We start from the raw sequence: 1,153,433 nt of genomic DNA on the forward strand, positions 1-1,153,433 counted from the left end.
CTCAAAGATTATAGTTTTGGACATCTAGCTAGCAGTTTGAGCCTGGCAGCAGTGAACTTATTGGAAGCAGGAACAGGTCCTAGAATGTGGATGATTGTTATTGATTTGAGGCAAGACAGCCTGTTGTATTAGGTATGGAAGCTGAGAAAATTGGTTCTAGGCCCAGCACTGCCATATTTTCTTTGTGACATTGGTCACATCAATTTGGCCAGGGATTTTCTTTTTAAATGTATCTACTACAGTTGAATGATCAGTCTGAGCTACCTAAATCATGATTTTCAGAGGTGTTGAGCACCTGTGTCTTACACTAACTTTTACTTCAGTTGCAGGTGCTTAGCATCTCTCAAATTAGGCATCTCAAGTTGTGGATATTTAGATTTAATGGACCCTTTGGAAAATGTGGACCTTAACCTGACTCTTTTTCTCTATCTGTAACATAAGTAAAAAATGGCGAGCTACCTCACAAGGGTATTGTTGCAGTAAAGTTAGCAGAACACTTTGAACATGTACAGCACTATTATTAAAAGCCATTCCCTTCCCTCCAACACAGAAAGGGTCATGCTTTTCACATTGTTTCTATATCAATAAGGTCAGTGCTTTTTTGCACTCTCTTGAAACATATTTAATTGAGCCAGTAGAGCAATATTACAAACATCTCCTATATAAATATTTAAAGTACCTTTTTGATCACAAGTTGATATATACAGTTTAAGAATGCAACAGCACAAATTGTTTATATACAGTAATAAAAAACTACGAGAGATAAGTGATCTATTACCAATTCAGATAATGCTTTAAACTGATCCCCTGAAATAAACACTCTATTAAAGATACAAGTATAAGTCAAAAAGAAAAGGAGTACTTGTGGCACCTTAGAGACTAACAAATTTATTTGAGCATAAGCTTTCGTGAGCTACAGCTCACTTCATCGGATGCTACTCTGAAAAGTATAAGTCAGTTGTACTGCTTACCATTTAGGGTTTGCTTTGGGCATTTGGCTTTACATATCAAATCTTATTCTGGAAAATGATCTCAGTCCAAACTTTCCACTTCCCTCTTGTGCTTGTTTGTTTACCCCTTATTTATTCTGAGGAGTGAGGGCAGAGATGGAAGTGGCGGGGGGCAGTGTTTCAGTATCCCACTATAAATTAATTTGGTGTTTTTAGAGAATGAAGATTTTACACTTTTACTATTGGACCACAAGTAAAGAATGCCAACTTGAGGGAGTGTCAGAGCTAATAATAACCCAACTGATCTGCTTTGGTGTTAAGAGTTCTAGCAGAACTTGCTCTGCCTTTGCAAAATTAAGAATTTGCTTCTATCCACATGCCTGCTTTGGGATGCTCTGCTTTTGGCTTCACCTGCAAGGATCATTCAGAAGTACTGATTCCCAAAAAGAAAACAAAAAAAAAAGAGAAGGTGGGTGTTCCCCCCCCAATTTAATCTTTATAACAGAGCCCCACTGTACTTGAGTGTTACCATCTGATCTTCTAACACATTTGCATCTTATTACCATTTATTAATCTTTTTGTTCTGCATAACCTACTGAGCTAGAATCCCAGTATAGCCTTGGCATTTTGTACCTGATAGACTTGCACCACTAGTGGTCTGTTGCTATGGAGATGTAGGGACATCTATGATGATTCAGAACTATTGCTACTGCAAGATGTTACCAAATTACATTTCAACAGAGGCACTTGTAAACACTGCAGTGAAGCTACATATCATTCTCACCAAAGGTGCTGGAAATTGGTGTTATCACTGCTCTGTTTGTCAATGAGCCCAGGAACATGGTGCCACACCATTTCCATCACTTAGACACCTTTCCCCACAAACTGATGATATAACTCGTACCGCTTTTCAAAATTTCTTCACTTCTGAAGATTTGTGGTGTAAGAAGGGCATCCCCATGATCTATGAAACAGCCTCGCCATAAAAGGAGGGCAAGCCACCTACTGAAGAATAAAGAACAGGCTTTGTTTTTCCAAGAACATTTATTTTTAAATAATATTGTTCTTTCCCTATAAAGCAGCTATTCAGTCACATTCCTCTTACTGCTGTTGCAACTATTGTCTTTGGCATTCTCTTCCTAGAACTACACCTTGTAGAACATCTGGTACAAAAATGTAGATTTACAGAAAAATAAGAATATATACCACAGATTAATCCCCAGAAGTATTAAATAACATAGCAAAAACTTTATCAAATCTGTTTCATACACTAATGGACAAAAACATGTTGTGCATAATATTCTATATACACATTTGCAGCTTAGTTAAATTAGTGCTTCGAGGTTACCAGGGAAGTTGTACAAAAAATAATCATATCCACTACTTCAATAATACTAGAATGTCTCACCATTTGTAAAGTTTACAATGTATACAATACATTGCATTTAAAAAAATCTCTCCTTGAATCTACAAACTGACACACTAATTTTTGCCTATTTACAAATAAAGTTTGTGATAAAACAGATTTTGATCTAGTGAATTACACAAGTCACTTCCAAGATCTATTGTAATTAACAACTTAATAAAATGATAATTATTCCCTTTATAAAAAACACACATCTCAAAACACGGGCATTGTGCACAACAAAAATTCCAATAGAAATGTCCAAAAGCCAAGCATCACATCCACTTCTGTTGCACAGAACACATCATTCATTCCAAAGCAGCATTGTTATAGTGAGCAGACTGTAAAATAAGTCTTTTCTTATTTTTGTCAATGTCATGTGATACACAGAGCATGCTCAGCTATTCAACAGGACTCCCTGTGTTCAAGGCCCTACGTGAGGAAAGTCAACCTTGTTTTTCGGCCACATCAGGTTTAGGAAATTTTACAACTGTTTCTTGTATAATTTTTTGGTGGGCTCTGTGGGGGACGGATAATTTTAGCTTTCTTTAGGCTGTTTCTTTTGTTGTTGTTGCTGGCAGTGAGTGAGTAGGAGCGTCCATGCATCATCCTGGCATTAAGGCCATTGGCCATAGAGAAAGATTTTAGATGGCTTCGTAAGGCAACAGGGAGCGGAAGCTTGTCGACAAGATGCACAGGGGTGCAGGAAACTATGGCACGGCAGCAGAGATCTTGCAGACTCAGTACTTTAAAAAACAAACAAACATATGATAATACATAGTATGCTTTTGTCAGCCATATGGTGGCAGCACACACAGTATCATGCATGTCCATTGTACTTTTAAAACCAATCCTCTCATTTTTCCTCTCTTTACAGTTCATTATACCCTTCCTCTAGTACTAGATACTTGCCCATAACACTAACCTGCCTTACAGAATAAAGGCCCAATCTCGCAAGCCCTACACACATGGAACTTTCATTGGCTTCAATGAGAGATCTTGCAAAATTGTTCCGCTCTCTCCCAAGCTGAAAAGACCAAGAGTACCATTTTCAAAAACACCTCAGTAACTTAGAAGCTTAAATGCCATTTTCAGAAATTACTTTCTTTTCAGTCTCATTGAATGTCAAAGATTTTGAAAACTTTTACTCCAACTCTGCCTAACACTCATACTGAACTCTCATTGCATTGCTTTCCACTCAGCTGGAATCCCATCTGAATAACAAGACTATTCTTTGAAGCTTTGAATCTCTCACTCTGGTACCCTTATTTCATCTAGAACTGGAGGGAATCATTCAAGCTCATAAGTAAATGTTACTGGTTAAATTATACTACAAACTCCAGCAAAAGACAACTTCAATCTATGTTTTTCAAAAAATTAAATTATCTGCATATTAATTGCTCAGAGCCAGGAAATACATTTTATTTGGATAAATCACTTGTTGGCATTTGGCAAGGAAAGAATGAATGTTGGAAGTGATTAATATTTTTACTCCCCCACCCCCACCCCCCTCAAATGCCTCCTGAGACCAGAGGTGAAAGTAAGCTGGTACGGTCTGGTACGGCGTACCGGAAAGAGCTGGTAAGCCATACCTGACCGGCTTCCCCAGATGGTGATTTAAAGGGCTTGGGGCTCCCCGCAGCGTCTGGTGCTCCAGGCCCTTTAAATTGCTCCCAAAGCCGCACTACCGGAGCCTCCAGGTAGCGGAGGCAGCTGGGAGCCCCGGGACTCCATTGGTGATTTAAAGGGCTCGGGGCTCCACTGCAGTAGAAGCAGCTGGAGCCCTGGGCCCTTTAAATGGCTGCCGAAGCCCCGCTGCCGAAGCCCCGGGGTAGTGGTGGCAGTTGGGAGCCTCCAGGTCTCCTTCGGCAATTTAAAGGGCCTTGGGCTCCGCCGCAGTAGCAGCGGCCAGAGCCCCAGGCCCTTTAAATGGCCCCTGAACCCCAGGGCTCGCAGCCACCTCTGCAGCTGGTAGCTCCGGCGGTGAGGTAAAGGGCCTGGGGCTCTATAGGCTCCACCTCTTCTGGTTGAGGCTATGGCCCTTCTGGTCAAGGCCCCGCCCCCTGCTCAGGACTCCGGCGTACCGGTAAGTCCTTTAAATTAGTTTCACCCCTGCCTAAGACTTAAAGCTTAGGAAAGACAGCATCTAGTACAAACTCCTAAAAACTCCACTCCCTGCTCCACGATTTTCTACAGAATACAACAAAAATGTCATTATATGAGGCTGCAGCTAAAATCCATTCATACATCTCCAGGCTTTTCTTCAGAGATTGAGATAATTTGAGATTCAGGCTCTGGTGCTCTTGTATGATTTTTGGCATGTCCGATGCTTTTTTTTTAAGGCTGTGAGGTATATTCTTGTCTTACTGCTTAAGTGAATAAGGAGTGTAATACTGCACAAATCAAAATAAACCTACACCAGTTTGTTAATCTAGTTTTTGGTAGGGTACCTACTTAAGTTAGGGAAATATAAACCTTCTTCAAAGCCAGTAAGGCCTTTTAAAAAACACTTACATTTTGCTACGATTTGTACCAAAAAAACCCATCCAATTTTTATTCCAATAAAAAAACCCTATTTAGATATCCAACAATTAGGGCAACTGAGCCCATTTTCATTTAGAAAAACAGTTATTTGTACTCTATGATCCAGTTTTTCCATTAACCATTAACCGTTTCCATGCTTTTTATCTTGGAATCAGCTGAGGTGAGTCATCTAACAATGTACCTGTTCCAAAAATTACTTTGTTAAAGCATAAACAGTAGTAATCCTCAGACAGAGTCTGATCCTGCAAGATGGTGAGCATCCTCAATTCCCGTTGACTTCAAATAGAAATAGAGGGTGCTCAGCACCTTGCAGGATCAGACCTATACAGTCTGATTGCTATTAAAAATGAATCATATAAGCCAGTGACTCAATTAAATACTTAATAGATCCAAATTAATCAGTAGATGGCTGTCACTGCACAATTATTTTCAGATGCTTTTAAAAAAAGCTTGTAACAAGAAGTTCATCATAATGAAGTAATGGGAATACAGAATTACCATACTTGATGAAACTAATGGGTCCCTCAAGTCCAGGAACCTCTCAGCAACAAGAAAAGGAGTACTTGTGGCACCTTAGAGACTAATACATTTATTTGAGCAGAAGTTTTCGTGAGCTGCATCCGATGAAGTGAGCTGTAGCTCATGAAAGCTTATGCTCAAATAAATTTGTTAGTCTCTAAGTTGCCACAAATACTCCTTTTCTTTTTGCGACTAGGCTGCTACTCTGAAACCTCTCAGCAACAGCTGCCACTACCAAATGCTTCTGAGTAAAATGCAAGAAACCCTCCATTAAGTAACTACGGGATTAGCTGTCTCCAAGGAAAGTTTCCTCCTTACCTCCAATAAACAGAGGCTGTATTAAGCCCTGAAGCATGAGGGTTTATATCCCTTCCAAAACATTTTTTTAAAGTATTTACTGTAACAACTATGCATATTCCTATTGTTCATAAATAATTAATCTCTTTTTGAATCTTGCTCAGCCCTTGGTCTCAGTAATATCCTGTGGCAATGGGTTTCACAGGCTAATTATGCCTGGGGAAAGTATTTCCTTTTATCAGAACTGAATCTGTCACCTTTCAGTTTATTGAATGTTCCCTTGAATTATGAAAGGGTGAACAGAAGCTCTCAATTTAATCTTCCCTAAATGATTCATTATCATCTTACCTCTTATTTAGGGTAAAAACAAAAACACCAATTTTTTTCAGGTTCTGTTCACCTTGTTTCACTATCAGCATGTGTCATTTAAGGAAAGATCAGCTAATAACATTGTTAGCAAACCTGGTCTCTTTACATTTTTATTTAACAGAAATAAATTAATAAAGCATTTAAGGTACATGTCTCAAGGTTTTCAGCTTTTCACTATTACTTTTAAGACTTTCAGAGGTTCAGTCTGACAGTTCAAAGAGTAATGAAGAAGAATGAACAAATGTATATTCTGTTTTGCCTACCCTTGTTTGGCCTCCAGAGCCGGTCCATCCCATGTCTCATTAATACTATTCTTGCCAGCTCAGTAAAAGACTCTGTGATGTTAAAGTTACAAAGTGGGCTAACTTCAAAAAAAGTCATGCCTAGTCTCTCAGCATAGGCTTGTGCTTGTTCAGTGGAGACTTGACGCTTGAAGGCTAAATGAAGGCGATTTCCAACCAGGATTTTAGGTACACCAGGAGCATGCTGAGTGAAGAGAAGCAATAACAGATTAGTGTTATAACCCTTCACCTCATCCTCCAATAAAATACTGTAAGCTTTTCACAAAGATTCAGAAACAATGCTGTACTCATGAAGCATGTTAAGTAGCAAGAGGATGTATGACATAATGGAAAAGGAAGCATACTCATTGTGACGTTGCACTCCATATGCTTTTTGAATATATGCTTATGAATGTGAATATGATGTAACTGGAATATGCTTTATGCAAATGGTCTCTTGTAAGGTATCATTACAAAGCTTATAATCTATTGAGTGTGTTCATCCTATCAATTTGCATGTATTATTTCTATGTCTGGAGTTAGGAGAATAAGATATAAACTTGTATTACTGCTGTAAACATATTAAGTGGAAGCCATTAAGGGTGCTTCAAAATCAATGAACTGTAAATGGCTCTGTTTACTTGCAAACCTTCCTGTTTATGTGTGGGCCAGCCCCGGAAGAATGGAGGCTGGGGTCTCACAGTGACATGTGATTATGTCACATGATGCTGGAATCCATCTTAATCCTTGTACTTTTCCATTGATGAGGCGGGGGTGGGGACAAGCACACACAAGATTCCCACCTGTGCCAAAGCTATAAGAGGGGGTGGAGCAGGACAAAAGAGGCTGCCAGTCATGAGAAAACCCCTGCTTACCACCTGAGATGTCTGCTGGAACTAACAAGGACTGTACCAGGGGAAAGGACTGGGCCCAGATTAGGAAGGAGTCTTGTCTGTGAAAGAAGCTTATTAGAACATTTTTGAGGGTGAGATATTACCTGTAATCAGTTTCTAAATATATAAGGCTTAGACTTGTGTGTTTTATTTTATTTTGCTTTGTGACTTAGGGTATGTCTACACTTGCAGAGTTTTTGAGCTGTAAGTTTCACCGGTGATAGGGAACTGGTGAAAGAAAAGCACTAGTTTGTGTACTCACTTAATTCCTCAGGCATCAGCAGGGGTGAAAGTAATTCCAGACACTTACCGGTATGGGGCTGGGGCCGGCGCCTCAGGTGGAAGGGGCGGAGCCTGGGGTCAGCATCCCCCAGCCAGCCCTTCCAGGCTGCCTGGCCTACACCACCCAGGGCTCCAGTGGCGATTTAAAGGTCCCTACTGCAACAGCAGCATCCAGAGTCCTGGGCCCTTTTAAATCGTCGGCCCCAGGGCAGCTGCACCCTTTGCCCCCCCGACCCGTCGGCAGCCGAGGGGGGGCAAAAGGGGCAGGGACATTAAAGCACTGCAGTGTCCTTTGCTGCGGCAGCACTTTAATGTTGCCGCGTTCCACGCCCCCATCAGTGGCCCCCACCACGCCCCCATCAGTGGCCCTCCTGGTAGGACCGCCAATGAGGGGGGCCGCAGCAACGCTAAAGTGCTGCCACGGCAAAGGACCATCCTTAAAGCGCTGCCGCGGCAGCGCTTTAACATCCCTGCCCTTTTGCCTCCCGTCAGTGGCCCTGCCAGTACGGACCCTACCAGCAAGGCCTCCGATGGGGGACGCAAAAGGGGCAGGAACATTAAAGCGCTGCTGTGACAGGGCTTTAATGTGGGCTGCGTATGGGCTGGTGCGGGTTCTTACCAGTATGCCATACTGGCCCGTACCAGCTCACTTTCACCCCTGGGTTCTATGACCAGAGATTTTACACTAGCAGCACTTCCATCACCAATGAGAGCAGCGCTGTAGGGCAGCTATCCCACAGTGCAGCTCTCAATAGGTCCTGTGGGAAGGGGGGGCTGAGCGGAAGGCATTCGGGGTCCCTGCTCAGTGCTGCCCCACTTCATGTCCCAGTAGCCCCATTACTTCCTTGTTTATTTCATGGCATTTTTTTAAAAAACCCCTGCTGTCTGGCTGCTTTCCACACCACAAGCTACAAGCAAAAGGACAGGGACTTTCAAATATCCCAGGAGGGGATACAGCGGGAGGGGCAGATGTCCGTTTACCTGGCGTCACAGCAGCGGAGATGCTGTCTAGAGTGGTCACTTTTGGAACTGTGGGATATCCTTTGGAGGCCAAAAGGTGTTTACGCTGGTAAAATGTGTCTTCACTTTCACAACAGCACAAAAAGAACAGCAGTAAGAGCTGTATATCTCCTGTGAAGGTGGTTTTCTTTTTGCAGTGAAACTCAGAAGTTTCACCGCAAAAAGTCATTAACAAGTGTAGATGCTCCCATGGTTTTAGTGCAAAAAAGGGACATTTTGCACTTTAAACGGCAAGTGTAGACATAGCCTAACTTTGTTCTGGCTGTTATTACTTGAAACCACTTAAATCCTACTTTTTATACTTAATAAAATCATTTTTGTTTATTAATAGTCACTTACTCTGGGTTTAATACCTGGGGGAGCAAACAGCTGTGCATCTCTCTAGCGGTGATGTAGAGGGTGAACAATTTACAAATTTACCCTGTATAAGCTTAATCCATTTTACTCTGTATACATTTGGGGTTTGGATCCAATTGGGAGCTGGTGTCTGGGTGCTGAAAACAGGTAACCTGATGAGCTATTTTTAGTTAAAGTCTGCAGCTCTGGGGGCGTGGCCCAGACCTTGGGTCTATGTTGCAGCCAGCTAGCGTGTCTGGTTCAACAAGGCACGGTTCTGGAGTCGCAAGCTGGCATGGAAAATGGGCTCAGAGGTAATTTCCACAAATCAGGTGACAGTCCCAAGGGGATCTCTGAGACTGAACCCGTCACACTCATATCTACAAGAGACTGGGTTGGGAGGAGAAATGAAGGGACTGTGCTTAGTTCTTGGGAAATGGGGCGGTAGTTATTTTGTCCCATCCTTGAAACCCGTCTTTTCCCAAAACTTCCTCATTCAATTTATTACAGAGAACAAACATTATAAATTTTCATTGTTAAGCTGCATCATTAAAAACAAAGTACTGTATCTTCATGGCTAAATTCAGGACAGAATGATCTCTTTTGGGGGTATGTCGACATTGCAGAAAGGGTGTATGATTGCAGCACATATCGGCATACCCAAGCTAGTTTTAATCTAGCTAGTTCATGTTCCAATAGCCATGAAGCTTCTTCAAGCCCACCTGGGACTCTGGGTGGCCTTCACTGAAACCTGTGCTGCCACAGTTTCACTACTCTCAGTATTCAAGATAGCTATCTTAAAGATAGCTCAGATTAGTGGAATGCTGTGACATTTTTAGTCAGGCATGCAATTCTACACTTGCATGGAAAATGGCATTTCCTCTATTCAGCACTGGTGAGGCCACAACTGGAGTATTGCATCCAGTTTTGGGCCCCCAATACAGAAAGGATGTGGACAAACTGGAGAGAGTCCAGCAGAGGGCAACAAAAATGATTAGAGGGCTGGGGCACATGATTTATGAGGAGAGGCTGGGGGAACTGGGCTTATTTAGTCTGCAGAAAAGAAGTGTGAGGGGGGATTTGATAGCAGCCTTCAACTACCTGAAAGGGGGTGGGGGTTTCCAAAGAGGATGGAGCTAGGCAGTTCTCAGTGGTGGCAGGTGACAGAACAAGAAGCAATGGTCTCAAGTTGCAGTGGGGGAGGTCTAGGTTGGATATTAGGAAAAACTATTTCATTGTGAGAGTGGTGAAGCACTGGAATGGGTTACCTAGAGAAGTGGTGGAATCTCCATCCTTAGCGGTTTTCAAGGTCAGGCTTGACAAAGCCCTGACTGGGATGATTTAGTTGGGGTTGGTCTGCTTTGAGCAGGGGGTTGGACTAGATGACCTCCTGAGGTCTCTTCCAACCCTTATCTTCTGTGATTCTACGATCCTCCATGTGGCGTGACCTTACACAAAAGGTGCGCACAAGGTTATGATGTGCGGAGGATGCAATCTTGTTCAACATAGTGTCCTCCATGCACACTTGGGTGCCAGAGAGAATCATCCCTTGGGCACACCATGTCCTGGGACATGCAATGCATGCCTTGCATACACAGACAGCACGTCATGGCTCAGATATGTCAGATTAGATATTTTTCTAAAAGATATGCTCTAGTTCAAACAGGAATTAATTCAGAGCAGTTCTATGACCTGTGTTATGCAGGAGGTCAAATGAGATGATCAAAGTGATCCCTTCTGGATTTATAATATGTAACTCTATGAACTAGGAGTGTTGACAAATAGCATTATTATTACAGTATCAAAATCCCACATTACATGGGCAGGATCTTTTAGGTCCATTTTTCTCTTTTACAGAATATATATTTTCACATTATGCAAGTAAACTGCTTTTAATTTAAGACAGTTTGCATGTATCAGCAAAGTAGTCACTTGCATTCAAAAATCCAAGATAGTCTTTTGAGATCTTTGGATTAAATGCACTATAACAGTGCTTAAGGCTTTATAAATAGTGACTTAAACCTCATAATCCCCATATGAGATGGGAAAGCATTTTTTTTTCATAAGAGGAAACTGAGACAGAGAAAAAGTGATTTGCTTAGGTAACACAGCAAGTCTGTGGCAAAAGTGGTCACTGAACCTAGGAATCTAGATCTCCATCTCCATTTTCTTCATCTAGAATTGACACCTTTTTAAATAAGTGGGCAGTTCACTTGTTTGTTACAGTCTAAAAGTATAACAAAAATACAAGTCTGTCATCTTGGATTCCTGTAATGAATTCTGACTGCAGTTACATAGTATAAACCAGTAACTGGAAAACACCATGAGCAAAACACATGCTTAATCACTAATCTTGTTATACATAAGTGATGTTCTAGGATACACCTTACCTCATCTATCTCCTTTATCCATCGATCAATACCATCAAATGACCAGCGATTTGTAATGTCATATACCAGTATCACCCCCTATATGAAAGAGTATTAACATGAATATCACTTAACATATACAAAATGCATAATAGATAGTACTACCTCACTCTATCACCATTCTATTATCTGTATCAGGATTATGGGGTTTACAATCCTGCCAGATGCTGCGTGCTCCCTGAGCGGAGTGGAATCTCACAGCATCTTCCAGAATCAGCAACTTTGTCCCAATCTAGAACTAGGAATGGAAGGGAGCATGGAGGGTAGAAAGCATTCAGCAACTTGCAGGATCAAACCCAGATTTATCAGTTTATGGTCAATGTTAATTCAATTATAAAACCAAATTATGAACATGTTTGGGTGATGTATACATCACAAGTAACACAGACATATTGCTTCCAGTTACACTGTATAGTGTCCAAAAGCTAAGGGCCTCAAATTCTATGGAGATCCAAATACCTCACTAGCAGAAGTAATCAATGCACATTATCACTTTTTTTCAGCAACACTTTTAGGAGCCTACCCCATGTTTTCAACCTGCAGCTAATGAACTGATGTGTCAGAAAGCAAAAACACGAAATGTAATGTAGCTGCACAAACATCTGAGTCTGTGGTAATAAGTTTCAGAGTGGTAGCCATGTTAGTCTGTATCAGCGAAAACAACAAGGAGTCCTTGCTAATAAACTGGATTTATAATTTCCCCCAATTCTTGACTAAATTCCATTAACTATTTATCCTTCTAGTTACACACAATTTGAGAAAGTTTAGCATATAAAGTCCACTTGGACATTTGCTTCTTGACTAAAACTCCCATTACTTCTAGCTTTTACTGAAGCCTCTATTCAGAGGTGTAATGATAAGTAGGACTGGATATGTCTGTAGAGCACATACATTCTGCTCCCTCTTTTGGTTGAGATGTAGTGGTTGCTAGAGGGCAGTATTAGGCATGTAATAATTCCTTAAGGGCTCCTCCCTTTCTTACTGTAGCTTCAGATTGTGGCATCTTGTTAGGCCTGATACTCTCCTTCTCAATGAAGACAGCAAAATTATGAGAACTAGGACACCAACATGAGCATGAAACTTACAAAAGTACTTTATTTATATAGCACATTTATTCATATTTTTATAGCAGCCAAAGGTGGATCTGGCATTTTAGAAGAAACTCCCCTTCTTCTGAAATATACAGCTCCAACCTCCAAGAGCTTACAATCAAAGCCCTTAATCCTGCCCGGGGAACCATGCAGGCAGAACCCTGCATCTAGATGGAGTCCCACTGATGTCAGTGTGGGCTCATCTGCATGGGTCTTGCAGGATCAGGCCCAAGTTTAGATTTTATTATCCTGGCTTGTTGCATCAACACTATGGAGGGGGGAGGAAGGCCAGTGTTTACAGCAATATGATCAAGCAGTGACTCAGATCAGACATATAAAAATCATGATGGTTCAATAATTGTATTTTTTTAATTTATAATTATTATTTATTTGCCTTGTGGCTATTGTGGAAGGAGTGAGCCTGGGGGGATTTAAATGAAGATAAGGTAGTAGATTAGAAGACCAGAAATGGGAGGGCATTCTATGGATGGGGCAGCACAGAGAGTGTTGTGGGGGAAGCAGATGAATGGTGCATCAAAACTGGCATTGAATTTGGGGTAGGAGGGGCAATGTAGTGCAATAAAATATTTTGGATGGCCAGACAGACAACTCAGAGCTATAGAGGGCTTTCAAGGAGAAGACAACAAGTTCAAACTTGCTGTGGGAGTGAAGGTAGGACCCAGTGAAAGGAGTCAAAGATGGGGGTGACACTGCCAGATCAAAAGGCAACCAAGATCATTTTAGTGACTGCATTTTGAATTGTCTGAAGGAGGCCACATGGGTGTCCTAGGGGCTGAAGAGGACCAGGCTACAATAATCAAAATGGGAGATTATCAGGGAATGGATGATAGCTTTGACTCTAGGAACGGAGAGGAAGGACTGGAATTTAAATTAAGTTTAACTGATTCAAAGAAGCCCCGGGGGCAGTTCTGATCCTGAAGGGAGGCTAACACTAAACAGAGAAAAGGAGTACTTGTGGCACCTTAGAGACTAACAAATTTATTTGAGCATAAGCTTTCGTGAGCTACAGCTCACTTCATCGGATGAACTGAGTTGTAGCTCACAAAAGCTTATGCTCAAATAAATTTGTTAGTCTCTAAGGTGCCACAAGTACTCCATTTCTTTTTGCGAATACAGACTAACATGGCTGCTAGTCTGAAAACTAAACAGAGAGAGTCTGAGGAAATAAACAAAGATAAGTTAATGCAGACTAAGGACCTGATTCTCTCCTACAGCATAAAATCCTACGCAATATAATGACATTCTGCTACAGCAAGTCATACCTTCCCTTTTGGGATCAGTTTCCTCTCTTTTGGCATTAGCTAATCTTCTTGTTTTACATGCTATGCAAATTTACAATCTTCTTATAATTCTCCCTCTTTTAAGCACATGTTTCAATCCATTCCTATTCAACAAAGAACTTAAGCATGTGATTAACTTTAAGCACATGCTTTATTGAATAGGGATGGACTGCTGAAATACAGTCTAAAAGTACAAGTCCCTAGTGCAGTGATTCTCAAACCTTTGTACTGGTGACCCCTTTCACATAGTAAGCCTCTAAGTGCAACCCCCCCAAAATAATTATAAACACTTTTTAATATATTTAACACTATTACAAATGCTGGTGGAAAAGCCAGGTTTGGAGTGGAGGCTGACAGCTCGTGACCCTCCATGTAATAACCTCGCAACCCCCTGAAGGGTACTGATCCCCAGTTTGAGAACCCCTGCCCTAATGCTTGAGCTAAAGGGAAAGTTACTTTAGCTTTTGGCAATAACAGACTGTTGTTGTCACTGGGGCATCCTGGGAGGAGTAAGACATAAGATTATGCATCAAGTCAGTGTATTACACTGTCATTTCCTAAATTTAATCTTGTTCTTCATTTATTTAATAAGAAAGTAAAAGATACTGTTCCTTTCCTGAGGTTGCTCTCATTTCTTTCCACCCAAAAAACACTGTGTTGTATTCAGGAATATTACAGTATCTGTGCTAATTTACTTTATACAGTGAACTCTAAAAGCCAGTGTAATAAGGTTCACTACTCTTGTGATACATCTTTACCAGCTCTACATTTATTCATCCATCCATCCACCAGCAATTACACATTACAATGAAGACAGCTTTGAGCTTACCTGAGCACCTCTTGAATAGGAACGAAATATGGTGCAGAATCTCCCTTGTCCTGATGTATCCCTAAAAAAAATAAGTTTTTATTAAGAGAAGCAAGGCAACTTCTTATGTTAAGAGTTAAATATTAGCAACTCATACACACACCAGCTCATACTAACTGGACAGCATCAATCTCTTCCCATCTGTTAAGCGGTAGCAGTCACCAATACACATAAGAGCTTTTCAGCGCTCTGCAGTTATTACATACTAACTTTCTGTGTTAGTGTTCTACCCCTTGCTCTAAAACAGGGGTTCTCAATCTTCATGGCACCATGACCCGCTTCTGACATCAAAAATTACTACACAACCCTAGGACGGGGAGACTGAAGCCTGAGCCTGCCTGATCTCCACTGCCCTGGGTGGGAGGGCCAAAGCCCAGCTCCATTACATCCATTCTGTGTTAGGCCATGTCTACACTACAAAAGTACTCCAATTTACAGAAGTCGATTTTTGGGAACAGATTGTATAAAGTCAAGTGCATGCATCCACACTAAGCACATTAATTCAGCGGTGTGCATCCACAGTACTGTGGCAAGCGTTGACGTTCTGATTAGTGCACTGTGGGTAGCTATCCCACAGTTCCCGCAGTCCCCACTGCCACTGGAATTCTAGGCTGAGCTCCCAATGCCTGATGGGGCCAAAAATTTGTCGCGAGTGGTTATGGGTAAATGTCATCAATCAACCCTCCCTCCCTCCGTGAAAGCAACAGCAGATAACCATTTCGTGCCCTTTTCCCTGGATTGCCCGACCAGACGCCATAGCACAGCTAGCATGGAGCCCGTTCAGCTCACTGCAGCAGTTATAGCCATTGTAAACACCTGGCACATTATTGTGCAGTTTATGCAGAACCAGCACCTGAAAAAACCAGGTGAGGAGGCGACGGCAGAGCGGTGATGAGAACATGAACACAGATTTATCTAAAACCACAGTACCCAGAAACTGAGAGATCATGGTGTTACTGAGGCAGGCTCATGCCGTGGAACGCTGATTCTGGGCATAGGAAACAAGCACAGAGTGGTGGGACCGCATAGCGTTGCAGGTTTGGGATGATTCCCAGTGGCTCCGAAACTTTCGCATGTGTAAGGGCACTTTCATGGAACTTTATGACTTGCTTTCCCCTGCCCTGAAGTGCAAGAATACCAAGATGAGAGCAGCCCTCACAGTTCACAAGTGAGTGGCAATAGCTCTCTGGAAGCTTGCAAAGCCAGTCAGTCGGTAATCAATTTGAAGTGGGCAAATCTACTGAGGGGGTTGCTGTGATGCAAGTAGCCAACACAATCATTGAGCTGCTGCTATCAAAGATAGTGACTCTGGGAAATTTGCAGGTCATACTAGATGGCTTTGCTGCAATGGGATTCCCTAACTGTGGTGGGGCCATAGACGGAACCCATATCCCTATCTTGGGACCGGACCACCAGAGCAGCCAGTATATAAACCACAAGGGATAATTTTCAATGGTGCTGCAAGCACTGGTGGATCACAAGGGACATTTCACCAACATCAACGTGGGATGGCCGGGAAAGGTTCATGATGCTCTCGTCTTCAGGAACTCTGGTCTGTTTAAACGGCTGCAGGAAGGGATTTACTTCCCAGACCAGAAAATAACTGTTGGGGATGTTGAAATGCCTAAAGTTATCCTTGGGGACCCAGCCTACCCCTTAATGCCCTGGTTCATGAAGCTGTACACAGGCACCCTGGACAGTCGCAAGGAGCTGTTCAACTATAGGCTAAGCAAGTGCAGAATGGTGGTAGAGTGTGCATTTGGACGTTTAAAGGGTCGCTGGCGCAGTTTACTGACTCGCTCAGACCTCAGCGAAACCAATATTCTCATTGTTATTGTGGAGCACACAGCAAGCAGCAATCTCTGTGAGAGTAAGGGGGAGACATTTATGGCGGGGTGGGACGTTGATGCAAATCGCCTGGCCACTGAATATGCACAGCCAGACAGCAGGGCGTGCTGCGCATCAGAGAAGCTTTGAAACCAGTTTCATGACTGGCCAGGGTACTGTGTGACACTTCTGTTTGTTTCTCCTTGATGAAAACCCGCCCCCTTGGTTGCATCTAAATTCCATGTAAGCCAACCGTCCTCCCGCCTTCAAGCACAGCTTGCTTGCAAAGGGAATAAAGTCACTATCGTTTAAAAAACATGTATTCTTTATTAATTGATTATAAAAATAGGGAGATAACTCACACGGTAGCCCAGGTGGGGTGTGGGAGGAGAGTAGGAGGGAAGGAAAAGGCCATGTTAAAACTTCTTGAATGACAGCCTTCTGTTGCTTGGGCCATGCAATGGGGTGGAGTGGTTGGGTGCCCGGAGCCTCCCCACCCCGCGTTCTTGGGCGTCTGGGTGAGGAGGCTATGGAACTTGGGGAAGAGAGAGGGAGGTTAAACAGGGGCTGCAGCAACAGTCTGTGATCCTGCTGCCATTCATGAACCTCCACCAGACACTGGAGCATGTCCATTTGATCCTGCAGTAGCCCCAGTGTTGCCTCATGCCTCCTCTGATCTTCCTGCCACCATCTCTCCTCACGTTCATTGGCCACTTTCCTGTACTCTGCTATTGTGTCCCTCCACACATTCTGCTGAGCTCTGTCAGTGCTGAACGACTGCATGAGCTCAAAGAACATTTCATCGCACGTGCGGTTTTTTTGCCGCCTTATCTGAGATAGCCTTTGGGATGGAGGAGGGAGGCTTGAAACATTTGCAGCTGCTGGAGGAAAAAAAGGGAGTGAAGTATTTAAAAAGATACATTTTAGAGAACAATGGCTATACTCTTTCACGGTGAACAACACTATTCACATTACATAGCACATGTAATTTTGGTACAAGGTCGCATTTTGCATCTTCTATTGAGTGCCTGCAGCTTTGGTGTTAGAGATCACACACGCAGGGCCGGGCAACAGAATTCGACTTGCAGGCTGCCATGTCAAGCCATAGTCTTTCAGCAACTGAAACCTTCAAAACAGCAGCGCTCTCCTCTCCCATACCAAGCAAAGCACGTTGAGTTGGCCATTTAGTACTGTGGTTTTCCTGTAAACATGCAGCAGCAGAAACCAAACTAACCCCCTCCCCCCATCCAATTCTCTGGGATAATTTCTTTACCCCTCACCCCACCAAGTGGCTGGTATCAGGGAAGATCCCTGCTAGCCAAACGCGAACAGCTCAGTGCCAATGGCCCTCCCACCACCACGTGGCTAACTGCAGGGAGGATTTCTTTTCAGCCACAGGCAAACAGCCCAGTAGGAGCTGAATGTCCCCTTAATTAAATTCCCCTATTTCAACCAGGTTACCATGAATGATATCACTCTCCTGAGGATAACACAGAGAGAAAAAGAACGGATGTTGCTTGAATGCCAGCAAACACCGGGACCACACGCTGCCAGGCTTTGTCATGAAATACCACCAGATTACTTGCTACTAGCATGGTTTCAGAGTAGCAGCCGTGTTAGTCTGTATTCGCAAAAAGAAAAGGAGTACTTGTGGCACCTTAGAGACTAACAAATTTTGTTAGTCTCTAAGGTGCCACAAGTACTCCTTTTCTTTTTGCTACTAGCATGGTGTGGTAAAGTGTCCTACCATGGAGGACAGAATAAGGCTGCTCTCCCCAGAAACCTTCTGCAAAGGCTTTTGGAGTACCTCCAGGAGAGCTTCACGGAGATGTCCCTGGAGGATTTCCGCTCCATCCCCAGACATGTTAACAGACTTTTCCAGTAGCTGTAGTGACCACGAATGCATCCCAAGTCCTCAGGGCTACCTAATCATTCAAAAACGGTTCCTTTTATAACATGTATTATATTTTAAAAAATACACTCACCAGAGGTCCCTTCTCCGGCTTCGTTGGGTTGGGAGGGTATTTCAGTCAGGGTGGTAAAAAGATCCTGGCTGTTGGGGAGAATGGTGTGCTGTGTGCTCTCCTCAAGCTCGTCCTCCTCATCATCATCTTCCCCATCCGCAAAATCCTCAGGCATGGTGGAGAGTACCCCATCATCAGAGTCCACGAACAGGGGTGGGATAGTGGTGGCGGCCCCTCCTAGAACTGCATGCAGCTCAGCATAGTAACGGCATGTCTGGAGCTCTGTCCCGGAGCGTCCGTTTGATTCTTTGGTTTTCTGGTATGCTTGTCTGAGCTCCTTAAGTTTCATGTGGCACTGTGTTGTGTCCCTGCTGTAGCCTCTGTCCCTCATGGCCTTGGAGATTTTTTGAAATGTTTTGGCATTTTATCTTTTGGAATGTAGTTCTGATAGCACGGATTCCTCTCCCTATACAGCGATCAGATCCAGTACCTCCCGTTCGGTCCATGCTGGAGCTTTTTCGATTCTGGGACTGCATGGTCACCTGTGCTGATGAGCTCTGAATGGTCACCTCTGTTGATGAGCTTGCCCGGCCAAACAGGAAATGAAATTCAAAAGTTCCCAGGGCTTTTCCTGTACACCTAGTCTGGCCAGTGCATCCAAGTTCAGAGTGCTGTCCAGAGCAGTCACAATGGTGCACTGTGGGATAGCTCCCGGAGGCCAATACCTTCGAATTGCGTCCACACCAACCCTAATTTGAAATGGCGATGTCGATTTCAGCGCTAATCCCCTCGTTGCGGAGGAGTACAGAAATCGGTTTTAAGAGCCCTTTATGTCGAAAAAAATGGCTTCGTTGTGTGGATGAGTGCAGGGTTAATTCGATGTAACCTGCTAAATCTGACATAAACTCATAGTGTAGATCAGGGTACTTATATTACCTCCCTTTCCCCATTACTGTAGTGTCTGAGCACCTTACAATCTTTTGTTTATTTATCCTCCCAACACCTCATGAGGTAGGAAAGCATTATTATCCCCACTTCACAGATGGGGAAGTGCAGCAGAGAGCAACTAAGGGTACGTCTACAGTACGAAATTATTTCAAAATTATTCTATTTGAATTTTCGGAAGCTATTTTACATATTCGGTCTTCTGTGTCCCCACTAAAGTGCGTGAATTCGGTGGATTGCGTCCACGATACCAAGGCTAACATCAAATGTCGGAGAGGTGCACTGTAGGTAGCTATCCCACAGTTCCCACAGTGCCCGCTGCCCACTGGAATTTTGGGTTAAGCTCCCAGTGCATGATGAGGCAAAAACATTCTCATGGGTATTTCTGGGTGTGTGTCGTCAGAAAGCTATGGCAGACAATCGTTCCGTGCCTTTTTGGCATGCCTTTTTGGCGTGCATACTGATTTCAGCAGACGGTGCACCGCTGCTCTCTTGCTACTATGAATCCACCTCTCCAACTCAACTCTGCTCGGCCATCGTGAACCGAGCAGCACAGCTTCTGCTGCCAACTCTGCTCTCCCGCTATTGCCACGCTTTCGAGCTTCTCCATATTGTCTGTCTTGGGCTCCCATCTCCCTGAAAGCCACAGAAGACAACCATTTTCAGCCTTTGTTCGGCTACCGTGAACCAAACAGCACAGGTTCCGCTGCCACTCTCCTTTGTTTCGCGCCCTTTTTCCAGGATTACCCGTGCAGGAACCATAGCCATGGAGCCCGATCAGATCTCCACTGCAGTTTTGACCATCGTAAATACCTCATGCATTATCCCTATCTTGGCCCTGGAACACCGGGCAGCCAGTACATAAACTGAAAGGGGTACTTTTCCATGGTGCTGCAAGCACTGATGGATCACAAGGGATGTTTCACCAACATCAATGTGGGATGGCCAGGAAAGGTGCATGACGCTTGCATCTTCAGGATCTCTGGTCTGTTTGAACAGCTGCAGGAAGGAACTTACTTCCCAGACCAGAAAATTACTGTTGGGGATGTTGAAATGCCTATAGTTATCCTTAGGGACCCAGCCTCCCCCTTAATGTCATGGCTCATGAAGCCATACACAGGCACCCTGGACAGTAGTAAGGAGCAGTTCAACTATAGGCTGAGCAAGTGCAGAATGGTAGTAGAATGTGCATTTGGACGTTCGAAAGCACGCTGGCGCAGTTTACTGACTCGGTTAGATCTCAGCACAACCAATATTCCAATTGTAATTGCTGTTTGTTGTGTGCTCCACAATATCTGTGAGAGTAAGGGGGAGATGTTTATGGCGGGGTGGGAGGTTGAGGCAAATCGCCTGGCCGCTGAATATGCACAGCCAGACACCAGGGCACTTAGAAAAGCACAGCAGGAAGTGGTGCACATCAGAGAAGCTTTGAAAACCAGTTCCATGACTGGGCAGGGTACAGTGTGAGAGTTGTGTTTGTTTCTCTTAAAATTACCCGCCCCCTATATATATATATATATATATATATATATATGAAAGGAAATAAAGTCACAATTGTTTAAAAACCATTCTTTATTATTTGTTGCACAAAACATTGAGAGAAATCAGAAACTAGACCGGGGGGGGGGGTATTGGGTTAGGGGGGCTGGAGGAGGAGGGAAGGACAAGTCCAGAAACCAAATCAAAATTTAGGATATGGCAGCTTTCTGCTGCTTGTGCAATTCTCTTGGGTTGACTGTGTTGGTCCCCGTAGCTTCCCCCCCCCATGTTCTTGGGCATCTGGGTGAGGAGGCTATGGAACTTGGAGAGGAGGGAGGGCGGTTATTCAGGGGCTGCAGCAGCAGTCTGTGGTCCTGCTGCCTTTCCCACATTAGATCCACCATACAGCGGATCATGTCAGTTTGCTCCCCCATGAGCTTGACCATAGTATCCTGCCTGCTCTCATCGTGCACGTCCCTCCTCTCTTCGTATTCATGTAACGCTTTACGCGACTCTGCAATTGTTTGCCTCCACGTATTCAACTGGGCCCTATCAGTGCAAGAGGACTACATGAGCTCGGCAAACATGTCGTCCCGAGTTCGTTTTTTCCGCCTTCTAATCTGGACCAGCCTCTGGGACGGAGTAGATAGGGGCTGCATTGAAACATTTGCACCTGCTGCATGAGGAGAAAAAGGGAGGGTAGTATTTTAAAAGATACATTTTAGAGAACAAAAGGGACACTGTTTCTCAGCAAAACAGGCAATTCATAGTACACAGCACATGTTCTTTCGGTACAAGGTCTCATTTTGCCTCTTATACTGAAGTGTCTGCCACTTTGGTGAAGGTAAGCCATCACATGCAGCCAGGCAACAGAATTCAGCTTGCAGGCAGTGGCCAAGCAACAGAATTCAGCCTGTGGGCTCTCTGGGATGATCGCTTCACACAACACCCTCCTCCCCCTGCACCACGGGGCTCCGATGAGGCTCTGAGCAGGGGTGAGCCCTTTAAACTAAATGCAAACAGCCCAGGGCAGCTGGGTTTCCCCTCACCCCGCACCGCGTGGCTCCAATCAAGCTCTCACTCACCAGAAGTGTCTTCTCCAGGGTCATGTTCAGGAGCATGCTTTGGGAGTAGGGGGAGGCTATTGGCTCCAACGTTAAGAATAGTTCCTGGCTAGGGGGGGAAAACAGATTCCCCACTTGCCGCCTGTGTACTGTCCTCCTCCTCCTCCAAAAACTCATCCTTCTCGCTCTGTGCTACTCCCCCCTTGTAGGTGTCCACAGACAGTGGTGGGGTAGTGGTGTCGTCACCCCCCATAATTGCATGCAGCTCACGGTAGAAGCGGAATGTATGCGGCTGTGACCCAGAGTGCCCATTCCCTTCCCTGGCTTTTTGGTACACTTGCCTGAGCTCCTTGATTTTTGTTCGACACTATTCTGTGTCCTTGGAGTAGCCTCTTTCCGTCATGGCTCTGGAGACTTTAGCATACGTATTTGCGTTCCTTTTCTTGGAAAAGAGTTCTGCCATAACAGATTTGTCTCCCCAACATGCAATGAGATCTAGTATCTCCCGTTCGGACCATGCTGGACCTCGTCTGCGAATCCGGTACTGTGTGGTTGCCTGTGATGGTGGACTCTGCATGGTCGCCTGTGTTGCTGGACTGTGCTGACGGTGACCAAACAGGAAATTCAAAAGTTCCTGGTGCTTTTACTGCCTACCTGGCTAGTGCATCAGAGTTCAGAGTGGTCACAAGTGAGCATTCTGGGATAGCTCCCAGAGGCCAATATTGTCAAATTGTGTCCACAGTACCTGTAACCCGGAACTGTGATCTTGATTTTAGCACTACTCCACTTGCCGAGGTAGAGTACAGAAATTGGAGTAAAGACCCTTTAAATCGAAAAAACTGGTTTGGTCGTGTGGACGGCTAATTCCGAAATAACCGTATGCTGTAGACCAGGCCAGGTTACAAAGGAAACCTATGATGGAGCAGGGAATTGAATCCAGATTTCCCAAGTCCTAGGCTAGTATCCTAACCACTAGACCATTCTTCATCGCTTTGCTAGGTACTTTCAGAGTGCAAAAGACATTACCTGCCTTGAAGAGTTACAGTCCACTGACTAATATTGTTTAAAAGGCACTGAGGAAGAACAATGGAACAAACACTTACCACAGCTGTAGTTTTATTCGACGGCCATCCAGAAGTATTGTTGTCGTCTTGTAATCAATACCTGGAAAATAAATTTTGTTTAGAATTAGAATCTTAGACCTACTGAATTAAGTAGTGTCTGGATATTTATATCTTTAAAACAAGTTAACAGGAAGGAAAAAATACTTCCATTAGTCCAATGTGTATGGGTCAAACACATTCTGTGGATTTGAAGTTATGGAGACCTCTCAAAGCTTAGAAAAAAGTAGCCACAAGTGGCTATGAGGTTGTGGGTGGCACTACAAAAACCCACCATAATGCGAGCTAGCATCAGTGCTCTGAAACACTGGGGTTGGGTACTACATCTACAAAGCATACAGTTAAGGACCTTAAAAAAAAAAGTCCCTAAAATACATCAGATCTTTCAAATTCAATTTTTAAACATTCTTTACAAATATGTAACAGTCTGACCACTGAGCCAAACCATGCAGTAGCACTGGTAAATGCACTTCTCAAGTGTCCTCTAAACATTTGGCTTCGTCATAGGTCAGTCATTTCCTATTTAATTCAACATGCTTATTCAAGAATTCCCCTATATCAGTGACAAAGGTGGACACTAGCTCTGAGAACTTCATAAATATGAGTCAAGTCACATTCGGGTGACTAAAGATAATATATTTTATTACCTGAAGGCAAAGTACTAGGTAAGCAAAACAAAAGACTGAAAAGAAGGAAAAATGTGTTGCTGTGGAAAAAACAAACAAACATTCAGGGAATAGGATTTTATCTCAGCTGAAATCTTCAGTTCAACTGAGATGAAGTGCATTCTCTATGAAGTTATATTACATATTTCTGATTTATAAAAGCCTACCTAGATACTATTTTGACCTGCTTTAACAGGTCAGAACAAGTTGCACTTGCTATGCAAGACTATGTAGGAAAAATAAACTAAGGTATAAATTTAGCTTGTGTATACAAACAGCTAATAACAGAATCTGAACGTCTTTACAGTTAGCATTAGTCACCGTGATGTAACTTTTAGAATGAAAGGCAAAGGTTTTTGCCATGAATCAGAAACAGCATGAAACCATAACAATGACACCAACAGATGTCAATTGTGTGGTTGCAGAAGTCTAATGTTCTTCTGAATGAATAATGTTCTTCTACGGAATAGCTTTGTCTGGCTTCAGCTTTAAGAATATACAACCTGAAATCTATTTGTATGGAGTAGAAGGAAATGAATGAGGCTGTTAGAGCAAAAGGTACAGTTCGTGTCAAGAGCCTACTATTAGTGCAAGCAACAATAAGGTAATTTGTTTCTTCAGCTTCCTATTACACAATAAGGATTACAGAAGAGCTCTACATAATTTCTACTGAACCAATCTGCATTTATTAGAAGACAAGAAAATAAATCCTTTAACTCTGCTGGGAGCAATATCTAAGTTTTGGTTTTGCTTTTTTAAAGAACAACATTCTAATGTGTTGTGAATTCTAAACTGTTACGGCTCTGGCCCAATTTGTGAAAGAATGTACTTGAACTCCAAGTCACACTTTGGCGTAATTATGCCTTATTAATATTTACATCCGCAAAACAGAAAGAGAGTCTGGAACAGTAATTATAATATATCTACCATGGAAAATTCAAGCGAAGCACATCATTCACAAATGTGGGCATCAGACAGGCTCATTGACAGAGAGACAAATTAAGGACCAAATTTGGGAAGGTGTTTAATGTTAAGCATGTGCTTATATACCTTGCTGAACTGGGACATACAGATGAACAATTTCTTTGAGGTAATTATTTGTGGGAAACTTATCCCTTTCTTTTTGTAAATCATACTTTAACTGCTCCCAATTTCGATTAACGTTTATTTGTAACTATTCACCGGGTAGCTTGGAACAACATTTTTCAACCAATGGGTTGTTTGTGCTCAACTGTTCAACTTGAATACTGTATTTACTATTTGTGGTGTGTGAGTTCACCTAAGATACACTATACTGTTTCTGCTCCTTGGCTGGATGGCAAACTTTTAAATAAAAGGGAGAAGGAAAAAAAAAAATCAGATAACTAGTGAACACTCCTGTTTGCACACAAATGCCCTTGCTCACATGCAAACACGGGTATCCATATATAGAGTAGCCATTCCTCTCCAAACAAGAGTCACATGAATGATTTCAAAAGCAAACAAGGCAGAACAAACACAGTCAAAACAGCATTTCAGGACTGAAAATAAAATTTGACCTGCTCTAAAATCAATTATGTTTAATAAATATGGCACAAAAGAGATGCACTAGTCCCTTCACATAAAGCTTCATTAAAGGTGCAGTTGTCTGAGAGTATATTACTTTAGAAGAATACTTTTTATTTTTATAAAACCAAGGAAAAGCAAAGTTAAGGCTTCACTTAAACAAGTATATTAACTCCACCCCTGTAAGAAGAAAAGGAGTACTTGTGGCACCTTAGAGACTAACAAATTTATTTATTTAGTCTCTAAGGTGCCACAAGTACTCTTCTTTTTGCGAATACAGACTAACACGGCCGCTACTCAGACTCCTGTAAGAGATACCTTTAGAAAAATCAGGTCATATTATTGTCTTGAACCATAACCTCATTTTATCTGTGATCATGAAGAACAGAATGCTTTATGCTTGTGCCACTTTACAGCCTTAGGAACCTTCTGAAAGAAAAATTCTATCCCATCCTCCACTGACAATCACCCTAGTGATTGGGTTACATTTTCAAGTCTCCCTCTATGGAATAGGGTTAAACTTTTTCCCTCTACAAAAACTGAATGTCAATCTCCAGCAGTCATTGAATGTGCTAGACCAGAGGTCCCCAAACTTTTTTTTGCCGAGTCCCCCTTTGGAGATTCATGTCCCAGGCACAGCCCCCTTGGCACAGGGCAAAGGAGGGGACCTTGATGGTGTCCAGTTTGGACCAACACACACTGGTTACCCTGAAGAAACAAGAAAAAATTCATAACCAGTCAAGTCCTTCAGCTTGTTGTGCACCACCAGAGGGAGCACCCCACAGTTTGAAATGTTTGCTAGCTGACATTCCCTAGAGATGTTACAAATGCAAGAGTTAAACTTCTGAAGTTAGACCTTAAGCACCGAAATTTAGTTGACTATCTTCTAGATCACTGCTAGGGAAATCCAATACAGCAAGTTTTATTTCTTGCCTGATTTCTGCTCCAAATGGGCAAAAAAAATAGTGGGTTTTTTTTTAAATCCAGGGAACACCTGTAAATTTAGGAACTTTAATTCAGGGACCCGTGTCAATTTCACTTCAAATTTGGTAAAAAAAACTTTACCCTGGCCCCAGATCCAATAGACCAATGGTGAGGTCACTGAGATTTTTGTGCTTTTAAAGGAGTGTAAGTCCCTCCCCCACAAAAAACAGGCTTACAAATGGACAACCTCAGTTGCTATTTTAACTATAGTGTGACCAACATTGCTTCATAATCTAAACTAGCATTACTGCAGTCATTAACAGTGTCATAAGAAACATTTCCAAGTATAGAGCTATACAAATATTTGTGGCTATTTCTGATGACAGTCAATACTGGCCGCGTATACGTTTTCCAGTGCAGCTGCTAATATTCATGTGTAGGATGTTGCTACAAGCAAGCTTTTTTTTTTTTTTTTAAAATAAAAGATTATATAATACCTTTTGGGTCTCAGTAACAAAGTAGTTTCCTAAAAATAATAAAAGGCATATTTATAAAAAACAACCAAGTAAAGAGAAATTGGTCAATAAATGAAACATAAAAATATAGAATGCCACTGAGACACATACAGCAATGTCTGTTAAATGATATCCTTATGTAAATCTGCCAAAGTCTATTCTTCAGCAGAATTGCTTAGGTACCTTAGATTACTTGACTTTCTTCAATGAACATTTTCCACATGGAGTGGATTTTTAAAAATACTCACATTTCATTCACATAACACTACTAAGAAAGTTTAATTTATCATTTTCAAAAAATACTTTTAAGTCTTGTATTTCAAATAACAGCTCCACTCCATTACTGCTGGACAACCCTACATAAACATGTTCAGGAAATTGGTTATCATATTGATGTTCACAAACAATAGAGAAAGATTGTGTGACTGTTTTTTTTTTAAAGCTCATCTGTTTTGTTCTTATAGGCAAGACAGATTTATAATTTAAAATGTACAAGAAGCCTGCTAAGTATATACCCTCCTCATAGGAACAAAAGACAGAGTACAAGGCAAATAAATACCTATACCCTTATTGTACTGTACACATAACTAGTACCTTGTAGGATGCAAGTTTGCAAGATTTTTTTTTTTTTAAACTGACGAAAGGTTATGTAGGTGTATTAAAGTAAGTCACACAACAACCCCAGTGAAATAGTGTGAATGGAGAGGTTATTTGCATAAAAAAAGTTTGCTACTTCCTTGAGCTTAAATCTTTGCATTTCAGTTTTTATGGCACAGCCACTAACTGATCTCAGATCAGTTTCCGGGTTTTGAAGATGAACTTTGACACCTCCTGAATGAAGCTGATGTTGACAAGCCTGGATAGATACTTAATTATCCTCAGAGCTGTATTTTGATGAGAATGGCACAGAAAACGTCTCAATTATGTCAATACAGGAGACTTACAGCAATATCAAATGGATAAAAAGCTATGTATTGGGGTAAGTATTGTGTCACCCTTGCTTGGATTTAGGTAGGTTATTAGAGAAAAAAGTTATCTACAACAAGAATATACACACTTTCAATAAAAAAAGGTTTCAAAAGATAAAATCCTTTCACTTGCAGGATTACACACACACACACACACACACACCCCTCAATATTCTGTTCTTCCACTTCACTAGGACCACTTCTTCCACTAGGAATGGTCTAGATCAGTGGTTCCCAAACTTGTTCCGCCGCTGGTGCGGGGAAAGCCCCTGGCGGGCTGGGCCAGTTTGTTTACCTGCCACGTCCGCAGGTTCGGCCGATCGCGGCTCCCAGTGGCCGCGGTTCGCTGCTCCAGGACAATGGGAGCTGCTGGAAGCGGCGGCCAGTATGTCCCTCGGCCCACGCATTGGCCTGGAGCAGCGAACCGCGGCCACTGGGAGCCGCGACCACTGGGAGCCGCGATCGGCTGAACCTGCGGACACGTCAGGTAAACAAACCGGTCCGGCCCGCCAGGGGCTTTCCCTGCACAAGCGGCGGAACAAGTTCCCTGCACACAGGTCTAGATAATACTTGAGTGCCATGAGTGCAGGAGACTGGATTAGATGACTTCTTACGGTCCCTTCCAGTCCTATGATTCAGTAGTGAAAGATTTTATTCAATGATTCAGTAGTGAAAGATTTTATTCAATGCCATATTTGGGCTTGATAAATCCAAAGAAACCAATTTTTTGTACTTTTTGAGATAAAAATTAATCCTTTCAATCTTTGTACTTAACACAATAATATTTAAATTTTACTTTTAAAAAGAACTCCATTTTCATTAACTTACTTATTTACCTCTTCCTTTAACTGTATGCCTATTATGTCAGCTAAATTCACACACTGGTGTTTGTCAGACCCCAATCACCCATCAAAGTACTGATCAGCAACTTTCATACTTACTGCAGTTGATACAAGAGACCGTCACCTAGTCAGTGAATTCAACATCGAGACATTTAATAAGATGTTAAAAACCAAGTTCTATACTTATGAATATCATTCCACAGAAAGTTTATAGCAAAAAAAATAAATCTATCAAATTAAAATAAAATAAAATTGGGCTGCATCTCTTAACATTAATGTAAAACAAAGGGCAGGTTTACTGTCCGATCCATTTTTGCCTTCTGCTTACTTGCCATTCAGAATGATCATTCTTTAACTTCCAATCCCTCCTGTCAAACTTAATTACTGTACTAAAACTATCTGTTTAAAGTGTACAGACTGTACACATACTGAAAAAAATAGAGTCTTGGCTCCCAAATTATTGGATATGTAAAATGAAGCCAGGAATTATAATACACTCTCTCACACTTTAAGGGAAGCTGTTGTTTCAGTCATCCCCAGATATGCTAAAGATCCCAGGGTGCATGGTAAATAAAGGTGAAGCTCACTCATCAACTGTGACACCCAAATATTAGCTACTGCCCTTTCAAAAGGCTTGATAAAATCCTATCCCAAATTATTCATGTAAATCAGGTGAGGTTCATCCATCACAGACATAGATCTGACAGTTTGAGTCAAATGATTAGCATCACTGCAGTTTCGAGGGAGTCAAAGGATCTTCTTGCTGCCATGTTCCTGGATGCAGAGAAGGCCTTTGACTGTGTATCCTGTCCTTACCTTTTTTAAATACTTGCTACATTCGGATTTGGTACTCAGTTTATCTTCTGGATTAAACTTCTTTATATGAATCCATTTTCCAGTGTGGTTACTAATAGCATTATCTCAGAACCATTCCCAATTCAAAGGGGTACACGACAGGGTTGCAGTTTGACCTCTGTAGTTTGACCTACCCCTAGTACCGTTAGCTATTGTTGTCCGAAGAAAACAACATATACATGGAATCAAGGTAAGTGTAACGGAGCACAAGATCATGCTTTATGTTGACAATGCTCTTGGCCTACTATCCAAACCTGAAGATTCTATTAAAACTAATAAATGCATTTGGACACCTCTGGGGATATAAAATCAATAAGGAAAAAGCAAATTCTGGGCATAAGCAAAATGCTAATAGGGAATCTCTGACAACTGGAATTTTAGGTGGCATCCCAAACATATGAAATATTTTGATAAAGTGATGAAGTGAGCTGTAGCTCACGAAAGTTTATGCTCGAATAAATTTGTTAGTCTCTAACGTGCCACAAGTACTCCTTTTCTTTTTATGAAATATTTAGGGATGCTCATCCCCAATGAGATTGAGAATCTGGTCAAAAATTATCTAGAGCCCATTTTAGCCCAGGCAGCAAGAGATCTGGGCATATAGTAAACCCTAAGCCTTTGAGGCAAAATTAGTATTATTAAAATGAATGTGTTTCCCAGAATATTGCATATCCTGAGAGGATTCCCAGATACTATTCGTCGGCTTTATTTTAGGAAAATTAATGACATTTTAAAAACATTTCTCTTGAGAGTGGGAAGCCAAGAGTGGCTTTGTGTAAACTGCAGTTCCCAATAACATCCAGAAGCTTCCATTTTCCCAACTTGCACCATTATCATACAGCCTTTATCCTTAGTCAGGCAGGCAGTCCTGTGGCTCCAGAACACAGCAGGATGATCAATATGATAATAGGTATCTCTTTAAAACTCATTTCCCAAAATGGTGTTTTGGGATACAGCCCATCATCTTAGAAACTATCCAACTCATGGAAAGCTTGGTTCTCTAGAGCAGTGCTTGTAGTCAAACAATTCATATTCCTCAGCTGGAAAAGCAGGCTGCCTCCAGGCACAGAAGCTTGGCTCAGCAACTTGGCTGACATGAAAAGCAGGTAACATTCTTGAGAAGAGGGATCTTAGATAAATATGAAATTTTTTTAGAAATCTTTGATTAATCTCGAGCAGATGGAAACTGCAATGTCGCTCTCTTTTTCTCTCCCAGCTTCCCTTCCTTCCTTTACTTATTTTTCTTTTGTCTCCCTCTCCCCCCATTTTCCCCTTATTTTTGAAAAAAAAAATCAATAAAATATAAATTAAAAATAGGGCCAATTGAAATTACAAACTAATCTACAATATTTTAAATCCTAAATGTATTCTTTGATTCATTAACTCAGTCATAAAGCACAATTAAGAAAGTAATCATACACAATTTGCTGATTCCTGAATATGACAGTTTTCTCATTTTGAAACCCACCTGTCAACAGATGCTATTTGAAAAAGACAATGTTCTGGCTGGCGGGCACATGGATAGAACTCTTTCCACCCTTTCACTCTGACTGCCTATTTCTCTCTCAGTGGCAAGAATATTGAAATTTACAAGAATTCTACACTCAAAGGAAGTGTTCTTCAGTCATTAGATAAAAGCTCCTTCATAGCTAGAGCACTTTCTTACATAAATTTAAAGACTGTTGTTATAGCCATGTTGGTCCCAGAAAATGAGAGAGACAAGGTAGAAAATATCTTTTATTAAAGACCAACTTCTGGTGGTACAAGCTACAAGCTTTCGAGTTTCACAGAGCTCTTCTTCAGATCAAGTGAAGATCTGAAGAAGGGCTCAGTGAAGCTTGAAAGCTGGTACCTTCCACCAACAGACTTTTGTCCAGTAAAAGATATTACCTCACCTACACTGCCTCTCTCATAAACTTTAAGAGTCAGGTTACTTAGACTTAGACTTTTTACTTAAACTCTTTCAGAAGACTTCCCGTCAGATTTTACCTATATTATTGACTCCAATTCTAGATCAAACCAGTATTGTAAATAAAGTTTGTTGTGTATTTTCCATCAGTTGCCTTTTTTAATTAAAAAAACAAAACAGAAAGCAACAAGTACTAAACCAAAAAAGCCTCATTTGAAACCAAAACAGACCTTTGATTTAAAGAATATGGGGCTAAAACCTGTGTACTTAGAACTATTTTTGTTTTCCTCTCACTATTCGTGCCACTAGATGAAAAACTGAATTGTTGATAATCATGTTGTACACCAAATCCAGACATTTTTGATGGATTTGGTATACATGCTTTTTAAAATCCAGATTCAGTTTACAGTAATGTAATCTAAGATGGCTAAATACACTAAACATATAGGAAAAATATTTGTTCAGAAAAGAAGGAAACTCCATTTAGCATCAGCTAGTGAATTGTCTTTTAACAGAAGTAACAGCCAGTGAACCATGCCTATCACTATAAATAGAAAGGAAGTAGAGAGCATAACTGAAATCACATTTAATTCTATCCTGTCCTAATATTTACTCGTAAGTGATGAAATAGTCTGTTTTTATCTGCATATCACTACAGACTTATCTTGCCATGGGAATTAGAACTAAAAACTTTCCACTTCAAAAGGAAGCATCAATTACAAACTTCAGTTCAGCATTTCCTCTCCTCTGTTCATCTAAAGGAAAGGATATCAGAGGCAGGCAGTAGCTCCTTAACTGAATGTTTACTACAGATTTCAGTTAGCATCCTCAGATGAAAGGTGCTATATATAACATGTTATTGTGTAGAAGTATTATTAGCATTACTGGGGGGAAAAACATGTTTTCCTTATTTTGGTGCAGTTTAGTCACAGCTTTCAGAAAAGCTGGAAGGGAATATCACCCTGCAAGTTTCAGAAATCTCAGAAAACTCATCAAGATTTGTTTTTTAGAAAGATATAGGATACTATACAGAAATGGTATTTTTGTTCATTTTCAAAGAGGTGATCCTCCTTCAGTTTATTCTATATGAGGTTTGCACTCATTGTTTATGGTCATGACCACAGGATTTTATACTATCCCTCTTCCAAGCTAATCCCTCCAACATGACTTAAAAAAAAAAAAGCATTTCTCCCAAACCAAAAGAGAGCCTAACTCCCAATCGGCATTTTTATAAATCTTGATATGTGTAAGAAACAAGACCATCAGATAAAATATGTTATGTGTATTCCCACATATTGTATATACCATGACACCATCTCTTCCGCTTTCTCTCGCTCTCTGTAGTTTTGACAATCAACACCAATAGAGAATCTAACTTACTATTCACTAATTATCTCCACACAAATGTGTTTTGCTAATCCCAAAGCAGTTTACTTTCACCAAAATGACAGACATACTGGGGCAATGCTCAGAATTAAGTTTATTTCAGAACATGTTACAAATCAGAGAAAATAATGTGATTTTTTATAAATCTAAGAGTTTTTTAAAAATCCTAATATCTGTGTTGTTTCTTTTCAAAATCTTTTTCAAACAGCAACTCTTCCCCTATCCAAAACTGATACAAGATCTAATATAGGAAAGTGTCAGTGTTGCCTAGGAATGGTTTTCTAACAGACTGTCAAGTATTTGTAGGTCTCAATCCTTTTCTCATTTTCACATTGGCATATCAGTGGCTGGTTTTGCGCTCATTTTTGGTTTTTTACATTTACACTCCAGTATTTGTTGCTATAGGCTGGGGGAGGGGAGCTTAGGAGAGGGTGAAGAGAGAAGAGAAAATTGTTTTACACCATAAAAGATATGGAACTATATGGGCAAGTATAAAGAGAATTTGACACTGTGAACAAGCACATGTATGCTTTTATGGTGTTTTGTTTTTTAAATCCTCCAGTAAAGTGAATGTATGTGACAATTATTTGTAATGGTTTTGAATGCACAAAATGCTAAGGGGCTTAGTCTCAGAGAATCATTATTATACAAAAGCAAACAAACAAGAAGTGCACAATTTGTCAGCTCTAGACAGACTACTAAATTTATTACTGATCTGCAAGCAACTGCACATAATGATAAGAGTACAAATACTGTACTGAATTGGCAGTAGTTTGAAGGCCAATAGGTAGATTTTGTCATTTCATCAGGAGGGTCATAGGAATTTTAGTGATGGCATTTATATAATAATAAGTTTTCAAAACATCACAGTTCCTTATTTTGCTTTATGTTGGTAGAACTAGCACTATGGGGTCTGTGTGTAGTAGTGCAAAGTAACAACAACATTCTGAAGAGTAATAAAACAGAGGTGAAGTTATGGATCTTACCTACCTCCTGTATTGCACTTTTCACCTGAATGCTCCTCTGCTACCTGTTTATTTCCAAATAATGTTAGTCAAATGGTATTATGGTGCTTTCACCTCATTTATGGAGTTGGCTAGTTCACCTATGGCAGGGAATGCACTTCGCCAAAGCACAAGGACATATGCACACTTACACAGGATTTGGTGGGGGAGAGAGAAAGAAAATTCTTAAGCCAACATAGTAACTCAGCCTACTAATATAATTTATACCCAGAGGGTCCCAGTTAAAGTCATTGTTACTCTAAAATGTGGTTACTATCTTATAAGTAATACATCAAGTTAGTTCACATTGCCATTTATTAAAAAAAAATAAAAAATAATGCCAGCAGTTTGCTGGTATGCCCAAACCACTGCCTTTAATGCTGACCAATACTGTCTCATTGTTTCCCTGTACTCCCCTGTTGGCCTTTCTGTATCCATCTGTTGTCTCTTATCTTCTATTTCAATTGCAACCTATTTGGGACAGATGGTCTTTTTGTTCGGTGTTTGAACAGCATCTAGCACAACAAGGTCCTGGTCCATGACTAGGACTCTTAGGGTATGTCTACACTACGAAATTAGGTCAAATTTATAGAAGTCATTTTTTCAGAAATCGTTTTTATATAGTCGATTGTGTGTGTCCCCACACAAAATGCTCTAAGTGCATTAACTCGGCCGAGTGCTTCCACAGTACAGAGGCTAGTGTCGACTTCTGGAGTGTTGCACTGCGGGTAGCTATCCCACAGTTCCCTCAGTCTCTGCCGCCCACTGGAATTCTGGGTTGAGATCCCAGTGCCTAATGGGGCAAAAACATTGTCGCGGGTGGTTCTGGGTACATGTCATCAGGCCCTCCCTTCCTCCCTCCCTCCGTGAAAGCAACGGCAGACAGTCGTTTCGTGCCTTTTTTCCTGAGTTACCTGTGCAGACGCCATACCACGGCAAGCATGGTGCCCGCTCAGCTCACTGTCATTGTATGTCTCCTGGGTGCTGGCAGACACGGTACTGCATTGCTACACAGCAGCAGCCCATTGCCTTGTGGCAGCAGACGGTGCAACAGGCCTGATAACCATCATCATCATGTCTGAGGTGCTCCTGGCCACCTTGGTAAGGTCGATCAGGAGCACCTGGGCAGACATGGGCGCAGGGACTAAAATAGGAGTGAGTCGTTCTCTTTAGTCCTGCCGGCGGTCCTATTGCACCATCTTCTGCTGAGCAGCCAGGAGATGAGGATGGCTAGCAGTCCTACTGCACCGTCTGCTGCCAGTCAAAGATGTAAAACGATAGATGGAGTGGATCAAAACAAGAAATACACCATAATTCTTTTGTATTCATTTGCTCCCCGCCTCCCTCCCTCCCTCCGTGAAATCAACGGCCGACAATCATTTCGGTGAGTTCTGTCAGAGGCATCTTGAAAAGTTTAATGGAGATTCAGTCCTGCCTAAAATACTGGGGGGAGGGATAGCTCAGTGAGTTGAGCATTGGGTTGCACATTGGCCTGCTAAACCCAGGATTTTGAGTTCAATCCTTGAGGGGGCTATTCTGTGTGACAGTTGTTTTTGTTTCTCCTTGATGTAAAGCCACCCCCTTTGTTGATTTTAATTCCCTGTAAGCCAACCCTGTAAGCCATGTCATCCGTCGCCCCTCCCTCCATCAGAGCAACAGCAGACAATTGTTCTGCACCTTTTTTCTGTGCAGATGCCATACCACAGCAAGCATGGAGCCCGCTCAGATCACTTTGGCAATTAGGAGCACATTAAACACCACACGCATTATCCAGCAGTATATGCAGCACCAGAACCTGGCAAAGCGAAACCGGGTGAGTAGGCGACGTCAGCGCGATGACGAGAGTGATGAGGACATGTACAGAGACTTCTCGCAAAGCATGGGCCCTGCCAATGTGGGCATCATAGTGCTAATGGGGCAGGTTCATGCGCTGGAATGCCAATTCTGGGCCCGGGAAACAAGCACAGACTGGTGGGACCACACAGCATTGCAGGTCTGGGACAATTCCCAGTGGCTGCGAAACCTTCGCATGCGTAAGGGCACTTTCATGGAACTTTGTGACTTGCTTTCCCCTGCCCTGAGGCACAAGAATACCAAGATGAGAGCAGCCCTCGCAGTTGAGAAGCGAGTGGCAATAGCCCTGTGGAAGCTTGCAACGCCAGACTGCTACCGGTCAGTCGGGAATCAATTTGGAGTGGGCAAATCTGTTACTGTGGGGGCTGCTGTGATCCAAGTAGCCAACGCAATCAAAGATCTGCTGATATCAAGGATAGTGACCCTGGGAAATGTGCAGGTCATAGTGGATGGCTTTGCTGCAATGGGATTCTCTAACTGTGGTGGGGCCATAGATGGAACCCATATCCCTATCTTGGCACCGGAGCACCAAGCCGGTGAGTACATAAACCGCAAGGGATACTTTTCAATGGTGCTGCAAGCGTTTGTTGATGTTGGTGAAGCGTCCCTTGTGATCCACTTTGGCTAGCCGGGAAAGATACATGACGCTCGCATCTTCAGGAACTCTCATCTGTTTCAAAAGCTGCAGGAAGGGACTTTATTCCCAGACCAGAAAATAACCGTTGGGGATGTTGAAATGCCTATAGTTATCCTTGGGGACCCAGCCTCCCCCTTAATGCCATGGCTCATGAAGCCATACATAGGCAGCCTGGACAGTAGTCAGGAGCTGTTCAACTACAGGCTGAGCAAGTGCAGAATGGTGGTAGAATGTGCATTTGGATGTTTAAAAGCATGCTGGCGCAGTTTACTGACTCGGTTAGACCTCAGCGAAACCAATATTCCCACTGTTATTACTGCATGCTGTGCACTCCACAATATCTGAGAGTAAGGGGGAGACGTTTATGGTGGCGTGGGAGGTTGTGGCAAATTGCCTGGTTGCTGGTTACACGCAGCCAGACACCAGGGCGGTTAGAAGAGCACAGGAGGGTGCGGTGCGCATCAGAGAAGCTTTGAAAATTAGTTTCATGACTGGCCAGGCTACGGTATAAAAGTCCTGTTTGTTTCTCCTTGATGAAACCCTCCACCCCCTTGGTTCACTCTACTTCCCAGTAAGCTAAACACCCTCCCCTCCTCCCTTCGATCACCACTTGCAGAGGCAATAAAGTCACTGTTGCTTCACATTCATTCATTCTTTATTAATTCATCACACAAATAGTGGGATAACTGCCAAGGTAGCCCGGGAGGGGTGGTGGAGGAGGGAAGCACCGGGGGGGGGGGGGGCAGGGTGGAGGAGGGTAGGACAAGGCCACACAGCACTTTAAAAGTTTAAAACTTATTGAATGCCAACCTTTTGTTGCTTGGGCAATCCTCTGGGGTGGATGGGTGGCTGAGTGGCTGGAGGCTATGGGTGTCTGGGTGAGGAGGCTATGGAACTTGGGAGGAGGGCGGTTGGTTACACAGGGGCTGTAGCGGCGGTCTGTGCTCCAGTTGCCTTTCCTGCAGCTCAACCATATGCTGGAGCATATTAGTTTGATCCTCCAGCAGCCTCAGCATTGAATCATGCCTCCTCTCATCACGCTGCTGCCACCTTTCAGCTTCAGCCCTCTCTTCAGCCCACCACTTACTCTCTTCAGCCTACCACCTCTCCTCCCAGTCATTTTGTGCTTTCCTGCACTCTGACATTGTCTGACTCCATGAATTCGTCTGTGCTCTGTCAGTGTGGGAGGACAGCATGAGCTCAGAGAATATTTCATGGTGAGTGCATTTTTTTCACCTTCTAATCTTCGCTAGCCTCTGGGAAGGAAAAGATCCTGTGATCCTTGAAACACATGCAGCAGGTGGAGGAAAAAAAAAAGGGACAGTGGTATTGAAAAAGATACATTTTATAGAACTATGGGTACACTCTTTCATGGTAAACCTTGCTGTTAACATTACATACATAGCACATGTGCTTTCGTTACAAGGTCGCATTTTGCCTCCCCCCACTGCGTGGCTAACCCCTCCCCACTCCCTGTGGCTAACAGTGGGGAACATTTCTGTTTGGCCACAGGCAAACAGCCCAGCAGGAACTGGCACCTCTGAATGTCCCCTTAAGAAAAGCATCCTATTTCAACCAGGTGACCATGAATGATATCACTCTCCTGAGGATAACACAGAGATAAAGAACGGATGTTGTTTGAATGCCAGCAAACATGCAGAACAAAGCATTGCAGTGTAATGATTCCCGACTACATGCTACTGGCCTGGCGTGGTAAAGTGTCCTACCATGGTGGACAGAACAAGGCTGCCCTCCCCAGAAACCTTTTGCAAAGGCTTTGGGAGTACATCTAGGAGAGCTTTACGGAGATGTCCCTGGAGGATTTCCACTCCATCCCCAGACATGTTAACAGACTTTTCCAGTAGCTGTACTGGCCAAAATGCCAGGGCAAATTAATCATTAAACATGCTTGCTTTTAAACCATGTAAACTATTTTAAAAAGGTACACTCACCAGAGGTCCCTTCTCCACCTGGCGGGTCCGGGAGGCAGGCTGGGGTGGGCTCGGGGGGTACTAGCTCCAGGTCCAGGGTGAGAAACAGTTCCTGGCTGTTGGGAAAACCGGTTTCTCCGCTTGCTTGCTGTGAGCCATCTACAACCTCATCATCATCATCATCCTCCTCCTCCTTGTCCCCAAAACCTGCTTCCGTGTTGCCTCCATCTCCATTGAAGGAGTCAAAGGACACGGTTGGGGTAGTGGTGGCTGAACCCCCTAAAATGGCATGCAGCTCATCATAGAAGTGGCATGTTTGGGGCTCTGACCCGGAGCAGCCGTTTACCTCTCTGGTTTTCTGGTAGGCTTGCCTCGGCTCTTTAAGTTTCACGCGGCACTGCTTCGGGTCCTGGTTATGGCCTCTGTCTTTCATGCCCTGAGAGATTGACAAATGTTTTGGCATTTCGAAAGCTGTAACGGAGTTCAGATAGCACGGATTCCTCTCCCCATACAGCAATCAGATCCCGTACCTCCCATTTGGGCCATGCTGGAGCTTTTTTGCGATTCTGGGACTCTATCATGGTCACCTCTGCTGATGAGCTCTGCACTCACCTGCAGCTTGCCATGCTGGCCAAACAGGAAATGAAATTCAAAAGTTCACAGGCAGTGAATCTGAGTTGAGAGTGCCATCCAGAGCGGTCAGAATGGAGCACTCTGGGATAGCTCCTGGAGGCCAATACCGTCTAATTGTGTTCACAGTACCCCAAATTCGACCCGGCAAGGCCGATTTCAGCTTTAATCCCCTTGTCGGGGGTGGAGTAAGGAAATCGATTTTAAGAGCCCCTTAAGTCGAAAAAAAGGGCTTAGTCGTGTGGACGGGTGTAGGGTTAAATCAATTTAACGCTGCTAAATTTGACCTCAACTCCTAGTGCAGACTAGGGCTTAGGAGCTACAATAACATACACAAATAGTACATTTAATGGCAAAAGTAAATACAACTCCACTCTAGGATTGCCAACTGTCTAATCACAGAAACCCAAACACCCTTGCCCTGGCCAGCCCCGTCTCCAAGGCCCCACCCTGCTCACTCCATCCCCCCTCCCTCTGTCGCAGAGGGTTGGGGTGCAGGAGGGGGTGTGGGCTCTGGGCTGGGGCCAAGGGGTTCAGAGTGTGGGAGGGGGCACTGGGCTGAGGCCTGGGGCAGAGGGTTGGGGTGCAGGGTGCAAGCTCTGGGAGGAGTTTGGGTGCAGGAGGGGGCTCAGGGCTGGGGCAGGAGATTGGGGTGCAGAAGGAGGTGAGGAGTGTGGACTCTGGGAGGGAGCTTGGGTGCAGGAGGGGGCTCTGGGCTGGGGTAGCGGTGCAGGAAGGGGTGTGGGGTGCAGGCTCTGGGAGGGAGTTTGGGTATGGGAGGGGGCTCAGGACTGGAGCAGGGGGTTGGGGTGCAGGAGAGGGTAGGGCTCCGGCCAGGAGGCGCTTACCTCGGGCGGCTCCCAGTCGGTGGCGCAGGGGTCTAAGGTAGGCTTCCGGATTGTCCCAGTCCCGCGCCGCCCCCAGAAGCGGCCAGCACATCCCTGCGGCACCTGGGGCGGGACAGGGGGCTCTGCACACTGCCTGCGCCTGCAAGCGCCACCCCACAGCTCCCATTGGCTGCAGTTCCCGGCCAATGGAAGCTGCGGAGTTGGTGGTCGGAGAGGGGCAGCATGAAGAGATCCGCTCCCCCGGCCCCTGCCCAGAGGCCACAGGGTCGTGCCAGCCACTTCCAGGAGTGGCGTGGGGCCAGAGCAGGCAGGGAGCCTGCCTTAGCCCTGCTGTGCCACTGGATTTTTAGCGCCCAAAATTTCCCAGTTTGGCTTCAGTAGCCTCCGGGAGATAGTCTGATTCACTGTTGCCTCTTAAGCTGTAAGTGTGTGCAAATGCACACAGATCCTAAACCCTGTGCACACGGCGAAACACCGCGCGCACGAAAATTTGCACAGAAGAAATTTTTTGCGCACACGGACTGTCAAAAATTAGAAGGAACAATGGTCTGATTCCAGAAGATTCCTGGCGAAACCAGGAGGGTTGTGAACCCTACTCCACTCTGAAGGAAAACAATTTGGTTTAGAAATTAAAGCGTACTATCAGCTGAAAAGCCATTCCATCAGGATTACTCTGCTTTCTGCCTTCGCTACACCGTCTTCTGCCTATTGCTGCCTTATGATCAGCCCTTCATAGTGCATGGTGGGATTATGACACCAGCCGAGAGTCAGTCCTCCCCTTTAGTTCATCTGCATACTTCAAGTCTATTGGTAAAAGTTCCTTACAATTCTAAAACCTCAATTTAAAAATAATATTAACTCTCTGGGGCAGAGTCTGTCTTCTTTGTGCTTCTATAGTGCCTAGCATGTTGTGGGTCATATTGAAAACACACACAACTTCAACCTCCTTATCTTGTGCCTCCTTTTTGTGGTATACACAATCTCTATGAACACAATACAAGCAAACAACATAAGATCAGGCATTCTGCCCATCCAGGAAAGAACAGCAAATGGACGCTTGGCACACGTGAAGTACTCTGACACCACAAAAAGTACCATTATTTTATGAAAAGTTGTCTTATCTAAGCTTCCCTAAGTATTTGCTTTTGAATTAATGTGCACACCCAGTTGCTTAGGCATAATAACCGCTCATTTGGCTACTAACTGTAACCTAAGTTCCCTGTAAACTATGCAGCTGCATAGCCACATAGCAGCCTATTTAGTGCCACACAGGCGCTCAGGGAACCTGCCTGGCCTGGACTTGCCGTAGATGGGCCAAGGCGCCCCTCCTCCGGCCCCAACTCAGCCCCAGACCTGACGCGGCCGGGGAGGGGTGGACTGAACCCAGCCCCAGCTCAGACCTGTCGCGGTGTCCCTCTCCTGGCCTCAACTCAGCCCTGGACCTGCCATGGCTAGGGGAGGGGTGCCCCGCCCCCAGCCCCAACCCAGCCCTGCCGTGACCGGTGGAGGGGCACCTATCCTGTGGCCCCAGCCCTGGAGCTGCCATGGCGGGGAAAGGCACCTCTCCTCCCCAGCCCAGATGCTGCTGCAGGGAGAGGAAGAAAGAGCTGGGGGGAGGGGAGGAGTCCTCTCTCCCTGCTTTAGCCCCAGAGCACCCTCTTGTACCCCAAATCACTCATTCCCGGCCCCACCGCAGAGCCCACACCCTCAGCCAGAACCCTCACACATACACACACCCCAACCCTCTGCTCTGGCCCTGAGCCCCTTATCCCCAACCCCACCCCAGAACCCGCATCCCCAGCCGGAACCCTCACACCCCTGCAACCTAACCCTCTGCTCCGGCCCTGAGCCCCCTCCCACACTCTGAACCCCTTGGCCCCACCCCCGCCACATGAATTTTGTGATGTGCATCAATATGAAGGTGATGTGTCACATCACCTCCATATTGATGCACATCACAAAATTCATTCCACATGTGTGAGAAAAAGACTGCTTTCCAGTTCTTATGAAACTTTAGCTTACTTACTTCTGAAAACACAAAGTTTAAAACACAGCCAGAGTTTATAGTAGAGAATAGCTTTGAAACTCAAATAATATTGAAAACAGATGCAATACTTCACATTGTGCAACATATTCCAGAAGAAAAACACAATGGCCTCTCATATCTTGGCACTAAACGGTAAACAAGTTTAAGATATTTGGCTCAAGAGAATCATGTACTCTGAATTACTGAAATCAGCAAGAGTCTTTCCAATTATTTCTTCAGGCTTTGGATCAGGCCTCATATGAAGAAGCTGATTCTAAAGGAAGAGACAAACCCATTTCAGTTAAAAAGATCAAGCTATGTTTATGAAATGGGACAAGATGCAGCCAAGTTTCATAATTTGTATTTTGTAAATCTACACTGTGCTACCACAAGCACTCTCAGAGGTTGTGATGACCTTTGCTACAATGCAGCAAGCTTTGACAGAGCAAGGGGAGATCCAAAGTACATCTGTAGTGTCATAATGACAGCATTCTCCTGAACCTATATATTGCACTTTCAAATGACAAAAAGAAGAAAATATTTGAAAAATGTTTCTTCAACCTGAAAGAGCTGCACATGAAGTTTAGCCTTCTTTTACTATAGAGGATGAAGTTGGTATTCCCAGCCAGTGCATATATATACACACAATGGTCATTTAACTCTTTTAAAAAGTATTAGCAAACAAATTCTTATTGATAAAATTTATAATTCGCTCATGTCCCATTCAGTAAGCCTTGTCATTGATTGTCAGTCTCCATTGAGGAGGTTTCTTTATACCCTGAAGGTTTCATGACCCCTAGACCAGTGCTTCTCAAAGTAGTGGTCTGTGGACCAGTGCCGGTCCACGAGCCATTGGCTGCCGGTCTGCGGTGAGTTTCCAAGAAAGAAAGAATAGTATAATTTAAAAATCGCACTGGAATTCCACCAAGAATAATTATCAGTCGATAAAAGTCGACAATATTAAATAATATTATGTTTTCAGAAGCACATATATAATATTGATAATTATGCCATAGCGCTACAGCATGTTTTGCATGAGACGTGCGAGCGTGCAGTTACCCCACTCCTTCGCATATAAAGACCCCGCCCCACTGGCAGTTACCATCAAGAAGTTGAATAAAGAGCGTCATACGGATCTCTGCACGTTTGTCATTTGGAACCCCGTCCGAACCCACTGATCTGAGTATGTAAGTACTAATAATATTATAAATTTTAATAATTATTTTCTATCCTATTCTGCCGTATCCCTTACGAAGTAGATAGAGACAACTGAGCACCACACACCTATAGCCAAATACACAGTCCTTGTAGGAGCAGGATTTTATAATTGTACTAATTGTACTGTAAGAACTGATGTAAACTTTGATTTCATTCTGCCAGCCACCCTTTTTGAATAACAAAAAGGAATGACTATCTGAGACTGGGATCCTGTTTCCAATATGCATTACAATTAGGACCTGTTATAAAGTTTAGTTTTAGTAAGAGACAGGATTTTGTATTGTGTCTATGATAAATAGATTAGAGAAATGTTGAGGGCCTGAAACCCTAATGTGAATTGTTTTAGTTATAAGATTTAGCAAGGCTTGATTTACAATGTATTCTGCTGAATATAAAATACTGCTGTCTGTATACCTTTGAAGGTTTCTGTGAGAGACTGTTTGTGTGAATGAGGAATGAATGCATCAGGAAAAGATAAGGTGTGAAAGCCATTACATCTTGTCCAGATGGTCAAGAAAAAAGTGAAAAAAGAAAAGGAGTACCTGTGGCATCTTAGAGACTAACGAATTTATTTGAGCATACTAGACACCATTAAATTAGGCTTGAATAAAGACTGGGAGTGAATGTGTCATTACACAAAGTAAAACTATTTCCCCATGTTTATTTTTCCCCCCTACCGTTCCTCACACGTTCTTTTCAACTGCTGGAAATGGCCCACCTTGATTATCACTACTAAAGGGTTTTTTTTTTTTTTCCTCTCTTGCTGGTAATAGCTCACCTTACCTGATCACTCTGGTTACAGTGTGTATGGTGAAAAGAAAAGGAGTACTTGTGGCACCTTAGAGACTAATAAATTTATTAGAGCATAAGCTTTCGTGAGCTACAGCTCACTTCATTGGATGCCTGTATGTATGGTAACACTCTGTTCTCTGTGTATATAAATTCCCCCTATTGTATTTTCCACTGCATGCATCCAATGAAGTTAGCTGTAGCTCATGAAAGCTTATGCTCAAATAAATTTGTTAGTCTCTAAGGTGCCACAAGTACTCCTTTTCTTTTTGCGGATACAGACTAACACAGCTGGTACTCTGAAAGAAAAAGGTGAGGGACTTGGAAAGACCAGGAGACAATCAGAAAACATCCATTGTATTGGATGCTAAACATGTTAGCAGCATTGATGACCTCAGAGGTGAGACAGGCACCCCCGAAGGCGAGACAACAAATAGGAGATAACGATGGGAAGCCCGAAAATAACCATCAAATGATAACAGCAGAAAACCCCAAGATTAACACCACTTAAGGACTAACTATTACAGGATGACATTGCAAAATGCATGGACTCAAATGGGAATTTACAACTATAAAGCTGGGGTGTTTTGTCATGGAACTCTGGGTTCAGTCCTGCAAAGCCTTGGAGCATCAGATCACGACCAACAGAGCCCAGCTTCTCACTCGTGCTCAATCTAACTGGCCATTACATAGACTCGAGCTACAACAGACTGGTAACTATAAACAACAACTGGCGGGACTCGGGGTGTGTGTGTGTGTGTGTGTGTGTGTGTGTGTGTGTGTGTGTGTGTGTGTGTGTGTGTGTGTGAGACTGAAAAGCATATGCTAACTGTTGCATTTTCAATAAATGCGGCATATTTCCCTTTTCCTCCTGAAAAGATCCCATGTGTTTTGTATGAGCATAACATCCTCGCTTCCTCCATATCCATATATCATTTCATACACACTCTCATTGTTCTTACTTATAGCCTCCCCCTCTTCTAGAATCAAACCTACATGTTTCTGCCAGGAAGTTCTCGAAATTCCTTGCTTTCTCACTCCATATCTTTCAAATAGGTAAATCTTATTTTTGACGTTCATTATTCATTCTTTCCATATGTTCAAACCCTCTTAACTTTCCAATTATTATCCTGTTTGCAATTTAATTTTAAAATGTATATTATCTTCTTATCCTAACATTACTTACCCTATTAATCAATGTTCTTCCACACATATTTCTCAATTAAAAGCATTCCCACTGCATTTATTCGGCTTTTATCCTAGTATCATAAATTAAGTATATACCCGGGGTAATGGAATTTATATTAATTATTTTTATGCCTAATTTACACATGGCGAAGCGAGGCCCAATCAACATATTTATCAAGCAGAGACATCCGGTTGCTGAACACGCAAGTAATTCTGAATCAGATGACGGCAATGTAAATGAAACCGAAGTATTGTCAACAAAAAGAATTCGTACTAGCTTTACTTGAAAATATATGACTCCTCATACATTCAGTTCAGTTTTGTAGCCATGAATGATGGTGAAGTGTCAAAACCGCAGTGTGTTATTTGTGGCAATGTGTTGGGTAACGATGCAATCAAGCCATCAAAGCTCAAGAGGCATTTAAATACAAAACATAATGAAATTAGTTCAAAGCCAAAAGAGTTCTTCGAAAGAAAGCATGTTGATTTAAAAAGCCATCAGAAACAGATCTTTGAAGTGTCACACATAAATACTTGTGCTTTGCGAGCTTCTTATAAAGTAGCCTTTCGCTTTGCTAAGGCTAAAAAACCATACACAATCGGTGAAACACTAGTGATAGGTTGTATTAAAGATGTCTGCATGGAAATGCTGGATGAGCCGGTGGCAAAGAAAGTGGCTCAGGTGCCACTTTCAAATGACACTATAGCTCGATGAATTCACAATCTGGAAGATCAGCTCATAGGACAGATTAAATTAGCAAAGTACTTTTCTTTGCAGCTTGATGAATGTACAGACGTTGCTAATACAGCAATTCTGATGGTGCATGTGCACTTTGAACACGAGGGTGACTTGAAGGAAGAGTTTTTATTTTCTGCTTCACTATCAACAAAAACAACTAGTTCTGAAGTGTTCAAGACTGTGAGTGACTATATCGTTAACAAATGTGGGTTGGATTTCAAGTTTTGTGTAGGCGTATGTTCTGATGGCCGCAATGACAGGGTGGCATTCTGGAGTGGTTTCCCAGATTAAGGCGCTTGCACCCGAGTGCAAATTGACGCACTGCTTCCTTCACCAAGCAAGGTCTTGCAACAACAAAAAAATGTCAACAGAACTAAACAGTGTGCTCAGCGAGGTGGTAAAAATTGTGAACCATGTAAAGGCAAATGCTATAAATTTGAGACTATTCGCTGCATTACATGATGATATGGGAGCTGATCATAAACAGCTCCTACTGCATGCCGACGTACGTTGGTTATCGAGCGGAAAAGTCCTGTCAAGAGTATTTGAGCTCCGAAATGAGCTCTTCAGGACAAAAAACCAAATTGGTCACAACTGTTTCGAGATGTGGATTGGATAGACAAGCTGGATTATTTGGCTGGTATCTTTGCCATCTTTAATGATCTCAACACCTCTATGCAGGGAAGGATGGCTTCGTGTCTTACAATGGCAGACAAGATCAACGGACAGAAACGAAAGCTAAAAGCATGGAAGAGTCGAGTGTCAAGAGATTGTTATGACATGTTTCACAACTAAGCGACAATCATTGCCGATGCAGGTGAAGACCTTGATGTTACATCTCTAGAAAATGTCATCAGTGAACACTTGACAAATTTGGCAGAATGTTTTGAGTTTTACTTTCCAGCAGAAGAAGATCCACGGAAAGGGACTGGACGGATCCGACATCTGTTTATTCCATGGAAAGATGACTTAACTGTCACTATGGAGGATAAATTGTTGGAGCTGGCTGCTGACGAAAGATTGAAGATGAGTTTCGAAACTACAACATCACTTGCTTCCTTTTGGATAAAAGCAGAATATTCTGAGCTTACTGAAATTGCTCTGAAAACTCTTTTCCTATTTCCTTCAATATACCTCTGCAAGACTGGCTTCTCAACCATGAGTGTCATTAAGACAAAAGTACAGGAATGGTATGGATAGTCATTCTCCATTGCGTGTGGCACTGTCCTCAATTGAGCCACAAATGGATAAACTGACAAAGAAGAAGCAGGCTCACCTTTCATATTAGTAAAGGTTAAGATTATAAAAAGCCTATCATTGTGTAAATAATTTTTTTATAGTATCTTTGTTAGGAGACTTTTGCTGGTTTGATTTTTTAATATTTTTTATTGTATTGTAATATTGTATTATTTGTTTACAAAATAAACATGAAATAAAAAAAAGTTTGCCAATTTCTATTTTATTCATTATATTGTTTCCGATATAAATTAGTATTACTACGAATGTTCAAATAATATTTTCTTGGATCGTAAAAGAATAATAGTCATTTATACTATCTGCACAGATGCACAGCCTTTCAGTCAGTCTTCAATGTATTTAATCTCCTCATGTACGCCACACTCCCATTCCAATTAATACAATGAAGAATATTAGTTTTTCTGATCTGATGTGCTATGTGCCCATGTGAAAACAATAACGATATGGCACAAATATGATACTGGTCCGTGGCAAATATGGTACCGGTCCCTGGCATATTGGGGAAAAAAAATTGCCGGTCCACCATATCAGATCATTTGAGAAGCACTGCCCTAGACAATACCTTTGCATCCAACCTTGGCACCATGACTCCCCGGGCTAAAAGTTACTGTCCTGAAAAGTCAGAGACACCACCCATGCAGCACTGGTACTTACAGAGACAGAGATTTCACCAGAAACTGTATGTTTCCAAGCACAGTAGAAAAACTACTTTGGAACTTCTAAAATGTGAGATTCTAAGTCACTTTACAAATATTAATGAATTTAAACACTCCATGAGGAATGTTATGGGGATAAAATTTGGCTGCCCCACTTTACAGATGACAATCCTGCAAATCTCAGAGTTCAAAAGTCATGAGACCCCCTCAAAAACACACACACACACACACACACATACATACAATTAATCCCATGCATTTGGGTTCTGGCTTCTGATTTAACTTTCAGTAGAAAGCCTCTCTACACCTGTTTGTGCACTCACCTTTCAGGACAAAAATGCAACACAAAATGCATGCAAAAAATGAGGTTCTCCTTTTAACAAGGACTTCTCTATCATAACCTATGGTGTGACAGCCTCCCTTTCACAGTCCCCTGTTCACACTCCAGTCCTTGGGTCTCCCAGTTTCTCTTATCCCCTCTCCAGCAAGCTCCAGCTTGCCAGCGAAACTGTTCTTTTTCTGAGTAGCAGCCGTGTTAGTCTGTATTCGCAAAAAGAAAAGGAGTACTTGTGGCACCTTAGAGACTAACAAATTTATTAGAGCACAGATAACTAATAAATTTGTTAGTCTCTAAGGTGCCACAAGTACTCCTTTTCTTTTTGTTCTTTTTCTGTCAGAGTAAGCAAGGTAGGTATCTTTTCCAACACTTCCTGAGGTTCTACATGGATTACCTCCCAAACTTCCTTAGTATAATGGAGAAAGATCGAGTTCCCTCGTGCTCTCCCATCTTGCTGTTTCTGCAAGATTCCCCTTATTTGTAGCTACTCTGAGAAGAGGAATCAGTGAGCTGTCTGCTCAGGAAATGGAACCAAAGTCAGCAGCAGAAACTGCAGGCAAATGATCCAGAAAATCCAAGTTGTTCACAGCCCTTCAGGTGATCCTGGACTTTGTGGAAAAAATGCTGCTCCAAAATTATGTTACAAATAATAGTCATGCAATGCTGGCAAATCTGAAGATACTGACGCACACAGGTTAGTTTATTTGTTCACGATATTGAAGAATCCATGGCAGAACCAGGAACACAATATGTACATTTCTCATCCCCTTCCCAATACAACAAAATCATCCTTCCTATCAAGGACGGAACTCTCAGATCAACTGGGATCTACAGGGACATATTAACAAACAGGTGCATGAAATCAGGCCTAATGCACAGCAATTTTGGAGACTTTGGAGAGGATGCCAAGCGAGCAGAGAGAAGCAGCAGTAAAAAGCTGAGTCTTCAGGTTAGAGTTGCTAGCATTGCATAACTATTATTTGTACCCTAATTTTGAAACAGCTTTTTTGCAGTTGAATCGTGGTCATGCACAGTGAAGGAGCCACATGTCTTCTCTTGGAGTTAATGGGGGTCGTGAGGGCACGTATAATCGGGGAGAAGCCTCTCAGGGAAGATCTGTGGAGCTTGCAGAGGACATTTGGCTTTGTGGAAAGATCATCAGGATAATGACATGTCACTTCAGAAGCGTATCAAAACTAAAAGGTTTAAAGACAGCAATGGAAAGTGAAAGAAAGCAGACAACTGAGAACATTTAATGCACTCAATGGGTTAATCTGTCCTGACAGACTGAATGTATATCCTGTCATGACCCACCTAGTCAGACTAGGTTATAAACAGATTTATATATTTACCAAAGCAAATTTTATCACGTATCCACTACAAACCCTACAGTTATTTCCATTTAATGTGTAGTGCCACGACTGTCATTGCTATGTTTAACTTTGAAGGAACCATTGATGTCAGCACCCTAGCATTCACAAGTAATCCGCAACAAAAGCATTGCTGCACAGAAATAGTGCTGTGCTTCTCTTACACCAGCTGAGATTTATTAGGAAGCAAAGAGCCAAAAAGATTTAAGAGAATGTGCCTTTTCCAGGATGGGGAAAAAGGTGTGATACAAGAGACATCTCAAAAAAAAGAGTACAGCAAACAATTACATGTATTGGGAACTATATAGAGTGCGGTCTTTAAAGCAAGATAATAATTTCAGTATAATTAGTTATGCGTACAAGCCTTAATGCCAATTTATATTGAAAATTCTTTACAAGATAAGAAAAAAGTAACACTAAAATCATGTATGGCTATCATTGCTACATGAGCACATACACTTGTAGATCATCTTCATTAACTTGCTCCAGAACAATCTTAAAACAATACACAATCTTAAAATTAATCACAACACAAACTCTGAGTATCCATTCAAGCAATGAAATCTGATGAGAGACAGTTCCTGTATGAAAAAAACAGATACTACCTTTAGCTACAAGTACTTGTTTAAATATTATTATTTACTGGCAGAAAGTCTAAAGTTTCCCATTATACAGAGACATGTATAAACAATTTCTCATTACCAGTAAGAATCCTACTTCAGTGGGTTATGTAAAAGTAGACATTTTTCATATCCAAAATGGAGGTTTGTATTTTTATATTCAAAACATTTAAAAGAAAACCGTTATGTATGTGTCAAAATGGATGAAAACACAGAAAACTGAAAATGTCATAAAAGTAAACTTGCTCTTCTGCCATTCTCCCACCATCAAATAAAGCACTGCTTTTGAATAGAGCCAAGAGATCTCTGTAGTGGAGAAAACATTATGCAATATGCGCACATTTGTTTTTCCTATAGTGATCTGTGTTGTCCTCTAGATGGCTAAGCAAAACCTCTTATCATCAATCTGAAGGAGTAAAAGAGAAAGAGCCTATACTTCTAGTGTAAATGTTTATAAAAACATTTGTGTCATTCCCCAATGAGTCTGCACCAAAGGATTTTTAATCAAATTAAATACACTGGTTTCCAGTTGAATAGAAAGATGACAAAAACCTGTGTTCCGCTGGACTGCAGTACAAGTCAGCTTTTTAGTCAATCAAAGACCATATAATTATTTCCCATGTAATTTTCTACACTCAACTGTCTGGCTTGCAGATGTCAGAGAAAAATCCTATGAAGGCAGAAATGAGATAGTAGCTGTCAACTAAATTACACTTCTCTCAAATACTTTAAGCAAGAACACGCCCTGCTTGGAGTTAAAGACTAATATTTAAAAGAAAAATATTGCATTATAGAGTTTCACTAGCAATGCTTATGGTTAAGAGGTGTTTGCATTCTCAGCCTCTACTTAGAGTATATAGGCTTTAAGTAGTTTTTTTAAAGACATTCTTCAAGCTGAAATCTTTCATACTTTGTCTCAGTCCAGAGATGCACTTTTCCAGAAAGTGAAGAAAATCCATTTGAGTCTTAAAGCATGAAAAATTGATTTTTTATTTAAATAAAAGTTATCCACATGCATTTTTTGCACACCAGTAACTCAAAAGTGCTTTGAAGAGACAAGCCTGGCCTGTATGCAGTCCTCAGAAAGTATGTGTTAGTAAGTGTGAGGAAAGATTGGATAAGAATTAAGTCAAGAATGACTGAGATAATTATTGTGTACACAGAACATTTTTCCTTGCTGATGCACAGAGTGTGGCTATCCAGATCCCAACACACTGGGTCTTCCTCCACAGGACTCTCTCCAGCCAGAGTCAATCATTTCCTTCACTGCATAGCCCCTTGTATCTCCCTTCCCAGATCTACCCTTAAAAGGCTGCCAGACTTGTTGGGTCCCTTCCGGGGCTTTGTGGCTGCAGCTTCAAATTTCATGCACTATGCATGGGAAATTTTAGATTAGTTTGTGAACACATGTGGACACCTCTTCTTCCCCTTTTTCTTTAGAGACAAGCAAGTTGTGTTCATACAGTGTTGTCACAGATTTTAAAGGGATATGGTCAACTTTAATTTTACATTTACCAATTAAAAGATTCATTTTTCTGATAAATCTACCTTTGACAAGCAAGTACAGAATTTCTGTTGTGGATTAAGTTTTGTAACACTTTTCTATTCTCATGCAGTTATTAAAGTTTTTCTCCAGCAAGGATTTCTGGGCAGACCTAACCATGCTCATACTACCACTAAACATACTTTCTATATTTTCCTTCTGTGCACATATGTACCTGTCACCTTTTCAGTTCTACTGCTGCAGTTATTGGGAAACACCTATTTACAGAGCCTGGGGAATATCCTTCATGCAACCTCACTCCAGAAGAGTGGATGAGGGTGATGCAACTGACCATCAACAAAACAGTGAAACTGACTATACACTAAGTGTTGATGACTGCAAAGTAAAGCTGAAAAAATAGAGAAGTGTTTCTCTGTTAATCTCAGACGCTATTTGCAACAACAGATGGAAATGTGATTTTCAAGTTTATAGTGCCCTTTTAGAACTACAGAAAAGTAGTTTGGTTTTCCCCACAGCACCCATAACTGAGCCACATTGCATATATTTAATCACACCTAGCCAGAAACCAATGTTGCTTAAGAGAAGGTTGATACAATACAAAACAACGTTAGGAAAAATACTGGGAAACTTACTTAGAAGAAATAAGTTAAGACAGTATACGTAAAGATGTAAAAACCCTTTGTTCAGGCATTTGCCAACTAAGATCTAGACGTGCAAAAGTTAAATACAGGAACTCTGAAAACCAAAACTACTTTTCCAAGTATGCAAGGGGTTAGTTAATTTAACTACTAACTTCAAAACCATCTAATTACTTCCTTTTTTTACATTATACTCCATCCTAATGGTAATCACCCACATTTTTAGGTTTCAGAGTAGCAGCCATGTTAGTCTGTATCCGCAAAAAGAAAAGGAATACTTGTGGCATCTTAAAGACTAACGAATTTATTTGAGCATAAGCTTTCATGAGCTACAGCATCCGATGAAGTGAGCTGTAGCTCACGAAAGCTTATGCTCAAATAAATTTGTTAGTCTCTAAGGTGCCACAAGTACTCCTTTTCTTTTTCCACATTTTTAGCAGAGTCTTTTCCGTCTCCTACAATAAAAAAGGTAAAAGATTGGATTTTAATAGACGCTTGGTCTCATCCTTATGACAGACACACAAGATTGTCTCTCCACAAATTTAAAATTTTTATTAAAGCTAATGTTAAAATTATATAATACACAGGTGAGAAAAGAGTGTCTGTACATCTCGGTATAGTGCTTAGATTATCCACAGATACAAAGGTTTTTTAAAAACTCATAAGATACATATAGCACATAATCTGCAATAACCCAAATTTAGATAAATTTAATGATATAGTTTGAATATTAGAATCCAAATACTCGGGTACATCACTCATGAAAAGTTATACAGAGAGTTAGTTGTAGAAAACATATATAGGAATGAGTGTAGATTGTCCCTCAGTAATTGAGCATTTAGGATGGGTTGTCCTTTAGTAGATATATTCCATCAGAAAAGTATTTTAGTTACTTGCACTTCAAGAATGCATGGCATTTTCACAGAAGCTACTGTAGTTAACAGGCAGATTTAAGGCACTGAAGTTCACACTACATGAATAAGAATATGTTGCATATATGAAGAGAGACCCTAGTTACTGGTACTGTGGGAAACATAACTTTGAATCTTCTGACTCTGGGGTATTCAACATCTCAGTATTGAAGCTGCATTAATGTAGTTTGCATTTATGAATTAGGATCATAGTAATGGCTACACAAACTGACCGGTCATCCACTTAACTCTGGTCAATGTTGAATGCTCCAGAAGAAGTCATCAAATTCTGTTTAATACAAGAAAAAAGAAACCAAAGTGGCTTTTGTATTTCATTATAATTTTATACTGCTCTTCCCTAAGAGAAGAGACCTAGGTAAAACCTTCCAAAAGCACTTAAATTAATTAGGAGCCAAAGTCCACTTTCAAAAATGAACTAGCCACATAGGCACTCAAGTCCCATTGAAAGTCAATGAGGCTTAGGATCTCTAAGTCATTTTTTTACCTTGAGTCTTGTTACCCTTGTGTTGGATAGCAGCCCTCCCAACTCAGGCACTCCATCCAACCCTAGCTGCTTATTTCAAGAGCTTTTATATAAAATTTCTGCAACAAGAATCACTCTGAGCTTACTCATTTCATCTCATGGAGTAGGTTACCAGCAGCCTTGAAACCAGGATTTATTCATGCTCAGGCACGATTTTAATGTTCACTTATGATTTTGAAGCAATTCCATTGGTCCATCTAAACTGTGTATATTTTCTACACTTGGCTCACCAATTATTGCTTAGTTACCATCCCCTTTTGAAACTGATTACAAACTTCAGTCACATTTGTTAATTACTGTATATGTGGGATGAGAGAATTTGCATCTACCATGTATTTCAACATCAAAAGCTGTGAACAACACAAGTTGCAGCAAAGTGTTAAAGTCATACTATAACCAGAAAGCCAATTTCTCATGAGAAATAAATTGCTCTCCCATTTCCCGCCCCGCCCCACCAAAAAGACTCAACGCCTTTTATCACAGCTGTGTCTCTGCCTACACAGCAGTCACAAATTATTGAGCTTGCAGAAGGTGCTTTTATATGGAAATTAGGGTATTTACATTTCTAAATCTTACCCCTCCCTGTCACAGTTGCCAAAAAGAAAAGGAGTACTTGTGGCACCTTAGAGACTAACAAATTTATTAGAGCATAAGCTTTCGTGAGCTACAGCTCACTTCATCGGATGCATTTGGTGGAAAAAACAGAGTAGAGATTTATATACACACACACAGAGAACATGAAACAATGGGTTTATCATACACACTGTAAGGAGAGTGATCACTTAAGATAAGCCATCACCAACAGCAGGGGGGGGAAGGAGGAAAACCTTTCATGGTGACAAGCAGGTAGGCTAATTCCAGCAGTTAACAAGAATATCAGAGGAACAGTGGGGGGTGGGGTGGGAGGGAGAAATACCATGGGGAAATAGTTTTACTTTGTGTAATGACTCATCCATTCCCAGTCTCTATTCAAGCCTAAGTTAATTGTATCCAGTTTGCAAATTAATTCCAATTCAGCAGTCTCTCGTTGGAGTCTGTTTTTGAAGCTTTTTTGTTGAAGTATAGCCACTCTTAGGTCTGTGATCGAGTGACCAGAGAGATTGAAGTGTTCTCCAACTGGTTTTTGAATGTTATAATTCTTGACGTCTGATTTGTGTCCATTCATTCTTTACGTAGAGACTGTCCAGTTTGGCCAATGTACATGGCAGAGGGGCATTGCTGGCACATGATGGCATATATCACATTGGTAGATGCGCAGGTGAAGGAGCCTCTGATAGTGTGGCTGATGTGATTAGGCCCTATGATGGTATCCCCTGAATAGATATGTGGACAGAGTTGGCAACGGGCTTTGTTGCAAGGATAGGTTCCTGGGTTAGTGGTTCTGTTGTGTGGTGTGTGGTTGCTGGTGAGTATTTGCTTCAGATTGGGGGGCTGTCTGTAAGCAAGGACTGGTCTATCTCCCAAGATCTGAGAGAGCGATCAGACAGTTGCCAAAGACTCACCTTCTTCACCCTGCAGAGAATCCCCTACCGACCTCATTGTCCACATTACATGTACTTGAGAACTCACCAGTTCTCTAAGGATTTCCCTTTTTGGTTTCAGAGTAGCAGCCCTGTTAGTCTGTATTCGCAAAAAGAAAAGGAGTACTTGTGGCACCTTAGAGACTAACAAATTTATTTGAGCATAAGCTTTCGTGAGCTACAGCTCACGAATGCATCCGATGAAGTGAGCTGTAGCTCACGAAAGCTTATGCTCAAATAAATTTGTTAATCTCTAAGGTGCCACAAGTACTCCTTTCCTTTTTGGTTTAAAACCCTTGTTTTAATGAAAGCGGCACCAATACGTTACTACTGGCTGAAGATAGCTGGCAAATATAAGCCCATGACCCGTGTACAGACAGATTAACAGACTAATTAACATGTTAGACAGGAATGTAATTATACCAAGAGTGGGTAGTACACGTTATAGCCCAGGGCCTTTGTACTTCAGCACATTGGATCCAGCTTACATAGCCCCTCCAAATTCTGCTACCAACACAATTTTCTATCTCCTCCCTATCCCAGCCCAGATGAGACACCATCTTCTTGTCCACTGCCACAAGCTGTTGTGAAGATTTAAGTAATTAAGACAGTTTAACAATGCAAGAGATCTTAACTCTTCTCTTTCCTGAGATGTGGAAGAAAGGGAAAATTGTAGCAGTGGGTGGGTAGAACATTTTGTGAGTTAGCGTGTGTGGATTCTAGGTAAGAGTTTAAAGTAGCCCCTATTTAAAGCCACAAGCCTCCAAATTAAAGGTGAGGCATAGACTGTGTCAGTAAACTTTTGTTGGTCAGGGTGTAAAAAAACCACACCCCTGATGGACATAAGTTTCACTGACAGAAGCACCAGTGTGGACAGCGCTATGTTGGCAGGAGATGCTCTCCCACCAATATAGCTACTGCCACATGTTAGGGGTGGTTTAATTATGCAAGTTGGAGCGCTCTCTCCCATCAGCATAGAGTGGCTACATGGGAGACCTTGCATCTGCAGCAGTACAGCTGTGCCACTGTAAGGTGTCTAGTGTAAACATAGCCAGAGACTGTCTTTTTGTTTTCTGTCCATACACCACCTAGCACAATGCAGTCCTGGTCCATGACTCAGGCTCCTAGGTACTATTACAATAAATAATAAATAAAGGTTTAAAGGCTATCAATTCATATTCAAAACTATGCAAAGCCAATTTTGTAGATCTCATTTAAACAAGTCACACATTAAAATAGTATGTACTAGGCTATAATTTATGGCACTGAATATAAGACTGGGCATTAAATTTGATGGGTTGTATTATTACATTATACTACTTAAAAATTTTCTTTCAATACTAAGCTATAATTTAAGATGTAAGAATACGGGGCTAGTTAGTATTAAACTTTCAGTCTTAACTCTGGAATTGAGTGTTTTCTTCTCAACCATAATTCTGCATTAACACTAGTTGTCTAGACTATGATACTTATGTATTACAACACATGAAAACAGCAAAGAAGGAAAAAACTATTATTTACCTGTGTATAACCCACTTAATCATTAAACAGTTTTGGGTTCCCCATTGAAAAATTCAGCCACCTAAGTGGTTTTCACAATAGCCAACCAGAAAGAAACATGTTGGGACTATTACATAAGTAGATTCTCCACACCAGGTAAAAGTACAAATGTTCTTTAAAAAAAAACAAACAAACAAACAAACACCCAACCGTAAGGCAACACACCCAGCTCATATTGGGTAAATATTTAACCCAATATTATTTCTTCCTCACAATTCTCAACCTGAGTTCCAGAAAACAAACAATCCCAGAGAATCCGAGTAAGAGCCTGACACAAATAAAACATTCTAAGGCCTTGTCTACACTGCCACTTTACAGTGCTGCAACTTTCTCATTCAAGGGTGTGAAAAAACACACCCCGAACGCTGCAAGTTTCAGTGCTGGCAGTGTAGACAGTGCACCAGTGCTGGGAGCCACACTCCCAGCGCTGATAGCTACTCCCCTCGTGGAGCTCTCCCAGCGCTGGTGCTGCAACTACACAGCCACTTTAAAGCGCAGCCGCGTTGCTAGTGAAGACATAACATTAGTAAGTTGATTTCTACTTTTCAAGAAAATGATCTCAGATATTTTCCATTCAGAGTTCAAATCTGAAAACAAATAGGTTCCAGCAACACATTAAAAATTAGCCAATACACTGGCCCACATTCAGCCTGAGTCAGAGTTCAGTCCTAGTTGGTTCAATGGGACACAGTCAGATTGAAGTCGGATTAATTTTAAAAAAGGTCAAGATACTTTCAAATAGTGTACCTGTCCTGAAGCCCTTGCCGATTCTGTGTTTTTACAACTGCTGTCCCCCCCCCATGTTTTTCCTCTCTCTTGCAGCTGTGAAAAACCTATACAAGCAACAGGTTTCAGAGTAGCAGCCGTGTTAGTCTGTATTCACAAAAAGAAAAGGAGTACTTGTGGCACCTTAGAGACTAACAAATTTATTTGAGCATAAGCTTTCGTGAGCTACAGCTCTCTTCATCGGATGCATTCAGTGGAAAAAACCAAGCAACAGGAAGACTGATTGCACATGACAAAAGCTGAAATTGGCTACATGCAGAGAGATGTTGAATGCACAAAGTAAACTGGGGAAAAAAGAAAACTACTGTATTTTTCTTTAGTGTCTTTCAGTTATAGTAACCTTAGGTGCTACATGTAATAATAGCAAATTAAAGTCACTTGCTTGAATTTTGTAACAGAATCTGAAATAAGAAACATGATACCAGTGTCAGATTTTAGCACCTCATTATTCTTCTAAAACACTACATCATGTAGAATATATTTGATCAAAGACCCATTTCATTTTAAAAACGGTAAGTTAGGGGAAAAGTCAGTTAAACCATAAAAACGATATTCGTGAAAATCAGGCATTTTAAAGGTTAACCATGTAAATGATCCAGTTAAATAAACCATCTTGTTTTTGAGGGGGACACAGCCAATGTAAGCCTACTGATCACTTTGGTTGAGAAGCATCTGTCTAGAGATCCTGTCCTGTATTGAAATATGCTGCTGTGGCATACATCTAATGTATGGAGGAATAGATACTATCACACCAACGTACCTGAGCTACACCATGTCAGGACAGATGGATGATCAACAGAAGAGTCAAAATGGGAAGAATGTGGCGTGCAGTGAAGCAACAACAACAACAAAAAAAAACTAGCCCCTTCCCCCAAGCCCCCCCCGCTAGCACCTCTTTGCCCCTTCCCCTGAGGGTGACCCCCTGCCACTCACGCATACCCCCCCGAAACCTCCACGCACACACTTGCCAGGGACAGAGACGTGCGAGTGGCAGGTGGGGGAGGCCTGGGGGAAGAGGCAGGATAGGCGTGGGAAGAGGAGCAGCGCAGGCAGGGCCACAGGGCAGAGCGTGGGGAAGGCCACAGCCCAAGTGCCCTTTAAGCAATGATGCTCTAAAGCCAGCAGGCTGCCGCACCTCCCAAGAGAGGTGCACCACGTCCTGTTTGGGAATGCTTAGCCTCCCTTGGCCTATTATACCCACCGCCCATGACTGAATATGCTGTGATTTTTGGTGTGACTATTTATCACTAGTGCAGTTTGTCTAGGTGGCAAGATAGACTGGAGAGTCTAAGGGAACTGTCTGTGACTCCATGGTATAACTGTTATAATGACCCAGGAGCTGATATTTGTTACTGGGTTGGTGAAATCTAATTATAGAACACACCACTAGTTTGGGGTGTCTGCCCTGGTTTTGACAGTCTGTCCTGAGGTAGGCACTCACAGGCATAAGCCACTCCAGACAGCGTGACAGATATGTCTGCACATTTTGCATCTGTTGCTCTGGCAGGATCTGGTGCTGCTTTGAGTGGATGTGTCCTGGTCTGTGTGAAGCTTGCTTCTGATGATGAGTCTGGCAATGTGTTTGGGGTTGATAAATGAAAAAAAACCACTCCATTACCTGTGGGTAAACACTTTGCACAAAGTGATCACTCTACATCAATCCTCATCCTCAAAAGAAACCTGTGCAGCACTTTCAAAAGTTGATTGTGAAAGCTTAAATTCATAACTTTGCTAGACACTAAAAATCATGATCTTAATAAAGACACAAATTATAGCTTATTACAACAACCTGTAACCCACTAATACCACTTTTTTTGTCCTGTGACTACACAGGTCTTAATGGGCCAATTCACCTTGAATGATCCTTCAAAAACCAGTCGGAGAACACTTCAATCTCTCTGGTAACTCGATTACAGACCTATTCTTCAACAAAAAAAACTTCAAAAACCAGCCTCCAACGAGAGACTGCTGAATTGGAATTAATTTGCAAACTGGATACAATTAATTTAGGCTTGAATAGAGACTGGGAGTGGATGGGTCATTACACAAAGTAAAACTATTCCCCTCCCCCCCACACACTGTTCCTCAGATGTTCTTCAGAGTAGCAGCCGTGTTAGTCTGTATTCGCAAAAAGTACTCCTTTTCTGTCAGACGTTCTTGTCAACTGCTGGAAATGGCCCACCTTGATTATCACTGCTAAAGGTTTTCTTCCTCCCTCCCCCGCCCCGCTGGTAATAGCTCATCTTAAGTGATCATTCTCCTTACAGTGTGTATGATAACACCCATTGTTTCATGTTCTCTGTGTATATAAATCTCCCCACTGTAATTTCCACTGAATGCATCCGATGAAGTGAGCTGTAGCTCACAAAAGCTTATGCTCAAATAAATTTGTTAGTCTCTAAGGTGCCACAAGTACTCCTTTTCTTTATGTGAAGCTATCTGTTTGACCTGGTATTTAGCCATGACACTGGTACCTTTCCCAGACCTGAGGAAAAATTTGATGTAGCTGAAAAGCTTGTCTCTCTCACCAACAGAAGTTGGTCCAACAAAAGATATTACCTCACCCAGTTTGTCTCTCTAATATGTTAATTTCACTCTGCCACTAGTAGCAGCAGCAGAGGCACTTGAGTCATGCAAACTCAAAGACATCACTGCATTCATTTACATTTGGAAAGGGATCCATGCAACTGTAGTGGCTAAGAACTTCTTTTTAATAATGAAGATTTATGTTCTGTAGAAATTAAGGCTTAGGTCCACATTCATTGTTGAGTAGATACTTTGTGCCCTCCCTCATAAACCCTTATTTCAGATGCAAGAGCATTAGAGTCATACCTAAAATACCCATAATGCAACCTTTCATTTGTGAGTCGCTGAAAATGTCAGTCATGAAAACTGTCAAATTACAACATCAGCAACGTGTAATTTACACTAGTTCATGAGCAAGCCTCCCTCTGTGTAAGAGCACTGATGTTTAGGCAACAACAGAGGAGCTCTCCTTTACACAAAAAGGGTCATTAAAAAAAAACAACAACACGTGGACTAAGATTTCTTTACAATGGTTTTAGTAGTTTCTTGCTCAGAGACACACTCCTGGGAAAAACTTTTAAACTTAACCCAGCAGGTTGCACCCACAACTCCACCAAGCAAGGCTCATAGGAATTCAGGAGCATAAACTGAAAGCTAGTTACATAAGTGGAAAACACTGCAGTTTTATTTATCAAAGACAGTTCTAATACAGCACAGGCAGAATCAGTAATATATTGTCATTCAAACCATGTGCATTTACTCCCCCCAGTTTTAGCAGCAAGAAGATCAACTCTACTACAGCCCTGCTTTCTTTCAGAGTACTGAGAAAGGAACAGCTACCATGACTTTTAGAATTGTTTTTAAGTTTGAATTTCCCCACTAATGAAGACAGAAACATTTAAGATTGCACTGATGTAAACAAATGGAATGCTTCTTTAAACATAGTACTAAGGCAATTCAGAGTCTGACAATGCATCTGTCCTTCAGGACAAAGTGCGAAGACAGACCTCAGGGAAACTAAACTTACTATGACTACTTAACTACTAAACTGGACAGTCTCTACGTAAAAGAATGAATGGACACAAATCAGACGTCAAGAATTATAACATTCAAAAACCAGTTGGAGAACACTTCAATCTCTCTGGTCACTCGATTACAGACATAAGAGTGGCTATCCTTCAACAAAAAAGCTTCAGAAACAGACTCCAACGAGAGACTGCTGAATTGGAATTAATTTGCAAACTGGATACAATTAATTTAGGCTTGAATAGAGACTGGGAATGGATGACTCATTACACAAAATAAAACTATTTCCCCATGAAGAAAAGGAGTACCCGTGGCACCTTAGAGACTAACAAATTTATTAGAGCATAAGCTTTCGTGAGCTACAGCTCACTTCATCGGATGCAAAAAATTTTTCCACCAAATGCATCCAATGAAGTGAGCTGTAGCTCACGAAAGCTTATGCTCTAATAAATTTGTTAGTCTCTAAGGTGCCACAAGTATTCCTTTTCTTTTCTCCTTACAGTGTGTATGATAAACCCATTGTTTCATGTTCTCTGTGTGTGTATATCAATCTCCCCTCTGTATTTTCCACCACATGCATCCGATGAAGTGAGCTGTAGCTCACGAAAGCTTATGTTCTAATAAATTTGTTAGTCTCTAAGGTGCCACAAGTACTCCTTTTCTTTTTATGAATACAGACTAACACGGCTGCTACTCTGATACTTAACTACAGGTGCTCTAACTGATCTGTGGACCATGGGTGGTCTGCAGAGAGCTGGCTGCTCACATAATGCCCATATTCTCAATCCTTAAAGAATCCACCCTTCAGCCCACCTCTTTCACTAACTATTGCCCCTTCTCCCTTCACCTTTAAACCGATCAAATGTGCCATTACAACCAATACCTCAACTTCCTTTCCTCCTGCTCACTCATGAATCCCTTTCACTTTGACTTCTGTCCTCACTACTCCATTGAAACTGTTCTCAGAATTTCTGTCTGTCTACTTTGCACAATCTCAGGGCCTCTACTCCATCCTCATCCTTTCAGACCTCACATCTGCTTTTGACACTGCTAATCACATTTTTAAAACCTTGCTCTTCCCTTGTCCATCATGACTTGTCCTTACTTGGTTCTTCTTCTACCTCTTTAATCATACCTTCAGTGTCCCATTTGGAGTCCCCCTCCTCCTCTATCCATATGAGTCGCATAGGACTTGATATATGGCCCCTTCCTAGTCTCATTTTACAAGCTCTCTGGACAATCTCATCTGCCCATTTGGTTTTGACAATTGTATGTCTATGACTTACAGCTTTCCCCTGTATCTAGTGTTGGACTGCAGCCTGTCTCTCTGACATCTCCTCTTGAAGATTACACAGTCAACTTAAACCTAACATGGCCAAGACAGAATTCCCGATCTTGCTTCCCATACCCTTCCCTTGCTTTTTGTTCTGTTATTTACTGACATCAATGCCAGCCTCTTCTACCCAAGTCAGCTTCATGCAAACCTCTCCATGCCTACCTCTCCATGCCTTCAAGCACATCACCTTTACCCAAGGATCACCCTCTTTGAGCTGATCTATCAACTACCCTTTCTTCCCTCAAATCCAACCTCAGGACCCACCTCTATTACTTATTAGCCTATTATATTCTAGGTGCTTACAAATTGATTGTTTAATAATTTTTCCAATATCTTTCCAGGTATCAAAATTGCCTGACTGCTCTATAATTCCTTGGGTCCTCTTTGTTCTCCTTTTTAAAGACAGATACTATGTTTGCCCTTCTCCAGTTCTCTGGGACCTCACTCACCATCTATTAGTTCTCTAAGATAACCATTAAAATAGTTCCACGGTTGCTTCAGTGAGTTCCTTAAGTACCCTAAGATGAATTGGACCAGGCCCTGTTGACTTAAATACATCTAATTTATCTAAATATTCTTTAATATTTTCTTTCCCTATTCTGGTTTAGGTTCCTTCCCCCTTGTTCTTGCTAATAATCACCAACCACGCTCCTTCTTCAGGCCCACCTCTTCAAGCATTCTCTCCTTCTTATATCCAATAATTCCTTCACTCTCCTCCTTCTGATTTATTACCCTTGGGTGGGCAAAAACCACTGTGTTGGTTTAATTTTTATAATTTAGAGTATAATTTCTTTGTCAAGTGTCTTATCTGTTTGTGAAGTGATATGTAAACTTACTGCCTTGTGCACATTTGTATATGATTATTACATCAATGGGAGAGCTTCTCTCATTGATATAGCTACTGCCTATCGCACCGGTGGATTAACGATGCTGACTGGAGAAGCTCTGCCGTCAATGTAGTAAAGCCTTCACTAAAGAGCTACAGCAGCACACTGCACGGGTGCAGCTGCGCTGCAGCAGTGCTATATAAGAAGACAAGCCCTTAGTATGGGCCTGATACACTGAGCATTGAAGCCTGTATGGATCTTTCCATTGGCTTCCATGGATTTTGTATCAGGCCATATTATTTGGGATATTAAATACTTAGTTCTCCTGTTCACATAGCACTGTCTACACCAGGGGTTAGGCAGATGTGGATTTTTCACACCACGAGTGAGGTAGTTATACAGATGTAAGTTTGTAGTGCAGACCTGAGGTAAGATAATGATAGTCATTTAAGGCAGTCAGCAAATTTGCAAGGTGATCACTGCAGTTCTAACATACCTTTATAAAAGAGCTAAATTGTGAAGCTAAGTTGAGTTCTATCAAATCAAAACAAAAAAATCCACAAAGGACATCTCTTTTGCCTACACATAATCCATCAGAATTCAGTTTTGAGTCAGTTTATGTAGCTCATAATTCTCTGCTTTGCAAATATATCTGGTATTGATGGGGGCTCTTCAGTCTCATTCCTTAAAAGGTTAAATGAAGGAACAAACTACAAATAGAAACCCCATCTTAGAGGATCACTGCTCTGATGTCACAAATTTTTTATATTCCAAAAATATAAAATTTTCCAAAGAATTGACATATGGTAACATTTCATTGCAACGTATCAGTCTTATGCCCTTTTCTTCCCTCCTCCCTTAAATCACTCAAATTGGTAATACACCTTTTTGGCTTTTTGTAATCAGTGCATCATTTTGCTGACTAACAATTCATTTTAGGATAAGTATTTTTGTATAAGAATTTTTTAAAAAACACATTTTTGTGATGCACAAAAGTTATAATAAGCACATCCTTGAATCTTTGTTTAGCACATCACCCTAAAATATTGACTCTGTTTAACACACCATCCTAAAATAAAATGTGTGTTTATTTCAACAGTTGCTGGGTTTGCAGCTACAAGAAATAATGTATATCTTGTTTAGTTATACTTTGTTTAAAAAAATACCTAAGTGCAACCATGTTAAATATGTCGTGAATTTGTAAAAGGTAGGTTGGCTAGGAGTGTTATAGCCCATCCCTTAAAAATGATTTGCTTTAAACGCTTCCACAGAGGAACAAACACCCAAAAACATTCTGCTGCAAATGACTCTAATTTATAAATAAAGATGACTCTACCAATGCTCAACACCCCTCTTTACTTATTGGTCACAGGGAACATGGAACAGAATGTTATTAGGACAGCTTTGGGTAAGATGATCCCTACTTCTTTGATCAGTGATCTCTACTTGTCATTGATGAAGCATGTCTCTCAAGTCTTAGCTCCCAAAGTAGTTTTGAAATGGAGACTTGCTGGAATGGGATTTGAAACCAAAAGATAGTGATTCTACTCCCCTCTTCAAGAACATAGGCGCAGGAAAACATCACGCCTCCTCTACTTTCCATGCATTCTCCCCATTCCAACTATGCCTGGGAACACCACAGTCAGATCAGGGAGATCTGTGGAGGCAGCCGTTTCAAACGTGTCAAGCAACTGTCAGTCTAAGGATTTCGGTGTAGAAGATAGTACCTCTGCCTCCCATTCAATTGCGAGTTCTCTAATTTACAATGGAACTTGATTGCTGGAATCTGGAATAGCCTAATGGTGCCTTTGAGCACATATAGTTAAAGGGGAGGCAGGCAGCAGCAGACTGAAGCTCCAGACGAGAAGTTCATCATTGTCACAGGGAGGGGAAGCCTAGAAACACTGAACAACGGAGACTGGGAAGGGAACTAGTGGGAAACGAGTTACCATCTCAAAAAACACTTACAGGAGTGGTATGGCCTCTGTCCTACTTACCCATGTTGTACCCATAGGGCGACTCAGTGGCTCCATCCTGCAGGCTAGCCAGGATCTCTCCTTTGCCCACGTCGCTGTCCCCCACCAGCAGAAATTTCAGCAAGAAGTCATAGGCTTTCACTGGGCTGCCCACGTGGCTCATCCTCTTTTTCCCTTACCCCCCGAAAAAATCTCTCCGGCGAATCAGCTCCCAGAGCCCATCACGGGAACCGAGGAGGAAAAAAAGTCACCGTGGGAGCAGCAGCAGCAAACAGCAACAGGAGACAGAGGCATGTTCAACAGCACCGCCGCTCAGGGCAGGCTGCAAAGGGGCAGGGGGCGCCAGCCACGCACGGGGAAGGAGGTAGCAGGTGGTGCAGGGCTATCTACCGCGACATGAAAATGCATCTGGTGCCAGGGACATTCGCTACAGCCCAACTCCGCGCAGGCACTGGGGGCTGGTTGCTGTATCACAACACAGGCAGCAGCCAGGCAGATGCGGACGCGCACTCGATGGCGCTGGGGGTCCAGCCACCCCCACCAGCGGGCTGGGGGTAGTTACCGAGCAACGGGGACACCCGTCATGTCGTGACAGAGTAGAGACAGGCGCCTACCGCCTCAGGGGCGGGGGTGACGACCTGTCAGGGAGACGGGCCGCTATCACAGGGGGCAGTCGCGGGGGGTGGCCTTTGGAAGGGAGGGGTCACGGGACAAGCCCGGGCCAGAGCGGGATCCAGTCGCGGGGCTCCAAAGCGTAGGTGCGCGACGCCCCGTCCCGGCGCCACCGCCCTGGCTCCCCAGGGAATCGGGGGAGTCGATGCCCAGCCCGAGCCGGAGCTCGGTCCCTCCGGCCGCGAGCGAAGCGCGGGTCTGGGTCTCGCGCCGCTCCTGGCCGCGATCCTGGGTCCCCGCTGCCTCCCCTCAGCGCAGCGAGCTCGGCACTGCAGTGGCACAGACGCTTTACCCCCGCTTTGCCCCAGCACCGTGACAGCAACCCCAGCCCCACCCAACGCGGCTCCCATTGGTGCCTGGGGATGCTGGTCGCCGCCCTCCTCTTCTTCTATTGCAGCACTGTAGTAAGGACCACGCCCACCTCCTTTTCTATTGGGCAACGGGTCTCCCAGCCTCGCCCGCCTCTTCTTCTATTGGGCTATCGAAACCCTCAGCCCCGCCTTGCTCTTTTTCCATTGGGGGCAGGGTCTTCGGAATCCCGCCTCCTCTTGTTCCCATGGGGGCACAGCGGCTTAGTTGCTAGGCTAGTTCTCCCGCCCTATTGATGCTGCCGCCCGTCGATCACGCATTTCCACGCCCCCTGCAGGAGCGGGGCGGCCTGTTTCATTGATAGTAGAGTGTTGGGAGTATTTAAACTGGGGTAGGGGCTTCGGGTTCGAATCCAGGCCTCCCCCCTAGGATCCCAGCCTACTCCCACTCCCACGCCCGCGATTTGAGGCTGCAGGGGGGGCTGATCCCACTCACAACAAAGCTGGGCCCCATGCAACTGCGGGGTTTGTGCCTGCAGCCATTGGCTTCAATAGAGCCCTACCCCCAGAGCTGGGCAGTCCAGTGACCACACGGGCAGCAGCTGGCCCTGGCCATTGGGAGTCTCTAAACAGAAACTGTGGCATGAGGCCTGGGCAGCCATTGGTCCTGTCAGTCCTTATCCTGTGGGTATGACTTCCAAAGGGCTGAGTACTGGCTGCTTTTCTGAGCGCCTCCCACCACCAGTGTGACATATTACCCCTGGGCCCAGCTGCCCATTAGGTAGGGTGACCAGATGTCTCTATTTTATAGGGACAGTCCCAGTATTTTGGGCTTTTTCTTATATAGGCGCCTATTACACCCCACCCCCATCCCGATTTTTCACACTTGCTATCTGGTTACCCTATCCTCAGGTCATTTCAATGAACAAGCCCTAAGAATAACATAACAAGGAGCCCACTGGTTTTAGGAGGCAGGAGACCTTGGCTCTGTAACCCAGGCTGCTGGCCTGCTCATATCAGGACTGAATAGGACCCAATGGCTCTCCTTGCTCACATCTCAGAAAGCGCATGTGAGAATTAAGTGTGTTGGGATGTCAGCACAAGAGGCGTTTCTACCTTTCCAGGGACATTGGAAGGGTTAATGAGCAGCAATGTAGCCAAGTCAGGTAGGAAGTCAAAGGAGTGGTAGCTTCAGGCCCATCTAAAAATTCAAAGTAGACATTAAGAAAATCCAGTTTTTTCACTGACAGAGTTTGTCTAGAGATAGTTCTCTTAGAGGCTAGAATTGTTAGTTATTTATATAGTGCTATAGGTGATTCTGGCACAAATAAGCCAGGTCTCTCCCTACAACAAATGTCTATCTTTGGCTCTGATTGCTTGGCTGGATCTTATATCATCAAATATGTACACACCAGAAATGCATCACCAACTTAAATAGAATGGCTGGGATTCTATGTACATTATTTACAAGTAATATTAGTTCTTAGACATAATGCTGTTTGTCAGTACACTAAGGTAACCAATAGTTAGAAATTAATGGTTTCCTGGAAGAAACAAATCTAAAAGGGTGTTTAGCTCATTGCTATGGTCTGGCACTGAAGAGTCAGCACTAAACGTAGATAACAATGGGCACAAATGGAAACTGGAATGAGGATTTTAAAAACTGGAAGTTGTTTAAAGCTGCCTGTTTTCAACTGAAGTGTGATTTTATCAGATCTCACAGGCTTAGGCTGGGCTGGGCCAACAATGGCCAGGAGACTGCCAAACAAAATCTTCACGTGGCTGAAAAGAGTGGTTGTAGTACTCATTTTGGTTCAGTACTGAACCAGTATCTCACCAAGGTACTACAGGATAGTATGGTACCAGAAGTGTCATGTTGTGGAATGAGTGCTTACCCTCCTCCTGCCCCCATCAGTAATATAAACTCTGCACATCTACCATTAGAGGTTAGCATTAGTGCAGCTAGATTAGTGTCAGTAGACCAATGCAAACAAACAAACAAACAAATAAAAACAGAAGTAGATAAAGCCTTACTGTTAAAATTGTAGTTTTATATTGTTTGTTTGCAGCATTTCATAGCAAATACGTACAGTTTTGACATGTTCATAAATCCAGTAGCATTCAGTATAAACATGTTTCTCTAACATGCAGGACAAATATAGAACTGTGTAGATGGCATAAAATATATATTTTTAAAAGCAGTAAGACATACAGTAGCATTAGAGGTGACATTAAGATAATAACAGGTTTCAGAGTAGCAGCCATGTTAGTCTGTATTCGCAAAAAGAAAAGGAGTACTTGTGGCACCATAGAGACTAACAAATTTATTTGAGCATAAGCTTTCGTGAGCAACAGCTCAGTCACGAAAGCTTATGCTCAAATTTGTTAGTCTCTAAGATGCCACAAGCACTCCTTTTCTTATTAAGATAATAAGGGCTTTGGTAAACACAACAGCATAATACTGTGCAACTACAAAATATAACAGCATACAGGGCCCTTTGAACTGGAAAAACAAGGAAATCTTGTTTTGCTCTGTTTTGTGTTGTTTGAAACCTAAGCATCATTACCAAAAGCATATTGCTGTTGGGAGGAGCAGCAAATACAGCCAGTCAGGGTTTACTCTGGGTCATCTTCCTTATCATACTTTTTATTGATAACAAAATAACTTTCTTCACTGCTAAATCCTGTGCACATAGGTATAGCAGAAAGCCAGTCAATAGGAGCTGTATTTCAAAGCTTCACCCCAGTCTTGAACCAAACTATTTAATTGCTTGTTTAACCCCTTTGGATTAGATGCACCCAAACTTTGCAATGCATACACCTAAAACAGCAACTTGTCAAGAGCACAGGGTTTACATTTAGGTCTGTTCCTGGGTAGTGCTGAGTGCCTTCTCCTCCCGTTGATTAAGGTGGAAATTTAAACTATCCAGCATCTTACAGGACTGGGCCCTTCATTTGTAAATACATAATAGGATTATACCATTATACTGGTCATGTAAATAATTGGTTTAAATGGATTTTACTTCTAATTTACACCTTTGTAAATGAAAGAAATATCTAGGCTACTTTGACAGGAGATAGGTGTGTGACACACTAAAACTGTCAGATATAAGTAACAGCAGAGCTCTGTAAGGTATTGAAGACAAGGATGAGAAGTTTAAACTTGATATGGTGAAAAAGATGGAGCCAATGGAAGGATTCAAAGGAGTGACATAGACTAATAGAAAAGGAGTACTTGTGGCACCTTAGAGACTAACAAATTTTAGTTAATAATAGACTAATAGGTAAGTGATAAAGTTTTAGCAGCCCCATTTGGAATAGAGGAGAGCATTTAGGTGTTGGGGAAAGGGGTGATTTACATTTGTATAGAACGTATAGACTAGTGAATGGTAAGGGTTAGCAGGCTCAGAATTAAACATGCAACTTTTTTTGTAATATTTACAAAGTACATGAAATTCACTGTGTATATACACATATCTTGCTGTATGTATCCATGTCAATCTCTAGGTGCATACAAATGTGCAGATGGGTTGCATGATTTGCAGAAATAGGAATATTCAGAAATATTTTACCAGCTTTCCAGTTAGTAACATTCAGTTAGAATTATTTAAAAGAGACAGGTTACTATATAGGACTCTCTGCTCAAGTTTCGACTACCAGCCCCTATCAGAGGAACACAATTGGAAGCTGAGGTCTGAAAACTGGCCAACTTAAATTCACAGTAACTTTTGTTTTCAAACTTATTTTTTTTTAAATATACATATATCAGATTTACAACAAAACTTCTAAGACTGAATGACTCTAGACCATTCCATGACAATGTGAACATAGTACAACCGGAAACATTTGTGTTTGTAATATATGTGCTTTTATTTCTCTGACATAGCACAGAATATTGAACTCCTATCTTTCATTTTAAATCAGGAATTTTCATTTAGCATAATCACTCAGATGATAGTTATAGCTCTGTGTGCTCCATTCATTACTTTAGACTCAAAGTTCTTCTGAGACTATTGCAAATTTGTTTCCTGCAATAAATTTTAGTTTCAATGGTCTGATAATGTGATCTTTGGCTTAATGCATGAGCTGACCGTGGAACTTCCTCATATAGTAACATGTTCCTAGAACTACTGCTTCTATATGTATATGTGAGACGTTTACTGTTTTTTCCAGCTGTTCTATGTGTTAGATCATGTATTTCTAATATTTAAAATTGAGTTAACAGACATACTGCTGTCTTGGTAGTTTTCAATCTTTTTGCTATGTAGGCAAGATTCTGTGCTGGCTAGAGCACAGCACTGGAGAGCAGGAGACTAGTGTTCTAATCCCACTGCTAACTTGTTTTGTGATCTCAGGCAAGTTATTTCTGTTTTCTGTGCCTCAGCATTCCTATCTTTAACATAATGGAAAGAAATTACTTACCATACCTACTGTAAAGAGGTGTTATGAGGTTTAAACCCACAAATGGTTGTAGAGTGGTTTGAGATCCTCATAGGAAGAGGATCCTGACAGCAAGATTGTCTGGCTATGTAGACTCCCTCCTCAGGCCCTACGTTACCAGCACTTCCAGCTATCTTCGAGACACCACTGACTTCCTGAGGAAACTACAATCCATTGGTGATCTTCCTAAAAACACCATCCTAGCCACTATGGATGTAGAAGCCCTCTACACCAACATTCCACACAAAGATGGACTACAAGCCGTCAGGAACAGTATCCCCGATAATGTCACAGCTAACCTGGTGGCTGAACTTTGTGACTTTGTCCTCACCCATAACTATTTCACATTTGGGGACAATATATACCTTCAAATCAGCGGGACTGCGATGGGTACCCGCATGGCCCCACAGTATGCCAACATTTTTATGGCTGACTTAGAACAACACTTCCTCAGCTCTCGTCTCCTAATGCCCCTAGTCTACTTGCGCTACATTGATGACATCTTCATCATCTGGACCCATGGAAAAGAAGCCCTTGAGGAATTCTACCATGATTTCAACAATTTCCATCCCACCATCAACCTCAGCGTGGACCAGTCCACACAAGAGATTCACTTCCTGGACACTACGGTGCTAATATGCAATGGTCACATAAACACCACCCTATATCGGAAACCTACTGACCGCTATTCCCACCTACATGCCTCTAGCTTTTATCCAGATCATACCACACGATTCATTGTCTACAGCCAAGCTCTACGATATAACCGCATTTGCTCCAACCCCTCAGACAGAGACAAACACCTACAAGATCTCTATCATGCATTCTTACAACTACAGTACCCACCTGCTGAAGTGAAGAAACAGATTGACAGAGCCAGAAGAGTACCCAGAATTCACCTACTACAGGACAGGCCCAACAAAGAAAATAACAGAACGCCACTAGCCATCACCTTCAGCCCCCAACTAAAACCTCTCCAACGCATCATCAAGGATCTACAATCTATCCTGAAGGACGACCCATCACTCTCTCAGATTTTGGGAGACAGGCCAGTCCTTGCTTAAAGACAGCCCCTCAATCTGAAGCAAATACTCACCAGCAACCACATACCACACGACAGAACCACTAACCCAGGAACCTATCCTTGCAACAAAGCCCGTTGCCAACTCTGTCCACCTATCTATTCAGGGGACACCATCATAGGGCCTAATCACATCAGCCACACTATCAGAGGCTCGTTCACCTGCGCATCTACCAATGTCATATATGCCATCATGTGCCAGCAATGCCCCTCTGCCATGTACATTGGTCAAACTGGACAGTCTCTACGTAAAAGAATAAATGGACACAAATCAGACGTCAAGAATTATAACATTCAAAAACCAGTCGGAGAACACTTCAATCTCTCCGGTCACTCGATTACAGACCTGAGGGTGGCTATCCTTCAACAAAAAAAACTTCAAAAACAGACTCCAATGAGAGACTGCTGAATTGGAATTAATTTGCAAACTGGATACAATTAACGTAGGCTTGAATAGAGACTGGGAATGGATGAGTCATTACACAAAGTAAAACTATTTCCCCATGTTATTTCTCCCCCCCCCCCCCACTGTTCCTCAGATGTTATTGTTAACTGCTGGAAATAGCCTATCTTGCTTGTCACCATGAAAGGTTTTCCTCCTCCCCCCCCCCCCCCCCCCGCTGCTGCTGGTGATGGCTCATCTTAAGTGATCACTCTCCTTACAGTGTGTATGATAAAACCCACTGTTTCATGTTCTCTGTGTGTGTGTGTATATAAATCTCCCCTCTGTATTTTCCACCAAATGCATCTGATGAAGTGAGCTGTAGCTCACGAAAGCGTATGCTCTAATAAATTTGTTAGTCTCTAAGGTGCCACAAGTACTCCTTTTCTTTTTGCAAATACTGACTAACACGGCTGCTACTCTGAAACCTGTCATATGAAGAGTGTTCTACAAATGCTAAATATTAATTATGATAATTTATATACATTACATGTAACAATTGTGTGTGTAGTTTGTGTTTGTTGTTTTTTATATAGTGATAAAATCTTCATGCTGGTGGTAATCTGTTCATTCCTTACATTTCTTCAGGTTTTGTTATGGCAGACAGCTAAAGGAAGGACAGCCGCTAAATTCTTGAAGTGGTAGAACTGATGTGAAATTGTACTTCACTGGATTTTTACTGTGTGTTAGGGTTGTTTAGCTTATTATGAAACATTGTAAGAAATATGAAAATAAAATACTAAAAATAATCATTTTTATAACAGGCAATGGGAAACATAGTGGGTGGGTTCTGTTTATCTGTTCTAGTCCTTACATTTGCAGTGGTTGTTTTTCAATTGTTTCTAAGTAATAGCAATAAAACTTACACTTTTCAAATGTTTATTTTGATGTCCAACTATGAAGCACTGGAGTGTTTCCCTTTTCCTGAATATTTCCACTTACCTTTGACATTTACCTGTAATCATGTTTGGAACAAATGTTTGGGATGAACCCTGGTTTGTTTTGCACAGCAGTTCATAGTTACACTTTATACAGGAACTAGTGGACTACGAATACACCCATAGTTCCTTAACCCATTAGTAGTTCAAGTAGATGTGTTTTTTAAAAAAAAAAAATCTGCTAATCCACCTTAAAGTATCCTCATTGCCTGGTTAACAACAGTTGAAAATAATGGCTTTAAAAACAGGAGAGGAAATAAAAAAAAAATTCCTCAGATTACATATTGTTTTATAGGTAGAACAAGTCTGAGTTGCAAAAAAATGAATTGCTTACAATTCAAGATAAAGGAATAATTCACAAACATTGGTTTCTAAAAGTGGCAGCTTTGCAAGAAATCCTTTAGTTTATTTTTTCCTGTTTGTTATGAAAAACTCAAACAACTGTCCTGTTAATTACCATGTGCAGTTTCAGAACAGCAGCCTCCCAATTAGAAGTGAGTCAGAACATGAAGATTTTATCTAAACTTCTCACCAAAATGTGATTTGGAAAGAATGGAACCTAATGGGGCAGGGTTTGCCACACATGAAATGGACCATGGGACCAATGCCCAAACCAAACTACTCTAATTTGATTTTCTGCTTGTTTCATTTACTCTTGTTTGCTCATAGAGCTAGTCAGAAGCTATGGCTACACTAGAGAGTTTACAGCAGTGCAGCCGCGCTGCTAGTGCAGATGTTCTAAGCCAATGGGCTAAAGTCTCCTGTTGACTTAATTAATCCATCCCCAATGAGGGGCAGTATCTATGGGTATGTCTACACTATGAAATTAGGTTGAATTTATAGAAGTCGGGGTTTTTTTGTTTTTCTTTTTTAGAAAGCAATTTTATACAGTCGATTGTGTCCCCACACTGTGCACTAAGTGCATTAAGTCGGCGGAGTGCGTCCGCAGTACCAAGGCTAGTGTAGACTTTCGGAGTGTTGCACTGGAGGTAGCTATCCCACAGTTTCCGCAGTCTCCGCTGCCCATTGGAATACTGGGTTAAGCTCCCAATGCCTGCTGGGGCCAAAACATTGTTGCAGGTGGTTTTGGGTACATGTCTTTAGTTGCCCCTCCCTCCGTGAAAGCAACAGCAGACAATCGTTTCGTGCCTTTTTTCCATGCGGGCGCCATGCCATTTTCAGCAGATGGTGCAGTAGGACTGCAAATCATAGTCATCATCCATAGCTTCTGCTGCCACTCTGCTCTCCTGGTGGTCTCACAGGGCCACTTCCGCTGCAACTCTGCTTGGCTGCTCTTGTCTCATCATACCACGGCAAGCCCGCTCAGTTGTTGTGTCCTGGCAGCAGATGGTGCAGTAGGTCTGCAAAACTGGTCATCCAACCAACGCTTCCCCTGCAACTCTGATCTCCTGCAGATGCCATACCATGGCAAGCATGGAGCCCGCTCAGATCACCCTGGCAGTTATGAGCATTGTAAACACCTTGCACATTATCATGCAGTATATGCAGAACCAGAACCTGCAAAAGCAGGCTAGGAGGCGATGGCAGCATGGTGACAAGAGTGAGGACATAGACACAGACTTTTCTCAAAGCTTGGGCCCTGACAATTTGGCCATCCTGGTGACAATGGGGCAGGCTTATGCCATGCTTATTCTGGGCCCGTGAAACAAGCACAGACTGGTGGGACCTCATAGTGTTGCAGGTCTGGGATGATTCCCATCGGCTGTGAAACTTTCACATGCGTAGGGCTCTTTCATGAAACTTTGTGACTTGCTTTCCCCTGCCCTGAAGCGCAAGAATACCAAGATGAGAGCAGCCCTCACAGTTCACAAGCGAGTGGCGATAGCCCTCTGGAAGCTTGCAATGCCAGACAGCTACCAGTTAGTCAAGAATCAATTTGAAGTGGGTAAATCTACTGTGGGGGCTGCTGTGATCCAAGTAGCCAATGCAATCACTGAGCTGCTGCTATCAACAGTAGTGACTCTGGGAAATGTGCAGGTCATAGTGGATGGCTTTGCTGCAATGGGGTTCCCTAACTATGGTGGGGTGATAGATGGAACGCATATCCCCATCTTGGCACCAGACCACCTTGCCAACCAGTACATAAACTGCAAGGGGTACTTCTCAATGTTGCTGCAAGCACTGGTGGATCACAAGTAATGTTTCACCAAAATCAACGTAGAATGGCCAAGAAAGGTACGTGATGCTTGCATCTTCAGGAACTCTGGTCTGTATGAACAGCTGCAGCAAGGTACTTACTTTCCAGACCAGAAAATAACAACTGGGGATGTTGAAATGCCTATAGTTATCCTTAGGGACCCAGCCTACCCCCTAATGCCATGGCTCATGAAGCCATACAGAGGCAACCTAGACAGTAGTCAGGAGCTGTTCAACTACAGGCTGAGCAAGTGCAGAATGGTGGTAGAATGTGCATTTGGACATTTAAAAACACGCTGGCGCAGTTTACTGACTCGGTTAGACCTCAGCGAAACCAGTATTCCCATTGTTATTACTGCTTGCTGTGAGCTCCACAATGTCTGTGAGAGTAAGGGGGAGATGTTTATGCAGGGTGGGAAGTTGAGGCAAATCATCTGGCTGCTGATTACGCTCAGCCAGACACCAGGGCAGTTAGAAGAGCACAGGAGGGCATGCTGTGCATCAGAGAAGCTTTGAAAACCAGTTTAATGGCTGACCAGGCTACGGTGTGACAGTTCTGTTTGTTTCTCCTTGATGAAAACCTGCCCCCTTAGTTCACTCTACTTCCCTGTAAGCCAACCGCCCTCCTCTCCCCACTTTGATCACTGCTTGCAGAGACAATAAACTCGTTGTTTCAAATTCATGCATTCTTTATTAATTCATCACACAAATAGGGGGATAATTGCCAAGGTAGCGTGGGAGGGGTGGGGGAGGAGGGAAGGACAAGGCCACACTGCACTTCAAAACTTATTGAATGCCAGCCTTCTGTTGCTTGGGCAGTCCTCTGGGGGGGAGTGGTTGGGTACCCGGAGGGGGGCCTCCCCCCATGCTCTTGGGCATCTGGGTGAGGAGGCTATGGAACTTGGGGAGGAGGCCACTTGGTTACACAGGGGCTGCAGTGGTGGTCTGTGCCTTTCCTGCACCTCAACCATACGCTGGAGCATATCTGTTTGGTTCTCCAGTAGCCTCAGCATTCCATCCTGCCTCCTCTCATCATGCTGCCGCCACCTTTCCTCTTGATCCTGCCACCTGTCCTCTCGCACATCCCTCCTGTCCTCGCGTTCATTTTGTGCTTTCCTGGACTCTGCCATTGTCTGCCTCCACGCATTCTGCTGGGCTCTTTCAGTTTGGATGGACTGCATGAGCTCAGAGAACATTTCATCGCGAGTGTGTTTGGCTTTTTTTTTTTCACCTTCTTATCTGCGCTAGCCTCTAGGATGGAGATGCTAGTGGCAGCGTTGAAACATTTGCAGCTGTGGGAGGAAAAAAGGGGAGAGTAAAATTCAAAAAAACACATTGGCCATTTAAAAGGAGGGGCTAATGTTTTCAGGTTAACATGCAGCACAAACCCTTCCCGCCCCAGTTCTTTGGGATGATCGCTTCACCCCTCTCCCTACCGTGTGGCTAACAGCAGGGATGATTTCTTTTCAGCCACAGGCAAACTGCCCAGCAGGAACGGCTACCTCTGAATGTCCCCTTAATAAAATTCCCCTATTTCAACCAGGTGACCATGAATGATATCGCTCTCCTGAGGATAACACAGAGAGAGAAAGAACGGATGTTGCTTGAATGTCAGCAAACACCGGGACCACACGCTGCCATGCTTTCTTATGCAATGATTCCAGACTATGTGCTATTGGCCTGGTGTGGTAAAGTGTCCTACCATAGAGGATGCAATAAAGCTGCCCTCCCCAGAAACCTTTTGCAAAGGCTTTGAGAGTACCTCCAGGACAGCTTCATTGAGACGTCCCTGGAAGATTTCCGCTCCATCCCCAGACACGTTAACAGACTTTTCCAGCAGCTGTACTGGCCGCGAATGCATCCCAAGTCTTCAGGTCAAATTAATCATTAAACACGCTTGCTTTTAAACTGTGTATTATATTTACAAAGGTACACTCACCAGAGGTGCCTTCTCCACCTTCAAGGTCTGGGAGCCCAGGTTGGGAGGGTACTGTCTCCAGGGTGATCAACAGTTCCTGGCTATGGGGGAGAACAGTTTCTCCGCTTGCCTGGTGTGTGCTATCTTCAACCTCCCTCTCCTCCTCATCATCCTTGTTGTATGAGACTCTCTTGCAGGAATGTGGGGTAGTTGTAGGGGCACCCCCTAGAATTGCATGCAACTCTTCATAGAAGCAGCATGTCTGGGGCTCTGACCCCGAGTGAGCATTTGCCTCTTGGATTTTTTTGGTAGGCTTGCCTGAACTCCTTAAGTTTCACACTGCACTGCTGCAGGTCCCTGTGATAGCCTCTGTCCTTTATGCTCTTGGAGATTTTTTTTCCCCCCAAATATATTGGCATTTCGTCTTTTTGGAATGGAATTCTGATAGCACTGACTTGTCCCCCTATACAGCGATCAGATCCAGTACCTCCTGTTCGGTCCATGCTGGAGCACTTTTGCGATTCTGGGACTCCATCATGGTCACCTCTGCTGATGAGATCTGCATGGTCACCTGTGTTGATCAGCTTGCCATGCTGGCCAAACAGGAAATGAAATTCAAAAGTTCACGGGGCTTTTCCTGTCTACCTTGCCAGCGCATCTGAGTTGAGAGCGCTACCCAGAGCGGTCACAATGGAGCACTGTGGGATAGCTCCCGGAGGCCAATACTGTTGAATTACGTCCACACTAACCCAAATTTCACCTGGTGATGTCGATTTCAGTGCTAATCCCCTCGTCGGGGAAGAGTACAGAAATCGATTAAGAGCCCATTAAGTTGACAAAAATGGCTTCATTGTGTGGACAGGTGCAGGGTTAAATCGATCTAATGCTGCTAAATTTGACCTAAACTCGTAGTGTAGACCAGGGCTAAGTTGGCGGGAGAAGCTCTGCCACTGATTGATGCTGTCCACACCGGTGCTTAGGTCAGTGTAACTTACTTCACTCAAGGGGGTGAGTGACATAAGTGGTGGTGTAGCCGTAGCCTTTTTTTTAAACCAGGCTTTTCCTTTTTTTTGGTGTGAGCTACACTTAAAGAATGATGAAAACAAGCATTAACAGAAATCTATGACCGTGTTAAATCCATTCTTTCTGGAATGGAAATTCCTACATCCTTCCTGAACCACCATCCATGGATGTGGAGGAGTGGAGCCCAAAGCATCTTTGCCTTACGTTCACATAAATAGAGACTTGGAGTCTGAAAAAACATAAAAAAAATTGTATGTGTTTGTGTGTACACAACCCACCCAATAAAAAGCTCCAAATGTCAATTACCTTTTCTTTTTTTTTTGTACATACTGTCAAGCAGTAAACAGAAATTAGCAGCTGCTGCAGTGTTTTATTCAGGATGTATTAACTGATGACTCATCAAATAATTCACAGCCCAGGGTACCAGTTGTCTCCTCCCCTACAGAGGGAAACACTATTTTAAACAGGTTTCAGAGTAGCAGCTGTGTTAGTCTGTATTCGCAAAAAGAAAAGGAGTAGTTGTGGCACCTTAGAGACTAACAAATTTATTTGAGCATAAGCTTTCGTGAGCTACAGCTCACTTCATTGGATGCATCCGATGAAGTGAGCTGTAGCTCACGAAAGCTTATGCTCAAATAAATTTGTTAGTCTCTAAGGTGCCACAAGTACTTCTTTAATATTTTAAACAGAAAGTTAACCACCAAGGACATCACAGGAATGCCAACATGTATCAAACAAAGAGAGAAGCTTTGATGAAAAACTCCCTCAGGGCTTAGAGAAGGGCAGTGCTTAATTTGTAATGAAAGGTGCCGGAGCTGAATAAATTTTTTTTTTTACATTCATAACTGATCCAGCAAGCCCAGAGGTGCCAGGGCTATCAACTGCCAAGCCTAGAGGTGCTGGGGCTCAGCAAATTAAGCACTGGGGAAGGGTGTGGTCTCAAAAGTCTATGGCAAACTTTTTTTTTTTTTTAAATGTTCAAAATCAGGAGCAAGCAATCTACAGAAGAGGAAAAAAATGATTATACACAATGTCAACCCACTCTTTTCCCTTCATAGCATAGCCTTGTATATCATTAACGTCCTCTTTCTCAGCAAGAGGAATCTGCATTGTATTACTTTAACGTCAGTATTTGGTTAAGATTTATTTTTATACATCTTTACGCGAAGACTGGGGATACGGTCCGATGGTTTCTTTAGATTCTTTTCAACATGTAATTAATGAGACTACCACTACAGCTTTGGCCAATAGGCAAGCACTTATTATACCCACAGCAACCCAGTTCATCCCCCCAAATTTTGAGCTAACTGCACTCCAATCCCTTACGATAAAATATTAAACTATTCTCCAGTACAGCTTGCAATACAATTATTTACTGATGGCATTATGGAGGAGTGTATTGCAACTCCATAATTAAGACCGGCAGCAAAGTGACTCAACACCAGCTGGAGCACAGCCTCCTGGCTAGGAGCAGCATTGAAGGGTTTCGTTCTCTATAGTTCTGCTGCTCGGGTCCACTAGTGATCCTCTTTTGCATTGTGACTCAGCCTTCCAGCTGGGTCACCTTTGGTCTCATCCCGTTTTGGGTAAATCACGGTTTCCATCTAGTACTCCCAGGCCCTCACACAAGTTTATAGACCTCATCCAGGCCCAATAATCCTTTTAGCCCAGGGGTGGCTAACCTGTGGCTCCGGAGCCACATGTGGCTCTTCAGAAGTTAATATGCGGCTCCTTGTATAGGCACCCACTCCGGGGCTGGAGCTACAGGCACCAACTTTCCAGTGTGCTGGGGGGTACTCACTGCTTAACTCCTGGCTCTGCCCAAGGCCCTGCCTCCACTTCATCTCTTCCACCCCCTCCCCTGAGCCTGCCATGCCCTTGCTCCTCCTCCCCAGAGCCTCCCAGCTGATGGGGAGGGAGTGGGAGGCACCGATCATGGAGGCTGCCGGTGGGTGGGAGGCGCTGATGGAGGGGGGACTACTGACTAATTACTGTGGCTCTTTGGCAAGGTACAGTGGTAAATTCTGGCTCCTTCTCTGGCTCAGATTGCCCTCCCCTGTTGTAGCCTCTTGTGTCTGGGATGTTCTGGCTAGTTTTCCCTATGAGGAGGTAGGGGAACCCAGCTCTCCCTCTACCCAGGGTTCAAGCCCAAGAATCTTTGTGGCTAGTGATTAAGGTCTGTTTGGTCAGACCTCTTGCTTCTTCCTGGGGCTACTTCCTACAGTGCATCTACCCTCTCCTCAGAGAGCTCATTCTCAGCAGCAGCCCAGTTCCTAGTCTCAGTCCTCAAGGTAACAAATGAAAAGAAACCAAATTAACCCAAATAAAAAGCAGCTCCACCTTCTCTGTCCTACCTTGAGCCTCCAGCCATCTGTCCTAGTGTTGGTTTTTGCATTTAACCTAAGCTAGCTGGGTGCTTCCTGAGAGCTGAGGATGAACACTCTGTTCCCCTCCCTGCCCTAGAGCATTTAACCTAAGCTAACTGGGTCCTTCCTGAGAGCTGAGGATGAACACTCTGTTCCCCTCCCTGCCCTAGAGCTTTCTGAACTGAGCTTCTCGTTTTTGAAGGCTCCTCTTCCAAGATTCGCAAAAAGAAAAGGAGTACTTGTGGCACCTTAGAGACTAACAAATTTATTAGAGCATAAGCTTTCGTGAGCTACAGCTCACTTCATCGGATTCATTGGATGCTCTAATAAATTTGTTAGTCTCTAAGGTGCCACAAGTACTCCTTTTCTTTTTGCGAATACAGACTAACACGGCTGCTACTCTGAAATCTTCCAAGATTGGCATGCCTCGCAAGTGTGGGGTTGTCTGAGCCCAAAGCTGCTCTTTAACCTCTTCATGCTTGGTGCAGGGTTGGTACATCTGTCACAAAACCAAATGGAATTTGCATTCTAAGCTGCATTTTCTAGCTCCCTTTAAATTTTGGTTGGCATAACCAATTTGTTTTCAAATTGCTTGGCTTAAAAGTCAGGCATGAGAGGAATTTTCCATGAGAATTTAGCAAGTACTACTTAAATAAAAATTACTCAAGGTTTAAGTTTTTCCCTAGTCCTGTAATTTTGCAGCCCATGTGTTCTCCAAGCTCCCAGTGTCAAACACAGAGACAGCATCTCACACACATGACACTGGGCATTTCTCAGGTCAGTTTTCTTGAGCAGTCATATGTCCTTATGGCTTGGAGCCATAGAGAATAGGGAGAGATCAAACTGGACAAATTAGTTTAATTATCCTGGAAAGTGCCCTGCCTCTTTGGTATTATTCTTTATAATTCTGCAGAGGGGAAGCCAGGGAGGAGGGGAAGATGTGTGGATTGCAGAGGAGACACTCCCCTATGCCTCCTACTGCTCCCTGACCTCTGCAGAGAAATTCCAGGGGAGTGAAGACTGATTCCATTCTTCCTGCTGTTTCCCAGGCTCCATGCAGGGGGTCCAGACTCCCTCCGCATTATCTCCTCTCCACTCCATAAGCCACAGTAGGCTCTTCAATTGTGGAGGAGATAATGTAAGTTGTTGGGCTTGATAACGTCACTTACATAATAGGAAAGCATAATTCTCTCCACTGCAGGAATCACTGAGTGAAATTCTCTGGCCTGTGATACCCAGCAGGTCAGACTAGATGATCCAGGTGGTGCCACCAAATCTAGGAAAGCCATTCAGCATTCCACAATAGGCTCATCAAGGCTTATGATCCTAATTAGGCTCATGGGGTGGCCGACAAGTTGGGGGTAAGGTAAGAAGCAGATTCCTGGGGAGTGAAGTATCTCTACCCTTCAGGGGCAGCAGGTTTGTACAATTTTTGGTGGTGCCCAGAATGGGTCCAAGTCCCATCCTCCCACACCGGCCTTGTAAGCCGATATATATTTTTGTAAATAATGTAAAAATGGACTGGAAACAGTAAGTGTTTAACAGTTTCCCTATATTGCACAATGTCAGGGATGTGGAGGGATGAGGGCTCTGGCTGGGGATGAGGGGTGTGGGAGGGAGCTCAGGGCTAGGGCAGAGGGTTGGGGTGAGGGGAGATGAGGGCTCTGGCTGGGGGTGAAGGCAGTGATGGAGCTGGGGCCAGAGAGGAGGACTCCACAGTCCTCCCCAGCCCTCTCCCCCACGGCAGCACACTCACCCAGCACCGTCACTGCATGTGCTCCTAGGAGCCGGGCCCCTCTTAGGTCCAGGAAGCCCTCTTGCCTCCCCTGTGGTGGGTGCCGGGGGGTGGAGGGGAAGGCCGCTATCATGTGTGTGCGTCTCCTCTCCCTGTAGGTGGCGGTTGTGCTGCCACCTCAGCCTGCTGCCGAGCGCAGCACGGAACGGCAGGGCAGCCACCCGCTGCCCAGGGCGCAGGCAGGGATGCTCCAGGGAAGGCGTGTGGAGAGAGACCCGGCCCCAAACACTGGTGGAGCTGGGCCCCTGTGCCCTGAATTTGCTGGAGCACAGGCACCATGGGCCCATATAACTCGCCACCCCTGCTACCTTTCCAGGGGTGAAAGTAAGCCGGTATGGTGTACCGGTAAAAAGTGGCCACTGGTACTGGCCCATACTCCGCTGATGTTAAAGCGGTGCCGTGGCAAAGGACCCTGCTTCGAACCTGCTGCGGCAGCGCTTTAATGTTGTTGCCCCTTCCAGCCCCTCCCGGGCCATTGCCGGGGGCAGCAAAAGGAGGAGCTGCCCTAGGGCTGTGATTTAAAAGGCCCTGGGGCTCTAGCTGCTGGAGTCCCAGGCGGCACAGGCTAGGCAGTGCGGATGGGCTGGCTGGCTGATGCTGATCCCCAGCCCCTCCCCTTCTGCCCAAGGCTCTGCCCTTTCCAGGAGCCACAGCTGGCCACTGTACCGGTAAGTGTTTGAATGTTACTTTCACCTCTGTACCCTTCCCACTTGCCAAGTGCTCCTGCTGCCCCAGGTCCTTGTTGCAGAGGGCCCCCAAGCTGTGAAGAAACTAAGGCACATTCCCCCTGCATTGGGCCCCAAGAGCATAAACATTTCCAAATTAAAAATAACAGAAAAATTACCAGGATAAAAACATTGCTAAGGATAAGATTACATATCAGTAATTTTGAGTTTAAAAAACCATTAATTGCATTCTGGCTTTAATATAGGAAAGATGAAAAGAATTAAGAAAAGGAGTACTTGTGGCACCTTAGAGACTAACAAATTTATTAGAGCATAAGCTTTCGTGAGCTACAGCTCACTTCATCGGATGCATTTGGTGGAAAAAACAGAGGAGATTTATATACACACACACAGAGAACATGAAACAATGGGTTTATCATACACACTGTAAGGAGAGTGATCACTTAAGATAAGTCATCACCAACAGCAGGGGGGGGAAGGAGGAAAACCTTTCATGGTGACAAGCAGGTCTGAAGGACGAGCAATCGCTCTCTCAGATCTTGGGAGACAGACCAGTCCTTGCTTACAGACAGCCCCCCAATCTGAAGCAAATACTCACCAGCAACCACACACCACACAACAGAACCACTAACCCAGGAACCTATCCTTGCAACAAAGCCCGTTGCCAACTCTGTCCACATATCTATTCAGGGGATACCATCATAGGGCCTAATCACATCAGCCACACTATCAGAGGCTCGTTCACCTGCGCATCTACCAATGTGATATATGCCATCATGTGCCAGCAATGCCCCTCTGCCATGTACATTGGCCAAACTGGACAGTCTCTACGTAAAAGAATGAATGGACACAAATCAGACGTCAAGAATTATAACATTCAAAAACCAATTGGAGAACACTTCAATCTCTCTGGTCACTCGATCACAGACCTAAGAGTGGCTATACTTCAACAAAAAAGCTTCAAAAACAGACTCCAACGAGAGACTGCTGAATTGGAATTAATTTGCAAACTGGATACAATTAACTTAGGCTTGAATAGAGACTGGGAATGGATGAGTCATTACACAAAGTAAAACTATTTCCCCATGGTATTTCTCCCTCCCACCCCACCCCCCACTGTTCCTCTGATATTCTTGTTAACTGCTGGAATTAGCCTACCTGCTTGTCACCATGAAAGGTTTTCCTCCTTCCCCCCCTGCTGTTGGTGATGGCTTATCTTAAGTGATCACTCTCCTTACAGTGTGTATGATAAACCCATTGTTTCATGTTCTCTGTGTGTGTGTATATAAATCTCTCCTCTGTTTTTTCCACCAAATGCATCCGATGAAGTGAGCTGTAGCTCACGAAAGCTTATGCTCTAATAAATTTGTTAGTCTCTAAGGTGCCACAAGTACTCCTTTTCTTTTTGCGAATACAGACTAACACGGCTGCTACTCTGAAACCTGAAAAGAATTAAATATGTCTAGTTTAGCTAATCTAGTCCAAAGCAAGGAGATACATTTCTACAGATATCAGAAGAGTTTTCACACAAAGTAGGGAAGGATTTTTTTAGTGTGGTGAACCAGAAATAATGGGATTAAATTAAGAAAGGGAAAAATGGGCTGAATATCAAGATAAATGTCATCATGACTGTAAAATGTAGTCAAGTATGGTACACTCTCCCAAGGGAAGCAGTGGGAATACTATCACTTGAAATATTTAAGACTAAACAAAATACTAGAAAATAAATGGAAGGGTGCAATCCTGCACTGGCAGGGAGATTAATGGACGATCAAAAGCAGTGGTTTTCAACCTTTTTGGGCTCATTACCTATTTGTAAATGTTTATGGCCTGTCGTATCCCAGTAAACAGTCTGGGGTGGAGGCCCTGGGGTGGTTTCAGTCCGACCCTTCTCCCAAGGGGGGTTGGGTGCTGCCTGGCACTCACCCCACAGTGGTGACTTCTGCAGCTTCTGTGCTGTTGGGCTGGCTGGGCTTGTCTCTCCACTCCGGGCCATGCAGCCTCTGAGGTTGCAGCACTGCTCAGGTTTGTCCCTGTCCCCGACTGGACCAAATCTGTGTGATTGGAGTTGTGACTTGGCTCATGGGATTGCAGTGCCACTTACTCAAATTTGGCCTACCTGGATTCCTGTCTTGTTTCAGTGACAGTAGCAATATATATATTTCCCTACAAACTGTTTTTCCTGTACATGTGCTTCCTTTGTGCTTCTATTAGGAAAGAATCTAAACGCACCCTGGGGAAACAAATTGAAAGAGAACCCTTTTCACATTCTGTTTGTGAAATAAAACACTCCAAAAGGGGGCAACTGTTAGTAATATTAACTGGACTAGCTTGGGTACCTGCCCAGTGTGGACCAAACAACCAGGGAAAGCGCCAGAATTATTTGGCCTAGTCACTGCATTGAGAAGGGGGGGAGGGAAGGTGACTGGAAAAAGTTAGTCTGTATTTGCAAAAAAGAAAAGGAGGACTTGTGGCACCTTAGAGACTAACAAATTTATTTGCGCATAAGCTTTTGTGAGCTACAGCTCACTTCATCGGATGCTGGAAAAACAGTAGGTCCCCTTTGGTCCTTATTTCTTGCTGGGCCATGATTCCCTCTTCTCGGCTGTACCGCCTCCCCCCCCAAAAAAAGCACAGGCAAAGCAGTGACTACTCATTAGTTCACATTTTGTTCTGGGGTTCAGCTTTCTCCCCCATTCAGTCTGCAAAGCAGCAACACCGTCCCCCACAGCCCCTCTCTGCCCTCCACCTCACTGACTCCAGCATGTGTCACTATCTACCCGCCCCAATGCAAAGCAGTTTCCCCTCCCCCGCAGCTCTTCTCTGCCCCAATGCAATGCAATGCAATGCTCCCCTCCCGCTCGGTCCCTCTCCGCTGCCGTACAGCCTCCCCTAATACAAAGCCGTGCTCCCCCGGCCCTGGCCGCCCCCAGCACAGGCAGCCTCGCGCCCGCCCAGGTACTCAGATCCAGCCGGCGCCTGCCTAGGCTTCGCTCAGGCGGTTGTCACTGCGCATGCCTAGTGACAGCAAGGGCGGAGGCTCGAGGCTCCCTAGCCGCTAGGCTGCTGCCGCTGCTCTGCTCTGCTCGGCGCGCGCCCCGCCCGCCCTGGCTCGTGCGGGCCGCCGGGGGAGCAGCATGGAGGCCGCGCTGAAGCGGGAGCTGGGCACCGCGGTGCTGCGGCCCACGGGCCACTCGGGCGGCGGCTGCATCAGCCAGGGCCAGAGCTACGACACCGACGGGGGCCGGGTCTATGTGAAGAGCAACCCCAAGGCGGGGGTTAGCGGCGGGCCCGGGGGGAGGGGGCTGGGTTAGCGGCGGGCCCGGGGGGGGAGGGGGCTGGGTTAGCGGCGAGCAATTGGGCGAAGTGGCAGGGGGTTTCACTCGGGGGCTTGCCTCCTCACTGGGAGCTAGCATGCTGGTAGTTCTTTAAGGGTAATGGGACTAATTGGAGGGCTGTTCGTGCTAAAAATGAGCTGGCTTCACCTCTCAGGATTGGATGGGGAGAGCATTGCATAGGTTCGGGTGTAAGAGTGAGTAGTTGTAGAGCTGGCTGTACCATCTAGGGCTGAGTGTAGGGGGTTGCTTAGGGTCAGCAAAATGCCTAGTAACTCCTGTTTGTGGAAACATTTCATCTGGGAGCCAAGATACTGTAGATCTGAGACATTCCTCTTGATGGCAACGCTTTGCTTATACTGCATTTGGCTAGAGTTTGTCTGGGTACTTTTATAATAACTTGTATGTATGTGTCTTATAAGAAAGGCAAATAAACTCGCTTATAAATGTAAAAAAAAAAACCCTCCTGTTTGAAGGACCCTGCTGGGTGGATGTTTGCTAGCCTAACTAAGAGCTGGTGTGGGCATAGTTAGTCTTATGCCACATGCTTGGAGATACAGACTCCATCTTCTGGGTGGGATGGAATTAAGTATCTATCTTCATTGATCGCTAGGGTGGGTGGCAACGTCTGGTGGTCCTTGGGGTGAGCAACTATATCTGTATCAGGCATCTCGCAATATCGGCTAGCCATAGACTGTAGCACAGTGATGTATTTAATGTCCTACAGGATAACATGGCAATGCTCGCTACAGATATTATTGTGCCCCATCACCTTGCTACAAAGATCTGAAATAGACTGTTTTATCCTTTCTAATGTATTGGGGATGTAATCATAGAATTATAGAACGGGAAGGGACCTCGAGAGATCATCTAGTCCAGTCTAGTATTATCTAGACCATCCCTGAAAGGTGTTTGTCCAACCTGCTCTTAAAAATCCCCAATAATGGAGATTCCACAACCTCCCTAGGCAATTTATTCCACTGCTTTAACCAGGAAGGTTTTCCTAATGTCCAACCTAAACCGCCCTTGCTGCAATTTAAGCCCATTGCTTCTTGTCCTATCCTCAGAAGTTAAGAAGAACAATTTTTCTCCCTCCTCCTTGTAATAACCTTCTATGTACTTGAAAACTGTTATCATGTCCCCTCTCAGCTTCTCTTTTCCAGACTAAACAATCCCAATTTTTTCAGTCTTCCCTCATGGTCATGTTTTCTAGACCCTTAATCATTTTTGTTGCTCTTCTCTGGACTTCCTCCAGTTTGTCCACATCTTTCCTGAAATGTGGTGCCCAGAACTGGACACAATACTCCAGTTGAGGCCTAATCAGCACGGAGTAGAGTGGAAGAATTACTTCTCATGTCTTGCTTACAATAATCCTGGGTCCTGTACTAGTCAGTATTTTTGGATAATGGAACAATGCTTATAACATTTGCAGATGACACCGAGCTGGGAGGGGTTGCAGGCACTTTTGAGGACAGGATTAGAATTCAAAACAACCATGACAAATTAGAGAACTGTTCTGAAATCAACAAGATGAAATTCAGTAACTTCACTTAGGAAGTAAAAATCAAATGCACAATGACAAAATGGGGAATAATTGGCTAGTACTGATTAAAAGGATCTGGGGGTTATAGTGGATCACAAATTGAACAAGAGTTAATGATGCATTTGCAAAAAAAGTCTAATATCCTTCTGGGCTGTATTAACAGGAGTGTCCTATGTAAGACAGCTGCACTTGGCATTGGTGAGACCTAAGCTGGAGTATCGTGTCCAGTTCTGGGTGCCACACTTTAGGAAAGATGTGGACAATTTGGACAGAGTCCAGGGGAGAACAAAAAAAAATTATAAAAGCTTTAGAAAACCTGATGTATGAGGAAAGATTTAAAAAAAAAAGAAACAAAAAAACCCCACTTAGTCTTGAGAAAAGACCGAGGGGAACCTGATATCAATCTTCAAATATGTTAATGGCTGTTATTAAGCAGATAGATAGTGATTGATTGTTCTCTAAGTCTGTTGAAGGTTGAACAAGGAGTAATCAGCTTAGTCTGCATCAAGGGAGATTTAGGTTCAATATGAGGAAAAGCTTTCTAACTTAAAGGATAGTTTAGCTCTGGAATAGGCTTCCAAGGGAGGTTGTGGAATCCCAGTCTTTGGAAGCTTTTAAGAACAAGCTAAACACCTGTCATGGATGGTTTGGTCATGCCTCAGTGCAAGGGGCTGGACTCGATGACTTCTCTAGGTCCCTTCCAGTCCTACATTTCTATGTTTCTGTGATTCTTTAGGATGTAAGTCAGTCTGCAACTGCCTGGACTTGGGAAGAAACTTATGGAGCAGAGTTTTCCATAATTGTGTTTGATGGGGTTTCTTGCGTACTCCTTTTCAGTATCTGGTACAAGCCATTGTGTGAGACAGGATAGTGCATTAGATGGAACATTGGTCTTATACAGAATGTTAATTCTGTGTTTCTGTTGGAAGTGAGGAAAATTATGACAGGAAGATATTCTAAGGGTACACTTCATTTAGGCCCTAGGAGGAAGGAGAACAGTGGGCACGTGCAAGAAAGCACAAACTATCTACCTGTAGTACAACAGCTTGGGGGGGAAAATTTGAAAGAAAGTGTCCACTATGTCTGTTCCCAGTCTTCCTACCCTTTCCTGCTTGGTGGTATTAGCAGCAGGGTAACAATGTCACTCATGCTGAGGTCCGAGCTGGAAAGGTGATGAAAGGGCTTGTTGTCTAGTAGTAGACTTGGAGCACCTAGCAGTGATGGCAACCTAGTACTTCCATTTGGGCCTCAGTTAATAACAACACTCTGGCAATAATTTTTTCAGCACATTTGGGAGTGCTTGAAAGAACTAGGAGCAGGATGGTGCTGAGTAATAAAGGAGAGATGTTGCTTTAAACAAAAAAGTCAGAAGACCTGGATTAATTTGCTATTCAGTCGGCTGCTGTTTTCTATGCTTTTGCATGTTTATAAATGCAGAATGCTGATGAAGGCAAACTTCACCTGACTGTATTAAAATGCTGTGCTGTGTATGCAGCAATGCGCTATATCAGCAGTTCTATTATCAATGTTTGTTTTTAGTAATTTACGCTATCAAAATTTGCAAATGGCTTAAGCCTGGCATAGTATTTCAGGCAGAGATACAATTTTATTTAACCAATTTAGGCATTTGTAAGTCCTAAAGTATCAAACTTCTTAATAGATAATTCAAAAATTCTTGCTTGCCTCCAGTCTGGGGAATTTGTATTCTCTGCCCACTGTAGTTTGTCTTGTGACTTTGGTTCCTGTATCTAGCCCCAAACTGTCCTGTTGCTATTTTATTCACTAGGCAGTTGTATTTAATTAGTTTCATTAATGCTTATAGCATAGACTGCAGCTTCGCTGATGTCTACGTTACAAAATTAGGTCGATTTTATAGAAATCAATTTTTAGAAATCGATTTTATACAGTCGATTGCATATGTCCACACTAAGCACATTTAGTCAGCAGAGTGCATCCTCACTACTGTAGCTAGCATCGACTTACAGAGCGGTGCACTGTGGGTAGCTATCCCACAGTCTCTGCTGCCCATTGGAATTCTGGGTTAAGCTCCCAGTGCCTGATGGGGCCAAAACATTGTTGCGGATGATTTTGGGTACATGTCGTCAGTTGCCCCTCCCTCCGTGAAAGCAATGGCAGACAATCGTTTGGCGCCTTTTTTCTGTGCAGATGCCATCCCACAGCGAGCAGTAAGTCCTCTCAGCTCAGCTCACCGTCACTGCGGCTGTTGTGTCCTGGGTGCTGCTGTCAGCAGACGTTGCAGTAGGTCTGGTAACTGTCGTCATCCACCGCTTCCACTGCAACTCTACTCTCCTGCAGCTCGGGGGATGTGTTCTGGTCCTCCTGGGTGCTGCTAACCGTCGTCATCCTCCACTTCCGCTGCAACTCTGCTCTCCTGCAGATGCCATACCACAGCAAGCATGGAGCCCGCTCAGCTCATGGTCACCACTGCTGTTGTGAGCATTGTAAATACCTTGTGCATTATCCTGGAGTATATGCAGAACCAGGCTAAGAGACGCCAACACAAGGAGGATTTTGTTGAGGACATGGACACAAATGTTCCTGAAAGCACGGGCTGGGGCAATTTGGCACGTCATGGCGGTAGTGGGACTGGTTGATACAGTGGAATGCCGATTCTGGGCCAGGCAAACAAGCACAGACTGGTGGAACCGCATAGTACTGCAGGTCTGGGATGATTCACAGTGGCTGCGAAACTTTTGCATGCGTAAGGCCACTTTCCTGGAACTCTGTGAATTGCTTTCCCCCACTCTGAAGCACAGGAATACCAAGATGAGAGCTGCCCTGACAGTTGAGAAGTGAGTGGCGATAGCTCCGTGGAAGCTTGCAATGCCTGAATGCTACTGGTCAGTCGGGAATCAATTTGGAGTGGTTAAGTCTACTGTGGGGAATGCTGTGATCCAAGTAGTCAATGCAATCACGGACATTCTGCTATCAAGGGTAGTGACTCTGGGAAATGTGCAGGTCATAGTGGATGGCTTTGCTGCAATGGGGTTCCCTAACTGTGGTGGGATGATAGATGGAACGCATATCCCCATCTTGGCACCAGACCACCTTGCCAACCAGTACATAAACCACAAGGGGTACTTCTCAATGTTGCTGCAAGAACTGGTGGATCACAAGGGACGTTTCACCAAAATCAACGTGGGATGGCCGGGAAAGGTACATGACGCTCGCATATTTAGGAACTCCGGGTTGTTCGAGCAGCTGCAAGAAGGGACTTACTTCCCAGATGACAAAATTACCATTGGGGATGTTGAAATGCCAATGGTTATCCTTGGGGACCCAGCCTACTCCTTGCTTCCATGGCTCATGAAGCCTTACACAGGCAGCCTGGACAGTAGTAAGGAGCAGTTCAACTATAGGCTGAGCAAGTGCAGAATGGTGGAAGAATGTGCCGTTGGACATTTAAAAGCTTGCTGGTGCTGTTTGCTCTCTAGGTCAGACCTCAGCACTACCAACATTCCCATTGTTATTGCTGCTTGCTGTGTGCTCCATAATATCTGTGAGAGTAAGGGGGAGACGTTTATGGCGGGGTGGGAGGTTGAGGCAAATCGCCTGGCATCCTATTTTGAGCAGCCAGACACCAGGGTGATTAGAAGAGTAAAGCTAGGTGCGCTGCGCATCAGGAGAGGCTTTGAAAACCAGTTTCCTGACTGGCCAGGCAACGGTGTGACCATTGTATGTGTTTCTCCTTGATGCAAAACTGCCCCCCCCTTTGGTTGATTTTAATTCGCTGTAACCAAACCAGCCTCCCTCCCCCTTCGAAATAAAGTAACTATTGTTTTGAAACCATGCATTCTTTATTAATTTTTTTTAAAAGTGAGATAACTGACAAGGTAGCCTGGGTGGGGTTGGGGAGGAGGGAAGGACAAAGCCACATTGCTTTTTGTAGCCACACTACAAATCAAACTGTTTGAATGACAGCCTTCTGTTGCTTGGGCCATCCTCTGGAGTGCAGTGGCTGGGTGCCTGGAGCCTCCCCCCTAGCATTCTTTGGCATCTGGGTGAGGAGGATATGGAACTTGGGGAGGAGGTCAGGTATTATACAATGGATGCAGTGGGGATCTGTGCTCCTGTTGGCTTTCCTGCAGCTCCACCAGATGCTTCATCATGTCTGTTTTCTCCCCCATTAGCCTTCGCTCTTCACGCTCCTGCCTCCGCTCTTTGTGCTAACTTAATGCTTTCCTGGCCTCTAACTGAATGCCTCCATGCATTAAGCTGTGCCCTATCAGTGCGGGAGGACTGCATGAGCTCGGAAAACATGTCATTGCGAGTGCGTTTTTTTCGCCTTCTAATCTGTGATAACCTCAGGGGTGCATAGAAATATCTGCACCTGGGGGGAGATAAAAAGGGAAAGTAAAATTTAAGATGATACATGTCTGAGAACAAAAGGGATACTCTTTCACAGTGAATCAAGCAATTCACAGCAGACAGCACACGTGCTTTAGGTACAAGGTCGCATTTTGCCTTTTATATTGAGTGCCTGCTGGTATGGTGACACATCACATGCTGCTGGGCAACAGAATTCGGTTTCCAGGCAGCAATGGTAAGGCACAGGGTACATGGGGTTGGCTTCTTACACATAACATGTGAGAATGGTTTCAAACTGCAGCACCATCCTTTCCCATAGCAAGCAATGGGTTGGGTTTCACATTTGCCTGACCCTATAAAATGCTAGAAGCTATGCTGCTTCTATAGGGGCAGGTTTATGGATAGGAACTTCAGTAATTCTGAAATTGTCAGGTCTATAGGTCAGACTTAGCAGTGTAGGTATCACAAGTCTGGACCACTAGTATCTTGTACCTGCTCTAGCAAAAAGCACGCTACTGTCTGTTTAAAATGTTTACTTGAGGAAAGACCTTCATTTAGCCATAAGAGCATTGAAGGGGAGTGATGTTTTTCCTTTGTATTTGACAGGCCAGAAGAATGTTTGAGGGAGAAATGGAAAGTTTATCAGCCATCCTGGAAACACAGACAATAAAGGTGCCCAAACCCATCAAAGTTATAGACGTGCCAGGAGGCAGCACTCTATTTGTGATGGAGCATTTGGAAATGAGGAGTCTTAACAGGTAAATTCTAATTGTGTCATTGCTTCTTGCTGTGACCAGAAATTTAGATTTAAGGGAAACCATTTACATTACTTGTTTTGGGGATGAAAATTCATTTTGATATGTGGGGTTTTTTTGCTAGATCTGGAACAGGAGGGGAAGCTGCACTCTGTATACGGTGCCCTTTAGTATCTCACAATACTTTTAAACCATGAGTCAATCATAAACTGAAGAGAAGCTCCAGTTATTGGGAAGAGACAAGGGATAGTTATGAGAGATTCAATTATTAGAGACATAGATAGCTGGGTTTGCGGTGACCGGGAGAAACATATGGTGACTTGCCTGCCTTGTGCAAAGGTTGCGGATCTTTCAAGACATCTAGATAGACTTATGTGTAGTGCTGGGGAGAAGCCGGTGGTCGTGGTACATGTAGGTACCAATGATATAAGAAAAGATAGGAGAGAGGTCCTGGAGGCCAAATTTAGGCTGCGAGGTAAGAAATTGAAGTCCAGGACCTCCAAAGTAGCATTCTCTGAAATGCTTCCAGTTCCACATGCAGGGCCAGTTAGATAAGCAGAACCATAGGGTCTCAATGTGTGGATGAGACGATGGTGTAGGGAGGAGGGGTTTAGATTTATTAGGACCTGGGGAAATTTTTGGGAAAGGGGGAGCCTATACAGAAAGAATGGGCTCCACCTTAACCAAAATGGAACCAGATTACTGGCACTTAGTTTTAAAAGTGCTCTACGACCTTTTTAATTATAAGGGCTGGGGGAAAGCCGATAGGTGCGGAAGAGCACATGGTTCAGACAGACACATCCCTTGGGGAGGATCTATTGATGGAAATTCTCTACCTCCTGGTAAGGAGGAGAGGATGGAAGATGATAAAATTCGGGTAGGATCTGATGAGAAACAATTTAACGAAAAAGAGTCCCATTCAATTACATCATGTAATGGCAGACAGCTAAAACGTGGCAAGTTTTTAAAATGCATATATGCAAATGCTAAAAGTCTAAATAATAAGATGGGTGAACTAGAGTGCCTCATATTAAATGAGAATATTGATATAATAGGCATCACAGAAACTTGGTGGAATGAGGATAATCAATGGGATACAGTAATATCAGGTACAAAATATATCAGAAGGACAGAACAGGTTGTGCTGGTGGAGGAGTGGCACTATAAATCTCTATGGATAGTAATTCCATGTTCTAATAATAAGAATATAACAGTAGGGATATATTACCGACCACCTGACCAGGATGGTGATAGTGATTATGAAATGCTCAGGGAGATTAGAGAGGCTATAAAAATAATAATGGGGGATTTCAACTATCCCCGTATTAACTGGGTACATGTCACCTCAGGATGGGATGCAGAGATAAAGTTTCTTGACACCTTAATTGACTGCTTCTTGGAGCAGCTAGTCCTGGAACCCACAAGAGGAGAGGCAATTCTTGATATAGTCCTAAGTGCAGAAGAGGATCTGGTCTAAGAGGTTAAAATAGCTGGACTGCTTGGTAATAGTAACCATAATGTAATTAAATTTAATATCCCTATGGCAGGGAAAACACTATAATGGCTCAACACCGTAGCATTTAATTTCAGAAAGGTGACTATACAAGGAAGTTATGAAACAGAAATTAAAAGGTACTGTGCCAAAAGTGAAATCCCTGCAAGCTGCATGGAAACTTTTTAAAGACGCCATAATAGAGGCTCAACTTAAATGTATACCCCAAATTAAAAAACATAGTAAGAGAACCAAAAAAGTGCCACCCCATGACTAAACAACAAAGTAAAAGAAGCAGTGAGAGACAAAAAGGCAGCCTTTAAAAAGTGGAAGTTAAATTCCTAGTGAGGAAAAGAGAAAGGAGCATAAACTCTGGCAAATGAAGTGTAAAAATATAATTAGGAAGGCCAAAAAAGAATTTGAAGAACAACTAGCCAAAGACTCAAAGTAATAGCAAATTTTTTAAGTACGTCAGAAGCAGGAAGTCTGCTTAACGTCCAGTGAGGCCACTGGACGATTGAGTGGCTAAAGGAGCACTCAAGGAAGATAAGGCCGTTGTGGAGAAAGTAATTGAATTCTTTGCCTCACTCTTCATGGCTGAGGATGTGAGGGAGATTCCCAAACCTGAGCCATTCTTTTTAGGGGACAAATCTGAGGAACTGTCCCAGATTGAGGTGTCATTAGAGGAGGTTTTGGAACAAATTGATAAACTAAACAATAAGTCACCAGGACCAGATGGTATTCACCCAAGAGTTCTGAAGGAACTCAAATGTGAAATTGCAGAACTACTAACAGTAGTTTGTAACCTATCATTTAAATCAGCTTCTATACCAAATAACTGGAGGATAGGTAATGTGACTCCAATTTTTAAAAAGGGCTCCAGAGGTGATCCTGGCAATTACAGACCAGTAAGTCTGATTTCAGTTCTGGGCAAACTGGTTGAAACTATAGTAAAAAACCAAAATTGTCAGACATGTAGATGAACATAATTTGTTGGAGGAAAGTCAACATGGTTTTTGTAGAGGAAAATCATGGCTCAGCAATCTACTAGAATTTGAGGGGGTCAAGAAGCATGTGGACACGGGGGATCCAGTGGATATAGTGTACTTAGATTTTCAGAAAGCCTTTGACAAGGTCCCTCACCAAAGGCTCTTAAGCAAAGAAAGCTATTATGGGATAAGAGGAAAGGTCCTCTCATGGATTGGTAGCTGGTTAAAAGATAGGAAACAAAGGGTAGGAATAAATGCTCAGTTTTCAGAATGGAGAGAGGTAATAGTGGTGTCTCCCAGGGGTCTGTACTGGGACCAGGCCTATTCAACATATTCATAAATGATGTGGAAAAAGGGGTGAATAGTGAGGTGGCAAAATTTGAAGATGATACAAAACTACTCAAGATAGTTAGCAGACTGCAAAGAGCTACAAAAGGATGTCACAAAACTGGGTGACTGGGCAACAAAATGGCAGATGAATGCAAAGTAATGCACGTTGGAAAACATAATCCCAACTATACATATAAAATGATGGGGTCTAAAGTAGCTGTTAACACTTACGAAAGAGATCTTGAAGTCATTGTGAATACTTCTCTGAAAACATCCACTCAATGTGCAGCAGCAGTTTAAAAAAAAAAAAAACCCGAACAAAATGTTGGGAATCATTAGGAAAGGGATTGATAATAAGACAGAAAATATCATATTGCCTCTGTATAAATCCATGGTATGCCCACATCTTGAATATTGCATGCAGATGTGGTCGCCCCATCTCAAAAAATAAATATTGGAATTGGAAAAGGTTCAGAAAAGGGCAACAAAAATTATTAGGGGTATGGAACGGTTGCCATAGGAGGAGAGATTAATAAGACTGGGACTTTTCAACTTGGAAAAGAGACGAATAAGGGGGGATAAGATTGAGGTCTATAAAATCATGACTGGTTTGGAGAAAGTAAATAAGGAAGTGTTAGTTACTCCTTCTCATAACAGAAGAACTAGGGGTCACCCAATGAAATTAATAGGTGGCGGATTTAAAATGAACAACAGGAAGCATTTCTTCACACAATGCACAGTCAACCTGTGGAACTCTTTGCCAGAGGATGTTGTGAAGGCAAGGACTATAACAGGGTTAAAAAAAGCACTAGATAAGTTCATGGAGGATAGGTCCATCAGGGGCTATTAGCCACAATAGGCAGGGATGGTGTCCCTAGCCTCTGTTTGGCAGAAGCTGGGAATGGGCGATAGGGAGTGGATCACTTGATGATTATCTGTTCTGTTCATTCCCTCTGGGACACCTGGCATTGGCCACTGTCGGAAGACGGGATACTGGGCTAGATGGTCCTTTGGTCTGACCCAGTATGGCTGTTTTTATGAAGATTTCGCAGTAAGAATTGTGGGAGTCAGGGAAAAGAACTCCGAGATCATCTTGCCATGTGATTCTTACCTTTGTGGGAAATGAAGCTCTAGTTATTGTTTCTTATATAACACAGGAGGGGTGTACATTACACTTTCAAATAGATAAAGATGAAGTTTGTGTCCTGAATATTGATAGCTTAAAATCTGAGGGCCTGATTGTCCCCTTTCCTGGAAGAAAACCCACTATGGAGGTTGTTCCTCAGTTGTTCCATCAGGGAGCTGAGTTGCTCCCTCCTCACCTCTCTGGGCTTCTGCAGCTGGCTTGGAGAGCCCATCAAGTAGGAGGACTGCAGAAATGTAATCGTGTTTGATTGCGCTACAGGTCCTCCTTGATTTGTGCTGGGCTCAGGAGATAGACATGCATGTCTGCTCAGTTTGCTTCCTCCTATCTTGCAGATGCTCAGATTGATGAGGAGCTCGCCGTGAGGTCCAGGGAATAAAAGGGATCCTGCTGCAAAGGTGGCTGAACTCCCTTTCTGTGAAAGTTGGGCAGAGATGAGCATGAATATGACCATGATGTACTAATTTCAGAGGTGTGATCAGGCCCCATGTTAGAACAGGAACAAGAGGAAGAGATGACAATGCACTGAATTCAGGGAGATGTTGTGGCAGGTGAAGACTAAGAGTGATCATAAGGTAATGTGGGAGGCTAGTGTCTTGAGTATTACATGGTAGGCTTCTATCTTGTGGGAGGAGTTGCAAAATTTTTTAGAGAATATGAGCTTGTACTTGGAAAAAGTCTAAGCATGGAGGGTTAGAATGAGAGGGCAGAAGAGACGGATATGAGCTCAGAAGTCAAGAGGAGCAAATTAACATGGAATTTTAAGTGGAGAGAACTTTTAATTCTGATTGGAGATAGGTAGGAAGTCAGTGATGGTGCTACAGGAGATTTGGTCTTGTTTCCTGGAGGGTGAGAGCAGTCTAGCTTTTTCATTCTGGTCTCTGACGTTGAGAGAGTAGAGGTCTCAGAGAGCCATAAAATTGCAATAGATGAGGTATGAAATGATTAAAAGAATAGACACTTTAGCTGAGGTAGAGCCCAGGAAAGGGTGAATCCAACTTATCCCTTGCCTCTAGAATGTAGCTGGAGGTGCAAAAACTTAATAGGTTGTATGATGCATGATCTTCTCAGGCTGATTATTAAATGTACAGGCCTCATGTAGAGCTAATACATAGCAGAAATGTTGTATTTCAGTAATTACTTTGTATTAGGGTTTCTCTCACTTTCATTTCAATATCACATTGTGAGAAATAGCCATTGTGTCCTAATAAATGCAATTGTCAGAACCTTTTGGTCTTAAGCTTTTTTTTCCTCCTCAAAAGGATGTCTTTGTAGGGCAGGGGTCTCAAACACGCGGCCCGCAGGGTTATTTTCTGCGGCCCGCGAGCTCCCCACAGCACCCGCGCCCCTCCCAGCATTTACCTAGAGCGGCTCCAGCCTGGGGCGCACCGGGGGCAGGGCAGGCGCACCGGGGGCAGGGCAGGCTCCCTGCCTGCCTGCCCTGCCCCCGTGCCGCTCCGGGAAGCAGCCAGGACTTGCGGGGGGCCCAGAGGTCTGTGTGTTGCCCTGGCCGCTCCTCCAGGTACCTACCCTGAAGCTCCCATTGGCCACAGTTCCCCGTTCCCGACCAGTGAGAGCTTCAGGGGAGGTACCTTGAGGAGCAGTCAGGTCAACACACAGACCTCTGTTCCCCCCTCCCCAGGTCCCAGCCACTTCCCAGAGTGGCACTGGGCAGGGCAGGCAGGCTGGGAGCCCACCCTGCCTTCAGTGCGCGCCAGGCCAGACCCGCCCCCCGAATCCTTCCTGCACCCTGAGCCCCCTCCTGCACCCTGACCCCCTGCACCCTGACCTCCTGCCCCACCCTGTACCCTGATGCACCCTGCACCTGAGCCCCCTGACACACCCTGCACTCCTCCTACACCCCCTGGGGGCAAGGAGGGGGCGGAGTTGGTGTGGGGATTTCAGGGAAGGGGTTGGAATGGGGGAAGAGGTGGGGCAGGGGTGGGGCCTCACAGAAGGGGTGGAGTGGGGGTGGAAGCGGGGCGGCGGGGGTGGTCAGTGGTGCGGCCCTTGGACTAAGGTACTAGTCCTTATGTGGCCCTCGTGGTCATTTTGAGTTTGAGACCCTTGTTGTAAAGCATGTGGAAAAGTTCTCAGCAAAGTATATGAGTAATTCCCTGCATATCAGGGTGAGAATTCACTGCTTACTATATGATTCAGTGATGCTAAAAGAACTTATTTTGGTTTCTTAGGCATTCAGCAAAGCTTGGGACACAGTTGGCTGATCTCCACCTTCACAACCAGAAACTTGGAGAGAAGTTGAAGAAAGAGGGGAACACTGTTGGTACAGTACATAGTTGTCTGTAAATTTATTGACATTAAGATAGTTAACAGATAATCTGTAAAACAGGCAGTTGCTAAAATGATTTTGTTATTTCAGGAACATCAATTTGGCTCCAATAACACTGTCATGCAAATAAACTTGGAACAAATTTTTTTTTACTATTTGTAACAAGATTCAAAAATAGCAAAAAGCTCTTTATCTCTTTCTTGGGCAAAATATTTCTTAGACTTGCTGTCCCCACTATTTATTCCAGATCGTTACCTACAAAAGCTTTGTTTGAAAGGAGAGATCACCAGATGATGTGATTAAGATTAAAATTTAAACATTTTCAATCATGTCCTAAAGTTAACTGAAGGCAGTTTAATAAAGATACCGCAGTGTAAGCTGTCTGCTACCAGCAAACTACGTATCTCCATCTGATCTAAAGCCTACCTACACTGAACATATTTACAATCTTTGTAATCAATCTTTTTGTTTTTTTTGGTTTGCAAGGTAAAAGTGAGGGGCAAACAGACATCCAGTTTGTGGATCGATTTGGCTTTCATACAGTCACCTGTTGTGGCTATCTCCCACAAGTAGGTTCTGCTTAAGTCTTGGAACTTATTTAACCTATTGACACCTCTGTTGTTTTACATTCTTAGGAATCTAAATGTAACACTTTAAGACTTTGCTGCACATTTTTCAATTGTGGAAGAGCAAATGCTTCGATTATAGGAGATGAGTTTTTGCTTTGGTTTGGAAAACATAAAGGGCCAAGATTATTCTGGATGTAGCTCCATTGATTTCAGTGGAGTTACACTAGGAATTAATATGTTCTAGATAGGGTTTGGAGCTACATTGTGTAACTATGATATCTCTGCTATTGCTTTTATTCAATGAATGAGATTTTAAAGAAGACTTGAAACTTTCCTGAACGTTGGCTAGAATAGACAACTGAAATAGTAACACCTTGCACTAGACAGACATCAAGACACAAGTTGTTTTATTTCCTAAAAGGCTATATTTAAAAAATGCTGCCCTGTGTTATGCTATGTGTCCAATGCCTAACCTCTGATCTTGCTTTTGCAGGTGAATGACTGGCAGAATGACTGGGTGAGTTTCTATGCCAGGCAGCGAATCCAGCCCCAGATGGATATGGTTGAAAAGAATTCAGGAGACAGGGAGGCAAGAGAACTTTGGGCACAGCTTCAGGTAGAAGAGCTCCCTGTGACTCTTAATTTATTGATAGCTAGGTGTGGGTTAGTTGGTTTTACTTTTTAATAAAGAAATTAGCTCCAACCTTCTGTTGGAATGTTCTAGGATTTTGTGAGAAAGGAACATGTATACCCAAAGACTCTACAACATCCCTTATGTGGTGGTAGAATGGCTTCATGCAGTGCTCCCCAATGCTATACTCTAAAGCAAATCCTTATAGGCTAGCCCTTTGGGTAGTGCTTTGCATTGCCAGTCCAGAGATCTTAGTTCAAATTCACATCTCCTATTCTCTGGATTGGGAGTGGTACATGCTCACTACCTGAAGCACATGTAGGGGAATGCCATAGGTTACTCAACAGCATCACCGTTTCACGTATGGGTTGCATTCATCTTTTTGAGTGGATGCACTTTTAGTTATTTTCTCACTATTTTGTTGAACATGACATAAGAACAGCCATACTGGGTCAGTTCAAAGGTCCCTCTAATCCAGTATCCTGTCTTCCGACAGTAGGCAATGCCAGGTGCCCCAGAGGGAATGAACAGAACAGGGAATCATCAAGTGATCCATTCTCTGTCACCCATTCCCAGCTTCTGGCAAAAAGAGGGTAGGGACACCATCCTCTACTCATGGATAATAGGTTTCTTACCCCTTCTTCCAGTGGAACAGTATCTTTGAATTTGTTTGCAACTGGCTAAATTTTGAGTACTAAGTGAATGTTTAACTTTGGACTGAAAAGCGATTACGACACATACTGAAGTTAGGAAGAAGTGACAAAAATGCAAGATGGAATCTCTAACAGAGACATTCCCCTGTATTGCAGGCTTGGGGATGGGATATACGATTGGATGACTATGGTCTTCAACCACTAGTATCTATGATTCTGTAAAAGTAGAATCCATGTTGATCCTCCTCTGACGTTTTTTATTTTAAATGTCAAAAGGTGCCAGTCTGTTTTGACTGGCAGTTAACCAGCTAATTTTTAAGAATGTTGAATTCATATTTCATAACCTTTGTGTGTGCATGCTACTCTGATTTCAACATCTGCTGTCTGAAGTAACACTCATCCTAGCATTCTTTATCTTGAGGCATCTCACTGGTAACTTGCTTTCTTTTCCCTCCTCAGCTGAAGATACCCTGTTTGTTCTGTGACATGGAGATCGTTCCTGCTCTCCTTCATGGGGATCTGTGGGGAGGAAATGTAGCTGAGGATGACTCTGGCCCCATTATTTTTGACCCTGCTTCCTTCTATGGTCATTCAGAATATGAACTTGCGATAGCTGGGATGTTTGGTGGCTTCAGCAACTCTTTTTACTCTGCTTACCACAGTAAAATTCCCAAAGCTCCAGGGTTTGAGAAACGACTCAAACTGTACCAGCTTTTCCACTATATGAACCACTGGAACCATTTTGGATCAGGGTACAGAGGGTCTTCTCTAAACATCATGAGAAACCTGGTAAAATGACTTCACCCTCAAGCAGAGTATCTCCCCCCCAACTTAGGAAATCCCACACTTCTTGGTGAGGCAACTACAATAATATTAAAACAGATACTTGACCCTCTCCCTCTTTGCACACTAAAGATATAGAATCAGAGAGTCCTGCTGAATCCCAACTGTGGCATTTTCCATCCCTTTAAGATTTAATCACTTGCTGCAGGAATAATTTGTTAGTTTGCTATCCAAGGAGGTGGTAATTCCAGAGTTACATGAAAGAACTTGCAGGGTCAGGGTAGTGTTGTACAATTCTGTTCTGGCAGATTGAATCAGAGAAGAAAACTTGAGTGTAAATGACTTGGAAGAGGTCCTGTGATAGAGACCAACTGTGCCACATATTGCTAAGTGTTTGCACTTGCACATTGACTCAAAAATCAACACAAAAAGCTTGGTGAAATGAAAGGATGGCCTTTCCTTACATACCAATGCAAATGGCTGAAGGAGTTGCTCATTGGGACTTTTCCTTTTGATTGCTTGTTTGGCCAAATTCTTTTCAGCCGTGCATTCCTAGGTACAGGCACCAAAGCAATAGAATGGTAACATGAAATCCTGAAAGGAATAAAAAGTGATCAGGGCAATTTTAATATGGTTCAAATGGGTGGAGTCCTCTGCCCATCCTGTTACATCGCACTGTCCCCCGACTTCTCAGATGTTTCATGTCTTGTGTGACACCCTGTGCCTGGGCTTTGTTGGCACATTCCCAGGCAGTCCCGAGTCTGCTAGTCAATCAGCTTCTGGCTAGAGCCTATTCAGAGCCGAGACCATCCTGGTTTTTGAATGGATCTTTTGCCTGATAGGGTTTCCTCTCCTGCTGGATGTCCTCGGGCGGGGCTGGCTGCATGTACACTTCCTTGGGGGAGATTATGCTGACTGGCACGCAGAACTGACGATCATTTTTGTGGTTGCCACATAATTTGACCATCAGTTCAGTGCTATCAGATCAGTGGGTGGTTTCCACATAAGTTGTCCAGAATTCACACTGCAGGAGCCAGGATGTGTCTCTTTGTATTTCCGAGAGCCCCACAAGCTGCACTACTTAGCTGTTGGCACTAGGCGTTCAAGACCAAGGGAAGTCAAAATTGGATTGGGGATGCATGTAAGAGCATCTCTCACCACTTAATACCTGTGTCACTAAAATTTCTTCAAAGAATTAATGCTGGAAAACATTAGGTTGCAGGATAGTAGCTGTTCCATGTGTGCTTACAGGACAGTAAAATTAAAACAATAGCTCTGCTGTCTAGTTGTGGGCTTCTAGTGATGTTTCGACGAAAGGACACCAGGTAGGTGAGAGAGATGCATGATTCCGTACATGCATGTTAAGCATATGGGAATGATTTTTATTTAACTAAAATGTTTTTCACTGAATTTAAGTTGGTACTCTGATCTGCTGAATTTCTCTGACCGCTGGTTTTGCAGTGCGTACTGATAAGAATTTTGGTGACTACCATTAGAATATTTCGCCTCCCCCTAATCCTAGTAGTAGTTTAACTGGCTATTAAGTGTTGGCTGAAAAAAAAACCCAAACCTTGCTCGGCAGCAAAGGTTTTTCCTCATCTCCTGCTGTTTAAATAAAATATTAGTTTCCTAATTGATTATTATTGTCTGTCTCTTGTCTGTATGAATAGCTTGCGGCTTACTTTCACGACTGGAAAGCTGCTCTAAACTGCTGGAGAATAGGAAAGTCCTATATCCTTCCCAATAAAAACCCGGTGTGATGGTTCTTGGGGCATCCAGGACAGTGACTTATCGTGTTACCTCCTTCCACCAGCATTGAGGTAGTCTTGCATTTGCCAAGGTTGGTGTCATCTTCCTAACACCACCAGCTCTATCATTCAGGCCCTTTCCTGTTGGTCTTGCGTTGCAGGTTAGCAAGAAGCACATCCCAATCTCTGAGTTTCTTCGAAGTGTTCCCCTCTTCTATCCAGTCCCTGACACTGGTTACTCACAAAAATCACAGATCCTCTGCCCCCAAAGGTGCAGTGTACCCCAGCTTTACCTTATACACTGTTCATGTATAGCACACCACACTTGTAATGACACAAAAAGAGGTTTATTTAGGATAGAGATTCTACTAGAAACAAGAGGGAATGATGGAAACATATGGTTACAATACAAAACAAAAGAATAAAACATGAACCTGGGTCTATATTTACTAACTGTTAAACCTTTCCTATCTAATAAAGTAGATTCTGTCCCCCTACTCCCAGTTCAGTCTGTTACAGAACTGGCTAGCTTCATAGCAACCAGGATCCAATTTTTCACATGAACATCCCTGCTTCTCAAGATGTCACCTCAATAAAAGGATCAAGAGTGCCTCCCTCCATGTACTGAAAGAGGCTTTTGTCTTATTCATAGGCAGGGTGATTCTCTGTTGGTTATAATTTTTTTTTTTTTTTTACCCCAAGTAGTTTTGATTGTTTGCCGTTGTCTTTGAGGGTTTTCCATTTAAAATCTTGGGATGGAGCAAAGCTAGAAAGTTTGTTCTGGCTACCACGTAGGGTGACAACTTCTTCGTGCTTGAATGGGTCATCACAGAGACATTATTACATGGAGACTAACTTTTATTTCAAGTCCATAAAGCATACTTTCAGTATATTATTACTCCATTATTACCTGTACATAGGTTTCACAACGATTATGAATCTTGACTGTTATGAGCTTTATGTGGATATCTTACACCTTTCTCTTTGTGGATAAATATCCTGCAAGATGTGGTTGGTGTAGTGAGTTTGTCAGGTCTGAGGTGATATTTTCACAGAATGGGACCCTTTGCCAAGGATTCTGTGTCACACCCAAATCCTGCTTTCTTACTCAAGGACAAAACTCCCATTGACTTCAGTTGGAGCTGAAGTAAGCTCAGAGAGAGCATATTTGTGGAGTCTGTCACTGAATAAATTAACCTAGATACAGTGTAGCTGCGGGAGTGCCTGTCCGTGTTGCCAGATAGTGCAAGTGACATTGCCCTGTTTGTTTCTAAGGGGGTGATGTTGTCACTCTGTTACTCCAGCTTGCTTACAACATCCATGCAAACTTAATGGTTGCTTCCTGGGTAGTGGTGGGGGTGGTAATGATGATTGTTAAGCAGTGGCCAATGTGGCTGGAGCCCTCACTGTTCACTTCCAGACTCTCATGTTAAGGGTCATATTATTTCTGGGTGTTGTCTGGACTCCATTGCAATGCAATTCTAACCTGAGCACTCTTTAACTGTTCATTTTGTTTACAAATCTCTTCAGTAAATTAGGACCTTTTTTTTTAAGTATCACAAACTGATAGCCTGCAACCAGAAGGTCAACTCTGATCTGAAAAAAATGGCAGATTTTGGATCAGTCACTTTCCAGAGCAATAAATCTCTCCAGAGAAGTAGCCCTCCCACACGCAACAGAATTTTAGAAAAAATGATTATACTGTGTGCGGGCACTGAATAAAGATTGCAAATATAAATGGAGATTGAGCAAATAGAAATAACCATGTTGAAAGCAATAACAATTTCCTAGCATTTGGTTAATTTTTTAAATCTACATTCTGCTATAATTAAGGACCACAGTCTGTTATACAAGAATATACATGACATGCAAAGTGGCATCAGGCTCTGCTGTACTCCCAATCCTTGGGTGCAGTGCTTCCTTCACCCGATAAGTGACCGCAGAGTCTCAAAAGGTTGCTATGGTCTCTTCTGGAGAGAGGCAGCCAGTGGATTTTATTAGGAATTGCTAATCTTATAAGGTGAAAAAGTGTTAAGCGTTATCAGATATTTTCTTCCCCAATGTGTAATTCTACATTACTGTTTTATGACTTTCCTCTCTCTTGCCCTCTCTCACTACCCCACCCCCTGTGCTCCTAAGTTCTCTTATCTCCCTCCTACTTGCCTGATCAATATCCTGCTCCCTGTATGCTCCATCTATATTTCCTTCAGCCTTTCTGTAGTCTGACACTAGGGAGCCTGGATCATTTTGCCTGTACCCTTACTCTGGTAAAGGCAAAATGGTTCTAAACCCCCACTTCTGGGGCTCCTGTTTCTAATCAGTTCCCTTGCCTACTTTGCTCAGCAGCTGGAGGCAGAAAATCAGTTGAGATGTGTGAATGTTGCTCTTTATACTGGTACACTTTAAAATAACTCTTAACATTTTGCATCCACTCTCCATCTTATATGTGTTTGTGTATGTGTGTGTGTATATATATGTATAGGGGGGTGTGCGTGTGTGTGTGTGTGTGTGTGTGTGTGTACACGCACCCACACACACACACACCCCTATACATATATATACACATATGTACACACACACACACACACACACACACACTCTAGAAGTCGCTTCTTAGCAAGGTCACCACCCCCACAGAATCAGCATTTCTAGGACAAGTCATTTTGGAAATTCACTAAGAAAAGTTTTTATTTTTTTAAAAAGTGAACTCCAAGTAAATTTTCAAAAAAACAAAATTTAAAATGAACTTTTTGAATTAAACTTCCTAGAATAATTCCACCCTGGGGTGAGATGCAGTCTGCACAATTGCAGAAAGATTAGCTTCTCTAAGAGGAAGTTATGGTGGAGGAATGAAGACGGGGCTTATAAAGGGGAGCTGGTTTCAACCATTAATGTGAACCAGTTATTGAACCTTCAGTGTAAGACCAAGAGCCTGAATATCGAGTAAAACATTTCCTGTCTGGAAACAAATTTCAAAGGAGGGTGTGTTAGGCAGGAACAGACTGAAAAAATGAATAATGAGGGGTTTTATTATTTATAATGGGCTAACATGTAAGACCCCCAGTCAAGGACAGGACCCTAGTTTGCTAGGTGCTGTACAAAGACAAAACAAATGCCGCAAAGAGTTTATAATGTAAGTATATGATGAGACACCAGGTGGATACAGCTAAACTGATGGTGGAGTGCAAGAAATAAATGAGATGCTAATTTAAAAAGTTATGAATCTGTGGTTAATGCATTCTCTGACTGCTTTTAATGCTGTTTAATATCCAATTCCCATGTGCGTAATGATTAGTCTAGCAGAAAGTATACAGCTGCTGTAAATGAGCATGCACCCTATCTTCAGTTTAACATAGTTACTAAAAAAAGAGCAAACACTTCCAGGACCTGCCAAGTCTGCCTAACAAACAATCATCTGGGCCTCCAGGATTACATGCTCCTCAGATTACAGACTGCTATCCCTTCATGTTAATAACTGGAAGAAGGGTGAAATGTGTTCTGCGGACTACGGCTGTGATGGTGGAGTATATATATCTATATATAAGGTATCTTAAAAATAGGCCTATGGTTTTGAATGTCAGGCTGAGATGCCCCATTACTGACATGTTCACATTGTGGAGTCATGCAGGGACCCTGGCAAACAGATGTATGAAAAGCTTGTGGGCAGTGGGATGGCTTTTAACTATATATATATTAGTGATAGAATCATAGAAATATAAGGCTAGAAGAGACCTCAAGAGGTGATCAAGTCCAGCCTCTGCACTGAGGTAGGATCAAGTAAACCTAGACCATCCCTGACAGGTGTTTTTTTCCAACCTGCTCTTAAAAACTTCCAATGATGGGGATTTCACAGCCTCCTTGGGAAGCCTATTCCAGAATTTAACTACCGTTAGAGTTAGAATGTTTTTTATAGTTTCTGTTTTAGGGTGGGATTTTCAAGAACAGCATTGGCCTCACTCTATTCCAGTCAAAGTCAAAAGTAGAGAAAAATCAGTGTTGAGTGTGTTTGAAAGTCCTGCCTATAATATCATGACTCCCTACGCCGCGGACTACACCTCTGTTGGTCATTGACTTGTGGACTCATCTTTATCCCAGTTTGATCTTTTCACTCATACAGACCTCACCCACCATCACAGTTGCAAAATCTGCCTGGGGAGGTAGAATTTTGCAGTTCCATGCTACTTTTCTTCATGTCCTACATCTCTACTATTCTGGTTTCAGAATGGATCTCACTCAGTGATCTTGTTGGACACTGGTTGTTCTCACAAAAATAAGCAAGACTGGTTAAATCCAATCTTAATGAGCTGGTCTGCCAGATGCTTTTCATGAGAGGAGGTAAAAAAAACCTTTTCTTCCTGACACCAGGCTGCCTGTATCCTGCCACCAGAATAACTTTTCTTTATTCTTTTACAAAGCAAAAATATAGTCTCTTACACTCCAGAGAGTTACCATGTTCTTGGTTTAAATCTTCCATCTCTGAGCAGCAGGTCCCAAATTATATGCTGAGCTATAGCCTGCACATCATCAGTGAAGTCCGGGGGTTTACAGGATTAAAGGAGTGCTGATTTATTTGGCCCCTGAAAACTTAGATGAATAATTGTAAAGGCTTTCCAGAAGGAGCATGGATTTTATAATGAGAAATTGTTGTTCCATGGCTCACACTATTCTCAGTAGTGTGTTGATGACTAGTCTGCTTTCTTGTGGTTCTAGAGATCTTTGTTATTCCCAGGAAGAAAAATGCATCTCTCTCAAATAGAAAGTAGAGGGGCCTCTGCATTCTTTCGGAGTGGTCTCGAGACTTCTGTGAAGTTAAAATCTTTTTGCAAACATTTCTAGAGCTGTCATTGGAATTAGAACTGGCCAGTGGGCAACAGTTCTGTTTTGTGACTACTTTAAAGGCTTTGAAATTTGTTGTTGTTTTGCATTGCAATGTAAATAAAACCTTTCAACAGTTTTTGCAAAATAGAATTGTTGAAAGATCAAAAAGTTCAGGTTTTTTATTTGGGTCTCTCTGTAGAGTCAGAGTGCCCTGGACCTCAAAAACTGTCCCATCAAAATTTATATTTCTCCATGAAACATTTCAGCTTTGATGAAATGACATATTTTGATGAAAACCTGTTTAGTTGGAAATTTTCTGTCCAGCCCTAATTGTAACTAAGTAGAGGTTACTAGAGGTCAAAACCAGATTTCTAAATATGATCTCACACACCTGTTTTACTAAGATTACAGTACGTACCTAATCTTCTGCTCCTTGATAGGGCAAAAATGTCTTCAAATCAAACTGGCAGGTTTTTTATTTACTTCAACTAGGCAAATGTTGCAATGAAAATGGCTCTGCTGGATGCGGATGAAAATAATGAACATGAAAGACAGCTGGAAGAGTTTATTTTGGGCCTGTCATTTGAGCTTTGTTTTGGGAATAGAGCAAATTAGATAAACCCCGGATACCACAGTGAAAAAGGATCTGTGCAAACTCCAGCTGGTGGGGAGAGTATCAGTTCTTGAAACATATCAACTTTGTAGCAGTACTTTGTACATAGAAGTGGCTGAAAATAGAGAACAAAATATGCTTTCCTCCATGCCACACATTCTTGCATAAAATCTATTCTTCATTCCCGAAGACACCAAATCATCAGAGGAAAGTATCTGTTGCTCATCCTGCTGAAATACATTACTTGGTAGTGTGACATTTAATTTCTTGCAATTCAAACAGTAGCCATTCCTCTCCAATCAGTGATTAATTTTCTTTTATTGTCCTAGTTTATGCAGGTGACTGGAAGATAATGTAGACTTGAAGACTGGGTTGTTTTCCTGGCTTCTCTAACCTACAAAACCAAATGGAAATCAGAAACCCTTTCTTGGCACGGGCTCCTTTTTAAATATAAACACAGACTATACATCCAGAGCAGTAGAGGTTTCAAGTTTTGATGATCTAGAATTTTTTTTTTTTTAATGACAAGCATGGAGGATTTGGGGCAAACCTGTTTATACTACAATTACCCCTGATCAGATGCCTGGCTACAATACAAGTTCATAGTGATAGGGCATATCAGATCTAAAATGTGTTTTGTAAGTGGTTTAGTGACTTGGATGTGTCTTGAGTTTCCTCTTACTCTTGCATCTACAGACTTTAATGGAATTACACCTGACTTTCACTGGTGTGAGATCAGAATCAGGCCCTATATCACTACCCATCACAACCATTATAATATTTTTTATTTGTTTCTTACAGTGGATTGTGTTCTGCCACCCTTACACTGAGTAGTGCCTTACTCCCCAGTGGGATTGCCTGACAATTAAAGTATTACTCAACCTGAGTAAGGGCAGCAGAATTTGGCCCTGAATTTGCTGCTTATTAGTGATAAATTAGTGTAGTAATTTTCCTAACCAGAGAGGAGAAATAAAATAGTTAAAATCTACAGTATATATCTAAATGCAAAGCAACACTTATATGTTTCAAAAGAAGCCTTTAAGGAAAATATACTTTCTTTATAAACAAGTTATATTTTATGTTTTAAAGGGTTATTCAGCAAACTTCAAATCATTATTCATATTCAGTGCAGCCATTTGCTTGCTAACATTAAGTGATAGCCACTAGAGGGTGTTACTACAGTTGCTGTTTTCTGTCTAGAGATGGCCTATTCAGCGCTCATTTATTCCTGTGGAAATCCATTTGCAGCAACTTCAGCTGGGCCCAAAGTTTGCAGTTTGATCTTGAGAAGTGCTGTGCCTCTGTTTTATCTCATAATTGTAATTATATTTTAATTAATTAATCATATCTCTTAATAAAAGAAAAAAGTCACTCATGCATTTAGAAATATAAGTGAACAATATGGTATTCATCTATAATGTATAGTGCAGAAAATACTTCCCACGTCCACTCAGCAACTTTAAGAATATATTTCATGTATATCTTAGCTATACGTAAAATAAAATTGCCTTGTTCTGTGATCTTGTAAGCCATAACCAAAATCACCCTAACCCGCAAGGTTACTTTGTGTTTGTTTTTCCAGCAACGCTGAGGAGACACTATATATCCCAGTATATGAAATTATGACATATGAAAAATGTATTTTATTGACCTGGTTTAGCTCTTTGGAAAATGTATTTTCATATTTCTACTGAGCTCTTATTCCATTGCAACATCGCTGCTGTTACAGGCACTTACTCCATGTTGTCAGAATTAATCCATTGGCAGAAATGGTCACCAGCACAAACCAATATTTCTCGCAATATGATAAGAAATGTAGTTCAGTGTAATCATCCCCAAGAGTGCTGATTCAACTTCAGCTTGAATGGTTATAGCCAATACCATTGAAAATAAGCGTTCTTTTGGGCAGCAGCCCATGTCCCTGGATTTTGCAGTCACTGAAACTGCTCCCTTTTCTGAGGGGTCTTTGCCCCTGTGCCATAGCATGCCAATTTTGGCTTTATGCATCTAGCCATATGCCTTGTTCCTCTCACCCGATTACCATACACTTATGAGGCATAATACTTACTTGTAAGCTTCAAAATGTTTGTTTGAGGGTGGGGGGGAACTAAACTACTTAAGTTGAAGGCATTACATCTGAGCTGAGCCAAATACAAGAGATGAAGAGTTTTAAGTTCTATTCAAGTTCTTATATTTCCCTCACTACCACACTCAGCACATATATATAACACATACCTATATAGCAAATTAAAACCTACAGCACTGTGGCCTCTCCAGATCTCAAACAAACTAGTGTGTTTTAGTCTGTCATTGTATGTGTATACTATACAATATTAACCCCCCTTACCTGGCCTTTGTTTATAAATGCCAAACAAAATGAAAATGTAAATACATGTTGGGAGGGAGAGGTGGTTTGCTTGCTTGCTTGCTTGGGTTTTTTGAAGTAAAAGGGGTCTGTATCACTATAATGAATGTCATTCTTACAGGCAGAAAGGCTTTTTTTAAAGCGGAAGGTTCTGGAGTGTTTTCCTAAAGCTGGTCTGACTCTGGATTCACATACTCTCTTCAGGGAGTTTGTTCCATAGCCAGATCCTCTGAATAAAACTGCCTTTCCCAGCTCTCATGCACTTAGTCCTGGACTTTGTGAACTGCTGATGCTTTGCTATTTCAGTGTCTCTAACTTCCAGGTTTCAGAGTAGCAGCCGTGTTAGTCTGTATTCGCAAAAAGAAAAGGAGTACTTGTGGCACCTTAGAGACTAACAAATTTATTAGAGCATAAGCTTTCGTGAGCTACAGCTCAAGTGAGCTGTAGCTCACGAAAACTTATGCTCTAATAAATTTGTTAGTCTCTAAGGTGCCACAAGTACTCCTTTTCTTTTTTCTAACTTCCAGGTACATGGACAAGGTGCATCCTGGTGCAGCTATTGGAATGTCCCTTCTACATCCCTGTTGAACTCCCAATATGTAGAAGAATATTGCCAAGTTCCACTGTACTACAAACAACAATAAAGGGGTTAAAGGAAAGTGCTGTAATATACCTTGAGACTTTTCTCATTCTCCACATTGTCTGTCTCAGTTCTTTGTCCTGGAATAATGAACAGCTGGTATACATAGCTCCTGGCTGCTCTGACTGATGGATGCATGGCCCTTCTGGATCACTTCTCAGGGAATTGCTGGCAAGCCTTTTTCCTTGCTCAATACAAACAGGTTGCTTGGTGATTGATCATGAAAGTATTGATCATACTTTGCAGAGCAATCTTTAGATTTCTGTCTCTCAGGTAAGCTGAATGATATAATGTAACATCACATGTTTGTATCATAAACTGACCTTCAAGCTACTGAATAGAGCCAAGGCCCACCACCCTCCCTGCTGCTCAGTTTTCTGTTCAGTGCCAGTTAGAACATCACAGGCAACAGCAATAGGAGACAAACAGAACTACAGAACTTGCAGGGGGAAAAAACAGCTTGTACCTACCTGCAGCTAACTCCACTCCAAACTATGGTAGCATAATCCAGAGGATAGACTCTGAGCTTGCGAGTCTAGAAATGCTCCAATAAATAACCCCTTCTCCCAGCTCCTCACTGCTCTCCTTTAATTCCCCCCTCATATTTCATTGTTTAAATTTTAGCCTTTGTGATCTGACCCTGGTGCTGAACTGCTGATGGGACAGTGCTGGGTTTACTCCAAGGTGGTTATTTTCAAGCACTTTGTTATTAAAAACCCATCTGGGACATTTCTGAGTTGGTTTGTTTCCAGTTTATTAAATCAGGATGATTTAAACATGTTGATTTAAAAAACAACACAACTTGATAATAGGTTGTGAAGCCTTTCACCTCTAGGTCATCCATTCAATTCCAGCCCAGATCAATAGTAAATATCATCTCAGGGATGTTCTATAACCTATGTGAAATAATTGGATTATCTCAGTCAAGTTCTGAGTGGATAGAGGTCCACAGCACAAAAAGACACCACAATTGGTAGCAATTGGCAACCTTGTTAGAAATCTCACCAAAGAAGCCAAGGACTATGTGGACTGTGGAAATGGAAAGTGAAGTCCGGGGCAGGATTCAGGAACAGTCATTGCAGTATGGGTGAAATGTGCCCTGCTGCATCCTTTGCTTTGTCTATTCGGTGGATAGAGAGAGAGGATTTAAGTCTCCAGCCTTGACAATCTGGCACTTTTCACTGGCACCGTTCAACCAGTGTCCCCAACTGGTTCCCTTATTTTCCCCTATAACCACACTCCTATTCCTGCCATTTTTTTAGTGGTCCCAAAATACTCACTTGGTTTCCATATCACTGTGGTCCCTCTCCTCTTATAAGGGAAAGGCCATAGTTGTTCCAGTGGTGGAGCCTTCTTCAGGGTCTTCGCACACTCCTGGTAGTCAAATAGACTGTCCCTCCTCTAGTCACACAAAACAAACTGTTAAATTTTATTGGTCTGAAAGTACAAACATCTTTTAGAATAAAACTACTGATGTGATCTCAGTACTAGCATCCTGCACTGAACAATTTCATTCTAGTAAACAGGAATTGTTAACCCTGTTGGATGTTGGTCAGCATCATAAAACCACTCCATAATTTGGAACAAGTAATTTCTACTGTCTGTTTCTGCTCAGGTGAGGCCCAGTACTGAAATATCAGGGATTGCTGCCCCTCAAGATGGAAATGTGTTTTCAGAGCTCTGTGGGGACCCAGAATCTGGAATAGCTACAGAGGTTGCATCTTTTAACATTGAGATTTATTAGCAGAGCTGTGTTGAGGTCCAGCACTGGCATAGCAGAGAATAACATCTCTCATTCAGTATTGAAAGTTCAGTTCTCACCTTGATGCCAACCTCCATCACCCCCTTGTTAAATTTTCAAAAAAGAACCTTTGCGTTTTCTCCCATGGTGCCCCTCGTGATTGGGAGGAGTTCTCTGTAAACGTCCATAATGTTACCTCATTATCCTCCTTCAAATCCCTCCTTAACATTCTCCTTTGCTGTAATGCCTAAAAAAACCAACTAGCAATGGTTAGGCTCCTGGTATGTTGAGACCACTGCTTATCATACTATCCAATATTGTCTTATTGTTCACATGTACTCTCCTGTCAACCTGTCTGTATCCATCTGTTGTCTTTTGTCTTATACTAAGATTGTAAGCTCTTTGGGGTAGGGACTTTTTGTTCCTTTTTTGTACAACACATACCACAATGGGCCACGGGCCATGACTTGGGTCTCCTAGATACTATAATAATACTAATTAAATACATAAAATAATAATACCAATAAAAATAATAAATTATGCAGATCAGAATTTAGGTGATCTAGGGACACAGAGGGGAGCAACAGCCCTTGCCTAGTACCTCCCTGAACCATTCTGGCTTAACTTAGTATTTTCAGATCCTCACTTTAATGGGTACCAGCTTTATCTCATTTAAACAATGATAGAAAAAGAAAAGAACTTGTGGCAGGTGTGTGTATGAGAACGAGAGAGAGATACAGTAAGTGCCATTGTGCTTTTCTGTGCTCTTCGTAGATGAAGATTCTGTACATAGTCCATGACATGGAAAGCATTCCAGCTCATCTTCATGGCAGTTTACAGGGAGGAACCATTGAAAGGGACAAATCTTGCTCTATTCTGTTGACTAAGCTGCTTTCTATGGCTATGCAGAAAAGAGCTCACAAAAGGTGGAAAGCTTGGGGCTTATCACGGTTCTTTATTCTCAACCTACCACAGGAAACTGCTCAAGATCTCAGAGCTTGAGCAATAATAATAAATTAATAATTAATTGTTAATACCCAGCTCTTATATGGTGCTTTTCATTATTTGAACTATGTCCACTTTTCCATTCCTTGGAGAACTAGAACCATTTTGGGACAGAGGTCAAAGGGGTTAACTTTGACCATAAAAAGAAGTCTACATTGATGAAATCAGTGTTTCTCTAGTAGAGCTAATCATTCCTTAACCTTTAGTGATTCACACAAGCTGCTTATTATTATCCATGTAAACAAACAAAGTTGTAAAGAAAGATTAACTCATGGTAACGGAACCAGGTGCTGAGGATGAGGGGAATGGCATAAGAATCCAGAGAATCATTAGCAGGATGGATAGTAGCACACATCTACTCCACGTGGAGACAATAGTTAGGGCCTTTTGTATAGATTCTAACATTACAGAATCCAGTCCTAACTCATATGACTGGTCCTGTTGACCCCAGTGGGGCTTACCATTTGGATCAAGGCTGTGGGTTCAGGGCTATGATAATACTTCACACCTTCTATCTGAGGATGCCAATGAACTTTACAAGTGAAAATTAATTAAAACTCACAACACCCCTAATAAGTAAGTAATTTGTGACACCACCCTCCCATGTTATAAATGGAGAAGTGAGATACAGATAGGTAAAGTGACTTACTCAGAGTTATATGCTAAATCAGTGGAGGAACCAGAAATAGGATCCAGATCTCCTGAATTTATGTGCTCGTGACTTAACTGCAACACAATCCTTCTGTAATCAAGCCTGATACTGAGCATTTCCTGAAAAATGCTCAGTTCCATCAACCTCCATTGTCTATAAAAGGCTTTGGTGGCACTTGGCTCCAATTGAGGGCAATGGGAATCTTTAATGGGAGCAGGGCCAGGCCCTGAAGAAGGTATGTGGTCTAATGTGTCAATGGAGACACAATGGTTCCTAGTCTATACAAAGCAGGTACGAATGGGAAAGATCATTGCTTTTCCCATATCCCAATTTGCTGATTTGTGGTTATATTGAGGCCTTTGAGTCGCCTGATCTTAAACATTTACAATAGGATGACCAGACAGCAAGCGTGGAAAAATTGGGATGGGGGGGGATAGATGGCTGTATAAGACAAAGCCCCAAATATCAGGACCGTCCCTATAAAATTGGGACATCTGGTCACACTAATTTACCACACCATCGCCACAAAACTCTGCTTCTTGCACAGTCTTCCATAAAATACAACCAGTTTATGTTATTGTGTATAGTTTTCATTGCTGAGCTCCCTCTGGTGGTTGATGATTTAAACTTTATCTCTTTGGTACTCATGTGAGCAGTGCTGCAGAGGGGTGGGGGGAGGCGAAGAAGAGGACAGTCCATACTGATTACCCAATGAGAGGAACTACAAATACCAGAAGCTCTCAGGACAGCCATCGAAGGACCCCAGGATATTCCAACAAATTCAATATTTCCTAAATATCTATTTAAAAAAAAAAGTAAAGCTCTAATTTCCAGAAATAAACATTTCTGGGAATTGTTGACTGATTTGATTTTTCTCTCAGCTGTTATTTTTCTCTTTGGTGTGTGTCAATTTCTACCTCATAGCAAAGACACAGCAAAAAAGAAAGGACCCAGACCTTTAATCCTGTTTTGCAGTGGATTTAAGAAGAAACAATTGCAACAGTGGAGCCAATGGAAAAGCTCCTGAAAACCGAATTGAAGACCTCCATTCTGAAGGCATTTGGGAGCTCAGGAGGAGGGTATATTAGCCGAGGGCAGAGCTATGAAACTGACAGCGGGCAAGTGTTTGTGAAAATCAATCACAAGCCTCAGGTTAATGCTGATAATAATATTGCATGTTCACTGCAATGTGCTTAATTGTTTGGAGATGTTTGTTGATGATTGTAAATTGTGTGTTTTCAAGCTTAATGTATTTTTTCTCCTTTTAAGAAAGGAAATCTTTTTAAAGCACATTTTAGACAGTAGGCTCAGTTAACGTTTATTTGTAATGCTGTTGTAAAGCAACTTGACGTTCCTTTGCAATACTAGGCGCAAAATAATTTACATTGCCGCATAAAAAAGCGTAGAGCAGAGCAATTGCCCTCATGCTTAGAACTTGTTATTGGGCCAAATACCATCCCTGAAATGGCTATTCCCACACAGGTATGGGAAACAGCATGAGCTTCCAAAGCAGACTACATTCTTTTATTGGGGAAAGGGTTTTGGTCCACAAAACCCAGGATCTCTTGAGATCTGCAGAAGTGTTGAGCATCTGCAGTGCTTCCTGGCACCATGGCAACATAACTCCTACAGGAGATATGCTCCCATCAGCTTCCGCATTCATCCTTGCTCCTCAATCCTCCTTAAGAAAGTGGTTTCACTTGATGCAGTAGAAACTGAAATATGATAATGCTGACCGTATCAGGAATCCTTGAACGGTTGTGGGAGAAGGAGGGATTACTTCTGAAACCGCACTTCCACCTATCCTGATCGTACCCATAGAGTCTGTTTCCCATGGCATTGGGAGGAGGAAGGGAATGTATTGTGGTGGTGGTGAGCCACCATCCTGGATCTTCTCATTTTTCCTACCCTCTGTTCACAGAAGCATGTGGGCCACTGTTATGTTGTATTATTATTTAAATTGTGTGATACAAAAGGAGAGAAGGTTAGCACTCACCTTGATAAGGGTGGGAGAGTTGTAGTGGCCTTTTCAACACACATATGGTTAAGACATTGCCACTTACTCACGGCACCTAATTACTTGTGGGAAGAATGCCTAGAGCCCTGCATATGTACCCCTTCTTATATTTTGTACAATTCTAAAATAATAAATAATTGGTTAGTGTTAAGGCAAAACTAGAAAAAATACTTGAACTAAACCATCGGCTCCAAGCACCCTATAACTTTGGGAATATTGGCATTCAAATGTGATGTTTGTGGATTGGGTCATTCTGTAGTCAGAACAAGATTATCAGTCAATTTACAATCAGTTGATAAACAGGAGTTTAGTAGGAAACGTGTGGCCTGGTGGAATCCAGATGCATAGAGGAACTGAGGGAGATCCAGCCTAGGGACAACTGCTTGACCACTGTCTGCTGGCTGATTTTTAACAGAGTTGCCATAGACTCCCCTGGGACCTGCTTTCAGGTAAGTGGTATTGGTGCCACATTTGTGGAATCTGCTTTAGAAAAATAGAAAGACTGCCTCAGCCAGGAGAAGAGAAAGAAATCAGTTTTAAATGTGCATGTTGGGATTTTTGTTTCTATCACATTTAGGAGCTTTTTAAGTGGTTGGTAACATTTTGCTGAGTTAGAATGTTTTAGCCAGGAGTCTGAGAGGGCTAAGTCATCAGCTCCCAATTGTTTATGTTTACCGGATAGTTCTGTGTGTGCATGCAATAATTAAATTAGCTATCAGTTGATTGCTGTAAAAACCTTGATTAACACAGTACAACCAAGTAAGAGTTTAAAAATTATTTAAAAGATCATTGAAATATAATTGGAAAAAAGTCTCCAGGCTATCTATAAACTTGTTTTATTCTTCCTCTTCCTTTTTAGGTAAAGATTAATCTTTCTGCAACCCAAGGAACTTATGCAGAGATGGCATATGCAATATAATTTTGGATTTCTTGTTTTTCTTACTAATACTTGTACCTGCAGCTTGTTGCATGTAAATGGGTTCCTCCATCTGTGTGGAGTCTCACTGACCTCAATAAGGCATTCACAATAAGTAGTAGGATTGGGGGCTAAAGGCCTGATCCTGTCGATAATCCTTACTGAAGCAAAGTGTCCATTGTCCTTAATGGGAGTTTATCTGTGTGAGGAGTGTAAGGTTGGGCACATAGTCAGTCTCTTCCTTATTGTAAAAAGCCTTTCTATATTGTTATTAAAGATAGTCCAGTGCCTCGCGCATTAGTTTAGGGTTTATGGGACTTGGGTTCAAGTTTCTATTTTGCTACAGACTTCTTGTATAACCATAGGTAAATCACTTAATCTTTCAGTTCCTATCTATAAAATGAGGATAACAGCACATCCTTACCTCCCAGGAGTGTTGTGTGGATAAAGATTGGGAAATGTTTAGCTACTATGGTAATAAGAGACATGTGAGCACCTAAGATAGACAAACCCTTTCCTTATCCTCCTAAGAGAGAATAAAAAGTAACATAAAAGTACTCAGTGATTTCTTTTGCTGAACCCAGAAATCAGGTATGCAGCAAGCATCTAACAAAATGGTAACATTTCCTTACAGAAGAAAATGTGGGAGCTGCAGTCTTCACTCAGTGGGATGTTTGAAAGAAAAGGCTTTAACTTTCCAGGAAGTTTTCTTAGCTATTCTGTTACTAAATAAAGGCAGAACAAAAAATTCAGCCATAAATTTGTAGTTCATGGGAAACTGATAAGTCTGGGTTATTTCATTCTAAAACATACAATTAAAAATGGGCAGAAAGAGTAATACTGTCACTTAGAAGGTCAAATTGTTCAGCAGTCCACTGGCTTAATTAATGTGATCAATCTTCCTCTTGGGACCTGCTGCTTAGGCACAGTCTAAGGATTTACTCCTTTATTTCAAGTGGCAGGTGTTTGTGCTTTTGTTGTTGTTTTGGGTTCTAACCCCACTGGTAACCCTTCTGTACCTAGGTTTGAGGCCAGAGATTAACTACACATAGATGCTTTGAGTATTTACAGTGGTAAGTTGTGTAATATGTTGAACTGTGTTGAACTTGCAAGAAAAGCAATAACAATACAATCAAACCAATCTATCCTGGCTGAGATAGAAGCCTTGCTAATTTCCTGCTACATTTTATTATGAAGGATTAATAGATTCACAGATTTATATACAACAAATATTTTCCAATACACCTAGTGCAGAAATCACATCATTTAGCCCAAGGATATTTGCCCCAGTGAAATTCTTGTTTCTGAATAGGCTAGAAAAATGTTTGAAGGTGAAATGGCAAGTTTAGAGGCTATCAAGAAAACCAACACCCTGAGAGTGCCCCAGCCCATTAAAGTAATTGACCTTCCAGGAGAGGGTGCAATGTTTGTCATGGAGTACCTGAAGATGAAGAATCTCAACAAGTATGTCTGAACTTCATATTTTCTTTGTTACTATGATTTTGAGAGTTTCTGCTTATAATTCTGTTGTATTGGTGGGAATCTCTGAAAGAGTCTATTCACTATCTTCTGCAAATGATATCACTTGTGTCTCTGATAACTGTAAAAATAAAAAGTAAAAGTGAAATTCAAATCAACAATCAAGCTTCTAGGCCAAATTCTCTGCTGAATTTGGCACTTTATCTCTTTCAGGAATATGTGGTCTATACCAGACTGTTCACATTTGTCAGAGCAGCTTTACTAACAGGTAGCAGCCATGTGATGTATCTGTACATTTCTCAGACAATTAACATGTCTTTGAGAGGTTCTGTTTAGCTTCTGTTGAGTTAAACTATTCCATTGCTTTCTCTTTCTCCTGATTTTTAAATTGCCTCCTGCTTTACAGAGTTGCTCCCTGTTTTCTCTGGTCTTTAATTCTCTCGTTTAATAAATGGTGTTTAAAGGCATATTTTTAAATGAACAGATAAAGAATGTATGGTTTTGTTTCTCTTATCTTACAGACACTCTGCAAAGCTTGGAGAGCAGATAGCAGATCTTCACCTTCACAACCAGAAACTTGGAGAGAAATTAAAGAAGGAGGGAAACACTGTTGGTAGAGTATAGATTTAAAGTACTAGTGCAATACTGTGATAATCACTTCTGGATATGACACAGTATTTAATACATGTAGCATTATAATCCTTATGAATGGAGAAAACCAATTTAAAGAGCCCCTGTCTGCTAAAATACCAAATATATATACAAAGTATCTTTTGATCCATAGAACACTAAACTTAAATAATTTGTAACTTTTTACTTTGCCTTTACTTTGCTAAATAAAAAAAACTGCTAAAAATAAAAAGATTTCTATTGGCTTTAGTTTTTGTGATTTTTTTTAAAACAAAAAATTTGGGTCAGGTTTACCTTTCAGTATCCCTGTAAGCCTTTCATCATCATGCACTATCAAGATATAATGCCCTGAAGGTTTTTGAACCAACCAAGTAAAAAACAACAACTATTAAACATGTCTATAGGTCAGGTACAGTTAACTTCTTGTTATAACATGTAATACCATTTAATACAAAATATACAAAAATTCACATTTACTTACACTAAAGATATTTTACAACTCACACTTGCAGTAAAATACATAGCACTTTTTATTAAAATAATAAAGGAATGTATCCTTAGGTTAATAAAAAGACAAGTTAGTTCTACTGAGTATAACTGCTCATCTTGAAGGCAAAGTTAATTCAGTAGGGTTCTGATCCAGTTTCCACTTAAGTCAATGGGAATCTTTTCAGTGACTTTTTCTACAGCTTGATCCAACTCCCACTGAACAACACATGAAGCAAAGCAAGATCATTTGCTATGTCAGGGTTAGTAGTGTTCAAATCTAATGCCCAGATTTTGCACCTAGTTGTGTATGCATGGCTCTCACTGATTTCTGGGGAGGACAGAATGTGCCCTATAGTGGTATGCCTATTACCAAGTAATTACATTATTTGTGAGTGAGGTGGAAGATTGCTGATCTGTCTGAACTAATGTACAGTATGGGACATACAGTTAAAAGTTTTGGTTAGGAGGCAGCAGGGTAAAGTGCTTAGAAAAGGGTGAGTGCAAATCAGGAGACCTGGGTTCTGTTCCTGATTCTGCCACTGACTTGCTCTGTGCCCTTCAGCAAGTCAATTAACCTAACTGTACCTCAGTTTTCCTTGCTGAAAAACAGCCCAGGTTTTTTACTTCCATCTTTAATAGGTCTGTGATTGTCCAAAGGAAAAAAGCTACATATACATCCACAGAATTATTACTCTTAGTGTTTTAAAGTATTTAGTTGACCTATTGTTTAATTACCTATTTTCCCCAATTTTTTTTCTGCCTAGTCATATCTGAACTGGATTCATAAACCTATTGCTCTTGCAAAGTTGAGGATTGGAGAAAAAAAAAAAGCTGGTTTGCCCTTTGGACATGATCAGTCTTTTTGTTTGCTAGGTAAAGGTGCAGGACATTCTGAACCTCAGTATGTGGATAAATATGGATTCCATACAGTCACATGCTGTGGCTTTATACAGCAGGTAAGTCCCAGCTCTGTGAAAGTTATTATTACATGTTAAAATCAAACACTAATTCTATATTCAATGGCTTGTTTTAACAACCAGTTTTGTTCTCACTGTTTCATTTTCATCTTAAAAGTTTTTAAAGTATAAACAAAACATAAATTTTACCTCCAACTTGTTTGTTGGGGTTTGTTTTCCTGCACAGGACTGCTACTTTCTTGGACTGATAAGGTTTTGTTCCTAATTCAAAACTGTAAGAGTTCTGATAGACAAAAACCTTATTAACTACATAACCCTGTCTTATTCACTGAGCAGTGCCTATTTTGTGCAATGAAAAAATAGGTGCATCATTTTTTACATGATCCTAATGCACACGCATGAGGAAGAAGAATTAAAGTTTTGTTTGAGCTTCCTAATATTTTTCAGTGCTTAATTTTGCAACTGTAATAATACTCTTTTTAAATGTAGTTTATTTGTGTCTGTATTAAAAAAACTGGAATAATTTAACCACTACTGAGATACAGCCACTTCTGAGGTGGAACCTGGTAGCACACAGCAAGCCTACACAGCAGTTTTGGACAGGAGGTGAAGACTACTCAGTGATTCTCCAATGTTCAGACCTCTTGCTAAGAAAAGGATCCCTTCACAAATTACTTCAATCCTCTCCCAAAACCCACTTACATAGTTCTCAAAAGTTCTGAAATTTCATAGTTCTGAAATTCCCCCCCATCCGAAGGACCAGTGGCAAAGTCTATGCAACACTTAAATTCAACTTAAAACTCTCAGAGCAGGCTTCATATGGTGCATGGGCCTTCTGCTGGCTCTCTGCACAGGGGTGAATTTCAACCAAAATATTTAACTGTGCAGACCATTGAGAAGGACTTTGCAGACTACTAGTTGTTCCTGAACCACAATTTGAGAACCATTATCTAACTGAAATGTCAGGGGGAATTTTGGCTATCCAGAGCTAATATAACTTGGATAAAGGATTAAGCAACGTTTAATATCTGCAAGTGCCCAGAGCCTTAGGTTTATTTCTCATATGAAAGATAGCCCCTCCTTAACATGGACTCAAAAGGAAGAATAGCCTTAAATGAATGAACAACAAAACATTTAACAGCATCCTAAATTTTTCTTGGTGGTCACCCATCCCAGAACTGAGTATGCCTTGACCCTGTTTAGTTTACAAGCACCCTGGTAGCAAGGCAACAGGCCATAGTATCAGTATCAGTTTAATTTTACAGATATATCAGCAGAAAATATTTACAGTGCTGTTTCCTCTTCAACTGATCATGATTACTTGAATCTTGATATCTTGTTTTCAGGTGAATGAATGGCAATGTGATTGGCCTACTTTCTTTATATGTCACCGACTCCAAGCTCAAATGGATTTGATTGAGAAAGATTATGGAGACAGAGAAGCAAGAGAACTGTGGTCACAGCTTAAGGTAGGTAAATAAATACATGAATAAAGAAAAGGAGTACTTGTGGCACCTTAGAGACTAACAAATTTATTAGAGCATAAGCTTTCGTGAGCTACAGCTCACTTCATCGGATGCATTTGGGAAGTGAGCTGTAGCTCACGAAAGCTTATGCTCTAATAAATTTGTTAGTCTCTAAGGTGCCACAAGTACTCCTTTTCTTTTTGCGAATACAGACTAACACGGCTGCTACTCTGAAATACATTAATGTGTCTCATAGAGATAAAAGGTCCATTGTACTTATAAAAAATATCCAAGATGAATACTTCAGTGGAATTTTACACAATTTTTATGACAAACTTTATATGGCTTTTAGTAAACAGGTCTAATTTTACTTAAGGTCCAGATGCCAGAGTTAAGAAAAAAAGGATGCATGTTACTGTAGTAGCCTTTTAAAACGGGTACAGAAGTTAGCATTGCATCCTGGCATTGAAATGTACATCTTAGAGCCCCCACCTAGTATTGACCAGACTCTACATTATTGCTAAAAAGCCAGAGCATCTGTGAATGAATATAAGTTAATTTTAATAGATTGAGCATTTATAGATCAGCTACACTTTTATTCCCGGAACTTATTGTAGGATTAGATTGCTGTCTAATGGTTGTAAGAAAGACACAAGAAGTAGTTCTTCTGCTCTACTCTGTGCTGATTAGGCCACAACTGGAGCATTGTGTCTAGTTCTGGGTGCCACATTTCAGGAAAGATGTGGACAAATTGGAGAAAGTCCAGAGAAGAGCAACAAAAATGATTAAAGGCCTAGAAAACATGACCTATGAGGGAAGACTGAAAAAATTGGGATTGTTTAGTCTGGAAGAGAGAAGGCTGAGAGGGGACATGATAACAGTTTTCAAGTACATAAAAGGTTGTTACAAGGAGGAGGGAGAAAAATTGTTCTTAACTGCTGAGGCTAGGACAAGCAATTGACTTAAATTGTAGCAAGGGCGGTTTAGATTGGACATTAGGAAAACCTTCCTAGCTGTCAGGGTGGTTAAGCAGTGGAATAAATTGCCTAGGGAGGTTTGTGGAATCTCTATCATTGGGGATTTTTAAGAGCAGATTAGTCAAACATCTGTCTAGGGTTGCCAATTTTCTACTTGCACAAAACTGAACAACCTTGCCCTGCCCCGCCCCTCCTCTGAGACCCCGCCCCCACTAACTACATCCTCCTGCTATCTCATTCTGTTGCTTGCTCTCCCCACCCTCACTCGCTCACTCATTTTTAGCGGGCTGGCTCGGGGTTGGGGTGCGGGAGGGGATGAGAGCTCCGGTTGTGGGTGCAAAATCCAAGGTGGGGCCAGAAATGAGTTCAGAGCCACCTTCTGCACCTGGGCTGAGGCAGTGGGTTGGAATGCAGGAGTGGTTGAGGGCTCCGGCTGGGGGTGCAGGCTGTTGAGTGGGGTCAGAAATAAGGAGTTCAGGGTGCAGGAGGGGGCTCTGGGCTGAGGTAGGGGGTTGGGGTGTGGGAGGGAGTCTAGGCTCTGGTCCGGGGGTGCAGGCTCTGGGGTGGGGCCAGGGATGAGGGATTTGGGATGTAGGAGGGGCTCTGGGCTGAGGCTGAAGGGTTTGGAGTGTGGGATGGGATTCTGGGGTGGAGCATGGGGTTGGGGTTCGGGGGGGGGTTGGGCTCTGGCGATAGGTGCTGACTCCCTGGGTGGTCTGGGGCTGGAGCACCCACAGGGAAAAATTAGCGGGTGCTCCTCACCCACCAGCAGCCAAGCTCCCCCCCTCACCTTCTTCTCCCCCTGGCAGTGCGCTGCGTCCCCCTCCCTCCCAGCACTTCCCCCCCACCTAACAGCTCTTTGGCTGCGCTTAGGACTTTCCAGGAGGGAGGGGGAGGAGCAGGAACGCAGCGTGCTCAGAGGAGGAAGCGGAGAAGAGGTGGGACAGCAGTGGGGACTTGGGGGAAGGGGGTGAAATGGGGGCGGGGCTGGGGTGGGAAAACATGGGGTGGGGCGGGGACTTTGGGGAAGGGGTGAATGGGGATGGGGTGAGAGTGGTGCAGAGGTGGGGCCAGGGGTATCGAGCACCCACCGGGCAGAGAGGAAGTCGGTGCCTATGGCTCTGGCTGGGGGTGCGGGTTCCAGGGTGGGACCAGAAATGAGGGGTTCAGGGTGAGAGAGGGGGCTCCAGCCTGGGGCAGAGGATAGGGGTGTGGGGAGATGAGGGCTCTGGCTGGGGGTGCAGACTCTGGTGTGGGGCCATGGATGAGAGATTTGGGGGTCAGGAGGGGGCTCTGGGCTGGGGCTGAGGGGTTCAAAGTGTGGGAGGGGGATCAGGGCTGGGACAGGGGGTTGGGGCATGGGGGCTAAGGGCTCTGGCTGGTGGTGCAGGCTCTGGGGTGGGGCTGGGGATGAGGAGGGGTTTGGGGTGTAGGAGGGGGCTCTGGGCTGAAGTAGGGGGTTGGGAGGGGTACAGGCTCTGGGCTGGGGGTGCAGGTTCTGGAGTGGGACCAGAAATAAGGGGTTCAGGGTGCAGGAGGGGCTCCAGGTTGGGACTGAGAGGTTCTGAGGGGTGGAGGGGGATCAGGACTGGGTCAGGGATGCAGACTCTGCGTGGCACTTACATCAAGCAGCTCCCAGAAGCAGCGGCATGTTCCCCCTCCAGCTCCTATATTGGAGGCCCTCATCCCCAGCACCGTCCCAGAGCCTGCACCCCCAGCTCAGAGCCCATACTCCCTCCTTCACCCCAACCCTCTGCCCCAGCCCTGAGCCCCCTCCTGCATCCCAAACCCCTCATCCCTGGCCTCACCCCAGAGCCTGCATCCCCAGCCCAGAGCCCCTTCCCACATCCCGAACCACTCATGCCCAGCTCCACCCCAGAGCCCTCACCCCCTCCTGCACCCCAACCCCCTGCCTCAACCCACAGTCCCCTCCCACAATCCAAATCCCTCTGCCCCAGCCTGAAGCCCCCTCGTTCACCCCAAATCCCTCATCCCCAGAGTCCACACCCTCAGCTGGAGCCCACAACTCCTCCCATACCCCCAGCCCAGTGAAAGTGAGTGAGGGAGAGTGAGCCACTGATGGAGGTGGAATGTAGTGAGCAGGGGTGGGGCCTCAGGAAAGGGGTGGGACAGGGGATGGGGCCTAGGGGAAGGGGCAGGGTTAGAGTGTTCAGTTTTGTGCAATTAGAAAGTTGCCAACCCTAGCTTCCTCAAGCTGCGTGGAGCCACGGAAGGCAGGGAGCCTGCCTTAGCCCCACTGCGCCGCTGATCGGACACATGGCAACCCTACACCTGTCAGGGATGGTCTAGATAATACTTAGTCCTGCCACGAGTGCAGTATTCGATGACCTCTTGAGGTCCCTTCCAGTTCTATGATGGTTAGAATAGGGTCAAGAGAAGGTCAGGATTCCTGTGTTCTAGTCCCATCTTTGCCACTGTCACTCCATGACTTTTGCCAAGATACTTAACCCCCCCTCTTATTTTCCCCATCTATGCAATTGGTATTATGAAGTTTAATTAATGAGAATTTGTAAAGAGCTTTGGGATCTAGGGATGAAAGGTGTAACGGAAGAGCTTCTCATTATAATAAAAGAAGCATTCCATAATATGTCCTGTGGATCCTGTGCTTCTGTGGTTTTACAGTGCTATAGGTAGGGATATAATTCCCCAGGTTCAGAGGAGTTGAACATTTTGTGGCTTTAACACAATGGATCATTCCAAGTGTGAATTGTTAAATGAGTCTAAAATGCTCTGAAACTATCTGCAGACCCCTGCACTCAATGAAAACAACTCAACAGTATAAACAGGCTCAAAATAATATTGTACAGAGAATCAGTTGTATGGAGGACTTACTCTGATGGCGCACAGTAAGAGGAAATGTTGCCTCTTCCTGTGCTTTGCTCCTTGATAGGATTCAGTAGCTCCGGAAGGGAAAGTAAGAGAGAAAGTGAGTGTCATCAGGTGGCTGCTTGCTTGGTTTTCAGAATCACTGTTCTGTTCTGACACTAAAGAACCAAGTTTATAGCTCTTTGTTCCATAATGGCACTCCAGTGAGCACAGGAGACTCAGGATGTTGGTGCTAAAAGTTGTTTACTTAGATTCGTAGATTCATAGATACTAAGGTCAGAAGGGACCATTCTGATCATCTAGTCCAACCTCCCGCACAACGCAGGCCACAGAATCTCACCCACCCACTCCTATGAAAAACCTCACCTATGTCTGAGCTATTGAAGTCCTCAAATCATGGTTTAAAAACTTCAAGGAGCAGAGAATCCTCCCTCAAGTGACCCATGCCCCATGCTACAGAGAAAGGCAAAAAACCTCCAGGGCCTCTCCAATCTGCCCTGGAGGAAAATTCCTTCCTGACCCCAAATATGGCGATCAGCTAAATTTTGAGCACATGGGCAAGATTCACCAGCCAGATACTACAGAAAATTATTTCCTGGGTAACTCAGATCCCATCCATCTAACATCCCATCTCAGGGGATTAGGCCTATTTACCCTGAATATTTAAAGAACAATTAATTACCAAAATCACATTATCCCATCATACCATCTCCTCCATCAACTTATCGAGTAGAATCTTAAAGCCAGATAGATCTTTTGCCCCCACTGCTTCCCTTGGAAGGCTATTCCAAAACTTCACTCCTCTGATGGTTAGAAACCTTCGTCTAATTTCAAGTCTAAACTTCCTGGTGGCCAGTTTATACCCATTTGTTCTTGTGTCCACATTGGTGCTGAGCTGAAATAATTCCTCTCCCTCTCCTGTATTTATCCCTCTCATATATTTATAGAGAGCAATCATATCTCCCCTCAACCTTCTTTTAGTTAGGCTAAACAAGCCAAGCTCCTTAAGTCTCTTTTCATAAGACAAGTTTTCCATTCCTCGGATCATCCTAGTAGCCCTTCTCTGTACCTGCTCCAGTTTGAATTCATCCTTTTTAAACATGGGAGACCAGAACTACACACAGTATTCCAGGTGAGGTCTCACCAGTGCCTTGTATAATGGTACTAAAACCTCCTTATCCCTACTGGAAATGCCTCTCCTGATGTATCCCAAAACCGCATTAGCTTTTTTCACAGCCATATCACATTGGCAGCTCATAGTCATCCTATGATCAACCAATACTCCAAGGTCCTTCTCCTCTTCCGTTACTTCTAATTGATGCGTACCCAACTTATAACTAAAATTCTTGTTATTAATCCCTACGTGCATAACCTTACACTTCTCACTCTTAAATTTCATCCTATTACTATTACTCCAGTTTACAAGGTCATCCAGATCCTCCTGTATAATATCCCGATCCTTCTCCGAATTGGCAATACCTCCCAGCTTTGTATCATCTGCAAACTTTATTAGCACACTCCCACTTTTTGTGCCAAGGTCAGTAATAAAAAGATTAAATAAGATTGGTCCCAGAACCGATCCCTGAGGAACTCCACTGGTAACCTCCCTCCAACCTGACAGTTCGCCTTTCAGTAGGACCCGTTGCAGTCTCCCCTTTAACCAATTCCTTATCCACCTTTTGATGTTCATATTGATCCCCATCTTCTCTAATGTAACTAATAATTCCCCATGTGGCACGGTATCAAATGCCTTACTGAAATCTAGGTAAATTAGATCCACTGCATTTCCTTTATCTAAAAAATCTGTTACTTTTTCAAAGAAGGAGATCAGGTTGGTTTGGCTCCATCTACCTTTTGTAAAACCATGTTGTATTTTGTCCCATTTACCATTGACTTCAATGTCCTTAACTAATTCCTCCTTCAAAATTTTTTCCAGGACCTTGCATACTACAGATGTCAAACTAACTGGCCTGTAGTTACCTGGATCACTTTTTTTTCCTTTCTTAAAAATAGGAACTATATTAGCAATTCTCCAATCATTCGGTACTACTCCTGAGTTTACAGATTCATTAAAAATTCTTGCTAATGGGCTTGCAATTTCAGGTGCCAATTACTTCTTAGAACTGTTCCAATGAAAGGAAGTTGTTCTTTATTGTGATAACCTGTATTGTCCATGCCTGTAAGCAATATGACAATAGTGAATGTGAGTACTAGTGAATGATACATTAAACTCTGCCTGAAATGAATCAGAATTATTCTTGTTGATTAACATTTTTGACCTGCTTCTGCATCCATAGACTGTAGTTTGAATAAGGCTTTATAATGACTGAAAAGAGACAGTGACTTTTATTTATTCTGTTATTTGTATTTTATTGCCTTTTAGTTTTTTCCGTGGTCAAATTATAGTTTTTGCTTGATTGTTCATGCTTTTTCCAGCTGAAGATTCCTGACATGTTCTGCGACGTGGAGATTGTTCCTGCTCTTCTTCATGGGGATTTGTGGGCAGGAAATGTTGCAGAGGACAATTTTGGCCCAATTGTCTTTGATCCCGCTTCCTTCTATGGCCATTCTGAATTTGACTTAGCGATTGCTGGGATGTTTGGTGGCTTTAGCAGCTCTTTCTTCTCTGCCTACCATAGTAAAATCCCCAAAGCTCCAGGTTTTGAAAAACGAAACAAGTTGTACCAGCTCTTTAATTATATAAACCACTGGAACCATTTTGGGACAGAGTACAGAGGATCTACTCTAAATATAATGAGAGAGCTCTTAAAATAACCATTTAGAGGTTGTTCCTTAAGGAGAATCTATCTATCACAGCCTCTTACTAATTCACATTGTCTACTTGTGGATAGCAACACAAGCTAGAAAGAGTGCACATTGATGAGAAACCCACACGGCAGATGTAAAAGACGAGGGAGTCTTTGTACACATTTAAAGCCAATAAATGCTTGCGGTGGTTGTATAATTTCTGCATCATATTCTCATTTACTAGCACATATCCACACTGGTGAGTTAGGAGATTGTGTACAGTCTGTTATCAAGTTGGTGAAACTACATGTTTGAAAAGCAGTCTGATTGACAGCCTCATCTCATTCTCCATGGGATAACCCAGTTTTCCCCACTCTTTCATCACTCTTTGCCCTTCCTGCCCTATAAGGATCTTATTGTGGGATTGTGGTATTGGAAATAATCACTACATTTATCACTTCCTCCTCCTCCTACTCCTCCACTTTTTCATTTGACTTTTCTCCTCCGTTCCCCTCTACCTACCTCCTAAAGGATCAACTCCAACATCTGTTGAAGTCAGTGGGATACTTTTTTGGCTTTGAGGGTAGTTGAACTGTGTCCTAATTCAGTTGCATAGTGCAGTCTATGTAAGTATTTCTTACATTTATTTTAAATTAAAATTTTTGTTCTAAACATTTTTATGACTCTCCTTTCTAAAGGAAAAATTCAATTCAACGGATACCCCCTAAGCGTAGGTCTCTGCGCCTATTGGAGAATGAAATATATAGGCAGAAAATGGATTGTCTACATAAAATGTAGATAAAAATATATTTTATTTAAAGCAGCCTTTTAAAAACATACTAAAAAACTTCCTGCAACGTAACAGACTTAGCTGTTTGAGAAGAAGAAATCAGCAATTCCAGATACTATATTGATTGGTACTCACTCAATACATACAAGTTGTACAGAATTAATCTTAATAGAGAATTGGGGAAACTAGCCTATTCCATCATTGCTGATTTACTAAAGTAAAGGCACACTGTCAAAATGGTGAGGTCCAAAATTTAATTGTTTTATACCTGTTTGCAGAGTCCCCGTAATTGTTTATGACAGGGCTGCATTCTCCACCACAAACAGGCTGGATGCTTTTCAGATTTATAAGCACCAGAGTTTTATTTATTAAGTCCCCTCCAACAGTTCATCAGTATATGCTTGTGCAGTCAACATATACGTGAACATAAACTTCCCTCTTAGCCTGCTTTCTAGGGAGGAAGGGGGAAAGACCTCTTAATTCTGTATCCTGTCCCTACCTGTCTCCTCTTCTTCCACTATTCCCTGATGATAGGTTGATTGTTCTCTGTAGCTCAGCAGCCTCCTGCCTAATTAACAACTGTCTCCCAATTAAATCCACTCCAGGGGGAATAGCTAGCACCATAGTGACGGGTTAGCGCTAAGTTCCTAGCACTCTTTCAAGTTGTTGAGCAGCTTTTCTTTTGAAACATATTCTGTTTGCTCTCTTTATCTTTAAAAAAACAAAATAGATGTGTAGTATTAGCAGCACAGAATTGTGAGCAACCGTACAATAACAAACCTAATTATCCTTTAATGGAAGAAAAGAAGTGGTAAGTAAACTCCCACAAACAAATACATGAATAGGGATATGTATATGGGAGGGATAATGCCTGTAATTGTAGGCTTCCAAAGATTTCTAATGACCAATGAGTAAACCAGAGTTAAAATGATTAAATATGCTTTGCCACTTTTCTTTTAGTGTTAGCACTGCTATTATGAAACACAACTTGAAAAACACCATCCTTCCAATGAAGTAAATCACAGCAGCTATTGAAACAATATAGATATTTTTATCTATTTTTGTTTTGTTTTTCATTTTGTTTAATTTTATATAATCTCATTTTAAACTCTCAAACTTTGGACAGTAATCAAGTGGATTTTCTTTCATTGTTCAAATATATAATGGCAGAATCAGAGGGTTAGATTAAAAACCATACTGCTTCTGCATTCAGTTAAAATTAGTCCAAATTATCACAGGTAATTAAAGTGATTATGCTTCTGTGATTGAAATGGAAAGGTGTAATAATCTTGTTTTATAACTAAATTGATAGTGTAGTTATTAGGTGGAGAATCCAGGTCTGAGCTAACAAAGTCCCTGAGAGCTAATATGCATTATCTAAAATGTGAACTAAAATACATGTACTGCTTTGTAAAATGTGAAATTAAGATATGTGCACATCAAATAAAATCTAGATACTTGCACTGCAGTAACAAGATCCTGATGTTTCTATATCTTGTGATTACAGCTTTTCTGTGTTAGTGAAACTGAAACTAGTGATGGGACTGTTATTTGGGAGGGGGTGGAATTGTTGGGTAATGGGACTCTCAACACCAGGAAGCATGACAGGAAGGAGTAAATGGAAGATTAGATGCTGGGGTCTAGGAGAGAACACAGCAGTGGATGGGAATAAGGTCCTGGAATAGAGCTGAAGTGTGGCTGGAGGGTGAGCTATTGAGCTGGAATTAACTGAGGTGGAGAGTTTCTGGGGATAGGTAATTGCCAGTAGGAAGGAAATGTTCCTAAGTGATCACTGTCCTGTGGTAGCAGCAGTTTTTAGTATCAGCACAGTGACATTTCTTCCCCCCCCCCCCAAGAATGACTGTATGAAAACAGTTCATTTTATTTCCAGAACTGAATATGATTTGGCTCAGGATTGGGCATTGTCTTATTCTGTGCTAAAATATATAATGCATGTTTCTGTATGGACTAAACATCTATGCAGATAACACACAACTGCTCATGAAATAGGATCATAAATGGAGTGATCTGATTGTCTGCTAGCCATTCTGCTTACAACCTATGCAGATTTCAGAGTAGCAGCTGTGTTAGTCTGTATTCGCAAAAAGAAAAGGAGTACTTGTGGCACCTTAGAGACTAACAAATTTATTAGAGCATAAGCTTTCGTGAGCTACAGCTCACTTCATCGGATGCATTTGGTGGAAAAAATGCATCCGATGAAGTGAGCTGTAGCTCACGAAAGCTTATGCTCTAATAAATTTGTTAGTCTCTAAGGTGCCACAAGTACTCCTTTTCTTTTTGCGAACCTATGCAGAGTGACTTCTGAGACAAACTCAGTGCAGCTCTTACTGGCATGAGCAGAATTCTGCATTTGCTGAGCTGGACAAAGCTGCTATTTTGGGACCACAGACATCCTAGTGTGAATTTTGGATAGTCTAATAATGCATAGCAAACAGGTCACATGCATCCAGAGCAAATCCAAGGCTTGATAGGGAAGTTCTACAAGTAGGTTGTCTACCGCTGACTACTAGGCTGGCAGACACCACACTCTTTTTATTGGAGTGTAACAGTATTAGTTATAACTGATTAGCTCAATCACCTCATATAGCATGTGTACCCATTTCCAAAGGCTGTCAAAGAAGGGTTCTGACTGATGGTTCTGCTTTCTAACACCTGGCATAAGTGCTAAACTAGAGGCGGATGTCCCCCAGAGTTAGGGGCCAGGAACACCTGAATTCTAATGCCTGCTTTGACAATTTCAGAGTAGCAGCTGTGTTAGTCTGTATCTGCGGGGGAAAAAAAAAAAAAAAAAAAAGAGTACTTATGGCACCTTAGAGACTAACAAATTTATTTGAGCATAAACTTTCGTGAGCTACAGCTCACCTCATCAGATGCATTCAATGAAGTGAGCTGAGCTTATGCTCAAATAAATTTGTTAGTCTCTAAGGTGCCACAAGTACTCCTTTTCTTTTTGCTTTGACAAAGTGATATGGCAAGTGATATGGGCCAACATTTTCATAAGGGTCAATGAAGGTTGGTGCCTCAGTTGTGGAGCACCCAGCTTTGAAATAAGTAGGTCCTGATTTTCTGAGATGCTCAGCGCTGGTTGCTCCCACTGACTTCAAATTGAGTTGGGGATACAGGGCATTTCTGAGAACAGAGCCCAAGGCATCTCAAACTGGGCATCTAGAACTATCCTAGCTCAATTGGCCTGCTAAACCCAGGCTTGTGAGTTCAATTCTTCAGGGGGCCATTTAGGGATCTGGGGCAAAAATTGGGGATTGGCCCTGCTTTGAGCAGCGGGTTGGACTAGATGACCTCTGGGGTCCCTTCCAACCTGATATTCTATGATCTGTATCAAATGCTGGATGAAGGGGCCTGACCTTGCATGTGCGGAGGGGGGAGAACACCTGCCTGGCCCACAGAGCCCGTGTGAGGATTACATAGCTAATGGGGGGCAGTGGAGTGGCTGCTCGCTCCCCCCACAGTCACCAACGTTTCAGGCCCTGGGACTCTGATACAAAGGAAAGTTCACAGCGTGAGGAGACATTTAACGCCTCCCCACGCGGCTTTTGTCGGGCAAGCCCCTGTGGGTCCGAGGCTAACGGAGACGGGCTGTTCCCACAACCCCACCCCCTCCACGTTTGCGAGTGGAGCTCATGGAGCCGGGGCTCTGCCAGGCCCGCCTACTCCCCGCCGCCGCCGCAAGGAGAGGCGTGGCCGCGTTCAGCAACTGAGCTGTGGCTGCGTTCTTTTGTTCCGCGCGGCGCCCCGTAGCCGGGAGGCAGGCGGGGCGGGGCGGGGCTGAGCACGGGACGGGCGCGCTCCGTCCGCTGAGAGGCCTCCGGTAGCGGAGCAGCGGTTGCCAGGGTAACGCGGTAGCTCCTGGGCCCCGGCTCTGGACTGCCCCAGCCAACGGGGACGGGAAGCCCCGCCCGTGGCTCCGGGTGCAGCAGCTCCGCGTACGGAGGGCGTGAGGGGTCCCCGGGGAACGGGGTAGCGGGAGATGGAGCTTCCCCTCCGGTAGTGGTTCCGAGCCGTGGGAGTTCGAGACACGGCGGGATGGGGTAGGGCAGTGGAGCAGCCGCATCCCGCGTGCTGGGGGGGAGGAGCCCACGAGAGAGTGACTTGCAGCGTGGGAGTGGCTCCTGGTGTAAGATGGAGCGGGAGTCAGCTAGGGGAAGAACGGCCCCTGGGCAGGATGGCGGCTCTTTCAAACTTCCTTCCCCAGCTGTGGGATGCTGGTCTCGGGGTGCTGCCACACCCCTGGCTTGAAGTACGTTCCGTTATATCCAGTGTTTACAATTTGGTTCAGTGGTTCTCTGCACCAGATTGTTCCAGCACCCCTGAGTGGTGGCCCCTCTTTCAATCCCACCCACCCCTTGGCAGGGGATGTTGGGTCTCGGGGGATGGTGACCCCTCTTTCAGTCCTGCCCACTCCCCTTCTGTGGGGTGTTGGGTCTGGGGTGGTGGCAGCCCCTCTTTTATCTCACCCTGCCTGATGTGGGTTTAATTAAATTGTAAATGGTTGTTTGTTCTTATATTACCAGGGAAGAATTGGCTACTCTCTTTGGAAATGGCTTTGAGTGAGATGAATGGGGATGGCTCTGAACAAGAGGAAGGCGGGTGCCGGGAGCCAGATGTCATTGCCAGGGGAAATATATTGGAGAGTTTCGCAGAGAGTCAGGAAATCAGAGGGTTAATTAACAGCCTGAAAGGAATATATGGAGACCTGGGAACACGAGAGGTGACAATTGAAAAATTCATAGGTAAGTTTTCTTGGTTTGAAGATGTACAACCTATAGGGAGTATATTTTTATGTTGGTTGAAATAACCTGATAGGACAGGTGTAAACAAATGTTTTTACACCAATTCTTGCTCTTACAATTATTCAGAGGAAGATTAGTTTTATTATTTATTCACTTTACCTTCCAGATAGATGTACCAAGCTTAGTAGCCATGATAATGGGAGTCAGTGCTCTCTTGGCTGTCTGAACAGTCATGTAACACAAGATTCTCTCAGTGTATCAAGGAAACAGAATGAACAAGCAGTAGGTTTAGATATATATATTTTTAATAATTGACTTTAAGGGTGAATTATCTATCCTTGGATTCAGTCCTTGTCCCACTGAAGTCGATGCAAGCAGGAAGGGGACCTTTTTAGTCCTCTCTTTGTAATACTGCTGTTTGATTATTGGTTTCATGAAATGAAGCATTGCCATCTAACTGTTAAAGCACAGGTCTTGGAGTTGAAAGATGTGAGTTCTGATCCCAATTTAGCCACTTGTCTGACTGCGTTGTATCATAATTGGATTATTCTTGTTTCCAAGTACTGACAGCATGCTTGTGACTGTACAAGACAATTGACAACCTGTGCTATGAAAAGCTTAGTCTAGGAGGGGCATAGAAAGTAGATAGTGTGAGGCCCTGAGGAAGGAGTTGCTTAAGTAACTTTCCTCAAACTTTAAATTCTGTTCATTTGTTTTGGGGGCTGATTCCTAACAAAAGTAGGTCTCTGGAGGGATTTGAGGATAGGGTTGCCCTGGTATCGGGGGTATGGGAGGGAATTCAGTGCATAGAGTATATAAAGATGGATAAAATGATGAGCAAGGAATAGAACATCAGGGTGGAAAGAACATGGAAGTAAGAGTTCATCGCTGTGTTAAGCAGAAGGAAAAATATGCTTTAGAAAAGAGCCTTTGTATAAATCGTACTCCCACATCTTGAATATTGCGTGCAGATGTGATCATGCCATCTCAAAAATGTATTGGAATTGGAAAAGGTTCAGGAAAGGGGAACAAAAATGATTAGGGGTATGGAATGGCTTCCATATGAGGAGAGATTAATAAGACTAACAAATTTATTAGAGCATAAGCTTTCGTGAGCTACAGCTCACGAAAGCTTATGCTCTAATAAATTTGTTAGTCTCTAAGGTGCCACAAGTACTCCTTTTCTTTTTGCGAATACAGACTAACACGGCTGCTACTCTGAAACCTACCATTAATAAGACTGGAACTTTTCAGCTGGAAAAGAAACGACTAAGGGAGGATATGATTGAGGTCTATAAAATCATGACTGATGTGGAGAAAGTAAATAAGAATTGCTGATCATTTACTTCAATGGAAGTTGCAAACAGGAATTGTAGGTGCTCAGCAATTCTGAAAATAAGAACTGTGTCTCAAATTAGACACCCCAGAATTAGTGGATGCTTTCTGAAAACTTAGGCCTTAGGTCTTCTGTGTGTATTTCCTTGTGTTTAAGATATGACTAATATTTAAGTATGTCACAGGGTATTGTGAAAATTAAATCACTGTTATATGTGAGATGGTTTGAGATCCTTGTATAGAAGGTCTTGTAGGTGTATAGAGTATATTAGGCAGCTACTGTGATGAAATTAATAGAAGTATCACAGAGAAGTGACAAAAAGAAAAGGAGTACTTGTGGCACCTTAGAGACTAACAAATTTATTGGAGCATAAGCTTTCGTGAGCTACAGCTCACTTCATCGGATGCATTTTTTCCACCAAATGCATCCGATGAAGTGAGCTGTAGCTCACGAAAGCTTATGCTCTAATAAATTTGTTCGTCTCTAAGGTGCCACAAGTACTCCTTTTCTTTTTGCGAATACAGACTAACACGGCTGCTACTCTGAAACCAGAGAAGTGACAGTTAACAAAGGTGATACCTGCAGTAAAGATAAGTGAGGGAGAGATCAATTGGTTGGGCCAGATTGTCATGACACACATTCAGCTCTGTACAAATATGGAAATAGTGAAGAAGTGACTTATTTTCTCCAGCAATTATTTAGATAATGTCAAGAAAACATTTTTGGCTTTTTAAAATATTATTTCAGATGTTGTATGTTGTCAGGGCCGTCCTTAGGATTTATGGGGTCCTACGTAGTATTATTAAACTGGTGCCCCTATGCCCAATTGCAGCCCAGGTTTGCAGCCGGGGGATGGGGGTGGAGAGGGATGAGTCAGCAAAGGATAGCAAGATGCCCGGCCTGCCTCACGGTGGCAGTGAATCACAGTTCCCCACAGAGACCCCCGTACCCTCTCCATCACGCAGAATGGACATGCAGAAGATGCCTATTAAAAGCACTAAACTTGGGGAAAAAAAATCAGTCACAGGTTTTTTGATATGCCCTGTAATTTGTCAGAGTTTTATTTGCAAAAACTTTGTAGTAAGGGTGAGTCAGCTGTCTTGCTGAATACAACATTAAATATTATGGAATACAAGATGCAGCTCTTCTCTGTTTTACATTTTCTTAATCAGTATTTCTAAGCTGATTTTAAATGTACTCTTAAGCCTTCATAAAGTAATCATTCCAGATTTCTACATATTTAACTCACTGCAACAAAGACGTTATTTTAAATCAGTCACAGAAGTTTAGTGTGTTCATAACAATGTTCAATGCTTTTAGAAAAAGGGAACACTAAATTAGTTTGTGTGATCTCCATAACAATAGACATGTTTATGAAATTTCACCAACTTTAAAAAATGTTTCCAAAGATTTTAGGCATAACAAAGGATTTTATATCTTACTAAGGTACTGATTTTGCTGGAGGATTTTCTCAAAACTAGTTCATCAGCTAGTCAGAAGTAAAGAAAAGGAAACTCTTTGTCCAGCTATCTGGAAGGAAAGGGGTGTTGTCCCTTTAAGGGCTCTCTTCAGTGAGGGTGGAGGGAGAGGGGGTGAAGGGAGAAAGGAATGGACAGGAAGACTTTAGAAGCAAGTTTTTTTTTTGTTTTTTTTTTTGTTTTTTTTTTTACTATAGTAATTAAAATGTGTATTTTAGATAAGGGTGGTCTTGAAGGATTTATTTAAAAAACGATTCATCTGAAGATTCAAGCATTTAAGGCTGAAGATGATTGTGCATCTAAAAATCTATGCAAGAATTTTTTAAGAGATGTGATTTTATAATCTTCACCAACTCACTAATGAAATATATTTTTAAAGCAAATTTCAAACTAAGGTCCTGTAGACTAACATGTTCTGAGTAAATGTTACAGTAATGCGCAACTGTTTTTGTCAGTAAATTCAGAAACTGACAATGTATACCTGGGGTTTGGCAAGTGCCTGTTAAATGGCTTCATTACCCTTTGACAAGTTTCAATGTTGTGCTAATAGGTCGGGCAGGCTGGAAGACTTTTTCACTTTTAACTACTAGATCCCCTCGGGAGGAAGACTCACCAGGCTGCAGCAGCCAGCTGTGGGAGCCTGCAGGAAGGGTCAGAACAGGGATAGGAAAGCCAGGAGGGTGGACACTAAGACCCAGTGGTACTCCAAATTTTCAGGTACCCTATGCAGCTGCATATATTGCATATGTCTAAAGAGGGCTCTGTATGTTTTTTTGACAAAATTACTATTGAACGTACATTCCATGGAAGAGGACTTCTATTAGAATGTTAAGGTTGTGTGATTAAGCACTCAAGTCAAGAAATGCCCAAGTTAAGGTTTCAGAGTAGCAGCCATGTTAGTCTGTATTCGCAAAAAGAAAAGGAGTACCCGTGGCACCTTAGAGACTAACAAATTTATTAGAGCATAAGCTTTCGTGAGCTACAGCTCACTTCATCGGATGCGTAGCTCACGAAAGCTTATGCTCTAATAAATTTGTTAGTCTCTAAGGTGCCACGGGTACTCCTTTTCTTTTTCCAAGTTAAGGTTGTGTGTGCAATCTTAACTTTGCTTTCTATGGGTCATAGTAGTCTCTAATTATACAGTTGCATTCTGTTTTTCAGACACTGTACTACAGTGTTTCATACAAAAAATTTAGGTCTACAATCTTAGATGCACATGTATTGTAATGTGATATGTTCGATTTTTTTAAATCAGCGAACATCAGTTTAATTTTTATGGTGTTCCAGTCTCATCTTTTGCATTAATTTTATATAATGTCCTTTCTGATATTTGTTGTTTTATCATTACCCATGGCTTGTATATTTTCTTTTCACCTATAAGCACAGCCTTCCCAGAGTGTAATTTTTAAGGGATGAGGCAGTAAGATGCAAAACAAATTTAATTATGTGTTAGCAAATTTTCACTAGTACTTTTGAACTTTGTACGGTGTATTTGGGTGTAGGCACAATGTCCTATGGATTCTTCAGGGTATAAAGGACTGAGTAAGGGCTACTACGTGCTTTGTGTGGTGCAGAGAGGGAAACCTCACTCTGCTGCTCTATGGAGTCCTATGCACCTTACAGATACTAAGTATGCAGCTAAGTGATCCATGCGTGAAAGTGCAGCGAAATATTACTTAGCTGTGTATTTCAAGAGTTTACAAAAAGTCTACCATGCATGTTTAATTTGTGATATTCAAAGACTGATAACTGTAACAAACTAAAGCCAGTTTTTCATCCATTAAAAGGAATAAAGTAACACTAAACTTTAGAAAGGGAGACTTCAATAAAATGCAGACTAGTCAAAAAAGGCTCTGAAGTTAAAAGTAAAAGAAGTAAAATCTTTGAGATGACATGGATGCAACTTAAAAAACCAAACCAAACCAAGTAGAGCCTCAGAAGGTCTGCATATTGCTGAACAAAACGGGAACCAGGCAGGCAAGTAGTAAATCAGTGTGGCTAAATGGCAAGGTTTGAGAAGCTATTCAAGCCAAACAAATCCTTTAAAACTTGGAAATCTGATCCAGGTGAAGCCCACAAGTAGGAACATACAGTACAGCATGCGGTGTATGAGGGAAATTAAAGGACCAAAATGGATTTTGAAGAGCCAATAGCTAAAGCTGTAAAAAAAACAAAAACAAACAAACAAACACCAGAAACCCAGAAGATTCCCGAAGTATTTCAGAAGCAGGAAGCCTGCAAAAGAATCGGTGGGTCCACTTGATAAAATTCAGCACTGACAAATAAAAGGTAATGCACTTTGGAAGGAATTACTAGAAAAACTCATGGATGCTTCCTGGGTTCTAAATTAACTGTAGCTGCTCAGGGAAAAGACTTGGTCATCATTGTGTACAGCACACTGAAAATCTCTCTTTAGTGTCCTTTGGCAGTCAAAAAACATGCCACAAGAACAAGTGGTTGTCCTGTGAATCTGAAAGGTAACACATGTAAGACTGATAAAAGGAAATATCTCTTTTACACAATGCATAACCTGTGGAACTTACTGTCAAAAGGTATCACTGAATTCAAGAATTCAGCAGGTTTAAAAAACGGATTAAACACCTTGTGTGTAAAATGAGAATTTTCTACAGTTACATTAGGTAGGAAAAACATTATGCAGGGTCTAAACCTTCGTGCTTCAGGGCATAAGCCAACCAGTAACTGCCTAATGATAGGAAGAAACTTAATCTGTGGGCAGAATATTCCATAATTGTCCATTACAGGGCTTTTTGACACTGTTCTCTAGAGCAGTGGCTCTCATCCTTTCCAGTCTATTATACCCCTTTCAGGAATCTGATTTGTCGTGCGTACCCCCAAGTTTCACCTCACTTAAAAACTACTTGCTTACAAAATCAGGCATAAAAATACCAAAGTGTCATAGCATACTATTGCTGAAAAATTGCTTATTTTCTAATTTTTACCATGTAACTATGAAATAAATCAATTGAAATATTAATTTTGTACTTAAATTTCAGTGTATAATATATTGACCAGTATAAACAAGTCATTGTCTGTATAACGTTTTAGTTTGTACTGACTTCACTAGTGCTTTTTATGTAGCCTGCAGTCAGACTAGGCAAATATCTAGATTAATTGATGTACCTCCTGGAAGATCTTTGTACCCCCAGAAGTACGTGTGCCCCTGGTTGAGAACCACTGCTCTAAAGTGTCTGGTACTGGGCACTGTCAGAAGCAGGGTACTGGACTGCATGGGCTACTAGTCTAATCTGGTGTGGGAATTCCTATGAAGATCTATCCAGTGGTACTAGTTTAATTTGTTGAACACTAAAGAGTGAAATTATAGCATGGGGAAAAAAACTATTTTCCCTGTTCACTCTTTCTAACATTATGATTTTAGGGCTTATTTCAAATTGCTGGATAGCATCATGGGCATGCAATTTGTCAGGGTACTGAGACTATGTACACACTACCACTGTCTATAGTATAACTTATGTTGCTCAGGGGTGTGAATAAGTCGTCGTCCCGCTCCCCCCGCAAGCGATGCAAGTTACACTGATCTAAGTGCTGGTGTGGACTGTGCTATGTCGGCAGGAGAGCTTCTCCCATTGACATAGCTACTGCTGCTCATGGAGACTGGAGTAATTAAGTTGACAGGAGAACTCAAGCTATCATTGACTTCAATAGGATATTGGCCTTTGTAAGACCTGCAGAATTGTGATTGTTGCTAATAGATAAGCATTGTGTTACCATATCAGTGGAGTTATAGGTGTGAAAATAACAATATTAGTGGATTGGTATAAGTTGGTTTCACAGTGCCATCTAGTGGTATTTTTAGTACAATGTTGTTAAACTTGCATTGAATCTAGGTCCTAACAATTGGTATGGTGAAGAGAAGGAAAAAACACAAGGGGAGGAACAAATGAATAAAGAGCAGAATGGTTTGCAGAAAAAAGGAAGGGTTAGAAGGGTGTTATTTTGGTTTTACAGGACAAAAGAGTACATTTTTCCTAAGAGAGATAAGGGATACAGAGAAAGAAGAATAACCCGATGGGGTGAGAAGGAAACAGCCAAAAGAAGAAACAATATGTTAGAGTGTAGTGACGGGGGGAAAAACAACATTGTTTAGGCCAGTGCTACTCAAAGTGGTGGTCTGCGAACTGGTGCTGGTCTGTGAGCCATCGGCTGCCGGTCTGCGCTCACATTGGAAAAAAAAATTGCTGGTCCCGCACATCAGATAGCTTGAGAAGCACTGATTTAGGCTATAACTTGATTTCACTGGCAGTTATGTCCTATAGTAATATGTATATGTTACACATCTCCGTTTCAGCGTGGTTCATTATTGCTGAGATGATTCAGTTTTGCTTGGACTTGCTTTTCAGGGACTTGCTGTTTGTTTAATTGATTTTCTTGTCATTTTGGGCCAAGACCATTACTATTTCATCTTGATTTTTTTGGTCCTTTGTTGATAGGACATTTTCCTACTTGAGCAAATCTCTAAAATGATGCAAGTTATCGTTGATGCAATACTTTTTTGCTGCATGATCTTTTCTGAAATCTAATTCTTATTGCTCTAAATTCTTTAGATTGGCTTTGACTTTAAATTAAAGGTGCTTTATTTGTAGAGGTTGTGACGAGTTGCATTCCTGGCATTACAAATACTAAAATGCATAGTACAGGTTGTTTGGTTATCCCTAGATAGAATTTCCCTGGATAAAAAAATACATTGCTGTGACCATGATATAGAAGGTGACATGGAAATCTCTTGCAGGTGTACAGCATTTTACTGTAGAAAGGGGTTCTTTAGAGTTTTTTTTGCACTGGCTTCAGTTTGTAGCTGTTCAGGCAGGGCATGAGAAATCCACTTGCCAACAGTGAGTAGGAAGCTTCCCTGGCAAGTCAGGGTAGGGGCTTTACCTATCAGTTTCTGAAAAAAGTTATGCTTTTGTTTTTATTAAAAAAAAAAAATGGCTAGCTCTTATACTGGAGAAGAATACCTTCCAAATATGAAACAATGCAGTATTGTCTTCTGAAGTCTGCCGTCAGGCAGGCAGCTTGAAATAGTAGAGATGAGAACTGCACAAAGCCCACATCCTGGCTTAAACTCATAGCCAGAGTAGCTGAGCTGTATGCTGAAGAGTTTCTTCAGCCTGGAGAGAAGAAATGGTGGCGCTCCTTCATGGCTGCTTTCCTGTGTCCACTTCTCCAGCATTGGAGTAGCCTCTCATATGTGATCCATTGGTTGCTGTTGGATCTGCATGATAGTGGCTCCAGCAGCCTTTTTCCTACCCTGCTTGGACTCTAGAAGTCTGTGTATGAGGATTTTCATCTGGAATCAGTAGCTGTTGATGGTGAAGGACAGAGTAGAATGCAATAGCCTTGAAGATAAGTGGGAAAAGGAGTATGTCAAGAGGACGAACAATGGGAGGGGTGAAAGGGGAATAAGTCTGAGCTATTGGGGTGCAGGATAGGGCTGGTCTACTTGCAGCAGCTACAGTCCACACTCAGTATAATGGTGTCCTTCATTTGCAGTGCTCTGTTAGAAATATATGGCTGACTGCTTGATCTTGGGAATGGAGAACTATAGTGATATTATCAAGTTGAGGACAGCAACACATGGGGTGGGGAGGTATAATAGTGACCTCACTCACATCTCTTCATCTCTATACTTATAGGTTTTCCTTTAGCAATGTGGAAGAGGCCTAGAGGGAACTGTATGGGTCTGTGGGTGTCTTTACTATGAACCTCATACTATATTAATGGACAGGATGCATGATACTGGTAACCTCTCTGAGAATTTTGTACTCTTTGGTATTCTGATACACAGTGGAGGGCAGTGTCAGCATTTAGCCATTAAGGTGGAAACACTTTAGTATAAAGTTTTGTAGCAGGGAGTATATTTAAATAAAATTAACACTTTCTGCACGCTAAAGATATGTCTACACTATGAGCTAAGGATATGATTCCCAGCTCACAGACACATAGTAGCACAGGCAGGTTCTGAGTACGTGTCCCAGGGGTTTAGGCAGGTTTGTGCTCAGCACAACTAAGCTGTGCCTCGGCTATCCATGCTACTGCGGCTACACTGGTATTTATACAGGTGTTTACGTGAGGTGGACGTCACACCCCTACCTCATAGTGTAGATTTAGCCTAATTAAGGACATCACACTTGAATAATTTAAATCTCTTTTTTTCAGTTATAATGGACAAGTACCAGGAACAACCTCACTTGTTGGATTCACACCTAGGTAGGAACATCATCTCTGTTTTTTGTGAATATTTTTTGACACAAGCTGCTAAACTGATATGATTCATATTTGCCTTGTAAGCTTGCTGTGGCTGGTGTTAAACAGTATGCAATGTACTGTTATACAGCCACTGCCTAACTTAGATTAGAAACATGCAAGCTAATTCAAATGCTTCCTGTGTTTTATTTCTACCCCACCCTTCCTTCTTCTCTAGAGTGGATGATGCATTTATTGCTGGATGTGGTACGGGATAACGGGTCTCCTTCTCCACTAGTACATCTGGCTTTTAAATTTCTTTACATCATTACAAAGGTATAAATGAGTTTTTTTAATAATGTAAAAACTTTCATCAACTTATTTGTTGGTTAAGAATGACTTTCTTTTTAGAATATTTGGAGTGACCTTATATTTCAAAATATTGCAGTTGAGTTTTGAATGAAAAATAACACAATGTAGTTTTCTGACTTACACTGTTGTACTTTAGAACATGTTAAAATAGATTTTAAAAGATCGTATAAGGTATTCACCCGTATATTTTTTTTCATAGTGTCGATCACAGCTTAATAAAGAGCGATTATCTTACGGGTACCTCCCCTCCCATTTGTGGCCATGAGGATCACTTCCCCCATTTGCAGTCCCATAATGTATCTGTGGCTGCTGCACCAGCAGTTCTCTACATGCAAAGTATTTAGATACATTTAGCTGTCTTTTAAATGTGATAAGTGTTTAGTCTCTTTCTGAAGAAAGATACATATACTGTGTGCTTGTGTTCTTCATTTTTATCTCTTGTTCCCATCTGTTCTGTTTTCTCTTTTCTTCCACCACGCTTTTTGCTGCATTCCCCTCCTCTTCTTTCTCTGCATATGTTTCTCTGCTACTTGGGCCCTTCTCTCATAGACATTCTAGTCACATTGGTGGCTCTGGTCGTAGTGTGTGAATTTTGTTTCCTCTCTTCCTCCTCTTGCATAGCTGTGGCGCCTAGTGCACAGAACTAAGTAGGCTCTTCCTTCCCATTTCCTGCTGCTTTGCCTGTTTTTACAGGCCCTTCTTTGCATTGATGATGCTGGACAACTGTAAAAGCAGTTGGAAACAACAAGTTGGTACCAAGTGACCTATCACCTCTCAGTGTTGAACCATTGTAGTACAAGATCTTAAAGTCAGAGAAGACAAAATATAAAACCTTTGTTCAGCAATAGTGTTAGTTGCTCATGAGGCTCAAAGTGGTAATTCATATGATTTTTCCGCTAGTAGGGTTGCAGACTAAGTTAATGCTGAAGTAGTGGGGGCCAAATCCTGGTCATTTGGAGTTCACCTTTGACTTCGGTGGGGCTAGAATTTGGAAATTCTAGAATGGTGTCCATTTTGTATGGCAGTGGCATGTCTCCCCATTACTTGAATTTGAGCTACCTTGAGACACCCACTCAGTGGATGGTATCATGTAGGTAGTGTGCTGACTGCTCATCTCTTCGATTTGCCTGCTATCTTATTAGCAGAGAGGCAGTAATGGTATGGTCATAGTTCTAGGTGGGAGGGGTGGGGTGGAGAAGAAATTTTGCCATAAAAGTTGAGCAAAAGAAGGGATGATGGAAAAATGTCATGGATCTCACAATTACATGGTTTTGTTAAATTCTGCCACTGACTCTAAATTACTTGGTGATAAATCAAAAGACAAGATATCCCAACTTGTCACCCAGTAACAGCTTTAGTTAGTAGAGTTTGTGACATGTAGTATTTTAAAATATTACAAGTTTATTTGAAAGTTAATTCATATCACTACTGTACCTATTGAACATCATATGTAAGATGCTTCCAAAAGTCTTCTTTGTATTGTTTTCCTTGAACGTGTTTTATTAAGTTGTTTCTTTGGTAGGTACGAGGGTATAAAATTTTCCTCCGACTGTTTCCTCATGAAGTAGCTGATCTACAGCCTGTCTTGGATATGTTTGCAGATCAGAATCCTAAGAACTATGAGGTGCGATTCTCCCCTCCCCCCCCCCTTTTGTTTGTTTGAAAAGAAAAAAAGCCAAAGAAGGTATTGTGCAGTAATGAAAATGGAGCAACATAGCTTGATGCAATTATTCTATCTCAAACTAGATATAAAAGTATATATTATATGTCACTATGTATCTTGAAACACTTAGAAATGTCAAACTGGATAGTTAGATTTAACATTCTGAAGTATCCTTTTCAGAGGAAAAATGTGGTCTGACTAAAAGATACTCTGTTGGATTTTTCCATTTTTTATTTTTGGGAGTAGGGAGGTGTGTAGGGAGTTATGAGTGTTTAGTAAAATTGGTGTAAACACCAACAAAAGAAGATGCAAGGACTAAAAATAAACTATAATGGACAAGGGTTAAACTAAATTTAAAGGGAAAATAGGAAAGGGTTAAATACTGAAAAAAAATTAAGTAGGGGGAAGAGAGAAAATAGGCAAGGGATTAAGGAAAATTAAAAAAAAAAAAAAAGCTTTCTATCCCAGATCTCCCCAGATAAAGGGGGTTTATAGTTATAGTTTGTTGCATCGAAATGATGGAAAATTGTGAAAATAAAATTACAGAAGACAGGATAGTTCAGTCCTGTCAGATTGTAAGATGTTAATTCCTGTCCAGACAACTCAGCATCAACTGGGTATGTTTTAAGCCCTGTGCGGATACAGTGCAAGCGATTCTGCCGGACTTCCAGCTCCTGGAAGAAGGCCATGATGGTACTGGTTGTCAAGACGGGTGAGCGGGATGACCCCAGCAACTGGAGGCCCATCTCCCTCTGCTCCACAATGTACAAGCTCTATGCCAGCTGCCTGGCATCAAGGATCACGGAGTGGTCGGTGACCGGGGGAGCCATCAGCTCCACCCAGAAAGGCTTCATGTCCTGCGAGGGCTGCTATGAATACAACTTTGTCCTCCAAACCACCATCGAAACGGCCAAAATGGCGCAGAGGCAGTGCATGGTAGCATGGCTTGATCTGCCAAACGCCTTTGGGTCTATGCCCCACCACCATATCTATGCCATGCTCCAGGAGTTTGGGATGCCAGAGAACTTCCTCCGTGTGATCCGAGAGGTGTACGAGGGATGCAGCACCACCATTCGCTCAGTCGAAGGGGAGACCGCCGAGATCCCGATCCGGAGCGGAGTTAAGCAGGGCTGTCCCTTCAGCCCCATCATCTTTAACCTCGCCATGGAGCTGATGCTGCGAGTGATCTCCAATGGTGCAGATGGCTTCAACCTCCACGGTGAGAGGGTGAGCATCCTGGCTTATGCGGATGACCTGGTCCTGACCGCGGACGACCCAGAGAACCTCCAACGTATGCTAGATGCCACCAGTTGAGCTGTCGATTGGATGGGGCTCCGCTTCAATGCTTCTCTCCACGTTGACGGCAGCAAAAGGGACTCGGTGCAGACGACAGGGTTCTAGATCCAGGGTGAGCCCGTCATCCCCCTAGCAGAGGGGCAGGCGTACCAGCACCTCGGCACGCCGACGGGTTTCCGTGTCTGGCAGACACCCGAGGACACCATCCAGGAGATATTGCAGGATGCTGCCAAGATCGATGCCTCCCTGCTAGCACCGTGGCTGAAGATAAACGCCCTGAATACCTTCCTGATCCCCCGCATCTTGTTCATCCTAAGGGGATCCACCGTGGCAAAGATACCCCTCAACAAGGCAGACAAGATCGTCCGGCAACTGGTGAAGAAGTGGCTGTTGCTTCCCCCCAGAGAGCCAGCAACGAACTGGTCTATATCGCCCACAGGCATGGCAGAGCCAATGTCCCCTGCATGCGTGACCTGTGACATCGTGGTGATCACCCACACCTTGCGCTTGCTGATGTGTCCCGACGCCATGGTAAGGAACATCGCAGCAAACGCCCTCCATGACGCAACAAAGAAGCGGATTGGCAGAGCCCCCTCCAACCAAGACACTGCCAGATTCCCGAGCTGTTCCCTGGATGGTGAATTCGGATGGGACGGTGGTGACATCGCTTCACTGTGGTCCCAGGCTCGCAATGCCTTGTGTCACCTGGGGAAGCGCATCGGCTGCCTCTGGGAGTGGTGTGAGGAGCGCCAGGAGCTCGGAGTCCTGGTGCTGCAGATCAGGTCCGACGACAACACCATCGTCACCCCAAGCGCCAGGGGCATGCTGGAGAGGACCCTGAAGACAGCCATCCACTCGCTGTACATGGAAACCCTGAAGCATAAACTGGACTAGGGTAAAGCCTTCGAACTGACCAGCAAATGGGACGCCAGCAACCACTTCCTCGCCGGGGGCGGCTTCACTCGTTTCGCTGACTGGTGGTTCATCCACCGCGCCCGGCTCAACTGTGTCCCGCTCAACGGAGCTGTCCACCACGGGAACCAAGACGAGCGTTGCAGGAAGTGCGGCTACTCCAACGAGACCCTGCCCCATGTCCTGTGCAGCTACAAGGCCCACTCCAGAGCCTGGCAGCTGCGCCACAATGCCATTCAGAACCGCCTAGTGAAAGGCATCGCACTGTGCCTGGGGGAGGTTGCTGTGAACTGCGCCATCCCTGGTACTGACAGCCAGTCGCAACCTGACATGGTAGTCACCGATGAGGCCCAGAAAAAGATCATCCTCATCGACATCAGGGTGTCCTTTGAGAACAGGACTCTGGCCTTCTGCGACTCCCGAGCTCATAAGCAGGAAAAATACGTCCCCCTGGCCGACATCCTGAGAGCGAAGGGCTACGAGGAGCAGATGGATTCCCTGATCGTCGAAGCCCTGAGCGCTTGGGACCTCTGCAAAAACGTGTGCTGCGGACCTGTGGGATCGGTCGACGCTACGCATGGCTCATGCGGCGCCTCATGGTCTCGGACACCATCTGATGGTCCAGGGACGTCTACATCGAACACATCACCGGCCACCGACAGTATCAGGAGATGTGAGCCGATACGACATTGTGCATCAACTATGGGAAAGGGACTGAGAGACTTTTTCCATGGGAGCATATGAACTGGAACTATAAATTCACTGAACATTAAATATGCATCTGATGAAGTGAGCTGTAGCTCAAGAAAGCTTATGCTCAAAATAAATTTGTTAGTCTCTAAGGTGCCACAAGTCCTCCTTTTTCTTTTTACAGACATGAATAAAATTCTTAGGTCCAGTTTCATTCTGACGTCAAAGCTTAGGTGAGCTTTAGAGTTGCGAAGAGGTTTTTCAGAATTAGTTCCATAGGTTATAGTCCAGTATTGGGGTGATTCAGACTGGAACCAGAGACCTCAGTCTTGTGACTGAACCTTCCCTTGATAATGCTTAAGCAGATTTGAGATAACAGGATCAGGGCCCTAGAGTTTGTTTTATAGTTCTCTGGCAGCCTCTTGACAGCAGGTATTCCTTGGGTGAAGCATTGTGGCTTTGAAGTAAGACTTCCTATTTCCTCTTCACTGGTAATTAGCTGCGTTGATTAGCATATGGCAACTGCCCATATCCAGCCATTTACAGGTAGTTTACTACAGACTTCAAAGAGAAATAAAGACAATGATATTGTTACACCCAAACTTCATCAAAATGTTAATATTCCCTTTTGATCTTTGAATCAATAGAACATAGTGACAGACAGGAACTGTCTGGTTACATTGTCAACATCTAACAATATGTATGTAAATGCACACAAAATTACAATCATTATCTACTAATACGTCTCTAAAGGTTGAATTTCGGTCATTTTATCCTGTTAGTTGCTTAACCCCTTCTGGCTCAGTGTCACAGTAGCTCTTAGTATTTGGGTCCTACCACACTCCTATCTCCTTGGTATTCTAGGGCGTCTCACATCTGAATGGCTTTCCCTGTATACTTAGGTTGCACGCTCCTGAGAGCATGGGTTGTGTCTTTGCTCCAAGAGCGTACTTGGAGCAAAGAAAGTTTGTTTTATTATATTTTTTTCCTAGACGTGGGAGACTCGCTACATGCTCTTGTTGTGGCTCTCCATGACATGTCTGATACCTTTTGATTTGGCTCGTCTTGATGGAAATATCCTTTCTGAAGAAGGACGCACTCGAATGCCAATAATGGATCGCATACTCAAAGTAGCAAAAGTAAGTGCTGCTTGGTTTTGTACACAAGATGTCACTGTATTTTATTATATATGATACCTTTTGACCTTAATTTCAAGGCCTCATTTTGCTTATGTAATATGAAAGGGTTTAGCCCACAGTTGCAAATCCTGCATACAGTTCTTTCCATTTTTAATGTAAGAAAGAAATTTAAGTTTTTCGTTCTTCTAAACTGGTAGACTATTTAATTTTAAAGGTATGTAGTATAAATGCATATTTTGTTAGACTAGTTGATTTTAGAAGTAAATGGGTAGTGTTTTCATGCTATAAACCCAGGTTAGTCAATTTACAGTCCCAAGGGAAATAAGTTTGACTAGAGCGAACAATGATATATGAAATTGTCGTGAAAAAGTGCTCAACAGGCTACAGCCAGCTTGATTGAAAAGTAGCATCTGTGTAGATAAACTTTCACAGAAAGTTCAACCTCATGTAAATTGAAATGGTTAAGTTACAAATCCCTTCAGGATGGTTTTATAATAGCATCAACAAATGAATAGCTGATGGTATTGACATTAGTCTGTATTGCTTTAATGCAACGGTACAAAAAAGATGATCCCACTTTCAAAGACACTGACATGGAAACTTTGATTTCTGGCATGTGGCTTGCTAAATGGAAGGTTGTTTCTTTCATTGGCTCAGTCTAATGTTCATAAGAATAAACATTAAGAATGTATTTTCAAACCTGTTGTGTAGTTTTATTACTAACTCTGTCTCTGCAAACTCTTTGACAATTTAATTTTCTTTTTACCTTTAGTCTTATCTGGTTGTCAGTGATAAGGCTCGAGATGCAGCTGCTGTACTGGTTTCCAGGTAAGTCTTGTGCTGGTCTTGGCAAAATGGAAAATGTTTAATTTCTTAGCTTGAAAAGATTGCTATTGGCAGTACTGGGTGGACTTATAGTATTGGTAGTAGTACATGGAATACTTGTATGAATGTAGCCCCAATATATGGTGATGAAAAATCATTGCCATCAGGCAGCTGTTTGGCCTACCTGAAATAAGCATATTCCTTTCTGTTTGAGAGGAGAGGTGTCTATCACAGTTGATGCTTTTAGCAGTCTTCATCCGTACTGCCAACAAAATGAAATTTGAATTACATTCTCTTGCCTGTAAGGAATGCTCTTTAGTATAGGATTCAGAAAGGGTGGGAAATCATTCCCTACGGCTGCTGGTTACATAGTATATTATGTGGATTATGAGACGATTTCTGTTTTCTGTTCTTTTAATCTGGCATGTTCTTGGAACACTAAATTCATGGAGATGGACTAGTAACATTAAATTTTGTTCTGTGTAACAGTAATTTTCTCATCTTTCTTCTCCCCTCCCCCGAAAAGTAGTGCTGCTGTTTTCTTTGGCTTTTTTTTATTGTCAAAGGAGCCTTAAAGTAAATTAGACATAGGATGTTGGAACATCCTAACCACTTATCCTACATAACACATGTTCAAGCACCAAATAAGCCAGCCTGTAAGGAAGGTACAATAATTCTCTGTCACAGAGCTATAAGATCGAAAGTTTGTCTCATCAACAGAAGTTGGTCCAATAAAAGATACTACCTCACCTACCTTGTCTTTATAATAAGCCACTGGATATATATTTGGTACTGACAGTAGCCTGTCATGTTTTCTTGTTCTAGTCCAGGGGTTGGCAACCTTTCAATGAAGAAGAGCCTTTTTTTTGTTTTTGTCTTTGACCAAAATATTTCGAGAGCCGTATCACACGCAAAGCTACTTGTAGAGTTAGAATTTATCAACTAATTATAATTAAACAAATTAAAGTTATTACTACTCACCAATACTTGTAATGCGACTTCTGCCATTTGAATTTGAATATAAACAGGAGGGGGCTGGAGTGCAGGAGGGGGTGCGGGCTCTAGGAGGGAGTTTGGGTGCAGGAAGGGGTTCTGACTGGGACAGGGGGTTGGGGTGTGGATGAGGGTGCAGGCTCTGGCCGGGAGGCATTTGCCACAGGCGGCTCCCAGTTTGAGACACAGCAAGGCTCTGGACTCACGCCGCTCCTGGAAGCGGCTGGCTGCTGGCACATCTCTGCATGCTGTGTGGGGGAGGTGGCTCCACGTGTTGCCCTCAGCACCGTCCTCACAGCTCCCATTGGCCAGGAATTGGCCAATAGGAGCTGTGTGGGCCGTGCTTGCGGGTGCGGGCAGCGCATGGAGACCTGCTGCCCCCTTCCCCCCCGAAGGGGCACGCAGAGTTGTGCCAGCAGTCAGCTGCTTCCAGGAGTAGCATGGGGCCAGAGCCTTGCTGTGCCGCCGATTGGGAGCTGCCTATGGTAAGCACCTTCTGGCCAGAGCCTGCACCTTGCACCCCCTCAGAAAATGGCTCCCCACCAGGGGGCAGCCAAAGATCCGCATGTGGCTCTGGAGCCGCAGGTTGCCGACTCCTGTTCTAGTCGATTTTTAATGTGCACTCCCACCCTGCCACTTCCCAAAAAAACAAACCAAACTCTTCAAAAGAGCTAATCTGCATCTTTTTTTAATCCTCCCCCGCCCCCCCATTTTTTTTTTTAAATTCCATCCACCACTTTGGACTGTAAGTTCAGTTACTATAAGGCATTCTTAAAGATGAGTTATTCATGAAAAGAGAGAACTTTAATAGTTGGACTGAATCTAATGTCCAATATCACTTGCCAGTAATACAGTACATTAATATAAGTTTGTTACCTGCTAACAGGATGACACCACAAAGAAGCCCTGTGTTTCTGTGCAGGGTTCTATTCTGCCACCTTGCTGTCAGTCCCCCACCACCTTTTTAGTTAAAACCTAATTTGCATATGGATATGCATTCATAACAAATACCAGATAATTGAACTGGAGAACATTTCTGAATATATTTTGATACACAGTTGGATCTATTGATTCTTAATGTAAGGTTGTATCATTAGCAAAATTATCCTTTCGAGATAAATTCCAGTGACTCTTTGCCTTACATTTTACTTGGGAGGGAATTTGATCACATGGTTAGTGTACAGATCAGGGACCCCTGGAATCCATCTGACTGTGGATGCTTTGTGGCCTTAGGGAAGTTGTTGTGACTTTTCTGAGTCTGTCTTTTTCTCTGTAAAATGGGTATATTACTATATCTCTCAGGATGTAGTGAGGATTAAATCATAAAAGGTTTTTTAGATGCTCAAATAAACATGCTACAAATACAGATATATTCCTTGCAATATCTAAGACTAACATGACTAAACTGCTGGTGATTAACACCGAGCAATAGTGACACATCTTACAATTTTTGATCAAATTCGCAGAGGTTAATCGTTTTGTTTGAGTGCAATGGCTTCCCATAAAATTGAAACAGGAAAAATAATGGAAAGCATCTTTTTGGGGATTCCTGAAAAATCTAACAATTTGTAGTTCCCGACAGTTAAATTGATAAATTTCTTAATTCCAGTTACAGCACGGTGCATTGAAATGAAATATTCTAAGTTAGGACTTCATTTGGAAATGATAGGGTTAAACATCTGACATTTGGAATGTTCATACCAAAAATGTCTTGGAAAATGTCCATTTGACTGTTGCCTTTAGGAACTGAAGTCGGTTTGGGTAGCAAGGAAAAATAGTTACTAATTGGATTGCTCTGAATGGGTAACTTGCAATGTGTTTTTCTGTGACAGGTTTATTACCCGCCCTGATGTCAAACAAAAAAGAATGGCAGACTTCCTGGACTGGGCCCTTTCAACATTATCTAAGTCCTCCTTCCAGACCATAGAGGGGACTATCGTAATGGATGGCATGCTTCAGGCCCTGGTAAACACTGTTGATACCATAAAAGATCGTCCAAGTAAATTAATGCATTTATGGCGTTTTGTTCCACATTGTGCTATTGCTGGTACTAAAATACATTCCTTTTAAATTTTTAAGACTTACAGAATTTTGTCTGTATGATATGTCATTTGGGTTTCTGTTAAAACACTTCTAAATATGTGACTTCCTTAGTGCAGGTTCTCTCATTGGGGAATTACTTTTTTTTGCCATTGGCAGATAAAATAGAATATAAAAGTTAGTACCCATCCTAATTTTTAAAATATGCATTTGAATACAAAGTGGTCATTTCCTAATTTACCATTTATTTCCAGTTTGGTACAAAAAGCTAAAAAAGTGGCGTAATAGTGATATTAACTGACAATGTCCAAAACGGAAAGGCCAAGATTTTCAAAAGTCTGTATCCCCTGTAAGACCATTCAGATTGGATATCTAAAATTGCTAGTGATTTGTGACAGTCTTGGCCCAGTGTTCTGTTGAACTGGAATAATGATCTAACCATTTTTAACAGGCTATTTTATTTAGACTGTCTTTGTATAATCCAAAATATAAAACACTTGTTATGTAGTATTTTTGCATTAGTCTGTTTTTCAGATGTTGCTTCCTCCAGTGACATTGCTTACATTAAATAGTACTAACAGAGCCCATAAATCGAAGGGGTTTATTCCAAGATTGACATTAAAGACTAAAATATTTTTTTCTCCTATGAATAGTATATTAATTTCATGTTGTGTCTAACTATAACCACACTCTTTGTCCATGATCTTTTGGGTGATTGCACTCTCCTTTCATATGTACAAATGTCCAAGATGTCCTATGTAAATAAGATCATGTTTGTGGTTTATCCTTGTTACATATAGATAACTTTAAGGGTGACATACATGCTTGATGCAACATTTTACAATATACAATGTATTGTGTCTGGCGTTTTTGGTGCCCAAATATAATGGAGTGTATTTTTGTTTTAGTTTAGCTGTTTTTCATCAAAGCTGAAGTAACATAAGTGCCATTAAATAAAGTGTGGTGTTGCATAGTCTTACTGGATTCAGGATTTGCTAACATGCAGTGAGACTTGCATAAATTTGCCACTCCCAAATAACAGCGCTGTATGTTTGTTGTGGTGCATTACTAAATATTGAAGCAAGTTTGTGGGGCTGTAGTTGACTTTTTTTGGTCTTCACTTGCATTCCCAAATCAGAAAAAATGACCCTGAGCTACATTTAGAATAACTTGTGATAAGCCTTGTTGTTCAAGAAAGGGGAAATATTGCTCCGTATGCATTGCAGTGCTTTTTCAAAAGAGTTAGAGAACAGAGTTTCATCATCTCCTTGTCAGACCTGGAAAAGCAGACTGTAGACTGTTCTGAGGTGCATGATGAAACCTGCAGGGTGTATATTACATTAGTGTTTTGTCATTCCTTTGAGTTTGGGTTTGGCTTTGGCTTTATCCACCTGTTCATTAATGCGTGTTAAGCGAAACAGGTGAACACTTAACAAGTAGAATCGAAACCAGAGTATGATTTAATCCCTGGAAGCAACAGGTTTGATATGATTTATTTTCTTCCCCTTCTGGGAAGGGAGCAAGTGTTTGGCAAATTTATGTCATTTGTGTGTTCTACTGTTGGTAATTTACATTCAAATCATTATTGGCATTAATTGTTTAAAATGCCCTTAAACCCTTCAGGATTGAAGGCAAGAAAAGGTTTAATATCCATTATAGAAATGAGAAACAAACGGACTCAAAAGGAAGAGAGGTTTTGTAAAAAAATACATTATCTTAAAAGTAGAGTAGAATATGAGTAAATGAGTAATTCTTTCAGGAAATTCATTTTAGGAAGGTTTACTTTGTTTATACTGCACACCTGTTAAAGTAAAATCATGAATCAAAATATAGGTTTCCTTCTCCCTTGGAGAGGCTATATAGATTTCTTCGTACTATTCACCCTAGTTAGAATTTTGTATAACTGATATTCAATAAATCATTGCTGGGTGATGTGGAGCAAAATGCATCCTTGGCATGTGAGCACTGAGATTTGTTAATAATCTCCAGAAATCTTTATGCTATCCTTTTTGACCCTTATTTTGTGGTGATAGCCCCACCTGCACAATTTCCCTTGACTGTGAGTCTGTCCCATCCCAAATAAATGAGCAAAGACGACTCCCCAGTCATGCTGAATTAACATGATAGTAATTGATTCTGGTAAAGGATGGTCAGACATTTATTACCCTTCTGGAGCAAGGGGGTGAGAGGGACAATTCCTTCCCTGGGCTGCTTCTGTGGTAGGGCAGCTGTCTGGTGTCCGTAACATAGAGTGCGCGTGCGTGTATATATAAAAATATGAGAGAGAGAGACGCACACAAACTAGTCTTAAATATTTCTTCTACATAGAAGTCATAGGTTTTTGTATTCTCTGGAGAAGAGCAATCTAGCATTACATCTAGGCTCTTGTTTGTCAAGTGTGGCAAACTACCCTCCTGGTTTATGATATCACTGGGAAGATGATGAAAATGCTTTTGGAGATTGGTATTCAAAGAATGTACTTTGGAACTTGATTTTAGTGGGCTTGGATATGGCAAGACTGTTCTGAATTAGAATGAAACTCACAAATTGTTTCAGTGCATTGCAGTGTGCAAGTTTCAATTCTGGTTATAGTGAATCCTCCACCTACTGCAAAAACTTTCTCTTTGGGTGTGGGAAAACTTTGGCTATAAGAATATTCCACTGATCACACACAAATGCGGGAGATCTACATTGCTTCTGTTTAGTCTGCCTCTTCTTGGGTTTAAATTTCAATGACTGGTTATGTTACTGTTTAATCTAACTCAGCATTTTAAATGGAGCAGGTACTATTGTGTCATGATTCTTGTTGAAACATGCATTATGCATTACACATCTAAATTCCACTGAGGGGCTTGGTTTTTTTTTACACCTGCTGACAGTAATACATCATTTCACAACAGGTGTGCCCTAGCAGGAAGCACTGCTTGCTGTATGTCACATTCAGTTTTTAAAAGCTTTTTTTAATTTTCCTGTAGATAAAAATGCAACATTTTTAAAATGTACTGTGTATGTATATATGATTTTTTATTTATATAGAATAGGCAAAGTCACAAAAGCTGAATTATGAGGAAATGATTTTTAAAATCTTAATTTATGGAAACATCTAACGTATTTCAAGGATCTGCATTCTAAATTATCTTGGTCTGAAAGTTTGCTTTTAAACCTGCCATTATATCGAGTAGCCTTTTAGTTATTGCTGCAGGGTGTAGCACTCCCAGTTCTTGCGTGACAAAGATGACATAATGTTGAAGTAGCTTAGGGCATTGAAACTTATTAAACCTTATTTAATTTGATTTATAAGTGACTCAGTATGCAAACGTGAATAATAATTAAAAAACAAAACACCCTACACAGTGATTTGATGAAACTTGGGAACCTTAAGAACTACATTTATTTGTATCTAAGAACAGGGCATTTCCCTGAGCTGCCTCTAGTGTAAGGATTGCTCGGTAATAGTTTCACACTTGTATGAATTGTGCCTCAGGAAAGAGACAGCTCTGCTACACTGTCCTTTCTGACCCAGAGGCACAAAAATAAAAATTTGGTGTAAACATTGCCCAAGTCGTCTTATGTTTTTGTTTCAGAGTTCTGGTGTTAAGAGATAATTAGTGATTTTGGGACTGTCTGTTGCTTTTAGGGATTGTATCTTTTAAAATAAAATTGCTTAGTTCAGGGCTATAAAAAAAAAAAGCTGCACAAAAATAAGGAGAATGAAGTGGGGGGGAAAGAGAGAGGGGCATATCTTTCCAAACCCTGTAGATGGGGAGGCCACTGGCCTCTTCACTGCAGTAATATCCCTGTCCCCTTCTTGATGGGGTTAAGTGTTCCAATTTCCCATTAAGAAAAGGAGTACTTTTGGCACCTTGGAGACTAACAAATTTATTAGATTTATTTAGATTTATTTGACAATTTCCCATTGTGTCACCTTTGCAACTTTTCCCCTTTCTCTTTCTCAAATAAACAACTTGTTTAATTAATCTTTTTATGGCAGTTTTCATAGTGATTAGTTTGAACTTCAGCATTTTAAGTATCAGAAGCCTGCTTCATTTCTTGCCAGGCCTTTATGCTGCCTTGGGCTGCTGATACTAAAGTTGTAGTTGTTAAAATCTGTATGTGCGCATTTAGTCTTATCCCTTGACCTCTGTAGTTAACATGGACATGAGTTAGGTAGGTAGATTTCCCTCTGCCCCCAATGGTTTTAAAATGTTGTTGTTTATACCTTCAAACTTCTTGTAGGGGACAACACCTTATAACTTCTGCTTTTCCCCAGATCTGTTTTCTGTGTTCCTATTAATGTATGAAAAGCAGGTCATTGCACACTTTATGTTTACGCTTTGAATTAGTTGCTGTGCAGAGTTTCACACAAGAATAACTTGAATGCCATGTTGAGTGTGGTGTAGAGCCAGACTGTAGCAATTCCTGGTGGTAAAGTTTTGCTATTAAAATATTCTTATACTTCAAACCAAGAACTTTTAATATAATACATTGCATGAGGAAATGATTTTAAGAATTGTCTATTGCAAAAGGTTCAATTATTCTCTTGCTTTACTGTCTGATATAGTTATGCTATTGGGAGGTAATGAGACAGCTCTAGTTCTTCCTTATGTACTTACGGAATCTTTGTACAGGACCACTCAACTCAAAGATTTTAAAAATCACCAAGTCTGAAGTTTGAAGTAGATGAATACAAACTTAGCTTTCAGTTGATCAAAATTTAGAGAACTTGTAAAAATTGTACTGTTTCCATCACTCTGCATAAAATTGCTACATATTGAAGTTTGCATGAGAATGTACTAAACAGCAAGTTCAAATGTGCTACATATAGCTATATAGAGGTAAATGTGAATGCTCTACTGAAGGAACACATTTCTGAAATATGCTAGTTTCCCATCTGATGTAAACAGAAATTATATGAGGAATAAAATAAGGAAGGGTCATAATTGAGTTACTTTACCATAAATTACATTAAATAATCTTTTCGTTTTGGTGAAGACCATTGTTCTGACTGTTTTTCATCTTAATGTTTTGTCTATGTTACTGTACCTAGCCCAGAGGCTGACATAGCTGATAGTTTTCTGGATATTATTCGTTTGACCTCTAGGGGTTGCTCCAGAGTGATAGAATATGCTGTTTTCTCGCCTCCCTCTGAACGTTGGGGTTATCCCTCTTCATCTTGGTTTATTAGAGCCGGAGGATAGCTTCAAACTTGTGTCTCCTGTTTGACAGCAAGACGTGCTTGTTGCCAAGCAGTCAGGCCACCCTTAATAGTGATGATTTGTATAGCTTGGGGTATATGTCCCGGAGGTTGTACTGATTCATAATCTCATAAAGGCCAGGCCTAAATGGGATATGTAGACAATTGGAAGGTGAGGTGCGTTTGTGTATGATTTTTTTTTTTTTGTTTTTTTTTTTCCCTTCATGATTACTAAAACTGGTTTTTTGTTTGTACCATATACCATGTTGTTTCTAAAACAACAAAACCAGACTTGACAGTCAGATCATTAGTTATATGGCAATGCTTTTCTCTAATTTGTAGGTGGCGTAATTACTTAAAGGAGAGGGAGTTACATATCTTTCAACAGGTTGGTTAAGTTGGCATATATTTTATGTTCTTATTAAAGTGGAAGGAACATGGCGTAACTTTATGATTACCTGGTGCATCCAATAGGCAGCTTCCTTACGTTCAATATTATTTGTTGCTGACCTTAAAATTTTCTAAATAGAAGGAAAACGAAGCATATTAATTGTTTCCTTTGTATCATATTTTTCTAAGAATGAAGTGCCTTGATGTTTTTCTTGCTTAAAGGCAAGAAAACTGAATCTAAATCTTATTTGCTCTCTGTTTACTCTCTGACTTTTCTCCTTCTCTTTTCTTTTCCATTCTCCTTTCATTGGAGCGAAATTTAATTTTTCACTTTTAATCTTTTTTTAATGTTTAAAACCATCCGATGTGTGCTCTAGGATTTCAGACTTGTTCAGAGTCCATCACTATACCTTATACATATAAACAACTGATGCTATATGCCAGGAGAAAATATGCATACTACTTTTTTGAGACCACCATGCAATTAAAATGCCTTTTTATTTTCCCTGGAAAATAAATCTTGTACATTTTAAGTTATTTAATGGTGATACAAAAAGGATTTCTTTAAAAATTGAGCCTGTGCTTGGTTTTTGCTTTTTTTATGATGTATGAAGAAAGCCGGAAAGTTTTTCTTTTCTTGTTTTGTTTTTTATATCAGAAATTATCTGGAATATCAAGTCAGGTTTTCCCTAGCTCTGCTTGAAGATCTCTTGGGCATCTAAGAACACGTTTATTTGGAATTCTCACAACTTGGTGGTGGTTCTACCTGGCATCTTTAAAGCATAATTTGCTGGGAGAAAGTGATATGGGTGTTCGTTTATTTTGAGGAGAAAAATGTATCTAGAACATCTTTTACAGGAGCATAATAATTTAGTGGAAGGTTTTATCAGTCTCTGTATTGTATTTTTTGTTTGTGCAAAAGAAATCTTTTGATCTTTCTGACTTACTGCATCTCTACAACCATGACCATTTTATCTCCTGGTGAAAACATGCTAGCTGTTGGGGTTTCTTTAGGTGGACAGAGATTTTAAAAATGAATTGTCTGGTTGAACATTTGCATTTATATAACACTTGCTCTAGTGTTAACTAATTGTCTTGTAGTTATATTAAAAACAACAAATGTTTGTCAGCCTTGTGTCACTGCTGCCTACTTGTATTGGTGCAGTTAAGGGGTGGGAAGGAAGCCTTTCCTTGTGTCCAGAAGCTTGCTAAACTCAGAGCTGCTGTGGACCTCAAGGAAAGCTGATTCTCTAGTTACAGCACCCAATTTGAGTGACCTACCACTGGTCCTAAAGACTTCAGGAACTGATAGCAGTAGTGCTCTAGCCAGTATCAATAAATGAAACAAGATATGGGGAAATAATCTCATCTATAACTGGTCCCAGACCATTAGGTCTTCAAAGACCATAGCTAGTTCCTTTTAGACTGTTGCATGAAATGAGTGGGTCACCAATGCAAAGCATGGAGCTTGGTGTTATGTGCTCAAAGCTTCCAACCCTATTAAGCAGGTGAGTCACTGCATTATGTACCAGCAGGAACTTTTGGATGCTTTTCAAAAGGAGCTCTAAGTAGAGCACATAATTATGTGCAGTGTATATTGGAATATACACATATATTAGAATATAGAAAGATCCGTTCATAGGAGTAGACAAAAAATGTTCTTTATATAGCGCATCGTGCTGTAGACCCACTACAATGACTATTTCATTCTATTAATTGCTGGTAATTATAGTGAATTAACCTCCTATTACTGAATAATCCAATAACTCAATACTTAGAGTAGATGCAGGGTTATTCTTTTGAACATTCACAAGGTGCCACAAGTACTCCTTTTCTTTTAGCAATATTTGTGTAAGGGTATGTCTACACTGCAAATAAAAACCAGCGACTGGCCCGTGCCAGCTGACTCGGGCTTGGGCTAAGGGGTTGTTTAATCGTGGTGTAGCTTGAGCCTTGGGACCCTGCAAGGTGGGAAGGTTCCAGAGCTCAGGCTCCAGCGTGAGCCTGAATGCCTGCACCGCAGTTAAACAGCCCCTTAGCCCAAGCCCCATGAGCCAAAGTCAGCTGGCATGGGCCAGCTACAGGTGTCTAATTGCAGTGTAGACCTACCTTTAGTGTAATTTGCCTTTTGAAAAGAGACAGCAGCCATCAGGTTTTCTATTATAACCTACAGTAGAGCTGTCTCAGTGATTTTATTAACACTTGCGTATATACTATAAGTAGTAGCCTTCCTTCACTGCTGCAGCTAGTACTATAGTGATTCTCTACTGTAAAGTAGGGAATAAAGTAATTCAGCACTTATTTATTTAGCAAAATCTTTGTAGGAAAATTGGTGTATGTTTAATTCCATTGTTCACCTTTCAGAAAATGTGACATGAAGGAAAGCATTACAGAGAAACTGTCAACTTGAATTTTTTAAATTGGCTATAGGAAAATAAAAGGTTTCAGAGTAGCAGCCGTGTTAGTCTGTATTTGCAAAAAGAAAAGGAGTACTTGTGGCACCTTAGAGACTAACACATTTATTTGAGCATAAGCTTTCGTGAGCTACAGCTCACTTCATCGGATGCATTTGGTGGAAAATACAGTGGGGAGATTTATACACACAGAGAGAGAGAGAGAGAGAGAACATGAAACGATGGGTTTTATCATACACACTGTAAGGAGAGTGATCACTTAAGATGAGCCATCACCAGCAGCGGGGGGGGGTATCATGTTTGTGGGGGTGGAAGGGCAAAAAGTAAAACTATTTCCCCATTTAATTTCCCCCCCCCACTGTTCCTCAGATGTTCTTGTTAACTGCTGGAAATAGCCTACCTTGCTTGTCACCATGAAAGGTTTTCCTCCTCTCCCCCCCCCCCCCCGCTGCTGGTGATGGCTCATCTTAAGTGATCACTCTCCTTACAGTATGTATGATAAAACCCATCGTTTCATGTTCTCTGTGAGTGTATATAAATCTCCCCACTGTATTTTCCACCAAATGCATCCGATGAAGTGAGCTGTAGCTCACGAAAGCTTATGCTCTAATAAATTTGTTAGTCTCTAAGGTGCCACAAGTACTCCTTTTCTTTTAGGAAAATAAAAATAACTTTTAAAGGTTTCCTTCAATTGGTATGCGCTGAATAGTTTTTAAAAATCCTCTAAAATATTTTGAGTTTCCCTGCTCTCCTTTTTATGTCTAGAATGGTCTTTTTAATTTTTTTTTTTTTGGCCCTGAGAGCAATATCCCCCAATATTATATAACTTAAAATTGCTCACTGATTAATTACTTGCTGCTGCTTGTGTGTATATATAAGGGGAGGTACCTTCTAGTTTCGTTTCCTGAGGGGACAGGATAAAACTCTCAAGATGGCCATTGAGGATGTGAAACTTAAAGGCTGGTTCACTTTCTCTCATGGAGAAGCCTGTGGTATGAGGCCAGAATGGAGGGACTACAAAATCCAAATTTCATCTCAAGGACTCTTCAGAAAATTGTTCTAAATGGGAGGATTTAGGGGTGCTGTGGAGAAGATGAGGGTGAAAGTAGACCTCCAAAATCCAGACATCAAGGAGATCCATGGAAAAGGGCAACTGCAGAGTTTCATGAACAGCTACCCATCTGTACTCCTGCAGGAATTGTACTGCCCTTGGCTTGAGTCCCCTTTGCTCATTATAACTCTGCAGGAGTTTGTTGCTTGAAACAGCATTTGCTCTTGCCTGTATTTCTGCACAGAAACAATGTATTTCTTGGGTATGTCCAGAAGCTGTAATCAGAATATAATTACATTGTGCTAAGATCATACAAAGATAGAAGGGTTGAGTATTTTGGTGAGTAGAAGATGGTGCTGTGGCTAATGGTTGGTCTAGTAATCTGCCCTAAATTCTGCAAAATGGCTTCCTCATGGTCTTGGGGACTTGGTAGTAGATGGCAGATGATGTAGTAGAAGTGTCCACACAGCTGGGGTTGTGATAAAATGGCCTAAGTAGCTTGCTGCAATGATCTTTCTTTAGTAAACATAGAGACATTCTAGACTAGTTTGTCGTGATAGACATTTGAGCAGAACTGGGTATATTTGAAAATGATATTTTTTTTATACAGATTTAGTACCTTTATAAAATGATGTTTATGATGGTAACTATATTGCTACTGACTACCTTTTTGAGGGCCAGAGTTGACTCTGTAGCGTTTGCACTTCATAAGTTATTTAGGGCTCAGTCATGCTTGAAAATTTCCCTAGTACTAATGTAAGCTGTCTGGGACAGGATATTGGGCAAGGTGGACCACAGTCTGACCCAGTATGGCAGCTCTTATGTTCAAATATAAAATAAACTGATATGAATCTTCAAAGCCCACTGTGTAGCTTGTAATACAGTGATCAGAAATACTAATTTAGGATCCTGAAATGCAATTTAATAACAAACTAAAAACAGGTGCATAGCCTCAGGGTATTTTTGTTGCTTTTAAACTATACTTGAAATGACATAGGCATGTAAATAGTTGGTGCGTGTGTGTGTGTGGAAATATTTCTAGGGTAGGGCTGTGTTCCTATTACTTTAACTCCTGGCCATATTTACCTTGGAGATTTCTTTCCTTGTGAATGACAAAGGAAAAAATAAGCTTCTCGATACAGTAGCTTTGTTGCATATTTAGAGGAATGTTTACAGATCGTGCAGAGAAAGTCTTTGGGTACCTTTTGATCATTTTTGTTTGGCTTAAGTAGCTTTCTCTTGATTGTAATGCTAAGTGACGCCTAATCCTGCTGAGATTTTTAACAGTAGGTCTAAATATGCCTCAGCAAATTCTGTTTCCAGAATAGATTTCATTTTTATGTGGGTCAGTATTGTGTTCTGATTTTCAAAAAGGTTTATTTACATTATTGACTAGGTGGGCAAAAGGATAAGATAGGAAAGTAAATTATGTATATTTGTGAAGTGACACAAGTTTTTGGTTATTCCATTTTCTGTTTTCTAGAATTGACATCTATATAAGAGTTATAGATTATTAAAACCTTAACTAAATCCTTAATTTGTGGGAAATGCTATTTTCCTTCATTTTGGGTCCTTGATTATTATGTAGTGTTGCTGTAAGCTGCTAATAGCTGCTTCATATCACTGTAGATCAGAGGTGGGCAAACTACGGCCTGCAGGCCACATGTGGCCCGCAGGACCGTCTTGCCCAGCCCCTGAGCTCCTGGGTTGGGAGGCTAGCCCCCAACCCCTCCCCTGCTGTTTCCCCCTCCCCTGCAGCCATACTGCAGCGCAGGCAGCTGCCAGTCTTGCTACTCTGAGTGGCATGGTAAGGGAGCGGAGGGGTTGGATAATGGGCAGGGGGTTCTGGGGGGCAGTCAGGGGACATGGAGCGGGGGGGTTGGATGGGGCGGAGGTTCTGGGGGCAGTCGGGGATGGGGCAGAGGTTCTGGGGATGGGGAACAGGGGGATTGGATAGGCTTGGGAGTCCCGGGGGCCTGTTAGTGGGTGGGGGGCAGTGGATAGGGGTTGGGGACATGGAGCGGGGGGGTTGGATAGGGGATGGGGTCTCGGGGGGGTGGTTAGGGGCAGGGACAGGTAGCAGGGGGTGTTGGCTGGGATGGGGGTTCTGAGGGGTGCAGTCGGGGTGGGAAGTGGGAGGGGATGGATAGGGGGCAGGGGCCAGACTGTTTGGGGAGGCACAGCCTTCCCTACCCAGCCCTCCATACAATTTTGCAACCACGACGAGGCCCTCTGGCCAAAAAGTTTGCCCACCACTGCTCGCGATGTACAGTAGCTGCGTTTCAGTAGTGGGTAGAATGTTTCCTATAACTTGTTAAGTTATAGAGGCTCCCAAAATAAAGCAATGAAGCTGAATAAATACAAGGTTGTTGTATTCTTTTTTTTTTTTTTTCTTCTTCTGTGCTACTATCCTTAAGGCCCCAGGACACAGCCGCAGTTCTTGTAGCTGAAGCTGTGTGTGCGTGTAATATATATGTTCTTGTAGCTGCATATTGCACAACACCATGGGTGTAGCTACACATTTGAAATTTGTGTGTGTACTGACCAGCTTTTCAGTTGTAATTTTCTCAAGCAGGTCTGCTATTCATCCAAAATGATCTGTAACACAGTGGAGGTTGTTACATAGAGATGACTGTTACATGTGATAAATGGCTTAAACAGCCCCCTCCCCCCCCCAGCCACCCACAACTCTTGCCATTCAGTAGAAGATAATCTTCCCCATAGAAATTGAAACTGAAAAATAAAGCATGTGGCATTTATTGTGTGAGACTCGTGAATTTCAGTTGCTGAGCTTTAATATAGCAACAGTTTAAAACAGTAAGTGAAGGAAATTGTAGCTAATTGAAACTAGTGGGGTGCTTTTCTCCTGCATTAATTTTTTGTCAGAAATCAAAACTCTCAATTAAAAAAAAATAGGTTGGAGAGGTTCAGTATTCTGACAAAAAAAAATATTGTAGTTTGAATATACATGTGGCTTTTGTTGTCAGTATAAATTTGTAATGAATTTAGATACTAAGGCTGGACATACTGAAATCATATAGAATTGATTAATATTGGTTTTAGTGCAAGTGTAAACGGAACACATTGTAATAACTTACTTTTACTAGGAAAAAAAGATGAAGAGCAAGAATGTTTGTTTTTTAAAAAATTAATGAGTTATGTAGGATTTTATATGCCGGTATCTCTTTGTAAGCTATTCGATGTACAACGTTGAGAAATGTAATTAGGCAATGACCTTATGTCCTCCCAGACACGTAGATTTTGCTCATTATTTGACATAGCACCTTGTTTTGAGAGGACTTTATTCCACTTGCTTGACTATAAGTGAGCATCCCGTGCCAAATTCTGCCTTCTGATACCCATACTTTTAATGGGAGTCCCACATGAATATCAGATGGCATAATGTGGATTGCAGTATATTTTTATGGTGTCTTGGCTTATAACAGATTTTGTTTTCCTTTGTCCTCTGCCCCCAGCTCACATTTCACCATTTCAGCTCATAGTACATGTCCAGGGAAAGAAGGTTCTATGATTGTCAAATTAAGTCTCGAAAAAATGCATTTTGAGTGTGTGGGAATATATAGGCTGTGTTGCCTTTTATGCAGAAAGATAAAGTATTTTTATAAATTACTCCAATAATGTATAATGTGCTTTGCCATCTAGTTCTGGCAGCACATCATCTGTATATTCAGTCTACATGGAACTTTTAATCTCCTAGGCATTCATTATTACTGATATCTTTCTTTTTGTTTGACAGTAGGAAAGAGATCATGATTGAAATCCTTGCCCTGGCTCTGGCCCATTTATGCTGGGGAAAAGGGCCAGAGCGGTGTAAAGGGGCTCTAAAAACCTTGGTTATGGTTGGAGAAGAATTCCTCTGACGCAGGCAGTGTGAAAGCTAGTTTTAAGATTGCTTGTGAGAAAGTGCCTTCAAGCCCTGACATTGGGGCTGGTAAGGGAAGGCTTGGAGTGGGGCTGTAGTACACAGATAGACATAGATTCAGTACAGCACTGTGTCACATTGAGTGACCTGGGGTGACTGGTGTAATTTAGACAGACTCCTAGACAGCCCTGGGGGCATGTCTGCACTGCAATAAAATACCTGCAGTCGGCCTGCGTCAATTCAGTCAGACGTGCGGGGCTCTAAAATTGCAGTGTAGATGCAGCCCGTACCTGAATATTCAAATATATTCATTTGATTACAAGATTGTCTAGTTTAAATGTTCAGTTAGATATCCTGCATCTATGTTACTTAATACAGTAGGTTTTTTCTTTGTTGCACGCTGAATAACTTCTTGCAAGTGCTTGGAGTTAATGTGTTCCATATTTAACTTAGCAATTGTATAGCAGATTTCAGTGTAAATTAAAGTCCTATGACATGCCCTTTTTTGTTACATATAGTATAAGCATAAACATATTCGTATACAGTGAAGAACTTTTCTAACATTGCAAAGATGGAAATGTAGTGACCTCATCACCAAGGTTGATTTTAGTTCAGTGTACTATAAAAGTTGCACCCAATACTGCAATTGTATAGCCCCTCAGCCTGAGCCCCATGAGTCTGAGTCCACTCCCATAGGCCAACCGCAGGTATTTTACTGCAGTGTAGACATGGGCCTCTCCAGCTCCCATACTAGCCCAGTGTCAGAAGTCCACAGATGTGGCTTAAAGCTACATTGGGCCTCCCCCGTGTCTGCAAGATGCGTGCTTTGCCTCTTAAGGTACATCTACACTGCAATCTGGGTGTGTGATTACAGCACATATAGCAGTGAAGCCATGGCATCACTGCTTTCAGTATGGGCTGTACAACACCCATCTGGGACTATGGTTATGTACTTAGGAAGCTAGCCCATGCTGAAGTCTGTGCTGCTGCAGCTTCACTACTATTTGTATCCAAGATAGTTAAATTAAAGCTAAGTCAGGTATGTCTATCTGTCCTGCAGTCACACCTCCGATTGCAGTATAGAGATATCCTTTGAGGTGCATCACAGTATCTCATGTTGTATGTTTATATATTATGGTGAGAATTATGTATTACTGCAGGAACATTGAAGAATGCTTTAGATCTATGGGTTTGGTAAATTGTGCTTTATAAGTTGTCATTACCATGTTTCACAAACATTTTTCTTTTTTTTCCCCTTAGGCTCAGTTATTTAAACATGGCAAGAGAGATGACTGTTTACCATATGGTAAGAATCGTAGAATATCAGGGTTGGAAGGGACCTCAGGAGGTCATCTGGTCCAACCGCCTGCTCAAAGCAGGACCAATCCCCAACTAAATCATCCTAGCCAGGGCTTTGTCAAGCCTGACCTTAAAAACCTCTAAGGATGGAGATTCCACCACCTCCCTAGGTAACGCATTCCAGTGCTTCACCATCCTTCTAGTGAAAAAGTTTTTCCTAATATCCAACCTAAACCTCCCGCACTGCAACTTGAGACCATTACTCCTCATTCTGTCATCTGCTGCCACTGAGAACAGTCTAGATCCATCCTCTTTGGAACCCCCTTTCAGGTAGTTGAAAGCAGCTATCAAATCCCCCCTCATTCTTCTCTTTCGCAGACTAAACAATCCCAGTTCCCTCAGCCTCTCCTCATAAATCATGTGTTCCAGTCCCCTAATCATTTTTGTTGCCCTCTGCTAGACGCTGTCCAGTTTTTTCACATCCTTCTTGTAGTGTGGGGCCCAAAACTGGACACAGTACTCCAGATGAGGCCTCACCAATGTTGAGGCTCATATGCTCTGTGATATTTATTCTTAAGGGGAACTATTATCAGTTCATATAGTTAAGAAAAATTGTTTTAAAAAAAGAAATGTGTTATATAGTCCACTTTCAGTGCTTTTTAGTGTGACACCTTGAATCTGCTTTTGGGCTCCTGTATTATGTAGGCTTACAGCAGCCTGGCTAAGAGACGTTCCTCTTAATTCGATATTAAATACTCTTCTTTTTGATCACTAATCCTGGACCAGTGGTTGGGAAAATTTTCCTGGTCTTGAAAACATTTGTGTTGGGCTACTAAAGACTTGGCAGCTTCATCCTTAAAATTGTCATTATGAATTTCCCAACTTGAATTTTGACATGACTTCAGTATTCTGTCTCTAGAACTGCTAGAGATGAATAGTTAATGCAGTAGTAAAGCTGGAATGGTCCCAGGCTTTCAGAAGGCATAAAGCATTAATTTGTATAACTTGAAATAGTAACCACTAAAACCATGGTAGAATTAAAGAGTGATTGGAAAGATGTGTGGGTTTTTTTTTTAAAGACAAACTATTTTGAAATTTGCCAGGGCTAGAAAGAGATGCTTTATATCATTTGAAAGTTAGGAACTTGTAGATGGCTTGCAAATTGGATTTTGAAACTGATACTATTAGGTCAAGGGATTATTTTTTTTTAAAGATACTAATTAATCACTTTTGTACAGGACTAGCATAACAAGTTGCAGAACACTCAGGCCAGTGTAATGTTTAAATCTTTACACTTGTAGCACATTCTGTAAGAATTGGGGCTGTCAATTAATCACAGTTAATGCAAGTGATTAACTCAAAACTAATTAACGTGTTTTATTTTTTTAGCAAGCGTTAATTGCACACCAGGGCGTCATGCTCGGGGGGACATCTGTGTGCCTCTGGTGCAGGAGTGCCCCTCTTCCTGCTGCCTTGCTCCATTGCTGCGCCCTCCTCACCCCCCCGCCCGACATGGAGCTGCCCCGGCCAAGCTGTTCTGGACTGGGAGCCTGTCTGCTGCGCAGAGTGGGATGGGGGGCAGGATGTCAAGGTGTAGTCCTCCTCCCCCATCCATGGTCTCTGCTCTGCTGGGGTCGGGGAGCAGGGAAAGACTGCCTGTTGTTGCTGTTGGCTCAGGAGTGAGTGCTGTCCAGCTCAAAAATGTTCAGGCTCCTGAGTATTCTGATTAAAGAGACAGCTCACCCCCAACACCCAAAATATTTCAGTAAATGGCATTCTGTTATTAACTGTGTGATTAATCACGACTATTTTTTTAATCTCGTGATTTTTTTTAATCATTTGACTGCCCTACTAAGAATGATAGCTGCATGACAGAGAGTTACTTGTCTATATTAGTTGCTTCTTAGGGTCATACATCAAAGCATTCAGGAAACATTTCAGGTTGCAAATATTCTGTTTTCATTTGTAATCAAAAATGAAGTATCCATCTTGAGTACCTTTAACACTACAACTTTATACTGAGAGAGTTTTGAGTTACTCATTTATGGCAAGAGCCTCCCTTAGCTCTCATTTTCCACCAGATTTTGAAACTTGTGATGCATGAATGTATACCAGTGATTAAAGATAAACCTTGTAACAATACTTTAGGTCAGTTATATATATAATATAGCACTTTTCATGTTCAAAGTGCTTTACAAACATTAATCCTCACAAAACTCTCTTGGAGGAGAGGTAGGGAGGTATTATCTCCAATTTATATGTGGGGAAAACAGATGACTTGCTCAAGGACACAGAGGGAGGCTGTGTTGGAGTCAGGATTAGAATTCCTGCGTCTGTCCTGTTCTCAGAACACTCATAATAATATTTAGCGTTTTTCATGTTCAAGGCTCTTAACATGCATTTTTATAATGAATCCTTCATGACATCCCTGTGAGGTACGTAAGTAATGTTACCCCCATTTTATCAATGGGGAAACTGTTGCAGTGTGGTTAAATAGTAGTAATAAGTTATTTGCACTTAAATAATACTGTAAGATGAGGACCTCAAAGCACAAATATTAATGAATTTTGCTACCTAACTCTCCTGGGAGATGAGCGTTATCCTTTTCTTTTGCAAATGAGGAACCTGAGCCACAGAGAGGTTAAGTGACCTGCTTAAAGTCAAATAGGAAATCGGTGGTGCAGCCAGGTATATAACCTAGATTTTTGTAAGTGCAGTCCTGGCCCTTAACCAAATTTTTTTTTCCTCCTCTAAAGCCAAAGTGAATTAGTGATGGAACCAGGTTTTAGAACTTGGAGTTCCTGGTTCACAGTCTGTTGCTCAAACCATTAGACCACCTTCTCTTAATTAGAATTATGCTTATGTATTAAACGTTTGTTGTTTCATGATATTGATGGGCAGCAAGAAGCATTTTTGTTCAGCACATTTCCTTTCTCTTTTACAGCTTCTACTGTACTTGAATGCCTTGATAATTGCAAGCTGTCAGAAAGTAACCAGACACTTCTTCGTAAACTAGGGGTGAAACTTGTTCAGCGACTTGGATTGACATTTCTAAAACCAAAGGTGGCAAAGTGGAGGTTAGTTTAAAAGAAATGAAGCAAACTTACATGCATTAGTCCTTTAAACAACAGTATTGGATTTTGAAATTCAGATTTACTTATACAGTGGATGAGTAATAAAACTGAACATATTTATTTGATTACAAGATTGTCTAGTTTAGATTGTTCAGTTAGATATCCTTCATCTATGTTACTTGAATACAGTGGGTTCTTTTCTTTGTTGCACTGTGAATAACTTCTTGTCAGTGCCTGGAGTTAGTGTTCCATATTTAACTTTAGCAATTATATAGCAGATTTCAGTGTAAATTAAAGTCCTGTGACATACTTTCACCCCTGACTACATGTAACAAAAAAAGGGTAAGTCGAATGACTTACCGTACGCTGGCGCCAGCTCTGGCCCCAAAAGGGGCGGGGCCTAGGACAGAAGGGGTGGGGCTGAGGGGGTCAGACCCCCAGCCCACCCTGTAAGGTAAATGCCCCCCCTACTCCTCCTCCCCCTCCTCCCCTCCCCCACCGGGGTAGTAGCAGCAGCCTGGGGCTATGGGGGCTATTTAAAGGTCCCAGGGCTCCCCTGCTTCTACTGCCCCGGTCCTTTAATTAGCTGCCGGAGCCCTGGGGAAGTGGTGGGGCTCCAGCGGCTATTTAAAGGACCGGGACGGCAGAGGCAGCTGGAGTCCTGGCCCTTTAAATAGCCACTGGAGCTACCCCAGGGCTCCGGGGGCTATTTAAAGGGCCTGCAGCTCCCCTGCTTCTACTGCCCCAGTCCTCTAAATAGCCCCCGGAGCCCTGGAGTAGCAGCGGAGGGGCTCCGGCGGCTATTTAAAGGGCCGGGACAGTAGAAGCAGGGGAGCCCTGGGCCCTTTAAATAGCTTACAGAGCCCTGCAGCCGCTACCCCAGGGCTCCAGCAGCAGGGCTCTGGAGGCAATTTAAAGGGCCTGGGGCTCCAGCCACTGCTGGGAGCCCCAGGCCCTTTAAATTTCCCCCTGGGGAAGCCAGGCTGCCCCGGTACGGTGCACCGGCTCTTACCGGTACGCCATACCGGGGCGTACCGGCTTACTTTCACCTCTGCATATAGTACAAGCATAAACATATTCATATACAGTGGAAAACTTTTCTAACATGTTGCAAAGATGGAAATGTAGTGACCTCATTACCAAGGTATTTAGTTCAGTGTACTATAAAAGTTACACCCAATACTGTATTACAGAATTCTTACTCCCTGATCAAATGTAATGCCCATTTTGAAAAAAAAAAAAACCTATTCATAAACCTAGATTATTTAGTTTAGTCAAATTCTATTGTCACCTTTCCTCTGGTGCCTGGTTTTATTTATTGCCACAGGGCAGACCCTTTTTCAGATTTCTCGCACTGATATTTTAAAATTGCAGGCTCCCTTGTCAGCTATTTTTATCATTTTGGATTGTATCTTTCACCTTTGAGAAAGTCCCTAGGCTTAGGAAATTCTTTCTAGTTGTAGAATGTTCCCCTCCTGACTGCCAGAAACATCTACTTGTTTAGCAAGCTGAATACTTTCACTTCACTGCATATTGTGTTTTCTCTAAGTTGCACAAATGGTGATAATATTGGCTTTGAGTAAATTGTCTTTTATTAAGGTATTTTTAGAATTGAACCTTTTCAGTTTTGGGAGTAGTTGAAAACTGTTTATATTTTCAGCTTTATTTTAATCTCTAATCTATTTTTTAATCTTTCAGTTAATCAAATTCCCTTTCTTATGTCTTTCCCTTTTACTATCTTAAGAGTTACTTTTCAATGGTAAGGGTCAAAAATTGCCTGCTCACCACGCCCTTTGAGGTTGATGGGAGCAGGGAATTTTCATGTAAGTGCAGAATTTATCCCTAATTTTTTTCATTTTAAACATGGACATGTCAGATATTGTAGCATTATTTGCTTCATTTTGTGTACATAAATTACAAACTTAGCTCTCGTGAAGAATAATATCTGTAATTGTTGTGTTTATGTCTGAGTGTACAAAAAGTTAAATTATCAGTCATGTAGTGTATGTAATCATATTGACCTTTGATAACTTAATTATTTAATATTAGTTTCGCTCTTACCATGGCTAATTTCTATCTAATTAACCTCTAATGGTAATAAAACGTAGTGACTGAAATGGAAAAGTTCTAATATACATTTCCACAGTTCTTTACCTTTTTCTCACATTATGCATGATTTTCAAGCACCATGGAATGCAAAACAAGCCAAGTTTTGAAGCTTCAGTTATCTGAGATTTTGGAGTAAAAAATTTCTGATTTAAAAAAAAAAAATAAGAAAAGGGTGTGAATATGCTTGAATAAGTGAAGTTGCATTACAGGGAAGAGCAAGCATGGAAAATTACTGCTCAAAAGAAACTTGTTTCAGAACGTTGCGAGCAATTGACAGAAGATTAGAATTGAATTTGGAATTCAACTTTAACTATACTGAGTCTCTCTGGGTCTTTTATAATAATAATTTGCATTTGTTGAGCGGCTTTCTTACCAAAGAAACTTGGATCACTTAATAAATGTAAACTGATGGACAAAACTCATATAGGAATCACTTCACTTGCCGCTGAGTTAAAGCTATCTCTGAGGTAGAATCTGGCAGTTGTTTTACAGTGCACAGCAATTTAGTGTAGGAAGTGCTGATAAACACTATGTCCACGTGAATTGAGATGGGGAATTTGAGGCAGAAAGTAGTCCATTCAGCTTGTAATTTTTCCAGGATGCTGGAGTTGACTAACTGTCCTGCTCTTGCTATAGGTGACTTGGGATCTTAATCTTAATTATTGTTTGTTCTTTCTGTGACTCAATTATCCTACACTATGGGTGTACAAAGTAGTTTACAGGCAACAAAAAATATATGGTCCCTTTCTCCAAGAGACTCGTCGTCTAGTTGAGATAAATGTCTGAGTTGTTCAAAAGTAAATGGAGGGGAAAAGGAGACAAATTATAAGCTCTCAAATTCTCTAGTCTTTGCATGTTACATTTTTTTAAAAAATTGATCTAAGTTGACATGGAATTGGAAAGAGGGTGAAGGAGACTGTATGGCATATAGTTTCATTTCGGGGATTTGGAGAAGTATAGAGAAGTTGGCTGATGACAGTTGTGAAGGAAAGGAGGCCTGGAGGAGTACAGGGTCCAAATGGGCAATAGTATATGCTGAGAGAGAAGCAGGGACTTGAGGAGTAGTTAAAATTTGAAGATGGAAAATAATTACCTCTTGTATCTTATCCAAAAGATGATGCCTTCAGTTGCACAATGCTTCCTGGTACTGTGCTGGAATATTGACTTCTTACTGTCTTAGGTTATGTCTACGCTATGAGCTGGGGTGTGATTCCCAGGTAGCATACACGTACTTAAGCTATTGTTGGTATAAATAGTAGTATAGCTGTGGTAGCATGGGCAGCAGCAGCATGGCTTAGCTGTGCTGAATACAAACTCTTCCCAACCTGTGGATATGTACTTAGCAATCAGCATTGCTAAGCTTTTCTGCTACCGCCTATGGTACTGTGGTTATGCTGCTATTAATACTGGTGCTAACTCTCACTGAGCTACCGCAAGTACATGTAAGCAAATTGGGAATCATACTCCAAGCTCATAGTGTATACATAGCCATAGAAGGAAGGATGCCACCTACTGAATCTCCAGCATATTTTCTGAGGCAATTAGGTGTTTAAGGAGGTCTTTCAAAGTGCATCTGTTTTGCTTGTGAAATTTGATAGCTCACAGCATAAGGTGCTGTGAGAAAACAAGTGCTATTGTATGAACGTATATAGGGTGCTCTTTGAGTACTAGAACAGTGTTATTCTACAGTAGATTAAAAAAATACTACCGTGAAAATGTATTACACTGAGAGAAGGTTTTGAGGATGGCATATGCTGTGTTCCAGGATCAACTTGGTAGGCACAAACTTAAACAAAAAATTGCAAATAAACTTTGTTTTCTGTACAGGTATCAACGTGGTTGCAGATCTTTGGCTGCCAATCTGCAGTTTTCTGCCCAGGTTCCAGTTGCACAGAACATAGTAATTGCTGCTGTTGATGCTGTTGCTGATGAAGAGGAATATGACATTCCAGGAGAGGTTGAGAATGTTATAGGTGTGTTGGATCCAAATAGAAATATTTTGTTTAGCCAGCAGGCATTACAACTGGCAACAACCTGGGATAGGCTTAAGAAAGCATTATGGTTACACAAACTGCTGGTAAAGTAATGGAGAAAATTATAATATGATGTATCTGTATATAATTGGACAGGGTTTACCATATTTTGTAAAACTATGCCATGGTTTTCAGCATGTCACTCTTCCCACAAACAAAAGTGAATAATTCTGATGTGGGGGGAAAAAAACAAAACTATTTTACTTTGAAACACACTTGCCCAATCTTATCCAGTAACATGACTCAGTTCTTTCTGCTTTTGGAGTGGGACAGGATGAATTATGATCTTAAAAATGGTCTAGATTGTGTTCAAATAAAGTTTAAAGGCCTGTGGTAGGTCTGATGATTGAAATTTTAAGCTGTGGTAGAACCAATGGGACAGCTTATTGTACCTAGGAATCCTAATGTATAGTGTCTGGTCATAAACGTAGTGCTCAGCTAGTTCATTGATTGGTATGTTATAAATATATAGGCATTAACAGCAATAAAGGGCTCACAGCACTGGGTAATGTAACAAGCCACTCAAAATACCAAATTTTGTTTAAAAATGTATTTTGTTTAAAAATACCAGTACTGCTGCTTTGAGTATGTAGATCTCATTTTAGGTGCTTATAAGCCTCACACACACACAATTGGAGTCTTTTGAATAGCCATGTCTGAGCTTGTGCATGCTCTTTTATCACCTTGTGCTCCTGTACAAGGGCATAAAAGATGGGACAAAGCAGCTCAACCACTCCTGATGGACTCAAAGTCTTTAGGCTTCAAACCTTGCGCTTCCTCCGATGGGCTAATCCTGCAAACATGAGCATAGCACATGTCTGTTCTGCTTGGGTGAGACTCGTATACCAGAAAGATGCCTAGGATGCTGATCGTTTTTTTCCTAGGACTTGAAAGTCACAGAATGCTCAACTGAAGCTCCACTTACTGGAGCAGTCAGTGAAGGTTTCTTTGGGCTGAAGGAGTCAGGTACTGAGAAAACAATGTCTGCAAACCTTCCCCCCTCACCCATAGCAGATGAGTGACGCCCAAGGCCAGCACAGAGAAAATCCTGGAAATGAAAAAAGGCCTCGTGTCAGTACTGAAGTTCAACATGGAGAGAAATCTCTCTGAGCCTAAGGACAGAAACTCTAGGTGGAACTCAGTGCCTTCCAATAGAGAGAGATCCCATAAAGCCTCTGGGGGAAAACTCACTAAGCCCCTCAGTGAATCCAGGGTTATTGAGAAGGTGCCATCTACTATCATGGCATTTTGCCATGATCCCATCTCCTCTGATCCAGATGACTGTGCAATCATCTGTGTCGTCTTAATTGGCAGAGTTGCTAATGGTATCACTGTGCATGTCATTGCAGACTCTCACATGTGATTCTGAGACTGTCGGAAATTACCCTGGCACCAAGACAACTATTGGTACCACTGTGGACCTGATACCAGGAGTGCCATATGTGTCAGTGCTGCCCTTAGAGGAAATCTATTCTTCCTCCTTGTCACTAGGACATACTTTCTTGCCTTCCTTGAGTAGGGAACCCTCTCCCCTGAGGTCAGTAGGTGAGACCATGGACAGACAAGGCAGTTCTCCCTATAACGCCCTACTGCAATCCCTCTGGAACTGGCACTGGATTGACAACCATCACACAAGCCAGCTGGACCCTTCTGGAATACCACGATAGTCCTATTGGACTCAGTGGGATCCTTCTTCACATACTTCCAGGAGCGTCCCCATTCCATTTTTGGAAGAAGAGGTTGTACTGCTTGGTGACATCTCTGTCCAGACCACTGTTGCTGAGCCAGGAAAAATGCTAGGTAATACCTGACATGGGACCAGAAGAGCAACACAGTCCTACTTCACCTTCCAAAGATTTGTTGTCCTTGTTACCAAATGAGACAGTAGCCTCAGCACTGATACTGGTGCTGGACTATTTTAAGATGTTCCAAGTTCTGCTTAGAGAATAACAGACAATCTAGAAATAGAGATGTCAGTTAGCTAAAAAGATTCTTAGGTTGTTCAATTACACTGATGACATCCATGACGAGGGCACTGAGATGTGAAGGGCCTTGTGGCTTCACATTTCAGGCATTCCTAAGGAGTTGCAAGCCATGATAGAAGATCTGCTCTTCGAAGGGAAGGAGTTGTTTAGCAAACGCACAAAGCTCTGCATTTCTCTGTAGCAAGGGGCATGGGTCACTTGCTGAGGATTCTCTGCTCCTTGAAGTCTTTAAACCACGATTTGAGGACTTCAATAGCTCAGACATAGGTGAGAGGTTTTTCGCAGGAGTGGGTGGGTGAGATTCTCTGGCCTGTGTTGTGCAGGAGGTCACACTAGATGATCATAATGGTCCCTTCTGACCTTAGTATCTATGAACTCGAAAGCTACACTGTGCTCCTTGGAAAACTATACCCAGCCCCCTTACTGAAAATTGTGTCACTAGTAACCATGGATGTTAGAGAGGAACTAGGCACGTCATACATGCTTGATTATCTTTCCAAGAAAAAGCCCAGAAATAGCAGGGGATGCCAATCTCCTCTTCTGGCACATGGTGCTAGCATCACATCAACAAATTTAAAGGGGCCATCAGGAACTGCATCAGAAGCAGTTCCAAGCATGTAACCTTTGGAAGCCATCTCATCCTAATCTGCTGGGTATGGTCTGCTATAACTTCAGACATACTTCATTGTTCATGGCTGTTCTATCCAATTTAATTCCTTACTACCCTCCATTCTTCCCTTTCCTTCTTCATAGGCTCTTCTTATGAGAGCCTACCATAAGCAGAAGTGGCCTTGTTGCTTTGGCTAGGAGCCATAGAAAAGCTGTCGCCTGAATATAGGGGAAGAGGCTTCTGCTTCTGCTATTTTCTTACCCTTTCTTCTTCAGAATATTTTTGTCCTGGGGAGACTCAAGAAATACATAAGCCATCTAAGGTTCAGCCTGGTAAAGCTTGCCTCCATCACTCCATCTCTTCAAGTTCAGGACTGGTTTGTGGCTCTTGATGTGTGTGGCATGTACCTCCACATCCTACCCAACCCAGAGGAAGTATCTAAGATTCACAGTGAGGCCCAACTATTACCAGTACAAGGTACTGCCATTTAGACTCTCAACGGCACTAAGATTCTTCATGAAATGGTTAGAGATGGTAGCAGTATGCTTAAGGAAACAGGGCATTCATGTCTACCTCTATGTGGATGATTGGCTGGTCAGAGGCAGGTCTCTGCAGGAGACTGAGATAGCCCTAGAGTAAGTCATCCTCTTGTTTGTCCAGCAGTCCCTTATTGTGAACTACAAGAAATCATCTCTGTCCCCATCACACTCAAATGAGTTAATAGGGACTGTGCTAGACTCTCAATTGGCAAAAGCCTACTATGCATTATGTATATAAGCAGGAAGCAATCAAGCTGTGGATGTGGTGTCATCACCCTGGGATAACCCCATTGGCTCTGAACCTTCCATGAGTCAGCAACAGCCTGGCAGACTTTTTGAGCAGACATGCAGCAATCAACCATGAATGGTTACTTTGGAAGTCCTTCATAGAGCTGATATTGGCTAATTGGGGGACTCCCAGAATAGACCTTTTCACCACAAAAGACAATACCAAATGCCTGATCTTTTGCTCCAGAGAAGGCATGAGCCTGGGCTCATTGTCAAACTTCTTTCTGCTACAGTGGATAAAGATGTCATATATCCCTTTCCACAGATCCCCCTGAACTCCAGGGTGATATCCAAAGGACAGATGGGACAAGGCCATGCCTTATTGACCAAGGCAGTTTTGGCTGTCAGACTTATTGTAGGTTTCAGAATAGCAGCTGTGTTAGTCTGTATTCGCAAAAAGAAAAGGAGTACTTGTGGCACCTTAGAGACTAACACATTTATTTGAGCATAAGCTTTCGTGAGCTACAGCTCACTTCATCGGATGCATTCGGTGGAAAATACAGTGGGGAGATTTACACACACACACACACACACACACACACACACACACACACACACACACACACACACACACACAGAACATGAAACAACATCTTAAGTGATCACTCTCCTTACAGTGTGTATGATAAAACCCATTGTTTCATGTTCTCTGTGTGTGTATATAAATCTCCCCACTGTATTTTCCACTGAATGCATCCGATGAAGTGAGCTGTAGCTCACAAAAGCTTATGCTCAAATAAATTTGTTAGTCTCTAAGACTTATTGTAGATATCTGCTATGATCTGTTTCCCTTCCCTTCTTCCAATCTCCCAGCCTGTCTGAATATAATATCCCAAAATCACGGTCAGATACTGCACCTGGACCTACAGTGACTAAGTCTGAAGGCTTGGATGTTGGCTGGTTCAGCACTACTTATAGAGTCTGACAAGTTCAGGAAATTCTCGTACCAAGCAGAAAGCAATTTATAAGAAAGACCCATTAACCAAAATGGAAAAGGTTCTCTATATGGGCAGTCCAACGTGATCTAGATGCAACAGAGGCCTGAATACTGAAAATAATTGCTGCTATTGAAGCTTTTAGGAGTCCTCAGTAACTACGGTCTTTGAATTGCAAGGCAACTGAGAGGGTTGCAGCCACCCCGCTCTTTTTGCTTTGACTGGGAGCGCAGGAATATTGCGTGTGATCCAGAGGTCCCAGCTATTAAAATGTTTCTGAACCTGCGTGATTGAGGTGCATGTGTGCCTATAGTGGGATCCATGTTGACTACAACAACATCTCGGAGAACCACAGTTACTGTAGGATAAGTAATAGTTCAGTAAACATTGCCCCAACCTAGTCCCCAGCATCCCAGGGACAATTAATTGCGTAAGAAGACAGGTGGCAGTACCACTGATTTCCCCGCTTTGGAAGTTTGCACAGTGGGAGCTGCTTTAATAGTCCAGACAGTATAGGCAAGAGAGATGTGTGGATTCATTGTATTCCCTGACTCATTTGGCCATGTTCTTCTCTGGCTAGTGCTGGAGACTGTTTGTCTATCTGTCCCTCCCTCCGTCCTGTGCTGGCTGTTTCGTAGGTTCTCTAGCAGGACAGTGTAGCCTTCTATCTGAGTGCCTGTTACCCCTTTACTCTCTTTCACCTTTGCCTCAGGGCCTCAGCTAAAATATGCAAAAGCAGACATAGGGTTATGTGTGCACTGCAAGCAGAGGTCTGGCTGAAGCACCTGAATTTCCCAAGCTATCTTTGAACTATCTAGCTTGGGTAGCAATACCAGTGAAACTGTGGTAGCATGGGCTAGCTGTTTGGGCTATACCAGCCTGCCTGGGACCCCTTCCTGGGTATGTACTCAAGAGGCTAGCCTTTGCTGCCCTGGTTTTACTGGTATTGTTAGCTTTGATCTAGCTAGCTTGGATATCTCGGGATGGCTACGCATGCTGCAGTCACAACTCTGAGTGCAATGTAGATGTATCCTTAGTCTCCGTGCTAAATTACGGAGCTACCATCTATTCAGAAAGCACTTATACCCCTTGTTTGCTTTTGTGGCTTCAAATTTCATTTTTTGTCACAATCACAAGAAGTATGGATACAAATGTTTTTCTTTAAATTAAGAGCTGGTTGTGATAATAGGGAAGTGAGTTTTGAACATTGTGGAGAATTGCTCTAAAGAACTTGGAGTAATCTGCTTTGTTTAAAATAATATTCTCTACAGAACAATTGCTGATTGGATTGAAAGACAAAGACACCATTGTCAGATGGTCTGCTGCAAAAGGGTAGGTTTCTTCTATTAAATTTAAATCTAATAGATTAGCATAACAGCTGAATGTTTCCCAGGGCTAAATAACTGCATGTTGTTTTCTCGGTATTATCAGTTATTTATGATGGTTGCAACACAAGTGATGACATGGAGCCCATGTCTGCTAGTATTCTTGGATGGAGGTAGAAGTGGTGGGACAGCGAACTAGGAAACTTTAACTAGGGTTGAGATTGGAATGATGTGAGGATTTTACTTCGGGCTTTTTTGCAATAGTGTTTCTTCCCCAGTTGGCTGGTCCACGTTTTCGTCTTTGCCATTTGAAAATCTTATTTCTTTGTTAGGCATGTTATTTGTAGCTTTTTAGCTTGTAGTCTGACATTTGTGTCCTAGTGCGACACAGTTGAAATAATGCATTGTGTCTTCTGTAGTTTGAATCCTATTATCTTAGTGTAAACTTTTATCTTAAATTACTGTAATTATACAACAAATCATTTTTTCTTCTCTTTTTTGCAGGATTGGTAGAATAACTGGAAGGCTTCCAAAAGAGTTAGCTGATGATGTTGTTGGATCTCTGTTGGACTGCTTTAGGTAATACTATTTTGTATTTATGCAATAGCTTGCATCCTTGGATCTCAAAATACTCTTACGCTCTGTACATAATTTCACAGCTGCTGTGTGGCCATTTCTGGAGTGGGAGGGCAACATTCAGGCAGCCAACTGGCCCAGAGCACATATAAAACAATAAGGAGAATTAGAATTTTGGCCAATGGCATGGGGCAAATACCTACATGTGTGAAAAGTACTATTGGAACTTTAATGTCCATGCAAGTTTGGACCTCGTTGTTAGGGTCTCATTGAAAGAATAAAAGAGAATTTTGTGGTGATAGGAGGTGGTTTGGATTAGTGCACTAACTTTTTCATGACAGATCTGTGTTCAAATTCTGATATGCTGTATGTGAAATTGAACTTGATGGTCTTTCCTATTCTAGTATCCAGTGAATATTTCTTCACACAGAAAATTATGTAGACATAATTTGCTATGACTTGCAACGTGGCATGTTTCAGGTCAGGGGTGAGGTGGATTGGCAGAGCAGTGTGGGAAAGTTTGAACAGTGTTCTCCTACACGGTTTGTGACTCTGGCTAGTACTGACATATTATGTTCATGAACACCGCAAAATAGATTCAAAAGTATAAAAAGAGAAGGGGAATGTTTTTTTGTACATGTAAGAGCAGAATTGTTTCATATGTGAAAACTAAATTGCTATGAAACCCTTTTCTTCCCATCCAAAGTTGCCTATTGTCTTTAGAATCAGCAGAAAAGCTGAGGAGTACATGTTCGTTTGGTTTACAGGTTACTTGTCCTAGCGTTAAACATTCATAAGTAACGCTTGGCTTCCTGAGGTGGAAGTGTATGGTCATGGTTGTCTTGCTAAAAACTATATCAGCATATTGCATTCAGGATCCATACGTACCTTTTGTTACTCAGTGTAGGCAACTTTGCAAGCATCCAGTCTGTATTAAATGTTCCTCCTTAGATGTTTTTTTTTTTTTTCTTTTCTGTAGCCTCTAGCATGCCCAGGGACAATTTAAGGAGTGTAGTAACTGTGTCCGATATCAGGGGGTAGCCGTGTTAGTCTGTATCCACAAAAACAACAAGGAGTCCAGTGGCACCTTAAAGACTAACAGATTTATTTGAGCATAAGCTTTCGTGGGTAAAAACCCCACTTCTTCAGATGCATGGAGTCATGCTTATGCCCAAATAAATCTGGTAGTTTTTAAGGTGCCACCGGACTCCTTGTTGTTTTTGTGTGTCAGATGTTGGCTTGCAGATTACCATTTGCAAACTAAATAAAACATGGTAAGAATTTCCTATAATAGGAATATTCAAATAAAGAAATGTCTAAGAATGAAACAGCAGTAGGACAAAGGACACTATATGGAACTTTTAGCACATGATCGGAGGGTATACCCAGTCAGTTATTCTGCAACAGGCTAGAGCATTGTAGAGTTACACCCCAGTTTGCTGCATACTAACTCACCAAATAGACATGCCCTCTCTGTAGCAGGAAACCGAGTCTTACCTGGTTTGTTTTTTGAATATTGGAGTAGATTTGGAAATATTTTACATTCAGATAATCTCACTCTGGGGACACAGTACTAGATGTACCTTTTAAAATCTCTGAGGATACTCGGAAGCTGCTAGCAATAATGGTCTCCATAGAATGTCAATCAAAATATGTAGAAAATGTATTTTTGTCTGGGTCAAGAAGAGGGAAACCACATTATATATTACACTTCAGACCAGAGAGAAGTGAGTAAGACGAATAATAAAAAACAGGAGGAACTAATTAATACATAAGATGTTGCTTTTTGCTATGGGAGTCACAAATTCTGTGATTCTTCTCCCCCCCTCCCTACATCAAAAATGTTGTTTAAACCACCATGATAGCTGATATTCTGTGGGGCTTATTTATTTATTTATTTTTTGGCCCGTGGATTAATGATGTACTAAGCATGTGAACCAGTTTCACTTAGAATCTTGAGCTGCCCAATTAAAAAGTGGCTAAGCAACCTCACTGTGTCAACAAAAAGAACCAGACCAGTGAGATGTTTCATTGCTCCAGGGTTAGAAAGCTTCACTTTCCCTCAAGGTGTGTTTTTTTTTTTTTTTTTTTTTTAAGATACAAAACCCAACCTCAAAACATTTCAGAAATCAAATTCACAGAGAGATGGGCTTGGATAGTGTAGTTATATAGCTGCCCGCTATTAACATAATACAAGCATGGCTAGTTAATTGTACTTAAGTGTTCACAACACTTTTTTTTTAGTTACTGATTTGCACTTTACTTTGATTTTTTTCACAATTATTTTCCCATGGCTTCTCCCAAGATACTAGTATAAAAATGCCTTATTTAGGGTGGTTGACACAATGCTGGAATATTGACTTCAGTCAGCAATGGCAATAATTCTAGCATTCCTTGGCTTATCTCATCTGAGATTGGTGTAGAACGGACATATCGCAAACATTTCCTCTGTTATGTATTATCGCAAGGAAATTGCAATGGAGAAGCATCCAGTAGATACACATCCATTTTGTGCTTGAGGATATAACTAGACCTTATGCAGAGAGGCCAGGTCTTGTAAATCAGCACTAAGTGTGGCAAACTGTTTAGCAAGTAGATCCGATAGAAAATTCTTCAGTGTGTCCAACTTCAGGCTTAGTATGTATAAGTTCCTATTTCAGCACAGTCTGTTTGTATGTTTTAGATGTCTGGATGAATTCTAATTAACAACTAGATTTAATAAGTTTAGGTGTACATTGAAATTCATAGAACTATCCAAGGTAATAAGTAGCTTCATTGCTTCATTGGATTCTCCTTCACAGGATTGCCATCTTGGGTTTTGTGATGAGCTGGCAATGGTGAATAAATTTAAATTGGAGAAACATTTACTTGAATTGAAGAGTAAAGATGAGATACTCTAGTTTATGTACATAAGAGAAGTGAGAATGGAACTTATCTACTTGAACAAGAGTCACTTGAGTCAATATGAAGAATTTCCCTGACAAATGTGCAAATGTACAGATTCAAATGTGTATATTTGAGAGTCTTGCTATTTAACAGTTTTTAATAAACAACAAAATGCATGTCAAAAACTGATTTCGAGATGTATGCTTAGCTGGAAAACAGATCAGAGAGATTATACTAGTGGTGCTGTTATGGACTGCAGTCTGCCTTGGCATGGGCTAATGAGGAAACATCATATCCACTGCAGTTCTAGCCCTGGTATGGAGTACAGAGAAATTTTTGAATTGCCACTGGTGTGCTGTTCCATCTCGTGTTTCCAGTTGTCTTTGCTGGGATGCCACATAGTCCTGGACAAAGAGAAGCTTGCAGTACTCTAGTGGGAAAAGAAAAGGAGTACTTGTGGCACCTTAGAGACTAACAAATTTATTAGAGCATAAGCTTTCTTGAGTTACAGCTCACTTCTGTGCTGTAACTCACGAAAGCTTATGCTCTAATAAATTTGTTAGTCTCTAAGGTGCCACAAGTACTCCTTTTCTTTTTGCGAATACAGACTAACACGGCTGCTACTCTGAAACCTGTCTAGTGGGAATGAAGATGATAAACCTGGTGGCCAGGATTACTGTGAGATAGGACTATGTAGAAAGGGTGCTGTGTGGAGACTGCACAGGCAGAGGGGACAGGTTTTGTAAGAACTGATGTTGAAAAGGACTGAAGCAAGACGGCCTTTTTAAAGACTTCTGCTGAAATCCTGGCCACTTTGTTCTCTAGTCTTTCGTCAGCCTGAATGGAATTTCTATGGAATCACTGAGTAGAAGCAAAAGCTCATACCAAGAGGATGGGAGGGGAGAAGATTTAGCGACCAATTGCAGTGACCTATCTGTGGCACAGGGTGTTATTGGAGGCAGTACCAGGTGCTAATATGGTATTCCTCTCCCTCCCCAGGTTGGTTCTGCAGGGAATGTCAAGTTACATACACTGGTTTTATTCTTGGCACTTTATCACCCTTCTGCTATATCTTATTAGTAAGGTTATGATTTTAGTGCAGAAACTTTCACATCAGAAGGATGGGAAAAAAAATAAGTCACACATCACTAAATGTAGTTTTTGCTTCATCAACATACACAAAAGTATAGTGTGCCTGCTGAAAGGTGCAGCCTGGTCGAGGGGTTGGAGAGTGAGCTCACTGTGCAGTAGTGGTTCCTGTGCCGCGGGGCTGGGGCTGCTTTTGTCCAGGTGTTGCAAACTGGGTCATGTGGTCACAGCACCGCTCAGGTTTGGCCCGTCCACCTCTGTAGGAGATGAAGCCCCTCAAACACCAGGTCCCAATGCCACTCTATAAATTATACTCGGCGCTTCAAAGACCTGTAGGTAGTTGTTGTTTTTTCTTTTTTTAAGATCTGTTTTTCAAATCTGGGTGATTAATAATCTAATTAGTAAATAGGTGACTTCCTTTTTTTCAGACACTAATAGAATGTACTGTAGGCAAGGAAAATAGAAATCTGCTGTGAATTTTGCACAACATTTCTCTTAAAAAAAACAAAAACAAAAAAAAAAACAAAAAAAACCTGAATACCAATGGGTATTTTCATTTTTTATTTTGGTTGGCCCGACTCTTTTTTATAATTTAATGCCAGTTATTGCTGGATATAAGATGGGTCATTCTGCAATATGTTAATTTAATTATGTGAATAATAAGAAAAAATAAACAAAACTAGGTCAAAATAAATGGTTAGATAATCTGTAGATATTTTCTGAAACTGCACAGATATATGATAAAATATATTTCAACACATGACTTTTAAAAGGGGCCTACTTATAGTTTTTCAGACATGTTTCTGATGAGTGGTGGTGGGATTTTTGATAGGGATCCATAATCCACATTACCTATGACTAATTTAAATAATTAAGTAGTTACTGATTAAAGATACTTTTAATGACTACTTTTATATCTATTTGAAAGCACTTAGTAATGCAGATTATTGTTGTTGTTAGTTCATATTATCTAATATCAATTAACATTTAACTTGTTTAGATTGACATCTAATTTTAGTTCAGCAACTTTGGTAATGATTTTCAATAATAAATTGAATGTTTTGGCTTCACATGTGGAAGCTAGTAAACCATTATAAGATGGGGAGGATTGCTTCTTTAGGGCTATTGTTTCTATCTGTGTGGCTGCAGAGCAAAAAAAAAAAATGTTTGAGTATGAAGACTGCCTTCACAATAATGAGGGAGAAAAATCTCTCTTTAATGTGAGATCTGAAGTCCAGCAGAACTTGATGGAATTAACCTAAGTTAATGATTTCTTTTGCACTTAGATATCTGTTGTCCTTTTGTCTCAGAAAATTCAATTTATTCACCAAAGTATTTATTTGTCACCAATTTAAAGCTCTTAGAAAATATTTTTATAAGGAAATGCTAGAAGAAAATTATATCCTTCATGCTCACTGCATAATGTACCTAGCGGCATAGACAGAAAATTGTTCTCATTGAAAACTCTGATTGGACTTAGTATGTGGTATTTACTTTGAATGACATAGAAAGTGTGTGATACCTTAGCAATTGAAGCAGCACAAACATTTTTTTTTTTTTTAATATGCAAGCTTTTGGACTACAAAGGTTTGCGAACTTTTTTGCATATGTTGGTTGGTGTCCAAGATAAGAAAATATTCTGTTACTTTTTTCAATTACTAATTTGTCTACTATGGTTTTAATATGTGGGATTTTCTACGTCTATATGTGCTTATATCATCACATATATGGGCTCCTCCAAAGTATTTACAAATTAAAATTATAATTTGTCCTCTTCTTACCCAGCCTTTTAGAGAAACAGCGTGATTAGTTTATAGGAGTTGTTGTTTTATTTTGTTGTTTTGTTAGAATTTTATTTTATTTTTGGTGTGGGTTTTGCTATTGAAAGGTAAAAATCTAATGTGTTGTGTTTTGTATTTTAGAATGAACTAGATTTACCTGTACTGAGGTGCTGGGATTTGCAAAGGAGACCAAGGTGCCCAACTCCCTGGTTTCAGAGTAGCAGCCGTGTTGGTCTATATTCGCAAAAAGAAAAGGAGTACTTGTGGCACCTTAATGACTGACAAATTTATTTGAGCATAAGCTTTCGTGAGCTACAGCTCACTTCATTGGATGCATTTGGTGGAAAATACAGTGGGGAGACTTTTATATACACACACAGAGAACGTGAAACAATGGGTGTTATCATACATGCTGTAAGGAGAGTGATCACTTAAGATGAGCCATCACCAGCAGCGGCGGGGGGAAGGAGGAAAACCTTTCATGGTGACAAGCAAGATAGGCCATTTCCAGCAGTTAACAAGAATATCTGAGGAACAGTGGGGGGTGGGGTGGGGGGGAAGAAATAACATGGGGAAATAGTTTTACTTTGTGTAATGACTCATCCATTCCCAGTTTCTATTCAAGCCTAAGTTAATTGTATCGAGTTTGCAAATTAATTCCAATTCAGCAGTCTCTCGTTGGAGTCTGTTTTGAAGCTTTTTTGTTGAAGGATAGCCACCCTCAGGTCTGTAATCGAGTGACCGGAGAGATTGAAGTGTTCTCTGACTGGTTTTTGAATGTTATAATTCTTGACGTCTGATTTGTGTCCACTTATTCTTTTACGTAGAGACTGTCCAGTTTGACCAATGTACATGGCAGAGGGGCATTGCTGGCACATGATGGTATATATCACATTGGTAGATGCGCAGGTGAATGAGCCTCTGATAGCATGGCTGTTGTGATTAGGCCCTATGATGGTGTCCCCTGAATAGATATGTGGACAGAGTTGGCAACGGGCTTTGTTGCAAGGATAGGTTCCTGGGTTAGTGGTTTTGTTGTGTGGTTGCTGGTGAGTATTTGCTTCAGGTTGCGGGGCTATTTGTAAGCAAGGACTGGCCTGTCTCCCAAGATCTGTGAGAGTGATGGGTCGTCCTTCAGGATAGGTTATAGATCCTTGATGATGTGTTGGAGAGGTTTTAGTTGGGGGCTGAAGGTGATGGCTAGTGGCGTTCTGTTATTTTCTTTGTTGGGCCTGTCCTTTAGTAGGTGACTTCTGGGTACTCTTCTGGCTCTGTCAATCTGTTTCTTCACTTCAGCAGGTGGGTATTGTAGTTGTAGGAATGCATGATAGAGATCTTGTAGGTGTTTGTCTCTGTCTGAGGGGTTGGAGCAAATGCGGTTATATCGTAGCGCTTGGCTGTAGACAATGGATCGAGTGGTATGATCTGGATGAAAGCTAGAGGCATGTAGATAGGAATAGCGGTCAGTAGGTTTCCGATATAGGGTGGTGTTTATGTGACCATCCCTTATTAGCACCGTAGTGTCCAGGAAGTGGATCACTTGTGTGGACTGGTCCAGGCTGAGGTTGATGGTGGGATGGAAATTGTTGAAATCATGGTGGAATTCCTCAAGAGCTTCTTTTCCATGGGTCCAGATGATGAAGATGTCATCAATGTAGCACAAGTAGAGTAGGGGCATTAGGGGATGAGAGCTGAGGAAGCGTTGTTCTAAGTCAGCCATAAAAATGTTGGCATACTGTGTGGCCATGCGGGTACCCATCGCAGTGCCGCTGATTTGAAGGTATACATTGTCCCCAAATGTGAAATAGTTATGGGTGAGGACAAAGTCACAAAGTTCAGCCACCAGGTTAGCCGTGACATTATCGGGGATACTGTTCCTGACGGCTTGTAGTCCATCTTTGTGTGGAATGTTGGTGTAGAGGGCTTCTACATCCATAGTGGCTAGGATGGGGTTTTTAGGAAGATCACCAATGGACTGTAGTTTCCTCAGGAAATCGGTGGTGTCTCGAAGATAGCTGGGAGTGCTGGTAACGTAGGGCCTGAGGAGGGAGTCTACATAGCCAGACAATCCTGCTGTCAGGGTGCCAATGCCTGAGATGATGGGGCGTCCAGGATTTCCAGGTTTATGGATCTTGGGTAGCAGATAGAATACCCTAGGTCAGGGTTCTAGGGGTGTGTCTGTGTGGATTTGTTCTTGTGCGTTTTCAGGGAGTTTCTTGAGCAAATGCTGTAGTTTCTTTTGGTAACTCTGAGGGTAATGGCTTGTAGAAAGTGGCGTTGGAGAGCTGCCTAGTAGCCTCTTGTTCATATTCCGACCTATTAATGATGACGACAGCATCTCCTTTGTCAGTCAACTCCCTGGGTCACCTTTGACTATCCCAGCCAGAATGCATATTCTAATCGCGGTTGTAACTATGCATTTTTCTGTTTTTAAAAAATTAGATTTATGCTCTCATTAGTGAAGTTCAAAGAAACTACACTTTGTAAATATCGTGCTATTACTAAATATTAAAAGTGAATGTATAGAGGATCTTAAATTTGTAGGATTTCCAGTGAAAATTTTAGAATTCTTACTGGTATTGTATTGTTTTTAGGTTTTCTTTCTTATTATTAACTTAATTCAAAATAAAATGTTCATGTGAATATGATGTTGCATTCTACGAGCCCCCCCCCCCCGCCCCATTTGTTTCTGCCATCTCTGCAAAAGTGTCTAAATCTTGAATCACGTTTGGTATTCTTGCTCTAGATCTTAATGATCAGCCACTGCAGGTCACACCAGTTTGTTCGATGGTTTTTGTATTGTGGATAAAAATCCATTATGGCTTAGTGTGAAGTCTACTGTCTCATATTTTACTTCTGATGTAGACAAGCACGTGTTTGTTCCGGAGATAGAATGCCATTATATTAACACACTGTACCACCTAGCCATTTTATACTCCTGGTTTTTGTCATACACCAGGTTACTGAAAATAATTCTTTTTGATGATGAGATTTGATAATAATTGGCACACGAGTATCTGTAGTTGGACTTTTTATTTGTATTTGAGGGTGAGTATGTTTATATCAATAAATGGTTTAAGCACAATGTTATTTATTCAGTCAAACAGTTGCACCATTAACATGGTAGTTAAAGTAGGAAAGAACAAACATTTTAAAAAATATTTATGCAGTGGTTCTTGTATTTTAAAAAAAAAAAGTCTACTCTAATACTTTGAATACAAAGTGCAGTAGACAAATAGTGATTTGGGTTACACAAGATAAAACCCAGAAAGCTCAAGTTAAACTTAACAGTGTTTCTGTGTTCTAAAATTAGTTTCCAGGAAACAGACAATTCTTGGCACGGAGGATGTCTGGCTCTGGCTGAATTAGGCAGGAGAGGATTGTTACTGCCTTCCCGAATCACAGATGGTAAGTTTCTTGAACTCCAATAATATATACAGTCATATGATATGATAGCATGAGGGTTGTGTATTTGGCAATAGACTTGTATTCACTGATGTAAGTAGAGCTAGTAATGGCTGTAGCAACATATCCATGAAAGACATTTAAGACATCTTTGTCAATAGAATTCATTGTCTTGGGTGTTCCTTTAAAACCAAATAAAAAAATTTGTTCTACAAAATAATTACTAGAATTTATTAATGTGACTGTATACAATAGTTTTATTTACTATATATTTGTTAATATATTCTACTTTTAAATTTTGTGTATGTATAAGTTAACTTAATTGATCATTAACTTGCATATTTAGGTCGAGTGTTTGCATTAACCTGTACTACTTAATCAGAATTGAAAAACCTGGTGTAAATTAGAATTTTAGTAATTTATGTTGGTCATTATTTGTTTGTTGCAATCAGTAACATTGGCATTGGTTATTTTGTAGAAATATCTTTTCATGCATTTCATATACAATAATGATTACAAGAATTTTTTGGTTTCAGAGTAGCAGCCGTGTTAGTCTGTATTCGCAAAAAGAAAAGGAGTACTTGTGGCACCTTAGAGACTAACACATTTATTAGAGCATAAGCTTTCGTGAGCTACAGCTCACTTCATCGGATGCATTTGGTGGAAAAAACAGAGGAGAGATTTATATATACACACACACACACACACACACACAGAGAGAAAATGAAACAATGGGTTTATCATACACACTGTAAGGAGAGTGATCACTTAAGATAAGCCATCACCAGCAGCGGGGGAGGGGGGGGGCGAAAGGAGGAAAACCTTTCATGGTGACAAGCAAGGTAGGCTAATTCCAGCAGTTAACAACAATATCAGAGGAACAGTGGGGGGTGAGGTGGGGGGGAGAAATACCATGGGGAAATAGTTTTACTTTGTGTAATGACTCATCCATTCCCAGTCTCTATTCAAGCCTAAGTTAATTGTATCCAGTTTGCAAATTAATTCCAATTCAGCAGTCTCTCGTTGGAGTCTGTTTTTGAAGCTTTTTTGTTGAAGTATAGCCACTCTTAGGTCTGTGATCGAGTGACCAGAGAGATTGAAGTGTTCTCCAACTGGTTTTTGAATGTTATAATTCTTGACGTCTGATTTGTGCCCATTCATTCTTTTACGTAGAGACTGTCCAGTTTGGCCAATGTACATGGCAGAGGGGCATTGCTGGCACATGATGGCATATATCACATTGGTAGATGCGCAGGTGAACGAGCCTCTGATAGTGTGGCTGATACGATTAGGCCCTATGATGGTATCCCCTGAATAGATATGTGGACAGAGTTGGCAACGGGCTTTGTTGCAAGGATAGGTTCCTGGGTTAGTGGTTCTGTTGTGTGGTGTGTGGTTGCTGGTGAGTATTTGCTTCAGATTGGGGGGCTGTCTGTAAGCAAGGACTGGCCTGTTTCCCAAGATCTGTGAGAGTGATGGGTCGTCCTTCAGGATAGGTTGTAGATCCTTGATGATGCGTTGGAGAGGTTTTAGTTGGGGGCTGAAGATGATGGCTAGTGGCGTTCTGTTTTCTTTGTTAGGCCTGTCCTGTAGTAGGTGACTTCTGGGTACTCTTCTGGCTCTGTCAATCTGTTTCTTCACTTCAGCAGGTGGGTATTGTAGTTGTAGGAATGCATGATAGAGATCTTGTAGGTGTTTGTCTCTGTCTGAGGGGTTGGAGCAAATGCGGTTATATCGTAGCACTTGGCTGTAGACAATGGATCAAGTGGTATGATCTGGATGAAAGCTAGGGTCCATTGGTGATCTTCCTAAAAACACCATCCTAGCCGCTATGGATGTAGAAGCCCTCTACACCAACATTCCACACAAAGATGGACTACAAGCCGTCAGGAACAGTATCCCCGATACTGTCACGGCTAACCTGGTGGCTGAACTTTGTGACTTTGTCCTCACCCATAACTATTTCACATTTGGGAACAATGTATACCTTCAAATCAGCGGCACTGCGATGGGTACCCGCATGGCCCCACAGTATGCCAACATTTTTATGGCTGACTTAGAACAACGCTTCCTCAGCTCTCGTCCCCTAATGCCCCTACTCTACTTGTGCTACGTTGATGACATCTTCATCATCTGGACCCATGGAAAAGAAGCTCTTGAGGAATTCCACCATGATTTCAACAATTTCCATCCCACCATCAACCTCATCCTGGACCAGTCCACACAAGTGATCCACTTCCTGGACACTACGGTGCTAATAAGGGATGGTCACATAAACACCACCCTATATCGGAAACCTACTGACCGCTATTCCTACCTACATTCCTCTAGCTTTCATCCAGATCATACCACTCGATCCATTGTCTACAGTCAAGCGCTACGATATAACGGCATTTGCTCCAACCCCTCAGACAGAGACAAACACCTACAAGATCTCTATCATGCATTCCTACAACTACAATACCCACCTGCTGAAGTGAAGAAACAGATTGACAGAGCCAGAAGAGTACCCAGAAGTCACCTACTACAGGACAGGCCCAACAAAGAAAACAGAACGCCACTAGCCATCACCTTCAGCCCCCAACTAAAGCCTCTCCAACGCATCATCAAGGATCTACAACCTATCCTGAAGGACGACCCATCACTCTCACAGATCTTGGGAGACAGGCCAGTCCTTGCTTACAGACAGCCCCCCAATCTGAACCAAATACTCACCAGCAACCACACAACAGAACCACTAACCCAGGAACCTATCCTTGCAAAAAGCCCGTTGCCAACTCTGTCCACATATTTATTCAGGGGATACCATCATAGGGCCTAATCACATCAGCCACACTATCAGAGGCTCGTTCACCTGCGCATCTACCAATGTGATATATGCCATCATGTGCCAGCAATTCCCCTCTGCCATGTACATTGGCCAAATTGGACAGTCTCTACGTAAAAGAATGAATGGGCACAAATCAGACGTCAAGAATTATAACATTCAAAAACCAGTTGGAGAACACTTCAATCTCTCTGGTCACTCGATCACAGACGTAAGAGTGGCTATCCTTCAACAAAAAAGCTTCAAAAACGGACTCCAAGGAGTGACTGCTGAATTGGAATTAATTTGCAAACTGGATACAATTAACTTAGGCTTGAATAGAGACTGGGAATGGATGAGTCATTACACAAAGTAAAACTATTTCCCCATGGTATTTCTCCCCCCCCCCCCCCCACCGTTCCTCTGATATTGTTGTTAACTGCTGGAATTAGCCTACCTTGCTTGTCACCATGAAAGGTTTTCCTCCTTTTTCCCCCCCCTGCTGCTGGTGATGGCTTATCTTAAGTGATCACTCTCCTTACAGTGTGTATGATAAACCCATTGTTTCATGTTCTCTGTTTGTGTGTGTGTGTGTGTGTGTGTGTGTGTGTGTGTATATAAATCTCTCCTCTGTTTTTTCCACCAAATGCATCCGATGAAGTGAGCTGTAGCTCACGAAAGCTTATGCTCTAATAAATTTGTTAGTCTCTAAGGTGCCACAAGTACTCCTTTTCTTTTTAAGAATTTTTTGGGCACCATGGGACAGGGCAGAGTGCAAGAGTCCATGTGATTAAAATTTAATACCACAAGGATAATTGATTGTAAGCACCTAGAGATAAGGATCCATGTGATGGGATCCCCCCCGGGATGCAGCCTGGGACTGTGCCCCCTGAACTCTCCCCAGCCTGGGCTGTCTCTCACAATGACTTGCAGCAACCCCTCCAGGAGCTGTGATCATTCAGCACAACTGCATGTGGATTCCCACACCCAGCTAGATTGCTTGAATGCTCCCAGAACCACTCATGAATCACACAGAGAAAAGCACCAGCCAAATTCTCTCTCCCCCCCCCCCCCCCCCCCCCCCCCCCCCCCCCCGGTTCCCAGCACTTTTCCCCAGGAATATACCGTCTTGCACTGCTCAAGGTGGGCAATGCAAATTTATTAATTAGTTCACCACTTCAGCAATGGAAAGTGGACATAAACCAGCCTTTGTGAAGCTGAGCAGATTTGGCCCACACTTCGTACAAGCACACTGGTAAAGATAACCAATTAAACAAATTTATTGACTATAAATGGTAGATTTTTAAGTGCTATTAAGTGATAGGCAAAAAGTCAGAGTGGTTACCAAAAGAAAAGAAAATATAAGCACGCAGTCTAAACTCTCAATCCTATTAGACTTGGCAACATCTAGATTAAGCAGTTTTTCTCAACGCACTGGATATTGCAGTCCTTTAAATATACAGGTTTGTTCCTTAAACCTGGGCCAATCTCCTCTGTTGGAGTCTTGTCTTCTTCTCAGTGTCTTAGTTGCTTGCAGCGAAGGTGAGGGCAGGAGAAGAGCCTGGTATGTGTCCACTCTGTCTGTTTTATATCCTCAGTCCATGTGCTTGGGGAGCACAAGTCCAGGGATGTCTGGGGGGGCATTGCTGAGTCTCTCCAAGCAAGGTTGAGCAGTTCCCCTGGTGTGGCCTCATGCTGGTGAGTCATTGCATTGTAGCTCCCTTGCTGGACAATGGCTGTTGATGGGTTGTTTGACACCCCGCCCGGGCGTTGGTTACTTTCCTTGCTGTTGCCTCTGAGGAGCTAATATCTGGCTGATTCTCCAACTTAAAGCATGTTTTAGTGACCACCATACAACACAATTCTCGTAATTTTATATGTATTAATGATACACATATGGATAGAGAAGTGACTTTCAGCAGATCATAACCTTTCCCCTGATACCTTACAAGGCATGCTTTATATGTAAGATCATGATTATATGAAAATGAGGATATGGGGGTTACAGTATGCTCCCCCAAGGTATAGAATGTCTCACTCTCTTTTTGCTATGTGTATTTTAACTACTAAAAAGTGCCACATTCTTCTAATCTACCAAGTGTTGTTGTAAAGAACTTTGGCAGAGTTTATATATAGTAAAATGTAAAATACAAATTGAAACAAACTGACGCCCCCACCCAACAACTGAACAAACGAAAATGATCACGTAAGTCCCTTAATTTAAGATTATCAGATGTTGTTGAAGTGCTTGTACTGGAAGAAGTTGAGGCTGGATAGAAAAGCTTGCCTAATTTTCTACGTTAACCAATTTTTGTGCACCAGACTTTGGTTTTAGGTACCTAGATTAGGGGACTGGCTTGAAATAATTGTCTTGCCTCGCTACTCAAGTAATTTGCCATATTGTTGAAATGATTGAGACAGAGTGGACAAAGTGTTAATTTTCAAAGCCGTACGAAGCATATGTATAGAAAAGCTCCAGGATCACATTAGTGAAAGCTTTGTGGCCTCAAGCTTTTATCCTGTTTTGAAAATCTATTGATTTTTTATATTCTCTTTATTTCAGTACTGCTCTTCTTCATTCTCTGTCTCCATAAAATGACAAAGGTCAAAACTGTATAGGTCAGGACTACAGGATGTCTTTTATCATTGCTTAAAATGGTTCACTTATCATAAATTGGCAGAGCCTCCTTTTTTTATTTCTGTATAATTTTAGAGGTTTTCCTCCTACACAGAAAATCTTGGTACCATGCAAATATCTTTCTGCTTATACCACTATCTAATTACTTTGGCCCCAGTCCTGCAAATTTATATATAATGGTTAACATTAAGTTGAATAGTGCCATTGAACTCAAAAAGTTAAGCATGTGTGTAAGTCCTCACAGAATTGGAGACTTAGACCTTTATACCTGGAATCTGATAGCCTGATGATGCAACATTTTTCAGTAATAATGTGGAGAATGTCAACTGTAAATTAAGGGGTGTCAGGAAGTTTGGAATCAAATGTGGCTGGTTGGAATCCTGGCTCTGCTAGTAATTTGCTGTATGCCATTGAGCCACATCACTTTACTCTTAGCCTCAGCTTTCAACATGTATGAAGTGAGTTTGACAGTGATACCTCCCCCACGTAGATGTTAACAGTACAAACATCAGTATATCTTATCTGAATATGCATGGGCTATAAATGTATTAATCTGTGGGTTTTTGACCATCAAATAATTTCATGGACATTCTGTGGAGTAAAATAAGATGGAAATAAAAAAATTATGCTTTGCAGCAGCCTTTGATTGCACATCTACATTTTGTGATCTCAGGATGTAATGATTCTCCGGCAGGATTCCTGCTTATGATATAGTTGTCTTTATATCTTTGGTTACGATACTTTCATATAAACAATTGAACACCTATATCCTCAAAATGAACCTTGATAAAATAATATAGGGGTAGTCTTAATATAGGGGTAGTATACAGGGCCCTGTAACAGGTTCACAACAACACCAGCCCCCCTTTTTCCTCTCCTCCTTTTCATTTAGGGCTTCATTGTAGATCAAAACCCACATTTTCAAACTCTACCCTGAAGGCAGCCAGTACTGGATATGCAGCACAGAAGTCATGGTTTCTCACAAAAAATCCTGCTTTATAAGTGGGCTGCTCCGTCTTGCCACTTTGATGTAAGGTGTATCCCCGTATAAGAGTGCATTACAGAAATTCAGTCTTGAGGTGACAAAAGCATGGTTTATGGTAGCAAGGTCTACATCTGAAAGAAATGGTCACAATCTCTAGGTAGACACAGATTAGAGAAGAAAATATTCCTGCACTGCTGCTATTTGATCATCTAACAGCAACTAGGGCCCCAGTCTTATCCTCTGGGTTGCAAACATAAGTCACAAATGGAGGGTATGTATCCTCAATTAAAGGAGATGTTATCATTTCCATATCTTCCAGTTGCTTCTCCCAACTAATCAGTGTCACAATCTCAGTTTTATCTGGATTAAGCTTCAGGCAGCTAGCTCTCCTTGATACCCCACTTTCCCTCAAACATTGGGCCAGGAACTCAATAGCACTGGATGTTTATCAGCACACTGAAAATATCAGATTCCGTATCCCTTCAGTAACCCTTTAAGCAGCTCCCTGTGTGCACACTGCACGGGCGAGGGAGACAAAGTGAACTGCATACAGTTCTCTTAGGAGGAAGACGCATCTGTCCTTTCCCACCTTCTGTGAATACTCATTGAGTAAAGAATGGAATTGCCCAAGAGTATCATCCACTCCTACTGTGATCTGCTTGTGCAACCATACTTCTGAACCAATTCCTGGGTGACTCAGACTAAGTGCATGTGTACACGAGCACTTATTGCATGGGATATAAATCTACATTGCTTCAGTGTGCTATGCAGTAACTCTTCATATGGACTGTTCTGCTGCCTTATAAAAAGTTCTCTAGTGTGCATTGACCTGCTGCAGTTTCAAACAGCAGGGCGCAAAGCACATTTAAGAGCTGGTTGAAAAATTTGCCATGAAAAATCACCAAATGCGTTGCTTATATAAGGCCGAAGCACTTCATTTAGACTTTTTGTTTCGATATACTGTAAATGAAACACTTTGATCTTGTCAAAACAGCTTTGTGGGAAATTTCAAAATTTTGACTTTTTGTTCTGATTTAGGATGAAAGAAAACTTCAAAATGTCAGAATTTCCCCTGGACTGGAAATCTTGAATTTCAAACAGCTCTAGTCAAGAGTAACCTCTCCTCTTTTAGGGTCCAGAACAAACTGTTCCAAGAAGCAATAGCTGATAGTACGGAGACATAACTTCTCTAAACCATGTCCTGCTTCAGAAGTATGGTTGCACATATTCAACAAGTTTGTACCAGTAATTGAATTGCCTATTGTTGTTATTTAGTAGGTTGTTGTCTCTTTCTCAACATTCTGCAGTCACCATCACTTATCTGATACAGAGGTTAGTAGCATGTATAAAATATTTCTGTTTTATGCTACACCAGACTCCCTTTAAAGAGGACTCCTTACAGGGACTGAAGATGAAGCACTGCCTAGGGTGGGTGGATATTAAAGATATAGAATAACTTGAGAAAATAAATTACACCACTGTGAGCTGGAGGGCATTTCGTACAAGAGCTTTAATGTTCTACAGAGCGCAGTATCTGTTCTACTTACAAAAAACATGTACCTTATCATTAGAAAAGAACTAATCTTCTTTTGAAGGCAGGTCAACATTGTACCTATCTATTGTTAACAAAAGTGCTCAGGGTGATTTGGGAAATTGTAGGTTGCTAAATCTTGCTTTAAATAACAGGGAAAAAATTAAAAAATCTAGCTAGCTATTTATAAAGCATCAGTCTGAATATAGTGGACAAACTAGCATTTAACCTCTAAGTATGAACTATGCCTCTTTTAACTGTGTTAGAACACTATAGAAAATTGAAACAGGTAAAGGAGAACTGGTGGGTGTAGTTTAATATAGAGTTTAAAATGGCCTTTGTTGAAGTTCCTCACAGAAGGCCATTGAGCAAAATGAGTAATAGGTGGGTGGAAGATGAAGTCCTGCAAAGGATTTTTTTTTTTAAAAAGGCTTGGGATAAGGTATATAGAGTAAGAATAGACTGTTTTCAGTGTGGAAGGAGATCCTGAGAAGGGCAGAAGGAATTTTGGAGGCATGGTGGTAGGAGAACATGTGGTAAAGAGGCATGAGAACATGTTTTTATAAACTAAGATGATGACGTTTGCCTATGAAAATATGAGAGTCAGTAATGAATGGGATGGAGATCAGCCAGTTGCTCAAGTCTGTCCTTTCCAATAGGTGAACATGTGAAGAAAGCTGCAAGCAAGCTTGCACAAGCATGAAAATGGATACAAGGAATCTTAAAAAGTATCTCTGGGTATGTCCACACAGCAATGCAAGCTGAAGGTTAGTGGGACTTGAGTCAGCTGGCCTATGTCAGGGAACAATGGGCTTGATAGTCTACGTTGCATTTGAACCCTAGGTCTAGGGCTCTGGTGTCCACAGTGCAGTACACAGACCTGAGTCAAAGTAGTCCTATCCCAGAGTTCCTAGCAGCCACGCCCACACCCCAATGGTGTCGACATTCTAGTCCTACGAATGTGTTGCACTGTGGGAAAACGCTGCTGTTGATGGGACTCAGGTGCCCATAAGGAGCAAATGAGTCCATAAACTGCATAATTATCTCCTTTGGTGGCTGTTGCAGTAGAATGACTGCAGTTTGAGAACTCTATAAACTGAACTCCCGTGTAATCTGAGAATTGGCTCTTCACCTTTAGGTTGAGTAACGTTGACAGCGCTGCTCCTCTTCCGCTGGGAACTCTGGGATACATCTGGAGAACTTCCAGGACCTGAGTCTAGCTGGGGCCGCATGCACACAGGAAAGCAATAGGGCTCAGGACCTCCAGCCATGCATGGACCCAGGACTCTAGGTTCAAGCTCTAGATTAGTACAATTGGTGTGTGGATGCAAGGGTGGTTAGGCATTAGTCTGAGCTCAAACCTGGGCTTGCATTGCTGTGTAGACATATCCAATGTGTAGCTAATCTATGGAACTCACTGCCTTGGTATATTGATGCAGTTGGCTTAGTCCTGCTCAAAAAAAAAAAAAAAAATTGGACTCTAGTAACAACTATATGTTTAGTACTCAGGATAAAGTAACCCTTGTCATTTATCTTCAAACTTCAAGGCATTAAACTGAATACCAGCTAGAGTCAGGGAGAAATTCTTCCTACTCTCTCTGTCACTTGATTATACAGTTAGGTACATTAGATAAATTAGCAACCAAGTTATTAACGTTGGTTGTTAGAATGATCAAACATCTAATTTGTATAGTCTGCAGTTAATATTATATCTAGCAGAATCTTGCCTAGCCAAATCCATCTTATCCCAAGATACCATATTATTTGGAAATTAGATTATGCCCCCAAAGTGCATCAGTTGCATTGAAAAGCATCCGTTCTTTTAAAAATTCATTTTATGGCCATTGTTGTCTTTTGTATAAATGGGGCTCTCCTGTATCTGAGTAATTAGTTGATGTGAAAGGTGTATATATGGTTTAAATTGGTTTACGATCTTCCTTTGTTTTACTCAAACTGATTGGGCAATTTCAATTTTATAATACCAGTTACATTAGCAGCTGCTGTACAAGTCTAAACATGATTACTTATGAATCATAAGTAGTACAGTTTTTTGTTAAACCTTCGGCAAAGCTTGTCTGGATAACGTCTTTGTGGGATTTTTGGGAGTGCCTGTAGTTTCCCAAATGGCTGGGATGTACAGTATGCAGATTCATTCACCTGTAGCTTTCCAGTGAAGGAAACTCATCTTAATATAATAAGATAGGTGGCTGATATGCTAGGCCATGATTTACTTCAATTGCTAGCTCTAAAGGAAATATTTGTGTAATCTGCTATTGATTATTTTTTGTGCAAAACACACTTTACCAACAATAATAACATAGACAATTTATTTGGTCCTTAATCCATTAAAATATATGGAATTAATAATTAAAGTACAGTACATAGCTTTATTTGAAAAATGAGAAGTTCTTATACACAAATATAGAATTAGAAAATAGTTTGTCTGCAAAAGCACATTAAGTTCCAGAATTAGTGATACATATTTACTGAAATTGAAACCTTCACCAGCAGTGCTTTCCTCAAGTGAAATAAATTATTGGCATAACTATCCTTTTAGGCTGGGATTTCCAAAGGAGTCTAGGAGTTAGGTGCCCAAATCCTGTTGAACTTCAATGGAATTTGGACACCTAGCTCTTTGGAAAATCCCAGCCTTAGGGCTAGTCTACACACAGAATTGTACTGGTTTAATTCAAGCTATACATTTAAACTGATTGAGTTAAACTGGTGCAAACCCTGTGTGAGAGCATGAGCACTTTTATTTCAACTTGAGAAGCTTATTTTGATTTAAATTTAAACCTGTTCTTAGCTGACTAAGTTGGTTTCTGGGCCTTTGCTATGTCCGTGTTCTTCTGCAGGACTAATTTTATGAAGAACAGATTTAATTTAAACCAAAGTAAGCCTCTCAAGCTGGAATAAAAGTGCTTATGCAGGGATTTGCACTATTTTAACTGAATTGGTTTAATAAAATTGGTGCAAGCTTGTGTGTACCCAAGATCTTAAATTTAGCAGTGTTTCTTCAGTACAACCATTGCAGTGTATTCACATTCAAAACACAGTTTTTAAACTAAGGTCTAAATAACAAATTTAAATTTCAGCTGAATTTAAACTACTGCAGAATTAAAGAAAAATTATTTGCTAGGGAAAAAAATTAGATTCATTAAACAAAATTAAGTTAAATATGGTATGAGAGTGCATGATGGACAGTATATTGTTTCTAAAGTTTATAAGTCTTGTAATAAAAGCAGATGTAAAAGGTATTTTATCATATTGCAATTCCCAAAAACATTAAACATCCATCTCATGTACTTCGATTGGCTTAAGTTATGAATGCAAAAGGTTACTCATGAAAATCTGAGTTTACACATAGGAAATTTCCATTACTTAAAAATATTAGTACAAAATTATAAACACATTCTATTTACATGGTAATTTATACATAGCTTATGGCCCAAACAAAAATGTCAGCCAAAAAAATAAGTCAGTACAGAGAAACTGTGCAATCTAGCAGGTAAGTTTAACAGTTGCTCCATGAAGTAAAAGGATATACATTAACAAGTGAAATAATATTATGATACTCGTGTTCTCTTTCTTAGAGTAAACACTCTGCTGCAGTCATTGGGTCTTACTCTTTTAGACCCTTGCTGTGATTTTGCTGAATCTTTTTGATTTGTCCTTTTTTGTCCTTTTGCTTTGTGATTGCGGTGATTATCCTGAGTATCTGAAGAACTGAGGATGGGCTCTGTACATAGAGTACTACAGTCTTGAGAACTTTGCTCTTCGTTGTCCATTCTTACTTTACTAGGACTATATGCAGCTAGCTGACAAAGAGCAACCGCTGCTGTTTGTTTTTGTTCATCAGAATTATCAATTACTCTTAAATCTTGGACTTCAGTACTCTGTGCTGTGAAAGAAGGCTTGTCACAGGCACTGTTAGGATTCATTGTGTTGTATACATCTTCAGAATTTTCATTTTCATTGTTTGGAGTAGTGGCAGTCCCAGCATCATATGATGAACGCTGAAATGAAGTTTTCAGACTGATGATGTTATAGGAATCTTTCACTGAGAGATTGAGAGGCATGTCTTGCAATTCAGTTAAACTCTGAATTTCTATTTTGGAAGCATTTTTGTACAGGTGTTCACAAACAACTCCTGTGTGTGTGTCAGGCTTCTTTGAAAGATTAAGTGGAGTTATCCCTGTGTAGTCCTCTGTGTTGGATAGAGAGGCCTCATTCTTTGCTTGACTTTCAGTCTGAATATGTGTATCTTCCCCAGTGACGTGAACACTGAAAGAAATGGAAACAAAAAACATAATTCATTAAGTTTTTATTTTCTAATGGGGAGGGGGAAGGAGAATAGTTTGACCAGAACTCTAACTACATTGGGCACCCTTTAAACGTGAAAATCACTGTGGCTAATATCAGATTTTGTAGTGTTCGGGATATTTCTTTAGAGTAGGTAGAGGGAAATGTGGATACTAATGGAACAATTGAGGTAAGTTGTATATATTTATGGAAAGCTGGCAAGCTCTATTAAGTGACCACTGTACTTACAGGTTTTATGGGAACTGGTATTATACTTTGCATAGATATACATACCATTTTTAAAATTTTTTTTTAAACATCTCAACATTGTTGATAGTATTTCATATACTAGACATTTAAAATATGAATAGAGTTGTCTTTGTTTCCCCTAATAAATCTTGAAAAAGCAATTTGTAGAAGGTTTTTTTTTTTTTATTACCTGGTAGATGAATCTCTATATTGCTGGTTCTGCACGTTTTGAAGTAGAGTTGATTGATCTGTACTTTTCCTCGCAAGTCTGAAGGCTGAGAAATTTTCTTCCTGTTGGTCATACTTCCCAGTTACAGAGGAAGATGATTTGCTAGAGAGGTCAAACAGGCCTTCACAAACATGGCTTGTCTGACTGAAATTAGTTGGGCTGGGTCTACCAGGTGAGCCTGTTGCTGCACTCCCTGCACGGGGGCTCATTTTGGCATTCTCTCTTTCATTTGGGTCTTCTTTTGAATGGTTTTTGGCATGCAGCAGTGGAATTTCTTTTTCATAATCAGTCTGCTTTTTATGGGAGCTTAATGAATATTGTTGAGATGGACTTGAAGTTGGGTACAGTAAGGTAGTTTCCTCCATTAGATGAGAACTTGGATCTCTGCTAATACCAGCTACATGTGGAAATCTATAAAATGGAGGATCTGTTGGTCTGCAAAATCCATATGGCACTGGGGGACTGGAATGATATTGTGGAAGTAATCGGTAGTGCTCATATGATGATGGATTTATTGGCTTTGGGAGTGGCCCAGGGTGGGGAAGAAAATGTCTTTGATCTTGGGTCCCATAGACAGACAGCACAGAGTTTTCACACTCTGGTGAGTTACTTGGAAGCAAGTAAGGTGCATAGATTGCCAGTCCATGCTCGTAAAAAGGGGGTGAATACTCTGGAATCATTGGATGCATGTAAGGTGGAATGGGACCAAAACCTTTTGTGGGAGGAATTTTATGTGGAAACTCTGGTGGGATAAAAGTAGAACCTGTTTTCCATGGATGGTTTGGAGTATGAAATGCAGACTTTGCATGAAAAGGCAAGCTTTTGTTCGAATTAGACAGGGATATCATTTCAGCAGCCTCATTAGTTTCTGGGCCTTTACTATGTCTGTGCTCTCCTACAGGAACAAAAGCTGAGGGCCTTACAATGCCATCCAAACCAGGCTGCATGTTGATTACACTTTCTGCTGTAGTACTGGCAGGAGTTAATTCCTTCTGTATTACAGACTTTTGTCCTTGAGCTGATTTATTTGTTGTCTTATTTTGTAATTCTACATTTTCCTTGGCATCATCTTTTGCAAAAGCATAATGAGACTTAGAATGAAGATTTGATAGACCGTTTGTGATAGATTTAGAAGAAGTTGGTTTAGCTGTAGGTTCTATCTGATTGAGCTGTTTGGGCTCCAAGGAACTCGACTTCGGGCACTTGATAACTCGATCCTGCTCTGATACTAAAGTAATTGAGTTTTTGCAGAGACCATACTTCATATGGTTAAAAAGGTGGGATTTCTCATTGCAGGTAAAGGGGCACTGAAAACACTTATATTTAAATGGTTTTCCTGGAGGCCTTGGGATATAATGAGGTTTCTTTGGTTTACGCTCTTTGAGGAGACTCATTTTTCTGCTTTAAAGCTTATATTTAATGTTCCTTTATAAAATAATTTTTTTGCAGATCTCTTCAGTTTCAAACTGTTGATGTTTTCAGTTTTTCAGGTTTCAAGAATCTCTTCTCCACATTAGAAAGGAAAATTTGATTTGAAGCCAGCTCCTCTGTTGCAAGATGTTAGGGGAAAAAGCAACACTCCAGTAATTTATAGTACAGGAACTGTAACAGAAAAATTGAAATCAAATATGCTGGCACACAATAATTAAATAAAAAATGAATGCATTCTTTTGACCTCATCTATCTGAAGTTTTTTTTCCCTGTTGAAATGTGTCAAGCACATGTATTACTCATATGTAATATCAAGTGGGTGCATAGAAAGCTGAAGTCAACGTTTTCAGACTTGGATGCCCAAAGTTAGGCATCCATATGCATATTTAGGCACCTAAAGAGTGACCTTTTTTATTTTTTTAAGAGAGAGAGAGAGAGAGAGAGATGCTCTGAAAAAAGCTCTTCTGAAAGCTGAGGGAACACTTATTTAGAAGGTAAATGGGACCAAAAAAAAGCGTATAGGTAGGTGGAGCTGTAGGGAGGGATGAAAGAAGAGGGGGAAGAAGGCAAGGGGTAGGTTCTGGCAGCAGCAGGTAGTATGGGGCAAGCCTGCCAGGCCAGCTGGAATCCCTCCTCCTCTTTCCCCTGGCTGGGATGTTAGGGTGGAGAGTGGGATTGGCTCTACCCTTGAGAGCTGACCCAGTCTTTCCAGAGACCAATCAGCACTCCCTCCTGCCGGGCATAGCATCTCTTGGCAGGCTAAGAAATGTCTGAAAGCTGGTCAGTCTGAATGGGTATGTTAGGACTGGCTAGTGCAGGGGTGGGCAAACTTTTTGGCCCGAGGGCCACATATGGGTATGGAAATTGTATGGCGGGCCATGAATGCTCATGAAATTGGGGGTTGGGGTGCAGGATGGGGAGAGAGCTCCAGCTGGGGGTGCAGGCTCGGGTGGGGCTGGAAATGAGGGGTTGAGGGTGCAGGGGGGTGCTCCAGGCGGGAACCAAGGGGTTTGGAGGGCAGGAAGGGGAACAGGGCTGGGGCATGGGTTTGGGGCATGGAAGGGGGGCAGGCTCTGGGCGGTGCTTATCTCAAGCAGCTCCCGGAAGCAGCTGCATGTACCTCTGGCTCCTATGCGGAGGCATGGCCAGGCGGCTCTGTGCCATGTCCCATCTGCTGGCATTGTCGCTGCAGCTCCCATTGACCTTGGTTCCCAGCCAATGGGAGCTGCAGGGGCAGCATGCAGAGCCCCTTGGCTGCCCCTATGTGTAGGAGCCAGTGTGGGGGACATGCTGCTGCTTCCATGAGCCGCACAGAGCCATAGCACAACTGGAGCAGGGCAAGCCCCGGACCCCACTCCCCAGCGAGAGCTTGAGGGCTGGATTAAAATGTCTGAAAGGCCAGATGCAGCCCCTGGGGCGAAGTTTGCCCACCCCTGGGCTAGTGTCTCAGGGATAAAACCAACTCCCATTTTGGGTCTTATTTAATTCAATTAAAAGACATGGGCATTGGAAAAGGCATTAGAATCTAGATTCTTGCCTTCTTTCAGAAAACTAAAGAAGTGGATACTTTATATAGCCTGATGATTTTTGTGGTAGATAAGTCAGGAGGGCTTGTATCAGCTTGTTCCAGTATGTTCACTGATTCTGAAGGCGTGAGAACCTCTCGGAGTCAAGTTCTCATGATTTTATAGTATGTGTTATGGCAGAGATCTAAAAAATGATGATTTCATCATGAACTATAAGCATCATTATCAAAATGATGACTGTTGCAAAACCACGTACTGTATCTATTGTGTTACCCGAAACTTCAGGAATACTAATTGTGAGTGACTAGTGTAGTTTGATATTTTTCTAAAAGCTTTACTTACATAAAAGTTTGAATTAGAAGTATTAAAATATTAAATTTAGGAAAATAATTACTGGTAACTACATGCTGTTTAGATTTTCTATAACGTATCAAGCTGTCTTGCATTTCTCAAATCAGTCACTTTATTAATAGAAAAATATGAGCAAGACATTAATATTGAAACCTGAAGGCAAAGCTAGAAAATTGCTGCTTATTTGAACAGGTATAGTAATTTTGAGAAAAATGTTCTTGTATTCAATATATTTTGTGTTTCTGACATTTAAGTATTTACTGTTTTTAGTAGAATTGTAATCTTAAAGGCAGCTTAAATAAATTCAACAGCACTTTATGGGGGAAAAAAAGCTACATTTAGATTTGCCTATAAGAATGGTTTTTATTGTTACAAACATTTAGTTAAGTATGTGATTTAAATATACAGATTTACAACAATTTAAATAACTAGAAACAAATAACTGCATGTAATATTTAATGTATTTCTCTACATCAGGAAAAAAATTCAAAGCTTTTTTTTTTTTCAGATATAGATCCTAGTTATCTCAGCATGATGTTAGTAAAATACATGCCAGCATGTTAAAATTTTGTCAGTATCAGTCACTTGTTAGAATTATGATTCAGTACACAGAAAATAAATTGCCAGACTAATGAAATTTAGCTAGAATCTCTCTGAAATGTGTAAGCGTTGCTCTTGCTAAAATAAGAAATGGGAAAAAAAAGTTGGGTGATTTGCCATTTTTTGACTGAAATAAAGTGTGCTGCATTTTTGACAAATGTATAACTTAAGTGGAGAGCTTATAATAACTTGGTCAACTCAGTTTGGACATGTTAGTCTTTGTGCTTTCTTGAAAGTACCAGAAATAATTATGCTTGAAGATAGTGTTGTCAAAACAAACTACTCTGGGCATGCATACTTGAGCAGTTTACATCAACAGTTTGAGTTTGTATTTGAATTTCAGATGACAATATTTATTATAAAGAGAATGTTAATTAGTTTTTCTTGTTTAATAATTGGTTTCTCCTTGATTAATAATGTAAATTCTCATACTTTCCTCTTTGCGTATGGTTTTTTTTCCTGTTGTTGAACAGGAATAATTTGAATAGTATTTTAAATATCCTTTCTTAATCATGTAAATGGATTGCTGCACCTTTCAAAACTAAAAATTCATATTGTAGGAGTTGGCAATGTCTTTGCAATGTGTGTATAATAGGGCGAGAACTATAAAAGCTTTACGTGTGTGTGTGTGTGTGTGTGTGTGTGTGTGTGTGTGTGTGTGTGTGTGTGTGTATATATATATATATATATATATATATATATATTTATTTTTAAAGTTTATTTTACCCTAGTGTGATTCTTACCTACCCAGCATGATGCCAGTAGTGCTTATAGAGGAAGTTGCCCTGACACCTCAGACAATGAATAAGTACACTGAGGGTTATTTTGAGGTTTTTACCCTTCTTAATTTTAGGCCAGTGTCTGCCTGTTTGTATCTATCCTCTCCTCCTTATTTGCAGTGCTGCTTCTTCTGGTTGAAAATGCCAAGAATAAAATACTTCTGGTCCCAGCAAAGACTGAGAAATCCAGTTCTATTCTCTAAGTAAAACCCAACAATATTTGCAGGGGAATATATTTCATAATTTAAAATAATTATTTATTCACAAAATAAATACAGCTAGGAAAAATATTAGAGCGTCTAAAATACCTGTACATTTTTAAAGTTGCTGTATGCACAATACATGAAAAAAAATTAATGACCTCATAGCTGTACTATATGTAATTTGTGTGCTGGGGAAATTAAAAGTTAAACTGTTAATATTAGAATAGCATTGTCAATGTTTTCATGAGGAAAAAAATTAGTTTTTTAGAATCTGAATAACACAAATATATCTAATTTTATCATGATCTTCAGTAATAGTCATCATTTTAAAGTAACACTTTATTTCATTATTATTGTGGCTATCTGATTTTTAAAATTTACATTGGATAATTATGTAATTATTAGAACAAAGTTCCTATCCCTAGTTTCCAACCTCGCTGGTATTTTTAATGGAAAATACATTCGGTTACTGTTTGGTGAAACTATAACAGAAGGGTTCATTGGCCTTTTATGAATTGCTTGTCTATGGTAGGTCTTTTAATGTAGACTGGGGTAGTCAATTATTTTTTGTCATGGTCCAAATTTCTTGGTCAGGGTCCAGACTCCAGAGAAACATTTTTCATTCCGCAATAACTAAGTAAACAAAAAGGTTTCGAGGTCTGTTCAAAAGCGTCTGGCGGTTCGGATTTGGCCCAGCGTCTGTCTGTTGAATATCCCTGTACTAGACTGTCCTTTTTGCATAACAGCCCCTCACTCCAACTCCTCAGCCTAGATGTGTGTCATTTTGGTTGGCCACAAGTTTGTCTTGGTTTTTAAAGAGACAAAACAGTTTCCAGCCTCTTATTTTCATACTATGCTAGCAAATCCTACAAGAAAGAATATTGTGATTTTGTCACTATACATATAAATAGTTGGTATGGAGGTTCTAAGTGATAAAAGTTATTTAAAAAGTCTAATCTACCAAAGGGGTAGTTCCAGAATTGCTTTTATTGCAAACGGTGGTAATTATAATCTTACTCTGTAGGACGTTGCTATGACAGGTTGCGTTAGTTTGTCATACACATTAATATATGTGCTCAATTGTTGCAGTATTCTTTTTGCTGATGTTACTGACCAGGAGTACTCATTGGGGTGGAACATTTTGAAGGGCATACTATAATTAAAATATTGTGATGTGGCATTATTGCATAACTCAAGGACATGCCATTGTCACCTAACTTGTGTGTTGCAAGAACAAGATTTGTGAGTTTGATTCCAGTTGAGATTTTCCAGTGATTAACTGCCACTCCCTCCTAGACTTTCAGTTCTTTTTCAACTGGAAAATAAATGTTAGCACAACTATTAGTTGATGGGGAGGAAACATAGGGAAAAGGGGTCGTTTCGTGGGTAAATAGGATAGGTCATAGGAGGTTGGGGAGAGAAGGGTTTAAGGCTGCATGAATAGCTCAGCTAGGAAGCACAAGATAGTACCCCAAATCTGTGGTGTAAATACAAGGTTAATAGCTTCAAACCTCAGTTAATCAAAGACAAAGTAAATTGAGTGCAGGCATTTTTATAAATCAGTGATGTACATTTAAATTTAAAACTGATGTTGTTACATTGTATGTGTTTAATCATGATACATTTTAATTAATCAAAGACAGATGATTGTGACTAATAAAACAGCTGTATTTTCTCATACTGTGTAGACTATACCTCCTAGAAGCTTAAAAAAAGTTGAAACAAGTGCTCAAGATCTTATTTTGCACAAATTTATAGATTGGTCAAAATATTAATATTTTATAGTTAGAGACTAATCAAAAGAATATCTGGTAACTAAAATATTTTTGTTGTCATAATTATACCACAGTTTAAATTGTTGTTAACGTGCTTGGTAAACAGGTGCTTAAAATATTTTTTATTGGAAAACTGTAATAATTAATGTAAAAAGTCAATGGGAGCTAAAGTGAAAAAAAATCCTTTCTTTATCACAAAATAAAATAACTATTTCACTTAAGTCCTGTTACAGTTTTATCAGAAAGCTTCTATGCAATAAGTGCACCTGCTAGAAGAGGAATTATTTTGCTTACAGAGGCAGTGAAATATAAATGCTCAAAGAATACGAAGGGATCAAAATGTATTCCCTTATCATTGGGTATCAGTCTGATTACTATTACTCTTTAATTGAATTTGTTTAAAAAAGTACTCACCAGATACGTAGATGGCTGAAGTGTTCAAGGTGATCACTGTTGCTAAGCTGTAGCTGTCAGTGCGGAGAGAGAAGTACCTGTTCTGTGCTTGATGGCTAAGTGAAACTGAAGGAGGCTGTTTCAGTGGGAGGGATTTAAAAAGTGTAGGAGTTGAGCCCTCAGGGTGTAGAGATGCACCTGATATTACTCCAGCCTGAAGCTACGATTCATGTATTTATATCCACTGCTTTCGTTCAGCATTAGTTCAGCGTCTGAGCTATCAAACAAAACTCTTGTCACTTTTGTGCCCTCCAACAAGCACATTTCTCTGTTCCCACAGTCATGTTTGTGCCACTGCGTAATGATCTACTGTATAAGTGAGGTGAAACATGGTGTAGATGTGTGCTTAGCTTATGATCTTTTAAATCCATTTTGGTGGGACACAGATCATAATGATTAAGTGTTGGTAAACTGTAAAAAAAAAAATTGCATGTAAAACACAGCAAGCTGCAACAAACAATATTTGGTTTTAGTTCTACAGAAACCATAGTTTTGTATGAATGCCTTTGTATATTTGGCTTTTTAACACATTTGCTTATTATCTTTTTTTCTTTCCTTTTATTGAAAATGCTTTGTCCTTCCAGAGTCTCTTCTCTGGTGAAGGCGGGACTCAGCTAACCCCAAGCTTGCTTGCCACAGGAACCTGCCAAAGCTTGCTTATACTTGACAGCCAAATGCACAGATACTGTAAATGGAAAGGAGACTCCTCAGTAGGAAATTGATTATCACGCATTCACTCCTTTTGCAGTTTAACTTTATGGCTGTTGAGCAAACCAAATTATAACCCTTTGCTAGCATTGACACTTGCTTTTAGTTAGATTTATAAATGACAAATTTATTACTGCGTTCACCAGAACTAAATTAGATATCTAAAAGTTAATTTTGCAAAGCTGTTAAATGAGAGAACATAGCTCATGTATTCTGTCCCTTTAAAAATCCTTATGATGCTTCATACTTTCTCTGAAATAAATTCCTTAGTTAGAAAGTCAGAACTGGATGTAGGCAGAGTCAAAGTTTGTGTAAAAGAGGGCTATGAAACCGCTCTCCACATTTAGTTTAACAGATTCCTTCATTTATTTCCCCTGTGAATTCATAGTGAATTCAGGCAGTCAGCTTCAGACTGGACACGAATTATTTTGTCTGATGTGTGGTTTTTTTTTTTTTTTTTTTTTTTCCCAGCGTGAGAATCAGTTGTGGAATTTCGAAAGAGTTTCTGCTGATGTGAAAGGGAAGGGTGGGTTTTTCTCGCTGGGTGTGTTACTTCAAGAAAGGAAAAACCAGAGGGAATGTTTCTGAATGAACACGAGTTTGGTAATTTGCTACTGAGAGAGCTTTTTTGACAAGAGTGTTGTGTCAGACCTCTGCAACAGGAATATGGAGACCAATAGAGAATTAGTTATGTAAATGCTGTTTCCTAGTGTGTAGACCATGTTCACTGCTGGTATAAAGGGGCAAGATTCTGGGAGTTCTCTGTGTACATCAACAGTGATTTTTGCCTTCCATAGTTGTTTAAAATCTATGTGCCGAATCCTGTTATCCGTCTGCACTAATGTCTCCTGTGGTCTAAAATTGGAATTGTGCATGTGCAACTTAATTTCATATTAGACAGTAAGGTGTTTTGGTTCAGGTATGGTCTGTCTTTCTGTTTGCACAGCATTTCACATGATAGGGTGCTAAGTCTCACTGAGGCACTTAGGTGCTACCGCAAAATAGATAAATAATAAATTTTAAGGCCCAGCAGACAACATTACATTTGTATTACAAACATCATACAAAATACAAAACTATACTTGTCTAAAATGGTATGATTCCCTTGTGCAATTATTGCTAAGAAAAGAAACGTTTTGGCTTGACATGGGATGTAGGACCTTGTCCACAAGGTAAAGGTAATGAAAAAAAAATAAATCTAAAGCAGAAGCTTTCCAACTTTTTTTTTATAGTGGAACCCAAAGTTTAATAGATGGATTGACTTGTGGACGTCCCCGGTTCTATTCACAGTTGCACAGATCACGTCCCTTCCTTTTTTCAATTGCACAGCATCTCTGGCAGTTACAGTGGAGGAGTAACATTAGGAAATGTATTTTTAGGTTCTTTTAATGCAATTTAGCAGTTTGAAAAGGAGTACCAGCATTGTGTTACCATCAAGCTCTGCCTGCACCATTTGTCTGTAAGGACTGTTATATCCCTTCTCTTCCCCCTTAGTTAGGTAGGAGAGGACTTAGTCTATTTGTACTCTTAAGAAAAATTTTTCCCCAGGGGAGTTTGCCATGTTTGCTTATGTTTAGTACTTCTCTGAAAACAACTGTTCCTGAAAGGAGAGGTCCTTTGTTTCCTCAAATATCTGGGAGGTTTTCCTTTAGTATTTCTTTTCCCACTGTAGGAAGCCTTTCTCTTGTGCTTGTGAGACTGAAATGGAACATGAACGATATACTTAACTGTCTCCTTGTGTCTTCTCTTAAACTTGCAGCATGTATTTGTTTTTCCATCCCTTTTCCATGGAGTGAGAGGATACATTTTTTGTCTCTCTCATTCCCTTAAGAGTGAAGGGCCTGTTTGGCTCTTGGGCAACTGAGGTATGTTTTCCTGGATAGATTCTGAGAAAATATTTTTAAGTACCTGAGAAAACTTTTCAACTTCCGAAAGTTAAAGGAAACTTGGGAAGTTCATAGAGACTAACAAATTTATTAGAGCATAAGCTTTCGTGAGCTACAGCTCACTTCATCGGATGCATTGAAATGAGCTGTAGCTCACGAAAGCTTATGCTCTAATAAATTTGTTAGTCTCTAAGGTGCCACAAGTACTCCTTTTCTTTTTGCGAATACAGACTAACACGGCTGCTACTCTGAAACTTGGGAAGTTCAGGAAGTTTTGGGGTATTTTGTTAATACAGGGTGACATTTATTGAGCCAGGACAGAGAGGCAGTTAAGTTTTAGAAACTGTTGATTTGTTTTGTTTTTCTGGTCCTGCTCTGGCAAGTGTAAGGGAGGCAGTGAAGTGCTGTCCTGCTGCTGCCTTGATCCAGATACATCATGGAGCTATTAAACACTTAGCCACTCTCTAGAAATGGCTGTTGTTTGGCAGGCCAGCCCAACTCAGCTCTGGCTGAAGTACAGCTGCAGCAGGGAACAGCTAAAGAAATTGGAGGTACTATGTTAAAAGGGTATAAAAGACATGAAATCCAAAGCCTTAGGAAAATTCCAAGTGGAACCTAAGAGGTAGGATAGCTCCCGTATAACCTCTGCTAGGAATAATAAATTCTGGTAACACAAAGACCTAATAAAAGCTGATAACCAATATTTATTTTATTGTTTTTTGTTAATTCATTGCACTTGCAGCTTCTATCATTATTAGATAAACCTAACATTCACCTGATGGGTGACAGTGTTTAAATGAAAAGGAGCACTTGTGGCACCTTAGAGACTAACAAATTTATTTGAGCATAAGCTTTCGTGAGCTACAGCTCACTTCACCGATGAAATGAGCTGTAGCTCATGAAAGCTTATGCTCAAATAAATTTGTTAGTCTCTAAGGTGCCACAAGTACTCCTTTTCTTTTTGTGAATACAGACTAACACGGCTGCTACTCTGAAGCCAGTGTTTTAAATGAGGATGAGCACAACAGTTATATTAGATGGTATAAACTCCAGAACTGATGTAACACACTGGTGTTCATTACTGAGCTGTCCTTTTGTCATTGTTTTAAATGGCCTTTTATTTCTGCAGAGGTCTGTATCTATAGTTTAAGTCCTACCCCCTCTGTAGGCTAGGAAATGATTCTTATGAATCTTAAATGGAATTTAGACCAGACTTCCTGACAATCAAATAAGTGTTACCCAGTGGCCATAGTTGGTTTCTGCTGACAATTGTACTGTAGCAAATGGCCTTTCTTTAAGATGCCTAAATACTAAAGTGTTGGTGCTCTCTATATAGTAAGGAAGGTAGCTGAAGATCTATGTTGTTTAATTTATCCCTTTATTTCAGAGACTCAAAAGTGTATTTAACTTGGTCAGAGAAAAGCTGTAGGGAATTTTTTTTAACAGCTTATGATTTCTCCCCCCTCCCCCTCCTTAGGTGAGAAATCTTTGGTCTGTCTTTTCTGTAAAGAGCTATTTTTAATACAGTAAATTGTTCACCTACATTTAATTTCCCTCACAAATTTTCTTATTTTATAATGCCACCATCAAGTTATTTTATAACTCCACAAACCTTCAAGGTCTGTGTAACAATATCCACTACCCCACTGCTGGTTATTATTTTCCACAGTCATTCTACCTTTACCATTGTTGGGGCTCCTCTGAAAGCAGGAATCTGAGTTCCCACCTCAGATGAAGCAGAGTCAAAAAGGGTGTAAATAGCTTAGGCATCTTGTCCAGGGTAAAGGGAGTTATGAATCCCCTCGCCAAACAGAGCTGCAAAAGAGATGGCAATCTCCAGTATTACATTTCTGCATCCTACTAAAGATGTCTTAGAAGTATAAATATATTGAGCAGCTTCTACAGATAATGCAGAGAATCATAAAAGATAACCTTAAGGTAACTCATCTGGTTGAATACTACGATGCTTTCATTTAAGAATGGAAATATTACCTAAAAACATAATCACATGTCCAGTAAGTCCCCACTTTCTACTGCAGAACCTGTAGATGTAGTTAAATGTTGACAGATCCAGTAAGAATTAACATGTTTTGGATTACATTACCCTAGCCAATTCCAAAATAACACAATCTTCTTTGAATCTATTTGGTATGACTCCAGTGTTATGACTCCTGCTGTGCCCCAAAACATGCATGGATTTTACACAATATCTTCTTTAAGTATCCTCTTCCAGTTCTATATGGATAGTTATTAGTTTTAATGTTTCTCCAGTAACACCTTTTGAAACGTATCTTTATTCTTCCTAAAGACTTTGAGTTCCTGACTTTGGAGATATGTCTGGGCATGTTAGCTTGGCAATCTATTTTTAAGCCATTTGTCCAAGCTCACCAGTTCAACTAATTCGTACAGAAAAGACATAAAAATTCAGAAGTTTAATACCAAACTACAAATGATATTTTCAGGTGTTTGTTGTGGCCTGTATTGTAACTGCCTTTTTGGCATTGGAAACTAGGATGATTCTTGTGCTGGCTCCTAACATCTCCCTGGGGTAGTGAACCAACACAGGGGAAGCAGGTTACTTTGGAAGTAGATGCTCGGGGCAGTGTTATAGACTGTTTATAATAAGGGGTTTTAGTAGTCATTGTTGTCTTCGCGTACCACTCCAGCAGAGAACCAAAATATGCCTTGCTTCTATTTGTGGTTGGCACTTTGTGTTTTTTATTTTGCTCCAATCTCCATGTTTGCTTAGGATTTCTGGCACAAATCCATTCACTGATATACTATCTAGCGTTTCATTTAGAATTAATTTGTACATACCTTAATTGTTTCATGTTCAGTCTTACTATACCTAAAATTGTTTTAGACACTGTCAGAATGCTAAACTCGAGGGGCTAGTTTTATTAGTTATATGTGATATATTCCAAGTACGATTCGGGGTATAACTTTTTTGTTTTTTTTCCCTCCTAGAAATATGACTCCTGCTTCCTTTAAAGATGTCAATAGGTTAAAAATTTAGATAGAATTTTTAAAGACTTTAAAGACACCGGAGAGAGGAAATATCCCTTATGGTGTGTTTTCTTGTCTGCCTCAGAAATCTGTAATAATAAAGCGCATAAATCAGCAGCTTAAACACATTTAGTTGAATAAGATATTTGTCCTATTTCTGAAAAAGATTTTAAGAGTGAAATTCTATTTAAGAATACTGTTTCTTACTAACTGATTATATTATGTTATCTATTCTAAATATTTAGGTATAGGTAAATGTTGCATGTTAGCAATTAACCACATGACTTCCATTAACTTACTGTAGTTGTGACGTTAAATTCTTGTACACTGAAAATGTACTCCTTCAAGCAAAATTACTAGAAGTCATTTAGACAGATGAGGTGGTTGAGGCAGTATCTTTTATTGGACCAACTTCTGTTGGTGAAAGAGACAAGCTTTTGAGCTTGCACAGAGCGATTCAGGTCTGGGAAAGGTAATCAGAGTGGCACAGCTAAATAGGTGGATCAGATTAAGAAGTTAACTTGTTTTAAGAAACCATTTGAGGAGAAGTGGGCAGTTAAGACCTCTGCAGTCATAGGAAGAAGGAGGGTTAGTGGTTTACAGATTGTTGTAATGAGCCATAAATCCAGTGTCTTTACTGAGTCTATGGTTTTTAATATCTAGCAAAATTATGAATTTAAGCTCCCTGGCTTGTCTTTTGAAGGTGTTATGCAGGTTTTCTTTGAGGATGAGGTCTGATAGGTCATATATGGTGTGATCATTTTGTGAAAAGTGTTGACCCAGAGATACTATGGTGTTTTTTGTCTTTTATCATTATCCTCTGTGAGTTCACTTGAGAGAACAGTGATTGTCTGGTTTCACTCACATAGTTGTTGTTGGGGCAGGTACATGTAGAACCTGCCCCAACCTCACCCATGTTGTGATAGGTACATGTAGAACCCATGGATCTTGAAAGGTGTGTTGTGGGAGGTATTGATCATCATAATAGTTGGATGTATGTCTGCAGGTTTTGCGTCTGTTCTGACAGGATTTGGTGCTACTTTGAGTTGGTGTACCTGGTCTGTGGGGAGCTTGCTTCTGATGAGTGTAGTGAGATTGGGGGTTGTTTGAAGGCTAAAAGAGGGGGTTTAGGAATGGTTTCTTTCAGGATGTCATTTAAAATGTTAATACCAGGAAACACTATAGGAGAACTAGAGTGGACTACTACACTGAGGACTGTAGCTCTCTTAAATGAAAGGCTTCTTACCTTACAGCATTTGTAGGTGATGAAATCTTAATATGCGCACTCGGTTGCTGTATGATTTCACATCTTTGGTCTTGCTGCTGTATTTGTGGTTTTGTAGGCTTCAGCCTTTGTTTTGTTTTGTTAGTTGGGTGGGGATAAATACTAAACCAACAAGAGAATCCTTGTTTACTTGAATTTCCGGTTTGCTTGTGAAAGGACCTTATTAAAATTTCTCTTGATGACACTACAGTATAAACTTTCTAATTAATAAGATGTAATATATAGGAACTTTAAAATGCCAAAGGTTTCCTAATATGCCAGTGATGAGATTAAAAATGTGCTTATACTGAAGTCTCCACAGCTTCTTGACCACTGCAAATAGTCACAGCTATATTTAATTAGCAGCCGTAAAATTAGGGGGCTGATCTTGCTCCTGTTAAAGTCAATGTTAGTTTTGTCAGTGATTTCAGTGGGAGCCTCATCAAGCCCCGGATATTTCAGGTAACTTAATTTTTGCATAGTGTACTGTATGGTCCAGCACATTCCTACTCTTTTTTTTTTTTTTTTTATTTAAGCATACTAATTGTTAAAGTAAGATTGGAAGCAGTTGCTTCTTGGAGGTTAGAGGAAAGGAAGCAGAGGGGAGGCGAGAGGCGCAGCAGAATGATTTTGCCTGGTTGAACATGAAACTGGATTGGTGTTAATTTGGCAGGATTCCAGTAAGGAAAACACTTTGTTGTCAACTAGCCTACACATTCATACTCACTTATTCATTCGCAGAGGATGAATTTCATCTCTCTTCCTGTACTGTGTCTAACAATGAAAGCTACTTTTTATACAGCATTTCATATGGAAAGCAGATCACTTTTGATAAAGAGTTTACTATGAGGTTGGCTCAGAGGCTACTGACAGTACAGTGTAGGAGATCCAAGTTCTAAACTTGGTTTCTCACTTCCAAGCTAATGGGATCTGGGAACATTATGGATGCAGTAGAATCAGTTTCTGATATAGAAGGTGAAAGAAAATGCTTTGCATACCTCTTTAGCACTCAGTGCATGGTAGGAGGAGGGAAATAACTTACAAACTGAAGTAACTATCTTCTGCAAAGGGAGGGAGGGAGAGAAGAGGAGGTGGGGAGAAGTGATGGAGGCTAGAAGGAAGGAGGAGTTTCCACTAGGAGGTCTGAGAGGAGAGTCACTATGAGAGATGGGGCTGGGAAGCAATCAGAATAAACAGCACGTAAAAGATAAGTCCAGGGACTGAGAAGGACATCCAGCTGCTTCTGGGGAATGGCTTTACTTCTGATGGCTTGCTCTGCCCCGGGAGTGCCTGCTTTTACCTTTTTGTAATTCCGTGTAGCTAGGATCAGGGCTTGATGTCTTTCTTGATCTCATATAGGGGGACCTTGGTTGGCCTCATTTCTTGCCCTTGCTGTGGCTCAGGTTGCTGTTTGGAGGGATTCTCTATAGCTTCCAGGGCTTGCTCTGTCCCTGGGGCTCCTTGCTTTACTGCCTCCAAACAAGAGCGTGGAATCTAATGCTGTCAGGACAGAAAAGACAGTGTGCTGATTTAGTGGAATAAACTGACTGTGTATTGTTCCAGTGAATGACAATCATGGTGTATTGTTACTGTAAGAGGCATAGAAGTATATACTATCTAGAAGTACACTAATAAATATTTCTGTAAGATATTGAAAAGAATGGTCCAGGTCCTCCGCCAGTATCAATTGGCATAGCACCATTAACTACACCAATTTACACCAATTGAAGATCTAGGATAGAATTATCAAAAGCACCCAAGAGACTTAGCTGAGTCCCATTTTCAAAACATCTGGAAGCCTCAGTCTCACTGAAAGGCAATGGGACTTGTGCTTCTAAATTTCTTAGGTGCTCTTGAAAATTTTACCCTGGACCAATATTTCAGCAAAGATTTATGTAATTAAGCAGCCTTTCAGTCCTTGCAGCCACCTTTCAGTTGTCATTTCTATTCTATTCCCAAAATATATGCATCCATCACCAATTAAATAGATATATGAAATAAGAGCTTTTATATGCTGCCATCATTGCTGTCCTGAGGTTTCATTAATCTCAGTGGCAGACATTCTGGCTTTAAAGAAACACCCACCTATGTGTAACATGCTGTGTTTATATTATACAAAAGTTTCCAGCTACTGTGAAAGGTATTATTAATTTGATTAAAGTGGAAATGTCCTTTGTGATCTGTGATAAAAGCAGAATCTTTGTTAGCATTCTTTGAGGCACAGAGAGAGATACCAGCATACTTGCTGATGTTTGTAAGGTAACAAACCTCCATGTGTTTTGATCTGGTAGTATGCAGAATGGTGACGCTTGATGTTAGAAGCAAGCTTGATTCAGCAGTTGGTGTCAAGGTGTGCGTGTTTATTTATGCAAGGTCACTATCGGACTTTGTAGCCAAGGAGAACAGGAGCCAAGAGTTAAATAATCCAAGAGAATTATAGTTTTTGTTGATGATAATATACTTGTCTTTATAGGTAATTGAGTTGAATTGATTTTCATGTCAGCCATGTTCTTTCTAAAGTAGGTAACAGGAAAATCTAGCTTCCATATGGGTGCTCAAATCTTTGAGGGGATTTTAAGATTGGTGATACCTTTATATTTGAAAGTTGTTAGCCACTTCTTGCTTATGAGAAAGAAGAATGTAAACTCAAAAGAACTTACTTTAAATCTTCAATTTAACGTAGCTGCTTACTACAAGAGACTTCAGATTTCAAAACAGTCCGTTTTGGGAACTAACAATATAGTTTAGCTATCAGAATTGCACAAAATAAATCCAAGATGTAATCAATTGTAAAAGAGTGTATCTGAAGTGAAGCTAAAAAAGTAGAAATCTCTGTCAGAAGGAAGTTTCCTTTAAAGGTGACTTGCAAAGGATTTTATAGAACTTGGGTTTTTTCTTTTATACTTTTTTCTGATGTATAAAAAAGAGCCTGACAACCTCACTATGTGTGAACATTGAAAAGAAAGGCTCCTTTTCTTGCCTTCTCTTTATAGGTCACTTTAAAGAATTTTGAAGCGCTGGCTTGTGGTTGTTTTGTATGAAAGATGCAATCTGTTGAATGATGTCTGCCTTTGTGAGAGAGCTCCATTTTCTTACATTATAGCTTCCCAAACTTCTGTTGTCAGGAGTATTTTGGAAAGAGAATCAAGGACCTTCAGCAGTTTTCGTATTTAAAGTCAATACTTGAAAAAAATTTGTGGCTAATTTACAGTTGCTAGAAATGTGTGTAGGATGGAACATATATTGCCAACAGAGCTGGTAATGCCCACTATAGTCAAGGTTGCCTAACACAGATGCTATTTTCAGTTGTTTATAATTTTGCTAAATGTTGTTTGTTTAGGCTAAAGTTTTTCATGCTGGGTGGATGCCCCAGGCTGAACTTTTTGGCAAGTTTCAGTAAAATTGGTCGAGGTGTTTCAGAAAATGGGATTAGGGAAAAATACGTTGTTTTGCCCATGTTTTAAAAAAAAATTCTTAAAACTGTTTAATTGTGAAGATCTGGCGCCTCTATGCTTTGGAGCAAGGTCTTGAAAACTTGGCAGGAGGATTGCCTTTGTGTCAAGAATGTGCCTTTTGTTGGTCCTATGTAAAAACTGCCAGAATTTGGCCAAGTTAGAAGTCTTAGAAAAATCAGTTCGCACATTTTCAGTAGAGGCTTGTTAGAGTTTGGCAGCTAAATTCCTCAAAGATTCCATCTGTTCTGAGCATGTTCCATCCTGAGTCTGCAGGGCTTGAGGAAGACTTTGCCTACCCTTGTTCCTCTAGGCAGCCAGAGGCCAATGTGGTTCAGGATGCCAGAATTAAGAATAGTGTCTCTGGTGCTCTCCATACTGCCCCCTACTGGTGTCCACGCAGTGTGGAGGAAGAAACTAGCTGTGGGGAGTTCACTGGGACAAGGAACCTGGAGAGGTGGGCGGACTGGGACACAGTTAGTGGAAGTGGGTAGGTGCAGGAAGATAGATTCGACAAGGAGGTGGTATGGAAATTGAGACTGGCTGGGCAGAGAGACTGGAACAAGGAGGCTGGGGAAAGGGAGGAAGATGACAGGGACTCAGGTGAGGATTGTGGAGCGGGAGATTGCTAGTGTTTGGGCAAGAAAACTAGAACTGGGAATGAGAAGCCAGGAATGATGATGATATTACGGACTGGTATTCTGTTCTTATGGAAATTGATGATAGTTTCTATGTATGTCATTTTTACTCCATATATATCCTGATTCCTTTCTCTTTTCAGCCTCTAGAGCAGGTTGCTTATTAAAAAGGCCTTGGGTTTTTTGGAAAGAACCCATCAGAAGTCAGGCTACTGAAGTGTATTATTCTGCTTTGTGGTGTTAGTTCATTGTGAGGCTTTTGGCAGGTGTCCAGGTACTTTTAATCTTTTTCATCATTAGCAGGGTGGTGAAGCACTGGAATCGGTTACCTAGGGAGGTGGTGGAATCTCCATCCTTAGAGGTTTTTAAAGCCTGGCTTGACAAAGCCCTGGCTGGGATAATTTAGAATCATAGAATCATAGAATATCAGGGTTGGAAGGGACCCCAGAAGGTCATCTAGTCCAACCCCCTGCTCAAAGCAGGACCAAGTCCCAGTTAAATCATCCCAGCCAGGGCTTTGTCAAGCCTGACCTTAAAAACCTCTAAGGAAGGAGATTCTACCACCTCCCTAGGTAACGCATTCCAGTGTTTCACCACCCTCTTAGTGAAAAAGTTTTTCCTAATATCCAATCTAAACCTCCCCCATTGCAACTTGAGACCATTACTCCTCGTTCTGTCATCTGCTACCATTGAGAACAGTCTAGAGCCATCCTCTTTGAAACCCCCTTTCAGGTAGTTGAAAGCAGCTATCAAATCCCCCCTCATTCTTCTCTTCTGCAGACTAAACAATCCCAGCTCCCTCAGCCTCTCCTCATAAGTCATGTGCTCTAGACCCCTAATCATTTTTGTTGCCCTTCGTTGTACTCTTTCCAATTTATCCACATCCTTCCTGTAGTGTGGGGCCCAAAACTGGACACAGTACTCCAGATGAGGCCTCACCAGTGTCGAATAGAGGGGAACGATCACGTCCCTCGATCTGCTCGCTATGCCCCTACTTATACATCCCAAAATGCCATTGGCCTTCTTGGCAACAAGGGCACACTGCTGACTCATATCCAGCTTCTCGTCCACTGTCACCCCTAGGTCCTTTTCCGCAGAACTGCTGCCGAGCCATTCGGTCCCTAGTCTGTAGCGGTGCATTGGATTCTTCCATCCTAAATGCAGGACCCTGCACTTATCCTTATTGAACCTCATTAGATTTCTTTTGGCCCAATCCTCCAATTTGTCTAGGTCCTTCTGTATCCTATCCCTCCCCTCCAGCGTATCTACCACTCCTCCCAGTTTAGTATCATCCGCAAATTTGCTGAGAGTGCAATCCACACCATCCTCCAGATCATTTATGAAGATATTGAACAAAACGGGCCCCAGGACCGACCCCTGGGGCACTCCACTTGACACCGGCTGCCAACTAGACATGGAGCCATTGATCACTACCCGTTGAGCCCGACAATCTAGCCAGCTTTCTACCCACCTTATAGTGCATTCATCCAGCCCATACTTCCTTAACTTGCTGACAAGAATGCTGTGGGAGACCGTGTCAAAAGCTTTGCTAAAGTCAAGAAACAATACATCCACTGCTTTCCCTTCATCCACAGAACCAGTAATCTCATCATAAAAGGCGATTAGATTAGTCAGGCATGACCTTCCCTTGGTGAATCCATGCTGACTGTTCCTGATCACTTTCCTCTCCTCTAAGTGCTTCAGGATTGATTCTTTGAGGACCTGCTCCATGATTTTTCCAGGGACTGAGGTGAGGCTGACCGGCCTGTAGTTCCCAGGATCCTCCTTCTTCCCTTTTTTAAAGATGGGCACTACATTAGCCTTTTTCCAGTCATCCGGGACTTCCCCCGTTCGCCACGAGTTTTCAAAGATAATGGCCAAGGGCTCTGCAATCACAGCCGCCAATTCCTTCAGCACTCTCGGATGCAATTCGTCCGGCCCCATGGACTTGTGCACGTCCAGCTTTTAGTTGGGATTTAGTTGGGATTGGTCCTGCTTTGAGCAGTGGGTTGGATTAGATGATCTCCTGAGGTCTCCTCTTCCAACCCTAATCTTCTATGATAAAAGAAGAAATGGAAGATAATTATTTTAATTATTTCCTTTAACTCTTGGAAGTATTTTAAAAATAATATATTGAGGAAAAATTGTTGGGCATTGTGATGGGATGTACAAATCCTGCACTGGAGAGCAAGAGGTTAAGGAACAGCTCTGGGTTTAGGTGGTCCTGCCCAGCCACACCTGCAAAGCCTGCATATGCTGGAGGCACTGCTTTAAAAGGGAGCAGAGGAGCTTGTAGGCAGGCAGTGGAACAGAGCAGTTGGCTGCTCTGAGCTCTTAGAGGAAAGTACTACCCAGGAGCTCATTGTGTGAGACCTGACAACACAGACCTGTACAAACCTGCAAAGGAAAGGCAGGTGACTGAGGGCTTGTCTACACCTACCACATGGGGTTAATCTAAGGTACGCAATTTCAGCTATGTGAATAGCGTAGCTGAAGTTGACGTACTTAGATCTACTTACTACGGTGTCTTCACTGTGTTAAGTTGACAGCTGAGACTCTCCCGTCGATTCCACTTGCGTGTCTCATTCTGCTGGAGTACCGGAATCAATGGGAGAGCGCTCAGTGGTCATTTTACTGTGTCTATGATAAATGGACCCCCGCTGGATCGATCGCTGCCCACTGATCCGGGGGGTAGGGTAGACAAGCCCTGAGTGTACAGGTCAGAGACTTCATTCAGTTTCTGTGATTTACTCTCCGATGGTAAAGGAGACTGGGGTAGGAATTGGTCCGGGAGGGCTGCTGCTTTCATATCTGTAGTATTTTTAGCCCCACCCCCTACCCCCAAGCCCTGTTTCAGGGCAGCACTTAAGCACATACTTAAACGCTGTCCTGAGTAAGATGCTTTCCTAAATCTTGGCCTAAAACCCAAATATTCAAAAGTAACCACAGCATATAAATATTAAATGCATTCTTTTGCTGGAGACTAAAGTGAAAACTTCAAACCTCGGTCACTGAAATGAATATAAGTGGCCTGATTTTTACAGATGCTGACCATCCACAAATTCCATCAAAGTCATAGACAGCTGCATGCTCAGCACCTTTGAAAATCAGGCCTCTTACATTTAAATGTGTAAATACGTATTTAGGAGCCTAATTTTAGGTACCTAGGTTTCAAAATTTTGGTCTTAATCCTGAAACTGCTTGTGATTGCAAAATTAAAATAGTTTAATCTAAAATGAGAGACTTTCTTTGGTATTTGAGTAATGATGATGGATAGGCTATGTAAAATGTGGCATGTTGACTTGCTGCACAGAGTGTATGATCTTTTCACTCCTCATTATTGTCTTAGGCTCTTTAACAAGTTAAACCCACCTAAGGATAAATCCACAATATGTTTGTTTTAGGGAGTAGTATTTTTGTGCTTCAAATGTATGAATTTAATATGTTTCTTGAACAAAATTAATTCAACCTACCTATGTTTACAGCTTTGTTTTTATACTTTTGTGATTCATTAATAATCCTGACAGTGGTTGGGTGAGATTCTGTGGTCTGTGTTGTACAGGAGGTCGGACTAGATGATCATAATGGTCCCTTCTGACCTTGGTATCTATGAATCTATCTATGCTTAGTCTTTTAAAAAGTGCGTTTTACAAAATACTTTACTCGTGGTAGCCACCTACTTTTTGTTGGAAATAATTGTATATCTGTTTGGTATTTGTCTTATTTATGACCCTAAAATAGTAGGAACTTTGCTTATTATTCTTACACTAATTTAGGTTATCTGAATTACATAATCCCAAGTAAAGTAAGAGGAAAAGACCTGCCTAAGAAAGTTGCACCAGCTGAATTCAAATTTGTTTTTTAAAGAGTGGTTTACTTTAGATTAGCTGAAACCAGTTCCTAACTGATTTAAGATAAACTGAAAAAAAACCCATGGTTTAAACCAAAATAGTGTCTGTCAACACAGGAGTTTGCACGAGTTTATAATCAGTTAAACCTGTGCAAGTTTATCATGTAGACAAGCCCTAAGGCTAAGGGAGATTTTTTTTTTTTTAAAATTGCCCTATCCATGTGTCTTGTATAATAAACATTGGAATGAATGGAAAGCACAGCAATGTGTGATAGTGAGGTCTAAGTGCATTTGTGATTCTTGATGATATTTGCTATATTCCAAATGCATGCAGAACACTTTTGGAAAAATCAGTTGATTTAAAGACTGAAGCTAGAGAGATTTTTGTTCATTTACATTAAAATGTCTGACTTGACTAATATTGCTTGTTAGTTTCATTAATTGTAAAATGTTTTAAGATTTTCTGTGGAAGTTGTTATAAGGTCGGATTTGTCTAAAACCTGTGTTTAAAAAGCAAAATATTTTTTATATTCTTGTTTCTCTCCAGTATTTGAGAGAATCTTCTAATATCTGTAAAGATGGGAGGACAGAAGTTGTTACTTTGTTTTTTTTCACAGGACCTGAACAAAGTGCGGTGTTGCAACCTGCAGTTACGTTGTTAGGTTAGGTAGGGTGGAGTGTAACAGGTGCTTATTAATACCTCTAGGCTATAGCTAAAGGTGACTGTATTTTCTTGAATGTTCAGAGCTCAGCAGGTGGATACTATTTTAATAACTGGATCGAGAATGGATTCTGTTTCCTATCTGAATAAGATGATGTACATCCAATACATAGCAATTTTACAAATTCAAAAATTGTTCATTTCAACCACGTTTGTTCAGCTACTCAAAATAAATTTTCCTGTTCCCAGTTTTCTCAAAGTATGATGAAACATACTAGCTCCTGCATTTCTAGTCCCTTTTTGTTTGTTTTTTTTCTTTTGGAAGTTGATTTTAGCTACAGGTTAACGAAATTCTTTCCAATTTGTGAAAATTGGAAGTAATGTAGACATACATACACACAGCGATGTGAAAATAGAGAATATTTGACAGTTGGCTGCATAACGAATTAAAATGACATCACTGATCAAATACAAAAGCTGATTGTAAAGCACTAGAATCTTTTACTGCTCAACATGCCAAACAAAGCTGTAGGAGAGAATGAACCTAATCTGTTTACTCTTAGAAAAAGCTTTGGCAAGATTTAATTAATTTAAAAAAGTGTGTGCATGTGAGGAAGTGTGAATAATCTCTACATAATCACATGATAAGCTGCACAATATCAAGAATTTTGGGGAACAGTATTATGAACAAAGGGCCAGATGCTGCAAATATTCTGCCCACGCTACTCTCTGTTAACTTCATATGGAATCTCATGTATGTAGCATCTACGGCACCAGTCTTTGGTTTCTGTGTTGCTAGAACCCTGGGTTAAAAAGTACATCAGTATACTAGGAGTAGTTTTGGTGTATTTTTATATTTATGGTACTTGAATACCAAGATAAAACACGCTTAATGCAAGCTTTCAAACTTTAGAATAAATTTTATTGTGAACATGCAAATGCTTAAGGACCTGAATAATCCTGTTGAACTAAATCAGGTGGCATAGAACATTACACACACAAATGGAAGAATTTGTAGCATTGGGTCCTAAGCACTTAGACTATCTAATAATGTAATCTTGTGGATATTTTTATATGTTTCATTGTCAAAATTATACAATGTCAAAACTAGTACAACAAAAACATATTAAGCAGATGTAAAGGTATGGGGGTTTAAGAATATTTTAAAATGTTTACATTGCATTTCCTACATGGTGAAAATATGCTTTCTGTTCAAAAGCTGTTTGTTCTTTTTCCCATTATAGTAAAGAATTAGGCTAATATCTTTTGCTCTTAATGTAAAATATGTTGTCATTACCTTGAAAAATACTGGAACAAATTATTTAAACAATCAGTTTGCAAGAACCTATAGGATAATAGGGTGCTAAAAATAGCCAGCATAGGTTTGTCAAGAACAAATCATGCCAAACCAACCTAATTTCCTCCTTTAACAGGGTTACTGGCCTAGTGGATGGGGGGAAGCAGTAGATATGATGTATCTTGATTTTTCAGTGAGGCTTTTGACATCATCCTGAAAGACATTCTCATAAGCACACTAGGGAAACGTGGTGTAGATGAAATGTAATTCAATCAAGACAAATGCAAAGTACTTCACAGCTACAAAATGGGGAGTAACTGATAGTACTGATGCAAAGGATCTGGGGGTTATGGTGGATCATAAACTGAATACAAGTCAACAATGTGATATAGTTGCAAATAGATTAATATTCTGGGGTGTATTAATAGGGATGCTGTACATAAGACATGGGAGGTAATGTTTCTTTTCTATTTGGCACTGGGGATGCCTAAGCTGGAGTATTATGTTAGGGTTTGGGTGCCATGCTTTAGGAAAGATGTCACTAAATTAGAGAGGGTCCAGAGGGAGCAACAAAAATGCAGGGCTGGATTAACTCTTTGTGGGCCTGGCGCCAAACAAACATTTGTGGACCCCTGTGGGGAATGATTGTAAGAGATTGTAAAACGAAAGGTTTGGGTGGGCAGAAGGCTCAGGGCTGGCAGGGCTGTGGGTCAGAAGCGAGGGGCACTGGCTGAGTGTGTGGGGAAATCCAGGGCTTGGCCTGGCTGCAGGAGGCTGCCTGGGTCGGTCCCCAGAGCAAGACAGAGGCTGGGGGTAAGAGCACAGTGGGGCATGGTGGGGAGGATCGGTCCCCGGCCAGACCGAGGCAGGAGCTGTGGGCAAGCATAGGTGCTGGAACTAGGGGTGCTGGGGGTGCTGCAGCACCGCCTGGCTTGAAATGGTTGAGACTAAATGTGGTTACTCCTGTAACCAGACTTTTAGTTTCCAGTCATCACTGCTAACTGGACACTGCCAGGTCCCCTTTTCTACCGGAGCGGAGTTTCCAGTCAAAAACTGGATACCTGGCAACGGGCGCCGGAACAGCCTCTGAGGGGGGGCAGGGGGCCATCATTTTTAAAAGTGGGAAGGCTAAGCTTAAGGGGAAGCAGAAAGGGGGTGTAGCAAGCAGTGGGAGAGGGGAGGAGCTGAGTGCGGAGAGAAGCCCTGAGTAGGCTGCCCAGAAGGAGCAAGTCATGGGATGGAGCCACGGGGTGGAGAGGAGTTAGCGGGCAGGGCCATGTCTGTGCTGCCCAGGTAGGTTGGAGACTGTGGGGATCAGCTGACAGACGGTGTGTCCCAGCCCATGTGGCAGCACAGAGCAGGGATCCCCATTCCCAGCACATTGTTGCGCTTGGCGACCCCTAAAATCGGTACCCCTCACCACTTCACACCTGACCTACAAGTGTGAGTGGGTCGGGAAAGTTTGGGTGCAGAGAGTGGCCCAGGCTCCGCTGCCCCATTACTTCCCCCCACGGCCACTGCCTGCGGTGGAGTGGTGACACTGGTGGAGGAGAAGGTGTTTCAAGGAAGAGCCAGGGCGGGGGGGAGGTCACCACTGTTCTGCTGCAGAGCTGAGTGGCAGGCAGGGGCTCCGCTCTGGGCCACCAGTGACGATCCTTGGCTTCCGGGCTCCCTGGGGGAAGCTGAAGCGGCAGACCATCCGTCACTAGCAGCCCGGAGGAGTGTCAGCGGCTGTGAGCTCCCTCCCCACAGTCACTGGCAGGCAGCCTGTGGCTGCTGTCTGCCAGTGACAAAGAGTAGAGAGAGGAGCCCTCCGCTGGCTGGCTGAGAGGAGCGAGTGGGTAGAGGGCAGGGAGAAGCGCAGGGCTGGAGAAGAGAGGACTAGGAGAGGAGCCAGTGATGTGGCCGTTGGACTGCAGTGCAAGTGAAGTGGAGCGCTGGGCTGGGCTCGCAGGGCCCCTGCTGAGTGTGGGCCCGGTGCCATGGCATGGTACTGCAAAAATTATAAAAAGTTTAGAAAACTGCCCTATGAGAAAAGGTTTTTTTTTTTTTTTTTTTTTTTTTTAAGGGGTGGGTGGGGGGGGGGAACTGATAGTTTTCAAATATGTAAAAGATTGTTATAAAGAGGATAATGATTAGTTACTTTCCATGTCCACTGAAGGTAGGACAGGAAGTAATCAGCTTAATATGCAGCAAGGGAAATTTATGTTAGATATTGGGAAAAACTTTCTAACTATAAGGATAATTATGCACTGGAATAGGTTACCTAGGGAAGTTGTGGAATCCGTGTAATTGGGGATGTTTAAGAATGGGTTAGACAAACACCTGTCAGGGATGGACGAGGTTTACTTGGTCATGTCTAGGCGCAGGGAACTGAACTTGATGACCTCTCGAGGGCTTTTTTAGTCCTATTTTTTTATTATTCTATAATCCTAATACTAGGTACCACAGTGAATAGGTGTCTTAGAGACAGAATGTTGTGTATGGTGCATAAAAAGTCACATTGAATTTTGAAGTTATCAGAATTCGCAGATACCGACATCTTGAATGATTAAGTACAAACTGTTGTGAACTAAATACTGTTTACAGAAAAAAATAGATAAAATGTACTGTATTTTATACTTTCAACAAGTATAGGCCTTGGAATAATTAATTTTGTTAAAAATTATAGGGTTTTATCTGCTAATGGAATTATGTTATGACTTTATTCCAGAATAATTACTTTCAAAAAGCCATGGTATATCTAGACGCTTTGAACAGAGGACAGAACCACTGTAGGCCCTCATACACAAGAATGTAGTACTTGGTTCATCTGCTTTGGAAAGATAACTAGCTGAATTCACCCTGCCAGGAATAGAAATAGTAACTGGTTTGTTTGATTTTAGAATAGTGATAAATGTGTCCTTAGCTGGCTTTAGGGAGTTTACATGATAATATCAGAAGATGACTCTCATTTTCTTTTAATATACTTGAGATGTATCTTATGTCTTTGTCTGCCAGGTTAAAGAGCTCCCTACTATTAGAAATGTTTCCTTCATGTAGCTGCTTCTAGACTTGAACCAGTCACCATGTAACATTCCTTTTGACAAGTTTAAATAACATTCCCTTAGATAAGTCCACAATTCTTTTATTGTAAGGTGGGTTTTCCAGACCTCTGATCATTCATGTACCTCTTTTCTAAACACTTTCATGTTTTTCAGCATTCTTTTTGAATTGTGAACGCCAGAACTGAACATACTGTTCCAATGAAGGTTTCACCAGTGCATTATACAAAGATAATACCACCTCCTTATTCCTACTCAGTATTTTCCTGCTTACTCATCCTAGGAATGCATTAGCCCTTTTAATCACAGCATGGCACTGGGAACTCATGTTCAGATGGTTATCCACCATGACCCCTAAATCCTTTTTCGAATCACTGCTTTCTAGGATATAGTCCCCCTGTAATTGGGATGTGTTCTTGGTTCCTAGATATTTGACCTTGCCTTGGGCTGTATTAAAACGCAAGTTTGACTGTGATCCAGATAGCTTGTATAAATGAATTGTCATTATTTATGACTCCACCAACCTTGGTTTCATCTGCAGACTTACTCGGGATCTGGAAAAAGTTATAAAATCATTGCTGGTAAATTTGAATGGCATTGAGCCAAGAACGGATCTTTGTAGGACCTCACTAGAAACATCCCCATTTGATGATGATGTAGACTGATGTAAATCTCATCAAATAACTTACTGATATCTATCAGTTAGCAAGCTTGTAATATGTACAACATTGATTTTGTATGAGCTAATTTTTAACTGCAATGTCAAAGTATCAGCATAAGTCATCAGCCCCCTTCCTCATGTCCTGTCACTCAGCCTTTCTGTGGCTTTCAGTCCATTAGCACTGATAACTTTTATTCACTCCTCTACTCCCTGCCATCTCTTCCCTTTCTTCCACTGATATGGCTGTTGAGTCTCTTCATGCTTCTCTCTATTCCACACTTGATCTCTTTGCTCCTCTCTCTCATCACAAGGTTTGCTCTGCCGCAGCCGTGGTGCACCCTCAACTCCATTCCTGCACTCTCACTGTGGAGCATCTCTGGCAGAAATCTCTTGACCAGGGTGACTTCCTCCACTATAAATTCATTCTCTCCTCCTTCAATTCTTCCATCTTCTTTGCTAAACAACTCTGTTTCTTCAAAACAATTGAATCCCACATATGAAATACCGGTGTCCTTTTTGCTACCTTTAACTCACTCTCCACACCCTTCTTCCACCTGCCTCCACTTCTCTTTGCACAAGAACTCGCCAATTTTTTCCAAGAGAAAATTGACAAAATACTATGGGACCTTGGCTTACCTTCCCTTCCCTTCTCCACCTGCAACTCTTTTTCTTTTCCTTCTCCACTGTCACAAGTGCAAAATTTTTTGCCCCTTCATTTGCCACATGGATCCATGCAATCTTCTAATCTCCTTCATGCTCACTCTCATCCCCTTCCTTACTCATATCCTTAACCTCTTCTCCTCTGGCTCTTTCCCTTCACAATATAAGCATTTTTAGTCTCTCCCATTTTACTCATCCTTGACTCCAGTTGTCATTTCAACTACCACTCCATCTCTTTTCTCCCTTTAATCCATAAGATCACTGAACATGCTTTTACAATCACTGTTTGGAATTCTTCTCTTCCAAGTCTATCCTAGATCCTCGTTAGTCTATTTTCTGTCCCTCGCACTCCAGGGAAACCACTCTCACCAATGTCTCTAATGACCTCTTCCTAGCCAAATCTTAGAACCATACTCAATCCTCATCTTCCTTGATCTGTCACCTGCCTTCGACATTGCTGACCATGTTGGTGTTCTTGAAATCTTAGCTTCCCTTGACCTCTGTGGCTCCATCGTCTTCTGATTCTTCTCCTACCCCTCTAATTGCTTCTTCAACATATATCCTTTGGGGGGATCATCCCCCCTCCAACTTTCTTCATGGCTCTGTCCTTGACCCTCTTCTTTTCTCTCTACACCTCATCTCTGGGTAGTGTCATCCGTGAGCACAAGTTCAGCTACCATTTCTGTACTTATGACTTACAGACCTACCTCATTACATCAGGCCTGTCTCCTGTCCAAACTAAAATCTCAGCCTCTCTCTCTGTCTCCTTGTGGATGTCTAACCATCAGTTCAAGCTCAACATGGCTGAAACACAGCTCTTAATCTTTTCTCCCACAAAGCCCTCCATGATACCTTCATTCTTGATTAGTATGGACAGTAGCACCATCCTGTCTGTCACTCAGATGCTTAAGCTGGTCACCATCTTTTCATTCGGACCTTTCTCTAGGTCCTCATAACCATTTTGTCCAGGGATGATGTCAGGCTAACAGGCCTAGTTATCCTGGTTATTTTTTTTACTCTTTTAAAATATTGGCACAATGTTAGCTTTTTTCTAGTTCCATAGGACTTCCCCAGTATTCACAGAGCCATTAAAAATCAATATCAGTGGTTCAGAGAGCTTCTCTAAAACTCTGCATGGATACGCTCCACCCCACCACAGCTGCAATGGCTCTAACGCATGCAGTGCTTGGCTCACTGCAGAGGAGCACACAGTTGCACTTCCTTCTGGGAGTTGTAGTTTTGCGTCCTACATCTGAGCAAGATGGGGACTACAACACCCAGAATGCCAGGCGGGTTATTGCCACAAATTGTGGCCTGCTGCTGTGTGATTCAGAGAACTGAGCTGGAGTCTGAGTCCTGTGTGACAGCTGGTCCATTTGGGTTAGTGCAGTGGTCCACAAATTGTGGGATGCTCCCCTCTAGGAGGCCGTGGAGGAATGTTCAGGGGGAGGCTGCGGCGGGATCCAATGGCCAGCCTCCATTGGGGGTGAGGAGGGAGCACTGTCCCCCCCAGCTCTGCTCCTGGCTCCAGCTCCACCCCCAGCCTCAGCCCCCGGCTAGATCTCCGCTCCCGGCCCCATCCCTACCCCTAATCTTGGCCCGTGGCTGCGGCTTCGTTACTGGCCCCATCCCCACTTCTGGCGCGGCCAGGCAATATTCTTAGACTCCCAATTATCTTTCTCCTTTTTCTATTAAAATTATTTCTTCCAGTCAGAGTTACTCATGATTGTTTTCAGCTTTGGGAGATTGGCCCCAAGTATGTGTATTACTAGTTGCATTTGTATTGTTTTTGCACATAATTAATGTAAACAAGTCATAACTTGTACTTGCGCCAACACTGATTTTTAGTTCAATGTCAATTCATATTTATCCATCAGAATGAGATCTGATTATAGAATTTCCCCAAACTGGGGACACTTTTGTGTTAGGAAGCAGTTTTGTATGAGAAAATTCTCATCTCTAATCTGTAGAAGCACTAGAAATGCTACTGGCATCATAAGACCTCCAGTATGTGTTCCCCATTTTGAAATTGCCCAGTTTTTCTTTCTGCACATTCTAGATAATGATTAAGGAACCACTTGTTCTTTTCTCTAGTCTTGTTCAGTTAAAAGAGGACAGGACAGCCATAAATGTTCAAAGTAGGGGGCATAATCAGTCTTTGCTGAAGGAAATTTATAGTAATTTTGTAAAAGTGCCTTTGGGAGCTGTTTCAGTGTTCTTGTAGAACCAGCTAATTCCATTTTTCCAACAGTTAATGCAGCATTTTTCAAATCGAGTTGGACTGCATTTTTGAAGATGGTGGTATTGCTGTTTATTTCAGAAATGGAAAAGAAAATACCAAAATATCAACTTTGCTGTGCCATTTTCCTTTGAAGAGGGCTTGTATACCCTGTATTTCTTTTATGTAATATTTGTCATCCTATTGGACCTTGAATACTTTTCAGATTATTATTCTATTTTATTTATCAGGCTAAAATCCATTTTAAAAGTTGTTTTGAATACATCTCTTCCCATTTGTTCTGGCTTTAATGTTTTCCAACAGTTAGTGATTGAAGTAAAGGTCATAAACTGACCTTATGTATATTGACATTAAATTAATTACTATTCTATTTTTTTCTTCTTGTGATCCAAGGGTAATTCACTAAGCGCAAGTCTACAGTACAAAATTAAGTCTACCTAAGTTACATTGATGTACAGTCACCACAGTAATCGGGTTTTACATGTCCACACTATACTCTTTGTGTTGACAACAACAGTCAATGTAAGAAATGCAGTGTCTACACTGATGCTGCATTGACCTAACTACATCAACTTCAGTGCTACGCGTCTCGCGAAGGTGGCGTTAAGTGCAGTGTAGTCACATTCGTGGGAGTTACATTTTAGTATAGACACTTGGAGTTAGGTCCATAAGGACCTTTAGACCCATGTATTATGAGAAACAAAGTAATCTGCAAATCTGATATCAAAAAGAGAGGATTAAGAGTTAAATTACTTCTGTTTCCCCACAGGTGGTTGTTTCTGCAGGCGATATTAGTTTATTAAATTACATGCTATCTAGAGAGAAATGTATTTAAACTATATTACTGGATTCATTGACAAAAGGAAGCCCTCCAGGAAACTTAGATGTGACAAACTTTGACAATATGTTACAGGAACTATATGAAAAAAGCTTAATTCAAAGGTATTCTGAAGCTTCCTCATTCTTGAAGGAGTGAAATTAGGACCTGAGAGCTGTAAATTTGTTTTTAAAAAAGGTTTTTTCCCCATTCATAATATAGAGGCAGTAAGGTTTAGAAAAAGATGTATCATCTCTTTCAGTTTTGTTTGTGACGGGACCCCTACAGACATCGGAGCTGAGGTTTTTACTTGCCCATTGTCTCGACCATATTCTCACCACTTGACTGTTGGTGACTGTAGGATCATTTGACCAGTCTAGTTAGGTTCTGGGGTTTTCATTTGACTTTCCCTTTGGTGATTTCTGTTTTACTCTGACTCAGTTGTTACCACTTTTCCCATGTGATTAAAAAAGCAAAGCACTTTTCTGTGGCTGTTATGCATGAAGTCTATGATTTGTTTTATTCTGACTGGGAATCAAGAATAGAAGCCAAAACACTTCAGCTACTTTATAGTAAGCTGACACTTCTTCTCTGTTCATAGTTTTATTTATTTATTTTATATTTATAAAACAGACAAAAAAAGCACATATCAAACTCTGGGTGAATATAACGATTATCTAAAGTCACAAATAACCATGAAGATAAAACCAACAGCAGTTTTTACTAAATTGAGAAATAGCTGATACAACCTAACAACAATGTGCATCTTCCTCAAAATTATGCCTTACGCAACTTCCCCATTCACAAAGTACTGCAAGAAGATGAACTTTTTAGTGTACTCTGAAGGTCAACAAATTCAGGCTCTCTTGGACCAAATGCTGTGGCTCTTGGGTGTGGGGTAGGGTGGTGAGCTGCAAGGCTTAGTTGGAGGGGGCTTATGGAGAATACTCTGGTTGTAGTGTCACCATTTTTATAGTGAGTGCGCTCTAGCTTGAGTGCCTTTGCAATATGGCAGAGTGGGAAAGGTGGTATAATAAATAGTCAGGTCCTAGGCCTTTTAAGGCTTTGTAGGTCAAAACAAATACTTTCTGTTTAACTTGGAAACTCACAGACAACAATAAAGCCGGAAGCTTTGGTTTAAATTCACAGTGAGCTGCTCCAGTTAACAAGCCCCTACAGGTAACCCCATCCCAATCTGCCCCCAGAGGTAAGCAAATAATGTCCTGCAGAATACTTTTGGACCATAAATAGCTTTCTGAACCCAGGTTACCTCCCTCCACCTCCAGAACACAACTCATGCTGTCAGGAATCCTCTTATTTCACAGAAACCATTGCCTGAAACCAGCATGGCCTTATAAATGAGATGAACAAGCTGAGAGCAGGACCAGAAACACAACAGGATCCTTTCAAGAATTTTGCCCAAAAACCAGTTGCAGAAACATGGATGGCAATAGGAGCCACTTACCTGTAACCCCGCCCTTCCTGGAGAGTAAAAGAAAGAAGAAAACACTTGGTACGCCTCCTTTGATGTGGGGACTGTACCATTCATTCTCTAAAGCATGCAGTAGTATGACCATACTAAGAAAACAAAAATCCCATTGCTGAAACTCAGAGACTTTGCTAAATAATGCCTTGTGTCTAAATTCCATTTTCTAAGAAAGCCAAATGAGAAGTAGCAAAAGAATCTCCAAAGATGACAGTTAGCTGCTGGTGTCCTAAATTTCTCTGCCAGGCTTTATGCCTGAGGTCCTCCCTATGTGTTAGGATATAGAGGTAGTTGTGGATAACTACACTCCACCTCCACAAGAATTGATCTTCAATATTGAAGATTTCTGTGAAGCCATTCTTGGGAGCTCGGAGGACAGGGACCGAAGTACTAACAACGACAGGCAACACCTGGCTCCACATTTTTCTTATGTCAAACATAAATAGGATTGTCTTTCATCTTTCTTAGTATCTGGCTGAAATGAATATTTGGATGAAAAATAGATATTTAAAGCCTAACTGAGGCAAGATTGCTGTCAGGAAGAGAAAAATGCATTGAAAAATTTATCTCCTTTGTAACCTCTCTCTCTCTCTCTCTCTCTCAAGGGCCTCTGTCCTCACATTGTTACAGTGCAGCTTTGGGTGTTTTTTGTTAGGCTCCGTAGTGCTCTTGGAAGCCCAAATAGCTATGGCAGCAAAAAACCCCACCTGCTTCTATCTGCATTCTATCCTGTCAGGCATATTCTGGTCATGGTTTAGTCCAGGTGATCTGTGCTTTCATGACAATGTTGTTTGTTGCATCTTCTCATATCTTGGAATGAAGTCACACACAATGAAAAAGCTCCAAATTGTACAAAATGCAACTACTCACCAGGCTTCTGTTGTATGCAGAGGCTATCCACTTAATACAGTGAGGGAGGATGAGAAGAGAGGGAAGGAGAAAATGCTAACTATGCTTCTTACCTAAAGTGCTATGAGAGAACTTGTGTGGGTAGATAGAGAATTTTATTTCTGTTTGGCAAATTAAATCCCAGAATTAGTCATAAAATTGTGTTTTGAACAACATGTCTGTCTGTGTCTTTGCTGATATTGTGTATTTTGTTTGAATGTTCATGGTACTGGCAGCTGAAGAAGCAATTTAGATGGATCACAGTATGCGCCTGCTCAGTAGTGTCTGTCTGTCTGTCTGTCTCTCTCTCTCTCTCTCTCTCTCTCTCTCTCTCTCTCTCGTATATCTGGCAGCTGCATAAATGACTTGGATGAAGATCTGTCAATTTCACGTCTGCTGTTGCCACAGAAATATGTTATACAGGAATTACTTGCAGTGTTAATGTGTTTAGTTGTGGAATGTTTAATACAGAATTCCCATAACAGATGGGATCATGGTAATTATTGGTTAAAAAGATCTCATTAACCCACCCCGAAATTGTATGATGTAGTCCTCCAACAAAGGGTACATGAGATACACTTGACCTTGGCTAAAAGGCCAAAAAGCAGAGAGAAATTGATCCTTAGTTGCTGAATGGAACTCTCCATTACCCAGAGTTGTCATGCAAACTGTTCAGAATGTATTCTGTGGTTCTCCGTGGTATTGCTCAATTTGTGGAGTTTGTGGGCAAACTAATTTTTCAGTGAATCTCCTTCCTCATAGTTGTAAACTAGTCAGGGTTATTTAGAGAGATTTAGATCATCTTCAGTACTTCTAAAAGTTTAGGGAAATTAGGGACAATTTTATACGTATGGGTCTAACGTCATTTGGAAGGCAACTTGGAAATTGAGTGTTAATAGGCAGATGTATTTTTAAAATATCAACTATTAAGTGTCATCTCATAAAGATTACTTTGCACTTTACTAAACTCAGTGGTAAATTAGAGACAAAAGGTGGGTGAAGTAATAGCTTTTGAGCTTACCCTGAGTTCTTCAGTGTTAAAAGTCAAGTCAATATTCTATGTACAATGTAGAGCATGCTGTCAAATATGATATGGCCCAAAAATATACCTACAAAACTATGAAAATAGTTCCATTTTAGGCACCTGAAGGCAAAATTTCAGACATGCCATTTTCACTACAGGCAGTGCCAGCTGTAGTTCACTGGTGGTAGTGGAATAGGTGCAGTTGCATGATGTATAGTGCAAGTCTGTCAAAGTGGAGCATGCATATTATTTTGTATTCCATAAGTAAATCTTTTACCTTTCACCACACCTGTCTTTACACTATGGTGTGTGTAGGTTGGGGAAAAAATGTACACATTGTACTTTGAATCTTCAAAGGAAAGTCTAGGATCTAAAGGTTATTGCCAAAGCCATACAGTGTATCAATTTTAGGCCTGAGTGTCCATTTTAATTAATAAAACACATCTGTAAAAAGTTTTATCAACTTTGTCTTTCAGCAATGTAAAAAGACTAGAGAGTCGAGCATTTTATCATTTGAAGCAGCTTTCTGCTGTACTTCCTTATTTTGTTGTTATCCCCTTTCTAACAAGATACTTAGAACAGTGCAAGATATTCCTTATGTGGAGTCACTAACATTTAACCCATGTACCATCTCATAAATCTTTGCTAATCTAGGGTGTTGTCTTCTATGTGCTTTTCAGTATGAGAACAATGAAATACAGTTGAAGGGGATGAGAAAAGAAATGGAGGTTATTAGTCAAGAAACAAAATGCTATGTAAAGTCATAATCCTGCTTTTTTTAAATTTAGTCCTAAAACCACAGCCTCTATCCCCTGAGAACAGCATTCAGTTTGTTCTAATGAACACAGGCAAATATGTACCTTTCCTTATGTCTTTTCATTTAAAACTTATTTTATATTGAATGGCCTTGTGTTTTTGTTTTTTACTGTATGTTCATATTCCTAACTGTTGTGAATTTCTTCACTCCACAGTTGTTCCTGTTATTTTAAAAGCATTGACATATGACGAGAAGCGGGGAGCCTGCAGTGTGGGTTCCAACGTAAGAGATGCAGCATGCTATGTTTGCTGGGCCTTTGCTCGTGCCTATGATCCCTTAGAACTGAAGCCATTTGTTAATCAAATTTCAAGGTGGGTTGCTACAGTGAGAAACTGAGAGAATTCGTTTTTTTTTTCTTTAGGCTATTTACTGTACAGAGAATGGAAGACCGCTAATAGAGATTTCAGAGACTTAAAACATAGGTTAATGTTACAATTATTGTGCATCTAAAACTTTAAGACAATCGTTTAAATATGAAGTAAGGATAATTTGTTAATGTTGTTCAAGAGGAAAACATCTGGTCAGGGGAAGTATTCTCTCCATTAAAAAAAATGCTTTGTTGTAACAGGTGATGTCAATGAGATTAGATGAGCTGTGAAAATTCTCATGTTTTTATCTTTCTATTTGGTGGAACAGATTTGTGGCTGTCCAGAATTTTTTTTTAAAAAGGCATAAAAATTATCTGCTCTTGGTGGTAATAAAAATTATACTGGACATCTTAATCAAGATACAATAGCAGTGTAATGTTTGGTCCTTAGTTCTGGGAGGCCCTCCCTCCATTTTTCCTTTAGATTTTCAGAGTTTAAGGATCATCATTGAAATCTAAATTTTATTTGATTTTTTTCAAAGAACACTGTTAAATCAATTTTTAAGAGGCCGAAATATTTTCTTCTTGTGTGCGGTGACTCATTTTCTTGTATTTCCCTGTCACTACAAAACAAAGGTCAAACCTAAAGAAATCCACAAGCAAAAATTACTGAGGGACTGATGCTGCTTGGTGTGGAGGCTCCTTCCATCTCTCCTGCTTTTCTGCCCAGTCTTCAGCTCTAGGGCAGCGCCACTCCAAAGGACTATGAAACCAGTGTTGCTTCCTCTGCCTCAGATCAAAATGAAGGAGAGGTGGAACCGATATTCTATTCTAAAGTTGGGTTGCAGGTTTGCAGAGTGGTATGGGGTGGAAGCAGTAGCAAGGGGAAAGGCTAAGGCTCAGAGCTGCTTTTTCCCCTTAATTTCTCAGACACTCACTGAGTTCTAGTGATGCAAAGATTTTGCTGCTTAGATGGTAAGGGGCAATCCACTAAGCACTCCATCACAATCAACTTCTAGCTTGCAGCCTGCAGGTGGAGAAGCACTGGTCTAGAAGACTTGGACTCCCGCTCTTAATCTAGTGAGCCGTTTTTAGATCCTTTTGGCTTTTATATACCCATATTTCTTTTGATTCTCCTTTGACCGATCCAGTTAAAAAATTCCTGTGAAGAATAGCTGATGCAGGCTTCTTAAGTAGCCTTTGTGGGACAATTTTTTGCTTTAGATACTAGATGTGGCTTACTTTGGAAAAACTTGTACTGGAATATATTGTCAAAGTATCTGATTGAATTACATAATATGCTCTAGCAATATTTCACTCTTATTTAATTGAAACTGGAGAAATGACAGTCTAGACATAGTAAATCTTACTTAATAGCACTTCATTTATCCATCCACTTCTTAGATACTACATGTTTCAGCCTTAGTCTCTCCCCTTTTTTCAGAAATGTTTAAGAACTGAGCTGTACAGTGTTGTCTTGTGTTACAAAATATTTCTTTTGCAGAATATCCTGTAGAGTTTTCCTACTTGTAACAGGAAGCTTTATCATAAATAATTGTAACTAAATCAAAATTAACAAATAATCGATCAAAGTATGTTGTGCCTTCCAGTTCTTTTGTTTTCATGGAATAGTCCTCTGCCAGTCCAGAGTCACTACAGGAGTGAACTCTGCTCTCTGAGGTTTGGATGGAGAAATGTGCCACCTCCTGTTCCTTAGGGTATATCTGTGCTGCAGCTGAGAGTGAGGTGGATAGACATGCCAGTGGGGCTTGAGCGTGCTAAAAATAGCTTCATGGACATTGCAGCTCTGGCAGAGACTAGGAATAGTCAGCTGATCTCAAGCCCACCCAGTCCCCTACGCTTGAGCTCAGGACACTAACCTGAGTCTCTGCTGGAGCTGCAATAGCCACACACACATTTTTAGCATCCTGGCTCCGAACCTGCTCGTGTGAGTCTGTCTTTCTGGGCTGAGAGGCTCACTCCCAGATGTAGTATAGATGTATCTGTAAAGACCCAGCCCTTGGTGCATAAAATAGACTAGAAACTTCCAGCAGTAGACTAGACATTAGTGCAGCTTTCTTCTTCCACTGCTGGGATTGCTTTTCTGCTGCAACTGTTGCCCTTCCTTCTTTTGCTTTTGTCTTTTTTCTGCCTGACTTGTGAGATTCTCTCCTCCAAGATACAGGTTTTTTCTCCCTGCTGCCCCTGACTGGTGGTTTAGGAGTTCTTTAATGGCTACTCTGCATCATAAGCTTGTAGCAGTAGCTCCTCTTGGCTTGTTGGCAAGTTTCCAGCGCTCCTCATCTATAGCAACAGCTCAAGTAGCTTTTTTTCTTGTCTCCACTGAAGTAACTTTTGACCAGCTGGCATTGGTCTCCAAAAGTACTATTTGCTTCTTTAATTCTAGGCTTCCCTTCGTGGCCCTGGCCTGCTACTACTTGGTACCTTCTCCAGTCACATTAGTCCTTAGGGCTTTGAAGCAGTGGTGCCCAGTTGGGTTTCAGCTTGCCTTCCAGAATTCCAGTGGTTGCTATACTAATGTCCAATTGAAATGAACTTTAGTTGTCATTTCCTCAAATTTATTTCCTTTGCTGAAACACAAGGCAAAGAAAAAAAAATATGTGAAAATTCAGAGATCATAGGGGTCACTGCCTTCTGGATAAGGAAGTTTCACCTTGTTCTGATCTTCTGCTCCTTTAATTTGTAGGATGCTTTTGATGAGGGAAGAGTCTTTGATGAGAGGAGTGCCTATGGGGAAGCCTGATAGTCCAATTCTCATAGATGTTTTCAGGAGGTGGTGAATAAAGCAGTCATCTCCAGAAGGCACTCTTTCAAGCTAAGGAAATCTACAGAGGAGCTGGTCTTTCCCATACCAGGCTCCCAGAGGGAAAACCTTCAGTCCAAGGGGGTTGTATGCAGACCTATGAGGTCCAACTGGACCTGTCATAAATGGTATGTGGTCTAGAAAGACGAGTATGCCAAATTTGCCTCTTAATCTCAAGACCAGACCCAAATAAGCCATCTTTAGTGCCTACAATACTAACACCAAGTCACAATGCAATTATGCTAGCCCAGGCTAACCTCAGCTGAGTGGGAGGAAGCTGAGGAAATTCCTGAGGGTCTGGACTGGTTTGAGCAGTGATAGATTGCACACAAATAGCTATAGACAGAGTTTGCTAGCATAGCTGACAAGTATACTTTAGCTAGTCTAGTTTCGTAATAACATTATGATGAAAGGTTCTTGTAGTTAGATTTGTTAGTGTCTTTTCTGAATATAATAATTTAGTTTGAGCTCTCTCAGAAGTAAAGTTGCCATTCTGAGTAGAAACAGATAATAAAAAATATTCAAGTACAGCATGACACACAGTTTCACCATGACACACAGTCAGCACACTTTGGTTAGGGGCCAGTGCAATGATCACACACTTTTTTTTTCTTTTGTTGTTTTAAATCTAGCCTTAGGTGTGTCGCTGTTTCACTTTAAGAAGAGTCATACTTTTAGCCACAAGCAAATTGTTGGCTAACTTGAAAATGTGAAACTCAGCATCTCAGAACAAAGAACTTGATGTTCATTATGGGTTCAGTTACACAGCAAAAACACGTTCTTTCTCTGTCTCTAAAAATAAGTAGGTAAATTGTTAAAGAAAAAGAACACTGACTAACTTTTTTTTTTTTTTTTTAAAGCACACACTTTAAAATGCTGCACTTGAATCTTTTCAAACATATGAGCCCTGCATCACAAATACTATCGTTCTGGGTAACGAAGGTTGAAAGGTTTCAAATAGCAGCCGTGTTAGTCTGTATCCGCAAAAAGAAAAGGAGTACTTGTGGCACATTAGAGACTAACTATTTGAGCATAAGCTTTTGTGAGCTACAGCTTACTTCATTGGATGCATGCAGTGGAAAATACAGTGGGGAGATTTATATACACAGAGCACATGAAACAATGGGTGTTACCGTACACACTGTAACGAGAGTGATCAGGTAAGGTGAGCTATTACCAGCAGGAGAGAGAAAAAACCTTTTGTAGCGATAATCAAGGTGGGCCATTTCCAGCAGTTGACAAGAACGTGTGAGGAACAGTAGGGAGGAAAATAAACACTGGGCAATAGTTTTACTTTGTTTAATGACACATCCACTCCCAGTCTTTATTCAAGCCTAAGTTAATGGTGTCCAGTTTGCAAATTAATTCCAGTTCAGCAGTCTCTCACTGGAGTCTGTTTTTGAAGTTTTATTGTTGAAGAATTGCCACTTTTAGGTCTGTAATTGAGTGATCAGAGAGATTGAAGTGTTCTCCGACTAGTGTTTGAATGTTAGAATTCTTGACGTCTGATTTGTGTCCATTTATTCTTTTACATAGAGACTGTCTGGTTTGGCCAATGTACATGGCAGAGGGGCATTGCTGGCACATGATGGCATATATCACATTGATAGATGTGCAGGTGAATGAGCCTCTGATGGTATGGCTGATGTTATTAGGCCCTATAACGGTGTCCCCTGAATAGATATGTGGACACAGTTGGCAACGGGCTTTGTTGCAAGGATAGGATCCTGGGTTAGTGTTTTTGTTGTGTGGTGTGTGGTTGCTGGTGAGTATTTGCTTCAGGTTGGGGGGCTATCTGTAAGCAAGGACTGGCCTGTCTCCCAAAATCTGAGAGAGTGATGATCAGGATAGGTTGTAGATCCTTGATGATGCGCTGGAGAGGTTTTAGTTGGGGGCTGAAGGTGATGGCTAGTGGTGGTCTGTTGTTTTCTTTGTTGGGCCTGTCCTGTAGTAGGTAACTTCTGGGTACTCTTCTGGCTCTGTCAATCTGTTTCTTCACTTCAGCAGGTGGGTATTGTAGTTGTAAGAATGCTTGATAGAGATCTTGTAGGTGTTTGTCTCTGTCTGAGGGGTTGGAGCAAATGCGGTTGTATCGTAGAGATTGGCATGAGATGTGGTCTGGATGAAAGCTGGAGTCATGTAGATAAGTATAGCGGTCAGTAGGTTTGTGGTATAGGGTGGTGTTTGTGACCATCGCTTATTAGCACTGTAGGGTCCAGGAAGTAGATCTCTTGTGCGGACTGGTCCAGGCTGAGGTTGATGGTGGGATGGAAATTGTTGAAATCTTGGTGGAATTTCTCAAGGGCTTCTTTTCCACGGGTCCAGATGATGATGATGATGATGTCATCAATGTAGCACAAGTAGAGTAGGGGCGTTAGGGGACAAGAGCTGAGGAAGCGTTGTTCTAAGTCAGCCATAAAAATGTTGGCATACTGTGGGGCCATGCGGGTACCCATCGCAGTGCCGCTGATTTGAAGGTATACATTGTCCCCAAATGTGAAATAGTTATGGATGAGGACAAAGTCACAAAGTTCAGCTACCAGGTTTGCTGTGACATTATCGGGGATACTGTTCCTGACAGCTTGTAGTCCATCTTTGTGTGGAATGTTGGTGTAGAGGGCTTCTACATCCATAGTTGCTAGGATGGTGTTTTCAGGAAGATGACCAATGGATTGTAGTTTCCTCAGGAAGTCAGTGATGTCTCAAAGATAGCTGCAGTGGCACAGGAGCTAGCAAACAGAGCTCTAAACAGGGGAGTTGGAGTGGGAGTTTGAAAGGGGGGGTTTGGATTGTGGTGCTTGTTTGGGGTTTGCTTTTGCTGGGGGGTTGTGGTTTTTTGGTGTGGCTTGTGTTTCCCAGATTAACAGGATTTAGGTGGGAAGGAGATGACAGATACAGAAGCAGCTGTGGGAGTGACTCCTGCAGTGAAAGACACATTGAGGATGACTGGATGTGGAAGCTGTGGTATGTACATGATCCTGGAGGGGGGAACTGGTAAGAGTTTTTTCTGCATGAAATGCCGTCTGATAGAGCTGATGGAGGAAAAGATCCGAGGTTTGGAGATGCAGGTGGAAAGTCTGGTTGAGTTTAGGAAGGGGTTTGAGCAGATGATGGAGCAAAGATATGAGGTATCTGAAGGGAAAAGCTCAGACTCACAGATGGAAGCAGGGCTGGGGAATTTTGAGGAGAGACTGGGTGAGGAAAGTGGTCAGTGGAAACATGTGACTCAAAGAACCAGGCAGAGAAAAAGACGGGCTAGTGAAGGAGAAATAGAGCTTAGGAACAGGTTTGCAGAGTTGGAAAATGAAGAAGGGGCTCAGCAGGTACTTGTTGAAGGTGGAAGGGTAAGGGAGAAGAGAGGCTAGTCCTATAGGAAAAGGGAAAGAGTCAAGGGAGACTACACCAAATATGAGCCCCAGGAGGATACAGGATGGGTTGAAGAGGATTGTAAGGGAAAATAGGAATGGAAAGAACTTGCAGCCAGAGGGAACAGGGGAGAGACTGGAGAATAGCACTGTCACCAGGAAAAGGCAGGTCTATGTGATCGGGGACTCTTTATTGAGAAGAATAGACAGGCCTGTAACTAGAGCTGATCCTGAGATTAGAAGGGTGTGCTGTCTTCTGGGTGCTAAGATACGGGATGTAGACCTGAGGTTGAAAAGGATCCTAAAGGGAGCGGGAAAGAATCCCCTAATTATCCTTCATGTGGGAACAAATGATACAGCCAGATTCTCGCTGGAAAGTATCAAGAGAGACTATGCTAGGCTGGGGAAGACACTTAAGGAAATTGAGGCTCAGGTGATCTTTAGCGGGATCCTTCCTGTTCCTAGAGAAGGGCAACAAAGGTCTGACAAGATTATGACTGTCAACAGATGGCTTAGGCAGTGGTGCTATAAGGAGGGCTTTGGGATGTATGGCCACTGGGAGGCATTCACGGACAGAGGTCAGTTCTCTCGGGATGGACTTCATCTGAGTAGGGAAGGAAATAGACTTCTAGGATTGAGGCTGGCACAACTGATAAAGAGAGCTTTAAACTAGGAATTGGGGGGAGATGGATGGGAGATGTCCAGAAAATCTCCACGCCAGATTTTAGCATTGAGAGGGAAGAAGATGAAGTAAGAAAGGATACAGCCATGGGTAGGAGAATGTATATAAGGAGCGAGGGCGGTGTGGATACTAGTCTAATAGGTTATACTGGCTGCAGAATGACTGTGCCTAATAGGGTACAAAATGTGAGCGAGTCCAAACAGAAAAAATTAAGATGTTTGTACACCAATGCGAGGAGTCTAGGTAACAAAATGGAGGAACTAGAGCTACTGGTGCAGAAAGTGAAACCAGATATTATAGGGATAACAGAAACATGGTGGAATAGTAGTCATGACTGGACTACAGGTATTGAAGGGTATGTGCTGTTTAGGAAAGACAGAAACAAAGGTAAAGGGGGTGGAGTAGCATTGTATATCAATGATGAGTTAGAATGTAAAGAAATAAGAAGCGATGCAATGGATAAGACAGAGTCCGTCTGGGCAAAAATTACATTGGGGAAGAAAACTAGTAAAGCCTCTCCTACGATAGTGCTTGGGGTGTACTATAGACCTCCGGGATCTAATTTGGATATGGATAGAGCTCTTTTTAATGTCTTTAATCAAGTAAATACTAATGGAAACTGTGTGATCATGGGAGACTTTAACTTCCCAGATATAGACTGGAGGACCAGTGCTAGTAAGAATAATAGGGCTCAGATTTTCCTAGATGCGATAGCTGATAGATTCCTTCATCAAGTAGTTGCTGAACCGACTAGAGGGGATGCCATTTTAGATTTAATTTTGGTGAGTAGCGAGGACCTCATAGAAGAAATGGTTGTAGGGGACAATCTTGGCTCAAGTGATCATGAGCTAATTCAGTTCAAATTAAATGGAAGGATTAACAAAAATAAATCTGCAACTAGGGTTTTTGATTTCAAAAGGGCTGACTTTCAAAAATTAAGGAAATTAGTTAGGGAAGTGGATTGGACTGAAGAACTTATGGATCTAAAGGTAGAGGAGGCCCGGGATTACTTTAAATCAAAACTGCAGAAGCTATCGGAAGCCTGTATCCCAAGAAAGGGGAAAAAATTCATAGGAAGGAGTTGTAGACCAAGCTGGATGAGCAAGCATCTTAGAGAGGTGATTATGAAGAAGTAGAAAGCATACAGGGAGTGGAAGATGGGAGGGATCAGCAAGGAAAGCTACCTAATTGAGGTCAGAAGATGTAGGGATAAAGTGAGAGAGGCTAAAAGTCGAGTAGAGTTGGACCTTGCAAAGGGAATTAAAACCAATAATAAAAGGTTCTATAGCCATATAAATAAGAAGAAAACTATGAAGGAAGAAGTGGGGCCGCTTAACACTGAGGATGGAGCGGAGGTTAAAGATAATCTAGGCATGGCCCAATATCTAAACAAATACTTTGCCTCAGTCTTTAATAAGGCTAAAGAGGATCTTGGGGATAATGGTAGCATGACAAATGGGAAGGAGGATATAGAGGTAGATATTACCATATCAGAGGTAGAAGCGAAACTGAAACAGCTTAATGGGACTAAATCGGGGGGCCCAGATAATCTTCATCCAAGAATATTAAAGGAATTGGCACCTGAAATTGCAAGCCCATTAGCAAGAATTTTTAATGAATCTGTAAACTCAGGAATAGTACTGAATGATTGGAGAATTGCTAATATAGTTCCTATTTTTAAGAAAGGAAAAAAAAGTGATCCGGGTAACTACAGGCCAGTTAGTTTGACATCTGTAGTATGCAAGGTCCTGGAAAAAATTTTGAAGGAGAAATTAGTTAAGGACATTGAAGTCAATGGTAAATGGAACAAAATACAACATGGTTTTACAAAAGGTAGATCGTGCCAAACCAATCTAATCTCCTTTTTTGAAAAAGTAACAGATTTTTTAGATAAAGGAAATGCAGTGGATCTAATTTACCTAGATTTCAGTAAGGCATTTGATACCGTGCCACATGGGGAATTATTAGTTAAATTGGAGAAGATGGGGATCAATATGAACATCAGAAGGTGGATAAGGAATTGGTTAAAGGGGAGACTGCAACGGGTCCTACTGAAAGGCGAACTGGCAGGTTGGAGGGAGGTTACCAGTGGAGTTCCTCAGGGATCGGTTTTGGGACCAATCTTATTTAATCTTTTTGTTACTGACCTTGGCACAAAAAGTGGGAGTGTGCTAATAAAGTTTGCAGATGATACAAAGCTGGGAGGTATTGCCAATTCGGAGAAGGATTGGGATATTATACAGGAGGATCTGGATGACCTTGTAAACTGGAGTAATAGTAATAGGATGAAATTTAATAGTGAGAAGTGTAAGGTTATGCATTTAGGGATTAATAACAAGAATTTTAGTTATAAGTTGGGGACACATCAATTAGAAGTAACGGAAGAGGAGAAGGACCTTGGAGTATTGGTTGATCATAGGATGACTATGAGCTGCCAATGTGATATGGCTGTGAAAAAAGCTAATGCGGTTTTGGGATGCATCAGGAGAGGCATTTCCAGTAGGGATAAGGAGGTTTTAGTACCGTTATACAAGGCACTGGTGAGACCTCACCTAGAATACTGTGTGCAGTTCTGGTCTCCCATGTTTAAAAAGGATGAATTCAAACTGGAGCAGGTACAGAGAAGGGCTACTAAGATGATCCGAGGAATGGAAAACTTTTCTTATGAAAGGAGACTTAAGGAGCTTGGCTTGTTTAGCCTAACTAAAAGAAGGTTGAGGGGAGATATGATTGCTCTCTATAAATATATCAGAGGTATAAATATAGGAGAGGGAGAGGTATTATTTAAGCTCAGCACCAATGTGGACCCAAGAACAAATGGGTATAAACTGGCCACCAGGAAGTTTTAGACTTGAAATCAGACGAAGGTTTTTAACCATCAGAGGAGTGAAGTTTTGGAATAACCTTCCAAGGGAAGCAGTGGGGGCAAAAGATCTATCTGGTTTTAAGATTCTACTCAATAAGTTTATGGAGGAGATGGTATGATGGGATAATGGGATTTTGGTAAGTAATTGATCTTTAAATATTCAGGGTAAATAGGCCAAATCCCCTGAGATGGGATATTAGATGGATGGGATCTGATTTACTATAGAAAATTCTTTCCTGGGTATCTGGCTGGTGAATCTTGCCCATGTGCTCAGGGTTTGGCTGATTGCCATGTTTGGGGTCGGGAGGGAGTTTTCCTCCAGGGCAGATTGGAGAGGCCCTGGAGGTTTTTTTGGCCTTCCTCTGTAGCATGGGGCATGGTTGACTGGAGGGAGGCTTCTCTGCTCCTTGAAGTTTTGAACCATGATTTGAGGACTTCAATAGCTCAGACATGGGTGAGGTTTTTCATAGGAGTGGGTGGGTGACATTCTGTGGCCTGCGCTGTGCAGGAGGTCAGACTAGATGATCAGAGTGGTCCCTTCTGACCTTAGTATCTATGAATCTATGAGTGCTGGTAGCGTAGGGCCTGAGGAGGGAGTCTACTTAGCAGACAATCCTGCTCTCAAGGTGCCAGTGCCTGAGATATTGGGGCATCCAGGATTCCGAAGTTTATGGATCTTGGGTAGCAGATAGAATACCCCAGGTCGGGGTTCTAGGGGTGTGTCTGTGCGGATTTGTTCTTGTGCGTTTTCAGGGAGTTTCTTGAGCTGATGGTGTAGTTTCTTTTGGTAACTCTGTGGGATCAGAGGGTAATGGCTTGTAGAATGTGGTGTTGGAGAGCTGCCTAGTAGCCTCTTGTTCATATTCCTACCTATTCATGATGACGACAGCTCCTCCTTTGTCAGCCTTTTTGATTATGATGTCAGAGTTGTTTCTGAGGCTGTGGATGGCATTGTGTTCTGCATGGCTGAGGTTATGGGGCAAGTGATGCTGCTTTTCCACAATTTCAGCCCGTGCTTGTCGGTGGAAACACTCTATGTAGAAGTCCAATCTGTTGTTTTGACGTTCAGGAGGAGTCCACCCAGAATCCTTCTTTTTGTAGTGTTGGTAGGAAGGTCTGTGTGGGTTAGTATGCTGTTCAGAGGTGTGTTGGAAATACTCCTTGAGTCTGAGACGTCGAAAATAGGATTCTAGGTCACCACAGAGTTGTCCTTCATAGTCCTTTAAAACTACTTAATTGGATGGAGGTGCTCACATGCTATGTACTGGGAGGAGTGTAGCAACATAGGTAGGTATCAGCCTTGAAGGACAAGTTGGTGATCATAGATTAAGTGCATTGAAAGCTTGGTAATAACCAAAAGTTGGTACTGCTTGATGGTTGTTGATTGGCTATGTAAATTAATCATTTCATGTCTACTTCAATTTTGATGTAAATTGATGTTCTTGTTGGGAGTCTCAGGAGAGAAACAGCATGTGAACTGAACTACATTTTTGCCCCATTACCAGTTCACGTTGTGGTATTGAGATTATAGACCAAAAGTGTGGGGTTTTTGACCCTTCACTGAAACCTAAAGCGTTACTGGTGTGAACAAGCATTCCCTTTACTTCTAATGAAGAATATTGAGAGAACTGATAAAATCTTACCAATTGGCAAAAAGGGAAAACTTTTCAATTGAGCCACTCTACATTTGTAGGAGAATTTGTAGGACTTGCTCTGTCACTTCCTGTGCTGAACCTGGTCTGTAGTTAAATAGGGGACTTAGGTTTATCACCTTCCACAAGTGTTAATATTATTTTAAACAAAAATATATAATAATCTTCCTTTATAATGAAGTATTCTGCTATACAGGAAAAATTCTTTGATTTACAAAATGGTGACTCGCCTCTGCCTTTTTGTGGGCATAAATGCTGTGTTATTAACAAGGGCTGTTCAGCATACTGATGTGACAAACTTGTTAAGGTGCCAGTAGGACCTAGACTATTTACTCCTACTCTGAGCTCAGTACTACTCCTCTTAACTAATCAAACTGTAGATGAACAAAGTATTTGCCTCAGAATTATAGTACTTTTATCTGGATACTTATCTTGACTATTTTTATTTCTGTCCTTATTTTGGTATCTGAACCAACACAAATGCCCTTTGGAGTGTTTATTTTTTTTAAGTCCGGTTCAACTGGTTTCTAAAGGAACAGTAGTTCTAACCCTTCCCTGCACTATCAAAACTACAAGCCCACATGAAACACAAAAAGAAAATTGTTGTGAACATGGATAATTAAAAATTAAGTAACCTGCTGAATTAATTGCAGGACTGCCTTACCTTCTTCTGGAGTATTTGCATGTACCAAAAGTATCGTATTGGGGGTTTATTTTAGGGAATTTACCATTTGTTTATAATGCTTGATTTCCCCCCCCCGCCCCCACTGTTTTACTTAAAACGAGTGAATGTTTTTTCTGTACTAGGAGAGTGCAAATAATGTGTAGTTTAAGAACTGTGAGGCATTTGACAGTAACTCTATTCTCATTCCCCCCCCAGAAAAAATCCAAAGAAATGCATTCTATAGTAAGCAGCAGCTTTGCACTACGAAGTAGAGATGTTCTGCCAGTTTGTCTAAAGCCATTTGTATAGAATTTTTTGAGTAACTAACTTCTAAATTGTGCTTCAGTTGTAACCTTATAGATTTATTTAATTACATTGAGCAGTTGGAATGCATTTTCATGTCCCTAAACAAAATGACACAATTGATCAATAAATGAATTGTTCTTAACATTTGTACCTCTTTTATTAACGTATAATTACTGACTACTCTCTCCCCGTCCTCCTCTTTCTCCAGTTCAGCATAGCACTGTACTAAACAAATAGTGCATGCAGTATAGGAGTGTAAGAAGTTTAGTTTTCCCTGCGGTAGAGCATTGTTTGTGGTAAGAAGAAAAAGAGGGTGTGGCTATCGGATAAACTGAGGTAGATTGCTCCAGGGCAAGATTGTTCTGTAGAATCAGGAAGTTTGAAGCATTGCTCTGAGCTACATCTTGTGCCTGGATGAAACAATGAAAATAATTTCCATGTAGAAAAATGTATTTGTTAATTGAATACTGTCTTCAGAAGAGGGCTGTTGGATAGAATTTGCAACGTTGATGGTTTGTCTTGCTTTTCTGTAGTGTAGAGCTGTTTGCTAAAAGTTAATCTTGAATTTAAATGTTGTTGTCTTTTTTCTTTTTTTATTCATTTGGTTTGTTGTGTTTAAGCTCCATTGTTACAATCTCTACTAATAGTATTCTTTCAAAAGATTTATTTACTGAAATACACACAGTTTTCACACACTATAGCTGGCATTGCTATGGCCTCTTGAAATTTTTATTTAAGAAATGATGCATATCTCTTTACTTTTAATATTGAGGTATCTTTTAAAAGTTAGACACTACTAAATTCTGATTTCTGGTATACTGCCACAACTGCTTGGGACTAAAGTATCATTATTGATTCCAACACAGTTCTTTCTAATAGTCAAATTAAGTTAAGCTAAAGATAGTATTGTAACAAAAAGTTAAATATACTTGGAACTACAAAAGGTGTCTCCTGGAGACTCAAATGAGTGAGCCATTCTTTGCTCTACCTGTTAGAAATCAGGTGCGGTAAGTTCCAAACAAGTCAAGACTAGTTTCTTTACCTGCCTTAAAAAAAAATCCCATTTTATTTGACATGAACTGTTTCTTTACATTGTTTGTATCACATAAACTCCCACAATGAGAGCAAACAGGTGAAGACGCCTTAAACATGTTTAATCTTAGAAAGACTGTTCTCATTGCTAGTTGTATTGTATATCACAGCAGTGTGTGTGCATGCACTTATTTGAAATATGAAATGAACTTGAACAATTCATTAACGCAGTTGGATGGGTTTTAAATGTTCTTAGTAAAAGGATTAACACACAACTGTGATCATAGAGAAAAGGCTTAATTTGTGAATGCAACAGTTAAGAAGGGGCAGTAAGCTCTGTTGTACCGTTGCTCAGTGGTGTTCACTTCTATGCATGTAAAATAGTGTATAGTCTGCTTCATGGTTTCTCTTGTGTGATCAGTAGGTCAGTTTCCCCTTTTGTTTGTGTGGGTCTTTCCTACGCTAACAGAGGAGAGGAAAAACGTGTAAAAAATGTGATTGGTAAAACTAAAAAAAATTGGCTACAGGGCTTCTGTTAGGTTTAGTAACCTGAAATTATTTTAGTAACCTGAAATTTTGAATTCAATTTTTGGAATTGATTAGATTTCAAGTTTACATTTTCCCTTTTGATTACAAAGCAGAAAGAACAGGACTTGCACTTCAGCTGGTAGCTGAAAACTTGTAATGTTTGATTCTAATCTTTAAGATCAGCATGTTAATTATGAAGTTATTGGGAGAGAATAAAATGACATCATATTTTTAATAGAAGCCGCTTTTTGCACCTTAATCTCACTAAAGATACCATTGTTACAAGAGAAACTGAGGATAGTGTAGATAACTAAAAGCTAAAACTTTATACTCGGTTTGTAACTGTTTTAGCAAAACTATCTCACAGTTGAGTTAAGGACAGCATACGTAATGCTGAACTGCATGGCTTGGATGGTTCATGTCACAAAAAGATACTGTCAAAATGTTTCATAATTTACAATTAATGTTTTGACCTTATGATGGGTCACATTTAACCCTTTGGAAACTTGAAACAGAAATCTGGTTCTTTTTCTTTACCCAGCATAATTTTTTCCTAATATTGTGCATACCCACTTTTACGTTTTAAAGGGTTGCTGGCATCAAAAACACACATCCCTCAAATTCCCTTCCTTGTTCCCCAAATGGGGAAATGTTTATCTATTCTAGGAATTTTCACTCTGTTTTGTAGTGACTTGTAGATTTGTAGACTACATTTTAATAGAGAGTATATTGTAGTCAACTAGTCTCCCACTCATTATTATTATACATCATCACCCCTTCTAGTTTATAATCACATAAATCCTTGTGGGGATAGCAGTTGTGCATATAGAAAAGTAATATTAGGAAAGTATTTAATATATTTCTTTAGCTGTTTTCAGTGCAATAAGAGTTATATCCTCTTTGAAGAAAAGATTAACTATGTATATTTTTGCAGATAATGAGTACTCTAAATACAGGGTGATTTGATGGCATCATGTAATACCTTTATGCTGAAGCAAAGCCATTGTGAATTTACCTTTCAGCTAATATTTATTTCCTGTATTGTCTAGAGTCAATAAATAACGTAATGAAGAATTTCAGAATCAGAAAGGAATAATTTTCTGCTTAAATGATTCTGCTGAAATGGCTATTACTTGCCAAAGCAGTTAGTTGAATGCTGGAGGTAGGTTTATAGAGATATAGACCTGATCTTCTGGGATATACTTTACACCTCTCTTGTTATATGGCACGTTTAAACACCAGCTTCTGTTAACGTGAATGGGTACTGAACTGTGCAAAATCATGATGCGTTGTGCATAAAGATTCCTCTTTTGTTTTGTCAGCTAGTGCCATTGTAAATACTCTTCTTCGAGTGCTTGCTCATGTCCATTCCATATTAGGTGTGTGTGCTCACCACGTGCACCACAGCCGGAAGTTTTTCCCTCAGTGATATTTGTAGGGGACCAGCTCTGGCGCTCCCTGGAATGGCACGCACGTACTGCGGTACAAGGGGCTCCGCTGGTTCCCCTACCCTCAGTTCCTTCTTGCCACCAGTGATGGTGCTGGAATGTCTACTGCTTTGGTTAGCATTGTGTTTGGTTCAGTGTTTCTTCCAAATGTTTACTGTAAAATAATTGTAAAATAGTTGACAGCTCATAGTTCCCTTAGTGTTCTTTCTAGTATAGTCAGTCCTGGATGAGACTCGGCCTAGGGACGAGCATGCCCCGGTCCCCAGGCTTTATGCCTTGCGATTGTTGTAAGTGGCCTATGCCCATCAGCAACCTGCACACTAGTAGTTTTGAGGTGTCTAGGCAAAGGACACACAAGCGACAAAAAGAAAAGGAGTACTTGTGGCACCTTAGAGACTAACACATTTATTAGAGCATAAGCTTTCGTGAGCTACAGCTCACTTCATCGGATGCAAGCGACAAGTGTCACAACTGTAAATCCTTCAAACCCCAAATGAAAAAGGAGAGAGAGATCCATATCAGGGCACTCCTGATGGAGTTGGAACAGAGGTCCGACTTGGCCCCGAGCACCGCAGCGTTGGTGTAGAGCACCCCGCCGGCGCCATCTTCGAGCCGGCACCGATTCCACCTCCCTGGCTGTGCCCAAGAAGCCAAAGAGAACCATGAGGGGATGATCCCTCACTTTCCGTAAGGGAAAAGACAGGGCTGGAGGAGAGCCAAGACCCCTACTGGGCGGCTCAAAGCCTCCATCAGGGAGTCGGATCCCAGCTCAAGTTGAGCAGTTCAGCCCATCTTGTAGAATGCCTGCCACCCTGGACAGTGATGAGATCCTCCGTCATCTAGATGTCCTGTTGACACAGGAAGCCTTGCAGGCAGCGCAGGAGATCCTGACACTACTGGTGCCGCCCACACTGGCTCTGGCAGTACCCTGGTCTAAGGGTACTGTGAGGGCCCACTTGACCAGAACTCAGGCGTCCTCTGCAGCCTTCCTGGCTCATGTGCCTACCTGGGACATTTGCAGAGCCGTGACGTGGTCTTCAGTTCACACGTTCACGGCACACTACGCCATCACTCAACAGGCCAGAGATGACAGTGGGTTCGGCTCATGTCCATTGCTCATGTCCATTCCATAACCTGCCCTCCTTCCCCACTTTTGGAGTTTCTGGCAAGAAGGAACTGAGGGTGGTGGGAGCTGGTGGCACCCCATATAACAAGTCATGCAGGTGCCACTCCAGAGGGCGCCAGAGCTGGTCCCCTACCGGTACTGCTGAGGGAGACACCGGTGCATGTGGCAAGCACATACACCTACTATGGAATGGACATGAGTAATTCATCTTGAAGAACACCAGTTACGGAGAAGGTAACTGTCTTTTCAGATATTAAAAATTTGCTTTGCAGTTAATCCTTAGGAAGCATGGTTTACTCATGCTTTTTGTTGCAAAGTGTTTGTTTATATCGTATTGTGGTTCTTTAACCTCTTCTAAGCTTCAAGGTGTAGGGTATGTTGTTGGAATGTCTTGTATGGTTCTCATTACTTTGGTTTGTTTTAGATATGTCTTACATAATACATTTGACATGTGGTGTTGACGCATGGGGTAGTTTGTAACCTATTACTTTTTAATATTCATTTAAAAAGCTGCTATGTTGATTCCAACCCCAGAAAAATTTGGCAATTGTGTGCAAGCCTAATGTCCTGCTAAGTTAAAAAACCAAAAACTTGTCAGAGAATCAGGGCATAATATAAGTGTTTGCCATTGACAGCTTAATACATAGATTTACTTTTGTTTTAAATACAACACTTTATAAAAAGGTATATATTCATAGACTATTAATCAAATATTGTGATACAATGTGACTTTATTCATTTGCATTGAGTGGGAGATCTATTGCGTATTAGGGGAATAAGTGAACCTGCACCCAGATAATGTAACAAAAGTTGTATTTTTGTCAACTGTAATTCAGTTTTCAGTATTTGATACTACTAAATGGTATACTAGTAAGTGTATTGATGCATACAGTACTTCGTTTAAAAAAGTCAGCTTTAGTGACTTGAGACGTCAGAGAGTTGTCTTCTATGAAATCACTACTGAAAGATGGGGAATAATCACTAATTGCTGAGCTCTATAATCTAAAAGATAGCATAGTAGAGCAGAGAGTAATTATTTTATGTTCCAGACTTGTATTCTTGCCTACCACCATGTCTCAGTAGAGATACTATACTGAGAATGGTATCTGATTCTTTGTTCTAGAATTGAGACGCTATTGAACTGACACAAGTGACAAGTAGAGCTTTGATTTTAATTGAATTTAAAAGTTAGTCGTCTTAAAATGTCTTGAAATTCTAATTTAGTTTTATTTTCATGTATGTCAAACATTTTTTGGCATACATATATTTAAAGACATATGTTCATATAATGTGAAGGTTATACATTAAAATACTGAAAAGTTTGGTATTGAAAAAGCAATGGGATAATAACAATGTTACAGTGCTGCTTGGTTGCTAGTCCATCATCCTTAAGCTACCCAATGGATTCAAATAGACGATGTCTAGTGTCTAGACGATGAGCATAAATCAGAATTGCCGGTGCAGGCCAGTTGCTGGGTTTTTCAATTTGTGTTCCCCTTAACTTCCTGCTGTCCATTGGCGAAGGCAGGAAGAAAACTTGATTATTTTTGAACTGTGAAATATTATATCCTATTATATGCTGCAGAGAGTTAAACTATGCCTAATCATGTCTCTGGATTGTTTTCCCCCCTAATGAGCTGTCTTAAAAAAAAAATCACTTGTGCATTTATTCTTATTCAGTGTATCAAAAGGGGCAAGGAAGTTTGCTCTTTAAAATATAGTCATGTCCACGTGTAACTTCCATTCATCTGAGAATCTCAAGACACTGTTTGTTAATGAAGCCTCATGAAACTCCAGAGATTACACGCTGCCATCTGTCTAAAGTGTGTCTTTAATGCTCTAATCTTCTGGCTGTTGGTATGCAAATAGAAACAACTCTGTATTGTGAATTGACTAGCTGTGCTATTGCCTTTAAGGTTTTCTGTTTATCAGATATTCTTTTATGAATGTTTCCATTCTACAAATAATAAAAGTTTGCAAGAGCGGTTTAATAATGTGTCCATATTGTGGATTGTCACAGTACTCTCTTTTGCCAACTCGCTACAAAGTAATGTGAACCAGGCTTGCTGCTTGCGCATTTCCTTAATTTCCGAAAAGGTGGGAAAAAATTCTATGAATACAGGGAAATATTTGGTTAGAAAGCCGGATCTGATTAAACTATAACTCTGATTTGCATTAAGAAATTTGTAACTTCTTTCCAGGGAATACTGAGTATTCAAATGGAAGGGTAAACGTTGGCATGCTGTTTGTAAATTATTAATTTTTATATTTTATTACTAATACACTGTATTTTTCTTTTTCAGTGCATTGGTAATAGCTGCGGTGTTTGACCGTGATATTAACTGCAGAAGAGCTGCCTCAGTAAGTTATCAGTTTTGTTTATGCCTTTCTTTTTTTTAAAAATTCCTTTATAGTTTGCTTGCAATACAAGCTAATATGTAGAGCTAGAGTATTTGAACAAAATATTGTATGTCATGAACAGTAAGTACTTCGTTAAAACCTCTATAGTGCATATTAAAAATACAAAAAAAATGGTTTTACATTTCATATTATGGGTCCATAGTTAAAATCTGAGCTATTGTTACCACAGTTCCATAGTGCAATATGATAATTCTCAGAAAGAGCTATTTAGTAATATACTGTGACTATGTAATAATACATAATGGTCACTGCTAATATATAAAACTCTACTGAATCTTAACTATACTATGTGGCATCTAGTGTGAAGTTGTTCTGTTCTCATTGTGTGTCCATTGTCATTTTTCTAACTGCAGTAAATAAATTTAAAAAAAAATTCATTTATGTAGAAGGAAAGAGGTTGACTTGTAAAGATGAAGCTCTTTCTGTAGAGCTAGGACATTTAAGTTAGTCACCTATGTAAGTATGTAGGATAGGATAAGAAAGAAGGGCCAGGAACACTAAAGTGTGTCCTATAGAAACTCTATGCAGGACACTGTGATGGTGGGAAGAAAGCTTGACTGTCAAGGAGGAGGAAATGTATGGAGGGGAAGTTATGTTCAAGTGGGGTGGGGGAAGGGTAGGAGAGGAGAGGCTTGTTATATCTGGGGATGTAATTCTGTATGATGTAATGTATATGTAACTTGATTAGATTAGATTTTTTACTTCCTTATAAAGATCCTAGCCCTGAGGAAGGAGTCTCAACCTTACAATAACTAGAACAAACAATATCTCATGGAAAAGTTAAAAACCTATAACATACTTAATGAATAGTCCATATAAATAATACAAAAGACATAAAAATATCCATCAACAAACCCATGTGTCCCTATCAAATTAACCATCTTTTTAAATGCCCCAAAAGAATGGTGGGCTCTGTAGTGTACCCAGAAAGTTAAGAAATCTAGGGGCCTCTTAATGGGCCTAATGTATTCCAAAGCCAAGAAAGATTCCTCACAGAAAATGGCCTGGTAGCATCTCTGTCTCTTACACTCCACCTCTATTTAAAAGCTCAAACTGCTGACTGAAGCTGCCCATTACTACGGAGAGGGAGTCAGTTGTCTGTGTGACCAGATCCCAAACCAATTGTGGCTTTTTAGGTTAAAACCAAAACCTTGCACTTCACCTAGAAATTAATAGGAACAAGAGCAGAGCATAGAGTATAATATGATCCCTGTGTAATGTGTGTCTCAACAAATGGGTGGCAGCTACAATCGCTGCCCTAGTTTTAGCTTCTGTATAGTCAGAACATGTTGCCCCACATAGAGTGCATTGTACTAGACTAATTTCAAAATCACAAATTATTACAGTAAGGTCTGTGTATGAAACTAAATGTCTCTTTATTCCAGGCATAGATGAAGAAAAAGCACTGAGAATGAAATTGTCTAGCAACTAATTAGTTAATTTTCATTTTTCAAACTGAGAAATATAGGGGAAAAAAACAAGTAGTATAAATGGTGAAAAATCAATTAAATTTTAAAAATGTTGTTTTAATAATCCAAAGAATTAGTTATAACATATGTAATAAAAATGATTTTCAACCTGACTGCCTCTTTGAGTGCACTGCTAAAAAGAATTTTGTATGACTGTTCCATACTCATACTTGATTCATTGATGCCACTAATTAACTAATTTCAAGAACAAAGTGATTCTTAGCATTCTTTTCTGAAAGAACACTTTGGGCTGGTTGATTGTAGATTGATTCCCAGAGCCATTTCTACATCTGAACTGGTCCACGTAAGCCTTGGGTAAAGTGAAGCTGTTTAAATAATTTTTTTTCCAGAGTATGTACCCCGTCCTTGCAGATTATGTGCTTGGTACTCTAATGGGATTTTTTTTTGTCTCTAAGTTTTATGATTCTGTGTCTAAATAGTAAAATTGATACTTCGACTGTGAATTAAGGTGCCAAAATTAATACTGACTAGAACAATATTTACTAATTAGGCTCAGTGCGGATTACCTTTCTGTATTTCAAATGGACACAAATTAAAGTACAATGATTTGGTTGTTTCTGCTATTACTGTCCTTGTATACCTAGCAGACAGCTTGAAAACATGATTTTATTGTGGTTAATCACTAAACAGTTAGTGCATTATATAAGGCTTTGGCACATTTTTATTGTGTGCTGTTTATCTCCTTCCTTGGGTTAGGTGTGGCTTTTGTAGGTGAGTGTGAAAAGCAGTGCTACTGTCTACCCATGGTAAAGTGTACCTTCTGTGAGCTGTGCTTTGGCTAGTTTCTGGATCGAAGATTACACTATTTGAAGGAATCAAAGGTTTTGCTACCTTTTGCAAAGGTTTTAATCATACTGATCCTTCCCACTTCAGATTGTGCTGTAATCATAGCTGCAGGGTAACGTTGCATACGGTATGTCTGTTAAGTCCCACCCTAACTGCACTCCTCATTGCACCAAAGAATTGCTTCTCATAGAGAACTGAAACTATTTTAAGAGGAAGTCTGTAGAAAATAGTCACCCAGTGCGGTAAATGTCCTTATGAATATGCTCTAGTTGATATCAAGTAGATTCTTGAAGCTCTTGCATTTTTAAGCTTTTACAAAAAACAAACCAACAACAAAACAAATACATAAATAGATTTTCAAAAAAAAAAAAGAGTACTTGTGGCACCTTAGAGACTAACAAATTTATTTGAGCATAAGCTTTCGTGAGCTACAGCTCACTTAATCGGATGCATTTGGTGGAAAATACAGAGGGGAGGTTGATATACACACACAGAGAACATGAAACAATTGGTTTTATCATACACACTGTGAGGAGAGTGATCACTTTAAGATAAGCCATCACCAGCAGTGGGGGGGGGGGGGGGGAGAAGGAGGAAAACCTTTCATGGTGACAAGCAAGGTAGGCTATTTCCAGCAGTTAACAAGAATATCTGAGGAACAGTGGGGGGCGGGGTGGGGGAGAGAAATAACATGGGGAAATAGTTTTACTTTGTGTAATGTCTGTTGCGTGGTGTGTGGTTGCTGGTGAGTATTTGCTTCAGACTGTCTGTAAGCAAGGACTGGCCTGTCTCCCAAGATCTGTGAGAGTGATGGGTCGTCCTTCAGGATAGATTGTAGATCCCTGATGATGCGTTGGAGAGGTTTTAGTTGGGGGCTGAAGGTGATGGGTAGTGGCGTTCTGTTATTTTCTTTGTTGGGCCTGTCCTGTAGTAGGTGACTTCTGGGTACTCTTCTGGCTCTGTCAATCTGTCCGCTTCCTTGACACTACGGTGCTAATAAGCGATGGTCACATAAACACCACCCTATATCGGAAACCTACTGACCACTATTCCTACCTACATGCCTCTAGCTTTCATCCAGATCATACCACACGATCCATTGTCTACAGCCAAGCTCTACGATATAACCGCATTTGCTCCAACCCCTCAGACAGAGACAAACACCTAAAAGATCTCTATCATGCATTCCTACAACTACAATACCCACCTGCTGAAGTGAAGAAACAGATTGACAGAGCCAGAAGAGTACCCACACACCACACAACAGAACCACTAACCCAAGAACCTATCCTTGCAACAAAGCCCGTTGCCAACTGTGTCCACATATCTATTCAGGGGACACCATCATAGGGCCTAATCACATCAGCCGCACTATCGGAGGCTTGTTCACCTGCGCATCTACCAATGTGATATATGCCATCATGTGCCAGCAATGCCCCTCTGCTATGTACATTGGTCAAACTGGACAGTCTTTACGTAAAAGAATGAATGGACACATATCAGACGTTAAGAATAACATTCAAGAACCAGTTGGAGAACACTTCAGTCTCTCCGGTCACTCGATTACAGACTTGAGGGTGTCTATCCTTCAACAAAAAATCTTCAAAAACAGACGCCAAGGAGAGACTGCTGAATTGGAATTAATTTGCAAATTGGATACAATTAACTTAGGCTTGAATAGAGACTGGGAATGGATGAGTCATTACACAAATTAAAACTATTTCCCCATGTTATTTCTCCCCACCCCACCCCACCCCCCACTGTTCCTCAGATATTCTTGTTAACTGCTGGAAATAGCCTACCTTGCTTTTCACCATGAAAGGTTTTCCTCCTTTCCCCCCCCGCTGCTGGTGATGGCTTATCTTAAGTGATTACTCTCCTTACAGTGTGTATGATAAACCCATTGTTTCATGTTCTCTGTGTGTGTATATCAATCTCCCCTCTGTTTTTTCCACCAAATGCATCCGATGAAGTGAGCTGTAGTTCACGAAAGCTTATGCTCAAATAAATTTGTTAGTCTGTAAGGTGCCACAAGTACTCCTTTTCTTTTTGCGAATATAGACTAACACGGCTGCTACTCTGAAACCTGTCATAAATAGATTTTGAATTTCTTTAATAAACTGAGGGCAGAACCACAATTGCAATGGATTTGTTTAATATCTAAATTAGTGGGTTTAAGAAAGTATCTTATGTATGGGTTGTTTTGATTTGTATGTTACTAGTGTGAATTCAAATTGGAAACCCTATACAAAATGTGGAAATATGGTGAAGCGTATATCTCTCTTAAAACAAATTTAATTGTGTTCTGTAAATGCATTTCAATTTAAAAAATGGTATCTACTGAAGGTCATTAAGAATATTGTGTTACGTTTATCATATGTGCTGAATTAATTTTTTTAAAGTATGACCAATTCATAGCTTGTGTATTTCCACTTCTGTTGTTTTCTTGCCAATTTTAACTTGGTGTAATTAAAAGGCTATTTCTTTTGCTTAACTTGGTGGCTTGATAATACCACCTAGCATAATGTTTTTTAAATTAGTCTCCTCCTCCTCCACTTGTATCAGTGGTTGGTTTAAGGGAGGACTGGTACCACTGATTTCACTGTTTGTTTGGATTGCTCTATTGCTTGAATTGGAAATATATAGTTATTATAGCTTTTTAGTATACTGTAGTTAGATGTTTGTTAGCATTTTCTGCTTTAAATTTGGAATCAGGGCTGAGAAATATTTTCTTGAGACACAAGGTGGTTGAGGTAATACCTTTTTATTAGATTAACTTCTGTTTGTGAGAGAGGTGTTTGGTGTATGTTAAAAAGGTGAGGTCAACCGAGCTACATTACTCAGGAGTGTGAAAAATCCACATCTCTGAGTGATGTAGTTAAGCTGACCTAACCCACAGCGTAGACTCTGCTAGATAGAAGGAAGAATTTTTCAGTTAGTGTAGCTATTGCCCCTTACCCCCCCCCACCTCACCCCACCCACACCCCCATGCCCACCCCACACAATGATTGTGGTGTCTCTGGATCCCTTGCCATGAGCTGGGCTGTGGCAGGCCAAAAAAAAAAAAGGCTGTGGCTTGGGTGCCCCCCTGTCCCCAACTCAGTGGCCTATTCTTCCAATTTTTTTTCTAATACCTTCATGTCCATTCTTTAGAAGCACTTAAAATTTTAGATGTATGAAGATAATTCTGTTTTTTATTTGAAGGTTACCAAAGCCCTTAATTCATCCCCTTTTATCTCCCTTGACATCAACACATTAGATCAAACTGTGTTCAAGAAGATCATGTGTGAAATGGTTGGCTGAATGCGTTGCCCTCTGTTATTTCTTAGTGGAACCATTTCAAGGCCATGTTAAGGCTCATCATGCAGTTAGATTCATGCCAACAATCCTTGCCAGCCTAAGATCAGTACCTTATGGAGAGTGGTCACTTGGAGCATTTAACTGTTACTTAGAATCACTGTTGCATAAGGAATCCAATTTTTATCTTAAATTGCTCTTCCCTCCCCCTCACCTTAGGAGGAGGATGCAACAGGAGCTGTTTTGAACTTAGCGGAGGTGGCCATATGGAGTCTGCTGCCTTCTAGGTTGACCTAAAGATTTCCCCACTGGATATTAGACATTTAGAACATTAAAGCATCTGTGTGGTTGATGGCAACTTGATTTCTTTTTCCCATTGTAGGGGGATAAGAAAGCTGGAGGGGAAGAGATGGTAAAGATACCCAAGTTAGTTATTGGGAATGGCTCAGCCGGGAATTGAAGAGTAGGTGAAAAAGAAAATGATAGAGGATTTATATTTAAAAGGAAACAAACAATAATTAGGTATGGAGACTGGGATAATTTTAAAAAGATGAGGAACTGGATAACGTGTGTCCATTACCTTGATTACTTTACTTATATGTATCTCTATGTACCCATACTATGTATGTTTATCTCTTTTTAAGCCCTAGTCCTGCATGCTGATAAACATGTGTGGATCCTTGCTATAAGAATTCCATTGAGCAGTGGGAAGGTGTGATTGAGTTAGAACATAAAAAAGCATCTAAGAATCTGATTTTTTGAACCCCTTAATTTTAATATTGAGTAAAAACAAATGAAAAAATTCCCAAGGGAGATGATTATACCAAGTTTTAATTTTTAAGCCCAAATTTTGTAGAACTCCAGAAATAGGGCTAACTAATGGAAGTGCTGACACAATTTGACCCGAGTGATGTGAAAAATAAAGCTCATTTTATGAGGTACATGCATTATTGTGTGTAGTAGCCAGGTGGTTTCTGAATATAAAGTTGAAATAAACTTCTGGAGACTATCGTTGTTTAACATGCCTTTCTTTCTTTTGGCTTTTTGTGTGAATTCTGTTGACAGTATTCTGTTGACAGCATGGGGAGGAGGTGACCAGCCCTCTGTGGAGAAAGAAGTGGTTCAGGACTATTTAGAAAAACTGGATGAGCACAAGTCCATGGGGCCAGATGTGCTGCATCTGAGGGTGCTAAAGGAGTTGGCTGATGTGATTGCAAAGTTATTGGCCATTATCTTTGAAAACTCATGGCGATCGGGGGAGGTCCCGGATGACTGGAAAAAGGCTAACGTAGTGCCCATCTTTAAAAAAGGGAAGGAGCAGGATCTGGGGAACTACAGACCAGTCAGCCTCATCTCAGTCCCTGGTAAAATCATGATGCAGGTCCTCAAGGAATCAATTCTGAAGCATTTAGAGGAGAGGCAAGTGATCAGGAACCATCAGCATGGATTCACCAAGGGCAAGTCATGCCTGACTAACCTAATTGCCTTCTATGACGAGATAACTGGCTCTTTGGATGAGGGGAGAACAGTGGACCTGTTGTTCCTTGACTTTAGCAAAGCTTTTGATATGGTCACCCACAGTATTCTTGCCAGCAAGTTAAACAAGTATCGGCTGGATGAATGGACTGTAAGGTGGATAGAAAGCCGGCTAGATCGTTGGGCTCAACGGGTAGTAATCAATGGCTCCATATCTACTTGGCAGCCAGTATCAAGCGGAGTGCCCCAAGGGTCGGTGCAGGGGCTGGGTTTGTTCAGTATCTTCTTTAACGATCTGGAGGATGGCATGGGTTGCACCATCAGCAAGTTTGCAGATGACACATAACTGGGAGGTTTCAGAGTAGCAGCCGGAGTGGTAGATATGCTGGAAGGTAGGGATAGGATACAGAGGAACCGAGACAAATTAGAGGATAGGGCCAAAAGAAATCTGATAAGGTTCAACAAGGACAAGTGCAGAGTCCAGCACTTAGGACAAAAGAATCTCATGCACTGTTACAGACTAGGGACCGAGTGGCTAGGCAGCAGTTCTGCAGAAAAGGACCTAGGGGTTACAGTGGCCGAGAAGCTGGATGACTGTCGTTAGTGTGCCCTTGTTGCCAAGAAGGCTCACGGCATTTTGGGCTGTATAAGTAGGAGCATTGCCAGCAGGTTGAGGGACGTGATCATTCCCCTCTATTTGGCATTGGTGAGGCCTCATCTGGAGTACTGTGTCCCGTTTTGGGCCCACACTACAAGAAGGATGTGGAAAAATTGGCAAGAGTCCAGCGAAGGGCAACAAAAATTATTAGGGGGCTGGAGCACATGACTTATGAGGAGAGGCTGAGGGAACTCGGATTATTTAGTTTGCAGAAGAAAAGATTGAGGTGGGATTTGATAGCTGCTTTCAGCTACCTGAAAGGGGGTTCCAAAGAGGATGGGTCTAGACTGTTTGCAGCAGTACCAAATGACAGAACAAGGAGTAATGGTCTCAAGTTGCACTGCGGGAGGTTTAGGTTGGATATTAGGAAAAACTTTTTCACTGGGAGGGTGGTGAAGCACTGGAATGGGTTACCTAGGGAGGTGATGGAATCTCCTTTCTTAGAGGTTTTTAAGGTCAGGCTTGACAAAGCCCTGGCTGGAATAATTTAGTTGGGGATTGGTCCTGGTTTGAGCAGGGGGTTGGACTAGATGACCTCCTGATGTCCCTTCCAACCCTGATATTCTGTGATTCTATGAATTGCAGATATTTTATAAATAAAACAAAAAAAAATTCAGCCAGTCTGAAATCAATACTGTAGAGCTTAAAAATACAGATATCCAAACTCAGTTGTTCCTGAATTTGGTCCTGTATATTTATGGATAATCTTGCCACTTACTCGATTGAAACATTTCCTAAGGTAATCATAATGCAGTTGGTCAGTGATTGAATTGCTGAGTCACTTAGGGGTGTAGGCATTAAGAGTGAGAGCCAGATCTCTGTTGCAGCCCCTTTATGCCAGGGAAAAGAGCCTGAGCAGTGTATAAAAGCCCTGTATCTGACCAGGAAGAATATCCTGATTCAGGCATTGAGAAAGGCCTCTGTATGTTGTCTTCTGAGGACCTCCTTGCAGGTAATGGCAAAAGGATATGCTAGAGGATAGGGATGTAAAATGGTAAACGGTTTACAGGTTGACCGGTAAGAATTGATCTTGCCAGTTAACCGCCCTAACTGTTAACTCCAGCTGTGCCAGCTGGTGGCCAGCTGGTCAGAGCAATCCCAGCCCCAGGATGGTTGGAGCAGCCCCAGTCCCAGTGGTTAAATGGTTAAATGATAAATTTTAATAATTTAAACGGTTAACTTTTTAAAACAATATTTACATCCCTACTGGAGGAGAGGCTGAAGGTGGAAGAAGCTTGTCAGTATTAGGGCTACAACATACAGTTGTGCAAAGATTTCAGGCAGCACTAAGCCCATGTTCCTGCCCTGGAAAGTCACTGTAACCTAGACATGCTCTCAGGGCTTTATAAGAAGTTATACCGAGGGCCTTTCCAGTACACTTAGATTGCTACCACATCCCATTGATTCCTTGGAACCATAGGTTATTCCAGAGGAAATTCTGCAACACTGCACAATGCAGAATTTGCACAGAATTAATGTTGTGTGCAGAATTTCATTTTTTTCTAAAGAATTGGTGCTGAGGAGCTGCTGGTCGCCAGTAGGGGCTGCTGGACTGGACAGAGCTTGGCTTCCCAGTGCACAAATAAAGGACACTGGTGGGGGGGGGAGAGAGGGGTAGCCGGAGGGTTCCTGGCCTGTGTGGTTCCCTGCATGCCCTGAAGGAAGGAGCCGATGTGTGGGCCGTGGCCCCACAGTGAGTGGAGCGCCCTGCCCAGCGGGGATGGAGTCCCTGCCCAGCATCAGCCCTGCACAGTCCAACACTGAAATCACCACAGGAAACTGCATACAAGCGTGGTTTGACCAGCATCAGGATATTTCTGCCTCTGGATCTCTAGGGGGAGGGGTTGCAGGTATTTGGCCCTATGGCTGGGCTCTGCAGGGGTGTGCGGGGGTCTGGGCTGGGAGGGGCTTGCATTTGGGTTCTGAATCATAGAATAGAATCATAGAATATCAGGGTTGGAAGGGACCCCAGAAGGTCATCTAGTCCAACCCCCTGCTCAAAGCAGGACCAAGTCCCAGTTAAATCATCCTAGCCAGGGCTTTGTCAAGCCTGACCTTAAAAACCTCTAAGGAAGGAGATTCTACCACCTCCCTAGGTAACGCATTCCAGTGTTTCACCACCCTCTTAGTGAAAAAGTTTTTCCTAATATCCAATCTAAACCTCCCCCATTGCAACTTGAGACCATTACTCCTCGTTCTGTCATCTGCTACCATTGAGAACAGTCTAGAGCCATCCTCTTTGAAACCCCCTTTCAGGTAGTTGAAAGCAGCTATCAAATCCCCCCTCATTCTTCTCTTCTGCAGACTAAACAATCCCAGCTCCCTCAGCCTCTCCTCATAAGTCATGTGCTCTAGACCCCTAATCATTTTTGTTGCCCTTCGCTGTACTCTTTCCAATTTATCCACATCCTTCTTGTAGTGTGGGGCCCAAAACTGGACACAGTACTCCAGATGAGGCCTCACCAGTGTCGAATAGAGGGGAACGATCACGTCCCTCGATCTGCTCGCTATGCCCCTACTTATACATCCCAAAATGCCATTGGCCTTCTTGGCAACAAGGGCACACTGCTGACTCATATCCAGCTTCTCGTCCACTGTCACCCCTAGGTCCTTTTCCGCAGAACTGCTGCCGAGCCATTCGGTCCCTAGTCTGTAGCGGTGCATTGGATTCTTCCATCCTAAGTGCAGGACCCTGCACTTATCCTTATTGAACCTCATTAGATTTCTTTTGGCCCAATCCTCCAATTTGTCTAGGTCCTTCTGTATCCTATCCCTCCCCTCCAGCGTATCTACCACTCCTCCCAGTTTAGTATCATCCGCAAATTTGCTGAGAGTGCAATCCACACCATCCTCCAGATCATTTATGAAGATATTGAACAAAACGGGCCCCAGGACCGACCCCTGGGGCACTCCACTTGACACCGGCTGCCAACTAGACATGGAGCCATTGATCACTACCCGTTGAGCCCGACAATCTAGCCAGCTTTCTACCCACCTTATAGTGCATTCATCCGGCCCATACTTCCTTAACTTGCTGACAAGAATGCTGTGGGAGACCGTGTCAAAAGCTTTGCTAAAGTCAAGAAACAATACATCCACTGCTTTCCCTTCATCCACAGAACCAGTAATCTCATCATAAAAGGCGATTAGATTAGTCAGGCATGACCTTCCCTTGGTGAATCCATGCTGACTGTTCCTGATCACTTTCCTCTCCTCTAAGTGCTTCAGGATTGATTCTTTGAGGACCTGCTCCATGATTTTTCCAGGGACTGAGGTGAGGCTGACTGGCCTGTAGTTCCCAGGATCCTCCTTCTTCCCTTTTTTAAAGATGGGCACTACATTAGCCTTTTTCCAGTCATCCGGGACTTCCCCCGTTCGCCACGAGTTTTCAAAGATAATGGCCAAGGGCTCTGCAATCACAGCCGCCAATTCTTTCAGCACTCTCGGATGCAATTCGTCCGGCCCCATGGACTTGTGCACGTCCAGCTTTTCTAAATAGTCCCTAACCACCTCTATCTCTACAGAGGGCTGGCCATCTCTTCCCCATTTTGTGATGCCCAGCACAGCAGTCTGGGAGCTGACCTTGTTAGTGAAAACAGAGGCAAAAAAAGCATTGAGTACATTAGCTTTTTCCACATCCTCTGTCACTAGCTTGCCTCCCTCATTCAGTAAGGGGCCCACACTTTCCTTGGCTTTCTTCTTGTTGCCAACATACCTGAAGAAACCCTTCTTGTTACTCTTGACATCTCTTGCTAGCTGCAGCTCCAGGTGCGATTTGGCCCTCCTGATATCTTTCCTACATGCCCGAGCAATATTTTTATACTCTTCCCTGGTCATATGTCCAACCTTCCACTTCTTGTAAGCTTCTTTTTTATGTTTAAGATCCGCTAGGATTTCACCATTAAGCCAAGCTGGTCGCCTGCCATATTTACTATTCTGGGGAAGGTATGGGTGTCTGGGCTGAGGGGCTCTGTGCAGCCACCTCCAGCACCCCCTCCAACACTCCCAATACCTCCTGAATACCCTATGCCAATACACACAGACCCCTTCAGGAGCCCCCAACTGTACCCCCCCCCAGCTCCCGCTCCCCCCCCCCGGCAGTGTTCTGTATTTGGGAACCTCTTGGTAACCTTATGGGGGCAGGGTGAAAAAAATGAGAATCAATTAAAAAACCAGAGGGGCAGAATTTTCCCCCAAGATGTGCCCAGCTGGCGCATGTGACACGCAGATGGAGGCACCCAACAAAAGCATAACGGAGAAATAGAAATTGCATTGTCGTGTGGGGTTCCTTTAACTTTCTACTCCTGGGGTAATGTTTTTTGTTCCAAAAATGCTTGCTGCAAGATATTTTGAAATAAATTACCAAAATAATTAAAAGTGGCATGATTCTATCGCATTATTTTCACAAATTATATATGGAGATTTTTGCAGAATTTTAAAACATTGTGTGCATTTTTAAATTTTTTGACGCAGAATTCCCCCAGGAGTAACAGGTTCAAATCCAAGCAAGCGAACTCAAACTTTCATTTTTCCAGAGTTCAATATTTACTCTGTGTTTCTTTTGGAAGGAATCTTAGAAACAAGTGATCTCTGTCGATGTGGCAATCCAAAGATCCCATGGTTTTTGATAAGAATGGGATTTTTGCCCCAGCGTTCTTGGCAAAAATTTCCCACTGTGTTGGACATCAGTTGTCAGCTGGCTGCTGCTGTCTTTTCCCAGAAATTGTTTGTAAACATAGTGTCATTACATAAATGAGTGAATAGTTATTAGTATCCAGACAATAGTGATACTTTTTTTTTGTGAACAATTTAGAAAACCTCTGCCAGTATTTGTACTACTTGCTTTTAAAAAAATTTGCCCCTTTAAAAAAAGAAATTTTAAAATTTGTATGTAGAATATATCAGGGACAGTTCTACTCCAGACTAGCTGGTAGGGAGTGGGGGAAGATACTGGAAAAAGTAAATACTATGGGGGGACTACATTGATGCAGACTGATCAATGCATTGATGCAGATATATATGTAGTGCTTTAATTACATATATTCTCTTTTCTTTATGATTTGTTTATTGCCAGACATAAGAAGTGTATATCAAGTAAGATGCCTTCAAGTTTTGCAAGCTCAGAGACTGATATTTTAACATGCTTTCATACCTGAATATTTCAAATATCAGTGTTCAGTACTCAAGAATAAACAGCTAAAGCAGTACAATCCCAATCATGCTGCTCTCAACAGCCTCTAAGTATTGCGTTTAACTAGGCTTGGCAGAATTAAATTTTTATTTTTTTTTATAATTTTGATGGATAATATTGATGTTTCTTTTTAAGCATTTTTTTCTTTGTGTATATAGTTAAATTTTCACAGTTGTGAAAAATTATGGGGTGTGTCAAGCAATGAGGAGGTCAGACAATTATTTAATGACAGTTGATGTTGCAATTAAAAGAATTAAACCTTTATAACTGTTAAAACACAAACTGTCAAGATCACATGTCAAAATATGCAAAGTAAATATCCTTAAATCAAATTCTAAGTTTACAAGCATCATTTTTTTTTTAATTTGTTGATCTGTAAAATTCCATCATTATGGATGGAAATTTTTGTTGGTTTGTGTGTGTTTGTTGAAACTGATATTTGCCAACATATACTGATAAAAATGAATCCTTCCAAACCTATACATCACATAAAAAAGGCATTATAACCATGATATTATCTAAGGCTATGTCTACATGAGCACTTTGTTGGTAAAACTGTTGTCAGTCAAAAGTGTGGGAAAAACAAAAAAAACAAACAAACTCCACCTCCCTGACCAACATAAGTTTTACAGACAGAAACGTTGGTGCGGACAGCGCTATGTTGGCAGGAGATGCTCTACTGCCGACATAGCTACGGCTGCTCGTTGGGGGTGGACTAATTATGCCAATGAGAGAGCTCTCTACCATTGGCATAGAGATGTGCCGCTGCAAGGTCTGTAGTGTAGACATAGCCTGAGAGTCTTTATGGAAGATATCTGAAACTTTCCCAAAGCAGATAAACAAGACAGAGCTATCCTGATTCCTTTTGTCTAAGGGCACTGACTGTTGATTGTACTGTGAAGCCTTGTCTTAGGAATCAAAGGCTACTCTTATGGGTTTCAGAGTAGCAGCCGTGTTAGTCCATATTTGCAAAAAGAAAAGGAGTACTTGTGGCACCTTAGAGACTAACAAATTTATTTGAGCTTACGAAAGCTTATACTCAAATAAATTTTAGTCTCTAAGGTGCCACAAGTACTCCTTTTCTTTTTACTCTTATGGGTGTGATTATTTTAGTCAACTTGCATTCTTAAACTGTTGTCATGCAACAGACAGATTTGAAAGAGCATTAGAACATAAAGCATCAGTGATCTCCCCCCCCCCCCCCCCAAATAAACAAACCAAAAACAAAAAACAACCCTTGAGGGCCTATTCAACTAACAAAGCTGACCTTATTTTAAAAAGTAAAGCCATGGGTCATTTACATTGCTGCGTGTTGGTTTTGAATTAATTCTGTGGTGTTTATCAAAAAGAAAACTGACTCATTTTTGTATGTTTGTTCTCTCTGTTCTGTAGGCTGCCTTCCAGGAGAATGTTGGAAGACAGGTATAGTAACTTTTCTGATTCTTCATTAGACTTCTTAGAGATACATTGTAACATGCAATCCTAAAACCAAATGAGTAAAAGAACAACCAAATTTGGGGAACACTGTTTCAAAACAATCATGTAACATGTTTTCATCATTTGAACCACAGGTTCTTGTGTACTTTTTTCCCCTTTAAACTTAATTCAGACTTTAGTTCCCGAAGCCTTTTAGCAAGTTGCTTCTAAAAAGCAAAACCTTGTTGTAAAGTCACACAATATGCCTTAACTTGCATTAAGGTAAGTTAAGTGAACTACACAAGGCATCACAGCAATTTGATCGCATAGCTAGCACTAGAACTAGAACCTCACTTCTGGTCCTGTGCTTTGTCCAGTAGGTCATGCAGTTTCTCAAAACATAATCTGAATTTTCAAGAAATTTGTTAATTTTGAAGCATGAGTTGTTCAAGTAGAAAAGTCTGCTTTATTTCCATGTCTCTTGGCAGGCAGATATTTCATGGCATAAAAGACTTAAACAGTGGTTTTCAACCTTTTCTCATTTGTGGACCACTAAAAAAGTTTGAATGGACAGACCCCGTTGGAAATCTTAGACCTAGTCTGTGGACCCCCCAAGGCTAAGTTCCCTCTAAACTGCATGGCTGGGTGGCCGCCTAGCAGGCTATCAAGTGCCGTGCACTTCAGGTGTCCCTCCCCAAACTGCCATGCTGCTTCTGCCCTCTGCCTTGGAGCTGCTCCTGGGAGCCTCCGGCTTGCTGTGCAGATTGGGGATGCGGCAGGAGGCACTGATGTCAGGGTGTTCCCCTTTCCCCCTGTCCCTGTATCCCATCTCCACAGAGCGGGGTGGGGGACACAACAGGGCTCAGGACAGAGGGAGCTTGCTGGCAGTTGCTGCTGTGTCTGAACATGCTGATCTACTTAATAGGGCAGCATGCTTAAAGTGGGGGCAGCATACTTAAAGGGGCTATGCATGTCTGTCTTTTTCACACACTCTCACTCTGTCTTTCAGAATCACCTCCCAACATATACTTGTATTATTGTTGTTGTTACTTCTTGCAAAGTGTGGTTTTTTTAGTTGTTTGACAGATCTATGCATTTCATTATGCTTAAATTTAATTCTTTGAGTAGTGAGTTCTAAAATGCCCAACCTGTCCTGGCTGGAGTAATTATCCCTATGGTAACTTCTTAAAAGTATATATTATATCTAGGTTTTTGGTTTCTACTGGTGGCGTACATCCGCACATTATCTCGATATGGTGCACATAACAAAATTAATTCCCCACATGGATGGATGGAAAAAATTAGAGGGAACACTGCTCCAGGAGTCCATGGACGTCAGGTTGAAAACCACTAACTAAAAACATCTTCATCTATGTGCTGAATACACTAACTGCTAAGGTTTCTGCCTGAAGTCTAGAAGAAAGAGAAAAAATTAGCCATGCAGTTATTTCCCATTTATAATGTTAAAATAGTGTAAATACATTAACAAAACCTTTGAGATTGCAAATCATGTGTCTCACGTATAAAAAACAAACAAGGACATTTAAGGTGATCTGAGAAGCTTCTTATCTGTAGGAATCTGTTCAGGCCCTCATGATGTTTTTTTCTTCTCTAAGAGCTGACATCACTGACATATATAGCAGAGCAGGGAGCTGTGTTCCATACACTAATATAGGTGTTAGTGATATCATGTAGGTAAAGAAGCTCAGAAGCTTAAAAACCTGATTTTAAGCTATTTTGTAGTGCCAATATACTCCTGGCACTATGCATTCTCACCATATCACATTTCCAGTATCTTGTTAAAAGATATCTGGGGTGTTCATTGGTATGGTATTTCCTCATTGCATGGTGTTATCTTGATTCTCATTTTTACTAAGTTTCTTTTATGCCACTTCGACAGTGTAAAAAGCCTTATAGTGTGTGTAAATGTGATACTGTACTGGGTATGTGTTAGCTTCTGTATTAAGGTCAAAACAACATGGAGCTAATGATGGTCTCATCTTGCCTTCATTGGATTTAATCAGAAGCAGGGATGAGGGGCAGGGCAAAGGGCAGGAGGCCATGCGCCCAGGACTTTTAAAACTGGGAGGGGGCAAACTGTAATGTGATAAAGTTTGCAGGCGGTACAGAATTACTCAAAATAGTTAAGTCCAAAGCTGACTGCAAAGGGTTACAAAAGGATCTTACAATTCTGGGTGACTGGGCAACGAAATGGTAGATGCAATTCAGTGTTGATAAATACTAAGTAATGCACGTTGGAAAACATAATCCCAACTCTACATAAAAAATGATAGATTCTAAAATTACTGGTACCACTCAAGAAAGAGATCTTGGAGTCATTTTAGACAGTTCCCTAAAAAGACTGGTCATTGTGCAGCAGCAATAAAAAAAAAAAAAAAAGGTGAAGTTAGGAACCATTAGGAAAGGGATAGATAAGACAGAAAATGCCATAATGCCACTACATAAATCCATATTACACCTATTCTACTGTGTGCAGTTCTGGTCAACCTATTTCAAAAAAATTATTTTAGAATTGAAAAAAGTAGAGAGAGGAGCAACAAAATAATTAGGGGTATGGAGCAGCTTCCCTATGAGGAAAGATTAAAAAGACTGGGACTGTTCAGCTTAGAAAAGAGATAATTAAAGGGGGATATGATAGAAGTCTGTAAAATCATGAATGGTGTGGAGAAAGTGAATAAGGAAGTGTTATTTCTCCTTCACATAACACAAGAACCAAGAGTCACCCAATTAAATTAATAGGCAGCAGCAGGTTTAAAACAAACATAAGGAAGTATTTCTTCACACAACTCATAGTCAACCTGTGGAACTCGTTGACAAGGGATGTTTAGATATAGATATAGGTGTGTGTGTGTGTGTATAACTAGGTTCAACAAAGAAATAGATAATTTCATAAGTGATCTCTCTCCTGCCATCTATCTCCACCCTCTGACAAACAGAGGCTAGGGACACCATTCCTTAATCATCCTGGCTAATAGCCATTAATGGACTTAACCTCCATGCATTTATCTAGTTCTCTTTTAAACCCTGTTATAGTCCTAGCCTTCACAACCTCCTCAGGCAAGGAGATCCACAGGTTGACTGTGTGCTGTGTGAAGAAGAACTTTACATGGAGGATAGGTTTATCAGTGACTATTAGCCAAGATGGTCAGGGCTGCAAATCCATCTGACACGGGCTACTGTTGGAGGACAGGATACCGGGCTAGATCAATTACTGATCTAACCTAGTATGGCTATTCTTATGTTCTTATTCAAAAGGCCCCTATTCTAAGGTCAGTTTTCAGTGTTAGGCTTTCTGTACTCCAGCTGCCCCAAATTCTCTGTCACACCAGCTGGGTGTTCACTCCCCTAGTGATGGGAGGGTGGCAATAAGGAATGTGTCCAGAACTGATGTGTGTTTCAAGATGAAGTTAGGATAATAGTGGAGGAAAGCTTCAAGGGAGGGCATCTTCTGTGATGGTGGCCCAACTAGGGCTGAGGTAAAACAAGAGGACATCATGATTTCCTTGTTTCTCCAGAGTGTCTAGTCATTGCAGAGCAGTTCACCCTCCACGTCATGTGGTACTGGATAAAGCAATAAAACACCTCCCCATGATTTCAGCTTATACCAGGTGGGATGCAGCCCAATGATGCTGTAGTTTTTAAGACAGCCCTGCTGAAAAATACTGGATCTACATTAATAGGTCAGGTTTGTTTAAATGACTTCTCAAAAGTGTCCAGGCAATTCCAACGAACTTTGGATGACTATACTGCTTTTTAAAAAAAAAAAAAAAAAAAAAAAGTGTATGAACTGTCAACACCTGAAGCTAAGAAAATACTTACTTGTCTTGGTGAGATGATAGTTTTGATTATGCATACTTATTTGATAATGGAAGTGATTGTATAAATGGCTAACATTTATTTTTGTCTTATCCATAATATCAAGATTTCAGGATATTCTCTATCAGATCTAATGTTTTCAATACATTATAACAGACTTAGGCTGAACAGATAGAACGAGACATCCACGCAATTTGTTGTAGAGTGGCTTGCGGGTTAAGTATTCATTTATGCTCCTTTTTGAAAATGTCGACTTTATTCCACCCTTTTACTAGGGAGGTCAAGAGAACTACACACAAGCTTATGCTATCTGACACTTTCATGTCCCCCGTACTAAATTTACTAAACCAGTTTCAATTTTTCCTGTGAGAGTTTATGCATCTTACATGTATGCCACATCCAGAAAATAAGTTTCCATTGCAAATCTTAGCATTGTTTCTTTGGTTTTTAAAGATGTGGGCAAATTGAATGAATATTTGGCTACACCTTTTCATTCAATGAAAGATTTGTAGGGCTGTTTATAGATCAGTCAAAAAGGTTCAATCCCAAATTAATCTATTGCCAAAAAATTTCATTGCCAGGCATATGTTGATACATATGGTCTGCATTTGAACTCATTACAAATTTAGCTAATGCACAGATAGACAACAGATACTGGATATGTTCTGGCAATTTCTGGAGGGATTTACAATGAAATAGTAAATTAGCAGGGCACAGAACCTGACAGTGAAATGGAACGATATCTGTGACTCACCTTGTTCCTGTGGGAGGAGTAGTGAACCATTTCTTGCTGCCTAGGAGAATGGCTACTTCAAACCACAGATACACCTGTATCATCTGTTTATCTCTGTATAGTATGACGCAAGAGACATCCTTTTTCTGAGTAGGCGGGAAGTGAAGTACTTTTTCTCCATCCAAAGCACTAATACTTTTAGTAATTAGATGAGGAGAAAAAAAAGTGCAGTTTTGTTGCTTTCTTGTTCCTGACTTCATCAGCTCTGTAATGTGTCCTATCCTGGAGGTAAGAGAAGTGTATGTGTATGTGCCACAGCAAATATGTTGCTGTTCACTGTTAGGGTAGATTCCATGAAGGTGAAAGGTGTTTTCTTTAAAAAGTCCCAGAATATATTTAAGAATACAGCAAAGTAGAGGCACTTTTTTTAACAAAATTAATTTTAATATTGAAGTGCATTTTTTAAAAATCCTTTGACACAATGGACACTTGCTAGATTATTTTGCATTCCTGTAGCTCCAATGGAGAAGGGATGTAAAGCAAAGAAATTGTCCAGATTTCCCAGAACCTCTACTTCTGCACAGCATTCATTGTTTATATATCATGTGACCTATCCCTTTTGTAACTGGGTGTAGTGTGTTTGGTTATTGGCTAGTTTACGTTTGCCCTTAATTATAGATTGAGTAGGCCATGCTGTCTCCTCCATCAGGAAATATAACTTTGTATCATACCATTATACTAAATGAAATAGCTGTCAGCCAGTCAAAATTCTGAATATCTGAGCTATTAGACATGACTGGCAGTGAATTTACAGCTGATGACTGCATGCATAATCATATGTTATGTTATGAGTGTCTTCTGAAAAGAGCAATAATACATTTGCGTAGCACAATCAGAAGTGTGATTGCTGCTATGGAATTAAATTTGTTGAAAAATTGCTGGGTTTTATGAAAACTTTCTTTAGTTAATGGATAAACACATCATGACATTATATGTGTATATGTGTGTGTGTGTGTGTGTGTGTGTGTGTGTGTATATATATGTGTATATATATATGTGTGTATATATATATATAAAAATAAAAAAAAATATGGAGACTAGTAAATAATTCTTACTTTTTTATATGTGGTGATTTTCTTTCTACCTGTCCTTACTGGGTATTGTTCCTTTCATATGATCTGAAAACCTGCTTCTGCTTATATGTCTGTATATACAAGATTTATACAACGTTATTTTCTGTAATAGTAACAATATTGCTAGTGTGGAACAAGTAATTGAAGGAAAAGCTCTTGTTTATAATGAAATTTGTCTTAAATGTAAATATCTACTCCCTCTAATAATGCTCACTGCCTCTGTGACCACTTCATTACAATGGAAGGTATAGTTAATTAGCTTTGTGGAATTAGGCATGACTCTGATAAGCAGTTCCCTCAATTCCAATTGATGACACAGGAATTGAGGGTGTTTAGTTTGTTGTCGAGGCAATAAGTGCCTCTTAGCATTGAGCTCATTGTTCCTAATTTCTAATACCACCTTTGATTTTTTTTAAAAATAAATCCTTTTACATAGATGAAGGTGTTTAAGACTTCCTGTGTTGTTGGATATTCCAATCCTACTGTTTTTCTAAAAATAATTTCAGCACAAACACATTCTGATATGAATGTATTTACTGCGCACCCTGATTGATGTAGATGATATTTAGTAAAACTATGGCATTTTCGGTTTGATAGAAATCCTAAGAAGTTATGCATTGATCTGTGTGATATCACTGCTCTGTGTCACTGTATGATATTTTCTCCACTGTGTTATTTTAGCCATGAGACCTAGATCACATCTCAAGTTACTAAATTTCCTGTAATAGAATCATTTTGGGTGGTATCTTAAGAATAATGTGTTGTCTTGTAAAAAGTTTTTCACATTCTTGACACATGAAGTTTATACAGTATGAAGATAGAGGGACTTTATTTCTTATAGCAGTGTTAATAGGTAGGTCCACGAAAAGAAATGCTGTTAGCTTTTCCACTATAATTTACTATTTAAGACGTTTACTGTATCCTGAAAACAGAAACTGTCTCTGATGGACAGAAATAATCTGAAGAGGCTACCATGAGAGCAAATCATAATGAATGCAGGTGGCAAAGGGAGTGACTTTTGGGGCAAGGAAACTCCTCCAAGGCCAAATGGAAGTGGTGTCTGAAATACTTGGTTGGTCAGTGATGGATAAATTGGATGCCATTACAGGCCAAGATTAAGATGATAAACCTATTTCAGGGAAAGTAGATAAATATGAGATATACAGTGTTGTTTAGGGGAGAAATTTTAAATTATAAAGTGGTGGGCATCTTGTTACAGTGTCTGTATCGTTGTCAGTGTAGCTAGAGGTATAGGTCTAGATAGATACACATGGTGTGAAAAAGATGAGTAACAAAACAAAGAAAACAAACATTATGAATTCAAATACTCATGCCGCCCCTTCACCTTCAAAGTGAATCTACAAACAATTAGGGCTCTATTCTGACTTCGGATACACACATGGCTTCCATTGAAATTGGCCACTGTCCATAGTCGTATTATGGCACTTTTAAGGAACATGGCAATGAACTAGAAAAATACAATTATGAAGTATCCAAACTTGAGGACCCACACCACAATATATTTTAAAAACATTTTAAATTAATCATTTCAAATGATACTTTAATATTACTAAACTTACTGCCTGCTATTGTTTTACTCTGTCTCTTGGCCATCCTCTTTTAAGTGGAGTCAACTGTTCAGCACATCCGATATCTCTCTTGTGTAGATATACTTTCCACAAAATCAGGAGTTAGTGTGTATAGGTGGTGCCTGTTAGTATAGGTGATATTTTCAACTGTTGTTGACCATTAATACAAAATTTGATCAGTCATCCTTTTTTCTCTTCTCTTAATATTGATAGGGGACTTTTCCACATGGCATTGACATTTTGACTGCAGCTGATTATTTTGCTGTTGGTAACAGAGTTAATTGTTTCCTTAATATAAGGTAAGTTCCCATGCATTAGTTTTCCTACACTTAACAGAGCTTTATTACCTTATATTATGTTATATTACCTTATAACATTATCTTTCTTAATAAACAGGAAACTTGTTTTTCTTATTCCTATCTGTAAACACAGATTATGTTCAGAACATGGCAAAAGTTGGAGTGAGGTGGCCCAAGATTCTAAACTAGGTCTGATGTTCTTCAGTGTTAACTAATGATCAGTAAAAGGGGATAACAAGCAAAGTGGTAAAATTTGCAGGTGACCCAAAATTATTTAGGTTAGTCAAGACTGGAGAAGACTGTGAGGGACTTAGAGGGAATCTAACACAACTAGGTGCGAGGGTGGCATGATCGGAGAACAAAGTCATTGCTGACATATGCAAGGTAATGCCCATTGAAAGGAGTAATTTGAACTATTTGTATCATTACTGAGGTCTTGTCTACATGGAAAGTTACTGAGAGGAAGCCAGGCATGTTAATCTACAATGCACCAGCTTATTGTGTAGTAGTGTCGTATGTGGACACTGCTGTAGTGCAGTGAAAGTCCCGGACTGTGGCTTAACCTTGGTCTACACTATGTGTTGAGGTCGAATTTAGTTAAATCGATGTAATCCTGCACGACGAAGCCCTTTTTTTCGACTTAAAGGGCTCTTAAAATCGATTTCCTTACTCCACCCCCAACAAGGGGATTAGCAGTGAAATCGGTTTTGCTGGGTCGAATGTGGGGTACTGTGGACCCAATTAGATGGTATTGACCTCCAGGAACTATCCCAGAGTGCTCCATTGTGACCGCTCTGGACAGCACTCTCAACTCAGATGCACTGACCAGGTAGACAGGAAAAGGCCCGTGAACTTTTGAATTTCAATTTCCTGTTTGGCCAGTGTGACAAGCTGCAGGTGACCATGCAGAGCTCATCAGCAGAGGTGACCATGATGGAGTTCCAGAATCACAAAAGAGCTCCAGCATGGACCGAACAGGAGGTATGGGATCTGATCGCTGTATGGGGAGAGGAATCTGTGCTATCAGAACTACGTTCCAGTTTTCGAAATGCCAAAACATTTGTGAAAATCTCCCAGGGCATGAAGGACAGAGGCCATAACCAGGACCCAAAGCAGTGCCGCGTGAAACTTAAGGAGCTGAGGCAAGCCTACCAGAAAACCAGAGAGGCAAACGGCCGCTCCGGGTCAGAGCCCCAAACATGCCACTTCTATGATGAGCTGCATGCCATTTTAGGGGGTTCAGCCACCACTACCCCAGCCGTGTTGTTTGACTCCTTTCAATGGAGATGGAGGCAACACGGAAGCAGGTTTTGGGGACGAGGAAGACGATGATGATGAGGTTGTAGATAGCTCACAGCAAACGAGCGGAGAAACCGGTTTTCCCAACAGTCAGGAACTGTTTCTCACCCTGGTCCTGGAGCCAGTACCCCCCAACCCACCCAAGGCTGCCTCCCGGACCCGCCAGGCGGAGAAAGGACTTCTGGTGAGTGTACCTTTTAAAATACTATACAAGGTTTAAAAGCCTTTGCAAAAGGTTTCTGGGTAGGGCAGCCTTATTCCATCCACCATGGTAGGACACTTTACCACTCCAGGCCAGTAGCACGTACTCGGGAATCATTGTAGAGCAAAGCATTGCAGTGTATATTTGCTGGCATTCAAACAACATCTGTTCTTTATCTCTCTGTATTCTCCTCAGGAGAGTGATATCATTCATGGTCACCTGGTTGAAATAGGGTGCTTTTCTTAAGGGGACATTCAGAGGTGCCCGTTCTTGCTGGGCTGTTTGCCTATGGCTGAACAGAAATGTTCCCCACTGTTAGCCACGTGGTGGGGGGAGGCAAAATGTGACCTTGTAACGAAAGCACATGTGCTATGTATGTAATGTTAATAGCAAGGTTTACTGTGAAAGTGTGTACCCATTGTTCTATAAAATGTCTTTTCAAATACCACTGTCCCTTTTTTTTTCTCCACCAGCTGCATGTGTTTCAAGGATCACAGGATCTTCTCCTTCCCAGAGGCTAGCGAAGATTAGAAGGTGAAAAAAACGCACTCGCAATGAAATGTTCTCTGAGCTCATGCTGTCCTCCCACACTGACAGAGCACAGACGAATTCATGGAGGCAGACAATGTCAGAGTGCAGGAAAGCACAATATGACCGGGAGGAGAGGTGGCGGGCTGAAGAGAGGGCTGAAGCTGAAAGGTGGTGGCAGCGTGATGAGAGGAGGCAGGATTCAATGCTGAGGCTGCTGGAGGATCAAACTAATATGCTCCAGCATATGGTTGAGCTGCATGAAAGGCAGCAGGAGCACAGACCACCGCTACAGCCCCTGTGTAACCAACCGTCCTCCTCCCCAAGTTCCATAGTCTCCTCACCCAGACGCTCAAGAACGCGGTGGGGGGGCCTCTGGCCACCCAGCCACTCCACCTCAGAGGATTGCCCAAGTAACAGAAGGCTGGCATTGAGTAAGTTTTAAACTTTTACAGTGCTGTGTGGCCTTGTCCTTCCCCCCTCCACCACCCCTTGTGGGCTACCTTGGTAATTATCCCCCTGTTTGTGTGATGAATTAATAAAGAATGCAAGAATGTGAAGCAACAATGACTTTATTGCCTCTGCAAGCGGTGATCGAAGGGAGGTGGGGAGGGTGATTAGGTTACAGGGAAGTAGAGTGAACCAGGGGCGGGGGGGTTTCATCAAGGAGAAACAAACAGAACTTTTACACCGTAGCCTGGCCAATCATGAAACTGGTTTTCAAAGCTTCTCTGTTGCGCACCGCACCCTCCTGTGCTCTTCTAACCGCCCTGGTGTCTGGCTGTGCATAACGAGCCGCCAGGCAATTTGCCTCAACCTCCCACCCCGCCATAAATGTCTCCCCCTTACTCTCACAGATATTGAGGAGCGCACAGCAAGCAGTAATAACAGTGGGAATATTGGTTTAGCTGAGGTCTAACCGAATCAGTAAACTGCGCCAGTGTGCTTTTAAACGTCCAAATGCACATTCTACCACCATTCTGCACTTGTTCAGCCTGTATTTGAACAGCTCCTGACTACTGTCCAGGCTGCCTATGTATGGCTTCATGAGCCATGGCATTAAGGGATAGGCTGGGTCCCCAAGGATAACTATAGGCATTTCAACATCCCCACCATTATTTTCTGGTCTGGAAAGAAAGTCCCTTCCTGCAGCTTTTGAAACAGACCAGAGTTCCTGAAGATGCAAGCATCATGTACCTTTCCCGGCTGTCCCACGTTGATGTTGGTGAAACGTCCCTTGTAATCCAGCAGTGCTTGCAGCACTATTGAAAAGTACCCCTTGCGGTTTATGTACTCACTGGCTTGGTGCTCCGGTGCCAAGATAGGGATATGGGTTCCGTCTATGGCCCCACCAGAGTTAGGGAATCCCATTGCAGCAAAGCCATCCACTGTGACCTGCACATTTCCCAGGGTCACTACCCTTGATATCAGCAGATCTTTGAATGCGTTGGCTACTTGCATCACAGCAACCCCCACAGTAAATTAGCCCACTCCAAACTGATTCCCGACTGACCGGTAGCTGTCTAGCCTTGCAAGCTTCCACAGGGCTATTGCCACTCACTTCTCAACTGTGAGGGCTGCTCTCATCTTGGTATTCTTGCACCTCAGGACAGGGGAAATAAAGTCACAAAGTTCCATGAAAGTGCCCTTATGCATGCGAAAGTTTCGCAGCCACTGGGAATCATCCCAGACCTGCAACACTATGCGGTCCACCAGTCTGTGCTTGTTTCCCAAGCCCAGAATCGGCGTTCCACCGCATGAACCTGCCTCATTAGCACCATGATGCCCACGTTGGCATGGCCCGTGCTTTGAGAGAAGTCTGTGTCCATGCCCTCATCACTCTTGTTATCGCGCTGACATCGCCTACTCGCCCAGTTTCGCTTTGCCAGGTTCTGATGCTGCATGTACTGCTGGATAATGCGTGTGGTGTTTAATGTGCTCCTAATTGCCAAAGTGATCTGAGCGGGCTCCATGCTTGCCGTGGTATGACATCTGCACAGAAAAAAGGCGCGGAACGATTGTCTGCTGTTGCCCTGATGGAGGGAGGGGCAACTGATTGATGACATGGCTTACAGGGTTGGCTTACAGGGAATTAAAATCAGCAAAGGAGGTGGCTTTGCGAGAAACTGAATGGCCGCCTCAAGGATAGAACTCAAAACTGGGTTTAGCAGGCCGTTGATTTCACAGAGGGAGGGAGGAGAAAACGAATACAAAACAAATCTGGTCTATTTCTTGTTTTGAGCCACTTCATCTATCTTTATACATCATGCTGGCAGCAGACTGTGCAGTAGGACCGCTAGCCATAGTCACCTCCTGGGTGCTGGGCAGAAGACGGTGCAGTATGACTACTGGCCATCATCTTCTGCTAGCTGCAGATTAAAAGACAGCGCACTGCCGGTAGGACTCAATCGCCATGAGACGAAACAAGGGAAATGACCTGGCTGAGTCACTCCCATGTTTGCCCAGGCGCCCGGTTAAAAGAGCACCCTGGACTACGTCGACAACGGCTACCAGTCATACTGCACTGTCTGCTGCCAAAAGGCAATAAACTGCTGCTGTGTAGCAATGCAGTACCATGTCCGCCAGCACCCAGGAGACATACAGTGACGGTTAGCTGAGCGGGCTCTATGCTTGCCGTGGTATGGCATCTGCACAGGTAACTCAAGAAAAAAGGTGCAAAACGATTGCCCTTGCTTTTATGGAGGGAGGGAGGGAACGGGGGCCTGACGATATGTACCCAGAACCACCCGCGACAATGTTTTAGCCTCATCAGGCACTGGGATTTCTACCCAGAATTCAAATGGGCGGTGGAGACTGCGGGAACTGTGGGATAGCTACCCACAGTGCAAAGCTCTGGAAGTCGACAGTTGCCTCGGTACTGTGGACACAGTCCGCCGACTACATGCACTTAGAGCATTTGTGTGGGGACACACACACTCGACTGTATAAAAATGCTTTCTACAAAACCGACTTCTATAAATTCGACCTAATTTTGTAGTGTAGACATACCCTTAGTATGCTACTACTTCAAAGCATAGTACTCTAAGTTGCATTCCGAGACTTTCACTGTGCTGTAGAGGTGTCCACATAGGACGTTACTGTGCAGCAAGCTGGTACTCTAGATTCACATGCTGGTTTGCTGTGCAGTAGCTTGCCATATAGACAAGCCTTAATTTCTATATTAACTGTAAAGACTAATGATCAGTGTATCAGGGCATCACGGTGGACAGCTCATTGAAAATCTTAACTCAATGTGCAGCAGTAGTTGAAAAAGCAAACAAAATGTTGTAGAGTACGCTGTTTAAAGAATTGGACGGAGAATAATATTTAAATAATTAGGAGCCCGGTGGCACCTTAAAGACTAACACATTTATTTGGGCATAAACTTTTGTGGGTAAAAACCTTACTTCTTCAGATGCTTGGAGAGAGATTTTTTACACACGAAAGCCTATGTCCAAATAAATTTGTTCGCCTTTAAGGTGCCACCGGACTCCTCATTGTTTTTGTGGATACAGGCTAACTCGGCTACCCTGCTGATATTTAAATAATTAAAATGCTGTTGTAAATCAACGTTGTGACTTTAGCTGAAATACTATGTTCAATTCTTTTAACCCGTGTAAAAAACTGCTATCACGGAAATAGAGGTTTCAAAGTCAGGTGATAAAAATGACTGGTACAACAGAGACTTCCTTGTGAAGTGAGATTGAAAGACCAGGACTGTTTAGTTTAGAGAGGAGATGGATTAGAGAGGGTCTCCTATTAATCTTCTAATACAAGAGTAAGGGAACATTCAGTGAAACAGAAAACACATTTAAAACTGATACAAGGAAATATTAATTTCCCACTACAAAGTTAATTTGTGGAACTCACTGACAGAAGGTATCAAGACCAAGAGCGTAGCAAGATTCAGGGTATGTCTACACTGCAGTGTAAGCCCAGGGTTAGTGGACTTGAGTCAGCTGACCCATGTTAGGGAGCCGTGGGCTTGTGCGTCTACATTGTATTTTAACCCTACATTAAGACTTTTTTCTAACCTGTTCTTGAACCTAGGTCTCTGGCTTTCATGCTGCAATACACTGATCTGAGTTATAGTAACTATATGCCAGATTCGCTAGCGCCTCATCCCCTTTTCCCCCAGTCCCCAAATGTGGCAGCTCTAGTCCTAGGACCATGGTGCACTGTGGGAAAACTTTGCTTCCCATTCTGATGTTACAGGAAATTTGAAGCAACTTGCTTAGCAAAAGATTTGGTCAGTTCGCTCTCCATTTCAAACCCAGGAGGCTCTATGGTAGTGTGCTTGTGGATTGGTGATCAGAAGAGAATGGGTTAATGCTGACCGGAGCTGCTGCCATTCACAAAGTGAGCGTGTCTTTCATTTTCAATAGAGTGGATGGCAGATTGTTGGGATAGAGGGGACGAAGGAACTTGTCCCATGGAATTGTGGGATTTTTCTGGCTGACTTCCGGGACTCGAGTCAAGTGGGGCTGCATCTACACTGCAAAGCAATATGGCTTGAACCCTACATCCTGGCTTAACTTAAGTTTGGACCTTCCAACCCTGCAGGACCCTGGGTCCAAGCCCTGGGTAAGGGCATTTGCAGTGTAGATGCAAGGGGGGCTATGCTTGAGCCTGGGCTCAAGCACGGTCTTACATTGCAGTGTAGACAATTAACTTCTTTATATTGAGCTTTTTTTTTTTTTTTAGTTTGCTTCAGATGTGTTGCTCTGCTATGTGCACTGTATCTTGACTTGAACCTACTCACCTAGCAGTATAATGATTTAAGTATTCCCTTACCTCTGTGACTACACTTCTTTTAACTGTTGCACTTTGTGGAGTGCCATCTTAAAATCAGAAGCATTTTGCAGTTTTGGCCATCCTGTATTTCCCCCCCCCCCTCTGTTTCAGTCTCCTGTTCCATCTCAGTAAGGAGAGGTGAAAAAGAACGGCTGTTGCACACATCATACAAGGAATTATGCATTTAAAATATAACAGATATAACCAGGTGGGGTGTCGTGCCCACTCAGACAGTATAGAGGTACAGACCAAATGCCAGGACAACAAATGGGGAAATGACACACTCTGTACACATCTGCTTTTTAATTCCCACAAAGCAGAACAACAGCTTTAATGTTTTATAGTCATCTTATTATGATCCCATTTCCTTTGCTTGAGTTATATAGTGTTTTGTTTTGTTTTCATTCAACTGATCCTTCTTTGTATTTGTCCATAATTCCCACCTTATCCCTTCTCTTTCCTTTTCCTATTCCACATCCTTTTTTTACACATAGGCTAGTTGGGGGATATAAGCAATCTTCAACCAAACCAAACTAGGGAAATGCAATTGGTCATATTCTCTGAAGTCTGTGGAACTGCGCCAATTTGTACCCGCAGAGCATACGGCCTACTACTTTAAAAATGTACACAGCTTTAAAAGAAGTAGTAGATTTGGCTTGGGGTAGTGAGAAGTTTGTTTCTCTTCACTTTTTGTTTTATTTTGTTGATGCCTATTCTGTTGTCTTTTCTTCCATGCTCTCTGGTTCAGCTCTCTTTTTCATTGTAACTTTCAGTATGGTGTTAAGCATACATGATAAAAATGTTTCTTTTGCTTAAGGGCAAAAATATTCTAAATTAACACGTCCTGCTTTATTTTGCCTGGTTACAAAGATGATAAACTATTTCCCAGCTCACTCTAGATCCTGTGGCTGCTCTTTTCTTTCCTTAATTTCTGCTGCACTGATCACTTTAAAAGGAATTTCACCTCGTTACTAAGTGTGATTCCTTGAAACCATATTCACTATTCTTAATCAAGATTTTGTTCCTGAAGTGTGTGTCATCCCATCTGAGCTGTAATTAATTGGGTCACTACTTCATTACTTCCTTAATTCTTTGTGTGAATGGCATCAAAGCACAAGGGGATAGGTATATTGTCTATACAGAAAATATGCACCATTACATTATGGATGGAAGAATGGACCTCTCTGACGGGGCCTCTCTCCTTGATTGCTTAAGTATAATTTCTTAGGTAGTTTTAAAAAGCAGTAACATGGTGTACAGAGTCCATAATTCTGATTTAGAATCTGAGCCCTTCAGAGGTCTGTCACATGACACTTATGCCTGCATAAATTCCCATTAACTATAAAGGGACTGTGTATAGATGTAAAAGTCTGTACATTGCTTCCTTTGAGCAAGCATAGCATTAATAAAGTTCTGACTCTGGATGTTTATTGTTCTATGCCTTTGAACTGATAGAAATAATTTTCTGCATTTGACTATTTTCATTAATGAAGACATATTTCAGAGGTACAATATCATATATAAAAAGTTGTATGGCTATTGCCACATTATTATTAGATGGACTGGTAGCCCTGCATATTATTAAAGTTGCCCAACACTTCCAATAAAGACCCTATTTTCAATTTCTTATTACTTTGCTAAACTTAACTATTTTGGGCTAAAATTTTCTATGCTGAATTTCTACCTCAGGCTGACTTTTTTTTTTTTTTTTTTTAAATTTCAGTAGTAGTGGTTCAGCCATTTCTGAGAACAATGAAAAATGGTGTTTTGTCCATTTAAAAAAAATGTGGTGATCTTGTCTTTAAGAAGCTCTGATGTACCTATGTTTTAGAGCAGGCACTTAAAATTTGGCTGTGGGAGGGGTGGGGCAGGGTTTTGTATCAGAGATGTACCTTTTGCCATTCCAGTGAAAATCTGCCCAAATTTGGCCAAGTTAATAAGCCTTTACAAAATCACAGCTCATATGTACTTAGTAGATTTTAGCAGCTAATTCCCCAAACATTCCGTCAGCATTGGGTGTGTTCCAGCCCAGGAATGAGCAATTGCAGCTGTGAAATGCAGATCATGCTGGATCTGGGTATCTGAACTGGGAGTTGGGATAGATGGGCGTCTGAGACTGGCTAGGCAAGGAAACTGAGATTGCCTAAACAAAGAGATGGGGCCTGGCTGGTCAGGGAGAGTGGGACTGGGCAATAGGAGATTGGGAATGGCTGGGCCAGGAGACTGGTACCCAGGTAGGAGAATAGGGATTGGAGAATAGGAGTCCGTAGGTAGGGTGCGGGGACTGACATCAGTCAGATGAGGAGCTTGGGGAACTGGAATTGACTGGGCAAAGGACTGGAACTGAAACCAGTGGAACGGGAATGTGGAGGTGGACAGACCTGAAGAGGTGTGGAGGTATGTGGGTGTCAACATGATGCCACATGATGGAGTTCGTGTTTTCAGCTTGCTTTTTTAACACCTATGTGGGTCAGCAGTAGAGTTAGGACCTTTAGATCCACTGCACAGATCTGTCACTTGAGCTAATGGAGTAACTCATAGTAATAATACACTGTCCTCCATGTACACCAGCACTAGAGGGGGATAATGCACATACTATGCCAATATAGTATAATAATACTGTACTATATACTTGCAAAAAAAGCACTTTTCCCCAATCTAATCTTGAAAATAATTATAAATGTAGAATGTATTAATCATTGGATTTAAACAGTAAAATCTACAAGCAGTTTATTTTTACTAGTATTTATTGATCATATAATTCTTTATATGTGTATACAATGGTTTTCACTGATTTCAAAATAGTTTACAAAAATACTGTAAATATTAACAATGAATGTTACATAATCTGGAATATCATGTTTTTATGTACCCCTTTTAATAGACAAATGGGTAGTACATTTTTTGAAGGTTTTTTTGTTGTTGCATTAAAAGCAAATGGGGTCAAAATCTTCAAAGCAGTACAGTAGAACCTCAGAGTTACGAACACCAGAGTTACCAACTGACAAGTCAACCACACACCTCATTTGGAACTGGAAATATACCTTGAGGCACCAGTACCATACAGTACTGTGCTAAAAAAAATAAAAGGAATGTTTTTGGGATTTTTTAATTGACAAGGTGAGGAAACTGTTTCTGTGCTTGTTTAATTTAAATGAAGATGGTTAAAAGCAGCATTTAAGTCAATGTTCAAATTGTAAACTTTTGAAAGAACAACCATAGCATTTTGTTCAGTTATGAATATTTGAGTTACGAACAACCTCCATTCCCAAGGTGTTCATAACTCTGAGGTTCTACTGTATGTGCCAAAATTCAAACTGATATACATTCTGTACTCTTATATATATGGATATACTTATTTCTTTTTCAGTGTGTACATTGCTAGTTTTCCTGAGTATACACAATCAATGATTGACCACCTGGTTAACATGAAGATCAACCATTGGGATGGGTATGTTTCAAACGTGTAACTTATATTATCTGGAAGTCAAATTTTCTGTAAATTTTACTTTTGAGAACTCTTTGGTTATCTTTCTTTAAAGGGAGAGGGTGGTAGTTGTCTATTTGTTCTTATCTGTATGGTGGTAGGAACTAGAAGCCTCGATCAGGATCAGATTCCATTGTGCTGGGGCTTACAAATGCTAGTTATGTTTTCCTGAATCAGGGACTAAGGAACTGAATCGTATTCCTTAAAACTTCTAAAAACCATATTATGGTAATTATTTTTTTAATAAAACAGGCCCCTTTGAAAATTGTTTTTAAAAGTATTAGCAGATTTGTGCTCCTTTTTAATCTTGGACATTTGTAATAACTCTTTTCCATGAATGATAACATTTAAAAAAAGAAACGTTAACATTTTAGAATTGCTAATGTATTTGATTGGGCAGGCAATGGCTTACATCAGTGGTTCTCAATGTGGGGAGGGGCTTCAAAACTTTCTAGCGGGGCATGAAGAGCACTCGCACTTACTCATGGAGTCACAAGAGCACTGAAATTTGGCCCCTCTGTAATGACATCATGGATTGCGTGAACATAATGAAATTATTCCAACACTTCTGATTTTTTTCAATAGCAGGGAGGTGGATGTGGGTACCTCCCCACTGTTGGAAAGCTTCACTTAAAACATATTTTTAGTTTTCGTGACATTTTAAACCTAATTTTAGGAGGTGAATAAAACACATTATTTAATACATTACATAGTATATCTGAGTGTAAACATCATTGCCATATAATTATTGTTAATTAAGTAGACTTAATACGTGAAGATAAATGTAGTTATATTCATTGTTGCATGCAAATTGAAATGTGTATGTATAAAGCAAATGTGATGAAACACTATTATAAACTATTTTTATTGCTCATGATGATGTTCCTGACAGATATGGGATGAGGCCTGAGGTGCTACCATCCATATTTGTTTTGTTTTTCCTCTCCCTTTGTCTCTTTCAGCAGTAAGTTTTTATTCATGTAGCCAAGAGCTAACTGCAGGCTACCTGGTTTGGGCCACTAGTGTTTGGGAAATGCCGTATTCCATAACATTGAGTGGTATCTTTATTTGTGATGTGGAAATATAGTCATACGCTGTAGCTGTGCTTTTTTACATGACAACTCTCAACTGGATTGGATATTTGAATGAACTATCAGAAACATTTTTTTAATGGTAATTTACCTTCAGGAATTCTAAACAGAGTTCTGTTTAAAATCTCTCATTCTGGCATGGAGAAATGAAGGGGAAAAACAAAGCACCCATTCATCTCTTTGTGAGACTTATTGCTTTAGTCACGGTTTTGTTTAAGTTCACATTGTTTAAATGTTTGTTCATACATGTGTCTGTGTAGGACTCTCAGAATTCAAAAGTTTGTCCTTTCTATTGTAATTTCACTATGTTGTAAGTCTTGCAGAATCAAGAAATGTTAGAAGTAGACTAATAAAAAACTTCTGTTAGATAATTGTGAGGGTGTATTTTAAGGCTTGAACTTTCAGAAAAGCCTAAGGATTTTCAATTGGAGTTGGGTACGTTACTCTTCTAGGCTCCTTTTGAAATCCCAGTGTAAATCAATTCTGAGGAGTAAACTAGTTGATTAATTTCCAGGTAAAGTAGTATTTTTAAAAGTATATTGCACAAAATATGTTGACTGGAATGGAACCTTTGATCTTGGAACCAATGGACGATATTTTTTTAATTAAGATTTCTGATATTTGACCTATTATATTTAAAAAACAAACAAACGCAGGTGTTCATTCTTCTAGAATGATTGCACAAAATAGTCTGCTAAATGTTATTTTGCAAATAGAATGACACGCATAAGTGAAGCCATAATAGTTTGTACATGTCTGGTGTATGTTGGATTTCCTTTGACTTACAGAAACTTCCCCCTCAGCATTCATCAACTTGTAATAATTATTGGTATTGCTCGATGTGATGAAAATGTATATTTGATAATATACATGTTACACAGAGCTTTTGTGATTAATCTTATTGAGTTTGTGAGCTGTTAGATAAACTTATTTTAAAATGAGTCTAATCTTATTTACTAGGTTTTTCAATATTCTTTCTTTTTTAAAATAGAAATAAAAACCAACAACACTTGAAGTAAGAATGAGGTACCTGTAAACTTAAATTAAAAAAGCTGTAACTATGGTCTAGCTGCTCTGGGACCACAATTATCCTTTTATTTTGCTAGACCATGACAAAAAGCATCTGCAGCAACAAATTTTTTTTCTTTTTTCTTTCTGATTTCCTTACACTTAAGAAAAAAATAATTTAGCCTGTATTCTTTATAAAAGTTAGTTTGACTCTCCCTGAATTAAGAATAGTAATCAGCAAGAGAAAATAACAATGTTAAAAATGAAGGTAAAACATTTCTCATCTGTGGAAGGCAACTGTGGATTTCCATAACATGGTTTTTCAGAGCATGTTTGTTTCTTACATAATTGTGTAGCTTATAGTTTAGTCAACATTTCTATCCTTTTGTGCCCTCTGAGGGTCTTTTAGTGTGTGTGGGATAGCATGGGATACAGTATTTACTGAAGAGAGTCCTAATATATATAATTCAAACAATATATATGAAGCTGATTAATTTTTTATTCCTCCATTTAATAACAGAAATACATTTCTTCACTGGAAAAATGTTAAATTCTCTCACACACGAAAAGATAGTGGAAGCTTGAGGTACTGAAATAAGCCCTGAAACAAGGGTGTATTACTAGGCCTGTATGGAGCCTATTGAATTCAGCAGGATTCTGTGCTGTGCAGGGGTCGGTCTGTGCAGATCTGATTGCAGGACGGGGTTTATAATATGTAACTGCTTTTGTTATGAAGAGCAGCAGTTAATAACTGATACTACAGTGATTTATGGAAGCTGAACAAAAAACTTCCTTTAATCTCCACAGTGTTGTTCGAGAACTGTCAACCAAGGCTCTGCATAACCTCACTCCACAGGTCCCTGAGTATATGACAAATGTGGGTGAGTAGCAATATATATGTGTTTTAGGTAGCACCCCATATCGTGTCTCTGGGCACCTAGCAAAAACCTACCAACAAACAAGACTTAAACAAAATACAAGTTAATATGGCTTAATAAGAGATTAAGCAAGATTTTTCTCACAGTGGTGCTGTAATTCTGATGGCGTTAAAACTTTCTTTTTATGAATTGCAGTGAGATTTATGAATTTGGGGAGGGAAAAAGGCGGCAGAATTTTCAAGTTCAGCTTTAAGCAACTCCAAAATGTAAAGTGGCTAATGTTTTTACAACAACATTCTAAAGCAACTGAAGAACCACTTTATGCATAAACTAAAAAAATCAAGAAATGTCTGAGAGCATCTTGAAACCCAAAGATATCTCGACTAGCACATGTAACAGCTAGCAAGCTACAGATTTGTATAAATCTTTCTAACATGTGTGGTTAGGGTAGATAAAATGAAATACAATGCATTTAATATGTGGCTAATAGAGAACTAAAGGAAGTGTTTACTCATAGTGTGTCTTTGGGTGGCGAACCATTTTTGTTACACCAAACTGAAAAATCTAACTGTGGAAATGGAAATTCTTGGTATATTTTGATAACAGACAAATCTTATTCCCATTTTTAAAAATGATTTTCAGATTTAGGGATCTAAAAATGTTTTTGCTCTGTATCTCTCTAAGATGACTTTTCTAGAAATGATTTTTCCACATTAATTTCTAGACAGAAGTGTTTACATGTAGTAATATAATATGTAATTATTATGTTTTATTTCATTTCTTGCAGTTTTGCCAAGACTGCTACCATTAGCAGTGGGCACAGATTTACACACTCGGCATGGGGCCATTCTTGCCTGTGCTGAGATCACCCATGCGCTGTACAAACTAGCAGCAGAGAATAATAGGTATAAAGACAATATTATCTAAATTATCATGTTTCTTTCTCATGTATAATCTTTCAGAAACCTCTCCAGTATAATTATGAAAATCTCCATTTTAGAGAACTTCTCTTCTATTGTGATTTGTTTTTGTTTTCATCAGTGCTGCCAAGCCTTCATGCTTTACTTGGTGAGGTTATATACCTCCTATCTAAATCCACGAGTAATCATAAAAGTGAGACCACCTGTTATCACTCTCAAGCAAGAATAGAGAAGACATTGTCACAAGTATGGGTTAACCACAACAGTTTGCCAGACTACTACTGAATGAAGCATCTTTTCTTCTTTTCTGTGAGACAATCCCTCACATTGCTATTTGAGTTGGATTGATGTAATTTTTCACTTATTTAATTTTGGCCCAGAAATGCAGTTTATACATATTAAATTTAGCATATGTATCCACCATGATTGCCATAAATTAGTTGGTGGAGTTACTGACTCTCTTCAGACTTCATTGGAATGGGTGTTGTGTACACCTGTGCAAAATGATTGTAAAACACTACCAAATTGTAATTTGCCACTCACTCATATTAGTAGTAGCATTTTAAATTTACTCTGTACTGATAGGTATAAATAATTACACAGGATTCAAGGCAGTGGATAGTGCAGCCTTTGAATGTAAATCTGAATAAAAGTAAAGAAACAAAATTCTGTAAAATTCTTCAGATGTTTATTAATCAAATGCATTTACAGAATTTTGTTTTAGTTTTAGTCTCATTTCTTCCAAAGCTCTGACATCCAAGCTAACTCTTGAATCCCAGGGGAGCTGAACTTAGGCAGGGGAACAAGAGGTAAGTAGGTAGTAAATAGGTCTGCTTTTTTGACTCCTGAAGTTGTTCAGATGCACTGTTACGAAAAGTACTTGTGCATGTACTTATATAATGTATAAATGTACTTATATAATGTACAAGTACATGTCAGCAGTATAACATTACTTAATGTAATTATTTTATTAATGTAATGATTGTACATAGAAGCTAAGTATGTTTTGTAAAAAAATATATATATTGGAAAAGTGGAAAATTGGAAATTTTTTGAGTTTTGGAAATTTGGAATTTTGGAAAAGTGTTAGAATTATGTCATTACATATAGCCTTATCCTGTTAAAAATGTTATTGTATAATTCTGCAGAAATAATATTTGAGTGCTTGTTGGAAAATAGGCTGTTTGTATGTTTCCTAAGCCCGTTTAATGAACATTAATGAATGTTACACATTTGTTCCGAGAATCACTTAGTCATAAACTTTTAAGTTTTTTCTGTCACTTTAAAAGTGCAACATATGTCTGTTGAGGCAGGGGCTGGTGAGTGTAAATTCAGGAAATTGCCATGTTTGGACTTAAAATCTTTTTGTAACATTGCAGATCAGTTACAAATTATTTCAATGAAAAATCGTTGGAGGGACTTAAGCAGATCCATTGGGAGGTTTGTGCCAAGTATAAATAGCTGTTGGAATCTTAAATGTGTTGTTTCATTTTTATACAAAGGATGTTGAAAGGTGTTTTTTTCCTTTTAAAAAATTCCCCCAAATCCTGCAAATGTTTGACCTCCTCCCGACATCCTTTTCTTCCACCTTTGCTCTCTCACTGCTGAGTTTCATAGTAGCAGCCGTGTTAGTCTGTATTCGCAAAAAGAAAAGCAGTACTTGTGGCACCTTAGAGACTAACAAATTTATTAGAGCATAAGCTTTCGTGAGCTACAGCTCACTTCATCGGATGCATTTGGTGGAAAAAACAGAGGGGAGATTTATATACACACACAGAGAACATGAAACAATGGATTTATCATACACACTGTAAGGAGAGTGATCACTTAAGATAAGCCATCACCAGCGGGGGGGGGGGGGGGGAGAAGGAAGGAGAAAACCTTTCATGGTGACAAGTGAGCTGTAGCTCACGAAAGCTTATGCTCTAATAAATTTGTTAGTCTCTAAGGTGCCACAAGTACTCCTTTTCTTTAAGCAAGGTATGCTAATTCCAGCAGTTAACAAGAATATCTGAGGAACAGTGGGTGGTGGGGTGGGGTGGGGGGGAGAAATAACATGGGGAAATAGTTTTACTTTGTGTAATGACTCATCCATTCCCAGTCTCTATTCAAGCCTAAGTTAATTGTATCCAATTTGCAAATTAATTCCAATTCAGCAGTCTCTCCTTGGCGTCTGTTTTTGAAGCTTTTTTGTTGAAGGATAGCCACTCTTAGGTCTGTAATCGAGTGACCAGAGAGATTGAAGTGTTCTCCAACTGGTTTTTGAATGTTACAATTGGTGATCTTCCTAAAAACACCATCCTAGCCACTATGGATGTAGAAGCCCTCTACACCAACATTCCACACAAAGATGGACTACAAGCCGTCAGGAACAGTATCCCCGATAATGTCACGGCTAACCTGGTGGCTGAACTTTGTGACTTTGTCCTCACCCATAACTATTTCACATTTGGGGACAATGTATACCTTCAAATCAGCGGCACTGCGATGGATACCCGCATGGCCCCACAGTATGCCAACATTTTTATGGCTGACTTAGAACAACGCTTCCTCAGCTCTCGTCCCCTAATGCCCCTACTCTACTTGCGCTACATTGATGACATCTTCATCATCTGGACCCATGGAAAAGAAGCCCTTGAGGAATTCCACCATGATTTCAACAATTTCCATCCCACCATTAACCTCAGCCTGGACCAGTCCACACAAGAGATCCACTTCCTGGACACTACAGTGCTAATAAGCGATGGTCACATAAACACCACCCTATATCGGAAACCTACTGACCGCTATTCCTACCTACATGCCTCTAGCTTTCATCCAGCTCATACCACTCGATCCATTGTCTACAGCCAAGCTCTACGATATAACCGCATTTGCTCCAACCCCTCAGACAGAGACAAACACCTACAAGATCTCTATCATGCATTCCTACAACTACAATACCCACCTGCTGAAGTGAAGAAACAGATTGACAGAGCCAGAAGAGTACCCAGAAGTCACCTACTACAGGACAGGCCCAACAAAGAAAATAACAGAACGCACTACCCATCACCTTCAGCCCCCAACTAAAACCTCTCCAACGCATCATCAAGGATCTACAACCTATCCTGAAGGACGACCCATCACTCTCACAGATCTTGGGAGAAAGGCCAGTCCTTGCTTACAGACAGCCCTGCAACCTGAAGCAAATACTCACCAGCAACCACACACCACACAACAGAACCACTAACCCAGGAACCTATCCTTGCAACAAAGCCCATTGCCAACTCTGTCCACATATCTATTCAGGGGATACCATCATAGGGCCTAATCACATCAGCCACAATATCAGAGGCTCGTTCACCTGTGCATCTACCAATGTGATATATGCCATCATGTGCCAGCAATGCCCCTCTGCCATGTACATTGGCCAAACTGGACAGTCTCTACGTAAAAGAATGAATGAACACAAATCAGACGTCAAGAATTATAACATTCAAAAACCAGTTGGAGAACACTTCAATCTCTCTGGTCACTTGATTACAGACCTAAGAGTGGCTATCTTTCAACAAAAAAGCTTCAAAAACAGACTCCAATGAGAGACTGCTGAATTGGAATTAATTTGCAAACTGGATACAATTAACTTAGGCTTGAATAGAGACTGGGAATGGATGAGTCATTACTCAAAGTAAAACTATTTCCCCATGTTATTTCTCCCCCCCACCCCACCCCACCACCCACTGTTCCTCAGATATTCTTGTTAACTGCTGGAATTAGCATACCTTGCTTGTCACCATGAAAGGTTTTCCTCCTTCCTTCCCCCCCCCCCCCCGCCCCACTGCTGGTGATGGCTTATCGTAAGTGATCACTCTCCTTACAGTGTGTATGATAAACCCATTGTTTCATGTTCTCTGTGTGTGTATATAAATCTCCCCCTCTGTTTTTTCCACCAGATGCATCCGATGAAGTGAGCTGTAGCTCACGAAAGCTTATGCTCTAATAAATTTGTTGTTCTCTAAGGTGCCACAAGTACTCCTTTTCTTTTCACTGCTGAGTGTGTCTGGCGGGAATCCTGTGATCATGCTGACTGACTTCACTACACATTTGTGTTCTCCACTTTGACATCTGCCGTCTTCCTAATTAAGCAACTCTACTTCTTTATCCTAACTGAATCCTGTGAAATTTCAGCTGCCATTTCACCACCTTTGATTCCCTCCTTGCACCCTAGTGCCCTCCTGCCTCCACTTCTCTCTCTGCACAGATTCTCACTTCTTCAAGAAAAATATCTGCAAAATACCACATAAACTTCTCCCTTCTCTCTCACCTCTTGCCTTTCCTCTCCACTCTTCTTGTTTCTAATTTGCTCTCCTCCTCAACCTCCTCCATTTACTCCAGTGATCCTATCCAATCTCCTCACCTCCCTTGCAACCACTCTCATCCCCTTCCTTGCCCTTCTCTTTAATCTCTGACTCTAGTCATTCTTTCCCCTCACAACACAAGCATGCTTTAGTCTCTCCTATCTTAAGGAAAATCCACCTGTGACCCCATTTGATTTTGCAATTATTGCCCCATCTTCCTTCTTCCTTAAGTTCACTGAATGAGTTGTTTTCCTTCACTTCCTTCCTAGACCCTCTCCAAATCTGGTTTCTGTCCCTTGTATTTAATTAAAATGGCTATTACCAAAGTCTCTAATGACTTATTTTTCTTTAACTTGTCAGCTGCTTTGACATAATCAACCATGCTCTTCTTATTGAAATCTTGTCCTCCTTTGCTTCCGGGACTCACTTTTTTCCTGGTTCTAAAATCTTGGCCTGACTTTTTGACATCTCATGGATGTCCAGCTACTAGCTCAAGCTAAGCGTGGCTAAAACAGATCTCCTAATCTTCCCTGTAAGCCCTCCCCCTGCCCTCCTTTTTTGATCTTCAGCATAGGCCTCTCTCTAGATCCTCGCATCCAGGCTGTGTCTAAATCTTGTAGATTCTTTCTGCATAACATCTCTAGGATATGGCCTTTCCTGTCCATCCACACAGCATTAATGTAATCCAGGCTCTAATCATTTTACAACATTCTCTTCCCTGGCCTTGACAAATGTAATTTTGTCCTACTCGCATCCATTTGAAATGCTCCTGCAAAAATCACTTCCCTAGCTCATCGCTTTCACCCTCTCTTTTCATCACTCCTCTTGCTACCCTTTCTCCATTGCATCAAATGTAAGATGTTTGTTTTTACTTTAAGCACATTTCACAGCCTAATTACATGCTATTTATCATCTCTCATATGCTTTGAGGTGTCAATTCCTACCTCCGATCAGCTAATACGACCAGCCTTTATTGCCTGCATATTAAATTTTCAAACAAACACCTTTGTACTTCCTTGCATGCTGCCCCTCATGCATGGGAATTACTGCCCATAAAAGTCTATGAAGCCACCTCATTGTCCTCCTTCTGATCCCTCCTTAAAACTCTCCTTTGCTGTGATGCCTACAAAAAACTTGGCAGTGGTTATGAGTGTGATGAGACCACAGCCTGTCATGCTGTTTAGTATTGTTTTCTTGTGCGCTCCTGTCGGTTTCCACTTATTCCTTGTAAGCTATTTGGAGCAGAGTTTTTTTTTTCCCGTGTTCTTTCAAACTCTGCACTGTGGAGTCTTTATTTAAAAAGACCAAATTTTTGAAGGTAAATGTTTAAAAAAAGTGCACTTAGCTGCCAGTATAAATGCAGAAGTAAATGCAGATTGTGGAATGATGGTAATAGTGAACTATATTTGTTTGCTTTGAGTATGAATTCTGACGGGATTTCTAAAGTTTGTTTTTTTTGAAAATTAGTTCTGTGAAAGAGTAATATTGTTTTATTTTTTTTTAATTTATGCCTTTTGAATTCCCAAGTCCTAAAGAAACACTTTTGTTACATAATATGTATTACACAAGAATCACATTAGGCTGGGGGGGAAAAGGCTCAATTTATAAATCAAATGTTTTCATCTGTTTTATTACAGCTTTGCAGTCGTCAGTTGTACAGGTAAGAAATTTGAACCCAAAACCATTGTTTTCCATTGTGGCAATTAATATTGTTTAGACCCAATAAATATTTGAAATTCAGCTTTTTAAAGTTGAGTAACATAGGTATGTTACATCTAATATACCTTAGAACCTCAATTCACTGGAGGGAAAACTCAAATTCTTTTTGACTCTGCCCATACCTAGGACTTTGTTCTTACTAAAACAGTGTTGTTGAGCTGGAATTGGGATTGTTGATGCATGTTATGTGGTCAATCCTAATTAAAAGGTGGTGAGAACTGCATTTGATGCTATATTCTAAATAGGATTGGGACAGACAGAGCCAAAGACAGAGGGGAAAACACTCCAAATAAAGCAGCATATTTGCTAGTCCACAACTTCAGTAATTTGTAGTTTTCTTCCTCATTACTATGCCTGAGCTCTGCATTCCTGAACTTAGTCTAGAGAAGTGATTTGTAATCTCTCCTTATCCTACAAAGTGCTAAAGTGGCCAAAAGGTTGCCTTGTAGTCAAAGTATATTTTTACTTTCTGCATCCTTTTGTAATTGTCAGCAGTGCTACAAGCAGTTTAATTCTGTTTTTCAATTCTTAGGCCAGATGGAGGCTTTTTTGAATTTTCTTCCTTTTCATTCACTTCTTATTCAGTAAAGCCTCTAGTAACTAAAGGGTAATTTGCGTGAGAATTTGGGTAAAAAGTGAGTTAACGCTGAAATCGGACTTCAAGTTTTGGCCCTTTGATCTAAGGGAATCAAGATCCAAATAAACAACTTGTTACGTAAAACTGCAGTGTATGTTCTTGCTATTTATCTAATTATCTATTTATTTATATCTTTATTTATATATTTATAATTATCTAATTATTTATCTATATTGAGTTCTTTGGACATGGAGTATCTGACTTTGAGGTCTGGTCTACACTGTGGGGGGAGGAGGGGGCAGGAATCGATCTAAGTTACGCAACTTCAGCTACATGAATAACGTAGCTTAAGTCTATGTACTTAGACGGCTGACGCTATCCTGTCGACTCTGCCTGCGCCTCTTGCCCTGGTGGAGTACCAGAGTCCACAGTAGAGCGCTCGGCGGTCGCGATAAATCGACACCCGCTGGATCAATCGCTGCCTGTCGATCCAGCATGTAATGTAGACAAGCTCTGAGATGCTGTATTATTTCTGTTGGTGCATTTGTAGCATAGAATTGAATATCTATGACAGTAACATTACTTAAAATGTTTTTCCATTCCATGAAAATGCATTAGGATTTGTCAAAGTTTCAAGATACTAAAATTTGCTTTTTAAAGGTTGTATTTGTTGATGTGAGTTGGCTTCTACTAGTTCATGACTTAATGTGCCTTAGTTTATAACACTGATGCTACGTGTTAACAATGGCTTTGTGGGTGGCTGTTTTGGCTATTATAAATTATTTAATGCCAGGGTGGAGCTGGGGTATAATTTTGTTTTTGTCACAAAGTGCACATCTTGCATTTACTGGTGTTATAAGATGCCTACTAGTGTTTTCATCACAGATAGGCTTCTAAAATTGATTCTCTGTCAAATAGCATACTTGATTAACCATAATTTGCCCTAAGCAATAGTTGTATAAAAGACAAAAATGCCTAATTTAAAGCACATTTTAAAAATATTATTGTTATGGGTAACAAAATTCTTTAAAATTGCCTAAGAAAAATAAACCTTTTGGTTCAGGTTCCAGAAGCAAACCTGCAATTTGACTTGGGTATTACTAGGCAAACACTTGGTGGAACAAGTTGAACTTGTTTGATAATGAGTAATTACTGCACATAATGCTTTCCATTTGAGAAATGACTCCCTGGAATCTTCAGGGTATAACAAGACCCAGTAAGAATGTTGAAAATTAAATTGCTTCACCTGAGTGAATTTTATTTCCATCTTTCTGGTTCTTAAATTAAACTACCTCAAAAGATTTTTTTAATGTATTCATGAATGTCATAAATGTATATTTAATACTGGCCAAAAGTGAAACTATAATAGTGTTTAGTTTTTCTGATAATGATGAATTTTAACATGTCGAATAAGCTAGTTTCACAATAAAACTGCAAAGACCTGCCAGAAAATGAAGTTGAGATAAAATGTAAAGAGTTGCATGTTTAAAAAGTGGTAATTAACAAGTTTTAATAGCTGTAAAATATATTATAAGAGGCTATGAGCTTGCTAGTCAGCTATATCTCACGGTCTTTTCATACACCTAATATCTCCCATCTAGGATTAAGTAAAAGTCCCAATGCTGTAAATGGGGCATTGGTTTACCTAGTATTACATGTAAATTAGCCTTTTATTAATGATTACCATTAGTAAGACAGACCTAATTATGAACTGTGGACTTAGGTTATGCCTGAAAAAATTATAGGGCAGATCATGGTTTTTTTTTAATATGGAAGCAAGATTATGCATTGTCTCAGAAATTGAGATATTATGTAATACATTTGTTGTAATCAGATCTTTGTTTTTATATGCTGTTAAGACAGATCTCTCTGCCTTCTGTTTCGTTAATCGTTTTTTTATACGTTAGTTCCTCCCTTACCTCCTGCTTAAATGCTTTTGTAGATTTACTATTGTGTCATGAAAAAGTTAAAGTAAGTCTACACAAATTCAGTATTTGCCTACATTCTCCTTTCCTTTAGACATATTGATTAATTCTGTCCAAAAGCTTTCTTAAGAGTGCTGGTTGGCTGAAGAATTTTCATGTATGTTTTTAGTTAAGCATATGATACTGCAGGCTTGGTTTTGATTTCAATCTAAGGTAAATCAGGAGTAATTCCAAGGAAAGCAAATGAAGTTACATCAGTATGAGCTGATCATCAGGTCCAGTATACCTTTTTTGTGTGTGTGATATTTTGTAGTTTTGGAAAAATTGACAAACCCATACCTACTTTAAGCATTACCTAGTGCAAACAAAAGCTTCAAACTTGACACATGTGGAGAATTATGTCTTAAGATACCTCATGTGGGAAAAGAGGCCAATATCCCAGCCTAATTATATTTGAAGCATTTTAAATCCAATCTGTATGGTGTTCACCATGAAACAAGTATGGCTGATATCTTTTTTTGTTAGCTGGGACATTATCGTAATGCACTTAAGGCATTGTAGTAGCATTCATTATCAAAGAAGCTTTGGATGAAGTTACATTTTCAATAGTGATCCTTTTCTTTAAACAGCGGCGTCTTGCATATGATTGTTGAGACTCTTGAGGAAATATCAGGTTGAAGAGAGATTCTGAACATTAACTTGTATTTCATTTCTTGACTCCAGTTCTGAAGTTGAGATATATCTTGTCATAAAGACTGGGGTAACATGGTCATTTAGAGATGAGTAGAGCATTGATACAAGCTGAAGTGCTGTGCCTCTTCAGATACTTGACTCTGGTTTTTATACTACTAACCGTGGATTTATTATGACTTCAAGGTTTCAGTCAGTGCTGAATATGCCATGATGCATAATGTTAATCGTAGAATTATAGAAATGTAGGGCTGGAAGGGACCTTGAGAGGTTACCATGTCCAGCCCCCTGCACTTAGGCAGGACCAAGTAAACTTAGACCATCTCTGACAGGTGTTTGTCCAACCTGTTCTTAAAAACCTCCAATGGTGCGGATTCCACAAGCTCCCTTGGAAGGGAGAATTTAACTACCTTTAGAGTTAGAAAGATTTTCCTAATAGCTAACCTAAATCTCCTTTGCTGAAAATTAAGCCCATTACTATTTGTCCTACCTTCAGTGGACATATTTGAAGACTGTTACCAGGTTCTTCCTCAGTCTTCTTTTTTTCAAGACTAGACATGCCCAGTTTATTCATCTTTTCTCTTAGGTCAGGTTTTCTAAACCTTTCATAATTTTTGTTGTTCTCCTCTGGACTCTCTCCAGTTTGTCCACATCTTTCCTAAAGTGTGGCACCCATAATTGGATATGGTACTCCAATGGAGACTTCATCCGTGCCGAATAGAACAGAAAAATTACTTCCCAGGCCTTACATATGACATTCCTGTTAATGCAGTCCAGAATACTAGCTTTTTTGCAACTGCATCATATTGTTCATACACATTCAATATTTCATCCACTATAACTGCCAGATCCTTTTCAACAGTACTACCACCTAGCCAGTTATTCCCCATTTTGTATTTGTGCATTTGATTTTCCTTCCTAAATTAAGTATTTTGCACTTATCTTTATTTAATTTCATCTTGTTGATTTCAGACCAATTGTCTGATAGTCAAGGTCGTTTTGAATTCTAATCCTGTTATCCATTTCCATAGCTTTTGTGATGATGGCTAGATCTAATATGTATATTTTACCAGCATATTCACCACTACATTATTCAAGTAATTGGGACCCCACTAGATATGCTCTCCCAATTTGACAGCAAATGATTGATAATTACTCTTCAAGTACAGTCTTTTTCAACCACTTGTGAACCCACCTTATAGTAATTTCATCTAGCATACATTTCCTTAGTTTTCTTATGAGAATGTCACATGGATTGAGTCAAAAGTCTTACAGAAATCAAGATGTATCATGTCTACTGCTTCCCTGTTTCTGCTAGGCCAGTATCTCTGTCAAAGAAGGAAATTAGGTTTGTTTGGCATGATTTGTTCTTGAGAAATCCATGTTGGTTATTCCTTACAACCTTATTATCCTTTAGGTGCTTACAAATTCATTGCTGAATAATTTGTTCCAGTATTTTTCCAGGTATTGAAGTTAGGCTCACTGGTCTATAATTCTCTGGGTCGTCTTTGTTCCCTTTTTTAAAAGATAGGTACTATGTTTGACTTTTCTCCAGTCCTTTGGAGCCTTACCTGTTCTCCATAAGTTCTCAAAGATAATTGATAATGGTTCTGAGATTGCCTCAACTTGTTCCTTAAGTACCGTAGGATGAATTTCATCAGGCCTGTCTACTTGAATACATCTAACTTATCTATATATAAATTAACCTGTTCTTTCCCTATTTTGGCTTTCATTTCTTCCCCCTTGTTTATATTAATTGTGTTGAGTATCTGGCCACCATTAACCTTTTTAGTGAAGAGCAACTCCCACATCCATGAATCATTTGTTGCCACATACTGCATATTGATTTGTTTTGATCGCATTGCTTTGAATTCAGAGACTGTCTGTGTGTTGTAGATGGCTATATACATAAGAAGGTATTTCACATTTGTAATATGGTAAACGTGGAACTTTGAGTTTAGACTGTCGTGTTCTGTGATGGGATCGTTCCTTATGTGTTAACTAATGTGTTCAGCTGTTGTTGCAGCATCCTTATGCAACAAAATGTGATGACTTGCCTAACTTTTAAGAACTGGCTGATCAAGCACAGCTGTTTTGCAATGAGTTGAAATATAAGTATGTATCATGGCCCTGATTACTGGTGTGACAAAATTTCCTAATAAAGTATTCCAAATCCCACCCTTTTTTCCCCTAACAAACCTCCTAGACATGGCTCAAGTGTTGCAAAAGCTTTGTGCTTGCAATGAAAAGTCTAGGATATTTCAACCTTGTTGAGAGGGTAAGACAGCCTGCAGGTATCAGCAAGTACCAGGCTAAGGATAATAGGCTTGCCTCATTGTTAACAGCCTCAAAGGTCTTTGAAATCTCAGTAGTTTCAGGGCAAGCATGTCTCTTGGCATGCATCCCAGTGAAAGACTCTGAGGCATATAAACTTAGTGGGAGACAGATTCCAGTCTTGTGAAAAGATTGCTTTTTCAATTCCCACAAATCCAAATAATTTTCAAATAATTTTACACCCAGCAACACTGGTTCTTCCAGGAATTCATGTTAACAACAGTATCTTGGGGAGGACATTCATAATGCTGTGGCAACCTTTAGAAATTTGGTGTCCTACAATTGCTTTTTGTTTAAACTGATATTCAGATGGTGGTGATGTATTTTATATCAACAAGCAAAGTATTTTATATCGGCCTTCAAGTTTTGAAATAGGGTAATGTCTAATGAGACTTCAGTGGTTGCTAGAGGGAAGACTGATTGCAAATAGATTTAGTAGCTATGAAAGTTAGGTCCCTCTACTAGCATGCAGATCAGCTAGTGCTCAGCCTCTTTGTGTTCAGGGAAACCTATTTTTTTGTCAGATGTCTGAAAAGGAGGCAAAAAATGAGGACTCTGTTTACATCATTTTCAAAATTACCATTGACTTCAGTAGGGTCAGGATTTCACCCATAGTCTTGTGTCTACAGGGAAAAAATTTTTTTTTCTGTGAGCCAAATTTAGGTCTATGATTTTGTGACCTTTGGTTGGTTCCATGTTGGTTGAGCCTAATTTAGTTTCCACATCATTTGAAGATGAGCATTACAAATCCGATCAGATTCTCAGCTATTCCATTTCTGACCACTGAAAACTATTTCCCTCCACCTCAGTTTGGAATCTTTTCTACAGATGACATGATCACTGAAATATTATTGATCACACTGCTTTGTATTTCTGCAGCCCTGTAATGTATAAACTAAACCTTAAAATATTCCTGTAATTCTATTTTGAGTGGACAAAGTCGCTTAAGAAGCTGAATGGATATAATTTATTTTTGTGATGAACCTATGTTTTAAGAGATTCATATCAAAATAGTTACTGTCTGCATTTCTAATTGTCAGATTTGTTCTGCCTATTCTATAAATTGTACTTCACAGCTAAAATGTCCAAACTTGATTCCAGTCTTAATCTGGCTTGATAAGTCTCAACGTTTTTCAGTATAGTACATTTATGTTTATACTTGTATTTTTTAGGTAAGGGTGACCATCATATATATTGGTAGTATTTTTCTACCACTTGAGGAATTTGTGCACATGAGAAAGTTACTAATATTTTAATTCTTATTATTTAAGTATGTTTAATTATCCTCAGTTGGCACTCTAGGTCTGTTAGCAAATAGGTGAGCTGTAAACTTCTCTGAAGAAATTCTAATATATGTAACATATGGGAAGAAAAGATGGTAAATTCTTTTCCACATAGAGGTTCATTAACTAAGTAGCCTAAAGTTAAAACAGAATCAACAAATAATATGAATATCACTGAGGACTTGCTTTATATAATGAAAGTATGAAATGTTTTGGTATTGTGTATACGTGTACGTGAAGTTGGAAATCAGATAGCAGTTTTTTTTTAAATTTTGGGAAGGGGGAAGCATTCTCTTTAGGATTCTGGTGTTGTGAAAGCATGGCAGGACTTGTTTAATAGTTTCCATTAAACAAAGACCATGTACATCACCATTAATCCAAGACTAATGCTAATATGGAATACTGTGTGTCAGCAGAGGTTCTTAGCTTTCTGGATAACTTCCAGAATTAATGTATTCAGACACCTGAATAACACTTACTGCTTATGATGCCATAGAAGCTGTTCAGTTCTAAAATACTCTATGTAACATTATCCTTGTAATTTGAAAAGGAGATTCCTAACTTCTTCCAAAATTATGACTTTAAAAATAATTCTGTGAAAGTAATTTGAATTTGCATGTAAATTAAAAACAAAGTATTGTTGCTTGGTTCTAATCGGAGTCTAAATAAAGTGGAAGTAAACATTCATGTTCAAATAAAATATTAGATCTGCAATCTGGGAGCTTTACCATTCCATCTCTGCTGCAAGGAATTTCCTACTCCAGTGTTTGAATTTCACTGAATTACACTGAGCTCTTGTTAAAAAGTCACTTTCTGTAGAACTGCGTTAGCATTTTAAGGCTCCAGAATTGTATGGAAAGCAGTTGGTTAATGGAAACTGGTACTGCAGTAGTCAGTTTAAGGACTGAATTTGATCTATAAATCTTGAAGGAAGCACATTCAGGTAGGTCATAAAATTTGGAGATAGTGTGTAGGTTTTTTGGGAGGTTAAATAGGAAGTGCCAACACTACAATAACACTTAGAATAAAAGTGGGCTGATATCTTGTATCAGTTTAGTGAAATGCTGAATAATGAATTGATTGCCCTTCCTTAGGAGGTAGGGTTTCTGAAGAACAGCAGCCAAACACAACAGATTTCCCTATAGAAAGGTCTGCAAATCCATAACTTAGGAGGAAAAGTAGGGTTATGTAGGGTTGGCAGGTCTGCATTGCCTGGATCACCAGTGTAATTTTGCTGAGTGGTATATTGTAGGAGAGCTCTTCCAAAAATCCATGCTGTGTAGAAGGCATGCGTCTGTATTCTAAAGCTTTAAACTTTGTTTTTCTATTACCAAATAACACTAAGCAAAAAGGATTTGAAGCTTTATGCTCTGATATAAAAGAATAAACTAGAGAATAAAGTTCTAATATCTTTTTTGAAAAGATTTTCAAACAATTGCTTCTCAAGTGGAAAGAGACTAGGATGGTGACAGATTTTGTGACTGAAAAATCCTGTCCTAGATTCCACAGGGCCATAGCACTTCTAAACTGAGGCTATCAGAAAAAAGCATGAACCTGAGTGCCTTTTATTTTTCAAATAGGATTAGAGAAATTAGGTCTTAGTTCTTTGGAAAAGAAAAGATGGAGTGTACAATAAGGTTTTTTATGGAGCATTTTGAAGTGAATTAAGGCAGTAGATGGTACAGTGCTGTTTGAGAGTTGGTCAAACATAAGATTGGAGGGTTTACAAGATTAATCTTGGGAAGACTTGAGTATTACTTGTTGTATTTCTGTGGCTACTTTTCATCTGAAAACTTATTGTGCTTTAATAAGCAGCATACCTAATTGTATGCAGTAATTGATCATCTGAAAATAATGCCTTTTTGTTTCTATTTTCAAGGGGTTTAGGTGGAGAACTAATGAGACCAGCTGGTAGGTGTCCCTCTGCATGTTAGCTGACTGGTGCTGTTTTTGTTGAATTAAAATAGCAAATATATGTTAAGTTTCAGAGTAGCAGCTGTGTTAGTCTGTATTCGCAAAAAGAAAGAGTACTTGTGGCACCTTAGAGACTAACAAATTTATTTGACCATAAGCTTTCGTGAGCTAAGTGACTCGTAGCTCACGAAAGCTTATGCTCAAATAAATTTTAGTCTCTAAGGTGCCACAAGTACTCCTTTTCTTTTTGCAAATATATGTTAGTTAATTTACTCTATTTACGTCAACTTTTGCATCTCTTGGCATTCCACTGTTTTCTTGCAATATCAACGCTGTATATATAAGATCTCTCTCTCTTTCTTTCTCTCTCTCTCTCGCGTGCACATCCCACCTACACAACCTACATTAAAAGAACAGTAAAGTTACAAAGTCAAGTATTCAGAAGTTAAGAAATGCCAGTATTCAGGTTGTCGATGCAATCTTAAATTTGGCCCGTGGTATCATATGCATTATGACAGCGTCTAATTACATAATCACATACTATTTTTTTGCACAGGAACCCTTCCTCATTCAGTGCACAGGATAGAACCACTCTGGAGATGAATCAGGATAGTGTAGTGAAGGAGACATCATTGGTATTGGGGTGGCATCTGGCACCAGAGCTGGATCTGAGGCATTATCCTATGGCAGTGCTATTCAAAGAGCTCCCAAACCACCTGGAACTGTTCTTATGCACTATGGCCAGATGCTTCATCCAGATTTGCAGTCACTGCATCTGAAGATGTGGCTGTTGGGTGTTTAGTACCATGGACCAGGACTGCTCACTACAGGTCCAGGAAATCTTGATACAGAGCAGGAAAACTTATTCTTTTAAATGGAAGAGGTTCTTGATATGGGAAGTCCAACATGGTCTGTTCTTTGATTACTGATTGCACTTATAGCAGGCTGGCCTTTTGTTCAACATGGATTAAGATCCATGTCACAGCAATTTCAGCTTGGCATGCACCTGTGCAATTATGTTTGGTCTTCTTTCACCCACTGTTACCAAATTTTTAGCCCCAGTCTGAGAACCCACCCCTGTCTGGGACCTCAGTAGTCCTCTAGAATTTCATGGAGCCTCAATTTGAACCTCTATCAGAATGCCCCTTGTATCACCTCACTCTGAAAGATGATCTTCCTTTTGGCTATCACTTCAGCCAGAAGAGTGAGAGAGCTTCAGGCACTTATGGCTGAACCTTGGTATATGACATTACATAGGGACAAGGTGTTGCTGAGACCTCACCTGAAGCTTATTCCTAAGGCCTGGGCTACACTAGGGGGGATTCAAACTAAGATACGCAACTTCAGCTATGCTATTCGTGTAGCTGAAGTCGAAGTATCTTAGTTCGACTTACCTGGCCGTCCTCACGGCAGCGAGTCGACTGCGGTGGCTCCCCTGTCGAATCAGCTTACTCCTCCTGCCAAGGTGGAGTACCGGTGTCGATTCGGGGATCGATTTATCATGTCTAGATGAGACGTGATAAATCGATCCCCGATAGATCGGTCACTACCCGCTGATCTGACAGGTAGTGAAGACGTACCCTATGGTTATCTCAGAGGTTTACCTAAACTAGTTAATCAACCTACCTGTCTTCTTCTTGAAGCTATGTTTGGCAATGGGGAAAAAGAATTTACACATATTAGATTACACTGACAGGATGAAACCATTCAGATTGTTTTCCTATCTACTTTTAGCCCTAGTCAGGTGTTCTAGAGATCTAGCCATCTCATCACAAAAGCTATGGAAATGGATAACACAGTATGTCTTGCCATGATACTAGCTGGCTAGTGTACCTCTCCCACTGAACATCAAGGGCTTCCTCCACCAGAGCACAAGCAACATCTTCTCCCTGCTTCAGGCATGTGCTATCAGAAATCTACAAGGTGGCTATGTAGAGTATTTCTCCTAGAGTAATTTGTCAAACATTGCTCCTTGGTTTTAGTGGATAGGTTGGATGCCAGTTTTGGGAGAGCAGTACTACAATCACTGTTTGACTGATGAAACTGAAACTCCTCATTCATTCCCACTATCCTATAGGGATCCTACTTACCAGTCACCTACAATGAAGTCCACACTGGCACATACTCGAAGAAGAAAGAATGGTTACTTACCCTAACATAACTGTACATCTCTGAGATATTGTAGTCAGCATAGATCCCATTACCCATCCTCCAGTGCCCACATTTTGGAGTCTTCAACCAAGATGGGCTTTGAGTTGTGAGGGAACTATGGGAGGTTCCTGGCCACGCCACCCTTTATATTCTAGCATGGGAGCATGAGGAGGCACAGGATGCATTTAGGGCCCCAACAGACTCGGCTATTAAAAATAAAATCTGATTTCACGTGCCTTACAGTGGGACTACCACATCTGGAAAGACTCCAGTTACTGTAGTGTAAGTTCTTTTTCGATGTTGGAACCACAAGCATAATTCCATTTCAGTTTCCTTCTTGCATATTTATTTTTGAGCTATAATGTTAGAATATTTCTATTTGCAACATTTTCTGCTCTTCTATTTTAAGTATAGTCTTTATAACCGTATATATTACATCAGTACTGGTATGACTGCATTTTGTCAAAATTATTGCAAGTTACTATTTTCAGAAATGATATAATTGCCTTTTTCCCCCCCCCCAGTCTGCACTTTAATTGAAAAGTTGTCACTTTCAAAAATGCCATTTAGAGGGGATCCCATAATCGGTATGTAATACTTTCAATGGTCTTATATTATGGCATCATTCTAATTATATTCTCTAAGGTTACATAGTACTAGCCAGTGATGTTATTCAAGAAAACTAAGTTTTGATAACAAGATGTTAGAGAGTTAGGGTAGGTTAACAAATCTCAAAAAGGTACACATCTGTGGCTGAAGATATTGCATATTGCAGTGTATGAAAAATTTTTTTGTTTTTCTGACCCCCAAACAAGCCTCTTTCTCTTAAAGTTGTTAAAAAGTCTCTGAAAATCATAATATTTAGCAGTGGGAAGATAAGACTCTCCTTTTGAACATTTTTGCTTGATTAAAGGTTGGTTAGTAACATTTCTTTTTTCTTCAAATAGAGGGTTCCTGATGGAATGCCCTTTTTTGTACTCCCCACCTATGAAATCCTTCATCATGGTGACTATTTTTGACTGAGGGCTAGTTTACACTAGAAGTGCTACATTGGCACAGCTGCTTTGATGTAGCATGTCTGATGAAGACACTCTATGCAAATGGGAGAGCGCTGTCTTGTCAGCATAATCTACCTCTGTGAGAGGTGGTAGCTATTTTGGTGGGAGAAGCTCTCCTATCGACATAGCACTGTCCAGACCAGCGCTTAGGTGGTGTAACTTATGCTGCTCGGGGGTAGGAGGGGCACTTATTCACACCCCTGAACGACGTAAGTTATACAAAAGTAAATTGTAGTGTAGACTTGGTCTGGACCTTTTAGTAGCATCTGTCCTGAATAAGTTGTTACAAATTGTTTCTTCCTATCTGTTCAACACATTACAGGCTCAGGAGAAGAGCACTGAGCCCTATGGCTTGTGTATTCAGTGAATGGAAACAAGATAACTACATTCATTGTAATTCACACCTTCAGTTATTTTAGAAAGAGCAACAAAAAATAAGTAGTTTTAATTAATTGCTGATCACTATAAATAGATGTCAATATACCTAAGACTCTGTCACTAAAATTATACTGAATATCTTTTCTGCCACTCCAGATGGCTGGCAATGGTTGATAAATGACAGTTTAAGAAGTCTGCCTCTTGTTTCAAGCACTGCAAGACAGCAAATAAAGGTACAGTAATTCTATCCTCTTTGGCTTTATTAAACAAATACTATGAAGGCAAACATTCCTGATGATATATTTTCCTTGTTCTTCTGAGCAGCATTGTAGCCTTTGTTATACTAGAAGTTCTTGCTTCCTGATGTGGGATAGGAAAACGAATGGTTTTAAAAAAACAGAAATTAACAGTGGAGCTCAAAGGACTAGTAAGACAAATGGTTTTGTCCTTTTTGGAATTCTGTCTCCTGCTGTTGTGGAATGGTATAATCTGACTGTGTGGAGTTTATCAGAAATGCTTTCTCAACTTTAAAACCAAGCGGTATCATCTTTGCTTTTAAAAAATTTCCCCCTTCGTGATGATTTATTCTGTTGTTCTCTAGTCTCCTTTTCTCTTAATACTCTGTGTATTGTATTTGTTTGCATACACACTTAAACAGACAACTCTTTTGTAGGCTCTTGAGTGGTCTGTGTGTTTTGCCTTGTGAAAGTTTCCTTTTCTTTTCCTGAGGGATATGAGAGATTCCTGAATGTTCATCTCTTAAGTTGGCTAAAGGAGTTCCTTTCTTGTAACAATCCAGTCTCCAAAATTCCAAAAATCATCTTTTGAGTATTACTTTCCACCTTCAACAGTTGATATTGTAAAGGTATTCTTATTAGCATATTTGAAGAGCGTAATGCTCATGCACTAACAATGGCAGTTATTGACAGTAATGCTTGAAGCTGACATCTTCTACCTGTCTGCCATTTGATGATAACTTCAAAGGCAATCTTGCTTTGCTGATTTTATTTTGTTTAAGGGGCTTCACTTTGGCTTTCCTGTTGTTGTTTTATTTTGCAGGTCTCAATTTTCATTATGGTAGTGGCAGTATAATGCAATGTTGTTATGTGTACACATATAAATAGTATGTGTTGAACTTTCTGCCCTGCTTTCCCAATGATTGGAGAAAGGACGACATTTCACTAGACTTGTCTTTCCCTCTTAATACCAGGAGACTCTGGTCTGAGATTGCTTTATCTATGTTGTTTATAGAATAAAGTATGCTGATTGTGGAATTATGGGGATGGAAGGAGAGTACTCAGAGAATTCCTGTAAAAGCTGCCACAATTGTCCTCTCCTGATGACTTTTTCAAATCAGATTTAATGTGACTGTCCAATTTACCAGGACTACAGATTCAGAGGTGTAAAAATCCAGCTTTATTCCTTCTACCTCTAACATCATTCTGACAATATTACTGATGTGTAAAGCAGAATAGTATCCAGCTTGCTGGAATATAGTTTTGTTGACTCCATAGTGCTAACCTGAATTAAAAAAAAGATTTTGTTAGTAAAGCAAGCAAATATAACTCAAAACACACAAATTTCATTGAGTAGAAGGTAGCATTTTCACATGACTACTTTTCTCACAATAGACAAGCTTAAGAAAATTCCCTTCTATAGCCCCTTTTAATTACAAAAATGCCTGAGTACTGGTGGCCCAGTTTTTTAAATACATAGAAACTCAGGAGAGGAGGAGAAGGCAGGAAGGTATCCAAATCATTGGAGGAGAATCTAAAATAATAAATTTTGGAGTTCTTGATTTACCCATGAAAACTGTAGAGATGTAGCCAAGAAGTTTGACAGGTGATTTATTGTAGGAAATTGACACTGAGCTCATAGACAATTGATCATAGATTTAAGTAAAGAGAATTTGGACCAAAACTCTTGATTTTAAAGCTAACCTTACCTGCGCATCTACCAATGTGATATATGCCATCATGTGCCAGCAATGCCCCTCTGCCATGTACATTGGCCAAACTGGACAGTCTCTACGTAAAAGAATGAATGGACACAAATCAGACGTCAAGAATTATAACATTCAAAAACCAGTTGGAGAACACTTCAATCTCTCTGGTCACTCGATCACAGACCTAAGAGTGGCTATACTTCAACAAAAAAGCTTCAAAAACAGACTCCAAGGAGAGACTGCTGAATTGGAATTAATTTGCAAACTGGATACAATTAACTTAGGCTTGAATAGAGACTGGGAATGGATGAGTCATTACACAAAGTAAAACTATTTCCCCATGGTATTTCTCCCTCCCACCCCACCCCCCACTGTTCCTCTGATATTCTTAGGTTTCAGAGTAGCAGCCGTGTTGGTCTGTATTCGCAAAAAGAAAAGGAGTACTTGTGGCACCTTAGAGACTAACAAATTTATTAGAGCATAAGCTTTCGTGAGCTACAGCTCACTTCATCGGATGCATTCTGATATTCTTGTTAACTGCTGGAATTAGCCTACCTGCTTGTCACCATGAAAGGTTTTCCTCCTTCCCCCCCCTGCTGTTGGTGATGGCTTATCTTAAGTGATCACTCTCCTTACAGTGTGTATGATAAACCCATTGTTTCATGTTCTCTGTGTGTGTGTGTGTATACAAATCTCTCCTCTGTTTTTTCCACCAAATGCATCCGATGAAGTGAGCTGTAGCTCACGAAAGCTTATGCTCTAATAAATTTGTTAGTCTCTAAGGTGCCACAAGTACTCCTTTTCTTTTTGCGAATACAGACTAACACGGCTGCTACTCTGAAAGCTAACCTTAGTTGGATGTTGCCTATGGGGTGAAAATCCTTCCCCTGATTTAAAAAAAAAACAGATGTTTCAAGGACAGAAAGTTAATCTTTTTTCCTGGCATGGGAATATTTACTTTACTTACATAATGCAGTTTCATGCAAATAAACAGTGAATAGCAAAGGTTTTTACATCCAGGTATTTTACGTGAAGCTAAGATATGGCTCCACGTTGTGAGAAGATAATTTTTCATGTTTCCGGGTACCTGCCTAACACAGAGTTTTAGAGTAATCAGCAATATTAAAATAAATAAGATTCTTTCTTCAAAATCTCTGGCTCAGCATGGAGATAAAATCTGATGAATATTTTTGAGGTGTTTGTAGTGTTACAGCTGTTTTGAGTCTAGGATACTTGAGAAAGTGGAGGTGAGGTCATATCTTTTATTGGACGAACTTCTATTGGTAGAAGGTACATGCTTTCAGGATACACAGAGCTCTTCTTGACCTGAAGGTACAAGCTTTCAAGCTCGAAAGCTTGTACCTTCCACCAACAGAAGTTAGTCCAATTAAAAGATATTACCTGATCTGCTTCATCTCTCAAATACTTTTTGGGGTAGAATTGCGAGATGACAGAGAAAACTCGTTTTACCAGTCCTTATTATTCACAGTTGAGAACACCTACATTATTATGAAAGTATCATTATTAATAGGGAATGAAGAGTACATGTTTCTTCTCTTTTTATATGCTCTCAACTTTATTACTACATTGGTCATCACTGTTTTACTGGCTGAAAATGTACCTCTACTGTGAATTTTATGAGAAAAGTTGCCATGTATTTCTCAAGCAATGTCTGTGATAGAATTGACAGGTTTCAGAGTAGCAGCCGTGTTAGTCTGTATTCGCAAAAAGAAAAGCAGTACTTTTGGCACCTTAGAGACTAGCAAATTTATTAGAGCATAAGCTTTCGTGAGCTACAGCATCCGATGAAGTGAGCTGTAGCTCACGAAAGCTTATGCTCTAATAAATTTGTTAGTCTCTAAGGTGCCACAAGTACTGCTTTTCTTTTTGTGATAGAATTGTTTGCTGCACCTATCGCAGAGATCAGTCATCTAAAGATACGGAAGTCCATGTGTACAGTGCTGCTCCCCATCCCCATTCTAAGCTAAAATTATGTAACCATGTTGAGGGATTGTCACACAAAAGCTGTGCTATATTTTCTATGATTTTAAATCTTTTATGCCCCTCAGCATTTCTTAAATGTTGTTTCTGAATTCATTTTACATTTTTTGAGGAAATACAGTTGTTACATATGAATTTGGAAATAATGTAGATTATAGACTAGAGAAAGATTTCCGTACCGTACGCTTCTAAGTAGAGCAGGAAAACTCTAAAATGAACTGAGAATATGGTACACAGAAGTTGGTAATTTCTTAGATTTTAATCAGTATAATCTATTAGTATAGAATATATATAATCAGTATGATTCATAATGTCATCTTAAGAAAACATGACAATTGTAAGGATACACTGGTTTAAAGATACTCCAGAGGATAATGTACAAGAGGTTTAATCAAAATAAAAAAAGAAGTTGATTTCAATAATTTAGGGGAATAGTATAAAGAATAATTATAAGTAGGATTAATATAAAGAATTCAGTTCTATTTTCTTATTCATTATCCTATCTCTGGGCACAGTTATATTAGAGTAGACATTTTATTATTAAAGCTCACAATTTTATTTCAGGAAGCTGCAGTCTCTGCACTTGCTGCATTGTGTAATGAATATTACATCAATGAACAGAGAGAAGCCAATCCAGCTCTTCAGGGTAATGATGCATATGTATTGTCTATGTTTTCATTAACAAATGTCTTTTAATTATTCATGTTGGTTATACGGGTAGAAGAGATTCAAAGGAGGCAAAATAGGTTGCTTAAAAAGCATCACAGTGGATTAGCAAATTCTGAAGGCCTAGCCCAGTTCTGTACCATGTTAAAGTACATTTAATTGGGTGTACACATTTATATAATTAATATACACCATCCTTATGTTCCATATGGAAAAATGCCTTGGAGGGATGAAAGAAAAAGATTGCATGTGTATAGGACAATATTATTTATAATATCTTGGGTATTTACTTTTTGAATTGCTGCTCTCAGTATACAAGCTCATTATTTGTGTGCACTCCTGAAAATACCCTTTCTTCTATTTAATTCCATGTAATTTGAACATTTTACCTTTAATAACCAAACCAAGGTGCTTAGAAATACCAGTAATTTACAGTTCAGGGAGAGATACATAGGACTAGTTTACATCTTTTTTTTTTTTTTTGGTCATAATCTTTCTAAAAAGAAATGATGGAATGTGACTATTTTTGATTCAAGGGACTTTAAAAAGGGGCTCAGAGAAGAGCAATGAAAGTGATTAAGGGTTTTGAAAAACTCTCACAAGAAGAGAGATTGAAAAGAGTGGAAATCTTTATTTTAGAAAGGAGGTGAATATAGGGGAACATAAATGTACAAAATGATGACTGGAATAGAAAAGGCAAATAGCGTTTGTTCTCTCTGTTGCAGACCACAAGAATAAGGGAACATTCTGTGAAACTGATAGGTGGCAAATTCAAAACTAATAAAAAGAAATACTTTTTCACATAATATTTAATTAGTCTTTTTGGAACTCATATTTCCACAAGATGTTGAGGCCAAAAATGTAGCAAGATTCGAAGACGGAATGGCGATTTGCAAGTTTAACAAGGTTAACCAGAGTTGTTATAGTTAATACTTAATTTGTTTAATATAAAACCTCATGCTTTTAGGGTTTAAACCAATCACTTATTATTAAGGGTTTGGGTGAGACATTCATTGGGGGGCAAAGTATCCCATACTTGCCTAATGTGCGGTTTTTTGCACCATCCTCTGAAGCATCTGGTGTTGACCATCATCAAAGACAGGCTGTTGGACTAGATCAGAGGTGGGCAAACTACAGCCTGCGGGCCACATCCAGCCCGTGGGACACTCCTGCCCAGCCCCTGACCCCTCCCCTGCTGTTCCCCCTCCCCCACAGCCTCAGTTCACTGTGCTGTTGGCACAATGCTCTGGGCAGCGAGGCTGCGAGCTCTTGCTGGGCAGCACAGGTGCAGAGCCACAGCCTGACCTTGTGCTCTCTGCTCTGTTTGGTGGCGTGGCTGGCTCCAGCCGGGTGGCACGGCTGTCTGTCCTGGTGCTCTGTAGTGCCACCAGCCACCGGTGCTCCAGGCAGCATGGTAAGGGGGCAGAGAGCAGAGGGGTTTGGATAGAGGGCAGGGGAGTTCGGGGTGGTGGTCGGGGCGGTCAGAGGATGGGGAACGGGGGGGGTTGGATGGTGCAGGGGGGCAGTCAGGAATGAGAGGAGGGATTGGATGGGGCGGTGTGGGGGCAGTCAGGGGCAGGAGGTCCAGTGGCGGACAGGCAGGGGTGGATGGGGCAGGAGTCTCAGGGGCCGAGAAGCAGAGGGGGTTGGATAGGGGGCGGGGGCCAGGGGCCAGGCCATGCCTGGCTGTTTGGGGAGGCACAGCCTCCCCTAATGGTCCCTCCATACAAGGAGAGCTAATAGGTCAGACTGGACATAAATGTTGTTGTTGAAGTCTTGGTAGATAGGGTAGGAGACTGTGTGGAGAAGAAGATAGGAAGGTGTCAAAATCAGAAAGGAGAGTGGACATGGTAAAGTAAGAGGGCAGCAGATGACTTAAGCCTCGTCTACCCTGAAAAGTTATATTGACTTAGTTGCATTGGTCAGGGATGTGAAAAAAACACACCCTAACCAACATAGGCCGACATAGCTGCATCTACACTGGGGTTTAGTCAACAGAAGACTGCTTCCACAGATGTAGGTAACGTCATTCGGGGAAGAGGTGTTCCTACAGCGGCTATGTCTACGCTAACACTTTTATCAGTATAACTCTCCTGCTGACATAGCTACTGCTGCTCGTTATGGTCTAATTATGCTGACAGGAGAGCTCTCTCCCGTTGGCATAGAGTGGCTACCTGGGAGATCTTGCATCGGTGCAGCTGCATCGGAATACCTATAATCTACCAAGGTTTTCTGTACATCCATACACATGGTGATAAAAATTGCACCAAGAATGTAAACAATTTTTAAAAATAAATATCGGTATGCCTAGTTTTGTATATTTCTGTGGAAATTATCATTTTCTCTGTACTACCATAACATGTACATACTATATGTCTATAATCTATTTCTAGGAACTTCCCTAGAGTTCCTGAAAAAGTTATGTGGGCAGAGACTATATCATACTCCACTGAGCAACATAGGTACCATGATAATAGATATTCCTATTAGGGCAGGTCCAAGCAGCAGTGGAGGGGTTAAGCAAATGGGATTTTGGTAATATTGCACCAGTGTTACATGACTGCATGGTAGCTAAATAATACCATAAACTTTAGTGGATCAGAATCTGAATTTTTTAACAGCAAGAAAGTCCCAATTAGCCTGCAATGTTACTATCACTTTTTTTATTTCTCTTCATTTTCTACTTTCTTTCTTTTGCACTCTCACTTCTCATCTGCTGTATCTATTTTCTTTTGTCTGTGTTTTTATTTTCACTCTGTTTCTCTTGTATGCCTGCAGCTCACTTTTGAAATTTTTCCCTTCTGATCTCCTCTCAGTAGCTGCAGGTCATGTTTAATGAAAATTGTAGAAACTTCACGGGCTGTGCTATTTTACCAAGCACACTTCAGTAGGGGACATGTAATGTCACATTGCTGGAGGTAGAGTAATTACTACTGCTTAGCAGTTATCAGTAAATAGCTGCTGGTTTGCTTTCTGTCACTTCTGAATTTTCTGACTAAGACTGTCAGTTTGAAATTAACATCAATCATAGAAATGCTACTGCAACTCCATCATCTGAGATGTTGTCACTGAGTGCCTACGCAAGCATGGTATCTGCATATGGCCTCAGGGCTCTCTATTATGGGCCTGTGGTTAGGAAGGTTTTAAAATAATAAATGTCTATATGAAAATGTGTTAGCTCTTGAATAGGTAGCTAGTTTCCTGTTTCCTGATGAGATACAGTAGTTAAGACCTGCTGACTGTATGGGGATTTAAAAAAAAAAAAACCAGAATGGAGTCATGAGTTGTGATTAAATGCATTGTCTTATGGCAAACTATCTTTCTTCCCCTGGCAAATATTGCCTAATCGTTTAACCCTTAGATGACAGGTAGCAACTTCACTGTTTTGATCTTCATAGCTATTCTGATTTCTATGTCTCTTGCAAACTCTAAAAAGAAAGTACCTATCTAGTAAAGCTACTTATTTTTGAGAGAGAACTCTTTTTTTAAAGAGATTATGTAAATTGCAGCTCTCAGTCAGAAGTATTTTAGTTCTGCATAGTTACAAATTACACAGGTTTTACTCCATCATATATTTTGCTCTTTGTTTAAGAAGAAGTTTGGTACAGTAGCTGAAATTTGGTCAGTCAAGAACATCTCATTTGGTCCATGTCTACAGTAAGAAATATATTTCCTACACATACAGTTTATTGTGGCAACAGGCTGTGTGCAGTACATTGTATTCTTTATGCATGGACAACATGCAATAAAAATACAGAGATGGAAGGTTCCACGTACTTCTCTTCCCTATCTCTATTTTCTTTGTGCTTGCGCGCGCTCTCTCTCTCTTTCTCTCTCTCTCTTTTTTTTTTTTAAGTATATCCTCATTTTCAACTACATGTCACTTCCCCCTCTGGTTGGATCCTGTTTTTCTCCAAATCAGTTTTTTCTCTCCCTTTCCTAGAATCTAACCAGTTCCTTTGCTCAGTTTGCGGATGCATCTTCTCAGTCCTCTACTATCGTTAGGGCCATTTTCCCTGCCACTACAGACTGCAATATAGAGATCCTGAGTTCTGTATGATGAGGATTTCCATCTTGAATGTACTCTGTACCTCAAGAAAGCCCTATGGATTTTTAAAGATTTGTGGATAGACAGTTATCATGATCAGAGCAGCAGTGGCAGAATCATGGAGAGGATTCAAAGAAGAGCCATGAAAATGAATAAAGGGTTAGAAAACTTGCCTTATAATGATAGGCTCAAGGAGCTTGATCTGTTTAGCTTAACAAAGAAAAGATTAAGGGGAGACCTGATTACAATCTATAAATACCTACATGGGAAACAAATATTTGATAATGTGCTCTTCAGTCTACCAGAGAAAGGTATAATACAATCCAGCAGCTGGAAGTTGAAGCTGGATAAATTCAAACTGGAAATTAGGTGTACTTTTTTAAAAGTAAGAGTAATTAAGCATTGGAACAACTTACCAAGGGTTGTGGTGGATTCTCCATCACTAGCAATTTGTAAATCAAGATTAGATGTTTTTCTAAAAGATACGTTCTAGGAATTATTTTAGAGAAGTCCTTTGGTCTATATTGTACAGCAGGGGTCTCAAACTCAAATGACCTCGAGGGCCACATGAGGACTAGTACATTGGCCCGAAGGCCGTATCATTGACCCCTGCTTCCCCGGCCCTGCCCCCGCTCCACCCGTTCTATGAGGCCCTGCCTCTTCCCACCCCTTCCCGGCCCCCATTCCAACCTATTCCCTGAAATCCCCACCACAACTCCACCCCCTCCCTGCCCCCAGGGGATGCAGGAGGATTGCAGGGTGCGGCAGGGAGGCTCAGGGCAGGGGGTCGGGGTGCAGGAGGGGTGCGGGGTGCTGCAGGGGGTTCAGCTGCAGGAGGGTTGCGGGGGACGGGTCCGGCCCAGCGCGCCCTGGGGGCAGGGCAGGCTCCCTGCCTGCCTGCCCTGCCCCACGCCGCTCCGGGAAGTGGCTGGAACCTGCAGGGGAGGGGGCGGGCAGGGCACAGGGGTCTGTGTGTTGCCCTGACCATACCTCCAGGCACTGCTCCCCCGCAGCTCCCATTGGCTGGGAATGGGAAACTGTGGCCAATGGGAGCTTCGGGGGAGGTACCAGGAGGCACAGCCAGGGCAACACACAAACCCCTGTGCTGCCTCCCGCCCCAAGGTCCTGGCCGCTTCCCGGAGCGGTGCAGGGGCAGGGCAGGAAAGGCAGGCGGGGAGCCTGCCCTGCCCCCAGTGTGCGCCGGGCTGGAGCTGCTCTTGGCAAATGCTGGGGGGCCTGTGGGGAGCTGGCAGGCCGCAGAAAATAACCCCATGGGCCTCATGTTTGAGACCCCTGTTGTACAGGAAGTCAGATTGGATGATCACTGTGGTCCTTTCTGGTCTTGGAATCTGTGATACTGAAGTTGTGTGGGGTATAAGAGAGTGTGTCCCTATGTGCCTACATTGAGTGTCCTGCTTTATTATAAGTTCTCTTTAAGCCCTTGGTTTTGGTTAAAAAAGCAAAACATGCAGAAACGTTAAAATTACATGAACTTAACCTGTGTCACTCTTTGGAAAGAGCAGGGTTAAAAATCCGTCTAAACTGACTTTGTTACATGAATAGTATTCAGAGAACTATAACTGACAACTCTTAAAATTTTTGTTAAATCAATATTCTGTGTTCTCAGAAAAAGTATCTTCCATTTTAGGGTTATTGAATTGAAGAGAATCTTCATCTAGCCTCCCTGTTCTTCTACTGGTAGGCTAGTTAATGTAATGATGCAGTAGCTGGATTCCACTTTGCAATTGTATTTTTCTAGGTGAACTGTTGCAGCAATATATTTCAGAACTTCAGAACACAGAGGAAATGATTCGTTGTGGGTTTTCGCTAGCCCTGGGGGCCCTTCCAAGATTTCTGTTAAAAGGCAAGCTCCAGCAGGTGAGATAAAGTGTGGCCCTTACCACAAAAAGAAAAGAAAAGAAGTGGGGGGGGGGGTACAAGTTTTAACTGATTCAGGAAATAGTTTGAATGAAGTCTGAGTGCTTAATCAAATAAATGATATAAGATCATTGCCATGGGTGTTGATGTGGAGGGGTTAGTTTATAATACAGTAACCCAGTCAATCGTAATGACTTTGGCTTAACATATATTCAGATAATTAAAATCGAGACCTTTCTCCACATTCTTAGTGTAGAAGCCAAAGACTGACTGGACATGGAGAATGAGCTATGTCTTTGTAAAGCCCTTTGTTTTCATTTTTTTTTAACAATTGTCCATGCAAAATTCCTGGCTTAAAAAAAAAAAGCCATTGTTTTTCAAGTGCTTGCTCCTGTCCATTCCATATTAAGGGTGTGTGCTCACCACATGCACTGGAGCCGGAAGTTTTTCCCTCAGCAATATCTGTAGGGGACTGGCTCTGGCATGACACCCGCATGGTGTGGTATAAGGGGTGCTGCCAGCTCCACCCACCCTCAGTTCCTTCTTTCTTTTTACTGCCAGGGACGGTGCAGGAACATCTGCTGCTTCAGCTAGCATTGATCCCTTTCTGTTCTTGCGACCTTTGAAATCCTGTAAAACAGTTACATGTAGTTAGTATTTTTCTTAGTTACCCTTAGTACTAGTTCTCAAACTCTCCGTTAGTCCCGAACGGGACCCAGCTGGGGATCAGGGCATGCCCCAGTCCCCAGGCTTTAAGCCCTGTGATCGCTGCAAACAGCTTATGCCCGTCAGCAATCCCCATACCAACTGCCTAAGGTGCTTAGACGAAAGGCACCTAAGTGACAAATGCCGTATCTGCAAGTCCTTCAAACCTAGGACAAAGAAGGAGCGTGATATCCGTCTAAGAGCGCTCCTAATGGAGTCGGAACTCACTCTGGCACTGGAGCAGTGGTCCAACTCTGCTTCGAGCACTGTCGCCTCTGTGTGCAGTGCTCCCCCGGTGCTGGCCATGTGCTGGCACTGATCTCCCTCCATGGCTCTGGGGAAGAAGCCAAAAAAGACTGTGAGGGCCCGGTATTGATCCCAGGAGTGATCGGGCACCAGAAACCACCGATCGCTGGGCTGTCATTGTCCGTCTCCAAAAAGATCATCACCCTACTCAGGATGATCCTCCCGGCAATCGGCTCTTGGTAGCCCCTGGTCCCGTTCAACATCCCGGTACCGGTCGAGTAGCGCGAGGCACGGATCGCCGGGTATCTGACACAGATCTGCTGAATGCTGTCAGTCCCCGAGAGCCTGAGCAAGACAGTCTCGCTTGGACAGGTCAGGTTCGGGACGCAGCAGCTGGGACCAGTCAGACAAGAGCCACTGCTCAGCCTGATCCTGGTTGCCCTGGATCGACCGCACTCCTGGTAGCTCCAGCTCAGAGCGAGGTTCCCTGACTGCGGGACAAGCCCCAGTACTGATGGTGCCGATTACATCATCAGCACTGAAACCTGTCCCATGGCCCCAAGTGCAGTGGCTGGTGCCATGGTACCTGTGGAACACTTGGGGGTTCACGCAGCTTTCTTAGGTTGGCCGATTGGTGTTGGGAGACTCGGAGAGGCCAGCGGCCTCAGTATCCCGTCCCCCTCCGGTGCTGGAAACTTCGTGGGGTAAGACCCCGCAGGTCCTGGAGGACCTAGGGGAGCAAGCTGCTGGACCATCAATGGACGTGGAGGTTCCCGCAGCACCACTTTAGCCTGGTCTGGCAACGACAAGGACATCACAGGTCCCCCTCACCCAGTTCTTCAGGATGATGCCAAGGCACACCAGGAACTTTTGAAGAGGGTCGCTTCTAACCTGGGGCTTCAGGCAGAGGAATTGGAAGAGCCCTCGGACTCTGTTTGATGTCCTCTGCTACTTGGCTCCTGCCAGGGTGGCTCTATCCCTTCATGAAGGGGTTTCTAAGATCACTAATGCCCTGTGGCAGACTTCCTCTTCCCTGGCCCCTATCTCTAAAAGGGCCGAATGCAAGTACTTCATGCCAACCAAAGGGCACAAGTACTTATACTCCCACCCAGCCCCCAATTCCCTTGTGGTCAAGGCAGGTAACCACAAGGAGAGGCAGGGACAACCCGGGGCCAACCCCAAAAATAAAGACTCCAGGAGGCTGGATCTCTGCGGATGTAAGGCTTATTTGTCTTCCAGCTTTCAGCTGAGAGTGGTCAACCACCAAGCCCTCCTTAGCTGATAAGACATCAATATATGGAAAGCCATGGCCAAGTTCGAAAGGTCATTCCCCGAGGCTTCCAAGAAGGAGTTGTGAGCGACCCTTGATGAGGACACAACCACAGCCAAGGCGGCCCTCCAGGTGGCGTCAGACGCTGCTGCCTGCACCGTGGCTTCTGCTATCTCGATCTGGTGAGCCTCTTGGCTGCTCCCCTCTGGGTTGTCCACCGAGGCTCAGCAGTCAATGCAGGACCTGCCCTTCGACAGGCAGGCCCTATTTGTGGAACAAACACAGCAAATTGCATGGCCTCAAGGATTCCCACAGCACCCTAAAAACCCTGGGTGTCTACGTCCCAGTCCCTGTGTATAAGCAGTTCAAACCGCAGCAGCCGCAGGGCCAGGGGAGTCAGCCTTGGCAGGACCAGCCCCATAAACAAGCCAGGGGCTACAAGTGCCGCTAAGCCACTTGCCTCCATCCTCTGCCCCGTTGGGGTCAACCCATAATAAGCAGGGGGCCAAACAGTCATTTTGAGGGTGCGACGGAGGGAGACCTACCAGACTATTCCCTGGATCCATCCTTCCCTGTGTTGTCTAACCACCTTCTCCTCTTCCTCCCTGCCTGGATGGCTATAACCTCGGACCGCTGGGTCCTCAGCACAGTGGAATGGGTTTATACCCTCCAATTCTTTTCTACCCCCCTTTCCCACTTGCCTTCCCTATCCCTGTTTCAGGGACCCCTCTCATGAGAGTCTCCTCGTGCAGGAGACAAAGGGGTTACTACAGCTGGGTGTGGTGGAAGAAGTTCCTCTTGAGTACAGGAACAAGGGGTTCTATTCCCAATGCTTGTTAATCCAAAAGGTTAAGGGCAGTCTACAGCCCATTGTGGACCATAGACCTCAACAAGTACCTAAAGAAGTTAAATCTCTGCATGGTTTCCCTGGCTTCTATTATCCCTTCCCTGGATCCGGGAGATTGGTATGCCTCCCTCGACTTGAAGGATGCATACTTCCACATAGCGATCTTTCAAGGACACAGACACTTTACAGTGGGGCCCCACCACTACCAGTTTGCAATCCTTCTGTTTGGCCTGGCGACAGCACTGAGAGTGTTACCAAGTGCATGTTGGTGGTGGCGGCGGCGGCTTACCTCAGGTGCTGGGGTATTCAGATCTACCCATACCTCAACGACTGGCTTGTCAAGGGCAGCTCCAGGTCTCCAGTCCAAAGGGATGTCGCAGTGTTTCAGGCCATGTGCTGCTTTCTGGGCCTACCGGTAAACAACAAAAAGTTGACATTCGTGCCAGTGCAGAGGATAGAGTTCATCGGAGCGGTCATTGACTCGACCTGCGCCAGGGCATTCCTGCCGCTGGAAAGGTTCCACACATTGAACCTCATCGTGGAAGTCTCAGTGTATCTTCTGATTACAGCCAGGGTCTGTCTGTCTGCCTCCAGGGTCACATGGCAGCGTGCACTTGCGTGGTCCGCCATGCCAGGCTCTGAATGTGGCCCCTGCGATAATGGCTGGGGACAGTCTATTCCCAGTCCAGAGACCCCTTGGAAAAGATCGTTACCATTCCCCAGGCGATACTTATTTCGCGGCAGTGCTGACAGGACAATTGACCGCAGGACAATTCTGGGAGAGGTTTGGTTCGACAACCCTCCTCACTTAATCGAGTTGGTGTCGGCACCTCGAATCTCAGCTGGGTGTGCATATCAACGACCTCCCGACACAGGTGATGTGGTCCCTGGAGAAGGCAAAGTTGCACATAAACGTCAAAGAGCTCCGAGTAGTCCAGCAGTCCATCTGGCGTGCAGAGTCTTCCTGCCCCACCTGTCGGGCAAGGTGGTACGAGTCCTGATACAGCCTCGATGTTCTACATCAACAGGCAAGGGGGAGCGCGCTTGTTGACTCTCTGTCAAGAGATGCTCCATCTATAAGACTTTTGCATCAGCCATGAGATCTATCTGGAAGCTTGTCACCTTCTCGGTGTCGAGAGTACGCTGGTGAACCAGCTCAACGGGAATTTCTCCTCTCACCACGTGTAGTCACTCCATTCAGAGGTAGCCTGCATGATCTTCCAAAGTTGGGGAACTCCCCAAGTGGACCTGTTTGCTACCAGGCAGAACAGGAAATGCTGCTGGTTTTGCTCTCGGCAAGGTCTGAGCAGAGGCTCCCTCTCCGATGATTTCCTCCTGTTGTGGTCAGGGCGCCTGATGTACGTGTTCCCTCCGATTCCACTCATCAGGGTCCTGACAAAGATGGAGAGACAAAGCGCAGGTTGTCGTGATCGCCCTGGCATGGCCTGGTCAACATTGCTTCAGCATGCTCATGAGCTTGTCAGCGGCCCCTCCCTGGCACCTGCACAACTGCCTGAACCTGCTATCACAGGACGACAGCTGGCTTCCACACCTGAACATCGAGTCCTTCCACCTCTCGGCGTGGATGCCGTGTGGCTGAACCCAGAAGAATGGACCTGTTAGGGGGTAGTCCAACAGGTCCTCCTGAGGAGTGGGAAGCCCTCAACTAAACTGACTTACTGGCCAAGTGGATGAGGTTTTCCCGCTGGGCGTCTGAGCATGGTATCTCTCCCTCATGCTCTTCCATAGAGGCTGTCCTGGACTATCTGCTCCCTTTGAGGAGCCAGGGCCTGGCACAGACTTCCATTAGAGTGCATCCACAGACCATGAACACACAGCGTTTTCTCATGACATGACGGTCAGATTCTTGAGAGGGCTCGAGAGACTCTTTCCGTAGGTACAGACCTCTGTCCTGCAGTGGGATCTTAACTTGATTCTCTCTAGGCTCACTGACCCGCCCTTTGAGCTGCTGGGTTCCTACTTCCTTTCCCACCTGTCATGGGAGGTGACGTTGGCAAGACGGGTCTCTGAAATTAAAGCCTTGACCTCAGAACCTCTGTACAGAGTCTTCTACAAAGATAAGGTTCAGTTGCAGCCCCACCCGGCCTTCCTGCCAAAGGTGGTCTCCACCGTTCATATGAACCAGGACATCTTCCTTCTGGTGTTCTGTCCCAAATTGCACAAGACCAGTGAGGAGAGGCATCTGCATGCCCTGGACGTCTGGAGGGCCTTGGCTTTGTACTTAGAATGTACCAAGCCTTTCCAAAAATCGACTCAACTCTTCATCGCTACAGTGGATAAGATGAAAGGTCACCCGGTGTCCTCTCAAAGGATTTCTAATTGGATTACCTCGTGCATAAGGACCTGTTACCACCTGGCGGGGGTTCTGCCGCTGCTGATTGTCAGAGCCCTCTTGATGAGAGCACAAGCGTCTTTGGTGGCCTTTCTGGTGAACATTCCTATCCAGGACATCTGTAGAGCTGCAACATGGTCCTCTGTTTGCATGTTTATCGCACATTATGCCATCACTCAGCAGGCCAGAGATGATGCTGGGTTCGGCAGAGCTGTGTTGTAATCTACACGTCCATGAACTCCTATCCAACTCCAGGGGTACTGTTTTGGAGTCGCCTAATATTGCATGGATATGAGCAAGCACTCAAAGAAGAAAAGACAGTTAGTTACTTTTTCCGTAACTGGTGTTCTTCGAGATGTGTCGTTCATGTCCATTCCATAACCCGCCCTCCTTCCCCACTGTTGGAGTTTCCAGCAAGAAGGAATTGAGAGTCGGTGGGAGCCAGCGGCACTCCTTACACCGTGTCATGCAAGCGCCACTCCACAGGGCGCTAGAGCCGGTCCCCTATGGATACTGCTGAGGGAAAAACTTCCAGTATCAGTGCGCACACACCTGATATGGAATGGACATGAGCAACACATCTTTAAGAACACCAGTTATGGAAAAGGAACTGTCTTTTCGGTTTTATCAATTTCCTGTCTCCTCCCCCCCCCCCGAATGTTGGATGTGTTGGAACTCCCTGGACTCCATTCCTCCGGAAGGAGAGATGGTGGCTTGATCCCCCCTTGCAGAGTTCCCACTGAATGGCACAGTCCACCTGTGCAGAGTAGGGTAGCTACTGGTTGATGGCTGCTGTTCTGCAGTGGGGGGAGAGAGATGGACAGGGAGCTGGGTCCTGGCAGCCAAGACTATCTGACTGCTGCAGTGACAGGCCTTCAGGAAGTGGAAGGCTTCTTCAACTACTACTAGTGAATACTGGGCATCCCTTACCCCCGACCATAGGTCCTAGTGAATACTGAGTACACCCCATCCTCAGCCCGCTGTACCCTTCCCCTCCCTATCTGCTGCACTCCGTCAGTACTGGCCTCTGTGAATAGCCCTTGTGAGTAGCTTCTTCTTCAGCTCAATCCCGGGGACGTGTAATCACCCATAGAGGAGCCCCAGGGTACAGAGCCTTGTCAATTTCCCCTTCCGGAGAGTGCTCCCTCCTATCCTTGGCTCTTTTGCCCCAGGGCTGGGAACTGGGCACTAATCCCCCTGCAACCCTGGGGAATGGAGCTGAGGAGCAGCGATGACCCCCCGTTGCTGGTGGGTCTGTGTGTCAGCGTGACTGGGATCTGCGGGAGCAATGCTGGGTGTCAGTGGCAGGATTATTTCCTGTTCATTTGTCCCCCTCCCAGTCACGGTTCCCAACCTCCTGCTCTTCCTCTCCCCTCTGCCCCATTTTCCCTTGCTCTTTCCTGGCTCCCACTCCTGCATCCCAGCTCTGTGACAGGCTAGATGGTGACTTGGGGATAGGGGTTCTGTTCTTGTCACCAACAGTAAATGGTTTTAAAAAGACACACTTTATTTTGTAATGGGGATTAGAGATAACAGTTTCACAAACCCTTACTTTTCTCTACTTGTTGCTTTATTCCCCCCCATCCTACCATCCCACAATATTAACTCCAATATTTACCTGGAAAACTGAAGCTAATCTTTTGCACTGATTTTCATGCAAATTTTAATTTTTGTAATAAACACTGATAAATTCCTGGAAATATTTTTAAAAAAATGGAAATGAAGGGGTTTGGGCAAAAGATAAAGAAGTTGTCTGTCCATGTGGGAGGTAAAGTGCATTGAGGAGGCAACATGTAGAAGCTTGCACTGCCTACTGCTTGTGCAGCACGTGTCATATGGTTAACTTCATTCTCCAGCTTTTTTAAATCTAGTGTCCATCGTGAGCATATCGTAAGTATGTATTTGTCTTTTTTCAGGTTTTAGAAGGTTTGAAGAAAGTTATCTGCATTTCCCACAAAGATGTGAGCTTTGCAGAATCAAGAAGAGATGGCCTGAAAGCAACTGCAAAGTATGTGTTGTCAGCTTTATTTTTATCTGACTTTAAATCACTCCATGTAAGATTTTCAGTGTTCAGGTCGTTTTTTATTCTAACCTGGTTATGGGTTAAATTTACTCCCAGAGGGGTGGTTATACATTCTCGATGCTATCATATGGATCCCCACTATCTGTCTCGCTGAAATCCATCCTTGATGCCACATGTCATCCTATTCTTCAGACTGAGAAGCAGCGTGTGGAACTACTTTTGGAGGTTGTCAGCATAGTTTCTTAATCAGCCCAGTGCACGTCTGTTGCATGTTGGGAAGCTCTCTCTTCTCATGAACTGGAAGTTAGTGAGCTCAGTGGTACGAACCTGGGCTACTAGAAACTGGAATGAATTTGAGTTTCTTCATTTTACTTTCAATAACATACAAAGCCCCAAATAATACAAATATCCTGCATTTTCTTTCTTTCAAGGGATATTTTCAAGGTTGATGAGTCCAAAATGTTACCAGTTTTAAAAGTATCATTCACATACACAATTCAGATAACTCTATTACATCTTTCCTCAGTGTAAAATAGGAGTGCAATGCATATAAAAACCAAGTTAGCTATTAATATCTATTGCATGGCCAGGGATTTCTTTGTGATCATGTGTACAGACATCACATTGGTCCTCTGCTCTACCTGTTTGGTCCATTATAGTGAATAGGATGATAAGTAAAATAATCCTGCTTCTTTTTGCATTTATCCTACAAATAAAAACAATGTTTTAGTCGAGGTCTACACTACAAATTTACATCAGTATAACTGTCACTCAGGGGTGTTAAAAATCCATGCCCCTCAGAGCTGCAGTTATACCAACCTAACCCCCAGTGTAGACAACAGTATGTCGATGGGAGAAGCTCTCCCACTGACGTAGCTACAGCCTCTTACGGTGGTGGATTAAGTATACCAACTGAAGAATCTTTCCCATTGGTGTAGTAGCATCTTCACTAAAGCATTACATCAGCACAGTTGCACCACTGCAGCACTGTATGTGTGGACAAGCCCTTAGTTTTAGACCTACCATGTCACTTTAAGTCTTCCAAATATATTGTTTATGTAACTATTTCAGTGTTGAATCAGAGATTATAAAATCAGAATGCAACAACCACACACAGAGTATCATGCTTGATGCTGTCTTTGTCCTTCTGTGATAGGTATTTTAGACATTTTCTGAATGTATATGGCAAGGAAGTTTGTATGCCCAAAATACTAGAACATAAGAATGGCCCTACTGGGTCAGACCAAAGGTCCATCTAGCTCAGTATCCTGTCTTCCGACAGTGGCCAGTGCCAAGTGCCCCAGAGAGAATGCACAGAACAGGTAATCATCAAGTGATCCATCCCCTGTGGCTCATTCTCAGCTTCTGGCAAACAGAGGCTAGTGACACCATTCCTGCCCATCCTGGCCATTGATGGATCTGTCCTCCATGAATTTATCTAGTTCTTTTTTGAACCCTGTTATGGTCTTGGCCTTCACAACATCCTCTGGCAAGGAGTTCCATGGGTTGATAGCGCATTGTGTGAAAAAATACTTCCTTTTATTTGTTTTAAACCTGCAGCCTATTCATTTCATTTGGTGACCCCTAGTTTTTGTGTTATGAGAAGTAGTAAACAACACTTCCTTATCTACTTTCTCTACACTGGTCGTCATTTTATAGATCTCAATCATATATCCCCTTAGCTGTATCTTTTCCAAGCTGAAAAGTCCCAGTCTTATTAATCTCTCCTCATACGGAAGCCATTCCATACCCCTAATAATTTTTGTTGCCGTTTTCTGAAACTTTTCCAATTCCAATATATATTTTTTGAGATGGGGGGACCACATCTGCACACAGTATTCAAGAAGTGGGCATACCATGGATTTATACAAAGGCAACATATTTTCTGTCCTATTATCTGTCCCTTTCTTAATTATTCCCAGCATTCTGTTTGCTTTTTTGACTGCCGCTGCACATTGAGTGGATGTTTTCAGTGAACAATCCACAATGACTCAAAGATCTCTTTCTTGAGTGGTAACAGCTAATTTAGACCCCTATCATTTTATATGTATAGTTAGGATTATGCTTTCCAGTGTGCATTACTTTGCATTTATCAACATTAAATTTCATCTGCCATTTTGTTGCCCAGTCACCCAGTTTTGAGAGATCCTTTTGTAGCTCTTCACGGTCTGCCTGGGTCTTAACTATCTTTAGTAATTTTGTATCATCTACAAATTTTGCCACCAACTTTACCCCTATTTACCCCTTTTTCTAGATCATTTATGAATATGTTGAATAGGACTGGTCCCAGAACAGACCCCTGGGGGACATCACTATTTACCTCTTTCCATTCTGAAAACTGACCATTTACCCTTTGTTTCCTGTCTTTTAACCAGTTACCAATACATGAGAGCACCTTCCCTTTTATCCCATGGCAGCTTACTTTGCGTAAGAGCCTTTGGTAAGGGACTTTGTCAAAGGCTTTCTGAAAATCTAAATACACTATATCCACTGGATATCCTTGGTCCACATGCTTGTTAACCCCCTCAAAGAATTCTAGTAGATTGGTGAGGCATGATATCCCTTTACTAAAACCATGTTGACTCTTCCTCTACAAATTATGTTAATCTATGTCTGACAATATTGTTCTTTATTATAGTTTCAACCAGTTTGCCCGGTACTGAAGTCAGGCTTACAGGCCTGTAATTGCCGGGATCATCTCTGGAACCCTTTTGAAAAAGAGTGTGAACAAAACAAAGCCTGGCATGATTTTGTCCTTTCTTTAGAATTTCTTCTGTATTTCTCTGTTACAGAGTTTGTCTGACAGTTGGTGTGAAGAGAGAAGGACCACAGGATGAATTTGTCTGCAAAGATAATGTTGTTCAGATCTATATGATGTTACTTAATGGTATGAGTGACTATACCACAGACAGCCGAGGAGATGTTGGAGCATGGTAAGGCATCTCACATTTTGAGACATAGAAATGAAATTTCTTTCTATTGGTACTTGTTACCACTGATGTGGTCTACTGTAAGTCTGTAATTAGAAGTCATTCAGACTCAGTGGTTTTCCAAAAGCTACGAAGGGAAAAATTGGATGTAGCTAGACGCATGGAGATTCAAGTAAGGCTAGAAATAAATATTGTGTAGAAAATGAGGGCTGTAATTATTTCTCCTTTGCCTCAGAAAAAAACTAACCCACACTGGGTCCTTCTCTTTATACTGTCCTCTGTTTCCAGGTGATGAAATAAAGCATCAAGGTAAATGAGAATCACTTACGAGGGTGTTTTACTCGGATGCAAGAACAAATAAATTCATGACATCTATCCAGTGTTCATTTTATGCTTATAGTTACTTTAAAATATCATATATACTCTTAATCATGCCTCTGACTAAAAGAGTAGCCGAACAGGAACTCTTCCTATCACAGCTTCATATGTGGCCCACTGGCCAGGAGAGGGAGGTATTGTATAATTTGTTAGGTGCTCCTAGTTCCTTATTGAGTTTAAAACACCCATTTTAAAAAAAATTAAATAGTATATTTCTTAAAGGCATAGTAGTTTTTTTTGGCTATACTGACTTCAGGGTTTCAGTGGCTTCAGCTTTTGTGTCTAAAAATAATAACTTTAAATGTATACTAACCAATGTTTTGTGTTGATTGTGTGCTTTAGTCATCAAATCATATGTACAGAGTAACAACATGGTGAGAAATTGTTCAGTACATATATTTACATTAGTGAAAAGAGAAGATTTGATGCTGTTCCCTCAGTGAGAGGGGACAGAAAGTGTGTTTCTAAATTGACAAAAGCCAAAGATGTAAGAAGCTTTCTCCTTAATTGAACTTAAAGTACATAGAATTTGGGATATGAGATCAGTCACTGGTTGGAGATCCCTGCATTCCTTGAGTGCAATGGGCAATAAAAAGGTAGGGTAGGGACTGCTTGTTGTTCTCCTTCATATTGTGAAATCCAGAAGGAAGTATTGGGGGGGAAAAACATGTAAAATGTGAACCTTAAGGGATAGATACCCAATAAAGAAAGAGCAAGTCATCTTGCTAGGCCATGTATATGCAAATCTGCATGACCCAAAATAATTCTCATTTTTCAGGAATTAAACAGCTGTCCTCTGAATTGGGGAAAAAATAGTATCTGCCAGTGCAAATTTACATGACCGCTTCTGCTTGCAGCGGGGCCTGTCCCTTTAGTTTAGTTTCTTTGACTATGTGTCAGGATGGATCCCACTGTAAGTGTGCATGGTTCTCATGAGTAAGGCTGCGAGTCTGTCATGGAGGTTGCGGAAGTCACAGATTCTGTGACTTTCCGTGACCACCATGACATCCACAGCTGCAGCGGCTAGTGCAGCTGACCCCAGGGCCAGCCACACCATCTGCTGCTGGGGCAGTCCCCGGGGTCAGTTGCTTGGGTGGGCTCCAGGGCCAGCCACACCAGATGCTGCTGGGGCATCCTTGGGATCAATCGCTTGAGTGGGCCCCAGGGCCATCCTTGTCTGCTACTGCTGTGGTGGCCCTGGAGCCAGTCACTCGGATGCAGGGGCCAGCTGCACTGGCCGCTGCTGGGGCGGGCCCAAGGTGCGGCTGAAGGGGACCGTCGGAGCTGTGGCCAGAGGCACTTAGCTCCCGCCGCCAGAGCAGGGGCCAGCTGTTGGCCCCAGGGCCCCCTAGAGCAGGGTATCACGGGGGACCTGCAGCGGCACCCCAGGAGCAGCTAAGCTTAGTCAGGAGTATTTATAGTACAAGTCACGGACAGGTCAGGGGTTATGAAATTTTGTTTGTCTGTGACCTGTCCCTGTCTTTTACAAAAAATACCTGTGACTAAATCTTAGCCTTTCTTATGGGAAGGGGTAAATGACACTTCCCTATTCACTTTTTCCACATCATTCATGATTTTATTGACCTCTATCATATCCCCCCTTAGTCACCTCTTTTTCAAGATGAATAATCCCAGTCTTTTTAATCTCTCTATATGGCAGCTGTTCCATACCCCAGTCATTTTTGTTGCTCTTCTCTGTACCTTTTCCCACTCATATATCTTTTTTTTTATGGGGTGACCAGAATTGCATGCGGTATTCAAAGTGTGGGCATACCATGGATTTATATAGTGGCAATATATTTTCTGTCTTACTATCTATCCCTTTCCTAATCATTCCTAACATTAGGTTCAGCTATACTCCTCTCTTGGACCAGATTCTGTGCACTACATAGGACTAAATCAAGAATTGTCTCTCCTCTTGTGGGTTCCAGGACTAGGTGCTCCAAGAAGCAGGCATTTATGGTGTCTAGACATTTTGTCACTGCATCCCTTCCTGAGGTGACATGTTCCCAGTCACCCCCATTATTATTGTTTTTTCTGTTTTTGTAGCCTCTCTAATCTCCCTGAGCATTTCACAATCATGTCACCGTCTTGGTCAGGTGACTGATAGTATATTCCTGCTGCTACACTCTTATTATTCACGCATGGAATTTCTATGTATAGAGATTCTGTGGTAGAACTTGATTCATTTAAGATTTTTACTATGCTTTCTTTCACATACAGAGCCATTTCTCCAGCAACAATTTGAGCTAAAATAACACAAAATGCTTCAATTCAACCTATTCCTTTTTTTTTAATGTGAGCCAGCTATAAAACAGGACATTATAATTTTGAAATGCTTTTTCTTTTGCATTTTTGCATTTTATATACCTTCTGAAAAACAAAAAAGTACTTCAAAGGTTGTTTGAAGCCCTACTTCTGACTGAGTGGGTGAGTGGCTCCCCAAAGACTGATCCTTGGATTTCTGGAACAACACCGATGATTGAGTTCTTGAAGACTAAGATGTCTGTGATGTAGTTGGCTTCTGCTGACCTTTAGCCCAGCAATGCCAGCCAATTTCTGAACTCAGTATTCATGTTATTCAGTATTGTGTAAACCTTTGCTAGCTGCAATTTTAAAAGAGGGGAGAAGAAAACTTCTGTTGCTTTTCTGCCATAAAAGCTTATTTCCTTTCTGTTTAAGTAACTACGTTTTTATTAATAGGTTTCTTTGTGGTGGTAGTAATGTTTTATGCATGTCTGAAATAGTATGATACATTTATGGAAGAGTCTCCTGGCTTATTTTGAGTTGGAGGTATTTTTTAATACAGTTAATGCTGTATGCAGTGAGTTTTATTTTCACTGTGGTCTTCCTAATACATTTTGGCTTGTATGGATTCTTTATTATACACTCAAATTATGCATACCTAAATCAGGATTGTTAATGTTATTGTCTGCTGGAGTTCACTTATACATGTCACTTCTTAAGCCATCTCTCCAGCTATTGCATCAAGGCCCCACTATTGTCTACCTAAAGGTAACTAAAACAACCGAATTCTGTAGACAGGTAAGTGCTAAGCACTATTCTCAGAGGTCTGACAAGCTGTCTACAGAGTTCTGTTTCTTTGTTACTATTCAGATTTGAAATTTAGTGTCATTCTGGTCCTGAGCTTTTTTGGGGATCACCTTCCATTATCCCCATCTTTAAAAGGTCTTGGGTAAGGCTAACCTGCACTTCTAGCCGGGGAGCTGGGTGAGCTAGAGTAGGTTGTTATGAAATATTATAAGTTGCTCACTCCTATTAATGACTGTTCATGATGCCTCCTAGTATTCAGTTCCAGGTAGGGTATTTCTCTCTATGTTGGCAATTTTCAGTTTATTCAGTTATAGATACATTCCATATACACAGAGTTAACTCACCCTAAATCTCCCTGTTCATTTAGTGGGTGTGGGTGGCAAGACTCTATATAGTCTGTGTCGAGATGCACCCAAATAAAGCATCAAGATATTATTATAGGGCCTGAGTGGCTCTAGGGAGAATGTTGTGACCATTAAACCTGAACCCCACCCAGGTAACGGGAGTTCCCATCCAACCCTGTGCAGAAATCTGAAATAAAAAAAGAGGCATGTTGCTCCAATGTGCTGTTTCATTGAGTGGGTATATTTCTAGTGGTGTTCTGCAGGGATATGTTCCTGGCCCTATGCTATTTAACAATTTTATCAATGACCTGGAAGAGAACACAAAATAATCACTGACAGTTTACAGATGACACAAAGCTTTGGGAGTGGTAAGTAATTGAGGCCATGTCACTGATACTGACCTGAATCACGTGGTAAGCTAGATGCAAGCAAACAAATATATATTTTAATGCAGCTTTATGTAAATGTGTACATCTAGGAACACAGAATGTAGGCCATATTTACAAAATAGGGGACTCTGACCCTGGAAGCAGTGATTCTGAAAAAGATTTAGTGGTCATGGTGGATAATCAGCTAACATGAGTTCCCAGAGCAATGCCATGGCCAAAAGGGCTAATGTGATCCTGGGATGCATAAACAAGGGTATCTCAAGTAGGTGTAGAAATACTTTTGTATTTGGCACTGGTGTGATTGCTGTTGGAATAGTATGTCCAGGTATGGTGTCCACAGTTCAAGGAGGGCATTGATTATATTGGAGGGGGCTCAGAGAAGAGCTACAAGAAAGATTGATTCGTGCCTTATAGTGCTAGGCAATATTGATAATTAGATGTAAAAGTTAAGTGTTAATACTTCATTGAGATGATTGAGGCACTTCACATTTTCCTTTAAGTTACTGTTTTAGGCAGTTTACATTCTCATATAAATATCACTACATTAGTTATTATTAGTTCCCTTTGGAAAAGTTTTCTTATCGACCATAAGGGCTAGACGCTTACATTTTTCAAATAGAAGCCTAGATTCTGGAAAACATTGCTTCAGCCAAGGTAGATTCTACAGCAAATTCTACAGCTGCAAAAACATGGAGTATACAGAATGCTGGTGATGCATTGTTAAGAATGCATGTTCAGCATGCTTTTAAAAAATATGCCAAAATTATGTAAATGTATATTGGCAATGATTAGGAATGAGGTGAAAGTAGTTTGAACATTTCAAACTGTCTTTTTTTCTCATCCATACTTTGCAACCTACAGTACTACATTATCTAAATAAACATTAGACTGTCTCCCATACTTTGTCAAGCAGCCAAGAATCTGTTGTGATTTAATAAAAATCAAATTCATCCTTAAGAGCCTTAAACGTATTAGCTTGAACACAAAGGCAGATGGCTTAAGCTAAATATAAATAATATAAATAATTGCCATCATGAATGGTAGCCCAGCCTATAACCAACCACATAATCTAGATATGGAGAATTACAATCACATTTTATTTGTAAACTTGTATATTATTATGATAGTGCTTTTCATCCCAGCAGACACTATACAGTTTAAAACAAGAACAAACCCACTCTCTTTTCCTCCTTCCCCTGCCATATACAAGTAGTGTACAAGGATCATCTAATTTACCACTGAGATCTAGCTGTCTCTGGGATGAACCTACAGCAATTATTTAATAGTGTCCAATAATACTACACCTCTGTTTTGGACAAGAAGTGAAGAATAAGTCATCTAGCCTAAACTACAAGCGGAATTTTAGACAGAATATTTCCTTGAGAGCCATGATAATATGGAATCAGTATGCTTCATTGTTAATTGACAGATCTAATTCTACAAGATGCTCTGTCACAATGCTTAGTAATGCCTTGGAAAAGCATACAGGGAAAAAACAATCTGCAACAATCCTCCTTGTTGAAGTTCAGTTTTGTTTCCTTGTGTTTGTCAATACATGCTCTGAGGTGAGAGTGCCCAGCTCTCCTATATTCACTTTCAAAACTGTTGTAAAAGCTTACCATTGCAGGCACAGTATGTGCTCCTTATGATGATGGAAAGGAGAAGGAAAATAACTTGTGACCATAAAAAAAAAAAAAAGTTAAAGGGCAAGTAGACTGTTGTAAAGCTGTCCTATATATGGTAAGGATTGTAAATATTTTAGTTGTGATATTTCTGTGTCACAGTTAGAGATCTATGCTTGCCTACCGATAACCTGCATTTGATAGTTTTTCCTTGTGGCTGGTGGTCACTTTACTATAGTGATCATACCTAGAGCTTTTTAGTAATAACAGGTCTATACACTCCCATCCACCTTTCTGGCAAAGGTGGTGATGCATATTTAAACCTTTGGAGCAGAAAAGGAACTAACATACAGTAGAACCTCAGAATTATGAACACCTCGAGCATGGAGGTTGTTCGTAACTCTGAACAAAATGTTCTGGTTCTTTCAAAAGTTTACAACTGAACATTGAGTTAATACAGCTTTGAAACGTCACTATGCAGAAGAAAAATGCTGCTTTCCCATTATTTTTTTTAGTAGTTTATGTTTAGCACAGTATTCCACTGTATTTGCTTTTTTTTTTTTTGGTCTCTGCTGCTGCTTGATTGCATACTTCTGGTTCCAAATGAGGTGTGTGGTTGACTGGTCAGTTCGTAACTCTGGTTCTGCCGCATGCTGGTGGTTATTACACTTTCTCACAGAGGTGAAATGTAGCACCTCCTGAGGGTATGGCATGAATAGCTGCCTTTAGAACTCTCTCCGCTTCCTGCTACTTTATGTGATGGGAGCGTGATCCCAGAAATATGCATTTGCTAATGTTTCTTTTCTGAAGGTTTAAGAGTAAATAATTTTCTCATACACAATCCTCCCTTTGTCAGCATCTACCATTCAGCTGTTGATATGCTAGCCTTATGGCAAAAGTATTTATGACATGCCTCCTAATGTGCTGAAATTTTCAGAAGCCATTTTAAGTACATTCAATAGTAAATGCGGCTGCACAGACATTTTAATAGGAGTTTGACCAAACATTGCAATTTTAATTCAATGCCATAAGTTTAGGACATGGGTTCTCTCACCCAGAATAGAACACCTCTTCATAGCGATTGTCTTGTGAACCAGTTTATTTCTCATTCACAATCACATAACATCTGTGTGGCAACTACTTTAATTGCTTACGTGGAAAAATTAATATTAGGGAATTATTTGATGATGATTTGTGCTGCATTAAGTAGGATACAGCAACTGGAAACAAACAAGAATCCTCCTTCCTACACCTCCTGAAGACTCACCATTGCTGTGATGTTACAAATCCCTGACTGGTAATCATACTTAAGTTGGTGGTAATCAGGGCCTGTCCCTTTTCCCTCCTACTTCCTCACTGTTAGGGCTTGTCTACGTGGGGCAATTACTGGAATGGCTACTGCAGAATAAACTATTCCAGAATAGCTCCTTGTGTGTGCAGCCTCTTATTCCGGGATAAGAGTGTCTGTGTGGAGTAGCGTATTCTGCAGTAGCTATTCTGGTCAATTAACCCATGTAGACTCACCCTGATTAACTTTCTCATTCCTCCCTCTACTTTTGAAGATTTTATTTTTAATTAATTACAATAGAGCCTGGGATTTTCAAAGGATCCTAAAGGATGTAGCTGTCATTGAAATTCAAGTGAGATTTGGGTGCTAACCTCCCATAAAGCTCCTTTGACAATGCCAGCCAAAATCAACAATAACATGTAACTAAAGAAAGCAGTTCTCACTGGGGACTGTTAAAAGCTGTATACTTTTGAAAAACTAGGCCCTAAAGTGCGAATATTTCTTTCAAACAAATAGATTTAGGTGGAAGAACTATAGAAAAAAAAAATCTCAATTTCTGCGTGAAAGAGACCTTTTCTTTAGTGTGTTTTTTTTTCTTTGAAGGATTTGTGGGAAAGTTAATCAACTTTACTTTTCATATGAGAACTTAACATTCCTCATGACAGATTGTTTGCTGGGACTTGTCCAATCTGTCTACAGATGTTAAAAAAGAATATCTAATAGTAAGTTACTGTATGAACAAGAGAAAATACTCCGTGATGAAAGATTGCCAAGCTGTTATATTGAGTTTCATCATTTGTTTTCTAAGTAGTATAACTTCCTTACTAACACGTTATAAGTGGATCACCCATTTTTAGACTTCATACACAATCACCTTGTATTGCCCTTAGAAATTCTACAGAACCACAAGGGTATGTTTTTATCACAATATATAGGTGCAATTCTCATAAAGTTTGAGGAATTATGATGAGTTTGTATTGAAAAGGGAAGATGCTGCCAGGAGGGTTGATGTGGCAAATTTGATGGGGCAGGTGGTCCTCGAGTGCTTTTAAAATTTATACCAGTTGAGGATCTACCTCTGTATTTCCCATATGCTGGAAATAAATTAACTTTCAGTACCTGTGAGTTTATAAGATGATATGACTTTTAGAGATGGGGGCATTTTGTTATTAAAATGGTTACTTTATTCACCTTGTAGCCTTTATATTGAAATGATCATATTTAATCATTATGAAGGCAGAAAACTTTTGCAGCATATTCAATAAGATATAGAAAAGATAAATATTACAAGAACCTCATAGTGTTATGTACATAATAATCTGTTACAATTATTTTCTGGTATTTATAATTAAGCCACAAAACTACAGAATTCTGCTTATATGCAGTTAACATGTTTTGAATGATAGAATTTTTTTCTGGTTGAGAAGATTAAACTTAGAACTTTACACGAATATGACACTTTTAGAATCCTTTAAATACAAATGATAGTTCTATGTTTTGAAGTGAGAATGTGCATGTTAGTCTGTTTTCAGGAAGAAGGTGAATCGAAACATCCAAATTATTTAGGTTTAAAACAATTTTCTAGGCGCATATACTCACTAATCTCCATGAAGGTTACACTGAGTATTAGGGATGTATAATACACAGTAAATGATAGTGCAGACAATATACTTTATTTTAGTACTGATGCACATACTCCAGCAAAATCTTTACATTCTTGCATGATAAATAGAATCACAGAGGCTCACTTCCCTTTGCCTATTAGCCAGGACTTCAATAAAACATACACAGTTAAGACACAGAAAGATAACAAAAGGAAGTGATGTTTCAAAAATAACTTTACATTTCCTTGAACTTTTTTTTAAAAGAAAGATTCTAAACAATTAATAGTCAAGTTTAAAGCATTTTCCCCCCTTCCTTCTGAAGGTGGGAAAGGTTTTATCTATAAATATTCCACAATACCAAGGCACTGTGTGTATGTCAAATACTTACCAAATAGTTTAAGACAATTAAGTGCTACTCATGAAGTGACATAAACATATATGAAGCTTACTGATATCAAACTAAACATTATAAATGGCCACAGTTTTTGACATTGGGTGCCTAAAGCTAGGTATTTAAATCCATATTTTGGCAGAAGTCAATGGGAGAGCTCATCCTTTTGAATTGAGGGGTACTCAGCCATTTTGAATATCATACCATTTTTTTAGGTGCCTACTTTCAGCAACCAAGCTTGAACTTTTTGCCAACATATTTGTTTGATTAGATCGGGGTTGGCAACCTTTCAGAAGGGGTGTGCCGAGTCTTTATTTATTCACTCTAATTTAAGGTTTTGCATGCCAGTAATACATTTTAATGCTTTTTAGAAGGTCTCTTTCTCTATAAGTCTATATATTATATAACTAAACTATTGCCATATGTAAAGTAAACAAGGTTTTCAAAATGTTTAAGAAGCTTCATATTAAATTAAAATGCTGATCTTATGCTGCCGTCCCGCTCAGTCCGCTGCCAGCCTGGGGTTCCGTTCACCTAGGCCAGCAGCAGGCTGAGGGGGCCTGCGGCCGAGACCTCGGCTGGAAAGGGCTGGCAGCCACAACCCCAGACCAGCAGTGGGCTGAGCTGGGCTGGCGGCCGGGACCCTAGACCGGCAGTGGGCCGAGCGGCTCAGCCCGGGTCCCAGCCACCGGCCCCGCTCAGCCCGCTGCCGATCTGTGATCCCGGCCCTGACCACATAGAGTGGGTACCTACCTTCTCCCAGGTTCTAGCCCATTCTCTTCCTCTGTCTCTCTGCACTGAGCTGAGGGTGGGAGTGCACTGAGCACAGGGCTGGGGGGTGAAGGCGCAAGCTGGGGGATGGGGTGTAGGGTCTGGCCAGGAGCTAGAATGAGGGAGGGGGCTCAGGGTTGGGGCAGGAGGTTTGGGTGTGGAGTGCTTACCTGGGCAGCTCCCATTTGGTGTGAGGGGTGCAGGTGGGAATGTGGTGGTGGGGGTGCAGGAGCTCTCGTTTGGTGTTTAGGGTGTTGTGGGAATGTCGGGGGTGCAAGAGTCAGGGCATAGGGTGTGGGGGGGCTGGGAGTGTGTGCAGGAGTCAGGGCAGAGGGCTAGGGGCATGTGAGGGGAGTGCAGGAGTCAGGGCATGGGGTGTGGGGGGTGCTGGAGTCAGGGCTGGGGTTGGGGGGTGGGCTAGGGTTGTGGGGGTGCTCCCAGCCCCTTGTCCAGAACGGCTCACGGCAGGGGGCTGGAGGGGATATGCCCTAATTTCCCCCCCCCCCCCCCGTCTCCTTCCCCACCTCCTTCCCGGATCAGTGAGCGTGCTGCAGCTCCGCTTCTCCTCCTCTCAAGGGCCATCAGCTGATTGGCGGCAGGGAGGGAGAGGAGGAGGGGCAGGCACCCAGCATGCTGGGGGAAGAGGCTGGGGAGGGGGACCTTGCCTGCCCTGCAGCAGCTGCCAGGACCAAGCTTCTTCACCCTGCCCCCGTAGGGGCGGGAGGCAGAGAAGAGCAGGCCGGGGCAGGCAGGATTTTTAATGGCACGCTGCTGCCTGCCAGGGTCCTGGCGTGGGTTTGGTAGCAGGTTGAGTGGGGCTGGCAGCCGGGACCTGGCAGGCAGCAGTGTGCCATTAAAAATCAGCTTGTGTGCCATCTTTGGCACGTGTGCCATAGGTTGCCGACCCCTGGATTAGATGAATTGTATCTGTGCATTTATTTTAAAATTGTTGTACTTCATTTCCACAGGGTACGAGAAGCTGCTATGACAAGTTTAATGGAGGTGACGCTTTTGTTGGTACAGAATGAACCAGAGTTACTGCATGCTAACATGTAAGTAGTTAGTACTTTTTGTATACTTTTCTGTGATTTCATGTTTAGGAACTTCCAGTTCCTATAAGAGAGTATGTGACCATACATATAATATTGCCTGCATACTGTATGTAATACCTCTTACCAAGTATTACAAAGCTTTTTACAAAAATATATGTATGTAAGCTTCACAGCTAGGGTGACCAGATATCCAGTTTTTGACCGAACCACCCAGTCAAAAAGGGACCCTGGTGGCTCTGGTCAGCACTGCTGACCAGGCTGTTAAAAGTTGATTGGCGGTGCTGCGGAGCTACGGCAGGCTTGTCCCTTCCTGTCCTGGCTCTGTGCTGCACCCCTGAAGTGGCCAGCAGCTCCGGCTCCTAGGCGGGGGGGGCATGGAGTTCCATGCGCTGCCCCCACCCCAAGCACCAGCTCTGCACTCCTGTTGGCCAGGAACCGCAGCTAATGGGAGCTGCGGGGGCAGTGCATGCAGGCAAGAGCAGTGCATGGAGCCTCCTGGCCCCCCTGCTTAGGAGCCGGACCAACTGCTGGCCACTTCTGTGTCGCACTGCAGTCCGCGGTGCCAGGACAGACAGGAAATCTGCCTTAGCCCCCCCCACACTGTGACACTGACTGGGAGCCGCCGGAGGTAAGCCTGCACTCCGAGCCCCAACTCTCTGCCCCAGCCCTGAACTGCCCCCAAACCCGGAGCCCCATCCTGCACCCCAAACCTCTCATCGTCAGCCCACATTCCCAGATGGAATCCTCACCTCCCTTGCACCCCAACTCCCTGCCTCAACCTGCAGCCACTCCCACACCCTGAATCCCTCATCCCCAGCTGGAGCCCTCACCTCCTCTCGCACCCCAACCTCCTTCCCCAGCCCAGAGTCCCCTCCCACACCCGAATCCCTCATTTCTGGCCTCACCCAGAAGCCCTCACCCTCCTGCACCTAACTCCCTGCCCCAGCCCAGTGAAAGTGAGTGAGGGTGCTGGAGAGCAAGCCATCGAGGGAGGGGAAATGTAGTGAGCAGGGTGCATGGCCTTGGGAATACTGGTCCCCAAATATTTCTTTGCAGAACCTTTCTGTTCCTATCCCTAGCTCTCTTTTCCTCAGAGAGACTCTTACCCTTTTATATTTCTGGTTTGATGGCAATAAAACTCACCTGGTCTGACCCTGGGATGAGTCAGAAGAATAGATTTGCATATCTGTGTAGGGTCTTGGTACTAACTTGGTTGAAAGTTGTTAGAAGAGTATTGCATCTCTAATCAAGGTCCTAGAACTTGACAGAGAGCATAGCTGACTTCGTATTGGCCTAATTCTTCTTTTTTAATATAATGAAAAAGGAAACACAAACCGGAAACACAAACCAGAAACACAATTTCTCCGTATTTTGATTTATTTCATGTTGTATTCTTAATAACCCACAGAATCCAGACATTAGAGCTGATGTAGATTCACTGCAGCAGAACCTACGTAAGAATTTTAGAAATCTATATGGATCTACAGAATAGAGCGGATAAACCAGTCGGCTAACTATGTGCATGTCATAAATATAAAGGGAAGGGTAACCACCTTTCTGCACACAGTGCTATAAAATCCCTCCTGGCCAGAGGCAAAGTCCTTTTACCTGTAAAGAATCATAGAATATCAGGGTTGGAAGGGACCCCAGAAGGTCATCTAGTCCAACCCCCTGCTCAAAGCAGGACCAAGTCCCAGTTAAATCATCCTAGCCAGGGCTTTGTCAAGCCTGACCTTAAAAACCTCTAAGGAAGGAGATTCTACCACCTCCCTAGGTAACGCATTCCAGTGTTTCACCACCCTCTTAGTGAAAAAGTTTTTCCTAATATCCAATCTAAACCTCCCCCATTGCAACTTGAGACCATTACTCCTCGTTCTGTCATCTGCTACCATTGAGAACAGTCTAGAGCCATCCTCTTTGAAACCCCCTTTCAGGTAGTTGAAAGCAGCTATCAAATCCCCCCTCATTCTTCTCTTCTGCAGACTAAACAATCCCAGCTCCCTCAGCCTCTCCTCATAAGTCATGTGCTCTAGACCCCTAATCATTTTTGTTGCCCTTCGCTGTACTCTTTCCAATTTATCCACATCCTTCTTGTAGTGTGGGGCCCAAAACTGGACACAGTACTCCAGATGAGGCCTCACCAGTGTCGAATAGAGGGGAACGATCACGTCCCTCGATCTGCTCGCTATGCCCCTACTTATACATCCCAAAATGCCATTGGCCTTCTTGGCAACAAGGGCACACTGCTGACTCATATCCAGCTTCTCGTCCACTGTCACCCCTAGGTCCTTTTCCGCAGAACTGCTGCCGAGCCATTCGGTCCCTAGTCTGTAGCGGTGCATTGGATTCTTCCATCCTAAGTGCAGGACCCTGCACTTATCCTTATTGAACCTCATTAGATTTCTTTTGGCCCAATCTTCCAATTTGTCTAGGTCCTTCTGTATCCTATCCCTCCCCTCCAGCGTATCTACCACTCCTCCCAGTTTAGTATCATCCGCAAATTTGCTGAGAGTGCAATCCACACCATCCTCCAGATCATTTATGAAGATATTGAACAAAACGGGCCCCAGGACCGACCCCTGGGGCACTCCACTTGACACCGGCTGCCAACTAGACATGGAGCCATTGATCACTACCCGTTGAGCCCGACAATCTAGCCAGCTTTCTACCCACCTTATAGTGCATTCATCCAGCCCATACTTCCTTAACTTGCTGACAAGAATGCTGTGGGAGACTGTGTCAAAAGCTTTGCTAAAGTCAAGAAACAATACATCCACTGCTTTCCCTTCATCCACAGAACCAGTAATCTCATCATAAAAGGCGATTAGATTAGTCAGGCATGACCTTCCCTTGGTGAATCCATGCTGACTGTTCCTGATCACTTTCCTCTCCTCTAAGTGCTTCAGGATTGATTCTTTGAGGACCTGCTCCATGATTTTTCCAGGGACTGAGGTGAGGCTGACCGGCCTGTAGTTCCCAGGATCCTCCTTCTTCCCTTTTTTAAAGATGGGCACTACATTAGCCTTTTTCCAGTCATCCGGGACTTCCCCCGTTCGCCACGAGTTTTCAAAGATAATGGCCAAGGGCTCTGCAATCACAGCCGCCAATTCCCTCAGCACTCTCGGATGCAATTCGTCCGGCCCCATGGACTTGTGCACGTCCCCCTTTTCTAAATAGTCCCTAACCACCTCTATCTCTACAGAGGGCTGGCCATCTCTTCCCCATTTTGTGATGCCCAGCACAGCAGTCTGGGAGCTGACCTTGTTAGTGAAAACAGAGGCAAAAAAAGCATTGAGTACATTAGCTTTTTCCACATCCTCTGTCACTAGCTTGCCTCCCTCATTCAGTAAGGGGCCCACACTTTCCTTGGCTTTCTTCTTGTTGCTAACATACCTGAAGAAACCCTTCTTGTTACTCTTGACATCTCTTGCTAGCTGCAGCTCCAGGTGCGATTTGGCCCTCCTGATATCTTTCCTACATGCCCGAGCAATATTTTTATACTCTTCCCTGGTCATATGTCCAACCTTCCACTTCTTGTAAGCTTCTTTTTTATGTTTAAGATCCGCTAGGATTTCACCATTAAGCCAAGCTGGTCGCCTGCCATATTTACTATTCTTTCGACTCATCGGGATGGTTTGTCCCTGTAACCTCAACAGGGATTCCTTGAAATACAGCCAGCTCTCCTGGACTCCCTTCCCTTTCATGTTAGTCCCCCAGGGGATCCTGGCCATCTGTTCCCTGAGGGAGTCAAAGTCTGCTTTCCTGAAGTCCAGGGTCCGTATCCTGCTGCTTACCTTTCTTCCCTGCGTCAGGATCCTGAACTCAACCAACTCATGGTCACTGCCTCCCAGATTCCCATCCACTTTTGCTTCCCCCACTAATTCTACCCGGTTTGTGAGCAGCAGGTCAAGAAAAGCGCTCCCCCTAGTTGGCTCCCCTAGCACTTGCACCAGGAAATTGTCCCCTACGCTTTCCAAAAACTTCCTGGATTGTCTATGCACCGCTGTATTGCTCTCCCAGCAGATATCAGGAAAATTAAAGTCACCCATGAGAATCAGGGCATGCGATCTAGTAGCTTCCGTGAGTTGCCGGAAGAAAGCCTCATCCACCTCATCCCCCTGGTCCGGTGGTCTATAGCAGACTCCCACCATGACATCACTCTTGTTGCACACACTTCTAAACTTAATCCAGAGACACTCAGGTTTTTCCACAGTTTCGTACCGGAGCTCTGAGCAGTCATACTGCTCCCTTACATACAGTGCTACTCCCCCACCTTTTCTGCCCTGCCTGTCCTTCCTGAACAGTTTATAACCATCCATGACTGTACTCCAGTCATGTGAGTTATCCCACCAAGTCTCTGTTATTCCAATCACGTCATAATTCCTTGACATCACCAGGACCTCCAGTTCTCCCTGCTTGTTTCCAAGGCTTTGTGCATTTGTATATAAGCACTTGAGATAACCTGTTGATCGCCCCTCATTCCCAGTATGAGGCAGGAGCCCTCCCCTCACAGACATTCCTGCCTGTGCTTCCTCCCGGTATCCCGCTTTCCCACTTACCTCAGGGCTTTGGTCTCCTTCCCCCGGTGAACCTAGTTTAAAGCCCTCCTCACTAGGTTAGCCAGCCTGCTGGCAAAGATGTTCTTCCCTCTCTTCGTAAGATGGAGCCCGTCTCTGCCCAGCACTCCTCCTTCATGGAACACCATCCCATGGTCAAAGAATCCAAAGCCTTCTCTCCGACACCACCTGCGTAGCCATTCGTTGACCTCCACGATTCGACGGTCCCTACCCAGGCCTTTTCCTTCCACGGGGAGGATGGACGAGAACACCACTTGCGCCTCCAACTCCTTTATCCTTCTTCCCAGAGCCACGTAGTCCGCAGTGATCCGCTCAAGGTCATTCTTGGCAGTATCATTGGTGCCCACGTGGAGAAGCAGGAAGGGGTAGCGATCCGAGGGCTTGATGAGTCTCGGCAGTCTCTCCGTCACATCACGAATCTTAGCCCCTGGCAAGCAGCAGACTTCTCGGTTTTCCCGGTCAGGGCGGCAGATAGATGACTCAGTCCCCCGGAGGAGAGAGTCCCCGACCACCACCACCCGCCTTCTCCTCTTGGGAGTGGTGGTCGTGGAACCCCCAACCTCAGGACATCGCATCTCATGCCTCCCAACCAGCGGAGTCTCCTTCTGCTTTCTCCCCCCAGACCTATCATCTGGTCCACTCTCTGCAATGGTACCTGTGGAGAGAACATGAAAGCGGTTAGTTACCTGTGTCTGTGTTACTGGAACCCGGACATTCCGCTTACCTCTTCTGGAGGTCACATGTTGCCAAGCTTCTTCACTGGCCTCTTGGCTCCTCTGTGCAACCTGCTCTATATCTTTAGAGCTTTGTGCCCCTAGAAGCCTATCCTGAGTTTGGTCCAGAAAATCCTCAGTCTCTTGTATACAACGCAGGGTCGTTACCTGTTGCTCCAGACCTTCAATCTTCTCTTCCAATATGGAGACCAGCTTGCACTTTGTACAGACAAAGTCGCTTCTGTCCTGTGGAAGAAAGACAAACATGGCACATCCAGTGCAGGTCACAACAGCTGAACCCCCCCTTCCATATCACCTACCTACTATGAGCTTCCTCAGAGACGTTGGCAAGATGTAAGCCTCACTGGGCTCACTCCAGGCGAACTCCCAGGCAAACTCCTGCTGTGAGCTGCTCTGTTGTCCCCGCTGCTCAGCTGGTTCGCGAGGCTCTGGCTATTTTTAAACAGCCAGGCTTCCCTGACGCAAACACACAGACACCCTAATGCCCGCCCCCTGCAGGCTAGCAGCCAATCAGACACTCACTCAGGCTCTCTCCCTGCCCTCCCAGCAAACACACGCTCGGATACTTCCTCAGCAAGCAAACACACACACTCGGATACTTACCAGTCCCAGGCAAACTCCTGCTGTGAGCTGCTCTGCTGTCCCCGCTGCTCAGCTGGTTCGCTGCCACTCAGCTGGTTCGCGAGGCTCTGGCTATTTTTAAACAGCCAGGCTTCCCTGACGCAAACACACAGACACCCTAATGCCCGCCCCCTGCAGGCTAGCAGCCAATCAGACACTCACTCAGGCTCTCTCCCTGCCCTCCCAGCAAACACACGCTCGGATACTTCCTCAGCAAGCAAACACACACACTCGGATACTTACCAGTCCCAGGCAAACTCCTGCTGTGAGCTGCTCTGCTGTCCCCGCTGCTCAGCTGGTTCGCTGCCACTCAGCTGGTTCGCGAGGCTCTGGCTATTTTTAAACAGCCAGGCTTCCCTGACGCAAACACACAGACACCCTAATGCCCGCCCCCTGCAGGCTAGCAGCCAATCAGACACTCACTCAGGCTCTCTCCCTGCCCTCCCAGCAAACACACGCTCGGATACTTCCTCAGCAAGCAAACACACACACTCGGATACTTACCAGTCCCAGGCAAACTCCTGCTGTGAGCTGCTCTGCTGTCCCCGCTGCTCAGCTGGTTCGCTGCCGCTCAGCTGGTTCGCGAGGCTCTGGCTATTTTTAAACAGCCAGGCTTCCCTGACGCAAACACACAGACACCCTAATGCCCGCCCCCTGCAGGCTAGCAGCCAATCAGACACTCACTCAGGCTCTCTCCCTGCCCTCCCAGCAAACACACGCTCGGATACTTCCTCAGCAAGCAAACACGCACACTCGGATACTTACCAGTCCCAGGCAAACTCCTGCTGTGAGCTTCTCTGCTGTCCCCGCTGCTCCTTAAAGGGTTAAGAAGCTAAGATAACCTTGCTGGCACCTGACCAAAATGACCAATGAGGAGACAAGATACTTTAAAATCTGGAGTGGGGGGAAACAAAGGGTCTGTCTGTCTGTGTGATGCTTTTGCTGGGAACAGAAAAGGAATGGAGTTTTAGAATTTAGTAAGTAATCTAGCTAGATATGCGTTAGATTTCTGTTTTGTTTAAATGGGCTGGTAAATAAGTTGTGCTGAATGGGATGTATATTCCTGTTTTTGTATCTTTTTGTAACTTAAGGTTTTGCCTAGAGGGATTCTCTATGTTTTGAATCTAATTACCCTGTAAGGTATTCACCATCCTGATTACAGAGGTGATTTTTACCTTTTCTTTAATTAAAATTCTTCTGTTAAGAACCTGATTGCTTTTTCATTGTTCTTAAGATTCAAGGGTTTGGGTCTGTGTTCACCTATACAGATTGGTGAGGATTTTTTATCAAGCCTTCCCCAGGAAAGGAGGTGTAGGGCTTGGGGGGATATTTTGGGGGGAAAGACGTTTCCAAGTGGGCTCTTTCCCTGTTCTTTGTGTAACACTTTGGTGGTGGCAGCATAAGGTCCAAGGACAAAAGGTAAAAGTTTGTACCTTGGGGAAGTTTTAACCTAAGCTGGTAAAAATAAGCTTAGGGGGTCTTTCATGCAGGTCCCCATATCTGTACCCTAGAGTCAGAGTAGGGAAGGAACCTTGACAGTGCACCATTTCCTTTTATTATGATTATTTTTATTTATTGAGAGACCTGTAAAGAGAATTCTTGGTGCTTGGTAAGTGAACTCTTTGAAACGGTACTTATCCTATGCCTCAACTGATTCTATGCAATAGTTCATTGTCTCAGAAGTTAAATTTTAGATGAGACTTAAAACAGTAAGCCTGATGGCTTGACAGAAGATGACAAAATCTTGTCATATTTGCTAAAATAGGTGCGTTAGCCTGGGTGTCCTGATTAAACTATAATGCGAATAATTCTAGTTATATTTACTACTGCTATTTGCAGTGGTGTTGTACCCATATTGATCCTAGGATATGGGAAAGACAAGGTGGGTGAGGGTAATATCTTCAATTGGACCAACTTCTTTTGGTGGAAGAGACAAGCTTTGAAGCTTCACAGAGCTCTTCTTCGGGTCTGGAAAAGGTAACCAGAGTGTCCCAGCTATATACAGGGTGGGACAGATTGTTAAACATAAGGGGCTAACACATGTCGGAGAGAAGGCTTTGGATTCTTTGACCATGGGATGGTGTTCCATGAAGGAGGAGTGCTGGGCAGAGACGGGCTCCATCTTACGAAGAGAGGGAAGAACATCTTTGCCAGCAGGCTGGCTAACCTAGTGAGGAGGGCTTTAAACTAGGTTCACCGGGGGAAGGAGACCAAAGCCCTGAGGTAAGTGGGAAAGCGGGATACCGGGAGGAAGCACAGGCAGGAAGGTCTGTGAGGGGAGGGCTCCTGCCTCATACTGGGAATGAGGGGCGATCAACAGGTTATCTCAAGTGCTTATATACAAATGCACAAAGCCTTGGAAACAAGCAGGGAGAACTGGAGGTCCTGGTGATGTCAAGGAATTATGACGTGATTGGAATAACAGAGACTTGGTGGGATAACTCACATGACTGGAGTACAGTCATGGATGGTTATAAACTGTTCAGGAAGGACAGGCAGGGCAGAAAAGGTGGGGGAGTAGCACTGTATGTAAGGGAGCAGTATGACTGCTCAGAGCTCCGGTACGAAACTGTGGAAAAACCTGAGTGTCTCTGGATTAAGTTTAGAAGTGTGTGCAACAAGAGTGATGTCATGGTGGGAGTCTGCTATAGACCACCGGACCAGGGGGATGAGGTGGATGAGGCTTTCTTCCGGCAACTCACGGAAGCTACTAGATCGCATGCCCTGATTCTCATGGGTGACTTTAATTTTCCTGATATCTGCTGGGAGAGCAATACAGCGGTGCATAGACAATCCAGGAAGTTTTTGGAAAGCGTAGGGGACAATTTCCTGGTGCAAGTGCTAGGGGAGCCAACTAGGGGGAGCGCTTTTCTTGACCTGCTGCTCACAAACCGGGTAGAATTAGTGGGGGAAGCAAAAGTGGATGGGAATCTGGGAGGCAGTGACCATGAGTTGGTTGAGTTCAGGATCCTGACGCAGGGAAGAAAGGTAAGCAGCAGGATACGGACCCTGGACTTCAGGAAAGCAGACTTTGACTCCCTCAGGGAACAGATGGCCAGGATCCCCTGGGGGACTAACATGAAAGGGAAGGGAGTCCAGGAGAGCTGGCTGTATTTCAAGGAATCCCTGTTGAGGTTACAGGGACAAACCATCCCGATGAGTCGAAAGAATAGTAAATATGGCAGGCGACCAGCTTGGCTTAATGGTGAAATCCTAGCGGATCTTAAACATAAAAAAGAAGCTTACAAGAAGTGGAAGGTTGGACATATGACCAGGGAAGAGTATAAAAATATTGCTCGGGCATGTAGGAAAGATATCAGGAGGGCCAAATCGCACCTGGAGCTGCAGCTAGCAAGAGATGTCAAGAGTAACAAGAAGGGTTTCTTCAGGTATGTTGGCAACAAGAAGAAAGCCAAGGAAAGTGTGGGCCCCTTACTGAATGAGGGAGGCAAGCTAGTGACAGAGGATGTGGAAAAAGCTAATGTACTCAATGCTTTTTTTGCCTCTGTTTTCACTAACAAGGTCAGCTCCCAGACTGCTGTGCTGGGCAACACAAAATGGGGAAGAGATGGCCAGCCCTCTGTAGAGATAGAGGTGGTTAGGGACTATTTAGAAAAGCTGGACGTGCACAAGTCCATGGGGCCGGACGAATTGCATCCGAGAGTGCTGAAGGAATTGGCGGCTGTGATTGCAGAGCCCTTGGCCATTATCTTTGAAAACTCGTGGCGAACGGGGGAAGTCCCGGATGACTGGAAAAAGGCTAATGTAGTGCCCATCTTTAAAAAAGGGAAGAAGGAGGATCCTGGGAACTACAGGCCGGTCAGCCTCACCTCAGTCCCTGGAAAAATCATGGAGCAGGTCCTCAAAGAATCAATCCTGAAGCACTTAGAGGAGAGGAAAGTGATCAGGAACAGTCAGCATGGATTCACCAAGGGAAGGTCATGCCTGACTAATCTAATCGCCTTTTATGATGAGATTACTGGTTCTGTGGATGAAGGGAAAGCAGTGGATGTATTGTTTCTTGACTTTAGCAAAGCTTTTGACACGGTCTCCCACAGCATTCTTGTCAGCAAGTTAAGGAAGTATGGGCTGGATGAATGCACTATAAGGTGGGTAGAAAGCTGGCTAGATTGTCGGGCTCAACGGGTAGTGATCAATGGCTCCATGTCTAGTTGGCAGCCGGTGTCAAGTGGAGTGCCCCAGGGGTCGGTCCTGGGGCCCGTTTTGTTCAATATCTTCATAAATGATCTGGAGGATGGTGTGGATTGCACTCTCAGCAAATTTGCGGATGATACCAAACTGGGAGGAGTGGTAGATACGCTGGAGGGGAGGGATAGGATACAGAAGGACCTAGACAAATTGGAGGATTGGGCCAAAAGAAATCTAATGAGGTTCAATAAGGATAAATGCAGGGTCCTGCACTTAGGATGGAAGAATCCAATGCACCGCTACAGACTAGGGACCGAATGGCTCGGCAGCAGTTCTGCGGAAAAGGACCTAGGGGTGACAGTGGACGAGAAGCTGGATATGAGTCAGCAGTGTGCCCTTGTTGCCAAGAAGGCCAATGGCATTTTGGGTTGTATAAGTAGGGGCATAGCGAGCAGATCGAGGGACGTGATCGTTCCCCTCTATTCGACACTGGTGAGGCCTCATCTGGAGTACTGTGTCCAGTTTTGGGCCCCACACTACAGGAAGGATGTGGATAAATTGGAAAGAGTACAACGAAGGGCAACGAAAATGATTAGGGGTCTAGAGCACATGACTTATGAGGAGAGGCTGAGGGAGCTGGGATTGTTTAGTCTGCAGAAGAGAAGAATGAGGGGGGATTTGATAGCTGCTTTCAACTACCTGAAAGGGGGTTTCAAAGAGGATGGCTCTAGACTGTTCTCAATGGTAGCAGATGACAGAACGAGGAGTAATGGTCTCAAGTTGCAATGGGGGAGGTTTAGATTGGATATTAGGAAAAACTTTTTCACTAAGAGGGTGGTGAAACACTGGAATGCGTTACCTAGGGAGGTGGTAGAATCTCCTTCCTTAGAGGTTTTTAAGGTCAGGCTTGACAAAGCCCTAGCTGGGATGATTTAACTGGGACTTGGTCCTGCTTTGAGCAGGGGGTTGGACTAGATGACCTTCTGGGGTCCCTTCCAACCCTGATATTCTATGATTCTATGATTCTATGATTCTATGTGGCAGGAGACCACTTAAAATGAAGTGAGCAATTAATACCTCTGCAGTCAGTGTCTTTTTTGAGGTCATGATTTGCAATGTTTAACGGAGTGATTCATTTACGTTCCGAGGCTCGTCTTTTGCAGGGGTTGTCCGGATTTGCTTTGAGCATCAAAACTGAGAGGGCAGATATGTAGTGATTGCTTTATGAAAAGTATTCACTAATGGGTGATGGGGTGTTTTTGTCTTTTATCATTATTCTGTGTGAGTTCATTTGAGAGTGGAATAATTGTCTGATTTCACCCACATAGTAGTTGTTGGGGCATTTGATGCCCTGGATGAGTTGTGCCACATGTTGCGATAGGCATTAGTAGGACCCATGGATCTTGAAAGGTCTTGTGAGGGATATTGATTAGGGTAGCAGTGGAGAAATGTCAACACATTTTGCATCTATTGTTCTGGTAGTGTCTGGTGCTGCTTTGAGTGTGTGTCCTGGTCCCTGGGGAGCTTGCTTCTGATGATGAGTGTAGTGAGGTTGGGGGGTTGTTTGAAAGCTAACAGAGGTGGTTCATGAAAGATTTCTTTCAGGATGTGGTCCATATCAATTATGGGCTTTAATTTTTTGTTGTTACCCCATATGGGTTCCAGTGTGGGATGGTAGGGGACAACTAGGGTTATGCAGTTGGTTGGGTTTTTTCCCAAGTTGTATTGAAGCAGGTTCTCTCGGGGCATTTGGGTGGTCTATTCCATGATGAAATCTACTTCTCTGGTGGAGTGTCCTTTTATGGTGAAAGTGGTTTTAAGAGTATTAAGCTGTTTATTCCAGGCTTTTTCCTGGGAGCATATCCTGTGTCATCTGAGTGCCTGGCTGTAGATTACAGATTTCTTGGTGTGTCAGGGGTTGTTACTGGATCTGTGGAGGTAAGTGTAGAGATCCATGGGTTTCTTGTATGTAGTTGTCTGTAGGACACTGTTGAAGCTCATAGTGGCAGCCAGGAAGTCGGTGGTGTGTGTGTGTGTGTGTGTGTTCTAGAGAGAATTTGATGGATGGGTCGGTGGTGGTTGAAGTTGTGGTGGAAATCTATGAGGGAGTTTAGGTCACCTGTCCAGAAAATGTATCTCAGGCATATCATGGGTTTTGTGTGTATTTTTCCAGAAATTCTTCCTCGAGATAGCCCATGAAGAGGTTGGCATATTGGAGAGCCACCCTAGTGTACCGATGGCTGTTCCCATAGTTTGAACAAAGTTTGTTATTTTAAATGTAAAATTGTTGTAGGTGGGGATGAAATGGAAGTATATGGTGATGTGTTTGGGATGGATATATGAGTGTTGTCTATTGCCTTGTAGATATTTGAGGCAATGCTGTCATGGTGAGGGATGCTGGTATATAGGGAGGTGTCATCCATGATGGCAAGGATGGTGTTCTGCGGGAGATGGTTAATGTTGTGGAGTTTCTGGAGATAGTAAGTTGTGTCGTGGAGGAAACTGGCCCTTTGTGTGCGAGTGGTTTGAGGATGGTTTCTGAGCGTCCTAATATTACTTCAGAAAGAGTGCCATGAACAGACATGATGGGTTTGCCTGGGTTCTCTTGTTTGTGTATCTTGGGAAGCATGTAGAAGGTCCCTGGGTTGGGTTTTTGGGGGATGAGGTTGTAGAGCTTCTCTTGAAGTTTTGGGAAGGATTTTGATAATATCCTTAAATTCCTGGGTGAATTGTGGTATGAGGTGGTCTGAGTTCTTTATAGTACATGGTATCTGACAGTTGTCAGTTGACCTCATTGATGTCATCATAATTGAAGACTACAATGGGTTCCCCCTTTTGTGTGCTGTTTGATCATTATCTGATGTCTGGATTTCAGGGACGGTATTGCTGTCCCATCTGCAGTGGAGAGATTGTGGTGGATGTGATGTTCTGTTAAGGATTTCACAGTCGATTTTTCAGCCCTAAGCAATTGATGTAATGATCAGCTGTGTAGTTTTGTCCAGTAGGGGTGTCCAGTGAGATTATTCATTCTTTCTTCTGATTGTTGGTGGGCATCTGGTAGTTGTGGGTGGTGGTATCTTTTTGTTGTGGAAGAATTCTTCTAATTCTCCAAATTCATTACGGTATCAGGTTCTGTGGCTCATTACAGCAATTTGTAACCCACTAACCCTCCTTTGTCTTATGACTGCAGTGGTGTCAATTGCCCACTTTATTTGAAGTGGTCTCCTGCAATATGTTTTAACTCCTTGTGCTTAACAATCTGACCCATCTTGTATTTAGCTGTAACACTCTAGTTACTATTTCCAGATCTGAAGAAGAGCTCTGTAAAGCTTGAAAACTTGTCTCTTCCACCAAATGAAGCCGCCCCAATAAAGGATATTACCCTCACCTGTCTTGTTTCTCTCATTTACTATTATTGTAATTTGTGCCATGCCCAAAGGTATGGTGGAGCCTCATAAAAGGGAGAGTTCTCTTTCCTGAAGGACTTACAATCTAGATACATGAGTTAGGGGGAGAAAAACAGGTTGGGTTGGACAGACGCATTAAAAAGGTGAAGTAATGACTCAATGAAACACAGTTACATCAAGAAAAGGAGTACTTGTGGCACCTTAGAGACTAACAAATTTATTAGAGCATAAGCTTTCGTGAGCTACAGCTCACTTCATCGGATGCATTTGAAGTGAGCCGTAGCTCACGAAAGCTTATGCTCTAATAAATTTGTTAGTCTCTAAGGTGCCACAAGTACTCCTTTTCTTTTTGCGAATACAGACTAACACGGCTGCTACTCTGAAACAGTTACATCAGAGTTTTTGCTACATTCCAGCCTTAATGGTGGCTGAATTTCACTGGTGGCCCATTTCATTCAGTCCATAAAAAGCATCTTCGTATCTTTCTGGATGGAAGATGCTACGTGAGTGCAAGGTATTGTTAATATTACTATCATCTAGTTGTTTGGATCTGGAGATGTTTTGCAAATTAACTTGTGGCTGTTCTTAAAGATTCTTTACCACATTAGGTAATGTCATACATCGTCTAAATGTTCACTATAAAAAGTCAAATAGAATAAAACAGCAATCCCATTCCACAGTTCAATATTTTAGATGGATGCAATGGGTGCAAGAAATTATTTTAACCATTTCTTTAAGCAATTTCTGTTTAAAGTATGTACATTTATTTATTTATTGTGATATGATGGATTGAATTAGTTTTTTTGCCTCTTAATTTGTAGCTGTAAACAGTTTATGTGCTGTGTGGCCCAGCAATCGGCTGAAAAAATAGATAGATTTCGTGCTCATGCAGGATCTGTGTTCCTCACTCTTCTGTACTTTGACAACCCTCCGATTCCATACATACCCCACCGGGAAGAATTGGAGAGGATATTTCCAAGGTAATCTAGATCTTTATCACCTTCTAATTTATTAAGGAGGGCTTGTGGGTTGGATCCTGTCTGTGAAAATCCTTCCTGGTCTACATCAATGTAATGAATAAATCAGTGTGTAAAAATGCCCAAGGAAACTAGGATTTCTTTCTAGGGGCAATTCCATTGGAGGAGGTGCTCTATGCCAATGGAAATTTAAAATGTATATAGCAAAACTTACTTAATTTAAAAAGAAAAGCAGTACTTGTGGCACCTTAGAGACTAACAAATTTATTAGAGCATAAGCTTTCGTGAGCTAGAGCTCACTTCATCGGATGCATGCATCGTGAGCTGTAGCTCACGAAAGCTTATGCTCTAATAAATTTGTTAGTCTCTAAGGTGCCACAAGTACTGCTTTTCTTTTTGCGAATACAGACTAACACGGCTGCTACTCTGAAACCTTACTTAATTTAGCTACTGTATGCAAATGCACAATGAGATTTTATAGAGTATTTAAGGAGGAGTTGGAAATTGTGGCATGTGGCTGAATATATGGTAAGGATTGAAAGAATGTATAAAAATTATGAAATATAGACACAATAAAATAAAATGGGCATTTAACTCAAAAAGTGTTAGTTTTGTCATATGATTGAATTTGTTGCACCCTTAATGATATTGCAGTGATTGAAGTTCTTCTTTTAATGCTGGTCCCTATGGGCATTCACTGTGGATGTGAATGAAGCCAGAAGATGTTTTTCTGTAGTAATGTCCATTGGTCTGTATCTGCACCCTCTGCCTTCCTTATGCTGTGAAGTGAGGGCATCAGGGGAGACAAAGACACTCCAGTTCCTTTCTATTGCTCATGGTTTGACACCGATACCTCCAGTGTCTCTGGCTTCTGTTAGTTTTTCTACCTGAATTTCATGTATGTAATTTTTTTTTCTTGGTTAGCTGTTGGTGTTAGGTAGTTTTCTTTATTGGTTGGGGGAGGGGGATTCCACCTTTCTGTTACCCTCAGTACCAAATGAGACTTCACACCCAGGTGCAGGTGTGTCTAGAGCTCACGGAGAACATGTGCCAACACTGACCATACCAAGAGCGGTGAACACTCCAAAACCATCTATGCAAGGGGCAGGACCAATCCTTGCACCATCTAAGGACAGAAATAACTGTTCAGCTTCTGCAGCAGCAGTACTGCATTGCAAGAAGACTGCCGGACCCAAGCCTGCAACGGCAGATCTACCTACATTACAAGCCCCTCTCCCTCTCCGCCTGTTAAGTCTCGATATTCCCTGCTTGAGGACTTGGCAATCTACATGGATCCAGAATTGTTGAGCCTTTCAGATCCAGTTTTGTCCAGGGATACCTGTACACGGATGTCACGTCACTCACCAGCCCCAAGTTGTGGAGTAGAGGTGCTGACATTGATATGCCACTTGCCAGTTTCTTCCTCTAGTCCGAGTGTTATAAGATGAGTAGTACCACTGGCTCCATCAGTAGACTCAAGTGATTCTTATTCCTCCGATGATCACAATTGGCAATACAAGCAGCTCCCCTGACAGGGCTTTCAGAGCCTTCCAGGTCCCATCTCATCCCTGTGGAGCACATTAGCCTAGGGACCAATGGTACCCCATGGGTCTGTCCGCCATACCCATACAATCCTACCCACTGGCCATATGGAATCTCTGGGACCCTTACAGTAGGCCCCTTGATGATGAGGACCCTGGACAATAAAACGGATAGAGGTCCCCTACCAGGGATGAGCCTAAGCGAATCTCCTCCTGCAGAGTACCTCAAGGAATCATAGACTTTAAGGTCAGAAGGGACCATTATGATAGTCTAGTCTGACCTCCAGCACAACGCAGGCCACAGAATCTCACCCACCCACTCCTGTAACAAACCCCTGACCTATGTCTGAGCTACTGAAGTCCTCAAATTGTGGTTTAAAGACTTCAAGGTGCAGAGAATCCTCCAGCAAGTGACCCGTGCCCACGCTGCAGAGGAAGGTGAAAAACCCCCAGAGCCTCTGCCAATCTGCTCTGGAGGAAAATTCCTTCCCAACCCCAAATATGGCAATCAGCTAAACCCTGAGCATGTAGGCAAGACTCACCAGCCAGACACCCAGGAAAGAATTCTCTGTAGTAACTCAGATCCCACCCTGTCTAGCGTCCCATCACAGGCCATTGGGCATATTTACTGCTAATAGTCAAAGATCAATGAAATGCCAAAATTAGGCTATGCCATCATACCATCCCCTCCATAAACATATCAAGCTTAGTCTTGAAGCCAGATATGTCTTTTTGTCTCCACTGCTCCCCTTGGAAGACTATTCCAGAACTTCACTCCTCTGATGGTTAGAAACCTTCATCTAATTTCAAGTCTAAACTTTCTGGTGGCCAGTTTATATCCATTTGTTCTTGGGTCCACATTGGTACTGAGCTTAAATAATTGCTCTCCCTCCCTGGTATTTAGCCCTCTGATATATTTATAGAGAGCAATCATATCTCCCCTCAGTCTTCTTTTGGTTAGGCTAAACAAGCCAAGCTCTTTGAGTCATCTTTCATAAGACAGGTTTTCCATTCCTCGGATCATCCTAGTAGCCCTTCTCTGTACCTGTTTCAGTTTGAATTCATCCTTCTTAAATCTGGGAGACCAGAACAGCATACAATATTCCAGAGGAAATCTCACCAGTGCCTTGTATAACGGTACTAACACCTCCTTATCTCTACTGGAAATACCTCTCCTAATGCATCCCAAGACCACGTTAGCTTTTTTCATGGCCATATCACGTTGGCAGCTCATAGTCATCCTTTGATCAACCAATAATCTGAGGTCCTTCTCCTCCTCTGTTACTTCCAAGTGATACGTCCCCAGTTTATAACAAAAATTCTTGTTACTAATCCCTAAATGCATGACCTTGCACTTTTCACTTTTAAATTTCATCCTATTACTATTACTCCAATTTACAAGGTCATCCAGATCCTCCTGTATCATATCCCGGTGCTTCTCTGTATTGGCAATACCTCCCAGTTTCGTGTCATCCGCAAACTTTATTAGCACATTCCCACTTTTTGTGCCAGGGTCAGTAATAAAAAGATTAAATAAGATTGGTCCCAAAACTGATCCCTGAGGAACCTCCACTAGTAACCTCCTTCCAGCCTGACAGTTCACCTTGCAGTATGACCCGTTGTAGTCTCCCCTTTAACCAGTTCCTTATCCACCTTTCAATTTTCATATTGATCCCCATCTTTTCTAATTTAACTAATAATTCCCCATGTGGAACCATATCAAATGCCATTACTGAAATTGAGGTAAATTAGATCCACTGCATTTCCTTTATCTAAAAAATCTGTTACCTTCTCAAAGAAGGAGATCAGGTTGGCTTTGGTACGATCTACCTTTTGTAAAACCATGTTGTATTTTGGGTTAGGGTTAGGAAGTAGAACAGCCAATCCACCAGCAGCTCTTTCTCCCTCCTCTCTAGATGAGCAAATGACGCTGGCCTCATCCTCACCACCAGATGATTACAGGCACTATTGGGACCTCTTAAGGAGGAAACCTTCGAGATCCCACTGTAGGACATTCAAGATTCATAGATACTAAGGTCAGAAGGGACCGTTCTGATCATCTAGTCCGACCTCCTGCACAACGCAGGCCACAGAATCTCGCCCACCCACTCCTGTGAAAAAACCTCACCTATGTCTGAGCTATTGAAGTCCTCAAATCATGGTTTAAAGACTTAAAGGAGCAGAGAAGCCTCCCTCAAGTGACCCATTCCCCATGCTACAGAGGAAGGCGAAAAACCTCCAGGGCCTCTTCCAATCTGCCCTGGAGGAAAATTCCTTCCCGACCCCAAATATGGTGATCAGCTAAATCCTGAGCATATGGGCAAGATTCACCAGCAGGATACTACAGAAAATTCTTTCCTGGGTAACTCAGATCCCACCCATCTAATATCCCATCTCAGGGGATTAGGCCTATTTACCCTGAATATTTAAAGATCAGTTAATTACCAAAATCCCATTATCCCATCATACCATCTCCTCCATCAACTTATCGAGTAGAATCTTAAAGCCAGATAGATCTTTTGCCCCCACTGCTTCCCTTGGAAGGCTATTCCAAAACTTCCCTCCTCTGATGGTTAGAAACCTTCGTCTAATTTCAAGTCTAAACTTCCTGGTGGCCAGTTTATACCCATTTGTTCTTGTGTCCACATTGGTGCTGAGCTTAAATAATACCTCTCCCTCTCCTGTATTTATCCCTCTGATATATTTATAGAGAGCAATCATATTTCCCCTTAACCTTCTTTTAGTTAGGCTAAACAAGCCAAGCTCCTTGAGTCTCCTTTCATAAGACAAGTTTTCCATTCCTCGGATCATCCTAGTAGCCCTTCTCTGTACCTGTTCCAGTTTGAATTCATCCTTTTTAAACATGGGAGACCAGAACTGCACACAGTATTCCAGGTAAGGTCTCACCAGTGCCTTGTATAATGGTACTAAAACCTCCTTATCCCTACTGGAAATACCTCTCCTGATGGATCCCAAAACCGCATTAGCTTTTTTCACAGCCATATCACATTGGCAGCTCATAGTCATTCTATGATCAACCAATACTCCAAGATCCTTCTCCTCTTCCATTACTTCCTTTTTTAGACAAAGGAAATGCAGTGGATCTAATTTACCTAGATTTCAGTAAGGCATTTGATACCATGCCACGTGGGGAATCATTAGTTAAATTGGAAAAGATGGGGATCAATATGAACATCGAAAGGTGGATAAGGAATTGGTTAAAGGGGAGACTACGACGGGTCCTACTGAAAGGGATGCTACACATAAGCTTCTGGACATCCTTCAGACTACAGGCCCTCCCTATTAATGAGGCCATACTGGACCCTGCTAAGGTGGTTTGCACACCCTAGCTAGATTTGACCTCATCCTGAAAATGGCAGAAAGGAAGTATTTTGTTCCATCCAATGGTGGGGAATATTAATTTTCCCATTGTAATCTGAACTTTCTCGTGGCCCAGGTTGTCACAGAACGTAACAGACTGTGCCATTTAGCTCCACTTTTTTGGACAAGGATACCAAGAGGCTAGATCTCTTTGGCAGAAAGAACTTCCTGTCTGCTAGCCTCCTTTTCCGTGTAGTGAATTACTAGGCATTAATGTCCAAGTATGACTTTACTACTTACAATAAACTGTCATAATTCGCTAACAAACTGCCACAGGTGTTTAGATCCCAGGCCATCCTTGATGAAAGGAAACTAGTTACCAAAGCGTCACTCAGTGCAGTGGATACAGCTCATGCTCCATGATGATTTTAGTTATCATGAGCAGACTTCCTGGTTGCAATCCTCAGGGTCCCCCAGAGAGGTCTAGGCAACAGTGGAAAACTCCCCTTCAAGGGTAAAAATCTGTGAGAACTGGTGAATTACTCCATTGCCTTAAGGACTGTCCATGGCATGCTCAGCTCTTTGGGAATATATTCCTCTGCATCCCGGAGGAAATATTCTAGGCCATATTCTCATAGAAACCATCCTGCCTCTCAGCCCTTCTATCATCAAAGGGTCTTTGAACCACGTAAGACATTCCAAAGGATGCCACGCAGAGCCAGAATTACTCTACCACCATCCTCCTTTCACTCCCAGCCTCCCATCAAGAAGTCAACCTTTCTCCACTCAACCATTCACTGCACCTTTCGGTGGCCATCTGGGCTGTTTCCTTCTGATGTGGCAGCATAACACATTGGCAAACAGGATCTGGAGACCATCTGTAGAATTCCTTTCTGCCCCTTCTCCAAAACCCCTCTTCAGGCACCCTTTTCATGAGACATTTCTCAAACAAGAGGGGGACTTCCTCATTCACCTAAGGGTGATATAGTCTGTATCTCCTCAACACTGGGACGAGAGCTTTTACTCCAGATATTTCCTGGTTCCCAAAAAAAAAGGGCTGGAAACCTATCCTGGACCTCAGATGGCTGAATGTCTTCATATGTCATTTAAGATTCAGGATAACTATCTTGGCCTCAGTCATCTCCCTAAATGAAGGCAACTGCTTTTCAGCCCTTGATTTGAAGGATGCCTACTTCCATATAGACATTAATTTAGCACACTGGTGATTCCTGTGCTTTATGGTGGGCCTGGAACACTATCAATACAGGGGTCTTCCTTTTGGCCTCCTGACAGTGTTTACAAAGGTACTCTCTCCTGTAGCATCCAGTGTTCATCAACAAGGCAGTCTGATATTCCCTTACCTCAACTATTGGCTGCTCTGATTGAGAAATGATTGAAAAATTGGTTCAAGCTTCATCCTTGGATGTGTCCTTTGGTTTAGTGATCCTGTGATTGGTGGTGCAGCATATATCCTCGCACCCTCCTTAATGAGTATTGCTTGGGGATCACCCACAGTGAATATCTGTAGGAACCAGCACTTGAAGAAATGAAGGTTACTTACCTTACAGTAATGAGTTCTTGAGATGTGTAGTCCTTATGGGTATTCCACGACCCACACTCCTTCCTCTCTGCTCAGATCATGCTTGATTTGTGGTAGGGCAGGAACTGGAGAGTCCCTTGGGCTGCTGGTATAGGGCGAAGGCTTGGACCAGTGAACACCGCTCCTGAAAAATCGTCTGGTCTCAGGCACGTGGAGCAGATGTGCACCCACAGTGAATACCCATAGGGATCACACATCTCAAAGAACACGAATTACCATGAGGTAAGTACTCTTCATTTTTCATTGCACTTTTCCCATATCCTGAAATAACAATGATTAAGGTGATTTATACACTTCTGAGTGTATTTCTTCCATTACATATGCTTTCTCATAGTGGGGATGTATTCCAGGATTCTATACAGAGAGATATTAAGATATAAACACACGATAATTTTTTTTTCCTCTGGACAGGTCAGAGGCTGTAACTTTAAACTGGAATGCCCCCTCACAAGCCTTCCCTCGAATCACACAGCTTTTGGGTTTGCCAACATATCAGTATTATGTACTGCTGGGTCTCACGGTGTCTGTCGGTGGATTAACAGAGACAACGGTAAGATATCAGGGCACAGGCTGTTTATTTGCTACAGGTTGTTTATATCCCCTATAACTACATGCTGATTAAAATCCATACTTTGTTTCAGTGAACATTGTAGTACTTTTATTGGTGAATTCCAATCACAAGCTTTTAAAAGTTGTCTGGGAAGCATATTCACTTTATTAATAAATATGTTCTTGGTCCATTGAGCGTGCAGGAGATAAGGAGTGAGGACAGCTGTCACTCACTCCTTCGTTTTGCAGAAACTAGGAATGTCACCCAGGTAGGTAGTGCAGTCAGACCTAAAGGAGATTACATAGTATTGTCCATCTCTATCTGACCAACGGCATTGAAGAGCACTGGAGGAAGTCCTCTTCTGCTCTTTGTGGCTGGGATGATAGTCTCCATTGAAATCAATGCTAAAACTGCCATTGATTTCAAAGGGGCCGAGATACACTCTTAATGACACTGAGATGACAGTATGGTTGGTGTCTTTGATGGATGTCTCTCAAAAGCAGAAACAATCTCTGGGATTTCTTTAAAAAGCATATTCTAGATACAATGACCAGGAAAAAAAACATTGACTATCTAGTCTGAGCCTCTTTTTTTGCATTCCCTACATCATTCACATAGACAGTAAATTTATCTTTGCTTTTGGTAGTCTATTCCTCTGCCACTATCGTTCTGTTAACAATATTATTCTATCCTAAATTTACTCTTCAGGCTATTACTACTTGCCTTATCTTCCAAATTCTTAATGAAAAGGCATAGGTGTGGCTGAAACACGTATTTTTTTAGGGCATGTGTAATTATGGTTTTATTATTTTCCAATTTTATTTTAGCACAGCTTGTGCTTTCGAGGGGTTCTCCATGTCATGTTATGGGGTGCAACCCAGACCAGTGAGAAGATGTTGCTGCTTGTTCTGTAACCCTGAGTACTTTAAAATGCTCTGCTCCTGTAACTCTCTGTCTGGACACTCACAGGCATCATACAAGCATGCACTGAGACTGTATGTGTTAAGCAGCCCTGGTTCAGCTGGTCTGACTCCAGCAGCCTGCTTGTTACACCAGAGCCACATACTCTGGTCACCACCAGCCCTGGTTATTCCTGGCCATGGTGACTCCAACACTTTCCCCAGTATCCTGAAATGTCTGCCCTGAAATGTCCAGCCCTTTCCTGGAACATCCAGAGAAGTAAGAAAGCCTGTTGCTCCTTTAAAGAGATAAAAGCGCAGCTGCTTATTGCTTAGCTGGAGTTAACCATCACTCCAGTTCAAACACAGCACTGGGTTGGTTTAGATTAATAGTAAAACAAATGTATTGACAAACAGAGAGAGGTTTTAACTGAGTTCAAGTATAAGGGATAGAATCAGAAATGGTTACAAACAAATAAAAGTGAAAACACAAACAAAATTTATCTAGCAAGATTTTCAAGATGTTTTTTCTCTCACCCACCAGCTTTTTACTGGCTGGCCTGACTAGGACCTGTTCACAGAGGTCAAATCACTTGGTTTCTTTGTGTCCTTAAGGTGTAGGATAATTTAGGTGTTTGTTCCCCCTCTCTTTATAGTTCAATGAACCTTTGAGTTGTATTCTCTGGAGGGTACCTCTATATAAAGTGAATTATTTTCTGCTTAGTAAAAGAGCCATGAGGTCTGGAAGATAAGGATCCATGCTGGTTTGTCCTCTAATGGTGGTTGCTACTATGAAAATTATCTCTTCCTACTTCAACCTCCAATATGAATGAATAGCCAATTGAATTTGGGGGACATCTTGTTTGAGGTGTCGGCATCTTTCCATTGTCTGAAGAAAACCTATTTATCAAATCCCCCTGACATATTTGGTTGAAACACTTTTTTTTGTCAGACTTTAAAGCATAATACTAGTGATTTATCCATAATTTTACACACAGCATTGTTATGTATATTTTATGATGATGATATTGACCAGTGTGGTGGTTGTCAAATGATACCTCACAAGGCATATTTTATACAAAAATCATTGCAATAGTGTATAGGGTGTGACTGCAGGGGTGCCTAGGGTCATGCTCCATGCTTTTCACCTGCTCAGAGCCTAGTCTCCAGTTGATCTCTTTATCTGAAGCCTTTCCTATGGGATTATGTCCAAGAGCCCAGGCTTCAAACTGTGTCGTACCTGTCACAAGACCTTCCCTCTCAGCAATGCGCATTGTAGCTGCCCTGGAGAGACTCATGTCCTCTTCAAGTGCTAGGTTTGCCCCAGATTCAAAAGCACACCCAGAAAACTGAGAGGACACACTGAAACTACTGCTTTATGGAGTGCTTTCTGAGATCTCCCTCCTCCCACCCCATTATATCAGCCTCAGGCATGCAGTCTGCTCCAGTGACTGCACACAATTTGGCTCTGGTAAGCAAAGACCCTGGGACCCTACAGAATCTTCAAGACTAAAGAAAAGAGACTTCATTCTCCTGAAAGAGAGACCAAAAGAAGGGGAAAGTCACCTTCTTGACTTTGGAACAAGGACACCTTGCACCCTGATATGTGTACTACTGAGGCTTGGTACCTCTTGTACCACCTAAAACGACCTCTAGCATATCACATATGAGAAGCCTCACAGCAAGCAATCTTGAGCAGCATCAGTGGTGGTACTGGAATTGGTACCTTCTAAGCACAAGGATTTCTCGAAGATCAAAGTAATGATCCTCATACCGTCCCTCTCAGGCTATAGTAAAGAGAGCATGGACTGCCCTTGTGTCTTTCCTTGGTACCTCCCAACATGTAGACTCCTGAGGAACACTATCCAGATTCCCCAGTACTGTCCAGGTTCCTCTCTCAGGGATCTCCAAATCCTGAAAGAGCCCGAATCCCCTTCACTAAGTGGTACCGAGAGAAGTTTCCCACTGGTACTGACTTAACTTCAGAGCAAGCTTACCCTCTGGTTCTTCTACATTCTTGCACAAATGCTTGACCACCAATTATTGATACCTCACTAACCTCTGGGTATTGACACTTCTTGCTCCTCCTCTGGATGCAGATGAAGACGCTTCTTCTGACTCAGATGTGTTGATACAGGATTCCACCACCTTTCCCTTCCAGCCCCTCTCTCTTGAGGTGCATCCCAAAGAAAATCCCCCCCCCCCAACAGATGACTGGCCTGTCAGCCCGGCAAGAGCAGCTTTGGGGTCTTGTTCTCTCTCTTAGGTCTTACCACAGTGGGTGTTTTGGAACCTTTGGGTCCCTTATGGTGAACAGTTCTACAGGATGTCCTCACATAGGAGGTCCCACCAAGAACACCAGCACTGGCTCCCTTGCTGAAGAAGAATCCCCAAGGAGTAGGAGCAAGTTGCAGAAGAGGAGACACCACCTCACAAAACCGCCTTCTCTCCAGATGAGGCTCTTATGCCCCCCCCCCCCAGCTCTACATGAATGATTTCAAGGCCTTTCAAGACCTCATGAAAAGGATCAGAGAGGCCTTACAGGTCCCCCATGGAGGAGATACAGGAATCTCAACATTCTTTTGCTGGACATTCTACACGCTTTCCCCAGGGCAAAATTGTTTTGCCTATCAATGATGCTTTGTTGTTGCCAGGCCATACGGCGTGTGGCAAACACCACCTGTAAGTGGGATGATTAAGAACAACTATATCCTGGCCAGGGCTTTGGACTTTCTTTTCTCCCATCCTACTCCTAACTCGGTCATTCATACTGTCAGTGAAAGAAATAGACAGTATTGGTCTAGATCAACACCTTCTGTTGAGAAGCTTAAACACCTGGTCCTTCCCGGTCACAAAAGCTACTCCCTAGTTAGTCACTTTACAATTCTGAATGGCCAAGTATCAGGTATTGATGGCAAAATATGACTAAACAAATTATGCAGGTTTTCTCATTTTATTGAACATGTGCCACAAGATCAGAGGGAACAATTTCAGGTTCTCATTGGAAAATGCCATATGATTGCCAAGGCTTCCCATAAGGTCTCACTCAATATGACTGACATAGCTTCATCCTCTATTGCTATGTCAGTGTTCCGTTCAAAGGGATGTCATGGTCCCAACTCATTGGGAGACACCCTCCTTACCACTTACCCTCATGTCCTACTGTATGCTTACCTCTCAATGCTGCTGCTTCTCAAGATCATGGACAAATTGAAACAGGCGAGATTGGTGGCCATCCTCATGGCTCCATCTTGGCCAAGATAGATACAGTTCTCAGATGTGGTCTGCCTCTCTTTGTGATTGCCTCTTCACCTCCCACTGACAATAGACCACCTGCTCAAAGATCCACCTGAACCTCTTGTCGCAGCAGCTCAAGGCCAGGCTCCTCGATGGCATGCTGGCATAGAACAGGATTGCTCTGCAGAAGTACTTAAAATTCTGTTTCAGAGTAGCAGCCGTGTTAGTCTGTATTCGCAAAAAGAAAAGGAGTACTTGTGGCACCTTAGAGACTAACAAATTTATTAGAGCATAAGCTTTCGTGAGCTACAGCTCACTTCATCGGATGCATTTGGTGGAAAAAACAGAGGAAAGATTTATATACACACACAGAGAACATGAAACAATGGGTTTATCATCTACCAATGTGATATATGCCATCATGTGCCAGCAATGCCCCTCTGCCATGTACATTGGCCAAACCGGACAGTCTCTATGTAAAAGAATAAATCACCACAAATCAGACATCAAGAATTATAACATTCAAAAACCACTCAGAGAACACTTCAATCTCTTTGGTCACTCGATTACAGACCTAAAAGTTGCAATTCTTCAACAAAAAACTTCAAAAACAGACTCCAAGGAGAGACTGCTGAATTGAAATTAATTTGCAAACTGGATACAATTAACTTAGGCTTGAATAGAGACTGGGAATGGATGAGTCATTACTCAAAGTAAAACTATTTCCCCATGTTATTTCTCCCCCCCACCCCACCCCACCCCCCACTGTTCCTCTGATATTCTTGTTAACTGCTGGAATTAGCCTACCTTGCTTGTCACCATGAAAGGTTTTCCTCCTTCCCCCCCCTGCTGCTGGTGATGGCTTATCTTAAGTGATCACTCTCCTTACAGTGTGTATGATAAACCCATTGTTTCATGTTCTCTGTGTGTGTATATAAATCTCTCCTCTGTTTTTTCCACCAAATGCATCCGATGAAGTGAGCTGTAGCTCACGAAAGCTTATGCTCTAATAAATTTGTTAGTCTCTAAGGTGCCACAAGTACTCCTTTTCTTTTTTTAAAATTCTGTTGAGTCACAAGGACAATTTACCTGCAGAAGTGGAAGTGTTTCAAATCATAGCGTTCCCAACAATTCATATCTTCTCTTGAGTCTCCTCATGCACTTTCTTGATTACCTGCTACATTTAAAAAACATGGATTTATCTCTGAACTCAGTTAAGGTTCACCTGGCTGCCATTACAACCTTTCAAAGGTTTTCAGTCTTCACTCGCTCCATAACTGAGAGATTAATTAAGGATTTGTTTAATCTTTTTGCTCCCATCAAAGAACTATTCCACCATGGGACCTCCACTTAGTCCTCAATGCCCTGGAAAACACCTGAGTTGAACAATGGGAAATTGTTCCTTCTTCATTTGTCCTTTAAGACTTTGTTGCTCATAGTCATCGCTTTAGCCAAAAGAGTAGTAGAACTAGGAGCTCTTATGGTTGACCCACGGTATATGGTGTTCTGTTGCAATAAGATGACATTGTGTCCCCATCCTTGCTTTCTACCTGAAGTTTTATTAACATTTCATATTAATCAAGATGTTCACCTACTGGTGTTTTACTCCAAGCCTCACTCCTTGAGAAAGGCAGCTAATGTTAGAGATCTTGCCTTTTACTTTGACATGATTAAGTCCGGCAGAGCTTCTCCCAGAATCTTTATATCCATTGTGGAAAGAATGAAAGGTCAACTCGTTTCCACCAAGAGTGTCAAAATGGGTTTCAGGATGCATCTTAACCTGTTATGATGTCTTGGGATATGCATCCTCCACCTAGGGTGATTGCCCATTCCACCAGGTTTCAATCTACCTCTTTGCCTTATTGAGGAACGTTATTCATCTCGGACATTTGTAAGGCTGCCACCTGGTCTTAGGTGCACATGTTTTCCCAAGACTGCATTATTGTGTGTGCTTGTTGAACAGACATGGCCTTTGGTGAGACTGTTCTATGATCGATTCTGAATCTGCCTCCTCAGCATCCTCCTCCATATTGAGGTACTGCTCAGGAATCTCCTGACATGGAACAGTCACAGGGACAATAACTTGGAGGAGGAGGAGAGGTTATTTACCTGTACAATAACTGGAGTAAGATGTTTTGTCCCTAGGGGTGCTGCAATATCCGCCATCATTCTCTCAGGACTTGGTGACTAAGAAGGAACTGAGGCAGTGGTGGGTCTGTCCCTCCCTATGTACTCTCATACTGGATCACAAAGTGTTGGGTGTGCAGGTGCAGACTCATGGACACTGCTGGCAAAGTCTCCACTCGAGGGCATGGGCACACACATTGGATGTGGAACACCGACACGGACACAAAATCTAGAAAAACTCCAGTTACTGTACAAAGTAGGTAATCTTTCTTTCATCTGTATAGGTTTCTGGTATTACAGTAAAGGAGGATCATAGAACCATAGGGTTAGAAGGGACTGCAAGGGTCATCTGGTCTAATCCCCTGCTAAATGCAGGATTTTTTATGTCTAAACCATCCAAGACAGATGGCTGTCCAGCCTCTCTTGAAAACCTCCAGTGAAGGCGCTTCCACAACCTCCTAGGCTGTACTAAAGGAGGATTGCCTACCAAGCAGACAGAGATGATGAGTGTAATAGTAACGTAACTGAGCAAAGAATGAGTTCATGAACGATCATTAGAAAATATCGGGAATAGGTGATTGGTTACATGAATGAAGCTGCTGCAGTAAGGTTACTGACTATAACCCAAATCTATGCTTTTCATAAGGATGATTTGATGTTCAATGAAGTATGTACAAGGTTTCAGACAACCAGCAGCTACTTTTATATGAGTGAGCCAGTTATCTCAATGCTTAGTATACATTTCTGGGTGGCTTCCATTCTTGTGAAGGTGGACAGCACTGTTTTATGTATTTTTTGTGTGTGTTCACTCCATCTTTAAATGTAGTGGCAAGTACATGTGCTTGCATTAGCTTTAGAGATTGAGGGGAGAGGAGCTGAGCCTGAGTCTCCCTAGCGCTGTTGCTACAAAGACCAGACAGCCACATTAAGAGGTGTTGCTCAGCAGTGGATAGGTTTGACAGGGAGCAGGTAATAAGACAGAGAGGGCTTTCTAGGTAGAATGGCATATTACCAAGAAGGCTGAAGTTCTGGGATGACAAGGGGAAGAGGAAAAGAAATAACTTGGGTTTCTTCTTGAGTTTGGGTGTAAAGCAAACTAGGAAAAACTGAGAGGTAGGAGAAAGTTTTGTGAGACTGGAGGACCTTGATAGTAAATTTTGATCCTATGGGAAGTGTTTTTGGTTTTTTTTTTAAATTGAACCCTGTTATAATATGGAATCCACGGGCCTTTTTGGTTAGTCAGATGAAAATGCTTAGGGAAGGTAACACTTCAGAAAAACAGGTTTCAGAGTAGCAGCCATGTTAGTTTTGTATCCGCAAAAACAAGAGGAGGACTTGTGGCACCTTAGAGAGTAACAAATTTATTTGAGCATAAGCTTTCGTGAGCTACAGCTCACTTCATCGGATGCATTCAGTGGAAAATACAGTGGGGAGATTTATATACATAGAGAACATGAAATGATGGGTGTTACCAGATACAGTAACGAGAGTGATCAGGTAAGGTGAGCTATTACCAGCAGGAGAGCGGGGGGGGGGGACTTTTTTAGTGATAATCCAGGTGGGCCATTTCCAGCAGTTGACAAGAACATCTGAGGAACAGCAGGGTGGGTGTGTGGGGGGGAATAAACATGGGGAAATAGTTTTACTTTGTGTAATGAGACCTCCACTCCCAGTCTTTATTCAAGCCTAAGTTAATTGTATCCAGTTTGCAAATTAATTTCAATTCAGCAGTCTCTCCTTGGAGTCTGTTTTTGAAGTTTTTTGTTGAAGAATTGCAACTTTTAGGTCTGTAATCGAGTGACCAAAGAGATTGAAGTGTTCTCTGAGTGGTTTTTGAATGTTATAATTCTTGATGTCTGATTTGTGGTGATTTATTCTTTTACATAGAGACTGTCCGGTTTGGCCAATGTACATGGCAGAGGGGCATTGCTGGCACATGATGGCATATATCACATTGGTAGATGTGCAGGTGAAGGAGCCTCTGATAGTGTGGCTGATGTGATTAGGCCCTATGACGGTGTCCTCTGAATAGATATGTGGACACAGTTGGCAACGGGCTTTGTTGCAAGGATAAGTTCCTGGGTTAGTGGTTCTGTTGTGTGGTGTGTGGTTGCTGGTGAGTATTTGCTTCAGGTTGGGGGGCTGTCTGTAAGCAAGGACTGGCCTCTCTCCCAAGATCTGTGAGAATGATGGATCATCCTTCAGGATAGGTTGGAGGTCCTTGATTTGTTGGAGAGGTTTTAGTTGGGGGCTGAAGGTGATGGCTAGTGGCGTTCTGTTATTTTCTTTGTTGGGTCTGTCCTGTAGTAGGTAACTTCTGGGTACTCTTCTGGCTCTGTCAAACTTCAGAAAAAAACATGATTTACAACCATATGTAATTTGCCTTAAATGATTCTAAAAACGTCAAAGTAATTAGCCTGGTTTAAAGCAGAGTGATGCTGTGCATGTGTTAACACTGTGTAATGTTTACTTACATTGCAGTTGAACAGCAGCAATTGCAGCAGCAGCAAATACTTTAATTTGTCCTACTTATCAGGTCACTATCCAGGATTGAAATGGAACAGTTTTTTCAATTCAGGATGTATTTCAAAGAATAAGATATAAGCATGGTCTTGTTTGTAGATACAAAGACGATATACACGTAGTTCAAAATACTTTGCATCTTGAATACTTAAAGGTCCAGCCAATGTTTAAAAATAGGCAAAAATAATCTATTTAGCCTTCATGTATGCTTTATGGAACTGATAAAAAAAAACCTCTAGAGAAATGTACTCGGAAGGCTTTCCCCTTCCCTCCTATTACTAAATTTACAGAATTAATCTTCTCCACTGTGTCATAGTGTTTCTTTTAAATGCAAAAGAAAGTCAATATTTAGCTTTGGATCCTACATAAGATTATTACCCTTGACCCAATCTAAGATTATATAGGGTCAATACCTTATTATTTCAGTTATGTGAAACAGTTTTAAATATTTTTCAATTTCAGGAATCCTTTATTGCAATTATGGGGCTAACTTTTTTCTATGTGTAGAATGAATAACTGTGTGTTCAGTCTTGGTGTGTTTCTTTTGCAGTTGTGTGGTTCTCAAACTTCTTTGTGACTGCAAGTTGTGCCTAAATAACTTGTATGTGCTTGAAGTTTTAGTCCATGAGATGTTTTTGAGATGAGAGATCAGTCAGTGAAAATTTAGTTAATTCAGCATATACACTGTATAGAGGAGACTTCAGTCTTCCCATAAATTGTTGCTATAAATACAGTTCCTGGTAGAATCATGAAACTCCTGCTATAAAACGTTCAAACAAGTGCACAGCTCATCATCAGAGCTATTAAATATTCAGCCTGTGTAATGTTGCATGTTCCACTTTTCCCTATGTTTAAAGGGTCCAAGTGTAATAACTTTAGTATGCTGTGAATGAAAGTCACATTTCTAATGAGGGGGTTCTGGCTTCAGAATGCCATATTTGAAAGGATAAGAACATGCTTAATTTATCAAAAAGAAAAGGAGTACTTGTGGCACCTTAGAGACTAAGGTGCCACAAGTACTCCTTTTCTTTTTGCGAATACAGACTAACACGGCTGCTACTCTGAAACCTGTCCTTAATTTATCAGTAAGCTATATTTGACAATGAAAAATATCCACAGGTAGGCTCAGCTCATCCATGAGTTCTTTACACAAAGTTTAAGATTTCTTATTAAGGTAGTGATTTCCAACCTGTGGGGTAGGTCTCTGGGGTGAGACCACTCGAGGAGGGCATATTAGTTCCATGTAACTACTTATGCTACTCTGCCTGTAGCTCCAGAGGTGAAAAAACTAAGCAAAGGAGAGGTCCAAGAAGCTCCTACCTCCTGTGTCTAAATAACCTCTCTGTGATGTGGAGGAGATGGGGCAATGAGCAAAGCAGCAGGGAGATGAGAAGAGTAGTGGGGTGAGGTTGAGGAAACTACTGTAATCCTGTCTTCTCAGTAAAAGCGTGGTTGGTAACTACGGGAGTGTGCTACTTTCTAGCTTCCGCCCTAGTTAGGAGAGAAGAGAGAAGGCGGCAGCTCTTTAGAAGCCACCTGTTTGGCTCTTCTTGGTGCTTTTGTATTCTAGTACAGCAAAGTCATTGGCAGGGGTGCTTCTGAAGCAGCCATTCACCTGGACTGGTGCTTCTCTGTTCTCAAGAGTAAACAGGTAGACAACGAATTTCTCCCACTAACTCAAATGGCTCCTCCCGAGAGAGAGAGAGAGAGAGAGAGAGAGACACACACACACACACACACACACACACACACACACAGTGTGTGTGTGTGTGTGTGTGTGTGTGTGTGTGTGCGCGCGCGCGCGCGCATGCTGGGTTCATATGTAGGTAGGGGTAGCAAAACTTCACTTAACTTCCATCAATTATTTGTGAGCACAAGTTGAGGAGAATCCTGATGGGAAAGGAAATTGGTACTCTGTTTCTTATGTGTGCTTTATAGAGAGTGAAGATGGGGATGTTTTGAGACTTTTGGTATTTTTACTTGGTTTCCAAAAGGGAGTTTCTCTATCACATGTAAGTAAAATAAGACCGAAAAAAGTTTGTTCTCTCTCAGTAGCAGAAACGAGCACAACAAAATACGGCATTAGTATGTAACATTCGTCATATAGAGCAGACAGTTTCATTTTTTGAAAAGTAAAGAAGACGGCTTAGAGGAACTGTGTGGAATATGTCTCACTCAGAAGCATTTTGATAGCAGATGTTTTCTTTTGAAATAATTTTAGTCCAAGTATTTCAAGTAATCTGAAAAAGTAGTTGTCATTTGGGGTTTGAGTTTTGGCATTCTGCAGCATTCCTTTGGTTCAAAGGATATTTTTTATAAAAGAATCTTCTAATAGTATAACTGGCTTATGATAATGCATAGTTCTTATGGCTACGTAACAGAAAACTTCCTGATGTTCTCAAGATCCCATACGTCAGGAAGTTTTCTGTTACATAGCCATAAGAACTATGCATTATCATAAGCCAGTTATACTATTAGAAGATTCAAACTGTAATTTCAAGCATGTTGCACGATCAATGCTTCTGAGACAAATTGCATGATGATGTTACGTAATTACTATATTGTATTATATCAGTCTACACTAAATCACAGAATGTCCTCCTAGGATTTGTTCAGTACAAATAAAACAAATACAGTGTGAAATGTTATAGATGTTTAATAAGTAAAGACATGATATCTTCAAGAAGATACTATTTTGTAAGACAGTCTCATTGGAGCGCTGCAGGTTTTTGCCTGGTCACAAAACAATTCTACAGAGCTGTGCTGAAGTACAGCAATAAGATTTATGCCTGCCATTGCCGGATCTGTCTAGCAATTAAGTGAGTTAATGAGTCAAATGACAAAACATAAAAATTGTAACTACACCAGATTTATGTAAGTGTTCTGCACAGAATCTATCATGTTTGAGCATTAATCTTTCTCAAAAGTAAAGTTCTGAAATAGACTCGGAGCTTGCCAAACACTGTAGTGACTTCTTGTGCTGCTTTGGAAAAACTGCTGCTTCTTTGAACGGTTTTGTCTTAGTTGCCTTCCTAAATTAAAATGCAAGGACATATTTAGATGGTTTGAAATTTGAGAAAATAAATGTGGTTCTACAATATCCAGTTATGCTGCCTGACACTGCAACCCATAATCAGAAGAGAATCCTTTACACTGGCAAGTAGTCCACTGGTTTAGAAAAGTTTGCAGGAGTGGGTCCATGGGTTTATATTCTGAATTTGCAAGTTTTGTTATCAAGCAGAATACATTTGAGACTGATTTCAGACTCCTTTTAAAAGAAAGTATTGTGAATTGTTTATTACTTTACATTAAATGTCACTGACATAGAACTTCAGAAGGGTTATTTGCCTTTGAAGATTGGGAGTATTAAAAGAAGTATTGTGAGCAGAACCATTCAGACATGGGCTCACTTGTGCTAACTACTAGACTTATTATTTTTTAGTTCTAAGGAATACACCCTGCTGCCACTTAAGTATAGTAAATATGTCAGGATTTGAAATGAGCCAGGAACAGTGCTATTTATTGAGCATAACATACCCTAATGTACATTTCATCTTCTTCCTGCACATGTGCAGGAACGTTCTGACTCTGTGAATAGGTCTTTATCTGTACAATGAAATGTATGTATATCAGTGATATGAAAATTGTAACTTGGAGCAACTCTGATAAAACTGTAAAATGCTCATTTATTTTTAGATTCTTTTGGTATGTATGTGTATCCTGTTCCCTTTATCACTTTTGATGAAGACAGTCTTTTTAGTAGCCATTACATCAGCTTGAAGGATAGGGGAGACTCAGGCTCTCGTGGTGAGTCTCTCTTGTACAGTTTCATAAGGGACAGAGTCACTCTCAGGCCTCATCCCAAATTTCTGCCCAGCGTTGTCTCTGGTCTGAGTTCCATGTGAACCATCACTTCCCAGTTTTCTTTTCATTGTTTAAAGGGGACTCCTCCTACCCATCTCCAAGCAAACCCTTTACTGCTTGTTAGTTACCAAGAATGGAATCTATGAGAACAATTACTCAAAGAAGAAAGAACAGGAGGACTTGTGGCACCTTAGAGACTAACAAATTTATTACAGCATAAGCTTTTGTGAGTTACAGCCCACTTCATCAAGTGCACAGAATGGAACATATAGTAAGAAGATGTATATTTACTTACAGAGAAGGTGGAAGTTGTGGAAGTTCTCTGTATGTGTATTGTGACAAAGCTCTGTCCTTGCCTCCATGGGTCCCGCGTTTCCTGGCGGATTTCACTAGCCTCAGAGGCTCACTGTGACCCTCCATGTAACCCTTCTTTCTCTAGAGACAAGGGTCACAGTCTACTGAGCCATTTTCATCATTAAGCCAGCGAGGGAGGTGAGGAGAAGTTATCCTTCCTTGCACAGTCTCTGTTGTCTCCCAGTCTCAGTGATTAAACGGGGCAAAAGTGTGTGTGTGGGGGGGAAGCCTGGGCCCATTCTCTACTCTGGGCTCCGGTCCAGGAACCCTAATAGTTTCAGCTATGGTAGCTGACCTTTTAGAAACATGACATGTACAATTCCCTGGGCTACTTCCCCCACAGCAGCCCTCACTTCCTCAAACTCCACTTCACCCTTACCTCAGGGCCTCCTTCCTTGTGCCTGATATAGTGTGTACTACTCAGCCTCTCCAACCGCGCAACTTCCTCCCACAGCTCCTGACATGCACACCCACCTGACTGTTAACTAGTTTCAGCCAGCCCCTGATTGGCTTCAGGTGTCCCAATCAACCTAGCCTTCTCCCTGCCTTCTGGAAAGTTCTTAATTGGCCCCAGGTGTCTTAATTGACCTGGAGCAGCTTCCATTTCACTTAACCTGGTGCCAGGGATTTGTTTAGCCTGGAGCTAATATATCTATCTCTCACTACTTTTCTATAGCCATCTGGCCTTGCCCCATCACAGTGTGTGTATCTATATATCTGTATATCTATATATATCTTCTTACTATATGTTCCATTCTATGCATCCGATGAAGTGGGCTGTAGCCCATGAAAGCTTATGCTCAAATAAATTTGTTAGTCTCTAAGGTGCCACAAGTACTCCTGGTCTTTTTGCGGATACAGACTAACACGGCTGCTACTCTGAAACCTGTCGAAGAATGAATGGTACTTATCCTATAGCAGTGGTTCTCAAACTTCTGTATTGGTGACACCTTTCACATAGCAAGCCTCTGAGTGCAACCCCCCCCTTATACATTAAAAACACTTTTTAATATATTTAACACCATTTATAAATGCTGGAGGCAAAGTGGTGTTTGGGGTGGAGGTTGACAGCTCGCGACCCTCCCCCATGTAATAATCTTGTGATCCCCGAGGGGTCCCGACCCCCAGTTTGAGAACCCCTGTCCTATAGTAACTGTAAACCTTTGAAATGTGTTGTTCATGTGGATTTCATAATCTGCCCTCCCCCATTTCTGTGGAGTCCTATTCCATGCATTTCTCTGTTTTGTTAGCTTCTTCCACATGCTTATATTGATTCTGCTCACTGTTGTCTTTTAATGACATTTCTGTGGAACTGCATTGTTAATTTTTTGAGACTTTCAGGGAAAAACACCTGGGGACTTGGCTCTCTTCAAAATTATGGTGGTAATCTGAGACAGCTGGAAATTAGTCAGTATGAAATATAAATTAGGAATGTGGCAAAAAAATGTATGTTAGACACATGCTTTCTGAAATATTTCCATGAGACTTTACAGATTTCTTCACGTCAACCCTCTGCAATATTTGGATAGGGAAAATGCTTGATTTATTAAAATTTTATTTTACTCAAAGAAAGGGGAACTTTTTGCAGTTGTGTAACATTTCTTTCCTTTGCAAAAAACCAATGGAAATATTTTTTTTATAATATAGTATATAATAATTCATCAGGTATTGAATTTTTCAGTAAATGTCTTGTACTTTACATCTTTTTATATACTGTGAAGACCTTAAATGTAAATATGCAGCATAATTTCAGCATGTGAAGAAACTCCTTTAAATTACTTTTATGTATGAAAGTACAATATTTACTCAATTCAGCTTAAATTTTCTTTGAGGACAATTGGCTTTTACAAATATCTACACCTAGGCGCCATCAAAATTTGATTATGGGTTTTGAAATTCAGCATACCTCAGTAATTATGTACTTATTTGAATGACATCTATATGTAGGTAGTCCAACTACTGCTAGTTTGGGGGAACTGTAGTATGCTATTTATAATGTGTTGTATACTACTGTTAAAACTTATTAAAATACATTATAGAAAAGTGTTATTTTCATATTGGTTGAGGTATTTGAAAACTAATTCTGTCTGATAAATGTTTAAAACACTATAGTCCTGATGCTCCAATGCACACGCATATCTGCCATTGATTTCTGTGCAGGTTAGCAGTGCACAAGGGCTGTGCACAAGTTTGAAGTATAGAAGCACAATAATGGGTTTTCTAGGTTATTTTAGTCTACATGTGAATCCTTCACTGAATCTTTTTTTCCCTTTTAGTTCAAGCTACTACAGTGGCAAAACTTTAACTTGAAAAAACAATATTGTTTAAATGGAAAGTGAAATAGCTGTCTTCCTGTCAAATCCTGGCAGTGAATTTGTACACTCAATCACTCTTGGATATGATGTAAAGGAGTATTTAATCATGGTAAAAATGTGCAGCTCACATAGTCAGGGATGAACATATTCATGGCCAGTTCATGGATGTTTAAATCTTTTTAATTTATTTCAGCCAGGTGTGTTTTGCACACTGCTTCACTTGAAATATTTCTCTTTTATAGGTCAGGTACTCTGCACAAAGCTTGTTTGACTATATGAAGAAAATCCAAAACGATCTAGGCACCATGAATAACTTTTGTGAGACATTGCTACAGGTCTTTGAGGATAACCTGCTGAATGACAGGTAATCTCTCTCTCATAAAGGAGTTAGTTGAAACAATGTGCACTGAGCAGATCTTTCAAAGTATGAACAGTTGTCTAAAGTTGTACCATGTAAATGTTTTAAGATATTGGGGAAGAAAGAAAATACCTTCAACAAACCCCCCAGAAAAGATAGTTATGGTCTGGTGTAGTAAAGAAGGAAACATTTACCTTATTGCGATACTAAATGTATTGTGATAAGCTGTAATGCAGTATTTCGGGGAGCTGATATTCACCTTGATGGATCGGTCCGTAACCCCTTACAGAGACAGCGCTGATCACAACACATCAGGCGTGTTGTTTTAGCCAGCCTTTCAGCCACCTGCTGGCCGGGCTGTCAGTGTCACCGGACATCCGATCAGCATAGCACACCGCAGCCCAGAACCCCTGAGTGATCCACCAGCCTCAGCCTCCCAAGTAGCTGGGATTATAGGCGCGCGCCACCATGCCCGATGGAGCTGATATTGATGTGATAAAATATATGTGCAATTTGTAGTGCAATCCACCATATATTTATTTAGGAAGGGTTTGTTTAGGAATATGCAGGTTGTAACTGTAACATAAAACAGGCCAGTTGAAAGATCATATTTTTTACATAGCAAGATTTATTCTCCTAAACCCCACTTACCAAACAAGTTAGTTTATTTTCCTGGGGAATTTTTTCTGTTCATGAAATTTAGCAGAATTTTCAGTCTCACTTTTGGAGTTAACTCAGCAGTGATAGCTGAGAATACACGTGTAGCTGTTTTGGCTGCCATGACATGTGCTCTAATCCATTCAATAACTAGGCTAAATGAAAAGTTTTTGCAACTTTTAATAAACTCAGTGAAGTACATTGTTCAGATTCATAAAAATTATTGTACAGGTTTTAGTTGTGTTTCCAGGCCCCTACAGACTTACACCCACACTAGCTGTTGACCTGCCTCTTCCCTTTGACTGCAACAGAATGCAGCCGTCTCAGCCAACTAGAATGATTTAGCAAACTCACAGAAGTTACCTAGCAACCTTCCCCTAGGGTGGAGTGGAATTCTAATTTAAATAGATGTATGTAGATGGGAGGTATTTTTATAGGAAGCGGGGTGGGGGAGAGAGTATAAATGAAATCTGTGCCAAGAAATGTCTTTACAGTGTGTACTTTTTTTTTTTTTTTTTTTTTTTTTTTTTACATTAGGGTGTCTGTACCCTTGCTGAAGATGCTAGATCAAATGCTGGCCAATGGTTGCTTTGATATCTTCGCCACTGAAGAGAAGTAAGTGCTAATTATTCTGCTTTGAAATTGTTGTTTTATATCAGAGGACGCTGAAGGGGATAGCTGCTGCTGTGGCTAATTTACATGTTTGTGTTTGTGTTACTAGTGAGAGTGTTAACACCAGTTGAATGTCAATGTTCTTAAAACCAAAATCTGATCATCTGTACCTTGACAGTGGTCCTTTCTCAGAAGATCTTTTCTTCTGTTGAAAAATGCATCAAAAACCCTGATAATTATAATTGCTGGGGTACTTTTGGTTTCACAATATGCTATGTGCTTTTTTAAATCTTGCAACAAACTCATGTACATATAGTGGTAGTGCCAATGAACAGCTGCCTTAGACTGAGGTGCATGCTACACTGTATATTAGGCAACTTAATCATTTTGTTTAAATTTCCCTGAAGTTGCAATAATCCATTGAGCGACTATCAAGAAGGGTCAAATACTGGGCCTAAGAGCCTTGGCAATATCCCTTTAACCCATTTTAGCTCTCTTTATCACTGTTTTATGACCAGCAAATGAACTAGATTCAATCTGCATATTTTCATCTGGAGGAGGTGTGGCAGTGACAGATTCATACAATTGCTGAGAATTGCTGTACAGCCATAACTAGCTGTACATATTATTGGGAATAAATATATTGTTCACCATGCCATGTATATTTCACTGGCAGTATTTCCCAGTGTGACATGCTGAGGCAAAATGCCTCTGCTGGCCTATCATTTTTAAAAATTCATTGTTCTGTGAGTTGCAGGTGCAAGGCCCAAAGTTTCCAGTCAATTTAAATATTCTGGAAAGTAATATCTTGGGACTGAATAAATGTGAATAAGCATTCCATTTGAAGTCTGACAAGTAGTATGTCTGCACATCTGCAGATACCTGGCAGAGCTGTAGAGCATTCAAGGCATTATATGCAATTTTATACTGGATTTGGCATCTATTTTAAGAAGTTTCTCTTTATTTTAATGTTAAAATAACTCACAGTGGATGCACTTCAAAAGTTTCTCCTGGTCTGAAAGTTTTAACTAATTATACGAATATTTCCAATTATATGTATAGGGTATATTTCTTAAACTAGTAACATATTTCTAAATGGTAGAAATTGGAATGTTAAGAATTAATAAACCATCACCACCCTCAGGCAAAATAAAACCATAAATTAATATGATGAATTTCTCTCCCTTCCTTATTTAGAGGATTAAGACCCCAAGAAGTTCACTTAGGAATCTTGCAATACAGATCTAATTTATCTGGGAAGAGCTTAGAGGGTACTGTAGAAAACCCTAAGCTAGCTGGAAAGAGCTCCAGAGTGCTGCCCTATGTTTGCAGTACTTATAGTTTGTTCTGGGAAAATCTTTCTGGGATGGTTAAAAGATGGTTAAATACTGGTCCTGGCTCACCGATGCCTGCTGCACTGCAGTGTAGGAAGTCGCTGCTTTTTGATGAAAGAATATGGGAGTGTGTGACTGCTGGAGAGGATTCCTCGAGCAGAACCACTTGTATGCCCCCTCAGTCAAAGAAATGTGCCAAAAAGGATGCAAAAATACAATGCAGAATGAGTCGGACTGAATTGCAGACACACTGCCCTATAACATACAACATACAATTTTAGAGCTAGAATGTATATAAAAAGCGCTGGGGGTTAGGAGGTGAATGCTTTGTTTCATTTTTAATGTCAATATATGTGTTCCACAAAACATCGACTAAGAATTATAGTGCTGGTTGATTTTTTTTTTTTTTAAACCTGAAAAAGTCCTGTTATACAGTACATTACATTTGATCTATAGAGTATGCAACTCTTGCTCAAAAACCTGGAACATGGAACATCAGCCTATAAAATTATTTGTTGGGGTTTTTTCTTAATCTGGGCAACTACATCTTGGTAAGATCCTCTTAGATTTAGATGCTCCAACACCTATGATTATGATGCCAATGACTGCTTAGCCTTCAGCTGACTATTGTTAAATTCGTTATAAAACATGAGTATTTGCAAATGCAAATTTCTATTGTGTTACAGTAAAAAAGAGGTTTGTGTACACTATATCAGACCACCTTTTTTCCAACAGCAGTTGCAAAAAATATTAGCTGTCCAGAGCAGGCAAATAATATCCAAATTGTTGCTGAATTCTATATTTAAGTTATAGCTATTGGATTAATGGTTTGATATCCCTTGGGACATAAATACTTTGCATAAGCCTGAATTGCCACTGGATGTCATTCTTGCTTCACAGGAACACAGATTGGAGTGCTGGTTCTTGCCTATTCACAAGATGCCCCCCTAAAGCTGGGTTTGGAAAAGACAGCAGAAAGCATTCTCATAGCTCTGTCTAACTGACTTTTAGTGCTCATGAAATGTGCTGGGCTGACAGTGCTAGGTTTCTTTAGTATATACTGGACTAATACATCACTTGACAGTTTCCCCAGAACTGTCCTGCCAGTGTGCTTCAACCCTGACTAGACTGATAACCTATAAGGTTGAGAGCGGAGCTGAATCTTCATAATCCATTCAGTCCTTTGCACCTCTGCTGAGGCTGCCAACAAGGAGGCCAGTTACAGAATGGACACCTGCTTAATAGGAAATGGCATAAACTAACTCTTTTCCTAGGTGACCAAATGGCTGCCAGTAACAACTTTCATTCGCTGTTGCCCTTGGCCAGGTTTGAATCTGTGCTATTGAGGTGAAAAGTCTGTTTGCCATTTCTCATTCACCATCTAGTCTCCTTTTTTCCTCACTAATAGCTGCAGTACTTTTCCATTGAAGTGTAATGGTTCCTCTCTGCAGACACACACTGTTGCATAAAACTCTGAATTTTAACCTAATACAGTTGTGAATTTGTATGGAATTCATATTCACCCATATGGCCTCTTCACCATTCCTCTTCATTTTAAAGAATAATGTAATTCTGGCTGACCGTTAGTTGGTCAAGAATGGTGGCAGAGGCCTAGGCTAGCAGATTTGAACAGTGGTTTTAAAGTACATTATAATCTAGGCCCTGTGTGGCAGGGTTTCCAGAATGCTTGCTGGAGGCTGATCCTGCAAGATGCTTAGTGATTGATGATAGTGGGAGATGGGGGCATTTGGCATCTTGCAGGACTGGGCTCTAATACTACAGGCCCAGATTGTGAATCTCTTATCCTCAGGAGTAGTTCCATTGAAGAAATATCTAATTCCTGGAGCTATAAATACTTAGACATATTCTAGCATACAGTACCTACAAAGTTTGAACAGAATAGTCTCTAAATCATCATTCTATTGGTATAGTGTGCACTTGGCAACATCACATAAGTACTGTCTGTATATGTTCAGCTATTAGGGCCTCTCATTTCTAAAACTGCCAATATAACAATTTGCAGAAGGTTTTATAAAGTGCCATAAGATGGCATGTGTCATTACTGATGTGGCTTTTAGATTTTAATACTACCGGCGATTCCTTTAAGTAGTGGTAATTCCATTCCTTAATAGAGCTAAGCTGAAAAGGGCACAGCATGGCTCTCCTCTGATTTCAAGACCACCCCAAGTAATGTCATGACTGATCTAATTGAAATGCAGCTCACCTTAAAACAAAAATTCTTTTTGCAGGAACACGTGTGCCCAATTTACATAATGTAAAGACTTCAGACTGATCTCTTTTCCCCAGATACTGATTCTGTTTCTGCTGGAACCATGCCCACACAGAAGAAGGAATTTTCTCAATTTCCTTTAAAGAGGCCAAGCTATTTGAGTCATCTGAGATCACACATAGGTTAGGTTTAGTTATTACAAATGTGAAATTGGCAGATGACAGAAAGGAAAGTGGGTCTGTTTTAAACACCAAATGCTGCACATAAGGTTACATGAACTAAATTTTTTCCAGATGCTCTGTTCCAATTGGCCTCTTTGTTGCTGTGCTTTTCAGCAAGGTCTATATTGTTGAAACAGTTTAAAATCTCGCCTAATTCACCATATTGCTGTTATCCTGTGCTGAAAGGCAAGCACACACTGCAGATACTGTAGTTAAACTCCTTGCATAATGACAGGTTTCAGAGTAGCAGCCGTGTTAGTCTGTATTCGCAAAAAGAAAAGGAGTACTTGTGGCACCTTAGAGACTAACAAATTTATTAGAGCATAAGCTTTCGTGAGCTACAGCTCACTTCATCGGATGCAAATGCATCCGATGAAGTGAGCTGTAGCTCACGAAAGCTTATGCTCTAATAAATTTGTTAGTCTCTAAGGTACCACAAGTACTCCTTTTCTTTTTGTAGTTAAACTCCTGTAATCTTGTAGCCAGTCTGGAAAATAGCCTTGTGTAATTTGCCAGCCCAGGAAAAGACTCCCAGCCTTTATTATTCAACGACGCACACAGTTCACCCCATGCATACTGCCATACACATGTAGCTGGGGATTAATACACACACCTACCTACCTTCCTATCTGCCTGCCTAAACATACACCCTTGGACATGGATACACATGAACTCTCAAATTCATGCATGCATGTACACCATTCCCCTCAAATGTCTCACACATGCACACTTCTCACCACTCTCACTCTCTTTGCAGGGTTGGAGCAGAGCTGATGCAAAATGTGGCTGTGGTGGTAGCACAGAACTTGCCACTGCATGCCTCTGAGTTAGAGATCTTAGCCAATTCAACATAACTACACCAGTACTTTTGCTGAAATTACCTTTTAAAATAATGTAAAGCACACTGAAGCCTATTGTATAAAAATTATAACTTATCATTGCTATCACTTTTGTATTGTTGCAAAATAGATATGTTAAATTATATTGTACACCTTAATCTTATTTTTAGATCCACAGTTTAACTCAACATAACTGAGATAAATGTCTGGATTTTGCTTTATGCTTTTCATACATAGTACAGTGGAGGTTTCCTAAATGCACAATCTAGGAATAAAACAAAAGTATTTCTTTGCCAGTGTTGTTTTTTACTAAACAAATATGAAATGGTTTCATGCTACATTTATGACACAGCACATTATTCTGCTGTTTTTTATCAGATGTCTAACAGTATTGAGCAGAAGATTAAACAAGTTATGTGCAAATATAAGGCTATATTCTAAGAGCCTATGAAATATGAACAAACAGCATATTAAACTACACTGTTTGTGTAAGCATCTGGGAAAGAACTGTGAGAACCACGTTTCCCATATGGTGTGTGGAAAAAAACACACTTGCTAAATATATTTCAAGATGGTGTCAAACTGTACTGCATTTAGCAGTAAAGCTTTGGAGAACTGCAATCCCAGGAATCACTAAGAGATCATGACAGTACAATAGTTTAAAGTGCATTGATCCTCACTTGATACAAAAAAAAGTTTGAGCAATTTTAAAACAGCAGGGGATGATTAAGGGCAAGTTAACATAGCAATGCATATCGTAAATAGGTTTTTATGTGGATATAGAATGTTTTCTCTCTTCCTTTGCCATTTCTGATCCAACACAAGTTGGTAGTAATAACAAGACATGGCATCTAATTGTTTGGTGGCATATGTGGAATGAATTTGGTTATAGTTCACTCTCCCAGTGGACAAGTAATCGCAGCACAAAACAATTAGAATTTATTTCTCCTTTGTCAATAAAGAGGTCAGTGACTGAGTAAGCATTGAGGCTGAAGTAAATTCTCACCATTAGAAAGGAGGTCCTTCAAGAAAGGGGTGAATCAGATTGGCAGAGCATTGTTGGGGAAGCTTCCTATACTGCTGTTTGTTCTGTATTTGTTCTATGAATAATACTATTTATCTAAAAAAGAAAAGGAGTACTTGTGGCACCTTAGAGACTAACAAATTTATTAGAGCATAAGCTTTCGTGAGCTACAGCTCACTTCCGAAAGCTTATGCTCTAATAAATTTGTTAGTCTCTAAGGTGCCACAAGTACTCATTTTCTTTTTGCGAATACAGACTAACACGGCTGCTACTCTGAAAACTATTTATCTGTCACTCTCCATGACAACTATATTCATTTAGAAATAGATTTTAACAGAATGTCAACCTAAAAGAGTTCTGTTTGCCTTTTAAAATGAATAACTAAAATGAACTTTTAAAAATTTCAGCCATCCGTTTTCTCTGAAGTTACTTACTCTTTGCAAAGAAGAGATCAAGAAATCCAAAGACATTCAAAAACTTCGCTCCAGCATTGCAGTGTGAGTTGGTATAAAAATCTTCCTTTTTTAAATCTAAGGTATGGAGAAAGATTCAACTTCTGAACATAGAGCAGTGAGGTGGGGTGAGGTGACTGGAGAATTGTTCTCCTTTGTCTATTTGGCATGAAATTTATCTGAAAAAACACGTGAATTAATGTAACTGAAAGTTTCCATGATCTTTATCTTTGTACGTGTTTTTCTTAAAACACACTTAATCAGTAAAGATTTGATTCCAGGTATCCCCAATCCAAATGATTAAACTGCTGGTGCCCTAAGGGGTGTGTTAAATTATTAGCTTTTTACTTCTGGAGAGCTTGATTCAAATGCTGGCTAGATAACAAACATAATTAAATAAATCACCCTAAATTCTATTTGTGAGCTAGAACACAAAACCAATTTGGATGTTTTTGCTCCAGAGAAAACCACGTCTGGAGTAACAGGGAGAAGTTGCAAGTCAGGACTGAGGCGCATCAGCAGCGTTGTAGGTGGGTGGGTGAGATCATGGCCCTGGAAACAGTGATGTTAGTCTGAATTGATGTTCCTTGGTAGAAGCTGGTATGACACTGTTAGTTGTAACTCTGCTGAAAGCACAGGATACAGCTAGGATATGCTTGACTCAATGTGTCAATGCTCTTAGTCTACCACCAGTTCACTTTTTCTACTTCAGTATTTGAAAGTATTCTAGAAAGATTAAAACGAGCAATAAGCCACATATCTGAACTATCCTTTACTCCTAACCAAATCATGCATTAGCTTACACTGTCTTTGTTTCCCTGTGAGAGAGTTTTTCTCTTTGTGGTGATTTTCACACAAATTCTTTGGTGCTGCCTGTCAGTAGTTTTAAAACCATATTTGTATTTGGCATAGCTGTGTGGCACCCCAGACATTGTTTACTAACCCTTAATGATTTTTACTATACTTTCCTTTAGTTTGCTTTCCCATGGTGGTTGGAAAATAAAGTGAGACTTTTTGAGGGAAGCAAAACTTTTATTTTATTTATACATATTTATTATTAACCTAAACAATAAAATGTACCTTTGTGACTAACTAGTGAAAGGAAACCACTCAAGCTCTATACATTGTTATTTTTCTAGGTTTTGTGGCATGATTCAGTTTCAAGGTGACATGAGAAAGAAAGTTTTATTTCAGCTGTTTCTTCTTCTTTGCCATCCATTTCCTGTGGTAAGTATTGGAGGTGTTGCCATAAGGCTTTTGGAGAAAAGAATATAATCTTTTTTACCAAGAAATAATGTTGTTAAATACTACTTCAAGTGAAAAGGGATTGAAAGTACATTTGACGTACGGAGTTCACATTTTTTCACAGATATTTAAAAAAACATATATTTTTGGGTAGGTTTTTCTGTGGATGTTACTCATCTGAAATCTTAGTGCCTGCCAATTCTTTCCTTATTGATTTGCTTGTATGTTGTGTCCATATTCTTTCCCCTTTGTCTGAGTCTTTACCACAAAGCATTTACGATCCAGAAATTGCTGCTGTTCGTTTGTACAGCCCAATGAGGCTCCAGTCTTCATTTGGGTGCCACCGATAATAAATTCTTCCTTGAGTTACTGGCCCTACTGGTGCTCTGTGTGAGGGTGTGTGTGTGTCTGTCTGTCTGTCTACGCTTTTGATTAGAGATTTTTGTTAGCAGTGCCTTTTGATTTGTGCCAGCACCCTATGGCTTCTTGTGCTGTGGTATTAGGGAATATAGGGAAGGGCGGACCAACCACTGCTCCGGTTACTTCTCCACCACCTGTGGTTTAAGATGGAGGATAATAGTTTCCGCTTGCTAGTTGATACAGATTTTTTTATTCTTTTATTTTATTCTATTTTGTATTTCTTTATTTTTTTATTATATAGCACAGGCTTCAGGGGGAGAGGGGGTTACCCCTTTCCCTTTTATTTCATGGTCCTCCAGCCTTGCAGCCTCTCCTAGTGAGTTATACCAAAAAAACCACAGGGTTCAAGCCCTGCTGGACCTGCCGTCGGTTTTTTGCCCTCAGTGATGGGCATTCCAGCTGTGTCTGCTACCTTGGAGAGTCCCATGTCCTGTCCATGTGTAAGGTCTGCTCCAACTTCAAGGACAGATCGACAATACTGAGGAAAGATGGATTGAAACTGTTCCTTATGGCGCATCCTTGAGAGATCTGCGGGGTCCAACACCCTCCTCCTTCTTGATAAATATGCCTCAACAGCTCAGAGCACTCCAGTAATTTCCTTGGCACCAGCTTCATTAAGCACAGACCATGAGCAACTTCGGGCTCTTCAAAGCCTTCTAAATGGAAAAGACCCACCTCCCCCGAGAGAGAGCTCAAGAGGGAAAAGTCATCCTAAGACAAAGGAGTTAGGAGACTTCAGATCCTTGTGTGGGTTCTGTTGAGGCTTCTACCTCTCCCAGTACTGAGATACTAGGACTACCAAGAAAGTAAGCCACATAATTAAGTCTTCCGACAAGCAGCCCCCACGTGGCATCATTGTTGGTACCAGATCAAAGCCCTCCAAACACACGGACTTTCGAAGAAATCCGCTTCAGTTCCTTCTCCAATACCATCTCCCTAAGGCAACAGCCAACAAGCGCGCACAGCTCTGCCATCTCCAGGACCTCTAGATGTGCTTCACCCTGAGGAACTATGCCAGGCTTTAGGCTCATCAGTACTGTTCAGGTTCTTCTCCCATAAGGATCTCCAGACTATGGAGGAGTCCAAATCCTCTCTGTTGAGGGATACCAAGAGGACTTCCAGCCAGTATTGACATACTCTTCAGAGCCCCCTTCAATGTTGGTGTGTCTTCATACAAATACTTAGCCGTGTGTACTGACATGGTCGCTAGTCTGCGTTGGCCCCCTCTGCTGACACAAGCCCTACTATGGGCATCTATAGCTCATCCACTGGATGTGGGAGATGACTCAGAAGTCTCCATCCCAAGAGTCCACTGCCTTCCCATTCCATTCCAGCCTTTCTCCCTCCCTTCAGATATTTCCTGAAGACAAGATCCCCAGGAACCAATTGACAGATGTCCTGTCAGCCTTGACAGGAACATCCCTGAAATCCCACTCCTTTCCATTATGTCCAACTCCATTTGGCCTTTTGGAACCCTTGAGCTCCTTATGGTGACCAGTTTTACAGGTGCTCTAAGGACCTGCCAAAATCAACTGCCACCTTGGGATCCTTTTCCCCAGGAAGACCCTCTGAAGAAACAGGAGTAAAGGATAGAAAGATGGCATCACTCTCCTCCTCCTCTCCATAGGAGGCAGTTATGCCCCTCCGCCTTCATGGATTAGTTTGGAGCTTTTCAAAACCTAATGAAACACATAGTACAGAAGCTTTACAGGTCCCTTTGGAGGAAGTACATGAACCTCAGCATTCTTTGGTGGACATATTGCATAGCTCCTCTCAAGGTAAGATAGGTTTACATATCAATGAGGCCTTACTATCACCAGCCTACATGGTATGGCAGACACCAGCAACCATCCCTCCCATATGCAAAAAGGTTGATAAGTACTGTGTGCAGGCCAAGAGTTTGGAGTATGTATTCTCCCACCCTTCCCCTAACTCTTTGGTGGTTGTTGCTGTCAGTAAAATAAAAAGACTATTAATTCAGATCAACACACTCTGATAAAGAACTTAAGTCCCTGAATCTTCTTGGCTGCTCCTCAGGGTTGCCAACTATCAGGCCTTGATGGCGAAATATTACACTACAAATTGCAGCAACTTTTCACGTTTTATTAATCATTCACATCAAGGGAAGAAGGAGCAACTTCAAGCTCTCATTATGGAAGGACAGATGATCACAAAGGCTTCCCTACAGGCTTTTTTTAACATGGTGGACACAGCTTCATGTTCTGTGACAACTGCTGTAGTCATGCATCAAGTCTCCTGGCTGCAATCCTCTGAAGTTCCCAACGAGGTACACAGTACTGTGGAGAACCTCCCTTTTGAATGGCCTAAGCTCTTCAGTGATGCCATAGATCTCTCCACTTTCTCAAAGACCAATTTCTTGGCATTTATATGCCTTCGAAAAGGAGAACATACAGCAAGGCACAGAAAGTACAGCACTCTCGACTAATCCACCACCCAAACTTCCTAGGACAATCTGAACTCCCAGAATGTGATGCAGGTTCCACAAGAACGGGCAGTCATCTACAATGATCTCTCAATCGGCGACCTCTTCCAAATAACCATTTTGACTCATTGGTTGAGAGTCATGAACCACTCCTTATACTGGATCTTCTGCGGCAGCAACCCATCCTCCATCCACCCTGTGGAGATCACCTCCCATTTTCACCTGGAGTGAAAGGATGGTATCAGTGGGCTATTCCATCCAGTTCAGCTCTATCCCTCCTTCCCATTACTATTCAGGGACTCTTCTCACAAGTTTTTCTCAAAGCAGGAGATGAATCTCTCATGCTTTTGGGGGCGATTGAATCCCTTCCTCTGGTCTTCATCATGAAGGGTTTCTGCTTCAGGTATTTCCTAATTCCCAAGAAAAAAGGAAGATGGAGACAAATCCTGGATCTTAGGACTCTGAACACTTTTATCCTTAAACAGTGATTCTGGATGGTCAAGCAGTGAGAATTCTCTTTTTACATTCTAGGGACTGGTTCATCATACTCAACCTCCAGGATGCTAATTTTCATATAGCCATGCAGCCATTGCATGAGGACTTCCTAAGATTCATTGTTTGCAAGAACTACTACCAGTACCGTGCTCTACCATTTGGCTTATCAACAAATGCCTTCTCAGTATTTGTGGCCCATCTTTGTTGGATGGGAAATCTTCCATATCTGGCTGACTGGCTCCTCAAGGTACAGTCAGCTACCAAAAAGGCCCTGGGCCTCTTGCACTCTCTAGCCCTTTGTCTCAACATGGAAAAGTCTACTTTGATACCTATGCAGCCACTTTAAACTCCACAACAGCCAGAACATACCTACCCACAGACAGGTTTTTCACAATGTCCAGCCTCATTTCCACTCTACAACACAGCCCACAACACACTGCAAGTTCAATTTTTGGGAAACTTGGTGGACTGTACGTTTGTAACACCCCATGCAAGACTACACTCCTGACATCTTTGAGCCTGGCTCACATGTATCAAAAGGGAGGTTCTCCACAGTACTGCCAGAGAGAGTATGGCATCACCAACAAAAAAAAAAAAACTTTCCAAGTGGGTGTCTGCACCATAGAGAGTCCTCGATCCTTCAGCTGATGGAAGAATCCCCTGAAAGGTCTGTGTAGAAGTTCAATTCTTGCGTCCCCCCCCCCCCCCCCCCGCAAAGATCATCACCACAGATGCCTACCTGCTAAGTTAGGGTGCCCATCTCCAGGAATCTACAGATGAAGGCAAATGGACTTCCCAGGAGCTATCTCTCCATATTAACATTCTTACTCCGGGCAGTCATGGCACTTACCATCATTTCCTGCCCAATATCAGGGTCCACTCAGCCAGAGTAATGATGGAAAACCGAGCAGCCATGTACTATATAAATAGCCAAGGAGGAGCAAGATCCCAGTCCTTATGTACAGAGTCAGTAAACATATGGAATTGTTGCATATCTCATCAAATATACAGCTAAGTGGTTTACCTGCTGGACTCACTGAGCAGGCATTCCATCAGGACCACAAGTGAAAGCTGAATGACTCTGTTTTTCAGGAGATTTGACTCACCTTGTGTTCTCTGATCATAGATCTTTGTGATACTGTCCAGCATGAAGTGCCATTGCTTCAGCTTAGTGGGAGAGAACACTGACAGCTTGTTGGAAGACGTCTTCTTTCCCCTGGCTTCTCTTTCTGCTGTTTCCTTATCCTCAAATGCTGCCGCTACTCAAAGTTCTGGACAAGCTGATTCAAGAGAGAGCAGTGATCATTTTCATAGTGCTGTCATGGCCCATGTAGGTATGGTTCCCAGACCTAATTTGCCTACCTGTGTCCATGTCTTTTCCTTCCTCTGACAGCGGACCTTCTGGCTCAGGAATTGAGATCCATAATCCACCCCAACCTCTCATCACTGCATTTCCAGGTGTGATTCCTCTCAATGGCTCTTGGGTATAAAACAAGATTGTTCTCTTGATACCCAGAGAATACTGACAAGTAGTAGAAAGCCCACTACAAGGAACACTTGCCTACAGAAGTGTAAGAGTTTCCAAGCCTGGTGCGTCCAATAGTCCGTATCTCTTTCCAAGTGTCTTATCCTGAACATACTCAATTACCAGCTGAATCTGAGTACTCTGGGTTTGTCACTGAGTTCTGTTAAGGTTCACCCAGCCACTATGACAGCTTTTCACTTGCAAGTTGAAGGCTTCTCGTATTTTCACACATCCTACAACCACGAGATTCCTTAATGGTCTGTCTAACCTAATTCCTGCTGTAAAAGAGCCTACATCCACCATGTTAGAACCTTAATTCAATTCTTAATGCCTTGTCTTAGGAAAAACTCCACATAAGCCCATGGGGACCTGTTTGTTTCTTCATCTGTCCTTCAGAACCTCATTCCTCATAGCTGTCACCTTGGCCAGGAGGATAGGAGACCTTAGAAGTGCTTATGGCTGATCTAGCACATACGTGTACTACCACAATAAGGTGACATTTATATCCCCATTCTTTTTTCCTACTTAAAGTCTCGTGTTTCTATATCAATCAGGGTATTCAGTTACCAGTGATTTTATCCCAAGCCTCACTCTTTGAAAAAGGAAGCCAGTCTTCATACTCTGGATGTGATAAATGCTCTTGCCTTCTACCTAGATAGGACCAAACCCTTTAGAGTTTCTCCCAGACTCTTGGTTACTGTCACTGAGAGAATGAAGGGGACAGCCAGTCTCCTCCACCCAAAAATTGTCAAAATGGGTTTTAGGTTGCTCAATCCACTTCTATAGCCCTACTGAAAAACATACCCTGCATGGACATTTGTATAAGGCCTCAAGCTTGATGTTTGTACACACATTTCCACAACACTATTCTACAGTGTATGCTTCCAGAGAGGATGCATCCTTTAGCAAAGCTGTTCTTCAATCTGTACCATACCTGCTCCTCAGCTCCCTCCCGTGTAACTGAGGCAATGCTCAGGAATCTCCTTACTAGCACCCATAGGGACAATAACTCCAAGAAGGAGAGGTTATTCAGTTGGTACAATAACTGTGCTTCTTTGAGATTTTTTTTTTTGTCTCTGTGGTGCTCCACTACCCTCCCTCCTCCTCTGCTTCGGAATCCTGCTAGGCTTTGAGGTTGAGAAGGAACTGTAGTGGTGGTGTCTCTGCCTGTCACGTATATGCCCTCATACTGGAGCACAAGAGCCACAGGGCGCAGACACAGACCCATGGGCACTGTGAACAAAAAATTCTGATCAAAAGGGCATTGGCACGCACACATCCTCATGTGGAGGACCCATAGGGACAAAATATCTCTAAGAACTCCAGTTAATATACAGTGTGACAGGGTCAGGCCAGATGGCTACAAGAGAGTAATAGAAGGCAGATATATTAGCCCCAGGTTCCTTTTCCCTGGGTAAGGTCACAGGGCAGTTCCAGAACAATCAGGCACATGCTGGAACCAGTTAAGGCAGACAGGCTAATTAGGACACCTGGAGCCAATTAAGAAGCTGCTAGAATCAATTAAGGCAGGCTAATCAGGGCACCTGATTTAAAAAGGACTTAACTTCAGTCAGTGAGGGATGCGCAAGGAGCTGAGTGAGAGGGCGTGCTGCTGGAGGATGAGGAATACAAAAGCTATCTGGCATAAGGAGGAAGGTCCTGTGATGAGGATACGGAAGGTGTTGGGAGGAGGCCATGGGGAAGTAGCCCAGGGAGTTGTAGCTGTCACACAGGTGTTACACGAAACACTGTAGACAGCTGTGATCCACAGGGCCCTGGGCTGGAACCCAGAGTGGAGAGGCGGCCCGGGTTCCCCCCATCCCCCCAAACTCCCTATTGGATACAGGAGGAGTTGACCTGGACTGTGGGTCCCACCAGAGGGGAAGGTCCCTGGCATGTCCCCCGACCCACTAAGTGGACCAGCAGAGATTGTGGGGATTGTTCCCCTTCCTTTTCCCCATGCTGACCAGTGATGAGGTTAGCTGAGTGAACGGCAGGTTTGAGCCATTAGCAAAAGTGGCCAAACTGAGGGCTGCTGTGAAGTTAATAGGTGGCTCCTTGCATAGGTGCTGACTCTGGGGCTGGAACTACAGGTGCCAACTTTCCACTGCTCAACCCCAGGCCCTGCCACCACTCCACCGCTTACCCCAAGGCCCCCTCCCCTGAACCTGCTGCACCCTTGCTCCTCCCCGCTCTTTCCCAGAGCCTCTTGTATGCAGCGAAACAGCTGATCGCAAGGGGCAGTAGGCACTGGGAGGAGGGGGAGGTGTTGATCGGCAGGGCTGTCAGCGGGCAGAAGGTACTGGGGGAGGTGGCTGCTGATGTATTACTGTGGGTCTTTGGCAATGTACATTGGTAAATTTTGGCTCCTTCTCAGGCTCAGGTTGGCCAACCCTGCACTACAGAGTCAGTGAAGGAATACTAAGGGGCTAGAAAGTGAATATTCTAAAAATGCACTTTGGAATTCCAGAGCTACAAATTAATTATTATTCAGTCATTTTCCAGTGCTTTTTTCAATACATAGTAGAAACTCCTAACAGACATCCTTTTAAATTCTATATAATTATTTAATTCTGTAAAGATAATTTTCAAAATGTGTTGGAGAATCCAAGGTCTCCACCTCAATCTAGCATTTGGATCTGGACCCCACTCTCTGTCTGGGATATGTGTGTTGCACCTCCCTTCCCATATATCTTCTTGAAGGCTTCAGATCTTTGGCATGCTGTAGGCAGTCCCTCTCCAAATTCTTTGTCTTTGATCAGCTTCACAGAGTGGAGCCCAGCTTTTCTTCCTGTCTTTTTTGTTTCCCAGTTGCTAAAGCCAATTTGGTGCAAGAATGAGCAGTCTTCCTTCCTCCCCCGCCGTTCTCTGGAAGCAAAACTAGGATCTTTCCCAGACCAGAGCTGCCCCACCATGCTGCTTTCTTCTATGTGGTCCCTCCTCTCCCAGCAAGGAAGAGCATACAGAAGATGAGCAGTCCTCCCAGGAGCCTCAGAAAGAGAACTTGGCCATGATTGCTCCCAGCCTGTGGGACAGTTGCTCAGCTAGGGAAAAGGGACTCAGCGTCTGCTGGGTTGTTGGGGCCTTTGCATCCCCCACACCACCTGAGGCTCCCCTGGGGCCTCTCTGCAAGAGCAGATAGGGCTATCTTCCTGAGTGGATTTGATTTAAATCAAATAGATTTTAATCACTAGTCAGGAAGACTCAATTTAATCATGGTTTTCTGCATAAAAATGCATTCTTGTTGGTTGTTATAACCTTAATATATATTTTTCACAACTCAGAGATGTAGGTTTCATTTTTAGAAGGTAAACACTATACATTTTTAAAGTTATTTATTTTGAAAACTTTTCAGATTAGTTTTACAGCTATATCAAAAAATGAATGATTGTTTGGTTATTTCATTTACCAAAGAGGATTGAAGCAGATATTTGTGAAGTTATTGGGAGGTGAACGATCTCCAGTTCAACAGGTTAATCATTAATATTTGGAGGATTTTCTTCCCATGCTGTTTTAGGAGGAGAACATCACCAGACAGACATTTAAATTGTTTTATTTAACTAAAACAACAACATTATGTATTTTGGATTTTTTTCTTCAACAGCAAACATATAATATTTTAACAAAACAAGCATATGAATTTTGTTAAATATTCAAGTTTTTTAAAATCATTGGTTTTTGTTAAAATTGTTTTTAACTAAAATAGTTTAATGAAATATTAAAAAAAGAATTTAAATAGACTGTCAGCCAAGTCAACATGAGAAACTTAAAATATTGGCTTCTGCAGCTAACTCAGTCGACTTCACCTTGATTTTCCTGTTTGTTCATAATCTGGAAAAGAAAAACAAGCTTTCCTACTTTTTCAGGTCCCAAACGATTTCTCAATTTGGAATGAATTAGTCCAAAGGAAGAAAATATTCTTTCTACACCGTCAGCAGAAGCTACTGCTGTTAAAAGTGAGATTATCACTTCAACAGTCTCTGAATCCAAGTGTTTAAGTGACTTTGACCAGTTCACTGGTGTGACTTTCTTTAAAACATCATCAGCAAACATATATTTCTTGAATGGTTCTTATTCCCAAACTGGGTCTCTTTTTACGGCCTGTTACCATTATAGGTTTTCCCTTCTAGTGAGAGAATGGTATGGTAGATCTCAAATCAATGAAGACTACACTCGGAAGGACCTCAAGACTTCTGGAATATGCTGCTCAAACAGTTCCACTGTTGTTTCTACTGCCTGTCCCTCCCTTCTCACATTTATCTCCAGACTACTACTTCTTGTCCAGATCTATTCCGCCTGCAACAATTTTCTATTCGTTGAACTTTTTGAAACTTTGCACTTTTAGAGAGAGGAAAGGGATTGACTCTGTGTACACAAATTTGCAGAGGGACAATAGGGTTGAGGTCTATTATTTCTCACCTCCCTATATATTTATTTAATTAAAACATTTGTGCTGTTAACAAGCATGTTATCTTTGGAGACACAAATCCACAGTTTGAGAAATGCAAAACTAAGCATCTCTGATGGTATATGCTAGACTGAGCATTGAGTCCCATTGGGTAGATAGAAAGATTAAGCTAAATAATCTATACAGAAGCCCTAGAACCCCATAAGATTGGGTCCCTAATCCATGAACTATTGGATCTCATTTACAAAACTTTTCTTAAACATTACATGAATACATTGTCTCATATTATAGAATTAAAATTTATAATCCCTATTCCATGATGAGATATCCTTGAGCTATAATGTATCTTAATTAAAACTATCTTTAGATAGGTTTTTTTCTCAAAAAGCATTTTACCAAAAAAATCCAATTTAAATTTAAAATATTGGATTTTTTTTATTTTTTTTTAAACCATTGATCTTTATCCACCCTGCTATCAGACTTGGTGCGGGTAAGTCTGAATATTTCCTCTACCACTGTCTTGTCTCTTCACATCTGCTTAAGTGAGAAATAGACACTTGGCAAGGGGAGTCTGGTGCCCTCTCCAACCCCAACTCAGCCCACTCATGAAGGTCATAGAATATCAGGGTTGGAAGGGACCTCAGGAGGTCATCTAGTCCAAATCCTTCTTAAGGCAGGACCAATCCCCAAATAATCATCCTAGCCAGGGCTTTGTTAAGCCTGATCTTGAAAACCGCTAAGGAAGGAGATTCCACCACCTCCCTAGGTAACACATTCCAGTGCTTCACCATCCTCCTAGTGAAAAAGTTTTTCCTAACATCCAACCTAAACCTCCCCCAGTACAACTTGAGACCATTACTCCTTGTTCTGTTAATAGGTCCCCCTATATTTCCTCCAGATTGGACAATGATGTGCTCAGAAATCCCCTGTGTGTTAAGAGTCAAAGGGGAGCACTGTCCTCAGAAAAAGGGACCAACATCCTGATTAAACAAAAATTGAGAGGTGCAACCCTAATATCTCCAAGAGGGGAGAGGTAACTCCTAGAAAGGAAATGATCGGGTTGCATAATTTCTACTCGGGTTAATTGTCACATCTGTCATGACCTTTGTAATAAAAATAAATAGACATAATTTTAATTCACCTCCTGAAAGTAAATTCATATGGCAACATTTCAAAATTTTAATTGCAGATCTGCAACTATACAATAAAGACACTCATCCAAGGATCTTTGGTGTAACTTTAAAACCCAAACAGTCCATACTAAATCTAAGAATCCAAACCAACTCCAGTTAATTATGTATGTTAAATACAGCATAGGATGGGGATTTCAAAAGAACACATTTTTGGCCTAAGTCTTCTGCCACTGAAGTTGATGGTCAAATTCTCATTGACTTCAGTGGGAGCAGAATTAGACCAACACTGAGAACGTCTGAAACTTGCTCACACAGCTTGTATGTCAGTATGTTCATTATAATCCCATATTTTTAAATACCATATTAACGTAGGTTTCAGAGTAGCAGCCGTGTTAGTCTGTATTCGCAAAAAGAAAAGGAGTACCGGTGGCACCTTAGAGACTAACAAATTTATTAGAGCATAAGCTTTCGTGAGCTACAGCTCACTTCATCGGATGCATTTGGTGGAAAAAACAGAGGAGAGATTCTGTTTTTTCCACCAAATGCATCCGATGAAGTGAGCTGTAGCTCACGAAAGCTTATGCTCTAATAAATTTGTTAGTCTCTAAGGTGCCACCGGTACTCCTTTTCTTTTTGCATATTAACGTATTATCAGTATCTTCAGTAACTACCAAGGTTTCACCCATCTTACCTATTATCAGTTACCTGTTTATCTCTCTGCAGATTTAGGTCCCCATTCAGTATGGTACATGACAAATTTTAAGCATGTGAATAGTCCCATTGTCATCGAGTAGAACTACTCGTGCTTAAAGTTAAGTACCCGCTTAGGTAGTTTTCTGAATCCAGGTGCTATCTATGTATCTTCCTATAAACACAAACTCTTTTTGAAACATAATGTTTAAAAAACAACAACCCCAAAACAATACCTAGCAGTAAAAGTTGAATGTAGGCTGAAATTTGGCTTACAAAATCTTAAACCCAGGGTGATCTAAAAAAAAAAAACAAAAACCCCTGATGAGGTTAATAATATTTAAGTGTAATCTTGTCTCATAACTCCAAAGCGACTTAGATTTTGAAAAAGAAATTTTATTACTTTTGCTATTTTCAAAAATACAGTCATCCGAATCATTTAACATAAGTTTCATACTGTGTTTGCACAGGAAGTAGTTTTCATAAGTAATATTACTACATACGCTTACTGTACCTTCCAAAATCTATATTTACAGTACATGGTAAATGGTGATATAACAATTGTAAAGTAGCCATTATCATCTGTTGTGTAAATAATATATGATTTTAAAATGTTTTAAACAGGTATTTACATGGTAACCCAGACTACCATATTGCAATAACACTGTTGTACTCCCATGAGAGAGTATTTTGTGACCTCTAGTTAGTGAATATTTAAATAAGTGCAGAAATCCCTCTGCTTAAACACTGAGGTTGTTACACAAGTCAAAAGTGAAGCAATCCAAATTTCTTTCAAATTGCATCCTTCCGTTTTTGTTCTCTGCCCTGAGAGGTGCCAGAGTAGATGGATGAGGAACCATGTTGGCATAAAGGGCGTCACTTGGACCTTACGCATACCAGGAGATAGGGACTAGCTGTTACAGGGATCTCCAGGTGCCTTGATCAATGCTTGGATTTTTCTGATGAAGCAAGGCAGTGTGTGTTGAATAGATACTGGATGGAGCAGATTGGGAAGCGTCACCTATTGCAATAATTACTTCCAAACAAGCTGGGAGGCTCCCTGTCTTCTGTAGTAGAAAATAAGGGATTTATGGTTCTGAATAGTTAGATTATCTAAAAATGTATTGTCTTTCTAGACTGTTTGCTGTGTATTTGGCTAATTTGTCCACAATTAAGTATATACCAGCACAGAATAGAAGGCAAACCTTTCTTTGGGTGCCCTAAAAGAAGTACATCTGTCTGTACAGTAGTGCCCTACAACATTGCATGCTAGAAAAGAATATGATATATTCTACGATGAATAAGTGAGTATGCATCTATAGAATATAATGCTCAGAATTTTAAGTCACATTTTGGGGAACCACAGGGAACATTAAGGAGACATTTTCTTAAGAAAATCCAAAGTATATTGTTTGTTCTGCCAAAAAATGCCTGTATGACTCATCTCTCTCTACCTTGGCATTCCTGTTTGTAAAATCAGGGATGTACTTTTCTGCCTCATATATTTGTTGTGAGGGTACTACTTGTAAAGCACATTGCAATTCTTTAGCATCTTCCATCTGAGGAGCTCAAAGTATTAAAGTAGAACATAAATCATCAAATAACCATCTCTGAATAAGTGATTTCATCTTAGGAGCACCACACATTTAATAAACATTACACTCACAACACTCCTTTGAGATACAGAAGAAATGCTACAATATCCATTTTATAGATGTTCAAACTGCAGCATGGAGGTGAAGTCACTTTCCCCAGGTTCCACAGCATATCACTGGCAGACTCACGAATATCATTCCCAGTTCTGCATTCTGAACATTATACCACTTCTTCCACTGAAGTATTCTGGAAGTACTGTGCATAATAACTGTAAATAACATGTAGCTCTTATGTAGCAGTCTGGATAATTTCACTGTTTTCAGCAACTAAAAATTCTCTCTGCCTCCTCTCTAGATAAGGAAAACAACAGCCAGTCAAGTGTATGAAATGTTGATAACCTACAGTGATATTGTCGATCCTGATATTCTGGATGAGGTCATGACAGTACTTAGTGATACCAACTGGTAAGTGAATTCATTGTCCGAGAAATGTTTAAAAATAAGGCAAATTTTAATAATTCTCATATCTGACATTTTTGTTCATGAGGAAAAGTGGAAAAGGAACTATAAATGACGTGACATCTTTAGCAAGATCCACTTATCGCTTTATACAAGTTTTTAGGCCAAAAAGGGCATTGCTGAAAGGGATCTTCCTGCCTTGCAAGCTTATATATTGTATATCCTATATTGGTGATAAATAAAGGTGCTATGGTTTTATTTTTACTTGTCCAATGGTGTTTACTAAAATACCTATAATTTCTAATAAAGAAAAAGGGGAGGAAGTCCTGGAAGTTCTTTGTGATTCCACAATGCATTTCTTTTGTGTAACAGACAAACCTCAATTGCAGATGCATTTTCTTGGCATTCTTGAGCACTTCCAGTACTCTGAGAAAGGGTAATGTGTGAGCAAAGAGTTGAAAAGTGTCATAATGAGAAGAATTACTCCTATTATCCTATGAAATATAGGTTTCAGAAATGTTGAAACCTCCTTCAAACAAATATTTTGAAATAGAGTAGTCTGACATTCCCCTGTAGAACTTTCATATTGTAGTATCAATTAAATAATACAATTTAAACTACCTTCTGTTGTCTTTGTCATTAAATCTCTTCTTGAAAGAAGGCTCGGCATGCAATTGTGAATTAATATAGCTGAGTGTACCACAACTACTTTACAGAATTTTGAGTAATTTCTATTGCTCTTTTCAAAGAACTCTTTTATCAAATGCTCTGCTGTAATGGCAACATTGTCTTGTCCATGCCAGGTGCAGTGGGTTATCACTGACCCAAAGGTAGTAAAATGTCAGTCAGAGGTGGTGTGGGTTCAGTTTCTGGTTGTAGTCTTTCACTTGAAAGTCACCTACTGGTGAAAAAAAGGACTTTTAGCAGTCTTCTTACACACAATAACAGAATAGAAACATAACTATAGGAAAACTGAATGCTACAAGAACTGCTGATTATATTTATGCCTAAATGTTCATTTTTTCACAGCTTTATTTAGTGTTGCATTATAATGAGCCTGAAATATGAATCATTAAGAGAGAGAGACTGATTATATAGTTCTAGATCCACAGAGGGTGCAGCATAGGTGTTTTAAAGGTCTCACTGCTTAAAAGATAAATTTGTTCTTTTGTTTTGACTATCCTTATTGATGCTCTTTTCCTTACCAGTATTTTCTTAGTTCTATGAATGCAACAAGTTATGTTCTAATCATTGTATTAACAAAACATGCGTTCATGACTTAAACATTTCCAAACTTGCCCATTTTAGTGAATTTTGTTCTCTTCAAGGAACAAGTAGACATAGGACATGCTTTCACAGTTTCTCTGAAGCCATGTAAAAACACATTGGCATTAGTCACTGATTTTGGATAATTGTTCTGCATGAACTTAAGTAGAATTTCCATTTGCACAGCTTGTTTTTGGCAAGCTAAATAGCACTGGATCTGAAACTCTGGGGAATTATTTTATGCCACAGTTTAATCTCATTCTGCTCTGAAATTCCTGACTGGTGATAGATTTTAAAGTAAATGATGTGTTAGTGTTTGTTTAAAGGCTGTCAGTGTAATGATTGGCTGCTACTACTTTTCTTAATCTTTCAGTACAGAATTAGAACAGCTATATGAGCTTTTCTCAGATTTGCAGAATCTATTTCTTTTCAGTCTTATGTCTTACATTTTGGTTACATTACCACGTGAACTCTACAGTTAAAATAATTTGTTTCCACAAACTTTTGAAATTGCTCCTCTTGTGTTAATATCTTTCAATGCTCACTCAGAAAGTTAAAGGTTGTTTAGCTATTTTGGCATTAAATCCCTCTTTCATCTCCATAAATTGTGAAGAAGGGAGGGGGCAGTGGTGGTTGCTATGTCATATACAGAACAAGTTCAGAAATAATGCTAAGACAAGCAACTGGTTTGAGAACAGTGTTGTTTGTATTGTAGATTCCCCTTTATTAATTTGTCACTGAAGTAATCAAATTAAAAGAGGAATATTTAAATCAAAATCCCACGGAAAATATGGTGGTTACAGGCCTGGTCTTAAATTAGTCAGCCATCAGAACCTTGCCCTGTACTCACTAAAATTATGCAGCTGCCTGCCTGTTCTATTCTCTGTTGGTACAGTGCTTAGTATACACCCCAAATTCAAATACAAGTCTAATACTTTGAGATTTAAGATAGAGTTCTAGATTACTTGAAATGTGATTACAGGTTTCAGAGTAGCAGCCGTGTTAGTCTGTATTCGCAAAAAGAAAAGGAGTACTTGTGGCACCTTAGAGACTAACAAATTTATTAGAGCATAAGCTTTCGTGAGCTACAGCTCACTTCATCGGATGCATTTGGTGGAAAAAGCAGAGGAGAGATTTATATACACACACACAGAGAACATGAAACAATGGGTTTATCATACACACTGTAAGGAGAGTGATCACTTAAGATGAGCCATCACCAGCAGCAGGGGGGGGAAGGAGGAAAACCTTTCATGGTGACAAGCAGGTAGGCTAATTCCAGCAGTTAACAAGAATATCAGAGGAACAGTGGGGGGTGGGGTGGGAGGGAGAAATACCATGGGGAAATAGTTTTACTTTGTGTAATGACTCATCCATTCCCAGTCTCTATTCAAGCCTAAGTTAATTGTATCCAGTTTGCAAATTAATTCCAATTCAGCAGTCTCTCGTTGGAGTCTGTTTTTGAAGCTTTTTTGTTGAAGTATAGCCACTCTTAGGTCTGTGATCGAGTGACCAGAGAGATTGAAGTGTTCTCCAACTGGTTTTTGAATGTTATAATTCTTGACGTCTGATTTGTGTCCATTCATTCTTTTACGTAGAGACTGTCCAGTTTGGCCAATGTACATGGCAGAGGGGCATTGCTGGCACATGATGGCATATATCACATTGGTAGATGCACAGGTGAACGAGCCTCTGATGGTGTGGCTGATGTGATTAGGCCCTATGATGGTATCCCCTGAATAGATATGTGGACAGAGTTGGCAACGGGCTTTGTTGCAAGGATAGGTTCCTGGGTTAGTGGTTCTGTTGTGTGGTGTGTGGTTGCTGGTGAGTATTTGCTTCAGATTGGGGGGCTGTCTGTAAGCAAGGACTGGTCTGTCTCCCAAGATCTGAGAGAGCGATGGCTCGTCCTTCAGGATAGGTTGTAGATCCTTGATGATGCGTTGGAGGGGTTTTAGTTGGGGGCTGAAGGTGATGGCTAGTGGCGTTCTGTTGTTTTCTTTGTTGGGCCTGTCCTGTAGTAGGTGACTTCTGGGTACTCTTCTGGCTCTGTCAATCTGTTTCTTCACTTCAGCAGGTGGGTACTGTAGTTGTAGGAATGCATGATAGAGATCTACCTACAAGACTCCAACGAGAGACTGCTGAATTGGAATTAATTTGCAAACTGGATACAATTAACTTAGGCTTGAATAGAGACTGGGAATGGATGAGTCATTACACAAAGTAAAACTATTTCCCCATGGTATTTCTCCCTCCCACCCCACCCCCCCACTGTTCCTCTGATATTCTTGTTAACTGCTGGAATTAGCCTACCTGCTTGTCACCATGAAAGGTTTTCCTCCTTCCCCCCCCTGCTGTTGGTGATGGCTTATCTTAAGTGATCACTCTCCTTACAGTGTGTATGATAAACCCATTGTTTCATGTTCTCTGTGTGTGTGTATATAAATCTCTCCTCTGTTTTTTCCACCAAATGCATCCGATGAAGTGAGCTGTAGCTCATGAAAGCTTATGCTCTAATAAATTTGTTAGTCTCTAAGGTGCCACAAGTACTCCTTTTCTTTTTGAAATGTGATTGTTTCACTTGGGGAGACTTGGTAGATAAAGCAGTTGATGAATGTAATGTTTATTAAAGAAGACTTATGACACCTTGCATGGGATCATCAAGAGTATGTTAAAATTCTCAAAAAGAAAAGGAGTACTTGTGGCACCTTAGCATTCCTACAACTACAATACCCACCTGCTGAGGTGAAGAAACAGATTGACAGAGCCAGAAGAGTACCCAGAAGTCACCTACTACAGGACAGGCCCAACAAAGAAAATAACAGAACGCCACTACCCATCACCTTCAGCCCCCAACTAAAACCTCTCCAACGCATCATCAAGGATCTACAACCTATCCTGAAGGACGACCCATCACTCTCACAGATCTTGGGAAACAGGCCAGTTTTTGCTTACAGACAGCCCCCCAATCTGAAGCAAATACTCACCAGCAACCACACACCACACAACAGAACCACTAACCCAGGAACCTATCCTTGCAACAAAGCCCGTTGCCAACTCTGTCCACATATCTATTCAGGGGATACCATCATAGGGCCTAATCACATCAGCCACACTATCAGAGGCTCGTTCACCTGCGCATCTACCAATGTGATATATGCCATCATGTGCCAGCAATGCCCCTTTGCCATGTACATTGGCCAAACCGGACAGTCTCTATGTAAAAGAATAAATCACCACAAATCAGACATCAAGAATTATAACATTCAAAAACCAGTTGGAGAACACTTCAGTCTCTCCAGTCACTCGATTACAGACCTAAGAGTGGCTATCCTTCAACAAAAAAGCTTCAAAAACAGACTCCAACGAGAGACTGCTGAATTGGAATTAATTTGCAAACTGGATACAATTAACTTAGGCTTGAATAGAGACTGGGAATGGATGAGTCATTACACAAAGTAAAACTATTTCCCCATGTTATTTCTCCCCCCCACCCCATCCCCCACTGTTCCTCAGATATTCTTGTTAACTGCTGGAAATATCCTACCTTGCTTGTCACCATGAAAGGTTTTCCTCCTTCCCCCCCCCTGCTGCTGGTGATGGCTTATCTTAAGTGATCACTCTCCTTACAGTGTGTATGATAAACCCATTGTTTCATGTTCTCTGTGTGTGTATATCAATCTCCCCTCTGTTTTTTCCACCAAATGCATCCGATGAAGTGAGCTGTAGCTCACGAAAGCTTATGCTCTAATAAATTTGTTAGTCTCTTAAAAATAAACAAATAAATAAATAAATAAAATTTGTTAGTCTCTAAGGTGCCACAAGTACTCCTTTTCTTTTTGCGAATACAGACTAACACGGCTGCTACTCTGAAACCTGTCATTAAAATTCTCAGACGCTCTGGGCACTACAGGAAGGACTTTATACTTCTGAATTAAAATAAATCTGTGTTGACATCAGGAAGCTGAACCAGCCTCAAATATTTTGGTAAAGACCATAACCAGGATATGCATATTTGAAATATTCTCCCTGTTAGAACTACTGTGGTTTAGGGTACAATTGTTTAATTTACAGTATAACAAAATGTGCCTTTTGTTTTGGCTCAAAGCAAGTTTGCAACTTGCCAAAGTTGTCAAGTATCTTTCAAAAAGGCCAGAGGTATTCAACATTTAGATTGTATGTACCCTTTTCTGTAGTACTGGAATCAGTGTGGTCCTCCCCAAAGAATTAAGTCATTGGGTATGAGACTGTCTATACCTTGGCTACCTTTACAAAATCAAAATTATGTACATGGTTGTGTCAGAGGTACCAAATGTTTCCCTTTATTTTAGACTCGGAAATATCTGCAGTATTGAATAATCAGATGGGGACAATGACGCTTCTAACAGACATACTATAAAGAGTCCTCTGGTTTAATGTATTGCAGTAAAAATGTTATACTTTTTTTGTATCAATCAAATAAGAATTTATTAAGAGTAAATATGTTTCACTATACTTTGATAATACTATTTAATGTTTAACTGTATTCTTAATATAGTATCCTTTCAAACTGTTCATTAAGCTTTTCTTTTCATTGCATGTTACAAATCTAGTCACACAAATTATTTTCTTTCTGGATGGACTGAAAGCATGAACATTAAAAGGAATACTCTTATCTTGGTTGTAGGGATGCTGAATTACCACTAGTGAGAGAGAAGCGCAACTATCTCTGTGACCTAATGAAAGTGCCGAAACCGCAAGTAGTGTCCAAGGTAGAGCGTGGGGTTTTTGCTGTAGAATTTTCCTGAAGAAACAAAATTAAAAGCATCAGTTATTTTACTAAATATCCTGTACTTGTTAATGACATCTAGAAATCCAAGACCCATGGGATTGTGCTACAAGCCTAAGACATAAGTACAGAATGTATGGGGTTGTTTAAAACAGTTTTTATAAAACCCTCCAATCCTATTCCTTGAAAACATTCCAGACTTCTGGTGCAAAGCTCAACTTACTGAGACAATGCAAGCATGAAATAATGTAGCACAGATGCCTGTGTGTACAGTGTGTGTGTCTGTGTTTTGTGGAAAAGAATGGTAAGAATTTCCCCTTCAAATTTAATAGCAAAACTAAAATTCCATGACTTATGTGACTTCCTATACATTGATTCTGCATTTAGGATAAAAACGGTATTGAAAGATTCAGGAAAGTTACATTCTAAACCCTAATAATAAATAAAGTACTCCTGAGAAGTGACAACATGTAACCTTAGGAAAGAATTTCCTTACTCAGTTTAATATACACATGGTGGGCCAGATTTGCAGAAGTATGCAGCATGAAGCCAGCACAGTTTTGAGTACAGCTCATCCTCTACAGGAGGAGAACTCTGTTTTGATCACTGTGACTCTAAGCCAGAGAAGCATGAGAGAGGTTCTTTTCCTCCAGATATGCCAGAAGATGAAGAGGAAGATGTTGGCCACCAGGATAAGCAGGCTAAATAGTACCAAGGATAAATATTAAATACACTTGTCCTCCCCCTTCATTCTTTCTTTATGCAAATTGTTAGGAAGGCATGGAAAATGGTTCAGATGAAATTCTACATGGTCACCCAAAGCCAAACTCTTCACTGTCTAAACTTTGATGCAACAGGTAATTCCTGCAGAGGGAGTTTTCTTACTAAAGGACCCTGCAGGCACAAAGAGAGATACTATTCTTAGAACAGACTTCACAGCCTCTTCAGCAGCCCTACTGTCACTAGCAAGCACATGCTTGCTAATGCTACAGTGTCCTGCTGTGATGAACTAAAAACCTCTACCTTCAGAACAAAGAACTCAGACTAATACCTAAAGAAATAGCAGTAGCTGCTGCATTCATAAAAAGATGATGCATGGACTCTGTTGTTCTGTCCCTAACTCTGACTTAAGCCCTGACAAGTGTAAAATTTATCTGTATCTCAAAAGTCTTAGTTGGAATCCCATTCATGGAGAAGCTTGATAAGATGGTAACTGATTATATGAACAAAGTATTCACTTCCTACTCCTGTGGGATCCGACACAGACGGGGCAGAATCTCATTTCAGCCCTACTCACAGCAAAAGTACCAGAGTAGAGATTCTTCCTGTTCCAGAAGAAACACCTGGGCTCAGAGTTCCATAAAATCCAAACCTTTCTTCCACTTTGAACAGAATGACTGAGATAGGGCCTGCTTCCCTTCAAAAATAGGACCCAGGTTAGGATATCCTGTGTTGCAGGCATCAGATTCCAATCCGGTTCATAGAGGTGATAAAGGAGATAGTGTAAGATGAATATTAGCTGGAGCTCCAGGCTCTGCAGCTTCAAGAGATGAGAAACAAACCACACCTAAAACACTAGAGCTTGTCCCTTAAGGCACCTCCGGGGCTCTCTTCCATCATCATCATTGAAGAAAGATATTGACAAGAGTCTTGGACTGCAAGAGTATGAACAGCCTAATAAAGAAAACAAATTTCAGACTATTGTAGTCTTTCTGGAAGGTCTAGCAGAAATTTACCTGCATATTCCAGTGAGATTCTCAAATAGGGTGGAACACCCATTGGGACATATACTTGCAGAAGTATAGGTAATGGTTCTGAACAAAAGTAATCCAGCCAAAATGTAAAGGTGAGGTTCTTCATCAGAAGGGAGGGATAGCTCAGTGGTTTGAGCATTGGCCTGCTAAACCCAGGATTGTGAGTTCAATCCTTGAGGGGGCCATTTAGGGATCTGGGGCAAAAATTGGGGATTGGTCCTGCCTTGAGCAGGGGGTTGGACTAGATGACCTCCTAAGGTCCCTTCCAACCCTGATATTGTATGATTCTATGATCAGGGAAGCACACCAAAATTGCTGGGACTAGACTCTAGTTTACAGATGGTCAAATCTCTCCTCCCCCACCTTCAACTATTGAGAAGATCAGGGGACACCAAGAATGCTGGGATACCCAGACCTAGTTGAGCTTCCAGAGAGGACTCCACTTCATTTTCCCAATTGGTAGGATTTCCTACACCAGAGCTGTCTGCTGCATCTCATTGCAGACAGCTACGTTTTTAAGACTTGCAGGTTCTCCGTCTCTTTTGCCTGTGTGAGACTTGAGACAAAATTCTGTCACTTCAGTATTGCAAGGTCAGAGCAGTGGCTCTCAATCTTTTCAGACTACCATACCCCTTTCAGGAATCTGATTTGTCTTGCGTACTTAAACTACTTGTTTACAAAATCATCACAGTATACCATTACTGAAAAATTGCTTACTTTCTCATTTTTACCATACATCAATTGGAATACAAATATCATACTTACATTTCAGTGTATAGTATATAGAGCAGTGTAAACAAGTCATTGTCTCTATGAAATTTTAGTTTTCACTGCCTTCACTAGTGCTTTTTATGTAGCCTGTTATAAAACTAGACAAATATCTAGATGAGTTGATGTACCTATCCCCTATAGCAGTGCTTCTCAAGGTATCTGATGTGGGGGACCGGCAATTTTTTTTCCAGTGTGAGCGCAGACCGGCACCGGTCCGCGGACCACCACTTTGAGTAGCACTGCCCTAGATGACCTCTGCCTACCTCCAGGGATACATGCACCCCTGATTGAGAACCACTCTTAGAGGATGGCATAGACTTGGCCTGCAACCTCATTCTGTTGCATTTCTGCAATCACTTTGCATTCAACACACTAACTCATCTACATTTCTAGGTATATCACCAAATCAACCAGCAGTCAAACCTCTTCCCTAGCTAAAATCTGTCTACAATGCAGAAACTCTCACAATCAAACGTATGGCATTTTATTCCTTTTCCATAAAGATATGCTTCTTAATTGCAACCACGGGAGCTAGAAGAGTTTTTTTCAAAATTTTCACTCTGATACTACCTATAATGCATCTTCTGTGAGGTCACGGCTGGTCTTAATCTTGAGTAGAGATGGCTCTAGGGTAATTCTTTTGTTTTTCCCGAAGTCTCAACACCAAAAGAAAAAGCACTGCATTTGGCAGATGTGAGAAGAGCAGTTCAAGTATTCCTTAGTAGAATCAATTAGCTTAGTAAAACATCATTTTTGTTCTCCCTATAAGTTCCATGCATGTGCTTGAAAATATCTAAAATCATCCATTCTTAGGTAGATTCAACAGCGTTGCTGAAGCACATTCATCAGCAGAAGAGGCTGGTACCTCCTCAATGCTTCCATGATCAGCAGCCAGAACAAAAATCTGTAAAATGGCTACCTGGTCATCCATCATCACCTCACATACTTGACTCTTCATTCTTCTTCAGAAGAAAAATGTCAGCAGGAGGATGCCCTCATCTGTGGATTTAAAATAGATTAACACTACTTGGGAAAGGGTAACATTCTTCTGTCCCATTTGTCATTCCATCCCTACGTCCCAGACTGGGGGAAAGATTGTGATACAGAAATGTGCTAAAATGGGGCAAACTGTGGGAAGTAAGGATTTGCTGTTAATTTATACTTAAAATACAGCATATCCTCTCCTTCCCCCCTACCCCCCCAGTTTTGGAGGTATTCATACTGGTAGAAGAGTTGTGGCCAACCCCTGGAACATCAGATAAGATTTAACTGCCTCTGGTGTTTGTAAGTAGAGATACAACCCAAGTGTGTTAAGCTGCAAGAAGCCAGGTTCCAAAAGGAAATCATCATGTAACACATTAAGTCACAAAACCAGTTATTTGTTTGGCCCTTTTACTATCAATGTTTTCAGAACAAGAAAACCAGCTGCTGAAGTGATTCTTACTCCCCTGATATACATTTAGTTAATTTGTATAGCAACCAGAACAGATAAAGAAAAATTCTTAACGTTCTCATCTGGTAAATCACTCTTGTTTAAAGTGAAAGCTAAGCTTGTGAGTGCTGGTGTTTTAATGAATTAGGAGATTAAGAATCTTGTTTTACTATCAGTGTCGACTGCTCTTTGCTTCGTCAATGTTATGATTAAGCATTTCAAAATGTAGAGGGTATAAGATAATTAGTAAGAAAATTGTCTTGAGAGCCAGGTGAGTTTTAAACACTTGGAGACTCAGATGAAAGATTGGAAAGAAAAGTGAATCCTCCCCTTTGATAATATGATGTTCCTAATGTGTTTGGGGAAAAATTATTGCAAATACTGTAACGCAAATCTTTCCTTTAGTATCCCATCAAAGTCAGTAAGGTTACAGGGCAGAATTTGGTGCTTTACTACCTCCTCCTCATGTTTTCTAGCAATGCTAATTAAACATTTGGTAGAACAAATAGAAGTTTTCAAGTAAACTGCAAGGCTATTTTTATTTCTGCTAGTATTAAAGAATGACAATCCCACTTGCAAACCTACTGTGTATTACTAGTGGAGGAGTTTCTCAGCAGTTAAATCCAGTGACACAAACATTTTTCCATAGGGATGGGAGGGTGTATGAGAGAAAATACACAGCACACTCTACCTTTCTCTGAGAGCTCACCTCATAAAAGTAGAGGAAAAAATCAAACGTGATTAGATAAAACCAGGCATAACATTTGAATACAAGCCACTTGAACTTTATTTATCTTTTTGAAAAGCATGTCAGTTGAATCAACATTTAAAATATTATACATCTGTTTTTTTAAATCTAGCAGTTGTGATATTTACCATCTGTTAAAATGCAATTTACTTTTAAAACAAAGCCCTATTTTCCTTCAGTTTGCTTTGATTGATAACATGCATTCAGTTATTAGTTGGATTAAAAGTAGCTGAGTACCCTTCCTAAAGGACTTTCATAAGTTCTTCTTTTTTTTGTTTCCTGTATGTAGAATGCAGCATAGTGAAGCAGTCAGCGTTCTCTGTTGCTTTGAAAACTGAAGCGCTCTGGCACTTGCGTCATGAAGGAGGAAGTGATCTGTGCTGTGACATCTTCATAAAGTGGAGTCTCAGATTGAGCTACAAAATATGATTAACAAAATTAACGTGAAGAGTGAAAAAGCAGCCTGTTTATCTGTCAGTATCTCTGACCACAATATAAAGGCAACAAAGGTCCATTATGTTTTCAGTTCTTACATTTGTTATCTGTAGCCACAAGATGGCAGTTTGTCCTCATGATCTTGGTCATAATTGAAGTGCTTTTGAATGCCAGTGTCTTGCATTCCCCACATTAAACCTGAATTAGTGTCTCTCCTTGTGTATTATCCATTTACAGTTGTGGCTAATGCTTGTGCTCAAGACAAATATTTAAGATAATGTAACAATTCAGAGTGGCAATACTTAATGGTAATTAAATCTTTCATTGTTATCTTCAGGTAATACCTCTCTCAATAAACTTCTTTTATTGCCTTCAGCCCTGACTTGCAGTCTGCAAGCAAAAGCAGACAATCTTCATTCTGGGTAAGGTCAAAGCCTAAAATAAACAGAGACTGTCGAATAGTGTAAATGAGTGGTGACTTTGTGTTATAAGCTAGAGTTCAAGAGACATCAAGCAGAACCTCACTTTTCCAACTGAGGAGTACAGAGGTGATAGGTCAGTGCCCTTACTGTTAGCAATTTTTAAAAATCAATCATCCGTTATCAGCTAGTCACATTTCCCCTCAGCAGCCCCCTGGGCCTCTAAAATAGATCACAGGTTTCAGAGGAGCAGCCGTGTTAGTCTGTATTTGCAAAAAAGAAAAGGAGTCCTTGTGGCACTTTAGAGACTAACACATTTATTTGAGCATGAGCTACAGCTCACTTCATCGGATGCATCAAATAAATTTGTTAGTCTTTAAGGTGCCACACGTACTCCTTTTCTTTTTTGTAAAATAGATCAGTGATTGCAGGCTACATTGAGAGTTGACAGGATAAACCTTTTTATTTGTTGTTTCATGTAAACTCCACCCCCTGCATGTATGCATTACAACAATTTATAATAGATTATGCCAATTTATGAGCATGAAGAGCCAAATTCAGAGATGCCATGGTTATCAGGTAGAATAACCACATTTATTGTTCACTTTGTGAATATCAGAAATGGTTCTTTTTGAACATTTGTTCAGTTTTAAAAAAACTCTTGTTTGTTGTGACAAGCTTCAGTTCTCTAACTTCACCACCACATAAGTTCTCACACATCCAAGAACCTGGCCAGCTCTTGTGAATTATGAAAAACTAACTCCTGCTTGCTTTGAACTTAATGTTCAAAAATTAATTTCACAAAGCAAGCATTACAACATACTAAAATAAACTCTCAGTATTGGTGCAAACCAATTGTTTATCTGTGGTATACATGCAGCACAATCAGTGTTTTAAAAAATTAACTGTATAGTTGTATCTGCACAGATAATTAAAATAACAACCGAGGTCTCACCAAGCCATAGTTCTAGTGTTGGTAACAGTGATCTGAAAGTGGATGAGAAAGGACCACTGTTAAATGATGATACCACTAGCAATTTGCAACTGATGTGACAGTGCTTGAAAATAGACAGCCCATTGTTTTTCTGAGTGCAACCACAGGACACTGAAAGTGATGAACTACATAAGTCTCTGTACAGAGTGAATCAATTCATTCCGCATTTTCAAAATCAAAATTGCAATCAGTCATTCTCCATGAAGAGGCACCTAATAAGAAATGATATGACAGCTGATTTTTTTTCCCTATAGAAAGGCCAACTATAAAAATCCATAACTTAACTGCATTTGACATTGAGAAAACCTACCTCTACTGTACAGTGAAGTAAAAGTGAATGACAGGACAAGCACTTGTAGGATGCTCTGCTCCAACAAAGGGGGTAGGGAAACTGATTTTTAAGCTTATCTGACATACAACAGTAGAAGGACAAACAAAAGGATAGTACAGGCTCTTTTAGTATGGTATATAAACCCATTCAATTCTTTCTCTAGATTCACAAGGGAATTTCATTATATGAATGATTTTCAACAAGTGTATTAAATAGTTTTCTTCCTGAAGCAGAAGGGAAGGAGAAATATCCAAAACCTAAGGTGGCAAGATTTTCAATTTTGCACAAGTGAACAAGACCAGAAAATAGCTTTTGTTAATATTCATACCAAAATGACTTAGGGATAGATCTCAAGTACATACATGCTGCAAAGAAATGGCCCACTACCCTTGAGGATCTATCTTCACAGGTGTAGGAATGGCTCACACCTCATAGAAGGTGGCTGTGTAGAACAGAGGGTTTCAAACAGTGCGGTGAATCCCCAGAGGATCATTCCGGGGGTGAGCAGCCATGATACGCAGCTTGGGCTTCAGCCAGCATAGCAGGGGACTGAGCCTCCATCTCCTGACACCTCTTTTTGTCTGGATTGGGGGGGAGGGAGGCAACTCAAAAAGTTTGGAAACTGCTGTTATGGAGGCATGTTGTATAATCGCTGTTTGAAGTGTACCAGCTGAAGATGATGATTGACTGTAAGAATAATGTTGTGGCCCAGTTTGGCAGGTGGCTATATAAACCTGACATGATTCCTTTCCTTTCCAAGTTGACTCAGACAACCTGTTCTACTTCTGTTTCATTACCAATGCTCAGCCTGGTACTCCCATTCTTAGGATTTTTTTTTTTTTTTAAGATTTGCTATAGGGTATGTTCCGAAGTAGGAGTGTGAGCTGTGGCTCAAGGTCAAAATGGATAAAGCTCCAACTGAATCCCCACACTGACAGAAGCTTTAGTTTTATAAAGATTGTGGTATAAAAATATTCAATCAACATACAAAAATCAACTGAGAAATACCCTCTGTACTATGAACCTCAGCATTGTATCTTCAAGGTAATACTCCTGAAATGGGGTTAGCTTCACAGCCATGAAGCACAACCCCCTGTATTAATCCACAAAACAGGTATGACCTGGAAAATGATAGGACAAAGTACCCAATCCTGAACAGGACCCACCTATATGAGTGACAAATTTGGTCTCCATAGTTGTCACAATCGTTGGCTTTGCTGAGATTACCAAGTCTGGTCACAACTGAAATTCAATGAATAGACACCAATCTGCTGCAGCATAATAGTTAGGGATGCTGCTAATTGGAGTGAGATCAAAACACAGCCACTACTCAAGCAGGCTGGATTTAAAATGGCCACTTAGAGCCAGATTTTCAAAAGAGCTCAGTAGCCAATATGCTTTTAAATAATATGCAGGTCCAGAGATCTTTTGCGCAGTCACCTGTATATCAGTGGGATGAGTATAAAAATTGAGCCATTTCATCTCTCTATGAGAAACTGACAATGCAAAATTCTAGTGAAGGGATCTCTTTAAAATCTCTTTAAAATCTAGGCCCTAGGGGTTTAGTTACCAATCCCCTGGTCTGAGAGGCCAACACCACTGGTTTATGCACTATTTTAGAAAGAAAGCTGCAGCCACTTTTTTCATATAAATACTACATTCTGAGCAGCAAAGGATAAATACTGAATTTATAACAGCCTTTTCCTCAGCTTCTAGCTGGTAGGCAAAAGCTGCAATTTCAGACTTTTTTACATGTAACTGGGAAATCAGAAATATTTACCAGAAGCCCAGAACATGATCACTAACTGGGGAGGGCAATGAAATGGTGGTCTCAGTATTGATAATCTGTACATGGAATTATAAACACTGAAGCAGGAATGGGGTTCTGGGAATAAGAGTGAAGTGATGCACGTGATTAATCAATTCAAAAAAGCATGGCAGTAGCAGGGAAATGGAGACGCAGGCTCAAAGTTACAGGCCTCTTTTCTGAAAGGAACCATTATTAATCAGGAGTTTTTGAGGTGGGGAGGACTCTTCTCCACACAGATTTTATAATTAAATTCCGCACAGCTGATCAAGGAAGCAAAGGCAGCAGTACCCTTTAACTAAACAGAGTGACGGCACTTGCTGGAATTCTTTAGAATTTGAACTTAGCATATTTTTGTAATAAATTTGAGTATATTGATGGTATAACATACAGCTTGATAGGGAATGGCTCTGGATGCTGTGAGTCATTTCACCAGCTCAGACCAATTACCGTTCAAGTAGGCAACACTTGTTGTCCAACCTTGTATCATGCAGACTGAGGAAAAAAAAGTCAAAAGATAGCATATACTGTATGGCCCCTCAGTGCTATGCCATTCTCAGGCTGTCAAAATCACCCAACAAACAAGAAAGATGAACACAAAAGATAAAGATACTGATAAAGGAACAACAGTAAATCAGGCAACTCTTTATTCTGTGGTTAAATAAGTAGCGACCAAATTATCTGTTACTTAACCAGAGTAGAGATTTTCCAAAATAATTAGTGATTTTAGGTGGCGTACTCTATAAAGCTTAGAACTCTTTAAGGTTTTTTAAGTGCTATGCAATTAGAATCAGACCCGTCTACTGTGTCAAGCTGGGCCCCCAGAATCACTAGGTAAGGTAAATTAACTCTTCATTATGATAATTCACATCTAATAAACCACTAAGTGGCATCTTTCACTTGAGGGATAGTCTAAAGCAGAAGCTGATCTGAGGTTTAGTTCGTTCTTGAGCAAAGTTATAACTTGAGGTCCTCAGTGCAAGAAAAACATTACTTCTGTGTTAGCAAAAAGCTACCTATTTGTAAGCATACACAATAGGAGGCTGAGTGAAAGCTCTGAGCATCTATATACATTATCCTCTGGCTTCCATATCAGTTCCCATATATACTATATCCTAACACGCCTGAATCACAGGGATGCCATAATTTAGGGCCTCTTTAATCCCTCAGCACCAGCAGTTCACATAGATACAAAGCAGTAATGCAAAGATTTTACCTCAGGAAACAACAGCTGCTGTTGTCAGTAGCAGGAGATTAACCAACTCCAGGGAATGGCTTGGGGCCCCTGACCACTCTGGACAGAACCTGAGTCACCAAGGTCTCTAAACACTTTCATTGTTGTGAACATTTAAACTGATGTGTACATTGTTTGATATGGCTGTAATGTTTCCTTATGGTAGCAGCTTGCTCTGTAATCTAATGGATGGGCTACTTACACCAAGAGTATAAGCAGCAGTAACAAATTTTGTACACTTAAAATTAGCAACAAATATAGCACATTTCACTATTGTTTTTGTGATAATAAGCAGGAAGAATCACAATTATAAACTGACTACTAAGCCAGTAATGTGCCATATTAACAACTGGTAAATATAGATATCAAATGTATAATTTTATCCTGGCTTTAGAAAAGAATACATGATCAGAAGATATACATTGGGTGAAGTTCAAATTATTAACTATAAAACCTAACCCTCTCTGGACACAGTTTTGTTTTTAACATACACATCGCTCATGATATATAAAGCACCAATTTCACTGCTGTACCTCAGTGTTCAGTTGAAATGATGATAATCCAGTCCCTCTTTCAAATCTAGTGTGTTCAAGTTTTCTTCAAATGCTCCACCTGTCAGATCCTGTGGGATGAGAGACAGCATTAGTTCATTCAGGTGAAATGAAGAAAAGCCCAGTTGTTGATCTAAAAATTAATAAAAGAAGAGTTGAGAAATCTCTCTATCTGTGCATACATCCTCCCACTCTTCTAAAATTATTGCATTAGTTTAGAAACTCATGAGCCTAGACAGCTTATTTCCAGAGAATAGAGAAAGCTTTAAAAAAAAAAAGTTTTACTTGTATCTCTGAGTTCAGAGTCTGGTTTGTTCTTTCCTTCCCGAATTGATTCTGGATCAATCCCCAAGGCACCCTCCCCCCGCCAACCCTTGGAAACAAAAACCTTGTAGCTCCAGAGAGAAATACTGGCAGCTTTCAGACTCTTTTTTCATCCTCAGCTCATGGGGTGAAAGCCGGCATGTTCAAGAACTTTTCCAAGCTAGCCCTGGGGGGACGGTCACCAGTTCAGACTGGTGGCAAACAACTCATTCTAACTGCTAAGTACAAAATAGGTTTGCACTGAAATCAGCTCTGCAGAGGACTGTGTGTGAGTGCTTTTTTTAAGTACATGCATTTTAAGAGACTGGAACGAGGATGCTATTTAACAAAATAGTAATAATTGTGGATTTTGCATAATGATGTGCTTGTCTGATGAAATACACCTTTGATCAAGCAACTGGCATATTAACCATAGTTACAGGTGTTTCCTTCAAATCCTTTTTACTGTCTGGACAGAAACTTTGTATTTTTGTTCCACGCACAAAATTGCAAGGCAGTGATACAGACTCAAGTGAAATAGTGATGTCATTAGGTAAACATACCAACCTCAGCATTTCTGATGTGATACTTCGCCCTCCTAGAGTCTTTAATTTCACAAATCTTTAAGCTCGTCATAAATAATTTATTAATCATGACAATACCCTATGATGTAGGTAAGGGATAAACCAGGATTGCTGCAGCCTCCCTTTGAGTGAAACACAGCAGCTGTGTTAAGAGCTTTAACACCACCACTACGAAATCGTACAGGAAAGAAGTAAAGCATAATACGTACAATGAAACAGCCGGAAGAATTCCAGGAGGCAGAATGTTCAACTGTCCTGGTCAAAATCTGATGAAAAAAATTGCTGTGGGATCTTTAATGACCACAAACTATCAGAACCTCAGCTTTACTTCTCACCCAGCTGAGGGCATCTCCTGCTTCCCATATCACTGAGGGGCAGTCAAGGAAGAGTGACATTAACAGAATCTCTTACAAACATAACTTCTCATAGCATATAAGTGTTCCCAGGAGATCTCCCATTCAAGCAGCGAACTGCCCTAATCCTGCTTTAGCACGAGATGTGAGAATGCTAACAAAAGTATCCAAGTAATGCTAATGTCATATCTATAATCTGGATCATTGCTGCCTTTGGGGAAATAAATGTTGGATTCTGTGAGCATCAATAAAGTGGTGTTACTCCCTCCTTCCATGTTGCTCCACTTCTCAGAGGGTCAGGTTTGTGGTTCTGACTTTTTAAAGAACAACTCTTCATTCTTTCTCCTGCTTGAACTGACAGATGAAAGGAAACATCTGCAGGCACATTGCTTCAGACCTCAAACCCACTCCAGCGAACTGTGTCTCAAAATCATATGGCTCTAATCACCTTTTTTTCAGTTCTTCCACTTTAGCCTGCATGCAAAAGTATCGAGAAAGCTGCTGCTGCGCCATTTCAGCAACATGGTAATCACAAGCTCTAGTGCTAGCATTTATTGAACTCTGATGCTTTCTGTGCCTGAGAGTGATAGACTGGTAACTAAAACATAATTTACATAGCACCTTTCATCCCAAAAGAGTCTAAAGCAATTTACAAAGTGCTCAACAAAATACTTAAGTAGGGTATAGGCCACTCACCACCCAAACACTGCTAGCTCTGGGGCAGATTGTGGCAGCTGGACACAGCAACACTAAACCATTTAGGACAGGAAGTACAGACTATCACACCCAGCTGGAAATGTGAAATAAAATGAAATGTGGCTATTTACACATGGACACTAAACACAGAAGTGAGAAGCTTTTTTTCAAAGAAGTCCTTGCTTTACAAAAACAACGTCCAATTGCTCAAAACTGTTTGACAGGTTCATTACGTTTCTTTAGAGATTGCTGAGCTGGGGTGTTGGGAAAGGCTCTTTTTGTGTGCGCGCTATCCATCTCCCATTCCCTTGGAGAGACATCCCTCCTCCCAACTAGAGGGACTGCTGGTGTGCCTGTTCCTTGCACAAGGAACCAAGATGTGGGGGAAGCTGTGCCCTCTTCCCACTGGCACATCTAGGTAAGGGCCAGGCACAGGATACAGTTAGCTCCTGTGCCACCTCCCCCTGGTATCCAGTCATTGCCACAGCATCTCTCCTCCCACTCAGGAGACAAGGTAAACCCCATATCAACAGTGTGCGCTTTATAAACAGAGCAGACTCTTCCCCTTCTCCAGAAAATCCCACTCTTTTTTAAAAGACCAATAGCTTCAGGGTCCTGACTCTCTCATTTACTCAGCACCTGCTTCACCTATTGCAATCAGTGGTAGTTGAGGGCACTCAGCAGTTTGATGGACTGGGCTCTAGTTTTGCAATTCACTTGAGACCACATATGTCAGTGGTCTATGTGCAAGACTCCCTGCTCAAGTTAATGGGGAATTCTACATAAGAATGTATGGCTAAGTTATGACCCATGGTCTTCATCTCTCCCAAGCCAGGACAGAGGGAGCTGGATGAGCCTCCCACTGCATGGTCAGAGTTCTGGATGTAGGTTTATTTTCAAGTTCTGTTTTGTTTTTTAAAACTCAGATGTTAAATTAAGCAGGGTGGTTAAAAGGAATCCCATCATTCCCTGAGCAGCAGGTTGGGGAGCTGAACAAGGCATGGCTTTACACAGCTGAACTAAAGCAGGAAGCTGCCAGGAAAACCTACTGTATTTCGCACACTGTAGCTTTTGGCTTCTTAATTGAGATTTGAAAGTAGAAAAGCCCTTTTTACTTCAAGCACTTGGAATCCAACCTGAGCCACAATACTCTGTGGAATAGAACTGGAGCAAGAAAGGGCATGCTCCTCTCTCCTACTTTGGGCAAAGCAAGAAAAAAAGAATGCAAAGCTGTAGGTGAAGCAGGTTTTCAGGTTTTGGAATAGAATTTGGACCATCAAGAGCAAAGATTTTATTCTCACAATGAGCAAAACACACCAGTTCACACACACCCCTTTTCTACCTCCACAGAATTGCAGCTGTAGCTCTTTGGCCTAAATGTGCTGAAAGCTTTTTACAAATGGAGCAGGGACTGCATAGTGTAGCTTTTCCTTTCAAGGACTAATTTTAAATGTTAATGACAAATAATACCAGCATAAGCCAGAAAGGTGCTGCTTGCAAAATCCAGTGAGCAAGCAAGCACTATACTGAGTAAATGGCAGTCATGGAAATTCTACAAAAACAATCCATTTATTAAAATTATTTAATCTTCTCACTTGAGCAGGCACAAATTAGGCATGTTTTGCAACAGCCAAAATCTACACTGGAACCGAAAACAAGCTCTTCTTGTCCTGGGTCGCAAAAGAAAGGAAAACAAGCCTATGGAATGTATTCTTGTACAATATTTTAAACAACAGGACAAGTCTTCAGGAGAAATGCCATCTCATTCCAGAGCACAGGATACTGGAGCCCAGCATGCAGAGACCTTGCCATGATCAACTCTCTCTCCAGAAAAATCTATCAAACCTCTATGGTACTTGATGCACCTGGAGACAAAGGCACCTCAAAAATGTTATCTTCCATTTTTAAATCAATGAGGCCTTAACATGGCTGAAATTATGGAGAGAAGAAGGGGCCTGCATACTAAAATTATGTGAGACAGGGTATTCTTCTCCAGATGTCAGGACAGGCTCTAGGAAAAGGGTGAATGCCAGCTCTTGAGTAAAGGTGAACCTGGCCCTGTTCCAGGATACTGACTTATGCATTGTGGCAGCAACAGTTAAAGGACAGAAAGAAAGCTGAGAGAGAGAGATAGCCCAACATAGAAAGGATTGATCTTGCAAATAAAATAAACAGAGGAATATAGAGGCTCTCCATACAAAAAGTAGAAATCTGTGCAGATTAAAGGATATATAGTACTGAGGGCCTATGGCAGCAGGAGAAAGAGGCAAAGGAAAGCAGCATCAACGGAGAGATGCTTTGGAAGGGCTGCTACATGCTACTAAGGCCTCACTTCAGGATTTAAAGGGAAATCGGAGACAGGCCTCAGACTATATTGCATTGTACTGTACAGTCCTACCTTATTATGCACATTTCATTTATTTAGTTTCATAGTATGTATACATGAAATTTTCCTTTATATTATTATTGACTAGTCCATCTTATATTAGTAAACATAACTTACTCCATATTCCTGAAAAGATGCCAAGAACTTACTACTTCTCTGAAAAGTCACTCTATAAATGGTACTGTGGGCTTCCATTGCTTACTGGGTCTCTCTGGCTATAATTCATGAGCACTGTTTACAAGTACAGTAAAAGGAGACTCCTGACAGCTCTGCAAATTCAGACTGGAATGTGAGAGCCATGGTGGGGTTTTTCCTGCTCATGTATCAGGAGATTCTGAAACCTAATTATACAATTGCGCAATCACACTGTTTTCATTAGCCTTCACGGTCTGCATGTAACAGATACCACTTTTACACAGTCATTCATCAGAACAAAACTGCTCTTTAATTGGTGTGAGACCTCTCTTCTAGGAGCTACTGAAGGAATCATAAATAGGTAACATGCTTAACTTCACAATGCTAAACAAGTAAAATGAATGGGTGATTAGTCCTGCCAAGTTTTTGATGTAGGGATAATTGTTTCATATTTGGTTATGTAATTTATATTATGCCCACCCTGTACAGCAATATAGGGGGGAGAAACCTGTCTGTCAATGGGGATGTATGGGTACAACAGCCCAGGATGTTGAGAAGCCTGTTAATGACTTCTATTTAAGAAAAACTTGTCTAAGAGCTGAGAGGATGTGCTGCTAATTCTGCCTTCCAGAAATCTCTGACAATTGCAGGTAACAAGTTCAGCAGGGAATATCTGGCTAGGTCATACTTGTTGCAAGAGCACATATTCAGATTTGAGAACTGTTACTCTTAAGCGTTTCAGAATAGGGTATGTAAGGTTGTTTTATTTGTCTGCATGAACCTGAAACACACACCTGGGCAAAATGATTTGCCCAAATGGTTTGAGTATTTCTCTAAAACACGCATTTTGTTTCCATATGGCACACACAAGAAAGATGTTCTTTTAGAGGGGAATTTCATGTCTCAAGTATAGTAAAATTAAAGAATCTCCTGCTCACATTGTAGTGTGACTCATTAAATCAGCACTTTTTTTGCATTGTTTCAACTGATTCATTTGTGTCAAAAGCACTAAAGCGCCAAAGATATCCATGACTATGGAAAAGGCTTCTCATTTAATCAACCTTAATATTAGTTTGTGTTAATTCCCTTCCTATTCCATCACTGATTATATCACTGTTTTTCTGGCTATTGCACTTAGTTTACTCTTTGTTTCTGATGAGCTGCATAACTGTGTCTACAGGCTGCTCTGCTACCTCCAACTCCTTTGTGATCGTCAGCAGAGATGGGATTGTGAAAGCTCAGATCTGACAGCACATTCTGCGGGGAGGTGAATTAAATAAATAGCAGTGAGGTAGGTCTGTTGTTCAGCTCATTTTTCAGATGTGGGCTGCACAGAAAATAAAGCAAGTTCAAACAGTCTAAAAATATAATAAAGACTGAATCCTCAGCTTTATACTTAAGTCTGCACAATATCATCACAGATCAATGAAAGTTCAACATCTCTGCAGATTTCAATCAGTTTAGAAACCATTTCCTGTAGTGGTCAGGTCTAAAGTATGAGGACTTCTCCACACAGGAGACCTAAATCTTTTAAACCACAGTCTGTTACAGGCTTGTTTTGTTTTTGGTATAGGGCTGATTTCCGGAGCAGATTAAAAATGACTACCGAAAGGTGTGGTCATTTAAGTCCACCCACAATAGCACAGCCAGTAAGAATTAGATTTCAATTTAAATAAAGCTCATGCAGCCTCTGTGAGAAGGTGTCATACTAACATAAGGTACTCCTTTTCTTTTTGCGAATACAGACTAACACGGCTGCTACTCTGAAACCTGTCATAAGTTACACTATGTGTATTGTTGGCAGAAAGAGGGACTGATGGAAGAACACTACATAAAGGCAAAAGGGGAGAGAGAAAAAAAGAGAGGCAGAATGGTCCAGTGGACAAGGCCCTGGAGTGGGACTCAGGAAACCACTGAACTTGCTGGGTGACTTTGGGCAAGCCATTTCACCTCTCTGGCTCTGTTTCTCCCCTCCCACCCCATCTTTTGTCGTCTGAGAAGATTGCAAGCTCTTTGGGGACCAACCCTTGCTATACATTTGAACAGTGCCTAGCACCAAGGAGCCCTGATCTTAGTCAAGGCCTCTGGGCACTATTATACTACAAATAAATAAATAACAATAATAATAATTAATAATTAATAAACAGGGCTTGAGATCAGGTTTCAATTCCTGGATCTGCCACAGACCTCCTCTGTATCCTTGAACAGTCATTTAAGCTCTCAGTGCCCCATCGTTAATGTATACAAATCGATTTGAGATCCTTAGAAGAAAGAAATCTCAAAAGAAGCCCTTTCTCTTTTCAATTTAGTCCTTGTCCACTTGGACGCTACTGTATTCTCTTATGGTTTTAATATTGCTCAAGGCTGGTGCAGTGGCCTCTTTCTCTGCTACCTCACTAGCAGAATTTATGATCTCAGCTCCAGTAACATCAGTTTTCAGAATACCAGCCGTGTTAGTCTGTATTCGCAAAAAGAAAAGGAGGACTTGTGGCACCTTAGAGACTAACAAATTTATTAGAGCATAAGCTTTCGTGAGCTACAGCTCACTTCATCGGATGCATTCAGTGGAAAATACAGTGGGGAGATTTATATACACAGAGAACATGAAACAATGGGTGCTACCATACACACTGTAACCAGAGTGATCACTTAAGGTGAGCTATTACCAGCAGGAGAGCGGCAGGGGAAAAAACCTTTTTTAGTGATAATCCAGGTGGGCCATTTCCAGCAGTTGACAAGAACATCTGAGGAACAGTGGGGGGTGGGTGGGTGGGGAATAGAAAATGGGAAATAGTTTTACTTTGTGTAATGACTCATCCACTCCCAGTCTCTATTCAAGCCTAAGTTAATTGTATCCAGTTTGCAAATTAATTCCAATTCAGCAGTCTCTCCTTGGAGTCTGTTTTTGAAGTTTTTTTTGTTGAAGAATTGCAACTTTCAGGTCTGTAATCAAGTGACCAGAGAGACTGAAGTGTTCTCCAACTGGTTTTTGAATGTTATAATTCTTGATGTCTGATTTGTGTCCATTTATTCTTTTACATAGAGACTGTCCAGTTTGACCAATGTATATGGCAGAGGAGCATTGCTGGCACATGATGGCATATATGACATTGGTAGATGCGCAGATGAACGAGCCTCTGATAGCGTGGCTGATGTGATTAGGCCCTATGATGGTGTCCTCTGAATAGATATGTGGACAGACTTGGCAACGGGCTTTGTTGCAAGGATAGGTTCCTGGATCAGTGGTTCTTTTGTGTGGTGCGTGGTTGTTGGTGAGTATTTGCTTCAGGTTGGGGGGCTGTCTGTAAGCAAGGACTGGCCTGTCTCCCAAGATCTGTGAGAGTGATGGGTCGTCCTTCAGGATAGGTTGTAGATCCTTGATGATGCGTTGGAGAGGTTTTAGTTGGGGGCTGAAGGTGATGAAGGCTTTCTATTATTTTCTTTGTTGGGCCTGTCCTGTAGTAGGTGACTTCTGGGTACTCTTCTGGCTCTGTCAATCTGTTTCTTCAGTTCAGCAGGTGGGTACTGTAGTTGTAAGAATGCTTGATAGAGATCTTGTAGGTGTTTGTCTCCGTCTGAGGCATTGGGGCCAATGCGGTTGCATCATAGAGCTTGGCTGTAGACAATGGATAGTGTGGTGTGGTCTGGATGAGAGCTGGAGGCATGTAGGTAGCTAGATGCGATAGCTGATGGATCCCTTCATCAAGTAGTTGCTGAACCGACTAGAGGGGATACCATTTTACATTTAGTTTTGGTGAGTAGTGAGGACCTCATAGAAGAAATGGTTGTAGGGGATAATCTTGGCTCAAGTGATCATGAGCTAATTCAGTTCAAACTGAACGGAAGGATTAACAAAAATAAATCTGCAACTAGGGTTTTTGATTTCAAAAGGGCTGACTTTCAAAAATTAAGGAAATTAGTTAGGGAAGTGGATTGGATTGAAGAACTTATGGATCTAAAGGTAGAGGAGGCCTGGGATTACTTTAAATCAAAGCTGCAGAAGCTATCGGAAGCATGCATCCCAAGAAAGGAGAAAAAATTTATAGGCAGGAATTGTAGATCAAGCTGGATGATCAAGCATCTCAGAGAGGTGATTAAGAAAAAGCAGAAAGCATAGAGGGAGTAGAAGATGGGAGGGATCAGCAAGGAAAGCTACCTTATTGAGGTCAGAACATGTAGGGATAAAGTGAGACAGGCTAAAAGTCAAGTAGAGTTGGACCTTGCAAAGGGAATTAAAACCAATAGTAAAAGGTTCTATAGCCATATAAATAAGAAGAAAACTAAGAAAGAAGAAGTGGGGCCGCTAAACTCTGAGGATGGAGTGGAGGTTAAGGATAATCTAGGCATGGTTCAATATCTAAACAAATACTTTGCCTCAGTCTTTAATAAGGCTGAAGAGGATCTTAGGGATAATGGTAGCATGACAAATGGGAATGAGGATATGGAGGTAGATATTACCATATCTGAGGTAGAAGCGAAACTCAAACAGCTTAATGGGACTAAATCAGGGAGCCCAGATAATCTTCATCCAAGAATATTAAAGGAATTGGCACCCGAAATTGCAAGCCCATTAGCAAGAATTTTTAATGAGTCTGTAAGCTCAGGAGTTGTACTGTATGATTGGAGAATTGCTAACATAGTTCCTACTTTTAAGAAAGGGAAAAAAAGTGATCCAGGTAACTACAGGCCAGTTAGTTTGACATCTGTAGTATGCAAGGTCTTGGAAAAAATTTTGAAGGAGAAAGTAGTTAAGGACATTGAAGTCAATGGTAAATGGGACAAAAAACAACATGGTTTTACAAAAGGTAGATCATGCCATACCAACCTGATCTCCTTCTTTGAGAGAGTAACCGATTTTTTAAACAAAGGAAATGCAGTGGATCTAATTTACCTAGATTTCAGTAAGGCGTTTGATACCGTGCCACATGGGGAATTGTTAGTTAAATTGGAAAAGATGGGGATCAATATGAACACTGAAACGTGGATAAGGAATTGGTTAAAGGGGAGACTACAACGGGTCCTATTGAAAGGTGAACTGTCAGGCTGGAGGGAGGTTACCAGTGGAGTTCCTCAAGGATTAGTTTTGGGACCAATCTTATTTAATCTTTTTATTACTGACCTCGGCATAAAAAGTGGGAGTGTGCTAATAAAGTTTGCGGATGATACAAAGCTGGGAGGTATTGCCAATTTAGAGAAGGACCGGGATATCATACAGGTGGATCTGGATGACCTTGTAAACTGGACTAATAGTAATAGGATGAAAATTAATAGTGAGAAGTGTAAGGTTATGCATTTAGGGATTAATAACAAGAATTTTAGTTATAAGCTGGGGACGCATCAATTAGAAGTAACTGAAGAGGAGAAGGACCTTGGAGTATTGGTTGATCATAGGATGACTATGAGCCGCCAATGTGATATGGCTGTGAAAAAAGCTAATGCGGTCTTGGGATGTATCAGGAGAGGTATTTCCAGTAGGGATAAGGAGGTTTTAGTACCGTTATACAAGGCACTGGTGAGACCTCACCTGGAATACTGTGTGCAGTTCTGGTCTCCCATGTTTAAAAAGGATGAATTCAAACTGGAACAGGTACAGAGAAGGGCTACTAGAATGATCCGAGGAACGGAAAACTTGTCTTATGAAAGGAGACTCAAGGAGCTTGGCTTGATTAACCTAACTAAAAGAAGGTTGAGGGGCGATATGATTGCTCTCTATAAATATATCAGAGGGATAAATACTGGAGAGGGAGTGGAATTATTTAAGCTCAGTACCAATGTGGACACAAGAACAAATGGATATAAACTGGCCACCAGGAAGTTTAGACTTGAAATTAGACGAAGGTTTCTAACCATCAGAGGAGGGAAGTTTTGGAATAGCCTTCCAAGGGAAGCAGTGGGGGCAAAAGATCTATGTGGTTTTAAGATTAAACTCGATAAGTTTATGGAGGAGATGGTATGATGGGATAACATGATTTTGGTAATTAATTGATCTTTAAATATTCATAGTAAATAGGCCTAATGGCTTGTGAAGGGATATTAGATGGGTGGGATCTGAGTTACCCAGGAAAGAATTTTCTGTAGTATCTCGCTGGTGAATCTTGCCCGTATGCTCAGGGTTTAGCTGATCACCATATTTGGGGTCGGGAAGGAATTTTCCTCCAGGGCAGATTGGAAGAGGCCCTGGAGGTTTTTCGCCTTCCTCTATAGCATGGGGCACGGTCACTTGCTGGAGGATTCTCTGCTCCTTGAAGTCTTTAAACCACGATTTGAGGACTTCAATAGCTCAGACATAGGTGAGGTTTTTTGCAGGAGTGGGTGGGTGAGATTCTGTGGCCTTCATTGTGCAGGAGGTCAGACTAGATGATCATAATGGTCCCTTCTGACCTTAATATCTATGAATAGCAGTCAGTAGGTTTCCGGTATAGGGTGGTGTTTATGTGACCATCACTTTGGCACCATAGTGATTTTGATTAGCACCATAGTGTCCAGGAAGTGGATCTCTTGTGTGGACTGATCGAGGCTGAGGTTGGTGGTGGGATGGAAATTGTTGAAATCAAGGTGGAATTCCTCAAGGGCTTCTTTTCCATGGGTCCAGATGATGAAAATGTCATCAATGTAAGGCAAGTAGAGTAGGGGCATTAGGGGACGAGAGCTGAGGAAGCGTTGTTCTAAATCAGCCATAAAAATGTTGGCATACTGTGGGGCCATGCGGGTACCCATCGCAGTGCCGCTGATTTGAAGGTATGCATTGTCCCCAAATGTGAAATAATTATGGGTGAGGACAAAGTCACAAAGTTCACGAAGTCACCAGGTTTGCCGTGACATTATCGGGGATACTGTTCCTGACGGCTTGTAGTCCATCTTTGTGTGGAATGTTGGTGTAGAGGGCTTCTACATCCATAGTGGCCAGGATGGTGTTTTCAGGAAGATCACCAATGGATTGTAGTTTCTTCAGGAAGTAACATCAGTGTTACCATCAGCCAATAAGACAGCTCAGACAGTAGGGTGCAAAAGTGTAAATGAGGATGTTACCTGGCCACGGTCTCTGGGTATTTGACACCAAAATTGTGACTATTTTCATTCTTAATTTCACATCAACAGAAAGGTGATTAAAAGATATTGAAATTCCAGAGGCCATTTCACAAAGATTCCATCTAAGTAGACCAAATTGTGGCTCCAAAAACAGTGTCTTTAAAGGTGCTATGCAGTATAGTGTAGTCTGCACACTGACTACAGTCACTGACAGAGAAAAGTACTGTAAAATTACAATTGAAATCATGGACCAGAGTTTTCAGAGCAGACAAGATATTGTATAATAGCTTCCTTGTCAGGGTTTCAGAAATTAGATGCACTGTATAACAGGTTACACAGCTGTTTTGTACTCAGTCTTCCACCCATCATTATGTTTCATATGAAAAATTAAATTAGTTGCAATATTATTAGCCAGTCAGGCTTAGTACCAACCTGACTACAGGATAATGCCCTGGGGTACTTTCAGTCTGGTTTTACAACTGTGAAGTACTTTGATCTCTGTACTGACCCTAACCTTGGGGACGCTAAGGTCAAAATTGTAGGGGATGAGTTTCAGCTAAATAATCAAAAAAACTGAATAGGTTTTAAATGTCTTTGTTTATATGAAGGAAACCTGCCAATATAGTAAATATGTAGCGTTAGTTGCAAGCTTCAGTAACTTTTAGTATTCACAGTGAGAGTGTATTTGCTATCATGCCTTTCAGCATCTGATCTGATGCTTTTGTGTTGTTCCTTATTTGGGTTGTGCTATGTTGTTATTTTAATGTAATAGCAGAATATCTGCTGCTCATCTTTTAGTAATTCAGGAGTCAACTGAATGAGTGAAAGAGAAAGCAGTTGCAGTCTTTGACTCTCAGCAATACTCAGACGCAAAAGAGGCTTAAGGATGGGCATGTTGCACACGATGACTTAAGGGCCTGATTTATAAAACAAAGTCTTTGTTTCTGCACCCACAGTGTGTGCCTGAACACAGTTATGGTTGCAATATTTGTGGTATAAACAAGGGCAAGTGACCAACCATGTCTGCAACGTGCAACCACATTTGTGGCCACAAAACTGTACGTCAAAAAGGGAAAACAGATTAAGGACCCTTTAAAGATATCCTTGCTTTTATTACTCTTAATATTACTCCAACATTTCCATTCCCTCCCTGCAATAATCTCTAAAAACAATTTCACAAAATTGGCCTCTACATCTTCGGATGAGTTTTGACTAAAAACTAGGGCTGTCGATTAATCGCAATTAATTCACGTGATGAACTAAAAAAAAACTTAATCGTGATTAATCACACTGTTAAATAATAGAATACCAATTGAAATTTATTAAATATTATTGGATGCTTTTCTACATTTTCAAATATATTGATTTAAATTACAACATAGAATACAAAGTGTACAGTGCTCACTTTATGTTATTTTTATTACAAATATTTGCACTGTAAAAATGCACTATAAAAATATAAAAATGATAAACAAAGAAATACTGTTTTTCAATTCACCTCATAGAAGTACCATAATGCAATCTCTTTATCATGAAAGTGCAACTTACGAATGAGGATTTTTTTTAATTGCTTGACTGCCCAAATAAAAACACTTCTATAAACCAATGGAAAATGTGTTTTATAATAAAAACAAAAGCACATCCTTAATTAGGGTAATGCTTGCAGATACAGATGTGGTTCATTTGGCTTATGCCAAAAACTGTACTCACCAACTTTACACAGATAATGAAAGGTGGGGTCGCGTCTCTGAAATGTAGTATGGGAATTTTGGGTTTTGGTCTCTCCTGCAAACAGTGAAATTTGGTTAGAAGACATAAAGGGTTATTTTTAGCTCAATAATGGGGGTTACTTGGCATTAAAGAGTGAAATTGTATTCAAAGATCATGTATTAGAATGGCTCAAGTGGTTACATACTCATGCTCATTATTTTGCCTTTCACTTCAAATACAATATAGTTTCTGGGTCACCATAAACTACTACTTTCTGTAACACCCAATAACTAATTTCATCTGACCATTATGCTCTCATAAAATCAGCTTTCTTAACTCCAACCTACAGAATGTTGTTTCCGGTGCACTTTTTTATATGACCACTGATTTGAGATGTATACATGCCTTAGACAGATACACACATGATTTCAGGCCAGAGCTTATTACACAAATATTTCAACTGGATCGTCAAGAATGAAGGCCCTGAATATTACAAAGTTACTAAACACCTCAATTCCCATTGCCTTCAACACGAGCTGACGGCATACATCAGCTTCTCAGAGTACTGAGCTCCAAGGGTCTGACTGCCCAGTGAAATCAAGAGCACTCAATCTGGCCTTATGCTTACAGTAGATTCTCCTGAGTGGAGCTAAATTGTTTTATTACCATAAAAATCAATATTGCACCAGAACTGTGACACTTTCATTTTAGATGGTTCATTTACTGCCATTTAAATATCTTCTTCCTTTAGCTCAAGTGACACAAAAACCTGCTGCCTGCATTTGTCCAGGTGCGTCCCAGCTGGCCTACTGAGAGAGATGTCACAATCTATCCTTTGGACTCTTTTTCAAAGAGAAACACTGTGCTAAGTTGAATATGGGTCTATAAATAACCATAAACTTCTTTCTTTCTTTCTTTCTTTCTTTCTTTCTTTCTTTCTTTCTTTCTTTCTTTCACCATAGATTTTAGCTTTTATGCATCATGGACCAAATCCTGCTCCCACTACAGTCAGTAGCAAAACTCACTTCAACAGGAGTTTGGCCCCATACACAGAATACATTAAAAATATATTGGTTTTTCTTCCCCTCTAAACTGACCACATTTTCAGTGACTGCAGTATGCTCCTGGCTACCTCTCAACTACAGTACAAAGAACTTCCCTTACCTTAGACCTAGAAACTAACCTCTCTCCCACACAGACTTGCTGTGATCATGCTTTTTATTGGTATAATTTACTGACACAGGAGATGCTAAGTCATGAAACACCACATCATTCCATTTCCCCTCTCCTACTAAAGAGCAGTTGAATCTTCGTGGAAAACAGTCTTCAGGGAAATAATTCTGCTTCTATAAATCTTCCTCTCCATCCAAACCATGTAATTCCCTTTCTTATTCTGCATTTCTAGAGATATCTACATGAAAACAGGATCCTTGTTCCTGAAGAGTCTCTGTTCCTGCCTGCTTATTCCCCACCTGTAGCGATAGCTATTAGTGAGGAGACTGGAGGGTGCATGATTGCTAACATAAGAGAGGCCAGTGGTTTCATTCTAGCGTGGGTTGGAACTGACCAAAACTTGTTACCATCTGCTCTATACACTATGTGAAATGAGTTGCTGCTCTCATTCAGTTCTCATATTACAAAAAAATACCATCACAATTGGTGCTAAATGTCACTCTGGCTCCCTACTGTACAGGAAGAAAAATTCCACACATTCCATTACCCATCCCCAGCATCTAGACTCCTGATTAAATAAATATAGTATGGACTGCATACTATAATTCTTCACTATTTTTAAAATTAATGACAGGTTTCAGAGTAGCAGCCGTGTTAGTCTGTATTCGCAAAAAGAAAAGGAGTACTTGTGGCACCTTAGAGACTAACAAATTTATTAGAGCATAAGCTTTCGTGAGCTAAATGCATCCGATGAAGTGAGCTGTAGCTCACGAAAGCTTATGCTCTAATAAATTTGTTAGTCTCTAAGGTGCCACAAGTACTCCTTTTTTTTTTTTTTTTAAATTAATGACACTTTTTTTTTGTTTGTCCAATGAGCTTAGAATGTCACTTCTCACAAGACAACTCCAGATGACAGTAATGGAAATGACAGTAGTTGTTACTAACCTTGGATTCTTGGTAAGTGTAGAAACCTTTTGCTATTTTATTTTCATCAACATCACAAAATGCAGCTACCTGGTGAAAACAGAAAAAGTAGACAAAGGATTTAATAAAGCTCAGTACTACCAGCAAACGTCTCACTTGCTATCATTTCCCCCACTAAACTTGCCCCTCTATTCCCTTTCTCAACTTCAAAAAGCCCTCAAAAGGAATCTGATCTTCAGCTCCTCATGAGCCATTCTGAAAAGAGTGCAGGATGGTGGTTTTCAAACTGTCTGTGAATCACCACGGTCCACACAGTGACTGCTGGTACTTGGAGGAGTGTGGGCTGGTTACATGGGCCTTTATCCTACAAATGCTTATTCTTATGAGTAAAGTTGAGCACGTGTGAGTGAGTGCAAGATTGGGGCGATGGTTCTGGCTCTCCTCCTTGCTTGGAGCTGCTGAATCACATTACAGACAGCTTTCCCGATTCTATTCTTGAGGCAGACAATTACTGTAGTTTGCCATAGAGGTGTTATGCACCTGGGAATGGGAAAGCAGGTGCTCTGTGTGATTGCCAGTAGGAGGGAAGGTGTTCATGAGACATGCACTCTACTTACATTATAAGTAGGGCTGATCAAAATATTTTTGTCTGAAACTTTTCGCCAGTGAAAAGCAGGATTTTCTACTGAATGAAAAACCATCCCATTATGAAAAAGTTTGAGAACCCCTGATATAAGCATTGTCAAGTTCTAACAGGTTGTCCTTTCTAAAGTTCTAGAATAACCCCCTATGTAGGCACATGGTGAAAAAAACTTCCATGTCCCCCGAGAGATGTCAGTTAACAAGAAGCATGTTAAACCTCGCTGACAACAAATCCATCATTTTATCCCATTCCTTGAAAAATGTTTAAAGATTAATTAAAGACTATTAAAGATTACTTTAAGGTGATTTAGTAGCTCACTACACACACACATTTTCTGGGACAGATTTCAAACATTTTGCTCATACACACAAAAAAGCTACAGAAAATCTTTGACATACATTTGAATTAAAAAAAATCCAGCGTAGGAGACTTCCTGCTGCCAAACACACACATTCAGAGCCACAAGACAACTAAGAATATTAACTGCAGCATCAAGTGAGCACATCACAACCTTATGGCTCAGAATAGGAAAGCCTGTTGCTAAAATGTGGCTCAACAATAGACCAGAAATACAAAACACAGAACAGACCATAGTTCGGATTGGACAATTTCAATTCTAGGTAGCAAATGGCATACTTTATAGTCACTTGTAATGTACAAGGAACAAAAGCAAAACAAGAGGACCTTGAGCTCAAATTACACTATAATACCGCTAGACAAATGTACCTCTCATTTACTTTCTGGATAACCAATACCTGCACATTTGTCTGAGTCTAACAATTCTGAACTAAATATCCATTAACCTACATATGTTAAAACACTACAGAAACTACCTGTGGAGCTAATAGATTTCACCAGATACCTGTGTACAACATGGCTGCAATAATACTGAGAACATTTCTGTAACAGTACAATAAATTCTTAATCACAGTGCACCAAAATTTGGGGAGCCTGTATTCTGACCTGTATTTTATATTACACCTAAATTCTACATGTGTGTTTTGTACATACACACCTATGTACTTGTAATCTGCCTTAGAAAATGCAAACAGATTTTTAAAAAACGGCCAAGTTAAACAGATTTAAGGAGCATTGTAAATTACCACAGAAATACTTTGGTTTCTCTTATTGTACGCTGTAATGAAGCATTATTTCTGGATGCAAACTTGCCAAATATTTCAAATGTTTCCTTATTTGCATTCCTCACAAATATGCCTGTGATCCCAGTTATATGGTGGCTCCAAAATAAAGCATGGGTTGCCAATAACATTTTCCAGAGAATTTTACAAATGCAGCCTGTGTTCCTTTGGTTTCCATTGCCCCGTTCATATTACCCTCTCAGGCCTGTCAGAATGAAGTGGAGCATTTGTTTGTAGATATTTAGTTAAGGTCTCATAGAAATCAATTATTCTGTGGAGGGATGGGCGGCATTTTTCTACCCTTTTTATTTTTGCATTAAAAATTGATTAACAAGACTTAAAAACTAGAAAGCTTGAAAATTCAGACAGCTGGGTTTTTATTTCTTAAAGTCACATAATGTTGCAAAAGGCTGGATTCTTTTCATAGCAGCAGCCACCTCATTTTCTTCCTATGATTAAGATAATGATTTCCCTTAACCTAGTGATCCCCACTCCCTCTGAAGACAATGCAAGTCTTTTCATTAATTTCAGTGGGAGTTACATCAGTCCCATCGGCTATGGCTACACTAGAGAGCTTACAGAGGCGCAGCTGCACTGATACAGCTGCGCCACTGTAATCACTCTAGTGTAGCCACTCTAAGCTGAAAGGCGAGAACTCTCTTGTTGGCTTAATTACTCCAGCTCCTGCAAGTGTCGGCAGCTATGTCAGGGGGACAAACTCTCCCACCGACATAGCGCTGTCCACACCAGCGCTTAAATCAGCATAAGTTATGTCACTCAGCAGGGTGGCTAATTCACATCTGAGTGACATAATTTACATGGAGTAAATCAGTCAATCTCCCATGGTTACTCTATTCTTGGTCTGAAGGTTAAAAGCGATAGGGAATTGCCAGCCCTCTGCCCTTCCAAGCCAGGGCAAAATTCCTTGGCAATAGAATTAGACCCTCAGTGCCTTCAGGCAATTCTCAGACTGAACTTTTTTTCAGTTACAAAATAAAGACTGTCTCATGCAGAAAATCTTTGGGGTGGAGGCCAAGTACTATCAGTTAGGGCTCTTTTCAAGCCCTAGGTATAATCACTCTTGTATCAGCCCTTCTATTATAAGCCAATCCTTGAACAACAGAGAAAAAAGATAAATAATAAAGGAACACAGAGTGACTAGAAACATGAGCAGAACATAACAAAATGAGTCTCAATGGGGAAAAATACAGCTATTAAAATCTGGAGGAAACTAAGCAAACACTCCATGGGAGGCAGATGTTTCTGCTTGGAAAGCAGGACTGCTGGAAGAGCGTGAGGGTGACAATGGACTGCTAATTAGATGAGAATGGAAAAACAAACTAACGGAGTTTCTGTCTGCGAGTACAGAGGCATCGCATGACAGACCAAGAAGATGGGAGTTCCCCACCAATGTTGGTTGTAAGATCACACTGAGAATATTGCACCCAGTGCCAGGTACCTCAGAACAAGAGAAAGATCAACCAACTGGATGGAACTCAAGAGTAAAGCAGACGTGATTAAGGAGCTAGTGGGATTGATGTCTGCAAAAAGAATTTACACAGTGACTGATGTGGGTGGGTAGGACATTGGCATGTGATAACCATGATCAATTATTTGAAGCCAAAACACTTAAGGTCCAGATTCTAGCTCTTTGAGTTACTCTCAAATGCACAAATTAACATAATTTTCATTTCTGCGAGCTCTGCCCCAAACACTCCTCCATATTTCAACATGTAAAGAGCCTGTGGAGTGTCAATTACACATGTTATAGGAGAGCCAGGATTGGGCATGGTAGTGACACCCTAAACTTTCCCTCTGTGCTTCTTTTCTGTACGCACGAGCCATGGGATGGGAGCCATCTGATTGTGCAATAATCTTCTAAGGTTCCCCATTACATGAGTAATTTAAAATGGAAGTGTACAAACCAATGGAGAATACTTGTAGGGAACAAGTATGTGTTTCCCATCTCAGTTTGTGTGGCAACAGGCTAATGTTTCCTTGCCAAATTTAGGATGCACATTTTTTGTATTGGTACTTTGCATGCTGCATTTACCTGCTTTCAAACTCTTCACTTCCCTGCAAGAGTTAAGTTCCCCCCACCAACTTTTTTGCACTACCAATGGCAATAATGAATGGTATAACAGTAAAACAACATTTAACAAATATAAAAGACGTCCCATTACTAGCAGCGGATCATATTTGTTAAACTTTGCTTTACTATTATCTCATTATTGTTCCCACTCCGAGTGCAAAAAAGTTTTATTGGTTGAGGAACTTAATTCTTGCAGGGAATATAAAACAATACCCTGGATTTCTGTTCCAAGGACCTGAGCTATCTTTTTTGCAATATCAATGCTGTTATGGACAATTTATTTAATTATTTTTCCAACTTTGTGATCAAAGAATAAACTCTTCACCTTTCAGCTAAGATAAAAGGGAAAGCTTTATCCAGGATTCATTCCCAAGGAATGAAGTTGAAAATTCAACTCCAGGCCCTGAGTTGAAGAGCATTATTGTGCTGAGCATCAGCAGGATTTTGTTCTTAAATAACTACAAAAAAATCTTGATCTGTCCATGGACTGTATTTATAGCCACTCAGTGTTGTGTACCCAACGACCTTTCCTGTATGACTAGGGTCCTTGATCAGCATATTACCTCCCCCATGTACCACTATGGCCACTACCTGCTGCAAAGTATAAACACCATGTGTTGGCCACACTACACATCCAATCCTGAGGTCATCTGACATATGAAACTCCCAGTAAAGGCAATAAAAGAAAGCATGAAAGAATCAAGCTAATACACTATATGATTTTACATAGCAGGTAAGTATATGAGACAAATTTTCCTTGGAAGATGGGTTGATTCAACCAGAGTTAAAGTTTTCTTTCAGAAAGATGAATGCCTAATACATAGGTATCTTTACATGTAACTTCCAATGGTTTTAGGCAGTTTAAACCTGATAACAATAGTACTGTAAAACACATTAGCCTTGAATAGGTAATTCTTCCACTGGGTTATACACCATGTGGGTGGTCAAAGAGACAGTTGATTATTTTTCTGCCACTACTATTTATTTTTTAATTTAAAAAAATGTGTGTCCGGAAACTGGATACAGAACTTGCATCCAACTGTTTATGCAATAAGCAGAACTCAGAGCATCAGGCTTACATGACCTGATACTTTAGACTAATAGGCTTTACACTGTCTCTCTTATTTATTTTCCTCCACCAATTAATTCCAATCTTGTGTCTTTTATGAAGACCATCCGTGTCTGCAGTACTGTATCCTGGGGAGAAACCTATGAATTATAAAATAATGTAATGACTGAAAAATACTCTCAAGCTGGATCATATATAAATGAGTTAGTTACTTTAAGGCTAATTTACTGCTTTCAATTGGCTCAAAAGCCAAAATAACCACTATTAGCAAACAACAGAATGCAATATTGCAATGGCTTCTGAGTATCTGTGATTGATTTATCAGATCACTCTTTGGTTGTAAGAAAATGAGTAAGTGGCAAAATATTTTTTGTTTTGATAGTCTGTGTTCTACTCAAATCTTCACAATTCCAAAAAAAAAAAAAAAAAAAAAAAGATTGCTACTTTTTCAAGCTAAAATACAGCAAGGGAAAAGCACAATTCCAGCAGCTACACGTAAGTCATCAGTTATACAGTTATTATGAGAAACAGTGCTTTATTGTCATGGCTCACATCATATGTAAACAAATGTAGCATTAAAACCAAACCAAAACACAACACACTTTCACAACAAAAAATCTATCTGGACCAAATTCCTAACTCTGACAAATCTCCCACTGGAGGAGATATTGCACATTTGGGGAAGAAGGAAACATTTTTCTGGCAGGTTGTTTTTAACAAAAATGGCAGTTGTTTGAACGCGGTTAGAGACTAGAAATGTTAGATAGTGCTGCGCACCCACATTCTGAAAATCAGGCCTCTTTAAAGTCTCTCGAATTGGGGAACCCAAAATTGAGGAACCCCAAATCACTAGCCGCTTTTGAAAATACATCTAGGGTGGGAGTTTTCAGTGAAGACAATGCTTAACTCTGCTGCCAGTGAAGTCAGTGGAGTTTTACCATTGATTTCAATGGGATCAGAGTTAGGCCAACACTGAGCACTTCCTGGAACCCCCAATACTAATATACAGTACAGCAAATCAAGAGGATTTGCCTTGCAATATATTCATTATTATTATTTTTGCAAAACTAGTTTTTTGAAAGTGTCTAATAGTTGTAACAAGACGAACAGTAGCTCATTTCATACTTGATGTGCCTTCTGATTTCTTCTTCACTACAGGAAATGGCTTTTTACACTTTCTCCTCTGCTCATCATTGTATTTGAATTTCCAATGGTAAGGCCTATGCAGAGTTTAGCAACCTAAGAACACTACTTTTGTTAGCAGGGTCTTCTTCACAGTATTTTCTTTCCTCAAAATTATATTTCATCTTGATAATGAGCTTGATATCAGTTGCAATGTGCTTTACATGTAGGCTGATGATTTCCAGCATGCTGTGGAACCTGATTATAGCAAACTGGGACAGTGAACTCTACAATGAAGTACAATGACTTTGCTACTTGATTTTCTCTACCACCTCCCTAAACACTGTGATGCACAAAAAATACAATACTAGCTATAATGAACCTCTATTGCTTTACTGTAAGCTAGTCCCATGTGAATAAGCCTTAGAAAACTGTACAAAACAATTACCAAGTCCTCTCTAGCACATGTTCCCTAGACCATATATTGCAGAATTATGATAGAGGATTTTATTGCCTGGGCTCATGCATCTTTCATATATTTTAAATCTCTGATGAGCTTCACAATCTTTCTCTTTGTTCCAACTTCTTACACTGATAATTGCTTGAAGGCCTAGGGATTATTTTAATATACATTTCTGGAAAAGTAAAATCTATTCTTTCCACACACCTCAGAAAAACATAACTCAGAGTGTAAGCATCAGAGTGTAATAAAAGAAAGTGAAGTTAATCTCAAACAAAAAGAGATACCATGCCAAATGTACAGGCCTTCCAGTCTGTCTCAACTGGAACCACAAAGCTAATAAGCATGACCATTCTTACACAAGATCCAAAGATCATAATCAGCATCCAAGTGCCAATCTCATTCCACCTGTTCATCGTTACTGCTGAACTACAGGAAGGGGGTGTGCCTTTTAATTCCAACCATGTGCTTCATTTATCAGATCTGAGACACTGCTCAGTTAGAGACAGCATTACTTTCTCTCAATACACATAAATATAACAATATTCCTCATCAGAAGGCTGCAAAACCACTTGACTGCCAGAATCCAGTGCTTATGTTGCAGCCAACATACAATGTAAATACCTCTAAGCATAAACACAATCCCTTATTACATGCAACAAATAGCTCCATTCACAGAAAACAGATTTGGGACCCACTTGTAAGTTTCTCTTCTCCAGAAATGGAGGACGGCCTTTGGTCATTTCTTTAGCAGCCAATTCCTATTAAAAATATTGAGACTGCTTCTTGTTCCTCTGTCTGTCATCTCCTCTAGTTTGTTTTAATTGATTCAATAGCTTGAAAACCCACGCCTGATGGCCAAAATCATTAAAATGCTTTGAAACAGATGTAATACCTTCTCTAAAATTACACTCTTGTGGTCTGGTCTTAATCACTGGGCTACACAGGCATGTTACCCTATACAGGAAGGGTCTATCCAACATAAAAGTTGTACCAGTATAGTACAGTTAAAGTGGTAAAACTCCCCTAGTGTGAGCGCAGTTATACAGGCATAAAAAGTGCTTATTCCCATAAGGGACAGGAAATAAGCAACACGAGGTATCTTTCTACAATTATAGATAACAAGGGGCTTGTACAAGTATAACTAGTTCAGTAAAAGAATCAGACCCCAAAAGAAGAGTTATGACAGTAATATTTTCAATTGCAGACTAGGCATAAACTGCAGTCACTGTGCTGCAGAATCTGTACTGCAAGTGCTTCAGATACTGAGCATCATCATAGTTTTCAAAGAGATTTCCTTGCTATCTTTAATTCATAAGTCATATTTCTGTTAAGTTAATAACGTGGATGTTGGAGGCAGGGAGTCTCCATTTCCAGGCTCTCCAAACCTGGGTTTTACTGAAACTTATACTTCTTCCCCATTCTTATTTCCTAGTTGCCATCTCTCTTTAAGCTCTCCTGTAAAACAGGTTCATAACAGCGCGATTTGTTGCTTCACTAAAAGCAGGGGTGTAAGTTTGGTTTCCTCTACTTACATCTCTAGAGTCTCAGTTCTCCCATCTTCACTCTCTGAGGCCCTTCATGTATTTTAAATATTTTGCAACCACTGCAAAAGTTAGAAGTTTTCTGAACTTGTAGTACAGGTACAGGACTGAAGTCGCAACACAGACAGATGACCCTGTTACTGATAAACCATAGCACCTTGCAGATAAAAAAGGTCAGTATCAGACTCAAGCATTTGATTTAAAAGATTAAGTGGATAGCTACAAAGAAGGGGTTCACAAGATACTTTCCTGATATGCTATTGATAGAAAGGGTTGTCATACAGAGGCTTTATGGGGTTGGGTTAGCCATGGTATTATGGGCGCACTTCTAGAGATGCTCTTCCCTAGTAGCTTAATTAGCGTAACTAGAGCAAGAGCTTATTCATTGCTTCTCTCACTGTTTTTCAGTTAGCTGCTTATGTGCTGTTCTCTTTGGAGCACTATTTCCAGCTGTGTCTTTAGGGGAATAGTACAGAAACAGTGCAAAAGTATTCCTTTTAGCTGAGGTTTGACAAACAATAATAGAATAGACAAGACAGCACCAAAAAATCACTCTAGGCATACATAGCATCCCAGAAACATTTGGTTTCCATCTTCAGCTGCACATTACAGACAAAACGGATGTGTTTTAAACAAAAAAAGGTCTGTTCAGTTTCACTCATGCATAAATGCTAACACTACCCTACTGTCAACTGTTTGAATCAAGAAGGGTAAAGTCAGGAAGCAGCATTTCCTTAAGAATACTGAGATACTGGCAATCAATTCATTAAAAAAATACTAGTTAAACAAGTGTTGTTCCTGCTAGGTGACTATCAGGCTAGCATAAACACTGAGCTTTAAATTCATACCTGGACTCTTTGGAGACAAAACATTATTTCTTTTAATCACCATCACATTCTTAGGGAGGAGAGGAGGATATTAGCTAGGTGTCCTTTTTCTTTAGGACATTACCACAATGTCATTTCAGACTATTTTGGATAACATTTTGCAAGTATCTCTGAACAAAGGAAGACTGAAAATGCCAAGTTCTGTTTCTGAAGCAGTAGTGCTATTAAGTACACAATTAGCATACTTTTCAAATACTTCATATACATCTAAAAATATAGGATATCCCCCTCCTAAGTATACCAGACACATCCACTGCTTCAAAAGCTCAGGAGTGGCCACATTATGCTTTTCACTGGACAGTCCAAACCAATTAATCCCCATAATGAAAAGTCAGACATATTTAGATTTTTGCATTGCTCCAACCAGAATCTAATCTATAAATAAAATATTTGCAAGTGCCTACATGACTAAGAAGTCTAAGTCCCATTTTCAAAATTGAATTATGCACTACAGAGTCTAATTTTTAATGAGGCGCTAATACTTAATAGTAATAGGATACAGCAGTAATAAAGTTGAATACGGGTACAATTTTCAAAAGCATCTAAGTGACTTAGGCCCTAAGCATATATGTCTAAAAGTCAATAGCATACAGGTGATGTATGAGATTCTACACCTATTTATGCGAACACAACTTCATTGAAGAAAATGGTGTTGCACTAGTCTAGTACAACAGATTTTGTTGTTAATGTTCTATACTAAAGTAGGCTATTTTAAATAGGTGACACATTTTCATTTGGGTCCTTGGACCTTCAGTTAGTATTATGATTCAGTACCTGACTGGTAGATTCAAGAACATGGAATACCACTTTCATGTCTATAATCTAAACCATCCTAAATCTTTCAGATTACCCTGTAAAGATAATTTCCTTATATCACCCTGAAAAGATCATTTTATGATTTTAGGGTGTAAAAGGTGAAGCAAGAATTATTTACAACCTCTGAGCTTGTGGAATTTTGTTGTTTAAAGTCTTTGACAGATTTTTGAGGAAAAGTAAAGATCAGATACTTTGAGTATTTTTCTCTGTTGATTTAGACAGAATTTTTTCTGCTTTGAGTCAGATATAGCAAACTATAGTAACTTGTTTTTTTAAAGGCTGGCAGCATGAACTCATGAATATTGCTTAGTATTGGGAGTCAGGAGACTTTGGCTTTGTTCCAAAGCTTTGCCATTGACTTGCTGTGTGATCCTGAGCAAGTCACTTTGACCCAAAGGTTGAAAAGCATCCACTGATTTTGGGTACCCAGTCTGAGACACCTAAGCATGTTTAAAAATCAAGCCCAAGAATCTACAACGGCAACTGAAACCAACTGAGATAGCTACAGAAACTTTGTTTTAATTGCTAGTTGACACTCCCTCTTAAAAACTGCCATGACATGCCTATATTTTACCAGAATTTTTCTGCAGAACACCACTGAAATGAATCAGACAGTAGTGTGCATTTGGCATGTACACCTGCAACAGGCAAGCCTGTTTCCTAGATGTAGCAGGTATAGCATTTAGTAATGAATGGGTTAATGGTTAAAGCCAGTTTCAGTACCCAGAGACAGCATACCGAAATATGCTTAATTACAACCTTGACAGAAGCAAAATAATATCATGGTTTGAAGCACTGCCAAAGCAAACATGATACAAAGGTCAGATGGAAAGAACGTCAGGATCCCGGTTAATTAGAAGCACATCAACAGTGCTAGAGGATTGCTGAAGCAGGGCTGCTCCATACTGCACAAGGGATAAGTCTTAGCCTCTCAGCCGCAAAACAGCTCAAACAATACCATGACAATTTTCTTGCCCTTTTCATCTACTTTGTGATGGCATCCTCAAGTTATGACTGTTTCCTACAGCACAGGATATTAATTTCTATAGAAGTAGGTATCACTTGCATCACAGAATTAGAGAATCATTCTATCTTAAATCCAGCTGTATATGTATACATAACCAATTTAAAACCATTTTAAATTGGTTATGTATACATATTTAACAAAGCTAAGGAGGTGATGGGTTGCAACACAGACACCACAGACTGTTTTCTGGTTTTTATTTCAGAAGTTCTTGCTTGTGTAGTGTCACCAAACACCCTCCCATCTCTTACCTATGAAATTATTTCCTAATTCATACAGGGCCATCAGCTGGAAAGTGTGGTGAACTTGACAGAGTTAGGGGAATTCACACAGCACTTTGCAAAACACTGACAATATACAGAGTGCCTTTTTATAGAAACCTCACAGACTCATGCACACTGCATCGAGGAGCCAAGATGACTCAACACTTTGAAGCAAATTGTTCTGTCCTTTTTACTGAAGTAATTTTTCTTATGTGCCCAGCATTAAACTTCTCATTACTTGCAATTACTTTACCCACTGCCTCATTCACAGATAAAGAAGGATGGCACTGGAAGGACATTCAAGAGATCGGGGTTCAATACCTGCTACCACAGACTTCTTATGTGACTGTCTCCCATTTCCACCCAATGAATTCAACTGTGGGTGTACTCATTTGTTTTTCTTTCTTACTGGATGTGTGTGGTCTGAGGACCACTGGATTAATCAGGTTCTCATGCTTTCATTCTCCTGCCTTCCTCCCATATTTTTCATTAAAATTGATGTTTCAAAACCATTTATAGGAAACAGACATATGACATTAACCCTGGAGCCTTTATCTCACAAAGTTATAAGGCAAGAAGAAAATGATATGAGAGCAAGGTATTTTAATTCCCATACAAAACTCTCCTGAGCAAAATTCTTTCATTGCCAATTCTAAGTAACTACCATGTTCTGAAAGAAATGCATTATAAATTAAAACCTATATTCATATACAACATTTTCTCCTCTATGTTTAACAGTCATGATTTCTACTGGGGGATATAAAGTGTCTATTCCACATAACACAAACCAGATTATTTAGCACGTCATGAGGCCCTTGTCCAGTACTCACTTACGTCATGAGGACCTTGTCCAGTATTCACTTCCGGACAGAGATGAATGTTATGCACATATGAAACATTTCAAGTCAAGATATTTTAGTACTGTCCCATGCAGAAAGGCTTTTTTCCTTTAGTTCACCTGGAACTGCTAGGTGGTGTGAAGCTTATACAGCAGCAAGGCCATGAGCTGTGACATACGGTCTGATCATTTATTACATGCAGTCACCAACCGGCAAACACAATATAACAGTACATCAGTTGGTAGAGAGATGAATACCATGATTTAAAAAAAGATAGCAGCACAGCTGACACACAGACTGGGAAACTAAGTACATTTTTTAAAAATGCTAGGGACACACATTATGCTACAACAGTGGTTCCCAAACTTTAACAGCCCGTGAGCCCCTTTCACTAAATTGTGAAATCTCGTGAACCCCCTCCTAAAAATGAATATTTCCAGGGATTTAAGTTTAAATTTCCTCTGCACTCTGTGAGGCTCCTGCTGCTGGACCAGGTTGACCGCCCTGGTCAGTTGAGCTCAACTGAGCTCGGGCTGCAGGTCCCACTGACCGCTGGGGCTAGGGCTGCCAGCCCCAACTGCCTGGCACTGCTCTCCCTGGGGCTTGGGCTGCCAGCCCCGCGCAGAGCGCTGGGGTTCGGGTGGCCAGCTCCCCTGCTGACGAGGGCAGGACTCGGGCTGTCAGCCCCAACTTCTCTACCCTGCTCTCCCTGGGGCTCAGGCTGTCTGCCCTGCAATCGGGTCCCACCTGCTGCCTCCAGTGCCCAGGTTCCTCTGGCTGCCATTAGTGAAATTTGTCTGGAGAACCCCCTGTAATGTTCAGCGAACCCCCAGGGGTTTGCGAACCCGTTTGTGAACCACTGTGCTACAACTCCCTTAAGTAGCAAGGAGCTAGTAGGAAGGAGAGAAGAAACTGCGCTTTTTACAGCTTTTACCCACACTTGATTTTCTTGACATCTCACCTTTTTTTGATTAGCTGGTGATAAGCTTCTATAGAGCTTCCTGCCCTGTTTGCCAGCGTTCCAAATGGTGAAAGATGTCCAGTGCTTGAGGGCTCTGTCTTCCAGAAACCTGACTCGGTGATTCCAGATGGTTCCCCTGGGGAATTGGAAAAGATATGAGTCTGGCCCCTAAATGGATTAACAATGTAAGAAATAGCACTGTCAACACAGACTCACTCTTGATGCAAAAAAGCACACTGAAAGATCACACTAGCAACAATTCCAGTGGAAATTAATTCTGTGGCTGGAAAAAAACATCTCTTGTTTAAACATTAAACTTGTTGTCTCTGCTTCTGGGGGTCGGAGACTATGTTCTATTTACAGTATTCAGTTCATATGACATGCTCTTTCAATTCACACTGCAAGATTTTGAACACACTAGAGTCACAACTTACATTTCTTCTAAAGCCTAAAATATATTCATGAGATACACAGTAACTTCTCACTTAATGTTTTAGTTATGTTCTTGAAAAATGCGACTTGAAGAGAAACGATGTTAAGCGAATCCAATTTCCCCATAACAATTAATGTAAATGGGACGGAGGGGGAAATTTTTTTCATCAGACAGAAGACATTAAATGCACATATAGTATAAATTTTAAACAATTTAAAACGAACAATGTAATACAGGTATAAGTTTTAAACAATTTTAAACAAATAATTTAATACTGTATTCAGCAATGATGATTGTGAAGCTTGGCTGAGATGGTGGAGTCAGAGGTTGAAAGAGGGTGGATCATCCGGCTGCTCCTCTTGCTGTTCTTTCCAAAGTGCCAAGGGGTGCTCAACCCCAGCTCTGCTCCCACTCCACTCCTTCCCCCAAGGCCCCACCTCCACCCCCGCCCCACCTCTCCCCACCCCTACTCCACCCCCTCTCCCCGAGCACGCCGCATCCTCAAAAGATGGGTATTTATGTTACTAGAGAGAGTGTGCATGTGCACACACGTGTATATACACCCACCCACACATTTTTATCTGGATGGTACACACATATAAAGTTGTTATTGACAGGTTTTGACTACCATGATCTCAAACTTTTGCAATCATGACATTCTTACCCCCTTGTTCTTAGGCCTGTACAGCCTCCCTATTTGCTCCACATCCCAACCCTTTTTTGGCAATTTCCTTCAATAACTGAGGGTGTAACATGCAGTCTCTGCCCTGAAAGATATTGTTAATTGGTCTTCCAAAAATGGGTCCCACTTCTCCAAAGAAACTAACTCAGGGCCCAAACCTGTGAGGTTCTGAGCACCTTCAACTACACTTGAGAGAGCTCAGCACCTCATGGCAATGGACAGTAAAATGAGATAGGTCTACAATGGTCCAAAGCTTTTTGAAATGGGTCTCAAAATATCCAATAGTGGAGCCTACTGCCATTATATGCTCATTCTACACAGCATGAATGTTACTATTTTAGGATTCAGAGTAGCAGCTGTGTTAGTCTGTATCCGCAAAAAGAAAAGGAGGACTTGTGGCACCTTAGAAACTAACAAATTTATTTGAGCATAAGCTTTCGTGAGCTACAGATCACTTCATCAGATGCATGCAGTGGACTTTAGGATTTTAGGAGTAATAACAAGAGACTTTAACTTGAGGTAATTCTTTTATAAGATAGCTCACAAAGATGTTAGTATTTTTAAAAAACCATACTATTACAATTCGGAATACTTAAGTTTGAAAACCATACGGCTGAGCTGAATTCAGAGGTAAAAGTGGGCCGGTATGGCCTACTGGTAAGAAATGGGCCCGTACATAGCTGACGTTAAAACCCCTTTTGCCCCCCAAGGGCCACTGAGTGGGGGGGTGGGGTGGAGGCAAAAGGGGCAGCTGCCACGGGGCCTGGGGCTCCCTGCTGCTGCCGCCATGGCAGGAGCCCCAGGCCCTTTAAATTGCTGCCAGAGCCCCAGGCAGTGCAGGCCGGGCAGCGCTGAAGGGCTGGCTGGGGGAGGCTGACCCCTCCAACCCCACCCCTTATAGGGGCCCGCAGCCTGGCTCCTGTACCAGTAAGACTTTTAAGTTACTTTCACCCCTGGCTGAATCAAAATAATTGAAAAGACATCTGGATAGTGAAAAGCTATATTTAGAAAACTGAAATGTTGATAGTTCTCCTGAATATTACAGTATATAAAATTCCTTCTAAATAATAAACTCCTACATTTCCCTTGACTAGTTTCTAAAACCCTAAAGTGTTCTAATTGAAAACATGACTCGGATATCAAATGCTCTGGTTATATTTAGGTTTTCTACCTAACTATAATTTCTTTCCATGTTACTTAAATATAAAACCACTCCTTAGCCCTGACCATAACCTTGGTATTTTTTTTTAAATATAAGAACCTCAACTTTGCCTTTCAAGATGTTGTGACTCTTAGCAGTGCTAAAATATAGCAGAACTAGTTGCACCATATAAATACACCATCGTTCTGTGTACTAATTTCCCACAAGTTAACACTGTGGACATTTTCTAGGGCTTTTAATGGATTTATATTTTAGAGTTTTAGATATTTTAGTCATAAGAAGTCCAAAAATATCTCAAAGTGCAGAACTGAGGGATAAAGGAGCTTTCAGCGCTTGTACTCTGCTCTTTATTTGAAAAGGTGGATTTAGGCCTGCCATTCCCAACAGTTACAATGTTATTCTTTAAACGCAAGTCAGTGAGGCCACAGGAAGGGAGGGAGAGAGGTGGGGGTGGGGTGAGAGAGAGAGAGAGAGATTGAGATCAGGGCCAGAGTTATTTTTTTCTTGAGCAGGTTTTCTCTTTCTGAATGATACTCCCAACAGAACACGTTCGGTGTCATAAAATACAGCTCCATGTTACTAGACTGTTTCAATGAGTGAGTTACAGTGGTATAGTATTAAATATCTTGAGAGTCACAGTAACTTCTTGCATTAAAATGGTTTCTTTAAAATTATCTAAGATGAAGAGTTGAGCTATACCATAATCCTTCCTGAGTTTAGAGTGTGACTCACTTTCTGTTTTAAGTGCAATTTTCAACCACACTCAACTTTGCCAAAACCAAATTGACTGACCAAATTTCTCAGGCCTAAGGAGAGTGGGTTGTTGTTTGTTGAGGGAAGATGAATTTTAATGTTTATTGGACAAGGAATTTGTGACTTGTTCTTCTTGGCGGGGGAGACAATGAGGGACGGGACGAACATAGTTTAAAATGGCCTAGTCTAGAAACTGCAGATGTGATTTGTTCATTTATTCTCAATGAGAATTCGCGCCTTGGAGGGTGTTTTTGGTAGGCTGGGTGATTAATTCTCAAATTGGTCATTTTAGGATTTTGTGCACATCTGGGAACTCTGAATTCTCTACAGACTCTGCCAGGCATATGCTTAACTTGAAGTGCTCTGATAAACCTGCAGGATCAGCCTGACAATGATTTCTTAAAATCTAAAGCCAAACCTGCCAGATTGCAGGACATGAAGTTCAGCTTGAAGCAAGCTTTGAGGAAAAAATGGTTACTTACCTTCTCATAACTATTGTTTCTAGAGTTGTGTTGCATATGTCCATTACACTGTAGTTGTGTGCACCTCTTGTGCACTGGTACCAGAGAGTTTTCCCTTGCAATACTGGTAAGGGGGAGTCCTCCACATACCACCAAGCTCCTTGTGTCTCAAAGTGAGGGAAATAAAAGGTGGCTTGCCCTGCCCTTCCTTCAGTTTCTTCACACTGGGAACCAATGATAGCCTCTGCGGTGTTCGGGAAGGAGAATGGGTGTGTAATGGACATATGCAACACATTTTGAAGAACAGCAATAGCAAGAAGGTAAGTAACCATTTTTTTCTATGAGTGCTAGCATGCATCTATTACACTGTAGGTGACTCCTAAGCCATTACCCCAGGTGGGGGATCTCAGAATCACATCAGAAGAGGGACTGTAGGACTACCCTGCCAACATTGGCATCTTCCCTAGTTGCAGCAGACAATGTGTAATGTCTGGGGAATGCATGAATCGAAGGCCATGACACTGCTCTACAAATCTTCATAATTAGGATGTTTGCCACAAACGCTTCCAAGGTCGAATGTGCTCTGGCTGAGTGTGCCATAAACTTGCCAAAAGGCATTATTCCTTTGGCAGCATAACACACTGTAATGCAGCTGGTGATCCATTTTGAGAGTCCCCAAGTTGTGACTGGATGACCTCTCATGTTCTGCGTAAGAAACAAAGAGCTGGAAAGAAACCACAAAAGGCTTTGTCCTATCTAGGTATCAAGCCCATGCTCAGCGAACAAGTGGAGTCTTCACTTGTCCTTGTACATATGTGGCTTCAAGAAGAAACCTGGGAGGCAGATGGACTGATTCAGGTAGAAATCAGAGACCATCTTCAAGAGAAATTTAGGATATGGTCTAAGCTGAACCTTGTCCTTGAACAAAACTGTATCTAATGGATGCATAGTCAATCTAAACCTTTCAGGAACCTGGCCATGATTGGGTGAGTGAAAATATTTCTCCCCTCTATGCAAGGGTGCCGCCAGATACACTGTAACTGCCAAGATGGCCACCAGATGCACTGTAACGGAACTGAAGACTAGACCTGACTCTAAATTGCAAAACGATAGTCCAGAATTCTTCAATTAGACTGAGTCGGGAAGACACTGTGAGAGCCCATCCAGATGGAAAAATGTCTCCACTAGGGTAAGTAGCCTTTGTTGAAGGTTTTCTGCTATTAAGGAGAAAATTCTGGACTGCCACCAAGCAGTGTGCCTCTTTTGAATTCCGTCACTAATGAATCATGCCATGAGGTGCAGCACTTGTATTTGGGTGCAGCACCCAACCCTGGTTCTGTATTTGTAGGTCTCTGGTTATTGGTAACAGCATTCTTCAGCAGACAGTTTGTGGACGTCTGAATACCACATTTGTCTCAGTCAGGTGGGAGCTATAAGGATCATTCTGCCATGATCTTGCTTGAGCTTGATAATAACCCTGGGAATCGGGAACTGGAGGGTATGCACAGAGGGGGTCCTTGTTTCATGGAAACAGGGAAGTGTTTGATAAAGATCAGGGGCTGTGATGCTCTGGTACAGGACCGGGAATGCTTCCTGTTCTGCCAAGTGGCATACACATCTATTTATGGATAATCTCCTATGCAGAATATCCAAACTAAGATATCCCTTTTGAGGGACCAGTCATAGGCAGCACATGACTCTTACATTTGGGGAAGCTGGATGCGAGTGCCGGAAGCTCCCTAGAAGTGGGAAGAGCTGCTGGTGCCTGGACTGGGGCTTTGCCCCTGCTTGGCTTCCTCAAGGAGAGGCCCAGCCCATGCTCCACTCTGGGGCCCCACTCCACCTCTTCCTGCCTCCACTCCACCTCTTCCCCTGAGGCCTTCCTGCCTGCCGCTTACTCCTCTCCGCTCCCTCCCCCTCCACTGTGCTTAGTGCCCATTTGTGCAGGGTGATGGATTGCCCTGCATGTGGGAAATGGGATAACCTGTCCCAGAAAGGTGGGGAATGGGCAGTGAGATCCAAGTTGGGTAGCAAGCTGTTCTTTCCATAAGAAGAAATTTGCTGCTTTGAGGCCTGGGGATGCCTTGAGACCAAGGAGGCACTGGCCTTCTCTTCTGTGACCTTTGCCTCCTCTTCGAATGGTAAGTCTTATGGAAGAGTTAGTATTGTTCTCTAGGCTGGTACTGAGGATAATATTTTGTCCTCTTCATCACTGTGGTGTAGAGGCTCAAGGACTTCAGAACCTCCTTAAATATAGGGGAAGATTCATCCGTTCTGGCTGAAAGCAAGGCAAATCCTTCAAAAGGGAGGTCCTTGGCAACCTGTTATACCTTCACAGGAATCCCAGAGGCCTACAACCAGGAGGAACAGCTTTCACCATGGCCCTGGCCACAGAATGTGCTTGGTCCAGAGAAGCCTGCAGAGCTGAATGAGACACAATGTGTGCCTCAGCAACAAGGGACAGCTTGCTCGGAAACTGGGATACTGCTTCCTAATGAGCAAAGTCGTATCTTGATAGCAGGTCATGGTGATTGGCAATATGGAGTTGTATCTTGCCATTGAAATAAAGTTTCCTACCAAAAACGTCAAAAAATTTTTTAAATCTTTGTCCATGGCTTTTTTCTTTCACACAGACCACACCCAATGAGCTGAGGTGGGATGCTCAAACCCCTGGAATAGAACCTGGTATTTCCATTTCATTTGTTGGGCCACAGGTGGGATAGAGGCAGGGGTTTGCCAGATTGTTTTGGCTGGTTGTATAACTGCCTCAATTATAGGCAGGGCGATCTTTCCTGCCACTATGGGATGAAGATGTCTGTGAGCTTGTGGGTATTCTCCTCCGCTAGCTCTACTTGAATGCCCCCAGCCTGGCATTCTCCTGAGGTGCTCCTGATGCATTTTAAAGATGTCCAATAAGGGTGAGGATGTCTCTGGTATCAGGGTCTCATCAAGTGAGGAAGAGGAGGTATCGGAGTCTCATCAAGGGCTGAAGCAGAGGTAAAGCAGATAGTTCTCAAGGCTGGTCTTGCTGGACTGGGAGTGGTTGCTGCTCTAGAATGGGCTGAGGTAAGTCAAGTACCTAAAGGCTTATCAATATTGACTCTCACTGGACTGATAAGAGAGGGTTCCCTCTTAGGGGATCTGTTTGCATGAGGCATTGATGAAGTAACCTGGATGCTGGTGGTATCCTCCAAGGCATCCAATAGATAGGGCCACCAAGGGGTCTGCTACGGTACTGGCCCCCAAGCACGTCTGGCCCAAACTTCCCAATCTCTGGCCAAATCTTTTTTGAAGCAATGGAGAACAGTCCTGGGAGGGCACTGGAGTCAATGGCTCAGGTCTCTCACACTGAGCCGTTACTGATGAGTGGGAAGCCAACAGGCGCACTGTACTGTCAGTACTGCAACACCCCTCTGTAGAAGTGTCTTGGACCTGAGATTTTGAAGAACTGGATGCCAACTTCTGCTTATGCTTCAGAGACCAAGATTATTCTGATATCTTGGGCCTTGGAGAAGATGGTGCTGGTGCCGGGGATCTCCTAAGGCCTCTTTCTGCCGAAATGGCTGAGGAAGGATGCCAAGAGGGAGACTTCAAAGAGCTTCCCTTAGATGATCAGGGGGCTCTGATGACAGTTTAAGGACAGTCTCCATCAAAATACATAAGAGGCTCCTCCCTCAGCTTTTTCGTCCTGTTCATGAAGTCATGACAAATGGAGCACCTGTCACCTCTCCCAATCACTTGAGACAGAGGCAGTGAGGGTCACTAACAGGCACATGTTTTCTACAGCCCATGCAAAGTTTAAAATCTCGGGACTTTGGCATAGGCTCTCTGCTTACCAGGTGCAGTCTGGAGACCTGCTGGACTGGAAAGATCAAGTGGAGAGTAATGTTTTTCAAATCAAAACAAGAAAATAAAGAAATAAAACGGGAACAAAGAAATGACTAAGCATTTAAGTACCACCCTGGGAAGCATTAACCAGTTTTGTTCCCCGGAAACACCAACATTCAGACCACAGACAGTAAGAAGGAACTGAAGGAGGAGCAGCACAAGGAGCTCAGTGGTAGGGGGGACACCTCTAAAGGCACTGCTAGGGAAAACTCTCTGGCACTAGTGCACAAGATGTTCACGCACTTACAGTGTAATGGATATATGCATGCACTCGAAGACAAAACTCTGCTACAATTCCAGCATTCAGAAGAACAAGTTTAACTAATTAGCACAGTTAACCTATCTGATGTATATTACTGAGAATAAGTAGATTTAAATAGCAGGGATGCTGCTACTTTCTTTTGACACATGAATTAAAAACACTAATGATATTCCCAGAAAAAAGTTCATTAAGTCAAAATTAAGGTTATATTTAAAAATCATTTATTTAAGAAAAGTCTGATTAGAAAATTGCAGTTATAAAAACAAAGAAAAGATTCAAAATCATGAAATTCTGAATCAATGCCAGCACTCTACATAGCCATCAACAACTCATTCACACCCAATCACGTAATAACATAATACTGGACCACAGACTCACAGCTCAAATACTGTAAAAACATAATTGCAAACTGCCTCCCACCCATTACATATGGGCCACCAACTCTAAGACAAATTCTCCCTCCTTCCAACTTCATCAGCTCATACATCCAAATACTGGCATCCAAACATGCTTTTAACTCTTTATAGCCTTCCCTCAGCCCTTTCTTCCTCAACCTACACAATTATTTCCATGTCCATTTTCCCATTAAATTACAAAACCATATCCATTTACAACGCAACAAACCAGTGACACAAGAAAGGTCAGTTTTCATCTTGGTGCTCATGCGCTTGCCTACAACAACAAACCAAGTATGCAAACCTTAGAATCTACGAGCAGCCCTGCAACAAAAAATAGTCTTCCATGACAAACAGTCACAAGTAACCCTATAACCACAAATCGATATGTGTAACCCAACATTCATGATCAATAATACAATAACAAACCAGTGTGTGTATGTGCACTCACACCAGAAAAAAGGAAACTGATCCAGAAAGTGACAACTTTGAAACTTCCTATGGATTATTTAAGAGTAACACCAAGAATTTAACTGTTTTCTCTCTCTTTTTTGTTTTTTTTGTTGGTTTTTGGTTGGGGGTTTTTTGTGTGTGTGTTTGTTTTTTCTGAAGGAAACATTTATAATAAATAACATTTCTAAAAGAAAAAGAGCAGTGGAAGAAATCACTGGAAAAACAATTCTTTCAGATAAAGTTGTAAGGCTGACAAAATGACTAAAAATGTGCTCTAAAATGAAGTCAGCAAGCAGGCAGAAGTCTGTGCATCCGAGTGCATTTCTGCGTCTGCACATTTGAAATAAATTCCGCAATGTAATTTATACAAATCAGACAATGTAAACAAATATTAGACTGATACTAAATGTTGAGTCCACATGGCTGTGGGACCATAACAAGGAAACATCTGTAAATGTTGAGGATTGGGTGGGATTATCAATTTCAGCAAGTTCAAAGGGTATTCTCAACAAGAGAAGGCAATCCAAGGCAGGCGTTTTGTCTTGATCCCTTCATCCCGATTTGGCTGAATCACTTCTGCTTCGTGCTTGCAACAATTTCTTTTATTTTTTTCATTTGTGCTTATTTCCTACTGTCTTCAATCATTTTACTTAGGTTTTTCAAATAACTGTTCCCACTGTATAGTGTAATATTAAAGACTGTATCATTTACAGTGGTTTAAAGAAAATGTATTGTAGCTGAAAACATTGGATTAGGTTCAGGATTCTTTTAGTATTTAAACTAGGATTTCACTTCACATTTAAAAATAACTAGTCATAGATTCATAGATACTAAGGTCAGAAGGGACCACTCTGATCATCTAGTCCGACCTCCTGCACAGCGCAGGCCACAGAATGTCACCCACCCACTCCTATGAAAAACCTCACCCATGTCTGAGCTATTGAAGTCCTCAAATCATGGTTCAAAACTTCAAGGAGCAGAGAAGCCTCCCTCCAGTCAACCATGCCCCATGCTACAGAGGAAGCAAAAAAAAAACTTCCAGGGCCTCTCCAATCTGCCCTGGAGGAAAACTCCCTCCCGACCCCAAACATGGCAATCAGCCAAACCCTGAGCACATGGGCAAGATTCACCTAGTCTGCTAGGTACAATAAATTGATTTCTAGTGAATTTATGTCTCAAGTATAAAGGCAGTTGAAAACTAGCACATTAAAGCATGCACTACTTTAATGCTACTCACATTATAAAAAAAAAAAACACCCCATGGTTCCTGTCTAAGAGGCCTTATCTAAAGACCACTGAAGACAATGGAAAGACTCCCACTGATTTCAGTGTGCTTTGGATCAGGTCTTAGGCTAACATTTTCTGAAGCACCGTAAGCGTGCAATGTCTGTACATAGTGTTGTTTTCATACACAGCAGCCCTGCCAGGAATTTTACAAGCATTAGTGATTCAGATTGGTTGCAACACCTGAACATGGTCTTTAGCTGAGGACTGACTGACCTGATATGGGATACAATGACTTTCTCCCCAGTGTGGATGGGGAGTTACAAGCACTGTAGTCTCAGCAGTTCAGCTGGTTCTCTGAACTCCATTCTACAGTGCAGCACACAGCATTTGGGAACTTACAATAGTTCTCTGCTCCCAGTAGCAGTGCTTGGTACATGGGGATAGGTGCTTTAAGAGTCCCAGAATACAGTGTTACAAACATACTTGTAAGGTGCTCAGCATGTGGGTGTGCCAGAATAGTTCTGTCAGAAACACTGTTGCTGTGTGCAAGTAGTAAAGCACTGCATTTAACAAGCAAAACCACCATCCATTTTGTACAATTTGCAATGGCCCACTCACTCAATTGTGAGATACACTTAGGAGTAAATTGGGCAAATTCTGTTAGGGCTCAAACCTGCATTTCTAACACTTTAAAAAAATCCCATTTATCTGAGAGTTTTGCCTGAGTTAGGACTGTATTTCTGCCAGGGAGAGACTAAGAGTGCTGTCTAGAACCATGAATAGCATGGAACAAGGATGAGCGAGCTACCCACACACAGTACTGGCAAAGTGCTTTGATCAGGAGTAGTAGACACATCCTAGTGATCACATCCTAGCTAAACTTGGGCCTCTTGTGACCAGAGACTGTTGATTATGCCAAATTATTTGGTGTTTTAATTATGTGGGCAAATAGGAAATAAGGTGAGAACAACCAACTGCTTTTTCTTTTCTTTCCTTTTTCTCACCTAAATCAAGATTTGTCGTGAGGTCTCCAGAGATGAAAGACCAGTCACTAACTTCCTATGCACTGAGCTTTCTCATCTACACCTTATGAAAAAACATATTTGGAGCTGAAAATCCAAAATCATTGGCAATTAAGTGCTGTGTTGTACTTATTTTAATGTCACATCTGAAAGAAACCCCCACACCCTTTAGATTTCATATTAGCTTCAGCGGAACAGAAAGTCATACAGTTAATAACAACTTATCCTTAATCTCCCAAATTCTTAAAATGCTAAATTTATATAAAAGTGAGAGTAAATGATTTTACCAGCACACACTGCAGATTTAACACTGAAAAAAGCCAAAATAATTATTTTTTCACATCACAATCAGCCAGACTGAACACCAGCAGAAATGGACACCTCTATCAAGTTACACAGACCTGACAAATCAACATGTTACACGGGCAATGCTTCTATCTGCCAGAGTTTTGGATTAATGTTTATACTGATTCACACAAACAAGGTAAATTATATGTAGGGAATACGTGCTGGGGATTTCAGAGTAGCAGCCATGTTAGTCTGTATTCGCAAAAAGAAAAGGAGTACTTGTGGCACCTTAGAGACTAACAAATTTATTAGAGCATAAGCTTTCGTGAGCTACAGCTCACTTCATCGGATGCATTTGATGAAGTGAGCTGTAGCTCACGAAAGCTTATGCTCTAATAAATTTATTAGTCTCTAAGGTGCCACAAGTACTCCTTTTCTTTGTGCTGGGGATTGTATCCCAGAGATTGGAAGGGTTTTAAACAAATGTGTGGGAAAACATTCGTGCATAAATACACAGTTAACTTTAAAAAAATACCCTAAAAAGGAATATTACCACAATTTTTACTATATATTTACGAGAAATCCAGATTGTTCTAATTTACAGTATTTGTAATACACTCATCATCAAATTATACATGTATGAAATGTCAGATCTTTCTCTGGAAATGTAGTTAAGATTTAGTTATGGTACAACTAGTAATTTGCTCACCATATCCCCAAACTGCCTGTTGTTTTCCCTGCATTCCCAATGGAATCTTGGGAAGATCCTGCTTTTCCTCGCAAGAAATCATCCTTACCTCTCATCTTTGAAACCTCATATTTTCAACCATCTTTCTGACCCTGTTCACTTGGTGTGTAATTTATATGCCAAAGATCTGGAAGATGATATACATTTCTCATCCCACTTTAACTTAGATTTTTTTTTTTATTCCTTATTCTGCTTCTTGGTGTGTGTTATAGCAATTCAGACTTACTTATAAATCTGTAAATGGTGTCAGTAGGTCTACATGAATAAGTGTAGGGATATAACTTTAACCTCATTCCTGAATTCGGCATAATGCTGTGAGCTGTGGGTTGTTCCAAATTATTTTCATAAAGTGGGTAATGTTAAACTATGTGCAAAAAAAATCTCAAAAATTGAATGTACAGAACCTACATTGAACCTACTATTTCCCTTAATCTGGTCCTGGCATTTTTTTATGAACTTTTCTAAACTTTAATACTAGGGAAATCTGTATTTTTATTAGAGTCTTGTTCATGTACCAGCCCTGTGATCTGAGAAACTTAAAACAGGAAGTAATACATGTAGCACTGAGGCGTGAGGATTTCTGCTGGGGATTATTAGTTGGCTTCAGAGAGCTCAGTTAACATTAGCATCTATGAGTTTTTGAGCACAGCCGATCCCATATATGGCTACTTAGCACTTCATCACTGGTGGTGGTGTCATAACTTGGAAACATTTCATACCCATAAATAAATGAACCCACTAGGAATAGCCATTCCATATGAAATTTCAGCAATATCTTGAAGGCAAAGGGGTATACTCCCGACAGCCACACCAGCTAATGAAAAGAACCTTGGATTTGGCACAAAGTATCTTTTAATGCAATCATAAAGGCACATTCTTGACACAGGGCTTTAGCTACTGCTGTCATCCTTTGACATTTGCCTTTTTCGTATTCTTCATAGCATGCTATATTCCCAGAAGGAAAGTTAATGGAGAGAAATATGAAGGTTAAGTATTTTTCCAGAATTAGATGTTAGTGGAAATTCTAGACTTTTGCTAGTTTCTCAAAAAGAGAGGTTAAGTGAAAAGTTTTTTTTTTTAAAAAATGATTCTACGCTGAAAAGTGACTGTGTAAAAATGGCCCCTTCTTAACTCATCAGAGCTGTTTTCTGTAAGTATTCAGAATCAGATCTCACTTTATGAAGTGAGCTGTAGCTCACGAAAGCTTATGCTCTAATAAATTTGTTAGTCTCTAAGGTGCCACAAGTACTCCTTTTCTTTTTGCGAATACAGACTAACACAGCTGCTACTCTGAAACAGATCTCACTTTAGTGACACAGACACATTTTTACTCCTGTCAGAACTGAAGAATCAACACAGCTAAAGAGAACACAAGCCAGAGTCAATGCTGTTTTACACAGCGCCAACAGAATTGTTAATTATCTTCCAACTGCAGGGTCAAATTCTGCCCCCTTTTGCATCACTGCAACTCCAGTGACGATACAGCAGTTATACGGCTGCTGTGAGGGCAGAATATGCTGCAGAATCATTACCACAAGAGCCAGGTCCAGAAAGAATCCAGCACGACTCTCAGAACTGAGGTAGTATGCATGGATGGCAGTTTGGGAAAAAACCCTCAAAAACATCAATTTGATTCAACTGCCGGTTTCTGCTAAAAAGAGCCCTAAGCACTGCAATATCAGTAGGTGATACAGGTCAAGACTGAAAGGCAGTCACTTGCACTGTGGAGAAGTCACTTTAGTGATACCCAATACTCTAATTTGTTAGAATTTGCTCTGTAAAAGACACCCTGAAACATAAAAATGCTAAGAGCTAAAATGATAATAATGGTTTCTTTAGTAACAAGAATTAAAACTAACCATATCCTAGTATATTTTCTGTCCATGTACCACATTGCCAGGCTATTCTGAATGCACAAAAACCCCGTTACTGTGATTCAATGTTAACAACATGATTAGTAACATGTAATTTGTGGGATAAAACATCGCAGGACTGTCAAAGTAGAATACCAATTTTGTTTTTGTGTTTTAAATTCTTCATAGTAAAATAAAAAGAGTGATGTTATGCTCTGGCAAGCAGATACATGGCTTATTTCTCCACACTTAATGTAAAACAGAATTTATACACTATATAAAAAGCAAAAAGTCAGCAATGATCATAAAGGAACAGTGCATATATCTATATACAAATACTGTTTTCTGCAGTTTTGTAGCTGTGTTGGTCCCAGAATATTGGAGAGACAAGGTGAGGTACTATCTTTTACTGGACCAATTTCTCGAAATTTTGTCTCTTTCACCAACAGAAGTTAGTCACATAAAATATATTACCTTACTTTGTTTCTCTACCTACAAAAACAGTATATACATATTATACATACAAACAATACATTAAAAGAATGCTATTTAGGTGATGGCTGGCAGGGGGAATATAGGAGTTTTGGATGGGGACAGGATTTGTAGGGGCAACAGATAGCATGGAGAGGAATGGACGAGAGAAGAGCTGGGACTGGAAATATGGGATGACAAGGGGTTGTGGAATGAGGGAAACAGGAGAGGCAAGGAAGGCAGCAGGAAATTTTGGTGGTATGTGGGAAAGTAGTAGAATTAGGCAGGGAATATAGGGTTGGTGGGGAATATAAGGAGTCAGGATGGGAAAGAAGAGGAGCAGAGACAGGAGCACGAGGAAACAGATCAGTAGCTCAAGGAAGCACCACTTTCTATTGGGCATCCATATTTGGTGGGGATTTCCCTGCACAGAGAAACCACTCCCAACAGTATGCTCAGTCTGCACCGGTTGTCCCAATGCCCCATCAGCAAGGGAAAAGCAAATGACCCTGTTCCCAAAGACTCTGATGACTGTCATGGTATATTGCTTGGGCTCATTTAGTGACCATTCCCAAAAACAGAAGATTGGAGTGGGGTCTCAGTGGACAGCCTCAGAAGATTTGGGAGGGGACGGGGAACACCCGCAAGGTTGCATCTCTCAAAAGACAACTCCAGGGATGTCCCTTTTTTAAAATTTCATGCTTGCTATGAACTGCCCTATATCAGTGTTGTGTTCAGGATTGACAAGTGTAGAAAATTCAAAGTATGTGACCAGCACCATTACTAAATCAAGTGGATGCCAAAATGCATTAGATTCCCAACTAGTTGGATCATTGTCCTGGACACAAAAAATTGATAACCAGCTTCAGTGATATCTCAATAAGATGTTTTCTCTAATGCATATTTTAGGCTATATAAATAAGTATAAAAACTATAATCCCCTTTGTCTGCATCATAGTTTATGGGAGATCACTTTTATGGCATCTATATTGAAGATTCATTATCAAAGAACAACTATTATGGGCAGATCCACTGATCCTCAAAAGACAAGGCAAACAAGTAAATGTTTGCATGGCATCACCATATCCTACATGCCCATTTGTAGAAAATTTAAGATAAGCCAGAGAGTTTGCATTGTGTGGTGTAAACTTGAGATTCCTTTAACAGTTTCAGGCTGCATTATATGAATGAACACTAAGTGAATGTGGGATTGAAGGGGAGAAAAGTGCAACTGACTTCTAATCAATATGATAATTAAAGACTTAGTCTGTGTGAACCAGCAATGAACACCATAATGTAGCTCACCTATTTCAGCAAAACGTAGTTTAAGGAAGTGAGCTGTAGCTCACGAAAGCTTATGCTCTAATAAATTTGTTAGTCTCTAAGGTGCCACAAGTACTCCTTTTCTTTTTTCAAAAGAGATAATTTCAGTTATCACCCTTAGGTTTCCGGTTCACCTAGGTTGCCCCTTATGTTGGGATGTTCCCAGAATAAGTAGCTGGGATTCCTGCCTTGGGGGATAAGGGTATGCCATTTTCCCAGACTTCAACAGCCAGTGCAGGTGCAATAGAAGGGAACTGTAGCAACTTGCAAACAGCAATTAAAGGAAGTGCCTGAAAGGAGTGAGACTAAAAGCAATTATTTTAGCTATACAAACCACTTCCCAGAAAAGATTCTCACACAGTTATTTTCAGTCTTTGCATTACTACATATTCATAGCCATCAGCAACAACTACAAGGTATGATTATGCTCTGTTACTGCCAAATTGTGGGTTCCCGTGATGGAAAGGATTAAGCTGCACTAGCAAAATAGCTATTGCTTTCCAAGTGGCATTGAGTTGCATTTCCTACCTTTTGTTCAATTTGTGAAGGATGGGCCTGAACAGAAAGGCTGGATCCAAATATCCCTGAATGTGAAGAAGTTCAGGATTCTGGATTCTAATTTGCCATCTTGGGCCAAATTCTTGAACTAGATTTTATTTCTGTTTCTTTCATTTTCTGGTGACTTTCTTGTACTGAAAATCTGTTGATAGTGTATATTTTTCCATTTGGAAAATTATTCCTAAGTCTTTCATAATTTTCCCAAGATCTTTCTTGCTATGCCTCCCATGCAGCCATCAGTCATTAGGGATGGACAGAAGTACAGGAGCCAAAATTTTGCAGGAGCGAAGTGGGGGCATTCAAGTATAGTGGTAATGTAGCTATGTAATATGTTCCTCTACTTCTGAACAGCTATAACTATCCCATCCACACCAATAATGCAACAATGGAGCTCTGTGTTAAAATGCACAGTGACCGGCTGGGTGAATGCAGGAATCAGGAACATCTGCTCTATGCAGCATATTTCTAGTCTGAAATGGCAGATAGAGTGACAATAAAAGCCATATGATTTAAGTTTTCTATGAGCAGTATTAACTTCTCCTCCATGTTGTTTGACCCCACCCACCCCTTGGATAGGGTTACATAAGTGAATCAACAGAGCAATACCACCAGATGCACAGACATAAGTCCCACATTTGGCCTGAGATTCTACCCATGGATGCCTGGCTTTTTATGCAGAAGAGAATCATAGAGGCTTATAACAGAGATGAATCCAAAAGTGTAAAGAAGTCAATGAGTGCTGGAGACAGACCTTTTCAAATGTAAGGTTTTGAAAGAAAAAAATAACTCCTTTCAATCTAAACTACAGATGGACTCCATCTCAGACTCAGGATCCAAGCACCCCAGAATTTGCAGTAAGTTCAGAACCTGATCTGAACCTTGCAGATAAGGCCCATTTCTCAGCTGACTCCTATGTCTGTACTGGTGGATGAACTGATTTGTTTTTGTTTATTTGTTCTGTTGAACTTCACATGAACTTCATTTAATTGCTGGATTCTAATGTCCCACTGAGTTACTACATTTATACTGTTAAAACGTTCTATTACTGTCTGAGTTCATCATCAGGTCACGGGTCATTGATTGAGACAGAGTTTGTACTGCGGCCTCTTTTTCATGAAAGACTTATTAAGCAAAGACACAGACCATGAAATGTTAGTATCATCTACTTTTCAAGCCACTAATGAGGTCATTAGTTCCTATGGTATTTAAAATGCCAAATGCAGAAGTGGAAGCGAAAGTTAAAAACGTAACTGACTTCAACTTTGTTTCAGTTCTAGGAAAATATGTTACGCTATTCTTTTTGTATATTTATTTTAGGATGAATATAGCATTGTAGGAAATGAGGTAACTACTCCTATGATCATCACTTAAATGAGGTCACTTCCTCAGAAAACCACTAAAACTACCCAACCATGCCGGTTGGTATTGAATATTCTCTTTTCCTTTGCTTGGATAGCACTGCAAGTCTTTGGGATCTGAATCCACATGGCTTCTGTGAGCTGTTATTTGTTTATACCTATTTCTTTTCAAGGGTGCAGAATCAGGATTTATAAAACTAATTTCATTTTCAACATACAATATATCATGAAAATTCTTGGATATTACTGTAAACCATTTGCTTTGGTCTGTCTCATTGTTTCTGGATAAAAATCCAGATTTGTCATTTTTCGGTGCAAAAAAGGCATGCACTGGTAGTGAAATTTCTCTTGATCAAAATTTGCAGACTGGTAAAAAAACAACACCTTACATATAAATATCAGTCTTCATGTGTAATCCTGCAGAAAAGGAAAATTGTAAAGCTTTATTACTGCTCTCTTTTACTAATTAATTCCACAATTAATTCAATAGTTTAAGGTATAGCTCACTTTTCTCCCCTTTGGCATGCTAAAAATCTATGCTTTTTACAAACTGCCTTAACTGCCTTACTAGAATACATCCCATTAATAAACTACCTCTGATATTCCATCAGATTGGAGAATCCAGGCTCTGTAGCACAAAGCATACATAACCAAAGAATATATGTCAATAAGAGGTAAAACTTTTTGGATCCCAGAGATGCAGTTTGTGGGATTTTAATAAATTTTATGTATTAAACTTCACAGAAACATGTATTAAACTTTGCAGAAACAATTTTGTGAAACTTATGTGCTTGTTCCTACAAATAGCATGTGTTTGCCATATCTTTTATTTGATAGTATGATGGGAACATTTATAACCATGTTACTATTTTTGTATGAAATGGAATAATAGATTTTAAGTGCACTTCACTCAGACTCTATCCTCAAACAAAGAAACAGTTACTTACTGTAACTGTGGTTCTTTGAGATGTGATGCAGATGTGTATTCCACTTAGGTGTGTGCATGCCCAGCGCACCAGAGCTGAAGACATTTGCCTAACAGTACCCATAGAGCAGCATTCATATCTCATGGTCATAGCCCCTCCCCTGGCTATATGAGGCAGCACTGCCCTAACCCCTCTCAGTTCCTTCACATTGAATGCCTAGAAACTAGGCTCTGACGCAGAGGGGATGGAGGGTGGGTTGTGGTATACACATCTGCATCACATCTCAAAGAACCACAGTTACAATAAGTAACTGTGTATTCCACTTAGATTCCAAGTCCTGTCTCTTGGGGTGGGTAATGTATGTGAGTGACCTATCTAAACTAGGATTGCATGACCACCCTACCAAAACCTATATCTGCTCTGGAAGATGTGGTAACGGTATAATGTTTCATAAATATATGTACGGACAACCATGTAGTCGCCCTGCAAATGTCCAATATTGAGATGTCACCAAACACCGCAATTGATGTTGCTTGCATTCATAGGCGCTGACTTTGTGAGTGCTCCGGGGCTGGAGCACCCATCGGCAGTCCACCTATCAGCTCCCCCTTACGCCTTCCACCCGCCAGCGGGCTCTGTGGATCAGCACCTCCTTCTCCCTCACTGCTGTTTTGTGGTGCGTGGGAGGCTGGGAGGGCAGAGGAGGAGCGAGGATGCGGCATGCTCAGAGCAGCGGAACTGGGCAGGAAGAGGTGGGGTGGGGGTGGAGCAGGAAGAGGCAGGGCAGTGGTAGAATGGGGACAGGAAGAAGAGGGAGGGTTGGGGAGGGTGGGGAGGGGGTGGGGCCTGGATTAGAGCTGGGGGTTGAGCACCCCCTGGCAGTTTGGAAAGTCCGTGCCTCTGCTTGCATTCACATAGAATGAGCTCACACCAACTGAGGAGGCGAAGCCAAAGCTATTTCATATGCAGTCTCGATACAGGATGGTATCCATTTAGAGATAGTCTGTAAAAAGACCGCTTGACCCTCATACGATTGGCATATGACACAAACAGGTGAGGCAAAGCACAACATGGTTCAGTCCTGTCCAGGTAGAAGGCTAGACATCCTTTGACATCTAATGTATGCAGATGCTGCTCCTCCAGAGATGAATGCAGCTTAGGAAAGAACACAGGTAAATATACCACCTGGTTCAAATGAAACTGAGAAACCACTTTAGACAGATATTTTGGGTGTGACCGTAAAGTAACTTCGTCCTTGGAGAATTGTTTATAAGGAGGCTCTGCCATCAGCACCTCAAACTCACACACTCTTCTCGTGGATGTTATTGCCACCAGGAACACAGCCTTCTGAAAAGTGGAAAGGGACAAGAGGCCATGGGCTCAAACAGAGGTCCCATTAAAGCCACTAGAACTGTGTTAAGGTCCTACAGAGGAACTGGCTCTCAGACTGGAGGATGGAGATGAAGAAGCCCTCTTAAGAATCTTGCTACCATGGTAATGGAGAAGACTGAGCTTCCCTGAATGGGGGAATGATGCTGTTAACACTGCCATTTGCGCTTTCAAAGAGCTAAGCACAAGTTCCAATGACTGAAGGTGAAGCAAGTACTCCAAGATGTCTTGGATAGAAGCCAGAATTGGTTGAATTCCATGGGCCAACAACCACACCGAAACTTGCTTCCATTTAGCTGTATAGGCCGTTCTAGTAGAGGGCTTTCTACTGTTGAGTGTTGAACAGCTGCTGAACACCACTCTTCCCCTTCAGTTAGCCATGAAGCAGCCACATTATAAGATGCAGGGAGCTGAGTGTGGGATGCAAGATGAGGTCGTGATTCTGATTGAGTCAGTCAGGATGGAGAGGAAGCAGTATGGGAGGCTGAACTGGCAGTGCAAGAAGATTAGAGAACCAGCACTGCCTCTGCCATACAAGGGCAACGAGAATGAGCTTGGTCCGATCTGCCTTCAGCTTGAGGATGATCTCCGGGATGATCAGGATCTGGGGAAAGACATACAGGAGAGCCAAAGGCCAGCTGAGATGGAAAGCTTTGGACAAGGAGCTGGGACTGAGGCTCTCTCAAGAGCAGAACAGATAGGATTTCCTGTTGTCCCTCATAGCAAGAAGGTTGATCATCAGAATGCCCCAAACTGTGAAGATGACCCAGAGGACACTTGTCTTCAGACACTACTCATGACTAAGGGGGAAATTCCTACTGAGATGGTCAGTGAGATGATTCTGGATCCTGGGCAAGTGGGTCAGCTAATGGAGTGATGCTCTCCTTGCTACATAACTGCCACAACTTGATTGCCTCCTGGCAGAGCATCTTGGAGTGTGGTTCCCCCTGGTTTGTTCACATCGTGGTAGTATTGTCAGTAAGTATGTGAACCACTGAGCCCCGATATGGTCCAGAAAAGTGTGACATGCATTGCCTATGACCCAAATCTCCAACATGTTGATATGCAGTGTGGATTCCTGCTCTGACCACATACCTTGAACTTTCAGTGACCTCAGACGTGTTCCTTAACCCATCAGGGAGGCGTCGGTGACAACAGACCTGGTTGGTAAGGGCCAGAAGAAGGAAATGCCCTGGCAAACCTTCTCTGCATATGTCCACCACTGCAAAATGTCCAGGACCAGGTGAGGAAGATGGACTAGTCTGTCCAGGGGGTAAAGAGTTGACAGAAAACCATCCTGAGCCACATCTGGAGAGGGTGAAAGTGCAATCTTGCAAACTGGACCACATGTTTGCAAGCAGACATGTGACCCAAGAGCTTCAGGCACATCGGAACTGTCATTGCAGGCTGAGAATGCAGACTGAGGCAAAGGTAGTGAACTACCTGAAAATGGTTGGTCCGCAGAAATACTCTTAAACTCGTGGAGTCTATTAGGGCCCTGATGAACTCGATTTTTTGAGTGGGAATCAAAGCTGACTTCCTGGTATTTAGGATGAGACCCAGATGGTCAAGTGTAGCATAGTGCAGCATAGAGTCAACATGAGCAAGAACTTCATCTTGGACCTATCCCTCAGTCACCAGATCAGGTCATCCAGATACAGGAAGGTGTGGATTCCTTTCTTCTGAGATACGCGCTGATGATGACCATACATTTGATAAAAACCCGAGAGGGTGAATGGAAGCACCATACGCTGAAAATGGCGAAGAAATTTTCGGTGACCTGGCAAAACTGCCACATGACAGTAGGTGTCCTGAAGGTCCAGAGTAGCAAACAAGTCATTCTGAGACAATGCAGGGAGGATAGCTGATAGAGTGACCATTCAGAGCCTCATGTATCCGATATATTTGTTCAGGCTATGAAGGTCAAGAATGGATCTTAACGCTCCCTTGGATTTGGGCATCAGAAAGTACTGGGAATGGAAGCCATGCCCCCAGTGTTCTAGAAGAACCTCCTGTCATGCTGTCTGGAGTGGTTCACGATCCTGAGAGCCAACCTCAGGGCAGACTGTCAAAAAGCTGAGCTGACACCCCAAACTGGTATGTTAGATTTTACCAATCCAGTTTTACCAGATTTTACCAATCTACCAATTAGATTTTACCAATCCAGTAACAAATGTGAACTCCTACAGCATTATGCCAATCTTACCATGGAGTCACAGACAGTGCCCTTGGGCACTCCAGTCTATTTTGCCACCCAGAAAAGCTGGACTTAGTGATAAATGGTCACTTACAGCAAAGATCACAAAATATTCAGGTTGTTCCCAGTCCCAAGAGACCAGTCACTTACCCTAGATCAATTTGTACCTTAGATCTCACAACAAAGACAATGCTAGTAGCCAGTTCTGTAGAAAACTAACTAAGAATTTACTAACTAGGAGAAAGAAATGAGAGTTATTTACAGGTGTCATAAATATAAAGGGAAAGGTAACCATCTTTCTGTATACAATGCTATAAAATCCCTCCTGACCAGAGACAAAACCCTTTCACCTATAAAGGGTTAAGAAGCTAAGATAACCTTGCTGGCACCTGATCCAAAACGACCAATGAGGGGACAAGATACTTTCAGATCTGGAGTGGGGGGACAAAGGGTTCTGTCTGTCTGTGTGATACTTTTGCTGGGAACAGATGAGAAATGCAAGCCTTCCAACCTGTTAAGTTAGTAAGCAATCTTGCTAAAAAATGAATTAATTTTCTTTTGTTTAATGGCTAGTAAAATAAGCTGTGCTGGAGGGAATGTATATTCCTGTTTTTGTGTCTTTTTGTAACTTAAGGTTTTGCCTAGAGGGATTCTCTAGGTTTTGAATCTGATTACCCTGTAAGGTATTTACCATCCTGATTTTACAGAGGTGATTCTTTTACCTTTTCTTTAATTAAAATTCTTCTTCTAAGAACCTGGTTGATTTTTCATTATTCTTAAGATCCAAGGGTTTGGGTCTGTGTTCACCTGTACCAGTTGGTGAGGACTATTATCAAGCCTTCCCCAGGAAAGGGGGTATAGGGCTTGGGGGGATATTTTGGGGGAAGATGTCTCCAAGTGGTCTCTTTCCCTGTTCTTTGTTTAAAACGCTTGGTGGTGGCAGCATACGGTTCAAGGACAAGGCAAAGTTTGTACCTTGGGGAAGTTTTTAACCTAAGCTGGGCAGAATAAGCTTAGGGGGTCTTTCATGCAGGTCCCCACATCTGTACCCTAGAGTTCAGAGTGGGGAAGGAACCTTCACAACAGGTTAAAGCAGGCAACTTATATGCACAAATGAGGTGACAGATATAGTAATCTGTCAATTCAAAATGTCTTTCAGGACAGACCCAGAGGTAACCCTGGGGATCTCTGCTCCAGTTTAATGTCTCTAGCCCTGAGAAAGTACAAACAATGCTTCCCCCAGAGTTCAAATCAATGGGTCGAGTGCTCCTGCACGTAACTTCTTCATAGGCAGATGGGGCAATCAATAAAGTTTTTATCTTATAATGGCCCATTTAGTTTTAATAGTCCTTCTTGATGGGCAGGGGAACCACTCTTCCTGCCAAGGTTCATAAGTAGAGCAGGCACTTTTACAGTTATAAGGCAAACTTATATTTTACCTTGAAGCATAGGATATAGACATTACAAGTCAGATTAATGCATGCAACAACTTACAAGCATTTTAAAGTCTGAACACTAAACACATTCTTACAAGTCTAATACCTATCTTGAACAATACTAATATATAGATGAGCTGATCTGGCTTCCAGCTATGAATTTCTCAGTGCTCAGCTGATGCCAACAGCCTTGGTCAGAGCTGGCACCTGGTCTGCCGGTGTCACACCTCCTCCATTGCTCCCAAAGCCAGTAGAGAGTGAACCTGTTTCAGGAGCAGTTTCTCACGAGAGGGGTCCCTGAAGAGGGACAGTGGGAGGAGGGATGGAGAGAAACCAGATAGCATAGCCTGATTTGATGGTGTTTAGGACCCAGCTGTCATTAGTGATCGAGCCCCAAGCATTGTGAAAGCGGGCCAGCCTGTCCGCAAACGGAGGGGATAGAGAGAAAGGAGAACTGGAATACTGCTCAGGATGAAGGAATCAAATGGGCGCTTGTGAGGCACTGGGGAAGTTCGTATAGACTGGCTGAACCCTGGACTTGACTGCCTTTTCCTATGGGATCTTTGTCCTTTTCTGGGATAGTCCTGCTGTCTCAGGAGAGGGAAAGGCTACCCAAACATATGCTGTGGATAATACTGCTACTGCTGCTGTTGAACATGGTAGTGGCACCTTTGCACCGCCAACATGCACTGCAGATGTGTATACCCCCAAGGACCATAGGATAGCCACTGAGTCTTTGAAGCAGTTCAGAGTCTCATCCGTCTTGTCTGAAAACAGCGCTTGGCCATCAAAGGGCAAATCATCTATGGCCTGCTGCACATCAGGAGCAATGGCCCAAATTCTGCAGCCAGGAGCCCTTCTCATGGTCACCGCCAAAGCCATCACTCTGGCCAAAGCATCCATGACATCCAATGTGAACTGCAACGAAGTATTAGCTACCAAGCAGTCTTTGGTAACAAATGCCCAAAATTTCTGTGCTGAGACTTCAGGCAGCTGGTCTAACAAACTCAGACATAGCCATCCAGTTCACAAAGTTGTTTCTGGACAGCAATGCCTGCTGGTTGGCATCTGCATTTGCAAGGAAGAGGACATGTAAATCTTCCTGCTCATCAGCTCCATTAATTTAGAGTCCTTATCCTTGGGAATGGACTTAAACCTGCCCTGCCAGGCTCTATCATTCACTGCAGTTATGACAAGAGAATTTGGGGCTGGATGGGAGTAAAAACCCTCAGATCCCTGCACCAGAATGAAGTAGCACTTCTCCATGTGTTTCGCTGCAAGTGGTACTGAAGTCAGCGTGCTCCAGAGGATCTTAGCAGGCTCAATAAGTGCATCATTAATGGGGAGGGGTACTCTGCTGGGGCAGATGGCTGCAGGATATCCACTAACTCGTGGGTGTTGTTCTGCAGGAACTCTGCTTAAATACCTAGAGAAGCAGCCACATGCCACAAAAGGTCCTGGTATGCCTTATAACCATCCAATACCGAAAGGGAGAAAGAGCCAGGGACTGTGAAATCATCCAGGGATGAAAATGAAGCAGTCAACTGTGCTAGACCTGGATGTTGGTGCTGATAGAGCACTGGTGGTCAGTAGGCATCGGGCTAGGGGTCCCTGTCCTGACCATGAGATGATTGCCAATCCTGGTACCCATAGCGCTCCATGAATGATCCCCAATATGGGTCAGGTGATGGAGAATGAGAGGAGGAAGATGGGCGTCAGGGTATAAAAGTGGAGCCAGCTGGTCTGACTCGTCCACAACCCAGAATGACAAGGGAGCTGGCACCAACACTGCAAATAATACTGGTGGTGCTGAGTATGCCTCCCTCATTTCTTGATGCTGGAAGCTGTGTTAACCTCAAAGTTGGCCGCGGTACCGAGGTAACTGATGTTGCCGAAGTGGAGGGTAACATCAGTGGCACCGGTCACAGGGGTACTGAAGACACTCCTGATGCTAGGGAGGTCTCTTGCGCTGAGCCTGGAACCAGCCCCACTTCCACTGACTGCAAAAAGGAAACACTGGGGGTATGCTGACGACAGACTCACAGGTTCAGCAGCTCACCCAGCCAATGGGGCTACAAAAGATACAGCCCTGACAAAGTTCTGGACGGAGGGCAAAGATGGGACAAAAAGAACAAGGAGGTCTGTTGCTGCCTAATATGCTGCTGGTGCAGAAACACCTGGTGCCGACATCACCCTCAATGGACACCCCAGGGCCAGAATCAGAGTGTGATGGGTTGGACCCCCATTCTGGGATGCCACCTGATGTACTGGGATTTCATTGAGTCTGCTTGCTCCACTAGCCTGGGCTCCCTCTCGCTGTTTTGCTGAATTAGGCTCTCCGGCCTCTGGCAACATACTCACACAGGTAGGGATGCACCATCTGTAGAATAACACAGAGTCTGCAAACTGCCCTCTATAAGAAGACTCAGCCAGGAAATCTCCCAGCATGCAAGTGCAGCTCCCCTCTTGAAAGTACACCCAAAATAATATTGTCTTGCGCAGTAGAGAAATCTATACAAGGTAAGCTCATAAATTTGCCCCCTCCCTCAATGTGGAGGAAGATATGCACAGCTGTTCTCCCCACCCCCACAAAGTATTAATACATACTCTGGGTTAATTAATAAGTAAAATGTGATTTTTATTAAGTACAGAAAGTAGGATTTAAGTGGTTCCAAGTAGTAACAGACAGAACAAAGTGAATTACCAAGCAAAATAAAATAAAACACGCCAGTCTAAGTCTAGCACAGTAATAAAAACTGAATACAGATAAAATCTTACCCTTAGAGATGTTTCAATAATTTTCTTTCACAGACTGGAGCTGGACACCTTCCTAGTCTGGGCACAATCTCTTCCCCTGGTATAGCCCTTGTTCCAGCTCAGGTGGTAGCTAGGGGATTCCTCATGATGGCTGCCCTCCTTAATCATAGATCATAGAATATCAGGGTTGGAAGGGACCTCAGGAGGTCATCTAGTCCCTCCCCCACTCAAAGCAGGACCAATCCCCAGTTTTTGCCCCAGATCCCTAAATGGCCCCCTCAAGGATTGAACTCACAACCCTGGGTTTAGCAGGCTAATGCTCAAACCACTGAGCTATCTCTCCCCTCCTTGTTCTGTTCCACCCACTTATATATTTTTTGCATAAGGCGGGAATCCTTTGTCCCTCTGGATTCCCACCCCTCCTTCTCAGTGGAAAAGCACCAGGTTAAAGATGGATTCCAGTTCAGGTGACATGATCACATGTCCTGTGAGACCCCAAGCCTTCATTCCTCCCAGTCTGACTCACAGGGAGGCCTGCCTGCAAACAGAGCCATCCACAGTCAATTGTCCTGGTTGATGGGAGCCATCAAGATTCCAAACCACTATTAATGGCCCACATTTTGCATAACTACAATAGGCCCTCAGAGTTATATTTCATATTTCTAGTTTCAGATACAAGAGTGATACACTTATACAAATAGGATGACCACACTCAGTAGATTATAAGCTTCGTAATGATATCTTACAAGAGATCTTTTGCATGAAGCATATTTTAGTTACATTATATTCACAGGTTTCAGAGTAGCAGCCGTGTTAGTCTGTATTCGCAAAAAGAAAAGGAGTACTTGTGGCACCTTAGAGACTAAGAAATTTATTAGAGCATAAGCTTTCGTTGAGCTGTAGCTCACGAAAGCTTATGCTCCATTATATTCACACTCATACTTTTATAAAATCATATAGAGTGATCACAGGGCATCACCAGGGAAACACTTAAACTACAGCTAACTAACTCTATACAACTAAAAAAGTCACTAAAAGAGATGGATTGTGAGATGAAACCCACACAGACCTCCAACTCCAGCCACAGGTGGTAAAAAGAAACTGAGGGGGGTTGGAGCCAGGGGAGAGGCTGTGGCCACAAAGTGCAAGTGCTATCACCTATGGGTACTGCCAGGCAAAATTCTCCAGCTCCGATGCGCTGGGCACATGCACACCGAAGTGGAATTCATGGCTGCCTCTACTCAGAGAAGAACCAAAACATCTAATAATGTAGTCTGATGTCCCAATATAGAAGAGGTCAGAGTTTTTTTCCAACTTTGCAGCTATTTCCACCCTCTAGTTATCTGGACTATAAAGTATATTAATAATTGAAAGTGACAAAAGATCATTAATGCCTACAGTTAAACATAATCAAATGTTTGGCTGACTGCCATTGGCCAGTTGCTTTTTTTCTTTCTGTGTAACCAGTTGGGATTTGCCTAAGTCGGCAAATCTTATTTTTTTTTTCTCTGAAGGGTAAAAAGGGGCCTCACACACGCTGTGATCAGCCCCATGGAAGATTCAGAGTGATTGCTACCTTTGTTGAAAGATTGGATGACACACATTTACATAAACAAACCATATTCTTCATCTTACTGAAGATTTATTTCTTCTTCTTGAAGTCTGGGACTAAGTTACAAGTACAAACAAAAAAATCAACTCTTATAAACAACTTTTTGGTCTCAGACAAAAAAAATTCTTGTTTTGTGGCTTACTGTTTCAAAATTCATGCCAACCCAGATAATCCATAGACAATTTCTGCAAGCCAATTTTAAAATTTGAATCAATTGGTTACTTTGCTCATAATTTAATTGTACACATTTATTTCTTTGGAATCTGAAAACCACTAAAAGAACGGAGGGATGGATAGTATTATGGAGAACCTGGGAAATCTCTATTAATGTTATGTGTAATTCAGTTTCCACACTCACTTATGTCTTGCTATCCACTGTGTAGGAAGTGGTTAATTTCTTTCCAGAAACAGAGGAACAAGTGATGAATTGACTGCATGTCGGTCACATAGACACGTCAGGTTTGGTGTGAATGGAGATACCTTGGAGACACAATGGAGACCAATGACCAGAATGACAGGTTTCAGAGTAGCAGCCGTGTTAGTCTGTATTCGCAAAAAGAAAAGGAGTACTTGTGGCACCTTAGAGACTAACAAATTTATTTGAGCATAAGCTTTCGTGAACTACAGCTCACTTCATCCTCACTTCAGCTCACTAAATGCATCCGATGAAGTGAGCTGTAGCTCACGAAAGCTTATGCTCAAATAAATTTGTTAGTCTCTAAGGTGCCACAAGTACTCCTTTTCTTTTTGCGAATGACCAGAATATTAACTTTAAGTGACTCCAGCCAAGGGGACTTTTTGGATGTGGATGGGCAAATTACCTGTTTGACCACAAACCCTCCCTTACCTGAATGCATGGGGAGGGCAGTACATGTGAAAACAGCATGGCTGGAACTTGGGACAAAGGACTGCGGTGTTAGGAGAGGGGGATAAGAATCCTGCTCTCCCAGGGGATGACACAATTCAATCCAGGATGATTGGGCAAGGCCAGGGAAGTTGGATACAAAGCAAGTCCTGCCTACTTAAACAAGGAAAAGCTGGAGAGTTAGGCAAGACACATTTGTTCAGGCTTTGCTTTATTATTTTAACCCTAAATAGTGTGTGTGACAGATATTGCAACCCCATGATATTGCATGCAAGGGGTTGCAATATCTTTGGGGAACCATACAGTATTAAGTTTACAAATGGTTTCTATATCACAGTGGGCCTGGGATTGTATGCCACTCTGGGCGAGTGCGGGATGGTTGCCACACCTCCTCTAAGAACCAAAAACTGTGGGTGGGTGGGGTAATTAAGGTGAATCACTTCAGTTGTAAACACCTCCAGAGAGGTAGCTACATCCCAGAGAGGCTTAAATATGCTGGTTCAAACTAGGTTATTCAGAGACCAACAGACAAAGAAAGGGCTTTTGATATAAAAAGGGTAGGTTTAAACTTTAAACTGACTCAGGGTCTTATTTCTGATCCAGAGGACCTTCTGGCCAAAGGGGGCCTCAACCCTTGCGGAAGGGTTGGAATGGCTATGGCCTGCTAAGGCCCAAGTAGACTGATGGGTGTCTCCAGGTATGTTTAGTGTGTGTTTAAATCTGTTTATTGTTTTTATGATGTTTTGTCTGTAATGCTTTTACCTTAAGAATAAATGAGCTTGTCTAGAAGGAGCTGTGTAGTTACTTGTAACTGCCGGCATTACACTGTTCATAGCCCTAGAAGAGAAAGCAATGCACAAATACTGGCTGTTATCTCCAGCAAGCCAGTCTCCCAGTCACAGTGTAAGGCAGGGAGCTGTGCAGCCTTAAAACCCTGGGTCAGAAAGAAATGGGACAAGGGTCGCTGCCCAGAGACAGGTGACGGCTGGAGACCTGAGACCTGACTGGGGTGGACCGTGGGGGATACAGGTGCAGTCAACCTGAAACTGTGTCACTATGTTCCAGCTGAATAACAAATAAAGTCTTGTTTTGAAAAGGCTGTCCTCTGTCTCTGAAAACATCTGCTGGTTGCAGAGCTTCTAAGGGGGTAAATCTCAACAGGAGTCTAAGCTCATCTGGACCTGCTGAAGGAGCCACAGTGAGAAAGAGCCAAAGACCCAGTCTGGATGTAACATAACCAAGAGGATCCCTTTTAGCAAAGTGGAGGCCCAGGGCTGTCATTAAGAAGGGTACACTCCCAGAAAGACAGTATATAGGATGGAGGCATAGCACACCCTATGGATCTAGAAAACTACTCAGACAGAACATGGAGGGATGGGCTTCTAGAAGAGGTGGAGGATACTGTAAGGCAACTTATGAAGACTGACATTACTAATAAGGTTAGGCTCTTGCACAGGTGACAATGAACTTCTGTTTTTCACTATTTCTGCAACAACACACCTTGAGGTCATCCACATCAAGTGGTTCCCAAAGTTATTTACAACTTTGGCACAGCATAGTGTAGGCATCCAAGAAAAAAGATATTACACAACTTCATGTTAAAAAAAATCACATAAAAGAATACTAACAGCAACAACAATAATAATGGGGTGGGGAAGCCAATAGGAAAAATAGCAAGACAGAAAAATGAGACCGGGAAGGTGCCAATTTGGATGCCTAAAAACGTACATCTGAAACAGTTTATAAAAGTTCCACATTCTCAGTAAATGTTGTAATCCAGGATTCTTATGCCACACAACCTTGCACATTTGAATAAGCAATAGCTTGCAATAAACTCAGAACATGCTCATTTCCAAAAATAAGATGCTTTCCCACAGAAACAAGCAACAATCTTCCAAGAAGATTTAGCATCCTGTGGAGCATGGCTGAGAAGTCTGTAACTAGCTGCCAAATTGGACATACATATAAACAGAAAGAAAAACCCTTATATTTAAATAATAGTAAAAGGGAAGTCATTCACCTTGTATTTATTTGAAAAATTAACATTTTTTTCTATCTGATTTAAACAAATACTTCAGAGTTTATTATCTATATTAAAAAATAGCATATAGTTGCACCCTACTACTTACCATCAGCAACTCTTTAAGAACTAACCAATGTATGGAAACAAAACCAGGTTTTTATTTTTACTAATTAACCCTGTAGAGCCCATACAGCTAAGACTGAGGTTATGTTTAGACTGCCACAATCAAAGAAACAAAAAACCCTTGGGTTAGCTACCTGAATTAGCTAATTCAGGTTAAAATCATAGTGAAGACATGCAACTCAGCTTTTAACTTTGGTTAGTAGCTTGAGTTAAAGCTTATAGGAGAGCCTGGGGCTGAATTCAAGTTGCTATCCATAGTTAAAAGCTGAATTGCTATGTCTTCACTCCTATTTTAACCCAAGTTAGCTAAGATGGGTTAGCTAACCCAAGTTAGGAACATACTTTTTCCCCCAGTATAGACATATCCAAAGTGAGTGAAAATCCTATTCTATTTCATGCATCTACAACAAAATGATTTAGTGTACTGCTGCAACTGCAATGAAGGAACAGGTCTCTCTGAAGAAATAACTTGGCTCACAGAGCACTTTATTAGTAGGTATGCATATGATGTACAAGAAGGAAACAGCCCAGTTTGCTTCTCAGATCCCAGGCTGAGTTTACACGACTGCCAATTAGGAAGATCATCTTTTGATGGGTAAGATGATATAGGGAATCACCAATACCCATTTTACAGAATTTCTTTTCAGGATACAATAGCACTCTAAACGCAGTGACTTATGAGAAAGGTCTTGAAATAATTACTCTGCAACATGATGTGTTTTTCAAACTTCAGAAACTGAATCAGTTTTTTAAGTTGTTTAAGGGAGGGAAAGAAAATAGACCAGTAACAATGAAATTATCAAATGAGAAGTTCACTGCCAGCTCAATTTTTTACTCTTTTAAATCAACTATTTTGTTAAAATGTGACAAAACTCAATACTAAGTATATTAGTTCTTTTTTAAATTAAAATTTCAATTTCTTCTTATTCACTTCCTATTTCAGGACTCACGTACCAATTTTTTATCTGAAGCAAATTAAAGAAGATTAGTCACAAAAGCCTAATACTACCTTGCAATTACAGAGCACCTTTTGTTAGAGGAGCTCAAAACCATGTTACAATGATTAAGTAATTAAGTATAATTTCGTATGGTTAGGTATAAGTATCCCCTTTTTACAAATTGGTAAACTGAGGTACAGAGCGATTAAATGACTTGGCCAAAGTTATGCAGTGAATGAGTGACAGCATTAGAACCCAAGAAGTCCTAAGAGTTCGAACACCAAGATCCCACTACTTCTCTCAAACTGGGATTATAGTGACAAAAAAAAAGGTAAGCAGCCTGCCACTGTCAGAAGATGACATTACTGGTATACTACATTATGCTCTCCATATCATTGCAAGATTGATGCATAGTTGAAGCTAATTATCTTGTCACTAAGCCCCCGTATAAAAGTGCGAAAAGGAACAAGTATCTTGACCATCTACACTTGGGAAAGTGAATAACCATCTCATTTCCACTGCCAACAACCCAAGAAACAAGGAAGTTTAATCTATTACAAAAATACAACTTACTCTAGAACAGAATGAGTTGCTGCCTGTGGATGGTAGCGATACTGGAGGAGGCACTGGTCAACTCGAAAGACTCCACCACCCTTTCGGATATGTTCATAAAAGAACAGCAAGTCCTCTGGAACACCCTGTAGAGAAACAGCTCATTCAATATAAAAGCCACTGGCATTCCTCATTAAAATATTACAAGTGACAGAGTGCATATTTAATTGTTTTGCCAAATAAATATGTGACGGGTTGGATCACAGAAACCCCCTGGGAGTTGCCACCTGATGTGCCAAGACTACTTCTGCTCCTGCTTTCCTGCCTTGTCAGCTTAGGACTTCAGTGCCCTGCCTGGTTTGAGCCAGGCCCGCGAGCCTGCTGCAAACCCAGACCCAGGTCTGAACCACATCCCCTAACAGCTGTAGGCTCAATTGAAAGCAGCTTACAGAAGTGAGCCTGTCTTTAACACTCAGATGTCCAACTCCCAATGGGGTCCAAACTCCAAATAAATCCGTTTTACCCTGTATAAAGCTTATACAAGGCAAACTCATAAATTGTTCACCCTCTATAACACTGATAGAGAGATATGCACAGCTGTTCCCCCCTTCCCCCAAAGTATTAATACATACTCTGGGTTAATAAATCAGTAAAAAGTGATTTTATTAAGTACAGAAAGTAGGATTTAAGTGGTTCCAAGCAGTAACAGACAGAACAAAGTGAATTACCAAGCAAAATAAAATAAAACACGCCAGTCTAAGTCTAGCACAGTAATAAAAACTGAATACAGATAAAATCTCACTCTTAGAGATGTTTCAAAAAGTTTCTTTCATGGACTGGAGCTGGACACCTTCCTAGTCGGGGCACAATCCTTTCCCCTGGTATAGCCCTTGTTCCAGCTCAGGTGGTAGCTAGGGGATTTCTCATGATGGCTGCCATCCTTGTTCTGATCCACCCACTTATATATCTTTTGCATAAGGCCATCCACAGTCAATTGTCCTGGTTGATGGGAGCCGTCAAGATTCCAAACCGCCATTAATGGCCCACACTTTGCATAACTACAATAGGCCCTCGGAGTTATATTTCATATTTCTAGTTTCAGATACAAGAGTGAAAAGAAAAGGAATACTTGTGGCACCTTAGAGACTAACAAATTTATTAGAGCATAAGCTTTCGTGAGCTACAGCTCACTTCATCGGATGCATTTGGTGGAAAAAACAGAGGAGAGATTGCAAGAAAAGTTGTTCTCCCAGAATTCCTGAACCAACACCATCTAAGAAGTATTAGAAGACTTATGAATAAGGCTACGATTATGTCACGGAAGTCATGGAATCTTGACCTCCATGACATTTTCTGCCCCCAGGCTGGAGCTTCCAGCCAGCTCCCCTCCCCCCAGCTCCCAGCCCCCTCACTGGTGGAGGCACCTTGCAGCTGTCCAGCCAGGGGTGACGGGGACTCCCCGCAGCTGCCCAGATGCAGCAGGCAGTCCCCACAACTGCTCAGCCATGGTGGGCAGGGAGGGGACCCCCCGCAGCTGACCAACCGCGGTGGGCAGCTGGGGGACTCTGCAGCTCCCAGCCGTGGTCGCCCAGCTGCCCTTGGGACAAGGGTACCCTGCAGCAGCCCAGCTCCACAGGCAGGACGACCCCACAGCTTCCACTCCCTACCGTGGTGTGGGACCCAAGAGCTCCCACTGACCGCAGCGGTGCAGGACCCGGGAGCCCCAGCAGCAGTGGGTGCTGAATATCCACCTCCCCATTTTGTTAGGGATATTTTTAGTGAAAGTCAGGGACAGGTCACAGGCTGCTATGAATTTTTGTTTATTGCCCATGACCTGTCCATGAGTTTTACTAAAAATATCTGTGACAAAAACTTAGCTTTACTTATGAATAGCTGCAATATTTCTAACCTGCTTTGTAGAGCAATGAATTTGGGATAAGCAGTTCAACCATACTCCAGTGATAGAATTAGGACCTCAAACATGATCAATGAGACAACCTTGCATCAGACTTCAAAAATAAATAAAAAAAAAAGGTCATGCCTTAGACAAAGTGTAAAAGGGGCAGTGATATGGCCAGTGATACTCTATTACATGTCAGCCATACCTCAGATTATAAAAGCACCTTGAAAAGCATGGCCCTATTCTATACGTCATTATAAAGGATGGAAAAAGAGTATGTGTTTGTACTTAGCAATGGTGCAACCATTTGAAAAAATTAAAGTAAAACATGGTTTAAAACCTATAATTATCACACACATTTTCACACACTGCTTTTCTCTCCTCCCACTCATTGTTTCTGAGAGATCACATGATTACCATGCAAATAAACATACAATACAAGGAGTATTAATTCAGTATTTGAGTGTGGCGCCTACTAAAAGCTGAAGAGACAATATAACAATAACAAACACAAAGAAGAGAAAGAGAGAAAAATTTACATTCACTATCTCAGGACATCAGGTAGGCAGAAACAGCCTAAAGCGTATGTATTTATTGCAGGTATTTTATTTCTACAGAAAAAATAATAAATACACTAACTAATTAAAATGATTAAAATATTCTGGCTATTGCCATAGCTTGTGTGCTCCTCACAGCATTAAGAAAATACAATTAAAATAAATAATTTCTACAACCTTGGACCCTGCCCCTCATTCAAGTTCACATTATTGGTAGTATGTGGGGAAAGAGAGGTGTAAAGTTATGATTAGAGATGGAGCTGTAGTGTCTGTTTTAGCAGAGAAGAAACAATTTGTTGCAATGAGTTAAAAAGGGGTTCCTGGTGCAGGCTGGACTCACTCTGTGGTCCTCAGCCATGGGCAGAACACCTTACTGCAGTAGAGGCTTTCTAGCTCCCAAAGTGACTAACACAGTTTAATGTGTTGTTAATGTCATCACATTTAGAGTATACCTAAGAACTGGTCTGGACTAAACAGTCGTGGAGGAACAGTTTAGTACACTAAAGGATGACTCCAGGACACACAATGCAACCCCTCTGCATTCTGGGAGAGCTCAGAACTAGAACTAGTTCTAAATTTTGCAACTCAGGTCTCTCTCTATAATTGGTTGAACTGGAACACTGAATCTGATCCCACTCCCAAACTCTGGGGAAGTGTGGATTCAAATCCAAATTGCTGGGTGACAATGGCCCATCTCTAATTGGTATGTTTATATTATGAGACACTTGCCCAGTTTTCTCATCCTAGTGCTCAGATGCCGGAGCAAGCTTTCACAGAGCTTTGTGCAGTTTGCAATTTACATGGATATCTAATGCTTCAGAGGTCACTAAAGGAATCTGGGTGAGGGTGCAGGAAGAGAAAGCAGCTGTTCCCATCAGAAAGAAAATAAAATACCATTTAGATTGAAATTCTTTGTTCCCTAAATCACACACTGAGTTGAGTCAGGCTGAGTGCATGGTTTTATTAAATATCAGTCTACTGCACTTGTCAAATTCCGGTTTGGAAATATCATTACACCACTTGCAAGTATTGGTAAATCATTTTCATGTGGAGTCTCATTTTCATGCTTAAAACTGCTATTGCTGAAACATTTAGCAAAATATTTCAGCATAAACTGATTAAAAACAGTTATTGTCAAAATAAAATGATCTCTCTAAAACTGGGATTTGATTCTTGGACCCTATTTTCTATTTCTTCTGCTGAAAGGGGCATTTCAGAGCAATGTGCCCAGTTCCCAGGGATGAGCAGATGCCTTGCATTGCTCAGCAGTCACCTCTCAGCTAATGAAGGAGCAGCATTGCCAAAGGAAATGCATATATTTTGCAAGGGATAGAAAGATGTTGACTATGCCATGGGTCCTGCAGGGATAGGACTACTTAGGGCTCTGGGATACGTACGGTGCTTGCACTACTGCAGTTTCTTCCATTTTGAGATATTATCAGTTCCAGCTGTATTTCCCATTTTAATCACTAGAAATCCATCTCACACTGGTACCACCTTTCAAAGTAGAAGAATCTGCAACCACTCTAGGGATATTTTTTAATGCTTTTTGAAAACTGATGGCTTTAGATAAAAGTACAGAATAACAAGATATACAGTAATGCAGCTAAAATGTATCCTGCAAATAATTTTCACACTCCACGAAGACAGTTGAATAGCACAGTATCACAAGTCTGTGAAATATGTAACAGCAACCCAGAAAATAAGCAAAAAATAACTCCAGATGCTCTCTAGAACAGTTTGTTACTACTAACATTCCACATGGATTTATACACACCATGGCCCTTTCCACTTCTATTAGGGTTTTGTTTTGTTATAATTCTACTACTGCTACGCAAAATTGTTCAAGACTCTAGATTATTATAGAAAAGCCATAAATTCTATAAAAAACTAGTGCAGAATTCTCTCCTTTGCCTCAGAAACTGCAGCTGGAGGGCCCTGGTTAAGATAGATATAATGTATTATCCTAGGATTTTCGTTTCAATAGCATGCTTCACAAAGTTCACTCATAATGGATCATCAGCAAGGAAACTTCACATGCTTCATAAAAGGTCTTCAGTGTATATTTTTTAGTTACACAAAAGACAAAATAAAAACACCTTTTTCATGTATTAAATAAGCCAACAACTAGTTCAAAAAGGGTTTCCAAGTGACAGAATCATGTAGCAAAGACGACTTAGCAGCATATCACATCTCTTTTGAAAGGTTGGTTTACCTCTTTCCTGAAGAAGAGCTTTGTGCAGCTTGAAAGCTTGTCTCTTTCACCAACAGAAGTTGGGCTAGTAAAAGATGTTACCTCGCCCACTTTACTGCTATCCTGCTTTAACAGCAGGAAGAGCATTTGGGGGCAATTTTCCAACAGCAAATAGAAAATAAACCCTCTACAGATAACAATCTAGATCCTTGCAGAATTTTAACTACTCAAAATAAACCTAAACAAAAAACAAACAGAATTTTGGCTGCAGAACTCATGGCACCTATATCCTGTCTGAATAGCAGTTACTGTACTGAATGTTCCTTTGTTTTTCTGTGCAGTTGCTCAGAACAGATTATCCAAATGTACTATTATTCCATCCAAAACCAAAACTACATTAAAAACCCATTAAGGTTGCAAAGAGAGGCTCTCAAAAGTTAGGTAATGTCAGAATTATAATAGAAACTTTAATTCTGCCTCTATGTGTACGCATTATGATACAATCTTTACTTACATAATCACAAGAGAGTTTTTTCTCAAAGGACCTGAGACTCATTAAATGAGGCATCTGTTCAATATTTCTTATTATTCTCATCGTTTGCTGTATGACCCTATCTGTTAAGTTACTAGAACACAGGAACTGCCAGACTGAATCAGACCCATGATCCATCTAAGTCTAGTATCCTATCTCCAACAATGGCCAGCAGAAGAGGCTTCAGATAGGTTTCAGAGTAGCAGCCGTGTTAGTCTGTATCCGTAAAAAGAAAAGGAGTACTTGTGGCACCTTAGAGACTAACATATTTATTTATTTATGCTCTAATACATTTGTTAGTCTCTATGGTGCCACAAGTACTCCTTTTCTATTTTGGCTTCAGATAGTACATCAAATCCAAAAGTAGGTAAATGTATTGCCATAATGCACACCGTCTTAAACATGAACTGAATAAATAATATTTTTATTTCCTCAGAGGTTTCTCGATTGCATTCATCACAATGGTATCTCAAGTGTCTCAGAAACATTAATGAATTTATCTTTACCAACACCTGTGAGAAGTATTCATATCCGCATTTTACAGATGGGGAACTGAGGCAGAGAGAGTAAGAATATTTTCAATAGTGTCAACCAATTTTGAAAGTCCCAATTTCCAGATCCCCAACTTGAGATACCTGGGGCCTGATTTTTCACATATAAAGTACCTATTCCTAGACCTATGTCACAAGACATACCAATGGTTCAGGATGGAACACCTCATACCACTGAGCAATATACTTTGAGGGACAAGCTATTTATTTGAAGGGGAGCAGAAGGGACTATTCTTCTGGCAGGCTGTTTTTGTTTAAAATGGTTGGCGTTCAGATGCTTGAGTGTTCCAGGCTCTACTGTGGATGATGGATCAGTGGATATAGGGCTGGTGAGGCAGACAAAGTTGCATGAAGAAGGCAATAAATCACTTAATTCTGTAATTTATCACATATTTCTACATATATACCATAGACACACCACACATACGCTGGTTAATATTATCAAAGTCAACTTGGAGAGTTAGCCACACAACTCCCATTAAAATTAATGGAAGTTATGTAACTAAATTTCCTAGCTGGCTCTGAAAATCTCAACCATACTTCGCATTTTCTGCTCTTCCATTTTTATAAAATGGAGAAATAAAAATTGCGATCTTTCCCTAAGATTGATGGTGCTTGCCATTAAAAAGAAGCTTGCATTACCACAGTGTTCAGTATTCCCTTATTTGAGAGCAAATGAAACAAAAAGTAGAGGGTAATACTGAGTATAGGTCTGACACTCTCCTAAATGCTTTTAAGAGAACTACCTATCTTGCATTATGGGCTCAATTCTCCATTGTTCCAGAGCTAAACATAGGTATAATGAACGGCAGGGAGGGGTGCTACTGACAATTACTCCCTAATTCTTAGCTGTTTGGCTCCAGTATAAGCTAAAGCTGGCAAGAAGGCTGCTTTAAGTTAGATGCTGGTGGAAGATCTTCTGCCAGATGAGAATCAGGCCTACATGTTCCCTCCTCCCCTGATGCATCCACACCCCACTTTGACATATCCCGCTGCTTCCTCTATGTCCTCTTCCTTTCCTCTTTACACCTAGCAGTACAGTTCCAGTATAAGAGGTAGTTGTGGGAAAGCTGGTGTGGGAGGCAGTGGAGCTGCGTCTGTTAGCCTTGTGCGGATGGAAATTTGCCCTATATTGAGAAATCTCCAGCTGGCAAAACTGGGGAATCCAGTCCTAAAGATTTTATAATTAGGTTTTACATGCCTTGTTTAAAAAAACAGGACAAGAAAGGCAAACCTACCATTGCAACTAGGCTATTAATATATTAGGAAAATCTGAATTGTGGGGAAGGAGAGCTAGCCAAGTCTCTTGATCAGAACCCTCAAGAGAAATCAAGCTGTAATTGGGAACACTTTTTTTTCTTACCGATAAGCCTATGATGGAAAAGGCTGGAACCAGAGGGAGCCAAATTTATCTTAGTCCTCAGAGAAATCTCAAAGTGCTGAGAGAAAGAGTAAGTGGAAGAGGAAATAACTTTTGTCTCCGTACTTACCTGATTAATGAAGTATTTTAGCAGGATTCTGCTGCCAAAGTTTTAAAGCTTATTCATTCCATACCTTGTACCGTAGGCCATGCATTTTAAAAAAACAACTCCAAAACACTGCAATAGTAATATTACATTGGAGTTGCACTAAAAGCCATTCAAGTGATTAAATGGAAATAACATAGTACAAAACAGTTATAGAATGAACTTCCAAATTCTTATTGATCAAAATACTTATTCCCTAGAAAGACCCAAGAGCTAAATTTTAAAATTACAGCAGCAGCATGTGCTGTGGTGTTAGCAGCATGTTGCTGGATATACATCTGGCACAAGAGACATCCTGTCTCAAAGAAAGTTCACTCACTTCAGGCCAACACACTGTACTGAAGGAGACTTTTTAAGGCTCATCTCAGCAACAGCAACATGCTTGCTAAAACCGCTGCCTTCTAGAGCAGTGCCTCTCAACCTTTTCAGACTACTGTACCTCTGTCAGGAGTCTGATTTGTCTTGTGTACCCTCTACACCTCACTTAAAAACTACTTGCTTACAAAATCAGACATAAAAATACAAAAATGTTACAGCACAGTATTTCTGGAAAATTGCTTATTTTCTCATTTTACCATATAATTATAAGGTAAATCAATTGGAATATAAATATCATACTTACATTTCAGTGTATAGTATATAGAGCAGTATAAACAAGTTGTCTGTATGAAATTTTAGTTTGTACTGACTTCGCTAATGTTTTTATGTAGCCTGTTTTAAAACTATGCAAATATCTAGATGAGTTGCTGTACCCCCTGGAAGACCTCTGTGTACCCTCAGGAGTACGCATACCCCTGGTTGAGAACCACTGCCCTCGAGTTTACTGCTGATGAGAGCACATGTGCTTGTGAACCGCTATCCAATCGCTGGAAGTTGAAGCTAGATAAAAAATTGCACCTTGCCTAAATGTAGTTGTTAGGGTAATTAATATTTGGAACAATTTACCAAGGGATGTGATGGATTCCCCATCACTTGAAGTCTTCAAATCAAGATGGCCTGTCTTTCTAAAATATAAGATCTAGCTCAACCACTAAATACGGCCTTGAGGCAGAAATTATTCAGTGACAGTCTATGATCTGGGGTATACAGCAGGTCAGTCTAGATAATCACACGGATCCTTTCTGGCTTTAGAATCTATGGAATTATGTCCCATTTGTAGCTAACCAGGGATCTACAGGTTTCAGAGTAGCAGCCGTGTTAGTCTGTATTCGCAAAAAGAAAAGGAGTACTTGTGGCACCTTAGAGACTAACAAATTTATTAGAGCATAAGCTTTCGTGAGCTACAGCTCACTTCATCTGATGAAGTGTGCTGTAGTTCATGAAAGCTTATGCTCTAATAAATTTGTTAGTCTCTAAGGTGCCACAAGTACTCCTTTTCTTTTCATGGATCTACAGTGACACTGAATACCACAATATGACTGGTGGGCCTAGCAGCTGGCACCACATGCACTGTGGCAGACTGCCATCTGTTATTCCAGGCCATCTGGGGTAATTCCATTTTGCACACCTTGGTGTAGCTTCTTATGGTATGTCTACACTGCAAAGTGAAGGTGTGATTGTAGCATGAGTAGGCAGATCCATTTTAGCTTTAATCTAGCTAGCACAGGTAACACAATAGACACAATAGCATTGTAGATGTGGTATCATGGGATTCAGTATGGGCTACACCAGTCTGGTTGCTAGCCTGTGCTGAAGCCCATGCCACCATGTCTACACTAAAGCTAACACAGGTACGCCTACCCATGCTGCAATCGCATCTTAACTTTGCAGTGTAGACATAGCCTTAGATGTTTCAAGCAAGCTAGATTTGTGGGTATAAACTGATTTTTTTTCCCAATGCTGAGCACTGACTGACAGAACATAATCCAAAATCTCCAGGATCTTATAGGCTTGATACTCTATCTTTGCATATGTTACATGAAATTTTTCTGTTTTAAGAAAATCTTGTTAACTTTATTTCATGAAACTGTTTTTTAATGGCCATTACTTTGACTTCCATTAGGACAGTCACCAGAAATAGGCTGGAGGACCCATTAGAAGCCACCTCTTAAATTATTGCACTAATATTTGAATTGGCTTCTCTTCAGAATTATCCAGAACACTCTTAAGCCTCTTAATCTTTCTTTATATCTGTGACTCTGTCCCTTTGCTCATACCCTGATAAGGCCTTTAAATCATTTTGCCCTGATTATAAAACAGGAAATCTGTGACAATGTTATATTTGCTTCAGTGTTTGCGAAATAAAGTTAAAGGGTTACTAGAGACTCTGCACATTTTCTTTCTTCTAAAAGAGAAACATTTCTGCTCTACTGGCAAATAGCAATTAAATTAAACAAGGAAAAGGTGAAAGCCAAAGGGTCAGGGCGGGGTGAATTCTAAAGGGCGCTTAATAATACACTAGCAAGAAATGTCTTTAGAAGTGGGGGGAGGAGGTGGGTTTTCAAATACTATGTAAGTATAATTTATCATTGGCTCCAGCACTTTCTTTTCTTCCTGGATACTACTCAAATACTGATCTCTGTTCAGCTTTAACTGTACCATGCCAAGAATATCAGAGCCTGTGTTTTGTCCTCATTTTTCCCCATAGCACCTTGACAGGTCATTTGACAGTCTGACAATATTCTAATTCATGTTCCAAAACCCCACAAATTTCTCCTTAACCTTTCAGCTTCCAGGGCTTATTATAAATGCTTGGTTTCTTGAAGGAATTCTGACAGCTGTCTTCTGGGCCAGAGAAAGGAGAAAGGTACTAGCGAGCCCCTCAAAGGCTATAAAGCTCCTTTAGACATTTGGAGTATTCACTGCATTCTCCTGTGCACCAAGATGTATTTCAACCCCACCTCAGTTCCTCCTTTCCATGACCCTTTATCACAGGAACAGATCAGAGCTGAGAGCTAGTCACTGGATTCTGAACTGCAGTTTGTATTCAGAAATGCTAGCTGCTCACGCTACATGATTACACATGGGGCTCATTAAAAATAATTTCCCACTGTTTGCACTTTTAGATAAGTTTTCAAAAGTGGCAAGATTTACATAAAATTCTAGTCTGGATACACTTAAAAAGGAATGTTAAAGCTGGGGGTGGGGTTAGGAGGACAGGATAGACAGAGAATTTAGTTAGAGCAGAAAATATTTTACACTGATCTGCCCTGGGAATCAGGGATAAAATAATTGTGGTATTTCTCATTCTAATCTCATGGTGAAGTTTGTCCATATAAAAGCACAATTATGCAAACTGCCATTTTTGATTCTCCTTTATTCAGCAGAAGTTTGAAGAGGAGGAGTTTGCTGGTTAGGCAGGCCAGAAAAGATTTTGGGGTTACCTATGTCTTATGTGCTTTAAGTATCTCAAAAGTATTTACCAAGCAGTAAGTTAGGGTATCGTAGTGTAGTAATTGTGTAGCAATTACACACTTACAAATAGTTCACACAAGACATTAGAATTAAGAAAATGTTAGCCAGGATGCAGGTTATTTGTCTTTTCCAAAAGCACCATGGGATCTGTAACTTTTACTTGGATGTCCACAAGAGACAGGGCAAAGCTCTGTAGTCTAATGACTGAAGGAGGGAGGATATGTTTAGGCAGAGCTATGTGCAGACCCATAACTAGAATAGCAAAAGATGTTGTTGGCCAAAGGTTGAGGTGCTCTGATAAAGATATATAGTGGAAACTTCACATAGCACCAGCCTCCACTATATCTGTCCCTGGCCACGGTTATCAGTCCCCGACTCTCATGGGCAATTAAGTTTTGAAATGTACCAGTCATTTAATGATACAAGGAAACTGTACATAAGGCTGGAACCTTTCATTCTCTTTGTGACACATACGTGAAGCCAGTGATGGCTTTTTAATAACATTTCTATGTGTTGGAATACATGTACAAGCAAGGTGCCACCCACTTGATCAAATAAATTAGATGGTGTCACACACACAAATTTCCCAAAGAGAAAATTTTCACAAACTAAGCTCACAAATTGTAAATAAAATCTTGCTACTCGTTCCAATAACAGAAGTCACTAAATTTAATTTGTGTGGGATGGATGCACTCCAGGAAGTCTCTCTCTTCAGTTTTCTGATAAAGTTCCTCAAAAATACATTCATTATTCCACCATCCTCCTACCTCTGGATGTACTGTAGAGAGGACACTATCCTAAATAAAGTGGTTGTCATTAAAATCTTTATATTCTTGCCTAGATTTCAGTGGTATTCCATATTACTCAGCATACCATGAACACATATCAAAATCAGTTACTTGCAAGGCAATTATATAAAAGTTAGAAGAGATCACTTCAGCTTTACTGGATAACTTGCTTTCTCTACTTCAAAATATTTCAACCCTGGCTCTTATGATTAAATAACTAAATATTCTCCTCACTTACATATAATGGAACTGAACAAACATAATTAAATACATACAACAGTGATAGCCATTCCACTCTCCTTATTTACATTGTGTAATAGGATTTTTATCATTGTACTTGGATAGCACACAAAGTATATTTGTAAGTCTGCCCTTTGATGTACAGTCAAGACTTTTAGTCACAAGTAGACAAGCCCCATTTCAGAAGAAGTCATTTATAATTCTGTTTGGATATTGCAATAATGCTAATGCAGAGAAAATATGTCTTTGTAGTGAATGAACATCTTGAAGGAGAGGAAGTTTGTTAATAAAATGGAGTCTTTGTAAGCAAATGCTTTAAATCTCCCATGAAGTAATGGGAAAATTAAATACATTTTACCAATAAGAAGGATTTAGACATTGGTTAACATTTGATTATTCCACGTGCTTTGTTTACTTAGTTCTTCAAATCACAACCTCTCCAACATTTGACATATGAAGAACAGGTGTTCAGATTTAATTCCAAGTGAGAAATGCAGCTTTTTGGTATGGAAACAGTTTTGCAAATGGAAAGACTAGAATCTAGACATTTCTTGATCTATTTCTCTGTTTACTGGCAGCAACCTGACACCTGTAGATTGCATAATTAATACTAACTCAAGAAGATCGAGAGACGTGATTAACACATCAGATGATGAGTCAAGTCAGCATATACACAAACAAAGACAACCCAGTGTTGACCAGTAACACTGTTCCCATTGTTGTGTTTGGCAAATCTCCCATTTATTCCAAAGGGAAGAGCTAGGCCAATGCTGTGCACTTCTGAAAATCCCACCTCAATGGTTAAGGATGAGATGACTTGGGAAATTGCTGCTTTTCTCCCTTGTTACAATTCTGCAGTTGTGGGCAGTGGAAGCATTTGAACAAGAGACTCCTGGGTTTAGAGATGAGGGGGCTATTAGCAGGGCATTTTCTTTGAAGGTCCCTGGTCTCCAGAACTAAATCCCGTCTGTCTGCCAGAGCCTGGACTTGTTGACCTCCTGGACACTCCAATAAAGCTACTCTTGTCCCACCAGGTGTTCGGGGAGGGAGTAAACTGTGGGAAATGAGGCTAAATTTAAGGATTTTTTTTATTATTATTGATTGGCAGGTAAATATTAGATCTATGGGTGCATTACCTATATCATAAATCCAAAAACCCTTAGACTTGGCATTGAGGCCATTTAAGCTGATCATAGATTCATAGATACTAAGGTCAGAAGGGACTATTCTGATCATCTAGTCCGACCTCCTGCACAGTGCAGGCCACGGAATCTCACCCACCCACTCCTATGAAAAACCTCACCCATGTCTGAGCTATTGAAGTCCTTAAATCATGGTTTAAAGACTTCAAGGAGCAGAGAAGCCTCCCTCAAGTCAACCATGCCCCATGCTACAGAGGAAGGCGAAAAACCTCCAGGGCCTCTCCAATCTGCCCTGGAGGAAAATTCCTTCCCGACCCCAAATATGGCAATCAGCTAAACCCTGAGCATATGGGCAAGATTCACCAGCCAGATACTACAGAAAATTCTTTCTTGGGTAACTCAGATCCCATCCATCTAATATCCCATCTCAGGGGATTTGGCCTATTTACCCTGAATATTTAAAGATCAATTACTTACCAAAATCCCATTATCCCATCATACCATCTCCTCCATAAACTTATCGAGTAGAATCTTAAAACCAGATAGATCTTTTGTCCCCACTGCTTCCCTTGGAAGGCTATTCCAAAACTTCACTCCTCTGATGGTTAAAAACCTTCGTCTGATTTCAAGTCTAAACTTCCTGGTGGCCAGTTTATACCCATTTGTTCTTGTGTCCACATTGGTGCTGAGCTGAAATAATTGCACTCCCTCTCCTGTATTTATCCCTCTGATATATTTATAGAGAGTAATCATATCTCCCCTCAACCTTCTTTTAGTTAGGCTAAATAAGCCAAGCTCCTTAAGTCTCCTTTCATAAGACAAGTTTTCCATTCCTCGGATCATCCTAGTAGCCCTTCTCTGTACCTGCTCCAGTTTGAATTCATCCTTTTTAAACATGGGAGACCAGAACTGCACACAGTATTCTAGGTGAGGTCTCACCAGCGCCTTGTATAACGGTACTAAAACCTCCTTATCCCTACTGGAAATGCCTCTCCTGATGCATCCCAAAACCGCATTAGCTTTTTTCACAGCCATATCACATTGGCAGCTCATAGTCATCCTATGATCAACCAATACTCCAAGGTCCTTCTTCTCTTCCATTACTTCTAATTGATGCATCCCCAACTTATTACTAAAATTCTTATTATTAATCTCTAAATGCATAACCTTACACTTCTCACTATTAAATTTCATCCTATTACTATTACTCCAGTTTACAAGGTCATCCAGATCCTCCTGTATAATATCCCGATCCTTCTCCAAATTGGCAATACCTCCCAGCTTTGTATCATCTGCAAACTTTATTAGCATACTCCCACTTTTTGTGCCAAGGTCAGTAATAAAAAGATTAAATAAGACTGGTCCCAAAACCGATCCCTGAGGAACTCCACTGGTAACCTCCCTCCAACCTGACAGTTCGCCTTTCAGTAGGACCCGTTGCAGTCTCCCCTTTAACCAATTCCTTATCCACCTTTTGATGTTCATATTGATCCCCATCTTCTCCAATTTAACTAATAATTCCCCATGTGGCACGGTATCAAATGCCTTACTGAAATCTAGGTAAATTAGATCCACTGCGTTTCCTTTATCTAAAAAATCTGTTACTTTTTCAAAAAAGGAGATTAGGTTGGTTTGGCACGATCTACCTTTTGTAAAACCATGTTGTATTTTGTCCCATTTACCATTGACTTCAATGTCCTTAACTAATTTCTCCTTCAAAATTTTTTCCAGGACCTTGCATACTACAGATGTCAAACTAACTGGCCTGTAGTTACCCGGATCACTTTTTTTTCCTTTCTTAAAAATAGGAACTATATTAGCAATTCTCCAATCATTCGGTACTACTCCTGAGTTTACAGATTCATTAAAAATTCTTGCTAATGGGCTTGCAATTTCAGGTTTCAGGCCCCCCGATTTAGTCCCATTAAGCTGTTTCAGTTTTGCTTCTACCTCAGATATGGTAATATCTACCTCTATATCCTCATTCCCATTTGTCATGCTACCATTATCCACAAGATCCTCTTTAGCCTTATTAAAGACTGAGGCAAAGTATTTGTTTAGATATTGGGCCATGCCTAGATTATCTTTAACCTCCACTCCATCCTCAGTGTTAAGCGGCCCCACTTCTTCTTTCTTAGTTTTCTTCTTATTTATATGGCTATAGAACCTTTTACTATTGGTTTTAATTCCCCTTGCAAGGTCCAACTCTACTCGACTTTAGCCTGTCTCACTTTATCCCTACATGTTCTGACCTCAATTAGGTAGCTTTCCTTGCTGATCCCTCCTGTCTTTCACTCCCTGTATGCTTTCTGCTTCTTCTTAATCATCTCTCTGAGATGCTTGCTCATCCAGCTTGGTCTACAACTCCTTCCTATGAATTTTTTCCCCTTTCTTGGGATACAGGCTTCCGATAGCTTCTGCAGTTTTGATTTAAAGTAATCCCAGGCCTCCTCTACCTTTAGATCCATAAGTTCTTTTGTCCAATCCACTTCCCTAATTTCCTTAATTTTTGAAAGTCAGCCCTTTTGAAATCAAAAACCCTAGTTGCAGATTTATTTTTGTTAATCCTTCCATTTAGTTTGAACTGAATTAGCTCATGATCACTTGAGCCAAGATTGTCCCCTACAACCATTTCTTCTATGAGGTCCTCGCTACTCACCAAAATTAAATCTAAAATGGCATCCCCTCTAGTCGGTTCAGCAACTACTTGATGAAGGAATCCATCAGCTATCGCATCTAGGAAAATCTGAACCCTATTATTATTACTGGCACTGGTCCTCCAGTCTATATCTGGGAAGTTAAAGTCTCCCATGATCACGCAGTTTCCATTAGTATTTACTTTATTAAAGACATTAAAAAGGGCTCTATCCATATCCAAATTAGATCCCGGAGGTCTATAGCACACCCCAAGCACTATCGTAGGAGAGGCTTTACTAGTTTTCTTCCCCAATGTAATTTTTGCCCAGACGGACTCTGTCTTATCCATTGCATCGCTTCTTATTTCTTTACATTCTACCTCATCATTGATATACAATGCTACTCCACCCCCTTTACCTTTGTTTGTGTCTTTCCTAAAGAGCACATACCCGTCAATACCTGTAGTCCAGTCATGACTACTATTCCACCATGTTTCTGTTATCCCTATAATATCTGGTTTCACTTCCTGCACCAGTAGCTCTAGTTCCTCCATTTTGTTACTTAGGCTCCTCGCATTGGTGTATAAACATCTTAATTTTTGCTGTTTGGCCTCGCTCACATTTTGTACCCTATTAGGCACAGTCATTCTACAGCCAGTATAACCTATTAGACTAGTATCCACACCGCCCTCGCTCCTTATATACGTTCTCCTACCCACGGCTGTATCCTTTCTTACTTCGTCTTCTTCCCTCTCAATGCTAAAATCTGGCGTGGAGATTTCCTGGACATCTCCCATCCATCTCCCCCTAATTCCTAGTTTAAAGCTCTCTTTATCAGTTGTGCCAGCCTCGATCCTAGAAGTCTATTTCCTTCCCTACTCAGATGAAGTCCATCCCAAGAGAACTGTCCTCTGTCCGTGAATGCCTCCCAGTGGCCATACATCCCAAAGCCCTCCTTATAGCACCACTGCCTAAGCCATCTATTGACAGTCATAATCTTGTCACACCTTTGTTGCCCTTCTCTAGGAACAGGAAGGATCCCGCTAAAGATCACCTGAGCCTCAATTTCCTTAAGCGTCTTCCCCAGCCTAGCATAGTCTCCCTTAATACTTTCCAGCGAGAATCTAGCCGTATAATTTGTTCCCACATGAAGGATAATTAGGGGATTCTTTCCCGCTCCCTTTAGGATCCTTTTCAACCTCAGGTCTACATCCCGTATCTTAGCACCCGGAAGACAGCACACCCTTCTATTCTCAGGATCAGCTCTAGTTACAGGCCTGTCTATTCTTCTCAATAAAGAGAGAAGGAGGCACGTATGCTGTAAAATAAAATTAAAAAAGTAGGAAGGCAAAAAATCCAAACCATACCAGCATGGTTACAAGGCAAGGCTCAAGATTTAAGTCAAATGGATGTTCTTTAGATAATGGAAAGTCAACTCCAGGGTAAAGCAAGAGAGAGACAGAGAGAGAGAGAAAAGTCATATGGTCTGTCTACTGGATAGGGCATTGGATTGACTCAGGAGACCTGGGTCCTATTCCAAGCTCTGCCACTGACCTGTGTGATCTTAGGCAAAACATTTCACCACTTGGTCTTTGTTTCCCCTCCCACCCTTCTCCATCTTTTCTATTTGGACTGTAAACTCTTTGGGATAGCGATTCTCTCTCACCATATATTTTTACAGTGCCTAGCACAACGGGACCTCACTGTCAGCTGGGGTCAGTAGGTGGTACTGTAAATCTAATAACAGCAATGATAATAATCTAGTATCGTAATAAGTAGTACATAAATTAGAGTACGAATTACCTTCAGCAGTACTGCAATGCTACGTCTGGCAGTATTACATAGAAGAGTTCAGAAACAAAGTAGAATATAAGTGTGCTTCTTAATTATCAGAATGTCCTTCCATCACACAAGATATGTCTACATAGCAGCTAGGAGGTGAGACTCCCAGCTCAGTTATACGTACACTGCAAGCTCTGTTTGACCTAACACATAAAACTACCAGTGAGTTCGCAGTGGCACAGGCAGTAGCTCAGATTAACTGCCCAAGTTGTACCAAGGAGGTTGGGCAGGATTATACTCAGGTGGCTAGCCTGAGCTGCTCTCTGTGCCACTGTGGCCACACTGCTATTTTTAGGCCCTACTTCTAGCACAGTTAGTGCATGTATGTCTATCCGAGCTGGGAATCACACCGCATAGCTGATGCATAGACGTAACCAATGTTGTTTCAGCGCTGTGCGCCAAAGCCTTAACACTAGAAACGTACCAAAAAGCTGGAGGAGTGTTTGTTGATGAACTGAAGTCTTTTCTGAAATTTGCAAGCCAGAAGAGGAAATGCTTTTCCTCAGTTTTATCCCCTATAGTATTTGAGATTAGTTAGCCACACATGAACTAACATTCTGTGGCCCATTTAATAGCAACAGGAAAAGACCTCTTGAGAACATAACACTACCAATTGTCCTGCTAACACACACTTCTTAACAAAATGGAATCAAGAATGGAGTATCAATTTTGTTTCTATCAGTAGCACTTACCTTCCCACCCTCATTAAATTTGCCCACGTGACAAAACCATTCTCGGGAGCAGAACCAGGTAGGCATGATCACAGTGGGTCCATGGGAGGTAAACACCTAGGGAAAAAGTTGATAAGAAACAACCTTAGTGAAAAGGAAGAATAGTCCTAACAGATATACTCTTTGATAATGAAGTTTATTTTCATTTATTAACTTATGCCTTTGTCCTGCAAAGACTTTTAGGCTTATCTTGGACTTAAAAGACATCAGAAGCCCCATTAAATTCACTGAGACTACTCATGTACTTAAAATTCAGCACCTGCACAAGTCTTTGCAGAATCATGGCATAAGAAATTAAATCTAGTATTTCCTATTTCATATACTGTAGCACTGTGACTGTTCCTATTAGTAACAGCAAGTTTTACAACAAATCCAAAAATCTTTAAACTATAATTCAAGTTTTGAGAGATCCACCACAACTGAAGTTCTACTAGTTTTACTAAAAATACTAATCTTAATAATGAAAGTACATATATAATGGAAAGTCTGTGTCCAACTCTAGGGCTCCAGTGTGCTTTCAGAAAGCACAAAATTACAAACTTTGATCTATATTCTATGATTTTCTGTGGAAAATTGGGGAAAGTGAAGTACAGCTTGATTTTAAACCAGAACAATATGTATACAGTACTTAATGCTACCTGGCTAAACTAAAAGTCTTGGAAAGAAACATATGATTTGATAGACAACATGAATATAGTTATTAATTTTAAATTTTTGAATGCTCACAGCTTCAATGACTAGCACCAACACAGTCAGGAACTGTACATAATCAACCTTTGCTGCCTTAAACAAACATGCCATAAACCCAACTATGAAATAAACCAGAATATCCAGATTATGTCAGATAAACAAATTATCACTTTTATTACAAGGAAAAATATCTAGCAAACCAGGAGACTGAACTTGTCAAACAGAAATCTGAAGTTAAAAAGGCATATTGTGTCCAGCTCCAAAGAAAGTTATCTGTACAAGCAGGTTTATGGAAACAGAAAAATAAACAAATTTAATGCCAGTTTCAATCACTAATGAAAATATATTGGTTTCCGGAAGATCATTTCAAAGTATACTATAGATGCAATAATTAATACTACTCTATAGCTAAAATTCTCCAACTTGGTTGCATAAATTTAGCCTTCTGAATCCATAGTTAGATACCTGTTGCTCTCATTAATTACAATATGAGCTGGGGTTGCTCAGTTCCTCGGGCCACTTTTCTTTTTAGATGGATAAATAGGGATTTAGGATCTTAACTTTAGGCCCACAGATTCAAATCTTTTAAATTTAATTCCATATTGAGGCACCTAGGGATGGTATTTTCAAAAACATCTAAGTGACTTTGTAACTCAAGTCCCACTATAAGGGCTTGTCTTCACTACTGGGGTAAGTTGACCTAAGTTACGCTACTCCAGCCATGTGAATAACATAGCTGGAGTCGACCTAGCTTAGCTCGACTTACCCAGGTGTCTTCACTGCGCTGCGTCGACGGGGGACACTCTCCGGTCAATTTCCCTTTCTTCTCAGAGGTGAAATACTGGGGTCGACCACAGAGTGCTCTGCCATCGATTTAGTGGGGCTTCACTAGACCTGCTAAATCGACCCCTGCTGCATCAATTGCAGCAGCATCCATCTCCCTGTAGTGAAGACCAGTCCTAAGTCAATAGTCCTGTGCTGAGACTTGTGCTGCTAAGTCACTGAAGCATATTTGAATAACCCATCTCTAAACAGAAATGGCCTGCCATTTCAGAGGGGCTAAGCACCAGACACTCCCAGTGAAGACATCGGGAGCTGAAGGGCACTCAGCACCTCTGAAAAATCAGACCACTTTTATTTAGGTGCTTAAATATGGATTTAGGCACCTAAGTTGGAAAATCATGGCTTATATGCATAAGAGAGTAATATTGCTGCCAGTATTGTCCTATGAAACAACCTGTTAGCAGATGTTGATTCTGATGGGAGATGCTGAGCCTGGCAACAAATTAGCAGGTGTTGATCAGCTGACGCACTATTGCAAGTACTTATTAGCTCCACCATAGATACCAAGGAAGTGGGAGTGCCCAAGGTGGGACCGTAGGATGAAAAAAGCTTAGGAAGAAACATTGGACTGCAACTGAGTGGAAACTTCTTTATCAATAAAGCAAAATTCCAGAAGGGGGACAAGTCCTAAGCCTGTTTGGGGTATGCTAAATGTATTTGAAGGTGAAGAAGACTGGAAAAGCCACTTGCTCACTAAGGCCCTGATTAAACAGAGCACTTAAGCATGTACTTAACTTTAAGCAATGCAAGTAGTCTAATTAACTCCAATGAGACTAATCAGATACTTAAATGTTCTGTAAAGAGAACACTCTCCTAAGGGTCAATGCTGATATTTTGGACAACCTTTATTTCATCACAACAAATAGAACACCTAATGAGACTGGTTATAAGTAAGGCTATGTTTTAGTCATGGGTATTTTTAGTAAAGGTAATGGACAGGTCACGGGCAGTAAACAAAAATTCACAGCCCATGACTTATCCTATATACCCCTGATTAAACCTTGGGTGCTCTGGGGCAGGGGCGGCCCAGAGGCACCATGGGTGCTCTGGAGGGGGGTGGCCTGGGGTGCTCTGTGGGGGGACCCCTGCTTCTGTGGGGTGAGGGGGTAGTTACTGCTGACAGGTTTCCTACCTGGTTCCACGGGGCATCCCAAAAACAGCGATATTTCCCTCGGATCCTAGGTGGAGGTGCGGCCAGGGGGCACCGCGCACTCTCTACACCCTAAGCGCTGGCTCCGCAGCACCCATTGGCCAGAAACCATGGCCAATGGGAGCTATGGGAGCGGTGCCTGCAGGCGGAAGTACTGCGCAGAGCCGCCTGACCGCACCTTCATTTGGGGGCTGAGGCACATGTTGCTGCTTCCGGGGAGCCCCCCCGAAGCAAGTACCACCCAGAGCCCTCACCCCCTCCTGTGCCCCAAACCCCTGCCCCAGCTCTGAGCTCCCTTCCACGTCCAAACTCCTGCTGCTGCTGGGGGAGGGAGGCATGGAGGCTTGAGACTGCCCCAGCAGCAGCCAGTGTGGCTGGCCCCGGGCTGCGCCAGCTCCTCAGGTGGCTGCTGCAGAAGTCCCGAAAGGTCATGGAATTCGTGATTTCTGTGACCTCTGTGACAGACTCTCAGCCTTATTTATAAGCCAAAACAAATCATTTATGTGTATGGACAGAGCATGAAAATGTTCTTCGCATCTCTTATAAGGATTTGTTCTCACATATGTACAGTAATGCAGATATTTTTATGCAACTTATATACACTGACCTGTAAAAGTACAGTACGGTCAATTTACATGGGTATTCAAGCAACATTTTAAGGATAAACCAATATTCTGTATATTTCTTTGGAGATGCATATAATTTTTACATGATTAGGTTGAGAACAAGGCTAAAATTAATTAATGATAGATGTATTAACTTGAGCAACACCTGGTCATGCCAGTAAAGTTATTCATGGTGAAAACAATGGGGAGTGAGTTGGATGATGACTATGGAAAAGGAGACAAAGAACTTAATTATTTGTTATCCTGAAGGAAATTGTCCCGGACAATCACTGCATGGAAGCTGTACAGTTACTGATGCACAACTATTTTTTGTTCTTAGTTTTTTAATTCTGTGCATCGTTGCTCCATAAGAACGGCCATAGTGGGTCAGACCAAAGGTCCATCCCAGTATCCTGTCTTCCGACAGTAGCCAATGCCAGGTGCCCCAGAGGGAATGAGCAGAACAGGTGATCTATCCCTTTTCACCCATTCCCAGCTTCTGTCAAACAGAGGCTAGTGATACCATCCCTGCCCATCCTGGCTAATAGCCATTGATGGACCTATTCTCCATGAACTTATTTAGTTCTTTTTTGAACGGTGTTATAGTCTTGGCCTTCACAACATCCTCTGGCAAACAGTTCCACAGGTTGACTGTGTATTGTGTGAAGAAATATTTCCTTTTGTTTGTTTTAAACCTTCTGCCTATTAATTTCATTAGGTGACCCTTAGTTCGTCTTTTATGAGAAGGAGTAAGTAACACTTCCTTATTTACTTTCTCCACACCAGTCATTATTTTATAGACCTCTATCATATCCCTCTTTAGTCATTTATTTTCTAAGCTGAAAATTCCCACACTTATTAATCTCTCCTCATATGGCAACTATTCCATATTCCTAATTATTTTTGTTGCCCTTTTCTGTACCTTATCCAACTCCAGTGTATCTTTTTTGAGATGGAGCGATCACATCTGCATGCAGTATTCAAGATGTGGGAGTACCATGAATTTATACAGAGGCAATATTATATTTTCTGTCTTCTTATCTATCCCTTTCCTAATGATGCCCATTATTCTGTTAGCTTTCTGGACTGCTGCTACACATTGGGTGGATGTTTTCAGAGAACTATCGACAATGATGCCAAGATCTCTTTCTTGAGTGGTAACAGCTAATTTAGGCTCCATCATTTTATATGTATAGTTGGGATTATGTTTTTGCAATGGGCATTATTTTGCATTTATCAACATTTAATTTCATCTGCAATTTGATTGCCCATTCACCCAGTTTTGTGAAGTCTCTTTGTAACTCTTCGCATTTTGCTTTGCACTTAACTATTTTGAGTAGTTTTGTATCATCTGCAAATTTTGCCACCTCACTGTTTACCCCTTTTCCCAGATCATTCATGAATATGTTGAACTGTACTGGTCCAAGTACAGAACCCTGAGGGACACCACTATTTACCTCTCACCATTCTGAAGACTGACCATTTGTTCCTATCCTTTGTTTTCTCTCTTTTAACCAGTTACCGATCCACAAGAAAACCTTCCCTCTTATCTCAAGACATCTATTTTGCTTAAGAGCCTTTGGTGAGGAACCTTGTCAAAGGCTTTTTAAAAATCTAAGTACACTATATCTATTGGATCACCCTTGTGCACATGCTTGTTGACCTTCTCAAATAATTCTAGTGGATTGGTGAGGCATGGTTTCCCTTTACAAAACCCATGTTGTCTTTTCCCCAACAAATGATGTTCATCTATGTGTCTGATAATTCTGTTCTTTACTACAGTTTCAACCAATTTGCCCTGTATTGAAGTTAGGCTTACTGGCCTGTAGTTACCAGGATCACCTCTAGAGCCTTTTTTTTTTTAAAGTAGCATCACATTAGCTATCCTCCAGTCATCTTGTACAGAAGCTAATTAAATGATAGGTTACAGACCACAGTTAGTAGCTCCATGTTGTAGAATAGATTTTGACACATATATAATCAGCTTGATGAAAATAGAGTTAGTTTAACTGCTAAAAGTTATAGAGCACACAAAGTTTAAATTGAAATGATATAAACAAACAAAAACATTAGCACAATATGAAGCAATAAAAGTCTCCCACAACCCAAAACATTCTGTTCCAGTGCTTTTAAAAGCTAGAAGCTGAATACCTGTCATCAAACCAAATAGACTGAAATATTTTGTTTCTCAAACTCCTAAAACTTATAAAATTATAGTGTAGCAATTTCAAACAAAAGACATGATATGCAACAGAATGGATGTATTGTAATTTACAACATGTTATTACCAGGATCACATCACTTCTGATTGATGCTTTTAAAAAGAAATCCAAAACTAACGAACAAAATCAAATCACTCACTGAAATCAGATTAGGCCACTTTTGGTCCCATATGGTGCCATTTAGGAAAGTCTAGCTCTATGATGGAACAAATGTCTAGCAAGTTGAAGGGCACACATTTCAATGCAATGTTTTAAAAACATACTATTGCCATATATAAGAAAAATCCTAAAACTATTCAGATGCTTGCCTGTCCCCCACAGGAACTTTATCAGGATGATATATAACAAATGTAAAGAACAGTGACAAAAAATGACCTTGGTAGTTCTAGATCAAAATTTTACATAGGTAATGTAAACCCCTCCACTCATGGATGTGTACTTATTAATTAAAGAATAGTCAGTACCTTGCAAGATCAGAATCTATGATTCTCTGTGCGAGCCAGCTGCTTTAGCTAGAGGTAGTATGCCAACCCTCATAGGTAAGGGAAGCACCATTGTCTAGTGAATAGGGCACTGGAGTGAGACTCAAGATAGATAACTCACATGACTGGAGTACAGTCATGGATGGTTATAAACTGTTCAGGAAGGACAGGCAGGGCAGAAAAGGTGGGGGAGTAGCACTGTATGTAAGGGAGCAGTATGACTGCTCAGAGCTCCGGTACGAAACTGTGGAAAAACCTGAGTGTCTCTGGATTAAGTTTAGAAGTGTGTGCAACAAGAGTGATGTCATGGTGGGAGTCTGCTATAGACCACCGGACCAGGGGGATGAGGTGGATGAGGCTTTCTTCCGGCAACTCACGGAAGCTACTAGATCGCATGCCCTGATTCTCATGGGTGACTTTAATTTTCCTGATATCTGCTGGGAGAGCAATACAGCGGTGCATAGACAATCCAGGAAGTTTTTGGAAAGCGTAGGGGACAATTTCCTGGTGCAAGTGCTAGGGGAGCCAACTAGGGGGAGCGCTTTTCTTGACCTGCTGCTCACAAACCGGGTAGAATTAGTGGGGGAAGCAAAAGTGGATGGGAATCTGGGAGGCAGTGACCATGAGTTGGTTGAGTTCAGGATCCTGATGCAGGGAAGAAAGGTAAGCAGCAGGATACGGACCCTGGACTTCAGGAAAGCAGACTTTGACTCCCTCAGGGAACAGATGGCCAGGATCCCCTGGGGGACTAACATGAAAGGGAAGGGAGTCCAGGAGAGCTGGCTGTATTTCAAGGAATCCCTGTTGAGGTTACAGGGACAAACCATCCCGATGAGTCGAAAGAATAGTAAATATGGCAGGCGACCAGCTTGGCTTAATGGTGAAATCTTAGCGGATCTTAAACATAAAAAAGAAGCTTACAAGAAGTGGAAGGTTGGACATATGACCAGGGAAGAGTATAAAAATATTGCTCGGGCATGTAGGAAAGATATCAGGAGGGCCAAATCGCACCTGGAGCTGCAGCTAGCAAGAGATGTCAAGAGTAACAAGAAGGGTTTCTTCAGGTATGTTGGCAACAAGAAGAAAGCCAAGGAAAGTGTGGGCCCCTTACTGAATGAGGGAGGCAAGCTAGTGACAGAGGATGTGGAAAAAGCTAATGTACTCAATGCTTTTTTTGCCTCTGTTTTCACTAACAAGGTCAGCTCCCAGACTGCTGTGCTGGGCATCACAAAATGGGGAAGAGATGGCCAGCCCTCTGTAGAGATAGAGGTGGTTAGGGACTATTTAGAAAAGCTGGACGTGCACAAGTCCATGGGGCCGGACGAATTGCATCCGAGAGTGCTGAGGGAATTGGCGGCTGTGATTGCAGAGCCCTTGGCCATTATCTTTGAAAACTCGTGGCGAACGGGGGAAGTCCCGGATGACTGGAAAAAGGCTAATGTAGTGCCCATCTTTAAAAAAAGGAAGAAGGAGGATCCTGGGAACTACAGGCCGGTCAGCCTCACCTCAGTCCCTGGAAAAATCATGGAGCAGGTCCTCAAAGAATCAATCCTGAAGCACTTAGAGGAGAGGAAAGTGATCAGGAACAGTCAGCATGGATTCACCAAGGGAAGGTCATGCCTGACTAATCTAATCGCCTTTTATGATGAGATTACTGGTTCTGTGGATGAAGGGAAAGCAGTGGATGTATTGTTTCTTGACTTTAGCAAAGCTTTTGACACGGTCTCCCACAGCATTCTTGTCAGCAAGTTAAGGAAGTATGGGCTGGATGAATGCACTATAAGGTGGGTAGAAAGCTGGCTAGATTGTCGGGCTCAACGGGTAGTGATCAATGGCTCCATGTCTAGTTGGCAGCCGGTGTCAAGTGGAGTGCCCCAGGGGTCGGTCCTGGGGCCCGTTTTGTTCAATATCTTCATAAATGATCTGGAGGATGGTGTGGATTGCACTCTCAGCAAATTTGCGGATGATACTAAACTGGGAGGAGTGGTAGATACGCTGGAGGGGAGGGATAGGATACAGAAGGACCTAGACAAATTGGAAGATTGGGCCAAAAGAAATCTAATGAGGTTCAATAAGGATAAGTGCAGGGTCCTGCACTTAGGATGGAAGAATCCAATGCACCGCTACAGACTAGGGACCGAATGGCTCGGCAGCAGTTCTGCGGAAAAGGACCTAGGGGTGACAGTGGACGAGAAGCTGGATATGAGTCAGCAGTGTGCCCTTGTTTCCAAGAAGGCCAATGGCATTTTGGGATGTATAAGTAGGGGCATAGCGAGCAGATCGAGGGACGTGATCGTTCCCCTCTATTCGACACTGGTGAGGCCTCATCTGGAGTACTGTGTCCAGTTTTGGGCCCCACACTACAAGAAGGATGTGGATAAATTGGAAAGAGTACAGCGAAGGGCAACAAAAATGATTAGGGGTCTAGAGCACATGACTTATGAGGAGAGGCTGAGGGAGCTGGGATTGTTTAGTCTGCAGAAGAGAAGAATGAGGGGGGATTTGATAGCTGCTTTCAACTACCTGAAAGGGGGTTTCAAAGAGGATGGCTCTAGACTGTTCTCAATGGTAGCAGATGACAGAACGAGGAGTAATGGTCTCAAGTTGCAATGGGGGAGGTTTAGATTGGATATTAGGAAAAACTTTTTCACTAAGAGGGTGGTGAAACACTGGAATGCGTTACCTAGGGAGGTGGTAGAATCTCCTTCCTTAGAGGTTTTTAAGGTCAGGCTTGACAAAGCCCTGGCTAGGATGATTTAACTGGGACTTGGTCCTGCTTTGAGCAGGGGGTTGGACTAGATGACCTTCTGGGGTCCCTTCCAACCCTGATATTCTATGATTCTATGAGATAGTGAAAGATAAATAAGATAAATCTATTACAGGCAAAGTCAGCAAAATTAATACAAAAATTCAAGAGAAGACAGCAAAAAGATGGGTCCTGTCCTGAGAGACACAGAAGCAAGTGAAAGTTAAGCGCACTCCACACCTTCCAGAAACCAATTTGGGCCAGATCCTGGAAGACCGACCACTCACACTGACTTCTTCACCAATTGTGAACTGACTTAATCAGGAGTTGACGGTTCTCAGTACCCCAACAAAGGCATTTAGTATCTTGCCAGTAGTGCCCAACTTTAGCAATAGATTTATTGAGCACTGTGTTGTCAAGGTGATAACTTGAAAAGTTTTTTGTGTGGTTTCATACAAGATATAACTTGCTTTTAGTTTTGTTTATTAAAACAAGCTTTTGAAAATCACTTACCAACTATCAGTTTTACCTTCAGTAAAACCAGTGTTTTAATTTATCATTGTATAAAGCTTATTATCTTGAACCCTCCAGTATAGTTACCATGCCAAGACCTGTAGTATTTCTTACTCAACAGCAAATGCACAGATCCAGTTTTCACTCAGCATACAGGTGTGCCAGTCCTTTTCTCCAATATAAGCAAATAAGCTTATAAACTTATCATAGACTTTAATAGCTAGTTCTTGTTGAACATTTCCCGTTCACATGTTGTGTGTGAATACTCACAAGTTGCAGGTATTTCATTTAAATCAAAGCAAACTATCAATTCGTAAGCAACTCCTCCTATCCTCCTGCAACTCAGAGGCAGAGGCCAGGCATAATAGCAGTCCCCATCCTCTCCCTAGGGCAGGCACTGCTCCCTGATGCACTAGCCACTCCAGAGAGGCCAGAAGAGGAGAGTGGGATCATAGCTGCTCAAGTACAAGCCTGCCTGATCTCCTGAGTCCAAACATCCATGCCACAATGCTGCCATCCATGCCACAATGTCGACACTGCTATTTTTAGTGCACTAGCACGAGCGGAGTTAACATGTGCCTATCTACCCAGGCTGAGAGGCATGCTCCCAACTGCAGTATAGGCACACCCTTTGTGAATCAAGCCCCCTCTCCATGGAGAGCACTGAAACCAGTTTGAAGAGGGTGAGTCAGACTGAGAGACCCTCAGATATAAGAAGATCTGGGCTTTCTAGAAGAATTTAAGTTGGTTTCTTTTCTGTTCCTGAAACTTAAGAAGAAAGGGTGTCTAACTTAGCTTGTAGTGAAGTACAAGATAAGATAAGATAAGATTAAATGTGCAAGTAGGATGTTTGTTTTAAAATCTCCTTTCTTCTAATGCTTACTTCCAACTCCTAAATAAAAATCCTTTTGTTTTAAGGAGGGTGATGGCCAATATCACTGGTCACTGCTTCCCGAACCCCAGTCAGAATTGCAGTTTGATAAGCACTGAGTACAGAATAGCATACCTGGGTCCTGGTCTAAGAGTGGAAGAATTGAGATTCCAGTCTGAAACAGGTAAGAACAAGAGGCCAAACACCTGAGATGAGAAACCAGACAGGGGACAAAGATGCAGTTAGCCCCATAACCAAGATACTTATCAGTCCTAAGTAAGCTGCTTCCTTTTTCCTCCTGAAGTAGTATTTTTCTACTTTAAGTGAAGATGAATGACTTCACATGACAACAACCACCCAGCCAATAATATATTTCTATTTCTAGAGCCAAACCTTGGATCGGTGGGAACTCTCTTTGTTTGGTGATCATGGGCTGAGAAGAGTATCATATATACATATTAATGTCAAGATTTGCAATTTAATGGAAAAACTGGTAAAACCTCATCATGAAATGGTTCAAAAATTAAGCTGTAAGTGCAGATCTGGCTTCTCAAATGAGATAATGAATTTATTCTTCATTTTCTGGCTTGCCTTAGGGAAGCTTAAGTCATACTTTTAGCAATCTGTGGCTTTTGAGTCAGTCACATCAGCTTGATTTCCAAAAGCTGTGGGGAGAAAATGCCAACTGACAGGGTGTTTCAGAGCATTCTTAACTAAATGGATAAATTGCCTCGTGTCTCTAAAAGACTTGCGTGGGTGTCTTTATTCAGTGACACTGTGCAGTATGCATCAGTCTATTGAGTAAGTTCACATTGCTATGCAAAAATGTTTATGGAACAAAGCTCCTTCTGTCACTACTCACTGATGCCTCTTCAGTTCATTTGATTCAGTTGCTTTAAGTTACTGATGTTGAGAACGAGACAGCACCATGTTTTTTATGCTGAATTTCTCAGAAACTGAGCACTCCTCCTTTATGGGCAGCTTTCTTTGGTAGCATCTAGGATAGGGTTCCCAACTCTGACTGAAACTATTCCGGGAGATATTTTTTCCCCAATGTGACATAATGTCATTTTCTTAAAATATCCTATTAAAATCTCCAGGATTTCTTTCATTAGTCACCAGCCGATTGATGCCGATTCTGTGAGATTCCAGGCCAATCCTGGAAGGTTGGCAACCCTACTTCTGAATAGAAAACCAGTAAGGCTGTGAAGGCTTCTGCTATATTAGGAACAACACTGTGACACTGTAGCCTCAGGCTGATGCTGAGACTGCAGTCTTTCCCCTAGTTAGTGTAACACTATACTAATGTTTTCCCAGATGAGTCTCTACATAAGCTTTGGCATATGCAGAAAGGTGCAACCAAATTCTTTATCCTTACTAAGATCATATGTGAATCCCATGCTTCAGGTAATAGTTTGGATGCTGTTTAACCTGATTTGCACAAAATTTACCACTATCCAGGATATTTTTCATAAACCCATTCTGATTTTCTAGTGACACAAATTTCTTTTCTCCACCATGTCATGTCATGCAGTTTAAAGATGCAGCATTCTCATGTGCTCCTCCTGTTTTTGTCTTTATTACTTTTGCTACTAAATGGAAAAGTGAGTCAAGGCGACCTATACCTGTACCATCCTGTGACCCCAGTAATAGGGCTTATTGCCAGTGCTTGGCATAGATAGAGGGGTGTCCTCCTTCTGGCCATCATTGGTGTTTGTCCAGATTAAAATTAAAAGATCCCATAGCACTGTGTCAGTGATAAGTGATGTTCTAGACCGGAGTTCTCAAACTTCATTGCACCGCGACCCCTTTCTAACAACAAAAATTACTACATGACCCCAAGAGGTGGGAATGAAGCCTGAGCCTGCCCGAGCCCCGCTGCCCTGGCAGGGGGGCCAAAGCCAAAACCTAAGGGCTTCAGCCCCAGGTGGGGGGGCTGTTACCTGAGCCCCACCAGCCCTGGTGACCTCATTAAAATGGGGTCATAACTCACAGTTTGAGAACCGTTGTTCCAGACAATTTTCACCTTGTCAGTAAAATAGGTTTGAATGTCCAAAGCTGTATGTAAGCTACAGCTGAGAATTTTACAGCTGACGTTTTTGCCTACAAAGACACTGTATTGTTGGCATTTCTTTGTAAAGTACTTGGGGATAGGTATAAAAGGTATTCTATAAAACAAAACTTTAACTATTCACAGGTTCAGCCACATGATATCACTGCATTGGACAAAATATCATCCTCATCACTGATTATTTACAGAGTGCCATAGATGTCCATGAATAAACAAAAGACAGGGTCGCTGCCTCAAGTTGGTTACAATCCCAGTTAGATAATATTTACAACAGCACATAGGAATTTGCAAGCAGTGGTGAATTTATTACATTTCATGCATGGACTTCTTCTGCAATCATATATAGTAACTTTGGTTAATCTTAGCAGTAAATATAGTGACATAAAAAGCTGATCTTTGATTTTTATTTTATCTTGATGTGCAGTTTAAACTATAAATTAAAAAGAAAAATTATCACTAATTTTTTTAAGTACATTTTTTAACACTTAAGTATATCTAAACCAACTGCCTTGAGGGACATGTTGCATGAATCATTCACATAAATCCCTGCCTCTCTCCACCCCCACCGTCCCCACGATTCCCATTGTAAGTATGTGACTAGAGGAATTGGTAGGAGGGTAAAGGAGAGAGAGATTTGCTTGTATCAGTTGGTGTTACAAACTCTCTTGTCCCTCACTGTTTATTATCTACCAACCAAGGACACCAATTTTAATGACAGCAAACACTGCGGTCCTTTGTAAGATGATTCTTAAATATGAAATATTACATAAATATAAGTTTCCATCCAGTATAAAAGTTGGATATCAAACCCCAAAATTTGGGTTACGGTGTGTGAAATGGTATGACTAATTTAGAGAAATAAATTATTGTGGACTATCCAAATAATTAGTTGCATGTTCCTAGTATGACCTAACAGCAGATGCCTTTCCTTCCCCCTCCTCTTTCCCTAATAAAGCCAGCTTCTAATGATGATAACATATTAACCTACTGCTTAGTGCTGAAATTAAGAGAATCTCAGCTAGCAAAAGGAATTGTGTATATAGTTTCAGGAAGTTATCACAGGTCTGGCACCCTGTTATTTTCCTGAATAAACTGTTAAAAAGTCATCTTTTAGCATTCCTGCCTCAACAAGCTTCTCCAGTGCTTGGAAAGGTTCCAGTATTTAACAAGTCAAGTGTTTATAAAATAGGAATTATTCCATCCAGTAAAATGAAATACTCAGTACCTAAAGGTTATCTACACAACTTCTAGAAGTTTTGCGGTTTATGCTGGCCTAGTGCCTCAGAAGGGAAAGGAAAGAACCTGTTTAAAGTCATATTAACAGACAAACTGTAAAGGAGAACAAAATCTTTGTGTCAAGACATCACAAAGACCAATGTTCATGTAATAAATCTTTAAGAATGGGATTAATATTTGACTTGCTTTCATTTTATGCAACAGAGCCATACAGTTATTTACAACCTTAGCATGATGAAAAATAGATAGACAGAATCCTTTTCATAACTGAAATAGCAAGTAATCTCAAGCTATTGTAGATCACATAGAGTTAGATTTACACCTCTAGATTTACACTGATGCACCTCTGATGAAAGGCTGTGTAAAAATGGCAATTGGACAGGCAACTGACTTTCACATACTTAGTTTCTCAACAGGTGGTGCTAAGGAGTGCCACAGTGCAGGGTAACCACACCCGTATTTCCCCTCAAAGGTCCAGCAAGGCCACTCACTCTCAGGCTTCCAGCTCTCCTACCATTGCCTTTCTGGGCGAGATCCACATCTCTCTTCCTTCTGAATGGGATTTTTCCAAGCGGCACAGTTCCCTGCCTTCATTGTATCATTCCCAGCAGAGGCAGGCTGCCCAAGCACACCTGCTTGCTTTCTCTTCAGAGACTGATAACAGAGTGATTGTCACCAGTTATAAATTACTGCACAGCTCTTTTTATGGAAGCCTATTTTATTCTTAAGGTAAAAGCACTACAGAGAAAACATATTAAAATCAATACAAGAACCTAGAAGCATGCTAATAAGCTTACCAGAATTAACCCCAAATTAACATGGGCTCTGGCAGGAGCAGTCCTTCAAACCCCCCACCCAAGAGGGATTCTTTGTGGTTACAAGTTCATCACAGCTTCAGCTCAGAACAAGCACTTAATCTTATGGGACCTCAGTAAACATGGACTGGCTCCTGTCCATTTGCTGGAGTAGGAAAAAGGCAACGGGCGAATTTAAAACCAGGCTATTTATCCAAAAATCCTTTCTTTGTCTGCTGGTCCATGGAGAATCCCATTTGGACTAGTACAGCGGTTCTCAAACTGTGAGTCGGGACCCCAAAGTAGGGTGTTAGACTTGCTGGGTCTCCAGGCCAAAGCCGAAGCCTGAGCCACACCACGCAGGGCCGAACCCCAAGGGCTTCAGCTCTGGGGAGTGGGGCTCAGGCTTCGGCTTGAGCCCAGGGTGGCGGGGCTCAGGTTACAGGCCTCCTGCGACAGGGCTGTAGTCCTTAGGCTCGGCTTTGCCCCCTTGCACCCAGGGCGGTGGGGCTTGGGCTTTGTCCCCCTCCTCTGCTGTCCTGGATGTCAGGGTTCCTGTGGGCTCAGGCTTTGGTCCCCGCTCCTGGGGTCATATAGTAATTTTATTGTGAAAAGGCGGTTGCAGTGCAATGAAGTTTGAGAACCCTTGGACTAGCATATGTGCACATCTCCAGGGGATGGCTTCACAGGGTTGAGAACCAGAGAAATTAAAGTAGTATTTACCCCCTCCTCCTAGACTAGAGAAACCCCCTTAATCTTAAAAGTTCACATTGTTTCAAAAGGTCCTTGCAATCCCCAACAGTATATAACCATTTGCATTTTAAATCAATGAACAAAGATGTTAAACTTAATTCAATAAGGTTTAATTGAATTCACTGAAATTTGTCCAGGATATTGTCCATCTGTCACAAGGAGTACATAAACTCTTGTGGGCTTAAATAAGTCATGGGGAGAAGGATAGCATCCAGTAGTTAAAAGGGAAGTTTGTTTTGCACTGCAACAGAATAAGATGCCAACCTACATGTGCTAATGTACTTGATACATTTCTACATATAATTAGGATTTATTTAAAGGAACGGTGTAAGTCTTTGAATGCTGCTGCCTTGAAACCACATTATTGAACAATGTATTTTATTTTTAAGTAACTTTTAAAATGTTTTTTATTTATTTTGCATTAAATTTTTAGTGTTAAAATACTGGCTCCCCCATATCCCTACACAGGCCAACAGGGACAAACAAAAAGTAACACAAAGTATAAAAACAACTAGTAGAAGAAAATAAATACGCATAGGTCAAACCTAGCCATTATATTTAACGCATCATATTCCTGTCTGATCAAGTTATGCATATGTCCTGTCATTTATATTCTGATTTTTAGAGAAATAATCAAATTGCAACTAAACTTTGGAGTCCGAGAACATATGAATCCCGCTTATCTCTTGTTTGTGGTATATATTGAATGAGAGGAAAGAAGGAATTTCTAAACAAAGGGTTGTTTTGTTAAGCCCTTCAGAGCCAATGACATATTAACTGTTCTCTGTTTTACATATGATTTCTTCAAATGCCAGGCCTCTCAAGAATACAATTTTAGCAAGGAGCTCAACCTTTCATTATAGATAGCATAGCTGCAGTGACAATGTTAGATAACTTCCAAGAGCTGAGGCCATTCAAATGGCTTGGAAGAGACAATACATTTCTTTCACCTGCATCAGCCTATACAGAAAAAATATCATGTGATTTATTTGCAGTACATCAAAGAGGAAAGAAAGAACAGCCACACAAATTTTTAAAAATAAGCCATTTAAAAGTAAATTATAGCAAATTCTGAAGGAGTTCAGTCACAGCTTTGCCATCACTTTCACATACATTTGCTTGCACTCTTAAATCATTGTAATCCCTTCCTATAAAAGAAGCAAAACTATATACTGATGAATCAGAAATTTGAATATCCACCACTATTAAGTGAAATACACAAGGCTGAATTTTATGTAATGAAGGGATTTTCAAAGACCTTGCAGATCCAGTATGTGGCCAGGTTCATATTTTCATCTGAATTGAACAATACCTAGCTAGTTAACAGACTACTTCAGTGTCCCAAGACATTATACATAATGTTGATCATAGAATAACCCAGAGACCAAGGAACTTCAGGAAACAAAGGGATTCAACTTTCACTCTGAGATTCAAATAAAATAACTCATTTTACATTGGAAATTTAGTATTTTTAAAAACTGTTTCATGAAAAGGAAAATGCTTAAATTTCTCCAGCCCACCTCAAATCAACACACTTTTCATTGGAATAAGTGTCAATGTAGATTATTTGGTAGCACTTTCATCTCTGGGCCAAATTGTCTCAGGATCTTCTATTATAATAATTCATTGAAGTGTTGTCTTTCAAAGATATCTTAAACCAAGATTCCTCCTTTTCCATCTTTGGTGACTGTTTACATTAAAGTTAAAGATCCTTTGATATCTTGTCTAGAAAGAATAAGAGAGAACTCAGGATTCCTGGTACACAATCCTTCTGTCTGTAAAAGAGATTCTAATGTTCAAGGCTGTGCACAATGTTAAATATCTATATTAGTTATCCTGCAATAACATAAAAAAAGACAACTTTTACTATGGGTACCCACCTGGCCCCACACTATGCCAACATTTTTATGGCTGACTTAGAACAACGCTTCCTCAGCTCTCGTCCCCTAATGCCCCTACTCTACTTGCGCTACATTGATGACATCTTCATCATCTGGACCCATGGAAAAGAAGCTCTTGAGGAATTCCACCATGATTTCAACAATTTCCATCCCACCATCAACCTCAGCCTGGACCAGTCCACACAAGAGATCCACTTCCTGGACACTACGGTGCTAATACGCGATGGTCACATAAACACCACCCTATACCGGAAACCTATTGACCACTATTCCTACCTACAAGCCTCCAGCTTTCATCCAGACCACACGAGCCATTGTCTACAGCCAAGCTCTAAAATACAACCGCATTTGCTCCAACCCCTCAGACAGAGACTAACACCTACAAGATCTCTATCAAGCATTCTTACAACTACAATACTCACCTGCTGAAGTGAAGAAACAGATTGACAGAGCCAGAAGAATACCCAGAAGTCACCTACTAAAGGACAGGCCCAACAAAGAAAATAACAGAACACCATTACCCATCACCTTCAGCCCCCAACTAAATCCTCTGCAATGCATCATCAAGGATCTACAACCTATCCTGAAGGACGACCCATCACTCTCACAGATCTTGGGGGACAGGCCAGTCCTTGCATACAGACAGCCCCCCAATCTGAAGCAAATACTCATCAGCAACCACACACCACACAACAGAACCACTAACCCAGGAACCTATCCTTGCAACAAAGCCCGTTGCCAACTGTGTCCACATATCTATTCAGTGGACACAATCATAGGGCCTAATCACATCAGCCACACTATCAGAGGCTCGTTCATCTGCGCATCTACCAATGTGATATATACCATCATGAGCCAGCAATGCCCCTCTGCCATGTACATTGGTCAAACTGGACAGTCTCTATGTAAAAGAATAAATGGACACAAATCAGACATCAAGAATTATAACATTCAAAAACCAGTTGGAGAACACTTCAATCTCTCTGGTCACTTGATTACAGACCTGAAAGTGGCAATACTTCAACAAAAAAACTTCAAAAACAGACTCCAAGGAGAGACTGCTGAACTGGAATTAATTTGCAAACTGGATACAATTAACTTAGGCTTGAATAGAGACTGGGAGTGGATGGGTCATTTCACAAAGTAAAACTATTTCCCCATGTTTATCCCCACTCACCACTGTTCCTCAGACGTTCTTGTCAACTGCTGGAAATGGCCCACCTGGATTATCACTACAAAAGGCTCTTCCCCCTCCCCCCTCCTGCTAGTAATAGCTCACCTTAAGTGATCACTCTGGTTACTGGTGTATGGTAACACCCATTGTTTCATGGTCTCTATGTATATAAATCTCCCCACTGTATTTTCTACTGAATGCATCCGATGAAATGAGCTGTAGCTCACAAAAGCTTATGCTCAAATAAATTTGTTAGTCTCTAAGGTGCCACAAGTACTCCTTTTCTTTTTGCGAATACAGACTAACACGGCTGCTACTTTGAAAATTGAGATGTAATTCAAAATAAACTGCCATCACTGATGTCTCCAGGGCTAAGCATAACAACTGTCAATTTCAGATTGGCAAATGATGATTTTTTGGTGGCAATCATTGCTGCTAAGCATAACCTAATAAATTGGGTAACCTGCATTTATACTGATCAAAAGTATTTTTATTGGCTGGTTATGCCAGGAAAAGGTTTCATAACATTCAAGTATATAGAAAATAGATGGTGAAGAAAAATCACTGATTTTTAAGTCACCATTTCTCTCCATATTTTAATTTTCTGAGAATTCTGAGTAACCACCCAACATATAAGGGTACATTTGAAAGATCAGAATTAAGATAGTCATTGAACACTGCTAAACAAGTAGAAACTGAGAGGAGGTGATATCCTAGAAAAAAGCAATTATCGTACATGATCTGAGAGACTGTATCTGAGGAAAAAAACAGCATTTTATACTTTAGTCTTAATCAGTGTTTTCAGTTACTGATGTTAATCTGTAAAAGCACGAGGAACTCTTTATACATGAAACTCATAACGTATTTCTTGAGCATTTATTTGCAAGGCAAGCAACGCGATACTTGTCAACTTTGGTCATTCTGCTTTAATTTATATAATTTGTATTCAGAAGTTTTTTATAGTCTTAGTGTGACTGCAGTACTATTTGCATTTAATGTATCATGAATACTAAAAAAAATCACATACATTTTGCTGATTTTTTACACTTAAGAATTATGTAACCGTAATACCTTTAAAAAACAAAATGACAGTGACCAATCAAAACTGAGACTGGAGCTCACTGTAGGTAACTTTTTACTGACTCTCTAGTCCTGGTCAATCCAACATAAAGTTAGAGACAGTACTGCAAAAACAGACTCAGAAATAAAAAGTATGAAAAACAAATACAAAACCTCTATACTTCCACCAGGAGCAAGTCTCTGGCAGGTTCAATCTTGATAGCATGGTTGGCTGGGGACTAGAATTGGCTGTCTATCTTTCTCCTCTCTCCTTTTGCCAAATTACATCGGCCTTTCAGCTAGACTCTATACACCCTGAGGAGAGTTGCACCAAGGGGACTCAAAATGTCCTCAGATGGAATAACATTGCTGATAAGGATGGATAACAATAGATTTCAGATCAATTATTTTATAGCTTTATTTTTATTCTCTATGTTTATGGATAAATCTTATTCCAGTCTTTTCACAAAAAGTAACTGACCTCTTGTGAAAGGAAGCTATGACCCCTTGAATAGTTCAAATGCCAGCAAAATAAAAAATGAGCAAAACAGCCAACTGGTACAAAATAAATTTCCTGTCCACACATGATTAGAAAGCTCAGTCTGTTTTTCATTTACCCTAAAATAAATCCTATTCTTTGCAAGAACACCCACTTTTATGATATCATATACAACGCATTAAGTAGCTTTCAGACCACAAAGCTGTATAATGACATATAGTAACTTTCCCTTTATGGAGCCCACAACAAAACAAATCTCTGTTAGAATTTACTGAATCTGTAGATTTTATTAGCATTGTTCAAAGCTTATGATTCCCCTGCAGACAGAACCTTCAGAACCTTCATAACAATAGCAAGATCTTACTAGGTCTGAGTTTCATATATTGAGTCTGCAATATTTTTGAAATCTGCCACAATAGGTTCATAATAACTCATGAGCTACTTCCGTTGTCCTATCTGAACTGGTCAATTTGGCTAGCAGCATACAACAATAAAATAGCAAACAAGCTGTCACTGCTTCAATTCTTGCTCAAACAATGACCCCCCTGTTTACTGACCTCTATAAACTTAGGCTGGCTAAAGAGCAACTGTAACAACCTCTTCTTGTAGAAAAATGGTAGCTACAACAAAGGACGGCAGGGAGGTCTCTAAAGTTAGTAAAACTCAAGGGAGAGTGGAAAATGCTTTGGGGTGTGATAGGAATGCTGAGAAACCCAGAAGGTAGAAAAGGAAAGGTAAAGATGATCTTCTAAAAATGACATCCCAGGTGTATAGGTGTATACACATAAATGGCTGGCAACAATGTTTCTAATGTGAGACTTCTTGAGGACAAGTCATTCACAGTTTAAGATAATCCTTCTGACACTGATCAGGAGAAAGTAAGTGAAGCTGAAAGGAGAGCTTGTTGTTATATTGTATTTTACATTTATATAGTATCGTTCATTCTGAAGAGCTTTACAAAAAACCTAAAACCAACAAAGAACAAAACCCCAGCCCCTCAACAACACAGAAGCACTAGGAGAACAAAACTCAACTCCTACCAAAAGACTGAAGGGATCTTTAATGTTCATACAAGGCAGGTAAGGATTAATTTTTAAGGAGATGTCAATGATTAAGCTGTTTCATTTTGTGACTTAAAGCTTTTGAATTATTTTTCCCCCAGGTAGTATATCTCTGAAGAGAACACTTGTTTTGAAACATCCGCTATATTTGTTACTTGTTAGGTATTCACTTCATTTATTTAATATTTAATAGTTTTACATATTTTTAATTTAAATACTTTTGAGTATTTCCTCATTTCAGATTTGTGAGCCAGAGCCTGGCTTTTGGTAACTTATTCAATATAAAAAATTCTCATAAAACCCCATCATCCTGTATTCCATATGGAACTTAATTTATTTACTGTATAGGATTGAAAGGCTTGGATTTGAACCTATGGCCCAGTTTGTCACATTCTGTGTTTGTATAACACCCAGCACAATGAAGTTGAGGCATTACCTCAATACAAATAATGATAATAATATGAAGGTTTGAAAAATCCATAATATATGTTTCTCCTAACTGAAACGTAGCGGGGGTTCAAAAACTGTGCAAACAAAAAAGCTGTCTATTACCAATAGGTTTTTAACAGATCAACATGATGTGGACACAAGAACAAATGGGTATAAACTGGCCACCAGGAAGTTTAGACTTGAAATTAGACGAAGGTTTCTAACCATCAGAGGAGGGAAGTTTTGGAATAGCCTTCCAAGGGAAGCAGTGGGGGCAAAAGATCTATCTGGTTTTAAGATTCTACTCGATAAGTTTATGGAGGAGATGGTATGATGGGATAATGGGATTTTGGTAAGTAATTGATCTTTAAATATTCAGGGTGAATAGGCCTAATCCCCTGAGATGGGATATTAGATGGATGGGATCTGAGTTACCCAGGAAAGAATTTTCTGTAGTATCTGGCTGGTGAATCTTGCCCATATGCTCAGGGTTTAGCTGATTGCCATATTTGGGGTCAGAAAGGAATTTTCCTCCAGGGCAGATTGGAGAGGCCCTGGAGGTTTTTCGCCTTCCTCTGTAGCATGGGGCATGGTTGACTTGAGGGAGGCTTCTCTGCTCCTTGAAGTCTTTAAACCATGATTTAAGGACTTCAATAGCTCAGACATGGGTGAGGTTTTTCGTAGGAGTGGGTGGGTGAGATTCTGTGGCCTGCGCTGTGCAGGAGGTCGGACTAGATGATCAGAATAGTCCCTTCTGACCTTAGTATCTATGAATCTATGATTTGAATAGTAAAAAAGGAACAGCATATAAAGTAATCTTTCTCAAAACAGTCAGAATTTAATGAATATATGTTAAACTTAATCTCCATGCTCAGAACACTTCAGGCTTTCTCCCCAGTGACTAGAAAAGGAGTACTTGTGGCACCTTAGAGACTAACAAATTTATTAGAGCATAAGCTTTCGTGAGCTACAGCTCACTTCATCGGATGCATTTGGTGGAAAAAACAGAGGAGAGATTTATATACACACACACAGAGAACATGAAACAATGGGTTTATCATACACACTGTAAGGAGAGTGATCACTTAAGATAAGCCATCACCAACAGCAGGGGGGGGAAGGAGGAAAACCTTTCATGGTGACAAGCAGGTAGGCTAATTCCAGCAGTTAACAAGAATATCAGAGGAACAGTGGGGGGTGGGGTGGGAGGGAGAAATACCATGGGGAAATAGTTTTACTTTGTGTAATGACTCATCCATTCCCAGTCTCTATTCAAGCCTAAGTTAATTGTATCCAGTTTGCAAATTAATTCCAATTCAGCAGTCTCTCGTTGGAGTCTGTTTTTGAAGCTTTTTTGTTGAAGTATAGCCACTCTTAGGTCTGTGATCGAGTGACCAGAGAGATTGAAGTGTTCTCCAACTGGTTTTTGAATGTTATAATTCTTGACGTCTGATTTGTGTCCATTCATTCTTTTACGTAGAGACTGTCCAGTTTGGCCAATGTACATGGCAGAGGGGCATTGCTGGCACATGATGGCATATATCACATTGGTAGATGCACAGGTGAACGAGCCTCTGATGGTGTGGCTGATGTGATTAGGCCCTGTGATGGTATCCCCTGAATAGATATGTGGACAGAGTTGGCAACGGGCTTTGTTGCAAGGATAGGTTCCTGGGTTAGTGGTTCTGTTGTGTGGTGTGTGGTTGCTGGTGAGTATTTGCTTCAGATTGGGGGGCTGTCTGTAAGCAAGGACTGGTCTGTCTCCCAAGATCTGAGAGAGCGATGGCTCGTCCTTCAGGATAGGTTGTAGATCCTTGATGATGCGTTGGAGGGGTTTTAGTTGGGGGCTGAAGGTGATGGCTAGTGGCGTTCTGTTGTTTTCTTTGTTGGGCCTGTCCTGTAGTAGGTGACTTCTGGGTACTCTTCTGGCTCTGTCAATCTGTTTCTTCACTTCAGCAGGTGGGTACTGTAGTTGTAGGAATGCATGATAGAGATCTTGTAGGTGTTTGTCTCTGTCTGAGGGGTTGGAGCAAATGCGGTTATATCGTAGCGCTTGGCTGTAGACAATGGATCGAGTGGTATGATCTGGATGAAAGCTAGAGGCATGTAGGTAGGAATAGCGGTCAGTAGGTTTCCGATATAGGGTGGTGTTTATGTGACCATCACTTATTAGCACCGTAGTGTCCAGGAAGTGGATCTCTTGTGTGGACTGGTCCAGGCTGAGGTTGATGGTGGGATGGAAATTGTTGAAATCATGGTGGAATTCCTCAAGAGCTTCTTTTCCATGGGTCCAGACGATGAAGATGTCATCAATGTAGCGCAAGTAGAGTAGGGGCATTAGGGGACGAGAGCTGAGGAAGCGTTGTTCTAAGTCAGCCATAAAAATGTTGGCATACTGTGGGGCCATGCGGGTACCCATCGCAGTGCCGCTGATTTGAAGGTATACATTGTCACCAAATGTGAAATAGTTATGGGTCAGGACAAAGTCACAAAGTTCTGCCACCAGGTTAGCCGTGACAGTATCGGGGATACTGTTCCTGACGGCTTGTAGTCCATCTTTGTGTGGAATGTTGGTGTAGAGGGCTTCTACATCCATAGTGGCTAGGATGGTGTTTTTAGGAAGATCACCAATGGACTGTAGTTTCCTCAGGAAATCGGTGGTGTCTCGAAGATAGCTGGGAGTGCTGGTAACGAAGGGCCTGAGGAGGGAGTCTACATAGCCAGACAATCCTGCTGTCAGGGTGCCAATGCCTGAGATGATGGGGCGTCCAGGATTTCCAGGTTTATGGATCTTGGGTAGCAGATAGAATACCCCAGGTCCTGGCTCCAGGGGTGTGTCTGTGCGGATTTGTTCTTGTGCTTTTTCAGGGAGTTTCTTGAGCAAATGCTATAGTTTCTTTTGGTAACTCTCAGTGGGATCAGAGGGTAATGGCTTGTAGAAAGTGGTGTTGGAGAGCTGCCTAGTAGCCTCTTGTTCATACTCTGACCTATTCATGATGACGACAGCACCTCCTTTGTCAGCCTTTTTGATTATGATGTCAGAGTTGTTTCTGAGGCTGTGGATGGCACTGTGTTCTGCATGGCTGAGGTTATGGGGTAAGCGATGCTGCTTTTCCACAATTTCAGCTCGTGCATCGCTTACCCCATAACCTCAGCCATGCAGAACACAGTGCCATCCACAGCCTCAGAAACAACTCTGACATCATAATCAAAAAGGCTGACAAAGGAGGTGCTGTCGTCATCATGAATAGGTCAGAGTATGAACAAGAGGCTACTAGGCAGCTCTCCAACACCACTTTCTACAAGCCATTACCCTCTGATCCCACTGAGAGTTACCAAAAGAAACTACAGCATTTGCTCAAGAAACTCCCTGAAAAAGCACAAGAACAAATCCGCACAGACACACCCCTGGAGCCAGGACCTGGGGTATTCTATCTGCTACCCAAGATCCATAAACCTGGAAATCCTGGACGCCCCATCATCTCAGGCATTGGCACCCTGACAGCAGGATTGTCTGGCTATGTAGACTCCCTCCTCAGGCCCTTCGTTACCAGCACTCCCAGCTATCTTCGAGACACCACCGATTTCCTGAGGAAACTACAGTCCATTGGTGATCTTCCTAAAAACACCATCCTAGCCACTATGGATGTAGAAGCCCTCTACACCAACATTCCACACAAAGATGGACTACAAGCCGTCAGGAACAGTATCCCCGATACTGTCACGGCTAACCTGGTGGCAGAACTTTGTGACTTTGTCCTGACCCATAACTATTTCACATTTGGTGACAATGTATACCTTCAAATCAGCGGCACTGCGATGGGTACCCGCATGGCCCCACAGTATGCCAACATTTTTATGGCTGACTTAGAACAACGCTTCCTCAGCTCTCGTCCCCTAATGCCCCTACTCTACTTGCGCTACATTGATGACATCTTCATCATCTGGACCCATGGAAAAGAAGCTCTTGAGGAATTCCACCATGATTTCAACAATTTCCATCCCACCATCAACCTCAGCCTGGACCAGTCCACACAAGAGATCCACTTCCTGGACACTACGGTGCTAATAAGTGATGGTCACATAAACACCACCCTATATCGGAAACCTACTGACCGCTATTCCTACCTACATGCCTCTAGCTTTCATCCAGATCATACCACTCGATCCATTGTCTACAGCCAAGCGCTACGATATAACCGCATTTGCTCCAACCCCTCAGACAGAGACAAACACCTACAAGATCTCTATCATGCATTCCTACAACTACAGTACCCACCTGCTGAAGTGAAGAAACAGATTGACAGAGCCAGAAGAGTACCCAGAAGTCACCTACTACAGGACAGGCCCAACAAAGAAAACAACAGAACGCCACTAGCCATCACCTTCAGCCCCCAACTAAAACCCCTCCAACGCATCATCAAGGATCTACAACCTATCCTGAAGGACGAGCCATCGCTCTCTCAGATCTTGGGAGACAGACCAGTCCTTGCTTACAGACAGCCCCCCAATCTGAAGCAAATACTCACCAGCAACCACACACCACACAACAGAACCACTAACCCAGGAACCTATCCTTGCAACAAAGCCCGTTGCCAACTCTGTCCACATATCTATTCAGGGGATACCATCATAGGGCCTAATCACATCAGCCACACCATCAGAGGCTCGTTCACCTGTGCATCTACCAATGTGATATATGCCATCATGTGCCAGCAATGCCCCTCTGCCATGTACATTGGCCAAACTGGACAGTCTCTACGTAAAAGAATGAATGGACACAAATCAGACGTCAAGAATTATAACATTCAAAAACCAGTTGGAGAACACTTCAATCTCTCTGGTCACTCGATCACAGACCTAAGAGTGGCTATACTTCAACAAAAAAGCTTCAAAAACAGACTCCAACGAGAGACTGCTGAATTGGAATTAATTTGCAAACTGGATACAATTAACTTAGGCTTGAATAGAGACTGGGAATGGATGAGTCATTACACAAAGTAAAACTATTTCCCCATGGTATTTCTCCCTCCCACCCCACCCCCCACTGTTCCTCTGATATTCTTGTTAACTGCTGGAATTAGCCTACCTGCTTGTCACCATGAAAGGTTTTCCTCCTTCCCCCCCCTGCTGTTGGTGATGGCTTATCTTAAGTGATCACTCTCCTTACAGTGTGTATGATAAACCCATTGTTTCATGTTCTCTGTGTGTGTGTATATAAATCTCTCCTCTGTTTTTTCCACCAAATGCATCTGTCCCCAGTGACTGAGTCACAATACACATTTTCTCCACCATCTGGAACTACCAACAGCATTTACAAGAGGTATTTCACCCTTTGAGAGTCACTTAGTCTGATACTTATCTGTTATTCCTCCTTTGGAATGTATAACTAACAGTCATCTCTGAAGTCCTCCCATCAATACCATATGTACTACTAAGTCTGATTCATTGACTGAAGCCTACCAAATCTGACAGAAGTGTCTCATTTCCCTATACAGCAATCTGCCAACTACATGTGAAGTTATGGAGGGGCTAATAATGAGAAATTCTAATATGGAGGGGGGCTCTTTTCCTGACCGACTCACAGGTTCACTTCTGCCATTCATCTAGCTTTGGAGATGTGCTTCTACTAATGCTAGGACTAGTGTGAACTTTTATTTAAAAGCTAGGCTTAGGGAAGAAAAAAATAAACAGTTCAGCCAGAAGGAGGAAAACCATCTTCTGTAGTGTACTGTTAAAACTACAAGTTATCACTTTAAGGATATGTGGTTTACTGGCCCCCATTTGCAGGGAGGAGGATCTGTAGGAAGTGTGAAATCATCTGAGTCACTCTGGTGGGCTGAGTTGTGAATCGCTGCCTTGGGAAGCAGACTGCTTTGTCTCTCTCTGTATTTGGTTCTTGCCTATTAGGGTTCTGGATTCTAAGAAACAATGTAGTGAACCTTCCAAAAAGAGTATTTTATTTCTTTGGCTAAATTTTCTGTGTGGATGCTGTGAACATAACACTATTCATCTCTGGCAAGGTAAAAAGATATTTTATCAACACTGGTTTTATGAGCTGGGAGCATTTTAAAAATGAGAAGCCTCTCAGACACCCAAAAAATTAAAATGTGCAGTTACAGAAGGACAAAAACTTTTAATCAATCAGATGCTGTGGGCAACAGAAATCAGATGATTCATGCACTAGTTGACCACCCTGGGGATCGTTCTATGACTGCCACTTCAAGAAATTGCTTTGTTTCTAAACAGAGCTGTAAAACATTCAAAAATGAAATTTCAATACAAACATTCCCATTTCACCTATTTAACCTATTTACCATGGGCCTGAAATACCTGGAAGCATGTTCTCCAATTGTGAGATTTAGTCATCGCCTCTTGAAGTTACAAAAGAGAAGTCAAAATCAAAGGCAAATATTTACACATTTACAATTTAATTTCACTTAAATGCTGTGCCTATGCTAGAAGTATGTAGTTAACTTTGTTTAAATTTGTTTTGTGCTTCTTCATAGAGAACTCCACAGTCAAATGCAAGTTTCATGAGGAACTGTAAAGACAAATACATCCAAGTTCTGAAATCACACACTTGACTTGAAACAGCTCCAAGTTAAGCCAAGATGCACTAAGTTAAATCTGTGCTGGCCCATTCCATTTTTTTTTTGAGTGTTTCTACATGTTCTAGATTTTCAGCTGAAGATTCATTGTAGCAATCCATGAATTTATATTCTTCAGCACACTGTGATTCAGAAGGCCCATTCCTTCCACAAAGGCACCTATGCTGTTCCTTGACAATTCTGTATTTTATTGGCATCAACACATTCCTGATTGAAATTTAAATGTATCTGACTGGAAAACAAAATGTTTTCCATCTCTTATGGTGGACGTTTTCGGGGTTCTTCAGTAAATTATCCATCCTTACTTCTTGTATGCCAGACCTTTACCATGTGTCAAAGATATAGCTCAAACACAATCACAGGAATTTCACAATCATTTTTAAAAATCTTCAAATGAAGGTGAAGACAAGAAAAATCTCACACTGTCACCTAAAATATAACGTACTGATATAAAACATATAGTTTCACTAAGAGAAGTTAAGGTACTTCTCAGAACAAAATTCTCCTATATAATTTATGTGATGGAACACATTGTCTGATGGGACTATGGGGAAAAAAATACATCCTTTGGATTGCTGCACAAAATCAATAGTACATGGTAGCACTGAGTCTGGATATGAACCTTGGCAATGGCTTTATGTTTTATTATGTGTGGAACACAAGAAATCTGATGGGACTTAAAAATATCCATCCCTTGATGGAGAACTCAGCATGGTAAGTAGTGAACTCTGGATAGGTGCCATACCAGCTATGTTACTGCAACATATTATTGCAATATATTGCAGCCAGAAGAACTAGTATTTTCATATTCAGTTGAAATATATTGTACACCTTCAGGCTAACAAAATACGGTATTGTTTTTGTCCTTTTCCTGCAGTGATCTCCAAAGTGGGTTGTGTGTACCCCAGGGGGTGCGCCAGAGGAACACAGGGGGTGTGAGGCAGGAGGAGCGCCGCCGGACGGCACTCCGAGGTTTTTTTCTTCCGCGGCAGCTCTGCACGCCTACGGCAGGTCTTCCCCTCCAGTGGCACTACTGCGGCAGGTCTTCCCGTCTTCTTTCTTCGGTGGCCCGTCTGCGGTAAGTCTTCCTCTCTCCTTTCTTCGGCAGCACCGTGAGGCATGCGTGATCCAAAAACTTTGGAGACCACTGGATTAGAGCATTGGCATTAACTCTTCAGAAATGCTCCAAAATTCTTGATTCTCTGAGACCACAAAAGCATCCCCCCCCCCACACACCAACAATTCTTCCTTAATGCACTGCTTTTTAAAGATTTTTTTAAGCATTGTGCTTCTTTCCTTGAAAGAGGGAAATGCAGAGTAACATAACTCATTATATTGAAGGACATATTATTGTTTATTATTTATATTGCAGTAAGACCTAGAACCCCAAGCAGAAATCAGTGCCCCATTGTCCCAGTCACTGCATACACATATAATGAAAAGACATTCTGTGTCTCAAAGCGCTTATACTTTATCTTCCCTGCATCACATTATGAAGTAGTCTACAAGAAAGATGAGTGGGGGTAAGATAACATATTTTATTGGATCACTTCTGTTAGTGAGAGACAAGCTTTCGAGCCACACAGACAGAGCTCTTCTTCAGGTCTGGGAAACTTACTCAGAGTCTCACAGCTGTATTTAGCTATGACACTGTAAGTTTCCCAGACCTGAAGAAGAGCTCCGTGAAGGGTTGAAAGCTTCTCTCTCACCAACAGAATTTGATCCAATAAAAGATGTTACCTCACCCACCTTGTCTAACATCCTGGGACTGACAAGGCTACACCACCACTACATACTACAAGATATCAGATGAAAGTCCCATCTCAAGCCACGAACACCAATCTCAGTGTAGATGAAAGAAAGATATGATTCAAAGAATTGTCAGTGCCACAGGGATTTAAAAATAACATTATTAATCGTGTCTCTTTGCAGATAAGATTTTTCTATAGATTGTCTTTTCTCCACAATCCATGTCTTTCCACATACACAGCAGCTGACCTAGCTTGGCCTAGACGAGTGACATTTGTATCCATATTGGAACAAAATCTGCCTATAAGAACAAGGTAAACTAAATTTTCTTTGTTAATGAATAGATTTATATGTTGTTTTTTCAGTCACGTTTTATACGCTATTGGACCTAACTGCTGTAGGATGTAGCACTTCAGTTGACCTTTACAATTTACAGATGCCTTAACTTAGTCATTCTTATTTTGAGGTTACAGCCATATGTTTTTCTTTAAACTACTGTTATGCTTGAAGCTGTGCTAAATTATAAAAAAAACCCAACCCCACAGCTTCATACTTATCCTGTTACATACGGACTAGTACATGCATGCTATCCCCTTTCATAGCATACGTGCTCTGGTGTTCCTAGAATGAATCGTGCTGTCAGATGTTTATTATTTATGTAATAGTGTACTATTGTAAGGCCAGTCCTGTACAAAACACTGGGGGAAAAACACAGTCCCTCTGTCAAGGAGCATACAATCCGTATCAGACACACGGTATGTCTACACTGCAATCAGAGATACTGATTATCTTACATCTACCTCAAGTAACAATAGTACTGAAGCTGTAGCAGCACGAGCTGTCCAACACTGCCTAGGATCCTGGGTACGTACTTGACCAGCTATCCTGTGTTGCCACGGCTTCACTGCTATTGTTACTCAAGCTAGCTAAAACAAAGCAAACTTGGGTATCTCTACACATGCTGCAATCACACCACAGATGCCAGAGTCCAAATAAAACTCTGTTTAGACATTTTAAAAGGGACTATATCAATCTTAAAGTCAGTCATTTAAAGGTACCATACCTCTCCTTCAGTTCATCCTGTTAATTTCTGGGTTGTATAATCACAGTATCCAATTTCTTAAAAATCTCTCTCTCTCTCTCTCCCGCTGCTGTGTGAAAGACCCACACAATCAGCAGTGGAAACTGAATGACTGTGGGGGGAAAACAATGAAACTGAAAAGGTAAAGTGCTGTCACATTAACTGAGTAAAATGAAAGAACAGAGAAAAATACTTTTTCATTTATCTTTGGTGTCGACTGTAACTATAATAAGTAAAACATTTTCAAACAGAAGTGTAATTTTTTAAGTTGATAGCTTGCTCCCCTTTCAACAGTCTTACGTAAAGCACACATGATGCAGAAGATAAAATGTGGAATGCCATGATTCAGAACTAGGTGGGAAACCACTGAAAGGCCTCATGGAAGAAGGTGTTTTAAGGAAAGATTTGAATGTGGACAGGGAAACTGTCTGGTGAGCAAAAAAAGGGAGTACATTCCAAGTGGAGGGTGATGTTATAGAAGATGGCAAGAGGCAGTAGGAAACAAAAGGAATGGTGGTACAGTTTTGTATGACACAGTCCCTGCTCTAGAATAACTGATAGTTACTACTAACTGCACAAAGTGTCATCAGTGTACTTATACTAGTGTATGTGTTTGTATACTGCAAAGCCAATGGGTTCCTGATCTCAGCTGAGGCCTGTTGGCAGTAAGCACTGACATAATACCAATAAGAACAACAGCACATCTGTCAAGAGGGGAGCAGGAAGAATTAAGAGCAGATATATAGGCAGAAGCAGTTACATACTGCCTTGAAGTTGAGGACAAGAAGCTTGAATTTGATGTGATGGAGAGTGGAAGCAAGTGATGGGCTTTAAAGAGGGAAGGGGACACAGTCAGAGTGCCAGGATTGGAAAATAAGTTTAGCTGCAGTTTTTATCAAGACTGGAGAAGAGCAAATCAAAAAAGCAGGAAGACAAAGGAGGAAGTCACAGTACCAAAGCATGAGATGATCAGTGCAGAAATATATAGGTAAGAAAGGACTGATTTTCATGGTATTTTAGAGGGATAATTGACAGGATTAGGTGACACTCCGAGTGTCTGAGGGTAGTGAGGGCCAAAGTTGAAAACAATTGCCTTAAATGACTGCTTATTGGAACAGCTAGTTCTACAGTACACAAAAAAAGAGAATATACTCAACTTAGTCCTAGCTAACACACAAGAGCTGGTTCAAGAAGTAACTTCAGTTGCACCACTTGTAAGTGATCACAATATAATTAAACTCAACATCCTTGGGGAAGGAAAAGTACCAGAAACTAGCATGATAACATTAAGCTATAGAAAAGGAGATTTTTTGAGCGAGGTGGTGGTGGGGAAGTTGAGAGAGAGAGAGAGAGGAAGCTAGTCAAAAAGGCGCTAATATATAAACCAAAGAAATAAAAATCCTTAGATGTGGCATGGATACTGCTTAACAAAACAGTAACAGTCTCAGAAGTAATGCATACTTCTCAACACAAAGGGAAGCAGGTAGGCAAGAAGTAAACTAACTTGCAAGGTTCAAAAATTTACTCAAGCCACAAAAGAGACCCTTCCGAAAATGGAAATCCAACCCTAAAATAAGCACAAGCTACAGAAGGCAACATATATGAAGGAATTTAGGAGGGCTAAGATGGAATTTGGAGAATAGCTAAGGGTATAAAAATAAATAAGAAATTCTTTAACTATATGAAAAACAAAGACTGAGATAAATGGTGGGTTTGCTGAATCATCAGGGGGCACAGGGAGCAATTAAGGAAGAGAAAGACATGACTGAGAAGTTAAACAATTACTTTGCATCTGTCATCACCATAGAGGATGATGAAGAGATATCTATCTCAGGGCTTTTATTTTCTAGTGATATAAATGAGGAACTAAAAGTAACTGATGTGACAAAAGTGTCAAGGAAAGAGGGGCTGGAACTAATTAAAAATAATGGTGAATGGGCAACACAATGGCAGATGAAATTCATTGCTGACAAGTGCAAACTAATGCACATTGGAGAGAATAACCTAAATTACTCATACACTGGGTTCTAAACTAAGGCCATCTCTACACTACAAAATTATGTTGACTTAAGTTATGTTGGCATATAGCCACCACAGTTATTATATCACTTGTGCATGTGAACACTTGGTTCTTTGTTTTGGCGATACACATCCTCACTAGAAGCACTCGTATTGATGCAGAGTGTAGTGCATTGTGGATTAGTATCCCACTCTAAAACTCATCACCATCCAGTGCAGGGTGTTTTGGGAAGTTTTTGCAATGCCTAATGCGGTCAAAACAAGTTGCGCAGGAGCAACTGGGAGCATAGAGTCAACTTCCCATAATGCAGTGTTCCTCATCCATAATTTCATCTACATTCAATAATATTTTGCACCTTCTTTCACAATCCCCATAAATCTACACATCTCTCCTCACTGTCTGCCATCTTTGACAGAAGCATGGAGCTTGCACAGCTCTTCACTATTGTCATAAGTGTTGAAAGCACAAGGCACATGATCCTGAAGTATAATTAGAGCCACAAGAGGAGCCACAGGGAACATGATGATTCTTTGGAAGCTAGATTGCTGTGGTACAGAGAAAGAAACAATTTAAGGTGGTTGTTGGCATTCACGGAGCAGCTGGAGATGGTGGAATGCCAGTACTTGGCCCCAGAAACAAGCACTGGCTGGTAGGATTGCACTGTCATGAAGATTTGGGATGATGAGCAGTGGCTGCAGAGCTTTCAGATGAGGAATGTGTAATGGACCAGGGCATAGGTACTCTTGCCAGCGGTCACAGCTGGGCTGAGGTTTACCCACCAGGGATGGGAGCTGCTTCGCTGGAGTTAGAGAAACCGCAAGAGTCAGGCCAGGGTTGGAGACTGGAGATCAGAGGCAGTATGAGGTGAAAACTGAGAGGCAGAAATTGGGGACAAAGTCAGGCTGGAGTCAGAGACCAGAGATCAGGAGTTGAGGTGAAGTCTGGCATTGCAGCAGGCCAAGGTCTATGTAGTAGCCCAGATAACTTCCTGGGGCTACCCCTGGGGTTTACTAGGGGCACTTAGCCAATCAGAGGGCCACAAGATGCTGTCACTCAGGGTCTTGTGGGTCGTACTTCCTGCGGTGCCTACTCTACACAGTGCTCCCTGGGTGTGCCACTGTATAGCCTCCTGGTGGCAGTGTGGAAATATCAGCTGCTCCAGGCTCTGCAAACCTGGGTTCTAGTCCCTGGGCCTTTACACAAGGCCACGTTTCTGGATTCTGTGTGCCAAACTCACCCTACGCCTCCAATGCAAGGACACCAAAATGAGATCTGTACTGACAGTTAAGAAGCAAATGGCAATTACACTGTAGAAACTTGCAGTGCCAGATTGATTCCTGACTGACCAGTAGTGATTTGGAGTAAGGAAATCCTCAGCAGGGACTGCTGTTATGAAAGTCTGCAGGGCCATTAATCACATCCTGCATAGCAGGATGGAACTCTGGGCAATGTGCAGGACGTAGTGGATGATTCTGCAGCAATGGGGTTCTCAAACTTCAGTGGCATGATAGATGGCATGAATATCGCTATTTTAGCACCAGACCATGGTTGCCACAGAGTACATCAACAGAAGGGGCTACTTTTCTATGGTGACGCTTTACTGACATCAATGTGGGCTGATCAGGAAATATGCATGACACCTGACCGGTCAGAAAGCTGAAGCAGGGATTTTCTTTCACAATCTGCATACTACCATTGGGAATATTGAAATGCCAGGAGTAATGCTCGGAGACCCAGCCTATCCCCTACTCCCACAGATCATGAAGCCATACACCGGCCAGCTTGACAGCACAAATGAGCACTTCAGCTACAAGCTCAGCAGATGCAGAATGACAGCTGAATGTGCATTTGGTCATTTGAAGGGTTGCTGGCATAGTTTACTTACCAAATTGGATCTCACTGAGAAAAATATCCCAGTGGTTATAGCTGTCTGCTGTATCCTGCAGAATATCTGTGAAGCAAAGAGGGAAAAGTTTCTGTTGGGGTGAGGGTGGAGATGGAGGGGCTGTACAGTGAATTTAAACAGCCAGATACAAAGGCTATTAGAAGAGTTCAACATGGAGCTATACGGCTCAGGGAGGCTTTGAAAAAACATTTTAATGGTGAGCCAGAGTAGTGTGTGTTCCTATAGTGTGATCTACTAGGCCTTGCTCTTTTGCATGAATCTTTTGAATGAATCTTGTAGTGATTGCTGTGTATGTAGGAATATAACATTCTCAATGCACCTATTAATATTGTCTGTGAATGATATTATGGATTCTGTGATGAAGTGAAGTAACAGATCAGTAACAGGGCGTCAGACCTGCTCAGCATTAGATAGCATATGTTCTGAACTAATAAATTTTGTTCCAAAAAATAGAATTTTATTCTGTAACATGAACCAGGCAATTTAAAAAAACCATTTAAAACTTTTATAAATTAAGGAAACTGCTCTTATGGAGGAGAAAGAACATTCATTTCGATTTCAGATATACAGAAACTAACTGTGGCTTTCACAGGTCAGTCATGTGAAGCTGTGATTGTCTTTAATGTCTCCCCCCCCCGAACTGGAGCAGTAGGGATAGCGCACCGACCCCTGATGCCACTTAGAATGTTGAGGGGGTGGTATAAGGAGGTCCCGATATTGAGTTCTCTATGAGCTGCAGAGGTAGGTAACCATGGGATCGTTGAATCCGCAGGCTCTACCAGAGTCTGCAGCATGTCTGTTTGCTGTCTGAGAAGTGCAAGCATTTCCTGCTGCATGTTCCTCTCCTTGTCCTGAGTCTGCCTCCTCTTCCTTCAATCCTTCTCCATGTTCTCTATAACAGTGGTCTTCCAAGCCCTGTGCTCATTCTCTGATGCAGCACTGGCTTGCAGTATCTCCTGGAACATGTCCTCCTGAGTCCTTTTCTTTCTCCTCCTTATCTGGCTCAGGCATTCCACTTGTGTGGAGGGGGAGACCCGAAAGGCCACAGTGGCAGCAGCTTCAGATGCAACACACAGAAGTACCACTGTGTATTCATGATGGAAATTGAAACTTAAGATATTGAACTCACTCCCCTTACTCCCCAAAAGTTGTAAGCATTACGTTCTCACTTCTTCTTGGGATTGATAGAGCACGGTGCCAGTCACAGCACCAGCCGTGGTGAGTATGGCCCTCTCGTGGATTGGGGAAATGAGAGGGGGGAATAGCTCACCTGCATGATTATAGGCCTATATGGCAATGAAACTGAATATAGGCAGAGTTTTCCACAGGCAATGGTGACTGTAGCTGATATCTCACTCCGGAGGGTAACAAAGGCAGAGAGCACAACTGCTGCTGGTGTCCAGGTGCTGCCTGCCCATATGCTTCTAGGCTGTATACTGCAACGGTGCCAGCCAAAGTAACTGCTGGGTGGTGTGGGAAAATGTCCTACTTCAGTGTAAGAAATAAGGCAGCTCTCCTCAGAAATCTTCAGCAGAGCATTGCAGAGTACCTCCACGAAAGTGTCATCAACATCTCTACAGATGGGACATCCTGGTGCATATGAACAAGCAGCTCTGCTTGGCCCCCTTTGCCTATCTCTAGAGGGGAATGAAAAGCAGATAGCAACTCTACCTCTCTTGGTTGTTCCACTACCTCTGCTAGCACAGGTAAAAAAGAGTAACTAAAGTACATGCGTCCTGCTACTTGGGGGTTCCATCCCTGTAATTTCAAAGCAAACTACATACTTACCAGAGGTTCTTCCCCTGCATCAGGCTGCCTGTGCTTGACTATTGGGACTGGCTGGACTGCGGAGGAATCAGAAACATGTCCTGGCTCACTATGCAGCTGGACTCCCTGGTCACCCGTCCCCCTTACTACTCCTCCTTGCTGTTCACGGCCGGGGCCTGTGACTCAAGCTCCACAGAAGTATCTATGGTGCTCTTGGGGGTGGTGGTAAGGTCTCCACCAAAGATGGCTTGCAGCTCTTTATAAAAGTGGCAGGTTTGTGGCTCGGCAGCGGATCGATTGTTGGCCTCCCTGGCCTTTTGCCCGTTGCAGTTCCTTGTCTTTCATGCAGCACTTCTAGTGGTCCCTGTTGTGGCCCTTCTCCTACATCCCCCGAACAATCTGCTGGTAGATGTCTACATTTCTACAGCTTGATCGGAACTGTGCCTGCACAATCTCTTCTTCCCACAGGCAAAGGAGATCCAATACGTCCTGTGTACTCCAGGCAGGAGCACATCTGCAACGTGTAGCTGGCAGAGTCAGCTGGCCGTTATATTCAACAATGGAGAACTGCTAAGTGTGCTCGCCAAGCTGTGCAACTAGGAAAAGGAATTTCAAAAATTTGAGGGGTTTTAAAGGGGAGGGATGGCTTCCTGTCTACCTGACCCCTGGGCAGTGGAGTTCACAATATTGATCAGAGCAGTCAGTGTGGAGCAGACAGCTCTTGGAGGCCAGTAACAATCAATGTAAGTTATGCAGTGTCTACATTATTACTGGTTTCAGAGTAGCAGCCATGTTAGTCTGTATTCGCAAAAAGAAAAGGAGTACTTGTGGCGCCTTAGAGACTAAGGAATTTATTTGAGCAGAAGCTTTCATGAGCTACAGCACTGTGTCATCCTAAACACATTGACCATGACTCTACACCGCTTGGGGAGGTGGTGTTATTAATTTGGCATAGTGGGGCACTTACATCCATGGGAGCCTAATTTAAGTAAAGACACATCCACAGCTAGCTTGAAGTAAGCTGCCTTGCATCTGTATAACCATCTAGTGTAGACCAGGCCTAATTGTATCAACAGAAGAAAGTTCTGGGCATCCATGTAGACAGCTCAATGAAGACCTCTGCTAAGTGTGCATAAGTGGTTAAAAAGGAAAGGAAATGTAAAGATGTATAAGAAAGAATGGAGAATAATACGGAAAATGTTATATTACCCTTATTAGACAGTCTCTCTAATATCCTGGGACCAACGCGACTACAACAGCACTGCAAACAACATATTACCCTTATATACATCAAAAGGATAACATCAAAATATTGCATTCAGTTCTGGTAACTCCACTTCAAAAAGGATTTAGCAGAAACAAAGAGGATTCAGAGACAGAGACAGGCAACCAGAATGATTACAGGCATGAAAAAACTTTTGTATGAAGACAGTCTGAAAGACTGGGACTTCTTACCCTAGAGAGGAGATGAATAAAATTTACCAAATTAGAAATTAATCAAAGTTAGAAATAAGGCGCAAGTTTTTAACAGTGTGGGTGACTAACCATTGGAACAAAATATCAAGGGAAGTTGTGGATTCTTCATCTCTTGATGTCTTCAAATCAAGACCTGAAGTCCTTCTGGAAGATATGCTGTAATCAAACACAAGTTATCAGGCTCAGTACAGGGGTAACTGGATGAAATTTAATGCCCTCTGATATACATGAGTTCAGATTAGATGATCTAATGGTCCCTTCAGGCTTAAATGCTATGAATCTATAACAGGGGACATGATGAAAGTTTCAAAATAATGAATGATATAAAGATGGCAAGTAAGGTGAGTAGAAGTTCTCAGTCTCATAATACACGAACTGTGGGACATTCAATGACACCGGAAGGTGAAAAATTCAGCACTGATAAAAAGAAATACTTCTGCACACAATCCACAATTGGTCTGTGGAACTCACTGCTATGAGATATGATTGAGGCCAAGAGCTTAGTAAGATTCAGAAAAGGCTTAAATATCTACATCAATAATAAAAATATCCAGAGTTATTACAGTATTCTTTCTACAGTAAGTGTTTTGGAAAGGATATAACCCTTCCTGCATAAAGGCACATGCCAACCTTTAACTAGAGGGGTACAAGATTAAAAATGTCCTTGGGGACTGGTTCTCCCCTAACTGCTTATTGCAGGTTTTTCTTTTATTGTCCTCTAAAGCAGCCAGTACCACCCACTATTGCGACAAGATCCTGGATTAATTGGACCGTTGGCCTGATCCAGCAAAGTGATTCTTATGTTACTATGTGAGGTTTAGAGCTTCTGTGATGAGACGGAGTGGGGAATCTTCAATGAAGATGGATAAAGAAGGGAAAGGAGTATAATTTAGCAAACAAGAAACCTACTTGGTCATGCGGGACATCTTTGGGTAGTGCAGGGTCATTCCCAACTGTTTCAGAGTAGCAGCCATGTTAGTCTGTATCTGTAAAAAGAAAAGGAGTACTTGTAGTACCTTAGAGACTAACAAATGTATTTGAGCATAAGCTTTCATGAGCTACAGCTCACTTCATCAGATGCATAGCTGTAGCTCACGAAAATTTATGCTCAAATACATTTGTTAGTCTCTAAGGTGCCACAAGTACTCCTTTTCTATTCCCAACTGTGTATTTCCTATTATTGATAACTATTTGTATTATCACAACACATAAGAGCCCAAGTCATGGATCACATCCCCATTCTGCTAGGTGATGTATAACAGAGCATAAAAAGACTGTCCCTGCCCCCGAAGAAAACACTACGTAGATTGTAAGTTATCTTGCTGCTGAAAGGAGTAGATAGAAAAAGATTAAGATAATTAAAACAAGAGTAAACAAGGACAACTATTTGGTACTTTAGATTAATGTTAAGGGCTAATAAGCTTGACAATTAAGAAAGGAGCTCAGTGCTTTTAATGGTAAGTGAAAGCTTTCCTTTATAGGAGTTTGCTCACCTTCTTTCTTGGATTTCCCTTTATTATTCCTTTCATATTCTGTCACTCTTTTTTATAATGTGTGTATATATTTATATAAAGTCCTTCCCACAGTGCAGCTTCCATAATCAGGCCTAGATCAAACACTTATGAAAATCTTTCCTCATTTATTCTGGTCTCCTCTCAATTCCCTTCTGAAGCCTGTTTATGCCACATGAAAATTAAGCGCATGTTGCCAACTTTTGCATGTGTTCATTTTTGTGGTCAGGCTGTCCTGTTATTTTAAAGGTGTAGTCATGCAAAAAAAACAAAGAAAATCTCTTCCTTAGACTCCTATTCCTTTCTAGCATTTGTCATCTAGCCACAGGGAAAAAAAAAGAAAGTAATTTAAAGTATTTAATAATAAATATTACATTGTTTTCCCCCTCAATCATATTTAGCTTGCAGCCCAGAGTAAAGACTCTAGAGAACAATTTGCTGCCATTAGCTGAGGACTTTATTAATCAGAGTATTACATGCCATCAAGGGTGATTGTTTTCCCATCCTTCAGCTCACATAATTTCATCACTCTAGGAGGAATAAAGCAATGAACTGGGATCACTATGATGTTACAAGTGGATGCCACCATTTATGTATTTCATGGAGTACTCAACTGTACCATGTTCCAAAACCTGCCAGTTACAATGAAAACCCACCAGACAGAATACAAGATGCTTTCCATGTGAAATAAAATAAATAACACCCCAACATAAAAATAGACCTGGGGCATATTTTGGTCTTTATTACATTACTGTAGGTCTGAGATTTCTCTCTATTTAGACCAAAGTATGAGAGATCAGAATCTGGCCAAATTATTATTTTCCAGAATACACAGCTAATTTTGACCATTTTGAAATAACTATCATTTTATGAGACCATTAATTGTGCTGCTCAGTAAAGCCATTTAATCACACATAATAAAGACAGTAATAAGATGTTGACCAAACACAAATGGTTATTTTAAAGCTAACTAATACAGGTTTTGAATAAAATTTGTTAAAACTAGTATGGGAAGTTCATGAATTTTAATACTGATAAAATAGTTATAAAGGACAACAAAAATCTCATAATAATATTAACCCTAACTGTCCCTCATTTGGCAAATACATAACCTCTTGAATATATATATATCGGCAGTAAACTGGGGAAATTAACACAGAAGAATGCCCATACTGAGTCAGACCAATATCCTGTCTTCTGACAGTGGCCATTTCCAGGTTCTTCAGAGAGAATGACCAAAACAGGGCAATTAGCAAGTGATCCATCCCCTGTCATCCAGTTCCAGCATCTGGCAATCAAAGGTTTACGGACATCCAGAGAGTGGGGTTATGTCCCTGACCACCTTGGCTAATAGACATTGATGGACCTATCTTCCATGAACTTTTCTAATTCGTTTTTGAATCCAACTGTACTTTTGGCCCTCTCAACATCCCATGGCAATGAGTTCCAGGGGTTGATTGTGTGTTGCGTGAACATGAACATCTTTATGTTTGTTTTAAACATGCTGCCTATTAATTTCATTGGGTGACCCCTTGTTCTTGTGTTATGTGAAAGGGTAAATAACACTTCCTTACTCACTTTCTCCACACCATGCACGATTTTACAGACCACTATCATATCCCCCTATAGCTGTCTCTTTTCTGAGCTGAACAGTTCCAGTCTTTTTAATCTCTCCTCATATGGAAGTTGTTCCATATCTCTAATCCCTCCTCTGTACCTTTTCCATTTCCAGTATTTTTTTTTAAATGGGGCAATCACAACTGCAGGCAGTATTCAAAGTGTGAGTGTACCATGGCTATGTATAGTAGTACTATGATATTTACTGTTTTATTATGTATTCCATTTCTAATAGGCCCTAACGTTGTTAGCTTTTTTGATTGCTACTGCACATTAAGCAGATGTTTTCAGAGAACTCTCCACAATGATTCCAAGATCTTTTTCTTGATTGGGAACAACTAATTTAGACTTCATAATTTTGTATATATAGTTGGGATGTTTTCCAATGCGCATTACTTTGCTATTATAAACACTGAATTTCACTCTGTTGCCCAGTCACCCAATTTTGTAACATCCCTTTGTAACTCTTTGTAGTCTGTTTTAAACTTAACTATCTTGAATAATTTTATATTATCTGCAAACTTTGCCACCTCACTCTTTACCTCTTTTCTAGATCATTTATGAATACGTTGAACAGTACTGGTCACAGTAGAGATCTTGGGGGACCCTGCTATTTATCTCTCTCCAATATTAAAATTGAACATTTATTCCTATCCTTTGTTTCCTGTCTTTTAATCAGGTCCTGATCCATGAGAGGTCCTTCCTCTTATCCCATGACTGCAAATTTTGCTTAAGAGCCTTTGGTGATGGACCTTGTCAAAGGCTTTCTTACATTCCAAATACACTATATCAACTGAATCACCTTTGTCCAAATGCTTGTTGACCATCTCAGAGAATTCTAATAGATTGGTGAGGCATGATTTCCCTTTACAAAAGCCATGTTGACTCTTCCCCAACATATTGTGTCTAATAATTCTGTTCTCTACTATAGTTTCAACCAATTTGCCTGATACTGCTGTTTGGCTTACTGGCCTGAAATTGTCAGGATAGCCTCTGGAGCTTTTTTAAAAAATAGATGTTACATTTGCTACCTTCCAGTCATGATTTAAGCAATAGGTTATATACCACAGCTAGTAGTTCTGCCATTTCATATTTGAGTTCCTTCAGAACTCTTGGGTGAATAACATTTGCATCTTGGCTGGGATGATTTAGTTGGTGTTGGTCCTTCTTTGAACAGGGGATTGGACTAGATGACATTCTGAGGTCTCTTTCAACCCTAATATTATATGATTCTATGGTCCCCATGACTTATTACTGTTTAATTTATCGATTTATTCCAAAACCTCCTCTACCAACAACTGAATCTGGGACAGTCCCACATAGACTGTTCCTGACACAGATATTCATACGAATAGGATGAGATATTAAAAGCAACATAGGGGACTTAAGACGTATATATTCCCCTAAAATGAATGATCAACTGACGTGTACCTAAATCCCCTGCACTGCTTAGGAAAATATCAGACTTTGTTAACTTCTGTAGATTATAAAGTCAACAGACTGTATTTTAACTAGGCTGTGGAGTCAGGTTAACACTTTACATCATACGTAATGCGTTTAATTAGTTCTGAATTTTAAATTATTTTTGGTGTTGTTACATCAGTTGCAATATAGAAACGGGAGAGAGAGGAAGTACTAGAGTGATTCATGGAGGGTAATGGGAAATGTTAAAGGGAAGTGATTTAATTTTTTTTTTAAATTGGTGCTAATAGGAACAAACTATAATGCAAGATAACACAAACTGAACAACAGCTGCTAGCCACACTCAAGGTACATACAGGCTTTATATGTCCCAAAATTCCCGCTTCCTTGAATTTAGCTCTGAAGAATCCTTTTATTATTTCTAGCTCATTGTAAGGGAACTTTCAAAGTCTTCAGATAGAGCTATAAATACATATTACCTATCCTGAACAAGAACAAAGTTAACAGAATAGCGAATTGTTCTTTAGGGGATGAAGACAAGAAAAGTAAACAATACTAAACAATGTTTTCATTTTCTAGCATTAACCGAAAAGGTTTGGTTTTCTGCAAATAAATATTTGCACGTCTCAGGCCTAATTCAGTTTAAAGAAAAAGATCACAATGTGGCATCTGTAAATGCTTTGGGAGCTATGGAAAATTGGCTTTTTGCACCACTGAAGCCCATGCCAGGCTATAAGAGCCAAATTAAACCATATAATTTTTAAAAACTGACCTGGGCTTGAATGCTTATATTTCAGACAAATATAGAACTAGAACTCTGGACATATTCACTTGTGAAATTGAATTGGCCAACTAAACAGTACTTGCAAATTTCATGCAAAAGATCCACAGCAGAATCATTAAACATTCATGTAACCTGGCTGAATTTATTTTAATATATATGGCATTACATTTCATTTTCTCTCAAAGACCTTTAGGATTTACAGAAGATAAATAAATTAGGATCAGATCTGAGACTCTAGATTCTGAGTATTTGACTAGTAACCTCACCAGTAGAATGTTTTCTTTAGGAAATCAAAGCAACCTTTAACTCTCATCTTTCCCTGATGTCTTCCTATTACATCACACGTCTTTGGGGGATGCCAGAGTACTGTGTGCATTACAGTGTCCTGAGGGAGTTCAATTTACATTCTATGATCACTTCAAAATCATAACTGCAAGAACAAGAAAAGATTGAAAATAAAAACAAAAGTCACTTAAATTTTTTAAATGACATAGTTGGCTCACAATAATAAAAAGAAGCAGGTTTCATGTAAAAGACAAATACTCCCCCCCCCCCCAACAACAGACACTATAATTTTATGTAACTGGGAAAAGCTTGATACTTCTGCAGTTTATGTTTAAAATTGTTTTCCCTGAAATATACATAAAATGATGATTAAAAAGTTGGGAAAGGAGACATCAGCACCTTAAGAAAGGTAGGGATGTGTGTCTACATGTATAATATATAACATGTCAAGAATGCTCTGACGTCTTACAGTAATTTGTTCTGCAACCAAGTAGAAGTTGTTTTCCAAGTCTTCAACCAATGCTGTGAATGTACAGGAAATAAAAATAGTGTCCATTAAATTGTAAAGTTCTGCAAAAACGCAGGGCTGAGAGGAATAAAAGGTTTTTCTCTCCTATTAACACTTGCCTGCATTAGCTTCTCAAGTAACAGGTTGACAGGTTTACACATAAGATTAAACTTTGCAGCTTCATTCACTAATATTTGCCCAGCACCCTGGTTAAGAATCCTGCTATTTACATTTGTTTACTCCACCACAAAAATCCTCATAGCATCAGGACAGAAGTTGGAAGACACCACCTAGTCCAATAAAATCAGCTCATGAGTCTACATACTATGACCAGTCTTTGTTCCTGCTTTAATCCTGTTTGCACTTAGTGCTCCCTATCACTGCTTGAATAATTTATCATCCACCCATCAATTGAGCGTGTTATAAAACATTTCAGAAGTCTTAAGATCCTGAGATAGGAAGGAAGATATCCATACTTTGAGATCATCAAAAGGATGCTCATAACCATTAGTTTTAGGGTCCTCCTACTCCAATTTGATCAAACAGACCATTAAAATTCAATCATTAGAATTTAACAACATCAAGAAAGCGTTAAATGTCATTTGTCTAAACTTTATGGATATCTGTGGACTATAACGTCTGCAAGTGTGGATTTATCAAATGAGATTCTGTACAGTGTGCTTGCATTCTAGGGGCTGATAAAACTACTTGCCCAGTGATGAGTAGGGAGCTTTGCTTAGTGAGCCCATCAGTCCCTGCAGAATGTAAGATTTAATTTTTAAAAAAATGTGCCCCTCCAAATGTGAACTACTGTTGCAATGCATTCCTGAGTCTGCAAACAACCACTGCTGCTGCTTGTAGTTTTCGGGAGCAGCTGCAGACTCTAAATAAGTATCCTGTGCAAAGCAGTGAAACAAGAAGAAGATAGATGTGGTTGCTTGGGAAAGCCTTGAACAGCAGAGGCAGGTGGCATTGGAGTTTTTCTTGAGGAGGATACACAAGCATACAGTTTTGGCAGGTTCTTTGTATGAAGCGACGTGGCTAAGACTTGGGCTGTCATATTAAAGGCTTAGATTCTATTCCCAGTTTAAACATAAATAATCTTGTACAACATCCTCAATTACTCCTTCTGTAAAATAGAGAGATTGGATGCTTGCCTCCATTGTAGGATACTGATTATTGAGCTGTGCCTCATATCACTAAGTGAAGTACACAGAATTATTAACTCCAGTCAACAAAGAAGTGAGACTTGAATTGGTCCGCTGGTTCTCAGTCTACTGCATCTTCCCATAGGCCAAGCATATTTTAATGGGGAAAAGAAGCAAATGTTATTTTGTCTGTGTCCTGCCCAGAAGTTCTGGTCCATGTGGCTGCTTCAGTAGGCTCTATGGAGCATGACAGCAAGTGCAGTCAGATGGAACATCCAGAGAATTGGAGAACAAGTTTCTAAGACATCATACTGTGCATGTGCAAATCATATGTGTTTTCCTATCAGACCACTACCTCACTCTGTCATAGATGATATATATGGTCAACATGATGCAGTTAACTACCACTACACTGACACCATGCTAATATCATCAGTGATGATGTTGCACAAACATGGAAGTAAGCAAAAAGAGCTGTAATAATAATTCCAAATCCTTCAGAAACACAAAAGAAAAAGCTTCAATGAATGTCAAATGGAAGATAATTGAGTTAAAAGGAAAAATGTTATTTTTTCAATTTCCCTTAAAAAGCTGAAGGAGAATAGGGAAAATATACGGTAGACCTCTATTTAATTTTAATACTAGAAACAAAACAGCAGTTTGGGTTGCATTTAAACTCAACTACACTCAGAGCAACAGCTGGCACGGATCTGCTAAGCAGTCCTTCTGATTTACAGCTTCAGAACTTTCATGGGTCATTCAACACAAACACCTTTGTTTGTCACACACAACCTAATTAAAAAAAAATGATTACCATTTAAATGAGGCTTTAAATCTCTAAATGACATGTTCTGAAAGCTATGACATTGTTGGTACTGCTCCCTCTCTTAAAAGTAAAAACACAAACTTTTATGCAAACTTTATTATCAATATTTTTGGAAAGAAATAACAATTTAAGCTATTCCATTACAATCTGGGGCAATTATGACTTACCTTATTACATTTAGCTACAAACTAAGCTTTACATTCAACCCAATGAAACTCATTTGGTGAAAATCTAAGTAAGGAAAATAACGTGAATTTTGATAGGATCTTCCCATAGATTATCTGGAAAAATAAAACTAGAAACCCATATATAAGATAATTATGTATATATATAAAGTAATTATTATTTGTTTCTAGAAGCACCTGCAATATTCTTGGGGCTGTTCAAATACAAAAGGCATGTAAATGACTATTTAAACTATAATTTCTTTAAATAGTTATTATATTAAATGCGTATCTCCCACCGAGTTGACTCCACTGAGATACCAAGCTAGTTCATTATTTTTATTTAAGAACATAAGAATGGCCATATTGTGTCAGACCAATAGTCTTTCTAGCCCATCTTCTAACAGTGGCCAATGCCAGATGCTTCAGAGAGAATGAACAGAACAGGGCAATTAGCAAGTGATCCATCCCTCATCATCCAGTCCCAGCTTCTGGCAGTCAGAGGTTTAGGGACACCCAGAACATAAGGCTGTATCCCTGATCATCTTAGCTAATAGCCATTGAGGGATCTATCCTACATGAATTTATCGAATTCTTTCTTGAGTCCAGTTATAATTTTGGCCTTCACAACATCTCATGGCAATGAGTACCACAGGTTGATTGTCCATTACAAGAAGCAGTAGATCTTTATATTTCTTTTAAACCTGCTGCCGATTGACTTCATTTGGCGACCCTTGTTTCTTGTGTTATGTGAAGGGGTGAATAACACTTCCTTATTCACTTTGTCCACACCATGCATGATTTTAGAGACCTCTATCATATCCCCCTTTAGCCCTCTCTTTTCTGAGCTGAACAGTCCCCAGTCTTTTTAATCTCTCTTCATATGGAAGCTGTTCAATGCCCCTAGTCATTTTTGTTGCCCTTCTCTGTACTTTTTCCAATTCTACAATATCTTTTTTCAGATGGGGTGACCAGTGTCCAAGATGTTGGCATACCATGGATTTATACAATGTCATTATGATATTTTTTTACTTATTTTTTTATGGCTATATAATTTCTCAACGGTTTCTAACATTGTTAGCTTTTTTTATTGCACCTGCAAACTGAACAGTTGTTTTCAGAGAACTGTCCACGATGACGCCCAGATCTCTTTCTTGAGTGGTAACAGCTAATTTAGACCCCATCATTTTGTATATACAGTTGGGATTATGTTCTCCATTGTGCATTACTAGGCATTACATTGAATATCATCTGTCATTTTGTTGCCCAGTCACCCAGTTTTGTAACATCTCTTAGTAACTTTTCCAGTCAGCTTTCAAGTATCTTCAACTTTTTAACTGTCTTGAGTAATTTTATATTGTCTAAAGAAAAGGAGTACTTGTGGCACCTTATAGACTAACAAATTTATTTGAGCATTAAGCTTTCGTGAGCTACAGCTCACTTCATCAGATGCACAAGCTGTAGCTCACGAAAGCTTATGCTCAAATAAATTTGTTAGTCTATAAGGTGCCACAAGTACTCCTTTTCTTTCTTTCTTATGAATATAGACTAACATGACTGCTACTCTGAAACCTTTATATTGTCTGTAAACTTCACCACCTCACTGTTTACCTCTTTTCCAGATCATTTATGAATATGTTGAACAGCACTGGTCCCAATACAGATGCTTGGGGGACTCTGCTATTTACCTCTCTCCATTATGAAAGCTGACCATATACAGTAACTCCTTGCTTAAAGTTGTAGTTATGTTCCTGAAAAATGCGACTGTAAGTGAAACAATGTTAAGCAAATCCAATTTCCCCATAAGAATTAATGTAAATGGGGGGTTAGGATCCAGGGAAAAAATTTTCACCAGACAAAAGACTATATTTTATAGTGTATATAGTGTATATATATATATAGAGAGAGAGAGAGATACATATATACACATACAGTATAAATTTTAAATAAACAATTTAATACTGTACACAGTAATGATGATTGTGAAGCTTGGTTGAGGTGGTGAAGTCAGAGGGTGGAAGATGGTGGGATATTTACCAGGGAATGCCTTACTGCTAAACGATGAACTAGCACTCAACTGAGCCCTCAAGGGTTAACACATTGTTGTTAATGTAGCCTCACACACAGCAGCTGCTGCCAGCAAGCTCCCTAGGTCCAGAGCCCTGTTGTGTCTCCCCCTGCTCTGTGGAGATGGGGTAAAGGAGAGGGAGGCAGGAGCACGGGGGAGGGGAGACACCCTGACATTAGCACCCCTCTTTCCCCCCACTGCCCCCTGCACAGCAAGCAGGAGGCTCCTGGGAGGAGCTCCAAGGCAGAGGGCAGGAGCAGCATGAGGCAGTGGGGGAGGGACAGCTGAACTGCCCAGCAATTGATAGCCTCCTGGGCAGCAGCTGCACAGGGAACTTAGGGGAGGGGGGAGCTGATGGGGGGCTGCCAGTCCACCCCGGTTCCAAGCCCCCTCCCCCGCTCACTCCAACGGGCTGCTCTTCCTGCAAGCAGTGGACAAAGCAGGTGGTGGCCAAACAACATTATAAGAGAGCATTGCGCAACTTTAAACGAACATGTTCTCTAATTGATCAGCAACGTAACAATGAAACAACGCTAACCAGGATGACTTTAAGTGAGGAGTTACTGTATTCCTACCCTATGTTTCCTGTCTTTTAACCAGGTACTGATCCATGAGAGGTCCTTCTCTCTCATCCCATGACTGCTTATTTTGCTTAAGAGCCTTTGTTGAGGGACCTTATTAAAGTCTTTCTTACATTCCAAGTACACTATATCAACTGAATCACTCTAGTCCACATGCTTGTTGACCAGCTCAAAGAATTTTAATACATTGGTGAGAAATGATTTCCCTTTTAAAAAGTCATGTTGACTCTACCCTATACGCTGTGTTTATCTGTGCGTCTGATAATTTTGTTCTTTACTATAGTTTCAACCAATTTGCCTGGTAGTGAAGTTTGGCTTTATGCCCTGTAATTGCCAGGATCACCTCTGGAGTCTTTTTTGAAAAACAGGCGTTACATTTGCTACCCTGCAGTTATGTTGCATGGAGGCTGATTTAAGCGATAGATTATATACCACAATTAGTAGTTCTGCTTTTCATATTTGAGTCCCTTCAGAAGTCTTGGGTGAATACCACCTGATCCTTGTGATTTAGTACAGTTTAATTTATCAATTTGATCTAATACCTCCTCTACTGACACCTCAGTCTAGGTGTTGGAAAAACGGTAGTAGATTTTACTTTCATGGTATTTGTAGCATACTGTACAATGAATATTAATTTAAGATTTAACAATATACAATAAAATCCATGAGTCAGGTAAATGCTACTTTTCTTTTAACATGAGATTGACTTGAGTTTAGGCAGACAGCTACTGTGAATCTGAAGTAACAAGTGTTAGGAGATTTGTATGTTCTTGAAATCGTTAAGGTTAAGAATGCATTAAAAACACATCTAGGCATAAGTGAAGGCATACACTGCTGATAGAAGGCTTGTTTTATGGATCACAATTCTAACCGGACACTTTCTACTAGTTTGACATTATAAAAACAAATGAGAGTTTCCCCTTGCATCGCTCATCAGTAATGTCACTATAGTCTCAAATGCAAAGTCCTGGAAACTGTAATACTCACAGCGACTCAGGGCAACTGTAATAATGAATTCAGTGCTAGTGAAGGTCAAACTGCCAACAATACAGAGAATATTTTTCTCTATACATACTTTTAAGCTTCCTGTTTCCGGAAGTAAAAAAACAACAACTAGTACTGTTCTGTGTGCAATATGTTCTGTATAGAGACACACAATCTCCCACAGAGGCATAACATCCAATACATTGTTTTCTTTCTGTTATCTACATCTATATATTATAATACATATTTCCTCCAAAATTCCTATTTTATTACAAAAAAATTGGAAGATAATATTTTTCAAATGGGGAGACAATATTTACTTTAAACATCTTACTATATTTAAAACAGAATCTCATTAGAATTAAATATTGTCATCAAAAATGGCCTTCTTGTTGCTAGACAAATGCTGAAGCAAAGTCAACAAAGAGGAAGGATTGTCTTGTGGCTGGGATGCTAACCTGAGACTCAGGAGCCCCAGATCCAATTTTCTGCTCTGCCACAGACTACATGTGGAACCTTGGGGAAATCATTTAGTGTCTCTCTGTGCCTTACTTCTCCATCTGTAAAATAGGAATGATAGTACTTCTCTATCTTACAAGGGTATACTGAAGATAAATACACTAAAGACTGTGAAGTGCTCCAATACCACAGTAACAGGGGCCGTACCATAGATAACTGAGATACAATAGATTAATATAACAGAAGGCCAATGGATAATCTCTTTGGCACTGATTCAGGAAGCCATCCTTATATAGCAGAGCACTTAAGCACTTGAATAGGGATAGACTTAAGCATATGTTGAGTATTTAGGTGAATTGGAACATCTATGAACAGTTGTAACCTGCCACAGAAAGTCCTGTCCTGCACCAACAAAATCCTCCTGACATTTCAAATTCAAGAGGTTGGAAGGATACAGGACAGGATCAGAAAGGCAGTGGGATCAACAAAAGTAGCTTTTTAAAAATAAGGTGATTGATCTATAAAAGTTACATTTGTGTTATGATGTTTACTTGGATCTTCTCTGTTGACTACAGATCACCGTTGTTAATCTGAATGCGGAGGAACAGCAATTTGTAACCTTTCAAAAGCAGCTGAAAAATTTTAGTCATGCAGAGTTCCATGATAACAAACATGTTCTTCCCCCTCAAAAACTTCAAATACTGCCCAAAAGGCTGTAAAACTAATGAGGTATAATGCCTTTAGGACTTGTTATTCTGGCACACTTCACCCAACACCCTATGAAAAAATGATAGCCATGCTGGACCAGTGAAATATAACCTACTCAGGCTCAAAACTGTTGCTGAAATATCAGTCAAGGAAGAAAGGAATGTCATGCAGCAATTTTCTGGATTCAAAATTTCAAACTAAGCAATGTTTTTCTATTTGCAAATATACAAAATTACAGGGTGGCAAAGCTTTCCAGCCTGCCAGTGACAATGGTTAGAAGGAATTTGTTCTTTAAAGGTCACACTAGAAAAGGGAAATGATCCTATTTAATCTTTTGAACTAGGTTCCACTTTTTTCTACTTTATGTCAGAAATTTTAATTTTGGTGAGAGGAGAAGAATGTGGTAATGTACCTCCTTACTGCTATTTGTACTGTACATTTGCCTTTTAGGACAAAGTAAGAAAACACCCATTTGTCTGAGGAAAAGCTCCATTTAATGTAAGTACTGGAGGCATTCAGTGAAATGTACTTATTTTAAATCCACATATGCTCCAGCTGCTTCCCTGCCCCTGGTGTGTCAGCTTTATAATGTTGAAGCAAGTGTGGCCGTTCATGCACTTTAATTTCAATTTTGTTGCTTCTAGTACCCTTTATTTCCAAGGAGAACTTCTCACATATTTCATTCCAAGTGATTATTCCATGTTTATTCCATCTGCCCCTTAAAAGAGACATAAGCCAGGTTTATGAACAGTATCTGCAAAATGTAAAATTAAAAAATTGCATCAAGATGTTGTACGAGTACTCCTCTCTTTTTAAAGTTAAAAGGAGAATGTGTCTGTTTTTATTTAGACCAATGAAAATGCAGAGTAACTCCATAGACTTCAGTAGAGTTATTCTGGTACACATGAGAGCTGTTCAGTATTTGTATTTCCTGATCTAAGTGCATTTAGTTAAAAAAAATACTGTAGAAGGACTCATAAAATGATCTACCTTACTGACATTGGCATAAAAAAGGTCTTGCATGAAAGACTTCAAGCTTCTATATAATTTTGAATCTTTGTTGCAACAGGAAATTTAAATATTAACACACAGCACGTGAATTTTCATGCCATTCACTGTAACACACCAAGACAGATGAGTTACAGTATGACAAGAAACTGAACGCATCCCAGTTTTGTGTTTTGAGAAATAAAAAGTTAATTACAGGGCTTTCCTGCTACAACATAAGATTAGGTAAGAGACTTCCTGCCTTCCATGACACTCAGACAACATTCACACAAGGCAAAGATGACAAATTTTAGACCTAACAATGTTAATTTAATCACACACCAAAAAACGAAAGGTAATTTTCTTCCTAATTATCATTGTGATCTTTGTATGTCAGACTGAAGATCTGGCCTCAGTTCCCAATCATAGTAAAATTAAGTTATCAAGCCACTCAATTACTGTTACAGTCCAGGGCAACTTTACCAGTATTTACCCTCAGTGGGCCAGCAAGGGCACCCACTCTCAGGCTTCCAGCTCCCCTTGCCGTCACCTCTCCTGGGTGAAGACACATGCCTCTCTCCCTTCTGACTGGGGTATATCCATGCTGAACAATTCCCTGCCTTCACTATATTATTCCCAGCAAAGACAGGCCACCCAAGCAGACCTGCTTGCTTTCCCTTCAGACCGTTAATAGTGCAACTGCCCATGGGCACAGACACAATGCAGCTCTTTTTATGCAAGCCTATTTTATTCTTAAGGTAAAAGCACTCCAGAAAAAAGAACTTATTTAACACTAAGAGAACCTACATGCATTCTAATAAGCTTACCAGAGATCACTCCAACCCTAACCTGGGGTCTGACAGGAGCAGTCCTTCAGCACGCTACCTAAGGGGTTTCCTTGTGGTTTCAAAGTTCAATACATTTTCAGTTCAGAACAAGCAGTATTGGGACTCAGGTCCAGTCCTTCCAAACATTCCCTAAAGATTGGGGCCCTCTGTGGACTAGGGATCCTGTCCATTTGCTGGATCTGGAAGAAGGCCTTGAACCTGTTTAAATCCAGGCTACTTATCAAAAAATCCTTTCCTTCTCTGTTGGTCTTTGGAGAATCCAGTTTGAACTAATATAGGCAACCTTTTGAGGGGGTCGCTTCAAAGGGCTGATAACCAGAGGAATTACATGAGCATCCCCCTCCTCACACATACAATTCCACAATCATGCATACACAATTGCGTATTTAATTCAATGGACCCCAAAGGAATTAAACCTAATTCAATAAAGTTTAATTTAATTCCATAAATTTTATCTCAATTCCATAAGGTTTGTCCATGATATTGCCACTCTTGCCACAATTACTATTTACCTTTCAAAACAACAGACTTGTACTGATACCATGCTTTTCTGGATTTCCTTAGGAAAGTGTTTTTACACATGATTTTCTATCTACAATACCACTATACATTTGCATTCTCACTTCTATCTATCTACACTAGACTAAGCTGAAAGCAAAATCTGACTTTCTTCTAACTACCTTCAATTTTATATTGAAATGGTGTGATGGGTGCCTTTCATTTTCTTTCACCAACAGGAAGTCATTACATAGCTGGATAGGCCTACCCTTCAAGATGGAACGTTTAGTTAGAATCACAAAAATACAAAAGTAGAAAATGTTGTATCCCCCTCTTAAAAATGTGCTAGTAGTTATCCTAGACATTACAGATCAATAAGACTTGCATTAGTATCCCAAAGTGGTTGAAATGTTAATGTAAAGCAATTTAAAAACACATATTCATCAGAAATGCACACAATATCCTTCCTCTGCAGTGGTCAAAGATGCAAAGAATGCAAAGTTGGTCAGGTCCGGGTGCTCCCCAAGTCCATGAACAATTAATCTGACTCAGACCTGTTCCTTTTTTCCATGTGACCTTCTGACCACTGAAATTATGAAGGAGAAAGGTATATGCGGAGAGGTTGTAAGATTAAGCCTCTCTCAGTGTCCTGCTCCTATATATCCATTGGTTCTCTTCAGAGCAACACATACCCTCAGGTCCATTCACGCACGCTTGCTCTTACAATTACCCAGCACCAGGATTACTGCTTCAGTGCCAGCAGATAGTATTTTGCCTTTCATGCCTGCAACTCAGAATAAAAAAAAGGAAAAATATGGCTCTCGGCTTTGTTTTTGGGGACACAAAATAAACAAGTAAAAGAAAAGAATAAGAACTTACAGATAAAAGAAGAAAACATGAAACTTCTCAAACTGCCCAGCTGTCATCACAGCTCTAGTTCTGGTGCTTGCATTCTGTTTGAATATTTTTATTCACTTGTTTACATAACAGTCAAACAGTTCCAAACAACATAATGCATATGCTCTAAAACAACTATAGTCATTGCTCCACGGCAGTAACTAAACCTGACTGAACCTGTCATTCAAATAAAGTGAATTAAATAATAAATAATAATAATAATTTACAGTTAAAAGTATTACTGTCTTTCAGACCAGTTCCTTGACACATGATTCAGATCTCACCCCTCTTCTTGCCAAATTTCAGAAAGCTAATTGTTTCTTTTGATTGCAAAATGTTTGTTGTAGCTCAAGGAAAATATTGTACTTATGATCTAACATATTTGGCAGAAGGATGCTTGTACACATTGCAACAGTATGATGCCAGTACACATTACAATAAGTGTGTATGTTTTAAATAAAACAACACTATTATTCTGGGGGATTATTTGTATTTTTATATTTATTCAGCTAGAAACAAAACATCATCTAGATAGCTATCAGGGATTTAGACTGTAGTGCATTTATATGAAAGACCACAAGTTTCAAAATACCATCCCCTCCTCTCTTTCCACAAACCCACACCCATATTTTCTAAAAATGACACTTTAAATAAAAACTGGAATTTAGTTTATCATTACCATTAGTGGTTCACTAAAGAGAAGGTAAGCCAAAATTTGTCATGATGTACTGACAAACTCTATCATAAATCAAAAGCGTTATGAAACTAGAATGGACACCAAAAACATCACACAGCTGATATTTTCATGAGTTCCTAACATTCTGAATGTTGAGTTACACTTATTAGTGAATTAAATTCACACAAAGAAAATTTTAAGTAAATTCTTTATGTTCCTAATAAAATGGTTCGCTGTTCCTTGTTTTTAAATCAAACTGTACAGAGCATTAACAAGATCTTACAGTTTAACTAATTTTTCCAAGCATACCATCTGTTGTCACTAGACACATTTGTAAATGTTTCTAGACACAATTTGGGTTTTTTTAGCTTAGCAAGAATCATCCGTACTTGTTTTAAGATAAACAACTAGCCCCCTACACTTAAACATCATTTCTCCCCTGCCAGCTGTAGTGAGAAAACACTCTCAGTGCTGCAGCTGCTTACCAAAACTAACAAAGATTTTAGCTGGAAATATTTAAAGGGACAATTGAAGTTTACATCCAAAATTTGACCTACATTAAAATCATCATCTGCTGAGCAACATCCTCTGGGCTCTGTATATATATATTTGTTTAAAAGAAATTAATCTGTCAGCAAAAATGTAAAAAATAACCATTGCTTTTGTAAGACCTATGAAATTTTGTGTCTTGTATTTGCAAAACACAGAGGGAGAATAAATCAACTAACAAATGCTAACAGAAATTTACTGCTGGGCCCACCCAAGAAAGTAAACAGAAATGCCATGTTGATTTCAAGTTCCAGCAGAAACAAAGAAGATAAGTGTGTAAGATGAGAAAATAAAAAGTGTCATAGGCCTGATTTTCTGCTGCCTGGCACCCTCTCATCATTTATATCTTTGCAAAAATGGTGTAGAACTCTGTTAACAACAAAGGAAGTTTATGATTTGGTAATGTTTAATACTCGTTTTGCACTAATTCTGCACAATTATAAATGAAGATACAATATTTAAGACAGGGTAGAATCAGGACCTTAATTTTCAAACTTGCTTGAAGAGACAATGGATACATTAAAAAAATATTTTAATCGTGATAGTATCCCTTTAAACACTGCATAGAATGTATGGTATAATGTTAGATATTGTTACTATTAGGGCCCCATGTATCATATGCACAATTATTGATGTGGCTGCTTAAATTGATGCACTTGTTCTTCAGAATCCAAGTTTTCATTTAAAAAAAATTAAGCTGTAGGCTTTTGTTTGTGAAAACCATCAAAATAAAAGTGATGAGATGATATCTGAGTATGCCAAAGGCTCAGAGAAGAGTGAATTGACCTGTTCTCAATGTGATGTTAGCAATGAATTATAATAAAGATACTTTAAATGTTAAGTATTCCACTGCTTATGATTTTATATGTAATGTACTTATCCATCATTGTTGGACAAAGTGGCATTTATTAGAATTCAGTGCAGTGGGGCAGATAGCTGAGATTGAGATTATGCTGGAGTGGAGAAATAAGTAATTCAACCATCTCCAAAATTTAAAGTCATCTGCAGGCCTGCCCAAAAGAGAAAGGGAAAGGGAAGGTGCATTCCTTTCCCAGAGCCAAAAGTATCGATGTATTGTATTTTCAATACAAATCTTGCAGCACAACGAAAATTGAGAATTTGAAGGCACTGTCAAATAAACTGAATTTAATATCAAAATAAACAAGGGACAAAGTGCTGACTGTGAGACTGAATTTGAGGTATTAAGTGACATGGAGAAGGGCTAGGGAGGGTAATGATTCATAATTCTGGGGCTCCTGCTACATAGCTCAGGGGTCCCTAGACTCATAATATGCAGCAATATGTAACACTGGCAGAAAACCTTGGCAACTTGCAATTTTCTCTTTTGCATACAACATAGATTGGGTCCTTCACAATGCCTAAGTAACTAGAATTTGGGGAAAGTTTTACTTTCCCGTGCAAGGTCACACATGTAGAATATTTCCATTTTATTCTCCTACCTTTAATAAATACATGGCACCCTGATGCTATGGCCACCCGAGAAATATCCAATATACATAAATTTGTTTTATCTTTCAAATTTTCATCTTTACAGACATTTAAAGAAGTGAAATCTATTGTCACGTTGCTTAAACCAAATCCTGCAGTCCTTATTTCTGCAAAATTTCCATTGAAGTTTATGTACCTAAGGAATCAGAATTCGGTCTTTAATTTGTAAGAGTTAAGAGTTAAAGAATCAGAAATCTCTTCTAAGGTCAGTGGAAGTGTGGAAAAGATTTGATGTCAGTTGGAAACAGAGCTATGAATAGCAAACATTAACATTTTTCAGCGTATGTTTTTCACGGCCACTTGACTATCTTAGGATGGAAAACATCCCTGTAAAGGGGCATCCATATGTAAGTATGTTATACATACTGTCATTCTAATGCTGTTCATTTGGAACTGACATCATAACCCTGGAAAGACATGCATCTAGAGGTACACAGAGCTTTGGTGTGCCAGGCGTACACTACTCTATATTTCTATTCCTGTTATGCAACTATACTTAATTGGGATGTTCTGATGAAGTGAGCTGTAGCTCACAAAAGCTTATGCTCAAATAAATGTGTTAGTCTCTAAGATGCCACAAGTACTCCTTTTCTTTTTTACCAGGAAGAGAGAGGCATGATTTAAGTTAAGGGCCAATGATGGCACAAGAACAAATAGATATAAACTGGCCATCAAGGAGTTTAGGCTTGAAATTACATGAAAGAGGAGTGAAGTTCTGGAACAGTCTTTCTAGGGGAATAGTCAGGGCAAAACCAACTAACTTTTAGGACTGAGCCCGATAAGTTTATGGCAGAAATGGTATGATGAGATTGCCTATAATGGCATATGGCCCATTCTTGTTTGCTATTAGCAAATATCTCCAATGGTTGGAAATGAGAGGTGCCTGGCTGGTGGGTCTCACCTACATGCTAAGAGCCTGACTGCCATATTTGGAGTTGGAAAGGAATTTTCCCCCCGGTTAGATTGGCAGAGACTCTAGGGTTTTTTGCCTTCTTCTGCAGTGTGGAGCATGGATCACTTGTTGGTTTGGACTAGAGTAAATGGTGGATTCTCTGTAACTTTTAGACTTTAAATCAAGATTTGAGGACTTCAGTAACTCAGCCAAAGGTTATGGCACTATTGCAGGAGTGGGAGGGTGAGATTCTGTGATCTGCAATATGCAGGAAGTCAGACTAGATGACCATGATGGTCTCTTCTGGCCTTAAAATCTATGAAACAAAGGATAGGAATAAATGGTCAGCTTTCACAATGGAGAGAGGTAAGTAGTGTGGTCCCTCAAGAATCTGTACTGAGACCAGTGCTGTTCAACATATCCATAAATGATCTGGAAAAAGGGATAAACAATGAGGTGGCAAAATTTGCAGATGATACAAAATTATTCAAGATAGCTTTGTACTTAACTAACTATGAAGAATTATGAAGGGACCTCACTAAACTAGGTGACTCGGCAACAAAATGGCAGATGAAATTCAAGGTTGATAAATGCCAAGTCATGCACATTGAACAACATAATCTCAACTATACATATAAAATGATGGTGTCTAAATTAGCTGTTAGCACCCAAGGAAGAGATCTTGGAGTCATTGTGGATAGTTCTCTGAAAACATCTGCTCAATATGCAGCAGCAGTCCAACAAGCTAACAAAATTTCAGGAACCATTAGGTAAGGGGCAGATAATAAAACAGGAAATATCATAATGCCATTTTATAAATCTATGGTATGCCCATACCTTGAATACTGCATGCAGTTCTGGTCATCTTATCTTCAAAAAGATATATATTAGAATTTAGAAACAGTAAAGAGAAGGGCAACAAAAATAGTTAGGGGTCTGGAACAGCTTCCATATGAAGAGAGATTAAAGAGACTGAGGACTGTTCAGCTTACAAAAGAGACAATTAAGGGTGGGGGTTACAACAGAAGTCTATAAAATAATGATTGGTGTGGAGAACGTGAATAGGAAAGGGTTATTACTCCTTCACATAACATAAGAACTAGTGGTCACCTGATGAAATTATTAGGCAGGTTTAAAACAAACAAAAGAAAGTATTTATTCACGCAATACATTGTCAACCTGTGGAACTTGTTGCCATGTGATTCTCTGAAGGTCAAAGGTATAACAGTTTAAAAAAAGATTTAGATAAGTTCATGGAGGATTAATTTTGCTTCCTTCTTCTTCATCATCTTATGGAGTTTCCATTTCAGACCAATAAAAGATATTACCTCACCCACCTTATCTAATACTCTGGGACCGACAAAGCTACAACAACACTGTATAGGTGGAGGATAGGTCCATCAATGGCTATTCGTCAAGATGGTCAGGGATGCAACCCTAAACTCCGGGTGTCCCTAAGTCTCCAACTAGATGACAGGGGATAGGTCACTCAATAAATTGCCCTGTTCTATTCATTCCCTCTGAAGCATCTGGCTCTGGTTACTGTCATAGACATGATACTGGGCTAGAGGGACCATTGGTCTGACCCATATGGCTGTTTTTATGTTATGTTCTTATGAGAAGGATCCTTCATGCTTCTGCCAAGACTTAAAAAATTGATGATTAAGGCTAAGAGTTGGTCATGGATTCCATGATTTTTCGTAATCTCTGCAACTTCAGCTGCAGGTGGCAAGGCTTGGGCAGTCAGTTCAGAAATACAGAATTCCTTTCAGTTAAAATCATTGCTTTTTGACTGCATATATGAACAAAACCTAGGAACGAAGCCTCAAAGTACTTTTTCTGAATGCAGTGCATGCAACATGCAGAGCACATCTTCTCAACTTAGTGGGCGATAATTGGAGAAAAACATTTGAAAAAGTAAATGAACTTGTCATTGCCATAAAACATGCATTCACTGCCTGTCCAGCCCACAAAGCATGATTCTGCCAATTGGTGCAGGAAAATGGGAAAGTGCCTGCAATTCCATCTTCCCTGGTAATCATGTGGTTGAACAGCTGGCTTGAAGGTGTCTATTTTCAAACCAGCCTCTTGCAGGATTATGTGGATTTGTTTGACGAGGATTGGGAGTGAAGCTGGAGTTCATCTGTTGAAGATGTGGTCACGTTGCAGCAATTGAAGCATTTATACAAAGAATAATGGCAATTTTCACTGCTTACAAAATACCAGAAATCAGATCGCATAAGGTGGCGAATGATTTGGCCGATCATGCCAGATGGGCAAAGTCATTCAGTGGCATGACTGACAACCTGTTAGCTAACAAAGCCCTTCCCAAAAAGAGTGATAAAATCAAAGTCTACATGACAGGTTCTGAATGGTTTTGTCAACCAGTTTTTTTAAAAGCCTGCCAAGTGCATGATCCCAATCAGGCCAAACTTCATGACCTTGCATCATTAAATGTATTTGAGTCTATTCCCATGTTTGAAGACAATGAATTGGCAAAAGCCGAGTTTTGTATCTCCAGCAGGGCAGTTCCTAAAATTAAGTGCCTTGACATTGTGGAATTTTGATGCAACTTAAAAGATCACTTTCCATGTCTGGTGTGACAGCTCTGAGGTGTTTATTGGTGCTGGTTAACAGTGCAGACTGTGAGAGTTCATTTTTGTCTTACAAATATATCTTGCAAGATGACAAATGCTCTGTCAAAGATGACAACCTGGCAATGTACAACATGCTATTTCAGAATCATGGAAAGTTCTAACTGTTAGTAAATGACTATTTTATGCTCTAACAATTAAACTTGTTAGTAGTCAAAATTATATAAGGTTTAATAGGCAATTTAAAAGCTTCTGTACTGATGTAATGAAAACTGCATTACTGTGTCACATTTCAATGAGTTTATTGTTTATTGCCCATGTCCTGTCCGTGACTTTTAATAAAAAAAATACGCATGACAAAATCTGAGCCTTAATGATGACGTATATTTAAAGACATAATTTGTCCTTTCTGGCAAAGGACCACTGGGTCAGTTGCTTCGAGGCTAAAAGATGACAAGAATAATATGACTGGGTGCAGGGACACTGAATAGTTCTAGAGGAAGAACGGATTGACTTCAGCTTGTTGCACCACATCCTGTGTACAGGTATTCAGGGGTAGATTAACAAGGAGTGGCTGTTTGAGGAGACCGAATGATAAAACACCATGTTTTAGGAAAGTATGGCTCCACACCAGATGTTATAGGACTGGCTCTGAACTCCACACTGGAGAGTTTTTCTACTTACATTCTAGTAACGTTAACTTATTTTACTTTACACTAACTCTTGAGCAAAGACCTTGCTGATTACAATTGATTTTTTTTTCTTGTTGTGTTATTCCACTATCTCACACAACGCCATGCAGGTAGGTCATCAAAAACGGCCTAATGGCACCTGCAGAATTTTTGGAAGTGTTGCTTTCATTATTGATGATATTAAGTGTAATTGGAATCTAGTTATCTATTGTGAGTTTTCATTTATAGATTAAAAACTCATTATTTACCAAACATTACCAATGATATCTGAAATACTACTTCTTCAGTAGCCACTGCACAGTAACAGTTAGTGAATACTGACTTTTTAGCAGAGTCTGTATACTTTTGCCACATTAATCAAGAGATTATGTCTCATCCTGCCAGAACATTAAGCTGCAATTAAGGCAGTTATACTTCTACTATGTTCAGCTTGCATACTACTCTGCTATTTATTACTGCTGCTCAAGAAGGTAGGAAGAATGGATTCATGAAAAATCAGTACTGTTAAAAGTCTAGGCTAAAAGATCATGACTTGAGCCTTTGCAGACAAATTGGTGTGGCTAATAGCATGATCACATCAACTCTGAACTGAGTTCAATCCTCTCCATCGCATCTCCCAAAGTGCAGTATATTACTGTAGACACATACACACACAAAACTGGGCCAACTCTTAGTTACCATTTGATTAAAGACCTTTGGCTTGTCTTAAATCTGAGTCAAAAGAAAGATGGAAAGATGTCTCTAAACTTGTGAGACTACTCTTTAGAAGGACAGCATATCAAGTTACATATAAATCCTAAAGAAATCTGGAAAAACCCTGTTAATGGCAGTGAAAGAGAAATTTAATTCTGTAAAACACTAGTTAGAACTGAGAAAAATATGCAGTATTCACTGCTTAAAAACATGCCCAAAAATGAATAAAATAGCAAAGAGATTTATGAAACTTCACACAGAGTTTTAACTCCCAAATCTTAGAGGACTGATCATCCAAGCCCTTGAACTTGCTGTCAAGTGTCAGAAAAGATATCCATAATTAAAAATATTGGTCTTCCCTTGCTAATAGGATAAATATATTTTAATTAAGCATATTATATATACACCCTCTATGTATCTCTATACAATATATATATGCATTTGTGCAAACATGCACATATAAAAACCTCCGAAACAACTTTGTAAACTTGGAGTTTAGACTGTGCACCATTTTCCCCCCTCCTTTTAATATGAACACTAAAAATCTAGGAAATCACCAGTTAAGGCATCACAAGCAACCAGACAAACCTTAATTCTTGGGCCTTGCCACCCAAGTGCTCTAACCCACTCCTCTCTCCACAACAAATTCCCTTACTCCTCTATCAACCACTCAAAATGGAGCAGAGTGGGTATTATGTACAAGGGCAATGGTAGTGTTGAGCATGGCGGCACAGAGCTAGTAGGGGATGTGACGGGTTCACCTCAGGGTGCCACCTGGAACTGGGGTACCACTGAGCACCCTGACCTACCAGCCTGGGCTTCCTCTTACACTGTACTGCTGTGACAAGCTACAAAGCCCTCCAGCCTGCACTTTCACCAGCATACACACAGGTAGGGACACACCCAGCTGCAGTTACAAGCAGGTTCTCTGACCAGCCCCTGCATGGGAAGGCAACTCCCAGCTCCTCAGGCACGCACCTCCTCTGGAGTATAAACCCCAAATTATACCGTCTTGTGCTGCACAGGGAACTGCACAGTGTAAGCCTATAAAATTTCCCCCCTCTTTCAATGTGGAGAAGAATATGCAACAGCCTTTTGTCCCTGAGTTATGATTTCCACACACTTCAATCCAACTCACTGGTTTAGATAAAGCAAAAACAAGTTTATTAACCACAAAAGATAGATTTTAAGTGATTATAAGTGATAGCAAACAGATCAAAACAGATTACCTAGTAAATAAACAAAAATGCAAACTAAGCTTAATATACTAAATAGATTGGATATGAATAGCAGATTCTCACCCTAAGAAATGATACAAGCAGGCTGCAGATTCTTAAGGGGCAAGCTGCACTTGCTTTGCAGCTTGGAATCCCCAGGTGTTTCTTTCACAGGCTAAAATCCCTTTAGCCTGGGTCCAGCACTTCCCCAGTTCAGTCTTTGCTCCTCAGGTGTTTCCAGGAGTCTTCTTGTGTGGGAAGCGAAGAACACCAGATGATGTCACTCCCTGCCTTATATAGCTTTTGTATATGGCAGGAACCCTTTGTTCCCAAAGCTTGGTTCCCAGACTGGTCTGTGGAAAAATACTGACTTCCCAAGATGGAGTCTAGAGACATGTGGCCTCATCCCATGTCCTTGCAGAGTCATAGCAGCATTCACTCACAGGCTGTTTGGAGCGTTCACAGGAAGGCTCAGCAGGTGGGAGATAAGCTTCTCCTAAAGGCTATTGTTTTTTCCTAATGGCCCATTGCTCTGAATAGGCCCTTCCCCACCCACTATCTAGACTGAAAGCATCTCATCTACTGGGTGTTATTCAGGTGTAACTACATTTGAAATACAGTTACATAGTCAATATTCATAACTTCAGAAACAAAAATGATACATGCATAAAAATAGGATAATCATATGCAGCAAATCACAACTTTTCCAATGACATCTCACATGACCCATCTTACATAAAATACATTATAATTATGTCATAATCATATAATAATAATATCACTGTGAAGAATATGGGGTGCAGAGTCACTGGAGGCACAAGAGGTTGTTGGGGAGACAACAGGGCATATGAAAACAGGGATAAGGGAAGACAGCAATCATGGAAATTTGGCAGGGATATTGGAAGCCTCATCCCTCTGTGGGTAAGGTTTCTCTGTGCCGAGGGAACAGACTCCTTCTTGAAGGAGGTGAAAAAATAGGATCATCACATCAAAACAGAACAGTAACCAGTACTTCCATTTTGAGATCTGAGAAGCTATATGAAGAAAAACATCAATAGCATAATAAACAAAATGTACAGCAACTGTAGACAAAGCTGCCATTGGGGATTTCATGGCTCCTAGTAAGAATCCTTAAGATGGGCTCAAAGACAGAAAAGTTTTAGCAGGTATTTTCATAGAAAAGATTAAGCTTTAGGATCTCATCTCACTTTTGTGTAGTTAGATAGTTTATGACTTTTTAAATAATGATTACTACTACAACTGTCGATGCACCCTTTCCAGGCCACAAGTGCATGAGCAAACTACAGAATTGCAGAGTATTATTACTGTAAATTAAATCTGTTCCCAATGGATTTAAATCAGTCACATTCAGCGGTGGTGCAAGAGGGCACAACACTGTGACTCTAGGATTGAACTTGTGTCTTACAACAAAATTCCATGTACTTAATGTAATATCTGGCATTCTCTTCTACGCGTGTTCATATGACAGAAAGTAATGGGCTTAATCCACAGCAAGGGAGATTTTTGTTAGATATTAGGAAAAACTTTCTAACTATAAGAGTAGTTAAACTCTGGAATAAGCTTCCAGGGGAGGCTGTGGAATCCCTGTCATTGGAGGTTTTAAAGAACAATTTAGACAAACACCTGATAGGAATAGACTAGATTTAGTTGGTCCTGCCTCAGTGCAGTGGGCTGGACTTGATGATTTTTTACGGTCCCTTCCAGCCTTATACATCTATGATTCTATAACATTACTAATGTGCAAGCACTGTAAGGCAGGAAGCAAAAGACTCTGCCTCCATCTGGTTTAAAAGAGACATATACAATATACATCTCTTATATACAAAAGAGGCAGATCCAAATTTAACCCTCAGGGAGAAAACAGATCCCATTGAGTACACTTAGGAGCAGAATTTGTTGCTTAAATCTCTAATAAGTAACAAGCCGTCATCTACTGCTGATCGATTTCCCACAAGTGTCAACCCCCAAAAGAGAAAATCACAAACTAACATTTTCAGAGTAGCAGCTGTGTTAGTCTGTATTCGCAAAAAGAAAAGGAGTACTTGTGGCACCTTAGAGACTAAAATTTATTTGAGCATAAGCTTTCGTGAGCTACAGCTCACTTCATCGGATGCATTCGATGAAGTGAGCTGTAGCTCATGAAAGCTTATGCTCAAATAAATTTGTTAGTCTCTAAGGTGCCACAAGTACTCCTTTTCTTTTTGCAAACTAACATTGTTTGCAATAAAGAATTGCCTTTTACGTCATTGTATAGGTAATTTTCTTAATGAAAGAAGAGAACTGGTAGCACAATCACCTAATGAAAGGTACTAAGACTATATCTATACTACAAGCTCTATAGTGACACAGCTGCAGCACTGCAGCTACACCACTGTGTCGCCATACTGTAGACACTCACTACAGCAATAGAAGGAATTTTTCTCATCACTGTAGTAAAGAGGTGGTAGCTAGACTGGCAGAATTCTTCACACCCCGAGCGATATAGCTAGGTCAACCTAAATTTTAGGTGCAGACCGGGCCTAAATCATCTTCAAGCAGAATCCAAATTGTACTTCTTCCATTGAAAAGAAAGATAAAACACCAGTATCTTTTGAACTTATCAGACTAGTCTGAATTATAAATTAAAAGATTGGTGGATGAAAGAGGATTAAAATGTAATATAATTGATAGACACCCTCTGTCAGCTCCCCATGCACATACTATACATTATGCAGTACACACGCACAGATATAAATATGTTTATGCATGTGTAGAGCTAATACCCTTCAACATGTTCCAACATATCTCATTATTCTAACGTTGAGTCTAATTCACATGAAGTCATCTTAAAGAACAACAAAAGTAACAGGATATGCTGATGTCATTTATAGTTGTCTGTTTTTACAGACTAAAACATATGGATTTAATTTTAATCTACATATTTTTATTGTTGGGTTACTTTTTCCAACCAAAATCACCCTTCATCACATAGATAAACATAACCAGATTTTCCTAAGGTTTCTCACTCTTTTGCTTATCTGCAATAAATATTGAAGATGATCATAAAATCCCTTTTATAGATTTTGTATTATACATGCCACATGGAGGGGATCATTTTAACCTTATCTTTCTCCAAAAATTAATCCCTTGTCATTAGTAAAGCTTTTACTCTTTTTTCCCTGACAGTTTATGAGTTTGAAAAAATTTTCAAAAGCTAATGAGCAAGGTACAGTACCACGCAGAATAAAAGGAATGACTAGAGAAAGCTCCAAGACAGAAACTTTTCAAAAAAGAAGACTCATTGCTTGCTTTGCAGAAAAAATCTTTGTCTCCCAATTCAACACCCCTTTGTGATTTTAGTTGCATAAAATATTTACTCTTTTGAGATATTTGAAAATATAACCCCCAACCTTTCTGAAATCTACACTAAAGTCTACATTGTGAAAAACACAAATGCTAAGTAAACCACCCTCAAACTGTTACTTTTCCATGTTCGCTAACCACAAGAGAACTAAGAAAAACTAGATGATTTTAAAACTTTTCTTCCTCAAAATAAGGATAGGCATTATTTTAATCACACCATACTTATTATGCACAATGCATTGTTTCCATATTGTATTTGCTCTCCTACAGCACTGAAGACAAAGGACTGTTCTATAGTGCTTCTGTGGCAAGTATTCACAACAAAATGTCACAGGCATGTGACTCTATCACTCAGTTGTCCCAACACCGAAGTGCAAGTTTATCTCTCTTCTATGCAAATATAATTTAATCTCCCATTTTTATTATAAATTATTTAAATCATTAAAACAAGATTACTGAAAAAGACACTTTAAAAATATTCCAGCATAGTTCCTCGCATCTTCTGATACTATTATTGTTGAGTTCCTTGTTTCACACTGATCCCATAAGTTTGGGCCTTGACAGGCTGAAGGCCATACATATATGAAAATGTATGAGTTATGCCAGAAAGGCTTGCTTTAGGAACAGTTTACATCCTGGCCCTTTAAAATTCTTCCTCCTCCTTGGGCTTAATTACCCCTCCTTTTCCTTGCCCAGCTACTGTTTTCTATTCCTTTTTCCAGTTACGCTCCTCCACTTGAGACAAATCTTTTCTCTCAGTTTCTAATCCTTTTCATATAATCCACCCATCCCTCTCATAGTTGTCCTGTTGACCTACTTATTTCCTTTACAATCTCACTTTTTTCATTTATTCACTATTTCTACCTTTAGGCTCTCTAGTCCCCAAAACTTTCTCTTTTCCTCTAACCTAACTTTAGTCATCCATCAACCTCACTTCCTTTGTCCATCTCACTGACTTCAACAAGTTTACATCTACCCCTTTCCTGCTACCTGTGTCCTCTCCCTTATCTAATTCTCACCCCCATAACTATCTCATAATACTCCTATCATCATCCACCTTTCACTTTGTGCCTTTCACTCTATATACTTATTTCGCTCACATCCTTTCTCTTTATTTCCATGTTGCCCCTCAAAGTTTCTTCTTTCCTTCCATTAGAAAAATCATTTCAGCCTGTGATATGTGAGCCAAAATACACAGGCAGCAACACACAATGGACAGTCAGTCACATGGTATCACTGCACTGCAAGAACAGTGGCAGAGTTAATCTATTTCAGATAGTGTGAAAAAGGAATACAATCCAAAATCATGTCTATAGTGAATGGTGCATTCAAAGGATCAGAAATAAAATTTAAACTTTACAGACTATTTGTTCTTTCTCAGAGTCTCTTCTCTACAACTCCTATCTCCTCTTAAAGCTGCCAGGAGTTTCCCTGTTACTCACTTCTTAGGTAGCACATGATCATCATTGTGTAAGGACAGAACACATCACAATGACACAATATTACCAAAGAGATATCTCAGTAATTACATCAGCAGTGGATTCACTCCTACGTGTAGTATTAGTAAGACTATCTTCCACTTAACAGAGGAAGCAATAGTGAAGCTGTTTCATTAACTGGTTCTTCTACAAGTGCAACATAATAACAGCACCAAAGTACTATACATCACATGAAATCCTGATATGGCAGCAGTTCTCCCTTAAGGAAACCCTTAAGCATCTCCTACTTTTCTCCATCTTTATACCACCCATCCACCAACTTTGCAAGCTTAGGCTGAACATGACGCCCTTCAAAATCCATCAAATCTGCTTACTAACTGAGCAGAAGTGATGGTGTTGCTATTGAGACATGGAAGTATCACCTCCTGCCCATACTTGTGAGTATGCTGCCTCCATTCCACTCCTAATTCCTGATTAAGGGTTGCTGCTGGTCCTATTTATCCAGAAATATCCTGATTATGAGATGGAGATGCTTTATCCTGCAAGTCCAACTTTGCATTATGTTGGAACTTGATACTACTTAATCACACAAAACCATATTGCCAATAGTGCATGAGTTAGCCTCATTTAACACAATCATGCAAGTTATAACCTGGGCGTGCTGGCCTGAGAAACACAATTGAAAAATTGATGATATGGTTTCCTCCATAGCAATGGAAAACAAACTTCACTGTCCTGTTATTTTAGATATCTAAAGCACAGTACTACTAGTATTATGGAGAGGTTCTAGGATCATTAGAATTAGAGACGGGGAAAACCTGTTGAGTCTACCAACTTGATACAAACGGATGTATCAAATATTAAACATTTATTCCTCATATACAAGAGTAGATACATAGGGAGCAGGAAACTGAGTTAAAGGTTTAATTAAAAAATCATACAGAAGCTGGTTGTCTCTTCATGAATGCAACCAATGGATGGAATTATTCTGAAGCTCAAGACTCAGATCCTTTATGGCATACCCCTGCTAAGGAGGAGGGATACTACACAAACCAACAGGCCATTGGCCTGACTCAGAAGACTGCATTAGCAACCTACCAAGAGGGCTACACATATGCATATATTACCAAAATAAATGCAGACAACCATATTGTCTGCTCACAATTGTACCTTGCTTCATAGATTAATATAAATAGATGTTTGAGTTCACCAACTTTGTCCTAACTCTGCATCTGCAGTGACAAGATAATGTAACAATCAGACTTGAAAACTATCAACTATTTCACATAGCATGGATTGCACATGAGAACTCATGGTTTTCAGTTGAGAAAGAGTCCAGTAACTTCTGCTCTCAAACTCAGAGCTAAAGAAGAATCTCTTCTGGCCTGTACCCTCTGTCAGAAAGCCGCAAGCTGCTGACATGATTACACTTGCTCAAGTCAACATTCCATTCAAAGGGAAGAAGTGGTGCACATACGATTACAGACTACAGATGCCAAACGCTTCAGATCTTAACTCTGTAGGCCACAGCTGAATGTCAAGCATCCCTGTTTTAAATTAGCATTTCTTTACCAGAGAATTTTCATTCAACATATTTTACCATGAAAATGAACTTACAAAAACATCCCATTTGCATGTTGTCCTCCTAGTATGTGATTTTATTGTTGCCAACCAAATTATACTTCACCAGATACCAGGCAGACCTGTGTGGAGGAAACAGCCTGCCAAATCTAGAATTATGGTTTAAAAAACAGACAACACCAAAACGAACAGGACAGGATTCATAAATCTCAGGTACCATCAACCTAAAGAAGGTTTATTATTCCTTTTGATCTCAATCTTCAGAGCAGCCAGATCTTTCTATCTATTGGTACCTGACACACTGAGAGAAGACATACAGAAAAGTGGTCACTTTTGTAATTTATTTCCAGTACTTACACTTCTTTATTGGTCTTTCTAGGAACTGATATTTAGAAGCAACTGCAGAGGCATTTAGAGGAGTTGGAAAGTTAATCCACAAGGACCCCAAAGAAACTTTTTGTTCTTTGCCCTTAAATTAATGCAAGAAAATAATATTTACAAATGCAAACTGATTTACAATAGTGGGAGTAAAAAGCTGTATTTATTAAGAAATGTTTTAATCCAGTCTTCTAACCTGAGAAAATCAAGAAACAAGTCAATTTTGTCCTAGTGTTTTGGCAACAATCTTTGTGTAGGATAATGTTTAGCTCTGAAGCAAGTACCATAACATCATTTACACTGGTTTCCATTTCACCTTAAGAAATAAAATAATAAATAAAGCAAGAATAGTTGTAAAACGAGCGTTAAAAATAACTCAAGGAAAACTTTTACATCTAAACTTCTTCTGGGGACTTATTTACATGCTTGGTGGTCTTGCCCTCAGGTCAAAGTTTTTGGAAACAGTTTGAATAAATTTCCTATCTCAAAAATCCAGTGGAACTTCATCACAGGTTTTTCCTATTAAGATAGCAAGCTAGTTAGGATCGTAGCAGTCCAGTTTGATCAACAACTGGCAGGCATGATTGGGGTCAATAGTGTTGATATGTACCATTAGGGACATTTATACATGAATTACTGAAATTCTGTTTGAAGCAGATGCGGGTCTGATTCTCCAGGGGTGAATGTAAAATATTACCATTCTGATCTGGGAGTACTTTACACATACTTGGTGTAAACAGCAATACAAGGTGCTAGGCATTTTCATTCTTGCCCATTTCTCAGCTGAGAAAGTCACCAACAACCAACCCAAGAAATGAGTTTTAACAGATTTCTGTGAGTGTCAATACCCCACATGCTGAAAAGAACTGTGAAAGAAAATGAAAAAACAGCATGACAACATACCCTAATGTTTATGAGTAGGTCACTGGAATGAGGAACTGAGATTTTAACAATATTACAGTGCTCCCTTTGGTTAACATACTGAAAAATAGTTTATGAGGATGCATTTCAAAATGAATTTTTTTGGAAATTAAATTTTGGGTTTATTTATTTTGATTTAGTAAAAAATCCATCCATCCATTGCCTTAGGCATATATTCAGTATTTATTAACAAAAAAAAGAAAAGAAAAGAAACACCACATCTCTATCAGATAGGCCGAATGACCAAAAACTAGGTTTGACGCCTGAGATTGCATGCCTATAAGCTGTTTAAATATATTTTTACATTTTCTCTTTTTAATATCATGTAAAAGTAGTGATTGGGATGGAGGAACAATATTCACTATCACTACCTTTGCAAACATACAGTATTTGAAAATACTCAGATGGACCTTACTGTATAAAAATACAGCATCTATGGCAAAGACTCCTATTTCATGTAAATTTCATTTATTTCATGTTTCAGAGTAGCAGCCATGTTAGTCTGTACTCGCAAAAAGAAAAGAAGTACTTGTGGCACCTTAGAGACTAACAAATGTATTTGAGCATAAGCTTTCGTGAGCTACAGTTAGTCTCTAAGGTGCCACAAGTTTTCATTTATTTCATGGAGAGCCCTGGGAAATGTGCATTTTTATGATAAGGAATGAAATCCCATAGAATTCCCGCTTGAGAGAGAAAATAATATGACCAAACAGTTCTAAAATGTTTGGGTCATTTTACTGGTTTTGCAGAGTTAATTTCAACATAATAATTGAAATTTTGTCAATTAAATAAAAGATCCTACTCATGGATATACAGAAAACAAGAAACCTAAACATTATACAGTAATTTAAATCTGTATTAGAAACTAGAGACAGTGTTTTAAAAAGCAGTATAGTGTTTCTGTTGTTCTAAGTATTCTTTGTGTAAAGTAGAAAAATCACATCCAGACGTTCCATTTTGGCTATAATCTAGCTGCCATTACCTATTTGCTAATTTTTGAATTTTCGGAAACAATTAATATGAGCCAACTTACAAAACTGTTTATCCTTTGGGGTTTTATTTTGATTTTTGTTTCCAAAAAAATGGTGAGTCAATGTCATGCTTATGAAAATGAGAGGCATGGGGCCAGCTCCAGCTCCTACTGAGGTCAATGGGAGCTTTGCCATTGACTCCAACAGGAGTAAGAGCAGGCCCATAATGGCGACAGATTCTATGCAAATTTCATAGGCCGTAGCTTGAGCCATCAAAAATGCTGATTGTGGAGAGTGCAACAGCACCAGTTTGACAAGAGTGATTAACATGCCATTTGGTAATCTGCCCTCCCTTAACTTTCTCTCTCACTTTATCTGTCCCTATCTCCTGTTTCCCCTGGCTCCTTTATGTGTCTCCCTGACAATTACACTTCTAGTTTTTCTGTGGAGACATTGCCTAGATAAAGTTACTCAAAAATCACTGTATTTTTAAGAGCAATTAAATAATATAAATTTTTCATTTTAAAATGCATATTATTTCTCACTGTTTAAGATGTTTCTAGACTAGAAAGTCCCCTTGTGAGATTGCATTACAGCAACTGGACACATATCCTTCAGTTTAGTTAAATCCAGTACAAATCCAAATAGTCATCTATGCTGAATTGCCCTGGCAATTATTCTAACACGAAAAAGTAATGGTTCCAGAATCTAGCTCAAAATTAGTGATAATGCTTATAAATAAGGATAACTAGTTGTCTAGTGCAGGCTCCCCACATTTAAATCCTGTGGATATCAGTTCATAATTGAATTGTAATTGTTTTATGATGTCTCAGTGGATCAGTAGAGGAAAACAGGTAAGGTGATCAAATGTTCATGATAAAATGTAGCACTCGCATGGATATCTATTCCATACATGTGGGGTGCATATAAACACACCTGTACACTTTCCCCAGGATTATCAATCAACATTTCTCAAGTAAAAACAAGGCCAAGAGAGTCTTACTATCATTTTTATGAAAAGGAGACAGCATATTTTAAAACAGCTAAGTGTTCTTTGGCTTAAATACAGCTTGAAATACATGCTTTACCTTGAAAAGGCAATTTAACTTCAAAAAATTAGATACATGATTTATTGTTTACCACAAAGCACACAAGTTGAACAGTTCATATACAACTGTGCCCAGGTCAACTCAAAAGTATGGCTTCCCTTCATAACCAATCCAATGTTGTGATTACAGACTGTAGACTTTGGCAGCTTCTCTATGTCACACTGTTGCAAGCATGATTTGAAAGCACTGCATATAGCTCAGTACTGAGACAGGAAAAGAGATTAGAAATGAAAATCTTGTTCAAAGTTGTTACTTATGCCAGACCTACCAAGTTGCCTAGAGAAAGCATTATGCAGAGAGTTAAAGCCCCTTTGTTATGCAGCTTTGGCCATATTTTGTTGAGCTGTGGGAACTGTCCCTCACTCCATGAGTACTTTTATGAACCAGAAGCCAATTCCAAATGCCTGAAAGCTTACAAGAATGTTGAGTTGTCTGCAATACAATATTTAATTTATATGACTTCATTTTGTAAAGTAAATTTCCCCATGCTACAGCAATCTGGACCTCCTACACAATGAAAATGATTAGTTTTGGTGTAATTAATTGATCCCAGACAAAAAATTAACTCACTGAAAGCAAACATTGCCACAGTAAGTAATCTAACACTTATACAAAAGTGCTACAGAACCTAATGTATAATACACACACACACACCCAACTGATGATATAGAGCGTCATAATTTTGCCTTATAGGTCAGAATGAAGGTTATTATTTGAATGTGAAAGTTAAAATTTCATATCTGTGAATTTATAAACTGTAAGGATAACAGACTATTAATATAAATGATATTGACTGGTCACATTCTTATTTTTAATATTTAGTAAAAACAATGAAACCTATGTAAGTTTGATTATTTACTGCAGCAGCTAACTTTCAGTGAATTAAGTTTTAGTCTGGGATCTTCTTATTTTTATGAGAAATATTATACAGCATTGTTGCCCCTTCTTCTGACAGCAGTGTCCTGATTTGACACCAGAGAAACAAAAGATTCAAGGCCTTGTAGTTAATTTCTCAGCAGAGGAGCAATCAGTAACAGAATGTGGGTACATTCTAAGAGTAATTTGTTTTATTTATACATGTCCACCAGTCCTGGAACAGAGGTGGTCAAACAGCATGCAGGCAATCCATTCTTTCAGGAATATCTGCCCAAAACCAGTGACCAGTTCCCAAAGAATAACTCTGCCTCAGGAATGAACTACAGTCAGAAGAACGAAAATCCTCCTGCTGCTTGCCCAATTCCCCCTCCAAGGACCACTAATGTTCCTAGAACCTTGTATAATGAAAATTAACCCCACCATAGCATGTCTTCCTAAGACTATATATTATCACTACAAAAAATAACTGGAAGGACTACAAATAACAATGCTACCTGGTGACACTGCCATAATTGTAGATTGAGTATAATTATGCCACATTATAAATATTTTGGGATATAAGAGTTTATATATAAGTTGGAAACCAACTTCAGAGCATTGAGTGTTATGTGCACAGTTCTTTACATTCTGTAAAAAAAAGTTCATACAGAAGCATTATGTGCTGAATGCATAACCTTTTCAACAGTGTCACCTAGGAGTTTGTACAGAGCAGCATCCTTCATATACAGTTTAGGAAGCAAACAGGACAGCTCCCATCCTGTGGAGGCCCTAGAACCTACTATAATTAAATTGTCAATTTATGAAGGTGTTTTTCATTGTTTTAAAAATCATGGTCTTACCAACTATAACAATTTATAACATGTTCTTAAAATCCTGCAACTGCACAGGCAGACCTCTGCACCACCATGGAGACTGTAGTTCCATCAGCTAAGCCTCTGAGGCACCACATGCCCAAACAGAGGAAGAGATCGAGAAACAGTTCGACACCATTCATGGTGTCATACTTCGTATGTCACAACTTTCCGACCCCAGCAGAACTCCTACAGTTGCAAGACCGATCAACTTCAACCTCCACTTCCAGATATAGGAAGATGGACTTAATTGCATCAGAACTAGCATCACTGGTGCTGATTGTCACAGCACCAAAAAGAGGCATAAGGACAAAGCAGCCACTGTTAGCAATGCTGGTTCCTAGGCATCAGAACTGTCTGATCCTTTTGATTCAGACAAGGGTCCTATGGCCCCAAAACGAAGACTAGTTCTGCACTTAGCATCAGTAGTGAGGGAGATGGACTTGAGTGTGGCACCAGATATGACAATGTCTCAGTCCTTGGATCCACTGCCAGTTCCTGTTTTGGCTTCCATGTTGGTTCTGACTCCTTCCTCAGTTCCATAGAGTTCTATCACCATGGCAGTTCTATCACCTCTCAGTGCCACGGTGTTTATCAGAGCTGAGTGTGAAGTCATCCTCTCTGAATGATTCACAATGGTTTTGTTTCTGAGGCTGTTTTCATAGATACTAAGGTCAGAAGGGACCATACTGATCATCTAGTCCGACCTCCTGCACAACACAGGCCACAGAATCTCACCCACCCACTCCTGCGAAAAACCTCACCTATGTCTGAACTATTCAAGTCCTCAAATCGTGGTTTAAAGACTTCAAGGAGCAGAGAAGCCTCCAGCAAGTGACCCGTGCCCCATGCTATAGAGGAAGGCGAAAAGCCTCCAGGGCATCTTCCAATCTGCCCTGGAGGAAAATTCCTTCCCGACCCCAAATATGGCAATCAGCTAAACCCTGAGCATATGGGTAAGATTCACCAGCCAGATACTACAGAAAATTCTTTCCTGGGTAACTCAGATCCCATCTATCTAATATCCCATCTCAGGGGATTTGGCCTATTTACCCTGAATATTTAAAGATCAATTACTTACCGAAATCCCATTATCCCATCATACCATCTCCTCCATAAACTTATCGAGTAGAATCTTAAAACCAGATAGATCTTTTGCCCCCACTGCTTCCCTTGGAAGGCTATTCCAAAACTTCCCTCCTCTGATGGCTAGAAACCTTCGTCTAATTTCAAGTCTAAACTTCCTGGTGGCCAGTTTATACCCATTTGTTCTTGTGTTCACATTGGTGCCGAGCTTAAATAATACCTCTCCCTCTCCTGTATTTATCCCTCTGATATATTTATAGAGAGCAATCATATCTCCCCTCAACCTTCTTTTAGTTAGGCTAAACAAGCCAAGCTCCTTAAGTCTCCTTTCATAAGACAAGTTTTCCATTCCTCGGATCATCCTAGTAGCCCTTCTCTGTACCTGCTCCAGTTTGAATTCATCCTTTTTAAACATGGGAGACCAGAACTGCACACAGTATTCCAGGTGAGATCTCACCAGTACCTTGTATAACGGTACTAAAACCTCCTTATCCCTACTGAAAATACCTCTCCTGATGCATCCCAAAACCACATTAGCTTTTTTCACAGCCATATCACATTGGCAGCTCATAGTCATCCTATGATCAACCAATACTCCAAGGTCCTTCTCCTCTTCCGTTACTTCTAATTGATGCGTCCCCAGCTTATAACTAAAATTCTTGTTATTAATCCCTAAATGCATAACCTTATACTTCTCACTATTAAATTTCATCCTCTTACTATTAGTCCAGTTTACAAGGTCATCCAGATCCTCCTGTATAATATCCCGATCCTTCTCTGAATTGGCAATACCTCCCAGCTTTGTATCATCTGCAAACTTTATTAGCACACTCCCACTTTTGAGCCGAGGTCAGTAATAAAAAGATTAAATAAGATTGGTCCCAAAATTGATCCCTGAGGAACTCCACTGGTAACCTCCCTCCAGCCTGACAGTTCACCTTTCAGTAGGACCCGTTGTAGTCTCCTCTTTAACCAATTCCTTATCCACCTTTTGATGTTCATATTGATCCCCATCTTTTCCAATTTAACTAATAATTCCCCATGTGGCACGGTATCAAACGCCTTACTGAAATCTAAGTAAATTAGATCCACTGCATTTCCTTTGTCTAAAAAATCGGTTACTTTCTCAAAGAAAGAGATCATGTTGGTTTGGCACGATCTACCTTTTGTAAAACCATGTTGTATTTTGTCCCATTTACCATTGACTTCAATATCCTTAACTAATTTCTCCTTCAAAATTTTTTCCAGGACCTTGCATGCTACAGATGTCAAACTGACTGGCCTGTAATTACCCAGATCACTTTTTTTCCTTTCTTAAAAATAGGAACTATATTAGCAATTCTCTCAATCCAAACTTCTGAGTTTACAGATTCATTAAAAATTCTTGCTAATGGGCTTGCAATTTCAGGTGCCAATTCCTTTAATATTCTTGGATGAAGATTATCTGGGCTCCCCGATTTAGTCCCATTAAGCTGTTTGAGTTTCGTTTCTACCTCAGATATGGTAATATCTACCTTCATATCCTCATTCCCATTTGTCATGCTACCATTATCCCTAAGATCCTCTTTAGCCTTATTAAAGACTGAGGCAAAGTATTTGTTTAGATATTGGGCCATGCCTAGATTATCTTTAACCTCCACTCCATCCTCAATGTTTAGCGGCCCCACTTCTTCTTTCTTAGTTTTCTTCTTATTTATATGGCTATAGAACCTTTTACTATTGGTTTTAATTCCCTTTGCAAGGTCCAACTCTACTTGACTTTTAGCCTGTCTCACTTTATCCCTACATGTTCTGACCTCAATAGGGTAGCTTTCCTTGCTGATCCCTCCTGTCTTTCACTCCCTGTATGCTTTCTGCTTCTTCATAATCACCTCTCTAAGATGCTTGCTCATCCAGCTTGGTCTACAACTCCTGCCTATGAATTTTTTCCCCTTTCGTTTTCCACATTGTTTCTTAGCACTTAAGCTTTTACAAAAACTCAGTAACTCCAGTGTTTAAAATGAATTTATGTAAAAAGCCCCACATCAATATTGGTTCAAACCAATCTCCTCACACAAAAAATGTACTTGTTTGTCAGTTTTACCACATTATTTTTCCTCTGTTGGTAAATTGCTCTCAACTTTCAACCTCCCTTCTCTTTCTTCTATAAAGGCAGATGGGAATGCAGAACCCCCTAAATCAATCTTTATCCTTCCTTTCTTTCAGCTTCTTTAGCTAGAAGTTATGCATGTTCCAAGTTCACTTTTCACCACAAACCCAAGTTTAGCGTATTTTTAGGGTTTGCCTTAATACCTATTATGCAAAAAGAAGAGTTGATAAAAACCACAGGTATATAACATACTCTTTTCAGACTGCAGTCTCTCACACTGCTAATTTCTTGAAATTACTTAGATATAATTCCAAGTTTTCTTTTCCCCAGATACTTACACACAGCTCTCACTGAAAGATTTCATGGCAGAAACCCATGAGAGTACAACAATTAGAATGAAACACAACCACCAACAATAATAAGACAGTTACAATCTAAAAATGATCACATGGGAATTATGGCAGAGGATAGGTATTTTCAAACATTTAGAAATGCTGTCAGATTTCATTTATTGCAATAATGAATGTACAGCAAAAGCTGAAACTACAGTATAATTAAACTTTTTTCCAACACAAAATATTTCTTGGCAAAAGAGCTAAAATAATTCTCCAGTGTAATCATAGTGAAAGCATCTGGATTTTTGGGCCAGTCATTTGTGCTTTCAATCATCTTTATTGCAGATGTTTAACTGTAATGGTTTTATACATGTATTTATTTCTTTTTTATACAAACAATTAATTATATTTCATTTGTTATAGATTTGCCCTTCCTTTCCCTCCACAGCAAAACTATTTTTCAATCAGACATATTTTATTTTATTCAGGCAAGGTCAAGTATTAAACTAGACATAACAAACTTTTAACTCAGTACTATACAAGTTTATTGTATCTCATATTTAGTTCAAAATACAGAATATCCTAGTAAGAGCAATTAGAGTAATTTCTTACTTGTTTTATTCTGTGCATTAGATGCAGCAATCCCTATGAATGAAAGTAAACTTTGAAAAAAGAAAAGGAGTACTTGTGGCACCTTAGAGACTAACAAATTTAAACTTTGAGCAAAAGTAAATTATTACATATATATAATTTGTATTCTGGTGATAGAAACCTTAAAACCAGCTTGTGCCACAAATGGCTTCCAATCTAAAGAGACAAGACACACTGTGTGAGGAAGAACATCAGTTGTCATCCAAACTGAGTAATCAGAATGATGGATAGCAAGCACCATACGAGTTCTACTTCCACTAAAGAAGAAAGGGCAGAAAGTTTAGGTCTCCTAGCTGGAGCACAGACACAAGCTATATTCTGAAAGGGAAGAATCTTCTATCCTCTTTTGCTGATTCTTCCTCCACTGCTTCCTACTTCTACAAGAAGAACTTAAGAGCCAAAAAATGAGCCGCTTTGTACAGTCCCATTTATACAGTTCAGTAGAGCTAACATTGCCCTTGCCAGAGCAAAGGTCCTGTGCCACCTCCTTGTGTGAGCCATGGCCTCTCCGATCAGATGCAAAATCGTCAGGTGCTGCCAACACAGGTTTTAAAATTTTTTGTGTGGTCTGTGGCAGCGTGCTTCTCTCAAGCACACTGAGAAAAGACTCATCAAAACAGCAGCCACCGAGGATGCCTTCCTCCTTTGTTAGAAGCAGGACGCAAACTGGGGAAGAGAGAGGGTCTCCCTGCTTAGCATGAAAAACCTTTAAATTCAATCAATCATCATCCGTCTTGCAACAAAAGGAGGATTCTTTTGCACAGGTTGTTACAGAACAATCCACAGAAACAACATTTTCACATAAACAATTACCCCTCCTGTCCATTAAAATCGCTAACGCTGAATTCAAATCAGTGAGCAACACTAGGCGTAACATTTGGGTGGAAAACAACACAAGACTTGATCACAAACACCAGCACCGCCAGGGACCAAAAGTCACACTTGACACGATCCCAAGCATAATAAAATAAAGCTTGGTCCCCTTCAAACAGAACCAACGATTTCAGATTAATACAGCTAGGATAATAAAAGATGGAACTTGGCTATTTGCTGAGACAAGGATTCAGAAGATGGGCATTCCATTTTCTTTTGAATGATAATTTCTGACCTGTTACAGACTTTACAGCTTGTATTTCACAGATACAAACAATAGAGCTTCAGTACACTACCACAACTTGCAAATAGCTTGAAAAACAAAGGATTACTGATAGATTTCATTCAATGAGGATGACATTAACTGTCAACAAATTGAAGACTAAGAATGAATTGGGATTCCTTTACTAGATTAAAAGCCCCTAATTACACAATTACGGCTTGTTAGGACAAGTCCTCTGTACAGTCCTTCTGTCAACAAAAGATAATCTGCTTCACCCACCTGATGATTATGATGCCCTATCTGAAAAAAGGAGGGAGACCCACAAGTCTGCTCTTTTTCTTCAACCAACACAACACTGCTAAGATATGTGAAAAGTATGGTTAGTTTGGCTAGTGCTGAGTGGGAGCACTCCCTCACAGATTGCTCAATTATGGCTCCATAAGTCTGAGATGTTTTGGGTGGGCCCCCAGGGCACCGGCCCAGCAACGCTGGAGCTATAGGAACTCTAATAGCATAATTACTTCTGTAGAACAAGTGTAGCATGTACTTCCTCAGAGAAGCCTTAAAGGAAATAGCCACAGTGGGATGGGGCCACGGCCAGTGCTGAATTAAGCCTAACTGGAGTCCAGTTCCAATACAACAAAGGGATCCCAACAAATCAAAGTGTCCATGGTACTCTTGGACCCTTATTGTGCCAAGGCCATTTCCTTCTCCCCAGCCTTCAGGTAGTTTCCAACAATTTCTGGTGGCAGATCCTGCTGGCCCTGCGTTCTTGGATAGTCTGTACAGTCTTACTCATTGGATACAATGGTGGGTGCAGTTCAGATGGTGGAACCTTATCATAACAGCACTCGTTAGAGAAAAGACAGTTACTTTTTTCATAATTGGTGTTCTTCGTGATGTGTTGCTCATGTCCATTCCATATTAGGTGTGTGTGCTCGCTATGGATTATGGACCCAATCTTACGGGATTCCAGGGGCTTCTGTATAGACTATTTAGGTTAATCTTTCTATCTACCCGATGGGACTCAGTGCTCAGTCTAGAAGATAGCATCAGATGCTTAGTTTTGCAGTTCTCAAACTGTGGATTTGTGTCTCCAGAGATAACATGCTTGTTAACAGCAAAAATGTTTTAAATTAATAAATAATTTCTAATATATAGAGGTGAGAAATAACAGACCTCAACCCTATTGTCCCTCTGCAATCCCTTACCTCTCTCTAAAAGTGCAAAGTTTCAAAAAGTTCAATGAACAGAAGATTGGTAGGGGAAGAATAGATCTGGACAAGGCGAAGAAGTCTGAAGATAAATGTGAGAAGAGAGAGACAGGCAGTAGAAACAAAAGTGAAACTGTTTGAGCAGCATATTCCAGAATGCACTTTTATGTAGAAATCCATGATTAAATTGAGTCTTCCTGACTAGTGATTTAAATCAAATCCACCCTGTGCTCAACATCATACAGAACCAAAATATAAAGACTGTCCCTGCTCCAAATGACTATAAAAGACTCAGAAAACAAGATTTATAGTCAAATCCCAAAAATAGGATTACAGCAGTGGTTCTCAAAATATTTACCATTGTGGGCTGCACATGCAGCTCTCTGTGTGTTATGTGGGCCACAGTCACACAATATATATACTACCTGAATGACCCTCAGGATGTCACATGGGCCGCAGCTGTGTACTGATTGAGCCACAAGTGGTCCACCAGCTGAGAATTACTGAATTACAGTTATCATGGAATTGTTTTATGAAGGTCTCCAATCCAACCTGTTGTCAAGGTTATTTAAACAAATGTGACTCAAATGATCCTGCCATCTTTTATACAATAGCATTAACAACATTTAGTATTCATTGTGTATAGCACTTCATGTTTTCCAAATGCTTTACAAACATTGATTAATTCACACCACCTTGGAACTATTTTTGCACTTTTAACACATGGCCAAACAGACAGAATAAGTGAGTTGCCCAAGGTCACACAGTGAGTTTGTCGCAGCGTTAGGCATTAGAACTTTGGAGGTTGTCCCAGTTCCTTGATCAGTCCACTAGACCCTCCTCCAATATCCATAGTTTTATGTGAGGGATAGAAAAAAGAGCAAATAAATTTTAAAAAAATCCATGAAGAAATGAGTGGATTTTTTTCAGTTAACTAGCCACCTTGTCTCATACAATGTCAATGTCTACAGTGCTCATTGCAGGCCAATGGCATTTTGGGATGTATAAGTAGGGGCATTGCCAGCACATCGAGGGACGTGATCATTCCCCTCTATTCGACATTGGTGAGGCCTCATCTGGAGTACTGTGTCTGGTTTTCGGCCCCACACTACAAGAAGGATGTGAAAAAATTGGAAAGCGTCCAGCGGAGGGCAACAAAAATGATTAGGGGACTGGAACACATGACTTATGAGGAGAGGCTGAGGGAACTGGGATTGTTTAGTCTGCGGAAGAGAAGAATGAGGGGGGATTTGATAGCTGCTTTCAACTACCTGAAAGGGTGTTCCAAAGAGGATGGATCTAGACTGTTCTCAGTGGCAGCAGATGACAGAATGAGGAGTAATGACAGACACAAGTTGCAGTGCGGAAGGTTTAGGTTGGATATTAGGAAAAACTTTTTCACTAGAAGGATGGTGAAGCACTGGAATGTGTTACCTAGGGAGGTGGTGGAATCTCCTTCCTTTGAAGTTTTTAAGGTCAGGCTTGACAAGCCCTGGCTGGGATGATTTAGTTGGGGATTGGTCCTGCTTTGAGCAGGGTGTTGGACAAGATGACCTCCTGACGTCCCTTCCAACCCTAATATTCTATGATTATATGAAAAAGGCATTAATTGAAATTTGTTTGTCTTATCAAAATGTGCAGTTAGGTCTTTGCACAACTACATCACTGTCTGTGCTGCTAGCAACAACATTTTATCAAACTTTCTGTTGTGTTTTTTCTCTAAGCTATTCAATGTCTTATCCAAATAAGATTTTTATGAATATTAATTTTCCTAGGGCTATTTATAAAAGCTATATGCATTTTGGGACTCCAGAGCAAGAAATATGATGCAAGATTTCGGCCACACAACAAATATTCTGAAAAAAACCAAGTCTGCAGATGTAAAATTATACCTGCTGTGGATTATTTTTATTATTAAACATCAGCAATGCTGAGCTGAATAGACCACTAGTTTATGATTATTTATTATTTTTATTATGATAGTGGCTAGGAGCCCCAGTCATGGACCAAGACACCATGGTGCTAGGCCCTTTAAAAACACAGAGCAAAAAGACAGTCCCTCCCCAAAGAGCACACAATCTAATAATAAAACAAGAGATAATAGATGGATACAGACAGATGGGGGAGTACAAGGAAAACAGTAAGACAATATCAGTCAGCATGATACGCAGTGGTTTCAGCACAGCAGAAATCTAACCTATCATGCAGAGAGATAATCCATGCCTTGAGGAATTTAGGCTGTGATTTCAAAAATGCCTGAGAGTTAGGCACCCAAATCCCACAGAATTTCAATGGGATTTGAGTACCTAACTCCTTTAGGCACCTTACAGAGGTAATTTGTATTTGTTTTATTTTCTTGATTTCATTCTCCTCTTACCTAAAGTAACACTGGGGTGAAGAAAGGTCAGTGTTTGCAAGTGTCACAGGAAAAGTATGCCATTGAGTTTGGTGTAACTAGTGGAGTGTAAGGATAAAGGGGACATGATAAGAGATCGAGGATAACATTTTTAAAACTGCCTAAGTGAATTAGAAGTAGAGCTGCGTGAAATTTTTTTGGCCAAAACATGCAGATTTGGGTTGACTGAAACATTTTGGGAATTCAAGTCATTTCAGCAAATTCTTTTGGTTGAACTTTTTCTTTTTTTAAAATGATTGTTTTGCTGGTGTAAGATGTGGGGCTTGCTGGTATACTTCTACCAGAACATATATACTGACAAACTTTTAAGCATAGACAAGGCCAGAAGCTCTTAGGAGCCAAAGTCTCACTGAAAATAATGGGGCCCCATGCTGCAAAGACATTTTAAAAACATATTTACTTCCCTTACATTTTTATATATTCGCCATATAAATCTGCATAATACAAGCACTTGTAATAAAATAATTAAGAACACTTCATATGAATGCAAACGGTAGTGTTTCTGCTACTTTCTGCCCTCTCTCAAAGTGTAACTTTTCCTCCTTTATTTTCTAAATACAGCCTTTTCTACAGTAAGTTGTTTTCTTGCCCTTGACTTTAACAGAATTTTATGATATCTACTGCACAAAATAAATTAACTAAAAATAATTCATAGCAACATGGGGACCATGGGGTAAGCTTTTGCAATACTTTTACAGTTATTTAAATTAACTTTTGCTTTTTATCTAATGGCTTGGCTATTTGAAATGATAAAAGTATTTTATTCACAGATATGCATCACAGAGTACTGTAACATACTTGCTAATTCTATAAACTCTTTGTTTCAATCACTTTACATTTTGGCAAGCAACAAGAACAACAATGGTTTAGTTTAAATATTGAATCATGATTGTACAAAGTGAAGTCTTGAAGCTTGCTAAAACCGACAACATTTCATTTCTGATTGACACACTGTAATGTAGGCAAGCCAATCCAGTAGCTCATCCACAGGATTAAAAGTGGCAGTCAGCTATTTAATAAAGGCTGGTTATTGTCAGTAGCCTCTTGGAAGTGACCCAGTGTGCAGCATGAATAAGGGCCTGAGCCCTTCAAAATCCCACCTTCCGTATGTACTTCATAAATTCTTTACAAATCATACCTGATGTCTAGAGGCCCCTCAAATTCCTGGTGTTCCCTGGAGGCCTAGCAGAACTTTTAATGTTTAAGGCTGCATCTTAAGGTGGGAGTCCAGGGTTGGGGCTGCCGCGGGACCGGCCTTTATTCCCCTTTTTATAGATTAGATTTCTGACGAAGGAAACTGCCTGCTGTTTCTTTATACTGTGTTCAGGGACATCGGATTTTGTGACATTTTTGGTAAATAAACAATATTACACCGAGAACATACCTGACCCATATGATCAATTTCCCCTCCTAACATAAACAACCCTGCAAGGTCCCGAATACTGAATAACTGTTCAGGTCAGAGGAACAACATTATTTTCAACAGCCTGGACCTGTGAGGCAGAACTACAGACTGCTAGGAAATACTGGGGACTCAAGTAACTTCTGGACACCAGGCAGGCCTTATGATTTGCAAGGCCCACCAGTAGGTGGAAAGACATTCTAAGAGGCCTATCACTCACTGCCATTTCATAATACATTCCATCAGGATTTGATTCAGATACAAATCTCTGGGAGATGGCTGGAATCCCCAGGCTTCTTCCTTTTTCGTCCAAACATCAATCTAATCTCTAATGTGAAAGAAATCATATTCTGGAGGAGGGTTGGTTTTTTGTTTTTTTTGTGGGGAGAAGGGGATTACTTACTTGTAAGATACTGAATTTTACTAACAGAAAGAATTCTTCTCATGGCAAGCATAGCATATTTCATTACAGCTCAAGTTACAAAAATGACCTTTCCAGGTATTTTCAATGGAAATGAGCTATAGAGAAAAAAAAATAAATAAAAACCAAACAGGCCAAGAATAAGGATAAACTGTATTATAAAGTAATCATAGATTCATAGATACTAAGGTCAGAAGGGACTATTATGATCATCTAGTCCGACCTCCTGCACAACGCAGGCCACAGAATCTCACCCACGCACTCCTGCGAAAAACCTCTCACCAATGTCTGAGCTATTGAACTCCTCAAATCATGGTTTAAAGACTTCAAGGAGCAGAGAATCCTCCAGCAAGTGACCCGTGCCCCATGCCACAGAGGAAGGCGAAAAACCTCTAGGGCCTCTTCCAATCTGCCCTGGAGGAAAATTCCTTCCTGACCCCAAATATAGCGATCAGCTAAACCCTGAACATATGGGCAAGATTCACCAGCCAGATACCCAGGAAAGAATTTTCTGTAGTAACTCAGATCCCACCCCATCTAACATCTCATCACAGGCCATTAGGCCTATTTACTATGAATATTTAAAGATCAATTAATTACCAAAATCATGTTATCCCATCATACCATCTCCTCCATAAACTTATCAAGTTTAATCTTAAAGCCAGATAGATCCACTGCTTCCCTTCATAGGCTTTAAAATACTGCAGCAATAATTCCAACATTTAAAGAGCTAAATGAAGTAAGAATGACAGCAAATAAAACATTACACAATGCAAAGAAAGACGAATTAAGAAGATTCAACTCCCTTTTACATCTAAATAGTGCTTAAAATGAAGTTATAAGAATGAACCAAGCAGCATTTTGCTTTCTATTCTGCTGACACTCCAGGCTTGTGAGAGTATTCTGTAAACCGGGGCCAACATCACAAATAATGGCTCTTTTGACATGTCATGTGGAATTGGATTTAGCCTCTGAGAATACATTTTCCAAAGGATTGACTCACAGTTACTAAGGAATTTCCCTCTTAATTTTTCTAAATGTATATTTCAAATTAAATTATACAAGTTCCGTAAGAGAAGTTTCTTAAAAGAGTGGGCTTTTGTTATTATCAAGGGATACCATATTGAATGGAGGCCAAATCTAATGTATATTGTTCTATCTTCCAGAACTTTAGCTCCCATTCGTAATTTATTGCCTTTCTAGGAAAAAATCAATGCAATTGTCTATATTGTCCAGATTTTACTATTTTGTTCCCCAGTAACTGGCAATCAGAGTCCTTCTGTGTCAGATTAGTATGAGGGTTGTTTAAATGCTGCAAAACAATAAAAGACCCGCAGCAAGGCCGCATCTGGTCCACAGCAGCTGACTGGGGCTCATGGGGCTAAAAATTGCAAGGTAGACGTTCGGGCTTGAGCTGCAGCCCAGGCTCTGAGACCCGTGAGGGGGTGGGGAGTGAGGAGAGTAGTAATAGCTTGACAATTTTGATAAAAAATGCAGTAGAATAATATCTGAGTAAACTAGTCTGATGGCCTGGTTCACGGTGACCTTAAGATTCTTGCTCTTCGTGCTGGCAGGAACTTGGTGCAACGTGAAGGTGATATGTTTATGTTCTACAGAAGTGCTCATATCCTCCATATCAGTAACAACCTCTGCTGCCAATTAGTGGAGCAGAATGTCTCTGATTTCACAAGACAGCAGGACTTGCGTTTCCTAATCAAGGTTGAACAGAATCAGCAACTACATTTGGAAGAAACTGTCTGAGTTTCCTAAAGATAGGAACTGAGCTCAAAATAAAAATAATGTAAAAACAAACAAACAAAGGAAGCCATTTGGATTAGTTTGGATTTTTCCCTTGAATTCTTGCATTAGGTAGATGGAAATCTACATTGTAGACAAGGTCTATGAATTATCCAAGAGAAAAACAGTTCATCTTAAAAAGATCTCAGCACTGGCTGCTGCTCTTAATACAGATGTAAAGCCCAACTATCAGCAGGACAGCTAAATTTATATTTAGTCAGCATTAATCATACATGCATGTATTATTCCCATGTGTTTTCCTGGGATATAAAGACAGTTCCCAGTAGTTTTTTTTTTTCCTTTCAGGTTCCTTTAATTTATCATGTAAACTGTCATTAGTAGCACCATTCCCACTAGCAATATTACTTCTTTCAACGGAACTTCTTTTCGCATTGTCATGCTGTCTTTCTGAACAAGAAAACTCCTGTAACTTATATTGCAAGATCTCAAGTCTGCTCATTTCAACATGTACCTATACAGAATTTAGAGTACATCTGATTAGAACACCCGGACAATGTATAGAGCCTAGTATTTTACATGCTTTCTCTGAGTATCCAAAACAGACCCAAGTATCAGGCATTCTCCAAATTTTCAGATCATATAGAAAATTTATGTTTGGTTAAAATTAGTTTTTAATATAATATTCCAAGACAGGGATTCCCGAGAAACACCACAGTTAGTTGCTGCGATATTAATTTGAAATACTATGTATTTTGAAAATAGTTTGTATTTAACACTTTGTTGAACTTTAAAGCAGCCAATATTGCAGACCCCAAGGACTGAATTTTTCAGAGAGGTTCACAGTATTCTGAAAAGACCTCCTAAACCTTTGAGTAGGTCTGCAAGCAAAGGCAGAATGACTGAGTGATATTAAAATTTGAATGTAGCATGCATAGCTGTCTACAGAATCTGCTAAATGGAGCTCTCTCCAGTTTCCAATATTGGCTTTAGAAGAGGGCCTTTTAGCTTTCATAGCATGTATTCTATCAGTAATGAGCACCCCCGACAAAATTCTTGCCCAAACTTTTACATAATGTTGTTCTTTAAATCTTACTCTTACTAAGGCATGTAGTCCCATGGGACCTCTTGCACGAATAAAGTTGTACATCCAAGTTTTAACAGAGTTTTACTTTATCGATTACAGCAATCTAAGTAAAAATCCATTCCACTGAGAAAAGTGCAATCCCCTCATAGCCTGTTAAGTCTGGATTTCTGTTTCACCAGCTTCAATATTTTTGCATTGTTTTGGCTTACTGTGTGTGTTATCTGCAATAAGCAGAATGTCTCATCTTCATTAATATAACCTCTTTCACGCTGACCTCCCAGACTATATTGTACTCAAACTCTACAGCCTCACCTGCAAGATTCTACCATAAATCCTGCCCTCACTTATACATTCTTCTCTTATTTCCTCTATACTGCTAGTGATTATGCCCCTTGCCATGCTTCCTCATATTCTTGGCTTTGCATCTTTTCTCATGCTAACCTATACGCCTGCCCAGTATTCAAGCACTCTCTTCTATCTTCTTTGTCCTCATAAATAATCCTACATGCTCCCTCTCATGAACTCCTTGTGCTTTGTCCTACTTAGATTGCAAACTCTTTGGGGCAGAGAACATACGAAGCTTTGTAAAGCACTGGGTACATTTATGGGACCTTGTTGTTATGTTCAAAGATAATATAGTATTACTTACCATATCAAACAATGCTGAACAATTTTTCCCCATATTAAAAATATGTGGAACTTTTATGGAGAAGGGGTCTGGCAACTGTAAAAAGCATTTGCTGAAAAGCAATTAGACTATTTGTGCATTGATCCATAATTCCAGACTGACGCCCCTTCACCACAAATCATTTTCACCAGTGTGACCTCACTGATTTTTATCTGGAGACTCTGACACGTTGCCAACAAAGCTCCCTGTGGAGTTTCCTATCATCTCTTTCTACTTGACAGAAGTAAAGGCTTGGTATTTAAACAGTATAATTTAGTATCTTGAATACCTGCATTAATATAATTAATTTCTTATTTCTATCTTTAAAAAGCATTTGCCATGCTAATTTAATACATAAGAACTCTACGGAACCACAGTTCAATCAATTTTACCCATGCCCTCCCTCTCTCAACCCCTTCAATCATTGTTTACACCAGCTTGTTGTCTCTTTGTATTAAACTAGTTATAACCTCTTTGGTGCAGGAACTGTCTCCTATGTGTTTGTAAAGTGCTTAGTACAATAGGGGACAAATTCTGTAATAATAATAGTAACTGTTATAATAATTAGGTGTTTTCTACAAAATAAATCCTATAGTGATAAGGGCATTGTAAATTATCTAGCTAGCTACAGAGCTACTCGAAAATATGGTATAATAAAAACCAACTGATACAGAACAATATTTTCAACAAAATAGGTCTGTTTTGCACATGTGAAAAAAATTACAACTCTAAATAGGAATTCAATTATACATGTTTTACAATTTTCAGCAGATGGCACTTAATAGAAATAATTGGGCATATTAAAGAGAAAAGAAACAACAGAACAGGCCTGACAGTATAGTAACTGTCTAATGGTACAATTGCTTTTTCAAAGCAGTTGCCTAAATGTTGATGTGCAATTAGTCAATGCATTTGCAAACACTTTATATTTGCTTTGTTCTCCATTCCTTCCAAATCAATGAGAGGAGTATTTCATTTTGAAGTTTGTTTAAATCCTTTGGATTAATCTTTACTGAGGAGAAAGACAATCATTGAAAAATACTGTCAACAAGGTAAAAGAAAATAAAACACAAATTAAGGGGAAAATGACAAGTAGATTACTAAAGAACACTTTTCAGAGTAGCAGCCGTGTTAGTCTGTATTTGCAAAAAGAAAAGGAGTACTTGTGGCACCTTAGAGACTAACAAATTTATTTGAGCATAAGCTTTCGCGAGCTACAGCTCACTTCATTGGATGCATTATGAACCAATATAAACACATATTTTCAAATAGTGAGACACTAACCGCAAATATTTATTAATTTTTCCACTTACAGATGAATTACCATTCTTGTGATGCCTTTGGTGTATCTGTGAGGAATCGGATGTACAGACAAGTGCCATCAGTGTATCGTTGGCTTTGGAACCTGTAATGTCTCTCCACTGCTCCAAATGGTTTCATGCAAAAATTGAGTGGGACCTAATGGCATGACTGAAGCCATTGTAATGCTGTGCCATCGATTCCTGCTATGTCATTTAAGTGGGTCAGTATCACCTTCAGGATGACTGTTAAAAGCCACATAGTAGTGGTATGAGCACTGAGATGTATTGGAGCTGGTCAACATATTTTCAGCTAAACTTTTTCCTTCAAAAATGCTCTTATTCATTGAAACCATGAGGAAAGAGAGCACAGTTGATCTGGAGTTATCAAGAGACAACAGACATGGAGCACAACTGTGTCTTTTTTATAAAGTTAATTTTTGGAATGGAATTATACTTTAAAAGGACATGGGTAGGTCCAAAATTAGATAGCTCTTGAACAGTCTGCTCTTCACTCTCTGCCAGCTCCATTCAAGTGATTTGCTACATATTCCTACTTTGGAAGTTTTGTGCTAGAGCAAAGGATTCTTGTAGCTTTTGATGTGATGCCACCTTATATGAATGGAAGTAACAGACAGAAGCTTGGTGTAATGTGAACAGTATTTATAATTTGTATAATACCCACAAACCAAAACAAATCTGTTTTTCATATACACTTCTAACTGCCATTATCCTTTAATTACGTGTTTTTTAAAGTATATTCACAGGCTGGCCTTATCAAAATTGTTCAGGTAGTTTTATTTACAAAAAATGAACTGCACAAAGTTAGCCCATCAGTATCGTAGCTCAGCCATGTCCATGTTGCATGGCAAGATATATATGCTAAGGTTATCTCCTTTGAAACTGGTGGCAGAGCGGGATTTGGAGACTGTGGAAAAAATAAAAATAAGCCATGAGGATGTGGGTCAGTCTTTTCAGGTATTATAGAGCTCGGCATGATCTCCTATAATTGTTGTTGATGCTTTACTTGTTACATGTTAAAGTTTTATTTTAAAAGTTAAAAATCTTGAAATTGGCTAGGTTTGGACTTGCTGTAAATATAGCATTTTGTTCTGTAACTGAAAGTACCTCAGACATGCAGAGATTACTTTTCACCCTAGCTACCCGCCCACACATATCAATATACCAAAGATAAGGCAAGAAGAAAAGCAGAACTTTCCATACAATCATAAGACAATGAGTCAAAATCTATATTTAAATGTATTACTCATTTTTGGCACAAGGGTCATATAGACAATATCAAATACAAAACAGGAAAGTCAAAATGCAATCATAAGGCGAACCCCAATTTATCGATCCTATCTTGATGTCCATTTAGGAAAGACAGATTCTTTCTAAACTGGGGGGGAAGGAGAGGGAGAAGTTGGAGAAACCATCAAAAAGGAAAGCAACCTGTTGAGGCAGCTGGAATGGCACTCCGACAGTTCAGTGCGTCATCAAGGAAAAGAGGGTTTGCACAAACTTGGATAACTAAAATGGGCTGTGTCAGATTGTCTGGACACCTATGATCTGTCTTCAGTGCAGGCTTAAAAGCAACAATTAACTATTTAAAGCAACAGACTCTAGATTTCACTGAAGTCAGCTGGAAATGTATATTCGCTGCAAGACACTAACATGCTGAATGATGCTTCTTAAAAATAAAAACTTGTTCCTAGTTTGAGTAATAGAAGGCAAATACCAAAAAGACAACAGTCCCACCCACAATATTCACACTTACTCAACAGTGAAGACTGGAATATTTTCTGCGTGTGTTTCAATATTACCATTTACTGGAAATCTTCTGAGCATCCTCCCCCATTTCTTTCACTTTGTTGTTAAAACAGGTAAAGAAGCAGCACTCATCTATAGGGATCTAAAACACAAGCAAGGTATACTGGAGCAATAATGCTAATTATCTTCTGGGTAGCAGATGCACGGATGACAGCCATTAGCTTTTTTGAAGACATTAAATGTCATATAGTTTTTGTCAGTTGATACCATGACTTGTCAGTTGACAACAGCTAGAGATAGTTTCCATAGTTACAGGTTTCAGAGTGATAGAGTGATAGCGGTGTTAGTCTGTAACTTGTACTCCTCGTTGTTTTTCCATAGTTAGTGAAAGTTCCCAATAGTCCACTGCACCACAATGATACTACCTAATAACATGCAGAAATATCATATTTCGCTGCTGTATTTTGGCCAAGTTGTAAAAAACAAAGACTCAGTGATCATGATTTCAATTTCCAATATACAGATGTTACCTAAGAACAGTGGTGACTGCGCTCAAACTATGAGGCAGGGTGAGTCTGGCAAATAGATAACACACAAAATCATTTCTGACTTTCTACTCAAGGCTTGTCTTCTTGCAGCCAGTCCTTTGGTCAGTCTCCCTGAGCCCAGCCACTGGAAGGTTGGTCCTGGAGCAAGCTGTCTCTAACTCTTGGCTGAAACCAGGCTTCCTGGACTAAGCTGGGTCTTCTCCTCTTAACTTCCCTCTCCATACCAGATATCTGTTGCAGGTGCAACAGGGTGGTGCTAATTGGGTCCAGAGGCCCTCATTAGACCCCTCCTTGCCAGCCTGGGACTTGTATGCCCTATTTCAGGAATAGTTGTAAGAATATTATTTTAATCACAGGCAAAACAATGCATTTTTTTTCCTAGCCTTGTTCTCAGAAATGCCTGAACCATTTTTCCTGAAACTTACCTGGCATGGAAAATTTAACCTAAATGGTTAAAGTTTGGTAAAGTTATAAGCAACTGAAAACAGGGTATTATAATGGGACATGTCAGACAACCTTAAGTAGGCATTGCTACCTCCGCCACTTATAATACATTAAACTCTCTCTCTCTCTTTTATGTTGGATAACAATGTAAAGGGAACACTATAGTGCATCTGAGCAATCCTTCATTATTCAGCCTTTGGTGTACACTACAAAACAATGGCTAACTTGTATGATCTACATTTGGCTCTATAGTGATGTCACTGGCACTCATCCCATACTATGTAAGTACAGTAGTTGGTTACAGTAGCAAAGAAAATAAAAAAACAAATTTAATGATACTATGGACAAAATATAATGGATAGATGGTACTTTAAAGGACAAGTTTGCATTCATAGCCGAAGCCACTTCTCTTAAGGGAACCAGAATGAGCTGCATCAAATTCATTCTGAAGGCAAGGTTTTTGCTCTAGTGTTACACTTATTTGAACATATTTCAGAAACTGCAGGTACTTTTCATGCTTTTCTGATATTTACTTTATATGTCTCAAAAAAGCCCTCCATTCTGAAGTCAAATTTTGAGCCATTTCCTGAAGACAAAACTTTATCCTTAATTTTAAGCAAATATCAGCCAACAGACCACAAGTAACTGCACTGTGCCTTCAGCAATGCTCAATGTACACCAAGAACAGTTGCGTGCAAAGGGCAATGTTTATAGCTACAAAACAATTTCATTGTGAGAATTCACATTAATTCCAGTATTAATTGCATACCATCCCAGTACTTCTGCACACTTCCAAACAAAGTAGCCCGCTTTCTGTGGTGTATAATATCAATACAGTGATTGGTGCTATACAAATAGCAAAGATAAATACTGAGGCAGTTAGAGCACAGACAACCAATTTGCTGTTCAATAGAATAAATGATGGATACTTGTCTCTCCTGGAATTTCATGAGTAAAGAATTGCCTTTACTGTATCTTCTGTTTCTTTTCCACTGTAGAAGTGGTTCCAACAACACAATTTTGCCAGAGAATTACTTTTAAAGTGAAATAAACTTATTTTACCCTAGTTCTTTATTCCACTTTTCAACATCAAATGCCTCATTTTTACTTACTTTTTATTCTTTTTGGGAAATTTAAATTATAGTTTGAAGAGTGTAAGTATCTTGAACATTTAGGACAAAATGGGTAAAAGAAAAACCTTCATGGTTTAACACATTGGCCCCAATACTACAATCCTTACTCAAACAAAATTACTCTTGACTGTAAGTAATGGGATGAAATTCTGGCTTCCTTTAAGTCAATGCGAGTTTTACCACTGACTTCAATCCTATGCTATCAGAGAGCAGAGCAAAACAAAAAAAAAGTGAAAACTAATGCATTTCCAGGTTAGAAACAATCTCTTTTAAATGATCAGATCTACCAATGCTGATTGAAGAGTGCCTTCCAGCAGTGAGGCACCTAATAAGGAGCAGCAGCAATAACAGATGGGGAAGTAAGCTTAGAGGCTACTTCTGGCAACTGAAAGCCAGATTTGTGGAGAAGAAATAATTCAAGGCTTCAGATAGTGACCCAACAAATCACTTAATATGTTGCTGACTCTCTTTCAACTTGGGAGGTCAAAAAAGTCTATGTTGTAAGTGATCTTAAGAGGGCAAGATTATTACCAAACTAGACTGTGAAATCTTTCCTTAAGGGAGAAACAGACAGAAGTCACAGAGTTACAATTATTGAGTCTGTGTAAGTAGGTAAAATGCCTTATCCATTCTCACCTTCACACGTACATGTATTAGTGACTGAATCACAAGGCCTAATGGTTATATTTGTTCCTATTCAATATACCTGAATTCAGGTTAAAAACATTTTTTGATTTAGTGCAGTCTCACTCAGTGGATAGTTGCCTGTGTTTCACTCTTTAGACATCAATGAAATATGGCTCGTTATCACAATAGTCTCTTTTTTTAATAAGATTATTGAAAATCATTGCATCAAGTTTGAGAATATTATTCTATAAAGACGGTCAAGTCTTCTAAACAGTCTGCTCCAATTTCTTTTGAGATATATATATAAATTAAGTGGCCCATTAGTAAACAGAAATATGCATCTGCCTTGAAGTAACTTTTCACTACATTTTAGAGAACATTAAATATGTATAACATGATGGGATTAATAACTATATCTGAATATGGGAATTACTGCTTTGTAATAAGCTTCTGAGCATATTTTCCATATTTCTATGGGCAAAATTCAGTTCTATCTCAAGCAAGCTCTCCAATGAAGTCCATGTTGACGATGACAGTTTCTTTGTAGAAACGGAGTAAAAATTTAACAAAGATCTCTAGAATTATTGTTATATGAACCAACTGTACTTCTTGCATTTAACTGGCTTCCAAGGTTTGACTAACAAGATGAGCATTATCTCCTTCAAAGATATGGATTGAGAGTTGTTAAAATGAACAAAATAATGCAATGATTCTGTATACGATGTTGAAAGTGGATAACTAAAGAGAATGATCACCTAATGTCAGCACCTGTTGGGTTTATAATTAAACTTGATTCAGAAGAAGTTGATTTTGCTAGATAACAAAAGGTGAAATCTGTCTCCTTGGATATGTGGTGGGCTTTAGTAGAATAAGATAAAAAAAATGGTTACCCACCTTTTTGTAACTTGTTCTTCGAGATGTGCTGCTCATGTCCATTCCATTTAGGTATGTGCACGCCCATGTGTGCGATCGGAGAATTTTGCCTTAAAGGTATCCATAAGGCCAGCTGTGGCGACCTCTGGAGTGCCACACTCATGCCATGATATATCAGGCGCTGCTGGCCCTGTTCCCCCTCGCTTCCTTCTTTCCAACAACTCCGACAGCAGGGCAAGAGGGCGGGTAATGGAATGGACATGAGCAACACATCTCGAAGAACAGTTATAAAAAGGTGGGTAACCATTTTTTTTTCTTTGAGTGCTTGCTCATGTCGATTCCATTCTAGGTGACTCATAAGGAGTACCCTCAGAGGCGAGCTCAGAGTTCATGGTCTTGCAGCTTGCACTACTGCTCTGCCAAAGGCTAGGTGATCCCGCGTTTGCTGGGTAAGCGTGTAGTAATGAGATGCAAAAGTGTGGATTGAGGTCCAGGTAGCAGTCCGACAGATCTCTTGGATCAGCACCTGCTCCAGGAAGGCTGCCGATGACGCCTGTGCCCTCATCGAGTGGGCCATCACGATCGCTGGCGGGAGGAACCTTCGCCAGTTTGTAACAGTAACGGATGCAGGCCATGATCCAAAACGAAATTCTCTGGGCAGACACAAAGCAACCCTTCATCCTGTCTGCAACATCAACAAACAATTGTGTTGACTTACGGAATGGCCTCGTTCTATCTCTGTAGAAGGCCAATGCCAGTCTGACATCCAGGGTATACTGCCTGCGTTCTTCATCCGTCGCATGAGGTTTGACACAGAAGACCGGTAAGTATATGTCTTGACCCGTATGAAACTGGGAGATGACTTTGGCCAGAAACGCTGGGTGCGGACATAACTGGACCTTGTCCTTGTAGAAGACCATACAGGGCGACTCCGAGGTGAGCGCCCTGATCTCCAACACCATGCAGGCCAAACTTATACCGACCAAGAAAGCAACCTTCCAAGAGAAAAGCAGGAGGGAGAATGAAGCTAAGGGCTCAGAGGATGGACCCATGAGCCATACCAGCACAAGATTCAGGTCCCAAGGGGGAATCGGGTCCTGGACATGCGGGTAAAGGTGCTTCAGACCTTTTAAGAACCCCGCCGTCATAGGATGACGAAGATGGACCTGCCTTGAAATGGAGGGTGAAATGCCGAAAATGGCCACCAGGTGTAGTTTTTACTGAAGAGAGTGACAGGCCCTGGAGCTTGAGGTGCAGCAAATAGACCAGGACGTTTGGTTTGAAGCGTGTCAGAGACTCCCCTTGGGATAACAAGCCTGGTAAATATCAATTTCTTTGTTAAATTGACGAACTCATAAGCTTGCAGCGTCCAGCAGGCATAACTGGACACTGCAAGGTTGAGGTTCCTAGGGTTGTGTCTGGGACTGGAGATATTGGCTAGTGTCGTTCAGTTGCACAATCCAAGAAGCAGCTTATATGCTTACATAGATTCATAGATATTAAGGTCAGAAAAGACCATTATGATCATCTAGTCTGACCTCCTGCACAACACAGGCCACAGAATCTCACCCACCCACTCCTGTGAAAAACCTCTCACCTATATCTGAGCTACTGAAGTCCTCAAATCGTGGTTTAAAGACTTCAAGGAGCAGAGAATCCTCCAGTAAGTGACTCGTGCCCCATGCTACAGAGGAAGGTGAAAAACCTCCAGGGCCTCTTCCAATCTGCTCTGGAGGAAAATTCCTTCCTGACCCCAAATATGGCGATCAGCTAAACCCTGAGAATATGGGCAAGATTCACCAGCCAGATACCCAGGAAAGAATTTTCTGTAGTAACTCAGATCCCACCCCATCTAACATCCCATCACAGGCCAATGGGCCTATTTACCATGAATATTTAAAGATCAATTAACTACCAAAATCATGTTATCCCATCATACCATCTCCTCCATAAACTTATCAAGTTTAATCTTAAAGCCAGATAGATCTTTTGCCCCCACTGCTTCCCTTGAAAGGCTATTCCAAAACTTCACTCCTCTGATGGTTAGAAACCTTCGTCTAATTTCAAGTCTAAACTTCCCAATGTTTATATCCCTTGTGGACCAGTTTATATCCATTTGTTCTTGCATCCACATTGGTACTGATCTTAAATAATTCCTCTTCCTCTCCGGTATTTATCCCTCTGATATATTTATTTACATGCCAGAGGCTGTGCATGAACAGCCCAGGATTGGGGGTTCTCACAGCAGAGCAGGGTAAGGCTGGCTCCCAGAGTCAAGGATTGACGTGACCTAGCAGATCACCGATCCAGATAACACCAGAGGGGAACACCACATGGGATTTTGCCACCAATTCAGGGACGAAAGGACATGGCCCGGCACCCTGACCACCCGGTCCAGGGTGTGCCTGCTGGGGACCTAGACTGCAGCCAGCCACGCCCGAAGGGGTCACAGGTGGAGCCAAAGATGGCTGACCACATAGGTGCGTGTGGCCATGTGACCCACCAGGTGCAGGCAGGTGTGGGCTGTAGTGAGCAGGTGGTTCTGTAAATGTGTGATCAAGTCCAACATGGCCCGAAAACGCGCTTCTGGAAGGAAGGCTCTGGCTCGTGTGGAGTCTAGAACGGCTCTGAGTTAACTCTATGCATTGGACTAGCAATAATGTGTACTTTTCCATGTTTATTAACAGGCTCACGTCTTAGCATGTGGAATGCACTTGGTCGAGGCTGCTGAGCACCTGGTCGGGAGACCTGCTCTTGATGAGCCACTCGTCAAGGTATGGAAACAGGTGGACCCCATGATGCCTGAGGTAAGCCACCACTGGTGTCATGCACTTGGTGACCCTTGGGGCCGAAGAGAGGTCAAAAGGTGGCACTGGAAGTGGCACTGGAAGTGGCGCCCGGCCACTTTGAAATGCAGGAAACGCCTGTGACCCGGGAATATGGAGATATGAAAATAAGTGTCCTTCAAGTCGAGAGTGGTGTACCAGTCTCCCAGATCCAGGGAAGGGATAATGTAGGCCAGGGAGACCATGTGGAATTTCAACTTCTTGAGAGACTTGTTGAGGTAACGCAGATCCAGGATGGGCCTTAGGCCCCTCTTGGCCTTTGGGATTAGGAAGTAACGGGAGTAGAATCCTCTTCCTTGCATGTCCTGAGGAACCTCCTCCACCGCCCCCCGGTGCAGGAACTTTTCGATCTCCTGAACGAGGAGTTGCTCTTGAGAAGGGTCCCTAAAGAGGGACAGAAAAGAGAGGGGGTGGAAGGGAAGGGTGGCCGCAAATTGCAGCGTATAGCTCCGGGATAGTATATCCACGACCCGGCAGTCCGAGATTACCCTTAAACAAGCCAAAGGAGAGGGGACAGTCCAGGAACAGGCAGGAAGGATCCAGGGAACTAACTGGGACGTCGCTCCCGAGCACACCCTCAAAATGAGTGCTTCTGCACTTCTAAGTGATTGGCTGGCCCAGGTTGCGCAGGCAAGTGGGATGAAGATGGGCAGCATTGGCTGAAGCTAGTGTCTCTTCTTCTTGCAGAGCCCTGGCAAGGCTGCCAAGACCTTGGCCATAGGGGCAGCTGGAACGGCTTCCGAACAGACAGCGGCGTATGTATGCCAAAAGAGTGAAGAGTGGCCTTGGTATCCTTCACTCCATGCAGTCTGGCATCCGTCTACTCAGAGAGAAGACCCACCCCATCAAAAGGGAGGTCTTGGATTGAAGTTTGCATCTTCTTCGAGAGGCCCGCAGTCTGGAGCCATGACCACCAAAGATTCGACTACCCAAGCCACAGAGTCCGCCATATTCCAGGCCATTTGCAGGGAGCACCTGGCTGCCGAGGTGCCCTCCTCCACCAGGGTGCCAAATTCCTGAGCCAATCCCTGTGGGAGGGACTCCTGGAACTTGTTGGTGGTATCCCACAAGTTTAAATAGTACCTGCCCAGGAGGGTCTGGTGGTTTGCCAACTGGAATTGCAGTCTGGCGGTCGAATAAATCTTTCTCCCAGAGAGATCCAGTCTCTTAGCCTCTTTATTCTTGGGAGCAGAGGAGGAGTGAATTTGCTTGTCTTTTGTCTGCTTGACTGCAGAGATGACTAATGAGCCCGGAGGTGGGTGAAGTGACCAGAGCCGGATGAGCGGTGTCGGTACTGGGGCAAATGGTAGCAGAGTCTGGGAGACCAGAGCCTGGACGGGGAACGTTCCCATGTGCCATGTAATGGGGAACATCGATAAGAGGCAGACCAGCAGGAGGGTGAGCAGTGCCAGGAATACAGAGACCGATGTTGATGTTTAGGCGAATCGTGCCTGGGTGGCGGTGACCGTGTTTGCGGTGCCAGCGACTCGGGGTGAGCCCCAGAGGACCTGGCCTGCAGCCATGGGGATTTGTGGTGCTGGATTGGGGAGCACTGTCTCGTCTCAGAGGATTGTGGGCGCTCCGCTAATCCCTGAGAAGTGGTGGTGGCTGGCTTGCCATCTTGGGGATCCTTTCCTGCATCCGGCTGCCCCTGCTGCATCGACGGTGCTGATGAAGGCCTTTGCTCTCTCTGCACTGGGGAGGCCTGGGCGGGTGCCGGTTGGGGTTTGGGTCCCATACCGCTCCCCTGAGTCGGTGATAGACCTTGCAAAGGGCTCAGAGCCCTAACTGGAGAGGCACGCACTCGTGGCTCCAGAGTGGCTGGGTGGGCTGAACTAGGTCTCTTGCCAGAAGACCCTTGGGCCTTTTTGCCTGCTGCCAGGGAGCTGTGCTTCCACATCTTCTTCTTAGGCGCCAAAGATGTTGAGTGGTGCCGGGCAGAGCCTGGTGCTGGGAGTGCACTACATACCGATGCCAAAGTGCTCGCCGATTCTTGGCGGGAGGGTTCAGTCACTGGACGAAGGGTCAATTCCATTAGGAGAGCTCAGAGACGGATATCCCGCTCCTTCTGAGTTCGTGGCCGAAACTTCTTACAAATGCAGCACTTCTTCTTGACATGCGAGTCACCCAAGCACTTGAGATAGCTGCTGTGGGGACTGCTAACAGGCATAGGCCTGTTACAGTATGTGCAGGACTTTAACCTGGGGGACCAGGGCATGCCCTGCCTGGGGCAAAGTGCCACTGGGACTCTAACTAACTATCTACAACTATAATTAACTATTAAGAACAGTTAAAACTATTTACAAAGCCCTAAGGCTGAATGGCTCTTAATGAGGCAAGAAAAACCACTAACCACTTGGGAAGCAAGGGATAGAGGCGCTGAGACTAATCACCATGGGCGGTAAGAAGGAACTGAGAGGGCACAGGGCCGGCGGTGCCTGATATACCTCAGCACGAGCGTGGCACTCCAGAGGACGCCACAGCTGGCCCCACAGATACCACTAAGGCAAAAGTCCCTGACGACTGCACATGTGGGTGCGCACGCACCTAGAATCCACATGAGCAAGCACTCAAAGAACTATACATCCTCCATAACAACAGAGAAAATCCCTCTTTCCTGCTTTAAAGAAATGAGTTATGGTCTTGTAGCACAGAGCAGCAGAAGAATCCACCCTGGTCAAACCAGTGCCCTGATGACCTGGCCAAGGTGTGATGGACTCCATCCCTTGCTCCATCTCTCTAACCCTTGTATAGTAGTGGTGCTGAGAGTCACTGAACCAAACTGTAAACCCTGTCTATGATGGAAACCTCTTCAAGCTAGGGGGTGTGGCAGCACTCCCAGCGGCCCCAGTTCCAGTACCTATGCTCCCTTACCTGTCTTCCCAGGGTTTTCTAATGTTAGGTGTTGATTATTTAGTCATTGGGCATCACTTTGCCTTGCTGGATGCTCTCTTGATTTGGGTCAGTTCTACCAGTTGTTTAATGGCTCCATTCACTCCACCCAAACAACCAGGTGACACCTATACCCCATGCTCCAGCTCTGGTTTAGCAGGAGACAAACTTTTTTTTAAAAAAAGAAAAGGAGTATTTGTGGCACCTTAGAGACTAACAAATTACAAGTACTCCTTTTCTTTTTGCAGATACAGACGAAAATGGCTGCTACTCTGAAACCTTTTTTTTTTAAACAATTCAAAGTGTAGAGGGACACTGAGGCACACTTTGGATTCATAACAATATTACAGAAAATTCCTACTTCACCACAAGACACTACAATATCAAAGTGTAATATCAGGTGCCTCAAAATTTCTGATGTGTTTTGCATCATAATTCCCCTGTGAGGTTGGGAAGTACTTTTATCTCCATTTTACAGGGTAACTGAAGTACAGAGAAACTAAGAGACTTCTCCAAGGTCACACAGGAGGTCTGTGACAGAGCAGGCAACTGAACCCAGGCCTCCTGAGTGTCATGCTACCACTCTCTCCCTCCAGGCTAGCATACTTCCTCTCTTTAAAAAAAAAAATACCTAAAACACTGCCTTATTTTATCCCCTGATTGTACGTGAAGGTACAGACCGAATTGATCTTGATTCACTATTCACTGCTTGACCACATAAGTCGCTGAGCCAGTAAAATGTCCAGTAGATGGTCTTGATAATGCCCTGACAAGTAGCACCTGAATGACCTTAATATAAAAAATCATTAGTACATGACCCCTGAGTGAATACATTGCAGGAAATCACAATAAAAAAATTACAAAAAATTTAACAAAATATGTACCAAACAAGAGACCCCAACACTGAGCTAAAAGCTTCTTTTTTCTCTTCCTAATTATAGAAACAAATATTTTACCCACAAACCAATGCCCACTGTTGTCTGTTTCCTCTGGAGGCAACAGAAGTGTAACAGCAGCTCCCTAGGTGTGAAAAGCCAAAACATTTAGAAGTTCATTATATTTGTCATTCCACCTGAAATCTCCTTATAGTTATTGTATGTGCTATAAAAGTATGATCTCAATCATTTTTCAACTGCAGTCATTGGAAAAAAATATACCACAAATCACATTTGCTTTCTGTCAGATAAAGTAAAGGATGGAAGAACTCCAAATGAAATTCTTGCATACTTTTCAGTTTTCATTACATAGTGTACAGTAACTGGCTTGGTGCCAATGCCAGAAACAAAATCTTAATCAACCTACTTCATAATTAGCATTGTGCCTGAATGTGGCTAAAGCTTACTGTTGAACTCCATGTTAATACAAGCTACCCTGTTTTACCCCTTTTCTGAACTAACTACTGGTAGAAGAGGAATGAAGCAGGATACCCAACATTTATCAGAAAATCTGATCCCAAGATAGAACAAACCCACTGTAATCTTAAAATTCATTGTATCTTTAATTTGGCTTTGAATTCTATGCAGCTGGCAGAATTAAGAATAAACATGACTACTTGTAGAGCATTGACACCGAAATACTAAACATTGAGCAGCTGATCTTATGTGCATGCATAATAGTGCATTCCCTGATGCAGTTTTCAACTTGGAAAACCCGGAGAGTCTTTTATTTTAGATTCCCTTTAACAGTTAACTACTGAAGGCCTTATTCATGAGGGAAATTTATCTTGGGAAATGCCCTGAAAGCACAGACTGTACTCTTCCTATGTACAATAGTTACTATTTTCCGCAGATTTATCACACATTTCCCCAAACAGATTACCTCTTGATTGATACATGATAGGTATCTCCGGAACAGAGAATAAACTCAGGTAAGGGAGGGCACAAACAGAAGAATAAAACACAAAATGGACAATAAGTATAATCGTATATCCTTTTTTTCTACTTCAATATTATTTCCAAAATTTAAGGTAAGAATATTTTATCTACTGCTTTAGTTAAAGATGCTCACTTTTTCAATTAACCTTTTTCTTTGGACAAATTAACTAAATTAACCATTTCATTAAAGGGTTTATGGTAAATCATTTTATATTTCTCTTTGTTGTCTTGCTTTTTATTTATTGCCACAGCAGTAGCTGAAAAGAAACTTTTGGAAAGATCCCATAAGTACAAAATTCCTGTTGACTTTGGGACTATACGTGTCCAGCCAACCTCTCCATAATCACACAATGACTAGTGAACTATGGTGAGCCATTTTTAATTTATTACAAGATTTTTTTGTCTTGGCAACATTAGATCTCTACTCAGAGAATCATGTCCAAAGGCTAGATGGCATTGGATTCTGGTTAAAAGTTCATTCTTTACTTTCGCTAAGATGAAAACAAAAAATAAATAAAGTGGCCATACAATGGAGTACAGTTGTTGTCTACAAAGATTTCTCTGATACTGAGAAGGCAGGGATCTGGTGGAAGAAAGTCAAACCGGAAAAATGAAAGGATACATACTCAATATTTGTAAGAGAATTACATTTTATGTACTATTCTTCCCTTTTGGTGCTAAGGAGGCAAGCTACACCTAGACATCTCCTGAGAAGACCATCCTGTTCATGAATGGATCACAAAAGTAACAAATTACAATTGCGTCTGTGGCAAACCAGGCGACAGCTCATCCCAAGGCCTATAGGCCTTGCTGAAAACTGAAAAATGCATAGCTGGAAATCAGTCTAACTCACCTGTGTGTTAGTTTTGTAAAAATAGATATCAGAGTTATAAGAATGTGTTTAGACTTTATTAAATGCTTGTAAGTTACTATATGTGTTAATATCATTTATGGCTTGTCTACACTGGCACTTTGCAACACTGCAACTTTCTCGCTCGAGGGTCAAAAAACACCCCTGAGCGCTGCAAGTTTCAGGGCTGTAACGTGCCAATATAGGCAGTGCACCAGCCAGTGCTAGTAGCTACACCCCTCGCAGAGGTGGGTTTTTTAGAGCACTGGAAGAACTCTCTCCCAGCCACAGCAGCGCTTTAATGTAGCCAGTGAAGACTGCCCTTATAATATCTGTATCCTACCTTATAGGTAATATTTAAGTATTTGCTCTGTAACTAGAAAAGTGTTTGCTATGAAACTGGAAACCCCCAGTCAGAGAGAAGCATTACTGACAATTACTGACAATTAACAGCGCTGCAGCTTTCTTGCTCAGGGGGTGTGAAAAAACACTCTCCTCAGCACAGCAAGTTACAGCACTGTAAAGTGCCAGTGTAAACAGTGCCCCAGAGCTGGGAACTGCATTGAGGTGGTTTTGTAGAGCATGCCACGACTACACAAGGCAGTGTAGACTAGCCCTAAGTGTGAAATACTAGTTTACCACAAGAAGTGTCATCTCCTCACAACAAAAGAAGGTCTACAAACATCAGATAAGCCATTGTGTAACACCAGAGAACAAAAGACATTGTTGATTGCTCCCCCATGCTCATGAAGACGATAAGTGCACAAATGCTGGGCCCATCAGTTTGAACTGTGAGGGAAGGGAATAAAAATGTTTCACTGGAAAGAACTTTATCTTTATACTGTTTGGACTCTAGGTTTAGGAATCTTTGCCCCTTAACCAAAGAACCCAGTTGCTTAGCTTGGGTTAGCCCTAAAGGACATAAAAGCGTGCTTATATTATAGAAGCTTTTATTACCTTCTGAAATTAAGATTGTATCTTGTTGGAGTGTGTATGTTTACCTGCTTTAACCTTGTAAATGACTCATTTATTTTTCCTAGTTAATAAACCTTTAGTTAGTTTATTATAGGATTGGCTACAAGCATTGTCTTAGCTTTCAGAGTAGCAGCCGTGTTAGTCTGTATTCGCAAAAAGAAAAGGAGTACTTGTGGCACCTTAGAGACTAACAAATTTATTAGAGCATAAGCTTTCGTGAGCTACAGCTCACTTCATCGGATGCATGCATCGTGAGCTGTAGCTCACGAAAGCTTATGCTCTAATAAATTTGTTAGTCTCTAAGGTGCCACAAGTACTCTTTTTCTTTTTGTCTTAGCTTTGAGATCTGAGCTGCAATTAAACTGGGAACTTTGGGATTGGTACTTTGGGACTCTGAGCAACCTGAATATTGTTGTGATTTGTGGTGTAAGGGACCATCTGTCACAAAGGCAGGCTTGCCTGGGTGACAAGATAGACCTGAGTGCCCAAGGGGACTGTCTGTGGCTCCATGTTAAGGCTGTTATAGTGCTTGAGGAGTTCACACTTGTTACTTGGTTGGTGAAATCTAAGTATATAACACACAACCAATTTGGGGTTTGTAGCAATCTGCTCTGATATTGGCACCCATGTCTGTGAGCACTCCACACAGCTTGACAGTTGTATGGAACAATGAAGGTAAGAAAGTTGGGAAATTCTCAGCATTACTTACTGGTTTTAAGAAAAGGAGTACTTATGGCACCTTAGAGACTAAAAACTACCACAAGTACTCATTTTCTTTTTGCGGATACAGACTAACACAGCTGCTACTCTGAAACCTGTCATTATTACTGGTTTTAGTGCATGAGTTAAAATACTTGTAGGTAAGGACATTATTTGCTTTAGAATTTGACACATTTTCTAATAGATGTGTAAGGAAACATATTAAGTACACCAACCTTTACAAAGTACCTTTTGTTAGCTAGATCCTTCAGAATTAATTAAACCCACATGCAAATCACAGCACCATCAATCCTGTGTGGCTTCCTGCCCAGCAGTGACAACAGACAGTTTAAAACTGAGGGCTTGTCTACATTGGCAATTAACAGCGCTGCAAATTTCTCGCTCAGGGGTGTGAAAAAATACCCCCCTGAGTGAAGCAAGTTGCAGCACTGTAAAGTGCCAGTGTAAACAGTGCCCCAGCCCTGGGAGCCATGCTGCCACGGCAGCGCTTTAGTGTTGCCAGTGTAGACTAGCCCTAATTCTCTCTCACTCTCTGCCTCCCCACCCCCACTCTCCCATCCTGAGAAAAAAAACTTGCAAAGGAATTTAACAGGATGCCAGCAACCTTTACCAACAGCTAGCCAGAGAGGCATTCATTCACTATTGTATGAGATTAAATTAAAATGCAGCCTTTTCTTCTTAAAGTTCTGCAAGGTCCAACCGCACCACATAGCAGCAGCTCCCACATGAATTGCACTATGCTGGTAATGTCACATGTAAACCATGTAACCCACTGAACCAGTGCTGGCTTGCTGTTATTTTATGTTGTATTTGGCCAGATCAGAGAACTTGCTTTTCTGTTTCCATTTAATTTAGCCCTAAAATAATGACAGCTTTCCAAAGCCAAACACACCCAAAGTAACTTTTAGCAGATTTAAATATCCCAGACCTGACCTCGTTTTGTGATCACTTCAACCTACACTTCACACAAATGTCCAATATTGAGGCAAAGATTAATCTTTAAAATGTTCTTTCTACTTATGTGTTTATATTTTATTCTATCTTTATGCACTTTTAACAGGTGCCCTGATTAAACCTTATGCTGAGGCCCCTTTTACACCACTCCAGCCACTTAGAGGACCACAATGGGGGTGTAGATTGACCTACTATATGGGGTTTTCTATCTAGTGTAGTGGCTGTATGCCAATAACTCCAGAGTAGGGGACATACTGGGGACAGGCTGGAACGCACTGTACTGAAGCTATTTTGTGCTAGTGTAACAGCCCACAGTAAGCCATTGCAAACTGGTGCTACTTGGCGCAGCCTTGGAGCTGCTCCAAGTTGTGCAGGGTCCAGGTGGGTACCTGGCCTGGACCACAACGAAGAAGGTTGCAAGATGGCTTAAAGCAGTGGTGGGCAAACTTTTTGGCCCAAGGGCCACATCTCGGTATGGAAATTGTATGGCAGGCTATGAATGCTCACGAAATTGGGGGTTGGGTGCGGGAGGGAGTGACGCTCTGGCTTGGGGTGCGGGCTCCAGGGTGGGGCCAGAAATGAGGATTTCAGGATGTGAAAGGGGTTCTGGGCTGGGGCAGGGGGTTGTAATGTGGGAGGGAGGGCTCCAGCTGGGGGTATGGGCTCTGGGCTGGGGCTGGGGGTGCAGGAGGTTGCTCTGGGCTGGGATGGAGGGGTTTGGAGGGAGATCAGGGCTGGGAAAGGGGTTTGGGGTGAGGGAGGAGGTCAGGGGTGCAGGCTCCAGGCGACACTTACCTCAAGCAGCTCCCAGAAGCAGCGGCATGTCCCCCATCCGGCTCCTACACAGAGGCGCAGCCAGGAGACTCCGCACACTGCCCTGTCACAGGCACCGTCCCTGCAGCTCCCATTGGCCGCAGTTCCTGGGGCAGCACTTGGGACAGGGGCAGCGTGTGGAGCCCCATGACTGCCCCATGTGTAGGAGCTGGAGTGGGGACATGCTGCTGCTTCCAGGAGCTGTGCAGAGTGGGGCAAGCCCCCAATCCCACTCCCTGGCTCGAGTGCCAGCGTGGGGCAAGCCCTGGATCCCGCTGCTCGGTAGGAACTTGAGGACCGGATTAAAACGTATGGTGGGCCGGATGCAGCCCCCGGGCCGTAGTTTGCCCACCCCTGACTTAAAGTCACCTGTGCCTGCAAGAAAGGAGTAATGGAGAATCTAGCTCTTAGTGAGAATTTTAATTATTGATTTAAGATATTCTTATTCATATTTTTTGCTAACTGTAACACATTTCCAATCTTTGATATGCATGTGCATTGCAAAGTGCACATGTTCAGGCACTTGACTGTTTGATACCAAGAATGCTGGGATGGTGGAGCATATGATCAGAGAAGATCATGTGGCTAGGAGATCATGTGACTGTATAGAACTAAGGAATGTTCTAACTTTAGTCTCTAGGAGCACAAAGTCAAAGCAAGATCACGTATGGGTGCGCCTTAACGTATGTCTACACTGCAGTTAGACACCTGTGGCTGGCCCACGCCAGATGGCTCAGGTTAAGGGGCTGTTTAACTGCGGTGTAGACATTTGGATCAGGCTTCATCTGGAGCTCTAGGACCTTCCAACCTCCTAGGGTCCTAGAGCCCAGACTCTAACCTGAGCCCAAATGTTTACACTGCAATTAAATAGCCCGATAGTCCTGTTTAATAGGCATGGGCCAGCTGCAGATTTTTAGTTGCAGTAGAAATACTCTTAGTGACCAGGAAGGTGGTGAATGAAATGGACAGAAAATAGCCCAAGGAAAGAAGATAACTGCCAGGGTGTCAGGCAGATAGTCACTGCATATTAAGGGTCTTTAGGATGGAACCTACAATAGACAAAGGACCTGGGTCTGCCCTTCCGCCCTCCCACCCCCACAGTGTCACTCAAAGGTTCCTCAGTGATCCCTGAAAGAGGGATTAGAGTGATAGAATCCAGAGAAGGGTGGAAGAGTGTGCTAGAACCCAGAGAGGTGCCTAAAAGATTGGGGGGCTGGATCCAGAAGCAGGCTGAGAGAAAGACTGGTTCTGTTGAATTTTTATTACATCAGAAAGGGACAGATTCTGTTAAGACTAGCTGCTAAGGCCTACCTGATGGATATTTCTTTTATCTCATCCAGATCTGCTAACTTGGACACATTCATTTTGCAGAGATTTACAATAAAGTACCTGCAGCGGATTCCTCTGATCACCAGTACAACCAGCTGTTAACCACAGTGTAGCATTCTGCGGGTGAAGTCTTATTTTCTTTTTAAACAAACATTTGAAAGGAAAAGGTTTCCTTTGGAAATAATTTGATATAACCTTTGACACACAGTTTGTTTCAAGCATCGAGATTATTCTTTCTGGCCTTCATCAACTCCAAATGGGAAAACATGCCCTTTGCCAATTATAGATATTTCCAACTAAGCATTTTTTGGGGGGAGGGGGGGGGAGGAGTAGGAGAGGGAGGAGGATTAAAAGAAAACTGATTCATACTGAGAAAGTAGGGCAATCAGCTAGTTATTTTAGGTGCCTGTACATGAACGCAAGCCTGGGAAACAAGGAGAAAGAATTGGAAGTCCTGGCACAGTCATGGAACTATGATGCAATTGGAACAACAGAGACTTAGTGGAGAACTCACATGACCGGAGCACTGTCATGGATGGGCATAAACTGTTTAGGAAGGCGGGGGAGAAAAGTTGGAGGGGTTGCACTGTATGTAAGAGAGCAGTACGATTGCTCACAGCTCCAGTCTGAATCTGGAGAAAAGCCTGTTTAGAGTCTTTGGGTTAAGTTTAGAGGCGAGGGCAACAAGGGTGATGACATGGTGGGCATCTGCTGTAGACCACCAGACCAGGAGGATGAGGTAGACGAGGCTTTCTTTGGCATACGAACAGAAGTTTCCAGATCACAGATCCTGGTTCTCATGCAGAACTTCAATCACCTTGACATCTGCTGGGAGAGCAATACAGCAGTGCACAGACAATCCAGGAAGTTTTTGGAGAGTGTTGGGGACAACTTCCCGGTGCAAGTGCTGGAGGAACCAACTAAGGGCCATGCTCCTCTTGAACTGCTTCTCACAAACAGGGAAGAATTGGTAGGGGAAGTAGAAATGGGTGGCAACCTGGACAGCAGTAACCATGAGATGGTCGAGTTCAGGATCCTGACAAAAGAAAGAAAGGAGAGCAGTAGAATACGGACCCTGGACTTCGGAAAAGCAGACTTTGACTCTCTCAGGAAACCGATGGGCAGGATCCCCTGGGAGGCTAATATGAGGGGAAAAGGAGTCCAGGAGAGCTGGCTGTATTTTAAAGAAGCCTTTTTGAGGGTGCAGGAACAAACCATCCCGATGTGCAGAAAGAATAGCAAATATGGCAGGTGACCAGCTTGGCTTAACAGAGAAATCTTCAGTGAGCTTAAACACAAAAAGGAAGCTTACAAGAAGTGGAAATTTGGATAGATAACTATGGAGGAGTATAAAAATACTGCTCGAGCATGCAGGGGTATAATCAGGAAGGCCAAAGCACAACTGGAGTTGCAACTAGCAAGGGATGTGAAGGGTAACAAGTAGGGTTTCTACAGTTATATTAGCAACAAGAAGGTGGCGGGACTCTTATTGAATGGGGGAGGCAACCTAGTGACAGATGATATGAGAAAAGCTGAAGTACTCCATGTTTTTTTTGCCTCAGTCTTCACAGACAATGCCAGCTCCCAGACTGCTGCACTGGGAAGCACAGTATGGGGAGGAGGCGAGCAGCCCTCAATGGTGAAAGAACAGAATATGGACTACTTAGAAAAGCTGGACATGCACAAGTCCCTGGGCCTGGATCTAATACATCCGAGGGTGCTGAGGGAGTTGCTTGATGTGATTGCAGAGCCACTAGCCATTATCTTTGAAAACTTGTGGCAATCAGGGAAGGTCCCGGACGATTGGAAAAAGGCAAATACAGTGCCTATCTTTTAAAAAAAGGGAAGAAGGAGAATCCAAGGAACTACAGACCAGTCAGCCTCACCTCAGTCCCTGGAAAAATCATGGAGCAGGTCCTCAAGGAATCCATTTTGATGCACTTGGAGGAGAGGAAGGTGATCAGGAACAGTCAACATGGATTCACCAAGGGCAAGTCATGCCTGACCAACCTGATTGCCTTCTAGGATGAGATAACTGGCTCTGTGGATATGGTGAAAGCAGTGGATGAGATGTACCTTGACTTTAGCAAAGCGTTTGATATGATCTCCCACAGTATTCTTGCCAGCAAGTTAAAAAAGTATGGATTGGATGAATGGACTATAAGGTGGATAGAAAGCTGGCTAGATAGTTGGGCTCAACAGGTAGTGATCAACAGCTCGATGTCTAGTTGGCAGCTGGTATCAAGCGGAGTTCCCCAGGGGTTGGTCCTGGGGCCAATTTTGTTCAACATTTTCATTAATGATCTGGTTGAAGGGATGGATTGCACCCTCAGCAAGTTCGCATATAACACTAAGCTGGGAGGAAAGATAGATATGCTGGAGGGTAGGGATAGGGTCCAGAGTGACCTAGACAAATTGGAGGATTGGGCCAAAAGAAATCTGATGAGGTTCAAAAGGACAAGTGCAGAGTCCTGCACTTAGGATGGAAGAATCGCATGCACTGCTACAGGTTTGGGACCGACTGGCAAAGTGGCAGTTCTGCAGAAAAGGACCTGGGGAATACAGTGCATGAGAAGCTGGATATGAGTCAACAGTGTGCCCTTGTTGCCAAGAAGACTAATGGCATATTGGGCTGCATTAGTAGGACCATTGCCAGCAGATCGAGGGAAGTGATTATTCCCCTCTATTCGGCACTGATGAGGCCACAGGAGTAATCAGGAGTATTGCGTCCAGTTTTGGGTCCCCCATTACAGAAAGGATGTGGACAAATTGGAGAAAATCCAGCGGAGGGCAATGAAAATGATTAGGGGGCTGGGACACATGATTTACGAGGAGAGGCTGAGGGAACTGAGCTTATTTAGTCCACAGAAGAGAAGAGTGATGGGGGATTTGATAGCAGCCTTCAACTACCTGAAAGGGGGCTCCAAAGAGAATGGAACTAGGCTGTTCTCAATGGTGGTTGATGACAGAACAAGAAGCAATGGTCTCAAGTTGCAAGTCTAGGTTGGATATTACAAAAAACTATTCAGTAGGAGAGTGGTGAAGCACTGGAATGGGTTACCTCGGTAGGTGGTGGAATCTCCATCCTTAGAGGTTTTTAAGACCCGGCTTGACAAAGCTCTGGCTGGCATGATTTAGTTGGGGTTGGTCCTGCTTTGAGCAGGGAGTTGGACTGATGACCTCCGGAGGTTTCTTCTAATCCTAATCTTCTATGATTTTATGAAAACCAGTTGTAGGAATCTGTGGTTTCAGTTGTAATTCTATAACTTGTCTATGAAGTCACACTAGAGCATTCTAACACCATACAATGAAAATAGAAGCTTATGAAAGGCCGTATGGAACTAATTCATTAAATTTACTGAAATCTCACATTGCTCTTGTTTTCCTGTACTCATACTATCAGATCAAATTGCAAGCAACATAGTCTAATAATAAAAGTAAGCGCATCAGTAGCATTAGTGAAGCAGGAGTACTGGACATGTCTATAGCCCAGAAGAGGTATTTTTAAAAAGTGTGTCTAGGGCAAGGCTTTTTGAAAGAAAATATATAAGGTCTAGAGAGCAGAGTACTAAAAACAGCCCTATGAGTATTAACTCATTTCAGAAATGGGTAAATGGAGCCACAAAGTGTCTTGCTCAAGGTCACACAGTCAACAATAGCACACCCAGCAATCCTGACTACCATGATAATCCCATATTCCAGCCACTAGACCATATCACTATACTATTCTAGTCTAGCATGTAGACTAGAATATTGTATCATTTGCCTTATTCTTACCATTGCCTTACTCATACCATTAAGAACAAAAACCGTAAGAATGGCTATACTAGGTCAGATCAATGGCCCATCTCACCCAGTATCCTGTCTTCCGTCAGTGGCCGGTACCAGATGCTTCTGAGGGAGTGAACAGAACAGGGCAATTTATCCAGTGATCTATTCTCTGTCATCTAGTCCCAGCTGCTAGCAGCTAGAGATTTAGGGACACCAGAGCATGGACCACTGAGGTTTGGCTTTGCAGTATGGCTACTCACAGCAAAGCTAGCTAACCCAGGGTTCTGATCACCCAGATTAACTCTGCAGTGAAGACATGCCTTCAAAAGAGAAAGATACAGACTCCATACAACATTCTGTACCAGCAGCCCCAGACTAGGAGATTCAGTTACATGAGTTAATTTAGCCTGTCAAAATCATCTTTGTATAAATACAGAAACTCATTAAACTATAGAAGGTATCCATAAATTCAGTCTCTCTACACTGAAATGGGTAAGTGTAGATCTTGTTTTCTGTTCAAACAAATATAGTTGGATTGTTTAAAACCCCAAAGGTTTGGCCTCTTCTTTTTCCTGTTTAACAGTCCCTGGCTAATATCACTGACTGTTTAACAAAGATATATAACAAAGCAAAAATACTATATTTATATACACATACAGAGAGAGAGAGAGAGAGCACGTGCACACACATATCATACATGAAGGTAAACAAAAATACAGAAGGAACCTATTATCATGTTTTATATAAACGAAATAACATTTTTAGGTAAACTTTATTCAAATCAGGTTGATGTATGTTAATTCTAATGACAGGTTTCAGAGTAGCAGCCGTGTTAGTCTGTATTCGCAAAAAGAAAAGGAGTACTTGTGGCACCTTAGAGACTAACAAATTTATTTGAGCATAAGCTTTCGTGAGCTACAGCTCATCCTTAATGAGAAAGATACAGATAAGCATGAATTTAAAACAATACAACTTTTATCCTGTTCCGTTGTTTCTCCTTCCTGTCCCCAAATCCTTCATCAGCATATATTTAGTTCCCCTTTATAAAGGGATAGTGTCAAATAAAATAAGCCCAAAATTTGGCTCACTGCACCTTCAAAAGTCACCGTATTTTTTCCAAATACACAGATGCTGAAAATTCTTATTTAAATAAAATAAAATAAAATAAAATAAATAAACACCCCAGTAGTGAGAGAATGAGAGTTTCAAAGCCAACTATATAGTAAAAATAAATAGACTGGGAACTGTAGGGATTCAGCCCTACAATAACAAAACAATGTACAAAAACAACAAGGAGTCCGGTGGCACCTTAAAGACTAACAGATTTATTTGGGCATAAGCTTTCAATGTACAGTGAATGCAGACAGATACTATATACATGACATCAACTAGGGTATGTCCATGTCCTGCCATGATGATATTTGTGTGCAGTCTGTAATATGAAATATATCTAAGATCATGATTCCTCCGAGCATTTCAGAAAACAAAAGCATTCTAATTTTCTCTTTTGTGCCTATAGGTAAGAATGTGGCAGAGAAGCACAACAGAGAAAACAAGTGATCAAGCACACTATACATTTGGCAAACCAACATCAATAATGTTCCTCTAAAGTACAGTAGTTTTCCCTGGGAGAACAGAACAAACACAGTTCAAAGTCTCTGCCAGAATTACATTACCATATCTTCCACACACTGCCACACGCTGCCTCATTTGGATTCTTCTGTAAATATACATAAAGGGGTTTTTTTTTGTTTTTTTTATAAACATCACTTTCACATCCATTTTGAGGAGCTGTCTCATGGGATAAGATGTTTACTTAGCAGAAACTGTAGTTCTCTATGTTGCCTCTGTATGAAAGCTCTTGCCTCCCTTCCAACTGTCAGCTTCTCATTCCCTCCTAACCAACCTTTAAAGACTCAGAAGAAGGGAGCCAGAGGGAGGGTCAATGTAAAAGCAACAGAGAAGTCCAGCTAGTGACAGTGGAAGAATGGTCCTGTGGTTAAGCAGGATGGACAAAAATCATGATTTAAAAACTTTTAAATTGATTTTTATGTAAATTATTTTAAAAATTTATATTTTTTCGTTTACTTGTTGTTAGTACTTTATTTTCTTCCCTAAATTGATGATGTAGATATTTTGAACTTGTTTCTTTAATTGGTTTCTTAATTGTAACTAGCATTTCAGATTTTACCCAGAGATTCTTTTAGATTAACAAGATTCATATTTAAAATGCCCATCCTATCCTGAAAAAGACATATTCAGGGCCTCATTAACACCACAAACTCCTACAAAAAACAGACCACACTATCATTGCAACCAAAACTACCTTCCAATATACTGAACCTCCACAAGTCAAAAAAAAATTTAAATGCTTCAGCCAAGCTATACTTCATCATCAGGGTTTGTAGGATGGAGTCAATGGGACATGTGCTCCCCAGTCCCTTAGGTGCTTACAAAAATCCCGCTCTAAGGTGCCTAAACATGGGTTTGGGAGGCTAACTTTAGGCTCCTATTTTTGAAAATTGTATCTCATGCATATAAAAAGTTCACAGTACCTTTGTTAAGGCTTTTCACTGTTAACCTAGAAGCAATTTTGTTTTGAAGTGACAAAAATTTTATGTCACTAAGAGAAAAGTTTTTATTAAAAATATTTTAGCCCATGATGCTGCCCCATTTGCTGTGCCTTCCCTAGGAATAAAGGTGCATTCTTAATTTGAGTTAACTAACTTCTGTGAAAACTACAAACTGTCTTGGCTTACACTAGGATTTTACCTTGAGTTAGTTATTCAAGTTAAGAACACACCTTTTTTTCCTAGTGAAGACAAGGCCATTGAAGAGATGTTCAATTTAAGGCCATTCAATTCCTAGCTCTGTCACTTCCTATATGACATTGGTTCAGCAAGTCACTTAATCTATGCCGCAGTTGTCCATCTTCCATATGGATTAATAATACTTCCTTTCTCCAACTCTTTGTCTGTCTTGTCTATTCAGAATGTAAGCTCTTTGGGGCTGGAAGTGTTTCTTATTATATGTTTGTACAATGCTAGCAGAATGGGGCCCCGATCTTATTTGGGGCCTCTAGGCATGACTGTGATAAAAATTAACAACAACGTTACTTTCTCCTTCATTAAATTACTTTTCGACATCCCCAGTGTGGGAGACTAGGAAATGGCAGCAATCTCTGGTAGGTGGGTCAGGAGCCACGTGAAGAGAAACTGAAGCACTAGATCAAACATCCAATCTGGTGCTGGAGATCACAGAGTAATAGTGTGAATTAAGCTCCCAGTGGTAGCTGTACAAATTTCAAGGATCTAAATGTTTCGGGGACAAACAGCAGAGGCTGCTGCAACCCAGAAGAGTGAACTCCAAGCCTTTCTGGGAGTGCACATTTAGCTAGATCGTAACAGATTTGAACGTACATTTTAATCCATGCAGATGGTCTCTGAACTGAAATAACCTGGGTTTTGTGTTATTCTCCATAAACCACAAATTATCAGAAGAATGTAGGAATATCTTGGTTCTAACCAGGTAACAAGTAAGCATCCTTTTTAGAAACATAACCTGGCCTCTCCTGACAGGTCATGAAATCTATGATTAAAAAGACTGGGGATGACATCTGAGCCTCACTGAAGTCAATGGGAGTTTTGCCACTGACTTCAACAGAGACAGGATTTCACCCAAGGACTGTTAAAGATTGGTTCAAATGAAATTCTTAAAATTCATAAAAATCTGGAAAAAAATCTGAAAAACTTTCCATAGACACTGGAAAGGTGAGTGGACCATCCACCAAAGATTCCAAGAGGGTATAGCAGAACATTAGTCCTTCTCCACAAAACACGACCACCAGGCACAGGTGTGGAGAAGAATTCTGTGGAGTCAGTGGGCCACATGGCCAGGTTGGCATCCCCATATTATGTAATATATTTAACTCTCATGGTTCTCCAATCACATTTTGGCTATATTGAGCCCAGTTTACAGCATATTTTTATGTGCAGTGTAGCTTAACTGAGGCTGGTTTAAAGTGTGTTTTTACACAAAGTTTGACAATAATTCTGGGGTTTCCAATCTGAGGTTTTTTATTTTAGTCTTCTTGTCCTCACATTATACAAGTCACAAAATCAGTGAAGAGTGGGCTCCCAGTAAAAAGCAGGCAGTTTTAGCTGCTACCATATCACCAAGTTTTCTCCCAGTTGTAGAATTTCTTCTTCAAAATTACTTAATCTAGTGCAAATAAAACCTTTACACCACATGCTAATGGGACTACTCTACTTACAGTATGAGAATGGATTTAAAAGCATGCACTCTTATATTTTTTAATGGTTTGTTTTTAAAAACATTTCAGCATCTTCAAATAAAAATAAATAGCAAGCAAATAATTAAACTTTCCCTATAGTATGTCTTTAACATGCAACACACATACATTAATCTTACATTAATTTTACATAGCATAAAAAGATAAAATAGACTTAACTAAACTTGGCATGTGCAATATAATACCATGCTAGACTCCTGGGATGCATTATAATTATTACTAAACGTTATTTTTGAGATGACAATTTTTGAAATTTATTAGAATTTTTCTAGTATTAGAACATTCTTAGTACTCACATAACAAGGACAATGTATAAAATCAAAATTAAAAACTACTGGCTTCAACAAACTAAGCAACAAAATATAAATATTTCTCTTTAAATACCTCATAAGAAATTAAGTAAATGCAATGCCTAATAAAAAATTCATGTTTCTACAGTCAAAAGTAGATATTCGGTTTTTTCCCTGCTGATCTAAATTATAAAGGCTGGTCTATAAAGAGCAGTTTTGCTAAAGGAGTGGACACCAATTTGCAAATTATAGGATTAAAAAACTCAGAAGTAGATAAAACAGGCAACAGCTGTGCATATTTGTTTTTATAAGGGCTCAAATTCATGGAAAAAACCTAAAACTCAACCAGCTTTACTAAAAAAATTGTTCAGCTTAGATTTTTGGCCTGAACAAATGAAAAATCACAATATTGTATATGTAGAATTCTGAAATGAAGGCCACTGCTTATGGTCTCCATCCACAAACCAGTGTATTTCACCATAAATCAATGACTGCAATAAATTTCTCTTTCATGCACAAGTCCTCTCATCCAAATCCTCAAGAAATTCATGAGGGACAAAATCACAGAGACTGGAAATTTAAATGCATCCTCACCAAGTGAGTCCAAAGAGATAATCCAGTCTTCTGATAGAGTCTCCCACAGTATTCTTGCCAGCAAGTTAAAGAAGTATGGATTGGATTAATGGACTATAAGGTAGATAGAAAGCTGGCTAGATTGCCGGGCTCAATGGGTAGTGACCAATGGCTCGATGTCTAGTTGGCAACCAGGTTCAAGCGGAGTACCCCACGGGTCAATCCTGGGGCTGGTTTTGTTCAACATCTTCTTTAATGATATGGTTGATGGGATGGATTACACTCTCAGCAAGTCCGCATATAACACTAAGCTGGGGGGAGAGGTAGATACCCTGGAGAGTAGGGATAGGGTCCAGAGTGACCTAGACATATTGGAGGATTGGGCCAAAAGAAATCTGATGAGGTTCAATAAGGACAAGTGCAAAGTCCTGCACTTATAGGACAGAAGAATCCCATGCACTGCTACAGGTTGGGGACTGACTGACTAAGCAGCAGTTCTGCAGAAAAGGACTTGGGGATTACAGTGGATGAGAAGCTGGATATGAGTCAACAGGGTATCCTTGTTGCCAAGAAGGCTAATGGCATATTGGGCTGCATTAGTAGGAGCATTGCCAGCAGATCGAGGGAAGTGATTATTCCCCTCTATTCAGCACTGATGAGGCCACATCAGGAGCATTGCGTCCAGTTTTGGACCCCCCATTACAGAAAGGATGTGGACAAATTGGAGAGAGTCCAGCAGAGGGCAACAAAAATTATTAGGAGCCTGGGGCACATGATTTATGAGGAGAGGATGAGGGAACTGGGCTTATTTAGTCTGCAGAAGAGAAGAGTGAGGGGGATTTGATAGCAGCCTTCAACTACCTGAAGGGTGGTTCCAAAGAGAATGGAGCTAGGCTGTTCTCAGTGGTGCCAGATGACAGAACAAGGAGCAATGGTCTCAAGTTGCAGTGGGGGAGGTCTAGGTTGGATATTAGGAAAATCTATTTCACTGGGAGGGCGGTGAAACACTGGAATGGGTTACCTTGGGAGGTGGTAGAATCTCTATCCTTAGATGTTTTTAAATCCCGACTTGACAATGCCCTGGCTGGGATGATTTAGTTGGTGTTGGTACTGCCTTGAGCAGGGGGGTTGGACTAGATGACCTCCTGAGGTCTCTTCAATCCCTAATCTTCTATGATTCTATGAAACACAGTTCTATAATTTCTTTTCTTGATTGGAGGCAACCGACATTCTTTAGCTACAGTGCAATGCACTTTACCATTTATTACACATATTCTTTGAGTACTAACATGGCTGTAATGACATTTTAACAAGTCCTTGTAAGTAACAGTAGACAAATCTTAATAGGGCTGGAAAAGCTCTGATGATTTCAAAGATTAAACTAAACTATCCAGTACACTGGGAGATCTTTCCCCTTCATCCTGTTGCATTCATATTCCCTTTTTTAATCCTTCTTTCTTTCCTCCCTCCCAAAATGATTCTTACCTTCCAGAAGTCCCAACAGGACATGCAAACCTGTGCAAATTCCTCAACAGCCACCCCCAACCCTTTGCCTTTGTCTGAACCTCCAAATATACACACTTTTTTTATCCTAGTTTTGCACCGGGCAGTTTCTCTGCTGTCTGATGGACGTAGGAAACTGTTCCAATCAAATCTGACATGCTTTGAGGATTCCATTGTAAGTATCCGAGCATGTCTGTGTGCCTATGGTGGGTCTAATGCAGGGGATTTGAAACAGCATGCTGGGCCCAGCAGAGAGACTGCTAGACCTTGCAATTGCATCAACTAAGCTAGGGGGTGAGGGAAGGAAACCTGTTAATGCTTGCAGAGAAAGATGAAAATATTTAGCCTTAAAAATGTTATGTTTTAATTCCAACACTGAAAGACAGATTCGGCCACTCCATTGCCTAACTGTAACCCAAATTCTATAAAAAAGAATCTTCTGATCATAAAGTATTTTAAAGTTATCAGTTGTATGCCTTACTATATCTTGTTGAAATGCTTAACTTGTCACCGCTGTGTAAAAGACTGCTGAAACGCTGACATGTAAACTCTTCTACCGTTGCTTATGGAGGACAAGAATCAGCCAACAAAGAGGGAAATTGGATGCACAACAAGGAGAGAGAGAGAGAGATCAGTAGTAAGGACAGGAAAGGTGTCAGGCAGGAAGGACTGTGAATCATATGGAAAAGCAGCAACAGGAATAGCCTGGGTATTTGGATGAAAATAGGAGTCAGAACTGGGAAGCACTAGGCATCAAGAAAGAGAAGCATCAGGGCAGAGGGAACAAACTTATCTGCTATTACCACTAATTCAAGAGAAGAACAAAGGAAAGGAAAAAGAAGGTGCAAAGGCACTCCTGCAGGAGCCCAGCTTTTTGGGGGTTAAAGAGCTACTGATAGCAATGATACTACATATGCAAGGCTGGAGTATGTCACCTAAGCTGCTCTTTCTGGTAGGTGTAAAGATCAGCTGCTTGTGTGAACTCAGTGCCAGGTGACATCAGGAACATCCCTATTTTGTCTCTATTTAAGTCACAAGTTACACTTTGTTTTCAATGATTTGCAACTAAGCATCATCTGCAGGATTCTCTGAGGCACTATAAGGTTAAACAAGTAGTTATTAATCCAATGCTGACTAGCTAAACTGGAATTAGAAATGCAGGAAAAGACTATATAAGAAATCCATTTTTCTTTAAGGAAAAAACATCTTTTTTCACTTGAGACCTAGAGGTTCTCAGTCCTTCCACTACAGCTTCCAGATGATCCACAGCTGTTTGGCATCTGTTGCAATATTCACCAGTATACTTATTTTCTTATTGGCATTATACAGCTACTCCAACATGCTCATTGGAGTCCCATCATTGTCAATGTTATCCATAGTGTTCTTTTTATAGCCAGAGCATTGCAACTCACGGTTCTGTATGGGTACAACAGAGGAGAAAGCTGGAACCAGACATCTATAGGTGTGATAAATGAACTATTTTGCTTCCTAAAACAAAAGTGTGTGTTGGATTATAGAGCATAATATCTGTTTAACAGAGCCTTAGAACAGACATTTTCACATTTTCATTTTGTACCATATCTAGCACTGAGAGAATATAAATATATTATCTTTTCAAATAAACCAAACATGCCTGTAGTACTTGCCTTTTTTCCATAATCAATGAACCTGCATGCAATTAAAAAGGCAGCAGCGTAGCAGTGCTTTCAATTTATGACTAGATGAGTATCTTGTTTACACTGTGATTCAGAGAATACATTTGTGACTCAGCTCGTTATTTTGCAAGCATAGGATAAGCCAAACATTTGGTTGCTTTGTTTTTAAATGAAAAAGTCTTTCAGCATCTGAAACTGATTATATGTTCTCAATTAATTTTAATGGGCTAGAGAAATAAAAAACGTTTTAAAGATTACTTCTGGCATCAGTTTGTTACATAGGACTGTATGGGCAACAGATCTCACTTGAAACAGCTGTGTAAATTACTCAAGTTAGCTTGCTTTTTCTCTCTTGGTAAGTGTCTAGCCTGCATGGGAATTCCAATTTATTCCAAATCTCATTCTGGTAGAGTTTATTTGCCAACCCTTTCCCCTTCACAGGCAGAAACTTTCTCATTTTCAAGCAGCTGCTGACATGTGAACTTCTATAAATTCCACCCACACAGACATATAAACCACCTCAACATTCTGATATACTTCGAAAACTAGACCCGAAAACTTTTAATTCATGAAAATAGAAAGGGAAGTGGAGGGAGTAGTACAGGTTGCATTTAATTAAATGAATTGCAAAAAGACAGCAAAACAGCTTTATTTAATTTATTACATTTATTTACATTTATTTCAGTGATCATAGACCTCACTGAGGGAAAAGGAGCTGTGACAAAGTTTTTGAGATAGAACATCTATCAAGATTTCCTCTGATATCTGTACACTTAATGTGTGTCAGTTCTGTAATGGAGTCTAATAGCATCATAAAGATGTATTTATGTTAACCATGATGTCATAAAATAAACAATATGAACACTAACCTCATGGTGAAAAAAGGAACATAAAAATAGAATAGATATGATAATATAATTGTAAGAACAATATGTAAGATTGTGTGGGTGGATCCAGTACTATGTGCATCTGTAAATAAAATAACCTTGAGCTCCCATCACTTGTAAATCCGTGCCATAGACAATCTCTAAAGCAGGGAAAAGCAAATGCTTAATTCCATACCGTAGACCTATGCAATCTGTCCAGTGGGTAAGGATTAAGGGAATTCTGAGCTTTACACACTCTGCAACTGGAGCACATACGGCCCCTCCCTCAAATAGCAGTAGAGGTGCCTGCCTTTCATCTTGGGTGGGTGGTGTTGGCAGGGCACACCACGCTAGTAAGCTCCCCATTAAAATTAATGGGGTAGTTCACACCTTTCAGAGCTACAGTTTCACGCTTTCTGCAAACTCAGGCAGACATCACAGCAGTACTTACACTTGAGTAACATTTTCAAGTTTTTCTTCACAACCTTTTAAAATGGAAGCGTCGATTCTGATAGAATCATATGATTCTAGGACTGAAAGCCCTCAGCACTCACCTATAACTACTATGCCTTTTTCTATCAATATCCTTTTGTTATCAATATCCTGACCTTTCATAGGCACTGACAATTATGGTTTCTACTAGCAGACCCAATGGTACAACTCCCAGATAACTGTATTTACAAGTTAAGGCAGGCAAAAAGAAAACACATTTTAAGAGACAGTCCTGGAAAGCATGTTTCATTGGCAATGACTCAACATGCGTGATACTCAAACTTTTGTGGAAAGCCTGTCTGTGAGTAGTTCTCAAAAGGGCAAACAGCACAGCAAGTTGACATGGTACAATGTTCATGTCCCATTCCCTGTCAGTACCTAGCCCAAGCCAGGGAAGCTAATGATCCAACCAATGGACCAAATTTGGTGATGAATCCTGGTCACATGCCCCCTGAAGCATGTTGCGCCTATGCTAAGAAGATGATGGTACAGAAGGTAAATTACATAGTGTCACTAAAAATAAAATAGTATTATTCCATAGGTATTCTTTCATCATTTCTAGAGGTACCTTTATTTTAAATTCACATGCTATAGATTTATCAAAAAAAGCAGCTAAAATTACCAACTATTTTAAAGAAAACTGCCCTGTAGTTAATTATGCAATTTCATTATAAAGAAATGAAAAAGTGCCACAGGAGTCAGAAACATGATTTTTAATTAATTTAACAAATGTCAAAAATGTAATATATAGAGTTTGATCAATATAGCCCTGAAGGACAAATACATGATATCTGGCCTACTGTTCTCAGAGGCCAAAAATTTAAATGTGTAATTCACAGCAGGTTGACGCTGGAGCAGAATCTAAACTGAGATACACAGGTCTGCATTGCCATTGCTTACTGTATTGGTGCAGCTTTCAGCTGATCCCTACATGTCAGAAGGAAGAACAGAGAACTGGGAATCAAGTAACTTGAGCTCTGTTCCAGCTCTGCCACTGATTGGCTTTATGATTTTGGTAAGCCTCTGTTAGCTTTTACAGATTAGGGAAATAAGGTATCACACCATCCAGACTATTCAACTATCCAACCTTCCCACTATTATTGACTGTCCATACTGGACACAACATGTTTTTAAATTTAACTGTACTTAACATCTGGGGTTGAGGGGGTAACAGAAGGGATCTGGCTTTTATATTTGTTTGGGGCATACAATTGGGGAGTTGTGGATTGCTTTATCATTTATGATTACTGAGAAATTACCGTACTGCCTTATACAAATGAGAATGCTGGTACAAGGAACTGCTTAACTAAGAAAAGAGTGTACAGCTATGATCAGAAACCCTATCGTATACTGTTGACTGGTGGAGATAATTTCATTTCAGTCTAGTATACTAAATGGGATAATTTAGAAATTAAAGATAGGCTAAGCAGACAAAAAATATTTCACCCCCACTGTGTATAACACTGAAGTATCAGCTACCACTTTAAAATGCTCAACTAGAACGCAGGTAAAGAAACTAAATTTTCCAGAAAAATGTTTTGGCTAAGTGCTGTCTTCACTGTTACACTCATCAGAATATTTATCCACAAGTTTCTATCTTTTGTTTTAGTCAGATATAACATACAACAATACGGTCTAACATTTAGCTCTGCATATACCTACACATTTGGAATGATGACATTTTTCAGCAGGCTTATAGGTAAGCATTTCACTGTAAGCTGTTCCAACTTCGCACTCCAGCACATGCATCTGTGTATTTACATGGTAAATTACATTAATATTTCCTGTCCTTTGTTCCTGACAAATTAGTACAAACCTTGCAATAACAATGGCAATTTGCCATAATGGCTGTAGCCATTTAATCATTTCAACTTAATAGAAAGTTCATTTGTGCCCCTATCTAATGCCCTAAATCTAATACAAAATGAGTCTTTCTTCTGTACTGCATCTTTCACAGGTTAAACCATTTGAATGTAGAACCTGAAGCTCAGGAGTTGAGGGAAGTGAGACAAATATATCCAGGATGGATAAGGAATGGTGTCCCTAGCCTCTGTTTGTCAGAGGGTGGAGATGTATGGCAGGAGAGAGATCACTTGATCATTACCTGTTAGGTTCACTCCCTCTGGGGCTCCTGGTATTGGCCACTGTCGGTAGACAGGATATTGGGCTGGATGGGCCTTTGGTCTGACCCAGTATGGTCGTTCTTATACCTGTCACTGAATATGTAATTTTTTTGCCCCATGTTGTATTACATATCTCCCAAAATGATTCACACTTATTAACCAAAGCATAAAATTCCAAACACAGTAGGATTTAAGAGATATATATAGCACCTGGTAGATGCTACCAGAATACTGGGAGGCTGTCCATACTATTGCAACACCATCATACACGGGCACTGAATACCCTACCGGTTATTTAAAGTAACAAGAAATCTTTTTATATTTCACTAGATTTTATCAGTACTGTTTCCTGCCCTATATGATACCTTATTCTGCACAACTGTGAAGATGCAGAGCCTAATATAATTATTAGACAGAAGTTAATTATCTCAGATACCATGGTTATAGATTTGGTGCAAAAATCTACGTAGACTGTCAAACTGTTCCGTTTCAGAACAAAATATCAACATTTCCTGCAGAGCTCAAATTCCAAATTTTTTGTTTTGAACAAGTCATTTAGCTCTTTTCTAAAATGTTTCCAAGGCTCCCTGAGTTGCCCAGAGCCCCAGTAGCCCCACCAGTCTATGGGAGCCCTGCCTCTGGGGCAGACCACCTTGCAGGATGCCAAGGAGCCGAGAGGCTGGAACCACTGGGAGCCATGACTCTGATGTGGTCTCCCTTGCCTTCTGCCTTGGAGCAGGGGAGCCTGGAGTCAGGGCTGGTGAAGGGTATGTGGAGCCAGAGAACTGGAAATGATTTTTCCAATGGAAAAAAAATCAGAATTTTCCAGCAAAACTGAAATTTTGTAGGAAGTCAATTTTCAATCTGAATGGTTTTCCAGTGGGAAATTCCCAATCAGTTCTAGAGAACATACTTTCTGAACCTGAATATCTCCCAACCCAGGAACTATTTTCTTTTAGGGGTATTACCTTTTAAAATAAACAAAAAACTTTTGGGACAGAGGGGGGGAAACTGCCAAAGTTAACCAAGCATATCACTAAAAATCAGTACACTAGCTGGTGGTCACAGCAGAAAGAACAGGCCAAGAAGACTGAATTATCCTCTCCTTCCCCTCCACTGAACTAACCTTTTCCCACTCTACTCTTCTGCATGTGAAGGCCATGGAAGGGGTGTAATGTGTGAGGGAAGCTTCCTCTATCACTACTTGTACTTGTTGTTAAAGGACTTCAAACTCTAAAGCTCTGTCTACACTAGTAATTATCATAACATCTCCCACCATTATACCACCAGCCATGCAGCACTACCAAGGGCAGAAACCAAAGTAGGAACTCAAGTGTAGACAATGCACTGACATTTCTAAACACCATGCCATCTAACTCTGCTTTCAACACTACATGGCAGTTAAAGTGCCTGCAGCAATTGAGGGTAGTGATGGGGAGGTGCTCCCTATACTAGCACCCCACCTTTCCTGCTAGCGGTGGAGCTGTACTAGTTATGTGCAATAGTGGGAATTTTTAAGAAAACTGATAATATAGACAAGGCCAAAAGGCCATGTCAATCCATCACCTTCAATCAGCACCAAGTTCACAAAAAATAATCATTGTTTGAGCTATTGCTTAAAAACATGTTTTTTCCCCATTTTACATTGTGCTCTGAATATGGATTAAATCAAACCAATTAAAGAGGAGTATTGTGCTGCTAAAAGTCACGCAGTGTAGCCACTTTTTGTCGGCTCTCCTGCCGACAAAAAACTTTTACTCCCAATGAGCAACATTTGCATTGTCACCGACAACGCGCTGTTCACACTGGCAATTGTCGCAGCAAAACTTTTGTTTTTGGGGGGATGGAGGGGGGGTTAACACCTCTGAAAGACAAAAGTTTTACCGTTCAATTATCAGTGTAGACATAGCCTAAGAAAGAAGGGAATTTCCCTCACCATGAATCACCATAGTCTGAAAGAAAGGACAAAACCCCTCCAAACTCTATTAAAAGGAGAGGCTATCCAGAAGTGAAGGCTAACCAGAAACTGAAGGACAGTATCTAGGTGGGATGCTATCTGTGAAACACTGGATCCATGATCTATAAGATCCATGGATCTATGAGAGAGGGCACACTGGGAAACTGAGAAAAGGCAGTAAATACCTTATATATTAGATAAAAATCCCTTTTTAATATAAGTGTAAAATATGAGGTTGCATTTTTTTTATTTTCTGTATAGCGTGTGTGTGTTTGCTTCTTCTTAGCCATTTTATTTTGAATCTGTGGCTTTTCTGTTAAATAAACCTTTTGTTTATTTTTACTCCAAACAGGTCTCTGTTATACAAACTGTGTGGTGCATGTGTCCCAAAGTGAACTGATAACTGGGGAACACATTTCACTCCTTTGGGGGTGATGATCGATGTGGGAGGGTGGAGGGGAATGTCCGAGCATCTGGTAGTTCAGAACTTGGGCTAGACCAATTTGGGGAGACATGGGACCAGAAGGGCTATTGGTTTCACTCTGCAAAGAGTAACTATGCTGGTGAAAGCCAGGGGTGAGACTGTTTGTAGACTGGTTTATCTTTGTAGACTGGCTACTGGTGTCAAGACTCTGAGCCATAGCAGCATACCATTAAGACCCCCAAAGTTATAAGGCTAACCATGAGAGAACCCCTTACTGGTCTGGATAATCCCCAAAAGTAACTTATTCTTGAAAATGGAACTTAAGTTCAGAAGCAATTTAAGCATGTTTTAAAATTTTACCCTTTGTAATTAACATTCTTTGACAACAGCTCAATTCCCTAATTTTTGCTGTTGTGCTAAGTGTGGGACACTAGACCTGCACTGACTTCACTTTGCCTTCATATCACATTTAAATTTCTCACCCTTAACCTTAAGGGCCTAACATAAATGTGCTTTGGCATACTCCTTGAATCTTGTCTCTCATTTTTCCCACTCTAGTATCATTTGCTCAGACAATGACAGCAGTCTCAGTGCCTATTTCATTTCCTCCTTTCATAAAGCTCTCTTAAGCATGGAATGAATTTGTGATTTCAGTGCAATAGAATCCTCACACTTCCATCCACATCTCTGCTAATGACTCACTTCTTCTGGGAGGACCACAAATATAAATAATGAAATTGATTAGATTTGATGATTTAAATTTTATAATCTGAGAGTGTCTCAATCTGACTTGAAATCAGAGAAACAGTATAGCTCCCAAGTGATAACTCGGGCAATGAGTTTTCCAGTTTATTATTTCTTGTAACTTAAAGTAGAGTCACCATCCCCATGCTAGATGCCGGCCAGCTGCAGTTCTACATGCTCGCCCTTCAAGAGTAAGATGTTTATGAGTTCTGCATTGCTTCAGCTGAGCATGGATCAATTGCAGTAACCTGTGGAACTGCAGCCAGTGGCTTCTGCTACCGTGGAGCCCCACTACAGATGGGTTGCCCCCGACACTTACAGTGTTTGAAAATGGTGATTACAGCCACTGCCAACATTTATCCAGCCACCTGATTTTAAAAGCTAGCAGCCAACAAAGCAGCTTGTCCCACCATGAATTCCATTTTTATGGTGTTTTTAAAAGAATGTAAATCCTAACCTGTGAACAAAACGGGATCTCTTTTAAAGTCTGCCTCAGATTACACGTGTGTAAAAAAGCTTTGGAGTCAGTAGGAGAGAATTTTTTTTGTCATAAAATTATTCATAGATCTGCACAGCAGATGTTCACAATTGTAAAGGGAACAGAGGCCGGTCTGTGGTCAGCCAGCAAGCTCTGTTTCAAGTGGGTAGATCAAGGCTCAAGGCAGCAACTATTTCCTGTCAGCCCACTGGGTGACAGCAATAGCATCTTTCGTGGGTTATACCCCAGTTAACTTGTACAAAGTCACTTTTGTGAGAGTCTGTTTCTGTTTCATAGCTGACAGGATAATAATGCTTAAAGGTTCAGTATCTCCTTTTAAAAGGTATATGCCAACTGGTGCATAAAGTATTATTGCTTTCCTCTTACTGTGTACTTTTTGTGTTTCTTTGCAAGATGACTGCGGTATGTCTTCACAAAGAGGGAGCATACTATCCTTTCATTACTATGCTAATTTAAATTTAGAAATTTAAATTTAAAAGCCCGTTGTAGTGCAGTCCAGCCAGAGCATCCCCTTTTGGTTGGACATGGTGCGGCTGGTGAAGCCTGCCCCAAGTTCCCTCCACCAGAGTATAAACAAGTCAAGACCAGCTTCAGGTAATAAATACCACCCTCCCTAGGTCTGCTTTATTGAACAGGAAATGTTTAACAGAAAACATCACACAGGCATACATGTCAGCTTTCTATCTCGACTTCCTGGCCGAGGGACTCAGTCACTCAGTCTATCGGTCATCTGTATTGAGTTCAGTATTCGTCTCCATTGAGGCTCTCTGTCTGGTTGCTCTCACCTCAGGTCTCCTAATGCCATCTGGGTAGAGGCTTCCTCTAATGTTGGGGTCCATTGTGGTCTCTCAAGGGCTTCTCCAAATACCAGGCAAGCCCTGCGGGCTGTCTGTTGACAGTGACTCCCCTTCTCTGAAGCATTTCTTCCAGGTTCTGTGGTATGGTAGGCTCCCCAGAGAGCTCTCTCTTTCCAGGATCCTCCTTTAGGCTCTCTGCCCTAGGAGATTGTGTTCTGCTTAACCCAGGAGTCCTGCCCTAAGAGCTCAGCTTCTGTTGGACTCAGGCTCCCTGCCACAGGAGCACAGATTCTACCTAGCTCATTCTCCCTCCCTTGGGAGTACAGCTTCATCAAATTCAGGCTCTACATCCTAGGAGCATGGCTTTTGCCTGTTTCAGGCTCCCTGGGAGCTCCCGTCCTCTGGAGCTTCCTTTCTTTTAGCAGGTCTAACTAAGGTCCTTAGCCTCTTATCATGCCCAAGTGACTCCCTGCCTAACTTTTAGCTACTGCTATGATAGCTGCTGACTATCATCTAAACTGACTTCCTGTATAACACAGGCCATAGCACTTTCTTGAATAATTCCTGCTTCAATTGGAGCATATCTTTTAGAAAAAACATCCAATCTTGATTTTAAAATTTCCAGTGATGGAGAATCCACCACAACTCTTGGTGAGTGGTTCCAATGATTAAATTACCCTCACTGTTAAAATATCTGCAACGTTATTCCTAATGAAATTTGTCTAGCTTCAATTGCCAGCCATTGGATCTCATTATACCTTCAGTACAATCAAATTTCTGTTCCTCATTTAGGTAATTATAGACTGTGGTCAAGTCACCCTTTAACCCTCTCTTTATTAAGTTAAGGAATTCCTGGAGTTTCTTACTGTAAGGCATGTTTCCCAATCTTCCATCAACTTGTAAGTCTTCTCTGAACCCTCTCCATTTTTTCAGCATCCTTCTTGAATTGTATACACCAGACTTGGACACTGTATTCCAGCAGATGACATAGTGCCAATTACAGAGGTAAACGAGTTAGAGGAAGCTATCTAATACTATAATAAGAGAAAGAGAGAGACAAGCAGAAAGAGAGAGAGGGGAAAATATAGGACAGCTCAGCTGCACAGTGGCACTGACTGGCTACCTAGATGTGGGGTTTGTGTTAGCAGTTCTGCACAGTAAGAGCACTAGAAAACAGAGAGAAAATGAATCAAAGAACAGATCAAGACTGGGAGTGGTAATGTCAGAGAAAATTTTGTTTGGAATTTTTCCAAGACTGGAACATAAAGCGATGTGAAACTTGGCTGAGGGGATTTTCCTCACCCAGCCCTAACCACAGTACAGGTGGAATATTATCTTTTGTATTTGCTGCATAGTAGACAGTTATCAACCTCTGTTTAACCATAAAGCCTAGGAAATTAACTAGCCTCACTGTTATTTCTCTCTTCACCATATTTTCTGATTAAAAATTTAGTTGTTTAAATTTAAGAATTTCCCAGTATATTCCAGCAGCTAATTCTCTTGCAGTTAGCCGTTGCTCCTCCCTGGCTTCGGACCAGAATTCAGAGCACAGTTGCCAGGAAAATATTTGCCTAATAAGCCCATTATCAATGGAAGACTGAGATCGCACAGATATTAATCTTTTAGCCTGAGTGCATTCTATATAAAGGGAGTCAAAGCCCACCTTTAGTACACCAGAATGACTTCTGCTCCTAGCACTTTTTAGAAAGACATTTGTCCTCAGCAGGAAAGCTCTCTGCAATTTGGTTACCTGCCACCTGATGACCAATTTACCACTGGTGATTTTGGTGTCTCCCAAAATATTAAGGAGACACCCCAAGAATCCCAATCATCATGATATAGAGGTAGAGAGCTGCATAGATACAAAATAGTCAGGAGAAAAGAATTAAATCTGAAAGAATTAAATCCCAGCGCTGGTAGCTATGCCCCTTGTGGAGGTGGGTTTTTTAGAGTGCCGAGAGAGCTGTCTCCCAGCGCTCTGCTGCAATCACGCAAGCCATATTAAAGAGCTACCACAGCAGCGCTTTAGCGTTGCCAGTGCAGACTAGCCCTCAGAGAGGGCATCTATGCCATGGGGATGGACCAACCCATGTCACTGCAAGGATCTTTCTAGCAGCTGGACGAAGGTATAAAAAGAGTGAATGACATCATCACTTGGCTTCTTTCCCCCACCCACATCTCAACACCTAGAAGAATGTCTGGAAGACAAAGACTTTGAACTGGGGAAGATTGGTCCCAGGCTGGAAAGGGGTCCACTTTGTGTATTGAGGAACTGCAAGCTGACTGTACTATCCTGTTAGGGTGAGAAACTGTTTGATTCAAATCTTGCTTAGTCTAAATTAGAATTTAGACTACAAATTTATTTTTGTTTTTTAGGTAACCAACTTTGATCTCTATGCCTGCTACTTATAATCACTTAAAATCTCTGTCTGTGGTTAATAAATCTGTTTTATATTTTACCTAAAACAGTGTGATTTTGGTTGAACTGCTTGGGAAATCTCAGCTCAGATTACAAAGACTAGTGTATGTCCATTACACTCTGAAGGAATGGCAAACTAATTAATGAACTTGCACTGTCCAAGGAAGCCTTGAGCAGCGTAACATGGCACAGTTCTGAGGTGTAGGGCTGGAGCTGGGGGGAACTGGCTGGAGCCTCTCTATTGGATGGTTCATGAGTGGCTAGGAGATCATTCATGTAACTCAGTTGCATGTATCCTTGCCTGTGAATGGCTGAGTAAGTACAGTGCCTGTCAGAGGTTTGTAACTTGACAGTAGCATCACAGGGTGAAAGACAACTCAGGCTGATGGGTTTGGAAGGCTCAGCAGTCCCACAGTCCAAGCTGCATGCCGGGGACCCCATCACAGACACACAATCCTGTGAGGGAACAGAGGTGAAACCTAAAAGGAAAGGGGGGAGTGAAATCTGATAACTGTTTTACTAATCCTAACAAATGGCATAAAAGACCGCTGTGGAATACACTGACAATGATCCAACACCACAAAGGAGAACACACAGTACAAAACCTGAGGCCAAATTGTTGAAAAATAAATACATAAAATGCAAAAAATAATAATAATAATAATTATTATTATTATTTAAGCATAATAATAAGCATAATGATCATACAGAGGGTTAGGCAGAAGCGTCTCCCGCAGATGAAAGTTCAGTTTTGTGGTTTGGCATGTTTTACTTTTTAAAGTAAATTACAATTAAGCTGTGAACAAGTAGGTTTAACCAAGATGTTTCTCATTGTTCATCTGGTGAGTGAAGGTGTGAAAAAGTAGCAGTGGATATGATGCAAATTTTCCAGTCATTGGCTCAGAGTTGCACCTAACTGGTGTTTAAAAAAACAAAGCAATTCCTTTGGGAAATAACAAATATCCTATTCTGAGCCACAGTACAGGTTGGGAACTGAGATAGGGAACTAGGACCAAGATTTCAGTGCATCACCTTCCAATATTTCTAATTCTGACGTAAATCTGAATCCTCTAATCATTTCACCAAGCATCTATTTTGATGCAACACCTCTGCTCAGTAAACATTTATCACATCTTCTGAATCTCCCTTGCAACTGGATTGTTGTTGCTTAGTATCCAAGCTGATGAACAAAGCCAGGCCACATTTCTGCAAAGAAAATTAGGCCCTGCTTGAAGAGAATCATAGATTGAGTTCTGCAAAACACCAAGTTGAGTATATCTTCTGAACAGTGGTTGAGATTTTCCAAGGGACCTAGGGGAATTAAGTGCCCAACTCTCACTGGCTTTCAATGGCAGCTAGGCACTTAACTCCCTTAGGCACCTTTGAAAATTCCAGCCCCTCTGCCTTCCTCCACCTGAAGGTTCAGAAAGGTTTCTATTTTGTCATCCTTGAGTCTTTGAGATTCCGGGTGTTGGAAACTCTTTCATGGAAAAGGAATCAGCACTGAATCGGCAGATCTAGCAACCTCAGTAGCTAGATTCCCGAGTTAGATTTGTGGTGTATAGTTCTGGCTGACCAACAACTGATTTTCTAGTCCCATAGGCCACTCCTGATGCCCCTTCATTTTTGACCAAATACTACAGCTCAGCTGTCACTGTAGACAGACTATCCCATGAAAACAGTCCCTTAGTTAATTACTAAGTAAAAGATAAAAGGATTGATGTCACATTTCCTCATTGCATGGAGACACCTTGAAATGTTAAATGCCCACTAGTAGTGGTACTCATCAATGCCAATAACAGGTGGAGCAAAACAAAAGGCAGCTTGGACCCACCTCATTAATTGTAAGTGTCAACAATCTATTTGGTATTACACAGTACACAAAAAAAGACAAGAACCTGTCCCAAAGAGTTTATAATTAACAAATATCTCCAGGCTTTCAGAAATGGAGACAAAACATGACAAAAAGGAACGGGGTGGAAGTTCTATATGGAATGCCATTATATGGGTGCTCAAATCTCAGCATCATAGCCCTTCTTTGTAAAGTTGTAGTAAAATTGTGTTCCACAATATTAGCTTTCATTGTTTTAAAACTGATGGGCCATTGGCTATAGCCACAGTTTGAGCTGGGAGCGCAATTCCCAGCTCGAGACGACATATTAACACTTTTCAGAGTAGCAGCCATGTTAGTCTGTATTCGCAAAAAAGAAAAGGAGTACTTGTGGCACCTTAGAGACTAACAAATTTATTTGAGCATAAGCTTTCGTGAGCTACAGCTCACTTCATCGGATGCATTCAGTGGAAAATACAGTGGGGAGATTTATATACACACACAGAGAACATGAAACAATGGGTTTTATCATACACACTGTAAGGAGAGTGATCACTTAAGATGAGATATTACCAGCAGGAAGGAGGGGGGGGAAGGAGGAAAACTTTTTGTGGTGATGATCAAGGTGGGCCATTTCCAGCAATTAACAAGAACATCTGAGGAACAGTATGGGGTGGGGGGGGAGAAATAACATGGGGAAATAGTTTTACTTTATGTAATGACTAATCTACTCCCAGTCTCTATTCAAGCCTAAGTTAATTGTATCCAGTTTGCAAATTAATTCCAATTCAGCAGTCTCTCCTTGGAGTCTGTTTTTGAAGTTTTTTTGTTGAAGGATAGCTACTCTCAGGTCTGTAATCGTGTGACTGGAGAGACTGAAGTGTTCTTCGACTGGTTTTTGAATGTTATAATTCTTGACGTCTGATTTGTGTCCATTTATTCTTTTACGTAGAGACTGTCCAGTTTGACCAATGTATATGGCAGAGGGGCATTGCTTGCACATGATGGCATATATCACATTGGTAGATGTGCAGGTGAACGAGCCTCTGATAGTGTGGCTGATGTGATTAGGCCCTATGATGGTGTCCCCTGAATAGATATGTGGACAGAGTTGGCAATGGGCTTTGTTGCAAGGATAGGTTCCTGGGTTAGTGGTTCTGTTGTGTGGTGTGTGGTTGCTGGTGAGTATTTGCTTCAGGTTGGGGGGCTGTCTGTAAGCAAGGACTGGCCTGTCTCCCAAGATCTGTGAGAGTGATGGGTCGTCCTTCAGGATAAGTTGTAGATCCTTGATGATGCATTGGAGAGGTTTTAGTTGGGGCTGAAGGTGATGGCTAGTGGCGTTCTGTTATTTTCTTTGTTGGGCCTGTCCTGTAGTAGGTGACTTCTGGGTACTCTTCTGGCTCTGTCAATCTGTTTCTTCACTTCAGCAAGTGGGTATTGTAGTTGTAAGAATGCTTGATAGAGATCTTGTAGGTGTTTGTCTCTGTCTGAGGGGTTGGAGCAAATGCGGTTATATTGTAGAGCTTGGCTGTAGACAATGAATCGAGTGGTATGATCTGGATGAAAGCTAGAGGCATGTAGGTAGGAATAGCGGTCAGTAGGTTTCCGATATAGGGTGGTGTTTATATGACCATCGCTTATTATCACCGTAGTGTCCAGGAAGTGGATCTCTTGTGTGGACTGGTCCAGACTGAGGTTGATGGTGGGATAGAAATTGTTGAAATCATGGTGGAATTCCTCAAGGGCTTCTTTCCCATGGGTCCAGATGATGAAGATATCATCAATGTAGCGCAAGCAGAGTAGGGGCATTAGGGGATGAGAGCTGAGGAAGCGTTGTTCTAAGTCAGCCATAAAAATGTTGGCATACTGTGGGGCCATGTGGGTACCCATCGCAGTGCCGCTGATTTGACGGTATACATTGTCCCCAAATGTGAAATAATTATGGGTGAAGACGAAGTCACGAAGTTCAGCCACCAGGTTAGCCGTGACCTTATCGGGGATACTGTTCCTGATGGCTTGTAGTCCATCTTTGTGTGGAATGTTGGTGTAGAGGGCTTCTACATCCATAGTGGCTAGGAAGGTGTTTTTAGGAAGATCACCGATGGATTGTAGTTTCCTCAGGAAGTCAGTGGTGTCTCGAAGATAGCTGGGAGTGCTGGTAGCGTAGGGCCTGAGGAGGGAGTCTACATAGCCAGACAATCATTAACACTAGCTCTCATTGAGCTAGCACCCTATAAATAGAACATAGCCATGGCAGCGAGAGTGGCAGGAGAGACTAGCTGCCTCGAGTGCATGCCCATCCAAGACCAGAAGCTCGCACTGGGAACGGCTAGCTCCTCCCTCCGTAGTGCTGCCATGGCTACAATCTATTTTAGTATGCTAGCTCAATGAGAGTTAGAACAAGTATGTCTCATCAAGCTGTGAATCACAATCCCAGCTCGAAGTGTAGATGTACCCTGTGTCTCAGTAACACCACTCTGGCAATGTAAAGAGGCCAACTGGGTATAACTGGCTGAGTCATGCAAAGGGGCCTTGTTATAATTGAGGAACCCATTCCCATAGCTTCTTGTGTCCCAAAAGCGCCAGCTGTCCCCTACCCAGCTGCCATAACCTCCAACTTCCCCATCTCTCCAACATCTTCTACAATGCATTTATGCATTTTCAATGCCAAACTTTGTGACACACTGAAAATTGATTTTTTGGAACCAATAAAATATGAATGGAATTTAATATCAAAATAAACAACACAATGGAGACTGCACTGATTGCAGTTGCTATTTGTTTTCAAATTTCACTCCCTAAAAACACTTTTTCTACTCAGACATGTTATAAAAAAATCACACCCCTAACTCAAATACTTATACTAGGAAAGCTTTTAAGAGTAGATCAGGCCCAAGTCACAAAGAACAAACTTGAAGTAAAAATTTTAATATTAATCAGTACTCAAACACTAGGATTCCTTTTTTGTTTTGTTTTGTTTATTTGTTTTACTGGTCTAAGAAACCTAACAACCATTCCATCCTGAAAATGACCACTACTATAATTTTTAATGTTGTAACATCACATTTTAAGGTGGTTAATGAATAATGAAGAGTAAGAAAATCCTGTGGGCAAACAGGGCTGTACACACTACTAGAAGAAATAATACTTTGCACTCATACAAAACCTTCCATAGGCTCTTACAAATATTCATTCTTTATGTTAACAGGTGCACTTTATGGCCAGTCCAGTAAGCTGAACAGGTCCTAGAGCCATAAAGCATGGGAAATTATTTTAAACACTTAAAATCTGTCAATTAAAAAGCAAATCCTCAGCATTTTGCAGAGTTTCTATTTCACTAGATCTTTAACAAAATAAAACAAAAACAACTGCAGCTAGCAGCAGCGACTAACATGTGATACTTCATTTAGCATAGTCAAAAAATTAGCCATTTTGGTAACATATCATTTTTTTAAATAAGTTCATGAAACATGTAGGTTGTACACTTCTCTCCCCACTTCCTTTTTTTAAACTTTGTAGGCGGTAGGCATTGAAAGTGATGTAAAGGTTAAATCCACCCACATCATAGCCAGCGAAGTGGCAAAGGACCAAGAATTAGACTAGCAGCCAGATGCAAGACCATTTCCTTCCTCGTTATACACCCCATGCACTGCAACTGCTCAGATTTCCGTTTGGGCCATGGCTTGGCTATCCTCCTGCTAACCACATGCCTGCTCCACCTTCTCTGACATCCTTGTTCTCAAAATGTGATCTGCATATAAAGTGCAGCCTGTATATCTTTAAGATCATGCTATCTACATATTTTAACACACAAATATCTACTACCTTGGAAAAAGGACACATCATTCACAGCTGCATTTAACCAGTGCAAACCCCTTAGAAATTTAACTATTAATCTTGATCCAAGCCCTGCATGGTACTAATCACATTCACATTGAAAGAAATTAGGGTTGCTGAAAAAACACTCCACAGGACCAGGCTCTTGTGCCCCAAAATTTTAAGACTGGATCAGAACTTGTTTTCTTTACCACATGCAAAAAAAAATTACATTTTTAAAAAACTGCATTAATATTGTACATACTCTTAGTATTGAGAAAAGGAACAGGTTGATGTAACTGTGCCTTAAAAGAAAGCAACCCTGACTACCCAAGCAATTAAAACAGTGAGAACGACAAAGACAGGTATTAAACATGCTAAATTGAGGCTACTTTAAAGATTTGAGTATGATACTAAAATACTGTTTGCTACAAATCAACTCAACAACTTCAGGTGTCCCTGCTTTTTTGACCCACTGTCCAATTTGGCAAGTGATGCTCCCTACTCTCAGATATTATAGTGATGGGCACCACAGTTTAAGTTAGATAGCTATGAAGACACAAGCTGAGACACACGTCTCCATATACCAAATTTGTTTTCAACAGGAAAGTAGTTTGGTGATTCTAATTTAATTTAGAACAGTGAGCTTTGCTGAAAAGCACTGTGCAGCAACATAGCAGGAGCTGATAAAATCACCAGAACAGTTTTTCAACTGCACTCAGTGGCTCCAATAAAAAATACAGGAAGTACCAGGTACTGAGCTCTTTTGAAAATCTGGTCCACTGATTTTTACCCAACAGAAACTGAAATGTAGACTAAACAAACATGGAAAATGAGTTATCTTCCACTAAGGAGTAAACCATCACTGAACAATTCTTAAGTGTCTGGGCTCCTGAAATGCAGAAGTCTTGAAAAAAAATAAGCTTTGAAACTAGACCGATTTTTTGGCTGAAATTTTTCTTAAAAGCAAATTATTTTAAGTATTCATGCATATTATTCAATGTGAGAAAATGCACTATACTGTGCTTGGTTGCAACAGGTAGAATGAAGTATTTTTCCTCTTAGTCAAATTAAAATAGAGAGCTTCAATAAAATTAAAAATAGTGAATTCATGGCTGAAGCTAGCATTTTTCATTAAAATTAACTGCGAGGATGTTTCTGTTATCTGTGGAATCAGCATTTTGACTTTCAAACTCGTGAAGAAAGAAAATTACAGGAAGTTTAGGGTGTATCTATACTGGGCTCTCGTAAGAGAACTGACTGAAAACCAAACAGCATCTGATTATTTGGCAACTTTTGGATTTACAGTAGTTTATCTTTTGAAGATAAAAATGTTAAGATCACTTTATTATTCCAGCTACCATTTGAAGACAAACTTATTTTTAAGTCATTTCTTATCTGTTAGGCAAAATCAGTCTCCTCAAGCTACAGAGGCAATGGGATAAGAGCCCAAAAATAAGATTAAAGTCTGTTCATTTGTATGTAGGCCTGTCAGTTAATCATAGTTAACTCATGCGATTAACTCAAAAAAATTCATCCCGATTAATCTGAGTTTTAATCACATTGTTAAACCATAGAATACCAGTTGAAATTTATTAAATATTTTGGATGTTCTTCTACATTTTCATATATATTATAGTCTGTGTTGTAATTGAAATCAAGTGTATATTATTGTATTACAAATATTTGCACTAAAATGATAAACAAAAGAAAGAGTATTTTCAATTCACTTCATTCAAGTACTGTAATGCAATCTCGTCATGAAAGCACAATTTACAAAATGTATTTTTTTTTGTTATATAACTGCACTAAAAAACAAAACAATGTAAAACTTCAGAACCTACAAGTCCTCTGGAATGGTGGCTGAAGCATGAAGGAGCATACGAATGTTTAGTACATCTGGCATATAAATACCTTGTAATGCCAACTACAAAAGTGCCATGCAAATACCTGTTCTCACTTTCTGGTGACACTGTAAATAAGAAGAGGGCAGCATTATCTCTTGTAAATGTAAACAAACTTGTTTGTCTTCACAATTGGCTGAACAAGAAGTAGGCCTGAGTGGACTTGCAGGCTCTACAATTTTATATTGTTTTATTTTTAATGTGTTTTTTTTACATAATTCTACATTTGTAAGTTCATCTTTCAAGATAAAGAGATTGAACTACAGTACTTGTATTAGGTGAATTGTAAAATACTATTTATTTTGTTCTTTTACAGTGCAAATACTTGTAATCAAAAATAAATATAAAGTGAGCACTGTACACTTTGTATTCTCTGTTGTAACTGAAATCAATATATTTGAAAATGTAAAAAAATCCAAAAATATTTAAATAAATGTTATTCTATTATTGTTTAACAATGCGATTAATCGCGATTAATTTTTTTTAATCGCTTGACAGCCCTATTTGTAAGGTAACATAGCAACAAGTTAACTGTAAAAGATCAAACAACCATAAATGAACACTCAGTAACATTTAACGTTTCAAAAGCTGTAAGTTATTTAGTTCAGTTCACAAAATGTCCAAAGTGTAATGCATTCCTAGATCTAGGCCAATTAGAAGGTGGTGTTCAGAGTAGTTCAGCTTGTTGTGGTTTTTGAAACATTTATATTTACATTTTCAAAAGCACGTAAGTGAATTAGGAACTTAAATTCCATTTCCTAAAAGAACTTAGGCACTTAGGCTCCCAAAACCCACTGTCTTTCAATGAGACTGAGGCTAAGCACCCACATCATTTAGGCAAATGGGATGTAGATACTTTTGAAAAGTTTACAATTGGTCTGTTTCTCCTTACTTTAGCATCTACTGCCCAAGAACACAGCTCTCAAAGATTCACCAAGATATTTTGGGGAAAAAAAAAAAACCCTACAAAATGTAAACCTATTTCGTTCTATACTGTGTAAAATTAACATTTGAAGATACCAGGGCAGAGACTCAGCTGGTATAAACTGATCCATAGACTCCAAGCATTTCAGCGTCGATCAAGTTCATTTCATAATCCTTTGAAACTTCACATCATGCATTACGCCAATATGTCACAGCTACCAAGAACCTTTTGGAACAAGGAGCCAATCCAAAGGGAGTATTTTGAGTTGTTTTCATAGTATATTGCAATGTTTCTATTACAAACATTTAAGTATTAAATTATGAATCAAATTCAAAGCTGGTATAAGAACTGATAGCTAATTGAAGTTAATGGATCTGCAAATGCTTGTACCAGGTCTGAAAATGACTTGATTTCTTTTAAACAATAAACAAAGAAACCATACAAAGTCAAAAGATTTTGTAATACCCATATTTTCTCTGTAGAACATCTTTAGGTCCAAACAAAAATGTTGAAATAATAAGTGAGAATTTAAATAATTTTGAGCTATTGCAGATCTCTTTCTAAAAGTTCAAGAATATTTAACCCAGAAATGCCTTTATACAGTGTCTCATTAAGAAGCTCCAATTATGCTTTCAGTCCACAGATGTGGGTAAGTACTTCTCATTAGGTGTGCTGTACTCCCTAGGACTCCTAAGAGCCCCTTGGATGTATAGTTTCTGAAGTAAATATAAAACCACTGACAATCCTGTACGCTTTTTTTCACGCTGCTCTGCAGGCGAGAAGAAAAATGAAGCTGCTAAATTATTTTCTTTTATTGTATATGTTTAGTTAGGCCCAGACAGTTTAATGTAATGCATTCTAACCACACAGTTTGTAACTTCAGCTGCATTTGCCCAGGCCAAAACTCATAGGACTTCACTATAAACTTAGTTTTTGGACACATCAGAGAATGGAGAGGGCAGAGGGGAACAAAATAAAAACAAACAAAACCTTTGCTGACCAAACATAATAGTTGTCTTAAAGCAAATGTTGAACGTTTCAAAAAAAAAAAAAATCAGGCTTTTCTGCTTCATGTATACCTTCTCCTGGGAAAGTCCATAGTGGTCTAATTTTCAACAACGGTACCATTGTTAATCTACTATCAGAAAGTCTCTTTCTCAGCCCCACTTCAGTCTTTACTAGCAACGATGAGCAACACCTATTGTGAATGGCTATATCTTTTCTTTCAAGCTTTTAGCTCATTTGCTTCAATTCTTGCTCTAAAGACATACCTGAAATCATTCCTCAGCATTAATAAAGCCACTACCTGAACTCCAGAACATATTTAAGACAGACGCAATGGCTTAAATAAATAAAGACACTATGTTTTAATTCAACCCAATATCAAAGTTAATTACAAATATGTCACACTATGACTTTTATTCAAGAGTAATTCAGAACCCCCTAGGATCTGTAGCAGGATGCACAAAAAGCTTCTTGAGTCAGATTGGTAGCTTTAGTAACCTGTTGGGTGAATCCAGCAGTTGGCTCTAATAGAACAGAAAGTTGCCTGTTAAGGAATCCCAACGTGCTATATCCTTCCCCTCTGTCAGATGATCCAGAGAGATCAGAAAACTACTAAATTGTACCGACAGGTGTGGTATGAATATACAATTGAAGGTTACAATCCACCAGTCATCTATGAAAAGATTCTAAATCCAGTCAACTCAGAAAGAATTTTCTAAGATAAGCAGCCATATGCATTATGTTTCAGGGAGCAATATTGAGCTGTTAGGGTCCATGTAGAGCTAGAGCCATTATAGCTTGCTCTGTCAAAGATCTAACTGGGCAATTGTTGAACAAGCTTGGATCTGAGTTAAACTATATTGCTCAGAGTCAAAAACAAACTTTTAAAAACTACTTAGACTATTTGCATAATTTAAACTAACATTAAAAACTGAGATAAATGTTTTGATTTATAAGGTTCAGTAAAGTTTTCAGTTTATAAATCTCCAGATCAGACTGCAACAAAATTTCATAAATGGATCTGATTTAGAGGTCCTGTAGGATTCTTTTTAATCTGCAATTTTTTCCAGTTTCCAAAGCAGCATATTAAAACAACCAAGCCCTTTAATATTAATTTGTTTATGTGTTTCGTCCTGTGGCTGTTAGTGTGAGTCAATTATATATATAGCCATAAAAGTCTAAAAACTTGGCATTTATTGGGTCAGAAGGAAACATTAAAAAAACCCTCTATAAATGTTTATAATCCATGTAATAATGTGTCTGAAAATGCATATCTACAGTATACAGAGTATACTATTTAATCCCTTAAATACCATCTCCACCCTTAAATTACAATAAAAATAGTGTACAAGTATCTTTTAAACAGAAGTAAATGCTGATCTACAAAAAAAGAAATGAAAACTAAATTAATCCCAGATTTCTGTGATGATTATTCCCACTAAAGAGGCGGTGGGGGCAATTAGCAAAGAAATAAATATTAACTAACCTTTTCGATGGTGAAAAACACCTTTTATTGTGCTCTCTTGGTACTCTCCAGTTCCCTGAAAGTAGCCTAGAACATATATTCTGTGACATTATAAATACCATGAAGTATATTGGGATTCAATTACATTTATGGTATTTGGAATGTCACAAAATGATGCACTGTGGGATATATTTAGTGAACCAGGAGTACATCACAAAGGGGAAAATAAAAATTAAAATGAAAAAGCATTTTTGTACTGAATACCTCCATCAGACTGAGAAGAGAGGGCACTCAACCCATGAAAATGAAAACAGCTGACACTCATGCACAAGAAAGAAGTGAAGTTTGAATTGCAGCTTGCATCCTGAATTCTTTGGCTTTTGTCAGTTTAAAAATCAGACTTTTAATATAGACATAAGAATTTAGAATGCTATTCGATTCATTTCTTTAATGGGCAAAGCTTGCATGGCTCAAACGTATTTCAGAATTCCCATCACAAAACGAATCTATTAAAATTGCAACTCTCTCATCATGAGCATTGCTGGAGAAACCATTTATCTGAACCACCCAAGTCAGATTCTCTTAAAAAAAACATCTACAAACTATTTGCAACTGACAGGTTTCAGAGTAGCAGCCGTGTTAGTCTGTATTCGCAAAAAGAAAAGGAGTACTTGTGGCACCCTAGAGACTCACAAATTTATTTGAGCATAAGCTTTCGAGAGCTACAGCTCACTTCATCGGATGCATTCAGTGGAAAATACAGTGGGGAGATTTATATACATAGAAAACATGAAACAATGGGTGAGCTATTACCAGCAGGAGAGCTGGGGGGAGGGAAGGGGACCTTTTGTAGCGATAATCAAGGTGGGTCATTTCCAGCAGTTGACAAGAACATCTTAAGAACAGTGAGGGTGTGGGAGGGGTGGGATAAACGTGGGGAAATAGTTTTACTTTGTGTAATGACCCATCCACTCCCAGTCTCTATTCAAGCCTAAGTTAATTGTATCCAGTTTGCAAATTAATTCCAATTCAGCAGTCTCTCCTTGGAGTCTGTTTTTGAAGTTTTTTTTGTTGAAGGATAGCTACTCTCAGGTCTGTAATCGTGTGACTGGAGAGACTGAAGTGTTCTCCGACTGGTTTTTGAATGTTACAATTCTTGACGTCTGATTTGTGTCCATTCATTCTTTTACGTAGAGACTGTCCAGTTTGGCCAATGTACATGGCAGAGGGGCATTGCTAGCACATGATGGCATATATCACATTGGTAGATGTGCAGGTGAACGAGCCTCTGATAGTGTGGCTGATGTGATTAGGCCCTATGATGGTGTCCCCTGAATAGATATGTGGACACAGTTGGCAACGGGCTTTGTTGCAAGGATAGGTTCCTGGGTTAGTGGTTCTGGTGTGTGGTTGCTGGTGAGTATTTGCTTCTGACAGCCCCTCCAATGACCCCCACTGTTCCTCAGACTTTCTTGTCAACTGCTGGAAATGGCCCAGACACAGATGAAAAGAGCCCCTCAGTACAGGAAATGGATGGAAATGATATACTGTAAATTAAAGCCAATTTTCCTGAATTTCCTGAAGGATTGCTCATCTCAGAGATTCAACAAATCTCTTATTAAAGGCCCAGAAGTGAAACTATAATTTTCTTGAAGTTTATTTACTTTTTCAAAGAAAATAAAAACAAAAGACAGACAAGGCATTCATAACACACTAAATCCATAATTAATAACAGAATCATCCTGTGAATATTAGAAAAGAGCTGGCTTGGTTTTCCCATTTCTTTTTCCAACTTTCAACTCATGCAAAAACAATATGAAGAGAGAAAATGTTAAAGCCCTAATTCTACTCTAATTGAAATCAATGGCAAAAATTTCAGTCATGTCAATGGTGTGATATCATAGCCTGAGATAAAAGGAAATTTGATACAATTTTCAATCATCATTATTTAGTTATAGAATCTATCAGCATAATCAGATCTTGAAAAAAATGATGATACTGTATACAGCCCTTAGGGTTGCAGTGGGCTTAACTTTTTTACCAGTTCATTAAGTACTCAATCCAAAATTCATTTGAAGTCAATGGAAAGATTTCAATGGGTGTGGGATCAGTCCTTAAGCCATGGGCCTTTTTCCCCATCACTTCCAACTGTGTGCTGTGATCATGCATCCCACGGCTGAACTGTCAGAAGCATACAGTATTTCTCAACTCATAAGCCTCTTCTACTGCCAAACCTAACGTCAACACCAAATATTCCATTGGTAACTGTTTTTCTTTTACCATTTTTACTTGATTAACAATCTGAGACTAACATTTTATTATTGCAGAGCAGGACCACCAAACATGTATGAATGACCCCTATAACCACATCCTTTCCAAAACAGAGTTGAGCAATCCCCATGCAACTTTTTTTCAGACATACTGATGTACGACACCATTGGCACTTTACTTTGTAGTTCTTTATAATAAAATTATTGTCCTTTAGAACAAAATACTCTGTTTCATATTTCAGACCTATGATTATCTGTTATCGTGCATTTCAATGGTATCCACTGCAGATCTTAAAGGAACTCTATGGATTCCTCTCTGTGTTATGCTTACCACTCCAGAGGTTGTATATCTGTCTCTAGGGTTATGGCAGTGGGGAATGCAACTGAGTTTACAATATGAAATCTAACAAACAAGGGTGTATTCATCTCTTGAGCCACTTAAACCTAGCAAAATTAAAAACAAATGTCTTCCTGCTATAACACCACAAAAACTAAGCCCAAAATATGTGCTTTTTAATGCACGCTAGGACAATCTTTCACTAACCATCCATTAGACGTCTTATAATACTCAGCACACATTCTTCTACAAACTGGACTGATTTCTTCCACAGTTTAACTTGTTTTTGCCAAAGACTCTTTTAGTTCAGTGTTGGCCACCCGCCTAATGAAACAATCTCTTTTAAAGCCTAGGGTGCTGTCTTTAGTTGCACAAGATGTGTCGTACTTAAAAACAAAGATAATGCAACCTGTGTTTAAGCCTTCAAAAAATACTATTTTAAAAATATCGCCAGCAAAAGTTAACTAAATATATACATACATATATACACACACACACACACACACACACACACACACATTATTTATATTATCAGGGTGTAATGTTACAACTAAAATCTCCTTAGGATAGAGGATTTTTTTCTCTTATTTAAATATGTATGCTAAAAGGAAAAGTGAAATAGCTTCAATCTTCTCAAGAGTAAGGTCATCACTATGCAATAACTATACATTCCAAAGGCATTTTTTCCAATTACAGGCACTATTATTATACTTTTAATGGGTATATTAAAACAAAAGATTTAATAATATATTTCTATAATTTCTATTCAGTCAAATATCTGTTGGAATTTTTAAAAGTATTTTTGCCTTTAGTTTCTCAAAGGACAACTCTGATCAGCACCAAGTATCATTAGTGAATGGGAAAACACAACTAAACAAGCCTTTCTGTCTACTGCGTTAGCATCACAGATTGAATCACAATTGAAACAAGAATACCTGTGTAAGAAGTTGTCCAGGTGTCAGATTATTGATCCAACGAGTATATCGTTCAGTAGAATCCAATGGCTCTCTCCTGACTTGGCAACCTATAATCTAAAGCAAAATAAAAATTGCAAACTGTCAAACCTTAGACATTCAAGCATCAGTAAAAGCATCTGAAGTTAAATAATTACACACAAAAATCCCTCCATTACACATTATTCAGGTTACAAGGTCAGGCACTCAAAAGTTAGGAAATGCCAAAATTACAGTTACCTTGCAACCTAAATTCATCCCCCATGTGTGTATTCATTATGATACAGTCTTTAATTTACATTAACACATACTATTTTTCTCAGTCTCAGTTCCAGCTTCCACCCCCTCTCCTTCCCAGGCTACTTGTCCCAATCTATTCTTCACCCGCCCATGTTCGGCTCTTGTCCCCTCTGCATTCGACTCACGGAGCTTCTTCCTCCAGGCTGCCTGAGCTTGGCGGGCGACAGGAAGGGAGGACATCATGGAGAGCACAGGACAGGCAGTCTCCATGTTCCCAGTCCAGGTGCCCAGACCAAGCATGGCCTGCAGCAGCCCAAAACTGCAATTGCAAGGAAAGCCTTGCGTCATATGGACAGAATCTTTGGGGAATATAACTGTTAAAATCTAAGATGTCTTTACTGAGCATGTGCACACTGTGATTTTTCAGTGAGACCAGCATTTCCCAAATTGGAGATCCTGACCAAAAGGGAGCTGCCGGGGGGGGGGGGGGGGGGAAGGGGTGTCACAAGGTTATTTTGGGGGGAGGGGGGTTGCAGTATTGTCACCATTACTTTTTGCTTTCTTCAGACCTGGGCGGCTGGAGAGTGGCGGCTGTTAGCTGGGCATCCAGCTCTGAAGGCAGTGCTTCGCCAGTAGCAGTGCAGAAGTAAGGGTGGAAATACCATACCATGCCATCCTTGCTTCTGTGCTGCTGCTTGCGGCGGCTCTGACTTCAGAACTGGGCTCCTGGCCAGCAGCACCGCTCTCCAGCTGCCCAGCTCAGAAGGCAGCACCACCACCAGCAGCAGCGCAGATAAGGGTAGCAGTACTGCAACCAACCCTACAATAACCTTGCAAACCACCCCCAACTCCTTTATGGGTCAGGACCCCTAAAATTACAACACCGTGAAATTTCAGATTTAAATAGCTGAAATCATGAAATTTACTATTTTTAAAATCCTATGAACGTGAAATTGACCAAAGTGGACTGTCAATTTGGCAGGTCCCTACTTATACGTTGACCAAATAGAGGTGGATTTTCACAGGATGGCAAAAGACATAGCTCTTCCACAAAGGTCACCCCCTGCTACATTTCAGCTTCCTGCTCCAATGCATGGGGGTACTTGAGCTTTTCAAAGAAAAAGTCACCAGAATTTTTTTTAACATGGGCAAAACAATGTAGTTTTCCCTAGCCTCATTCTTGTAAGTGTCTGAATAATTTTGGCTGAAATTTTTCAAAGAACACTCTGCCAGATGCAAACATCTGGCATTTAAAATTTCAGCCCAAACAGTTACAGCCTTACAAAGTTATAAGCAACTGAAGAGAGTCTTATAATGGAGAGTATTGGGCAACCTTAATAAAAGGTTGTGCTATTAGCCCTGCCTATATACTGTAATATAGAATGGTTTATATCAAATGAAGGACTATTCTCTCTGAATTTAACAAGACAAATCAAAACATCAATATAGTAAAAAATCTAGATACTGTATTTTAATAAATTATAACTGTTCATTCAAGCAAGTATAATATTCCCATAGCATTAGAACAACATTCTCTTCTCTGATTCCCACTATGTAGTTCTACTGCATAGTGAGAGTTTGTTAAGTATGCAGAACTCTTTGATATCAAGAACATTTTTGCTTTGAATGCACAGGTAGAGGGCAGAATTTTACAGGTACTTTTTAGTTTTTATTATCTGCACATACATTAATGTGTATCCCATGGAATGTTATGTGATCATTTAATTGTTTGCTTTAGAAATCCTTGTTCAAATAAAGACAGTGGAAGAACCTGACAAAATCAAGTGGGTTGGAGAAGTAGACAGACAGACAGCCCTCTCAATTTACTAATCTGTGTAGGCCTCTGAGCACCAAAAATGTTCTCATTACTCCACTAATTAATTATGTATCCAACAATATTGCTGACATTCCACACCTGCTGCACCATTCCTTTTCCAGATTTTGACATACTTGTCACAGTGGATGTGATCATTATTTGCACCAGAAATTAATACCAACTTTGCAGTATTAGGAATTCTGAGCATTGAGTTGGGATGATAGGATTTTGTTTGTTTGAGGCTGGGAATACTTTTAAACCACTTCTCTTTTTATATGTCCAGAAGGCAATATAACTGCACATACTGAGGACTGCTGCCATATTAAATACTTTGAACTCTTCTATTCATGTAAATGTCTTTAAATTCACATATGCAAGTGGCTGGGTTGGAATTGCTTGTATGCACAGCCAGAACAGAAATAATACCATGTGATTTATCTGGCCAATCTTAATTAATCAACACTGTTTGATCACAGAAAACTTTCAGAGGGCTGTTAGCGATCAACCAACAGTTAATAAAATTCACAGAAGAATGTGATGAATAATTTTTAAAAAAAAACCAAAATCATGATTTTTGTACCCCACAGAAAAAGGAGCCAGAAGCTCAGATAAACTATTTGAATTATTTGTTCCACTCTACTTTTTACTTAGCACAATAAAATTTAAAACCTCCTGTCAGCTTTCCCCTGAATCAGAATCAAATAAAGAGTCCTAAGGACCAAAGTTACAATTTCTAGATATTTTAATAATGCTAATCCCAATTTTTTTTTAAATTAATATTGAATGGAAGTTTTCTAACTTCCAATTTTTTTGGAATTTAACAGTCCATATTTTTAAATGTTTCACAAAAGTTGATTAGAAGTACATGCACACTATCTTTCTATAGAGGGGGTTATTTTTAAGCAAACTATTTTAAAGCTAATGACTTACAGAGGCTTTTGCTAGTATATATTAAGGCAAGATAGACTATCTTTTTTCCATTGTAAGAACTGTGTGTGGAAGTTCAGAAGAAAGCTGACAAAATGCAAAGTGCTGTGCTAACACAATCCTACATTTCTGAAAGGTATTCCATAACAGAAAGATAAGGAAGCTTAGCTTATATACACAAATACCCTGACCCTAAGCTCTACAAATACAAGTTAATGAACAGCTGTCATGAGGTGAGAGATTAGTATGGGAGCCCAAACTGGTTTTCTAAAAGATTGGTTTCCAATTAGAGAAAAATTGGTCATCTCCCCCATCCAGCCTGAAACCTCAGAGAGGAGCAGGGCAGGTTTTTTGTTTTTATTATTTCCACTTTGGACTGCTTCCAGCTCACCCAGACCATTACCAGCAGCACTCAAATGTGTCGTCTGTTTAAGACTGCTTCTTAAATCTGGAGCACTGTCGGGTAGAGGCTCTCAGATAAAGGTGAGAGGTTAACATGTAAACCCCTAAGCTAAACAGAACTACTGGCTCAACTCTCAACAGGACTGTGTCTACCCTTTATTCTTCCAAGACAGATAAAATGAGTTTCATGAACTTTACTCTCTCTCTCTCTCTCTCTGTGTGTGTGTGTGTGTGTGTGTGTGTGTGTGTGTGTGTGTGTGTGTGTGTGTGTGTGTGTGTGTGTGTGTGTGTGTGTGTGTGTGTGTGTGTGTGTGTGTGTGTGAGAGAGAGAGAGAGAGAGAGAGAGAGAGAGAGAGAGAGAGAGAGAGAGATGGAGGGGTGGGGGAGGTATCATAGATTGAAATCTTTAAAAATGAGGTTCCACTTGCTCTTCTCTTGAACGTATGTCATTTTTCATAAAAGTAAAGTTTGGCTCTGTGTCCCTGGCCAAAATTTCCCCTTCTTTCCATGCTGCTATACAGGGTGCTGTACAATTGTTGGTTGCTGCTGTCCCTCCCACCCCAATGCTGGTTGCATTTCAGTGATACATACTGTATACACTTTGTAAAATATTTTGGATCCTTTTGGATGAAAAGGATCGTATTAGCATAGAATATTTTTTATCTGCAACAAACAGAACAAGATTTCAAAAATTGCTCACTATTTCTTATTGCAACAAAGCAAAGATAGTTGCCAAAGCAAATTACTTCATTCTTGAGCAAGAGAGGTGTACTTAACAGAACATTTTGAACTTTCATTTGAAAATAGTTTGGTTCAGGTGTGGTTCTAGGGATTGGCAAAGTCTGGCTGAGGAATCTAGGCCAAGGCAGGCTTCTGAACCCTGTTAACCTATCCCACCTACATACCAAGATGGGTGGTACCAGGACCCTCCACAGAATATGAAATTAATCCTCTACCACATGTTCTGCTAACTCCTTGCTTAACATTGTAGTTATATTCCTGAAAAAATGTGACTTTAAGCGAAATGATGTTAAGCAAATCCAATTTCCCCATAAGAATTAATGTAAAATGGGGGGGGGGGTTTAAGTTACAGGAAAAAAAATTTCACCAGACAATTTAATATTGTACGTAGCAATGATGATTGTGAAGCTTGGTTGAGGTGGTGAAGTCAGAGGGTGAAAGAGGGTAGGATATTTCCCAAGAAATGTCTTACTGCTAAATGATGAACTAGCACTCAGCTGAGCCCTCAAGGGTTAATACATTGTTGTTAATGTAGCCTCACACTCTACAAGGCAGCACGAATGGAGGGAGGGGAGACAGCATGGCAAAGAGAGACAGACACATACTGTGTATGTGTGTGTGAATGAGAGTGAGAGATGCATTGCCCCTTTAAGTACGCTGACCCCACTCTAAGTTCACTGCCTTTTTAAGTAGATCAGCAAGTTGAGACAGCAGCTGCTGCCAGCAAGCTCCCTAGGTCCAGAGCCCTGTTGTGTCTCCCCCTGCTCTGTGGAGATGGGGTAAAGGAGAGGGAGGCAGGAGCACGGGGGAGGGGAGACACCCTGACATTAGCACCCCTCTTTCCCCCCACTGCCCCCTGCACAGCAAGCAGGAGGCTCCCAGGAGCAGCTCCAAGTTAGAGGGCAGGAGCACCACACAGCAGTGGGGGCGGGACAGCTGAACTTCCCAGCAATTGATAGCCTGCTGGGCAGCTGCTGCACAGGGAACTTAGGAGAGCGGGGAGCTGATAGGGGGCTGCCAGCCCACCCTGGTTCCAAGCCCCCACCAGCTCACTCCAACTGGCTGCTCTTCCTGCAAGCAGTGGACAAAGCAGGCTGCTGCCAACCAATGTTATAAGGGAGCATTGCACAACTTTAAACAAGCATGTTCTCTAATTGATCAGCAACATAACAAAATCGTTAACCGGGATGACTTTAAGTGAGGAGTTACTGTAATTGCAAGAGATGGAGGAATGGGAATAGTTTAGAGTCTTACATACAAAAAACAAAGAGAAGAGAAAACTATTGCTGCAGGTAGTCATTAAACCTTATCCATGGCAAAGCACTACACCTAACAAAATGACTGTAAAAACAGGGCATGCATTATGCTGTCTCAATATGTTTATGTTAATCAAAAAGAAAATGTAAACTAACAAATATAAACCGGATAGTGTAGCGGGTCCTGTGTGTACGTTTAAGACTTAGATGTGGTGATAACTCAGTACTTCAACAACCAGTTCTCATTGTTAACCCAACCCCAATAAAAAAAATGCCAAATAACCCCCAAAAAAACAAGAAAATAGCCTCTCTCCAGCCTGACATAGACCCCTGAAACCTTAATAGTTTTCTTACTGATAGAGATTCAAGGTACTGGAACCTATATGTTTTTTCAGAAAGTTGGGAAGAAGGGTTAGAACAAAAAATCTATGCATATCCGAAGCAGAAGGAAGGTTTTGCCACCCCACTTCCATAAATACAGAGGAAAAGGTTAATGACACTTCAGCTCCCTGAACTTTCAAACCAAGTGCTTGAAAAACATTAATATTTTGTGTTCATTAATGGATGTAATTTGCTTATCTCTGCCCAATCTTTCACCTTCTGGCTCACCCCTTCCCATCCACCATGTACCAGGAATATATCTCATACTCAATGCAATACCTATATAAGAAATTAGCAACTTGGCATATATTTGATGAAATACTATCATTACAAGATTTTTCATCCAGAATTATGTAAAAACAGAAACTTAATACTGAACTTTACTGTCTTCAGAGTAAGGCATTTAGTTATTTCATCTTAATAATAATATTTTTAAATATTTATAAACTACCATATGCATAAAGAAAGCTAACATCACAAATGTTATAAAATCAAAAGAACGGTCAACACTTTCTTTGAAACATGGACATGGATTTTCAAAAATGACTAGTAGATTAGAGTGCTTCAACTTTTGGTGACAATCTTCTCAAAGGCCTTGATTTCAGAAAGCGCTGATCACTCATCCTCTAAAAAATCAAGCCTCTCTAAATTGTCAAGTTCGGCACTTAAAATGGAGGCATCCAAAATCACTGTCACTTGAAAGTTTTGGCCCATATTTTTAGCAGGAACCTGCCCATGCCACAGTTTGGAAACTAAATATTTGAACTTTGCAATGCTGAAATGGAACAAGAGACAGGAACCAGTTTTTGCAGCTTTAGCCAAGTAAAGGAGAGGTGACAGTTTGCCGCTGTCAGTCTTTTCCAGTATAAATCACTTAATTTCTCCATTTCACACATTTGTTTCAACTTGTGTTTCTTCTTTGCATCCACTGTGCCCATGAAGAAAAATTCTTATTGAGGTTACAGGGACAAACCATCAAATCTGAAGCAAGTTAAAGAAGTATGTGCTGGATGAATGGACTATAAGGTGGATAGAAAGTTTGCTATATTGTCGGGCTCAGCGGGTAGTGATCAATGACTCCATGTCTAGTTGGCAGCCGGTATCAAGTGGAGTGTCTCAAGGGTCAGTCCTGGGGCTGGTTTTGTTCAATATCTTCATAAATGATCTGGAGGATGGTGTGGATTGCACTCTCAGCAAGTTTGCAGATGACACTAAACTGGGAGGAGAGGTGGATACGCTGGCGGGTAGGGATAGGATACATAGGGCCCTAGACAAATTAGAGGATTGGGCCAAAAGAAATCTGATGAGGTTCAACAAGGACAAGTGCAGAGTCCTGCACTTAGGATGGAAGAATCCCATGCACCGCTACAGACTAGGGACCGAATGGCTCGGCAGCAATTCTGCAGAAAAGGACCTAGGGGTTACAGTGGACCAGAAGCTAGATAAGAGTCAACAGTGTGCCCTTGTTGCCAAGAAGGCCAATGGCATTTTGGGATGTATAAGTAGGGGCATTGCCAGCACATCGAGGGACGTGATCGTTCCCCTCTATTCGACATTGGTGAGGCCTCATCTGGAGTACTGAGTCCAGTTTTGGGCCCCACACTACAAGAAGGATGTGGAAAAATTGTCCAGCAGAGGGCAACAAAAATGATTAGGGGACTGGAACACATGACTTATGAGGAGAGGCTGAGGGAACTGGGATTGTTTAGTCTGCGGAAGAGAAGAATGAGGGAGGATTTGATAGCTGCTTTCAGCTACCTGAAAGGGGGTTCCAAAGAGGATGGATTTAGACTGTTCTCAGTGGTAGCAGATGACAGAACAAGGAGTAATGGTCTCAAGTTGCAGTGGGGAAGGTTTAGGTTGGATATTAGGAAAAACTTTTTCACTAGGAGGGTGGTGAAACACTGGAATGCGTTACCTAGGGAGATGGAGGAATCTCCTTCCTTAGACGTTTTTAAGGTCAGGCTTGACAAAGCCCTGGCTAGGATGATTTAGTTGGGGATTGATCCTGCTTTGAGCAGGGGGTTGGACTAGATGACCTCCTGAGGTCCCTTCCAACCCTGATATTCTATGATTCTATGAAACTATTAAACCACAAAGAGAATACATGGCCTCAGAGTTCAGATAAATTCATTTGTAAAAATGTTTGTTTCAAAATCAAATACACACACAAAATAGTATCAGAATTTTTAAAAGTCCAACATACTAAAAAGAGAATTTACTACTCTGATCATTTAGACAAAACAGACCCTCAGATACTGTATCTGTGATGGACTCACTTGTCTTACAGCCTTTTCACTGTCATATATGCCCACAATTTATACCTTCCAAGTCAGAAACCTTGTCTCCACAAACAAATAGACCACTGCAAATCTACTCTGTATTAGCCTGCCGTGGTCTAACTGTTCATATGGACCCTGCTGATGCCCGTTAACACTTCATTAAGTCACTTTGATCTAGTCCTCTTTGAAAGGGAACTAGCTCAAAGTGCTCTAACAAACTATTAACAGGTATCAGCTGGATGCACATGGACAGTTAGACCCAGGCAGGGGAAGACTCACACCCCCACTCGCCCTGGCAGACTCACCCAGAGTGTCTCTAGAATCTCCTAGGAGATGACTCCCTTGGTACATATCCTAAAATAAAATCAGTTACCTTCCACTTAGCAAGCTCAATCTGGCACCACGTAAGTGAACAACAGTGAAAAGTTCTGGTATCTCTTGGAGATGAGCTGATATTCAAAATAAACTCTATGTAGCAGTCCCTGTTAATCTTACAAAAATCGATATAAATTTAATTTCCAGCAATTAAGTTCATATAGGAAAAGCATAGAGAAACAAAAGAAAACTAGGTGACTGGGCAATAAAATGGCAGATGAAATTCAATGTTGATAAATGCAAAGTAATGCATATTGGAAAACATAATCCCAACTATACATATAAAGTGATGGGGTCTAAATTAGCTGTTACCACTCAAGAAAGACATCTTGGAGCCACTGTGGATACACTGAAAATATCCACTCAATGTTCAGTGGCAGTTAAAAAAGTGAACAGAATGTTGGGCATCATTAAGAAAGGGATAGATAATAAGACAGAAAATATCATATTGCCACTATATAAATCCATGGTACATCCATACATTGAATGCTGTGTGTAGTTCTAGTCAGACCATCTCAAAAACGTTGTATTAGAATTTGAAAAGGTACAGAAAAGGGCAACAAAAATGATTAGGGGTATGGAACAGCTTCCATGTGAGAAGAAATTAATAAGACTGGGACTTTTCAGCTTGGAAAAGAGACGACGAAGGGGGGAGATGATAGAGGTCTATAAAATCATGACAGGTGTGGAGAAAGTAAATAAGGAAGTGTTATTTACTCCTCATAACACAATAACTAGGGGTCACCAAATGAAATTAATTGGCAGCAGGTTTTAAACAAGCAAAGGGAAATATTTCTTCACACAACCCACAGTCAACTTGTGGAACTCTTTGCCCGAAGATGTTGTGAAGGCCAAGACTATAACAGGGTTCAAAAAAGAACTAGATAAGTTCATGGAGGATAGGTCCATTAATGACTACTAATGAGGATGGGTAGGGATGCAACACCATGCTCTGAGTGTCCCTAGCCTCCGCCTGCCAGAAGCTGGGAATGGGCAACAGGGGATGGATCACTTGATGATTCCTGTTCTGTTCATTCTCTCTGAAACACCTAGCATTGGCCACTGTTGGAAGATAGGCTACTGGGCTAGACGGACCATTGGTATGATCCAGTATGGCTGTTCTTATATTCTAAAACTAGAATTTAAACACAATGCATAAGCAAGTGAGCAAGAATCTTGTTTTCAGAGATGAATGAAATTATACTAGAAATCATCTCACATGGTATTTGCTGGGGAGAAAAATCTCTACTCCCTTCTCTAGCATGAGCTGGAGTGAGATCATCACTAAATACAGATTTATATTATTAATATGAGATGGATCAATGTTATGCCAACATTATTAATGATGGCAGAGAGCGGTCAGGGACTACTGAAATTCACCTCCAAGCAAATTCAGACTAGTTCACCCTTTTTGATGAATCAGTAGAGAAACCAAAAATTACATAGATGTGGGCCAGTAGGACTCTGCTACCAGAACTATGAAGGACCCAATATCAAAAGTGCTAGAACTAGGGGTGCTGCCATACCCCAGCTTGAAGAGGTTTCCATCTTATACAGGATTTATAGTTTGGTTCAATGGCCCTCGGCACCCTCACTGTACAAATTGTTCTAGCACCCCACCTGCAATTGTCTAGTCGAACATCCTTTGATGAAATATACTGAGGCTCGGCAGTTGCATGGAGACTGCACTAGCTGCAGAGATGGTCTCCCTAGATCATGAATAAAGCACACTGACAGAGCACCGTGGGGAAGTTTGTAGAGCCCCGAGCAGGGGTATTCTATCTGTTACCCAAGATCCATAAACCTGCGAATCCTGGACGTCCCATCATCGCAGGCATTGGCACCCTGACAGAAGGACTGTCTGGCTATGTGGACTCTCTCCTCAGGCTCTATGATACCAGCACTCCCAGCTATCCGAAAGATACCACAGACTTCCTGAGGAAACTACAATCCATTCGTGATCTTCCAGAAAACACCATCCTAGCCACTATGGATGTAGAAGATCTCTACACCAACATTCCACACAAAGATGGACTATAAGCTGTCAGGAACAGTATCCCCGATAACGTCATGTTAAACCTGGTGGCTGAACTTTGTGACTTTATCCTCACCCACAACTATTTCAGATTTGGGGACAATTTATACCTTCAAGTCAGTGGCACTGCTATGGGTACCCACATGGCCCCACAGTATGCCAACATTTTTATGGCTGACTTGGAACAACGTTTCCTAAGCTCTCGTCCCCTAGCGCCCCTACTCTACTTGCACTACATTGATGACATCTTCATCATATGGACCCACGGGAAGGAGGCTCTTGAAGAATTCCACTTGGATTTCAACAAATTCCACCCCACCATCAACCTCAGCCTGGACCAGTCCACACAAGAGATCCACTTCCTGGACACTAGAGTACAAATAAGCAATGGTGACATAAACATCACCCTATACTGGAAACCTACTGACCACTATACTTACCTACATGCCTCCAGCTTTCATCCAGGACACATCACGTGATCAATTGTCTACAGCCAAGCTCTAAGATACAATTGTATTTGCCCCAATCCTTCAGACAGAGACAAACACATACAGGAGCTCTATCAAGCATTCTTAAAACTAAAATACCCACTTGTTGAAGTGAAGAAACAGACTGACAGAGCCTGAAGGGTACCCAGAAGTCACCTAATACAGGACAGGCCCAACAAAGAAAGTAACAGAACGCCACTAGCCATCATCTACAGCCCCCAACTAAAACCTCTCCAATGCATCATCAAGGATCTATCCTGAAGGACGATCCCTCACTCTCACAGACCTTGGGAAACAGGCCAGTCCTCGCTTACAGACAGCCTCCCAACCTGAAGTAAATACGCACCAGCAACTACACAACACACAACAAAAACACTAACCCAGGAACCAATCCCTGCAACAAACCCTGTTGCCAACTCTGTCCACATATCTATTCAAGGGACACCATCATAGGACCTAACCACATCAGCCACACCATGAGAGGCTTGTTCATCTGCACATCTACCAATGTGATATATGCCATTATGTGCCAGCAATGCCCCTCTGCCATGTACATTGGCCTAACTGGACAGTCTCTATGCAAAAGAATAAATGGACACAAATCAAGACATCAGGAATTGTAACATTCAAAAACCAGTAGGAGAGCACTTCAATCTCCATCAACACTCAATAACAGACTTAAACGTGGCAATTCTTCAACCAAAAAAACTTCAAAACCAGACTTCAATGAGAAACGGCAGAACTGGAATTAATTTGCAAACTGGACACCATCAAATTAGGCCTGAATAAAGACTGGGAGTGGATGGGTCACTACAAAAAGTAATTTTCCCTCTGCTGATACTCATACCTTCTTGTCAACTGTTGGAAATGGGCGACGTCCATCTTGATTGTATTGGCCTCATTAGCACTACAGAAGTAATTTTCCCTCTTTTGATATTCACCCCTTCTTGTCAACTGTTGAGAATAGGCCACTTCTGCCTTAATTGAACTGGCCTCCTTAGCACTGACCCCCAACTTGGTAAGGCAACTCCCATCTTTTAATGTGCTGTGACATATATACTGCTTACTGTATTTTTTACTCCATGCATCTGATGAAATGGGTTTTAGCCCACGAAAGCTTATGCCCAAATACATTTGTTAGTCTATAAGGTATCACAAGGACTCCTCATTGTTTTTGCTGATACAGACTAACACGGCTACCATCCTGAAACCTGGCCATACTCTGTACATTCTGCAGATAAAGGACTTGTTTGCATGATTGCACATATCACAACTTTTCCAAAAGTTAAATTTACTTTAATGACTAAAAATAACTACTTTAATAACTAAAACAGTTAAAATGTTATTTGTGGATCTACTACAAAGACTTAGAACAAAATGCTTTCTTATCATCATTCCAATGCAAAGGAAATTATACGGGGGAATTCCTATTAACACTTCACTAAATCAGCAGAGTAGGTGTGTCCAGTTTTGTGTGTGCTTGTGCGCGTTTTGTTTTTAACAGGGGACAGGCAACCAAAAACACTAATTAAACAGCTTTTCAAAACTGGATTCTGCTGGTCATTGTTATCTAAAGTCTTAATAAGTGTTTGTATGTGTCTATGTTTTCTTCCTGCCCTCTTTGTGATTATGAGTGCTACTTAACCAATCCCTATTTCTAGTAATGTAATATGGGTCAACATAGCAGAATGTTTCTTTGGACACCAGAATGTAGGGATACAAAAGCTATGATAGAAATGAAGTTAAATTTAGTATCCTTTCCCAGATTTCCTAAAAACACCAACATACACACACACAGAAAAGACACATTGGAGATCATTCCAATGCACACGTTAATTTTGTGGCTGAAATGTGGTTCAAATTTGCCATGGCATTTTGACAAAAAAAGGGTTCAGAATAAAGATGAGACACTGGTCCAGACCCTGTAAAACAGAAAATTATGATGCTGCCTTAACAGTGGTATCACTAATGCAAGACCATAATAAACTAACATAATAAATACTTAACAATCCTTTATTTATATTGACTTATCTGATATTTCTTTAACATGTAAGTAGAATGCACTACCCTATGAAGCGGTGCCTTTTACTGTTACTTTAAATTCTTTAAATATTGAAAGTTAATTTAAAAAATTTAATTTAACCACATAGAGAATGAGAATTCCTGTGATACTTGGGGAGGGAACAACAGATGTGCCCAGGGTGTTTTTCCTTCCTGTTGGATACTCTAATTGCCTCTAAGACCCGCCCTCCCAAGGAATTTCTTTAATTGCAGCCTCTGTCCTTGTGGAAAAAGATGACATGACTTCTTTCTAAGCCCATGAGTGCCACTCCTTCACTGAACAAAGGAGTCTCAGCTATCATTTCACTACGTTTACAGTTACCTACCAGACCAGCAGAAGACTGTGTTTTAAATGTGAAGTGTTACAGGTTTAATGATGGTCTTCAACTTATAAATGAAACTATCATGATGAGTTTACGTATTTTACCAACAAATGTACACTCATGTTGTTGAGTATGGCCTCTTTGTTCACAGATGTCTTGCAATCACTGTTCCCTCTAAGCTGTGCGCACGCATAGAGATCCTAAACCCTGTGCACACGGTGAAACACCGTGCGCACAAATATTTGCACAGAAGCACAACAATTTGCACAGAAGAAATTTTTTTGCCACACAGCCTGTCAAAAATAAGAGGGAACATTGCTTGCAATACACAATAGAATGGAAATATTCAGAAGAATTATGATTACAACCAATTCATAACAATGTTAATATTTTGTAAGAAGTGAAATGTTCACACTTCCCTCTGCACTGACATGACAGAAATGCTTTGCACACATAACTTCCTGCTTTCTTCTCATTTTCAGAACCAGCACCACTCAAGATATATTTTAGCAACATCTTACAAAAAGCATTTCCCATACATGTGTTTTGGAGTGTTAATTTGATTGTTCAGCTCTAAAATGTATGTCTGGGCCTTGAGTCTGCTACCTGAATCCCCCTCATTTGTCATTTCCCTAGTATACCTGATGGGATCCTCGAAGGGCCTGGGGCTGTCATTTACACTAAGGCTTCTTTATATCACACTGGCTGTGTAAAGGGACCTTAACGTGGGTGTAATGTAATTTACACTGCCAGAATGAGAATCAGGTAGAAAAATCTCTCTTACGTAAAACACAAATTGCTCAACATCAAGTCAAAATACATGAAATAAATATCCTGAAAGCAACAAATCACACCTGCTTTTACTATTCCTTCACTAGTCCATTTGTAACAAGCCTAATTCACAAGTCTGAAACATTGGATTTTGACTCTAAATAAAGTTCTAAAGCAGCGTGTTTCTTACTTTACCTATCTGTAACTTTTGATCATTATAATTAATATGTGTTTTCATCAGTTTGTGTGTATATGGTTAAATGGACATTTACTGATAAAAAACCTAATACTTTCAAGCTTAATTATGTTCTGCACATCAGATTGTAAGAACTCTATTATCTGAAGATTAAGATGAACACCTCAAATTGCGAGAGTCATTCAGCATATTTATTTGTTTTTAAAGTTATCTTGTACTTTCAGGTTTCTTGAAGTTTAGTATCTCTGGTGCCAGCTGAAAATGACCCCCTGGAATATTGTGTCATTACCACCTACTACAATACCAGGCTCACGACCAAAACTAACCTATAGGGAGGAGGAATTGTTAGGTATTTGCCATTCATCCCTCACCCTTCTCAACTTTGTAATATGCACTGAATTTATCTCAACTCCATCCCAGTTCCATGTTCCACCAAGTTTCCTTCGTGGGGGTGAAGTCATCAGCAGAGTATGGTACAGCCCTTAGCACTTCAGAGCTTTCTACACTGACTTTGGTAAAGGTAAAATGAATCCACATGACCCCACTGCTTGTTCATGCTTTTTTTCATTAAAAGCCAGAGACAATTAATTTTGTCAGATGAATAACAATAACTTTTTGATCGAAGGTAATAAACGTGGATCAAAATGGAATTGTCTCATTTTTACAGTTAATACTCGCAGCTACATATCAAACTAAGCCACAGAATACGATGAAATGTGTGGGGGGAAAACAACAACCACCATAAATATAAAACAAATGGCTGTCAGACAAGGAGCCATGTCTAGTTTATTGTGGAGTTAGAAAATTTATACCAGCTTCCATTCAGTTTTCCCTCTGCTAGAGTGTAAATAAACCCTCACAAACAAAAACCTTTGCATAAAATTAACACAAACAACTCAGATTTGCTTCCCACAGGCTGCAACCATGGTACTGCAAGTCACAACGACTTTTTATTGGTGCTGCTCAGGGATCACAGCAGTTAGTTTTGCAGACATAAAATTGACGGCCTGATTTGAAAATGGGACTTAGGTAGTTTTGAAAATTTGATCCCTGAGCTGCAACACTGTCATAGTGAATTCGAAAAGCAAAGGAAAAAGAGGGGAAAAAAACTATTAAATTTGTTTTATCATCTCTTCCCTTTTGCTCTAAGAGAGAATTGATAAAAAATAACTTCTTTCAAAATATGACATGATATACTTCTGTGGAACATGAATGATGCTGCAAGTTTAGCAATGAATTTTCATGTTGCACTTTTTCTGCTTATGAACTTAAAGTCAACCAAAATGTGAGTCAAATTTTTAAATATGACATAGGGTCATTTAATTTCTAACTTAATGAAATATTGCTGCCAGCACAAATCTCCTACATAAATTTAATCTCTGCAAGCACTCAAAAATCAATATTTTGTTTCCTGTTTAAAAAATGAAACAAGCACTGTGAGGAAGTTTAAGAAAATACACAAAGTAGCCTCCTCAGAAGCAATTCAGCAAAAGCCTACACATAACAACAAATTTCAATATATTTTGCCTTTCCATAGCCAGAAAATTTGCAAACACAATATCTGAAGTTACTATGATAAATTTATCTCTGATTTTACAGATTGCTTTTTTTCCCTACTTAATGTTGTCTTGGTGTAACAAGAAAAACTTAACTGAAGTACTGCTGATTCTTAAGGAGATGGAAGTGGCAAGTGAACCATTAAAAGCTAGGCTATGAAACATCCTACCTGACCATTTGGGACAATGAGAATTCCAGTCCAGGCAGACTAGATGTACTTACTTAGCCCATAGACAGTCTGCTGTCCTCCATTTAAAAATCCTAACCAAGAAGTCCAGTCTGAGGTTAAAAATTAAATGAAAATTTGCTTCCCAACTCATTCTCTTTGTAAGTACTACAAAGTTGATTTGTTTTGTATCTGATACTTCACTGGTTAAGCAGAGGCAGTCGAAGAAATTAGGGGAGTCCCTTACTGTACACTGGGAAGAGTGCATATTCAGAATTGTTTACGGCTTAAAAGAATGGGACAATCATTTTTAGACAAACAGAACTTAAATTCTCGCAAAAATAACCTTTCATTAATTTTTCCAAGCTTACAGGTCACAGCTCAGTAATCCACAGGGCCACCAAAAAACCCATCATTATTTTGAGTTTGTCTGGATATTTAGTTAATAAAGGGATTTTCAAGTAAAGAATACTTCTCTAGATTTCTTTTAATAATTCATGATTTCCAGTTGGTAGATTTGTGGATTTTAAAGCCTTTTAAAGGGAAGTCACAGCTTAGTTTTATAACATTCTGGCCTAGCAATGTGTTTTCATCTGGACACATCAATACAACTACTGACCAGAAGACTAGATACAGAGACCTGGAAGCTGAGAGAGTTTAAAAAGAAAACTTCACTTGAGACTTGGTCACCTCAGTAGCACAAGGATTGCAGGTTTGTGACAGGACTTCTCTCCCAGAGTCAGCATGCCATATTATTTATGGAGTGCCACCAGTGTACACATGCTCTACAATAAATGGTTTATGCCAGACAAATAACTGGTTCCGCATAAGCCTTTCAGGGCAGGACACTTCTTATTATCTGGCATAGCCCTCCGTTTGTACAGCCAAAGTGAGCAGTGTATACTGCCTGTCAGTAACATGCACAGAGTATTATTATACAAAAGAATCCATTCAAGTAGAGAACCTTAGAATGTTTTCATGGTTAGTAATTTTTTCTCTCTGACAAAGCACCTATTATTTTACTTTTCATTTATAAAGATTCTATTTTCTATTGCCATTATTGACAGTAGGACATCGCAATGACAGTGTGCCACTGCACTATCTACCCCAGCCATTAGTTCTAGGCAGACAAAATATGATGCGACCTTCACCCCTCCTCCAATTCTATGCTCCTCTTCCTGTTTCTTGTTTGTTCTCCTCCTCTAATCCCTCCATTTGCCCAATCTCATTTCATTTCCTGATCTCTCTCTCTCTCTCTCTCACTCACACACACACACTCATCCCCTCCTTTAGTCTTCTTAATCTTTCACTCTCCTCTGGCTCCTTCCCCACACAATACAAACACGACTTAGCCTCTCCCATCTTTAAAAAAACAAAAACAAAAAACACTTGACCTCTATTTGCCTCTCCAATGACTGCCACATTTCCCTTTTCCTTTTAATCTCTAAGCTTATTGAATATGCTGTTTACAATGTCTGTCTGGAGCTCCTCTGCTCCAATCCCATCCTAAATCCTCTCCAATCTGTTTTCTGTCCCTTGCACTCCACTGAAACCATTCTTTCAAAGTCTTTTATGATCTCTTCCTAGCCAAAGCTCAGAACGAGTACTCCATCCTCCTCAACCTTGAACTATCAGCCGCCTTTGACACCATCAGCCAAGCTCTTCTTCCTGAAATCTTGTTCTCCGTTGGCTTCTATGACTCTATCCTCTTCTCATTCTCCTCTTACCTCTCCAATCACTCCTCTGGTGTATCTTTTGGAAGATCCTCCTCATCTGCCGTCCAATTTTCTGTGGGGTTCGACAGGGCTCTGCCCTTGATCCCCTTCTCTTTCTACATTCTCACATCCAGGCTATACCTAAATCATGCTGATTCTTTCTGCATAATATCTATAAGACCTTTCCTGTTCATCCACACAGCTAAAACTCTCATCAGCTCACATTTCAATTACTGCAACATCCTTTTCTTTGGCCTTGACAAATACAGTCTTGCCCTGCTCCTATTCATTCAGAAAGCTCCCCAAAGATCATTTTCCTATCCCATCGCTTTAAACATGTCACCCGTCTTTTTGCATCTCTCCACATGCTCCCCCTTCTCTATCACATCAAACGTAAGCTACTTGTCTTCACTTTCAAGGTCCTTCATTGCCCATCTCCACCCTGCCTATAATCTATCATTCAGTGTCAAAAAATTGACTCCTGTCTCCGATCAGCCTGTGAAGTCAGCCTCCATTGCCAACTGTTAAATATTCAAACATGCACTTTCTTCCATGCTGCTGCTCATGCTTCGGAGGAGCACTCCGTAAACATCTACAAAGCTTTATCATTATCTTCCTTCAAAGCCCTCCTTAAAACTCTCCTTTTCCATGCCAAGAAAAAATTTCACAATAATAAGGCCAGGGGTATGCTGAGACAGCCTAGCATACTGACCAAAACTGTTTCATTATGCTCCTTCGTTTGTCTGAATCCATCTGTTGTTTCTTGTTTTATAATTAGACTGTAAGCTCTTTGGGGGAGGGACCGTCTTTTTGTTCTGTATTTGTACAGCATCTAGCACAATGGGGTCCGTGTCCATAGTTTGGGCTTCTAGGTGTTATGACAAACACAAATAATAAATAAAATAATATAAACCGTGAGTTAAACAATACTGACAATGTAAAACCAACCCTGCCATTCTATCTTGCCTGCTAAAAAGTGTGGCCCATTTAATCATTTTCTCTCACTCAATCAAAATGAGCTAATTTAAAGCAAAATATAAGTTGTTCCTTTTACATCCTTATTCTATTGCACAGCATCAAATACAAGTAGTTTGTGGTTGATATTCTCCACCTCCACCCCCGGCATTCCCCAGCGTTCTTCTACTCTCACTTCCCTGAATATTTACTCAGAGTTTGTTAAATTCAAGTCAAATGCGGCCTCATTACAGCTTCTTTCACTACTTAGCGTTAAAAAGGCACCTTCCATTAAAACCTTACTATCCCCTTGTTTGCCTCCAGCTAGATTCCCAGCAAGTAAGAGACATAACTCATTATTACAGTCTCAGTACTTAAAGTCCCAATTCCACTAAGTATTGTCAGAGCACATACTATACTTCATTCCCTTCCTGCTTTGAAATGGTTTGATTCATATGAGAGTTTCAACAACCTAAACTTTTAAATACAAACTTTAATCCAACTGACTACGCATTTTATTTGTTTAGTTATTTACCATTTCAATGGTAACTTTATGTTCCAGTGGCTTGCCAGTGAAGTGGAGAATGAATTAGACATAACAGATGCAATGTACTTCAGATCCTGGGTGGAAACTTACTAGACTGCACAAATTATTTGACTTCCCAAAGAGGTAGTAATGTTGGCTGCAAAAGGAACAAATCATTTATCTGGCTGGCTGACATTAAAAGGCTATGAAAATTCATGGGGAAAAGGGGTTGAAGAGAGAAGATACTATGGGCAGGATAGAGAAACAAAGGAATATTTTCTGGTGCTGTACAGTCCAGTTCCATCATTTTATGGCAGAAACAGTAGCAACTATGTTTTACTTTAACTCCTAAACATCAAAGTGGCAGATTCCAGCTCAGAAAGACACCAAAGATCATTTATAATTTAGAGCAACAGGAGGAACTGATGGGTGAGAAATGTTAAATACACAAAATATTTATTCAGTTCTATCTAACACTTTGCAGATGACACTAAACTGGGAGGAGTGGTAGATACGCTGGAAGGTAGATATAGGATACAGAGGTACCTAGACAAATTAGAGGATTGGGCCAAAAAAAATCTGATGAGGTTCAACAAGGACAAGTGCAGGACGAAAGAATCCCATGCACTCCTACAGACTAGGGACCGAGCAGCTAGGCAGCAGTTCTGTAGAGAAGGACCTAGGAGTTACAGTGGACGAGAAGCTGGATATAAGTCAACAGTGAGCCCTTGTTGCCAAGAAGGCCAATGGCATTTTGGGATGTATAAGTAGGAGCATTGTCAGCAGATCGAGGGACATTCCCCTCTATTCAGCATTGGTGAGGCCTCATCTGGAATACTGTGTCCAGTTTTCAGCCCCATACCGCAAGGAGGATGTGGAAAAACTAGAAAGAACCCAGCAGAGGGCAACAAATGATTAGGGGGCTGGAGCACATGATTTATGAGGAGAGGCTGAGGGAACTGGGATTATTTAGTCTGCAGAAGAGAAGAATGAGGGGGGATTTGATAGCTGCTTTCAATTACCTGAAAGGGGGTTCCAAAGAGGATGAATCTAGACTGTTCTCAGTGAACCAGATGACAGAAGGAGGAGTAATGGTCTCAAGTTGCAGTGGGGAAGTTTAGGTTGTATATTAGGAAAATCTTTTTCACTAGGAGGATGGAGAAACATTGGAATGGGTTACCTAGGGAGGTGGTGGGATCTCCTTCCTTAGAGGTTTTTAAGGTCTGGCTTGACAAAGCCCTGGCTGGGATGATTTAGTTGGGGATTGGTCCTGCTTTAAGTTGAACTAGATATCCTCCTGAGGTCCCTTCCAACCCAGATATTCTATGATCTTAAATTCCAATTCATGCTACAAAAACACAACAGCTACATATTTTGTGGAAAAGACACTAGCATACTGATTACATGCTCTGTCATAATCCTGCATTTCAGGGTAACAGAGTGGAGTCTGGCCAAGTGTTTGAATTGAGAATATAAGAATTTAAGTCACAGATCTGATTATCCATTGCATTACTCCTAGTTTTATGGCACTGCAACTCCATTGACTTCAGTGGTGTTAAAACAGACATAATGGAGTAGAGAATCAGGTGTTTCATGTATTAATGTTCTAAAATGGTCAAAGTACATTGTTCTAAGGACACAGCAGTGAATTATGTACCTAACTATGGCTTAGTAAACACAATCCATGTATTATAAATTCATAACTTGCTGCTAATACACATCAGTTCAGGATAGCACCCACACTAACTCAAAACCAGTGGTTAAAGTGACCTGCCTCCACTAACTCAGTGACCTCCACTTTAAATAAAAATGAGTTAAAATGGGGAAGGAAGAGCTGTTGCCTATGTAAGGTTGCTTAAAAACAAAATGCACAGCACACAGTATAAGCTGAAAATGTATTCTACTGAAACACAGAGGTATATCTACATCACTTCTTCACATATTTGGTTTGCATAAAGGTGAATGTGCCATTTCAGCAGGACAGCTGAAGCCTTATGTGCCATAACTTTTTTCAATAGTTCACTAAGAATTTTTTTAAATATGATACATAGTAGGAGTAACTTCTGATTTTCATCATATCAGCTCTTATTTTCCCTTGCACATTCAAGTGGAAAAAAATGAGGGTGGAAGGAAGCAAAGATTAAATCATTTGATAACTTTTGAGCAATTAAAAATGACACAGAAATTATGCCGATGTGGCATTTCTTATTTCTCCACTTCTCTTTAGCACAAACATGTTTCTCTCTCTCTCTCTTTCATGAATCAACTTATGGGCCAAATCCTCCCTTCATACAAAAAAACCCCACAGACCAAAAAAATCAGTCTTAGATACTTAGTCATTACCGTAGCATCTGAGCACCTCACAATCTTTAATGTATTTATTCTCAAAACACAACCATGAGGCAGGGCAACTCTATCATCCAATTTTATAGAGGGGGAACTGAGGTTCAGAAATACTAAGTGACCTTCTGAAGGTAACATAGCAAGTCTGTGGTGGAGCAGGGACTTGAACCCAGGTCTACCAAGTCCTAGGTTGATTACTCCTGAGGGCATTCTGCACCAAAAAATTAAAAATTCTGTGCCAAAAATTAAAAATTCTGCAAGTTGTATTTGTCAATAAATAAATGCAGAGATTCCAGCACGGCAATGGGGAGCACAGGCCACTGGCTGCATGAAGGTAGGAGATCATCCTCCAGCCTCCCCACCTCCCTCCCCAAGGACACGGATTCAGTGGTGAGGCTGCACCTGACCCTGACACAGCACAAGGCCTGGGCTGCCCCAGAAACATCCTGGGGCCCTGCCATTCTGTGCCAGACACACCAGGTGTAGGGCAGGCAGGCTCAACCAGGCAGGATCCAAATGTAGAGAGGCTCAATGTGGGGGGATCCAGGTGTGGGGTGAGAGGAATCTGTGTGGGACAATCTGGCTGAAGACAGCTCAGTGGGGGGGGCTAATGTGGGGGATCTGGATGCACAGAGGTTCGTTTGGGGGGGGGGTTCCAGGTGCAGGAGCAATGGGACTCTGCAGGGGCTTCCAGGTGAAAGGAGTTCGGGCTCAGCAGGGGGGTCTGGGTACTAGGGGAGTGGGGCGGGGGTCTGGGTGAAGCTAATTGAGGGTCAGTGGCATAGCAGTCTGGATATGAGGGCTCAGCATGGTGCAGGGGGGTGGGATTCATCAGGGCTGGGGTTTGAGTGCAGGGAGCTCAGTGGGGGGTGGTCTGGGTGCGGAGGTGGGAGTCCAAAGGCAAGGCATCTGGGTGCATGGGGCTCCAGATGCAGGGGCTGAGGCTCAATGAGGTGGGATTCGGGTATGGAGAGCTAGGGGGGTTCTCGGTGTACGGGGTGAGGTTTGGTGGGGTGTCTGGGTATGGGAGTTCTGGATGCACGGGAGATTGGGTGGATGGGGAGCAGCTCCCTGTACAGTGACCCCTCCCCCTGCAGCTGAGGAGCTATGGGGGAAGAAAGCTGGGGAGGATGCTGAGCTTCCTGCAGCTGGGAGAGGTTTCTGGGGGTGGGTCTGACACAGCCCCAGCCACTCCTTGAAGGGGAAGAGGAAGTCCCATCCTCTCCTGCCTCCAGCCCATCCAAGACTAGTATTTGATCCTGTCTTAGGGCAGAAGCCACTGGCTGGGGTGTCCCCAGCCCTGCAGTGATTTACCTCTCCACCGGCTGCCTGAAATGATGTACCTGCGCAGCTAGGGGGTGGTGTGTGACTGTTCTTGCAGTTTTCCTTTGCTTCCCTGTCAGAAAGTCATTTTTCTCCAGGGAAGCAAATAAACCAGTGGGGGACATGAATTCTGCGCATGCGCAGTGGCACTGAATTTTCCCTGAAGTAGCTAATGCACAAACTACGAGACCATCCTTCCTCACTCAGGAAGGATGGCCTTCAAATCCCAGAACCCAAAATTCCTAGGAAATCAGTTTCTAAATCCTACTCCCCAGGATCCCTTCATGATGCACTCAAATCCCTCCACTGCCTCTGGAAGCCAGGCTTTCTTAGGAGCCATTCTGCCATTATACAACTCTCCTGAAGATTTGCACTAAGATAGCTATGCTTTATATTTCAAAAACATTTACATGCCCTTGTAGAAGTCTATCAGGTTGACATGGGAGCATGCTGTGTACTGCAAGGGTCCTTCAGGCTCTCCCCTTACCTCATCATACTTCATAACCCAAACCCTGTGATGCCCCAGATGAATGATGGTAACTGGAAGGAGCATTTGTGGATTCACAGCAAAGGTGAGGAGAATTGTGATTGGCTGTCATTTCCCCTTCATGATCTTTGGGCTTGCGCTTCAGTTCTGAAGCAGACAGAAGCACCTGGCTCTATTCAACAGGCACTTAGAAATAACTGTGGCCACACTACTCTGCCACAGACTTCCTGTGTGACCACTTGGCGTTTCTGGGCCTCAGTTCTCCATCTGTAAAATGGGGATAATAGTACTTCACAGGAGTGTTGTGAGAATAAATACTTTAAAGATTGTGAGGTGCTCAGATACTAGAGTGATAGGGGTCAGATAAGTACCATAGAGATAGACACACAGACTACATCAGCTCTGTCAAACTATTTGTACTTTATTGCTTATGGTCATGTCATATGTCAGCATTCTCTACCCAAACACCTGTCAGCTGCAGTGGGATTTCTATGTATGGAACAGCAGCAGCATCAGGGTCATGGGACCAGATTGTCAAGAGATAAGGTCAGACTTTCAAGTGTTCAGCACTCACAACTGGGATCAGATTGCAAAAAGGCTCAGTTCCCAACTTGCTGAACTTTTTTGAAAGTCTGGCCACTTATTTTGGTGCTTAAGTGGGAGCTGAGCCTTTTGAAAAATCTGAACCTGATTTAGGGCGCTGAGCTATTTTGTAAATCTGGCCCTTAGTGTCCAACTCATTCATAAAATAGCGACAGAAATAAATAAACTTGCGTCTTTCCATTTGTTCCAAGAGCTTGAAAAGGCTGTGAGAAATAGATATGAATTTTGGATAACATGCAGACTACTATACAAAAATTCCTATTTTGTTTATAGCATTTCTATATCCAATGTTACCACAGCACCTAGCTTTTAAGGTGACATGAAAAAAAGCAAAGAATCCAAAAAAATCTAAAGTTTGCATCTTTTACCATTTATGAAAAACTATGAAGGTTTTTTAAAAAGAAAAAAAAATTAAAAACCTACTATTTCCCTTACTAGAAAACTAGGTCTTTGTTTACCTGAATAGTGAGGTCACATGAGGCAACAGCCTGAGCTGCAGTTCTCCCTCCTTCCTACATAGGGAAGAAGGAATTCCATTTTGTGGACTGTAAAAAGAGGGAAGGAAAAGGAGCCGCTCATGTGACTAAGTATTTAGGTCTGCCAATAAGTCAAATTAAGCAAGACAGTAAGCATCAAAAGTGAAACAGTAAGGGGACAAACCAAAACTGAGTCATATCAGTTTACAGTTCAGCTTTAAATCAGAATTGTGTGCTTTGTAAGCATTACTAGTGGAAGTCTCTCTCCATTTGGCGCCATTGTGCCTTTAATAAGAACGGCCATACTGGGTCAGACCAAAGGTCCATCTAGCCCAGTATCCTGTCTTACAACAGTGGCCAATGCTAGGTGCCCCAGAGGGAATGAACAGAACAGGTAATGGGGGGGGAGGGAATAGCTCAGTGGTTTAAGCATTGGCCTGCTAAACCCAGAGTTGTAAATTCAATCCTTGAGGGGACCATTTAGGGATCTGGGGCAAAAATTGGGGATTGGTCCTGCTTTGAGCAGGGGGTTGGACTAGATGACCTGCTGAGGTCCCTTCCAACCCTGATATTCTATGATGATTCTAATCATCAAGAGATTTATCCCGTCACCCATTCCCAGCTTCTGGCAAACAGAGGCTAGGGACACCATCCCTGCCCATCTTGACTAATAGCAAATGATAGACCTATCCTCCATGAATTTAACTAGTTCTTTTTTGAACCCTGTTGTAGTCTTGGCCTTTATAACATTCTCTGGCAAGGAGGATTTGTAAGTAAAACATTGACTCCATACCCAAATAATAACTATTCCAACCCACCTTTGTGTGTTATATAGATGAACTCCAACAGGGTGAAAAATGCAGACAGCTCGGTAAAACCCTCCTCCAGTTTCAAGAGCCATGGCTCATGACCTTATAGGACACTGAAATTCCAGAAGCAAAGTGGGATACATGTTGCACATCCAAGTAGCAGAATACCTATTCTGTTCACAGCTATTTCACTGGGGCATTGGAATCACAGCTCTGGGAAGAAACCTGAAAAACTAGATGTAATATGCGCTGAGCTCTTCTGCAGTGTCTGATTCTCCCTCCCAAGCCACCATGGTCTCTTCATTCAAGACCCTTCTAAAAACCCACTTCTTCCACAAGGCCCACAAGAAATGAATATATAGCTTCACTTAATTTAAAAACCAAGATGCAGATGCACAGTTATCCCTCCACCTCTGCATTCCCTGCTGTCCTGTCTCTTGTGTTTCTACCCTTTAGACTGTTAGTGCTGTGAGATGGGCACTGTATTTTGGGGTAGTACACAGTGCCAAGCAGAGTGTTGGCATTACCCAAATAACATTTTAAAGTACTTATATTTAAAAATGTAAGTTGGAAATGCATATCTTTATCTAGAAGAGATTCTTTTACTTATGATACACTACAGTCAATAAAGAGAAATGGACATGATGTTCTTCTTGAACTTGAGGTCTGAAACCTAAAAGAACACCTAAATACATTTAAACTGCATATGTGGCTTTAAAAGACGTTCTCTAAGCACTCCTTTCACTAGAAGACAGCATGCAGTTGAGTTGCTAGCCACATTCAGTGCTTTGGCGAGTAAAAACTTTCTGAGCAGCTCCTCTGCCAGAGTTTACCTGTGATTAAGGGCTAGTCTACACTGGCAACGTTAAATCGCTGCCGCAGCAGCATTTTATCCTGGCTTGTGTAGTCCCGGCAGAGCGCTAGGAGAGAGCTCTCCCAGAGCTGTAAAAAACCACCTCCATGAGGGGTGTGGCTCCCAGTGCTGCTGCACTGTCTATAATGGCGCTTTACGGCGTTGAAACTTGCTGTGCTCAAGGGGTGTTTTTTCACACCCCCAGAGCGAGAAAGTTGCAGCACTATAAAGTGCCAATGTAGACAAGCCCTAAGAGAAGTAAAAGCATGTACATGGTTGAGCTGCCAACTTTAATTTGGACCAAAGGTTACCTATTGGAGCCCTACTCCTTTCCATTTGGACACACCCTTTTTCCACTTCTGCAGCATAGGAACTGTCAAATCACAAGGTTCCAGTGAGTTAAAATACAGCTGGGAGGAGTGGGGGGAGGGACGGGACTACTACAAGTAAATTATTAAATTATTGTCACATATAATAAAACTAGCTAAATTAAGAGATACTGAAAACCTACACCACTGCTAGGCTTTCAGGAAATAGATTTATTTATTCCATTCATTAAACTTGGCATTGTCCATTCGTGCTGAAAGAGAAACAAACAAAACAAAAAATAAATAAAACACCTATTACACAAAACAGCAACTTATACTTATATAGTCACTCCAAAGTCCACAGAAACTGGGAATGGATTCACAGACTAAGATACCTTTTGTGTTGTTCATACACATATGCGCACCTAATACTTGTATGCTACTGAGTGAAACACAATATGTTTTTCAGGCATGATCACACCAGTCTAGAACTTGTGTTCTTTGGCTGACTTTATTTTTTAAATAAGCAGATCATGAGAGATAAAAGAGTGAAATCAATTATTCTCTCAAATAGCTCTTGATGTCCCCCTTTTCTCTTTTTTATTTAATTGATACTAAGAGCGGGGGAAGGGTGGAGAAAATTTACTCCTAATTTAAAAAAAAAAAAACCAATTTACAACTCCTGTACAAAACAGAATGCTTACACTAATCTACACTGTTAAGTGATCTGCAAAATTAGAAACTAGGGCTTTTATATAAGAGCAAAGTTTCCCACAGTATACGTGCCAAGCTTGTAGCATAATTAACTGAAAAACGTGTACTGGTGTGTTGAGCCTGAAAATAGGCAAAAGAATGGAAATTTGTGCACCTTTACGACAAGGGTATATGATTAACTCTCTTAATGATACGCCAGGTAGGTGCATGTAGCATTTAACGAACACAATCATGAGGCCTGATCCCAGGTTATTGAGTGTCTTACAGTGAATAAGACTAGGCAAATGTAAACACATATTAAGTAGATAATGTAGAGGAATACATCCGTGTTACTCTGCAGATCATTTCTGATGCATGTTTGTTCACACAAGACATCTTCTCATTTCATGTTTTAATACAAACAGGCAGCAGGGAATTTTCAAGGTTAGAAAGGCCATAGGCCACGTCGGTTACCTTTTATGCTACATGTTCAAATTCAAGATTGACTAGTTCTGGCTAAAACTTGATGTATGAGAGAGAAAAATAAAACCTGGCAGTCTGATAGGTCATCTCTGTGCTGTCTTCAAACCCTATTTCTATTATTTTCGGTGTAGTCTAAGTGTTCTGAACTTCTTTTATTGATGTGCAGTTGCCAGTTATGGTACAGGAGTTTAGAATTTAGTGAAGCAAAAATAATATGAACAAAAATAAAAAATTATTTTCTCTCTCCCCACAATTTATACCCATAGCATATTTTAAGTACTACAGATGTTTTGTTCCAAGGATTTCCTATAGTTTTTTTCTTTTATAATGTTAGTGGGTGGGGAACCCCTGTCATATCTTTTTCTTTTTCCTTCCTTATTTTCTTATCTTACTCATTCTGAATTACTACTATTGAGTCTTTGTTTACTTACACAAATGATATCTGCATTTTCCCACCCCCACCTCATACAATGTTTTTAAATCAAAAGAATCAATACAAAAATAAATTGCTCACTAATAAATGTGTGGCAGATAGTGGTATTTTACTGTATATGATGCAATGGTTTTCAGCATTCATTTGGAAAAACATAAGATGGAAGTGAAAGAGCTGGAGAGGATACTTGAATAGTAGAATAACTCTTCCTGGGCATTTTTAATAGCAATCTCAATCTATACATGATAATCTTGTCCAGTAAGAAAGAGGTGAAGATCAGGTGCACACTGAACTAAAGCAGCTGGACAGGTGGAAAAGCATGAGGATAATGTTCAGGCTTCAAGTAAGCAATGAGAATCTGCATGATGGTGCAACAATTCCACTGAGCTGACTGGAAGCTCAGGACAGAGGACTACGATTCAGGACCAGCAGTGTCCCAATGTGTTTTATTGTGATTCTAAAGTGTATCTATGTCATTATAAAAGGAAATACAGACAGCCAAATGGAATTTTTGATGGATGATAAACTCTTTTCAGATAAGTTTATGATATAAAACTTGTACAATTACCTTACTATAATGTGACTCAGCATAAACTAATCAGATCACTCAGTTTTCATATGAAACATTATAATTACCTTTAAGTCTTCTGCAGGCCTTTACACGTACATTTATAATTTAACCAGACATTGGTTAAAACTTGATTATGTTAATTAGCATGATTACAGAACTATGATGCAGTCATTTATGATATATTTGTATTGGGCCATATTCCTTGATGCATCCGATGAAGTGAGCTGTAGCTCACGAAAGCTTATGCTCAAATAAATTTGTTAGTCTCTAAGGTGCCACAAGTACTCCTTTTCTTTTTGCGATTCCTTGATGACGTAAATCAGCACTTCTTCACTGGTCCATTTCTGTGTTTTATTAAAGCTGCACAATGATCAGAACCAACTTTACTACACATAAGATTTGGCTTCAGTTGATTAAGAAAAAAAATCACAAAAGGATAAGAGGGAGTTATTTGTTCAAATATGCTGCAGAATTAAAACAGCCTCATGCATTGAGTACAAGTCTGAGAGGAAGGAACTCTGAGTCGTGTTTCCAGCTCTGTTACTGATTCTGCATGTTTTTGGGCAAGTCTTGGCGGCTAAGTTCCCACTTTCATAAAACAGAGATATTACTTAATGGCCTTCTTCACAGATGTGCTATGGGATGTAAGGGAATTAATTGCTTGCAAAACACTAACTATTAAATAAATAAAATTGTGTCAATAATCATCTTTTGTTTATGCATAATCTAATTCTGTAACATTTAAGTAATTTACATTATGTATAATGTGAGACACCTAAAAGGAAACATTAATAACCATTTACATTATTTTTTTAAATTCAGAAACATTAACTCTAAAATGAAAAATTTGTGAAATACAGTTGTTGCCAGCAGGAAACAAAAACTACAGATACTCAGAACTCAACGAAGAGAGAGAGACTTACGTAAGGCAGATGATATGAAGCACTGGGACTTTTGCACTGACACACTATGAGCATTCACTAGGCACAAACTCAGATTCTAAGTTACAAACATATTTAAAATGTATTTATACAATCAATGGAGGTCACAGATCACCTTCATATTGGTGCACATAACAAAATTCATTCCACACATGTGTGGGGAAAATTAGAGGGAACACTGCTATTGAACATCACTTAATGCAATTTAAATAAAAAAAAGATGAATGGAAGGAATAAATTCAACAAAACAAGTTCACAATCTTCCCCAACAGATTGCTTTGGTGGTAAGGGAGGACTGCTTGCAGTTCCTCTTCTTTCCACTTCAATAGGAGAACAAGTAGTCACTGGAAAACACTACACAAACTCAAGCATTTCACACCTAACAAAAGCATGTAGTCTCTAGTTCAACCCTTCACTATTTAGCAATAATAAGTGAATCATATTTTACACATGCGCGCACGCGCAAAAGTACATATTTTCTGATAATATGTTTGCTGTGAATATTTGAAGATATTTTCAAATTCATAAGAAAATGTTGCAGCAGAGACCTCTAAGAAGTTTTTCAAGACCAATCAATGCCCAGCTCTGCAGATTTTTTTCAACTTGGAGGTAATCCTTGCTTTAATTAAAATAAGTCTCTGTTAAAAAATTCAGTTGACAGTAGAAATAAAATGAGCCATTAGACGATTCCGTATCTTCAGTAAATAAAAAGGAAACAAAAAATGAAAAACTAAGAAACACTGAATTGCATGCTCTAATTTGATGAAACCTTGTGAAAACATGTAAAACCATAAAATTGTAACTCAAAAGCGCACAGTGGGGCATTTGGCCATCAAGTGTGTCTAAAAAACAAAACGCTGCACTCCCAAAAAAAAAAAAAAAAAAAAAAAAAAAAAAAAAAAAAAAGAATCAGGAACACCACATACTTAGTAGAACCATGAGGCAATACAATGAGTCTCAATGGGAAAGTATGAAATTGCAAGCTGCATTAGATTATCATGGAAATCAAATTAAATGAGTTTCAGAAATACTGCTTGAAGATAAAACAAAAGAAAAACTAAAGGAAGCTCTAAAATTTCCACATACTAGCTGCCCTTCCGAGATCAGTTTGAATAATGCTTTGTGTTCATGATTGTAGAGCTGGGACTGAACCAAAACCACATATTATGAATATCCCAAACTTTGGGGTGGTTTGGATGTAGGTCCACACTTTATAGCTATCACTGAAAGCACCTCTATATTCACACCTACACACTACTGTAATAATCTTTGTGCAAAATATGCTTTGTGAGGTATCACTGAAAAGACTAGTGACACACTGATCAATATGCTTGTATATGTTCAAAGTGCATATTAAGAGTTATGAGCATAAGCCTAAATTTTGACTACAATGCGCTTATCAGACAAGTCTGGGGATGGAGTAAAGTGGTTTCTCAAGCACAAAGTACAAGCTAATGCCTCTAGCCAGGTGCCATCAAAGTTGATTGGCAATCACCTGACAAGTGGCCATTCTTTGGCAATGAAGGTGAGGCAGGAACTGATCAATCTGCATTTTAGCAAAAAACAAACAATCATGAGACTCCATGTCTCCTTCCTCACAGCTGGAATGAACTTTATCTAGGAGTAACGCTCAGGAAAATGCATTTCAAAAGGTGACTGGACTATAAAAGTGAGGAGCAAAAACACCACAGGGTCTCGTTCTCTCTCTCTCTCTCTCTCTCTCACCTAAGACGACAAGAAACCAGCCCTTTGACTCTGGAGGGAGAGCCTGACCTGAGAATTTGGTCAGTCCTGTTGCTGGGAATAGGTAGTAAGGATTCTACCTTGAACCAAGTCTAACTTGTTAAGTTTTAGCTACTAGAAAGTGTTTATCTATTTCTTTTGTTACCATTTCTGACTTTAATACCTTGTACTTGTACTCACTTAAAACCTCTTTCTTTGTAGTTGAACAAATTTGTTTTATTTTTAATCTAAACAAATCCAGTTTTAGGGTTTGAACTGAACTGTGTGGTAACTCCAATTAAAGTAATTAAAGTAGCAAACTTTTGAATATTGACCCTTTACAGGGGCAACGAACTTCTAATGTTTGAACTGTCCAGGAAAGGGCTGGACAGGGCAGAACACATATTTTGGGGAAAATTCAGGACTGGGAGTGTGCTGGAGTCACCCTGCAAGTTGTAACCAAAGCTGGTGGAAGCAAGAGCATGACTGGAATGTTGCTGATAGGCTGCTGGGGTCAAAGTAGCTGGACCAGGGCTATAGCTATACACAGACACTCAGGGTGAACTTGCACATTGTTTGGCTGTTTGTGAGTTGCCCAAGTTCAGACCTCGAACAGAAAAGCATTGTGAGGCATCCCAGGTTGTGGGGCACGTGGTGACATAACCTCTCGCTGGTCTGGATTGCCCAGAATGTGACAATAGCTCAATCCCTACTTGTGAATATGGTTATTTCAGCATCTCTGTTTGTTGCAGTTAGGAATTTGATCTAACAACTGCTTTAAATAAATGTGGATAAATCCTCTTCTCTTTGTATATGATTACTCAAACATATTTGTATAGCTCATGATATAGGGCTTACTTCACATCTTTCTGAGTAGTAAGAGCATAATTACTCCCAATGGTTTTCACTATACATCTGAACTGACTTAAATGTTATTGTACTCAGCCCTTTTTACATTAGAAGTTAAGTAGATATGAACTGGAGGAAGGCAGGGCATGAGAACCAGCCTTGGAAAGCCCATGGCTCCCCAGGAATTTACAGAGCTCCTAAGATGCTTTCAGTTAACCCTAAGAAATTTTTAACATACCCAGTTTTGCGCGCACACTTGCAATTATGCATCACCACAGGTGCTCTCAATATGATTCTTCCCCATAAAAGTACTAGAGAAGCATGCTAAAGTCTGAATTCTGTAGAAAAAAAAAGATGAACCAAGAATAAAAGTTAAGCTGCCAATTCTTCATAGCAGGCACTAACCTCATTCTCCCTTGCTTGTAAACACTGGCAGATCAACACAGAATTGAAGAGACAATGTATCCCAAATTTCCACTTAGGTTAGGGGTTAGGTTTCCACTTTTCAGTAAATGTGAACTTTCAATAACCTTTTTGATGGGGGGGGGGAATTAATGAGAAACTTTGAAGACAAAAAATGGTTCAATTTCAGATCGTGCTAAATAAAATCAAAGTTGAAATTTCTCAGGGGACTAGTTTTTCATTTTTCAGTCATTTCTAGTCTAAAATATTCTGCAGTCAGTAACAGATACATTTCTAAACAAGTTTTTCTTTGGGGTGGGGGGCTACTATTTATCACAGTTTCTGTGATAAATCCTTGGCTAAAAACAATAGGCATATGGATTTAACTATAGCAGTATAGAAAGGGGTATCAGCTAGACTGGCATTGCATCCACAATAGGCAGGTTGTACTGGTAGAACTACTTCAATAACAAAAATCATACTCCTAACCAAAAAAAGTATATCAGTACAAGATCTGTGTGTAGACCAGGCCTAATACATAGAGTAAGAGCTGCCACTATGGAATAGAAGCTTTAGCTGCCAATCTCTCTGTCCATTAGATTTCCTTACTCAGTAACATTTCAAAATTTTCAAAGTTCTTGCAGCTACATCCTCTGCTACTCAGCTATTCATTGTTTTCCAGCAGTGGAGGATTGAAAGAGGTTTATTTTGCAACCTTGCACATAGCCAAAGAAAATGCACTCAGGAGAGCCTTAAATCAGAAACCATAAGAATCTCACACACCGTAATAATCTAACCAAAATTTTTAAACAGATTTGATCCCTCATACATTAAGGGTAATTGAACAAACCACTGCTCAAGATGAAACTTGTCCCAAATACTTCCTTTACTTATCCCCTCTCCATTTCAATTTTAATGTAGGGCCTTTAGCCTTTAATCCTTTTGGGGAAAGCTGCCTGCCCCCAAAGTGCATGTATGATTGACTCAAATTCAATGTTAAATACACATGCAGAAATTAAGGCCTCCCTGTTGCCTCCTCATACAGAACTACCCTCACTATGAGGCTGGGGAGCTGCCATTCTCTCCATCCCTTCCTTACCATTAACCTGTGTAATTATCTTTCCCATCTCCCTCCCTACCCTACCCAACTCAGTCTCCCCCCACACAAACACTTTTATTCTCCCTTGATACTCTCCCACAGCCTCCTGTTCCCACCCCTCTGCTTACCTGCTCACACTTTTCTCCTCATTTACGGTTGTCTACAGCTCACAAATATCCTCTGCCACTTTCTGTTCCACTGAAACCACTCACTACCTTCCTGAACCTTTTCAATCTTCCACTTTCTCCCAACCACTGCACTCCCTGTCTCCGGATGTACCTCTTCAGCCTCAACGTTCCCTATCCAGTCCTTAACTATGGACAGGCAGCCTGGATTCTGCCCAATTAAAAAACAGTGGGCGATGGCAGCCATCTTTACTAGGGACAGCCTCAAGCTGCATTCAAATACTGTATGGAAATCGTGGCCATCTCAACTGAGGGCAGGTTTGCTTCAGCTCAGCTGAAGATTATTCCTGAATAAAGGAAAAATTTTGATTTTGAAGCCAGGAATCATGAGACCCTGTGAAACTTTAAAAATAAACAAAATATTAATATTGCAAGATTTGTAGTAAAATCTCAAAAGCTGGCATCATGTATGACATCTTACACATTTCAGCAAATGGATGAATCTTTCACACATAAAGGCTGCAGAGACTTTAGCTCCCAAAATGTGATTCTCTAACTTGATCAGAGAAACCTTCACTCAGAATAAGATAGACTGTGGCATGCTGGGACCAGCGGTATCTAAAGGCTATACTTACATGTTAAAAATAAGGACAAATGCAATCTCAATTTTATGCAAATTGTATGTGGTTTTGGAGTTCCTGGCAAAATACCAATATACCCCTCAGTTGCACAAGGTATGGGGCAAGATAATTAATTATTTAAAAATGTATTACTGTTTCTCCTCTCTTGCGTGCTTGTGTGTGTGTGTGTGTGTGTATACTAAACACACACATTGTTTCAGCAAAAGATATCACATTACCTACATCGTTCATGTCTAATTGTCTGGCATATGAGAAAGAGAAACTGATTTTCAAATATTTAACACAGACTGCTGTTATTATGCATAAAGTATAAAATATGATTAAAGTCTATATAACAATCATACCGTGGATCCATAAATATCACGTTAGATGTGGTTTTTGACATGTGGAGGCCATACTGAATATATATTTACTTACAAAGCTATATAAGTAGTGATGTTTTTCATTTGTGATGTTTGATTAAATGTAGAACAGACTTAAGCTAACACTACAGCTTCAAAAATCTACCCTTTTACACCCAGTATAACTATATCAGTTAGAGGTGTGAATTTTTAGGCAGTAATTATGCCAATGCAAATGCCGCAATTATACCAGTATTGCTTATTTCACTTACTGAACCAGAATAAGATATATTCTATAATGATATAACTACAGCCTGGTCTACACTTAAGTTTTTCTGGCATAGTTGTGTGGGTTAGGCGTGTACAGAAAAACCACACCCCTACCCAACATAGCTGTGCCAGCAAAAGCCCCAGTGTACATGCAGTTATAGTGGCAAAAAGTTATTTTGCTGGAATAGCTTATTTCATTTGGAGAATTGTATAAACTGGCAAAGAAACTTTTCCTGGTAAACTGGGTCTCCACTAGGAAGGTTTTCCTGGCTATCTATACAGTACTGGCAAACTCTTTCTAGTGTAGAGAAGGACTGTATCCAGACTAGATTTTAGAGGTGGTACTAACCTACTGGGGCCCTAAGCAGGAATATTTGGAGGGCCCTCCTTATCCCTGACCCACCCCAATAGGGGTCGGGGCAGTCAGGGAGCAGATGGGGTTGGATGGGGGTGGGGTTCCGGGGGGGGCAGTTAGGGGCAGGGGGCAGTCAGGGGACAAGGAGTAGGGGGGGTTGGATGGGTTGGAGGTTCTGAGGGGGGCAGTCAGGGGCAGGAAGTGGGAGGGGGTGGATAGGGTTAGGGTTTGCACAGCCTTCCCTACCTGGCCCTCCATACAGTTTGGAACCCCGATGTGGCCCTCAAGCCAAAAAGTTTGCCCACCCCTGCTTTAGCCAGTCTGCTTCTCCCTCTCTCTCCCCTGCCTCTTGAAGTGATAGCTGCATCACGGCTCCTCCCCTCCTGCAAAAGCACACTGACTCCTGCCATTCTGCTACTTTCTTCTCATCAGAGAAGAAGCCAGTGGCTCCTCAGGTCCACTTTCTCCATTCACTTGGACAAAGTTTCTGCTCTCCCTGGTTAAGCAGACAAGTGGGTTTTTTCAAGCCCTTTTATTATCTAGCTCATTTCTATTCAACATCTATTATATGAATAAGTCTTAATTTTTAGTATGTTACTTTACATCAGTGCCTGCCAGGACATGTCCAGATAACATGTTCAGGTCTGTCTCAAACATGCTGAGGAGGGGAAACAAAAGGGCACCTGACAGAGTAATTCAAATGGAAACAAAGATTACCTCATGGTTTAGCCCATGAAAATTTATAATTGTGTTTGTTTCTAAACACAGTTTGCAAAAAGAAAATCTGCTGATGTGTATGCACTGACTAGAGGATGACATAATATTAAGTGCCAGCGGAGACCTGGGACATTTGGACTTCAATTAAAAAAAACAATTACAAATGAGGGAGGTTTACTCAGAGCCAAACATTTTGTGGCACAGAAAAGAGAGACAAGTTTAGGAGGTAGGAGAGTAAGGACTTTTCTACCATGCTCAAAATGCAGATCATATTTCAGTACTCCATAACTATGTTTAATGGAACTCTAGCAATGCTTTCCATACTATTTGCATAGACTTAATTATTTCTATCTATCTTCCATTTTTAATTTCTGTGATGTTATTCATAAGATACTTCACTCTTTCATTGAGGCCAAACAACAGAGATATCCGGCTTATCTAGGGCACAGAAAAGTGAGTAACTGCTTGGGAATAAGGAAATCAGGCTTGAAGGAAACTGATGTCTCATTACTTATATAACGAGGAGTCTTTAAGGTGTCACCGGACTCCTTGTTATTTTTGTGGACAGAGACTAGCATGGCTACCCCTCTGATACATTACTTATGTAATGACAGATGAGGAATGGCAAAGGCCATTTGAGAGATGAAAAGACTCAGACGGTATACAGGATATTATGTTTTGTTGATTTGTTACAGGTGTATTGTCAGAAACAAAATATTGAAGTTCATCTATTATTTTCCAAAATAAAAGGCTGAAACAAACCTTTGATCCTGCAGTATTTGAAAATTTTTCTTTTACATGATTCTAAAAAGTCAACCACATTACAATATAGTCATGGTAGCTATCCGATAAACACATTATTGTAGAACCTCAAAGATACGAAAACCAGAGTTACGGACTGACCCGTCACCCTGACACCCTGTGAAAACAGAACCAACCAATCTGGCAGCAGCAGAGAGCCGCCCCCCTCCCCTCCCCAAACGAATACTGTACTGTGCATATTAAAGGCAGGCACATCTGGGCTGCCTGTCCCCACCCCCATGCATGAGGCAACCACTTACAGAAAGACATTGAGGCTGCCAGCCAAAGGCAGCCGGAGCGAGCCAGCACAGCAGGAGCAGTGCTGGGGTCTGCACCGCTTTCACCCCTCCTCCCCCTTCCCCCCGTGCTGAGAGGGGGACACGCTTTTTTACCCCCCACCCGCAGGACAGGGGACACACTGTTTTCACACACACCCCTGCCAGGAGGGGGACAAGCTTGCAAACTCATGCCAGGGCTGAGTAGGAAGTTCAGGGGCTGCTGAAGCCTGACATGGAGTGTCAGCTGCTAGATCTGGAGCCCAAACTGCTCTTTGTTCAGAGTTACGAACATTTCAGAGTTACGGACAACCTCCATTACCAAGATGTCCATAACTATGAGGTTCTACTGTAATTTGTCCAGAGTAAGCATCAACTATATCTTGTATATCAATTTGCATGCAGCCTGTGGTGTTTCTCCTTTTCAAGGAATGGCAATTATGTTTTGGCAACCAAAATTAGGTAACTACCCTGAAATTCAATGGAAGTTGCATATGCAGTTAGGTATTAGATAACTCTTGTTTTAGCACCTATGTGGCACATCTCATCCATAGATCTCAAAACAGTCTTCAAATGGGGATAATTATATTTATCCTCATTTTACAGATAAGCCAACTGAGTCACAAAATGATGAAATGACTCACCTAAGGTTATTTGCAGTGGTGTTGTAGCCTGACAAAGAGCACTGTGTAGCCTGAAAACGTCTCTCTTTCACCACCAAAATTGGTCCAATAAAAGATATTATCTCATCCACCTTGTCACCTAAGGTTACACAGAAGATCTGTCACAGAGCTGGGAATAGAACTTACATCTACTGATTTCTAGTCTAGGTTCCTACCCACTGGACCATGCTACCTCCAATAAATCAGAACTGGTCTAAGCTTTTAAGACATTTCATACAATATAGAGACACAAGTAGTGCTCCTATTTTAGGCCATACTGTAATCCAAGCACGTTGAACAGAAGTTCATCAAAATGTTTAGATTTCAAACTTCACATTTTTAATAAGTTTTACTTAAGTCTTGTAACTCCAATAAAACACTGGAACATCTAATAAACTGCCATTTTATATGCTTTCCAGTAAGAAGAAGTGTGACTTCAATTTTCAAGCGAGTCTCCAGCTGTGTGGAACTTCATATGGTCACATGTTCTAAAGCTGTTCTTTCTTCCAACTCAGTATTAAAAACAAACAGGAGAAAGATATTTTTAAAAACAGGACACATCTATGGTAGACAAATTCTCAATTTTGCCAGCTCTAACCACACTGCAACAAGGCTACCTTGTTCAGGAAACTGTTAGAGCATATCCATGTCTAAGAGTAATGTAATTACCAGACTACGTAATAACTGCCTCAGCTCCCAAGATAAAGTATATGGATGAGGTGTAATGTGTGGTTTGAAGGGCAGACAGAAAAGTCTTAAATGGCAATCTGTATTTACTGCCCTACTCTAGTGCTAGACTAGTAATAATATGATACAGCAAACAGAAGCCTTTCAGACATACACTGGGGTGACCAAACTGTTGGCATGTGGAATGCAATCATTAAAAATCAAAGTTCTTGGCTGCAAATGCCCCAAGATTATTACTATTTGCTGACAGCACATCAGGTGGCCTGACTTTCTGCTTGTCTACCCATTTTTCATCTCACACTCCATTTCACCATGAAGCTGTCTGCCTGGCCCAAGGCAGATAAAATAATCTCCTGACTCCATTCCAATTAATTTGCAATAACAACAGAAGCAAATGGAAGCAGGTTACACCACATTCATCTGATACAATGTGGCACAGCTGCTGAGCAGAAGGCTTCACTGAGAAAGTTTCTGTGGTACTTGCTCAGTATTCTACTGTATGATTGTAGCATTAGGATAATATCACGACAGTTTCCAAATGCTTGGAATTTTGTCCATCTCAGATTAAATGGATGTAGCAAAGACAAATGCAGCTCTCCTGCTGCTTATTTCATCTCTCTCTAGCAGTGCAAAAGAAGTGCTGTCTTCTTGCCCATTCAATCTTTAGTCCATGATATCAGTCTGTCAACAAGGCTGCTAATTTTTTTAATACAGATCTTCGTCTGAATGAAGAGTAACTGGCTGAAGATGAATCTGAATGAGAATGAACTGCTAGTGGGAAGAGGGAAATGGTTTGATGAACTCTTCTCCTCCACAACAATTACTTTTATCAAAGATTTTTTCTGTAATATTGGTCACAGCCTGGGTTTCCCCCTAGACTCAGCATGGTACTAGGATAGCCAAGTAGTTTCAGCAGCAAGACACTAACAATCCATCTGTGACTGGCCAGAAAATGGTGCCTAATGAATGCAGACCTCACCACAGCGATTCACACATTTGTAACATCTGGACTGAACTAATGCAATTCTTAATATCATGGATCTCAGCCTAGGAATTGCAACGTCCCTCCTTTTCTTTTATGTGGCTAATGGGAACAGGGTTTTGAAACTCTGTCAGGGAAGTACTGGAACTTTTTTCTATTGTACCATGCAGTCATACTAAAGAAAAGGTCTCATTCCCTTTCTTTACGTGCCTACTGGGAACAGGGTCTTGAAACTATGGCAGGGAGATATTGACATTTTTTTCTATTGTAACACACAGTCACAGTAAAGCAAAGGTTGAGAACTACTGCTCTATATCTGGAAAGCGAACTACATGCCCTGGGGCAGTTCCAGCTTGTTCAGAATGCAGCAGCTTGACTATTCAGCAGGAACACATGACCCCAACAAACCATTCTCTGGATTGGCTCCCCACTGTATACAGTTCAAAGTCACTGTTCTGATTTTCAAAACCTTGCATAGACCTGATCCTGGCTATCTGAGAGCACATCCCTCCATCCATGACTATGATCCCCTACAACAGCTGAGTTTCACTAGAATGATGATATTGACAACCAAACGGAATACGTTTGTGTTTGCAGAAGACAGAACCTGCACACGAGCTGCATCAAGAATATGGAACTCTCTGCCAGATGAAATAAGAATGACCCTTAATATTGCGGCATTCAGGGCAAAATGTAAACTCCACCTGTTTCGCACAATAGTATCCTCATTCTCATAAATTCATTCATTACAAAATAAAATATAAAAACCCTAATCCTGCTTCTAGAGGCATGGCAAGGAGGAAGAAAACTCCATCATATTTTAAGCAATTAGATAAGATCAGATTCTAGAGTGATGAGCGCCATATAAATACAGTGGAACCCCCATTATCTGATGTAATTGGGATCAGGGTCAGATCGGATAACCAAAAATCTGGATAAACCGAAAAATGGGCAGTTGGTTTCCCGTTGTCAGCCCCGGGCAGCAGGAGCCCCCGCTGCTGTCAGCCCCGGGAGGCTGGTGTTTCAGTTAATATGGAGAGCTGGATAATGGAGGCTCAATTAAACAAAGTTCTACCATACCCAGATTGAAAGTTGGGCTTTTAAATGCTATCTTATGTTAATATCTACTTGGCATATCACTAAGTTGGCTCTAATATTTAATTATCTCCAAAGAAGCAGCAGTCAGTTAGCTTCTTATACTCTTTCCTTCCTGCCTCCATTCACTCACCCTCAGCTCTCACTTGAAATCTCAGGTGTGAGGTCAAATTAATGATATGGATACTTGTGACAGGTGTGTACCCCACAAAGGCCCTGAATGGGTTAATGTGGGCCTGAGAGGCCAGTTATGTTACCGGCTGCACCTGGAGTCAGAGCCAGGCTTAACTGACTATGAAGCTCAGCTGGGCAGGAGCAGGCTGGTTCGTATAAAGAGACAAAGTTTGTAGCAGAAGAGGGGCTGCAGGGGAGTGTCTGCAGTCACTTGCTGGGAACAAAGAGGTAGTGAAGAGGAAACTCAAGGGGAAGAATAAGTCCTGGGACCCTACCCTGACTGGAGAAGGCTGGCAAACAGCCAGGGAAACATAAAGCAGCTACTGGGGTGCAGCAGGACTCATGGTGTGCCCTGAAAGAAGGGAAGGATTTGGGCTGCCAGAGACAGAGAGACCTGGAAGATGTTCTGTGGAGGAACAGAGTAAAGGGAACTTAAGAAGCTTGAAAGGGCAAGCCTGAGAAAGATTGGGTAAGAAGGAGCCAAGGGAAACGGCAGCAAGGAGAAGGACTGCACGGACCTTGGCTGCTGGTAATAGGTTCCCTGGGCTGAAATCTGGTGTAGTGTATGGGCCCAGGTTCCCTACCAAACACTGGGAAGGTAGCCTGAGTCATGGGACTAAAACATTGGAAAGCCCTAAGGCAAGGGTGTGAAGACCAGGGGCCTGGAGATGGGGAGGCTCAAGAAATCGAACTGTTTTATGTTGGGTTTCTGTTATCTTGAAAGGGGCAACTAAATCATGACCTGGTCAGAAGGCCAAGTTACAGGGAGAGACATCACTGCAGCAATGGAGCAAGCATCAGCATATGGTGCCATGCGGGGGACAGAGATGCTATGCCACAACTATCCAGATGGAGGTTCTTCTGCTGTGTGAACATCCTTTACAATGCTCAACTGATCAATATCAGCAGCAATGGAATCCAGTAATTCTACCCACAGGTAAGGAATGAAAAAAAATTGCTGCAGTAGGCGAGAGAGAAGCTTTAAGTCAGTCATGGATTATTCAAACTACATGCACACTTCTGACTAAGGATTAGGTGAGGACACGTCAATGGTCATGAAAAAAATCTTTCCTTTGTGTCAATCCCATCCTTACTGACATATATCACTATTACACAACAGGTCCAGACAAGCAAAGTTAGACAGAGCAAAACATGAACACATATTTATCTACTGCACAATATATTTTCTATTAGGAAGAAATGTATGCACTGAAATTTGCCCACACTGAATAAAAAACAGTAATTCACTTTTGAGCTCAGTTGTTCATTGGCCTCTTTTGAACAAAGATGCTTTGCAAATTGCACATGGTAATGTTGCAAGGTGGAGTCATACCTGAAGGAATTAAACTCAAGACAACTCTGTTCAGTTCATTTGATGTTTGAACAATATTTGTTTACAATTTTTCCAGAGGTAAATGAACAGTACTATGAACTAATGCATTACTCTAATTCATCCAATCCACTAGTTACTTGAAGGTTTCATCAATCATCAAAGATGCATATAACCAACCAAGCCGGAGTTCACTCACATTCATATAGTGAGATAATATTGTGTAAAAATGGCTTTAGGCATTACAACTTTTGATCTAAATCCAAACTACAGCATTAGGCAAATTTTTGCTTTTAGAGCTAGAAAATACTTTCCAAATCTTGCTGTGGAAGTAAAAATGATAACAATATATTCAGTTTTGCCACCTGATAAGTAATGTCAAGTACACATTTGAGAAAAGGCAAGTAACTGTGCTACAAAGACAGGCTATGACTGACACTGGCATATATTAACAGCCCTTGCACAGCCATGGAAACACTGGGGAGCAAAGCCCTTTTACTCCCCTGTCCAGATTGTACTCCAGCCTCGGAGGAGGGAAAGCAGAGTCTACTTGCTAGATACTAATCCCCGAGAGCAAGTGGGTAGGGAGTGGAAAGGACCAGAAATGAGAAAAGCCCTGTCTCTTCTGTCCCAACTCATTTTTGAGAACTGTTGCACCCCCCTACTATAGAGACTTTGATGCTTTCAGACACTGATTTTTCTTGATGTGAATAGTTTTCCTAGTTTGTGTTGTGATTATAAAAACAGTTAGGTTACAAACTACTATTCAATAGCAGTAATCATGCTAATAAAGATTAACATCTAAGCATGCATAAGTCTATTCAATAGAGCATCAGGACACTTTTCATAAATGTTTGCCCAGAACAAATTTACAGGTGCCACATATCTTTCAATTTCTGGTATCTTAATATCAAATTATATTGATTTCTACATATCAGAACACAAATCCCCCCACACAATCTTCCATTTATCTCTATTCAAGTATGCTTGTAATACAAACTACTATTCAATAGCAGTCCCACCAATCCCATAAATTATATAGAAAGGAATATCATATTTCACAAGAAAGCTAACAGCATGAAGCTTTGGAACACACAGGTGTGGAGAAGAGCAGGTGCACATCCCAGCACTGAACAACAGGTTGTTTAGCAGACATTCCTTAGCTGAAAGAACCACAATGCTCTCTATTCTGGACTAAGTGTGTTTGGGAGGGAAAGTTCAAAGGTGATTAACTCTCAGAGTGGTAATTTTAAGAATGTCTATTTTGTTCCCAGACCTCCTATAGTAAATACCTTTTTGACAGATAAAGTCAATTGACCTTTGCTTTACAGAAATCCCTTGAACACTGCCTTCAAAGCTTTAACATTTTCTCTTGGGAGGTTTATTGCACTGTGAAATCTATTTTTACCAAATATTTTTGACAGAGATACAACTGGTTTTTAAGAGGCAGAATTCTTCATGTCAACCACATATGGACAAATAAAATTGATACTACACATCAACATGTTCATCAAGTTTACCATCTCCGGGAAGGTAAGTGGAACATATAAGAACTTCAAATAGCCCTCTACTGTTGGTTCTAGCCATTGAAATACACTTAAAACTGTGCTTTTAACAACCACAGTGTTCATAAAACTTTAATTTCACTGAATAAACACATTTATATCACAGGAATAAAGAACAATTGTTCTACAGACGACTACTTTATTTTAGAGCCAGTATTGGGGAAAAAACAAATGTCAATTTAACTCTAAGTGTGTGCAACCATTTATATAATAAACCATACATTCCAATTGTTTGAGGACGTGTAAACATTAACCACAGTTCTTTAAATCATTGTTGTAAATTCTCCTTTGTAGTTTTTCATATTACATAGCATGCTACATTAAATAGTGTTCTAGTTTAAATGACATTCTATTCTAATACTGGTTTGGAGAAACCTTTCTAATATATCTGAAACTAGTATATTACTGTCAAAAGGTCTGGTTTGCCTAACAGCAAACAAGCATAAGAAAAAAATTCAAAGTAACTATTACATACAAGGCTCTAGCTAAACGAAAACTGTATGTTGAGAATGCTTACCCACCACCAGCCCAGTGAAATTTTCCCATCCTTTTAAAGAAATGTATCCGGCCACAAAGTTTTATGGTTTGGGGCGTTTTGTTTTTTTTAAATGAGAGTGAAAGTAGTACTCACACTATTTGGGTGCTGAATGGCAGCTTCATGCTGCAGTCTCACCCTCTGTGGCATCATCACATCATCCTGTAATAAATAGCACATTGTTACTGAACAGAAAAAGGGTCACAATACAGTACTCAACACATACTAGAATATGTTGTTAAGTTAATAATCATTTCACCAGCCTTCAGACAAAGCCTTTTTAAAAATACAAAGGCACCAAATATTAAAACCACTTTGACCATTGTTTGGTTTCCTTTAAAATGGACTATAACATAGAGATAAAAGGTATTTTAAAAGGAACCTAATTAAATTTTGCAGAATTAAAAATTAGATTTTAGGCATTATCCCTCTCTTGGAGGTCTCTAGGAACATGAGTGAAGATCCTCTATCTACCACCTCCTCCTGAGCATTTAGACCATTCAGCCCACTAACTAGCCCCTCCAAACAGTGCTGAGCTCTCAGACTCCAGCCACAGCTTAAACACACCATTACCCAGAACACTACCTGAAGGTGTCTGTCTGCTGGTTTACCTCTTCAAGGGGCATGTGGCAGGTATACTGCATTAAATGCACAGACACTTTGCATAGGATTCTAGCACACTATTGCTCTTTACTTAAGCATGAGAAATACAAAGAGTACAGATGGTATAGGGAAAAAAAACAAATATCCTAAATGCAATGCCACTCACTCAAGTCTAGCTCATCCATCCACTGGGAATCCTTGGGGGAAGTAATCTGTGTTCAGGTACGCAGATATTCTCCCCTGCCTCATCAGGCTCTGGCAGCAGCTTCCCTTAGAACAGGGGTTCTCAAACTGTGGGTCAGGAGCCCAAAGGGAGTTGCAACAGGTCATCAGAGCTGGCTTAAACTTGCTGGAGCCCAAAGTCAAAGCCCAAACCCCACCGCCTGGGGCCAAAGCCTGAGCCCCACTGCCCTGAGGGCTTCAGCCCTGGTTGGTGGGGCTCAGGTTACAGGCCCACTGCTTGGGTCTGAAGCCTTTTGGCTTTGGCCCCCCAACTCAGGGTGGTGTAGCTTAGGCTTTGCTCCCCTCTTCCCCCAGCTCAGGGCAGTGTAGCTCAGACTTTGCCCCCCTCTCCCCACCAGGGCAGCGGGGCTCGGGCAGGCACAGGCTTCAGTCCCTCCTCTTGGGGTCATGTACTAATTTCTGTTGTCAGAAGGGGATCACAGTGCAATGAAGTTTGAGAACCCCTGTCTTAGAGAGAGCCACTGAAAGTTGCTGAAGACCTAGTTCTTCGGAGGGTGGGGAGCTCACCCGGTCTAGGACATTTGTAGTTGAATAGAGGACCATCCCTAGTTAATGAGTCTCTTTGGAATTTTAGTCCAATATGGAGGCAAAGAGACCTCAGAGAGGCAGTTAGCTCCCTCATTAAAAATGGAGTTTGCATCTTGGTAAAGATACATACAGAGTTCACAGTCTCACACAGAATTCATAAGTTATACACACAAATCTCCCAAATTCCCACAAGACCTCTAAAGGTACAGAACAAGGAGTTATAATGTTCACTGTTTTGTGAAGTCAGAGAAATAACCTGAATAAAATTTGTCTATGGTACCTGCAGTCTAAATTTCCCTGGTCATTCGTTTGGAACAAGGAGTCTGATGGCACCTTAAAGACTAACAGATTTATTTGGGAATAAGCTTTCGTGGCTAGAACCCACTTCATTGGATGCATGGAGTGAAAATTACAGATGCAGGCATTATTACACTGACACATGAAGAGAAGGGAGTTACCTCACAAGTGGAGAACCAGTGTTGACAGGAGCAATTCGATCAGGGTGGATGTAGTCCACTCCGAAAATAGATGAGGAGGTGTCAATTCCAGGAGACGCAGAGATGCTTTTGTAATGAGCCAGCCACTCCCAGTCCCTATTCAGGCCCAAATTAATTGTGTTAAATTTGCAAATAATTTTAGTTCTGTTGTCTCTCTTTGAAGTCTGTTTCTGAAGTTTTTTTGTTCAAGTATAGCTACTTTTAAATCTGTTATAGAACATCCACGAAGACTGAAGTGTTCTCCTACTGGCTTTTGCATGTTACCATTCCTGATGTCCGATTTGTGTCCATTTATTCTTTTACGTAGAGACTGTCCGGTTTGGCCAATGTACATGAAAGAGGGGCATTGCTGGCACATGATGGCATATATTACATTAGTAGATGTGCAAGTGAATGAGCCTCTGATGGTATGGCTGATGTGGTTGGATCCTCTGATGGTGTCGCTAGAGTAGATATGGGGACAGAGTAGGCAACGAGGTTTGCTACAGGGATTGGTTCCTGGGTTGGTGTTTCTGTGGTGTGGTGTGTAGTTGCTGGTGAGTATTTGCTTCAGGTTGGGGGGCTGGCTGTAAGCGAGGACTGGCCTGCCTCCCAAGGTCTGTGAGAGTGAGGGATCGTTTTCTAGGATAGGTTGTAGGTCATTGATAATGTGCTCGAGAGGTTTTAGCTGGGGGCTGTACGTGATGGCCAGTGGTGTTCTGTTATTTTACTTTTTGGGCCTGTCCTGTAGAAGGTGATTTCTGGGTACCCGTCTCGCTCTGTCAATCTGTTTCCTCACTTCCCCAGGTGGGTATTGTAGTATTAAGAATGTTTGATAAAGATCTTGTAGGTGTTTGTCTGAGGGATTGGAGAAATTCAGTTGTATCTTAGGGCCTGGCTGTAGACAATGGATTGTGTGATGTGTCCTGGATGGAAGCTAGAGGCATGTAGGTAAGTACAGCGGTCAGTAGGTTTCCGGTATAGAGTGGTGTTTATGTGGCCATCACTTATTTGCACTGTAGTGTCCAAGAAGTGGATCTCTCGTGTGGACTGGTCCAGGCTGAGGTTGATGGTGGGGTGGAAGTTGTTGAAATCCAGGTGGAATTCTTCAAGGGCCTCCTTCTCGTGGGTCCATATGATGAAGATGTCATCAATGTAGCGCAAGTAGAGGAGGGGCGCTAGGGGATGAGAGCTGAGGAAGCGTTGTTCTAAGTCAGCCATAAAAATGTTGGCATACTGTGGGGCCATGTGGGTACCCACAGCAGTGCCGCTGACTTGAAGGTATAAGTTGTCTGCAAATCTGAAATGGTTGTAGGTGAGGACAAAGTCACAAAGTTCAGCCACCAGGTATGCCGTGGCCTCATCAGAGATACAGTTCCTGACAGCTTGAAGTCCATCCTCATGTGGAATATTGGTGTAAAGAGCTTCCACATCCATGGTGGCCAGGATGGTATTTTCAGGAAGATCACCAATGCATTGTAGTTTCCTCAGGAAGTCGTGTTGTCTTGAAGATAGCTAGGAGTGCTGGTAGCATAGGGTCTGAGAAGAAAGTCCAAATAGCCAGATAATCCTGCTGTAAGAGTGCCAATGCCTGAGATGATGGGGTATCCAGGGTTTCCAGGTTTATGGAACTTGGGTAGCAGATAGAATACCCCTGGTTGGGGCTCTGGGGGTGTGTCCACGTAGATTTGTTCCCTTGCTGTAGCAGGGAGTTTCTTGAGTAGCTGGTGTAGTTTCTTTTGGTACTCCTCAGTGGAATCAGAGGATAGTGGCCTGTAGAATGTGATGTTGGAGAGTTGCCTGGCAGCCTCCTGTTCATAATCCGACCTGTTCATTACAACTACAGCACCTCCTTCGTCAGCCCCTTTGATTAGAATGTCAGACTTGTTTCTGAGGCTGTGGATAGCATTGCATTCTGTATGGCTGAGGTTATGGGGCACATGATGCTGTTTGTTCACAATTTCAGCCTGTGCATGTCTGCGGAAGCACTCTATGTAGAAGTCCAGTCTGTCATTTCAACCATCAGGAGGAGTCCACGCAAAATTCTTCCTCCTGTAGTGTTGGTAGGAGGGTTCTTGTGGGTCAGTGCACTGTTCAGTGGTGTGTTGAAAATATTCCTTGAGTCGGAGGCGACGAAAGTGGGATTCATTCATTTGTACATTTACTCTGTTACTTTTAAGTAGATTTTTGAGGGGTGACAAGCCTTGTAATTGAAGATTGTACACTAGGTGCACAGTATGACAGGGATCATGACACATATGTATAAAATAAAGCCATGTATAGAAGCGTTCCTCAACTCCACAGGCTAACTACAAATAAAGTAGATATTGGGGCAGGAAGGGGTGGGGCTGGGGTGGAGAAAGGGCAGGGGCAGAGCAGGGGATGGGAAGAGGCCAGGCGGGAGCGAAGCAGGGGCAGGAAGAGGTGGGGTGTGGGCGGAGGCAGGGGGAAGAGGTGGAGCAGGGGCTGGAACAGCATATTTTGTGTATGAGTAGGGACATCCCTAAATAAATGTGTAGGACAAATTCTGGCTCTAAAGCTCTGACCAGGAGGGAATTCCAGAATGCAGCAGTGGTGTCCATCCTGGCTTCCACAAAACAAAAAGAACTGACACTCCACAGGCCTGTCCAGGAGTGCTCTGTGTGGTAGGGTGAAGGGATCAAAGTTCATGTTTTTTTGCATGAACCATCTGTTTCCTTATGCATCCTTCACTTCTTGAATTATTTGTGCTCCTGGCATGAGTATTTTGCACAGCCAAATGTGAAAGGGTGGCGTGGATTCTCTCAGGCTGGCCAAAATGCAGGTGCAAATCAGTACTGCTTTTGTAGAAGCAAAGAAGTCTAGAATTTGGCCTCTGATATTTTTGTGAATGCCTTTTGCCATGGCAACTATTTTGCAATTGGTGGTTTTATTTGTTTAATTTTTTGAAATCAGTATTATCAAACTTTTTAAACCTTCATAAAGTTTATTAGCAAACCCACTCAGCTTTCTTTTGAAACATCTTTTTGAAAACATTCCTTTCAACTCCCATAATCAGCTTAGTAAGCAGGTATACTAGGAATATTGTACAATGATGCTACTCTCCATATATCTGGGTGTCCTACTGTAGCCATCTAAACAGTCTAGAGCCCATGCAGAAAACAGCAATATCAAATGCCCTGGTTTACAAGAATCCATGAATAAAGTAAAATGCTGCCTTCCTGCTTAACCAGTGAGGTGACCTAGCTGCTGATGTCACTCCATGGCAGAGGCAATGAGGGGGAAAAGGCTAAATTATCACTATGTGTTACTAAAAAATAGCAATCACCAGACCTGGAGGGTCTAATGAGTACACAAGCTTCTTGACCTTTGGTTTCATGATTTGAAGACAACAGAACCCCTTGTTAAAAAGTGTAGTCTGATGACTCATAGGAGCTTGGGTTTTTTTTTTTTAGTTTTGTATATATGATGCATGCACCTGTCAGTCTTCGTATAAAAAAAAAAAATACAAAACCCATTACAAAAAATATCTAATTCTACAGTATTTTCGGCATGCAAGTCAATAACCCAGTGAGCTAAGAATTGTTACCAAATAAATACAAAAAACAGGGCTTTTGTTTTCTTAGTATTAGAAGTATGAGAGTCTATTCTCCCATCAACTTATGGGGGAGTATCACAGGAAACTTGGTGTATGAATAATAATTACAGGTACAATGCATCCATACACCAGTGATGGAAATACAAACTGCTTACAATGTAATCAAACAAAGGATATTCCACTGGAACACTAGAGGCAATCTAATTCTGAAGGAGAAATCCAAAAACCTGTGAAGAGGTTTCACGGAGTCCGTAAGCTCCAAGTACTCAGACACAAAACCCAACAAAAAACAAAAATTCAGGAATGTTGTAATGTGATATGAAGTTATTTACTTCTAGGTCAGTAGTTTGAATCCTACCAGGTCAGTAAGCGCTTTTATACAGTCGATTGCGTGTGTCCCCTACACAAATGCCTCTAAATGCATGTAGACGGCAGAGTGTGTCCACAGTACCGAGGCAACCGTTGACTTCCAGAGTGTTGCACAGTGAGTAGCTATCCCACAGTTCCCGCAGTCTCCGCCGCCCATTTGAATTCTGGGTAGAAACTCCAGTGCCTGATGGGGCTAAACATTGTCGCACATGGTTCTGGGTACATATCATCAGGCCCCCTTCCTTCCCTCCCTCCGTGAAAGCAAGGGCAGACAATCGTTTTGCACCTTTTTTCTTGAGTTACCTGTGCAGACGCCATACCACAGCAAGCATGAAGCCTGCTCAGCTAACCGTCACCGTATGTCTCCTGGTTGCTGGCAGACGCGGTACTGCATTGCTACACAGCAGCAGTTTATTGCCTTTTGGAAGCAGACAGTGCAGTAGACTGGTAGCCATCGTCGACGTAGTCCAGAGTGTTCTTTTAACCGACCTCGATGAGGTCAGGTGCGCCTGGGCAAACATGGGAGTGACTCAGCCAGGTCATTTCCCTTTAAGTTTCGTCTCATGGTGATTGAGTCCTACCGGCAGTGCACTATCTTTTAATCAGCAGCCAGCAGAAGATGATGGCCAGCAGTCATACCGCTCCATCTTCCGCCGAGCACCCAGGAGATGACGATGGCTAGCGGTTATACTGCACAGTCTGTGCCAGCAAGATGTATAAAGATAGATGAAGTGGATCAAAACAAGTAATGGACAGATTGTTTTGTATTCATTTTCTCCTCCTCCCCTCTGTGAAATAACGGCCTGCTAAACCCAGTTTTGAGTTCTATCCTTGAGAGGGCCATTCTGTTTCTCGCAAAGCCACCCCCTTTGTTGATTTTAATTCCCCTGTAAGCAACCATGTTGTCAGTCACCCCTCCCTCTGCTAGAGCAACAGCAAACAATCGTTTTGCGCCCTTTTCCCTGGATTGCCCGAGCAGGAGCAGACGCCGTAGCACAGCAAGCATGGAGCCATTCAGCTCACCACAGCATTTATGACCATTGTAAACATCTCGCGCATTATCGTGCCAGTGTATGCAGACCAGCACCTGAAAAACAGGCAAGGAGGTGACAGCGCGGTGATGAGGACATGAACACACTTTTCTCTAAAACCACGTTCCCCTGCAATTTGGAGATCATGGTGTTAATGGGGCAGGCTCATGCCATGGAACACCGATTCTGGGCCCGGGAAACAAGCACAGAATGGTGGAACCGCATAGTGTTGCAGGTCTGGGATGATTCCCAGTGGCTGTGAAACTTTCGTGGCACTTTCATGGAACTTTGTGACTTGCTTTCCCCTGCCCTGAAGCACAAGAATACCAAGATGAGAGCAGCCCTCACAGTTCACAAGTGAATGGCAATAGCCCTGTGGAAGCTTGCAACGCCAGACAACTACCGGTCAGTCGGTAATCAATTTGGAGCGGGCAATCTATTGTGGGGTTGCTGTGATGCAAGTAGCCAACGCAATCATTGAGCTGCTGCTATCAAAGGTAGTGACTCTGGGAAATGTGCAGGTCATAGTGGATGGCTTTGCTGCAATGGGATTCCCTAACTGTGGTGGGGCTATAGACGGAATGCACATCCCAATCTTGGACCGGACCACCAGGGCAGCCAGTACATAAACCGCAAGGGTACTTTCAGTGGTGCTGCAAGCCACTAGGTGATCACAAGGGACGTTTCACCAACATCAACATGGGATGGCTGGGAAGGTCATGGACGCTGCATCTTCAGGAACTCTGGTCTGTTTAAACAGCTGCAGGAAGGGATTTACTTCCCAGACCAAAAAATAACTGTTGGGGATGTTGAAATGCCTATAGTTATCTTGGGGACCCAGTCCTACCCCTTAATGCCTGGCTCACGAAGCCATACACAGGCACTCTGGACAGTAGTAAGGAGCTGTTCAACTGTAGGCTGAGCAAGTGAAGAATGGTGGTAGAGTGTGCATTTGGACATTAAAGGGTCGCTAGGCAGTTTACTGACTTGCTCAGACCTCAGCGAAACCAATATTCGCATTGTATTGCGGCTTGCCTGTGTGCTCCCACAATCTCTGTGAGAGTAAGGGGAAGATGTTTATGGCAGGAGGGAGGTTGATGCAAATCGCCTGGCCAACTGAATACGCGCAGCAGGACACCAGGGCAGTTAGAAGAGCACAGCAGGAAGCACTGGGCATCAGAGAAGCTTTGAAAACAGTTTTCAGAATGGCCAGGGGTACTGTGTGACACTTCTGTTTGTTTCTCCTTGATGAAAAACCTGCCCCCTTGGTTGCCCTCTAAATATCTCTGTAAGCCACCTGCCCTCCCCCCTTGATCACAGCTCTGCTTGCAAAGGAAACAAAGTCACTATCATTTAAAAAACATGTATTCTTTATTAATTGATTATAAAAATAGGGAGATAACTCACAAGGTAGCCCAGGTGGGGTGTGGGAGGAGGGTAGGAGGGAAGGAAAAGGCCACTTTAAAACTTCTGAATGACAGCCTTCGGTTGCTTGGGCTGTCACTGGGGTGGAGTGGTTGGGTGCCCGGAGCCTTCCACCCAGCATTCTTGGGCGTCTGGGTGAGGAGGCTATGGAAACTTGGGAGGAGGGAGGGCGGAGTTTTTAAACAGGAACGCAGCGACAGTCAATATCCTACTGCCGTTCATGAACCGCCACCAGCTGCCGGAGGCATGCCATTTGATCCCGCAGTAGCTCCAGCATTTCCTTTCATGCCTCCTCTGATCTTCCTGCCGCACCTCTCCTCACATTCCTTGGCCACCATCCTGTGCTCTGCGATTGTGTCCCTCCCACAGCTCTGTCAGTGCCGGACAAACTGCATGAGCTCAGAGAACATTTCATCGTGCATGCATTTTTTTCGCCGCCTTATCTGAGATAGTCCTTTGGGACGGAGGATGGAGGCTTGAAACATTTGCCAGCTTTGCTGGAGGAAAAAAAAGGGAGGAAGTATTTAAAAAGATACATTTTACAGAACAATGGCTATACTCTTTCACAGTGAACAACACTATTCACATTACATAGCACATGTGATTTTGGTACAAGGTCACATTTTGTATCTTATATTGAGTGCCTGCGGCTTTGGTGTTAGAGATCATACACGCAGGGCCAGGCAACAGAATTCACCTTGCAGGCAGCCATGGTAAGCCATAGTCTTTCGGCTTCTGCAACCTTCAGAACAGCAGCCCCACCCTCTCCTATACCAAGCAAAGCCCGTTGAGTTAGCCATTTAGTGCTGCAGTTTTCCTGTTAACATGCAGCAGCAGAAACCAAACTAACCCTCTCCCCTCATCCAATTCTCTGGGATGATCGCTTTTCCCCTCCCCCCACTGCCTGGCTGGTATCAGGGAAGAGCCCTGCTAGCCAAACGCGAACAGCTCAGCGCCAATGGCCCCCCCCTCACCGCGTGGCTAACTGCAGAGAAGATTTCTTTTCAGCCACAGGCAAACAGCCCAGTAGGAATGAGCACCTCTGAATCTCCCCTTAATCAAATTCCCCTATTTCAACCAGGTTATCATGAACGATATCACTCTCCTGAGGATAACACAGAGAGATAAAGAACAGATGTTGCTTGAATGCCAGCAAACACCGGGACCATACACTGCCAGGCTTGTCATGCAATGATACCAGATTACTTGCTACTAGCATGGCGTGGTAAAGCGTCCTACCATGGAGAACGGAATAAGCCTGCTCTCCCCAGAAACCTTCTGCAAAGGCTTTTAGAGTACATCCAGGAGAGCTTCATGGAGATGTCCCTGGAGGATTTCCGCTCCATCCCCAGACACATTAACAGACTTTTCCAGTAGCAGTACTGGCCACAAATGCATCCCAAGTCCTCAGGCCTACTTAATCATTAAAAAATGTTTGCTTTATAGCCCTTCTCTGGCTTTGTTGGGTTGGGAGGATATTTCAGTCAGGGTGATAAAAAGATCCTGGCTGTCAGGGAGAACGGTATGCTGTGTGCTCTCCCCAAGCTCGTCGTCCTCCTCCTCATCTTCCCCATCTGCAAAATCCTCAGCCATGGCAGAGAGTACCCCATCATTGGAGTCCACGGACAGGGGTGGGGTAGAGGTGGCGGCCCCCCCTAGAATTGCATGCAGCTCAGCGTAGAAGCGGCATGTCTGGGGCTCTGTCCTGGAGCGTCCATTTGATTCTTTGGTTTTCTGGTTCACATGTCTGAGCTCCTTAAGTTTCATGCGGCACTGTGTTGCGTCCCTGATGTAGCCTCTGTCCCTCATGGCCTCTGAGATTTTTTTTTTGAAATGTTTTGGCATTTCGTCTTTTGGAACGTAGTTCTGATAGCACGGATTCCTCTCCCCATTCAGGGATCAGATTCAGTACCTTCCGTTCGATCCATGCTGGAGCTCTTTTTCGGTTCTGGAACTGCATGGTTACCTGTGCTGATGAGCTCACCTGGCCAAACAGGAAATGAGATTCAAAAGTTCCCAGGGCTTTTCGTGTACACCTGGCCAGTGCATCTGAGTTCAGAGTGCTGTCCAGAGCGGTCACAATGATGCACTGTGGGATAGCTCCAGGAGGCCAATATCTTCGAATTGCATCCACACTAACCCTAATTTGAAACGGCGATGTCTATTTCAGCGCTAATCCCCTCGTTGGGGAGGAGTACAGAAATCAGTTTTAAGAGCCCTTTATGTCAAAAAAATGGCTTCGTTGTGTAGACGGGTGCAGGGTTAATTCGGATTTAGCACTGCTAAATCCGACAAACTCGTAATATAGACCAGGCCTGAGAATGAGCTAACCTCTCATCCTAAAAGGCTCTCACTCCAAGTCAGAATTAAGAAATGCTGACAGCACGAGAAAGTGTTCTTTGCCGCCTGTTTGTTCTTTACTTGTTTTGTTGGTAAGTAAAAGACTTCAGTCTTCAGGCTTGTCATGCAGTATCTTTCATGACCACAAAAAACTCATGTTTGCAAAAAGAAAGATTGAAGAAAACTAAAAAGAAACCCAGAGTCTGTAAAACATCAAACATTCCATATTCTCTAACATTATTTTACAAAAATATTACTCCTGGCAGGACTTTTAAAACAGAATGCATCAGCAATTAGACTGTCCTTAAAACATACTCCATAAATTTAGATTTGAATTCATTCTTCTTTCCACTCCAGCATAAAGAAACAGTTTTCTTAAACAAGATAGGCAGTCTTATAAAACTGGGGTAATTCCCTTCCTGCTCTGAATAGTGTACAAAACCTCTTACATAGTCCAAACTTACCCTCTGCCTGGGGTATGGTATTAATGTTTTTAAAATATTAATAAAATCAAACTTTAGCCCAAGCTTTCTCTCCAAGATAAGCTGTTTGATAGGTTTCCATTGTTCCAGCCCCTTATTCCCATCACTTCATAGAAACTTTCCAACTTTTCTCATATCTTGGTTGGAGCTAAGAGATCACTCACCTATCACCCTGATGAGCAGTATCTACTTCACTTGTCTATGTGAAGTTCTAGCAACTGAGCTAAGTGTGAATCAACAGAGGAGCCCTGAATCCCTATTCTGGGTCCTAGAAGTTGCCATTAGAGCTGGTTGGAAATTTTCTGATTCAGTTTTGTCGGAAATGCTGGTTTGTCAAACCAGAAGTGTCTCCTGAAAGCAAGCCTACTCAAATTGCAGGCAGGCTTCAGCAGTGAAACTGACAAAAATGTCAGTTTCAGTCAGCAGCTGCCTGTCTCAGGTGGCATATTTTGTTTCCCAAACACCATTTGTCAGTCAGTCTGTTTCCTAAGCTCAGTTTGGGCGGGGGGTTTCCAGTTTGTGAGAAATTATTAAAAGTTTGATTTGGAGCTGTTTCAGACCTACACAACTGAAATATTGAAATGTCATGCAAACAAACTTGTAATCTCAAGTTTTGGTCAGCTCTAATTGCCATTCTCTTGCATTTCTATAGAGCAATGTCATTTTTCACAGCTCTCTACTAAGAACAAGTAACAAATATTCAACCATTCTTCTTCTTTTCATTAAAAGTTTAAGTCAGACCAATGCCAGTAGGAGTGATCTAAGTAACACCCAAGGAGTTGAATAACCTTGATACAAGGGTGATGCCATACTTTATCAAAAATGAAAACAAGAATTGAAAAGTTCCTGGAAGCGGATCCAACTAATTAATGCACTTCAAGGTTAAAGATAAACTAATGAAATAATAACAGAAGCAGTTTTTATCACATGAACACAAGTTTCCAAAAAATATAAGATATATAGTCACAAGTATTTCTTGTATTTAGTCATTAGGCAACATTTTACAATAACATGTAGGAAACCTGATTGATACGCAAAGACATTGGGGGAAAAGGTCTTACTCAATCTTCTAAGTGCAGTCCAAGTGGTACAAAATATACTCCTGAGGACATTCTGCACCAAAAAAAATAAAAATTCTGCACACAATATTTAAAAATTCTGCCAAATTCTGCAAATTTTATTTGTCAAATGTGGAGGCTGCAGCGTGGCATTGGGGAGCACAGATCACTGGCTGCACGGAGGTGGGAGATCATTGTGCAGCTTTCCCCCCGGGACACAGACTCAGTGTGGGCTGCACCAACTCTGACACAGCATAAGGACCAGGCCTGCCTCAAAACACCCCAGGGCCTGGCCTTCTATGCCAGATGCACCAGGTGTGTGCGGCACACTCATCAAGGCAGGATCCAAGTGTGGAGGTGTCATAAATATAAAGAAAAGGGAAACCACCTTTCTGTATACAGTGCTATAAAATCCCTCCTGGCCAGAGGCAAAATCCTTTCCCCTGTAAAGGGTTAAAAAACTAAGGTAACCTCGCTGGCACCTGACTCAAATGACCAATGAGGGGACAAGATTCTTTCAAATCTGGAGGGGGTGGAGAGACAAAAGGTTGGGCTATCTGTGTGATGCTTTTGCCAGGAACAGATCAGGAATGCAAGCCTTACAACTTCTGTAAGTTAGTAAGTAATCTAGCTAAAAATGTGTTAGATTTTCCTTTGTTTAATGGCTTGTAAAATAAGCTGTGCTGGAGGAAATGTATATTCCGGTTTTTATGTCTTTTTGTAACTTAAGGTTTTGCCTAGAGGGATTCTCTAGGTTATGAATCTGATTACCTTGTAAGGTATTTACCATCCTGATTTTACAGAGGTGATTCTTTTACCTTTTCTTTAATTAAAATTCTTCTTTTAAAACCTGTTTGATTTTTCTTTGTTCTTAAGATCCAAGGGTTTGGGTCTGTGTTCACCTGTACCAATTGGTGAAGATATTATTATCAAGCCTTCCCCAGGAAAGGGGGTGTAGGGCTTGGGGGATATTTCGGGGGAAGATGTCTCCAAGTGGTCTCTTTCCCTGTTCTTTGTTTAAAACGTTTGGTGGTGGCAGCATACTGTTCAAGGACAAGGCAAAGTTTGTACCCTGGGGAAGTTTTTAACCTAAGCTGGTAAAAATAAAAGCTTAGGAGGTCTTTCATACAGGTCCCCACATCTGTACCCTAGAGTTCAGAGTGGGAAGAAACCTTGACAGGAGGGGCTTAGTGTGGGGGGAGCCAGGTGTGGGTTGAGAGGTTTCTGTGTTGGGCAATCTGGGTACAGAGTGGCTTGTTGAGGGGTTCTAGGTGCAACAGTAATGGGACTCTGCAGCGGGGGTCCAAGTGATGGTGGTTGGGGTTCAGCAGGGAGGGGTCTGTGGGTGGCGGGACAGAGCTCAGCAGGGGAGTCTGGGTGTGAGGAGTTCAGTGGAGGGTCCAGATGCTGGGGGTGTGGAGCTCAGTGGGTGGGGATCCAGGTACAGCTGGTTGGGGCTTGGTAGGGTAGGGAACCGGATGCGTATGGCTCATTGGGATGGTGCAGGGGGAGTGGGGCTCATCAGGGGTGGTTCTGGAAGCAGGAGCGGTGAGGCTCAGCAGGAGGGTCTGGGTGTGAGGGGGGCTGGATGCATGGGGGTTGGGTGGATGGGGGAGCAGCTTCCCATACAGTGATCCTTCCCCCTGCAGCTGAGGAGCAATGGGTGCAGGAAGCACAGGGAGGGAGGGGAAGGGCAGTTTGCAGAGCTTCCTACAGCCAGGGGAGAAATCTGAGGGTGGGTCTGACACGGCCCCGGATGCCGTCCAGGGGAAGAGGAAGTCCTGTCCTCCCCAGCCCAGCTGGGACTAGGAGCTGATCCCGGTGTAAGGTAGTAGCCACCAACCAGGTCTTCCCCAGTCCTGCCCCATGCACCACAGTGATTTACCTCTGTGCCCTTGACACCCAAAATTGCTGGGGAGGGTCGCATGACCACTCTGTGGCTCTCCTTTGCTTCCCCATCAAAGTCATTTTTCTGTGGGGAAGCAAAGAAATCTGTGGGGTACATAAATTCTGCACAAGCACATTGGCACACAATTCCTCCAGGAGTAAAAAAAAAAAAGGGAAGACTAGAAACTCCATAGATCATAAATACTTCAAAAGTATGACAGCTCTTTTTACCACCTAGTCCACAGTTATTAATATAGCATGGTCCCAGGGAATCCGGGTACACTACTGTGCAAGTGTTCCAGTAAAATTTTACTCTACTGTCCTGACGAAAAAGGTCTAAATTGGGGAGGAGAGGAAGGGAAACAGGGACATTAACAAATGTAGGCCCAAGCCTGAAACAAAGCTTGGTAAATCACAAGGCAAACTATCTGGATGACAGAACGGGATTCACTCTTCAGTTAGATTGTTCATTTCATCTGCTAAAGAACCATCACCTTAATTCTTTATGCCAAGAAGCGAGATGGGTCTTAATATAAAATGTTACTTTATAGAGGCTTCAGAAGACATTTTTAAAATATCAGTCTTTAAATCTACCACTTATTGGAATTATATAGGGCTTATTAACAGAGTACTTGTTAAACACAAAAGAAAACAAGAGTGGTAAGACAAACCCACTAAAAAGCAAGGAATGTTAGTGCTGTCTCTCTCTCTCACAGCCCTTCCATATATTCTTGTTCTAAACAATTTCAGTGCTTGTGACTCCTTATTATGGATCCTGCACAATTAATATTCTGGGAGCATAATTAACAGAAATTGATTTATGTTCAAATTACAAAGAAAAAATGAGCTTCCTGAATAAACTAAACACAATCAAACCAAAGAACAAAACCATTCAGATAAACATTGCATGTCCTTGTGCACATACATCAACTATGACTAGATTTAACTTTTTATAACCAGACTGATAACTTGACAGCTAAGGTCTACATAGTGAGATTTGGTTTCAATACCAAAAACATTTTGGATTCTAAATGCAGGTATGAAATTAGTTCAACTGCCAAGTGCCTTTACATGAATAATCTGATTATATTCAGCAGGGAGGACCAATAAATAATTCAGCTATTACTACATTTGAAACTAACACTATTACTGCTGGGACACATCAGTCTAAATTGCTAACTGCACTGAATTAATGTCAATTTCATGCCAGAAATGCAATACGTGGAAAGGTAACAAGCTACAACTTTATTAGCACTGTTGATATGACAATACTCAATCTCTCTCTCTCTCTCTCTCTCACACACACACACACACAGTTTATATAAAGAGCCAGCTTAGTTTCTGTTGGGCTAATGCCTCACTTGATTCCCGCATGTCCTCTATTTTCCGCTAAAGCGACAATCATCAATTATGCCATTAAACAGTCTCCAGTCAAGCCACACATGCCATTCCGTCAGTGAAATATTCTCACTGTGTTCCCACCATGCCCATTTCCAGGCTAGAATTGGACCACTCAACCCACATATAGAATTCCCCTGCAGACATTTCTAACTCTACAGTTGTATGAAGTGGGTGTACATCATGTCTGTATCCTAACTGTATTCTCCACTACTACTTGTGATAGCAATAATTATTCATTAACATTTCAACAATGCACAATTACAGATATAGAGCTGGATTTTCAAAACTCAACAGTGGCCTACCTCTGCTCCGCTTGAAGTCAATAGTAAAATTCCTATCGACTTCAAAAGGAACAGAGTTAGGCCAACACTGAGTGCTTTTGAAAACCCCATCCAAAGTACCCAAATGTTACATGCTATGAGCTAAATTTCAACCATATGAATGTAGTAACAGTCTGAGCATTTGTATCTGTACCACCGAGAGTATTACCCAAGAGACAAATAAAATGAAAATCCATACCTCTACCTGACTTGATATATTCCTTCCAGTTTCGATATTTGAAAAATAAATACACGGTTAGCAAAAGAAGAAGGGGTCCATCCCAACTAATCACTTCAAACACAACAGAAATATATGGTATTAGCATGGTTTAATAAGTGGCAGAACAGAAATTACTGGTTCCACACCCGATAGACTGTGTCATTCAGGTGCCTCTCCCGCCACAGAGGAACCAGTTGCAGATTTTGCCTTATGCCTCCACAGAGGTCAGCAACATTCTTAATTAAAGTGCCTATGTTAGCTTGTTTAAAAGGGGGCAGTACCCAGGGAGACAAATTCAAACTGTAACCAAATTTTAAAATTCTCCTCCCACTTTTTTTCAAACTTCCCTCCTGATGCTGAAAATGAGAGTTAAAATACAAACTTTTCTGCTAAGTGACCCTGGCAATAACAACTCCAAAGGAAGAGGGTTTTTTGTTTTGTTTTGTTTTGTTTTATTTTTTGCTATCACAGACATGGGATATGATGCACTTTAATTCAGTTCTCCGCCTCCTGCTCTGTTCTAATGAAAAGGAGATAGGTACAGAAAAGTATATACACCACAAAACAATAAGACCAAGAGGCTTTTATGTGTCATTACCTTGCCTGTTCAAAAGAATGGAGCAGGTAAAGCAAAAGAACAACATGACATACATCTATTTGTAACCACAAACCAAACCCAAAACCAGAACCTGTATATTCTGTATATTCACCTCTTCTGGCTGTATTTGGCCAAACAGAGAAGGAAACTAACCCAGTTGCTCATCTTCAACACTTAGGCATTTACTGTGTACAATCTTTTGTTTGTAAAACATGCAGTGAGAAGTACAAAATAAAACAGTGTAAGAACATCTTTGGATAATTTGGTAGCCTTGTGCTTTGGTTGGTCGGTGCCCCATCTTTTTAACAAGTTAGTGGTCCAAATAATACCTAAAGTACTAACATACTGAGATTTCTCTTACTATTCCACAGTTCATGTGCATTCAAGTTTTCTCCACTATCCAGTCAAACACAGAAATCATTCACCGTGTACCACACACTATAATAGTGAAACTAAACTAAGGTTCTGAGAATTTCAGGCTACTTTGGAAATTCTAGTTATCTAATACTAATGATTATCTTTATGCAAAAATAGTTATTGTACATTACAGAATTGTTATGGGACAATCCTATAAATATTGTAATTAAGATATTAATATAACAGATGTGCTGTTTAAGATTGGTTCTATAACTACAGACACGGGATTTTATTTTATTTTTGGTTTAAAATTTGGAACAAAAGGCAGTGAGTGGACAAACATATTTTAAAGAAAATATTCCACTTATGTTAGGTGCATTTTGTTTAAAAATCACCAATTTAAATCACGTTACAAAATAGGGAGGGCCTTAATTTTTTCCCTAACTTCGTATTTCAGAGGGCATTTTATAAATGACATTGAGCATCATAATTTCAAATGTAATTTAGAAATAATGTTTTATTTAAGAACTAAATCACATTATTCAATCCATATTACTAAACAGATTTCAATTAAAAACAAAAAGAGTGCATCCAGACTAATTTTTCAGAAAAAAGTAAACCATTTTTTCTAATTTAATCCATAGACAAAGTTCAATTGAAAATTTAATGTAGCTTAGTTTCACTAGACTACGATATCTATGTGATTCTCAGAAGTGAAACTAAAGTAGCCAAGAGCTTGGTGATCATGTCCGAATTTGCTTTCAACAGCTCAGAAAGCAGAGATGGGAAGACGCATCAGTGCATCTTGTAAATCCATCAACCACTACAAAATTGTTTTCTACAGTACATTTCAGTTTGTCCAGTTTAGATTTAAAATGACTTAAGTGATGGGGGCTTCAACCACTCTCTTAAGAGATTATCCACAGTCTGAGATCTCGTTTTCAGAAATATTTTCTTTACCAGCCAATTTAAGATTTCCTTTGGCTCAGTTTTATCCCATTACTCCTAGTTATATCCCTAGAAATCACTCCAAACAATTCCTCTTCCTCCTTACTGTTATCAAATTTCAATACTGGTTTTCATGTCCTTCCAATCACATTACTGTGTCCATAAGTTATCATTTTTTTGCTTTTCTAACTCAATCCTGTAGCCCAGGGATGAGCAAACTATGGCCCGCGGCTGGATCTGGCCCCCGGGATTGGCACCCCCGTGCACTGCGGGGTAAGGCTGGCTCCCTGCCGCTCCCAGAAGTGGCAGCACATCCCTGGTGCCCCTAGGGGGATGGGGGGGGAAAGAGGGCTCCACACACTAACCCTCAGGCCTGCAGGCACTGCCGCCCGCAGATTCCATAGGCCGGGAATGGGGAACCGCGGCCAATGGAAGCTTCAGGGGAGGTAACTGCATGCTAGGGCAGTGCATGGAGCCATCTGCACCCCTTCTCCCCCCAGGGCCACAGGGACATGATGCCAGACACTTCCGGGAGCAGAGCAATGCTGGGCCAGGGCAGGCAGGGAGCCTGCCTTAACCCTGAGGCACACCGCTGCCACCCCAGAGCCGCTCAAGGTAAGTGCGCTGGGCTGAAGCCCACACCCCGAACTCCTCCTGCACCCCAACCCCCTGCCGCACCCCACACTCCTCCTGCACCCCAACCTCCTGCCCTGAGCCCCTCCCACTCTGCACCCCTCCCTGCACTCCAACCCCTTGCTCTGAGCTCCTTCCTGCACATCACACCCCTCCCATACTGCAACCCCCCTGCCCCAGCCCTGCATGGAATTTCCCCACCCAGATGGGCCCCCAGACCAAAAAGTTTGCCCACCCATGCAATAGCCCCTTCAATTGCATATTTCTCTGATTCCCTCCAATTTGTTGACATTTTTCAGTTTTGAGGTACCCTGAATTATATGCAATATTCTAAGTGATTCAATTCTAATTGTTGACAGGGTAACTAGTTTCAAAGGCTACCCCTCTGGAGCTGCCATTGAATACGGTTTTTCAACAACAGTTTTAACCTAGGTTATATGATTATGCTAGAAGATTTTAAATTGACTTGTGCACATCACACTAATTCAACAATGGACAGAAGCACCTTCATCCTCTCCAGGACAATAGTTTGCTAAAGTTTCACTTCACTTTCCAAATGTGTGTTTACATTCCATATTCACGTCACTGCATTCCTCTCACCTGCTCTCCGCTGATACTGGCCCAGATTGTGGCCCTTCCCATGCAGGAGTGCAAGGGAGTTGAGAGGCTATAAAAGCACCCCTTTACTTCCTTGCACCAGCGCATTGTACCACCACCTCCTGAGTGCAACATGAGCAGACTATGCAGTTGCACATGCCTCCCTTGTGCAGATGGGCAGAAGGAGGCAAGGAATGCGTGGAGTGGGGGCCTTAACCCTACCGTCCCCACTGAGCCTGGCAGTGTAGTAAAGCCAGCAGGTCAAAGGAGTCGTGGGGAGTCTTGGAGAGAGATTTCAGAGTAGCAGCCGTGTTAGTCTGTATTCGCAAAAAGAAAAGGAGTACTTGTGGCACCTTAGAGACTAACAAATTTATTAGAGCATAAGCTTTCGTGAACTACAGCTCACTTCATCGGATGCATTTGGTGGAATCAAAAACCAGTTGGAGAACACTGCAATCTCTCTGGTTCTCCAACTGGTTTTTGATTCCACCAAATGCATCCGATGAAGTGAGCCGAGCTCACGAAAGCTTATGCTCTAATAAATTTGTTAGTCTCTAAGGTGCCACAAGTACTTCTTTTCTTTTTGGAGAGAGATTGTGACTCTCCATACAGCTCTAGGAGCACTGCAAAATTCTCCTCATTGCTATGGACTGGATCATAGACTGATACATAGATCACAGTAAACAATTAAATTAGTCTTTAGAACATGTTATGGATTCAAAACAGTAAGGGCTCACAAGAAGTAGATGAACTATGAGAAAAATCTCACAGCAAATATCACAGTCATATTTTACTTCAGCAAAGCGATATGTGATGCTCATGTGATCAAGTCAAATCCATCAATTTCACCAGTGGCTATTAAGCATCTCACCCATTTTTTCCAAAATGGAACTAGTGTCATAGTCAAAGTTAGTATTAAGATTCTAACCCATTTAAATTTTCCCTGCACTTTCAACCAGATTGGAATTCCTGACTTCCTGTCCTAAAAGCTCTTATGGGCTGTTAACTAACTGCCCCATTTTACTTGAATGTGTCTGCATTTCAGTTAAATGACTCCAATTTGCACGCACCATGGAATCTTTTGGGATGAAATGTATATTACTAATGTAAGCTATTAGTCATAACATTCTAATAGTGCTTTTCATACCCTTTAGAAAAAAGTTCACAAATTAATTTTCCCTGCTAAAAGGGAAGTATTTATACAATGCTTCTTAACAAATAAAATGGAAACAATAGAAAAAGGATAGTTTCCAGCCCTGAGGGACATTGCAGTTTCAATTATTATGTCAATACTCTACACCTCGATTTATTACATATTCACAAAATGGTTGCTACAAATTAATAAAAATCTCACATAAATATCTGAAATTATTATTAAAAATAATCACATATAATGAACTTACTGACAAATTAATGAAAAGATGTCAGATAATATGTGGTTTATTGTAAATGTAATATATATAGGTATATAAAATGTAAATGCTGTCAAATAACTATTTAAGTAGCAATAGCAAGGCACCAAACCAAAAATAGAATCCTTAATAGGTGCTCAAAATAACCCAGAATTTATACAAATGTTGATTACAAACATGCTTTCTATTCTCCATAGTCCCATTTTAAGCAGAGAAGCAATTTGGTGAAAGATGGGGGAATGAAAAGGTCTTTATTCCACACGAAGAGCCAACAGGGATTTTTAAACAAGCCCAGATGTGTTTCTGCTTTGGGGGGCCGTGAGCTCCATCACCTTTCAGACAGACAGGCACTCTTGCCTGCTCGTGCTCGTATCAGCTATATCCCTTCCACAGAAGGTTGGCTTGCTTCAGTCAAGTTCCACAACTTCTTACACTTGGAATACTTACAGATGCTGCTAAATATCCAAAGCCAGTTATAGCAGATACTGTTTCCTTACAGCAAGACACTGCACTTAAAAACAAAACAAACATTGCTAACTGAGTGCATTATTTGTTTTGATTTCACCGGCTGGTGGGGAAAAAAAACTTCAGAAGAAAAAATCTGAACTTCAGGACATTATTTAAAGTTGTCTCTGTTTAAGTATTTGTTTCTTAAATCAGTCTGGACAAATTCAAATGACAAGCATTTCTTAGCCACATCTATACATAATCTGCCTGGACTACACTAAACTACAGAGTGCTAACCTGCTGAGAATTTGCCTGAAAATTTTATTTTTCTCCACGTTTGACTGAACACAGCAATTTAACATGTCAAATATATCCTTCATTAAGATTGACCTTGTATTACAAAACAGAAGGAACAATTCCATTTTAAGTGCTAAATTAAGAATGAAACCAAAGATTAATGCTAAAATAGTCACCTACAAATTCCACTACTTTCACTTGTTTAATTAATGTATTTTACATTTCGCCTCCTAAATTTATTTTAGTATTTAGGATAAGATTTGAATTTGCCTAATTAGCATATAGGAAAATCAATTAAACCCTCCTCATAGTATGTACTTAAAAATAAACTGAACTTCATATAGGCACTGAAAAACATCTATAAACCTATGAGTTATTAGAAAGTATTTAAATATTTGAACTAAATGTTTGCTTTTTTATTGTTTTAAATTATATGCTAAACCTCTTACATACTAAATGAAAGTATTCAAATTTTAAAAACATTTGAAAAAGTTTTAGTAAAAAAGCTTATTCTTTTATAGATCATTGAACGCATAATATGCCCTCAACTGACCTTTCTTTCTTTTCTTTCTTCCTTTTTAATGCTTATGAGTAGTGGCAACAATGTACAGCTCACTCCATATCGCTGCACAGGTAATGGGGATTAAAAATTGCTTCCACTTTGTCTTCTGTCTATTTTGAAATGTAGCTTGCCTTAGCACATGTCAAAGATTTTTTTTTTGGTGGATAGAGAGTAATAGATTACAAAACCCCACAAAATAAATGAATCTACAATAGAAAGTCGATCATTGCTTCTTTACCTAAGCTTTAGAGTACTGATTTCACAGAGCAAAATACTTACTACTGGGGGAATTCTGCACCAAAAATGGAAAAATTCTGCACACAGTATTTTAAAAATTCTGCAAAATTCTGCATATTTTGTCAAAATAACACAATATAATCATACCGGTTTTAAAAAATTACCAAAATAATTGAAATTACAATACAGTGGATGGAGAATGGGAGTGGAGAGCTTTGGAGGAAATCCCCAAACACCCTCTCTGTCTAATAGTACTGTAGCTAGTATTGACCCTTTACTTCTAGTTAGTCAACAAACATATGCAACCATATGCTCAGTTTTACATCATAGGCAACTGAAGAGGAAAAGATCAGCAGCCACCAATTCAAATAAAGGAACATTATTCCTGAGTTTTCTCCTCATGTATGGTAAATAAACAACCTCCTTTCCTGATAATATCACTTTAAATTGTTAGTGAGCAGCAGCATTCTGCAGTAAATGCAATATTGTCTTTGAATTGGTCAGAAACAAGCATACATAAAACAAAAATTGTGTACCACAACGTAGCTGGCACAAAGCTTTCAATGGTGTTTAAAATAAGTCTGATAGTATAGTATATGTTACAGAGTATGACGGGTTGAGTAATCAGTAACTGTAGTTCATAACTAAACACACTCATTCCTTCTGGAGTCACGCCATCACGGCACTGCATAGAGGACCCACCTCTTCAGTTCCACCACCTCTTCAGTTCCTTCTTGCCAGCTGACTCTGACAGAGGGGTAGGTGGGTGGTCTTGGAACGGACATGAGCAACACATCTCAAAGAACAACAGTTACAAAAAGGTAGGTAACCATTTTTCTTTTTCAAGTGCTTGCTCATGTCAATTCCAAGTAGGTGACTCCCAAGCATTTCCTAGGAGGAGGGGTCGGAGTTCATTGATTCACAGATTATAATACCGCTCTGCCAAATGCAGCATCCCTAGCCTGTTGTATGATGGCACAGTGTGAGGTGAAGGTGTGGACTGACGACCACGTTGCAGCCTGCAGAACTCCTGTGTTGGGACCTGGGCCAGGAATGCCACTGAGGACGCTTGCGCCCTTGCGGAGTGCGCTGTCAGTGCAGGGGCTGACACCTTTGCTAGGTCATAGTATGTTTGAACGCAGGAAGCAATCCATCAGGAGATTCTTTGAGAAGACACTAGGAGGCCCTTCATCCTATCTGCTACTGGATCAAAAAACTGGATCAATTTTTGAAAAGGCTTCATCTGTTCGATACCAAAAGCCAATGATTGCCAAACGTCCAGAGCACGGAGCTTTTGTTCCCAGCTGTTAGCATGTGGCTTAGGGTAAAAAACTGGGAGAAAAAGGTTGTGATGGGCACAACCTCTATACACTATCTTCTCTATGGACAAGGTTCAGCTTTGACCTCACCCAGTCTTTCTTTCCAAAGGTTGTGAAGGATGAGACTGAGAGGCAACCTTTGGAAAGAAAGACTGGGTGAGGTCAAAGCTGAACCTTGTCCATAGAGAAGATAGTGTATAGAGGTTTGGACGTTAGGGCCTTAAGCTTGGACCCTGTCCTAGCTGAGGTTATCACCACCAAGAACACTACTTTCCACAAAAGGTAGAGTAGCGAATATGTTGCTTGGTTCTCGGAAGGGGGGGGCCCCCCATCAGTCTTGAAAACACCAAGTTAAGGTCCCATGCAGGGACTGGCTGTTGAATTTGAGGGTATACTCTGTCCAGTCCTTTAAAAAGCGGCCAATCATTGGGTTAGGGAAGGCTGATCAGCCTGCAACCCTTGGCTGAAAAGCAGAACTGGCAGCCAGTTGAATCTTTATTGATGACACTGACAGACCTTGTTGCATCAGTTTCATCAGATAGTCCAAGATAAAGGGTACTGATGAGTGCATGGGAGAAGTACTCCACTTAGCCAAGTAGGTGGTCCTAGTGCATTGGCAGGGAACAGTGAACTGCGTGGCAGGGGCTGGGGCTTAAAATGCCTTTGTTGCAGTACCAGGGTATGCATGCCAAGGGACTTGAGGGTGGCCCTTGAGTCCTTAAGGTGATGCAGCCATGAGTCTGTCTTTTCAGAAAAAAGAGGGAGGAGCCTTCGAATGGGAGATCCTAAGTGGACTGCTGGACCTCATTTGGGAGTCCTGAGGCCTGCAGACAAGAGCTCCTTCTCATGCCCACGGCCGAAGACATGGTCTAAACGGCTGAAAGGGCAACGTCCAGGGCTGCCTGCAGTGTGGCCCGTGCCACTAGCTTCCCCTCCTCCACCAAGGTGAGAATTCTGCCCTAGATTCTGATGGCAGTAGTTCAATTAACGTTGATATAGCTCCCCAGGAATTGAAGCTATATCTGCTGAGGATCACCTGGTGGTTTGAAATCCATTGTTTTATTTTGAATGCAGGGATTTTTGTACATAATTCTACATTAGTAAGTTCAATTTTCGTGATAAAGAGATTGCTCTACTGTACTTATATTAGGTGAATTGAAAAATACTATTATTTTGTTTTTACAGTGCTAATATTTGTAATAAAAATATAGTGATCACTGTACACTTCGTATTTTGTGTTGTAAATTAAATCAATATATTTGAAAATATAGAAAACATCAAAAAATATTTAAATAAATGGTATTCTATTATTGTTTAACAGTGCGATTAATCACGTGATTCGTGATTAATTTTTTTAATCGCTTGACATCTCTAATTCAAACTCTTTAGAGGGGACAAAATATTTCCTCTCAGTCCTCTTTGCCATCAGGGGCAGCAAGGCAGGCATCTGCCTGTGAGACTCTGTGGTGTTCTGAATCATTGAGTTAGTGGCAGAGCAATACAGGACAAGCCCAGTGGAGTCAGCATGTCCACCATGGAGTCTGAGGACTCGATGACTTCTTCGACCTGGAGTACCAGGTTCTTGCTCCTGACCCTCTGCACCAAGTGGGTCTCGCGGTGCTGGCTGCTCTGGTACGGTGGCCAGTTCGGTGCCATGCGGTTGGTTCTACACCAAGGGAAGCGGAGGAGGTGCACAGCTCTCAGAGATCACTGACTGAGACCTCCTGGAATGAGACCCTGGGGCTTGATGGAATGTCCATGGGGTCTAAAAAGGCCCCTACACCAATAACTGCCACTGCGCAGGCCAGGGCACATTACGGAATTGCTGACCCATGTCCATTCTTGCATGTCTCTACTCCGATCTGTGTCCGCTCCTTCTGGACACGTAAGTGCGGTGCCTGAGTGGCCCTGCACGGGTCACAATGCACTCAGGGCCTTTCGCCCCAACGTTGGCGTGGACATGTGCTCCCTCTCCAACTTCTTTTTCTTATGGGGTACTGGAGACTGGGAGCGGTGCCTGACTGAGCCGTGGATGGAGCCCCCCGTATCACAGAATCCTGTTGGTACCAAGAGTCTCTGGAGCTAGAGTCCCTTCTCAGTGCCGAGGTCTCCCTCGTAGATGCTGATGCACGCCACACTTATGTTGATACGCCGGGTGCACTAAGACTAAATAAGAAACTAACTATTTTAACTATTTACAGGTAACTATAAGAAAACCACTAGGGAAACCCTTGCAGAAGCAAGAGAGAAACGATGTTCTGGCTAACTGTCACAGGCAGTAAGAAGGAACTGAAGAGGCGGGGGGGGGCGGGTTGGCAAGACTATATATGTGGCGCCATGATGGCATGACTCCAGGGTGCTCCTGGACCAACCCGACAGATACCGCTAGGGGAAAAACCTTCCGGAAACTGCACGCAGTGCGCACATACCTACTTGGAATCAACATGAGCAAGCACTCGAAGAACAATGGTTATAGCAGAAAATAAAAACATATTAGCTTTTAGTCAAACCACCAGCACTTAACACCAGAATGGGCTGATCAAATTCTGAAAATTTTGAGCCTTGTATTCTCTTTTGTCAGCTTTCTTCCCAATTCGTTGTCATCACAAAGCTACTCGTGCTTTGAGATATAAGCAGCTTGACTCCAGTTGAGATAGCAAGTGAACAGTTCTCTCTGGAGTCAATACTTCCTCAAAGATACACAAGCAAGAAGTCCTAAAAAGCAACACATTTTCTCCTCACATACACCAAATGCATAATGAATTATGTAACCTGCTGTGTAGTAACCCAGAACTTCCAACTATGAATGCAAATCTGAAAATCAATTTCTTGGCAATAATGCAGCACATTCCACATGCCTGATATCAACATTCTTTTCTAAATAACTTGATACAGGGCTGGTGAACTGAACCTAAGAAGTGAGGGGGCATATGGAAGCAGACACAGACAGCTCAGTCACACAGATGGAAACATCTGTGTTTGGGTTATTAACACATAGTATCTAGTAGCTACTGTCAGACAGAATACTGATCAATTTCTAGTTTTGTAGCAGTTTCTGCAATTATTTTATACCCTCTATATTAATGTTTTTTAGCCAACAACAGCAGCCACAAAGAAAAATAGCAGAACATTATCTTTAATAACGCATTTGATGTATAACTTCTTGTATACAGGGATTTGAGTTTTGCTAGCTCAGAATGATTTCACCTTTGAAACATCTAGTTGTTAGTGTGACTATGTAGAAATTAAACAGAGAACCAATATTCTCTACCTATTTTAAATTATTTTTCAAGCTTGGACAATAAAAGTTTTGTTTGGAACCACTTCCAATGGTCCTAAATGTATACAACACACATTCAAAATTAATCTTCCACCAAATCCGAACCATCCAATAGAACATCTGGGGGAAAAAAATATTATTCAGCCTTAATATTTGTGAATGATTGCTACAGATTACTTTACCCTCTAGAGCTAACTAGTGAAGGGAAATTATGCAGTAGTGTAAAGGTAAATGACATATAAATGTAAATAAGAATTCAAACATTTAAAAGATTTACACACACACACACACACACACACACACACACACACAGTTTCTCTCCTCTTCAATGTCAAATAAAAAATATAAGTAATGCTCTGATTTATAATCGCCTATTTATAACTATATTTGTCTGTACTGGAAGAGACAGAATAACCCCCTCTGATATTTACTGCAATGAATCACATATATATGTATTTTGCAGAGATGTGACATTGCGCTACATGGTGCAACTGACTTTTTACTTCTGGAGACATGGGATTTTGCTGGCTAAGCTCACAAGAAAAATTGGTGCAGTGGTTTCATCCTAAATCCCCAGCATTTAACCACGCTACACAATGTGGAGCAATTGTCTAAGGCTGGAATACCTAGGGGTTTGCAAACAACTGACTTTGGGTCACATCTTGCTTGCTTTACTCATGCAAGTAGAGCCATTGAACCCCAAAAGGCAGTAGGACTCAACTTCACGGAACTACTCACAGGAGTTAAGATGGGTAAGATTTGGTTATGCCTGGGGCAGTTTGCATTGAACTTGCCCACATTCATACAAATGGAGCCTGATCATAGCCCACTAAAATCAATTGGAAAACTCCTATTGACTGCAATCGTGCAGGATGAAGGCCTTAGTCACTCACTTCATAGGTACAATTTTACATGAAACACCTATAACCTGCTTAAAACACAATGTTGTTTAGTAAGTGAACAAAATCTAGAACACTGAACTTATCTCCTCAGACTTACCTTTTTAACATTTGCTTCCGAGTGAAACTGTTAGGAAACTAACACTGAGACCTGGTAAACACACTTTTGCACTGTACTTGGGTATAAGCTACTGAAATGAATAACTTTGTGCTATGTGAATGAAGTGAGATCTCCAAACACCCAAGGAGTCATACAAGATCTATAACTCCGAATGCTCAAACTGTCATCTCTGGAATATATGTGTGGTATTTGACATGCACATTCTGAAAAGTCACTTTCCACAACCTTCCACAAGTACCAAACTCTCTTTTAATAAAAAAAAAAATCTATTTAGGTAGAAAATTAGAAAAACCTTAATGAAATTAAATAAAAAAGGCAACATGTAACTATGTCACTAAATACAGTACTAAATGGCATTAGTAATATTTCAACTAGTCAAGCAGGAAACTGCCAGCAAAACATATTCCACACTTAGTTCTTGAATGGGAAGGCAGAGAGAAGAAATCACTGGCAGACTTCTTGGACCATAAACAAATGTAAAACATATCAGCTGTTTAATAATGTTTAGCGTCAAGAGATCAATATAGGACATTTTTAAAAAATACTGCATCCAATTGACATTGCAAGAGGAATTTATAGAATCAGAATGTGATTATCTGAGTTAAAAATGTAGCCAGGACTCTAGCATTAACGTCTCCATTCTTAAAAGATCTCATGACACTTTTTATAAAGACCACAAGCAATCAGGACTTTGATTTTACACTGTATCCAAAAAACTGCACTTCCAGCAGTAGCATAGTGCCCCATCATTACACAAAGGCCTGGTTCAGTTCCAACTCAAATTCAATCTTATTGAATCATCAATACCATCTCTCCTGCAGCACATGGAACATGAGAACTCCTAAGAATGCCTAAATATTGAGCTGACCCAGCCTTGTTTACAGCAGCTTGCGAGATCTAATGGGATCAGAGCAGAAGGTAAAAAAGTCTGCAGCTATATACAAGGTTGAAAGATTAATACAAAGTTAGAATTAGTACTTAACGTGTGTGAAACACATTTAAACAACTTGGCTTAAGAAAAATCAACCAACATATTAAAAGCAATCTAAGTGTTTTGTTGACAAAACTAAATAAAATGTAAAGAGTTAACTTACAGAATCCAGAAAGCAGAGGTAGGTCCCTGAACTCTGTATTACTGCTTGGTTTTTAGCAAAGCCAACTAAAGAGAAAGTAAAGAAATAATGTTTCACATAACTTTAGAATTAGTTTTATCGCAACATTTTTTAAATTATACTGTAGTCAAGATTAAATGAGACACACAAGTGGAGATCTACGTTATCATGAAAAATGTTTTGTTTTACATGCCTTAAACAGGAACCTTTGAAGTACTGTGGCTACCTGGTCCAGTCCTGCTCTCTCAACAACACCAGTCTGTTGTGATGTGATCCAAACACTGCATCTCACATGCTGCTAAGATCTCTGGGTCTGGGAAGTGATTGATCACTGTTCCTGGCTCTGGGTCCTTCAGGTGCACTCCCCAGGCACAGGCCCCATGGCTAAAACCTTCTTGAGCAGTGGGATCCTGCAGTCTGGTCACCTAGACACTGGAAGCCTGGGCCCAGCTCTCAGCCCACCCAAGCCCCCAATTGCTTGAATGCATTCCCCTGAGACCACCTAGCTGTGAGTGCTCAGGTTTCTAGTTAATCCCTCTAAGGGCATAAAGGGAGGAGACAAAAAGCAAAGCAAAGGAATTTCTTAAACACACACAACTTTACTCTTTAAAAGCACAAAACATCTATGAAAAACGAACTCCTGAATGCATTCCCCATCATTTTGATCTCTCCACTTTTAATGAGCCCATGGTTTGGTCCAAGTCCTTCATGCCTGCACTCCTCCTTCTGGGCTTCTATTTCTGGAATGGCTTCCTTTGCTTAGAGAAGCATTCCATTTTAAAGTAGATTTCGTCCCTCTTTAGTCTGATGGAAAAGACTCCAGCTCTACTAGTGCTAACAATACAGCTCCATAATTACAAGCCACGGGCACTCAGGTAGTAAGAGTGGGGCAACCTTTTTTTCCCCCACCTGTAAATTACATATTTTATAGTGTTTAGATGTCCAAATGATAGACCGTCAACCAATGTGTGTAAAAATATGTTTCTCCAGGATAGAGCAACTAAAGGAAGAAAAATATTTGATACTCCACTCTTTACCTTTATGGGTATAAGTGACTTCCTCAGGATTTGGTGAGGATATTCTGTACAGTAATTTGCAGTTCTGAATAGCAAATGGACAACCAGGAATCTGACTCTTTGAGGGGTTTGAATTTTCCGGGGGGTGGGGGGGGTTGTTATTCAAGTTGAAGACGAAGAGGACTGTAGAGAAACGTTTGTTTTTAATGAAAAGCTTCGTATGCAAACTTGACTACATACTTTACATGGGTGCTTCCTTTTTGCCTATGTACACTCTGCTCTAGAGAAGGGGTTCTCAACCTTTTTCCTTCTGAGGTCCCCCCCGCCCTCAACATGCTATAAAAATTCCATGGCCCACTAGTGCCACAACAACTGTTTTTCAGTAGATTAACAGCCAGGGCCAGTGTTAGGGGTAGCAAGCAGAGCAATTGTCCAGGGCCTCGCATCACAGGAAGCCTCGTGAAGCTAAATTGCTCGGGTTTGGGCTTTCTGCCCTGGGCCCCAGTGAGTTTAATGCTGGCCCTGCTCTCTGGTTTATTTTGGTGGAACTCCTGAAACCTGCTCACAGTCCCCTCTCACCCCCAGGGGGTCCCAGATCCCTGGTTGAGAACCTCTGCTCTAGAGGTCTTTGCCCTAAAACAATAAAAATTGACACACTAGAAAAGATTATTAATCTGTCTAGGCCAATAATCTTCCTCCAACAGCCGCCAATGGCATTTGCTTAAGAAGGCATATACAGTAGCATACCCTGAGGAACGTTTCTTACTGACTTCAACTGATGATCATCTTATACTCTGAAGAAAAAGATAACACTTATTTTTTTTCCTAACTAGTGTAAATGTTGGTGCTCTTCTCTTTAGATTCTTCAGTAAAGGGTTAAAAAAATGCTCAAGGATTTTTTTTTTAACTTAAACTACAGTTGTATTCATTAGAAATTAACAGGTTTCAGAGTAGCAGCCGTGTTAGTCTGTATTCGCAAAAAGAAAAGGAGTACTTGTGGCACCTTAGAGACTAACAAATTTATTAGAGCATAAGCTTTCGTGAGCTACAGCTCACTTCGCATAAGCTTTCGTGAGCTACAGCTCACTTCATCCGATGAAGTGAGCTGTAGCTCACGAAAGCTTATGCTCTAATAAATTTGTTAGTCTCTAAGGTGCCACAAGTACTCCTTTTCTTTTTATTAGAAATTAAAAATTCAATAACCACAGTTTTCAAAATCTCTCGTCTTAAATCGGATTGAGCATGGATAGCGTACTCTCTACCTATGGGGACTGTAATGGACTTTCACCATACTAGTTTAAAACACTGGTCAATCTACAATACTGGTTCAAACCCAGAAGCAAATTAATAATGAGTACAAATAACCACCACTTTATGGCTCATATAACCACCATTTTATGCTGGCCTACATGAAATGGTTGGTAGGCTCAATCCAGTTCTTAGTGAACAGATGTACACATCACCCTTATTTAGCAATTTCACCAGTTGATCACAACTAGGCAAATGCTGAACTACGTCAAGTGGACATTGTATTCACATCTAGACTATGCTAAAACACTCTGATATTATTGTTACATTGTCCTCCCTCCCCCATTCCCACCTATTGTTTCATTTGTCTTTTGTCATTAACCAATACTGCAAGTTCTTAAGTTCAGGGACTGACTTTTACTGTGTTTGTACAAACCTTCACACAACAGGGCCTCAATCCTCATCTGGGCCCTCTAGATGCTATTCTAATGTAAATCATAGACAAAAAAACCAAAAAGGCAAGAATTTGCAGACCGGCCAATCTTTCTCTAAGTCCCTTTAGAGGGCTGCAGCAAGGCATAAGAGAAAAAAACCTGCAGAGTACTACTCCGTTCTGTAATAAATAGAAAAATTTCCAGTGCTGCAGAGACTATTTTAGACAGACTGACCCTCTCTCTCTCTCTCAACAGAAAATAATATAATATTGGTTATTCTCTTTATCTAGAGGTACATGGAGTGCTGAGGGGAGCAAATCAAAAGGCACATAGTTACAATGAGCATACATATGGAATGCTTACATTGAAACCTCTCCATGGGAACACAGACACACACAAAAGTGTAGTCAAATTATAATGCTGATATCATGGATCCATTGTGCCCACCTTAACAGTGCAGTTCTAAGGGAGGAGACCCAGGCTGTTTCTAAAAGCGTACAATGATTTTTACTAAGGCCTTGTCAACACAAAAACTTTCAGCAGCTTAGTTAATCCACTGAAAACCTGTGTGGATACTCCTATTTCTGTTTATGAGTGTCTTATTTCAGTTTAGCTTAAATCTATTCCTAATGGAATGAAATTAATGCAAAATAAGCCTGTTTAAATTAAAAGTGTCCACCCAACCTATTGCACCGGATTAACTAAATCTGTTTAAAAGTCACTTGTACATGAAGACAAGTCCTACTAATAAGCAAAACTATTTAAAAAAAGAGGTGAAGCCAAGAAGCAGCCATGCCAAACAGTTGGTGTAGTCATCCTTAACCCCGCTCCACCAATTCTATCATCTCCTAGAAAAGAAAAGGCAGAAGAAAAAAGGACAGCATGACTTTTCAGTGCATTCTCTCTTAAGTGGAAGACAAAGGATGAGGAACAGCACAGGAGTGCTCAACATGCATGCCCTGAAAGATACAATAGCAGCACTGGATCTTCCGTACACCATTAGAGTCCATATGGTTTCAAAGATGCATGCCCTTCTCTGAGCATTTACAAACCCTTTCCCCAAAGGGCTAAATGTGGTGACAACTCCAGGAGTTAACATCTAAGATGTTGTCTACATGAGAAAGCTGCACTGGTTAACTTAAAGTGTGATTTTAACCAATTCAATTAAACTGGTGAGACTTTCCAGCGTAGACAAGGCCTAAGTTAACAGCCTGGATACCTGTACGTTTCCTCCTTCTACAGACTGTTCTACAGCAGGCAAGCACAAGGGCACCTAAACTTACGAGTCCTATTTAATACTATACCTGTCATTTAGGCCCTGACTATGCCACAAGTGCAGCTAAGTCAGGAACCTTGTTACAAGATGGTTGTCACCTGACCTGGTTACTAGATTATTCCACTGTATAGTCTAGAAGATATGTGTAGTATATCTTTAAATCTACAGCAGGTAGACAGTAATGGCAAGGGTGGGGAAGCTTTAAAGTGAAGCACAGATACAGAGTATCTTTAAGGATAATACCTCATCTAATTCTAATAAAGATCCTTCATCTGTACTTTCTATGGGACCTTAAGCAAGTTCCCTAACCAGGCTAGACCTCTGAACTAGTAATACAGACAGATTCATATTGAAAGTCAATCAAGGAACAACTGTTGTACTCTGACTGTCCTGTACTATAACTGACTTCCATGAGTCAGTTATAGTACAATACAGATAGGTCCTTCATCATTATTCCTGAGAATTCAAAGCGAAAAGATCATTTCCTGTCTGCATTTTCCACTACCTCCTGGGAGCACTTTGGACCAACCACCAACAGTACAGTAGCACTCAAGGTTACACCTAAATGAGTTGATTTTAATACCTTTTATATGTCATAGTAACTTATACGAACAAACCAGTTGGTAAATTCAATAGCTCTCACAAGACTAGAGTTGAATTTCTGGCATCCACAGCTTCAGTAAGAAACAGCTAAAGCAAATAAGCAAGTCTGGACATGCCAAACAGGAGAATCCATAGTTTTGAACAGTTGTCTCCTAAGGGAAAGGGAAAAAGAGTGGGATGGAGTTGACCTTGCAATCATAATCCCTGCACTGGATCAATACCTATTCTACATGGATCAGCTGTAACTAAGCCTATATACATATTTCACTCACTATTAACATGATATTTCAATAGTCATCACTGTAAAGTGAGTGAAGTCCAAGGAAACAGTGATCAAGAAAAGAAAAAAAAAAAAGGCAAGGTGACTCAACCAAGATGAAAGTTAAAAGATTCATAGATAAGGAACTTTCCGAAATCTTTAAGATTCTGCTTTTAAATCGAATCTTTTAGGGGGGAAAATATGAAGTATAAAATGTTATGTCAAAAAAGGTATAAAATATTTTTTCTAGATTAAAACACGTCTGGAATTTTATTAAACAGTTACTTATAACAACAGTGTCTTAAGAATAAAAAAGGTATGTTAATTTTCTGATTTAAGAAGAGATTTAACTCCCTGGGGAAACTAGATATTGAAAATTGGTTTCTCACAATGAATCCTGTGTTTGGCATAAGCAAAGAATTTGCTTCAATATTACTGTACTGAAGAAAATCAAATGTTTGTGCCAGAACTCTCTTTTGTAAGGCCTACTTACTTGGTGAAAAGAGCCTGTTACTATGGTCACAACAGTAAAAACTTAAGCCTCAGTGAGATATTAACATTCCTTGCTCTTGGAAAGAAAAAGGATTTTTTTTTAAAGCCAGTGACCCTTTCTTTTTTTAGTTTCCCCCCCTCTTTCTTTTACATGATCGAAAAGAATCAGAAATGAATTTTAATCCCATATAAATAGTCCAAGACTTGAATACCAACTGCCAAATTGTTTCTGTGTTGGGGCTTCTTTCACAGGAAATATTCTTTCCAGTTGTAATTACTCATAAACATAGCAAAATAAATCATTGAAGACAAAAGCATAATAAAGATTTCAAACTACCCTGGCTCCCCAAATGTAACAACCTCTAAAACAAGAGAGGTCTTTATATGAAGACTGATCTAACATTGACTCCTACATAATATAATCTGTTTTTTTAAAACCAAGTGTATTTTGTTTTATTATTATTTAATGGGATGTACATGAACACACTTTTTGCTTATGTTTTGTTTGCTAAAACTAGAGGAGCTTTTGTCATTCACAGATTAATTCAGTGCACAAACAAAATTTTATTTATTTCCATATACTGACACCAAAATTTTTTGTGAAGAGGAAATTAAAAATTACCTGAAATAAAATCAGGCCTTTCTTGAATGGGACTGTATCACCTAGAATGAGTACAGGTTTCTTTTGGGCTGCAAACAGGTTGCTTCATCAAAGGAAGTAGAAACTGACGTAGAGTATTGTTTCAAGATGTTCCAAAATTATGCCTCTCAAATTACTGGTATATTGCAGGACATTTGTTTAAGGTCAATTTTCTGTCCCCAGCCCCCTATCCATCCACAGTGTCACAAAATCCTGCCTTACAGGGGTGTTGCCTCTATAGCTCCTCCAGAGACCATCAGCAAACCATCCTCTCCCTGCTCTTCTGACCAATCTTCCACTTTATTCTCTGCTCAGACTGAAGAAGAGATCAGAAAGAGAAGTGAACTGCCAGTGTAAGAACAGCACGAGCACAGTTATACATAGCTGGGTGCAGCAAAGTTATACATAGCTGGACGGAGCACAGAAGAGGGAATAGACAGAGAAAGGTGAGAGGGGAAGACAAGAAGAGTAACAATGATGCGAGCTGCATTGCAGGATCAATGTCTCATTCTACAATGATGGAAAGAGTGAGCAGTACATCTGCAGGTGATATGGTTAAGGTTTACATTTAAATACAGCATAATTAGATGGGATTACTTTGCTTCTTTCTTAAGCAGTGTCTGGATCTCTTCAAACAGAACACACAAATTGCATAGCTAATAGAGTATCCAGATGCAATAAAATAGGGATGTTTTAAAAACTTTACTTGGTGACAAAACAAACTATATCTTTGGAGAGTAGTGTGGCTAACTCATCACACATGAGAATGGAAAGGGAAGAAAACCCAATTAAGAATTATATTAATGGGGGAGGAAGGCATTACTGTTTACCATGCAAATAACCAATTGCAATTTTTACCAACTCAACAGAGTTGGATGTTGACTGCGGACCTAGAAGGCTGCCCACATACAAAAGGAATGAATGATAGATCTACTGAGTACTTCACTACTGGGGTAAATGCTCTATTAAAAAACACTGTAAAACATCAGTCTGTGGTAAATAAAGCTACAGTCTTTTAATTTCCAACTGTGATGTATCCTGGGAGCATATGGGTAACAAGGAATGGGGTGGATGCCGATGTTAGGATTTTAACACCACAAACTAAGCAGTGCAGAACCTCTTCAGCAAATGTGAAAATTAGAGATGTATCTTGAAAATATTATCAATGAACTGGAATCCTGAGAAGGATTTAATTCTTAATGTTATTTAATATTATTAGTCAGACATTTTAGCAACTGTATTTGATAAGCTAAGCAACCTTTGATTCTACTGTACCACAAGCCTCACACAGCAACATACTTTTTGTCCTAGTCTTATATTTTGAGCAAGACTGTCTGCAAAAAATGAACTGAAAAAACAGTATGAGTAAAAGAAAAACAAACTACTAGGAGACCGCTTCCCCACCTATTCAATATGTACATTTAATTCATGTTAAGAATGATGACAGATAAACAAGAAGATCAATCGAAGAACACACTGTACCCTTATAAACATTTACATTACAGGCTATAGACCAGAGGTGGGCAAACTATGGCCCACGGGACCGTCCTACAGCCCTTTAGCTCCCGGCCAGGGAGGCTAGCCCCCAGTCCCTCCCCCTCTGCAGCCTTGCAGGCAGCACAGCTTGCACCCGCCCACCTCCCAGGCTTTCCATTAAGCCTGTCCTGACGCTCTGAGTGGCATGGTAAGGGGACAGGGGGAGGGGGGGTTGGATAAGGGGCAAGAGGTCCCAGGGGGGTAGTCAGGGGGCGGTTGGATGGGGTGGAAGTTCAGGTGGCGTGGTCAGGAGACAAGAAGCAGGGGGGTCTGGATATGGGGTGGGATCCCGAGGGCTCCCGGGAAGAGGGGACAGGAACCAGCGGGGGGGTGTGGATGGGGAGATTCGGGGGGGCAGTTAGGGATGGGGGTCTCGGGGTTCCTGGTCAGGGGACAAGGAGTGGGGTGTTGGATGGGTCGGGGGGCCTGTCAGGGGGCGGGGGTGTGGATAGGGGTTGGGGCAGTCAGGGGACAGGGAGCAAGGGGGGTTGGATGGGGGTGAGGTCCGGGGGGGGGCGGTTGGGCGGGGGTTCCCAGGAGGGGACGGTCAGGGGACAAGGAACGGGGGGGTTGGGGTGGGTCAGGGGCTCTGAGGCGGGCAGTCAGGGGGCAGGAAGTGGGAGGGGGCATATATGGGGCAGGGGCCAGGCTGTTTGCAGAGGCACAGCCTTCCCTACCCCGCCCTCTATTCTGTTTCACAACCCCGATGGGGCCCTCGGGCCAAGAAGTTTGCCCATCCCTGCTATAGTCGTACAGTTAGTGAAATTAAAAGGAATTCCTAACTAACAAGTTCAAACTTTCTTAATAAACAAATCAACAGATAAATTTTAGAAGACATTTATTAAAAGGTATTTTGTTCTGTTCCTCCTCAGGCCTCTGCCCCTTCTCATGAAAGCAACTACTCTTTCTTTTTTTCCACGTCATAGAAAAAGAAAGCTAGGTTGAAAACTCAACTCAAAAGCTTTACAGTTCATACCCTACTAATCTTCATTCTATAGTAGTCGTCCTTGGTAACACAACTTGAATCTGTCATTTACCAGCCAATTTTGACTATTTCAGAGCAACTTTTTTATTTCTGACTTGGATTCAAATGTAACCATATTTAGAGTCATTCAAGTACTGGAACTAACACACAAAATAGGCCTAGCATCTTCATGCTCTGCAACAAAGGCTGTGGAAAAGGAAAAATCCCACCCATAACAAAGCCTTTAAATTAAATTACATTATACATGAAAATAGACTTTGTTCCCAAGAACACATACTGAAAAAATAAATTAGTTCAACTGATTAATTAAAAGAACTATATTACAGTCCAGCATTAAAAGATCCAATGCATCTGACTAAATGTATACAGTACTGCAAACCCCAAGTGTTTAAAAATTATGAGTCTGGCTGCAAAACAACATGAGATAGTTTTTAAAATATTATGATTTTTAAACCTAATAAATGTGCAGTTCTTTTTACCTTTGCCTTCTGGTTTCTTAACCTTTTGGGTACACTCAGTTCACATATTCAGGGTTTTCTCTGCAATTCTGCAGCCTAGAAACTTACTTACCAAATTATTTAGCCATTCTTTAAAATCAATATTAAACAACATACCTCCTTGGGGTTGAGGTGAATCATGACCATCAATGACAACCCGAATACCCACATCTTCTAACTTGAGCTTCCATTTTTCAATTATATTAATTGAATTGTCCTGAGAAAGTGATGACATAGAGGCATCAATTTTAACTTGTAGGGTAAGGTAAAGTAAATAAAAATTCTTATAAGAATTAGGTTAGATAATATTTTAAAACTAAATATAAAATATACATACCTTACTAGCATCATTAAACACAGATAGCTCCATGGTACCTTCAAAATCTTGCTCCACAATTGACTTCAAGCATTCATCCAACCAACATTCAGTATTGTGAACAGGCAGAACAACAGACTACAATGAACAAACAGAGAACACACAAACATTATAAAACATGAAAGCATCCATTCTCCTTGTTCATTTGCTGTTTATCCAAAGAATACTCATTTAAAAAAGGAAAGGGCCTGATCCTTTCATACCCTTTCACCAAATATGTACATTGGCCATAAAAAAGAAAACTGCTCTTTCCTTCACAAGTAAATGGTATTTCTTCTCCATCAAACTTTATTATTTTTTTACTCCGCAAAACCCACTGTGTGTTAGTTTCTGTGGTTTTATTTTTTTGAAAATTCTTTGAACAAAAAGCAAACAAAATGTATACACCACCAGTTATTTACTCACAGCACTACTAATTATTGTCTCCAGTCCCTTAACTTATCCTCAGCTTCACCATTTTACCTCCATCTTCTCTCAGTTCAGTGGGGACCTCTATTCTTTTCTATCCCAGCTACCCAGTTTGAATTTTTATCTGTAAAGTAGACTTACATATCTCATCATGGTTTTTTTCCACCAAATGCATCCAATGAAGTGAGCTGTAGCTCACGAAAGCTTATGCGCTAATAAATTTGTTAGTCTCTAAGGTGCCACAAGTACTCCATATCTCATCTCAGAAATCCTTTGTAATACTTGGCCAATGTACTGTTGAGAGAGGCTGCTTCTAAGTATATATCAAAGAGACTTCTTTGCTCCACCAATTAAAAAATTGCCTCTCTAATTGCACCAACTATTCTTTGTGTGGGCCATATATGTATAAAATGTAGAACTTATTTAATTTTTTTTAAATTATCTGTGAATTACAAATGATAAGACATTAAACAGCAAAATCCATTAATGTTTTCAATGATGTTTCACAAACAAAATATCTGTATTTCAAACTAAAGATCTCATTCAGTTCACAGTGACACAGCATTAATACAGCTTACTCCGTTGTTATCATGGTAACTCATTTATAACGGAATTACATTATTATAGGCATAACTGAAAGCATCACCTATTATTAATGTTGCCTAATACTTCTCATGAAAAAAAACCCTCTTTCCAGTTGCTTCTAACTTTCCATACTTTAACTAATTTTCTATATAGGATATCTGTCTCTCTGAAAAAACAAATCAGAGAACCAAGGCTAGTGAAAAACAATGTTGTTTTGTCAATGTTGAAAAATTATGGAGACCATTTCTCTGAAATGCTTTAGTTCCTCCACACTTTGAAGCAAGGACCTAAAATTTGCCAGGGGGGTGGCCTTTGTGTCAAAGGTGTGCCTTTTGCTGTCCATACAAAAATCTGCCCAACTTTGAACAAGTTATAAACCATCAAAAAAATCTGTTTGCACCTGATCAGTAGAGGCTTGCTAGAGCTTGGCAGCTAAAAACTGCAAAAGATTATGTTTGCACTAAGCATGCTCCAAGCCTGGGCTGAGCAGAAACTTCATTGCAATTTCAGCTCTCGCCTGTTGCAGGCTGTAGCCAAATACTGGAAATGAAAGCAGGGAGACTATCTTGCGAATGCTCTCAATGTCTCCTGAAGGGGCTCAGGCAGCGTGGAGAGGGAAGATGGTTTCTTCAAATGCTGAGGGAACAAGAGCTAATGAGAGTGAAGGAAACAGGAAACAGATTGAGACAAAGACCTGGAGTGGAGAACACAAAACTGGGACTAGAGACTTATAGTGGGGGAGAAGAGAGGGAAAGTGGGACTGTCATGGTAAGAAAATTGGGATTGGGAGAGTGGGATTGGGTGGGCAAGGAGACTGTGAGCTGGGTGAGATGGCAGATTCCTAGATCTTAATGCCAGGAGAGACCATTAGATTATCTAATCTGACTGGAAAGAAGACTGGGATTGGAAGCTATGAATAGGAGGAGGATGGAGGGGGACTGGAGTCAGTGCATGGGTTGAGGGAGAATGGGACTAGCTAATCAAGTATACTGATTCTGGAAACTAATGGGGGAGGCTGGTGTTGGGGGCATAAATTGGAGGAGACAGGGCAGAAGGGGTCAAACTTGTATGCATTCTGTACATAAGAAACTGTTTTCTGTAGGATCCTTCCCTCATTTGTTGCAGAAGTGGGAAGGTGTATAATGATGAGGCAGAGGATTGCAGGAAGAGAAAGGAGATAAAGGTAGTTGAATGCTGCCCTTGAGAACAGGATTCTATTCCTGCCTTTACCACAGAGTTCCTGTGTAATGCTAGGCAAGCCACTTAGACCAAACTTTTCACATGTGGTCCCTAATTCTGTGTTCCTCATTTTCTAGGTGCCTGACATGAGACCCTGGGATCTGGTGTGCAGAAGTGCTGAACACTCACAACTGCAACTGAAGTCAATGGGAGCTGTGCTTTTAATATATAAAGACCTTTATGTAGGACCCTACCAAATTCTTGGCCATGAAAAATGCATCTGTGAAATCTGGTCTCCCCGTGAAATATGGTCTTTTGTGTGCTTTTACCCAATACAACACAGATTTCATGGGAGGGACCAGCATTTCTCAAACTGGGGGTCCTGCCCAAAAGGGAGTTTCAGGGGGGTCAAAAGGTTATTTTAGGGAGGTTGCGGTATTGCCACCCTTACTTCTGCACTGCCTTCAGAGCTCAGCGACCGGAGAGTGGCGACTGTTGGCTGGGCACCCAGCTCTGAAGGCAGTGCCCAGCCAGGAGTAAGGATGGCAATACCATACCATGCCACTCTTACTCCTGCACTGCTGCCTTCAGAGTTCAGCGGCCGGAGAGCAGCAACTGTTGGTCAGGCGCCCAGCTCTGAAGGCAGCAGCATTGAAGTAATGGTGGCAATACCATACCATGTCATCCTTACTTCAATGCTGCTGCTGCTGCTGGTGGCACAACCCCCCTAAAATAATCTTGTGAACCCCCCACAACTCCTTTTTGGGTCAGGACCCCTACAATTACAACACCATGAAATAAATGTAAAGATGTAAATAGCTGAAATAATGAAATTTACTATTTTTAAAATCCTAAGACCGTGAAATTGACCACAATGAATCATGAATTTAGTAGGACCCTCGCTATATGCTAAGCACTCTGAAAAATCAGGTCCAAGGTGTCTCAAAGTGGGCACTCAGAATTACTGGGTACTTTTGATCTTATTTTCTCTGTGCCTCAGTTCCCCACCTGTAAAATGGGATAATACCACCCCCTTATCTCACAAGGGCATTGTGAATATTAAGGTTTCTGAAGCATTCAGGTACTATAGTGATAACATCATAGAAAATTCTGTGAGGAACTTAATAATTCTGTCTTCAAAGTATGGTTTGAATAGTGTGCAGTAAATAAGATCTGGGACCATACTTCCAACATTTGAACAAATTACTGAATAGCTACTCATTAAGTGACTACCATTCACTCAGTGCACTGAATGAGACAGGGGTCCTATGGAAAAAAATGGTATGTGATCATGTAATTAAAAACTGTATTGTAATGCAATACACACAAGAGGACTGAACAAACTCTGGCATTTCCTAACTTCTGAGTAGTTTTTTTGTGTAATGTAATATATGTCTACACAACAATCATGTGCATTATAACTTCACACTTCACTAGCACATTCCCTCCACAGACCTAACAAAAATTACTGAACTTTACCACAAGTGAATTAATCCTCTCATCACTCCTGGGAAATAAGTATTGTCACAATTTTATCATTCTATAGATGAAGAAACTGAGACAAAGAGGTTGAATGACTTGTCCTAGGTCCCACATGAAGTCTGTGGAAGAATCCAGGAACAGAATTCAGATCTCCAGATTCCTGTGATTTAACTGTAAGACTATGTTTCTTTCAAAGATTAATTCATGTCATCACTATATTAGAATTAAGAAGAAAGCAAAAACATTAGAAAAATGAAATTAAATGAATTAAAATGAAATTAGCCATGGTCTGGGTTACGTGTGTGTGTGTGGGGAGGGTGTTTATCTACACACATACCTCTATACGCACAAAATGCATCTACTTTAGGCTTGATAAGGCATATGGCCTGATACTATGATTGGCAAATATGAAGGTGTCCAGTATTTCATAGCAAAATACAAAGTAATATTCATTTCAGACTTTATATTCTAAACCTAATTCTAAATTCCCAGGTGCCAGGGAATCAAGCTCTATGAATGAACTCAACTCCTAGTTTTCAACAGGATGTTTTACTAGGGAATAGTGGTATTTCAAACAAGTGGGAGGGCCGTGTTTGCACAATAATGCCTTCTCTGCTTTTCTTAAATTTTTAGAATAAGTTTAGTCCTCTGCTTTGATAAAATTATTAATAATAATATCACATAGAAGAATTATATGGCATGCAAATTAAGAAATGAAGTTTTAAGATTAAAGAGCTTTGCTTCACATTAGTACTTTGAGACTGCCAAGCACATAAGCAGAAACCTGAGATCGTTTCAAAAGCAACTGCTAATGCTACACTACACAGTCTTCAGAGTAGCAGCCGTGTTAGTCTGTATTCGCAAAAAGAAAAGGAGTACTTGTGACACCTTTAGAGACTCTAAGAGTCTCTTAGACTCTTAGAGTCTCTAAAGGTGCCACAAGTACTCCTTTTCTTTTTGTGACTACACAGTCTGACTCAGTCAATATATTCAATTCACTAAGGATTTTAGTACTCCCAAGATGGCAATTAGAATAAGACTTCATATTTTGAACCACATTAACCCAATGTTATATTTTTAAAAAAGGAAAAGTACTCTCCCCAAGTCTTCTGATAAGCTTAGTGGTAGCATTAACTAGCCACAATACATCCATGCAAATCAGTGGTTCTCAAACCTTTTCTAAGCAACTAACCTCAATGCAAAATTTGTTTGGCTGACTACTCTATCACCACTAATTTGAGTATTTAAAAAAAATACACAAAAAATGCATTAGCTGAATCTGTCTATATTTTTCTTGGATTTTATCTTTAAACAAAAGTCGAAAGGCAAGTTGTTATATTATCCAAACACACTTACATCCAATATGAACAGGCAAAAATTGCATAAGCAGCACTTTCATGGTGCAGCCTGTATTACAAAATTTGTAAACAACCACCAGCACCATCAAGGTGCTTGGAGCTCTGCACGATAGTTTATAATGTTTTCAAAATATTATTTTAAAAAAACCACTGTGATCAAGTTTCCTCTCCTCAGAACCACCACAGCAAAAGTGAGATAGATGCCTGCCACACTAAGCGCAGTTGTGGAATCCCTGAGGATGCCTCTGAGCAAAAGGCTCAAGAAAGAAGTATTAAATGTATACAACAGTACATACATGATTATAAACCAGTTCACAGTGACTGATGACTTTGGGGTTTTGTACCATTGCTTCACGTCCTATCATCCCTACTCAGTTTGCTGGTTTTCTGTGGTTGCCAGGACCCACTCAAGTCCAGAGACAGAGGTTACAAATATCAAAATCCAAAGCTTTAATTTTTCCCGCAGTTCTTAACTTGGTTTACAAGTTACATTTGGCAATGACCCCATACTACAAATGCTAAAGCAGGTGTTCCAGTTAAAGTGCTTCAGTTAAAGTGAGAAAATAACCATGCAAAGCAGCAAATTTCATTCAGAGGCTCTAACATGCCTCACTATAGGAATACATTACATGCACTTTCAAAATAATTATGTGGTAACATCTCTCCAGGGGCATAGACAAGAGTCTTGCAAATAGCTTATACATTTATGGTCATCTCAGAAATTCAGTTCACAAGTGTTTAAGTTGTAATTAGCCATATCATCATTAGTTGGCATTAATTTGTAGCAGAATCCAACAAGAATATTTTAAGGACCCCGTAAGCTTGCAGAAATTTCACACCAAGTCCCAAAGATATGACACAAGACTGGGAGTCAAGAGACATGAGTTTCACACCCAACTCTGCCACTTACACAATGTGGAACTTATCCAGAGCCTTTTAAGACAATAGGAGTTTTTCCATTGACTTAATAAGCTTTGGAAAAGAACCTATGTGATTTTGGGTTCTAACTGTTATAAACCTCAGTTTCCCATCCTTGAAATGAGAATAATGAAACTTAACCCCCATTTTGATCTATGGATGAAAAACGCTAAACTACTACTAAATGATTATTATATGATAAGTCTCCACTACTTCTACAAATGTCACTAAACCAAACAAGTCATTTTTTCATGAATTAGAGTACTGAAAATAATACATCTCTTACAAAACCAAAGAAAAGCAAAAAAAATGTTTAAATGGTACTCTGTTCAAGTGATTTTGCACTAAAAAAGCCTTCTTTTCCTGTCCCTATCCTCGTTAAAAGTTGAGATTTAAAAACAGAGTAATAGTTCAAAAGTTTCTAGCTGACTTAGGAGCCTAAGTCCCATTGACTTTCAATGACACTTAGGCACCTTAGTCACTTTTAAAAATGGCACTTAGGCACTTTTGGAAATTTTACCCATCAGAAACAAATTTTTGAAAACCAGCATGGGTTTTCTTTAACATATCATTCTTTATTCCAAGCCATTTCAGTCCTTCACCCCGGCAAGATTGCATTAGTTGTGGCAACTGTCTTCCACAGGATGGCCATTTATTTCAAATTAAATTAATAAGGTTTTTAGGCCCCAACATTTGATCTGACTTTATATTGTTAGAAACAGTGGAGAGCAGAGTTTTTAGATGTCTAAAGATCTTTGTTTTTATTTTTTTACTAGTGCACTGTGTTTTGTTTCAGGAGAGCAAAACACAAACTACTGTTATTTTTGAACTGAAACTGCTATGTCAATAGAAGAAACTACTTTTCCCCCCTTCAAAACAAACAAAAGAAACACCTTTCAAAGAAAAGGAGTACTTGTGGCACCTTAGAGACTAACAAATTTATTTGCGCATAAGCTTTCGTGAGCTACAGCTCACTTCAACAGATGCATTTGGTGGAAAATACAGTGGGGAGATTTATATACACACACAGAGAACATGAAACAATGGGTTTTATCTTACACACTTAAAGAGAGTGATCACTTAAGATGAGCCATCACCAGCGTGGGGGGGGGAGGAGAAAAACCTTTCATGGTGACAAGCAAGGTAGGCCATTTCCAACAGTTAACAAGAACATCTGAGGAACGGTGGGGTGGGGTGGGGTGAGGTGGGGTGGGGGGGAGAAATAACATGGGGAAATAGTTTTACTTTGTGTAATGACTCATCCACTCCCAGTCTCTATTCAAACCTAAGTTAATTGTATCCAGTTTGCAAATTAATTTGATGAGTTTTTTTTATTAATTTTTTCCACCAAATGCATCCGATGAAGTGAGCTGTAGCTCACGAAAGCTTATGCTCTAATAAATTTGTTAGTCTCTAAGGTGCCACACGTACTCCTTTTCTTTTTACTCTCCTTACAGTGTGTATGATAAAACCCATTGTTTCATGTTCTCTGTGTGTGTATATAAATCTCCCCACTGTATTTTCCACTGAATGCATCCGATGAAGTGAGCTGTAGCTCACGAAAGCTTATGCACAAATAAATTTGTTAGTCTCTAAGGTGCCACAAGTACTCCTTTTCTTTTTGCGAATACAGACTAACACGGCTGCTACTCTGAAACCTTACAAAGAGTACAGAATACAAAATAAACAATTGCTATAAGAAACTTTGGGCAATGTCCTTTCATATTCAGTGATGAGACAGGGGTATGTCCAGCCATAACAGAGCAATTCCTTTTCTCTGTAAGTACAAATGTCATAAAAAGAGATGGCCAAAATCCTGCTTGCTTTCCCTAAGTGAGCAATCTCCCCTTCAATGGGACAACTGGTCTGATAACATGCAAAGAAGGATTTGGCCAGAAAGGGAATAATTTTTTTTACAAATTCTGAGACTGACCACCAAGTATAGAAGACTCAAGAGTGTAAGTGTAACAATGAGAAACATACCACTTGAATTCTACATCCTTTCCCAATTATGGAGTCCAATGATGCTCTGGACTGCAGCTGGGGATTGTCTGGTACAGGAGCTGATAGAGCTGCTGGACATTTACACTTGGCAGGTACAGAATCACAGGCACACAGTCCTTCCAGCAGAAAGGGGACTTGACCTCCAGCTGCTGAGGAGGGGCTCCTAGGAGCCCCAACTTCTTCTGACATTTCTATCTTTCTCACCCTTTGGACACACACAAGGCAAGCTCTGGGGAGAGGAGTGAAGTATACCACCAAGGGGGTACAGCAGGTTCACTATAAAAGAGGTCCTCATCCGGCGACAGAGCATGAGGACAACAGTTTCATTCCTGCTTCCATGGAGCGGCTCCTGAGAAGCGAGAGCAGAGGGAACACAAGTCCAGTTCTAGCTTACGTTCCAGAGGGGGTGGAAGGCCCCATTTCAGGCAGCTGCCAACGTGAGAAAACCACAGCGTTTACTGCTAAACGCCTCTGAACCAGTCAAAACGTCCAGGTGTCAGACTGAAAGTACCAGGGGTTGGGAGGGTCCAGGCCACGCATAGTGTTAATTCACCCAACACTCCCATAAAATGCAGAATCACTGCCGCTTAGGGGGGTTGCTCGCCCTCTTCCCCCTCAGGGTGCTGCTTTCCCCTCCCCGCCCTGGGGCGTCCTGCTTCCCTCCACACACACTCTCCCTCGAGGTGCTGCTCCCCTCCCCCCGCTTCGAAGTGCTGCTCTCCGGGTGCGTCAGCTGCCTGCTCTCTTCGCCCCCCCTCGGCTCGCCCCCCGTGATGCTTGGACCCCGCGCGCGGCCCGCCAGCCGTTGGCGGCTCGGCGCTAACTAGAGCCGGGCCCCCTGCCCCAGAGCCGACACGCCCCCAACGCTCTCCGCCGCGCGTGAGGAATCCCCGGCGGCCAGCCAGGGAGAGGAGTGGAGACGGCGGCTAGAGGGGCCGGAAGTGAAGCTGAAGAGGCGGGAAGGTGATAGTCTAGGGAGTGAGGGGAGCCATAGAGCAGGAGGCTGTGGGGGTTTTTTTGAGGGTGATGGGGAGGGAAGTGTGATTCTGCGGTGGTGGGAGGTTCGGGCGCCGTGGCAGACTGGAGGGCAAGGCTGGAATGATGGAGCTGTGGGGGCCTGGGGTGGTTCAGGATGGGGGCATAGGTGCTGGAACTGGGGGACCTGCTGCACCCTGGCTTGGTTTCCATCATATACAGGTTTCAGAGTAGCAGCCGTGTTAGTCTGGGTAGTTGCAAAAAGAACAGGAGGACTTGTGGCACCTTAGAGACTAACAAATATATTTGAGCATAAGCTTTCGTGAGCTACAGCATCCAATGAAAGAAAAGGAGGACTTGTGGCACCTTAGAGACTAACAAATTTATTAGAGCATAAGCTTTCGTGAGCTACAGCTCACTTCCTCGGATGCATCCGATGAAGTGAGCCGTAGCTCACGAAAGCTTATGCTCAAATAAATTTGTTAGTCTCCAAGGTGCCACAAGTCCTCCTTTTCTTTTTATCATATACAAGGTTTGCAGTTTGGTTCAATGGCTCTCAGCGCGCGCGCGCACACACACACACACACACACCCCTGCCCCTATACAAATTGTTCCAGTGCCCCTGGATGTTTGTAGACCTAGGGTGCGGGAGGGGGTGGAGGAACTGTGGTTCACTGGTTATTGGCAGCAGAGGTGGGTCTTGGATTTAGGGGCGAGGGGGGGATGGGTGGTGTTTGGGGTTCTGCCAGAGGGGGTGTAAAGGGTGATCATCTCAAGCCTGATTTTTAAGTTGCTTTTGGTATCTGGCAGGGGACTTGTTTGTTTGTGTAAGGAAAGCTGTTTCCACTGTAAACTGCTTTAATTTCATGGAAACTTTCTCTTGTTTTCATTAGCCTCAGGCTTTGTTAAACACTGTTTTTACAATATCTAAATTTGCGACCCTATTTCACCTGATGATGCGCCTTTAAATATACCAATCGTTATTTTCCATGATGTAATGAAGTTTAGATGGCTGTGCATGTAAGTGTTGTTTGTTTTAATAGTAACACTGGTTCCTGTAGTTACTTATCCTACAGCTTATCTAGTTGTGACACTTTTAAATTTCTGATTTTTTTTATTTTTCAATTAAAAAATACTCCCTGTGTTTTTTTAGTCTATTATTGTGTCTCATTAAGGACTATATTGCAAATGCAACCAGTATCACATTTTTAAATAACAATTAAACTGGCTTTAAAAACAACCCAACAACTGTATTTTCTTAATGATATCATCAGTAAAGATAACATTGATTAAAGCAATGATCTTGGAAACATTTATGCAGTAGGATTGCTCACAATTATAAGTGATTGTAAGGTTGGGACCTGGCAAGCTGTTTAGAATATAAAATATTTATACAAAGTAGGGATGTAAGTAACATGTAAAAACAATAATGTGTAACTGATTAAAATTCTATTGGTTACACAGTTAAACATTTAACTGGGGAACTAAGGGGATCCCCCCTTTAAGGCAGGATCCCCATTGCTGGCCCTGCGCCTGGGGATCCCCGCTGCCAGCCCTGCACCCTGCATCCCGATGCTCCCAGGGTCCCAGCTGCCAGCCCTGCACCCAGGAATCCCCGCTGCCGGCCCTGTGCCTGGCACGCCCAGGGTCCCCGCTGTCAGCCCCTGGGGTCCTGGCTGCTGGCCCCAAGCCTGGGACTCTGCTGCCCACACCAGGGTCCCAGCTGATGGCCCATGCCACAGATCCTGGTTGCTGGCCCGTCCCCAGGGCTCTGCGTGGGGAGGCAGCTGGGACCCTGGGCATCCCATGATACCGGACGCAGGCAGCAGCAGATCCCCAGGCATGGCAGCAGCCAGGACCCCAGGCGTGGGGCTGGCAGCCAGGTCTCCGAGCATGCAGGCCGGAAGCCGGGACCCTGGGCAGAGTTTAATCATTAATAGAAACCACTAAGCATCAAACTTATCGGTTAGCTGGTTAAACTTTTATATCCCTAATACAAAATCATCTTTGGCAACCTAAATCTTCCAATTGTCCCTGGATTATTGAAAGACTCTATTAAACAGTCAGTTCAACAAGCATACAGATCAAAGTTTTCTTAAAACGTTTGTTGGCATGCAAATATGGAGGGGTGAAGGATGTGGGGAAGACGGCCAAACAATAATAATTCATCATTGGAATTCATTTAAAATGATCTGTCCAACTTCCCCCCCGCCCCCCACTCTGTGAGCAATGTTGGGAAATGTAATATTTTTTCCCTCTGATAACATAGACTAACTTTGTACTTCCTTGTTGCCTTCATGACTTTTTTTTAATCCAAAATAGATGTAGAAGTTTATTTATTTATATGTATTGCAGTAGTACCTAAGAGTCCCAAACATGGACCAGGACACCATTGTGCTAGGTGCTGTACAAACATGGACCAGACTGTTTCTCCCCCAAAGAGCTTACAGTCTAATGGCTTATCTTCACTATAGAGGCACAGCTATGGCCCTGTAGTAGTGCCACTGTAGCACTGTGGTGTAGACATTTGCTACAACTACGGAAGGGTTTTTTTCCATCACTGTAATTAATCCACCCCTCCAAGAGGCAGTAGCTAGGCTGGTGGAAGAATTCTTCCATTGCCCTAGTGGTGTCTACACTGGGTCTTAGTTTGGATTCACTACCCATCTCAGGTGTCTGAATTTTTTCACACCACCGAGTGAGGTAGCTAGGTCAATGTAAATTTTAGGTATACACCAGGCCTAAGTAAATGAAGACCCAAACAAGGCAACTGGAGATGCATTTTGAGTTATATTCCTCAGGTAGCTACAGAGAGCAGCTAAACTAACTTCCTTTCTAAATATATAATAAAAGCTTTTATTTTATTTTATAATTACTATTGGAAGATTGGGCCAGATTTGTAAAAGTATTTAGGTACCTAAAGACGCAGGGAGAGGCTGAATCTTTAGACACTTAACTACCTTTACAAATCTAGCCCTTTGTTACATAGCTTTAAACTCTTTCCTTGATTTATTTTTTTATTTTAATGTATCACAGTGGAGAAAGGTATAATAATGAACTGTATCAAGTTCTTCTTTCAAGAACATAGTGTGCCCAGCTTTAACGCAATTGATAGTGAAGGACCTGCCTTACTTTAAACACTGTTTCAGAAAACCCTGGAAGCAGTAACATTGTACTGAAGTGGTGTTGCACATAACAACAATAACAGTTTCTTAGAGGAGTCATGTCATGTTGGTATAACACTTACTTTGTATTATATTAATAGTTATATCTTTTGAATATCTATATGATGTACTCTCATTTTGTAATTTGCTAATTCTAAATGTTTTAGCTGTCAAACAAACCCTCTTGACCTAAACAATCAGGAAATGCAGGTTATGCCATTTCTAATTAGAAAGACATTTTGCTGTAGGATTACACTAAAATCTTACAAATTCACAAATTACATCAATTACCATATGGACAGTTTTAGGCCTCAATCCTGTAATCTGATCTGTGAGGGCTTGTGAGGAACCCAATTGACTTGATAGGGAGATCCTTATGAAGCACCCCATGACATTCAGGTTCTGTATGGATGTAGTGTTTTAGCCACATCGGTGAGAGTACAGTATTGAACCCTTGCTGTGGGAGCTTCTGAAAAGGTTACTCCTACAAATGGAAATACTTGTTTATATTGTACAGTACATTAATATTCTGGTTTATTTCTATATTTGCTGGAAAGAGTTACAGTATTTCAGACAAGTGTTGTCTAATCCTCTATACATATTATGTGGACATAGAATAAGTGAGCATAAATATATCCTGGATAACATATTTAACTTTGAATTTCTACATTTTTGTATCACTGTTTTTAAATAAGTACTAACTGATCCAATTAACAATGCAGGAGAGGCATTCAGTATGTAACTAGTTTTAAATCAACTTTATACAATAAGTTTTCATTTTTAAATACATTTTCACGACCGCACCACGATTTTTAAAAAGCAAAATATTCAAGTAGCAAGAAGTGGTAGTTGTGGCATCCATGACTTTGGTGAATATAATAATGTTCTACTGCTTTTTATTCCAGCAAGTCAAGCAGTGCCAAAATGGCCAAGAGTGTGTGAACTGGGTTGTCTTCTTTGTGCATCAACAACAAAATTGTGTACTAATTTACAATTGGTTATGCCTGTGTACATCTGTTAAGGCAAGGGTGTGACTGATGACATACCTTGGCCTGTAGAGCCAAATTACTGTTGATGGTACTCAATATGGAAAAACCCAGTCAATTTCCCCATGTAGACAAGCCCCCAGATCCCAGGCTGAATTTGCAAGGCTGGCAGGTAAAAATAAACAATATTTTTACTTGTAATGAGAGCACATTTAATTTGGATGAAATCACTCAAAAACAGTGTCACCTTTTAGAGCAGAACCACACTTTTAATTGTTTATAATTTTATTTAATATGACAGGTTTCAGAGTAGCAGCTGTGTTAGTCTGTATTCGCAAAAAGAAAAGGAGTACTTGTGGCACCTTAGAGACTAACAAATTTATTAGAGCATAAGCTTTCGTGAGCTACAGCATCCGATGAAGTGAGCTGTAGCTCACGAAAGCTTATGCTCTAATAAATTTGTTAGTCTCTAAGGTGCCACAAGTACTCCTTTTCTTTTTATTTAATATGTTACACTGTCATAATAGAGTACATCACAGTTACATGTTTTTGTTTTTTTTAAATGACTCAATCCTGAAAAGATTGTGGTTGCTTTTATGAGCTGATAAAAGTTACGAATGTGCTGCTATCAGCAGTGCTGACCTTAGGCCCCTATGTGGGTGGAGAGGACCCCACTCATTCCAGTAACTGTATGCAAGCTCTTCTTGACACACAAACTAGCATCCCACTAATAGTACTCTTTCATTTCTTGTTGTTCTTCTCTGAATATATGTTGCACCACTATCATTTTAGGTGGTTCTCCTTTGTTGCACTTCAGCTGTTGTCTTATCTGGTTGTTGTTTAAGATGTTGAATATATTTCCTTGCTGTTGTCTTTTCCCTTTATAATGTTTTAGATGCATCGACGGAGGAGTTGGTTCAAAGCCTTACAAGCAGATGAAGGGAGTTATCTCCTCACCAAGGCCATGGCATCAGAGGCAAGCAAAGAACTGGGATTTAAAAATTTTATTAAGATATATTGAGGGAGTTACACTGGGGCACCACAGGTCTTTCTTTGTATAGGGTCCTCCATAGCTGAGGGAGTCTTATGCATAGTCAAATGATCAGACTGTACTAATACTTAATTGATCTCTTCCAGATGGAAGGTACATGCCTTCACAATAATTTAGTTAATTTTTTTAAAAGAAAAACAGTGACATTAAGGAGATGTTTTTATTGGAGAATTTTGTGCCATTTATTGGTAGCACTTTATGGGATATCCATCTAGGGTAGTACAGTATGGTTTTGTTCTTAAGTAATTAGTCCTGAGTCCACTAAAGTAAAAATAGTGTTTCCCAATTTACCAAAAATGCTTTAATGGTTGAATTATTTGGAAAGATGTTATGTACAAAAGGCTGCAATATTCAGCTGGTGGAGACAGCTGAAAGTTAGCCTTTAAATCCCATTTCCCAATTCTCAACAAGTATCCTGTGTGCCACAAGTGGTAACCCTTGAGAATCAAAGCTGCTCCTTGAGTAAGAATAAATCTTTAGAAAATTCAGTTTGCATTCTTTGTTTTTCAAAGTCATGCATCCTTTTGATCTTCTTAATGACCTTAGTGCAAAGCACTCATAAAATAGAGTTATGCTGGAGAGCTGAGGAGAGTGGGTGAAGTTGAATACCTTCCAAAAAGTCACTGGTAAATGTGTAGTGTATACAGTTAGAATTTTGCTGAACTTCAGTACCTTTGGGAAGTTAAACATTTTTGCGTATAAGTGCAGGAAACATCTGACATTTTAAGATGGGAGAGTGCTTAAAGAAATAAATCATACCCTTACAAAGGAATGCAGATGTAACAGGAACTGGAACATCTATAATATACAATGATCTACAAAACAATGTATTTGATGCCACATCTTTTTATGACATGTGAACAGGAAGGAAAATGAATAACATTTTGAGTTATAGGTTAGTCATAGGCCTCTACATAAGAGACTTCAAAAACTCTCTGACCCCAGAGACCAATACAACCTTCTCTTGATCCATCTTCCTTGGAAAGGAACACAGTAAGATGTTTAAATATTTCCCCTTCAGAATTTATGGCTTATCTATTATATTATTAAAGTGTGGTTCTGCCCTAAAAAGGGACTTTAAATACTGGCATAACTGGTGCTTGTGTCTGACTCCATATCAGATCTGCCCAGTCTTAAAGATTTTGTTCCTCAAACTCATCCTGGGATCTCACAGTCAAACTCTCTTCTTTCAGGTTCATGGATAATCAGTAATAAAGATTTTGCAACTAAACCTAAGTTTAACAATCCTATTGATAATGCATGAGCCAGAATAAAATGGAGCTCATTCTCTTGTAGCTGTATTGGCTCTGCATTGTTACCAGGAGTAAAGAGTAGTAAGTTATTTTTTGCCACAAAAGTAAGCAGATATGAGCACTACAGAGACAGGAAACTGTTCTGTTTCAGTAAAAAGATGCTATTACCATTTTTACATATTTTCCTTTCTAGCCATAACTGATCTTAAAGAAGCTCTTTGAGTACTCTGACAAATGCAGTGGCATCTAATGTATGGCCATCTAAAGTGCTGTTCTAATCCCTGAGTCTACAGATCCATAAGAAAATAAGCAAACAAGCTGAGTAAATGGGTATTTGGTCATAACTGGGTAAATGATATTTACTATTACTTCACACAACACACAGTCAACCTGTGGAACTCGTTGCTAGGGGATGTTGTGAAGGCCTAAACTATAAGCAGGTTCAAAAAAGAATTAGATAAGTTCATGGAGAGTAGTTTCATCAATGGTTTTAGCCAAGATGGTCAGGGATGCAACCCCATGCTCTGTCTGTGTCTTAGCTCTGACCGCCTGATGCTAGACCTGGATGATAGGGAGATGGATCACTTCATAATTGCCCTGTTCTATACATTACCTTTGAAGTTTCTTGCATTAGCCACTGTCGGAAGACAGGACACTGGACTAAATGGATCATTGGTGTGACCCAGTATGGCTGGTCTTATATTCTTAATATATCTTTACTATTTCGAAGATCAGTTGAACGTTGGTACACATCAGTTTGCAATAGCTGTATTATTTTTTTAATATATATTTCACAATATGAAATGAAGAAACAATGGCAAAATTGCTTTAATGCAAGCTTTATATGACACTCTTAAGAGCCCCTTTTAGGCTAGTACTAAGTGAACTATTTCAATGCAGGTCCATGGAGAATATAGTAAAACTATTTAATTATGTAGATACTCCATGGTTATATAGTCCTGAAATCTTTAGGATCTGAGACAATTATGGTAAAACAAGATATGCATGAGGCTTTTCTGCTCCCTCACAGCTCCTACTTAGATGAGCCCCTGCCTGAGACAAACTATATACTCATCTACTCCCACTGTGATCGTCTAATCCTTCCATAATCAATCCAGCTACTCTACTTCCACTAAGACACTTTTCTCTCAAGCAATCTCTCCAATAAGGTTTTTGTTATTTTCTGCTACAAGAGATATATTTAATTTCACCATCTAAGGGGCTAGAAGCCTCATTTTGACTTCAAGTGAAATAAACTATAAATAACATATAGCTTAGATCAGGGGTTCTCAACCACAGGTACGTGTACCCCTGGGTGTATGCAGAGGTCTTCCAGGGGGTACATCACCTCATCTAGATGTTTGCTTAGTTTTAAAACAGGCTATATGAAAACTACTAGAGAGATCAGTGCAAACAAATATTTCATACCACAATGATTTGTTTATACTGCTCTGTATACTATACACTGAAATCTAAGTACAATATTTATATTCCAATTAATTAATTTTATAATTATGTGCTAAAATGAGAAAGTAAGCAATTTTTTAGTAAGAGTGTGCTGTGATACTTTTGTATTTTTATGTCTGATTTTGTAAGGACATAGTTTTTAAGTGAGGTGAAACTTGAAGTACACAAGACAAATCAGACTCCTGACAGGTACAGTAGTCTGGAAAGATTGAGAACCACTGGTTTAGACTCCAAGTCCCTTGACTTCCTGTGTTTTGTCCAATAACCAGCTCTTTGAGACAGATTTTCAGCTGGTGTAAGGGGACTTGACTCCACTGACTTCAGTGAAGCTGTACCTCATTACAGCAGCAGAGAATTTGGCCCATAGGGGTCAATAATTATGATTAATGGAGATTTATTCTCTTTTAGCATTCACTTTATTGGATAATAGACACTCAACTAGGCTTTGATCCTGCAAACATTTGCACCCATGAGTAACTGTATATGCATGTGAATAATTCCATTGAGTTAAATATGACTCCATATGTGTAAAGTTACATTTGTAGGTTTTTCCAGCACTGGGGCCTAGCTGAGTTATAGGTATAATCAATAACCCATGTGCCAATTGTGGTTATTCTGCATATTAAATTGAACTTTGACAATTCAGACTGTTTGAGAGCATTGATGTGTGCATTCTTGTACCTTTCCACCTCCTCAGCCATGATTTATGTGTTGTTCTTATTGCTTAGTAATTGTGAGACGATTGAATTACATCTGGTTTGGCCAAAGAAAGGAATGGAGTGAGGAATTTAATGAAAACCCCAACTCACTAAACACTACCTGCCACTGTCTAGGCTTTGCTTAGGAAACCTGAACTCAGGTGAAATGCTCAAAGTAAACAAAATGTCTTTCCCCAGTTGACCAACTTGAAAAACTAAAAGCAGTACTGACTGACCTCTTCAGAGCATGAGTGTTAAATTGGTGGATGGCACGTGCAGGTTGCTTCACTAGAAAAAGCATTTCATTTACAGCCAGATAAATCAGTGTTGTAATAGGGATTATTATTACATTTGGACTTCATGTATATATATGTTATTTATTTAGGACTGTATCTTTCTAGATATGATGGAAGAGGAATACCAACAGAGGAAGCAGTCCTTGTGCTGCTTCAGTATTGTGACTTGCAGCCTGTCTGAAGGCATAACAAAGGCCTAATTGTGTGACTGCCCAGCTGAGCCAACAAGCAATGAATAAGCGAGAGATGGTCAACAGTGCAAGTACTGGATATCACAGAGGGCAATTCAAAGGGTGTACAACTGTGAAATGAGTGAGGAAGGTGTAAAGCAAAATAGAACTAGAGAAGCACTTGTAGCAAGATATAAAGGTAGTGTCTCTTTTATTGAAATGGCTAGTTTTTCATGGGGAACAGAAAGAAATTACAAAGAGATTGATAACTTGGTGGAGACGTAGGGATAACCCTGACATAGCACTTCTTCAAACATGTGGAGCTACAGGAAAACAGTCCTTCTCTGCAGTCTGAGAGGAGGGAGATGTAAAACTAGTGTCTGATCTAAGTGATGAGTGAGAGGTGCTCTCTGTGCTAATCAGGTCATCTAGTCCAGTGCCCTGCACTGAGGCAGGACTCTATGTTATCTAGACCAGTGGTTCTCAACAAGGGGTACTCATACCCCTGGGGGTATGCAGAGGTGTTCTGGGGTACATCAACTCATCTAGATATTTGCCTAGTTTTACAACAGGCTACATTAAAAAGCACTAGTGAAGTCAGCACAAACTAAAATTTCATACAGAGAACGACTTGTTTATTCTACTCTATGTGCTATACACTGAAATGTAAGCACAATATTTATATTCCAGTTGATTTATTTTATAATTTTATGGTAAAAATGAGAAAGTAAGAGATTTTTCAGTAATAGTGTGCTGTGACTCTTTTGCATTTCTATGTCTGATTTTGTAAAAAGAAAAGGAGTACTTGTGGCACCTTAGAGACTAACAAATTTATTAGAGCATAAGCTTTCGTGAGCTACAGCTCACTTCATCGGAAGTGAGCTGTAGCTCACGAAAGCTTATGCTCTAATAAATTTGTTAGTCTCTAAGGTGCCACAAGTACTCCTTTTCTTTTTGCGAATACAGACTAACATGGCTGCTACTCTGAAACCTGTGATTTTGTAAAGTAAGTAGTTTTGAAGTTAGGTGAAACTTGGGAGTAAGCAAGACAAATCAAACTCCTGAAAGGGGTACTGTAGTCTGGACAGACAAGTGTTTGTTTAACCTGTTCTTAAAAACCTTCTGCAACAGAGATTCCACAACCTCCTTAGCAAAAACAATAAGGAGTCCTTGTGGCACCTTAGAGACTAACAAATTTATTTGGGCATAAGCTTTCGTGGGCTATAACCCACTTCATCAGATGCATGGAGTGAAAAATACAGTAGGTAGGTATAAATTTACAGCACATGAAAAGATGGGAGTTGCCTTACCAAGTGGGGGGTCAGTGCTAACGAGGCCAATTCAATCAGGGTGGATGTGGCCCATTCCCAACAGTTGACAAGAAGGTGTGAGTAATATATCAACAGAAGGAAAATTACTTTTTGTAAAAAGAAAAGGAGAACTTGTGGCACCTTAGAGACTAACAAATTTATTAGAGCATAAGCTTTCGTGAGCTACAGCTCACTTCATCGGATGCATTTGGTGGAAAAAACAGAGGAGAGATTTATATACACACACACAGAGAACATGAAACAATGGGTTTATCATACACACTGTAAGGAGAGTGATCACTTAAGATAAGCCATCACCAACAGCAGGGGGGGGAAGGAGGAAAACCTTTCATGGTGACAAGCAGGTAGGCTAATTCCAGCAGTTAACAAGAATATCAGAGGAACAGTGGGGGGTGGGGTGGGAGGGAGAAATACCATGGGGAAATAGTTTTACTTTGTGTAATGACTCATCCATTCCCAGTCTCTATTCAAGCCTAAGTTAATTGTATCCAGTTTGCAAATTAATTCCAATTCAGCAGTCTCTCGTTGGAGTCTGTTTTTGAAGCTTTTTTGTTGAAGTATAGCCACTCTTAGGTCTGTGATCGAGTGACCAGAGAGATTGAAGTGTTCTCCAACTGGTTTTTGAATGTTATAATTCTTGACGTCTGATTTGTGTCCATTCATTCTTTTACGTAGAGACTGTCCAGTTTGGCCAATGTACATGGCAGAGGGGCATTGCTGGCACATGATGGCATATATCACATTGGTAGATGCGCAGGTGAACGAGCCTCTGATAGTGTGGCTGATGTGATTAGGCCCTATGATGGTATCCCCTGAATAGATATGTGGACAGAGTTGGCAACGGGCTTTGTTGCAAGGATAGGTTCCTGGGTTAGTGGTTCTGTTGTGTGGTGTGTGGTTGCTGGTGAGTATTTGCTTCAGATTGGGGGGCTGTCTGTAAGCAAGGACTGGTCTGTCTCCCAAGATCTGAGAGAGCGATGGCTCGTCCTTCAGGATAGGTTGTAGATCCTTGATGATGCGTTGGAGGGGTTTTAGTTGGGGGCTGAAGGTGATGGCTAGTGGCGTTCTGTTGTTTTCTTTGTTGGGCCTGTCCTGTAGTAGGTGACTTCTGGGTACTCTTCTGGCTCTGTCAATCTGTTTCTTCACTTCAGCAGGTGGGTACTGTAGTTGTAGGAATGCATGATAGAGATCTTGTAGGTGTTTGTCTCTGTCTGAGGGGTTGGAGCAAATGCGGTTATATCGTAGCGCTTGGCTGTAGACAATGGATCGAGTGGTATGATCTGGATGAAAGCTAGAGGCATGTAGGTAGGAATAGCGGTCAGTAGGTTTCCGATATAGGGTGGTGTTTATGTGACCATCGCTTATTAGCACCGTAGTGTCCAGGAAGTGGATCTCTTGTGTGGACTGGTCCAGGCTGAGGTTGATGGTGGGATGGAAATTGTTGAAATCATGGTGGAATTCCTCAAGAGCTTCTTTTCCATGGGTCCAGATGATGTTCTCTGTGTGTGTGTATATAAATCTCTCCTCTGTTTTTTCCACCAAATGCATCCGATGAAGTGAGCTGTAGCTCACGAAAGCTTATGCTCTAATAAATTTGTTAGTCTCTAAGGTGCCACAAGTTCTCCTTTTCTTTTTGCGAATACAGACTAACACGGCTGCTACTCTGAAACCTGTGATTACTTTTTGTAGTGACCCAGCCACTCCCAGTCTTTATTCAGGCCTAATTTGATGGTGTCAAGTTTGCAAATTAATTCCAGCTCTGCAATTTCTCATTGAAATCTGTTTCTGAAGTTTTTTTGTTGAAGAATGGTCACTTTTAAGTCTGTTATTGAGTGTCCAGGGAGACTGAAGTGCTCTCCTACTGGTTTTGAATGTTACAAGGGTCTTGATGTAATTTGTTCCAGTGCTTAAGTACTTTTACAGTTAGGAAGCTTTTCCTAATGTCTAGTCTAAATCACCTTTGCTGCAATTTAAGCCCATTACTTCTTGTCCTTGTCCTCAGTGATTAAGGAGAACACTTTATCACCCTCCTCTCTATAAAAACCTTTTACGTTCTTGAAGACTGTTATCATGTCCCTCCTTAGTCTTCTGTTCTTCAGTCTAAACATACCCATTTTTTTCAATATTTTCTCATAGGTCATGTTTTCTAGATCTTTAATAATTTGTGTTGCTCTCCTCTGGACTTTCTCCAATTTGTGCATGTCTTTCCCAAAGTGTGGTGCCCAGAACTGGACACAGTATTCCACCTGTGTCCTTATCAGTCCTGAGTAGAGTGGAAGAATTATTTCTTGTGTCTTGCTTACAACACTCCTGCTAATACATCCCAGAATGATGTTTCTTTTTTTTTTTTTTTTGCAACAGTATTACATGGTTGACTCGTATTTAGTTTGTGATCCATTATAAAGTCCAGAACCTTTTCTACAGTACTCCTTCTTAGGCAGTCATTTCCCATTTTGTATTTGTGCAGTTGATTATTCATTTCTAAGTGTAGTATTTTGCATATGTCCTTATTGAATTTCATCCTATTTATTTCAGACTACTTCTCTAGTTTGTCAAGATAATTTTGAATTCTAATCTTGTTCTCCAAAGCACTTGTAACCCCTCCTAGCTTGGTATCATCTGCAAACTTTATAAGTGTCCTCTCTATGCCATTATGCAAATCATTTATGAAGACATTGAATAGACTCAGAAGCAGGACAGATCCCTGTGGGATCCCACTTGATATGCTCTGCCAGCTTAACTGTGAACCACTGATAACTATTCTCTGAGTATGTTTTTTCAACCAGTTGTGCATCCATCTTATAGTAGTTTGTTTAGATTATACTTGTCATAAACTAACTAGGGAAACTCATGTGAGAGAGTGTCAAAAGTCTTACTAACACATACAACTTTTCATCCGTAAACAGAACTCTTAACAATGGTGGCAATCATCTCATTTTAAAGTTAGGAAGCAGAGATACTGTTGTAATTCAGTATAAAAGAAGGAACTTGAAGATATTTTTTCTTTTTTTTAAAAAAAAATCCCTCAATAATAAGCAATTATATATAATTTTTGTTGTTGTTGGATCATAGTATTAGTGCTCAGGGGTTGATTTATTGCGTCTAGACTAGCTGCAATAAATCGATCTCCACTGTATCGATCGCTGCCTGCCGATCAAGTGGGTAGTATAGATATACTCTTAGTTATAGTTCTCGGGGACCTCATTATCATTTCAACTAACACTCTTTTAGCCTCAACAGGGCCTGATATTATATATCCAGGCTTCCATGTTGCCTTGTCTTTACCACTGTTCTCACAATATACTGGCAAGTCACCATAATGTTGCACCACTCTTTTCTAGACAAGAATTTTGAAATTTCTTGTATCAGCCAGATTCAACATCATAATACGAACAATAAGTTACTTGCCCAAGTTCACATAATGAGTTGGCGGAAGAGTTGGGCATAGTGCCCCGGTCAGCTGATTCTCAGTCCCATGCTTAATCATTGGACCACTATCTGCAGTGGGAGTTGCAGCTATGTAACTAAGAGCTTAATTTCGCTTAATAAAGATATTGTAGGTCAGACAAGGTTTAAAACAAATAAAAATGATTGAAAGTCGCATTCATTTCCCAGAAGATGTACTGCTTATGGCCAGGCAGGAGGAAAATATGTATCCTCTAGTTTTGGCCCCCACCCTCTTTCTCACCAGACATTAGGTTCCAGACCAGGGTCCCTCTGCAAGGTCTGAGGGAAGGGGGTAGATTGCCACAAACACGACCCATATATTCTTACTTACATGGACAGGTTTGGAGGGGCCTTTTCATGCACAGATCTGAGGCACATTGTTACGTGATCTGGACCATTGCTTTTCTACAAGTTTTTCCATAAATATACAACAGCCTTAGGACACGTGTGGAAATTAGAAAATCCATAAAAGAATTGGCTGGTCATACAGTTCCTAAACCTGCCTTAACCATAATTAATTGCATTCATCCCAAAACTTCCCTTGAGATGAATGTTATCACATCCCCTAGAGATTGGATTGTAGATGTAAAATGTATTTATGAATCTTTAATCTCTCACTCCGTGTTAATGGTATGTTGTTTGTTAATAGGTCACCAGTAAAAGCACCACTACCCTCCACCCACAAGCCTACATTTAGTAAATGGATTTTAAATGAGTCTCTGAGATTAATAAGAAATGAAAATCCAAGTACAACTGATAACATTCTAGAAAGAGCTGGCCAAACCCTGCTGTCCTTACTCAAGCATAACTTCTACAGAACTCAATAGGAGTTTTGCCAAACAAAGATTGTGTAAAGATTTCGGGACCAGGTTCACTGTGTTTACACACTGCAGCAGAATCCTTGGAGGACAAAGACAGAGAAAAGAGGCCATTTGTATATTAGTTGTATGGAGGTGCTGGCCCTGACTCCATAATTAAGGTTGAGTTCTATTTTGCACTGAAGACAGGGAGCCAACGTTATATATAAAAGAGTACAGCATTTCCAGTACATCCTCCATATGTAGTGACACTGCACATGGGGGGAATGTGAAAAATAATCTGACTTTTAAAATCAATTTAATTTATTCTGGGACCACAGGCACTAATATGCCTTATTTCTGATCCTAAGATTTTTGTATGGTGTCACTACAGGACAACGTTAAGGTTATTTGGGTGCCTTAACAGTGCATTTCTGCACTTTAACATGTTTGGATTTCTTTTAAGTGTAACCTTAACTGAATGTCCCAGGTTTGCAATTCTTGGTTTTAGAACAATTACAATATTTTGTTAATGCATTTACCCATAAATTACTGAGGTACTCTCAACTTTAAGTCGATCTTAACATAAGAATCGCCAATCGACTTGATATTTTTGAACATGAAAAATAAGAATCTGATTAAGACTCCTTGGAACTGAATCTATAGTAAAGTACTGAGGTGAAATGGCACCTTGTTAAGAAAGAGGATGTTGAGAGTAAGATTTTATATTGAAGTCCCAGTGAGAGAATAAGGGCTGGTCTACACCTACAGTTGCACCAGTTTAAATAAGGCATAATAGTAAACCAGTTTAGTTAAGCAGGTGCAGCTTTTAAATTAGTTTGAGTGTCTGTGCTGGGGGGGAGGGAGCTCCAATTTAACTAAATCCGTTTATAAATTGTGTATAGACAAGCACTTATAAAAAAGGTCAGAGAAAAGTTGCACAGTAAAATGACAGCACTGAAATCCCCTTATACTAGTGCTCAATGGAATGAAAAGAAACAAGAGTTGACAATATTTGAAAAGCAGAAACCAAAAAAGTTTCCTGTTACTATAAACACATTTTAACACTTGGGTCGCTTTATACATAAACACACTTGTACTATAAAGGTCATGTTTTCCTCATCTTGATGATCATCATACTACACTATTTTAAAATATCTTAAAAATACGGATACTTCCTGAAAACTACATATCTGTGAGCTCTCCAGATGCCTATAAAGAATGAGATTCTCATCTGAGTAACACTGCTGTCCATCCGAGTTCTCCGTTGACTTCAGTTGAATTACTCTTGAAATACCCCAGTATTACTGAGATCAGAATCTCACCCTAGCTCTCAAAAAGACTTGCTGTTGAAAATTACATGTGAAATTTGCAAACTATTGAGCTGATTTATTTACCTTGTTAGCTCATCATGTCTGCAAAAAATACCTTCTTCCTTCCCAGTAACCTAGCAACAAATACACAGTACAAGATTATTTTTTCACAATTTATAGAAAAGATGCATTAAAATGCATTGCTTGGCCTTAATTCCATGACAAGCATGTAGCAAACAACACTGCAGATGTTTATTTATACTGGCCAAGGTTGCATTTGTTCAGTGTAGTGTGACATTTATTTTGTCTAAATATTGAAGCAGAAAAGAAAATAGATTCTTATTTTCAGAGAATTGTTATAAATATTGTGCTTAGCTTTGGTTTTATGTGAAGTGACTATGGATGGCTTTGGACCTGTCTTTTGCTGTCACATGCTCATGCTGTGTATTAGAAACCTTTGAATAATATTTAAAGTATTGCTGTTTCCACACGCTGAGTCCACCAGGTTGCAATATGCATGTAGGCTGGAGGAAAAGGAGAAAATGAAAAAGTAAGCCAGCCAAGAGGATATACATGCAGATAAATATCAGCTTTACCAGTGGCATACATCAAGTTTTCTAAAACAGGAAATTAATGTTTTAGATGGTAGAAATAAACAAGTGTTCCTCTTCAGAAGTTTCAGATTAAATAGAATTTTTCCTGAAAGCTGTGTTTCTGAGAACTTTTTGGCAAATGTATTAAAGACCTAGGTTATTGTGAAATGAAAGGAAACACTAAAAGTCATGGATGAAATGCATAGAACTACTCCCCAAATAAGAATATACTGAGATCTGTTCTCAAAAATCCCTTTTCTGCTTTAATGGTACAAAGTCCCAGACATCTGAGCATGGTTTCATTCGTGCAATCCCTGGAGGCTTAGGCACCAAGTCTTCTGCCTGGGTCCACAGTTCCCTGTGGCAGTGTCATTGTGTGGGAGGGGAGGTGCTCTAGGTTTTTCACCCATCCTTTGAACTTTGGGTCACTTTTTTGATCCATTCAGTAGAAGCTGCAATCAACTGTGAGTATATAGGTCCAATCACCACTATCTTTCCTGTTCCTTAATGCTGTGTGTGATTGGGGAATGCAAGTTTTGTGCTCGCCTGTACCTCTGATGCTGCAGAGCAGCTCAGCAGCCTAATGTGTGAGGGGAACAGGGGAGCAGAACAGTAGGGTTTCATGACCCCAAGCCTGGCTTCTCAGATTTGGCTGGATATAGAGTTTGTCCCATGTTGCCATTTTAATCACTTTTTTAATTATCACTTTCCCTTCACTCCCATACCATAGTGATGGAGGCCACTCTCTGAGGTCTGGAAGGATGGATGGTCCAGTGGTTAGGGCCCTAAAATGAGACTAGGGAGATCTGGTTTCAATTCCCTTCTCCTCCACAGACTTCTGTTATCACCTAGGCCAAGAAACGAAACCTCTCTGTGCCACAGCTCTCCATGTGTAAAATGGGGATAATATCATAAGAATGGCCATACAAACCAATAGTCCATCTAGCCCAGTATGTGTCTTCTGACAGTGGCTGGTGCCAGATGCTTCAGAGGAAAGTAACCGAACAGGGCAATTATAGAGTGATCCATCCTCTCATCCAGTCCCAGCTTTTGGCAGCCAGAAGTTTAGGGACAACCAGAGTACAGGGTTGCATCCCTGACCATCTTGGCTAATAGTCAATATCCTTCATGAATTTAGCCATTTTTTTTATCCAGTTATGTTTTTGGCCATTAAAACATCCCATGGCAACAGGTTCTACATTTTGTGTCTCTCTTCTAAGATGAACAGTCCCAGTCTATTTAATTTCTTCTCGTATGGAAGTTTTTCCATATCCCTAATCATTTTTCTTATCCTTCTCTGTACCTTTTCCAGTTCTAATATAATTTTTTTGAGCTGGTATGAATACAGCATTCAATGTATGGATGTACATGGATTTATATAGCATCATTATGATATTTTCTGTTTTATTTTCTATCCCTTTCCTAATGGTTCCTAACATTCTGTTTGCTTTCGTGACAGTTGCTGCACATTGAGCAGATGTGTTCAAAAAACTATTCACAATGATGCCAAGATCTTTTTCTTGAGTGGTAACAGCTAATTTAGACCCTATCATTTTGTATGTATAGTTGATATTATTTTTTCTAATGTGGATTATTTTGCACTTATAAACATTGAATTTCATCTGTCATTTTGTTGCCCAGTCACCCAGTTTTGTGAGATCCTTTTGTAACTCTTTGAAGTCAGCTTTGGACTTACCATGTTGAATAACTTTGTATTGTCTGCAAACATTGCCACCCACCCTTTACCCCCTTTTCCAGATCACTTATGAATATGTTAAACAGCAAAGGTGCCAATACAGATCCTTGGGGGAGCCTGCTATTTACCACTTTGCATTCCTCCCTTTTTGTTACCTTTCTTTTAACCAGTTACTGATCCATTGAGATGACTATGATTGTGAGCTGTTCAAATACTATGGAAATGGTGGTAATAGGTCGTATAAATGCCAGTATCTAGATAGGCAGATGATAAAGGATATTTCTCTCTATAAACAACAAATGGTTTGTCTTGTCTGGCATTATAAATTCAGAGTAAACTGATTTTATTTCACTCAGATGTAGTGCAACTCTTCACATTTGGCTTGTATGTTTGGTAGCTGATATATGTTTTAAGATGCATCTGGTTTTATTACATCCCAAGTCTGGGTGTCTCCATTGTTTTTGGTGTGTTACCTGTCATAACTTGCTTGGCCAAACATTGAAATTTCAGGGGGTTCCTGTTTGTTGGAGAATTGGATTTTAAAAATCAAGCCTCACTCTTGTGTCCCCAGCAAAATCCGTTGATTCTAGAGGTAGCTGATTATAATCCTAACTCAAACATCCAGAGACGGAAGTTCAATTGTGCTTGTAGCATGAGCTGCCAGTTCAGTGGGTAGTTGTTTGTTTATCTAAGAATGCTGCCTGTGTGTTCTGGGGACAAGGCAGCACAGCTCAAAGCAGTTTCTCCTTTGGCCTCAACAGTTAGTGAATACCATCTTAGTCTTGTTAAACAGCAGAGTCCGAACTGACTGCCTTGCACCAAAATCGTGATGCCTGTAACTGGAGTTCAGTATAAACTCAGACGCTCAGTCGAGATATCCTCCCCTGGGAAAGTTTGGGGTTTTTTTGTTTGGTTATTTTTTTTGTTTTGTTTTTTTTAAATACAAGGCCTGTCATCTGCTGCAGGCTGGTACTTCCAAAGGCAAAAAGTTTGCTCTAAAAAACACCTTTGAGCCAAGGTAAAAGTCAGCCATGAGCAGTGATGGCTTAGGAGTGACCAGATCTTTACTCAGTTCCGCGGTGATGGGATCTTCTAATAGACATGGACAGATAAAAGTAATCCAAGAGATGTGATTCTGGCTGAGTTCATTCCCATCACTCAGATTAACTCTTTCCTAGGCAAGAACATGCTCTGCCCCAAATCCCTCAGTTCAAACACTGAACTTCCCACCTACTCCATTATTCTCAGACTCTCTCCTGTCTTCGGACATGTCAAGTCTCATTCACTGGGTGTGAGAGTTACTCATTAGCATGCTATCTCACTCTCTCACATACATTCCTAAGCTTATCTCCCTAGTTTTGAGTAAATATATATAGATTTAAAATATTTTTACTCAGGCACTACAACAGACAACAATAGATCTGAGGCCTGAGGTACAGGGCTTAGAGCCTGGAAAGCTGCTTTCCACGCTTATGTGCTGTCTGGCTCTGTGGTAACCATGGAGCTACAGACCAGCATTCTATATGCTTGCAAGAGGACGCTGTGCAGGGGTTGAGGTGAATACTTGAAGGTCAAAAAAATAGGAGTTTGCTCAAAAAACAAGCAGGACTTGATTGAAAGTTTTCAGGTTCTGCAAATACAGTTCCAAATTTAAACCACATTGGACAAGTTCATGTTCTCAGGGATCTTCAATCATCCAGGTTTTTGTTCCAACCAGCAAATAATTGTTTTGATTAAAATCCACTGGTTTGCATTGCATATATAATTCTCACATGCCCTAGACTTTAGTATGAATTAGGACATTTAAGTGTTTCATTTCAAAACAAGCTGTTAAATTCTGGTTGGATTAAAACTCCGGACTACTGGATGTTGCCAAGGTCCAAAGATGAGAGTCCCTGTCTTAAGCTATGACCTAACACACCATCTGGAAAGTCTCACTCTTTGGCCTTGAATTTCACTCTTTGGGGCTATAAATCTCACTCTTAAGGACAGACAACCCTTGGCATCTCAGTGTCTGCCCATTGGTGCACTGTATGTATCCTCTCCAAGTCCTACTTGCTTAATATTTATTTCCTTTTGTTTCTATCCTCTGTCCTCCTTCTAGCTTTTATCTCATTTCTTCTTCTTATGTTATCTTCCTCTCTTGCTTTCTCTCCATGCCATTATGTGCTGGCCTTGACCCTCCGTAAAATGTTCTTTCCTCTTTCCTTGAAAAATATGCCCCCTTTATGTCATCCCTTCAGGTCTCCTCCTCTGTCACACCAATGTAGGTCTGAAGATCATCCACCAGGGGCGAGAGAGGATCTTGCAGGTTAGCACAAGGGTCCCCCTGCAAGGGGGAGGCCGAATTTACCTCCTCCAATGAGAATAGCATGCCTTGTCTGCTGATTCATTTTAATCTCAGAGCAAGATCTGGTTGTGGGGGTTGCGAAACACATGGTCACATGCCCCAAGGAGCCCATTGGTTATGTAATCAGTAGCATGGCTCTCAAGGATTTTCCTACATAGGTATTTCCTTCAGAATAACAATGTTGAATTAGGCTTTTCAATGCATTCACTCTGTCATGCTGTTTATACCAGTTTTGTATGTTCAATTGAGACGCACTTAAACCAAAATCCTGGATCTGAATGTGCCCTTATTATGGTTTCTATCTGCTAGTACACAGACATCCTTTGGAGAAAGTTGAAATCCAGATCTGAGTGTGAGCGCATCACCAATAATCAGTGGATTTTTTTAGTATTTTTTTTTAGTATTGAAACAAATTGCTTATCTTCCTCCCAGAGAATCCCCCTTTCTACAGCTTCATATTCTCTGAATCTTTTAAAAATATAATCCTTTTTTGGCATGGACACATAACTGTGAACATTGAAGCAAGTTCATGTAAATGAAAATGTAGTAGCATTTAGTCAGTAACTAGGCCTCAGTCCTTCTACTTGCTCTGCATACATGGACCTCCAGTGGAAGGCAATAGAGTTTATATCGGCTCAAGTGTCTGACTGCATGGAGTAATATGCCGTACTGGAGACTATGGTTCTGTATTACAGAAATGTCACTTATTAACTTCTGTTTTCAGGGTTTTATGAATCAGTCCCAAAAATAAAATGGCTCCTGCTGAAAACTTGGTATGCTGTGCATAGGAATTATTTTATATCTGTAGCTCATTATTATATTGTATCATGTATCTTATTTATACAAAAATATCCCCTGGGAATTTTTTTTTGCTGTTTCTGAATAATAAGTGCAAAAATTAGTGTTCAGAATGTTTTCTCTTGAAACGATATTTGCTTTTCACAGCTCAAACAAAAAAGCTCAGAGCATCCAAAAACTGCCTCACCCATTGAGTGTGTTCCCAGATCTCAGCCAACAGCACTATTATGGACTAGCTGTGAGTAGCCGGAAGAGCATTCTGGGTATTGATATGCAAATGAACACACCAAGCATCCCACTTTGTTACAGAATTTCTATATCTAGTACTGACAGTCACTTTTGAACTGAGAAAATCTTAACTTAGGCATGGCTTGCAATAGGGGATCCTTGGTTTGCCCATTTTTATGTCCATCAGCACTCAGTAGTGCTTTGGTCTGGTGGAGGTGAAGTTGGTAATAGGGGACAACACAAACACCATAGAGACATGGAGCTTAGAAGTGGCTTTCGGCCTCCATGTCTTTATTGTGTGATTGGGTCTGTAGAACTAATTGCCACTGGAATTTTTGAAGTAAGCAAAGACAGAAAGCCAGAGCTAATGGTCATTTTCAAAATAGCACTCATTACTCCAGGTTCTTATGTGACAGGCTACCTGATCTTATTTCTTTTTTCCTCAACTCACTGGGTTGAAATGAATGTATTACAAAGGCATTCATGCATTATAGAGATGCGACTATGTAAGGAGGTACACAGAGGGACAAATTTAAGACTAAAAGAATACAATGTTGTTTTTGTATGCTTTCCAGCAGTATTTGCAATCAAAATGTTCTCACAAACAAAAACTTCTTAGAAAGAAAGAACTGAGGTTCTGAACTTTAAAGTTTGTGTTACTGCACATGCTCCGATGAAGTGAGCTGGAGCTGGAGCTGTAGCTCACGAAAGCTTACGCTCAAATAAATTTGTTAGTCTCTAAGGTGCCACAAGTACTCCTTTTCTTTTTGCGAATACAGACTAACATGGCTGCTACTCTGAAACCTGCACATGCTCAGTAGAAGAAAGAATATTGCATTATGGCATGTTTTATTACATTGCTCGATGTTGTCCCTGCATGTAAATTACATTTGATGTACTTACAATAATTATACAATAATTATAATACTTTATAATCAAGAATAAATACCCCTAATTTACTAAACAAAAACTACATGGAATGGAAATGGAAGGGAATGCCCTGTTAAAGATTCTACCTTTCATACACAGGCAGAATGGAAGCACCACCTCAAAACTATAATATATTGGTTTGTGGATGATGTCCCCTTACACAGGGGCCCTATAAAGCAATAGCAATAATGGTATACTATGTTGCAAATAAAATTTGAATGTTTAATGCTTATCCCATTAACAAAATCTGTGTGACTGATAATATAAGGACACAGTACACCAAGAAGCTCAATGATCTGGAAATATTTTAATCCCTTTCCTATCTATAGAAGTACCTTATAATTCTGCCACTCCACTGCTATTTCATTCAAGAGAAATGCAGTGCCTCAAGAATGAAAGAGTGGTTTGTATGGCTGTGCACCCCACTGCTGCTAGACCCAGGTTTCTCCCCCCCAACCATTTGCATTCATTTCTCCTCTTGTCTTGGTCATTTTTTTCTCAGGCCTGGTTCTTCTCTTGTCACCCTGTTCAAAGTCTTGAATGTATTTCCCTGCTGCTGGCTTCTTTCTCAGTCACTTGCCAAATATCAACTGGGTATCTATTAGAAAGGGTTCTAAATACCACCAGTTTTTAAAGAGAGGAGGGAAGGGGCAGGGCAAGGGGGTGCAGACCCAACACCAATGCTTTTGTTTAAATCAAGCTGGTTAGCTGAGGGGTGCATGCTAAGTGCTGTTTTACCACAGCTGCTGCTCCCAGATTATGAATGAGACCCCCACTTTTTTCAGACCACTTCAAGCATTGAATACCAGTTGATATATGTGGCATAAGGATTTAAGTAGAGTAAAGGCTCCTATTAATGGGGTGGTGATGCCAGGTGTGGGGGAATGGGTAATATGAAAGCAAGGACAGAAATGGGAATGGACCAAACATAAAAAGGGGTAATGAGGCTTATGCTGGTGGGTGCCAGTGGAGATGAGAGAAGAGAACAGCAGGGGCAGAAGTAGGGAGTGCTCTGAAGGCGATGCTTTACATTTTTTGTATTACTTTACTGTACCTTTGAAGTGGCTGCTCTTTGTCCTGTGGTTTTTCAACAGGAGGGCGAGTGTGATACTGAAGGAGGGCATGTGTCCTGCTAGGGGAAGGGATTAAACCTGTAGCGCGGTAGGGGGCACACCACACAATGACGACTAGACCAGTTCATGTGCGGCAAGGCTTCGAGTTGTGCCAGGAGTGCGAAAGGGAAGCAATCCGGTGCCGGGTTTTGCTAGCTCTTGACTGCAGGCCCCCGTTCGGGAGGAGCCGAGTTTTGTGGGTGGCTCCGGGAGGCAAGGCAGCTCCCCGCCCCTCAGCTGGGAGTCTGGAGAGCTGGGGGAAGGAAACTTCAGAGTGGAGCCGAGCGGCTGAGCGAGGAGCAGCGCGCCGGGATGGGCACGGGGTAGCAACTCTGCCGGCATCTGCGCTTCCTTTCCCAGGGGCAGGCTGTCCGTGCAATCCCCCCCTCTGGCCCCACCATGTAGGGAAGCCTCCTTGCGCGCCGCGGATTCCTCCCCTCCACCCCTCCCATTGCATCGCGCCGTGTCTCGCTGGGGTTCGTACCAGAGCAGAGGGGCTGCTGCGAGGGACCATGCTGAGCGCTCCAGCGCCCGGGCTGCTGCCGCTGCTGCTGGCGCTGGCGCTGCTCTGCCGGGGGGCCGCCGGGCAGTACTCCAGCGACCTGTGCAACTGGAAGGGGAGGTAAAGACTGAGCCATCCCCCACCCTCCCCCCCGGCCCGCCAGCCGTTTGGGGGGAGGAGGAGGAGCCCCAGCGGGGCATGTCCTGAGCCCCAGCGGGGCATGTCCCGAGCTCCGGGGGAAGGAGGCAGCCAGCGCTGCCGTGTCTCCCTCGGACTTGGATTAAATATTTAAAGCGCTTTCGTTAAGTTTCTCCGTTTGTTCCGGGGCAGCTCAGTGTCCAGCTGAGCCACGCAATGTGCGGCTCTTCTTTAACATTCCGCAATCCAGGGGAGGGAGCGGGGGCTCTTTGCGGGATGTCTGCCCCGCTGTCTATATCTGGTTGAAATCGTCACAAGTTGGCAGACCCCGGACCATAGCAGATTTAAGCCCCCGGATGGGATCTGTTCCATCTGTGGCAGGATTTCACCCTTTCGCCCTTTCCGCCCCCTGTGGCTGAAGGAGAAAATGGGACAACTTGATTTTGAACAGTGTCTTTCCTTTTAAAGATATCCCCCTCGGCTCCCCCTCCAAATAATTTTTCAGTCCTACTGTGTCGATAGAATGCCTCTGCAGTTGTTTAAGAGCTACGGGGCCACGGGTTACGTTTTTGGGCTTGATTCTCCTCTCCTCAGTTTTGCCCCCGTGTCACTTTCTGATTTCAGTGGACCGATTCCTGATTTACACTATTTTTTTGGGAGTTCTCCTCTCGGACCCTCCCCCCCGCCGTCTCTCTGCCATTCAAAATCTGTCAGCAGTTTAATATTGAAACTAAAAGGCACGAAGGTCTTGATCAGATATGCTGGGGTGGATCAATAAAAGGGATTTATATGTCCCCGGTCACTTTCTCAGCGCCTCTCTACATAGTCTTGTGTGAAATTTTATCGAGTAGATGTCCCGATTCTTCTTCTATTGACGTCAATGAGAGTTTTGTCCCTGATAGAGGGCGAAGGAAGAAGTTGGCCCAGATATGTGTGTATGTGGAATTTGGATTTGGTTGTAGCAAAAATCTTTCCCTTTTGGTCTGATTTTTGAGGCGGGATAGAGAGAAGGGGGGAGTTGATTAACATTCCAGGAGTAACTATCAGCATTACCAAAGACATGTGCCATGGGGAGATGAGGGGGAGGTAGCCTTAGCAGGCATAGGAAGGGTATTTCTACTGATCCACAACACCTTCCACATCTGTGCAACCTAACACCGAAATAACCTGTTTTGTAACTCATGTCTGGTGACCTCCTACATTTGGCATTAACTTTGTTGTAATGCAATACACCTGCAAGTCCTTTTTGTGGTGAAAGTTGACTCTGTGTGTGTGTGTATGTGTATGTGTATATATATATATGCACCATACACACACACACACAGAGATAATTAAGGAATTGTCTGGCTCAGATATTTTATTTTAATTGTTGGTTACCTAGTTTATTTTTCATGTTTATTTCAAAGCACCTTGATAGTTTGTAACAGGGTAAAGATTTTAGGCCCAATTTTCCACTTACTTTGGTGGAAATCAGGAATAACTCTGCTAAAGTCAATGGAGTTACACTGGTGTAAGTAAGAGGAGAATCAGGCTCTTTGTGTGTTCCCATTAACAGTTGACCTAGCTTCATTCCGATTTAACCCTTATCGAACTCACTGCTTTACCACACTGATATATAAAGCTAACTGGGCCAGATTCTGCTCTTAATTACACTGGTGGAGTAACTTCAATGCAGTAGCTCTGGATTACACCAGAGTCATTTAGGGCAAATTCTAGGCCATAGTTCTTTGGCTGACATAACTATTCTAATCACCCTAGTTGTGAAACCGCTTTTGAATGCTCCTAAACTTTAATCTTTTGTAATAACTTTAATGTGTCTTCATGGTTTTGCAACCTCTTCTGTTTATAATCTAAACACTCTTATTTATATTCACAGTCAAAATTGTTGCTAAATTAAGTACTCATGTAGCATATATTTGGTTTTCTGTTTGGCTAAACCTGTTTTTAATGGGTTACCAATGTAATATAGTTAATGTAATAAATTCATGCATTTAATCTGAATTGATTAAAATAAGAGTTTAGTTTAACTTGGAATGGAAGGATGTTTTGGAATGGAGAGAGTTCAAAGCAATACAATCTGAAAGATGCATACAGTTCGCAACTGTTTATGAACTTCTAATGACTCTTGGCAATTGGTAAAATGTTGAACTATAAATCCAGTTGCGGGGTGTGTGTTTGCAATGTACAACTGATATGGGACAAAGCCTACAGTTCCTTGTCAATTTCAGTAGCAAATTCCTAACAATCTGGCTTTTCATACATAGCTCTGTGGTCCTATAGTTTGAGGACAGAGCCTGTCATCTCTACTCCACCACCCTGAGCATTTCAACTTTGCATAAACAAGGCCTAGAGCATGGATGGCACTGTCATGTACACACACAGAAAAATCCAATTTTTTTTTTTTTTTTTACGGCTTTTGCCCTCCTCCTCCTTTCTGAGCTGGTGACCCTCCCACTGACCAGGCAGGGCTGGCTGTCCTGAGCCACGCAGTTTTTTGACTGCCTGCTAAAGGGGCTAGTTGAGAGAAATGTGAGTCATTCTTTGCTATAGAGAGTTTGGAGCTGAATTGGTGACCCAGACTTGGAATTTCCCATTGTCACCGGTCAGCCCCATTTTTGCTTATTAAGGAAATGACACATCCTTGGTGATCCTTTCAGTTGCACAAGAGCAGAAGGGCTGACTTCTTAAAAATAGGTGGAACTGCCCATATTGAGCAGCATATGTGTCACTACTATATCCAGAATGCAAATGAATTTGGAGCTCAGGGTGAGACAAAGGCAATTGCATGTAGATTCAAGCTGACCTCTAGACCTTCTGAAAAGAGGTAGTGACCCTAGGACTGATACCCTTCAATTATCATCTAATTGTCACTTTATGGGTATCATCCACTCTATCCATAAATATTTTTTTGCTTCTTATGAATAAATAGATATTGTAACTAACTTTTTTTAGACAGGGCAATCAGATCTTATGCTTAAAGGCACAAGCTGTTTGCTCCCTGGGGTCAGGAAGGAATTCTTTGTTTAAAGTATAGCATTTTGCAATCAATTAGTTGTCTTTATAGCTGTCTGTCTACGTTAGCTATTTATAAGGTGCCTATCATCTTGGTGTCTAAGTGCCATTGGAGCTTCAGTCTTCTTCTTACAGATTAGTTCTAGGATATTGCCAGATGCAGGTAAGCAGACCTGACAGGTCAAGGCATTTTTGCAGTTGGTGAGATTATACACTTAATGTTTTGGACACCCATTTTCCATTAATGAAAATTGCCTGGTCCGTATAATTTAGGCATCTTTGAAAATATCAGGCATGATTTCTTTCAGCGTCTCAGATTTGCCAGGGAACGTTTTCCATAATGTACAATCTGTTTACTTACACTGCAGTTGTCTTTAGCAAGATCTTGCACTGTCTTAAAAGGCCTAATGGAGAACCCCAAGCCCCTGAGGAAATTAGAAACCACACCATGGTGTGGTCCAATCAGAATTCATAATTATTTTGTTTATTCTAAACATGTCCCATTTTCTTTGAGTGAAAAGTGCTGCTTTGATCCCACTGAAACCTAACCAGTGTAGCCTTTAACTCAGACCGTGGGCTTGTCTACATGAACATTTTGTTTGTGACAAGCTGGGTGTAAATCTACCCCACACTAACCTGCTATGCTCTAAGTGTCTGCATGAAGCCTGCAGCCGCACACTAACAGTTCCCTAGCGTGCTTTGATCTACTCCCATTTCAAAGCAGGGTATTTCAAAGCGCACTAGGGAACAATTAGTGTGCTGCAGCATGCTTTGCAGAGACAATATATGGCAGGCTTGTGTGAGGTTGATTTTTACACCTGGGCTTGCCACTAAATAAATGTTTGTTTAGACACACCCTAGGAGTAAAAAGAAAAGGAGGACTCGTGGCACCTTAGAGACTAACAAATTTATTTGAGCAAGTCACACGGCCTCTCTGGGCATCTGTTTACCCATCTGTAAAATGGGGATATTGCTTTCTCCCATTTTTAAAAGTGCTTTGAGAGCTACACGTGAAGATCGCTGCATAAGAGCTAAGTGTTCCTGTTATGGCCATCTTTCCCATTGCTATGGTGGACACATTCTCATCTTACAAACATCGCATGTTGCATTGTTATATATAATAATTGGTTTCACAAATGGCAGCAATGGATCTTCCAAGACATGCAGTTATATGGCCCTTTGAGACTTCAGGAAGGCTAAACATCAGGCAGACAAGTGCAGTGGCTCAACATGTGTATATATTTTTTGCCATGCAAAAATTCACCGTCTCAATATTGGGATCACCAGCAGCAGCATTTTTTTTGTGTTTGAGCTCCCTATTCTGCCCCTCACCTTTCCCCATATATTTTAACAGTATCCTTCTAGGGTGAAATTCACCCCAGTGTGGAGGACCAGCACAAGTCCTATGCATCACCTTAGTCTTAGTTTGAGGGTTTATTTGAGATCTCTGATGCATAAGTCTTCTGCCCAGGGGTGAATTTCACTCCTACCCCCGAGCATTACTTTGGGACACTTTATTCACTGACTGCAAAGAAATAAAAGACCAATTTCTTCATTTCTGGTTTTGGCTGAGTGTCATTGCACAAAACCAGTATTGAAAAATTGATTTTTGTGGACAAGATGTAAACAGGCAGTCAATATGAGATATCCCATTGAAACTTCTGTTTCTTAAATATGTCAAGTACTACCGTGTGTCTGAGGGCAAGAGAGTAAAGGTCAGGGACTGGTCGCTCTCCCCCATCCTTTGTGCTCTTGATGTGGCTTTCAAGATTGTTCAAAAGCACATGTTTGCAGACAGTATTATTAAAACTGAGTTTTTCTGAGCTTCCTCATGTAACCTCTATCAAGTGGGTTACACTGACACTAACAATAATGAGTCACATCAACAGTAAATGCAAACCATATGTTGGTTTGTTTTTTTCCTTTTTTACATGTGGCTTCTCGTAACTTGTCTAAATGCTGACTGAGTTTAAATCCAGCATCATTTGTTCTGTACCTAAATATGCTAAAGAAGTGGGGAAGAGACGTGTTGAGGGATCAGAATATCATGTTCATGATTTATGCCATGTTAAAATGGGATCTGTGTCTGACTCTGCTACAGACTTCCAGTGTAATCTTGGGCAAGTCTCTGTGCCTCAGTTTACACATCTATAAAATGAAGATGTTATGAGACTTAATTACTTAATATTTGTAAAGTACTCTTGAGATTCTCTCATGGAATGTGCTGCAGAAATTGACTGTTTTTAAGGCTTCCAAGGAGAGGAAACTACAGGGAAGCTGAAGCTCTTAAATTTTATTTTTCAGTACCAGATTTCCACTATAACGTTTTATGATCTTGCATCTTCAGAATCATTCACTGTATTTTTGTGCCTACACAGTACTGCTTTAGAATAAACATTATTAAACACAGGTGTGGGTTTTTGTTCTTAAACCTCATTGCCAAACTTTTAATTATTTCTATTAGGGGAGAGCCTCAGCTGAGATCAGGGGCCCACTGTGCTTTTAGGATACTTAGCACAGAGGAGAGGCAGTTTCTGAGCATGAGAGGGGAAACACCAGCATAGAGTAGAAGTGACTTGTCTATATCTGCATGGCAAGTTAGTGGCATGGCTAGGCCTAGAACCCACATTTTCTGATTACAAGTCCAGTGCTTTACCCACTAGACCACACTTCCTTCGTAACCATTTTGAATGCTGAAAAATTTGGAGATGTACTGCATATTGCGGGCCATATCTTGCAAACCCTTTAGTTAGTCACATGTGTACAGGTTTTCAGGATTGTTCACTATATTCAGTAATACAAAGTGACTATACATTAGTAACATAGGGTAGATATCTTTTAGGGCTATCCTTAGTTTAGGCCTCATTCAGGCAATGGAAGCTCCTCAGATCAGACAGTTTAGGCTTTGCCTAATCACAAGCAAGTGAGATACAAGTCTGTTCTTTACCTTTCACTGGAAATTAACTCTAAGTTCTCCTTTTAGTGTCACTTTTGTCTACCTTATTTCCGATATCACTAGATTCTGCTGCAATTCTTGTTGTGGGGTGTTTTGCATAGGCAATGGAAAAAGTTAAGGTTTAATTCTGAATTGATTTTGAATTGTGGTTTAACTTCTTATGGATTTGTCTGGAGCTGTTTTAAAGCCCATCCCAAAATATCAACACATTTCACGGTCTTGATCTTGCAAGATGATCTCTGTCAACCACCACAATGGATCTGGCCCCTAGTGCTTAGCAGTGCTATAAAGAGTTTTGCTGACTTGCCTGTTTTCTGAGATTATGAACAATGTTTAAATAGTTCTGTTACTCATCTAATTTCCCTATTCTCTCTATCCCTAGTGGCTTAACTCATGAGTCTCACAAGAAGGATGTTGAACAGGTCTACCTCCGTTGTTCTGAAGGATCAATAAAATGGATGTATCCCACAGGAGCACTCATAGTCAATCTGCGACCCAATACATTATCTGCCTCTTACAAACACTTGACTGTTTGCATAAAGCCTTTCAAGGACTCCGCAGGAGCAAATATTTATTTGGAAAAAACTGGAGAACTGAAACTGTTGGTCCAAGATGGAGATCACAGCCCCAATAAAGTGTATTGCTTTGGCTATGATCAGGGGGGCTTGTTTATTGAGGCCACCCCTCAGCAGGACATTAGCCGGAAAATTACAGGATTCCAATATGAATTGATAAACAAGGGGACGGCATCTGATTTGCACACAGTTTCTGGTGAGTTTTGAGCAGTTGGCTGCGTTTTCATATACTATATTGGATATCTAACAGATGGTAAAGTTAATAAATGGGAACACATCAAGGTTTGAATTTCATCCACTTTTAGGGCATGTTGATAAATTCTTCTTTATGTAGAAGAATAGTTTTGTGTGAAAACTAGTAATATGGATTGAATTCCAAAGAACTGACCCAGAACAGCACAGAGTCACTGATTCTCCCCTCACATACTGTCTACACTATGGGTGCTGCAGTGGGATAGCTGTGGTGCTGCCACTGTAGCTGTAGCGTAGATGCTTCATACAATGATGGAATGGGTTTTTCCATCCCTGTAGTTAGCCCATCTATCTGACTGGCAGTGGTAGCTGGGTTGATAGAAGAATTCTGACCTAGCCACCTCTAAACCAGGCAGGGGGGTTAGGTCAGTTTAACTATGGTGCTTGGGGTATATGAATTTTTCACACCCTGAGTGACATAACAAGGTTTCTCTAAATTTTAAATGTAGCCCAGGCCATAGTGGTAAACAAACTCAGTGAAGTTACACTCATTTAAAGCCAGTGTGAGTCAGAATCAGGCTCCAGAATTCCTGCTTAACACTGTTTCCCATTTTTGTTGTTTTAAAAGATCCCAGTGCTGTGTGTTTTCAATAGTAAACATTTTAACACGGAGCAATGCCTCCTCTTTTTGTTTTCTCTCTGCAGATACTCCTACTCTGCTGACCTAATTACTCTTTACAGAGACAGAAAGTGGATGAGGTAATATCTTTTATTGGACCGACTTCTGTTGGTGAAAGAGACAAATTTTCAAGCTTACACAGAGCACTTGAAGCTTGTCTCCTTCACCAACAGAAGTTGGTCTACTCAATAAAAGATATTACCTCACCCATCTTGTCTCTCTAATATCCTAGGATCAACTGGGCTACAACAACAGAACAAACAACTAAATACTCTTTGTTTTAACAAGGGGAGTGGTACTCCTTTCTCAGTTGGAGCTGTACCTATTGCCTTTGTATTTGCAGGGAGTCAATCACAGTGATGGTGGGGCACTTTAACACCTTTATAATGCTGTTACAGCATAGAACTAGGAATCAGTCCTGTATTTCTTGTCCACCAAGACCACCCATTGCAGCTCCCTGTCCTTCTAAAACCTATGAGATGAGATTTGCAGTGTACCCTGGAGGACAGCAGATATAGGTTATTTTGTACCAAATGAGGGAGTAAGTTCCAAAGTTAAGACCCCAGCGGGTAGTCCCCTCTCTTTTAAACTGATCTCTACTGTGGCAGTATCACAGAAACAAAGTGACAGGTTTCAGAGTAGCAGCCGTATTAGTCTGTATTCGCAAAAAGAAAAGGAGTACTTGTGGCACCTTAGAGACTAACAAATCTTATGCTCAAATAAATTTGTTAGTCTCTAAGGTGGAACAAAGTGGTGTCTCCTAAGTAGTCAGGTTTCAAGTCATTTAGGGCTTTACAAGTTAAAACTCGCATCTTAAACTTGCTCAACCCTGAGAGCAACAGGCAGTCTGTACAGATTCTGAGGCACTGGTGTCATGTGCTCCCAGTGAAGGACACCACTTAACAAGTGGTAGCATAGCTGATGATCTTCCATTTTTTTATTCTCCATATTTTTTAGATTGCATATATAATTTATTTCTGCAGTCATTTTATGCCAAATAAATTAAAAAAAAAAACAACCCTCCGAGAAAAGACTTCTACTTTCCTTTTGTGTGTAAATACTTTCTATACTGTCAAGTAATTCTAGTATTTGTATGTTGGTTCACATATTGCATCTCTGAATACAGCTGTTAGTTTGACTGTATTCATGATGTAGTGAATTGTTAGCTTAGTAAAAAGAAAAGGAGGACTTGTGGCACCTTAGAGACTAACAAATTTATTAGAGCATAAGCTTTTGTGAGCTACAGCTCACTTCATCGGATGCATCCAATGAAGTGAGCTGTAGCTCACGAAAGCTTATGCTCTAATAAATTTGCTAGTCTCTAAGGTGCCACAAGTACTGCTTTTCTTTTTGCGAATACAGACTAACACGGCTGCTGCTCTGAAACCTTAGTGATACAGTAAGCTTATAATGCATGCAATACTCATAATAACTGATAGGTGGCGTATTTGCCATTAAAACCGAAAAGTTAACGCAATTTTATTAATGATGCTTTTATTTCCTTATGCTACTTGTGCAATTTTATAGCTGTATGTCTAGGATTCATTTTGTCTACAGAGAATTATCTAGTGAGTCTTGATTGCTAAAAGTGATACAAATGGAGTCACTTAAATATACACAGAGGAGCTGTTTCCATTAAGATCACTTCTGCAAAGACTGATATACTGAAAACAGCATATGTTAACTGCATAGTAAAATCCCCCTGTGGAAAACATTAACTCTAAATACTCTTTAAATCTGGTGTTTGAAAACTACTGAATCTGAGAATTTTTCTGTCTTTATTGTGGGTGTGGGAAATATAATCAAAATTGTAACAAACCACTCCATACATTTTATGCTTTTAAGAGCTTTTTTTTTTAAAAAGCTAATTTGTCATGTAGGCAAAGTTAGAACATGAAAAATAATTGCCCTGATCCTGCCATTTACAGTTCACTAGCAGACTGCTGAATCTGTGTGAAGTTGGGCCTCCTGTGTGCATAACAGTTAACCCAAATATCGTAAACTGCAGAATTAGGACCAAATATACTAAATGCATAAACTTATACATTTTTGGAGAATTAGCTATGCTAGTGCTATTAGTTCCTAATAAAAATATATTGTTTGTTAAAATCTTGGAGATATTTTGGAATTCGTGGTTGATCTTATCTTGAGCTTTCCAGAAGCCAAACTGATGACTGGATGTGATCATATTTGTTTTCTTTTATAAGGATATTAACAGTCACTTTTTCTAAGACTACTGCATCTTTAATTGTTATAGCCACTGTACTGGAAAACAGCACTGGAATTCAACCAATCTGATATGTATGTGTTTTAGGACATGTCTACACTTACAGCTGTATGATTGCTCGTGTAGCTGTGTTATTCCCATGGAAGGAGGTCTTCCATCGACATAATAAAACCAGCTCAGCAAATGGCAGTAGCTATGTCGGCGGGAGAGCTTCTCCTGCCAACATAACGCTGTGCACATGAGCACTTATGGTGGTAAAAGTAATGTTGCTTGGGGAGGGGGGATGTTTTTCACACTCCTGAGTGACAAAAGTTTTACTGGCATAAGTGCTAGTGTAGACATGGCCTATGTGCGTATATGCATCAGATGGGCCATCAAGTGTCTGTGTGATTCGGAAGAACTTTTTTCCCTTGGTGCTAATCCCATGACAAAGTCTTCAGATTAAACTCAAGGGGTCTTCAAGGTGCATTTTAAACTATTGTTGTCTGGTTTTGGAACCCCCTAACCCCTGGAGGCATCCTATTCATATGTGTTCACTCTGTGTGGTTCCTGCCAACAGTCAAATGAACCTGATTTAAATTCTGTGAATACCTATATGTCTGGTGGAGCTGCCAAATAAGTAGCTGCCTACAACTCTAATAGATCAATATGTCTTGGGCATCTTGACAGATCCTGGACCAGCCATTCTTCTGTAGCTGATTTCTATAAAATCATTGATTTAATGCTTGCTCACTTGATTGCATATTAGGTTTCTGTTTGTCTGGAAGATAAATTTGCAATCAGTTGATTTCTCAACCACTATTTCTTCAATAGAGAAAAAAGGCCCAACCAGAGCAAACCTTTACCTTCCTTGAATTGAAAGCATGATCTGAGGGGCCTGTTTCTAGCTGAAGGAACAGTTTGTTACTTTGGCACATGCTTGGATTCCGATTGTGTGACTGTTGCAAATGGAAAAGTGAATCTGATCTTCTGCTAGTCACAGTCTGGTAGAGTTCAATGTAGTTGGAAAGCATCTACTTGAAGAGATGCCTGTGACTAGAGGTGCTGTTGCAGATCAAGGCTGAGATGGACTGACAAAACTGCACAGGGAAGCTTTCCCTCTTCCTGGATCCAGCCAGTGCACTTTCAGGTGCTCTAAACTAAGCAATGTATTTTGAAAGATTAAGAACAATAACAAAATAAAACAAAAAAAAGACTTAAGTGACAAATACCCAGGTGCAGTTATCCTGCACCGTCCATTCCTCAAGCTAGAATATTTAATGAAATCAGGTAGTCTAAAATTTCTGTGCACTGTTTCCCTACATAGTGTTATTTACTGGTGATGTTATTGTACTCTGCCCTTGAATTTATTCTGTCTTCCTAACCTGGCATCCCAGCACTGATTAAAGAGCATAAGTCATCTGTTTAATATTTTAGTGACCTATTGTGCCCCCAGAATCCTGACATTGCAGGGTACATCAATAAATCAGCAGTGATTGGCAGGGTGCCAGTGATTTAATTAGAAGATCCATAGTTTTATTAGTTTACTGTCATTCTTTCTCATTTAATTGGAATTTAGCAAACAATACAGTGAAAAATGTAGATTCTGAACAGGCTTCTTAATGTACTTAGAGCAGTCAAAAAACATTGTGCTTTAAGATTTGCTAAATCTCTGAGTTCAACCCTTTCCTTGGCTGTAAATCTGCGATAGCTTCATTCATCGTATTTTCTAAGGCTGCTCTGGAGAGCTGTAGAGAGTCCATGTTGTACAGAGACATGTTGTAATCCAGATTACAGTAATTCAATACTGGATGATTTATAGCATGGTGTTTATTGTTTTAGTGATTTTTATCATGTGACCTCTTGCAAAAATACCATAGTGCTTTTAACTAATGGGGAAAAAAGTAGCAGACAAGAGGCCAAATGCATCCATGGTGTAAATCCACAAGACTTGAGTGCATTTATGCCGGGGATGAATTTGGGCCCACATTTCTAGTGAGGAAAACAGGTTTTCCAAAATTGGCCACCCCAAGTTTCTAATTTAGCATTGAATAAAAGTGTGGCCCATATTATGAAACAGTGCATCCCACAATCATCTGTAATATGTGGAGTCAGTCTACATAAACTACAGGTCCCACAGTGCTATGTTCCAGTTTGCGTTGAGAGGCCATAGTTTAGATCAGGCCGCACAGATCATTACACACTGGGACCTGTAGGCTCTGCAGATTGTACCTAATATTAAAGAGGAGGCTAGCTACAACAAGTGGGTCCGTCTGATGCAAATTAGCTATGCTCAAGAAGTGTTACATTGGCCTTTATGACAGGTTTCAGAGCAGCAGCCGTGTTAGTCTGTATCTGCAAAAAGAAAAGGAGTACTTGTGGTACCTTAGAGACTAACAAATTTATTTGAGCATAAGCTTTCGTGAGCTACAGCTCCAATGAAAGAAAAGGAGTACTTGTGGCACCTTAGAGACTAACAAATCTATTAGAGCATAAGCTTTCGTGAGCTACAGCTCACTTGATGAAGTGAGCTGTAGCTCACGAAAACTTATGCTCTAATAAATTTGTTAGTCTCTAAGGTGCCACAAGTACTCCTTTTCTTTTTGCGAATACAGACTAACACGGCTGCTACTCTGAAACCTGTCAGCTCCAATGAAGTGAGCTGTAGCTCACGAAAGTTTGTGCTTAAATAAATTTGTTAGTCTCTAAGGTGCCACAAGTACTCCTTTTCTTTTTATTGGCCTTTATGTAATTTGTTAAAGTTTGGCAACCTTCATTTCATACATTCTCCTCTAGATACATAAAGTAGTAGCTGAGGGTATTGCTGATTCTCCTAGTCTAAAGGGGCAGATGTATTATGCATTTTTGCTTACTAGCAGTTGGCAATAAAGCAGCATTGCTGCCTTGAGCCCCTAGATGCGCAATTTGGACTCTGAATTTTCATCCATTTTAGACTGGGATCATTGAGTCTGATCCAAAGCTCAGTTAAGTCAATAGAAGTCCTTCCATTAACTTTAATGGACTTTGGATCAGGTCCTATGTTCTTAGAAGGTTGTTTGCTCAACTCCAGAATTGATGCACTGTGACATTCTGACCAATGGCCTTTGAGAAGCAGGAAAAATCTCATTTGCTTGGGTTGTTAAATGAGATTCTTTTAATATTTACACTTACCCCAATAGCCACAGGTGCTGACTTGCTCCACCCCGAGGCCCCGCTCCCACTCCTCCCCTTCCCCCAAAGCCACACCCCTGCTCTTTCCCCTTCCTGCAGCGAAGCTGATCAGTTGGGCTCACTGAGCAGCTAATTGGTGGGTGCTGAGCATCCACTTTCTTTCTTTTTTTTTCCCCCGTGGGTGCTCCAGCACCCACGGAGTTGGCACCTGTGTCAATAGCCCTACAATAGATACCTTGACTACATTAGAAAGGATTTTCCAGTATAGCTATACTGACAAAGCTTCTTAATAGAGACTCAGCCTATACCAGCAAAAGGATTTCTGTGAGTCTTATAACTACCTCTACATTAGGGCTTTTGCTGGCACAGTGGTGTCAGTTAGGCATAGGATGCCCCCCCCCCCAACTGACATTGCTATGCTTGCCAACGTTTTTAGACCCAAACTAAATTTTCTACCATAACAACATAATACATTCAGTTTGTAAAAGCATGGAGGTGTATTTAGGACATTTTACTCCTCAGGACTCTGATTTTTAGTAAATACGCCAAAGTAAGAAATTACAGTGATAAAATGTATAGAACTTTTTTATCCTGGATCTTTTGGGGGGGGGGAATTGAGGTAATTTCAGCTGGAAAAAAGTTGCTATTACAGCTGTCGAGTAAGGACCAGATTTGGATTCACTTATTCATGTTGAGAAGCACCTCACTTAAGTTATTGGTATCTAGCCCAATGTCAGCTGTATAGTCAAACTTGAATAAGGAAGTTTTTTACCACTTCACATAACAAAAGAACACAGGAGGGGTTACCCAATAAAATAAGTGGGCAGCAGGTTTAAAACAAACAAAAGGAAGTACTTCTTCACACAACATACAGTCAGCCTGTGAAATACATTGCCATAGGATGTTGTGATGGCCAGAAATATAACTGGGTTGAAAAAAGAATTAGTTAAGTTCATGGAGAATAGCTCCATCAATGGCTATTAGCCAAAATAGACAGGGACGCAACCCTATGCTCTGGGTTTCCTAAGTCTCTGGCTGCCAGATGCCGGGACTGGAAAATAGGGGATGGGTCACTTGATAATTGCCCTGTTCTGTTCATTCTTTCTGAAGCATCTGGCATTGGCCACTGTTGGAAGACAGGATACTTGGCTCGATGGATGATTGGTTTGATCCGGTATGATCACTGCTTGTTTGTATGTTATGTTCTTGTAACTTGATTGCTGGAGTTCACTAAAAATATTCATGTGACTGTGAGTTGTTCTGCGCTAGCAAAGTCAAACTTTAACAGAAATGTTCTTTATCTTGATGACATCTATCCATTATAATGCAGGTTCTGCTACCCATTTTATGAGTTTCCTTTATTAATGCCCAGTAACTAGCTGAGAATGTTTATAGCTAACTGGAGGTGCAACACTCAAATGTTTAAAAAAAAAATTGGATAAATCCAGTTTTCTAATTGAGAACAATATCCAGCTACTTCCTGTAAGCTGTTAATTCACTGGCTCGGGCTGGTAGAAAGTGTTGGTACAGTGCAAATATTTAGAAGCTTTCTTAACTCCCAGTCAGCTATTTCCTGTGCCTCCCTTGAGCACTATAAGGGGTACAACAAGACACTAGAAGTGGGTCACCCTTCCACCCCAGAATTATGAAAATGCTAATAGCATCCGATGAAGTGAGCTGTAGCTCACGAAAGCTTATGCTCTAATAAATTTGTTAGTCTCTAAGGTGCCACGGGTACTCCTTTTCTTTTTGTTAATAGCCTTTAGTTACTGCAGTGCCCTAGGGCACATCTTCACTGGTCAACTCCACGGGGGGCGTAGCTCCCAGCACTGGTGCACTGTCTATACTGGCAGGTTACAGCGCTGAAACTTGCAGAGCTCAAGGAGGTGATTTTTCACACCCCTGAACAAGAAAGTTTGTAGCGCTGTAAAGTGCTAGTGTAGACACGCCCCTACTCTGGTCTAAATTTGGGAGCAATCGCACCTTCTGCCTCTTGGACTAGTGGTGTTGCTGATTCTCATTGTCTAAAAGGGCAGGTGCATTTTGCATTGTTCATGGCCTAGCAGTTGGCGATGAAGCAACATTGCTGTGCTGGGCATTAACCCTGCAAACACTTAGGGATGTGAGTAACTTTAGGCTGGATTTCTCATGTGCATAAGAATTTGTGGGATCAGAGTATTGGTGTTGGATTACTTTCCCATCCACAGTGTGTGTGCTTATTGGCTATATTGGCAAAGAGGTGGTGGAAATGAGCACGGCTCCCAGAGCATTTTAACTAAAAGCTCAGTGATTTGTGCAATTTACAGGACCTGCCTTGTGAATCAGTGTCATTGATGAGAACCATTGGTGAGGAGGATTACGAGGACTGCTCTTTAATTTCCAGTAGGGCTGTTGATTAGTCACAGTTAACTCGCGATTAACTCAAAAAAATTAATCGTGATTAATTGCACTGTTAAACAATAGAATACCAATTGAAATGTATTAAATATTTTTGGATGTTTTTCTATATTTTCAAATATATTGATTTCTATTACAACACAGAATACAAAGTGTACAGTGCTCACTTTATATTATTATTTTTGATTACAAATATTTGCACTGTAAAAATGATGAAAAGAAATAGCATTTTTCAATTCACCTCATACAAGTACAATAGTGCAATCACTTTATTGTGAAAGTGTAACTTACAAATGTAGATTTGTTTTTGTTATATAACTGCACTCAAAAACAAAGCAACGTAAAATTTTAGCGCCTACAGGTCCACTCAGTCCTACTTCTTGTTCAGCCAATCGCTAAGACAAACAAGTTTGTTTACGTTTATGGGACATAACACTGTCTGCTTCTTATTTACATCGTCACCTGAAAGTGAGAACAGGCGTTCACATGGCACTTTTGTAGCTGGTGTTGCAAGGTATTTACCTGCCAGATATGCTAAACAGGCGTATGCCCCCTTCATGCTTCGGCCACCATTCCAGAAGACATGCTTCCATGTTGATGATGCTCGTTAAAAAAATAGTGTGTTAATTAAATTTGTGACTGAACTCCTTGGGGGAGAATTGTATATCTTCTGTTCTGTTTTACCCACATTCTGCCATATATTTCATGTTATAGCAGTCTCGGATGATGACCCAGCACATGTTGTTCATTTTAAGAACACTTTCACAGCAGATGTGACCAAAATGCAAAGAAGGTATCAATGTGAGATTTCTAAAAATAGCTACAGCACTCAACTCCAGGTTTAAGAATCTGAAGTGCCTTCCAAAATCTGATCGGGATGGGGTTTGGTGCATGTTTTCAGAAGTCTTAAAAGAGCAACACTCAGATGCGGAAACTATAGAACCCAAACCACCAAAAAGAAAGAAAGAAAGAAAGAAAGAAAGAAAGAAAAGAAAAAATCGACCTTCTGGAGGCATCTGACTCAGATAACAAAACTGAATGTACGTCAGTCCTCTCTGCTTTGGAAGGTTATTGGGCAAAACCCGTCATCAGCAAGGATGCATGTCATCTGGTATGGTGGTTAAAACATGAAAGGACATATGAATCTTTAGCGCATCTGGCACGTAAATATCTTGTGATGCCAGCTACAACAGTGCCTTGCAAATGTCTGTTCTTACTTTCAGGTGACATTGTAAACAAGAAGTGGGCAACATTATCTCCTGCAAATTATAACCTTGTTTGTCTGAGCAATTGGCTGAAGTAGGACTGAGTGGACTTGTAGGCTCTAAAGTTTTACATTGTTTTATTTTTGAATGCAGGGTTTTTTTGTACATAATTCTACATTTGTTAGTTCAACTTTCAAGATAAAGAGATTGCACTACTGTACTTGTATTAGGTGAATTGAAAAATACTATTTCTTTTGTTTTCTACAGTGCAAATATTTGTAATAAAAAATAATATAAAGTGAGCACTCTTCCCCTTGTATTCTGTGTTGTAATTGAAATCAATATATTTGAAAATGTAGAAAACATCCAAAAATATTTAAATAAATGGTATTCTATTATTGCTTAAGAGCGCGATTAATCGCAATTCATTTTTTTAATCACTTGACAGCCCTAATTTCCAGTGAACATCAGAAGCTTATGAAGCTACAATAATAGGTTCAATAGAAATATGTTCTGGAATTCAGTATGTTAGCAAATCCTTTGGTGATATTTCCCAGCTCTCTGCGCAGGATTAATTCCAGTGAGGAATCATTCAAATTTCAAAGCATTCACTACTGTAAATCAATCATTTCTTTTCTTTTTATTATTTCTTCTTTCCTAGAATCCTCTGTTTGTCAGATTTGTTAATTTTTACTAAATAACCCTCAGAAAAGCATTACAAAAAATTCTCTGACTCTTTGGGATTAAGGCCATGTCTACGCTAGCAAGTTTGTAGCAGCACAGCTGCACCAATGCAGTGGCGCCATAAGATTGCTCGTATAGCCACTCTATGCCGACGTAATGCTGTGCACGCTACCCCAGTGAAATTTATGTTGTTCAGGATGGTTCCCTCCCCCACTATCTCTGAGCAACATAAGTGGTAGTGTAGACATGGCCTCAGTTTTGCCAAGAAAAAAGAATCACTTGCTGTGGTCCATTTGTGTCCACACAAAGCAGTGGAATATGTTTCATAGCACCTCATCAGCCAGTATTCATTTGTTGATTGCATAATTGGCTTCAAACAAATAAAGCTGCATTTCAAGCCAAACCAAGGCTACACCCAGAAACAATTGCTTGTGGGTGAGCTGCCTCCAGCTGTGAGGCTTTTGAGGCAGATTTTCAGATAAGGGTAATAGGTTATTAGGAAAACAAAATTGTACTTTCTTCCCTTTGCTCATCCTCTTCGGGGACATGCTCTTAAAGCTATTTTTTGTTACCTGTGCCCAAAAGATGATGAGATCCACCAGCCAGATGCAAATGAACTATGCAAATGGCTAAAGAACGAAGCAAATGCCACATACTTTTTTAAAAAAAGTGAAACAAAAATTGAAAGGTGGAGGATTTACTGTGAGCTGCAGTGAAGCTATTGTTATTGGCAAGCATCTAGTTTAGCTTGATTGGTCATTTGTAAAGTACATGCTCATCTAAGCAGGGAAGCTACAATAGGATTATATTTGAGAAACCAGAAACTTGTTTGAACCATTTATGTGACTCTAGAGATTTGGGAAAAATTTGCAGTAGTTGGCAGAGATGGTGAAATTGAATGCACAAGAACCCCTTTCTGAGAACTGAGTTCCCCCAAAGTAGTGGTAACACATACAATCTTAAACTATTTAAACTGGGAGGTGGGGAGGAAGGCTTGCAGGGCCTGAATGAAAGGTAGAAAATGGAATGTTGCTTGCATCAACACCTTTAAAACTTTGGAGGAGAGACCCAGGGTTTCAAAAAGGACTTGTGTGTAACATTTTTTATTAATAAAGTCCCATAGAATGCTTCACCCCATTACCTGTTTTCATGTTTCCTGAGTAATATAGAGGGAATTTGGTACTGGATCCCCCTTTCTTCTTTACTCCCTGTACTCCAAGCGTAGTATACAGCTGTGGCTGCCCTTTGATGTTGCCAGCGCAATACAGTCTGCTTCTTCAGTGAGCGGAAGAGGTGACAATAGAGTTGTAATGATAAATACCCAGGGAGAAGGTAGAAGAAAGTAGCTTATTTTAGCTGGACTTCCCATGAATGCACTTAACTTATTTCTCAACTCAGTGGGCAGTCAAAACCAATAAGCAATCAGGTATGTTATCCAGGCAGCTGGGGTTCTGTTTGCTTTGACCCTTATGTATAGCAGAAGATAGCCCCACCAGCAGAATTGCTTGGCAGTCTCTAATAATGCTCCTTGCTTGCTCTGCAAAACTGTTTAGTTTGCTAATTCCTGAGGCTGTAGTAAAAGAAAGGACTGGTGATGGATGGTGGGGAGGGGATTGCATCCCCCCTCCCCTCCCCACTTTGGAAGGAACTCTGTTACTACTGAAATGTGCTCCAGGTTTTCACATGTGGGAACCTGGTTTTAATAAATTGCAGTGTAGAAAACCTCTTGATCTTTAATCTGCTACATTATTTACAGTAAACACAAAATATATAATGTAATACAGCACAAATACTTGGAGTTTGTTTAGGGCTTGACTTTCACTGCCTTAAACCTTTCAGAGTTTCTTGTGCAGTTAATGGTAGCAGTTTTATACCCATTTTGCCTAGGTGTAAATGCCTATAAGAGGTGCAGGGTAATGTGGAAAGTCTAGCCCATCTGGCACAGAAGCATGATCTTATAACACAGAAGAATCCTGTGTTGTGTTCCAGTATATGAATCTGTCAAGCCTTGCAATCAGAAATGAGCATGTAACTTTGAAGGGGAAAATAAATGTGCCCATCAAGAGCAGTGATGTTTCAGAAAATGTCTTAAAAATTAGTGGATTTTTATTTGTATTCCATACACAGACCCCAGAATTCTCCCTCCCATAGAGGAATTCCACTGCTAAAACAGGACTTAAAAAGGGCTCTTATGTCTTTAAAGGCTCACTTAACCTTTGATCTTTCATTACTTCACTTTCAGGTTTAACTTTAACCAGCTTCTTGTCAATTAATTTCATTCCACTCAGATCCATACTACATATGGGGGGCAGGAGGGTGGTTGAAAAATTCCTGGCAAGCATCCAAATTGTGTTAATCGGCACCAGCTCTCTATTTTTTATTATACTGATACCAGAGAGCAATGGGGAAATTCTGAAACTAGAGCAGAGCATCTGATTTACCATATAGTTTCATTAACACAGGAGCATGAAATGGGTGACCTATTGGAGAATGTCTACCCTACAGAGCCTATACTAGCTTAGCTATGATGGCATAGGTCCTAGTGTAGATACAGCCTATTCTGACAAATGGAGTTTTTCAGTTGATGTAGGAATACCCCCTCCTGGAACGGTGTTAGCTGTGTTGACAAAAGACCTCTTCCATAGACATACCTGCATTTACACTGCGGGTACTGTTGTCATAGGTGTTTCAGTCAGAGCTGTGTTTTTTTCACAGCCCTGACCAATGTAGCTACGCCAATATACCTTGGAAGTGTAGAACAACCCTTAGTAATATCTTGTCAACTTTAGATTGACATCCTCTATGAGGATTTCTTTCTTTCTAACTGAAACAGCTTTTTAAAAAAATATTTTATGCATAATTTCATGTTCCCCTCAGCCTGTAGCTAGCACATCATTCAGGGAAACTGAAACTTATTGCTACTACCAAGACCTTCCAACACCTACTCATCAGGGGAGGGAAGTGGCTGAGTCATCAATTTCTGCTGAATTTAATCTTGTTTTAAAATAAGTTTTCCAGTCCTCCTGATGATAAAGATAACTTTGTGAGCTGTCTTCCTGAGTCTTCAGACACACTGCTCCAATGCCACTGATATTGCTCATGGCTATTTTATGCAGCAAGGAAGACCAAAGTTAATACTCTGGTCAGTTTCACTATTACTGTTCAGAAATCTGTAGAACAGACAAGATTCGTGTCCATATCACACTGCTGCTGCTAAGAGAAGGCAAGAGTAGTAGTGGTGGAGCTTGTTATAGGAAAGCAGGAAGGAAAACTGGATACTATGCTATAGGCAGAATGTTCCTTTTCCCTTCCAGCAGCTAAAAGATGGAGAGCGTCAAATGTCTGAGAGTTTTACTAGCCAGAGGCTGATATAAAAGATGGAATTGCTCATTTGCGTCCGGGGTAACACTCTATAGAAGTCCCAGCACTCTTCTGTTTTCCAGCAGCTGGGAGATTACTGGGCTACTCAGCAGGGCACACTGCCCGTGGACCTCACTGGTAGTGGGAGCACCTTCTCTTAAATTTTTATAGACCTCAGGCAAATATTGCCTTTTGACTAGTAAAAGCTACAAGCTCTGTCCATTCAACTGGTAGATGCCTGAGCTGCTCTAGGTCACTTGTGTGGAGATGATGCTTTTGCAAGGGGGCAGCTGGTATGCACAGTGGAGCAGAGAGGCATGAACTGTGGGATAAATAAACACATGGGTTGTTTTTTTTTTTATGGCTTCATATCAGTGTTTTGTGTACATACAGACGCAACAATTCCCACCAGCTCGGTTCACTTTTTAATTGAGTTGTGGGGAAGAGAAGCAGAGAAATAGCTGTTAAAGATTCGCCTCTACAGCAAAATGAAACAAAATAGTATCAGTTCTGTGGAAAAAAACTTCTGCTAAGTCCTGCCCTCTCGGGTAGGAACAATGCAAGGGGTTTAGCTGAAAATTCAGTCTGCACAAGTGATTTTAAGCACAGAAAAATATTTATTATGTGCAGCCAACTCTGCTCCAAAGGGCTCATTGCAGGCAGGTTTAACAGGAGTTACAGGAATGGTGGTGGTGCAATGGCTGATCCGAATTCGTGCCCCTCTTGTAATCAGCCTGGCTGAGGCAGGAAAACCCTGCCCCTGCTTGGCTGAGTCAGGCCTGCCTGGGTCTGAGGCTAGCGCAGAGCCTCTTTGAAGGCTTCCCCTGGGAATAGGTGGGCAAAGAGGAACAGGGAATGAGTCAAGTTTCGTCTCTGCCCTTCTTCCCGTGTGTGTGTGTGTGTGTGTGTGTGTGTGTGTGTGTGTGCGTGCGCGCGCAACCCCTTGGTGTGGGTGTGTACAAGCCCTTGCTCAGGGCTGAGCCCGAAGGTGCAATTTATCCCTGTGTAAAGCTGCTTGAATAAAAGAGCTGTTCTGCATTTTCTAAATAAATGCATGTTTGTGCATCTAGCTGGCCTTTGATCTGTTTTAAGTTATTGGATCTGTTGGAGTGTGTGCTGTGGCTATGAACAGCAGAATGAGGTTAGCTTGCCAATTTTAAAATAAATAGTACTGAAGATCCATCGTTGCTTCTGCCAAGTGAAGTTTCATTTTGAAAATGATGTTTAAAAATCTGGCTCATCTAAAACTAAATCCCTTCATCAGGAACTGTTGATGTAAACCTGCTTCTTCAATACTTAGAACTTTAATGCTCTTTTGGAAGAAGTTTCTATTAAAAGTTAAATTTTGATTTAAGCGCTCGCATGGATTTTATATTTCTCAGAGTGCAGAGGTCATTGTGTCTCCAACAATAAGGTTTAGATTGTGCTCCCCCAACCCCTTCTCTCCAGGAAGGAAGTGGAATGAACTCAGGCCTCTGGGCACAATCCATGACACAGCATCTTAAAGTCTGAATTTCATTAAACTTATTTGCAGGTTAAATTACTTTTGGAAAATTAAATACCATAGTTCCAGTCCCTGCCTAAGGCTTGTAGATTTGTGTATGTTGAACTGAACACTGAAAGCAAGTTAAGCCAGATAATCAGAGCTGATTTTTTTTAACCTTGTCTTGCTGTACTTTTATTGTTATAGAAGATAAATGCCCTCACTTTCATTCTGTTAATTCAAGGCTAGATATTGTCTTCTTTTGCTTTTTTGGCAGTGATCCCTTTGTGTAGACACCGTTTTGGAACCGTAACACCCAAGTTTCAGCAAAAGGCTCATTTGTAGACTCTTTATGTATGCTTTAGTGCAGGGGTGGCAAACTACGGCCCAGGGGCCACATCCGGCCCTTCAGACGTTTTAATCTGGCCCTCAAGCTCCTGCTGGGAGTGGGGTCCGGGGCTTGCCCTGCTCCATGTGTGCTGTGGCTCTGCACATCTCCCAGAAGCAGCAGCATGTCCCCCTTCCAGCTGCTACGTATAGGGGCAGCGAGGAGGCTCTGCACGCTGCCCCCGTCCCAAGCGCCGCCCCCACAGCTCCCATTGTCTGGCAACCACAGCCGATGGGAGCTGTTGGGGTAGCATCTGCAGATTGGGCACTGCGCAGAGCTGCCTGGCCACACCTCCGCGTAGGAGCGAGAGAGGGGACATGCTGCTCCTTCCGGGAGCTGCTTGAGGTAAGCGCCTCCTGGAGCCTGTACCCCTGACCCCCTCCAGCACCCCAACCCCCTACCCCAGCCCTGATACCCCTCCTGCCCTTTGAACCCCTCGGTCCTACCTTCCTGCACCCCAGAGCCTGCACCCCCAGCAGGAGCCCTCACCCCCCCACACACCCCAACCGCCTGCCCTACCCTGGAGCCCCCTCCTGCACCCTCATTTCTGGCCCCACCCCAGAGCCTGCATCCCCCAGCCAGACCCCTCACCCCCTCATGCACCCCAACCCCCAATTTCGTGAGCGTTCATGGCTCGCCATACAATTTCCATATTCAGATGTGGCCCATGGGCCAAGAAGTTTGCCCACCCCTGCTTTAGTGTCATGACTGACAAGATTTAGGCCCCAACCATTGGTTCATTGACCTACTATGTGTGCCAACTATTAGATTATCATGGGCCAGCTGTAGAAGGAAGCCATAGTGTTTAGTATCATGACCTTTGTTCTGGGCTGCCATTTATATCTCACTCTGAGGTTACCTGCTCTGTTCAGTTTAGCCCTGCTTAATGACACTAATAACTCCCAACAAAGACTGTAAGCTCAATTTATCCCACATGTGACTCCATCAACTGCAGCAGAATTCTGTATACAGGAGTTTTTCCCAGTATGTCAAGTGAGTGACTCTCCTATTCTGCTGGTGAAAGAAGCAAAGTCATTCTCAAACCTGCATCCTGATATTATTTAGCTGAGCACATGTTCCACTACAGTATGTTTGTTATACAGTTTGGAACTTTCATAGTAAAACATTAGTATAGGAAAGTTGCAGTGTTTGCAGAGATTCATGTAATACTATCCAAGTAAGAGACAGGAAAATGCCATAAAGCAAGGGAGTGAGGAGATGGCTCCTTTGTGTCATGTGGTCAGGAGTCATTAACTTCTGCCACAGCTGTGGAGAAGCTCTCTACGTTAGACCTCCACATTTTCTCCATCAAGTGATTGAAATGTGATTTTTGTGGCTGGAGGTATTGTCCAAAGTGCAGGTGGCTTGGATTTAGTTCTGTTGACATGAGATCTGTTTGCGTCAGAATTAAGATGACTGCCCTTTCACAATTCAGATCCAGGTGCATTGACGCCATTTCAGACAGCATTTTGGGATGGGGTCAGGCGGGTCTTAGAATCCAGATCCAGAACGCTGATGGGAGGAGAAGAGTTGAAGGCTTATCTAGAGCAGCACTTCAGACTTCTGTGATAAGTGGTGCAGATTTCCCCTCCTTATGTGTTCCTTCTCCACCACCCTTCAAGTTACATGGTGGGTTAGAGCTCCCCAAATCGAATGAGAGATAGATGGTGTATTGGTTGATGCAGGCATAGTCATAGTCTGGTAAATGGAACACTTGTCCAGAAACCTCAGCTACCACTGGTGCAGAATAGTGGCTTTTTGGACTGAAGTTCATTTCCTGGGAAGATGTTGAACTCTTCCAAAAGGAGCCTAAGACGGCCTTGGGAAAATTAACTTAAGGACCTTCTCTGACTCGAGCCAACAGGAGTGGGATTGGGCCACGGAATAGGAATATTTTGTTTCTCAAATATTCCACCACCAGCAGAATCATTGGGACAAAACTCATTTTGCTGAGTCTTAAGTAGAAATGACTCCGTGAGAAATGCATATTAATCAGTGGCCACATCTGTGCATTTTAAAATTAAGTTTAGATCACAGGAATCACTGATGATTAGTATTTTGAAGCAGTTTGTTCCATGTGGATTTGGTGCTGACATTCCCTGGAGACTGAAGTCCTCTGGTGGGGCCCCAAAATAAGCACAATGCATATTGCTGCTGTGCAGAATTGCTTGCACTGCCCTAAACCGACCTGGAAGGAACACTTCTAGGAATATAAGGGACAGTTCAGTCTCCCAGGGCCCCCTTCAGTCCTTGCTCTGTCTGCTGAGACTGCCAACTAGGGGGACAGTTGTGACAGTGGTTTTCCTGGGCTGAGCTTGACTAGTAGGCATTTTTATTAGGAATCATATTTATGTGATAACACCTAAGGACCAACAAAGAATGGGACCCCATTGTGCTAGGCACTTCACAAACAAAGAGCAGAGAAGTCCCTACCCTGAAGAGTTTGTGATCTAAATAGACCAGACAGACAGAAGATGGGGAAAAAAGGCTGTTAACACACAAGCAGAGTGATGATCAATGTGATGGCAGCAAATGTTAGGTTAGTTCCATAGTTTTTGGGGGTCTGTGTTTAGTTAGGAGGGATAAGAGCTTCAGCCAGGCTTGGGTTCTCCCAATGTGTTTTAAAGTTAAAGCTAGTGTTCATCTGATTTATAAATAATCCTTTGAAGGGTTGTTATGTGAGAGAATGCCATCTTCTATGGGAATGGGAAGTACAAACAAACCACTGTTACCCTCCCACTGCACCACAGGCATGCACTCCTACTTCTTGAAATCAAAGGATATGCCTCCGAAGAGTGGTTTTCTGCAAACACTTTGCAGTAAGCCTTTCCATTTCTGCCTAAAGGGAAACCCTGTCTGCTTGCTACCTACCAGCAAGGTTCTTGTAAATTTCAACATGCAGGCTGCTGATGCAATAGGGCAGAGGGGTGGCATGAGGTGGGCTCAGTAACCAGACATCTTGGGCTTGTTGAGGGGATGTCTCATGAGAAGCTGGAATTTATCACTACTGGACACCTGGCCTAGGCAAGATGTTTAACGATGAACGGTTGGACAAAAATACAAGTGTGGCTGAAGATTCTGCTTATTCGTGGTGGTTTGGAAATTCCTGTCATTGGACTCATTGTCCTCTGCTTTGCCTCTTGTGCAGTTATTTGCCTCTATATTGAAGGGGTATGAAACAGACATTCTGATCTGGTAGCATTTGACACCTACTTTGCCCAGTGTAAACACTGAGTTATGGAACAAGGCATGGGAGAGTCGAGATGGCTGAGGATAGTTATTTATAAAACTTATGGTACATTATGGTAGGTAACATGTGTTGTATGTGTTCTGAAGGGCCAGTGTGAGGATTCCAGAGGGAAGCAGATTATTAGGGATTTCATCTCAAAATGTAATCTCTTCTGAACCATCACCTTCCTCAATTTCAGGTAGTAGCAGCAGCAGCTCACATATGGCCATATGCATTTTGGAACTGCTACACATCAGGGGAAGAGGGGCGGCCGCAGCTGTAGATTTGGCAGATCCCAAAACCTGGCTTTGGGACTCAACTGTTGTTCCCCAGCACCTGCCCTTGACTCTTTGGCTCCCTAAATGGTGGGAACACCATTTTTTTATCACAAGATGCTGTATTAAAATCACACTTGAATCTAGTCTCTGTGTCAAATGATATCTCTTCCAAACCCATTCATCTTTACTTCCTTTCCAGCACATGCTGTTGGGAAGCCCTTTGAGCTTAGAAACACCAAGCAGTGATCACCTGCATTTGCAGTTTATCAGCAGTCTCTCTCTCTCTCCCTCTCCCCTCACCCCTTCTATTCCCCCTTCCCCCCATTCTCCCCATGGGAAGGACAGAGAGACAGGTTCAACAAGTCTGCTGGCCAACAAGTGCAGTCTATTGTTAGTATCACCATGTCCTCCTCAGTAACATCAGGTTCAGAGGGCAAATCGCTCAAAGCAGCTGGGGACATGACTGTTAGCTTGTGAGGAATGATGTAATTACATCCCCCTCTGCAGTGAATTGAATAGAGAGGCCTTCAGAGGCACTGGCTTGGGGGGGCTACCTCAGGTTACTTCAGGTCAGGATACTGTCAAAATCCATCAGAGGAATTCCCAATAGATTTGGCAGCCGACATGCACAATGCAGGCATTATGCCACGAGCGCTATAGTTGAGTTACAGGCATCTGGGATTTGGAGGGAACTAATAAAATGTTGCTTTTTTCTTCTGCTGCTGCATGAATTAAGGCTTGTTGAATTAATGAATTTTAAAAAATCAAATTGGTTGAAGTTTGGGGTTTCTTTTGTCTCTAGTTCCGATAGCTCAGTGTTGAAAGTGAGAGAACCTAGTAAGCCACAAAACTTAGTCAGCAAGCAGGGGATGCAGTGTGGAGTGTGGGTAGAATATCGTCCTGCTGTGATTTTGATGCTCTTCTCTAAAAACTGTGCAGGTTTCTTCATAAAAGAACTTCAATCAGATCCTAATTCTCCTGGGACAAAATAAGTGTTTTGCATTTTTGATGTAAATAAATATGCTGTCCACATTGTAGGATGGGGCCAGGGTGTGTATGGCATTCTGGCCTTGGATGGAGAAAACATGGCCAGCCAACAGCCTGTATCAGATGTTAAGTATGGTAATATGTGTAAGTCAGCGCTAATTTAACACATCGTATGTGTTATACCAGGTGTGGGCAAAGTCAGCTCCCGGAAGCAGCGGTATGTCCATCCTCTGGCTCCTTCGTAGAGGTGCGGCCAGGTGGCTCTGCTGTGTGCTGCCCCGTCCGCAGATGTCACCCCTGCGGCTTCTATTGGCTGCAGTTCCAGGCCAATGGGAGCTGCGGGGGCAGCACTTGGGATGGGGGCAGTGTGCTGAGCTTCCTGGCTGCCCCTATGCATAGGAGCCGGAGGGGGGACATGCTACTACTTCTGGGGGCTGCACAGAGTGGCCCCCAATCCTGCTCCCCCGCTGGAGTGCCAAAGCAGGGCAAGCCCTAGATCCTGCTCCCCAGCAGGAGCTCGAGGGCCAGATTAAAATGGCTAGTGGATTTGGCCTGCCAGCCATAGTTTGCCCACCCCTGTGTTATACCCTAATAAAGCACAGGTTTTTAAAAATTCCACAGACATCCCTGGGATTTCTTGCTCTTCATGAGACTGTATGAAGTTGAATTTTCCATTTTAATGACTTTGAATGTATTCTGCCTTTTATGGTCAGTTGGCCTCAGCAAGAATCAGTGTCTTATCTCTCCCCCCGACCCCGACTCCCACCCCAGTCACACAGACTCATTGCATAGTATACCTGGTGGTCTGAATGCAAATGACAAAAAGGTGGTAGGGATGCTGTGAAGGGAGGTGTTCTAGAATATGCTTTGTGTTGCCACCATGGGCGGTGCTACAAGTAGTTCTGAATGTGCTCCAGCACCACTAAACTACTGTGAATCAGCTTGGAACTGGAAAGGAGTTATGAGTAATGGTTTAGTGGCAGGTGTACTAAGCACCCCATTTTGACCTAGAATCAGAGGCAGATTAGGGATTTGTGGGGCCCCTGGGCCAGAGCAAGTGCAGTCCCCCTCCCCCTCCCCCCATGTTCCTGCCAGGAAATGGGGTTGGGGCACGGGGGCTTGCTCGGTGCTCCTGCTAGGGAGTGGGGTCGGGATGCCCATTTTGCCAGGGGCCCCCCAGTTGGCCTAGTGGCTAATCTGCCGCTGCCTAGAATTTGAAAGGAAAAAGTTAATATTGTGCTCTCTCACTCTAATGTCCATTCTTCTGAGAACCCACTGTTATCGGGACCTGGTTCTATATTTCAAATATACTAACAAATGTCCTTATCTGTACTACTACCATTAGACGATTAAAATGTAAAGAACCTTTAATGTATCATTTTCTTTTCAGATCTAATGCTCTTATTTGTATTACACTCTGTTTTGAGAACTAAACTGGGCTGGTTGTTCTCATGTGCAGATATTTTGTTTGGGTTTGTAAGAGCTACAGAGAGATAACTGGATCTAAACACAACTGTTTTCACCGACATTTTACAAATCATCACAAACCTAATACAATAAAATGTTTTTTTGGTCTGGACTCCCTAACTTTGTCACATGCACTGAATTGGGGCCATAGCAGACTGTGTAATACTTAAGCAGGTGCTCCAGTTCCATTAAAATTAATAACAGGTTTCAGAGTAGCAGCTGTGTTACACTATATTTGCAAAAAAGAAAAGGAGTACTTGTGGCACCTTAGAGACTAACAAATTTATTTGAGCATAAGCTTTCGTGAGCTACAGCTCACTTCATCCGATGCAGAATGCATCCGATGAAGTGAGCTGTAGCATCCAATGAAGTGAGCTGTAGCTCACGAAAGCTTATGCTCAAATAAATTTGTTAGTCTCTAAGGTGCCACAAGTACTCCTTTTATTAAAATTAATGGAATTAAAGTACGTGCATAAGTGCTTTGCTAAAGAGGAAGACCAAGGACAGAGTAGGCCTGTTACTCAATGAGGGGGGGAGAAGACAATAACAGAAAATGTGGAAATGGCAGAGGTGCTTAATGACTTCTCTGTTTCGGTTTTCACCAAGAAGGTGGTGGCAAGTGGACATCTAACATAGTGAATGCCAGTGAAAATGAGGTAGGATCAGAGTCTAAAAGAGGAAAAGAACAAGTCAAAAATTACTTAGACAAGTTAGATATCTTCAAATCACCAGGGCCTGATTAACTACATCCTAGAATACTCAAGGAGCTGACTGAGGAGATATCTGAGCCATTAGCAATTAGCTTTGAAAAGTCATGGAAGATGGGAGACATTCCAGAAGATTGGAAAATGGCACTGTATTTGCCTATCTATAAAAAGGGAAATAAGGACAACCTGGGGAATTACAGACCTATCAGCTTAACTTCTGTACCCGGAAAGACAATCAATTTGCAAACACCTAGAAGATAATAAGGTGATAAATAACAGTCAGCACAGATTTGTCAAGAACAAGTCATGTCAAACCAACCTGATAGCTTTCTTTGTCAGGGTAACAAGCCTGCTAGATGGGGGGAAGCGGTAGATGTGGTATATCTTGATTTTAGTAAGGCTGTTGATACTGTCTCGCATGACCGGCTCATAAACAAAGTAGGGAAATATAACCTAAATGGAGCTACTATAAGTTGGGTGCATAACGGTCTGGAAATTTTTTCCCATAGAATAGTTATCTGTGGTTCACAGTGATGCTGGAAGGGCATAACTAGTGGGGTCCTGCAGGGATTGGTTCTGGGTCCAGTTCTGTTCAATATCTTCATCAATGATTTAGATAATGGCCTAGAGAGTACACTTATAAAGTTTGTGGACGATACCAAGCTGGGAGGGGTTGCAAGTGCAAGGATGTGTTTTTTCACCCCCCTGAGTGAGAAAGTTGCAGCGCTGTAAATTGCCAGTGTAGACAAACCCTTAATCCTGCCTTGAATGCAGAGGACTGGACTAGATGACCTCTCGAGGTCCTTTCCAGTTCTATGATTCTATAAATCAGCTTATGTTAGTTTTGCTAGCTATCAGAAGGTTTGGAGGTTTGGTCTGGATACCAATCAAAAGAAATTGTTCTAGAAATCTCCCATTCAAGCTTTCTTGTGAGACTTCAAGTATTTCTTGCCTTTGGCTGGTTTGGGTACAGTGCTTCCAAACTTGACCGAAAAGTGGAATGCTATAAAATAGCACAAAAATGCTGAGTATGGGAAAGCGTGTTTCGGTTTGGTTGTTTTAATTGTAATCCTCAGAAGTTCTGTTTAGTTCATGTCTTTGGATAAAGGTTCAGGTCAGGGCCATTTTATCAAAACCACTTTGCCTGTTTTCTTAGTCTGTAGCTCTCAAGAATTTCACAGCCTGTTTTGAGTTATTCTCTCAGATCTCTCCTGCCCAGAAATGTGCATTTTGTGTTCCAGTTAATCCTATTAAGCAGTGTATTACATGATGTATTAATCATCCGACTGGTAGTAGTAATTATTCTCTTTGGATCACTGCTTTGATGGGACCTTGGAAAACTATTCAGATTTGCTGTGTCTTATGTTGAAGAACGGTTCTGCTGTCTAAAATAAGAAGTATAAAAGTTAAGCACTGAGGAAATAGCTAATCCAGGGAGCCTTGTTCATATTTGTCTAAATGTACCTCTGAGTGCAATGGATGAATTTGCTATCAGAGTTGAAAGTTGGCAAATCTGCTTATTAAATGTTTCAGATGATGATTTTGGGTGACTTTAATTTGTCTTAATCTCGGATTGTCTGACAAAGTAAACTTTGCTTTTTAACACTTAGCCATGTCCCCATTGTGTGATCTCCATTTAGCTGTTTTACCATTTGTAATAATACAGAGAGAATAGTACAGTTGATATTTTTCATTTTTCTTACTGATATTCAAGTGCAATTTAAGATCACATCAAGCAACAAGAACGTGCTCTGATTCTCAAGCATTCAACAAACAGACTTAATTAGTATTGCTAGATAGTGTAGACCCTGATAGTAAGCAAATTCCTTCACTCAATAGGGTATTATAGAAACATCTGTACTGCGACTACAGTACCTTCTCTTCAGAAGTAGCTGGCTGAGTACAAAGAGGAGCCACATTCTTGCATTGATTAGATTAGTGTAGGTTTCAGAGTAGCAGCCCTGTTAGTCTGTATTCGCAAAAAGAAAAGGAGTACTTGTGGCACCTTAGAGACTAACAAATTTATTAGAGCATAAGCTTTCGTGAGCTACAGCTCACTTCAGCTCACGAAAGCTTATGCTCTAATAAATTTGTTAGTCTCTAAGGTGCCACAAGTACTCCTTTTAGATTAGTGTAGATACTCAGATATTTCTAGCAGTCCAGGAAATGGTCTTTGTACTACTTGAGTTTTAACAGATATGGGCTTGAGTTTCCAGTCTGTCTTGCTGTCTTCAAACACATGCTCCCCCCCGCCCCCGCAATGTACTGGATCTTTGATCTGTTGTTAGGCTAAATGACTTGAGAAGTAACTCAACTACACTTATATAAATTATAGAAAGGAAGTTTTGCCCTAATACTTTAAATCCAATGTGATCTTCAAAGCTTTTACAAGGGCTTTGAATTCTACAGTGGATCATACTATAAACATACCCATAATACATTGCATCTGCACATATATATGCATTGTATAAACCCTCTTAAAGTATCTATCTATCTATCTATCTATCTATAATATGTGTGTGTGTCTATACACTTTAAAAGGGTTTATACAGTACATATAATACATACACAGTATAATCACTATATAGTGAATCTCTTAAAAATTCTTCCTGGAATATACATTAATCTTAAAGGTCTGATCCTGCAAGGTGCTGAGCAGTGAGTACATTCAGTTTCCACCGACTTCAGTTGGGTTGTTGAGCATTCTCAGCCACTTGGGTGACTGGACCCTGCATGTTTAGTCATTGGAATGTAAGCCACTTGTTTACTAACTCAAACAATCCCGCAACTTGTCTTCCGGTCTCTCATTATCTCTGCCCCCTTTCTTTCTAGCTCCCTGCCGTCCCTGCAGTGATACAGAAGTCCTCTTGGCTGTCTGCACTAGTGATTTCGGTGAGTTGTTTTTTTCTTCTCTGCTGCTGCTCCCCCATCCACTCCCCCTTAGTATGGTGGTTGCTAGATTTGGCTACAGAAACCGCTACAAACAATGATTAAATTTAAACACCAAATTGCAACAAACAGGGAACTTTCACCGGTTTCTGTAAACAAACTGTGGGCAAAGGGACACACAAAGAACCAAGAGAGAACATTTTTATGGGAGGAGACATGAAGGGCCTCAATTAAAGCCATTGTACTTGGCTAGCTCTTTCTATAGAGGACAAAGAGAGACCCAGCAACAATAATAGAGGTAGAAGTTCAAAGGTTTCTTGGGGGCATGCAATAGGATTTTCCCCTTGATGTCCTAAAATGGGCCACTAACAAAAGACCAAAGTTGTTTTCTTGTCAGATTTCTGAAGGGGGAAGTTAATGTTCAGCTAATAGTTGTAAGGGCGGCAACAACAAGCAAAATGTATTGACCGAGAGAAACATGAATATCCTGAACATGCTTTTTACTGTGGTGTAACTTTTTTCTTATAATTATTGTGTTACTATTTTTAACGCAACTTTCTAATGCTTGAATTTAAAGTAATAGAATCAAGTGGGCCTGTGTAGTCCAGGAGATGGGCTGCAAAGATTATAAATATCCCTCTTAGTCATTTGAACTTACTGGGTCACATTCAGAGGTGATGTAAGTGGATGTATTACTCCTGCTTATATAGGCGCTGAACTTGGATCCAAGCCTCCCAAAGCAGTTTCATGTAACCCTCCCTTTATTTTGTTTGTGTCCTAGTTGTCAGGGGTTCCATCCAAGATGTAACGAATGAGGCAGAGCAGCAAGAATCTGTAATAGATATCAGAGCAAACAAACTCTACAGGCAGAAGAGCAAAGTCTTTCAGCCCACAGAGGAAAATGGGAGCTGGCGGGGACAAATAAAGACCCCACTGGAATGTGGGGTGAGACCAGGAGATGGAGACTTCCTCTTCACGGGACGCATGCAATTTGGGGAGGCCAGGTTAGGCTGTGCCCCTCGTTTTAAAGACTTCCAAAGGATGTACAAAGAGGCAAAGGACAAAGGGCTAAACCCATGTGAAATTGGCCCAGACTGATGCCCCCTATTTGGCTGAAGATTGCTCTTAGCGCTTGGCCGGAACTAATTCCTGGCCCTGGTGAATGCTCTGAACAAAACGGTAATTAACTGAAAGCATGGAGAAATCTGGTGTGCAGAGTGAGAGCCACGCGGAATGTGTCCATGGAAGCAACAGAGGTACGAGCTCAGAAGGCTGCCAAGCAACCAAGGCTGGATTTTTAACCCATCTGGTCCCTATGAACTAAGTTATTATATTTTTTTAGCAACTTCCTTAGGAAAACAAGCAAACAGAAAACTCCAATGTCTTTAAAAAACCCAATGAAAACCAACCTGCCTTTGTATCTTTTTAATACTAATGTTTAAAATGTCTTAAGCTGATGTAGCATTTGGTATGGCGTATTCTGTATAAATGGTCGAGAATGTGATAGAACATGGTAAAATCATCTTAATGTTGATGCTTTGTAAAAAGCTTGGTGTACAATTCGAAGATGTTTCTTATGACAGAAATTTATGGAGCCAAATTCCTCTTTTTTTTATTTGAAAGAATGTACAATCACCGCCTGCAATTTTTCGTTCAGGCTGGCGAATAGTTTCCATTCCAGAGAAATAAAGGTCCCTGGATTTGACCTACATTGTTTCGACTTTTATTCTCCTTCTCCATAATTGTAGCCTCCACAGGTCCAGATGTGCATGTGGATCAAGCGTCCATATGCTATAGATTACTGCTTGCATATTTTTGTGGCTGCTGAAGCCCAAGTGCCTATGTGGGGTTGGGAACTGCAGTGGTTTTCAAAGGGGGAGTAAGATCTATTTTTGGAGATTTCTTAAAGAAACATATCCCAGGCAAGAAACTTTGAATGACTCTTGCTTTCACCTGTGGTAGGTCACTTGGGAAACCAGTCCAAAATAAATATTTCCTCCACCTGGGGCACGTTCTAGCTATAGGCAAACTGGGCAGCTGCCTAGATCAGCGGATTCTGCCTAGAGTGGCGGAGGCAGTGAGGCCAAACCTGAGTGGTACTTGACCCACTCATGATAGAGGGGCAGCTGGGCCAAATCTGAGGGAGTGGCGTTACAACCTGGTGCTTCCCCCATCCCGCCACCCCTTCTACCATAACCACTGAACCATCAGAAGGCTCACCACGTTCCTCCCGAAACCCCTCCATTCTAGGGGATAGCAGGGGGGCAGTATGCTGAAGTTTTGACTAGGGCAGCAGATTGTCTTGAGTAGCCTATGCCCCCTCCCCACTCTTCCCATTCTCTAGGAGCCTCAACTGGTCTGTGGTAGCTCTCTCTGGGCACTTTCATGGGCACTTTCACCTGAAGATGTGTCACCAAGGTAGGTTCATCCCCTCTTATTCAATTTCACCTGGAAAATAAAACCCTTTTAAAACGAACAAGAGGTTGGTTCCTTTGCAGTGTGGTGGTGTCTGAATGACAATACGGTAGCTCTCTCTGAAGCAGCTATAACATTCCACGTAATTGCTACATATCTGCTTCAACTCTTTTCTAATGCTGCCACTTTGGGGGGTGCATAGCTTTTGTTTTTGTTCCAACCCCAATATTTCCCATCATCACCATCTCTCTTCCACTAACGCTTCCATGAGTAAACGTTCCTTTAAGGGATAATCCTTCCTCTCACCCTGTCTTGCTAATCTTCTTTACCTCCATTTTAACTAAGGAAACTATTCCCTAAGGTTTAGCTTTGCCCCTTTGCATGTAAATTGGGTTAGCTGCCAAGATTGGACATGTCTACTGTGGGCAACAGTGATTCCCCCCCGCTTGGGTTTCTAAAATGGGCCATTATCATTATGGAAAAGTCCTGTAGGGTTTAATATGAATGAAGTCATTGGGGTTCTGTTGACATTATTGGCCAGGGTATGGAGGGGGTTCTGGGAAGGAAATCCCCACTAGGATCCTCTTGCAGAGATCTCTCCATGTCACAGGCTTTGTCTCCCTTGTTGAAAAAGCCATGGGGCCCAACCCCCAATCCACACTTGGAAGACCCTGGCAAGAGATCCTCTGGAGGCTATGGCTAGTCAGAGAAAGGCCCTGTACCTCTTCACAGGCTCTGGCTCTAGACAGTCTTACCTGCTTGGCTGTATGAGACCTGCACTGATCCTTGCACGGGGAGGTCCCAGGCAGCAAAGAAGAAAAAAATAGCCCTGTGCTGTTACCTTTTTCTTACATATCCGTGAGCTTGGCGGGGTAGGGGATGATGTGCTGATCAGCCTAACCCGTCTCTTCCCCCTCCTCCAGTACAGATGCTGGACTACGTGGATGAGTTTCTACGCAGTGCCTGAAGGTGGAACAGTGTTGAAAAGGGCAGCTGAGGCTCACCCCGTTCCACATATGGGTGGGGGTTCCTCTCCAGGTACAGAATGATGGAGGTCTGATCTAATCCACAGAATATATGGAATTATATCCTTTCTATAGTTTTTAACCTATAACATTTGACTGTGGGATAATCATTCTCTACTAAATCCTGCAGGATGTTTCACAAACTGTGTAGAAAGGTGATCCCTTTCTATTAATTTCTGTGGGGTTTTTTCAGAAAGGTAACAAAAAGTCAATGGATCAAATGAATGCTTTTTATGGCAGCTTGTTAGAGAAAATTGGATTGAATGTTCAGCCAGCATTTGTAATAACAGCAACAATAAATAAACCCTATACCAAGGCAAGGCAACTTTATTATTCAAAACATGGCTTTGGCTGTGGTTTAATTTCAGTGACCAATCCCCTGCACTTCCCTCTTCCACTATCAATGCTTGGATTTAAGCCCAGGTTGTTCCCTTTCTCTACCCTTGCACTGCATTCCTCAAGGTGGGAGCATAGGGGGCAGAGTGCGTCACCTCTTTATATTTCGGTTCTGCAATCAGCTGAGTTAAAACATCTTAGTGCATTCTCCTGAAAGCTCCTTGCACCTTCTGCTACTGACAAGTGTCAGGGAGATCACAGCGCTCCCTGCCCCTGCTGCTGTGCTGTGCCTCACCTCTCCTGCAAACTGCTGACACACTGTGTTAGAAAAAACCTTTTGAGTTGCCACATGCCTATCACACCATTGGGAGTTGCTTAACTAAAATTACAAGGGAGTGAAGGGAGTGGTTGAATGAGCGATAACTCAGTACAAAGCCCAGCTCTTTGGGAGTAACACCTTTCTATGCAAAGTTTCTGTCTTCAACCCAGGTTAGATGGCCAGACGTGCTGCAGCATACCATGTGTAATTGCAGCCTGCTCCACCTGCAGGTTGGCCTGCTGCACTTACATAGGTATATAGGTGTGTGTAATATGCATGGATTCTCTTCAGTGAAAGCTGAGTAAAGGTTTTTTTGGGAGGATTTCACTCAAACTGAAATTACAGTTCTAATGTTCTTACCATTTAGGTTCTGAATCTGCTGTGAGTTAACCCCAAATAGGCCAAGTTGTAAGGTAGAGAGGTACATTTGTTGCCACCTAATGAGAACGATTTGGATGAAGACGATCCAGATTCCTAGATCAACATGGACAAATTAGATAGTTGCAAAGTATTTTTTTCCAACCAGTATATTTTGTTGGAGAAGACACAGGGCCCTATGTTACCTAGACTTAGTACAGTACAAATCAATTGTGCATGGTGATGCAGTAAAGTGGTCATTATGGGGTTAATTGGATTATCCAGCATGCTTGGGGATGGAGCCAGGCTCCACCTCTCCTCTATTTCCTGTTTTATCAGGGGGAGTTTTCCCACCGGCTCAGTTTGTTGTGGGGCAGTTGAATAGAACAGCGAGTTCCCCAGCCTGAGTCCTGTGAGTAAAGGGTTTTTTTGTTGCACTGAGTGGGCCTCTTACAAAAGTCCACTGCTGCTGTAAGAAGTGAAGCATGAGGGGAGGAAGGAGCAGGCGGGGTCACTGTGCCCCCAAGATTTGCTGCTTGGCTTGTACTGAGTATGCGCAGTGATACTGCTAAAGCTGGTTGCCCTCACTATGCCCCCTGCACTATTGGCAGGCCCAGGTCATCCCAGGCTGCTTTCCCAGTAATAAATGAATGGTGAATGCGAGTTTCTTTGCTAAGAGCCTTCTAGCTTGATGGCACCCAATATATAAGACTAGTGATGTGCGGGTTTGTGCATTTGCCTCTCAACTCTGGGACCTAAATGTAAATCATGGTTCACATTGCAAGTGAAAATTAAGTCAATGGCTTCCCTCACAATCCCTGATTTTTACCCTCAAAGGGGTGTGGTGAGGAGGTGTGATTCTCTCCTAGGCAATCAGGGTTGTGAGGCACTTCATCACCACCTGCTCCTAGTGGGGAGCAGCTTTTTCTATGCCCGCTGCAGATCAGCTCCCTGAAATCACAAGCACCAGCTTCCAGGCCTCGCTCTCTCTTTGCAAAACCCCTGAGTCCTCAGAGCATGCCCTGTTGTGTCCAGCCCGTTATCCACCGAACACTCACAGAACTACCAGGCCTGCTGTTCCCAAAGGAACAATACACACCAGCTTGTAAGATCCAGCTCAGGACCAGCCCTTTGCTTAACACCACAGCACTGAGATATATGTCTAGTGAAAACAAGAATACGTTTATTATCAAAGATTCAAGATGCAAGCAATAGTGAGTAAGAATATTGGAACCAAATGGTTACATATAAAACAAAATTGTAACATGCTCTCTAGAGACTAAACTAACAGGTTAACCTCCTGTCTAAAGAAGTTTTATTTTACCCAAAGTTCTCCTCAGTGTTTTCAACCAAGCCTGGCAGAGACCACTTTTTCATGAGGTAAAAGCCCTCTCCTTTTATTCCCTCAGTTGTGGGGGGGCTGGATGCCTTCTCTGCCCCTAGATATAGTCCAGCAAACCTTTGAAGTGTTCCCTACAGAGAGGGTTATTCCCTCCACTTGTTTCTTCCTGTTACATTTTTTTTCTCTGAAGTCCTCTGCAATCCTTCATCTTCATTTGGCTCAGATTGATGATAAGCAACCCATTGTGAATGAGACAATGCTCCATTTACATGTTAACAAATAGCTGAAGAAACATCTCATATGACAGAAAACCTGTTTTTCGCTTTGGCAAGGGACTAGTACCTACAGACTCTGAGAACATGTTTTCTGTATGTACAAATAGCTCTTTACATAGCATTTGTACATAAATTGTAAAATGATTATGGTGATCAGAGTGACACCGGCTTTTATTTAAGATGTCACATGACATTGGTGAACAAGAATGTACACACCAGACCCATAAGAGGCTGTAACTCCTCTGCACCCCTTTGCCAGGTGTCACTAAGGTTCTGGGGGGTCACAGGAGCCCATTACCCAATATATTAAAACTCTAGACAGGAGACATGAGGAGTTTATTGCAGTAGGTGGGCTGGCAGATTTGTGTGGGTGCCCTTAACTGGAGTATTATCTGCGTAGCAGAACATATGGGCTTGTGGGAAAGTTTGCACTGCACCAGCCTGCTATAGACCGGGCAATTGTTCTTTACTTTAAGTAGTAAACGCTTTGGAAGGCGAAGGAATGCTACTGTGCCTGCAAACAGTGTGACTGAAATGCCTGTTGAGCCTCGCTAAATACTGACAAGAAAACTCAACAGCTTTCATCTAAGTAACATTTACATTTTGTCTCTCAGTTCTTGGCTATGCTAGACTAGGGCCTGGTGTACACTGGAAAGTTGTACAGATACAACTGTTTCAGTGAGGGGATAGGTTTCAGAGTAGCAGCCGTGTTAGTCTGTATTCGCAAAAAGAAAAGGAGTACTTGTGGCACCTTAGAGACTAACAAATTTATTAGAGCACAAGCTTTCGTGAGCTACAGCTCACTTCATCGGATGCAGATTTTTTTTTCCACCAAATGCATCCAATGAAGTGAGCTCTAGCTCACGAAAGCTTATGCTCTAATAAATTTGTTAGTCTCTAAGATGCCACAAGTACTCCTTTTCTTTTTAGTGAGGGGATAGGGTTTCTTACCAATATACCAGTACAAGCACCACTATGGAGGCAACTATACTGATATAAAGGTGCCTTATTCCCTGTCCTATATGGAAATGAGTATAGTGCTATAAAGCACCTTTATACCAATATAACTACATTCACACTAGAAGAGTTGTACTGATATAACTATACCAGTATAGTCAATGTGATACAACTTGTGTAGACAAGGCCTTGTTTCCTAGAACGACACCCTGTTGCTACTTCCCATGCAGCTCCACTTGTAGCAGTGATAGCAGCAATCCTAGTGTAGACAGGCTGCTGGTGTATTCAGCATGTCCTCAGTTTCCCATTGGAAGCATAAACTTGCTCAAACCCACTCTCATGGGCAGAGGCCAAAGGATTAAAAAGTAAGACTCATTGATCAGAGCCAACATGTGATGTTTTCTTCCATGCAGCTCCTGTAACTGCTTATGGAAGTTACCCCCTGCAATGTGAAAGTTCCCCCAGGAATTGCTACATTCTGGTATGTGGCCTTCTCTTGCCGCTAGTAGCCTTTTAAATTTACCATTCAGTTGCTGAGAATTGTAAAAATCAAAACACTGACCAATCGTGTTGCTGTGACACCGTCTAAAATAATGTGGGAGTTCTTCTCCCTGCCCATGATGTACTTCATGAGAACAAACGTGTTCCTAGAGCTGGGAACTTTTCTTGGGGACTTTTGTCAGTGATGCAGGTTGTACAAAGTAGTAAACAAAAGGCAGCGGCTGGCTCCAGCTGCTGAGGTAGAGATCAACTAAAGCCACAATGTTTGTCAAATAGAGAATGACAAAATCAGCAGGAAAGGCACTTTTGAGCTTCTAAGAGGGGAGATGGTAACAACAGAGAGCCAAAAAAAACATAGAAAAATGCATCCGATGAAGTGAGCTATAGCTCATGAAAGCTTATGCTCAAATAAATTTGTTAGTCTCTAAAATGCCACAAGTACTCCTTTTCTTTTTGCGAATACAGACTAACACGGCTGCTACTCTGAAACCTGTCATAGAAAAAGCTGACAGCTGTGACTGGCAAGCTGGGGGTGGGGGTGGGTGAAGTAGTAAGAGGTGATGGAAATTTTCATCTCTAGCTCACTGGTCAGAAGCCAGCACAGGTTGGCAGCAACTGGAAGTTATCTCCATTGCCAGTCCACCAGCTGAGCATCTGGCCCACTGTGTTTTTCCAGGTAACATTCTTTTCAGTAACTCCTTATCTTATCAGATATCATGTGCTGAGTAGCGGCTGAGGTCTGTACTATGATAGATGGGGTGCTGGAGCAAAGGTGGCTCTGTAAACCCTCTTTTACCCTTCCTACAAGGAAAAAGTCTTTAAATCCCAGCTTCACTGGAAGATCTCAAGGTGGAGTGCCTGTGGGGGACAACAACCCGCCGATCCCAAGTGTTGGCTGGATATGGAATGGTGATGAAAATGAAACAGCCTTGTGAAAAACGTTTTTAAACTTTTTCGCATCCACCTATCTGCCAGGGACCCATCTGCCTTGATCAAACACCGAGCGACATTCAGGAACCTTTGCCAAAGGGGCTGCAGAATGGTGGAAAATTAAATGAGGCTGCTCATAAATAGCTCCTCAGGCTCCTACATGGCTTTTTTTCCCCTGTGCTGCCCAACATGGCAGTGTTTTGTGTGGGTGAGGCTGAGGCTGAAACGCCCAGCACCTCCTGATCTGTGTGTCAGGAAGCAAAACGTGGAGGTAGGTATAGGTTGGGTAGAGTGTTCTCCTGCATTTTACTGGTAGGGCTCTGGAATTTGTCCCCAGGCTTGCTTGTTTTGTAATGTTGACAATGCCTCAGTAATTCTATTGAGACCAATCAGTGATTTTTAAAGAGACGGCTCTTCTCAGCCACATCGGGTGTGGAACATGGCCCCCCACCCATGCTCGTGGGAAGCTGATCATGGGGTAATTTTAAGAACCACACCTATTCTTCAATTGGTTAAAAGAAATCTCTCCTGTTTTTGTTTTTTTTCCAGTGGGAGAGATACATGGCCTTTATCTATGTAATAATCTGGCAAACAGCTTTGGTATATGTGGGGATTTGAAAACCTCTAGAGGAGAGCACAACTATCATTATAGGTTTCAGAGTAGCAGCCGTGTTAGTCTGTATTCGCAAAAAGAAAAGGAGTACTTGTGGCACCTTAGAGACAAACAGATTTATTTGAGCATAAGCTTTCGTGAGCTACAGTTCACTTCATCGGATGCATTCAGTGGAAAATACAGTGGGGAGATTTATATACATAGAGAACATGAAACAATGGGTGTTACCATACACACTGTAACAACAGAGTGATTACTTAAGGTGAGCTATTACCAGCAAGAGAGCGGGGGAGGGGGGACCTTTGGTAGTGATAATCAACGTGGGCCATTTCCAGCAGTTGACAAGAATGTCTGAGGAACAGTGGGGGGGGAAAGGGGGAATAAACATGGGGAAATAGTTTTACTTTGTGTAATGACCCATCCACTCCCAGTCTCTATTCAAGCCTAAGTTAATTGTATCCAGTTTGCAAATTAATTCCAATTCAGCAGTCTCTCCTTGGAGTCTGTTTCTGAAGTTTTTTGTTGAAGAATTGCAACTTTTAGGTCTGTAATCGAATGACCAAAGAGATTGAAGTGTTCTCCAACTGGTTTTTGAATGTTATAATTCTTGATGTCTGATTTGTGGCCATTTATTCTTTTACATAGAGACTGTCCAGTTTGACCAATGTACATGGCAGAGGGGCATTGCTGGCACATGATGGCATATATCACATTGGTGAACGAGCCTCTGATAGTGTGGCTGATGTGATTAGGCCCTATGTTGGCATCCCCTGAATAGATATGTGGACACAGTTGGCAACGGGCTTTGTTGCAAGGATAGGTTCCTGGGTTAGTGGTTCTGTTGTGTGGTGTGTGGTTGCTGGTGAGTATTTGCTTCAGGTTGGGGGGCTGTCTGTAAGCAAGGACTGGCCTGTCTCCCAAGATCTGTGAGAGTGATGGGTCGTCCTTCAGGATAAGTTGTAGATCCTTGATGATGTGTTGGAGAGGTTTTAGTTGGGGGCTGAAGGTGATGGCTAGTGGCGTTCTGTTATTTTCTTTGTTGGGCCTGTCCTGTAATAAGTGACTTCTGGGTACTCTTCTGGCTCTGTCAATCTGTTTCTTCACTTCAGCAGGTGGGTATTGTAGTTGTAAGAATGCTTGATAGAGATCTTGTAGGTGTTTGTCTCTGTCTGAGGGGTTGGAGCAAATGTGGTTGTATCATAGAGCTTAGCTGTAGACGATGGATCGTGTGGTGTGGTCTGGATGAAAGCTGGAGGCATGTAGGTAGGAATAGTGGTCAGTAGGTTTCTGGTATAGGGTGGTGTTTATGTGACCATCGCTATCATGATGTTATAGAGAAACAGAGAGGCAGCTACTATGACAGGCAGGCCCCTGACCATTGATGTGCTTGAACTTGAAGATCAGAGATATGCACTCATTGTGGATGAGGTCCTGCATGGCAAACCAGTGTAGCATACTGAGTGATATGTTCTCTTTGAATAATATAACCAAACAGCAGAGTTGATGTGGGTTGAATTAGCGGGAGGCTCTTTGTGGTACTCCCTTCCTTCCCCCATTAAAATGTGTTGCAGCAGATATTAAAGGGGAAATATCTGCTGTGTATAAGTAAAGTCACACTCAGTTAAGAACATAAGAATGGCCATACTGGGTCAGACATTATCTAGCCCACTCCCAATATCCTGTCTTCCAATAGTGGCCAATGCCAGGTGCCCCAGAGAGAATGAACAGAACAGGTAATCATCAAGTGACCCATCCCCTGTTGCCCATTCCCAGTTTTTGGCAAACAGAGGCTAGGGACACCATCCCTGTCCATCCTGGCTAAGAGCCATTGATGGATCTATCCTCCATGAATGTATCTAGTTCTTTTTTGAACCCCTTATAGTCTTGGCCTTCACAACATCCTCTGGCAAGGAGTTCCACAAGCTGACTGTGTGAAGAAATCCTTTTGTTTGTTTTAAACTTGCTGCCTATTAATTTCATTTGGTGACCCCTAGTTCTTGTGTTATCAGGAGTAAATAACACTTCCTTAGTTATTTTCTCCACACCAGGCATGTGGAGTCAGGGAGGAGGCTGCCTGCAAGTGCTCAAAGGGGAGAAAACGAGGAAGAGGAACAGCAGCCTGCACTCCCGTGGCAGCTGACTAAAGTTTTTTCCTGCTGTTGCCAAGTGCTGACTCAGGCGTTCTGCTGGTTACTATCTCCTTCTAAAGAAACAAGAAAAACCTGCAATCAGCATCAGATTCAGAGGCCATGGAGCTGCAGTGGGGATGATCCAACGATCCTTCCCTGGCTGGCTGGCTGGCTGCTTCCTGTATGGCTCAAGGGAGTGGGTGAGAAATAAAATGAAGGTCTCAGGGCTGCTTCTTTATGCAGATGTTACAATCTGGTTGTGGAACACACGCCGTCCGCCCGGGTGTAATTACTGGGGCAGGCTAGGTGTTACAACAAGACAGCCTATGTAATAACCTCCCCAAGAAAATGGGTGAATCAGTGCGTTAGGTTCTCCCTCTGATTTACAATACATCTCTGACCCAACAAGAGAGTTTCCAGTATAACTAGTCATGCACGTTATAGCAAAACTACAGGGTCGGAGGAATACCTGAATCTGAGTCACTGAGCATGTTGTGAGATGACTGGCCTAGGAATAAACACACTCCTGGGCCTTGTCTCTTACTGGAGATGGATCCAAGCCACAACATTCAGATCCGGTTCTACATTATAAAGCTCAGGGGTGCTGATCATTGCAAAGATCTCGGATTTTGGTTCTTCCTGTTATAAAAATAGGGGCCATTTGAGATTAGGAGCTTGGTTTGGATTTAGAAACACTCCTTGCACAAAGTTTCGGGGTGTTCAGATCAAGGGGTCAGTCAGTTGGTCTACCTGGCCAATCTATCTGGCCACTCTCCCTGTGGTATCTGAGCATGGGGTTTTGGTTGAAGCTTTCTGCCAGGGTTTCTCTCAGACAACATCAAACTTCCCAGGTCTCCTCACAATGCAATACTAATGGACTGCCCTGGTTTTTTGTTGCAAATACCAATCTATCTTTTATCGCAATGAATTGCAGGCTTGGTGCAATTTGTAACATGAGTCTGCAAAGTGTTGGATGCCTGAGCGATGGAAGGGGCGGGGAGAGGAGGGTGAGCAGCCTCTCAGAAACCTCTCATAGCTGCTGTATCTCAAATAAGAGAAAGTGGCTCCCAGAATGATCTGCTTCGGGAAGGAAGGGATTTCTTAGCCTGGAGCCCAGGACAATGTCAGAACCAAGCGAAAGTCCTTAGATAAATCAGTGGGGCATCGCAGGCAATATTCCCAGTTGACTGGAGAATATCAGACAGATGATCTTCCCTTGGAGGAGGAGGTGGGAGAAGAGGAGTGGACACAGCTTGTGACAGTGAACACAAGAACGACCATGCTGGGTCAGACTAATGGTCCATCTAGCCCAGTATCCTGTCTTCTGACAGTTGCCAGTGACAGGTGCTTCAAAGGGAGTGAACAGAACAGGGCAATTTCAAGTGATCCATCCCCTGTTCTTCAGTCCCAGCTTCTGGCAGTTGAAGGTTTAGGGAACAGTAAGTGAAGATTTGGCAAAATGTTCTGAATACTGCACAAACAATAATCACAAACATCCAGCATGTAGAGTTTATTGCCACAAATGTAATTGGAATCAAGCTGGCCTAGCCTGTGCTTCTCTTTTTGATTCAATGGGAAACAGGCACAGGTTTCATATTTCCACGTGTAGCACAGTAAATTTTATTTTGCTGTAGCATCCTCAATATGCGGTGGTGCAAAATCGGTGGAGGCAGGGGATAGCTGACAGGCAAAATGAAAGCGTGTTCCTGAGTCATCTTACAGCACCACAGGCCTCTGTGTAATGATGAACAGGGCAGGAAGTGACCAGCCTGTCTCCTGTGAGCCTCCTTTGCACAAAAGGCCAAATCCCAGTCCCTCTGATGGCAATGGCAGCTTTGCAATGAAGGGAGAGGAAGAGGAGGCTTTCTCTTACCCTTTGCCCTGTCTATTTAGATTGTAAGCTCTTTGTGGGAGGGAATGTCTATGGCTTTCTGTACAGTGCCTGGCACAAAGGGTCCCTGATCTCAACTGGTCCCTAGGCACTACCACAATAAACATGATTCATAATAATAAGTTAAGAGAAAGGGAAGGTTTTAGTACTAGACCAAAAGAGGGAGCGGGACTGTGCAGCTTGGAGGAAAGGGGTGACTTGGCCACTTTGCCTCAGATGAAACCTTCCTTTTCTCTTTCACTTATTGAACAGCAGGCGGAAGATCTCCAGCCAGATGCGGCAATGACCCCACCCAAGGGGAGGGATAGGAGAGCAGGCCAGGATTGTGGAGGGGTTGGAACAAGTGTGTGAGGGTGGAGGCAGATATGAGGTCAGAGAGGAAGGGTGGCGAGAGTCCCTGCTGACATTGGGGATTGCTAAAGAGTTCAGAATAGGCACCATCCCTGTCACAATAGGACTCACGCCTCCATACTAAACACAGCCAAAAAGCAAGGCTAGGAAGAAGGGGAATGTTGTCGGGCATGTCATGTGCCCCTCAGTTTCCCTGTGTGGTCATGTCTGTTGAGAATGGTCTATAATCGATGTGTGTTTGTGTGTGGAGGGGAAGGAGAGGGGCCTGGTGAATGGTCACAGACTCACCAACCACTTTCTCTGGTTAATTAGGGAAGCATTGAATGAAATCAAAGTCCAGCTGCTTTGTACCCAGGCTCTATTTGCATGGAAAGGAAAAGAAAAAGTAAGATCAAGTTCCTTGCCCTGGAGTAGTGATTGAGAAGTGTTTTCCATTTGGGAATGGATTTAGAGCTCACTCGAGTCAGCTGTTTCCACCCCCCCGTCCCCTCCCCCCCAGGTGGACACTTCACTCTGTGACTCCCTTTCACCATGAAGGGCATCTTGAACCATTGTAGGTACTGTGCCATGTTTTGACTCTGCAAATAGGTGTGCCTTGTAGACTCTCCTCCTGTACATATTGCATGATAGATGACAGATATTGGAGTATTGGGTGGGAGAGCTGGAAAGGCAGGAAAGAATAACAGTAAGGAGAACAGTGAAGGAACCTGACACCAGTGAGCTATTCAAACATAGAGAGCGCCAAACTCAACCCCAATGGAAGTGGATGTGTATGCGGCTGCTGTGTTTGCCTGAAATACATACTCTGTGAGAAGGTGTTGATCCTACTGGGAAAAAGTTAAGTGGGTTCTGCTGATGCACCAAGGCAGATGTCTTTTTACCCCACCTGGATATAAGGGAGGTGGGCGTTTTTCTCCCGGGAGAGGATCTAGGGTGTGGGCTGAGCAGGCCTGACAGAGGAACCCTGAGAGTACCTAAACTTCTGGAGAAAGCTTGATCTTTATTTTATTTTGTTGTTTTGTTTGTTAAATCCAAAACCCAGCGAAAGAGAGAGTTTGGACACTACAGAGCAGATTAGAAAAGGTACCTATTTAGAGAGTGGACTTCTACAGAGGTCAGCTGAGCTTTCCCCCTCCTCTCATCGGGGCTGAAGTTGGCTCTAGCTACTGAATCTTAACATAAAGACATATTATGAGCAGGGAAGGGAAGCTGATGTTAAGCAATGCTTATGTAACTAGCCCATTTCGGGGAAGTTACTGCAGAATTAGTAGAAGTAAACTAAGGAGAAAAGCTGCTCTTTATATTGCACTTCAAAGAACAAAACAGTCATGAGACGAGTTTTCAAAATTAAGCCTTCACTTGCCTCACCTTCCACGCAGCTACGGTCTTTTGAGAGGTGAGGGCATTGCATTTAGCAAAGCAGGACAAGCTGAGGTATCTATCTCTTAAAATATTGCAAAATCTGCAGAATGTGTGATGATTATGAAGATTTGTGATTGAGGCTGACAGGGCCAACAAAGAATTCAAACTGACACAACATTATTCGCTGAGTAGAGAGATATATTCATGGAAGGCTGGGAACAAGGAGAGTAAAACTCTTGTCAGTTTGGGCCTCATGACCGCCCTATGTGGGGTTGATATATATGTACACAATATATATGTGTTGTACAATATACATGTCTAGCTTTGCACATAGAAACTGATAGCAACTGGTGGGCAATACTGCCCCAGACTAGCAGCACTCACGCACATGGCAGAAAGATCTCACCTACTCTCTACTCTCAGTGGTGCTTCTCTGTACATACTTCTTTTCCTTACATAAGAGACAGTTTCCCTTGAAATGTCATGGCTCAGCCATGCCTCCTGAAAACACTAGAGAAAGCTCCTGGAATCCAGAGGGAGTGTTAAAAAACAACCCCCCTGACTCATTCCCTTGTGTAACTAAAGATGTAAATGCAGCATCAAGATAAATAGACACCATTGGTGTCAGCTCACTGCATCCCTGCAGGTAGAACTCAGGTTGATCAGCTGTAAAGGGGGAGGCTGCCCCGAGGTGTGAGCTGAAGGAGCAGCAGCTCCAGCAGAAATAAATGATATGTATTGTACAAGCAGGACTACCATATATTACCCCATAGAGAGGTAGCAACCTTTAGATTTTCAGGCCAATCTGTAACAAAGTCATGTGCTTATTCACAAAACGGGATCTGTACAGCCCTCAGAAGTGGCCCAGCACTGTCCCTGAGCCAGAGAGATCTGTCCCTCCTGTACCCGTGGAAAATTTCTCTTGGAGTAAATTGTGCATATTGCAAACACTTGCTGTTATTTAGATGGATGTGAGATAGCTCACCCTGGACCTGAGTTCAGCTGCTTAACTCTGTAAACTCAATGTACACAAATGCTGCAGAAGAGTTGATGGAAAACAGAGAGGGGGAGGAAAATAAAGGCCCTTCAAGGTCTGAGCTGCACAGAGTAATATTTGGGTTTGGTGACACCCTGTATCATAGTGATGGGAATGCAGAAAAGCTTTTAGAGTCCAGAATATACATGGAAGCTGACAAGACCATGGGCTAATATCAACAAACCTGTTGGAAGAGCAGATCCTGTCCACTCCCACAAAGTCACAGTGTTATTTTTCTTTCAACAAACGTATTGAGACAATAATAATGCTGTGCAGCTTGGCCGTCCAGGACGACCTGATTTATTAGGATTCAGAAACAATTGCAGCTGCTGAAAAATATGAGCCTTGGACACGGAAGGTTTTTTTTTAATTTTTTTAAATCCTTCATCTTCCCGCATGAACTAAAAAAAAGAAAAGGCCCCTTTGCCTGGTCCCTGAGGAGGTTCTCCCTCGCCCAGCTCACGATTCATGGGGGCTACCAGGCACAGCTGGGCTTTCTGTTTGCTTTTTAAATACTTTAATAATTGTTGGAGGACGAAAAGAAGCAGGGAGGGAATGGGGAGAGGAGGCTACACAAACAGCTGGTTAACAATCGTAACTGGAGAGGCAGAGGGTGGGGGAGAATTCCTCTGCCACAGGTATTGAGTATGGCTCCTGTCAGTGGCCACTCTAGGCCTCCATGACAGCCAAGAACTGGAAGGTGCAAGGTGGCTCAGAACCTTTCCACGTGGTGTGTCTTCTGTACTATGCCTTCTGGGGGTTCCCAGGCTTGATAACAGGATGCGCTGTTTCACTAGGAAGTTTAACTGGGAAGCACACTGTTTATATCAAGACGTTATCGCTGTTCCACTCACTCTGAGAAAATTGAAAGTTTCTTCTACAGGTAAAGGGGCAGGAGGCCTCCTTGATGCCACCGGGTTTTGCTGTTATTAAATCAGAACTTTATGGGAATCTTTTATGTAGAGCTGTCGATTACTCGCAGTTAACTCACGCGATTAACTCAAAAAAAGTAATCATGATTAAAAAAATTAATCGTGATTAATCACAGTTTTAATCGTACTGTTAAACAATAGAATACCAATTGAAATTTGTTAAATATTTTTGGATTTTTTTTTACATTTCAAATATAATGATTTCTATTGCAACATAGAATACAAAGTGCACAGTACTCACTTTATATTATTATTTTTGATTACAAATATTTGCACTGTAAAAATGATAAACAAAAAAAATAGTATTTTTCAATTCACCACATACAAGTACTGTTGTGTGATCTCTTTATCATGAAAGTGCAACTTACAAACGTAGATTTTTTTGTTACATAATTGCACTCAAAAACAAAACAATGTAAAACTTTAGAGCCAACAACATGCTATAACATGAAAATGTATGGCAGAATGTGGGTAAAAAAGAGCAGGAGACATAATTCTCCCCCAAGGAGTTCAGTCACAAATTATTTTACGCATTTTTTTTTAACGCATGTCATTAGCATTACATCCTCTGTAATGTTGGCCAAAGTATGAAGGAGCATATGAATGTTTAGCATATCTGGCATGTAAATACCTTGCAATGCTGGGTACAAAAGTGCCATGTGAGTGCCTGTTCTGACTTTCAGGTGACATTGTAAATAAGAATGCCGTAAATGTCAATAAACTTGTTTTTCCGATTGGCTGAACAAGAAGTAGAACTGAGTGGACTTGTAGGCTGTAAAGTTTTACATTGTTTTATTTATGAATGCAGTTATTTTTTGTATATAATTCTACATTTGTAAGTTTAACTTTCATGATGAAGAGATTGCACTACAGTACTTGTATTAGGTGAATTGAAAAATACCATTTCTTTTGTTTTTTATAGTGTAAATATTTGTAATCAAAAATACATATAAAGTGAGTACTGTACACTTTGTATTCTGTGTTGTAATTGAAATCAATATATTTGAAAATGTAGAAAACATCCAAAAAATTTAAATAAATGGTATTATATTATTATTTAACAGCGTGATTAATTGAGCTTAATATTTTTACTTGCGTGATTAATTGCAATTAATCTTTTTAATCGCTTGACAGCCCTATTTTTATGATTCATTCTCCAGATGAAACATGAATGTGTTGTATTTGCCTGTAATGATGGAGCTGTTCTAATTCCTGCTCTTTTGGCTGGATTCTTCCTCAAATGGTGCTGGGTTTTTTCTCCGCCTGAAGAACATGATCATGTGGGGGTGATGTTTTTCCCCTTGCTTTCATTACATTTCTATTCTGTTAGAATAAAAATGCTGCAATGAATCAGGGCAAATTAGCTACATTCAATTACTGCAGCAGTGGCTATGCAAGGTCTATGGAACTGCTGTATTCAGTTCCTTTCCTCCTGGGTTTCACTGACGTTTCAGATAGTAAATGAACAGTTCCTTCTCTCCACAGATGTTTTCTGTTGGTCATAGTTGGGAAGAGTCCTTAGACTCAAAATCCATGTGCTTTATCTGTGGTTTCTTTGGCTTGTCAGAATCAGACTAATGTACAGAATAAGTTCAGTATTGGCTGCTTCTGCAAAATAGGCAGTTGAACAGTGGAACTCAAAAAAAGAAAGGGAACAGATCCTCTCCAGTCCCGGAACCTCTGGTGCTTAAGGCTATCTGGTGCACTGTCTTCATATTATCTTCCTGTCCTTGAAAAGGAACAATGAGAGAAAAAGTGACTAACAATGGCCACTCCTCTACGGGTTTTTAAAAATGTCTCCTGCCTGGAAGATACCGGGTTTTTTCCTTCCTGAGCCTTTGCCAAAGCTGCTAAAATACAGTTTTTAAAATCAGTTGGAACAACACAGTAGGTTCAAGCCACAGCGAGGTCACAGGAGGAATAAGTTGGATCCTGTTGTAACTGCTCCACTTGCTTTCATCATAAACTACTTTCTGTCAGCGTTGGAAAACTGCAGGCGTCGGCCCATGTAATTAAGATGAAAATGAAAACGTTCACAGGTGCAAATGGCCCTCCTCCAGCCTGTGGAGGAGCCAGAGGCACCTCTGGGCTTTATTTGGAGTTAAGAAATGGAACAGGCTGTTTTGCCAGAGCACTGTGGGTATTTTTACTTTGATTGCAAGTGTGGAATTTGCATGTCTTCCACTGGGGCTTTGTGCATCACGTTCCCTTCTAAAATGGTAGACTGGAATATTAGATTAGTGATTGTCCCAAGCCTTGAAAGGATTGGGAATCTGGATCTGATTATTCTAGCTCTGCCTCATCTCTATGTGTACACACACACACACACACACATACACATACATATACACATACAGACGCATGCGAGCACACTCACACAATCAACAATCAGCGTCAGTTTTAAGTAAGGTACTTTTCTTTTCCAGTTTGCATTCTTTCAGGGGTAGGCATGTGTGACTTACTGTGATGGTTCTGTGAGCTCCCAGAACTGTGAGTCACCTTGTTACCCTCTGCCTCCAGCATGAGGGAGTCTTGCTTGTGGTACCTGAGGGTTAGCTCCCAAACACCAGCAGTCTTTCAGCCACTCTCCTCCAGGCGGTGCCAGCCCTGTCTGCCTTGCAGGTTAACAATAGGTGCTCCACAGTACCTGATCCACTCGAATCAATCCCCTATGATATCCAGCCCCTGGTCCTGGTAATTGCAGAAATCCCAGATCCTCTGCCCTCACTGGTGCAGTGTATCCTGGTTTAACAGGTTTACCTTAAACCACTGCTCCTGTATAATATACCACACTTGTAATGACACAAAAGAAGGCTTATTTAAGAAAGAATAGAGGTTTCACTAAAAACAAGAGAGAGTGATGGAAACAGATTATTACAGTGCAAGACAAAATCATAAAACATGAACTAGGGCCTACATTTATTGATAGTCACCTTTCCTATCCACTAAAGTAGGTTCTCCTCCCCACCCCCCAAGTTCAATGTAAAAAGAAAAGGAGTACCCGTGGCACCTTAGAGACTAACAAATTTATTAGAGCATAAGCTTTCGTGAGCTACAGTGAGCTGTAGCTCACGAAAGCTTATGCTCTAATAAATTTGTTAGTCTCTAAGGTGCCACGGGTACTCCTTTTCTTTTTGCGAATACAGACTAACACGGCTGCTACTCTGAAACAAGTTCAATGTGTTGCAGATCTGGCTGGCTTCCCAGGAAACAAGATGGATCCAATCTTTCTTGCAAAACACCCTGCTCACAAGACGTCTTCTCAGTGAATGGATGCAGAGGATCTTTCTCTGCCCTCTCATACACTGAATCAGTCTTTTGTCTATTCACAGGCAGGGCAATCCCTGTTATAACAGGTCTGTTATACTGTTCCTTTTTACCTCCAAGGTGTTTTGGTTGTTCCCAGTTGTCTTTGATGGTTTTCTATGAATTGTTCTGTGATGGGGCAATGATAGACAATTGAGCCTGGTATTACCTTGGTACTGACTGGGGTGTTGGGTGGGGAAGCATGGCAAAGCCCTCCTGCATGAATAGACCGTCATCCGATGAAGTGAGCTGTAGCTCACGAAAGCTTATGCTCAAATAAATTTGTTAGTCTCTAAGGTGCCACAAGTACTCCTTTTCTTTTTGCGAATACAGATTAACACGGCTGCTACTCTGAACCCGTCATCAAGTAGTATTACTCCCTGGTGATCCCAGGGTCATAAACTTCAATATAGTCACATTATTCCTTAAGTATCACTCGTACACATGTCATGCCAGGATTATGAACAGCGACAGGTTGCAAGCTTTAGGTAGAGACTTTACATGTTGCTCTTTTGGACAAATGTCTTGTAAACAATGTATTTGATGTAGTGAGTTTGTCAGGTCTGAGATGAGAGATGTTTGCAAAGAACAGGGGACCTTTTGCCAAGGGGCCTTTGTGTCATACTTGCTCTTCTGAGCTCATTTTGTTGCACTTTATGTGATTCTAAGGTCTTTAAAGTTAAATTACAAGGTATCTTACGAGGGCCCCATATGCTGGATACCAGTCAGGGGAGAGAGTGCTTAGATTCTTTGGTGGATGGATCAGGAATCAGGTTTCTTAGGGTTCAATTCTAAATACCTCCAGAGCTGGTTGTAGACTGGAATTCCCATTCCACAGGAAATTGTGAAATTAAAAAACCATCATTCTGAAATAGAAAAAACCCTCCAACATTCCTGTGACCTGGGAATTCGCAATTTTCACATAGAAAAATTTCTGAGGCTCCCTGAGCTTCCCATAGCCTCAGTAGCCTGCCAGGTGGGGAGCCAGACAGCTCGTGGCACCTGAGACCTGGGCTGTCAAGGAGCCAGGGAGGCAAGCTGGCAGAAAGCCTGCCTTATTTCCACTAGAATTTTGTCAAAATTGACATAGTCCTGCGAAACATTCTGATTTTGATGAACTGGTAGTTTCTGACAGAAAAAAATTCTGCCTGAAAATTTCTGACCACTCTACCTATTACAGTTTAATAAAAAAGAATGTGATCTAAGTTGAAAGTCTGGTGTTAAAGAATCGTAGTCTAACCAGTGGGAGGTTTTGCTTTAGGGATGGGTGGGAGAAGGAAGTTATTAGACTGGGGATGATGAAAGTAAAAAGAAAACTGACGTATCTTCATGCCTGCAGAAGCCACGCAATTGCAGTATATTACAAGTGTAGTTTTCTGTCTTATAGTAGCAGACTCCCAGCTTCCCAGTATGACGCAACTTAACAGTGCTGTGATTGGCTGAACTATCTCTATCATTTGATACATGAAAAATCCTGGCCTGTGATTGGCTGATGTGTGTGTGCACATGATGTGCAATTTTTAGGCCTAGAACAAAGTTAACCAGAAGCAGAAGTGAACCAAGGCAGGCTCTCTGATTAAGAGCCATTTGGCTTTTTGTTTACAGGCGTGACATAGCACATGGGATTTTAACCCTTCCTCTGAGGTGTGGTTCAACCCTATGCCCTGGGGCTTCTACTTGCAATGGGTTCTGCCCTTTCTGCATGGGTTGGGGCCTGGGTTCTTTTGGGGGATGCCAGGTGCCTCCACCCAAGGTGACTCTTCACTGTGCCCAAGACATATGGGGGTGCTGTCCCTTGATAAAATGAACAATGCTACCACTGATGGCAAGGAGTATAGAGCCCCATACACAAGAAACAATAAAATACATCAGCACAAACCCCAGCCAAGAAATGACACACTCAGAAATGACAAGGGCGGTACTTATTGGGAGTAGAATAGGATCTGGGGAAGGAAAGGGTTAGCATTAACTAAGAGGTACTAGCACCATCGACAAATCAACCAATTCTCCGCTTCCCACCACTCACAACTCTTCCCAACCCACAGCTCCCTCCCTGGCACCTTCCCAGGCAGATGGTACCCCAAGGATGATAAGTACTGCAGAGCTGTGAATGCTGACTTTCTTGCACAAACAAACAAACAAAAAGGGTCATCTTACAGTGTCACTTCTCTGGGTGGGGAAGGGTCCTCTCCTGGCTCCCTGGCCTGGAGTCTTGTGCAGGTCTTGGTTGGCTCTCAGTAGCCAATGCTGGATTAGATCTCTGGTCTCTGCAGGGCTGGAACTGCCTGACCCAGGCACTAGATCCCACTGCAGTGCAAAGACTCCCTTTGTGGGGAGGGGGAGTTAATTAGAGTCTCGTTGAGCTGTGCTCAGATCCCAAGCCAAACTCTAAGCTCAAAACTGAAACTAAAATGAGTCTCTTTGCTTCTGAGTCAGGCTGTCCCCTCCCACTGAGGGGCTGAGCAGCCCCAGCTCATCATTGGCCTAGCAAACCTGCAGTCCACTTTACACCACGCAGAATCCGCTCTACTGGCTTCAGCAGGAGTTTCTAATCCATTCTGTCCCCACGCCTGACTCCAAACCTGCTGGAAAATGTTGTCAGGGGGCTCTGGTAGCCATTATTATTGTAGTCCTAGAGGCTCAGTTCAGAGGTTTCATGAGTTGGCAAACTCCAAGTGGGGGTTATAGGAGCATAATTCAGTTCTGTGCCATCTCAATTTCTGACAGTGGAAGCTTCTCTCCAAAAACTCAGGCTTGTTGTAAAGCATCACAAAATGTTTGTGCCTTCAGGCTTCCATGTTGATGCTTGAACTGCTGTGCTCCATCTTTACAAGACTGAGACTGGGGAATGCTCCATACAAATCAGCTCTGTAGAGATCTTTGGATCACAAGAAAAGCCCCAAGCACCCTAGGGCACTGCTAGGAATAAATAGTAAATAATTATATCAGGTGCAGAGGGGCTAGCACAGTCCTAAGCAATACTTACATCCTACTTATGTCCTCAAAATAGGGTTTAAGTGGAACTTAAGTTGGAATAGGCCTTGCCATTCATCTGATTTTAAACCAGACAGTCCTCTTCTTGGGTAATTTTGTCCCACATCTGGTACTGAGATAAAACCAGATGTAGGGACACTCTTTTGAAGAGTGCACCACTCCATCCTTGCTGGGGTGTGAAGTCACACTGGCAGGGGGCAGGGTTGCTCTTCAAAATGGCATCCTCTGTATGTTGTGATGTCACATGCATGATTCGCGCAAGGTCATGCTGGTGGGGGTCGGGTCACTCTGGTAGGGTGGGCCCATGCCCTTCCTGGAAGTACCAGAATGTCTGGTATTCTGGGAATGTGTCAGTGGCCACCCTATGCAGGGCCATCCTTACCCATACACAAAGTACGCAGCTGCATAGGGCACCAGTAAATGTTTTTTCCTGGTGCCCTACACAGCTGCGTGCTGCTCCAGCCCCTGCCCTGCCTCTTCCCGTAGGGCCCCAGAATAGCTAGGGATGGCCCTGACCCTAGGCCTTGCTTTGGCTCTCTACACTGTGGTGAATTTCACCCATTGTGAGCCTCATATGGAGGTGAGGACTGCAAAGGTGTCAAGGGAGCCACAGGTCAGAAGCCGCATGGTCTGAATGGCTTCAATGGACCCAAAGCAGTTTAACAGAGGAAAGAAGGACTAGGATAGCATAGAAATCCAGAGGATCTAGAAGTGTGTTAACAACAACAATAACAATAAAGTTCTTTGTATTGTACTACAGTAGCTCATGGACCAGGGCCCCGTTGTGCTAGGTGCTGTACAAACACAGAACAAAAAGATGGCCCCTACCCCCAAAGAATTTACAATCTAAGTAAAAATACATAAATAAGTGTGACATTATCTAGGGTACAATCTGGACTGCTGAACAGCTGTGCCCCTTTAGTTCTTCAGTCTGGGATGCCTTTTACACTGCTTTGCTTTGAGAGCAACCACTCCTGGTCCTGTTCACACAGTCTCTAGCATGCAAAATCACTCCCAGCTGAATTATAGGAATACTTCTAGCAAGCCACTCCTGAATTACACTGCAGAGCGACACCAGCCAACTCCCAGTCCCAGATTTATCCCCAGAAATGTGCGCTTTATACTGCCCAGCTCTCTCCTTCTGAACAATACGAGTTCATAGAAAGTCTGTCATTTCATCAAAGAAAAATGATATGCACAAACCCTGTCATCTCAAGTGGTGATTCCCAAACATTTCAATCCAAACACCTACTGGTTTAGATAAAATAATAAAACAAGTTTATTAACTACAAAATATAGATTTTAAGGGACTCAAATTAATGAGGCATAAAAGTCAGAATTGGTTACAAAGAAAATAGAAGGATAAAACACAAGATAATACCTAACTTAACAAGTTAAGTGAATTTAAAAGCAAAAAAGGGTTTTCTCACCATAAGCTTACAGCAGTCTGTCAGGATTGCTTCAGCCAGGACCTCCAGTTAAATGATGTTTCCTTTTTCTTTCAAGCGTTGTAGCTGCTGTGAGTAGAGATTAGAGAAGAGAGGTGATTTGGGAGCCTCTTTTTCTCACTCTTATACCCTTCTCCTCTCTTTGAGGATTATCTCCAGCTGGGGTTCAGGCAAGAGCCAGTCTGTTTATATGGAAATCCCCAGTTATTCAATTGTCCATATGTAAAATTCTTTCTCACACCCTTTCCCCAAAGAATGGCTGCTTAACTAGGTGATAGTCCCTAATAGTCCATTTGATTATGCTGGTACCTGGGGTGGGTGTCAGTATGTCTTTTGTCTCTGAAGAGATGGTTTGGACCTGCTTTTCTAACTCTGGAACATGTTACAGCAATGTTATACAGTAGAGCCTTATAATTTTACATACAATGTTGCCACACACATTTTACCAGGACAATAATGTTCAGCAGATTATGAGTTTTAAATGATATCTCACAAGGCATACAAAATTTATCATAGTCTTGTAAAAAGGATGAACATAATGGTGCAGACTGTCACAATAAGTAAATACATAAAACATGGAATTCATTAACCCAGTTTTATGGACCAAGTTCACCTTTGTTCAAGACCAGTACAAAATGAATGCAAAGTGGCAGTAAAATGCTACCGTTGTGATTGGGTGAATCAGCCCCCAAGTTTCTGAATGTTCTCAACCTGATCAGTAAGTTCAAACATATTATTATTAATATTTTTATTTGGATTCCAGTGGCACACAGAGGCCCCAACCAGGATCAGGGACCCAGTGTCCTGGGTCCTGCATGTCTTTAAGACCCCCCAGCTAGATCTCTGGGAGCTTAAACACAAAACCAGACCATGTAGAGATGACAAGACTTTCCAGCTACTTCAGTCCATCCAGAGGACAAGCAAGACATGGATTAGAGCTATGAACTTGTCATTCTCTACGAGAATGTTGCTTTTACAATTAAAACCCACACAACCCTCTGGCTCTGGCTGTAGCTTGTTTCAGAGTAGCAGCCGTGTTAGTCTGTATTCACAAAAAGAAAAGGAGTACTTGTGGTACCTTAGAGACTAACAAATTTATTTGAGCATAAGCTTTCGTGAGCTACAGCTCACTTCATGCATCCAATGAAGCTCACGAAAGCTTATGCTCAAATAAATTTGTTAGTTTCTAAGGTGCCACAAGTACTCCTTTTCTTCTTGCTGTAGCTTGTGTTACCCCAACAAGAAATCTGACATTTGACACAGAATGGGAAGTCAAAGAATGCAAAGAATTTGGTGACTCAACATAGGATTTATTATACCAGTCCTGCCGCTTAAGCCCATGTAATGTAAGATTGTTTTACTGCATGTGGTGCAGTTCTGTGGAGCTAATTTATAAGAAAACAATAATTATTCAAATGCGAATTTTTTCTGAGCCTACATAAACTTGTTATCTGCTTGGCAGTGGGAGATGCTGTGGAGAAATGCACATTTACATTTTTTTGCATTGATGAGATTTACTTTTTCAGGAGCAAGCCAAAGTGCATACGTACTATGATACTTGCCATTGAATTTGACTGGGCACCAAATGTTAAGAGAAAATGAGGCTTTTGTGAAATGATGCCAGTATATTAGGTCACACTATTGGTCTAACACTGGTTAAGAATTCACTCAAATAGATGGGTTCTTCTGCTGAAATGTAATGATGTTTATTAAAACCTGGGGTTGCAAATTGGCGCATGGGCTGAAAATTATTTGTCAAGAGACCATGGGGACAGGACTGTGCAAGGGAAGGATGTCAGGCAAAGTGGATTTTCTGTACAGCAATGGCTGCATTAGGATGGCCTGTGAGTTGTTTGCAAAACTCTCCAGCAAATATGACAGGACAGAGAGATCCTTGCACTGAGGCAAAGTCACATACACTGCAGAAACAATAACTAGCACTCGAGCGCATGTCTGTCTTGATCCTCACTCCAAGAAAACCAACCAACAGAACAGAGCAGATGGCAGCAACACCACTTTTGCCGGAAGGTGCAGCTCAGGATTCATCAACATTCCTATAGCTCAGTTTAAGCCATTATCCAGGGTTTATGTGTTTTTGAGAATGTCCATCTGCTCTCCACATGGACGGAGATGCCTGGTGTTGTCAACATGGTGGTCATGAACAGGTGTCAGAGGGTTGTGACCACATTATGCTCCCCATATTATTAAACGGAGGAATGTCCCAGCTAGATCCTGTCTAGGAGGGAAGGGGTCCCGAGGTGGTCCTTTTATGAAAAGGGTGTGGGGGGGTCATTGTTATGCTGGCAGACCAGGTGCCAGCTGTTACCAAGGCTTTAGGTCTCTGCCAGGCACTGACAAATTCACTGCTGGAAAAGAGTTTGTTTCACCTGTGTGTCAGAATGGTTAAGCTGGGTATTGCTGTTATAATAATGTGTTTGACTTTATGAAATGCTTGTAAATTGCTGCATGTATTAATCCCAATTATAATATCTTTGTCATATGCTATCACTAAGTCCAACTTGCCTGGATGGCAAGATAGACAGGAATGCACAAGGGGAGTGTCTGTGACTGCATGACGAGACTATTGTAATGCTTTAGGAGTTCACATTTGTTACTGGGTTGGTGAAATCTAATTATAGAACATACAGGCAGTTTGGGGTCTCTGCCGTGCTTCAGGACAGTGTGCCCTGAGGTTGGCACTCACAGTTGTGAGCCACTCCAGACAGCATGACAGTCATAATATGGAAATGGTTAAGAATCCCTGCTCTTGCTCTGCTTGTTCATAGATAACCTTCACTCTCTGGCTTCTTGAATTCTTTGTTGCCTGGCCTCTGCCTGGACACATTTTATATCTCATCAACTGAGTGAGAATTCTGAAACTGACATGCAGATCTTCAATTAAAAGATAATTTTCTTATGCTCTGCATTCTGAAGACCTTGGAGAACAAGACTCTTTTGTGGTCTTGAAATTCTTCCAGGTGCCTTACATATATTTATGTAGGAATTCCATATGACAAACATTTCTGCCAGACTGCTGAAGTCAGATTCACCTCTCCATTGACTTTGGGGGTATTACAGCAGGATGAATTTGGCTCATTTTATTGAGCAACCCCCAGAGAGAATGGCTTGGTAGCATTCTTAAATTTAGGCCAGAAGGCTGAGGGATTCAAATCCCGCACCAGAATTTACACTCAAGCCCAGTGCTGATAGATCAGTGAAGTTCCAGTGGTGATGGTGGTGAGGTAGTTCAGAATGGGATGTTAAACTGATGATGGCTATCCAATAGAAGTTATAGATCCCATGTGGTACTTTTCGAAAAATAAAGGCATAAACCCAGTGGCCTAGTCAACATTTCTTTTTTAACTATTTTTATTGAGAGCTTTTATGCAAAGCTGGGCATGTGCAATTACTGAGTGATCAAAGTCAGGCTGAGGGTCCTAGAGAATTTAATCTTGTATTTATCTACAGAACAGTTAGCATCATCTGCCCTGGTACTTTGATACTCAGGGCATCCCCAAGCACTGTATGAAAGCTAGATTTAAACCCACCTTCTATTATATTTGAAAAGGTAACAGATTTTTTAGATAAAGGAAATGCAGTGGATCTAATTTACCTAGATTTCAGTAAGGCATTTGATACCGTGCCTCATGGGGAATTATTAGTTAAATTGGAGAAGATGGGGATCAATATAAACATCAAAAGGTGGATAAGGAATTGGTTAAAGGGGAGACTGCAACGGGTCCTACTGAAAGGCGAACTGTCAGGTTGGAGGGAGGTTACCAGTGGAGTTCCTCAGGGATCGGTTTTGGGACCAATCTTATTTAATCTTTTTATTACTGACCTTGGCACAAAAAGTGGGAGTGTGCTAATAAAGTTTGCAGACGATACAAAGCTGGGAGGTATTGCCAATTCGGAGAAGCATCGGGATATTATACAGGAGGATCTGGATGACCTTGTAAACTGGAGTAATAGTAATAGGATGAAATTTAATAGTGAGAAGTGTAAGGTTATGCATTTAGGGATTAATAACAAGAATTTTAGTTATAAATTGGGGACGCATCAATTAGAAGTAATGGAAGAGGAGAAGGACCTTGGAGTATTGGTTGATCATAGGATGATTATGAGCTGCCAATGTGATATGGCTGTGAAAAAAGCTAATGCGGTTTTGGAATGCATCAGGAGAGGCATTTCCAGTAGGGATAAGGAGGTTTTAGTACCGTTATACAAGGCGCTGGTGAGACCTCACCTAGAATACTGTGTGCAGTTCTGGTCTCCCATGTTTAAAAAGGATGAATTCAAACTGGAGCAGGTACAGAGAAGGGCTACTAGGATGATCCGAGGAATGGAAAACTTGTCTTATGAAAGGAGACTTAAGGAGCTTGGCTTGTTTAGCCTAACTAAAAGAAGGTTGAGGGGAGATATGATTGCTCTCTATAAATATATCAGAGGGATAAATACAGGAGAGGGAGAGGAATTATTTCAGCTCAGCACCAATGTGGACACAAGAACAAATGGGTATAAACTGGCCACCAGAAAGTTTAGACTTGAAATTAGATGAAGGTTTCTAACCATCAGAGGAGTGAAGTTTTGGAATAGCCTTCCAAGGGAAGCAGTGGGGGCAAAAGATCTATCTGGTTTTAAGATTCTACTTGATAAGTTTATGGAGGAGATGGTATGATGGGATAATGGGATTTTGGTAAGTAATTGATCTTTAAATATTCAGGGTAAATAGGCCAAATCCCCTGAGATGAGATATTAGATGGATGGGATCTGAGTTACCCAGGAAAGAATTTTCTGTAGTATCTGGCTGGTGAATCTTGCCCATATGCTCAGGGTTTAGCTGATTGCCATATTTGGGGTCGGGAAGGAATTTTCCACCAGGGCAGATTGGAGAGGCCCTGGAGGTTTTTCGCCTTCCTCTGTAGCATGGGGCATGGTTGACTTGAGGGAGGCTTCTCTGCTCCTTGAAGTCTTTAAACCATGATTTAAGGACTTCAATAGCTCAGACATGGGTGAGGTTTTTCATAGGAGTGGGTGGGTGAGATTCTGTGGCCTGCGCTGTGCAGGAGGTCAGACTAGATGATCAAAATGGTCCCTTCTGATCTTAGTATCTATGAATCTATATTATTCCAGGGCTTTTTTTTACATCTAATGTCAAATTGACTCTTTTATATTTTAAAAAGCTTGTTTTCCTTTAAATGAATTGTAATCCATACTGAAGACCTTTGGATCTGATTGCAGGGGGGCAGTGTGACCTAATGGTTAGGGCACTTGACTGGCACTCAGGAAATACGTTTTTTAATCCCATTTCTATCACTGACTGGTTGTATGAAGTTGGGCAAATCATTTAAGCTTTCTTTTCCACAGTTTTCCCATCTGTAAAATGTGGGTAAAGAGACTTTGTGATCTGCTCGTGAACAGTGTTAAACATTGTTATTTGTGTTAGTTTACTCCTTTGAAATCCTGTGTCTATGGTTGGAAGAAGTATCTGAGTTAATCCCTTGCCTATTCTGATCCCCTCCTGCCAACTGTACCAAGAACTTCCTTGTAAATGTCATTGTAAAGACAAAAAAATAACCTTTTCTCTTCCTTTTCTCCAAAAACAGTGAGGCTGCCGGCCTTCCTGTCTTTTCAGACCATGTCTACAGTGGGGAGATTTCCCCCCCAAACATAACTGGTATAATAACTGGTTTGGTTAAACCAATTTTAAAAATGGTTGGAGACTTGGTGTAGACCAGGCTTGAGCAACCTGAACTATTTTTACTGCAACAGTTTCAGTTACAGCTCAGCAAAAATAGTTTGGGACACCCAAGCGTGGTCTGTTATGACTCCAATCAGTTTTCAGACCATTTTAGCTGAACCAGTTTTAAAAGCAGTTAGAACTTTGGGGGCGGGGGGAGGAATTCCTCATCTAAAGACAGGCTTCGTGCGTCTGAGTTTGGCCTCTTTTGACTGTCTCCACCGGTTCCACGACCACCTGGGAGGGAAGTTCAGTTCCCATGTCCATTCATTTGCTGGACTATCAAGCTGAGCCTTCCATCTCAGGTGGAACTTGCCCTTCCGAAGACTGTTTTAGGTTTATACCAAATGAAGCCTAGACAGAATACCTCCAGGCAGACAAACCAAAAGGACCCAAAGTGATCAGGATATTTCTGTAAAAACATAAGAGTTCCAACTGTTTTTTGATCAGTGACCCTGTACCAGATACAGGAAGTCACAGAAAACTTTACTGAGCTGCGGTCAAGCTTCTGGCCAGTTCAGTGGCCATTGAGACCACTGACCTGTCTCATTTAAGACCCATCCTACTAGCTTAACTGGGGAATATGTTAGATACTCCATGCTGCAGCCACTGGCTTTTTGATTTGGAGCTTGGATCAAGTGATGGAGAAGACAGTTCTGAGTCCCGCCCTGTATCTGAAGGATTTAATATATTTCACTGCCAAAAGAAACAACATAAATCATCCTTATGAGCCCAAAACTGTCTAGCTGCCTTGGAGGAAAAGTGCAGAGTCAGGGTGGGGCATGAGGACACAAGGTTGAATGCTGTTTTTAATTGGTGGTGTATAAAAATCCCTCTCAAGCTGTCTTAAATGCAGTACAAACTTGGGAGGTGGATGGCTCTCTCTGGTCATATCTGTCACAGATCTGCCAACCCATTTCTCAGAAATGCAGAAGTCCAGGGACCAGTGTGGGGGTGCGGGCTGTATGTCCTTTCAGGGAGACCTGTGTGTGTCTTTATAAAATCCATTGCACTCATGGCATGATGAGACACCAGGTCATAAATTTCAGGAGGAGAAAAGACACCACTGTGAGTCAGATGATGGCAGTAAATTCAGATAACAGCTCATTAGTGAATCTTCCCAAGGAGTTTTTGATTTTTAAATGGGAGAATAGCTGGTGAAATGCAGCTGTTTTTCATCTGTTTTCCATTTGCATGAGCCGACATATCTGATTAGATAGCACTGCCCCACCACTCCTAGACATGGCTGAGGATTCTCCCAAACCCTTGGCTCTTTCTCACTGTCTCGGGTGTCAATATATTCAGGGTTTGTCTGTGCTTTGTTTTGTGAGCTGACATTATTATCTTCAGATGCTCTGAATGGAGGGCACCCAGAACTCCTTCATTATTGTCTACGTAGCACAAAGGGTCCCATCTGGCTCCCTCCTCTGAGTTCATGTGGAGGGCCCCAGACAGTGCAAAACTGATGTGGCTTCACTCTGGGGTCTGGGGGTTGGCAGGATCTGGGTTGCTGTGCACACTCTTGTACTGCTGGAGGCCGCCTCTGCATGGTTGGGGGCAATGAAAGTGGGGGCAGAGATCCTTCAGGCCTATTCCCTGCAGAACAAGGGAGCAGGAGCCCCAGGAGTTGTCATGGCTTAGGACCATGGGGCTCTGCAGCCAGGGAGGAGGATTCCTTCTGCATTCGATTCCCGGCTCTACCTAATGTTCCCTGTGCAATCTTCTTGGGGAAGTCACTGACTTGTTTTTTGCCTCAGTTCCCCCCTGTAAAATGGGGCTAATAACACTTCCCTACCTCATACGGTGTCATGAGGATACACACATTACAGATTTTGAGGTGCTACAGTAATGGAGGGAGTCATATAAGTACCTAAGATATGTAGCCTGCCAGATGGTTAGCAAACATGTCATTGAGAAAACTCCCACTGACATCAATGGGCTTTGGATCAAGCCCTTACAGTGCAAACCTACAGTGTTCTGACTGGCTCCTTTACATAGTGATATTAATGGAGGGATTCTCATGTTCAGGGCATTCAGAAGGCAGATGTCTTCTTTCAGGAAACATGGACAAACACTGTGTTCAGGGCAAGCAGACCCCTCTGGTTCTGTCTCTCTCATTCCTTCCCATAGATATATGCGTGGGCCACAAGATTCATGTGTCTCATCCTTCTTTTTCCCTCCTGCTACCGCAGCCAATTGGTCACCAGATGCTTAGAGCAGACTTAACCCATTAGCAGTGTTGGCTGGCCAGTGAATGGACAAGGCTCATGCTGAAACTAGGCTCTCATGGTCAGCAGCTCTACCAAGTGAATTGTACAAGCCTGTCTGATCAAGCCAATAGGAACTGTACAGCTAAGCTTGTCTCAGCCGGAGAACATTTTTGGGCATATCCTCCACATCCAGGAAAAGGGGGGGAGAGGCAGGGGAGTTTCCATTACAAAACAGTTTCCTCAGGGTAGGCTCATTGTAGAGGACTAGATGACTCCAGGACTTGCTAACAGGTTACATCACCTTTCACCAGTAGCCTTCTGGCTTGAATCCAACCCTGACTGTTAGCCATCAGAAATCACCATCTGAGCAGCTATTCAGTGGCCTGTGTGAAATGATTTGTAGTGGATCGATATCCCTGTTGCAGTTGGCATCCTTTATTGCCATCTCAGTGAAGAAAATTAGTTCCCTTCTCACTCCTACAGTTGGTCCCTCCAAGTCAGGAGTGAGACATATGGATGTGGTTGGATGGGGGAGGTTTACACGGCTGTTGCCCATAGTGGGCTTTTTTGTGTTAACCCAAAAGACTTCACTTCTCCATCTGGTATATTTTGCAAGCATGAAATGAATGATCAACATTAAAAAACTAAAAACAAAAGCTTCCAACATTTTGGCTACTTTGGTGTCTGATTGCAGATGGTGAACAATAAATGTGTTCCCTCATTTGATTAATGTGTTCCGAGTAGGAGGTGTGGGGCTTTTTAGGCAGTGGATTGCTATGTATTTGCCTTGTCTACCCATGACTAGACTGTCCCCCACAATCATGCTGTACAAGGCTAGTTGCAGATTATGTGACTTTTAGTAGACTAGTGTGGATGTCATGTGACTTTCACTTATTTTCTCAGGTTAGTTTCTGGGCACCAGGGGGGATTGTTTGCTATGGGGCAAGGGGAGCAGTTGCCTCTGTCTTTTCATAGGTCTATATGCTCCATTATGTCTCCAACTTCCTCTTCAATTCTCCCATCCCACAACTCTGCAGGATGTAATATAATCACATATAATAATCTACATACTAACACCACTTTGCTCTCCCCAGAATTTTTCTGAAATGATGCCCAGATCCATTAAAGAACCTGTTGTCAGGAGACAAGGCCTGCAGCAGAGCCAGTCTCCAGGCAACCTAATGAGCGTGGCTGGCCTGTAGCAGGCTTCCAGATTGGCTACACATCTGATTGGTTGGAAGAGTCAGCAGATCAGCTCTTAAACCTAGCAGCAGTTCAGGAATCAGCCCAAAGCATTTACCTTCAACCGTGACAGCTTCTGCACCTACTTAGTCCCTGCCTTTCCCACTTTGTCCCAGCCCCGCTCCTGCCTTGCCTTACTCATAGAATCATAGAAGATTAGGGTTGGAAGAGACCTCAGGAGGTCATCTAGTCCAACCCCCTGCGCAAAGCAGGACCAATCCCTAACTAAATCATCCCAGCCAGGGCTTTGTCAAGTCGAGCCTTAAAAACCTCTAAGGATGGAGATTCCACCACCTCCCGAGGTATCCCATTCCAGTGCTTCACCACCCTCCTAGTGAAATAGTTTTTCCTAATATCCAACCTAAACCTCCCCCAGTGCAACTTGAGACCATTGCTCCTTGTTCTGTCATCTGCCACCACTGAGAACAGCTGAGCTCCATCCTCTTTGGAATCCCCCTGCAGGTAATTGAAGGCTGCTATCAAATCCCCCCTCACTCTTCTCTTCTGCAGACTAAATAAACCCAGTTCCCTCATCCTCTCCTCATAAGTCATGTGCCCCAGCCCCCCAATCATTTTCTTTGCCCTTCGCTGGACTCTCTCCAATTTGTCCACATCCTTTCTGTAGTGGGGGCCCCAAAATTGGATGCAATACTCCAGATGTGGCCTTACCAGTGCCGAATAGAGGGCAATAATCACTTCCCTCGATCTGCGGGCAATGCTCCTACTAATGCAGCCCAATATGCTGTTAGCTTTCTTAGCAGCAAGGGCACACTGTTGACTCATATCCAGCTTCTCGTGCACTGTAATCCCCAGGTCCTTTTCTGCAGAACTGCCGCTTCGCCAGTCGGTCCCCAGATTGTAGCAGTGCATGGGATTCTTTCGTCCAAAGTGCAGGACTCTGCACTTTTCCTTGTTGAACCTCAGATTTCTTTTGGCCCAATCCTCCAATTTGTCTAGGTCATGCTGGACCCTATCCCTACTCTCCAGTGTATCTACCTCTCTCTGCCAGCTTAGCTGGTTCTGACCCTGGACTCTGATTCCTGACTTCTGACTTCAGATCTGAGCCTTGGTTCTGGCATCTGGTGTCAGATTCCGATCTGTCTCGATGCTGCCTCCTGGCTTCTGACTCCAGCTCTGACCTTTTGTTCTGACCCTGGCCTCTGACTCCTGACTAGGGTTGCCAGGCGTCTGGTTTTCCGGTTAAAAAAGACCCTGGAGGCTCCGGTAGGCACAGTTGACTGGGCCGTTAAAAGTCCAGTCGGCGCCGCAGCAGGGCTAAGGCAGGTGCCTAGAAGTGGGACATGCCAGCCACTTCCAGGAGCCATCTAAGGTGAGCGTTGCCCAGAGCCCACACCCTGAACCCCCTTCTGCACCTCAACCCCCTGCCCAAGATTGGAAGCCCCTCTCATACCCTTGCTCCCTCCCAGAGCCCACACCTTTCACCCCCTCCTGCACCCACCCAGCTGCCCCAGCCCCGAGTCCCCTCCCGCACCCAAACACCCTCCCAGAGCCTGCACCCCATACCCCCTCCCATCCCCAACCTCCTGTCCCAGGCCTGAGCCCCCTCCCACACCCAAACTCTCTCCCAGAGCTTGCACCCCCCCCCCGCAGTCTAAAACCCTCAGCCCCAGCCCCACAGCAGAGCTCGCACCCCAAGCCAGAGCTCTCACCCCCCCACACACATTCCTGCCCCAGCCCAGAGTCCCCCGCACACCCTGAATTCCTCATTTCTGGCACCAGCCCAGAGCCCGCACCCCCAAACCGGAGCCCATATCCCCTCCCACTCTCTATCCCCCTGCCCTAGCCAAGAGCCCCCTCCCACACTCCGAATCCCTAATTTCTGGCCATACCCTGGAGCTCTCACCCCCTCCTGCACCCCAACCCCCTGCCCAGCCCGGTGAAAATGAGCGAGGGTGGGGGAGAACAAGCGATAGAGGGAGGGGGGATGGAGTGAGCGGGGGCGAAGCCTCAGAGAAGGGCTGTGGCAGGGGCAGGGCCTTGGGAAGGGGTGGGGCAGGAGGCGGGGCAGGGGTGTTCAGTTTTCTGCAATCGGAAAGTTGGCAACCCTACTTTTGACTCTGGCTGTGACCATTGGTTCTGGCACTTGGCCGCTGACTCTCCCTTTGACCATGGACCTAGCCTCTGACCCCAGCTCTGACTCCAGCTCTGGCTGTGACTCTTGGCTCTGACCCTGATTCCTTGCTCCAACCACTAGCCATTTATCACCCATGTCCTGGTCTTGTGACACTTGTCACCTACGTAAATCAGAGATCACAGTACAGGACACTACTCCTTGAAGAAGAGAGAGAGCGGGATGCAACCTTCCTATACCTCACAGGCAAACGTGGAAAATAACATGGGGAAAATATGTGCACTTTTCTCAAAAACAATCTTTCTTTGGATCAGTTCAAGTTTTTGTCAAAAGTTCAGCTTAGATTTTATCCCACCTGGTTTATCCATCCTGATTGAACGCTAAACAAAATGGGTGAAATTAACCCTTGTGTAGAAGGATTTAATAATTTTATTAAGATGATGTTAAAATAAAAGAAACGGTACAGAGTTTAAGCGTAGAAGTTTCTGGTTATCAGGGAATAAGGTACAGATTATCAAGGGGTGTGAAGTTTGGTTTAGGATCAGATGGCATAAGGAATACATAATCTGCAATATCCCCAATTGGGGGTAAAAGGTTAACGGGTCAAAGCACAGAAACTGAGATATGAGGATATGTTGTTCACATAATGGCTATGTTCAGGTGTGGAGTATAATGAATGGATATGATGATGAGGATTACCCTCATTTGGTGAGATTTAATGTTCAATGAGTTTATGGCCAGTTCATATGGTCCAATGGAAAAAGTCTCTCAGTCCCTTTCTCATAGTTGATGCACAATGTCGTTCCGGCTCACATCTCTTGGTACTGTCGGTGGCCGGTGATGTGTTCAATGTAGATGTCCCTGGACCATTGGATGGTGTCCGAGACCATGAGGCACTGTGCATGAGCCATGCGTAGTGTCGACCGATCCCACAGGTCCGCAGCACATTCTCGTTGCAGGGGTCCCAGACACCCAGGGCTCCGATGATCGGGGTGTCCATCTGCACCTTGTAGCCCTTCACTCTCAGGGTGTCGGGCAGGGGGGCTTATTTTCCAGCTTATGAACTCGGGCTTCGCGGAAGGCTGGGGTCCTGTTCTCAAAGGAGACCGTGACGTCGACGAGGATGATCTTTTTCTGGGCCTCGTCGGTGACTACCACGTCAGGCGCAAATTGCTCTCAGAACCCTTGTGCAGAAGGACAATACAATGTATATGTGCCACTTAAATCCAATTTAAGCTCTGTGGATTTCAGTGGGTCTTGTGTGATGCAGAGGCCATGAGCCGGACGTTTGTACCGGGGTGGATTTCAGCCTGCATCAATGGATAAGAATGAGGAGTGAATCACTGGTGCCTCGTGCAGCTTGTATAGACTGCAGTGTGCTGTGTCAATGCAAAATCCATTTGAATCTACAGCAACAAGTTTGGATTTGAGAACGAGGATAATTTGTCTTGTTTTACCAAAGCATTGTAAAAAGATAGACGTTACCAAATGGGATCTGCAGCTCTCAGGTTCATGTATCAGTTGCATAATTTCCTGTGTTATTCCACCACTGGAATCTTTTTTTTTTTCTAAGTCATCTTCTTTGCATACTAGGTAAGGCTTATATAAGCATATTTTGGGGATATACATAAAAAAAGTATGTATTTTCCTTGGCACCTGATTCCTGGCACATGAATCAGCACTCAGAGCCATCAACTGTAGCTGTGATACAGATGTGCAGTGCCTATATAATCTTTCATTCCCGTATCAAATAATTACATCAAGCCAATTTCTTTATCTCAAGCACCTTGTTGTGGGAACAGAGATTGGAATGCATGAACTGCTGAGTTCCCTTACAGCTTTTACAACAGACATTTAAAAAAAAAATCAACAGGGTTCCTAAATGAAAAACAAACATGCAGAATGCTTTAGGTAAATATGGAGAACCACTTGCACATAGTCAAAACTCGAAAGAGATAAATTGGAGGAAAGCCAATAGCATATAGTCATATTGGGGCTAAACAAAACCAGGTGAGCCTCCTGCTATTGTAGAATGTAAAATGTGATTTCCTTTGAGATGCACGTGGTATTTGCTTCATGATCATCCAGAGATTTTCATTCTTGCTTTATGTATTTTTGTTGGCTTGGCAAAAGGTGACAGAACAATGTTGTCTCTGAGTGACTAAAGGGGACATTGCAGCAACAATGACATTCACAATCTGAGAGCAAAAAGAAAAGGAGTACTTGTGGCACCTTAGAGACTAACAAATTTATTAGAGCATAAGCTTTCATGAGCTACAGCTCACTTCATCACGAAAGCTTATGCTCTAATAAATTTGTTAGTCTCTAAGGTGCTCCTTTTCTTTTTGCGAATACAGACTAACACGGCTGCTACTCTGAAATCTGAGAGCAATAACACTATCAGATCTGTGGGGATGATCTCTCTCTCCGAGGAGGACTTTGCCCTATGGAAAGTGAAGGTTACAATATTGTATCAAATTAAAAACAAACATAAAATGGGAGTGTTTCACTTGAGAAAATAATTTGATGGGGCCTAATGCTACAAATAATTATTTCTTACAAAAATAATCTGTATTATTCCCCAAATACCATTCAGGTATGGGGCCCTCTCCTCAACGTGCCCCTGAAGTACTAAGGATGGGACCCAGCTCTGGCTGCTTTATACTTCTGAAGCTGTGAAAAGTAGTGGTAAAGCTGCTTTAAAAGAGCAGGCAAGGATTCTCCCTATTACAAGGGAATCGTTGGGTGGCACAAAGCTGGTATAGATAGCTATAATGTCACCCACCCCTTCCTTGCACCAAGTGGCATGCCAGAGGCAGGAGGGAGCATTGCGGAGCATTGCAGAGCATATGTCTTGCAGACATTCAGCTGCTCCAGTTGCTGGTTTCAAATGGTATAATTTAGAGCAGCCCTGGAGCTGCTCTAAGCTGTGCCAGTGTCCATTTCATCTCCTGGCTGGCCCAAGACCAGAAACTTTGTGTATCTGAGGATGGAGCCTAGACTGTCTTTGCTCCCAGTAAATTATGCTCCCAGAGAAATCAATGAGAAGATTTCCACTGATTTCAACTGGTCTGTTTGTGGGGTAAGGGCTAAGTGAGTAAATAACTAGAGTACAGGGAATGTGGGACGAGGCCTGTTATGGAGGTTTTAAGTACACTGAGAGCCATTTTAAGCAACTACTCAAGGGACTACTCTTAGCAAGATTCAAAAAGAGGTTGGACATTTATATGGATAAAAAGAATATCTAGAGGGATGATAGTTAATGCTCAAAAATATTTGGAAAGGATATTAAATCTCCTACTTTAGGGCTTTGGCCAGTCTCTAACTATTAGAGAATAGGATGAGACCAAATGTAGAATGCAGACTGCTACTGCGGCATTCTTACATCTTCCTTTGGAATGTCTGCTATTGGCCAGTGTGGAAAACAAGATACTGGACTCGATGGATCTCAGGTCTGATCCAGTCTGGCATTTCCTGTGTTTCTATGGATGGATTCAAACTGGTTGAACAGAGATGCTCTACTAGTAAAGGTGGAACATAATTGTAACTCATATGTTGAGGATACTTCGGGGAGGTCTCTTAAGCCAGGAGGTTGGTAGTAAGCATGGCCTCTAGTCCCATGTCCATTGTAATTGAGAAGCTACTTTGGAACAGGCATATCTTGATAGCTCCCTTTCCTGATGCATGAAGCATTGCTTATGTTAGAAAGAGGTAAGTCACTAAAGTCTCTTTTCAACATCCATTGACTTAAAAAAGGGGGAGCTCCTGAGAAGAGTGTAAAATTCCACGGAATCCTCCCAAATTACCATCATTTGTTTTCTTGCCACGGAGCAAGCAACAGCCACTAATAAATAATCTGATAGGGGAGTGCACCTGTCGCCTATAACAGTAGTAAAATGAGTTGGTGGAAAGGAGGAATCTGCCTGGCCTATAAAGGCGCTAGCACATACAAGTATCTATTAGAGCCACATAGCTCTGTAGCCATCTCATTCCCCAGCCATGTTTGTAATCACACCAATAATAATGCATCCTAGGAGGCAAGGTGACTTGGGAACACTTGCCATTCTTGGGTGGATGAAGGCTTTAGTCCTTTGAGCTCGTGCCTTACTATACACTAAAGGCATGTGAGCTAAAACTGGCCACATTCCCCTCTGTTTATTACTTAAACATAAGCTTTTATGACTCAGTCGATTTGTGCCATAAGGCACAGCCCTACGGCATGCGAGGTGTGGAGGCACACAACTTTGTGCTGCCTCTGGCACCCTTTTATAGGGTACAGCAAGTGCTCCTGGTGCGTGGGGCCAATACTCACAGTGGTGCAGAAGGGGACAAGTCCATGGCTCTGCCCTCAACATGCCCCTGAAGCACTAAGGATGAGCAGGGATGAATGTTGTCATGCCATTCTCTCTACTGGATACACAGATTCTCTGTCTGTTATGACCAATATCAGTGCACGTAATGATAACCCTGACACTGCTGTATGCTGGACAGTTTCTTTTGCTTTGGGCTTACTATGAAAGAAATTGCCTTCTGTGGTAAGGACCAAATTCTTCCCTGGCTGCAGAACAATGGAGTCCTTGATCCAGAGGTGCCAGTGTGGGCCCACTGAAGAATGGCAGGATTGGTGAATCCTGCTAAGGGTTCCTCACCTCTTGGTGGGAGATGCAGCTCTTCTCTGCTGGGGCTCCCAGTGCCACAGCATGTTGCTTAGGGTGAGGGTAGGATAGGGGCATCAGCCAGTGAGGAGCAGGGCCAATGAAGCTGCATTATGTGTGTCAAACAAGCATCCCCCCATGGAGGGAAGATCACCAGCTATTGGGGCTAGTGCAGCACTGTAGCCTAGTCTTTAGCTACCTTGTCTCTATCCATTGGCATTTGGAGTCACAGCATCAGCCATTCTGGCTACCTACTGGTCCCAGTATTAAGAGATTTGTAAAGATCCAACATGTAGCTGTCAGGGCCTGACTTCCCCCCGTCCCTTTTGAAGTGATTTAATTGTTTCTGGAACATCGAGTCTGAACTCAGGCATCTGACAGATTCTGCTGGAGCATCTGTAACAGAGAGAAGTTATTTACTCCACAGAAATTCTCCCTGACTGATTGTCGAGGGCAGGTTCACCAGTAGGCAATTGTCGGTTGTGTTTGATAAGCAACTGCCTCTTTTTCCTCTCGTTTGGTAGACCACTTTATTCAGTTTCATGTATTTCATTTACATGACTCTTCTGGCAGCCTGCTTCTTGCTAGATAGAAAAGCCAAAAAACAGTCTGCTTCTTCTACTGGGTTCACCATTGCTTCATAGACGTGACCTCATTTATTGCTCAATCGCTTTGTACATTTGTTAAGCTTTTCCCCAGTTTCTCATATGGCTTTGTTGTTGTTAAGATGTGTTAAGACTGTTTGTATATTTTGTCCAAAAGGAACAGTTAGTGTTCTGTGCCTTCTAAAATGTGGTTCTGATTTTTTGTTTGGTTTTTAAGAAAAGGAATAAAGGCAGCTGCCCCATGTCTGAAATAGTTTGGTGGCTTCTCTGCCATTTTTATTCTTTAAATTTGGGAGGCAAAATTCATCTCAGATGAGAAGTAGAGCTACACTATTGGTGAAGTAAGCCTTTGTGCAAGAGTAGTGCAAAGATTCCCCCAGAACAAAACAACACCTAAACTAAACAAACCCAACGAAAGCTGAATCAAGAGACACTGCTGGCAAAAGACCATTGTGTCCAACCTTTATTACATCCCTCCCGAACCCCACCACCTCCGCTATTTGTGCCCTATTGGCAGAGAAGTGATTGATTACATGGACAGGAAGAATAGACGCCTTTCCCAGTCCTAAACATGGTCCTTCCAGGATACGGTCAAGGCTCAGTGGTGGGGCCATATAGGGTCTATTTGTCTTGCTACTGCTGATGTGTCTATTCCAGGGCTAAATAGAAGACTTCAGTCTCGAACTGGTAACTGGCTCCTTTATGAGCACTGATTCATACACATTTTAGTTTTGGAAAAAAGCCCTTTCAGCTGGTTATTCTATGGGAGACTGAGTTATGGGATGCTAGAATCCTGATTGGCTAAACTTGCACAGCTGTGAAACTTAACCAGGTGTAGCTTGGTATGAACATCTGGTTCACCTCAAGTTGTGGACACAAGAGCATCGGCGCACTTGGTCTTTGCCATTACAATCTCCTTTAATGCATCTTTCACAGGACATTTTGGATAAAAGGTAAAGGGTTTCATTAACTATGTGCAATTCAAAATTAGAATATTTGAAAACAAACTTCCTGGAGCTCTCTATTTCCCTGTGCAAGTGCCTTGTCAATGGCAATCAGGGTTACTCAAGTCATTTGGCAAAATGACGCCAAGCTGCTGAAGCCCAGTGTTTTCTCTGATCTTTCATACCAGGTGTAGACATATATTGGTGAGGGCAACTGAACAAAGGCAAATTTTGTTCCACATCCACATGCAGAACAAACAAGAAGGCACAAATGATTTTAGAAAAGTGAGCAATTTGCAAGGGTGAAAGGGAGGGGCAAAAGGCAGAAGGGGAGACTTTAATGATCTGATGGTAGAATGGGGAAGGGCCATATTTTTAAAGATATGTAACAATGCAGAGAGGCACCTACTGGGATTTTCAAAAGCATGTAGATGAGCAAGGCACCTAAATCTCACTGACTTCCAATGGGAGCTAGGCACCTTACTCGCTTAGATGCTTTTGAAAATTCCACCCCAGCTGACTAATTCACTTTTCAAAATGGGATTTTACATTAAGGTTCCATTGATAAACGGTTTACAAAGGGGTAATAAATTATCAACAGATGTGATAAGCATGCCATTGACATCAGTAGAATACGTTGTTGATGGTTATAGACACTTGGATAGAAGGTGTTAGAGATGGTTATAAGCCCTGGTTATACGCAAATCACTGACCTGCCGGACTCTGTAACAATCGATTACCATTTATTTAAACATATAATAATCATTTATTAATCCTTAACCATTTAGAAATGGGATCTTTACATAAAGTGTGACTGAGGAATCACTATGCAAAAATGACACCTTAATCAATATCCACAATCAAACTTGTGGATATTCAGCATCAATCCTGCTGACTTCACTGGCTAAAATAAGTTTTAGTAAGTAGCCCAGAGCCAATACATCCCTAAGAGAGGGGGCTAGATTCCACTCCAGCTTGAGCATCATCAGTAGAATATTTAAATAAGCAGCAACAAAATCTTTATTGCTGGTGATGTGTGAGCCTGAAGGAATACTGCTTGGTTTTCAGATTCCAGGAGGAGTTTGCAGGGCAGGAAATTAGAATCACTCTCTTTTCACTTTTAAGATGAACAGCTTTGCTCTGGAGTAAGGGAGGGACCATAAATATGGATCCTTAAGGTGCCATTTCTACAAAAAGAAAAGGAGTACTTGTGGCACCTTAGAGACTAACAAATTTATTTGAGCATAAGCTTTCGTGAGCTACAGCTCACTTCATTGGATGCATCAAGAAAAGCTTATGCTCAAATAAATTTGCTAGTCTCTAAGGTACCACAAGTACTCCTTTTCTTTTTGCGAATACAGACTAACACGGCTGCTACTCTGAAACCTGTCATTTCTACAAAGTCACTTTTCAAAGCAGAACAGTATGAAGTGTGAAATGCATCTCAGTGCTGAGGTCCAGCAGAAAGGCTTATCATGGGCAAACCACTTCACCCCCTCTGCCTCTGTTCCTCCCACTTTGTCTTGCCTATGTAGATAGTCCTTGCTGTGAACATCTTTCAGTCTCTCACTATGTGTTTGTACAGCACCCAGCACAATGAGGCCACATTCTCATTTAGGGCCTCTAGAAACTCCTGTAATACTAATAATAAATTGTGGATAATTACACTATTCCCTTTTAGAAGCCAATCAGACTACAGGTTAGTAGACTGAGTGCGATGAGAAAGATCCTGTTGTGGTAGAGGTGTGTGGTTTTCTTGTCCCACGAGAGTTTTGGAATTTGGTCCCAGCCTGAACTGAGTTGAAAAGTCAAAATCTTGAAAAAGTTTCACAAACCAATCATCATAATGAAAGAAAACAAACAAACAAACAAAAATAAATGGATTGGGTCAAACAAAACCTTTTGTCTCAATAATTTTGAAACGTTTTGTTTTGATTTTGACATCTGTTTTTTTAATGTTTTGTACGAATTAACTAACAATTTTAAACAAAAAGTCATTGGGAACCAACCCCCAAAACTTTTCTTTCTGAAAATGTCAAAACATCCCATTTCTGCAATTTCAAAACCTAAGGAAAATAATTTTTAGAATCAGGAGGTTTGTTGAAACCAAACCATCCCAGAAACAGTATCTGTTTAGATTAACCAGCATTTTCTGATTTAAAATAAACAAAGAACAGACAAACAAACAAAAAACTGTTGGAATAGTCCCACCTAACTCTGTTTTTCAGTTCTGCTGAGATTGGTCCTGCTGGTAGTTCATTTGTCATGAATGGCTAAATCTCAAAGAAATAATTTATTCTGCTATATCAGGAAAGCCACTGGATATGCAGTTCTCACATAAGGTGAATTGGAGCCTATTATATAACCCACAGTATACCGTCTAGGCATAGGATTTTCTGGTTGTGCACGTAGGCATTCTTTGTTAATAAAAGCAAATGTCTACGAAGGATGTGGCACTTTAAACATAACTTTTATAACCTGCAAAGAGTTGAGAGTGGAAATAATCTGTTGATGTTCAAGATGTTTTATACCCCCAAGTCTGGGGTAAATAGCCAACTCATCCACTGAGACTATTCCAAAAAAGTCCCTTCTGAGTCACAAGAAAAGATCAACTTTTAATTCACAAAGACCAAAGCAAGACACAGCACTCACAACACATGTTGTTCAAATTCCCAGATTCTTAAACGCTTCCTCAGTTCACCTTACAGTCTTACTGTCTCCGTACCTTGAATTTTCCAGCTCTCCAATTCCTCCACTTCTTGGATCATGCAGGCCTCAAGTCCCTGTATTTAGAGCTTCTCAGTCCAAACCTTGGATGCTTTACAGTCTCTAGGCGTGACTCCTTTTCATGCTATAACCTGGCACAAAGGGCACCATGGAACCGGTGGATCCAGCTGCAGTGGAAGTCCCCTGGTGAAGTGGGAGCCTTTGCTTGATATAGAACTTGTGTAACATCTCTGTAGAATGTCCCTTGAATTGCAGCGGGGCCTAGACAATGGGGCATGGAGCGCTGCTGTGCTGCGGCTCTCCCAGCTGCCACCACCTCCCCATGGGGGCCATAGGCAATTGTGCCTAAGTCATGAGGCACAACAGGAGAGCTGCAGAGGTGGCATGAAGTGACTTTTGCTCTCCCCTGCTCCCATCTTGTGCTGGCCATGTGTGAGACTTAGGCCCTCTGTATGAAACAGAAGGGGAAGGATACCCAGTCAGTGCTTCAGACAGTACACTGAACTGCTTTTTTTGTAATCCTCTTCTCTGTTCATGCCATGCTTCTTTTACCCTCCAAAGACACAGAAAATTCCAATTTAATATAGCCAGGTATAAAACTGTAAACCAAGTGTGACTGGGTGTCTACCCCACCCAGGTGGTGGAAGGGTTAATGTAGGCACAAGAGGCCAGTTATCCCACCTGATTGCACCTGGATGGTGAGCAAGGCCTAATTAGAGATGAAGCCCAGCTAGGGAGGAGCTGTGTGATGCTGTAAAGAGAGGAAGTTGGTAGCAGAAGCTGGCTGCGGGGGAGAGGTAAGAACTTTGCAGTTATTCTCTTGGTACTAAAGAATGGAGAGAATTGTGGGGAACAGAATGGCTCCTGCCAGGCAAGGAGGAAGCCAGGGCTGTGGGGGAAGAATACCTGGAACATACAAGAGTGGAGCAAGCTCTTGTGGCTGACCCTAACAGAAGGATAGGATCTGAATCTCTGGGGAGAAGCCCTGTGTGGTGTTGCTTGTTACAAAGTGCCAGGAAGGGACTGAGGAAAAGGCCCGAAGAAAGACTAATGGTAGGAAGGAGTCCAGATAAGCAGGGGCAAATGGATGGAGAAGATGGTGGCTGTTCATCATAGGGTACTGGACTGGAAGGGGCTTTTGTGGATCGCAGTGGAACCTATAAAAACTGGGCTTAGTACCTTTGTGGATCCATGCCTCAGATGCCATGAAGATGAGGACCATACAAGTGCCCTGATTGATAACTGGATAAATAGAATATACTTTCTCTCTGATTAGATGCCCAGTACCCCCTCTATCTTTATGATTGTCTCCTTGTGCTGTCCTGTATACTGTATATGAACTGAGATTACTGGGCCAGATTCTTAAACTGGTCTAGATCGCCATAGTTCTTTTGACTTCAATAGAGCATTTGCTGATTTATACAGTTGAGGATCTGGCTTGTTATTTATAGAGGAAAAACATGAATAAAATTGTAAGTGGAGAAAAGTGAGAAAACTAAGCATTTCTTAGGACTTTTGTCATTAAAAGAATTCATGTTATTCTGATGTGATTAGCAGAATAGAAAAGTGAAAAGATGATAGACATCACCAGGTTTGAACCAACAGAAAAACGGTTATGTTTTAGGGGAATCAAAGTAAGCTTATTTCTTGCAATAATAAGATAAATTACCATAAAACACTCAGTCTCTGAGCCTGTGTATCACAGGCTGGCCTGGTAAGCACTTATCAGCAGAGAAGCAGCCAACACACGCCAAATGGCTGGGCTGAATGTTATTTTGGTTTGGCTAAAGCAAATTGCAGTTTCCCTTCTCCATGCAATTTTTAAAACACAGGTTATCATCTTAAGGAAATAGTATATGAAGTTGATGAATGGTTGTTAAAATAACTTATTTGCCAGAAATATTTATGGACTCTGTAATTTAGTTGCAAATTACAGGAAACCAAATCTGGATCCTGGATTTGGGATCAAAACTAACTAACCTTCCTTTGCTATTCTTGATACTATAATGGGAGTTAGTGTCTGTCTGTCTGTCAATTTTGGATCCCAACTTGAGTCATGTCAAAGGGAGATTTTCAGAAAATGCTGAGCACTCATTCTCTGAAAATCAGAGGCCATATCCTCAACTTGTGTAAATTGTTGTACACCAGTAAGTCAATGAAGCTATGACAATTTACATCAGCTGAGGATTTGGCACCAGGCCCTCTTCAAGGTGTTTCAAGATGGGCAAGAATGGAGTCACTCAAAATCGCTAGTCACTTTTGCAAACCTTGGCTATAGTGCTGGATGATGCTGAAGTAGGCATAGCGACAGGAAAAGAATGTTCCTTGTAAAAAGATAATCATGCTTTTTTGAGAACATGGAACAGTGAAGTTTGTTAAAGCAATCAGTAAGTGTCATAATGTTTATTTAACCGAGAGCAAGGACGATGGAAAAGCATTGCCACTGGGGAGAAGCCCAAGAGTGCTAAGGAGTGGAAGGGAGTTTAGATTTAGTAGCTGTCTCCACTTGAAAAGAAAAACAAGCCATTCTAGAGTTGGGGAGGACACAAAGTAGCAGTTGACTGCTGGTTCTTATAAAGGAGCAAGGTTAGGGTTGTATTATCTGAAGTTCAGTTCCAGGTTAACAACTTGGAAGATGTGGTTGCAACCGTAAAGGGAACAAAATTTAACTCTTTTCTAAACATACACTAATTTCGTTGGAAGGAGATAATCTTTTTTGGCTGTGTTTTTACCAGTGGTGGGTGCCCTATTGCAGCAGACGAGCAAGGTCTGAATTCTTTCAACAAATGAAAGGAGAGAGTATGGGGCCAAATTCTGTTCTAGCTGGCATCTTGTGGGAGGCCAAGACAAGGAAGGAACAGAACATATTGTAATGATATGAAATCAGATTGGCTCCCAAGGGAAGTGATTATAATTGGTCAGAAAATGTTCTTTTTCTGCAGAAAATTTTGCTGAAAATGATTTTTATTTATTTTTGTTAAAAATTTTCTGTGGAAAATTTCAACTGTGCTGAAAGACAGAAAACCCCCCAAACTTCAAATATATGGCTAAACACAGGTCATTTTTGACCAGAACCAGAAAAACTTTTGCCTGAAAACAAATGTTTTTGGTTTCCGGATGAAAAAATGGAAATTTTTGAGGCAAGCAGACACTTTCTATGAAAATATTCATTTGATTGAAAATCCAATTTTCCATCAACAAAATTTCAGAATATTTCCAACTGGCCCTAGGTGGGATATTTAAAACTAGCCAGGCACTAGAAAAATGTGGAATAAAAAACAGGTCTGCATTGGTTGCAATCAGCTGTATGAGGTAATTGGTCTTTCCCTATTTCTGATTTCTGTATTTCTGCTTTATGAATTAATCTGAGCAAACCACTTAATGTTACAGAATCAGAAAAGCAGTTACTGCCTTTTCCATTCACTCCTTCTCTGAAAATGTACTGACCCTCTTAAATCTTATCTGCAAAGCTAGAGAAATCCTACTTCAATGGCCTAAAAGGAGGCAGTAGGTTTTCTATATGAGACCTGCCACCAGTTTCAGAGCTGCTCTACTGTCTGTTTTGCTGCCTTCTCCACTGGTATCTTTGCAACAGACTCCAGGCATCCCAGTCCCTCTGCAAATATTTCAAACCCTATAAAGCCTATTTCAGAGACCTAATTGCCCATAATTTACATGCCACTCCTCACTTTGAAACACAAGAAGATTGATGATAACATCTCGAGTGACAGATGTGGTATCTGTTGCTAATTACAAACTGACATTATGGTCAAGCAAAGCCATGGAGACCATAAAAAGCTTATTCAAGGTCTCCTACCATTTCAAACACAGGCTGGACACAATGCCATACATTTTCTGTCTTTCCAAGGCGTGCGCCTTCTGAATTATGCCAGCAGTTCATTCTTTAGGAGGAGATGATTAAAGAAACTGAAGAAGCTGCAACAGTGTGTTTTTGTTTGTGGGAAACTGTGAAAGTGTAGTAAAGAAGTTTCTGTATCTTTCACTGAATAATTTGCCCTTCTATAACAGCTTTCACCCAAGAATCTCTGAACACTTTCCAAACACTTATTGACTCAGAACACTCCTGTGAGACAGGTAAGAATGATTATAGCCATTGTACAGACTGGTAAACCGAGGCACAGAGAGGTTCAAGTGGCTTGCCCAAGGTTGCACAAGATCAGGGAATAGAACCCAGGAGTCAGTTTCCTTACTCTGACCACTAGGTAGGAATAGGGCCCAAAGCCTGGAGGCTCTAGTTTCTTGTTCTAGCCAGGAGACACAACTCCTACTACCATGCCCAGGTTGGAGGAAACAGCTCTTCCTCTTGTGATTTTCAGGTGTTCCTATCTCCTGCGCAATTGCTGCTCTCTATGCGGTACCTGGCCTGTTGTTACATACAGACTTTGTTTCCAATGCTGTCAATTTCTATGAGCACAGACCTTTTTGTAAAAATGCATTCCCCACAAGAAGTCATTGGGAGTTAGAAATAGAAACCTCCAGGAAACGACCCCAGAAGAACACCAAATAGGGTAACGTTCCTTCTACAAAACTCCAGTGAAAAAGGTCCCAAATGCACTGATCCTTCTTTAGGCTGAAATTCACCCCTTTGCAGAGGGACTGCATGAGGCCTATGTACTTCCTACGGCCTGATCTATGTACAGAACTGCACTAGTTTAACTAAAGAGATGACTTTAAACTGATTTAGTTTAACTGGTGCAACTTTGTGAGTGGATTGTAATGACAGTTTAAACCCATTTTATATTGGTTTAGGCCAGGGGTGGCCAACCTGTGGCTCTGGAGCCATATGCGGCTCTTCAGAAGTTAATATGCAGCTACTTGTATAGGCACAGACTCCAGGGCTGGAGCTACAGGCGCCAATTTTCCAATGAGCTGGGGGGTGCTCACTGCTCAACCTCTGGCTCTGCCACAGGCCCTGCCCCCACTCCACCCCTTCCCGCCCCCTCCCCTGAGCCTGCAGTGTCCTTGTTTCTCCCCCTCACAGCCTCCTGCACGCCACAAAACAGCTGATCAGCAGGTGCGGGGAGGGAGAGGGAGGCGCTGATTGGCGGTGCTGCTGGTGGGTGGGAGGTCCTGAGAGTGGGGGTAGGCGAGCGGATGGGGGCTGCTGATGTAGTACTGTGGCTCTTTGGCAATGTACATTTGTAAATTCTGGCTCTTTCTCCGGCTCAGGTTGGCCAACCCTGGTTTAGGCTACGTCTACACTTCAGCCTATGTCAGCAAAACGTGTGTCGCTCAGGGATGTGAATATTCCATTCCTCTGAGCGACATAAGTTACATCAACATAAGCGTTTGTGTGCACAGTGCTGTTGGCAGCTGAGTTCTCCTGCCAACATAGCTTATGCTGCTCCTGTCAGCATAGAGTATCTTTGCCTGATATGCTGCAGTGGCACAATTTCACCAGTGCTGCACCACGCCTGCTGAAACACCCAGAGAGTGATTTAGGGTGGGAGTAGACAAGAGGTGTGAGTAGTGAGGTCCTGTTGTCCGGCAACTCCCTGCTGCTGCAAGCCTGATACAAACTGTGTCAGTAAGGGCACAAGTTAGGACAACTCTCAGCATTACCCTAGCCTGTGCCAAGGGCTGATCCAGCCGCTGGGAGACTCTGAATAGAGCATGTTCCAGCAGCTTGCCTGCTGCCCTGTGTTGTTGCTAGTATCAACATAGGAGCAAGCTCTGCTGGTAGATGGGTAGTAAATGGGTCATCGGCCCCATGCTGGCCCTCTGCACCCGGCTGAACCCAGCCTTGGGGTTGCCAGGTCTGCCCACTTGTTTGTCTATGGCCTCCATCTATCCCTGTCAGTCCCTACTGCTGTGTTGCCTGAGATGGAAGGGGGCCACGGTCTGCTCTCAGTTACACAGATGCTACTGTGCTGAGGTCAAGTGTCAGACAAACAGACTGGCCAATGTGTGGATGATGAATTACGATTGGTGGGGTCACCTGCATACCATCAAGAGCAGAACTGGGCACATGGCCTTTTCTAAAGCCACAGTGATGCAACCTGAATGAGAGAAGGGCGTAGATCAGCTTTCTATTCCCTCCACAGTTCCCCATGCCCAAGGAATGGACAGTCGCCACCCAGGTGTCCCAGTTAGCACCCATCACTCACACTGGTGCGCCTCCCAATTCATCCCAATTTAAGACTCCCATTGACTACTGTGGGCTTTGGACCTGGCCAAAGGTGATCTTCTTTTGTCCTTTCAGGCAACAGAAATACTGTGGTCCCAAATTGCTCGGTGGATCTTACACCTCCAGTGTAAACTTCTATTTCATTCCACAATCTTTGGGCTCCTTGAAATTCTGCAACCTCGGCAGGAAATTTGATCCCAAGCACATTTACATGGATGAAGGTGGCATTATGTCGAGCTTCAAAGAGGCAGGCAGGTGGGCTTAGGAGATGTGATAGCTGACGAGGAAGCCATAGACTAAGTCTGGTTTATGTAACAAATAAAATGTTTTCAACCAAAACTCATGAATTTTACACATACAAAATGGTGGGAAACCTCTATCTTATGCAAAGAGCTTTAATTCCATTTCAGCACCTTGCTATGTGCAAGGTTAATCAGACAGTTATACAAGGCTGCTGGCCCAAATTGTAATGCATTCGTTGTGTTTCAGAGACTTGGAATGGCTAATTATGGATAACAAGCTCCTGGATTATAATAGTCATCCCAGCCCACTAGCATGCATTTGAGTTAGCATTGGGAAGAGGATAATTCTACAAAAATAGCTCATTATCTTTCAGTGGTTTGAGCAGTTTTGGCTGCAATTAAGACTATAGTAACCTATAAAGGGCATTCAGATCTTTTGCATCTCCTCTTCAGAGGCATGCAATACAAGTAATAGTCTTGGCAGAATTCAATGTTTTAAAATAACTTTGACAGCTAATATCAATGTTTATTTTTTAGCAGTTTTTTCAAATTTTATAGATTTTAAATTTTCACAGTTGCAAGAGATTATGGGGGGGAGGAGTCAGACAATTATTTAATTACAGTAGACATGAGATTCAAAAAGTCAGAGCTTTGCAAAGCATTAAAACACAAATTGCCAACATCACACGTCAAAATATCCAGCGCAAATATTCTTAAATCAATGCATCATACCAGTCTTTACTATTTGTTCGCTAGCCCATTTGTTACAAGCCTAATTTAAAAGTAAAAATCCCTGGATTTTTACTCTTAAATTCTCAAACAGCATTTTTCTCACTTTGCCTAACTATAAATTTTGATCATTGTCAATGGAAAGATTTTTTTGGTGGTTAATGTGTGTATGGTGAAATCAATGTTTACCGACATTTACCAATAATCTAATCATTCCAAGCCTAAATACAGGCTTGGGAGAAAGATATTGTGCTGGGAAAGTTGAAAGAAGCCGTTGCAAAGCCCAGCAAATGTCCTGCTAGGCCTTGCCACTAACTTTCAAATGTAAGGGTTTGGAAAATTTGGGGCACCTTGGTAATTGTGGAGAAGAGGCTTGCACAAGGATTAACAGGACTTGAACACAGGTCAGGAGAGCCATCAGGTAAGACACCACTAGCTGTAACCCAGCTGCTTCCTATGATCTGCACACCGCAGCAGATGTACACTATGGTAAGTCCCATCTGAGAGACCTGATTGGCTACTGCCCTGGAGATTCCCAGTTGACCACTTGACCCCATATAAGCCAACTGGACATAGCAAGAAGTGTTCAGGCAACAATGTGGATCCTCAGTGAACTGCCATGACTGATTCCACTCCTGAGCTCACAGCATTGACTTTGGCTTTGACTTGGATTCTTCTGACCTTTGCTCCATACCCAGAATCCTTACACAAATTCAGACCTTGAGCTGTTTGAGCCTTGCCCTAGCACACTGACTGCTTGTCAGGGAGCTGCGTGGGAAGGGGCTAATTCCACAGGTTCAAATCAGCATCCAAACCAGACAATGAAACTGTGGTTGCCTTTCATGATAGAGCCACTTGCATTATGTTCTTCCCAATCTCACAATAGCAGAACCACTCAGGAGGCCTTCTCCAGTTGCAACACAGGCAACCTTAGAAGCATTTAGGAGGAATGCTCTACAGCTCTGAACTTTGTTTGTTTTACATAATTAATTGCCAATAACTGTTTGAATTACCAGGAAAGGACTGACAGGTACCAAATAGGAATAAGTAGCCTGAGCCTGCTGTTTTGGATTTGGCTGCCATGATAATACTAGTTCAAAATGATCTTCTTGCACTCACATATGAGAAGGTGATGACGTGGGCCAGGGTCTACACTTAAAGACTTTTGACAGTATAGTAATGTTGGTTAGGGGTGTGACTTGTGGGGGTGGGGGCTGACATTTCTATATCAGCAAAAGTGCTAGTATAGATGCAATAAAAGTGCTTTTGCCAGGATAGCTTATTTTGCTCCATGAACCACGATAAGCTGCATCTAAACTTGGAGGTACACCTGGTTTAAGTCTATCAAAGTCATTTATATAATGATAGCATCACCAGAGCTGAACAAATAATTGATTGGCCTCCTTCCTGCCCCTTTCCCCCCCACAGGTTTGCTGGCTGAACTGAAAAAAAATTGCTGGTTTTTTTTTCTTTTCTTCCTGAAATGAAAACCAGAAAAAAACTCTTTCAGGTTGATTCAAATTGACATTTCAGATCAATGTTCTCTAAATGGGTCATTTCAATTTTTTTCCCCCCTCAAAACAAACTGTTTTGACATTTCCAAATTTTTTATGTTCTTTTTTTTCCTCCAGCCAAAACTAGTTGCCAAATCCACGAATAATTTTGGTGCCTCCCAAAATGCATTTTTTGGGACAAAATTACTATTTGTTGAAAAAATATCACCCATCTCCCAGTGTCACTACATAGGGTAATTTATCCCACAAATGGAGGGGATAGAGAGTCAGTGAATTCCAACTGGAGAGTGTGGAAGACGGGAAGAGTGTTGTCTCCATGGCACAGACCTTCTCTACCTTTGACACCCCTGGAGTCTTTTCTGTGAGGTTTGAAACCTGCTCAGATGAAGGGAGGAGGCTGAGATGGAGTCTTGGGGTGCGGGGTGGGATGGCTGCTGTCTGCAGCCTTGTATCCCCTGGAAACCTTTTGGACTCGAGTAGATAAATTAAACCTGAACCTGTCTGCAATAACTTCCCTGCTTTCTGTGTACTCTCCTCCTGAGGGGAAAGGGATATTTCAAGTGAGTATAGGAGAGCCCCTGGCAGCAGTGAGTGGAGGCACTGGGATAGAGGAAGGGGCCAGGAGGCAGAGTGGAAGCCCAAAGCCGTTGGGGATCCATTGGTTTTTGGGTGTGATGTCTAATACTTAGCCACTTCCAGGAGAGGAAGAAGGAGATCAAATCCTGAGAGGAGAATTTGTAGAGAATTCTGCAAGTGGAAACTCTCAACTTTTCCCCTCCCTTGTGGGACAACAGCCCTTGCAGAGACTGCTAGGACCTATGGGTATTAAATGTTCTTTGCAAACTAAAATGAGGAGACTGATGGTAGTGTGAAAGGACTCATCACAATTACTTAGCTTGAGAGCGTGCTGAGGCCTGGGGGGGTGTGTGTGTGTCTTGGGAGTCCTGCTTCCTTGGCGCGTATTTTATTTCCAAAGAGAGTGGTTAATATATGTTAGATCTGGCTGAAAAGATGCCAACTCAGGCCTTGCCTCGCTGTGCCACAAGCCAAGGAATTGGAGAAGAGCCAGAGGTGGAGTCGCAGTGTTGTTTGCCTTTGTGTCCAGAGTTATATCTTTATCCCAGTCTATTTTGGATAAAAGTGAAATCCAGATGGTCTAATTGGCAGTGATGGCTTCCCTCTGAATATTTGTTTATTGCTTTAATTTGTGGTGCATCAAATGCTGCAAAACCCTAGGAGGTTTAGGAGTAGAATGGTTTCATAAAGTGAGGCGGACACGAGCAGCCCGCATCAGTACAGCTCATATCAGTACCTCTGTGGTAATGGGATAACTCAAGGGCAGCAGGGTTAAAGGCCCTTGGTTTGTGCTCTGTTAGTGACTCACATGACACCAGCATTTGATTCCTATCAAGCAATTTGGCTTTTGTCAGAAAATGCCCTTGCTTTCCCTGTGCAACTCCTAGCCAATGAATGGGAGTCTGAGAGACACAAGGTACAGACAAGAGAGAGGCTGAGGGAGCAAATCCTTCTGTCAGGGCTGCTAAAAGCCCCAAGTGTGGGGGTATCTGTACTCCTGCGGGAACACAGAGGTCTTCTAGGGGGACTCAACTCATCTAGATCAGTGTTTCTCAACCTAGAGGTTGTGACTTCCAGGGAGGTCATGGAATGAGTTGGAGGGGGGAGTCACAAATGAAGGGCCAGCATTAAGGGATGGCAAGCAGGGCAATTGCCTGGGTCCTCATGCCATAGGGAGCCCCAGGAAGGTAAATTACATGCTTCAGCCCCATGCGATAGGACTCAGACTTCAACTCTACCATCCAGGGCTCTGACTTCAGACTTGTGAAAATCAGGCTCAAGTATCATACTGAAGAGTAAGCACAATATTAATATTCCAATCAATTTGTTTTCTGATTATATGGTCAAAATGAGAAAGTAAGCAACTTTTCCAGTAATAGTGTGCTGTGACACTTTTGTATTTTTGTGTCTGATTTTGTAAGCAAGTAGTTTTTAAGGGAGCTGAAACTTGGGGTATGCAAGACAAATCGGAATCCTGAAAGGGGTACAGTAGTCTGGAAAGGTTGAGAACCATTGCCCAAGTGCAGCAGAAATGGCCCACACAGGGCACGCTCCTGTGCAAGTAGCGTATAGGCAGGGGAGGTGCAAGCCAGCAGTTGAGTGTGGATCCAGTGCTCCGTAGATCTGCTGGCCATTACCCTCTAAGGGTATGTCTACACTGGCAGAGTTACAGCGCTGCTCAGTGAGCACTGAAAGGAAACCGCTGTTGTGTGTTCAGTTGCCTGCACAATAGCATGTTCACCCTTGTGGCACTTGCAGCGGTATTCAGAGCAGTGCACTCTAAGAAGCTATCTCACAGAACATTTTAATTTGTGGCAAAAGACCTATTTGGCTTTAAGATTGAACTCGATAAGTTTATGGAGGAGATGGTATAATGGGATAACATGATTTTGGCAATTAATTGATCTTTAAATATTCATGGTAAATAGGCCCAATGACCTGTGATGGGATGTTAGATGGGGTGGGATCTGAGTTACTACAGAGAATTCTTTCCTGGGTATCTGGCTGGTGAATCTTGCCCATATGCTCAGGGTTCAGCTGATCACCATATTTGGGGTCAGGAAGGAATTTTCCTCCAGGGCAGATTGGAAGAAGCCCTGGAGGTTTTTCACCTTCCTCTATAGCATTGGGCACTGGTCACTTGCTGGAGGATTCTCTGCTCCTTGAAGTCTTTAAACCATGATTTGAGAACTTCAATAGCTCAGACATAGGTGAGAGGTTTATTGCAGAAGTGGATGGGTGAGATTCTGTGGTCTGCATTGTGCCGGAGGTCAGACTAGATGATCATAATGGTCCCTTCCGACCTTAATATCTATGAATCTATGGAACATCTCTTCCTCTTCTGCCACTAAGAGTTGTCGGAAGGTGGAGGGGGTTGCTGGTCATTCTGGGTCCTGTCCCAATGCCCCGTGATGCAGTGCTTCACATCTCAGCAATCCCTGTGCTTCTGTCTGCATTTGGTGCCATCTTTCAACGGTTTGTGTTCTGTGCGGTCTGCCTCTTCGGGCTGCAGGAATGGATCCCGCACTGCTGACCAGTATGCTGCTCACTCTCACTAACATGTCACAAGTGGCAGTGGAGTTATTCCTTAAACTACAAAGGCAAGAGGAGTGCAACATTAATCTCACCACACATAGTAGCTATGACACGAGATTGCTTGTGGCATTCACGGAGGTGCTGATCACAGTGGAACACCGCTTTTGGGCTTGGAAAACAAGCACTGAGTGCTGGGATCAAATTGTCATGCATGTTTGGGATGACGAGCAGTGGCTGCAAAACTTTCAGATGAGGAAAGCCACATTCATGGGACTGTGTGATGAGCTCGCCCCAGCCCTGCAGCGCAAGGACACGAGAATGAGAACTGTCCTGTCATTGAAGAAGCGTGTGGCGATTGCACTGCGGAAGCTGGCTACTCCAGACTGCTACTGGTCAGTCGCTAACCAGTTCAGAGTGGAAAAATCAACCTTTGGACTCGTGTTGATGGAAGTGTGCAGGGCCATTAATCATCGCATCCTGCTCCGAAAGACTGTGACTCTGGACAACGTGCATGAGATTGTGGATCACTTTGCACAAATGGGCTTCCCTAACTGTGGAGGGGCAATAAATGGAACGCATATTCCAATTCTGGCACCAGACCACCTAGCCACCGAGTACATTAATTGGAAGGGGTATTTCTCAGTGGTTCTTCAGGTGCTTGTGGATCACCGTGGATGTTTCACAGACATTAACGCAGGCTGGTCCGGAAAGGTGCATGACGCCTGCATCTTTCGGAACACTGGCTTATTCAGGAAGCTGCAAGCAGGGACTTTCTTCCTGGACCAGAAGATCACCGTAGGGGAAATGCCCATTGTGATCCTGGGAGATCCTGCCTACCCCTTAATGCTGTGGCTTATGAAGCCATACATGGGGCACCTTGACAGCAGCGAGGACCAGTTCAATAACAGGCTGAGCAAGTGCACAGTGACTGTTGAGTGTGCTTTTGGCTGTTTAAAGGTCAGCTGGCGCTGCCTCTATGGGAAGCTGGACCTGGCTGAGACAATATTTCTATGCTTCTAGCTTCATGCTGTACGCTTCATAATATTTGTGAAGGGAAGGGTGAAAGCTTCACTCAGGGCTAGACTGCTGAGGCTCAGCACCTGGAGGCTGAATTTGAACAGCCAAAGACCAGGGCAATTAGAGAGGCACAGTGCGGGGCCATAAGGATCAGGGATGCCTTGAGGCAGCAATTTGAAGCTGAAAGCCATTGATATTTGTTGCTATGCTCGGGATTGCAGTGCTTGTAATGCTATGAGGTGATTGTGATTGGTGCAGACGATGCACTATGAAGGTGTAAGAAAATTGCCGGTTGCTTTGCAGGGCTCTGTTTGCTTTCAATTAATGGAATAAAGATTGTTTTCAAACCAAAACAATTATTTCACTAAAAAACAACCAGAGGAGAGAGACAAACAAAAAAACACATCAGCACTGAGCTGGATGGGGGAAGGAAGGGTCCCAGGAGGAGGTGGGGTTCCGGGATGGTTAAAGATTTGCTTATGTCCAGGTATCATGTCCAACCTTCTCCTTTGGAGTACAGTGCAGCAGGTAATGTACTTCTGCAGAGCTAAACTGCAGAGGGACGGGTGTTGAGTGCAGTGGGTACTGGGAGTCCGGAGGCTGGACTGATGGGGACAGAAGTGGAATACAGCGGGTACAGACTGGAGCCAGGAGGTTGATAAGAGTGTGTTGGCAGTGTCTGGGGGGTGCATGGGAAAGAGTTTTGCGACAGCGGCTGCAGGGGAGGGCGGGTGCAGAGCCTCTCAGTTTGTAGTGCTAGTATTGCCTGGAGCGTGTCCGCTTGGCGCTCCATAACATTTAAGAGCCGCACCGCATTCTCCTTTCGGTTCCTCTTCTCGCTGTCCCACCACTCCTTCAATTCTTGGTTTTCAGTCATGGAGTGCATCATGAATTTCTAATTCTACACAGCTGTTCAGCCAGCGATAACAAAGAGGGAGGCTGGGTTTCCAAGGTCAGAGCTGTGAAGCCAAAATGCAACATTTTACAGAAGCAGTATTGTTTGCAAATGTCAAGGTTCCGTCCCCACTCTGAACTCTAGGGTACAGGTGTGGGGACATGCATGAAAAACCCCCTAAGCTTATTTTTACCAGCGTGGGTTAAAACTTCCCCAAGATCAATATGAACATCAAAAGGTGGATAAGGAATTGGTTAAAGGGGAGACTGCAACGGGTCCTACTGAAAGGCGAACTGTCAGGTTGGAGGGAGGTTACCAGTGGAGTTCCTCTGGGATCGGTTTTGAGATTCTGTGGCCTGCACTGTGCAGGAGGTCGGACTAGATGATCAGAATGGTCCCTTCTGACCTTAGTATCTATGAAACTATTTTATCTTACCTGGACTTTATTGCTGCCACCACCAAGCGTCTAACAAATATAACCGGGAAAGAGCCCACTTGGAAACGTCTTTCGCTCCAAATCCCCCCAAGCCCTACACCCCCTTCTTAACCCTTTACAGGTGAAAGGGTTTTTCCTCTGGCCAGGAGGGATTTAAAGGTGGTTAGCCTTCCCTTTATATTTATGACCGCAACACACACACCACTGATTCAGTGATTTAAAACATTGCCACTCTTCACATACCTGTCACTAACTGGCTGACCCCAGGCAAGCACACATGAGCCACAAGACCCCCAAAATGGTGAGTAACCACAGGGGCAGTAGAAATCAGTGTTCCAGGACTGTACTGCACACCTGGCATGTGGCTCTTGGGGAGAGCTGGCACTGTAGGGGGAGTTGCATTATAATCATTACTGTCCTCACATTTTTCCCAGGTTGTGTTTATTATGGAAGATATCTCGCTGCTGAGGGTGAGCAGGGAATCAATGGAGGGTCTTCTCCAAGACTGCTGTTTCCGCCCTGGCACTTATGCGGCTTGCCTGTGTGAAGCAATGGTCCTACCCAGTGATGGCAGAGTGGCGCAGGAAAGTTACCTTTAATGGGGCAAGAAACAAAGCAGCTCTGCCAAAGAACCTGCAGCAGTGGATTGCCTAGTATCTCCCTGAGAATTTCCTGGAGATCCCTGAGGCAGATTCCCGTGAAGTGAGGGAGTCAATCAACACCCTGTTCCGCCGCTCAGACTAGACATGTGGAGGTATGTGCATCATATAGACACAAGCCTGCTTTCTGCAACCCTCCTTCCTCCAACAACTCGTTTCAGCAATTCCTAAAATCAAAGCCACTTACCAGGGGCCTCCTCTTCTGTTTGCGCTTTGCCAAGCTCTGACAGCTGTGACTGGGTAGCCTCCTCCGGGGTAGAGAAGCGCTCCTGGCTGAAAGCATCTCTGACCTCCGAGTTGTCCTCTGCCTCTGGGTCCCCCTCCCCCTCCATATCCTCATCCAAGATTTCCTCCTCCTGACTCGGTCCACTGTTGACTGGCATGCAAGCCACCGAAGTATCCACAATGGCCTTTGCAGTGGAGGTGGGGTCTCCACCGAGTATCGCGTCCAGCTCTTTATAGAACCGGCAGCTCATGGGCGCAGCACCGGAGCGGCGGTTTGCCTCCCACGCCTTGAGGTAGGCGTTCTGCAGCTCCTTCAATTTGACCCTGCACTGCAGTGTGTCCCAGTCATTGCCCCTTTCTGTCATGCATCCTGAAATCTGTCCGTAGGTATCATAATTCCTACGGCTGGAGCGCAGCTGGAACTGGACAGCCTCCTCTCCCCAAATGCTGATGAGGTCCAGCAGCTCGGCACTGCTCCAAACGGGGGATCGCCCGGTGCGTGGAGCAGGCATGGCCACCTGGAAAGATGCGCTGACACCACTGCACGAATCACTGAGCAAACAGGAAGGGGACTTTCAAAATTCCCAAGGAATTTACAGGATGGGATGATGGTTGGTCACCTGAGGGCAAGGCAGTAGAGTTCAAACCGATGACCAGAGAGGCGAGAACAGGCATTGTGGGACAGCTCCCGGAGGCCAATCGAAGCGCTGTAATCGACCAGGGTGTCTACACTGGCATCATGGTGCTGTACTCCCAGCGCAGAAAGCTCTACGCCTCTCTTCGGGGTGGTGTTTTTACAGTGCTGTAAATGCACAGTTTCTGCACACTAAGTGGCGGGGCAGGGTGTGCACCTTGGGAGTAACAGCACAGAAAGCTGCTTTACTGCGCAGAAACTTGCCAGTGTAGACAAGGCCTAAGACGGAGCGTGCAGGAGCCCCAGCAGTTCCCTAAGGCTGCAGTAGCAATTGCTCAGTAGCCTGGAGAAAGGGCAGTGAATTCCTTCCCTCCAGCCCCTGAGTTTCTCAGGCATGTCCCAGGGGACAAGGTATAGTTCTTACCCTCTAATTTATCTGGCTCCCTTGAATTAGCTGCATAGAAACATCCAGATGCATGTTCAGAGGCTGAGAAGCCTAGCAAGGCCTCAGGCTGCTACTCCCCATTCACAACCAGCACAGAAAAGCATCTGTTAATGGAGCTGCTCCCCCAGTATATCGAATGATACTATATATGCATGACTGAGCTCTTCACACTACGTCTCTGCAGGCTAGGGCTGTGAAGCCATGGTCTTTGGAATAATGGGACTACATTGTATGGATCAGGGAGAGACAGGCACCTTCCTGGATCAGATACCGTGAGTCAAACCAGTGCCAGGTACGGAGAACACCAACACTCAGCTGTGTGCTGATGTTCAGTTCCAATGACCCACGTTCAGCATGTTGCATAGAGTCAGCGCTACCACAGTGCAAGGAGATTTAACATCCTTTTCAAGAAGGCAACAAGAGAGGTGTTGAACTGTGAATGCTTTACTGAGGGCTTGCAGGAAGAGCTGGTTACCGGTTTGCATACATCTGCATTTGGTCCTCTGTTCCCCAAGGCAGCCTGGTAGGGAACTGGGAGTCAGAAGACTTATTACCAGCTCTGATACTGACTTACTGGGTGACCTTGAGTAGGACTCTTAACTTACCTAGACCTCAGTTTTCCCCATTAGTAAAACAGGGAAAATTACACCAACCCATTGGTTAAAGCACTTTGAGATCTTTGGATCAAAGGCGCCATGGGAGTGTGAAGGGTATTGTTCTAATTAAACTCTGGAGTGTATTATGTAGTTCATAGGGCTAGTGCAGAGGTGGGCAAACTGCGGCCCATGGGCCACATCCGGCCCGTGGTACTGTCCTGCCCAGCCCTTGAGCTCCAGGCTGGGGAGCTACCCTCGTCCCCTCCCCTGCTGTCCCCCGTCCCCTGCAGCCTCAGCTCACCGTGCCGACAGCCCTGGTGTGCTAGACAGCGAGGCGGTGTGGCTGGCTCCGGCCGGGTGGCATGACTGCCAGTCTCGCTGCTCTGAGCGGCATGGTAAGGGGGCGGGGAGTGGGGGCAGGAGGGTTGCATGAGGGGCAGAGGATCTTGGGGGGGCAGTCAGGAGACGGAGCAGGGGGGGTTTGGATGGGTTGGAGGTTCTGAGGGAGGCGGTCAGGGGGGTAGGAAGTGGGAGGGGGCAGATAGGGGGCAGGGGCCAGGCTGTTTGAGGAGGCACAGCCTTCCCTACTTGGCCCTCCATACAATTTTGGAACCCCGATGTGGCCCTCGGGCCAAAAAGTTTGCCCACCCCTAGGCTAGTGTTGCTCTTACAGGAGTTGGTCCAGGAGAGCTGCCTTCCAGCTCAGATGATACTACAATTAGGGTGGCTTTGGGTTTTTTTCGTGGGTGGTGATGGTGGTTTAAAACATTTCCTTAACGTTGCTTTCAGCTTTCTCTGCTTTAACCCCACACAGCTCATTAGGGTGGGGATTTAACTCCTGGTACGCTGTGACCCCGAGTACTGTGAAAGTGTATTAAGTGCGGAGATATCAGACTGACCCTTGGTGCCTCTTCTTTCTTCTCCAGGAAGGCTGCGGTGTGTCTCATGGTAAAGGCAACGAAATACAAATTTCTGCTGCAGTTAAAAAAAGACTATTGGACCTAATAACAAATGTATAGCAGCCTGTGCACACTTTCATGCGGTGTTCAGCTGTAAATATGACCCAAGTTATAACAACATTCTGCTCAAAAGCATGAAAGACCATCTACCTTCATTTTCTTTTTTTTTAGCTGCTTAAGAAATATATACACGCGTCTAATATGTTTACATTAGTAGGAAGCAGGCAAATAGTTGTAGAGATAATGTTTCAGCCCATTGTAAGTTACAAGCTCCGCAAAGATTTTCTTTTTACAATGCGGGAGGGCAGGAGAAGCTGAAAAAAAAATCTCTCCAACCCCCTAGGAATGATCCACAGGAATTTCCATTATCCTCCCCTCCCCCAAAGAAACTTGAGATTGTTTGTAAAGGGAAAAGGAGATGAAACACTCCTGATCCTTTCCATATATTATGGGGATTAATTCTTCTAATCTTCTTGCAGTCATCACTCAATTATGGTAGGCTGAACCTATGTAGCTTATTTCCACCACTTGTGGGGAGAACTGTGGGGTGATGAGAGGCTGAAAGTCCAAGGAAGGAAGGGCTCAGTTTAGAGGAGAAAACTTTTTAAGTTAATGACAAATACTATTCCTGGTTTAGGGCCAATGAAAAGCTGGGTCTGTACTGGCCTTTCCCCCCCTAAAATTTCCCATCATCCATGGAACCAGTGCAGTTCCTTCATTGTCATCAGTGGGAGCAGGGCTAGACTAGAGCAGTCACTGATGTTTTGATCACTGTGTCAGAGCAGGTCTAGATGACCTGGTATTTGAAATGTCAGCAGCCACCACTGCCTTGTCTACACTAGTCTCCTGCTCTTGCTACTCATTGGGGCTGCAAAGTGAGAGTAACTAAAAAGGCTAGTATACACAATTATTTCATAGGCCAACAAACAGGAACCCAATGGTAATGACTTCCAGTTGCTGTCAACCTGGTCTGGAATTGAACTGGTGAGCAAATGGGATGCCATATTCCTCTTATGTTAATTTAATACAAACCTTTATTTGTTATCATAATGCTTTTGTGTTGAGCTCTGCAGGCTCATTATTTATCTTATCCCTGTTCATCCGAGGCTGTGACCGATCACTCTAGAGAGTAAAATCTCCAGGGCTTTGGTGAGCTTCTTAGCAGGAATGAATATAGCTTTGCCAGTAAGGTAGGTATATTTAATCTATTGTGACGGGGCAAGGCCAGATGTCTATAGAAAAGTAGTGGGAGATAGATATATTGGCTCTAGGCTAAACAAATCCCTGGTACCAGGTTAAGTGAAATGGAAGCTGCTCCAGGTCAATTAAGACACCTGGGGCCAATTAAGAACTTTCCGGAAGGCAGGGAGAAGGTTAGGTTGATTGGGACACCTGAAGCCAATCAGGGGCTGGCTGAAACTAGTTAAAAGCCTCCCAGTCAGTCAGGTGGGTGTGCACGTCAGGAGCTGTGGAAAGAAGTTGCACGGTTGGAGAGGCTGAGTAGTACACACCATAGCAGGCACAAGGAAGGAGGCCCTGAGGTAAGGGTGAAGTGGAGCTTGAGGAAGTGAGGGCTGCTGTGGGAGAAGTAGCCCAGGGAATTGTACATGTCATGTTTCTAAAAGGTCAGCTACCATAGCTGATACTATTAGGGTCCCTGGGCTGGAGCCCAGAGTAGAGGGTGGGCCTGGGCTCCCCCCTCCCCCACCTTTGCCCCCTGTTTAATCACTGAGACTGGGAGACAATAGAGACTGTGCAAGGAAGGATAATTTCTCCTCACCTCCCTCGCTGGCTTATGATGAAAATGGCTCAGTAGACTGTGACCCTTGTCTCTAGAGAAAGAAGGGTTACGTGGAGAGTCACAGTGAGCCTCTGAGGCTAGCGAAATCCACCAAGAAACACGGGACCCACGGAGGCAAGAACAGAGCTTTGTCACACTCTGTATACATAATGCTTATGCACTGGGAGTGGCCTTCTCATGCTTTAGTGTGCACCCTTTCCACTATTTCAAGTACATAAAAAGTTACAAGGAGGAGGGAAAGAAATTGTTGTTCTTAATCTTTGAGGATAGGACAAGGAGCAATGGGCTTAAATTGCAGCAAGGAAGTTTTTCCTAATGTCCAACCTAAACCTCCCAACTGTTAGGGTGGTTAAGCACTGGAATAAATTACCCTGGGAGGTTGTGGAATCTCCATCCTTGGAAATTTTTAAGAGCAGATTGGACAAATACCTGTCAGGGATGGTCTAGATAACATTTAGTCCTGCCATGAGTGCAGGGGACTGGACTAGATGACATCTCGAGGTCCCTTCCAGTCTTATGATTCAAAACAACACAAAAGCCAGCAATTATCTTGGACCTCCAAAACCCACCTCTAACCAGCCATACACTAACAAATCACTCCCACCCCCTGATCCTGCCTTCATTCATTCCCACCTCAAATACTTGTATACAAAGGAAAGTCTTGCAACATGGCTGGAAGGTGAACAAATCTGAGCAACGAGGAACCCTGGGGAAGTATATTCCAGAGGATGCCCTGCCAGAAACTCCCTCCTCTCTATATTGAGACAATTCTTCAGATTGCTGCTGTGGTAGTATGGAGCGAGGAGAGAGGCCATCTTGCAGGTGACGGGGGTACAAACCATTTAGAACTTTATAGGTCAGAACCAACAGCTGGAATTCCACCCATAAGCCCATTGGCCACTATTACACCTCACAGAGCCCCATGAAAAGTTCAGCTTCTTAAACAGGCTGCTGCATTCTGGACACACTTCAGCTTCTGAATGGTTCCAAGGTGCAGCCCATTACATTACTCTAATGCATGGTAACTTCACAGACTACAGGAGCCAGGCTTGCACTTCCAGGAGACAGGGTTGTTAAATTCATGGTCTAGTTGGCAGGGCTGAAGGGAGCCCCTTTAGGCCAAATTCTTCCCTAGGCCACACCTGAGCAACTCTAGTGAATTCATTAAGTCTTCAGCAGGGTTGGTCAGGACAGAATTATTCAGCTCTTTGTCCATAGCCAAGTGCTGGCACAGCAAAGCACTGGGAAGAAAGAATCCTTCAGTCCCACTGGTTCTGCTAGCTCATCTGTGTCCGTTAGACTCTGAAAATACAGGGAATAAAGGCAAACTGTTTAACTTCTAAGATGATTAGATGGGATACAAATAGCCTGGCGGGTGTGTATTCTTCACACCAGCGCATGTCTTAACCAGTGCCATGGGAACTAGTAATGACCACTGTCTGTCTCTGTGGAAACTGCTTCTCATGATGTCATTCCCCCCGTTACTGCAAGCAAAGCTGTGGAGGGCTGTTGCAGTGGTCAGAGTCCACAGTGAGGGTAAAATGAGAAGCTTAAGACTCTTGGTGTCAGAAATAAATTAAACTGGATAAAGAATGAGAATATGATTGTGGTCTTCCCAGCCTGGGATCCTGACCTGAATCAGTGGGGACTCTCAAAGACTCAGGAACAGGTTTGAGGGGAATCTGAAATCTGACAGTCAGCTCCTTGATGGGCAAATAAAAGGCAAGGATGCATAAGGAAATACCAGATAAGCCCAGTCAAACTAGAACAGGGGATTGTTGGCCAAAAAGTGAAAAGAGCTCTGTCTAAGAAAAGGCATAGAAAAGCAAACAGAATGAACTCTGACCCTGCTGCAGCACGAATGAGAGAGAGATCCAGTTCTGCTGCCTTACTTGGGTCTGTTAGGCTGGGAAAGCCAAAGAGTATGGTGGCTTAAGAGCTAGGTTAATGCTGCAATATGAGACTAAGATAGAACTGAATGATTCCTCAACTTGCACTTTCCTAGCTCTGCTCTACTTTGAGACCCCAATTCAGCAAAGCAATAAAGCATCAGCTAAAATCCATCTCTATTCAGCAAAACTTTTAAGCATGTTCTCATGTCAATGGGACTTTAGCATGGCAATTGGATATGCTTAAGAGCCTTGCTGTATGGAGGGACTGCTGAACTGGGCCCTGAGAGCTTCTCTCTCTCTCTCTTTCTTATTATCCTTAACTTTCTGAATGTTTCCTGTGGGTAATAACAGGTCAGGATTCCAAATTACTAAAACTAAACTGGCTCTTTATTAAGAGAACTATTGACAGAGATGCTGCAGCTAGCATTCTAGCCATGTGCACACAGGCTGACTTCCTGATGCTTTCAACAAACTCTTCCCTCCTGTAATCTGTGCTCATCCTTCCAATTTCCATGCAGATCACTACAGTTAAGGCTTCTAAAACAGAGACATGCATCTGAGCCCTTTGGGACAGATCCTGTTTTTGCACACATATCTCCTGTAGTCTTTTCTGAAAGCAGCCGACTTCTGTCTGGGAGCAGGATTTTTGCTTTCTGATTGTGAATGGAATAAAGGTCACTTGAGAGCCTGATTTGCTATCGTGTTCCTCCAATTTTACATCAGTCTATGTAAACTCTTTGAGATTAATCAAATTACACTGGTGTAAAACTGGAGGTATGCAGTGTAAAACTGGAGGTAACTGTTCAGCTTCTTTCTCTGCTGTTCATTTTGTTTTTTGGTTCCACTTCTGATGATGCTACACTGCCTCTCTACCACTAATAATGTCTATGTATCCCAGAACTGACTTAGTCCCGGGGTGTCATTTCTCGAAGTTTCAATGGATGGTGCCTGTTTCCTCTCTGGGACCCCTGTGAGGCAGGGCAGTGCTTTATCTCCATTTTGCAGGTGGGACACAGAGAGGTTAAATGACTTACCCAAGATCACACAGGTAAGTCTATGGTGGAATAAGGAATTGAACGTGGGTTGCCTACAGCCTTGTCCAACGCTGTAACCTCCAGGCCAAACTTCCTCGCACTAATGGTCATAATAAAGACAAAAAGGGATTGTGCACCCTTAATGGTCTTAACATTTAAAACGAGAACATAACAAAGGCTTGTCCAGTTATGATAATAAGTCATTGCTGGGTCCTAGTGGAAAGGGGGCCACAGCACAAAAGCCATCATCAGAACTGCCTCCTTGTTGGCAGATGCAGCAGTGAGGCCAAGGAATGAGTGGGATCTGGAAGCTGTACTCCCCTCTCACCCATGGGATGGTTGCAAAGCTATTTGGATTAGTCTGTCAATTGAAGCCATTTGTGTCAGGGATGGTTCAGAGAAAACAAGAACCTTTCTCCATGCTCCTCATCCAACATTGACCCAAAACTCAAATGTAACCCAAATAGAATATGTGGTGGGGTTCGAGAAAGCTTGGTTAGCTATTTTTTCATTTGGTTTTTGGTTTAGCTGCTGAGCTCTCTCACTCTTGGGTTCCAGTGTGCCAAAAAGGCTTCTTTCCTGCTGTTTCTGACACTGCTAGACACCAGGCACGCTGCATGTGACTGTTCCCATGGGATTTCCAGCCTGTTTCTGCACATTTGGAGAGTCTAGCTACGCCTTGGTGGATTGACGTACAACCTTTGAGTGATGATAAGAACCAAGCTCAAACACTGAACGTTTCCTGGGTCGTCTCTCACCAGTTTGTCTTACTGAAGGTCAGGGCTGCAGGGCATAATGGAGACACAGCAGAGCACTCTATACTGATCTCAGATCTTAACATTCTTACATCCTGAGCTTTGTCACTTCCAGACATCAACCAGGTTTGGAAAACAGGGTTTTATCTGGACCAAATCTGTGCTGTTGTTTCAGGGGTAAAAACATGAGGCCTGATTCTGATCTCATTTGCTCTGATGTAAATCTAGAAGTCCTTGGAGTTACACCAGTGTAAAACTGATTTAAGTGACATCAGAGTGAGTCCCTTACTGTGTAAAAGTAATTGCAGGGTTTGTGCAGAAATTATGGGCTCAGTATCTCAATTTGCTACTGATGTGGGCGTGAACCATGAGCAACAAAGAAAGCGTCCTGATTCAAGTTTCCCTTTAAACACTGACCTTCCAGAGAGGGGTTTGGAGCCAAGTAACTGACACTGGGTACAACAACTGTGAAAGTGTTCTCATTAGGGCTGGTTGTTTCTTGCAGTGAACTGTGTGTCACATTGAAAACTGATATGGTGAAAGAAAATAGTCCCCTTCCTCCCTGTGCCCTCCTGCTCCGGAAATCCATGAGGTAGTGTGTATTTACTTCGAAAGATATATGATCAAACACATGAAATACCAAAGGAGCAATTAAAAAAACAAATGAATAATAAAATAAAAAATCCCATGATTCTCTTTTTCTGTTTTAGCTGAAAGCTCAGATGTAAACCAAATGGTTAAGGACAGCAACTCTCCCTGTGCCATATAATATGCAGTTCTAGGTTCCTGGAGGTACTCATAACTGAGTTATAAGGTGCCACGTAACATTCTGGCTGGCATGTATGAAACCACAATGTGAAGCCAAGCCATAGCTCTTAGTGGTTAGAAGGTGAACAAGTCACCTAATCATTCAGTTGTTAGTCATTGACAATGTTATAATCCCATTGAAATCTGCAATGAGTGAACCTAAATATGTGGAGGTGCAGTTTGGATAAGCACCCAAAATCTCTGGTCCTTATGGAATTGGAGTCTGCAAAATCTGAAGCCTTGCAAGAAACAGGGCCTCAAAAGATTTCTGGAACTTCCTGTTTCTGCTTAGATCACAGTTAGAAAAGTGCAGAGGTTACCAAAATGAAAACTGCTGGGGGGAGAAAATGTGACCCAAACATCCTCCAGTCTCAGAAATAATTTGGTTTGTGTTTTGGGCAAAGGATTTTATGTACCCAGATCAATTTCTTCATCTGTCATTAAAATATATTCCAATGGTACCAGGACAAGTCCTGTCCCTTATCAAAAAAGTAATTGCTACAATAATAGCTTATTGTAAACTGTAGTGTTTGTTGCTATTGAGCTAGGATTTTTCAATGGCGTCAAAGGGAATTAGTTGTCCAACTCCTAGTGAAATTCACCCAATGCAGTATTTGTGTATATATAAACAATAATAATTATTATTTGTACTCCCATTGATTGTATGGAGCTCTGATTATGGTTGGGTTTCCTTGTGGTAGGCACTGTACAAATATAGAGTAAGACGGTCTCTGCTCCAGAGAGCTTGTTCTTTAAACTGACAAAACAGAAGAAGGGTTGGGGAGAAGTGTGTGTGTATTCATAAAGGTTTCTAGTTCTACTTCACAGCCAAATTTTCCTTTCACGCCTGTGGAACCTTATTGAAATCAATGGAGTTGCACAGCTGTAAGTGAGAACACAATTTGGCCTTCAGTCATTATTCAGGCAAAACTGCTATTGGGTCAGCATTCAGTTACACTGAAGTCAGTTAAGTTACTCTGGTTGACACCAGCATGACTGAGCAGAATTTGGCCTAGGGACTGCAACGGGAGTTCAGAGTGAGTAATGATTTGCCCTGCACTGCTTTTGCTTTTAAGACTTGTTGTTTTTAATACAGACCCCACATTCTTGTTCAATTCTTCCCCTTCCCCTTCCCCAGCCTTTTCTCCTTTCTCTGATGGTTGAGTCTGTCAGTCTTTGCCTGAGGCGTCTCGTATTCTGTTTTAGAAGCGGTGGACTTAGCTGGTCTAGGGCTGTGATGAATTAGCTTGTGTTTGTTCAGCACAAAGCACTATATAATTGCTTAGCATTATTATTATTGGCTGAATGTTTCTTGCTGCTTTCTAATGCTAACCTAACCCAGTGGTTACAAGACTAATCCAATGGTCTCTTTGTGGAAAGTTCTGCACACAGGACAGAAATACTGGTTCAAGGCCTTGGCTCCCCTCTGGTTTTGCAAAGTGCCATTTTTCACTTTTAAAGGATAGATTCCTTACCATGGAGAGGACATTGATTACTTGCATTACAAGACATGGGTGCTCACAGAGCAAGAATAGCTTTGTGGTTAAGCACTGGAGTGGGCGTCAAAAGAGATCCCAGATTGTATTCCTGGCTCTGCCAATGCCTGACATCCTGTGTGACCTTGGGAAAGTCTCTTCCGTCTCTTGTGTCTACATTTTGACTCTGGAAAATGAGGATGAAAATTCCTACCTATTGCAGAGGGATATTGCGAGACTAAGAGAATTACATGTTTAGCAATTGTGCTGAGATCCTCTTATGGGGGTTGCCATATAAGAGCAACGCCTGGATTGTTAGTATGAAATCCCTGCTGAAATAGGAAAAGTGTGCTCCAGTTTGTTCCTGACCTCAGTTTCACAGAGATATCAGTGGTGAGGGGTAGGCATCTGCCTAGGTTGCTTTTCACCTGCACCGAGAAGGAGGAGAGAAGAGGGCAGATGGTTGAGTTTGTGTTCTCTTGATGCAGAGCAGTTGCCATCGATGGCCTAAGGGGACTTGGTGCCTGATCTTGCATTTCTTGAGCCCCCAAAACGTCCTGCAATTTCAAAGGGAGTCGGGACCCTTGTGGAGGAGGAGGAGGAATCAGTGATGTAGGATTATGCCAATAGACAGCAGAAGAAAAGCTCAAATACTTTATTGACCATGGGCCAAATCCTGGTACCTGGGCAGAGCCCAAGTGAATGGACTATGACGTGATCCAGGGTGAATGAGGGGTAGGAGTCTCACTCCGTGAACACAGAGCCTTACACTAATCATGGCTAAAATGGAGCCTCTCCCCTTTCCTCACTTTGTTTTGCACCAATCCTGTGCACTGGGGTTAAGCCCTCCAAGCAGAGGTTTGGGAACCCCCATGCACTGGGAACACAAGAGCCATTGCAATTGAATCTTCCTGCTGCAGCACTTTGGTCCGAGGATTCTGCCCTCACCATTGGTCTAGAGTGGAGATTAAAGTTCCCTTGTATGAATTCTTTCATAGGCGTCGTATAGTACGCATTGTGTTTTCTCCCTGCCTTAAAACCAGAGGAAAAAGATGACTTTTTGGCTTTACAGTAATCTTCAAAGCTCTTATATATTACATTTAAAAAGCACATTAAACTTGGCTTCTGCAGCTCTCAAAACACAAACTATAAATCCACGCCTCAACGTGGAATCAATAATCTAGTCATGTCAGCTGGGTTTTAAACATAGTTCTAAGCCTAATAAAGGAACAAGATTATAGTAAAAATGTGCTGCCCTCAGCAGGAAGCACCTGCCAGGCTGTGGGCTGCTTACGCCAGTATTTAGCAGCAGTAAATCTTTGCATATGGAGAGGCTCAAGCAATGAAAACTATTTGATTTCTTGCACTCACCATCTGAAATGGCACTTGATACAGTTTTCCTCCCGGCCTTTAACAGCTGCAGGAGTGAGTGCCTAAGTGTGAAGAACATCAGGAGTGAAAGATTTCTACTTGGGATAGGCCAAGGAAAATAAACCTCTAAGAATCAGAAAGGGAAGGCAAACAAGAAAGTGGTGATTGTACTCTCCTTGTCGCTGCCCAAGGGGAACTGCCAGTTCTGTGTTAAGAAGTGACTCAGGAGCCTGGTTGTTAAAACTGTGGCTTTTCCATGGAAACCCTGTTGCCGTAGAGGGTCCACGCACAGTTCATTTATTTAAATCATTTGACAGCATTTTGAGTAATAAAGGGAAAAAAAAAGCCTAAGTTTTCTTTAACAGTTGCACAGATGAGGTTGGATAAATGCTCCTTCAGGTGATGTAGTGTGACATAATGAATTTTGCCCAAATCAAAGAAATCAGCATTTAGATCTGTATGGGCCAGTTTTGCAAAATTGCTCTGCTCCATTTAGACACCAAAATAAGGATGGCCAGCTTTTCAAAGAAGCTCAAATGTTGGGTGCTAAACAATTTTGTAGATGAAAATCACATTTTGCTTCCACTGAGAAATGGGACAGGAGGTTTTAGGGTTTTTTTCATTTTGACCTTTTTACTGCAAAGAACTCTCGTATTCCATTTTTGAAACTCGACTGTCCCCTATAGCATTGTATGAAGCTCTTGTCTTTAACCAGTAATTGCTGATACCTTCTTAACTCATGGCATTTGCAAGTCTAAAACAAACAGCACCCCCTCTCTAGGGGGCTCCTTAAGGGGTGGGTTTACATATAGGATTTAATGTGTAAATTGCAATCTGGAGTCATGGTTTGTCAAAGTGAAAGAGAAATGATTCAGGAAATGCAAAAGTGTGATAGTGTCCAATACAAATGTGATTTATCTGGTGAGGAATAGCATCTAGATTTGAAGGGTCAAATTCTGCCCTATCGGGCTAAATTCATTGTGGGGGTAACTCTTGGTGACAATGGAGTTAACTCTGGATTTACACCAGAAAGATTAATTTGATCCTTTGATTTCATTTGGGGTGTAAATCAGACCAGACTTTAAAGCTAAACACATAGGACCAGATTCTTGCTGAGTGTGAATCAGCAGATTTCCGCCCACTCAGTGAAGCTATACCAGTTTGCACTAGCTCAGGATCCAGCCCATATAAGCTGGTTTTAAACACCATTTATCCAGCACTAAGCAGTTTTGGAAAAGAGTAAATAATTTTAAAAAACAATGTTTATGTAGAACCTACATAAACCAGAGATGTATGTTTCTTAGGGTTCTGCAGGAGTAATAATTGCCTGACCCTATTTCTACAGCTGTGTTGTTGTCATTGCTGACGCACATATAAGGACATAAACAAGAAGCCATGTTCATTTCAAACTCCATTAACAAACCAGAAAAAGACCAATGCTTGGCAAGTGGAACAGGGTGAAATCCGTACAGAAATATTTTGCGTTCTAGCTTCTAAGAGCATGTCCCAAGCAAAGGTGACCAAAATGAAAATATGAAAACTATTTTCTAATTCAAATCTGTATTAGTCGTGATTGGTTGTGGGGTTCACCCAGTCCTGTTGTTCATGATCAAATCCACAGATAAACAAGCCCTTCAACAAAACAAACAAACCCAGCCTCCCCCCCCCCACCCCCAAAGCCCAAACAAACAGGTGAATCACTGTGAATGCTGAATTTTTGGATTTACTCCATCTGTTCATGCACTTTCTGTGAGCAAAAAAAAAAACAAACAAAAAAACTAAATTGGGGTATACTGCTTACTGCAAATTATTCACTCATTTCTAATATGGGAGGTTTCATAGAGATTTTTTTTTAGTGGCCAGAAGGGATTATTAAATCATCTAGCCTGACTACCTGTATAGCACAGGCTGGAGAATTTCATTCAGAGGATGTCCTGTATTGAACCCAAAAACTTGTGTTTGGCAAAAGCACCCCTTCCAGAAAGGCATCCAGTCTTGATTTAAAGATTCCACCTCTTTACTTGTGAGTTTGTTCCAATGGTTGATTGTCCCTATTGTTCACATTTTGTGCCTAACTCTAATCTGAATTGGTCTGATTTTAACTTCCAGTCACTGGTTCTTGTTCTCACTTTCTCCACTAGATTAAAGAGCCTTTTTAGTAGCTGGTATTTTTTCCCCCCATTTAAGATACTTATCCACTGTGAGCAACTCACCTCTTGATCTCCTTTTTGATAAGATAAATAGGTGTGCTTTAGTGCAGGTTTCTGTATATTCTCACCACCATCTGGCAAGGAACATCACTTTGTGACTAAGGATGCTGATAAACTCACAACCCTCTGCAGTGAGAATGAAATATGCAAGGATGCTAGTGGGAGGGTGGCCAAGTTGATGGAGTGCAAGCTCCGTCTTTTACCAGCACATAATGGACGTGCTCCATGCATCGCTTCAGTCCACATAATCGTAGTGGCAATTTTAACTGCTGTGCCTGTTTATCATCATGACTGATTGATTAGTTGACAAACATAGCCAGCAGGAAGTGCAGAAGCAGGTCTATACACAACTCTGCTAGGCCATAGCTAACTCTCTTAAATTTGTTTGAAAATTCTAGTGGAATGTGGTTCTGAAGATGTGGTTCATCTTTCTCATGCAGGCTTGTCTACCTTGGAAGTTTAGGGGAAGAGCCTCATCTGGTGCAGATTATCATAGGTCCACTGGAACTGTCCAGCTGAGGATCTGCAAAAAATATCTTTACTGTCCCTTGGACAGCTCCACTGGTGGCAGCAGCAGCACTGGGACCGCTAGAAAAGACAAGGCTCTGGCAGTTGCTAGGGTTTTTAAATGCTGTCATTAAGACTTGGTCTATACTAGAAAGCCAAGGTCTCTCTTTCAAAGAGCTTGGTGTCTATAGCTCATGACATCATGCTACTAGTGCCATTACCAAAAGGTTTATCATTATAAATCCAGGGTTTGGGTGTTTATTTTTCAGGCATTTAAAAATTCTGGGGCCTGAAGGTTAAGAAGTAGTGTAGTCAGGCTAGGTGGAATGTCTGAAGAGTGAATTGAGAAAGGTGACACACTAATAGGCCTTAAGGCCATTGTTCACAGTAGATGCAGTTCAAGCATCTCCAGACTGCTGGGGACCAGAACACTTCAATCCTGGCTTGCAGGAACCATTGCTAAGGTCCACAGGGTGGTCCAAGCTCTGTGCTCTTAAGAAGTAGTTCAAATTCTCCGCCAGGCTGCCAGTTATGATGTATGACTCCTATATACTAGGATCTGTGCTAAAACCACTAATTCATTTCAGGAAGGTCCCCAAGCATCTGTCAGATGGTGATAACTTTCAGCCACTCCCAATCCAGGTTTTGATTTGAACCAGTGACAATAGGGTCATAGCTCCATATTGTATTGCAAGTTTTCTGAGCCAGACTAACTCTGGATGGATTTTTTTTCATGTTTAAATAGGGAAGTCAAATTTTCTATTTTTTTGGTGACACAATTTTTTCTTGATTCATGTGCATTGTTAAAAAAACATGTAAAGTAAATGGACTGGGATGCCAAACTGAATATAAAGCTGAATTCCCGTGAAGGCCTGGGTTCTAGGCAGTTAGGAGGCTGGTCCGCTGATCCCCTCTCTCTCATGGCACAATGTCAGTGATTATCTGTGACTTTTAGAGCCACAGATATGGGGAAGAGGGAAGCATAAGGCAACATATTTTTATACAGAAGGAGTTCTTTAGATTCTTCTTGCATATAAACAAAGTTACACACAGCATCACTTGTTTGGTTCTTTGTTGACACCGAAGCTGGCAACGCCTAGGAAGGAGAACAATACTGCAACAATAGGCCTGTGATTAATGATGCCATATTCTTTTTGTCCCAATTTTAAATACAAGGACAGTCTTGCCCAAAAACCTGTAAGAAGCCCATGAGTCAAAGCATGGTAATCTCAAATGATTCCACAGGAAACAGACAGAGGGTTTGTTCCTATGCAACAGAGGTGTGGAGCATTGTGCATAAAGGCAAAAGTGCCAACGAGGATAGGGAGTACAGAGGAACTTGATCCTGAGTCAAGAGGGATGCTGAACAGCTGGAAAGTTATTCCTGCCTGCTAGTAGGATTAAAATGGGAGTGCCTTGCTAAGCACCTAATTGGCATGCTAAACTCGTTTCTCCTGGGACATGCCCATTCTCCATGCCCACCCCTCAGCTCTTTAACTCTGCACTTCTGAGAATAAGCTAGCAATGTACTAGCATTCAGTGCAGAGTATACCTGGTACTTTATTGTGTGCTTTGCCATTGCTGACAAAAGAGCTACGATAGTGGATTTTTAAATGCAGGTCCTGAAAACTCATAGCTGTCAATTTTTATAACACTTTCTAACCTGACAAAGACTCACCCTAATGAACCTTGTCTCTGGCAGTTGAACCAAAATCCAGTTGTCTCAACCAGACACAGTGCAGGGATGCTGTACAGTTATTGACCTAGAACTGGGCATTCAGGGCCTGATTCACTGCTCATTGAAGTCAACGCAAAGATTCCCATTGACTTCAAAGTAGATTGGATGGGGTCTTCCATTCTCATTTATGCAATCTGCTATGCCCTGATTGACTGATGGGATAGATGATTGTTGCCCTTTGTCACTGTTCCTCTGTTAATGGCTTATCTTGTCATCCAACAGCTGAAGTATTTAATTATTCCTTTCATGATTGAGATATCAGTAAGTATCAGCCATACAGATTCAATCCATTTAGGTAGCCTATCCTGATCTTTGTGGTATTTGGATCTTCCGTATCATATGTTTGTACAATCCAATCATTTTGTCACCCTTCCAACATTTATCTATTTCTCTTATTCCCTCTCTGGTATCACTAACTATTAAATACCCAGTTCCCATGGTGTTCAGATACCATGGTGATGGGTGCCTAGTACAGAACTGAATACACTTGCTGAGTATTGCTACCTATTGACCTGGACCTTTAATAAGAGGTGAAACTAATAAGTGGGATTTTCTTCTCCTACAAAGTACAAGGATTTGAGGCTATTGAGCAGGAAAATGTCCAAGTCTGTGTCAGGTTAATACACTTCTGCTTTGTTGCTTAATTAGCCACATGCAACATTCCAGTGTGTTTGGTTTTTCTTTTCTACATCTCCCTGCGCTATCCTTACATCATGTTCTATTCTGGCAAACTTGTCTTTAGGAGATAGACAGGCATAGTCATACTTAGCCTCATGACCTCACCGAAACCAGACACCACCTGATTACTAATTGGTGTTATGGTGCTCAGAGTCAAAAGCCACAAACCAGTTCTACAGTCTTTGCCATGAAAAGTTAATATCCTTCCCTCTCAACAAGGGAACTGACATTCAACTTTCCATCTAGTTTAAACCTATTAGGCCCCATTCTGCTCTCAGTATAACTTCATTGGAGTTACTCCAGGTTTATGCTGGTATATAGTAGGAGAATTTGGGTCACTATTTCTGGAAAGATATTTGATTGGCCTATTGCCTTTGTCAGTACTAGTGATGAATAAAGCTTCAAGCTAATATTTTCAAAGGATCATAAAGGTGTGATGTCCCCAACTCCCACTGAATTTCATGGGCACCTAACTCCTTTAGGCTCCTTTGAAAGTCCCAGGATCCACCTTTTGCTTCCAGTTTACTGAGGCACTTGAAGGTTCGAAGGGTTATCCAGAGTTTATCCAAACTCATCAGAAGCTCTTACTATGAAAAGAGATCTGGAAATGTCACAAAATTAGATTCCTCTTGTGTCAGATTTCCCTACTCCTTCAGTTTGACCACAGCGGAAGTATGATGAGAACTGCTTCTCTTCTGGTTTTACTACTTCAGGTACTGGCCAAAACCAAAGAAATTCAGAGACATGCAAAAATGTTGAAATAAAACAAGGCCAGAAATGTTCACTTGACGTTTTCAAACCTCAGAAAAGTGTTGGGTTGAGCCTGGTTCAACTTTGGACAGGTTATTTCATCTGATCTAGCCAGAACCAGATGCTTTTGTCCATACCAGGAACCGAACATTGATCACAAAGCGTGAGTGGCATTAGCAATAGCATTGGTTTGCTGAGCTGCTGTCAGAATAGTCTGTTCCTCTCCACATGGGTGTAATGGGAAATTGCTTGAATTCTATCCAAATCATAAAACAAAGTCAAACATGGGGATTCGTTTCGTATTTGTGCTTCCAATCTTCTATCAAAACGATGGTGTTTGGAACCTGAGCTCTGAATTATTTCACAGAGCACAAAAAGTATTTGCGTTGGCTCATCAATGCGAGTCATATGCATGCACCACACTAGCTATTTCATATATTTTAATCCACTGGTTTGGATCTGCAAAAGTGGTGCGCCGGGGCACCAGGCATCATTCGCTGTGCCCAAATAGGATGGATATTTGAGTTACCTCAGAGTTTCCCTCTTCATTTCCAAATGCCTCAGCTGTTTCTGTAACCGTGCGAGGAATGTGCACGCTGATAATTTGATCTAATTAGCACCCTTTAGCCTATGGCTGTCACATCAAGAGCTCTGCTTACTTGCCCCATTCCCCACATGCTTGGAGTGACTGCAAGACAAGTTGCAGTGGAAAGGTGAACACAAGAGAACTTTCTCTGGGACAATTAAGCTCTGGAATCTATGGCAGGCTAAAGACTAATTTGGGTTCTTTATCCCAACCTAACAATGTCAGAGGAAGCTTTGTTAACTCATCAGCTGTTAGCTTACATTGATAACTCTAAAATAATCATCCCTTCCTCCTCCCCAAGATATGATAAATCATTTGGAGTTAACCCTTTACAACTGAGAGGACACCATTTGCTGGAGATGGGGACAGAAGAGTCATTCTCTTTGTTGACTTGATATTTTTAACAGTGCAATGCAATTTGATTCTCTTATCTATGGGAGGGCAGTGTTGGAGATTATGTAACTATAACTGATTTCATTCAGTTTCTTCTCTGGCCACTGTAAATCTATTTGATTCCAGTTTGGAATGGTCAGGGGTTTGACCCAGGGCAAATACTGCAGGGCTAGGTGATCCAGGGAAAGGAGTATCGGAATGGACCAGCCATCTGCTGGCATTGATGGGGACACAGAGGAAATGTAGCCATTAATACAGGATATCACATTTCCCTGCCTCCTACTACCCAAGACTCTCACAGGATTTTACCAAACATTAATCGGTCCTGTGAATTAGGTAAATATTGTTGTCAGTTTCAGAGATGGGGAAACTGAGGCAAAGATAGGTGAAGCACAAGGCTTGCTCAAGGCTATACAGTGAATGAATAGCAGGGCTGAGAATAGAACCCAGGAGTCCTCTGAGATGAAGTGCAAAAGACTATGGTACAGGAATCACCAGGAAGTGGGGGAAAAAAACCTGAGGAGTACTTGTGGCACCTTAGAGACTAACAAATTTATTTGAGCATAAGCATCTGATGAAGTGGGTTTTAGCCCATGAAAGCATGGAGTGAAAAATACAGTAGGAGGATATATATACACAGAGAACATGAAAAAATGAATGTTGCCTTACCAACTGTAACGAGACCAATCAATTAAGGTGGGCTATTATCTGCAGAAGGAAAAAAACAGGAAGTGGGAGAAAGCATCAGGGAATGAAAACCTAATTTTAAAAAGCATAACAGCATAATAATGGTTGTGCAATCTTTAGGAAGGCCAAGTACCTATTAAAGTCAATGGGAGTTTTGCTTGAGTAAAGGACTGCCAAATCTGTCCCAGTAAATGTTGATATTGTAGGTTTTGTGGTTTTTTAACCATGAGCCCTTTTAAAATAAAATCTCTTTTAAACCTCCCTCTAAAACCAAACCAAACCCAAACCAAAAAACACCCAAACCCACAATCCCCAGCCCCCTTTCGCTGCCTCATCTTTTCAGTTTCAGTGAATAGTTAGTTTCCAGGCTTCATTTCCCTTTCTTCCGAACTGCTGTATACCATGAATCCTCCATCAGCAGCACATTGTTCTCATTGACGTTTATTACTTTGTGGGCTAAATGACTGTGTACTTTGATCTCATGTTGAATTCTTTCTTCAGAAAGGGGAGAAATCAACTTCTTTCATTTGTTCCTCATTTTGGCAGAAAAGTCACAATATGAGGGGGGCGGAAATGGTAAGGAAAGGCTGAGAAAAGGAGGTGTGTGAGCACCCTGATGGAGAGAGAGAGGCCAGCCAGTCCAGGTCTGCAAAGGACAGTACAACCTCTCCCCTGACACCAAAGTAAGGTGAAGTCTCAGGGAAAGAGCCGACTTATTTTTTCCTGCCAAAAACTTAGATAAACTTAGATTTACTTCAAAATCTTCCAGTTTTTCAATCAAAACTCAACAGTTTGGGGTGAAATTTTTCATTTAGCAAATCGGTCAGTTTTTGTTTGAAAAAAAATTTTGGACTAAAAATTTTCAGCCAGCTCTACTCAGGGCTTGCTACAGATCAACAGTGCCCCCAGACAAATCTCACTGAGTTCTTGCCTGTGCTAAAAGGGGCTTGCAGAGCTTACAGCGCTACAGATGTCACAGTTCATCCTCTTGTTGCTTTTCAAGGAGGGGTTTCACTTTTAAAATTCCTCTCCCTGAAGGATTCCATTGAACTGAAGCACAGCAGTGGCTCTTCTGTTGTCGGCCTACAAATTGTCAGGTACTCTACCAATTGAGAGAATGGGAAGAGACCAAATCTTTTACTTCTTTCATCTGCTTTCTAAAGTCACACAATTTTCTCTCTCCCTCTCTCTTTTCAGTCTTTAGTGCAAGTCTAAAAACACCCAAACAAACCCAAAGACCATGCCAGCAGCCAAGCCTCTTGAATAACCCTACAATAACAAAACCACCGTGAACAGCACAGAAGCAACCCTACAATAACAAGCCAGTGTGAAAATCCCACCGTTCAGGATCAGGTTGCCAAGACTATTTTTTTTTTAAAGTGCTCTAAGTGTTGCAGATATAGGTTCTGTTTGCAGTTCTGATGATTTCTGGAAGAACTGAAGCTCGTTAAAAATCTAAAGCTTCTAGCCCGTCTGGCTGGGAAGAGAACTATAACTGTGCGTAGCACAAATTGATTGTTGTCCTATTTGCCCTACATCCAGGCAAATGAAACCAGTGACTTTATTCACAGTGGGCCTGGCTTCTCAGAGTAAAGCTTCAACAAATGAAGAGAGGGGGAATCCAGAAGCGGGACCTTGGATTTAATGTCAAGATTCCAACACTCAGTAAATTCAGCTACAGAGCTAACCATGGTTTGACTGTTTTTCCCCATTCATCTCAGTTGAAAAAAATATATCACCCTAGTGCTGGAGATGGAAGAGAGACTTTCACACTTACCAAACCCACAAGTCATGACTAGGTGCCTGTTCCCTGAATGCAAAATCTCTTACCCTTAACTTTGTGGCTTAACCTTGTAGTCTTGTAACTTTGTGGCACCTCAACTATTGACAGTACTTTGAATTGTTATATCATGGTGTACTTAGAAATCATTCTTTCTGCTTCTCTTAACTTACACCTTGCTGGATAATCCCTTACTTTCCTCCAAGAGCCTGAATAACTGTCCTTATGAAGGAAGAAATCCATAAGCTGTTTTGATTTCATTTGTCTTGCAATAGCATGAGGATCACAACCCCATAAGGCTAGGCACTGTACACATGTAAGAAGATACAGTCCCTGCCGTGAACACCTAGGGTCCTGATTCAGCAAAGCACTTAAACACATGCATTTGTAAATCCCATTGAAGTGGGATTTACAAATAAACCTAATTTTAAGTAAGTGCTCTGCTGAACAGGGAGGTAAGCAACTAACAGCTCTTGTAAAAAAAAAAAAAAAAAAAATAGAAATATATACCCACTTTCCTATGGTCTAAGTTGCTCTGTTACTCCAGTGAAATCCCATTGCAGTCAATGAGATTGCATTGATGAAAGTGAAAATATTTTAGTTCTCTCATATAAAGGGATCATGGACCCTATATAATCTCTGAGCAGTTTTCTGGTTGCTATTTCTTTCTGGTAAGGGAATCAAAGTATAATGTAATCCCAAATCCTGCATTTAAGTCCATGAAACCCTCTAGTGGAAACCTTTTTCTGCATTTCATGGGTATCTCCTCAATTTATTTTCCTGTTTTGACTTTGATCTTATTCTTTTCCTGGATGAACTCTGCTCAATGGACTTTCAGTGCTGTGTGGTTGGACCAGATGGCGAAGGAAGTAACACTGATGTTGTTCTTAACCTCTAATAATATAAAAATAGCCATGGTGAAATGCTGCCCATGTCAGTAACACTTGTCCCAGCTTAGTTCACCCTAATTGCTGGGATAAGAAATTTACTAACAATAACAAAAATAAATAAAAATGTTTTTCTAGACTTTGAGAACTATTGGCTTAAGAAAAGAATGTTCCATTTGTAACAGCAGGGTTGTATATTTTTAAAAGCCCAAAGATACACAAGTGTGGCAAGGAATCAGAGATGCTCTGCAATTCAATCCAAGTTCTTTTTTTGACCTCCATTCGATTTTTGGAGATATAATTTACAACATGACCCCGGCCTCAAATGTTGCTTATATTTTTACAGATTTCAGAAATGACCTCGTTAGAGAGTTTAAAGTGATGGATATATGGAAAAAGAAATCCATCAACCTCAGCTTATTTTTTTTTTGCAACACAGAATTTATGCACAGAACCATAGAGAATGTAGAATTGTTTGGCTCACGACCAGTTCAGAAAGCTACAAAAAGAATGAGGAATATGCTATGGGCCTTGGAATATAAGTATTGGACATTGGACCAATGTACAGCTAAGTTAGAACTATGCATAAAGGCCCCATTTCAGCAAAGCATTCAACACATGCATAGTGTAAGCACATGGTTATGTGCTTTCATAAATAAGACTGAAAATGACCATTATAATAATCTATCTCCTGCATAACACAGGCCCTAGAACCTCACTTAATAATTTCTGCATTTTCTGCTTGAGCTATAGCATATATTTTACAATCATATCTAAATCCAAGAAGTTTTTGGACTGTGTTGGGGACAACTTCCCGGTGCAAGTGCTGGAGGAACCAACTAAGGGCCATGCTCCTCTTGAACTGCTGCTCGCAAACTGGGAAGAATTGGTAGGGGAAGTAGGAATGGGTGGCAACAGTGGGCAGCAGTGATCATGAGATGGTCGAGTTCAGGACCCTGACAAAAGGAAGAAAGGAGAGCAGCAGAATATGGACCCTGGACTTCAGAAAAGCAGACTTTGACTCCCTCAGGGAGCTAATGGGCAGGATCCCCTGGAAGGCTAATATGAGGGAGAAAGGAGTCCAGGAGAGTTGGCTGTATTTTAAAGAAGCCTTTTTGAGGGCTCAGGAACAAACCATCCCAATGTGCAGAAAGAATCGCAAATATGGCAGGCCATCAGCTGGGTTTAAGAGAAATCTTCGGTGAGCTTAAACACAAAAAGGAAGCGTACAAGAAGTGAAAACTTGGACAGATGAGTAGGGAGGAATATAAAAATATTGCTCAAGCATGCAGGGATGTAATCAGGAAGGCCAAAGCACAATTGGAGTTGCAGCTAGCAAGGGATGTGAAGGGTAACAAGAAGGGTTTCTACAGGTATGTTCACAACAAGAAGGAGGTCAGGAAAAGTGTGGGTCCCTTACTGAATGGGGGATGCAACCTAGTGACAGATGTGGAAAAAGCTGAAGTACTCAATGCTTTTTTGTCTTGGTCTTCACAGACAAGGTCAGCTCCCAGACTGCTGCACAGCATGGGTAGGAGGTGAGCAGCCCTCAGTGGTGAAAGAACAGGGTAAGGACTATTTAGAAAAGCTGAGTGATGGGTTTGGGCCCTTTGGGGTGACCACTGATGTGCTGGGATGCCACTGAGTCAGCCTATTCTACCAGCCTGTGTCCCCTTTACCTGGCCTTGCTGGGTTAGGCTCACAAGCCTCTTCCAGCCAAGCACACAGGCACGGCCACACCCAGCTGCACAGAGACAGAGATCCACTCTGGAAAGATTCAGCCTTAGAGGCTTGCCCCAACGCTCTGGTGCCCACTCCCTTTAAGGGGTACAAACCCGAGTGTTTTATGAAATTTGCACCGTCCCTCAATGTGGAGGGAGATATACACAACTTCTTCCCTTCCCCCACCCCCAGTAAGAAATTATATAAACTTGGTTATATTATAATCAAGAAATAAGTTTATTAACTACAAAAGGTGAATTTTAAGTGAATATAAGAGATAACAGACACAACAAAGTAGATTACTGACCCCCCCCTCCCCAAAAAGCTGCAAGCTAAGCTCTATATACTTATGAAACCGGTTACAAAATCAAGCATCAGAGGGGTAGCCATGTTAGTCTGGATCTGTAAAAGCAGCAAAGAGTCCTGTGGCACCTTATAGACTAACAGACATATTGGAGCATAAGCTTTCATAGGTGAATACCCACTTTGTCAGATGCAAAATGTAATTTCTTACCCTAAATGTTGTTTTAGGCAGGTTGCAAAATTTCTGTGGTTCAGAGTTCCAGTAATATTTCTTTTCAGACTAGACCCCTGGCTCAGTCTGGACTCCCCCCTTGCCTTCCCTTCAGGTGGCTTTAGCAGTTTTTCTTCTTGGGCAGACAAGGCAATGGAGAGGAGGAGTCCCGTTTACCTTCCTCCCCACCCTTAAATAGGATTTACATAATCCCTTTGTTTCCCAAATTTGACCCTCCCACCCCTTCCCTTCCAGTGGAAAGTTACAAGAAGTTCCAGGTAATGTTTAGTATCAGGTAACAAGACCACCCGAATCTGTAGTATCACAGTGTCCATGAGTCAGTTGCAGTATGGAGAGTCTGCAGGAAGGCCAAGCCTTTTCACAGTGCATTGTCCTTGCTGATGGGCCATAAGCCCTCTTTGGCTTTTCCATTGTTGTACCTGAAGTGTTAGCAGTGGGCGTCACCCAAAGTAGCATAGTTGAAATACAGATACATAGTCAATATTCCTAACTTCTGATATAGAAATGATACAGGCATACAAATTGGATAATCACATTCAGTAAATTATAATCTTTCCAATGATATCTTACAAGACCCATCTTGCATAAAGTACATCTGTTATGTCAGATTCATATCACGAATATATTTTCATAAAGAATATGGACTGAAACATCACAAGCTGGACATGCACAAGTCCATGGGCTGGATGCAATGCATGCAAGGGTGCTGAGGGAGTTGGCTGATGTGATTGCCGAACCATTGGCCATTATCTTTGAAAACTTGTGGCAATCGGGGGAGGTGCTTGATGACTGTAAAAACACAAATATAGTGCCCTTCTTTAAAAAAGGGAAGAAGGAGAATCTGGGGAACTATAGATCAGTCAGCCTCACCCCAATCCCCGGAAAAATCATGGAGCAGGTCCTCAAGGAATCCATATTGAAGCACTTGGAGGAGAGGAAGGTGATCAGGAACAGTCAAGGGCAAGTCATGCCTGACCAACCTGATTGCCTTCTAGGATGAGATAACTGGCTCTGTGGATATGGGGAAAGTGTTGGATGTGATATACCTTGACTTTAGCAAAGCTTTTGATATGGTCTCCCATAGTATTCTTGCCAGCTAGTTAAAAAGGTATGGATTGGATGAATGGACTATAAGGTGGATAGAAAGCTGGCTAGATCAGGCTCAACGGGTAATGATCAACAGCTCGATGATCCAGTTGGCAGCTGATATCAAGCAGAGTACCCCAAGGGTCGGTCCTGGGGCCGGTTTTGTTCAACTTCTTCATTAATTATCTGGATGATGGGATCAATTGCACCCTCAGTAAGTTTGCGGATGACTCTAAACTGCGGGGAGAGGTAGATATGCTGGAGGGTAGGGATAGGTCCAGAGTGACCTAGACAAATTGGAAGATTGGGCCAAAATAAATCTGATGAGGTTCAACAAGGAGAAATGTGGAGTCCTGCACCTAGGACAAAAGAATTACATGCACTGCTACAGGCTGTGAACCGACTGGCTAAGCGGCAGTTCTGCAGAAAAGGACCTGGGGATTACAGTGGATGAGAAGCTGGATATGAGTCAACAGTGTGCCCTTGTTGCCAAGAAGGCTAATGGCATATTGGGCTGCATTAGTCGGAGCACTGAGGGATATGATTATTCCCCTCTATTCGGCACTGGTGAGGCCACATCAGGAGCATTGCGTCCAGTTTTGGGCCCCCCACTATAGAAAGGATGTGGACAAATTGGAGAGAGTCCAGTGGAGGGCAATGAAAATAATTAGCGGGCTGGGGCACATGACTTATGAGGAGAGGCTGAGGGAACTGGGTTTATTTAGTCTGCAGAAGAGAAGAGTGAGGGGGGATTTGATAGCAGCCTTCAACTACCTGAAGGGGGGTTCCAAAGAGGATGGAGCTCAGCTGTTCTCAGTGGTGGCAGATGACAGAACAAGGAGCAATGATCTCAAGTTGCAATGAGGGAGATCTAGGTTGGATATTAGGAAACACTATTTCACTAGGAAGGTGGTGAAACACTGGAATGGGTTACTTCGGGAGGTGGTGGAATCTCCATCCTTAGAGGTTTTTAAGTCCTAGCTTGACAGAGCCCTGGCTGCGATGGTTTAGTTGGGGTTGATCCTGCTTTGAGCAGGGGTTTGGGACTAGATGATCTCCTGAGGTCTCTTCCAACTCTAAGATTCTATGATATCCAGTTTTGCTGAATAAGGACCGGATTATTGACAGGAGTAGTGTTTTGCCACATCAGGACCATGTCCCCTTAAAAAAATGATTACTCTTTTGTGTGAGGGGGGGAAAAGATCCTGCCCAGCTTTTATTCCATAATTTGAATTATTCTGTGATGGAGGAAAAATGCTGATTATCTTCTGACTTCTCCTTTCAGCTGCTTTCTGCTCTTCTATTCACTGGTAGTCTGCTCTAGGTAGCCAGGTTGAGAACAAACTCTCAGGAGTGCTGGTGAAGAGCACTGCTTGATTTCTCTGGGGGCTGTGTTATTCTAGTTTTTCACTAACACAATGAGATGATATTGACCAGTCAGTATATTACACTACTGTATGTAGCAAAAACACCAGGAGGTGTCTTAGCAGAACTGTATCAAATATGTGGGGGGGAGGGGAAAAGGATTTGCATCAGACATTCATGGTAATAAAAACCGTGAATTCACTTGGATGGTATTACGGCAAACATTTGCAGGAGACAAGTTTTGTTCCTTCACATCTTCTCAGGAAATAAATGTTGGGTCTACAGGTGACAGTTGCGATCTATATTAATAAATAATATATCTCTGTGGACATTCCAGTCTGTAATTTTTCCTACCACCGCCTGCAAGAATATATACATTTTGAATCTTCCTGTTTGAAAGGGTGAATTTTTCCCACCTCCAGAAAGCCACTGCGAAGCATATGTACCACTTAAAACCCTATAATGCCTCAAATTAGGATTTGTCTTGGAATTAAATGGTTCACAGGCCTTGTACTGATGCTCTATACAGTCAGGAGTTTTATCCAAAATGAGTAGAAGAATAAAATTAAGTTAATCTGTATCATGTTTTTATGCTGGGATGGTACACATGCCTTTTAGAGTAAGACATCCAAAGCATCATAGGAAAGCATGCATTCCAAACAGGAGAACCTACATTTTATAAACTGGAGCCACAGTGCAAAACAATTGCCAAGTATGTTATCTCTACTGATTATCTCACTAATCTATGCCACTTGACTCACTGCCAGCATTTACTTCTGTCTCTTACTAAACAATCCCCTTTACCCACAAATTGGGAATAAAATGTGTTGATATAACTTGCAAACTGGGCCTTTAGGACAGCTCCTGAAACCTAGGCAGTAAATCGCCCTTGATCAATGCAGATGGCCTTTGACTACTGTGGAATTAGTTTAAAATTTTTAAAAAGGCCACTTCATAAAGCAAGAAATTAATGGTTTTATGTCTGCCATGCAGTGCAGAGACAAAAGGTAGCTGTTGCCTGTTACTTTCCCATACGCACTAGCTCTAATCTGTCTCAGAAACTAACATTAACCCATAATACAATATCAGTTTGTGTAATTTGACCACACATTGAGGGATAAGATGGCCTTGTGGTTAAAGCATTGGACTAGGATTCTGGAGATCTAGGTTTAATTTCCAGCTTTGCCACAGACTCCCTTGTGACCATAGGCAAGTCACTTTGTCTCTCTGTGCCTCGGTTCCCCATCTATAAAATGAAGCTAATAATCTGTGACAGACTGTCTCTCATTACCTGTATGTACATTAAGGTATGTATCTAGCACATTAGCGTCCCAGTCTTGGTTGGAACCTCTAGATGCCACTGTAATGCAAATAAGTCACATTTTGAAACATTTGGGAAATTTTGAAACATTTTTGTTTGTTTTTAAAAATGCTGTATAAAAAGTATGATTTTTTTGGTGACCCCCCTATGTCTCTCCTACATAGTTTGTGGAAGAGTTAATAAAGCCCAGCTGGGAAGGAGCTGGGTGGTGTTACAAAGAGAGGAAGTGGGGAGCAGAAAGGAGTTGCAAGTGAGAGAGAGGGAAGAACTCTACAGCTACTCTCTGGGTTATGGAGATACCTATGTGGAGTAGGAAGGCTCCTGCAGGGCAATGAAGAAGCCCAGAAGGTGGTTAGGGAAGAGACCTGGAAGACGCAGGCTTCGAACAAGCTCCTGTGACTGATCCTGACACAAAGGGAAGAACCAGATATTTGGGGAGGAGCTAGAGGAGGTGGTGATCCTCATGAAGAGCCCAGGAAGAGGCTTTGAAAACTTGAGCATGCAATTGTGAACCAAATGCTGCTCTAACCATCATACTAGGGGGAAGTGCCTGATGGCTGTGTGCTGCAGAACATGCACTGCTAAGCTCCTGTGTTTGGATCCCCTCCTCTTACAGCCGGTCTCTGAGTGATCTCATCCAGTCACGTGCCTTCACCTAACACTGACTGTCCACTAGCCCAATGACTGTCTCTCTGCTCCTAATGGTTTCTAGAGCTGGCTTAAGTTTTTGTTTAAAACTTTTTTCCCCCTTCAAAACTTTCAAAGTGACCTGGCTGGAGGGCTGAGTCACAAGACGAGGCATACCACTGCAGGACTGGAACGACTGTCAGCAGGCGGCACTAGAGACCAAAGCACTGTTAGGTCATACCTGACCACGAGGAAGCACCATGGTGGTGAGTCCAACCACTATGCCCACTCCCCAAAATGTTCAAAAATGGAATACTTGTGAAAGTTTTGAAGGGGGAAAAAAGTTTTAAACAAAAACTTAAGCCAGCTCTAGAAACCATTAGGAGCAGAGAGACAGTCATTGGGCTAGTGGACAGTCAGTGTTAGGTGAAGGCACGTGACTGGATGAGATCACTCAGAGACCGGCTGTAAGAGGAGGGGGTCCAAACACAGGAGCTTAGCAGTGCATGTTCTGCAGCACACAGCCATCAGGCACTTCCCCCTAGTATGATGGTTAGAGCAGCATTTGGTTCACAATTGCATGCTCAAGTTTTCCCATTGTGCTTTACAAACTATTTTATTCCAAATAAGTTTTCATACTAGCCTCATCACTGTAGTAACTGTGTGCCTTTTCAGTAGTGCATGAAGTGACTAAAGGTATTATTCTTTCTTTCCTCCACTCTCCCATGGAGGTGTGTGTGTGCGCAGTGGAGTGTTTTGCCTTGTGGGATTATTCTTATTTTGTTTTGGTTTTGAAAAGCACAAATTTATATCTATGAGTTAGAACCCGGCTTTGCAGTGACTGTGTAGGCAAACAGAATAGCCATAGTGCACTCAGAAATAGCTCCCACACAGCTTGGCTCCTGAGACTAGCTTTATTGACAGAAGGAATGTTGGCCAGGATGCCCCATTCTTAAAACCAAAATGTAATGTTATGGCTTTTTAACTTGCCACCTGGACAGCAAAGAGATGGGCAGATAGAATCTAAATTTAACAACTCTTATGACTGTAGAATACAGAGCTCCTCTCTAGCAGTGCATTGGCTATTAGTCCAAATGCTGGTGAAGCACACTAGCATTCATGACCTCTACCCCGAGAAGGGAGGTGCCTGAAACCAACAGAGTTCTACTAATGCATCAGGAATTCTGTGCAGCATCATGCCTTTAAGCTATTTCCCCATGTTATTTCTCCCCTTCACCCCACCCCACCCCGCACTGTTCCTCAGATATTCTTGTTAACTGCTGGAAATAGCCTACCTTGCTTGTCACCATGAAAGGTTTTCCTCCTCCTCCTCCCCCCCCCCCCCGCTGCTGGTGATGGCTTATCTTAAGTGATCACTCTCCTTACAGTGTGTATGATAAACCCATTGTTTCATGTTCTCTGTGTGTGTATATCAATCTCCCCTCTGTTTTCTCCACCAAATGCATCCAATGAAGTGAGCTGTAGCTCATGAAAGCTTATGCTCTAATAAATTTGTTAGTCTCTAAGGTGCCACAAGTATTCCTTTTCTTTTTGCGAATACAGACTAAAACGGCTGCTACTCTGAAACCTGTCATCATGCCTTTGTTAGTCTGTGTGTGCTAGTCAGGTCTCGGGGAGGGTAGATGGGGAATGTGTAGAAAGAGAGGCATGTTGCTAAAATGAATAAGGGCCATAATCATACTGAATAGAACTAAAGTCTATAGCTAAAAACCAAACCTATAACATGATTACATGTATAAAGCCAAAAGTTTGTCTGCCCCAGGCCCTTTTCTAGTTACAAGACTCATGGGTCTCCATACCCCAAGTCCAGTTATACAAAATCCTGCCTTTTCATACATTCTCCTAGCAGCATTTAGCACCCCTGCTGAATGCCATGGAGGAGTAAATGAACAACCCCAGAAAGGGAAAGCATGGCAATTGTCCTTCCCCCATAATGACCATCTGCATCACTCTGCTTCCCCCAGAGGTAGCAGCCTTTTGCAGAGAGCAGGTGCCTTCAAATTTAAAGGTGCACTACACACTGAGCAATCTCAGAACAGTTGCAGCAAAAAGACATGATCCATCTCCAGTCCAAGTTATGGGCTCAATGCAGGAATCACAGGGTGAATTCTCTGACCTGTGTTATGCAGGAAGTCAGACTAGATCATAATGTCCCTTCTGGCCAATTTCTCACTATGAACCACAGCCACATATGCTACAGGAAGCAGCTCTAAGTGCTAATGTTGCTGCATGAAAATTTTCATAAATCAAACCTGAGATCTGAGAGTTTTAATCACACATCCAAACCTCGTGCCAGGTCTCTGAATCTTTCAGCAAAACTGAGGTGCTGGCAGAGTGAGGCGGAGGCTGATGGATAGTGTCAGGAAGAAAACAGGCAGAACTTGCCGGTTTTGACTTCAAATCAAGGAAAATATGGTGGCTTGGCTAAAGTGGTCTTTGTGGTTTTTGTGAATCAGAAGCTGTGTGTGTGTGTGTGTGTGCACGCGCATATGTGTGAACCAATATGGAATCAAACAAACATTTTTCTGCCACATTTCTCATTGCTCTGACTGAAAGATTGTAAGGTAGAGAAGAGGTTGTTTATCTCAGTATTATGTCCCTTTGCTACTGAAGAGCTTGGAAAGAGACACACGCACGTAGAGGAACTGGCTCATTCTTTATGGTCATACTGGCTTTCCTTCCCCAAACTCCCACTCTACCAATGATCTTTGCTAAAAGAAAGTGACTCATTAGCTGTTGGTATCAAGGGTGGATAAGTCAGGATCTGTGTGACCCCTGCTAGCATTGGAGTGTGTGAATGATGTTGTAATGAAATGGAAAAGGAAGAGCAGGGAATATGGGCAGTGTTGTGTGCAGGCACCAGCTGTTGGCTCTCAGGCCTTGTGTGGAACCCTGGAGAAGGCTTGTGACCATGTTTTGAGAGAAGTCATTGGTGGCATATGCAAATGAAACAGATACCTGAAGATTATATCAGACTCATCTAGGCATAGGCACTGACTTTCTCATTTCCCAGGGGGTGCTTGACCCCTTGCTCTGCCCCAGGCCCCACCCCTGCCCCGCCTGTTTCCTCTGTGTTCTGCCTCCTCCTCTGAGCCTGCCCCGCTCTCACTCCACCTCTTCCTATCCCCACTCCTTTCCCTCCCCTCCCAGCACCTCCTTCCTGCCACTGAACAGCTGATCAACGGTGGGTGAGAGGTGCTGAGGGGGAGGGGGCAGAGCTGATCAGCGGGACCCTCTGGTAGGTGCTGAGCACTCACTATTTTTTTTTTCCCTGGGTGCTCCAGCCCTGGAGTTGTGTCTATGCATCCAGGACATGTTCAAGGTTCTGTTACCACAGTTAGAAGGCTATGTGGGAAAAATGAATGGTATCTAGAAATAGCTGGAGTATGTACAGGCTCTGGACTTAGCCCTTCTTGTTCATGCTGGTGCTCAAGGAACTCCTAGAAAAATATGCAGAAAGTAGCACTCCTCAGGTCAATTCCCTCTAATTTTTGACAGGCCTTGTGCACAAAAAATTTCTTCTGTGCAAATTGTTGTGCTTCTGTGCAAATTTTTATGCGCACAGTGTTTCGCCATGGGCATGGGGTTTAGGATCTACGTGTGCGCACACATGCGCACAGCTTAAAGGGAACAGTGCTCAGGTGCATGCTTTTTGCAGATCGAGAGCTTGTGGTAGAAAGCAAAGAGGAAGTGGAACAAGTTTTAGAGCAATAGAGGCGCGTACTTGAAAGAAATGGCATGAAAATCAGTAGATCTAAAACAGTATATTGTCTTTAGATTCGATGGTATCTTGAAGAAAGACAATGAGATTTGTAAGTCTGGGAGGCCAGCCACTATCAAGATATGGAAGTTCAAGTATCCAGGTTTGATAGTACAGTATAATGGTGAACTCAATGATGAACTTATAAGCAGAAGAGGAAAGGCATGAACTAAATGGAGATAAGTGAGTGGAGCACTCCCATCAAACTGAAAAGTAAGATCTACAAGATGGTAATTAGGCCTGCCCTTTTGAATGGCTCCAAATGCTGGGCACTGAGGAAGAGACGAGAGAAGATCTTCAATACAGTGGAAATTAAAATGTCAAGATGGATGCTTGAAGTTATAAAGATGGACCCTGTTCAGAATGAATGAATGAGGGTAAGTGTGAAGGTGGCACCAATTATAGAAAAGCGGAGGGGAATTCAGGCTTAGATGGTTTGGGCATGTGAAAAGGAGATCGGAAGAATATGTAGGAAATAGGGTATTAACCTCCACTTCAAAATTTAATAGAAGAGCTGGAAGAAGATGGATGGATGTTGTACAAAAGGAGTTGATTCACTGTGGAGCTTCCGAAGAACTGCTTCAAGTCAGGCTAGAAGAATACAATTATTATAAAAATAAAGACATGAGAAAATGTGCACAAAAATATCAGTCAACTGGATACAAGTTGGGGCTCAGGTCTGAGGAGGAACTGCTCTTTTGAGGACAGTGGCATGACTGAGTCATCCAAATTGCTGTTTTTTGTTTTGTTTTTTTTTAAATCCTATTGAATTGTTTCCTGATTAGATACAGAAGTGGGATAAGGAGGCATCCTGCTCTCTGAACTTGTATAGGGAGCCAGCTATGATCACACACTACAATTCAAATTCTGTCCTCAGTCACACCAGTACAAATCTGTTGTAACCCCACTGATTCCAATGGAATTACACCAGATTAGCACCAGGGTGATTAAAGGCAGAATTAGGCCTGCTGACGCCAAGAAGGCTGACATCCTGGCATGGTGGATCTTTCCAAGTCAAACATTCCTTGCGGACCAGCAAACAAGTCTTTGATCAGTGCTGAGGAAGAGATCAGGCAGAAGGGAGGAGATTTCAACACTTTGGGTTAGACTCTTTGGATATGTCTATACTGCAATTAAAAAAACGCGGCTGGCCCGTGCCACCTGACTCAAGTTTGCGGGCTCAGGCTAAGGGGCTGTTTAATTTACAGTGTAGTCATCTGGGCTTGGGCTGGAACCTGGATTTTAGGACCCTGTGCATAAGGGCTGTCAGAGAAAATGAGACAGATCTCAGATAATTATCCAGCACCTCAAGTGAAATTATTACAGACACATGCAAGGGCTAATGGATTTATATTTCCAGGAAGAGATGTGTGTCTGTGAGCCTTCCCCAGCATGAACATCCTTTTTCAATAATGAGCTGACACTGAACACAGAACAACCCCTACATGGCGACACCCATGTAGGCTCCTGGAAACTTGGCAAGGTTCCCCTTTGCATTCACATCTTTGGGATGTAGTCTCCATGGGCAAACCCTGTGACCCAGAGTGGTGCAAAGCAGCCAGAGCGGACCCAAGACTTGGAATATTAGCATCAAAAATAAGATCAAGCTCCAGAATTTGAATGCAGGCCCAAATTGTGAATGCCCCGAAAATGATGGGTGTTTGTTTTACGGGTGGAAAATATGTACACTAACAGATTGTGAGCAGCTGTTTTAATGAAGCATTCATGGGTTACGCAAACTTTAAATCGCACCAAATAGGATACATATGTTTTATAACTAACCAATATGAAGAATCAGAAAGTATGGTATTCTGGATCCAGAAAGCTAATCTTCTTGCATGATTCAATTTAATAATGAGTTTATGTGCTGGAAAGCAACAATGATGCAAACAACAGAGTGGGGCTTTCCAGAAAGTAATCACATTTTAAAACTGAAAAATTGGGAGAATTATCCTCCTGGATCTAAAATATCTTCCTTCCCAGTTCTGCTTATCAGAATATAGCCTCCTTGTGTGTGTGTGTGTGTGTGTGTGTGTGTGTGTGTGTGTGTGTGTGTGTGTGTGTGTGTGATTAAAATGTGGGATGCTTAGCCTATAAAGGTCGCTTTGGAGACAATTTTGCTGTGGATCACAATCTAGTCACAATAGTTTCAGAACCTGAGGGTTTTAACACTCATATTCATTTCATTACTTTCATCCTAGGTGATTATAAATTATGGGCCTGACTCCCCATAACGGAATGGCAAACCAGGCCTTATATGCCAAACCCACAATGCTTCTCCCAGGCAGAACTCCCCACTGAGCGATTTCAGTGACAGTTTGCCCGAGTGAAAGCTGAGTAAGGGCTTCTGGAACTGGCCTCCTGTCCCAGTGTAACTTGGTGCTTACATGTTGGCCCTACCTCCGGATTGAACTCCGTTTTTAAAACATTCTCCCCTTCTCCACACCTGAAGAACATTTTTTTCATTCATAAAAATAGTGACAGGAGTGGAGGTAAAATGTCTGGGAACATAGACAGAGCCATTTCTGCCAATTAAAGCCTGAGGCTCTGCCCAAAACTTGTTGAGAATTAAACTTTGCTTACTTATTCAAACAACATGTTGTGGGCCTGCTGATCTTGGACGGTTGTCATGGTGATTCTGCACTAGCTGATGTCATCCCTCTTTTGTAGAAGCAAGGGCTTTTCAGCTGACAAACTCTGGGAAGAGCTGCTTAAAATGCTAAGGCATCCCGGGAAACTCACTAGGGCCTCTGCATCAAAGAATACATAAAAGATGTGAATGAGATGGCACCACTAAAGTTGCACAGGAATTGATGGGAACCGAGCATGGACATGCCTGTATGGGGCAGACACCAAAGGTATTGTGGGTAAACAATGGTGGCACTGATAGGAGAAAAAGAGATTGGAATCAGTGAAGAAACTAATTGAGGCTGTTGAATAGATGGAAAGAGAGAGGCAGTCAAAAATGTACAAAAGCATGGAAAAATGAACCAACAAGTTGTTTGCATTGGGCCTTAGGAATTTAAAACCATGATAAGGGTGCTGAGTGATAAATGTCTTCAGGATGTTGGGTGTCAGATCTAAGGGTCTATGGCTGGCATCTTTATGGCCAGTGTTTAAGCCATGCATGAATAATGGCATTTTGCTAATAAGGTGCATTTCTATATTCAGGGCCAGATTCTGACACAGTTATTCACATTAGGTAAAACCTTATTCCTTGAATAGTCCCATTGAATCAACTGAATTGCTCAATGAGTGAGATAGTACTCACCATGAGTCAGGGTATCCAAATCTGGCACCTCCTAATTTTTTCTTGAAAAGTTAATGAGGTGTGCTGTTTGGGTTTTTTGGGGGGGGTTGGGGAGCTTACACAACTCATGGAACTCACCGCTACAGGGTATCACTGATGCCAACAGTTTATAGGAGGGTTCAAAAACTGATACAGACTTTTATATGGATAATAAGAAAAACAAAGCTCTATGAGAGGATAAAAAGTACAGGAGATACAACTCCTACGCTTCAGGTTGTTGCCCCATAATTGGTGAATGAATACCTCCATAATGTATGTTCTCTGAAGCAGCTGTTACTGGCTATGCTTTGGACAGGATAAAGGATAAAGGTCTAGGTGGACCTGGTCAGACAATTCCTATGTTTCTATGTAGATTGATTTATTTTACTTGCTGTCTGTGTGTGTGTGTGTGTTTGTGTGGCCACTCCCCCTCCGCCCCCCACTTTGTTTCCAATTTATACTTGGTTATCTTTTTCCCCAAAGAATAAGCAATTTTATTAAGGTTCCATTTATGAAGGGTTGATAAAAGATTAATATGTTATAGACATGAGCAGGGGGTGTTATAGATGGTTATAAACACTTCAATAGGAAGTGTTATAAGGTTATAAGCAACTTATTGAACTCCATAACAATAAGTAAGTTGATTAAACCACTTATTAAAAAAATCTATTAATTGTTTATTAACCCTTTAAAAATTATTTATAAATGGACCCTGAACATAAAGTGAGATTTATCCTGCTGTGGATGCAAAGGATTAGATTTATCTTCTCATTTACCCCACTGTAAATTTAGACCTCAAAGGAATTGCTCCAGATTTATACTAGCATAAATGAGAGGAGAATCTGCAATGTTTTTCCTTTCCATCATAAATGGAGACCTATGTGTAAACTTGCTCCTTCAGGCTGGGAGGTAGGAGATTTTCTCTGGCTGGTACAGAAACTAGCCCGACCCTTTGAGGAAACACAATCACTCAAACAGTCTGACCTGCTCATGTGCGCATGCATCCACACATGCACGCTCTCTGCTCTTAAGTTATAGAAACAATGTCTGCCAACAGGAGCCCAGTTCACTATTATTAAAACCTATGGCAGAGATGATTTTTCTCTTTTCCCTCCCTGGAGTCCCAAAATCCCAGAATTCAGACAATACCTTCAGGAATTGCTCCTTGGGTGTGTTCTTAAATGATATTAGGATTCTTATGATCATGATGGGGTTGCACAAATGTAACTGCAAGCAGAAAATGGCCACAAAGGTCTGATGTTCAGGCCCAGATCACATACTCTTTACAATGAAAGTCTAATCAGCAGCCTGTTACATTATCATATCTCTCTGTTGCCTCTTGAAAGGAAGGAGAAGCATCTTTTCAGCCGTTGGGTCAATCGTCATTGAGGAAAATTTATCACATTGGGTCAACCATTTAGGAAGGAACAATCAGTTGCACACATACAAAATGGGAAAGGACTGCCTAGGAAGGAGTACTGCAGAAAGGGATCTAGGGGTCATAGTGGATCACAAACTAAATATGAGTCAACAGTGTAACGCTGTTGCAAAAAAAAAGCAAACATCATTCTGGGATGTATTAGCAGGAGTACTGTAAGTAAGACACAAGAAGTAATTCTGCTGCTCTACTCCACGCTGATTAGGCCTCAACTGGAGTATTGTGTCCAGTTCTGGGCACCACATTTCAGCGGCACAGGAGCTAGCAAACAGAGCTGTAAACAGGGGAGTTTGAGTGGGAGTTTGAAAGGGGAGTTTGTATTGTGGTGCTTGTTTGGGGTTTGTTTTTGCTGTGGGGGGTGGTCTTTTTGGTGTGGCTTGTGTTTCCCAGATTAACAGGATTTAGGTGGGAAGGCGATGATGGATATGGAGGCAGCTGCGGGAGTGACTCCTGTAGTGGAAGACACAATGAGGATGACTGGATGTGGAAGCTGTGGTATGTACATGATCCTGGAGGGGGGACCTGGTAAGAGTTTTTTCTGCATGAAATGCCGTCTGATAGAGCTGATGGAGGAAAAGATCCGAGGTTTGGAGATGCAGGTGGAAAGTCTGGTTGAGTTTAGGAAGGGGTTTGAGCAGATGATGGAGCAAAGATATGAGGTATCTGAAGGGAAAAGCTCAGATTTACAGATGGAAGTAGGGCTGGGGAATTTTGAGGGGAGACTGGGTGAGGAAAGTGGTCAGTGGAAGCATGTGACTAAAAGAACCAGGCAGAAGAAAAGACGGGCTAGTGAAGGAGAAATAGAGCTTAGGAACAGGTTTGCAGAGTTGGAAAATGAAGGGGCTCAGCAGGTAGTTGCAGAAGGTGGAAGGGCAAGGAAGAAGAGAAGAGAGGCTAGTCCTATAAGAAAAGGGGAAGAGTCAAGGGAGACTACACCAAATATGAGCCCCAGGAGGATACAGGATGGGTTGAAGAGGATTATAAGGGAAAATAGGAATGGAAAAAACTTGCAGCCAGAGGGAACAGGGGAGAGACTGGAGAATAGCACCGTCACCAGGAAAAGGCAGGTCTATGTGATGGGGGACTCTTTATTGAGAAGAATAGACAGGCCTGTGACCAGAGTGGATCCAGAGAATAGAAGGGTGTGCTGTCTTCCGGGTGCTAAGATACGGGATGTAGACCTGAGGTTGAAAAGGATCCTAAAGGGAGCGGGAAAGAATCCCCTAATTATCCTTCATGTGGGAACAAATGATATGGCTAGATTCTCGCTGGAAAGTATTAAGGGAGACTATGCTAGGCTGGGGAAGACGCTTAAGGAAATTGAGGCTCAGGTTATCTTTAGTGGGATCCTGCCTGTTCCTAGAGAAGGGCAACAAAGGTGTGACAAGATTATGACTGTCAACAGATGGCTTAGGCAGTGGTGCTATAAGGAGGGCTTTGGGATGCATGGCCACTGGGAGGCATTCATGGACAGAGGACAGTTCTCTCGGGATGGACTTCATCTGAGTAGGGAAGGAAATAGACTTCTAGGATGGAGGCTGGCACAACTGATAAAGAGAGCTTTAAACTAGGAATTTGGGGGAGATGGTTGGGAGATGTCCAGGTAAACTCCATGCCAGATTTTAGCATTGAGAGGAAAGAAGATGAAGTAAGAAAGGATACAGCCGTGGGTAGGAGAACGTATATAAGGAGTGAGGGCAGTGTTGATACTAGTCTAATAGGTTATACTGGCTGTAGAATGACTGTGCCTAATAGGGTACAAAATGTGAGTGAGGCCAAACAGCAAAAATTAAGATGTTTGTACACCAATGCGAGGAGCCTAGGTAACAAAATGGAGGAACTAGAGCTACTGGTGCAGGAAATGAAACCAGATATTATAGGGATAACAGAAACATGGTGGAATAGTAGTCATGACTGACTACAGGTATTGAAGGGTATGTGCTGTTTAGGAAAGATAGAAATAAAGGTAAAGGTGGTGGAGTAGCATTGTATATCGATGATGAGGTAGAATGTAAAGAAATAAGAAGCGATGCAATGGATAAGACAGAGTCCGTCTGGGCAAAAATTACATTGGGGAAGATAACTAGTAGAGCCTCTCCTACGATAGTGCTTGGGGTGTGCTATAGACCTCTGGGATTTAATTTGGATATGGATAGAGCCCTTTTTAATGTTTTTAATAAAGTAAATACTAATGGAAACTGCGTGATCATGGGAAACTTTAACTTCCCAGATATAGACTGGAGGACCAGTGCTAATAATAATAATAGGGCTCAGATTTTTCTAGATGTGATAGCTGATGGATTCCTTCATCAAGTAGTTGCTGAACCAACTAGAGGGGATGCCATTTTAGATTTAATTTTGGTGAATAGCGAGGACCTCATAGAAGAAATGGTAGTAGGGGATAATCTTCGCTCAAGTGATCATGAGCTAATTCAATTCAAACTGAACGGAAGGATTAACAAACATAAATCTGCAACTAGAGTTTTTGATTTCAAAAGGGCTGACTTTCAAAAATTAAGGAAATTAGTTAGGGAAGTGGATTGGACTGAAGAATTTATGGATCTAAAGGTAGAGGAGGCCTGGGATTACTTTAAATCAAAGCTGCAGAAGCTATCGGAAGCCTGTATCCCAAGAAAGGGGAAAAAATTCATAGGCAGGAGTTGTAGACCAAGCTGGATGAGCAAGCATCTTAGAGAGGTGATTAAGAAGAAGCATAAAGCATACAGGTAGTGGAAGATGGGAGCGATCAGCAAGGAAAGCTACCTTATTGAGGTCACAAAATGTAGGGATAAAGTGAGACAGGCTAAAAGTCGAGTAGAGTTGGACCTTGCAAAGGGAATTAAAACCAATAGTAAAAGGTTCTATAGCCATATAAATAAGAAGAAAACTAAGAAAGAAGAAGTGGGGCTGCTAAACACTGAGGATGGAGTGGAGGTTAAAGATAATCTAGGCATGGCCCAATATCTAAACAAATACTTTGCCTCAGTCTTTAATAAGGCTAAAGAGGATCTTAGGGATAATGGTAGCATGACAAATGGGAATGAGGATATGGAGGTAGATATTACCATATCTGAGGTAGAAGCGAAACACAAACAGCTTAATGGGACTAAATCGGGGGGCCCAGATAATCTTCATCCAAGAATATTAAAGGAATTGGCACCTGAAATTGCAAGCCCATTAGCAAGAATTTTTAATGAATCTGTAAACTCAGGAGTTGTACTGAATGATTGGAGAATTGCTAATATAGTTCCTATTTTTAAGAAAGGAAAAAAAAGTGATCCGGGCAACTACAGGCCAGTTAGTTTGACATCTGTAGTATGCAAGGTCATGGAAAAAATTTTGAAGGAGAAAGTAGTTAAGGACATTGAAGTCAATGGTAAATGGGACAAAATACAACATGGTTTTATAAAAGATAGATCGTGCCAAACCAACCTGATCTCCTTTTTTGAAAAGGTAACAGATTTTTTAGATAAAGGAAACGCAGTGGATCTAATTTACCTAGATTTCAGTATGGCATTTGATACCGTGCCACATGGGGAATTATTAGTTAAATTGGAGAAGATGGGGATCAATATGAACATCAAAAGGTGGATAAGAAATTGGTTACAGGGGAGACTGCAACGGGTCCTACTGAAAGGTGAACTATCAGGCTGGAGGGAGGTTACCAGTGGAGTTCCTCAGGGATCGGTTTTGGGACCAATCTTATTTAATCTTTTTATTACTGATCTCGGCACAAAAAGTGGGAGTGTGCTAATAAAGTTTGCGGATGATACAAAGCTGGGAGGTATTGCCAATTCAGAGAAGGATCGGGATATTATACAGGAGGATCTGGATGACCTTGTAAACTGGAGCAATAGTAATAGGATGAAATTTAATAGTGAGAAGTGTAAGGTTATGCATTTAGGGATTAATAACAAGAATTTTAGTTATAAGTTGGGGACGCATCAATTAGAAGTAATGGAAGAGGAGAAGGACCTTGGAGTATTGGTTGATCATAGGATGACTATGAGCTGCCAATGTGATATGGTTGTGAAAAAAGCTAATGTGGTTTTGGGATGCATCAGGAGAGGCATTTCCAGTAGGGATAAGGAGGTTTTAGTACCGTTATACAAGGCACTGGTGAGACCTCACCTAGAATACTGTGTGCAGTTCTGGTCTCCCATGTTTAAAAAGGATGAATTCAAACTGGAGCAGGTACAGAGAAGGGCTACTAGGATGATCCGAGGAATGGAAAACTTGTCTTATGAAAGGAGACTTAAGGAGCTTGGCTTGTTTAGCCTAACTAAAAGAAGGTTGAGGGGAGATATGATTGCTCTCTATAAATATATCAGAGGGATAAATACAGGAGAGGGAGAGGTATTATTTAAGCTCAGCACCAATGTGGACACAAGAACAAATGGGTATAAACTGGCCACCAGGAAATTTAGACTTGAAATTAGATGAAGGTTTCTAACCATCAGAGGAGTGAAGTTTTGGAATAGCCTTCCAAGGGAAGCAGTGGGGGCAAAAGATCTATCTGGCTTTAAGATTCTACTCAATAAGTTGATGGAGGAGATGGTATGATGGGATAATGGGATTTTAGTAATTAATTGATCTTTAAATATTCAGGGTAAATAGGCCTAATCCCCTGAGATGGAATATTAGATGGATGGGATCTGAGTTACCCAGGAAAGAATTTTCTGTAGTATCTGGCTGGTGAATCTTGCCCATATGCTCAGGGTTTAGCTGATTGCCATATTTGGGGTCGGGAAGGAATTTTCCTCCAGGGCAGATTGGAGAGGCCCTGGAGGTTTTTCGCCTTCCTCTGTAGCATGGGGCACGGGTCATTTGAGGGAGGATTCTCTGCTCCTTGAAGTCTTTAAACCACAATTTGAGGACTTCAATAGCTCAGACATAGGTGAGGTTTTTCGTAGGAGTGGGTGGGTGAGATTCTGTGGCCTGCATTGTGCAGGAGGTCGGACTAGATGATCAGAATGGTCCCTTCTGACCTTAGTATCTATGAATCTATGAATTTCAGGAAATATGTGGATAAGTTGGAGAAAGTCCAGAGAAGAGCAACAAAAATGATTAAAGGTGTAGGAAACAGGACATATGAGGGAAGATTGAAAAAATTGGGTTTGTTTAGTCTGGAGAAGAGAAGACTGAGATGGGACATGATCACAGTTTTCAAGTACATAAAAAGTTGTTACAAGAAGGAGGGAGAAAAATTGTTCTTAACCCCTGATGATAGGACAAGAAGCAATGGGCTTTAATTGAAGCAAGACCGGTTTAGGTTGGACATTAGGAAAAACTTCCTACTGTTAGAGTGGTTAAACACTGGAATAAATTGCCTAGGGAGGTTGTGGAGTCTCCATCATTGGGGATTTTTAAGAGCAGGTTGGACGAACACCTGTCAGGGACGGTCTAGATCAGGGGTGGGCAAACTTTTTGGGCTGAGGGCCACATCTGGGTGGGGAAATTGTATGCAGGGATGGGGCAAGGGGTTGGGGTGTGGGAGGGGGTGCGGTGTGCAGGAACAGGCTCAGAGCAAGGGATTGGGGCAGAGGAAGGGTGCGGGGTGTATGAGGGGGCTCAGGGAAGGAGTTGGGGTGCAGGAGGGTTGTGGAGTACAGGACAGGGCTCAGGGCAGGGGTGCAGGAGGGGTGTGGACTGCGACAGAGGGCTCAGGGCAGGGAGTTGGGGTGCAGGAGGGGTGTGAGATGCCAGCAGGGGGCTTAGGGCAGGGAGTTGGGTGGCAGGATGCAGCAGGGGGCTTGGGGCAGGGAGCTGGGGGATGGGGGTGCAGGAGGGGTTCGGGCTCTGGCCTGGCACCGCTTACCTAAAGCGGCTCTGGGGTGGCAGCGGTGTGCATCAGGGCCAGGGCAGGCTCCCTGCCTGCCTGTCCTGGCCCCACGCTGCACTGCACCGCTCCACTCCGGGAAGCAGCCGGAACCACGTCCCTGCGCGGCCCCTGGGGGGGAGGGGCGCACAGGGCTCTGTGCACTGCTCTTGCCACGCCTCCAGGTACCTCCCCCATAGCTCCCATTGGCCGTGCCTCCAGGTACCTCCCCCAAAGCTCCCATTCCCGGCCAATGGGAGCTCTGGGGGGTGGTGTCTGGAGGCAAGGGCAAGGCACAGAGCCCTCTGCCCCCCCAGGGCTCCAGGGACATGGTGCCGGCCGCTTCTGAGAGCGGCGTGTGGCCTATAGCACCCCGGGGTGCAATCCCATAGGCCGGATCCAAAGCCCTGAGGGGCCGGATCCAGCCCACGGGCAGTAGTTTGACCATCCCTGGTCTAGATAATACTTAGTCCTGCCTTGAGTGCAGGGGACTGGACTAGATGACCTCTCGAGGTCCCTTCCAGTTCTATGATTCTATAAAGCCTGAGCAGAGCTGAGCCCCCACAACTCATTGATTTCAGCGGGGTTTAGGATTTCTCAGGGTCTCTCAAGGTTTTGCGTTTTCTCAGTAAAGTTCTGTTCCTCTCCCAAAGGGAGTCTTGCAATTCACTTCAATTCCACACCACACCTCAAAGTTCTTAGAATTCTTACAGAGGACACATGGACTTTATGCTTTAGATTGAAAATTTGCCCACTAACATATTAAAAGCAGCCTCCATGTGCTGGTATGCAGTTGGATCCATCCAGTGTTGCTAAAGCCACACAGCTTCATAAGCAATCATCTGGGCTGGGTAACTGTGTGTCTAATGACCTGATTTGCATGTGCTTGCCCAAAGAGGATTCTTGCATACACAAATAGGTGCATTAGTGGAGGCCAGTTGACCCTCACTATAATACGTATCACTTATCATCTATGGATCTGAAATTGCTTTACAAAAGAGGTCGGTGTCCATGACTGAGTCATGGCTGGTCTGGCCTAAGGGTTGGAGCAACAGTCCAGCCTATCAGTTAGAGATGAATCCAGTCAGGGCAGGTCCTGGAGTGAAGGCAAAGGTCAGAGCCAGGAGTCTGAAGCCAAAGGGTTAACCTGGGTCACAGTCAAGAGATGTAGCTGAGGATCTGAGCAGGGAGTCAGAATGGAGCTGAATTCTGGAGTAGGAGCAGATACAGGCTGGGCCTAGAGCAGGATTAGAGATAGCAGAGGCAGGGACAAGACCATGAACAGTTGCAGGCAAGAAGCATATTGAGCTGTTGCAGAACTGCTGCTTAAATATCAGCTTGCTGTTTCCTGCAGCCAGTTAGGTGGTGTAGTCAGACAGCTTCTATCATAGAATATTAGGGTTGGAAGAGACTTCAGGAGGTCATCTAGTCCAATCCCCTGCTCAAAGCAGGGTCAACCCCAACTAAATCATCCAGGGTCAGCTGCACTCATTAGGTTGCCAGGAGAATGGTTCTCCTACAAGCTGGCCCCTGATGGTCAATATTATTATTATTTCCATTTTCAGATGGGGAAACTGAGGTACAGAGAGAGGAAGTGACTTGCCCAAGATCACCCATCAGGACAGAGATGGGACTAGGTCTTATGAGTCCCAGTTCAGTGCTCTATCTACTAAGCAACTCAGTGGTTTTCCCCTTTGATTTTCCTCTTCTATGGCAAAATAAAAATGAAATCAGAACAAAGGGTCTACATATGAAGGGAGTGGAGTTCATTTTGCTAGCTATCTTTCAGCCATGTCTTCACTGAGATTCCCTCAAAGAGTACTGAAACTCCCAGCAAGAAACATCAACAAGGACTTGGTCCTGTAATTAATACTCAGGCAAAATTGCCAATGACTTTAACAGCTCAAGCTTTCTCTTGACCATAGGAAAGATTCGTAGGTGGTAGGGTGGAATGTAGCAGCCTTACCTGGCTCTCAGCTATATTAATCCCCATGTTAATTTTCCTCATGGTAAAAAGCAATAACACATGTTTTCCCATTTATTCTGCCAAAATGCCACTCTGGGGCAAGATGGGCCAAAAAAAAAAAAAGTTAAATGATTGAGACAATGCTGCCCAGTGTGGACACTAGCGTTAAAGGACTTCAGCTACCACTTGGGACGGTAAGGGATGAGAATAAACAGATTAGATCAGGGGTGGCCAACCTGTGGCTCCAGAGCCACATGTGGCTCTTCAGAAATTAACATGTGGCTCCTCGTATAGGCACCGACTCCAGGGCTGGAGCTACAGGTGCCAACTTTCCAATGTGCTGGGGGGTAGTCAATGCTCAACCCCTGGCTCTGCCACAAGCCCTCCCCACACTCCATCCCTTCCTGCCCCCTCCCCAGAGCCTGCAAAGCCCTCGTTCCTCGCTCCTCCCCCTTCACCGCCAGAGCCTGCTACGTGCCACAAAACAGCTGATCGGGAGGTGCTGGGAGGGAGGGGGAGGCGCTGGGAGTGGGGGGGGAGCTGGCGGGGGGCTGCTGACAAAGTACTGTGGCTCTTTGGCAATGTACGTTGGTAAATTCTGGCTCCTTCTCAGACTCAGGTTGGCCACCCCTGGATTAGAGAGACAATTTGGATTTAGAGGACCAAATCCTCAGCTGGTGTAAACCTGCACAGTTCCATTGAAATCATAGAGTCATAGAAGTGTACAGCTGGAGGGGACCTCAAAGACATCCAGTCCAGCCTCCGGCGCTGAGCCAGCACCAAGAGAACCTAAACCATCCCTGATAGGTGTTTGTGTAACCTGTTCTTTAAAATCTCCAATTATGGGGATTCCACAACGTCACTTGGGAGCTACACAATCAATATGGAGCTATCCTGGCTTTCAAAGCTGAGGGTCTGATGTGGGTTTTGTAAGTTAAGAACCCAACTCTGGAACTGAAATGTGTATGTGAGTTGAGTTACAGTTCCATCAAATCTGAACTAAGTCCCTGCAGATTATGCTGATAAGACTCTCGGTGACAGCAGAAGCAGAAGCACCCCATACTCTGGGAGTATAAAAACAATCAGGTGTGTTTGTGCTGATTTTCTACTTTACATTGGGTTGCGTCCAAGAGGCTGACAGAATTATCCCTGCCACTATGACTCTCTCGCTTGTACCTCAAAATAGACCATTTGTGGTTGGTTGTTTTTGTTTGCATACAGGATGCTCCTTGCACCTTTACTTTGTGTGCTGTTGATTTGTATTAATATCTTGCTCTTAATCCTAAATAACCTTAGTATTTGTATATCTTTGCAGAGCTAGAGGATCTTATTTGAGGAATGCAATTGTGAATCCTAAAATGTTATATATCATAACATTGAGCTGCAGTCCAGATGGCCTTTGCAAAAGTTCAGCATAACTATTGAGTGGCATAACATTGTTTTTCTTTTCAATTCCCATCTTACCAAGGTGCCTTAGAAAAATGCCCATGAGTCATTCCTGGGTCCTGCTTTGTGCTCATGGACCATGTGTGGTTGCAAAAGTAACACTCCTGGAGTTCTATTTGCTTTGGAAAACTCAACAGACAATACAGCAAGTCATTAGAGTCAAGTTATTCTTGATTCTGCTTTCATCCTTGTTCTCAAGTCACTTTCCCACTTATTTTCCTTCATGACACACCAAGAGGGACTCAACAAAAGGAATCCCCATAGCACATCAGTACACAATGGCTTTTGGGCTGTGGCTTAGCCAGGGGTATGCTTGAATAAATTTGGTGCTCTGTCTCCAGAACAGGTATAGGATGGAAGCTATGCCCATACCATCTGTGCAAACCTTCTGAGGAAATCTGGGCCCCAGTTTGGAGTGAACCTCTGGGACTCACTTTTGTGTAGAAATCAGGTTCAATGCTGAGCTGTTCATGGAATTTTCCAGTGGGTTTTGAGTTCCAGCCTAAACAAGCCAGAACTGAAGAAAAGATTAACCCAAGCCGTTGTGAGCTCAACACCTTGTTGTGAGCTCAATCCCAGCCACGTCTATCCTGTTGTGGCTTCCGTCAACAAAACTTCCCTTGCAATACTTGTTTGTATGGTGTAGGCACCTGTCCACTAGGAACTGGGCTGGGATCACCAAGTTTCAGTCCCTATTAACTTGGGCCTGGTGACCTAGAAGCACAAGGCTCTGTGTTATGTGCAGTCCACTGAACAGTCTAGTTCCCAAGGTCTGTGTTGGCTTTTGTAGTTCAAACCCCAGGCCTAATTTGTATTACATCTGGCCTTTGGTTTGAAAAGCTCCTGCTTTTGGCTGCCTTTCATTTGCTACCTCTTCAGACAAAATATGGGAATTTTTTTGTCTGATAACTTTACACTCTGAAACTCCCAATAGGATTTTTCTTTCATTTGCCTAAAATATTCCAATTAGATACAATCAGTTCCTTGGCACAACACCACTTTCTTGAAACTGTAATCCCTCCATTTAGGCTAAATCCTCTCATTGGGTTACCTAATTGGTGCAACACCTCCTCCCCCCCTTGCCCTGCAGCTTGTGTCAAAGTGCCTTTTCTATACATTGTTCTGTACTGTCCCTGGAACTTCGTTAAATTATTGAGCTATGTGGACTGTATTCAAGGCCCCTGGGTCTCCCTTGAAATTGCCAAAGCATCTCCTGTTTCTGGGAGATCAAATATGTTCTCCTGATCTACTGCCTTGTTAATTCGAGGCTCCTTCAACCTTGTGATAAATGTTTCTGATGTATGTTTCTATTTCTCAATTCTTGTTCTGCCCTCTGAATAAATTCAGTCTATGATTTAGGGCAATCTTCCCCATTCCTCCTTTGTGCACGCATGTACAGTACCACTGGGTATTTCTGTCATTCTCTGGATAAGCAAGTTGCCACTGAGTGTTCATGCTCTCTTAATGACTATAGAGTTTTTTTTCCCCTTTAAACTCCTCCTTGATGGCCTGGAATGCAATGGTGTACCTACTTTGAGTTAAATTGCTTTGGTTTTTATTATTTTTGTAACAGTAGTGTAAATTTAGTGCTTGTGAAAGCAAAGGACTAGTAGCACTGCAGATAAAGGAGCAAGGCCAGAGGATACAGCCACTATTTTCTATTTCTGGCTCTGCCACTGACCAGTTGTGTAACTTTCAACAAGTCATGTCAACCCTCTGTTTCCCCTCACGTTTCTTTATAGAGCTATTTAGATTGTAAGATCTTTGGGGCAGGGATTGTCTCTTACCATGCGTTTCTATAGTGTCTAGCACAATTGGGCCCTGATTTTGATTGTAGTCTGTATGCTTTCCACATATAGCTCTGGCAATGCTCCTCATTCTAGCCTTGCAGCACATCCCTGCTACTCAATGCTTGGGCTCCAGAGCTCTAGCAAATTACCGCAGTCTTGACCTATAGCAACCACTACTGTTTCAGTTCTGGCTCTTCTCTGGACAGAGACGTTCCCTGTCTGGAGACTTTGTTTTGCAACTTTATGAGGCATATGAGGAAACCACCAGGACCCTCCATTTTAATTGCGATTTGTCATTAATTTAGTTGCCATAAAAGGATATCCTCTCAGTTTGACTTACGTTATGATGTTCTCTAGGATTTTGAGCTGATGGGCTCCTTCCTTCTGAGTTCCACAGGACTACTCACACAAGCAAAATTACTCACTGGCATGTTTGTTTGCAGGATTTTGCCCAGATCAGTAATGACCCAAACTCGTCACCATCTTGGCTCTGTTTGATAGCTTTTATAAAACAAATCTGGTGAGATTCAGTGCAGTTGCCAGTACAGAAGTGTCCATATCCCCACAATTAGCATTAAGTGTCTTCTTGGTAGGCTATGCAGAAGACCCAAGGATTGAACTATCCATGGAAATTGGTGTTCAACCTCACTCCTAAAAGTTCTCTGGCTGGATCAAAGCAGTAGCACATGGGAAGATCAGGACAGCAGTCTCATCCATGGGTAAGCTGCCTCATTCCCCTGAGTCTCAGGCCAGCCCCTTATAAATTCAGTGTAAAAAAAAAAAAGGGGGGGGCAGATTTAAAGTGACATAGCTGGTGTAAAGTGACGTAGCTCTCTTGAGGTATAAAATAAGACTCCATTGACTTCAGTGGAGCTATGCTGTTTTACACCAGCTGAGAATCTGGCCCTATGTATTTTTAAAGTATATAGACTCTGATCCCGGAGGATATTTTCCAGCAGATGAGCATTTAAAATATAGGCAGTTGTCAGTCTCTGACTACGCTCCATGACCGTGTCATTTTCTGTAGACTTTACATCCCCTAATTTATTCATATATATTTCTGTTATGAAATTCCAATCTATTCCCTGGTAGTAGAAGCAGCATTTCCTAGCTGGATAAAATGTCAATATGCCTTGCTTGCATGCTGGGTATTGTACATAGCACTGTCCCCAGACATCCTTAAATGTCTAAGCAAAATTTCAGACATTGATGGCCGGGGCCTCTAGACACTACTCTAATACCAGTAAACACATATTTATTGTGAATATCACTATTGTTATCCCCATAGCACCTAGGAGCCCGCATTATGTGGTCCATAAATAATAACTGGTAAGCAAATTGCACTGTTGTAGAGCAATACTTGCCATTTATTTGCACCTATTATCAAGGGGAGCAAAAATAAGAGTTCATGATTTTAACTTGACTTACCCTAGGTACACAGTGGATCAGAATAAGGGCCCATCTAGTCCATCTATTTCTCACAGTGGCCACATGCCTCAGAGGAAGGTGGAAGAAACCCCATCTGGCAACTGTGGAATATTCTTCCATTTGGGGAAGGTTCTTCCTAATCTCAGATACTTAGAGGCTGGTTTATGCCTTGAAGCCAGGAGGGTTTACAACGCTCATAAATTTGGATCTTATCAAATTTTACCCTAGATGTTCTTATTATCCATATAAATTCCTTTCTGAATCCCGATAAGCATTAGTCTCAACAAAATCATGTAGCAGTGAGTACCATTATATGTGGTGTAAAAATGCTCTGCCTACTAACTAAATGGAGTGTGGGTTTCAGCAAGCAAGATTCTGCATAGATGTTAGTTGGCATTTAGAACTTTGTTGTTGGAGATTAGGATCACAAGATAGACTGCTATTACAGTAGCACATGGCACAGGAATTGTTTATACAAATATATCAGAGGCCCACTGACACAACATATGGATTTATAGATTGCAGGGCTTGTAGGCTACTTGGGAGGTCAGCTGTGACTCTGGTCACAATCCTCCATTGTAGCAGGTAGCCCAGTGATACTGCAACATTAGTGTTCCTGTGAGCTCTTTGGGGCAGGGACTGGCTTAATATATTTGTACAGCGCCTAGCACAGTGGAGGCCTGGTCTTGGTTGGGGATTAGAGTTAGTTAAGTGCCAACAGTCTTGGAGCAGAGGCCAGAGTGACAGGTTAAACTCAACTCACTGGTGACTAAGTAATTTGAAGATAAAAGACCTAAGTCACAAGCACAATTACTATTCATGTTTTTCCAGCTATGCCAAATTCTCAAAGCAGTCCATGCATCTCCTTCTGCATAGGATGTGGATTTAGCAGACCCCAATCCCTGCAGCACACTCTGCACCATACCCTGCCCTCGGTCTGGCTGCAGAGCGTCCACTGGTGCCAGTGGAAGTTGCAAGCATGGTTCAAGAGCAGCACATGGTACCACAGCCCTCAGGGGGCACAGCTCAAAAAAACCTCATTGAGAAATTGACTGAGGGAAAAACCTGGAAATCAAGAGCTCCTACTTCTAACACTGGCTCTGCCACTGCCTCCCTCTGTGACCAAGGGCTGGCAGCTTGTGTCTTTAAATCACCACTTTGCTGGAGGGAAGAAGGGGTTGGGCTGCTGTGGGAATCCCCCAAGGTATTTGGGCGGGAACTCCTCCTTGAGGCTCCAGAGGAGAACAAGCAGCAGTGTCCGCTCTGGCACCCTAGCAGAGAGCTGAGCTATGCTCCCCTCCTTCTGGCTTGGGAGGAGGAGTGTGTGGCCCTGGCCCTGCCTTTGGAGACTTTAGCACTCCTGGAGAGTGTTTACCAAGAGCAGTGTCATATTGTGCCTGGCCTCTGGGCAGGCGTGGCAGTGGGTAAGAAATCAATGCCTTTGACCCTCTCACCATACAACAGGGTAAAACATGTCTCATTTGCTGTTCGGGGTACTGATTCTCTTGGGATGTCTACACTGCAATTAAACACCCATGGCTGGCATGGGTCAGCGGACTCAGGCTCGTGGGACTTGGGCTGCAGGCCTATAAAATTGCAGTCCCAAGGGGGAGGGTCCCAGAGCCTGGGCTCCCGCCCGAATGTCTACACCACCGTTTTACAGCCCTGCTGTCTGTCCAAGCCCCATGAGCCTGAGTCAGCTGACCCAGGCCAGCCGTGGGTGTTTCATTGCAGAGTAGACATATCCTCACAGACGGTTGTGGAAAGACAAACAGGGAAGCACAGAGATTATCATTAGCTTCATCTCCAGCTGCATCTAACTCCACAATGTTTTCCCACTGTTGCTGGTGGCAAGAGGCTAACAGGACAAAGGCAGTATACTAGAGAATGGGGCATCAAAAGACAGGCACAATAATAGAGGGGGAGTGGGAGTGATGAATGGAGATTTCCTACACATGTTTACAAGGGCAGACACTGATACCCGCCCTCCTGGGTGACTCCAGGGTCACTGACACCGAGGTATTAGATAAAAGAGGGACAGTGATGCTAACCAAGCTCTGGGACAGAAGGAATTTCCACTAGGGGGACCTCAGAACAAGAGACTTGCAAATGCTTACAAAAGATATCAGTGCTTGCTAACTAGCAAAGTCCCATAGGCCCCAACAGCATCTCACCGCCCAAGGCAGTGGGGGAGCCTCTGGGAGCCTGATGGAGCTGGAGTGCCTGCCTTCTCACTGCTGTCTGTAAGACGGACAATGCTGTAAGCAATGAATGAAAGAAACTGGAGGTTGTTACAGTGGGACAATCCCTAAAAATGGCAGTGAGTGTAAAACAAGAAACAGGTGCAGTGATTCTGTATTTGCTTTTTGACTCCAAAATCAGCACCTATCCCATGACACCCTTGAGTACCCAGGAGATGAGACTTCAATGGGACTCCTCATGGGAGAGAGTGCTCTGCTGGGTATTAAGCATTTTCAGCCTCTGGCTGTAAGACAGTGGTTCTCAAACTTTTGTACTTTTATACTGGTGACCCCTTTCACATAGCAAGCTTCTGAGTGTGACCCTCCTTATAAATTAAAAACTTTTTAAAATATATCTACCACCACTATATATGCTGGAGGCAAAGTGGGGTTTGTGGTGGAGGCTGACAGCTCACAATCCCCCATGTGATAACCTTGTGACCCCCTGAGGGGTCCTGACGCCCAGTTTGAGAACGTAAGACAATGCCAAGCAGAGTGCTCAATAAAAACAAGGGACCAATTATGGCCCCTCATAGGCACTTATATGCTGTGCAGTGACATAGGTGGGCTGTAAATGAGCTGCAAACAAGGCAGGATTTATGGGCAGGTGAGTCAGGCAACCACCTGAGGTGCTGGGCACTGGCTGGGGGTGCTGTTTTCGTTGTTGGGGACAAAAAGGAAAATAGAATGTTTGAAGTAACATGTTTCAAGTATTTCATATGTAGATTCATTTTTCACTAACCTCCTAGAATGTTCTGGACCTTTGTAGAATCTAGTGAAACCTTCCAGGCTTTCTGAGATCTACATTTTCCTCAAACCTCCTAGAATATTGTCAGCCATGCCCTCGCGGGTATATAAGGGACGGGGCGTCACCTGTCATTCAGTGAGATATAAGCACAAAGTGAAGTAAGAGCCCAGCTGCGATATTGTGAACCTTGTTTTATTGTGTAAATTGTGAAAGTAAACTTGTGTTTTAAGAGTTGCAGAGTGTAAGGCAACTAATAAGGGACATATTTAAGGAGACACCAGAGATATCTATCGAACCCCTACCCATGCAACAATTTAAAAGAAATACTGTTACTTCTTTTGCCATGCTTAACACATAATGTTTGATGACTTTCTAAGAGTGTGGAACATAGCTTTTGTTCTCCCTAATACTGTCTGTTTTCCCCCATAGAAAATAAGATGCCCCTGAAGAAGCCTTCAGGAGCTCGGTATAGGAAGTGAAAAGCTCAATTGCAATCTAGTCTGCAGCAAGGGGCAATTTGATGGGAAACAAATGGACGGGGGGTGCCATTTAGTCTAGGGCCGGCCCTGGCTGCAAAATCCTGAGGGAGAATGGCCCTTGTTTAGGAGCAATAGAGGGCCAACATAAGTGGCTCCATGCTGCCCTCTTGCAAGCCTGGGTAGAGAGGACCAGGTGGAGGTGGAGCTACAGAAGGGGAGTAGCCATAGTGCTTGGTGCTACGGAGACTCTAGGCCACACCTCAGCCCCTAGGCAACCTAGGATAGACTGCTGTAAGTTGGAGCAGCCCTTCTGCCTTCCTTGCACTATGTCTTTTAGAAAATGCAATGCAGAATCTGGCCCATGGTCCCTTAAGCCTCGTGTCAATGTTGTGAATGATGCATACAACTAACATCATTTAGGGTTTGTCCTCTTCATAAACCTTGAATGATTTTTTTCACCACCACCCGGCCAGGTAGGTATTATTACTCCCATTCCACAAAGGAGAAACTGAGGCAGCAAATCCTGTCCACTGGGCTAAGCCTGTTTGTGCTGTGGCACTGCCATTGGTGTCCACATGCAGACCGAATGGAGCAAACAAGTGGAACTGCAAGCACTTGGCTTCAGCTCTATGAGAAACCCAGCAAGAAAATGGTCAGGCTCCCTGCTAAATGTAAAGGGCCAAAAAGAGAAGGCAGAAAACTTTCAAGCTTTTATAATTTGTATGACAGCAGCATCCAGTGTTGCGCTAAGCAATGTAGGCCTGCATCCTCCAATAGGATTTCAATAGGAATTAGGTGTCTAAATACCTTGGGGGACATGGTCCTGTACAAACACACAGTAAAAGGCAGTCCCTGTCCCAAAGAGCTCACAGTCTAAAGAGACAAGACAGACCAAGGAAGTGGCATTATCCCCATTTTATGGGGAGCTGAGGTCCAGAGAAATTAAGTGACTCATCCAAGGTCACACGGGGAGTCTGTGGCAGAGAGGGGAATTGAAACCAGGTCTCTAGAGGTAACATCTACACAGCAGTTAAATACCTGTGGCTGGCCTGTGCCAGCTGACTTGTATTTGCAGGCCTCTGGCTGCGGGGTTGTAACATTGCTGTGTAGACATTTGGGCTTGAGTTAGAGCCTGAGTTCTGGGACTCTGCAAGGAGGGAGGGTCCCAGAGCTCCGGCTCTAGCCTGAGCCCAAACATCTACACTGCAAGTTTTAAGCCCGACAAGCCCGATTCAGCTCACCCGGGCCAGCCATAGTTGTGCTGCAGGTCTTTTATTCCAGTATAGTTGTACCCCCGGTGTGCTGTTCATTCCCCAGAAGCAGAAGTGATTTAACATGAGCATTTGAAACAACCTTTCGCTGATTACCTTATCGCCGAGCCTGAGGGATTAATCTGTAGAAATAAGAGAGTAGATTTGGCTCCTCTGTTATGGCTGCACAAAACTTTAGTTTACAAAATCCAAAGCCCAGATAGCTTAGCTTGATTTCAGCTCATGGTATGAACTTTAAACTCAGCCAAGGTGCTATGAAAGCAACGCTGGGCTTTGTCAACCCTTTTGGAGAACCTGGGTCCAGTTTATGGCTGAACCTTCTCTCCTAATTGATGGCTTTGCGCAGAAACTAGAGGGGAGATCCTCACCTAGTATAAATTGTCATAGCTCCATTGAAATCAATGGAGTAGCAGCAGATCTGCCCCTAGTTTCTTGTGAGCAAAACTGGGCCCAAATCCAATCTGTGAAGGGCAAAATGGGGGTGAAAACAAATAGCTGTGCGAATTGGTTACATTTTTGGTAATATTTTAAAATATTTCCCTTCCCTTTCTGTTATAGTGTAACTCCTTAGATAGTGCTTAGCTTGATCAGGATCATGTTAGGTCTTTGGCTCCAGGATGGAGAAGGAAGACAATTTTTGGCTTAAAGCAATTAGTTACATGGCTGATTAACAGCCTTCTATAACTTGCAGTGCAAATATATTTGCTTTGGCTGCTGTGCAATCTAAACACTTCTCTGTGAGCCTCAGCTCTGCAGCTCATTGTGGCTTTATCTCCATTTGTTTCAAAGGTATTTCAGAGTAAGGGCCAGCAGCTCCTGGGGCATAGTCTCATCTCTGTCTGTACTAATGGGGAGTGATATTCATCTGAGAACAGAGGGCTGGTTAAGCCCATGGGTCCTGAGCCTGCGAAGACTTACACTTACACTTCACTAGCTATGTATAGGGACACTGGCTTCATTGGGAGTAGCAGCAAGTCCTAAGGCAAAATTTGGATCTGGTCTAAATAGGCGAGCTTCATTGAAGCCACCTGGCTAAATGCACTCCTGAGGAGTTCAGGGCTCCCAGCAGTGGTATAGCTGCTGGGGAGGGGTAGGGGCTAGAATTGAAGCTCCATGAGGGAGGGGAAAGGAACTATAACAGGTGGCCAGAACTCCTGAGTATGCTTCTACTTCCCTCTTCTCCTGCAACTCTCCTTAAGGGTGATGCTAGAAATGCCACTTGTCCTGCTCTTGGGACAAGCATATGGGGTCATATTACTTTTCCATATACCCGTATTATGTCTATCCCTGTAGGATCTGCAGCCTAGATTCTCAAAAGTATTTAGGCACCCAACTCTCATTGAATCTGTCCCGAAATATCTAAGTGTCTGATACAAAGTACACATCCCTGCAGTAGTGGCAGGTGACTCCAGGCCCATGGAGTCCCACCTGCTTACACCAGGTCTGAATTTGCCCCCAAGCATGTAAACATCCCCTAAAGAAATCCCAGTTGGCCCAAACAGTGCTGGAAGAGCTAAGCAGGCTTCTGTCTATTTTTATTCCTTGAATTTCATGTTTTTCTTCCTTTTACAAATCACATCTCTAGTGAATCTTTAATTTTTTATTTCTAGACATGGATAAATATGGAGTCTGTTCCAGCGGCATCAAACTTTCAAAGCCAAAGCCAGCCAGTCTGTGCCTTTTAGCCTGCCTTTGAGGGTAAGAAAGACCATATCTGTCACACAGTGGTTGCTTCTGGGCCCAAGATCAGTCAGTTTCTTTCCGATTGCTGTTTAGGGTAAGAAAGTCCATTTCTGTAGAGCAGAGATGGCTGCTGGGCGCATTAGCAGTGTTCCAAGACAAACACAGGCACACCTCCCTCGCTTGCCCTTCTCCCCCCCAGAATTCACAGCGCATGACTCAGAGCAAGGAAGCAGACAGTACAAAATGCCAAACTCCTTATTTCACTTTGTCAGCTTTGTAAAAACACTGTTATTTTGGGAGGAGGCCATGGTTTCTTAAAGAAAAGCTTTGAGAAAACAAACAGAAAAATCCCCCTCCCCAACACCCTGACCTTGCTCCACTTCAGGACTGTTGAGTCATCATATGCACAGGTGCAGTTAGAACCCTCCCACCTACAGCCCACAGAGTTTGCTGAAGTTAGGTTTTACTCCTTCATCTTCGACTGGGTTAGAATTAGGAGCACTCCCCGGTTCAATGCCTTCCTTTTCACCACAAATAGAACTTCAGGCCAGATCCTCTACTGATGTAAATTGATGCAGCTCCATTGACTTCACCAGAACTGACTCTTTTTGTTGTGTGTTCTTTCTCTATATCAAAGGAAGTGACATTTTAGAAGTTCCCTATTTGTTAGCTAGTCCACTAGATCTTGTCAGCATTTGCACATTTCCTGCCTTCCTTTATAAACATCAGGGAAAAGCAAAATACTTCAGTGCTGGATTGTTTCTAGGTTTTGTTCCCTATCTGTGTTGATATCCATTGTCTGCCTTGCTTCTCTCATACACAAAGCTAGCACAGTGTGGTCAACTCTCAAGATTATATCACGAACCTTGCAATAGTTGGTGGTTTTCTTAAAGCCTAGCTTCTAGAGGCATGTGATTAGTTGAGAATCTGAACTTAAAAAAAAGAAAAGTGTTTCTTGCCCTCACGGCTGTGGAGGAAAGCTTGAAAATGTGACCCAAGGGCACCCTAAATACTCAAATACCAGAAGACAAATAAAAAGGACTGTAAATGTATTATTTTTTTTAAATATCATAATGCTGGGACAAATAATGCTTCAAATGCAAACAACTCCCACTCAAGTCAATGAGACAGATTCTGATCTTATTTGCACCAAAATAAACCTGGAGTAACTCCGCTAGAGTTAACAGGGGTAAGTGAGATCACAATATGGCTTGAATTCTGCCTGTTACATGATTATAAATATGGCATAGTACCATTCACTGGAGCATATACCAGCAGGGCAGAGTTTGGCTTGATGAGTAATTTACAACACTGTTTAAGCACATCTGAAGTTGGCCAAGAGAATTCCATGGAAGCTTCACTAGGTCCACCAGGAGTTGTACCTATGTATCTGAGGATACATCTTGACAGGAGCTGGAGATGTAGTTGATTGAGTGAGTGTGCTAAAAATAGAAGTGTAGCCACTGACGTGGCATAGCCTAGCCACTAAGACTACTCACCTGGGGTTTCAGATGGGATTATGCTTATGGAGGCTGTTACACTGTTGTTTTTGCAAAAAGAAAAGGAGTACCCGTCGCACCTTAGAGACTAACAAATTTATTAGAGCATAAGCTTTCGTGAGCTACAGCTCACTTCATCGGCTGCATTTGGTGGAAAAAGCAGAGGAGAGATTTATATACACACACACACACAGAGAACATGAAACAATGGGTTTATCATACACACTGTAAAGGAGAATGATCACTTAAGATAAGCCATCACCAGCAGCGGGGGGGGCGGGGGGGGGAAAGGAGGAAAACCTTTCATGGTGACAAGCAAGGTAGGCTAATTCCAGCAGTTAACAAGAATATCAGAGGAACAGTGGGGGGTGGGGTGGGAGGGAGAAATACCATGGGGAAATAGAAAAGGAGTACCCGTGGCACCTTAGAGACTAACAAATTTATTAGAGCATAAGCTTTCGTGAGCTACAGCTCACTTCATCGGATGCATTTGGTGGAAAAAACAGAGGAGAGATTAATCGTTTTTTTCCACCAAATGCATCCGATGAAGTGAGCTGTAGCTCACGAAAGCTTATGCTCTAATAAATTTGTTAGTCTCTAAGGTGCCACGGGTACTCCTTTTCTTTTTGCGAATACAGACTAACACGGCTGCTACTCTGAAACCTGTCATGGGGAAATAGTTTTACTTTGTGTAATGACTCATCCATTCCCAGTCTCTATTCAAGCCTAAGTTAATGGTATCCAGTTTGCAAATTAATTCCAATTCAGCAGTCTCTCGTTGGAGTCTGTTTTTGAAGCTTTTTTGTTGAAGTATAGCCACTCTTAGGTCTGTGATCGAGTGACCAGAGAGATTGAAGTGTTCTCCAACTGGTTTTTGAATGTTATAATTCTTGACGTCTGATTTGTGTCCATTCATTCTTTTACGTAGAGACTGTCCAGTTTGGCCAATGTACATGGCAGAGGGGCATTGCTGGCACATGATGGCATATATTACATTGGTAGATGCGCAGGTGAACGAGCCTCTGATAGTGTGGCTGATGTGATTAGGCCCTATGATGGTATCCCCTGAATAGATATGTGGACAGAGTTGGCAACGGGCTTTGTTGCAAGGATAGGTTCCTGGGTTAGTGGTTCTGTTGTGTGGTGTGTGGTTGCTGGTGAGTATTTGCTTCAGATTGGGGGGCTGTCTGTAAGCAAGGACTGGTCTGTCTCCCAAGATCTGTGAGAGTGATGGGTCGTCCTTCAGGATAGGTTGTAGATCCTTGATGATGCGTTGGAGAGGTTTTAGTTGGGGGCTGAAGGTGATGGCTAGTGGCGTTCTGTTGTTTTCTTTCTTGGGCCTGTCCTGTAGTAGGTGACTTCTAGGTACTCTTCTGGCTCTGTCAATCTGTTTCTTCACTTCAGCAGGTGGGTATTGTAGTTGTAGGAATGCATGATAGAGATCTTGTAGGTGTTTGTCTCTGTCTGAGGGGTTGGAGCAAATGCGGTTATATCGTAGCGCTTGGCTGTAGACAATGGATCGAGTGGTATGATCTGGATGAAAGCTAGAGGAATGTAGGTAGGAATAGCGGTCAGTAGGTTTCCGATATAGGGTGGTGTTTATCTGACCATCGCTTATTAGCACCGTAGTGTCCAGGAAGTGGATCTCTTGTGTGGACTGGTCCAGGCTGAGGTTGATGGTGGGATGGAAATTGTTGAAATCATGGTGGAATTCCTCAAGAGCTTCTTTTCCATGGGTCCAGATGATGAAGATGTCATCAATGTAGCGCAAGTAGAGTAGGGGCATTAGGGGACGAGAGCTGAGGAAGCGTTGTTCTAAGTCAGCCATAAAAATGTTGGCATACTGTGGCTCCTTTACAGTGTGTATGATAAACCCATTGTTTCATGTTCTCTGTGTGTGTGTGTGTGTATATAAATCTCTCCTCTGCTTTTTCCACCAAATGCATCCGATGAAGTGAGCTGTAGCTCACGAAAGCTTATGCTCTAATAAATTTGTTAGTCTCTAAGGTGCGACGGGTACTCCTTTTCTTTTTGCGAATGCAGACTAGCACGGCTGCTACTCTGAAACTGTTGTTTTTAGTGCGCTAGCTGGATTGCAGCTAGTGCGGGAAATTATACCTCCCGCTCCAGTGTAGATAGTATATTTCAGTCTTAAATTAGCACTAAATCCATTTGTGTGAACTGCCACTAAGAGCAGAACTGTTCCAGTGAGAAGCGTAATTACCAAGGAATTTCAGGGATTGAAAGATTTACAATCCCATTCTGGAATTCAGGGTGGGCCTACCTTATTGAGGTAAGTGGTTCAATGGAGGGTTTACTCACATAGTAAGATGCTACTCTGTGTGAGTAAGGACAGCAGAACTGAGCCATGTAGTGACAGCTTCTGTCCAGGAGCTCAGTTAACTGGTTTCTGTTTGATGCTTGCCGTGACCCCTTAACAAAATGATCTCCCACAATGGGAGAGAACTATCCAAAACTCCAAGTGGTGATCAGCTGCTGGGTGGAGAAAGAACTAGGTCAATCAATTCACTGCCTTGTTCTGCAAGAAACAAGGATGGGGTACCAAGCTAGAGACTGGTTTCTGTATTCTGTGAAGTGCCAGGAAGCTGTGAAGCCAGCTTCTGACCTGACTTGCAGCATTGTAAATCAGAAGTAACACCACTGAGTCAATGGAGCTAAACTACAGTAAAACTGGTTTACATGAACAGAGAATAAGGGGTCTGGCTTTATTTTAAATATGTTCCGGAACCGCGCCCATCCTTATTAAATCATAGTGCTACAACCAGGTGTCTTATAAAAGAAAAATGAGTTGTGAGGGGGAGGGGAATAAGCAATTTCAGGCTGACTTTCTTGATATAAAATGGCAAATGAACTGCCAACAACATCACCAATAAAGCAGGTCATTAAATCAAGTTTAATGGGGATCTGGATACAGTTTTGGAGGAAGAAGAAATCTGGAGGTCCAGCTGTGAGCTAGATTTTTTTTCTTAGTTTAGAGATGAGGTAATATGGTCAAAAATGTAGTTATACAAATGATCTTCATTATTTATTCTCTTCAAGAGCTTTTGTCTAACATTTCCTCACTTTAAAGATTTTTTTTTATAGCAACAAAGCCAACCTGGCATAAGCCAAGCAGCCGTTTTCCTTCTGCTGAGTACCTCATCGTTACCAAGAGTAATGAAACTGATAGACCTGCAATACAACTGCAGGGCCCTTTGATCAATGACATTCCCACCGCCCCAGAGGAAGTTGTGATTGCAAATTGTCTCATACATTGCTATGCACCCTTTATCAGGCAGTTTAGCTGAGAATGCATGAAACGGCCTAAAATGCGGCTGGGTTGATTCTGCAGTGCTTGGTTTTATCAGTAAACTAAGCTGCCAAGGATGGGAAAACACACAGGGCTACATTGTGCTTATTAGCTGCAGTCTCACATAGGGGGATGGAAACAGGGGATTTTAGGGATGGACTGTACCTGAGAGATGCACAGACCCTACCTGCCCATCCTGGCAAGCAGTCTGCACTATCTTTTAGGTTTCTTCTTCCCCAGTGCAGCCAGCTTTCTCTGCATGCCAGTGGAGAGAAGGGTTCGGACACAGTTCCTATTTTCTCCTTACCCTCTTTTAAGTGGTGTGAGTCCCTGCAGTGCATGGAAGGAGCTGTCTGCGCCCTCTCCCAAGTGCAATGGCTGCAATAATTCCTGGCTAGCCATGGGATGTGGAGTGGGGGTGGAGAAAGGCTCTTTGCATCCCAGCCCCCCATGCAAGGAGGTAAAGGACTGACCCATAGGGGAGCAAATGTGTGTGGCAACACTTGGCTATTTTCAGTCACTTTTCTGACCTCACCTGTGTTGGAATATGGTGATATGAACAGCAGGTAGCTTTGTAGTTGTCTAGGCAAGTAACAGCCAGGTTTTGCTGGGTGGACAGTACTGATCCGGATGAATTCTTCACCCACCATCACAGGCTGTGTGATTATGTACCTTCTAAATGTTGAATTTTGGGAGACTGGAATGTTTTCCACATGGAAGTGTGTGAAAAATAATTTTGGACTGAAAGTAAGAGAGAGTTGGGAACCCAGGCTCACTTCAAGCTGTGGTCAAGTCCATTTGGGCCCACACCTTCAAAAGTGTCCACTAATTTTAAGCACCTATGTTTTTGGATGACATATAAGTCAAGTACACCTGTGCAAAGCAGGTTAAAATGTTACCACATCACAGTGGCTGCATTTTATACCTACCTTGCACTCACTTTGTAGAGGAGTAAATGATGACCCAAGGGGCATGACAATGGAGAATTACCCCACTTGGGTCTGATATTAAGTTTGCATGTTAGAAAATCAGGGACAGAAAACCAAAATGCATTCCTAGTCATTTTTTTTCTGCAGAAGAATTTGCTTTGTGATATCAGGGAACAAGCTAAAAAAATGCCAAATTAGCCCTTAAAATCTCTTATAGCAAATTTAAAAATTGAATAGCGTGAAAGGAGAAATCTGACAAGTACAGACTTAAAAAAGAGAGCGAGAGAAAGAGAAATACTTGCCTGGAATTCTATTTTGTGAAAGACTCAGGTGAAAGACTTGGATTTGGGTAATGTGAATTAGAAGAGAAGTCAGATAAACAGAAGAGGTCTTTGAAACATTTTAGTGCAAGGGCTATTTCTTAACACACACAAATCACGCTGATTTCCTGTGAAATTTACCCTACACCGAGCCTCAAGTCCAGAGTTAGAAAAAACAGCAGAGTGCTCAAGTTTCTTAGCAGTTGGCTTGTCTGGCCTGGAATCACTGCTGGTTCTGGAGTCACAGCAAAGTCATAAGAACGGCCATACTAGGTCAGATCAATGGTCCCTCTAGCCCAGTATCCTGTCTTCTCACAGTGGCCAGTGCCAGGTGCCCCAGAGGGAATGAACAGAACAGGAAATCATCAAGTGATCCATCCTCTGTCGACCATTCACAGCTTCTGACAAACAAGCTAGGGACACCATCCCTGCCCATTCTGGCTAATCGCCATTGATGAACCTATGAATTTATCTAGTTATTTTTTGAACTCTGTTATAGTCTTGGCCCTCACAACATCCTCTGGCAAGGAGTTCCACAGGTTGACTGTGCGTTGTGTGAAGAAATACTTCCTTATGTTTGTTTTAAATCTGCTGCCTATTAACTCGGCTCCCTCTTTCCAATACTTCTGATGTCCTTGCTGTCAGGAACAGCCTCCTCCCATCCCCTCCCTGCTTAAACTGACTGATATGTGCATTGGCTGACCTGATGGACCCCACAGTTGGGCCCATAAACCCAACCCCATCTCCCATCTTTGCTGGACCCTTGGTGGTGAAGTCTTCTCCATAAAAGGTCCCCAGCAGAGGATGCTGCACCCTGCCCAACAGCTTCCTGCTCCATTCACTGATCCTTTCCGCTGGTACATTCACCAGCCAGTCTCCCCTCCCACTGCCTGCCTGCTGGAACATGGAATCCCCCACCGTCTTCCTGGATTTTTAGGGTTGCACCAGTAGGTGATTTCCTTCACTATAATAAATGGCCTGCATGACATCTTGGAAAATTAAACAGAAATTATTTAGGAAACATTTGAATTTTTTTCTTTCTCTTTTAAACTGCCCTAACAAGAACCTAGATGGATACAAGTTGACAAGCAGACCAATGCAGTGACTAAGAAGGAAATTTTTTTTCAAAGAATTTACTGTAAAACCCACCACCTGTTCAGACAAGGCCTTGATTGTGGTGGACAGAGGGGGGTGGAATAAGTATCTGTGTTCTCCTCCATAAGCCACAATTCCCTAGCTCCTGGGATTATTTTTAGCAGTTTTGCACTCCCCTGTTTATTTTCTTTACACCAGTGCACATACTTCATTCCCTGGAACTTCCTTATTAACACAACGGCAGATGGAGAGCTGAGAGAAGGAAATTTCAGTGACTGTATGGCGCTTGCAGAAAGGAAAGTTTAGCCCTCAGTTCTAATAAAGTGCAATATATACAGCATATAAATTCCAGTTCCTATTGAGAATTGTCCTCTCTCCCAGATTCCACATCATGCTGCCTTTCACATGCCTTTTTGAATGTATTTGATGCTCAGGCAGGCTGTAGCTTCATCTGCTTTTCATTTCCTCGGATGCTCTCGGCATCAGATTCTTTTTTTTTTTTATGGTGAGCCTGTTGCAACACTCAGTCTCTGTGACTAGGGAGGTGTTTAGTCTGTTGCAGGTTTTTCCCCTCTGTGGTTAAAAGAGAAGGAGAGTGATAAAAATTGAGGTCATAGGAGTGTAAGTGGAAGGGACTTTACTGATGCAGAGAATCTGTCCAAACTGAAGGCATCTCATTAGATATGGGCAATCCTTCAAAGTAATCAAATCAACAGTGTAACACAAAATGTCCACGAACTTTCACATCCTTCTCATATCTTAGGTACTTATGTGGTCCCCATTACTGCAGTAGCTGACCGCCTCACAGTCTTTAATATATTTATCCTCACAACACCCCTGTGAGATAGAGAAGTGCTATTATCCCCATTTTTCAGATGGAAACCTTGGGCCCAGAGAGGCCAAAGGGGAGATTCACATAGCTCTTTAGGTGCTAACTCCCATTGATTTCAATGGGAGTTAAGTGCCTAAATGACTTGTCTAAGGTCACAAAGGAAGTCTGTGCCAAGGCACTGAACCCAGGTTTACTGAAGTCCTAGGGTAGTGCTTTAACCACTGGACAATCTTTCTTTCTTAGTTCCTACCTTCTGATGCTCTCTGTGGAGCTACTGTTGATTTGTTCATTGGTTCTTTTCTTCATCTCTGTGTTTTCGAACATCATTTGCTCAGGAAGACGGGCTGTTTGATAGTTTATAATTTTATTTCCCTCCATTGTGCATTCTCCTTCTATACTGGCATTAAGTCTTGAACTAATGCATTTTCAGTCTGAGCCCTGTATTCCTTACTCTTAGTGTCTGGTTCTCTGATCATTGCAGCAAGGTCACTTGGGAAGCCTTAGTGGCCTGAGCATCAGCTTTGAAATATTAGATTCCCTAGCACCACAGCAAACTGGACCAGCCCTTTCAGTCTTTAATGGAGCCTCATTCTGCTCTGATTTATCCTGGCACTTTATAAGGGCTTAATCCTGAACGCTGTAGCTCACAAAAGCTTATGCTCAAATAAATGTGTTAGTCTCTAAGGTGCCACAAGTCCTCCTTTTCTTTTTGCGAATACAGACTAACACGGCTGCTACTCTGAATACTGAAACTAATGTGAGTTTTGTCATTGGCATCAGTGGTTAGGATCGTGCTGTAAATCCATATTAACTCCACCGGATTCAGTGGGGTCACCCCAGATTTACACTATAAGAATCTGGTCCATTGGTCTTATTGGAGGAGATCTTAGAAACTGAGGCTCTGTCTTCTCTGAATGACATTAAAGACTGGTGCTTTTCATATGCTTTTGCCCCAGTGTCTTGGGCTGAAATGTCCTCTCTCCTTCACTGTTGTGCCATGGTATCAACCGGTATGTCTATCGGATGGGACCTACAACTTCAATGGTTATATGGTTCAAGTGTTTTGGGATGAAAGGTACTATATAAAGATCTATATGTTAAATAATAATCATGATGCTACAAATGTCTGTGGCTTGCAGACTTTGTCCTGCTTCCAGAAGGGAACTATGCCACCTAGAACTGCAGTGTCCTGGAAGCATAGTAGGAAGTTATATTAATAAATTCCACATACTGCTTTAATATTGTTGGGCCATGAAACAATTTTCAGTCTAACCTGTTTGCATTATGTTAAACAAATACGGAGGCTCCTAGTCCTAAGTGAGAGCAGCGTGTATTAATCACATTGTTTATAATGTGCTTATTTGCTGATTTGGAGGTGAAGCGTGTTTGACATTCCCAGTGCTCACTTAGCAGTGAACTTTGCTTTACACTGGACACATCTCTCTTTTTCTGCAAACCGCAGTTACGTTTTCCAGAGAAATGTTTACTGATTGGGGGTCGCTGACATAATTTTAAACATCTGCCTGAGCTCAGGAAAGGGGACGATTTTAATTGTTTTCCTCGTGGCCTTTTAAAGCTCTGGTTACTCTTTTTACATTCTGAGCCGTGTCACGCTTTTACTTACTTCAAGCATCTTGAAATGCACAAAAAAGCAGTTATTTCAGACACAGTGAACGTAAACAGTGCAGCCCTCACATGCTGTCACTTTGCTTTTACAACAGACATTGGAAATTGATTTGAGTGTTCATGAAAAGCTGACATCCCTCGAAATGGAAATCTTGTAGAAGTACAGTCAAGGCAGTGACAGGACAAACTTCGCACACAGCATCTCAACCACCCACCAAAATGCCTCATACCTGGGAGGTGAGTGGGGCTTTCTCTTTGGAGGAGATTTCCCACTGTTTCACCAGCAATGGAACTACTGGTCAGTGGCTGGAGACAGAGTACAGTCGAAGCACTGGCAAACACTTGTCATCTATGCATGCTCTGAGCATATGCACATGGAGTTCTAGGATCCAGGTTTCACGCTTGGCTCTGCAGGAGTGTGGTTCATTTGGTAGCTGTTGAAGGCTGATTTTGTTTTCTTTTGTGACTCCAGGAATTGCCAACTACAAGAGTGTTCTGAAAATTTTGATTAGCTTGAATAAAGGGCTTGTCTTTGAAATGCTTGCAAAGGGTCTAACTTGGCTTCATGTCCCTCTGTTTGCTAAAAGGAACTAGCTTACACCACAAAACCTGAAAATGAGATAGATTTTGATGTTGTCTCATGAAAGAGGCTGTGGGATGGGGTGGATGCACCCTACACTTGGCAGAAAGGGGTTAATGAGAGCCTATGGCTCAATTAGCCCTGCCCTGCTCCAAATTACAAGCTTGAAGGGAGGGGTTAAAAAGGGAAAATCCCAGCTCACTCGGGGGCTGGCTGGGAGGAGAGGAGGTCTTCTTATGCCATGTATATCCCAGGACTGCCTGAAGGAATGCCTCACTGGAGCTGGAGGATGACTAGATCCTGGAGCCTCCCTAGGGACAGGAAAGCCTGGCATGAGGCTCCTAAATATAGTTTGTTTCCGGGGACTACTTTCCTTTTGGAATCTGTAGAGGAGTGTGCCCAGGAAGGGGCTGGTAAAAGGCTTAGAGACAGGCTGTGGTAGGAAGCAGTGGGGCAGCACTTAGCTGCTTATTACAGGGTTGCTGGGCTGGAACCCAGAGCAGAGGGAGGACCTGGGTTTCTTACAGGCCCCCTGACAAAGGTGATGTTTAGGCCATGGAAATAAAGTCTAGAAAGGACTTAAGTCTGTAGTATAGCTGAAGACCCTGTGTGAAGCTGCTGGGTAATAGACATACAAGACATACTTATGGCTGCCCTGGAATGGGGCGGCCATAGATGCCTAGCCAGAGGGCTCAGTCATGAGGAGAAGTAGATCACCACTGAACTGGAGCGGCTGTTGGTGGGTGGTGCCAAAGGAGAAGCACCAGGCTATGCCACACCCAAACACGAGAGCGTGGTGAGTCTGCTCTTCAACAGGCTGATTTCAATGGCAGGGATAGTGATTTGTTTAAAAAAATTGCTGCTATTTTGAAAACTAGACCTGATTCTATATCCGTAACGCCATCAAGCAGATGAGGCAAGAGACGGGAATATTTTCATTGTCAACTTTTGAAACAACCTGGGCAGCTTTTCAAAAGTGAAAAGGAACTCCTGCTCTTGCATTCCTTACCGAACTGCCCCTTTAGCCCCCTTGGGGAATGTATGCAGGTTCTGAGCTCTAGGTCCACCTCTTTTAGAGAAGAGCCTGAATAAATCTCTCTGTGGGTAGGTCTACACTGCAATAAAAACCCACAGCAATGAGTCTCAGAGCCCAGGTCAGCTGACTCATGCCTGGGCTACAGGGCTAAAAATTGCAGTGTCAATGCTCAGGCTGGAGCCCAGCCTCTGAAACACCATCATGGGGTAGGTCTCCAAATCCAGGGCTCTAGCGTGAGCCTGAACCTGAACCTCTACACTGCAATTTTGTAGCCCTGAGATCCAAGTCTGCTGACCCAGGCTAGCCATGGATATTTTATTGCAGATTAGATGTACCCTGTTTCACAATCCTTATTTAATGAGACCCTCTACCAGGCCCAAAGGGAAGGAGCAAAATCGCTACGTTCATTTTTCAAATGGTCTGATTGAGTAACATAGGGTCAATTTTTCAAAAGAGCTCAGGAGGGCCAAGCTTTCAAGTACTGAGAGACCACAATTCAAGCCAGACTTTCAAAAGAGCCTAGCTCCCATTTAGACCCCTAAATAAGGGCCAGATTTGCAAAAGGGCTCAGAAGTGCATGTTGGATGCTGGCCCTAGTTGTGGGTGCTGCTAACCTCTGTTTAAATTCTGGCCATAAAATCTAGAAAGTTGCATAGGAAGGTCACATACCTGGCTTAAGATCACATAGGAAGCTGGCAGCAGAGCTGTGAATATACTCCCATCTTGTCCATAAGGCTTATAGTTTGTCATCATAAAAAAAAAAAGGAAAAGATGCATTTTAATCATAGCAAACATTCACGGGTTCAAAAATTTAATTTCTTTTAAAGAATGAGAAGCCATTGGACATAATGTATCATTACTGTAATCCTTTTTGTCCTAGGAAATCATGAGAAATCAAATGAATACTTTTTTACAGCAAAAATTGTTTACAACCATTTCAAGTCTATACTCTACTTTGCCGATTTTATAGAGAGCCCAGTTAACAAAAAAAACCCATGGAGGCATGTTGATTAGGGTGCTGGGTTGGGCGAGGAAGGCTGTGGCTTTGTATGACTACAAGATTCTAAAAAAGATTGCCTGTTTCTATGGAGATCAGGAGCTGTCATAATTAACTACAACAAATTCTGGAAGGGATATTAAACCTTGTGCTTCAGAGCTTTAGCTGATCTCTGATGATTAGAAGCCAGGTTGACACCTAAGTAGGGGCCAGATCCCTGCATAGGACTATTATGGTGTTCTGACACTTTTTTCTAAAGCGTCTAGTGCTGGCCACTGTCAGAGACAAGACACAGGGCTGGACAGACCTCGGGTCTGATGCAGTCTGGCAATTCCTGTGTTCCTATGAAAAAAGCAGTAGAAGCCATGATTTCTGTACCAGTGCTGACAACTCGGAGTTACAGTGGCTATGCTGTGATGACTTTTCAGAAGTGCTCAGTGTTGGGCCAATTCTGCTCCCAGTGAAATCAGCTGGAATTTTACCTGACTCCAATGGGAGCCAGAGATATGCCACGCACTGGGTCCTTTCGAAAGTCCTACCCCGTGAGAATCATCTGCTTCTGTTGATTATGTGGGTAGTGTAAGATTTTTTGGCATACTCAGCTATTTATTTCCTTGTTTTTTATGTGCTGGTGTTTTGTAAATGATGGGATTAGTAAATGCATTGTTGTCCTAAGTAACCTTAGCTGGTTCTTGAAATGGAGATTTTGGTTTTTGGAGTTACAATCAAAATACAGTTTTCTCCTGACATAATAGCAGACACATGAGCAACCTCTAATTTTTCTGTTTGTCATGTCCACATTTATAACTATTTGTACTTTTACTTTTGTGCTCTGAATGTCTCTAACATATTTTCACTATTTCTATTATTTCTGACTGTTAAACGCAATTTATGAAACCTGGAAAAAATATCCAGCTATGTTGGCTGATTGCAACTAATAATTCCCTTTCTTGGTTGGAGCTGGGGAGGTGATGGAAAGATTGACAGTTCACACCTGTTTTTGTCATAAAAGATGCCTTTAACTTCAGACAGGCTCAGTAATACTTCTGCTGAAATCTTCAGTTGTTACAAATTCCCTTTCGCTTTGCTACATGCAGTTGTTTATTTTATGGTGTAGACTACTTTGTATAGTCAGGACATCATCAAATCCAATATTTTACTTGGCAATGGCTCTCGGTCACAAGCTCAGCCGCTCAGAATTTCTCATCGCTAGCAATCAGCAAAACCCAGGCAGGCTCTTACCATCTGCTAATGAACTTATGTGGAGGAGAGGATTAACAAAGAGGTGATCTCAGCCACTTACGCTTTGCATGAAGCCTGCATGGTAATGTAACAATCATAATTTCAAGAGCTGCATGCTGATGATCAGAAATCCTAACCAGTGGTTACAGCTATAGATTGCTAGCTCACGGTTCTAAAGAAGCTTGATCCTGAAGGCCATTCGCGACTTGAAATGAAAACCTATTCCTTATCTAAATTATTTTCCATCCAATGGGTGTGAATGAACACACACACACACACACACACACACACACACACACACACACACACACACACACAAGCTTGTTATTTCAGGGGTTTAAGGGGAGGGAATGCTTGTGGGTGTTGGGCTGTGCACATCAGTTTGATACTATGAGGTTCCTCATTCCTTTATTAGGAAGTACTGAAGTGTTGGTCTAGACACTACGGCTTAGATTCTCCAGCCAGGCAGAGGAGTGCTCATCAAGTCTGGAGAGGTGGATCCAGGAGGCCCCTTGACCAATGGGGCAGTTGCCCTGTTTAAAATAGAGCAGCCTGAAAGCTACACTGATCTATGCTGGGTGCCAGTGATACCCAGGAACCATTCTGGCAGCTGAGCACTAGCTGGATGCAGGGATATCTTGCCCAGGCCTTCATTTCATTGGCCATGCCCTCTGGTCACATGGTGATGTAGGAGTTGCCATCATGAGTCAGTGCATCCTGGGAATTCCCCTATCCTGGGAGCATCCTGTGGTGGCTGGCCCCACTCACTTTAGGGAAGCTTTTCCCCCAGGAGCTGTGCAAAGCAGCCACAGAGCACTGGCAAATAGAGTGGGTCTTACAAAAGCTATACAGCAGTGTCTAGTCAATTACTGTAGCAAACCTTTTCTCAGGGATCTGAAGGCTGGGCTGCTGACATTGAAGGGCTTAATATAAAGAAGGCCCACAGAGAGTTGGATGGACTTTGAAAGAGTAGGGTGACCAGATGTCCCAATTTTATAGGGACAGTCCCGATTTGTGGGTCTTTTTCTTATATAGGCTCCTATTACCCCCCACCCTCTGTCCCGATTTTTCACATGTGCTGTCTGGTTGCCCTAGCAAAGAGCAATGTGGAAATCTGTCACATTTTTGCCTTCCCAAGTGTTTTGGTACCTGATGACCCACTGTTCCGTCCAAGAACTACTCCTCAAAGCCCTGCATTATGGTAACTCAGCTTCAGCTAGAAGTAGCCTAACTGTGGCACCCCTCCTCCCCAAGAATTTCTCCAAGTTGATGTCACTCTATCACATTCACACTTCGTCTCTATTTTTTTTTAAAGGGCAATAAGAATTGATGGAGAGTTTGAACATAGGGGGATGATGTATAGGGAATGGGATGACTCATGAATTTATTAATGGGCTATGGAACCTTTGGCTACTAAGTCATTGGTTCCAATAAAGCCAAGATCAGTGTTTACTGAACATCATCTTTTGATGGACAGTCAATGGCCTAGGTGGAATGGGTTTGTTGTTTTAATAAGACTCCTAGTCAGCAGGTATCTACAGAAAGGAGAACCTCACTAATTTGGCCCCATTGCTGGGAGTCTGGGCAAAAAAGCCAGTGACCGAAGATGGTTCCTTGAATCTAAATTCTCCTATTGCCTCAACTGGTTGTCCCATCAGAGGTCAAGCACAATGGGCTTGATTCTCTACTGCTTTGTACCTTGTGTTGTCATTTAGACCTGTCCAACATGCTACCAAATCAGAATGGAGGCCTTGCACTCATTTGGCACAGGTGTGAATGACAACACAAATACCAGGTAGTAGGGAATCCAGCTGATTGGTGAGGCAGCATGAGGAGGCTTGCATTGCCATGGTTCTTCTGTGAAGCTACACTGTGAACGTTGCAGGGGCATCAGTGTGGCACCTTTCAGAAGCACTTGGTTCCCTTAAACCCATGAAAACCCACATCCCTTCAGTAAAATGCTGCATTGTCATGTGCTCCCAACACCTCTCCTATTTATCAGAAACTCAGCCAATCAACCTGTCTCTGGACTCTCAACTTCTTCTCAATATCTCTGCCTTTTTCAGCCGTTTTTAAAGGGCACCATCCACTGCTTCTTTTGCTGCAAGGTGTTGATAATTGTGCTAACAGAACGAACACCAACATCAGGGTGATCATGCTGGAAGTAGCTGTGTCCAGCATTTTGCCATGGTACATTTAGTCCCCTGGCCAGTAGGGAGTCTTGCAAATTAAAAACATTGCACAGATGGGCTACCTCTGGGAAGTTGAGTGGGGTTAGCCTGCAGGCCTAAGTTTTAAGAGGCTTGTGGCGTAGAGACTAAACCAACCAGATCAGCCCTAATTACCTTGGAATGATTCATTGCTGGTCACCGTTTTTTCTAGGGAAAAGCAAAGACCTATAACGGAGCTGCTGTAGCAGGAAGACTGGATTGTGTCTCATCTCTAGAGAGTACTATGGGGTATTTTGGCGGAAGGCAATGGAAAAAACATGGACTATGGCTGTCTTTGCAGCTCTTGGCCATGTGGATAACTTAGCTTGTTTCCAGCCCTGCCAGACCCCTTTGCCTTAATTAGCACAAACAGCCCAGAGAAAAGAAAAGAAAAGTCTCCCTCTGGCTTCTCCCTGTTCCATAGTCCACACAGATCTGAGCATCCAGCAGATTCTGGCATTTGTGAACTAGAAGGAGATGGTGCAAATTACAACTCCTGTCATCTCTGGCTTGGCGTTTCAGAGCTCTGGAGTCAGCTTTGAATTATCCCTGCAGGATTGCTTTATATGTTTTATATTTTTGTTTTATATGTTAAGTGGCTTGGCTCACAACTGTCTGATTTTTCCAAATGGCATAAATCTATAGACGTTTGCCTTTGGCTCAGAAAGTTCCCCAATTGGAACTCAAGACAAATGAGTTTCCCAGAGCCAAGGTTAGCATCTGGAGTCAAATAATGAGATAAAGGCCCGCCCCCGCCCTCCCAGAACCCCCCCATCAAACAAAAAACCACTTTCATTATTTTTCACATGCATTGAAATTGTTGTTATCCATCCCATGCCCCCAACAACATTCCAGCCCAGTCCTGTGAACTCAGGCAACTGGAAGAGCTGGCACCGTTCTCCAGTAAGTCTGCCATTGCCACTAAAGATGAAAACCTCCTGTAGAGCTATACATGTAACACCCTGGAAGGAGTCCCCTACCTTCCCTTCCAGCTTCCTGAGCTAGGCTTTGGACCAACCTAAGCTGTTAGCCCTTGGATAAACCCGTGTCCTGAGAGCAGGCTGGGAGTCCTCCATCAGTGCTATCCAGACCTCCAGTCACGATGGATGTAGTTGTAAAGAACTAGCAAGCATTATCCTCTATTCCCAGCAACCAGGGGTGCAGCTAGTGATGGGGCATGCTGGGAGAGGGGTTAGGATGAAAGGGGGACTTGACCAGAACACTTTGGGCTCTGCCTATTATTCTGGGTCATGGCCAGCAACCTGGGCTGTTTCAAGGGATAAAATAAAAAGGGTAGGGAGGCAGGATGGGGTGAGCACAGCTTTTCCTCATCGGCTAGAGTCTGAGGTAGAACTGCCCCTCCCAGCTGGTGTGGTGAGAGCTCCTTCTCCTGTTCAATTTGTTTAACCATCAGGTTGGTCTCATTTACATTGGGTGCCATGTTGATCCCTCAGAGCAGCCCAGAACAGCAACCCTTCCTCTTGTGAGGTGAAGCATGGAGTTGAGCCCCCTGTACCTCATTCTGTGTGTGGAGGTTCCTTGGGTTGGGTGGGGAGAGGGAAAGTTCCCCTGTCTCTGGCTGGGTAGCTGGTTAGTTGCTGATTAGCATGGAAAACAAACAAACAAATCTGCCTCCCTCCTAGAATAGGATCCTCCTGGGGTCTGCCAGCTTATCACACCAATAGAACTCAAAACCCAGTAGGAAACACTTGACTGACATTCTGCTGCCAAAAATATTAAAGGTTAAAATAATTCCTGGCAGGACAGCTCTCCCCTGCTGCTCCCAGGTGGAGGATACAGTGACTCCAGCTCCGCCTTTGTTTCCTGTGCCTCTTTTAAATTAGTGAGTGAATTTAGCTCACAAAAAAGTGAGGGCCAAATAGCCCTGGCTAGAGCCAGACATGATGTGGCGGGTGGTGTGCAAACTTCCTTCTCAACACACCTCTGTCAGCACACTCTAGTCTGATTAGAATTCATTATAACAATTTATCTGTATTATATCACCTAGGAGCCTCAGTCACGGCCCAGGACCCCATTGTGTTAAGGCGCTGTACAAACACAGAACCATAAGATGGTCCCCGCCCTGAAGAGTTTCCAATCTAAATAATAGTTTTGACTTGAAACATTTCCTAGTAGTCCTAGTCTTGGGCCTTTCTTGAATTGAAATTGCCAGGTGTTTGGGGCTATAGTGGGATAGAGCTGAGCTCAAATTTGGGTGAAACAGATGGTTCGTCTGTGACATTCTAGGTGGAGGAGTAATTCACACAAAGGCCAGGGAGTTGCAGATTGAGGTAAACAGGGTGAGGTAAAATATCCGACAAATAATATACTGCAAACCACAGAAAAGTAGAGAGGGGAGCAGGGAGAATTGCCTTTCGATTGTAGTCACATTTTTGAGTTCTGGGCTGATGCACCTTTTCTTTTTCACTTTGTGTAAGTCAATATTGAAGCTGTCTTTTGTAATCTTTAACTTGATTAATGTATTTCTCCCGCCAACTGCCTGGGTGCTGAGTTACATTTCAGGGATAAACAATGGGCCCCATTCTGCTCTCATCTACTCTGTCTAAAAATCACTCAGCGAAGTTACCGCCATGTAAAATCAGAGTGTGTGTGAGTGAGAGAAAGTGATTAGGATGCTAGTTTGGGAGACTCCTGCTCTACCACAGACTCTGTGACTTTGGGCAAGTTACGTAGTTTCACTCAGCCTCAGTAAAATACGGATAATAGTTTCCACCTCACAGGGTTCCGGGGAGTGCTCAGATAATGGTAACGGGGGGCCATGTAAGGACCTTAGCAAGACAGAGTAACAGCCCCAAGTTTTTGGACACTGCCCTGTCTTCAGCTGGTGTACCTAGGTATAGTTCCATTGAGATCCATGGATTGATACTGCTCTTTTAGTAGCATATTAATATAGTGCTAGATATGTAGCTTAAACCTCTTGGGTCTTCTCACCAAGAAGTCTTGCGCATTATGTTTCAATTTAACACATAATAAAACTTTTCCTCTTCAAAGCACGGTGTAAGCACTGGCTGATAAATCCTCAAAGTAACTCCCTGAGAAGCAGGCAAGACTGATTATCCACATTCTACTTAACCTCTTTCATTGGGTTCCCAATAAGGCCAAACTTCTGAAGAGTGGTCTCTAATTCTGTGTGCCTCTGTTTTTGAGTCTCATTTTTCTAGTGGGCTGAGCACCTGCCACTTGAGTTGAAGTCAGTAAGATCCGGCACCTTTGAATATCAGGCACCAAATATGTTGAGCTGGGCACCCAAAACCCGAGGCCACCAGAATCACAGGCCACAGCTGAATATTTTGGCCTGACTATTCGTATCTGCGGAGGAGAGGCCCAAGAATGGGAGAACAAGGTCTGGATTAAGACAGATGGATTGGCAGAACAGTAAGGGGCAAGCTGGTAGATCAGTGGTCAGGTGGGTCAACCACGTCCAGCTTAGTTTCAGTCAGCAATGTCAATTACCCATGCCCAAGAGTACCCAGATCTCCTCAGGTCAATTTTAAGACACATTTACTGAGGAATGTTGACTAAAAATTGCACCAGACAACCTGAGCAGCCTCCTTTGGATCCCATGTCAAACTTCAAAACATCAGATTGTTTTCCTTAATGCCATAGTGCCCTACTGAAAACTAGCCTGAGAGGCAGGGAGCCTAGTATCCTTGGCACCTTGTACGGTCACTTATACCAATGCCACTGAGTGCAAGATGCTTCCCTTCTGATCAGGAGGCCTTTCACTCTCTCTTCGTGCTGGTATAAATGTTGACAGAAGGTACAGGGCAATGGAGGATCAGGCCCAGGAAGTTTACAGCATCTTGGATAGCTTGAATCATCAACTAGGGTTGCCAATTTTGGTTGGACGTATTCCTGGAGGTTTCATCACATTGATATCATCTTTAATTAAAGATTAATCTTTAATTCCTGGAGACTCCAGGACAATTCTGGAGGGTTGGCAACCCTGTCATCAACACATACTTTGAACCCATGCATAATGACAGGTTTCAGAGTAGGAGCCGTGTTAGTCTGAATTCGCAAAAAGAAAAGGAGTACTTGTGGCACCTTAGCGACTAACTAAATTTGTTAATCTCTAAGGTGCCACAAGTACTTCTTTTCTTTTTTTGATTTTTTTTGGATCATCCTCTACCTGCATATCCCTGGAGAATTTGGTTGTTTTGTTCAGCTAATGTAATAGAGTCATGCACTAATGACTCTGGTAAATACTTAGCCAAAGAGAAGCTCTATTGTTCTTTTTCTTAAAGGTTTATGACAAACAGATTTGCTTAAGAGGGTGGGATATATACATCTTTTCTAAATATTAAGTTAGGAGCTCACAAGGTTTGCTTACTTTAGTCTGCCTAAGGTGTGCTTATGTACAGACAATGTGACTCCACAAGGAGTAGGTTATTGGAGTCAATGGTTTCAGATCTCACACACAGAGAGTATTTTGCAAACTGTGATGAAGTGAGCTGTAGCTCACGAAAGCTTATGCTCAAATAAATTTGTTAGTCTCTAAGGTGCCACAAGTACTCCTTTTCTTTTTGTGGAGAGTACTGCCTTACTTTTACCCTCTCAAGAAATCCTACAAAACTCAGATTTAATCTCTTGGCAAAATTTGGCTACCTTTTTGATTTCTTTTAGAGTTTACACACATTTTGTACTATAAGTAGTAAAAAGGGAGAGAGCTATGAATTCACAATCGTCCATAGCTTCAATAAATCTGAAATTCACCCCATCCAGAGGTCTATCCAACACTTAGGTCCCACTTAAACTGTCCTTTGGAGACTTAAGTAATGCATAACGCTTATGTTGGCTTTCAGCACAGGGATACATTTTACTCGAGGTGCACTGAGTTGTGTATGAGACTCATAACTGGAATAGCATGCAGCACAGCATGTGAACCAACAAAGTAGTGTTGGAGCATGGGGCTATTGTAACAGAAGTCACTTCAGGTCAGGATTCATTGACAAAGTAGGAGCCTAGTTCTAGGCAGAGGGTATTATGGATTAGGAATGAGACACATTGGCAGAGGTCTGCTGGGCCCAAGAATAGACTCGCAGGTGACAAGTGATGTGAATTGGCAAAGCTATAGGTCAGGAGTGTAAAGTTGGAATAGCAGGGATGCTTTGGGTCATGGTTGAGGAGCATTGGCACCACCAGGATCGCAAGTTTGCACTCTGCCTTGTTCTAGTCGGTGCTATCTGCCCAATACATTCACAGAGGCACCATGTTCATGCAAGTCAAATTAGCATGAAAGAATAATTCTCTACAAATAGTCTAGCATGCACTCAGTATTGGATCTGAAATAACTGTTGCTTTTTTAACTGAGTTCAGGTATTCTCCATCCTGTAAAGGACTGTGACTGTATGCACTCATCTCTCGTGAGCACCTCCTGTCGGGTGTGTGTGAACCTGCACTCTCTATTTCTCTGCTTACACTGTCCACTGTTGGCAGTTACCCTCGTCAGGTGGTTCTTCAGTGGCTCAGCCCTCTGGCCAAGTCACACAGAGTCTCATCACATGAAGGAACCGCCTCTGGGGTAACAAAAGTCCAACAGGACCTATCACTGTGCACTTGTTGGCATCTTTAGCCCTGTCTTTGGGCTCATTTCTCAGTGCCTTCTGGGCTAGTTTGAAGTCTGTGTCTGCCCTGGTATAGAGGACCGCACCCAATGCTTTCTCCCTGGAGACTAAGTTCCGCCCTTAATTTAGGCTTCTAAACAAGCCTTAGTCCCTTCTCAGAGCTTAGGCCACCCTGCTACTCCTCTGGGTCCCAACTCAGGGACCCTACAAAAAGCAGTGAATACTGCTGCAGCTTCTCCTGCTATTCCCTGGGCCACTTCCCACATAGCCCCTTCCTCTTCACCCTGACTTCAGGGCTGAATTTCTTCCTCAGGGAATGCCAATGTCACCAGAACCCATCTTTTGGTTCTCCCTTGGGCTCCAGCAAGGAGCATCTTCCTTGTTCCTCTGGTTCCGGCCAGCAACTGACTAGCTCAGGCCCTGCAGCTCTTTTTATCTAAGCCTGCTGAACTCTGATTGACTGCTTCCCTGCAGCCTTTATAGGTAGGCCTGGAGGACCCACCTTAACTGCTTTTCTGGGGCAGAGTGTGGTAGAACTGTGAGACCTCTAGCAGGGGGTCTCAAAGGGCATGGTACACCCCATCACAAGGACATAGCAAAGTTGTAGGGTCTTCTGAATCATAATACATGCCTCTTATCTGTCCAGTAAAGGATGCATCCTAAGCTTAGATGCATAGTGCCCAGCACAGCTTATCTCAGAACACCTGAGGTCTATTAACAGGACTCTAGGACTGGGCCCCTGCTAACGTGCCATGTCAGATTCTTTCAGGGCACCTGTGGTTAGATCCTACCTCTAAAAGCCATTACACTCACTTCCTGTTCTTTTTGTCTGTAATGTCCTCTCTCAGTTTCCTGTCCAACATAAGATCCTGAATATTATCTAGTCTCTAGAGTCACAATGCAACCTGAGAACCATAATCAGAAATACTAGCAAGAAGGTAAAAAGAATTATACTTTTTTTCAGGAAATCTGTCTTCTCTGCTATGGTAAATACTCAAAGACACTTGTTTCATGCAAAAGAGGCCAAAGCAGCACATACGTGGTCCATAGGCTGAAAGGGTATGAGAAGCCAGTCCTTCCTAGAAACTGAGCTGGCAGAGGGGTTCACTTTTTGGATGAAATCCTGGCCCCACTGAAGTCACTGGCAAAATTTCCATTCACTTCAATAGGGCCAAGATTGACTCTAAATCAATAACTCTACCATGTATCATCACCCTCTACTTTCCACAGGGCACAAATACTCTTTTTCAGGCTTTAGGGACAGTCCAATGGTGGGGTTGTTTATGGTAGTCCAACTGAAGTCAATTGCAGAAGTCTCATTGACTTTAGAGGGTTCAAAATTTGGCCCTAACACATTCTATGTTTTTTGGGCAAGATCAAGCCTAGAATAAATCTAATGTCTGATTAATCATTTTCTTTGGGTAGTATTTTCTACCCTTGCAGGAGGATGTATTTGACAATCTTATAGGCTCTTCTGCCTCTGACTACTATGATACTATCCATTGTTGTATGTAGTGTTATTGTAGCCATTTTGGCCTCAGGATATTAGGAAGACAAGGAGGGTGAGGTAATATCTTTTATTGGACCAACTTGTGTTGGTGAGAGAAACAAGCTTTCAAGGTACACAGAGGTACATATCCCAGACCAGAGGAAGAGCTCTGTATAAACTTGAAATTTTGTCTCTGTCACCAACAGAAGAGATTACTTAACTCACCTTGTCTCTCTACTATGATATCCATCTAAGCCTGGCAGCAAAGCTCAGAAAGGTGCTCTAAACTGTCATGCCAGGAGTGGCACTGCCATGTAAAAATAGCTGTATGCAGAAATGTTATTTTATTGCAGCGGTTGCTATAGTTTCTCTTCTGGCAGGGATTCCCTTCCAATAAGCTCTGGTTTTCGAGGGGGTGTTAGAAGTCAGCTGTTTCAATTCACATCAGGCTGAAACTTGGCATGAAGACATGCATATGTAAAACTCATCCCCCTTAGTGTCCTCAGAACATTCTTGATGCACACGCTGCTGTTGCACAAGAGTTACGGGCTCAGATACAAAGTTCGTCTTAAATTGCAATTTGAGTTTCCAGTACAATGGGACACTATTACAATGCAGCGGCAGCCAAAGGAAAAGCCAAGCACAGTAACGATTCAGCCACCCAGGTACAATAAAATGAGCTCCAGTATGAATGCAAAGGTTGTATCTCATATTGTTTCTTTTTTTTTTTATATTATGCTTTATTCTTTCCAAGGACTGGACAGAAAATGAGAAACATCTTGTGGGTTCATCTACCACAGTGCAACTTACATTTGCTCTGAGCAGCAAGTGCTGAATGAACTGGAATGCAAAGTTAATAATTTAATAGGCTCTTACCCTGTGATGCTCCTCCTTGACGTACAGTTTGGATGGCTGGTGTTATAACATTGCATAGAGGTTGCAGAACAAATTGAAAAGGAGCTTGACGTGGGAAATTCACCCTTGCACAGCGAGCCCAGCCCCAAGTGTTATGCCTCACTTTCATCCCACTTAAGCCATCAGGGTTGCAATGGTGCATAGGCCTTGTGTCTGCACAGGGGTGAATATCCCCTGTGGGGCTTACACATCAGTAGAGCTGGCTGAGAAACTGAAAAAGAAAGTTCCCCAAATGTTGGCACTTCTTGAAGTTATTTTCATGCTCCAGATTTTGAAAATGAATATTTTGTTATTTATTTGAATGTTTTCACAAAAACTCCTATAGGCGTTTAATTTTTTTTGACTTTTTGGGGTTTTCCTTCCCCCTTTTGTTTTTTCCTTTTTCCATTCTACCACTGAAAAGGGGTGTGTGTGAAAATGAGAGGACAAACCCATTAGTTGTAGAGTTTTTCTTTTTTTTTTAAGGAAACCCCTGTGTTTGACAATCTTAGATTGGTATCAAAGATAATTGTCCTTTCTGGGGAAAAGAGAAGTAAGTTAAAATGGGTGGGAGCTATCATTGTTGTTAAAATCTATTCCTGTTTCATCCCAGGTGGTGGTTGGGATTCGGCTGGAGCCAGTGAAGGTGGCAATACCCTGTCTGATCAGGACATATCTCAGGATCATGGTGACAAAGGCTCTGGGCCCTAGGGGATGGGTGAAGTTTGCTACAGTAGCCAATTTTTCTCCCAAAGTTTCTTTCTTTAAGGACCCTAAAAGGGAGTGATGGACAGAATAGCCCATCCCATTATTAGTTTGTCCATCAATTTTGACACACCAATTTTGATGAATTGATTCTGGTTCTCTACTCCTTTTGTTTATTGGGCATGATTTTAACACAGTCCTTGAGTTACATCAATAGGCCTTTTTGTTTGGACTAATTTAGTCCTTTTGTCTCACTTGTGCACCTTTTCCTGTTAACATATAATAGGTTAATGTGACATCTTATGAACTTACATTTACTTTACAGTTGAGCTCACAATTAGGGTAAACTTGGAGGCCCAATTATTACAACTCCTTTCCTACATGCAGCCTGCAGTGTTCCTGAAGCTCCTTCTGTCCTCAGTATAAAAACAGCCTGTGCTGGCTTTCTGGCATCGCTGTGGAAAGTTGTCAGTGACGTCTGAGATGAAAAATCCCCTCTCAGGGGACATGGAATCTGTAGATAGTTCTTTGAAATCCCAGCTAAGACAGTCTCAGAGCAGCTCATCATGCTAAAGCCTCAGATAAGGGAAAGGACAGGGATCTATTTAAAAAATAAGTGTTTTTCCCTCCCTCAGTCCTCCCTTTCTTGTACCCTCTCTGTTCCTCCCCCATAGGAGCCTTTGTTGGGTGCAACCAGCCAGGAACTTTTCAGCTTTCCCTATACATGCATCCGTGCCAAGTACTGGCCCTTTTAAATAACACTGTTTTAGGCGGGACAAGAGGGGAGCTGAGACGTCTTCTTTCATGCTGTTTTATTATCTCAGCCTCACGCCCGTTTGCCTCTCATCCATCTGCTTCCTCCTGTCTGATACCTAGATTGTGAACTCTTGGAGTGGAGGCCCTCTTCGTTACTTGACTGTACCTAGCTCGGAGGGGTTCTGATCTTTGACTGGAGCTTCTAGGGGCAACTATTGCAGACATATCATAGAATACCAGGGTTGGAAGGGACCTCAGGAGGTCATCTAGTTCAACTCCCTGCTCAAAGCAGGACCAATCCCCAATTTTTGCCCCAGATCCCAAATGGCCCCCTCAAGGATTGAACTCACAACCCTGGGTTTACAAGGCCAATGCTCAAACCACTGAACTATCCCTCCCCCAAGGTGAGTGGCAGAGGCTTCAGGAACTGAGAGTTTGCCTCAGACCTCAGGGACACAGCGTGAGGCACCACCCCAGGCATCTCTATGCCAGGAGCAGAACAGAGTTTACTTGGGGTGGGGAGTGTATTGAGAGCATCTCAGGGGTCTGTAGAGATGTATTGCCCTGGTTAGCAAGTGTGGCCTTGTTGTGAGCAGGATTCGAACCTGTGCAGGGAAACCCTCTTGGATTTCTAGTCCAACATCTTAACCACTCGACCATCACAGCTGTGAGCCCCATCAAAATTTGTGCTATATTTTTCAAGTAATTTTGCTGTCTTAAACAAGGGCCGGAGTGAAATGGTGTTCTGTCCTTATATTAAAAAAAGAGTTACCAATCAGAATCCAAACAGCAGTCAAGCACCATGTTCCAAAATAGCAAAGCAGTTAGTTCTTTACGTTAATTTGTAAATACACTTCGGTTACAGCAGTCATTCCTGACGCAGGTAAAGCATGGCTTATTTTGTCATGTAGACAGAACCTTAACCATATTCCTGAACCACAATAGAGCCTTTGATTCTCCAAGGCTTTAGGATGGGTCAGGGACATAGTCAAGATCCCATGTACGCTACAAAGATGGTGCCACGTTTGGCCCGTATTTGGGGACAACCATGTTGTAGAGGGGTCACAAACATGCTTTTATTTGTAGTTTTAAGCAGGGCTTGAGTGTATTAATGCTTGGCTCCCTGCAACAACTACACACCAGTTGTCTCCTACCCAGCTGCATTTCTACCCAAACCATGTATTCCTAGAGCTTGTCAGCTGATACCAGTCACTGGCCAACTCATGCCATGATTCAGTTGTACAGAAGGAGACAACTCAAGAACCCTGAGGCTCTGTTCCTGCCCACTTGCTGTTCCCGTAGAAGGTTTGATGCCCCTAATGAAGCACCAAAGCCAAGCTGGGTCCACACTTGTACTGACTCCATTTCTGGACATCATCCAGGGGGGAGCCATCACAGCCTGAGCCTGAGAATAACCATGCTGCTTATGCCTCCAGTGTTTGAGTCGTTCGGAAAGGCTGAGTGGACAAGATAGTTATTGTGAGAAATCTGGAATTGCTTGGGGGGATAATAACTTGCTGCTTGCTCCTTCAGGATCCAAGGGGAAAATAGGTGGCTCTCTTCCTCCTAGGCCATTGTTTGTTTATGAAAAATGAATTACCAGCTCCGATTCCTGCCACTGACTCCACTCCTTCTGGATTTCTGTGCTTTGCGGTCGCATTTTGCAGACATCTGGATTCAATAACTCAGTTGATACAGTCCATAAAATCAGAAGAAACTGAACACTCCAGAAGGCAGAGGTCAGTGAGTGATTCATCCCCATGTAATGTGTTGGGGCTGCAGTGCTCTGTGATTAGCTAACAGACTGTGTGGGGTTCCGGAGGATGGTATGGTGCTGAGGAGGCGCTAGCCCGGCCCATGTCTCTGAGCTCAGTGAGGAGAAATGGGAAAGGAGGGGGAGGCCATCATCTCTTTAAGAGTTTCCCTGACCTCAGAGAGTAGCAATGGGGACCAGCATAGTTATAATTATAACTCTCAGCACTTTTATACTATTCTTTATCCAAAGATCTCTATATAAGCTTGCTGGAGGAATGAAGGTCCAGTGGTTAAGGTGCTAGCCTGGGACACAGGAAACCTGGGTTTGCTTCCTCTGCCATAGTCTACTTGTGTGACCTTGGGCAAATCACTTAGGGTGGGATCCACAAAGGGACTTAGCTGTTGCAACATTGAGTGTCCAGGTGCCTAGAAAATCACAGGGACAACCACACAATCCACAAAGCTGAGTTAGGCCCCTAAGTGCCCTATATAATGGGCAGGGGGGAGAGAGGCGCTTAAGAATGTGATCCACCCAAGCCAGCATGCTAGGTGGGGAGCCACCTCAGCTAGCCAATGGGATATGCTAATGACAGGTGCGTATGCTAACCCCGGCCCCTATCTCAGAGACAGGCATCAAAGTCCAGGCTGCAGAGAGGCAGCCATCTGTACTTAGCGATCCATGAATGGGAACCTGGAGCAAGGCAGCTTACGCACCTAAGCCACTTCTGGAGGGAATGAGGTTGGCACCAACCACATTCCACACATAAGAGCAGCAGGAGGAGGTGGTGGTGCTGCTGCCACTTACCTTGTAACTTTTAGACTAGTGGTTAGAGCCTTTGCCTGGGATGTGGGAGACTCAGGTTCTGTTCCCCCGCCCGTCTCTGCCAGAGTGGGAGAAAGGATTTGAACAGGGTTCTCTCACCTCTCAGGAGAGAGCTCTCACCACAGACTATGGGATAGTCTGATGTGGGGGTCCCTCAACCTCTCCTATTGAAGCTGTCCCACTATGGATAAATAATGGAAGAGTGATTGGAGCAGGGGGACTGGATCCTGGATTTCCCATGTTGGTGCCCTAACCGCTGGACTGCGGAGTCATTCTCACTTGCTCTCTGGCATGGCAAGTGAGTTTAGGTGCCTATAGGGTTTGCTTGCAGTTTTGTGGATCATAGTGCCTAAGACTCCTTGTGGATCTGGGCCTTAGTTTCTCTGTGCCTCAGTTGCTCACCTCCAAAATGGGGATAATAGCACTGCTCAGATAATGTTAATGGTGGCCTGCCACAGGGTAGCTGGTCTCTGTGGATTGACTGAACCAAGTGCCCCGGACTGGAGCAGGTGAGCCCAGTTCAGCTAATTCAAGAGGGCTGGGCAACATCTGGGCCTATAAAGGGCTGCTGGAAGGAGGAAAGATTGAGACAGGCTGAGCCCTGGGATAAAGCCACAGTGGAGTGGAGCTAACTCCTGTGGTGGGTCCCTGGAACAAGGGCTCTGTTGTTGCTGCTCCAGGAGGGGAACTGCTGGAGGCTGCCAGGGGCTGTAGGGTTGCCAACTTCTTAATCACACAAAATCAAATACCCTAGTCCCGCCTCTTCCCTGAGGCCCTGCCCCCCGTTCACTACATTCCCCCACCCTCGGTGGCTCACTCTCCCCCACCATCACTCACCATCACTGGGCTGGGGCAGGGGGTTGGGGTGCAGGAGGGGCTGAGGGCTCCAGCTGGGGGTGCAGGCTCTGGGGTGGGGATGAGGGGTTTGGGGTACAGGAGGTGGCTTTAGGCTGGGGGGTGGGGCTGAGGGATTCGGAGTGTAAGAGTGGTTCTGGGCTGGGGGTATGGGCTCTGGGTTGGGGCCAGGGATGGAGGGGTTCAAGGTGTGGGAGGGGGCTCGAGGCTGGGGCAAAGGGTTGGGGTGCAGGATGGGGTATGGGCTCTGAGCTGGGGGTGCAGGCTCTGGGCTGGGGCAGCGGATGAGGGGTTTGGAGGGCAGGAGGGGGCTCTGAATTTGGGTGGGGCTCGGGTTGGGGCGTGGGCTTACCATGGGCGGCTCCTGGTCTGTGAAACTTGGGGTGTGTGTGTGTGTGTGTGTGTGTGTGTGTGTGTGTGTGTGTGTGTGTAAAACTGAACAAGCAGAAATTAAAACAAATTCACCCAAGCCTTTGTTCTTGGAAGCTACCAAGTTTCGCATGGCTTTAACTGATGAAGTCAAACCCAGCCACAATACTGCTAATGCCAAGTGTTCAAAAAGCATCAGTCATCCTTCCCCTCCCCGCAATCCTGGATATTTGGCTTAAAAAATCATGAGATTTAAAACATGGTTCTTTTGAATTACCTTCTGTTTATTGAGCCTTTAGGGTACTCTCTTGGGTCCCATTTTCAAGCTTTTTCTCTGCAACCAAGAGGGCTGATGGGAGTTGTAGTCTCCCGTGTTTCAGATCTGTCACAATTTGCAACTGTCTGCAGTATCTTTGGGGGAACATATTGTATAAAGTTTATATATCACTGTGGGCTTGTATGTATTATTGTGTTTTACCGATGTGGGAGGGTAACACAGCTCTGTCAGGAGTTAAAACAGTGAGGAGTGATTATGTCAATCACTCGCATTGTAAACACCTCTGGAGAAGTACCATTCTTTGGGGAAGTTTGCATATTCTGGTTCAAACTGGATTTCCAGCGACCTCGGAGACCAAGAAAGGGCTTTTGGCATTAGAAGGCTGCATTTAAACTGACTTGGGACCTTTTTTCGGATCCAGCAAATGGACAGGAGCCGCTGTCCAAGGGCCCCAAACCTTGCAGAAGTGCTGAAAAGTCTTTCAACTGGTAGGGCCCCATCAAACTGATGGGTGACTTCTAGTAAGTTTTACCATGCGTATAGGAATGTCTATTGATTTTTTTTACATGTTTTCTCTGTAAAGCTTTCACCTTAGGAATAAATGTGGTTGTTTAAAAAAAGTTGGCTGATAGTTTGTAGCTGTTGGCCTATGCGGTTGGTAGCCCTCTGAGAGAAAGCAAAGAGCAGGCGCTGGGAATATCACAGTGTAAGGCAGTGTACAGCCTTTGTGAATGAGGGGAAAGCAGTGGATGTGTTGTTCCTTGACTTTAGCAAAGCGTTTGACACAGTCTCCCACAGTATTCTTGCCAGCAAGTTAAAGAAGTATGGGCTGGATGAATGGACTATAAGGTGGATAGAAAGCTGGCTAGATTGTCGGGCTCAATGGGTAGTGATCAATGGCTACATGTCTAGTTGGCAGCCGGTATCAAGTGGACTGCCCCAAGGGTCGGTCCTCGGGCCGGTTTTGTTCAATATCTTCATTAATGATTTGGAGGATGGTGTGGATTGCAACCTCAGCAAGTTTGCAGAAGACACTAAACTAGGAGGAGAGGTAGATACGCTGGAGGGTAGGGATAGGATACAGAGGGACCTAGACAAATTAGAGGATTGGGCCAAAAGAAATCTGATGAGGTTCAATAAGGACAAGTGCAGAGTCCTGCACTTAGGATGGAAGAATCCCATGCACCGCTACAGACTAGGGACCAAATGGCTAGGCAGCAGTTCTGTAGAAAAGGACCTAGGGGTTACAGTGGATGAGAAGCTGGATATGAGTGTGCCATTGTTGCCAAGAAGGCCAATGGCATTTTGGGATGTATAAGTAGGGGCATTGTCAGCAGATTGAGAGACGTGATCGTTCCCCTCTATTCGACATTGGTGAGGCCTCATCTGGAGTACTGTGTCCAGTTTTGGGCCCCACACTACAAGAAGGATGTGGAAAAATTAGAAAACGTTCAGCGGAGGGCAACAAAAATGATTAGGGGACTGCAACACACGACTTATGAGGAGAGGCTGAGGGAACTGGGATTGTTTAGTCTGCGGAAGAGAAGAATGAGGGAGGATTTGATAGCTGCTTTCAACTACCTGAAAGGGGGTTCCAAAGAAGATGGATCTAGACTGTTCTCAGTGGTAGCAGATGACAGAATGAGGAATAATGGTCTCAAGTTGCAGTGGGGGAGATTTAGGTTGGGTATTAGGAAAAACTTTTTCACTAAGAGGGTGGTGAAACACTGGAATGTGTTACCTAGGGAGGTGGTGGAATCTCCTTCCTTAGAAGTTTTGAAGATCAGGCTTGACAAAGCCCTGGCTGGGATGATTTAGTTGGGGATTGGTCCTGCTTTGAGCAGGGGGTTTGACTAGATGACCTCCTGAAGTCCCTTCCAATCCTGATATTCTATGATTCTATGAAATCCCCCAGTCAAGAGTGATAGATATGTGCATCTCCACCGAAGCCTTAAGTAGGTGTCCTCAAGGGCCTGTGGAGGGGGAGTATGGTGCAGTTACTCTGAAACTGTGACAATAAAAGGAGGCCAAACTAAATTGATGCACATGGCCCACTGTGAAGGACCAGGGCAGCACCCCCTGTTCCAGCATAGCCAAAGGTGAACTCGAACACAGCACTGTGATCATGGTAAATCCCAAAGGGACACAGCCTCCTTGCAGATCGAGTGCCACCCAGATAAATCTCTAGGTCTGGAAGGTGTTATAAATGCAAACAAATATAAAAGGAGAGCTGGCTGAGAGTTGTGAGCAATGGGAATATGATTGTTTGTACATGTATAACTCTTTGAGGCCCCAGTTGAGATCGGGTTTCACCCTGCGAGGTGTTATCCGTTCACATTGGAGAAGACTACTTCTGTCCCAAAGAGTGTATAGCCTAAATGGACAGTGGGGAGGAGGAAGGAAGTATTATTTCCATTTTGTAGATGGGACCTGACGCACGCAGAGAGACAGGGCATGTCCACACAGCACTCAGGAGGTGTGACTGCAGCGTGGGTAGACCTACTAACTAACTCGCTAACAATAGCTGCTTGCAGCAGCACAGGCTAGCCACTCGGTGACTGTCCTGCTGAGGGGCCTCAATGGCTTGTCTTGGCTATGCTGCTATTTTAAAGTGAGCGAACTTGAGCAGGCCTCCCTGTGCTGTACCGAGTGCAGTGTAGTCAGACCCTCAGTGGCTTGCCCCAGGTCACACGAAATTCAGTGTCTGAGCCAGGAATTGAGCCCAGCCCTCTTGAGTCCCAGTGTAGTCAGTGCCTTTACCCCAGAGCAAGGGCTACTCCACCCACTTGTATGTTGGGCATGCCAGGAGGGCAGTACCAGTTATGATGCCCTGGAATGCCTTAGTTTTCTGCACCGAATGCCTGCCCTGGTCACTGATACTAATTAAATCGGCTATGTACAGGACAGTCCAGCCCACCTACCCAGCTGTATGGGCTTTACCGCAACACAGTCACCTGACCAGAAATTCATTACAAAGCCCCTGGGAGCTGAGCTGATGCAGGAGCATAGACATCTAATGCAACAGACTAGAAATAATGACCCTTTGAACTGGGTCTTTCTGGCTGAATGAATTTGGCCTCTCGGTGGACGAGTCCTTGCCCCATCCTTTCATCTTTCATCTCATTATCAAATGGAAATAATTGACCTGGGCCAGAGATCGCTGGGGTGAATGAAAGGGGACTGACCAAGGTGCTTTAAGTCAGTGGCTCTCAACCTTTCCAGATTACCGTATCCCTTTCAGGAGTCTGATTTGTCTTGCGTATCCCCAAGTTTCACTTCACTTAAAAATTACTTGCTTACAAAATCAGACATAAAAATACAAAAAGTGTCCCAGCACACTATTTCTGACAAATTGCTTATGTTCTCATTTTTACCATATAATTATAAAATAAATCAACTAAAATATAAATTTTGTACTTACATTTCAGTGTATAGTATATTGAGCAGTATAAACAAGTCATTGTCTGTATGAAATTTTAGTTTGTACTGACTTCACTAGTGCTTTTTATGTAGCCTGTTGTAAAACTAGGCAACTATCTAGATGAGTTGATGTACCCCCTGAAAGACCGCTGTGTACCCCCAGGAATACGTGTACCCCCAGGAATACATGTACCCCTGGCTGAGAACCACTGCTCCAAGTTGCTTCCTGCTCATTATGTTCAACATGGCTCTCTACTCTGTGCCTGGCAAACCCCTCCCTCTTCTCAATGCCTCTAGCACAGTGAATTTACAGCCACTGATGCCGCCAGCTGACTAGTGCAGTGAAAAGGGGTGTTTAGTTTCTGTGTGGCTGGCCTGCAATGAAGGCACTCATGTTGCAAACACGCAGCTGCCTTGCCTTAGCTTTCAGTGCCCTGCCTGGCTTCCTGTTACATTTAGAATAGAAGGTATTGGGTAGGAAAGGGAGGCCATCAAAGCTGGATCTGATGAAATGTACGGCTGCTGGTAAAGCCATTAGCAAGGGAAAACAGGCTTAAAAGTATGATACTGCAGCTTAGGGATGGGTTTCCCCTTGCAGTTTGTCACTGAGTCATTCCTCTGGGTCATTGTCTTGAGAAGGTTACTGGAAAGGAGTGAAGTTTGGAACGTGTTCTGGTCCACTTGATTCCTGGAAGGAGTCGTGGATCCTTCTGTCAAGAATGTCAGCGCCCCACCCCCCACCTGTAAGTTTCTCCATGGTCACTGGCAGAACCATACAGCCCCTGATGAATGCAGCTTTTGGGGTGGGTGATGGGGAGAGAGAGAGCCTGGACTCTGAGCTAGCAAGGCCCCAGCCCTCTGAGGTGTCTGAAGGCAAACACCAGACAAGTGGGGTGCATATGTTTAAAAGCAAAGGGTTGGCTGGGCAGCCTCGAAGCTCTGTGCCCTGACCAAATAGGAGAGCCATGCTTGGAATCCCAGACCTTGCTTTGAGTTCTCTGAGCTGCTACGGGTTGGGAATTCTGCAGCGGTGGCAATTTCTGTTCGTCTTGCTCAGTGATGATGCCTCATACATGCTGGGAAAGGGGAATCAATGCAACCATTCCAGCGGAGGGACAGTCCTGGTGACAGTGATCGTTAGAGATGGGCAAAAAATATCTGGTGAATAGTAAGCTTGCCGGAAATGCAGTTCTCAGGACACCAAAACTGTTTGTGAATTCGGGTTGAAGTCAGTGAATAGTTTCAGCCAAAAAAATTTTTTGTTTTGGAAATGTCAAAATGTTTCATTTGACCCAAATTAAATGTTTTTACTTTTTCATTTTGATGAGAAAATATGAAAAGTAAAATACATTTTTTTGGTTCAGCCACCAAACTGAAAAATCAATAATTCGTTCAGCTCTCATGATGATATTTTTAATCTTTACTTCATAAAGCCTCTTCCATATTTATTTCCCCACCAAACATGCTACATGCAGTATCAAACAACTGAATTATTTGCTGATGCAGTAATGTTTTTCTATTGTCCCGTGTCTGAGATAAGGATTCCTACAGCCAGGCCAGGACTTCCTGGGTGAGTTGTTTTATGGATAATAGTATGTGGTTCCCTAGTGAACGCAGCTATTTATAGCTCTTATAACAAGGAGTGAGGGAACGCTGCTGTTAGAAACGGGCATCTAGTCGCGCTCACCAAGCCCTAATAAATCAGAAACCTTTCCTCCCCTCAAATCTCTAGCCTAGGTGAAGTAGTTAATCTCATGGCCTGTGACACACTCTTTCACACCCACCGGGCCAAATCCCTTGCTTTGCTACCAGGCAGTTTGTTGACAGCTTGCAGTGTTTACACTGGAACACCTGAGAGCTGTAAACAGCACTGGCTCCAGTTCTCCCACAGGAATCTAGCTCCTTGGCTGTGTCCACACCGAGCTTGTTGTGAAAATCTTCCCCCACCATTGCACCAGTGCAGCTAGACAGGGGCTGCGTGTGTCATCTAGATAGCAGGCTGGTGGGTGTACTATGCAAGCACTCCCTATGTTGCTGGGATTAGTGAGATGGCCCTTGTGCTACACCAATGGTGGGAGACTTTCACGAAACCCGAAGTATAGACAGGGCCCTAGAGAGTTGGAACCAATGGAAAGAGAGTCTTTTGCAGTGAGTGTTGCAAAGAGGACCCTTTCAATTGTAATTTGATGGAAGGTGTGGGGGGATGGTTCTATAATCTGAAAATCTGATCATGATTTTTAGCACTGGTGCATACTGTTGGGCTGAGCACTCTTGAACCAGTAATCTTCTACATGCAGAACACTGCTAGTGCAGACAGGTGCTGACTTGGCAAGGAACCCCTCAGTCTGGGCCTGGAGGTGCCCCATTGTGCTGGGAGCTGTACAAATAAGAGTGAGAGGCAGGCCTTGCCCCACCGTTTTTATGATTTAAATACACAAGATGGACAAAGAGTGAGAGCGGAAACAGAAGATCACAGAGTATGTGAGTGGGGATGGAATGGAACCCAGCTCTGAGTCCAGTTCTCTGCTAAATGCACTGACCTGTGCTGCCTCTGAGCAGCTTGGTTTCCTAATTCAGCCCTTGGCCGGCTAAGAAGGATTGTCTACTCCTGGTGATGGTTTTTGTGATGTGGGACCCTCCTCCCCTGGGAACAGCGCTTAGGCCAGGTTATCTAGCTGCCCGCAGATGGGAACAGCTTTTGGTTATTACTGACCAGGGCTGGATTGAAACTGGTGCCTACCATTTGTTTGTGAGGATGAAATGTTGGCTTTCCATAAAGCTGATAAAAACGATGTGCCTGGAATGTTTCCCGTACTGCATCACCACCCTGTAACACCATTCAAATCCTCAGGACATACCAGTGGGTCCTGTTCAGTGCATATATAGAGGGATGTTAGTCTCTCTGTAGCGTGCTTCTCTTTGTAAAATGGATTTTGATCCCCTCCAACGTTGCCAAAAGCAAACTGACAAGTGTGATCAAAGCCAAGACTAGATATTTTCTGGAAGGTTTGGTGTGAACTGGACTGGGCATTTAGGAGGCTTGTGATGCCCGGTTATTGAGCTGGATTTCATTTCTGCAATACCTTTTGTTTGGCCCATCAAGTCTCCAAAGTAACTTCACTTTGCAACTCCAAACTCTTAATATGTTAGATTTGGTAAGTTCTTGTGCTTGTAACTAGTTTAGAGAGGCTTGTTTTGTTATTAATACCATTTTACATATTCAAAGTTTGCATCGGCGCCATGAATGACTTGTGAAGCATGCACTTGGGCCATGAGTGCATGCATCTGCCATGCAAACTTAAATATGGCTGCATACAGAGGACTGTGCATTTTAGGAGCTCCACAGGGAGAAGAAATAGCCTGGGGAGCTCCTAAGGAGTACATGGTTCTGATATAGTGTTTGGGAGGTCTCTACTAAAATGCCTCCTACTCTTATTCTCCTCTCCTGGCCTACAGCAATGAGCACTAGAAGCCAGGAAGGTCTGGAGTTCTGTTTGCTCCTTTTTCACCGCCCTGCAAATGGTATTTAGTTAGGCCTCTTAATACCTCTTGAGGTGATCAGATATCCTGATCCTCATTTCACTGGTTAGAAAACTGATGCACAGGCATGTTAAGTGACGTGCCCAGGGCTCCATATTGAGTTAGGCCCAGATCCTTAAAGATATTTTGGTGCCTAACTCCCATTCATTTCAATGTAAGTTAGGAGCCTAAATACCTTTGAGGATCTGGGCCTAAATGTCTAAATCAGCACTGCTAGGTCTCCTGCCTGCTAGCCATGTGCTTCATGCACTAAACCAAAGTGCTCCCCAAGCAAGTCACTCAGACCCAAATCGTAAAATGCGGCTGCTGATTTTGGGTGCATACTCTGAGATAACTTGGGCCTGCCTTTTTGGAGCTGCTGCATACCTGCAGCTCCCACTGACTACTGCTGGCGTCAGGGGCGTTTAGCGCTGATGAAGAACCAGGCCCAAAGTGTCTCATGCTGGGCACCCCAAATCAATGGCTGACAATGAAAATGTTGGCCTTCTGTTCTTTTGACTCAGTTTCCCCATCTGTAGAGTCTGGCAAGTTGCAAATACTTTAGAGGATGAACAATAGCAGCAGGAGTAAAAGCAACCACGCTGAATGAGGCACAAAAAGGAGACACATCCACTAAAGTAGGGGGAGGGAAAATCAGATGGAAAACAAAACCCTTTCAGGTTCCATAATTAATAGTGTTAAAAGTAAAACACAACAACAGACAAACCCCCACAAAGCTCACCAAGGGGCAAGAGTTCAATTTGACCGTTCTCTCAGTTCCCCATGTGCTGGGTTTTATCTGCCCTGATCTCAATGGAGGGGCAAAGATCTGTGGTTTTTAATGCCCATTTGTCCTGTAGGGAACTTGGGCAGATAAGCTGACCCACCTTTCTGCAAAGGGACACAGTGCCGCTCTTGCGCAAGAGAAGATGACCACTCAAACAGACAGTTCTGTGGCAAACTTAGTAAATCAGAGGAGCCTTTTGTGTCTTGGGTCATGGAGGAAGTCAGTCCTAGGGGGGGAGGAGAAGTTAATTAGACTGAATAAATCAATAGCAGGGCTTGCTGGTAACTAGCTCAAACAGAGAGCAGCAGCTATGTGATGCTGTACTCTGCAGATCTCCAACAATATGCCTTCCTCTGGTTCCCAGTGGAAAGGTTAGAGGTGATGTTGCCCTGAAACGCTATTTGGAAGATAGTGCTGGTGCGCTCTGATTTAGCACTGAGGACCCTTTAAACAGAGTGCAGGGGTGGGATGGCCTTTGCATTCAGGGGGTTTGAATTATTTCTTTGCCCAGTCAGGACCAGGGGACTCCCAGCAGGTGCCAGTCTACCGAAGGGAGACTAACCAGGCTAGTACGGAATGGACCAAGGGAGGACTAAAGGGAAACTGAGGCTGCAAAGATTAGCAATATCTTAAAGGAACATGAGCAGTGTAGCTTTAAGGATGGCTCCCTGAGGGTTTAGCTACAACATCATGTGCCAGGCAAATGTCACTTAACCTTGCTCTCAGTCCTGAGCTTTCAGGAAGTGCTCAGTGTCTGGAAGGATCGGGCCCTTGGTTCTCAAATATTTTGTTTGCATCTGTATTCATCCCCATGCAACCCCCATTCACTACCAGTGTGATTAGTGCCATGGGGAAGGCTGGCCTCTGACACCTGAGTGGGAGCCATGTGTGGCCCTTTAATAGCTGCAAGGGGAGAGAGATGCATCAATGTGCTTTTGAGAGTCCTTCCCATTGTGTGCAAAGGCCAGTGCTTTCTGCACAGGCTGAGTCACTAGGGCATCATGCCTGTGGGCCAGCTCCCCTACAGAGACACATGGGAGATGTGGTTTTGTGCCCTGGGTCTGATCCAAGGGCTCTGGCCCAATTCTAGCTTCTGAGCTCCTAGGGTGTGGTGCAGAGAAAGAGGCTTTCAGCTTCTGAATCACACTTTGGCTTTGTGCAGCTGAACCACAATGCACCCCAGAGCTGTGTACCTGGCACTTGCAGCAGAATTAAAAATATATATATATTCACTATCTCCCCCCCCCCGCCCCTGAGCTCTGAAAGCAAAGGGGAGATCAAGAGTTTCACACAGGATCCTGTTTCAAGCAAATGTTTTCTGCAAAGCTAACTTAAAATACTGCCTGTTACTGTGTCCACTCAAATGAGTGTTCTAGAAGTCAGGGCTATTGTGACACACCAGAAAATCACTGAAACTGGAGCTCAGGAGGCATCCATCTGTCTATCAAGTAATCAGCGTCTATAGCATAGGTGATGGACCTCACAGTGTGGGGGGTGCTTCTGCACTCCCTGGCTTGAAGTGGTTTCCATCATATACAGGGTTTACAGTTTGGTTCAATGGCTCTCAGTATCCCCACTATAAACATTGTTCCAGCACCCTGGGTCTACAGAGAGAGTCCATGGAAGCCCAGTGGTTACAGCAAGAGCCTGGGGATCTTGTCAGGACTCTTGAAGAGCTTAGTGAACTTTTTTTCAACCAAAACTTTTTTTGGTGAAAAATGCAGATTCAGCAACACCAAAATGACTTTTCCTTTTGAAAATTCCTTCATATTTTTTTAAAATTTTGTTTAAAATGCTCAAAATCTAAATAAAACCTTTTGTTTGACCCAAAACAAATTCCTTCTGACTTTTCAGTTCACCAAAATTTTTGAAAAATGTTTGATTCAACCTAAAGCAATTTTTTTTTTAATTTAATTTTTTGGAACTGCTGGCAAACTGAAACATCTGTTGTTTGTACAGCTCTGCTCTTGGATTCTTTTCCCAACTCTTCTACAAACTCCCTGTGATGTTGTGCAAATTGCTTAAACCTGTCAGAATGTTGGTCTCTGGCCCAAAGAACTTACAATCTAAAAGTTGTTTTCAGCTTTTCAGAGGCCTGTGTGCTTAGAGGGGTCCCAGTGCAGCATCCACGAACAACCACTTGAACTGCTTGGGAATTTTTTTCCCTCTGGAGAAAAAATTCATTTTTTTTTTAAATTGTTTGTCAACATTTTTCTTTAAAATTTTTTTCAAACACAAAACCACCAAATCTCAAATGTTTGATTTGAAAACCAAAACTATTCTTGTTGAAATTTGGGTAGAGACCGACTTATTATGTTTGTAAGTGCCTGGCACAGTGGGGTCCAATCTGGTCGTGGCCTTTAGAAGTGACTGCAATACAAATATTAATAACAATTTTTTGCTAATGAAGGAGCTAGTCTGGACTTGAACTGATGGGATGGAGGAGGGAGATTCTACAGGCCCTCTGGCAAGCCTCCCAGCCAGCCAGCAGCCAGCCCTCCCATGCTGTTATAAGATTAGAACCTTTTGGCTGCTGCCTTCATTAGTTTTGTTGCTCTCAAGTTGCGAATATGTTGAGAATGTGGTGAGCAGCGAAAGTTCCAGGGAACATTCCTTCTCTGAACTGTTCCATTTGTATCTAGGACCATGGAGGTTTCATCCTGCATATTAGAGCCCAAAGCCGAGCGTATGAGAGGGTGATGCACCACAGCCGTTTTCAGAGCTCTGCATATTTCAGGCCTTGTTGAAGCTTTTTAAACATTCAGTGTCTGAATGGACACAAACCCGTAAATCACAGGGTATTGTTTCTGTTTCCTGTTTGGATGAGTGTTTGCTCTAGTTCGAGGCCATGTCTACATCAGAGTTTTCTGCACTGGTGTAACCACAGCGGTGTAGCTGAACCAGTGCAAGGCAAACTACGCTGTTGTGAAAAGTGGCGTGACACGGTGCACTTGCTGAGTTCAGCTTGATTTCAAACTGGGGTGAGTTGCATCCAGGGCAAGTCACTTTCTACCCACGTGCAGTGTGCCTAACACCAAGGTTTGAACTTTGCACAAGTGCAGCTATGTCACTGTAGCCCTGCTGGTGTAGACAAGGCCTAGGAGTCAGGCTTCTGGTGTGAATGCTCATGCTAGTGCTGTGTGTATTTGTTACTGTACTTTTGTTTTCATGAGAGCTTTACGGTCCAGTATAAGGAGGGTTCCTGACATTGCAAAGCTCGGGGACAGAGTAACACTCAGTGTCCTTTCTTCATACACATTTCTTTCCTTGCCTTGCACTAGTAAAAGCAAATCAGCTTCTGAGTGTGTTCTGAGTTCCCACAGAGGAGCCATTGTATACCGTCAGAAATCACCAATACTTTGGCAGAAATTAAAGTCCCGTGGTGAGTTGGAAAGTCTCATGGCCTAGCCATTTTTATCTTCTGATTCACAGTAATTATCCAAGTAAGAACATCAGGTGAGAATTTGTCACAGCAAATCATCCATGGCAGAGAACCCCTCAGTTCAGGAGAGATGTTTGATGCTGCAGAAGTTGTCACTGTAGCCTCAGATGTGCCAGGTCTGAATCTTTCCTTCTGGGCTAAATTATGTCCGCGCCATTTTGGGCCTTCTCCCAATAAGACTGGTGCGGATAAACGTGGTAGAGACCACCTTTGGGAAGTCTGCATTACTACAAAGCCCTGTTCCATTGGCAATCCATGCACCCCAGTGGTACAAGGGAGACTGGGGGGCAGGCAGGGGTGAGGTGGGGGATCTGTGACTAGCTGGATCCATTGGCCATTCTCCCCAGCAGGGGAGAACACTCTGGCCACAGGAGACGCAGCAGCAGCTCTGCAACTGGTCGGCAGCGAGAGGACTGCTCCCCCAGTGATCCCAACACACAGGCCACTCAAGCTGCAAACCAGTTCCAGGATTTAACCTTTTGAATCTTGTTACTCTTAACATAGATCATAGAATATCAGGGGTGGAAGGGACCTCAGGAGATCATCTAGTCCAACCCCCTGCTCAAAGCAGGACCAATCCCCAATATCTGCCCCAGATCCCTAAATGGCCCCTTCAAGGATTGAACTCACAACCCTGGGTTTACCAGGCCAATGCTCAAACCACTGAGCTATCCCTCATCTCATCAGTCCTGGATTGGCAGGAGGATTGAGAAATGGACCACAGGATAACCTGATAAAACTAGTTCAGAGTCTACCACCTATGATTCAGTGCCCTAAGGACGGAGACCTGAGGCCTAGGGGCACAATCCCTGTTGTCTCTAACCCATGCCCAGGCTCTTGGATTGTCAGATGATACTTAGGCAGCCAGAGAAACAGGATTATATCATATTAACTCCTGAAAGGTCTGATCCATTGTGTAAGAGACCAGAGGAGAGCCAGATTATACTGAAACAATCTCTGCTTGATCAAGTACTTGGGCTGTTCTTTCATCCCCACCTACTGGCTGGTCTGGAGAAATGTCCTACAGCTAGCTTTGCAAACAGGCATCTTGGGAACAGCTCAGTAACATGAGCTCAAATACAGTCCTTCCTGCATTTAGGAGATGGAATCCAGTCTGTGTCTTCCAGTGGTGGTGGAAAATGCTGATAGACTAGCTAGGGGGAGGTTTCTAGACTCTTAGAAATCCCCCTGCACAGGGGCGCTGGAACAATTTGTATAGCAGAGGTGCTGAGAGCTGAGAGAACCCTGCATATGATGGAAACCACTTCAAGCCAACACCCATAGTTCCAGCACCTATGCCCTTGTAGTCTGTATGTTAAAGGAAGGGGGAAAAATCACTGTGGTCAATGAGCATTGAGCTGATTTGGCAATCTCACTTTAACGTCAGGTCTTTATCAACGTGCTGAATCCAGTCCAGTACTGCTTACTGGTACATCACAGAAGGGAGAACAGGCAGCCTAATGCTGCTGCCGCTGTAGTTAGGACTGCTGGGTTTTCTTCCTGGCTCTCTCTGTGGGGCCTGGGGCAGATCACAAGCTATCTGTGCTCTCAATGTATTCCTGTGTAGAACAGGTGCTATGGAGCTGTGCCTGCCTCAGAGGTGTTGTGAGGCTTAATTGCTGGTAAAGCAGGTTGTACTGGATTCTCCTGCATGTGTCATCACTGGCACCTGTTCAGAGTGGGTGTAAAATGCTAGCCAATCAGAATGGTTGTATTTTACACCTAGCTTTTCCACTGATGTAAATGACATCACAAATTGCAGGGGCTGTGGAGAATCAGGCACTATGGGCTGGTCTAATGCACAGGTTTTGTATTACTGCAGCGAAACTGGCTTAGCAGCTGACTAAGGGCATGTCTTCACTAGCAATGTTAAAGCACGGGCAGCGCTTTAATGTGGCTGTGTAGTTGTGGCACCAGTGCTGGGAGAGAGCTCTCCCAGCTCTATAAAAAAAAAACATCTCCACGAGGGGAATAGCTCCCAGCGCTGGTGCACTGTCTACACTGGCACTTTACTCTGCTGAAATTTATCGCGCTCAGGGATGTATTTTTGCACCCCTGAGTGAGAAAGTTGCAGTGCTGTAAAGTGTCAGTGTAGATAAGCCCTCAATTAAAGCAATTCATCCCTCTTAATGTGGATGCAGTGCAGTTATTATTCGAATAAAGGTTCTTATAGCTTACTCCCAGAACTAGGAGGTAAGTAGAGATGATGGTACAAAAATTGCATGTAGACTAGACCATGGAGCTCTGTGGCTAAAGGTTCTCTCACATACATACAGGGTAAGGGTTGTTCCTGCCGGATGCCTGAACTGGCTCAGACTGTTCCAAGAAGCCGGTTGTACACAAGGGAAGGGTGTGTCTATCGTAGGGCTGCCAGCCATGCCAGAGCTTAATGAACAGGAGGCTGCTGAAGAATGTGACTTGTAAATTCTTAGGTGAGTCACAAACTTCAGGTATTTACATTCCTGACTGAAAGGGGACCTGATTGATTGAAAAACCTACATACCCTGTCCTCTGGAGGGTCTAAGGTCCCTAGCTGTGGCTCTGGGAGCACCAACCAGTCTCCATTTTTAAGGCATCCACTTTTGCAATTCGTTTTTTCATTCTTTTATTTTTTTTTCCTCTCCTTACCATTTGAAGGTAGAAAGCCAAAATCAACAAATGCCCTGCACCAGAGAGGAGAATTTTTGGAAGTAAAATAAGCCCTCCCCCCCCAATGAACCCAAAAGGAAGCTTGAATCTGTTTTGTAGGCAGCATTAGAGCCTCGTTGCCTGATTACTCTGCAGTGTTTGTTGTAGTATAACAAATTGTCCTGTGATTCAAATGGGTAATTGCCTCTGTCATAGCTGGGTGACGCCTACCCACTCATCTCAGGCTGAAGAGACAGGTGTTTTGTTTTCAGTGCTGCAGTTTCCAAGTTGTTCCTCTTAATACTCTCAAGCAGCTAGTTCCAGGGTCCCAATTTTCACCCTGTGTGCTGTGCTCTTTAAAAATCTGGCCCTCACTGTCACAGTCAGAGCTGCAGGACTGAAATCATCTGAAAATCTGGCCCATAATTAGATCCTAAATGGAGGCTGAACTCTGAAAATTTGGTCTTGATGGTTCAGCCATTTGGCCAGATTCTCTACCACCCCATTGCGCTGCTCATTTGATGTAAGGAGGCTTTAATGTGGCTGAAAATGCTCAATAGAATTCCCATGGCCCAGGGGAACTCACTTCTGGGGAATACTGTGCCACTGGTGGGTCTCTGTGTCTGCCCCCATCTTGACATCCTGGCATAGGGGGCATGTTGAGGACAGGAGGAGGCAATGTCTAGAGCCAGAGAGTGTCTGCTCTGCTAAAGCAGTCGTCCTCTGGTCTAGAGTCAAGGACCCTGCAACAGCAGCACAGTTTAGAGCAGCCAGGCAACAGCTTTTCAGCCACTGGGACCAGGACGATCTCTCAGAATTGGCCCTCTGATGCCTTGCCGCTCTTCTGCACTGAGCAGGAGAAAATTTTATGCATTATGCAGCTATATTAGCTTCCCTGTGAAAGAAAGTACTGGAGAAAAAACAACATAAGGGAAGAACCATGGGGGAATGAAAGTCAAGGTTTCTTGGCTTTCTTCCACACTCTGCTATTGATTAGCTGTGTGAAACTGGGCAAGTCTGATAGGCCTAAATTTTCAAGTGTCCACTGACTCCGAACATCCAATTTGAGACATTGTGGGTCTGATTTTCAGAACATCTGCAGCATCCATTGAGTTCAACTGGAGGTGGGGGAGCTCAGTCCATGCTCAAGTCCAGCCCAACTTTGGCTGGCCAAAAGTGTTCCACCAAAAATCTTTTTATCTGGAAGATTTGGTTTTCGACAAAACAAACTTTTTCATTAAAAGTGTTTGCTTTCTGCAGCAAGCTTGGACTTTTCGATGACAAGCTGAACATCTGAAAAATGAAAAGTGTCAATTTGGAAATGCCACCCCAATGCCCCTGGGGAGCTGAATAAGGCTTGAGGCATGCAAACATTCTGCTCTGTGGGCAAGGTTCCTCATCTGGACTGCATCTCCCATGGCACACTGTGGACGAGGGCTCGCATGATGCACCACAGCAGTTCAGCGAGAGAAGAAGAGAGTTACCCTGGTTTACTCCAGCTGAGGCTCTGGCCCAGAGACAAGCACTGAAGAATGAGGTCAGGTTCTCCTCTTGCTTCTACCAATGTAATTTACTGATTTCAATGGGATTCTGCCTGACTTACACCAGGGACATTGAGAGGAGAGTATGTCCCATGAAGGAAGAGATTTCAACCCCTCACAAACTGAACTATGTGATCATTGTCATTGTGATTTGTTTTAATACTAAGAAATTGTAAATTTATCTACCCAAAAATATGCTACTGTTTCTGGCACAAAACTCTTGCACATTAAAAATAATCCCAGCTGCTTCAGTCATTTCTACTTCAGACCAAATACTAATATTGCCCTTGGCTGTTGCCGAGGAAAATCACTAATGTGATTGGAACTAGGGCTAACACGCTCTTTGGTGAGTTAGTCGCTTGCTGCATTAGCATCAAATGGCTGAGCAGCTGGAGCCAGAAATGTCTCTTGGGTCCCCCTACTATATAGCCTTAATCTTATGGTTCCTTTAGTCCAGCCTGGCATTCACATCCTCTCACAGACACAGCTCTGAAAAGAGACAAGAGATCTCTGCGGTTTTATAGAATAGAGTTGCATGAAACTCAGAACCCTGTATAGTTCTTCCCCCCATGAATCTCCTGATATGCAAGGCCTAGTGCCACGGTGTCCAAGAGTTAGCATACATGTGTGTCCACTGCATATCCAGTCCACACTGCATATCCACACACACTCTAACTAGCTTAGTTATTGGAATCATCACAACAAGCTGAGAGCAACCATGATTAATTGCACAGTATTATTTCATCACCCTTCTACTATTTCCCCTCCCACTGTTTTTATCCCATCTGTTTGTCTGCCATTGCGCAAGGTGTCTTGTCTAAAGCCTGGCCTGTAAATTCTGTGTCTGTGTGGTGTCTGTGTGGTTTTGTGCTTGAGTAACTAGCAACAACAAAAACAATAACTTTATTAAACCCCTATACTAATTCTTAAGTTACGTTGTGCCTGATTTTTCAGCCACCTCTCGGCTCCTCCAGGCCTGGGCTGTCCAGGGGCCAAGCTGGTACCAAGGTTAACAAGAATAGCCAATGAGCTGATCCAGCAGCTGCAGGTGCTGGGGGTCCCTGGCCATGCCCGCTTGTGTCTAGTTATGCCCCCTCTGCTAATGATCAAGAGAGAATCATATAGAAGTTGCTATTATGGCCCAATGGCACTGGAGGATTCCTCTTCACAGGGGAAATCCCCCCAGAGGAGTTAAGCTGGGTTCACAGCAGCTTTATGCTTTTTTGATTGTGTAGTAACCTAAGTCTCAGGTTTGAAATGTTTGGACACTTGGGAACCATAGGTTCAAATTACAGTGGGGTTGACAGATAAACTGAGTTTCATGCAACTCTATGCAGGACATGTAGATGAATGCTTAGAAACCAAGATTTCCTCCGCTACACGTGTGTGGACAATCAATATCCTACAGCATTTTCTGTAAGAGCACATTTTTGCCCCATTGCACTTGGTGAAAATTTCCCCTTTCCTCTTTCCCATGGCCTTGCAGTGTGCTGTGTGCCAGGTGTCTGCCTGGCTGCCACTCTCCACCTGAGAAATGGCTGCATTTCTGTGGTGCTGAATATAGATATAAAAGACAGGGATCTTGCAGGATGGAAGGTGGTAGATGTCTGTCTGTCTGTTTTGCCACAGTGAAATAATCATCTGAACAGAGATGTTTCAGAGTAGCAGCCATGTTAGTCTGTATCCGCAAAAAGAACAGGAGTACTGGTGGCACCTTAGAGACTAACAAATTTATTTGAGCATAAGCTTTCATGAAGTGAGCTGACCTCAGTAAACCTTTTGATTGCACAGCTTTAAAATACTGCCCCCTCTAACCTCGAATCCCATTTTGGTTTCTAAGTTTTTGATCTTTAAGGAAAAAAGGAAAACCCTTCTAAAACCATAGCCAGACCAGAGATGATATAGTCCTTGGGCATTTTGGCCAGTGAGAGTATTGACTGGGAATCTTTGCGAATCACTAATTATCCTTTAAAGGATTACATGCAGTTGCAGATGGGTTACTAATTGGTTGCTTCAGTGCCAGGTATTTTTACTATCACCGGAAGTTAATCAGAAAGTAAGCTGTGTGGGTACCCATACTGCATTCTTCAAACCTCAGGTAGGCAGCTGAGCTTAGATTTTGTTCAAACGGATTGTTGTTGTTTGCTAAAGAATACTGTACTCTAAAAAGCAAACTCCAGCAAAATAGATGTACGGGAAGAAACACAGCAGGCACTGGGACTCCGACTGAGCAAAGCATGTAAGCACATACTCAAGACCATCTCTGTTCAGCAGAGCATTTTAAGAAAGTGTTTAAAGTTAAACGCTTTGCTAAATATGGATGGATTGCTGAATTGCCCCTGGATTCTGATCCCTTTACAGTTTGCATCACTATTAATCTCAAGGACACTTGCTATGGTGCTTGTGGTGGAATAGTGGAGTTATGGGGCAGATCATCGGCTGGGGTAAATTAGTGTAGCACCATTCACTTCCAGTGCTCAATTACACCATTTGAGAATCTGTCCTGGGAGAATAAAACTATTGCTGCCAATGACTCCTATGCAAGGTTGATCAGCTAATCTGGCCAAATGGCTTTAGTCTAAATGTTAAAAATGTCTGACTCTTCTTGTAGCATCACTGTGAGATGTTCTATCCTAGAACCCACCTCAGTTAATAAATATGTTACCTAACTAACCCCCACTACCATACCACACATCTCTAGACTGTTGACCCTTGGGTCAACTTTGTGGAATTCTGCAGCATTTTGAGCATGTAAGAGTAGATTCCACACGTAGGCAAAAAAGTCTTTGACTTCAACGAGTTCAAAGCAGTGTTTCCTCATTTTTCAAGGCAACTTCTGGAAGGCATTACCCACTAAGAAGTTTACCATGGTACCAAATACCAGTGAGCTCAGCTTAACTGAGCATTGCAGGATGAGCATGAAGATAATATATTGATTATTCTAGATAACCTGGAAACTTCAATAGGAGATCTTACCTTCACACCAGCTTCAAGAAAAGCGAGAAAGGGGAATGAAGGAAAACAAGGAGCAGCGCAGCACTTTGCTGTGAAGTGTGTCTGAGCAGAAAGCTAGCGGACAGTCCAGATCTTAGCTCTTTTTGACTGAGTAACAGCACTCATGAAGAAGGAGGCATCCATAATATACTCTACTAGGGTGGAAACATGATCATCCTTCAAAGACAAGATCTAAACTCTATATGTAATTGTAACAGGGGGTCAGGTTTGCATGAAGACTAGCTTCTTGTCCAGCACCCATCATGTCTTAGTGCCTCACAAAATGAGGTGTACTGTCCACATAATGACAGGTTTCAGAGTAGCAGCCGTGTTAGTCTGTATTCGCAAAAAGAAAAGGAGTACTTGTGGCACCTTAGAGACTAACAAATTTATTTGAGCATAAGCTTTCGCGAGCTACTGCTCCGATGAATGCATCCGATGAAGTGAGCTGTAGCTCATGAAAGCTTATGCTCAAATAAATTTGTTAGTCTCTAAGGTGCCACAAGTACTCCTTTTCTTTTTGTCCACATAATGGTAGAGTTCACTCTTTCTCTCCCCTCTACTCTCCAGGGACTGGAATTTTTGTTGTCATTATTGTGGAAAGGGCAAGTCAAGAAACTGGGTTTGCATTTTGCTCTGCTGGTGCTGAGGTCCATGCTCAGCTTAGGAACACCAGCAATGCCAGACTAGATCTGATAAAAAGAAAAGGAGTACTTGTGGCACCTTAGAGACTAACAAATTTATTAGAGCATAAGCTTTCGTGAGCTACAGCTCACTTCATCGGATGCATTTGGTGGAAAAAGCAGAGGAGAGATTTATATACACACACACACACACACACACAGAGAACATGAAACAATGGGTTTATCATACACACTGTAAGGAGAGTGATCACTTAAGATAAGCCATCACCAGCGGGGGGGGGGGGGGGGGGGAGGAAAACCTTTCATGGTGACAAGCAAGGTAGGCTAATTCCAGCAGTTAACAAGAATATCAGAGGAACAGTGGGGGGTGGGGTGGGAGGGAGAAATACCATGGGGAAATAGATTTCTACATAGACTGCTTCCGCCGATGTGCACGAGCTGAAATTGTGGAAAAGCAGCATCGCTTACCCCATAACCTCAGCCATGCAGAACACAGTGCCATCCACAGCCTCAGAAACAACTTTGACATCATAATCAAAAAGGCTGACAAAGGAGGTGCTGTCGTCATCATGAATAGGTCGGAGAATGAACAAGAGGCTACTAGGCAGCTCTCCAACACCACTTTCTACAAGCCATTACCCTCTGATCCCACTGAGAGTTACCAAAAGAAACTACAGCATTTGCTCAAGAAACTCCCTGAAAAAGCACAAGAACAAATCCGCACTGACACACCCCTGGAGCCCCGACCTGGGGTATTCTATCTGCTACCCAAGATCCATAAACCTGGAAATCCTGGATGCCCCATCATCTCAGGCATTGGCACCCTGACAGCAGGATTGTCTGGCTATGTAGACTCCCTCCTCAGGCCCTTCGTTACCAGCACTCCCAGCTATCTTCGAGACACCACCGATTTCCTGAGGAAACTACAGTCCATTGGTGATCTTCCTAAAAACACCATCCTAGCCACTATGGATGTAGAAGCCCTCTACACCAACATTCCACACAAAGATGGACTACAAGCCGTCAGGAACAGTATCCCCGATACTGTCACGGCTAACCTGGTGGCTGAACTTTGTGACTTTGTCCTGACCCATAACTATTTCACATTTGGTGACAATGTATACCTTCAAATCAGCGGCACTGCGATGGGTACCCGCATGGCCCCACAGTATGCCAACATTTTTATGGCTGACTTAGAACAACGCTTCCTCAGCTCTCGTCCCCTAATGCCCCTACTCTACTTGCGCTACATTGATGACATCTTCATCACGGACCCCATGGAAAAGAAGCTCTTGAGGAATTCCACCATGATTTCAACAATTTCCATCCCACCATCAACCTCAGCCTGGACCAGTCCACACAAGAGATCCACTTCCTGGACACTACGGTGCTAATAAGCGATGGTCACATAAACACCACCCTGTATCGGAAACCTACTGACCGCTATTCCTACCTACATTCCTCTAGCTTTCATCCAGATCATACCACTCGATCTATTGTCTACAGCCAAGCGCTACGATATAACCGCATTTGCTCCAACCCCTCAGACAGAGACAAACACCTACAAGATCTCTATCATGCATTCCTACAACTACAATACCCACCTGCTGAAGTGAAGAAACAGATTGACAGAGCCAGAAGAGTACCCAGAAGTCACCTACTACAGGACAGGCCCAACAAAGAAAACAACAGAACGCCACTAGCCATCACCTTCAGCCCCCAACTAAAACCTCTCCAACGCATCATCAAGGATCTACAACCTATCCTGAAGGACGAGCCATCACTCTCACAGATCTTGGGAAACAGACCAGTCCTTGCTTACAGACAGCCCCCCAATCTGAAGCAAATACTCACCAGCAACCACACACCACACAACAGAACCACTAACCCAGGAACCTATCCTTGCAACAAAGCCCGTTGCCAACTCTGTCCACATATCTATTCAGGGGAAACCATCATAGGGCCTAATCACATCAGCCACACTATCAGAGGCTCGTTCACCTGCGCATCTACCAATGTGATATATGCCATCATGTGCCAGCAATGCCCCTCTGCCATGTACATTGGCCAAACTGGACAGTCTCTATGTAAAAGAATGAATGGACACAAATCAGACGTCAAGAATTATAACATTCAAAAACCAGTTGGAGAACACTTCAATCTCTCTGGTCACTCGATCACAGACCTAAGAGTGGCTATACTTCAACAAAAAAGCTTCAAAAACAGACTCCAAGGAGAGACTGCTGAATTGGAATTAATTTGCAAACTGGATACAATTAACTTAGGCTTGAATAGAGACTGGGAATGGATGAGTCATTACACAAAGTAAAACTATTTCCCCATGGTATTTCTCCCTCCCACCCCACCCCCCACTGTTCCTCTGATATTCTTGTTAACTGCTGGAATTAGCCTACCTTGCTTGTCACCATGAAAGGTTTTCCTCCTTCCCCCCCCTGCTGCTGGTGATGGCTTATCTTAAGTGATCACTCTCCTTACAGTGTGTATGATAAACCCATTGTTTCATGTTCTCTGTGTGGTGTGTGTGTGTGTGTATATAAATCTCTCCTCTGTTTTTCCACCAAATGCATCCGATGAAGTGAGCTGTAGCTCACGAAAGCTTATGCTCTAATAAATTTGTTAGTCTCTAAGGTGCCACAAGTACTCTTTTTCTTTTTGCGAATACAGACTAACACGGCTTCTACTCTGAAACCTGTGATTAGATCTGATAAGTCCATCTAGTCCAGTATCTTCTCTCCCACAGTGGTCAGTATCTGCTGCTTCAGAGGAAGTTGCCAGAAATCCTTCAGTAAAGAGTAAAGTTTCTTCCCACTCCCATTGCTTAAAGGAATTTGATTTCTTCTGGCAGCAAGTTCTGTATTCATGAGCCAGTTGCTGAGAAAATTCTGTCCTCTGTGCATGAGTCCAGCTTTTCTGGCTGACCGTTCCAGTGAAATATAGCTGCTGTGGAAGGTCAGCTTCAAAGACTTCAGGGACTGGCTCAAACTGACCTCCTCACCTTGCATGAGCATGAAGACTGAAATCTTCAGTGTCCCGATACTATGCCAGGTCTCATGTTGCAGTTCTTGATCCTCCCTGTTTTTTGTCCTTGTCCCATATTATCAGACAGCACATCGCATTACCACTGCTTGCTTTTGGTTCTTGATGACCTTCCAGAGTTTAGCTCACCTCACTCAACTGAAGGATCTTTTTTACTGACAGATCTTAATATTCTGTTCCTCCAGAGATGGTTTGTTGTATTTTTGGCAGCGTGGGTCATCCCCCATTACTCAACTGCTGGATAATTCCCAGGGCTCTTATCCTTCCAGAGGGCCCTATTTCTTTGAGTCCAAGATTATGTAGTGTGTGGCAGCTACTAACTGGCATGGATTTCCCACTGTCCATCTGCAGAGCATCTGTGGTAGCCATCTACTGGAAACCTCTTCTAGGAAGGGCAAATGTTATTTCAGTAACAGAGTATGGAGATTTATGGGCTTTGTCAATTATATTTCAAGAAGCTGTGAAGAGGTTAATAAGAGGAGGCGTTAAAAAAGGTGGACTAATAGGGCCTTTTTTTATTTATAGGCTTTAAAAAGGATATTACTATCGTCCATGTGCCAACAGAAATAAATATGATCAGAGCCATCTGCAGATCTGCCGTGCTGGAATTATGCATGCAACGGAATCTAGTGACTGACTCACTAGCTAAGCAACCTTGTATAGGAGTCAATGGTTGTAATAGCCTTAAATTCTGCCATAGGTAGGATCAATTTAGTGTGTGAATTTGGGTCCTGTGTGTGTTCATATGGTTAACATGCCAGTACCCTGCATTCTGTAATACAGTTGACATACACCGTTGAGGTACCTACCTATCTTGCATGTGAAACAGCCATCAAAATGAAGCTGAGTTATACGAGATACATGGGTCCAGTGAGAAGACACATCACGACAGGCATTCTGAAGGGATCTATTGGTTATTGTTAATTTGGTTACTATTATTCATTTTTTGTACATCAAAAGGGATTTTCACATGCGCTCAGGATTGGCCTACTCTATCCCCACTCCACTATGACCATTCACTTCATTGGGGGCAGAGTTAGGCCAATGCTGAGCACTTTTGAAAGTCCCACTCATGCTTTTTATTTTTTAGAGTAAACACTCTGCTGGGAGGTACTGTCTTGGTGGATCGTTATGTCCAGCATCTCCTTTGCCAATCAGGGACCCCGTCAGGTGGAAAGCTGCAGGAGGAGAGCTCTGAAAGCAGGACAAGGGTGTGTCTGAATGCTGGTAGTGGTGGTGTTACCCCTCCGACCTGAGTGATCACCCCAAGTGAAATCCAGGGTGTTACGGGTTGTTCCAGTTAGGAGGAAAACTTGATGATAGTCAGGCATGTTCTGTAGTGCAATCTTGTGTGTTTACACAGAATGTACATGCAGTCCTGTTTCCCTGCATACAGGAGGAACCAAAGAACAGGAGAAAGTTTCTTGGCTTACATCCCCATGCCTCTTCAGCCAGCACCAGACGCAGAAGCCCCGTCTCTGGCTTCTCCCAGGGTCACACACAATGCTTGTCTAGGTTGTCTGTCTCAGGGTATGTCTACATAGCAATGAAAAACCCCACGGCACTGAGTCTCAGAACCAGAGTCAGCTGATTCAGGCTTGGGCTGCGGGGCTAAAAATAGCAATGTAAATGCTTCGGCTGGAGCCTGGGCTCTAGGATCCTCCCTGCTTGCAGGGTCCCAGAGATCAGGCTCCAGCCGAACCTGAATGTCTACACTACAATTTTATAGCCCCACAGCCTGAGCCCCACAAGTCTGAGTCAGCTGAGCATGGCCAGCCTTGGCCATGCCCTAGGTCTTTTATCACAGTGTAAACATGCCATCTGTGTTCTGGCTTCTGCTTCTCTTACACAGCCCCTCCTGCCAGTAATTCACTACCCAGCAAACTCTTCCCCTAGGCAGCTCAATTTCTGGGCAGCCTTGGGTTTGTCTTTTTATTTTGGACAGGGATGTGTGCCTGTGTTTTGGGTGTGGAGACTATTATTTCAGTTACTTCTTTACATTCATCCTGACTGAAAGGTGGAATTTACATCCAACTTCAAAGAACAAGGTTTAACCCAAGCCACAACTTAATTTTTATTTGCACTGGGACTGTACCACCAAAGCATGGGAGAATTCTGGATGTCAACTGCCCAGTGAGGAGATCATGGTTCATAATAAACTGTTTCTGTCTCTGCCTAGACCTCTTCCTAGCCCATACAGGGGATTATCTGCCAATTTTACAAAACGGCCTATTTGTTCAGTTATCCATGATCCCTGGCGATAGAAGAAGTTTAATCGGTGTTTCCTGACTTCTTTTCGCATTAATTATCATCAGGGATGTATTTTCTATGATTCTCTTAGAACTATAGTCATGGGAAAGGGAAACAATAGCTCGGCATTTCTCTGTGGCTTGTAGACAAAGAGAATGGCACATGTCGTAGGTGTGTGGCATCACTTTGCCCCAGGGCTATGTGACTTTAAGGACTGTGCAAAGGACTGTTGCATGGATACAAAGCAGATCGGTCATGCAGTTCTAACATGGTTCTGTTTTTAGCAAATAACATCAGTGGGGGCATTGCTCATTCACATGCTTATATTCTGCTCCTCAGGATGACTCCTCCTCTTTAGCATGGCCAGTGGAATCAGGAAAACCAGCTGTCCACACCTCATGATTACTTTCCATGCTTCTTTTATCCACAAGGTGATGGGGCTAATGTATTCCTTAGAGTTACACTGAAAATTAAAACTTGTACTTTGGACCAATTGCTTCCAAAAACAAATTCCATTCCAGACAGGATACTTGGGTTCAAACGTCAGTTGCAGCCTGTGATTACCGAGGACAAAGTGATTGGCTGGGAGTGCTGCAGAAATGGAGTGCCCAGCCCTCGGCACCCTGCTGCACACCTGGACAATGAAGGAGGAGTGCAGAGGTTACAGAGGGTTGCCTTTTCATCCAGTCCTCCAGTAGCAAGAGGCAGGATATCCAGCATGGAAGTGTAACCATGTGGGGGCCCTAGGTCTCAGTAGGAAGCATGAGCCAGCGGTCAGGGTGCTAGCCTCAGACCCAGGAAATGTAGGATCAGTTCCTTGCTCTGTCACAGACTTCCTATGGGACCTTGGGCAAAGTCGCTTAGCCACTCTGTGCCTCAGTTTCCCTGTTGCAAAATGGGAATAATAGCCCTGCCCTGCCTCAAAGGAGTGGTGTGAGGAGAAATACACTAAAGGCTGTGAGATGGTATGGTAATGGGGGCATATATGTGGGAAATGGGGTTGAGGCATGGGCAGAGTGGGAGAGGGGGAAGGCCTTAGGCCTGGTCTACACTAGAGTTAGGTCAATTGTAAGCTGCCTTGCGTCGACCTAACTATGGGAGTATCCATGCTTACATTTCTCTCCCGCCAATGTAACTGCCCTACTACTAAGATTTAGCTCCTCCATCCCATAATGGAATTAAAGTTGTGGCATCGAGGGCAAGAATCTTAATGATTCTCATTGTCCCTTAACCTCGTGTCAGAAGCGGTATGGACCTTCTGTGGTTCCTGTTAATGTGCTGTTTTGCTGGCAGCCTGACCACCTGGAGCTGCAGCAGGGGGGTTCCTGCATGTGCTTCTTTTAGATGGAATTTAAATCCATCATACAGGGGCAGATTAGCTCATCCCCTGCTCAGTCCCTGCAGACATGATGAAATCCAGCAGCAGATATCCCAGAGCAGGTGATACTCGGGTTAAAGATATTTCTGACCAGAAATAAAGGAGTCAGACCAGACCCTTCCTCTGAGGGTGAGGAGACTTCCCAGGATGTAGCACTGCCATGGTTCTGCATAATGGAAATGCTGCACCAGGGGGCATTTGTTTGGGGAGAGGGGTGCATGTATGTGGAGTGAAACTCTCTTGGGGGCAGAGCACAGCTTGGTGTGGAGGGAGAAGGCATGAGCTGTGTGTGTGTGTGTGTGTGGGGGGGAAATGGGGTTGAGGCATGGACAGAGTGGGAGAGGGGGAAGGCTCAGAGAATCAGCTGCTCCGTGTATCTTCCTGCTGTAGCCTGCAGGAGGGCTGGCTGCATAAGGCTCATGGAGGTTATCCCAGTCATTGGGCTGAAGTAGCCTCCCTAGCTCTCTGTGCTCAGGATGGATTCCTTATCTCCTGGGCATCTGCCCAGTCCTGCTGCTCAGGCTTGTGTCCTGCTCTGGATCTGAGACAAGGATCAGGAAGTTTAATAATCAGCCCGAGAGGTGATGGCGGTGGCTATCCCAAATGTGGATGACTGCTTCCCAGTTTTCTCCTCTGCAAATTAAATGTGGCATTCAGCAACATGCTACTGATACCAAATTTAAACTGGCAATGCAGCATGAGTGCTATTCAGCACCGGGTGCCTAGCACTAGCAGGGATTCTGCATATGCAAACACCGTGGGCAACATGGGAATGGGACACTGTGGAGAGCAACAAAGCAAGATGAGGAGGAATCTTCAGAGCAGCAGAACAATCCTCCAGGGGATCTTGTTCCCTCAGCTGCCTCCAGTTTGGAACCTGATGCTGCTACCTGCCCAAACATCAGCAGAGAGTCACTTCCATGATGAGAGTCAGCCTAATATTTACATGATACCCATGTTTGATCAGTGGACCTTTCTCAGAGGAGTATTTTTATTACCTCCGTGTGACATGCTGCTGTATCGCTTGATTTCACTCTCACAACCTCTACGTGCCCTGCAGCGAGAAGGACACACAATTCTGCACTTTTCTTCCATGGAAAATCAGGGAAATGTTGACATGGAAATTAACTCTTAACATGGAGATTAGTGTGGAAATATGCTTCTGTGATTGTTACAGCACTGGTCTGCCAGCCTGGGGAGAATAAACTGAGGCTCCCTAAAGACTTGGACAAGTGGAAGTTATGCTCTAATTATTCTTACTAGAGATGGGCAAGCTCCAAGAGACTTGGAATTTATCAGAATTAATCCAAATCATAAGAGGCAGCATGGTCCAGGGAAGAGGATAAGTCCTTAGACTGTAGACTCCTTGGAGAGGGCATTGCTTTGACTGCTACCGCTAATATACAAGGCTGGCTTCCCCACAACTCTTCCAGGAATACGTTTTTCAGTCCTCAGAATTGTGGAGTGATAGGAGATGTTTGCTGGTTTTGCAGAAGGAATCAATGATCTACAAGGGTCCCTACATGTTCCAGTACAATTGTGTTGCCATGGATTTAAATAGACCTTTGAAAGCATGGCTGGCGAAGGGTTTACTGGCTCTTCAGGTTTTGCTGTGCAAGCAGTATTTTGCCTTTTAAATGCTTTCCTTCCCTCAGGGGAGTCACTAGCCATTCCACGCCTGCCCTCTCCCTTCATTTCACCTGCTGGGAAGGATGTTTAAGGGGCATAAAACTGGCTGGAAAAGGGTTTTCTCTCCCTTGCTCTCCACCTGTGAAAAATTGACAAAAACAAAAAAATTGTGATCCTTTTAAAGATTTGGGATTTAAATGACAAACCAGCTGAACATTTTGACTTTTGGTTGCTAGCCCTCCCTTTCCCCTTTTTATTTTAGCTTTTTTTCCAATGTAAAGCAGAAAAAAATAAAACTGGAAACTTTTCTTGAATATTACCATTTGATCAAAAAACTTTTTCTGGCCAAAATAAAGAGAACTCCCTGCTACTGTTCTGGCCCAGATACCTGGCTTGCTTCACCTTGTGCCTCCCTCCCCGCCCGTCTGGTAATGTTCTTGTCCCTACCCTCCGGGGGTACATCCCAGAGCTTGAACACCAGTGCTCTAGCATGTGGGTTACACCATCTTGACTCTTAGCCCCCTTGAGACTCACAGTCCAACCATTTCTGCAGTTCAGTCAAGCAAGTTACCTACAATGTGCCATGCAAGAGCCAACGCGCTATGATATAAACCGGTATTTATTCTTGCTATTGAAATACAAGTACATCCACCAAGCAGAAACACTACCATGTTCTAATGAAAACCAAGGCAATGTCCTTAGAGCTGGTCAGTGACTGGAAAATCAACACACGAATAGTGGCCTGAGCCTTTCAAAGGAGTTCTGCTACTTTTTTCCCCCCCGCTCCCCTAAATACATAAAACGTGCTCCCAGAACTCTCCCTCTCACCAGGCTGGTAGCAGGTGAGCAGCGCTGAGGGGCTGGCGAATACAAACACCTTGGGAGCAACTGTGGGTTACAAATGTGTAGCACAGGGCATGTTTACAGTATTTGCCATTCTGGGCTCTTCAGTAGCTGTAATAAAGCGACTCTGTTAATCTTTAACCCCCGGCACAGTGGGGTAGTGAGAATAGATCACGCTAAAGGGTATTTTTACAAAGCCTTCCAACTGAACACCAGACCCATTTAGTAGGGTTTCAATAAATGGCCTTTAAAAACCCTTAAAAACCTCTCTCCGTCTCTGCGATAATAATCCACAGCTGCCCTCCTCATACAGCAGCTGGGAGTGACAGGTTACCCTGTAAACCAGCTGAGGTTTGGCTCAGATAAGAGCCCAGAGGCTCAGATTAGGCATGGGTCCGTGTGAACACCAGATTCAGTATCTCTCCCCACCCCCATGCTCCATCTGACATGTGGGGCTTTGAATCCAGCAAATCCAGGTCCCCTCCCTGTAAAACCAGGTCTCGAATGTGTATGTCCTGGGGCCGGCTAGCCCCTCCTGCTGCTCACCCTGCTGCAGCTATGCTCTATTTTTAGTGCGCTGGCTTGATCATTGCCAGTGTGGGAATGTTCGTTCGAGCTGGAATTGACACCTCCAGTGCAAAGTGCAGATAGCCTTAGTCTGTCAGGCTAATACCATGAAAACAGCCTTTCCTGACTCCTTTAGCAGATCTAGATTAAGTACTTAGGGGGCTCCCATTCCTGTAGTAGCTGAGCACCTCACACTTTAATGTATTTATCCTCACAACACCTTTTGTGAGGTAGGGCAGTGTTGTTATCCGCAGGTGTACAGGTGGGGAACTGAGGCACAGAGAGCAAGTGTCTTGCCTGGGGTCACACAGGAAGTCTGTGGCAGAACAAGGAAATCAGCCAGGGCCCTTCCAGGTCTCAAGGTAATACCTCCCACTAGCTACTGTGAAACGGATGAATGGATTTTGTCTAAAGACTTCAGCACTACGTTTGGTTTCAGTTCTTGTTTAGGGTGGAGACTGAGTTTAATCCCACTGAGATGACCAGTTTGGTACCTGAGCTGCTTGACTGCAGACCGTGATGAGAACCAGGAGATAGGTGTGTTTACTCTACTGTTAATGCCCCATCTTTTTTTTTTTTTAAATTTAATTTCATTTTATTGCATTCAAGATAAACAAAATGAGGACAAGTTCCCATGGGAATCAGAAACTAGCCATTGCTAATGTCACTTTATGACCGACAGAACAGCACAGCCAGCTAGTGAATCCCTTCTTGCTAGAAGGAGGCCGCATAGTGGTAAAGGCCATGGTGTTGTCTTGCTGTGCCCTGCAGAGGGAGGCTGAGTCTGCACCAGTGGAGCTGGCCTCATGTTGGGGTGTGTTGAGGAGGAAGCAGAGGGGGTCCCCACTTTTTTGAGCATGTGGGGTGACAGCTGTAGACAAGCTCTGCACCTTTGTAGGTTCACTCCTAAGTGGATGACATAATGAGGTGTGGGCATGACCAGAAAGCTGGACTCGAGCATAGGAGCACAAGGTGTGGGGAGAAAACCACAAGGGTGGTATGCCAGAGTGCCAAGGCCGAGCACTGAAGCACTTAAGGTGCATGCCAGTGCACCAAAGAAAAAGTGCACCCCTGCACTGAGGCAAGGGCCTCACACTCTGAGCACCCACAGAGCCATTTAACAGAGTGAGGACACAGAAAGGAGAAGTGGGGAAGAGCTGCTAGGGCTAAAGTCATGGGAGATCTGGACTTTTGCCCCCCGCAGCCAAGAAGGAGCCGACTAGAACATTGAGAGGGTGGAATTTGTACCTGGTAGACAGGTAGGGTGTGTCATGCACACGCCTCAGCAGTAAGGAGCCTAACATGCACCCTATTCCACACTACATCTGTCCTCAGGATAGCTCTCGGAGTTTTCCTGTTGTGGGCTTGGAAGCTAAGAACCAAGAGTGAGAATCCTGCCAGACGAGGTCATTAGAGAAAATCTCTTCTGTGGTTTAGTCTGTGGGGAGCCAAAAATTAGTACTTGGATTGAGGCTCTTCAAAGTCACTTCTTGAACCATTCTGCTCAGCAGCTGTGCTGGGTCACGTGCCCTGCAGAACGTCCATCTTTAATTAGCACGAGCTGGGTCCTTGTGGCTAAGACTGAAGATGTCTGGTGTAAATGACATGCTGCACAGCAGGGTGGGATCTCAGGCTGAGTGTATTAGGGAGGTCTTTAGATGTCAGGTCTTTAGATGTCAGGCTGAGCAGTAGAGTTAAGTGAGTTCAAGGAGACTGGTTGGGATTCAGCGGTTGTGGTGGTGGGGTAACTACTGTGTTTTCCTTTTCAAAAGGTGAGTGGGTGGGGCAGGTACTAGGAGACAGTTTATTACCTCTAGGTCTCAGCTCCACGGGTTAGCTGCGGCTGGCAGCAAGTGGGGGTTGTTATCGTGTTCTGTGACACAGTCAGAGGAGCTCCCGTGGCACCTTAGAGACTAACAAATTTATTAGAGCATAAGCTTTCGTGAGCTACAGCTCACTTCATGATTCACGAAAGCTTATGCTCTAATAAATTTGTTAGTCTCTAAGGTGCCACGGGTACTCCTTTTCTTTTTGCGAATACAGACTAACACGGCTGCTACTCTGAAACCAGTCAGAGGAGCTGGTGGTCTCAGTCCCCCTTTAATTAATAGGGCGATGTGAGGGCAGGAGGGACGCCTGCCCTTACTGTCCCTGTTCTTTGCATAATCACAGGTTTCAGAGTAGCAGCCGTGTTAGTCTGTATTCGCAAAAAGAAAAGGAGTACTTGTGGCACCTTAGAGACTAACAAATTTATTAGAGCATAAGCTTTCGTGCATCCGATGAAGTGAGCTGTAGCTCACGAAAGCTTATGCTCTAATAAATTTGTTAGTCTCTAAGGTGCCACAAGTACTCCTTTTCTTTTTGTCCCTGTTCTGAGGGATAAACAGGGGCTCCAGATCCATCACACTGGCACCTTTCACCAGCACAAAAATCATGGTGAAGGGCCTGGCTACACTTGCAGATGTAGAGTGCTTTGGATTAAACCAGCCTTCGTAGAGCACAGTAGGGAAAGCGCTGCAGTCTGTCCACACTGACAGCTTCAAGCGCACTGGCGTGGCCACATTTGTGGCACTTGCAGCGACACTGGGAGTGGTGCATTATGGGCAGCTATCCCAGCATGCTGCAACATGCTTTTCAAATGGGGTGGGATGGGGTGGAGTGTGACAGGGAGCGTGTGTGTGTATGTGGGGGAGAGAGAGTGGGTTTTTGGGGGGCTGAGAGCATGTCAGCATGCTGTCTTATAAATTCAGACAGCAGCAGACCCCCCTCGCTCACCCCGCCTCTCTCTCTCTCACACACAGCATTCCATACTAATGGTTGCTTTTTCTCGGAGCAGATAACCAGCCAGATGTCAGAAACGGAGCTTTCAAAGGGCATTTTCGCATTCCTACAGCCGATTCCAAACAATGAGAAGAGTGGCCACTTGACTTAAGGGGATTATGGGATGTTTCCAGAGGCTGATCAGAGCGCAGTAAAGCAACACCTCATTCACACTGGTGCCACGGCACTCCAGCGAGGGTGCAGCAAACGTTATTCCACTCGCCGAGGTGGAGTACCAGCAGCGCTGTAGCTGCGGAGTCAGAGCGCTCTACGTTTCTTGCCAGTTGGGATGGCTAGTGAGCTAGGGCGCCCTGGGCTCCTTTATTGCGCTGTAACTCGCAAGTGTAGCCAAGCCCTGAGTCATAAAGCTGGGAGCTGAGCTATTTGGGACGCCCTCAATGAGTCCCTAGGAATGGCTTGGTATGGTCAGTGCCACTCCCCTCACAGCTTCCCTCACACCCAGTTGCAGCAGTTCAACCATTTGTCACGTAGTTATTGCAAAATCGAAATGAGTGTAAACACAAGCTCACCTCCCCCTGTGTTCCTTCTACAGGTGTTTGGGGAGGACACTGCCCCACACATTCCAGCAAGTCAATGCCTCAGGGACATACACAGGGCAGCCCCAACCTGTTCAGTGTGAAATACAATCTCCTTTCATCTGGGGATAACTTGCTCTCCCACCTCTTGGCCTGAGGCCTGGGTGGGGCTGCAGGAGGTTAATAGACTGTTATTCCTGACAGTAATGAAGAGATGAGAGAGATGTCTGGAATCATCATTCTCCTGGGTGGTGACAGACCTGGTTTGGGGGCGGGCGGGGTGGGGGGTGGAGGAATAGAAACAGGTTTCCAAATCAAAGCACAGACACAATCTGTTGGGAGAAGAAACATGGGCCTGTTCTCGCTGTCCTACTTCAGTTTATCTCCATATGCCCTGTACTAGTGAATTACATCTTATCTGCTTTGCTGCCATTGAGGCTGTCTGATACAGCTCCTTCTGCTGCCATTGGTGGGGTAGTTTGGAACAGCACCTCCACAGTGCAACTGGTGGGTGCACCTCATTGTTCCTTCTAGGTAATATTATTAGTAAGGTTTCAGAGTAGCAGCCGTGTTAGTCTGTATTCACAAAAAGAAAAGGAGTACTTGTGGCACCTTAGAGACTAACAAATTTATTAGAGCATAAGCTTTCGTGAGCTACAGCTCACTTCATCGGATGTATTTGGTGGAAAAAACAGAGGAGAGATTTATATACACACACAGAGAACATAAAACAATGGGTTTATACACACTGTAAGGAGAGTGATCACTTAAGATAAGCCATCACCAGCAGGGGGGGCGGGGGGACGGGGGGGGGGAAAGGAGGAAAACCTTTTATGGTGACAAGCAAGGTATGCTAATTCCAGCAGTTAACAAGAATATCAGAGGAACAGTGGGGGGTGAGGTGGGAGGGAGAAATACCATGGGGAAATAGAAAAGGAGTACTGGTGGCACCTTAGAGACTAACAAATTTATTAGAGCATAAGCTTTCGTGAGCTACAGCTCACTTCATCGGATGCATCCGATGAAGTGAGCTGTAGCTCACGAAAGCTTATGCTCTAATAAATTTGTTAGTCTCTAAGGTGCCACCAGTACTCCTTTTCTTTTTGCGAATACAGACTAACACGGCTGCTACTCTGAAACATGGGGAAATAGTTTTACTTTGTGTAATGACTCATCCATTCCCAGTCTCTATTCAAGCCTAAATTAATTGTATCCAGTTTGCAAATTAATTCCAATTCAGCAGTCTCTCATTGGAGTCTGTTTTTGAAGCTTTTTTGTTGAAGTATAGCCACTCTTAGGTCTGTGATCGAGTGACCAGAGAGATTGAAGTGTTCTCCAACTGGTTTTGAATGTTATAATTCTTGACGTCTGATTTGTGTCCATTCATTCTTTTACGTAGAGACTGTCCAGTTTGGCCAATGTACATGGCAGAGGGGCATTGCTGGCACATGATGGCATATATCACATTATTGGAGACATATATGGAGCTTTCCAGTACTACAGAGACCCATGTCACCGGTCACCTGGCATCCCAGCTAGGTGCTGCAGTGCTCAGCCTTGGCATTCAGGACTCTCTGGCACACAGTCCTGGCATTTCCTCCAGCCCTTTCTCATTGCTCCTCTGCTTGCATCCAGCTTTCTGGGGTTTTGGCACCCAGGTTTGGCTCTTGGCTGCGGCTCAGAATCTAGTTCTTCAGCACACCTAGCCCCATCACCTGCTTGAACCAGAGGCTCTCTCCTCTACCCACAGGAGAGAGCTGGCAGCAGGGCATTCCTCCCCCCCCACATCTGCCATAGCATGCCTGTTTGAATGTGCTGGACCGCTTTTCCTGGGGCATGCTGGGTGGTGGCTGAGAGGAAAGCTGAGGTGACTGCTTGAGTGTGGGGTGCTCGGGGAGGCAGGCTACCAGATGGGAAAGATGGCGAAATTGGGTAGGGCTTTGAGGAGCGATACCAAGACAGGCATGCTGCCCAAAGCAGAAGAGGGCGCACAGAATAGGCCTGGGTTCAGCAGTGGGGGAGGGGCATAATAGGATCAATGTGGAGAAGGACTTGGGCAGAGCAGGAGGAGTACCAGTTAAGTTCCAATCTTCCATTGTTGCTCCCATAGGATTTCAGTAGCGCACAGCAGCCCAAACAGAAGGTTAGAGACCATCTAAGGGAGTGTCCTCTTGCAGGTCCTTTTCCCCCAGTGAGCTCCATTGCCCATCCTCCTCTCAAGGATCCCAGCATCCTAAGTAGATATTCTACACTCCTTCCTTAAACCTCACATTGGTCTAGCTGCAGATGGTCTGCTCTCAAGTCTGCTGGAAGGGGCCTCAGGCCCATCACCTACAAGATGAGGCCTCTACTGCCACAGCACTCTGAAGGAGCAACGAACTAGGGATCCTGAACCCAGAGTCGTCCCCCCACCACCCTCCGTCCACCCGCAACCCGAGTAGGGTTGCCAACTTTGGTTGGCTGAATGCCTGGAGATTTCATCACATGACATAATCTTTAATTAAAGATTAATCTTTAATTCCTGGAAGGTTGGCAACCATACCCCAGAGACCATCAGGTTAGATCCCCTCCTGACAGGCCATTTAAAATGGGGATGCTCTCATAGTTCTAGCGCTCACCCAGCACTTGGATTGGGAGTGTGCCAGTGTAGCAATGCAGGCCTCTGGCTTGTATATCTTGCCTTACAGAGAGAGCTTGGTCCAAGGAACAATGCTGGGGGCCTTTGTAGGTGAAGCTGAGCATGACAGGGCTGCTTGCTTTCCTAAGCATTGATGTACTGGCTGGTCTGAGTCATTATATCCTGGCCCTAAATCCCAGGAGGTATTTCTGTTTCACACCCTGAATCCCCTGCTGTTTGCTTGCTGTTTCCTTGGCCGTCAGCAATGCTGCTCATGATTCCCTGCGTCTCCTTGGCTCACAGCTGGTCTGTATAGCCAGCCTATGACATTCTGTGTTGTTCCCATTGAGCCTAAAGGGGAACATAAATATTTTTGCCTCAGTATGTCTCAATTAAAATATATAGAGATAGGGTGAGTGAAGTAATCTGTTTTATTGGACCAGCTTCTGGTGGTGAGAGAGACAAGCTTTTGAGCTACACAGAGCTCTTCTTCAGGTTTGAAAAGCTAGTCTCTTTCACCAACAGAAGTGGGTCCAGCAAAAGATATTACCTCACCCACCTTGTCTCTCTTATAGCATGGGACCAACACAGCTGCAACAATACTGAAATCAATTGAAACATGGAATTTGCCTTTAGATAGCTCCTTTCTCCCAAGGAGAGGGATGGTGCCCTCTAACCTAGCCTAGCAGTGATTTACCATTGGACGCAGGGATGTAAGCTGGTCAGTCTCCAGAATAACAGAATAGGGTTGTTTGCCATGGAGGCTACACCTGAACATCTCAGAGGCTTTCCTTCCTCTCTTCCCCTCCCAGGGCCCCTCAGCAGCTGCAGCAGCCAGCACACAGGGCCTGTAAATTGCTGGCGAGGTGAATACCTTCTTTGACACCAAGAACTAGACCGAAACTATGTCAACGGAGGGAGAGCTGGGACAGCTTTTCCTGCTTATCCTGTTTTGAGGCTTTGAACTGCATCCTGGAGGGTCAGTGTGTGGAGGAGACACCTTGAATTGGATAGAAAGGGAGCCTGAAATCCAAGAGCCTGGGAAAGAAGAAACCCCTTGCCTCGAAGAAGTATCGGTTATGATGCACTTCAGAAACTATCACTCTCAAGGGGATTAGTCAGGAGGGAAGAGGAGTTTCTGGCCACTAGTTCCAGAGTGGGGGTGATTTGGAGTGCGAGGGGAGAGGCTGGGGGGCAGAGATGGAGGAGATGTTCTGGTAACCCATCTCTGAAATGGTGGCTGGTACCTCGTAGTGTGCACAAGTGTTTGTTAGACCTCTGACTGAAAGGAACATCTGCCACAGTGACAGATCTTTACTCTCTCCAGCGCCAGAGATCTCAAAGCATTCATCAGACTGTGCAAACTGACACACAGGGCCCAGAGCAGCCACCTTTGGATTTTGAAACATAGCTGCTGTTTAACAGTGATACTATGCCCAATGGGCCAGATCCTCCACTGGTGTAACTTTATTGATTTCAATGGAGCTATGTCCGTTACACCAGCAGTGGATCTGGCCCTACAGAGATCTGATTGAAACTGCAGGGTAGGAGCAGCTTTTGGGAGGCAGAATTGGAATTTTCCCAGGACATCATGATGCCCACTCCTGCTCTGGTAGAAAGGGGCCTTCAGAGAGCAGGAGGGCCTTGGCTGTACATCTTAAAGGTGGAGATGCGGGCTGCGTAACACCTTGACACAGGAGCACACCCCTTTGAAGTCTTAGGCCTGCTCTGTGCTCAATGTCTGTATCACTATAAATATGTGGGTTAGGAGTGTAATTTTTTTACCAATATTAGTTATATTGGAACAGCCCCTAACGTGGGCACAATTATACCGGTATAAAAATGCTTTATGCTGGGAGAGTTTATGCCTTTTCCTGTACATGAATAAGCTATCCTGCTATCAGCACCTTTCTGTGGTATAGCTGTACCCCAGGAGGGGGGTTGTACTACTTTAGCTCTATTGGTATAGTTCAAACAGCACAACTTTTGTGTACACACCAGGCATCTGCAATGCTACAAAGAGAAACTTCGCTTTGTGTTTCCTCCATGTGGTTTCCTGCTGCCCTCTGCTGTCTAATGTGCTTGGTGCAACTGCAAATTGATCAGCATCAGAAACTGCCAGGTCAAACTTGCCCAAAAGTTTTTCCTTTCTGACCCTTTCTTTTCCTTTTAGTGGCACCTAGTGATCGCTGGCACCCAACACATCACTCCGAGCTGTTAAAGAAGACACTAAGGGTGTGTCTACTGTGCAGCTGGGGGCGAGCTTTCCTGGATAGACAGACTTGCACTAGCAGGGCTCAAGCTAGCACACTGGTAGCTGGGTGGATGCTGTGGCTCTGGCAGAGGTTCGGGCTAGTTGCTCGAACTCAGACCCAGGGGGTTGGGTGGGCTTGAGAGCCCAAGCTGCCACAGCCACACTGCTATTTTTATGAGTGCACTAGTTGGAGCCTTGCTAATGTGAGGCTATCTACCTGGCCTGGAGGATTGCTCCCAGCTGCTGTGCAGACATACCCCAGGGGATCCCCACACGGGGATCCTCAGGAAAGTTAATGCAAGTTATCTCTTAAAGTAGATTAGTAAAATAGCATTAATCCTCTGTGTGAATGCTCTTAGTCAGAATTAAAGTGGTCTTAATATGATTTTGCTTAATTCACTCTGGCTGGCCCTAGTAGGCTCTTATCCTTTCATGTGATGCAGTCACTAGAAGGGACAATGACTCACAGCCTCCTAATGTGGGTCTCAATGACAGGGGGTTAACTGTATTTTCACATGTGGAAAAGCAAGTTTTGAAGCATTTGTTTAGAAACCTGAAAATGCTATAGACATTGCATCTCCCCGCTCTGCTGGCTGCATCTGAGCCCTTTTCACTTCCAGCAGCACGGCAGCTGACACTAGATGCTTCAATTTTGTTAGCTCCCCATGTAGGTGACACTTGTAAGATCAAGTGGGCATGAGGATGGTAGCGCTGCCAAGGCAGTGGGAGAACAGGGCCAGATTTGGGGTCTTGTGAGACCTTCAGCGGAGACAGGACAAGCTCCACCCAAGGAGAAGTGCCTCTTCAAGCAATGAAACCAGTGTAGGTAGTACAGGGCATTGTAATGGGAGGGGCTCCATCATCAGTTCCCAGTCTGATGAAGATTAATGAAGATTAAAAGCTCACTCCACCCATTGCCTTGTTTCAAATACAGTACAGCCTCCTCAGACGCCTACGGGAGCTGAGAAAGGAACAGACTGGTTTATATTGGCAGTGGGATGTGATTTTTGGGAAGGGTGGGGTGGCCACTTTGAAGACAAACATGTCCTAAGAGCATGGTGGAGAAGTGTGTGTGTGTTAATGTGAGAGGTTAATGCCAGTGCTGTGGAAACATTGCAGGGCTTGGTTGGCAGTGGGTATTGTGAATTAATTGCAGTGCAGTTGGCTTCACATGGATCAGAAGTGACCTAATTTTTGCAAACTAGTTTCACAAACGTCTCTCCCCTCTCCACTGTAGCGAGCTCTGGCCTCCTTCCTGAAGGGATGTGAGATATAGGAGAGCACATGAGGCCTAGGAGAGGGGCCGGCTGGAGGGAGCGCTGTTTGAAGATGTGGCTGTGTGACCCGGTCTGGGCACATACTAAATCTCAAACCTCGGCTTAATCTGATGCAAATATTGTACCCAGCGCTGGCTGCAAACCCCTAGCTCCGCCAGTGGTCAGTTAAAACGTGAGCCCTTCAAAGGAATGCCTTGCAAAGGAGTTGACCTGGGAAAAGGTGGTGATCTTGGCTCCATGAGGATCTCAAAACTCAAGTTACAGAACATTCCGACACAGACTGGGCCAGAGCCTCAGCGGGTGCTAATGGGCATAGTGCCATTGCTTTCACTGGAGCTGTGCTGATTTACAGCAGCTGAGGATCTGGCTGATGAGAAGCAGTGGAGCCTACTGACTAAAGCAGAGAGGGGTTCCCTTCCTAACAGCTACCGATTGCTACGTGATCTTGGACAAGTCACTTTCACTGTTTCCCCATCCGTAAAACCATCTCCTCCTATGTAAAGCACATGGAGATCACTGGATAAACAGAGCCCTAGGAGTGGGTCTATCATCATCCAGCACGGAGCTGAGTGCTTGAGTTTAGTTCAGTTTCCCATACACCCTCCAAAGATCTCCACCTCCTCTGGGGCTGTGCCGTCACAGAGGTGACGCCTGGAGGCTATCAGGCATGGACGTACAACACATGCATGCATGACACTATGTTAATGTACAGTGGGAGGAGGGAAAACTACAATGGCATCCTCCCTGTGACTGTCACTTACCACAGGGGTAGGAGACAGGAAACTTCCACCTCCAAACTTTGTATTGCAGGCAATACAGTACTACATGCCAAATGTGTTGCTATGCTGACACCTAGTGGTGTGAAGGAAGAAGAGGAATAAATGTATCCTCACAAGGCTGCAAGAATGAAGGATTTTCATAATTATGTTGACCAACTACTCCTCCACCCGTTCTTTTGCTCTGGCACCTGAACCAAAAGATATTAAAAGTACATAGGGGAAAAAGTAAACCAATATGGTGTTTTAAAAAGAGAGTTGCATGAGAGTGCAGGGCTGTATTCTCTGGTTGAAGGGAAGAAGCATGATCTAATAGTTAGAGCTGGCGACTGGGATTCCCAGCTTCTATTCCTGGCTCTGCCACTGACTTGTTGTATACTCTCAAGCAAGTCACTTGCCTTCTGTACCTCAACTTACCCATCAGTAAAAAGGGGGTAGCTATACTCATCTACCTCCCAGGGGAGTTACAAGGGTTAATTAGAACAGAAGTACTTGTGGCACCTTAGAGACTAACAAATTTATTAAAGGATAAGCTTTTGTGGGCTACAGCCCACTTCATCGGATGCATAGAATGGAACATATAGTAAGAAGATATATATATACATACAGATAAGTTGGAAGTTGCCATACGAACTGTGAGAGGCTAATTAGTTAAGATGAGCTTTTATCAGCAGGAGAAAAAAACTTTTGTAGTGATAATCAAGATGGCCCATTTAGACAGGGTAAATTAATCCAGGTTTGTAAAGTACTCTCTGTGGGCTATTTGAGAGCCTGAGTTTCCAGTGCAAATAATAGGAAGTTGCGGACAGTTGCAAGACTCAGGGATGAGTGTGGAGCATGCTGCAATGCTCATTCCAGTTTTCACACCGCACCTGCTGTTAGGTAAGAACTGTAAATGAAATCCCAAGTGGCAGCTAAATCAGAATTAAAATCCCCTTGAAAGCTATCTATAAAGAGGGGTAGGACACTTAGGAGGGCCTGGGTGCTGGGCATATCCTCCCCCTTCCCAAATGGATGCGTGGACTGGGCAACATGGTGTGGAGGAGCTGACAAGGGATATGGCTTTCTTATTTGCAAACAAGGGGTAACATATTCTGAAATGAAGCACAAACAGGAGGTTTGTGTACAGATTTCCCACTTGTGTTCTACAGATCCCATCCCTCTCCCATCGCCTCCCCTCCTGGACACTGCACCTGTCTAACGGAGAGTCGTGAAACTGAATGGGCAGGTGCCCTGGAATCTTCTTTTGATTGTCTGGAGAAACTCAGGCTGCATATTCTAGAAGTACTCTTTAGCTCTTTGCCATACTCCCAATAAAGTTAATAGCAAAACTCCCATGGGGTCCCTACAGTTAAGGTCACTGACCTAGTTCAGATTGTTGGATAGACAAGAATCGGGGGTCTAGATGTTAAGAGAGTACATATCTAATGAGAATTTTAGAAAGAGTCATTTCACAGAGAGGAGAGTAGACAGAATGAACTCCCAGATGAGATGTTGGAGTCAAGTACAGGATGAGCCAAACCTGGATGACCTTCTGCTATGTACTAAATGAATGGGGTATTAGTCCATTTTGTGCTTGGGGAATATCAGACCATGTGTAAGGGAAGTTTTAATTGATCGTACCCTTTGCACCATTTGGTTTGCTTTGCATGGGAAAGTTTTCCTTTTCCCTAACACAAGATATTTTTGGAAAAGTTTACAGATGTAGAGCATGGAGTTGGCAGAGTTTCCATCCAAACATTTCAGGTATGAAGGTTGTGTAGCCTGCCTGTGGACCTTCAACACTATCCATCTTAGTGACAAATGCCATCTGCATATGGATAGTGTTCATGTATCTTTTTATGATGTTCTTATTACACCTCTGGCTGGGTCATCAAAAGACTGAACTCATGATCTCTGGAGCTAAAACATGAACCTCCCCTACCTGAGCCAAAGAACAGAGCTGGTCAGAAATTTTCCAGTGGAACAGTTTTCTTTTGGAAAATGCTGATTGGATGAAATTGAAACATTGAAACATACTAATTTCATCAATATTTTCAATGAAAAATTATTGAAACATTTCATTTTGATACAGTCAAAGTACTTTGGTTTGACATTGTATATTTATTTATTATATATAAGCATGTCATATAAAAGTCAAAGTGCTAAAATCAAAACAGTGCTTTGGCCTCACTGAAATGAAACATTTTGCTAAAGTCATTCAGCTATTTCTGAAATTTGCTTGGTTTGGAAATCGCATTCAGCAGGAAATGTTGATTTTTTTTTTGTTCCAGTTTGGGGCAAATAGAAATTTCAAAATGTCAAGATTTCCTGTGGAAGTGAAATTCTGTATGTCGCCCAGCTCTACTAAAGAATCAGATCCCTTAGCTTAAAGGCAGGAGCAGACATGTTAACTATCCACATGGCCCAGGCACTGGAGCTGGACAAGGACACATTTGCCCAGTGTGTTATACTGATATTATTGATTCTTTCTTTCATTCTACCTGTAGATATTGGCTAATAGCAATTGCCGGGCCTAGTGAGCCAGAGCAAATAATAATTGTGAGAGCAGCCAGCAGCCCTTTATGGGGCAGTAGGGATAATGCAAAGGAGAAGGAGCATGCTGGTCTACTTAGGAGGGATTCAGAACTCTCTCATTGTGCTTGATCCAGGAACAAATAATCACAGAAATGTTTCTTCTTGTCTTTATCAAATGGCTTGTGGGCATCTGAAGCACATGGGCCAGAGACTCTCCACTGATGAAGCCAATGCAGCTACAGCGATTTATAGAAAGGATCTGTCTCTATGTATCTACAACAGGTGAGGGGAGTAAGATCATACCTGAGCTTCCGCAAACATTCGCACTCTGTTTGTACTTAGCTTCTGCTCTATCCTGGGTAAAGGTCATGGAGTATAAAGGCAACCCCTCTGGCTGGAGCCTCTGGGGAACCACTCTAAGACAGAACTGCCTATGTTATTCAGGGCTTCTTTTTTTCCTAATTAAGCAACCATGTATCTGGCAGGCACTAAAGCTAACACAGCTGGCAAGAAATTGGAATTCCTTCCAGCACAAGCCTTAGCCAAATATCTCTATCTTCTGCCTTGATGGATGAGAGTGGGTGGGGATTGCACAATCCCCTGGGAATGGTTCAGATCTGAAGATAGAAATCCTGGCTGCCCCCTCTTCCACTCCCAGTGCTGAATTGAATGCATGAGCTGGAATAGCAGTCATTGGAGGTTTGGGGTAATGCTCTGGAGGTCTCTGGAGGTGAAAAAAGAGTCATTCACCTATTGGCAACTGACCTCAGCTTTTTCCAGCATTATATTCTCCCCTTGGTTGCTCATACTTGCTCTTCTGATTGTGGTTCTCATGGACTGTAATAATTATAATCATGGTTTTGAAACACTCAGACCCAGAGGATTCTGAGTGCCATACAATAACTAATCTGAAACGTAGGCAGTTAGGAAAAAACGATGCTTCTTTGTCTCCTTTGTACTACATCTTTCAAATTACTGAGTGCTTTTTGTGTGCAGAGTTCAGCAGCCATCTTGTTCTCAGTGCTCATGGCGCTTTGTTTCAGAGGAGACACATACCCCACATGCTTTCATGGAGACTTTGCTTTTGTGCTTTCACATTGTTTCCCTCAATCTAGAAGAGACTTCATGGCAGATGTGGGTACGTGCCTTCCTCTTTCTGTAGGGAGTGAGGACATAGACCATGCATTTTCTTGCTGTGGCACTGGTCCCTGAAACCAAATCCTAGCTCTTGTGTATTTTGCTTGTAGAATCTTTGAGGGCTCTTCCTTCCATTGCTCTGCAGCCAGCTGCAGAATTGCAAAGAATTGGTGAGGTAATTTACAGGACCTTTGGATACACAGAAAAGGGAGTGAGCTGCCTTCCTGTCTCTGATTCTAGCTTCAGGATGGTGGCTCTGAGACCTCTGAAAGGGGCCAGCACGGCCAAGGCGTCCAGTGCCACTGTTGCCACACAGGTCCATGGGCATGAATTGCTCATATAGCTATTCAGCTCAATGCAGCAGGAACCCAATAATGGTCCCATTTCTGCTCAATGACTTAGGGTGCGTCTACACAGCAGACAAAGACCTGTGGTAGCTAATTTCAGAGCCCGGGTCAACTGACGTGGGCTCGTGCTGCAGGGCTAAAAATAGCAGTGTAGTCATTTGGGTCTGGCTGGAGCCTGGGCTCTGAAACCGGGCGAGTGGAAGGGTCTTGGAGCCCAAGTGCCTACACTGATATTTCTAACCCTGCAGGGTGAGTCCTGTGAGCCGTCAGTTGACCCGGGCTCTGAGACTCGCTGCCTTGGGGTTTTTTTTTCTGTGTGGACATACCCAGAGCTTTTTCAAGAAAGCTGAGCCTATTCCTGGGCCCAAGCTACCTTTAGCAATGGCCTGTCTCTCGGTGGAGTCCCATAGCTTCTCCCAGCATTTCACCGGGTCCCTCCCCTGAGGCAGGGCTTTGGGTCTGAGCAACACTCAGCAGAAGAGAGTCCATGTTAGAGCTGGCAGCTCCTAGGGTGAAAAGGAAGCAGGGTCACTCTCCCCACAGCCTGGAGCTTCTGCTTGTGCAAAGGGGGTTTGTGTCTCACTCCCTCCTGGGCCAAATGGAAAAAGAAGGGGAGCTCTTGCGGAGCCCCCCGTAGTGCCTCTTTAGTGAACGTCTGTAAAGAAAAGAGTCACTGATGCCAAGAAAAGTCACAGCCTTGTCCCAGCATCACAGTGTATGATGAGCTGCACAACTTTATCCTGAACCCACAATGGCTTTCCTCACCTCCGCTCCCATCCATAACCCCCCCCCCCAGAATTAGGTGCAGCGGACAGAAGGGCCGGGGGGAAATCCATAGCTATGCCTGTATAGGGGTAGGTGGGAGGTCCCCATTAAGGGCACAACTATGCCTGGTTTTCATACTCTCCTAAGGCCCCTCTGTTTCTAATCTAACCTATCCCTTGAGGAGTTCAGCCATCAGTAGGTATTGCATATTTGAACACACTTTGGCAGGATCGGTCCCCAGCCCCATGGCACATTTCTCAGGAGTAGAAATGTTGTTAACCCCAGTATCTCAGCCAGATTCCAGCTCGGGTAGCTACATTTTTCCTTCCTGGAATGCCCAGGGAAGTTTCCATAGGATTCAATATTCTTCATCCCTTCCTGTCTTAGCCTGCAGCTGTTAAATAGCTGCTGTGCTTCACCCAAGAGCATAGGCGCTGACTCCGTGGGTGCTCACGGGGAAAATTTAGTGGGTGCTCTGCACCCACTGGCAGCCAAGCTCCCTGCCCCCCTGCCCCACCTCATCTCCATCTCCTCCCCTGAGCGCGCTGCGTCCCCACTCCTCCACCTACCTCCCAGCACTTGCCGCCACCAAACAGCTCTAGCAAGCTCTGGGAGGGAGGGGGGAAGGAGCAGGAACATGGCGTGCTCAGGGGAAGAGGCAGGGAAGAGGTGGGGCTGGGGCGGGGATATGGGGAAAGGGTTGGAATGGGGGTGGGAGGGGAGGGAGTTGGGGAAGGGGTTGGAATGTCGGCGCCTATGCCCAAGAGGTGGCTGCATGTTGATGATGGATGAATGATCCTGTGTATAAGTTTAGTATAAAATATTTACAAGCCACTACGAGAGGCATCATATTATATCTTAGCATTATTTACAAATAGGCAGTTGCCAGATGCACAATGGCCCTCCTGGCCCTGTGCTGCCAGCATGCCCCTTCCCATTGGGGGTGGGGCTATGCTGTGCCACACAGCCCCCTGCCCAACACTGGAACACCCCCCCCAATTCCCTATGGCCAAAGCCCCCCTGGACCTGCTATGCCCAGCACCCCCCCCCCGACCCTGCCACAAATGCACAGCGCTCTGCACACCACAACTGCCAGCACCCCACACAGAATCCCCACTACCTAGTGCCCCAACACACAGAGATCTTCCCCGCCCTCTCACAGCCCAGCACCCCGCCTTCCCCCCCAGACCCTCCAGAGACCCCCTCCCCCATGCCCTGCCTCCCAGACGCACTCACCAGCCCTGCTGGGAGGCGACTGTGTCTGCCAGGCTGAGCTGACAGTACAGCCAGGGCTGGTCCCAGGGCGGGGAATCGCTCCAGCAGCCCCTCGGGAGTGGCAATATCAGCCAGGCCAGGGCCTGCCCCTCTTGGGCTCTGTCAGGACTTACTTGCCTGGAGGGGCCCAGCCAAGCCCCCCCTCCCACTGTCCTCCTCCCAACTGGTCAAGACTGGCCAGGCTTCTGCATCAGTCCCAGGTGGCTCAGCTTCGGGGAGACGTGGGGGCCCACAGGGGGTGGGAAGCAGAGACTGCCTGGAGCCGGAGGTGTACTGGGGTCCGGCCAGGAGGCAGAGAGAAGCTGGCAGGTGGAGCAAGGGGGTGGAGAGGAGCCCTTGGTTGGCCAGCGGGCAGACCAAGAGGAGCAAATGGTGGGTGGATGTGGGGGAGCCAGCAGGCTGGCAGGGTCTCGGGGAACAGTGCAAGCAGAGCAGGCCAGGGCCCCTTCTGAGCATGGGCCCGGCTCCATGGCGCCACTGGCGCCATTGTAAACCCGGCACTGGTGAGGTGCTGTGGCCTGCAATGTGCAGGTCAAACTAGATGATCATGATGGTCTCTTCTGACCTTAAAGTCTACCAGTCTTTACAATAGCAAAGGATAACCTCCCCAACCCCCTAAATAATTTTGCCTCAGATATAGAGGCATGATGCAAACCATCCTGGAGTCTCCAAAGATGCCTATCACCATCTTCTTCCTCAATGCCAAAAAAGGGATGGCACCTGAGGGGAAGTTCTCTTATTTCACAACTCCATCATCTACTGGAAGAACCAGTTTCACTTTTTTCAGCCTTGCCTTTCTGAACAGAGGAAGGGGAGCACAGGAGAAAAGCTGCATTTAGTGCAGCAAATTCCTTCAGTGCTCATATGATAAAACTGGGAACTTAAACTGTATCGGCTGTGTTTCCCATGAGCAAAGGAGGGCTAAAAGCCAAAATGAAGGACATGAGCTAATATTTTGTGCAGAAAGATTCCAAAGGGCATGTGGATTTAAATAATCTCTGCCCGATAATTCAGCCTCTCAGAGAGAATTAGCTCAGTGGTTGTTGCAAGATGAAAAACGTGCCTACCTACAAGTCTTAAATATGATTAATGGGCTAAGTCCTGGCAGTCTTACTCAGATTGTAGTCAGTCCTGGCTCAGTCACAATTCCATTTGAATAAAAAACTCATCAGGGCATCAAGATTTAAACGTTCAACAGTTGTGCCATGGAAGAAGATGAGGGTTTGGCTCACTATTAATAGTACATTTCGTCAGGCTACAGGGAAGGCTGGTTGAAAATTTTTCATCAAAACTTTTTTTCATTGGGAATCTGGATATGTGACAAAATGAAAAATTCTGCAGAAAGGGTCTCTTTTCCTTGACAATTTTTGATTTTTTGTTGGAAACCCCGAAACCAATTTTTTGTTTATTTTCAATAGTTTTCAGCTGAATTTTTCTTGATTCCTGATGAAAATTTGAAATTTTCCATTTGGGTGGAAAAAAACAACTTTCCAGCCAACTGTAGCTGGAAGTACAGAGGACAGCAAGTCCGGGTGGAAGGTTGTAGATTTGAGACAGAGGGACAGTGACAAGATTGACAGCTTTTAAGGAGCAGCGTTTATCTACAGCTCACACAACCTGTCATTCACAGAACAAACTCACTCGCTGTTTGCTTCTTGGCTCTGGTTGCACTCCTACTTCCTGAAAGGGGCTGGAAAAAGTTAACAGCTGCAGGCAGTTGGGTGAGTTCAGGTGTGTCACTTTCATTCCCCCTTTGCTGTGAAGTTACAGTGTGTTTACCTTGGAAGGCAGAGGAACTCAGAAATGGCTGATTGTGGCCCTGCTGCTCCAGACGGGCTGCCCCACGAATTGGTACTAGGTGACCCTGTCCCTAAGGCAAAAGGGCACCAGGTCTGTGAGGGCAATGACTTCCCAGGTGAGAAAACTGAAGGTGAAGAGTTGAATGGCCATGAAAGCCCAGAAGCCACTAGCCCAGGACCTGACCTGCAGGGCAGTTTGATTGTACATGGCTCTGAGATGGCAACGGGCCAGCCTGGCCTTCTGGAGCAGGGGTACGGTCTGGAGGATGGACAAGAGATCCTGTGTGACTTCTGCATGGCCCAGAAGGTCCTGGCAGTGAAGTCCTGCTTGACCTGTATGGTGAATTACTGCGAGGACCACCTCCGGCCTCACCTGGAGAACAGCAAGCTGCAGAGCCACAAGCTGATGGATCCCGCAAAGGACATTGACCGGCAGACCTGTGAGACTCACAAAGACCACTTGGGGTGGTTCTGCCAGACCGACCTGGTGTGTGTCTGTGAGGAGTGCCTGGCCGAAGAGCACAAGGGGCACAACTTGCTCACCTGTGAGGCAGCCAGGAAGGACAATGAGGTGTGTCACTGCCTGGTATTTATTGGTGTTCATTGGGGTAAGGTTTCAGAGTAGCAGCCGTGTTAGTCTGTATTCGCAAAAAGAAAAGGAGTACTTGTGGCACCTTAGAGACTAACAAATTTATTAGAGCATAAGCTTTCGTGAGCTCACTTGCATCCGATGAAGTGAGCTGTAGCTCACGAAAGCTTATGCTCTAATAAATTTGTTAGTCTCTAAGGTGCCATTGGGGTAAGAGTGATCCAGGATGCAGAGGGGCATTGAGGCAGAGTGGGGCCCAGGGCCTTCTCACTCACAACCGTTATACACTCGTCTTACTCTGTTGGCATCAGTGGGTTTGCTCCCGATTGAAGCTGTGATAAAGGAGAGGAGCCCTGAGTCTTGTCGGATTTGTAGCTCATGTAAGGCTCTTGGTTTCATTAATGAGTTACTTGTACTTTATATCAAAGAGGGATTTGTTGTCCCTGGCTGTAGGCCAAATCCTCAAGTCTTTACTCAGGTTCTACCCTGTCAAAACCAGCACTCACATTGGTGTAAAGCAGGAGTAACCTCATTAATACCAATGGGCCTGATTGCCCATGGCCTGAGCCCGTGTATCACCACTTCCTCCTGTGCCAAGAGGGTATGAATCACTACCGTTCTGATTCTGAGCTCAGAATTGGGCTCAACAGAATCACAAAGGAGTAAAACCTGGTGAGGGGTGAGTCGAGCACACTGTCTTTGTAAGGACTTGAGTAAAGGCTCCAGGATTTGACCCTAGAGTGCACCACTGTGTAGTGTGTAGCAGTGAAAGACTGGTTTGGGGAGTACGTAGGTGCGTTTCTTCTTCCTATACTGAGTGAGATACAAATCTGTGCCCTTTGCAGCTTGTGTTTACCTTCCCTTCCACTCCCAGCTGGGGGTGGAAATGGGCTCCATTCCAGGAGCAGGTAATTGTTGCCAGTACCTGCTCGAGAAGATTTGTTTAAAAATGCTGTTGATTTATCTGTGAATGGACTAAAGATTTCCTGGTTTAAAATGAGCCAACAGTGTCTCTCAATGCTGTATGCTTTATAATGGGAATTCTAGTTGTGCCTATAACCTGTCCCCTTCCCGCCCCCCAACAACCCAGCTTTGGCATGATATGTGAGAATCAAATGGGCCATTTCATGTTAATACTCTGGTCTTTTTGTCATGGGTAAAATTTTCTAAAGCACCTATGGGATTCAGGAGCCCAAGTCCCGTTTGCAAAAGTGACTTAGGGCCCAATTTTAAAAGGTATCTAGTGGCCTAAAGATGCAGATAGCTGTTTGGGGGGATTTCAGTGGGAGTTTGGTGCCTGGGTGCTTTTGAAAATTCCACTAAACCTACCTGCCCCTTAAGGTTTCTGAATATCTTTCAAAACCTGACCATGAGTCACTTTTGAAACTGGGACCTCGGGCTCCAAGTCACATAGGCGCTTTAGTAAATTTACCCTATGACACATTTAGGTAGATAAGGCGGGGAAGGCATTGGGGGAAGGGGCATGATCCTGCAGTCTCTACTTGTAGGCGTCATCCTTACTAATACAAGATCAGTGGGACTGCTTGCATTAGGAAGGCTTGGATTTGTGGGTAAGGGAGCCCATTTTCCCGTTTGCTTCTCCCTGTGAGGAACCTCTCTCCTCTCCCACTTTGAATCCACCCTTGGTGACTGGGCTGTTGCTGTGAGTAAAGTATATGTCCTGGCAGCTGCAGTGAATCATAGTTTGGATATTGGGTGGAGACATGGTTCCCAGTTGTCATCACTGCAACTATGAAATAACCTTTCCTCTTGTTCTGACGTGCCATCCTGGGATCTGACAGCCAGTATCTATTCTTGAAGTTAGAGGTTTCCGGTTAGCATCCCCAAGTCCCAACCCCCTTCTCCTGCTCCCCTTTTCCACCATTGACTTCAAAGAGTTCAGAGCCAGTCTGAATTTAACCCCTTTTCTGTTATCCTGCAGTCAGCAGGTTCTTTCCCCTCTTTTCCTTCATCTAAAACCTCCCAAATCTCCATACCATTCACACACTCGATACCATTCCTCCTGGGGACTGGTTGCTTGGACTGGTTGCAACAAAGACAAAATTTGTGGCCTGGAATGTGCTGTGGAATATATTTCTCTTTTGATGCATAGGGCCTGGCAGACACTGAAAGGACCAAAGGCTAGGATGCACGGATGAATAATCCCTATTGCTTATTTTATGGGGGTACCAAATTCTGAGTCGCCCAAGGTACTCTTTGAGGAACAGTCAGCTCTGTTGCAGGAATATAGGATCAGATTTCCAATGGAGCTCAAATGCCATCTAAGCACCTAAGTGAAGAGGTCACATTTTCAAAAGTGCCTAACACCTCCCATTGGAACCAGTGGGAACTGCTGGGTGCTGAGTAATTTCCCACAACTGCACATGGTCTTATTTATAGATGTCTAATATTATTTTGAATTTAACTAAGCTTTGGTCTTTGGTACCTTGTGGCAGAGAGTTCCACAGGTAATTATACATTTCATTAAAATAATCAGATTTTCTTGTTTTTGTTAGTCCTGGCTGAACCACAGAAGATTTGGAGTTTAGAATTGGTCTGGATAAACCAGATTTTGGCTCCTTCTCTGAATCTATGGGGTCTTCAAAATTGCTCTGGAAAAGTCATGAGAACAGCCTTTCTTGTGAGATTTTTAGCATTCTGACTCAAATCCATGTGAGGAACCAAGGATCTTTATTCTTCTCTCTCCTACATGGATGTAAAGCTGTAGTAACTCCACTGAAGTCAATGGAGTTAAACAAATGTGAAAACCAGTATAAATGAGAGCAGACTCAGACCCTAGAAGTGAGAGGGAAACTTCTTTCAGAACCTTGAAAATTTTTGCTTCAAATTTGGGTCTAGAAATGTTCCAAGATTTGGGTGGGCTGGAGGGATTGATTTTACTTTTGTTAACCATTTCATTTGTTCCTAGTCTTTGTATGAAAGATCAAGGCAAAACCCAGACCCTGTCCTCTTGTATTTTTCCCACTCATTGATCTGGATTCTGACATTTCCCTTCCACTGCTCTGGATGACTGACCTTCTTAGGGCTTATTTACTGCAGCCATGTGTGACCAAGGATTTTTATTTGCTGTTTCTGTTGCTGTCGTAGGCTTTCCCAGACACTGAAAGTAGCAGGAGCTGCAGAGACAGAATTTTCTAATTTAGTGTGTTGCTGGAAAAAATGACACACTCCCCAGATCAGACAGAAGCTAATAAAAATGTCCAGAGTGTTGTGAATCCATGGACTGCTCTTGTCTGTGGGAAGTGGAGCGGGTTCCAGCTGGCTGCTGTGGGTAATCAAAAATCAGTTATAGAGTTTCACAAAACTCTCTGCTATCCTGTTTGGTCACTGAGAGAATGGATTGTTAACACCTGCTTCATCCATTCACAGAGAGAACTTCTGCAGACCCAAGCAGAGTACGACTGGAAACTGAAGTCTGCTGAAAACGCAATTGTCAAGCTGCAGAATAATACACAGTCTATAGTGGTAAGGACAGAACTTGGGTTATTTCTCCTCCTCAGATTAAACTGAACCCATAATAATGGCATGAAAATGGTTGTGTGATATTTAACGGGAGCCTGGATAATGGTCTTACACTCCTTTATGTGTGAAGTGTATGCAGCCTCCATATCTCTGTCATCTGCAGACATCTCCATGCCTGTTCCATGCCGCTGGCATGCTCTCCCCACTCTGGTCACAAGCTGCTACTCACATTCCATTATAAACCCTGAGAAGCAAGACAATAACATGCCAATGGGGCAGGTTGGATGGAAGAGTGGGTAGGACACTAACCCGAGACTCAATTCCCTGCTCTGCCACAGTCTTCCTGTGTGACCTTGGGCAAATCACTTAGTCTCCCTCTGGCTCCGTTTCCCACCTGTACAATAGGGAGAATAGCACTGCTCTGCCTCTTGGGTGTTGTGAGGAGCAATATGTTAAAAATTGTGAGGTGCTCAGACATGATAGTAATGGGGGCCAGATAAATACCTCAGATAGAGAGATTTACACCACTGAGAATCGAGCCCACTAACTATAACATAAAAAACAGCTTGACACCAAAGACTGAACTGGGAGCTCAGAGAGCTGCAACAGCTCAACTAAAACTCCCTACATGGGGCTGTAACTAATTCATTTCCTCTGCGGATTGCGCACAGAAGGGGACCTGTAGTAAACATTCATCTGGGGGTTACACTGAGATACTGAATCCCAAATTCTTTGGACAATCTCAGATAACATCTCAACTTCACAGCTCAAACTCACCTCCAGCCTTGAAGTGCAGTACTACCCTGAAAAGTGACTATAAAAAGACAGTGGGGTCCTAGCCTGGGTAGAATCACGATATCCAGAGGCCATGTGACAATTAAAATGCATGACTGTCAAAAGCTGAAAAACTCCACCAAATTTCAGGCTTGTTTTGAATTGCGGGGGAGATTTTTGGGCTACTTTGCCTTTGATCCAAGCGGGTTTGTTCATCTCGTGAGGGAACACTTGCAAATGCCAAAAGATTTAGTATTCCAGGGCAGGGTAAGTTTTGTGCCGGCTTCTATTGTGGAGAATCCACCCAGAACTGTTGTTTGATATCATCCAGCTGCCTGTGTGAAGCATCTTTGGTGAGTCACATCTCCACAGGGCTTCCAAAGAGCAGTGTCACGTTTAAACAGTTAGAAAAGCGGACTAATCATATTAATTGTTACCCTCTTGAAATTGTCCTGTGTTGGGGCCATAATACTCATGTAAACCCGCAGACTTCACTCCATGGTACAGCCTCTGCAGCTGCTTCCTCGGATAGCACTGTTTTGATGTTACTTTTCTGCATGGCAATTCATGGTAATTCCAGAACCAACCCTCAGGACATGGCTAATGAGAGATGAAGCCCTTCATTTCTAGGTGGCTGCTTCAAATCTAGGAGAAAGTCGTTACCTCCTGATAGCCTCTGTGAGATAATTTGATGGTCTGAGTCCAGTTTCTATTTCTGGATAAATTCTCAGATGAACTGCCACTGGCTCTGACTCACCTCTTTGTAGGCAGTTTGAACAGAAATGGAAGTTAGGGGCTTAAGTACCTTTGAAGATCCGGTCCTCAACTCTGATAATCTGGGAGAATGAGGGATTTTGTTTGATTTACAAGGAGGTGTGGAGAGGATCCAAGTCAGCCTGGTTGTAGCCACCTTGCTAGAGAGATCCTGTAACCTCTCCATGAGGCCACATGGTACTTTCCCACCCAGGGATTGTTGAGTAGAAATCAGGGTGGAATTTTACCCTGTGATTCATTGAAGTTATGCCTTATTTCCATTTCCAGCAGCAGGGCTCCAGCCCCAGTGCAGGTGGGGCTGCATCGTCTGTGCAATACAATACCTGTCCTACTTCAATAATGAGAAGGGATCCTGTTTGTTTTCTCATGGTGTTCATAGGCCCCAACTTCTACTTGACCCCCCTCTGCCCCCAGCCCCACACCCATTCCAACCCCTTCCCCAAAGTCCCCACCCCAACTCTGCCCCCTCCCTGCCCCATTCCGACCCCTTCCCCAAATCCTGGCCCCGCCTCCACCCCTGAGCACGCCATGTTCCCGCTCCTCCCCCGTCCCTCCCACCACCAAAGAGCACCCATGGAGCACCCACAGAGTCGGTGCCTATGACTTTGTTACCTTCTCAATTATCCATTGGAAGTGCCTCCATGTCTGTTTCTGTGTGTGCTGTGCTTTGTTGCATGGGAAGCTCATTGTGGGAACAGAGGTATTCCTCCTGTGGATTTTCTCCCCTCTCTGTTGGTACTTTGAGAGCCCCCCCCAACTGCCCAATTCTCCACAGCAAGTCTCAGTGCTTTGCAACTTGGCCACCAGCCTTATAAATAGGCTTGGCAGAATTTTACTTTCATTTTATAATTTCAGCTGACTGTGTTCATATTTATTTTTAAGCATTTTTATTTTTTATTCATTTAATTCACTAATTAATTAATTAATTTAATTCATAAAAATTCACAGTTGTGGGAAGTTACGGGGGTGTCTGTCCACGGGGAGAGTCAAACAATAATTGTTTCATGATAGTGGATGTTGAGATTCAAAAAATGAAAGCTTGATAACCATTACAACACAAATTGTCAGCATCACATCTCAAAATAGCCAAAGTCAATATCCTCAAATCAAACTCTGCCACATGCTCCGGCAGAATGTTTCTTCCTGTGCCTGTCTGTGAATTTTGTTTATTGTTAATGGAAATATTTTTTTGCCAGTTTGCGTGTGTACAGTGAAATCGATCTTTACTGACACCTACCAATAAAAATCGAATCCTTCCATGCCGACTTATAAATAAATGATGGGGATTAACTGGGGTATCTGTACTGTGCATTCAGAAGGCTTGCTGTTGGGTTGTTGGTGTCAAATCCCTCCATAGCCAGGAGCTGAGATAGCTGGTCTTCTTATCTATGGGCAATGCATAACTGGTTCAGGCCTATGGTTCACTGTGATCTAACCCCGTAACACAATAAAAGGGAAGACACAGTACTACATGGGCATGCTTTCCTTCATCCTTCCAATTCTCTGTTCTGAAAAGAAATGCTATCCCCTTCCTGGGTCAACTTGCCACCTCCTGCAACTTTGATTGGGATTACAGGTTGCCCTTTTAACAGCATCCAGCAGTTCCACAGGTCCAGTTAACTTAACCTTTCTGTCACAGAAAGGTATTTCCCCAGCTATGATCCTTAGTCAGTCAAAACCCAAGAGCCCTAAACTGCTCTCAGGTTGTGTGTATGTGCGTGTGTTGGGGCATAGGGGAAGAGACCAGAATCTGCTGGAAACAGCGCCGTGGGTTCCAGTTGCTTGGTTTGGATTTACTGATTAGCTGTTGCTGTCACTGCCTTTGTGCTATGGAGGCATTTCCACAGTGATTAGAAAATGCTGTTTGCATATCCTGATGCATTTGTCAGGAAAGTGCAATGGCCACACAGCGAGGCTGGTTGGAAAAGGCAACAGCAGTGGCTTTTGTCCCTGTAGAGTTCTATTTCCGAAGTGAAGAGCCTGGTGTCTGGGCAGTTTGGGGAGCTCTTGGAAGCTGTCAAGATGGCCCACTCAGATGTACTGGCATTTCTAGAGGAGAAGGAGCGTGTGGCGGTGAATCAAGCCAACGGGATAAAGATCCATCTGGAGCACAAGCATGCTGCCATGGAAGAGAATAAACTCAGGCTGGAGAAGATGGCCCTCCACACCAGTGACATCCTGTTCCTTAAGGTAGCATGATGGACAAGACCTTTCCACAGGGGTGAAAGTAGCTTAAAGGACTTACTGGTACTCTGGAGTCCTGAGCGGGGGGCGTGGCCTCAACTGGAAGAGGCGGGGCCTTTAAATACCCAGGCCCTTTAAATCAAGATTTAAAGGCCTGGGGGCTCCCAGCTGCAGTTGGAGTCCTGGGGCCTTTAAATCACCCCAGGAGCTACCAGCTGCAGAGGCAGCTGGGAGCCCCGGCGCTCAGGGGCAATTTAAAGGGCCCCAGGCTCCAGCCACCGCTACTGCAATAGAGCTCCTGGCCCTTTAAATCACCGCCGGAGCCCTGCTGCTGCTACCCCGGGGCTCCAGCAGCAGGGCTCGGGCGGCACTTTAAAGGGCCTGGGTCTCCTGCCACTGCGGGGAGTCCAGGGCCCTTTAAAGCACCAGCCTGGGAAGTTGGTCCAGTCTGGCACGGCATACTGGCTCTTGCCGGTACGCTGTACTGGACCGTACTGGCTTACTTTCACCTCTGCCTTTCCATTATAAAGACCTGGGGAATGGTGTGTCTGTAGATAAGTGTCTGGTTTGTGGCATTCAGGTCAAGTGTGCAGTACGATCAGACTGCATTGCACTATTTTATAATTGAAAAATGGTGCCAGGCCTTCTAAGAACATTAGAACCGGCCTGCATCTCCTGTAACTTGAAATGAAAATTCTGACTCCAAATTCAGAACTGATTGACCCTCCCTGAGTTGTGGAGTGTAAGACTGGGATTGTCAAAAGTGCCTCTCAGCCCTAAAGTGCTCTGAAATCTAGGAGGAGAGAGAGGGTGAGATTTTTTCTCCTTTGTTTTTAAAGAAGGAAAATGTTTCAGATCTCTAAAGGCCACATTGTTTGAGCCTAAACTGTGCAAAGCTCTGGGTGAAGATGATAGAACTTTGCCCTACACCTTTATCTCTAGAAGTTGCTAAGACTTCTCTTCATTCTCCATGGAACTGGCTGAGATGCATTATTAGCCTACAGCCAACAACACTGTCATTTCATTATAAATGGTGGGTGTGTTGTTTCCTTCATTATTTTATGACCATGGTCTTCTTTTTCTAATGCCCTCAGAGTACAGGGAAGCTTGTAGTGAGGTCTAGAGATTGCTGTTCCTCAACTTTAGCCTTACAATCATAAAGTTTATCTGGTGAACTTCATATTCAGCCTGATCTTAAAGATCTCCCATAATATAGGTTCCTATATCAGCTGAGTTTAAGTTCTTCAGGGCTTCAGTGGAATGGAAAGGGTCAGAGTCTGCTCCCACTAAAGTCAATTTGGATTTTGCTAGTAACTTCATGGTGAGATGGATCTGATACAAAATCAGCCAAATATATGAGGAAATGAGCAAAAATAGAACTGTTTTTTTTGGCAGGAATATTGTGAGCTCAAGAAGAACACAGGGGATGACACGCTTCCCAGTGTTTATATTGGACTCAAAGATAAACTGTCAGGGATCAGAAGGGTCATCTCAGAGTCAACAGAACACTTGCTACAGCTTGTACAAGCCACCTATAAGGAAAAGCTCGAGGAGTTTGGAAAGGAAGGTGAGTCTTATCCTCTGCCTTGCAGTTGTTTAAATGTACATTTGCAGAGCTCTCTCTCTCTCTCTCTCTCTGTGAACACTTTAGTGCTGTCACCAGATGGCAAAAGTGAGGTCCTGATAAAATGCCCACTGCCCAAAACCCACTACCTGAAGCACATACGGGGAGGTGTCTAGTGATGCTTCTCTGTGCCATGCATGGACTGTTCTCCTAAGCCGGTCCTGGGCTCTGAAGGGCCAAATGTCTTTGGACCATCTTTGGCAGACTCTTCTATTTTGTATACACCATACAGTGCATTTGAGTAGCTCTCGGTGTTGTACTTCAGTCCCATTTTTTACTAATCCCTCATCCCCTGTTACTGTCTGATGCTCTGTACATATTCTCTGCAATATTTAATCTCTACCTTCAAACTGTTCCATTAGACTCTCTGCAAAATAAGGAAGCTCTGTTCTAATTCTTGCCTGTGGGTGTATGTTCCTGTCCTGGCATCCTGGTTGTGTTTTCTTGAACTCTTGCTTTGTCTCCAAGCAACAATGTTTAGCTGCTCCTGCTCCAGGGGGTTTTGGATTCTCCCTCTGGTTAAGGTGTACAGCACACCCATCAGCATTTTGTACACAGACTCACCAAGGCAGTCTCTGTTCTGTCTGCACTCAGAGCCTTGTCCTATTTCACCAGTGCTTTGCAAGGAACTGTGCTCAGTAACTGTCAGAAATGCCCTCTGCTGCGCTTCCACCTTGGACCTGCCCTGTGGCAGTGTCTTCTTATCGTCTTTCAATAAAGTAAAGCCTTGTAAAATAAAAAAAAATGCAGGCTTCCTGGGCCCTCAGGAATTGACAATCCCAAGGTCATAGTGGCAGAGTCAGGAATAGAAACCCACCAGACGATCCTTCCTGTGTGCAATGAGATCATCATGCTGGATTTGCAACATCACACACTGATTCCTACGGTAACAGATTGTGATGTAGAAATTGCGATTTTACTGGATGTCCAAGCAGGCGGGAAAAGTGGGATGATTAAGGGGTGTGTGTGTTGGGGATGATGTTTCTATTTAAGCACAATACTGTGATTAGAAAAGAGAGTAAGCAGAATGTATAAACATTCCAGGTATTCCCCCTCCCCTCACTATTTAACTTTGTCCAACTCTTTCTTTCAAATGATCAACCCACCTCAATCAGCAGTTAATGATACACATGGAGGGATAGCTCAGTGGTTTGAGCATTGGCCTGCTAAACCCAGGGTTGTGAGTTCAATCCTTGAGGGGGCCCATTTAGGGATCTGGGGCAAAAATTGGGAACTGGTCCTGCTTTGAGCAGGGGGTTGGACTAGATGACCTCCTGAGGTCCCTTCCAATCCTGATATTCTATGATTTACTATGTGAAAAGGCCTGGATATTACCTAGGTTGCTACCCAAATGCCTTTTAAGTCCACAATAGAAATCTGATAAGCAATATGAGTCTGACACAATCCAGATGAATTCCTCACCCTCCCATGCATTAACATTATCACTTGACTCAATTCCACTTGTTTATATGTAGTCACTCCTGTTTTCCCCAATAGAGCAAAGACTATTTGCTGTTAGGTGCTAGTGCTATCTCTGCCTGCTTATGCCTGCTTAGAGCATGTATGGAGGCCACAGCATCAATCCTGCCTTGCTGGCAGTCTTGACACAAAGTCAGGTATGAGCTGGAGGTGACAAAAAGGAAACCAGGCTCTTTCCTGATCTGAATCAACTCAGCCACCTCAGGACTGAAGTTATTTCCTTGAGAAACATATGGACAGAGGAGGGAGCTGTGGAATCCATGGTGATTTAGCTGGTTTTAACTCCATACAAGTTGTAGCTTTACAGCAAATCTGGTTTTTTTCTGGAATAAATGAGTACTGCAATTTAATAAAAATACTTTGTCCTTCTCTACTGCTCTCCATCCAAGGATCTCCAAATGCTCTATAAACATTTCCAACAATTATCCTCCATGATCTGTCTATCTCTGGCAGTGCAAAGCAGACAGAAAGCCAGCTTAACCAGTCACATGGGGATTCCCTTTATACCAGTAGCATAGAGCTGGTGACACACCCATCCTAGCCCCTGCATAGAAATTTACCTCTGTCATCTCAGGTTATTGCTTCTCCCATTCCCCCGTGATTTCAGTCCTGCCCTTTAGTGGGTACAATGTGATAGCTGTTGCTGATTTCTTATAGTCTTGTCTCTCCTGTTTTCTATCTTGCTGTTTATTAACTCTCCCTGAATGAAAGACTTTACTTTTATTGGGACTGACCTGCAGCCCTGACGGCTCTCACCTTAACCGGTTGCCTTGCAGTTTGATTCTGTTCTTCTCTGGGTTTGTTCTCCCTCCCATTTCTGCACGTTTGAGTAAGATTGGGTTTATTCCAGAGAAACACCTGGCAAAGATGGACGGGAAACAGCTGCCTAGGGTACAGAGTGGGTCTTGAGTTTTGAGTTTAGCTGATCAGAGAAGCATCACGAAGCCCTAAAAATGTCCTGAACTGTGCCACGCCAGCCAAGAGTGCCCTTCCTAGGGTGGTGTGCAGCAGGAACTGTGAGGCTGTTGTACTCTGCTGTGCATGCGCCTGCACAAATACAATCAAGCACCAGGCATTGTCCATTGCACTGAATAAGTCTCAGCTTCACCTCACCCCTACTCCCTGACACTTGAGTGCAAGAGGCAAGGCAGGCACCAAGACTAGGCATGTCTGAGGAGATATGGGGTTAAGCGCAGCCCTTTTCGTGCATTTGAGGCACTAAAATACCCAATCCACTCTTCAGCCCTTCTACTGCTTTTAGGCTGGAGTAACTTACCAGGCATATTCCCTAGCCATAGTTGAGACAAATGTAGCTCTGCAAGCCACCTAGAAGGGCTCCACGGGTGACATTTTGTGCTTGACTTGTCTACACCATGTTTCCCCTCACTGCTTACACAAAGTCTCAGGAGGCCAGGATTCAGTGGGCCTCATCCTGATTCTCACCCAGGCCGGCTTCACATTGACATTATTATTGATTGTCATTTGTGTTACAGCAGTGCAGTGGGTTTCAAACCCATGGACCCCTGAGAAGGTTGCAGAGTGTGTCTAAGGAATCCGTGAAAGTTTGTTGTTACCATTGAACAACAGTTTTCAACCCGTGGTCCGTGGGAATACTAACTGTCTTTTTGTTATTGAAGAGGACTGTGGGATCAAAACGATGGTGTCTGCACTTGTACCATCCAGGCACCGCATATCAGCTCCAGATCCAGAGACTAGGAGTGACTTTCTCAAGTGTAAGTATTGGAATCAATGACTCTAAAGCAGATGAGGCTCGGGGAGGGGGTGGGGGGTGTCATAAATATAAAGGGAAGGGTAAACACCTTTAAAATCCCTCCTGGCCAGAGGGAAAATCCTTTCATCTGTAAAGGGTTAAGAAGCTAGGATAACCTTGCTGGCACCTGACCACAATGACCAATGAGGAGACAAGATACTTTCAAAGCTGCAGGGCGGAAGAAACAAAGGGTCTGTCTGTCTGTGTGATGCTTTTGCCGGGGACAGAACAGGAATGGAACTTAGTAAGTAATCTAGCTAGATATGCGTTAGATTATGATTTCTTTAAATGGCTGAGAAATTAGACTGTGCTGAATAGAATGAATATTCTTGTCTTTGTGTCTTTTTGTAACTTAAGGTTTTGCCTAGAGGGATTCTCTATGTTTTGAATCTAATTACCCTGTAAGGTATTTACCATCCTGGTTTTACAGAGGTGATTCTTTTTACCTTTTCTTATATTAAAATTCTTCTTGTAAGAAATTGAATGCTTTTTTCATTGTTCTTAAGATCCAAGAGTTTGGGTCTGTGGTCACCTATGCAAATCGGTGAGGATTTTTATCAAGCCTTCCCCAGGCAGGGGGGTACAAGGTTTTGGTGAGGATTTTGTGGGGAAAGACGTTTCCAAACAATGCTTTCTCAAAAATAAACCCATACGTTTGGTGGTAGCAGTGGAAGTCCAAGGGCAAAAGGTATAATAGTTTGTACCTTGGGGAAGTTTTAACCTAAGCTGGTAAAAGTAAGCTTAGGAGGTTTACCTAAGCTGGTAAAAGTAAGCTTACATTCAGTTCCCCACATCTGTACCCTAGAGTTCAGAGTGGGGAAGGAACCTTGACAGGGGGAGAGGGGAATGGGAGTTTGGAAGAGGTTTCTAGAGAGCGACCTGGTTATGTAGTTTATCTTGCATTATCTGTATCTCAGTAGTCTTAACTGTTATCGGCTGAAACATGAGCATGGCCATAGTTTCTTTCAATCCCGGTGACAATTGCCTGGGCTATACAAAAGTATTCAGTTGCCCAGTGATGCTCAGCTAATGGAGTATGTATAGTAGTGGAGTCGGATCCATAGCTCATATCTTGGGCTAAACAACATGGAGAGTGTCCACTGAAGAGGCCACATTAGCCATTTCAGTAAAAATTTTCTTTTCTATTTAGACACATGCCTGTTAACGTTTGACCCAGTCACGGCCCACAGATATCTCAGGCTCTTGGAGGACAACCACAAAGTGACTAACACCACGCCCTGGGAACACTCCTACCCAGATCACCCTGAAAGATTTGAGCACTGGCGCCAGGTGCTGTCAGACAACAGCTTGTACATGGGTCGCTACTACTTTGAGGCTGAAATAAGCGGAGCCGGCATTTACATTGGTATGACATACAAAAGCATTGACCGGAAGGGGTCAGAAAGCAACAGCTGCATCTCGGGGAATAACTTCTCCTGGAGCATCCAATGGCATGGCAAGGGGTTCTCTGCGTGGCACAGTGATGTGGAGACGCCACTGAAAACAGACACGTTCAACAGGATAGGGGTCTATCTGGACTATCCCAAGGGCACTTTGTCCTTCTATGGTGTCACCTTGGACACCATGACTCTGATGCACAAGTTTGAGTGTGAATTTGCTGAGCCACTCTATCCTGCTTTCTGGCTTTCGAAGAAAGAAAACTCCATCAGAATAATCAAAGCAGGGGATGCTGATGAGAAGACTCCTGTCTCTTCTGCTTCCTCAGAGGAAGCTGCTCCTTCCAACACACATTCAGTGTCTGAGGTGGAAGCATTGGCCAGTACTTAGGTTGTGGATCAATATTAGTATTGGGGCAGCAGACGCAGCAAGGAGATACATGCTACTGGGGTTTTAATAAGAGGGTCCATAAACGAAGCTGGTTCTCAGCTTCCTATGGCTTGAAGATGGAAAAGTCCTTTTTTGGTCATGTAGTCCAACTCCCAGGGGTCAGTGCAGATTGTTCCCTACTATATATTCTTGAATGCTTTGTTCAGTAGGATTTTACCTTATTTCAACATGATGGGTATTCTACCAGTTCCCTGGGAAACTTTTCCAGCTTCAAGGGACCTGATTCTGTGCTCATATACAGCGGCATAAATCAGGTGTAACCCTATGGAAGTTAACCATGGGCTAAATCTGCAGTTAATGTAGCTCTGCCTAGCTCTGTTGAACTCAATGGAGCTATGGTGATTTATACCAGCTGGAGATCTGGAGTGGAGTTACACTGGTGTACAACCGGTGTGAGAGGAAGATCAGGCACTAATAGGTCAAGATCTCACTATGTGGAAAATATTCCTAATGTTCAGTCTACATTTCTTCTGCTCAGTTTCATTCTGTTACCTCTGGTCTCATTGGAGGCAGAATAGGTCAGTGGACAGGCAGGCTGGTCCGGCGGCTAGGGTGCTATCATTGGTGTGGGGAGACCAGTGTTCACTTGCCTATACGAGCACAGTCTCCTTGTGTGATGCTGGGCAAGTTGCTCAGTCTCTCTGTGTCTCAGCTCCCTGCCTATACAATGTAGATGATAGCCTTGCCCTACCTCTCAAGGGTCTTGTGAGGATAAATGCTGGATCATATTAAAGAAGTTCTGTATTAAAATCACAAATGAGTTTGATTCTCCATAATTTAAATTCCAGGGTATTACTAATTAAGAGGTCTCTTGGTTTTTGGTACTGTTTCTCTCCCTCTATGTGTGAAACTTGCAAGCTGCTAATTGTGTTAGTACATTCTAAGACAGAGTCTGTTCACAAAGCAATTCTTTGTAACAACAACTACTCACACAGAGAGAGACTCAAACAACATGGAGAGCAAAGCAATACTCTGTAACAACAGAAACAGCACCCACAGACTTTTGTTGTATTCATCTCGCTTTGTTAACAATTGTGATTAAAATAGAGATAGAGGATGTGTGTGGATAATAAATGAATGATCAGGGAAGTGCCAGCCTAAGAATCCAGTGTCCATCCGCTGAAGAAGGCGTTAAGTGGAAATGGGAGAACCAAAGAACAAGATAACATCTGGCAGCACAGAGCCGTCAGGAATGTGTCATCTGCTGATTGATTCAGCAACAGCATGATGAAACAATTCCCATAGACTGGCATAGGAATAAATTCCTATAAAAATGGACTCTAGAAAGTGATAACTTTTGATGTCTGATTCTGCAAACCAACTTCCAGGAGCATCAGATGAGCATCTGACAAGGCCCTGCTCCCTCCTCAGGTCCAGGCCATCTGGCCAGTGGCTTGGCATGAGCAACTTTAAGACTGGTAACTATGATAACAACCTTGCAGAACCTCTGTGTGTGTGTGTGTGTATGAATGAATATGTGAATAAATATGAAATTGAATGGAATGTTATATCTATAACTAGCTGCTTACTATGATTCTTTCTGTATTCACAATAAATGTGGCATTTTGCCTTTTCCCCTTTAATAAGATCCTGCTGGTTTTTATTTATTGGTATAACATAAACACACAAAAGATGGTTAGATGCTCAGAGACTACAGCAATGAGTGCTTAGGTAGAACACTGGACTGGCAGGGAGGAGTTCTGTTCCTGAGTTGACGGGTGACCTTGGGCACCTTCATCTTTGTGCCTCAGTTAATTGATCTGTAAAATGGGGATAAAGATGCTTGCCCACCATTGTAAAAGGGGGGCAGTGCTACATTGCTATATAACTAAATATTATTATTCTTTTCCTCTCTGTCCCTCAAGTCTTCCCTACTTAATCTAGCCTCTACTGAAACCACCATTCTCTTTTTACGCTTCAGCCCATCACCTCAGGCCCGCCCCAGAACACGTGTGCTGCCTTCCTATTTCATACTGCATCTAATCCAAGCTCTGTCTTTGCCTTCATGCCTTTAAATAATCCTATTCCTGTCTAAAACTCTGAATTTCAACTCCCCTTCCACCTCCTCTACTCCCTATCCTGTCTTCTCCTTGCTCCTTTTCTCTCTGTCTCACTGGCAGTTTTGTACCTTCAGTCATGCTCTCTCTACATTGGAACAAATCTCCACTTCCTGCCCCCAAATACTTCCTTCCCAACATACTTAAAACCCTCCTTAAACCCTCTTCTTCCTAAACATGCTATCTTGTTGTCCTCATTAAAAATCTCTCCACCTAAACTGTTGTCTTGTGTCTTTGTTCTATTGGTGAGGGGAAGCACCCTGGGGAAGGCATTGTATCTTACCGTACATTTGCAGCGTGCCATGCAAATGTATGGTGCTTTATACACAATAATTCCAGAACTCCCTTAGAATGCCACTACTTCAATAAGGCTGTACCAGTATGCAGGCCAGCACCATGATGTGTTTTGCTCCATGAACCTGGTACTTTATGAAGCACTGTGTGAGGGGAGGTGTACCCCACACAGGTAACAAAAGGATTAACAGGAGCCTGAGCCCAATTAGGCCTAGTTGGTGAGCAAGCCCAGCTGACAGGGAGCTGGGTCTTCATAAAGGAAAGAGCTCAGGATAGTGGGAAAGAAACTAGGGAGGAGACTCAGCAGAGAGGTAGCTGGCTGTTTAGCCCAAGAGAGGAAAGGCAGAAAGAGGCTTGGGACTAGAATTAGAGAGCTCTGAGTCAGGAGGAAGCCTGGGTATCTGGAGGCAGGTTGTTCTGAGCCAGAAGGAAACTGGAGTCAGTGAAGGCTAAGGGGTGTCTGGGACTGGAGTGCAAAGGGCTTGCAGGGGATGAGGGAAGAATTCTCCAGCCACTCTCTAGGCCCTAGAAAGGGGAGAGTGCTGTGGGGAACAGGGAGGCTTGCAGGGCAAGGAGGAAGCTCAAGGAGGGAAGATACCTTGAAGACAGAGGAGTGGGGCAAGCTCCTGCAGTTGACCCTGACACAAGGGCAAGAACCAGGCCTCTAGGAGGAAGCCCTGGGAGGTTGTTGCTTGTTACAGAGAGCCCAGGAAGGGACTAGTGAAAGAGGCCTAAAGAAAAGCTAATGGTAGGAAGGAGTTCTGAGAGACAGCAGCAAGTGTCTGATGGAACAGACCTTGGCCGCTTGTCATAGGTTCCCTGGACTGGAACCCAGCATGGGGCTGATTCCCCTACCAGCTAGTGGGAGGGTGGGGTGATTCCCCTCTGATGTAGGGGGATAAGGACAGGTCAGACTCTGGAGAGAGGTGTGTCCAAACCACTGGGCCCAGAGTCAGGAGCCGGAGACATGACAAGGAATTTTTTGTTGGATTCTGTTAGCCCAGAAGAGGTGAGACTAACCATGACCATGCTGCAGTGCTGAGTTATGAGAAGAGGCGGACCATTGATGGGGCATTACAGAGCTGCTCTCCCATGCCTGGCTTCAAGGGGCAGCCCCAGCAGTGAGTCCACTGTTGCACACACGCTGATATAGACAAAGCCATTTTACAAGACACACCCTCCCTCCACATGATGAGTGTCTGGGTCTCTGTACTATCCCTATGGGCAAGTGTCCATTTCACAAAGCCAACACTGCATCCTGGTTGACAGGCCAGGACTGAATGAAACTGGAATCCTGAACTACCTGCTCTCACAGCTCAAGCAGTGGTCCTTGCAGCTGTAGCTGTGGGCAGAGAGAGAGGTAGTGCAGATGAGACCTGTACTAAATGTTCTCTGCTGCACCTGTTCTTTAGATAGAGGTCTCGGGACCCCCAGACCTAGGAGATTCGAGTGAACCCAAGGCACAGTGCCCCCCATACATCGTGTTACCATCTGAGTTGGCCTTCCGGCAGCAAGCTGTAAGACTGCCTTTGATCTTCCTTCCTGTCCTGCCCCTATTCCAGACAGAAGGGTAGGGGCAGAGGTCAGGTTGATACAGGGACATTGGGGTGTAACTGTAAATTAGGGAAAACTTGGGGTTTCCTCATTCTGCCAACTACAAACTTTCAAAAATCATGAGTCTGGCTTAAAAATCATGTTTTTAAAATAATAAATGTTGTGTTCTTTTCTTTTACCTCCTGGTTTCTGAATGCTTAGGGCATACTTGCTTCTCATTTTCAAGCTTTGCTCTGCTAACCTCAGGGATAGATGCTTCTTTATTTGTATATGCAAGCTGAGGCTTTCATGCAAATCATGCGTCTAGTGACTGGGGCTTTAAGAGAAACACTAAAAATCACAAGAGTCACAATGAAATCACGAGAGTTGGCAACACTGGCTTCTGCATGTGGAGCCTGTGACATGCCCCAGCCAGGACCATGGCAAAGAGGAAGCCACCTTGATTTCTCTAGGGGACCTTGCGCTCAGCACAAAGTAACTCGCCCCACGTAGCATAGGGACATGAGTGGTAAATCCCACTACCTGTCTCTGGTGGGGTGAGCACCCATAACCCCACAGTCCCTTGCCAGTGAAGCACTGACTGCACAGTCTGAGGAACAAACGGCCTGCATATAAAAACCAAGGAACGAGCTCTGGAAATACAGAGACAGACAGAGGTTGGTTCCTGGGATAAACACCACTGAACAGAGAAAGAGTTTCAAAGATGTCTCACATCCTGGGTGTGAGATTTATTTCTTAATCCCCTCCTGTTGAGGGCCTGGAATCCATAACCTTCCTCTCCTAGGCTGCCAGCCTGAATCTAGTGACTGCTTGGTGGTCTATGGGGGGAGATGAGTGTCTGGGTCTCTGTACTATCCCTATGGGCAAGTGTCCATTTCACAAAGCCAACACTACATCCTGGTTGACAGGCCAGGACTGAATGAAACTGGAGTCGTGAACTACCTGCTCTCACAGCTCAAGCAAAAAGAAAAGGAGTACCCGTGGCACCTTAGAGACTAACAAATTTATTAGAGCATAAGCTTTCCACCAAATGCATCCGATGAAGTGAGCTGTAGCTCACGAAAGCTTATGCTCTAATAAATTTGTTAGTCTCTAAGGTGCCACGGGTACTCCTTTTCTTTTTGCGAATACAGACTAACACGGCTGCTACTCTGAAACAGCTCAAGCAGTGGTCCTTGCAGCTGTAGCTGCGGGCAGAGAGAGAGGCCGTGCAGATGAGACCTGTACTAAATGTTCTCTGCTGCACCTGTTCTTTAGATAGAGGTCTCAGGACCCCCAGACCTAGGGGATCAATCCAGTGCTTGGATTCTTGGAGCAGAAAAGCTGCCCCACCTTTCAAACTCCTGTACCAACTGCAGCTCAGCAGAGCAAGGCTTGGGGCTGATGGGGTGATGATGGTGCAAAGGTGGGGAGAATCCAGAAGCAGCACAAAGAAGTGAATTTGATGTGCAGCGGGAATTGGAGAGGTTAAAAAACAGAGGGGAGAGGGTTTTCGGTGAGCAGAGTGGGTGAGGGGAAACTGGGAGCAGAGGAAATAAAAGAGAAAATGAGATTGGAACAGAGTAAAAATGTGGGGAAGGAAATACAAGAGAATTTCAAAGGGAAAGGATCCAAGTGATAAAATCACAACCCGGTGTATATATAGATCATTGAATACAGTATAAATAAACGATAAAAGCAAGGTGATAGAAAAGCCTGGCGAGGGAAAAGGAAATCCTACCCCATGCCCCAGGGAAATGACGAGCAGGAGCAGGGAGTACAAAGGAGATCCTGACTAATAGGGAAAGAGGGGAGAGTGGAAAAGAGGAATTAGAAGGAAGGTGGTGCCACAAGAGGGCTCTCTTCTCCCACAACACAGCGACCATTGCTGCTGTGGGAGCAAGTAAGTTACTGTGTGGATTAAAACTAGATAAATAAATCCACCAGAAAGCCTGTCACTGTGGAAGGAACTTGTGTGGAGGTGCTCCCTGGTACTGGGGTCAGTGTTTGCCTGTGGGGACAAGGTTCCTATCTGGGTCACATTCCCACATGAAAAGCAGGCCTCCTGTGAGTTATGGGGTATCACAGCACATCAGGGAAAAAAAGGCAGTAAACTTGATACCATTGGGGATTCCTGCTCATTAGAGGAACAGGGCCTAGAGAGGAAGTGAAGTGCTGTAGAAGCATCCGCAGAGCTGTGTGGAAGCTCAGGGCTAGTGTATCAGGAGGCGGGGCATTTCCTGAGTGAGGCGCTTCAGGAGAGCTGTGCGGGGCCCCAGAATGGGACTAGCGGGGGTGCTGAAGGTCAGGACTGAGGAGCACCTGGCAGAGCGAAGCCCAGAAAGGAATAGTTTTATCTGTACGCTGTTCCCATTGAAATCAAAATACGTTAATGTCCCACCAGGAGGTTGCTGCACAATCAGACCAGTGATGGTAATACTGTACATTTGCAATACTGAAGGGCTTGATGCTGCAGTCCTTGGAGTCCCTGCAAGCCCCCCCTGGGGCCAAATGCATCCCTTGAGTCAGTGGAGTCGTGCCAAGGCTGAATGTGGCTGATATTGACCGCTGTGAGGGCTACCTCAGCAGGAAGCTTAGGTGCTGTCTCCAGTAATGGAATAAGACAACCAGCTCAAAGTGCCACATGAAAACCAAACTGTTTATCATTTGCTTTGTGCTTCCCTCTCTCTTCAAAGCGTCCAGTTCTTTGCGGGGCGTTTTCTCTGTTTCTGTCAGATTTTTCATTAGCAAAAGAGCTTCATTTTAGCAAAAATAGATTGGGGGTGCGGAGAAATCACGGCACTTCTAATGAGGCCCCCCACCTCATCACACAGCTCCACAGCAAAGCAACAGCTGGGTTGTTCTGCTATGACTTTACTACACTCCCTGCCCAGGGAATGCAGAGGCATTTGAGAACTAGGGGTGTGAAAGGTGGAGCGGAAAGGAGGAGGAAGGACGAACAAAGAGAATAAAAGGAGGAGGCAGGGGCAAGAAAAGCAGAGAGAAATGAAGGCTAGATTCTTCTCTTTTGTGTTGGTTGCACAGGAATTGTCACTGCTGTCAAAGAGAACTGAGGGCATATTCATTAAATGAAACTGTCTCCGGGGCATACACAGCACCACCCCAGTGACCAGGCAATGTTGCTGCTATGCAGAGGGTCAGAGGCTGGATACCAACTTTCTGGGGTAGCAGGTATGTGGCGTTAACATGCTTCCTCCTTCAGCAATCGAGCATTGTTTGTCACATCCCAGCAGTCCTCTCTGGCTGAACTAGCAGAGTTAGTGGGCACAGAAGGGACCAGCTCTACAGGATCTGGGAGAGAGGAGAGGGAATTGCATAGAAACCTTCCTCCCACAGCAACAGAAAAAGGTCTTGAAATGCTCCTGGGAAGGGAAAACCCTTCACAGAAATATGGAGAGAAAACAGTCTACTAATGTGATTTGATAAAGGCAGCAAGGATGGGAGCTAGAAGGGAGTGCTTCAAAGTCAGTGATGGAGATAAGCAGGTCTCAGATTTCTGGGGATAATCCAGTTGCCTCTCTCGATATAGGGGAACATAGTCTATGCATTGACCAATTTGTCGGGGGATATCGAGAAGGCCACTCCTGGAGACCTGATACCAGACTAGATAGACCAATATAAATCTTCATGCTTCAGGTCATAAGCAAACCATTAACTCCCTGGGGTCAGGAAGAAAATTCCCCTGGGCTCGGGTTATTTCATCACTGCCTTAGGCAGGGTTCTTACACCTTCCTCTGAAGAAGCAGGTAGCAGGTACTGTTGGAGACAGAATACTGAACTAGATGGGCCATTGATCCAGTTGGACAATTCTTGTGCAGCTGTCTGACCCAGTGAGGAGAAATCCTACAGTATCTTCGCACATATTCCACAGCAGGGCTTCCCACGGGACAACAGAGTCCCTCACTGCATATCTGACAATGGCTGAACACAAAGGCCAGCTGAGCATGAAGGCCATCAGCTGGGGGAGAACAGGCACACTGAGACACTGGGAATGTCCCCTGGCTACCTTCTAATGCCCCCAGAGGCCTTCTGAGCTGCTGCCAGTTCTCTGAGCCCCAAGCCATCAGTACCATGATACAATCCCTTTAAAGTGTGCGACGACAGGATGTCCCTTTCCCAGCAGGTTTCTTCCTATCTTCTCTCTGCCCTCATATTCAGCCTCTTTAGAACCAAGGGGGGTGCTACCAGAAACCTCCCAGGGGAAAAAGACATCAGCTCCTAATTGTACAGCAAGCCTGGCATCTCCCCTCCCTCTGTGGCTAATTGAACCTGTTCTCCTGACAGGCTGCCTGACTGATGCACGCTGGCCCTCCCACCTAGCAGGAGGCCCTATGCTAATTAGCAGCCTGGCTGACAGCTTTCTCCAGTTCAGTGATATCTTTCAACCTGCCACCTGTCACCCAGCCTTCCCCCCCCCCACCTTCCCTTTGCCTTAAGGAATCATTACTGAGCGCAGCTTTCAGAGCATAGATATAAGAAGCCATATGGGGCAGGTGTGTGTGGGGAGGACCCCTGTAAAGACGGCCTTTTCCAGGAGCAGCTGTGTGCTAATTTGGCCTTGTCTTTTGTAAAGGGAGCTTGGCAAAGGCCCTCATTCCTGTGGCCAACGCCATTTGCTAATGATTGGGAGGGGCAGCGAGAGTCCCTCCTCCGCCTGCTTTTCAGAATGGATGGACCCGATCCATAGCTGGAGTAAATCTTTGGAGCCCCATTGACATCAGTGCTAACAGATTTACCACACCTGAGGGTGTGGCCTGAGAAGCAGAGCAGGAATACCTAGCTGTTATCTAATGCTTTTCATCCCTTGATCTCAAAGGATGTCAGTTCATCTCCATTTTACAGATGAGGAAATCGAGGCATGGAAAGGGGAAGTGACTTGCCCAATGGCATCCAGCAGGCGAGGGGCAGAGCCAAAAATAGAACTCAGGGCTCCTGAGTCCCAGTCCAGTGCCTTATCCTCTAGGTCACACTACCTAAAAGAAGGAAGAGTTCTGCTCCTCTTTGGACTGAAAACATCCCAGCCTGGGAGCTGACCTGCTAAGTCACCTCACTGAGTAAGATGAGTGTCAAAATCTAAGGTGTAAAAGCAAGGAAAAGAATGGAAAGCTAGCTAGCTGGCTGGGGGAAGGAGGTAGTTGAACACAAACTCCAAGGAATTGCCATGGAGAAAAGACCCTGACTTCAGATCCTTTTTACAACAGGGCAGGTAAAAAAACCAGAATTTAATTTTTGTGCAAATTTTTGAACCCTCCCCACCAAAAGCCTTATTTTTTCGTTTGTCAGAATGTTTCATGCTTTAAAAGAGAGACACAGAGAGAGAGAGAGAGAGAGAAATGGAAGGAAACACAAAATGTTTTGTTTCATTTTTAATTTTCTTTTCTTTTCTTTTCTTTTTTTAGAAAAAGGCATAATGAGATCCAGAGGTTGGAAGCTAGATAAATTCAGAGTAGAAATAAGATGCATGTTTTTAACACTGAGGTTAATTAACAATTGGAATAACTTATAAGTGACGTGGTAGATTCTCCATCTCTTGAAATCTGTCTTTGTAAAAAAAAAAAAAAAAAGATGCTCTAGCTCAGGTGAGGTTGCTCGGCTTGTGTGATGCAGGAAGTTGGACTAGATGATTGTTGTCAAGCTGTCCTGCGTGGCTCAAAAGCATGAGTAGCAACCTTGGGGCAGACTGTTAAGAAGTAGGGCACAGATCTGAATTGGCCGTGTGTTCTATACTTAGATTTCACCCACCAAGTAACAAGGGTGAATTCATCAAGCATTGTAACAGCTTTACCATGGAGTCACAGACAGTCCCCTTGGTTACTCCCATCTATCTTGTCACCCAGGCAAGCCTGCCTTTGTGATAGATGGTCCCTTACACGAAAAATCACAATATTTGGCTTATTCCTAGTCCCAAAGGACCAGTCACTTACCCCAGTCAATTGCACCTTAGATCTCACACCAAAGACAATGCTTGTAGCCAATCCTATAATAAACTAACTAAATATGTTTCAACTTGGAAAAAGATATAAGAGAGTTAGTTACAACGTTAAAGCAGATAAACATACCCATACCAATGAGTTACAGTCTTAAGTTTCAAAAGGTAATAGAAACTTCTGTAGTAAGCAAGCTCTATATGTCCTTTAGGGCTAACCCAGGCTAAGCACTGGGAATCGCTGGTTTAGTACTTCTTGCCCCTCGGAGTCCAAGCGGCATAAAAGATACAGATTCTCCTTCTGCTTCAAGTTCAGCTCTGTATTTGTCAGTGTTCAGTTGACACCTAGGGGTTTTGTCGAGAGCTGGCACGGTTTGTCAGCATCACAATCATAATTGTCCCTTCTGACCTTAAAAATCTATGAATCCTCAGGATTTGATTGACTGACTGGTATTTCTGTGGTGTTCATCACCATAGTATCTCAGAACTATTCACTCCTAGAATAGCTATTGCAAAGGGCCTGCAAATTCCATCCAGGGATTGACCCCAGCACAGGATTCCCAGGTCAGGGGGCAGTCCAGCATAGGAGAGGGCATGGTCAAAGCATTTCAATACCCCAGCTGTTCCTCGAGTGCCATAAAACCTACAAAAAGAAAAGGAGTACTTGTGGCACCTTAGAGACTAACAAATTTATTAGAGCATAAGCTTTCGTGAGCTACAGCTCACTTGTAGCTCATGAAAGCTTATGCTCTAATAAATTTGTTAGTCTCTAAGGTGCCACAAGTACTCCTTTTCTTTTTGCGAATACAGACTAACACGGCTGCTACTGTGAAATAAAACCTACAGGAGCCACAGAAGGGCAGAACCAGCACTGGGGATTGAACTGGTCTCCCATAACTTTAGAATTAGGAAGTTGCACACTGCCTCCTCTCTGGCCCTGGATGAACATCATTACTTTTAACCCTGTTTGGGCTCAGCCTCTCCATCAGAGAAACGGAATTTCATTTAGTTGATGATGGAATGAAGGTTCCACTCAGACACTGAGAAGAAGGTGTGATAACTGAGGTGGAGCAAACCCTTCCCTATTACTTCAATGGAAAGTGCTATTGCAGCGAGAGGCCCAAGTGCAGTTAGGCCAGAACTTGGGTTCAAACCTAGACCTGAACCTAGGGTTTATGGCCTCGGTTGTGTCCCCACTTTATCCCAGGGTGCATCCCACTGAGCTCAATGGAGCTGTGTTTCTATAATGGAATCTTGACTCTGAACATCTCTGACTTTGTGGAGTCAAATCACACCCTATACTGGATCTGAATGTCTTGGCTGGGGGCTCATCTCTAATTTCTGCTCAGCTGCCTGTGCATAGAAATCTCTTTATTCCCAGGTTTCAGAGTAGCAGCCGTGTTAGTCTGTATTCGCAAAAAGAAAAGGAGTACGTGTGGCACCTTAGAGACTAACAAATTTATTAGAGCATAAGCTTTCGTGAGCTACAGCTCACTTCATCGGATGCATTTGGTGGAAAAAGCAGAGGAGAGATTTATATACACACACACACAGAGAACATGAAACAATGGGTTTATCATACACACTGTAAGGAGAGTGATCACTTAAGATGAGCCATCACCAGCAGCAGGGGGGGGGAAGGAGGAAAACCTTTCATGGTGACAAGCAGGTAGGCTAATTCCAGCAGTTAACAAGAATATCAGAGGAACAGTGGGGGGTGGGGTGGGAGGGAGAAATACCATGGGGAAATAGTTTTACTTTGTGTAATGACTCATCCATTCCCAGTCTCTATTCAAGCCTAAGTTAATTGTATCCAGTTTGCAAATTAATTCCAATTCAGCAGTCTCTCGTTGGAGTCTGTTTTTGAAGCTTTTTTGTTGAAGTATAGCCACTCTTAGGTCTGTGATCGAGTGACCAGAGAGATTGAAGTGTTCTCCAACTGGTTTTTGAATGTTATAATTCTTGACGTCTGATTTGTGTCCATTCATTCTTTTACGTAGAGACTGTCCAGTTTGGCCAATGTACATGGCAGAGGGGCATTGCTGGCACATGATGGCATATATCACATTGGTAGATGCGCAGGTGAACGAGCCTCTGATGGTGTGGCTGATGTGATTAGGCCCTATGATGGTATCCCCTGAATAGATATGTGGACAGAGTTGGCAACGGGCTTTGTTGCAAGGATAGGTTCCTGGGTCTACCAATGTGATATATGCCATCATGTGCCAGCAATGCCCCTCTGCCATGTACATTGGCCAAACTGGACAGTCTCTACGTAAAAGAATGAATGGACACAAATCAGACGTCAAGAATTATAACATTCAAAAACCAGTTGGAGAACACTTCAATCTCTCTGGTCACTCGATCACAGACCTAAGAGTGGCTATACTTCAACAAAAAAGCTTCAAAAACAGACTCCAACGAGAGACTGCTGAATTGGAATTAATTTGCAAACTGGATACAATTAACTTAGGCTTGAATAGAGACTGGGAATGGATGAGTCATTACACAAAGTAAAACTATTTCCCCATGGTATTTCTCCCTCCCACCCCACCCCCCACTGTTCCTCTGATATTCTTGTTAACTGCTGGAATTAGCCTACCTGCTTGTCACCATGAAAGGTTTTCCTCCTTCCCCCCCCTGCTGCTGGTGATGGCTCATCTTAAGTGATCACTCTCCTTACAGTGTGTATGATAAACCCATTGTTTCATGTTCTCTGTGTGTGTGTGTATATAAATCTCTCCTCTGCTTTTTCCACCAAATGCATCCGATGAAGTGAGCTGTAGCTCACGAAAGCTTATGCTCTAATAAATTTGTTAGTCTCTAAGGTGCCACACGTACTCCTTTTCTCTTTATTCCCAGAATGCAAGAGCAGTGTATCCGTGCTATGTGTTCACAAAAAGCATTCTGGGTATCGCCATGCAACTGAGCCTATCACTGTGGCAGATTGTAATTGTTTAAAATTAAATTATAAAACAAACCACCTCAGTTTCACGGCACATCCCCTGCAAATACCACACTATTGGACTGAGAGGGGAAGCATTTTCAGCTAAACTCCTAAGGTCTGGAGAGAATACCAGGGAATTCAGCTTGTGCAGTGATTTCAGCCACCTAAACAAGTTTTGTAGGTAATATAAAACTATTTGGACCTTGCATTTTTAATTAAGTCGTTTAATTATCCAGTGTATTTTATGAGCTTTTATGAAGACAGCTGCTTTGTAATGCTGTATAAGCCAAATCTCTTCTCTGAAGCACAACTTGGCCAAATCAGGATTTTGGTCCCCAACAGCCTTCATCAGTGGTTCACTCGGTTATTTAATTTAAACTGTAATTTACCATCCTAGCTTGATTGAAACACCGTTGGCTGGAGTGTTTGTGCTATTATATGATGGATTGGGGCAATGTTCCAGTTTCAGGATGACGAGTTTGTTGCTGAAAGTAGGGACAAACACCAGGCAATCCTTGACAGGCCAGCAACAGCCCCCCTCCCTGCTCCTCTTTTTCCCCCTTTTTTCTTTTATTGTTTTGCATTTGTTCACTCGTGTTGGGTCTAACCCACACTCCTGGGTGTAAAGTCCCTTGAACCTTGGGTGAATCTGAACCCACATACAAATCCAAATGTCACAGCTGCCACATCTCTCTGTAGTGGGAATTATAGCCCTCTCCAATGCCGGAATTACTGGGTGGAATGCTATGCGCTCTATTAGGCAGGAGGTCCAAGCAGATTCTGTGCTGTACAGATTCTTGTACCATCCTCGTTACAGTAATATCTGAACAATGTGGTGATAACGGTCCCAGTCAGCTTTAAAATCTGGGTCTTGTGTTTCTATGCTCCCTTAACCACAGTACCTGATCACTTCACACGCTTTAGTGTGTTTATCCACAGCACACCCCAGAGATATAGGGCATGGGAAACCCAGACTCCAAGACCCAGATCCACAAAGGTATTTAGGAAATCAATGGAAGTTAGAAACCTAAGTGCCTTTGTGGATCTGGGCCAGAGACTTTGGGCATGTCTACTCTGCAATTAAAAGCCTGTGGCTGGCCCTTGCCAGTTGACTTAGGCTTGCAGGGCTCAGGCTAAGGGGCTGTTCAATTGCCCCAGCTGCAGACTGAGCTCTGGGACCCTCCCACCTCACAGGGTCCTATTCACTACTAAACGCAAGGTGGAACAGATTGTTTAGCATCAGTAGGTTCTGAAGGTCTTGTGCAAATTTCTTTTGAGGATGAGAACTGAGAGGTCAGATGTGGAATAATTGCTTTGTGAAAAGTGTTCGCCCACAGGTGACTGGGTGTTTTGGCCTTTTATCATATTTCTGTCCAAGTTCATTTGAGAGTTTAATGATTGTCTGGTTTCACCCCCACAGTTGTTGTTGGGGCATTTAGTGACTGGATAAGGTACACCCCATGTAGTGATAGGTGTGTGTAGGACCTGTGGATCTTGAAAGGTGTGGTGTGGGGGGTGTTGATCATTGTAGTATTGGAGATATGTCTGAAGGTTTTGCATTTGTTGTTCTGGCAGGATCTGGTGCCACTTTGAGTTGGTGTGTCCTGGTTCGGGGGACTCTTGCTTCTGATGATGAGGTTGGGGGGTTGTTTGAAGGCCGGAAGGGGGAGGTCAGGAAAGATTTCTTTCAGGATGTGAGAATGGGTTGTAATTATTTGATACCCCATGTGGGTTACAGTGTAGGGTGACAGGTGACAAGAGCTGTGTGGTTAGAGGGGTCCCCCCCTTATAGAAGCAGGCTCTTTGTGGTTTTGAGGTCACACAGGCAGGCTGTGGTGGAGTGTTGAGTTAAAATGAGGTCTCCTAAGTCTCAGACTAGTTCACTAACTACCAGCCTGTCCTTTCATACAGGCTAAACTGAACCCCTGGATCTGCACACTACCGAATGCCTTTGAGGGGGTCATAATTCCACTCTAGGGCTAGAATCAAACTTGGCTGCTTTAGGCCTGTGATGGGTTGTGCTCCACATCAGCCCTGAGAGGTTTAACAAGGACCTGGGAAGCCAGTTATGTCACCTGGCATCACCTGAGAGAAAGTGGGCCAAGGTTAATTGAGAATGAAGTCCAGCTGGGGTTGGGTTGGGACAGCTCTATAAAACCAGGAAGCTGCAAGCAGAAAGGAGCTGCAGGGGAAGGAGTCTGCTGTTATTTCCTGGGAAGATTATCAAAGGCATGGAATACAAGCCATATGAGTAAAGACTGAAGGAACCAGGTATGTTTAGTTAGGAAAAGAGGAGATTAAGGGAGGACATGATAGCAGTCTTCAAATACTTAAAAGGCTGCTATTATTAAAAAAAAAAAAAAAAGGGGGGGGGGAGTTGCCCTCTCTTGCCACAGAGGGCAGGACAAGAAGAAATGGGCTCAAATTAGAGCGAAACTGATGTAGATTAAATCTCAGGGGAAAAACTTCCTAAGTGTAAGAACAGTAGGACAATGGAATAGACTGCCTCAGGAGGTTGTAGAAGCTCCTTCTGTGACATTTTCCTCTGTTTGGACTAGTGATCTGCTAGGCCACTCCAATCCTTGACTCTGGGAGCCAATCTTACCCCACTCCTGGGCTGTTCACATCCAGCCTCTAGCATGTAAGCTGCTCTTTGGCTTGTGCAACTGAATGACACTAGCCAATACCTCTGGTCCCAGACACAACCCTAGGAACCTCCATCTTGCAGCGTTCAGTTATGCCTGCTGGACACCGCAAGATTATGCGTTTGCCAATTTAACAACGAAATTGATATGCACCAGGCTTGTTATCCCAAGGGGAGTCTCTGACATACTTCAAACTAGACACATTGCATCAGGTAGAATAAACGCACAGATTTATTAACAAAAATAGATAAGCAAAAAGTCAGTGCTTATCAAAATAAAATATAAGCATGCAGTCTAAACTCTCAACCCTATTAGACTGGGCAACATCTAGATTAAGCAGTTTTTTCTCACGCCACTGGATAGTGCAGTCCTTAATATACAGGTTTGGCCCAGGTTTAAGGAACAATCTCCTCTGTTGGAGTCTTGTCATCTTCTCACTCTCTTGGTTGCTTGCAGCGAAGGTGAGGGCAGGAGAAGGGCCTGGTATGTGTCCACTCTGTCGGTTTTATACCCTAAGTCCATGTGCTTGGGGAGCACAAGTCCAGGCATGTCTGGGGGGCATTTCTTTCTCCAAGCAAGGTTGAGCAATTCCTCTGGTGTGACCTCATGCAGGTGAGTCATTGCATTGTAGCTCCCTTGCTGGACAATGGCTGTTGATGGGTTGTTTGACATCCCGCCTAGGTGTTGGTTACTTTCCTTGCTATTGCCTCTGGGGAGCTAATATCTGGCTGATGCTCCAATTTACAGCATGTTTTAGTGATCACCATACAACAGAATTCTCATAACTTCATATGCAGTATGCTCCCCCAAGATGTAGAATGTCACACCTTAACTGGAGGCTTACAAAAGGAGGCTGCATAGCCATCTATCTTGGATAGTTTAGACCCAACAAATCCTGCATCTTGGCAGGGGGTTAGACTAGATGATCCTTGTGGTCTCTTCTAACCCTACAATTCTATGAAAACTAAACACCACCCCTGGTGCCTCCAAGAGGCATTACTTCCCCATTCACAAGCACTGAGCCTGTGTATAACAACGTCAAACTCTTATTAAAAGGGAAAGGAAACTTGGCATTAATTTGGGAAAACACGGCAGCAATAATGCAAAAGTATGCAAACCACAAGTAAGCACCTGCCCCACAGCATCTTGGGCAGTAGTCCTTTGCCTCAGTGTCCCTCCTTGAGGTATGAAAATCTGATGGACAAATGTCCCTTTAACACATCACTCCCTTTTCCCTGTGCTGCATCCCACTCCCTGTTGGCTGTCCGAGGCCAGTCAAGTCCCATAATTCAGGGATGTGTTCATATGGGCTCACCTCCCACCCCTGTTAAGCAAAGCTTCTGAAGCTGCTGCTGCTCACTGCAATCACAGTTGTCTCTGCCTATGCTAGCCACTCGCGGACACCTCTGCCTCTAGCTGCAATGCTGCGTTCTGAGGCTCCACAACTTAGCCCAGTTCTTAGTGGTTATAGCTCTAGTGGTTTCACTGGGTAGCTTGGAACCTCACTGCTACTGCATCCTCTGGGTTTTCTTTCACTCAACGCTGTCCTCACACCAGGTCTAAGATTCAGCCCCCTGGACCTGTTCATCACTGACTTCAGCTCTAGTGATCACTGAGTGGAAACAAGGACTCTCAACTGAGTCCGATCAGTTCTTTGAACACTGGAGGGGGAGGCTGAAATGGTACACAGGATGCTTTAAACAGATGTTCATAGGTGTGGATGCTATCTCCACCCACTCTGACTTTCACTTGGATTTGGCATTACTACTCCTGCTTAGTGAGTGAAGTTGTATTTAGGCCTCCCCCCAATTAGGGCAAATCAAGTACAGTCCTGCTGCCCATTAGTCATTAACCTTGTGTTTCAGAGTGAATTTAAAGTGAATTTAGCCTCAAACAATCAAAATAGGGTTACTGGCCAAGTGGATAGAGAAGCAGTAGATGTGACATCTTGATTTTTAGCAAGGCTTTTGGCAGTCCTGCATGACACTCTCGTAAGCAAACTAGGGAAATGTGGTCTAGATGAAATTGCTATAAGATGGGTTGGAAGACTGTACTCAGAGTTCTCAATGGTTTGTTATCAAACTGGGATGATGAATGTAGTGGGATTCCATAGGGGTCAGTCCTGGCTCCAGTACTGATCCATATTTTCATTAATGATTTGGATAAGGGAGACAATATGCTTATGAAATTTGTGGAAAACACTAAGCTGTGCGGGGTTGCAAGCACATCGGAGGATGGGATTAGAATTCAAAACAACCTTGATTGGAGAATTGGTCTGAAATCGGCAAGATGAAATTCAATAAAGATAAGTCCTAAGTACTTTACTTAGAAAGGGAAAAATCAAACACACAGCTACAAAATGGGGAATAGCTGGCTAGGCAGTAATACTGCTGAAAAAGATATGGGGGTTATAGTGGATCGCAATTGGAATGTGTCAATAATGTGATGCAGTTGTGAAAAAGGCTATTAATCTTGCATGTAGTAACAGGAGCATTGCATGTAAAACATGGGAGATAATTGTCCTGGTCTACTCAGCACTGGTGAGGCCTCAGCTGGAGTACTGCATCCCATTCTGGGCACCATGCTGCAGGAAAGATGTGGACAAACTGGAGAGAGTCCAGAGGAGAGTAACACAAATGTTAAAAGGTTTAGAAAATCTGCCTTATGGGGAAGATAAAAACACCTGGGCTTGGTTAGTTTTGAGAAAATAAGATTGAGCTGGGACCAGATAGCATGCATTTAGGGATTAATAACAAGAATTTTACTTATAAGTTGGGGACGCATCAATTAGAAGTAACGGAAGAGGAGAAGGACCTTGGAGTATTGGTTGATCATTGGCAGCTCATAGTCATCCTATGTGATATGGCTGTGAAAAAAGCTAATGCGGTTTTGGGATGCATCAGGAGAGGCATTTCCAGTAGGGATAAGGAGGTTTTAGTACCGTTATACAAGGCACTGGTGAGACCTCACCTAGAATACTGTGTGCAGTTCTGGACTCCCATGTTTAAAAAGGACGAATTCAAACTGGAGCAGGTACAGAGAAGTGCTACTAGGATGATCCAAGGAATGGAAAACTTTTCTTATGAAAGGAGACTTAAGGAGCTTGGCTTGTTTAGCCTAACTAAAAGAAGGTTGAGGGGAGATATGATTGCTCTCTATAAATATATCAGAGGGATAAATACAGGAGAGGGAGAGGAGTTTATTTCAGCTCATCACCAATGTGGACACAAGAACAAATGGGTATAAACTGGCCACCAGCAAGTTTAGACTTGAAATCAGACGAAGGTTTTTAACCATCAGAGGAGTGAAGTTTTGGAATAGCCTTCCAAGGGAAGCAGTGGGGGCAAAAGATCTATCTGGTTTTAAGATTCTACTTGATAAGTTTATGGAGGAGATGGTATGATGGGATAATGGGATTTTGGTAAGTAATTGATCTTTAAATATTCAGGGTAAATAGGCCAAATCCCCTGAGATGGGATATTAGATGGATGGGATCTGAGTTACCCAGGAAAGAATTTTCTGTAGTATCTGGCTGGTGAATCTTGCCCATATGCTCAGGGTTTAGCTGATTGCCATATTTGGGGTCGGGAAGGAATTTTCCTCCAGGGCAGATTGGAGAGGCCCTGGAGGTTTTTCGCCTTCCTCTGTAGCATGGTTGACTTGAGGGAGGCTTCTCTGCTCCTTGAAGTCTTTAAACCATGATTTAAGGACTTCAATAGCTCAGACATGGGTGAGGTTTTTCATAGGAGTGGGTGGGTGAGATTCTGTGGCCTGCGCTGTGCAGGAGGTCGGACTAGATGATCAGAATGGTCCCTTCTGACCTTAATATCTATGAACAGCCCTTAACATATTTGAAGATTGTTACAGAGGACCGTGATCAATCATTCTCCATGTCTAACGAAGGTAAGACAAAAAGTAATGGGCTTAATCTGCAGCAAGGAAGACTTTTATAAGATGTTGGGGGGGAAAAAACTTACTAACTCTAAGGGTAGTTAAGCTCTCAAATAGGTTTCCATGGTTTCTATGATTCTACAAAGATTGATCCCTTTGGCAAAGCAGATCTATCTGCGGATTACTTAGGCAAAGTAGGGGTGTCTATACAAATACAGGTTTCAGAGTAGCAGCCGTGTTAGTCTGTATTTGCAAAAAGAAAAGGAGTACTTGTGGCACCTTAGAGACTAACAAATTTATTGGAGCATAAGCTTTCGTGAGCTACAGCTCACTTCATCGGATGCATTTGGTGGAAAAAACAGGAGAGATTTATATACACACACACACACAGAGAACATGAAACAATGGGTTTATCATACACACTGTAAGGAGAGTGATCACTTAAGATAAGCCATCACCCACAGCAGGGGGGGAAAGGAGGAAAACCTTCCATGGTGACAAGCAAGGTAGGCTAATTCTAGCAGTTAACAAGAATATCAGAGGAACAGTGGGGGGTGGGGTGGGGGGGGAGAGAAATACCATGGGGAAATAGTTTTACTTTGTGTAATGACTCATCCATTCCCAGTCTCTATTCAAGCCTAAGTTAATTGTATCCAGTTTGCAAATTAATTCCAATTCAGCAGTCTCTCGTTGGAGTCTGTTTTTGAAGCTTTTTTGTTGAAGTATAGCCACTCTTAGGTCTGTGATCGAGTGACCAGAGAGATTGAAGTGTTCTCCAACTGGTTTTTGAATGTTATAATTCTTGACGTCTGATTTGTGTCCATTCATTCTTTTACGTAGAGACTGTCCAGTTTGGCCAATGTACATGGCAGAGGGGCATTGCTGGCACATGATGGCATATATCACATTGGTAGATGCGCAGGTGAACGAGCCTCTGATAGTGTGGCTGATGTGATTAGGCTCTATGATGGTATCCCCTGAATAGATATGTGGACAGAGTTGGCAACGGGCTTTGTTGCAAGGATAGGTTCCTGGGTTAGTGGTTCTGTTGTGTGGTGTGTGGTTGCTGGTGAGTATTTGCTTCAGATTGGGGGGCTGTCTGTAAGCATTAATAACATTCAAAAACCAGTTGGAGAACACTTCAATCTCTCTGGTCACTCGATCACAGACCTAAGAGTGGCTATACTTCAACAAAAAAGCTTCAAAAACAGACTCCAAGGAGAGACTGCTGAATTGGAATTAATTTGCAAACTGGATACAATTAACTTAGGCTTGAATAGAGACTGGGAATGGATGAGTCATTACACAAAGTAAAACTATTTCCTCATGGTATTTCTCCCTCCCACCCCACCCCCCACTGTTCCTCTGATATTCTTGTTAACTGCTGGAATTAGCCTACCTGCTTGTCACCATGGAAGGTTTTCCTCCTTCCCCCCCCTGCTGTGGGTGATGGCTTATCTTAAGTGATCACTCTCCTTACAGTGTGTATGATAAACCCATTGTTTCATGTTCTCTGTGTGTGTGTGTATATAAATCTCTCCTGTTTTTTCCACCAAATGCATCCGATGAAGTGAGCTGTAGCTCACGAAAGCTTATGCTCTAATAAATTTGTTAGTCTCTAAGGTGCCACAAGTACTCCTTTTCTTTATACAAATACAGTCTGCTCCTGAGGTCTTTTTCTTCCAATTCATCAGTGGATGGCAAGGGAGAGCTTATTCAGACCCTGATTTTCAGAGAAATGAATTGAATGCCTTCAGTGGGATTAAAGAGACAAGGTGGGTGAGGTACTATCTTTTATTGGATCAACTTGTGTTGGTGGGAGAGACAAGGGGCATTATTCCAGGTTTATGCTGTGGTGGATGGCAGCACCATTTTTCTCCTGGTGACATGCTGATTTCACAAACAGAAGAATTCAAGTGCTCTGCTGCTCACCCAGATTGCACTGAAAACCAGTGAGCATGAAGCCAGTTTCTTGTACTTCCTAGCAGGACAAGTTTTGCCTAGCTCTGAAATAGCCATCTGCACACACAAGTGCTGGGAAATGGAGTCTTCCTATGCAGGGGCCCACCACAAGCAGGTTACAAGATATTTCATCCTACAACAAATGGCAAGGTATGTGGGGAGCACTGGACCATTCCTTGTCATGTGAAGACAGAGCAGAGGGGACTCCTTTGGCCAGTGACTATCGCGTTAAGCTCTTTTGCTTTTATGCATCCATCCTAGGGTCCATTTTTCTCTCCCTTAACACAGACACAGTCCGATGGTCTCATTTCAGCCCCTAAGGCTGTCGGCCTCATCAGGAAAGCACAATATATGATTTGGCTTGATTTTCATTCCACCTGCCTAGGCCAGGCCTCATGCTAACCCAGGGACTCAATCATCCCTCGTCCCAGGGAATGCTGATCCTTCTGGGTCAGGGCTGAGGGGCACTGGTGTACTGAGTGCTCTGCCAGCCCTGCTCTTGACCTGGCAGGTGATAAATGGGGGGCCATGGGTTCTTGTCGCTGCTGGTCTGTCCACTTGACACCATGTGATTGTGAGAGGGAGGAAGTGATTGAAGGGAAAAATGAGAAAATGAATGAACCTGAAAACACATCTGAGGAGAAGATTGAAGCAGGGCTGGAAGGGAGCAGGACAGTCGTCATTTCATAAACAGCAGACAGCACGAGCCTCTTGCATCACAGGTTGAGATTTTAGAGTAGAACAAGCAATGGAGACATGCGCCTACCAAAAACCCCCTGAAGGGCCAAGGCAGCCAGACGAGTCAGAGTGACTTTCACAAGCGGGTTTTCAGAAGATTACAAAACCTAAAGGGCAGATTCTTACCTGGCACCACGACACCCACTGACTTCAGTGGAGCTGGGCAGGGTTACGTTCACTGAGGAGCTGGCTTAAAATCCATCTCCTCCCTTCCCCCCATTTTTAAAGTAAAAGTCCCTTCAGAATTACCTGGTGGTGGTTGTACTATTCTCAAGCTGCTTCACCTGAAGAAGATAGATTTTCTTCTCTTTACTGTCAAGATGGCATTGAGGGATCCAGAGATACTGGCTAACCATCCCCTTTTAAAATCACAAGCCAAGTGTTCTTCTTACACTAGTGAAAATCTATGTAACAGTGCTGGCTTTGTTGGAGTTGCTCCTGGCTTAGGCCAGGGAGAACTAGAGGAGAATCAGGCCACATGGTATAATGGGGCTTAAACATTGCTTAAAAAGCTGTCTATGGCCCTGATCCCCTCCTGCATGGAGATCTGCTCAGCACAGGAAAGGGGAGGGCATTGGGACATGGTTACAGCTCTTTCATTCTTTGCTCAGCCCCACTGCTATTTAGAGCAGCCCAGGGCTGCTTTAACTAGGATGACCAGATATCCCGATTTTTATAGGGACATCCCGATATTTGGGGCTTTGTCTTATATAGGTGTCAATTACCCACCCACCCCCATCCCAACTTTTCACACTTGCTATCTGGTCACCCTACCTTTAACCTGTGCCAGCTGGAAATTACCCTGCCTCTGGGTCCTCCTCCTTGCACCCAGTGTGCCCCCTACAATGCAGGGAAGGGACTGTAGGAGCCAGCTATGCCAGCGTTCAGTTTCCTTTGACTAGGCGCTAACACCAGTTTTTTTTTTATGCCCCAGTGGGACACCAAATCATGTCTGTGCACTGTTTGACTAGAATGCCTTCCTACTTGCTCTCTGTAGATTAAGATGCCCCCTGTGAGCACTCTAGCCTGCTGAAGCACTATGGGAAAACTGTCCAAATTTTCCCAGAATGCACTGCTGCAATCATGGTTAGGCAATGCATAGGTGCAGACACACAGATGCAGTTGACAAAGGATTGTGTGGTGCAGAAAAAAAGAACGCTGTGTTTGCTGCAGTTGGCCAGGTTAGCATTTGCTGCAGTTTCACAAGGGAAATGAAAATGACAGGATCTAGCCTAATGATTCAAGGCATAAGATGATCACCAGTAGCAGTCAGGAAGGAATCTCCTCCAGGCTAATATAGAATAATGTGCCTTGGCAGGGGGTTATATCTTCCTTTGCATCTTATGGAGATGGCCGAAGTTGCAATTCCAGACCAGATGGAACACTGGTCCATTTTAAGGAGGGATTTGTCAGTGTTGAGGAGAAGAATGGTCTTGTAGCCACAGCCCTTAGGAGAGGGGGGATCGATTCCTGGCTCTGTCACCAGTTTCTCATGTAACCCTTCTGCCCATCAGAGTTGGCAGCAACAAGGGCTGGGTTCAGTATCTAGGGGTTCCATTCCAATAACACAATGCAAAACTGGCTCAAGCCCCACCCAGTGACCTGGGAGAAATACATATTGCGCCCCCCTGGGTGCCTCGAAGAGGCAATACTTCCCCTCTCACAAGCCCAGAGTCTGAGTGTAGCGAAGCCTTTTAATAACTGAGAGAAACAATGTGGCATTATGTTGGGGGAAACACCACCAACAGGATTCATAATACAACCCATGAGCAAAAAACCCATCCCAAGCAAATTGGAGCATGTTTCCCTTGGGTTGCTGGACTCAAGAACCAAAAGTCCAACAACCCAAAAGTCTGTCCCTGGTCAGGGCAGCCCCAGAGTTCAGAAGTTTATCTGCAGAGTTTTACCTCCCAACCTGGGTGGAGATGGAGATGGGGCAGGGAGTTAAGGGGCACCTTGCATGGTCCAAATCTGATTGCCCCACCTCTCCATGGGGCTCTGCTCTGACAGCTGCCCCCATGAGCTGCTCCAGGCATCTAACAAACTGCTCTGCTCCACCAGTTGCTCTGCTCTGCCAGTTGGCCCACAAACTGCTCCAAAATATATCTTCAGGCTCCCCCACTACTTAACACAACACTCAGTGATTTCAGCTTGTGGTAGGGGAGCCTCAGTGCTGGTACGCCATTAGCTGAAAGTGAATTCAGCTCAGCAGCCTGTAACTAGACTCCTAATGGAATCAAAATTAGCTCTTATATTCCACAGTGGAGAGAGAAAGAAATACAACTAGCATCTAAGGCCCTCACTAGGAGGCCCATACCACTAGGTATTAATACCTATCCCTAGCCTTTCTCCATTCATTGGGTTTTGGAACCCATGACCCTTGCCTAGCGAGTGCTGCTTCGTTGATGGTGAGTCCCTCCATCATAACAAAAGGCCAAGTACAGTTCTACTGTCCTTGATTCACATAATCAGAATAATAAGTTTATTCCTGCCCCAATAACAGAGAAACTGGAGCTCCTACAGCAGCCAAAGTGACCATCTAGGCAGGGTGGGTGTGTCTAGGCAAATGACATCAGCCCCTGAAGTTCTTTTCCACAACTCACCATGACTTGCCACCAGATGTCAGGGTAGAGCTCATCCTGATTCTGCTTACACTCATCTAATCTTGGGCAAATCACTTCAACCCTCTCTGGCTCAGTTCCCCATCTGTAAAATGGGGATGACCCTTCCTTTCTTTGTTCAGACTGTAAACTCTTTGGGACAACCACTGCCTCCTACAATGTGTATGCCCACACTGAACACGATGGGGCTTTGATCTCCCTTGGGGCCTGTAGATACAGCTAATAATAATGTTACAGAGAGTCAGAGGTATGGAGCAGTGTGTGGCAGTGATTTTTTTTTTTTTTTTTTGGTCCATATGGATTAGACAATGGGGTACAACTTTCTGTTTTACAGATCTAGGGAGGTATCACAGAAGCCATGTTGATTCTTCTAAGGAAATGATTGTGCTGTATTCTGCAAACACTGCTGTTAGTGTCTAATAGAAACGGAAGGGTAAAAACACATGCCACCCCATATGTGGGCATCTTAAAAGCAGCCAGTGTTGTGGTTGGGAGGAAAGCATGCTTTGAATAGCACACTGCAGCAGATAAATAGTAACAAGGATTTACCCTGCCATCCAGGTTTCTAGTGAACAATGCAAGACAGGCAGACTGAGCACTTACTATATGCCAGGTTGAAAAATGGAGATGAAAAGGAACAACATTAGATACACAGCTTGGGTGGAGTGGAGGAGGTGGAAACTGGTGACTTAATTCCTGCACAGCATCAGCGGTTTAGGACAGACAGCTCTGCCTCCGCATCTCAGAGTCCCTGATGCCCACATGCCTGTTGGGTTTAAGGCCCCAGGGAACCATGATGATCTTGACCAAAGTTGTGACAATCCTCGAAGAAACAGAACTGTGTTAAGCATTGTACAGAATGAACAGAAGCATACGGTTAGTTCAGTCAGGTTGGTGCTGGGGCTTAGTGGGCCTCAGGAGCTGGTTCCTAGTGCAGTGGGCTGGGACTCAAATTCTATTCCCAGCTCTGCCACTAGCCTACTGAGTGACCTTGGGCAAGTCACGTCCCTACTCTGTGCCTCAGTTTCCCCATCTGTAAAACAGGAGTTTTAATTATCCTGATCTCCTTTGTAAAGTGTTGAGATGTATTGACAAAAATGGTATACATGAATGAGGTATTAATACTTACAGTAAAAAAATGCCCAAATTCTTTCCCCAGCTCCCCTTGAAATCTTCAGGTTCTCACTGTAGTCAGCAGAGGTGCACCTGCTTTATCCTGGTGTAATGAGGATGGAATTTGGGCCCATCAATAATAGGTGTACTGAGGGGGACCAGCGAGCCCAAGAGGTACGTACATCTATTCATCGGAGGTCGAGCCATGAAGGTGAGCTGTGAAGTGAACTCTTAATGGGGTAATCGCATAAACCTTGCGGCAAGTTCCCCACTAAACCAGGAAGTTACATTTAGTAATGAGGGGAGAGAGAGAGGCTGAAAACCACCCCATAAGTCAGATCCCTGGTCTCTGGGGTTCTCCCATTGACTGCACTACAGGCTGTCAGACAGAAGAAGCCCATGACTTTCCTGGGGCCCTATGGGTGTTATAGGCTACAGCAGAATTTCCTAGTGGCTGTGATGTCCCAGAACAATAGCCCAACAAACCCAGCACAGGGCAACAATCATTTGGGGGGGGGGGAAGGTGGGGAAAAGGGGAGTCTGGACCTCTTCATGTGCTCCACAGCCTGAGAGGAAGAAGTCGATGCAGAGCACCATGGCTCACTGCATTTTCAGGCTTGCTATCATGAATTGTTCCCCACAGGCTCATGTGCAGAGACCCCTTGTACACTGATCTCCCTCTGCCTGGGTGTAAGTGGGGAACAGCTGCTGCCCAAAAAACATGCCTCATCCTCCCAATGACCCTACAGAGAATACTCATGAAAATTCAGACTGGGCAGCTGCAGAGGTCCCTCTGTGCAGGGAAACACCCCTTAAGGGGTGGTTCCTTCCCAGGCATGGGGGCAAGTTCCAGGCAGCACACCTGCTATGGTGCTGCACTGGGCTGGGAGCACTGCTGGTGCAGAGCATGAGCCCTTTAAGCAATCCTCCCCTGGGAGGGGAGTAAATGGAGGTATAGAGAGGTTACTGCCATAGACGGTCGGCATCCACACTAGGGTTAGAACTCATCAGCTGCTGGTGCTGCAGCTTGTGTGTGGCCCACTAGACCACACTGATCTGCCAAGCTTGATGATTCGGGGAGTAATGTATGGCACAAATTGCTGTCAGGGGATGTGGTATTGGGAGGTAGGGGAAGTCTGTGCCTTTAAAGGATGAGCTTCCCAGGTCTGAGTCTAGGTAGGGCTTGCTATTATGCAGTCAGTTGGAATCAGACACAGAATAAAGCAGCTCTCTTACAAGCATTGACTGATCCCTAAACACCACAGGAGACATAACCAGGCTTCAGTTAGAGTTTCAGGGAACTAGAGGTCAGGTAGGTGGGTACTGTACTGCATGTATTAAGGCTGGCCACAGAAACAAATAGCAACTTAAGATTTTTTTCAGAGTCAAGTTCAGCTAAGCACACAACAGTACAAATATCAGACACAAACTATAGTTAGCTTTAGAGCTAAATTAAAACCAAAAACGTGTATTTGACAAAAAAGTCAACATTTTGAATGTTTTCACATGGCACTGATCCATTTCACAATTTCTCACCAACTTTATTTTGGATTTTTTTTCAGTGGAAAAAGTTATTGAAGTAGCAAATCAATATTTTTGGAGAAGTATGTCAATAACACTTTCCACAATATCTTCAATAAAAATGTAAACAACAAATTTTGTCAAAACGCTCCATTTTTCATGAAAAATTTGGTGCTTTTAAAAAGTCCACAATATTTTTGGGGAAAAATTTTTCTTTTTTTGACACACACACAAAACAAACTCCCAAAAAACCTTTATATTCAAACAATTTTGACCTGTTCTCATTTGGACACTAAAGTTTGCTGAAGAAAAAGCACCAGAAGGATATGAACTCTTAAACTGTAGTAATCCTGTGTCCAGGCAGAAGAAGTCTTTGGCCAGGAAGAAAGTCACAGAACAAAATCCCTTCTGAAGAGAACAAATGTGTCTCCGAGATTTCTGCAGTGCATCAGCAGCTCTTTAAAGTGATGTTCTTATTGGGTTACATAGGGAAAAGGCAGAGCCTTTAATTTGTAGGAAACTCACTTTAACCATGCCAAGGTTTTGGTTTAAAACTTGAGCATCAATTTGCCACTTAGCTGTGTTGTGCCATTCACAGCAATTTGCTGTCAGCACAGCTGCAGCCAAACTGGTGTCACCAGACCAGAGTTCACTTAGTGATGATTAATTACTAGTTAAAGGACACATGTTGCAAGTGCTACAGGTGCTACAGATCCCTCCTCCCCAATGCCCCTAGTCTCCAAAGGTTAAAGAAACTGTAACTTGAAATTGGACTGGGCATTTAGTCATGTCAGCTATTGCCACTTGACCCCTACTGGTGCTCAGTCTCATTCCCCAGTTTGAAGTCACATGGAATGGCCAGTTTGTGGGGGAAAATGAGGCCAGCGGGCTCTACTCTGTCTCATCGTGACAGTGAGCAGCCTCTAGAGGAAGTCACAGGACTTCAGCCCATGGCTGTTCTGGTTAGCAAACACATGGGACTTTGATTGCTGCTCATGGAAGGGAAAGTCGTGTCCCTTTGGCTCCTACTCACTTTTGTTTTGATTTGCCTTGCAATCTATAGTGGGAGATTCCCAGAACAGGTGCTGTAGTCCATGTCCGTATCTGGGGCTCCTGGCTGGAACTGATGGCTTAACACTGAGGACTTAGTGCAAATCAAATGGAATTTTCCTCTTAGCAGAAAAGTGTTTACATTATTTGCCTCTTAAATAGAAGGGAAAACCTGTAATTTCTCCCCCTCCTCTCCACTGCTACATAAAATGTGATTGCAGAAGACTTTTATTCAGACTTATCAGCCTTTGGGATGGAAAATTCACCATTTACATATTAAAAATATATTGCTTTTAATTACACACAGCCAGCTTCAGTTTTACTCATCAGCTGGCTCCGCTGCCCTGCCGAGTCATACAGTCGTGAGCTGGCTGGAATATTTTTTTGTGGAATGACGCACTGGATAAGGAGAAAAAAATCTGCACCTATCTTAAGAGGCTTTTGTTTTACTATGTTGGAGGTAAGGAGAGTGGATGAGGAAGAAGAGCTAAAGAAGGAGAGAGAGAGAGAGAAGGGGGGGAGTGGTGGTGGTAACAGAACTAGGATGGATTCATAACAACATTACAGATCACATGTCATCAAACTGCAAACCAGGATCTTGGGGGGAGTCAGGAACTGCTGCATAAGCCAAGATGACCCAGAATATAAATAGGCCTCAATCAACAAGTGCTGCTGTTCTTAGTTGCCCTGACCAGGCAAACAAACTTTACTATTCATGGAAGGTGGATTGTTTTAATACAAGGCTACATAACACTAGAGCTGGTTGGGAATTTTTTGAAAAACTTTTTTTTCATTGGAAAATGCAGATTCATCTAAACCAACACTTTTTGGGATTTGAAAAAAGTTGGAAATAAAAGTGTCAAACCATTTCATCTTGATTGACATTTTCAAAACAAAATTCTGGTTTTCTGCTTTGAAATGACTTCTTTTGAAGCGTAAGCTAACTGTAGTAGGTTTTTTTTAAATTAAAATGATTGTAATCAAAATGAAATATTTCAAAATTATTGAAACATTTCAATTGGTCTAAACTGGGTTTTTTCCCCTGTATTTTGGCTCATAAAAAAATCTTTGAGATTTTGACTCTTTTAGCCCTATTTGGGACAGGAACATTTTTGAGAATTTTCATGGTATGAGAAAACTGTTTCCGGCTCAGCTCTACATAACACAAACCTGTAGGTCAAGGGCTTCTGCAGCCTTGTATGGTGCTATCATACGCAATGAGATGGTACTTAGCGATAGTTGCTGATGTCACAAACTTGAAGAGATCCCATGCTGTTAGTAATAGAAATTTTGGGACAAAACAAGAATATGTGACCGTGATGGAGTTACGACATCAGTGAAGGTACACTGGGGCTGAAGTGGGCCCTGGGCAGGGGCTCTGGAACAACTTGTATAATGGGGTGCTGAAAGCTATTGAACCAAACTGTAAACCATGTATATAATGGAATCCCTTTCAGCTACAGGGTGCAGCCACACCTCTGCCTCCAGCACCTATGGTTCTGGGTTGTTGCAGAAGATGATGCTGAGCCTAGAACTCTATGGGCTTGATACAGGAAGTCTTGATTTATGAATGAGATGCATTTTTTAGCTAAAGTGAGCCTGGCCAGCGACAGCTGAACTTCCAGAGAGGTGTGGAGCTTTAGCTCCAATCAGCAGTTTTTACGGCCTGTCATTTTAGGAGCCAGCTCCTGCTGTCATTGAAGTTAATGACAAAATCCCTCTTGAACACAACGGAAGCTGGGCTGGGTCCATCAGAGAGAGGGGTCCTGGAGTTTTGAAGTGGGGGGGGGAGAGGGGTTGCATCATTACCCGCCCCCCCCAGTGTTCTTCTGACCTGGCAAGTAGCTCTTGCACATGGGGGAAAAAGAAAAAAGTACTAACCAAGAGCATTAAAACTTGGATCTAGACCAACGGCTGGATTCAAAACACCTCGAATTCTGAGTTGTTGGGCTCTGGACCACTCTCTAGCTAATGCATGCACGCTTAGCACACTCTCCATTAACAGTGCAATGGTCAAACAGCACCTGATCAGTTGTCACTGCACCCCTGTTGGTCAGGGAAGGGTTATTATCCATCTTTTAAGATGGGAGTGGTTTAGTGACCTACACAAACTCATCTATAGCCTCAGTAGCAGAGGCAGGATTAGAACTCAGGAGTGCCTTGCTCTGTGCTCAGCCCACTAGGTGACACTGCTGCTGTTCAGTACAGCAGGATATTAGAGGGCTACCTGGTGTGCACATGATTAGTGACTGATTAAAAACTATATGAGGAGGGCCCTATCAAATTCACAGTCCATTTTGGTCAATTTCATGGTCATAGGATTTTAAAAATCATAAATTTCACAATTTCAGATATTTAAATCTGAATGTTCTTGGCATAACCATGGGGGATCCTGACCCAAAAGGGGGCTGTAGAGGGCATTGCAAGACTATTGTAGGGGAGTCACAGTATTACCACCCTTAGTTCTGAACTGCTGCTGACGGTGCTTTCAGAGCAGGGCTCCCAACCAGCAGCTGCGGAGCTATCTGCAGCTGGGGGAAGTTCCCGGAGATGGGTCTGACTCTGGACCTAGGAACAGCCCCTGTAGGGGAAGAGGAAGTCCTGCCCCTCCCCTCCCCTAGCCAGATTTCACAGGGGAGATTGGATTTCATGGTCTGTGACATGATTTTGATTGCCATGAATTTGGTAGGCCCTATATATGAGATTTTTAAAAAAGGTTCAGCTAGCAGCCCTGCTGTAAGCTTTAAAGGGGCAAGTGATCTATATGAGAGAGAACATGGAATCCTGCCCAAGGCCTGTTTTAGGTCATTTAATCTGACCCCCTTCCTCGGACATTTCCCTACATCCTCCCCACTAATGCTCATCTCCTCTTCAAATACCTGCACCGATAAGGCCTTCCCTGCTCCAGTGCCTAATCTCCCTTATTGCTAAAATACTTGTTCTTAATGTCTTGCCTGTAATTTTCTGTTCATAGCTTCAGGCCACAGTGCTCCTTATTTTACCACTTACAGATCATTTGAATCATCCCAATTCCTTCTTTGATGGGATTTCCTTTTAAGGTATTTATAGAGTTATCAAGCAGCCCACTTAATCTTCTCTTTTTCCAGGCAGTATAAATTAAGCCCTTCTGTGCCTGCTATGTCCTATGAGCTTGGTGTATTTCGAGTGGCTTGCTTTTTTGTGATTTTTGTTTTGCTGATTTTTGTGATATTTATAGGAGGGAAAATGAAATGCCGTGCTCTGCTCCCAAGGCAATTAGATCAGGCCTATGCAAAGCAGAAGTGTTATGAGAACTGCTTGAAGATAAGACCCACATGTGCATGGAGGTTTGGAGATTCATTTCATGCCCCCAGAGTCAGGACAGGTTCACTGCAAGATCCATAGGCTGTTCAGTGATCTTGGGCTGGGTTTAGTGTTGCACGAGATCACACATCCATCTGACTCCCCCAGTGTGGACTTGAACTAGGAGGGAATTTAACTTTGAGCTTTTGGGTTTGTCTAAACCAGTGTTTCTCAACCTGCGGCCTGTGAGCCACTTGCAGCTCAATCAGCACACAGCTGCAGCCCATGTGACCTCCTCAGGACCATACAGATAGTATATATATTGTGTGGATGCGGCGCACATAACACAGAGAGAGCTGCATATGTGTCCCACAATGGTAAATAGGTTGAAAACCTCTGAGCTAAACCCAAAAGCTAGCTGGTGTGAACCTACCTGAGCTGAAACCTATTAAATTTTTGCAAACGAAAACCTCAAAGTCTGGCACAGAACTAATGATGATAGCACCTAGAAGCCCCAAATGAGGTCAGAGTTCCATTGCTTTAGAGACTGTAAATTAAGAGAGTCCCTGTTCCAAAATTCTTGCACCCTAGACATTGTCACCCTTTTATTTATACCCATTTACAGGTAACACCTAGCTCTTCAACAGAAGATCTCAACGCACTTTACAACAGAGCTAAGTAATTAGTATAATATCCATTTAATGGGTGGGGAAACTGAAGCACAAGTATAGTGACTTGCTCAAGGTCACCCAGGAGGCTAAGGACAGAGGAGGGAATAGAACTGAGGTTTTCTGAAGTCCCAGTGGAGAGCCCTGTCCACCAGGCCACATTGCTTCTTGGCCTCAGGTGGGGAACTCTAACATAGTGAGAGGAAGTTGCGACAGGTTGGGTCACAGAAACCCCCTTGGGATTGCCACCTGATGTGCAGAGAATACCTCTGAGCCTGTTTTCCCTGCCAGCTTGGGATTTCAGTACTCTGTCTTGTTGAGCCAGACATGCTAGCCTGCTGCAAACACAGACCCACATCAAAACCACGTCCCCCAAAAGCTGCAGACTTAACTGAAAACAGCTTAAGAAGTGCTCCTGTCTCTAGCACCCAAACACTCAGCTCCCAGTGGGATCCAAACCCCAAATAAATCAGTTTTACTCTATATAAAGCTTATACAGGGTAAACCCATAAATTGTCCGCCCTCTATAACACTGTTAGAGAGATATGCACAGCTGTTTGCTCCCCCAGATATTAGTCACTAACTCTGGGTTCAATAAGAAGCAAAAGTGTTTTTATTAAGTATAAAAAATAGGATTTAAGTGCTTCTAAGTAATAACAGACAGAACAAAGTAAGTAATCAAGCAAAATGAAACAAAAACATGCAAGTCTAAGCTAATACATTAAGAAACTGATTACAGATAAATCTTACCTTCAGAGATGTTCCAATAAGCTTCTTTCACAGACTAAACTCCTTTCTAGGCTGGGCCCAATCCTTTCCCCTGGAACAGTCCTTGTTCCAGCTCAGGTGGTAGCTAGGAGATTTCTCATGACTGCAGCCACTTTGTTTTGTTCCACCCCCTTATATGACTTTGGCACAAGGCAGGAATCTTTTGACTCTCTGGGTCCACATCCCTCCTTCTAAATGGAAAAGAACCAGGTTTAAGATGGGTTTCAGAGTAGCAGCCGTGTTAGTCTGTATTTGCAAAAAGAAAAGGAGTACTTGTGGCACCTTAGAGACTAACAAATTTATTTGAGCATAAGCTTTTGTGAGCTACAGCTCACTTCATCGGATGGATTCCAATACCAGGTGACATGGTCACATGTCCTGTGAGACCTCAAACCTTCATTCTTCCTGGCCTGACTCACAGGAAGGCTTGCAAGGTAATAGAGCCATTTACAACCAATTGTCCTAGTTGATGGGAGCCATCAAGATTCTAAGCCACCATTATAGGCCTACACTTTGCATAATTACAATAGGACCTCAGAGTTATATTTCATATTTCTAGTTTCAGATACAAGAATGATACATTTATACAAATTGGATGACTACACTCAGTAGATTATAAGCTTTGTAATGATACCCTACAAGAGACCTTTTGCATGAAGCATATTCCAGTTACTTTATATTCACACTTATTAGCATATTTTCATAGCATATTATATTCATATATATACACATAGCATATTCTATTCTATTATAATATAATATATTATTATATATTCTATTATTCTATATATTATATTCATATAGCATATTATATATATTCATAGCATATTATATTAATACTTATTAGCATATTTTCACAGAGACAATTCCCAGCATGCACTGCTCCAGTTTTAGGAGGGAGCATGGCCCCTTGTAGCACATGACACTACATTTCTTGGTAATATTGCATTTGCTTGTGTCATCAACAGAAAACGACTTTAACAAATCCCCTGACCTCCTACTCATTACCAATAGACTGTACCTCTTGACCTCTTTTGAAACTATAAGGTATAAGGAAAATGGAGGTAGAAATCAGACCCTCCTGGCCCTAAAAACACAGGCCCTTACTCTTGATCAAAAGGTAAATCATCATTAGCTAGTAGTCCTTCACATAGAGCTGAGCAGTTTCTAGTCAATCCAGCAAAGAGCAGTGATTGCATATACACTCATCTACCCCAATATATTACAATAGTATCCATATTTGTACCCAAGGTGTGCATGTGGTTAGATGTTTACCAAGGGAGACTCCTGTGATGTGTAATTTACCAGGCTATTGTAATACTTAACACACTGAAAGCTTATGCTCCAATACATCTGTTAGTCTATAAGGTGCACAGGACTCTTTACCGCTTTTGCATCTTCAGATTGTTTACAAATAATAATGAATATTTAGGGTCTGACTTTTAGGTTGACCTTATTTGAACCTCCCTTTATACATCTGCAAAGTTCTGGATGCAGTTTTTTACCTGCAATTATTTTCACCCACAGTTCAGGCCATTTAGATGCCCAAGTACCTAACTTGAGGATTCAATTGAGGGATTCTATATGGGAATATACGGATATAATTATACTGGTATCCCATATGGACACTCTTATTCCAGAATAAAAATGTCAACACTGGGGAGTTATACTGGTATAACTTCAGAGGTATAACTACACCCACTTTTTAACCTAGCAGAGAAAGGCATAACAAGAACCAGTGGTGGGAGGTGGAAATCAAACACATTCAAATTAGAAATAAAACACACATTTTTAACTGGGAGGATGATTAACCATTGGAACAAACTACCGAGGGAAGTGGTGGAGTCTTCATCTTTTGAAATCAGAAATCAAAGACTGGATGCCTTTGTGGAAGGTATTCTTTAGTCAGATACAAGTTATTGGGCCCAGTGCAGGGTAAGTGGGTAGAATTCTGCAGCCTGTGTAGACAGGTGGTCACACCAGATGATCTAATCAGCCCTTCATGTCTATCACCTACACTTAATCTTTCCCTGGCCTACAAAAAGCAAGCCTCCCAGTCTGGGTCCATAGATTTGTGTTAGCAGGGCTTGCGTTAGCATGCTAAAAATAGCTGTGTGGGTGTTGCTTTGATGTTGTGGCTCAGGCTGGAGACAAGGCTTTCAAGCAGACAATCTTCAACCCTCATACCTGACTTTTCTCTGTTTATTTCTTGTTCATTTAGGCCTCGGTACTGCACCATTTAATCCAATGGTAGGTTTGGCCATTGACTTCAATGACAGCAGGATCAGGTCATTAAAGAGCTACCGAGGAGTCTCCAAAGGTGTTCATAAGAATGTTGGAAATAGGGCTAGTGGAAAATTTTCTGTCAAAACTCTTTTCCAATGGAAAATTGGGCTTCCAGTTCAATGAAAGGGTTAACAGGAAATGTCTGCTTCCCTCAGAAATTTTCTGTTTTTCTTCAGAAAACCAAATCCCCCTCAGATTTTGGGGTTTTTGATAAAAAGTCAAAAATTTCCAGTGGAAATGAAAAATGGTGTGTTTTTGTAGGAAGTTACCATAAAGAACCAAACCCATTCTCACTTTCTGACCAGCTTTAGTTACAAACTCCCCATTCAAGCTGGGACACTGAAGACTGCCCCTATAGTCAGCTTCTGCACTGGATGACTGAGGCTTTACCTCCTGCAATGCCAACTGCAAACATGTCATATTCTTTTGGTCTGCTTGTGACTGCCATAATATCTAAAGAGGTTGTCTGAAGCAAATGGGAAATAGCAGAGGGTAGGACTTCAAGCATACCTAATCGCTTAGCAGTTTTGTGAAGTTATTATTTTTTAAGATCTAGGCAGAGAGCAGGGCAGGGTTATTGGAGCGTTCTGTGGATGAGGGCTGCATCTAGATAGGATTGTAATCCACATGACGCACAACATTATTGGGGGAGGGGAAGCCCCTCTATAACATTTGTGTTTAATCAGTAACTTTGAAAACATGGCATCATCATGCTGCCTGATGGGAGGAAAACTGGACTGGGGGTCGCAGCTAAGAGAATGCAGTCTGCACATGGTCACATCTTCAAGAAAGTGATGAATCTGCAGGCTCAGTACCTGTGAATGAGTGACTTCTAGCCCAGAGAAGCTTAGCATGCCCCTTACTTGGCCTAGTTAGAATGACCACTTCAATACTGGGAGGCGTCTTATTTGATTTTGGTTGTGGCTATTTGAGCAAGTCATAATCTGATGTCCATCTATGGGATCTATCAGTCTACCATACTTAGGGATGGTGGATTCACCTCACAGGGGCCTGATCCAAAGCCCACTGAAGTTAAGTGGAACCAGCTGCCTACCGTACTTGCAGAGGCTGTTTAAGTGCATATATCCAGTAGTCCTCTGCTGCCCTCCAGACTGGACTAAAGGAGCAATTCAATGCTATCTCTGGAGATGCAGTGTAAGAGTCACAATGAGTGTGGCAAACTTGCTATGTATGTGACCGCCCCACCTAATGCAGCCATTGATAGAGTTAAACAACCCGACTCCAAACTCCACCGTGGAGCCTCTTGTTTCTAAAGGGGCTTATGATTCTGATTCTCTACAGGACTCTTAGTTCAAATAACCTGAGCCTATGGGGTGGGGTGGGGGCTATAATTTCCATAAGGGGCTTTTGTTTCCCCTTTCCTAGTTTTATAGGGTGTTTCTGTTTCTGCATTTCCAAATCTCTGGCTGCTTCCGATTCTAGTTTCCTGGTTCCACAGTGAGGCTTGGAGCTTTGGTTTTCATTCTCCTGCGTCTATGGGGTGCATCTTGTTTCTTTTGATGCAAATCTGTGCCAAATTCATTTCTGATGTAAGTGGATGGAAGGTCAGGGAGGCCAACAGGATTGTACCAGGTGACGTCAGGGTTGAATATGGCGTTTGGTCACCAGAACGGTTACGCGTCCCCATAATGTAGAATGAATATTAGTTAGACTAAACTTCATCTCCTCCTCCTAGGCAGCGTCCCTGTTCACAAAAATTGGGCTGTTTACAGCTCTGCATCCAAGTTGTAAGCTTTTTTTGGATCCTGTTTAAGAGAGAAACAAAGGCACACGAATAAACCACTGAAGGAGGAGGAGGTTTTCTCAGAATAATCCATGCTTGAAAATTATAGGGAAGGTAAGTGTGTGAGTTTGAATATCAGGAGCCCTTCAGAGATCAGATCATAGCCCACTTGTGGCTCCCAAAGCTGAGCCTCAGAGAGAAGTTGCCTGGTTTTGCCAGTAGATGTCTCTCTTACTCTCACCTAGATTTTCATCAGTAGGCAAAGCTGATGTCTGCCCCATCATTAATGATAATAGCAGAGAGTGGGCAGCCCAGCCCTGTGACGGAGGTGTATGTGTGCAGAGCGGGAGCTCAGAAAGCACGGCCACTTCTTTCTGGTTCATAGCATCCAACACCTCATGTCACCCAGCAATCTGTAATTAATGAGCTGGGTTCATAGTAGCATTATTGTTTGGCATGTGTGGGATATTTAAAGAGCTGCCCTCCCTTCTGCAGTTACCTCATTGACAAGAAAGCAAGTGACACTCAGAGCGAAATGAGGCTTCAGTCAAAACTTGGGGCATTTGACTGAGCAGTAAATAATGATCTAGTGACCTAGACCTGCAAATATTTACATTCCCTTGGCTTTGCTGATAGCAGGAGCTTGTTTTACCACCTCTCACCTAATCAGCAGAAGGCTGCAAGTAATCCAGCGAAAGACTCTTTGGCTCTTTTTTCACTTCATTTGTAATGCGTGCCTCTCTGCTGACATGTCTTTGTGGCAATGGTACAGGGCAGCAATAACACATGGCAAGGTGTGTGATTATACCAGGGGGACCAGTAGGATTCAAAAGCATCAGGAGCTAGGAGGCCAAAGTCCAGGTCCCTACAATCACCCAAGAAGAGGGTTATTTTATTCCTCTCCTATGTCCATTGTTGAACATACCAGAGTGCTGCTGGAAATGTCAAATTCAGAGTGGATTGTGCACATTTCAAAGTTATTGTTTACATGACTAGTGCTTAAAGGTCCCAATCGAAATCAGAGCCCTATTGTGCTAGAGACTGTGCAAACACATAGTAAAAGACAATGCTGTGGCCAAAGAGTTTCCAACTTAAATAGGCAGGATAGGATGAAGGTGGTACAGGCTCAGAGAGGTGAAGGGACATGCCCAAGGTCACAGAGGATGTTAGTGGCAGAGTCAGGACTAAAGCCCAGGTCTCTTGACTTAAGAGATGATCAAATATTTTGAATAAATCATATTTTAAAACAGAAAAATGCCTTTTCCACCAAAATTAAATTTTCACAAAAAATTGTTTTGGTCAATTTTTTTTCATGAAAATTTTCAATTTGATTTTAAAGTTTCCTTTTGGTGGAGGAAAAATCCACTTTCTCTAACTTTTTTAAAAAAAATTTGTCCACTTTGATCCTGTAACAAAAGACTGTATCATAATGTACACACACAGTGGGGCAGAACTGAGGTTGCAGAAGCGATCCTAATTCTGGCATTTCCTAACTTCTGAGTGCTTAACTTTGCAACCTTAACATTCTTATAACATAGTTTTTTGTGTGTAACTCTCTCTCTCTCTCTCTCTCTCTCTCAGGTCAATTGTTCTATACCATATCCCAACAGCAGAGTGAGTAGTAAAAGATGTTATGAAGTCCAGAGGATGTTGTGAAGACCAAGACTATAACACGGTTTAAAAAAAAAACTAGATAAATTCATGGAGGATAGGTCCAACAATGGCTATTAGCCAGGATGGGCAGGGATGGTGTCCCCAGCCTCTGTTTGCCAGAAGCTGAAAATGGGAAACAGGGGATGGATCATTCAATGATTGCCTATTCTGTTCATTCCCTCTGGGGCACCTGGCATTGGCCATTGTTGGAAGACAGGATACTGGGCTAGATGGACCTTTGATCTGACCTGTTCTTATGGCCGTTCTTATGGTAAGCCCATTTGTATGGTTCATCAGAGACTGATCAGCTGTATTGTGGGATCTGTTGAAACTCCACATGTAGGATGTTGTCTGTCTGTGGCCCCTTGTTGATAGACTAGAACTCTAGCTACTTCTCCTCCCATGTGCCTTTCAAAGAAAAGAGATGTCTGCACGACTGGTGCTGGCTGTACATATCCCACAAACAGACTGATCTTTGTTCATCTCTAAAGCTCGCCAACCCTTGGATTTCATGCTTCAGAGGGTGTTGAACACTGGGGCTGCTTGCTCTCTGCAGTGGAATTCAGTTGTCTAGCTGCCATTTTTTGAACTGCTCAAGTTGTTAAAATCCCTTGGTCTCTGCTAGCAAAGCACAGTTTCTGTTCCCTGCCTGCCAGCATCTTAGCCAAATACATCCTGCTTGGAGGGCTGTAGGACATTTGGCCTTGTTGCAGGACAATTACCTGCTGCAAAATGCAAAGGGGTTCCCTGGAGCCCATCAGACTATGATTTTAGGTGCTCTAAGAAGTAGCATGAGCAATTTTCTGGATGTTTAAATATAACTTTAATAAATTACTGTTTGGGGCAGTTTTTCCTGAGGATCACATGGCTGGGGCTCAGAAAGCATCACTGTCCTGGTGATGGGGAGCAGGTGACAACTCTGCTTTTTGTTACCCTTTCACATACTCCTTCCATCCTTGAACAGCTTGTGCCATCTAATGGACAGTTTGCCCATGTGCCGTCCTGTACCAGCCTTGTTACTAACACTGTGTGATGGCAGGGAGAGGACAACTAAGAGTGTGTCTTCACTGCAATTAGACACCTGCTGACTTGGCTTTGTGGGGCTCAGGCTCAGGGGCTTTTTAACTGCGGTGTAGAAATTTGGGCTTAGGCTGAAGCCTGATCTCTGGGACCTGCCCACCTTGCAGGGTCCTACAGCTCGAGTTGTCGTGTCCTAGAACCTGGGCTCCAGCTGGACCCTGAATGTCTGTATCGCAATTAAACAGCCCCTGAACCCAAGCACAAGTCAGCTGGCACAGGCTCGCCAGGGGGTTTTAATTGCAATACTCAGTGCCATAAGATAATGGTCACCCATTTGCTTTCCCAGTATCTTTCCAATGTCCTTCCTCCCCTCCTCTCCTGCACCCACATTCTTCCAATCCCCATTAAACTGATGTTTCCCTCCTATGTGGGCATGGGTAGCTCCTTAATTGTATCTTTGGAGCGAATGCTTCCAACATGCAGCTCCTCCTTTCCTGCACAGAGCCTTTGCCAAGCAGCTGGACTCCATACAGGAGAGTGTGGATGGAGGGCCACTGGGGAGGTCTGGGACCCTGGGAATGCTTAGATATTTTATTAATGTCTTCCTTAAATTTAAAAGCCATCTATGAAGGGCTCTAAGCACTTTACAAACCCTAAGATGCTCATTTAAATTGAAAAGGCATGAAGGGCTCTAAGCACTTTATAAACCCTAAGATACTCATTTAAATTTAAAAGCCACCTATGAAGGGCTCTAAGCACTTTACAAACCCTCAGATGCTCATTGTCATAACACTCAGTATGAAGACAGCCCCAAATAACATCTCACAGCCCCAGCCTTTTAAATAAACACTAAGGGTTTGTCTACACTGGCACTTGGTCAGTAAAACTTTTGTTTTGTGCTCTCCTGCTGACAAACAGCAGCTATACTGTGCGCCTCTAAGTGGCACGGCTGTAGCGGTCCAGGTGTGTCACTAAAAACCTCGTAGTGTAGCCATAGCCTAATTGTGCCCATTCCTCCTCCAACAACCATGAAGCTCCTGTCATCTTAATCCATCTGTGTGTCACTTCTCCTCCACCAACAGTGCCTGAGGAAAAACAGGGGGCACAGGCAGTGTCTATGCACAAATGCTCACACATACGCACACATATATTAACATGCACGCACCCACCCACATGTGTACACTCACACACTACTTTTTTCCCCCTTTTCTTAATTCCTGGACTCTATGTATTTTATTTTAGCCTCTTCTCTATATCCCCTCTCCCAAAGTCTCTCACATGAAACTCATGTTTTTCACAGCTAATTGGATCTGAGCTCAGGGACATAATACACAAGGAGGGAACTTGGAGACACACAGATGGGCAATTTTCACCTATTTGCAGCAAATCGTCTGTGGTGCTTTTCTTCTGATTTGTCTCCTGACATCTGTGTGACCTTCTGCTCCCTCCCATGGCACCCCCTATTGGGATATGAAGTGCCCCTGAGGATCATGTGGACAACACTCAGTGTGAGACTATAGGGATGCAATGAGCTGTATGTCAAATCTGATCTCCAGCTGCCCCTTCATTGATGATGTTCTTGTTACAACCCCAGTTGTCCTTATGCTCATGGAAAGACAAAGAACCATTTTCTTTCCAATGGGTAAACTAATAAAAATAAAATTAATTTTAACTGTGACACGAACAGCACAATGACCTGGCTGAAACAAGGATCATGTCCACCTGGCACTGGACATGGCTGATGTTATGGCAGGTGCTGAAGATTTCCACCCAATCTTTAACTAGACTCTGAGCCCTGACCTTTCAGGGACCCTGTGATGGGGCATATACCCCCCACTGGCACTAAAAGGGTTAACTGAAGCTCAGTTAAGGGACCTGGATGCACCTGGAGGGTAGGCCAGGCCCCAATTGAAGATGAATCCCAGCTGGGGGAGGAGCTGGGTGGTGAGTATAAAGGGAGGAAGCCCAGAGGGGAAGGGGCTGTAGGGAGAAGAAGTTTGCAGTCCCTCTCTGGTTGTTGGAGAGTGGAGGGCACGCACGCACGCACGCACGCATGCACGCACGCACGCACGCACGCACATAGTAAGCCTAGGTTGGGGCTGGGGGAAGGGCCTGAAGGAAGGCCAACATAGGGAGAAGTGCACCAAGACAATGAGGCACCTAAGGAGAAGATCTGAGATGCTTACTATAGGGTTGCTAGACTGGAGCTCAGAGGAGTGGGAGGGCTCTGGGTTCCTCCACTGGAAAATGTGGAGAGGAAACCCCCTGAAACAAGGGGGAGAAGGACTATTGAGTTAAGAGCCAGGTCTCCAGGGAGAAAGCCCTGAGAGCTGTTGCCCTGTATGAGAGCAGGAGGATAACCCTGCAGAGCACAGGTAGGGGTGATGAGTTATGTTTGATTGAGTTTAGTTTTTTGGACTCTCTGTTAGTCTGGGAAGGGTGGGACTAAACATGACCTGGCTGCATGACTGAGCTATGAGACAAGGCAGACTGCTGCAGGGCCAGGTCAGCTGTTAGGGGGCCCTAGACAAGGAGTGCCTGCTATGCCATGCGCAGCCACAAAGCACGCACCAGCTGGTGTCTTCTTTTACAAGTCTGCTAACATGATTGGGAAGGTTCCTATTGCTTTGGATCCAACTGCTGGGGAGCAGCTGTCCTGGACTGGGGAGGCAGTGCACTCTGAAGTGTCACCTGTGAAAGTTTGGTTTGCTTTTTTAAACAGGGGAGTTTGGTCCTGGCAAAAGTGCTGATGGAAAGCTCCAGAGACTGACCTCTGCTGAGACATAGGAAGCAACATTTGTGAACACATCATGCTATGATTCACCTGGCCTAGAAGTACCACCTCCTGCAGCGAGAGGGTGAGTCTCCTTGCCCTCTGTGCTGATGATGATGCCAGCTGGCAGCTATAGGAGAAGGTGTGAGAGTGATGATGTCCCCTGGTAACTGGGCTGAAACCAACAACTCATCTACAGAGCCATCAGATGGTAACAATGGGCATGATCCTGCAAGGTGCTTAGCACCTTCATCTCCCCTTGCCTTTAGATGGTCCCTTCAAGGCAGGGTCAAGAATGCTGTAATGCCCCTCCCACCCCAGTGTAAAGCCATGACCCTGCAATGAACCTGCAATAGATGCCCCACATGGACTGTCATTGACTTCAATGAGGTTGTTGGAGTCCTCCCATTGTGGAACTGGGGTCCAAGGCCCAAGTAATTGACTTCAGTGGATGTTGGACAGGGGGCCTAGGTTTGCACAGTGTGTGCTCATATTTATCCCTTCACTGGCTAAACAAGCTTTTCTTCTGTGGGGGTGGGGGAAATGGGGGAATTGATCTGGCACTTTTATGAGCACAAATTAATATTTAAACTAAAACAAAAGTCAGGAATGCAAGGCTGGCTCTGCAATATGCCCATGGCATTCAGCACAACTCTGCTGGAAAAGGGTATCCTTACTGTATTTCCTGTAACTCCCAGCATGCAATACAGCAACTCCCCCTTTGAGTTACATTATTACACTGGTGGTGATAAGAATGTCATGTCCAATTTGCCAGCATTCTGCTAAACTGTCATGTACATGATTTATCTGTAGGAAGGAATAAAGAAGGGAGCACAATTACAAGCCTGACCCTCCATAAATTAAAAAAGAAAAGTTGTTTGTGTTGGTGGAGATTGAGTTACCAGAACAATGTGCTGTATTTAGAAGTGTTGACCAATGGGAAAGTGAGTAGCATGGATTTAAAGGGGCAGGTCAGATCTTAAAGATGCAGTCACAGGAGCTGAAATAATGGATCGTGGAGAGAGAAATGCAGGGTAATGTATTGCACAGTTATAAACCAGCAGCACCTCTACCTAACTAGAGCTGGTAGCAAATGTCCATTTGCATAACAAAAAATCAAATCTTTCTTACTAAATTGCTAAGCAAAATTTGATTGGGGGGAGGAAATGGGGAGGGGGGGTGGTTTGTGGCAAAAACAGTCATGTCCTGGCCAGCTCTCTAAACATGCAGGCCCAGTTGAATTAGCAATACCCTGATTTCTTTAGCTTGGGGAGGGAAAGGGCTTACTATAATGTCGAGAGAAGGAGAAATAATAACTCAGAGGGCCAGAATATGTGACTGACCTGGCTCATGCATGTGATGTGGTAGAGAATTGGGTCACCCCAGGGGGAGTTCTGGAGGGGATTATTATGGGATGAACAGGAAGTGCTAGCCACTCTCCCTGTGTACTGGGAGGTGCATGTTGCATTGTCCCTTAGGAAGCCAGACCACTGGAGTGAGAGCTAGAAACCCCTGAGTTCTAATCCTGGCTCTGACTCTCTCTCTGTAGCCAGTCACATGGAGCAAAGTTTGATGGCCTTCCACAGGAATTGGAGATGCTCTGCATTTCTGGAAAGAAACAGTCCACGTATAGGTGCTGTTATATATATGCAGGTGCCTCACACTAGGCATCCCAGTTTGGAAATGTTGGCCTTCCTCTTTCTGGGATAACGCTACTCGCCTCCTTCATCCTCGCTGGCTCAGAGACCAGTAGACTGGTATAGTTGAACTTAAGGCTCTGCAACGCATTTATTTTCTGCATCTGGTTGATGTTGGGAGTGGCAGGAAGTGCCGCACTCCACTCCGCTCAGTGCTCCCCAGCAGGGATCGCCCCAAGCAGTTGCCGCTACAACAGCTGCCGCCCAAAAGCCGCTGTGCCGGGAAGAACGGCAGAGCTGCCGCCGTGGGACACAGACTGCCGCCCCCTTCTGAATGTTGCCCCAAGCACCTGCTTGGAAAGCTGGAGCCTGCCCTGCTCCCCAGCAATCTCTCTAACACCAAAATGACATGACTTGAAAGTCGTCATGCTTAACATGGGCTGCAGCAGTACCAGGGCAATTCCAGGGGCTTCTCGTTGTTCAAAGTCCTCTCCTCGCTCAAATCTAGGCTTCAGCGACAAGTCAGTTTCAGACTGCGTGCCTGCTGTACTTGAACCATTTGCCTCCCGATCCAGATTTTAGTCAAGGCTTCTGCTTCTCCAATAAAAAACTAAGTTTAATTTCCCAGTATTTTCATATGCAGAGCCCTAATGTGCACTGTATCCAATTAGCAATGAAAGTAGCTGTAATCATCCCAGTAAATCGCTTTATTAGGGTTTGTGCTCTTTAGGCCAACAAGGTTCCCTGCTTGGAATTTTTGCTCATGCAGCAGCTACAAGTGATAGTGTGTAAAACCAGAGGAGAGAAATGAAGTTATTAACCAGGCACACTTATGCTCATCTTTATTTATGGACTTTCCCCCACTTCCTGTGAGAGTGTGTAGTCACTCTTTCCCTACCATATTTGCCACTGGGGTGAAAGATGTGCTGCTTTACTAATAGCTCCAACTGTACACAACAGAGACAGTAGGAGTGCCCTGCTAGATGCCTGCTTAGCCCATGGGGCTAACAGGGAGATGGAGGTCCTTGTGTTGCTCAGAAGAAACCCTTGCATCTGAGTAATTACATTGGCAAATCCCCAAGATGGCTTGGTCAGTCCTCACATGTCACTGCCTACGTGCCTTGCTTCCTCATCTCTTTTAATAATAAAAAAAAAGGGCAGGGTAGCTGTATTGCTGGGCCTTGGTTAGGAGCGGTGTGTGTAGTGGGAGAAATAGGGCATTCTTGTAGTGGTCTAATAAGGCCATGCAGGACCTCCTTGGGGGGAGGGGGGAAGGAATATTTCTGGAATAAATGGAATGCTGGTGTGATGGGTTCCCCCTCGGGGTACTACCTGGAACTGGGGTACCACTGAGCCCCCCTGACTCACCAGCCTGGGCTCCCTCTCACACTGTACTGCTGTGATAAGCTGCAAAGCCCTCTCTAGTCTGTACTTTCACCAGCATTCACACAGGTAGGGACACACGCAACTGCAGTTATATGCAGGCAGGCTCTCTGACCAGCCCCTGCATGGGAAGGACTCCTTCCAGCTCCTCAGACAAGCACCTCCTCTGGAGTGTAAACCAAAATTATACCATCTTGCGCCGCACAGGGAACTGTACAGCATAAGCTCATAAAATTCACCCTCTTCCTCAATGTGGAGAGGAATATGCAACAGCTTTCTGCCCCAGAGCTAAGATTCTCACACTGGTTTAGATAAAGCAAAAATAAATGTATTAACTACAAAAGATGGATTTTAAGTGACTATAAAGGATAGCAAACAAATGAAAGATTATCTAGCAAATAAACAAAAACACAAACTAAGCTTACTAAATAGATTGGATATGAATAGCATATTCTCTCCCTAAGTGATGATACAAACAGGCTGCAGATTCTTAAGGGGCAAGGTGCACTTGCTTACAGCTTGGAATACCCAGGTGTTCCATTCATAAGCTAAAATCCCTTTCGCCTGGGTCCAGCACTTTCCCCAGTTCAGTCTTTGTTCGTCAGGTGTTTCCAGGAATCTTATTGTGTGGGGTGTCAGTAAAGAACCCAGATGATGTCATTCCCCTGCCTTGTATAGCTTTTGCATATGGCGAGAATCCTTTGTTTCAAAGCTTGGTTCCCATACCAGTCTGTTGAAAAATACTGACATCCTTAAGCACCAGGTGACCTGGTCACATGTCCCTGTAGAGTCACAGCAGCCATCCCCCCCACGGGCTGTTTGGAGCATTCATAGGAAGGCTCACCAGGTTGGAGCTATGCTTCTCATAAGGCCTATTGTTTCTTCCTAATGGCTCGTTAACCTGAATGGGTCCTTCCCAGTCAGCCATCTAGACTGAGAGCATTTTGCCTAGTGGGTGTTGCCCAGGAATAGCTACATATGAAATAGATACACAGTCAATATTCATAACTTTGGAAACAAAAATTATACATGCATACAAATAGGATAATCATATTCAGCAAACCATAACCTTTCCAATGACATCTCACATGCCTTATTTTGCATGAGATACATCATAACTATGATATAATTATATTATACTAATCTCACTATGAAGAATATGGGGTGCAGTGTCGCAGCTGGTTTTTGCCCATGTAGTGTCCTGTGATCCTCTATATGAAGGCTTTGGCTAGATTTCTCTGCATTTAACACAGAAATTGAGTGCTAAATTAATCATTGGTGTAAATGGAGGCAGTTCACCTGAAATCTGCCTAGTAACAGCTGCTTATTCTGGCAATGAATTGGGCCTTGGTGCACTTGTTGGCACCGGACATAGCAATGTATACATTTACTTGACTGCAGATGTCCTTAGTCTCAAGAACTGGGAAGATCCCAGCCTGAGGTAGCTAACTCGGCAACAGGGCTGGCATGAAATAAGCCAGTGGTTCACCCTTCCCTTGCAACTGCCTATCTTTTAATTCCCTTACGCTCATTGCTGCATTGCCTGTTAGTACTGGTTGGTTTTGTGGGTCCCAGTAAGGGCTCCATGGCACACAGGTGGTGAATGGACCATGACTGAGAAACACTGTGTTGAACATTTTGTAAATTGCAGTCAAAACTCACATTGTCCAGTCTTTGAAGAAAGCTGCAATTAATTTACCCTATTGACCTACATGCTTCTTTCAACCCATTGATGCTTGGGCAGCTTAATTTAGAAGCTGACTGCTGACAAGGAAGTGCATGACTTAGAAACTCAGGAAGGCTGTATGGGCAAGGGAGAACCCTGGAGGAGCTACAAGCCTAACTGTGGACAATCAAAGGACCCTCTGGATGAACGCTAGCTGTCTCAGGAGACTAGTGGCAGGAAAGAAACACACAAGGATGCACAGAAAAATAGCAGGTACTGGGAGGATACATGGAGCAGGGAGACTCAAAGCTGGAGATGATTTAGCTTTGCCTGCATCGAGCTTGGGAATATGACAAGACGCTGCTCTTTCCTTCATGAATCGGCCTGTTGGCGGCTTGTCCCTCCAGTGTGATTGGTTTCTCCTCCACAAAACATAGTGTCTGATTTTCTGCTGATGAGGCAGGTAGATTTTATGCTCTTGGAGATGTTTGGTGACACTAACCCATGCAGCTCCAGTAATGCTCCTCAAACATGACCTGGAGGGCTCTTAGCTGTTGCAGGCTTGGACCTCACAAAGATGCACAAATGTTCCTCAATCCTAACCTGCAGTACTTCTCGCTTTTCCATGCTTGGGTCCTCACGCCTTTCTGACAATGCACCTCAGTTCTCGTGGTTGGCTGTGAAGCAACCGTACAGGAGGGTCCTGTCCCCTAATATGGTATGTTCAGAGCATGCAGCAAATGTGTAGCCAGGGAGATGCAGACAGGCAATTCTCGCAAGACAGCAGCAATAGGTGACTGACAGCAATCAGGTAAATAAAAGTTCATAATGACTCTAATGATCCCCCCTTTACCATGTTGACTTGGGCACATGTTCTGATTGCGGGTGGCTGAGGTCATAGAGACCTTATGTTCAGATGCCTAGTGCTCCTCTGTCTTAACAACCCAAAATCAGAGTTGGAGGAACCTGAATTCTCCTGCGTCTAATCCAGATCTGTTTGGCTCCAACAGCTTTAGTCCAACCAAAAAGCAAGGCAGCATCAAGCCCATTAGAATCCTCATTGAAAATAAAACTCATCTTTTTTCCTCAATTTGCAAGTCTGGTTTTATGTCTTTTAATAGTGAGTAAATTAGGCTGGGGGGTAGGACTTGTTGGATCAGTGATAGATGATGTGCCCAGAGACCCTTTACAGGCCATTGTGGGGTACTTTATTTGATGCCATTTTGAAGCAGCCAAGTGATTTCTTATTTATGTTCAGTATTTATTTTTTATTGATTCCCTCCCTCATTCCCCCAACAACATGAATTTACAAAAGAACAAACAAAGCCAGTGCTAGGTGAATGGGAGATGGGATAGCTCAAGGGAGCGTGATTTAGGACTAGCATTTCACCCCCAGGTCACTGGTTCACATCTAGTAGTGGCTGAAAGTCATTACTGGCAGGTGGCTGTTTGGTGACCTGTGTGAAATGAGTTGGTGTTCCAGGTCCAGTCCCTACCAGACAAGTATCCACATTGCATAAACCATCACCCGGTGGGAGCCTAAGCAGAGAGGCCAAGAATTGGATGAATATCTCTGGAGAATGAGGAGTTCAAACACGGTCACAAATGAAAATAAATGTGGCAGTTTCAAAGCTGGTCCCCATTAGTCCATGTCACCAAAGGGCCTGTAATTGCAGGAGCAAAAGGTGCTGGGAATCAGTAGAGCGGTATGGGTGAACTTGACTGACAAGTCTCTGCAGTATACGTGGTTTAAGATAATGCTCACAGCCTTCTGTTTTCATGGGCAATGGGACGTGTTGCACATTTAAAGAAACGTTGAAATAGGTCTAAAACCCCTCTGATTTCTCAAAAGAAAAAGGTTCCCAAATTGGTCAGACCTGACCACCAGGGGTAGGAAATTGTTCTAATCCTAAAATTGGCTTCTAATTCTGCCCCCGTGAAAATCAATCACACTTGTGCTCCCGAATCCTGCAGGTGCTTTGAAAATCTCCCTAAAACAAAAAACACCCAATGACAGGGCTCCTTCCTACTGCCCCTAGCTCTCAAACTGCAGGGAATGCATTTGTCAAAGAGACACAGGGCTCTGAATCCGCAGGCAGGTTCCAGGGGAGATTTGCCGTTGCCTGAAGCGGTGCTGGCGGCTGAGTGCTACTCACAGCTGTATTTCTTTGTGGCCTTCTATGAAGGGCAGATCGGTTTGGGTCAAATGAGCACTGATCCAAACCCCACTCCCGCCAGTACCACCTGGGACAGATCCTCCCACCCATCCCTTTGGATGGATACTTGGCTATTTGTTGCTCCTGCTCATCCTTGGCCTGTCTCCCCCATCCAACAAATCCAAGCCCATCCTATGAGGCTGCCTGCAGCAATCAGCTGTGTGGCATGCTGCAGCCTGTGTGCCCCTGTAACAGCTGCCACCTTTGGCTGGCACACCAGGATCTAAACCAGGGACCTCCAGAACGTAAATAAATAAATAAATTTAAAAAAGCACAAACTGCTACAGCTGGAGCTACCAAGCCTGGCTCTCTCACTGAGGCTGTAACAGACTCATACCCTCAGTACATCAGGCACAGGGCCACTGGTTGGTGTATGAGACCTCTGCATCATTCCAGTTGCAGGGCCCAAGAGAAAGGTCTGGGGACTAGTGTTTCTGCTCCAGTGTGATACTCTTTGGATTGGCTGCCATAGCCGATCTGCTTGTGACTTGTAAGCTCCTAAATCCCAATAATGGTTTTGTCTCCTGAGATTGTGTTTTTCAATGGAACAGCAAGCTTGAAATGAAAGCATGGCAGACACAAGAGGCAGTTTGCAGGGATTGTGTGGAAGTGAGTGTGTATCCGTGTGACACGCGCCAATGGGGCTCTTGCTGCTGATGCCTCGCCAGATGCCACCCCCAGTGCCACCTTTTTAGATAATTAATGGGAGGGCACACAAAGAATCGTGGCAATTAACCTCCATTTCATTGACTAATCAGCTGGCAGGGGCTCCAAACACAGCTCCTTTTGAGTCAGGCGAATGAAGTGGGAGAAGAAAGCGGGCACTTGAGAATGCTATAAGTGCCCTCTCTCTGCCCTCCCCCTACTAGGGATATACTTGTATTAGAGGGCTTGGGCTTTTTAATTTTTCTAAACCACTTTGAAGTTGAAAACCAAATTGTGTTTCTTCTCTTCTACCCTCTCCCCCCCCCGGAGCTCACCTAGTTTTAATTGGTTCCATCTGATGTTCAGAGGTTTCTGAGGAACAAATGTATTTTTTTAAACAAGTTATTTTTTTTTTTTTTAAAAAGCAGTCACGAAGCACAAGGAGCTCTTTCATCAGCGTGCTGGGCTGATGATAAGGAGTGTAGAGGGAATGAAGTGGTCTGCTTCCAGACATCCGTGCCCAGTCTAAATGAGGATTTCCCCTACCTGCTTTGCTGCCGAAAACATCCTCAGGACAAGATTATTCCAGCTGGAAACTCCTGTACGTTGAATTTTAGAGTCACCCCCTTTTTCCGCCCTTTGTGTCATGTGACAATGGTCAAGAACCGCAAAAAGATTGCTTTCTTCTAATGCTGAGCAAGGAGATTTTTTACTATGTGGAGAACAGCCAGTGTTCGCCCTACAAACTATTCTGTCTCTCCCTGCTTCACTGTGCAGCTTCTTCCCAGCTCCCTTCAGTCTAGCTTTTTGTTAGATTTAAAGAAACATTACACATATCCTCACAATAATCACACACATTTCGCCCCCTGCATAAACAATGCATAGGAAGAGCTAATGCTTAACAACATCACCAACAAAAACTTGCAAAACGTGGGTTGCCTACATTCAGATAAGGATCTAATCCAAAGGAAATCACGGTCTACCCACAGACGTTGGACAGGAAAGAGGTTACATTCTGCTAGCAAACGATTCACTGCAGCTTATCTTCCCACCTTCAATTATAAAACTCCTGGCATCCATGGCTTGGCAAACTTAAATTTTATGCCCTGCATCCTCAGATTTCCCTGCTGCCCTCCCCACCCCAATTAAATTGCAACTGGGCCATTCAGAGAAGTTAATTCTCCAAAACTGGTGTCTGTTTTCATAGATTGCACGAGTAAAGACAGGGAATAGATGGCTTCAGGGTTTGGTCTAAAGCCCACTGGAGTTGATGGGACTTTTTCCATCTTTGGAGCAGGTTTCAATAACATAAAATAAACATTAGTGCTTTTGAAGAGGGAGCAAGGCTGTCCCAGTGGTTAGGGCACTAGGATCCAAGAGACCTGGATTCAGTTTCCTGCTCTGACACAGGCTTCTTGTCTGTTCTTGGGCAAATCACTTCATCTCTCTGTGCCTTAGCTCCCTATGGGGATAACAGCATTATTCTACTACGTAGGGGTATTGTGAGGATAAATGAATTAAAGATTGTGAGATGCTCAGTTATGAGGGTAACAGGGGCCAGATAAATACCTTAGATGAATATCCCATCAATGCCATGGGAAGCTGAGTTTCTTCATGAAAGGCAGGGTGTGTGTGGTATGTTGTCTCTTAATCTGGCACAGAGATCTCATGTGACCTTCCTTCTTTTGCCTGTTAAAGCTTCATTTCTCCTTTGAATGCAGCCTTCAGAACTGGGAGCCACAGAAAAGTTGAATTCCTACAAAGGGTTACACTTCAGCTCTGCTTTCATTGTCTTTCCAGGCAAGCATTGCCAGTAATCTCAATGGCATTTGCTCTCTCAAATCAAGGAATGGTGAATTACCGCAGAGCCTTTCATCGAAGCCATGTTCTCTTGTCTTCACCATGCATTTGCTCTCTTCTACTGTAGCTGTCATTCTGTTGCATCCTGGCTTGGCTACAGCCATCACAATACAGATTAGGCGTATGTTCTAATTTCTACCTCACCTTCTTATCCCTTTTATTTTTGAACAAATTGCTGTGCTGTGCTCTTGGAGAGAAAAGTAGAGGCTATTTTCATGGAGGCCACCACTTCAAATCATCATAACACAATATTTAGGCAGATTCTTTTCTCTGATGTCCTTGGAACAGTTTAAAACAAGCATATAAGTATAGATTTTGTGCATATGTGTATGCAGGTATATACATAATCCTGGACCCTAACCTAAGCCATAGAACCATATTTTGCAGGTGTCCCCATTTTGATATGATAGTCTATATTCATAGATTCTTAGGCTTGAAGGAACCATTATGGTCATCCAGTCTGATCTCCTGTATAACACAAACCAGAGAATGTCCCCAAAATAATTCCTAGAGCAGATCTTTTAGAAAAACATCCAGTCTTGATTTAAAATTGTCAGTGATGGAGAGTCCACCACAACCCTTGGTAAAATTGTTCCAATGGTTCCTTACTCTCCCTGTTAAAAATGTACACCTTATTTCCAGTTTGAATTTGTTTAGCTTCAACTTCCAGCCATTGGATTGTATTAGACCTTTCTCTGCTAGATTGAAGAGCCCATTATTAAATGTATGTTCCCCATGTACGTATTTATATAACAACTTTACACAATGGTTGACACTGAGAAGGACATCTCCAAGTACTCCCCAAATCTGGGTAAATTCAGATATAGATCTAAACTTTGCAGCTGAGGTCATCTCTGTCAGGGAAGACAGCCCCTCGAAGAGAGGGATACCAAAACTGGGGTCTGAGATCCAAATGCAGAGTCCCTAAAATGCAGCCCACTGGTGCATGCTCTCCCTGTAAGTGCAGAATGAGGATATAATTGTCAAAATCACATTTTATTTATTGTTCGTAAACTCCAACAACAAGCAATTTCTATCCAAGGAACAAGGCAAATACAAGTAAAGAGGATGGTTACATGCCTTTTCTTGTTAGGGAATTATTTATGTAAATTATATGCAAGTTGTACATTTCCCTCAGGCTCCTGGAAGTTGCCATTGCAGCCCTGATGCAGCAAAGTCTGGGCCTAGGCCTGCTCTGAGATCAGTGTTTCTATTTTAGCGGCTCTTGCACATGAGCTGGTCTCATTCTAACACATAAACAATGGACAAAATGGAGTCCCATGGAGCTTCACCCATTTACATAAGCTGCACATTTGTTCTTTTAATGTCTGGGCTTCCAGGACTCTCCAGTCTTTTAAAGGGTCTTCCCATCATGTTCATTCATTTATCTGGGTGAAAGAGTTTGCTTTCAGTTCTCAGCAGTAGCTCATCAAATAAAAGCACACCAAGAGGAAGAAGCTCAGTGAATGCTAGAAATCGGGAAGCGCAGAGCCCCACTCAATTAGGACACATCTCCCAAAATGATTTCCTTCTCCAAAGAATACTTCTAATATCAACTATGATTATGCAGAGTCACATTAGCGAAGCTTTGCAGCTGTGTCTCCAGCTGTTCATCCCTGGCCGGTGTCCTTGTTGTGCATGATACAAATTCAAGGGATTATAAAGCACCAAGCAGATTTGATTATTTGGTCCAGGCTGCATCTGTAGACCACAGACCTGAGGTGAGACCTTTAAGGGAGCAGGTGTTTGTGGGTATGTTTCAGAGGTGTGGAAGGAAGATATATGAATGGATTAACTGGGCTGCTGGGCTTAGCATACAGCTTGCCTGAGTTCCTGTCTCTACTTATTTTCAGTGTAATAGTCCATGGAACGGTAACTTTCCTTACTGACATCTGACTGAGGTGTCCGTGGAAAAGCCTTTACAGTTCCCACAGGGAACAGGGATGGTACTGCCACTTCTGTTTTAAAAACCTACAAATAAAGATGTTTTACTGAAACTGGATCAGAGACACACCACAAACTTCTTTCAAACTGCCCTTTGTGACAGACTGGCAACATCCTGTAATATACTGAACAAATGTTAGGGAAGTAAGGTAAACTTTACTGACTTAAGTTAAACCCTGTTGAATTAGGGTTAATATCTTTGGGTATTAAAATGTGTATTGTGGATTTGTATGTTATCTTTTCTAGTGGGCAGGGGATGTTAATGAACTTCCTCCATTATTAGCCTTTGAAGCTCCCTGGACTGATACACAAACACTAGTTCAAACTGGAGTCTCCAGATACCAGCAGACAAAGAAAATACTTTTGCATAAAAGTCTGGGATTGAACCTACCCTTAGGGCCTTCTTCCTGGTGCAGTGAATGGATAGGTCTCCTGTCCCATGGAAGGTCCCAGAACTTGGCCTACTGGGGCCTCACCAGACTTGGGGCTTGTTCTGAGCTGAAGTTTTGATGAACTTGTAATCATAAGGATGTCCCAAGGGTGGGGTATTAAAAGACTGCTCCTGCCAGAGCCCATGGGAGAGTTGGATGAACTCTGGTAAGGTTATTAGCATGTGTGTAGGTTCTTTTATTGTTTTTAATGTTTTCTCTGTGATGCTTAGGAATAAAGTTGGCTTGCTTAGAAAGAGTTGTATGGTAAATTCTGTCTGTAGCAATTACACTGTAATCTGACTCTGAAGAGGCAGCAAGCAGGTGTCCTAGGGCAACCTGGATATGCTGGGAATGACACAATGAAGGAAAGACTGCTGTCCAGCCTGGGAATACCGTAGTCAGAAGGAAGAGAAACGTGTTTGAAAGGCAACATCTGGGCAGCTGGAAACTGAGTGTGGGTCCCCTGGCTGAGTGTGTGGGTCCTCCCTGGAGTGAGGGGAAATACAGGTGCAGTTGCCCTGAACTATGACATCCTTACCCAGTGATGCATTAACTCATGGATAAAACAGGCCAAGGCCATGAAAAGAGTAAACCAGAGACCGCATCTGTCATTTACAAAGGAAGAGAAACGTCCCTTTCAGTCGGGGGAAATTGATGCCCAATGGTGAAGTGATTTGTCTGGAGCCACACAATATATTGGGGACAGAGCTAGGAATAGACCCAAGGACTCCTGATGCTCTATCAAGTGCCTTCTCTCTTGGAAAACACTACTGCTGAGAGCCATGCTTTATGAACTCCAGACTATTTAGCTCATGAAAGCTTATGCTCAAATAAATTTGTTAGTCTCTAACATGCCACAAGTACTCCTTCACTCTACATGGAGCTACACTTGAAGACCCACACAGAAGCTCCAGCTGGGGCAGGATTCAGCTGCCCTGCCTGTTAGGTGGGTTAGACACTGGAGTTATGCTTGGATAGTGACTAGAAAAGTTGGTCAGGAATGTAATGTAAATAATATGATAAGTATGATGCATTAATCTCAGGGAACAAATTACACCAGTTCTTTAGTGAATGCACACGTTTCCTTTTCACTTCCCGGTGTGACTCAAGATGTTGACTTTGATCTATGAAGTCCTGGATGGTTTGGGACCTGGCTGTCCGGAGAACTTGGAATCATGGTCAGCTGGGGTATAGAATCATAGAATATCAGGGTTGGAAGGGACCTCAGGAGGTCATCTAGTCCAACCCCCTGCTCAAAGCAGGACCAATCCCCAATCCCAGCCAGGGCTTTGTGTGAGATTTTTTCTTACAAGTTTTCCATTGGCTGGTATGGGTTGTCATGGGGACATTTCAATTGGCCCAGGGCAATCAATGGTTAATCTATCTCTGCCTATGTCAGGGGTCAATAATACGATCTCCTAGCATGCAGAGAAGTAGCTGCTTCTCTCCTTTGTAGTTGTTTTTTTTAATCACCCCTGCACTTTGATGTCATGAAGAAGTTATTGTTTCTTGCCATTCTCACTCTGAGCTCTTTCTCTTGGATTCAGGAGTGGGCAGCACTGCCATGGTGAAACGAGGCACAACACATGCTTGGATCTCTTGTTTCATCAGAATGCTGCTTCCCCCCTCTTTGCTTCTTTCCTTTTTTTAAATTACCAGCTCAGTTGAGCAAGCAAGGTCAAACTAATCCCTGGTGCAACTCCGATGGAATCACAGTGCCACAGGTAGGGCCCAACTGACTGGCTAAGAACCTAAGTCCTATTGTCAAAAGAGACGTAGGCATTCAGGAGCCTGGATTCCCTTGGAAGTCCATGGGACTTAAGCTCCTAAGCCAAGCAGGTGCTTTTAAAATGTACCCTCTGCCTTCGGAGGAGTTAGACCAGGGGACTGGAACCCAGTGCATTTTCCTTCTGCTTTCCCATTCCCAAATTATTATTATTACCAATATGTATTGCAGTTAGCATCTAGAGGCCTCACTGAGGGTAGGGTCCTATTGTGTTAGGTGCTCTACAGACACATCATAAAAGACTATTCCTGCCCCTAAGAGTCTATAGTCTAAACAGAGAAGGGGATGTAGAGGTGAAATTACCTACCCAGTGTCACACAACTGATCAGTGGCAGAGGGAAGAATAGAACCCAGGTCTTAAATGTCTGCATAGCGCTGCTATTAAGTGCAGTACCAACCTGTCCATATGTTAATCCCCTATAGCTGCCCATTTCCCCCCCTTGAGACATCTGGTTGGTTTCCAAGTCTCATCTTGTTCCATTTGCTTGTTTTCATTGCTGCATACCATCTTTCTGCAACCAGAAGCTGCAGCTCCTTCTGCTTAGAATGGAGCAGGCTCTGTGATTTTCATTAGACATTCCCTTCATATATCAGAGCTTTGGTCACCTGTGCAGACTCTTGTCTTCATCTGAGAAGTATTTCCTTGTAAACAAGGCCATTCAGTGCTTTGTAAAATTGTAGGTCTCACTCAACCAAAGAGGGAGTGTGGAGACGTGGCTAGAGCGAAGCAAGCGGTACCAGCTCTCCTTGGTTCTGTTCCCAGTTCTGCTAGTGACTTGCTGTCTCAGGTACGTCACTTATCTTTTTATGCTTCCATTCCCCCATCTCTAGAATGAGGGTAATACTGCACTATCTAACAGTCCCATATGCACTCCCCATATGAAAAGCACAAACGGCCATTACTCCGCTGCTTAATGGGGAACAAGGGACAGCAAGACCTTCCTGCTTAGATTGTATCTCTGGTTGTGTTGGCCAGAGCAGGACTACTTCCTGCTATAAGCAATTTTTTTTAGGGAGTGCATGAAGTGGGAGGAGCCCTGCTTTAGTAGGGAGCACAGCAGTGCTTGTGATACAGGCACACTCACTCTGCACCCTGGGCAGCGCAGCCCATGCTGTCCTTGCTCAGGGCAGATTGCAAAGATACAAACTAATTGTACAAGGGCCAAGTATTTTTATTTATGCAGCTTGTGCCTGGAGAAAGGCCATCTTTGATTCTTTGTCTCAGTGGCATGAATCTTATTATGTCCCATGATGGGATAGAAGCTGATTGATTTATATCCCTGGGTCTGACCATAATGCGGAAGCTGAGTCTAGTGGGGATACTATTGCGTCAGAAATACTTTGTTCCATTTGTGGCCACTGAGGAAGTCTCAAGTTCCAGGTCAGTGCATGAGGAAAACAAAGCTACCGCCCCAAGCAATGTAAAGGCAAAGATGAAGAAAAGCCTAATTTTCTGCTGCTGTGGACGACAGACTTCAACGGAATTATGCCAGCAGAGGAGTTGAGCCTCAGGTCTGGCGGGATCATCATTTTGCAGAGTGTCCCCAGTGAGGAGAATCTCCTGGACGCAGAGAGCGGCTAACATCACCACGGGGAAGTGCAGCATTTCCGAAGAGTACAGTGAAACATATTGTTGATGGTTTTGAAATGACTTAGCTCAACGGAGGTCTTGTGTAGATTGGACAGGGCCTGCTGCTTTGGATGTTAACAAAGTTTACCAGCAGCGTGATTTTCTCTCTCAAATTTTCTTAGTCTTTCTGGCTGGCTGAACTATCCACATGTTTCCAGCTCCTGCAACAATTTTAGCAGATTAGTCTTGAAGTACCGGTGATGGCAAATGCTAATCAGCTGAAAGGTGCATGCTCCAAATGCAGCCGAAAAAGGTCCAAGTTTGCTTAACTGCTTCACTCCTGCCAGTGCATGCAACACTGGAGACCTGCCCACTGTGACCTGGCATCCCACTGATGCTCTGTGAAATACTAACACAGATGTATAATGTGGGGGAAGGTGGACAAAAGGCCCAGGAGCAAAGGGGTAAATACTGTGGCCGGGTGGGCAGAGAGGGTAGGATAATTCTGTGCACTTCTGTAGTGCATCTGTCCACAGATTCCAAGGGCTTGCCTTCCACTAGTGAATTACCATGTCTTATAGCCGTTAACTTGAACCCGTCCCCACACAAAACCCCTTACTCATGGGTGGTGGTAGTAAGGCGAGTTGGCCAGCATGAAGGGGGATAGCAGCTCACCTTGTCAGCTGCTAACAGGACCATGCTGTGGCATGGATGCAGGCTAGTGCCGAGACACAACAATTGAGGGCTGGTAGTCTGCATTGCAAGGAAAGTGACTTGAGTGTGGATTGCTTGAGTTGATTCTGCAGTGAAGATGTACCTGAACAGCTTCACAAACATTAATAACCTAGAGTCACAACCCCCTTAGGAGTTATATATTAATTTTACCATACTGCAAAACTGAGGCAGAGAAAGAGAGAATGAGAGCTCAACCAAGGAGTCAAGGGCTGCTACTCATGCTCTAACCATTTGACCACGCTACTGATTGGGTGCACACTGGATTAGATTTCTGTGATGGGGTGTATACACTATCCTGGCTGTGAAAGAGCTAACTGGAGTGTGAGAGGTCAATTAACTCACCTGGTTGCACCTGGAGGATGAGCCATGCCCAGTTAAGGAGTAGACCCAGCTGGGTGGTTGCTATAAAGAGAGTATTTGGGAGCAAAAGGGGGCTGCTGAGAGAGAGGGAAGAACTTCACAGTCCCTCCTCTTAGCAAAGGGAACTGAGAGGCTTGAAACATCAAGGAAGAAGTCCAGAGGGAGAGTTGGCCCTGGGGTCCTCTCCTGAGGAGAGGAATCTGGCCGAAGACCAGGAGAGATGAGGAGCAGCTAGTGGGTGGAGTAGCACAGATGCTAATCCCTGATAGAAGGGCAGCATCTAAACTTCCAGGGGAAGAGCCCTGAGAGGCATTCAGTGGAAGAACAAAGCTGGATGAAAGTCAGGACTGAGGAGGGCAGAAGTTGGATTCAATTTGTACTGTGAATCAGGAATTTTGACGGGATCCCAGGGACAACCCTGCGAGTCCTGGCCCTGAGAGAAGGGTGAACTTTGAGAGGCTGTGGGAGGAAACCTCCTGACCAGTTATGGTCGGAAGTAGTTCAGGGAGGCAGCAGCAGCAAGGAGTCTTGGTGGAGCAGCCCTTGGCTGGTGGTTATAGGATCTGTTGGAGCACATTGTAGTGGGTGGGCTGGGTTCCCCTACGAGCCACTGGGGAGGGTGATGTGAGGCCCCTGAGAAGGGGATAAAGGGGACTGAAAATCCTGAGAGAAGGGTATGAAGACCATGGGACCCAGAGTAACAAAAGGACACTGGGACTTTGTTGTGTGGGACCTTTGTTACTCTGCAGCTGCCCACCTCTGCAGGTGGTGTGGGGACCCCGCAGCTGAGCTCCCCATTTTGTTAGGGATATTTTTAGTAAAAGTCAGGGACAGGTCCTGGCTTCCGTGAATTTTTCATTATTGCCCGTGACCTGTATGTGACTTTTACTAAAAATATCAGTCGATAAATTGTTAGCCTTAACTATGAGCTTTCTGGCCACCATGCTTTGCTGTTGGGGTAATTCTTTAAGGGATATTTGCTAAAATTTCTTATACCAGTGCCAATCAGGAGTCTCTTCACTGATGTCAATAGAGTTACACCAGCTTAAGTGTTAGGAGAACCAAGCTCGTTGCATCTTTGAAACCATATTCCCTGTTGCAGACAATTGGTTTGGTCAGGAAAATCAGGCTCATGTTTCCCAATGTCTTGGGAACCATCTAGGCAGCTTCTGTTCCACGTGGATGGCCCTGTGTACCATTGGCTTTGGGGGTCAACTTCACACGCCGACTCAATTGGTGTGTTTGCTGTGTCATTCTACCTACACTACACATTTTCCTCTCTTTACAATGGACTCCAGTTAGCTCTCTCTTTCTCCCAGTCGCTGGTTGTGTCCTGGCATGTCGGGCCCATAACTATAGACCTATTGCTACATTGCGTTTGAGACAGTTTAGCTGTTTGGACTGTATTCATGCTGGGCCTAATCCTGCCAGGTGCTGAGTGCACCTATGAAGTGCCAAGGAGCCTCAGTTCTCATTAACTTCAGTGGTGCTCTGCACCTCATAGGATCATGTCCATTGTGATTTCTGTAACTATTAAAAGACTAAATGTGTGTGATACTATGCAACCCATAGAGCTTCTACTCTTGCTCTGCCTGTGATCTGTCCCAGCCTGAGACTCTGATTAAGTGAGCTGGATCTAGGCATGTGGCCTCAATGGGCTTTTCTTTGACCTTTTGTTCCTGCTGGTATTTGTCTTGGTCCCTTTTTCTTCTAAGCTCCCCAGCCTGTCCCTTTTTCCATCACCCCTTGCCCAGCAATCTTCCTCTCTCACCTCTCTGCTCAGTAAACACACTTGCTAAGATGTGTGATCGCAAACTGCTCAGTGGGATTTTGGGGGGTGTTTTCATTAGAGCTGATTGAAATTTTTCCAGTGGGACAGTGTTCTTGAAAATGTTGATTCTGCCAAATCAAAACGTTTCAGGGGAACATATCGATTGTGTTTAAATTTTCTATGGGAAATCATTGTAGTGTTTTAGTTTTGACTTTGTTGTTCTGAATATACTGAAAATAATATGACATAACAAAAATTGAAATGATAAAGTCAAATTGAGACATTTCAATAAGGTCAAAATGAAATATTTTGGGATATTTGCAAAAAATTCTGAGATTTTGACTTTCCAAATTGGAATGAAACCAACATTTAAAATCTTGGATTTTCCATTTTTGGCCAGGCTTAGTTTTGATAGAGTTCAGGCCAAACAGCTCACTTTGCTGATGGTAGCAGGAATCTGGTGCCTTTGCACACAATTCATAGAATTGTAGAAGATTAGAGTTGGAAGAGAACTCAGGAGGTCATCTAGTCCAACCCCCTGCTCAAAGCAGGACCAACCCCAACTAAATCATCCCAGCCAGGGCTTTGTCAAGCCGGGCCTTAAAAACCTCTAAGGATGGAGATTCCACCACATCCTGAGGTAATCCATTCCAGTGCTTTACCACCCTCCTAGTGAAATAGTGCTTCCTAATATCCAACCTAGACCTCCCCCACTGCAACTTGAGACCATGGCTCCTTGTTCTGTCATCTGCCACCACTGAGAACAGCCTAGTTCCATCCTCTTTGGAACCCTCCTTCAGGTAGTTGAAGGCTGCTATCAAATCCTCCCTCTTCTCTTCTGAAGACTAAATAAGCCCTGTTCCCTCAGCCTCTTCTCATAAGTCATGTGGCCCAGCCCCCTAACCATTTTTGTTGCCCTCAGCTGGACTCTCTCCAATTTGTCCACATCCTTTCTGTAGTGGGGGGTCCAAAACTGGACGCAGTACTCCAGATGTGGCCTCACGAGTGCCGAATAGAGGGGAATTGTCACATCTACCTGAAGTTTGCAAAAACAGATTCAGAATCCTTTTTTAAATAATTAAGTTAATTTAAAGACACATCATCATCTTGAAATCTAGTCAATTAAATGACAAAATGAGTTTAAAGTTATTTCAGGTCATATGTCTGCCCCTGAGTCCGCACTGCCAATTCTGATGCTTTTACAATCACATTTTCCTGTTTTTCTCTCCCATGTTTTTCTCTCCCTGTTTGTCCTGTGGAACATGCATACAAACTGACTAGCTAGTCAGGGAAACCACGACTTGATTATTCCTAAAGCACTCTCAAATGCCCAAAAAAACACTAAAAATAAAGAAAAAAAATCTTTTTCAATCTAATTTCTTTAAGTGATAATACTCTTAAGTGTTGCCTTTAACAATAGTGGGCAACCATTTTTAGACACAAATGAGATTTCTGAGGTGGATGATGCCCCTTTAATGCTGAAGAAGACTTTTCAGACTCTGATGCTTTGGCTTTCATGGCATGGAAGGTTTTTACCAAATTTTTGCATCTATGATTTAAAAGCCAACCCATCCTTGTGAAATCTGTTATGTATCCTGGAACACACTGATCATTATATCTATGATACAGCAACATATGTGAGACTCTAAACCACAGCAACAGTGCAATGCTATGAAAAGAGCAGCCTGCACAGCATTCCCTCTTTGTGGCCCAATCCAGCAAAGCCCTTAAGAATGTGCTTAACTTTAAGCCTATGAGCCTGCTCATTGATTTCAATGGGAGTATTTATTTGCTTAAAGTTAAGCAAGTGCTTACGTGCTTTGCTAAGTCGGGGCTTGTAATATTTCCCGAGATCTAAAGTTACTGCATTCCATGCTCCAGCTCCACAGAAGTCCAGACTACAGCCTGTAGTAGTATATGTACTTTGCTATATCATGCATATCGCTGGGCTCCCATCAACAGCCTTATGGAGAGCCTTGCAACTATACAGTTGAGCAGAGAGATGCTGAATAAGCGGCATGGTAAGGTTCAACTTAATCTTACATTATGCTTTTCCAGGTCACATGTCTATATGAAACCTCCACACTGCCTGGAAATTAAGGCACTAAGGAAGGGGATGTGAGGGACTGAAATGGTCTTCTCCAAGGGCGATGTCTTGTGCTGCCTCAACACAACTCCATGTTTTCCTGTTTCTAGAAATGATTATAAAAACTTTTCTCACGTATTTTTGTAAGTTGGGTTGGGAGATCTGAAAGCCTTTTTTTCTTTTTTCTTTTCATGAAGAAAAATTGACCAGAGGGAGCAGGAGGTAACCAGTTAGCTTTGCAGCTCAGCTGGTAGACCATCTGGAAGTTAATCAAGGGGCCTGGGTTCAATCCTCTGATAAGTCATCAATTTCTTTCTCACCAAAAACATCTGGTTTTGGATGCTGAGTTATGAGCTAATATTAAATACAAAAGTTTATAGCATCACATATATAATATTGTTGATTAGAAGCATCAAGTAAAGTAATTGACCAGAGGGGACTTGGTGTGAGCAGCTGGTAGAACATCTGGAGGGGAGCCAAGGGGCCTGGGTTTAATTCCCAGGTCATCTATTTTTCTCACCAAAAACATCTGGATTTGGATGCTGCAAAGCTATGAACTATTGTCTTTTGCAAACATTTCTGGGATCACACATTTTCATATTGATCTACATGGAAATATGTGATCCCAGGAATGTTTCTGTCCAGTGTTTATACACAGAGAATCCCTGAAGAACAACCATAAAGAGAAACCCAGACAGAGAGGATGAAATCCTGGCCCCATGAAAGTCAGTGAAGAAACTCTCATTGACTTCTGTGGAGCCAGGATTTCATGCAGAGTATAGAGTAAAAGCTCTGCCCGAACATTTTGAGCATCTTGAAATGTGCATCTAACATCTTATGATGACCCAGGAATGTTCCTACATTTGGGACACAAACCCATGACAGCAAAGACACTCCTTGCTAATGAATCCACACCTATCTCATTTGGAGACTCTACTAGGCACGGGAGAAGGGCCTAGCATACTTGAAATCAAACTCAATTATCCTATGCATTGTGACCACGAGGTGTCAGCAGAGATTCACATTTACATCAGAAAAAGCTATGTGGCCTGTGGCAGCTGCTCTGCTCCTCCACAGAGAGGGCAGCCATCATCCAAATGGATTGCAGATGACTACGCTCCTCTGTTTAATATGGGCACGGTGGGAGAGGGGTAGTTATCAGTGTGGGGCTTTATTCTCAATGGCTTTCACAGGAGATGCCTTTCCCAGCCTTCCGGAAAATACCTTTGTAGATGCTATAATGCTTGATAAATGGGAAGGGAGCAAACTTTTAGTGCACAGCTCTGTGTACTGTGCGGATTGAGTTTCACCGATTCCCTCACTTCCGTGGGCCTTCCCCCTTCTGTTAAAGGCAGGGTGACCACCTGCATCTCAAAGAAAGAAAGGGCAAATCCATGAAAAAGGAGGGAGTGAGCTGATTTCTAACAACACTTGACCCGTGCTACCAAAACCCGCCTTTGTCCGCAGCATGCGATCCTGTGCAGTGTTACTGTAAAACCCAGGGCCAGATCCTCAGCAGGTGTAAACTGATTTTGCTCTGTGGACTTGAATAGAATGACACCAATTTACATGAGTATAGGATCTGGTCCTCCACTTTTTCCGATCCAGTGCACGTTAATAGTTCCTTACTGGGTATGAACCACAAGTTACCAAACACTGCACAAAGGACAACCCTTAAAAGACAGGATAAATGGTACCACACTCGAACCCAGAAGACCCCCTGTTTGGACACTCGACTTTCCGTCTTTGCAGTTGCTATCTTATGGACCTAGGAGATCTGTACATGGTTCCCTTTGGAATCTGTTAGTGCCTCTGATCATTGATCCAGTGGAAGGGTCACTACTGACCAGCCCATTCCTTCCAGTGATTGAGGGTCTTTGTCCAGCTCATTCCCTTACTGTGGGCCAGATCATCAGCGGGTGTAAATCAGTGTAGCTATATGCCCTGTACATTTAGGGATGCTAAACTAAGGATACACCAAAGGCTCCCATTGAAGTCAGTTAAAGTTTTGCCTTTGATTACAATGGGAAGAGGATCAATTAACCCAGGTTGCCTTTATTTATTTATTTTTTTCCAATTTGTTCACAAAAAGCTAAGTTCTGGCTACAAAAATACAATAAATAAGCAAAGTGAAAAATAAAATATTAGCCTCAACTCAGGTTGCTCTCTGAGATGATTATCTCATTAGGAGGCTACATTTTTTTCCCTCCAGAAAAAAATACCATTTTTTTCATGAAGCAAAATAGCAAATTTCAGAGTAATGTTACATTTCATAGGCATGTATTTTAATAGCCAGTATCAACCAAGCAGTGCATTGCACAGTGCTAGAAACCAATCAGTACAACCTTGCAGAAAGAAACAGAATTCCCACTCACTTGATAACTTCTTGGAATGCTAATCTGAAAAATTCCAAGACCCAAAGGATAATTTATTGGACTATAGGAATTCTCAGTCTGGATCAGACCAGATGTCCATATAGGCTCACATCCTGTCTGTGACAATGACCTGAACCAGCTGGATTATTCTTTTCCCTTGACTTACCATTCTTAGTAATTATCTCACTTTGCCCACCCAGAGGCTGTGTATGATCTCTGTGTTATTATGTTTAGCAATTCCCCACCATGATCAGGGACACTGCTGCCCTGCATATGCCATGGCCAGCCATGAACTCTATGGGAGGACTTGAGTAAAGTTATGCATACGATTTTAAATACTTGCAGGACCTAAAGTTAAGATATTCAGAAGCAATTAGTGATCTTGGGCACCTCTGTTTTGGGATGCCTCCTTTTACATATCAGAAAGTGCTCAGCACAACCCCCTGAAAATCAGGTCCCGTTAAGATGTCAGGTTGGGCATCCAAATATTGAGGAACACCAAATTACTAGCCACTTGGAAAATCTTGGCATTGTATTTTGGGGAAGGGGCTTGTTATATTAGGTCTATAAATTCCTTAGTACATGCTGTGCGTTATGTAAATTGTGATATACATACCCCCCCTTCCCCAAAAATCCACTCAGACTGGGTTATTAGCAAGACAGTCCTCCAGAGGCCTAGAAGGGTCAGGAGAAAACACTGACCAATCAGGACCCCACAGGCCCGTTAAGAAGGCTTGCCTGCTCCTACTTAGGGCAGTGTGGGATGAGAGTGGGATGGAGGAGGAGTGCCTCAGTGATAGCCCAGAACCCCAGGGCCATGATTTGAGGACTTCAGTAACTCAGCCAGAGGTTAGGGGTCTGTTTCAGGAGTGGGTGAGGTTCTGTGGCCTGCAATGTGCAGGAGGTCAGACTAGATAATCGCAATGGTCCTTCTGATCTTAAAGTCTATGAGTCTGAGGCCCTCAAGCACTGCAGGTAGGCATCTGCCTTGGAGGTTTTGTTTATGTATTTAAAGGCACTGGCTGCCAAAGTTTGAGTTTGTTATAGTCACTGAGCTGAGTATAGACTGACATCAAGCTTACGTACAACTGAGGCAGGGAGCACCTACAGTACCACGCTTGGCCCCACAGCGGGTGCTATGGAGTGGCCCCACCTGCCAGAGTCCATAATATGCATTATGAAGCAGGCTTGAATTACATGATCACATACATTTCCACAGGAACCTGCCTCATTTAGTGCATAGGATGGTGTCTTTGCCTTTTATTTATAGCAGTATTTATTCCATTTTTTGCATCCTTGGACTGTAAAACTATATTTATATATGTTACATATTTATGTATTTTTAAAAGCCCTTGGATGCAAAAAATTGAATGAGTTAGAACAAATTCAATACCTGTCAAACTTATGATGCAAAAGCACCACCTAATTCATCCTTGCAAAATTCTACTTACTCATTCGTCTGGAGTGTGTATATTGTTTTTGACAGGTAAGTGAAAATATATTTCCTTTCACTGTCATCAAGGTAAAGGGCAGATGAATTAATGTGTATCCAGGCAGGTAAATTTTCATGATAATGTTGCAAGGCTCAGCTGAGTTTGTGGTTATGGACTGGGAGTGAGAATGTGAATCTAAGATAGGGGCATTCTTGCCCTGACAGTATGGATTTAGCACTCAAGTCTGCCATCTTTAAACAGGCAAGTCTTCCATGTCCTCAAAATTGGGAGTCCCAATGAGAACTGCATGAAGTTGGATGAAGGCATTCTTTGTTTCAGTGGTCAATATAAAAATTAGAGATGGGACTGAACTGCAAAACTTGGTTCTAGAGCTCCGAGAACCCAAAGTTTGAGTGGGCTTAGTGCAATGAGCACCATCATGGCTGTAAAGGGGAACTGAACCGGGAAGATGTAGAGTTGAAAGCATAAGCCACTACAGAGCTTGAGCTAAGGGAGGAAAGTCTTGTGGCAGGCACTTGTAAGAGACTCGTATCCTCTGTGGATTGGGGGGGGGGGGAGACACCAGTAATATGCAATGACCTGTGGGTTCCATTTGGATCCAAAGCTAGCTTGGGCTGATAATGCAACACCTGTTACGTGCCACCAATGGTGAAACTTGGCTTGACTCCCGCCTGCCCTTCTCCTTAAGGCAGCTTTAATTAAAAAGTAAATACTCTGAGCTATCTAACGTCTCTGGAAAATAGAAGGGCCTTTGGTTCAGAGTTGGCTTTCCCATTAATGCCCAACAGGCGTGTTATAAGTATGTATAAGTGCTGTTATTTTGCACTTTCACACGTAGTTGACAGATTTATGTAGGAAATTAAACTGACATAGTCTGTTGGAGAGATTTTGAAGGTGGCTGCAAGCGAATGCCGAAAAAATAAAACAACAACAAGTGAGGAGTATATGTTAGCTGCTGGAGAAGGGTACAGAGAGGACTGGAAGATGTGCTGGCTTGTAGATTGAATAGGCTGCCTATTAAGAGCATGGATCTTCTTTACAGAGGAACAGAGCTTTGTAATGTTGGCGGTTATTGGAGATTGCAGGAATCACCAGAAACATGGAGTTGGAAGGAGGGAGGTAGAAAGGCACAATGGGGATATTAAAGGAGGATCGGGAGGAACGGGCTAGAGCAAAGGAGGTGGTAAGGATTGGAAAGGAGTGGGAGGAGTAGAAAGGAGGGAGGGGTGCATGGGTGTTTATGTGTAAAGGATGGGCATAAAAGTAAAGGGGCTACTGCATGAATATACGTGGAGAAAGCAACGTTTCATGGTGAGGCTGTTCTCTCTCCCTCTTGAGCAATTTAGCAAAGTACTTCAGCACATGCTTAAAACTAAGCATATGCTTAAATGCTTTGTTAAATAAAGGTCCTGGGTAGTGCTTGCTGTGTCAGATTTCTGTGGATTAGCTGGGGTGGCTCTGCAGCTATAGAAATATGTGGAACCTCACCAATGTCATGTGAAGGTGCCCCAACCAGAAACTCGAACCCAAATCCTCCTGGGTTGAGCTGGTTGAAATTTTTCAAATTTAAAAGGGTTTTTTACCTTGGAAAAGGCCTTTAAAAAGGTCACCAATTTTACGTTTTTACATGTTTCTAACCATCAGAGGAGTGAAGTTTTGGAATAGCCTTCCAAGGGAAGCAGTGGGGGCAAAAGATCTATCTGGTTTTAAGATTCTACTTGATAAGTTATGGAGGAGATGGTATGATGGGATAATGGGATTTTGGTAAGTAATTGATCTTTAACTATTCAGGGTAAATAGGCCAAATCCCCTGAGATGGGATATTAGATGGATGGGATCTGAGTTACTATAGAAAATTCTTTCCTGGGTAACTGGCTGGTGAATCTTGCCCATATGCTCAGGGTTTAGCTGATTGCCATATTTGGGGTCGGGAAGGAATTTTCCTCCAGGGCAGATTGGAGAGGCCCTGGAGGTTTTTCGCCTTCCTCTGTAGCATGGGGCCATGGTTGACTTGAGGGAGGCTTCTCTGCTCCTTGAAGTCTTTGAACCATGATTTAAGGACTTCAATAGCTCAGACATGGGTGAGGTTTTTTCATAGGAGTGGGTGGGTGAGATTCTGTGGCCTGCGCTGTGCAGGAGGTCGGACTAGATGATCAGAATGGTCCCTTCTGACCTTAGTATCTATGAATCTATGAATCTATGTAAAATTTACCTTTTAAAATTATGCTTCACAATTTAAAAAATAAAATAAAATAAACAGTATCAAATGGTTATTGAAATTTCACAGTTTTGGGAAACAGGGTTCAGTCCTTTCAAAATTTGCAATAATTTTCTCTTTGATAAAACTCTAAAATATTTAAAATAAAACAGATTTTTTTTTAAAATGGTCCATTTCAAAAACTTTAATGAAACAATTTTGAACTCCCCCAGACCTTCCTCCCCTGCAAAAATGAGTTTCATTTTTTGATCAACTCTACTCCCTGATTAAAAAAGTTCTGAATTTGGTCTAGGGCTCTGCAGGTTGTGCCCGTTTCTATCACTATTGCTATGTTGTCAGGCCTGCGTCCTGTCCCCCATTGTAACTGCCTTTAAAATTCCATTGGCTTCAATAGTTACTCCTGATTTATCCTGATGTAAGTGGTAGGAGAACCAGGCTCATAGGCTTGGAAGGATTAGATTTTTATTGGTAAAAGTTGGCAAACATTGATTTCACCATATATGCACAAACCCACGAAATATTTCCATCGATAATAATTGAAATTTATAAATAGACAACATAAGAAAATGATGCTTGAGAACTTACTAGAATTGATTTAAGGATATTTACTTTGTGTAATTTGACAAGTGATGTTAATGATTTGTGGTGTTATGTTTATAAAGCTGTAATTTTTGAATCTCAATATCTACGGTCATTAAATAATTATTCTCTGACCCCACATTGATTGATTCCCCTCTCCCCCCCCCATAATTTCCTGCACTGGGAAATTTAAATTGATATTTAAAAAAAGTTAAAAAGAAACGTAGATATTATCTGGTGAAATTATATTAAAAAAAATAAGAATTTTGCCAAGCCTACCTATAGAATACATGGTATTTCCTGAAACACAGAACTGATCCATAGGATATACTGTACATTTTATTTTTAATAAGGATCATATAAAAATGTGTTTTCTTCCTTGCTGGGAATACCCTACTTGACCATCTGTTTTATGTTTGCTTTACTCCTGCTGACGAGGAGAGGAACATTTTGAAAGGAGGGGGGAAAAAAAACAATTTTAGCTGGCAGTGTCTTGAGTCCAGACTCTCTTGTAAATTGAGCCCAATCAGTAACAAGCCAGGGGACTGGAAGCACTTCCTGTTAACCCTGCTTGGCCTCTATTAGCAGAAGCAACATGGCATCCAAAGTGCGGAGGACTGCAGCAGCAACAGAGCTGCCGCGACAGAACATCTGTTGATAGCATGGTCTGTGTATAACGACTAGCACTTTAATAACATAATGAAAGCCACATCCTATAATTGTATAATATATGGGCTCAGCATTGTAACATCACTTGTCTAAATGTGATACAAATTGGTTGCAGAAGCTAGCTGCTTTGGCAACAGCTATTCAAGGATTATTATTTTTATATATATGTTTCAGTTGACTTCAGCCTCATTTGATGCCAGCAAGTATTATATTTACCGTGTCATGTACTCAGAATTAACCCTTTAAAGCGCTATTAGTCCGCACAGTAAGTGGCACTCTGGCATTGGTGTATAATTAATAAGGCTGAATGGTAATATGAACCACAACTTAACATGATCCACATCTGGATGGATAATAAGGATATCCACAGTTAAATAAGATCGGATAAAGCTCTGTCACCTTCTTCTGAAGTGTTGAGTGTTAGCCAAGAAAGAACAAAAGCTAAGTCTCACTGAGAAAGCACAGTGTGTGTGTCTTCTCTCTTAACAGACTGCAGCAACTCTGTGGCAGATTCCTAGCTGCTGTCGGTGGATCTGCTCCTGCATGTGCACTAGGAATTTAAAGGCGCAGTACATTGAAAACCCAAAGGCAGCAACCTCATCTTTCCACAGAGCCCAGACAACATCAGCAATGATAGAAAAGCCCCTTTAAAGTTAACATGCGACAGGAAGGACTATTACTTCTGTCCCCTCCATACAATTCAATTCAAATACAATCAGGTGAATATCCCAAGTCCTTATATGGCCCATGTCCATGGTGTTTGTGTGGTTCACTATGCCCCTGTGAATTAGCAAAGTGCTAGCCTCCCCATTTTACAGATGAGCCCCAGAGAAGCATGGCAGACCAGGGAATCGACCCCATGCTGCTCACGTCTCTGACCACTGAACTATCCTTCCCTCTCAAAAAAACCCAATCAACCAACTAGCCTTTGCAAGAAAACAAACAAAAATATGCCCGTTTCCTTTTCAAAGTGATTTATAAATGAGCTAATTCATCATAGAACAAAAACGGAACAGAAAATGGTACAGTACAATGGCAATACTTGGGGTTTGGAGCTGTGAGGTGAATCAGTTTGAAGCTGGTTCTTCCACTAGTAAATTTTTCCATTGGGTGCAGATTTGGCTTTTAACCTGATTTTGTCTCCTCTGATGCCCTATAAGAAGCTTTTCTTGTTGTAGGGGCCAACATAACTGGAGCTGGGCACATCCATTGGCACTGGGAGTGCTCCCAGTATAACATGAGTCAGTTTGCTGTGGCAAGCTTGTAAAGAAGGGGAACATTCTGTTCAAACAAGAATCAATTTCCTTTGCTTCTAATCCTGTGTATTGCTTCCAGATCCGTGCTTATGGGTTAATTGGGGATTTTCCCACCTGAAGCTAGAGCAGGTTGAAAACCAGGGAACTTTTTTTTTTGTCTCACGTAGCTTAGTTCAGTCTTTTCACAGCATTGTTGCGAATGGTTGCTCACTTCCCTCCGAATCTCACTTTGCTCTGAGATGTGATGAAATGGCTGTTTTTTACACTGGACTTCGAAGCCACCTCTTGGGTTGGGCCCGTATTGGAACTGTGCTGAATTTGGGGTGGAACTGTTCCATTTTCCACTTTGCAATAAAATGAGAAAAAGTTTGATGCTGCAGATTGTGCTGCCAATATTTTGCCCGTCACTGCTGCTAATGATACTTAGGGAATGTTTTTCCTCCATAGATCTCAAAACACTTTACAAGGACTGGCGAGCCTCACTGTCTCCATCTTACAGACAGGGAACTGAGGCACAGAGCGTGTAAGCTATTTGTCTAAGATCACAAGGTCAAACAGTAAGTCACTAGGTGTCCTATTTCCCAGCTAGAGCCCTATCCATTAGGCCACATGGCTCAGATCTTAGCTGTTCCTCCTGCTTGAAAGCCTATTGGTGAAGTGAGAGGGCATGATTCTGCTCTCACTTATGCCAGTGTAACTCAGAGGTAAATCCACTGAAGTCACTCGCGCTCTGCTGGTGTGAAGCAGGCCTAAGTGAGAGACGAATCAGGTCCTCAGAGGCCAAACTCAATCATCACAGTCTGTTGCCCTGAGCATGCTTGGTGTATTGCAAAGTCAGCCCTGAAGGCCTAATCCTGTGCAGTGTTAGGCCTGGTCTACACTGGCGGGAGGGAGGGGGAGAGAGCTAAGTCAGTCTAAGTTATGCAACTTCAGCTATGAAAATAGTGTAGCTAAAGTCCACGTAATTAGAGCTACTAACTGCAGTGTCTTCACTGCGGGTAGGTCGACTGCTGATGCTCCCCCGTCGACTCCGCCTACGCTTCTCATTCTGGTGGAGTACCGGAGTCGACGTGGAGAGTGCTCAGCGGTCAATTATCGTGTCTTCACTAGACGCGATAAATTGACCCCCACTGGATTGATCCTCCGGAGGTAAGTGTAGACATGCCCTTAGAGGCCTACTGTAAGATGAGGAATGCTGGTTTCATTCAGATGACATGTAAACATCCCTAAATGATCTGGTCTAAGTATCTGACTCTTCAGGGAGGGTGAGATAGTGTGGTCTAGTGGATAGCGTGCTGGGCCTTGGGAGACCTGTGATCTACTTGTGGTTCAGCCACTGGCCTTGTGGGTGACCTTGGGCAAGTCATTTCCCCTCTCGGTGCCTCAATTTCCTCCTCTGTGCAATGGGGATAATGATACTGACTGCCTTTGTAAAACTGCCGTTGAAAAAGTGCTATGTAATAGCTAGGTATTACTTAGTCTTCATGTTGATTTCGGGGTCTTCTGCTTCTGGCCTAGCCATCATTGCTTGTCCTGACTGGTAAAATAAGATGGTCATCCTGCCATTTCAGAGCCTTAAAACAAAGTCTGGTTCCGACTGCCTTCTAGCAATAGGTGAGGGAGCAGCTTTGCCTTCCTTACTGTAGATAAAGGAGAAGCGGGGCGGGGGGGGGGAATCCCTTGTTTCAACCCAAATATGAATGATGATCAGGATAAGTGTCAAATAAACTTAAACCAAAATAAAAGGGTGCCCAAAGTACATGATTTTTGTTTGTTAAACTTCAGAGTTTTCCCTTGCAGATACACCTCCCTTTTGAAGGTTTTGTGCACTTAAGTGCTTAAGTGTGTCGTTTCCAGGGAAGACTGGGATGTCTGAATGGGAGTAGCAAAGAGCGATGCATAAAGGTGCTGCTCAGAACCAGCTTACAGCAGCGGGTAGAAAGCACCTTGTATCTGACTCACATAGGGGAGCTACACAATGACTCTGCTGTGTGCGCACATTTGTGTGTGTGTGTGTGTGTGCAAGCATACATGTGCCTGTACACACATGCACATGCACTCGATTATGGGTTTGCTCAGTAGGTATGTTTTGCATGGGTGTGTGGGACATGTCTGTGCCTGTGAATGTATGTGTATGTATATCTGTCTGCATGTGTTCATAGATACAGGTATGCATGCCTTTATGTATACAGACGTGTGTGCATGTGGTGGCGGTGGGGAGGATGTGTGTATTGTTGCTTCCCAAATTAGATGCAAGAGTTGAGATGCAATTCCCGCCTTCACAGTGAAAGCCTTGGGTGACAGGAACCCAGGAATATTCCAACTGCAGAGCTTTTGGAGTCAGCTGCCTGGCTGGCTCGCAAACTTTTGTTCCGCTGCCTGTCTCATGTGGGATACTCACTGAAGTCTGGAGAGAAGACATTGCAAGCCAGACTCCTTTCATACTGGAATCCCTCCAACACACCAAGTGGGTGGCATTTGTCGGGCGCCCGAGATGATGGCAGTATTTGCCAGAGGCCAGCGGCCTGTTTGTTGAGGGGGCTAAGTGACACTAGACACCCTTGAAATGCAGGCAAATTGGCTGTATCTGCCAGCTAGGCAACAGATGCTTCTGTTGTACTGCAGGCATCCCCAATTAGCCAGCCTCCCATCCACTGAGCTTACCCCACACATCAGTGCAGCTGAGACCCAGCTAGGAGCCCACAGCCTGTGGGAGGCAGTTGTACCGGCCGAGCCAGGAGGAGCTGTGCTGAGTCACTGTCTGCTGGAAGTCCCACTTGGCATGATTTGCAGCTAATGGACACTTAGCTGCAACGGCCCCGTCCATTTCAAATAATAAATAGATTCTCCTCTTTGTAATCGTGTCACTTAACAGGGTAGCCCCGCCAGTGCTGCACAGTGTCATCAGCAGAGTGCCCGTCTGATCTCCCTGAGGTCCCAGCGTGGGATTTGCTGACATTCAAAGACACACAAGATACCTGCTGGGGCCTGTGCAGATTCACACCTGCTCCCCATCAAGGGCACAGCAGACCAAGGATAATATCCTTTTATCCTGAATGAATGTAAAGGAGCTTAGGCTGGATAGGGACTGCTTTTAGAGATTCCTCTGGGTGCATTACCTGCCGACAGCTGGGTCCATGTCTGCTGCAGGATCAGTGCCAGGTGGAAGGGTGTGCGTTAGATGAGACGGATAGTCCCCTTTCCTTCTGAACTGATAGCATGTTGCCAGGTCTGTCAGGGGGCGGGTGGCATAGGTGGCAGATCCTACCTCCCCCATTGTTTCTCTCTCTGAGGTTTTGGTACAGATGGCAATTACAGGTCAATCAAGCAACAGGCCCACCAACCAGTTGAACAGTGGCTCAGCTGGTCCACAGCAAAGGACTGCAAAAGTAATGCATCCGAGAAGTGAGCTGTAGCTCACGAAAGCTTATGCTCTAATAAATTTGTTAGTCTCTAAGGTGCCACAAGTACTCCTTTTCTTTTAGCAAAAGGACTGTCATTGGCACAATCTCATTATTACAGCTCAGCAGCCCCTGTGCAATGAGGTTGTGTGGTCTGTTCTTAGACTATGTTAATCACCCTAGTATCTGAGCACCTTTCAGTCGCACATTAAGCGACATGACTAACAGCTGTCATGTGGTGTTTGTTCTCTCATCTTCTCCCCTGGGGGAAAACTAGGCCCAGTGGTGTCTTTAGTTATGGTAGGGTTTACTTTATTTATAAAATATACACGTTGCTACGTGTGTATGTTAAAGGAGGCAAGGGAAAAGAAAGTCCCCTGGCACTTGGAGTGGAAGGTGCTGTAATTGGGATGGTCCCTTAGCTGCTGGGGGAATTCACTCCACCAGGTCACCAATCAGGCCTGCAGCAGAGCCACTCTCGGGCAACCTAACAAGTGCAGCTGGTTCACAGAGGGCTGCCTGATTGGCTACAGAGCCTGATGGTTGGAGAGTCAGCAGACGGCTTTTAAGATGAGCAGCTGCAGCAGTTTGCAGATGATTGTATTGTTCCACCCATGGTTGCTATAGCTTTTTGCCTTGCCCCAGCCTTATCACTGCCTTGTCCCATGTCAAGTAATCTGGTCCTGAACCTCAGCTCCGATTCCTGACTTGGCTCTAACCCTTGGCTCTGGCACCTGACTTCTGCCCCCGGGTTCTGATTCCTGGCTACCGAATCCTGTTCCAGCTACTACACCTGGCTTCTGCTCCAGCCACTAGGTACGACTCCCCCCACCCCATCCCGGTCACTGGTACACACACTCAGACAAATCCCTGAGAAAGTTCTGCTTGCTGCACAGAGGAGCTCTGCCCTTACTGGCAGATGCCCACATCACCAGAAGTGCCCACACAATTGATACTAATTGGCAACTCAGCTGACTGGACTCTTCTCTGGCCTTTATGGGTGTCCCTCTAGGTTTCCTTCTGAAGTGTGTGGTGGTGTTCCTGTGCTGCCATTTCCTATGCTGTCCTGTGGCTATGCAGAGGATTTGGGTCTCCAAATTCACAAATTTCGTTCACATTAACCCATTCTGCCCTCAAAATGCACCAGTGTGGATCTGCTCTAGCACCATCTAGCTAACACCCAGGATACTCATGTCACTACACTTTCTAGCATCAGTCAGAGAGACAGAAGAATTCGTCTCTCACTGGATCTGCCAAGTGCTGAGAACCCGCTGTGATGTGCAGAACATCTCGGCTCCCACGGGCTTCAGGAGGAGTCGAGGGCTCTCAGCACAGTCCAAAGGGTGCTGAGCAGTTTGTAGGATCAGGCCCATTATTTGTTCTGACCATTAGAAGAGAGACAGGGTGGCATCCTTCCCTAACCATGCCAGTTCAAAACAAAGGTCATCTGCCTTGCCAAGGTAATATACGTAGATTTTCTGCTGGATTTCCCAGCATTCTCTGGGTATTTTTCAACTGTCCTTCTTGAAACATAGGGGCATCATGCATGAATTTGTCAGAGCATGGGGTATCCTACATAACTGGGGAGGCCAATCATCCTTTGGTATAAGACTGTATATAGTAAGGGTGATGCAGTATAGGTCCTCTTACCTGCACCACCTACAATGTGGGCCTTTTATAAGAAGTGCCCCGCATGGCGCATGCTGTTTTATAAGTGCTCAATGTCCACAGCATGGGGATGGCTGCTTGCATATGATCCTGTTACAGTGAATTGCTTTCCTCTATATACACTAGTCTACTGTATGTGGCTGGGGAAAGGGTTGGGGGGACACCAAGGTGGAGATTTTGAAGCTCCCTAGCTCGTGTGTAAGAGGTATTGTGGTCTAGAGGATAAGGCACAGGACTCTGGCGGCATAGGCTCTATTCCCAGCTCTTCCGCTGACCTACTGTGTGTTCACTTCCTCTTGTTGAGCCTCTCCTTCTCACCTGCTGTTTGTCTATTTAGAATGGAAGCCTTTTGGGGCAGGGAGGGCCTCTTTCTTTGTTTATGCAACATTGTGCACAATCATTTTCGTGTTACTGGAATGCAAATCATCATTACTATTTGGCTGCCCAGTGTTCATCCAAATTTATGGGAGCTAGGTGCCCAAAAGTTTTGAGCTGCTTTGAAAAAATTAGCCCCAAAATTTGGCAAGTTTTCCCCGCCCCCCAGGCTGGTGAAAGTGTTCGTATTCCAGTCCATGGACAAAGGGAAGGGCGGGTTTCACAAATGTTTGAGAAGAAAGAGACAACATGGGTTTAAATTCAAATGTGGGGATTTGACTGCAGAGTGCCAGAGTGAATACAATCCAATTAATTTCATTAAGGTTACACATCGTTCTGTTAATTAACTTCTTGTTCTTGTCCTTGGCGAAGTAGTAATTATTTTTTAATCAGCCCAACACTGTGTATTGAGGAGCAAGCCAACCTTAGCCTCATCTCGCAGAGAGGTGTCATAAGAATTAACTGAATTAGCTTGTCACTGTCTGTGTAAAATATGGCTCTATTTGGCAAAAAGACCCTTCTTTGCTGTTCCAAGGTTAATTAAAAAACACAGTGCAGGAGAGGGTCAAGCTCTCCTGGAGTGAGGTAGATCCTGGGATCTGGCCAGTGCTGTGATTAACATTGTGTGTGGACTCGGAGGCAGAGAACATGTGTACTAAAGGCATAATGCAACAGTTCTGAGGGGCTCCGTGTCTCAGGACTTGGGGCCTGACAAAATACTGCAGTTGGACTGCATTGATTCTGCGTGTGAGCCACTTCGTGTAGGTCAGCCATGCTGGCTGTTGGTGTGCAGAGTTCTTGTCACATAATGTGGATGGATTAAATAGCTAACACAAAGTTAGCATCAGCCTGAATAGGGAAGCAAAGGCCTCCCCTTCTTATAGCCATGCTGGAGGTGCTCACAGTGGAGAGCCAGGGCATAAAGTTAAAGGGGCAGTGCAAGATCGGTAGGGCTGATGTTTAACCAGCTTACTGCTGTTTTTGCCAATACTGTGGAACAGATAGAGAGTGCGCCAGGAGCATAATAGGTGTGGACAAGGTGTGAGGCCCCTGGGACTGGAGTTAAAAGGAGCCTGATTTAACTTGGGGGCCAATAATAATATTTGCAGGTATGCCAAAGGGTAATCGAATCTATGCTTTGGAGAGTGAGCTTTTTGGCAAGGGTTCTGGGAAGAATTTTCCTCCAAGCATAGCATCATACAACAGGCAAGAAGTGTCTAGCAGCCCCATCTTCAAAAAGATATATTGGAATTGGAAAAGGTACCGAGACGGGTAATGAAAATGATTAGGGGGATGGAACAGCTTCCATACGAGGACAGAATAAAACTGGGAGTGTTCAACTTAGACAAGAGATGACGAAAGGGGGTCTATAAAGTTGTGAATGGTGTGGAGAAAGTGAATAGGGAAGTGTTGTTTGCCCCTTCACATAACACACGAGTGTATTACCGTGTCCTGTAGACAAACCCTCTGTCTTCACTCCGAATTAGGCTGGGAGAGTAGAGTCAGAAGTGGTGTCTGTCCCTCTTCATTCTGTTCAGTGTCAGGGACTGGTGTGTCCATCTGAGAGTCACAGTTGGTGGGTTTCCCCTGCAGCCATGCCAGCTCTTTTGCTGATTTTTCACCACAATGGAGGAGAGTTTTCCCCTAGGTGCCTGGCTTTGAACTCAATGTGGGAATAACAAGCAGCAGATCCCACTGGGGAACCATGCACATGATGTGGCAAAAATCCTATGGGATGGGTGAGATAAGTGCTGAGTAGAAGCATGTGCCAGCTGATCCTATAACTCACAAGGCTGGGTCTATCGGGGCATGTCTTAGTCCTCTGCCTGCTTCCAAGGTTATGTCTACACTGCAGTAAAACACCTGCGACTGGCCTGTGTCAGCTGGCTAGGGCTGGGGCTGTGCGGCTACATTGCAATTGTATAAACCTGCAGCCGGAGCCAGCTGACATGGTCCAGTCGTGGGTAATTTATTGCAGTGTAGACATGGAAACAGGAGAGGACTAAGAAAGGGCCCAATCCTGATCCCATTTAGATCAAAGTGGCAAAGCTTCCACTGACAGCAACAGGAGCAGGATGGGTCCCTGTCTTAGCAAATCCCCAGCTTGATTTGATTTGGGGAAAGGGCCCACTTGGAAACATCTGTCCCCCCACAATCCCCCCAAGCCCTACACCCCCTTTCCTGGGGAAGGCTTGATAAAAATCCTCACCAATTTGCATAGGTGAACACAGACCCAAACCCTTGGATCTTAAGAACAAGGAAAAAGCAATCAGGTTCTTAAAAGAAGAATTTTAATTGAAGTAAAAGATCACCTCTGTAAAATCAGGATGATAAATACCTTACAGGATAATCAGATTCAAAACATAGAGAATCCCTCTAGGCAAAACCTTAAGTTACAAAAAGACACGAAAACAGGAATATACATTCCATTCAGCACAGCTTTATTTTATCATCCATTTAAACAAAACAGAATCTAACGCATATCTAACTAGATTGCTTATTAACCCTTTACAGGAGTTCTGACCTGCATTCCCGCTCTGGTCCCAGCAAAAGCCACACAAAGACAGAGAGAACCCTTTGTTTCCCCCCCTCCCCCTCCAGCTTTGAAAGCATCTTGTCTCCTCATTGGTCATTTTGGTCAGGTGCCAGCAAGGTTATCTTTAGTTTCTTAACCCTTTACAGGTGAAAGGGTTTTTCCTCTGGCTAGGAGGGATTTAAAGGTAGTTAGCCTTCCCTTTATATTTATGACAGGGCAGCTGGCCCCTTCTGGAGAGAATCTGGCCCACTGATGATTAGGGTTGCCAGTTTTGATTGGACATGTTCCTGGAGGATTCATTATCTGATATAATCTTTAATTAGAGATTGATCTTTAATTTCCTTGAGACTCCAGGACAATCCCAAAGGGTTGGCAACTCTATGATGATCACAGCCCCTGGTGGAGCAGTCCCTCCCTATTATACACACAGGGAAACTGATTGTAAGACAGGCCTGAACCAGCCACTCGTTGTTGGGATTGTGGTGTAAGTCAACTCAGCCAGTTGGCATAGAGACTACTTAGCTGTCTGGGTAACTTTTTACCAACAGGGTAAAATAAATAAATAAAATAAAGAACATCTGCTCTAAGTAGCTCTGAGCTATTCTTGTACTCATCTAAGTAAATGTTGGAGGTTGAAGGAGGGACTAGTGGTTAAAGCATAGGCCTTGGCACCATAACGTGTGGGTTCTATTCCAAGATCTGCAGTTGCCTCACTGGGCAAGTCACTTCACCTCGCTGTTCCCTCAGTTTCCCCATTTCACTGGCTGGCAGTGGGACTTTTGCTACCTCACAAAAAATATGGTGTTTCTGTGGTAGGATATCTCACAGTGCGCTGCTGGCAGCTTCTAAAATGAATGGGCCATTTGCCGGTCTCACTGACATCAGTGGAGTTAGTTGTGGTTCACTCCAGTGTAAATGAGACCAGAATTTGACCCAATTTAGCATCCTGATTTAATCGCTAGGCTCTTATGTATGATCAGAGGGGAGAGAAGCCAAAAGATCCCTCTAGGAATTCTGTGAGTGAGCACTGAAAGCTTCCGTGGGACTTTGAAAATAATGGTTCATTTCACTGATTTTTTTTTCAAACACCAAAAAAATCCTCATCTTTTATAATAGTGGAGACTGGAGTAAAATAACAATTCAATATCCTAAACGAGAGAGGTGAATCCAGTAGGATGCAAGGTAAATTTTGGGAAACGTATGGTCTGTTTGTGCAGGATTGTGAGAAAAAAAGAAATAGAGTGACCAGGGAGAGAGCTGAAAACACTACAAGAGAAGTGGTGGGTTAGCTGTTAATGTGTGTCTGTAATGGCCCCCGAATGTTCACAAACTTGCCCTCATTATTCTGAAGTTCCTCTGAACTGGTTTTCATAGCAGGCAAGCAGTGTCAGAGACACAATCCATTCCTTTTCTGTTGGCAGAGCCCCTGCTTTGCAGTGTCTGCCAATCTCAGCTTTCTAGCACTCTGCTAACGGCCATACACAAACCCTTTTCCTTCTGTGCCTTCAAGAGCGCAGCGAAGCTCCAGCCAAACAGGTGCAAAGCTCCACATCCAGCCTGTTTCCTCTAATGCTTTCTCCTGACCCGGTGCAGACTTTGTACAAGAGCAGAGAGACTCTCTATTTGTCCTGCAGCAGCTCAGACATTTCTTTGCCCTCAGCCAGGGCAAATCACCAACGCTCTGGTCTGGCTTGGAAACGGCCCGTGCATTTGTATTTTTGGGGGTGGGGGAAGGAATCTAATGCGGAGAAGACTGCAGAAGGTTGTAGATGGAAGATGGGGCTTGGAGGGAGGAGGTCTGCACAGGTGGAAGTGTGTCCCTAGTGGCATGTATTTGTAGCACAGCCACAGTTCTGGCCTCTGGTCCACCGGATCTATCCCTGGACCTGATCTATGCATTTTGCCATGCTCAGAACTGCATGTTCAGCAGCAGCTGCCCCATTGCAGCTGGGAGAATTTTCAGGCCCTGTGGAAGAAGGAGGACTATCAGAATTAGCATTGCAGATCAGACCAGTGGACCATCTAATCTGGTATCTGGTTTCCAACAGTCAGTTCTAGACGCTTCAGGGGAAGGTAGAAGAAACCCCACAATGGACATGTATGGAATAATATGCCCATGTCAAAAGGCTGGCATCCAGGAGGGTTTAATTTCAGTATGAGATGGGCACCTAGGCTGAGATCTTCAAAGATCTTCCACTGTGGAAGTTAGGAGCCTAAATATTTTTGAGGCTCTGGGCTCTAACTCCCGTAGATGCCTTGGAAAATCCCAACCCAGATCCATTCGTTTAATTTGTTTGGCTCATTGGTTGGTTCTTGTTTACTGTGGCTCTGCTTAAAATGCAGCAATGGCTAGAAAAGTGGCTTTAAAAATGGCATTATTTTATCCATCTCCATGTCCTGTGTGTCTTCAAAACCTGCCCGTTATCTTGCTGACAAAGCTATCTTTCAACCCTGCCATCCCCGCAGAACCAATGCAGCTATGGGAGGTGTAGCTGGGTTCTCTTGTGTCTCATGCCTCATCTGCCAAATTGCCAACTAACTCCATGACACATTAGTGGTGAGACCTAAGAGACAGCAGGAGTGAAGCTGGATTGGTACGTCCCTGCTGGATTTTGCTGCGCTGGCTGTTAATGATGTAGGGTGACATTCACAGTGTGCAGAGGGGTCAGCACAATGCCTGTCCATCAAACTTTAGCTCTGTTTGGACCAATTTAAAACTGATAACAGAAAATACTTTTTACACAATTAATAATTTGCTTGTGGAACTCATTGACACAAAATATCACGGAGTCCAAGAGCTTAACAGGATCCAAAATATTAGACCATTGTGTGGCTAGGAGCATCCACAGTTACCTTTGAAAGGATATTAAATATTTAAGTCCTCATTCTTCAGTCCAGGTGTGGTTTGGAAGAAACTTCCCCAATTGTCCATTTTGGGGAATCTTGCATGGTTCTCTGCAATAGATCTGGGTGGAAAATGGAGGCTTTTTCTGTGGAAAATTTTGATGCATATTAAAAAAATTAGTTTTCATTGACATTTTCTGTGAAAAGTTTTGACTTTTCACGCAAAAAAAGAAAACAAATTTGTATTTGTATTAAAACTGAATGTTTTTGACTGAAAATTTTTCAGTATGGGGACTTTTGTTTTTTCCAATGAAAAGTCAAAATTTCCTGTGGAAAGCAGACACTTTTTGCAAAAATTTTCTTTTAATCAAAAACCCAATTTTCTGTCACAAAAACAGTTTTGACAGAACATTTATGACAGGTCCTATTAGAAAGCACCTGGCTGCTGTCTGAGACAGGATACCGAATTAGATGGACTATGGCTCTGATATGGGATGGCAATTCTCATATTCCTATGTTAACTATTTGTGGCTCAACAACGTGTCAGAGATGGCCAGCTGTTTGTGATTGCTGAGTCACTAATTGTGCAGATATGGTTCTTCAGAAGAAAGACAAGGGGAAAAAGGAAAACCAACAACCACAGCAGCCTCCTTCAGCAAATAAAGATATTAACTTGGGCTTTAATAAAGCCGTAACTAATCTACTGTGAAGAGCCTCAACTGAAAACCACAGCAATTTAAGTGGGAAAAATTGGAGTGGGACTGAGAATTCGAAAGAACCTACAGTCATTATCTGAAGATTAAATATGAATTAAATTACATGTGATTGAGTTGATCTATCCATTACAAGGATTGAGCCTTTTAAACATTCCTGGGGGGAAAAGATTGCAGGCTGGTTTGATATTTTAGTGTGGTGAAGATAAGAATTAGGGATGTATGCAGATCACTCAACCAATGTAACAATCTACAGGTATCCCCAAAATACTCACCAGGTACATTTCAGCCAACGCTGCTGTTTTCTCTGGTATAGAATCATAGAAGATTAGGGTGGGAAGAGACCTCAGGAGGTCATCTAGTCCAACCCCCTGCTCAAAGCAGGACCAACCCCCAACTAAACCATCCCAGTCAAGGCTTTAGCAAGCTGGGCCTTAAAAACCTCTAAGGATGGAGATTTCACCACCGCCCGAGGTAACCCATTGCAGTGCTTCACCACTCTCCTACTGAATTAGTTTTTTGTGATATCCAACCTAGACCTCCCCCACTGCAATGTGAGACCATTGCTTCTTGTTCTGTCATCTGCCACCATTGAGAACAGCCTAGCTCCATCCCCTTTGGAATCCCCCTTCAGGTAGTTGAAGGCTGATATCAAATCCCCCCTCACTATTCTCTTCTGCAGACTAAACAAACTCAGTTCCTTTAGCCTCTCCTCATAACTCATGTGCCCCAGCCCCCTAATAATTTTCGTTGCCCTCTGTTGGACTCTCTCCAATTTGTCCATATTCTTTCTTTAGTGGGGGGCTCAAAACTGGATGCAATATTCCAGATGTTGCCTCACCAGTGCTGAATAGAGGGGAATAATCACTTCCCGCGATCTGCTGGCAATGCTCCTACTAATGCAGCCCAATATGCCGTTAGCCTTATTGGCAACAAGGGAACACTGTTGACTCATATCCAGCTTCTTGTGCACTGTCATCCCCAGGTCCTTTTCTGCAGAACTGCCGCTTAGCCAGTTGGTCCCCAGCCTGTAGCAGTGCAGGGGATTCTTCTGTCCTAAGTGCAGGACTCTGCACTTGTCCTGTTGAACCCTGTATCGCCCTTAGAAACACTGCCTGGAGGAATGACATCACTGTACCAGGCTACCAGTATATTCACCGCATCAGTGTGTCTCCTGGATGCGCTGCCATTGGGAGTGTGGGGAGTGTTTCCAGTGAAATGTAACAAAACTGGTCCCGAGTGCTATGCCAAGAATCTATTTCAGTAAAACAGCAGGAGTGAGACAATGATCAGTTAATGCTGGGATCATGCCTAGTTAAGAAGACTTTGGAGAATTTAATGTCTGATCCTTGCATGTTTGCATCTGGCATGCATGCGATCTTGCTGTTTTCTGGTATGGGATAGTTTGAGAAACACACACATCCTTGTGATCTGTGAGTAGGCGGATCGCTCCATTTTTCTTGAGACTCCTCTCAAGTAACAACCACCACAACAGCTCCCTGAACAGCTGCATTTATTTGGCATCTTATAAAAGTAAATGCATGTCTTTGTTGTAATTGGATATAATTAATCAGTTCATAAGGGTTCTGCTGCAAGACAGCTAAATGCTGTAGCAAAATCACAAGACTTCATTGGGGAGATAAGACCCTGGATTCAAATTCTTTTGGATGTTGATGACATGTGCATCTGGACTTTGGTGTGTTTGTGTGTGGGGAAGGAGGGACTGTACCAGTATCTCTATAATGGGCCCAATGAAATTCCTAAATTGGAAATTTTTCCCTCCTCTGAACTCTGGGGAAGTTTAGATCCAGATCCAGTCCTGCTTTCTCCTATGCACCCAGATCTAAGCCCAGCTAGCCCATTCAGGGTTTAAATATAGTCATTCTTTCCCCATGTGGATGTGCAGTTGCAGACACAATCTAGCCCTAAACAAAGAATGCAAAAAAAGTCAGTTACCAGTAAACATTCAAGGGACCATCTCAAATTATGCAAACAATAAGTGAAATGTAAAATCCTAATTGCATGGTATGTGGCTCATCCCTAAAGACCTGCACTTTCAAAGAAGTGGGGGGAGGGGGGGAAGAGTGTGCATAATAACTATTCAAACAAAGTGGAGAACATGTTGAGGCAATGCCTGCCTGTTATCAAACCTCATTGCAAGAATCACATAATCCCCTTTAATCTCATTCCTCACATTCTAAGTAGCTGTAAAGCAGGGGTGTCAGCAACACTGATTTTCTAGTTGATGAGTCGAATTGTAAAGGAGCTCAGAAGATATTCACGAGGCATAACAAGGGCACAACATGATCACTGCAGTGCCTGCTGCTGGAGTCACTGATATGCAAAGAACTGTGCTGGGGTTGGGGAACAGAGCTGATTTTGCTTGAGCAGGATGCTGATGGCTATTTTCAGGCTGTTTAAAGAATTGAATTTCAAGCTGTAAAGGGAACAGAAGTCTCACATCTCTCTGGGATTAGACAAAGGCTGTACAGATAGCCTTATGGCATGCCACAATGTGAGACAGTCCTGAGTGTGTTGCATTACTGTAAGAGAGGTGACCCTATCTCATCAGCTAAACAGAACTTACTAAACAGAATTTACCAGTCTGCAAGCACTCTTATCTTACCAAGAAAGTTGTCTCCTGCAGCCTTCAGAGTACTGGGCAGTGTGACTGTCCGGTGAGGAGGCTAGATCTGTTATATAGACTGTTGTTATTATTAAGTTGTGGTGGAGTGTATACAACCCACACCACACAGGTTAACAGGAACCTGAGCTCAGTTAGGTCATTGGGGGCATTTAGAGGGATGTTAGCCATAATTAGTGACCAAACCGAGCTGGGGAGGAGCTGAGTCTAAGAAGCTCAGGGCAGTGGAAAGGGACAAGACCCAGGTGAGAGGTAGCTGGGTGTGTCCTCTTTTGGATTAAAGCTGAGAAAGGCTTGCAAAGCCTGAAGTTGGAGCAGTCCTGAGTCAGGAGGAAGCTTGGGTGCAATGATCCCGAGGGCTAAAGGCAGGTTGTCCTGAGGCAGGAGAAAGCTGAGGCAGTGAAGCCCAAGAAGCAATGAGGGTAAAGCCTAAGGGATGTTTGGTACTGGAGTCTGAGGGGTGTAGTCAGAGAGGGAAGAGCTCTGCACCTGCTTTCTGGGCAGTAGAAAGTGGGGACGCTGGGAGACCCAGGACTGGAGCATGGTCCTGTGGCTGACCTTGACACACAAGCAGGAGCCCTGTTTCATTCACAAAGAGCGAAGATGAATATGCAGGTTAAGTGAAACTTTATTAAGCCCTGTGCACTGCTCCGTCTGTCTGGATGAGTTGCTTCAAGCCTAACTCGCCCCGTTTCCTGTTCCACTCATCTCGGGGCAGTAACAGTCCCTCTAGGGAACATGGGCCCTCTGACTCCATTTCCACTGAGCAGATGCAAACTGTGAGTCTGGGGAGAACTCTGGGAAGTGCTGATCATCACAAAGAGCCCAGGAAGGGGCTGGAGGAAAAGGCCTGTGGTGGGAAGGAGTCCAGGGAGGCAGTGGCAAGGAGTCTGATGGAGCAGACCTTGGTTGCTCATCTTAGGGTCGCTGAACTGGAAACCAGTGTAGAGGGTGGGCCTGGGTTCCCCTCCCAGTCACTGGGAGGGTGGCATGAAGCCTCCCAATGGCTGTGCCAGTCTGACTTCAAACACAAGGATTTCACAGTCTTCTTCAGCTTTCACATCCTCCTCTTCTATTGCTCAGCAAATAATTTCTGATGCTATCCATGGGATTACATTGTAATACCACTTATTATGGTAATACAGGGGCAACTAGAGGCTCTGCTGTGCTAGGTGCTGTACATACACATAAGGAGAGATGGCTCCTACCTCCAGGTATTTAGAATTTAATTAATAATCCCTAACTATTGTATACCATGTTTCATCTCTAGATCTCAAAGCGCTTTACTAAGAAGGTCAGTATCTTTATCCCTACTTTACAGATAGGAAAACTGAGGCACAGAGAGGCTCAAGGTCACCCAGCAGTCTGCTGGCTAAATGAGAAATAGAACCCACATCTCCTAGGTCACAGTCCAGTGCTCTAACCATTATGGAACACTGCCTCCAATGAAGTACGGGATGGAAACAGTGGTGACATGACTTATCCAGGTTCAGAGAAGAGGTCAGAGACAAAACGGGTTTCTTGAACCCCACATGGGTGCGCTATCCATTAGACTACACTACCTCTTCAAGTTATACTATCCTTGACAACTGTCAATAACTGGCACACCCCAACTCCTGAATGACAATCTGGAGAAGACGTGTGCCACTCTTTATTTCTCCATTCATAAAATCTTCAGTGGGTGTACGGATAAGAGTCAGCCCTTTGTGCACCAGTCCTTCTGGGACAATGGGATCCCTGTACATGCCTTCAAGGGCAGAGTTAGGCTACATGAGTTCAGTTCAGACATTAAAGATAATGGAACATAATGTCCTGTGTGATCCACCGAATAACAACTATGCACTAAAGCTGTTTGAAAAATGGAATCCTCCTTTCATGGCAAATCTCAAAATTATCTTCCATTCTGAAGCAGAACAAAACGTCGACATGCAGACAATTTTTGCAAAATGGAAAATTCCAAAATGTTTTGAATTGAAAATGTCAAAATGGAAAATTGCAATGTTTTCAATAAAAAAACAGCCAACCAAACTAGTTGAACTTGTCAAAGTGACATTTCATTTCAATTTACCTGATCAGAATATTGAAAATTTTTGTTGAAACCACATTTTCCAAAGGGAAAAAATTGTCCTGTGACAAATTCCCACCCTCTCAACTCTGCACATTGTGATGGGGCAAGGCCAGATGTCTATAGAAAAGTAGTGGGAGATAGATATATTAGCTCCAGGCTAAACAAATCCAGGTACCAGGATAAGTGAAATAGCAGCTGCTCCAGGTCAATTAAGACACCTGGGGCCAATTAAGAACTTTCCAGAAGGCAGGGAGAAGGCTAGGTTGATTGGGACACCTGAAGCCAATCAGGGGCTGGCTGAAACTAGTTAACAGTCAGGTGGGTGTGCATGTCAGGAGCTGTGGGAGGAAGTTGTGCTGTTGGAGAGGCTGAGTAGTACACACCATATCAGGCACAAGGAAGGAGGCCCTGAGGTAAGGGTGAAGTGGAGCTTGAGGAAGTGAGGGCTGCTGTGGGGGAAGTAGCCCAGGGAATTGTACATGTCCTGTTTCTAAAAGGTCAGCTACCATAGCTGATACTATTAGGGTCCCTGGGCTGGAGCCCAGAGTAGAGGGTGGGCCTGGGCTCTCTCCCCCCACACCTTTGCCCCCTGATTAATCACTGAGACTGGGAGACAACAGAGACTGTGCAAGGAAGGATAACTTCTCCTCACCTCCCTCGCTGGCTTATGATGAAAATGGCTCAGTAGACTGTGACCTTTGTCTCTAGAGAGAGAAGGGTTACGTGGAGGGTCACAGTGAGCCTCTGAGGCTAGCAAAATCCACCAGGAAATGCGGGACCCATGGAGGCAAGGACAGAGCTTTGTCACAGCATATACTAGTTGCATATAGCAGCATGGGTCCCACATCTCTAAGGTTACCTACTCTGGAGCCATATGACTAGTGAGGTGGCCGCTTATTCATCAAGTTATGCTGAATTTACTTTAGTAGGATTTACTCATGAGTAATTGCAGCTGCTTACATAAGTAAAGTGATCTGGATTTGATCCTATACTTCTCCTCCACCCTTTTTAGGGGAAAATACTATTTGTTGTAGCATATGGTATAAAATAAGAGAGATCTAGGTGGGTACAGAGGAGAAATGTTTCAAATACTGAGATTTACTGCTGTTAAACAAGGTCCTGGTGCAGTTTATCAGATAAGAATGATACCCACAATGCAAAGCGAATCTGTAGTCACAGTGATCAAAAACAGCCACTAGAAGGCACTTTATTTAAAACATTTTAACGTTGCAATAAAGTGACACACATTCTGATGCCTCTGTTGTCATGCTCTAGCCTTGCAAAATGTGTGAGGGAACCGCGAAGGGTGATGCTTTGTCTCTCTGCATTCTTCTAAGAGCTGATCGGAAGCAAGCAGGATTTTTATTACAGTTTTGATAGTTATCAGTTTGCTAGTCCGTGGGATTTGAAACTGCCTGTCTGGGTTGCTCCCAGTGAGGCAGTATTGTGGCTGTAGTCTCTTCTCAGTTAAACCAGTATATGCCCAGAGTAACTGCATTCGCTTCAGTGGAGCCACTTCAAATTTACACCAGTGTAACTGCTATCTGAATCAGGCCCTAGCTTTTCAAGAAACCTTTTGAAGCCAAAGCAGTATCAAGCTCCATACAGGCAATAATTCACCCACACAGCATTGGGCCTCCTGCATACAGGCCCTTAGTTCAGCAAAGCATTTCAGAACATGCTTAACTTTAAGAACATACTGTAGAACAGTGGTTCTCAAAGCCGGTCTGCCGCTTGTTCAGGGAAAGCCCCTGGCGCTCTGGACCGGTTTGTTTACCTGCCGTGTCCGCAAGTTTGGCCGATCGCAGCTCCCACTGGCCGCGGTTCGCCGCTCCAGGCCAATGGGGGCTGTGGGAAGGGCGGCCAGCATGCTGTAGAATGCCCTGTTGAATAGGGATGATTTTCTGAACTCGGGTCACATTTAATAAAGCACTTGGAGGTTCACCCCAAAGAAACACCTGGTATGAGTTAACTGAATGGGTTTTCTTGTGTGTTTTCTATCTGGTTAGCAGTATCAGAGATGGAGTAAAGTACCCCCCGAAAGGGGGACCCACTGGGCTTGGGAGAACTGGCTTTATAATGCAACAGAGCTCCATTCTTTCTATGTTGGAAAGTGCTGTCTCCTTTCTCTGCTCTCAAGACGTGCAGTTTCCCCACTCAGCCTTTGTGTCTGTTGCAGGCTCCAAGTCCCTTTAAAAGACAGGGCCCTCTGTTTCCAGCTGTAGCGGAAAGATTTTTCCTTCCAACACCTGTGCAGCAAACTGGAAACAGAATCTCAGGACAGTCACACTGAGCCAGGCAGTGACTGCAGTGCAGTGGGGTGAACATCACCTCCAGGACAACAGACTCCTGCCTTACACAAATGAGAACAGATCCACAGCTGGCATAAACCGGCATAACTCCCTTGATTTCAACTGAGAATCTGGTCAATTGAGTTTTATTCCTTTTAGAGAGAGTCTGACCTGGGAGACATAAATCACAAACACATAATATTTTATTAGTGAATCTCCTGCTCTATTTTCATAGGAGGATGGGGGAAGGGTTTTCTTTTTGTTTATAAAATATTCCAGCAGATGTCATTGACAAGCCTAGATGGAGAGAACAAAATGAAGATAATGACACTTCTCTCTCCTCCCCTCCCTCCCTTTCTTTCTTCTCTTCCCCCTTTGTCTCATGTTTCTGAGTTAAGAGGATTTTTAAAGAACAGTAACGAGCTCTTGCTTTCAACTCAGAATATGTATGCTGCAAAAAAGCCCCTGGACCATCCTTGCTTAATATACCCAAATATGATTAGTGTCAGACTGTGAAATATCACTTCCTTATCTCTGGGAGCCAGCAGACAGGAACATTTCTAGGGATCAGGGTCTTTTTATTTTGTTGGCAAAAAGCAGACTTTGAGAACAAGATGGTTTGTGTATGGTTCTTTTGCTAATGTTTCTTTCTTAAGCCTTCGGAGAATCTCTCTCTCTCTCTCTCTTTCTCGCTCATTCTTCACTTCATCATCTGGCCTGACATTAATTCAAGTTCAAGAGACATCATTTTCAAAAATGGCAGATGACTTAAAGTCAGGTTTCGTTCTCAGCCATGTCACTGTCTTTCCTCCATCTCATAACCAACCATCCTCTCTTTTCCTGAGCTAAACTTGAGCTAAACAAAGGATATCCCAGCTGAGGAACCTAATTATTTGGGTTATTGCATAAACGACATTGTTGCTGTTTATCTGCCAAGAAATGCTGTTTTGGCATAAAAAAAATACTCACCCTGATTTATTTACTTATTAAGGGTCTTGCATGTCAACAACTGCAAACTGCGGATAAAGGATTTGCATCTCCTGTGATTTCATGGATCTGTGCAATGGTTCTGTCAAAGCAGAAAGGAGGTGGGGGAGGGAAAACTATTATTAAAATGTGTTTCCATACCACTTCCTTAACTTGGTGTGCAAAAAAATGGAGAAATGGAGAAACTCGTTGCTAATTTATTATTTCAGCTCCTTGGAATGCTTTGTGTACAGTGTAGTTTGATCTGTAGATGGCCATAGATGTAAAATTCAGACCGAGATCTAGATCTCCAATCCAGATCGGGGTAGTCATATGTGGAGCTCTGCCTTAGCCCATTATAGCTAAAGGTGATAATTGTGAAATTGAAATCTGGGTTTTGAGCCCATTAAAGTTCAGGGGTGGCTGAATCTCAGGGTTTGGTTGAGAACCATTTGCACTTAGAAGCCTTGGAATGTTTAGAACATTTAAAATATAGTGAATTGGATGTCTAGTATGTATGTGCTCCAGTGCCTTCTACTGGAGGAGAACAGAACTGCTCACCGTAGATCCCATACTGCTAACAGTCTTCAGTTAGCTGAAACTGTAGAGGTCAGTGCTTTTGGAGGATGTTTATTTGATCTCCACAGTCGCCACAATGTTCTGAGTAGGCACCATGTGTGACATAGCGACAACTAAGGTGCCTTGTGAGGCTGTGGATATGTTACAATTATTACATGAACTAGAGATGGGTGTAATAGTTAAGTTGTAATAAGAACTGATCCGACATTTCACACGACATTCTTAATGGACCCATATCCTGGTGCTTTGAAAAAGTTCCATCAACTTTGCATCTCTTTGTTCCTTGGCTTTGACCATGACTGGAAGAGGAAAGATTGAGGTACAGGGAGAATGGCTGTATATAAAGTTCAGCCAAAAAATCAAGCTGTGCTGCAGCTCTCGTGAGCGCCTGATATCAAGAGTCCGTGGACTGCCTTCAGAAAAGTATCTAAATGTTCAGATGCCTATCCGAACAAGGATCAACATTCAGGGCTCCCAGTGGCTAATCAGTAGTGGTTTTTTTTCTAATAGTGTCACACACCAACTGGCTAGAATAGCTCAGTGCTTTCAGAACAAACCAGCGCAGTCTCAAAGGAGCAATTTTGCACATTGTTTGCCATTGCACTGCAACTTTTCCTGTTTTTCTTTAGGAATTATTTACCCTACTTCCTAGTTTTTGGCTGATCTCTTGTTTGCTGTATGCATTGATAATGAAAATGCTACTATCCTTGATTTTAAAATGCCTCGTTTGAGGCTGGGATCTTCAGACATAGTCATCACTGGCCCTTCTCTTTTCCCGTTGAAGTCAATGTCAGGACTCCCATGCAGCATGTTTGAAAATCCCACTCAGACTGTCTGTGGCACTGAGAATAGCAGAATCCGGTCTGTTAACCTGGCGACTAAGGGTGCTCCAAAATTTGTCATAAAAGCTAATGTATTAAACTGAGGCCTTACCAAGAAACCTGAGTGGAAAAGTTAGCTGCACTTCTGTTACCTTTCTCTGAGTGCACCCTTCAAATTTCAGGCCTTGAGTTTCTACCTAACCTAGAATGTATTAGTTCTCTCATGCTCAGGCTGGGCATTGGCCTACAGTACGCAGTGTATTAATCATTTGTACTCCATAGGTCTGTCTGAGTCTGGGTACCTGCTCTTATTCCCTTTGGGTGTCTGTGACCAGAGGTATTTGGTAACCAAGTCATTTTTTAAAAACCAAGGCGCTGTTTATTTTAGCATTAGGAACAAAGCTTTTAGAGGAAAAGGATTAAAAACCAAAAGTCTTCTGTTATCTGTTCTACCAGTGATGGTGACATATGCAGGCCTAGGCATTTCCAATGGGTCCCTGTGTCTCTGTCTGGTTCACTGCTTCTTTAAACCCTGCTATAGTTCTTTTTTCTTCAGCATTCTTGGACCTTTTCCTTTTCTGATCCAAATCCTCTCTTGTAGGTTGGCTGGTGACATAGGTAAAACCAGCAAAGCTAATAGATCTGGCATTGTACCTTTACAACTCATAAGTGTTTGCCAAGAGATGTCTATTTTGAGCCATTCATTTCCCTCCTTGCTTCTTTTTCCAGACACCCTCCTATTGAGCTAAACTAACATTCAAACATTAAACATCCCCAAACCAGGCCAAAATATAGTTTTCATAAATTATCACAGGGCCGCTCCTATTCCATCACAGCATACACCCGAATCAGAAAGGGAATCATGATTACATACCATGGCAGCTTATACTAGTTGAAGATGTACTTATACTAAGGCCATGTCTACACTTTCCGGGGATTGATGCTGCGGCGATCGATGCAATGGGGGTTGATTTAATGGGTCTAGTGAAGACCTGCTAAATCGACGGCAGATCGCTCTCCCGGTCAATCTCTGGTACTCCACCTGAACGTGAGAAGCATAAGGTAAGTTGATGGGAGAGCAATGTGAATGGAGGGATTTACAGCAGTTAGACTAAATCCAAATAAAGGGTGACTTACACATACAAAATTTGCACCTGGATTTTTGCACTTGCAGTATGACAGGTTTCAGAGTAGCAGCCGTGTTAGTCTGTATTCGCAAAAAGAAAAGGAGGACTTGTGGCACCCAAGAAACTAACAAATTTATTTGAGCATAAGGTTTCGTGAGCTACAGCTCATTTCATCAGATGCATTCAGTGGAAAATACAGTGGGGAGATTTATATACACACACAGAGAACATGAAACAATGGGTTTTATCATACACACTGTAAGGAGAGTGATCACTTAAGATAAGCTATTACCAGCAGGAGGTGGGGCGGGAGGAAGAAAACCTTTTGTGGTGATAATCAAGGTGGGCCATTTCCAGCAGTTGACAAGAACGTCTGAGGAATAGTGGGGGGTAGGGGGCAGGGAATAACATGGGGAAATAGTTTTACTTTGTGTAATGACCCATCCACTCCCGGTCTCTCCATTCAAGCCTAAGTTAATTGTATCCAGTTTGCAAATTGATTCCAATTCAGCAGTCTCTCGTTGGAGTCTGTTTTTGAAGTTTTTTTGTTGAAGAATAGCCACTCTTAGGTCTGTAATCGAGTGACCAGAGAGATTGAAGTGTTCTCTGACTGGTTTTTGAATGTTATAATTCTTGACGTCTGATTTGTGTCCATTTATTCTTTTACGTAGAGACTGTCCAGTTTGACCAATGTACATGACAGAGGGGCATTGCTGGCACATATCAAATTGGTAGATGTGCAGGTGAACGAGCCTCTGATAGTGTGGCTGATGTGATTAGGCCCTATGATGGTGTCCCCTGAATAGATATGTGGACACAGTTGGCAACAGGCTTTGTTGCAAGGATAGGTTCCTGGGTTAGTGGTTCTGTTGTGTGGTGTGTGGTTGCTGGTGAGTATTTGCTTCAGGTTGGGGGGCTGTCTGTAAGCAAGGACTGGCCTCTCTCCCAAGATCTGTGAGAGTGATGGGTTGTCCTTCAGGATAGGTTGTAGATCCTTGATGATGCATTGGAGAGGTTGTAGTTGGGGGCTGAAGGTGATGGCTAGTGGCGTTCTGTTATTTTCTTTGTTGGGCCTGTCATGTAGTAGGTGACTTCTGGGTACTCTTCTGGCTCTGTCAATCTGTTTCTTCACTTCAGCAGGTGGGTATTGTAGTTGTAAAAATGCTTGATAGAGATCTTGTAGGTATTTGTCTCTGTCTGAGGGGTTGGAGCAAATACGGTTGTATCGTAGAGCTTGGCTGTAGACAACGGATCGTGTGGTGTGATCTGGGTGAAAGCTGGAGGCATGTAGGTAGGAATAGCAGTCAGTAGGTTTCCAATATAGGGTGCTGTTTATGTGACCATCACTTATGAGCACCGTAGTGTCCAGGAAGTGGATCTCTTGTGTGGTCCAGGCTGAGGTTGATGGTGGGATGGAAATTGTTGAAATCACGGTGGAATTCCTCAAGGGCTTCTTTTCCATGGGTCCAGATGATGAAGATGTCATCAACGTAGCACAAGTAGAGTAGGGGCATTAGGGGACGAAAGCTGAGGAAGCGTTGTTCTAAGTCAGCCATAAAAATGTTGGCATACTGATGGGTGGGTACCCATCGCAGAGCCGCTGATTTGAAAGTATACATTGTCCCCAAATGTGAAATAGTTATGGGTGAGGACAAAGTCACAAAATTCAGCCACCAGGTTAGCCGTGACATTATCGGGGATACTGTTCCTGATGGCTTGTAGTCCATCTTTGTGTGGAATGTTGGTGTAGAGGGCTTCTACATCCATAGTGGCCAGGATGGTGTTTTTAGGAAGATCACCGATGGACTGTAGTTTCCTCAGGAAGTCAGTGGTGTCTCGAAGATAGCTGGGAGTGCTGGTAACGAAGGGCCTGAGGAGGGAGTCTACATAGCCAGACAATCCTGCTGTCAGGGTGCCAATGCCTGAGATGATGGGGCGTCCAGGATTTCCAGGTTTATGGATCTTGGTTAGCAGATAGAATATTCCAGGTCGGGGTTCCAGGGGTGTGTCTGTGTGGATTTATTCTTGTGCTTTTTCAGGGAGTTTCTTGAGCAAATGGTGTAGTTTCTTTTGGTAACCCTCAGTGGGATCAGAGGGTAATGGCTTGTAGAAAGTGGTGTTGGAGAGCTGCCTAGTAGCTTCTTGTTCATATTCCGACCTATTCATGATGACGACAGCACCTTCTTTGTCAGCCTTTTTGATTATGACGTCAGAGTTGTTTCTGAGGCTGTGGATGGTATTGTGTTCTGCACGGCTGAGGTTATGGGACAAGTGATGTTGCTTTTCCACAATTTCAGCCTGTGCATGTCGGCGGAAGCACTTTATGTAGAAGTCCAGTCTGTTGTTTTGACCTTTGGAGGAGTCCACCCAGAATCCTTCTTTTTGTAGTTTTGGTAGGAAGGCCTCTGTGGGTTAGTATGTTGTTCAGAGGTGTGTTGGAAATATTCCTTGAGTTGGAGACGTCGAAAATAGGATTCTAGGTCACCACAGAACTGTATCATGTTCGTGGGGGTGGAGGGGCAAAAGGAGAGGCCCCGAGATAAAACAGATTCTTCTGCTGGGCTAAGAGTATAGTTGGATAGATTAACAATATTGCTGGGTGGGTTAAGGGAACCACTGTTGTGGCCCCTTGTGGCATGTAATAGTTTAGATAGTTTAGTGTCCTTTTTCTTTTGTAGAGAAGCAAAGTGTATGTTGTAAATGGCTTGTCTAGTTTTTGTAAAGTCCAGCCACGAGGAAGGTTGTTTTTTTATGAGAGTATCCAGTTTTGAGAGCTCATTCTTAATCTTTCCCTGTTTGCTGTAGAGGATGTTGATCAGGTGGTTCCGCAGTTTCTTTGAGAGTGTGTGGCACAAGTTGTCAGCAAAGTCTGTGTGTTATGTAGATTGTAATGGATTTTTTACCTTCACTCCTTTTGGTATGATGTCCATCTGTTTGCATTTGGAAAGGAAGATGATGTCTGTCTGTATCTGTACGAGTTTTTTCATGAAGTTGATAGATTTCCACTCCATACGGCTAAATTCAGTGCTTTGCATAATGACAGGTTTCAGAGTAGCAGCCCTGTTAGTGTGTATTCGCAAAAAGAAAAGGAGTACTTGTGGCACCTTAGAGACTAACACATTTATTTGAGCATAAGCTTGATTATCACCACAAAAGGTTTTCTTCCTCCCCCGGCCCCCGCTGGTAATAGCTCATCTTAAGCGATCACTCTCCTTACAGTGTGTATGATAAAACCCATTGTTTCATGTTCTCTGTGTGAGTATATAAATCTCCACACTGTATTTTCCACTCAATGCATCCAATGAAGTGAGCTGTAGCTCACAAAAGCTTATGCTCGAATAAATTTGTTAGTCTCTAAGGTGCCACAAGTACTCCTTTTCTTTTTCACCTGCAGCAGAATTTCCAGTGGACCTCGAAAATCCTGGCATCTCTGACTCTGATTTATATCCACAAAGAGCTAGCTAGAAGCTCAAGTACTCAGATTTGTGGTTGCAATTCATTTTCTTGTGCAAAAATGTCGGTTCAAATTTTGAGTGTAAGTCACACCCATAATATATGTCCTGACTCAAAATATAGCCCTAAACACCAGGACATGCCAGACTGTATGCAGTTTCTGTAATTCCCCACTTCCATTTCAATTCAACAATGATGCCTAGATATTTCAACCTTGCCAGTGCCAGTATACTCTAGCAAAATAATACTAGGTAATAGCTGTCTAATACCAGTTCTTGAAGTTCTATCCTGTTGAGCAGATTCTGAATTCATTGGTTCTTAGCCACCTCCTATGGTGGAGTATATAAACCATGTCCCAGTCTGGAGAAGGTTAACTTGCTGCCACAGGCTCAATTAGCACCTACCTGGCTCCACCTGCATTGGCTGTTAGGCCAGGGTGTAAGATTTAAAAAGGAGGATGCCCAGTAGTTGAAAGGAGGAAGGGGAGCAGGGCAGACATGATTATCCAGGGCTGAGCTGGGGAAACCTGACTGTAGACAGGGGAGCTGAGGAGTTGTAGCCAGCCTAAACCCCTGAGGAAGGGGAGGCGTGTACCAGCTCCTGAGCGGGGGATTGATTGAGGCATGAGAGCCTCTGGCAAGACAGGAGGACAGTCTAGGATGCCTGCAACGAGGTGGCAGCCAGCAAAACCCAACCAGGCTGAAGGTTTGGTTGTCTAAATGTTATTGTTGGATTTTGGTAAGAGTGCAGCCCCTTCCGGGACGTCAGAGTCTGTAAAGTGGTTGGAGCAGGCCGAAGGACAGCAGGGGAAACTGAGGCAGAGGGGCAGCATCACTACATCCAACCACAAGCTAGCATGCTGGAGCAGCAACTTTACTACAGGTCCCAAAATGAATTTTGCATGGTTTCATTAAAGTTTTGCCCAGTTCTAGGTAAGAACTCTGGATGGTATTCTGGGCTCCAGCACAGACTTCCTGTGCAACTTTAGGCAAGTCACTTAACCCCTTTGGGTCTGCTTGTAAAATGGGGACAATAACACTTTACCTTCCTTACCTGGCTTGTGAGGCTTAATTGGTTGGAATGAGATTTTCAGCAGCAAACCCCATTCTTCTCAATGGGAGCTGCTGGATACTAAGTATTTTTGAAAATATGTCCCTTATTTAGGTGCCTGAATTGGGGAGGAGCAGGGCTGAGCTCTTCTTAAAATCTGGCTGTTCTTGTTTGTCTTGATTAATTTAGATTTATACAAAAAAATACAGAGGTGCCTATCCAAGGCCATAAGTGCCCTTGCTGTGAATTACAAAAATAATTGTGCAGCATTTTGCAAATATAAAGTGCCATGTAAGTGCTAAGTGAATGTGCTTATGTGCTGATTAAAATTGCTTTAGAAGTGCAACGTATTCCAGTGTAAACAAGAGAGCTGGTGACTGAGGAGTTTAGCAACCATTTTATTTAATGCAACTTTATGTGAGGAATGAATTCTTAATAGGAACAAAAGGAAAAAAAATGCCAAAGTTAAACAGTCCCATGCTGGCAGGTGGGAGGGGACATGAATTTATGGCCATTGATTTTTGAAATCCAATATGGACATTGGAAACATTGCTGTTTGCCAGTGGACAGTCCAGTGGACGGTCCAACCACATAGCCGACCGTTAGGATTTTATGCGCGGGAAATGTTATGAGCTACTGGGCTTGGGTTGCTTTCTGACGACAAAAACAATTTAAAACTGCCACATACATTCCATCTCCAGCTGTCCCTTTGCACTAACTACTCCCTCCTCATCCTTGTAAATGTGTCCCTTTGGCTTCGAGTGAATTTGCAAAATGTATCCAGAGGAACAAAAGGGGAAGAGAAATGGAGAGAAGCATTGATAGAAGCACAGGCCAAAATTATTTACACACAAGGCAAATGCCAGGAAAAAGGAGGCTTCTTCCAAGGGAGCTTTTAGCTCCTTGAAAACAAGGAAGAAAAAAATTGGGCCCAGAAGTTCACAAGCACAGAGTTCCTGTATATGTGAGAGTGGTTAAGAAACTGCTGTGCCTTATGGAAGGCACACACAGGACCAAATTTATTCTTGGTGCAGTTGCAGAGGAGTTATGCCCTGGTTGAATTTGGCCTGTATTGTACCAAGCAAATCCCGTTTTCTGTCTAGCTCTGTGGTGACGCAAGGTATGTACGCAGTTATTGGGCAGTGTCCTCGTGGTGGTTAGATGAGTTATTGCCTAGTTTTACCCATTATTTCCAATAGAATTACCATGTTGTTAACACATGGTTTGTGTGAAATTCCATGTGGTATTCTGCAGTAGCCATGTAAATAACTCCTGTTGCTGGCATAAGAACACTTCTCCTGGGAAGTAACTATAAATATGTTGTTATGACACAGTGGTAGGGCTTAGTGCTGGAATCACAGTCCTTCTGAACACCCTCCTTCACTGTGCTGTGTGTGCTGACAAGCCGCTTCTTTGAATATGGCTGCCTGGTTTCATGGGAGCAAGGAATTTGATCCCCACAAGCTTTAAGTGTCTGTTTGGTTGGCTTTGGCATTTTTCTAAATGTCCTGGGTTTTTACAGAAAAATGATTAAAAACATAAAGAGGCTTTAAAAGAGTTCAGTGATAGACACAGGCTCATTCTTCTGTTGCCCCTCAGCCAGGCTCTGTTATATAGGCTCAACAGCATGGTGCAGCCATGATCTTCAAGTGGTGCAAATCAGTGCACTTCTATTGGCTTCAATGGAGAAATGCCAATTTACATTGACTGAAGACTTGGCATCCATGTTTATCCTGGGCAAGTTGTCCAGGGTCTGACACAAGTAGCCAGCTGTTTCTCTCTCCATGGCCTAGCCATTAAAGTTGAATCTCTTGGAGACCTGCCAGCACCACTTACAGATTCGTCATCAGATTTGCCAGCTCGCTACAGCAGTGTTTAGATTCTGGGTCACGGTATGTTGGAAGCATGGTCAGTGTATGTTGGCATGGTCTCGTTGGCAGGGTAATAGGTTAATCCTTCATACAGATAGCGGCACCCAACTCACCATGTGGCTACAAGTGGACAACTTCAGGACCAGTTGCAAATGGTGTTATTGCTGAAGGTATGCAACAGAGCTTGTTTGAAGGGTCACAGAAGATTTATCACTTGCTGTTTCTAATGTGTTCAGTTTTTCAGCCTGTTAGACTGACATTTTTGAATTAAGTCCCCTTTATAGCCTTAGGGCAGGTGGCTAGCTAAATCCAAATAGTTACTTTTAATGAATAGGACTCTTTCGCTTCTTTGGACAGGTGGTTAACATTGGAGCCTACAGCCTTACTTTGAGGCCAAGAATGCACTCTAGCCATATGTCAAATCAACAACCGCTTTATACCAAAGGAATCTGAATTCACCATTCAGGCATTCTGGTAGGTGTCCTCTCTCCTGGGGAAGATAAACAGAACAGTGAAAGGCTTGGTCGTGAAAAGTGGCTGGCTTTTAATGAGGTGTGTTTGGGGTCTAGAATTTGTGTCTCAAACACTTGCATTTATTTGTATTTGTGGGTTCAGGTTTTTCCAAGGGTCTCATGGACTTTTAAAATTCCTCAGGGTGTAAATCAGTCATGTTGTATATTTAAAAAAAAATCACTAAAAGCCATTCAGGTCCCCAGGTGGCATCTTTGCTTTCAGAGGAACCTATAAACTCAGAGATTCTAGGTTCCAGAATGCTTTGATTGTGGGGTGTTATCTGCATTCCCACACAATACTGATGCTTAAGAAATGACTTAGTTAATCACTGCTATTTTGCTAGGCCTCTGTGTCTCAAAGATAAATTATTATCAGAACTGAGGACTTCATATTACAGCACTGGCCAGCGTGGGTTGTTCAGATTACAAATAATGAGGTCCCATTATATCTATATTCCATTATATCTGTGTTAAGAATGAAGCCAGAGCATCTGCCATGGCAGGCATGCCACTGGGCAGCTGGAGGGACACGTTAAAGGGGCCTGCTGAAAGAATCATTCTGTCAAACTGTACTTAGACTTAACAACATTGAGGACATGTGAAGAATGGCCCAGGATAGACAGGGTGGTGGAGTCTTGTTTGTGCCCTAAGTGATGTTTGATAGCATGGGAAGAATTCAGATTCAGATTATATATATTTTTTTGAAGTTCTTCTATCTTGTGTCTATGCTTTTGTCTTTCAGTCCCCAAATAATGACCCAAAATGAGGCAACAAGGAAGATAATAGGAAGGACATGGACATGAAACTCAGTGGAGGAAGTTTGAAGTATTGACGGATTTATTTCTCCAGTATGGATAGTCTAAAGCTTGACTCCAGTTCATGATTTTGCATGTCTCATATAAACTATGGCAAAATAAGAAGAGAGAGAATGCCAGCTTCACTGGGGACAGAGGGAAATTTGGGTCTAAAATGAACCTAGCACATTTGTGAGGCACCATATGATATTTTCTTCACTTCCCTATGTGATAACTGAACTACTGGGATCCAACTCATTACTGTGAAGGTCTTTGAGGTACATCTGGTGATATATTACTGTTTGAAATGGTGGAGCTGATCCAAAGAAAGAGCTTGATCTTTCTCTTATTGAAATCCACAGCCACGCTTGTGCTAGGCCCAGAGTAAGAACTGACATGAAAATTCACTAAGCTCTTGAACTGAACCTGAACTCCACCTTGCATGAGGCTTGAAAAAGTTCAGTTAACTTTTCTCCTTCATTGCCTTTAGACTTCCTAGTTTTGGCCAAACTGCAAGCTGCACTGCCAAATTACTATAATAAAAAATCTTGTGATATTTTCAGACCAGGAAGTCCCAGAATCTCATGAGAACAGGCTCTCTTTGCAGATTGCTCACCCCATTTTGCAGAAGCAAGGAGCTTGGAGGAGGTTCAGAGAAGCAGCCAACCTCTTGGGCACATATTCAGACTGAACCTTTGGAGGGTCCCCCACTCCTCATGACTGGTTTTGGGCACATATTCATGACTGTACCTCATCAGATGCTCAGCGTGTTTTCCTCACAGTGAGTATGACTCAGCCTTTCTCCTCCATCCATTGCTGCCTTTTCCCATTTTCCCTTTTAAAAATTGCCTCTGTAGAAAAGTTACTTGCTGCCACAGAATTTTCTCTCGGAATGATGTTACAGCTTCTAAATCAAGGCTGGGTCAGCAGTATCACATGGATAAGACACTCTTTCCCTCTCATGTGATACCATTTTAGTAGAAGATTAAGCTTTTAACCTTGAAATAAAAGCAGCTTTCTCTCTCTCCTCCCTCCACTATCTTTTAGATACAACATTAATTCCTTTCTGCTTGTCTGGGGAGCAATCCATCCTGAGACTTGATCCTGTGACTTAATCATCTTCAAATAAGTGTGAAATTGAAGGGACATTCAGAACCAGAAATGAAGGGGAGGTTGGGAGGCAGATACTTTATAAGTTGCTAAGAAGTGCAGGTGGATATATTCTCCAAGATGCCAAGGAGTTATTGACTGTTGTTGCTAGATGTGCTGAGGATGGGCAATAGATAGATAGGAAGGACCATATGAGGCTAGATATTTTGGTGGGAGTATCCTGGGTTCATTAAGTGGTTCCCAAATACTTAGCCTTTTGTCAGAGAGAACATTGCTTGCTTCCCACTAGGCTTTAACTTCTTGCTTCCTTCCACAACCCTTGAGGAGGCAGGAATTAACCCCAGAAACAAATGGTGCAATCAGCTATAAACCAACCCTTTTATCTGGGGAGAGACAAACCCTTGATTAGTGCAGGGGACTGATCCCTGTGGGGAGTCACCCATATCTCCCACCCTGGCAATAGTACAGCTCATTGAGTGCCCAGAGTCTGTGTATGCAGAGAATGCCTTCTTGCCCAATTAAGAGTATTATCTCCAATGGCTAGGGATGGGACACTAGATGGGGAGGGCTCTGAGTTACTACAGAGAATTCACTCCCAGGTGTCTGGCTGGTGGGTCTCACCCACATGTTCAGGTTCTAACTCGTTGCCGTATTTGGGGATCAGGAAGGAACTTTCTCCCAAGTCTGACTGGCAGAGACGCTGGAGTTTTTTGCCTTCCTCTGCAGCATGGGACACAGGTTTAAACTAGTGTAAATGGTAGATTCTCTGTAACTTGAAGTCTTTAAACCATGATTTGAGGACTTCACTAACTCAGCTAGAGATTAGGGGTCTATTACAGGAGTGGGTGGGTGAAGTTCTGTGGCCTGCGATGTGCAGGAGGTCAGACTAGATGATCATGGTGGTCCCTTCTGGCCTTGAAGTCTGAGTCAAAACTCCCAGACCCAATCTCTTAGTCCCAGACGGGAACATCCTGCCCCTGTGGTGTGAACTCAGCGTCGAAGTGGTGCGGCTTGGTCTCTGCTGACTTGCCTGGTGCCCAGTCCAGTGGTCGCCGTGCTGGTCAAGGCTCCTCTGCTGCATGTGGGCTGCTCTCCCAGCCTATTCCTTAGGCCAGTTCCCTAGGCCCAGGTCCAGGATGTGTTTGGGCCCATTCCTCCCAGCGGCAACACCTGTAACATATGCTCTCACCTAGGAGCCAGATGGCTTCTCTCCAGCCCTGCTCCTGTGCAGGCCAATCGGCCCAGGCCCAACCAGGTGGCCTCCATCTAATCCCCTGCCCCCACTTGGTCAGGGCAGAGCTCTGGAGAGGCATTCCTCTTCTCCAGGGAGAGGCAGGCTAGGAGCAGAGAGTCAAGACTGGAATTTGCTGCCAGTCCTCTAGGCAGCGAGGGCTCTGTGGCCAGCTCTCTGCCAGCCCCACTAATCAATTGGAGCATATAAGGATAGCACTGGCCATTTCACACAATGGCCGTGGAACAGGGAAGGGGGGCTCAACAGATAAGAATAGATCTCCCAACTGACCAATATGAGCAGATGGCAGCTCCCAACCTGCCCCCACTTTCAGAGGGGAACCAAAGAACACAGGTTGCTGGGATGGAGCTCTGCTCACACTCAAAGATGCAGAAGAGGAGTTCACTCTATGGCAGCGCAGAATCCTGCTGTCCATAGACCTGGCCCAGCTTTCATCTTTATAACATTCCATCTCCAGCCTTGGCCCATTGGCACCTTTGCTTATGCTCCTTTGTTGCTGAATGGGCACAGTCATGGGTTTTGCCCTGTAGTCTGGAAGGAAGGCCAGGGGCCGCTCAGAAATGAGATGAGCAATTTGGCCCTCCACTGCAGTAGTAAAAGAACTACTGCTGAATTAAATCCCTCCCCCTACCATAATTGATTTTGGATGGTAAGATTGGTCCACCCCCCTGATCTATTATCTTAGCAACAGACAGGGTAAGACAAAATACGTTGCAATTACTTATATGCCCCTACCCTGTCACCTATTAAATTTGCAACTCTAATGCCATGTCTCTTGAGAGTCCACAAACTCATGATTTGGTTGCTGCTGGTGGCAAATTGCTGTTTTAAGCTCCCTGGATCATTAGATCTTCCTTCCCAGATAACAACACCTAGCTCTTATCTGGTACTTTTCCTTGGTAGCTCTCAAAGCACTTTACAGAGGAGGTCGGTATCATCATCTCCACTGGGGAAACTGCGGCACAGACCGGTTAAAGTGACTAGCCTAAGGGCACCCAGCAGGCCAGTAGCAGAGCCAGAAATGGAATCCAGCTCTCCTGAGTCCCAGTTCACAGCTCTATCCAAAAAGACACACTTCCTCTCAAATAAAAACAGTTCCAACCCAGGAGGCTGCAAGTGCACCTAAGTAGAGAGCATCTACTCTCTAGTCATACTTTCTCTAGAGCTATCCCACCTCCTGGAGTCTTCAGTATCCATTCCCACTTGTTCACTTTGTCCCACACTAAAGACCCTGTGATCCCACACCATTAACACACACAGAGTATTTATTCCTTCCCTCTGTTCCTCCTTCATCATTACCACTAAAGAGCTTATTTCTACCATGTAAAGCTTCTTTTCTACTTGCCGGGATGGCAATTCCCCTCCTGCTTTCAGAACTGATGGCTCATTTGGCAAGGGGCGGGATAAGCACCAGGAGGGCGTCAAACGTTTCCGCCCGGCAGGGGTGCCACTCAGACACGCTTAGCTGAGAGCCTGCAAGTTAATCATGTCAAGGCAGGCTCTCTCCTCCCTCCCTGTGACCTCTAGGGCACACAGGCAGAGCATTAGTGCTTCCAGCTCATTGGAATCAAGGAGGCCTCCCAAAAGGTTACCTCCCTTCATCAAACTTATCCCGCACCACCCCTGAGAGTGGAGCCGCCATTATTGGCAGTTGCTCCAAAGGGGCCTGTGTAATATGCTGTAATCAAACACCCCTTAAGATAATACTGTGTTCAAAGGCAGCCATTTCCCGTAGAGAGAGCATCCATCCCTGGTGACCTTTCTTTTCACTTGCTTTCCTTTCCCCACTAGCCCATTCTGGAAGCCACAGTGCAGGCTTGCAGACCTGGAAGGTGTCAAACTGCTGCATGGATCCCCAGGTGGCCAGCAAAGCAAAGGCTGGGGCTGACCAGCCTTTAGATTATGCGTGGTATTGGTGGTGGGATCTGGGTTTTGCCGAGGGCTGTTTGGAAGGTGCATTTTGCCTGAGAGAGCGGCACTGGGAAAGGTTCTCCTCCCAGCAGGGCATCTTCCTATTCTCCCGCCACCCCGTGTCCCATTCCCCCACTCCCGCTGAACTACAGGCAGTCAAATGAAAAAGAGAAAGTGAAAATAAACAAATGAATAACTGAGCCTGCCTGGTGGAGCCAGCAGGGTCATGGAGCCAGGAGTTTAATCTTGAATGGAGGCCAAGGTTAATATTTGACTGAGATGCTCAGTCGAGTGTGGAAGGCAAAGTGATAATAGCAGTGAATCAGCAGGTCCCCACTGATCTTAGCGAAACGCAATCAGCCTCCATCTGTTTCCCCAAGTGCAGGCTTTGGAGGAGCCGAAAGCTCAGTAAAACCTGTCAAAGTTTTTGAGGATGGAGAGTTACAGCCTGGCTAAGGCCTAGACAAAGCTCTGTGTTGGCCTTTAGAAAGCCATGGGCTCTCCAATGCTCTGGATTGAGTCTGGGCCATTCTCAAAAGTTGCCTCGCTTTCTGGAACCCTTTAATTGCTTGTTAAGGAGAAAATCTCAGGGCACAGGCTGTCAGGTTGATGCAGATCAATTTCATGATAGTTTGGGGCACAATAGCAAGGCCATGGTGTATATGGAGTGTCTGGACTTCAGTAAACTACAGAATGCTGAACTGTGAAATCATATTTATTTCTGTTGACTTGGGCAAAAGTACTTTCACATGAATTGAAAACTGGCTGAAGAGCAATAAAAAATAGTGCAATCAAAGGAGCCATGGTGAGTTACACCAGCTGAGGATCTGGCCCAGGGTATCGATAGGTGTCAATGTGCTGAGTTGGGGGAAGGAGTCTGGTGGGGTGACACAGAGATCTGTATTAAGACTCAATTTTATGCCCTATTTATGTATAGTAGAAGCTTGCAAAGCCTCATCTGCACTCCTTATAATCGGTATAAAAATGTGGTGATCTTTCCACACTTTTCGGAAAAGATTTAGTAGCAGATGTTGTAGCTAGGTCTCACATTAGGAAGATTTCATTAGTTTTCCATTATATTCTCCCATGTATTTCTTAGTATACTATAAAGCATGTTTAGAAATAGTTAAAACGAAACTACAGTTGCAAGGGTGGCGCCAGCCTCTTCCCGGTGTAGGGGAGAGGGGCCGAAGTGGGCTAGATAGAAAATTGGGGGGGAGGGGCTGTGCAATACATATAACCCCCACCCCCACATAGCCAGCCCAAGGGCCCTTTAACCCCCAAGTGCTGGGCCCCAACCCTCTCCTTATCCAGGGCACCATGTTCCCTAAGACCAGCCCTGGACATCATCAACATTCAGAGCTGGGCGGCCGGAGAGTGGCAACTGTTGGCCTGGCACCCAGCTCTGAAGGCAGCGCCGCCAGCAGCAGCAGTGCAGAATTGCAGAAGTAAGGGTGGTATGGTATGGCAATGCTATCCTTACTTCTGCGCTGCTGCTGGCGATGGCATTGCCTTCAGAGCTGGGTGCCCAGCTAGCAGCCACCGTTGTCTCCACTCTGCCTTCAGAGCTGGGTGGCTGGACAGCAGCAGCTGCTGGCCATGCATCCAATTGTGAAGGCAGCTCAGCCACCAGCTCAGAAGTAAGGGCGGTGATGCCATACCAAACCACCCTTACTTCTGCTCAATGTTTGACCTCTGCACTGGGAGGGGTGGCTATGGGGGCTAAGGCAAATTTTGGGGTGGCTGTAGCCCCTTCAAGCTTCCCCTAGCACCGACCCTGTACACTTGCAAATAAAATAAACTCCACAGTGATAATGCATCACAACATGGATTTTACTCACTGTGATTGTTTACTCACTTGCTAATCTGCAATATTCAACGTTGTTTCCTGATCCTTAGTGTGAATTAGTGAGTTTCTGCTTTATGTATTTACTTAGGGCTAAATTCCAGTACTCTTACTCACAGTGAGTAGTGCCTTACTCCAGGAGTGGTCCCTCCCATTGGCTTCCATGGCACCACGTTTAGAGTAAGACACCCTTACACAGAATAGTATCATAAACCAGCCTTTATTGTTTTATATAGTGACTATGACAAAAGTATGTAGACTTTTCTATTCTATTCTATAGATATTCTATTCTGAATTTTCCCTTATGTTTTGTAAGAGGGGTTAAACAACATGTTAATTTCATTTGTAGATGATACTAAACTGGGAGATCTTGCAAATAATAGGATGGAGAGAGAAATGTATATACTATACATTTGATAATTATCCACTGTGGAGTTTCTTGCATCTTCCTCTGAAGCATCTATCACCTGCCACTGCTAGAGACAGGATACTGATGGACCACTGGTCTGATCCAGTCTGGAATTTCCTTTGCTCCTATGTAAAATGTACTAGTGGATCTAAAAGGGGGTTGGAAACATACACTGGAAATGACAAAATAAGGTGGAAACTGGAAAAATGGAGCTAACACATCTGGGGAAAAATAATCCACAACACCGATGTGGGAGAAAGATGTAGGAGGTGATATTCGGAAGAAATTTGCAGTGTAATATACAGCTTTGTTTTGTTTTTAAGACAATGCTTTTTTGGACTGCCTATGCAGACAGAATATCACAGACTGAGCAGGTGACAGCTTCTTTCTATGCAGCAAGCATGAGGCTGCACTTAGAATACTGCATTCTTGTCTTCTGAGTACCTTGACAGCAGAAACGTGAACAAATTGGAGGGAAACTGGAAAAGAGCAACCACAATAAAATGATTAAGGGCCTGAAGGGGCTGAGTCATGCAGATAGAGAAAAATAACTACTATTAACTTGTTCTAATAACTAAGCCCTTGATCCTGTAATCTGATCCCCCAGGCACACCCTGCGCCTGTGTGGAGTACCACTGAGTATTGCGAGTTAACTTGCTTGCCACCCCATTCCCTCTACATGGACAGGGTTAGAGGGAATGGGGTAGCATTCACCCATCTAGATGTAGCTGAAGTGTAATCTCGAAAAAGGGAGGAGGAGTCTTTTTGGGGTGGTCAAGTGGGGTTAAAATTTGGGAGTAACAGAATGAAATTAAGAAGAGGAAAGTTTAGGATGAATACTAGGCCAAGTTCCCTACCAGTGGGTTCAGTCAGAGGAGCAATGTGCATGATGGAAGTGGAGCAATAATATATCATCTGAGGCATTTATACCTGGGCTAGGCGAAGGTGCAGGACATACTATCCTGTCCTGGCCCTGGGGGTGGACTAGGTGATGTTCCAGCTCCTATTGAAGTCAATAGAGGTTTTGCCTTTAAATTGAGTAGAGGCAGCACTGGGCTCCCAACATCTCTTTTCCATCTCTGATTTCTTCACCTCAGAACTTAAAATAAAACCCTCAAACTTTTCAAAGATTGGATAAAGTTCATTCAACCACTGGGCTTCGTAGAAAGCTTCTGAACTTCTTCCAGTCACATAAGCAGAGGCATAGGAATTCTACCACAATGGAAATGGTTGTTCTGACAGCATTCACCACTATGCCAAAATCAGGACATACTGGGGTTCTTGAGGGGAAAGTCGACTTTTCGGCGATTTCCAGACCCAGGAGTTTCATATACTTTCAAATACACATCTAGATTATTGGGGGTTATTCGAGCTGAAGCTTAGGATCGTTTCAGCTGAACATACTCCTAGCCTCTGGCCTGGTTTCCCCACCACCTGCCATCTTGTGTAGTCATTGGCCCCAGTCAGAATGCTTTGTGCTCGTTTTGCAGCGATGTCAATGACTGATTGCACAAGCTGCTGGGCAGTGTTGAATCAGGCCTTAAGGGTCTAATCCTCCTCTCACTTATGCTGGGGTGAATCACAAATAACTGTGTTGACGTAAATGGCCTAAGTTTTTACGCTGATGAAAATTCAGAGCAAGTCCATTGAAGTCAGCAGGATTAAGCTGGTGTAAAACTGGGCATGAAAAGAGAATCAGACCCTGTGGTGTTAGAATCTTTCCCCTCTCCCCGATACAATAGCAATAGGTCCTCGGCACTTCATCATTGTTTCTTTTTCAATTCAGTGGGTTTTGATCAAACATATTTAACATGCACAAATATTTGCCAAGCTAAGAAAAAAGACCAGTCCTACCAAGGTGTGATAATGACAACACCAGCCAAGGCTGCAAAGGGTTCCCTGTTCAAATAGCCAAGTTAAACAAGACACAATTAGGGCTAGCGTGCCCCCTGCAGCTCCCAAATGTGGGATAATGGATCCTGAGATGGTCAGTGTTGGACCTAGCCGAGTCTTGTTTAACTTGGCCACATACACAGCTAACCTTTTTCCCTCTCACTTGGTGTTCTCTGCACATCACACACCTGCAGGAGGCTCTAGGACTGAAGTTTTGTGTTTTTTTTTCTCTCTCCATCTACGTTACTTAGTTTTGATAAACAGCAGTATATTCCTGATTTCATTATGCTGACATTTCAATGAAAGGAGGAATTGGAGAGACTGATGAAGGCTCCGAGTTTCTGGTGTAACCTCACAGGTTGCAATGCCGCCAATTATTAAGTAACAAGAACTTTCTGAAAGCAGTCTTTTTCGTGGGGTGTTCCATACTGGGTTTAGCTGGTTTCTGCTTTTAACTCAGTCTCTTAGCTCCAGCTTTAGAAACCTATAGAGACAAACAGATACATTCTTGCATAAGTGGCTTCTATGGGGGCTTTTCTAGCTTTCTTTGAAGCATCTCATCGTGGCTACTACTGGAAACGGGACACTGGGCTACTGTCAAAGGACCATTGAGTTCATTTGGAATGGAAATGCATGTGTAACCCACTGGTGAGAGTGTGTTACATGTCCCACTCCTTGCCCAATCGAGGAGGATATGAGTCTATTACAGCCCAAACAAGGGAGGCTCTTTAGTTCAAGCTGTCGCAGCTCAAGTTTTTAAGCTCTGGAGGTCCTAAATTCAATCCCTGGTGTGTCAGCCAAGATGGCAGCCATCATACATGTTATTATAGAAGCTGCTCTTTCATAAAGCTCAACTGGGTATATCTCCTTTGTAAAACCTAGTCAGGTCTCCCCATCAATGAGGCCAATATATGCTTTTAACTGACCCTTTCCTCCTTTGTTAAAAAGTTTTAGCTTTTTTTTTCTTATTTATTTGAATTAGAGTAGGACCTAGGGACCCCAACTGAGATTGGGCCTCCATTATCCTAGGTGCTGTATGAACACAGAGTAAAAGACAGGCCCTACCCTGCAGATCTTACCATCTAAACAGACAGAAGGTGGGAGGAGAAACCCAGCCACAGAGTGAGTTACCCAGGTCACACAAGACTAGAACCCAAGTCTTTTGATTCCCCATCCAATACACTGCTCTTGTGAATTGTTTGCTACTAAGAAGAATCTACATGGAGGAATCAGAGTTATTTTTAAGATGGAGATAGCATCAGAAGGCCAGGTACTTGCATTTGATCTTTTGCAATTCCATCACTGCAAAGGAACAGAAACTTAAATTTATTTTGGGAACTATAATCCAGCTCTTATCACCAGAGTGTCATCATCTGTTCATATGGCTGAGGCCAGATGACACTTCATCATGGAAGACACACTCTCAGTATCTTAGGGTTAAAAACCATTCATCTAGGTGGGGTAGGAGTCCAATCGGTTAGCATCATCATTCAGCAACCTAAGATGTGACAAAATTTATTCTTGTCAACCCAAGAGAAAACAAACAATATAGAGAAGTTCCAAAGGAAACACCCCTTCCCTCTGCAATCAACATTACTGTTCTAGCCTCTTACATGCTGCCCTTGTCAGAAGATGGTTTGAGGGATTAGATCTTATATCTACTACAGTTCTACAGAACTACAGTTCCCATGAGTCCGTGCTTCTTTAAAGGCACAGTGTTGAATTTCCATTTTGAGCCCTTTTCTTCTGTGTGAACTATAGTGTTTCAAGAGGCTTTTCCAACCATCATATAGAAAAAGGAAAAAGAAGAAGAAAGAAGAGATGCTCAGACCAATAGGAAGACAAAGATACTTGCCAATGCACAGCCAATGACCAGGCACTCCTGTCTTGATGTTATTTACTACAAATCCCATCACAGTCACCCTTCTCAAGGGAAGGATCTGGAGAGGCAGAAGGAACTCCCATAAACCCTGATCTCAGAGTGCCCATTCAGACACAATTCACAAACACCTGTGGCTGTTCTCAGGCTGCGGAGTCCTGTCTAAATCCTGAATGGTCACACTTCTCCTTCATCCTCCTGCTTTATTAGTAGTAGAGGTGTTACCCTTTTCTCCATTGGATGCCAAAAAGCATACACAGGTTTCAGAGTAGCAGCCGTGTTAGTAATTTGTTAGTCTCTAAGGTGCCACAAGTACTCCTTTTCTTTTTGCAAAAAGCATACAAGCAACTTCCAAGTCAGGAAGCTGTCATCTCAGAGGTATACTCTCCTTTTGGGGAGTTTGGGCACATAGCTTTTATTAGAATAAATGCTTTGAGAGGAGCATGTACTATCTGTGGAGAAGAGTTGGGATTAGTGCTGTCCTTGCAGCTTTACTGTATCCTCTGGCTATGCTGAGAAGCACTGGCACCAGCCAAACTGGGAGGCAGTATAGCCTAATGGATAGAGCACTAGCCTGGGACTTCAGACACTTGGTTTTTATTCCTGGCTTTCCCACTGATTTACTGGCTGTCTGGGCAAATCACTTCCCTGCAGGTACTTCAGTTTCCCCATCTGTAAAATGGAGATAATGATACTGACCTCCTTTGTAAAGAGCTTTGAGATCTAAAGATGAAAGTAGCTATATCAGAGCTAGATATTATTATTTATTACCAATTGGAGAGGAATCCAGTTGCCAACAGTAAGAAAAGGGGGAGGTTTGGTAGCAAGACAGATGCTCCACCAGAGAGATACATGAGATTGAAGAACTTGAGACCAGAATAGCAACAGGTGTTCTATGAAAGGATTAAAGTGCATTGGCAGAGCCCAAGGCATTGCTTTAGGGCCCAGAACTGGATTAACAATGAATGCTGCAGGCTGGGATTGAGGTGCATTGGTAGGGTTGTGGTGGATATGGCGGGGGATCAGGAATAGAAGGGATGCACTCAAAGGGTGATCCAGCAGTTAGTGTGCTAATTTAGGGCTGCTGAGTCCTAGATTCCGTTCTCTGCTCTGCTACTGATTCTTGTGTGACCTTAGTCTTACTCTCTATGTTCTTCAGTTCCCCATCATTACAATGGGAGTAACGGAATTTTTCTACCTCACATGGGGTGTTGTGAGGTGCTCAGATACTATGGTAATAGGGCCAGATAAGCACCTAAGAGACAATAGAGGTGCATCTGTAGGATTAGATGAGGGCTTAGAACTAAATTAGCTGAGATTCTACAAGTTAGCGTTGACATGCGGGGAGGAGATCCTTGCATGTAGTGGCTGTCAACGTTCTGTGTAAGCTATGTTGTCCGTCCCTGAGACGATCATTAAACTCACCCACAAATTTAAAAAGAACCAGAAAAAGAAACATTTAATGGCCCATCATTTATAGCTACCAGAGGCAAAAGGACCTTTTTGTTTTTTTTATAGTTTTCATGTGATCTGCTGTCCCCCAGGAATGCACTGGGTGCCTTGTTTATTTCAAAGAAACATACAGGGAACTTTTAAAGAGACGTTGTTGCATATTAAAACCTCAGTGGGGACATTAGTGTTTTTCGCAGACATTCCCAAGTTTTCCTGGAGACTCAAATGTAAGGACAATGTCTGAAAATTACAAAAATGTTCCCCATTGTACATTGGCTCTGCCACCAAGGTCAGAGTGAGCAGCCCTCCTGCCCCCTGGCCCCATGCTTGCCAACGGAAGGCTCCAAGGCGTGAACAGAAAGTTGTTATTAGCCCTTGGAGATTAGCCGACGGAGAGCACAGGTTGGGTTGGCTCCTGTGAATGAATGAATTCATTGTGTCGATAAAAGTTGTGAATCTTAATTAAAAGCTTGATCGTTTGCATTTATGGAGACATTGTTGGGGCTGTTTCTTTAGCTGTTAACAGGTTGTAAAACATTTTAAGAGTCTTTTTTTTGGGTTGCATTCATATTTGGCTCATTTAAAAAGAGGCAGTTTTTACAAAAAATTTGAGAGCCGCTTAGGTGATCATGAAAGCAAAGGAATAGTACTAACCTAAAATGGACCCAGACTTCTTTTCTGGGGCTTTGCATTTTCTTTTGTCCACACAATTTTTGTCATGTTTTGATTAAAGTGAACTTGGCAAAATTGTATCTTTTTTGATGAAATTTTGTTTTGGAAAATTTTTGGGGAAAAAAGCATTTCAAAATTGTCAGAATGTCCTGTTTCTATATTTTAGGAATGGAGGGTTTTGATTTTTGTTGTTGTTTCAAAATTACTTTGCATTTTGAAATATATTTTATTTTATATTTAAAATGGTCAAAATTGAAATAAAGCATTTCAGATTACCCAAAGCATTGCTTTTTAAAATTTTGTTTTGTAAAAATGAAAGTGGAATTTTGGCTTCTCATCCTGATTTGCAGTGGGGAAAATATCAAAAATTGTAATGGAGTGGAAAATCTATTTTCCCATCAGTTTGTATAACAAACCTCTGATTCTGGCCAGTGGCAGCCTTGTTATTCAAGAGAAGAAATGTTCACATAGCTCTACCACTACAACGCTTTCTAGATCAACTGCATTCCCTGCTAATATCCCAACTCTGCCACATGCAGTCTATTCCTGCCCTGTATTCAAGTCCCCACGCAGCTCTGCCAAGGCACCTCATGTCTGAACTATGTCTAAATTCATGGAGGATAGGTCCATCAATGACTGTTAGCATGCTCTGAGTGTCCCTAAATCTCTGACTGCCAGAAACTGGGACTGGACAACGGGATGGATCACTTGACAAATTGCCTTGTCCTGTTCATTCCCTCTTAAGCATCTGGCACCGGCTACTGTTGGAAGACAGGATACTGGGCTAAATGGACCATTGGTCTGACCCAGTACAGGCATTCTTATGCTCTTAACTGCTGTACCATCTGCTATTCCAGGCTTGGGCATATCTTGAGAAGAGGATGCCATTCATGCCCAGTTGTTCCAGACTGTGTGGTATTCAGCGGGGCTAGGATGGGACACCATTCTCTCTCTCAAGTTCTCCATGAGACACACCTGAAAAACAGATGACTCCAATCCCCAAGGCAGTGAAAATAGAAAACACAGCGAAACTCGCTTAAAACCAAAGCACTGTTTTGGTTTCAGCCTGGTTCTTATTTCCACTGACACTGGTTCTCCCATGTCTGATTGCTTCCTTCACTGTCTGGGAAAGGTGGGTTTGATTTTCATTCATTGTGCTTCAGGGTCTCATTTCTGGGCAGTCTGGGGGGAAGTCCACACAGAGCAAGTTCCATAGCTGGGATCAAATGCTACTTGGTTATGTGCGTGCAGCTCTCCTGAGCATCATTCAAAATTCAGCCTCGTAAGCGATAGCAAACTGTGGTTCTTCGGACTCCTTAATCACTGGAGGGAGGCCGGGAGTTCTGAATCATGGTGTAGCATTTTGGACAGAGCTATTTTTGCAGGACACACAGAAATCAGTAGAGCTGGTTGGGAAATTATTTTTCCCTGCTTAAACAAATCAGCAACAATGAAAATGTTGCTTTCCTTTTTCTCAAAGTGTTTATGTGAAATTGGAACTTTTTTTTTTGGCCAAGCTTCCCCCCACCCAATGTTTCAGTTTTCAAATTTTTAGTTACTAATCATTTTTTTTGGCTTGTTTTCCAATAAAAAGCTAAAAAATATGGACATTTTTTCACAAAAATTCCCCTTTGGTGAAAAGCCCTTTTCTGCTTGAAAAAAACATGTTGATGGAACATTTGGGACCAGTTCTAGTAATTAGCCATTATTAACAAAATCAAAGGGCTGTGTGCAGTTTTCTGAGTGGAGTGACCTTTGCTCAAAGCTGCAGCCCCAATGTGTTACACTGAAGCAGCATAACAGTATGATCTTATAACAACTGAATGTTCACTCAGGGTGAAATTTCATGACAGGTGATATTTCCTCCATAACAATACCATCTGCAATTATTTCCCTACATCTCATGTCAGGGAAAGGTCCGTCCCAGGGAAAGTCTCAGTGGTCTGTTTTCACTTTCGACACTCAGCCTTTCACTTGGAGGTGAAAGTTCACTGGAACCACGTCTTGGTGAACTGTCATAATATCCAATTCCATGGCAGCTTCAGAGAGTGTTTCATAACATTTTTGAACCAGACGTCAGCCTGATCTAAGAGAGAAAACGGGGCATCTTTAGTGTGTCACTGTACTTTATCTTAGAACAAATAAATCTTCTAATTCTGAAAGAGGAGGCAAAGGAACCCAAACCCCTTGTTTGAATGTTCCACTGACATCAGTCTTCCAAGGAAATCAAAATATCTGCAGCCAAATCCCGAAGCCCTTACTCAGGCAAAACTCCCACTGACCCTACCAAAGGTTTTTCTGGAATAAGTACTAACAATCGACTACGTACGTGAGGATTTGGCCTCGGTATTTTATCAGCAAGCCCTTCTCAGAAGGATAGAGGGGTAACTAAAATAACACTTTTTTGCTTGTAAGATGCATGTGCAACAGCTTGGGAGGGGGTTGCAGGTACTGTGTCGAAGCAATGCTCCCATTGGGGTCAGTGGTCTGTTCTTGGAGAATTAATGTGGTTGTAGTGTATGCACCTATGAAACAATAATGCCTTATTTCCCCCCCCCCCCCCCCCGATTTACTGCCACTTTAAGTCTCTAAGGACACTGCTGTTTACAGAGTTGGACACCCATTTTTTGTTCAGCTGAGTGCAGACTGTTACCGTGAAGCTACACTCTCTGCTCTCAGTTTACTTTTGTTCTTTCTTGTTTTGTTCTTTTGTTCTAAAGAAAAGGTCATTCAAATTGAAATGATCTGTGTGCCCTAACTTGTGGCACAACATAAAGAGAGGGCATGTTAATTTTGCAAATCACTTATAGATCTCTGCATTATGCCCTGGTTTATGCATGGTCTGATCCCATGCCAGACTGGGTCACGTGTGGCTTCTCTTTACTTGATTCTCTATCAGTCCAACACCAAATGGTGATCTGGGGCATGTAACCTCTGCCTGGTGCTATGCAAAAGCATTCTATGACCGCACTCTGTTACATTGTGAGGGCCAAAGCTGTGTAGAAGTGAATATAGTCTGCACCCTGGCAAATTGCATGCAGGCAGACCTATCACCACTGTTCCTTCTAAGCTGTGTGCATGTGCGCGCGCACAGATCCTAAACCCCGTGCACATGGCAAAACACTGCGTGCACAAACATTTGCACAGAAGCACAACAGTTTGCACAGAAGAAATTTTTTGCACACATGGCCTGTCAAAAATTAGAGGAAACATTGCCTATCATGGTCTTACCAACAAGCATATATACTCCTTTCTTCTCCCTTGAAGCTTACTATACATACAGAGTACAAACAAACATTGCCTAACCTGGTACTGATGTTGTGGTGTGTTTGTTGCTACTCTAAGGAAAAGTTAGCAAGCGTGGCCTGCCGGGGTGAAAGTAACTGCGGCCACTTAACGGTATGGGGCGGGGCAGCTCTGGTCCCCGGAAGGGGCGGGGCCTCGGTCGAAGTGGCGGGGCTGGTGGGTCAGCGTCCCCCGGCCAGCCCTTCCAGTCCAGCTGGCCTGTGCCACCCAGGGTTCCCGTGTTGATTTAAAGGACGGTCCTTTGCTGCGGCAGCACTTTAACGTTGTCCCCCCTTCTCCCACTGCCCCACCCCCGTTGGTGGCCCGGCGGGTACGGACCCTACCAGCAGGGCCACCGATGGGGGAGGCAAAAGGGGCAGGGACATTAAAGTGCTGCCACGGCAACGTTTTAATGTGGGCTGGGTATGGGCCGGTGCAGGTTCTTACCTCCCGTGGCCAGCTTCCCTGCTATGCCCTGGTTCCAAAAGTGTACATAAATGGAGACCAGGCCAAGCTAGAATAGTTCATATAAGAGTCTTTTCTCAGCAAGTTAGTGTCTCCCACACTGAGCTTTTCCAGATTGCCTGCATTCTCTATTTTTTCCATCCTGACCCATCAGGGCAAAGACAAGATGCTGTCTGAATGTATAGAAGCCAAAAGCACTGGTCTGGATCCAACTATTGCTGATAGCATGACGCACATACTAGTGCAGCATGAGAGTGTTGAGCTAGATTCTCTCACTCACACCCGCTCCTCCAGTGGCACAAAGGAGCTGGGATCTGGCCATAGATGGCCACCTGAGAATTCTTCCAGTGGAGAAGGGCGTGCTCGGCTGGTGGGCCTGGCTCCTGTGCCAATCGCCCTCCTCCGACCCAAAATATGGGAAGGGAAGGGGCATAGTGGGTGCAAAGAACAGCTGGGCTCCACAGATTTTCAGTCGGTGTTTGGACTTTCAAGGACCATGGCCAGTTGACATTAGCGACAGCAGCTCCCAGGGGTGCTCTAACTCACAGTAAAGCTGGGGCATGGGCCGGTGCAAACTAGCCCATGGAATTAGGGAGCCATAACTAGCTGACAGTCCCCTCCCATGTGACTCTCCGATGAGGCGCTGATCTGTGCACAGGAGACTCTCTGGCCCACTGTGCACACTAACAAAGCTGTGCTCCACACCTCACTCAGGGATTAGGGCTGGGGGAAAATCAACATTTTAGTCCAGGTTTCATTTCCGAGGCTTCAAGGAGCGTTGGTCGTCTCTCCACATGCTTCTGCAGACAGATGGGGACAGACCCAAATGGAACAAGCCATCTAGGAGGCAGCACACAGTCCAGTGATCCAAAGCCCTGACTTCTCTTCCCAGCTCTTTCTCGAAGTACTTGCTGAGTCTCTTAGGCCAGAAGTTTCACAAGCAGATTCTGGTTCTGGGGGCATCAGTTTGGGGCATGTCCAATTTCAGACACTTGGGGTCTAGTTTTCAGTGGGGCAAAAAGCAGCCACAATTTCAACCAAAGCCAGTGGGGTTGCGGGTGGCCAGCTCCTTGGTGTCTGAAGCTGGGTGCCCAAAATTAGTCAATAGTTATGAAAATATTGGTCTTAACTGCCCTTTGTCTCAGTTTTCCCATCTGCAAAATGGGGACAATAGTGTTTCCTTGTTTTTTGATACTAGGCAAATGTTCAGTATGATCGATCTCCTAAGCTCTTTCACTGTAGGCACTGGATATATAAATAAGGAGCACAAATCTTACCCCACAGCACCAGACTCTCTATCTTAAGTCAGGAGCAGTGGAAGCTCCCTAAAAAGGGGGGTCCACTGGTGCTCAAACTGTGACCTCATCCCTTGCACTGCCTCTTCTCTCCAAGACCTTGCCCCTCGCTTGCTCCTCTCTGCCCCTTCCCCCCCCAATTACTCGCCTATACGGCCAGTAAAAAGTGATGGGGCCCTGGGCCCCTGGTCTCCCCTGTTCTGGCACCCCTGTCTTAGGGACTTAAGTGCCACATTACAGTAACTGAGCATGTCACAGTCTTTAATACCTTTATCTTCACAACACTCTCTGAGGTGGGCAATGCTAGGTTCCCCATTTTACAGATTGGCAACTGAGGCACAGAGAGCCTGATTTTAAAGGTATTTAGGCACTTGAAACAGATTTGAAAATCCCACTAGGTGCCTAAATACCTTTAAAGTCTAGAGAGACTAAATGATTTGCGCCAGGTCACACAGGAATGACTTGAACCCAGGTCAACCAAGTTCTAGGCTAATGCCCTGCCTACAGGAGCAGCTCATAGCTAGCATTGCTGGCTTTTTAGCTAGCCCCCAGCACAGTTGCTCTAGGGCTGGTGGATGAGCCAGCGTCTCCACCGCCATTCACCCTCTCCTGTGCTGAGATTCTCTTGGGCCCATCTCATCCATGCTGTGGGCATCATCCCTGGACAAGTTTCCTCTGCCCTTTTTGAAAGAGAGGGTTCTTTCCTCTCCCTATACTGGGATTTGCAGGGGCAATTAAACCCGATGCAGAAATCTGCAGTCACCTCATCCGTGATTAAGAGAATAAAAGGGCTGGCTGGAATAACTCAAATTCTTAACAACTTGGGCCTGAGGCAGGGCTAGCTAGGAAGCCTGGCCTCACATCTGTAGAGAGATGACGGGAGCCTTTGCTTCTAAATGTCAGTTTAGAGCAATTTATCCTAATCCGATTACCGGCTAATTCAGTGCCAGTCTGTATTACGGAGGCGGGCTTAATGGAGGCTAAAGAGGCCATGTTTACCCTTCAAGTGTGGGGGATTATCCTCTCAAGGGGGCCACTTTGAGGAATCCGTCTGCTTTTGGCAGGGTGGAATAATGCCAGTTCAAAGAACTCGAGCAGTGAGGCTGGAGGCTCCAGGGCTGAGCTGCCACCAAGCCCTTTGTTCCTCTGGGGCTTTGTCTGAGCTGTCAGCTCTGCCTTTGCTGCAGAGAGAACTCTTAGAAGGGCTTCCTTCTTCCCGGGAACTGGGGGTGGGGGTGGGAAACAGTCAGTGCTGAGCGAGCTGCTTGTTCCATTTTGATGTTCCCCTTTGGAGTCATTATACGTGAAACAAGTTTGCTGCCCTCCGTTTAACCCCCTGGTTAAGACCTAACCTCCTCTTTAAAGCACCCTTTGGGATTTAGCATGTAGGGAAAGGGCAGGGGCGAAGCTAGGTGGTACAGAGGTTTAATTCACTTAGCCTTTGTCTCCAGAGACTCATGTTTCAGTTCTGGCTTTGGCTACAAGTTAGTGTGACTCCTGGTGGTTTCAGTCCCCGTTTGTTCACACCATTAACCCTGCCACCCCCCCATGGCTATTGGTAGTCGCTGCTTGGCGGAGGCCCAGGATTGTATTGCAGGGGTACTATTGGTCAGGGCTGATGGATGTGTAGCGGCAGAGCAGTGAGTCTGTGGGAAGCTCGTGTAGTCTCTGGTTTAGGCAAATGCTCTTTGATGCCTCCTTTTCATGGCACCTAGCAGGCTGTAGGCACTAAAGAAAAAATGAATAAGTGTAGCACGGTGATTCCGTGGTTGGGACGCTGACTGAGGAGAGCTGAGTTCTCCTTACAGTTCTGTCAGTGACCTAAGGCAAGTATCTGCACCTCTGTTTCCCCACCTGTGTCTTGTCTATTTAGCTCTCTGTCTCAGTTGGAAAAGGGGGGGTTTTCAAATGGGATAGCCAGGGCTGGTTCTAGGTTTTTTGCCGCCCCAAGCAAAAAATTTGCCGCCCCTAGCTCTGAGAGCGAAACTGCCCAAGCAAAAAAAAAGGAATGCCGGAATGCCGCCCCTGGAATTGTGCCGTCCCAAGCACATGCTTGCTTTGCAGGTGCCTAGAGCTGGTCCTGGGGATAGCTAACTCATTTCCAACCCTCCTGTGGATGGGGAAAGCTGTAGTTTTAACACCTGCTAGCCGGTCAGAATGAACTCCTAGATGTCACAGTATGGTTCACCTCAGCCAGCTAACAGCTGTTAAAACTACAGCTTGCCCTGACTACACCAGCGTATTCAGATGTGTAAAAATACCACTTTTTTCCTACTGAGTGTTAGCTGTCGCTTTAAAAAACCAAAACCAAAACCACACCTTTGTTCCTAATCTAAACAGGCTAAGTGTTGCAGCAGACAGCACAATGGCTTCTAGCATGAAGTTTATATGTTCTGATCTCGGGCCTGATTCTGCATCCCTTTCTGGCAAGTCATCCCACTGACATTACTTGTTGGTGAGCAAAGAGTATTTGCATAAAAGGTACAGGGTTGGGCTCCTAACTGATAAGCAGCTGGGACATGTCGCTGGAGAGTTATGATTTATGGACCTGATTCACTCCTCACTTACACTGATGTAAATTAGGAATAACTCCACTGATGCCAGTGGAGTTCCACTGATATAAGATCAATATAAATGAAATCAGGCCCCATAGCTTGACACACATTATGCAGTATTCTAAGGGGCCCTCAACTATCGGTACTTATAGGTTTTTATGACTACACCTCTGCAGCTTTTTCAGTAAATCCGGTGATTAAAACAAAACGAACAAAAAGCTCGTAAAAATTTTGTCATGTCCGTTTTTCTTAATAATTCAGTAAATATTACATTGATTTTTAAAGATGTGATCAGCTAGAGGAGGAGGAAAGAATCATGTTGAGCAGCTTAACTCAGTTAAAATGATGACCTTTAGATGTCAGTATAATCAAAGAATAACACGAAACTCGGTGCTGACTCACAGATTCTTCAGAGTGATGGCATGGGGTGAGTCTATTTACTGGGTGTAGCTAATTCATCTGGACTTGGCTGTTTCCTTTCCGCTCTCATCTCTGTACTTTCTCCTCCTCAATGGGTGCTCCCAACACACAGCTCGGCATTTGCATATCAAAGTGACATGGGAATTTCCGGAGTGCTCCTTGATGGCAGGTTGACATTGAGCTCCTCAGCTGTGCTCCCGCCTCTAACAGATCAATACCTAGGATCAGTCATTCAAGGAGGGGTGGGGGAAACTTGAATGTTCCCTGTCTTTTACTCCCTGCCAAGTACTTGGGAAAGAAAATGGATCCATCCAAGTAAGATTTTCAGAAAGGATCATATTAAATGTTTACAGGGAAACTGAAGACGGTTCTCCCTATCTGTGAAAGCCTTCCTCCACAACACTGTTTTGGTATGATTCCTTGGAAGCCTGAAAATTAAACTAAATTCCTTAGCCAATTTTTCCCCTCCTAGCCAACTGGTTTGTTGTTACAGGTTTGGTGGCGTGCTGCAGATATTAAAAAGTTGTTTATGAATGTTGAATTGTACACACACACACATTTGCTATTGGAGAGTTGTTCAGCTGGGTTACACACTGTGGCTTGTTATTGTTGGAGTGCTCATGAGTCTGAATTGCCCAAGCTAGTTTGTTATTGTAGGGTTGTTCTTGAGTACCAGATAGCACAAAATATTTTGTTATTTAAGGGTTGTTCATGGGACAGGGTGTCTGGGAATTTAGTTATTTTGGTTTTGCTTTATTTTACTTAGACAAAAGGATACGAAAAAAAAATTATGTGGATTTTGCAAAGAGAAAAACATTGCACTTAGATAATTTCTGGTGGACTTCATCCTTGACAGTGCCCATCTACAACAGTTCCAAATTACTTCTTATTTCATATTTGAGAGACATTATTTCAAGGGGTTGACAGGACCCCGTCAAGTGAACTTTGGTCTCCAAATTATATTTTGTGTGTTTTTTTTTAAAATACAACCAAAAACACCCTTACCCCCAAATACTTCTACAAAACAGAAGACTAATAGAAAATTCCCTTATAAAAAATTCCAGTGAAAACAGCTTTTAAAAAATTAAATATATGCTCCCTGCTCTGTTTCCCTTCAGATTTTGCAGGTTGCACTGTGCATAAGGACCCGAAAGCGAAATGGACTTGAAACAGACTTGAAATTAACATTAACAATAGGAAAGTCAACAAAGGAAAAGGAGGTTGAGCCAGAAAATTTAGATCTGGAGGTGGGTCTAGATTTTGAAAAAAACTTGCTCCACGTTTAGGATTGGGATTAGATCAAGGATTCTAGTTTGAGCCTGAACTGAAACATAAATCATGATGAATTAATGAGATTTCAAAGATTCACTATTAATAATCTAAGATGAAACTAGTGACAGAGCTAAGGAATATTTACTGCGGCTCCATCCTGACAGTGTCCCCTGAAATTCATAATCCCCTTCCTTCCTCCTTGGCCACATTTACAAAATTTTGGGTGAACTCTGATGCGCAGTGACTACTTCAAGATTTCTCCTCTGTCTCTTTTCAAATGTCCTGTTTTTAAGAAGAGAAGCCACTGACCCTTTGACTCCAACAGTGATATCACAGTCTAAAGTCAGGAAATGGCCTTATCCAAATGGATTTTAATTCATGTCAAGGTTTGTGGTTAAATGAAGAGTCTTCTGTCGGATGTCATACTTTCTGCTCCAGTATGGTGTCTGGAAGCAAAGAGATTGATATGAAAGGCTGGTTGTTATATCAATTGGGAGATAAGAAGGTCTTTGCTGAGGGAATAGGAGTGGGGAACACCTCCCTTTAGTTATAAGATTTAACTGCTTCACTGCTGATGGGCAGGACGGGTGTGCTCCCTCTGTGCTATTGCACCTCACATCTATGCTTTAGGCTGCCATGTGCTTCCCGTGCCACTGAACATTCCCTGCATGCCAGGTGGGCAAAACACGGGCAATTCTGACAGCCCCGTCTCTCTGCAGCCACCTGCTGACCTTGGGAATGAGCAGCCGCTGAAGAGCACAGACCCAGAAGCGACCTACGTGCAAGTGAGTGGTGACTGCTGCCATGGTGCCTTCACAGGGTGCGCAGGCACAGTGGCTCCCAGCACCTGCTGTATCCATCTGGTGCCTTCTCTTCCCTGTGCCCTCCCGGGAACCTGGCAGGCAGTATCTCAACGTCCTTGGCTGCCCCATGAGGGGATGGCAACAGCCAACTTCGGTAAGATCCAGATAGGGAGCTACGTGGAGGTCAAGCACAGCAATGGTGAGGGATAGGCGGAGTAGCTACAGCTTCTGGCTCCGGCTCTGCCTCCTCCTCTGTATGGGGCGGGAGACTGCGCATAGGGCCAGGATAGGGGCCAGGCCTGCAATGTTGCCAGCCTCAGGGATTTTGGAGTTACTTTACACATGTGATTGGCGAAAACTGGAGCCTTGAGGTTGGCAACACCACTGCTGCTTAAAGCCTGGCTCTTTGTGTCAATGTCCTCACGCTCTGGGGTGTTGGAAGTGAGGGAATCCCTCTGACGAAAGAAGGAATAAGGGAAAGAAGAGAGATCCCTAAAGTGATGAACTAGTGGAGAAAATGGTGAATCAGAGAGGAGACCTGTGAATGCTGCAGCAGGAAGGAGGTGCAGCAATGGAGACCATAGTACAAGTTGCTCTGCTAGAGAAGTTTGATTTCGGCAATTCAGGCAGCTGGCCTTGCTGGATCTTCTTTCAACACTGAACACACAGCAGGGAAAGCACGCATAGCAGACACTCTGTCTAGAGCCAGCATCTGCCAGCCAACTTCAGCAAATTAGAGATGTACAACTAAAGGATGAGACTTGCCAGAAACTTACTGAACTCTGCCAAAGAGGGTGTGGTCGAAGGAGTCAACTTCCAACAGAACTACTACCACACTGGCAGGACCCAAATCAGCGTCACATGGCTGACAAATGGTGCATTCTTATCCCTGTGGTACTTCTGAAAGAGATGCTCTCCAAAATCCATGCTGGACACCAATGCAGGGTACGAGCACAACAATCCCTGTGGGGTGGCCCAGTCTGAGTAGGCAAATTCAGATTTTAGTCGAGGGCTGCAGTTATGTAACAATGGAAAAAACAAAACATAAAACATTCACCAGAACTGTTCCTCTCTACAGAAATGGCTGACAGACCTTGGCAGCAGGTAGCCACAGCTTTGTTTTTCTGGAAAGGACACACATAAATTATGGTAGTCAATTACTTCTTCAGGTATATCAACTTGAGTATACTTCCACAGACATCATCAGCACAGGTCATTCAGAAACTGAAGTCAATATTTGCAAGATATGGAGTTCCTGATGTCCTTGTATCAGACAATGGGCCTCAATTTACCTCTAAAATATTCTATTTGCCAAGGACTTTGATTTTGAACATTGTAGTTCATGTTTCCCCCCAAAGCAATGGGGAGGTGGAGAGAGCAGTGCAGACTTTAAAAAGACTTCTACAAAATCAGCGGGCCTGTATAAAGCACTCCTGGCATATCAGACAACACTGCTTGCATTTGGACTATCTCCAGCAGAACTTTTGATGAGAAGATGACTAAGGATGTCTTTATCTATGGCACCAATACAGTTTCAACCTAAGTGGCCCAACTTAGAAAACAGGAAGCTGAAATAAAAATTTGGAAGCAACATAACTTCAGTGTTGGGCACAGAACGAAAGCACTACCCAAACTGAGACGAGGGAACAAAGTTTGGCTCTAAAGATCCCAGATGTTTGGAACTGTTCGGAACCAGGCAGAAACTCCCAGGCCCTAACTAGTGGAGTCTCCAAGAGGACTTCTCCAGATTCCAGAAGAATCGGGTTCATCTTCAGTATTTCCCAACACAACAAGAGAGGATCTGAGCCCTGCAGCTACTCTGTCAGGAAGTGAGACTCCTCCACAGGGAACTTCACATGCAAACTCCAAAGAAGTGAGAACACGCTCTGGAGCACGGATCAGACCCCCTCAAAGCCTTGATTTTACAAATACTGCTCAGGACTGTTTAAATGGAATTAACAAGGAGACACAGAAGCGTAAACAGTTTTAAGGAATTTGAAAGAATTGTTGATAGATACGTTGGTTTATAATTTGTTTTACTCTTTTATTATAAAGAAAGAGAGATGCAGAGTGGTTATAGAGTTCCTGTTATCTGAGAGGGAGCTTGACAACTGTGAAAACTTTCTGGTGAAGGAGTTCTCTAGGAGCTGCTTTTAAAGCCTGGCTATTTGTGCGTATGTCCTCACACTACGAAAAGGGTTAGCTTCATATCTGATCTCAGGATATTGGGAGCATTTGGGCCTTGGTTACACTACACTTTTTCTCAAAGTCTCTCCCCTCTCCAGCCAGCTGTACTGCTCCACCAGTACAGCTCCACCAGTGTAGCTCCACCAGCATTAGAAACTGTGGGAGCTTCAGTATAAACAGGCTGCTGGTGTTATAGAGGGAGGTTCTCAAAGGAATGAATGGGAGAATGGGGCCCAACTGTCAATGAGAGTTGGGTGCCCAAGTCCCATTTAACCTTTGAACATCTCTCCCTGACCTCCAAGTAACAGCAGAATCCAGCTCTAAATAGGAGGGTAATGCCCAATTGTGTGATTACAGTTTTTCCAGACTTAAAAGGTGACCCCATTAGTTTAATTCGTTATTTACTTCCAAACATAGAATTTTTCTCTCTCCTAATCTTAAGCTTTATTTAAATGCCTAGTTCTGCCCTTCATTCTTCTAGCATAGATTTGTTCTTCCTTCTGCGATTTTTCTCTGCTTTCCCTGCAGTTTCAGCTTCTCACCAGTAGCCCCAACAGAGGCCAAAGGTAGGTGAGGCATTTGGACAAAGTTGAATGATACCTTGCAGATCCATGTGCTACATTTGATTTTATCACATGATTCTACAATGTATCACATGACTGTCACTACCATGTAGATGGTATCTCTGTCCCTTCTGTCATGTGTATGTGGCAAAGGACCTGTAACTAACTGAAGCATTTAGCAGAGCTGCCCCGTAACTCTAAGTAGAGACATGTTTGAAGTGAGCTGACAAATATGAAGCCTGTATGACCTTGGTTAATTGAAAATTACCATCCTATCTCTTACAGTGCTCTTCTGCTTTAGGGCTGCCTTGTGCCACCTTTGCTCCCTCCGAGTCAGTGGTAACTTCACTGCATGTAGTAGGAAGGATGAGCTTGTAGTTAAGGCACTGGATTTGACTCCTGGAAATCTGGGTTAAATTGCTGCCACAGACTTACTCTGTGGCTCCTGGGACTTTAACTCTGGCCTCAGTTCCCCATATGTAAAATAGGGATAATAATTCTCCCTGTTTTTCTCTTGTTGATTTAGATTTTCTCTTACTATGTACAGAGCCAGGCACAATGGGGTCCTGAGCCTGGTTAGGTCAGTACACTAATGCAAAGAAATGATCATAGCAGTAAGGGTTGCAAAATTCTTCCCTTAAAGATGGAGGTTTCAGAGTAGCAGCCGTGTTAGTCTGTATTCGCAAAAAAGAAAAGGAGTACTTGTGGTACCTTAGAGACTAACAAATTTATTTGAGCATAAGCTTTCGTGAGCTACAGCTCACTTCCAGGAGCTCTAAGGTGCCACAAGTACTTCTTTTCTTTTTTTCTTAAAGATGGAGGTGCTTTGGCCACAGAAGTTTTTATTGCCTCTGCTCTGTGCTTTACTAGTTCTGTGGTCAGAAGATTTCAGTTTCCAGGGCTATTAGCCTTGAATCTTACACACCCATGGAATTCAGTATAGTTTGTCTCTACTATGTGATATCAAGTATTTAATTGACTTGGAATCATTAAATTCTTCCATATGCTTATATATCTACTTGGATCTTAAGCTCTTTGGGGGCAGGGCTATCTTTTGGTTAGATGTATGTACAGCACCAAGCACAGTGAGGACCTAATCCCTGATTGGGACATCTACTGCAATGCAAATAAGAAACAATGGTAACAAAATTAATGATGATACTGGGTGAAGTGTTATGGAGTGTCTTTTGTCAGATGGGCATGGGTAATGTGACAGAGTACCCAGGACAGTAACACCAGCCACGCCAGCTAAAAAATGAAGAGGTACCAGGCAACCTCTGCCCCAAACATCAATACAATGATTCTTCTTACAGCTCAGTAACAGAAAGGATTTCCCAAGGGCTAGAGAACTGGGTTCAAGTCCATGCTATGCCACAAACTTCCTGGGTGACCTCATGCTAATCATATAGCCTGTGTATGCCTCAGCTCCCCCTCTGTACAATAGGGATAACGGCACTGCCCTACCTCACACTGGGTATTGTAAGGATAAACAGATAATATAGATACAATATAGATCTATAATAGAGATAATAGATATATAATATATATTAGTATTATTATTAATTACGATAACTAATATAATAACATTGTAACAATGGGTTTATCATACACACTGTAAGGAGAGTGATCACTTAAAATGAGTGTAGTTATAATAATAATATAATTAGTATTAATATATCTATAATATCTAGATAATAGATGTATAATAGATAATATAAATAGATCAGTGGTCCCTTGAGTTTTCCTTTCCTCGAGGAGTACTGAAACCCCTTGCGATTTACCATCCTGTGATGAGCAGATAGAGCATATTGCCTTGAGGCAGCAAGGATGTTCTAACTTGTAATAACTACATCCCTTACCTGTATCCCTGAGAATATATCTCTGAGATGTATATGTTGTCTGATGGATGCAAAATTTCCAATAGAATAAGAACATCTTTCTCTCCATGCAGAGTCTTCCACAAACCTTTGGAAGGCCCCCTCCCTCAAAAAGAGTTTAGAAAATTCCCCCCAGTTATTTTTCTTCTGGAATTCTGGGTTCCAGTCAGGACCAGAAGCACAATAACAATCAAAATCTGCAAACAGCATCAGAAAAGCTGCTCTTGTATTATTTCTGATTTGCCCAGAAGCAGGAAATTCCAGAAATCTCCTATGAAAGCCTTTTCCCATGAGATTTTCAGCCTGTTTTGGCAGCCGCGTGGGATTTGGATCAACTTTTTATTTAAAAATAATTACACTTCTAGCCTTTGCTCTAGCAATAATGTAACTCAGTGCACAGCTGTCCTGTTAATCCAGCCTCGGAGGAAACTCTCTACAGCTAGTGTTGGGAAGTCTATAATGAGAGGAGACCGCATGGTGTAGTGTACAGGGTAATGGCCTGAAGTCTAAAGAGCTGTTGTGTGATCTTGGCCAAGTCACTTGAACTCTCTGTGCTTGTTTCCCCTTCTTGCCCATTTAGATTGAAAGCTACTGGTGGCAGGGACTATCTCTTCTTATGTGTTTGTACTGTGTGATGGAGCCCTGATCTCAGAGGGGAACTCTAGGTCCTACTCTGATATAAATAATAATAATAATGACAAACCAGTGTACTTATGGTGGCTCCAGAAAAACAAACCATGTGTGTTGACCAGTGATAATAAATGCCTTGAGAACAAACCAATGTGTATAGCCTAGGGCTTATGAGTAATCCTACAGTAACAGTCCAGTGCGTGCACACAACATTAAGAAAAAGGGCAGAATGAGAAAACATTAACAAAAATTACAAACTCTACTTTATCGGATGCATCCGATGAAGTGAGCTGTAGCTCATGAAAGCTTATGCTCAAATAAATTTGTTAGTCTCTAAGGTGCCACAAGTCCTCCTTTTCTTTTTACGGATACAAACTAACACGGCTGCTACTCTGAAACTCTAGTTTGATTCTGTCCTTTTAATTAACGTGGCTTTTAGTCCTCTTCAAATCTCCTTTCAAGTGTTAACAGTTATTGTGAGTAAAAATGATTGTAGTCTCAACATTTGTCCACAATTTTTGTGCCCACCTGCCTTGACAGCATCCCTTTAAAATTTAAAACCCACTCCCTGTACTAGCTTTCATCTCTGTGGGGCCTCGCTGGCAGAGGTGGTTCACATGCTTAGCATTTAGCAACAAAAGCCTCAAACTGAAAGCACGACTCAAGCAGTAATTTCCAGCAATTCCAATAGCGACTGTACTGTATTTTTCCAATTTACAGTAACCTCCTTTCTCTAATCAAAGGGTTGTTTCCACTCAGAACATTACTCGCTGATGTGATCCCTGCCCTCTGAAAATCATTTCTTTATTTAAGAAAAGGGAATTGAATCAAACCACGTGTATTAGATCCAAACCCAAGAGTTTTAAGCATACCAAATACAAGCTATTGCAGGCAGAGTCGCTTCTAGATGAAACCAACTCAGCATGGCTTTTGGATCAACTAGAGTTCTACTTATCCATCCATCTCTCAATTCATCCCCACACAGTCTCCTCTGTTCACCTATCTATTCATCCCTATACACAGCTATTGATCTATTTTAGGTTTTCTATAACTCTCATAACCATAGTGGCAAGGGCTGGGATTTTCAAAGGAGCCTGCCAATTCAATGGGGGTTGGGCTCCTAAATGTTTAAACACTTTAGTTTCCCTTTTGGCTTGTATAGAAAGGCTGCAGTAAATTTGGCTACAAGATCGATTAAGTCTGTGCGAATGTCTAGCCATCAACTGCTAGACACATCCCAATCTTTGTCAGTCAGGCCAACCATCTTTACTGCCTAGGGACAGAATACTGGCTGTTTCTTCATAAAAATCTATATTGAAGCAGGGACGAATTTGGGCTTGTAAATACATGGGTGTGTCTATGTGAGAGTGCTGTGGGTGTGGGCATTACATAATGGATGTGTGCAAGTGGGGGAATGTGGTGTATACATTGTGTGGTTTAAGGTAAAGAAGGGGGAGGATATTTTTGTTGTTTTAACATTTTTATTTTTCCCCTGGAAGAATCCTGGGGAATGTTGGCACCTGTACTAATAATCATACTGGTTTCAATTCATTCGAAACTTGTTGAAGTAAGATGAGGATTTGGCCCATGCCAGTGTAAAGCCAGTGTATGTGAGAGGAGAATCAGGCCCTGAATCTCTACTAAATCCATTACAGATGAGCTCGATCCTAAACTGATGTCAATAGGCATAGCTCCACTGGAGTCATCTAAATACTTTGTCCACTAATAAAGAACTCATATTACAGTGACATTAGCGAAGATCTGTCGACAAGGCCATACATGTTTTCCTAAACATAGATGGAAATTGTTTTAAGTAAAGCTGTAGCAAACAGGTCTATTCAACTGGCTGGCATAGGGGATTCTGTACAGCTGGGAGTACCTCGGCTTTGGGGTTGTTACTAACTAGTTTTAGACCTGCCACAAGGCTAACTGAAGGAAATTGTGTGTTTAAGGTATATTCTCCTGGGATTTATTAGTCAGTGGGGGAAAATATGTTCCCAGATGATTTAGGGCTGTTGATTCTTTTGCTGAAATCTCTGAATTATCAGCACAATGACAAGTAGCCACATATGAAATGGATGAGACATGATTGGAGTCCTCTATGTATTACAGGGATTTGGTATAACGCTGCTTATCTTAAGGGCATTATACAAATCTGGTGCTTATTCAAATCTTGACACGCTCATCTGGAGCAGGTGCATTAGAAACTCAGTTTCCACTGAGGTTAATCTGTCAAATGATGACTGCGGGTTTCATCTCCAGTGACGCATCACTTGCATGAGTTACAGTTCAGCTTCTGGCCGTTTTCCCGCCAGCTCTTGGGACATTTTTGAGTCATGCTTCCAATTGTTAAGTGCGCACAGAGAGATGTGGATGCAGCTTTTCCCAGCCTGAAAGCAGCTAAAGGGGAACCTTTCCCAGGGATGTAACAGTGGGAGACTTCAGGAGGGCACAAGCATAGCCTAAGTGCTGTTAGCTCAGCCAGAGGAAAGCTGACCTTTTGTAGAGCATCTGTCTAACATACCAGAAGGGCACAGTTTGGAGTTGCAGCTGCGGGGTGTGCAAGGCTCATATCGTGCATGACTGGTTAACAGGCCTCAGACAACAGTTAATTCTGCTCTAGAGTATAACCCCCAATTGTCAGGAGGGAAACATTTTTGTGATGATCTGGTTGGCCATTCACCTGGCCGTTCTGTATCCCGCACTCCCTGTGCACTCGTTACCCAGAAAAAACTTCCATTGCCTTCTATTGGACCTGCTAGTGTGTTAACAAGACAACATTGGTAAATGTTAGTCTCCCCTTTCCCACTGGAACCTGCCTTCAATTCCAAACACCCATTTAATCTGATCATGTCTCTGCCTTCTTATTATTTGTGAGCATTTATGTAAATAGCTTCTCCTGTGTAGGCATGTTTCAGGATGTTCTTGTACCAATACCCATATTCACGCACAAACAAGGCTACTTATGCATGACCCAAGAGCATCAACGTTCTGCTATTATCCCATTAAAAATGCTCCTGTTATCCAATGAGGGAGTAAAAATGATACCATGTGACTTTGGTACCAGCCACACACCGTGGATGACGAGTAACAAACAGCTGAAATGAACAATCTATACCATGAAAACTGCCCACTCCAGCTCTTGCATGAGTAGCTCTGAATAATGAAATCCAGGATCAGTTCACAAAGACTAAAGAAGAAAACTAAATTCACTATGAACATTATCTGCAGTTAATCATTTGACTAAGTCTATGTAGTATATTGAGTAATGACAACAGGGTTTATTTTGCCCAGTTTCCTCGGTGTTCATGAGAAGGAGAGAAACTGATTTAATTCAACTGTTCTCCAAACAGCCCACTTAAAAAATGTACCTTCAGATATTTTTAACAGCTAGGTTGGGCTCGTTGCAAATTTCCCATTCCAATTGTTTTTCAGCAGAAAATTGGGTTTTTGAGTAAATGAAGGCTTTCCCCTTACTAACTATATCCATTTTGCTTCAGAGGCTGGTGAGACTTATCCATCAGAATATTAATACTATTTACTCTGCTGCTCGCTCTCCACACCTGCAACTGTGCTCAGATGTTCAGATTCCCTTTATCTTAGACCCATAGAATCACAGAAGTGTAGGACTGGAAGGATCTCGAGAGGTCACCTAGTCCAGTCCCCTGTACTCACATCAGGACTAAGTAATAACTAAACAATTCCCAACTGGTATTTGTCTAATCTGTTCTTAGCAGCCTCCAGTGACAGAGATTCCCTAGGCAATTTGTTCCAGTCCTTAACTGCCTTGACAATTAGGAAGTTTTTCCTAATGTCCAATCTAAACTGCCTTGCTGCAATTTAAGCCCATTGCTTGTCCTGTCCTCAGAGGTTAACAAAAACAGTTTTCTCCCTCCGCCTTGTAACAACCTTCCAACATTCCACATCAATTGCAATAGAACTTTGTGATGTTCCCTGGCACATGGGGCTTCAGTGGGTCTGCATTCTTTTACATGATGTACCTGGAATGGTTAGGTATTTAGCAATGCAGTTAAACTAATCCACAACTAGATTCCATTTGTATTAGAAATGCCCTGGAGATCACCGGTATTGCTTCCTTAGCCTAGGATTGATATCTTCCTCTAGGTGTTCTTGTTAGAATGGGGTAGGAAATCATTTTCCTCTTTCATTTAAAAAAAAAAGGTTTTCCAAAAATATCCCATTCCACACTGGGATGAAACAGAGATCTTTTGAAATTTTCCATGAAACACAAAGAGAGAGAGTGAGAGCAAGAGTTCTTCTCACCCCTATCTCCGCAGATAGAATGGTTTGGGCATTCCCTTGCTACGTGGGAAACCCATGTTCAAGCCCCCTGAATCAGGCAGTGCAGGAACTTGAATACAAGTCTTCCAGATGAGAGCCGTAACCATTGGGGGTGCAGGTTGGTGTGTGTCTTCCTTTCTGGTTTTGACCAGAATCTTGGATCTTCCTGCTGCAAGTTTGTCAAAACAGAGACATTTCAGTTTTAACAAATAGGTATTTTTCAATGAAAACATTATTTGTGGAAAATTCCTGACCAGATCTACCCCCTAATACTTCACAGCCAGTTGAGCAGAGAACTTCTGTGACATGAAGGAGTGACCCACACCATACTGTAGAGACATTTCCCAAAGCAGCATCTTCTCAGGAAAAATTAGATCCTGGGACGCTAACAAAAGTCATTCTGGAAGTGACATGGGCTAGCTTAAACTGTATATGAGGGTACAAAGCATAGTATATGTGACCACCATGTCCTGCGGGAAGCAGTACGTTTATCTAGCTTGCTTATTTCATTTTCATGCTTTTAGTCAGCAAACCACTTAAGCATGTGCTTAATTTTAGCCTTTGAGTAGTCTTCTAGTGACTTTGAATGGAATCACTCATGTTTAAAATTAAGCACACATTTAAGTGTTTTGCTGAATCAGCATCTGCCATGGGCGTTCACTCCACACCTCACCTGAAAGGGTTAAGGTAGCTTGGAAGGGGCTAATTAACCTAGTACCTGGGGGAGAATAAGGCTGGATAGACAAACCCTAATGGAAGATAGAGCTCAGCTGAGCAAATGTAGGCTGGGCTGGTACAAAGCTAGGAAACTATGAACAGAAAGGGTTGTAGGGGAAGTAGACTGTAGTCACTCCCTGGGAGTTGGGACTGTGAGTGGGCTAGAATACTGAGAAAGAGAAGGGAAGTAGAAAGGAACACAGGGAAATAACAACAGGGTCTGGGAGTAAGCAAACCATGGCTGCTGGATAGAGGGTTCCTGTGCTGGAATCCAGAGTAGCGGGTTTCAGCACAGAATAAGTGGCATAGTTTTGATTTAAAGGACGGTCTGGAAAGGCAACCAGATAGTCAATTCAAGGAGACTTTGATACCCCCAGAAGGGGAAAAACATCAGGTGACCTGGCTGGAGGGCCAATCACAAAGCAGGAGTGCGCTGAGTCCCAGACTGTGAGAGGGGCCGTGGCGAGAGCAAATGACAGAAGGGATCATCCCCTGAGCAGCCAGGAGGAGGCACCGTGGTGGTGAGTGAACCCTGTTACACTTGTAACCCTGTTAACTTATCTTTTCTCTAAGGGCTTGTTTACATGCATGAACTTTGATTTGTGTGCATTAAAATGACTTATGTACACTGAATGCAATTCTTAAAAAATACTAACTTGCCAATTAATTCATCATGTATAATCCACTCTTGAAAATGTATTAAGTTCATTGTGTATTGTTAGTGTGGACTAATGTTTGTGTGCACACACAGCTCATTTGCACTAGTCTGGCAATCCTCTGACTGCTATCCCATGCTGCTTTGCATGATGCCAGGACTGACCTCTCTATTTACCCATGTGCCTTCCACTGCTCTGGGGTCATTTCACAACAGCCTTTCAACTGACTATATTCTAAAACTAACCCAATTCAACAGTCCTTATAGAACCACCAATATGACAATACACAGCCTCTCAATAAATAATGAAATAATAAAACAGCAACTACAGCTGCTCCAAATCAAGTGAGTTTTATCCCAGTCTATCTCCCCAAGAATGCCCAGGGATAAAAGATGAGTATTGCAGCATGCTGAGAAGGTTAACAAATCTAAGCTCCGGAGGATCAAGTTGGATGGAAATTCTAAAGCCGAGGATTCTCTCCAGAGAACACCTTGCAGGGAGCCCCCTTTGGCAGGTTACACCATAGACGGTGTTAAAAAAATATAAGATAATTCAGAAAAGACAACAGTGTTACAGTTAGATGTAGGAACCTTAATTATTCTGGCCAACCTGGTAACTGGTAGTAGGTTATCTGCTAGCTAATAGTAAATCATAATGACCTTGTACTAATAGATTCCCCTCTGACATACTAGCTAATAGTAAAGCATACCATTATAATGCTCATAGATTTCCCCCCCCCCCCCAGTATATTGTAGTTCTGGCCAATCTACTAGCTACTGTCAACTCCCCTTTGTTTTTGCTTTATGGAAATGAGATGGACTTGATTAGAGAGAGGACATGGTTCTATGAAATACTCTTAACCACTAAACATTGCAGCATTGTGTTGTTGATACCTCCAAAATGAGCGGCTGAAAGTGTATTTCCTTTTCTAAATCTAAACTAGACCTTAGCGCACAAAGCTCTTCAGACCCACTGCATTCCCAGCTGTTATCAGCCACTAAACCACCATGGTGCAGGTCCTAGTCCTGCCAGATCCATCACCTCTAACAGTGAGTGCAGCTGAGTCAACAAACTAAGATGGAAGGGAAAATTGACTAAGAGGGACTTTGAAAAAATCTAAACAAAGCAGCCGGCAAGATGGGCTGCTGTCTGGTATTTGTGTTATTTTTCCAAACGGGCAAGCCAAAGTGTGAAATCCCCCTACGTTCTCTGAGCACGAGCCTATTAGAGGAAGCGCTTTAGAGAAACACGGTTAAGACGGTGCGGTTCACCATTGTTCCACCTCAAAGAATAATTCTTATTAGGGGAAGTGAGCTCTGGTGAGCCGAGAGAATATCAAACAGTGCAATGGGGGGAAGGGAGGTGAATAGTTTTTAAGCAGACCATATGGCGTGCTGGTGCATTTTGTTACATCATATGGGAAGATTGATGGGCCCGGAATATTCTGGGTAGGTTCCAAGCAAACCAGAGACCTGCTCGCCTCCTGTCTCCTAATAAAGGCTTTGCTGTGTGAGAATGGCTATTCCTCCCTCTCTTCCTCTCCTAATGAATCACTCCTTGTAGTCTTATGTGGCTCTTGTACTTAATGTGAACCAAGAGGCTAGTGCAGGAAGAAGGAGGAATGCACTCTCTTTCCATCTGACATGGATATACAGAGCCTGATCCAAAGTCCAGAGAAGCCAAAAGGGGCCTTCCCATTAATTTCAATGGCTTTTGGATTAGGCCTAGAGCTGGCCAGAGGAAGGCAACATGTCCTGTTTTCCACTGCACCAAAAACCTAGCACCTTCCCCCACAGTTCTCTACTTGGTTCTGGGCTGGGGTAAACTGGCACTGCTGTCAATGAAGCTATGCTGATGTACACCCGTCAAGGCTCTGACCTTTGGTCTTTGGAACAGACAGACATCTTTGGTTATAATTGGCTGTGTCTGGATTTCTTTTTCACCAGAGGATGTTATAAAATCTCTGAAGTTGAAAAGAGGTTCAAGAACCCTGCAATAGCAGATGTGGGGTAAAATGTCCCCTGCATAGGTCACATCCTGATCTCTAATAGTTAGAGATTGGCTTATACCCAGAAGTGCAAGGTTTAATAACCCTTCCAAATTTTTTGTTGTCATATGACACCTATTACTATGAAAAATTCACTAGGAATTTACAGTGTGACCAGATAGTCTTAGTAGCCATATAAATGTCTAATCCCTTTCTGAGTCTTGCTAAATTCTTAGCTTCAGCCAATTCCTGTGGCATTGAGTTCCATGGTCTAATCCCTGGTAGTATGAAAAAAACATTTCCTTGTATTCTTTTGAATTTCCCACCTTTTAATTTTATTGAATGTCACCTATGAGAATTGATTGGAAGGGGAAGGTAACCGTTCCATTTGATAGAGTGCATACATCCTTAAATAAATACATCATTTTATGACTGTTCACTTTGTCCTTTCTCTCCTGGAAGTTTTGTAAATTTGTCCCAGAAGCATCTTGTTGGGAGGCCTTGGCATGATACATAATGGGAGAGGCAGTCCAGCCAGTGAGCCTGAGTCACTGAACTACAGCTCCCATGAGGCACCAGGGCAGTATTTACAAATTGAAATATTTTAGCCAAAAACCTAAATATTTCAGTTTCTGGATTTATTTATTTTAACCAAAAAAATCAATTTTTTCCCACCAAAAGCAGACACTTTTTGTAAAAAATGGAGTTTAGTCAAAAAATCCCCCCAACAATTATTTTTCATGGAAAAAAACATTTTTGATGGAAAATTTTCAACCAGCTCTAATAGCAATGTTGGTGCAGAAGAGCATTGGCAGCAAAACTCCATGGGAAAACTGGCACAGTGCCTCTCCCTCCTATTCCTGGCTTGTGTGACCGAGTCGCTCACTTGCATGGACATTAAAATCAGTTTGAGAGTGAGAAATGAGGTAGCTTCATATTCAATATCATTCAGTATCTAATAAGCAGTATAGCTAGCAGCAAGGCATAGAATATTATGTCAGGCTTATGTGAGTGACATTTCTTGCCTCTGGCATTCTATGGTTAAGATCATACAGTTACTGAACTTGTATCTAATGCTGATTTTTTGAAGTGGCATTCACCACAAGCCTTTGCATCCTTGAGGTTTTAAAGAACTCCACAAAACCGGGACTTCCTGGTTGACTTTTCAGCCTAAGGAACCCCCCTCTCCAAGCTTTTCCTATGAGTTAAAAGGTCAATTTCGTATCCAGAATTTATTTACCCAAGAGAGCTGGGTGATTTCATAGATCATAAAAACAAAACTTCAAAAGTCATATTTTATTTCACAGCGGAGGTTTTTGCAGTGAGGTAAGGTCAGGTCAGGAATTCCAGGCCTGGGGGAGAGACATCAGTCCTTAAAGAACTGATTTGAGGTCTGCATGGGAACATTGCAGTGTTTCTGAATTCTCCCCATGTGGCAGCAGAAACAGTAAAATCAGAGCCTGAAAAAGTAGCAGTGTGAAACCCTGGACAGGGAGCCTTCCGTGCATAAGGTGCAGCCACCGGGAAAAGCCAAAGCTGAGGCTGGAAGCAAGATGTAGATTTCATTCTGGGAACGCCCTGAGTTGTACCTTTGGGGAGGGAGGGATTCTCCCCTCTGCTGCAGCCCTCTGGCAGCAGCTAAGTACCCCGGGAGGTCTCCTATGCTATATCAGCCTAGATCATACAGATGCTACAGGAAGCAGAGGAGAAGTGATGGGACTGTAGCACATACCTGCCAAGCTTGGAGAGTTATAGGGACGCTGCATGGAAAAAGAATGGACTAGAATTGCCCTCTGGAGGGATTCAGTGGGCAAATGGTAACTCTTTTTTGCTAAAAATATACAGGGCCTGTCAGTGGGGAGAGTGGACAGGTTTAACATGGGGGGTGAGCCCCAAAGGACTGTGCTAAGCTGTGCTATGATAGTTCAGTACCCCAAAAGGCATATTGGCCAAATCCTGCTTTCTGAGCTGATGTCAATGTGGTGTCCAGGTGTCAATGAGAGCAGAGTTTGCATTAGGATGAATTCAGTGTGGCTCAAGAAATGGGAGGTACAACTCTGGTGAAGTCATCACTTGTTCCTATTGTGAGAGCACTGGTGGTATTGCTCACTCAGTGCAATAGCAGGCTTTGGTAAACCACAAGCATCTGGGTCCTGGAGCAAATGTTTGCGGAGTGTCTGGATTGACGTTTATATTCATGTTGGCTCCAGTTAGCTGGCAGTCAGTGATAATGAATGATACCAGGAGCACTTTACAAGTTTCTTCATGTAAGCAGGGGAATAGTACTGCTATTGTGGGGAACTTTCCTGGCTTCTGCACTACCCCGGTGAGGTGGGCTAGCGAAAGGATTTGAGTCCTCACTCCTACTTGCTTTACCCAGTGGCCTCCCTGCCCTTGAGGGCTCCCCTTCCACTCTCCTGTCTGGCAGAGTCCTTGTAACCCCAACAAGGCTGGGCCCAGAATTCCTGGGGGGCTCGATGCCCAACCCTGCCGTGGTCACCTAGGACAGGGGCTAGGGTGTCCCCACTCTGGGGTACTCTCTCTGAAATGGGCACTTCTCAGACCCACTGACCATTACATAAAAGTTAAAGCAAATGCAAGTTATTTAATCAACAATTAATTTTAAAAAGAATAAGGAATAATGGGAAAGGTTAAAGGAAACACATCAGCCCGCTCTGTGGCAGGGAACATCACAAACAGTGTCTCTGGAATGTCCGGGCAGTTCACAGTCTGTTCCTTGTAGGTCCCAGGCCTTCTTCTCAGGCCGTGGCTGTGCTGCAGGGATGCTGTGGGTTGGACACTCGCTCTGGTGGTGGCCACACGCTCTCAGGGGTAGGACCCTTCTTCCCAATGTCGCCCCCGCCCTGTCGGGGTTACGATCCAAGCCTGGCCTGCAGAGCCTCTTGGCTGAGGCATCTCCCTGTGCTGGGCCCGCTGCCCAGGATGCCCCTCGCTCTCCCCAGCTGCTCACCGCACCCAGCTCCGGACTGCTCCAGCCCCAGCTGCACCCCTCTGTCTCAGCGCTGCTGCTGCTGCTGCTGCTGCTCTGCCTCCAGCTCCCTGGGCTGCTTCTCTGACCCCTCTGGCTCTGGTTGCTGCAGCTCTGCTCCGAGGACAGGGTCTGCTCTCTCTAGGCTTCTTTTCTGGTCCCTCTGGATCTGGCACAGCTCTGCTCCCCAGCTTAGGCTGGGCCCCTGCTTTCTCCTTAGCTCAGCCCCACTCTGTCTGACCCAGGCAAATCCAGCTCACAAGGAGGATGTGACCTCCCTGGCCTCCTGACTCTCATTAGCCTGCTCGCCCTGTCATTCAGGCTGACCTGGAGCATTGGCCTCTCCCTGTTGTTCCTGGGGGCTATCAGCCTCAGGGTCCTGGTTTCCCATGGACCCTTCCCCTTTTAGTCCTGGGAGCTAGCCAACCAAAACACCCCCACTGAATGTTAGTAAGGGGGCAAAAGTCCCCTTACATTCAGGTATAGATCTGTTTTTTTTTCTCTCCTACAGCCACCCCTGCTATTCCCGTCCTGGGGCCTAACACAGCTCTTCTACTATACATCAGTCCTGACCTATTGTAGCTCACACTGGTGCAGTCCTGAACTTAGCACAGCTCTACCAAGGAACCTCAGTTCTAACCTGCAAAAACCTCTCCTATTGCATTCTAATGCATCTCTCTCATTACCAATAAAGCAGATTGAACCAGGTAAAGGAGCTCTCTCAGGGGGCTGTGGGGCTGCACTGCTTACCCAAGCCAGGAAGAGGAGAGAGAACTCCATCTTTGCTCTCTAGCAGGGGAGGGGAGCTGTACTGCATGGTTCCCCTCCCCTCCATTAACCCCTGCTCATTACCTGCAGGACCCTTCCTATTCTAGGGCTAGATTGCTGTTGAGCTGTGCCGTACATTTGTGACACTTGTATATGGGGCTAGGATGAGCTCGCCAAACTCAGTGTTGATTGTCACCTAAGCTTCCTCACCTCTTGTCTTTTACGACCAGAATAAGTGTTTCTAGACTTGTGATTTACTCTTCTACTCCTGCTTATGTAGCCAGGTCACCGTCCAGAGAAGAAACCCTTCCCCAAGTATTGCAGCTGAGATCCGTTGCATTGCTCCTCTGCATTTTCCCTTTGGTATATATCTGTGCTCTTGAAAACTAAGGCACTGTCTGCCTTAAACTAAAATCTTATTTATACCTGGGCCATATGCAGCAGCAACTCAGAGTGTCCTTAGGGTTGAAGTCTCCACACTAACTAGGAAAAACCAATCCATGGGCTTTGCAGAGTCCTTTCAGCTCCTTATGGGGTCCCCTGGGCAGACTGGTGAAGGCTAGATGAAGATGAACCTAAAAAAGGAATGATTGTTCCAACTGGGTTCTTTAAACAGGGGAAGTGGGAGGTAATGGTTAATTAACTTAGCAGCCAGCACTGCTGCTGCCACATGAAAATAATTATAATGAACCCCTGCAGCATTGGCTTTGGCCTGGTATTGAGAAGAAACTCATTGTAAATGAGAAGGCAAACGAGAAGAAAATCACACTGAGAAAAAGCTGCAAAAAGAACAGGTAGTGGTGGCTGGTGTATATCACTGGAAGTCCAAAGTCCTCATTATCCGTTGCCCTGCACCTTGTGCTGTGATTTATACCAGTCAAAACAAGAGCTAAGTGAGTGTAAACTGCTTCCATTCTGTCTGGGACTGTTCCTACAGTTATTTTGCACAGGTGTAATTGATAGAGCTGGTTGGGAAAAAGTGGGGGAGAGGGGGAAATTGTAATGGAATCTCTTGCATTCTTAAAACTTTTGAAAAATTTGCCCCTCTGTATAATAGGTCAGAAAACAGGTGTGCGGTTGGGGACGGGGGGGGGGAGAATTGTGAAAATGTTATGAACACTTTTCTTTTCTTTATTCAATTTATGAAATTTCATTAGAAAGTTGGCATTTGAAAAATGTCCCAGCAGCTCTCATAACCGAGTACACAATTGGGCAAGGAGGAGAGACTCAGGCCCCAGGTGCAGGGCAGGTGAGTCAGGTTCCGGTTCTCTACTTCTGCATTCACATCTATCGAGTGGGTGTAGAACAGGACATGTTCAGGATGGTAGCATTTCACACCCACCTTGCACAGGTGTGAGTGGCTGAGCAAGGTCCACAAACAGTGGAGAATCAGAGCGCCGAGTTTGTGCTCGGACTAATACATAAATTACAAATGCTAGTTCACAATAGTAAATGGAGCTGGTCAGGAATTTTTCAATGAAGCATTTTTTTTTGGTCAGAAAATGCTGATTCCACAAAACTGTGGGAAAGGGTAGGTTTCCAAATAGTTCCCATTTCCAATTTCAAGAACTTTTTTGGGGGGGGGGAGGAGTTTAGAAATTGTCCCACTTCCATTTTCAAAATGAAGAAATTCCATTTTTTGTTTCACATTTTCAGTGTTAATTAAATAAAAGGGTAAAAAGGCAGTGCAGACAAGTACTTCAGGTCTCTGCCTTGCATTCATCGCAAGAGTGAAGAGTAGTGCTGTTTTTAGAGTTGCAGTGGAAACAGCATCACACATCTTATCTTAAATATCCCAAGTCCACACTCCCTTTAAAGCATCTGATCCTAAAAAGCGGTTGGTATATTTTGTTCTTCACGTTTGCCAAAAAATGTTCTCCAAAGCCAAGCCAAGGTTTATGTGCCAAGTTTCGGCATGAAGGGAACTTTTATTGCCATTATAAACCCTGAAAATATGGTTTTTATAAAGCAAGTGCCAACATAACTTTAAATATGGCCTGGCAAATATAAGGTTTCAGTAACGATCCTACCTGATTTCCAATGCACACCTAATGAGAAGTTCCCAAACAGGGAAAGGAAAACAACTAAGAATTGACAGTGTAAAGCCAGCCTGGTAATTGTATTAACAGTCTCTTATAAGCAGAATCAGGCTCCCAGCTGTAGCTGAAACCCATAAAAAGCACGCCATTAATTTTATTAAGAGAAGTAGCCATTTTAGTCCTCTGAAAGCTCTGGAGTCTGTAAAGATAAGGTGATGGACTTTTTTCACAGCTGAAATAGCTACATCTGGAAAACAGGTCTACCATTATACATTGAATCTTCAGGAAGCCCAGCAGAAATGTATTCCAGCTAAATATATTAACCACAACTGCAGCCCTTGGCCATAAACCTACCTGCATTAGCATATGCACTTGGCATGGGAAGGACTGCATATTTTCTCATCGGTATCAAAATTTTCTCCAGGTTCATCAGAAAGATCAAAACGATGGTCACTTTGTGGGTTGGGTCAGTGCAGGTAAATCTCTACACTGCGTTCACATTGCCAATGAAGAGTTTAAAAAACAAACAAACAAACAAACCCAACAACCTCCAATACCTCCCAATGTAACTTAGTTATTATCCAGCCTTGAGTTTTGGCTTTCCTGGTTGGCTAAGTGGTCATATATTTCATAAGCCCTGCTAATTTGCTGTTAAATTTGCTATTTATATGATCCTAGACGATTTGTTAGGCTTTATTGAATAGAATATATAATATAAATTTTTTTACTAGGAGCAAGTTCTTTAAAGGAGATGGTTTTTCACACCATCAAGGCCATTTTCTCAACTTATTGACAGCTTTATGAGCACTGCTGGAACAGGACCAGCTCACTTTCTTCCACAGCACTCCGGCTTTCCCTAGAACGAAAAAGCAGTTTTTAAATTAGGGCCTGGGAGCCTTCATTTCACTCCAGCATTCCCCAGGTACAAAGCAACACACTGGCCTTTCTATATGTAATCACTTTTCCAGACTTCAGCCCACTAAAATTAGGTGGGCTCTTAGGTCAAATGTTTATTGGCCCACGGCCATCTCAGGAGTTTTATTTACGTCTACACATCTATATTTGGCATGCATCTGCATTCTGGTTTTGCTCTCGAATTAACCAAGGTTGTTTAGAGTATTGAAAAAAACAAACAAGCTTATCCTTTTTATAAAAAAAATCCTTTTTTCAACCTACTTCCTGTATTTAAAAAATAAAGTGGAAAGCTTCCATTTATTCTTCTTCCCCCAGTTTATAGACGTATCTTTATTATTACTTTGTACTGGGGTAGCTCATATTCTCAGCAGCCCCCAGCTCACTTTCAAATCTGTTTATGGGAGTTTTAAAGTTTTGAATTTTTGTGGTTACATTTAAACTCCTCCTTGTCGTTATGGCATAGGAAGCCAATTTCTTCTTCTTTAAAGGGACGGTTGATGCTTTATTCCTTTTAACATAAAAAGCAAAGGTATTCCAATGGTGCCATGGGTTTGGCGGCTGTTCTGCATGGTGGAGTTGCCTTGTCTTTTTCTTTTACTCTTTTAATTGTACTTTGCTAGTGAACTAAAACTGGGATTTTTAGAGCCTAGGGGAGTTAGGTGCTCATATTCCACTAAAATCCTGCAGGAGTTGGGTGAAAAGTGCTGCATACAAGTTGCCTGCCCACAGGCCAGATGCACAATCCACGCTCCCACATGCCATGATGGTGTGCTGACCTGGAGGGGCAGCCTCTGAGAGTGAGAGGGAAGATCAGTCTCTGTAGACCATTCTGATCTTGGCCTTTCTGCTGATGCTGCCAATGAAGGGGCCGATTACAGTGGGTGGGGCTCGTCATGCAGATGATTTTCATGGGGACATAGGAATTGCCAGACTGGAGCAGACCTGGAGCCCGTCTACTCCTGTTTCTAACAATGGCCGGAGTCAGCTGCTTCAGAGCAGGGAACAAGAAAGAAGATACAAGGAGGATGTGGGATAATCTACCCCCAAAGGAATCTTTTCCTAATCCCTCATGGATAGATATTGGGGGTAAGCCTTGGAGCATCAGGTTTTAGCTACCTTCCGAAACCCTTCTTTTAGAGCACTTATATTATAATTCTGGAATTGGACTGAGACCTGCCAGAGTGATGGACAGTCTGAGAACTTGCACAGAACTCATTTCACAGGGAGGTCACTGCACAGTGATCAGATAGTAAGGCGCTCTGATTACTGCTGTGGACCTGGGCAGGCCACCCTTAACTCAGTCACCTTGCTTGCGGTAAAGCCTAGATATGAATGCCAGTTTAGTGCTTTAACCACAAGCTCATCCATGGTCCAGGAGCATCTTCGTCTTTGCTTCTTTCCTCTGCCAGTCTCCACAAATGGGCTGACAGTCCCTTCTGGTGTGCTGCAGGCATGATGGAAAATGGTTTTGTGAAAGGAGGAGAGGTGAACCGGGGTACAAAAGAAAAGGTGCCCGTAGAGGGAATTAGAAGGAAGGAAGGTATATGGGCATATTAATTGCATTGATTTTTTTTTTTTACCAAAATGATTCAAGTGTTCACCCTTGCAATCTTTTCAAATCTCTGGCTGTGCAATTCATTTGCTTAAAAGTTGCGGATGACATTCTCCACCCACCCAGATAATGAGCAGAGCCCATTTATAGTGTGTCTGGGCCATGAAGTGATCACTTCTTCTTCTCATCTTTTTGATTCATACAACTTGAGTGCGATGGACACAGTTCGGTAATTGAAGCAATCTGTCAGTGACCCTAAATTATTTGTTTTAGGGATTAGAGCAAAAGTTCCACTATCTTCCAGTAGGTGGCAAATATATTTTTTCTTTCCTTGTTGCTTTATACCGGGTATGCTAGAGTCAAATGAGCAAGCCATCAGCTGCACTCCAGCTTCCCCAGGGAAATGAACTCTGTTGCTTTATTTTTGTTTGAAATCAATAGCATAGTCAAATGGAGTTTTGATAGCCACGCTTTGAGTCCCTTTGTTGCTGACAATGTCTGTCTGTCTGTCTCTCTTTTCCTGCCCCTACAGGACCAGACCTGTTGCTCTTTATTGAGCCTCTGGCTACCTGTTTTTTTGCTGGTGAACAGACCCCCATCATTACCTCCCTTTAGCATTTCTAGGATGCCTTGGAATGGACTATGCTGAAAATCTCCATAGCTCCTTCTTGTCACAGGGCAACTGCGCCTTTAAGAGGGAACTGGGTCCAATGGACCTGTGGCTGGCCAGCTCCCTCTCAATGGGGCTTAAGAGAAGGCACCTGGGCTATAAAGGAGAGCTGCCTGGGAACAGATTGAAGGGGCCAGGAAGAGAGTTGCCCGAACAGACAAGGAGTTGGGAAGGGGCAGGCAGAGAGTGCAGATGTGAGGGTCTTCCTGGGAGAGAACACTGGTTAGAGTGGAAGACTGGTGCCTAGCAGATCTCCCAGAAGAAAGTGAAGAGTTTAAGTTTGTGTTGCTTCATGCTTCTTTTGGACTTTGAGTACCTGGCAGGGGTAGGACTATAAGTGACCTCACCAGAGGGCTAAGTTGGGCAGAGCAATGGAAGAACAGCTGGGAAATTGAGGCACTGAGTGGTTGCTGCATGGCACAATGCTGCCAGGAAGCACTTTGGTAAGGACAGGCTATAACAATTCCCTACAAGAATGGACTTATTCTGGGGGCAGCTCTGAACATTGCTGTTAGCTGGAGGGGAAGTACACTTGCCACCAATGAGTGAGGCAGCTTCTTTGCTGAAAAGCCCAGCCTGGTTTCTGGATAAAGGCAATTCTTGTCTCGTAGGTCCACTTGAAATATATTGACCTTGAGGAAACGCTTTTGCCCCTTGCTTCCCTCTTTCAAAACAGTGAGCTCCCAGCCTGCCCAGAGGTGTGGGGCAAATTCTTCCTTACTATGGCAGCTCACAGCAGACAGAGGTCACCGTTTTATGGGTGCTAGGAGACGCTGTCCGATAAAGCATGTATTACTCTGGTCTGAAATGTGCAGGTGGGGAAACCAGAAGGAAATATTTCTCTGAGAGTTGTCTAGACATGAAGGGCAGTATTAGTCAAGCAACGTGACCTGGTCAGCCCATAGGTTTAGGGGCCAATGTGGAGGGTGAGTGGGCCAGCCCATGGGTGGGGGCAAAGGTATGCCTGAGTTTTGTCCCGATCTGGGACATTTTTTTTCCCAAAATCTTAAAATGGTTGTGAGATGGAAAAATCTATTTTTTGACCGGTCTTGTAGCAAGACCCTACTTACACACCCCAGTTCATCCATGGTGTAATGGCTAGCACTCTGAATCCAGTGATCCGACTTCAAAGCTCGGTGCAACCTAAAAGTATAACTGGGTTCAAAAAAGAATTCAATAAATTCATGGAGGATAGGTCCATCAATGGCTATTGGCCAAGACAGTCAGGGATCACGCTCTATGTGTTCCTAAGCCTCTGACTGCCAGAAGCTGGAACTGGATAAAAGGAGATGGATTGCAGACTAATTGCCCTGTTCTGTTCATTTCCCCTGAAGCATCTGGCCCCAGCAACTGTCAGAAGACAGGATGCTGGGCTAGATGGACCATTGGCCTGACCCAGGATGGCCGTTCTTGTCCACATTCATGCTGTTTGCATTGTGGTGTGGATGCAGCTGGGAGAGTGGGAAATGCTCCTGATAGGTCCCCCCTCCTCCCACCAATCTGGCGTGCTGGGATGGTGCAGAGATAGGTGAAGAAGGGGGTAAGGGAGGTAAGGTGGAGCTGAGCTGGTGTGAGAAGAGAAGTAAGATGAACCCTCTTTGGGCTGTAGTAAGTTACTTCCCCCTGCAGCTGGGACTTCCTGAGTCACAATTCCTTCCCAGTGTCCCTTCTGGGGCAGCGCGGCTATGCCTTGGTCCATGCACAGGGCTAGGAGTTATCTCCATTATGACCCGAACGGCTTGTAACTCAGAAACCATTCAACAATTGTTTGTCAGACTTTGCAGAAGCATCCTCCTTTGCCAGCAGAGCAAATTTGGAAATCTACAGGGCAAAACAATTCTCCAAGCCACGAAAGATGCAACCTTAATATGGAGAGACTACTGTCTTTTCAAAATAATAGGCTAACAACCCGAACTCCTGGATCCAAACACACTGGATTCTGGAGAGGTTCAAATCCTGATCTAATGTAGATCTAACTTCTACCTCACAGAAATGCAAAAGCAGACATTTGTGACCAATCCTGGTAAAGCTTCCTATTCCGAATGGGAGTTAATTAGATTCAATTTCAAAATGCTGGGCTGTAATTGTTGCGTGCAGAAAAGAGAGGCATCTCATTTTACTCCCAGCATAATATTAATGCAAAAGGGGTTTTCTGTTGTTTTTTGTTTCACTGCCACCACTAATGAATGTGTAAACACCTCCTGGCATAGATTTTCCAGTTTACTGGGGTCAGAGTTGACATCAATAACACGTGTCCCTGAATGAAGCGCTCCTTTCGTTAACCTTGTGCATCCACTAATTAGCAGGTCACTTGCTGGTCAGAGGTGTGCTTATGCTCTGCTTCTTGGATGTCTGTTGTGTTATTACAACAACTGTAAATGCCACATGCAGCAGACTTGTCGAGTGTGTTTGGAAGGCTGTCCGTATAATTAGGGTACGTTATCCCAAGGCGGAGCATGCCAGCTGACATTCAAGAGGCAATAATAACTTAATTTTTTTCCCCCACCCTGAAACAAATTGATCGTCAAGGAGAAAGTGTAGGATTGCCCTGCATTTTGCAACTGTCTGGGTAGACGTCTGTTCCAGGGCAGGCAGCCCAGCAGTACAAATAAATAACCCTCCCCACCATGCAAGCTGGCCGCAATTGCTCAGCGCATGGGGTCGAACATTCCTCAGTTATGGTATTGCCGACTGCATGCGTTCAACAGGCATGAGTCAGACCCTCCCTACCCCCTCAATCATTAGATTAGTGTAGCAATCATGAGGATTTTTTTTTAAGATGCATGTTTGGTTCTCTGGTCTTTGAGCATTTAGGGTTCCTGTTTTCAAGTTTTTCTCAACAACCATGAGGAAGAGTTTTTTGGCTATTTTTTTTTTTTTTAAAGAAAGCTGAGATTCTTACATTCTCACATGACTCCAGGAGCTGGGATTTTAAGAAAATCACTAACCATTGTAAGTGGTGTGTGTTTGCTCCCTACATAATGTTATACAGCTTGCAAGCCCCCTGCGGGCAGGGACTGTCTTTTTGTTCTGTGTTTATACAATGCCTAGTGCAACAGGGTCCTGGTCTGTGACAAGGAATTGTAGCTGCTCTGGTAGTACAAAGAATAAATTAAGAATATGAGGAAGCCACATGGATACAGCTGAGTTCTCATTAACTGTATTTACTAACTATATACAAACATACAAAGCATAGCTACATATGTGTGCACAGCTGCTCTGGCAGGGTTCTGGTGGCTTCTGCAATAGAAGACAACTTCAAACAATCTATTTAAAGAGATATTAATCAATTCTTATCCACTATAGCGAAATGAAGGATAAATTTACAAGATTTGATAACACTGCAGTTGAGTGATTTTCCTGGGCCTGGTTTTCCTTGTAGCCATATTTACCCCACTGCAAACCATTAACATTTTGATGTGGCAAAAGCATTTTACAGTCCCACAAATGGCTGGACAATGGAGAATTGAGCCCTTTTGCGTTTCATCTGCAGCAGCTACTGTACTTGTAAATGGGGTGGGGGAAAGCCAGGAACAGAAGAGAGTGGGAATTCAAATTTTGTGGAGGAAAAATGCGTAAAATGCAGACAGACAGGAGGCTGAAATGTGAATATTTGAGGCTCCCTAAGGTAGCAAAGCTGTGGATCCTGTTTGGCTTTTGAAATGAATGAGAAAAGGAAAGAGGTTTATATTCTGTGCTCTCCCACAGGATCCCACTATTAATAAAATGCATTTAAAAACAAAACCGAACCCCCCCCCCCCGGAGGAACCAAAACTCCCCACTCAAGCCTGGCCAGAGGCCTCAACCCAGAGCCATCCAAACCGCATGGGGCATGTTACTGGAGAGCTGGCCTGTGCAGAGGAAAGGGACAGCCCATTGTGAATCCCAAAGGGGAGAACTTGTCTCCTGTGCATCCAGGAGCTGTGGAGTACCTCGAACCAGCTGGGAAGTGAGAGGGAAGTGAACAGCTCAGAGAGCGAGGAGATTTGCTCCATTATTTTCATTTCCGTTTTGCGTAGCCAGCCAGGCCCTTGAGCCAACGTGGTGAAATGACGTGTTTTCCCGGCAAGCAGGAAGTGTCGGAAATCCTGTGAGAAAGCTTGCTTGTTAATGATTTCCAGCCCGGATTGTACGAAAGCCTTGTCCGTAGTGCAGATGAGCATCCAAACTTGGATGCTTTTGCATGCTGGTTGCGGATCTCTCTCTCAAGCTGAGCTGTGGTTCGCTATGGAAAGCAGTAGAGAGTTCACACACTTTCTTACACCCAAGAAAGGTTTATTAAATAGAGGACACAGATCTGTTCTCCCCCAGGGAAGCCCAAACCTCTGTAGAACTTTCTAATGAATAGGGAGTTCTGTACTTCTAGCTGGAGAAGCAGCATGATCCAGTGATTAGGGAGCAGGCTGAGGAGGCAGAGATATGGATTCACCCTTCCCTAGTCTGCCGCAGACATCCTGCATGACAAAGCAAGTCACTTAGTCTCTCTGTGTCCAGTTTCCTCACCTATAGAATGGAGACAGCAGCAGATGTATTGTGAGGATAAATTAATTCCAGACTGAAATGCTGGGATACTAAGCATATGGAGGCTACACAAGAAACCTTAGCTAACTGCACTTGATTGCACACATCTGATGAAGTGAGCTGTAGCTCACGAAAGCTTATGCTTAAGCTTAAATAAATTTGTTAGTCTCTAAGGTGCCACAAGTACTCCTGTTCTTTTTTGCAGATACAGACTAACACGGCTGCTACTCTGAAACCTGCACTTGATTGTTAGCTCGTGCAGCCAGTTAATTGTTAAAGGTGCAGTACTAACATATTTCAGGTGTTACCTAGAACATTACACTCCCCATACTGGGGAACACATGGACAGGTAGGTTACCCAGTATATTTACCTGTGTCTTCATGCAAGCATTCATTATTAGACATGTACCTGTCAGCTTGCTAACCAGGTACAGGTTTGTTTGGCTTCCATTTGGATTTCACTAGCATTCACATCTCCCATTTCCCTAGGGGTATTTCTGACTTTTAGCACATTTCATCCAGCTGATGTGTCAGCTTTTTTCTTAGCTGTGAATTCAGAACTGCGTAAGCCAAAGTATTTAACAGGGAAGTGGTTGTACCACAAATAAGTGTTTGGTAAATGGTCCTGTAGTACCAGTGAGTCAGATGATATAACACCCTCCACAGAGCGGCAAGGTGTTCATTTTTTTTCAAAGTGGAGTGTGACTCCACTGATGTGGTCACCAAATCGGTGAAACTGTTTGAGGTTTATGGTTTTGAGTTGCACGAGGTATTGGAGCTGAACTTTTCTGAAGTCTGGAGAAAGATCTGGGTCCATAGTTTTTGTTCTGCTAGGGAACAGCTGCCAAATCCAGATCAGGATTCAGATCCTTTCTTACCCAAACAGAATCCGGAAGGTTTGATCTGTTGGAGGGCCGAGAGGTGGGGTGGAGAGATGAGGTTCGGGGGCTTGTTTCTGCCTATCATTTTTCTAGATCGATTGTGTTGAATATCTCACCCATGCCTCTGAGCAATGTTGATCTTCAAAATAGGGCAGAGTTTCCCATTCAAAGCAATTCACTGAGAAAAATAAATGACAACATCTGGAAGGAAGGAAGTGGACAGCACATTCCCGAGGAGTAGTCAGGCAGTACACGTCATCCCAAGCTGTTACTGTATCTGTGTTTTATGTGCGGGTTTCTAGCCCAATTCCATAAGAATATAAGGTATATGATATATATGACTGCCTCTTGTATGCCCTCTGGTATAGCCTGTTTCATGAGTTCAGCACCTGTCTGAGCACCATAGAGACACATCAGCCCACATTAGCTTTTCTACATGGTAAAATTTGTCAGCCAAAACCAAATATTCAAATGTGGGTCCCAAAGAGATAAAAGGAAGCATCTCCAGCTGTCTTAGTAGTGATCACAGCAAATGCCTAGATGGAAATCTAGGGCTAGAAGCATCCTTCATTTTTCTAGAAGTGAACTGCAGATGCCAGCCCATGGCTTACGCTTTTTAGCAACCAGATAAGGGTGAGACCCTGGCAGGCGTTTGTTCTTCAAGTCACTGCAGTTCACTTCCTCTCCCAAAAGACATGTTAGCTTCATTTTAGATCTAAGGCACATATCTTTCTGGTATCTAGACTCTGATTGGGGTCCAGGAGAACCCTCTATTTTAACAGCCGCACATTGTGCAAACCATTAGATCCTGGAGCCTTCTCACCCAAACCTAGTGGATCTGAATCTAAGGCCCCAATTCAGCAAAGTAGTTAAGCACGTCAGCTGCTATAAATCCTCCCATGGCTTGGATCTTCTGAGAGGCAGAGGGGACAAGTTGGGACCACCCTAAACTGTGGCAATCTTTGCTGCCGTAATGATACTTTAGGGGTTCCTGAGGCTGCCTTAACTTTTGCTACAGGCTAGTTTGGGCCCAGGCTACCCCCAGCATTGGGGATGATGGAAAGTTGATTCAGAGCCCACTGGGCCCATTTTATCTAACCTTTCAAGATGTGACAGAAAATAGAAATGTAACAATGTAGTGGAAAGTTAATGTCCTTTTAAATAAATCCCCCCCCAAGAACATAACTCAAGCCATCCTGGCTAGGGTCAGTTCAAACAATCCCAAACTTCAGATCTTTGGTCCTTTCTGTGGCTCAGATGCCATGTCTCCAGACAGTCGAACAGCCTCATCAGCATCTCAGAAGGGTGTCTTCACAGCTGGAGAAGGTAAGATGTCCTAATGTTAATTGACCGTAAAATCAAAGTAAAAACTGCCTTTGACTCTTGCAAGGCATGCAAATTTGAATGGCAACTGGCCAGAGAATGCAGCAGGAGAAGAACCCTCTCCCCCCCGGGAAGCATCTTGCTCATGAGGGCTCAAGAAACAACTGAAACAAACCTCTATGCACAGAAGTTTTTATGCTTGAAACTCCATATTTGAATGCCTTAGCCCTCTCTCTGCAGCTCCCCCATCTACTGCTCTCTGCAGTGTGCGCCATCTAGTGGAGTTTGACATGCATTTCAGGCTTGGGCAGGAAACTTTTGAGGACAGATCCTTAGCTGGTGTAAATTAGCTTAGTTGCACTGAAGCCAATGGAGCCAAGCCAATTTATGCCAACTGAGGAGCTAGCCATCAGCCTCTGAGTTAATATTTGTCTAATTACACAGGTGCGTGCGCACACACAAACTGCACCCTAGTAAAGTGCACGAGCACTCATGTCAGTACACATGACCGGGAAGGTTGATCTTGCAACTTTAACCCAGCCCCTTGTGCATACATTATTATATTCTGTGTAATGATAGAATCGCATTCTAGGTTTCAAATCATGCAGTACAGTATGTGAAAGTCAAGGACGCAGGCCTGCAGAGTGTTGAGTATAGGTGCTGAATTTTAGTTTTCCCTGGGGGTGCTCCACCCACATTGCGTCCGATGCCCCATCCACACTCTGCCCCTTTCACGAGGCCCCACCCTTGTTCTGCCTCTTCCTGCCTGTGTTCCACCCCCTCCCCCAAGGCCCCACCTTCTCTCTGCCCTCCCGCAAGTGCCTCCCCAAGCCACCAAACAGGTGACTGGCAGCACCTCTGAACAGCTTTGTCTGGTGGGTGCTGAGCAACTACTATTTTTTTGCCTTGGATGCTTGAGCCTTGGAGCACCCACAGAGTCGGCGCCTATGGTGTTGAGTGCCTTCAGCTCTCATTGAATTCCTACAAGCATCACACATGTGCACAATGCACCTGCCTTTTGGCATGTTAAAGGACTATTTGAAATTCTTTGTACTAGGAACAGCTCAAATTATATAATGTGTGTGTGCTTTGTAAATCATCACACCTTCAGCCTGGCTCTGAACAAGGGCTAAATTTTCATAGACTTATAAAAATGTAGAAGTCAAGTCCAGCCCTCTGCACTATGGCAGGACCAAGTAAACATCATTGGCTGGTGTTTTTGTCTAGCCTATTTTTAAAAGCCTGCAATGGCTGGGATTCAACAACCTCTTTTGGAAGCCTATTCCAGAGCTTTACTACCCTTAGAGTTAGAAAGATTTTCTTAATATCTAACCTAAATCTCCCTTGCAGCAGATTAAACCCATTACTTCTTGTCTTACCTTCGGTGGACATGGAGAAGAAGTGACCACCATCCTCTTTGTAGCAGGCCTTAACTTATTTGACTGTTATCAGTTTCCTCCCTCAGTCTTCTTTTCTGAAGGCTAGACAGACCCAGTTTTTTTTTAACTTTTTCTCCTATCATTTTTATTACTCTCCCCAGTTTGTCCACATCCTTCCTAAGTGCACAGAATTAGACACCGTACTCCAGCCTCACCAGTGAAGTAGAGTGGGACAATTATTTCCCTTGTCTTGCATATGATATTCCTGTTAATACACCCCCCAAATGGCATTTAGCCTTTTTTCTATCTGCATAACATTGTAGACTCTTTCAATTTGTGATCTGCTATAATCCCCAGATCCATTTCAGCAGTACTACCACCTAGCCAATTATTCCCCATTTTGTAATTGTGCATCTGATTTTTTTTTTCCTTCCTCAGTGAAATACTTGTCTTTATTGTATTTCATCTTGTTGATTTCAGACCAATTCTCCAATTTGTCAAGGTAGTTTTGAAATCTAATCCTGTCCTCCAAAATGCTTGCAACACCGCCCAGCTTGGTGTCATCTGCAAATTTTATAAACACTCTCCTCTCCATTATCTAAGTCATTAATCAAAATATTGAGTAGTACCAGACCCAGGACTGTCCCCTGTGGAACCCCACTAGATATATCTTCCCAGTTTGACAGTGAACCATTGAGAACTACTCTTTAAATATGGTCTTTCAAACAGTTGTGCACCCACCTTATAGTAATTTCATTGAGACCACATTTCCCTAGTTTGGTTATGAGAATGTCCATGTTTGATTGTGTCAAAAGCTTTATTAAAATCAAGAGACAGTATATCTACTGCTTTCTTATCAATTAGGCCAGTAACCCTGTCAAAGAAGGAAATTAGATTGGTTTGGTATGATTTGTTCTTGACAAATCCGTGCTGACTTTTCCTTATCGTTTTATCCACCAGATGCTTACAAATTGATTGTTTAACAATCTGTTCCAGTATCTTTCCAGGTATCCAAGTTCGGCTGGCTGGTTTATAATTCCATGGGTCCTCTTCTTCCCCTGCCCCCTTACCGTTTAAAGATCGGCACTGTTTGCTCTTCTCCAGTCTTCTGGGTCCTCACCTGTCCTCTAGGAGTTCTTGAAGATAATTGCTAATCCTTCCAAGATTACTTCAGATAGTTCCTTAAGTACCCTAGGATGAATTTCATCAGGCCCTGCTGATTTGAATACGTTTAAATATTCTTTAACCGCTTTCCCTATTTTGGCTTGTGTTCCTTCCCCCTTGTTATTAACACTGATCGTGTTGAGTATCTGGTAACTGTTAACCTTTTTATTATAGTCTGAAGGAAAATAGGCATTAAACACTTCAGCTTGCTTGATGTCATTAGCTGTTAGCTCTCCTTCCCTGCTAAGTAGAGGACCTACACTTTCCTTCATTCCTTTCTTTGCTTCCTCTGCTGCCCACTCATTGGCCCTTTACATGTTGTGGAAGCAAATGGGAAGGTGCAGAGCCATGTGATAAATTGCTCTTTCACCACTTCACTGGCCATCTGCTCACTAAGCCCTTTCTACCAGGATAACTTGTAACGCCAAACCACACAGCAGCTTCAAACAGCCACCATTTTGAAAACCAAACTTGACTGGGAAGCCTGCTTCCATTATGGCCCCAATGTGAAATTTCTTCCCAGTGTTACAGTGATCTGAGCCACAGGCAAAATCTAGCCCTTATTCAGTGCTAGACTAACAGTCCGATACTTTAAAAAGTATAGATATCTAGATATGGGAGCTGCTTATAGCACCAAACATTTCAAATAGCCCTTTAACTTAATAATAGTTTCCTAGGCAGTTATATTGGCAGCAGGTTTCCCAGCCCTATGGAATTATGGAAACAGAGCTCCCAAACAGTTTCTGCCCCCTCCCCCCCATGGCTGGTTTTCCACTACAGACAGTTAAATTGCAAAACATCCTGGATCCTTGTTGCATGAAAGGATGAAATCTGGTCTTCCCCCGCCCCCACTCCCCAAATATGACAGAAGTCATTTGTAGCAGAAATGGAAACTGCTTAAAGATAATGTGAAATGTGCTAAATATCTCTTTGCCAGATCACTGGCTACAGGATGACTAACTGTACTGCAGCAATTCCAAATGAAAAGAGAGCAACCGCTCAAGCATATGTTGGAAATCTCTCATTTGTAGGTTCCTGGCTTCTTTTATAAGAGCCAGGACATTAGATGCAATTGGCAGATTCACAGCTTTTAAGTGTGAAATATCATTTCTGTGTGGAGATGTCATTACAGCCATGGGACCACCTGGCTGACCTTTCACTAGACAATGTCACTCTGACACCCACTGATTGAGATGGGACTGAAATGGCAGCCCAGCCAATGAGCTGCATTGTTCAGAAGTTAACAGATGTGGTTGGGGGCAATACATGCTGTAATAACACTGGGCAGCAAACTCCTGGGATGGAGAAGGGGATGATGGGAGAAAGTGTCAGCTTTAATATGGTGGTTTATAAATAGGGGTGGCTACTGATGC

General features: G+C 42.2%; 8 protein-coding genes, 2 long non-coding RNA genes and 2 other non-coding genes across 30 annotated transcripts; 8 read left to right on the plus strand and 4 right to left on the minus strand.

Moving 5' to 3' along the window:
* Positions 1–1,975: 1,975 nt before the first annotated feature.
* On the minus strand, positions 1,976–65,895 carry RAB40B (RAB40B, member RAS oncogene family). Of its 2 annotated transcripts, XM_043497429.1 has the most exons (7): positions 64,874–64,995; positions 53,001–53,040; positions 22,968–23,028; positions 14,547–14,607; positions 11,287–11,364; positions 6,348–6,570; positions 1,976–3,101 (listed from the first exon to the last, which is right to left on the minus strand). In XM_043497429.1, the coding sequence occupies exons 1-7, from the start codon at positions 64,907–64,909 to the stop codon at positions 2,830–2,832; spliced, it is 771 nt and encodes a 256-aa protein (XP_043353364.1). In that variant the 5' UTR covers positions 64,910–64,995; the 3' UTR covers positions 1,976–2,829. The 2 variants fall into 2 exon arrangements, with proteins under 2 accessions (XP_043353364.1, XP_038228247.1); XM_038372319.2 differs by lacking the exon at positions 53,001–53,040 and having other exon boundaries at positions 64,874–65,895.
* Positions 65,896–85,497: 19,602 nt separating this feature from the next.
* LOC119843136 (fructosamine 3 kinase related protein) lies at positions 85,498–103,158 on the plus strand. 2 transcript variants are annotated; one of them, XM_043496466.1, is made up of 7 exons: positions 85,629–85,746; positions 85,787–85,956; positions 92,492–92,643; positions 98,788–98,879; positions 99,372–99,454; positions 99,948–100,070; positions 101,198–103,158. In XM_043496466.1, exons 2-7 carry the CDS (start codon positions 85,816–85,818, stop codon positions 101,534–101,536), a joined length of 930 nt encoding a protein of 309 aa, XP_043352401.1. In that variant the 5' UTR covers positions 85,629–85,746; positions 85,787–85,815; the 3' UTR covers positions 101,537–103,158. The 2 variants fall into 2 exon arrangements, with proteins under 2 accessions (XP_038227993.1, XP_043352401.1); XM_038372065.2 differs by lacking the exon at positions 85,787–85,956 and having other exon boundaries at positions 85,498–85,636.
* An 11,930-nt stretch (positions 103,159–115,088) lies between these two features.
* LOC119843231 (fructosamine-3-kinase-like) lies at positions 115,089–131,200 on the plus strand. Of its 5 annotated transcripts, none has more exons than XM_038372296.2 (7): positions 115,089–115,338; positions 116,028–116,255; positions 119,349–119,500; positions 120,037–120,128; positions 121,508–121,590; positions 122,898–123,020; positions 129,278–131,200. In XM_038372296.2, exons 2-7 carry the CDS (start codon positions 116,115–116,117, stop codon positions 129,614–129,616), a joined length of 930 nt encoding a protein of 309 aa, XP_038228224.1. In that variant the 5' UTR covers positions 115,089–115,338; positions 116,028–116,114; the 3' UTR covers positions 129,617–131,200. The 5 variants fall into 5 exon arrangements, with proteins under 5 accessions (XP_038228224.1, XP_038228226.1, XP_038228225.1 ...); XM_038372298.2 differs by having other exon boundaries at positions 116,079–116,255; XM_038372297.2 differs by having other exon boundaries at positions 115,104–115,394.
* Positions 117,066–117,187, plus strand: LOC119843424. The gene has a single exon (XR_005288950.1). It is a non-coding gene; the product is annotated as a U6atac minor spliceosomal RNA (small nuclear RNA).
* Positions 122,898–415,318, plus strand: TBCD (tubulin folding cofactor D). Of its 6 annotated transcripts, none has more exons than XM_038372287.2 (40): positions 122,898–123,020; positions 134,930–135,148; positions 144,158–144,208; positions 144,423–144,520; positions 146,079–146,180; positions 150,110–150,256; positions 151,029–151,084; positions 153,907–154,039; positions 168,307–168,352; positions 171,290–171,422; positions 175,356–175,501; positions 181,190–181,250; positions 181,748–181,822; positions 190,889–190,983; positions 239,391–239,547; positions 258,340–258,397; positions 272,748–272,777; positions 280,277–280,362; positions 290,556–290,636; positions 293,579–293,652; positions 294,437–294,554; positions 295,949–296,009; positions 300,544–300,566; positions 309,314–309,345; positions 312,024–312,086; positions 313,092–313,168; positions 317,446–317,527; positions 323,355–323,473; positions 330,811–330,902; positions 333,710–333,850; positions 344,657–344,740; positions 359,050–359,208; positions 366,079–366,217; positions 381,779–381,900; positions 383,089–383,166; positions 389,219–389,308; positions 390,403–390,490; positions 403,573–403,682; positions 409,609–409,693; positions 414,705–415,318. In XM_038372287.2, the coding sequence occupies exons 2-40, from the start codon at positions 134,956–134,958 to the stop codon at positions 414,714–414,716; spliced, it is 3,597 nt and encodes a 1,198-aa protein (XP_038228215.1). In that variant the 5' UTR covers positions 122,898–123,020; positions 134,930–134,955; the 3' UTR covers positions 414,717–415,318. The 6 variants fall into 6 exon arrangements, 5 of the variants coding, with proteins under 5 accessions (XP_038228215.1, XP_043353451.1, XP_038228212.1 ...); XM_043497516.1 differs by lacking the exon at positions 122,898–123,020 and adding an exon at positions 131,059–131,190; XM_038372284.2 differs by lacking the exon at positions 122,898–123,020 and adding an exon at positions 134,088–134,249.
* Positions 201,248–211,004, minus strand: ZNF750 (zinc finger protein 750). Its single transcript, XM_038372288.2, has 3 exons — positions 210,800–211,004; positions 203,682–205,322; positions 201,248–203,224 (listed from the first exon to the last, which is right to left on the minus strand). Exons 2-3 carry the CDS (start codon positions 205,112–205,114, stop codon positions 202,507–202,509), a joined length of 2,151 nt encoding a protein of 716 aa, XP_038228216.1. The 5' UTR covers positions 205,115–205,322; positions 210,800–211,004; the 3' UTR covers positions 201,248–202,506.
* B3GNTL1 (UDP-GlcNAc:betaGal beta-1,3-N-acetylglucosaminyltransferase like 1) lies at positions 414,437–735,077 on the minus strand. Of its 6 annotated transcripts, XM_038372289.2 has the most exons (13): positions 734,114–735,077; positions 726,162–726,278; positions 725,942–726,041; positions 716,821–716,885; positions 688,156–688,221; positions 643,880–643,975; positions 498,448–498,543; positions 480,515–480,639; positions 448,339–448,474; positions 435,501–435,569; positions 433,383–433,457; positions 420,169–420,257; positions 414,437–414,831 (listed from the first exon to the last, which is right to left on the minus strand). In XM_038372289.2, the coding sequence occupies exons 1-12, from the start codon at positions 734,321–734,323 to the stop codon at positions 420,177–420,179; spliced, it is 1,236 nt and encodes a 411-aa protein (XP_038228217.1). In that variant the 5' UTR covers positions 734,324–735,077; the 3' UTR covers positions 414,437–414,831; positions 420,169–420,176. The 6 variants fall into 6 exon arrangements, with proteins under 6 accessions (XP_038228217.1, XP_038228221.1, XP_038228222.1 ...); XM_038372293.2 differs by lacking the exon at positions 688,156–688,221 and having other exon boundaries at positions 734,114–735,009; XM_038372294.2 differs by lacking the exon at positions 498,448–498,543 and having other exon boundaries at positions 734,114–735,009.
* Positions 735,078–759,002: 23,925 nt separating this feature from the next.
* METRNL (meteorin like, glial cell differentiation regulator) lies at positions 759,003–792,999 on the plus strand. The gene is made up of 4 exons (XM_038371654.2): positions 759,003–759,411; positions 765,780–766,168; positions 791,238–791,297; positions 792,076–792,999. Exons 1-4 carry the CDS (start codon positions 759,302–759,304, stop codon positions 792,390–792,392), a joined length of 876 nt encoding a protein of 291 aa, XP_038227582.1. The 5' UTR covers positions 759,003–759,301; the 3' UTR covers positions 792,393–792,999.
* A 43,769-nt stretch (positions 793,000–836,768) lies between these two features.
* LOC122456699 lies at positions 836,769–842,959 on the plus strand. The gene is made up of 4 exons (XR_006275703.1): positions 836,769–836,825; positions 840,366–840,557; positions 842,094–842,160; positions 842,252–842,959. It is a non-coding gene; the product is annotated as an uncharacterized LOC122456699 (long non-coding RNA).
* Positions 842,960–886,141: 43,182 nt separating this feature from the next.
* TRIM16 (tripartite motif containing 16) lies at positions 886,142–998,328 on the plus strand. 3 transcript variants are annotated; one of them, XM_043497329.1, is made up of 6 exons: positions 886,142–886,284; positions 987,008–987,103; positions 990,605–990,838; positions 992,228–992,399; positions 995,573–995,668; positions 996,857–998,328. In XM_043497329.1, exons 1-6 carry the CDS (start codon positions 886,240–886,242, stop codon positions 997,492–997,494), a joined length of 1,281 nt encoding a protein of 426 aa, XP_043353264.1. In that variant the 5' UTR covers positions 886,142–886,239; the 3' UTR covers positions 997,495–998,328. The 3 variants fall into 3 exon arrangements, with proteins under 3 accessions (XP_043353264.1, XP_043353265.1, XP_038227695.1); XM_038371767.2 differs by lacking the exon at positions 886,142–886,284 and adding an exon at positions 983,023–983,599; XM_043497330.1 differs by lacking the exon at positions 987,008–987,103.
* Positions 932,715–932,796, minus strand: TRNAS-AGA. The gene has a single exon. It is a non-coding gene; the product is annotated as a tRNA-Ser (tRNA).
* Positions 998,329–1,039,275: 40,947 nt separating the features above from the next.
* On the plus strand, positions 1,039,276–1,042,639 carry LOC119843084. Its single transcript, XR_005288855.2, has 3 exons — positions 1,039,276–1,039,376; positions 1,040,017–1,040,152; positions 1,041,617–1,042,639. It is a non-coding gene; the product is annotated as an uncharacterized LOC119843084 (long non-coding RNA).
* Positions 1,042,640–1,153,433: the final 110,794 nt, after the last annotated feature.

The sequence above is a fragment of the Dermochelys coriacea genome, chromosome 14, assembly GCF_009764565.3.
Source record: "Dermochelys coriacea isolate rDerCor1 chromosome 14, rDerCor1.pri.v4, whole genome shotgun sequence".
NCBI classification, from domain to species: Eukaryota; Metazoa; Chordata; order Testudines; family Dermochelyidae; genus Dermochelys; species Dermochelys coriacea.

What these genes read in the sequence shown, in the direction of transcription:
- RAB40B (XM_038372319.2), bottom strand. Translation starts at nt 65,015, where the DNA reads ATGAGCCACGTGGGCAGCCCAGTGAAAGCCTATGACTTCTTGCTGAAA. An exon ending in CGAATAAAACTACAGCTGTG is followed by an intron (nt 14,608 to 22,967) that starts GTAAGTGTTTGT and finishes TATTTTTTTTAG; the next exon opens with GGATACATCAGGACAAGGGA. An exon ending in CCTATTCAAGAGGTGCTCAG is followed by an intron (nt 11,365 to 14,546) that starts GTAAGCTCAAAG and finishes TCTTTCATATAG; the next exon opens with GGGGTGATACTGGTATATGA.
- LOC119843136 (XM_043496466.1), top strand. Translation starts at nt 85,816, where the DNA reads ATGGAGGCCGCGCTGAAGCGGGAGCTGGGCACCGCGGTGCTGCGGCCC. An exon ending in GAAATGAGGAGTCTTAACAG is followed by an intron (nt 92,644 to 98,787) that starts GTAAATTCTAAT and finishes TTGGTTTCTTAG; the next exon opens with GCATTCAGCAAAGCTTGGGA. An exon ending in GAAAGAGGGGAACACTGTTG is followed by an intron (nt 98,880 to 99,371) that starts GTACAGTACATA and finishes TTGGTTTGCAAG; the next exon opens with GTAAAAGTGAGGGGCAAACA.
- LOC119843231 (XM_038372296.2), top strand. Translation starts at nt 116,115, where the DNA reads ATGGAAAAGCTCCTGAAAACCGAATTGAAGACCTCCATTCTGAAGGCA. An exon ending in GCTGTGGCTTTATACAGCAG is followed by an intron (nt 121,591 to 122,897) that starts GTAAGTCCCAGC and finishes TCTTGTTTTCAG; the next exon opens with GTGAATGAATGGCAATGTGA. An exon ending in AACTGTGGTCACAGCTTAAG is followed by an intron (nt 123,021 to 129,277) that starts GTAGGTAAATAA and finishes TGCTTTTTCCAG; the next exon opens with CTGAAGATTCCTGACATGTT.
- TBCD (XM_038372287.2), top strand. Translation starts at nt 134,956, where the DNA reads ATGGCTTTGAGTGAGATGAATGGGGATGGCTCTGAACAAGAGGAAGGC. An exon ending in TAGAGGGGATCCCATAATCG is followed by an intron (nt 312,087 to 313,091) that starts GTATGTAATACT and finishes CTGCCACTCCAG; the next exon opens with ATGGCTGGCAATGGTTGATA. An exon ending in CGAGGAGATGTTGGAGCATG is followed by an intron (nt 333,851 to 344,656) that starts GTAAGGCATCTC and finishes TCATTTCCACAG; the next exon opens with GGTACGAGAAGCTGCTATGA.
- ZNF750 (XM_038372288.2), bottom strand. Translation starts at nt 205,114, where the DNA reads ATGAGTCTCCTCAAAGAGCGTAAACCAAAGAAACCTCATTATATCCCA. An exon ending in TATAGAGATTCATCTACCAG is followed by an intron (nt 203,225 to 203,681) that starts GTAATAAAAAAA and finishes CATTTCTTTCAG; the next exon opens with TGTTCACGTCACTGGGGAAG.
- B3GNTL1 (XM_038372289.2), bottom strand. Translation starts at nt 734,323, where the DNA reads ATGTCAGAAGAAGTTGGGGCTCCTAGGAGCCCCTCCTCAGCAGCTGGA. An exon ending in AAGGATGTAGAATTCAAGTG is followed by an intron (nt 726,279 to 734,113) that starts GTATGTTTCTCA and finishes TGTTCATTGTAG; the next exon opens with TCTGTTGTTCTGCCTGTTCA. An exon ending in GCAACTCATTCTGTTCTAGA is followed by an intron (nt 448,475 to 480,514) that starts GTAAGTTGTATT and finishes CCAATTCCCCAG; the next exon opens with GGGAACCATCTGGAATCACC.
- METRNL (XM_038371654.2), top strand. Translation starts at nt 759,302, where the DNA reads ATGCTGAGCGCTCCAGCGCCCGGGCTGCTGCCGCTGCTGCTGGCGCTG. An exon ending in TGATTTGCACACAGTTTCTG is followed by an intron (nt 766,169 to 791,237) that starts GTGAGTTTTGAG and finishes CTTTCTTTCTAG; the next exon opens with CTCCCTGCCGTCCCTGCAGT. An exon ending in TGTCTGCACTAGTGATTTCG is followed by an intron (nt 791,298 to 792,075) that starts GTGAGTTGTTTT and finishes TTTGTGTCCTAG; the next exon opens with TTGTCAGGGGTTCCATCCAA.
- TRIM16 (XM_038371767.2), top strand. Translation starts at nt 983,033, where the DNA reads ATGGCTGATTGTGGCCCTGCTGCTCCAGACGGGCTGCCCCACGAATTG. An exon ending in ATAATACACAGTCTATAGTG is followed by an intron (nt 987,104 to 990,604) that starts GTAAGGACAGAA and finishes TTGTCCCTGTAG; the next exon opens with AGTTCTATTTCCGAAGTGAA. An exon ending in CGAGGAGTTTGGAAAGGAAG is followed by an intron (nt 992,400 to 995,572) that starts GTGAGTCTTATC and finishes TTGTTATTGAAG; the next exon opens with AGGACTGTGGGATCAAAACG.